The sequence below is a fragment of the Hyperolius riggenbachi genome, chromosome 5, assembly GCF_040937935.1.
Source record: "Hyperolius riggenbachi isolate aHypRig1 chromosome 5, aHypRig1.pri, whole genome shotgun sequence".
NCBI classification, from domain to species: Eukaryota; Metazoa; Chordata; class Amphibia; order Anura; family Hyperoliidae; genus Hyperolius; species Hyperolius riggenbachi.
The window spans coordinates 91,467,088-92,620,520 of record NC_090650.1 but is presented as its reverse complement, the minus strand read 5'-3'; the positions used below and the strand labels follow the sequence as shown (position 1 = coordinate 92,620,520).

General features: G+C 43.9%; 2 protein-coding genes, 1 long non-coding RNA gene and 2 other non-coding genes across 9 annotated transcripts; 1 reads left to right on the top strand and 4 right to left on the bottom strand.

The window, feature by feature from the left end:
- Window positions 1-153,682: 153,682 nt before the first annotated feature.
- On the bottom strand, window positions 153,683-353,590 carry SNX13 (sorting nexin 13). 2 transcript variants are annotated; one of them, XM_068235995.1, is made up of 26 exons: window positions 353,452-353,590; window positions 291,931-292,043; window positions 277,983-278,085; window positions 266,293-266,382; window positions 253,641-253,762; window positions 246,933-247,054; window positions 241,377-241,478; window positions 237,475-237,563; window positions 235,592-235,675; window positions 232,163-232,301; window positions 230,678-230,766; window positions 229,348-229,447; window positions 221,973-222,166; window positions 221,390-221,494; window positions 217,526-217,658; window positions 205,579-205,616; window positions 195,051-195,120; window positions 189,278-189,453; window positions 183,368-183,475; window positions 181,512-181,622; window positions 181,248-181,409; window positions 178,671-178,742; window positions 170,409-170,554; window positions 170,155-170,223; window positions 166,712-166,824; window positions 153,683-164,559 (listed from the first exon to the last, which is right to left on the bottom strand). In XM_068235995.1, the coding sequence occupies exons 1-26, from the start codon at window positions 353,461-353,463 to the stop codon at window positions 164,312-164,314; spliced, it is 2,910 nt and encodes a 969-aa protein (XP_068092096.1). In that variant the 5' UTR covers window positions 353,464-353,590; the 3' UTR covers window positions 153,683-164,311. The 2 variants fall into 2 exon arrangements, with proteins under 2 accessions (XP_068092096.1, XP_068092097.1); XM_068235996.1 differs by having other exon boundaries at window positions 189,278-189,420.
- A 104,905-nt stretch (window positions 353,591-458,495) lies between these two features.
- HDAC9 (histone deacetylase 9) lies at window positions 458,496-1,118,723 on the top strand. Of its 4 annotated transcripts, none has more exons than XM_068235994.1 (15): window positions 458,496-458,587; window positions 553,562-553,675; window positions 614,104-614,142; window positions 919,055-919,117; window positions 1,000,442-1,000,680; window positions 1,010,987-1,011,143; window positions 1,023,054-1,023,180; window positions 1,030,155-1,030,276; window positions 1,062,396-1,062,527; window positions 1,073,309-1,073,427; window positions 1,085,023-1,085,145; window positions 1,093,391-1,093,595; window positions 1,096,066-1,096,286; window positions 1,110,805-1,111,056; window positions 1,117,975-1,118,723. In XM_068235994.1, the coding sequence occupies exons 2-15, from the start codon at window positions 553,639-553,641 to the stop codon at window positions 1,117,987-1,117,989; spliced, it is 1,851 nt and encodes a 616-aa protein (XP_068092095.1). In that variant the 5' UTR covers window positions 458,496-458,587; window positions 553,562-553,638; the 3' UTR covers window positions 1,117,990-1,118,723. The 4 variants fall into 4 exon arrangements, with proteins under 4 accessions (XP_068092095.1, XP_068092094.1, XP_068092092.1 ...); XM_068235993.1 differs by lacking the exon at window positions 1,117,975-1,118,723 and adding an exon at window positions 1,116,003-1,117,958 and having other exon boundaries at window positions 1,010,993-1,011,143; XM_068235991.1 differs by lacking the exon at window positions 1,117,975-1,118,723 and adding an exon at window positions 1,116,003-1,117,958 and having other exon boundaries at window positions 458,497-458,587.
- Window positions 479,539-484,854, bottom strand: LOC137519674 (uncharacterized). The gene is made up of 2 exons (XR_011021077.1): window positions 484,752-484,854; window positions 479,539-479,769 (listed from the first exon to the last, which is right to left on the bottom strand). It is a non-coding gene; the product is annotated as an uncharacterized lncRNA (long non-coding RNA).
- On the bottom strand, window positions 627,803-627,929 carry LOC137520093 (U4atac minor spliceosomal RNA). The gene has a single exon (XR_011021437.1). It is a non-coding gene; the product is annotated as a U4atac minor spliceosomal RNA (small nuclear RNA).
- On the bottom strand, window positions 637,869-637,995 carry LOC137520092 (U4atac minor spliceosomal RNA). The gene has a single exon (XR_011021436.1). It is a non-coding gene; the product is annotated as a U4atac minor spliceosomal RNA (small nuclear RNA).
- Window positions 1,118,724-1,153,433: the final 34,710 nt, after the last annotated feature.

Sequence of the window (1,153,433 nt, the reverse complement as noted above, 5' to 3'; positions counted from 1 at the left end):
TGGTGGGGGCGGAGCAACATTGCAAGGTTTTCTATTGGCCCAGAGGGAAGGGGTAGGAGGGGCAGAAGAAATTTGCTCTGTAGCTATTGGTGGGGGAGAGAAGGCTCCGTTATGACGGAGTTTTAAAACTAATGGATGGCAACATAGTATTAGTGAGTGCGTGTCAGGCGCACTACTAGTTCCAGCGGCCACCGCGCCCTGACAGTGAGCGGCGCTCTAGGCAAAGGTTTGGTCTGCCTTTGCCTTCGGGCGCCCCTGTGGCCGCCGATCAGAGCCGCGGCGGAACAGAGCGGAGGGCGAGGAGGAACTTGCCCATGGATTTGAAAAAGAGACAGGTACTGATCAAAATTTTGATTTTTGGCCTCGGAAGTCCTTTAAAGCTATAGGCTTGCTTGATTTACCAAGGGTGAAAAGGAATAATTTGCATATTTAGTAGCGGTGCATTGTGGGTAATCACAAATGTTCACTTATAGCTGAATTATTGCAGATTTTCTTCGGTTTTAAGAAGGCAAATTACACCAAGCTTTGATTTTTTTTTAGTAGAAGGTCTATTTGGTCCTTTTTTTTTTTTTTTAAACTCAGATGCACACCACATGCAGAAAGCTTGTCAGCTAGAGGCTCATCAGCCTTAAGTGGCTGTGTGCCATCGCTGGGTAATGCTATCATTATTGTTCGGTTCCATTTTTTTTTTGTAACACTTATAAATTTCTATACAAACTAAATAGATTGTTTAACTACCCTTTCAGTGCCCAATCCTCCCCTCTCCAGCATGACTGCACTATTTCAATTGTCCCAGCTTGCTAACCTTCAGACGATGGGCAGAGGTTCTAGCTTCCGCATGTACGTATGCACATTCAACCCTCATCCATTCAACTCTTAGTCCACAATCTTCCCACTCAGACTCACAAACACACAAAAACATACCGAAGCGCAATATATCCTGTTACCAGTCTCCACCGCAGATTATCCACCCGCCTCAGGCTCTGTCTACCTTTATCCCCAAAATGTGTGTATATTTATATTTTATTTATATACCTTTCTGTAATTTCTTGCCAGGTCTTACTGTACGGACTTGCCCATTCACATCCCCCACAAACCATTTTGTCTTCCTTCGTATCTTGAACTACAGAGGTACTGCCACCACATAGCTGGTCCATTCTGCAGACCCATTCATCCAAGCTTGGGGGGGTTGATTCGATATTTGGTCCCTTTTATCCACCTATACATTCCGAGTGGTTTGGGTCACCCTGAGCTGCTTGGTTACTCTGTTGTACTGGTCCAAGCCCTATCGCATACAGCCATATCAATCCTTGCCATGTACAGATGAGGACCAAAAGTCTGAAACAGGCATGTGGGCTTGATATGGTTGTGTTAACTTTAAAGCTATAGGCTTGCTATACATCAGTGGTTCTGGATGCTTGCTTGGCTTACATAGCCCGCAGTCTCCCGGGAGGCAGACCAGGGCTACGGCAAGATGGCTGCCGAAGCCCTGTACTGGAGACTATTTGTGTCTCCAGTACAGGGCTTCGGCGGCAGCCATCTTCCTGTAGCCCTGTACTCTGCCTGTCAGCGGCAGCGCGGGAGACTCTCACTGCAGAAGATCCGGGGGAGAGGCGCGCCAGAGCCCAGCCGAGAGGGAAGACTTCTGTCAGGTGAGTACATTACTTTTTTTTGCCGGTGAAATGCGGCTCACTGTGTTGTTTTCTGCTAAAATGTTTCCCACATTGTGTTTAATTATTATGAAATGCTGCCCACTGCGTATGTTTTCTGGTGAATTGTGGCCCACTGCGTTTATTTACAGTGAAATGCTGCCCACTGCGTTTGTTTTCTGGTGAAATGTGGCCCACTGCGTATGTTTTCTGGTGAAATGTGGCCCACTGCGTTTGTTTTCTGGTGAAATGTGGCCCACTGCGTTTGTTTTCTGGTGAAATGTGGCCCACTGCATTTGTTTTCTGGTGAAATGTGGCCCACTGCCTTTTTTTTTGTTGGTGAAATGTGGCCCACTGCGTTTGTTTTCTGGTGAAATGTGGCCCATTGCGTTTATTTTCTGGTGAAATGTGGCCCACTGCGTTTGTTTTCTGGTGAAATGTGGCCCACTGCGTATGTTTTCTGGTGAAATGCTGCCCGCTGCATTTGTTTTCTGGTGAAATGCTGCCCGCTGCGTTTGTTTTCTGGTGAAATGCTGCCCGCTGCGTTTGTTTTCTGGTGAAATGCTGCCCGCTGCGTTTGTTTTCTAGTGAAATGGGGCCCACTGCGTCTATTTTCTAGTGAAATGTGGCCCACTGCGTAGATTTTCTGGTGAAATGTGGCCCACTGCGTCTATTTTCTGGTGGAATGTGGCCCACTGCGTTTGTTTTCTGGTGAAATGTGGCCCACATTGCATGATTTTCTGCTGAAATGTTGCACACATTGCATTTATTTTCTGGTGTCTGGGGTAAGCGCCTCAGAGGCGCTTAATTTGAATCCTTGTGCAGATTGTTTGATACTCCTCCCCATATTGCCTGATGAAGCGGGGTTGAACCTGCAAAACGCGTTGCATTTCTTTTTGGAGTTCCTAATAAATGTGTTTGACTGTCTGAGTCGCAGTCGTTGTCGTGTCTGCTTGAGGGAGGTAAGACCACCACTTCCTCCTTCAATTTTGCCATTTAAGTTGGTTTTTAAGCTCATTTCAGCTGGAGGGGGAGTGCAAATGGGGGACCCAGGTGAGGGGGGGGGGGTTTTCCTGCTGAGCTTAAGCTGCAGGTAGAGCACACATGGGGGACCAGTTGAGGAGGGTCCAACCCCCCTCCCTGCCGCTGTGCCCAATACCCCCTTCCTGCCCTCTACCCTCTTATGCGGCCTATGCTACGCCGCGGGTCGGCTAGTAATTATTATTTTGGATCAATGTAGCACTGGCATCTTCTATACCGCTGTATGTTTAGGCAAATATATTTGCACCAGTTTAGAACTGAGTAAAAGTGTAGAGGTACTCTGGATGATAAAGAAATGAAATTATACAAAGGAGTGTTAGGGCTTGTGCACACTAGGGGCGTTTTCAGCCTTTTTTCAAGCGCATCGATTTTTAAAATAGCCTACAAAACTAGCGCAATTAATCTCTTTGAGAAGGTTCATATCAGCGTGGTTCATGCGCTGTGCTTGCAGCAAAGTGGTGCCTGTACCATTTTTGGGGCAATTTTGCCTCAATGGCTTGCGTCATGGAGTGAATTACAAAACTGCTCTGGAAAAGCGCTTAGAAAGGTGCTTTTTCCAGAAACACAGCGCCCAGGGGAATGATGGGAGGTGAAAAAAATCAGCGCACAAAAACGCAAAACGCTGGCGTTTGTGTTTTCATCTTTAGGTGTGAATGAGGACTAATAGTATATTTATTGAATGTGTATTTGCCCAGGCTCTAGAGCTCCTCATATGTTAGCCATCAGCCTGATTACTGGCAATCAATGTATTAAGCACTCAAACAATGCATTTGCGGATAAAGCTAAGCCCACTTCCTCTTAGCTGTACCAAGTGCCATGTACTCTCCTGGTACAGCTGAAAGACACTGATACCTGAGGAATTGGGTTTTGACTTATAAAAAAACACATTACTTTACACTTTCTTTGACTTATGCCTCATTCTTTCTATGGGCTTGATTCACTAAACTGTGATAACTCATATCATGGGCGTGCTAGCATTTTGTGCGCGTTACGACGCACGTAACGGTTTACGCATACAAACGTACATTTTCCACACGTAAACGTGTATTTTCAAAATTCACGTTTGCGCGCGTAAACCATTACGCACATTACAACATGTGCAAAATGCTAGCTTGGCCGTGATGTGAGTTATCACGGTTTAGTGAATCAAGCCCCTTATGCGTTGCTGCGCATATTTTAGCAACATGTATACATGTCTCCTTCTTCTTCTTCTTCTAATTTATATAGCACCAACATCAGGGCCCGATTTCTGGCAAGGCCCCAAAGGCTAAGGCCTTGGGCAGCTGCAGTCTAAGGGGGCACCTGGACATTAAGGTTCATGAATTGTTGTGCATACAAGCGCGCCACGTGGTTTCCTAGTAAGGGCGGGAACCTGAACCTGTCAAGTAGTAGCACTAAAATAGAAGGAAGGGAGCACCGTTCCAATAAGAGAAAGCAGCGTGCCTAGGGCCTCTTCCCAGTGCTCTTCCCAGTGCCTCCTGGGGAGTACAGTCCAAGTAGAACAAAAAGGACCGGCACCGCTGACTGTATTAAAGCTCTTTTAAAAGTCCCAAGTGGCAGCACTGCTATCAGCGGTGCCGGTCATTTTTGTTCTACTAAGTAGTAGCACTATGCAGATTTTCACAAAGTGTCTGGTTATCTTTCAGCTGTGCATCCTTTGCTGAGCATGCAGCACAGTTAGCATTATGCTGCCGCACTTGAAACAATACTGGTTTTGTGTGTGTGCAGCTTTGCACTGCAGTTCGGGCGATTTTCTTATTACACCCTTGTTTTGAGCCTGGATATTCATGTCAGGAGAAGCAGATTTTAGATTTATAACCTGTACTATACTTATATAATCCCCTAATCTAGTATTTTTTCTTTTGCCACAGCATTTTCAGTTTGAATTACATTTGCCTTTTCAAGGGTTAAATCGTGTTCCAAAAGCAATCTCTCTCTAACATGATTTCAGTTTTTTTCAGCTAGCTGATCTTTCATCATGTCCTCTGCTGTCACGCCAAACTCACACATAGTTACTAGCTGTCTCAATGCTTCAATATAAAGTACTGTGGATTCACCAACATTTTGTCCATGTTGTCAAAATTTATATCTTTCTGCAACTTCATTTACTTTAGGTGCAAAGAAGTTGTTTAATGCAGTGAGGGTTGAAACCAGTGGCGTAGCTAAGGAGCCATGGGCCCCAGTGCATTCTTTACATAACAATTGATATGGCGCACCAAAACCTGGCAAGTACAACCACAGTGTCAGAGTTGCAAGAAGGAGATGCACCTCCTATTGCTACGCCACTGTTTGAAACATAACTTTTGTCTGCTACCTTTAAAGTGTACAGTGTACGCTGTCCTTCTGCTCCCAGGCACTGAAATAGCAAAGCTCACTTTCTAGAATCAAGTTATACATTCTTGTTTAATGCAAGTACGTCATTCTTAAACATCTGGATCCAAGCAGTGAAGTGCATTGTGGGCTCACCCAGGTGTTGAAGCTACATGGAGGTGGTTGTAGGGCCAGAAGAGCCATCCTCACTGCCAAAGTTGTGTTCAGTAGTCACTGAGGCAGGATAACTGAAACTAGGTTTATTTACCATGTTCACCAGCTCTCTTCATGAAGCAGCATTTTCACTCTGTGTTTCTAGTTAGCAGAAAACAACACACAACAGTAAAGATGATCTTAACAGTTTTACAAGTAGCACAGGGTCATCTACAGACCAAAAGTATGAGCACCACAGGTAGTGGGGTGGAGGCACTATGGTAGGGGATGAAGGGGCTAGCAGATGAGGCAGTAAAACTCAAATTCTAGCTATAACATATTATAGGCTTGACAGCGCTCCTCTTCTCATTGTCCTCAACACCTAAAAGAAATAAAGCATAGCTCCACATAGTGCATTACTGTTAGATTTTCATCATCATTTAAACACCCCAACAGTGATAAATAATGTGCCCCTTTGTGCTCCACTCCTAGTGCAAACTGATCACCAACTTTGAGAAAATTACAGCCTCTGATGAGTCCCAAGGGACGAAACGCGTAAGGCGGAGCAGGGAGCGTCTGACGTCACAGGAAGCAGGACTTACATCGCTTGAAAGAAGTTAGGCTGGAACTGATGCGCCGGTGCGGGGAACGGGACGCCGTGACCGTAGGAGGAGGCACATCACAGGGCTGACAGCCCGATATGCGGAGATTCATCTGTGGATGACGTGAGTGCGCCTAAGCGCAGGGAACAGTTACTATTTTAAAAAGGTTTTATGCTATGTTTGTTATGTTTTTATTGAAGAATCCGGATTAAAAAGTTTTTGGTGATACATGAAAGCAGCAGATCGTTGTGGATTGATTTGTGCGATAGATCCACCTGGTATATGAGGTGGTCTGCATCTGGTGAGCCTGTAATTTTCTCAAAGTTGGTGATCAGTTTGCACTAGGAGTGGAGCACAAAGGGGCACATTATTTATCACTGTTGGGGTGTTTAAATGATGATGAAAATCTAACAGTAATGCACTATGTGGAGCTATGCTTTATTTCTTTTAGGTGTTGAGGACAATGAGAAGAGGAGCGCTGTCATACTGATGTAATACATTTGTGACTGTGGACTATTTTGATAGCGAACACTCTAGTTATATGATAGACTGCCAATTTGGCTATTATTTTAATAAGTGAACATTCGAGTTATATGATAGATTGTCAATGTGGATACGGTGGGCGCAGTTTGCATAATACGTACATATTATAGGCTTGTCTGAAGAGGTAAGTCTTAAGGGTGCATTAAAGGATTTTTAAGCTTGGAGCATGACGAACAGGTTGTTGGCGAGAGTTCCAAAGGAGTGGTGAGGCTTGTGAGAAGTCCTGGATGCTGGAGTGAGAGGAGGGGACCAAGCTGGACAACCTGTCTCCTTGTGGGAGGAGCAAAGTTTCGGAAAGGATCGTATCTGGACATTAATAAAGAAATGCGTGGAGGGGACAGTTGATGTAGAGCATTATGTGATAGTGTTAGGAGTTTGAACTGGATCCTTTGTGGTGGGATTGGCAGACAGAGGTGGCATTAAAGGAGTGGAGGGAAAGGTAGATGAGATAAGCAGAAAAGCTTAATAATCTTAATGCAGCTATGTTTCACCAGAGAATAATCATAATGTGGCAATGTTTCACTAGAAAATAATCGTAATGCAGCAATATTTCACCAGAAAATAATCATAATGCAGCAATGTTTCACCAGAAAAAAATCGTAATGTGGGCACTAGGCAGCGTTTCACCAGAAAATAATTGTAATGCAGCAATGTTTCACTAGAAAACAATCGTAATGTGGGCAGCATTTCACGAGAAAATAATCGTAATGTGGCAATGTTTCACTAGAAAATGATGTGCACCTTTAAAAAAAAAATTTACTCACCTGCAGAAGACTCCTCTTACTAACCCGCAGAAGACTCCTCTCCCAGCGGGCAGCTCCCCGATGATCTCCCGCACTGACACTACAGAGCAGGACTACGGAAAGATGGCGCCCGAAGCCCTGTACTGGAAACACAAATAGTCTTCAGTGCAGGGCTTTGGACGCCATCTTCCCGTAGCACTGCTCTGCCTGCTGGAAGACTCCCACAATTGAGCTGCAGGGAGTGGAGTTAACCACCTGGGGGTCACACAATCGGGGTGGGGGGGGGAGGGGTCGATTGTACCTAGTAATACAGTCTGTTTATACTTTTTTGCATACCTCCCAACTTTTTGAGATGAGAAAGAGGGACACTTAAGCCACGCCCCTGCCACACCCCAGATCACGCCCCGTCATACCCCTAGTCACGCATTCCATAAAGATTTCATTTGAAAAATGTGTTGTTTTATAATTCAAACCCCACTGGTCCTTTCTATCCTGGTTCATTTTATTTCATATTAACGTTTTAAAATTAGTAATATATCAATTTAATGGATAGGAATAACGTTTAGGGTCAACCAAACACATTTTTAGTAGAGAAATACATATATATTTACATAGAAAGAGGGACAAAATCCTGAAAGAGGGACAAATGAGGAGTAAAGAGGGACAGATGGACAGGTGTAACGGTTGGGTGTTATAACTCAGACGTCTAATTATTAGGTGATTTGCAGTATCGCCAATAATACAGACACTATACCAGATTATTAGGTGATCTGCAGAATCACCAATAATACCAGTATAGCTGAAACAGACTGAGTGAGTAGTGTTGTGTGCAACCGTAACTTTAATAGTTTTGCGAGACCTTACCAGAGGGACTGGTAAGGTACTAATAGTACACTGATTGGATAAATTTGACAAAACCCTCTCAGAGTCAGGTCTTCTTTACCAGGGGAGCTGGCAAGAGACCAAATGCGGTACCGACTGACAATAACACAGGCCTTTTCCAGAGGAGCTGGAAAAGATATGAACTAGGTAAGTATAGGAATGACGGACTAGTCCTTACCAGGGGAGCTGGCAAGGGACTAGTAATAAGGTAGCTAGATTAGCTAGGCTAACCTTTCCAGAGGGGCTGGAAAGGTAATACAAGTGACTCTGGTAGTTTGGCGAGACACTCCAGAGGAGCTGGAAGGGTACTAACAGTCACTAAGCAACACCTCACCAGTGAAGCTGGTGGGTATAGAGGACCTCACCAGTGGCAAGGGCCCACTGGTGAGTAGAGAGGTCAGACAGGCAAAAGTCGGCAACAGAGAGGTAAGTATCAGTACAGAATCGTGAGGCAGTGGAGTAATCAGAAGACAGACAGAGGTACAGCAACTAAAGGCAGATAGGCAGAAGTACAGGATCAGAAAGCGAATGCGAAGTCAGAGTTTAGCCAAAGTCATACACAGGTAATCAATCAACAATAATATACAATTCCTAGTCTGGTGTGAAGCCCTTGGTTTCAACACCTGGGAGCTAGTCTAAGGTCTGAGCGCTAACACAAAGTATTCACGACAGCAGACGCCGAATGAATGAAGACTGGAAGCTTAAGAAGCGGAGGTACGCTTCCAGCCACTCCCACCACGGAATCCGCCAATCATAGCGGCGAGAGTCATCCATGACGTCAGCCGACCGGCAGGTCAGCTGACGCGCCTTCTGCCCGCATAAAGGTCCTGTCTCCGCGCGCGCCCACGCAAGACAGAGACCCTATGAGCTAAAGACAGAACCGTTCCCGGCATACTGGATGCCGAGGGAACGGATGAGAGCGGAGAGACAGGGAGAAAGGCGGCTGCAGACTTCCCCTGCGTGTCAGCAGTCGCCGAATCCATACTCAATACAACAGGGCTCTCAAAGAGAGATTGTCCCTCAGAAAGAGGGACAGTTGGGGGAGCTATGTTTTTGCCTTTAGTTTGGTTATGAAGTTGCGAACTGTGGCAAACTATCGAACTGGGAGTTTGAAATAAATACTTATATTCTCCTTTGTACCATATACAGTAGTTTGAAAGTGGATATGTTATTTGGTAATCAACATTGAGCAGATTGATCATCACCACTTAAGGACAGCTAAATAAGCCTACTTTAGCAGAAAGATTCAGTAACAACGTAACATTTCTTCTGATTACATGTATGATCTGATAAAGACCTCTATTTTAAAAAAGCAACAGTGTGTCTATTTCCTGCTTTCATTGGAAGCAGACATAGAGTTAAGATCCTGTGTTTACAAATTAGCTGCTGTTTGAGGTAGTCAGCTGACACAGCTAAGAGATCAAATTTCAGTTGTGATTAGTCACAGATGACAGGGAATTTGACGGGCTAAACTCTCTAAACATACATACAGGGTGCAGTTCTCTGTGTTTTCCTTCTGTCCTGTGCAAGAGTTCAGGTCTACTTTGAAAATATGCTCTTGTTTAGGGCTTGTTCACACTATTAGCATTTTCGTTTTTTTTTTTTTTGTAAGCGATGGCGATTTTAAAAATCGCCTTAACAGCGCTAGTGCAATGTTGCTCTATGTGAGTGTTCTCACGTGAGCGATGAGCTTTCTATCCAATCGCAACGCCCTACCTGTACCATTTCCTGAGCATTTGCTCTTCAATACAAAGTATAGGGAAATCGCAAAGCGCTTGAAAAAGCTTTTTAAATGGCGATTTCCCGAGCACTTTACAATACATTGTATTTATTCATTTCCGGATACAGGATTTCACTTCCTTACTAATGTCAGGAGTGTAAAAATTAATCGCTCAGCAAAAGCGCCTAGAAAAGTGCTTTTCTAAGTGCAAAGCACAGGGAAAAGCGCTTTAAAAAACGCTCAATAAATCACTCAGCGCTTGCAATAGCGCTGGCGATTTATAATGTGAACAAGGCCTTTATGCTACTGCTTTGTATGTGTAAACCACTTTTCCAGAGTGCTCCTAATTGTGACTGTTACATAGAAGTGAGGAAGCATCTTCTCAACCAGCTGCTACAAAATGAGTGACAAGGGCTCCTGCTCTGCGTAGTGAATTAGCAGGAAGATGCTAATATATGCATTTATATGGAGGCTGCCATATTATTTCCTTCTAAGCAATACCAGTTGCTTGTCGTCCTGTTGGTCTATTTGGCCACAGTGGTGTCTGAATACCACCAGAAACAAGCATGCAGCTAATCCAGTCAGATCTGAGAATAATGTCAGAAACACCTGATCTGCTGCATGCTTGTTCAGGGTCTATGGCAGGGGATCAGCAGGACAGCCAGGCAACTGATATTGTTTAAAAGGAAATAAATATGGCAGCCTACATATCCCTCTTACGTCTGTTATCGTAAGAGAACAGAGGCGCCAGCAGGATAAAAGGTAATAAAAGTTTTAAAATTTGCTGGGAGGCAGTGGTGGACTTACCTCCGGAAAGCAGACTGTCTCTGAGGGGCTATTCATGCTACTGACGAGCTACTGTTTGTCTCCTATCTTATTGCCTGATGAAGCGGGCTGTGCCTGCGAAACGCGTTGCATCTCTTGGGGTACCATTAATACATTTATTTGTTTAATTCAGAGAGTATTTTAAGTCTGCTTTCCGGAGGTAAGTCCACCACTGCCTCCCAGCAAATTTTAAAACTTTTTTTTTTTTTGGGTAACTCAATTTTTATTAAGAGGTTCAATATATAAACAGGATTTACAGGAAATCAAATAATATATCTTATAAGAAAATGTAACAGATAAGTAAACATACCAAAAGTAACATATTATTCCATGAAACCTAAGAAAGAGAATAAAGAAGAGTGAACCTGTTTTCTTTTTCTTTTTACATTTTAAAACTTTTATTACCTTTTTCCTGCTGGCGCCTCTGTTCTCTTACAATACTGTGTCCACTCCTGGTGGAGGGGTGACCTCCCCCTACTTTTCTGATCTACAGAGAGTGACATCTTAATCCTGAGTGAGGACAGGTCTAATCTCCTCACCTGCCTATACAGTGGTTGCCTAAGAGGTAACCCACGTTTGTGAGTATATTCATCTCACACTTACATTTACCCATGGTTTCCAATACATACTACACTATATTGGGCTCTCAGTGTTTCTCATTTATCTCTCACGTCTGTTGTCCTTTAAGCCTGGTACACACTTTCAATTATGATTGGCCAATCGCTGACCAATTATACCCCCTCCAATGTAGTATAAGAGTTTACCTACACAATCTGCTCGTAGCATTCAAAATCTGTTGGCCCTCATACTACATGGAGGTGGTAAAATTGGTCAGTGAATGGCCAGTTCATAATTGACAGTGTATAGCAGGCTGTAGGGCTGGTTCCCACTATGGCCTTTTTTTTTTTGTGCTAGTGTTTTTAAAAAGCAGTGTAAAAGCGCTTGTGTAATGAAATCCTATATGAGTGTTCTCACAAGAGTGATGAGCTTTCGTTACAATCATAAATGCCGCACCATTTTCTGGGCGATTACGCTTCAATGCAAGGTATAGTAAAAATTCCAAATCGCTTTAAAAGTGCTTTGAACAGCGGTGTTGTGAGTGTTTTTAAGGCAAACTTGCTTTCTAGGACACCCGAGGTGAAATTAAACTGATGAGAAAAACAATTGTATCTATCCTCAGTCACCTAAAAATGATTTTTTAGATGCCCCACGGTTTTATTTTATATTTCTATAAATCTAGTTTTTAAGTTTTTACTGTTTCATTGTACTGTTTCATTGTATGCTAGAACTCAAATCTATGAATTATTGTCCCTTTTATCTCTGTCCTGCTCTCAGAAGCCATTTAATGACAGAAAAGTGTTTTATGGCTGTAAATACTCATCAGTGAGGGTTATGCTATAGTCTGATCCAGTCCGACCCGCTCCCGACCGGGGCAGAAACTGTCACTTTCATACCTGATGTTTAACTTTTTCAGGCAGAGAAAGAAAAAAATGACCACACCCTAGTAATTTGTGTGCTTGGCACTGTACATACACATGTCTATCTCATCATGTCACGTGTCACCTCGGTTGTCCTTTAAAAGACATTCAGTTCTGGGTCAAAGAGTGCACTACCTGTTTGTCTGCACACACACAGGGCTGGCACTACCATAGAGGCAAAGGGGGCCCCCCAAGTAGTCTCCCCGCTCCGTACTGCACATGTGCAAGCACAATCTCTCACGCACTCGCTTGTGCCCAGTTACAAAGCCACCGGTCTGCGGGAGCCCGTGTGCTTCCGAAGTCTCCCGCGGCGAGAGATTCAAACGGAGGAGCCTGCTGGGGAACAAGGACACCGTGAGGAGAACAGAAAGGCTCTATAGGACCCAAAGCCTTCCCTCTCCTTAGGTATGTGTTTTTTTACTCGCTTTAAAATCTGTGGGCTCTTGTACCATATGGAACTGGTAAAATTGGCTATCAAAATTGGATGTGTGTATTCACCCTTACTCTGTGATGAGCCAGCAGTGTGCTGATAATTTTGCACAATCCATTCAGCATATTGTTAAAGATCTATGTGTTTTGGGGTACAGTAGAATCTAGATTTAGAAATCTGAAACTTGTGGAATTCTCACAAGCAATAACTACAAACTGCCAGAAGATGGCAGTGTTGTTCTGTAATTCAGAATTCTGTATGCTCCAATTTTTCTGTAGGCACACACATACACACAAAAAAAAATCAGCATTTTAATCAGATATTAAAAACTACATTGAGTTAGGCTTAGTTCACAGCTGAACCAGATCTCTTATGGCCGTCCAGAATGGACAGTGCTGTAGCCAATCCGGAGGTCCATTTGGAGTCCAGAGGTGGATGCAATCCACTCTAGGGTTTTGTGGGAAATGGATCCACTTGTCTGAAAAATTCATGCAAGTAGGAACTTTGCATTCCACTGACCACAACCGATATGTTGGATCTGTTGTGATCTGTCACAAAAAATGTGTTTTGTGCTGTAGTGTGAACCGAGCCGTAAGGTGGCGTACATCCAAAAGAGGCACGGGGAAAAAATGGCGCACGACGCCACCCGATAATGGCTTACAACGCTATTTATCGTTTTAAAGTTTTAGGAATTATCCATTAAATCGCAAAATAGCGTTTTATTGCCAAATAGGTAATGACGAAAGCGATAAATAGCTTTTTAAGTGATCTATAAAGTTTATATGTAGAATGATTATAAAACGCTAAAATATAAATTTACAGCATATTATCGTCACGTGCAACTTTTGTTCGTTTAAAAGTATTTGTATTGCTATTAAAATGTTACTGTAGTCATCAGTGTGATACTTATCAAAAAAATATTCATAAAAGTCTCGTTAATTTTAAGTAAATGTTAATGTTTTCATTTTTATTATATATTTAAGTATTTGTGTTCTTATGCGTAATTTGTAGTTGATTTGAATTTTGTAATATTCAAGTATTTGTTATTATTATTAAAAGTATTATTAAAAATCAAACTTTATTCTTGTCCTCATTTTTATTTAAGATTAAATAATAAATACAATTTTTCCCCCAATAGATGATGGAGATGATTAGGTTCCTTTCCGTCTCTTTTTTGTTTAGCGCCAATCCCGTGTCAGGAGAGAAGATGATTGAACGGGTAGAGGGCCGTTGCGGATGTTGATGCCAGGGCAGTTTCTAGGCTAAAATGCACCCAGTGCGAGAGTGTTAAAATTGCGCCCCCCCCCCCCCCCCCGTGCCGGAGCCAGGTATAGGTGCCTGCAGTATAGGTTAGCTAGGTCTAGTTGCACTCAGTATAGGTAGTGGGCTATAGGTCCCCCTAATATAGGTAGCCAGGCATAGGTGCCCCAGTATAATTGCCCCCAGTATAGATTAGCCAGGTAGGTGCCTCCAGTATAGGTATCCAGTATAGTTCAGGGGCGGACTGGGCAGGGGGGCAATCTCCCCCCAGGCCACCTTTCATTCAGTGATTTAGGGTAGGTTTGGTGTCTGGTGTATTGGGGTTTGTTGTAAGGCAATGTGAAACTTGAGGCTAGCTGATAAAAGTGCAATCAGAGGACAGGCAAGCTGGTAAATATACACAGCATGATGCAGAGCTTGCCTGGAGGGTCCGTGTGCAAACATCTGTCTGGTCTCTCCCCATTGTTATTATGACTGCATGTGTGGATAAGGTGTTATACAAGTTAAAGTTTTTGACAGTCCCTAGAATCCAGGAGGGCTACTTTCCGACTTGTGTGAGAGACTGGCAGGGACAGGAGTCCTATTACAGGCAAGTAGCCTCTGTGTGATGTGCAATACAGATAAGCTCTCTGCTCCATCTCAGGTTATTCTCAATTTCTCTCCACTCCTCCTCTCTCTGGGCTAGTGCACGCCAAAATCGCAATAGCAATCGCTAGCAATTTGTGAGTGTGATTTTGTGAAACGATTTTCAGAGCGTTTTTTTTTTATGAATTGCTCCAAAAAATGCTACATGCAGTGTGTAGCATTTTTTGGAGCAATTCATTAAAAAATAGCTCTGAAAATCGCTTCACAAAATCACACTCACAAATTGCTAGCGATTGCTATTGCGATTTTGGCGTGCACTAGCCCAGAGAGAGGAGGAGTGGAGAGAAATTGAGAATAGCCTGAGATGGAGCAGAGAGCTTATCTGTATTGCACATCACACAGAGGCTACTTGCCTATCATAGGACTCCTGTCCCTGACAGTCCCTCACACAAGTCAGAAAGCAGCCCTCCTGGAGTCTAGAGACTGTCAAAAACTTTTCAACTTGTATAACACCTTACCCACACATGCAGTCATAATAACAATGGGGAGAGACCAGACAGATGTTTGCCCACAGACCCTTCAGGCAAGCTCTGCATCATTCATGCTGTGTATATTTGCCAGCTTGCCTGTCCTCTGATTGCACTTTTATCAGCTAGCCTCAAGTTTCACATTGCCTTACAACAAACCCAAATACACCAGACACCAGACCTGCCCTAAATCACTGAATGAAAGGTGGCCTGGGGGGAGATTGCCCCCCTTCCCCCCTGGCCAGTCAGTGTAGCTGTATACAGTGCTTCTCTGAACTAATTACTTTGCAGTCCCCTGGGGAGAGGGAGGGAGAGTTCACAGCGCCCTTTGGCTGTCTGCGCTCAGGGCTGCAGCACGGCTGCACGGCCCCTAGAAACGGGTCTGGTTGATGCCACTACTCAATGCTGGGGTGGCTCGGGTCTAGGGTCCGGGGGTGGAATGCATATACTGTTCAAGGTTACTATTCTGTGGATTTTGTTATCTAAGGCCCAGTGCGCACCGAGCAGTTTTAACAGCGATCCGCCAACCGCATCCGCCTGTGAAAACGCTTGGCTAATGTATTTCAATGGGATGGTGCACACCAGCGGTTTGAGGTTTTTAGCAAACCGCAAACGTGCCTCCTGCTGCACGCTTGCGGTTTGCAGAAGTGTTTCTGCCTCAATGTAAAGTATAGGAAAAACGCCAGATCAGAGCGGTTTTCCAGGCGTTTTTGTTACAGAAGCTGTTCAGTAACAGCTTTTACTGTAACAATATTTGTAATCTGCTACACAAAAACGCTCCCAAAAACGCTCGGGATGTTTAGAAAACCTCTCTAAACATGCCTAGAATAGCTCTGAAATCTGCTCCAAAAGCCGCTAGCGTTTTGAGGATCTGCTAGCGGTTTTGGTGTGCACTGGGCCTTATATCCGTAATAATAGAATGTGTTTTAGCTTTTCTACGGGATTGTGGATATGTGATGGGTTTCACTTGTTTAATATATTCTTGAAAATGCCATGTGGAGGGAGGGGCGGGCTCCAACTGCATGGACTGTTGGATCCGTCTCTCTCCTCAAGCTAGTTAGGATAATAATGATTCTCCCTTCTGGACAGATAGGGAATCTTGACCTTCTTTGGGTGACATGGTGGGGGAGTATCTTTCTCCTTCTATCATGCAATGGTGAGCATGGTCTCCCGTTTTTGTCTGTGTGTTTTTTTGCTCTTTCTTATCTCTTACTTTTATGTTCCGTATTGGTTTTTGAATGAGAATGGCATCACTTAAAGTACATACCCGAAAAGAGATCTGCGCTTTTAGCTGAGCTTCAGCGCTCTAAAGTACAGGTAGCGTTCTTACAGGAGACCCACTTTAAGGGAAGCGATCATCCCAGATTGACTAATAGACAATACCTACAGGCCTTTTATAGTTCTTCATTAGATACTAAGACCAAGGGAGTAGCTATATTGTTCTCAAGGCACGTCAACATTACCCAGACCCAATGCTTTGCAGACCAGGAAGGAAAACTTGTGTTGGTTAACGGGATCATCCATGATTGATCATTTACGTTTGGTACATTTTACGCACCTAATACTAGCCAGCAGACCTTTCTAAACAAATTCCTAGATGACTTAGATGCTTTTTCAGAAGGCAATTTGATTATTGGGGGTGGTCTGAATTTGGCTTTAGACCCTGCTATAGACACTTCCTCAGGTAGATCAACAGTGCCATATCGGTGATTCGTAAATGTGCACTTGCTCTTCAATCCCGCCAGCTAGTGGATGTTTGGCATCTTGCACATCTATCTGATAAAGAATATACATTTCTTTCGCACCCACGTGGGACTTACACGCGCCCCGACTATATTTTTGCGTTGCACAATTTATTGCTGGTGGTCTCAGATACCCGGATACTCGAAAGTACTACATTCAGTTCACTCCCCGGTGGTAGCCTCCTTTGCAATAATGGAAAAAAGATCAGGGCCCTCTTTTTGGAGACTTAATGTATCATTGTTAAAAAACAGGGAGGTAGGGGAAAAGGTCAACAGAGCACATAAACATTACTTTGAGGCAAATGTGTCTGACGATGTATCACCTATGACTATTTGGGCTGCGCACAAATGCGTCATAAGAGGATATTTATACAGGAGGGCAGTAGGCTAAAGAAAGAAAGATATGAGGCGATTGAGAGCTCCCTTCAGGAAATTCGTCGTCTGAAGCTAAACCATAGAAATTTTCTTTCTGATGCTTACTTCAGAGCTTTGATAGCTAAAAGGGAAAAACTCAAGTCCCTCTTATTTTTTTAAAGCACGTTATGCAGCTACACGCTGTAAACAATATTACTATGAGCATAGCAATAAATGTGGCCGATTACTGGTCAGGGCTCTCTCCGAGAGCAGCAGCCTGGAAACTATGTCCTGTTTATTAATGACTCATAATCTAAGAAACATCTCAGGTCCTCCTCGATTGCAAAAGTTTTTAGACAGTTCTATGACACCTTATATAATTTCCCTCAGGATGCCACTGATGCTGCTAAGTCTGCGTTGAGAGATAGAATCAGGAGCTACTTTGAGGTCTCAGGGGTGCCCAAATTGACTGAGACAGACATTGAGGACCTGGAAAGCCGCTGACTTTAACAGAGCTTCAGGTGGCCCTGGCGCAGACCCCCACTGGAAAGGCACTGGGACCGGACGGTCTTCCGTGTGATTATTACGCACAATACCTGGATCTGCTACATGCTCACCTCCGCCGTGCGCTTAACTCGGTCTCAGATGCTGAACGCCCATTATCCTTTCCGGATGATATGGTGATGTCCCAAATTTCTGTAATACACAAGAAGGGTAAAGACCCAGCAGTATGACCTAGCTACCACCCTATATCTTTATTGCATTTATTCTGAAGCTATATGCTAAAGTTATTGCTAACAGATTGTCCCCATTTATGGTCCAACTAGTTCACTAAGATCAAGTGGATTTTATCCCGACACAAGAGGCGCGAGACAACACGATGTGCACGATCGGGGCGGTCCACTGGGCACGGTCGGAAGCCTCAGCTATGATATTACTATCTACCGATGCGGAGAAGACCTTCGATCATGTCCACTGCCTGTGGGGCACTCTACAGCACATCAGATTGACCCAAAATATGCTACTACATATTATGGCCTTGTACGTGTTCCCTTGCGCACAGGTTAAAGTCAATGGAGAGCTTACTGCCCCTTTACGATATCCAATGGCACCCGACAGGGGTGTCCTCTGTCATCCTTTATTTTTGCAATAACTTTAGAGCCGCTATTATGCACTATTCGTGCTAATCCTGATATCAAGGGACTTCCGATTTTGGCCACGGTCGGAACATAAAGTAGCCACCTACACGGACGATTTGCTTTTTTATCTCACTCGTCCTCATACTTCACTGCCAAATTTGCTAGAATTTAAAACCTTTGGATACTTAGCCAATTTTAAAAAGGAATTATGATAAATGTGAGGTCCTTAATTTTACGCTAGGCCTAGCCATGAAATCTATGATTGAGGCTAACTTCTAGGTGGTCCACTCGGGCCCTATCACATTTAGGAACTAAAATCCCCAGTAACTTGGCAGATGTTTTTCAACTTAACTATGCTCTGCTATTATCTAAAGTGCGGATGGATCTACAGAGATGGGATGTGGCTAGATTTTCCTGGTTTGGAAGAATTTATATTATCAAAACGAATCTTCTTTCCCGGTTTTTATATATTTTCCAGACTCTTCCAGTCTCGGTGCTGCTTCCTTCTTTAAAGAGACACTGAAGCGAAAAAAAAATGATGATATTATGATTTGTATGTGTAGTACAGCTAAGAAATAAAACATTAAGATCAGATACATCAGTCTAATTGTTTCCAGTACAGGAAGAGTTGAGAAACTCCAGTTGTTATCTCTATGCAAAAAAGCTATTAAGCTCTCCGACTAACTTAGTCGTGGAGAGGGCTGTTATCTGACTTTTATTATCTCAACTGTAATTGAACTGTTTACTTTTCCTCTACTAGAGGAGAGTTCATTACTTCACAGACTGCTCTGAAAGACTCATTTTGAATGCTGAGTGTTGTGTAATCTGCACATATTATAGAATGATGCAATGTTAGAAAAAACACTATATACCTGAAAATAAAAATATGGGAATATTTTCTTTGCTGCTAATCTTCTAGTAATTATTCATAGTACACAACCAATTCATTATATCATATATTTTTTTTCGCTTCAGTGTCTCTTGAACAAGGCTCGCAAGTGCTTTAACAAATTCATTTGGAAAGGCAAGCCCCTGAGGATCCGATATGCTGCTTCTGTTCAGGCTAAAGCCGTTGGAGGGCTGGCGGTTCCTAACTTACAATTATACCATGCGGCGGCAATGCTTATTAGGGTTACAGACTGGAACAGACATGAGCAGAATAAGCAATGTGCTTAGATGGAGAAAGACATGCCTACCCCTCATTTAACGCATCTACCATGGATTAACAATAAATCTGATTCCCTAGGTTCTCGTCACCCTCTTGTGGAAAGCACATTGATGATATTTCATAAGTTAAAGGGACACTTAAGTCTGAGGAAAAAAATGAATTTTACTCACCTGGGGCTTCTACCAGCCCCCTGCAGCTGTCCTGTGCCCACACAGTCTCGCTCGGATCCTCCTGTCCCCCGCCAGGAGCTACTTTCACTTTCGGCGACAGGCCTGGCCACGCGTCTGCTTCTTCACGTTCTTGGCCACAACAGCAGGATAGAGGGCGCTAAGGCGGACAGAAACGCAAAAAAGCAGACGTGTTGCCAGGCCTGTCGCCAAAAGTGAAAGTAGCTGGCGGCGGGGGACAGGAGGATCCAAGCGAGACTGCAAAGGGCACAGGACAGCTGCAGGGGGCTGGTAGAAGACCCAGGTGAGTAAAACTCATTTTTTTCCCCTCAGACTTAAGCGTCCCTTTAAAGAGAACCTGAACTGAAAATTAAAAGTCAAAATAACCATACACAGGTCATACTTACCTCCACTGTGATCAATGGAATTCTCCGTCCATTTTAAAAATGGCCATTACCCCGTAGCAGCTTCCGGGTCAGCACACTGTTAAAGTGTAATATCACCCTCTTGAGCCATAGGGAAACATGGACATTATCTTGCACATTCAGTTGTAACTGACAGCTGCTGATATATAACTGACAGCAACTGGTATATTTCAGTTCTGACAAAATATTGTCAGAACTGGAAGGGATCACTGTAAAAAGAAAATGGTAATCTTCTGAGAGGAACTGATGGAGAGGCTAGTATGTAATATTCATTTACAGTTATGTCATGTGTTTATTTTAAATAATTTTACTCACTTCGGGTTCCCTTTAAGTAAATGCACATTTTTGAGTCCCTGGCCTTCCCCTTTGGTTCCACTTCTGGATAATCCTAAGTTCCCTCCTGGCACACACAGGTCTGCATATAAACATTGGTGGGTGGGGAAAATAATAAGGCACATCACATACTTGAAAACAATGACTGGCAGAGTATACAATCAGTCAGAGATACCCTGAAATTACCTAGGGCAGATTAATGGTCTTATATGCAGTTTAGACAATTCTAGCTTAGCCTCAGTGATAAAGCTAATTTTACCCAGGACCTTACACCCTTTGAATCTCTATGTAATGGTGAGGGCTATACTACACAGAGCATTTCTCAGGTGGATGCACTATTAGTTTCAGACCCTGACTCTGCTAATGGTATCCAGGCTCGTTGGGAATGCACCGTTGGATATTCCTTCACTGATACACATTGGCAGAAAATCACTATATTAGCCTATACGACCTCAAGTCCGTGTACCGGACAGCCGCAAACCTCCATCCCAGAGCTGGAAAGGGGGGAGACCTGTGCAACCTAGCTCTCCTCCCCCTGCGAACCGTGGGAATCGGGTCCCACAGCCACAGAGGCCAGAAGCTGCACCAGCTACTCATTCGCCTGATGCAACATATGTTCCCAAGTGTTACATAGTTACATAGTTATTTTGGTTGAAAAAAGACATACGTCCATCGAGTTCAACCAGTATAAAGTACAACACCAGCCTGCTCCCTCACATATCCCTGTTGATCCAGAGGAAGGCGAAAAAACCCTTACAAGGCATGGTCCAATTAGCCCCTAAAGGGAAAAATTCCTTCCCGACTCCAGATGGCAATCAGATAAAATCCCTGGATCAACATCATTAGGCATTACCTAGTAATTGTAGCCATGGATGTCTTTCAACGCAAGGAAAGCATCTAAGCCCCCTTTAAATGCAGGTATAGAGTTTGCCATAACGACTTCCTGTGGCAATGCATTCCACATCTTAATCACTCTTACTGTAAAGAACCCTTTCCTAAATAAATGGCTAAAACATTTTTCCTCCATGCGCAGATCATGTCCTCTAGTCCTTTGACAAGGCCTAGGGACAAAAAGCTCATCCGCCAAGGTATTATATTGCCCTCTGATGTATTTATACATGTTAATTAGATCCCCTCTAAGGCGTCTTTTCTCTAGACTAAATAAACCCAGTTTATCTAACCTTTCTCGATAAGTGAGACCTTCCATCCCACGCATCAATTTTGTTGCTCGTCTCTGCACCTGCTCTAAAACTGCAGTGAAAACTGTGGACAGTGAGGACACCTCAAGTCTGCCTGCCCCGAGGTGAGGACGCCGTCTCCAGAGCCTAGTCCAGAGTCGGCTAGCCCATCCTCTACTGCACACGCCTGTCTCGTCATTGGAGCAGCAAATCCTCAACTTTCCGGAAATCATCAAGTCTTTCCGCGACACAGCCGAAGAGATTACATTGGTTCGCTCTCATCTTGTTGCCAGGGAGAATTTCCTTGCTAATGAGTGTGTTACACTTGTGGGGGTTGGTGACACACACGCACGCATCACCAAAGCTCGTGTTGTTCTCGATTGGGGAAGGCCCCCTTTCCCAATCGAGAACAACACGAGCTTTGGCGAAGCGTGCGTGTGTGCCACAAAAGTTGTGGGGGTGACTGATAACATCGCAGTGCCTGCGCTGTTGGGCGCCGATCTTGGTACCCTACGATCCTTTTATGAACCTATGATCAACAACCCGGATTTCCAGTCTGGACCTACTCAGGTACTGTACAAGCTTGGGGAGGGACAGAGGGAGGCAGCTGGGGTAATGGTACCTAGCTCTCCTAGGGAAGGAGGCAAGGAAGAGGTACCTGTTTCTAACGGACAGCTGTCTAATTACTGTCTGTCTGAATCTGAACCTGTCACTGTTGTTCCCAATACATGTGTACATTATGTGAAAAATGAACATAATGTGATATTGATGTTGTACCAAATATTGCTAATAGCTTTCATGCTGAACCTCATATTGCTAAAAATGATTTATGTTTAACTGTGATAGCCTCTAACCTAAGAGGTAACAGTCTTGTTTTGCCTGGGTCATATCCTTGCAGGGCAGCGGAGGGAGGCCAGGTGTCAGAGCAGGCAGCTGGGGGCCTAGACCTCCCCTCCTGCTATGCCAGCCAGAGTGCTCCACCATTGCCTGTTACCAAACAGCTGGTGGAGACAGGCAGGTCGTTCCCTGTCTCACCCTTGCATGTCTTACCCTTGCAGAAGCCACCCAGTGCAAAAATTGCCCAGAGGTACACCCTCTATCCCTCCTGGAGGAGGGGCAAGCCTCGCCACCCAGGTGAAGGCTAATTAGTTTTTTAAAATGTGTTCTAATGTCCACCTAGGTTGTGCTAACCAAAATGTTTTGCCAAGGTGTAGTCAGTCAGAGCAGGGGTATGCCACGCTGCTTCCAGATTCGCGGGCTGGCACCTGAGAGTCAGAAAGTGACCTGGATATCAACCAACAACTCTCTCCCTTACAGGAAGTGCTAGGCAAACCCAGCCAGGCATTTAGAGGTAAGCCTGTTGGTGTGCATCTCGCCGTCCACAAAGCGGACACTGGGACACACCGGACCATGCGGCCTTATGCCTCTGGTGAGTTGTCTAAAGTACAGTCAGATAAGAAAGTCGAGAGCCCGTTCAGTAACCAAGTAGACGCACCGATCAGGTCATGCTAACCTGCTCTTTGCGGTGACCTGGTAAGGGAGGTGTCATGAATGAGACGGGAGTTGAGATGATTAGCGATTCTGTATCGTTCCGCAAAGCAGAGCGGAATGACATTTTTTCTTTTTAAACGTACAACAGATGTCTTTTCTTCTTTCTGAGTGAAAGCAAACCCCTCACCCACACTAAATTAACTTGTTCAAAAAGAATTCCTTGCTGGCCAAAGCCTGGTATAATACATCAAAGGGTGTTCTAGCTAGTCACACTGAGATGCTAATTGAGCACCAAAAGTTCTTTTCACCCAGGGGAAGCTAGCTCCGCAGGAGTCCACTGACGAAGGCAGACAGGCTGGCACCGCTGGGGAGCAGATTTGAATACATGTGGTTTTATGATTTCGGTCTGTTAGATGAAAACCGTGTATAGCACAGCTATGAAATGAATGTAGTCTTGTTCATTAAAATCTGCCCAATGTGCTGGTATAAAATTCATAACAATAACCCGTCCGATTATTGGTGTGGGGACCGAACAGCCTAACACACTCATGCAAGATGTCATATTTATCGGTCATTTCTGACAATTAAGAATCTGCTATCCACCCAAATATGACATGTATAGTTTATGAGTTACAGTATTTTACAAGTTAAGCTCAAAATCCTCCTAGGAGGAGGTGGACTGTCATTGGTGGGTAATTCAGAGGGGGCAGGCGTTGCCACACCCCCAAACCAGCTTCATCAAAAGCACATTGCCAGCAGGCAGACTTCAGTCCTCCATTTTAACATCATCTGGATTACAACTCGACCTGCTGCTGATAACCAGAGGACCATGTGGTTAGCAGCCATCTTGGAACTGTAACCTCAGTTTGGATTACAAAGTATACCTAAAGGCCTCTGATTCTGAAACCGAGGACTTTGCATTTATTCTCCCAGAAGGAAATATCTCCACACAGACTGCATTTTGGCTAAGTATACCTTTTCACATTTATTCCCTTTTATTTTAAGCTTTGTGTGTATATGTTAATTAGTGTATGTAAATGTGTGTAATGTATTTTTGTTATTAAAACATTTAAAAATCGTTTTACGGTTATGACCTGTTCCTGAACCTACACAATCATACTTACTCCTCCGAAAATGTTACCTTGTGTTCTAGAGTATCTTGTATTTATAACTCGTATGCTTGAATTGGGCACAGATAAACAGATCTGGCGCCGATCCCTGCATACAGCTAAGGGTTAACTTACAGTGTTCGCAGTGGGCTAAAATATTTACAGTCCTGTGCTGTCTCACAGGTGGTGGCAAGCTTTTGAATTGTACATGTGTGGTGAAACCTTTGGAGTCAGGACGCTCCTTCCAGCTAGTCGGTTCATAGACTGCGAATCCACATATGGGCATCTATGCGCAAAGCGACAGCGAGACCGAGTTTCTGACTCTGAGCGATTGACCGATCAAGGACCGGCCTGTGCGGTCTATGACACTAAATGCCGCATATATTTCCAGTAATTACTAGCAAAATGCAATGAAAAGGCTTTTTTCATCTTTTCATTGTCTTATGTAAAGAAAATATGACATTTACATAGAACAGTTTTCACTGAGCGCATTACTATGGAGGACTGTGTCCAGCATACAGAAACACTCTTCACTGACTGAAATCGTGTGACTGGAATCTCTTCAGAATGATAGAAAGCAGAAATATAGCTTCAAATAGTGTGCAAATAACTCACCAGCTGTTCCTATGTGTGTCTCTCTCTCTCTGCTTTACGCAGTCTAAAGTAAACAGAGTTTACAGCCAGGAAGAGCTCATAGCTCATTCTGAATGGGAGGGGGGGGGGGGGGAATCCAACTACAGGAAAAAGTATAGGTCCTTCTCTTCAGATCCTTCTCTGTAACTAAAAAATCCCTCTGCTGTTCTTATATGATCTGTGAGAAAGCAGTGTGTGTGTGTGTGTGTAAGCAGGGCAGAAACAAACAGTAATTCATTCCTCTGTGAATAATGACAGAGAAGTGGAACCTATCTTCATGGTACAGCTCTAGCCCTGATGCCGACACAAGCTGTTACAAAAGCTGATAAACAAAGGGCTGTGATCAGAGAATTCTGAAAAGCTTTTGTAACGATCGGTGTAACACAGAGAGGATCTGATTACCGGTGAACTGCAGTCTCACCAGGAATACAGAATAAACCCGATTATTGGTGATCTGCAGTATCACCGATAATCAGATATATCTACTAACCTCAAGTGAGTGTAAGATGATACAGTATACTTTGAGTACTTCTCCAGAAGTATGTTCCTTCCTATGGCCTAGACTCTCCAGGGGGGAGGATCTAGGCTGAGGGTAGGAAGGACAGAGCGTGAGTGACACCCGAGAGGGAGGGTGTCACTAACAGGTCTGGGAACTGCCTCTAACAGTAAGGCCAGTTCTTGAGGTCGGCAAGCCAGGTCGTTAACACACAGACAGATAAGATACAGATTCAGGAGGCAGATCCGGAATCCAATAAACAAACAGGGTTTGGCAACGCAGTATCAGAATAGCACAGTACAGAATCAGGAGGCAAATACAGAATCCAGGAACGAGCAGAGTTTGGCAACAGGGTAACAGAAATAGCAAGGTACAGAATCAGAGTTCAGAGGAATAGTCAGACAGGCAGAAGGTCATAACAAATAATACAATTCAATATTCTTAATGCTAAGGTGTGAGTTCCTTGATCATCAACACCTTTGTAAACTATGCTAGAACACAGATACAGACAAGGTCTGAGTGCTACCACGTTGTGATCGCAACGGCAGACAACCAGAGAATGACCAGCACCCAGTATATATAGCAAAGCGCTCTCCAGCGCCTCCCCTAAGTGCTGGACCAATGGCAGGTGGTGAAAATGTCAGCTGACCCGCCTGGTCAGCTGACCCTTTTCTGGCTGTCATATAAGCTCTGCCTCTCAGCGCGAGCGCGCGTCCTTCTGAACCTGTGTGGACTAGCAGTCCCAGCCACACCAGACATGTCTTGTAATGTAACCACTGATTCAGGCGCGGGGACCGCCGCCCCGCCCTGTAAGCAAGCAGCGGTTTCCCCGCGTCCAGCCGCAATGTCAGCTGCTTTGCCATGCGTGCAATCCGCTGCATCCAACGCGGACTCCACCGCTCTGCCCATGCGGCATGTGGCGGTTTCTTCGCGTTGTGCCGCCATGTTAGATGCGGAAACAGCCGCCTCAATCTGAGCCCTTGCGGCGGCTTTTCAGCGTTTCCTCACAGCTTTCTATTGTTGCTGGCTAAAAGCTCTATCGGTATGTGCGGTTTACAGTATGACAGTTTCTATGATAGTACCCCTTTAATGATAACTGCTGTATTGTGCTAAAGTAACCTAATAGTATTTTATCTAAAAAATAAGCCATGATACTACACAAAATCAGTTTAAATCATTTCCAAAGATTAAAAACAAAAGTGTCAATGAAAAATGAGAACAAGAGCGAAGAGCCAAGAGGCTGTCTGCTTCTTGATATTGTCCTTAAGTTGCTAAAATGTTGGCTTGCGTGAAGTTATGTAGCTGCACTTTTCACTGCATACTTGAACCGTAGTTCAAAGGACACCTTCCTTGGTGAGCTCCACTTTAGTAGGGAACTGTGCTTTAAACTGCAGAGTGAAGTGACAGAGCGAAATGGAAGTCAAGTGACAGAACGGGCAGAGCAGCTGTGGGCCGTAATGGTCATAACACTTAGCTCATTCCTATGATGTACTCCGAGCTGTGGTGTGATCTTTGATCATAAACCATGTGCAGCAGTCACAGTGCTGTCCAGTGCAAGATTCTAGCAATATTCAGCCTTGCAGCAATGCACAGGAATAAAGGGTTAATCATAAAAGTGAAAAACCTAGGCAACCTAGGTGGAGTAGTGGTTAGCACTCTTGCCTTACAGCGCTGGGTCTCAGGGTTTGAATCTCAGCCAGGGCATGCATGAAGTTTGTATGCTCTCCCTGTGTCTGTGTGGGTTTCCACCAGGCTCCCTGGTTTCTTCCCACATCCCCAAAACAGACAAATTAGTTAATTGGATATCCCCTAAATTGGCCCTAGAATACAATAGACATACAGTATGTGTGAGCCCCTCTTAGGCCCCGTTCACACTTGCGTTTTTGCAAAAAACGGAATGGATGTTCGGATCCATTCCGTGCGCATCCGGACCGAGTGGATTATAAAGGAGAGGTTACTCACCCAGCTCTTGGCATTCCACTGACCATATCTTCCTTCAGTCAGGGGCACTTCTAGCTACCTAGTACTTGGGGGCACCTCTAGCTACTTAATACTGAGAGTACCTCTGGCTACCTAATGCTAAAGGACACCTGTAGCTACCTACAACGGGCAAGGGAAGTAAGGGAGAAGTGACAGCTGGGACAGCGAGCACACTTGCGGTGCGGTTCAGCAGGTGTTTGTAGGTTCATGGAGGGAGAAGTCTAGGGTGCCAGGACATCTGTGCCTATAGGCACATGTGATGTAAAACCAGGCCAGCTTTCCATAATATTGGTACCTGGTGTGTACTTTGGGGCAGTGAAGCTAAGCCTATCATGAAGACAGCTCCCAGTGCTTGAAATCAGCCCCTAGTATTAGTTGAGGTTTTCAGTTACAGTTAGGAAATAGGGTGGAGCGGGTTGTTTTAAAAGTTAGTGTAAGGAGGGAAGGCTTAATTTAGACATCATGTAGAACTTAATTTTGAGGAGGACAATTAGATTGTTTTTAGGGTAAGGTTAGCATTAAGTGACAGGACAGGGTTTACATTGGGGATAAGGTGGAATTAGGCACCAGTTAATATCAGGAGGGTAGCAAAGGTTTGGTACCAGGAAGGGGATGAGATTAGTGAGATTGCCGACACCCAAATTAGTCACTGACCGCTGCTTTAGCTGTAATTTACATTATGGCCTATTGCAGCACCCAAATCCCTGCCACACACCCAATTTAGTTGTTTAGCCGACGGGCTGCCTCTGCCGATTTTAGCATAGCGTGTGTGAGGGTTTTTTTTAATGATGTTTGGTTACATTTTATTTCATTATAAAAGAAGTCTGCAAAATGTTCTAATATTAAGTTCTGTAGCAGCATAGTCCATGTGTAGTGGTATTCTGCGGTGTTACAAGGGCAAGAGTTATATGTGAGAGCTCAACGCAGAAGATAATATGTTTATTCTCTTCTCGGCAGACCTTTTAAATGAATCCCTTTGTTGGGTAAAAATCTTTTTGTGATCTAAGAACAACATCATTAGGGACAGGCCAAACCTCCAGTAAAATGATGGATTTGTTCTGAACTGTGGAGTCAGGTTACACCAGCAGAGCGAGATAAGGCAGAGTTTGCACTGGGGCTCTGTGATTTGGCTCCAAACCACCACTATGAGAGACAAGCCACTGATAGCAGCTGCGATGTATGCTGGCTATACAAACAGTTGGGGAAGAGAGCGGGCCAGGGACAAATTCAATTAAAAGGTGTAAAATGCCTCCAGAAGACTTTGAGAAGAAAAACAAATTGAGATGGCAAAAACAGGTGCCAGATGACTTAGCTCAGTGCTTGGTCACACTTTCTTTCCCTTCTAGGGGTGATTAGTAGCTAGTCGGAATTAGGACAGATTTCATGCTTCTGTGACCTCTGAAAAGCTTTGTAGAAGGAAGAAAGAGAAAACACCTGCAGTGATATTGTTTCCCAAAGGGACAAAATTACATCAGCGCAATGTGCTTGAGGCCCAAAGCTGCCAAACTCTACGTTCAAAGAGTTGTCTTCTAAGGGCCATAAATCATGTGAGGACACGCAGGTCTTGTCCAGCATACACTGTAAGGACCAGCGTGCATAATTGTGAGCTGTCCAAATTATAACAGGAACTTAATTTATTTACAGCATGGAAAAGTTCTAAAAGCCACTGTTTTTAGCATTTTAGCTGTTTTCTGTATAATCTGCTCAGTAAGTAGTTTGCAGGTTCACCTGTTTATAATCTTCCCATGTATCAGTTTTATTATATTTCCCATCACAAAAACATAAATACAATCACCTTTTCATCCCCCAGCCTTAAAGGACACCTGAAGTGAGAGGGATATGGAGGCTGCCACATTTATTTGCTTTTAAACAATACCAGTTGCCTGGCATCCTGCTGATCTCTCATACATCAGTAGTGTCCGACTAACACACCTGAAACAAGCATGCGGCAAATCCAGTCAAACATCTGATCTGTATGCTTGTTCAAGGCTTATGTTTTATAAATCAGTATAAATAATCTGAGCATATAGTATGCAACAATTCTTTCAAACTTTGATTGTGTAAGAATTTGAATGTCAGAAGGGACTGATTTTTTTTTAGTGGAGTGAGTAAAGAATTAGTAATATGTGGGCAGCACGGTGGCATAGTGGATAGGGTGCTTGCCTATTTATTTGGGGTATGCATGTTCACTGTGTGTTGGCTTGGGTTTCTTCCCAGCATTTCTGTTTAATCCGACATCCTCCTTAATATTACCACTCTCTGACACCTAACCTCACCACCAACATTATCCCTTCCTGACACCTAACCTCACCCCCAACATTATCCCTTCCTGACACCTAACCTCACCCCCAACATTATCCCTTCCTGACACCTAACCTCACCCCCAACATTATCCCTTCCTGACACCTAACCTCACCCCCAACATTATCCCTTCCTGACACCTAACCTCACCCCCAACATTACCCCTTCCTGACACCTAACCTCACCCCCAACATTATCCCTTCCTGACACCTAACCTCACCCCCAACATTATCCCTTCCTGACACCTAACCTCACCCCCAACATTACCCCTTCCTGACACCTAACCTCACTCCCAACATTATCCCTTCCTGACACCTAACCTCACCCCCAATATTATCCCTTCCTGACACCTAACCTCACCCCCAACATTATCCCTTCCTGACACCTAACCTCACCCCCAACATTATCCCTTCCTGACACCTAACCTCACCCCCAACATTACCCCTTCCTGACACCTAACCTCACTCCCAACATTATCCCTTCCTGACACCTAACCTCACCCCCAACATTATCCCTTCCTGACACCTAACCTCACCCCCAACATTACCCCTTCCTGACACCTAACCTCACCCCCAACATTATCCCTTCCTGACACCTAACCTCACCCCCAACATTACCCCTTCCTGACACCTAACCTCACCCCCAGCATTATCCCTTCCTGACACCTAACCTCACCCCCAACATTACCCCTTCCTGACACCTAACCTCACCCCCAACATTATCCCTTCCTGACACCTAACCTCACCCCCAACATTACCCCTTCCTGACACCTAACCTGACCCCCAACATTACCTCTTCCTGACACCTAACCGTAACTTCACTCCCAACATTAACCCTTCCTGACACCTAACCCTAACTACACCCCCATTAACCCTTCCTGACACCTAACCCAAACTACACCCCCAACATTAACCCTTCCTGACAGCTATCCCTAACCTAACCCACAACATTACCCCTTCCTGACACCTTACCTCACCCCCAACATTACCCCTTCCTGACACCTAACCTCACCCCCAACATTACCCCTTCCTGACACCTAACCTCACCTCCAACATCCCTTTAAGCACATTTTAATCTGTTGCTGGCATTTCAGCTATATTATTGTGAACTGTTGATGTCAAATAAAAAGCACCTCACCACTGACAAGCCCAATACATTTGATTTTAATTGGTCAATCACTGACAAATTTTACCACCTCCATGTAGAATGAGGGAACAGTTTTTGAATACTATGAACAGATTGTGTATGTAAGTTATTTTCATACTACAAGGAAATTGCTTGTATGTACCAGGCTAAATCCTAACTTTGTATGAAGCACCAAAAACCCCCTGTGCCAGAATGATCGGCTCTACTGGAAACCCTCTCAGGGCTTACTGGGCACTAACTATGTAACACAAGGAAACACGATGAAGCAGAATGCGAAATAAACATATTTTCCATCTGTCTGAAGTTAAGAAAAATCAACTTATCAATATGGCAGAGTCAGCTGTTTTGAAAACAAAATCTTAGGAAATTGCCGAAGCAGAAAACAGTTAAGATCTGGGGACTAGAGGTGACAATAGCATTTCAAGCCTTTAGCCGCCAAACACAATGCCATTGTTCGTTTATTAAATGCAGGTGCAAAAAATAAAAGAACGGAGAATTATTTGTGCAGAATAAAAAGGTTTCAAAACTATTTGCCCAAAGGGAGATTGTAGCACCAGCGTTCCTTCAGAATGTGTTAGGCTCCATACTAATGAAAGTACAAAGCGCAAACATGAAGGTCCCTGGCCTGACACCTGCCAATAGGCAATAACTTTAGCTATTAGGGAGCATGAGCCACAGCCGTCCTAGGTCACAGCAAGGAACATGTACATGCAGCAGGTCATTACATTAGATAGACTACGCATCACACCTACGTAACACTATAAAACCAAACCTTATTAGTGTGCTAATAATTGTCGCTGAAATAAAACATGTACAAGTACATTAACTATATTTACTGTTACAGGAAACGTCGATGTTTACAGAGCTAATTAGCTGCTCATGTGTTCGAATTTTTACTGAATGCTTGGCTCAGTTGGCTGATGGAAGGTAGCTAGATAAGGAGCAGCTTTAGTGGCGTAACTAAGGAGCTGTGGGCCCCGATGCAAGTTTTTTATTGGGCCCCCCCCCAAGCACTCTATACATAACAATTGATACGGCGCCCCAAAACCTGCCAATGGCAACTACAGTGTCAGAGGTGCAAGAAAGGGATGGGGAACAGTTTGTTAATGATTACCACTATTCAAAGTATCTATAGAAGTGATTATTATGAGCACAGAACCAATAGAGAGCTAAAACTGTAGTTGAAGGAGGGCCCTTCGGGGCACCTCTGGCCCAAGGGCCCTGATGCGGTCACAACCTCTGCAACCCTTATTTCTACGCCACTGAACAGCTTGGAAAACATTAAAGTGATCCTAAAATAGACTGTGCTTCACAAAGGGCCTATTTATCTTCGCTGTGATCAGCTGATCACACATTTTGTAAGTGATAATCATTTTTATAAGGGTTCTTCTGTTCTATCTTTATAAGAATGTGATGATTGCCACGAATATAATGCAGTGATCAGAGTAATTGCCTTTTAAAAGTGGAGCTATTGGTTTCAGTGGAGTAAAGAACCTCACTTTACATTGTGGAGATCTACAGCTGCAACTGAAGTCCGTCACCGTGCATGCATTTTTTTTTATTTTTGTGAATGGTCGATAGTCACTTCTGATTTGCGGTTTCAGAGAATGGTGCTGTGGATCACCACCTTAGGGTTATCACAGAAAGCGATTCAAACAGTGATCACAGCAGTAAAGAGAAATGTATTGTAGGGGCCTAGACTCACCTCTCCGCTGGCACGTGTGTTTTCTCTCCAACGCCAGGCACTCCAACCCAAGTCTTTTCTTTCCTAGGTATACTGTGTCCCGAGACAAATGCGAGAAGCCAAATACTAGGGGCACCATAGCACATACCTTACGTAACATGACCGCTAGAGGCCTTTAGTGTTTGGTGTCGTGTTTCTGACAGAGGTGCCCCAGGAGAGGCAACATAGGTAGGAGCGCCTAGCAACTATTGAGAGAAGACACAGTAAAGGATGCCATACACTGGTCGATTGCCACCAGATCGACCAGCAGATAGATCCCTCTGCGATCTAATCTAATCAAAGAGGGATCTATTGGCTGCCTACACTGCAAACAAATTTCTAATTGATTTCACTATATAGAGCTGCTGCCCCCCCCCCCCCCCTCATACATTACCTGATCTGGCCGGCGCGAGTCCCCCGGTCTCCGCTGTCTTCTTCTCCGCTCTGGGCTCCAGCTTCACTTTACTTCCTGTCTGGGGAAGTTTAAACAGGAGAGGGCGCTCTACTGTTTGAACTTCCTGTCGGGACAGGAAGAAGTGAAGCCTGCCGGAGCCCAGCGGAGAATGAACAGCGGTGACAGCGGGGATACATGCCGGCCGGCTCAGGTAATGTATTGCCGCTAGCGTCGGTCTTTGGCCATTCGAACGCCGCTATCGATGCACTCCTAATCCGCCAGCAATCGAGTAAAATCTTCCTAGTGGACAGATCGATGGGAACGATCGATTTCGGACCGAAATCGATCGTTCGGTCAGCGTTTGCGCAACGATTTCACAGCAGATTTGATCACAGTGATCGAATCTGCTGTATATCGGCGGGAAATCGTATAAGTGTATGGGCCCCTTTAGTGTGCCGGCAGACCGGTGAGTGCAAACTTTGCTTGCATATACTACGTCGCTCGTAGCAAAATCTAACACCACTAGTAACACGCTCCTGACCCGCTGCCGATGCAAGCAAAATTTTCCATCTTGCGAAATTTACCAACTTGATCGATTTTGGATGAAAATTGATCATCGTTTGCTGCATCGATTTCTAGCAGGTTTGTTCAAATTGGCCAGATATCAATAAAAAAAATGACCAGCCTATGGCCACCTTGAGGGCTGGTTCACACTACAAGAGCTTTCTTTAATCGCTTGTGATTTTAAAAGTGCTTGCTAATGTAATGCTGTGTGTGATCTCACTTGAGCTATGTGATTTTATGAAAATCACCCATAGCATAACATTTGCAAGAGCTTTTCAAATCACTACCACTTAAAAAGTTCTATCAGTGTGAACCAGCCCTAAGGTTGGATTCACAGTAGTCCATTGCATGACGCATGCATTATAATGAGTGTGAACTGCAATGAAGACTGAACATAGACTTTAAAGTGAATAGGAACTGCATCTAAAAAAAAATGAAGCAAATACTTACCTAAGGAGAAGGGAGGCTCTGGGTTGCATAGAGCCTTCTGTCTCCTCTCTCAGTGCCCTCTATCCTGTGCTGGCTCCCCCTCGTTTCAATCCCCCACCGAAAGGGTATTTGGAAATCTTGGGAGCTGTGTCCTCCCGAAGACGTGCGGCTCCATACTACAAAGGCGTGAGCGTGCAAGAGAGCGTGCTTGCGCAGGTGCAGTACTGGGCGGCCCTTCTTCAGGAGCACTCGGGCTCCCTGAAGACTTCTGAAGCCTCCTTCGGCCGGGTAAAGCAGTATTTCACTAATTTAGTCAAATACTGCTACTGGGCGAGCCAGCACTGGAACGAGGGGACCAGGAGAGGAGCGGGAAGGCTCTATAGGACCCAGAGCCTTCCCTCACCTTGCGTAAGTATCTGTCTTATTTTTTTAAATGCGGTTCCCATTCACTTTAATATAAAGCTTGCATGTAGTGAGTTATAATAACGCAATCCATTATATTGCAGTACTGTGAACAGGCCCATAGGTTTGTATTGGCAGGGAGTTGACATGCAGAATTATTCTGCAATGCAACTGAGCACTATGAACTAGCCCTGACTCTAAATATAGCAATCTAAAGCATTTGCTCCCCCCCCCCCCCCCAAAACAAATGAACAGAGGAATTGCAGTCTGTAATCAGACAGGAACATCGGGCATCACAAAGAAAGCAATGCTACACGCATTGTGTGCAATGGTGCTAATTCTCTGTAATTGGATGGAGTCAGGCCTGGAATCCACTACAAATCGCAAATCTCTAGCGCAATGGCTGGCGGTTTTAATTACAGATATGTAAGCAATTTTATGAGTGTTTTCCAGCGATTTTAGCATTTTACAAAGTGTAAGCTTTTAGCCAGCGATTGCGATAGCGATTTACGATTAGCGATTTTAATTCTGATTGGTCCTTTCAAATTATTATAATTTTGTTTACAGTTTGCAGTACTATAAAATTGCACACACATCGATATGTGCAGCAATTCATGAGTGATTTACAAGCGCTTCAATACTTTACATTAAAGCGCAAACCCTCCCAAAATGCTGCATGTCTTGCGATTGCGATTTTGCTAATCGCAATCGCTACTGTGGAATTTGTTACATTTATTTACATTGACAGAGCATTTAGGGAAATCGCTAGCGATTTAAAGCGCTCCCTAAATGCTCAAAAAAGCACTTTAGTGGGTTTCGGCCCTCAGTTTGAATAGAACAGATAAAAACATGGTGGCTAAAGGTTGCAAAAAAAAAAAATCATCTACCAGAATAGCTGTAGATGAGCACAATCTTTCCTTAAAGGACAACTGTAACGAGAGAGATATGGAGGCTGTCATATTTATTTCCTTTTAAGAAATTCCAGTTGCCCGGCAGTCCTGCTGATCCTCTACCTCTAATACGTTTAGCCATAGACCTTGAACAACAAGCATGCAGCAGATCAGGCGTTTCTGACATTATTGTCAGATCTGACAAGATTAGCTGCATGCTTTTTTTCTGGTATTATTCAGACACTACTGAAGCCAAATAGATCATCAGGGCTGCCTGATATTGTTTAAAAGGGAATAAATATGGCAGCCTCCATATTCTTCTCACTTCAGTTGCCCTTCAATAAACCTTATATATTTTGCTTACCGCTCTGTACAGCTTACACTAATCTGCTGTAACAGACAAAGTCCATCAGGCCAGTACTGTGTAAGGTCACCCTTGTGTCGTCCAAAACAGCTCTAATCAATGAAAGAATGAACTGGACCCTCTGAATGTGTCCTGTGGTTTCTGGGACCAAGACAATAGGAAAACATCCTTTACGTTATCTGTATTTTGGGAAAACAATGATTGCCATGAAGAGGTACAAGTTTTCTGCAGTATGAAGTACACATCACAATCCGCGTGACCCCCACAAAAAAGAAAACTAAAAATGATGCATCTGACCAGACCTGTTTGTTCTAATGCTCCACGTCCAGTTATGACCTGCTGTACCTTTTACAGATGCTTTCCATGGTGGACAGTTTGGGCCCTTTTAAACTCTTGCTGTTGCGATTAAATGGCCGCAATCGGTTTTTTTGAAGCATATTTCTACTCTTTTGTAGATTGCAACAGCGCAATTAACATATAAATCACTTTGGTGTTTTTTCCACTAGCGGGACTCCCATATTGCAATCGCCTGCCTGATTTACGGAATGGTGCGGTTGCATATCTGAATCATCGGGGCAGTGGAAATGGAAGGTGGCACTAAGTGCTCTGACCGCTTTCTGTCTTGGCCAACAATAAAGCCTCATTCACTGTGAAAGCTGCAATGCGTATGTGTAAAAACAATTAATACAGGTGCCCCACCGTAGATATCTCTATGGTCATAAAACAGTAAACCAGCTGCTTAGGTTGCCACATCCACAAGCAGTATCAATACACATAGGTCTTAATCCTCCGAGCTTAGTAGTACACAGGGGACTTGTAGTCACCCACACAGTGCATATACAGTGAAAAAGTGACCCTCACCCCGGGAAGGAAGTAACAGATCCAATCCTGATTCTTAAAATAGGATATCCATTTATTCACTTTAAAAAATACAAAAAACAAGTACTCATATCGAGGGCCCTTCCAACAGAGACCCTTCAGATATAAACCAGCATAGTGGGTTAACCACTTAAAGAGGAACTGTCGCGAAAATCTTAAAATTTAAAACACATACAAATAAGAAGTACATTTCTTCCAGAGTAAAATGAGCCATAAATTACTTTTCTCCTATGTTGCTGTCACTTACAAGAGGCAATAGAAATCTGTCAGAAGTGACAGATTTTGGGCTAGTCCATCTCTCCTTAGGGGATTCTCAGGATGGCCTTTATTCTTTATAAAGACATTCCCTGAAACATCTTTATACAAAGATGCTGGCCAGCCTCCCAGCTCATTGCACACTATTTTGGCAGTTGGACAGAGCAACTGCCATTCACTAAGTGCTTTTAAAAATTAAGAAAACTCAGAGAATCCCCCTATGCAAAGATGGGCTAGTAATGTCAGATTTCTACTACCTATGGTAGTAGTAAAAATGTTTCTGTACCGTGTTAGCCAAACAATATATTTAGGTAGAAAAAAAAAAGTCTTGTAAAAGTAATACCTTTTAAACAGCAACCAGCACAAAAAATAAAATCTTCTATGAACTCACCATACACCTAATGGAATACCTTGGGTGTCTTCTTTCTAAAATGGGGTCACTTGTGGGGTTCCTATACTGCCCTGGCATTTTAGGGGCCCTGACCTGTGATAAGTAGTCTAGAAACCAAATGCCTCAAAATGACCTATGAAATCCTAAAGGTACTCATAGGACGTTGGGCCCCTTAGCGCACCTACGCTGCAAAAAACTCACACATGTGGCATTGCCGTACTCAGCAGAAGTAGGATAATGTGTTTTGGGGTGTATTTTTACACATACCCATGCTGGGTGGGAGAAATATCTCTGTAAATGACAATTTTTTGATTTTTTTTTACACACAATTGTCCATTTACAGAGATATTTCTCCCACCCAGCATGGGTATGTGTACAAATACATCCCAAAACACATTATACTACTTATCCTGAGTACTGCCCTGGCAATTTAGGGGCCCAAAACCGTGAGGAGTAGTCTAGAAACCAAATGCCTCAAAATGACTGTTCAGGGGTATAAGCATCTGAAAATTTTGATGACAGGTGGTCTATGAGGGGCCGAAATTTGTGGAACCGGTCATAAGCAGGGTAGCCTCTTAGATGGCAGGTTGTATTGGCACTGAAGTGCAGGAAGTGCAGGATGTTCTCAAATCATGACATGGACATGGCAGCAGAGAACATGGGTATGTGATGTATTGGGTGCGTAAACCAATAAGACCGCAATACATTCTTTTTGATTAGACCCATGTTAAGGAGAAGGCCCCAAAAAATGTTATGTTCGGAAATTTGGAGTGGTTTCCACCGAAAAGGCTGGGCATGGTAGCTTCTTGGATTGCCGGTTGCGTATTGTGTGGCATAACGGTTGGTCTCTGCCACAATTAAGACTTAGAGACCAGCAGTGATCAGAAAAAAAATTCTGTCACTGCGGTGGGGCGGGTGAGGGTTTGGCCGGGTGATCAAAAGCCTGCAAGGTGCAGATTAGTGCCTGATCTGATGGATAGGAGTGCTGGGTGGCAGTGACACAGTGACAGGGGGTGATTGATGGGTGATTGACAGGTGATCAGTGGGCAATTACAGGGGAGAATAGATGTATACAGTACACAGGGAGGGGGTTCGGGGGGGGGGGTGTTATCTGGGGAGGATCTGAGGGGGTGGGGTGTGATCAGGAGCCCCCAGGGGGCAGTTTAGGACCTGATCTAAAATATAATGTTGACAGATAGTGACGGGGGATGATTGATGGGTGATTAAGGGGGTGATTGGGTGAAAACAGTGGTCTGAGGGGGTAATCAGGGGGGGTCTGATGGGTGCTGTGGGTGATCAGGGGGCAGGATCAGTGTGCTTGGGTGCATACATACACAGCTGCCTCCTACCCTGGTGGTCCCTCGATCACTGGGACCACCCGGGTAGGAGGCAGCCTGTATAATACACTTTGTATACATTACAAAGTGTATTGTACACTATGTAGCGGCAGATCGAGGGTTAACAACCCGCCGGCGGGTTGACGTCGCAGGTGGGTGGAGCCTAATGCCGGTGGATGTGCGCGCATCTATGCGCGCAATCCCCGGCTATTCAGTCCCCCAGGTGCTGCCGCTGATCGGCGTTAGGCGGTCCTGGGGGTGCCACTTTGCCGATGCCCATAGGTAGTGGGCAGTCGGCAAGTGGTTAAGCAATGACGGACAATGCCCAATTTCCAGTTCCTGATCAGTTTCGGCCTTGCGCCATCGTCAGAGGAATTGTTGTCAGAGGAATTGAGCCGTTGTCAGAGGAGATTTCTCTGGCGACGGCGCAAGGCCAAAAGCGGTCAGGAACTGGAGATTGGGCATTGGCTGGAAATCTTGTATGTGGATTAGTGTGTTTAACACACTATATGCTGGTTTATATCTGAAGGGTCCCTGCTAGAAGGGTCCTCGATGTGAGTATTTGTTTTTTATATGTTTTAAAGTGAATTAATGGATATCCTGTTTTAAGCATCAGTGACCATTGGATCTGTTACTTTTTTACCGGGGTGATGGTCACTTTTTCACTGTCTGAGCACTGTGTGGGTGACTGCAGGTCCCCTGTGTACTACTAAGCGCGGAGGATTAAGACTTATGCACACAGCAGACTGGGCAACAGGTAAGTAGAACCCACTACAATGCAAATGCGTGAACATACACATTAAAGATCATGGCCTGTGCATTTGCATGTGCTAATATGTTGCAGTGCGCACCATGTAAACACCATAAGCATTTTAGCAATTTGTACTACAGCAGACTTGACAGTGGGATTGGTCCAGACAGCTAATCCTCAAATCCCTATCACATCAGCAAGCCTTGGAAAACCATGACAATGGCCTCGATTCATAAAAGCAGTGCGATAAAAAAAATCTGGGAGGGAAAATACAGCATTCAGTATTTTAAACCTTTGTGTGCTAATTCATAAAGATTTTCACAGCTGCCTTTGAAGTTCGGTAAATTACCGCAGCCCATTCAGTGGTACAGCAGAAGTGTGGCGATATCTCTCTTTTGTAACAAGCTGTAATTACGGCTCCCTGCACAGATGACTCATACAGACTTCCCTGCACAGATGACTCACACAGACGGCTCCCTGCACAGCCACAGATGACTTACACAGACAGCTCCCTTCACAGCCACAGATGACTCACACAGACGGCTCCCTGCACAGCCACAGATGACTCACACAGACTTTCCTGCACAGATGACTCACACAGACGGCTCCCTGCACAGCCACAGATGACTCACACAGACGGCTCCCTGCACAGCCACAGATGACTCACACAGACTTTCCTGCACAGATGACTCACACAGATGGCTCCCTGCACAGCCACAGATGACTCACTCAGACGGCTCCCTGCACAGACTTTTGGCTCCCTGCACTTTGCATTGTTAAGACCTCACCAGAGGTGTCTGTAACTTGTTAAGAGTTCACCCGAGGTTTCGGTAATTATCGTCTGGCTTACCGCTTGTTGAAGGCTTTATGATTTAACATTTGCTGACAATTTACTGACGTGTTGGAGGTAACTACAGCCAAGTCGGTAACTTATCTCCCTGGTTTGTAATTGGAGCTTTTCATGCGGTAACAGCCTTTATGAATTGACACTTTGCTAAGTGCTCTGGAAAGTCTGCTGTTTTCAGCATTACTGCAGTAATGCTTTATGAATTGAGGCCAACGTTTCCTTTGACCACTTTTGGTAGGACTACAGTAACCATTGCAAAGTCTTTTGAATGTGCTTTAAATATGTTCTAACTTAGTCGGCTAGAAATCAAAATTTGAGCTTTGTCTAAGTCACTCAAATCCTTAAGGTGGCCATACACTTATGGATTTGCAGCAGATTCAACCATCAGATAGATTTCTGTCAAATGCCTGTCAAGTCTAATCTGATAGGAATCTATCTGATGTGTGCCACTCACTAGTAGCCTTGCTCTCCACAGATTAATCACGAGTAACCACCGTGGTTACTCGTGATTCAAATTAGCTCTAATTACCGCAGCTGAGTGACTAGATGTGGCAGGGTTAATTACCCCTAATGCCGCTCTCCGCTCAGCCTTTTAATGAGGCTTGCTAGCGTCTATTGGAAGCATTGCAAGCCTCGCTACGGAAGAGGAAGTGCTCCATAGCGAGGCTTGCAACACGTCCAATCGGACGCTTGCACCTCATTGAAACGCTGAGTGGAGAGCGGCATTAGGGGTAATTAATGCTGCCGCATCTAGCTGCTCAGCTGCAGTAATTAGAGCTAATTTGAATCACGAGTAACCATCGTGGTTACTCGTGATTAATCCGTGGAGAGCAAGGCTACTCACTAGGAACAGATTTCTGATAGATTTTAGAATGAAATCTATTGGAAATCGACCTAAATGCATTATTGGACCTTTAGATCCAATGCAACTCTATGGGCCATCAATCTGCTGGCTGCAGCAGATCGACCTAGATTTTCAATCCAGTCAGATAGATCAAATCAATCGAAATTGACTGCAAATCGACTTATACAGCGCAGGGAAGAGCGATTAAAAAATCACAACAAATAGCTCAGAGCTTGCCATAGCGCTGTCAATTTATAAAGTGAACATTGCCTTACTCAACTGCGGGGGACTCTTGTAAAGCCCGTGCTTGCCAATAACACAGACTTTGCATGATGCTTCAGAAGGAAGCATCGCAAGATGTCAGTACAATGTCCTGGCCACAGTGATATCCGCCCAGCAGCAGAGCGCACTGTGCATGCTGGGACCACGCCGCAGTAATGGAATCTGGGGGGAGTGTCTACAAGTGCAGTATTAGGCAAGCTTTTTTTAATATGAATTTTTTTTTTCATTTTTTAAAAAATGTCCATAATTACTAGTGTACATACTAAATAGATATAGTAAAAAGTTAAAAGTTAGTTCCGCTTTAAGAAAACACAAAGCAGCTACTGGGGAGGCAGTAGAAGCTGCAGCTATGGCTTGTTTTTATTGTGCTAGCAGTGGATACAGCTGTGGGCACGGGCCATCCTCAGCAGCTCAGCTGTGTAACCACGTCACAACGAAATTTGCATAACTCCTCACCGATGCTCAGCTGTGGTCTCGTGTCACTGCACGGGCCATCCTCAGCAGCTCAGCTGTGTAACTACGTCACAACCAAATTTGCATAACTCCTCCCTGGATGCGCGCAGCCCGCGCGTCACAATAGCAGCTCTGTATAACAGTTTCCTCTCTCACCTTCCCTTCTCAGTCGGATCGGAGGGAGAGGAGGAGCTGGACGTGCACGAGCACGAGCTGGACACGGCAGCTTCCCCAGCACCGTATAACCAATCCAGAGACCAGAAGTGAGGCTGTCTTTGCAGTTATTATTGCACCCGGAGCTCCCCCTTGTGGCTGGTAGTAGGAGGATTATGCAGGCAGAACAGATATACTGGGAGATGATGTGATTACAGGTTATGTATACAGTTGAGCCTCCTGAGCCAAGTAATGTATGATGTGCATTTAAAAAACACTCCCCTGAATTGATAGCAGGATAGGCCCATTGCTGTACACCAGAGATGCCCACACTTTTTAGGCTTGAGAGCTATTTTAAAAAAATTAGCAAGTCAAAATGATCTACCTATGTATAATTTTAGGAGCACACTTGTATATACAGAATGGAAAATGAAGTGCGGTTGGGATCTACCATGAAGCACTTCGCGATCTACCGCTAGATCACAATCTACCTAATGGGCACCCCTGCTGTACACTGATTTTCAGGTTTTTCAGACCAGTTTCCTAAGCCAAACCCTTCTAGTTCCCCTTAACCCTGTATTAGTACCCTGAAGAGCCTTCATAATGTACATTATTTAAAGAGAGTCTGAAGCGAGAATAAATCTCGCTTCAGACCTCATAGATAGCAGGGGCATGTGTGCCCGTGCTAAACCGCCGCTATCCCGCGGCTTAACGGGGGTCCCTGATCCCCCAAATCTCCTCCGTACAGCCGGGGAGCGCTTCCTGGTTGGGGCAGGGCTAACCGCCGCAGCCCTGCCCAACGCGCGTCTGTCAGCGCGTATCTCCGCCTCTCCCCCGCCCCCCTCAGTCTTCCTTCACTGAGAGGGGCGGGGGAGAGGCGGCGATGCGCCGCTGATAGACGCGACTGGAGGCAGGGCTGCAGCCGTTAGCCCTGCCTCCAGGAGCGACCAAGTCTGCGACCAAGTGTTGCAGTGGGGGGTTTGGGGGTAAAGGGACCCCCGTTTAGCCGCGGGATAGCGGCAGTTTAGCAGGGGCACACATGCCCCTGCTAACTATGAGCTCTGAAGCGAGATTTATTCTCGCTTCAGAGTCTCTTTAACACTTGTAAAGGTGGCCATACATAGGGCAACTTAGGGGCCAATCGACCATCTTGTCTGATTATTATAATCAAATCTGATGAAATTCGGTGCCACCATGTGCATGCCCGATCGCCGATGCAACAAGTTTGGGGCCAAAATTGGTTGCATGTATCAGTTGGACATGCTGCAAGATGTAGGGCATACTTGCTCGATTGGGTGCGCGGCGTAGTGGTCGCCCGAAGTTACACCTATTTGCCTAATTATGCAACATAATTCGCAATAACGCATTGTAATTACAATACGAAATTTATGGATGACATGAAAAAATGTTTGCATATAAACGTAATAGCTAACTATTCTTACGCATGTTATAATGTAATTTAGGATGCAAACGAAATTGAATATAGCCAAGCGCTTGCAGTTTACTGGTCGAAGAACGCAAATTTTTTTTGCATACAAATGCATTTTTTTGTGATGAATATTTAAATAACAGCCACGAATTTGCAGTATACTGGCTGATGAAAGCAATTTTTTTTCACATACAAGAGCATTTTTCGCATTGAATATTTAAATAATGCCTGTGAGTTTGCAGTACACTGGCTGATGAACGTAATTTGTTTGCATACGAACGCATTTTTCACATTGAATATTTAACTAAAAGCTGTGCATGGACAGTACACTGGCGAAAAGATGCCAGTATTTTTACGCAAATAACACGTAATTGCGTTATTAAAGGCATAATTATGACTCCAAAACGTAGTTTGCTGTACATAACAATCATAATTACGCAATGCATAATTGTGAAAAATTACGCAAAATGTAGCATAATCCTAACTGACCCATTACGAGCACCACTGGCTCGTCGGTAATGGCGAGTGATATCGAGATGAACGCGGCAACACCCCCCCCCCCCCCCAGGCACTGTACTGTACATCTGTGCGTTTATACATCACCTGTACTGTGTCGTGATGTCCTTCCGTCTACCGAATCCACCGCTCTTCCATTAACCCCATGCCACTGGTGTATAGCACGGAAGATTGGCGGATTCGGAAGAGGGATGGGCACCGCGACACACGTAATGTATAAACATGCACATGCAAACCAAACGTACATTTATACTCTAGGCAGGGGCGCCGCGAGGCATAAAGCGAACCAAGCGGTCGCTTGGGGCCTCACAATCTTAGGGGCCTCGGCGGCTCCGTGACGTCGGCGTGACGTCACTTTTTCCCCGCAGCCCCGCCGGGCTGGCAGAGCAGAGCAGGGCTACAGGAAGATGGCCGCCGCCGAAGCCCTGCTCTGGAGACTATGTCTCCAGTACAGGGCTTCGGGTGGCCATCTTCCCGACCCGTAGCCCTGCATGAATCAGCGCGGGAGATTGGAGGAGGAAGCCAGGGAGGGAGCTCCGTGGGAACTGCGCGCCTGAGAAGCCGGCCGGGAGAGGAGACCAGGGAGAGAAGACTTCTGCCAGTGCCAGCCTGCCAGGTGAGTAAATTCTTTTCTTTTTGCAGCCGCAGCCCTAATTGCGAATTTGCGATTGATTTCTGCTGAACTGTGCCCTAAATGCGTTTGATATCTGCTGAAAATGTGGCCCTAATTGCGATTGATTTCTGCTGAACTGTGCCCTAAATGCGTTTGATATCTGCTGAAAATGTGGCCCTAATTGCGATTGATTTCTGCTGAACTGTGCCCTAATTGCGTTTGATATCTGCTGAAAATGTGGCCCTAATTGCGATTGATTTCTGCTGAACTGTGCCCTAAATGCGTTTGATATCTGCTGAAAATGTGGCCCTAATTGCGATTGATTTCTGCTGAACTGTGCCCTAAATGCGTTTGATATCTGCTGAAAATGTGGCCCTAATTGCGATTGATTTCTGCTGAACTGTGCCCTAAATGCGTTTGATATCTGCTGAAAATGTGGCCCTAATTGCGATTGATTTCTGCTGAACTGTGCCCTAAATGCGTTTGATATCTGCTGAAAATGTGGCCCTAATTGCGATTGATTTCTGCTGAACTGTGCCCTAAATGCGTTTGATATCTGCTGAAAATGTGGCCCTAATTGCGATTGATTTCTGCTGAACTGTGCCCTAATTGCGTTTGATATCTGCTGAAAATGTGGCCCTAATTGCGATTGATTTCTGCTGAACTGTGCCCTGAATGCGTTTGATATCTGCTGAAAATGTGGCCCTAATTGCGATTGATTTCTGCTGAACTGTGCCCTAAATGCGTTTGATATCTGCTGAAAATGTGGCCCTAATTGCGATTGATTTCTGCTGAACTGTGCCCTAAATGCGTTTGATATCTGCTGAAAATGTGGCCCTAATTGCGATTGATTTCTGCTGAACTGTGCCCTAATTGCGTTTGATATCTGCTGAAAATGTGGCCCTAATTGCGATTGATTTCTGCTGAACTGTGCCCTAAATGCGTTTGATATCTGCTGAAAATGTGGCCCTAATTGCGATTGATTTCTGCTGAACTGTGCCCTAAATGCGTTTGATATCTGCTGAAAATGTGGCCCTAATTGCGATTGATTTCTGCTGAACTGTGCCCTAAATGCGTTTGATATCTGCTGAAAATGTGGCCCTAATTGCGATTGATTTCTGCTGAACTGTGCCCTAATTGCGTTTGATATCTGCTGAAAATGTGGCCCTAATTGCGATTGATTTCTGCTGAACTGTGCCCTAAATGCGTTTGATATCTGCTGAAAATGTGCCCTAAATGCGTTTGATATCTGCTGAAAATGTGCCCTAATTGCGTTTGATTTCTGCTGAAAATGTGCCCTAATTGCGTTTGATTTCTGCTGAAATGTGGCCCAAATTGCGTTTTTATTTTCTGGTGTCTGGGGTAACTGTTGCTGCATTTATTATTTAATGGTCATAGTTGGCTATATTTGCTGTGCTACGGTTAAGCTTCGCCCATACAATGTCATGGCCGCGCCAATCTTTCGGCGCGCTACGCGCGCCTCAATCACCCCAACATCCATTTTTTCCCCGCAAACAGCCCCGCCCCAATCCGCCCTCCTGCTCCACCCACATGTCATGGCCACGCCCACTTATGCGGGATAGCCACACCCATTTTTCAAGGGCCTCTTGCTACAGTCCGCTTGGGGCCACAAAAACCTTAGCTGCACCGCTGACTCTAGGGCAGGGCTTTTCAACTTTTTCACTAATTGTACCACTTCTTTCCCATGAATATTTTCAAGTACCACCAGTGTGCCTGCACAGTCGAGCTGACCTGATCTGGCTCGGTTGCATCTGCTGGAGCCCGAGCAGAGAGCTGTTACTGCGCATGCGTGAATGCCTACAAGCCCTGACAAGGAGATCTTTGGGGGATTCGTGCACTGGATTCCCTCTACTGAGGAGGAAGGTGGAAGCCTCCCCCTCCAGAGCTAAATAACCCCCAAGGGCTCTTCTTTTTTTTTCATTACAGGTACACTTACAGCTTTTTTTACAGGAACAGCTGCCGGGTTACCGCTGATCTGAGGTACACTCAGATCAGCGGTAAACTGGCAGCAGTGAAGAGACAGACAGGGGAACTGTGCACAGTGATGGCGCGTATACTTCAAATACAAGTGAGCAGTGATGTCACTTCCTGTATTTGAAGTATATGTGCCATCAATGTGCACCGTTCACCTGGCTGATCTGAGGTCTGAAGTATTCAGGGCAGCACAGTAAGGAGCAAGTAAAGGGAAGCAAACTTTTGGGAGACAGGGCCAGGACAAGTGGCAGGCAAACCTGTCGTGTACCACCTGCCCAACAGCAAAGTACCACTGGTCGTACGCGTACCACAGGTTGAAAAGCCCTGCTCTAGGGAACAGTGGTGAGGCGGTGCACTCGGACGATTCCCAAGAGATTTCATGCTGCGGTATATCGGCAGCTGACAGATCTCTCTCCCAGATTCAGATGTGATCATGAGAGAGATTTGTCTTCTGATGTTTTCATTAGCACCTCACACCCCCACCAGGTGCATCAGAATAGTCTTGTTGCTATTGTGACCAGTATACTGATGATCCTTGCAGTGCGGCTGTCATCCACCACACATACAGCAATAGTGGACTTGTCTCCCGTCACTCCATATCCCCAGTGACCTTGCTAAGGACCAAGCAGTAAACTTCATCCTGCCATCAGCAGATCGCCTTTTCCAGGCAGCGACCATCTGCTGTCCTGTCAAATCATGTAAGGCCCCTTTTACACTTAATTAGTTGGTTTGCGTTAGTGTGTGTTAGTACGCGTTGGTACGCGTTTTTTTCCATAGCAGTGCATTGGGAAGAAGATTTCAGTTAAAACGTGTTAAGTGTAAAAGAGGCCATAGGAAAACATGGGACTTACTTTGAAAATCAGTTTTCTTTCAGTTATAACTGAGAGCAACTGATTAAGTGTAAAAGGGCCCTTAGGGTCTGTTTCAACTACACACGGTGCGATGCGGCTACATAGCCGCATTGCACTGTGGCCGAACTGTAACCAATGCATGGCAATGGAACAGTTTCCATTGTGTGCTGGTTATGCGGAGCAATCTGAAAATCTGCAGCATGCTGCAGGATCTCGCACGTCCGCATCTGCCCGCATCCATGTCCCGTCTCCTCCATTCACTTCCGCATTGGGAGATACGGAAGTGACGCGAATGGAAGCGATGCAATGCGGCGAGGTAGCCGCATTCGCATCACTTCGCCAATGGAAAAGGGCCCTTAATTACACCTGGCTGGCCCCCTTGTGGCTGGTAATAAAATACGATATTGAAAGATTTTACATGCAGTGCACATAGGATTCTTGAATGTGAAATATGTGAAATATTTAGTAATTACCATTGACCCAAGTTAAAGGGAACCAGAGAGGAACGGTGGGTGGAAAAAGATAAAGATTTTATACATACCTGGGGCTTCTTCCAGCCCCATAAGCCTGAATCGCTCCCACGCCGCCGTCCTCAGCTTCCTGGATCCGCCGGTACCGGGCCCGTCACTTCCGGCGGACGCGGCCAATTGTCCGCATCACAGGGGCTCCCTCCATACATGTACGCATGCGGCTGCGCAGTTAGCGGCCACATGCGTATCAGTATGGGGAGAGAACCCGGTGATGCGGAGAATTGGCCGCGTCCGCCGGCCGACTTGCCGACTCGCGGCAATGACGGGACCCGGTGGCGGCGGTTCCAGGCAGAGGAGGACTGCGGCGTGGGAGCGATCCGTGCGTATGGGGCTGGAGGAAGCCCCAGGTATGTATATTGCATCCTCTCTGGTTCCCTTTAACTGCTTTGTGACTTTCTGCCAGCCAGTACAGACTTTTAGTATTAACAAACCTGTCCCTACAGAAATCCATGGTGTAGGCAATATATTTTAGTAGGGTACATTCAATGCATATTTGCACTATATTTTAGTAGTGTACACTCAACTCTCATACCATGTGACTTTTAGTGTAGTTGAAAATCATTACAAAGGATTAGATTGTGTGCTCCTGAGCACTGAACCCACCCATCCCCCCTCCCCTGGCAGGATTAGATTGAGTGCTCCTGAGGACTGAACCCCCCCCCCCCCCCCCCCCCCCCCAGAATTACAGGGAATACAGAATTATTAGGCAAGTGGTATTTTTGAGAAATCATTTTATTTTTGAACAACAACCATGTTCTCAATAAACCCAAAAAACTCATTAATATCAAAGCTGAATATTTTTGAAAGTAGTTTTTAGTTTGTTTTTAGTTTTAGCTATTTTAGGGGGATATTTGTGTGTGCAGGTGACTATTACTGTGCATAATTATTAGGCAACTTAACAAAAAAACAAATATATACCCATTTCAATTATTTATTTTTACCAGTGAAACCAATATAACATCTCAACATTCACAAATATACATTTCTGACATTCAAAAACAAATCAGTGTCCAATATAGCCACCTTTCTTTGCAAGGACACTCAAAAGCCTGCCATCCATGGATTCTGTCAGTGTTTTGATCTGTTCACCATCAACATTGCGTGCAGCAGCAACCACAGCCTCCCAGACACTGTTCAGAGAGGTGTACTGTTTTCCCTCCTCGTAAATCTCACATTTTATGATGGACCACAGGTCCTCAATGGGGTTCAGATCAGGTGAACAAGGAGGCCATGTCATTAGTTTTTCTTCTTTTATAACCTTTCTTGCCAGCCATGCTGTGGAGTACTTGGACATGTGCGATGGAGCATTGTCCTGCATGAAAATCATGTTTTTCTTGAAGAATGCAGACTTTTCCTGTACCAATGCTTGAAGAAGGTGTCTTACAGAAACTGGCAGGAGGACTGGGAGTTGAGCTTGACTCCATCCTCAACCTCGAAAAGGCCCCACAAGCTCATCTTTGATGATACCAGCCCAAACCAGTACTTCACCTCCACCTTGCTGGCGTCTGAGTCGGACTGGAGCTCTCTGCCCTTTACCAATCCAATCACGGGCCCATCCATCTGGCCCATCAAGACTCACTCTCATTTCATCAGTCCATAAAACCTTAGAAAAATCAGCCTTGACATATTTCTTGGCTCAGTCTTGACGTTTCAGCTTGTCTGTCTTGTTCAGTGGTGGTCGTCTTTCAGCCTTTCTTAACCTTGGCCATGTCTCTAGGTATTGCACACATTGTGCTCTTGGACACTCCAGTGATGTTGCAGCTCTGAAATATGGCCAAACTGATGGCAAGTGGCATCTTGGCAGCTGCACGCTTGACTTTTCTCAGTTCATGAGCAGTTATTTTGCGCCTTGGTTTTTCCACATGCTTCTTGTGACCCTGTTGACTATTTTAAATGAAACGCTTGATTGTTCGATGATCACGCTTCAGAAGCTTTGCAATTGTAAGAGTGCTGCATCCCTTTGCAAGATATCTCACTATTTTTGACTTTTCTGAGCCTGTCAAGTCCTTCTTTTGACCCATTTTGTCAAAGGAAAGGAAGTTGCCTAATAATTATGCACACCTGATATAGGGTGTTGATGTCATTAGACCACACCCCTTCTCATTACAGAGATGCACATCACCTAATATGCTTAATTGGTAGTAGGCTTTCGAGCCTATACAGCTTGGACTAAGACAACATGCATAAAGAGGATGATGTGGTCAAAATACTCATTTGCCTAATAATTCTGCACTCCCTGTAGATTGTGTGCTCCTGAGGACTGAATCTCCCCTCCACAGGATTAGATGATGTGCTCCTGAGGACCCCCCTCACATTGGAGCAGTGCTTTTTAGCGCTGCTAGATTTGGGCGCAGCCATAGACTATAAAGAGAATCACATTCACATCGGCGCTCAGTGAGTAACGTCGGCGCTGAAATTGCTTAAAAAACGCAATAATTTGGCCTCCAGCAATAGCTGGAAGCCGAATTATATCATTAATTTCTAAAAATTTCACTGCGCTTAGGATAACCTAAAATAAAAATTGCAAGACGTGGTTCGCGTCCTCACTATCGCTGTGCTTAGACAATAACAACTCCAAATCTCTACAAAAGTCCACGCTCACAATCATAGGTTATAAGGATCAAATAATCTCACTTCTGTGATCCAAAAGTCCACAGTTCCTTGTGTGAAGTCCACACTGCACCGATGTTATCAATCCTTATCGCCACAGCTCTCACGTCATATGCAAAGTTAAAACAGAGAGAGGAAAAACATAGTGTAAATCTGCATATAAAATAGTTGTTTCCAGCACCTTCCCACAAGTGTCACTCTCCGTCACCTTAAAAACCAAAGAGCCAGTGCCAGGACACCCTCAAATGCCCGCAATCACCCTATAAGCCTGCTATACTCCGGAGGTAAGAATAACAGCATTGGGGGTCATAAATGATTCCGTCTCAAGTTCCTCCAATAGTAGACCACTGTAACTGAGAAGCACTGATATAGTGTAAAAACCATGATTTTAATAGATTAAAAGGTATCAAAAACCGGAAATCCTCAACGGATCCATCTAGGCTGTCACCCTTACAAAGACAAAGCCTAAGCTATTAGCTTAGGCTTTGTCTTTGTAAGGGTGACAGCCTAGAGTCGGATCCGTTGAGGATTTCCGTTTTTTGATACCTTTTAAGTTGGATTTTTAATAAATGAATTTCTATATACAGCGCTGGGGAGAGAGAGGGAGGGGGGAAAGGGTTTTTAAGTTGCCAGTCTACTGTGCGCCGTCATCCCCTGATGAGTCAGAGTCTGACAAAATGCATAGGGCGGAGCTACGGCACACGTGACTGGTGAGGGGAATGAGAGGCGCACGGAACTACACAGAGGATTGAGCGTGGCTCTAAGACAGTGTTTGTCGGCATCTGTCATATGATACGCTTGTTACCACCTCTGCTTGTGAGTGCAATAATCTTTTATATCTATTAAAATCGTAGGTTTTACACTATAGCAGTGATTCTCAGTTACAGTGGTCTACTATTGGAGGAACTTGAGACAGAATCATTTATGACCCCCAATGCTATTATTCTTACCTTCGGAGTATAGGAGGTTTATAGGGTGAGTGCGGGCACGTGGGGGAGGGAGGGGGTGTCCTGGCACTGGCTCTTTGGTTTTTAAGGTGACGGAGAGTGACACTTGTGGGAAGGTGATGGAAACGACAATTTTATATGCAGTTTTACACTGTTCTTCCTCTCTCTGTTTTAACTTTGCATATGACGTGAGATCTGTGGCGATAAGGATTGATAACATCGGTGCAATGTGGACTTCACACAAGGAACTGTGGACTTTTGGATCACGGAAGTGAGATTATTTGATCCTTATAAGCCATGATTGTGAATGCGGACTTTTGTAGAGATTTCAAATTATATCATTCCCCACTATCCATGGCAACCTGGAGGGGGAATAGTGATTAACACGGCCCGGACTTGTGCAGAAGCAGGATGAGCCATATACCCGGCTGTATCCTGCGCCTAAGTCTACCGGCGCCGATTTCAAATGTATGCCCTCACGTGGCCCAGTCATCCCATCCCAGCGATGCTGCAGCATGGTCCTTCTGCTCCTCTAAAGCTCCGGTCCTCCACAGCGCCTTTGATGCTCCAGTCCCTCCATCAGCATCGCAGCCCTCCACTTAAAGACAGAGCTCCCTCCTATCTTACTCCACCATGGGGGACTCTTGAAAAGCCCGTGCTTGCCAATGACGCAGACATCATGTGATGATTCAGGAGGAAGCATCGCAAAATGTAAGTACGATGTCCTGGCCACAGTGAAATCAGCCCAGTAGCAGAGTGCGCTGTGCATGCTGGGACCACGCCGCAGTAATGGGGGGGAGTGGCTACAAGGAGCGTATTAGGCAAGTTTTTTTTAATACAATTTTTTTTTAAAAATGCCCATAATTATTATTGTAAATACTAAATCGATATAGTAAAAAGTTAAAGTTAGTTCCGCTTTAAGAAAACACAAAGCAGCTACTGGGGAGGCAGTAGAAGCTGCAGCTATGGCTTGTTTTTATTATGCTGCTAGCAGTGGATACAGCTGTGGTCACGTGTCACTGCACGGGCCATCCTCAGCAGCTCAGCTGTGTAACCACTTCACAACGAAATTTGCATAACTCCTCACCGATGCTCAGCTGTGGTCACGTGTCACTGCACGGGCCATCCTCAGCATCTTAGCTGTGTAACTACGTCACAACCAAATTTGCATAACTCCTCCCTGGATGCGCGCGCCCCGCGCGTCACAATAGCAGCTCTGTATAACAGTTTCCTCTCTCACCTTCCCTTCTCAGTCGCTTCGGAGGGAGAGGAGGAGCTGGACGTGCTGGACATGGCAAGCTGGACATGGCAGCTTTCCCAACTCCGTATAACCAATCCAGAGACCAGAAGTGAGGCTGTCTTTCAAGTTTGCAGTTATTATTGCACCCGGAGCTCCCCCTTGTGGCTGGCAGGAGCATTGTGCAGGAAGAACGTCTGTAATGGGAGAAGATGCCTTCGAGTACGAGTTACTGTATACTGTTGAAGTCTGAGCTGAGTAATGTTCTTAAAAAAACACTTCCCTGAAGTCCATAGGGGAGCAAGAAAGACCCAGTGCCGTACACTGACTATCAGGCGTTTTAGACCAGTTTCCTAAACCAAACCCTTTTAGTGTCCCTGAAACTGTGCCTGGATTAGTAGAGAAGAAGAGCCTTCATAATGTACAATTATTTAGCACTTGTAAAGGAGCCATACATAAGGCAACTTGGCGGCCGATCGACCATCTTATCTGATTATTATAATCAAATCTGATGAAATGCAGTGCCACCGTGTGTAAGCCCGATCGACGATGCAACCAGTTTTGGGCCAAAATTGGTTGCATGTATCAGTTGGACATGCAAGATGTAGTGCTTACTTGCTCGATCGGGTGGTCACCAGAAGTTAAGCCTATGCGTAATTACACACTAATTTGCAAAAATGCATTATAATCCTAATGTGAAATTTACGGATAACACACAAAAATGGTTGCATATGAACGTAATAGCAATAATTATGCATGTTAGCGTAATTTATGAGTAATTTCGGATGTGAACGTTTTTACGCATGCAAACAGATTTTTTCGCATTGAATATAGCCAAGCGTCTGCAGTATACTGGTTGATGAATGCAATTTTTTTTGCATACGAATGCATTTTTTACGATGAATATTTAACTAATAGCTATGCATGGACAGTACACTGACGAATAGATGAGTGTTTTCATGCAAATAACTCGTGATTGCGTAATAAAGGTATAATTACCTAGTTTGTTGTACATAACATAAACAAAATTACGCAATGCGTAATTGTAAAACATTACGCAAAATTTTGCATAATCCTAACTGACCATTACAAACACCACTGGCTCGGCGGTAACAGCTAGAGATATTGTAACGAATGCAACAAAATCCCCGCTACTGTTTCTTCGGTGTATAAATGTGCAAGTACATGTGTGCATTTATACATCACCTGTCCTGTGTCGCGATGCCCTTCCGTCTTCCGAATCCGCCACTCTTCCATTAACCCCATTCATCCCGCTGGTCAGAGGAGTCGCTAGCCCTATCTTAGGGAGGCCCGTGCCCCCAACATGTCCTGGGGTGCCCCCAATCTATTTCTAGGGGTACCCCCAATCTATTTCTAGGGGTGCCCCGCTGTCCCCCCCCCCCCCCGTCCACCCACTACCAGACAGCCAGCAGCGTCAGACCTCGATCAGCGGGCGACCACTAGTGCAGGCGCTATGACCTAGTGGACATCGCACTGATATGCGGAAGGGACATCATTTCCGCATATACAGCGTGGTGTGCCTGGCACCCGCTCTAACTGGTTGAGTTGCCCACTGATTGAGGTCCGACGCTGCTGCTGGCTTTCTGGTGAGGGGGGTGCCTGTCACTCACTACCTAACTGGGGGTCCCTGTCACTACCTAACCTGGGGGGTGCCTGTCACTCACTACCTAACCTGGGGCTCACCACCTAACCTGGGGGGCGCCTGTCACTCACTACCTAACTTGGGGGGGGGCGCCTGTCACTCACTACCGAACCTGGGGGTCCCTGTCACTACCTAACCTGGGGGTGCCTGTCACTCACTACCTAACCTGGGGGTCCCTGTCACTCACTACCTAACCTGGGGGTCACCTGTCACTCACTACCTAACCTGGGGGGCGCCTGTCACTCACCACCTAACCTGGGGGGCGCCTGTCACTCACTACCTAACCTGGGGGGTGCCTGTCACTCACTACCTAACCTGGGGGTCCCTGTCACTCACTACCTAACCTGGGGGCGCCTGTCACTCACTACCTAACCTGGGGGTGCCGTTCACTCACTACCTAACCTGGGGGTGCCGTTCACTCAATACCTAACCTGATGTCCCTGTCACTCACTACCTAACCTGGGGGTCCCTTTCACTCACTACCTAACCTGGGGGGCGCCTGTCACTCACTACCTAACCTGGGGGCCCCTGTCACTCACTACCTAACCTAGGGGGCGCCTGTCACTCACTACCTAACCTGGGGGCACCTGTCACTCACTACCTAACCTGGGGGTCCCTGTCACTCACTACCTAACTGGGGGTCCCTACCTAACCTGGGGGGCGCCTGTCACTCACTACTTAACCTGGGGGTCCCTGTCACTCACTACCTAACCTGGGGGGCGCCTGTCACTCACTACCTAACCTGAGGGGCGCCTGTCACTCACTACATAACCTGGGGGTCCCTGTCACTCACTACCTAACCTGGGGGGCGCCTGTCACTCACTACCTAACCTGGGGGTCACTGACACTCACTACCTAACCTGGGAGTCCCTGTCACTCACTACCTAAATTGGGGGGCGCCTGTCACTCACTACCTAACCTGGGGTCCCTGTCACTTACTACCTAAGGGCCTGTACACACTGCTGCGCTTTTCAAATCGCATGCGATTTTCAAATCGCAAGCCTTCAAGAGAATAGAAAAAGCGCATCACACCAGTGTGTACAAGTCTTCACGATTTTCATTATTTTTCAAAAGACCCTGCGATTAAAAAGCGCATGTGATTTGAAAACCGCAGCGCAAGCACAGCAGTGTGTACAGGCCCTTACCTAGGGGTCCCTGTCACTCACTACCTAACCTGGGGGTCCATGTCACTCACTACCTAAACTGGGGGGCGCCTGTTATTATTATTATTATTATTATTTAGTATTTATATAGCGCCAACATATTACGCAGCGCTGTACAGTGTAAATATATATATATATATCTTGTCACTAACTGTCCCTCAAAGGAGCTCACAATCTAATCCCTACCCTTGCCATATGTCTATATTATGTAGTGTAAGTACTGTAGTCCAGGGCCAATTTTAGGGGGAGCCAATTAACTTATCCGTATGTTTTTGGAATGTGGGAGGAAACCGGAGTGCCCGGGGGAAACCCACGCAGACACGGAGAGAACATACAAACTCTTTGCAGATAGTGCCCTGGCCGGGATTCGAACCGGGGACCCAGCGCTGCAAGGCGAGAGCGCTAACCACTACGCCACCGTGCTGCCCACCGTGTTACTACCTAAACTGAGGGCACCTGTCACTAAATACACTGGGGGGCTCCTGTCACTACCTAAACTGGGGGACTCCTGGCGCTACCTTAACTAGGGGGCACCTGTCACTACCTAAACTATCCAGGCCAGCCAGCCCAGCATCATCACCAGCCAACCAGCCCAGAATCACTGTCAAAAAGGCCACAGCATCACCAACAGATGATCAGGCCAGCATTTACTTCAACCAGCCAAGCACAACCCAGCATTACCACCAGCCAGGTCACAGCATCACCGTCAGCCAACCCAGCCACAGCATCGGCCACAGCATCACCGCCAGCCAACCCGGCCACAGCATCACCGCCAGCCAGGCCACAGCATCCCCAATCCAGCCAAAAACAGTATTGCCAGGCACAGCAGCCAGTAGAGGAGAATTCAGAAGCCAGGTGAGAGGTGTCTACCATATTAAGTGGGCATTCTGCCTATTTATGTGAAATGCTGTATATTTATGGGCCTCATGATTGCTGAATTTGTCTTGTTGGGGGCCTCATGATTTGTTGGGGGCCTCAAGATTGCTAAATATGTTTTGTTGGGGGCCTCATGATTTGTTGGGGGCCTCATGATTGCTGAATTTGTCTTGTTGGAGGCCTCACGATTGCTGAATTTGTCTTGTTGGGGGCCTCATGATTGCTGAATTTGTCTTGTTGGGGGCCTCATGATTGCTGAATTTGTCTTGTTGGGGGCCTCATGATTTGTTGGGTGCCTCATGATTGCTGAATTTGTCTTGTTGGGGGTCACATGATTGCTAACTGCGATACTATGGGAAAAGCTGAATCATCATCATATGAGACAATAGCATTCAACCTACTTTTTTAGCTTTTTAAAACAGAAAATAAAACTGGGAGGTTCTAAAAAAAATGAACACATTTTTTTCAGGAGTAGGATGAATGAAATTGTTTATCTTCACAGTTTATTTTCAACATGTATTTTCCATAATGTTCATGTATGAGTTAAAATGTTTGTACAGTATTTAGTTTAAATTGCTATTGCCACATTGCGATAGATAGCGTTTTGAGATCTGCAATCTGAGGGTTGAACCAGGCCTAAGGGGACCACTGGATCCCAATTCCTTCTCAAGTGGTCGGCGTGTTCCTGGACTTTTCACTTTAGGGTGCAAGAGGGGTATCCATTATGACCACCTACCCCCCTCATCCCGTCCCCTAAACCTCTCTCACCACCATCCTCCAACATTCCCTAAGAGTCTACCTTGCCGTGGTGGGCTGGATTACAATCCTGTTGGCCAAAATGTGTTTTACTTTTAGCCAACTGGATTAGCCAAAGTACTCTGCCAAAAAACAATATAATAACAAATCTTAGAGGGAGAACAACTAGACAGGTTTAGATCCAAAAATTGTATCATGCCCATTTTGCCAATAGCAACAGCTTGGCGATGAACATGTAACTCGCAGTGCCGGGTTTTTGCTAGTGGGATGAATGGCAATTGTTGGACTGCAGCTTTTTTTTGTTTTGTTCGCGCTTCTATGCTTTGTACCTTTTTGGTGAGGATTGGTATGGCTGTAGGGGAGGAGGAGGCCATTAGTATAACTTGGGGGTATATTTAGATTATTTTAAATATTCCCCGAGTTATACTTTGCAGGTTGCAACAATTTTTAATCACCAATCAAGTTCTCTCAAGGGCCAGTTCACACCTGGGATGCTTTTGATGTGAAGCGTTTCTGCACTTTGCTGATAGCCATTATTCTGCAAAGCACTGTGGTACATCCGTGCAGTGCTTGCGATGTGCGTATATCCCAAAGGTGCACTGCGTGCATCATTTGGCGGCAGTGAGGATTCTATTCTCTGGAACAGGAATTGAAAACGCAATCCCTGCAGAATGGAGCCACAATTGCACAGCAAAAACGCAATGACACACCCTAACCAATTGCAATTTGCATTTTGAGATCTGCAATCTGAGGGTTGAAGCAGGCCTAAGGGGACCACTGGATCCCAATTCCTTCTCAAGTGGTCGGCGTGTTCTCCGACTTTTCACTTTAGGGTGCAAGAGGGGTACCCATTATGACCACCTATCCCCCTCTCCAAAGTCCCACCCCCTAAACCTCTTTCACCACCAACCTCCAACACCCTAAGGCCCAGTGCACACTAAAAGCCGCTAGCAGATCCGCAAAACGCTAGCCTTTTTTGATGCGTTATTTCTTATTACTATGAAGCGTTTTGCTAGCGTTTTGCAGTTTTGTGTTGCATTTTTTTTGTGTAGCAGATTACAGATATTGTTACAGTAAAGCTGTTACTGAACAGCTACTGTAACAAAAACACCTGGAAAACCGCTCTGATCGGGCTTTTTTCAAGCGTTTTGCGTTTTTCCTATACCTAACATTGGAGGCAGAAACGCCTCCGAAATCCAAATAATGCTGCAGCCCGGGAGTTTGCGTTTCAGCTCAAACAGACCCGCTCTAGTGTGCACCAGACCATGGAAATACATTAGCCAAGTGGATTTACAGGCGGATGCGGCCGGCGGATCACATCCAAATCTGCTCATTGTGCACTGGGCCTAAGAGTCTACCTAGCCGTGGTGGGCCGGCTTACAATCCTGTTGGCCAAAGTGTGTTTTACTTTTAGCCAACTGGATTAGCCAAAGTACTCTGCCAAAATAGAATATAATACAAAATCTTAGAGGGAGAACAACTAGACAGGTTTAGAACCAAAAATTGTATCATGCCCATTTTGCCAATAGCAACAGCTTGGCGATGAACAAGTAAATCGCAGTGCCGGGTTTTTGCTAGTGGGATCAGCAGTTTTCTGAATGGCAATTGTTGGACTGCAGCTTTTTTTTTGTTTGCGCTTTTATGCTTTGTACCTTTTTGGTGAGGATTGGTGTGGCTGTAGGGGAGGAGGAGGCCATTAGTATAACTTGGGGGTATATTTAGATTATTTTAAATATGCCCCGAGTTATACTCTGCAGGTTGCAACAATTTTTAATCACCAATCAAGTTCTCTCAAGGGCCAGTTCACACCTGGGATGCTTTTGATGTGAAGCGTTTCTGCACTTTGCTGATAGCCAGTATTCTGCAAAGCACTGTGGTACATCCGTGCAGTGCTTGCGATGTGCGTATATCACAAAGGTGCACTGCGTGCATCATTTTGGCGGCAGTGGGGATTCTATTCTCTGGAACAGGAATTGAAAACGCAATCCCTGCAGAATGGAGCCACAATTGCACAGCAAAAATGCAATGACACACCCTAAGCAATTGCAATTTGCGTTTTAAAATCTGCAATCTGAGGGTTGAAGCAGGCCTAAGGGGACCACTGGATCCCAATTCCTTCTCAAGTGGTCGGCGTGTTCCCGGACTTTTCACTTTATGGTGCAAGAGGGGTACCCATAATGACCACCTATCCCCCTCATCCCTCTCCAAAGTCCCGTCCCCTAAACCTCTCTCACCACCATTCTCCAACACGCCCTAAGAGTCTACCTTGCCGTGGTGGGCCGGCTTACAATCCTGTTGGCCAAAATGTGTTTTACTTTTAGCCAACTGGATTAGCCAAAGTACTCTGCCAAAAAGAATGTAATAAAAAATCTTAGAGGGAGAACAACTAGACAGGTTTAGATCCAAAAATTGTATCATGCCCATTTTGCCAATAGCAACAGCTTGGCGATGAACATGTAACTCGCAGTGCCGGGTTTTTGCTAGTGAGATGAGTAGTTTTCTGAATGACAATTGTTGGACTGCACTGCAGCTTATTTTTTTTTGTTCGCGCTTCTACGCTTTGTACCTTTTTGGTGAGGATTGGCATGGCTGTAGGGGAGGAGGAGGCCATTAGTATAACTTGGGGGGACATTTAAATTATTTTAAATATGCCCTGAGTTATACTCTGCAGGTTGCAACAATATTTAATCACCAATCAAGTTCTCTCAAGTTCCAGTTCAAACCTGGGGTGCTTTTGGTGTGGAGCGTTTCTGCACTTTGCTGATAGCCGGTATTCTGCAAAGCACTGTGGTACATCCGTGCAGTGCCTGCGATGTGCGTATATCACAAAGGTGCACTGCGTGTATCATTTTGACGGCAGTGGGGATTCTATTCTCTGGAACAGGAATTGAAAACGCAATCCCTGCAGAATGGAGCCACAATTGCACAGCAAAAACGCAATGACACACCCTAAGCAATTGCAATTTGCGTTTTGAGATCTGCAATCTGAGGGTTGAAGCAGGCCTAAGGGGACCACTGGATCCCAATTCCTTCTCAAGTGGTCGCGTGTTCCCGGACTTTTCACTTTAGGGTGAAAGAGGGGTACCCATTATGACCACCTATCCCCCTCATCCCTCTCCAAAGTCCCGTCCCCTAAACCTCTCTCACCACCATCTTCCAACACGCCCTAAGAGTCTACCTTGCTGTGGTGGGCCGGCTTACAATCCTGTTGGCCAAAATGTGTTTTACTTTTAGCCAACTGGATTAGCCAAAGTACTCTGACAAAAAAGAATGTAATAAAAAATCTTAGAGGGAGAACAACTAGACAGGTTTAGATCCAAAAATTGTATCATGCCCACTTTGCCAATAGCAACAGCTTAGCGATGAACATGTAAATCGCAGTGCCGGGTTTTTGCTAGTGGGATCACTAGTTTTCTGAATGGCAATTGTTGGACTGCACTGCAGCTTATTTTTGTTTTGTTCGCGCTTCTATTCTTTGTACCTTTTTGGTGAGGATTGGTATGGCTGTAGGGGAGGAGGAGGCCATTAATATAACTTGGGGGTATATTTAGATTATTTTAAATATGCCCCGAGTTATACTCTGCAAATTGCAACAATTTTTAATCACCAATCAAGTTCTCTCAAGGGCCAGTTCATACCTGGGGTGCTTTTGGTGTGGAGCGTTTCTGCTCTTTGGTGATAGCCGGTATTCTGCAAAGCACTGTGGTACATCCGTGTAGTGCTTGGGATGTGCGTATATCACAAAGGTGCACTGCGTGCATCATTTTGGCGGCAGTGGGGAATCTACTCTCTGGAACAGGAATTGAAAAATGCAATCCCTGCAGAATGGAACCACAATTGCACAGCAAAAACGCAATGAAACACCCTAAGCAATTGCAATTTGCGTTTATAGATCTGCAATCTGAGGGTTGAAGCAGGCCTAAGGGGACCACTGGATCCCAATTCCTTCTCAAGTGGTCGGCGTGTTCCCGGACTATTCACTTTAGGGTGAAAGAGGGGTACCCATTATGACCACCTATCCCCCTCATCCCTCTCCAAAGTCCCGTCCCTTAAACCTCTCTCACCACCATCTTCCAACACGCCCTAAGAGTCTACCTTGCTGTGGTGGGCCGGCTTACAATCCTGTTGGCCAAAATGTGTTTTACTTTTAGCCAACTGGATTAGCCAAAGTACTCTGCCAAAAAAAGAATGTAATAAAAAATCTTAGAGGGAGAAGAAGTAGACAGGTTTAGATCCAAAAATTGTATCATGCCCATTTTGCCAATAGCAACAGCTTGGCGATGAACATGTAAATCGCAGTGCCGGGTTTTGCTAGCGGGATCAGTAGTTTTCTGAATGGCAATTGTTGGACTGCAGTTTTTTTTGTTTTGTTTGCGCTTCTGTGCTTTGTACCTTTTTGGTGAGGATTGGTATGGCTGTAGGGGAGGAGGAGGCCATTAATATAACTTGGGGGTATATTTAGATTATTTTAAATATGCCCCGAGTTATACTCTGCAAATTGCAACAATTTTTAATCACCAATCAAGTTCTCTCAAGGGCCAGTTCACACCTGGGGTGCATTTGGTGTGGAGCGTTTCTGCTCTTTGCTGATAGCCAGTATTCTGCAAAGCACTGTGGTACATCCGTGCAGTGCTTGTGATGTCCGTATATCACAAAGGTGCACTGCGTGCATCATTTGGCGGCAGTGGGGATTCCATTCTCTGGAACAGGAATTGAAAAACGCAAACCCTGCAAAATGGAACCACAATTGCACAGCAAAAATGCAATGACACACCCTAAGCAATTGCAATTTGCGTTTTGAGATCTGCAATCTGAGGGTTGAAGCAGGACTAAGGGGACCACTGGATCCCAATTCCTTCTCAAGTGGTCGGCGTGTTCCCGGTCTTTTCACTTTAGGGTGCAAGAGGGGTACCCATTATGACCACCTACCCCCCTCATTCCTCTCCAAAGTCCCGTCCCTTAAACCTCTCTCACCACCATCTTCCAACATGCCCTAAGAGTCTACCTTGCTGTGGTGGGCCGGCTTACAATCCTGTTGGCCAAAATGTGTTTTACTTTTTAGCCAACTGGATTAGCCAAAGTACTCTGACAAAAAAAGAATGTAATAAAAAATCTTAGAGGGAGAACAACTAGACAGGTTTAGATCCAAAAATTGTATCATGCCCATTTTGCCAATAGCCAAAGCTTGGCGATGAACATGTAAATCGCAGTGCCGGGTTTGCTAGCGGGGTCAGTAGTTTTCTGAATGGCAATTGTTGGACTGCAGTTTTTTTTGCTTTTTTTGCGCTTCTGTGCTTTGTACCTTTTTGGTGAGGATTGGTATGGCTGTAGGGGAGGAGGAGGCCATTAGTATAACTTGAGGGTATATTTAGATTATTTTAAATATGCCCCGAGTTATACTCTGCAAATTGCAACAATTTTTAATCACCAATCAAGTTCTCTCAAGGGCCAGTTCATACCTGGGGTGCTTTTGGTGTGGAGCGTTTCTGCTCTTTGCTGATAGCCGGTATTCTGCAAAGCACTGTGGTACATCCGTGCAGTGCTTGCGGTGTGTGTATATCACAAAGGTGCACTGCGTGCATCATTTTGGCGGCAGTGGGGATTCTATTCTCTGGAATAGGAATTGAAAAACGCAATCCCTGCAGAATGGAACCACAATTGCACAGCAAAAATGCAATGACACACCCTAAGCAATTGCAATTTGCGTTTTGAGATCTGCAATCTGAGGGTTGAAGCAGGCCTAAGGGGACCACTGGATCCCAATTCCTTCTCAAGCGGTCGGCGTGTTCCCGGACTTTTCACTTTAGGGTGCAAGAGGGGTACCCATATGACCACCTATCCCCCTCATCCCTCTCCAAAGTCCCGTCCCCTAAACCTCTCTCACCACCATCCTCCAACATGCCCTAAGAGTCTACCTTGCTGTGGTGGGCCGGCTTACAATCCTGTTGGCCAAAATGTGTTTTACTTTTAGCCAACTGTATTAGCCAAAGTACTCTGCCAAAAAAGAATGTAATAAAAAATCTTAGAGGGAGAACGACTAGACAGGTTTAGATCCAAAAATGGTATCATGCCTACTTTGCCAATAGCAACAGGTTAGCGATGAACATGTACATCACAGTACCGGGTTTTTGCTAGTGGGATCACTAGTTTTCTGAATGGCAATTGTTGGACTGCACTGCAGCTTATTTTTGTTTTGTTCGCGCTTCTATGCTTTGTACCTTTTTGGTGAGGATTGGTATGGCTGTAGGGGAGGAGGAGGCCATTAGTATAACTTGGGGGTATATTTAGATATTTTTAAATATGCCCCGAGTTATACTCTGCAAATTGCAACAATTTTTAATCACCAATCAAGTTCTCTCAAGGGCCAATTCATACCTGGGGTGCTTTTGGTGTGGAGCGTTTCTGCTCTTTGCTGATAGCCGGTATTCTGCAAAGCACTGTGGTACATCCGTGCAGTGCTTGTGATGTGCGTATATCACAAAGGTGCACTGCGTGCATCATTTGGCGGCAGTGGGGATTCTATTCTTTGGAACAGGAATTGAAAAACGCAATCCCTGCAGAATGGAACCACAATTGCACAGCAAAAACGCAATGACACACCCTAAGCAATTGCAATTTGCGTTTTGAGATCTGCAATCTGAGGGTTGAAGCAGGACTAAGGGGACCACTGGATCCCAATTCCTTCTCAAGTGGTCGGCGTGTTCCCGGACTTTTCACTTTAGGGTGCAAGAGGGGTACCCATATGACCACCTATCCCCCTCATCCCTCTCCAAAGTCCCGTCCCCTAAACCTCTCTCACCACCATCCTCCAACACGCCCTAAGAGTCTACCTTGCTGTGGTGGGCCGGCTTACAATCCTGTTGGCCAAAATGTGTTTTACTTTTAGACCACTGGATTAGCCAAAGTACTCTGCCAAAAAAGAATATAATAAAAAATCTTAGAGAGAGAACAACTAGACAGGTTTAGATCCAAAAATTGTATCATGCCCATTTTGCCAATAGCAACAGCTTGGCGATGAACAAGTAAATCGCAGTGCCGGGTTTTTGCTAGTGGGATCAGTAGTTTTCTGATCGGCAATTGTTGGACTGCAGCTTTTTTTTGTTTTGTTTGTGCTTTTATGCTTTGTACCTTTTTGGTGAGGATTGGTATGGCTGTAGGGGAGGAGGAGGCCATTAATATAACTTGGGGGTATATTTAGATTATTTTAAATATGCCCCGGGTTATACTCTGCAGGTTGCAACAATTGTTAATCACCAATCAAGTTTCTCTCAAGGGCCAGTTCACACCTGGGGTGCTTTTGGTGTGAAGCGCTTCTGCACTTTGCTGATAGCCAGTATTCTGCAAAGCACTGTGGTAAATCCGTGCAGTGCTTGTGATGTGCGTATATCACAAAGTTCCACTGCGTGCATCATTTTGGCGGTAGTGGGGATTGTATTCTCTGGACCAGGAATTGAAAAACGCAATTCCTGCAGAATGTAGCCACAATTGCACAGCAAAAAACGCAATGTCACACCCTAAGCAATTGCAATTTGCGTTTTGAGATCTGTAATCTGAGGGTTGAAGCAGGCCTAAGGGGACCACTGGATCCCAATTCCTTCTCAAGTGGTCGGCGTGTTCCCGGACTTTTCATTTTAGGGTGAAAGAGGGGTACCCATTATGACCACCTATCCCCCTCATCCCTCTCCAAAGTCCCGTCCCTTAAATCTCTCTCACCACCATCTTCCAACACACCCTAAGAGTCTACCTTCCTGTGGTGGGCCGGCTTACAATCCTGTTGGCCAAAATATGTTTTACTTTTAGCCAACTGGATTAGCCAAAGTACTCTGCCAAAAAAAGAATGTAATAAAAAATCTTAGAGGGAGAACAACTAGACAGGTTTAGATCCAAAAATTGTATCATGCCCATTTTGCCAATAGCAACAGCTTGGCGATGAACATGTAAATCGCAGTGCCGGGTTTTGCTAGCGGGATCAGTAGTTTTCTGAATGGCAATTGGTATGGCTGTAGGGGAGGAGGAGGCCATTAGTATAACTTGGGGGTATATTTAGATATTTTTAAATATGCCCCGAGTTATACTCTGCAAATTGCAACAATTTTTAATCACCAATCAAGTTCTCTCAAGGGCCAATTCATACCTGGGGTGCTTTTGGTGTGGAGCGTTTCTGCTCTTTGCTGATAGCCGGTATTCTGCAAAGCACTGTGGTACATCCGTGCAGTGCTTGTGATGTGCGTATATCACAAAGGTGCACTGCGTGCATCATTTGGCGGCAGTGGGGATTCTATTCTTTGGAACAGGAATTGAAAAACGCAATCCCTGCAGAATGGAACCACAATTGCACAGCAAAAACGCAATGACACACCCTAAGCAATTGCAATTTGCGTTTTGAGATCTGCAATCTGAGGGTTGAAGCAGGACTAAGGGGACCACTGGATCCCAATTCCTTCTCAAGTGGTCGGCGTGTTCCCGGACTTTTCACTTTAGGGTGCAAGAGGGGTACCCATATGACCACCTATCCCCCTCATCCCTCTCCAAAGTCCCGTCCCCTAAACCTCTCTCACCACCATCCTCCAACACGCCCTAAGAGTCTACCTTGCTGTGGTGGGCCGGCTTACAATCCTGTTGGCCAAAATGTGTTTTACTTTTAGACCACTGGATTAGCCAAAGTACTCTGCCAAAAAAGAATATAATAAAAAATCTTAGAGAGAGAACAACTAGACAGGTTTAGATCCAAAAATTGTATCATGCCCATTTTGCCAATAGCAACAGCTTGGCGATGAACAAGTAAATCGCAGTGCCGGGTTTTTGCTAGTGGGATCAGTAGTTTTCTGATCGGCAATTGTTGGACTGCAGCTTTTTTTTGTTTTGTTTGTGCTTTTATGCTTTGTACCTTTTTGGTGAGGATTGGTATGGCTGTAGGGGAGGAGGAGGCCATTAATATAACTTGGGGGTATATTTAGATTATTTTAAATATGCCCCGGGTTATACTCTGCAGGTTGCAACAATTGTTAATCACCAATCAAGTTTCTCTCAAGGGCCAGTTCACACCTGGGGTGCTTTTGGTGTGAAGCGCTTCTGCACTTTGCTGATAGCCAGTATTCTGCAAAGCACTGTGGTAAATCCGTGCAGTGCTTGTGATGTGCGTATATCACAAAGTTCCACTGCGTGCATCATTTTGGCGGTAGTGGGGATTGTATTCTCTGGACCAGGAATTGAAAAACGCAATTCCTGCAGAATGTAGCCACAATTGCACAGCAAAAAACGCAATGACACACCCTAAGCAATTGCAATTTGCGTTTTGAGATCTGTAATCTGAGGGTTGAAGCAGGCCTAAGGGGACCACTGGATCCCAATTCCTTCTCAAGTGGTCGGCGTGTTCCCGGACTTTTCATTTTAGGGTGAAAGAGGGGTACCCATTATGACCACCTATCCCCCTCATCCCTCTCCAAAGTCCCGTCCCTTAAATCTCTCTCACCACCATCTTCCAACACACCCTAAGAGTCTACCTTCCTGTGGTGGGCCGGCTTACAATCCTGTTGGCCAAAATATGTTTTACTTTTAGACAACTGGATTAGCCAAAGTACTCTGCCAAAAAAAGAATGTAATAAAAAATCTTAGAGGGAGAACAACTAGACAGGTTTAGATCCCAAAATTGTATCATGCCCATTTTGCCAATAGCAACAGCTTGGCGATGAACATGTAAATCGCAGTGCCGGGTTTTGCTAGCGGGATCAGTAGTTTTCTGAATGGCAATTGGTATGGCTGTAGGGGAGGATGAGGCCATTAGTATAACTTGGGGGTATATTTAGATATTTTTAAATATGCCCCGAGTTATACTCTGCAAATTGCAACAATTTTTAATCACCAATCAAGTTCTCTCAAGGGCCAATTCATACCTGGGGTGCTTTTGGTGTGGAGCGTTTCTGCTCTTTGCTGATAGCCGGTATTCTGCAAAGCACTGTGGTACATCCGTGCAGTGCTTGTGATGTGCGTATATCACAAAGGTGCACTGCGTGCATCATTTGGCGGCAGTGGGGATTCTATTCTTTGGAACAGGAATTGAAAACCGCAATCCCTGCAGAATGGAACCACAATTGCACAGCAAAAACGCAATGACACACCCTAAGCAATTGCAATTTGCGTTTTGAGATCTGCAATCTGAGGGTTGAAGCAGGACTAAGGGGACCACTGGATCCCAATTCCTTCTCAAGTGGTCGGCGTGTTCCCGGACTTTTCACTTTAGGGTGCAAGAGGGGTACCCATATGACCACCTATCCCCCTCATCCCTCTCCAAAGTCCCGTCCCCTAAACCTCTCTCACCACCATCCTCCAACACGCCCTAAGAGTCTACCTTGCTGTGGTGGGCCGGCTTACAATCCTGTTGGCCAAAATGTGTTTTACTTTTAGACCACTGGATTAGCCAAAGTACTCTGCCAAAAAAGAATATAATAAAAAATCTTAGAGAGAGAACAACTAGACAGGTTTAGATCCAAAAATTGTATCATGCCCATTTTGCCAATAGCAACAGCTTAGCGATGAACAAGTAAATCGCAGTGCCGGGTTTTTGCTAGTGGGATCAGTAGTTTTCTGATCGGCAATTGTTGGACTGCAGCTTTTTTTTGTTTTGTTTGTGCTTTTATGCTTTGTACCTTTTTGGTGAGGATTGGTATGGCTGTAGGGGAGGAGGAGGCCATTAATATAACTTGGGGGTATATTTAGATTATTTTAAATATGCCCCGGGTTATACTCTGCAGGTTGCAACAATTGTTAATCACCAATCAAGTTTCTCTCAAGGGCCAGTTCACACCTGGGGTGCTTTTGGTTTGAAGCGCTTCTGCACTTTGCTGATAGCCAGTATTCTGCAAAGCACTGTGGTAAATCCGTGCAGTGCTTGTGATGTGCGTATATCACAAAGTTCCACTGCGTGCATCATTTTGGCGGTAGTTGGGATTGTATTCTCTGGACCAGGAATTGAAAAACGCAATTCCTGCAGAATGTAGCCACAATTGCACAGCAAAAAACGCAATGTCACACCCTAAGCAATTGCAATTTGCGTTTTGAGATCTGTAATCTGAGGGTTGAAGCAGGCCTAAGGGGACCACTGGATCCCAATTCCTTCTCAAGTGGTCGGCGTGTTCCCGGACTTTTCATTTTAGGGTGAAAGAGGGGTACCCATTATGACCACCTATCCCGCTCATCCCTCTCCAAAGTCCCGTCCCTTAAATCTCTCTCACCACCATCTTCCAACACACCCTAAGAGTCTACCTTCCTGTGGTGGGCCGGCTTACAATCCTGTTGGCCAAAATATGTTTTACTTTTAGCCAACTGGATTAGCCAAAGTACTCTGCCAAAAAAAGAATGTAATAAAAAATCTTAGAGGGAGAACAACTAGACAGGTTTAGATCCAAAAATTGTATCATGCCCATTTTGCCAATAGCAACAGCTTGGCGATGAACATGTAAATCGCAGTGCCGGGTTTTGCTAGCGGGATCAGTAGTTTTCTGAATGGCAATTGGTATGGCTGTAGGGGAGGAGGAGGCCATTAGTATAACTTGGGGGTATATTTAGATATTTTTAAATATGCCCCGAGTTATACTCTGCAAATTGCAACAATTTTTAATCACCAATCAAGTTCTCTCAAGGGCCAATTCATACCTGGGGTGCTTTTGGTGTGGAGCGTTTCTGCTCTTTGCTGATAGCCGGTATTCTGCAAAGCACTGTGGTACATCCGTGCAGTGCTTGTGATGTGCGTATATCACAAAGGTGCACTGCGTGCATCATTTGGCGGCAGAGGGGATTCTATTCTTTGGAACAGGAATTGAAAAACGCAATCCCTGCAGAATGGAACCACAATTGCACAGCAAAAACGCAATGACACACCCTAAGCAATTGCAATTTGCGTTTTGAGATCTGCAATCTGAGGGTTGAAGCAGGACTAAGGGGACCACTGGATCCCAATTCCTTCTCAAGTGGTCGGCGTGTTCCCAGACTTTTCACTTTAGGGTGCAAGAGGGGTACCCATATGACCACCTATCCCCCTCATCCCTCTCCAAAGTCCCGTCCCCTAAACCTCTCTCACCACCATCCTCCAACACGCCCTAAGAGTCTACCTTGCTGTGATGGGCCGGCTTACAATCCTGTTGGCCAAAATGTGTTTTACTTTTAGACCACTGGATTAGCCAAAGTACTCTGCCAAAAAAGAATATAATAAAAAATCTTAGAGAGAGAACAACTAGACAGGTTTAGATCCAAAAATTGTATCATGCCCATTTTGTCAATAGCAACAGCTTGGCGATGAACAAGTAAATCGCAGTGCCGGGTTTTTGCTAGTGGGATCAGTAGTTTTCTGATCGGCAATTGTTGGACTGCAGCTTTTTTTTGTTTTGTTTGTGCTTTTATGCTTTGTACCTTTTTGGTGAGGATTGGTATGGCTGTAGGGGAGGAGGAGGCCATTAATATAACTTGGGGGTATATTTAGATTATTTTAAATATGCCCCGGGTTATACTCTGCAGGTTGCAACAATTGTTAATCACCAATCAAGTTTCTCTCAAGGGCCAGTTCACACCTGGGGTGCTTTTGGTGTTAAGCGCTTCTGCACTTTGCTGATAGCCAGTATTCTGCAAAGCACTGTGGTAAATCCGTGCAGTGCTTGTGATGTGCGTATATCACAAAGTTCCACTGCGTGCATCATTTTGGCGGTAGTGGGGATTGTATTCTCTGGACCAGGAATTGAAAAACGCAATTCCTGCAGAATGTAGCCACAATTGCACAGCAAAAAATGCAATGACACACCCTAAGCAATTGCAATTTGCGTTTTGAGATCTGTAATCTGAGGGTTGAAGCAGGCCTAAGGGGACCACTGGATCCCAATTCCTTCTCAAGTGGTCGGCGTGTTCCCGGACTTTTCATTTTAGGGTGAAAGAGGGGTACCCATTATGACCACCTATCCCCCTCATCCCTCTCCAAAGTCCCGTCCCTTAAATCTCTCTCACCACCATCTTCCAACACACCCTAAGAGTCTACCTTCCTGTGGTGGGCCGGCTTACAATCCTGTTGGCCAAAATATGTTTTACTTTTAGCCAACTGGATTAGCCAAAGTACTCTGCCAAAAAAAGAATGTAATAAAAAATCTTAGAGGGAGAACAACTAGACAGGTTTAGATCCCAAAATTGTATCATGCCCATTTTGCCAATAGCAACAGCTTGGCGATGAACATGTAAATCGCAGTGCCGGGTTTTGCTAGCGGGATCAGTAGTTTTCTGAATGGCAATTGTTGGACTGCAGTTTTTTTTTGTTTTGTTTGCGCTTCTGTGCTTTGTACCTTTTTGGTGAGGATTGGTATGGCTGTAGGGGAGGAGGAGGCCATTAGTATAACTTGGGGGTATATTTAGATTATTTTAAATATGCCCCGAGTTATACTCTGCAAATTGCAACAATTGTTAATCACCAATCAAGTTCTCTCAAGGGCCAGTTCATACCTGGGGTGCTTTTGGTGTGGAGCGTTTCTGCTCTTTGCTGATAGCCGGTATTCTGCAAAGCACTGTGGTACATCCGTGCAGTGCTTGCGATGTGCGTATATCACAAAGGTGCACTGCGTGCATCATTTTGGCGGCAGTGGGGATTCTATTCTCTGGAACAGGAATTGAAAACGCAATCCCTGCAGAATGGAGCAACAATTGCACAGCAAAAATGCAATGACACACCCTAAGCAATTGCAATTTGCATTTTGAGATCTGCAATCTGAGGGTTGAAGTAGGCCTAAGGGGACCACTGGATCCCAATTCCTTCTCAAGTGGTCGGCGTGTTCCCGGACTTTTCACTTTAGGGTGCAAGAGGGATACCCATTATGACCACCTATCCCCCTCATCCCTCTCCAAAGTCCCGTCCCCTAAACCTCTCTCACCACCATCCTCCAACACGCCCTAAGAGTCTACCTTGCTGTGGTGGGCCGGCTTACAATCCTGTTGGCCAAAATGTGTTTTACTTTTAGCCAACTGGATTAGCCAAAGTACTTTGACAAAAAAAGAATGTAATAAAAAATCTTAGAGGGAGAAAAACTAGACAGGTTTAGATCCAAAAATTGTATCATGCCCATTTTGCCAATAGCAACAGCTTGGCGGTGAACAAGTAAATCGCAGTGCCGGGTTCGCGCTTCTATGCTTTGTACCTTTTTGGTGAGGATTGGTATGGCTGTAGGGGAGGAGGAGGCCATTAGTATAACTTGGGGGTATATTTAGATTATTTTAAATATGCCCCGGGTTATACTCTGCAGGTTGCAACAATTGTTAATCACCAATCAAGTTCTCTCAAGGGCATGTTCACACCTGGGGTGCTTTTGGTGTGAAGCGTTTCTGCACTTTGCTGATAGCCAGTATTCTGCATAGCACTGTGGTAAATCCGTGCAGTGCTTGTGATGTGTGTATATCACAAAGTTCCACTGCGTGCATCATTTTGGCGGTAGTGGGGATTGTATTCTTTGGAACAGGAATTGAAAAACGCAATACCTGCAGAATGGAACCACAATTGCACAGCAAAAACGCAATGACACACCCTAAGCAATTGCAATTTGCGTTTTGAGATCTGCAATCTGAGGGTTGAAGCAGGCCTAAGGGGACCACTGGATCCCAATTCCTTCTCAAGTGGTCGGCGTGTTCCCGGACTTTTCACTTTAGGGTGCAAGAGGGGTACCCATTATGACCACCTATCCCCCTCATCCCTCTCCAAAGTCCCGTCCCTTAAATCTCTCTCACCACCATCTTCCAACACGCCCTAAGAGTCTACCATGCTGTGGTGGGCCGGCTTACAATCCTGTTGGCCAAAATGTGTTTTACTTTTAGCCAACTGGATTAGCCAAAGTACTCTGCCAAAAAAAGAATGTAATAAAAAATCTTAGAGAGAGAACAACTAGACAGGTTTAGATCCAAAAATTGTATCATGCCCATTTTGCCAATAGCAACAGCTTGGCGATGAACAAGTAAATCGCAGTGCCGGGTTTTGCTAGCAGGATCAGTAGTTTTCTGAATGGCAATTGTTGGACTGCAGTTTTTTTTGTGTTGTTTGCGCTTCTGTGCTTTGTACCTTTTTGGTGAGGATTGGTATGGCTGTAGGGGAGGAGGAGGCCATTAGTATAACTTGGGGGTATATTTAGATTATTTTAAATATGCCCCGAGTTATACTCTGCAAATTGCAACAATTGTTAATCACCAATCAAGTTCACTCAAGGGCCAGTTCATACCTGGGGTGCTTTTGGTGTGGAGCGTTTCTGCTCTTTGCTGATAGCCGGTATTCTGCAAAGCACTGTGGTACCTCCGTGCAGTGCTTGCGATGTGCGTATATCACAAAGGTGCACTGCGTGCATCATTTTAGCGGCAGTGGGGATTCCATTCTCTGGAACAGGAATTGAAAACGCAATCCCTGCAGAATGGAGCAACAATTGCACAGCAAAAATGCAATGACACACCCTAAGCAATTGCAATTTGGGTTTTAAGATCTGCAATCAGAGGGTTGAAGCAGGCCTAAGGGGACCACTGGATCCCAATTCCTTCTCAAGTGGTCGGCGTGTTCCCGGACTTTTCACTTTAGGGTGCAAGAGGGGTACCCATTATGACCACCTATCCCCCTCATCCCTCTCCAAAGTCCCGTCCCCTAAACCTCTCTCACCACCATCCTCCAACACGCCCTAAGAGTCTACCTTGCTGTGGTGGGCCGGCTTACAATCCTGTTGGCCAAAATGTGTTTTACTTTTAGACAACTGGATTAGCCAAAGTACTTTGACAAAAAAAGAATGTAATAAAAAATCTTAGAGGGAGAACAACTAGACAGGTTTAGATCCAAAAATTGTATCATGCCCATTTTGCCAATAGCAACAGCTTGGCGGTGAACAAGTAAATCGCAGTGCCGGGTTTTGCTAGCGGGATCAGTAGTTTTCTGAATGGCAATTGTTGGACTGCACTGCAGCTTATTTTTGTTTTGTTCGCGCTTCTATGCTTTGTACCTTTTTAGTGAGGATTGGTATGGCTGTAGGTGAGGAGGAGGCCATTAGTATAACTTGGGGGTATATTTAGATTATTTTAAATATGCCCCGAGTTATACTCTGCAAATTGCAACAATTTTTAATCACCAATCAAGTTCTCTCAAGGGCCAGTTCATACCTGGGGTGCTTTTGGTGTGGAGCGTTTCTGCTCTTTGCTGATAGCCGGTATTCTGCAAAGCACTGTGGTACATCCGTGCAGTGCTTGCGGTGTGCGTATATCACAAAGGTGCACTGCGTGCGTCATTTTGGCGGCAGTGGGGTTTCTATTCTCTGGAACAGGAATTGAAAAAACGCAATTCCTGCAGAATGTAGCCACAATTGCACAGCAAAAACGCAAAAACGCAATGACACACCCTAAGCAATTGCAATTTGCGTTTTGAGATCTGCAATCTGAGGGTTGAAGCAGGCCTAAGGGGACCACTGGATCCCAATTCCTTCTCAAGTGGTCAGCGTGTTCCCGGACTTTTCACTTTAGGGTGAAAGAGGGGTACCCATTATGACCACCTATCCCCCTCATCCCTCTCCAAAGTCCCGTCCCTTAAATCTCTCTCACCACCATCTTCCAACACACCCTAAGAGTCTACCTTGCTGTGGTGGGCCGGCTTACAATCCTGTTGGCCAAAATGTGTTTTACTTTTAGCCAACTGGATTAGCCAAAGTACTCTGCCAAAAAAAAGAATGTAATAAAAAATCTTAGAGGGAGAACAACTGGTCAGGTTTAGATCCAAAAACTGTATCATGCCCATTTTGCCAATAGCAACAGGTTGGCGATGAACATGTAAATCGCAGTGCCGGGTTTTGCTAGCGGGATCAGTAGTTTTCTGAATGGCAATTGTTGGACTGCAGTTTTTTTTGTTTTGTTTGCGCTTCTGTGCTTTGTACCTTTTTGGTGAGGATTGGTATGGCTGTAGGGGAGGAGGAGGTCATTAGTATAACTTGGGGGTATATTTAGATTATTTTAAATATGCCCCGAGTTATACTCTGCAAATTGCAACAATTTTTAATCACCAATCAAGTTCTCTCAAGGGCCAGTTCATACCTGGGGTGCTTTTGGTGTGGAGCGTTTCTGCTCTTTGCTGATAGCCAGTATTCTAAAAAGCACTGTGGTACATCCGTGCAGTGCTTGCGATGTGCGTATATCACAAAGGTGCACTGCGTGCATCATTTTAGCGGCAGTGGGGATTCTATTCTCTGGAACAGGAATTGAAAAACGCAATCCCTGCCGAATGGAACAACAATTGCACAGCAAAAACGCAATGACACACCCTAAGCAATTGCAATTTGCGTTTTGAGATCTGCAATATGAGGGTTGAAGCAGGACTAAGGGTACCACTGGATCCCAATTCCTTCTCAAGTGGTCGGCGTGTTCCCAGACTTTTCACTTTAGAATGCAAGATGGGTACCCATTATTACCACCTACCCCCCTCATCCCTCTCCAAAGTCCCGTCCCTTAAACCTCTCTCACCACCATCTTCCAACATGCCCTAAGAGTCTACCTTGCTGTGGTGGGCCGGCTTACAATCCTGTTGGCCAAAATGTGTTTTACTTTTAGCCAACTGGATTAGCCAAAGTACTCTGCCAAAAAAGAATGTAATAAAAAATCTTAGAGGGAGAACAACTAGACAGGTTTAGATCCAAAAATTGTATCATGCCCATTTTGCCAATAGCAACAGCTTGGCGATGAACAAGTAAATCACAGTGCCGGGTTTTTGCTAGTGGGATCAGTAGTTTTCTGATCGGCAATTGTTGGACTGCAGCTTTTTTTTGTTTTGTTTGTGCTTTTATGCTTTGTACCTTTTTGGTGAGGATTGGTATGGCTGTAGGGGAGGAGGAGGCCATTAATATAACTTGGGGGTATATTTAGATTATTTTAAATATGCCCCGGGTTATACTCTGCAGGTTGCAACAATTGTTAATCACCAATCAAGTTCTCTCAAGGGCCAGTTCATACCTGGTGTGCTTTTGGTGTGGAGCGTTTCTGCTCTTTGCTGATAGCCAGTATTCTAAAAAGCACTGTGGTACATCCGTGCAGTGCTTGCGATGTGCGTATATCACAAAGGTGCACTGCGTGCATCATTTTGGCGGCAGTGGGGATTCTATTCTCTGGAACAGGAATTGAAAAACGCAATCCCTGCAGAATGGAACCACAATTACACAGCAAAAACGCAATGACACACCCTAAGCAATTGCAATTTGCGTTTTGAGATCTGCAATCTGAGGGTTGAAGCAGGACTAAGGGGACCACTGGATCCCAATTCCTTCTCAAGTGGTCGGCGTGTTCCCGGACTTTTCACTTTAGGGTGCAAGAGGGGTACCCATTATGACCACCTACCCCCCTCATCCCTCTCCAAAGTCCCATCCCTTAAACCTCTCTCACCACCATCTTCCAACATGCCCTAAGAGTCTACCTTGCTGTGGTGGGCCGGCTTACAATCCTGTTGGCCAAAATGTGTTTTACTTTTAGCCAACTGGATTAGCCAAAGTACTCTGACAAAAAAAGAATGTAATAAAAAATCTTAGAGGGAGAACAACTAGACAGGTTTAGATCCAAAAATTGTATCATGTCCATTTTGCCAATAGCAACAGCTTGGCGATTAACATGTAAATCGCAGTGCCAGGTTTTGCTAGCGGGATCAGTAGTTTTCTGAATGGCAATTGTTGGACTGCAGTTTTTTTTGTTTTTTTTTTGCGCTTCTGTGCTTTGTACCTTTTTGGTGAGGATTGGTATGGCTGTAGGGGAGGAGGAGGCCATTAGTATAACTTGGGGGTATATTTAGATTATTTTAAATATGCCCCGAGTTATACTTTTCAAATTGCAACAATTTTTAATCACCAATCAAGTTCTCTCAAGGGCCAGTTCATACCTGGGATGCTTTTTGTGTGGAGCGTTTCTGCTCTTTGCTTATAGCCGGTATTCTGCAAAGCACTGTGGTACATCCGTGCAGTGCTTGCGGTGTGCGTATATCACAAAGGTGCACTGCGTGCATCATTTTGGCGGCAGTGGGGATTCTATTCTCTGGAACAGGAATTGAAAAACGCAATCCCTGCAGAATGGAACCACAATTGCACAGCAAAAATGCAATGACACACCCTAAGCAATTGCAATTTGCCTTTTGAGATCTGCAATCTGAGGTTTGAAGCAGGCCTAAGTGGACCACTGGATCCCAATTCCTTTTCAAGAGGTCGGCGTGTTCCCGGACTTTTCACTTTAGGGTGAAAGAGGGGTACCCATTATGACCACCTATCCCCCTCATCCCTCTCCAAAGTCCCGTCCCTTAAACCTCTCTCACCACCATCTTCCAACATGCCCTAAGAGTCTACCTTGCTGTGGTGGGCCGGCTTACAATCCTGTTGGCCAAAATGTGTTTTACTTTTAGCCAACTGGATTAGCCAAAGTACTCTGCCAAAAAAAGAATGTAATAAAAAATCTTAGAGGGAGAACAACTAGACAGGTTTAGATCCAAAAATTGTATCATGCCTACTTTGCCAATAGCAACAGCTTAGCGATGAACATGTACATCGCAGTGCCGGGTTTTTGCTAGTGGGATCACTAGTTTTCTGAATGGCAATTGTTGGACTGCACTGCAGCTTATTTTTGTTTTGTTCGCGCTTCAATGCTTTGTACCTTTTTGGTGAGGATTGGTATGGCTGTATAGGAGGAGGAGGCCATTAATATAACTTGGGGGTATATTTAGATTATTTTAAATATGCCCCGGGTTATACTCTGCAGGTTGCAAGAATTGTTAATCACCAATCAAGTTCTCTCAAGGGCCAGTTCACACCTGGGCTGCTTTTGGTGTGAAGCGTTTCTGCACTTTGCTGATAGACAGTATTCTGCAAAGCACTGTGGTAAATCCGTGCAGTGCTTGTGATGTGCGTATATCACAAAGTTCCACTGCGTGCATCATTTTGGCGGTAGTGGGGATTGTATTCTCTGGAACAGGAATTGAAAAACGCAATTCCTGCAGAATGTAGCCACAATTGCACAGCAAAAACGCAATGACACACCCTAAGCAATTGCAATTTGCGTTTTGAGATCTGCAATCTGAGGTTCGAAGCAAGCCTAAGGGGACCACTGGATCCCAATTCCTTCTCAAGTGGTCAGCGTGTTCCCGGACTTTTCACTTTAGGGTGAAAGAGGGGTACCCATTATGACCACCTATCCCCCCCATCCCTCTCCAAAGTCCCGTCCCCTAAACCTCTCTCACCACCATCCTCCAACACGCCCTAAGAGTCTACCTTGCTGTGGTGGGCCGGCTTACAATCCTGTTGGCCAAAATGTATTTTACTTTTAGCCAACTGGATTAGCCAAAGTACTCTGCCAAAAAAAGAATGTAATAAAAAATCTTAGAGGGAGAACAACTAGAGAGGTTTAAATCCAAAAATTGTATCATGCCCATTTTGCCAATAGCAACAGCTTGGCGATGAACATGTAAATCGCAGTGCCGGGTTTTGCTAGCGAGATCAGTAGTTTTCTGAATGGCAATTGTTGGACTGCAGTTTTTTTTGTTTTGTTTGCGCTTCTGTGCTTTGTACCTTTTTGGTGAGGTTTGGTATGGCTGTAGGGGAGGAGGAGGCCATTAGTATAACTTGGGGGTATATTTAGAATTTTTTAAATATGCCCCGAGTTATACTCTGCAAATTGCAACAATTTTTAATCACCAATCAAGTTCTCTCAAGGGCCAGTTCATAACTGGGGTGCTTTTGGTGTGGAGCGTTTCTGCTCTTTGCTGATAGCCAGTATTCTAAAAAGCACTGTGGTACATCCGTGCAGTGCTTGCGATGTGCGTATATCACAAAGGTGCACTGGGTGCATCATTTTGGCGGCAGTGGGTATTCTATTCTCTGGAACAGGAATTGAAAAACGCAATCCCTGCAGAATGGAGCAACAATTGCACAGTAAAAACGCAATGACACACCCTAAGCAATTGCAATTTGCGTTTTGAGATCTGCAATCTGAGGGTTGAAGCAGGACTAAGGGGACCACTGGATCCCAATTCCTTCTCAAGTGGTCGGCGTGTTCCCGGACTTTTCACTTTAGGGTGCAAGAGAGGTACCCATATGACCACCTATCCCCCTCATTCCTCTCCAAAGTCCCGTCCCCTAAACCTCTCTCACCACCATCCTCCAACATGCCCTAAGAGTCTACCTTGCTGTGGTGGGCCGGCTTACAATCCTGTTGGCCAAAATGTGTTTTACTTTTAGCCAACTGTATTAGCCAAAGTACTCTGCCAAAAAAGAATGTAATAAAAAATCTTAGAGGGAGAACGACTAGACAGGTTTAGATCCAAAAATGGTATCATGCCTACTTTGCCAATAGCAACAGGTTAGCGATGAACATGTACATCACAGTACCGGGTTTTTGCTAGTGGGATCACTAGTTTTCTGAATGGCAATTGTTGGACTGCACTGCAGCTTATTTTTGTTTTGTTCGCGCTTCTATGCTTTGTACCTTTTTGGTGAGGATTGGTATGGCTGTAGGGGAGGAGGAGGCCATTAGTATAACTTGGGGGTATATTTAGATATTTTTAAATATGCCCCGAGTTATACTCTGCAAATTGCAACAATTTTTAATCACCAATCAAGTTCTCTCAAGGGCCAATTCATACCTGGGGTGCTTTTGGTGTGGAGCGTTTCTGCTCTTTGCTGATAGCCGGTATTCTGCAAAGCACTGTGGTACATCCGTGCAGTGCTTGTGATGTGCGTATATCACAAAGGTGCACTGCGTGCATCATTTGGCGGCAGTGGGGATTCTATTCTTTGGAACAGGAATTGAAAAACGCAATCCCTGCAGAATGGAACCACAATTGCACAGCAAAAACGCAATGACACACCCTAAGCAATTGCAATTTGCGTTTTGAGATCTGCAATCTGAGGGTTGAAGCAGGACTAAGGGGACCACTGGATCCCAATTCCTTCTCAAGTGGTCGGCGTGTTCCCGGACTTTTCACTTTAGGGTGCAAGAGGGGTACCCATATGACCACCTATCCCCCTCATCCCTCTCCAAAGTCCCGTCCCCTAAACCTCTCTCACCACCATCCTCCAACACGCCCTAAGAGTCTACCTTGCTGTGGTGGGCCGGCTTACAATCCTGTTGGCCAAAATGTGTTTTACTTTTAGACCACTGGATTAGCCAAAGTACTCTGCCAAAAAAGAATATAATAAAAAATCTTAGAGAGAGAACAACTAGACAGGTTTAGATCCAAAAATTGTATCATGCCCATTTTGCCAATAGCAACAGCTTGGCGATGAACAAGTAAATCGCAGTGCCGGGTTTTTGCTAGTGGGATCAGTAGTTTTCTGATCGGCAATTGTTGGACTGCAGCTTTTTTTTGTTTTGTTTGTGCTTTTATGCTTTGTACCTTTTTGGTGAGGATTGGTATGGCTGTAGGGGAGGAGGAGGCCATTAATATAACTTGGGGGTATATTTAGATTATTTTAAATATGCCCCGGGTTATACTCTGCAGGTTGCAACAATTGTTAATCACCAATCAAGTTTCTCTCAAGGGCCAGTTCACACCTGGGGTGCTTTTGGTGTGAAGCGCTTCTGCACTTTGCTGATAGCCAGTATTCTGCAAAGCACTGTGGTAAATCCGTGCAGTGCTTGTGATGTGCGTATATCACAAAGTTCCACTGCGTGCATCATTTTGGCGGTAGTGGGGATTGTATTCTCTGGACCAGGAATTGAAAAACGCAATTCCTGCAGAATGTAGCCACAATTGCACAGCAAAAAACGCAATGTCACACCCTAAGCAATTGCAATTTGCGTTTTGAGATCTGTAATCTGAGGGTTGAAGCAGGCCTAAGGGGACCACTGGATCCCAATTCCTTCTCAAGTGGTCGGCGTGTTCCCGGACTTTTCATTTTAGGGTGAAAGAGGGGTACCCATTATGACCACCTATCCCCCTCATCCCTCTCCAAAGTCCCGTCCCTTAAATCTCTCTCACCACCATCTTCCAACACACCCTAAGAGTCTACCTTCCTGTGGTGGGCCGGCTTACAATCCTGTTGGCCAAAATATGTTTTACTTTTAGCCAACTGGATTAGCCAAAGTACTCTGCCAAAAAAAGAATGTAATAAAAAATCTTAGAGGGAGAACAACTAGACAGGTTTAGATCCAAAAATTGTATCATGCCCATTTTGCCAATAGCAACAGCTTGGCGATGAACATGTAAATCGCAGTGCCGGGTTTTGCTAGCGGGATCAGTAGTTTTCTGAATGGCAATTGGTATGGCTGTAGGGGAGGAGGAGGCCATTAGTATAACTTGGGGGTATATTTAGATATTTTTAAATATGCCCCGAGTTATACTCTGCAAATTGCAACAATTTTTAATCACCAATCAAGTTCTCTCAAGGGCCAATTCATACCTGGGGTGCTTTTGGTGTGGAGCGTTTCTGCTCTTTGCTGATAGCCGGTATTCTGCAAAGCACTGTGGTACATCCGTGCAGTGCTTGTGATGTGCGTATATCACAAAGGTGCACTGCGTGCATCATTTGGCGGCAGTGGGGATTCTATTCTTTGGAACAGGAATTGAAAAACGCAATCCCTGCAGAATGGAACCACAATTGCACAGCAAAAACGCAATGACACACCCTAAGCAATTGCAATTTGCGTTTTGAGATCTGCAATCTGAGGGTTGAAGCAGGACTAAGGGGACCACTGGATCCCAATTCCTTCTCAAGTGGTCGGCGTGTTCCCGGACTTTTCACTTTAGGGTGCAAGAGGGGTACCCATATGACCACCTATCCCCCTCATCCCTCTCCAAAGTCCCGTCCCCTAAACCTCTCTCACCACCATCCTCCAACACGCCCTAAGAGTCTACCTTGCTGTGGTGGGCCGGCTTACAATCCTGTTGGCCAAAATGTGTTTTACTTTTAGACCACTGGATTAGCCAAAGTACTCTGCCAAAAAAGAATATAATAAAAAATCTTAGAGAGAGAACAACTAGACAGGTTTAGATCCAAAAATTGTATCATGCCCATTTTGCCAATAGCAACAGCTTGGCGATGAACAAGTAAATCGCAGTGCCGGGTTTTTGCTAGTGGGATCAGTAGTTTTCTGATCGGCAATTGTTGGACTGCAGCTTTTTTTTGTTTTGTTTGTGCTTTTATGCTTTGTACCTTTTTGGTGAGGATTGGTATGGCTGTAGGGGAGGAGGAGGCCATTAATATAACTTGGGGGTATATTTAGATTATTTTAAATATGCCCCGGGTTATACTCTGCAGGTTGCAACAATTGTTAATCACCAATCAAGTTTCTCTCAAGGGCCAGTTCACACCTGGGGTGCTTTTGGTGTGAAGCGCTTCTGCACTTTGCTGATAGCCAGTATTCTGCAAAGCACTGTGGTAAATCCGTGCAGTGCTTGTGATGTGCGTATATCACAAAGTTCCACTGCGTGCATCATTTTGGCGGTAGTGGGGATTGTATTCTCTGGACCAGGAATTGAAAAACGCAATTCCTGCAGAATGTAGCCACAATTGCACAGCAAAAAACGCAATGACACACCCTAAGCAATTGCAATTTGCGTTTTGAGATCTGTAATCTGAGGGTTGAAGCAGGCCTAAGGGGACCACTGGATCCCAATTCCTTCTCAAGTGGTCGGCGTGTTCCCGGACTTTTCATTTTAGGGTGAAAGAGGGGTACCCATTATGACCACCTATCCCCCTCATCCCTCTCCAAAGTCCCGTCCCTTAAATCTCTCTCACCACCATCTTCCAACACACCCTAAGAGTCTACCTTCCTGTGGTGGGCCGGCTTACAATCCTGTTGGCCAAAATATGTTTTACTTTTAGACAACTGGATTAGCCAAAGTACTCTGCCAAAAAAAGAATGTAATAAAAAATCTTAGAGGGAGAACAACTAGACAGGTTTAGATCCAAAAATTGTATCATGCCCATTTTGCCAATAGCAACAGCTTGGCGATGAACATGTAAATCGCAGTGCCGGGTTTTGCTAGCGGGATCAGTAGTTTTCTGAATGGCAATTGGTATGGCTGTAGGGGAGGATGAGGCCATTAGTATAACTTGGGGGTATATTTAGATATTTTTAAATATGCCCCGAGTTATACTCTGCAAATTGCAACAATTTTTAATCACCAATCAAGTTCTCTCAAGGGCCAATTCATACCTGGGGTGCTTTTGGTGTGGAGCGTTTCTGCTCTTTGCTGATAGCCGGTATTCTGCAAAGCACTGTGGTACATCCGTGCAGTGCTTGTGATGTGCGTATATCACAAAGGTGCACTGCGTGCATCATTTGGCGGCAGTGGGGATTCTATTCTTTGGAACAGGAATTGAAAAACGCAATCCCTGCAGAATGGAACCACAATTGCACAGCAAAAACGCAATGACACACCCTAAGCAATTGCAATTTGCGTTTTGAGATCTGCAATCTGAGGGTTGAAGCAGGACTAAGGGGACCACTGGATCCCAATTCCTTCTCAAGTGGTCGGCGTGTTCCCGGACTTTTCACTTTAGGGTGCAAGAGGGGTACCCATATGACCACCTATCCCCCTCATCCCTCTCCAAAGTCCCGTCCCCTAAACCTCTCTCACCACCATCCTCCAACACGCCCTAAGAGTCTACCTTGCTGTGGTGGGCCGGCTTACAATCCTGTTGGCCAAAATGTGTTTTACTTTTAGACCACTGGATTAGCCAAAGTACTCTGCCAAAAAAGAATATAATAAAAAATCTTAGAGAGAGAACAACTAGACAGGTTTAGATCCAAAAATTGTATCATGCCCATTTTGCCAATAGCAACAGCTTGGCGATGAACAAGTAAATCGCAGTGCCGGGTTTTTGCTAGTGGGATCAGTAGTTTTCTGATCGGCAATTGTTGGACTGCAGCTTTTTTTTGTTTTGTTTGTGCTTTTATGCTTTGTACCTTTTTGGTGAGGATTGGTATGGCTGTAGGGGAGGAGGAGGCCATTAATATAACTTGGGGGTATATTTAGATTATTTTAAATATGCCCCGGGTTATACTCTGCAGGTTGCAACAATTGTTAATCACCAATCAAGTTTCTCTCAAGGGCCAGTTCACACCTGGGGTGCTTTTGGTGTGAAGCGCTTCTGCACTTTGCTGATAGCCAGTATTCTGCAAAGCACTGTGGTAAATCCGTGCAGTGCTTGTGATGTGCGTATATCACAAAGTTCCACTGCGTGCATCATTTTGGCGGTAGTGGGGATTGTATTCTCTGGACCAGGAATTGAAAAACGCAATTCCTGCAGAATGTAGCCACAATTGCACAGCAAAAAACGCAATGACACACCCTAAGCAATTGCAATTTGCGTTTTGAGATCTGTAATCTGAGGGTTGAAGCAGGCCTAAGGGGACCACTGGATCCCAATTCCTTCTCAAGTGGTCGGCGTGTTCCCGGACTTTTCATTTTAGGGTGAAAGAGGGGTACCCATTATGACCACCTATCCCCCTCATCCCTCTCCAAAGTCCCGTCCCTTAAATCTCTCTCACCACCATCTTCCAACACACCCTAAGAGTCTACCTTCCTGTGGTGGGCCGGCTTACAATCCTGTTGGCCAAAATATGTTTTACTTTTAGACAACTGGATTAGCCAAAGTACTCTGCCAAAAAAAGAATGTAATAAAAAATCTTAGAGGGAGAACAACTAGACAGGTTTAGATCCAAAAATTGTATCATGCCCATTTTGCCAATAGCAACAGCTTGGCGATGAACATGTAAATCGCAGTGCCGGGTTTTGCTAGCGGGATCAGTAGTTTTCTGAATGGCAATTGGTATGGCTGTAGGGGAGGATGAGGCCATTAGTATAACTTGGGGGTATATTTAGATATTTTTAAATATGCCCCGAGTTATACTCTGCAAATTGCAACAATTTTTAATCACCAATCAAGTTCTCTCAAGGGCCAATTCATACCTGGGGTGCTTTTGGTGTGGAGCGTTTCTGCTCTTTGCTGATAGCCGGTATTCTGCAAAGCACTGTGGTACATCCGTGCAGTGCTTGTGATGTGCGTATATCACAAAGGTGCACTGCGTGCATCATTTGGCGGCAGTGGGGATTCTATTCTTTGGAACAGGAATTGAAAACCGCAATCCCTGCAGAATGGAACCACAATTGCACAGCAAAAACGCAATGACACACCCTAAGCAATTGCAATTTGCGTTTTGAGATCTGCAATCTGAGGGTTGAAGCAGGACTAAGGGGACCACTGGATCCCAATTCCTTCTCAAGTGGTCGGCGTGTTCCCGGACTTTTCACTTTAGGGTGCAAGAGGGGTACCCATATGACCACCTATCCCCCTCATCCCTCTCCAAAGTCCCGTCCCCTAAACCTCTCTCACCACCATCCTCCAACACGCCCTAAGAGTCTACCTTGCTGTGGTGGGCCGGCTTACAATCCTGTTGGCCAAAATGTGTTTTACTTTTAGACCACTGGATTAGCCAAAGTACTCTGCCAAAAAAGAATATAATAAAAAATCTTAGAGAGAGAACAACTAGACAGGTTTAGATCCAAAAATTGTATCATGCCCATTTTGCCAATAGCAACAGCTTAGCGATGAACAAGTAAATCGCAGTGCCGGGTTTTTGCTAGTGGGATCAGTAGTTTTCTGATCGGCAATTGTTGGACTGCAGCTTTTTTTTGTTTTGTTTGTGCTTTTATGCTTTGTACCTTTTTGGTGAGGATTGGTATGGCTGTAGGGGAGGAGGAGGCCATTAATATAACTTGGGGGTATATTTAGATTATTTTAAATATGCCCCGGGTTATACTCTGCAGGTTGCAACAATTGTTAATCACCAATCAAGTTTCTCTCAAGGGCCAGTTCACACCTGGGGTGCTTTTGGTTTGAAGCGCTTCTGCACTTTGCTGATAGCCAGTATTCTGCAAAGCACTGTGGTAAATCCGTGCAGTGCTTGTGATGTGCGTATATCACAAAGTTCCACTGCGTGCATCATTTTGGCGGTAGTTGGGATTGTATTCTCTGGACCAGGAATTGAAAAACGCAATTCCTGCAGAATGTAGCCACAATTGCACAGCAAAAAACGCAATGTCACACCCTAAGCAATTGCAATTTGCGTTTTGAGATCTGTAATCTGAGGGTTGAAGCAGGCCTAAGGGGACCACTGGATCCCAATTCCTTCTCAAGTGGTCGGCGTGTTCCCGGACTTTTCATTTTAGGGTGAAAGAGGGGTACCCATTATGACCACCTATCCCGCTCATCCCTCTCCAAAGTCCCGTCCCTTAAATCTCTCTCACCACCATCTTCCAACACACCCTAAGAGTCTACCTTCCTGTGGTGGGCCGGCTTACAATCCTGTTGGCCAAAATATGTTTTACTTTTAGCCAACTGGATTAGCCAAAGTACTCTGCCAAAAAAAGAATGTAATAAAAAATCTTAGAGGGAGAACAACTAGACAGGTTTAGATCCAAAAATTGTATCATGCCCATTTTGCCAATAGCAACAGCTTGGCGATGAACATGTAAATCGCAGTGCCGGGTTTTGCTAGCGGGATCAGTAGTTTTCTGAATGGCAATTGGTATGGCTGTAGGGGAGGAGGAGGCCATTAGTATAACTTGGGGGTATATTTAGATATTTTTAAATATGCCCCGAGTTATACTCTGCAAATTGCAACAATTTTTAATCACCAATCAAGTTCTCTCAAGGGCCAATTCATACCTGGGGTGCTTTTGGTGTGGAGCGTTTCTGCTCTTTGCTGATAGCCGGTATTCTGCAAAGCACTGTGGTACATCCGTGCAGTGCTTGTGATGTGCGTATATCACAAAGGTGCACTGCGTGCATCATTTGGCGGCAGAGGGGATTCTATTCTTTGGAACAGGAATTGAAAAACGCAATCCCTGCAGAATGGAACCACAATTGCACAGCAAAAACGCAATGACACACCCTAAGCAATTGCAATTTGCGTTTTGAGATCTGCAATCTGAGGGTTGAAGCAGGACTAAGGGGACCACTGGATCCCAATTCCTTCTCAAGTGGTCGGCGTGTTCCCAGACTTTTCACTTTAGGGTGCAAGAGGGGTACCCATATGACCACCTATCCCCCTCATCCCTCTCCAAAGTCCCGTCCCCTAAACCTCTCTCACCACCATCCTCCAACACGCCCTAAGAGTCTACCTTGCTGTGGTGGGCCGGCTTACAATCCTGTTGGCCAAAATGTGTTTTACTTTTAGACCACTGGATTAGCCAAAGTACTCTGCCAAAAAAGAATATAATAAAAAATCTTAGAGAGAGAACAACTAGACAGGTTTAGATCCAAAAATTGTATCATGCCCATTTTGTCAATAGCAACAGCTTGGCGATGAACAAGTAAATCGCAGTGCCGGGTTTTTGCTAGTGGGATCAGTAGTTTTCTGATCGGCAATTGTTGGACTGCAGCTTTTTTTTGTTTTGTTTGTGCTTTTATGCTTTGTACCTTTTTGGTGAGGATTGGTATGGCTGTAGGGGAGGAGGAGGCCATTAATATAACTTGGGGGTATATTTAGATTATTTTAAATATGCCCCGGGTTATACTCTGCAGGTTGCAACAATTGTTAATCACCAATCAAGTTTCTCTCAAGGGCCAGTTCACACCTGGGGTGCTTTTGGTGTTAAGCGCTTCTGCACTTTGCTGATAGCCAGTATTCTGCAAAGCACTGTGGTAAATCCGTGCAGTGCTTGTGATGTGCGTATATCACAAAGTTCCACTGCGTGCATCATTTTGGCGGTAGTGGGGATTGTATTCTCTGGACCAGGAATTGAAAAACGCAATTCCTGCAGAATGTAGCCACAATTGCACAGCAAAAAATGCAATGACACACCCTAAGCAATTGCAATTTGCGTTTTGAGATCTGTAATCTGAGGGTTGAAGCAGGCCTAAGGGGACCACTGGATCCCAATTCCTTCTCAAGTGGTCGGCGTGTTCCCGGACTTTTCATTTTAGGGTGAAAGAGGGGTACCCATTATGACCACCTATCCCCCTCATCCCTCTCCAAAGTCCCGTCCCTTAAATCTCTCTCACCACCATCTTCCAACACACCCTAAGAGTCTACCTTCCTGTGGTGGGCCGGCTTACAATCCTGTTGGCCAAAATATGTTTTACTTTTAGCCAACTGGATTAGCCAAAGTACTCTGCCAAAAAAAGAATGTAATAAAAAATCTTAGAGGGAGAACAACTAGACAGGTTTAGATCCCAAAATTGTATCATGCCCATTTTGCCAATAGCAACAGCTTGGCGATGAACATGTAAATCGCAGTGCCGGGTTTTGCTAGCGGGATCAGTAGTTTTCTGAATGGCAATTGTTGGACTGCAGTTTTTTTTTGTTTTGTTTGCGCTTCTGTGCTTTGTACCTTTTTGGTGAGGATTGGTATGGCTGTAGGGGAGGAGGAGGCCATTAGTATAACTTGGGGGTATATTTAGATTATTTTAAATATGCCCCGAGTTATACTCTGCAAATTGCAACAATTGTTAATCACCAATCAAGTTCTCTCAAGGGCCAGTTCATACCTGGGGTGCTTTTGGTGTGGAGCGTTTCTGCTCTTTGCTGATAGCCGGTATTCTGCAAAGCACTGTGGTACATCCGTGCAGTGCTTGCGATGTGCGTATATCACAAAGGTGCACTGCGTGCATCATTTTGGCGGCAGTGGGGATTCTATTCTCTGGAACAGGAATTGAAAACGCAATCCCTGCAGAATGGAGCAACAATTGCACAGCAAAAATGCAATGACACACCCTAAGCAATTGCAATTTGCATTTTGAGATCTGCAATCTGAGGGTTGAAGTAGGCCTAAGGGGACCACTGGATCCCAATTCCTTCTCAAGTGGTCGGCGTGTTCCCGGACTTTTCACTTTAGGGTGCAAGAGGGATACCCATTATGACCACCTATCCCCCTCATCCCTCTCCAAAGTCCCGTCCCCTAAACCTCTCTCACCACCATCCTCCAACACGCCCTAAGAGTCTACCTTGCTGTGGTGGGCCGGCTTACAATCCTGTTGGCCAAAATGTGTTTTACTTTTAGCCAACTGGATTAGCCAAAGTACTTTGACAAAAAAAGAATGTAATAAAAAATCTTAGAGGGAGAAAAACTAGACAGGTTTAGATCCAAAAATTGTATCATGCCCATTTTGCCAATAGCAACAGCTTGGCGGTGAACAAGTAAATCGCAGTGCCGGGTTCGCGCTTCTATGCTTTGTACCTTTTTGGTGAGGATTGGTATGGCTGTAGGGGAGGAGGAGGCCATTAGTATAACTTGGGGGTATATTTAGATTATTTTAAATATGCCCCGGGTTATACTCTGCAGGTTGCAACAATTGTTAATCACCAATCAAGTTCTCTCAAGGGCATGTTCACACCTGGGGTGCTTTTGGTGTGAAGCGTTTCTGCACTTTGCTGATAGCCAGTATTCTGCATAGCACTGTGGTAAATCCGTGCAGTGCTTGTGATGTGTGTATATCACAAAGTTCCACTGCGTGCATCATTTTGGCGGTAGTGGGGATTGTATTCTTTGGAACAGGAATTGAAAAACGCAATACCTGCAGAATGGAACCACAATTGCACAGCAAAAACGCAATGACACACCCTAAGCAATTGCAATTTGCGTTTTGAGATCTGCAATCTGAGGGTTGAAGCAGGCCTAAGGGGACCACTGGATCCCAATTCCTTCTCAAGTGGTCGGCGTGTTCCCGGACTTTTCACTTTAGGGTGCAAGAGGGGTACCCATTATGACCACCTATCCCCCTCATCCCTCTCCAAAGTCCCGTCCCTTAAATCTCTCTCACCACCATCTTCCAACACGCCCTAAGAGTCTACCATGCTGTGGTGGGCCGGCTTACAATCCTGTTGGCCAAAATGTGTTTTACTTTTAGCCAACTGGATTAGCCAAAGTACTCTGCCAAAAAAAGAATGTAATAAAAAATCTTAGAGAGAGAACAACTAGACAGGTTTAGATCCAAAAATTGTATCATGCCCATTTTGCCAATAGCAACAGCTTGGCGATGAACAAGTAAATCGCAGTGCCGGGTTTTGCTAGCAGGATCAGTAGTTTTCTGAATGGCAATTGTTGGACTGCAGTTTTTTTTGTGTTGTTTGCGCTTCTGTGCTTTGTACCTTTTTGGTGAGGATTGGTATGGCTGTAGGGGAGGAGGAGGCCATTAGTATAACTTGGGGGTATATTTAGATTATTTTAAATATGCCCCGAGTTATACTCTGCAAATTGCAACAATTGTTAATCACCAATCAAGTTCACTCAAGGGCCAGTTCATACCTGGGGTGCTTTTGGTGTGGAGCGTTTCTGCTCTTTGCTGATAGCCGGTATTCTGCAAAGCACTGTGGTACCTCCGTGCAGTGCTTGCGATGTGCGTATATCACAAAGGTGCACTGCGTGCATCATTTTAGCGGCAGTGGGGATTCCATTCTCTGGAACAGGAATTGAAAACGCAATCCCTGCAGAATGGAGCAACAATTGCACAGCAAAAATGCAATGACACACCCTAAGCAATTGCAATTTGCGTTTTAAGATCTGCAATCAGAGGGTTGAAGCAGGCCTAAGGGGACCACTGGATCCCAATTCCTTCTCAAGTGGTCGGCGTGTTCCCGGACTTTTCACTTTAGGGTGCAAGAGGGGTACCCATTATGACCACCTATCCCCCTCATCCCTCTCCAAAGTCCCGTCCCCTAAACCTCTCTCACCACCATCCTCCAACACGCCCTAAGAGTCTACCTTGCTGTGGTGGGCCGGCTTACAATCCTGTTGGCCAAAATGTGTTTTACTTTTAGACAACTGGATTAGCCAAAGTACTTTGACAAAAAAAGAATGTAATAAAAAATCTTAGAGGGAGAACAACTAGACAGGTTTAGATCCAAAAATTGTATCATGCCCATTTTGCCAATAGCAACAGCTTGGCGGTGAACAAGTAAATCGCAGTGCCGGGTTTTGCTAGCGGGATCAGTAGTTTTCTGAATGGCAATTGTTGGACTGCACTGCAGCTTATTTTTGTTTTGTTCGCGCTTCTATGCTTTGTACCTTTTTAGTGAGGATTGGTATGGCTGTAGGTGAGGAGGAGGCCATTAGTATAACTTGGGGGTATATTTAGATTATTTTAAATATGCCCCGAGTTATACTCTGCAAATTGCAACAATTTTTAATCACCAATCAAGTTCTCTCAAGGGCCAGTTCATACCTGGGGTGCTTTTGGTGTGGAGCGTTTCTGCTCTTTGCTGATAGCCGGTATTCTGCAAAGCACTGTGGTACATCCGTGCAGTGCTTGCGGTGTGCGTATATCACAAAGGTGCACTGCGTGCGTCATTTTGGCGGCAGTGGGGTTTCTATTCTCTGGAACAGGAATTGAAAAAACGCAATTCCTGCAGAATGTAGCCACAATTGCACAGCAAAAACGCAAAAACGCAATGACACACCCTAAGCAATTGCAATTTGCGTTTTGAGATCTGCAATCTGAGGGTTGAAGCAGGCCTAAGGGGACCACTGGATCCCAATTCCTTCTCAAGTGGTCAGCGTGTTCCCGGACTTTTCACTTTAGGGTGAAAGAGGGGTACCCATTATGACCACCTATCCCCCTCATCCCTCTCCAAAGTCCCGTCCCTTAAATCTCTCTCACCACCATCTTCCAACACACCCTAAGAGTCTACCTTGCTGTGGTGGGCCGGCTTACAATCCTGTTGGCCAAAATGTGTTTTACTTTTAGCCAACTGGATTAGCCAAAGTACTCTGCCAAAAAAAAGAATGTAATAAAAAATCTTAGAGGGAGAACAACTGGTCAGGTTTAGATCCAAAAACTGTATCATGCCCATTTTGCCAATAGCAACAGGTTGGCGATGAACATGTAAATCGCAGTGCCGGGTTTTGCTAGCGGGATCAGTAGTTTTCTGAATGGCAATTGTTGGACTGCAGTTTTTTTTGTTTTGTTTGCGCTTCTGTGCTTTGTACCTTTTTGGTGAGGATTGGTATGGCTGTAGGGGAGGAGGAGGTCATTAGTATAACTTGGGGGTATATTTAGATTATTTTAAATATGCCCCGAGTTATACTCTGCAAATTGCAACAATTTTTAATCACCAATCAAGTTCTCTCAAGGGCCAGTTCATACCTGGGGTGCTTTTGGTGTGGAGCGTTTCTGCTCTTTGCTGATAGCCAGTATTCTAAAAAGCACTGTGGTACATCCGTGCAGTGCTTGCGATGTGCGTATATCACAAAGGTGCACTGCGTGCATCATTTTGGCGGCAGTGGGGATTCTATTCTCTGGAACAGGAATTGAAAAACGCAATCCCTGCCGAATGGAACAACAATTGCACAGCAAAAACGCAATGACACACCCTAAGCAATTGCAATTTGCGTTTTGAGATCTGCAATATGAGGGTTGAAGCAGGACTAAGGGTACCACTGGATCCCAATTCCTTCTCAAGTGGTCGGCGTGTTCCCAGACTTTTCACTTTAGAATGCAAGATGGGTACCCATTATTACCACCTACCCCCCTCATCCCTCTCCAAAGTCCCGTCCCTTAAACCTCTCTCACCACCATCTTCCAACATGCCCTAAGAGTCTACCTTGCTGTGGTGGGCCGGCTTACAATCCTGTTGGCCAAAATGTGTTTTACTTTTAGCCAACTGGATTAGCCAAAGTACTCTGCCAAAAAAGAATGTAATAAAAAATCTTAGAGGGAGAACAACTAGACAGGTTTAGATCCAAAAATTGTATCATGCCCATTTTGCCAATAGCAACAGCTTGGCGATGAACAAGTAAATCACAGTGCCGGGTTTTTGCTAGTGGGATCAGTAGTTTTCTGATCGGCAATTGTTGGACTGCAGCTTTTTTTTGTTTTGTTTGTGCTTTTATGCTTTGTACCTTTTTGGTGAGGATTGGTATGGCTGTAGGGGAGGAGGAGGCCATTAATATAACTTGGGGGTATATTTAGATTATTTTAAATATGCCCCGGGTTATACTCTGCAGGTTGCAACAATTGTTAATCACCAATCAAGTTCTCTCAAGGGCCAGTTCATACCTGGTGTGCTTTTGGTGTGGAGCGTTTCTGCTCTTTGCTGATAGCCAGTATTCTAAAAAGCACTGTGGTACATCCGTGCAGTGCTTGCGATGTGCGTATATCACAAAGGTGCACTGCGTGCATCATTTTGGCGGCAGTGGGGATTCTATTCTCTGGAACAGGAATTGAAAAACGCAATCCCTGCAGAATGGAACCACAATTACACAGCAAAAACGCAATGACACACCCTAAGCAATTGCAATTTGCGTTTTGAGATCTGCAATCTGAGGGTTGAAGCAGGACTAAGGGGACCACTGGATCCCAATTCCTTCTCAAGTGGTCGGCGTGTTCCCGGACTTTTCACTTTAGGGTGCAAGAGGGGTACCCATTATGACCACCTACCCCCCTCATCCCTCTCCAAAGTCCCATCCCTTAAACCTCTCTCACCACCATCTTCCAACATGCCCTAAGAGTCTACCTTGCTGTGGTGGGCCGGCTTACAATCCTGTTGGCCAAAATGTGTTTTACTTTTAGCCAACTGGATTAGCCAAAGTACTCTGACAAAAAAAGAATGTAATAAAAAATCTTAGAGGGAGAACAACTAGACAGGTTTAGATCCAAAAATTGTATCATGTCCATTTTGCCAATAGCAACAGCTTGGCGATTAACATGTAAATCGCAGTGCCAGGTTTTGCTAGCGGGATCAGTAGTTTTCTGAATGGCAATTGTTGGACTGCAGTTTTTTTTGTTTTTTTTTTTGCGCTTCTGTGCTTTGTACCTTTTTGGTGAGGATTGGTATGGCTGTAGGGGAGGAGGAGGCCATTAGTATAACTTGGGGGTATATTTAGATTATTTTAAATATGCCCCGAGTTATACTTTTCAAATTGCAACAATTTTTAATCACCAATCAAGTTCTCTCAAGGGCCAGTTCATACCTGGGATGCTTTTTGTGTGGAGCGTTTCTGCTCTTTGCTTATAGCCGGTATTCTGCAAAGCACTGTGGTACATCCGTGCAGTGCTTGCGGTGTGCGTATATCACAAAGGTGCACTGCGTGCATCATTTTGGCGGCAGTGGGGATTCTATTCTCTGGAACAGGAATTGAAAAACGCAATCCCTGCAGAATGGAACCACAATTGCACAGCAAAAATGCAATGACACACCCTAAGCAATTGCAATTTGCCTTTTGAGATCTGCAATCTGAGGTTTGAAGCAGGCCTAAGTGGACCACTGGATCCCAATTCCTTTTCAAGAGGTCGGCGTGTTCCCGGACTTTTCACTTTAGGGTGAAAGAGGGGTACCCATTATGACCACCTATCCCCCTCATCCCTCTCCAAAGTCCCGTCCCTTAAACCTCTCTCACCACCATCTTCCAACATGCCCTAAGAGTCTACCTTGCTGTGGTGGGCCGGCTTACAATCCTGTTGGCCAAAATGTGTTTTACTTTTAGCCAACTGGATTAGCCAAAGTACTCTGCCAAAAAAAGAATGTAATAAAAAATCTTAGAGGGAGAACAACTAGACAGGTTTAGATCCAAAAATTGTATCATGCCTACTTTGCCAATAGCAACAGCTTAGCGATGAACATGTACATCGCAGTGCCGGGTTTTTGCTAGTGGGATCACTAGTTTTCTGAATGGCAATTGTTGGACTGCACTGCAGCTTATTTTTGTTTTGTTCGCGCTTCAATGCTTTGTACCTTTTTGGTGAGGATTGGTATGGCTGTATAGGAGGAGGAGGCCATTAATATAACTTGGGGGTATATTTAGATTATTTTAAATATGCCCCGGGTTATACTCTGCAGGTTGCAAGAATTGTTAATCACCAATCAAGTTCTCTCAAGGGCCAGTTCACACCTGGGCTGCTTTTGGTGTGAAGCGTTTCTGCACTTTGCTGATAGACAGTATTCTGCAAAGCACTGTGGTAAATCCGTGCAGTGCTTGTGATGTGCGTATATCACAAAGTTCCACTGCGTGCATCATTTTGGCGGTAGTGGGGATTGTATTCTCTGGAACAGGAATTGAAAAACGCAATTCCTGCAGAATGTAGCCACAATTGCACAGCAAAAACGCAATGACACACCCTAAGCAATTGCAATTTGCGTTTTGAGATCTGCAATCTGAGGTTCGAAGCAAGCCTAAGGGGACCACTGGATCCCAATTCCTTCTCAAGTGGTCAGCGTGTTCCCGGACTTTTCACTTTAGGGTGAAAGAGGGGTACCCATTATGACCACCTATCCCCCCCATCCCTCTCCAAAGTCCCGTCCCCTAAACCTCTCTCACCACCATCCTCCAACACGCCCTAAGAGTCTACCTTGCTGTGGTGGGCCGGCTTACAATCCTGTTGGCCAAAATGTATTTTACTTTTAGCCAACTGGATTAGCCAAAGTACTCTGCCAAAAAAAGAATGTAATAAAAAATCTTAGAGGGAGAACAACTAGAGAGGTTTAAATCCAAAAATTGTATCATGCCCATTTTGCCAATAGCAACAGCTTGGCGATGAACATGTAAATCGCAGTGCCGGGTTTTGCTAGCGAGATCAGTAGTTTTCTGAATGGCAATTGTTGGACTGCAGTTTTTTTTGTTTTGTTTGCGCTTCTGTGCTTTGTACCTTTTTGGTGAGGTTTGGTATGGCTGTAGGGGAGGAGGAGGCCATTAGTATAACTTGGGGGTATATTTAGAATTTTTTAAATATGCCCCGAGTTATACTCTGCAAATTGCAACAATTTTTAATCACCAATCAAGTTCTCTCAAGGGCCAGTTCATAACTGGGGTGCTTTTGGTGTGGAGCGTTTCTGCTCTTTGCTGATAGCCAGTATTCTAAAAAGCACTGTGGTACATCCGTGCAGTGCTTGCGATGTGCGTATATCACAAAGGTGCACTGGGTGCATCATTTTGGCGGCAGTGGGTATTCTATTCTCTGGAACAGGAATTGAAAAACGCAATCCCTGCAGAATGGAGCAACAATTGCACAGTAAAAACGCAATGACACACCCTAAGCAATTGCAATTTGCGTTTTGAGATCTGCAATCTGAGGGTTGAAGCAGGACTAAGGGGACCACTGGATCCCAATTCCTTCTCAAGTGGTCGGCGTGTTCCCGGACTTTTCACTTTAGGGTGCAAGAGAGGTACCCATATGACCACCTATCCCCCTCATTCCTCTCCAAAGTCCCGTCCCCTAAACCTCTCTCACCACCATCCTCCAACACGCCCTAAGAGTCTACCTTGCTTTGGTGGGCCGGCTTACAATTCTGTTGGCCAAAATGTGTTTTACGTTTAGACAACTGGATTAGCCAAAGTACTCTGCCAAAAAAGAATATAATAAAAAATCTTAGAGGGAGAACAACTAGACAGGTTTAGATCCAAAAATTGTATCATGCCCATTTTGCCAATAGCAACAGCTTGGCGATGAACAAGTAAATCGCAGTGCCGGTTTTTTGCTAGAGGGATCAGTAGTTTTCTGATCGGCAATTGTTGGACTGCAGCTTTTTTTTGTTTTGTTTGTGCTTTTATGCTTTGTACCTCTTTGGTGAGGATTGGTATGGCTGTAGGGAAGGAGGAGGCCATTAATATAACTTGGGGGTATATTTAGATTATTTTAAATATGCCCCGGGTTATACTCTGCAGGTTGCAACAATTGTTAATCACCAATCAAGTTCTCTCAAGGGCCAGTTCACACCTGGGGTGCTTTTGGTGTGAAGCGTTTCTGCACTTTGCTGATAGCCAGTATTCTGCAAAGCACTGTGGTAAATCCGTGCAGTTCTTGTGATGTGCGTATATCACAAATTTCCACTGCGTGCATCATTTTGGCGGTAGTAGGGATTTGTATTCTCTGGAACAGGAATTGAAAAACGCAATCCCTGCAGAATGTAGCCACAATTGCACAGCAAAATCGCAATGACACACCCTAAGCAATTGCAATTTGCGTTTTGAGATCTGCAATCTGAGGTTTGAAGCAGGCCTAAGGGGACCACTGGATCCCAATTCCTTCTCAAGTGGTCGGCGTGTTCCCGGACTTTTCACTTTAGGGTGAAAGAGGGGTACCCATTATGACCACCTATCCCCCTCATCCCTCTCCAAAGTCCTGTCCCCTAAACCTCTCTCACCACCATCCTCCAACACGCCCTAAGAGTCTACCTTGCTGTGGTGGGCCGGCTTACAATCCTGTTGGCCAAAATGTGTTTTACTTTTAGCCAACTGGATTAGCCAAAGTACTCTGCCAAAAAAAGAATGTAATAAAAAATCTTAGAGGGAGAACAACTAGACAGGTTTAAATCCAAAAATTGTATCATGCCCATTTTGCCAATAGCAACAGCTTGGCGATGAACATGTAAATCGCAGTGCCGGGTTTTGCTAGCGAGATCAGTAGTTTTCTGAATGGCAATTGTTGGACTGCAGTTTTTTTTTGTTTGCGCTTCTGTGCTTTGTACCTTTTTGGTGAGGATTGGTATGGCTGTAGGGGAGGAGGAGGCCATTAATATAACTTGGGGGTATATTTAGATTATTTTAAATATGCCCCGGGTTATACTCTGCAAATTGCAACAATTGTTAATCACCAATCAAGTTCTCTCAAGGGCCAGTTCATACCTGGGGTGCTTTTGGTGTGGAGCGTTTCTGCTCTTTGCTGATAGCCGGTATTCTGCAAAGCACTGTGGTACATCCGTGCAGTGCTTACGATGTGCGTATATCACAAAGGTGCACTGCGTGCATCATTTGGCGGCAGTGGGGATTCTATTCTCTGGAACAGGAATTGAAAAACGCAATCCCTGCAGAATGGAACCACAATTGCACAGCAAAAACGCAATGACACACCCTAAGCAATTGCAATTTGCGTTTTGAGATCTGCAATCTGAGGGTTGAAGCAGGACTAAGGGGACCACTGGATCCCAATTCCTTCTCAAGTGGTCGGCGTGTTCCCGGACTTTTCACTTTAGGGTGCAAGAGGGGTACCCATATGACCACCTTTCCCCCTCATCCCTCTCCAAAGTCCCGTCCCCTAAACCTCTCTCACCACCATCCTCCAACACGCCCTAAGAGTCTACCTTGCTGTGGCGGGCCCGCTTACAATCCTGTTGGCCAAAATGTGTTTTACTTTTAGACAACTGGATTAGCCAAAGTACTCTGCCAAAAAAGAATATAATAAAAAATCTTAGAGGGAGAACAACTAGACATGTTTAGATCCAAAATCTGTATCATGCCCATTTTGCCAATAGCAACAGCTTGGTGATGAACAAGTAAATCGCAGTGCCGGGTTTTTGCTAGTGGGATCAGTAGTTTTCTGATCGGCAATTGTTGGACTGCAGCTTTTTTTGTTTTGTTTGTGCTTTTATGCTTTGTACCTTTTTGGTGAGGATTGGTATGGCTGTAGGGGAGGAGGAGGCCATTAATATAACTTGGGGGTATATTTAGATTATTTTAAATATGCCCCGGGTTATACTCTGCAGGTTGCAACAATTGTTAATCACCAATCAAGTTCTCTCAAGGGCCAGTTCACACCTGGGGTGCTTTTGGTGTGAAGCGTTTCTGCACTTTGCTGATAGCCAGTATTCTGCAAAGCACTGTGGTAAATCCGTGCAGTGCTTGTGATGTGCAAATATCACAAAGGTGCACTGCGTGCATCATTTTGGCGGCAGTGGGGATTCCATTCTCTGGAACAGGAATTGTTAACGCAATCCCTGCAGAATGGAGCAACAATTGCACGGCAAAAATGCAATGACACACCCTAAGCAATTGCAATTTGCGGTTTGAGATCTGCAATCTGAAGGTTGAAGCAGGCCTAAGGGGACCACTGGATCCCAATTCCTTCTCAAGTGGTCGGCGTGTTCCCGGACTTTTAACTTTAGGGTGAAAGAGGGGTACCCATTATGACCACCTATCCCCCTCATCCCTCTCCAAAGTCCCGTCCCCTAAACCTCTCTCACCACCATCTTCCAACACGCCCTAAGAGTCTACCTTGCTGTGGTGGGCCGGCTTACAATCCTGTTGGCCAAAATGTATTTTACTTTTAGCCAACTGGATTAGCCAAAGTACTCTGCCAAAAAAGAATGTAATAAAAAAATCTTAGAGGGAGAACAACTAGACAGGTTTAGATCCAAAAATTGTATCATGCCCATTTTGCCAATAGCAACAGCTTGGTGATGAACAAGTAAATCGCAGTGCCGGGTTTTTGCTAGTGGGATCAGTAGTTTTCTGATCGGCAATTGTTGGACTGCAGCTTTTTTTGTTTTGTTTGTGCTTTTATGCTTTGTACCTTTTTGGTGAGGATTGGTATGGCTGTAGGGGAGGAGGAGGCCATTAATATAACTTGGGGGTATATTTAGATTATTTTAAATATGCCCCGGGTTATACTCTGCAGGTTGCAACAATTGTTAATCACCAATCAAGTTCTCTCAAGGGCCAGTTCACACCTGGGGTGCTTTTGGTGTGAAGCGTTTCTGCACTTTGCTGATAGCCAGTATTCTGCAAAGCACTGTGGTAAATCCGTGCAGTGCTTGTGATGTGCAAATATCACAAAGTTCCACTGCGTGCATCATTTTGGCGGTAGTGGGGATTGTATTCTCTGGAACAGGAATTGAAAAACGCAATCCCTGCAGAATGTAGCCACAATTGCACAGCAAAAACGCAATGACACACCCTAAGCAATTGCAATTTGCGTTTTGAGATCTGCAATCTGAGGGTTGAAGCAGGCCTAAGGGGACCACTGGATCCCAATTCCTTCTCAAGTGGTCGGCGTGTTCCCGGACTTTTCACTTAAGGGTGAAAGAGGGGTACCCATTATGACCACCTATCCCCCTCATCCCTCTCCAAAGTCCCGTCCCTTAAACCTCTCTCACCACCATCTTCTAACACGCCCTAAGAGTCTACCTTGCTGTGGTGGGCCGGCTTACAATCCTGTTGGCCAAAATGTATTTTACTTTTAGCCAACTGGATTAGCCAAAGTACTCTGCCAAAAATAGAATGTAATAAAAAATCTTAGAGGGAGAACAACTAGACAGGTTTAGATCCAAAAATTGTATCATGCCCATTTTGCCAATAGCAACAGCTTGGCGATGAACATGTAAATCGCAGTGCCGGGTTTTGCTAGCGGGATCAGTAGTTTTCTGAATGGCAATTGTTGGACTGCAGTTTTTTTTGTTTTTTTTTTTGCGCTTCTGTGCTTTGTACCTTTTTGGTGAGGATTGGTATGGCTGTAGGGGAGGAGGAGGCCATTAGTATAACTTGGGGGTATATTTAGATTATTTTAAATATGCCCCGAGTTATACTCTGCAAATTGCAACAATTTTTAATCACCAATCAAGTTCTCTCAAGGGCCAGTTCATACCTGGGGTGCTTTTGGTGTGGAGCGTTTCTGCTCTTTGCTGATAGCCGGTATTCTGCAAAGCACTGTGGTACATCCGTGCAGTGCTTGCGATGTGCGTATATCACAAAGGTGCTCTGCGTGCATCATTTTGGCGGCAGTGGGGATTCCATTCTCTGGAACAGGAATTGAAAACGCAATCCCTGCAGAATGGAGCAACAATTGCACAGCAAAAATGCAATGACACACCCTAAGCAATTGCAATTTGCGTTTTAAGATCTGCAATCTGAGGGATGAAGCAGGCCTAAGGGGACCACTGGATCCCAATTCCTTCTCAAGTGGTCGGCGTGTTCCCAGACTTTTCACTTTAGGGTGCAAGAGGGGTACCCATTATGACCACCTATCCCCCTCATCCCTCTCCAAAGTCCCGTCCCCTAAACCTCTCTCACCACCATCCTCCAACACGCCCTAAGAGTCTACCTTGCTGTGGTGGGCCGGCTTACAATCCTGTTGGCCAAAATGTGTTTTACTTTTAGCCAACTGGATTAGCCAAAGTACTCTGCCAAAAAAGAATGTAATAAAAAATCTTAGAGGGAGAACAACTAGACAGGTTTAGATCCAAAAATTGTATCATGCCCACTTTGCCAATAGCAACAGCTTAGCGATGAACATGTAAAACGCAGTGCCGGGTTTTTGCTAGTGGGATCACTAGTTTTCTGAATGGCAATTGTTGGACTGCACTGCAGCTTTTTTTTGTTTTGTTCGCGCTTCTATGCTTTGTACCTTTTTGGTGAGGTTTGGTATGGCTGTAGGGGAGGAGGAGGCCATTAGTATAACTTGGGGGTATATTTAGATTATTTTAAATATGCCCCGAGTTATACTCTGCAAATTGCAACAATTTTTAATCACCAATCAAGTTCTCTCAAGGGCCAGTTCATACCTGGGGTGCTTTTGGTGTGGAGCGTTTCTGCTGTTTGCTGATAGCCAGTATTCTAAAAAGCACTGTGGTACATCCGTGCAGTGCTTGTGATGTGCGTATATCACAAAGGTGCACTGCGTGCATCATTTTGGCGGCAGTGGGGATTCTATTCTCTGGAACAGGAATTGAAAAACGCAATCCCTGCAGAATGCAACCACAATTGCACAGCAAAAACGCAATGACACACCCTAAGCAATTGCAATTTGCGTTTTGAGATCTGCAATCTGAGGGTTGAAGCAGGACTAAGGGGACCACTGGATCCCAATTCCTTCTCAAGTGGTCGGCGTGTTCCCGGACTTTTCACTTTAGGGTGCAAGAGGGGTACCCATATGACCACCTATCCCCCTCATTCCTCTCCAAAGTCCCGTCCCCTAAACCTCTCTCACCACCATCCTCCAACACGCCCTAAGAGTCTACCTTGCTGTGGTGGGCCGGCTTACAATTTTGTTGGCCAAAATGTGTTTTACGTTTAGACAACTGGATTAGCCAAAGTACTCTGCCAAAAAAAAATGTAATAAAAAATCTTAGAGGGAGAACAACTAGACAGGTTTAGATCCAAAAATTGTATCATGCCCATTTTGCCAATAGCAACAGCTTGGTGATGAACAAGTAAATCGCAGTGCCGGGTTTTTGCTAGTGGGATCAGTAGTTTTCTGATCGGCAATTGTTGGACTGCAGCTTTTTTTGTTTTGTTTGTGCTTTTATGCTTTGTACCTTTTTGGTGAGGATTGGTATGGCTGTAGGGGTGGAGGAGGCCATTAATATAACTTGGGGGTATATTTAGATTATTTTAAATATGCCCCGGGTTATACTCTGCAGGTTGTAACAATCGTTAATCACCTATCAAGTTCTCTCAAGGGCCAGTTCACACCTGGGGTGCTTTTGGTGTGAAGAGTTTCTGCACTTTGCTGATAGCCAGTATTCTGCAAAGCACTGTGGTAAATCCGTGCAGTGCTTGTGATGTGCAAATATCACAAAGTTCCACTGCGTGCATCATTTTGGCGGTAGTGGGGATTGTATTCTCTGGAACAGGAATTGAAAAACGCAATCCCTGCAGAATGTAGCCACAATTGCACAGCAAAAACGCAATGACACACCCTAAGCAATTGCAATTTGCGTTTTGAGATCTGCAATCTGAGGGTTGAAGCAGGCCTAAGGGGACCACTGGATCCCAATTCCTTCTCAAGTGGTCGGCGTGTTCCCAGACTTTTCACTTTAGGGTGAAAGAGGGGTACCCATTATGACCACCTATCCCCCTCATCCCTCTCCAAAGTCCCGTCCCTTAAACTTCTCTCACCACCATCTTCCAACACGCCCTAAGAGTCTACCTTGCTGTGGTGGGCCGGCTTACAATCCTGTTGGCCAAAATGTGTTTTACTTTTAGCCAACTGGATTAGCCAAAGTACTCTGCCAAAAAAAGAATGTAATAAAAAATCTTAGAGGGAGAACAACTAGACAGGTTTAGATCCAAAAATTGTATCATGCCCATTTTGCCAATAGAAACAGCGTGGCGATGAACATGTAAATCGCAGTGCCGGGTTTTGCTAGCGGGATCAGTAGTTTTCTGAATGGCAATTGTTGGACTGCAGTTTTTTTTGTTTTGTTTGCGCTTCTGTGCTTTGTACCTTTTTGGTGAGGATTGGTATGGCTGTAGGGGAGGAGGAGGCCATTAGTACAACTTGGGGGTATATTTAGATTATTTTAAATATGCCCCGAGTTATACTCTGCAAATTGCAACAATTTTTAATCACCAATCAAGTTCTCTCAAGGGCCAGTTCATACCTGGGGTGCTTTTGGTGTGGAGCGTTTCTGCTCTTTGCTGATAGCCAGTATTCTAAAAAGCACTGTGGTACATCCGTGCAGTGCTTGCGATGTGCGTATATCACAAAGGTGCACTGCGTGCATCATTTTGGCGGCAGTGGGGATTCTATTCTCTGGAACAGGAATTGAAAAACGCAATCCCTGCAGAATGTAGCCACAATTGCACAGCAAAAACGCAATGACACACCCTAAGCAATTGCAATTTGCGTTTTGAGATCTGCAATCTGAGGGTTGAAGCAGGACTAAGGGTACCAATGGATCCCAATTCCTTCTCAAGTGGTCGGCGTGTTCCCGGACTTTTCACTTTAGGGTGCAAGAGGGGTACCCATATGACCACCTATCCCCCTCATCCCTCTCCAAAGTCCCGTCCCCTAAACCTCTCTCACCACCATCCTCCAACACGCCCTAAGAGTCTACCTTGCTGTGGTAGGCCGGCTTACAATCCTGTTGGCTAAAATGTGTTTTACTTTTAGACAACTGGATTAGCCAAAGTACTCTGCCAAAAAAAGAATGTAATAAAAAAATCTTAGAGGGAGAACAACTAGACAGGTTTAGATCCAAAACTTGTATCATGCCCATTTTGCCAATAGCAACAGCTTGGCGATGAACATGTAAATCGCAGTGCCTGGTTTTTGCTAGTGGAATCAGTAGTTTTCTGAATGGCAATTGTTGGACTGCAGCTTCTTTTTGTTTTGTTTGCGCTTCTGTGCTTTGTACCTTTTTGGTGAGGATTGGTATGGCTGTAAAGGAGGAGGAGGCCATTAGTATAACTTGGGGGTATATTTAGATTATTTTAAATATGCCCCGAGTTATACTCTGCAGGTTGCAACATTTTTTAATCACCAATCAAGTTCTCTCTAGGGCCAGTTCACACCTGGGGTGCTTTTGGTGTGGAGCATTTCTGCTCTTTGCTGATAGCCGGTATTCTGCAAAGCACTGTGGTACATCCGTGCAGTGCTTGCGATGTGCGTATATCACAAAGGTGCACTGCGTGCATCATTTTGGCGGCAGTGGGGATTCTATTCTCTGCAACAGGAATTGAAAACGCAATCCCTGCAGAATAGAGCAACAATTCCACAGCAAAAACGCAATGACACACCCTAAGCAATTGCAATTTGCGTTTTGAGATCTGCAATCTGAGGGTTGAAGCAGGACTAAGGGGACCACTGGATCCCAATTCCTTCTCAAGTGGTCGGCGTGTTCCCGGACTTTTCACTTTAGGGTGCAAGAGGGGTACCCATATGACCACCTATCCCCCTCATCCCTCTCCAAAGTCCCGTCCCCTAAACCTCTCTCACCACCATCTTCCAACACGCCGTAAGAGTCTACCTTGCTGTGGTGGGCCGGCTTACAATCCTGTTGGCCAAAATGTATTTTACTTTTAGCCAACTGGATTAGCCAAAGTACTCTGCCAAAAAAGAATGTAATAAAAAATCTTAGAGGGAGAACAACTAGACAGGTTTAGATCCAAAAATTGTATCATGCCCATTTTGCCAATAGCAACAGCTTGGGGAATAACAAGTAAATCGCAGTGCCGGGTTTTTGCTAGTGGGATCAGTAGTTTTCTGATTGGCAATTGTTGGACTGCAGCTTTTTTTGTTTTGTTTGTGCTTTTATGCTTTGTACCTTTTTGGTGAGGATTGGTATGGCTGTAGGGGAGGAGGAGGCCATTAATATAATTTGGGGGTATATTTAGATTATTTTAAATATGCCCCGGGTTATACTCTGCAGGTTGCAACAATTGTTAATCACCAATCAAGTTTTCTCAAGGGCCAGTTCACACCTGGGGTGCTTTTGGTGTGAAGCGTTTCTGCACTTTGCTGATAGCCAGTATTCTGCAAAGCACTGTGGTAAATCCGTGCAGTGCTTGTGATGTGCAAATATCACAAAGTTCCACTGCGTGCATCATTTTGGCGGTAGTGGGGATTGTATTCTCTGGAACAGGAATTGAAAAACGCAATCCCTGCAGAATGTAGCCACAATTGCACAGCAAAAACGCAATGACACACCCTAAGCAATTGCAATTTGCGTTTTGAGATCTGCAATCTGAGGGTTGAAGCAGGCCTAAGGGGACCACTGGATCCCAATTCCTTCTCAAGTGGTCGGCGTGTTCCCGGACTTTTCACTTAAGGGTGAAAGAGGGGTACCCATAATGACCACCTATCCCCCTCATCCCTCTCCAAAGTCCCGTCCCTTAAACTTCTCTCACCACCATCTTCCAACACGCCCTAAGAGTCTACCTTGCTGTGGTGGGCCGGCTTACAATCCTGTTGGCCAAAATGTGTTTTACTTTTAGCCAACTGGATTAGCCAAAGTACTCTGCCAAAAAAAGAATGTAATAAAAAATCTTAGAGGGAGAACAACTAGACAGGTTTAGATCCAAAAATTGTATCATGCCCATTTTGCCAATAGCAACAGCTTGGCGATGAACATGTAAATCGCAGTGCCGGGTTTTGCTAGCGGGATCACTAGTTTTCTGAATGGCAATTGTTGGACTGCAGTTTTTTTTTTGTTTGCGCTTCTGTGCTTTGTACCTTTTTGGTGAGGATTGGTATGGCTGTAGGGGAGGAGGAGGCCATTAGTACAACTTGGGGGTATATTTAGATTATTTTAAATGTGCCCCAAGTTATACTCTGCAAATTGCAACAATTTTTAATCACCAATCAAGTTCTCTCAAGGGCCAGTTCATACCTGGGGTGTTTTTGGTGTGGAGCGTTTCTGCTCTTTGCTGATAGCCGGTATTCTGCAAAGCACTGTGGTACATCCGTGCAGTGCTTGCGATGTGCGTATATCACAAAGGTGCACTGCGTGCATCATTTTGGCGGCAGTGGGGATTCCATTCTCTGGAACAGGAATTGAAAACGCAATCCCTGCAGAATGGAGCAACAATTGCACGGCAAAAATGCAATGACACACCCTAAGCAATTGCAATTTGCGGTTTGAGATCTGCAATCTGAGGGTTGAAGCAGGCCTAAGGGGACCACTGGATCCCAATTCCTTCTCAAGTGGTCGGCGTGTTTCCGGACTTTTCACTTTAGGGTGCAAGAGGGGTACTCATTATGACCACCTATCCCCCTCATCCCTCTCCAAAGTCCCGTCCCCTAATCCTCTCTCCCCACCATCCTCCAACACGCCATAAGAGTCTACCTTGCTGTGGTGGGCCGGCTTACAATCCTGTTGGCCAAAAAAATGTGTTTTACTTTTAGCCAACTGGATTAGCCAAAGTACTCTGCCAAAAAAGAATGTAATAAAAAATCTTAGAGGGAGAACAACTAGACAGGTTTAGATCCAAAAATTGTATCGTGCCCACTTTGCCAATAGCAACAGCTTAGCGATGAACATGTAAATCGCAGTGCCGGGTTTTTGCTAGTGGGATCACTAGTTTTCTGAATGGCAATTGTTGGACTGCACTGCAGCTTATTTTTGTTTTGTTCGCGCTTCTATGCTTTGTACCTTCTTGGTGAGGATTGGTATGGCTGTAGGGGAGGAGGAGGCCATTAGTATAACTTGGGGGTATATTTAGATTATTTTAAATATGCCCTGAGTTATACTCTGCAAATTGCAACAACTTTTAATCACCAATCAAGTTCTCTCAAGGGCCAGTTCATACCTTGGGTGCTTTTGGTGTGGAGCGTTTCTGCTCTTTGCTGATAGCCGGTATTCTGCAAAGCACTGTGGTACATCCGTGCAGTGCTTGCGATGTGCGTATATCACAAAGGTGCACTGCGTGCATCATTTTGGCGGCAGTGGGGATTCTATTCTCTGGAACAGGAATTGAAAAACGCAATCCCTGCAGAATGGAACCACAATTGCACAGCAAAAACGCAATGACACACCCTAAGCAATTGCAATTTGCGTTTTGAGATCTGCAATCTGAGGGTTGAAGCAGGACTAAGGGGACCACTGGATCCCAATTCCTTCTCAAGTGGTCGGCGTGTTCCCGGACTTTTCACTTTAGGGTGCAAGAGGGGTACCCATATGACCACTTATCCCCCTCATCCCTCTCCAAAGTCCCGTCCCCTAAACCTCTCTCACCACCATCCTCCAACACGCCCTAAGAGTCTACCTTGCTGTGGTAGGCCGGCTTACAATTCTGTTGGCCAAAAGGTGTTTTACTTTTAGACAACTGGATTAGCCAAAGTACTCTGCCAAAAAAGAATATAATAAAAAATCTTAGAGGGAGAACAACTAGACAGGTTTAGATACAAAAATTGTATCATGCCCATTTTGCCAATAGCAACAGCTTGGCGATGAACAAGTACATCGCAGTGCCTGGTTTTTGCTAGTGGGATCAGTAGTTTTCTGATCGGCAATTGTTGGACTGCAGCTTTTTTTTGTTTTGTTTGTGCTTTTATGCTTTGTACCTTTTTGGTGAGGATTGGTATGGCTGTAGGGGAGGAGGAGGCCATTAATATAACTTGGGGGTATATTTAGATTATTTTAAATATGCCCCGGGTTATACTCTGCAGGTTGCAACAATTGTTAATCACCAATCAAGTTTCTCTCAAGGGCCAGTTCACACCTGGGGTGCTTTTGGTGTGAAGCGTTTCTGCACTTTGCTGATAGCCAGTATTCTGCAAAGCACTGTGGTAAATCCGTGCAGTGGTTGTGATGTGTGTATATAACAAAGTTCCACTGCAGGCATCATTTTGGCGGTAGTGGGAATTGTATTCTCTGGAAAAGGAATTGAAAACGCAATCCCTGCAGAATGTAGCCACAATTGCACAGCAAAAACGCAATGACACACCCTAAGCAATTGCAATTTGCGTTTTGAGATCTGCAATCTGAGGGTTGAAGCAGGACTAAAGGGACCACTGGATCCCAATTCCTTCTCAAGTGGTCGGCGTGTTCCCGGACTTTTCACTTTAGGGTGAAAGAGGGGTACCCATTATGACCACCTATCCCCCTCATCCCTCTCCAAAGTCCCGTCCCTTAAACCTCTCTCACCACCATCTTCCAACACGCCCTAAGAGTCTACCTTGCTGTGGTGGGCCGGCTTACAATCCTGTTGGCCAAAATGTATTTTACTTTTAGCCAACTAGATTAGTCAAAGTAATCTGCCAAAAAAAGAATGTAATAAAAAATCTTAGAGGGAGAACAACTAAACAGGTTTAGATCCAAAAATTGTATCATGCCCATTTTGCCAATAGCAACAGCTTGGCGATGAACATGTAAATCGCAGTGCCGGGTTTTGCTAGCGGGATCAGTAGTTTTCTGAATGGCAATTGTTGGACTGCAGTTTTTTTTGTTTTGTTTGCGCTTCTATGCTTTGTACCTTTTTGGTGTGGATTGGTATGGCTGTAGGGGAGGAGGAGGCCATTAATATAACTTGGGGGTATATTTAGATTATTTTAAATATGCCCCGGGTTATACTCTGCAGGTTGCAACAATTGTTAATCACCAATCAAGTTCTCTCAAGGGCCAGTTCACACCTGGGGTGCTTTTGGTGTGAAGCGTTTCTGCACTTTGCTGATAGCCAGCATTCTGCAAAGCACTGTGGTAAATCCGTGCAGTGCTTGTGATGTGCGTATATCACAAATTTCCACTGCGTGCATCATTTTGGCGGTAGTGGGGATTGTATTCTCTGGAACAGGAATTGAAAAACGCAATCCCTGCAGAATGTAGCCACAATTGCACAGCAAAAACGCAATGACACACCCTAAGCAATTGCAATTTGCGTTTTGAGATCTGCAATCTGAGGGTTGAAGCAGGACTAAGGGGACCACTGGATCCCAATTCCTTCTCAAGTGGTCGGCGTGTTCCCGGACTTTTCACTTTAGGGTGCAAGAGGGGTACCCATATGACCACCTATCCCCCTCATCCCTCTCCAAAGTCCCGTCCCCTAAACCTCTCTCACCACCATCCTCCAACACGCCCTAAGAGTCTACCTTGCTGTGGTGGGCCGGCTTACAATCCTGTTGGCCAAAATGTATTTTACTTTTAGCCAACTGGATTAGCCAAAGTACTCTGCCAAAAAAAGAATGTAATAAAAAATCTTAGAGGGAGAACAACTAGACAGGTTTAGATCCAAAAAATGTATTATGCCCATTTTGCCAATAGCAACAGCTTGGCGATGAACATGTAAATCGCAGTGCCGGGTTTTGCTGGCGGGATCAGTAGTTTTCTGAATGGCAATTGTTGGACTGCAGTTTTTTTTGTTTTTTTTTTGCGCTTCTGTGCTTTGTACCTTTTTGGTGAGGATTGGTATGGCTGTAGGGGAGGAGGAGGCCATTAGTATAACTTGGGGGTATATTTAGATTATTTTAAATATGCCCCGAGTTATACTCTGCAAATTGCAACAATTTTTAATCACCAATCAAGTTCTCTCAAGGGCCAGTTCATACCTTGGGTGCTTTTGGTGTGGAGCGTTTCTGCTCTTTGCTGATAGCCGGTATTCTGCAAAGCACTGTGGTACATCCGTGCAGTGCTTGCGATGTGCGTATATCACAAAGGTGCACTGCGTGCATCATATTGGCGGTAGTGGGGATTCCATTCTCTGAAACCGGAATTGAAAACGCAATCCCTGCAGAATAGAGCAACAATTGCACAGCAAAAATGCAATGGCACACCCTAAGCAATTGCAATTTGTGTTTTGAGATCTGAAATCTGAGGGTTGAAGCAGGCCTAAGGGGACCACTGGATCCCAATTCCTTCTCAAGTGGTCGGCGTGTTCCCGGACTTTTCACTTTAGGGTGAAAGAGGGGTACCCATTATGACCACCTATCCCCCTCATCCCTTTCCAAAGTCCCGTCCCTTAAACCTCTCTCACCACCATCTTCCAACACGCCCTAAGAGTCTACCTTGCTGTGGTGGGCCGGCTTACAATCCTGTTGGCCAAAATGTATTTTACTTTTAGCCAACTGGATTAGCCAAAGTACTCTGCCAAAAAAAGAATGTAATAAAAAATCTTAGAGGGAGAACAACTAGACAGGTTTAGATCCAAAAATTGTATCATGCCCATTTTGCCAATAGCAACAGCTTGGCGATGAACACGTAAATCGCAGTGCCGGGTTTTGCTAGCGGGATCACTAGTTTTCTGAATGGCAATTGTTGGTTGGACTGCAGTTTTTTTTTGTTTGCGCTTCTGTGCTTTGTACCTTTTTGGTGAGGATTGGTATGGCTGTAGGGGAGGAGGAGGCCATTAGTACAACTTGGGGGTATATTTAGATTATTTTAAATGTGCCCCAAGTTATACTCTGCAAATTGCAACAATTTTTAATCACCAATCAAGTTCTCTTAAGGGCCAGTTCATACCTGGGGTGTTTTTGGTGTGGAGCGTTTCTGCTCTTTGCTGATAGCCGGTATTCTGCAAAGCACTGTGGTACATCCGTGCAGTGCTTGCGATGTGCGTATATCACAAAGGTGCACTGCGTGCATCATTTTGGCGGCAGTGGGGATTCCATTCTCTGGAACAGGAATTGAAAACGCAATCCCTGCAGAATGGAGCAACAATTGCACGGCAAAAATGCAATGACACACCCTAAGCAATTGCAATTTGCGGTTTGAGATCTGCAATCTGAAGGTTGAAGCAGGCCTAAGGGGACCACTGGATCCCAATTCCTTCTCAAGTGGTCGGCGTGTTCCCAGACTTTTCACTTTAGGGTGAAAGAGGGGTACCCATTATGACCACCTATCCCCCTCATCCCTCTCCAAAGCCCCGTCCCCTAAACCTCTCTCACCACCATCCTCCAACACGCCCTAAGAGTCTACCTTGCTGTGGTGGGCCGGCTTACAATCCTGTTGGCTAAAATGTGTTTTACTTTTAGCCAACTGGATTAGCCAAAGTACTCTGCCCAAAAAGAATGTAATAAAAAATCTTAGAGGGAGAACAACTAGACAGGTTTAGATCCAAAAATTGTATCGTGCCCACTTTGCCAATAGCAACAGCTTAGCGATGAACATGTAAATCGCAGTGCCGGGTATTTGCTAGTGGGATCACTAGTTTTCTGAATGGCAGATGTTGGACTGCACTGCAGCTTATTTTTGTTTTGTTCGCGCTTCTATGCTTTGTACCTTTTTGGTGAGGAGTGGTATGGCTGTAGGGGAGGAGGAGGCCATTAGTATAACTTGGGGGTATATTTACATTATTTTAAATATGCCCCGAGTTATACTCTGCAAATTGCAACAATTTTTAATCACCAATCAAGTTCTCTCAAGGGCCAGTTCATACCTTGGGTGCTTTTGGTGTGGAGCGTTTCTGCTCTTTGCTGATAGCCGGTATTCTGCAAAGCACTGTGGTACATCCGTGCAGTTCTTGCGATGTGCGTATATCACAAAGGTCCACTGCGTGCATCATTTTGGCGGTAGTGGGGATTCCATTCTCTGAAACCGGAATTGAAAACACAATCCCTGCAGAATGGAGCAACAATTGCACAGCAAAAATGCAATGGCACACCCTAAGCAATTGCAATTTGTGTTTTGAGATCTGAAATCTGAGGGTTGAAGCAGGCCTAAGGGGACCACTGGATCCCAATTCCTTCTCAAGTGGTCGGCGTGTTCCCGGACTTTTCACTTTAGGGTTAAAGAGGGGTACCCATTATGACCACCTATCCCCCTCATCCCTCTCCAAAGTCCCGTCCCTTAAACCTCTCTCACCACCATCTTCCAACACGCCCTAAGAGTCTACCTTGCTGTGGTGGGCCGGCTTACAATCCTGTTGGCCAAAATGTATTTTACTTTTAGCCAACTGGATTAGCCAAAGTACTCTGCCAAAAAAAGAATGTAATAAAAAAAATCTTAGAGGGAGAACAACTAGACAGATTTAGATCCAAAAATTGTATCATGCCCATTTTGCCAATAGCAACAGCTTGGCGATGAACATGTAAATCGCAGTGCCGGGTTTTGCTAGCGGGATCAGTAGTTTTCTGAATGGCAATTGTTGGACTGCAGTTTTTTTTTGTTTGCGCTTCTGTGCTTTGTACCTTTTTGGTGAGGATTGGTATGGCTGTAGGGGAGGAGGAGGCCATTAGTACAACTTGGGGGTATATTTAGATTATTTTAAATGTGCCCCAAGTTATACTCTGCAAATTGCAACAATTTTTAATCACCAATCAAGTTCTCTCAAGGGCCAGTTCATACCTGGGGTGTTTTTGGTGTGGAGCGTTTCTGCTCTTTGCTGATAGCCGGTATTCTGCAAAGCACTGTGGTACATCCATGCAGTGCTTGCGATGTGCGTATATCACAAAGGTGCACTGCGTGCATCATTTTGGCGGCAGTGGGGATTCCATTCTCTGGAACAGGAATTGAAAACGCAATCCCTGCAGAATGGAGCAACAATTGCACGGCAAAAATGCAATGACACACCCTAAGCAATTGCAATTTGCGGTTTGAGATCTGCAATCTGAAGGTTGAAGCAGGACTAAGGGGACCACTGGATCCCAATTCCTTCTCAAGTGGTCGGCGTGTTCCCGGACTTTTCACATTAGGGTGAAAGAGGGGTACCCATTATGACCCACTATCCCCCTCATCCCTCTCCAAAGCCCCGTCCCCTAAACCTCTCTCACCACCATCCTCCAACACGCCCTAAGAGTCTACCTTGCTGTGGTGGGCCGGCTTACAATCCTGTTGGCTAAAATGTGTTTTACTTTTAGCCAACTGGATTAGCCAAAGTACTCTGCCCAAAAAGAATGTAATAAAAAATCTTAGAGGGAGAACAACTAGACAGGTTTAGATCCAAAAATTGTATCGTGCCCACTTTGCCAATAGCAACAGCTTAGCGATGAACATGTAAATCGCAGTGCCGGGTATTTGCTAGTGGGATCACTAGTTTTCTGAATGGCAGATGTTGGACTGCACTGCAGCTTATTTTTGTTTTGTTCGCGCTTCTATGCTTTGTACCTTTTTGGTGAGGAGTGGTATGGCTGTAGGGGAGGAGGAGGCCATTAGTATAACTTGGGGGTATATTTACATTATTTTAAATATGCCCCGAGTTATACTCTGCAAATTGCAACAATTTTTAATCACCAATCAAGTTCTCTCAAGGGCCAGTTCATACCTTGGGTGCTTTTGGTGTGGAGCGTTTCTGCTCTTTGCTGATAGCCGGTATTCTGCAAAGCACTGTGGTACATCCGTGCAGTTCTTGCGATGTGCGTATATCACAAAGGTCCACTGCGTGCATCATTTTGGCGGTAGTGGGGATTCCATTCTCTGAAACCGGAATTGAAAACACAATCCCTGCAGAATGGAGCAACAATTGCACAGCAAAAATGCAATGGCACACCCTAAGCAATTGCAATTTGTGTTTTGAGATCTGAAATCTGAGGGTTGAAGCAGGCCTAAGGGGACCACTGGATCCCAATTCCTTCTCAAGTGGTCGGCGTGTTCCCGGACTTTTCACTTTAGGGTTAAAGAGGGGTACCCATTATGACCACCTATCCCCCTCATCCCTCTCCAAAGTCCCGTCCCTTAAACCTCTCTCACCACCATCTTCCAACACGCCCTAAGAGTCTACCTTGCTGTGGTGGGCCGGCTTACAATCCTGTTGGCCAAAATGTATTTTACTTTTAGCCAACTGGATTAGCCAAAGTACTCTGCCAAAAAAAAATGTAATAAAAAAAATCTTAGAGGGAGAACAACTAGACAGATTTAGATCCAAAAATTGTATCATGCCCATTTTGCCAATAGCAACAGCTTGGCGATGAACATGTAAATCGCAGTGCCGGGTTTTGCTAGCGGGATCAGTAGTTTTCTGAATGGCAATTGTTGGACTGCAGTTTTTTTTTGTTTGCGCTTCTGTGCTTTGTACCTTTTTGGTGAGGATTGGTATGGCTGTAGGGGAGGAGGAGGCCATTAGTACAACTTGGGGGTATATTTAGATTATTTTAAATGTGCCCCAAGTTATACTCTGCAAATTGCAACAATTTTTAATCACCAATCAAGTTCTCTCAAGGGCCAGTTCATACCTGGGGTGTTTTTGGTGTGGAGCGTTTCTGCTCTTTGCTGATAGCCGGTATTCTGCAAAGCACTGTGGTACATCCATGCAGTGCTTGCGATGTGCGTATATCACAAAGGTGCACTGCGTGCATCATTTTGGCGGCAGTGGGGATTCCATTCTCTGGAACAGGAATTGAAAACGCAATCCCTGCAGAATGGAGCAACAATTGCACGGCAAAAATGCAATGACACACCCTAAGCAATTGCAATTTGCGGTTTGAGATCTGCAATCTGAAGGTTGAAGCAGGACTAAGGGGACCACTGGATCCCAATTCCTTCTCAAGTGGTCGGCGTGTTCCCGGACTTTTCACATTAGGGTGAAAGAGGGGTACCCATTATGACCCACTATCCCCCTCATCCCTCTCCAAAGTCCCGTCCCCTAAACCTCTCTCACCACCATCCTCCAACACGCCCTAAGAGTCTACCTTGCTGTGGTGGGCCGGCTTACAATCCTGTTGGCCAAAATGTATTTTACTTTTAGCCAACTGGATTAGCCAAAGTACTCTGCCAAAAAAAGAATGTAATAAAAAATCTTAGAGGGAGAACAACTAGACAGGTTTAGATCCAAAAATTGTATCATGCCCATTTTGCCAATAGCAACAGCTTGGCGATGAACATGTAAATCGCAGTGCCGGGTTTTGCTAGCGGGATCAGTAGTTTTCTGAATGGCAATTGTTGGACTGCATTTTTTTTTTTTGCGCTTCTGTGCTTTGTACCTTTTTGGTGAGGATTGGTATGGCTGTAGGGGAGGAGGAGGCCATTAGTATAACTTGGGGGTATATTTAGATTATTTTAAATATGCCCCGAGTTATACTCTGCAAATTGCAACAATTTTTAATCACCAATCAAGTTCTCTCAAGGGCCAGTTCATACCTGGGGTGCTTTTGGTGTGGAGCGTTTCTGCTCTTTGCTGATAGCCGGTATTCTGCAAAGCACTGTGGTACATCCGTGCAGTGCTTGCGATGTGCGTATATCACAAAGGTGCACTGCGTGCATCATTTTGGCGGCAGTGGGGATTCCATTCTCTGGAACAGGAATTGAAAACGCAATCCCTGCAGAATGGAGCAACAATTGCACAGCAAAAATGCAATGACACACCCTAAGCAATTGCAATTTGCGTTTTAAGATCTGCAATCTGAGGGATGAAGCAGGCCTAAGGGGACCACTGGATCCCAATTCCTTCTCAAGTGGTCGGCGTGTTCCCAGACTTTTCACTTTAGGGTGCAAGAGGGGTACCCATTATGACCACCTATCCCCCTCATCCCTCTCCAAAGTCCCGCCCCTAAACCTCTCTCACCACCATCCTCCAACACGCCCTAAGAGTCTACCTTGCTGTGGTGGGCCGTTTTACAATCCTGTTGGCCAAAATGTATTTTACTTTTAGCCAACTGGATTAGCCAAAGTACTCTGCCAAAAATAGAATGTAATAAAAAATCTTAGAGGGAGAACAACTAGACAGGTTTAGATCCAAAAATTGTATCATGCCCATTTTGCCAATAGCAACAGCTTGGCGATGAACATGTAAATCGCAGTGCCGGGTTTTGCTAGCGGGATCAGTAGTTTTCTGAATGGCAATTGTTGGACTGCAGTTTTTTTTGTTTTTTTTTTGCGCTTCTGTGCTTTGTACCTTTTTGGTGAGGATTGGTATGGCTGTAGGGGAGGAGGAGGCCATTAGTATAACTTGGGGGTATATTTAGATTATTTTAAATATGCCCCGAGTTATACTCTGCAAATTGCAACAATTTTTAATCACCAATCAAGTTCTCTCAAGGGCCAGTTCATACCTGGGGTGCTTTTGGTGTGGAGCGTTTCTGCTCTTTGCTGATAGCCGGTATTCTGCAAAGCACTGTGGTACATCCGTGCAGTGCTTGCGATGTGCGTATATCACGAAGGTGCTCTGCGTGCATCATTTTGGCGGCAGTGGGGATTCCATTCTCTGGAACAGGAATTGAAAACGCAATCCCTGCAGAATGGAGCAACAATTGCACAGCAAAAATGCAATGACACACCCTAAGCAATTGCAATTTGCGTTTTAAGATCTGCAATCTGAGGGATGAAGCAGGCCTAAGGGGACCACTGGATCCCAATTCCTTCTCAAGTGGTCGGCGTGTTCCCAGACTTTTCACTTTAGGGTGCAAGAGGGGTACCCATTATGACCACCTATCCCCCTCATCCCTCTCCAAAGTCCCGTCCCCTAAACCTCTCTCACCACCATCCTCCAACACGCCCTAAGAGTCTACCTTGCTGTGGTGGGCCGGCTTACAATCCTGTTTTCCAAAATGTGTTTTACTTTTAGCCAACTGGATTAGCCAAAGTACTCTGCCAAAAAAGAATGTAATAAAAAATCTTAGAGGGAGAACAACTAGACAGGTTTAGATCCAAAAATTGTATCATGCCCACTTTGCCAATAGCAACAGCTTAGCGATGAACATGTAAAACGCAGTGCCGGGTTTTTGCTAGTGGGATCACTAGTTTTCTGAATGGCAATTGTTGGACTGCACTGCAGCTTTTTTTTGTTTTGTTCGCGCTTCTATGCTTTGTACCTTTTTGGTGAGGTTTGGTATGGCTGTAGGGGAGGAGGAGGCCATTAGTATAACTTGGGGGTATATTTAGATTATTTTAAATATGCCCCGAGTTATACTCTGCAAATTGCAACAATTTTTAATCACCAATCAAGTTCTCTCAAGGGCCAGTTCATACCTGGGGTGCTTTTGGTGTGGAGCGTTTCTGCTGTTTGCTGATAGCCAGTATTCTAAAAAGCACTGTGGTACATCCGTGCAGTGCTTGTGATGTGCGTATATCACAAAGGTGCACTGCGTGCATCATTTTGGCGGCAGTGGGGATTCTATTCTCTGGAACAGGAATTGAAAAACGCAATCCCTGCAGAATGCAACCACAATTGCACAGCAAAAACGCAATGACACACCCTAAGCAATTGCAATTTGCGTTTTGAGATCTGCAATCTGAGGGTTGAAGCAGGACTAAGGGGACCACTGGATCCCAATTCCTTCTCAAGTGGTCGGCGTGTTCCCGGACTTTTCACTTTAGGGTGCAAGAGGGGTACCCATATGACCACCTATCCCCCTCATTCCTCTCCAAAGTCCCGTCCCCTAAACCTCTCTCACCACCATCCTCCAACACGCCCTAAGAGTCTACCTTGCTGTGGTGGGCCGGCTTACAATTTTGTTGGCCAAAATGTGTTTTACGTTTAGACAACTGGATTAGCCAAAGTACTCTGCCAAAAAAGAATATAATAAAAAATCTTAGAGGAAGAACAACTAGACAGGTTTAGATCCAAAAATTGTATCATGCCCATTTTGCCAATAGCAACAGCTTGGCGATGAACAAGTAAATCGCAGTGCCGGGTTTTTGCTAGTGGGATCAGTAGTTTTCTGATCGGCAATTGTTGGACTGCAGCTTTTTTTTGTTTTGTTTGTGCTTTTATGCTTTGTACCTTTTTGGTGAGGATTGGTATGGCTGTAGGGGAGGAGGAGGCCATTAATATAACTTGGGGGTATATTTAGATTATTATAAATATGCCCCGGGTTATACTCTGCAGGTTGCAACAATTGTTAATCACCAATCAAGTTCTCTCAAGGGCCAGTTCACACCTGGGGTGCTTTTGGTGTGAAGCGTTTCTGCGCTTTGCTGATAGCCAGTATTCTGCAAAGCACTGTGGTAAATCCGTGCAGTGCTTGTGATGTGCGTATATCACAAATTTCCACTGCGTGCATCATTTTGGCGGTAGTGGGGATTTGTATTCTCTGGAACAGGAATTGAAAAACGCAATCCCTGCAGAATGTAGCCACAATTGCACAGCAAAAACGCAAAAACGCAATGACACACCCTAAGCAATTGCAATTTGCGTTTTGAGATCTGCAATCTGAGGTTTGAAGCAGGCCTAAGGGGACCACTGGATCCCAATTCCTTCTCAAGTGGTCGGCGTGTTCCCGGACTTTTCACTTTAGGGTGAAAGAGGGGTACCCATTATGACCACCTATCCCCCTCATCCCTCTCCAAAGTCCCGTCCCCTAAACCTCTCTCACCACCATCCTCCAACACGCCCTAAGAGACTACCTTCCTGTGGTGGGCCGGCTTACAATCCTGTTGGCCAAAATGTATTTTACTTTTAGCCAACTGGATTAGCCAAAGTACTCTGCCAAAAAAAGAATGTAATAAAAAATCTTAGAGGGAGAACAACTAGACAGGTTTAGATCCAAAAATTGTATCATGCCCATTTTGCCAATAGCAACAGCTTGGCGATGAACATGTAAATCGCAGTGCCGGGTTTTGCTAGCGGGATCAGTAGTTTTCTGAATGGCAATTGTTGGACTGCAGTTTTTTTTTTGTTTGCGCTTCTGTGCTTTGTACCTTTTTGGTGAGGATTGGTATGGCTGTAGGGGAGGAGGAGGCCATTAGTATAACTTGGGGGTATATTTACATTATTTTAAATATGCCCCGAGTTATACTCTGCAAATTGCAACAATTTTTAATCACCAATCAAGTTCTCTCAAGGGCCAGTTCATACCTTGGGTGCTGTTGGTGTGGAGCGTTTCTGCTCTTTGCTGATAGCCGGTATTCTGCAAAGCACTGTGGTACATCCGTGCAGTTCTTGCGATGTGCGTATATCACAAAGGTGCACTGCGTGCATCATTTTGGCGGTAGTGGGGATTCCATTCTCTGAAACCGGAATTGAAAACGCAATCCCTGCAGAATGGAGCAACAATTGCACAGCAAAAATGCAATGGCACACCCTAAGCAATTGCAATTTGTGTTTTGAGATCTGAAATCTGAGGGTTGAAGCAGGCCTAAGGGGACCACTGGATCCCAATTCCTTCTCAAGTGGTCGGCGTGTTCCCGGACTTTTCACTTTAGGGTTAAAGAGGGGTACCCATTATGACCACCTATCCCCCTCATCCCTCTCCAAAAACCCGTCCCTTAAACCTCTCTCACCACCATCTTCCAACACGCCCTAAGAGTCTACCTTGCTGTGGTGGGCCGGCTTACAATCCTGTTGGCCAAAATGTATTTTACTTTTAGCCAACTGGATTAGCCAAAGTACTCTGCCAAAAAAAGAATGTAATAAAAAAAATCTTAGAGGGAGAACAACTAGACAGGTTTAGATCCAAAAATTGTATCATGCCCATTTTGCCAATAGCAAAAGCTTGGCGATGAACATGTAAATCGCAGTGCCGGGTTTTTGCTAGTGGGATCAGTAGTTTTCTGATCGGCAATTGTTGGACTGCAGCTTTTTTTGTTTTGTTTGTGCTTCTATGCTTTGTACCTTTTTGGTGAGGAGTGGTATGGCTGTAGGGGAGGAGGAGGCCATTAGTATAACTTGGGGGTATATTTAGATTATTTTAAATATGCCCTGAGTTATACTCTGCAAATTGCAACAATTTTTAATCACCAATCAAGTTCTCTCAAGGGCCAGTTCATACCTGGGGTGCTTTTGGTGTGGAGCGTTTCTGCTCTTTGCTGATAGCCGGTATTCTGCAAAGCACTGTGGTACATCCGTGCAGTGCTTGCGATGTGCGTATATCACAAAGGTGCACTGCGTGCATCATTTTGGCGGCAGTGGGGATTCTATTCTCTGGAACAGGAATTGAAAAACGCAATCCCTGCAGAATGGAACCACAATTGCACAGCAAAAACGCAATGACACACCCTAAGCAATTGCAATTTGCGTTTTGAGATCTGCAATCTGAGGGTTGAAGCAGGACTAAGGGGACCACTGGATCCCAATTCCTTCTCAAGTGGTCGGCGTGTTCCCGGACTTTTCACTTTAGGGTGCAAGAGGGGTACCCATATGACCACTTATCCCCCTCATCCCTCTCCAAAGTCCCGTCCCCTAAACCTCTCTCACCACCATCCTCCAACACGCCCTAAGAGTCTACCTTGCTGTGGTGGGCCGGCTTACAATTCTATTGGCCAAAATGTGTTTTACTTTTAGACAACTGGACTAGCCAAAGTACTCTGCCAAAAAAGAATATAATAAAAAATCTTAGAGGGAGAACAACTAGACAGGTTTAGATACAAAAATTGTATCATGCCCATTTTGCCAATAGCAACAGCTTGGCGATGAACAAGTACATCGCAGTGCCTGGTTTTTGCTAGTGGGATCAGTAGTTTTCTGATCGGCAATTGTTGGACTGCAGCTTTTTTTTGTTTTGTTTGTGCTTTTATGCTTTGTACCTTTTTGGTGAGGATTGGTATGGCTGTAGGGGAGGAGGAGGCCATTAATATAACTTGGGGGTATATTTAGATTATTTTAAATATGCCCCGGGTTATACTCTGCAGGTTGCAACAATTGTTAATCACCAATCAAGTATTCTCATGGGCCAGTTCACACCTGGGGTGCTTTTGGTGTGAAGCGTTTCTGCACTTTGGTGATAGCCAGTATTCTGCAAAGCACTGTGGTAAATCCGTGCAGTGCTTGTGATGTGCAAATATCACAAAGTTCCACTGCGTGCATCATTTTGGCGGTAGTGGGGATTGTATTCTCTGGAACAGGAATTGAAAAACGCAATCCCTGCAGAATGTAGCCACAATTGCACAGCAAAAACGCAATGACACACCCTAAGCAATTGCAATTTGCGTTTTGAGATCTGCAATCTGAGGGTTGAAGCAGGCCTAAGGGGACCACTGGATCCCAATTCCTTCTCAAGTGGTCGGCGTGTTCCCGGACTTTTCACTTAAGGGTGAAAGAGGGGTACCCATTATGACCACCTATCCCCCTCATCCCTCTCCAAAGTCCCGTCCCTTAAACTTCTCTCACCACCATCTTCCAACACGCCCTAAGAGTCTACCTTGCTGTGGTGGGCCGGCTTACAATCCTGTTGGCCAAAATGTGTTTTACTTTTAGCCAACTGGATTAGCCAAAGTACTCTGCCAAAAAAAGAATGTAATAAAAAATCTTAGAGGGAGAACAACTAGACAGGTTTAGATCCAAAAATTGTATCATGCCCATTTTGCCAATAGCAACAGCTTGGCGATGAACATGTAAATCGCAGTGCCGGGTTTTGCTAGCGGGATCAGTAGTTTTCTGAATGGCAATTGTTGGACTGCAGTTTTTTTTTTGTTTGCGCTTCTGTGCTTTGTACCTTTTTGGTGAGGATTGGTATGGCTGTAGGGGAGGAGGAGGCCATTAGTACAACTTGGGGGTATATTTAGATTATTTTAAATGTGCCCCAAGTTATACTCTGCAAATTGCAACAATTTTTAATCACCAATCAAGTTCTCTCAAGGGCCAGTTTATACCTGGGGTGTTTTTGGTGTGGAGCGTTTCTGCTCTTTGCTGATAGCCGGTATTCTGCAAAGCACTGTGGTACATCCGTGCAGTGCTTGCGATGTGCGTATATCACAAAGGTGCACTGCGTGCATCATTTTGGCGGCAGTGGGGATTCCATTCTCTGGAACAGGAATTGAAAACGCAATCCCTGCAGAATGGAGCAACAATTGCACGGCAAAAATGCAATGACACACCCTAAGCAATTGCAATTTGCGGTTTGAGATCTGCAATCTGAAGGTTGAAGCAGGCCTAAGGGGACCACTGGATCCCAATTCCTTCTCAAGTGGTCGGCGTGTTCCCAGACTTTTCACTTTAGGGTGAAAGAGGGGTACCCATTATGACCACCTATCCCCCTCATCCCTCTCCAAAGCCCCGTCCCCTAAACCTCTCTCACCACCATCCTCCAACACGCCCTAAGAGTCTACCTTGCTGTGGTGGGCCGGCTTACAATCCTGTTGGCTAAAATGTGTTTTACTTTTAGCCAACTGGATTAGCCAAAGTACTCTGCCCAAAAAGAATGTAATAAAAAATCTTAGAGGGAGAACAACTAGACAGGTTTAGATCCAAAAATTGTATCGTGCCCACTTTGCCAATAGCAACAGCTTAGCGATGAACATGTAAATCGCAGTGCCGGGTATTTGCTAGTGGGATCACTAGTTTTCTGAATGGCAGATGTTGGACTGCACTGCAGCTTATTTTTGTTTTGTTCGCGCTTCTATGCTTTGTACCTTTTTGGTGAGGAGTGGTATGGCTGTAGGGGAGGAGGAGGCCATTAGTATAACTTGGGGGTATATTTACATTATTTTAAATATGCCCCGAGTTATACTCTGCAAATTGCAACAATTTTTAATCACCAATCAAGTTCTCTCAAGGGCCAGTTCATACCTTGGGTGCTTTTGGTGTGGAGCGTTTCTGCTCTTTGCTGATAGCCGGTATTCTGCAAAGCACTGTGGTACATCCGTGCAGTTCTTGCGATGTGCGTATATCACAAAGGTCCACTGCGTGCATCATTTTGGCGGTAGTGGGGATTCCATTCTCTGAAACCGGAATTGAAAACGCAATCCCTGCAGAATGGAGCAACAATTGCACAGCAAAAATGCAATGGCACACCCTAAGCAATTGCAATTTGTGTTTTGAGATCTGAAATCTGAGGGTTGAAGCAGGCCTAAGGGGACCACTGGATCCCAATTCCTTCTCAAGTGGTCGGCGTGTTCCCGGACTTTTCACTTTAGGGTTAAAGAGGGGTACCCATTATGACCACCTATCCCCCTCATCCCTCTCCAAAGTCCCGTCCCTTAAACCTCTCTCACCACCATCTTCCAACACGCCCTAAGAGTCTACCTTGCTGTGGTGGGCCGGCTTACAATCCTGTTGGCCAAAATGTATTTTACTTTTAGCCAACTGGATTAGCCAAAGTACTCTGCCAAAAAAAGAATGTAATAAAAAAAATCTTAGAGGGAGAACAACTAGACAGATTTAGATCCAAAAATTGTATCATGCCCATTTTGCCAATAGCAACAGCTTGGCGATGAACATGTAAATCGCAGTGCCGGGTTTTGCTAGCGGGATCAGTAGTTTTCTGAATGGCAATTGTTGGACTGCAGTTTTTTTTTGTTTGCGCTTCTGTGCTTTGTACCTTTTTGGTGAGGATTGGTATGGCTGTAGGGGAGGAGGAGGCCATTAGTACAACTTGGGGGTATATTTAGATTATTTTAAATGTGCCCCAAGTTATACTCTGCAAATTGCAACAATTTTTAATCACCAATCAAGTTCTCTCAAGGGGCCAGTTCATACCTGGGGTGTTTTTGGTGTGGAGCGTTTCTGCTCTTTGCTGATAGCCGGTATTCTGCAAAGCACTGTGGTACATCCGTGCAGTGCTTGCGATGTGCGTATATCACAAAGGTGCACTGCGTGCATCATTTTGGCGGCAGTGGGGATTCCATTCTCTGGAACAGGAATTGTAAACGCAATCCCTGCAGAATGGAGCAACAATTGCACGGCAAAAATGCAATGACACACCCTAAGCAATTGCAATTTGCGGTTTGAGATCTGCAATCTGAAGGTTGAAGCAGGCCTAAGGGGACCACTGGATCCCAATTCCTTCTCAAGTGGTCGGCGTGTTCCCGGACTTTTCACTTTAGGGTGAAAGAGGGGTACCCATTATGACCACCTATCCCCCTCATCCCTCTCCAAAGTCCCGTCCCCTAAACCTCTCTCACCACCATCTTCCAACACGCCCTAAGAGTCTACCTTGCTGTGGTGGGCCGGCTTTACAATCCTGTTGGCCAAAATGTATTTTACTTTTAGCCAACTGGATTAGCCAAAGTACTCTGCCAAAAAAGAATGTAATAAAAAATCTTAGAGGGAGAACAACTAGACAGGTTTAGATCCAAAAATTGTATCATGCCCATTTTGCCAATAGCAACAGCTTGGTGATGAACAAGTAAATCGCAGTGCCGGGTTTTTGCTAGTGGGATCAGTAGTTTTCTGATCGGCAATTGTTGGACTGCAGCTTTTTTTGTTTTGTTTGTGCTTTTATGCTTTGTACCTTTTTGGTGAGGATTGGTATGGCTGTAGGGGAGGAGGAGGCCATTAATATAACTTGGGGGTATATTTAGATTATTTTAAATATGCCCCGGGTTATACTCTGCAGGTTGCAACAATTGTTAATCACCAATCAAGTTCTCTCAAGGGCCAGTTCACACCTCGGGTGCTTTTGGTGTGAAGCGTTTCTGCACTTTGCTGATAGCCAGTATTCTGCAAAGCACTGTGGTAAATCCGTGCAGTGCTTGTGATGTGCAAATATCACAAAGTTCCACTGCGTGCATCATTTTGGCGGTAGTGGGGATTGTATTCTCTGGAACAGGAATTGAAAAACGCAATCCCTGCAGAATGTAGCCACAATTGCACAGCAAAAACGCAATGACACACCCTAAGCAATTGCAATTTGCGTTTTGAGATCTGCAATCTGAGGGTTGAAGCAGGCCTAAGGGGACCACTGGATCCCAATTCCTTCTCAAGTGGTCGGCGTGTTCCCGGACTTTTCACTTAAGGGTGAAAGAGGGGTACCCATTATGACCACCTATCCCCCTCATCCCTCTCCAAAGTCCCGTCCCTTAAACCTCTCTCACCACCATCTTCCAACACGCCCTAAGAGTCTACCTTGCTGTGGTGGGCCGGCTTACAATCCTGTTGGCCAAAATGTATTTTACTTTTAGCCAACTGGATTAGCCAAAGTACTCTGCCAAAAAAAGAATGTAATAAAAAAAATCTTAGAGGGAGAACAACTAGACAGGTTTAGATCCAAAAATTGTATCATGCCCATTTTGCCAATAGCAACAGCTTGGCGATGAACATGTAAATCGCAGTGCCGGGTTTTGCTAGAGGGATCAGTAGTTTTCTGAATGGCAATTGTTGGACTGCAGTTTTTTTTTGCTTGCGCTTCTGTGCTTTGTACCTTTTTGGTGAGGATTGGTATGGCTGTAGGGGAGGAGGAGGCCATTAGTACAACTTGGGGGTATATTTAGATTATTTTAAATGTGCCCCAAGTTATACTCTGCAAATTGCAACAATTTTTAATCACCAATCAAGTTCTCTCAAGGGCCAGTTCATACCTGGGGTGTTTTTGGTGTGGAGCGTTTCTGCTCTTTGCTGATAGCCGGTATTCTGCAAAGCACTGTGGTACATCCGTGCAGTGCTTGCGATGTGCGTATATCACAAAGGTGCACTGCGTGCATCATTTTGGCGGCAGTGGGGATTCCATTCTCTGGAACAGGAATTGTTAACGCAATCCCTGCAGAATGGAGCAACAATTGCACGGCAAAAATGCAATGACACACCCTAAGCAATTGCAATTTGCGGTTTGAGATCTGCAATCTGAAGGTTGAAGCAGGCCTAAGGGGACCACTGGATCCCAATTCCTTCTCAAGTGGTCGGCGTGTTCCCGGTCTTTTAACTTTAGGGTGAAAGAGGGGTACCCATTATGACCACCTATCCCCCTCATCCCTCTCCAAAGTCCCGTCCCCTAAACCTCTCTCACCACCATCTTCCAACACGCCCTAAGAGTCTACCTTGCTGTGGTGGGCCGGCTTACAATCCTGTTGGCCAAAATGTATTTTACTTTTAGCCAACTGGATTAGCCAAAGTACTCTGCCAAAAAAGAATGTAATAAAAAAATCTTAGAGGGAGAACAACTAGACAGGTTTAGATCCAAAAATTGTATCATGCCCATTTTGCCAATAGCAACAGCTTGGTGATGAACAAGTAAATCGCAGTGCCGGGTTTTTGCTACTGGGATCAGTAGTTTTCTGATCGGCAATTGTTGGACTGCAGCTTTTTTTGTTTTGTTTGTGCTTTTATGCTTTGTACCTTTTTGGTGAGGATTGGTATGGCTGTAGGGGAGGAGGAGGCCATTAATATAACTTGGGGGTATATTTAGATTATTTTAAATATGCCCCAAGTTATACTCTGCAGGTTGCAACAATTGTTAATCACCAATCAAGTTCTCTCAAGGGCCAGTTCACACCTGGGGTGCTTTTGGTGTGAAGCGTTTCTGCACTTTGCTGATAGCCAGTATTCTGCAAAGCACTGTGGTAAATCCGTGCAGTGCTTGTGATGTGCAAATATCACAAAGGTGCACTGCGTGCATCATTTTGGCGGCAGTGGGGATTCCATTCTCTGGAACAGGAATTGTTAACGCAATCCCTGCAGAATGGAGCAACAATTGCACTGCAAAAATGCAATGACACACCCTAAGCAATTGCAATTTGCGGTTTGAGATCTGCAATCTGAAGGTTGAAGCAGGCCTAAGGGGACCACTGGATCCCAATTCCTTCTCAAGTGGTCGGCGTGTTCCCGGACTTTTAACTTTAGGGTGAAAGAGGGGTACCCATTATGACCACCTATCCCCCTCATCCCTCTCCAAAGTCCCGTCCCCTAAACCTCTCTCACCACCATCTTCCAACACGCCCTAAGAGTCTACCTTGCTGTGGTGGGCCGGCTTACAATCCTGTTGGCCAAAATGTATTTTACTTTTAGCCAACTGGATTAGCCAAAGTACTCTGCCAAAAAAGAATGTAATAAAAAAATCTTAGAGGGAGAACAACTAGACAGGTTTAGATCCAAAAATTGTATCATGCCCATTTTGCCAATAGCAACAGCTTGGTGATGAACAAGTAAATCGCAGTGCCGGGTTTTTGCTAGTGGGATCAGTAGTTTTCTGATCGGCAATTGTTGGACTGCAGCTTTTTTTGTTTTGTTTGTGCTTTTATGCTTTGTACCTTTTTGGTGAGGATTGGTATGGCTGTAGGGGAGGAGGAGGCCATTAATATAACTTGGGGGTATATTTAGATTATTTTAAATATGCCCCGGGTTATACTCTGCAGGTTGCAACAATTGTTAATCACCAATCAAGTTCTCTCAAGGGCCAGTTCACACCTGGGGTGCTTTTGGTGTGAAGCGTTTCTGCACTTTGCTGATAGCCAGTATTCTGCAAAGCACTGTGGTAAATCCGTGCAGTGCTTGTGATGTGCAAATATCACAAAGTTCCACTGCGTGCATCATTTTGGCGGTAGTGGGGATTGTATTCTCTGGAACAGGAATTGAAAAACGCAATCCCTGCAGAATGTAGCCACAATTGCACAGCAAAAACGCAATGACACACCCTAAGCAATTGCAATTTGCGTTTTGAGATCTGCAATCTGAGGGTTGAAGCAGGCCTAAGGGGACCACTGGATCCCAATTCCTTCTCAAGTGGTCGGCGTGTTCCCGGACTTTTCACTTAAGGGTGAAAGAGGGGTACCCATTATGACCACCTATCCCCCTCATCCCTCTCCAAAGTCCCGTCCCTTAAACCTCTCTCACCACCATCTTCCAACACGCCCTAAGAGTCTACCTTGCTGTGGTGGGCCGGCTTACAATCCTGTTGGCCAAAATGTATTTTACTTTTAGCCAACTGGATTAGCCAAAGTACTCTGCCAAAAATAGAATGTAATAAAAAATCTTAGAGGGAGAACAACTAGACAGGTTTAGATCCAAAAATTGTATCATGCCCATTTTGCCAATAGCAACAGCTTGGCGATGAACATGTAAATCGCAGTGCCGGGTTTTGCTAGCGGGATCAGTAGTTTTCTGAATGGCAATTGTTGGACTGCAGTTTTTTTTGTTTTTTTTTTGCGCTTCTGTGCTTTGTACCTTTTTGGTGAGGATTGGTATGGCTGTAGGGGAGGAGGAGGCCATTAGTATAACTTGGGGGTATATTTAGATTATTTTAAATATGCCCCGAGTTATACTCTGCAAATTGCAACAATTTTTAATCACCAATCAAGTTCTCTCAAGGGCCAGTTCATACCTGGGGTGCTTTTGGTGTGGAGCGTTTCTGCTGTTTGCTGATAGCCAGTATTCTAAAAAGCACTGTGGTACATCCGTGCAGTGCTTGTGATGTGCGTATATCACAAAGGTGCACTGCGTGCATCATTTTGGCGGCAGTGGGGATTCTATTCTCTGGAACAGGAATTGAAAAACGCAATCCCTGCAGAATGCAACCACAATTGCACAGCAAAAACGCAATGACACACCCTAAGCAATTGCAATTTGCGTTTTGAGATCTGCAATCTGAGGGTTGAAGCAGGACTAAGGGGACCACTGGATCCCAATTCCTTCTCAAGTGGTCGGCGTGTTCCCGGACTTTTCACTTTAGGGTGCAAGAGGGGTACCCATATGACCACCTATCCCCCTCATTCCTCTCCAAAGTCCCGTCCCCTAAACCTCTCTCACCACCATCCTCCAACACGCCCTAAGAGTCTACCTTGCTGTGGTGGGCCGGCTTACAATTTTGTTGGCCAAAATGTGTTTTACGTTTAGACAACTGGATTAGCCAAAGTACTCTGCCAAAAAAGAATATAATAAAAAATCTTAGAGGGAGAACAACTAGACAGGTTTAGATCCAAAAATTGTATCATGCCCATTTTGCCAATAGCAACAGCTTGGCGATGAACATGTAAATCGCAGTGCCGGGTTTTGCTAGCGGGATCAGTAGTTTTCTGAATGGCAATTGTTGGACTGCAGTTTTTTTTTTGTTTGCGCTTCTGTGCTTTGTACCTTTTTGGTGAGGATTGGTATGGCTGTAGGGGAGGAGGAGGCCATTAGTATAACTTGGGGGTATATTTAGATTATTTTAAATATGCCCCGAGTTATACTCTGCAAATTGCAACAATTTTTAATCACCAATCAAGTTCTCTCAAGGGCCAGTTCATACCTTGGGTGCTGTTGGTGTGGAGCGTTTCTGCTCTTTGCTGATAGCCGGTATTCTGCAAAGCACTGTGGTACATCCGTGCAGTTCTTGCGATGTGCGTATATCACAAAGGTGCACTGCGTGCATCATTTTGGCGGTAGTGGGGATTCCATTCTCTGAAACCGGAATTGAAAACGCAATCCCTGCAGAATGGAGCAACAATTGCACAGCAAAAATGCAATGGCACACCCTAAGCAATTGCAATTTGTGTTTTGAGATCTGAAATCTGAGGGTTGAAGCAGGCCTAAGGGGACCACTGGATCCCAATTCCTTCTCAAGTGGTCGGCGTGTTCCCGGACTTTTCACTTTAGGGTTAAAGAGGGGTACCCATTATGACCACCTATCCCCCTCATCCCTCTCCAAAGTCCCGTCCCTTAAACCTCTCTCATCACCATCTTCCAACACGCCCTAAGAGTCTACCTTGCTGTGGTGGGCCGGCTTACAATCCTGTTGGCCAAAATGTATTTTACTTTTAGCCAACTGGATTAGCCAAAGTACTCTGCCAAAAAAAGAATGTAATAAAAAAAATCTTAGAGGGAGAACAACTAGACAGGTTTAGATTCAAAAATTGTATCATGCCCATTTTGCCAATAGCAACAGCTTGGCGATGAACATGTAAATCGCAGTGCCGGGTTTTGCTAGCGGGATCAGTAGTTTTCTGAATGGCAATTGTTGGACTGCAGTTTTTTTTTGTTTGCGCTTCTGTGCTTTGTACCTTTTTGGTGAGGATTGGTATGGCTGTAGGGGAGGAGGAGGCCATTAGTACAACTTGGGGGTATATTTAGATTATTTTAAATGTGCCCCAAGTTATACTCTGCAAATTGCAACAATTTTTAATCACCAATCAAGTTCTCTCAAGGGCCAGTTCATACCTGGGGTGCTTTTGGTGTGGAGCGTTTCTGCTCTTTGCTGATAGCCGGTATTCTGCAAAGCACTGTGGTACATCCGTGCAGTGCTTGCGATGTGCGTATATCACAAAGGTGCACTGCGTGCATCATTTTGGCGGCAGTGGGGATTCTATTCTCTGGAACAGGAATTGAAAAACGCAATCCCTGCAGAATGGAACCACAATTGCACAGCAAAAACGCAATGACACACCCTAAGCAATTGCAATTTGCATTTTGAGATCTGCAATCTGAGGGTTGAAGCAGGACTAAGGGGACCACTGGATCCCAATTCCTTCTCAAGTGGTCGGCGTGTTCCCGGACTTTTCACTTTAGGGTGCAAGAGGGGTACCCATATGACCACTTATCCCCCTCATCCCTCTCCAAAGTCCCGTCCCCTAAACCTCTCTCACCACCATCCTCCAACACGCCCTAAGAGTCTACCTTGCTGTGGTGGGCCGGCTTACAATTCTGTTGGCCAAAATGTGTTTTACTTTTAGACAACTGGATTAGCCAAAGTACTCTGCCAAAAAAGAATATAATAAAAAATCTTAGAGGGAGAACAACTAGACAGGTTTAGATACAAAAATTGTATCATGCCCATTTTGCCAATAGCAACAGCTTGGCGATGAACAAGTACATCGCAGTGCCTGGTTTTTGCTAGTGGGATCAGTAGTTTTCTGAATGGCAATTGTTGGACTGCAGTTTTTTTTGTTTTTTTTTTGCGCTTCTGTGCTTTGTACCTTTTTGGTGAGGATTGGTATGGCTGTAGGGGAGGAGGAGGCCATTAGTATAACTTGGGGGTATATTTAGATTATTTTAAATATGCCCCGAGTTATACTCTGCAAATTGCAACAATTTTTAATCACCAATCAAGTTCTCTCAAGGGCCAGTTTATACCTTGGGTGCTTTTGGTGTGGAGCGTTTCTGCTCTTTGCTGATAGCCGGTATTCTGCAAAGCACTGTGGTACATCCGTGCAGTGCTTGCGATGTGCGTATATCACAAAGGTGCACTGCGTGCATCATTTTGGCGGTAGTGGGGATTCCATTCTCTGAAACCGGAATTGAAAACGCAATCCCTGCAGAATGGAGCAACAATTGCACGGCAAAAATGCAATGACACACCCTAAGCAATTGCAATTTGCGGTTTGAGATCTGCAATCTGAAGGTTGAAGCAGGCCTAAGGGGACCACTGGATCCCAATTCCTTCTCAAGCAAGTGGTCGGCGTGTTCCCAGACTTTTCACTTTAGGGTGAAAGAGGGGTACCCATTATGACCACCTATCCCCCTCATCCCTCTCCAAAGTCCCGTCCCCTAAACCTCTCTCACCACCATCCTCCAACACGCCCTAAGAGTCTACCTTGCTGTGGTGGGCCAGCTTACAATCCTGTTGGCCAAAATGTATTTTACTTTTAGCCAACTGGATTAGCCAAAGTACTCTGCCAAAAAAAAATGTAATAAAAAATCTTAGAGGGAGAACAACTAGACAGGTTTAGATCCAAAAATTGTATCATGCCCATTTTGCCAATAGCAACAGCTTGGTGATGAACAAGTAAATCGCAGTGCCGGGTTTTTGCTAGTGGGATCAGTAGTTTTCTGATCGGCAATTGTTGGACTGCAGCTTTTTTTGTTTTGTTTGTGCTTTTATGCTTTGTACCTTTTTGGTGAGGATTGGTATGGCTGTAGGGGTGGAGGAGGCCATTTATATAACTTGGGGGTATATTTAGATTATTTTAAGTATGCCCCGGGTTATACTCTGCAGGTTGTAACAATCGTTAATCACCAATCAAGTTCTCTCAAGGGCCAGTTCACACCTGGGGTGCTTTTGGTGTGAAGCGTTTCTGCACTTTGCTGATAGCCAGTATTCTGCAAAGCACTGTGGTAAATCCGTGCAGTGCTCGTGATGTGCAAATATCACAAAGTTCCACTGCGTGCATCATTTTGGCGGTAGTGGGGATTGTATTCTCTGGAACAGGAATTGAAAAACGCAATCCCTGCAGAATGTTGCCACAATTGCACAGCAAAAACGCAATGACACACCCTAAGCAATTGCAATTTGCGTTTTGAGATCTGCAATCTGAGGGTTGAAGCAGGCCTAAGGGGACCACTGGATCCCAATTCCTTCTCAAGTGGTCGGCGTGTTCCCAGACTTTTCACTTTAGGGTGAAAGAGGGGTACCCATTATGACCACCTATCCCCCTCATCCCTCTCCAAAGTCCCGTCCCTTAAACTTCTCTCACCACCATCTTCCAACACGCCCTAAGAGTCTACCTTGCTGTGGTGGGCCGGCTTACAATCCTGTTGGCCAAAATGTGTTTTACTTTTAGCCAACTGGATTAGCCAAAGTACTCTGCCAAAAAAAGAATGTAATAAAAAATCTTAGAGGGAGAACAACTAGACAGGTTTAGATCCAAAAATTGTATCATGCCCATTTTGCCAATAGCAACAGCGTGGCGATGAACATGTAAATCGCAGTGCCGGGTTTTGCTAGCGGGATCAGTAGTTTTCTGAATGGCAATTGTTGGACTGCAGTTTTTTTTGTTTTGTTTGCGCTTCTGTGCTTTGTACCTTTTTGGTGAGGATTGGTATGGCTGTAGGGGAGGAGGAGGCCATTAGTACAACTTGGGGGTATATTTAGATTATTTTAAATATGCCCCGAGTTATACTCTGCAAATTGCAACAATTTTTAATCACCAATCAAGTTCTCTCAAGGGCCAGTTCATACCTGGGGTGCTTTTGGTGTGGAGCGTTTCTGCTCTTTGCTGATAGCCAGTATTCTAAAAAGCACTGTGGTACATCCGTGCAGTGCTTGCGATGTGCGTATATCACAAAGGTGCACTGCGTGCATCATTTTGGCGGCAGTGGGGATTCTATTCTCTGGAACAGGAATTGAAAAACGCAATCCCTGCAGAATGTAGCCACAATTGCACAGCAAAAACGCAATGACACACCCTAAGCAATTGCAATTTGCGTTTTGAGATCTGCAATCTGAGGGTTGAAGCAGGACTAAGGGTACCAATGGATCCCAATTCCTTCTCAAGTGGTCGGCGTGTTCCCGGACTTTTCACTTTAGGGTGCAAGAGGGGTACCCATATGACCACCTATCCCCCTCATCCCTCTCCAAAGTCCCGTCCCCTAAACCTCTCTCACCACCATCCTCCAACACGCCCTAAGAGTCTACCTTGCTGTGGTAGGCCGGCTTACAATCCTGTTGGCTAAAATGTGTTTTACTTTTAGACAACTGGATTAGCCAAAGTACTCTGCCAAAAAAAGAATGTAATAAAAAAATCTTAGAGGGAGAACAACTAGACAGGTTTAGATCCAAAACTTGTATCATGCCCATTTTGCCAATAGCAACAGCTTGGCGATGAACATGTAAATCGCAGTGCCTGGTTTTTGCTAGTGGAATCAGTAGTTTTCTGAATGGCAATTGTTGGACTGCAGCTTCTTTTTGTTTTGTTTGCGCTTCTGTGCTTTGTACCTTTTTGGTGAGGATTGGTATGGCTGTAAAGGAGGAGGAGGCCATTAGTATAACTTGGGGGTATATTTAGATTATTTTAAATATGCCCCGAGTTATACTATGCAGGTTGCAACATTTTTTAATCACCAATCAAGTTCTCTCTAGGGCCAGTTCACACCTGGGGTGCTTTTGGTGTGGAGCATTTCTGCTCTTTGCTGATAGCCGGTATTCTGCAAAGCACTGTGGTACATCCGTGCAGTGCTTGCGATGTGCGTATATCACAAAGGTGCACTGCGTGCATCATTTTGGCGGCAGTGGGGATTCTATTCTCTGCAACAGGAATTGAAAACGCAATCCCTGCAGAATAGAGCAACAATTCCACAGCAAAAACGCAATGACACACCCTAAGCAATTGCAATTTGCGTTTTGAGATCTGCAATCTGAGGGTTGAAGCAGGACTAAGGGGACCACTGGATCCCAATTCCTTCTCAAGTGGTCGGCGTGTTCCCGGACTTTTCACTTTAGGGTGCAAGAGGGGTACCCATATGACCACCTATCCCCCTCATCCCTCTCCAAAGTCCCGTCCCCTAAACCTCTCTCACCACCATCTTCCAACATGCCGTAAGAGTCTACCTTGCTGTGGTGGGCCGGCTTACAATCCTGTTGGCCAAAATGTATTTTACTTTTAGCCAACTGGATTAGCCAAAGTACTCTGCCAAAAAAGAATGTAATAAAAAATCTTAGAGGGAGAACAACTAGACAGGTTTAGATCCAAAAATTGTATCATGCCCATTTTGCCAATAGCAACAGCTTGGTGAATAACAAGTAAATCGCAGTGCCGGGTTTTTGCTAGTGGGATCAGTAGTTTTCTGATTGGCAATTGTTGGACTGCAGCTTTTTTTGTTTTGTTTGTGCTTTTATGCTTTGTACCTTTTTGGTGAGGATTGGTATGGCTGTAGGGGAGGAGGAGGCCATTAATATAATTTGGGGGTATATTTAGATTATTTTAAATATGCCCCGGGTTATACTCTGCAGGTTGCAACAATTGTTAATCACCAATCAAGTTTTCTCAAGGGCCAGTTCACACCTGGGGTGCTTTTGGTGTGAAGCGTTTCTGCACTTTGCTGATAGCCAGTATTCTGCAAAGCACTGTGGTAAATCCGTGCAGTGCTTGTGATGTGCAAATATCACAAAGTTCCACTGCGTGCATCATTTTGGCGGTAGTGGGGATTGTATTCTCTGGAACAGGAATTGAAAAACGCAATCCCTGCAGAATGTAGCCACAATTGCACAGCAAAAACGCAATGACACACCCTAAGCAATTGCAATTTGCGTTTTGAGATCTGCAATCTGAGGGTTGAAGCAGGCCTAAGGGGACCACTGGATCCCAATTCCTTCTCAAGTGGTCGGCGTGTTCCCGGACTTTTCACTTAAGGGTGAAAGAGGGGTACCCATAATGACCACCTATCCCCCTCATCCCTCTCCAAAGTCCCGTCCCTTAAACTTCTCTCACCACCATCTTCCAACACGCCCTAAGAGTCTACCTTGCTGTGGTGGGCCGGCTTACAATCCTGTTGGCCAAAATGTGTTTTACTTTTAGCCAACTGGATTAGCCAAAGTACTCTGCCAAAAAAAGAATGTAATAAAAAATCTTAGAGGGAGAACAACTAGACAGGTTTAGATCCAAAAATTGTATCATGCCCATTTTGCCAATAGCAACAGCTTGGCGATGAACATGTAAATCGCAGTGCCGGGTTTTGCTAGCGGGATCAGTAGTTTTCTGAATGGCAATTGTTGGACTGCAGTTTTTTTTTTGTTTGCGCTTCTGTGCTTTGTACCTTTTTGGTGAGGATTGGTATGGCTGTAGGGGAGGAGGAGGCCATTAGTACAACTTGGGGGTATATTTAGATTATTTTAAATGTGCCCCAAGTTATACTCTGCAAATTGCAACAATTTTTAATCACCAATCAAGTTCTCTCAAGGGCCAGTTCATACCTGGGGTGTTTTTGGTGTGGAGCGTTTCTGCTCTTTGCTGATAGCCGGTATTCTGCAAAGCACTGTGGTACATCCGTGCAGTGCTTGCGATGTGCGTATATCACAAAGGTGCACTGCGTGCATCATTTTGGCGGCAGTGGGGATTCCATTCTCTGGAACAGGAATTGAAAACGCAATCCCTGCAGAATGGAGCAACAATTGCACGGCAAAAATGCAATGACACACCCTAAGCAATTGCAATTTGCGGTTTGAGATCTGCAATCTGAAGGTTGAAGCAGGCCTAAGGGGACCACTGGATCCCAATTCCTTCTCAAGTGGTCGGCGTGTTCCCAGACTTTTCACTTTAGGGTGAAAGAGGGGTACCCATTATGACCACCTATCCCCCTCATCCCTCTCCAAAGCCCCGTCCCCTAAACCTCTCTCACCACCATCCTCCAACACGCCCTAAGAGTCTACCTTGCTGTGGTGGGCCGGCTTACAATCCTGTTGGCTAAAATGTGTTTTACTTTTAGCCAACTGGATTAGCCAAAGTACTCTGCCAAAAAAGAATGTAATAAAAAATCTTAGAGGGAGAACAACTAGACAGGTTTAGATCCAAAAATTGTATCGTGCCCACTTTGCCAATAGCAACAGCTTAGCGATGAACATGTAAATCGCAGTGCCGGGTATTTGCTAGTGGGATCACTAGTTTTCTGAATGGCAGATGTTGGACTGCACTGCAGCTTATTTTTGTTTTGTTCGCGCTTCTATGCTTTGTACCTTTTTGGTGAGGAGTGGTATGGCTGTAGGGGAGGAGGAGGCCATTAGTATAACTTGGGGGTATATTTACATTATTTTAAATATGCCCCGAGTTATACTCTGCAAATTGCAACAATTTTTAATCACCAATCAAGTTCTCTCAAGGGCCAGTTCATACCTGGGGTGCTTTTGGTGTGGAGCGTTTCTGCTCTTTGCTGATAGCCGGTATTCTGCAAAGCACTGTGGTACATCCATGCAGTGCTTGCGATGTGCGTATATCACAAAGGTGCACTGCGTGCATCATTTTGGCGGCAGTGGGGATTCCATTCTCTGGAACAGGAATTGAAAACGCAATCCCAGCAGAATGGAGCAACAATTGCACAGCAAAAATTGAATGGCACACCCTAAGCAATTGCAATTTGCGTTTTGAGATCTGCAATCTGAGGGTTGAAGCAGGCCTAAGGGGACCACTGGATCCCAATTCCTTCTCAAGTGGTCGGCGTGTTTCCGGACTTTTCACTTTAGGGTGCAAGAGGGGTACTCATTATGACCACCTATCCCCCTCATCCCTCTCCAAAGTCCCGTCCCCTAATCCTCTCTCCCCACCATCCTCCAACACGCCATAAGAGTCTACCTTGCTGTGGTGGGCCGGCTTACAATCCTGTTGGCCAAAAAAATGTGTTTTACTTTTAGCCAACTGGATTAGCCAAAGTACTCTGCCAAAAAAGAATGTAATAAAAAATCTTAGAGGGAGAACAACTAGACAGGTTTAAATCCAAAAATTGTATCATGCCCACTTTGCCAATAGCAACAGCTTAGCGATGAACATGTAAATCGCAGTGCCGGGTTTTGCTAGTGGGATCACTAGTTTTCTGAATGGCAATTGTTGGACTGCACTGCAGCTTATTTTTGTTTTGTTCGCGCTTCTATGCTTTGTACCTTTTTGGTGAGGATTGGTATGGCTGTAGGGGAGGAGGAGGCCATTAGTATAACTTGGGGGTATATTTAGATTATTTTAAATATGCCCTGAGTTATACTCTGCAAATTGCAACAATTTTTAATCACCAATCAAGTTCTCTCAAGGGCCAGTTCATACCTTGGGTGCTTTTGGTGTGGAGCGTTTCTGCTCTTTGCTGATAGCCGGTATTCTGCAAAGCACTGTGGTACATCCGTGCAGTGCTTGCGATGTGCGTATATCACAAAGGTGCACTGCGTGCATCATTTTGGCGGCAGTGGGGATTCTATTCTCTGGAACAGGAATTGAAAAACGCAATCCCTGCAGAATGGAACCACAATTGCACAGCAAAAACGCAATGACACACCCTAAGCAATTGCAATTTGCGTTTTGAGATCTGCAATCTGAGGGTTGAAGCAGGACTAAGGGGACCACTGGATCCCAATTCCTTCTCAAGTTGTCGGCGTGTTCCCGGACTTTTCACTTTAGGGTGCAAGAGGGGTACCCATATGACCACTTCTCCCCCTCATCCCTCTCCAAAGTCCCGTCCCCTAAACCTCTCTCTCCACCATCCTCCAACACGCCCTAAGAGTCTACCTTGCTGTGGTAGGCCGGCTTACAATTCTGTTGGCCAAAAGGTGTTTTACTTTTAGACAACTGGATTAGCCAAAGTACTCTGCCAAAAAAGAATATAATAAAAAATCTTAGAGGGAGAACAACTAGACAGGTTTAGATACAAAAATTGTATCATGCCCATTTTGCCAATAGCAACAGCTTGGCGATGAACAAGTACATCGCAGTGCCTGGTTTTTGCTAGTGGGATCAGTAGTTTTCTGATCGGCAATTGTTGGACTGCAGCTTTTTTTTGTTTTGTTTGTGCTTTTATGCTTTGTACCTTTTTGGTGAGGATTTGTATGGCTGTAGGGGAGGAGGCCATTAATATAACTTGGGGGTATATTTAGATTATTTTAAATATGCCCCGGGTTATACTCTGCAGGTTGCAACAATTGTTAATCACCAATCAAGTTTCTCTCAAGGGCCAGTTCACACCTGGGGTGCTTTTGGTGTGAAGCGTTTCTGCACTTTGCTGATAGCCAGTATTCTGCAAAGCACTGTGGTAAATCCGTGCAGTGCTTGTGATGTGTGTATATAACAAAGTTCCACTGCAGGCATCATTTTGGCGGTAGTGGGAATTGTATTCTCTGGAAAAGGAATTGAAAACGCAATCCCTGCAGAATGTAGCCACAATTGCACAGCAAAAACGCAATGACACACCCTAAGCAATTGCAATTTGCGTTTTGAGATCTGCAATCTGAGGGTTGAAGCAGGACTAAGGGGACCACTGGATCCCAATTCCTTCTCAAGTGGTCGGCGTGTTCCCGGACTTTTCACTTTAGGGTGAAAGAGGGGTACCCATTATGACCACCTATCCCCCTCATCCCTCTCCAAAGTCCCGTCCCTTAAACCTCTCTCACCACCATCTTCCAACACGCCCTAAGAGTCTACCTTGCTGTGGTGGGCCGGCTTACAATCCTGTTGGCCAAAATGTATTTTACTTTTAGCCAACTAGATTAGTCAAAGTAATCTGCCAAAAAAAGAATGTAATAAAAAAATCTTAGAGGGAGAACAACTAAACAGGTTTAGATCCAAAAATTGTATCATGCCCATTTTGCCAATAGCAACAGCTTGGCGATGAACATGTAAATCGCAGTGCCGGGTTTTGCTAGCGGGATCAGTAGTTTTCTGAATGGCAATTGTTGGACTGCAGTTTTTTTTGTTTTGTTTGCGCTTCTATGCTTTGTACCTTTTTGGTGTGGATTGGTATGGCTGTAGGGGAGGAGGAGGCCATTAATATAACTTGGGGGTATATTTAGATTATTTTAAATATGCCCCGGGTTATACTCTGCAGGTTGCAACAATTGTTAATCACCAATCAAGTTCTCTCAAGGGCCAGTTCACACCTGGGGTGCTTTTGGTGTGAAGCGTTTCTGCACTTTGCTGATAGCCAGCATTCTGCAAAGCACTGTGGTAAATCCGTGCAGTGCTTGTGATGTGCGTATATCACAAATTTCCACTGCGTGCATCATTTTGGCGGTAGTGGGGATTGTATTCTCTGGAACAGGAATTGAAAAACGCAATCCCTGCAGAATGTAGCCACAATTGCACAGCAAAAACGCAATGACACACCCTAAGCAATTGCAATTTGCGTTTTGAGATCTGCAATCTGAGGGTTGAAGCAGGACTAAGGGGACCACTGGATCCCAATTCCTTCTCAAGTGGTCGGCGTGTTCCCGGACTTTTCACTTTAGGGTGCAAGAGGGGTACCCATATGACCACCTATCCCCCTCATCCCTCTCCAAAGTCCCGTCCCCTAAACCTCTCTCACCACCATCCTCCAACACGCCCTAAGAGTCTACCTTGCTGTGGTGGGCCGGCTTACAATCCTGTTGGCCAAAATGTATTTTACTTTTAGCCAACTGGATTAGCCAAAGTACTCTGCCAAAAAAAGAATGTAATAAAAAATCTTAGAGGGAGAACAACTAGACAGGTTTAGATCCAAAAATTGTATCATGCCCATTTTGCCAATAGCAACAGCTTGGCGATGAACACGTAAATCGCAGTGCCGGGTTTTGCTAGCGGGATCACTAGTTTTCTGAATGGCAATTGTTGGACTGCAGTTTTTTTTTGTTTGCGCTTCTGAGCTTTGTACCTTTTTGGTGAGGATTGGTATGGCTGTAGGGGAGGAGGAGGCCATTAGTACAACTTGGGGGTATATTTAGATTATTTTAAATGTGCCCCAAGTTATACTCTGCAAATTGCAACAATTTTTAATCACCAATCAAGTTCTCTTAAGGGCCAGTTCATACCTGGGGTGTTTTTGGTGTGGAGCGTTTCTGCTCTTTGCTGATAGCCGGTATTCTGCAAAGCACTGTGGTACATCCGTGCAGTGCTTGCGATGTGCGTATATCACAAAGGTGCACTGCGTGCATCATTTTGGCGGCAGTGGGGATTCCATTCTCTGGAACAGGAATTGAAAACGCAATCCCTGCAGAATGGAGCAACAATTGCACGGCAAAAATGCAATGACACACCCTAAGCAATTGCAATTTGCGGTTTGAGATCTGCAATCTGAAGGTTGAAGCAGGCCTAAGGGGACCACTGGATCCAAATTCCTTCTCAAGCAAGTGGTCGGCGTGTTCCCAGACTTTTCACTTTAGGGTGAAAGAGGGGTACCCATTATGACCACCTATCCCCCTCATCCCTTTCCAAAGTCCCGTCCCCTAAACCTCTCTCACCACCATCCTCCAACACGCCCTAAGAGTCTACCTTGCTGTGGTGGGCCAGCTTACAATCCTGTTGGCCAAAATGTATTTTACTTTTAGCCAACTGGATTAGCCAAAGTACTCTGCCAAAAAAAAATGTAATAAAAAATCTTAGAGGGAGAACAACTAGACAGGTTTAGATCCAAAAATTGTATCATGCCCATTTTGCCAATAGCAACAGCTTGGTGATGAACAAGTAAATCGCAGTGCCGGGTTTTTGCTAGTGGGATCAGTAGTTTTCTGATCGGCAATTGTTGGACTGCAGCTTTTTTTGTTTTGTTTGTGCTTTTATGCTTTGTACCTTTTTGGTGAGGATTGGTATGGCTGTAGGGGTGGAGGAGGCCATTAATATAACTTGGGGGTATATTTAGATTATTTTAAATATGCCCCGGGTTATACTCTGCAGGTTGTAACAATCGTTAATCACCAATCAAGTTCTCTCAAGGGCCAGTTCACACCTGGGGTGCTTTTGGTGTGAAGCGTTTCTGCACTTTGCTGATAGCCAGTATTCTGCAAAGCACTGTGGTAAATCCGTGCAGTGCTTGTGATGTGCAAATATCACAAAGTTCCACTGCGTGCATCATTTTGGCGGTAGTGGGGATTGTATTCTCTGGAACAGGAATTGAAAAACGCAATCCCTGCAGAATGTAGCCACAATTGCACAGCAAAAACGCAATGACACACCCTAAGCAATTGCAATTTGCGTTTTGAGATCTGCAATCTGAGGGTTGAAGCAGGCCTAAGGGGACCACTGGATCCCAATTCCTTCTCAAGTGGTCGGCGTGTTCCCAGACTTTTCACTTTAGGGTGAAAGAGGGGTACCCATTATGACCACCTATCCCCCTCATCCCTCTCCAAAGTCCCGTCCCTTAAACTTCTCTCACCACCATCTTCCAACACGCCCTAAGAGTCTACCTTGCTGTGGTGGGCCGGCTTACAATCCTGTTGGCCAAAATGTGTTTTACTTTTAGCCAACTGGATTAGCCAAAGTACTCTGCCAAAAAAAGAATGTAATAAAAAATCTTAGAGGGAGAACAACTAGACAGGTTTAGATCCAAAAATTGTATCATGCCCATTTTGCCAATAGCAACAGCGTGGCGATGAACATGTAAATCGCAGTGCCGGGTTTTGCTAGCGGGATCAGTAGTTTTCTGAATGGCAATTGTTGGACTGCAGTTTTTTTTGTTTTGTTTGCGCTTCTGTGCTTTGTACCTTTTTGGTGAGGATTGGTATGGCTGTAGGGGAGGAGGAGGCCATTAGTACAACTTGGGGGTATATTTAGATTATTTTAAATATGCCCCGAGTTATACTCTGCAAATTGCAACAATTTTTAATCACCAATCAAGTTCTCTCAAGGGCCAGTTCATACCTGGGGTGCTTTTGGTGTGGAGCGTTTCTGCTCTTTGCTGATAGCCAGTATTCTAAAAAGCACTGTGGTACATCCGTGCAGTGCTTGCGATGTGCGTATATCACAAAGGTGCACTGCGTGCATCATTTTGGCGGCAGTGGGGATTCTATTCTCTGGAACAGGAATTGAAAAACGCAATCCCTGCAGAATGTAGCCACAATTGCACAGCAAAAACGCAATGACACACCCTAAGCAATTGCAATTTGCGTTTTGAGATCTGCAATCTGAGGGTTGAAGCAGGACTAAGGGTACCAATGGATCCCAATTCCTTCTCAAGTGGTCGGCGTGTTCCCGGACTTTTCACTTTAGGGTGCAAGAGGGGTACCCATATGACCACCTATCCCCCTCATCCCTCTCCAAAGTCCCGTCCCCTAAACCTCTCTCACCACCATCCTCCAACACGCCCTAAGAGTCTACCTTGCTGTGGTAGGCCGGCTTACAATCCTGTTGGCTAAAATGTGTTTTACTTTTAGACAACTGGATTAGCCAAAGTACTCTGCCAAAAAAAGAATGTAATAAAAAAATCTTAGAGGGAGAACAACTAGACAGGTTTAGATCCAAAACTTGTATCATGCCCATTTTGCCAATAGCAACAGCTTGGCGATGAACATGTAAATCGCAGTGCCTGGTTTTTGCTAGTGGAATCAGTAGTTTTCTGAATGGCAATTGTTGGACTGCAGCTTCTTTTTGTTTTGTTTGCGCTTCTGTGCTTTGTACCTTTTTGGTGAGGATTGGTATGGCTGTAAAGGAGGAGGAGGCCATTAGTATAACTTGGGGGTATATTTAGATTATTTTAAATATGCCCCGAGTTATACTCTGCAGGTTGCAACATTTTTTAATCACCAATCAAGTTCTCTCTAGGGCCAGTTCACACCTGGGGTGCTTTTGGTGTGGAGCATTTCTGCTCTTTGCTGATAGCCGGTATTCTGCAAAGCACTGTGGTACATCCGTGCAGTGCTTGCGATGTGCGTATATCACAAAGGTGCACTGCGTGCATCATTTTGGCGGCAGTGGGGATTCTATTCTCTGCAACAGGTATTGAAAACGCAATCCCTGCAGAATAGAGCAACAATTCCACAGCAAAAACGCAATGACACACCCTAAGCAATTGCAATTTGCATTTTGAGATCTGCAATCTGAGGGTTGAAGCAGGACTAAGGGGACCACTGGATCCCAATTCCTTCTCAAGTGGTCGGCGTGTTCCCGGACTTTTCACTTTAGGGTGCAAGAGGGGTACCCATATGACCACCTATCCCCCTCATCCCTCTCCAAAGTCCCGTCCCCTAAACCTCTCTCACCACCATCCTCCAACACGCCCTAAGAGTCTACCTTGCTGTGGTGGGCCGGCTTACAATCCTGTTGGCCAAAATGTGTTTTACTTTTAGCCAACTGGATTAGCCAAAGTACTCTGCCAAAAAAAGAATGTAATAAATAATCTTAGAGGGAGAACAACTAGACAGGTTTAGATCCAAAACTTGTATCATGCCCATTTTGCCAATAGCAACAGCTTGGCGATGAACATGTAAATCGCAGTGCCGGGCTTTTGCTAGTGGGATCAGTAGTTTTCTGAATGGAAATTGTTGGACTGCAGCTTTTTTTTGTTTTGTTTGTGCTTTTATGCTTTGTACCTTTTTGGTGAGGATTGGTATGGCTGCGGGGGAGGAGGATGCCATTAATATAACTTGGGGGTATATTTAGATTATTTTAAATATGCCCCGAGTTATACTCTGCAGGTTGCAAAAATTTTTAATCTCCAATCAAGTTCTTTCAAGGGCCAGTTCACACCTGGGGTGCTTTTGGTGTGGAGCGTTTCTGCTCTTTGCTGATAGCCGGTATTCTGCAAAGCACTGTGGTACATCCGTGCAGTGCTTGCGATGTGCGTATATCAGAAAGGTGCATTGCGTGCATCATTTTGGCGGCAGTGGGGATTCTATTCTCTGGAACAGGAATTGAAAAACGCAATCCCTGCAGAATGGAACCACAATTGCACAGCAAAAACGCAATGACACACCCTAAGCAATTGCAATTTGCGTTTTGAGATCTGCAATCTGAGGGTTGAAGCAGGACTAAGGGGACCACTGGATCCCAATTCCTTCTCAAGTGGTCGGCGTGTTCCCGGACTTTTCACTTTAGGGTGAAAGAGGGGTACCCATTATGACCACCTATCCCCCTCATCCCTCTCGAAAGTCCCGTCCCTTAAACCTCTCTCACCATTATCTTCCAACATGCCCTAAGAGTCTACCTTGCTGTGGTGGGCCGGCTTACAATCCTGTTGGCCAAAATGTGTTTTACTTTTAGCCAACTGGATTAGCCAAAGTACTCTGCCAAAAAAAGAATGTAATAAAAAATCTTAGAGGGAGAACAACTAGACAGGTTTAGATCCAAAACTTGTATCATGCCCATTTTGCCAATAGCAACAGCTTGGCGATGAACATGTAAATCGCAGTGCCGGGTTTTTGCTAGTGGGATCAGTAGTTTTCTGAATGGCAATTGTTGGACTGCACTGCAGCTTATTTTTGGTTTGTTCACGCTTCTATGCTTTGTACCTTTTTGGTGAGGATTGGTATGGCTGTAGGGGAGGAGGAGGCCATTAGTATAACTTGGGGGTATATTTAGCTTATTTTAAATATGCCCCGAGTTATACTCTGCAGGTTGCAACAATTTTTAAATCACCAATCAAGTTCTTTCAAGGACCAGTTCATACCTGGGGTGCTTTTGGTGTGGAGCGTTTCTGCTCTTTGCTGATAGCCGGTATTTTGCAAAGCACTGTGGTACATCCGTGCAGTGCTTGCGATTTGCGTATATCACAAAGTTGCACTGCGTGCATCATTTTGGCGGCAGTGGGGATTGTATTCTCTGGAACAGGAATTGAAAACGCAATCCCTGCAGAATGTAGCCACAGTTGCATAGCAAAAACGCAATGACACATCCTAAGCAATTGCAATTTGCGTTTTGAGATCTGCAATCTGAGGGTTGAAGCAGGCCTAAGGGGACCACTGGATCCCAATTCCTTCACAAGTGGTCGGCGTGTTCCTAGACTTTTCACTTTAGGGTGCAAAAGGGGTACCCATAATGACCACCTATCCCCCTCATCCCTCTCCAAAGTCCGGTCCCCTAAACCTCTCTCACCACCATTCTCCAACACGCTCTAAGTGTCTACCTTGCCGTGGTGGGCCGGCTTACAATCCTGTTGGCCAAAATGTGTTTTACTTTTAGCCAACTGGATTAGCCGAAGTACTCTGCCAAAAAGGAATGCAATAAAAAAATCTTAGAGGGAGAACAACTAGACAGGTTTAGATCCAAAAATTGTATCATGCCCATTTTGCCAATAGCAACAGCTTAGCGATGAACATGTAAATCGCAGTGCCGGGTTTTTGCTAGTGGGATCAGTAATTTTCTGAATGGCAATTGTTGGACTGCAGCTTTTTTTTGTTTTGTTTGCGCTTCTGTGCTTTGTACCTTTTTGGTGAGGATTGATATGGCTGTAGGGGAGGAGGAGGCCATTAGTATAACTTGGGGGTATATTTAGATTATTTTATATATGCTCCGAGTTATACTCTGCAGGTTGCAACAATTTTTAATCACTAATCACCTATCAACATCTCTGAAGGGTAAGTTCAAACGTGGGGTGCTTTTGGTGTGGAGTGTTTGCGGTGTTTGCTTATAGCCGGTTATTCAGCATTGCAATTTGCGTTTTGCAATCCAAGAGTTGAACCAGGCCTAAGGGGTACCAACTAGGTCACAATTCCTTCTGAGGTGGTCTGTGATTTCCCAGACTTTACACTTGAGGGTGTAAGAGGGGTACCCATTAAGACCACCTACCCCCCTCATCTCTTACCAAACCCACATCCTCTATACCAGGGGTCTCAAACTCGCGGCCCGCAGGCCATTTGCGGCCCTCGATACAATATTTTGTGGCCCGCGCCGGCAAAAGCTTCCTTATAGTTCGCTTCAGTGCTCCCAAGTAATCTGCCGCATCCCCGCCACTAAATGAGGGCTGCAGAGCCCCCAAATTGCCTGGGGTGCAATCCGCCGGCATTTCCTGGAAGTGGCAGAGCTTTCAGCTTCAGCTCTGCCCCTCCTGATGTCAATCGCCGCACGGATCACCGCCTCTGCCCGTCCCTCTCTGTGAAGGAAGAGTGAGAGGGGCGGGCAGAGGCGGTGATCCACCGCGATTGACATCAGGAGGGGCAGAGCTGAAGCTGAAAGCTCTGCCCCTTCCAGGAAATGCCGGCGGATTGCCCCTGGGCGATTTGGGGGCTCTGCAGCCCTCGTTTAGCGGTGGGACCATGGCGAATTACTTGTAATGGGAGCACTGAAGCGAACTATAAGGTAAAATAGGCAAAATAGTTTGCTTCAGTGTGAATTTGATTTTGAAATAAAAATCAATGCAAGGGAGGGGGGGGGGAGCTGCTGATTGTGAAATCCCTTATGCGACCCAGCCTCATCCTGACTTTGCCTCCTGAAGCCCCCAGGTAAATTGAGTTTGAGACCCCTGCTAGTCTATACCTTTCTCACTTTCATCCCCCCAACCTGCCCTAAAAGAGTCTACCTTTCCCGTGGTGGGCCTGCTTACAATCCTATTAGCCAAAACGTGTTTTACTTTTAGCCAACTGGATTAGCCAAAGTACTCTGCCCAAAAAAAAAAAAAATATTAAATAAATCTTAGCAAGAGAACAACTAATTAGGGCCGGTTTTTCGCTTGTGGGATTGTTATTTTCATGAATCGCAATTGTCGGACTGCAGTTTTTTTATCTTGTTTGCGCCTCTATGCTTTGTACCTTTTTTTTGGTGAGGATTGGTATGGGTGTAGGGGAGGAGGAGGCCATTAGTATAACTTGGGGGTATATTTAAATTATTTTAAATATGCCCCGAGTTATACTCTGCTGGTTGCAACAATTTGTAATCACTAATCACCTATCAACATCTCTCAAGGGTAAGTTCAAACGTGGGGTGCTTTTGGTGTGGAGCGTTTGCGGTGTTTGCTTATAGCCGGTTATTCAGCATTGGGATTTGCGTTTTGCAATCCGAGAGTTGAACCAGGCCTAAGGGCGACCAACTAGGTCACAATTCCTTCTCATATCTTAGGGGGAGAACAACTACTGTGTTTTCCGCCGTATAAGACGCTCCAGAATACAAGATGCACCCTAGGTTTATAGGGCAAAATCAAGATTAAAAAAATGTATATAGTAAACCTGGTGCGTTCATGCTCCTGGAGCTTCTTGTACATGTTGTCCATAATGTGTCCTCCTGTGTCTCCAATGTGTCCTCTGGTGTCCTTTGTGTGCCCTCTGGTATCCCTTATGTGTCCTCCTGTGGTGCGTTCATGTTCCAGGTGCATCTTGTACATGTTCTCCCACCCATGGTGTCCTCCTTTGTCACTTATTTGTCATCTGGTGTTTATGTGTCTCTTATGTGTCCTCTGGGGTTACTTATGTGTCCTCTGGTGTCCCACTGTGTCCCTTATGTGTCCTGCTGTGTCTCTGTTGTATTTTACGTGTTCCCTGGTGTCCATTGTGTACCTTCTGGTGTCCCTCATGTGTCCCTTATGCGTCCTTATGTGTTCTCCTGTGTCTCTAATGTGTCCTTTATGTGTCCTCTGGTGTCTTATGTTTCCTCTTGTGGTGCTTTCATGTATCAGCAGCGTCTTGTACTTGTTCTCACCAAATGGTGTCCAACTGTGTCCCTTATTATGTGTCTCTGGTGTCCCATACTTGTCCTCCACGTTTCCCTTATGTGTCCTCTGATGGGTTCATGTTCCAGGAGCATCTTGTACATGTTCTGCCCCAAATGGTGTCCTCCTGTGTCCCTTATTTGTCCTCTGGTGTCCCTTATGTGTCCTTCCGTGTCTCTGTGTCCTCTGGGGTCCCTTATGTGTCCCATATGTGTCCTCCTGTGGTGCTTTCATGTTCCAGCAGCGTCTTGTACATGTTCTCACCAAATGGTGTCCTCCTGTGTCCCTTATTTGTCTTCCTATGTCTCTAATGTGTCCTCTGGTGTCCCTTATGTGTCCTCCATGTGTCAATTTATGTGTCGTCCTCCTCTATCCTGTTATTTGTCCTCCTTTGTCCCCTTCGGTCCCTTATTTGCTTCTGGTGCCTCATTTGTCTGTTGTAGGGGCAGTCCGGCTTACTTAGTACATTCCCCCGGGACAGCAGACATCGGAGTCCCCTGCATGTCTAGCTCCCTCCCCGTATGTAACTGCAACCCCGCCTTACGTCTCCGCTGCCCCTCCTAGTGTACAAGTTATTGGTAGCCCGGCTTACTTTAGTCCGTGCGCACGAGTATTGCAGACATCCGCGTCCCCGTGCTGCTGGCTCTAGTCAAAGTCTTGTACTGATCGCATCATCAGTACAAGCCTTTCACTACAGCGAGCTAGGCAGGAACTCAGATGTCTGCAATCCCGGGCGCAAGGACTAGAGTAAACTGGACTGCTGATCATTTGTACACTACAGAAGGTAGCTGAGACGCAAGGGGGGGGGGGCCTTGTGGTTACACACGGGGCGGGAGCTAGGCACGCAGGGGACTCCAGCTGTCTGCAGTCCCAGGGGGAATGTACTAAGTAAGCTGGGCTGCCAGATGTCACAAGATGGGTATTTGCAGATGCACGGGGGAGAGAGAGGTACGCAGGGGAGCAGGCACACAGAGTTGAGGAATCCCTGACGTGGCGGCGGTTCGTATCGGAAGGAGTTGAGGATTCCATGCCTTTGTCCCATAAGATACAGGGACTTTTTCTCCACATTTATTTTGGAGAAAAAGTGCGTTTGATATGGCGGAAAATACGGCAATGAGGGCAATTTTCCACGTTTCAGTCCAAAAATAGTATTGTGCCAATTTTTCCAATGGCATCACGGCGATGACCATGTAAAATTGCAGTGCTGGGCTTCTGCTAGTTTTGATAGCGATTGATAGCTTCCGAAACGGCAATTGTCTGCCTGCAGCTTTTTCTTTCAGTTGCGCTTCTATGCTTTTTACCTGCTTGGTGAGGATTGGTATGGCTGTAGGGGAGGAGGAGGCCATAAGTATAAATTGGGGGTATATTTAAATTTTAAATATGCCCCTGAGTTATACTCTGCCCCTGAGGTATACTCTGCAGGTTGCAACAATTTTTAATCACCAATCAAGTTCTCTCCAGGGCCAGTTCACACCAGGGGTGCTTTTGGTGTGGAGCTTTTCTGCTCTTTGCTGATAGCCGGTATTTGCAAAGCACTGTGGTAATTCAGTGCAGTGCTTGCGATGTGCGTATATCACAAATGTGCACTGTGTGCATCATTTTGGCGGCAGTTCTACTCTGGTGATTACAAATTGTTGCAACCTGCAATCAAGTTTTCTCAAGGGCCAGTTCACGCCTTGGGGGCTTTTGGTGGGAAGCATTTTTGCTCTTTGCTGAAATCCGAAATGCAGCAAAGCACTGTGATAAATCCCTGCAGTGCTTGTGACGTGCATATATTGCAAAGGTTCACTGTGTCTAACATTTTGGTGGCAGCTGGGATGCTATTCTTATTCTCTGGAACTGGAGTAAAAAACTGCAATAGCTGCAACATGGAGCCACAATGGCGCAGCAAAAACTCGCAATCACACTCCCTAGGCCATTGCGATTTGTGTTCTGCAATCCGAGGGTTGAACCAGGCCTAAGAAGGACCAACTACATCCCAAATCCCTCTCAGGAGGTCGGCAATTTCCCAGACTTTTCTCTTGAGGGTGTAAGAGAGGTACCCATTAGAACCACCTACAGTGGTGTGAAAAACTATTTGCCCCCTTCCTGATTTCATATTCTTTTGCATGTTTGTCACACTTAAATGTTTCTGCTCATCAAAAACCGTTAACTATTAGTCAAAGATATCCTAATTGAACACAAAATGCAGTTTTAAATAATGGTTTTTATTATTTAGTGAGAAAAAAAAACTCCAAATCTACATGGCCCTGTGTGAAAAAGTGATTGCCCCCCTTGTTAAAAAATAACTTAAAGGTGGTTTATTACACCTGAGTTCAATTTCTGTAGTCACCCCCAGGCCTGATTACGGCCACACCTGTTTCAATCAAGAAATCACTTAAATAGGAGCTATCTGACACAGAGAAGTAGACCAAAAGCACCTCAAAAGCTAGACATCATGCCAAGATCCAAAGAAATTCAGAAACAAATGAGAACAAAAGTACTGTAATTGAAATCTATCAGTCTGGTAAAGGTTATAAAGCCATTTCTAAAGCTTTGGGACTACAGCAAACCACAGTGAGAGCCATTATCCACAAATGGCAAACACATGGAACAGTGATGAACCTTCCCAGGAGTGGCCGGCCGACCAAAATTACCCCAAGAGCGCAGAGAAAACTCATCCGAGAGGCCACGAAAGACCCCAGGACAACATCTAAAGAACTGCAGGCCTCACTTGCCTCAATTAAGGTCAGTGTTCACGACTCCATCATAAGAAAGAGACTGGGCAAAAATGGCCTGCATGGAAGATATCCAAGGAGCAAACACTTTTAAGCAAAAAGAACATTAAGGCTCGTCTCAATTTTGCTAAAAAAAACATCTTAATGATTGCCAAGACTTTTGGGAAAATACCTTGTGGACCGACGAGACAAAAGTTGAACTTTTTGGAAGGTGCGTGTCCTGTTACATCTGGCGTAGAAGTAACACAGCATTTCAGCAGAAGAACATCATACCAACAGTAAAATATGGTGGTGGTAGTGTGATGGTCTGGGGTTGTTTTGCTGCTTCAGGACCTGGAAGGCATGCTGTGATAGATAGAACCATGAATTCTACTGTCTGCCAAAAAATCCTGAAGGAGAATGTCTGGCCATCTGTTCGTCAACTCAAGCTGAAGCGATCTTGGGTGCTGCAGCAGGACAATGACCCAAAACACACCAGCAAATTCACCTCTGAATGGCTGAAGAAAAACAAAATGAAGACTTTGGAGAGGCCTGGTCAAAGTCCTGACCTGAATCCTATTGAGATGTTGTGGCATGACCTTAAAAAGGTGGTTCATGCTAGAAAACCCTCAAATAAAGCTGAATTACAACAATTCTGCAAAGATGAGTGGGCCAAAATTCCTCCAGAGCGCTGTAAAAGACTTGTTGCAAGTTATCGCAAATGCTTGATTGCAGTTATTGCTGCAAAGGGTGGCCCAAACAGTTATTAGGTTCAGGGGGCAATTTCTTTTTCACACAAGGCCATGCAGGTTTTGAGGTTTTTTTCTCACTAAATAATAAAAAACATCATTTAAAACTGCATTTTGTGTTCAATTATGTTATCTTTGACTAATAGTTAACGGTTTTTGATGAGCAGAAACATTTAAATGTGACAAACATGCAAAAGAATAAAAAATCAGGAAGGGGGCAAATAGTTTTTCACACCACTGTATCCCCCTCATCCCTTACCAAATCCCCATCCCCTTACCTTTCTCACTCCCACCCCCCCCCCCCCCATCCTAAAAGAGTCTATGTTGCTGTGGCGGGCCGGCTTACAATCCTACTGGCCAGAATGTTTTACTTTTAGGCAACTGGATTAGTCAAAGTACTCTGCTAAGAAAGAATATAATAAAATATCTTAGAGGGAGAACAACTAATTAGGTCCCTTCTCCACTAGGCATGTTTCGATTCAAAAATTGTGTCATGCCAGTTTTGCCAATAGCAATAGCTTGGCGATGAACATGTAAATCGCAGTGCCGGATTTTTGCTAGTGGGATTGGTATTTTTCTGAATGGCAGTTGTCTGCCTGCAGCTTTTATGTTTTGTTTGCGCTTCTATCCTTGGTACCGTTTTGGTGAGGATTGGTATGGCTGTAGGGGAGGAAGAGGCCACAAGTATAAATTGGGGGTATATTGAAATCATTTTAAATATGCCCCTGAGTTATACTCTGCTGGTTGCAAAAATTTGTAATCACTAATCAGCGTTTCTGCTCTTTGCTGATAGCCCGGTATTCTGCAAAGCACTGTAGTAAATCCCTGCAGTGCTTGCGTTGTGCGTGTATTGCAAAGCTGCACTCCGTACAATATTTTGGTGGCAGTTGGGATGCCATTCTCATTCTCTGGTACGGTAATTAAAAAATGCAATCGCTGCAAAATGGAGCCACAGCAAAAAAAAGCAATCGCACTCATTAGGCCATTGGGATTTTGTTTTGCGATCTGAGGGTTAAACCAGGCCTAAAGGGGACCAACTAGGTCACAATTCCTTCTCATGTGGTTGCGATTTCCCAGACTTTTCACTCGAGGGTGTAAGAGAGGTACCCATTAGGACTACCTACCCCCTTATCCCTTACCAAACACACATCCCCTTTACCTTTCTCACTTCCCTCTTCCCAACCCGCCCTAAAAGAGTCTACCTTTCTGTGGTGGGCTGGCTTACAATCCTGTTGGCCATAATGTGTTTTACTTTTAGCCAACTGGATAAGGCAAAATACTCTGCCAAAAAAACATAATTAAATATCTTAGGGGGGAAACAACTACCAAATTTTCCGCCGTATAAGACGTTCCGGAATATAAGACGCACCCAGGTTTAGAGGGCAAAATCCAGGTAAATAAATGTATATACTAAACCTGGTGCGTTCACCTTCCAGGAGCTTCTTGTCCATGTTCTCCCACAAATGGTGTCGTTCTGTGTCCCCGTGTCTCTAATATGTCTTCTGGTGGGTTCATGTTCCAGGAGTGTCTTGTACATTTTCTCCCCCAAATGGTGCCCTCCCGTGTCCCTTATTTGTTCTCTGGTGTCTCTTACTTGTCCTCCTGTGTCTCTAATGTGTCCCTTATTTGTCCTCCTGGTGTCCGTTGTGTCCTCTGGTGTCCCTTATCTGTCCTGCTGTGGTACGTTCATGTTCCAGTTGCGTATTGTACATGTTCTCCCCTAAATGGTGTCCTCCTGTGTCCCTTATTTGTCCTCTGGTGTCCCTTATGTGTCCTCCTCTCTCCCCTTATGTGTCCTCCTGTGTCCTTTTCAGTCCCTCATTTGTCTCTGGTGCCTCATTTGTCTGGTGTCGGGCAGCTCGCCTTACATAAATTCCCTCGGGACAGCAGACATTGGAGTCCCCTCGCACTAGTGAAAAGCTTGTACTGATGACACAATCAGTAAAAGACTTTCACTAGAGCCAGCCACGTGCGGACTCAGATGTCTGCAATACTCGGGATCATGAACTAAAGTAAGCAAGGCTGTCAATCACTTGTACACTACAGAAGCAGTGGAGACGCAAGGGGGGTTGTGGTTACACACGGGGAGGGAGCTGGGCACGCAGGGGACTCCAATGTCTGCAGTCCCAGGGGGAATGTACTAAGTAAGCCAGGCTGCCCGATCACACAAGATGGGCGTTTGCAGATGCACGGGTGAGTGAGCGAAGCATGTGGGGGAGCAGGCGCACAAAGGTAGGCATTCCCCTGGCGGGTAGTATCAGCGTGCGTTCGGAAATCGAGGATTCCCTGCCTTTGTCGTATAAGATGCAGGGACTTTTTATTCCCATTTTTGGGGGAGAAAAAGCATGTCTTATACAGTGGAAAATATGGTAATCAGGGCACTTTTCCACTAGGCACGTTTCGATCCAAAAATCGTATTGTGCCAATTTTGCCAATAGCAGCATCACGGCAATGAACATGTAAACTGTAGTGCTGGACTTTTGCTAGTGCAGGTCGGCCTGCAGCTTTTTTTTGTTGTTTGCGCTTCTATACTTTTTACCTGCTTGGTGAGGATTGGTATGGCTGTAGGGGAGGAGGAGGCCATAAGTATAACTTGGGGATATATTTAAATCATTTTAAATATGCCCCTGAAATCTACTCTGCAGGTTGCAACAATTCGTAACCACTAATCTCCAATCAACGTCTCTCAAGGGTCTGTTCACATGGTCTGCACCTCTGCGTCACTATTGACATACAATGGGCTCGATTCACAAAGCGGTGTTAACCCAGTTAGACTTTAGGCATGATAACCATTGCACCACGCTGGTGAAAAGCCAGTTTAGGCGTGATAAGTTTAGATAAGTGTAGATAGCGCGCAAAGTCCCGCACGCAAAGCAGCGCCATTAAACTCTATGCGAAGTGCACCATACTTTGCTCGCGCAAAACTTTTGATCAGCTGTGCACTGCGGTGCTAACGCAGTTGGTGCTTAAACTTATCATGCCTAAACTTATCACACCTAAACTTATCATGCCTAAACTGAGTTTAGGCATGATAAAGGGCTTTTCACCAGCGTGCTAACTGTTAGCACCGCTTTGTGAATCAGGCCCAATATGTCAACCCCCACACCCCATGGATAAATTAGCTTGTAGCCACCCCCCTCCCCGCACACACGTTTAGATTTTGTGCTCCTATGAAAGCTGTCACCCCTCTTCATGGCAGGATTAGATTGCATCCTCCTATGAGAACTGTAAATCCCCCATCCCCCACACGATTAGATTGTGTGCTCCTGAGGACTGAACAACCCCCCTAGGATTAAGGTGGCCATACACAAAGATTTGCAACAGATTCGACCATCAGATAGATTCAACTTGACAGAATCCTGTCAGATGCCTATCTGATGTGTGCCACTCACTAGGAACAGATTTCCAGTAGATTTTAGAATGAAATCTATTGGAAATCGACCTAAATGCATCATTGGACCATTAGATCCAATGCAACTCTATGGCCCATCAGTCTGCAGATCAACCTAGATTTTCCATCCAGTAAGATAGATCAAATCAATCAAAATTGATTCAAACAAATTCGCTGGATTCGTTCAAAAATCGATTCTATCGAAGGCTGAAATTGACCAGTGTTTGATCGTTCTATGGAATCGATTGATCGCTAGATTTGATAGAATCGATTTCTGATCGGCCACCAAGCCTCTATCCAGCGATCGCCACAGCCTCCCCGCACAGCTCGGGTCTTCTCGATGGGAAGGATCTTCATGACGTCATGCACAGTCACTATCTTCCCCATAGAGAAGACCGGAGCTGTGCGGGGAGGCTGTGGCGATCGCTAGATAGAGGCTTGGTATGTATATAGCAGCTGGATCGGTGGGGACCTATACTAGCTAGCCTAGTGTTAACATCTTGTGCAGCCATTAAAGCTAATAGATTAATCCTGGGGGACTCCTGAGGCTAGCAAAACCTCTTGAGCGGCATTTCCGACAAAGTGTTGAGTATACCGCTCAGGATGTTAATGGTATGGCTGATTTGTGTATACAGTACTGTTCTGGAGGACATTTGTCTATGACATACATGTGAAACTCTATAGCCCGTGGGCCAAATCTGGCCTGCAGAGCCACAAAATGTGGCCATCAAGTGGCTTTCCCACTTTGCATTATATGTTTTGCCCACTCTAGACCACCAAGGAGGTGAAGCCTCATGAGGGAGGGGAAAAGCACGAGATACCAGGGAACTGTATAGTGAAAGGGGAAGGGGGGGGGGGGTAGACTTCAGGGAACTGTATATGAGAGGGAGGTTGGCCACTAGACACCAGGAAAATACATAGGGGAATGAGGGGGTCATTGAGGTTGGCCCACAACTTGGTATCGGTGTTCAATTTTGTCCCACTTTTTGAGTTTGATATCCCTGGTCTACGATAAGTAGCAGTCTTTTGATTGGATGTACAGAGCGTCACATTGAGAAGGGGCTGCCATACACAACCGAAAAGTGTTGCAGCCACGGGACCACGGTAATGATGATTCTTAATCTTCAGTTACGTTCAACAATTTGTATGCATTACAGCAGCACATTTATTATTATTTTTCATGGCTCATATGTACTTTGCATTACTTCACATTGACAGCAACGATGATCTGATCGCTGAAAAGCACAAAAACACACAGTCTGGTTTCTGTTAATACTTTATTAGTGTTATCAGTATTCCAGCTTCTCAGTTGGGACAGTCACAGACATAATGAAAATAAAAATCTAGCTTTCAACCCATTAAAAAAAAAAATCATTGTAACATTCGGTTTGCTCTTTGCTCCAAAGAAATATGGGGGAAACACAAAGGGTGGAAATAGTATCCATAGAACAATCAGGCACATAGCTAGCATTTATTATACAATGATATGCAAAATTCATATTCAAACGGATATATTCATAACATAGGCTATATAAATATATTCAAGGGACAGTAGGATCACACTGGTAGAAAAATAGGAGTCAAAAATAGGAGTGAAAGGTAAGACTTATAAAACAAGTCCTTAAAGGGTTATGCTATTAACTTGTGAACGGTGGAGGAAGGAAAGGTGACCGTGCCTATCTCCATCTCCATTTAAAGTGAACTCTTCACCAGATTTTCAGGGGTTTTTTTTTTGCAGTTGGCTCCAGGCCGCGCTCCTAGTGGCCTCTTGATCGTGGCAGAGCGGCATTCTGGAGCCAACTGTGCATGTGTGAAAGCTAGAATATCCGGTTCAAAGGTTCAGGGCCTAGTACAAGATCATATTGGAGAAACATGGAGCCTTTCAGGGGAAAATGGAGGACGTATGCATGTACTTTTTGTTTTTTGGCCCTTTTTTATTTAAAAACTCTGATATCCGTTTTCTCTAGATCACTCTTTTTCAAATCAGCTGCTACATCAAATATAACTCTATTGTCCTGGCGGCTGTATTGCATATAGTCTGTATTTTTGTATCTTTCAAGTAAGTGATGTGGCCAACTGGGTACAAAGTACATTTAAAATCTCTGCAGCCAAGAACATTTTAAGACAAAAAAAAATTATTTCTAAGGTATAAATTGCAATTGTTATTCCTACTGAAGGCTTAATCCAATGACACTTCAGAGTTCTCCTTTAAGGAAAGTTGAAGTGAGAGGAATATGGAGGCTGTTCTACTGAGTCCCTTTTAGAAACCCCAAATGCTTGGCCATGGTGCTATCCTTTTGGCTTCTGCAGCCATTGGACTTAGAATACCTCATCTATGTACAGACTCTGGGAAGGTGACATAAGCAGGAGATATGCAGGACAGCATAACATCCAGGCCACTGCCCTGACAGGGAATCAGCAGACACCTCCACATTCCTCTCACAGCAGGCTTCCTTCAGCTGTATATGAATAAAGCACATTCTGCCAGGCTACTTTTTTCTGCATGATTTACAATCCAATGGTAGCCACAGATAGGCAGATGTTACTTCAGAAATAATGGATTGTTAACGTCATAATGCACCATAGCTGCACAAACGTATATCTTTCAGCCGAAAGGGCTGAAAAGTGCAGTAAGAAGAGAGAGGGATGGTCTCTGTTGCACGGAAATTAATTCACATCAGCCTGAAGCGCCTGTTTAACTGTCTACACTAGAGGCCACCAAATGCAAGGTGTAACGGGAAAGCTGCATACCGAAATGCTGAGGGCACAAGCTTGTCCAGATATCTTCGGACATCCAGGTATGAACTAAAATACTTAAGAAAACCTGTGGTACTCTTAAAGAATAAAGCTTCCTGTGGTTACGATTCGCTGTGACAGAGATGGGTTATATTTATACTGCAAATTCACCTTAACGGCCTCCAGTGAGCACAAGCAATGAAGTTACCCCCTAAATGTGTACCCCATGTTACACAAATGCAGACATCTGTGACAGATTACAGTTCATAAAGGCTTAACCACTCAATTTACATTGAAAGGACAGTAAATCTGCATCTGAGCAGCCTTATCTTCACCAAACTTCACCACACATAGTGCCTGACTCTTAGTTGTGAGGGAGGGGGGGGGGGGCTTCCTTCCGCAGGGCACTTCCCATATGTCAAACACACCAAGCTGAGAGCACCAGACTGTACATCCACCCTGTCCTTTACACCAATGGCAGGGCAGGTTAGTGATCACATGGAATGTGGGGTCAGACCATGTGTCATCAACCATCAGGAAAGCTCAATGGAAAACACAGCTGGAGGAAAAGACCTGCACTTCTGTGGCAGGACCTTGCCAGAAAAAAAAAATAGTATTTGTATTTTAACATAAAGTCAGCACCCTTCTTTCAACACCATGTCAGACACATTACTGTGAACCTGTAAGTGTTAAGGAAACAAATAATTTATAAAGAACGGGCATCACTGAGGCATGAGGTACACAGTAACTGAGTTGACTCAGTGTTTCCATAGGCCTCTACTGAACTGTGATCTCTAAGCTCACAAAATGGCTGCCTGTAATTACAGGGATCACAAGAAATACAACATACCAAAACAAAAAGGAATGTATGAGACAGCATGACTGAATCCCTATTTCCACCCTGCAGTTTGTACAGTATACCTTGAGCAGTGACTTCATGCATTGATGCAGCAGTTTGTCATGTTACTACATTTTAAAAAATTGTCTTATAGACATTGGAGTCAAAAAGGAATATCCCAAGTTCAGTATTTTACAAATAACTTGTACAATCGCCTCAAACATTACAAACCAGGAGCATTTAGACAGCCTCCTACTACTGTACAGCGTGTCAATGGTATATCCCAGATATGCAAAATTTCAACAGCTGCTGTTCCCACTAGTGGGAAATGCAATTTAGTTACAGCAAAACTTCTAAAATAGTTTCCATAAACAAAAGGCCACAGAAAATTTAGGGGACAGACTGCAAAGAGACTAGAGACAGACAGGCCAACATTTTACAGAGCCAGGCATACTCCGCCAACAGGCCCGGCACCAGCAGAACACTGGTAGTCCTCCTTATGAGAAGTCCTTTGTCCTTGTCCACTAATCATTCAAGCTGCTAATGAAAATGCCCCATTTTTACCCATGCATCTCCATCAATATCCTATCTTAAAGGCTAAGCGAGGCGACTGAGCTGCATAAGAGTTAGTACATTATCTGCTGCATAAGGTGTGGGGGACCCAGACTGTGCCATCCTTCCCCCGCCAGCCCCCTCCCTCCCATTGTCTGCAACAGTCTGGACCGGGCCCCGACACTCCTGAGTCACCACCCTTGACCTGGAAGCAGTACTGCGCATAACACACTGCGCAGTTCGGTATGCTGTGCACATGCTCACATCCTGGAGACTGCCAGGAGCGCGGACGTGGTGGCAAAGGGTTTCTAGGTGCACAGGCACGTGCAGCCTGCCGAACTGTGCGGACGCCTTGTGTAATGCACAGTACACGGCTTCTGTGTCAAGGATGGTGACCCAGGAAAGGGTCGGGGTCGGAAAGGACTGTTGGAGGCAATCCAAGGAGGGGAGTCCTGGGGGGGGAAGTTGGGGGAGATGGGAGATGTACCAGATAAGTTATGCAGCAGATAAGGTAAAAACTTTTTATGTAGCTCTGTTGCCTCGCTTATCCTTTAAATGTATCCTTACAGTTACCCTTGTTTGACATGTCTGAAAAGAATAATTGAACAATACTGTAGTTGCACTGCATTACTGATTTTTTTTAAATGATTCACAAGGCCACAGCGGGGCCAGGAGACTGAGCCAGGCTTCACACTATAGATTGGGATGGTCACACCACACATGGGCAGAGGCCAGTTTTCCAAAAATCATTGCTGCACACCCAACCGAGCTCTTGCGAGCGAGATCTTTCCAACATGCCGGACCTAACATTTCAATCAATTTTGGCTAGAAAGCGATCAAAATTGCGATCAGGTGGCATGCTGCGGCATCAATCTCTGGCAGACTTTATCATTAAGCTAGACTCTGCCAGAGATTGATGTCGCAAATCGAGTATTGTATTGGCACCTTAGCAAGGGTAACTGCAGTAGTGCACAATATTCAGCACTATGCTGTGATGGAGATGCATACACAAGCCAGCCTTTAGAATTCGGTTGTATTAAAAGATAACAAATGAAGAAAAAAATGTAATTGTTAATTTAGGTGAACAAACCAACAAACAAAAGAAGTATTAAGGCTAAAACAAATATGTTTTTGACAATGGCACAATAAACTTCCAGCAATTGACGCAGCTGTATATATATATGCTGGATGGGGCCATCCATACACAACATAGCTGCACTTATGTTGTGAGAAATATAAATATATATAAATATATATATATATATATATATATATATATATATATATATATATATATATATATATATATAAAATCTCACAACACACAGACACACGCCACACACAATCAGTCTGCAGAACCCTACAGCGGAGCGAGCAGTTAACGGGACTGAATGATGAACCGCTTCATAGTCTGGTACAACAGCTACTAAGCAGCGCTCTGCACAACTGCTAAATAATGAAAAAAACTAAGATTAAAAAAATATATTTTAAAATTCTCTTCTCAGAACTCCTCCCATGTGTTACACACAGAATGCATTTACAATACGCAGCGCGCAAGGGCTTCGTGAAATATACACACTCAACAGTCTTAATGTCAGGATTTGCCTTTGAATGAAGGTTCCAATCAATCGGGGAAAATAGAAAAATAAGACAAGTGAATTGAATCCAAACTCTGCAAAAATACAACCCGACTATCCACTCCATGTGATCTCTATAATACAAAAGGGCGTTCTATAATAATGCAAAGAGCACTGTGACAAACGCATACAAATTCCCATACATGTGCAGATTATCTGTGTAGAGAGGAGAGTTCAGAACTCCCCTGCAAATCCTCTCCCAACATATGGAACAAAGTAGGTCAAATAGGTTATATCCACAACAGAAGATGCCTTCATACAAGGGCTCTATCACAGTTTCTATGTGGCTGTCCGATGATTGCACTACTGCTACTGGATATGGATGGACAACAACCCCGCCATTCTTCTCTATTATAAATGGTGATCCCCACAGGATAGTCAATTCTGCTTCGGATGCAAAGGCTACAATGGATGGGCAACCCGAAAAGAGAACTTGTCTAGACAAGAAGCGGGAGATGGCTCAGGTGCTAGTCTCTTGCTATAACACTTATCATGTGACTGCTCTGCTAAGTCACTGGCCTTGAAGCAGCATAGAGGTCAGAACTTTAATGCTTCACCAATTGTATAGTAATATGGACTCGATAAGTACTGAGGCCACATGATGAGAAGGACAATCAGCACCAGGCTAGAATTAAGAAACAGGAAGCTGTGTTTTGAGGCATATGGAGGCTGCCTGTTCACAAGATGTCATGACGATGATGGTAGATTAGGTAAATGATAGATATTTACCAGATATTGATGGTGTGATATTGATGGTGTGATATTGATTACCACCCAACTCTAGTTGTTAGACTAGTTCTACTATTAGTGGCAGCAATGTTCCCACCAGCTTAGTATTGCTTACTGCAGTACAAAGCCATTGGAACTCTGATGCTTCAGTTTTTCTACTGGGATCTATTGGCTAAAGAATGGGCATTCCCAGTCAATGTTCCATCAAAATCTCAATCAAGAGTGACCTAGTTTTAAAAAGATTTTCTTTAAGGTGCTACATATGCACAAGTATGGTGGCCACCAAAGATCGGGACTCACAAGAGTTTGCGACCGAGCTCTGTAGAGAGGTGTTGCTATAAGTCACATTCATGGTCTGGGTCAGGGCCTGTTTCCACTACACACATATTGGATGCAGAAAAACTGACTCCAATGAATGCCTATGGGCCTGTTTCCACTAAACGTGATTTTCCTGATGCAGATTTTCCCATAGGCATTCATTGGAGTCAGTTTTTCTTCATCCATTCTGTATCTAATCTGCATGTAGTGGAAAAAGGCCCTCAGTGTTCAAGGTAAAGAATTAGCATAACAACCAGAGAGGTAGATTATCTTACAAGGTTATAAGTATGGCAGCCTCCATGTCCCTGACAGGAGAGGTTTCTTAAGCAATAGCATCTCTAATGCTTATATTCATTTAGGATACATCTCAAGACCAAACATCATTGCCACTAGTCTACTTTAGGGAACCCAGCAGGAGACCTCATAGGGAAATTCTACTAACGTGATTAGGTGGACAGCATCCTCTCGAGTGGCTAGGCTACAGTGTAGTAAACTACCCCCACATTATTCGGCCAATCACAAAGCTTTTTGCTGTAGAGGGTGCTGTGATTGGATAACTGTTCCATATAAGGTTTCTTGCTGGGTCCCCTAAACTACACTAGCACCAAATCCCCTCATCCCACTGGTTGCTCCCCAAATTTCCTTGTTTGCAATTTAAAATTGTTAAAATATATTTTTACATTTTAATCTGCAGTCAGGTAAGAATTTTCAGAACTGACAGTACCTCGGCAACAGTAGCTTGTGATATGTACTATTGCCATTGTTGTCAGGAGCTCCCATCTAGCCGTACAAGTAATTAGGGAACTTTATTCTTCATTTACACCTGGACTTTTATGATGACTGCTGGCACACTTTTACTATCTGCCAGTTCCTTAAGAATACTAAATGGGAAAAAAAAAAGTTTTCTCAAAGTGTAAGTGCAATATTCATTTAATTAAAAACATTTTGTTTATGATGAAAGGTGAAACTTTTTTTACGTTTACCATATAACTGTTGGTTTAAAGGGAATGTACAGTGATTTCATTAAAACAAATCTGTGTCACAAATTTTCTTGATGAGTTACATGTATGTACAGATTTAAATTGTACCTGATTGGAAGTACATCAAAGGATTCATACTCACCTTGGGCTTCTTCCAGCACCCTCGCCGTTCATTCCTTTGGTGTTGCTGCTGTCAGCCCCGTAAATTCTGTGACACGGCTGAGTCGTCACTTCACGGTGTGTGTGGCCGAGACCACACATGTGCAATGGCTGGCGACTCAGCTGGATCGTGGGCCTCCCAGCAGTGCAACAGGAGCCACCAGATGGATTGGACTCGGACGGACTCCAAGGGACCTCATGGACTACAGAGGGCTGCAGGAAACCCCAAGTATTTAAAAAGGCTTTGGTGTGCTTCATCTTAATTTACTTTAAAAAGCATACCTGAGCTCAGAACTTCCTCTCTGCTCTAAAAGATATGCAACAGCATAATAATCTTTAAAGAAAAACATATTAAAGAATACAAATCCTACAATAAATCTGCAGTGTTTCTACAGTACGAGACTTCCGAGTACTGTGCCTGCACAGGTCGCTCCCGGCAATATGAGGACGTGCACGGTTATGGTCCGCGCTGGCCCAATGGCCATTGACTGGCCAGTTGGTTAAAACCGAAACTTAGCCGCAGCGGGGGACCAGAGCATTGATCCAGGACAGCGCAGGCACAGGACGTGTGCAGGGGGCTGGTAGAAGCGGTAAGGTAAGCAAAACTTTTTTTTTTTTTCCCAGTTTGATTTAGGTTCACTTTAAAAACACTATACATTCCCTTTAAATGCATACTTGCAACAGTTTCAACCACAACAAGTTTTTATCCACGTCAAGTATGAAATAAAAAAATACACATTTTGTTTTGGTTGCTGCACAGAAGATGGATACAAGTGAAGACCCTCAAAATGTAACAATACCTCTACAAATCACTAATTAAAATCATTTTTTATTTTACTAACTTTAAGTGTGACAGGTGCTACATCAAGTTTGGTCCAGTCCAATATTCCTCTAGAAGAGACTGGCATTGGCATTACGCTCAGTGACTGCCCCGAAGCCACATACATTGCCTGCATGATAAGGATCTACCCGGGATCTGCTACATATGGAAGAGATGCACAGTGATAAGTTGTTAAGGTGGCGCATACACCAGTCCATGTGCCACCAGATGGACCATTAGATAGATCCCTCTCGGACTGAATATGATCAAAGAGGGATATGTCGCCTGCCCATACACTGCATACAGATTTCTAAAAGATTTCAGTATAAACTCTATTGGAAATAGTCCTGCTATATTGACTCTTCTTCGAACATTATCGGATCCAGAGGCCGATCAGCCAGAAAAATCGAGTGATGTATGGGCACCCCTTAGGGGTTAACCACGTTCTGTGACAATCACACTTATAAACAACTACCTTGAGCAGAAGGTGGTAGAAAGCTCTGAAAGAGAGTTGAAAGATAAGTGGACCTTTTGAAATTCCGTAAGTGTACTGTATTTTTCTAGTTGCCGTGACAAATGATGCAATTATAAAACAATATTGAGTTTGTCCCTCACATCCACTCTAAAAGTAATTGGAAAAGCTCTTGGCCAAGCACAACTTTTTAGCTCTACCTCATCCTGTTTACAGCTTCTTCTGTAGCATCCCAATGCTCTTCCTGCAGCCATCCTCTTCCAGTCATCAACCCTCCTCGCTTCCTCCAGGGATGTGGGGTTGTCATAAGTGCACTTATCCTTTATGGAGGTTCTCCAGAAAACATTTTTTCTCTACACTTATTTACAAAATAAAAGTGATTTAGAGCCCTTAGCTTATTATATTCCGATACAGAGTCTGGCTGTTGGGGGGGGGGGGGGGGAGGGGAATCTATGGCATAACTTTCCCAATAAATTTTGAATCAGCACAAACGATTGGAAAGTTGAACACACACTGGATTAAAAAACACGAGCGTCAGTGAAAAAAAACAACAAATGAAAGGTGTCTGTATGTATCTCAAACATCTCTAAATACTGTGCTGCTACATCCTACCAGCCACTAAACTCTGAGGTTCAGAAAGCCACAATGGATACGTTTCTCACTGTTGTCTGCATAGCATAGGGGGACTTGGGGTATGCATAAAAGCCCAACCTTCTGAAAAACCTGAAATTTGTAAACAGGTTCAGATGCTACTGAGGGCAATTCAGCAGTAGTCGTGTATGTCAGAGATACATGGTGCACACTTTCATACACCAGTTTGAGTTCCATCGTTTTCCATGCGATAGGGTTACATTAACTCCTTCCCAGAGACACGCTTTAAAGACATAGGGGTTGATTCACAAAAGGCCAGTAACATTGTCCACAAAGGACATTACTATTTTCAGTACAGGCGGTAAAATTCCAGCGCGGTGGGCAAGGTTATCAGTCTTTTGTGAATCAACCCCTAAGGCCCATAACTTATTTATCTTTCTCTTGAGTTTTTGCCAAGTAGACATTTTCAAATCTTACCTATGAAATGGCTTTAAAAGATCCCACCATGCAAGAAATTATTCTAAATAAGTTTGATACTAATCTTTTACCTACTTTTTAATACTTTTTCAAATCCTGTGTTCTGAAAAGTTATTATTTTCGATAAATAATAAATTATCCCCTGGGAGAAAACTCAAGAGAAAAAGTTAATTGGATAACTACCCAAGTGTCTCTGGAACTTGTGCAAGTCAACAGTCATTACTGTGTCTGAGAAGTATTCTTACTGTGGCCATACATAGGTCAATTTTTATGGCAAATTCAATATTGACAAAATCTGCCAGTAATTTATGGTGCTCCCGATCTATGATCTATAAACCTCTGATTAATTTGGGACAGTTTATTGATTGACAGCAGTTTATTTTTTCCCAGCGTGGCGGAACGGCAGGTGATTGGCAGCTGCATAGCACTGTACTGACCTGAGCAATACAAAACTTGTGAGAATAGCGATATGATCCCTGATCCTTTCTCAAATTTTTTCTCAAAATTTGACCACTATCAAGTACTGCAAGATGGTACATCGATCACTGCTATACAACTGATTGCTTGCTAAATAATGCCTTTATAGACCCATGTATGGCTAGCTTTACTCTCCAACAAAGTTCTGCAGATTTTGTAAGACAACTGTGAGATTGACTTGCTATTTGGCTCAAAGGCACCATCAAGACTATGGTAATTGCTTTAAATGTGCAACTCTTTGGTACTATCACAGGTCCCTGCAATCCACAGAGCAATCCAAATTCATTGATGTCTTACAAAGCTTGCTATCCCTTGCAGGAGAGAATATAGGCAATTCGATGTCTGGGTAATAGTGCAAAGTATAACCCATGTACTGACGCCAGAGAAACTCAAACAGAATTTGCCAGGTTGATTGTAGATTAAAAACCAATTATGAAATGAAAACATGAAATCTAAAAAGACCTGAAGAAAAGGTACGTAATGAGTCTGTTCTATCATACACTCGCCATCCACGGATTGTTGCTAGGTTGAGGGATGGCAGCCGGAGGTTTGGTTCTCCAAGCCCCAGGATGATTTTTGATGACTATGCAACAAAACATGACCAGTCTGCTACATGAGCATGTTCATCTCAACCTATCAAGCCTTCATCCATGCCACAATAAGAAGGTCATCCATTGCACGATTCCCAATTTTCAACACAATCTTAAGTGATCCTCCAGCATTGTAATGTACTTGTGCTTGAAGATTATGTAGAAAAATACAATCTGGCACTTTAGTTTTCCAAATAATGAAAACTTTCAAACTTTGAACTCTTCCATCAAACCTTTCTTTCTTGGATTCTGGTGGTAGTTCTGAACTTGCTTTTTCTACAGGTTCAGAATGAACCCAGTTGTTTAAGACTTACAGAATTTCGACTGATGAGTGCTTGTTCAGTAGGTAGGATGAGAAGAGCCACACAGCTTATGGGTGTATCGATAATCTACATGACATGACAGAGATTTCATTAGGCGTTTGCCAGACCCAGAGAGTATGCCCAAACCGCCGTTAAGTCATTGCCGGATAGAACACTGCAGAGTCTTCAGGGCACAACTAAGAAGGCTGGCGTGTCACCTTTTCTGTAAGGCCGGTGCTTGAGAAGATTGCTGTCTCTGTTTATATTTCCGCGTTCTCTCCGATCTGGAATACAGTTTTCTAAAAAGCTTGCGGAATTTACACTGTTCATACAAGGTTTCCAGGAAGCCTTCTAAGAACACATATACAAGTCTCCGGTTCAGCTGCGTGTGCTGAAACATTTCAAAGATCCGGAGGATACCCTTCCGCGTGGTCTCAGCCCCGATAATGTGCTTCAGTTCATCTAAGGAAAGATTGAACATAATTTGATTAGCAGACAACCGTACGTAAGCAGTACAGTGCTAACAGCAGAAGCACAGAGAGAATGGTGGATAAAAAGCTAAAGAGATAAAGCTGAACTCCAAAGTCTAGATCCATCAGTGCAATAGGAAGAAAAATGACACCATCCAGACTAATAACACCATCCAGTCTGCAATCGAGTACCTATTGTGGCACTGCTATATCAGTTGGGCACCGGATGGTGGCACTAATAGAAAAATATTGGCAATTTTAATTACTGATATTTTACTATGCACTATCCAGCACCTATTCTAACCTTAACCCTCCCCTGTAAGTGCCTAACCCTAAACCCCTCCCCCCCACACCTAATGTATAACCCCAACCCCCACTGTAGGTGCGCTACTCTAACCCCCCTCATAAGTGCCTAAAAAGAATACCACTTACCTAATGCCTAACCCCCCTTGAAAGTGCCAAATCTTAACCCTTAAGGTGGGGGACCTAATACCTTACCTTAACCCCACCTATAAGTGCCTAACACCAACCTAAAACCGTGTGCACAAACAACTGATAGTTGTAGCTGATAGTCTATGATTGACTACAACCACTGAATTCTGTGTAGTAGCTGATTGGGCACACAAATGACTGTTTGGGCGCCTGATTACTGAAAATGAAATCGCCAATTGCGGCACCCAATTGACCTGATCCATCTGCAATCACCCATAAGCATCTCCTCAAAAGTAGGTAAGGTTGGTGCTCAGGCTCCAATTATAACAAGAAAAAAAAAAAAAGGAAATCCATATGCAACCTCCATGCAAGTCAGAAAAATATGTAAACCATGATTTATATCCATATACAAAAAGCACTAAACTCCCTTTTCTAAAGAAGTGGTCTTAGACTATGAACATGCACTGATTGAGCAATCTGTCCTATGTATATTCTGTTGTGAGATTCATTTTTAAACTGTTATGTTCATGTACATGACTACAAAATATGATGGCACTCCCAATGTAATTATTTTGGCTATTATAGAATAGATAGTTCTATACCATATACTATATTTCACTCCTTTAAACCCTAATTGTGGCTGGATCTTGTTAGAGCTATGTCTGACTACAAGTTCTGTTTTAAAGAGGAACTCCAGGGAAAATAATGAAATAAAAAAAGTGCTTCATTTTTCAAATAATCCTATACAATAAATCCTAACTGTCCCGGCGTCATCCTTCCTGTCCCTGTGTGTCCGTGGTTTTTTGTACTGCGCATGTCCGCAGTACAGATAATGGTTGGGACAGGAGGACAGGCCAGGGAGCCGGGCGGGAGGGCGCACACGGCGGTGGGTGGGTGCGCACCCACTGACTGGCGGCGTGAAGAGACCTAGAGCCTGTTTTTAAATGGGCTTAGGTCAACCTAGTTATATATAAATTATTTAGTCAGTGTTTGCCCGTTGTAAAAATCTTTCCTCTCCCTGATTTACATTCTGACATCACATGTCGACATTTTTACTGCTGGCAGGTGATGTCAGTGGAATGAGATGCTGCTTGCTTTTTTTGCAGTTGGAAACAGCTGTTATTTCCCACAATGCAACAAGGCTCCCACAGTGGGATGTCAGAACCATGTTCCTGACATCACACTGTGGGAGGGGTTTCACCACAATATCAGCCATACAGAGCCCACTGATGATCTGTTTGTGAAAAGGAAAATATTTATCATGAGAAAAGGGGCATCATCTACTGCTTGGGATGAAGTTCAAATCTAGGTTACGGTTTCTCTTTAATAGTTCCTGCTATAGCTTAGGAAGAGATCTATGCTATATGCATACTGTATTATACTTATTATTATTATTGGACACGGCCTCAGAGGAAGCGCCACAAGGTGTGAAATGGTCATTAGGCATCCCAGTGCCCGCACCCACTGTTCACCCACTCTCCACTGCTCAATGGAATGAACTATTTGCACCTATTTTTGACTGATGTATGTATGCTTGCTTCAATTCTTCCATCACTGATCAATAAACCACACATACTTTTGCAGAAGTGCCAGGTTGCCTTTTGTCTTTTGCATTATACTTATTACAATTTTTTTCTGAGAATTTTACAAATAGCATCAAACAAATCACATCGATTTAAAAACGACTAAAACAAAAGCTATGTGTACATTACCTGGCATAATTTCCAGCAGCTTTGTTTTTGCAGCGACTCTAGTGCGCATGCGTACGCTGCGATCTCTGCGAGCAGGGGTTTCCGCTAATATACCATTGGGCCAGAAGGAGTCTCTGCAACCAAAAATTGTTCGCTAGTTAACATTATAGGCTACAACTTATAGCAGTGCAACAGATCACTCAACAGTTCCAAGCCGAAGCAGAACATTGCTCTGTACTCAGTTTAATAACATAACCAAAATGTCAATATAAGAATATTAATTAGGGTGGTCATAGACCATACAAGCTTTATTGTACAGATTTACCCAATGTATGTAGTATAAAGGTCCACAGATTAAAAAAAATCATTTTGATAAGCTTTATACTACATAACAATGGTTAGAGTGACAACCAAGATTGTATGGTGCATGATGTTGCATGGTCAGCCACCAATTCCAATCCTAGATCAGCATGCTGGCCACACACACTGGCAAATTGACCTGGCAGATTTGTATTAGATCAACTAAATGTCCAGGTTTACTGAAGCTAATATGCAATAAAGGTTTAATGTGTTAAGTCCAACTATCCAATCAGGGGCTGGGAAAAGAAAATAAGACTGCACATGTCATCATATTGAAAGTTATCACTATAAAACTTAAAGTGAACCTTAAGTCACTAAAAAAATGAGTTTTACTCACCTGGGGCTTCCCTCAGCCCCCTGCAGCTGATCGGAGCCCTCGCCGTGTCTCTCTGATCCTGCGTCCCCGCCGGCGACCACTTCCGGTTTCGCCGTCAGGACCCGAAAGGCATGGGAACGCGAGTGATTCTTCGCGTTCCCAGCCAAAATATCGCCCCCTATGCTGCTATTGCCGCAATAGCAGCATAGGGGGCGATATTTTGGCTGGGAACGCGAAGAATCACTCGCGTTCCCATGCCTTTAATACAGTGATTTCCTGTAAGATTGGTAAAATCTGTTGCTCTAAAAGCAGACGCCAGGTCAATTAGACAGTACATAGCCAGCACCACTGTTCCCAATAAGGACAGTAAACAGTTTTCTGAAGCCTCGTACACATGTGCAAGGACTGTTGCCAGAGAGGGAAAAAGACTCAATCCCTCGGGTGATTTTGCAGGGCTGAGGCTGTACAGATGTGCCGCTAGTCTCTAGGATGGTGAGGAGTTCTGTTTTGCTGTGGGCGGGGTTTTTGTAGACAAAGTGGTGCATGTTGGAGCACACAGTGAGCTGGGTGGGGGGAACAATGCCCTCCGCCAGTGTTTGACCGAGTCAATTCACCAGGCAGATCGCTTACTGACGCGCTGAAGGGAATCGGGGGCAGCTGTACACATGCTAGATTTTCGTCAGCGTTGGAGGTTATCGACCACAATGGCTGAATGTAATCTAGCTTGTGTACAAGGCTTTAGAATGAATGCTAATCAAATTACACCAAAAAGAAAAGATCATCCGCATGAGAGAAAATAAATAGAAAACAGGTTCCATGTACAGAATCTTTAATACACCAGAGCAAAAATGTGTTTAAAAACATTTAAAATATGAGCAAAAGACACTGGGGGATCCATGTACAGATAATATGTATTCCAGAGGTAACAACCATAAATCAAGTGAATAGTCCTATGCAAAAGCATATGCCAAACAGCGTATCCACGCGTATCGCGGCGAAGCCGCTTTATCAACAGGTGACCTCTTGATAAAGTGGCATTGCTGTGATATGCGTGGAGGGGACACTCGGGGACTCTTTCTACCGGTACTTGCACAGCCCAGGTAATTATTTGTCTTTATCTTCGTGCACTGTCACAATAATAGCACTGTTTGGCTTATGCTTTTGCATAGGACTATTCACACACTTTTACAGGAGGTCTTATTGGTATTATGCTCTTGTCATTCAGTGCATATAGATTGTTTTGCATTATTGTAAATGACCTCTAGCCCGTTCTCTATTGGATGTGGTTGGTGTGCATTTAGTTAGAGCAGGTCTGCTATGCTTTGCCTGTGTCGTGTACATATAGATTTGTCCTGCCTGTGCTTCACTAGTTCTTGACTTATGGTTGTTACCTCTGTAATACATATTATCTGTACCTGGATCCCCCAGTGCCTTTTGCTCAGATTTTAAAATGTTTTTAAACAAATTTTTGCTCTGGTGTATTAAATAAAGATTCTGTACATGGAAGCGGTTTCTGGTTCCCGTGAATATTTATTTTTCCTCATGCGGATGATCTTTTCTTTTTGGTGTAATTTGCATATTTTACATCTGCTGAGGCACTTATCATGGTGCTGTAGTGTTGTCAATTTAGACTCAATTTTTTGTGTTTGAATGCTTATCACAGGTAACAATTAAAGAATACAAACGCTAAATCTTCCTAGGCTTGGATTATTTAAAGCGGTATTGTCACCATAAAAATCAAATTTCAACAGCAACTGGTCTGAGTGTATTAAGTGATAAAGATGCTAATTCAGCATTCAAAACTTTCAAAACTTGTTCTGCTGTTATGGTTTGTAGTTATCACATACTTTAGGAGCACTGGCCCTAGTGCAAAACAGTGCCAAAGAGTTAAATGCTGGGAGTTCTTTTTATCTATAATATATTCCTCCTCTTCCATTCATTTCCCTGCCTAGCTGCTTATCAGAAACACCCTCTGATTACATGTGTTTACAAGCAAGGCTGAGGTGACTCAGTGATTGGATGTGTAAATAAAGAAACACAGTGCAGTTGTTAGTATAAACCTCAGTGGGAGTGTCTAAAGACTCTGGGAGGAGGGCAGCTAATGAATACACAACGAGCAAGAGAAGGGAGGGGGGAAAACAAGAGTCAGGGAGGATATGATGTCAGCATTAGCTTGGCAAGATGGCCACTGCCTAGAATAGGATTTTCTGCTTTTCCCTTATAAAATTCACAGGAATCATTACGTGGATAGCACAATACATCTGCTATGTATGTAGAAGTAGTATTTATCTACTGATATATGTGTTTTTTATTTCAAGGTTAGCATGGGAGTCGCTTGTTCATTAAAGTGAAAAATCTAGCATCAGTACAGGTGTCATGGCAGGCTCTGTCATATTTACCTGAGGTTCTCTTGGTGAAAAACAAATGTAATCTCCCTCCCAGCTTCTCCCAGGCCCCTAAACTCTTTTTTTACTTATAGGTTAATCCTATTTATTTTCTGACACCTGCTGCCATCAAAGGACACAAGATGGGGATGCTGGACTTTGGAAGCGTTACGCTAATGAAAACTTTATTAGCAGGAGCTGTAGAGTCGTGGTAGCTTCTTTCAGACTGTAAAGTGAAGACAAAGGCAGACTCTAGATGAACGCTCAGAGCACCTGGATCTGCCCTTGTAACACAACCGTCTTTGAAATTAGTCAAGCTAAAATAAGGATTACAGAATCACATTTTCTCACACATTCCACGGCTGCACTTCAACAGTTGTCACTTTATTTTTCAAGAAATGTACCTGAAGTTCTTCACATAATCTGCTACTTGATCAGGAGACGTCATGGACTCCACATGATCTACGATTTTTCTAGGATGTACAAAAACAGACATTAAAAAAAAAATAAAACTCACAGAGCATCTGATTTTACCATAATGATCAGTTTCGTGCATTAGAAGCTTTTAATGGTGTAAATTAAAACACTTTTTTTTCTCATGGCAAAAGTACAAGTCTGCTCAGCACAGCAGTACTCCTCAGTCCAAACAGCTTTTTACCTATTAATTGTATCTCCATATGTTGCCCTAATGAGCTGTTGGAGCAGACTTGTAATCTGTCTTCTTAACCACTGATTTCTTTCTTTCAGGTCAAAGACTTCATCCATGAGCAATAACATCACTCGTAAGGGAATATTGTCATCAACCTACCAAAATAAGATTTATAGGACAATCGTTAAAATCTCACAGGTGAAAAGTTTCACAAACTCTTTTTCGAATAAATGTTTACACATGAGAAGTAATGTAGTGGTTTATGTTTATACACAACAAAACCCTTCCTCACTGTGTGACAAGTACTCTACCGAAATCCGAGATCACCTCTAGGAGATTTTTTTCTGCAAAGAGATTCATAGAGAAGCACAACTGAGTTATTAGGCTTTTATCTTGTACTTATTGGATTGGCCATACAAAATATTCCTTTATACATCTAATGTGAATACCGTACTAATCTAATGATGGATCAGGGAACCTCACAGCAGCGCCTCCCTACGAACAACTGTGGGAACGCGCGACAACACATGACGGGTGCGAATGAGAGGTCAAACGATCACGGTACTTTGCACGGGAGTTGTTGGGGATCTTAAAGATCTGATCCACCATGACAGTTGTTATCGGCCCGTGTCGCCAAACGTCATTCATGTAATAAAAAAATAGCTGTAAAAAATTGCGTAGGGAGTGCGGGCCTTTAGGCTTCCTAAACGGCTCCTATATGGGAAGGTCACAGCCACATACATATAGAGGACAGTATGGGAGCTAAAAGTGGCCCTTTTAGATTGACACCAATGTGGCAAACAGATCAATCCCTCTCTGATCTGAATCTGATCAGAAAGAGATTAAATCTCCCCAATATAGTACACACAGATTTTCAACAGATTTTACCATGAAATCCATTGAAAATCTGTCGAACTGCAGCAATGCACTATTCCATACAGTCCAAGCGGTAGCGGCAATAGTTCAATCTACTGCAGCTCTCCCGCCACGTCTGACTGACTGAAATTTACTGTCTGGTCTGATTGTAATTTCGATCAATTTTGCCATAAATCAGTCTAAATGACAATCAATGCGGCTTGTTGTGTTAAAGATAACCGGCAAACTCGATCAGCACACTCAAATGTGTTGGTAAAAATCGTTGTGTGTATACCCAGCTTAAATGACTAGCATTCTTGCCATCAAGCACTAGCGTCCCAGGTTCAATTCCCAACTAGGACACCATCTGCATGGCGTTTGTATGTTCTCTTAATGTTTGCGTGGGCTTCTTTTGGGCACTCGGTTTCCTTCCACAAGCCAACATGCTGTGTGTTATTGGCGATTATTAAAAAAAGAAGCTCTAGAATAGAAAATAAGTGCAACATGGAAGGCAAAAGTTGAGATGAGTAAATCAAGGCTTCTAGCAACTGATCCATGCAACCAGCAGCTTGATTAATCCGTTAATTATCTGGTGATTTCCAAGCCCTCCCAGGTGAAGCTAAGGTTAGGTTGAGGGCTCGTTTCCACTAGTGCGGCGTGCGTCTACGAGACGCACACCGGCACTGAGATGGTGGGCGGGATCACACGCGAATCCCATCAGCCGTGCCATGCACGGCTATGGGATTCGCAGCCTCCGCTGCAAATTCTGCGGGGGGTTCCGGCCGAATCGCTACAGAAAGCGATTCCGCTGGCGGCACCATTCTCCCCTATGTCAGAGTTTCCCAGTGCGATTCATGCGCGGGGAAACTGCGTAATCGCAGCGGTTTCCGCCCTAGTGGAAACAAGCCCTTAGGTTACTCAGCAGCAAAACCCATAGGGAACAGGTCTCCAATCACAACAGCCTCAAGTGCTGTTATTGGCCAAATAATGTGGGTGTACTTATTATACAACATGTCCAAATCCTGGAACTTCTAGTAGGTGCTATGCACCCAATCACTTTAGCCAAATTTCCCTATGAGCTAATTAGCATGTTAGAATAATTTTTCAATTAGTGTTCATCAACAACACCTTTAAGGCTAATGCTAGGTACCCACGATTCAATTTTCTGACAGATTTACTGTCAGATCGACTATTTCCAACAGGTCCGATCTGATTTCCAATACATTTTCCATAGAAGTGAATGTAAAATCGATCGGAAAAATCAATTGGAAATCAGATCGGACCTGTTGGAAATAATCGATCGGACAGTAAATCTGTCAGAAAATTGTATCATGTGCAATAATGCTACCTGCTCTTTGCATCATGAAGAAGCTCCAATGAAACATATAAAGCTGGCCATACACTTACAGATTGCCACACGATGTGGCTCAATGACCGATTCCTCTCTGAAAGGCACCAATTCCTACCACACAGTCACATTGATTTTCAATAGCTTCCAGGAGGAAAAATCGATGGAACCACAGCGTTCCATGGTTTGATCCATCCATCTGCTGCTGCTCCTGCCCCCAATCGACCTATATTTTCCATCCAGTCTGATCGATACTTTAGTTCGCTTTTTAGTCAAAATCTACCAAAAGTCGATAATTCAGACATTTTAGGGAATCGAATGGGAAAATCAATAAGTGTATGGGCACCTCAGCTCTCTCTCTGTTTAAAAACAAAACTTTATTTGTAATACCCACGCCCATGTGACCAATTGCAGTCCGAAATTGGTCTCACTGTCAGTCGGACACGAACTTGGCGGCACCGATTTTCATCTAATTCCGATTATAATAAACAAATCGGATGGTCGAGCAGCCGCAAAGCCTGATGTATGGCCACCTTTACACTGTTCTTTCAATAAACATTTGTTAAAAAAAATAATAATAACTATTGATGAGAGGAAAAGCTTCCTAAGACCCACAAATATGTATATATTTGAATTTCTGTTCAATCTAAGCTCAACAATCGCAATGATTCTCCGATACATATTTCAAGAGCAGTACAGATCTTAACAACAACGGAACTAGTCCTAACTTAAAACCAGTTTACAAGGACTCCATGTAAAAGTCCAGATGAGAAGCCCTGACAGCAATGACTGAGGCACCTGATGGCTTTACAGGCATGACCAGAGCAATTCCCAGCACTTTAATAGAAAGCCGTTTATCAAAGTGACAGCAGTGTGGGGATGTCCAGGAAGACATAATGGAATGCTTTGATGTGACATATAAAAATTCACAGTGCAGGGCAGGTGCAGATTTATGACGATGACCAATATCCATATAATCACCAGTAATCTCTGTCCTGTAAGTTCTAGTGAAAGATGAAAGATTTCCGATCCTGCTCTGTGAATGGGGAATGGCTTATTCCCAGATACTGGGGAAACTATCACATCTTCTATAATAATTAAGGACTGTGCCATTTTCCATGGATTCTGGGGGTCAAACTGAATCCTCATTATGTAAAATATTCTACATCACACTGTTATAGAGGCAGCACCATTAGTTGTTCAATGCATATAAAATACTCATATGTGCGGCTTAACACCTGTAGCAACCTACATATCCACCACATATGGAACAGAGGGTAAATGTAGGTAAGATAGTATTTGTAGGCTGACATTTTACCTGATCAATCAATGTGCACACAAGAAATGGCCTTTATGGTCAGTGTGGTTATTGGAGGTAAGTTCACCTCTTCCATTTTAAACTGTTTTACTATTTCATCATTTTGTGGGTGCCTCCCATCTGCATTGGTGTTTGGCCACCTTTGTTGGAAAGATTTCAGTTTATTACCCTAGCCCTATCCAGTGCAACCATCTGGGAATCCTCATAGACCCAAGTGGGGCTGGGTTTGTTGTCCCCACTTGCCTTATGGATGGTTGCCCTTCAGATGATCCACATATGGGAGTACACGTTTTTTGTGTGTATATGTATGTGTATATGTATATATATATATATATATGTATATATATATATATATATGTATATATATATATATATGTATATATATATATATATATATATATATATATATATATATATATATATATATATATATATATATGTATATGTATATGTATATATATATATATATATATATATATATATATATATATATATATATATATATATATATATATATATATTAATAATCTGAACATTTTGTATAGCACTTTTCTCCTGTCTGATTCAAAGTGCTCAAGAGCTACAGCCGCTAAGGGTGCACTCAAGAGGCCACCCTACAAGTGTTAGGGAGTCTTTCCTTCAGGGCCGCCATCAGAAATTTTGGGGCTCCTCACACATCATCAGGCCTGGGCCCCCCTCTTCCTGGGCCCACCCACTGGTTGCTGTGCCCGCTCACTAGCCACCCCACCCCTTTGCCCATGCGTGAAGTGCGCTGCAGCGAAAAATGTGCATGGCTCTGACACAGCATGATGCAGCAAAAGTGGTCGTGACCATGGCATGTTGTGGGTGGAGCCAAATACTAGCAAAATACAGGTAGTCCACGGTTAACCAATGAGATAGGGACTTGTAGGTCTGTTCTTATCCTTTATCCGTTCTCTTTTGTTCCCCTCTTTTCTCCCTGTGCCTCTTTTGCCCGGCTCTGTACCACCTGTACCTCTTTTACCCCCGTGTTACCTCTTGTCCCCTTCTGTCTCAGCTCGTCCCCCTACCCCAGCCAGGTATAGGTTCCCCCAATATAAGTAGCCAGGTATGGGTAGTGCACTAGTATAGGTTAGCCAGGTACAGGTGCCCCCAGTATAGGTAGCAAGCTATAGGTGGCCCAGTATAAGTAGCCAAGTATAGGTGGTGCCTCAGTATAGGTAGCCAGGTACAGGTGGTGCCCTCAGTATAGGTTGCCAAGTACAGGTGGTGTTCGAGTATAGGTAGCCAGGTATAGGTGGTGCCCCCAGTATAGGTAGCTAGGTATAGGTGGTTCCAGGTCCAGTATAGGTAGCCAGGTATAGGTGGTGGCCCAGTAGTATAGGTAGCCTGTAGCCAGATATAGGTGGTGGCCCAGTATAGGTAGCCTGTAGCCAGATATAGGTGGAGCCCTAGTTTAGAAAGTCTGCTGTAGCGGGCTCACTCATCTGCTCCCCACATTCAAGCTCTGATGTCACTCTTCTTTCAGTGCTGTAACACGGTGTGCTGGTTAGTGGGCCACAGGCCCGCAGCCACATGTGGCCCTTCCAGCGCTTTGAGGAGAGCAGGGCCCCCAGAAGCCCTGGGCCCCTAACTGCAGTGTCAGTTGTCCCCCCTGATGGCTGCCCTGCTTGCCTTGAACTCCTTACTGAATAGGTACTGACCCTAGCCAGGATTCAAACCCTTGTCTCCCATGTCAATGGCAAGTGCCCTTATTTGAACACTATCGAGCCACTGCTGAGGGATACCTTTGGACAAGGCTGTACAAGGCTTTATTCTAGGACCTCTTGTGGTGTACATAAGAGGAGTTGCTTAAAACCTGCACTGCACTTTGTAAATTGTTAAAGTGTACCAGAGCTGAAAAAGAAAAATATTTTATACATACCTGGGGCTTCCTCCAGCCTCATCTGCCTGGAACGATTGCATGCTGCCGTCCTCTGCTGCCCGCAGTGAACCGGGTCCCCGCACTTCCGTCAGTCGGAGCCAGACTAATGTAAGAGAAGTGTGCGGTATGCATATCTCTCCAACAGCCACTGGAGGGATACGTAGAGGGCGCACTTCTCCTGGCTGGCTTCGATGACGTCAGTGATGGGACCCGGTTCTCGTAGCTGCGGGCAGAGGTGTACCGTGGCGTGGGAGTGATCTAGGCGGATGAGGCTGGAGGAAGCCCCAGGTATGTATAAAATCTTTTTAATTTCCCCAGCTCTAAGTCCCTTTAAATAGGCACTGTAGTGACAGCGATGCACCTCCAGCAGTTAAAAAAAAAAAAAAAAAAGTCTCCACCTGTGATGAATTTCAGAATGTAAATCAGGGTGTGGAAAGATTTTTTACTTAGCAAACCCTGACAACACAGCAATCGTAGTGTACAAGGAATATACTGGGGCAGAGATCTGATATTCCCCCTGCAAAAAACAAACAAAAACAAAAAAACAACATATCGGCGCTCCCTGCATAGTGAAACCAATGTAAAGAAAAACCCGGTTAACCCCCTCAGTTTGCACAAATAAATAATTTATCTATAAAGGTTATCATGGTGTGGCTAATTATTATTGAATTATATATAGCGTCAGCATTTTTTGTGGCACTGTATAGCATAATACAGTGATCTGCAAACTTGGCTCTCCAGCTGTTAAGGAACTACAAGCCCCACAATGCATTGCAGAAGTCTGACAAAGGCATGATTCATAAAGGCTAATGCATTGTGGGAGTAGTAGTTCCTTAACAGCTGGAGAGCCAAGTTTGCAGATCACTGGCATAATACAAGTTGTAACATTACACAATAAAACAATATGACAGTTGATACAATAGTGGATTACAGCGGATGTAATAAACAACATTCTACAGATTTTTATACAGGAGTGGGAGGTATGTACACACATTACACAGCATTGAGAGACAACAGGGAAATAGAGCCCTGGCAATCAGCCTGAAGGCTCATACACACATCAGACTATAGTCTTTGGAAAATGAAAGATCACAGACCAATCTTACCACCCTTCATGTAGTATGAGAGCCATACTCTACACAGTCTTTTCTATGGAGCTGAACTCCACATCAGAAAAAAATCTTTGCAAGATGCTGCACACAAAGATGCTGTACAGACACCACAGATCAGTATCTGCAAAAGATCTGTTCCTGCCAAAAAACCATTCCTGCAAATTGCAATTATAGTCTATGAGATCGGCAGATCCTCATACACACATGATTTAACTGACATTCATCTGCAGATCAAGCAATCATCCGCAGATCTGAAAATCCATCCTGGTGGATCTGATCTGCAGATGAATGTCAGTTAAATCATGTGTGTATGATGATCTGCAGATCTCATAGACTATCATTGCATTTTGCAGGAATGGATTTTTGGCAGGAACAGATCTTTTGCAGACACTGATCTTTTGTGTCTGTACAGCATCTGTGTGTGCAGCATCTTGCAAAGATTTTTTTTTGATGTGGAGTTCAGCTCCATAGAAAAGACTGTGTAGAGTATGGCTCTCATACTACATGAAGGGTGGTAAGATTGGTCTGTGATTTTTCATTTTCCAAAGACTATAGTCTGATGTGTGTATGCACCTTTACAGTCTAAAGGCTTAAGGGATAAAACAAAAGAGGAGATGAAGCGGTGTATGAGATGGAAAAAAAGGTGATCAGTGGCAGAAGTGGGCCAGAAGAAAGTATGCTTGCCTGAAGTGGGGAGTTTTCAGGTTGCGCCTAAAAAGGTTAAGTGTGGGTGAGTGGCAGATGTGTTGAGGAAGGGAGTTCCAGAGGAGGGGAGAGGATCAAGAGAAGTCTTGTAAGCGGGAGTGAGAAGAGGTGACCAGAGAGGAAGACAGGAGAACATTGTTAGTAGAGCGGAGATTGCATGGAGGATGGTATCTGGAAATAAGCTTATTTAAATAAGAAGGATCTAGGTAGTTAATCTCTTAGAGCAGAGAGGAACCTTTGACTATAGTCCCATTTTGCAAATAAAGGTTTAAAGGGACCTGAACAGAGGTAAAAGAAAAATCAAATCTGGACTTATCTGGGGCTTCCTCCAGGCCCCGGTAGCCCGTGAGGTCCCTCAGCATCCGCTGGCCTCTGTAGTCCCGTTCGGGTAGGTGCACAACTTCGGCCAAAGTCACGTATGCACGTCACATCATGGTACCCAGTCACTGTGAACCGGGCATGCACAGGACTCTTATGGTGACAGGAAGTTGCCAGGTTTATGGAGCCGCCAGCAGGACCACCGAGGGGACCCAGACGACACAGAGAGACCTTGCGGGCTACGAGGGGGTTGGAGGAAGCCCCAGGTAAGTCCAGATTTCCTTCTGCTTAGGGTCTCTTTAAGACAAATACAAAAAAATCCCCTTCTACACAATGATTTCTAATGTCACCATTGTCAGACTATGTACATATCGCCAAACTGAGAAATTTACAAGATGCAACCTATGGCTCCCTAGTTGTTGGAGAAACACAACGTCCCAGCTGGCAGGGACTATTGCACAGCTGGGGGGCTGCGGGTTGCATAAGCCTGTTCTATCAATTTCCAGACAGCATGGGGAGTTGTTGCCTAAAGAGTCTGCAGTCACTGCTGGAAGGTGTGCCTGATAATTGCTGCTTACTCTGATAGCATGCAGCTCTCCCCATTAGGATTCACACTGTCACACCAATGTACTGAATACCATCAACATCTGGAAAACTCCTTCCAGCCATGCACATGCATGAAATCATATACGTTTGCTAATTAAGTACTCACATTATCATCCAATTGTGCTGACACTCTACAGTGCTCAGGATCTATGTCAGTTTTTGGTACAAGAATTGGAGCCTTAATTGAACAGAAAAACATGCAAAAAATTAGCATACAGTATGTGCCCTGACAATGAAAAGAGACACTTCTGTGGCCAAAATATGCATATATTCGTAGTCATTAATTCTGGAGGGAGATGTATGAAGTTTAATATTTTCAAGCACTACTTAACCACTTCTGTATGCGTGGTTTCTGGCCCCTTAAGGAGCAGAGAACTGTGATTACTGTGATTGGCTGAGGCTTGGTACCCAACTCGCAAATTTCCAGACGACCGATGATTTTTTGAGTGCCAAGCGGTCGTTTCCGTGATATCCCGGCGACACTCTGGAGAGACACTCTGCATCACACACATACACAGGGGAGGCACTCTGCATCACACACATACACAGGGGAGAGACACTGCATCACACACATACATAGGGGAGGGCACTCTTTATCGCACACATACACAGGGGAGACACTCTGCATCACACACATACACGGGGGAGACACTCTGCATCACACACATACATAGGGGAGGCACTCTGTATCACACACATACACAGGGGAGGCACTCTGCATCACACACATACACAGGGGAGGCACTCTGCATCACACACATACACGGGGGAGACACTGCATCACACACATACATAGGGGAGGCACTCTGTATCGCACACATACACAGGGGAGGCACTCTGCATCACACACATACACAGGGGAGGCACTCTGCATCACACACATACACGGGGGAGACACTCTGCATCGCACACATACATAGGGGAGGCACTCTGTATCGCACACATACACAGGGGAGGCACTCTGCATCACACACATACACGGGGGAGACACTCTGCATCACACACATACACAAAGGAGGCATTCTGCATCACACACATACACGGGGAGGAGCTCTGCCTCACACACATACACAGGGGAGGCACTCTGCATCACACACATACACAGGGGAGGCACTCTGCATCACACACATACACAGGGGAGGCACTCTGCATCACACACATACACAGGTGAGACACTCTGCATCACACACATACACAAAGGAGGCATTCTGCATCACACACATGCACAGGGGAGACACTCTGCATCACACACATACACAGGGGAGGCACTCTGCATCACACACATACACAAAGGAGGCATTCTGCCTCACACACATACACGGGGAGGAGCTCTGCCTCACACACATACACAGGGGAGGCACTCTGCATCACACACATACACAGGGGAGGCACTCTGCATCACACACATACACAGGGGAGGCACTCTGCATCACACACATACACAGGGGAGGCACTCTGCATCACACACATACACAGGGGAGGCACTCTGCATCACACACATACACAGGGGAGGCACTTTGCATCACACACATACACAGGGGAGGCACTCTGCATCCGAACATACACAGGGAAGGCACTCTGCATCACACACATACACAGGGGAGGCACTCTGCATCACACACAAACACAGGGGAGGCACTCTGCATCACACACATACACAGGGGAGACACTCTGCATCACACACATACACAGGGGAGACACTCTGCATCACACACATACACAGGGGAGACACTCTGTATCACACACATACACAGGGGAGACACTCTGCATTACACACATACACAAAGGAGGCATTCTGCGTCACACACATGCACAGGGGAGACACTCTGCATCACACACATACACAGGGGAGGCATTCTGCATCACACACATACATGGGGAGGAGCTCTGCCTCACACACATACACAGGGGAGGCACTCTGCATCACAAATATACACAGGGGAGACACTCTGCATCACACACATACACAGGGGAGGCACTCTGCATCACACACATACACAGGGGAGGCATTCTGCATCACACACATACACAGGGGAGGCATTCTGCATCACACACATACACAAAGGAGGCATTCTGCATCACACACATACACGGGGAGGAGCTCTGCATCACACACATACACGGGGAGGAGCTCTGCATCACACACATACACAGGGGAGACACTCTGCATCACACACATACACAGGGGAGACACTCTGCATCACACACATACACAGGGGAGACACTCTGCATCACACACATACACAGGGGAGACACTCTGCATCACACACATACACAGGGGAGACACTCTGCATCACACACATACACAGGGGAGGCACTCTGCATCACACACATACACAGGGGAGGCACTCTGCATCACACACATACACAGGGGAGACACTGTGCATCACACTGATACACAGGGGAGGCACTCTGCAAGGGAAGGTTAGGAGGAAACATGGGGGGAGGAGTCAACTTATCCCCAGGTCACACAATATTACATTTCTTGAGGGGCTTATAATTTTAACAATTTTACTAGACGGACTGCTATATGTTGGGCTACATCCTTCATTTGACTTGTTGCATTGATATCTTGCTTATTAGCTTCACAAGCGAAGTGCATTATACAAAATTAGACAAGACAGCACTTTTGCTATTATAAAACAAATACTATAGCTAATGTTACATAAATATGGATTGGTACCTTAAATAACGAGTGCTTTAGATCTTGTCCTAGTCTTTCTGACATCTTGCCCATGTTATCCGACATCTTATTCATACCTTCAGCTAAGCTGTCAGGGATGGATTTCACAGCATTGGAAACATTTCTCATTGAATTGCGCAGTGGATTTACAAATGTGTCCATCTACGAAACAGAACACAATAATGGTATGGTGGAAGACTAACAATCTTACACATATTTACACCTTCAATTACTTCATCCAGTGTGCAGAGACGTAATACTTACCTTCCGTGCAAAGTCTCCCTTTCCTTTGTTATAGGCTTTGTTTTCCAGAAAATCACATACACAATGACCAAGAGCTGGGCAGGCCCTTAGCAACTCAGGGCTTAGCAATATCTAAAACAAGACAAAGAAAACAAAATATTGCATTAATTATGTGAAAAAAAGTGATATAGAATGCAATCAGTAACTATGAAGTGCAAAACGTACAAAATAACCATATATCATCAAATAAGTCGACTCCAATATTTGACCCTTAAAAAAGCTGGAAATTTTGTACAGTATTGACTCAAGTAGAAGTCTACCCAGCAAAGTTAATGGCTGCAATTGGGGACCAGGAGGGTTTAATGACTGAACTGCATAAAGTATTGCAGCCAATAACTCAAGAAAGTGTCACTTACCACTGGGTAAATTGGTGCAAATGAGGATGTCACTAATAGTACCCACATTTTACTCAGTGGGCTCGGTGGTGCATATATAGGTTTGTAAAAAATGTCAGTGCTTCAAAGGTAATGGATGCCTCTAAAACATTCTAGTATCAAAAGTAAGCTATACAAAGTAGTGTTTTTCCAAGCAAAAGGTGTAGGTGTGTGTGTGTGTGTGTGTGTGTGTGTGTGTGTATAGGTGTGTGTGTGTGTGTGTAGGTGTGTGTGTGTGTGTGTAGGTGTGTGTGTGTGTAGGTGTGTGTGTGTGTGTGTGTGTGTAGGTGTGTGTGTGTGCGTAGGTGTGTAGGTGTGCGTAGGTGTGGGTGTGTAGGTGTGCGTAGGTGTGGGTGTGTAGGTGTGCGTAGGTGTGGGTGTGTAGGTGTGCAGGTGTGCGTAGGTGTGTAGGTGTGCGTAGGTGTGGGTGTGTAGGTGTGCGTAGGTGTGGGTGTGTAGGTGTGCGTAGGTGTGGGTGTGTAGGTGTGCGTAGGTGTGGGTGTGTAGGTGTGCGTAGGTGTGGGTGTGTAGGTGTGTGTGTGTGTGTAGGTGTGTGTGTGTGTAGGTGTGTGTGTGTGTGTAGGTGTGTGTGTGTGTGTAGGTGTGTGTGTGTGTGTAGGTGTGTGTGTGTGTGTAGGTGTGTGTGTGTGTAGGTGTGTAAGCATGCTGGCTGCTGGGGCTTGCTCTGCAAAGATTGAGAGAAAGGTGGGCCCCCCCACCCCTTCGGCTAGGAGTCAGAAATTTAGATCCGACTTGAGTACAAGCCAACCCCTTTACTTTAATTTAGTGAGTGAGACCTATGTTTCTAGACTTATAGTCAAGTATATACAGTAATTATTTGGTATGAATCTGGCTATGACTCCCATGGTTGCGTACATAACCACTATTCATGTCGGCTGTTGAAATCAAGCTCACTCCTGTGGTCGCCACTTTAGGGAACCAACGCTGTACAGATGTCTACTGTTGCTATGGGGAGGGTGGAAGTGATGATATTGTGGCGCTCAATGAAGTGGCTTCTGGAGGCTGGTGTAAGGAATAAGTCACTCAGTGGTTGCTTAAAGATCCAGTGTACCGGATCTTAAAGTGACCATGGAGGACACCAGTGTACATGGTAGATTCTTGTCAGAGATGGCTCCCGAGTAGCCATGTCCCATCTACCATGTGTATATAGATTATAACCACACTGCTAATTGCTGGTTTGTCAGTTTCTAAATAGAGATATTTGGAATAGCTAAATAATGTATTCAAACAAACATGACAAAAAACATAGGGCATAAGGATAGCACTGTCGCCTTGCAGTGCTAAGGTCCCAGGTTTCGGGTGTTTCTGAGCATACCCCAGGTAGTGACCTATTTATACTCTGCAAAAGCACTGCATAATAGGACAGCAAAGTATAAATACAAAATAATAATTTCCATCTACCACAGAAAGTAGGGTGCTCACCTGTAAGTATGCATTCAAATCAGTTTTCCTCTTTTCTAGGAATTCTTTGTCCATATTGTTGAATGTCTTTTTTCCTGGTAGTTTTAAGATACTGCCAAGGCTTTCAAACTTAAAAAAAGGAAACCAAAGGATGTTATAGAGCAGATGAAAAGGGTAATAAACATGTATCAAATAAAAAAAAGTCATTTGAATTGTGTTCTGCTTAAAGGAAAACCTGAAGGCGATTTTGAGCCCCACAATCCTGGGACGCCCCTGCACTTACAGCGGTTGCGCCCCCTGCTTCTGATCGGGTGTAATTTCAACATGAGCAAAGTTTCCTGTAGCCACCTAGAATACCTTGTAAACAATATCCCGCACACCTTCAGCAAAAGCCAAGTAATCAAGGGGTGCAGCTGCTTAATTAGAGGGAGTGACAGGCCTGACAGTTGTATTGCAGGTCTCCCCACTTCGCCAGAGGCAAATAAAAGGTGATGTTTTATTCCCCTGATGACGGCAAGAGCCGAAACTAGTCGGGACAAGAGCGGGCAGCACGGAGGCAGGAACGTGGGGTGAGGTCTGAGTACCACTCGGTGTGGGAAGCGCTATCAGCCAAGGAGGGTCCTGAGTGTATTGGGACCCTCTAAAAGTAAGTGCCCACCCCAATATTGCCTGTTCTGTTTTTATCCAGAAAATAAAGAACTACTACTTTCCACTGAAAGCATCCCTGTTTATTTTATCTGCACAATTGAGTGCATACAGGTGGTGAAGTGGACAAATACATCAGTGAGAAGAGTGAATCTGCGCTGTGAGACTAAAACAGTTTACTTTTCTTGTGGATGTGAGGATTTGTCCCTACACGGCAGCAATCCACTTACACTGAACTGGGGCGCCACGGTATTTTCCTTTGGTTGAAAGGAGGTGACAGGAGCATGAGGCACAGTTCCAACTGTCCTGATCACCCCTGCCAGCTGCGCGTGCTAGGCAACGAGAACATCATCATCAGAAATCCCATCATGCTTTGCACAGCATCAGGGGGAAAATGCCTGAGCAGTTTTCTTTGATGGGGCGGAGCTTAGCTAAAAATGCAGCTAAAAATTATGAAATGGTAAGAAAAACTAAGTTCTGATGCTGTGAAACTGTTAAAGAAACACCAAGCCTTTTCAGTGCTGCTGAGTAGATTTTTAGTCTGGAGGTTCACTTTAAGCTGCATACAATTTCTATTCTAATTTGCACACCATCTGGAATTATTTGCATCTCATTAATCATATCTGCATTAGTACAGTACAGCTGTGACACAACACATCATGTGGTGCTGACCAGAACTTTAGGCAAAAGGATCAGAGGAGACTTCAGTATATCGTAAATATTGAATTCTACATAGAGTTCTGCTTTAAGGTTGAAAGCTTAGTTGCAGCATCAAGATAACCATTTGTAAAGTTGCAGCCATTGCACCACCACGAAGGAGACGACAATGCAGTCTGCAAGCTGGGATAAAGAGGGGAAATGAGCTTTAGACTTGATTTTATCTTATAGAAACATTGCCGGAGTCAGCGGGTGAGAAGGGGCACTAAGCTCTGGGATCAGGAGTTTATAGACAGCTGGAAGTACGATCTGTAGTCACATTCCCTACTCATTTATGTAACGGTGGCCCCGGAGAAGGTCACTTTGGTTCATTTCTTGAGGCCGACCATGTAAACGACACTCACCCAGGCTGAAACCAAATAGACTCCGTAAGCTGAACATGAAACTAGATTTATTCTTTCACGCTGTGCCAAATACACTCTAATGACCAAATGGCATTTGAAGCAGAACACAAGTTAATGTCTAGCCAAGCAATTAATGCCCAGGAAAGACTAAGAGGTTCGGAATATTTAAATATTTTTTGCTGGCAAAATGACTTATAAAAGTTTTCATTTACATTGACCTGGACAACTATTTCCTGAAAGTGTAGTTTAAGCCTCTATGCCAGCTGGGGATTTAGTTTGAATTTTACAGGAATTGAATATAGCAATATAGGCAAACCAATAAAAGGTATATTCGTGGTGGCACAAAAATGCCCACAGCTGTCTCCAGCCCAGACCTCACAGATCCATAAGCTTTTACCTAATGCCTATACACTCCATTCCCAAACTCCTTTCTCCCATCCTAAGCTCTGTGACCAATGCAACTAGTGATACGAGCCACTGTTGCAAGGCTCCATTGTCTACAGACCTCTACTGTGGAGAAAATGGGGTAACGCTCCACCAGCAATTATTGCCAAATCCCACAAGTGACATTTCACTACTCAATGTCTCAATTTTAAGCTCATTAAGATGTTAGGGCAGGGTTTCCCACAAAACTGTGTACACCTCTCCCATGTTTGTGAAAGTAGTCTGTGCACAGCTTGTATAAGTGTAAATTTGTTGTCCCATCAAAATAACTCAGTACACAACCATTAATGGGCAGCACGGTGGCGTAGTGGTTAGCGCTCTCGCCTTGCAGCGCTGGGTCCCTGGTTCGAATCCCAGCCAGGGCACTATCTGCAAAGAGTTTGTATGTTCTCTCCGTGTCTGCAAGGGTTTCCTCCGGGCACTCCGGTTTCCTCCCACATCCCAAAAACATACAGATAAGTTAATTGGCTCCCTCTAAAAATTGGCCCTAGAATACACTACATAATATAGACATATGGCAATGGTAGGGATTAGATTGTGAGCTCCTTTGAGGGACCGTTAGTAACAAGATATATATATATACACTGTACAGCGCTGCGTAATATGTCGGCGCTATATAAATACTTAATAATAATAATAATGTCTAAACCGCTGGCAACAAAAGTGAGTACACCATCCCAAGTAAAGAATGTCAAAATTCTGCCCAGTTAGACATTTTCCTGCCCTGGGGCCATGTTCCTCGTTAGTGTTATAAGATCTCAGCTGTGAACAGGGAGCAGGTAAGTTTACATTCGGTGTTATCACTCTCACATTCGTCCCAGGGGTAAGCCTCTTCTAGAGATGATGCACAAGAAAGCCTGCAAACCATTTGCAGAACACAAGGAAGACTAATGACATGGATTACTGGAACCATGTCCTGTGGTCTGATGAGACCAAAATAAAGTTATTTGGTTCAGTTGATGTCAAGCGCATGTGGTGGCAACCAGGTGAGGAGTACAAAGACAAGTGTGTGTTGCCTACAGTCTGACCTGATGGTGAGCCTGGGGAGACTGGAGAACTATAGTTCATTGAGGGAACCATGAATACCAACATGTACTATGATGTACTGAAGCAGAGTCTAATTCCCTCCCTTCGGAAATTGAGCCGCAGGGCAGTATTCCAACAGGATAACGACCTAAACACACCTCCAAAACTACTACTGTCTTGCTAAGAAACTGAGGATCAAGGCACTGAATGGGCACCGGATGATGACGGCAATGCAGAGGAGGGAGACCACTAGCTGGAGAGGTGTGTGGTGGTGGGGGAATGACACAACCCTGAAACCAACCTGTTGCTCCCAAAGTCGCCTCAGACAACAGGGAAAATTGGGATCAAATACGGCAATTGCACAAACTAAAGGAAACAAAAGTATCGGCACTGCTCATTAATTTGAATGAAAGAGTTTAATTGTGCAGCGCAGCAGGCATCGTTTACCACCAAGGATGCATGTGTGAACCAGGCTTTATTCTGTACCCTCAGGATGGGACAGCGAGTCATTCAAGTATTAAATCTGCATTGTTAAAAATGTTTCAATGGGGTTTTTTTCCTTGTGGGTATAATTATATGCATTTGTGAACTGCTCTCCCTAAATCAGTGGTTCCCAACCTTTTTGGAGTCGTGACACATCAAACCAAACGTTCAGATCTCCGTGACACGTAGACTATATGCATGTAATAAGAGACAGCGTTTCCCCACTAAATGCACATAAGAGACAGTTTCACCAGTAAATGCAGGTAATGAGAGACAGCGTTTCCCTAGTAAATGCGCATAATAAGAGACAGCTTTTCACCAGTAAATGCACATAATAAGAGACAGCTTTTCACCAGTAAATGCACATAAGAGACCTCTTCTTTTCACCAGTAAATGCACATAATAAGAGACCGCTTTTCACCAGTAAATGCACATAATGACAAACAGCCAGATGTCCCCAGTATATGTAGCCAGGGATATATGTGCCCAGTATATGTAGCCAGGGGTATGTGCCCAGTATATGTAGCCAGGGGTATGTGCCCAGTATATGTAGCCAGGGGTATATGTGCCCAGTATATGTAGGCAGGTGTATATGTAGCCAGAGGTATATGTGCCCAGTATATGTAGCCAGGTGTATATGTCCCCAGTATATGTAGCCAGGGATATATGTGCCCAGTATATGTAGCCAGAGGTATATGTCCCCAGTATATGTAGGCAGGGTTATATGTCCCCGGTATATGTAGCCAGGGGGTATATGTCCCCAGTATATGTAGGCAGGGGTATATGTCCCCAGTATATGTAGGCAGGTGTATATGTCCCCAGTATATGTAGGCAGGTGTATATGTCCCCAGTATATGTAGGCAGGTGTATATGTCCCCAGTATATGTAGGCAGGTGTATATGTCCCCAGTATATGTAGGCAGGTGTATATGTCCCCAGTATATGTAGGCAGGGGTATATGTCCCCAGTATATGTAGGCAGGGGTATATGTCCCCAGTATATGTAGGCAGGGGTATATGTCCCCAGTATATGTAGCCAGAGGTATATGTGCCCAGTTTATGTAGCCAGAGGTATATGTGCCCAGTATATGTAGCCAGAGGTATATGTCCCCAGTATATGTAGGCAGGGGTATATGTAGGCAGGGGTATATGTCCCCAGTATATGTAGGCAGGGGTATATGTCCCCAGTATATGTAGGCAGGGGTATATGTCCCCAGTATATGTAGGCAGGGGTATATGTCCCCAGTATATGTAGGCAGGGGTATATGTCCCCAGTATATGTAGGCAGGGGTATATGTCCCCAGTATATGTAGGCAGGGGTATATGTCCTCAGTATATGTAGGCAGGGGTATATGTCCCCAGTATATGTAGGCAGGGGTATATGTCCCCAGTATATGTAGGCAGGGGTATATGTCCCCAGTATATGTAGGCAGGGGTATATGTCCCCAGTATATGTAGGCAGGGGTATATGTCCCCAGTATATGTAGGCAGGGGTATATGTCCCCAGTATATGTAGGCAGGGGTATATGTCCCCAGTATATGTAGGCAGGTGTATATGTCCCAGTATATGTAGGCAGGGGTATATGTCCCCAGTATATGTAGCCAGGTGTATACGTCCCAGTATATGTAGGCAGGTGTATATGTCCCCGGTATATGTAGCCAGAGGTATATGTGCCCAGTATATGTAGCCAGGGATATATGTGCCCAGTATATTGTAGCCAGGTGCCCCCCCCCCCCCCCCCCAGGAGGAGAGAGCCAGGGAAGGAGAGCAGCACCTCAGGGTGCTCTCCCTCCCTCGCTCTCTCCTCCGAAATGAAGTGCGGTGGCTGGCAGGAGGGCGGAACTTACCTTCCGTGTCCTCCGTCTGGTCTCGTCGCCGGCGCGGGATGATTTGCCACTACTCTGGCCTGATCCAGACCAGAGCAGCGGCTGCGGCACCAGAACTTCCGGCCGGCGCATGGAGCGACACGGAAGGTAAGTCCCGCCCGCTGCCAAACGCCGCCGCACACACAGATCGGAGGGGAGAGCGAGGGAGGCAGAGCACCCTAAGGTGAGAGAAGGGGGGGAGATGGCCCACTTCTCCGCCGCTGCCCACAGCTTCACCTCCGCTGCGCTGCTTCCCTCCGAGAGCCGTGACACATACCCGAAGCTGCCGCGACACATGTATGTGTCGCGGCACATGGGTTGGGAACCACTGCCCTAAATCATCGCCTCTAACAAAACAAGTTTAATGTGCTTATTATTGCCTTAAAATGAATTAGGGAGTCCCCTTACCTGTTCAGTGATCCGCATGTGGAAATCATGGAAATCACTGTAACGGCGGTAGGTGTTCCAGCATTCTTCAATACCATCCAAGCCTCGCCGAAGGACGGTGATGGAGTACAGTGCATAGGTTTTGCCATGTTCATTACAAACTCCTGTCACAGCATATGGGTCACAGTCAACATGAACTGGTAGTTTAAATAATACGTACAAGTAGAAATACACACCAAACAACAACAAACGAGAAAGATAGAAGAGAAAGAATGGAATGTAAGGTGGAATGATCAAATAATGGGATGAAAAGCTTCAATTTCCAGTTATAGACAGTTATTTTATGACTGAATTAATAAATTAACGCATATGAGGCCCATAAATTAGGGATTTTGCTCCTCATTTCAGTGGCTGATAGGCTGCATTCCATGAAGATTGCCTCGTCTTGTTTAATCAAATGAAAGGTATGCTGGAGCTACCACAAGACATAACATGATTGCCACCTAAACCTGGCTGAACTTGACAGAATCACTAACAATGTTGATTAAAAGTGGACATGAACTCTAGTACAGCACACAATGAAAAGTTTTCATTCCACATTAAAGTGCTGTAGAAATCATTTACAGTATGCCTTGTGTGTTTGTTTAGCTTCTTAAGAGTGTAATTAGCATCATCAACAGCTGTGACTCACAACACTGCCAACTGCTCTGGAGTAAAGACAAAGGCTTAACCGTTTTCTGTGCTTCCTGAGAAATTAATCCTGTTAAAACTTGTTTTTAAGGATTTCCATAAATTATAATGAGTACATTTTCCCCTAAAGATCATCTTGCTGTGCCTAGTCTGTTGGAGCAGAGCAGAAGTTCTGAGTTTAGCTCCACTTTAACCACTTAACGATCAGCTAACACCGATAGGCGTCGGCGGCTGGTCGTTTGTGGTTTTACATGGAAACGGCCTTTCCATGTCAATTCACGGAGGGTGTCTCCGTGAACAGCCTACGAGCCTCCGATCGCGGCTCTCAGGCTAATTGTAAACACGCTGGGAAGAAATCCCCGCTATTTACATGAATACAGCGCTCCTCTGATTGGCCGGGATCGCCGCCGTATGATAGGCTGAAGCCTATCAGAGGCGGTGCAGGACGCATCGCTGTCCTTTGCCGCCCATGGAGCGAAGGGGAGGGAGGGATGGAGAGAGGGGGAGGAATAGTGTTGCGGAGGGGGGCTTTGAGGAGCCCCCCGGCCACGCGGAGCGGTGGCAATCAGACCTCCCCCAGCAGGTCATCCCCCTAGTGGGGAAAAAAAAGGGGGGGGGGGAAGTCTGATCGCCCTGCTTCAATCCTGATCTGTGCTGCGGGCTGGAGAGCCTACGCGGAACAGATCCTTCAGAAGAGCCCTGGTCCTTAAGTGGTTAAGGGGAACTTGCAGAATAATATTTACTACAATGGGGTAAATTTTACAATGCAACAATTTTACAAATTTGGTATGCTATATCTTTACAGAGAACTCCAAGGCCCCTCAGCACCAAAGGGTACTAAGGTGCCCCTTTACTTGAAGCCAGGTCTGTAATAAAAGCTGAAATGTGTGTATAGGTGTCCAGCAGACCACATTCTGATATACAACAGTTAGGCCCAGAGCACACCAAAACCGCTAGCAGATCCTCAAAACGCTAGAGGTTTTAGGAGCAGATTTCAGAGCGATTCTAGGCATGTTTAGAGACGTTTTTAAACATGCCTAGCGTTTTTTGTAGCGTTTTTGTGTAGCAGATCACAAATATTGTTACAGTAAAAGCTGTTACTGAACAGCTTTTGTAACAAAAATGCCTGGAAAACCGCTCTGATCTAGCGTAGCGTTTTCCAGAGCAGTTTGAGCTTTTCCTATACTTTACATTGAGGCAGAAACGCAACTGCAAACCGCAAAAGTGCAGCAGGACTCACGTTTGCAGTTTGCTAAAAACCGCAAACCGCTGGTGTGCTCCATCCCATTAAAATACATTAGCCAAGCGTTTTCATAGGCAGAAGCGGTTTGCGAAACGCTTCAAAAACCGCTCGGTGTGCACCAGGCCTCAGGGACCGTTTTCACTACACGCAGATTCTGGATGCAGAAAAACTAACTCCAATGAATGCCTATGGGCCTGTTTCACTGACGTATTATTGTATGGAAAATAGATGCATGATGCAGAAATCTGCATCAGAAAATTCACGTTTAGTGGAAACAGACCATGAAACAGGAATAACCACTTATTTAGAGTAGCATAATCTCCCTCTTCTGGGGTCACTCTTAAAGACCCAGGCCTCAGACAATTAAAAAATGTGTATTTCTATTGGTGATGCAACCAGGGAATCCCACAGCGGCCAGACATGAGTTCATGCATTGCTTACTGGCAAGAAGCTCTGGCCAATCAATACTGGGAATTCTGTGATCTTGCCACTAATGTAAATACCAGAAAGTGATCAGAGAATTCTAAGGTCATGAAAAAGAGTGCTCTGTACACAATATTGTGAGGACTTTGTAACAGACTAAGCTATGTACCTGAACAGATCTGAAAACTAGTTTACTGCTACAAGTATTTGTCCTCATACACAACACTGCTCTGAGCCGTCATTACAACCAATAAACACTTAAAATATTTCAGCAGTGGGAGAAGGAAAAAAGGCTGGAAAAGACAGAAAAAATACAAGAGTGCTATGTATCTTAAGTCATGCTGCATTTATCTGATTATGTAGGTAACAGTTGAGACTTGTACACATGCTAGATGAGACACACTGTAGCGACATACTGTATAATAGAATGCATTTAATTATTCAGAATACCCACTTTTATGGTAATTTTCCTGGTTTTAGCATCAGAAATGAATCCTATATCATACCTCCCAACTTTTTGTGATAAGAAAGAGGGACACTTAAGCCACACCCATACCACATCCCTAACCACACCCCCAACCACACATACTATAAAGATTTTAAAGGAAAAAAACATTTTTTTTGTAGAAAATTCATATATGTGACTTGGTGACTTCACCAAGTCTCGTAATGTAAATGTAAAGAGACGGGACTTTGCGATGGTGGAAGAAGTGCTGCGCTGGAGAGGGCCCCTGGGTGAGTAGTTCTATTTGCTCAAAGGGCTTAGACAGGGAAGGGGGGGTGAGGATGGGGAGGTAGGGGTAGAGGCCACCCGCACGCCGCACAGAAGGGGGATCCCCCACCCGCAGAGGGGGATCCCCATCCCAAAATACCGCCACACAGAAGGGGGATTCCCCCACCCGCAGAGGGGGATCCCCATCCCAAAATACCGCCGCACAGAAGGGGGATCCCCCCGCCCACAGAGGGGGATCCCCCATTCCAAAAGTGAGGATCGAGTGGGGGAGAGGTAGAGGGAGGGGACATCTGGCACCCTATACTCTTGGCTACACCTGGCACCCTATATACCTGGCTCCCCTATATACCTGGCTACACCTGGCACCCTATAACTGGCTACACCTGGCACCCTATATACCTGGCTACACACTTGGCTACCCATAACTTGCTACACTCCTGGCTACCCTGACATCTGACTACCTATACATCTGGCTACACTCCTGGCTACCCTGACATCTGGCTACACTCCTGGCTACCCTCACATCTGGCTACACTCCTGGCTACCCTGACATCTGGCTACACTCCTGGCTACCCTGACATCTGGCTACACTCCTGGCTACCCTGACATCTGGCTACACTCCTGGCTACCCTGACATCTGGCTACACTCCTGGCTACCCTGACATTTGGCTACATGTGGCTCCCCTATACACCTGCCTTCACATCTGGGTCTTCTACTCACCACTCATACAATCACCTGTATTGAATTCAATATTTTAAAAAAATTGATTGCAAAAAAAAAAAAAAAAAAAAAAAAAAAAAAAAGGTTAAAAATTCTTGGAAATTAATTGAACCACTTTTTGCACGGAAATCCTGGGGAATCAGAACGCCAGAGAGGCTACAGGAGTCATCAGGCAAACGATAGTAAAATGAGTGGTACTTACCGGGGGCTTCCTCCAGCTCCAAGCTCCCAGGATGTCCCTCGCCGCAGCTCTGCACGCAGCCGTTCACCGCAGGTCCGTCGCGGTACCCGGCGATGACGTCAGAGCGACCTGGAGCTCTGTACTCTGCCTGCGTGAGCGGCTCTGTCAGTCACCGCCACGGACTGCGCAAGTGCAGAACTAATTCGCCTGCGCAGTCCGCTCCGGCCCACATGGCGGCGATTGACAGAGCCGCTCACGCAGGCGCAGTACAGAGCGACCTCCAGGTCGCTCTGACGTCATCGCAGGGGACCGGGATGGACCTGCGGCGAATGGCTGCGGGCAGAGCTGCGGCAAGGGACATCCTGGGAGCTTGGAGCAAGCCCCTGGTAAGTACCACTCATTTTACTATTGTTTGCCTGATGACTCCTTTAAAGAGGAGGAGGCGAGACCCAGGATGGTCCCACCCAAATCGAGACTGTTGTGTCCTATGCTATATCTATATATATTGCTTGGAAATTGTTATGCAGCCCCGCCCTCCCAGTGCTGCTTAGCCTAGGTTGTTTAGCTATGTGGAATTCTCCTCCCAGAGCATTCTGGGAGACCAGGCATTATTATCACTGGCTTTGGAATTATCCGAAACAAACATTCTGCAAAGCTGCACCTGAAAGGACTAAAGATATTGCTGCCTGTGATACATTTCAGAATGTAAATCAGGGAGAGGAAAGATTTTACAATGGACAAACACTGACTTAACCACTTGAGGACCCACCCTTTACCCCCCCTTAAGGACCAGCGCTGTTTTAGCTGATCTGTGCTGGGTGGGCTGTGCAGCCCCCAGCACAGATCAGGGTGCAGGCAGAGCGACCAGATCGCCCCCCTTTTTTCCCCACTAGGGGGATGATGTGCTGGGGGGGTCTGATCGCTCCTGCCTGCCTGGGTGTTGCGGGGGGGGGCACCTCAAGCCCCCCTCCGCGGCGAAATTCCCCCCCCCTCCCTCTCATCCCTGTCCCCCCTGGCAATCTGGGCTGCACAGGACGCTATCCGTCCTGTGCAGCCAGTGACAGGCTGTCCCCTGTCACATGGCGGCGATCCCCGGCCGCTAATTGGCCGAGGATCGCCGATCTGCCTTACGGCGCTGCTGCGCAGCAGCGCCGTACAATGTAAACAAAGCGGATTATTTACGCTTGTGTTTAGATTTAGCCTGCAAACCGCGATCGGTGGCCCCCAGGCTATTCACGGAGCCCCCCGCCGTGAATTGACAGGAAGCAGCCGCTCGCGCGACCGGCTGCTACCTGATTAATTAGCCTGCAGCCAGTGACGCAGAACTGCGTCGCTGGTCCTGCAGCTGCCACTTTGCCGACGCGCGGTATGAGTGCGCGGTCGGCAAGTCGTTAAATTATCAATGACTATTGAAAACAAAACACAAAAAAACCCCAATATTTATAACGTTATTTTGACTACAGTTCCTCTTTAAACTTGGTTGAGAACCTAGTGTGTGAACATCACCCGTATAACCTCCCTCTGTGCCCCACCCAGCAAATAGCATGTTGGATCAACTCAACCGATGGCACTGTTCACCCCGCCCACTACAGCCTGGTAGATTGACTCAGCTGATGGCACTGTTCACTCCGCCCACTGTTATGCTCCTCCTTGTGTACCTTTACATTGGCCCTCCTCCCCCACATAGCAACATAACGTGTCACCAGCTTGGAGACTAGCTGTACAGAATACATGATGGCTTGCAATAACTGAACCACTACACCCAAGGGAAACAAAGGTAAAACTACAACATAGAACACTTACCAGTGTCAGAAATGTACGCATGCATCTGAAAGATCTCGTCCGCACTGACATTTGATAGGTCATCAAGAGACTGCAAACATTAAAAAGATGAAATTAAAATGTTAATATGGGACAAAAATACACAAAAACTAATATGATTACATGGAAAAAGAACTCTGTATGCTATCTCAAACGTAAGCAGCTCTATGTCATGAGAAGCTCCCTATAATGTAGACCAGTGGTCCACAAACTAAGGCCCACAGCCCGAATGTGGCCCCCTGAGGCTTTTTCACTGCCCCCCCCCACACACACACACACTAGGGTTGTCGCGGTATACCAGTTTTACGATATACCAAGGTTTGATTGTGCACAGTATCCATACCGTGCACAATTTCGTTTTACTGGTTTTAGGGGGCGGGGCGACGTAGCGCACGAACAGCGGCGGGGATACAAATACTCACTTGCGGGCAGCCAGCTCCATCCTGAACGATGTACTGGCTTCATTATACTTCCTGTTCTTGCATCACATTTACCTGAAGCAGCGCCCCCTGGGTGCTATTATAAGATGATGCAAGAACAGGAAGTAGAATGAAGCCCGTACATCGGTGAAGGACCTTGCTGCCAGTAAGTGAGTATTTATCCCTGCTGCTGCTTCCCCTTCTCCCTCCCCCCAGCTTTCTGTGCTGCAGCCACCTATTTCTGGCTACACCTATCTCTGGCTACCTATGCTGCGAGCACCGACTACTGGCTACTAGAGTTGGGCCGAACGGTTCGCCTGCGAACGGTTCCATGCGAACTTCAGTGGTTCGCGTTCGCGTCCTGCAGGCGAAGTTTTGCGGAAGTTCGGTTCGCCCCATAATGCACCATGAGGGTCAACTTTGACCCTCTACATCACAGTCAGCAGGCCCAGTGTAGCCAATTAGGCTACACTAGCCCCTGGAGCCACTCCCCCCCTAATAAAAGGCAGGCAGCGGCGGCCATTAAGCTCACTCGTGTGCCTGCGTTAGTGAGAGTAGGGAGAGCTGCTGCAGACTGTCTCTCATAGGGAAAGATTAGTTAGGCTTAGCTTGTTCCTGGCTGCATACCTGTTCTGTGAACCCACCACTGCCTGGCTACCTATGCTGCAAGCACCTACTACTGGCTACACCTATTCCTGGCTACCTATGCTGCGAGCACCTACTACTGGCTACACTTATGCCTGGCTACCTATGCTGCAAGCACCTACTACTGGCTACACCTATCCCTGGCCACCTTTGCTGCAAGCACACACTACTGGCTACACCTATTCCTGGCTACCTTTGCTGCTAGCACCTACTACTGGCTACACCTATTCCTGGCTACCTTTGCTGCGAGCACCTACTACTGGCTACACTTATCCTGCGAGCACCTACTACTGGCTACACCTATCCCGCGAGCACCTACTACTGGCTACACCTATCCCTGGCTACCTATGCTGCGAGCACCTACTACTGGCTACACCTATCCCTGGCTACCTTTGCTGCTAGCACCTACTACTACTGGCTACACCTATCCCTGGCTACCTTTGCTGCAAGCACCAACTACTGGCTACACCTATCCCTGGCTACCTTTGCAGCGAGCACCTACGACTGGCTACACCTATCCCTAGCTACCTATGCTGCAAGCACCTACTACTGGCTACACCTATCCCTGGCTACCTATGCTGCTAGCACCTACTACTGGCTACACCTATCCCTGCCTACCTATACTGCGGCCACGTATTACTAGCTACACCTATCCCTGGCTACCTATGCTGTGGCCACCTACGACTGGCTACAGAGGGGGGCCCCGGGTCCAAATAATTGTATAATATCATATACCGGAATACCGTGGTATTTTTTTTTTTTTTACGGTTTTCATACCGTGGAATTTCATACCGTTGCAACCCTACCCCCCCCCCACACACAAAATGTTTTACTTATAGATGTTGCCCACTGCATCTTTAAATATTGGTGGCCCACATATAGCATAGCAGTGCTGGCCCCACCCTTCCACATGGAAGCCAGAAAGGCGTGTTGGGGGGCATACTGTCTGCACAGGCTGTGTTGGTGGCATAATATCGTCTCTGGACAAATGGGAGACACGAGGGCTGCCCATGTTAATAGGTGCTGTCTACAATACCTAGGTTCAATGTAAATCATTTTATGTATTCTCCGGCCCCCCAGCAGTCTGAAGTAGGTTGACCTGGCCCTTAATCAAAAAACTTTGTGGACCCCTGCTGTAGATATACAAATGTATCATGCAAGATAAATATACAGCTAACTAAATTAAACTAGGTTAAGATGAAAACTGAAAAGCACAAGTCATATTTCTACTTGTGGCTATGCATTGGTCTATAACAGCAATCCAATCCGTGCCAGGCAATGTATTGTTGAGTTACTGGATGAAAAGGTTTACACAACTGTACTTATTTATTTTCCATGCCACTTAAGGTGCATACACACACCTAATTTTGGTTGCCCAATAGTTGGCCAATTCCATTACAAAAGCATAACTGCACAATCTGTTTCTAGTATTCATAATCTGTTGGCCCTCATGCAACATGTAAGTCGTAAAATTGGCCAGTGATTGGCCAATCAAAATTGAATGTGTGCATATACCCTAAACTACAAATTGTTGCTTCTTAGAAGGAAAAAAAACAAATAAAAAAAAAAAATCAGTTCATATTTTCTCCCAAGTTTTCTCCTGGGAGATCATTTTTCATCTTGTTCAAAGTAAATTTTTTAACACCCTGTGACCGAAAAAGTGCCAAAAAGCAAGTAAAAAAAAAAACTGACAAAATTATTCTGAGTATTTTCTTGCTTGCTGGGGGCTTAAAAGGCATTTTATTGACAGGGCGTTAGAATCACCTAGGACAGTGGTTCCCAACCTTTAAGTCGTTACATCACGCCAAACGTTTAGATCTCCGTGACACATCACATATGTATAATAGAAAAATACTAATAACCACAAAATGGATAGAAAAACATTTAAAATAGGTTCCCTGTGAGAAGCCTCCGCCCACAAAGACATACCATTTGCATAACTGGGTTTGAATAAAACCAGCCCTAAAATGTACATTTTTTTCATGACTGTATAACTAATAGGCATATGTCATTTTCTTCTTGGTAGGGGCTGGTAAGGATGGTTCTGTGTGCTCTGTTAAGATCTGCATTAATACAGGCAACATATAAAAAAGAAATATTAATGCTTCCGTTCTGTACAAAGCTGACTTCCTGTCTAATTTAATTCCAGTGCATAACCTCACCTCATATGGAATGTAATATAAAAATACAGAAGGTTACGCTACATAGCAAGCATTTGAACAATTTTAAGCATTCCAGTTATTAAGTGTGAAAACATTTACATTTATTTCTTTGGGTTTCTGTGCATTGCTACTCAAGTATGTCCATTCACATTCTTAGTTCAGTGGCCCTTTAACTCAGTCACAAACAGTGCAACTCCCTGACCTCAGGAACGACCTTTCCCCCCAAATTAATTGCCTGTTCTGTTTATTGTAACTGAGTGACACAGGGGAGCTGTATTATTTGAGTAGGCATTTACTCCAGACATGGAGCCAAGCCAGAAACAACTAATCTGCGAGTGTTCAAACACCTGCACAAGCACGGCAGTCCCAGAATAGCACTAAACATTAGAAGCTGAGGGGAAAGTCAAGGATTCCTTCATATACACAATATTGTTTCCCAGACCTCATACCAACACCAATGTTTCCTTCTCACTTGGTGAAATAACACAAGAATGCCATTTACCCAGGCAACCGGACACTTTCCTCCAGAAAGGTCAGGTAACAACATGGGAAGTGACGGAAATAATGCCTTATGAACTACACATCAGTCAGTTAACTAAAAATACAGCCTTTATTTAACCACTTGAGGACTACAGTGCTAAACTCCCCCTAACGACCAGCCCTTTTTTTGGTGCACTGGGCTGTGCAGTTTTTTCAGCCTCCTGCATAGCCCAGCTAAGGAGCCCGGCGATCGGACTCGCCTCCTATTTTTTGCTGCTGGAGGTGTCCGATCGCTGCTCCACTTTTCTTTTGGCTCCCTCCCTTCTCCCCCCCCCCATCCTCCGCCTACTTGATTGAAGAGGACGACGATCCGTCCTGTTTTCCGTCTCTCATAGGCATTAGTCTATGAGAGGACAGCAATCCCCGGCCAATCAGAGGCCAAGGATCGCCGATCTCATTCGGCACTGCTGGAGACCGCATCGCTGTATGGATGTAAACAAAGGGGATATCTTTCCCCTTTTGTTTACAAACACCGCACTGTGAACTGGCAGGGAACAATCGCGCATGTGCGCCGCCGTTCCCTGGGAAACCACAGCTTCAGGACTTGACGCCAATTGGCGTTAGGCGGTCCTAGGGCTGCCGCCGCGTTCACGCCCATTGGCATGATGCGGTCGTTAGGTAGTTAAAAAGCAACTGACAGAAAAACAGACACCTACTATATTAAAGCTACAGTAACTACACCAAAATAATGACTTTTATCCTAATCCTTCTGCACAGGTCGCTCCAAAAACTCCTAAATTAGAGTACTTAAAGGACAACTGAAGCAAAAGAGATAAGGAGGCTGCCATTTGGATTTCCTTTTAAGCAATAACAGTTGCCTGGCTGTCCTGCTGATCCTCCGCATACAGCAGATCAGGTGTATCTAGCATTATTGTCTGATCTAACAAAATTAGCCACATGCTTGTTTCTGGTGTTTTTCAGACACATCTGCAGCCAAATAAACCAGTAGGGCTGCCAGGCAACTAGTATTAATTAAAGAGACACTGAAGCGAAAAAAAAATGATGATATGATTTGTATGTGTAGCACAGCTAAGAAATAAAACATTAAGATCAGATACATCAGTGTAATTGTTTCCAGTACAGGAAGAGTTGAGAAACTCCAGTTGTTATCTCTATGCAAACAAGCCATTAAGCTCTCCGACTAAGGGCCTGTTTCCACTACACGCAGATTCTGCATGCAGAAAACTGACTCCAATGAATGCCTATGGGAAATCTGCATCCGAAAAATCGCGTTCAGTGGAAACAGGCCCATAGACATTAATTGGCATCAGTTTTCTGCATGCAGAATCTGCGTGTAGTGGAAACAGGCTCTAAGTTAGTTGTGGAGCGGGCTGTTATCTGACTTTTATTATCTCAACTGTTCCTGAACTATTTACTTTTCCTCTGCTAGAGGAGAGGTCATTACTTCACAGACTGCTCTGAAAGACTCATTTTGAATGCTGAGTGTTGTGTAATGTGCACATATTATAGAATGATGCAATGTTAGAAAAAACACTATATACCTGAAAATAAAAGTATGAGAATATTTTCTTTGCTGCTAATCTAATGTTAATCTAGTAATTATTCATAGTACACAACCAATTCACTATATCATATTTTTTTTTCGCTTCAGTGTCTCTTTAAAAGGAAATAAATATGGCAGCCTCCATATTCTCACTTCAGTTGTCCTTTAAAGAACACAGTATTTAGGGATCTTATTAAGACTGGTCAAGGTGTGGTGGCTTAGAGTACTAATGTCTAGGCAAAACTGACTGACTTAAAGAGACTCCGTAACAAAAATTACATCCTGTTTTTTATCATCCTACAAGTTCCAAAAGCTATTCTAATGTGTTCTGGCTTACTGCAGCACTTTCTGCTATCACAGTCTCTGTAATAAATCAATGCATCTTTCCCCTGTCAGACTTGTCGGCCTGTGTCTGGAAGGCTGCCAAGTTCTTCAGTGCTGTGGTTCTGCTATGAACTCCCCCTTTCAGGCCCCTCTCTGCACACTGCCTGTGTATTGTTTAGATTAGGGCAGCTTCTCTCTTCTCTTTTACAAGCTGGATAAATCCTCCTCTGAGCTGGCTGGGCTTTCACATACTGAGGAAATTCAGACAAGGGCAAAGCTGTTTGCAGGATGAAAAGAGCAGCCTGAAACTTCAGTGCATGAGAACAGGGGGAAAGAAACACACACATGATCTCTTGAGATTCAAAAGGAAGGGTGTATACAGCCTGCTTGTGTATGGATGTATTTTCTATGTGTGGACAAACTGTACATCAACCTACTTCCTGTTTTGGTGGCCATTTTGTTTGTTTATAAACAAACTTTTTAAAACTGTTTTTAACCACTTTTAATGCGGCGGGGAGCGGCGAAATTGTGACAGAGGGTAATAGGAGATGTCCCCTAACGCACTGGTATGTTTACTTTTGTAATTTGATTTTAACAATACAGATTCTCTTTAACTGGTGTTCCAGTCCCACAGATAATGCCAACCACCATGAATTCTTCCAAAGTTCAGTTATGCACACCATGGCCTCAACTGACAAAGCATTACTGCATTTGGTAATGCAGAAAACCGCTGATATTACCAAACATCTTGTCGTGGTGAATTCGACAAGGCTGTGAAAAGTAAAATTGCTGACTAGTGAGGTATATTACCATCTAGTGTGGTAAATACCTCAATAAATGTCTATTCACAACGATTACAGAATTCAGCTAAACAAGTGAGATGTATGGAATTTTAAGACCAGCCGGGAGCTGTTGGTAACTAACAATCAGCCATTCAGTAAAACGGACAAAAAAAAAACCGTGGCAGCCTATAGGAAGAGTCGCCTGTCCTGCTACTCACTCCATTTGATCCAATATAATGATGGGCAGGACATCAGAAAGAAACAAAACACAGATGCCGGAGCAGAGCACATTCAAAAAGGTTTCTCTGTATCCCTTTAGAAGTGCAGGACAAAGGCTGATACAATAGATTCAGAGATTAGAGAAGGCATGCCATCTAAAGGGATGTTGGGATTTTTTAGGCCGGTCGCACACTTGATATTAGCAGTGTAATGCGGTGCAAGCAACACATCGCAGAAATATGCCTTCATATGACCTTGCGCCATGGTGCCACAATGCATTTGCCTTTATAAGTCATGACTGTGGCTGTCAGACTCCTGCAATGCATTGTGGGACTTGTAGTTCCTTAACAGCTGGAGGGCCAAGTTTGCCCATGCCTGAGCTAGTGACATACTCCCTGCTGGGCAGGAAATACGTCGCTGAGATTTCCTTTAGGTGTGCAAAATTAGCAACATTCTGAGAGGTCCGGTAGATGAATTTCAGGTTTGTAAGCCGAGATACCGGTAAGAAAAGGAGACCAAAAGAGCTCCAGGAGAGCTAACTGTGTAGTTTTTCGATGACAGGAGCTGACAGGCTGGGGACGCGAGTGATTATTTGCGTTCGCAGACACATTAGCACCCTCTATGCTGCTATATGGTATATGATATATGCTATAGCAGCATAGATGGCGCTATTGTGGCCAGAAACGCGAAGAATCACTCGCGTCCCCCGCCTGTCAGCTCCTGTCACCGAAATAGGAAGTGGCTGCCGGCGGGGCCAGAAGGATCGGAGGGAGATGGCGAGGGCACCGGACAGCTGCAGCGGGCTATCGGAAGCCCCAGGTGAGTAAAACTCATTTTTTTTTGTTTGACTTAAGTGTCCCTTTAAGTTAAGTCTGTCCTGTGCCCAAATTTGTTTTTAATTGCCGTGTTTCAACATTAATACAGAGTTTATGGTAAGTATACAATGCAGAGTCATGCAAAAGGAGAAGATGGTCCGCATTGTTGTGTCAAGGTAACAAGTTTTAGTCAGGACATATCCTAATACAGTGATGCTACTTTCACAGTAGGACGTTGCGTTTGATGCAACGTTAAGGTCGCACAACACGGCCCTAACGCAACGCATATGCACTTTCACAGTGTGACGTTAAAGGGACTCCGAGCAGTGCAGAAACTATGGAAAGATGCATATCATTTTAAAGCTCTCTTTCTCTTCTTTCCAATGATATATAAACCACCACTCTATGCCTTTTAGGTTTCGCTATTTTCGCGATTGAAATTGCCACGGCCGCGATTTCGATCGCGAAAATAGAGAAAACTAAAAGGCGTAGGGCGACGATTTAGGTGTCGTCAGAAAGAGGAGAAAGAGAGCTTTAAAATGTTATCCATCTTTCCATAGTTACATTGTATTACACAGGGCGACTTTTTCTGCTGAATGGAGCTGCTGACTTTGAGAAAAAGTCGCCCTGTGTAATACAATGTAACTATGGAAAGATGGATATCATTTTAAAGCTCTCTTTCTCCTCTTTCTGACGACCCCTAAATTGTCGCCCTACGCCTTTTAGTTTTCTCTATTTTCGCGATCAAAATCGCGGCCGCGGCAATTTCAATCGCGAAAATAGCGAAAACTAAAAGGCGTAGGGTGGCGGCTTATATATAATTGGAAAGAGGAGGAAGAGAGCTTTAAAATGATATGCATCTTCCCATAGTTTCTGCACTACTCGGAGTCCCTTTAAAGTCGCACGTTAGAAAATGTGTTTACTATGGAAAAAAAAACGGCGGCGCATGCAGAACATTTTTAAAAAGAAAAAAAAAAACATTACTGAGCATGTGCAACACAAGTAACGCAGCAGATTCATAAAGAAAAAAAAAAACATTACTGAGCATGTGCAACACAAGTAACGCAGCAGATTCATTGCTAAACGCACAGCATGCAGCACTTTTTAATAACGCTACACGTTACACACTAACGCAACGTGCACACTGTGAATGTTACACAGACTTAGTATTGCTGTGCGTTACTTTGCGTTATAATATTTTATAACGTGCAACTTTAACCACTTCCGGATACCGGGTGGTTTGGCTGATCTGTGCTGCGGGGGCTCTTCAGCCCGCAGCACATATCAGAAATCAGGCAGGGCGATCAGACCTCCCCCCTTTTTTCCCCACTAGGGGGATGTCCTGCTGGGGGGGGGGTCTGATCGCCGCCGCGCTGCTGTGCCTAGCGGGGGGGGGCTCCTCAAAGCCCCCCTCCGCAGCACTAGTCCTCCCTCTGCCTCCTTCCCTCCCTCTCCCGTCCCCTGTGTGCGGCGCAGGACGGAAAGCCGCCCTGCGCCGGATAGGATAGGCTTTAGCCTATCAGATGCCGGCGATCCCCGGCCAATCAGAGGCCGGGGATCGCCGATCTCCTCTACGGCGCTGCTGCTGCGCAGCGCCGTATATATGTAAACACCGGGGAAGATCTTCCCCGCGTGTTTACATTTACCCTGCGAGCTGCGATCGGCGGCTCGCAGGGTGTTCACGGAGACACCCTCCGTGAACTGACATGGAACGGCCGCTCATACGAGCGGCCGTTTCCATGGAAACCACTTCAGGATTCAGGGGCGTAGTTAAGCGTACGCAGAATCCTGAAGTGGTTAAAGAGAATCTGTATTGTTAAAATCGCACAAAAGTAAACATGCCAGTGCGTTAGGGGACATCTCCTATTACCCTCTGTCACAATTTCGCCGCTCCTCGCCGCATTAAAAGTGGTTAAAAACAGTTTTAAAAAGTTTGTTTATAAACAAACAAAATGGCCACCAAAACAGGAAGTAGGTTGATGTACAGTATGTCCACACATAGAAAATACATTCATACACAAGCAGGCTGTATACACCCTTCCTTTTGAATCTCAAGAGATCATTTGTGTGTTTCTTTCCCCCTGCAGCTATCTTCCACTGAAGTGTCAGGCTGTTTCTTCCTGCAGAGTGCAGACAGCTCTGCCTGTATGTAATTCCTCAGTATGTGAAAGCCCAGCCAGCTCAGAGGAGGATTTATCCAGCTTGTAAAAGATAAGAGAGAAGAGAGAAGCTGCCCTAATCTAAATAATACACAGGCACTGTGCAGAGATTGGCCTGGAGGGGGGAGATGCATCACAGAACCACAACACTGAAGAACTTGGCAGCCTTCCAGACACAGGCTGACAAGTCTGACAAGAGAGAGATAAGTTGATTTATTACAGAGATGGTGATAGTAGAAAGTGCTGCAGTAAGCCAGAACACATTAGAATAGCTTTTGGAACTTGTAGGATGATAAAAAACAGGATGCAATTTTTGTTACGGAGTCTCTTTAACGTCGCACTGTGAAAGAGGCCTCAAAGCACAATGCTGAAATGTTTCGGACCTTAGTCCTTAATCATCTACAGTGTGGAGTATAGTTCTGTTTTTTAGCTGGGTCTGTTTTAACATGGACTCTCAAGCAACCAGAAACTACACTTATTTGGCATCAGCCAATTCCCTTTGGTGCTGGATAATAGGGGTTTTACTGTATTTTTTTATTCTTTACCAAAGCAATGCATTGAAAGGATCTATAAACAAAATATGTCAGCCAGCTTCCTTACCGCAACTGCAGTTCAGTAAGTGCTTTTGTAAATAAATAAATAACAGAGTTCCCCTTGAGGAGATAGACTAGTCCAAACCTGTCAGATTTTAACTACCGACTACTATAAGTGACAGTTTCTGGGAGAAATGTATACAGTATATGTATGTATTTTAAATTGTTTTTGTGATAGTTGTCCTTAAAATTATTTGTAAGGGCTTACAGTATGTATTGTATAGAAGCCTATAAAGGCAAGACCACCATTTTCTAATAGGCAGAGACTTGTGATCATGATTAATAGTTCTTTGCACTGATTAACTGAAATGAGAGTCTGAGAAAGGAAGGGTCAGAAGAATAACATACCAGATTTATGCTGCCTGTTGGTGATCCGTTGAAAGATTCTGTGGAGGAATGGGAAAAACAGATCAGAATACACTGGAAGCTTTCTAAATAGCAACTGTAACTGTGGCTGGTTCACTTGCAATCAAATCACATCAGGAGAAACACAACTGACTTTGGAAGTAAAAAGACAACTCATGGCACACACCCAACTCCAGAACCTTTATATCCCCCAAGGCCCCCAATGAAAATATCTCAATGAAAATATATGTGCACCTGCAACAAGCTCAGAACAGGGCATTCATGCTGCAAGGATGCTTATTCCAAATCTGTGACATCACACTGCGTTATTCTCACCATTAACCACTGCCCTTTATCCCACATCACAAAGATTTATTTAAAACATGGAATTCAAAGCCGAATAGCATTATTTATCGTCACATTTTTTAAGTCGTGACTGCCTGAATCACCACAGCAACTACAGATAAGTGACAGGGAACACAGTTGCAGCTATATCATGCGTGGATTTTCAAGGCCAGTCCAGGAACAAATGACTACAGTTCTATAGCCACCTACACACTTGAGATTAAAGGACAACAATCGCACATATTTGTAAAATGTAACATAAATATGTATAAATGGACATTTTACCAGCAGTAGAATGCTTTTTTCCCCCCATGTTGCTAAAACCTACAGTAGGTAGTAAAAATCTGACAGGTTTTGGAGTAGTGTATCTCATCATGAGGGATTCTTAGTTATTTCTTTATTTAAAAAAGCACTTACTGAACTGCAATTGCTCAGTCCAACTGGCAAAATCATGTGCAAACGAGAAGCCAACTGACATATTTATATAGATTCTTTCCGAGGAGTGCTTTTGTAAAGAATAAAGGTAATGCTGAGAATCTCCCAAGAGAATCTCCCTACAGGCGATGGACTGGTCCATTATCTGTCAGTTCTGTCAGCTTTTTACTACCTACTATAAACGTGCCTATTAACGAAAAATCAATTTCCCAAACCAATGAAGGCGAAAATGCTAATCTAAATCAGGTTAAAAGAATCATTCCTAAACGCGGATTGATGGAACAACCGATAGAACGGCTGTTTGCCACCTATCGGACCATGTATGGTACCTGAGGCGATCAATCGCACAGTTAATGAACACCTTAACCACTTGGGGACCAGATGGTGAAATTGGCTCCTGACCAATATCCGGAAGTTCTGCAGTCAGTGTGAAAGTCAGTGTGAGAACAGCGAGAGTGAGTGGATGACTTGGATACGAACAGTGCGTAGATTTTGGAAGAGGATAAGTAACAGCAACATATTTATAGTTCATTCTACTCTGGGAGAAATGTACATTTTACCTGTATATTTTACATTTTACTAAAAATTTTCGCAATAGTGGTGATTTAACCACTTCACCTCCAAGGGTTTTTCCCTTAAAGTGAACCAAAGACGAAGCACCCTCATGTATTTTTCCATATATATCAGTGGGAACATTAGAGAAAACACCTACCCTGCTCTTGGTTTCATCCTACACTGCTCAGCTTGCTTCTTTTTAGAAAACTCATGGAGAAAAAAAAAAAGGCAAAAATGTCTGGCACTGTAGCTTTAATGCCCACCATTGGTGATCTTCTTGTCCACAGCGACTTCTGTGAAAATCCACGCCGCACATGGCTGGACAGCATAGCTTCCACAAGCAATCATCGGTGTGGGGCATGCAAGGCATGTCGACACATGAAGACGAGCAAGTTCAATCAATTGGGCCCGATCAAATTTAAGGTCCCTTATTTTGCTACCTGTAGGACAAGCTATGTTGTCTATGCCCTATGGTGTCCTTGCTTACGTTTTTACGTTGGCAAGACCACCTGGATGGTCAAAGATAGAATCTTGGAACATGTCCGGTTTCTACCTAAGGGTAAAGGCTGCCCCAGAGTAGTGGAGTATATGACGGTTGCCCACAGCTCAGATCCCAGCCTTTTATCTTTTGCCTGTGTGGATTATTGCAATCTTCCGCACAGAGGTGACAATAGGAAAAAATTGCACCTGAAACTTGAAGCGAAATGGATTTTCAAGACAGAAGCTATGGGCCCTTTGGGCTTAAACGACTGTCGATCTAGCCTGCTTTCTTGATCCCTAAATCCACCTCTCTTCCTTCTGGCTCTCCTGGCATACCACTATTTTTCACCCTTTATACATATGACCGCATTGATATATATTTTTTTATTAATATTTTTTCTTATTAATCTTGTAATGTTATAACTCTTTAAATGTATGCAATAGTTCCTCATTGCGGCCACATCGTATATTATATGGGTGTCTCCTGATTCTCCAGGGTATCTTTAGGTACTTGGAGCGGTTCCAATCTTTCTCTTCACCTCTGCTCTCTATGGGCTTTTAACTCTGGGACTAGTGCCCCGCCTCACTGCCCTCCCCTTTCTTCACCCCCTTGCACTTTTGCCACTCCACACTCCCTCACTCTCCTTGCCATTTCCCCCTATCCAGTTTCCCCTCTGGCATGGGACCACCCATATATGCGCCGATCCCAGCGCATTGGGGGTTTATAGCTTAGCACACTACGTTCCTAGCTAATTAAGCCTTCTGTCTGGGTGTTATAGCCTTCGGTCTGGGTATATTCAACGTAGTGTGGAGGACACCGTGTGTGCTTGGGCTGCCCATCCACATGCATCGCGGGCTGCGTATCGCTTTCCTCTTTCTGCAGCCTAGGTTGCAATGTTGGGCAAGCCTTTAGCACCACACATTGTTTTGTTTAGGTGCGCACCTGGTGCGTTCGCCCCCTCCCCGCCTATTGGCTGAAAGCTTGTGTTGCCGCCCCTTATGCGGCCTGGAGGCGGCTCAGGTTGCCATGGCGACGCCCCAGTCCTTCAGTTCCGTGCGCGTCCTCTGTACGCGGCGACGTTTACACCGCCCGTCATGACGCGCACTCAGCTTTACCCTATAGTCTGGCCCCACATCATACAGGACAGGTAGGCGGGACCTTACACGGAAGTAGGCTATTACAATGGCCTCTCCTTTCCAGCACTTTGTGCACGCTAGCCTCTGAAGAAGCAAGGCTCACCCCATTGCGAAACGGTCGTAAGGCCATGCACCCTCTGGCGCCCACAACTGCCTCCCTTCTCCAGCAGAGCACGATAAGTACCGCCATTTTACACGGATATTGTCTTTGTGTATGGTTTTACAGAACATGTTTGTACACCTGCTGTTTTTGCATTAAAGCTACAGTGCCAGACATTTTTGCCTTTTTTTTCTCCATGACTTTCTTGCAATGTTTGTCTATTTTTGTCATGAGCATGTAGCTTCTGCTGGAGTTTCTCACCAATAATCAGCCATAATTATCACATCCACAATTTTTACTGAGTGCCTGCCTCCTCTCTTCCAGTTCGCTTCATTGCTTCTTTTTAGCCCTGATAAAATCCCCCACTGAGCATTCAGTCTGGCTTTGATCAGGAGTCATTATAGCAGAGCCACAAGGGGGCAGGCTTGGGCTTGAAAAGACAGAGAAAACAGACTCAGCTATAATGATTCCTGAGAAAAGCCAGATTGAATGCTCAGTCTGGGATTTTATCAGGGCTAACAACAAGCAGGCCGAGCAGTTAAAAATGAAACAGAGCAGGGTAGGTGTTTTCTCTAATGTTCCCACTGATATATATGGTAAAATACATGAGCGTGCTTCGTCTCTGGTTCACTTTAAACACAAGAGCAGTTTTCACCTGTCAGAGCTGCGTCCATTTATCTGCCAATAAATGTTTCAGTACTTAACACACTAATTACATTTATGTTTGCTAAAGAATGTTTCTCCTCTGTATGTCAATGTATACAAGTTGTGTTTTCCAGTGTTTGTCAAGAACCAGTCCGACGAAGGCTTTTTATAAGCCGAAAGCTCACTGTTTATCCATCTCTAAGTTAGCCAATAAATGGTATCATCCTGATTCAAAACTCCTTGCTTTTACTCATGGCTAACACGGTACAACACTCTACTGCTTCTACTTAACACACTGAAATTGTTTTTTTTCGCCACCAATTAGGCTTTCTTTGGGTGGTACTTTTTTCTCAGAATTATTTTGACTGCATTTTATTGACTTTTATTAACTGCATTTTAATGGGAATAATAAGGAAAACATTATTTCTCAGTTTTTGTCCATTATAGTTTTAAAATAAAACATTCTACTGTGGGTAAAAGCCACACATTTTATTTGCCCATTTGTCCTGGTTATTGCAACGTTTAAAATATTTGCCTAGTGCAATGTATGGTGCCAATATTTTATTTGGCATTACAGGAGCATTTTTTCAGTGTGTGTAGATGTAATTTTACTATTAGGCCACAAGATGTCCTCACGCATAACTTTCCTGGGCGTACTATTAGTACGCAAACGGAAAGTAATGCGTGGAGGTGGAAGTATCGGTTTTTGTTAATGACCGCGGCGTCTCCTTTATGCAGACGTTCATTCACACAGGGACTTAGATCAATGAATGGGATCTGCAGTCCCATTCATTGATCTCCCCTCTCTAACGATCGGTGGTGAGAATAAGCACAGGAGCAAGCAACGAGTATCTACATCCCTGCGAGGTGAAGATGGATTTTTCAGGGACATAGATACTCGTCCCGGGGGTGGGCAAGTGATTAATGTTGCCCAGCAGGGATTGAGGAACATTCCCTTCGGCAACATTTTAAGGACAAGGTTTTAGAGACAATTCGCTAGGTTATTGCTGCATTTTGTCCCAATGGAGAGTGGCAGACGGATGGTGAAGCGCAGGAGAAAACAATAGCATCGGACTGCATTCCCGCCAAGATAATCCGGCAAGCCGGATCTCATGCCATACACTAGATTCTCAGCAGAGACCATCTTTAACGGTTGCTTCGGCCCGAGTATAGTCTAGTTTGTGCACTCCTTCAGATGAGCTTCTTCAAGTCTTGTGATCACAATTTTTTATTTTGGGATTCTCTGCTTACTTAGCTATCAAACACTTAGAAATGCTTTCATCTCTTTGGAAGATAAGATTACTCTTCAGATGTGACTGATACTTAAAGCCTTGTACATATGTACAGATTGTCACCCACAGCGATCCCTTGGTACAACTGTTCAAACCCAAGTGCTGTACAGACGCATCATTAGCCTGGAGGCTACCAATCCGCCTGTTGGTATGGTGGAGGGAGGTGAGACGGCGAGTGACACTACTGCAGTGTACAAACAATTTATAGAGAAAGCCGACTTCCAGAAGACTAAGAGACACAAATGACAAATATGTGGGCCCTAGTTGTTATAAAAAGTAAAAGTAAATTATTACAAGTAAGGCGCTTCTAGGGTTAATAACCCTTCAAGCTGATGACTGCTTACAATTTCTGTGTAATTGCCAACTTAAAAATATTACTTATAAATATTTTATCAAATAATTAGTATTGTAGCGCCACTATTTTGAGTTTTAGTAAAAAACAAAAGCAGCCATATACTGTTCAACTAAAATAATTCCATTTAGCCAGATTCATTTCTATTAAATCTGCTTAACATATTCTGTTATGTTCAAAATCATGCAAAGAAAATCTGACTGTGTTGAGAAATTAATTCAACCAGTGACAAAGTGCATACATGCAGCTGACAACAACTGGTGATCTGCAGAAATTCTTAAGTGCAATACAGTACTTATCAATGAACTCAGATGACACTGTACCTTTGGCCTCGGGAAAAGCAAGTTTTATGAAATAGTCGTCAGGCCGTGCACCCCCGGCGCCCACTGCCACCTCAACTCTCCAGTGACATCACCGTGAGCCCCCTTGAGGCCGCTCAGTCCCTTGGTGTCTCCTGTCCCCCGCAATACGGCCCGAAAGCCTGGGCAAATTGTGATTTGACGTGTATGTGCGGCCTGGTGCGCTCCCATCCCTGGAAGCGTAGTGCGCCTGCGCAGTATTAGTACTGAGCAAGTGCAGAACGCTCCCAGACGGGGGAGCGCACCTGGCCAGGCCACGCATGCAGGATGAAGCACGACTCGGCCAGGCTTTCGAGCCGTATTGCAGGGGAAGTAGGCCCAGGGACTGAGCGGCATCAAGGGGGCTTATGGAAGCCTCAGGTAGGTATGGTAGCTGAGATGTCTTTCACCTCAGGTACACTAAAAGAACAGATTCAGGTTAAGAATGAACCTACAGTCCCTTATCTCGTTCTTTAACCAGGGACTACCTGTACCAAAGTCCAGTCAGCAAGAATATTTCCTTCATAAAAACAAAAACTGCAGAGCATGCTTACCACAAACTATAGACACGTTTCAGATTTTATATCTAGTTGTGTGAAGGCCCAGATATTTTTGAATGATCAATTAGGTAATTTCTGGAAAAAAAAGACTAACCAAAAACCTTCTGCTTTGTAAGGCAATAGTAACACACCTCCCTCCACAAAATATTTCAACAGCTGCTCATCTGATCCTCTTCAGAATGACAGCCAGAGTCTGCTGGTAGCTGTGATTTAAATATAATTTTTCTGGAAAATAGACTGTATTGTGATAAATTATACCCTTATTAAGAGCTTACTCAAAAATAGAAAAAAAGAAATGCCATAAAAAGCAATAATAAATGCCATAAAACGCTGAATGCAATATAATCAAAGACAAATGGCTCGCATCCAAAAGTGTTCATGTGTCATCCTATCTACCACAATTCTCTTAGTTCCCTATTCAGGGATGTAAGCCCGACGAAGGCTGCAAGGCCGAAAGCTTGTTTATTCTTATTCATTTTTAGTTAGCCAATAAATGGTATCATCCGGATTTAAAACTTCTTGCTTTTACTGATGGCTAAAACGGTACAATACCCTACTGCTACTACTTCCCTCTTCATAACACTCAAATGCAAAGGGGGCCACTAGAGGGCGCTCAAACACAAGCCAACATGATTATTTGAGACATTCTAGGCAAACAAGCAGAGTAGAAGCAGATGAATATTGTACAGTGTTAGTGATCAGTAAAAGCAAAAAGTTGGATGATACCATTTTATTAGCTAACTTAACAGAGTAACCAAGCAGCTTGGTGTGACCCAAACCACTGGGAATGTATAGGGGACTAAAAGGGGCAAAAAAGCAATGCTTGGCGTGATTTGCCTTCTTAAAATAGAAGGAACTTGCAATAATTCAGCTCAAGTGAACATCTGTGGTTACCCACAACGCACCACTACTGAATATGCAAATTATCTCTTTATGCCCCTGTAAGCCAGGCTAGCATCCAGAACCGCTGGTGTATAGCAAGCCTATAGCTTTAAATTTTACACAGCCACATCAACCCCACATGTAGACAGCCTGTTTCGGACTTTTGGTCCTCATCAGTACATGGCAGGGTTTCGTAGGGTTTAAACGTATATATAAAAAGGTAAGCTTTTGGTCCTTGGGCCTTCGTCAGACTGAATCCAGTATGCTTACAAGACGGCTTTGTACATGCAACATCAAAGGGGATACATGGATTTTTTAGGAAAGATAAATACATGTTATTATGATGCCTTGAGCTAGGAATTTACGATGCCTGTGTGCCTGGCAGTGTCTCAGTTGTGTGAGCACTTAGTAAACAAAGGGTCTTATCTGTTTGTTATAACAACCTCTGACACGGTTTTGGAGGTTTTGTTTCAATGAATGCATCATAATGACCTGTATTTATGTTTCCCCCTTTGATGTTGCATGTACAAAGCTGTCTTGTAAGCATACAGGATTCAGTCTGATGAAGGCCCAAGGGCCAAAAACGTACTCTTATTTATACTTTTAAGTTAGCCAATAAATGGTATCATCCTGATTCAAAACTTCTTGCTAGGCAAAGAAACACATTTAGTTTGATTGTTATCTAACAGCCTTGTATTACTCGATTTGTTTCCTCTTAAAGGGACTCCGAGCTCTGAGTACAAATAAAATTTGAACTTACCCGGGGCTTTCTCCATCCCAGCCCTGGTCGGGACGTCCCACGCCGGCCTCCTGGCTCTTCTCCCGGCGGCTGTCCGCATAGCGCGGACAGGTCGGGCCCCCGGGCGACACTGGCGAGTGTCGGGGCTTCTCCTTCCCTATATGTCACGAATGACGTCATGACGGCGGCCGGCGTGACAGCACGGCGCATGCGCGATTAAACCGCGCATGCGCCGTGCTGTCATGACGCGCAGCGGCCGGCGTGTGACGTCATTCGTGACGTATACGGAAGGAGAAGCCCCGACACTCGCCAGTGTCGCCCGGGGGCCTGGCCTGTCCGCGCTATGTGGACAGCCGCCGGGAGAAGAGCCAGGAGGCCGGCGTGGGACGTCCCGACCAGGGCTGGGATGGAGAAAGCCCCGGGTAAGTTCAAATTTTATTTTTACTCAGAGCTCGGAGTCCCTTTAAGGGAATCATCAGGCGACTTTATAAAAATCTGCTTTACTCACCTGGGGCTCTCTCCAGCCCCTTGCAGCCGACTGTCCCACATTGTCACCTCCGCTCTCCGTCGCATGGTGCAGAGAACGACCGCGAGGTTGCCCTTACTGCGCCTGCGTCAAGCGCCACAGTCAATCACGGTCACGTTGTCCACGCCTTACTGTGCAGGAGCAGTAGTTCTGCGCCTGCGCAGTAAGCCGCAGACAACGTGGCCGTGATTGACAGTGGCGCTTGACGCAGGCGCAGTAAGGGCGACCTCGTGGTTCGTCCTCTGCACCGTGCGGCAGAGAGCAGAGGTGACAGCATGGGACAGTCGGCTGCAAGGGGCTGGAGAAAGCCCCAGGTGAGTAAAGCAGATTTTTGTAAATTTGCCTGATGATTCCTTTAAGGCCTTATTTCTACCATACAACGCAGGTGGGGATGCGCATATACATCAATACACGTCGCTTTCTTTTGTAGTGCTGCTCCCATTCAGTGAATGGGACAGCACTGCGGGCCAAAATATATGCAGCATGGCATGATTGCAACTCACCTCTGCATGTAAGTGGGAACGCAGGACAGTGCAAATTTACGCACTCCTGATGACCTTGTGTAACACAAACTATAAACATTGAAATGCACACTGTTTCCTATTTAGTCACAGTGATGCCAACTTAGTTGCTATGAAGATTAAAAATCTGATACAAAACTTTGCATTCAAAATTGTAGATAGGAACACATGCGTTTTAACAATTTCACATTAAAAACCTCATGTCTGCAACTGTCACTCAAATTGTATGTGAGGCTGTAGAAATAGGGTTTTCTGAGCATGTGTACCAGTTTTATTTTCATGTGTCAGGCTAAATACGAAAAGGAGCTTGTACGTCACACCATGTAAATCTCTTTTATTAGATAGTTATTAGAGAGCTGTATTCCTTAATGACAGATTATATTTTAAGTAGACCTGAACTCTTGCATAGGACATATGAAAAACATAGCAAAATCCACCCAGTACGTATTTAGAGAGTTTAGCCTAATTCCCCCTCATCTGTGACTAATCACAACTATAATTTGATCTCTGGCTGCCTTGGCAGAGCAGCTAATTTGTAAACACAGGATGCTAACCTTATGTCTGCTTACATGAAAGCAGGAAGTAGACACACTGCAGATTTATTGCAGGATTTGTATCAGCTGTAAAAGTTATGAGTTCAGGTCAGTTTTAAAAACTTAAAAAATGTCCGCAACAGTACTCAAATTGCATGCAAGACAGTGGAAATAGGCCTTAAAATGAACCAGAGACGAAGAACCCTCATGTATTTTACCATATATATCAGTGGGAACATTAGAGAAAACACCTACCTTGCTCTCTGTTTCATTGTTAACTGTTCAGCCTGCTTCTAATCAGCCCTGATAAAATCCTCGACTGAGCAATCAGTCTGGCTTTGCTATAATGACTCAGCTATAATAATTCCTGAGCAAAGCCAGACTGAATGCTCAGTCGTGGATTTTATCATGCTTGATAAGAAGCAAGCTGAACAGTTCAAAATGAAACAGAGAGCAGGGTAGGTGTTTTCTCTAATGTCCCCACTGATATATATGGTAAAATAAATGCGGTTGCATCGTCTCTGGTTCACTTTAAGTGGTGAAGGTTTCTTGAGCATGTGTACCATGTATCAAGCTAAATACTTAAAGCAGTTTAAAACCTCGACATAATATTCAACAAAAACAGGTTTTCCTACTTTTTACATGCCATACGGTTATCATATTTGCATTTGTGCATAAGTATTATTATTCATTTAGAAGTTATAGGTTCCCAAAAGTACAGTTTTTTGCTTTGTGAGCTGACTTTGCATTTTATTAACTGGTTTTATTCATTCATTCAGGCAGACATGCTTTGACTCTCTGTCTGTGTTGAGCAGCTTCTCCACAGTCAGAGAATGTGTCACATTCCTCACTTGATACATTTAAGTAAACACAAGATAACATTATCTTTTTTTTTTTTTTTTTTTTTTTTTTTTTTTCAAACTCAGCCGTTATGTGACCCAGATATGACCATGTGACAGCTGTGAAGCCATCATACGTGGGTCTCAGGTCTGCATCATAGTTTGATTTTCTTTCCTCTCCTCCCCCCCTCCCTCACTCCATCATCACTACAATATATCAAATATTCCACCAGTGGCTCAGGTCAAACTAATTATAGTAAGAGAGAGAAAAAAGAAAGTAAGAAAAACAACAAAAAAAAAAAACACAAGCACCAGCAAAAAACAAACTCCACCTACCCATCTTAACTTTAAGTGGTTAATATCCCTTTCCGACCACCCACTTATTTTATGGGCATGCCCTCCATGCATGAGCCATCAGGGCCGGACCAAGCCAATGGAGGGGACAGGCCTCATGCACAAACAGGTCACATATCTAAGCTGAGAAGCAAAGCAATTACTCTTATTTCACCTTTCATACACATTCATATAAGTGCCTTCTATACTTCAACATATATCTATGCATCTGCACATTCATCCATCCATTTATCCTTACAATTTCAGTTGGTAATATAGTGGTTATTTGGTTCTTTTCTCCTCATCCCCTCCACTTCAAATACTCAACTACTTATTATATGTTACTTATTTTTTCCCATGCAATTTTCCATTCCTCCATTTGTTTGTTGGTGCCAGCATCTTCTACACTGCCCTCGCCACCTTGCAAAAAATCTGACATCATCCATATCCACTCTTCCATACTGGGAGCTTCGGGGTTCTTCCAGGATTTTGCTATAAGTTTCCTGGCCACAATTGCTGCAGGGATTACTAGTTTATTTGCATGTCTAAAGCGGTCAGGTTCCATGCAACTCAACAGAGCGGTACTGGGATGAAAAGGGGAAGGAAGTTTAATGAAATCGCCTATCTCTCTCCAAAAGTTCTGTATAACCGGGCACGACCACCACATATGCATATGTGAACCAAACGCAGTAAGACATCTCCAACAGTTCCCATTTCCGCCTTTAAATTTAGCCATCTTAGAGTGTGTGAAGTACCATCTCGTCATGAGTTTATAATTATAAACTCAAGATAACATTATCTAACGTTCGGATGCGTCTGTATTTCACTGCACTGAACTTTCAAGCTCTGTGTGTAACCCTTCCAATGCTGGTCTAGTAAAAAAAAAATGCTGGTTGCATATAATATGCTGTAAACAATGTTTTAGAGCAAAGATGAAATGCAGGGTTATATTCCGCTTTAAAGGAGCTTGCGAGTCACACATTGTAAACCTCTTTTATTAGATTGTTATTGGATGCATTGCTTAATGACAGATTCTCTTTAAATTTTTGGGCGGTACCTGAAGTTGGCAGGAGGAATGCTAGCTAAATATACAGTTGTGAAGAGAGTGTGGCCCAGTGACAGACTCATGGAAGAATTACTGGAAGAATTATGCCTAGAAATCAATATGGCAACTTTAATGGGGCTGATGAATAATATATATGATAAATCATTTAAGACTACAAATGAGGCCAGTGCTTTGTTATCAACGACAAATATAACATTTCCAGATACATGGCCTTTCTTTAACATATAAATAATAACAGCAGCCCGCCCGCAGTACAGTCTATCAAGCATTACCTCCATCTCCATCATCAGATCCTTTAAAGCTAGGCTCCTTCAACATGTCCAGCTCAGCAAGCATCCGAACATAGAGAGCATTGTGCCGAAAGGAGGGGTAGAACCTTTCTTCCCGCAGCATCATATCATACACCTGGTTAAGGAGTAAAAATAAATGAATGAAAAATGTAAATATAGAGAAATTAAGTCTTTCCCTATTCTATAAGTTTCTGAAAAACGGTAAAGGGTGGGTTTAACTCAGTACAGTATTGAAAAATTATAAACACAAAAGGGGGTATGAACACACAGGTAAAAATATTGCCACTACCAACTGATGACATAGGCCTTATTCACATTGGGTGCATTTAAAAACGTGTAAAAGCGCCTGATAAAGAACGCATGCGCTTGTGCGCGCTTTAGTGTGCTTTTTTAAAGCATGTTTTGCTTATTGTAGCAGTTGTCAATAGCGTTTTGTTTTCTTATGAAATTGTTTTTTTCAATTAGGGTTAAAAAAACGCATGTGTTTCTATGCGCTTGTATGCGCTAATAAAAGCGCACCCATTCACTTGCATTGATGTGCGCTTTACAGCTCAACGCACAGAAACTATGTTTTAGTAACAAAGCTCAGAGCAGCGCATAGATGTGAACCAGGCACATTTAATTATATGGGAAAATCAATACTTTGCAGAAGGCACAGGGCAATGCGCTGTGAAAATTGCATAGAAACGGCCATGATGTAAACGAGGCCTGAGAGTGAGCCAGAATTGCCTTCCTAGAGGTGCTTTAAAGTGAACATACTGGCGCTTTGCTTACTGGGCACTTTATAACACTTGAGAAAGGCCTCTGGCTGAAACGGTGTTTTTTTTTGTGGTTATGGTACTTTAATAAATCTGCAAATTTTGCATAAATCCAGGTAGAGACCCAGTCTTTCTTTTATTTGTACTGGGCACTTTATGCCAGAAACGAGGGAGGGAATCTTTATATTAAAAAAAATGCATACTTACCTGGCCATATTAATCTTTATTCCAGTAACCTACTTACAGAAGGAACTGTGCAACCAGCATCTGTGCAGCTTACCCCCCCCCCCCCACACACACACACACACACACATAGCTAAGAAAGAGCTGTGACAGGGCTACATACAAATATACAGGAATATATAGATATTGGAAGTGTTTCTGATGCTGAAACAAGGATAACGAATGTAAAAGTTTGTCACTACAGTACCTCTTTAATAAATCCATTTACATAAAATGACAATCTAACTTCTGCAGTTGGCTACTTCTGGAAGAGGAGTGTTCTATCATAGGCTAGTTACCTTTTGAGCCCCAGTACCCCATTAGCCTGTATAGAGTTAGTAAAAAGATATTTGTGATGCAACGCCTCCCCCCTATGGAGATCAAGGACATAATCCCATGGCCAACATTTCAACAAAATAATTATAATACTAATATACAGGAGTGGAAACTACATATACATGAAAAATACATATGAACAACCTGCTGCAATGACATCACACAGTTGGGGACTCCTTTCCCTGTGCTCCGCTAGCCGCGTTCTTTTAGCAGAGTGCATAGCGGAAGCAGCAGCGGTTCTCTCACCTGCTTCGGGCACCTCCACGATGAGCAATCTCCTCTCACCCTTGCTGCTTCCCCCTAGTGCCAGCTTCTACTGATCGCATAATGACGTCATTACACAATAAGTAGAAGCTGGCACTAGGGGAAGCAGCAAGGGTGAGAGGAGATTGCTCATTGTAGAGGCTCCCGAAGCAGGTGAGAGAACCGCTGCTGCTTCCGCTGCGTACTCAGCTAAAATAATGGGGCGGGGGAGTGAACAGGAAGAGGCGGACAAAAGGGGCATGAGGGGGAGAAAATATGACAGAGGGGGAACAGAAGAGTAACAGGGGAACAAAAGAGGCACAGGGAAACTAGGTGGTACAGAGGGGGATAAAAAGAGGCATGGGGGGCCCAAGAAGCAAAAGGGAGAACAAAAGAGGCACAGGGGGACAAGAGGCACGGGGGAACAGAGGTGACAGTGCCCCAGCTTAAGAATGAACGTACAGTTCCTATCTCGTTTGTTATCCAGACTACCTAGTATGGTTCGGCCCAGAATTTGACTTTAAAAACTAAAGGGAAGTGTAAAACCGTGTCATATGCAAAAGAGAGAGAAACACAGCTTTGGAGAGCATGTTTTGAAAAATTGAGTGTGTTTAAATAACAATGCATATGGATGTTAACGGTATATTATTTCCTTCTGCATAGAGTTTCAGTTCCCCAAGAGAAACAGTGTATACGTATTTTGTCATATTGTGGTCACAGCCGCCAGTTCAAATTAAATCAAGTAAGAAAGCATATCTTAGTTCATACTGTGATGAGGTAACTAAAATGCAAAGGCAATCATACAAATGCATACGTACAGCACCTCATTAAACGTAATTAAGATTTGAAACACTGTGTGCAAGAATTTTTCTAAATGCTTCAGAAATTGTCTCTTTTCTTCATATAATCTTGTTCTGCATGAATGCCCCAATAGATTCGCCACAGCTCTGCCTCCTTTGCAGTCAACCTCTGCTGATCGCCGCCTCTCCCTGCCCCTCTCAGCATTCCTTTCACTGAGAGGGGCGGGGAGGAGGTGGAGATCTGCAGAGATTGATTGCGGAGAGGATGAGCTACAGCTCAAAGCTCAGCCTCTCCAGGAATAGACGCCCTGCGTGTCAGGGCAGCATAATCTACACAGTAATAAATCACCCATCTGCCGTGGGAAGGCAGCGATTCAAGGGGGGGATTCATGCTTAACAGGAATTTATGAAGAAAAGAGGTAAAAAAATGACACTTCAGAGTCTCTTTAAGTGGAATTACAGTTTGCTATAACATAATAAAAACTTATTTTCTCTCTCTTATTGTCCATAGCGTTCCCCAGTTTTTATTTGTCTCAGAGATATCAACTCCCCCAGCTCAGAGTAAGGCTTGGTTCACAATGCACAGATAACTTTTTAACATTGGGCATCACTTTTTCATCCATGTCTTCATTCCATATCGCCACTCACTCAGTATACCTTATTGTAGTCTCCCCACCCTTGCATTCTGTTTGCCAAAACGGATCGTACAGATCTGTTACAATTGCACTTACGATCCATTTGCTCTGCATACGATCCATTTGCATCCGTTCCGTTTTATTACCCCAAACGGAATGTCTTTTAGTGCAATGTGAAAGGAGTTCGAAGCACTGATAGGAGCTGTCATTACATGGAAATGGTGTATTATCAAATTAATTCCAATCTTTTCTGTGAGGAAAAATTCTATCTGCTAAGTTTCCAGATCTGCTCACAATCACTGAATTCTGCAGAGCCATTTGCTCAGTTTTATAAACTGTAATTAGAGTTTAAAGAACTGTGGAGCTTCCCCGAGATGCAAAACTGTATCCATCAATATCAGAGAAAGGTTATGCAACAGAGAGGGTTAATATACCTGGATGCACTCCATCCTTCCGACACTTCCTGTTTCAAAGCTGAAGTTCCGGCTGTGAAGCAGTGTCAGGTGGATGGAGTGTAGCAGCAAAAGGACGTCACCAAGGTAAATTAACCCTCTCTGCGGTTGCCCCCTTTCCAGACACGAGCAAAACCGTACTTGCTCATGCCTATCATTCCAGACAGTGATAGGTTTCTGCTGGAATAGAACGGATAACGTTTCAGCCAAAGTGTAACACGGTCTATTAACCCTTTGAGTAACTTTATGAAAATAATGATTATTCTTACGAGTCTACGGTGTGTATTATCTTTTACAGCTCAGGGGAAATGTTGACTATATTCCACGTTCCCATGTACTGTAGCCCTTACTTCTACCGTTCACCGCTACTAACACAGAAGGACTTGGGAGAGGGTCTTACCTTCCTCTGAATCTCATCAAAGATCTCAGGTGTTGGGTCTTCATTGGTCAGCACATCTTCCAGCTTTGCTAATAAATATTCATCAATCTGAACTCTGGGTGATGCCTGCGGCAGAGATCAAAGAAAAGACTTGGAGTTAAACTCAAGCCACCTTTTTTACAAGGCATATTATCACGGTAGAAAATGAAAGCTAAGAATGTAAGTTTATTGGTGTAACTGCTTAGTGACGTAAAATAACAAAATGAAGAACTGCAAAAATTAGGATGAGAAAGACAGAAGATTAAAGGACATTGAAGTTAAAAATTAAAAGTTTGACTAAAATAAAATGGCGGAACAAGTAATAAACTGTACGTAGCCCTTTCACAGTTAGCTTTATTCCTCTCACAGTTCCTATTAGTCTAATATAATAATAGGCTTATACTAAAGCAAGAAGGAGTATTAGAAGTGGAAGATTTGCTATGAGAAGGTAAACAAACCTCCACTTCTAATACTCCTTAGGATGGCTCACTCCAAAGAAAAATAAAAAAGTCCTGGTTTTTGAAACAGCAGAGCTCAATGGAGACAAAGCGACTGGAAAGTGTACCTTTTCTGATAAATACTGATCGAATACTCCAACAGCAGCAGCCTTTAAAAGACCTTTAGTTTGGTTGGTTTGGTGTTTTCCATCCCGCTGCCGACTATGCAACACCTCAAGCTGCTGCTGAGCCGTTACCCGATAACCCTCCACCGTAAGCCAGAAGAAGAGGTGTGCCTGCCCTCCTGTCTGCTGCATGAAATCTGTAACCAAATACAGCTAGTGTAAAAATGGGTATAATACATTGCCAAAGCTGAACAAAGACAAAGGGTTCCTAACAAAGGTAGGTGTATGTACAGTATGTATGTATGTATGTATGTACGTACGTATGTATGTATATGGTAGTGTGTGTGTGTGTGTGTGTGTGTGTGTGTTGAGTGTGTGTGTTGAGTGTGTGTGTGTGTGTGTGTGTGTGTGTTGAGTGTATGTGTATGTGTGTGGTGAGTGTATGTGTATGTGTATGTGTGTGGTGAGTGTATGTGTATGTGTGTGTGTGTGTGTGTGTGTGTGTGTGTGTGTTGAGTGTGTGTGTGTGTGTTGAGTGTATGTGTATGTGTGTGGTGAGTGTATGTGTCTGTGTATGTGTGTGGTGAGTGTATGTGTATGTGTATGGTGAGTGTATGTGTATGTGTGTGGTGAGTGTATGTGTATGTGTGTGGTGAGTGTATGTGTATGTGTGTGGTGAGTGTATGTGTGTGGTGAGTGTATGTGTATGTGTGTGGTGAGTGTATGTGTATGTGTATGTGTGTGGTGAGTGTATGTGTATGTGTATGTGTGTGGTGAGTGTATGTGTATGTGTATGTGTGTGGTGAGTGTATGTGTATGTGTGTGGTGAGTGTATGTGTCTGTGTATGTGTGTGGTGAGTGTATGTGTCTGTGTATGTGTGTGGTGAGTGTATGTGTATGTGTGTGGTGAGTGTATGTGTATGTGTGTGGTGAGTGTATGTGTATGTGTGTGGTGAGTGTATGTATATGTGTGTGGTGAGTGTATGTATATGTGTGTGGTGAGTGTATGTGTATGTGTGTGGTGAGTGTATGTGTATGTGTGTGGTGAGTGTATGTGTATGTGTGTGGTGAGTGTATGTGTATGTGTGTGGTGAGTGTATGTGTATGTGTATGTGTGTGGTGAGTGTATGTGTATGTGTGTGGTGAGTGTATGTGTATGTGTGTGGTGAGTGTATGTGTATGTGTGTGGTGAGTGTATGTGTATGTGTGTGGTGAGTGTATGTGTATGTGTGTGGTGAGTGTATGTGTATGTGTGTGGTGAGTGTATGTGTATGTGTGTGGTGAGTGTATGTGTGTGTATGTGTGTGGTGAGTGTATGTGTATGTGTAGGTGTGTGGTGAGTGTATGTGTAGGTGTGTGGTGAGTGTATGTGTATGTGTGTGGTGAGTGTATGTGTATGTGTATGTGTGTGGTGAGTGTATGTGTATGTGTATGTGTGTGGTGAGTGTATGTGTATGTGTGTGGTGAGTGTATGTGTATGTGTATGTGTGTGGTGAGTGTATGTATATGTGTGTGGTGAGTGTATGTGTATGTGTGTGGTGAGGGTGAGTGTGTGTGTGTGTGTTGAGTGTGTGTGTGTGTGTGTGTGTGTGTGTGTTGAGTGTGTGTGTGTGTGTGTTGAGTGTATGTGTATGTGTGTGGTGAGTGTATGTGTATGTGTGTGGTGAGTGTATGTGTATGTGTGTGGTGAGTGTATGTGTATGTGTGTGTGTGTGTGTGTTGAGTGTGTGTGTGTGTGTGTTGAGTGTATGTGTATGTGTGTGGTGAGTGTATGTGTCTGTGTATGTGTGTGGTGAGTGTATGTGTATGTGTATGGTGAGTGTATGTGTATGTGTGTGGTGAGTGTATGTGTATGTGTGTGGTGAGTGTATGTGTATGTGTGTGGTGAGTGTATGTGTGTGGTGAGTGTATGTGTATGTGTGTGGTGAGTGTATGTGTATGTGTGTGGTGAGTGTATGTGTATGTGTATGTGTGTGGTGAGTGTATGTGTATGTGTGTGGTGAGTATGTGTATGTGTGTGGTGAGTGTATGTGTCTGTGTATGTGTGTGGTGAGTGTATGTGTATGTGTGTGGTGAGTGTATGTGTATGTGTGTGGTGAGTGTATGTGTATGTGTGTGGTGAGTGTATGTATATGTGTGTGGTGAGTGTATGTGTATGTGTGTGGTGAGTGTATGTGTATGTGTGTGGTGAGTGTATGTGTGTGGTGAGTGTATGTGTATGTGTATGTGTGTGGTGAGTGTATGTGTATGTGTATGTGTGTGGTGAGTGTATGTGTATGTGTGTGGTGAGTGTATGTGTATGTGTGTGGTGAGTGTATGTGTATGTGTGTGGTGAGTGTATGTGTATGTGTGTGGTGAGTGTATGTGTATGTGTGTGGTGAGTGTATGTGTATGTGTGTGGTGAGTGTATGTGTATGTGTGTGGTGAGTGTATGTGTGTGTATGTGTGTGGTGAGTGTATGTGTGTGTATGTGTGTGGTGAGTGTATGTGTATGTGTAGGTGTGTGGTGAGTGTATGTGTAGGTGTGTGGTGAGTGTATGTGTATGTGTGTGGTGAGTGTATGTGTATGTGTATGTGTGTGGTGAGTGTATGTGTATGTGTATGTGTGTGGTGAGTGTATGTGTATGTGTGTGGTGAGTGTATGTGTGTGGTGAGGGTGAGTGTATGTGTGTGTGGTGAGTGTATGTGTGTGTGGTGAGTGTATGTGTGTGTGGTGAGTGTATGTGTGTGTGGTGAGTTTATGTGTATGGTGTGTGTATGGTGTGTGTATGGTGTGTGTATGTGTGTGTATGTGTGTGTATGTGTGTGTATGTGTGTGTGTGTGTGTATGTGTGTGTATGTGTGTGTATGTGTGTGTATGTGTGTGTATGTGTGTGTATGTGTGTGTATGTGTGTGTATGTGTGTGTATGTGTGTGTATGTGTGTGTATGTGTGTGTATGTGTGTGTATGTGTGTGGTGTGTGTATGTGTGTGGTGTGTGTAGTGCGTGTGGTGTGCGTGTAGTGCGTGTGGTGTGCGTGGTGTGCGTGTGGGGTGCGTGTGGGGTGCGTGTGGGGTGCGTGTGGGGAGCGTGTGCTGTGCGTATGTGTGTGGTGCGTGCGTATGTGTGTGGTGTGCGTATGTGTGTGGTGTGCGTATGTGTGTGGTGTGCGTATGTGTGTGGTGTGCGTATGTGTGTGGTGTGCGTATGTGTGTGGTGTGCGCATGTGTGTGGTGTGCGCATGTGTGTGGTGTGCGCATGTGTGTGGTGTGCGCATGTGTGTGGTGTGCGCATGTGTGTGGTGTGCGCATGTGTGTGGTGTGCGCATGTGTGTGGTGTGCGCATGTGTGTGGTGTGCGCATGTGTGTGGTGTGCGCATGTGTGTGGTGTGCGCATGTGTGTGGTGTGCGCATGTGTGTGGTGTGCGCATGTGTGTGGTGTGCGCATGTGTGTGGTGTGCGCATGTGTGTGGTGTGCGCATGTGTGTGGTGTGCGCATGTGTGTGGTGTGCGCATGTGTGTGGTGTGCGCATGTGTGTGGTGTGTGCATGTGTGTGGTGTGCGCATGTGTGTGGTGTGCGCATGTGTGTGGTGTGCGCATGTGTGTGGTGTGCATATGTGTGTGGTGTGCATATGTGTGTGGTGTGCCTATGGTGTGATTGTAGCATAAGAGATACTTTGCACTGTAACAGTTATAGCTAAAGTTACACTCAGTATGTTGCTTTTCATCTTTAGCACTCAACAAAAATGGGATATAGAAAAATAGTCTTTATGCCAAAATGATCCCCACACACATAATCAATAATAGAAAAATTGAAGTATATAGCATCAAGATCCAATGCTTGAAGTTTAGCAAACTTTATGAAATGAACAAGGGTACACACATAACTGGGGATAAAATGTGAACCAAAAATCACTGAAAATAACTGTATGGTATATGCATTGCTGTACAAGATATGTGGCATAGACACCAATCTATTTCGGACTCTGCAAACCACACCTTAAAGGGAACCCACGGTGAGAGGGATATGTAGGCTGAAATATTTATTTTCTTGTAAACAATTCCAGATGTCTGGCAGCCCTGTTGCTCTTCTGGAAAAAGTAGTGTCTGAGTCAAAACCCTGGAACAAGCATATGGCTAATCCAGAAAAACCCGAGTCGACAGAGTCAGACTATTTGATCTGCTGCATGCTTGCTCAAGGTCTATGGCTAAAAGTATTAGAGACACAGAATCGGGAGGATTGCCAGGCAACTGGAATTATTTAAAAGTAAATAAATATGGCAGCCTCCAAATCCCTCTCACCTCGGATTCCCTTTAAGCAATAATTTTAAAGTGAACATATCAGAAGTATCTGATAATCTTTCAGTGAAAGTTAAATAAGGGTCAATGCATCATACAATGATTTGGAAAGAGATTGACTATTGTTTTCACCCAGTTTAAGACTAATTTAACAAAAACTTACTTTTTTGTATTACCGGTATTGCCTTTATTAGACAGACCTAAATAGGACTGGTTGAGGGACAACAGCTGCTTTAAGTACAGATAGTGTATGATAGGTTGGAAAATTTCTACAGAAAAATGGTTTGCACGATCAGAAAATTCTGATTGGAAGAAAAATCGTTCACTATACCATCAACTAACTATCTATCACAACCAACAAGAAAATCCAAGTTTTGATTTGACAAAAATCCAATTGGACGACTATTTTTATAATCGTTTGTGCCCATCAACAGAGATTATTTACAACCAATCTGATCAGAATTACTGATTGCTCGAACGATTTTTCGCTAGAAATTGGACTTTTAGTGGCCACCTTGGCAGACCCCTTTTAGCACCAAAACAGGGTTATCAGACGGTGGGAAAAACGTGCTAACCTATTATTATTTTTAATATTTATATAGCGCCGACATATTACGCAGCAATGTACAGTGTATATATATATATATATATATATATATATATATATATATATATATATATATATATATATATATATATATATATATATATATATATATATATTGTCTTGTCACTAACTGTCCCTCAAAGGAGCTCACAATCTAATCCCTACCATTGCCATATGTCTATATTATGTAGTGTAAGTACTGTGGTCTAGGGCTAATTTTTAGGGGGCAGCCAATTAACTTATCCGTATGTTTTTGGAATGTGGGAGGAAACCGGAGTGCCCGGAGGAAACCCACGCAGACACGGAGAGAACATACAAACTCTTTGCAGATAGTGCCCTGGCTGGGATTCGAACCAGGGTCCCAGCGCTGCAAGGCGAGAGCGCTAACCACTACGCCACCGTGCTGCCCTCCACAGATCACCCTCCACAGATACATTGATAAAAGCCTTTAGTTCGGCTGTAAGATACATAGTAGAAAAAAATGTCTCTGAATTCTAAATTGTATCGGATGTATCACTGTATTAAACAACGTGAAAGAAAAAAAATTAAATGCCAAAGGAAGAAATAGTAGCTTTTAGTGACGGATACTGAAATATAGAACATTCTCCTGTTACACCAATGACTATGACTAGGCATACTAACTACATTTCTGATTCAGTAAATCTGTTCAAGAGATAAGAAACTAAATACCTCTGAAACACAATGACGGCTTTGTGAGAATAATCAAATCTAAGTTTAATAATCAGATTAGAACGGCCTGGAATTAGGAGGATCGCAAAAGCAGTGACTGGATAATTGCTACGGTTTGCAGCTACAGGAAACAGCTGTTTTGATCATTTTTAAATGGCATTTTTGTAGCTCGGAATGTAAAACTAAACTAATGCAGTAAAGGTACCTAGGAAAACATAAACTGGCAGAATAAAATCTTGTAAGAAGAAAGTAGCTGGATAAACATGATCTATTTAGGAGAATACACCACTCACATCTTAAGGGTCGGTTCACACTTGTTTAAAAGACGTATACATGAGATACTATTTTTTGGAGTGTATAGTAACGGAGCCATGGATCCCAACGCTAAGAATATTGTCCGTCTTCACTTGTATAGAAAAATGGATCCGTGGGATACGTTCGTGAAAACTGAACAGAGAGTCCAGATTTGGCACTTATTTCCCGGAGTACAGATTCCACGCAGGCAATGCAAAAATGGACCGACGGTCACACACAGAACTTTACAAAGAAAACCGATGTCAAAACAGATTGCCTGCTTGCATCCTATTGGCCAAAAAAATACTGGAAAGGGCATGGGGGCCCTGGGGCAAAGGTAAATTTGGGGCCCACTACACCCACCCAGAAAAGTAGGCGCCATGGGCCCCCCGAGCTACCTGCTGCTACTTCCCCTCATTTCAGCCCACTGAATCTTACACTAGGATGGTGGTGGAGGTGAGATGGCAGATCAGGATGCTGGGCGATGCAGTTTTGGCGTATCTGTGACTGTGGGATGGGAAGTGGGGACTGTGAGGTGGCAGCTCAGCAGGCAGGGGAGAGTGGCAGGAATACATACTTTACCTGCTTCTGCCGGCATCATGGTTACCATAGTTCCCTTTCTGTCTTCTCTTCCCGACAAGCCTGCGTCATGTTGGGAAGAGCGCCGCTGCGGTCCAGCAGACAGGAAGGGAACTGTGGTAACCATAATGCAATGGATCAGTTTTTCAGAACAACTGAGGCGTTTGAAACGGATACGATCTGAAACCACACTAATGAGAACAGAGCTTAAAGGTGAGCTGCAGGGACACAACGAAACACATGTCAAATACAGAATAGGTCGTGAAAGGTCTTACATAGTAAAAGTACTAAAATGTTTCCCACACAACGGTGTTATCTCAATGTTCCAGTGCCAGAACACTACTACAAAGGAAATCTAGCCCACCAGGGGCTTCATTTAACTCATTAGCAGCTGCAAAGATGTTATCTCATTTATAATACGTGCACTGCTTTTGACTTTAGCCTGCAGAACTCCTTGTGCTGTAAATTCTTGGAATGCTTTTATGTCTCTGCTAGCAGAGAGGATATAGAACCCGAACGCAGAAGTCCTTTGTTATTGTCTCACACTGGCCCCTAGTGACAAATGGCCATAAATACACATTACAGCAGAACTTATAAGTAGCAAGGAAATATAACACATAAGAAATAGAAAATGTGCTAAAATAAATAGGCCTGGAGCACTTGCAAGTCTCTAAATAAATTGGCCGCTAAAGCGTTAATAGATTTTACTTTGGTTTAGGGGTGAGCCAAACTGCAGAACACAAATGAAATACTAGGCTACAACGTATTATTGTGCACCTGGTGTTGGGAGACCCTGCCCCTTTCCATACTGTCTTGTGAATGGTGCACAATGCTGTAACATATGGAGAGTAAGTCTGCCAAAAAGAAGAGCGGGCAAGTGACCATACACAACTCAAATAACAAACACGCAGGCATTTCTCTTTACTCACCCATAAAAAACTGTAGTGCAACATTGTGTACAAGAATTCTGTCCAGGGGGACTGTGCAAAGTTTGCCAAAGTTTGCAGCCAGCTTCACAGTATCAATTTCCTGCGTGAATACGTAATATAGGGTTATCTCTGTGCGCAATAAAATCTCAAGTGTTTAAAACACTAAGTTCAATATTTATTATTATTACTAGTGACCTTAGCCCGTTTAAAAATGGCTAGGTCTGTCACCGCTCATCCTCCAAGCTTACGTGTCTGCGCATGCCTCTCACACCATGCGCACACACCTGCCCCTCCTGGCCCCCCGCCGCGTCATCCCCCCCAGCTCTCCTTAGTGTCTCTGCGTCCCTCCCTGCACATGCGCACAACAAAAAACACACACACACAGGGACATGGGACGCAGAGACACTTGCGTTTTATTAGGTAGGATTATCATCACATGGTTATTTGCAAGGAAAAATCCCCAAAATCTACAACCACATTTTGGGTGGACACAATTTCTAGAACTTGACATCCACATGTAAAAAAAAACAATAGCATGCTAAAAAGTGTAATTCCAGGTCACATTTAAAAGCTAGCCTGTGGTGAAAAAACAGGATACTGTCCTACTGAGGAAGAATCCCCCCAGCCGCTTGCTCTTTTTCCCTTTTTACAGGTATGTTGTCCACAAACTATTGGTGATGGTTGCAGCTATGTCTTCTACCACTGATGTCCGTTCCTCTAAACTAGCGCCTGCAGGTCATTCCGGTAGAAGGACAGCAGCCCTAACAATCAAAGCCTATCTCATCAGAAGCACGACTAGCAGACATCTTGGATTTTGGGGAGAGGGAGGAGAGAGGGGAGAGAGGAGGGGGGGGAGAGGGAGGAGAGAGGAGGGGGAGAGAGGGGGAGAGGGGGAGAGAGAGAGAGAGAGAGAGAGAGAGCTGTACTAGGGACCTGGAAGTAGAAATGATGAGCAGAAGGAAACCACGGGAGCCTTTCTGGGGTAAGGCTCACATTTTCTTCCATGAGACAGTTTGTAGAAACATGCCTGGGATTCTAAAAATACAGAACATGGCAAGAACAGAAACCCCTTCCCAGGTACAATTTTTATTGTTCTGCTACCTCTCTTCTCCCACTAGTGATAGCGGTTATGTGATGGTCTCTCCGGGACCAGTGACCAAGGCACAGTACATTTTGTAATTTCCTCTTACTAGCCACATGCTCAGTTACACTTTAAAGTGTGAGAAAGTGAGCTGTATCGCTGGGTGCCATATATTCAAACGCTACCCAGAAATTACCATTATAGGCCCTCATCTTTCTTTGACAAAACAGGAGCGGTATAACAACTTACTTTTCCAGACTGCAATCTCTGTATTCTCGCTTCACATACTTTCTTTACAAACAGTAAACTGTTTATCTGGTTTTTAATAGTGTTGATATCTAGTAGAGGACAAAAGCAAAGGTAGGTGTGTCATCAATGCTGCAGAGCATACTGCATCATACTGGTAACAGATAACATTTTACAGTACAAGCACCAATAGCTACACAGTTCAAATTGCAATTAAAATACCACAAGTTCTGATAGCATCTAGCATACAAAGTTACACACTTAAATGTCCTAAACTTTCATATATCACAGGTAAAACCACAATAAGCTTTTACATAAAGTAGAATTCCATGTAAATGTGCGTACACACGCACAAAATACTGTGGCCCTCAAATCGGGGCTTGTTCCTCTCGGATGGCAGTTCAGAGCAGAGTGCTGTACAGATGTGCAGGGCCAGTGATACATGTCAGGCAAACGGGGGTGCTGGGTCACCGGGTGCTGCCACCACTCCCCAGGTTTCCTGACTGCTCGCCGGGGCCCCTGCACAATTTGTGCAAGGTTCACAACTTACCTGTCCCAGTGCACTGATCCGTTCCTGCTTCCTGTCTTCATCCCTGCTGCCTGCATCTTCTTTAGACCCGTTGCATGTTATGAGGCAGGTAGTGAGATGAAGACAGAGCATGAACCAAGCAGTGTCAGGACAGGAGAGTTGTAGCCCACAACGCTGAAGGGGGGGCAGTTGGGGTCTTAAGGAGTCCCTAAGTGACCTTTGCCCTGGGGCCCCATTGGAGGTTTGAATCGGCCATGCACATGCGTTGCTAACCTTTAGGCTAGCAATGCATTCTGTTGCTATGGACGGGTAAGGGATGGTAGAGGGGAGTCGGAGTGGGAGGGGCAAGAAGGGAGAACAATGTATTCAACCAGTGCTTGGACAATATGATAAGAAAAATCCAGATTCCTTGCTGAAACATCAGAGGGGATCGGAAACTACCGTACACATGCTAGATTCTTGACAAAGGTAATACCAAAAGGACGCCTTGGCCCAAGAACCATCTAAGGTATGTACAGTGCTTTAGTAGTAGGTTGAAGTGTCCCTTTTTCTAGGGTTTGTGGTGGTAGGGATAATTTTTAAGCTAATAATTCAGCTGTTGGTATACAGGAAGAAGGCTCATGACAAAATACTGTACACGGCATCAAGCAGAACCTAATTTACCAGATGAGAATGCACAAGGATTTGAACTGCTTCCCCAAACTCACTAAAGACATTCAGCCCTAGTGATTTTGGAGCCTTCACATGACACATTATAATAATGATGAAGGGGAAGAAGCAGCCCACCCTCAGAAGATATGGCTTACAGAGCTGTATCCTGTGCTGGTCATGCCACATGACCTATCAGAGAAACACAACCTCCTCACTGAAGCAGCGAATATATAAAATTCTCCAATACGCATACTACGCTGTAGTATGCAGCGAATATATAAAACATTGATCACAGATGTGGTACATACCATCTCCTACAGTATCTAATGACCGGAGATACTGCAGTTCTTCAACAGCTTTGTCCCTCACAGCTTCCAACTCTCCAACATTGTCGCTTAATTTAATAACATTCATGAAGGCCTCATAGTTGCAATTGGAATCATGAATCTGAAAGTACATATGCAATATAAACACATGATATGCTGCTTTAGTGTCAAACTTGTTTCATGTATAAACACCATGGATGCTCTCATGAGTAAATTCGAGCGCCTAAGCACTTGAATTCTTGATTTAAATGATTATTAATAATTACTGCATGTGTGCGGCGGTGACGTAAGGGGTTATTTACCCATAAATCTGCATCCTCCCTGCACTCCAAACAGCTTGCACGCGTCCCATTGGACGTGTTGCAAGCCTCGCCAACCCGCACTTCCTCCTTCAAGCCGGAAGGAGGAAGTGAACCAAAACTCCTAGCAGTGAGGAAGGGGCTGAAAGAGACCAAAAAGCACCCTACCTAAAATGCTATGCAAAACAGAAGTTCCCCTTTCAAAACAGAAGGCATTTGTGATCATTCAGGTTAGAGTGAGCTCTGAGGTGTCCAACCTGAACAACCGCAAACACCTTCTGTTTTAACCCATTCGCAGATTCAATAGAGTTATCTCGTTTGAGATAAGTGCACTGCTTTTAACTTCAGTTGGCAGAACTTGTTGTGCTGTAAATTCTTGCAATGCTTTGATCTCTCTCTAGCAGAAAATATGGAAACTTAAAGCAGAAGGCCTCTTATTGTCTCACACTGCCCCCTAGTGACAAGTGGCCATAAATACACATTACAACAATACTAATTAGAAGCAAGAAAAAGTAACAAATAAATAAATATTGTGCTAAAATTGGCCTGGCACGTTTGCAAGCCTCTAAATAAATTGGCTGCTAAAGGGTTAAGGCGGCAAACTTCTGTTTGACTTATTCTTGGAAGACTTTCCTCTAGGAGAGCACACTGTAACATATCATGCCTGTTCTATCACTAAGATAAGCAAGAATCCCTGCATGTTTCTACATGAAGGTGACTGAATCCAGCTCACTGTTTTTATCGATTTCCCATTTCAACGGAAAGTGAGGTTTGTAGCTGTACATGTAATTAGTTTATCCAAGCTGACACAGCAAACAAGAAAATAAAAGGTTCATTATAAAAGACACACCAGATTTAACAAGACAAATTCTGAACCAAAAGATTTTCTTGTATTTAAAGCGCATTCTGAACATTTTTTGAACATCTTAATTGTAAATATTGATTATCCCATTACTAGCGGCTCAGTCCATATTACATCATCTCAATGCCCTGTAATTTCTAAAAAAAAAAACTGTTCGTTAAAACAAAATATGCTACACAGATGTTACAGCAAATGAATGTTTAGAAGGCAATTAGGGTAAAGCAAATGATGCCTATATAACAGTAAAGATAATGGTAAACTGTACACAGAATGAGATAGAAAAAAGTTCACCCAAAACCTAGCTCATATGCTCAACATCAGAGTCTGATATCACTCGTGCCAAATTATAGGCATGTCCTCTGTGCACATGCACATGAAACTGCCAAGCTCAGATTGAATAACTACTGATCCTTATCAACCATGACACAGAGTTAGGAAGACAGAATAAAGCCGCATACACACGCCTGACTACAAGTCGGCTGAGGCGGGCCTATAACGACTGCCTCAGCAGACAATCAGGCATGTGTATGGCAGCTGGCGACCCCCAACCTGTACTCAACTTCAACAACGTCGATCCCATTGTTTGGGCCGCTCTCCTGCCCCCTGTGCGACTTCACGCATGTGCTGCTCGTTGTCCCTCTCCCACATAGCAACACATCGCGTTGTCAGCTACACATCTGACACGCGTGTGCTCAGTCCAGCCCAGCAACATTGCCCAAGGGGATCGGGTCGTGATTCACAACGGGCAATATCCATAAAAGGTGTGTACGCAGCTTAACAGTTCCTGGTGCCATTCAGTGATAAAGGGTGGGAGAGATAAGGGTCAATGTGCCAGCCAGGCAATATACCTGCATGAGGGGCACATTACAGGAAGCAGTTCCAGTGGTAAGTTCCATGTTCCAATAATAACCTACATGTGACCTATAAACTCAGGAAATATGCTGCACCAATCAAACCACTGCAATATGTGTTTTGCCATGGAGAACATAATGCATTCAGAAAAGAAAAAAAGAATGGCTCATCAACACCTCCTGTTGTATAAATGTACAGGTAGTCCCTGACTTACGATCGCTCGAATTACGAACGACCCACCGTTTTGGATTTTGTGTTTCCATGGGAACAAGTAAAAACTTTTTTTTTCAAATTGGACCCCTCTAGCACTGAGCCCGGGTTGAAGAAAGTGCTTGAATTTTCACTACAGGACATCTAACCATATTATTAATGAGAACAAAATAGAGAATAAAGCGCATACGAAATATTTAAATGACATTAACAACTTTATAAATTACAAAAAACAAAGTACAGTGTTGGATACAATAGAATGGCATACAGGTGAGTAAGGTGCAAACTAATTTACAAGGATATACAGCACCGGGCACAGAATACGGAGTTGTGAGGTCAGAAGAGCAGAGGAGGAATGGGTGTGTGTGGTGGGGGTGGGGAAGAGAGCCCTATTGCAGGCATGTATCGTGGGCATCCTCAAAAGCTAGATATCATCTGATATCTAACTCCTTGCACATTTGATTGCACCTTATGCCATCCCATCGTATCAAGTTGATCCAACCTGTCCTAGAACCAGGAAAGGAATAAACGGGCTGATGACTAGTGATTGTCGTGTCTAGGAGAACTCATGGAGAAGCATGTTATCAGTTTGGTCAGGTGACAGGTATACAAGTCTCTGATTTTCTAGTCATGATCATCTGCTAAAACAGGATGTGATCACAGCAAATCAGAGCGTTGTAAATCTATTAGCTGATCAAACAAATCCCATGCTTCTCCATGAACTCTCCGAGACATGACCATCACTACTGATGTCCAAACAGCACTTCATCCATGAGGTCTAAATACTATGTTGCACAGTGGACAAAACAAATAGACTAACCAGACTGCTAGTAAAAAGACAGGGTTATTGTAAGACAGGGGTGCCAATTAAGTAGATCGCAATCTACAGGTAGATCGCAAGGACTTCATGGTAGAACCTTACCGCACTACATTTTCCATTATGTATATACAAAATTGTAGATAGGTAGATCATTTTGACTTGCTAATTTTAAAAAGTAGCTCACAAGCCGAAAAAGTGTGGTCACCTCTGTTGTAAGACATGAGGAATGAATCTCTGACTATGCGGAATTCGCTGTGTATACCATGATGGCTCCAGCTTCCTGTATGTAATTTGCAGTGGTCATCAAAGGATTTCAAATGAAAAATGTTAACCTCATTATCAAGTAATTTAGGTAAATTTACACTCACCATCCAAATGATATATTGATTAATATAATCAGGATCACTGAGCTGGTTAATTAAAGGAAGAAGAATTCCTCGTGAAAGGATTTCCTAAACAAGAAAAAAAGTGTTAATGCAAATAGATATACCAAACCGCCCATCTGCCCCCTTTTCGGATGGACAGTCCCTCTTTGGAAGGTAAATCCCTCTGTCCATCTTTCTTCCTCATTTGTCCCTCTCTGAGGCCTCTTGGATAGATCTACGTAAATATATTTTTCTCCTAAAATATGTTTTAAATTGACTTTAAAAACTTTATCCTCTTCCTTTAAATTAATATATTTCTCACATTTAAATATTATTAACCACTTAAGGACCAGGGGATTTTGCTGTGATCTGTGCTGTGTGGGCTCTCCAGCCCACAGGACAGATCACTTTGCAGCCAGGGCGACCAGACTTACCCCCTTTTTTCCCCACTAGGGGGATGTCCTGCTGGGGGGGTCTGATCGCCGCCGGCTACCTGCGCCGCCTAGGATAGGCTTCAGCCTATCAGATGCCGGCGATCCCCGGCCAATCAGAGGCCGGGAATCGCCGATTTCCTCCCCGCGTGTTTACATTTCGCCTGCAAGACGCGATCGGAGGCTCGCAGGCTGTTCACGGAGAAACCCTCTGTGAACTGACATGGAAAGGCCTCCATGTAATACCACTTACGACCTGCCGACGCCCATCGGCATTAGGCGGTCATTAAGTGGTTAAATTAAACTAATGATGATAGACAGGCCCACCATGGTTTGAATGATAAAACATCTTTTGCTTTTGAATGCTTTGTGATACGCGTGACTTGGGGTGAGGCAGGGGCATGCCTCAACCTCCTTGCCGGTTATCCCGAGCTCAGCTCGGGGTAACCTGCGCAGGAGGATTTCTCAGGCCCCGCTGGGCCGATTTGCATAATTTTTTTTTCCTTCACGCAGCTAGCACTTTGCTAGCTGCGTGTAGTACGCGATCACCGCTGCTCGCCGCCGATTCGCCGCTACCCGCAGCGCCACCCCCCCGCCCCCTGCGCAGCCTGGCCAATCAGTGCCAGGCAGCGCTGAGGGGCGGTTCGGGATTCCCTGTGACGTCCTGACGTCGGTGACGTCATCCCGCCCTGTCGCCATGGCGAACAGGGAAGCCCTGCAGGAAATCCCGTTCTCAACGGGATTTCCTGCATACTCTGATCGCCGAAGGCAATCGGAGTGGGTGGGGGGATGCCGCCGCTCAGCGGCTATCATGTAGCGAGCCCTGGGCTCGCTACATGATTTAAAAAAAAAAAAAATTAAAAAAAAGTGCGGCGCTGCCACCTTGCCGGATTTTTTAGACTGGCAAGGAGGTTAAAGGGACTCCGATCAGCACTGCAAAGTACATAAAGATGCATACCACTCTGTAGCTTGTGCTCTCCTCTTTTATTTGATGCATGGATCGCCATTTTCGTTCGATTTAAAAATCGGGGCCGCCATCTTGGTTAAGTTATAACTTTCAGGTCACCCCTGTCCAGAGGAGTTTGTTACAGAAGTGAATAAAGCAGAAAGAGGAAGTGACACGCATGGCCATTGAACAAGTGAAGAAGCAGGAAGAGGAAATTACATGCATGGCCATTGCAAGAGGCTCCCCCAGAGGGGTCATAGCACAACTTTGTATGAAGTCGTCTGGCCCCATGCATTTTATAGCAGCAATACCAGGGGGAGTTTGGATAAAAGAAGTGGCTGGTAAGTGTGCGGACACACTAAATTGTGAGAGGTGCTCGGAGTCCCTTTAAAGAGTTCCTTTTTCTTTGCTCAAAAAGTTGGAAGGTATGGATATACTGTACGCATGTGTGGTCTAACGATCCAATCTAGACTAATGGTCTGCTGGTTAGAGGAAGCAGGAAGTCTCACCCTCACAAAGTATCGCATGATCTTATTCTGGAAGTCTCCAGGAGGTAGCAATAAATACAGTAAAACTTCACATAAGTCTTTCAGGAAACCTGGAATTAAAAGGAAATTAAGAAACTTTTACTATAAGTAATACATTGCAAGCTCAATCACAAAAAAGAGGCGTTTTTACATTGAAACACAATATTTAAAACCTGATTGCAACCTGGGTAGTCAGTCCTCTGTTAAAGTGCCCACTAACCATGCAATCTTGATGGCACAATCTTACCAAATCTATATAATAGAAGGGTAGAACTGAGTGAAAATACTTTGAATGGTTACAGTATATCACAGTGGATAAACTTTTTGAACCCAAATTTTGGGTGGTGTGTGTGTTGTGTGTGTGTTGTGTGTGTGTGTGTGTGGTGTGTTGTGTGTGTGTGTGTGTGATGTGTTGTGTGTGTGTGTGGTGTTGTGTGTGTGTTGTGTGTGTGTGGTGTGTGTACTGTGTGTACGTGTGTGTGTACGTGTGTGTGTACGTGTGTTTGTACGTGTGTGTGTGTGTACGTGTGTGTGTGTACGTGTGCGTGCGTGCGTGTGCACGTGTGTGTACGTGTGCGTGCGTGTGCACGTGTGTGTACGTGTGTGAGTGCGTGTGTACGTGTACGTGTGTGTATGTGTACGTGTGTGTACGTGTACGTGTGTGTGCGTGTGTGATTTTTTGGCCTATCCACAGGGAATATATAACTTTTTGAACCCAAATTTTGGGTGGTGTGTGTGTGTGTATTGTGTGTACGTGTGTGTGTGGGTACGTGTGTGTGTGGGTACGTGTGTGTACGTGTGTGTGTGTACGTGTGTGTACGTGTACGCGTGTGTACGTGTACCTGTGTGTACGTGTACCTGTGTGTACATGTGTGTGTGTACGTGTGTGTACTGTGTGTACGTGTACCTGTACCTGTGTGTACGTGTGTGTACGTGTGTGTATTTTTTGGCCTATCCACAGGGAATATATTGTGTGCGGTGGGCCCTGTATGCAATGTTCACTGTGGAGCGTGCAGCAGTATATATATCTACCGGTTCTCGCTCCACCTTGCATCCAACTAGTGTACCGTGCAGCTTTTAGTGATGATTTCCGGATCAAAACCGGATGAAATCCAAATGGGTTTCATTCAGATTGCCTCCTCCTAATTAGGGCACCTGAGCAGCTTGGTGAGGGGGGGGGGGGTTTAAACTTACCCAGCAGCATTCTTCTTTAATCCATCCCTAGGCGCCTCCCAAACTGCATTCCAAGCTGCTGGGTAAGTTTAACCCCCCCTCACCAAGCCGCTCAGGAGGATGAAATCCAAATGAAACCCATTTGAATTTCATCTGGTTTTAATCTGGAGATCATCACTAGCAACTTTCTCAACTGGCAACTAGAGCTTCAGGCTCACTGTGGCACATGACAGCAAGTCTGGATCTCTAGTGGCCAGTTCAGAAGTTGCACAGGAGACTAGGGAAAGCAAGCTGGTGTGAGGACAGGCAGCTATACATGCTACAGCACACTCATATGTACATTCTGAACCCTTCGGCACCTACAAATTAGCAATCTGCATGGGAGGGGGGGGGGGGGGGGGGAAGGGGACAATGGCGGAACACTGTGGAGTCTGTCAATCGGCGGGTCATAGTTGTGGCCTACTTTTTAGGCTAAAAGTGGGGGTGTCGGCATGTGCGTGGGAGGACCTATCCTTGCGTACTTATGGTACTTAGTTATCCCTCATTTTACGAAGTGGTATGATTGTACTATGAAGAAAAAATTATTAGTGGGTACCTTCATGTTTGTCATATAGGATAACAATCCCATTCAGTAAAACAATCAATCTCGCGCCAATCAGAAAACGATCAGGCAGAGGTGATTGATGCAACCAACTTATCCGCTTGACCTTGAATACATTTGCGTAGAAATCTGAAAGGCTAGAGCAATGCAGTAAAACGCTGCATGACTTATGATTCTTCGAACATGCCTTTTTTGGTCGGTAAACTGTCGGACATGATCAAGGCCAACTTTCTCCAAAGAGTAGTAGACAAGTAGCATAGGACATGATCAAGGCAACAGATCCCCACCAGATTCATATACATTGATTGGCCAGAACAGTTGGCTGGCATAATGCCAGGAATAGCACCTGTAAGTTTTGTAAATCTTACAGTCTCCATTACAGCGTAAGCTATTGTACAGTAAACCTGCATTGCAAAGGGCTAGTGGCTGATGCAGGGACGGCGCTACCCTAAAGGTAAAGGGGGCAATTGCCCCAGAGCCTGTAGGGGCCCCTCAAGCTGTCTCCCCCCCAACTTAGCTGTTGCTCTCTGGGACCCTGCAGAGTCTTTGGCAGAGTAACGTCTCACCTGTGCTGGCGAGAACACTCCTTTCACAGTATGTGGCTCCTTACACACTTATCTTCTCTGTGACCCGTGGCATGTTATTATATAGTAACATGTGCCAGGGTCACAGAGGAGAGGCGCCCCTGCGAGGATGGAGTCTGGAAGCATGGAGCCACACACTGACCGAGGAGTGCACCCACCAGCTTAAGTGAGACATTACTCTGCCAAAGACTCTGTAAGGCCCCCAGGAAGCACAGTTGAGTCGGGGTGTGATCGGGGGTAGAGGTGTCATCAGCTGGCTCCGGGCCCTGATCAGTCTGTCCACCAGCAAAGTGTTACCAGCAATGAAGTGATGCAGTGCTCCGTGGCTAGGGACTGAATGCCTGGGGATTTCAGCTAGTGGTGGAGCACTACAAGCTCATTTAGGCAAACCTCCTTTGATGATTGTTTTATTGATCAGGATATGGTTTCTATGACATTGACTGGATTGGGATTTTGACTGGTTGCATAAAGAGACGCTGTAGTGACATATAGTAGAATGCAGTAAATTAATCAGTATACCCACTTTTACAGTAAGTTTCCTGGTTTCAGCATCAGAAACACTTCCTATATCTGTATATTGCTGTATATTGGTTTTAGCCCTGCCAGCCGAGTGATGCTTAGCCTAGGCTGCTCAGCTATGTGGAATTCTCCTTCCAGAGCATTGTGGGAGAACAGGCCTTATTTTCACTGACTTCAGAATTCTCATAAACAAACATGCAGCAGAGCTGCACCTGGCAGAACTAAAGATGTTGCCACTTGTGATGAATGTCGGAATGTAAATCAGAGAGAGGCAAGATTTTACAATGGCCAAGCACTGACTAAATCATTTATAAACAAATACTGTAAAAAATAAATAAATAAGCAACTTAATGATGTCATTTTTACTACTATTCCTCTTAAAAGGAACAACATCAATACCCAGGTGTTCTAAAATGACAATGTACAAGTGATGTAAGTAGCTGTGTAAACATTTTTCTACTTTTCATGTTAAATATCAGAGGCAAAAGCTTTAATTCATTGTGTGTAGGATTTAGTTCTATTGGAACAAATCATTAGCAGAAGTGGTGTCAGCTTCAATGGACAGCCAGTGTTGTTTTCTGCATATCAGACTACAGAGTATTTTTCACTCTGAAAGCAAAAAAAGTATGAAAATCTGTGGTGTCACAGACAATTACAAATGTTTATAACAAGTTACATTTCCTCTGCTCTCTGCAGACAGTTCAGAGACAGAACAGGCAGCTGCAGCTGATGAAAGCTTTCGCTCACACACAGAGTTACACATAGGGTTAACAGATGTAGCGTGTGGCAATTCCCCCTCCCATGGCAGAATTAAGCAGACTTGCCCAGAGTGAAAGGAATTTGTTAACGTAAACAAAATAGATAAGCAAGTGAACTGTATACATCATTATTTACTTCAGGAACTCTCTCATTCCCAGGTTAAAAAAAACATGTTAATTGATAGTGTTCCTTTAAATACCCTTAAATGTATAAACAGTAACACAAGTTTAATAAAAAATATGTACAACCTTCCTCATCTTTGGAAGATGAACAGATGAGGTCCCGGCAGATACCTTTTTCCATCTCAACTTCAACCTCAAAAAAAATATCTACAAAGTCTTCTGATGTGTCTGCAAACAAAGCACAAAAGGGAAGAATGAGACAGAAAACCAGTAATCAGACAGACCTGAAACAGCTGATGCAGCAGACATGATATCCGAGTCATACATAGCCCTTTTGTCTATTTGTAAAGCTGCTCTGCAGATGGAGAAGAACGCTTTCACTTTGACATACTTCAGTAACTCAGTGACCTCTGTTAGTATTCCAGTTCAGGTTCTTGGTGGCTTTGCCCTGAATAATGGAGTTTCCTGTATAGAAGTTCTCAACTGCTGAATGCGAGTTTCTCAGTTTTACAAGGCTGTGGATTAGTTACAAAAATCATCCGACTCCAACTCAGACTCCTCAGTTTATGAAACCACTGAGTCAACTCCAACTCTAGGTACCCTAAATGGCTCCGAGTCAGACTCCTTAGTCAAATACTTACCAGGGCTGTGGATTTGGTACAAAAATTATCCGACTCCCGACTACGACTCCTCCGTTTATGAAACCACCGACTCAGACTCCAACTCCGACTATAGGTACCCAAAATTGCTCCGACACCTTGACTCCGACTCCAACTCCACAGCCCTGCCTGGGAAGCACTGCCACTTCTCCCTGCTGTAATGCTAGGTACACACCATACAATTTTCTGGCAGATGTACCTGCCAGTTCGATTATTTCTAACATGTCCGATCTAAAGTTAGATTGACTTGTCTATCTTTTTTAGAAAAAAAATTTCAATTGATTTTCATATAACTGAACAAAAACCCATCACAAAAACGATTAAAAACTATTGGAAATTTAAAAAATCTATCGAAATTCTGATCGGACATGTTGAAAATAATCGATCTGGCAGGTAAATCTGCCATAAAATTATATGGTGTGTACCTAGCATGAATGAATATTAGACACAGTGAAACCTCTCTAGAGGTCATGTGTGCCAGGTTAGGCTGAAGGGTCTGCAGAATGCTATGCAATGGATCATCATCACAGCAAACCATCGCCTGGACAACACCTTGCTGTCACTCACCAATTCCCCACTGCTGTTCTCTATAGGAGGTATGTGCTGCCATACACTGCTGTCTCAGGCCCTCTGCACACTGCAAATCCGATTTGTCATTCAGGTTTGTCATTCATGTTCCCTGGGTGCTATCAAAAGAAATCGCAGAAAAAACGCAGTATGCAGGACCGATTAAAAAATGGAAAATGGAATCTTATGTGAACATCGATTAAAAATTGCAAATTGGAATCGGAATCGCATGTAGTGTGCAAGAGGCCTCACAGTGGATTTTAAGAAGTGAGAAATGTACTGTGGGAGAGGGATAGGGTTTTTTCAATGTGCTTTCAAAGCGTTTTAAACCAGGGGTTCCCAACCTTTTTCAGTACGGGGACCGCTATCCAGACCAAATTTCCCTCCGGGGCCCGGGGGCGTTTGCCATGGTGGAGTCGGGGTTAGCAGCGCCCCCCCCCCCTATTTGGAGGGTATAGATCGGTAGCCACCAGGTATAAGTGCCCCCTGTATAGGGTATCTAGGTATAGTTGCCCCCAGTATCGCAGTATAGTTACCCCAGTATAGCTAGCATAGTTGCCCCTGTATAGCTAGTATAGTTGCCCCTGTATTGCTAATATAGTTGCCCCTGTACAGCTAGTATAATTGCCCCTGTATTGCTAGTACAGTTGCCCTTTGTATAGCTAGTAAAGTTGTCCCGCCACGGCCCGGCTGAAAACTGCCCACGGACCAGCAGTGGGCCGCGGCCCGGTGGTTGGGGACCCCTGTTTAAACTACTTACAACAATTATATACTGTAATATTTACCAACAAACATATATAATAATAATAATAAAAACAACAGTATAGTATATTTTGCACTTTGTTTGCATCTCTGAAATGTAACAAGTGGTTTGTAAGTAGGGGACTACTACAAGATGTACATTTGTCTCAGAGTAATATGCATTTAAATAACTTTTTTCGTATGTAGCTGACACTTGCAGCATTTGCAGGTGACATTAATACTCTTACTGAAACTTTAAACTTATATACTTATTAAACTTATATAAGCAGGTACAGGGGACAGAGGGGACACTGGAGGCACAGAGGAGGTACAGGGGACAGAGATGGCCAGAGGCGTAGCTAGGGTTTTCAGCGCCCGGGGACAAAGACTATTAATGCGCCCCCTAAGGTGAAGGGTCGTGACCAAATGTGGGCGTGGTTATGGGTACTCCACATTTGGTCACGCCCCTTCAAATGTACATGAAGGTTAGCAGGCTCACGCTCACCCACCCTCCCTCAGTATGTACCTTCCAGCATGTTCCAAGACAAATTCAGCAATCATGAGCCCCCCACCCCCATCAAGACAAATTCCGCAATCATGAGCAAACATGAGGCCCCCAACAAGACAAATTTAGCAATCCTGAGGCCTCCAACAAGACAAATTCAGCAATCATGAGGCCCCTAACAAGACAAATTCAGCGATCTTGAGGCCCCCAACAAATCATGAGGCCCCCAACAAGACAAATTCAGTAACCATGAGGCCCCCAACAAGACAAATTCAGCAGTCATGAGGCACATAAATAGACAGCATTTCACATAAATAGGCAGAATGTCCCCTTAATATGGTAGACACCTCTCACCTGGCAGCAGTTCCCCAAATAACACTCAATCTGACAGCAATGCTTGCCCAAAAATAGGTAGCCCCAGGTCTATAGGTGTCCCCAGAATAGGTGGCCAGCAGTATAGATGTCCCCAGAACAGGTAGCCAGGGGTAGAGATGTCCACAGAACAGGTAGCCAGGGGTATATGTGCCCAGTATATGTAGGCAGGGGTATGTGTCCCCAGTATATGTAGCCAGAGGTATATGTGCCCAGTATATGTAGCCAGGGGTATAAATGCCCAGTATATGTAGCCAGGGGTATATGTACCCAGTATATGTAGTTAGGGGTATATGTGCCCAGTATATGTAGGCAGGGGTATATGTGCCCAGAGTAGGTAGCCAGGGGTATATGTGCCCAGAGTAGGTAGCCAGGGGTATATGTGCCCAGAGTAGGTAGCCAGGGGTATATGCCCAGTATATGTAGGCAGGGGTATATGTGCCCAGAGTAGGTAGCCAGGGGTATATGTGCCCAGAGTAGGTAGCCAGGGGTATATGTGCCCAGAGTAGGTAGCCAGGGGTATATGTGCCCAGAGTAGGTAGCCAGGGGTATATGCCCAGTATATGTAGGCAGGGGTATATGTGCCCAGAGTAGGTAGCCAGGGGTATATGTGCCCAGAGTAGGTAGCCAGGGGTATATGTGCCAAGAGTAGGTAGCCAGGGGTATATGTGCCCAGAGTAGGTAGCCAGGGGTATATGTGCCCAGAGTAGGTAGCCAGGGGTATATGTGCCCAGAGTAGGTAGCCAGGGGTATATGCCCAGTATATGTAGGCAGGGGTATATGTGCCCAGAGTAGGTAGCCAGGGGTATATGTGCCCAGAGTAGGTAGCCAGGGGTATATGTGCCCAGAGTAGGTAGCCAGGGGTATATGCCCAGTATATGTAGGCAGGGGTATATGTGCCCAGAGTAGGTAGCCAGGGGTATATGTGCCCAGAGTAGGTAGCCAGGGGTATATGCCCAGTATATGTAGGCAGGGGTATATATGCCCAGAGTAGGTAGCCAGGGGTATATGTGCCCAGAGTAGGTAGCCAGGGGTATATGTGCCCAGAGTAGGTAGCCAGGGGTATATGCCCAGTATATGTAGGCAGGGGTATATGTGCCCAGAGTAGGTAGCCAGGGGTATATGTGCCCAGAGTAGGTAGCCAGGGGTATATGCCCAGTATATGTAGGCAGGGGTATATGTGCCCAGAGTAGGTAGCCAGGGGTATATGTGCCCAGAGTAGGTAGCCAGGGGTATATGTGCCCAGAGTAGGTAGCCAGGGGTATATGTGCCCAGAGTAGGTAGCCAGGGGTATATGCCCAGTATATGTAGGCAGGGGTATATGTGCCCAGAGTAGGTAGCCAGGGGTATATGTGCCCAGAGTAGGTAGCCAGGGGTATATGTGCCCAGAGTAGGTAGCCAGGGGTATATGTGCCCAGAGTAGGTAGCCAGGGGTATATGCCCAGTATATGTAGGCAGGGGTATATGTGCCCAGAGTAGGTAGCCAGGGGTATATGTGCCCAGAGTAGGTAGCCAGGGGTATATGCCCAGTATATGTAGGCAGGGGTATATGTGCCCAGAGTAGGTAGCCAGGGATATATGTCCAGTATATGTAGGCAGGGGTATATGTGCCCAGAGTAGGTAGCCAGGGGTATATGTGCCCAGAGTAGGTAGCCAGGGGTATATGTGCCCAGAGTAGGTAGCCAGGGGTATATGCCCAGTATATGTAGGCAGGGGTATATGTGCCCAGAGTAGGTAGCCAGGGGTATATGTGCCCAGAGTAGGTAGCCAGGGATATATGTCCAGTATATGTAGCCAGGGGTATATGTGCCCAGAGTAGGTAGCCAGGTCAGGTGTCCCCCTCCCCAGCAGGAGGGAAGCAGCGCAGAGAAGAGCTGCTCTCCCTTCCTCGCTGTCCCCTCCAATGTCCGGGTGGCTCAGGCTGGCAGCGGCGGGCGGAACTTACCTCCGTCTCGTCGCAGCGCCGGATGGATCTGCCACTACTCTGGTCTGGTCCAGACCAGAGCAGCGGCTGCGCACTCGAACTTCCGGCCGGCGCTGGAGCGAGACGGAGGTGAGTTCCGCCCGCCGCTGCCAGGCCAGCCACCCGGACATTGGAGGGGACAGCGAGGGAGAGAGAGAGCACCTAAGGTGAGGGAAGGAGGGGGGATATGGCCCCCCTTCCCCACCGTCCGCACAGCTCTCCCTCTTCTCTGCGCTGCTCCCCTCCCCTCCGCCGCAAAAAAAAAAACCCCGCAGCTCAGCCAGGCTGAGGGCGCCCTCGGGGACCAGGCGCCCCGGGGCACTTGTCCTACCCCGACCCCCCCTAGCTCCGCGCCTGGAGATGGCACAGTGTTCCGACTTAATCTGATTGAATTTCCTGTTTTTTCTGATTTTTGGAGGTTGGACATGTTGGAAATTTCAGACCAACTTTATCAAGTATTATATGGTGTATGATGGATTGTCAATTACTTGATGTACAGTACCAATACATTTTTTCTGAGCTTTTCATTATTTTATTCATGATTGGGGAAAAATGTAACATAGGTGTGTGGTATATTGGTCAGATTTGTGAATTGTTACAATCAGTCAGAAAAGTCCTTTAAGTACTAAGCAAAGTTCAAGTCTAACTTTTAATGACGAGATTTGAGCAGATAATATGCAGAACATGACTGGGCCAGCATGCCAGCGTTCATGGAGATATTCCCCGTACTAACATTGCAAGGGCATGACCAAGGGCATGATTGTTTTCTTAATCAAAGCCCAGATTTCGTTTTGTTTACTTGAAACATAAAAAACATCTCCTGTGATTGAGCAGTAGGCGGCGCAGGGTCACACCCCTTCCCTCTCCCAGGGTACCTTTCTTTTGATCCTCTTTCTCTGCCATCCTCTGCTGAGCTTTCCTGAACGCTCTGAGATGAGTGGCAAAGTCATCCACTAGCCGGGTGGTGAAATAAGGCTGCCAATCGACTTCTTTTGACCTTATGAAAGAGATGAGACGTTTCATCATTGCAACACGCACTTCAAAGCAAGAGGTTTGCACACAATAACTATTCTATGATAAATAGGATTATAATGAGAGTAGCAGTACAGGTCACTGACATTCCAATAATGTGTAGAAATAACTATGTTCTGCTCAAATCTGACCAGAAGGGAACGGAAAAGAACACAAAGCAACAAAACAAACATTGCCACCCTGTACAAAACCCCATCTATTTACAATGACTTTATTGTCTGAAAGCACAACTGAAGTGAGAGGGATATGGAGGCTGCCGTATGTGTTTACTTTTAAACAATACCAGTTGCCTGGCAGCCCTGCTGATCATTTTAGCTACAGTAGCATCTGTGAATAACAATAGAAACAAGCATGAAGCTAATTTTACCTGACAAAGTCAGAAACACCTGATCTTCATATGCTTATTCAGTGTCTATGGCTAAAGGCATGAAAGGCAGAGGATCAGCAGGATAGCCAGGCAACTGGTATTGCTCAATCTCTTCGCGATCGCCTAAAGCAGGATGGCACTCTCGTTACTCGATCGTCCTGATCTCGCGAGGAGCGAGATTTGCAGGGAATGAGTGCTTGCTCATGCGTGCATTCCCTGCAGTTAACACAGTGGGCCACCGCGATCAGCCTGCAAGCCAGTGATCAGCTGGCAGGCTGATTTTAACACATAAAAGCAAATATATATGTATACAGCGCTGCGATCTAGGGCAGCGCTGTACAGAGGATGTCCTTGTCACTTAACTGTCCCCAGGAGTGGCTCACAATCTAATCCATATCATAGGATGATCATAGGATGATGCCTATGTATGTGTAGTGTAGTGTAGTGTAGTGTATGTAACGCAATCTAGGGCTAATTTAGGGAGGGGGGGAATAAAAAAAATATATTTTTTTTTATTTTAAATAAATGATCTTTTTAATTAATACAAAAAAAATTTAAGTCGCAGCAATCAAATATCACCAAAAGAATGCTTTCTTAGTGGGAAGAAAAAAAAAGAGGTAAAATTCTTTGGATGCTAAGTTGTATGACCAAGTAAAATACTGTTAAACTTGGAAAGTGCCGAATTGTAAAAATAATCACCTGGGCACTGGGTATAAAGCTCTGGTCCTCTAGTGGTTAAAAGGAAATAAATATGGCAGCCTCCATATCCCTCTCACTACAGTTCTCCTTTAAATTGAAAAGACCTTTCAATTAATATCTAATGTCATATAGAGAAGACCTAACATTTAAAACCAAAATATATACATATATAGTATGTAACGATTGCTCTAACAACTGCAAAGCATGCACATATCCAGTGGTGGACACAGCCAGCAGTGGGCCCCTGTGCAAAATTGCAATTGCGGGCCCCTACGACCTGCGGCGCGCGAAGTGCGGCGCGGCAAAAAATGGGTGTGGCTACAACCTGCGGCGCAAAAAATAGGTCTGGATAGAACCTGCAGCAAAAATGGGCGTGGCAATGACCGGATGAGGGCGGAGCTGACTGTAATTTAAAGCGAACCCGGGGTGAGGGTTTACTTCCTTTTAAACAATACTAGTTGCCTGGCGGCCCTGCTGATCTATTTGGCTGCAGTAATAAACTGAATTACACCAGCAACAAGCATGCAGCTAATCTTCTCAGTTCTGACAATATTGTCAGAAACCCCTGACCTGCTGCATGCTTGTTCAGGGTCTGTGGTTGAAAGAATAAGAGGCAGAGGACCAGCACGGCAGCCAGGCAACAGGTATTGCTTAAAAGGAGAGAAATATGGCAGCCTCAAGATCATTCTCACCTCAGGTTCCCTTGAAAAGTGCAACGCAAAGACAGTGGGCCCAAGTTTTGGTGACCCTTTCCCCAGAAAATTCACATAATTGTGCAGGTTTTCTCAAGAAAACACAGATCATGTCGGCAGATATGCTCAGAAAATACGAGCAATCATGTTGGCAGATATGCCCAGAAAATACGTGCAAACATGTTGGCAGATTTGCGCAGAAAATACATGCAATCACGTGGCAGACCTGCCCAGAACATACACCTGCTAATATAAATAAAAAAACAAACACATTTACTCACCTGCAGCAGCAGACCTCCTGTCCCAGCCTCCTTCTGGCGCGCAGCTCCCATGGGTGGTTGGGTGGATAGGTAGCCAGGTGGGTGGGTCGGGTGGGTAGGTAGCCTGGTGGGTGGATAGGTAGCCTGGTGGGTGGGTGGGTGGATAGGTAGCCTGGTGGGTGGGTGGGTGGATAGGTAGCCTGGTGGGTGGGTGGGTGGATAGGTAGCCTGGTGGGTGGGTGGATAGGTAGGTAGCCTGGTGGGTGGGTGGGTAGGTAGGTAGCCGGGTGGGTGGGTGGGTAGGTAGGCAGCCTGGTGGGTGGGTGGGTAGGTAGCCTGGTGGGTGGCTGGTTAGCCGGGTGGGTAGGTAGCCTGGTGGGTGGGTAGCCGGGTGGGTAGGTAGCTGGGTGGGTGGGTAGGTAGCCCTTAGCCAGGTTGGTAGGTAGCCTGGTGGGTGGGTGGGTAGGTAGGTAGCCTGGTGGGTGGGTAGGTAGCCGGGTGGGTGGCTGGGTAGGTGGGTGGGTAGGTAGGTAGCCGGGTGGGTGGGTAGGTAGCCGGGTGGGTAGCCTGGTGGGTAGGTAGCCAGGTGGGTAGGTAGCCAGGTGGGTGGGTTGGTAACTAGCCCGGTGGGTGGGTAGGTAGCCTGGTGGGTGGGTTGGTAACTAGCCCAGTAGGTAGCCGGGTGGGTAGGTAGGTAGGTAGCCGGGTGGGTAGGTAGGTAGAAAGCCTGGTCGGTGTGTGGGTAGGTAGTCCTTAGCCGGGTGGGTAGGTAGCCTAGTAGGTGGGTGGGTAGGTAGCCTGGTGGGTGGGTAGGTAGCCTGGTGGGTGGCTGGGTAGCTGGGTGGGTAGGTAGCCGGGTGGGTAGGTAGCCGGGTGGGTAGGTAGCCGGGTGGGTGGCTAGGTAGCCGGGTGGGTAGGTAGGTAGCCTGGTGGGTGGGTAGGTAGGTAGGTAGGTCGGTAGGTAGGCAGCCTGGTTAGGTAGGTAGGTTGGCAGCCTGGTTAGGTAGGTAGGTTGGCAGCCTGGTGGGTGGGTAGCCGGGTGGGTAGGTAACTAGCCCGGTAGGTAGTTAGGTAGGTAGCCGGGTGGGTGGTTAGGTAGGTAGCCGGGTGGGTAGGTAGGTAGGTAGCCGGGTGGGTAGGTAGCCGGGTGGGTGGGTAGGTAGGAAGCCTGATGGGTGGGTAGGTATGTGGTTAGGTAGCCGGGTGGGTAAGTAGGTAGCCGGGTGGGTGGGTAGCTATCCGGGTGGGGGGCCCGACTCCTATCCTCCCCCCCCCCCCCCCGCCCCTTCCTCACCTCGGGGGGCCCCCTCCCGGTATGCGCGGCGGGAGAGCGGCAAATACAGGAAGTCTCCGGGGCTCCAGGCAGGCGCTAGAGGCTCAGCCGCTTGGTCTCCAATATGTCTCCAACTCTGTATACTGCTCGCTACTTCCTGGTTTAGTAGCGAGCCGTATATATAGAGTTGGAGACATCGGAGACCAAGCGGCCGCTGAGCCTCTAGCGCCTGCCTGGAGCCCCGGAGACATCCTGTATTTGCCGCTCTCCCGCCGCGCATACCGGGAGGGGGGCCCCCTGAGGTGAGGGAGGATAGGAGTCGGGGGCCCCCCAGAGAAAAAAATAAAAATTATATATATATATATATATATAATAAAAAAATACTTAATGGGCCCCTGAAGCAACGGAACTTCAGGGGCCCTCGTGCGGCGCCACGGCCGTATGTCCTCCACTGCACATATCAAATAGTTTCCATAGCACAGCACTATATACAAGTCAAGTATTGATATACTTCAACTCCGTGTGGTACCAGACATTAAACACACAGCTGATGACCATTGTATTTACTTCTGCCATAAGGCTAGAATTCTCTTAACAGAAAGCTTACAACATGCCAAAGATCACTCACTCTATACATGCCATTGACAAGTCACTTGATACAAGATGACCTGCAAGTACATGAACTTCAAGGTAGTGATCACACAAACTATTCTGCCTATGCATTAGATTCGATCTCCCTATGTGACTGGGCCCTCCGGTGTCTGAAACATTACGACCCTAATTCAAATGTTCCTTCACACAGTTCATCTGAATTAGTGTTATAGGGCATTGTCGCGGCATAGCTTGTTATGTTCTAAAACTTTATTAATGTGGCAGCCTCCTACAGTGTGGTGACATAATTCATGCTGTGTTTTCTCACACTGGGTTTGGGAAGATGCAACAATAAATCAAAAATCTAATGGTGCGCATACACGGTACAATAAAAACGTTCCATTTTTCAGTTTCTTCGACCAAAATGATTTTATCAAAAATAATTTTTTATTTTTCGATCAAGAAAAAGAAACAATTATGCAGTTTTTTCAAGAAAAATCCAACCGGACATGTTGGAAAAAAATCTTTATATTCAATCGCATAATCGAATTAAAAAATTGTACCATGTACGGACACCATAAGTCTTACTCTTCCTTAGAGAAAAATACTCGTCGCATTCAATCCTCTTCTGAAATCTGGTAGTCACATGACCCTAGCTGGCTGGGCTTCAGGCTCCTGAACAGCCTGGGCAACAAACCATCACAGCATCCAGTGGCCTTAGTAGCACCTTGCTGTCACTTAACACACCCCTGCTGTTCCCATCAGAGGGTGTGGCATGAGCCTTTCCCCAATCAGGCCAACCCTGTCCACATAAAAGCAGCAGTGATGGCACTTTACACATGTTCCAACCAGAACAAGACAGTGAGAGTCGCTGACCATTTCTATGTGAACCACCAGGAGGCTGAACTGTGGCCAGAGAGAAAAGCCCAATATTATGGGCAAGTCATTTACACTTCTGCATACAGGAGGCCTGAGGAAGAATTGTGACAGCTATGGAAAGGCTATTGCTGCTCCAGAATGTCACACAAGTAAAGTTCGTTTTTAAAGGTGTGTAACGATCTGATCGTTAGAACGAACGTTACATCACGTAAAGCAACTATTGCGCTTGCGCGTAAAAATGAAAAGTTCCATGGAGAAATAGCGAAACGCGCATGTCAAGCCTAGTACGAACGACAGTTTTCCAATGATGTACTACTTTTGCAAATGATCGTCGTTGGAAAAAATCCGCCAAGCTAGATCATACGTTTTTAACGATCTAGCTCGTCCGTCGTTAGACTTAATGGTCGTTGGCTGCTTTTTTTTAAACGATCGTCGTTTGAAATGATCGGGGAACGATCGTTTCAAATGACTATAGTCGCATGTGTGTACGCACCTTTAAGCTACAAAAAGATTTCCAAAGCCTTGAACATCCCACGGAGCACTGTTCAAGCGATCATTCAAAAATGGAAGGAGTATGGCACAACTGTAAATCTACCAAGACAAGGCCGTCCACCTAAACTCACAGGCCGAACAAGGAGAGCGCTGATCAGAAATGCAGTCAAGAAGCTCATGGTGACTCTGGACAAGCTGCAGAGATCTACAGCTCAAGTGGGGGAATCTGTCCATAGGACAACTATCAGTCGTGCACTGCACAAAGTTGGCCTTTATGGAAGATTGGCAAGAAGAAAGCCATTGTTAACAGAAAAACATAAGTAGTCCTATTTGCAGTTTGCCACAAGCCATGTGGAGGACACAGCAAACATGTGGAAGAAGGTGCTCTGGTCAGATGAGACCAAAATGGAACTTTTGGGCCAAAATGCAAAACGCTATGTGTGGCGGAAAACAAACACTGCACATCTCTCTGAACACACCATCCCCACTGTCAAATATGGTGGTGGCAGCATCATGCTCTGGGGGTGCTTCTCTTCAGCAGGGACAGGGAAGCTGGTCGGAGTTGATGGGAAGATGGATGGAGCCAAATACAGGGCAATCTTGGAAGAAAACCTCTTGGAGTCTGCAAAAGACTTGAGACTGGGGCGGAGGTTCATCTTCCAGCAGGACAACTACCCTAAACATAAAGCCAGGGCAACAATGGAATGGTTTAAAACAAAACATATCCATGTGTTAGAATGGCCCAGTCAAAGTTCAGATCCAAATCCAATCGAGAATCTGTGGCAAGATCTGAAAACTGCTGTTCACAAATGCTGTCCCTCTAATCTGACTAAGCTGGAGCTGTTTTGCAAAGAAGAATGGGCAAGCATTTCCGTCTCTAGATGTGCAAAGCTGGTAGAGACATACCATAAAAGACTGGCAGCTGCAATTGCAGCAAAAGGCGGTTCTATAAAGTATTGGCTCAGGGGGCTGAATAATTATGCACACCCCACTTTGCAGTTGTTTTTTTTTAAATGTTTGGAATCATGTATGATTTTCGTTCCACTTCTCACGTGTACACCACTTTGTATTGGTCTTTCATGTGGAATTCCAATAAAATTGATTCATGTTTGTGGCAGTAATATGACAAAATGTGGAAAACTTCAAGTGGGCCAAACACTTTTGCAAACCACTGTACATGCACACTGTAGTGATATTACAGTTTCCCCAGATGCAGACTTCAAACATAAATTGTAATTGCACACTAAGAAATGCTCATGAGGAAAAAACGAGAAGGAGATTGTAGAATATTTACTTACCGTGCGGAAAATTGAACAAGTGCATTTTGAACAGTTTGCCTGATTTCAAGGAGAAATGATTCATCTTCGCTTAGCGTATAATACCAATATTGGACGTAGTCCCTCAAGGAAAACTGAATTACCTAAAACCAATAAAAAAAGAATCCATTTACCAGAGGTAAAACATAAAAGCAGCCAAGAGCACAACAGAACATGGCAGAAGGAGCAATAACAATTCAAGAGTTGGCAGAAGCAAAAAATCAGGTAAGCTTTAAATATCAGCCCTTTTTAGGTTGAATGGATATCTGGTGTTATTGGTTCATTCAGCCATTCAATGTATGATTAAACTTCACTAGTACTAAAAACAGGTCTTTTCAGTTTGGGCTCCAGAGGTACAGAGTGTGACCCAGAGCTGCTCTTTATACCTCTCGGACCACAAGCAGAGAAAGTTTACCCAACATGTCACCAGATCCTGTTCAGGCGAAGCTGCACTTCTGACGGGAACACAACACAGATCCGCCAGATAACAGAATCTAGTTTGGCCAGGTGTGAGAGAAAGCAGGGCTGTGGAGTCGGTACAAAAATCATCCGACTCCAAATCCGATGTTTATGAAACCATCGACTCCAGGTACCCAAAATGGCTCCGACTCAGACTCCTCGACTCCCTGAGAGAAAGGGATCCCCTGGACAGGTCTAACAGGAGCTGCTAACACAGCATGGGACAACAAAGAGTTTGTGAGGAGTCACAGGTGGCATGGTTGACTTCCCTTTAAAATGCGGTTTACCTGGCTGTATTCTTAAAGCAGACCTGAACTCAAAACTTCCTCTCTGCTCTACAAGTTATGCAACACATGGTACTAACCTTTAAAGAAAGGCAAGCCGTCACGGCAAGCTGTCTGACATCACAACACGTTTCTGCGTTTTAGCTACGCCTTCTTCAGGACATGAAGAAGGCGTGGCTAAAACGCTGAGGCGCGTTGTGATGTCAGGCGGCTTGCTGTGGCGAGACTTTGCCGGCGGTTGTCCCCCCAAACCTGCTACCATTTCGCACGGTCCCTGTTAGCCCTGGCCAGGCTCAGGAGTTGGAGATGACTCACTGGTGGCCTCATACACGTGCATTACTTGCACGCACAGTGTAAGTGCAATTTTTACAACGTGTCATTGATACTAAATAAGAGTTAACGCACCATAGGAGCGCCTCCTTCTCTTTTGGTGTCTTTTTACAACCAGATGACTGGCACCACCCTGTACTGGGAGCAGAGCCTGGAGCGGATAACTATTATTAAAGGGCCAGAACAGTTTTTGCCAGTGCAAGGAAATTCACTTTTCTACCCACAGCAAGTATACAGATCAAGTGACTGGACTTCATTGGGACTCACTGCTTGCATGACTGTGGCAGTGAAACCCAATGCGGCAAAAAGATCAACCCTTCACTGATCAGAGAGGAATCAATTCCTACCACACACAGCTCAGAGTTTCAACAGATTTCAGCATGCAAAGAATGTTGTGCAGCACTCCTCCAATTATCATCAAGCGATGTGCCCGGCTACAGTCCAGCAACACTCCAGACTAATCAGCATATGTAATAGTCGATGAAGCCAGCACCATCTAGTTGAATTAATGCTCCTTTATTGATAGAATGACATTACAGCAATAAAATAGCAACGTTTCAAGGTCCACCGCCTCTTTATCAAGCTGTAGCTGTATGTCTGTCACACAAAATACAATCATCTGCTCGTTTACCGTAAATAGTATACATGGTACATTGGTAGCCAATCACATACAAATATCTCCTTCTCCAATCAAAATAGCCCTGACAGTAACGGACCTGATGCGGAACTTGTAGGCTACTCTTATTATTGGACCATTTGAATAGACTATGGAATGACTTTCTAGTGCCCTAAGCCAGGGCTTTTCAACCTTTTCACTAATTGTACCACTTTTATTGCCTGAAAATGTTCAAGTACCACCAGTGTGCCTGCACAGTAGATTGGATGCAATCGGGCTTGGCTGTTTCTGTTGGAACCTGAACAGAGAGCAGCTACTGTGCATGCGCACACACCGATGAGGAGAACTATGGGGCTCCCAGCGCTGGATCCTATCTGCTGAGGAGGAAGGGGGAAACCTCTTTAGGATACAAAGGCCTCCCCTTCCCTGAGGTAAGTACCTCCCGGGGCACTTTTTCTAACAGGTACCCTTAAAGAAAAAGAGGCATTTGGGAGGAGAAAAGTAGGAGGCATTGGTGGGGAAAAAAAGACTACAATTAGATTGCTAGCCTACATATTGTCAGATTATAGATTGCCAATATAAATAGCCTTAGGGCCCTTTAACACTTAATCAGTTGCTCTCAGTTATAACTGAAAGAAACCGGATTTTCAAAGTAATGCCCAAGTTTTCCTATGGCACCTGTCACACTTAACGCGTTTTAACTGAAAGCTTTTTCCCAATGCACTGCTATGGGAAAAACGCATACTAACGCGTACCAACACACACTAACGCATACCAACTGATTAAATGTAAACAAGTGTGAAGTGTAAATGAGTTCCTCTCCCCCCCCACCCGCTTAATTATAGGTAGCCTGGTCTCACCACCAGAGAGCTGAGAGCTAGGCAGTGACTCACCACAAAGTTAGTCTCCCCCTTGCTCACTCCTTGCTGTGCTGCCCTGCGATATAATTCACACCTCAGATCATCGGTAAGCCAGCCGCAGTGAAGAGACAGCTAGGCAAACGGTGCACGGTGACGGCGTGTACACTTCAAATACAGGAAGTGAGCAGTAATGTCACTTTCTGTATGTGCACCATCACTGTGCACCGTTGGCCAGTCTCTTCCCCACTGGTCTGAGGTCTGAAGTATGCTGCAGAGCTGCACAGCAAGGAGCGAGGGGGGGGCAAACTTTGTGGAGACAGGACAGGACCAGGACAAATGGCATGCGGGCAATAAAGTGGCAGGCAAACCTGGAGTGTACCGCCTGGCCAAAAGCAAAGTACCACCGGTGGTACGTGTACCACCGGTGGTACGTGTACCACAGGTGCAAAGTTCTGGTTTGGAGAGATTAGCCCGTCTAATTAGGCCTTATCAGAAAGTAAACAGCAAGTGTAAATTAGGGTTGTCAGGTGTGCCACTCTGTGCCATAGTTTGGGCTAATATGTAAACACAGGAGGTTAACCCTTTTGTGCTCCTAGGACACCAGAAAGTAAATACTGCAGGGTTTTTGTAAAATTTCTGTAAGTTGTAACAAAGAAATGTTTTTCTTTAAATTTAATAAGCTGTTGCTTATCTCCTTAGAGCAAAGAGGAAGCTTTGTGTTTAGGTCCACTTTAAAAGCTGACAGAGCCAACAGGTTTTGGACTAGCCACCTCCTCACGATGGAGTTGGATGGACAGTTGGAAAATGACAATTAGAAAATGGCAGTTGGAAAATGACATTTGGAAAATGGCAGTTGTTGGAAAATGGCAGTTGTTGGAAAATGGCAGTTGGACATGGCAGTTGGAAATGACAGTTGGACAATGACAGTTGGACAATGACAGTTGGACAATGACAGTTGGAAAAGGGCAGTTAAAAATGGCAGTTGGGAAAATGGCAGTTGGGAAAATGGCAGTTAAAAAACAACAGTTGAGAAAGTTGACAGTTGAGAAAGTTGACAGTTGAGAAACAGCAGCTGGAAAATGACAATTGGAAAATGACAGTTGGAAAATGGCAGTTGAAAAATAACAGTTAAACTGTCATTTTTCAACTGCCAAATTTCAACTGCCATTTTCTAACTGTTTTTTAAACTGTCATTTTCCAACTGTTAAATTTCAAAAGGACCACTACAGTGATAAAAACTGTCCTCTTCAGATGCTCTGTTCCCCGCCGCCGGTCCCGGTGTAATCATGCGAGTGATTATACTGTGGCTACGAGGCCATGGCCACGCGTGCTGCAGAGGGCCGATAGAAGCCCCAGGTAAGTGTCAGGCTTGTTTGATTTTTAGAATCCCACAGAACCTCTTTAACGAAGACCTAAACTCAAGCACTGCAGTCAAGGAAAACAAATATAGTTGCTGAGAATGTGTGCGTGCGTGTGTGTGTCTGGTGTGTGTGTGTGTGTGTGTGTGTGTGTGTGTGTGTGTGTGTGTGTGTGTGTGTGTGTGTGTGTGTGTGTGTGTGTGTGTGTGTGTGTGTCTGGTGTGTGTGTGCCTGGTGTGTGTCTGGTGTGTGTGTGTGCCTGGTGTGTGTCTGGTGTGTGTGTGCCTGGTGTGTGTCTGGTGTGTGTGTGCCTGGTGTGTGTCTGGTGTGTGTGCGTGTTTGTGCGTGTGCGACAAGAGGAGAGCAGCTACTGCGCAAGCGCACACACCGACGAGGAGAACTTTGGGGCTCCCAGCAGTAGATCCCCTCTACTGAGGAGGAAGGGGAAAACCTCTTTAGGATACAAAGGCCTCCCCTTCCCTGAGGCAAGTACCCTCCTCCACACTTTTTTGTTACAGGTACACTTAAAGAAAAGAGGGCATATGGGAGGGGAAAAATAGGAGGCATTGGTGGGGAAAAATATTACAATTAGATTGCTAGCCGACAGATTGTCAGTATTGGCAATCTGTAGGTAGATTGCCAATATAGGTAGCCTTGCAAGTTCCTCCCCCCCCTCCCCTCCCCCCCACCGTATACATATGAAGTGGCTGCCGGGAGACTTGGGCGCAGGATACAGCTGGTATACCGCTATTGCTGGAAGCAAAATTACAGTGTTTTAAAAGAAACTTCAGCTCCGTCTTCTGACGGCCCCGAAGTTACTGACTGTGCATCGCTATAGCCGTAATTCCTTTTACAGCCTATGATGGCGCTTGCTGCGCCCAAATCTCCTGCCCCACCCCAGCACTTGCCCCACCCCCACTTAATTATACGTAGCCTGGCCCCACCACCAGAGAGCTGAGAGCTAGGCAGTGACTCACCACAAAGTTTGGCTTCCCACTTGCTCACTCCCTGCTGTGCTGCCCTGCGATATAGTTCACACCTCAGATCATTGGTAAGCCAGCCACAGTGAAGAGACAGCCAGGCAAACATTGCGCGGTGACGGCGTGTATACTTCAAATACAGGAAGTGAGCAGTGATGTCACTTTCTGTATGTGCGCCATCACTGTGCACTGTTCGCCTGGCTCTCTTCCCCACTGATCTGAAGTATGCTGCAGAGCAGCACAGCAAGGAACGAGGGAGAAAGAGCCAAACTTTGCGGAGACAGGACAGGATCAGCACAAATGGCATGCGGGCAACAAAGTGGCAGGCAAACCTGGTGTGTACCACCTGGCCAACAGCAAAGTACCACTGATGGTACGCATACCACAGGTTGAAAAGCCTTGCCCTAAGCCACGACCTTTGTGACCTTGTCTGAAATCCGACCATGAAACTATTACAATGTGCTTGCACTGTGCTGCTGTGTGTTCTGATCCCTACTTAAATGTGCTTTGAAGATATCCTCACTAATTTTTCAGGCTTAAATTAACTCTCTAAGTTCTCTAAACTCATTTGCAGGTCTTTGTGGAAGTGCGAACAGCATCTAGAAACACTAAGCTTTTACTAGCCATGTTTTATGTAACACAAATGACAGCAAAGATAAGCATTTGTTTCGGATCAAAAGCAAAACCAGTGATATAAAATACAGTGCAGTATTGATGAAAGCCTCATGTTAAGTTACTTTAAAGGGAACCTGAACTGAGTAAAATTATTTACAATAAACACGAAGCAGCTGCAATTGAATATTACATACTTACCTCACCATCAGTTCCTTTCAGAAGCTCACCATTTTCTTCTTACAGTGATCCCATTCCAGTTCTGACAATATTTTGTCAGAACTGAAATATACCTGTCTGCTATCAGTTACAACTGGATGTGCAAGGTAATGTCCATGCTTCCCTATGGCTCAAGAGGGCAATAAGACAATTTAACAGTGTGCTGACCAGGAAGCTGTTATGGGGTTAATGGCCATTTTCAACATGGAGGACAGAGAATTTCATTGATCACAGTGGACAAACAAGACGCAGGAGAGGAGAAATAGATTGATGAATAGACTATGCGGGAGGTAAGTATGATGAGTTTATGTTTATTTTGAATTATTATTTTCAGTTCAGGTTCTCTTTAAGCACATTTAAGTCTAAATACACCAATACTTTAAGACACCTTGACTACTGTCTCCTGGGATTTGTCCAGAACTGCACTAACAAAGCCAAAAGATTAACTTGCATGCAACTCATTAGGTATTTCTGTATTAATGATAGTTTACAAAGGAATAAAGATGGCCGTTATCAGTGAAATCCTGACTATGCTCTGTGCTTGGCTGCATCACTGATCCTCTGCTGGTAATACATTTTGGGTCACCTTGCTGGCATAAGTACACGTTACAGCCTGTAGATCAGCCTCACAGCAAGGGAAAAAGTATTTTTAGAAAATTACTGCTATCCGTATTCTCTTCAAAACAGGTGTAATTTAAAGCACACCTGAACCGAGAGGGATATGGAGGCTGAAATATGCATTTCCTTTTAAACGATGCAGATTGCCTGGCTGTCCTGCTGAGCCTCTGCTTCTAATACCCTTAGACCTTGTTCACATTCATTTGCCCAGATGGCCGTGCGTTTGGATTGCAATGCCTACGTTCGCAAGCCATCTGCGCTGCGGATCTCATTCACTACAGTGAATGGGTCAACGCTGCGATTCCCGAAAAAATGCATGCAGCAGTGTGACTGCTGCGCATCGCATATGATGGGAACGGTAGAAGTGCCGTGTATGCACTACTACTGTTCTTGCGTGTCACACACTATATGCGCTGCTGAATTGCGCACGGCAGTGCGTATAGTGGGTACAACGCCTTGAGTTAGCCACACTGTACAATCTGATTGCCCAATTTGTCATTTTTAGATGTAATTTATGATTGTAATTACAATTGATATCACAATTGAAACACAATCGAAATTTTGTTCAGCGTTTTGGTTGTTGATTGACAGCGAAATTAAACAGTGTGCTGCCAGTTTTACACCCTGTACAAGCAATCAGAACAGGTGTTTGACATTACTGTCAGATCTGACTGGATTAGCTTAGCATGCTTGTTTCTGGTGTGTGAGTCAGACACTACTGCAGCCAAAGAGATCAGGACAGGCAAGCAACTGTCAACCTCCATATCCCTCTAAATTCAGGTGTACTAAATAAAAATATACTTATGTCATTACAAGCCTCCCCCCATGGGCACACAGACAACAACAAAAACCAGACAGGTAGTAACTTTAAAAATGTCCTAAAACCAAAATAAAATCTTTGCCCAGATTTACACTAGGTAATAAGCCAAGATCTGTGCTATTCCACAGCTCAGGAGAGCGCAGTAAGGATGGCATCTGTAAATACTGTTAACTACATTATCTTTCAGGATTGTTGTTGATTAAAAATGGTATACAGTGGAACCTTGGCTTGCGCGCATAATTCGTTCCGGAAACATGCCTGTAATCCAAAGCACTCTTATATCAAAGCGCATTTCCCGATAAGAATTAATTGGAAACCCAGGTGATTTGTTCCACAATCCAAAAACTGTTAGAGTAAAATAGTATAAAATAAAAATGTAAACTTTCACTATAACTAACAGCATCATTGCTATCTGTTGGCTCTTTTTTCTTTAATTGTGTGGACTTATCCAGTGACCATTACTTTTGAGGATTTCATGGAAATGTGACTTTGCACAGTCTTTACACTCAGATTAAGCACAATTAAGGACAATCCTGCAGCGTCAAAGGGAGAAGAAACATGCGCTCAGTTGTGATGACGTGACGCATGTAGACGTTGCTTGTATATCCAGTCAAAATGTAACAATAATTTTTGCTTGTATAGCAAAGCGCTGTTAAACCAAGTTACTCTAAAGGTAACTGTTTTACTGTAATTCTCTTTGAGCAGAATTCAAGAAGACATATGGTACGTAATTCGTTTTATCATGTGAGAATACAGAATTCTAGTTAGGTCATATGATATGTAGTTTGCTTATGGACTAGCCATGATCATGTTTCATTTCTGCTTCCTGTGTAGGCTAAGGAAAGAAGCTGAAGCGCTATATGGTCATGTGATTACAACCAGACAGAGTAAAAAACTGATCACATGATCAAAATTAACAACACGCTGCTTCTTGAAGAAAAAGTGCATCAAAAAAGGGCCCCTGGGGGGTACTTACCTCGGGAGGGGGAAGCCTCTGGATCCGATTGAGGCTTCCCCTGTCCTCCTCCGTCCCACGGTGGTCTAGCGGGACCAGGCGGAAAAAGCCGATCCCAGTCGGGTCTGCTCTACTGTGCAGGTGCAAGTCTCCTGCGCCATAGAGCGGACCTGACTGAGATCGGCTATTTCCGCCTGATTCGAGCTGAGCGCCGCTACTGCGCCTGCAGGTGCAACTGTGGCTGAGCCACAGCCTGACAAATTGTCAACTGTGGCTTCCGAGGGGCACAACGAGACCACCATACGACGGGGAAAGCCTCAATCGGATCCAGAGGCTTCCCCCGAGGTTAGTACTCCCCACGGGGCACTTTTTTGTTACAGGGTCTCTGATCTGGGTGCTCGTTCATGGTCTATTGCCTAAAGTATTACAGGTAGAGGATCAGCAGGACAGCCAGGCAATATGCATTATTTAAAAGGAGACAAATGTCAGTCTATCACCTCGGGTTCGCTTTAAAGTGGACATGAACTCTTGCACTGGACAGAAGGAAAGCATAGAGAAATGCACCCTGTACGTATTTAGAGAGTTTAACCTGTCTAATTACCACTCATCTGCGTCTAATCACAAGTTGTAATTTGATCCCTCAGCTGTATCAGCTGCCTGCCACGGCAGAGACCTGATATGTAAACACAGGATGTTAACAATACGTTTGCTTCCATGAATCAGGAAGTAGGCAAACTGTGATTTATTGCAGGATTTCTATCAGAAATGTTTTTCTTTAAAGGTTATTATGTGGTTGCTTATCTTTTAGAGCAGAGAGGAAGTTCTAAGTTCAGTTCCGCTTTAAAGAGACACTGAAGCGAAAAAAAAATTATGATATTATGATTTGTATGTGTAGTACAGCTAAGAAATAAAACTTTCAGATCACATACATCAGTCTAATTGTTTCCAGTACAGGAAGAGTTAAGAAACTCCAGTTGTTATCTCTATGGAAAAAAGCACTTAAGCTCTACACTTTCAAAGTCCTGGAGAGGGCTGTTATCTGACTTTTATTATCTCAACTGTTACTAAACAAATTCCTTTTTCTCTGACAGAGGAGAGGTCATTAGTTCACAGACTGCTCTGAAAGAATGATGTTGAATGCTGAGTGTTGTGTAATCTGCACATATTATAGAATGATGCAGTGTTAGAAAAAACACTATATACCTGAAAATAAAAATATGAGAATATTTTCTTTGCTGCTAATCTTCTAGTAATTATTCATAGTACACAACCAATTCATTATATCATTTTTTTTTTCCGCTTCAGTGTCTCTTTAAATGTTGCTGATTTCAAGATCTTCACACCACTTGCTTGAGTTACCATGCCTGACTTTCACGGATGTTCTCCTGATTCCATTCTATAGAGCAGTGACTCTCCAACCTATGTTCACAGATTTTGGCTAACCCAAGCAAAAATAGCTCAGTATTAGAGAATGCTAAGATTTCCTTGCAAGTTCTGCTTATGTGTGCTTGTTTTCATGTGTTCGGTAATTGTTATTGCGAGCTTCCTTGCCATTGTCTTTGTGTGCAGTCACTTCATCCGGCTTGTTTAACAGCATGATCATTTGCTGCTTAGGATTTGCTTCTTATAGAGCACAGCGCTGCGTCTCATGATAAACACAAGACCGTACAATATCCACACTCGTTAAACTGTAACAAGGAAAACCTAAAAAACAGAAGATCAAGTGATGTAAAAATAGTGGAAGAAAAAGATTCATTTCAGCCTAGAACTAACTGTTCTGTGCCAAAACCTAAGGTGAAACTCCACCAAAACGAAAAGCCCCTACTGCTATTCCTGTATCAGTACACAATTTATTTTGAAAGTTCATGTGAATAAAATGATCTGTTTTAAGGAGGTGCTATACACTCATCAATTTTCTTATTCGATTCCCTGCAGATTCGATTCGTCTGCTGGGAATTTTTTTGATCCATTTGAAACAAAAAACGATTTAATGAATTAATCGGGCAGGATGGAAAATTTAAAACAATTGACTGCTTGTGTAAATAGACAGTCCATTACTGTGTGAAGGTACAAGTTGTCTGCTTTATGAGTGGAGTATATCCAGGGCAGTTTCTAGGCTAAATTGCACCCAGGGCAAGGGTGTAAAAATTGCGCCCCCTTCCCCCCCACCCCTATGGACTCGTGAACCCTTACTCTTTAGGGACAGTCACACAGCGACAGGTCACAAGTAGATCTGCCCACTTACTAGTGACCAGCCACTCATCCGGGAAGAAGCAGGGACCGGGAGAACACACAGGTGAAGAGAGCCCGGAAAGCCGACTCCTCCATGGGCGCCGCACACTGACAGCCTGCAGTACCGCTACAGGACATCAGGTGTCATCACGCAGGGGTAACGTGATGATGACTTGACGTCTGACGCAGGCAGCCTAGGTGGAGTCAAGGTAGGTGATTGCGCTGATAATCTTCTTTCTTCCATTTGGCTGCACTGCGCGTCACCAGCTCCCTAGCAGTTATGTCCTTCTGCCTGCTCCCCCCTTCTTCTACTTGCCGGTCTGTGCCCAGGGCGGTCGCCCTGCCCACACTGCCCAAGAAACGACCCTAAGTAATGAGTATACTATATCTAATAGATACGTTGACATGAATTAGAACTTTGTCAGATTTTAATTTCTGTTCCTAATTTCCTGTCCTGATGGCCACCAAATAATGCATGTGAGCTCTGGCAGGCATCAAGATAGGAACTGAAACAGCGGCAAAAAAAAAAAAAAAAAAAAAAAAAAAAAAAAAAAAAACAACTCTGGCTCTTCCCTTCCTTAATCTAAAAGTAGGTAGCTTTGATAACCCAGCTATTTACGATTGACTATATGATCGTTTTTATATCTATAGTGAGAAACTGCTGACTATTTACGTTTCAAGCAGGTTTATCTGATCAAAATAAAATCAGTTGCATCTTTATATTTGTATCAAATCAAGGTCTCCTTAGGAAAGTTGGGATTTGCTCTACGCTTGGTTAAATTCCGAGTCTAAGCACTGGAAACTGGAATCAACCATCAAAGTGGTAGACAAATAATTACCGGTAATCTTAGCATTTATTGAGCAGCTACAGTCTTTATTCAAGATAAAAACATTAGATATGGATGGTAATGCATAACTCCAGCCACTTTTGGCAGGTATTCCTAAACTTTTGATATAAGAATAAACACTGTTGTACTATTCAAACCAGGACGGTTTCCATTTTGTCATCCCAAGCAAGACACCTGTCTTAGGGCTTGTTTCCACTGTTGCGACGCGATTCGCCGGCATTCCGACGCTTGTAAAAACGCATGCGGATGCGTTTCTGCATGCGTTTTTACCCGCGATTTCGCATGGCAGGGTGCCATGCGAAATTAACCATGACACTGCCAGGGCAAAATAAAATTGGAAAAGGTGCGAAATCGCACGCGAAATCGCAGGTAAAAACGCATGTAAAAACCGCATGCGTTTTTACTATTAAATACATTAGCGGCGATTCGCACGGATTCCCGACGCAGGCAAAATCGTTGCCTCTTTTGTGCGTTTTTTCTCCGCAACAAAAAACGCACAACGCCACCGCAGGAGTGGAAACAGCCCCATCCACTCACATTACATGTGCGAATCCGCATGCGTTGGACGCATGCGGATTCGCGATAGTGGGAACGAGCCCTCAGGAATATTCCCTCTCTGTGTTCCTGGTAAAGTACATATAATGCCAATATGTGATCTCTACGGGCTGGGGCCCTCTAGCAGCCATGTTTACCCAGGACTATCACGATTTGCCCCTAATTGCCTTGAATGTGATTCCTCTGGAACCACCCAGGAGGGTTCTATTATTGCAGCGATTTTCTGATTGTTGGCAATCAGAAAACACTGCTAAAGTGCCACCAGTGGGGCCCAGCCCTATTAAAAGCATCCTCTCAAAAAAAAGTTTAGCTACTACATTTGCAAATCACACCAAGCGTTGCTTTTTAGTAGGAGGGCTTCTTGGTCTCTTTTAGTCCTCTATACTTTCCTAATGGTTTTGGGTCACCCCAAGCTGCTTGGTTACTCTGTTCTACAGCAAAGTGCTAGCACCATGCCTCCCCATAAAAAGAGCAGTCATCGTGTCCCCCCCAATAACAAGTGCAGCCAGTACCTCCCCTAAAATATATGGTTCGCCCCTTAAATGCACTGGTTCTGCAGCATATAATTCTTGAGCAGGTAATGATGCCCAGATAATTATGCCCATTCCTTCCACATTGGCAAGGGAAGCTATGGGGTGGAATTTCTATCTGTAGATAATAGCAAGCCCAGTAGTGCCCTAGCTCCTTGACCTGCTTATCCTCTCAAAAGGCCCTGATTCAACCTAAAATGTACTGGTTCCTGTAGACTCCATGTGTGTGGCCATAGCGATGGTAGATTGTTCACCACTTCTATTATACCTACCGCCCATGAAAGATTAGTGGTTTATAAACGGACAGGATGAGCAGCGATAGACGGCTATTTAATAAACATAATGCATAAATGCTTACTTGCTGCAAAGGTTCATCGATCATACTGGCACCTGTGACTCTTCTGTCAATCTTGATGGGTCTTGCTTCCCGTTTAAGCTCCTCTAAGCACTGGCAAAAAGAGGACGTAAATGAGATGCAACACACTGAAAACAAATACAACTAGTGAACAATATAATAAAAAAATTCTATTGATACAAATGTAACATAACATTAGAAGACTCCTTGGCATCCATAACCATTTACCCGTATATACACTAATACAAGTCGACCTTGTGTACAAATCAACTCCAATATTCAACCCTCTCAAGCTGGAATTTTTTATTGACTCAAGTATAAGTCCACCCAGCAAAGTGAATGGCTGCACTTGGGGCTAAGGATGGGTTAATGACTGCACTGCATACAGTATTGCAGCCATAATCCCATCCTGTCCCTTAAAGAGAACCGGAGGTGGGTTTTAAGAATGTCATTAGGACACAAGAGGCTGGTTCTGCATACAATGACCAGCCTCTGTTACTATACTGTGTGTCCCCCCCCCCCCCCTGTGCTTTGCTGTCCCCCATAAATCAAACTGCCGTGCTAGCGACATGCAACGTGTCGCTAGCAGGCCGTTAACTTCTGAGTGTCTGTCACCGACGATCCCCCGCCTCCTCGCCTGCGTCTCTTCCCTCCAATCAGCGGGGAGGAAAGGGAAGCAGGCGGTAGCGGCGCTATAGAGGAGGCAGGGGACCGGCGGTGATAGACACTCAGAGGTAAACAGCCTCAAGCACGCCGGTTTGATTTATGGAGGACAGCAGAGCGCAGGGGGGGGAGGGGGCGGCACAGTATAGTAACAGAGGCTGGTCATTGTATGCAAAACCAGCCTCTGTGTCCTAATGGCATCCTTAAAACCCACCTTGGGATCTCTTTAAATGCAGCCAATAACTCCTCCAGGCTCCCAAATGCTGCAATTATTCACTCCCTTTTATGCAGCCAAGTATTTCCCCCCTGCCCCTTTCCTTCTTAGTTGTTGTGGCCAGGACTTTCAGAGCTGTGTTTTCTTGGCATTTCCTTTCTATCACTTACCAAAGGGTAAATTGCTGCAAATGGGAATGTCACTTTTAGTACTCACATTACTTGTGCTCAGTGTTGCCTGCGACTCGTGTATAAGTCGACCCCATACTTTTGCAAAGTGAATCAGACCTAAATTTTAAACTTATACTGGAGTATATACAGTATGCAGTGCTGCATACTTGATAGCCACAGACAGACTACCTTATGCAAGGCAGACACACTCTTGATGGTAGCAGTGGCAGAGGTACAAGTCCTAACTACTGATTAGCTGGTGATCCACATGAAATCAACTCAGGGAAACCGCCTTACCAACTGAAACTAAATCTAAGTAAAGCTTTGTTAAAGAGACACAGTAGTGACATGTAGTAGAATGTAGTAAATTATTCAAGAAACCCACTTTCAATGTAATTTTCCTGGTTTTACCATCAGAAACACTTCCTATATCCATATATTGCTGTAGAGGTAGTCCCCGACTTAAAAATGCCTGACTTAAGAACGACCTGCTGATACGAACGGCATGGATTCTGTGTTTCCATGGAAACACGTCAAAAAAAATCTTTGAAATTTAAAATCGATTTAAAAAAATTTAAAGAACAAAATCACTTTAAACTTGAATAAGCAGATACAGAGGGCAGAGGTGACACAGAGGGGCATAATGTTCCGACTTAAGAACAGATTCAGGTTAAGAACGAACCTACAGTCCCTATCTCATTCAGCCGCGGTCTGTATCAGAATGACGTCATGATGTCAGATGCATTTCTGCATGTTAATGCGGATTTCCGCAAAAAAAAAAAAAAAACCCCGAGGTAATCCGTATAAAACTCAGAAATGCACAAAAAGTGAAATCCGCAAGAGGAATCCGCAAAGCAGAAGCGGAAAATACTAGGGTTGGCGGCCATGTTTGTGTTTGTAAACACTGCCTAAAACTGGCGATTAAAAGCCAGGATCGTGGCAGGGAGCGGCGGAAACGACAAATAGGGACCCAGGAGATCACAGTGACTCGATTGGTATGTTTTTTTTATTGTACAAATCGGACAGTACAGATTCTGTTTAATGAGCCACATTGTTGGCATGCATATTAAATGTACTATTGATATGCCCTGGGTGCTAAAAATGGTGCTAGGTTCACTTAAAGACGAGACACAAAACATTTATATTGTGCTTTTCTCCTGGCCGACTCAGCGCCAGAGCTGCAGCCACAAGGGTGCGCTCTATAGGCAGTAGCAGTGTTAGGGAGTCTGTTAATAGTATACAAATTCATTTCCAAACAATTACTTTATTACCGGTTTGATCGATTGCTCAAAGACTAAACAGTGTAAAGCCAGTTTTACTGGATGTATCAATGTGATCTCCACTCCTACCATGTCCTGCCTGAGTCACACAGTCATTACTCTATAAATAGAATGTGCATCATGACAAAGGTCTCTCCTGGCTTTCTAGCTTTTATTAAGTTCATTATTTCACATACAGTATTTATCACTAACACTTTTTTCCAGTGTTTTTACACGTAACACTGAGCTTGTCACTCTCTGTATGTAAAGGTGCCCATTAACAGTACAATTTTTCACTAAACACGATCTTTTGATGTGATTTTTACGGTCAAAAACAATCGGAAGGTAATTATCGATTGTTCACATTTACTCAATGATTCTTTCTTCAAATTGGATCATAAAATCCAACTTTCGGATCAATTTTATCCTATTTAGCAATCGACCATAGAATCATTCCTTATCGACTGCTTTCATATTGCAAATTTTCTATACAATTCAAACACAGAACATTTATATCATCCTTTCCTCCTGGCGGACTCAAAGCTCCAGAGCTTCAGCCACTAGGACGCGCTCTTTAGGCAGTAGCAATGTTAGGTAGACTTGCCCAAGGTCTCCTACTGAAGAGGTGCTGGCTTACTGAACAGGCAGAGCCGAGATTCGAACCTAGGTCGCCTTTGTCAGAGGCAGAGCCCTTAACCAGTACACTATCCATACATCATTAAAATTGCATCGAAAGATAGAATTTGGTTAAAAAAATTGTACTGTTAATAGGCACCTTTAAAGGAAACCAGAGACGGAAGAAAACACTTTCTTTTTCCAGTCTCTGGTACACTTTAAGGTACAGAGTGACACTGGGAATCGCAAAACGCTAGCAAAATTACTAGCGTTTTACAGCGATTTTCCTGTGATTTTTCACTGTACAGAAAAGTGATTTTGGAGCGATTAAGTTTTTGTGATTTCTTTAACATTTAAATGTAATCACTACAAAAATGCTGCATGCACCATGTTTGAGATTTCAGCAAATCACTAACCACTTCTCTACCACAGGGTTTTTCACCTAAAAACCACGGCAATTTTAACATTTCAGGGAGGCAAGGGTTAATGGGCTTAATGGGGGTATAATTTATTTAAAAAAAAAACCTCACTGATGCTGATCACTCACTAATGCTGTATTAGTTATCTGAGATCCTCTCACGAGTGATCTCAGTAACTGTAACAGCATAGTGACTGATTCAATGTTTACACACATTCTGAATGAATGAGCACTGTCATTGGCTTTGGCAGTGCTCATTCAAACTTGTAAGCACTTTGATTGGCTGACCAGCGGGTGTCGAACGCGACCGCACATCCGTGTGCACGCGATCGCGCTCACGAACGCTCACAGCGGGAAAACAAACAGGAGATGCCTATCTACGCCCCTGTGACCCAGGTGAATTTTAAAGGGCGTAGATAAGCGTGGCAAAGGTTGCTAAGTGGCTAATCACTGGGGATCACTAAAGAGTGAACACTACCATTGATTTGCATAGCCAGAGAGCTTTTTCAAGTGCTTGGATGGTGCCAGACTCTACTTCATCCCTGCAAGATTGGAACCGTTGGCTGTCAGTTCCAGGCACATCCCAACGTTACTGTGCTGGTTGTGCGACTGACGTTCACAATAGCAGCTTTATACATTTTTTATAATAGTTTACCTGCTCTGCAATCGCCTCGTGCCAATTGGCGGCCGCAGAGTGGCTGTCGTCAGGCCCTGGGGGCGGAGAATAACAGGGAACTCGGGCGCGCATGCATGATTGTTCCTTGCTGAGACACGGAGCTCCGTGATCAGCCTTTTAGCCCGCGATCGTTTATTAATAAAAAATAAAAAAGGAAGTTCTGTTGGTGGGCAGAAAATGAGGTAAGATTCATTTGGCTGCTAAGTTGTATGGCTGTGTTATAAACTGTTAAAGCTGTGCAGTGCTGAATTGTAAAAAAATGGCCTGGTCACTAGGGGGGTGTAAGCCTGTGGTCCTCAAGTGGATGAGCTATAGTGAAGGAGGACACACTACTGACGGTGTTTTCTGTACATTGTTTCCTGTTGCAGCCTACTCACTCTTTTTTTTAGGGTACTTTCAGAATACCCAAGCAACTCAGGGTAGTGATGCATTGTGGGAAGCCACAGTAGCTTACTTTAAGCTGAATTCTCGTAAATACCTTTTGTTTTAAGTCAGTAAGTAACTAACTAACATATGCATTTAAAAAAATGGGAGTTTGAACTAGGAATTTAACCTGTTACTATGCTTTTGGGCCATGGGAGGTGAATTCATGTAAAAAAGGGAGATATCCTACACAAACATGGGAAAAGCCTAAAGTCTCTGGTCCAGGGATCCCAAAGTTGCTAAACAACAATGCTTAGCCCCATGTTCACTATTCATCAAGTAAAAAAAAAAATGGTTAGTGCGGTCAAAGTATTTCTATATTCTTGAATTAACTAAAGAATTAACAATGAACAGACAATGAAAAGTTGTACTGTACAGTGACAGCTGCCACCAGACAGTGCTATACAGCCCCGTTCCTTTAATGCGATGTAGGGTATTTGAAGGACTGCCAGCACACAGTATTACTATTGTACGTAAGAATGAAGAAAGCAGGAAAAATCCACAGCAAAGATCACATTACAGTGGACTGTTTATTATACCCACAAAATGACAGCGCTTAAACCACAATACAAGCTTTGCGGTGCAAACGCTTCCTAAAAATCTGCCTAAACAGTTTTATAACGGTTTCACTACAATGCCTGTCTGGGTGATGGAAGATTGAATCTGTACCGATAAGCCCCATGTAGACAACTTGGAGATCTATCAAGACAAGATCATCAGCAGAACTTTATTTTGTTACAAGGATATGTAAAGATAAAGCCTCATCTATCACCAAGCATTTTCCAAACTAAAGATAGCCATATACTCCTAGATTTCCACTCAATGTTCCAAAACGATTGATTCCTTTCAGACAAGAATCAATTCTGGATCACTCATTATATCCTGACTGGTGATGTTTGGCGATCTCTAGAGGAACCTTGGGAAACCTGGCCTCTTTTGTGTTCAAATCTGACTGAGCTACTGCTTGTAATTTTCAGCATGAGCAGGTCAGAGGAACAATCCTAGTTTGAACGTATTTGACTGCGTTTACCAAAGCTTTCTGCGAAAAAGATTGAAACTGCTTTCACCTTACATGACGTGTCCAGGAATTACCACATAGATAAACTAAAATGGGAGAAAGTTAATGTAGGGCTGGAGAAGAAAAATCCTTAAAGTGACTCTGTAACAAAAATTACAACGTTTTTTCTACCATCCTACAAGTTCCTAAACCTATTCTTATGTGTTCTGGCTTACTGTAGCTCTTTCTACTATAACCATCTCTGTAATAAATCAATGTATCTTTCCCCTGTCAGACTTGTCGGCCTGTGTCTGGAAGGCTGCCAAGTTCTTCAGTGTTGAACTGTTCCTCTATGCACACTCCAGTGTGTGTTTTATTTACATAAGCCAGCAGCTTCTCTGCTATCTTATCAGTGATAGAAGAGAGCTGGATAAAAATCCTCCTCTGGAGGCTGTGAAAGGAGCTGGTATGTGACATACTGAGGAATTAACGACATAGGTAGAGCTGTCTGCAGGAAGCCTGTAATGTTCAGTGCATGAGAGAAGCTGGGGACAGAAGGTAAACACACACAAGTGATCTCTTGAGATTCAGAAGTAAGGCTGTATACAGCCTGCTTGTGTATGGATGTATTTTCTATGTGTGGACATGCTGTACATCAACATACTTCCTGTTTTGGTGGCCATTTTGTTTGTTTATAAACAAACTTTTTAAAACGGTTTTTGACTACTTTTAATGCGGCGGGGAGCGGTGAAATTGTGACAGAGGGTAATAGGAGATGTCCCCTAACACACTGGTATGTTTACTTTTGTGCGATTTTAACAATACAGATTCTCTTTAAAGCACATCTGAAGCAAAAATTAATTGTATGTGTAGTGTGGTTAACAAACAGAACATTAGTAGCAAAAAAAACTCCAGTTCCTAATGTCTAAAGTCCAGTTCTACTAAATCCCCCTTCCTAGTGCCTAATCCCAACTTCCACCCTAAAGTTAACCCATTTTTTTATGCCCAGCCCTAACCTTAAACTGTAATACATAAGGCTTTATGTGTACTACAAATACTATTCATATTACCTAGGGTGGGCTTTCTTATTATTCCCTTTCCTGATGAAGGTAGTGCTCTGTAACATAAGCGAGGGTAACAGGACAACCCATGTCACATGACTTGGGGTCTACAATTAAAAGAACTTAAAGAGAAATCGTAATCAAGAATTAAACTTCATCCCAATCAGTAGCTGATACCCACTTTTCCTTTTCAGAAATAGATCATCAGGGGGCTCTGTATGGCTGATATTGTGGTAAAACCACTCCCACAGTGTGATGACAGGACCATGATTCTGACATCACACTGTGGGAGCCTTGTTGCATTGTGGGAAATAACAGCTGTTTACAACTGCCAATAAAGCAAGCAGCATCTTCTTCCACTGACATCACCTGCCAGCAGTAAACATGTCACCATGTGATAAATGTCACAATGTAAATCAGGGAGAGGAAAGATTTTACAATGGACAAACACTGACTAAATCATTTATACATCATTATTGTAAAGATTAAGCACTTTTTTTTTTAATTACATCATTTTCACTGGAGATCCTCTTTAACCACTTAAGCCCTCGGTCGTTTTCACTTTATGCAATGTTCATCTCCCATTCATTAGCCTATAACTTTATCACTACTTATCACAATGAACTGATCTATATCTTGTTTTTTCCGCCACCAATTAGGCTTTCTTTGGGTGGTACATTTTGCTAAGAGCTACCTTACTGTAAATACATTTTAACAGTAAGAATAAGAAAAAAACTGAAAAAAATTCATTATTTCTCAGTGTTCTGCCATTATAGTTTTAAAATAATACATGCCTCCATAATTAAAACCCACGTATTGTATTTGCCCATTTGTCCCAGTTATTTCACAGTTTAAATTATGTCCCTATCACAATGTATGGCGAAAATATTTTATTTGGAAATAAGAGAATTTTTTCCCGTTTTGCATCCATCACTATTTACAAGCTTATCAAAAAAAAAAAATATAGAAATATTTCATCTTTACATAGGTTTTTTAAAAGTTTAGACCCTTAGGTAAATATTAATGTGTTTTTTCTTTTTCATTGTTAAACATTTTATGTGTGTATATTTGGAAGGGGGGGATGTAAATAGTATTTGTTTGGGGTAAATATGTGTATTTTTATTTTTTTTTTACATTTAATTGTAGTTTTACTTTTTGACCACAGGATGGCAACCTTGAGTTGGTTTACATGACGTCACTCTAAGCGTACAATGTATGCTTAGAGGTACATAGGAGTCAGAAAAAGCGAAGCTTCCGAGAGAAGCTGTCAATGGGAGAGGAATCAGTGATCAGGCACCATGGCCCGATTCATTGTTTCCTTGGCTAACGAACGGAGCGCCGCAAGCGCGCGCGCGCCCACACACGCGCGCGCCCACACACGCGCGTGCGATCGCCCGCGGGAGCGCACGTCCTCCTTGACGTAGAACTGCGTCAAGGAGGACAAAGTGGTTAAAGGACACCTGAAGTGAGAGGGATATGAAGGCTGCCATATTTATTTCCTTTTACACAGTACCAGTTGCCAGGCAGTCCTCCGGATATCATTGGCTGCAGCAGTGTCTTAATCACACATCTGAAACAAGCATGCAGCTAATCTTGTCTTCTTTCAGTCAGAAACATCTGATCTGCATGCTTGACCAGGGTCTTCGGCTAAAAGTATTAAGGCCTGTACCAATCACGTAATGAGTGGTCGTTTCCACGATCTCGCGATGTGGGTACAGATGCACGATCACACGAATGATGTTTATCGACACACGTCGATAACAACTGTCACGGCAGAAAGGATCTTTAAGATCTTTGACAACTCCGTGTAAAGTACCACGATCACTAGACTTCCTGTTTGCACCCATTGTGTGACATTCCCGAGTAGGAAGAGTCGCCACTGAACACTTGTCAAGGAGGCGTTGCTGGATCCGTCAGGTGGTGAGCACTCAGCTTTAGAGGATTGGTAGAGCTGACAAGTAACTAGCATTCCTTAAAAGGAAATATGGCAGCTGCCATATACCTCTTACTTCAGGTGTAATGTTTAAAGTATCATGAATAAATACTTTAAATTGTGAGCCATTTAGAGGGATAACACCTGATGTGACTTGTTAGAAGGAAGGAACTCCGTAAAGTGGTGTAGAGAATATGTCAGTACTATAAAAGTAATAATAATACTTTTTATAGGTTGACCACAGAACTTTGAAACCCACTGCAGTGAAATAAGAGCACATATCCGTAGTCTATAGTAGAGCATTCCCCCCTCCTTCTGCATGAGTTTCCATAATGCCCTGTCAGTGTACAGTATTTCCTCAGATGTTTCCTGTCTTCTGGAATAACTTGTTGACATAAAGCCACAAACACCACTTCCCTGCCTGCGTTTGCTCTTATCAGTCAGTGGAATTGATTTCATGAAGTTAGCATGAGCCAGGACTCATGGCAGCGTTCCACACAGAACTGCTCAGATCTGTGTGAGGTGAACCAGTGCATGAGCACAGTATAATGAACACACCCATCATATTACCAGCCTGTGGAGGCCACACAGAGGTCACCCACCCAGGTGATCCATTCATTATCTGCTAAGTGAATGATGACTGGCAATAACATTCTAGAACAAAATGTCTCATCTCATTGCAGCATTATTATATGGCTCTTCCTGTGCAGTCTGCTGCTCTAGAAATAACAGAATGTGCAACAATGGATGTATTTGTCCAGCAAGAGTGACTGCGAAGGCATGCTGAATACTGCCATTATGCGACTTAATGTAATATTAATAACTGCCTTTTTAAAATATTTTCTATACCAGGTTAAGAAGCCATGCACCAAGTAGCCACATGTGCTGGATTTACATTATGAACAGCACCACCTACTGGATTTACAGTTGACATAAGGGCAACTGTGCACTGAAGCCCCTAGCAATCTGAAGATTTTTCCCAGGAGCTCTATAACATGTGACAGAACTTTCAAAATCAATGCATACCAATTACCTGTAGCACCCATGCTGATTCTGGCCCTTTTCCACTTGCCTCAATTCAATGGGATTTTTGGATGGGATGCGATTTAGTGATTGCAAGGGTATTGTGATTAACATAGTAATCATGGTGTACTTTTCCTACTTGTAAGATTTTATTTTTACTTAAAGGGTACCTGAAGTGCCATGTGATATAATGAGATTAACATATTTACTCATATACCGGTAGTACTAGACCTACTAAGAAATTAACGGATTTCCAGTACAGCCACAGTTATATATAAAAAAAAAAAAAACTTGAATTGTTATTTATGCAAAAGAGCAGACAGAAGACAAACATCTGTTGTCTGTCAGGGAGAAGATAAATAATAAGGTTTTAGTGAAGGAAAGTTCAAAGGGTCATTACTTCTGCTTCTTTTTTCAACTTAAAAGACACTTGAAGTGAGAGAGATATTAAAAATGCCACATGAATCCCCTTTTAAACAATACCAGTTGTTCGGCTGTCCTGCTGATTCTAATGCACATAAAGATGTTTATAGCAACAATGTCAAGATTAGCTGCATGCTTGTTTCAGATGAGTGATTCAGACACTACTGATGTTGAATGATCAGCAGGACTGCCAGGCAACTGGTATTGTTTAAAAGGAAATCAATATGGCAGCCTCCATATACTTCTCACTTCCGGAGATTCCCTTTAAAAGGCAGAGTGTGGATTCTAAACAGAAGCTGTGACTGATCGTCTGATGTAATCTTAAAAATAAAGCTCTAAAACTGAAAACAAGACACTCTTTTCTATACTACCATTGTTTTATTTATCATCCATATCACCCATACTACACATGCAATCAGAGCTGTGGAGTCAGAGCCATTTTGGGTACCTGAAGTCGGTGGTTTCATAAACTGAGGTGTCTGAGTCACGGTTGGATGATTTTTGTACCGACTCCACAGTCCTGCATGCAATTCATTCATCTTAAAGTTTAGTTTAACTTCAGGTTCCCTTTAATGCCAATGCAGTGTTTGCTGTATTTTTGCTACATTTGTGTTTAGGTCAAGTCAATGGAAGCACAAGAAAATCCCACAGCAAATGCCTTGCTATGAAATGTGCTTGTGATCCCACAATTTAAACATTTTACCATGCTTTTTTTCCCTTTTCTGTCACAAATCACAATGCAATTGTGCCCTAAAATCCATCTGAACATGCCATAATTGATCATGCGGAAAATATACCATCCTGTTTCTGTCTAGCAACTCGTAGGCACCCTTTCCCAGGTCATTTCAATGTAAATGTGGTACATGGCACCTCCGTCAGCATACCCCCAACCCTATTTCCCCCAGAAGACAATGCACTTTCCACACAGAAAGAGAGGCTGACATAGTGCAACAGAGGGATTCATGTGACTGTGCTACCTAAGCTACTATTTCTTTACAATGTGTGCCATATGCTATTAGCTACTGGGGGTGAGCAGTGGGAAAAACTCTAGGTAGAAAGGGGATTTAATGTTTATGGGCAGTTTGCAGTCTTTCCTACCCCCTACACACAGTATCTAGTTTTCCACCAAAATACTTGTCATGTGACCTGGCCTGTGGCCTGCTTTTTTAAATCAACGTACAGAACTGTGGTAGGAGTGTCTAGCAGACTGCAAGATGGTTGAAGGTCATGTGATCAGCACTTTGGGGCGTGTATTCGTACACGTATGTACGTACGTATATACATACATACATAAGTACGTGTGTGTATATATATTTTTTATATTTGTTACTTCAGACCAACATTCGTAACACATCCTGCTCATATATGTATTTTGTTATATGTTGTGGTGCAAGTGTGCTACAACAAGTAAAGGTTTGCTTTGGGGAAAACAGCAGCTCCCACACAGGAAGTGCAGCTGACTTTTCAGTTTCAGCTGAGGAGGTTAAAAGACAGGTGTAATAATAGTTGTTATGAGGTAAAAGTACAAATACTAAACAACTAGTCAACAATGATGCAACTGTTTTAATTGCTCTAAATTTATGGAAATTTACTGCCTGCTGTGTCTTGCAGTGTACCATTGACCTTTGCACAGTCCGGGTTCAGTAATAAAAAAAAAACACAAACAAACAAACAATCAAAAAAAAAAACCCACAACCCACAGATGGAAGTGACAGGACAATGAAAGCATACAAGAGATCACTAGCCTCTGATGTAAACGTTGTCTAGTCTCGGTAAAATGAACAGTCTAGCAGCATGTTTTCATGTCATGGAACTTACCCTAGAGATTCCTGCTGGAGATGAAGGAAGAAAGGAATGCTCACACCTCTCAAGGTACTTCTCGGAGGTTATTTTCCCAAACAGAAGCGTGACCACGAAGCCCCTGTGATGGAAAATCACGAGATGCTAAATATACTGCAGGAAATACATTAACATAAACCTCCTGATGAAAATAAAGCAGACTAATAACCTGTTTAGAGGGCAATTATCAGACAGTCTGCCGGTCCATTTACTTGTCTGCTCAGACATTACTCTCCTGCATGTAGAAACACTGAACGCCTTGAGGTCACACAGATACTGCATAGCTCAGTTAGGGCCCGTTTCCACTATACCTAGGCGAATCTGCATAGAAAAAAATACGCCTGCGAATTCATCTGCGTTTGCCGGTGTTTTTTTTCATGCGAATTCGCATGTGTACGCAATTTTTTCAAATGTTATTTTACTGTTGCTATTCAATACTACTGACTTTCACATGCGTAAATGCATATGCGAAAATGCATACGGGTTCACGAGAAACCGCATGGAAAATTCTGACAGAGGCAGCCTTTTTTTTTTTCCCCGCCTGCAGGGGTAAGTGAATTTCGCATGTAATGGAAATAGGCACATTGACTTGTATATGTCACGCGAACCTGCATGCAGAAAATGCATGCAGATTCGTGTTAGTGGAAACGGGTCCTAAAGATGCCCATACATTGATTTTTCCATTCAATTTCCCACATATTCAATCATGCTGATCGAATCGGATGGAAGTTGGTTAGTTTAAATGTTCAATTGATCACGTTTTGACCCAAAATCGATCAAAAACATCTACTGGACAGGACAGAAAATCTAGGTTGATGAGGGTGTAGAAGGAGCGGTTGTAAATCAATGGCCCACAGCATCTCACTATATCCAACAATACAATGCTGCGGTTCAATCGATTTGCATTAGATTACCTGCTGCAATCTATTAAAAATCGTTGTGCTGTGTGGGGTAGGAATCCATTCCTTCTGAATTAAACCCTTTCAGAAAAAAAAATTGATAGTTTTGGAACACTGAGTAGAAATGTAGGTGTATGGCCAAGTTTATCTGACCAGTTAGCCACACAGGTGGATCCTTAGGTAGCCAACAACCATATAATCTTGATTGTACAATTGTATCCACTATTTTACCACATCTACATGGTATGAGGGAAAACCTTTAAGTGAACCTTAAGTGAAAATAAATTGATAATATAAGAAATCGTATCTATCCTCCTACTCCTAAAAATGACTTTAAGACATCCCACAGTTTTATGTTGTTTAAAAAAGTAGATTTATTGTTTTGTCTAAGCAAAATGACAAAGCCTGTGCCGTTTCTCAGAGACCCAAAATATATGAACTATTGACCTTTTTTTATCTATCCCGTTCTTAGAAGCCCAGTTCTCTGCCAGGAAACAGTTTTATGGCTGTAATTCCTTATCAGTGAGGGATGCTATAATCTGACTGGGTCCTGACTGGAGACGCATAGCTGAATCTTTCAGGCAGAGAAAGAAGAAATGGAACACAGCATAAATATTTGTACATACAGTTGTCTAGACTCTGGCTCATCATGTCACTTAAACAGAACCCGATCTGGGCTCAAAAAATAAAAGAAAAGTAGGCTACCTGATCCGCAAAGCTTAGCGGATCAGGTAGCCACAAAACCTGCCGCACCTGTGGGCCGCAATGGCCCACTTTCACTTGCGTCACGTGACCTATAGGTCACAACGCTGCACTGAAAGACTGTGTCTCTCGTAGCGTGCAGTAGGGTGGGGGAGTGCAGGGGGCGCGGGCAAGGAGAGAGAGCTGCCCAACGGGCAGGAATGCCCCAGGAATGTAAACCCTGCAGGAATGCCCCAGGAATGTAAACCCTGCAGGAATGACCCAGGTGGGCGCTTTAAACAGGGAATTCCTCTCCTCAATGTTTATCTCAGAGATAGCGACAAATATTGTCGCTAATCTCGGGGGGCTAATAGCCTGGCGGTGGGGGGAGATAGTGGAGGTGTGGGGACACAGAGGCATGTCAGGACACAGAGAACATGCCTCTGTGTCCCGACTGCCCTCCGATGATCCACCTCTCTTTAAAGGGAAACTGAAGTAAGAGGTATAACGGAGGCTGCCATATTTATTTCCTTTTAATCAATACCAGTTGCCTGGCAGCCCTGCTGGTCTATTTCTCTGCAGTAGTATCTGAATAACACCAGAAACAAACATGCAGCTAGTCTTGTCAGATCTGACTTTAAAGTCTGAAACACCTGATCTGCTGCATGCTTGTTCAGGGGCTATGGCTAATAGTATTAGAGGCAGAGGATCAGCAGGGCTGCCAGGCAACTGGTATTGCTTAAAAGGAAATAAACATGGCAGCCTCCATATACCTCTCTTTTCAGATCCCCTTTAAGGTTCCTTTTATATTCAGTCAGTTTACCCTTTAATGAGTATATAAGCAAGTTAAAACTGGGCAAAACTGTACAATCAAGAATGTGTAGTCGAAGGACACCCAATATCCTATTAAACATGCATAAGAGTGGCACTGAGTGTTTTGTGAGAATATAGATCAGTGTAAAATACCTTCTCCATATGCTATATCTTATTTACCTCCCATTACTGAGTGCGCTCTAGTGGCTGCCTCGCAAGCGCTTTGAGTCCGACAGGAGAAAGGCGCTATACAAATACTGCCATTATTATTATTATTTATCCCCCTCCCCACACTAAAATAAGCTTCTCTGCTTTAGCACGCAGGAAAAAATATATACTGTATGTGTGTATGTGAACAGAATATTAAAAATATTATGTACACACACACTGTCACTTTTTTGTTGGTTTGATTTGCATGTCATGAGGCTCAGGGTTTGAGGTTGCAGACAGTTTTATTGCAGCATGAATGCACTCTAACTCTGAGGGAGTGTACAGACTACTACACTGTTTTCATAAAATCCAGAATAAGTACCATCTGTTCTAGGCCATAAAAAGACATGCAATATAAATACACATATTTTGTAACAAAGCATGCTAGACTAACATAAATGCAGTCTAGAGGAAAAACACCATGGATCTAACGTTACTAAATTATTTTCTAGTTAAATTATAATTTAACCCGTTTTCTTGTATTTCTAAACATCAAAATTTTAACATACAGCATCAAATAAATTTACATATATCCTATATAAAACAATTTATAGATTGACTATAAAACCTAGGATCAGTAAAAATCACAGCATTAATGGTCACCTTTAGGCCTTGTTCACATTATGAAACAAAGATGGCCGTGCATTCAAAATGCAACACACACCATCTGTGTTGCAGACAATTGCGCTACTAATCCAACTAACTACAGTGAATGGGGCAGCACTGCAATGAATGGAGCAGCGTTGTGCTTTGCAACGAAAAAAAAAGTGAAGCGACGCAGAATGGCAACACACTGCAACGCAGTGCAATGAGGTGAACAGCAGACAGTGCAGTCCATACACTTCTGATGCTCTCTTGCCTATCGCACACAGCATGAAATCTATTGAGCTGCAGCATTGTGCTGTTCAGTGCATTGCAACGCTATACCCTGTCAATCTACTAGAGCTCTTCTGCCACCACCATTTGATTGAGATTTCAGTCTGGACTTTTGACTTTCAGCAAAAGTCAATCAAAACTATGAATTATGTGACAAGTTGTGCTATAGATTCCATGCAGATTTAAATACAGTGATGGAATCTGTAGGGAACAGGGAAGCAAAGTCAGGGTGCACCCGGAGCAGCCTCAACCAAAACTCTTACTGTGTGCGTATGAATTTAACCTCTTATGTGGTTTGTGATGGATTATCTACATCCTGCAGGACTTCAGTTCCTGCCCAGGGATATAGATAATCGTCCATTGAATCAGACGCCCGACGCTCGCTCCCACGTGCATTCTCTCCACTGATCGTTAGAGCGGTTCCCATTCATTAATCTAAGTTCTCGTGTCAATGATCGTCGACATCAACGAAACGCCGTGGTCATTGTAACTTTCTGAAGTAACACGTCCATGCATTACTTCCTGCTCACGTACCTATAGTACACTAACAGGAAATAATGTGTGAGGACATCTTCTGGCCAAATAGTAAACTTACACCTACATAAATGTGTTTTATTAAAGAGACTCTGAAGCGAGAATAAATCTCGCTTCAGAGCTCAAAGTTAGCAGGGGCACGTGTGCCCCTGCTAAACCGCCGCTATCGCGCAGCACAAAGGGGGTCCCTTCACCCGCAAACCCACCCCAGCACGACTTGGTCGTGCATTTGGTCGCTCCTGGAGGCAGGGCTAACGGCTGCAGCCCTGCCTCCAGTCGCGTCTATCAGCGGCGCATCGCCGCCTCTCCCCCGCCCCTCTCAGTGAAGGAAGACTGAGAGGAGCGGGGGAGAGGCGGAGATATGCGCTGACAGATGCGCGTGGGGCAGGGCTGCGGCAGTTAGCCCTGCCCCAATGCGGAAGCGCTCCCCCGCATTACGGAGGGGATTTGGGGGGACAGGGACCCTCGTGCAGCCACGGGATAGCGGCGTTTTAGCAGGGGCACAAATGCCCCTGCTATTTAGGAGGTCTGAAGCGAGATTTATTCTCGCTTCAGACTCTCTTTAAAAAGACCTTCACTTACATTTAAAATTAACACCTTAACTCTCACACTATCTCATAATCACCCAAATAAAAATTTTGCATAAAAAAAATTACAATTCAAAAAAATAGTTACCTTAGGGACTGAACTTTTTAATATGTATGTCAAGAGGGTATATTACTGTTAATTTTCAAAATATGGGCTTGTAAGTAATGATGGACGCCAAACTGAAAAAATGCACCTTTACTTCCAAATAAAATATTGTTGCCATACATTACTATGGAAATATTTTAAACGCTGCAATAACCCGGGACAAATGGGCAAATAAAATGTGTGGGTTTTAATTATGGTAGCATGCATTATTTTAAAATTGTTAATGGCTGAAAACTGAGAAATAATGATTTTTTTAAAAAAAATTCCGGTTTTTAACATTAAAATGCATTTAGAATAAAAATGATTAGTGGTGAAATGTACCACCCAAAGAAAGCCTAATTGGTGGCCAAAAAAACAAGATATAGATTGTTTTGTTGTGGAAGGAGTGCTGAAAGGTGAAAATTGCTCTGGTACAGAAGGGGGAAAACCCCTTAGTAGTGAAGTAGTTAACATGTTACAGGTTTTTTCTGTCATAATGGTTGTTTAACCTGACTCTATTGTCTGGGGAGAGGCAGAGGCTCAGACAACTCTTCAATAGCTGCAGCTCTTAGATGTCACTAAGGGAAAATCTAAAATAATTTTTACCACTTCCACAAAGCAAGTTGGAGGCTCCTGTGAAACAGACAGCAGATACTGCAGGGCAAGGGGCAATGGTACTATGCAGCTAAACCGTGGTAACAATAAAACACAGAACACCATGGTAGAGCTGGCCTCAAGTGAAGGATAGCTTGGTTTAGGTTTGCTATTTGGCCTAATAAGCATTCTGCAAGTTATACGAGGATGGGAGTTTGGGAAGCAAATCTGACAGAGCCTAACGCTGCAACAGGATACACAGAGTGCATTAGACATGCCACTCCATTTAGAGAACTGTATTCTGAGTTCCGTTTAGCTGAACATTAGACTTTCCCCCAATTTCACACTTCTTCAGAAGTAAAGGACATTAAGAAGTCGAATTCTACTTAGGGCAGCCAGGCGTAATCATGCGACTTCAATGCTACATGAATGAGGCTTTATCTAGTGCAGCTATATAAGCTGCAGACACAGCTACGTCTCATAATCAGTAAATGCTATAACAGGAACAGCCACCGTGAAAACTGCTCATACAATCCTTCTACTATCCACACAATAATCATTCTCAATGCTAATAAGCAAGTCCTACTTAAGGCCATTAAATTGCATATCACAAGCCACTATTTCAGATGGATGTTAGAAGCAATAGAATCGCTACATAAAGAAAGTACTGTAAAAGAAATGTGTGAAATAGTGGGCGTGAATAAGTAAAGATGCCTGGTCTTTAGAATACTTCACCAGCTACTTAAACACATCTATATCATATTCTGAGAGCTGGAAAAGCTTGCAGCTGCTGCAGCAGTGTCTGACAGTAGTACAACATGTAAAGGTGCCTGTTAGGACCTGCTTCTATATCACCTTGCTTCGACACCAGTAACTTCTTACAGTTACGTCTCACAGACTATTGAGATCACTTGACTCTCCACACAGCAAGCAGGAGATAGACTTTCTCAGGCTTCTTCAATGTTTACGTTATTTATTCAAGTAACAGAAATACAGATAGATACAGTTTATCATCTCCTGGCAAAGCAGACTTCCATGTTGCGTTACAGCTGCGTGAGTACCTTCCTGTTGAAAGTACCCAGGTCTTCTTGTATCTACTCTATGTTACATCTAGGCTACCTATGTACAGCATACATTATATCAGATTACAGAAAGGAAGCACATACTTAGAGGTCCCAGTCAGCCTTGCGAGCTATTGCGAAAGTAAAGAGCAGAATGACCTCTCCATCGCTCACTCCGGGTTTAATACCGACTAGGAAAGAGTTAAATATGACATCATCTTCGCCACCCCCTATATCAGTCTATTGGTGGACCCACTTGTGGTGTCATCATACACACCTACTCGATTAATAATCAATGAGGCATTTGCCCTATATGCAGGAATGTGGATATTTACAAAACATAGCTGATGTTTATTGTTCCATGCCCAGGTCAGGGAGACCTGCGGCCTTGTTCAGAACAGCTTCTTGGTATGTTCTAGTTCTGCTGACAGAACTGCAGATTTTCTCTCTGAGAAAATCCCCTTAAAGGGCAGGTCTGCTCATCAAGCCTTTTTGACTAACTCAGTCCAAATAACTGAGGCCTACTTAAATTATAACAGTGCCCATTAAATGTACAATATCCCAAATGATCGACCATACAATCGATTGCATGCAGTCAAAGGACAACTGAAGCCAGAAGTACTGTATATACTCAAATACAAGTCAACATCGTGTATAAGTTGACTCAAATATTCACCCCTCTTAAGCTGGAATTTTTTATTGACTCAAATATATGCCCCCCAGCAAAGTTAATGGCTGCACTTGGGGCTCAGGACATGTTAAAGTGTAACCGTCAGGCATAAAAACCAAAATCAATTCTTTATTTTTATCTGGTAAACAAGTAATAGGGATGCTAACCAGACAATCCAAAAGTTAAAATCTCTATTACTTTTCTTTCCCCAGTTTACCTGACTCTTATTTTACATGTTGCCGTACATAGGAAGTTGCAGGGCATGCTGGGTTGTCTTTTTTTTGCTTCTTTATTTCCCCTCAGACTTAACTAATGTACAGAAGAACTGGGCATATTTATGTATATTTGTATATTTCTTTTAGAGCAGAGAGGAAGTTCTGAGTTCAGGTCCGCTTTTAACGTTATGGTTTTCTTTACCTTTTTAGAGAAAGATAGAGAGATTTGGACTTATGATTATATTTACGAATAGCAACTCTCCAAATAAAAAGGAATTATTGGAAACATAAATACAAAGGCAATACAAAAATGGCTGAATCTCTATCATTATTATAGTGCAATACCATGGAGAAGCAGCCTGGGCAATTAGCTTGTAATAGGTCTCAACAAGACACAGGGAGTTGTCAATTTATGCCAGGGGATGTGTTCTAGGAAGATGTGTGTATAATTATAATTTCACAATCTCAAACTATTGATCCCTTTTCAAATCAAGATACACACACACACACACACACACACACACACACAATTTTATATAAATATTACAAAACATTTCTAGTATAATGCATACTATCTCTATATATAATTTGCAAGTGTCCCTGCGTCCTGCTTTGTCCGTGCTTTTTTTGCACTGCGCATGTGCAGGGAAGCAGAGACACTAAAGGCTTTCAGGGGAGGACGGGGCCAGAAGTGGCAGGCGTGTGCTCGCGCAGCGGGCGTGTATGTGCAGTGACAGACCTAGCCAGTCTTTAAAGTGAATGTTTACCTCTTTAAAAATAAAAAAGTCAGATACTCACCAAAGGAGAGGGAAGGCTCGGTCCTAATGAGCCTTCCCTCTCCTCTCCCGGTGCCCGGTCCCGCGCAGGATCCCCCGTGGCAGTATTGGACCAGTTCGGTCAAATACAGCCACTTCCGCAGCCGAAGGGAGCTTTCGGAAGCCTTCGGGAGCACTCGGGCTCCCGAAGACGGGCCGCTCCATACTACGCATGCGCGAGCGCCCTCTATGATGCACTCGCGCGTGCATAGTATGGAGCCGCCCGTCTTCAGAAGCCCAAGTTCTTCCGAAGACCTCCGAAGTCCCTGCGGTGGCGGACGCGAACGGGGGAGCCAGCGCAGCACCAAAGGCACCGGGAGAGGAGAGGGAAGGCTCATTAGGACAGAGCCTTCCCTCTCCTTAGGTGAGTATCTGACTTTTTTATTTTTAGTTTGGTAACCACTGGCTTTAAAGAGGAACTCCAGTGAAAATAATGTAATAAAAAAGTGCTTCATTTTTACAATAAAAAAATTGTTTGCCCATTGTAAAATCTTTTGAATCCCTGATTTAGATTCTGACATTTATTACATGGTGACATTTTTACTGTTGGCAAATGATGTAGCTGCTGCATGCTTTTTTGGCAGTTGGAGACAGCCATTTCCCACAATGCAACAAGGTTCACAGACAGGAAACTGCCAGGAGTACCACGGTCCTCAGAGTTTCTTGTGGGGGGGGTGGGTTCACCACAGTATCAGCCATACAGAGCCCTCTGATGGTCTGTTTGTGAAAAGGAATAGATTTCTCATGGAAAGGGGGTATCAGCTACTGATTAGGACAAAGTTCAATTCTTGGTCGGAGTGTCTCTTTAAACGGGCTATGGTCACTAGACCTTTATAATAAAATCCCTGTGTCTCTGCATCCTGTCCCTGTGTGTGTGTGTGTCCCTGCTTCCAGACTTGACAGTTTGCGGTCTGTGAACCTCATTGCATTGTGGGAAATAGCCGCTTTTTCCAACTGCCAAGCAAGCAACTGTGTGCGTATACTGCAGACAGCGGCGGAGGACGGGCGAGCAGGACGCATCTGTGCTTGGGTTACTGGGGGGGTGGTTGGAGGTTGGTCGGGGGGAGTGCCCGTAGCCTAGCATACATTTTTTTAATGGGCAGGCTTTTTTTATTAGTATGGTATTTAGCTGCTTTATAGAAATGACAAAGAAACAAATTACAGCCATTCTATAAATACCTAACTAAGAGTTCTAATTGGAATCTAATGTGTTCTTATGGTGTCACATGGAAACAACTTGCTGACAGCAATAAAAATCTGACATACTTTACACCTTTTTTTCCTGTGACACAAAGCCAGGAATATCCATATTCTTTACCAATAATGGCCAGATTACTATGGATTTCAAGGCTCCTTACATTTAACCACTTGAGGACTGCAGGGCTAAACCCCCCTAGTGACCAGGCCATTTTTAGCAAAATTGGCCACTGCAGCTTTAAAGGGAAGGTCCAAGCAAAAAAAAAAAAATGAGTTTCACTTACCTGGGGCTTCTACCAGCCCCATGTAGCCATCCTGTGCCCTCATAGTCACTCACTGCTGCTCCAGTCCCCCACTGGCAGCTTTCTGACCTCGGAGGTCAGGGCCACATTGCATACATTTTTACGCATTCCAGCTAGTGCAGGAACAAAAATGTACGCGTTGCACCACTAACGCATAAAAATGTATGTGTTAATGTTCCTGCACTAGCGGGAATGTGTAAAAATGTACGCAATTCGTCCCTGACCTCCGAGGTCAGAAAGCTGCCAGCGGGGGACTGGAGCAGCAGTGAGTGACTACGAGGGCACAGGATGGCTGCATGGGGCTGGTAGAAGCCCCAGGTAAGTGAAACTCATTTTTTTTTTTTTGCTTGGACCTTCCCTTTAAGGCCAAGCTGCAGGGCCGCACAACTCAGCACAGAAGTGATTCCCCCCCTTTTCTCCCCACCAACAGAGCTCTCTGTTGGTGGGGTCTGTTTGCTCCCCCCATGTTTATTTTTTTTTAAATAAATATTATTGTTTGTTTATTTTCTTTAAAAACCCCTGTTTCTTTAAATTTCTTCCCTCCCACCCTCCCCACAGCCAGCCAATTATGGCGATCGGCTGTCATAGGCTTCTGCCTATGAGAGCCGATCGCTCTCTTGTCCCCCATGGGGACAGCTGTGTCACACGGCTGTCCCCAGTGCAGCGCTGCTGCTCATCGCAGCGCTGCACCTAGTAAATAGACGGCGTGATTGCCGTCTAACAGTCTCCCGAGCGGCAATAGCCGCTCGGAGACTGAAGGCGGGGCGGAGCTCCGCCCTCCGAGCATGAGATGCGCGCGCACCATGCGCGCGATCTCATGCAAAACAGAGCCCCAGGACCTTACGCCAATTGGCGTTAGGCGGTCCTGGGGCTGCCGCCGCGGCCACGCCCACTGGCGTGACGCGGGCGGCAGAAGGTTAAAGCTATACACTAGTAGTTCTAGATGCACAAGATGCCCAAAGTGGTGTAAAATAGTGATCACACAATAATTATCATCACACAATAATTATAATTATCCTTAACAAGGTACACAGTGTTATTTTTAATTCGTAAGATGGAAATGAGACCTTTAAATAACGTATTTCGCGCCGTATAAGACGCTCCGGAATATAAGATGCACCCAGGTTTAGAGGGCAAAAACCAGGGAAAAAAAATATACTTAACCTGGTGCGTCCATATTCCAGGGGCATCTTGTACATGTTATCCCCCAAATGGTGTCTGCCCATGTGTCCTGTCTCCCTATGTGTCCATCTCCCCATAGGTCCTGTGTGCCCCTTCTCCTCATATGTCCTTCTGTGTCCTGTCTCCCCATGTGTCGCCTCTTCGTGTGTCCTCCTGTCTCCCCCTGTGTCCTCCTGTCTCCCCGTGTGTCCTCTCTCTTCCCGTGTGTCCTCTGTCTCCCCGTGTGTCCTCTGTCTCCCCGTGTGTCATTATCTGCCCCCTACCCCACCCCCCACGTGCCACAGCTGTCCCCATCTAATCTCTTCCTGAAACACTCCAGCAGCAGCGGCAGCTTACCAGATCCATTTCGCCGCGAGGACTGCAGACACCCGGCTACTCCATGTGTTTCCTCTACTTCGCGGCTACTGATGACGCAATCAGTACAAGCCGCGAAGTAGAGGAAACATAAATTAGCCGGGTGTCTGCAGTCCTCGCGGCGAAATGGATCTGGTAAGCTGCCGCCGCTGCTGACACTAGGGAAATGTATACAATGTGGATGCGAGACACGCGGGGGGGGGGGGGAACGCACGCATGGCGGGGGGGGGGGGGGGAAGGGGCAGGAAGAACTTAGATGGGGACAGCTGGCACGCGAGGAGAAGCCAGGCACAGCGAGGACACAGGCAGGGAATCCCCAATGGCGGCGGTTAATATCGGCGGGCGTTCGCAAGTTGGGGATTCCCTGCCTTTGCCGTATAAGACGCAGGAACTTTTTCTCCCCATTTTTGGGGGAGAAAAAGTGCGTCTTATATGGCGGAAAATACGGTACCTGGTATTTAGACAAGACACTACTGTCCTTTCTACAGAAGGCTGATTTTCAGTGCTCTCTCAAAGTTGATAAGACAAGAATTGAACAAAGCTCTCCCAAACAGGGTCATATACACTGCATGAAAACGCTTTTTCACTCTATTCGAAACTAGAATAAACTTGGCTGAGGCCAGGCTAAAAGCCACCAAAACCATCACTCTCCATTCATTACTGCCTAAAAGACTCAAAAAGGTACACAGCAAACTAAACTTGCAACCTCACCCTATCCTATCTTCTCACATGAACCATTGTATTCTCCCTGCCTAACGCTAACTTAAAGGACAACTGAAATGAGTGGCATATAGAGGCTGCCATATTTATTTCCTTTTAAGCAACACCAGTTGCCTGGCTGTCCTGCTGATCTATTTGACTGCAAGCGTGTTTGAATAACACCAAATACAAGCATGCAGCTAATCTTGTCAGATCTGACAAGAGTATCCACTTCAGGCCTCAGTGCATTTTCACCTTATGCTTCTGCGCAATTTTCACATTTCAGCGCTCCTCCCATTTATTCGTCAATAACTTTACCACTACTTATCACAACAAAATGATCTGTATCTTGTTTTTCCCACCACCAATTAGGCTTTCTTTGGGTGGTACATTATGCTAAGAAGATTTTTTTTTTAAATGCATTGTAACGGGAATATGAAGGAAAACATTTTGAAAAAATGCATTATTTGTCAGTTCTCGGCCATTATAGTTTTAAAATAATACATGCTACCACAATTAAATCCCACGTATTTTATTTGCCCATTTGTCCTGGTTATTGCACCATTTATATTATGTCCCTATCACAATGTATGGCGCCAATATTTTATTTGGAAATAAAGGAGAATTTTTTTTCAGTTTTGCGTCCACCGCTATTTACAAGCCCATCATTTAAAAAATAACAGTAATATACCCTCTTGACATACATGTTAAAAAAAAGTTCACTCCCTAAGGTAACTATTTATGTTTTGTTTTTGTTTTTTTTAATTGTATTTTTTTTTATGCAAAAGTTTTATTTAGGCATTTATGGGACTGTGGGAGGTAAGGGGTTAATATTAAATTATGTGTAGGTCTCTTTATTAAAATAAATGGATGTAGATGTAATTTTACTATTTAGCCACAAGTTGTACTCCGTCATTAGCTTCCTGTGTGTCCTTTTAGTCTGTGAACAGGAACTAATGCGTGTAAGTGTAATTTACAGTGTTTACAAATGACCGCAGGCATCTCATTGATGCCACGATCATTGACACAGGGACCTAAAACCTTCTTCCCATTCATTGATCTCCGGGCTAACGTGCAGCGGCGAAAATGCGCACGGAAGGGCGTGAACGAGTAAGTGGGAGCATGCACAGCAACGATCATCGCAGATACGAATATTTACTCCAGTGAGGCTTAGATGAAGTTTTTAGGGGAGTAGATATACTGTACTATAAACATTAAATGGATATCAGAAACACCTGATCTGCTGCAGGCTTGTTCAAGTGTCTATGGCTAAAAGTATTAGAGGCTTAGATTAGAATTTGGAAATTCAAACAGATATAATCGTAGAATGAGGGCATGGAAAGAGGTTCGGGAACTATGGCATCCAGAGCTCGCTTCAGGTTTGTTTGGGATTTCACTTCAGCTTTGTTTGAAAGAATAAAGCTTTGCACACGCACTACATGGTTCTTCAGGGCTCCCTCTGCAAAGACTTTAGAGCATGTACAGTGGCCTTCGATCCCCTTCAGGATCTCAGCCAGAAATCAGTCTGATGGATCATCTTGGCCCAAGCCACTGTTCTTTCATTCATCCCACCTGCATGTGATGTTCAGTTGTGTGCCGTGCAATCGGCTATCCTCCCCCCCTCCATAGCAACAGCATACATTGCTAGTCTGGTGGCTAGTGATGTGTCTGTACAGTTTTACGACCACACTGCCACCTGAGGGATTGAGTTCCAATTCCTGCCAGGTGACAGTGATGGTAGATGTGTACACGCTATGAGCCGCAATGGTCTGCTTTCCCACAACTGAACAAAATGGGCATGCCGATGGATCCTATGCTGACAGATTCGTTTACACATGTCCATTTTGGTCGTGGCAGAGACAGAATGCAAACTTCCAGCAGTGCATGACTTTTCCAGATGCAGATATTAAGATATGTCATAATATCAATGCTATTATGGCATGTCTGATGCAAAAGACCTGTGGACAAATGTAACCTATGGACAACTGCACTGAGTAGTGTGGACCTAGCCTAAGAGAACTGACACTTTTTAGTAAATGTTTTGTACCTCAGGCACAGCAACAGGTCACTCAGGCAATAAAAGTCATGTTCCAAGGGGAGGAACCACAAGTATACCAGATTCAGTCACATAAGTTGGAGAGAACAGTACTTACCCACCAACAAAGCAAAGAATATAGAAGGCAAAATAAAATATAGCAAAAGGTCCAAATGTTATCAGGAAGAGCACAACGCCAAGACTTCCCCATCCCCATATGGAAAGGCTGGCCTAGAAAAGGAAAGAAACAGGAGATCATGAGACAAACACAATCTAAAGTAATCACTTAAAGCTAGTTCAGCCTTCCATTTTGTTTTTTAATTGATCTGACAGTAAATTTGCATTTGTAATGCACAAAGTTGTATGCATTTCACAATTGTGCTTAATATCTTGCTACGTCTCGGAGGTCCACAACACAAGGACATGACAGGGCAATTTTATTGGAAAGACAGCTGTTGAATTTCTTCCCCTAGCTCATCACCACTCACAAAGCTGACTCTACTCCATTTGCTGCCAAGAGGTTGTTTTATTCAATATAATTATTATATGCTGCTTAAAGTGTAACTTTGTGTGGCTTGTACTACATCTACAGCTCAACGGAAGTTTATTTACTTTTACAGAGCACTAAGCTACTGTAAAGGAAGGTGAAGAGACTGTTGAGCTGCAGTCCTGGTCACAAAGTTGTATTCTGGGAGGAGGTTAGTGGGGTCAGGTGATTTGCAACTCCCACTCTCCTAGCAGCAAGAAGCTACAGGAGCCTGCCAGCCAGGTTCTTACATCATATTTATGGCAATGCACACAACTTTGTGCATTGTTAATTCATATTTACTAGCGCATGCATTAAAAATAAGGGGCTTTAAGCAAAGGCACAAGCTTATTCTTGTAAAATTTATACAGCGGCTAGCTCTATATGTCAAGCAACTCCATTCATTCACAGCATGTTTATTTAGGTTTCTTTTGACAGACAGAGTATAGTGTCTTTATGATTTTGAAGAAAAATATTGCATAGCTGAGCATATATTGTAGTTATCAAAATGTGAGATTCAGGACCGCCCTTTTATTATGTACAATTATGAAAACAAGCATAACTTCGAATGTACAAGTTAGTTAGGAAAATGCTATTCTTACAAGTGATACAGAGAGGTGGTGAACAACGTGGGTTGGAGTGGCACCCAGAAGACAGTGAAAGGTGTGCCCAAGCCAAAAGATCCCTGCACTCTTGGATCCAATCCAGTAGTGAACAAAAGAGGACTGGCACTACCAATAAAACTGTTCTTTCACTTTATTGGCATAGCTGCAAAAGACATTGATGGCGTGCTGGAATCGGCAATCAGGTGAGTTTTAACCCACTCCAAGGATGGAGGGAGGATCGAAAGTATTTTAGGAATGTGGACCGCAGCATGTGGCCCAGGACACGTAAAGTTTGCCCTGGCCTGATCTATAATCATATGTCTATGTATGTATCATGTAGTGTATGTAGTCTAGGGCCAATTTAGGGGGAAGCCAATTACGGTAATTTATCTGTATGTTTTAGGGATGTTGGAGAAAACCAGAGTGCCCAGAGGAAACTCACGCCGACCTGGGAAGAACATACAAACCGCGTGCAGATAGTGCCCTGGCTGGGATTTCAACCGGGGACCCAGCACTGACCACTAGGCCACCGTGCTGCCCAATGGAATGTGGTTTTTTTTGCATTACTACACTTCTTATGTTACTATGTTAAACAGAATGTATTTCCAGATCCTACTGGAGGAAGTGGCCACCATGCATGCTAAATGATATACAGTATATTCTGGCGTATAAGAATACTTTTTAAATCTCCTGAAAAGCAAGGGGTCATCTTATACATCGGGTGTCAATGTTGCCGGGTGATACACCCTATCCTGTTACCGACTCTAAGATCTCGCTGCCGAGTACTGTAGTGAAGCGGTGCAGGCGCACATGTGCGAGATCTGAGAGGCAGAGAAGGAGGTAAATAGGATACATGGGCGGCCAGAAGGGTGAAAGAGGACATGTTTTATGGGCACAGTGTGATCTATTTTTCCATACCGCTCTGATAAACAGGTAAACAAGGAGAGCTGACCAATCCACTTAGGGAGAGTTGACCAATCCAACCAGTCAATCGTCTGTATACTGTTATATACTGGGTACCACAGTACAGCACCAGTGTTTGTTAATACACAGCACCAGTATAGGATTTTTTTTTTTGTGTGCATTGGAAGAGGGGTAGTCTTATATGGCGAGTATATCACAAACTCTATATTTTAACTAGAAAAGTTGGGGGATCATCTTATACGCCCAGTCATCTTATTCGCCGGAATATACGGCAATATAGTGCAAGCAAGGATTGTATGTTATGCCAATGTACTATAGTCAGGGTAGCTGGCACTAAAAAGCAGTATTTATGCAGGCGACAGTAAAAGAATCAGAGACACCTCTTTGTTTCTTGGACAAATTTCCCATTAGCTAAATGTTCTTTTTGTCTTAATAAATGGGTTTTATTTTAGTATGTAGCCAAAAGGGGAGAGAAAAATATTAGTTCACAGAAATGGATTGCTTGGCTTACTGAAATCTCATTTCTAATTCTAATAAATTCAGGAATAACAAACCTGCCATCGTTCTGCTTCATTCATCATTTGTACATAAGATTTTATAATGTTGCATTTTTTGTGTTGTACTCTCTATAGAAAGATTCAGAAGCCAGGCACTCTACAGAGACAGAGGCGCTCAGCTTTGATGTTACTAGCAGATGCTTTTTTACTCCTATCTGTATTGCATGAGAAAGCAGGTTTAACCTGCGAAACGCGATGCACTTTATTTTGGAGTACCCAATAAACGTTTTTTGACTGAAAATCTACAGTCGTGTGTTCTATTTGGAGGCGGTAAGTCCACCACTGCCTCCATTATTACCAAAATTGTTTTTTAAACTCATTTAGTCACTTTTATCCTTTTGGCGCCTCTGTTATATTATTGCAGGCACTCTACAGGTTCACCAACATGTGGTACTTAGAGATGCAATTCTGTAGGAGAACTCGGGGTTGTGGCACCCAGCACTGATTCTTTGATAAGTGGCAATCGTAACATTTTCATTGAGATTTGATACTGTACAGAGATCCGGTCTGTACTTCAGAGATATACTGGCGACATGTTCCAGGCATTTCAGATTGGACCACCCTGCAACTTTACCCATGTTTTCAAAAACAGTTATATTCCTGCATAATATGTAGGGAGTTGACACATCCAAATCCTTCTGCCTTGGCCATTTAGTGACGGGACAGGAACAGCAAATAGGTTTCATGACAGATTCTTGGAAGTTTGCAACAAACATACTGTATGTGCTCAAATATAAACCAAACCAAGTGTAAAACCCTTTAAAGTGTATGGGGCCCAGTACACTAACCACGTTGCGTGGGGTTGTGCAGGAAATTTCCGACCCACCGCAAAGTCAGCAGCGCGTTACCGTGCGATGTCCGCAGCAACGGGGGAGTGCATGGAAGTCAATTGGCAACACAGAAATTTTAAATTTTATTGGCGGCAGTACGGCGTGAATACGTGAAACGATATTAATACACTGGGGAACCCAGTGACTTACTTCCTGTCCAGCAGGGAGTTTGGCACTGGACAAGGAGCGGTGATGGGCGTGCAAGCAGTGGTGCTATGCTGTTGGCGCACACTCTGCCGCAGGATCAGATGAATCTAGTTTTTGGCATTGTGCTGCAATGTGATAGGTGTGGCACATCGCACCCCTTTCCTCAGATGTAAACCTGGCCTCATATATAAACAGAGAAGCAGGTTATTGCTTCAGCATCACCCCAGCTGGTAAATGATCACCCACTGGCTCAGAAAGTTGTATGAATCTCTCTCATCACTCTCATCACTTCCTGTTGCTAATGCAGCTGCTGGTGGTGTTGCCATTTTTTTTATAGTATCTCCTTACAATAAACCAAAGTACAAGTCCAGAGTGAGCAGCAGAGAGTTCCAAAGACAGAAACTGAATGGGTGGAATACAGGTTTAACAGCTAAGCTATCTCAGCCATCCCCCCCCCCCCCCAGTCTTTGCACTAGGGATCTTACCTTGGTGGGATTTGACTGGGCCATTTTCAAGCTGCATAAATTTGCATACAAAATTTGCATAATCCTGCAGCAATTTGGAACTCATTGACTATCAGTACTTTTTACTTGTAGCTAATATTTCAATTAGCTTATTGCTTAATTAGGCTACTGAGGCTCAAGTTCACTGCCACATTTTATTATTGGTCCTTGAACATGAACAATTTCCTGGCTGTCCATCTCCAAGGCTACTTCCATAGTGGGGTGTTGCGGTACATTGTGTCAGACGATATAATCCCATATGCAATTATATTGTAATGGTAAGTTCACATCCATGAGTTAGAAGTGTGGTGCGATGGATCCATCGGGCATAACAGTGCATGCTGGGCTGCAACAGTTGCAGTGAATTATACTTTCTATGTACTGTATGATTTTGTGCATACGTCCCATCACATGCATAATGCGTGATGCGACTGCATGCCTAATTCAGACAATACTGCAACCAAAAAGATCAACATGACTGGCAGGCAATTGACATTCTTTTAGGCCTCGTTCACATTGCGTTCCGCTCGCATTAGCTTTCCCGTTAGGCTTTTTTTTTTTTTTTAAGCGATTTTTTTTTTTATTCCCGGCACTTGGGTAGGCGTTGCGTTTTTGTGAAAAGCGCTTTTCTAAGTGCCTTTCCCCAGCATTTTTTTTATTCACTCCCTGACACAAGTCAGGAAGTTAACTCTTTGACCTGTAAAAGAATAAATACAATGTATTTATTCTTAAAAACGTGAATGCCATCGCTGCACAAAGTGATTTTGTGAGCGTTTGCATTTTTACTATGCCTTCCATTGAGGTAAAATCGCCCCAAAAATGGTACGGGCACCGCTTTGCTGCACACACAGCGCATGAACCGTCTCATAGAGATTCATTGCACAAGCGTTTTGTGTGCGATTTTAAGAATCGCCTGCGCTTGAAAAAAGGCCAAAACGCCCCTAGTGTGAACAAGCCCTAAATGTCATAAGCAAACAGGTGTAAAAAGAATCCTAAATGCAGCTCTGTCCTAAGAAAGCTCAGAAATGACAAGGGCTCCAATTTAGTAAAATACCACATTCGTGGTAGTATTTTACACTTTTTTTCCAAATTCACAAAGATTTCCTTGCATGCGGTAATAGTTTGGTAATATACCAGTAAAAAAAAAAAAAAAAAACATGCTTAAATTCACTTGGAGCAGGTCAAGCAGGAAGCTAGAAGTCTTTCCACAAGTGGTGTGGCATATCCAGTGAATCCCGAGCATCCCTTGAGGGCCAGTTTCCACTAGCGCAGAAACCGGGCCGAATTCGGAGAGTTTACCCGCAGGCAAATCGAGTGGGGAAAACTCTCCCATAGGCAACTATGGCGCTGCCGGCTGAATCGCTTACCCTAGCGATTTGGCCAACACTGGCCACAGCTTTTGCGCGGGAGGCTGCGAATCGATTCGTCTGCTTTTCCGCAGGAAGTGCCACCGCGCGTCTCGCAGCCTTGCGCGATGGCTGGTGGAAATGGTCCCTTAGATGTCCATACATACTCATTAGAAGGAGCTCTTCTGTGTACCTATATATAGATATGCACATCTAAAGGAATGCAGGAAAGCCTTTTTAAATGTCTCCTTTTCCTGCTTTGTCTTTCTAAAGTCCTGCTGACCAGTGCATCGGATCAAATGGTGTGAGAAGAAGAGCTGTATGGCTCTCCCTATTGGCTGTCTGCAACATCAGTTGTAAGTTAACAGCTGGTTAGAGCTGGAGATAAATACCGAAACCCTTTTTACTTGGTTACCAAATGTGAATTTATATTTGCTGACATGTGTTGAGACATTTATTGCCCACAAGGTGGTAATTTACCTCAATAGTCAGTAATTTTACTTTTCAGTGCTAATAGGTTTAGTGAATTGGTATTTGGCAAGATGATCAGTAAAATCAGCTCTTTTCTGCATTACTGAATGCAGTAATGCTTAGTTAATTGAAGACAAAGTGACTGTTTCGCACAGAAAAAAGTTACAGGATGCTGGAAAATGATGCTGGGGCATACAGCAGTGCAGTTACTACGCATCATTGGCTAGGGTCAGGGACAAACAAAGAATGTTTTTTTCATTGCATCTAGCAGTACTTCAGTTTAGCATACGGCCAAGAAGAGGTCACATTTTGCCTGATAACTTCTTGCTATTCCTGAAGTCACTCTAAAACTGCTTAGCAACTCTTTGAAGGAACAAGACTGTTAAGACGATAGTTCCACATCTTTTGAATAACTGTACAAAGACCATCTCAATTAAACATGCTAAAACTGTTGCAGTTCAAACAAGCTATTCCATTAGAATTTTAGGCGTGCTGATCTAGAACAACATTAGGCTGCTTAATAGTTTTAACAAAATCTCATTCTGTAGTAACAGCTAAGATAGAGGAAATAATTATTTTCATGAACTTTGCCGTAAACGAGGTCTCACAATATAGTATTTTTCTCACCGATTAATTAAATACGCAGGAGGGTAAAATATACCAGACCTGTCATGATTTTCAGCAAGCTGTAAAATAAAAAGTTTGTGGTAACATTATTGTTACCATGTTTTTAAAATGTACCAAACATATTGCACAGTGTTGCAAAATAAAAAGACGGGAGCGCGCGCGGGCAGCGGCGTGCACGAGCGGCGGGAGCGCGGACAGCGGCGGTAGAGCGGGAGGTACGGATTTCTCCGTCCCTTGGTTTTATAAGTGTGGAAAAAGGGACGGAGAAATCCGTACCACGGGGGGTAAAGTGGTTAAATACCAAAATAGCACAATTTATGACACACACGGGTTGATTCACTAAAAGTACTGTGCGCGCACAGTGGCAGTTAATTTTAGCGTGCACAAGCTACGCGTGGTTCTGGCAGCATAGCGTGTGCTCTTAAGTTACACACAACCATGCAACGTAGTTGTAGCTCAACTGCGATACTTCACTAGGGAGGCCGCTGCTACGTTAGTGCAGTATCTCAACAACTACATTGCGAGGCCCTAGGATCGATCATGCGCAACTTAAAAGCGCACGCTACACAAGGACCGCCCTAAATTTAACTTGCGCGGTTGTGAGCGCGTTACCTTTAGTGAATCAACCAAAATGTCACTGTTCCTTATGCTGGGAATACACAATTGATTTCCATTCACTTCTATGAGAAATCGATCAGAAAAATGATCAAAAATCAGATCGGACATGTTGGAACTTATCTACCTGCCACAAAATTTCATGGTCTATTCCCAGCATTAGAGGAGCTCACTATCTAACCCCTATAATAGTCAAAGTGTAATGCTAGGTACACTCGAAGCAATTTCCCCGTGAGATCAACAGGTCGAATCGATAAATTCCAATACATTCAATCTGCCCCAACTGATAAGATCGATTTTCATACCACTACTCCACATAATTGATCCTGATATCAATCGGGAGCCTTTAGGACATGTTGGAAATGATTGATTTGAGCCCTTGATTTGACAGAAAATTGCATCGTACGGTATACATCTAGCACAATGTCCCTACCATTGTCTAAGGTCCCTGTTACACATGCTGAAATCCCCAATCCACATTCAAAAAGGATGCGTGATTATGTGAATTCAAAACCGAATCCCCCTGCCATACTAATGCACGGCAATGGGATTCAGAAGAGACCTGTGGGAAAATAGATCTGCAACCTGGTTCTGCAAATCTAAACATCATATGGGCCAGAATCGCTGTGATTGTTTGGACTTTATATAAATACATGAAAATGCTGCAGGAGTTTTTTTTTTAATCTTCCGGCATGCAATTTGGAAGCAATCTATTAATTACAACAGCATGTCATTCCAGATCCGATTTTGTGTGTGGGAAAACCGGAAAAAAATTGCGTCATGTGGCAACTGAGCCTAAGGCCATATTTGGAGAAGAATACATTTCCAAATAAATACATGTGCACCTGTATTTTCAAATGTTAAGAGATATTCAGCATTTGAAAATACTGGCATATATGTATTTACTTTGACATATATGTATATTTTGTTGCACAGCACCCTGCTTACACCATGGTTAAAGGGTGCCGACCTCGCCAGGTGGGCATCTTCTGTGCCGCTCGGGATCGCGCTTACGTGGCCTGGAACGTTCTGCGCAGGCGCAGTACTGTCCCTGCGCAGAATGCTCCAGCCCACGTGAGCGCAACCCCGCAACGGCTGCTCAGGCGCTGCTGAGGTCGGCATCTGCACCGGAGGCGACCCTGGGCCACCGCAACTGTGGCAAGGGATATATCGGCTGCCAGGGGCTGGAAGAAGCCCCAGATAAGTAGATTGTGAACAAGCTCTTAGGTCAATCTTAAGCTGCAACATGCTAAAAGCCTTCAAAACTTTAACTGGGGAAGAAACTCCAGAAAAGTTCCCATACTTTATGCTTGAGCTCACACTGCTGTTCTTATAAAAGCTGGCAAAGGTCCTTCCTCATGTGTGAGCTACCTGTAGAAGAGGATTTCCCTCTTGAATCAAGATTTAAAACTTGTCATTGAAATAATGGCCAATAGATTCACCAAGCACCTGATACACTTTTACCAAGCTGGTTTTAGATCACACTGTAGAGCTTAAGACAACACCACACAAAGGTTGAATCTGATCCAGGCAACTCGGCTGAAATCTATTCCTTTAACCTCTTGACGACCAGCTAACGCCGATTGGCGTAAACTGGTCGTCTGCGGGTTACCATCCATGTCAGTTCACGGAGGGTGTCTCCGTGAACAGCTGGCGAGCCGCCGATCGCGGCTCGCCGGCAAAATGTAAACAGGCGGGGAAGAAATCCCCGCTGTTTACATCATACGGCAGATCGGCGATCCCCGGCCTCTGATTGGCCGGGGATCACCGGCATATGATAGGCTGAAGCCTATCCTTCAATGTGCAGGACGGAAATCCGTCCTGCGCAGCTTACAGGGGGAGGGAGAGGGAGGCAGCAGCGAGACGGCGGAGAACGCTGCGGAGGGGGGCTTTGAAGAGCCCCCCCCCGCTAAGCAAATGCAGCCGGCGGCGATCAGACCCCCCCCAGCAGAACATCCCCTAGTGGGGAAAAAAGGGGGGTAGTCTGATCGCCCTGCTGCACTCCTGATCGGTGCTGCGGGCTGTAGAGCCCACGCAGCACCGATCATTGAAAAATCCCCTGGTCGGCAAGTGGTTAACGGTTCTTTCAGCTGAAAATACCCCAATTCACTGTGTATACAGGTAGTCCCTGGTTAACGAACGAGATAGGGACTGTAGGTTCGTTCTTAACCTGAATCTGTTCTTAAGTCGGAACAATGTGCTATCTCTGTCCCCTGTACCTCCTCTGTGCCCCCCGTACCTCCAGTGCCCCCCTCTGTGTCACCTCTGCCCTCAGTGGCTGCTTATACAAGTTTAAAAGCCATTTTTTCTATGAATTTTCTAAAATAGATTTTCTCAAAAACTACAAGTCCAAGTTGAAAAATGTTTTGGCTTGTTCCCATGGAAACACTGAATCCATGCTGTTTGTATCGGCGGGTCATTCATAAGTCGGGTGTTCGTAAGTCGGGGACTACCTGTACAGTATAGGCAAACTTATAGCATCAATGTTTTATACGCCACACAAACCTAAATCCAACATTACTCATTTCTTTAAAAAAAAAAAATATTAATTAAAATGTTTGGTTTGCAACACACACACACACACACACACACACACACACACACACACACACACACACACACACACACACACACACACTTTCAGGCAATAGAAAAGATGGAACGTATAGATCCCACATTTCACCATCACGCTTACTGGAAAATACTGTAATGCTTAAATTAATTATGCACAGCATGTTAATGAAAATGAACAGTTGTAGTCCCTTGCTGACGGATTAAGTTACATTTAGCAGAAAATAGAAGCCAAAGTGCTTTCCATGGTTTAATGGTTATTCGATAAACAGTCATATGAGTTCTGAACAGCGTACAATAAGACAACAAGAATATCATGGAGTATTACTCAATAATGAGATAGCCTTGAGTTAAAGAAGGCTGTGTCTACAGCGATCACACCCTGAATGATACAAGAACTGCATCATAACATCAGGTGTGGCAATCTAACAACAAGGCTTTCCTGGATACCATTTATGTGCGTATTACACACAGGAAGCATTGTTATCCCAGGGAAGCAATATCAGGTAACCCTGAGCAGAAGATCAACTTTGTCACCTGGAGCCCAAAACTGGCATCCATCTGAAAGTGCCCATTGTTCAGCAAAGATCTGCCGTGAGGTTGTAAGCCTTTATTTTAGTTTCCATTGGCACATTTATGTTCAGCTGTGGAGTAATGTATGAATACACCACACTAAAACCTCACTGCAAGACGCATAACCTGGTTTCCAGTGCAAACAGCCTAGACTTCAATAAATTCTTGTTTACTACATTCTTACACGACAAGCGCAGAATGTCTGTAGGCACCATAAAGAAATTCATAAGCGAAGTCAAACATGAAGGTTGTTTCTACTTTTAAAATATACCCGAGGTGAAAGTGATATGAAGGCTGCCATATTTATTTCCTTTTAAACAATACCAGTTGCCTGGCAGCCCTGCTGATCTATTTGGCTGCAGTAGTGTCTGGATTACACCAGAAACAAGCATGTAGCTAATCTTGTCAGTTCTGACAATATTTTCAGAAACACCTGATCTGCTGCATGCTTGTTGTTCAAGGTCTATGGCTAAAAGTATTCGAGGAAGAGGATCAGGAGGACTGCCAGGCAACTGGTATGGTTTAAAAGGAAATACATATGGCAGTGTCCATATCCCTCTCACCATGGGTTCCCTTTAAGAAGATTTAAAAGTCACCCCCAATCAATAATGCAGACATTGCACAGTATAGATTTACCTCTGATGAAGAGACTTGGACAGAAAGCAGGACGCCATTCTTTATGATCATCATCAGCACCGAGCCTCTTGCCTGCACTACTGTCAGCTGTCACATACAGAAGCAGTGTGTGAACTCATTAATAACCAGCATCAACATTACTAGCAGGTCCTGTAAGCTGCAATGTGGGGCCTCCATGGACAGGACTTGTTTTCCAGCATATTTCACAGATGTTTGATTGCACTGAGATGTGGAGAAAATAGAGACTCATGGACATGTTCACTTTAGAGTATTCACCAAGATCTTCACACATGCAATAATAGTTCAGTAATTTACCAAATTCACAAACGTTCATGCAGGATCATGTAAATTGTTATGTTAGGGAGGGAGCGCAGAAAACGCTGCGGAGGGGGGCTTTGAAGAGCCCCCCTGCAAAGCGCAGCAAGCCGGCGGCGATCAGACCTCCCCAGCAGGACATCCCCCTAGTGGGGAAAAAAGGGGGGGGGGGGGAAGTCTGATCGCCCTGGCTAAATCCTGATCGGTGCTGCGGGCTGAAGAACCCACGCAGCACCGATATCAGGAAAATCCCCTGGTCCTTAAAGAGACACTGAAGCGAAAAAAAAATGATGATATTATGATTTGTATGTGTAGCACAGCTAAGAAATAAAACATTAAGATCAGATACATCAGTGTAATTGTTTCCAGTACAGGAAGAGTTGAGAAACTCCAGTTGTTATCTCTATGCAAACAAGCCATTAAGCTCTCCAACTAAGTTAGTAGCGGAGAGGGCTGTTATCTGACTTTTATTATCTCAACTGTTCCTGGACTATTTACTTTTCCTCTGCTAGAGGAGAGGTCATTACTTCACAGACTGCTCTGAAAGACTCATTTTAAATGCTGAGTGTTGTGTAATGTGCACATATTATAGAATGATGCAATGTCAGAAAAAACACTATATACCTGAAAATAAAAGTATGAGAATATTTTCTTTGCTGCTAATCTTCTAGTAATTATTCATAGTACACAACCAATTCACTATATCATATTTTTTTTTCGCTTCAGTGTCTCTTTAAGTGGTTTTGGGATTTTACAGATATTAATTATATTTATATAGTGTCAACATCTGCCGTAGCAAATTGTTTTTTCACTCAGTGGAGGTCTGGAATACCTGGGATCTTTCAGAGAAAGGGAAAAGGCACAGGAGAGGAGCCCCTAATGGTGTAGTATGTTATGCAAATAGTATAAATAAGACTAATAAAAGTGGTATTCACAAACCCGTGTTACAGATGGCAACCACAGTATATAAGCTTTGAGTGTGAGGCATCTGATAACACTTTCGGATGTACATGTCTTGATTAGGTCACTCTCCAGAAAAAGCATCGTTAGGGTCACCATGTGGGGAGAACGTTAGTGGCCCAAACTGATAACCACCCCTGAAAGGGGTTGTATTGTAACTTCACAACGTAGCTTCCACAGGTCAGCAGAGCTGGGACAAGGTCCTTCAGCACCCAAGGCTGAAACACCAAAGTGCGCCCCTCCATCCCTCCCACCCCAGCTGTCACACACTGATTGCTACTAGACTAAGAGGGCCACAGGGCCCACAACCTCCCCAACACATTAATATCTAGTTATCTGGCTTGCAGTCACTGCTATGTATCCCCTTTTCTTATTTCTTTCTGCTTCAAACACAATTAGGAATGACAGCTGAATGAATTGTGCGCCCCCTCCTACACTGCGCCCTGAGGCTGGAGCCTCTCCAGCCTATGCCTCGGCCCGGCCCTGCAGGTCAGTACATAGTGAATTAGGGCAAGTATCGCACAGATTAGACCGCCTGTAGCTATGTGGCTGGGGCCTTTCGCGCATGTGCAGTTGGCCCCAAAACGCCGCACAGCCCTTGCTCCCATCTTCACATGCACTGCTGATGGTGCTGTGAGTGCACGTACGGTGATTAGGAAGCAGCTGGAAACTGTGCATACGCAAAAGTATCTCCGGTTCAAAGGTCCCAACCACTTGTGATATCTCAGTGGATATACGTACATACGTGCTCTTTTTTTGCCTGTTTTTTTTTTACCCGGATATCCTTTAAGAATGAGTGGCCGCCAAATCAAAATTGGTCAAGCACCCAGATTTCACCAGAGATACTCTTGATTGAAGGCGAGTCATTGTTTACTTGGAGAGGTTAAGCAAATACTTCAGACTTCCATGAACATTTACATCAAATTGCATACAGCTTAAAAATGAGCCAACCAAATCTGCCAGGAAGTGTATTTCACTGGTCCAATTTCAAGCTGCATGTAATCTGAATGCAAGCCTCAACAATTTGCATCTCATTGAAGAACCTGAATATTATTCATTTAACCACTTGCTGACCGCCCACAGCCAATTGGCGGCAGCAAAGTGGCAACCCCAGGACCGCGTTACGACAATTGGCGGCGGCACCTAAGGGACTGAATTGCCGGGTATCGCGCGCATTACTGTGCGCGCATCCGCCGGCATTAAGCTCCGCCCACCCGCTACCTCAACCCGCCAGCCAATTAGCAGCGCCGGCGGGATGTTAACCCCCGATCTGCCGCATAGTACCGTTTGCACACAATCACCCCCCGTCACTATCTGTCAACGCTATTTTCTAGTTTAGGTCCTAAACTGATCCTTGGGGGCTCCTGATCACCCCCTTACACCCTCAGATCCTCCCCAGACCCCCCCCCCGTGTACTGTATACATCTATTCTTCCCTGTAATCACCCACAGATCACCTGTCAATCACCCCATCACCACCTGTCACTGCCACCCATAAGATCAGACCCTAATCTGCCCCTTGCGGGCACCTGATCACCGCCTCCCCTCAGATCGCCCGCAGACCCCCCCCCCCCCCTCAGATCACCTCACCAGTGCATTGTTTACATCTGTTCTCCCCTCTAATCACCCACTGATCACCCATCAATCACCCCCTGTCACTGCTACCCATCAGACCCTAATCTGCCCCTTGCGGGCACCCAATTACCCGCCCACACCCTCAGACCCCCCTTCCCGGTCACCTCACCAGTGCATTGCTTGCATCTATTCTCCCCTCTAATCACACCCTGATCACCTATCAATCACCCCGTCACCGCTACCCATCAGATCAGACACTAATCTGTCCCTTGCGGGCACCCAAACATCAGCAGCCACCCTCAGATCACCCTCAGACCCCCCCTTATCACCTCCCCAGTGCATTATTTACATCTGTTCTCCCCTCTAATCACCCACCGATCACCCATCAATCACCCCGTCACTGCTACCCATCAAACCCATCAGATCAGACCCTCATCTGTCCCTTGTGGGCACACCCACCCGCACCCTCAGATCGCCCTCAGATCCCCCCCCCCCCACCTCCCCAATGCATTGATTGCATCTAGTCCCCCTTCAAATCACACCTTGAGACACCCATCAATCACCTCCTGTCACCACCTGCCACCCCTAGCACACCTACCAATCAGATCAGGCCCTAATTTGAGCCGTGTGGGCTCCTGATCACTCGGCGAAACCCTCAGATCGCCCTCAGACCCCTTCTGATCACCTCCCCAGTGCATTGATTGCATCTATTCTCCCCTCTAATCACCCCGAGACACCCATCAATCACCTCCTGTCACCCCCTAGCACTCCTATCCATCAGATCAGGCCCTAATCTGCCCCCTGCGGGCTTCTGATCACCCGGCCAAACCCTCACCCGCCCCACCGCAGTGACAGAATTTTTTTTTTTCTGATCACTGCTGGTCTCTACGACTTAATTGTGGCTGAGACCAACCGTTATGCCACACAATACTCAACCGCCAATCCAAGAAGCTACCATGGCGAGCCTTTTCGGAGGAAACCACTCCAAGTTTCCGAACGTAACATTTTTTGGGGCCGTCTCCTTAACATGGGTCTAGTTAAAAAGAATGTATTGCGGTCTTATTGATCTACACACCGATACATCACATGCCCATGTTCTCTGCTGCCATGTCCATGTAACAATTTGAGAACATCCTGCGCTTCCTGCACTTCAGTGCCAATACAACCCGTCATCTAAGAGGCCATCCTGCTTATGACCGTTACCACAAAATTCGGCCCCTCAGACCACCTGTCACCAAAATTTGCAGGTGCTTATACCTCCTGAACAGTCATTTTGAGGCATTTGGTTTCCAGACTACGCACGGTTTTGGTCCCCTAAAATGCCAGGGCAGTATAGGAACCCCACAAGTGACCCCATTTTAGAAAGAAGACACCCCAAGGTATTCCGTTAGGTGTATGATGAGTTCATAGAAGATTTTATTTTTTTGTCACAAGTTAGTGGAAAATGACACTTTGTGAAAAAAAACAAAATCAATTTCCGCTAACTTGTGACAAAAAATAAAATCTTCTATGAACTCACCATACTCCTAACGGAATACCTTGGGGTGTCGTCTTTCTAAAATGGGGTCACTTGTGTCTTGTGGGGTTCCTATACTGCCCTGGCATTTTAGGTGCCCTAAACCGTGAGTAGTCTAGAAACCAAATGCCTAAAAATGACCTCATAGGACGTTGGGCCCTTTAGCGCACCTAGGCTGCAAAAAATGTGGTATCGCCATACTCAGGAGAAGTAGTATAATGTGTTTTGGGGTGTATTTTTACACATACCTATGCTGGGTGGGAGAAATATCTCTGTAAATGGACAATTGTGTGCAAATAAATAAATAAATAAATAAAATCTAATTTACAGAGCTATTTCTCCCACGGCGATACCACGTGACACTTTTTTGCAGCCTAAGTGCGCTAAGGGGCCCAAAGTCCTATAAGCACCTTTAGGCTTTACAGGGTTGCTTACAATTTAGCACCCCCAAAATGCCATGACAGTAAACACACCCCACAAATGAACCCATTTTGGAAAGTAGACACCCCAAAGTATTCAGAGAGGGGCATGGAGAGTCCGTGGCAGATTTCATTTTTTTTTTGTCACAAGTAAGCAGAAATGGAAACTTTTTTGTATTTTTTTTTTGTCACAAAGTGTCATTTTCCGCTAACTTGTGACAAAAAATTAAATCTTCTATGAACTCACCATGCCTCTTAGTGAATACTTTGGGATGTTCTCTTTCCAAAATGTGGTCATTTGGGGGGGTATTTATACTATCCTGGAATTCTAGCACCTCGTTAAACATGACAGGGGGTCAGAAAAGTCAGAGATGCTGCAAAATGGGAAAATTCACTTTTTGCACCATAGTTTGTAAACGCTATAACTTTTACCCAAACCAATAAATATACACTTATTGGATTTTTTTTTTTAATCAAAGACATGAAGTACAATGATTTTGGACAAAAATGTATATAGAAATTTTACTTTATTTGAAAAATGTCAGCACAGAAAGTTAAAAAAAAAATAAATCATTTTTTTTTACAAAATTCGTGTTTTTTTTGATGAATATAATAAAAATTAAAAATCACAGCAGCAATCAAATAGCACCAAAAGAAAGCTGTATTAGTAACAAGAAAAGGAGGTAAAATTCATTGAGGCCCCGTTCACACTGCACGCGTTTCCAGCCGCGTTTTGGAAACGCGTGCAGGTGGCCGACACGCACGACATCAGACATTGCATAGAGTGCAATGTCTGATGTTCACACTGCATGCGTTCCGGACCTGTACGGTCCGGGAACGCATGCTGCACGCATTTTTTGCCCAAACGCATGGCTGTCCCATTCACTTTTCAGTGATGGGATCAGCCACGCAACGCATACAAACGCGGATGGCGTGCGTTCGTACGCGTTGCGTTCCGTGTGCGTGCCCGTCCGCGTTTGTAATGTGAACGGGGCCTGAGGTGGTAGGTTGAATGACCGCGCAATAAACCGTTAAAGCTAGAGTGGTCTGAATGGAAAAAAAGTGTCTGGTCCTTAAGGGGTTTTATGACTGCAGTCCTTAAGTGGCTAATCTAGAAATGGTGTTAATGTTGAGGTTTATATTGCTAAGATTAGTGGCAATCAACATTTCAGCTTTATTAGTTTGTTTTTATGTAAATATGACTTGTGTAAAAAGTTATTCCTGTATTTAGAAGAGAATAGCAGACTAACTCATTGCTGAACTGCCTGTATCACTCATCATAAGGTATTTTGTAGAGAAAAATAACAATACAGTACCTCAGTAGTAGGAATACTCTGGTTAGTCTGGAGGCATCCGGATCCTCCTGCAGCCCCCTGTTCTGGCACGGATTCCCTCTTAACATATACAACAAGAGGTCCTATCTGTATACAAGTGCATTAGTACTGGGCATGTGCAAGTACGATCCGTGCATGCCCAGTAGAACACAGCTGTTCATGCCTGACTTTTTCCTCCATGCACAAGTGGCTTTGTTCTGCTCGACATATCATATGCGGACTATAGATGCGCTCACGGACAGGAGCATGGCCACAAAGAATAAGAGGGTCTGAGGCAGAAGCGGTGGGCTCAATGAGGATCTCGGAAGCTCTTCTGGAGCATCCAGAGGCTTAAAGGAACCGTTAAATGAGGGGTGGTATTAGAGGGATCATTACTAGTTGCTGGGGAGATAAGAAAGATGTCAGTGGTTTTACTGATAGGCAATATTGAACAAAAGGAGACGGCACTCAGAGGGCTGTATGCAGCAACAAGCTGTATTGGAGCAAGTGGACACACACACTACATGTTTCGGGCAGGAACATGTGTGTGTGTGTCCACTTGCTCCAATAAAGCTTGTTGCTGCATACAGCCTTTTGAGTGAGTGCCGTGTTCTTTTGTTCGATATTGCCTGACATATCACAGGAGTGGTGTACCTGTTGGATGCTGGCCACCGGCTGCCGTAGTGTTACTGGTTTTCACCCAAGGTTCGGAGTACTTTGTCTACTATCAGTAAAATAAATCAAATAGAGGCATAGCTTAGCTCAGGCGAAAGGTGGATCTTAACTCAAAAAAGGGCGGAGCTTATGCAAAACAGGAGTGCAGCTTCTCACTGTGGGGCTCTCTTACATCCCCCCCCCCCCTGTTTCACAGGGCATCATAATATAGGGGGGAGGGGGGGGAAGCAGTATTTCTCCTTCACAACTAGTGGTCCACTTCTCTGCACTTAGCAACTCATTTCACAGACACGCAGCAATGGTACAGTTTCCTGCATCTTGTGGCCATGTGAGATTTACATAACACCACCCCTACTGAGGAGGAGTCTGTAGTCACGTCTTCCACTGTCCTACCCAACATGGCCACTCCCACAACATGTTGCATCAGTGGGCCAATACGAAGTCCTGCATTCACACAAAGAGGTAACAGGTCATTATTTAGGTCGACCTGGAGAGGGAATAGTAATTAGGGAATTAGTAATCAGAGTAAGCCGTATATTGGACACAAGTCTCCCGGCGGCAATTTCATATATATGCGTGGGTAGGGGAGTATGAGCTAATACTTAAACCTCCCCCCCGCTTAGTCAGCCGTTCTCCTGTTCTATGGGCCTGATCACATTTCTACAATGAAATGGACTGCATTAGGAAATAAAGTGGGTGATAACCGTGGGGTGCTCTTTGCAGTACACAACGCACATTATGCCTGCGTTAAGCAATGTGCAGTGTGAATCCAGCCTAAAGCTAAACTCTGCAATAGGATTCAGCATTAACATGTAGGGCAGCCAAAATCAACTAGAGAGATCCTGCTCACAGCAAACAAACTGGTATCCTTAATGGTTAAACATAAATAGTTCTATTGGAGCTCTGTCATGTGATAATGCTGCAACACTGACTGAATACCTGCCTACTTCCTTGACTAATACGAAATTACCTGCAGTCTAGTTTCCTTAGCTCACATACAAATCATCATCTCACAGTCCAAAGCACACACAGGGAGGAAGACTTGAGCAGCTGAGGCTGCAATGCCCAGACTCCCTCGCCCGTGTGTTGTGAACTGTGACTAGGAGATTCTAATAACTGAGTGAATGTCAATGTGAGGCCTGGAATCCACTAGAAAGCGCAAAGAGCTATTGCAATAGCTTGTGATTTGTGATAGCGTTTTGCAATCGATTTTTGGAGCGATTTCCCTGCTCCTATACAATTCAATAGAATGGAAACGTTTCCAAAACGCTGCATGTCTTGCGATTGTGATTTCCCTAATCGCAATTGCTCTAGTGGAATCTGTCCCTTCCATTTACATTGGCAGAGAGTTTAGGAAAATCGCTAGCAATTTTAAGTGCTCCCTAAACGCTAAAAAACAAAAAAAAAAACGCTCTAGTGGGTTCCAGCCAGTAAGTTGCCCATTAACGGTACAATTTTTTTACCAAATGCGATCTATTTTACACAACGAATTGTATAGAAAATGTGCCGTTTATGAAGGCAAATCGATAATGAACGATTCTTTAGTCTATTGCTTCATAGGATAAAAGCGATCCAAAAGTTGGAAAATATGATCGAATTTGAAGAAAGAATTGTTCAGTAAATGTGAACATTCCATAACTGCCTTCAGATTTCTTACGATCATTCAAATTGCTTTCGAAAGATCGCATTTAGTGAAAAATTTTACCGTTAATGGGCATCTTCACACAGCTTGGAAATAGACCAATCAAATGCAGCAGCTGCTGCAAAGAATTGATCCAGCATTAATTTGCATAACGTTAGCATAAACCCAACACCAACAAAGGATGGCCATAAACTTATAGATGGCTACCAGATTCAACCATCAGATAGATTCCTGACAGATCAAATCTATCTCATGTGTGCCACACATCAGGAACAGATTTTCAATAGATTTTAGAATGAAATCTATCTATCAAAGAGCAGCGTTGAACTTTTCGATCCAGTGCAACAGTATGGGCCGTCAACCTAGATTTTCCGGCTGCACCAATCAATCTATTCAAACAATTTAGGCAATAAAATAATTCAAAGGAGTCAAATGATCGTTCGTGCTGCCCACTGCATTGGCTTCTTCCAGATTTGATCAGAGTACTGTAATCAAATTGAGCAATTATTGAAGGGAGAAAAAAAAAATCAAATGTGTATGGCCACCTTAAGAATTATTAATCATTCCTAGTAACAGGATATTTTGTGTGTTAGCAGAAGAAACAGAGCAGAGTGACTGTAAACTGCAAAAAATAGTCCCACCAGCCAACAGAGTAAGCAGTCAGCATTATCACAGGGCTCAACTCCAAAGAACCCAGATTTTTTATTTAAAGAAAGTTTTGTTTGCTGAGAATTTTGATTTCCAGAGTCATCTAGCAGGGACTGGGTCCACTTTAAAGGGACACTGTAGGGGGGGTCAGGGGAAAATGAGTTGAAGTTACCCGGGGCTTCTAATGGTCCCCTGCAGACATCCTGTGCCCGCGCAGCCACTCCCCAATGCTCCAGCCCCGCCTCTGGTTCACTTCTGGAATTTCAGACTTTAAAGTCTGAAAACCGCTGCGCCTGCGTTGCCGTGTCCTCACTCCCGCTGATGGCACCAGGAGTGTACTGCGCAAGCCCAGTATGGTCTGTGTCTGTGCCTGCGCCGTGCGCTCCTGGTGACATCAGGGGAAGGGAGGACACGGCAACGCAGGCGCAGTGTTTTTCAGACTTTAAAGTCTGAAATTCCAGAAGTGAACCGGAGGCGGAGCCGGAGCATCGGTGAGTGGCTGCGGGGGCACAGGATGCCTGCGGGGGGCCATTAGAAGCCCCGGGTAACTTCAACTCATTTTCCCCCGACCCCCTACAGTATCCCTTTAAGGATACTGGATCCTATGTCTCTAAAACTTTTAGCCATAGACACTGAACAAGCATGCAGATCAGGTGCTCTGACTGAAGTCTGACTGGATTAGCCACACGCTGTCAGGGTTGTGACTCACGGCACTACTGATGCCAAAAGATCAACAGAACTGCCAGACAACTGCCATTGTTTAAATGGAAAAAAATATGTCAGCCACCATATCCCTCTCAGCTTGGGTTCCCTTTAAGGACCAGAGCCTTTTTTTCACACATCGATAGGGATTACTGTGATTGGCTCTAAAGAGGACATATATTTCAATCAGCTGCGTCCTGAACTGTAATGTTCTTGGCCAGAAGCACCAGACTGTACTAAAATCCCATTAACAGCAAGATCCTTGTGCTTGGGTAAGATCTCTTTCACATGGGAGGCTGAACTGTGCGCTTGTCAGGTACTACAGCCTCCCATCCACTGACCATCAAGTGCCTTCCAGCTGCAATTTAATGGAGCCAAATTACAGCTTTTGTAACTACACATATGTAATTGTTTGACTTTGATGCAGTTACTTGGCAGCAAAAAAAAAAATATGATGTCAGGTGTAAGTGCGGTTGCACTCAGATGCGATTCAGTGCGCTAACTGCTTCTGAACTGCCTGTGCCATGTGCTAGCAAATGCCCTGATGGTGCAGGGAATAGGCCTTCAGCCTTCCATGCCAAAGAGGCCCAAGTTCAAATAACTTCAGTTTTACCAATAAGCCAATATGCAAGCAAAAGGCCCAGACAAGAAAAGGAAGGCGATAAGCAAGGGAATGTCACTGTGAAAAATCTACATAGATTATTATTTAGTATTTATAATGTGCCGACATCTTAAGCAGCGCTGTACAGACTATATTGTCTTGTCACTCAACTGTCCCTTAGAGGGGCTCACAATCGAATCCCCAACATAGTCAAATGTCTATACTGTATATGTTTTGTGCAGTGCATGTATCGTAATCTAGGACCAATTTAGGGGTAAGTGAATTAACTGTATGTTTTGGGGATGTGGGGGGGAAACCAGAGTCCCCGGAGGAAACCAACACAGACACGTGGAGAACATACAAACTTCATGCAGATAAGTGCCCTGGCTGGGATTTGAACCAGGGACCCAGTACTGCAGGCGACAGAGCTAACTACTACGCCACTGTGCTTCCAAGGAGCTGCATGGAGCAAAGTCTATCAAAGTCTATGCAATACTGTAGATGGCAGGAAAATCACAGCATAACATACGGCAATACAATAACATGCTAAATGTATCATGGCAAATACAGGAATGAAATGAAGCATCCGCTTGAGATTACAGCATGTCATAATACGGGTTAAGAAACACTGTTTCACCATGATGCATGCTTCTAGCATGGACAGATGCATCGATTTCCCATGTCGTCAGCTGACTGAATAAACCCACAGGCACAGTGACTAATACTTCTACAGTATCTGCAGCGCTTGAGCTCGGGGAAAACTGCAGGCTGACCTGACAAAACATCAGCCCGGTAACCAGACCCACGATAATTACAAAAACACAAAAAAGAAAAAAACGGAACTGTTTAAAAAAAAAAAAAGTCCTGCTGAAGTAACTTTTGTTCTCTGTCAGTGGAAAAAGATGATAAGTCAAACGACTGAAAGTGTACACAGCGTGACTTGAGAAATCAAGTGTCAAATCGGCTTCCAAAAATATCTTACCACTTATAATGTGCTTAGTAGCCAAAATAAGACCTAGGTGTCAAAATGTAGATTAGTGGGGAAGCTTAACAAATGATGATTTAACACTTTCAGCACAGTGAAAGAACAGAAGAGCGTGGTATGACAATTATTTGTATGCTTTTAGAGCAAGCCTGCAATGCCTTGAAATCGCAAAACAAAGTGGTAGGGGAGCAGTACACATGCTTGATTCTTGGCCAGGACGTTGCAGAAGTATCATTTCAGCCAAGTTTCCTCTGCCGTGTGTTGAAGGTTTTACCACTTGTGCTCAGCAAAAAGTGCTCCTCACATGCAAACTTCCATTCATTCAGGAAACAAAGAAACCTCATCTCATCCAAGTAAGCAGACGCCAATCAATCACATGGGGAGGTAGTTGTGTATAAGGGCTGGGGACCTAATCTAAATTGCGAGTCGAGGAGCTGGAGCATTTTTTGGATACTTGGGAGTCAGAAGTTTCATAAACTGAGGAGACAGAGTCAAAGTATTTTTGTACTGACTCCACAGCCCTGTATGTTTGCAGTGTTTCCCAGCATTTGGAAGAGATTTTTTTTTATTCAGTGCTAGCGATTTGTATAGCTATTGCAATCTGCAATTTCCATTAGCGCAAGGCTTTATGGGGTACAGAATGTGAAGCAAGTGGTTTTGGGTAGTAAAAGCGCTGCAAAAATGCTTTGTATAACGTCTGAAAAGCGATTTTGCAGCGATCCTATACTTTGTATTGAAGCGCAAACACTCCACAAATTCTGCAGACAACACGATTGTGATTTTGGAAAAACAAAATCATTACTGTATCACATCCATTGGTTCCAAAATGCTGCTTAAAACACTCTAGTGGGCCCCAGGCCTCAGAGTACTGACACGTTGAGGAGAGTTGTAGAGGACATCTTTTGCACTGTAATTCAGTGTTTTTCAAAGTCTATAAACAGCTCTCACTTCATCAGTTGCAACATTATGCAACAGTTTCCTTTGTTACAACACACAACAATGCAGTGCGTTGCTTGAATTGCGCACGGATGTGCACTATGTTTGTCAATAAAGGTGCATATTAATCAGTTGCTTTTTTTGCCTGTGTTGTATCGCATGCCACTGAAAATGTTATTTTCGATTGCGTTGGGTATACATTATCACGCAGTGCAACGTCCCGGAGTGAAATTAGCCTAAAGTTGGTCAATGAGATGCAAATTATTTTGAGTTGGTGTCTTTGATCAGAAATCCTTTAACTGTTTGATCAGCTAGTCAGGAAATTTAAAACTGTGTGTCCCTGCAAGACATCATCAAAACTGTGTGCTAAGAGAGTTTTGTTTGCGCTTTTCACTCGTAGTCCTTGTAGAAAGTAAGCCTGATTTGAATCATCCCTTAAGCCCCGTCTACACGGGGAGATGATGTAGCGATCCGGCGGCTCGATTAGCCACCGGATCGCCTCTTCCGCGTCCCCGCGCGTACCAGCCACGTCCCTGCTCGCCGTGCGTGCGCCGGATTAGATTCCCCGCTCGTCCCCGCCGGCGCCCCTCATCTTCCGCTCGATTCCCTGCCATTGTCCCTGCGGGGAGCGAGCAGGGAATTGGCGGTGAGGAGATCCGTCCTGTCGGAGCTTATCAATCGAGCCGCATCAGCGGCTCGATTGATAAGGAACATCGCGGCCGCATCTACGCGTGTAGATGCGGCTTTATGGCTGAATGGTGCACTGCCTCTGACACAGGTCACCAGGGTTTGAATCCTGGCTGGAGCCAGTTGCCTACCCAGTATGGAGTCCTAGGGCAAGACTACGCCCTGCTCCAGGGTGGCCTATCGAGCAATCCCTTAGTGGCTGCAGCTACCTTTGAGTCCAACAGGAGAAAAATCGCTATACAAAATGTTAGCATCATTATAATAATTATAATTATATCATATGTTCAATGACAGCTCAACCTTTACTGTAAAGTGGACTTTTAGTTTAGGATGGCTCCAACATCAACATTTTTAGTTCTGAGCCTGCTTTATGCCTGTCTGTTAAAGTGAAGTAAAATAATGCATTAGACATATGAACATGGTAAAAGGTTCCAAGGAAGGTTTATAGCTTCATTCCTCAGCTTTCACCAGTGGATGGACAACAATAAATCACTGGCAAGCTCAACCAGTTCTGTAGGCAGTAAAATGATAAACAAGCCATGGAAAACTACACAATGAACAGCTTCATTAACTAATGCAAACATGAACAATTCATAGTATCCTAGTTAACGTATCTAGCCTTCACTGCAGAGGAAACATACGCCGCCCTCTCCATCAGCCCCAATTTCCTACTGAAGAGAGGGGTGTGGCCTGCTGGCCTGACAGCAGAATACCTAGAGCACTACTACCCTGCCTATATACATTACTAAAGACACAAGCCCTTTCTGCACTGAAAAGTGTTAAAGGGTGATGATCCTAATCTAAAGAAACCAGAAAATCTACGATACAAATTTCCTTATGAAAAGGGACCAATAATGCCAAACAGAAAGTTGTAGAGTAAAATAAGTGCACTTATGCAGAAACGTATATCAATAAGGAGAAGGCACTCAAAAGGCTTTTAAACTTGCGTTTATCAAATCTTGAGCAGTTACACAACATGTTTCGTGGTGACTGCCTTCATCAGGTGTACAGGCTTTCTAAGAAACACAGTGACTAAATAAGATAGCATGTGCACCACTCGCATAATTGGACAGCCTCTTTTCCTGGTCAGCTGACCAATGGCATCATCCTCAAAGTCCAAAAGTTCATTAGTTCCTAAGGGTACTACACATTTAGTCTACCCATAAATAACATGATCAACAAGCGACATTTTGCTGAATACAAAGGTAGCTACCTACATTATAGTACATAAACATTACAATTTAGCTTCCATGACCACATGGTCAATTCTTACCACCCATCAACCGATATCCCAAGAGATACCGATGGTAACTGCTGAAGATTTGATAAACGCAAATTTAAAAGCCTTTGGAGTGCCTTCTCCTTATTGTTATATTGGTCTGGTTGTGGAAGGGTGACCCACAGGAGGATAGAGCACCGGCAGCTAAAGCTGCACCAGGCATGAGCAGAGGTTACCCACGGCAACGCTCTGTGTGGACATTATGCAATAATGTACACATTTCATTTTGCCAAACTGGTGTACGATGTCGTAACTTCATTAATTGAATTACATTTTTTCATGTTGCAAAGTAAAAAATAAAAAAAGGATACAAACAATATGTAGATATATTCTAGATCAGTGTTTCTCAACATTATTACAGCACGTTACTAGCAGTAGGGTTTGCTGAGTACACCATAATGTGAGCACCATCATCTCAAGTACCCCTTGATAAAGATATATTTTTGTTTTAAGTATTTAAAGTGTACCAGAGCTGAAGATATAAGAAAAATCGCTCCTTTCTCCAGCAACAAACACGTCTGTGTCCCTCGCCGTCCTCCCGTGGTCTGCCGTTCAGCCCCGGTAACTGTCTCAGTCACGTCCAATCTGGGTCTTCTGCGCATGCGGCTGAACGGCAGACCGCGGGAGGACGGTGAGGGACTCACACGTGTTTATGTTGCTGGAGGAAGCAGCGGGTAAGTATCAATTTTTCTTATTTTCTGCTCTGTTTTACATTAATATTTGTATTTACATTCCTTTAAGCTTTTAATTAACTTTAACGCTATCAGGCCCATTTATGTATCATTTAGCATATTTTAAACCCCAAAACTCATTATTATAGATTAACTAATAAAAAAGTTAAAGTAACTGCCAAACCCAGCCCAAATACCCCCCCAAGGGTACACATACCATCTGTTGAGAACATGGGTTCTATATAACCAAGAAAGCAGACTGAAGGCAATACACAAGCATAACATGAACACTAATACGGGCATAGACAAAATAGTGAAATACAACAATACTAAAATAGGCCTGCCTACTGTATATGAGCTGACACTGTACTGAGATAAGAGGGGGAACAAGGAGGAAAGGAAGTCACTGAGCTGTATGTATGAGCAGGATAAGAAATGCTGGATAAAATTTGCTAGGCCAGATTGCACGCTTGCTTGAGGTTGCAAATGAGCATTTAATGATTGCAAAAGTTGCTGAGTGTTGCATGTATTGTGGGAAGGAGTTAAAGGGCATCTAAAGACCAGGGAAGAAAATCATGAGTCAGTGCATCTCAAGCAATGGAGGAACAAATTTGCTTTCCACACTGTAGCATGTGTCAGTGGCTTAAAAGCCCACTTCTGGCGCAGATAACTCCACCATCATTGGTGGAATTGTGAATGTTGAAGTTGAGGTTTGTAGGTGAACTTACAAACAAGTTAATACAAACTTTTCATAGCTGAGGGCCCGTTTCCACTATTGCGTTGCGGAATCGCCGGCGAATCACCGCAGGCAAATCGCATGCGGGTGCGATTCCGCATGCGTTTTTTGCCGCGATTTCACATAGGTTAGGGTGATGCGATTTTAACCATGTCACTGCCTGTGTGAATTAACATGGGTACCTATGCAAAATCGCATGCGAATTTGCGGCAAAAAACGCATGGGGAAAACGCATGCGATTTCCCTATTAAATACATTGCGTGCGATTCGCCTGCATTCCACACGCAGGCGAATTCTGAGGGCTGTGCTGAAAAATCCTGCACAGAAAAAACGCACAGCAAAACTGACAAGTGGAAATAGGCCCATCCACTTGCATCGGCTGTGCGAATCCGCATGCGGGCAACGCATGCGGATTCGCGATAGTGGAAACGGGCCCTGACCTTGGAAGTCAGCCCTCTTGAACCTAACCTGCCATTAGAGTAACGAGGGTTTCTGCTCGTTTCTTCCTTTCATCTTCGTGAAGTTAGGCCCCCTCCTTACCTAGACTCTGTTGGTGTACTTGTATTTTAACAAAGTGTTCTTTTCCTACTAACTACTCTTTTTTGTTGTTGCTGTTTATTATAGTTCACTTTTGTTCATAAAGTGTTAACATATTAGTACTGCTGTACAATAAATAAAAGGGAGCTTATGCCAATCCTACATATACAATTATATACTATGACATAGGAGGCCCAAGCTTACAACCAAAGAAGTGAGGGGAACATAGGAAAGAGAATTAACTGTACTTAGTCATGGCTAAAGCAAACCTGCAATGGGGGGTGGGGAGTTTAAAGGATACCCGAAGTGACATGTGACATGATGAGATAGACATGCGTATGTATAGTGCCTAGCACACAAATAACTATGCGGTGTTCCTTTTTTTTCTTTCTCTGCCTGATAGAGTTAAATATCAGGTATGTAAGTGGCTACCTCAGTCCTGTCTCAGACAGGAAGTGACTACAGTGTGACCCTCACTGATAAGAAATTCCAACTATAAAACACTTTCCTAGCAGAAAATGGCTTCTGAGAGCAAGAAAGAGATAAAAAGGGTAATTTCTTATCAGTGAAGGTCACATTGTAGGCACTTCCTGTCTAAGTCAGGACTGAGTCAGCCACTTACATTCCTGATATGTAACTCTTTCAGACAGAGAAAGAAAAAAAGGAACACAGCATAGTTATTTGTGTGATAGGCACTGTACATACACATGTCTATCTCATCATGTCACATGTCACTTCGGGTATCCTTTAAAACTGAAATACTTAGCTGAGTAATCAAAATCCTCTGGATGGTCCAGAGGCTTCCTCGATCCTCATAGTGCCCATTATTCTAGCAAAGGGTTCCCCTTCATCTTCTGGCCATGCTCCCAGCCGTAGACAACCACATCTGGACAGGGCATGCACAAATAAGGTCCATGCATGCCCAGTAAATTACTACTAATACTTCATTCTACTGGGCATATGCAGACCTTTCATGCCCAGTCCAGAGGCGCTCGTCCACAGACAAGAGAGTGGCCAGAAGGCTTTTATCTAATATTTTTGGAGGGTTCCAGTGACCAGCAGTGGGATGTAAGGTGATCTAAGAAGCATTTGGACCATGCAAGGGCTTCCCACTACTGAATTAGGTATCTTTTTTTAAAGCAGGATTGTCACCCAAAAAAATCTAATTTCAACATCAACTGGTCTGAGTGTATTATATGATAAAGATGCTAATCCTGCATTCAAAACTTTGTGCTGTTATGATTTGGAGTTATCATATACCTTAAGAGCACTGGCCCTTTAATTGCCATTGCCAAACAGTTGCACGCTGCAACTGTTTGATGCCTATAATATATTCCTCCTCTTCCCTTTATTTCCCCCTCCTAATGACATAAGACCGTGCACTTCCTAGTATAGACCTCGGTGGGAGTGTCTGAAAACTCTAGGAGGATAATAAAGCAGAAAACCGAGAGCCCAATATAGTGTAAGTATTGGAACAGGGAGAAATCAATGAATCGTAAGTATTATACTTACAAACCGGTGTTACCCCTAAGGCAACCACTGTAACGGCAGGTGGGGAGATTAGGCCTGTCCCCACTCTGAACTAAGATGTCGTTCTGTGGATAGAAGAAAAGGAGGGTGTACCACCCTTCCACCATGGGTGGATATCTTGATTTGTAAAGATGTTCAGAGGCGCCACAAGAATAAAATATGCTAAAAACGTTTAAAAAGTTCAGGAGGCAGTGGTGGACCAACCACTCCAAAACAGACACGATGGCGTCGATTGAGGTAACAACAATTTATTCACATACTCCTAGAAACAACTTGGCAACGCGTTTCACGGGCTTAGTCCCGCTTCCTCAGGCAATAAACAGGAGTATCACACAGCAAGGGGTCCAATATCACCTTGGCACCCACTTGGGAGAATGGTGGGTAACGCATACACAATTAGCAAGAGGAGAAAAAAAAAGAGCGAGGGAGGAAATGATGTCAGGAGGTTAAAGGTAACAAAGATGGAAACTGTCTAGAATAAGATTCTCTGCTTTTCCTTTATAAAATTCACAGGAATCATAACGTGGACAGTGAAATACATCCGTTATTAAGTAGAACTAGTATTTATCTATTTATATATGTGTTTTTTATTTCTAGGTTAGCATGGGTGTCACTTGTTCTTTAAGAGACAGAAGACATGTAGGAGAATCTGAAGAGGTGGGTTTTGAGGGCTTATGTAAAAACATGTTGAAATTAAGAACAGGAGGTGTAAATAGAAACCTACGGAGCCCCTCAGCAAAATTAGCATGGGACAACCTCCCTCCTCCACTGGCCCTGACTGATGATAGATACTTGAAGTGTGTACGCAGCTTTAGAATTAAGATAGCCATACACAAGTTGATATTTTCAGAAGAATAAATGTTTCAGAGACTTCTTGACCCTCAACCCAAGATACATTTCAGAGAGTTTATAAATTGAAGACCTGGATTGAATGATTGAGGATTGGTATCTGAAGGGTAAGATGAGTGATGAACAAGTCAGAGTTCAGGATGGATGAGGGTACTTGTTAGCCTGTAGGCCGCTCAGGAGTTATTACAATAGTCTCTTCAGGATACAACGACAACTTGAACCTCTTCCATTACAGTAGTACAATGGATGCTTCCTATTAGGCAGAACACTGAGAATTTATTGATTTCAGTCAGACACACACTGTCTGGCAGATGTGCACTGAGCTGAGAAAAAGAGGTACGGTACAGCTGTAAGACATATTGCACATAGAATAAGCAATTACTCTGCTCTTACATACACATATGTACAAATTAAAAAAAAAAAAATATGCACTAACCGGCAAACACATTAAAGTGAACCCGAGGTGGGGATTAAAAATTAAGAAAAAAAAACAGCAATGCTACCTGATCCGGGGGGCTGGGTGGATCAGAGGGAGCGGCAGACCTGCCCAAAGGCAGTAGGGAAAAGCCTGCAGGAATGCCCCCAGTGGGTGTTGAAGAAGGCAATACCTCTCCTCCCTTTCCCTCAAAATTGGGGACAAGCGGTGGTGGGGGGGGTCAGAAAGCGGCGCGGATGGGGGGTGTCGACGACACAGAGACATGTCCTGCAGCAGGAAACATGCCTCCGTGTCCCATCTGCCCCCGACTTTGAGCCCACAGTTGCTGTGGAGGGTCTCACCACACATTTCTGACAAGAGCTTGTTGAATAGGTTCCAGTGGCTGCACTCCTCTCTGTGAACGAGCCACGAGTATGGCACGCCTGCACAGTTTGCTGAAGCCACTTGTCCACAAGCTGTTTTGTGCCACTGCACAGGCATTCTTGCACATGCGCACTATGGCCACGCTGATATGCGTAGGAAAGCGCAGCTGCAAACACAAGTAAGGTCCCGGCCAGTGGCAGTGGGGTTCAGGACACGGGAAGCAGCTGGATCATAAATAGACCCTCCTGTATGTAGACAAGTACCTAACTTTAAAAAATATATATATACACAGGGAGTGCAGAATTATTAGGCAAGTTGTATTTTTGAGGAATTTTATTATTGAACAACAACCATGTTCTCAATGAACCCAAAAAACTCATTAATATCAAAGCTGAATATTTTTGAAAGTAGTTTTTAGTTTGTTTTTAGTTTTAGCTATTTTAGGGGGATATCTGTGTGTGCAGGTGACTATTACTGTGCATAATTATTAGGCAACTTAACAAAAAACAAATATATACCCATTTCAATTATTTATTTTTACCAGTGAAACCAATATAACATCTCAACATTCACAAATATACATTTCTGACATTCAAAAACAAAACGAAAACCAATCAGTGACCAATATAGCCACCTTTCTTTGCAAGGACACTCAAAAGCCTGCCATCCATGGATTCTGTCAGTGTTTTGATCTGTTCACCATCAACATTGCGTGCAGCAGCAACCACAGCCTCCCAGACACTGTTCAGAGAGGTGTACTGTTTTCCCTTCTTGTAAATCTCACATTTTATGATGGACCACAGGTTCTCAATGGGGTTCAGATCAGGTGAACAAGGAGGCCATGTCATTAGTTTTTCTTCTTTTATACCCTTTCTTGCCAGCCACACTGTGGAGTACTTGGATGTGTAAGATGGAGCATTGTCCTGCATGAAAAATCATGTTTTTCTTGAAGGATGCAGACTTCTTCCTGTACCATTGCTTGAAGAAGGTGTCTTCCAGAAACTGGCAGTAGGACTGGGAGTTGAGCTTGACTCCATCCTCAACCCGAAAAGGCCCCACCAGCTCATCTTTGATGATACCAGCCCAAACCAGTACTCCACCTCCACCTTGCTGGCATCTGAGTCGGACTGGAGCTCTCTGCCCTTTACCAATCCAGCCATGGGCCCATCCATCTGGCCCATCAAGGCTCACTCTCATTTCATCAGTCCATAAAACCTTAGAAAAATCAGTCTTGAGATATTTCTTGGCCCGGTCTTGACGTTTCAGCTTGTGTGTGTTGTTCAGTGGTGGTCGTCTTTCAGCCTTTCTTACCTTGGCCATGTCTCTGAGTATTGCACACCTTGTGCTTTTGGGCACTCCAGTGATGTTGAAGCTCTGAAATATGGCCAAACTGGTGGCAAGTGGCATCTTGGCAGCTGCATGCTTGACTTTTCTCAGTTCATGGGCAGTTATTTTGCGCTTTGGTTTTTCCACACGCTTCTTGCGACCCTGTTGACTACTTTGAATGAAACGCTTGATTGTTCGATGATCACGCTTCAGAAGCTTTGCAATTTTAAGAGTGCTGCATCCCTCTGCAAGATATCTCACTATTTTTTTTACTTTTCTGAGCCTGTCAAGTCCTTCTTTTGACTTATTTTGCCAAAGAAAAGGAAAAAGGCCTAATAATTATGCACACCTGATATAGGGTGTTAATGTCAGACCACACCCCTTCTCATTACAGAAATGCACATCACCTAATATGCTTAATTGGTAGTAGGCTTTCGAGCCTATACAGCTTGGAGTAAGACAACATGCATAAAGAGGATGATGTGGTCAAAATAGTCATTTGCCTAATAATTCTGCACTCCCTGTATATATATACAGTGGAGGAAATAAATATTTCACCCCTCACTGATTTTGTAAATTTGTCCAATGACAAAGAAATGAAAAGTCTCAGAACAGTATAATTTCAATGGTAGGTTTATTTTAACAGTGGCAGATAGCACATCAAAAGGAAAATCGAAAAAATAACCTTAAATAAAAGATAGCAACTGATTTGCATTTCATTGAGTGAAATAAGTTTTTGAACCCCTACCAACCATTAAGAGTTCTGGCTCCCACAGAGTGGTTAGACACTTCTACTCAATTAGTCACCCTCATTAAGGACACCTGTCTTAACTAGTCACCTGTATAAAAGACACCTGTCCACAGAATCAATCAATCAATCAATCAATCAATCAAGCAGACTCAAAACTCTCCAACATGGGAAAGACCAAAGAGCTGTCCAAGGATGTCAGAGACAAAATTGTAGACCTGCACAAGGCTGGAATGGGCTATAAAACCATTAGCAAGAAGCTGGGAGAGAAGGTGACAACTGTTGGTGCGATTGTTCGAAAATGGAAGGAGCACAAAATGACCATCAATCGACCTCGCTCTGGGGCTCCACGCAAGATCTCACCTCGTGGGGTGTCAATGGTTCTGAGAAAGGTGAAAAAGCATCCTAGAACTACACGGGAGGAGTTAGTGAATGATTTCAAATTAGCAGGGACCACAGTCACCAAGAAAACCATTGGAAACACATTACACCGCAATGGATTAAAATCCTGCAGGGCTCGCAAGGTCCCCCTGCTCAAGAAGGCACATGTGCAGGCCCGTCTGAAGTTTGCCAATGAACACCTGAATGATTCTGTGAGTGACTGGGAGAAGGTGCTGTGGTCTGATGAGACCAAAATAGAGCTCTTTGGCATTAACTCAACTCGCTGTGTTTGGAGGAAGAAAAATACTGCCTATGACCCCCAAAACACCGTCCCCACCGTCAAGCATGGGGGTGGAAACATTTTGCTTCGGGGGTGTTTTTCTGCTAAGGGCACAGGACAACTTAATCGCATTAACGGGAAAATAGACGGAGCCATGTATCGTGAAATCCTGAACGACAACCTCCTTCCCTCTGCCAGGAAACTGAAAATGGGTCGTGGATGGGTGTTCCAGCACGACAATGACCCAAAACATACAGCAAAGGCAACAAAGGAGTGGCTCAAGAAGAAGCACATTAAGGTCATGGAGTGGCCTAGTCAGTCTCCGGACCTTAATCCAATAGAAAACCTATGGAGGGAGCTCAAGCTCAGAGTTGCACAGAGACAGCCTCGAAACCTTAGGGATTTAGACATGATCTGCAAAGAGGAGTGGACCAACATTCCTCCTAAAATGTGTGCAAACTTAGTCATCAATTACAAGAAACGTTTGACCTCTGTGCTTTAAAACAAGGGTTTTTCCACTAAGTATTAAGTCTTTTATTGTTAGAGGGTTCAAAAACGTATTTCACTCAATGAAATGCAAATCAGTTGCTATCTTTTATTTAAGGTTATTTTTTCGATTTTCCTTTTGATGTGCTATCTGCCACTGTTAAAATAAACCTACCATTGAAATGATACTGTTCTGAGACTTTTCATTTCTTTGTCATTGGACAAACTTACAAAATCAGTGAGGGGTCAAATAATTATTTCCTCCACTGTATAGGTTGGATTTAAAGGGGAACTTCAGCCTAAACAAACATACTGTCATTAAGTTACATGAGTTATATAAATTAAAATAGATAGGTAATATAATTTCTTACCCAACCTGTAGTAAAGTGTACTAGAGCTGATCTACATAAAACGTTTTATACATACCTGGGGCTTCCTCCAGCCCCACACGCACAGATCGTTCCCACGCTGCCGTAAGCCTTCCCACATCTCCGATACCAGGTCTCCGCACTTCTGTCAGTCCGAGCCAGTCTGACGTAAGTGAAGTGCGCTGTTTACGTATCTCTCCAGCGGCTGCTGGAGAGATATGCAGAGGTCGCACTTCTCCTGTGCAGACTGGCCCGACTGACCGAAGTACGGGGACCTGGTATCGGAGCTGCGGGAAGGAAGAGAACAGCTGTTTTGTGGGAGCAAACCGTGCGTGTGGGGCTGGAGGAAGCCCCAGGTATGTATAAAACGTTTTATGTACATCAGCTCTGGTGTCCTTTAAAAGAACAGGCAAATGTTTGTGATTTCATGGGGGCAGCCATCTTTTTGGTTGAAAGGAGGTAACAGGGAGCATGAGACACAGTTCCAACTGTCCTGATCACCCCTCCCAGCTGCGCGAGCTAGGCTTCAAATCTCAAATTCAAAATAAAAAAAAAAAAAAAAACGAAATTTTCTCCAAAACTGCAGAAGGAGAACAACATCAGAAATCCCATCATGCTTTGCACAGCATCAAGGGAAAAGTGCCCGGGCCGTTTTTTTCTGTGCAGCTAAAAATGAGGCTTGGGTACAAAAAACAAAGTTCTGATGCTGTGAAACTGTTAAAGAAACACCAAGACTTTTCAGTGCTGCTGAGTAGATTTTAGTTTGGCGGTTCACTTTAAAGTGTTAGAGGCAGAGCATCAGCACAGAAGTAAGGCTACCAGCATTGTCTTATAAGAGAATGAACTTGGCAGCCTCCATATCTCTCTCGCTTCGGGTTCTTTTTAAAAATAGACAATATCTACAGTTCTGATTGTAATGTTGATTGTGTTCTATGTACAACAAGAAAATAATAAAAGCATCCAAATAAGATCGCATGTGCTAAATTAACCTCATATGAAACTTATGTCAGCAAGTCTGATTAGTCATACGAGTCTTTTAAGCTAACCACAGAGGAGCATGTGCTGTCTCTGCCGGCTGAAACAAAACGTTGTGCCAGCAAAAGATCAAAACAGGATATTTCTCAAGGTCTCATGAATATAATCTGCTGCCATTGTGCAGCTATCCACACGCTCTGCTCAGGGCTCTGTCACAGACAAACACACCAAACCTGTCACAAACCTGTGCAGAAGAAACTGAGCACATGACCACAAATGTGTAATGAGAGGTTATGTTTAAAGCCAAAGCACGGTTACAACAAAACATTTGTAAAGTATTTTTCTCCCATATGAGCCAAAGCGCGTAAGCTTGTCTCAGATCAGTACATAGTGATGTGTACAGGGGAAAAAAATGCCTAACTAAACAGGTGGCTTCTCAGTTTTCATTTAAACATATCCAGGAACGGAGCCGTCTTAATGTTTAGCAAGGCATCCTACAGGGTAGGGGCTGCATGACAGAAAGATCTGGTGCCAAAGGTTTTTAGTCGGACTCTGGGGTTGGTCAAGTTATTGGATCCTTTAGATCAGAGGTTGCAGAGTGACACGGTAGCAGCAAATCCTTCAGCTATCCAGGGCCTAGGTAGTAGAATCTCGCTACAGTAAACCTAGTCCCAAGCATGTGCCTGGGGGAATATTCAATGTATGACCAATTCTGAAGTAGTACCCTTCTGATATAGTAAACTGCTTGGCCAGGTCCCTTGACGTTTACTGTAAGCTACCTACGTGGATCGTAATGAGGCTTCCCTCGCTGTTCTATCGGCGAGCATGGCCTCTCCAAATATTACAGTCATGGACTTGTTGGTACTGTAATCTGATCGGGCCGTGCTTGTCTTCAAGCATGGGCGTATTGTGCCTGCCCAGTAAGCCGGATCCCCAACCGAGTCAGAAGAGGAGTGCAGCCGGACACTACCGGGTGGCCAAACAGGTGAAATATTTTATTGCACGGGCACATTAACATTCGGTGAGACAGCAGCCAGGGCTTCCATTGCATTTGCCCTGATATCGCATGCCATTACCGCCACAAACCTGATCATCCACGTTGGCCCGCGATTTCCCAGTAGGTTCGATTGATACATTCGTCCAGACAGTCAATCCGGCACGCTTGTTGCACTACCAATTTTTATCTGATTCAATAATTATCGTATCGGATGGGTGATTGGCTGCAAAATCTCCAGATGTATTGCTAACTTTAAGCCTCACACACAGATTAGATTTTTGTCTTTCAAAACATGAATTCATTGTTTCGGGCGCATTTTATACATACAGTCTGTTCTGTACTATGGACAGATGAGAGGGGAAAAGATGAGCAGAACACATCCTAAAGGGGGAACAACTATAGTGGCTGGTCACATGCAAGCCAATTTAGGAGATTGCTGGAATAGAGGCTGCCTACATCAGAGGACCACTGCTACTGACAATAGATTGTCACAGAAGACCATCATAATCCTGACCAGGGCTGTTGAGTCAGTACAAAAATCATCAGACTCCTCAGTTTATGAAACCACCAACTCCAACTCCAGGTACCCAAAATGGCTCTGACTCCTCAGTCTAATACTTACCAGGGATATGGATTTGGTACAAAAATCCTCCCACTCCGACTCCTCAGTTTATGAAACCACCGACTTCAGGTACCCAAAATTGCTCCGACTCCTCGACTCAGACTCCACAGCCCTGATCCTGACTGGAATAAAACTTGGACAGGACAGAAGGAAACAGAGAACGTCGCCCTGTATGTATTTATAGAGATTAGCCTATCCTCATCTGAGGCTAATCACAAGTGTAATTTGATCTCAAAGCTGTGTCAGCTCAGGAATCTTGGCATTCCTCTGCAGAACAGCTAATATGTAAACACAGGATGTTAACCCTATGTCTGATTCCATGAAAGCAGGGGGTAGACACTGTAGATTTATTGCAGAAGCTCTGTGGGCTGTAAACAGTTGTTATAAGGTTATTATGTTGTTGCTTATCTTTTAGAGCAGAGAGGAAGTTCTGAGTTCAGGTCCCCTTTTACATTACTTTCTTCTCTCCCCTCCATGTTGGTACTGACCAAAGATGTTTGCTTTAAAAGGCAGTATCTAATCATTGTACAGATAAAAATAATCTATCCATGACTAAAGATTAACATTCAGTAAGCTATGTATACCTCTCAGATGGTGTTCTGAGCTATAGATTCGTATAGCATGGTACTGCTTATCTAGTGTTATTTTCATTCCTCTCACACCAGGCAAGCCTCATTATCTGATTCTGCATATCCTAACAAACATCAGGTGACCTCAGGTACACTACCAGCTACTAAATTTAGTCTGCATTAGAAGGAATTGAATCCTGAAATTGGTGCTGCAGAATCTGTAATTAGATGTCACAGTTGGCATCGTATTGTGCTGGATGGGTAGTGTAGGGATTATTTCTTTTTTGCTTCAGGTACAATTGCATAATAAAGCAAAATAACTGAGCTCTCACAAAGAAACCAGCCTGTGTACCAGCAGTACCAATGATTGTTTGTTGAGCTGGAGAACAGAAGCTAATCTGGCCTGGATTTATTAAAGATATATCTGCTTTTACATGGAAAAGCTTTAGGGCCCTGACCTGGGTGGACTCGCCCCACAGGGAGGACTGCAGAAAGATTACTGATGCACCCATGTCATCAAAGCAAAGCAGTGTAACTACACTTTCTGAGTACATCATTACTGGCTGTCATCAGAAATAGATCAGGTTTGGGCGCCGGGTAATCAAGCACCCAAGCGGTGAACTGGACGCCGGATGTGGGTAGCATCAGATTATCTACAACTAGCGGTTGCTTTGGCACCGGGATTAGGAGTTTAGTTTTAGGTACTTGGAGGTGTAGGAGGGGGAGGGGGGTTTCTAGTTACAAACTTACAGGATGGTAAGGAAGGAGCGGTGGGGGGGTTCTTGTTAGGAACTTAAAGGGCAAGTAAGGAGGGGATTCTTGTTAGGATTATGAACTTACAGGGCAGTAAGAGTTAGGCATTAGGTGGGCGTTCTTCTTAGGCACTTACAGGGGCGGTTAAGGAGGAGCTGTCAGCCATACTATCTCAGGAAAAAAAAAAACACATATACTGTATAAGTAGATACAGTGGCTTGCAAAAGTATTCGGCCCCCTTGAAGTTTTCCACATTTTGTCACATTACTGCCACAAACATGAATCAATTTTATTGGAATTCCACCTGAAAGACCAATACAAAGTGGTATACACGTGAGAAGTGGAACGAAAATCATACATCATTCCAAAATTTTTTTTACAAATCAATAACTGCAAAATGGGGTGTACGTAATTATTCAGCCCCCTTTGGTCTGAGTGCAGTCAGTTGCCCATACACATAGCCTGATGAGTGCTAATGACTAAATAGAGTGCACCTGTGTGTAATCTAATGTCAGCACAAATACAGCTGCTCTGTGACAGCCTCAGAGGTTGTCTAAGAGAATATTGGGAGCAACAACACCATGAAGTCCAAAGAACACACCAGACAGGTCAGGGATAAAGTTATTGAGAAATTTTAAGCAGGCTTAGGCTACAAAAAGATTTCAAAAGCCTTGAACATCCCATGGAGCACTGTTGAAGCGATCATTCAGAAATGGAAGGAGTATGGCACATCTGTAAACCTACCAAGACAAGGCCGTCCACCTAAACTCACAGGCTGAACAAGGGGACCGCCGATCAGAAATGCAGTCAAGAGGCCAATGGTGACTCTAGACAAACTGCAGAGATCTACAGCTCAGGTGGGGGAATCTGTCCATAGGACAACTATTAGTCGTGCACTGCACAAAGTTGGCCTTTATGGAAGAGTGGCAAGAAGAAAGCCATTGTTTACAGAAAAGCGTAAGAAGTCACGTTTGCAGTTTGCCACAAGCCATGTGGGGGACACAGCAAACATGTGGAAGAAGGTGCTCTGGTCAGATAGACCAAAATGGAACTTTTTGGCCAAAATGCAAAACTAATACTGCGCGTCACTCTGAACACACCATCCCCACTGTCAAATATGGTGGTGGCAGCATCATGCTCTGGAGGTGCTTCTCTTCAGCAGGGACAGGGAAGCTGGTCAGAGTTTATGGGAAGATGGATGGAGCCAAATACAGGGCAATCTTGGAAGAAAACCTCTTGGAGTCTGCAAAAGACTTGAGACTGGGGCGGAGGTTCACCTTCCAGCAGGACAATGACCCTAAACATAAAGCCAGGGCAACAATGGAATGGTTTAAAACAAAACATATCCATGTGTTAGAATGGCTCGGTCAAAGTCCAGATCTAAATCCAATCGACAATCTGTGGCAAGATCTAAAAACTGCTGTTCACAAACGCTGTCCATCTAATCTGACTGAGCTGGAGCTGTTTCGCAAAGAAGAATGGGCAAGGATTTCAGTCTCTAGATGTGCAAAGCTGGTAGAGACAAACCCTAAAAGACTTCCAGCTGTAATTGCAAAACAAAGGTGGTTCTACAAAGTATTAACTCATGGGGCTGAATAATTATGCACACCCCACTTTGCAGTTATTTATTTGTAAAACATTTTTGGAATCCTGTATGATTTTCGTTCCACTTCTCACATGTACACCACTTTGTATTGGTCTTTCACGTGGAATTCCAAAAAAATTGATTCATGTTTGTGGCAGTAATGTGACAAAATGTGGAAAACTTTAAGGGGGCCGAATACCTTTGCAAGCCACTGTAAATACTCACTCTACTTACATAACATATGCATTGCACTGTCCACATTTTCATTTTAATGATTTTTCTACAGTAAAAAAAAAAAAAAAAAGAGAAATCTTAGCATTTCCCATTTTTACTGTGGCTATTTTGAAGCCAATCCTGATGTCATTTCCTCCCTTAGGCTGCTTTCTCACCAAGACGTTGCGTTTAGGGGACATTATAGGTCGCATAACGTGCCCCCAACGCAACGCCTGGTGGTGGTGGCGGAGGACGCTACCAAGAGCCGCGCTAAAAACAGCTCTTGGTGCACCTGTTCTGTCGAATAAGCTGTGGAGACCACGTGAGCGGAGCTTTCTGCATCACGTGGTCCCGCCAGCCAATCAGCGGCCGCTCCAGGAAGTAAACACTGCAAGTGCAGTGAATAATAAGTAGCCATGTGCCTGGCTACGTAGCGGACTCTCCCCGCCTTCTCTCCGCCCATAAAATAAAAATAAAAAATCACCCATACTGAGCATGTGCAAACAGTCTAACGCGGCTTAAGCCGCTAGAACGCACAGTATGCTGCACTTCAAAAGAACGTGCAGCGTTACTGTGTAACGCAACGGGGGCACTGAACAGCCCATTGATTTTTCATTGCTGTGCGGTGGGGTGCGTTACAAGCTGCACTAACGTGCGCCTGTAACGTCTTACTGTAAAAGCAGCCTTACTCTCCTCTGCCTGATTGTGTAAGAATTGCCCGCACTCCACTATAGAAAGTGCATTGGCTCAGCATGAGAAATATTGTACAATCAGAAAGGAACAGAGGTGGTGGTGGGGGGACCGAAGGGAAAGAGGCTTCAGCCAATCAATCTGCATTAGTTAAGTCTGAGGGGAAGTAGAGAAGCAAAAAAGGACATCCCAGCAATCCCTTCAACTTCCTTTTTTGTGTACCAAATTTTGTGTGTACCAAATAAGAGTCAAGTAAACTGGGGAATGATCATTTATCAACAAAAAAAGTAATAGCGATTTTCACTTTTGGATTGCTTGGTTAGCATCCTTATAACTTGTTTAAAAGATAAAAATATAGAATGGATTTTTTATTTTATGCAGGGCTGCGGAGTCGGAGTTGGAGTCGTGGTTTCAGAAACTGAGGAGTCGGAGTTGGGAGTCGGAGTCGCATGATTTTTGCACAAAATCCACAGCCTTGTTAAAGGGGAACTGAAGTAAGAGGTATACGGAGGCTGCCATATTTATTTCCTTTTAAGCAATACCAGTTGCCTGGCAGCCCTGCTGATCCTCTGCCTCTAATACTATTAGCCATAACCCCTGAACAAGCAGATCAAGTGTTTCAGACTTTAAAGTCAGATCTGACAAGACTAGCTGCATGCTTGTTTCTGGTGTGATTCAGATACTACTGCAGAGAAATAGACCAGCAGGGCTGCCAGGCAACAGGTATTAAAAGGAAATAAATATGGCAGCCTCTGTATACCTCTTACTTCAGTTCCCCTTTAAGTATTAGACTAAGGAGTCTGAGTCGAGGAGTTGGAGTCTGAGCAATTTTGGGTACCCGGAGTCGGAGTTTCAGAAACTGAGGAGTCGGAAGATTTTTGTACCGACTCCACAGCCCTGATTTTATGCCTGACAGTAGGGCTGCACAATTTTAGGGAAAAATTGAAATTGCGATTTTTCACTCAGAAATTGCGATTTCGATTTTTTCACGATTTTTTTTTAAAGCAAGCTTTAGCACTAAATTGCACATGTATGCAGGTGGGGCCTTCTGTGAGGACGCTGGGCTGGGGGCAGTTAACCACCCTGGCGGTATTGACGAGCTCAGCTCGTCCAGGAAAAACTTGCTGAAAGCGGTATTGACGAGCTGAGCTCGTCAATACCGCCAGGGAGATTTCTTGTTTCTCTTCCCCGCCGGCTGCACTTTTCCCTCATCAGAGGGATTCCCCAGGATGGCTGGATGCCTGCCAGCACGCTGTGGGTAGCGATCTGTGCTACCCACAGCATACAGAACTAGCATCCAGCCACCCTGGGAATCCCTGTGCAGCCGGCGGGGCAGAGAATGTGTGGGGCTGTGCAGGGATTCCCCTTCTTTGCCGGCGGGTGGCTGGTGCGGGGATCCTCTCTGTGGGGGGGCCGGGGATCCCCGTACTGTGCATGCGGGGTGACCCTTTTGTGTGTGCGGGGGGGCGGGTATCCCCTTCTATGGGGCTGGTCTTGGCCGGTCGGGGACACCCCCTTCTGTGGTGGGGGGAAGGTGGGTGTCCCCATCTATGTGGGCTGTGGGTGGCCTCTCCCTCCTCTTCCCCATCCCTCCCTCTCTGTCCCCCGTGCCCCCCCCCCCCCCCCCGATCCCGTGTCTCCCCCCTGTAAGAAGCCCTGATCTACTCACCTGAGGGCTTTCTCCTGCGCCGGCCACGATGGACACCCTCCTCCTCCATCGCCGAAGTCCCGGTCTGTGTAATTACAGTACGCGGCTTGGTGACGTCACCAAGCTGCGTACTGTAATTACAGAGAACACGAGACTTCGCGATGGAGGAGGAGGGTGTCCATCGTGGCCGCCGCAGGAGAAAGCCCTCAGGTGAGTAGATCAGGGCTTCTTACAGGGGGGAGACACGGGATGGGGGGGGGGGGCACGGGGGACAGAGAGGGAGGGATGGGGAAGAGGAGGGAGAGGCCACCCACAGCCCACATAGATGGGGACACCCACCTTCCCCCCACCACAGAAGGGGGTGTCCCCGACCGGCCAAGACCAGCCCCATAGAAGGGGATACCCGCCCCCCCGCACACACAAAAGGGTCACCCCGCATGCACAGTACGGGGATCCCCGGCCCCCCCACAGAGAGGATCCCCGCACCAGCCACCCGCCGGCAAAGAAGGGGAATCCCTGCACAGCCCCACACATTCTCTGCCCCGCCGGCTGCACAGGGATTCCCAGGGTGGCTGGATGCTAGTTCTGTATGCTGTGTGTAGTGGGGGGGACACAGGATCAGGGGTGAGAGGGGGGGCATGGAGGACAGAGAGGGAGGGATGGGGGAAGAGGAGGGAGAGGCCACCCACAGCACGCATAGATGGGGACCCCCACCTCCCACCCACCACAGAAGGGGGTGTCCCCGACCCACCACGACTAGCCCCCATAGAAGGATGATACCTGCCCCCCCCCCAATGCACACACAGAAGGGCCACCCACACGCACAGTATGGGGATTCCCCCCCCCCCCCCCACAGAGGGGATCCCCGCCGGCCACTACCAGCCAGCACAGAAGGGGAGCCCCCCCCCCACAGAAGGGACACCCGGCCACAGTTAGGGGGCATCGGGGGCAATGGGGTTGGGGGGGGCAGAGGCACCCGCAAACCTAGCTCCCTATACATATGACTCCCTAGACCTGGCTGCACATCTGTCTCCTATACACCTGGCTGCACATCTGTCTCCTATACACCAGCAAACATCTTGCTCCCTATATACCTGGCAAAACATCTAGCTAACTACACCTGGCTGCACATCTGGCTAATACATCTGGCTATACATCTGGGTCTTATACTCACCATTGGCATGCTGATCCCTCGCCGCGTACCTCTGATAGCTTCTCCAGTGCCTTCTTCCATGTCCCTTGGCGGATTTTGCTTCTCCCTTGGCGATCACATGTCCCCCGTCGATCGGCGTTGATGGCACCAATGTCACACAGCATCATCAAAATCTCGCAGCAAACACTTTTTTTTTATTGAATTCAATACAATAACCTGTATTGAATTCAATATAAAAAAAATGATTGCAAAAAAAATTGGTTGAAAATTATTGGAAATTAATTGAACCACTTTTTGCACGGAAATCCTGGGGAAATAGAACGCCAGGGTGGCTACCAATGTACAGCGTATTGCCAGGGCGGAGTTGTACTTTTTACCGCCCTAGGCCCACCATCACCAGCCGCCCCCGACCAACAGCATCTCAACCAAACCCTCTCCCCCATCTTACACACACGCACTTCCCCAACACTATAGGTAACCTCCCCTAACCCTCCTGCATTATAGGTATCCAAATTACCCCCCCCCCCCACACTCTTCTCCTGCAGCATAGGTAGCCATGTGACCCCCCCCCCCCCTCCAGTATAGGTAGCCCCCCCTCCCCGTGTAGTATACATAGCCACTGGTGGTCGGATATTGGGCAGCAACAGACCTCCTGCAGAATTGCGAGCAGAATGAGGAAGGAGTGTAGGCAGTAGCTTTTACTTCTGAGCTTTGCAATCATTCAATCACCGCTTCTGGCTGGAACCGAGTCCGCTACCGAAGCTTCCTCTTCCCCTTAGCTGCGCTGCTTGTCTCTTTATCAGACATCTCACACGTGATTCGCCGAGATGTCCAGTGAATGACGCTAGCTACGACTAGCAGTGCATATTTTTGAATGTTAATGAGCCGGGCAGAGGGGCGGGGGGGGCGAGTCCAGTCCAGAGCGGCACAGCGCCACCAATCACTGGATAGAGATGGTATGACGGCGACGGTAGGCAGAGCTGTACCCTCTGTACAGCTCCGCCTACGTCCTACCATCTCTATCTAGCTATTGGTGGAGCTGTGTGCCTCTCTGGACTGGACTCGCCCCCCGCTGCCGAGCTCATTAACAGTCAAAAATATGCACTGCTAGTCGTAGATGATTGGCTCTTTGTGACAGCGCGGCGGTAGGCGGAACTATGCGGCCAAGCGCAGCGAGCGCTGAAAAAAACCGAAGCTACTGACGATCTGAAGATCGTTTGCACATGAATTGCAGTTTCGGTTTTAAACCGCAAAACCGTGCAGCCCTACCTGACAGTTTCACTTTACAGGGACTCCGAGCAGTGCAGAAACTATGGAAAGATGCATATCATTTTGAAGCTCTCTTTCTCCTCTTTCCAACAACACATAAACCGCCACCCTACGCCTTTTAGTTTGATATTTTCGCGATCGAAATCGTGGCGGCCGTGATTTTGATCGCGAAAATAGCAAAAACTAAGGGGCGTAGGGCGGCGGTTTATATATCGTTGGAAAGAGGAGAAAGAGAGCTTCAAAATGGTATGCATCTTTCCATAGTTTCTGCACTGCTCGGAGTCCCTTTAAAGTTAAGCATTAGGTGTGGGGTTCTAGTTAGACACTTGGGCCCATATGCAATTCCCTTTTACTCCTGTTTTGTCCTTGGTAATCATTTTTCATCTTCTCTTTAAAATACGGTTTCAGCACTTTACAACTGTAAAAGTATCAAAAGTAGGTGAAAAAAGTACTATCAAAAACATTCTGAGTATTTTCTTGCTTGCTGGTGGTTTAAAAGGCATTTTATTGTCCAGGTGTAAAAATATCAACTAGGAGAAAACTCAGGGAAAAAAAATTGCATATGGGCCTTAGAGGGGAGGCTTTAAGTGAGAATGGGCGTTGGATAGTGCATAGGAAAATATTGGTAAACTAATTGGCCAATATTTTTTTAAGAAGTGGCAAAATCTGGCGACCAAATCATGTGGCAGCGCTGCAATACATACTGACTTTTAAGGCCTAAGTGCAGCCTCCCATATTTTACCTGCATCAACAATACACATCGTTTTGCGCATTGCATGTCTGTACTTTTTGCAATAAATATATTGTAGCACGGCTGCCTAAATCCTAAAGTTTTATTTCCTGCAGGGCTGTGAAGTCGGTACAAAAGTCTTCTGACTCCGACACCTCAGTTTATGAAACCTCCGACTTCGACTCTAGGTACCCAAAATTACCCCGACTGACACAGCCCTGATTTCCTGTTGCGGTTACAACACAATTATATAGGAGAAAAGTTGTCCGCACTCCTCTCCTATCACTTCTTCACTCAAACAGGAAGTGGTCAGAGAGCAACTGGTAGGTGGCAGCAGCCAGTCCCTTCCTGTGAGAAAATAGTATCACCTGACCTCTCCCCTCCCTCTCCTGAAAGATCATCACTGTGGTCAGCAGTACAGCCACAACTCAGTCTAATGATAGAAATTGGCTGAGCTGCAGTACTGGCCACAAAGCTTTAATGTCTCAGCAACAGAGCGAGGAGCTGGACAGTGAGCATCTCCTGCTGGAAACCCCCACTATCCTACTGGTAAGCTTTGTGCTTGCTGGAGGGAAACGTAAAGCTTGATGGGGGATGCATGGAACATTGGGGGGGGGGGGGGGGGATAGTGTCAAGTGTTTCACTTTTCGTCAAACAAACTATTATGAACTGTGTATAAGGGAGTTCTGAATTATACATGTGCCCTTTGCTGCACAATTCGGAACTCACACATGTGCAGGGCTGACTTGCTTGTCTCCAGTGGGGGAAACTTCCCATAGGTTCTTTGACTGACGGATCCTGTCTGAGCAGAAGAGGACCTGGGACAGGTAATGGGAGAAACCACAAAGACATCACCACCACCACCAGGCTCCTAAGGGTAAGGTGATCTAGCCCTCCATGGGCTTGACAGAAGGTTAGTCATTAGTAATCCCACATGACGGATCACTAATAACCATGTCAATATTGGGGGGTAACTGTACACAATCTATAGTTTCACCCAAGAAAATCACAAATGATTTCTGAGGATGAAGAAATCTAAAATGTGTGCTTAACTTGAATAGCCGGTTTTCTGCAAGTGTAATCTGACAAACAGAACAGAGTAAAATCTTTGCATCTTCTACCTGTGCACACCTACAGGTATACCAGATGCCTTGCCTTGCTCTACAAACCGAAGACTCATCAGCTGATTATAGCAGACCGACGCTTCCATTTAGCACTTGATATTGGCAACTTTTTTTTGCAAAGGCTGGGATATGAATAAGCGTATTTGAACGTAATTTAGGAAATTAAAATAGTTTCCAAGATCAGACCTCATAGTGGCTGGATAGTGTAATGATTAAGGAGTCTGCCTCAAGTGACAGTCAGGCTATTGGACCAATCAAAGTGCAGGAATATCATACTTTGAGCTACAGGACATACCGGGCTCTGGGTGGGTTCAGTGGAGCGTTTGTTAAGTATAACGAAGCGCTCTTTAAAGTATTTGAGCCGAGTGTAATTTAACTACGCACACTATGGCTGCATAGCGTGCGATGGGGATTATAACACTCCCTGCTGTCATTAAAGAGAAACCGAGGTGGGTTCTAAGAATCCTATTAGCACACAAAGGCTGGGTCTGCATATAATGCCCAGCCTCTGTTGCTATACTGCCTCCCACCAGCCCCCCCCCCGCGCTCTGCTGTCCCCCATAAATCATACCCCGTGCTAGCGACATCGCTAACCGGCTGTTTACATCTACCCTGTCACTCTCACCGATCTCCCCGCCTCCTATGTCGGGGAGCGGTGATATGGAGGAGGCGGGGGAGCGGTGAAAGTGACAGTGTAATGTGAAAACAGCCTGCTAACAACACGCTGTGTGTCGCTAGCACGGCTGTGTGACTTATAGGGGACAGCAGAGCGCAAAGGGGGGGGGGGGGGGACCTGGGGGAAAACAGAATAGCAACAGAGGCTGGGCATTATATGCAGACCCAGCCTCTGTGTGCTAATAGGATTCTTAGAACCCACCTCGGGTTCTCTTTAAGCTGCGCTGCTGTAGCAGCACAGCTTAGTGAATCAACCTCACAGCAGAGCCCACAAACAGACTAAGAAGTTGGCCTTCACCACTATGAGTACTACTGGTGATTTGTTATGGTTGGTTGAGACTTCTGGTTAGTTCCAGATAACTGTACTAACTGAACTCTACTGTATCAGACAACATTCTCCTGGAGTATACAGCTTCTTTTAATTACTGTAGGTCTCCCAACACAACTAGAGTTCCACTCTTTCGACATTCTTGTGCAAAAAAAAAAAAAAAAGAATTCTACATCTCGTTATGATTACGCCTTCCGATACAGCAATGTGACTTTGCATGCAAGCTTCCTCACACCTGGTGGCTCCATATTGCTGTCTCGCTGTATTGATCTGTGTAATAACCACATAGACACACACAGCTCTCATGAGACAGCTAAACTTATTTTACAAATGCACAGATGCATAACATGGTTCAGATAACACAATCCTTCTGCGAATCAAAGCACTCAAAACTCATTTGTCAGAATGTGTGATTTAATGCTTTTCATTCTAAACCTGGAGTGTTTAGGATGCTTTTAAGTGCTTATTTTTAACAGAACAAAAAACACAGGATTTATTTCACAACTGAGGACTATTGATAATAAACACAGGTAAACAAAACAGAACAGGCCCAAATAAAAACACAATGGTCTGCTAGTTATTAGCATAAAATGTGGCTGCAAGCTGTCAGAGGAGTCTTGAATCTATGCACAACAGGATGAAAAGGCGCCCAGAAAATGATTCAATGAATTAAAAACAATAAAATAAAGTTTGAGGTGGCTTACCTCAATGAAGACATTTCATATAAATATGAACTTTATTAGCTCAGGCAACGAGTTTCGTGGGGCCCTGCCCACTTCCTCAGGCCAAATCAAGTGCCTCACTGTGTTAAGAGCCAGGTTTGAGCACCTTATGAACCTATGGGGTTAATGCACAAAGCAGCAGTAATATTGCGGAAATATTACCGTTAATACCACCAAAAGTGTACCACGAGTTCTGCTATTAGCGTGACTGGCGATACTCGAGCAAAAAGTGTTACCATAGCCACGCTCGCGTTCCTCGAGTACAGCAAGTCGTGCTAATTGCATAACTCGCAGTACACTGCTGTCGATAGTCATGGTAATATTGCCACATGCTTTCTGCACACAGCAATATTACCGCTGCGTCATGCATCAACCCCTTTATGAGCTGACCATACACAGGTCAAAAACGACCCAATCAGACCTTGCTGGGATAAAAGAATCTTGTGTAAGGTGACCTTTTTCACTTGAAGCACACGACAGATTGCCAATAGTGCAATATAAATGCCACATTGCACCCTGACCTCACAAATGCAAATATCACTCAGAAGATAAGTAAAAACACAAACAAGGCATTACTGTGAAAATGTCATCCCATATTTGTGTACAGCGGTCTGGAGGCTAATAAAGGAGTACAAAAGAACTCTCAGTACATTGTATTAGCTTTGTCTTTCCAGTATTTTCAATAACATCAGGATAAGCCAGTATAGCTGTCAAGTACAGGAAGGGCCATAAAGTTGAAGTAAACTTTCAAAATCATTTTTTTTTTTCACATAGAGTAGAGCAGACTGCAAAAATAACTCTGTATATCCTCGAATACAAGTGAACCTTGTGTATAAATTGTCCCTGCCTGTACACACTGGCGATCAGCAAAACGCTACCAAAGCACCCAGTGTGAACTAGACCTTACACAGCCCACCTGCTCATCCTTAATCCTTTGCAGCTGAAAGAGAACTTCTAATGGAAAAGACTTGTAAGCAGAATTGTAGTTTGCAAACTGTAAATAACAACTGTCTATAGAAACCACTTAAAGAGAACCTATACTGAGTAAAATTATTTAAAATAAGCACATGAGGTCACTTCAAATGAACATTAGTTACCTTGCCATCAGTTCCTCTCAAAGCTCACCATTTTCACCAATTTCTTCTTACAATGATCCCTTCCAGTTCTGACAACATTTTGTCAGAACTGAAATATATCAGTTGCTGTCAGTTATAGCTGAGTGGACAACTGATGTGGCCGGTAATGTCCATGTTTCCCCATGGCTCAAGTGGGCGATGTTACAGTTTAACAGTGTGCTGACCAGAAAGCTGTTATGGGGTGATGGCCATTTTCAAAATGGAGGACGGAGAATTCCCTTGATCACAGTGGACAAACAGGACGCGGGAGAGGAGAAAGACACTGAGGAGTAGACTACACGGGAGGTACCGCATGGCCTGTGTATGTTTATTTTGACTTTTAATTTTCAGTTCAGGTTTTCTTTAAGGTGGCCACTACTGGTCCAATTTCTAGCGAAAAATCATTCGAGCGATCAGATATTCTGATCGAAAGAAAAATCGTTCACTACACCATCAACGAACCAATCGTTGCTTCCTATCTATCACAACCAATCAAGAAAATCCAAATTTTGGTTTGACAAAAATCCAATCGGACGACTATTTTTATAATCGTTCATAATCGATTGTGCCCATAAACTGAGATTATTTTCAACCAATACGATCAGAATTTCTGATCGCTCTAATGATTTTTCGCTAGAAATAGGACCATTAGTGGCCACCTTTAGGCACAATGGCAGCGCAGGGAATCAGCAATTGGGACCCCTCCACATACTTCTGGACAAATCAAACGGGAAACGTTGTTTCGGTCAAGAAAAATGTAAAGTGTGTATGTAGTTTAAATGTACTTGAGAGACATGAAGTCAGGAAAAAAGTTTGATACTTAACTAGGCAGAAGGAAGGCTCAGGATGGTAGCAAAAGCTTAGAGAATAGGTTCCTTCTGGCCATGCTCCTGGCCGGGTACAAGCGCATCCAGTATAATAAAGTACTTGTACACTGAGGAAAGAAGCCATGCATGAGCAGATTTGTTCCACTGAGCATGCGCTACCATACCTAGTCCAGGTGTTATTATCCACAGCCAAACATAGCCAGAAGATGAAGAGGGACCGTCCACTGGAATGGTGGTCTCTATGAGGATCCAGAAAACCTCTGGATGCTTCCAACTACTGAGGTAAATATCTAACTTCCACCCTCCATAATGCAAGTTTATTTTAAATATGTTTAAATGAACTTAAAGTGAGGCTCTACTCAATATTATAATGCAGACGCATTATTCAACATACACCATTTTTAAGATATAAGCATTTCGACCCCAGCATGTGTAGTATAGACTGTTACACTGTGCTTACTACGATGGAATACAAGCTAAGGTTTGAGTTGATCTCTGTGTGGATAATGTGTTTTGAAGCCATCAACACTATTTTTACATGGTTAAATTGATTTTCTAGACTGATTTGCACGTCTCTGTTGACATACTGACAACTACAAACACTGAGTATGTGTGAACAGCTTGCTGCTGGCTCATTTTGTAATGTGAACATTGGCATAAATAAGTCACATAATAAGTCGCATAACAACAAGATGATTGAAGGAAAAATATGATGGCCCTTTTTCTAGTGAGGGTCTCGAGACTTTTACATCCCACTCTGGTTTGCTGCAGCCGGATTGCATTGTTGCTCATATGCATAATGCTGCTGCATTCGCAATAAGGAACTTTGGCAGCTATGTTGAGCCCGTGAGAGATTCTATCATCAATATATGGAGTTAACCTTTCAGCCCCCTCTTTTCCTAAGTTTTGTCTCTTGATATTAAAGCCCAATCTACACGATTCGATTACGATTCAATTTACGATCCGATTAAATCTGACATGTTCGATCGGGTTTCGATCCGATTCAATTCAATTTTCGATTCAATTATATCGAATCGAATCCCGATCAGACAGGTCGGATTTAATTGGATCGTAAATAGTTTGTGTGCATGGATAGGGAACTGGCTAATGGAAAGAAAACAAAGAGTTGTGGTCAATGGATCGTACTCAAAATGGGAGACTGTTAGCAGTGGGGTCCCACAGGGGTCTGTACTGGGTCCAGTGCTCTTCAATTTATTTATTAATGACCTAGTAGATGCAGTAGTGAGCAATGTTGCTATTTTTGCAGATGATACAAAATTGTGCAGAATCATCAACTCTCAGGAAGATAGTGTCATATTGCAACAGGATCTGGATAGGATGGCTATATGGGCATATACATGGCAGATGAAGTTCAATGTTGACAAATGTAAAGTCATGCATTTTGGTCGTACCAATGGTCTAGCACCATACAAAATAAATGGGATACAGTTGGGAACATCAAACTTGGAGAAGGACTTAGGAGTACTCATCGACAAGTTAAATAATCATATTCAATGCCAAGCCCCTGCAGCTAAAGCGAACAAAATTTTGGGATGCATTAAAAGGGAAATAAAAACTTGAGATGCTAGCATAATATTGCCCCTGTTTAACTCTCTAGTAAGGCCACATCTGGAATATGGAATTCAGTTCTGGGCACCACATTACAAAAAAGATATTGCAGTTTTAAAGCAGGTGCAGAGACGATCTACAAAATTGATGCGTGGGATGGAAGGTCTCACTTACCAAGAAAGGTTAGATAAACTGGGTTTATTTAGTCTAGAGAAAAGACGCCTTAGAGGAGATCTAATTAACATGTATAAATACATCAGAGGGCAATATAATAGCTTGGTGGATGAGCTTTTTGTCCCTAGGCCTTCTCAAAGGACTAGAGGACATGATCTGCGCATGGAGGAAAAACGTTTTAGCCATTTATTTAGGAAAGGGTTCTTTACAGTAAGAGTGATTAAGATGTGGAATGCATTGCCACAGGAAGTCGTTATGGCAAACTCTATACCTGCATTTAAAGGGGGCTTAGAAGCTTTCCTTGCGTTGAAAGACATCCATGGCTACAATTACTAGGTTATGCCTAATGATGTTGATCCAGGGATTTTATCTGATTGCCATCTGGAGTCAGGAGGGAATTTTTTCCCTTTTGGGGCTAATTGGACCATGCCTTGTGGGGTTTTTTTCGCCTTCCTCTGGATCAACAGGGGTATGTGGGGGACGGGCCGGAGTTGTACTTTGTACTGGTTGAACTCGATGGACGTATGTCTTTTTTCAACCAAAATAACTATGTAAGAATCGTAATCGAATCGCACAAAGAATCGTATCGTGTAGATTGGGCTTAAAGAGAGTCTGAAGCGAGAATAAATCTCGCTGACCTCATAGATAGCAGGGGCATGTGTGCCCCTGCTAAACCGCCGCTATCCCGCGGCTTAACAGGGGTCCCTGATCCCCCAAATCTCCTCCGTACAGCCGGGGAGCGCTTCCTGGTTGGGAAAGGGCTAATCGCCGCAGCCCTGCCCAACGCGCGTCTGTCAGCGCGTATCTCCACCTCTCCCGCGCCCCTCTCAGTCTTCCTTCACTGAGAGGGGCGGGGGAGAGGCGGCGACGCGCCGCTGATAGACGCGACTGGAGGCAGGGCTGCAGCCGTTAGCCCTGCCTCCAGGAGCGACCAAGTCTGCGACCAAGAGTTGCAGTGGGGGGTTTGGGGGTGAAGGGACCCCCGTTTAGCCGCGGGATAGCGGCAGTTTAGCAGGGGCACACATGCCCCTGCTAACTATGAGCTCTGAAGCGAGATTTATTCTCGCTTCAGAGTCTCTTTAAGATATACTGGCCCGTATGCAATTCACTTTTTCACCTGAGTTTTCTTCTAGGTGACATTTTCAAATTTGTCAATAAATGTCTTTTAAACCATCAGCAGGCGAAAAAAAAAAATACTCAAAATAATTTTGATAGCACCTTTTCACCTACTTTTGGGAATTTTTCAATTGCAAAGTGCTGAAAAATTATTTTAAATAGAAGTTGAAAAATTATCTCTTAGGAGAAAACACATGTGAAAAAGTGAACTGCATATGGGCCACTGTGTGTTTATGCTAAACTTTGCTGCTAAATGAATAAACTTTTTTTTGTACATTTTCACATACGGTTTTTGTCCGTTTTTGATTCAGTCCCACCTTTACCTTTTGTTTTCTGATATTGGCAAAAATAATCCAGTAATAAAAATGTCCTGGCTGCCGCCTGCCTGGCCCCCAGGTCTAGGTCCGCCCCATCTGCTGTTCCCCCAGCAGCAAAGCCCTTACCTGTCTCACCGGGTTACATCCTCTGGTGTCCAGTAGTTTCACTTCATGCCCTGGGGCGGCTCCTCCCTGTGTCTTCTACCCTTGAGTCATGTGACAAAAGCTATAGATCAAACACTAGAGGTCTAGCAGCATACACACCGGAGCTCTACAGCTTTTGTCACATGACAGGGAGAGAAGACACAGGGAGGAAAAGGAGCCCCGCGGCATGAAGTAAAATCGGAGGACACACATCGGCGAGACAGGTAAGTGCTGCCAACACTCTGTCATGTTTGCTGCTAAATCGAATGCAACTAGCAACACGCTCCCGACCAGCCCCGTTTGAGCAATGTTTCCTGTCCTACGCGGTCGGTCATCATTTGCACCATCAATTTCTAGCAGATTCCACCACATTGAGTGAATCTGCCAGATATTGACAACTAAAGCCCAATCTACACGATACGATTCTTTGTGCGATTCGATTATGATTCTATTTACGATCCGATTACATCCGACATGTTCGATCAGGATTCATTTCAATTCAATTTGCCATTGCAAAACAATGGATAATCGAATTGAATCGAATCCCGATCGAACATGTCGGATTTAATCGGATCGTAATTAGAATCGTAATCGAATCGCACAAAGAATCGTATTGTGTAGATGGGGCGTAAAAATCATGTAGAGGGGTTAAAGGACAACTGTAACGAGAGGTATATGGAGGCTGCCATATTTATTTTCTTTCAAACAATGCCAGTTGCCTGGCAGCCCTGCTGATCTAATTGGCTGCAGTAGTGTCTGAATTACACCAGAAACAAGCGTGCAGCTAATCTTGTCAGTTCTGACAATGTCAGCAACACCTGATCTACTGCATGCTTGTTCAGGGTCTGTCTGTGGCTAAATGTATTAGAGGCAGAGGATCAGTAGGATAGCCAGGCAACTGGTATTGCTTAACTACCTGCGGACCGAGCGAGTATGAATCTACGGCGGGCAGGGGGCGCTGCGGTCCTGACTGGACGTAAACTCTACGTCCCATTGACGGGGCGCCGCGGTCCTGACCGGACGTAAACTCTACGTCCCATTGACCGCGCGCCCCTGTCGCTCGGTCCGCTCTGCCCCCGCCGCAATGTGCTGCCCTGCCGCCTCTATGACAGCAGAGCACTGTGAGCCGGGCAGGAGCAGTTTTCATTGGCTCCTGGCCCTGTCATTCATGTAAGCCGTTCCCATTGGCTTACATGGAATGACAGGGTCAGGAGCCAATGAAAGCGTCTCCTGACCAGAGCACAACGCTCTGCCGTCATAGCGACGGCAGAGAGAGCAGCCTGCGGCGGGGACAGAGCGGTGTGTCCGGCGGGAGCGACGGTAACTTGCGGCGATTCATCGGGAAGCGGCGGTTTGCTGGACCAGCACCCTCTGGTCCTTAAGGGGGCAGAGGGTGCTGGTCCAGAAAGGGTTAAAAAGGAAATTTATTTTACTACTGTGCCTTAGCTTGTATTGGGCTGACATCAGGTGATAATGCACTATACTAGATCAGAAAAAAAAGAGGCATCAGCTGTAAGCAGAAGAAGAGTGATAACATAGCTCTTTTGATGTCTTCACTGGTAACAACCAATCAACTACCAAATGCCAGATTTACTTGAAATGAAAGAATCAGGTTGACAGACACTTTCAAATACTTGTAGGTCAAAGACAAAATCTATGAAAAAGCTATTGCACTCTCCACAGTACTTGTCATTCCTGTCACGTTACCAGGTCCCAGGCAAGTGTAAGCAGCTTTGCCATCTCAGGTATCTGCTTCCTTTGTCCGTTTGCAGATTTGCCTACTTTACTGAATACTACACTACTGTCTACTCCTTCCAGGATGGCCTCTCTAAAAAGTACCAAAATCTCCTGTAACCCAAGACCAAGCATGCTGAACTCAGACAAGCCAAGGCGACAAACTGCAGACAGAGACTATCCTTATAAAGAGCTATCCATACAATATGCAATGTTTTAATCAATAAGACATTTGATCCAGCAGACATGCTGAATCAAACAAAAATGGATGAAATTAGGGACTTCGTTCATTTTGATCAATAAATTGTTGGCAAAGCAACTGAGAAATTATATTTTGTATTGGACTGACAAAAGAGAATTGTTGTGGGGTCTACAGTCACATATCTTTGTACAAAACTATTGGTGGTTTGATCCATTTTGGCAAACATGTCTACTGAAATTAGATAGAAATGAAATGGTGAAAAACAGAAAACAATCAGTACTCTCCAACAGATTTCCAATCAAAGACTTTTCAATTGGCAGTTGGAAAAAGCCAATGCAGAGAGGTTCTCACACGGCCGACTGGAAAAACCATGGTCATGACATCACACTGTGGGAGGGCTTTCACCACAATATCCGTCATACAGATGTCCCTTGTGATTTATTCGAGAAAAGGTAAAGATCATTTCTCGTGGGAGAGGGGGTACCAGCTAGTGACTGGAATGAAGTTCAATCCTTGGTTAGGCTGGATTCACACTATAAGCTCTTTTGTGAGCGCTTGCATTTGATTAGCGCTTGCTAAAATAAAAACTGCTCCCATCTGGCAGTAAGGCGTGTACAGACTTACTACCGCAGCAGCGTTGACTGCTGTAACATATGGGGCTCTACTGGGCATCAGAAAGTCAAGACAGTCCGATCTGAATATGGACTCAACTAGTGTCTTCTGCCCCACTAGCCATCTCACTACTGGTCTAAAGGCCAGGCGATGTTATCAACAGGAGTAGTAGGGAGTGTGGCTAAAGCAGGTGGAGGCATGATAAGGGGCAGGAGTGGCTATTGCCCGGCCTTTAACCAGGAAGTCCATGCTAATATCAGCACTGACAGAGACACATCAGGGCCTTGTCAGTGAGAACAGCCAGAGCTGTGTGGCCTTGTGTGTAGGGCCTTACAGCCAGATCAGATATGGAGGAAGACAGCCACTACAGCAGGGTTCCCTAACCCTGTCCTCAGGGCCCACCAACAACACGTTTTGGAGAAATCAAAAGAGATAATCAGCTCTGCTGAGACACTTATTTTCCCACCTGTGCTTTTTTGTGACTTCCTGCTAAACATGTATTGCTGGTGGGGCTGGAGGAACTCTGCACTAAAGGGTAACTTGAAAGCGGACCTCAACTCAGAACTTTCTCTCTGCTCTAAAAGATAAGCAACAGCATACTAACTTTTAAAGAAAAACACCGGACATAGGGTTAACATCCTGTGTTTACAAATTAGCTGCTCTGCCGAAGAAACCAACTGACACAGCTGAGAGATCAAATTTTAGTTGTGATTAGTCACATATAAGGGGGAATTAGGTAGGCTAAACTCTCTAAATACGTACAGTAGGCCTGAACGATTTTAGGACAAAATTGAATTGAGCGGTTTCTGTCTGAAATCACAATTTTGATTTGATTCTCGATTTCTTTCAAATCAAGCTTTGTTCCCCCTCTGTGTCTCTCTATCCCCTGTCTCTCTTTGTGCCCCCTTTGTGTTCCCTCTGGGTCTCTCTCTGTGGCCCCTCTGTCCCCCAAGCTGTGGCAGTGCTGCATATACCTTCCAGCACAAGTTCAGTGATGCCCGCATATCCACTTCTTCTCCCGCAGGATCTAATGCATGGCATACTTCCTGTATGTCTTGTGACATAAAGGAACCAGGTAGTATGCCGTGCACAAGAGGCGGCAGATGGCGATAGAGGCCAGACAGTGTTGGGTTTGGGGAGAAGGTATGTCTAACCCTGCCAATGCTGCGGGCCACACTCGCCGGGACTTGGGGGAAGTATGATGCCGCTTCTTCAAACTTCCCTTATGACGCCATCGCGATACTCGCTGCTTTGACGATTCCGAAATCGTGATCTTGGTGATCGCGATTTCGGTTTAAATTCGATTTATCTTTCATGCCTAACGTACAGGGTGCATTTCTCTATGCTTTCCTTCTGTCCTGTGCAAAAGTTCAGGTCCACTTTAAGTTTGAAACTCCCACAGTCATTCATCCCATCTCAGTCTTCTGTAGAAGCTTGAGAGAGCGATCACACTTGTGTCTGCAGGAAACAGATGATTTCCCACAAGCCATTTGCCGCACAATATGTGCATTTTTGTCTGCAATTTCAACAAGGAATTGCATGTGTTGGGCGGAAAAGAATTGTAGGTTGCATTTTTTTCAAACACTATGCAGAATCCCACATGGCTCCTGAAAATGCATCGGCCCCATAGGAAAGCATTATTTGAGTTTTTGCATTGAAGCAAAGCGTCTGCAATTTCAACAAGTGTGACCCCTGCCTAAAAGCGGTCATGTGGATATCCCAGAACTATGATAGATTTTCTGAGCATAACTATTGAATGCTTTTATTTACATACAATACTGTAGTTATTACTGGCAGGGAAATTCTTGTAGCATATGTTACAAAACTGCAGTAAATAGAGATGTGCGTTGTGTACTGTAAAGGTGGCCATACACTGGTCGACGTGCCATTAGATCGACCAGCTGACAGATTCCTATCTGATCGAATCTGATCAGAGAGGGATCGTATGGCTGCCTTTACTGCAAACAGATTGTGAATCGATTTCAGCCTGAAACCGATTCACCATCTGCTGAGCTGCTCCTGCCGCCTGTCCCCCCCCCCCCCCGTATACATTACCTGACACTGGCTCCCGGGCATCTTCTCCGCATTGCACGGCTCTGTTCCGGCTCCATTACGGCGCTTCCTGTGTTTACTCCGTGACCAGGAAGTTCAAATAGAGCGCCCTCTTAAAGCAGGCCATACACTGGCTCGATTCCCGGCCGTTTCGACAGCAGATTCGATCCGGGGATCGAATCTGCTGCCAATCGTTCACGGTAAACGCAGCCGCCGATCCGATTTCCTCCCGAAATCGGATCGGTCCGTCGATCGCGCCGTGCGGGAAATTACCCTCGATCGCCCGCGGGTAAAGTGCGCGTCGCTAGCGGCGGCCGATCCGATCAGGTATACATTACCTGATGCTGGCTCCCGGGCGTCTTCTCCGCGCTGCACGGCTCTGTTCCGGCTCCATCCATCCCGGCGCTTCCTGTGTCACTGCAGTGACCAGGAAGTTCAAATAGAGGGCGCTCTATTTGAACTTCCTGGTCACGGAGTAACACAGGAAGCGCTGTAATGGAGCCGGAACAGAGCCGTGCAATGCGGAGAAGATGCCCGGGAGCCAGCGTCAGGTAATGTATACGGGGGGGGGGGGGAGGAGACAGGCGGCAGGAGCAGCTCAGCAGATGGTGAATCGGTTTCAGGCTGAAATCGATTCACAATCTGTTTGCAGTAAAGGCAGCCATACGATCCCTCTCTGATCAGATTCGATCAGATAGGGATCTGTCAGCTGGTCGATCTAATGGCACATCGACCAGTGTATGGCCACCTTTAGTCTTCCAAAACTGACAGAAAGCTCAGATTGCTTCTTTACAAACTTGGCAACAGCACTCTGTGTACTCTGTGTGGAGTACTGCCACCAACACAAGACTACAGACAAAATCAGGCACTAGTCTAGTTTAGGGGATCCAGCAGGAAACCTCATATAGAACTGTTCTCCAATCACAGCACCCTCTACAGCACGAAACGTTATGATTGACTGAATAATGTGGGCGTAGTTTACTACAACCCATCTGAAACCTTGCGGTTCAAGATGGTGCTGTCTACTTAATCACATTACTGGAATCTCCTTATGAGGTTTCCTGCTGGGTCCCCTAGACTAGCACAGAAAATACTTCCTTGCTCCAAGAGGAATTAAACTGCACAGGGCAACAGCATTTGTTACTCATTTTCAGCACCTAGGTTTATCCACTGACTGGCAACACACTTTGACACTCCTGTCTCCCACTTTCAGGCTGAGGAACTGTGCTGTATATGCACATAAAAATGAAGCAGACAAGCTGAAATAATACTTGCCATTACTCCTTGCAATGTACACAATTGCAGACAAAGTACCGAACTTTTCTCAACAAAAGTGGAGTTCTGTTACAGCAGCTCTTTAAACGTTTTCCACTTTTTTATTTTTCTACTGTAAGACATGCATATCTGCCAGTTATATCTCATATACACAGCTGTCACCACAACACTGTTTTTTTTTTTGTTCTATCAGCTGTTGCGTGAAGTCACTAGAGTCCCTGTCCAATGTGGCACCATGTCTGCCAATCTCCATCCATTCCCTTCTTGAACTGCTGTCACATGTCTATTCCCATTTGCATTGCTCTCACTCAACCGCTCAATTTTTACACTGCAGTCACCAGCCCATCCCCTCCTTGCACTGTGAAATAACTGGTTCCATTCCCTCCTTTCACTTCACTCAACAGTCCATTCCCACTTTCACTCCTTGCACTGTTGTACTGATCCATTCCCTTCTTACACTGCTGCAACCAGTCTATTCCCACCTTGCTTAGATGTGACTGGTTCAGTCGAGCAGTTGGAGCAATTTTGGGAACCTGAAGTCGGAGGTTTCATAAACTGAAGAGTCGGATGATTTTTGTACAGACTTCACAGCCCTGCTATCCTACTTTGCACAGCAGTCACTTGTCCATTCCTACCATGCATTGCTGTCACTGGTCCTTCTCCTCCTTGCACTATTGTACTGGTCCATTTCCTCATTTCCATTCCCTCCCTTTAGTGCTGGAACCAGTCCATTCCCTCGTTCTACTGTAACTAGTCTATTCCCTACCTGCTCAGCTGTCACCAGCTGCTTCCTTCCTTGCTCTGTCGTCCCCTACCCATCCACTCCTTGCCCTACTGTTGACTACTTTTCAACTCAATACACATCTGCTACCTTTTTTTCCCGAAGGTACTGCTGTCTAGTATTTCTCCACAGCCTGCTCTACTGTCACTTGTCATTCCATCTGTAAGCTGCTAGTCACTTGACTACCCACTCTCCCTGTATTGTTGACACCTGTTCCTCCACCAATGCACTGAAGTCACCAGTTCATTCACCCTTTATAAAATCCCATCACTTGTCCCTCAGCTACATGCACTGGCGCAAACTGTCCCTCCACTTGTACTACTGCCAGTGCCCCAATTGTAACCTCTCTCTCTCCTCTCCCTGCTTTGCTGTAGCTCTCCTTTTCCTCCCTGCATTGCTCTCACAGACATGTCCATCCTTACATACCCTGATGTGACCTGTACCTCTATTACACAAATTCTGCCCCTCTATGTCATGCACAGCTGCCAAGTGTCCATCATTCCATGCACTGCTGCCACCTGTCTCTCCATTCCATTTACTGCTGTCACTTGTCCCTTCATCCCATGCACTACTACCACCTATCCATCCATTCCATGCACTGCTGCCACCTGTCACTTCATTCCATGCACTGTTGCCACCGGCCCCTCCTTTACATGCACTGTTGCCACCGCTCCCTCCATTCCATTTACTGCTGTCAATTGTCCATACACTGCTATCACACGTCTCTCCATGCCATGCACTGCTGTCACTTGTTGCCCTATGCCATGCACTGATGACACCTGTCATCCCATACTATGCACTGATGTCACCTGTCTCTCCATCTACTCATGCACTTCTGTCACCTATTCCTCTATACTACCGTTACCTGTCCATTCAATACACTGCTGTCACCTGTCCCGCCAAACCATGCACTGATACCAGCTTTTCCACCATTCCATGCACTGCTGTCACCTGTCCCTCCAAACCATGCACTGATACCAGCTTTTCCACCATTCCATGCACTGCTGTCACCTGTCCCTCCATTCCATGTACCGCTGTCACCTGTCCCTCCATACCATGCACTGCTCTCACCTGCCCTTCCATTCCATGCACTGTGGTCAACTGCCCTTCCATTCCATGCACTGCGGTCACTTGATCCTCCAATTCCATACACTGCTGTCACCTATCCCTCCATTCCATGCACTGCTGCCAGCTGTCCCTCCATTCCATGCAATGCTGCCAGCTGTCCCTCCATACCATACACTGCTAGCAGCTGTACCTCAATTTCATGCACTGCTGTCACCTGTCCCTCAATTCTATATACTGCTGACATCTGTCCCACCATTACATGCACTGCTGTCACCTGTCTTTCCATTCCATGCACTGCTGTCACCTGTCTTTCCATTCCATTCCATGCACTGCTGTCACTTGTCTTCCCATTCCATGCACTGCTGCCACCTATCCCTCCATTCCATGCACTGCTGTCACCTGTCCTTCCATTCCATGCACTGCTGTCACCTGTTTCTCCATACCATACACTGCTAGCAGCTGTCCCTCCATTCCATGCACTGCTGTCACCTGTCCTGCTCGCCCCATCCCTTCTTTGCATGCACTGCTGTCCTTTCCTGAACTACTGCTGCCCTCTCTGCACTGCCATCACCAGTCCCTCCAGCACTGCTCCTCTGCTGTGTATCTGCTCCCCCCACCTCCTCTTGCTGCATTTAGCTGTCAGCGGTCCCCTGCTCTGTGACATGCAGCAGCTCCCATGTCAGGCCAGCCATCCATCTCCTCTCACCTTTGGGAACATGGTTGTCTCCAGCCAGTATAATATTCTAGCAGCGCAACATTATAACGCCTTGGGGGAAGCGCTGTCCTGTGCCCGGCTCCGTCCACTCGCGGCCTCCGCTATCCTCACAGTCAGACCCACCCCTACCCTCCGCCCGCCTCCGGAAGAGCCGCCATGTCGTTCTAGGATGACAACAAGCATGGAGCCACACGCAGCACTGGAGAACCTGGACTGGCTGGGCGTGGCTTGCACTAGTTGTACCATCCAATGGGAGTGCTGGTACGACCTGCCCCATCAAACATGGCGCACGATGACTTCAGTAAGCTCCGCCCTCCTGCCTCTCCCCAGCACCAATCATGGCTCCATGAGAAGAGTCTCCGCACTGGTCCATAAATAAAACACACAAATGACGTCTGCTTCGCTTCCCTATTGGGGTACGCTCTGGCGTGACGTCATGTAAAGAGGCGTGGTTGTCGGAGTGTAGTGTGTGTAGCCGTCTCCATAGAGCTGAGGAGTGAGGAGGTCACTAGCTTAGCTTCCCTTTCCACTCTCAGTGTAACTTTGTGCTCTGTGTACAGAGTCACAGCTGGCAGCACAGAGAGATCAACTGATGTACTAACTGAGAAGCACAAATAAAGCAAAAAGTCACTTCGTCTTCTACAGATAGCATGCTGTGCATTGCACGATGAGGGCAGCTCCAATTTTATTAGATAGTGCTCCACAAACTATTTTGTAGTTGTGTGCTAATTACCTCACGTTTGCTGTCTCCAGATGCTGCCATTCTAATCATTGCCATGTGTGTGTTAGCAGGATCATATTGTAAGAGTAGCTTATACCTAAAATAAAAGTTAATTGTTTTTACTGTGTTTGGGAGTGCCCTCTCATACAAAACTACTGGGATGAGGTATCTCACTTTTTGAAAAAAAAAAGTCCGCAAAACTTTTTGAGATAAGAAAGAGGGACACTTAAAGGGAAGGTTCAGGGAGGGGATTAAAAAAATAAAAATAAATTTCCACTTACCTGGGGCTTCCTCCAGCCCGTGGCAGGCAGGAGGTGCCCTCGCCGCCGATCCGCAGGCTCCCGGTGGTCTCCGGTGCCCGACCCGACCTGGCCAGGCCGGCTGCCAGGTCGGGCTCTTCTGCGCTCCATTTCCTGGGACTTCTGCGTCCCACGCTGGCGCGCTGACGTCATCAGACGTCTGCCGGGCTGTACTGCGCATGCGCAGAACTACTGCGCATGCGCAGTACAGCCCGGCGGACGTCCGATGACGTCAGCGCGCCGGCGTGGGACGCAGAAGTCCCAGGAAATGGAGCGCAGAAGAGCCCGACCTGGCAGCCGGCCTGGCCAGGTCGGGTCGGGCACCGGAGACCACCGGGAGCCTGCGAAGCGGCGGCGAGGGCACCTCCTGCCTGCCACGGGCTGGAGGAAGCCCCAGGTAAGTGGAAATTTATTTTTTATTTTTTTAATCCCCTCCCTGAAACTTCCCTTTAAAGGGAATTAAGTACCTTTTTTCCCTGGAATTTCTCCTGGTTTCTTATAGCTATAGGAGCTGCCATGTTTCCCCCTCCGCATTAGCTGTCCTTATTTACAGAAGTCACAGATGCTCTCTTCACACCTCTCTGGATAAACTCTTTGAAGTAGTTATCCTAATTACCCACCCCCCTCTGTTGATGAAAGGTATTGTTTACTTCTGATAATGTGTGCAATAAAACAACCACTTCGCATCCAGACCTTGTTTTCCCCTTATGGACCAGAGCAATTTTGACGTTTTAGCTATGTCCCTATTTAATCAGCCATAACTTTATCCCTACTCACGACACATTAATTATCTATGTATCGTTTTTTTTTCAGGACAAACTAGACTTTCATTGGTGGGTATTTTGTCCCTAGACCAAAAAAGTTTTCTATGCATTTTAATGTGAAAAAGAGGGGAAAAATGAAAAAAAAAATGCATTTTTACTCAGTTTTTAACAATTCCAGTTTAAAAATAAAAAGTGCCACAGGAGATAAAAAACAGTATTATGTCCCCCAGTATAGATAGTAAAATGTGTCCCGAGTATCAGCCCCCCCCCTTCCCCCGTAGAGCCAGATGTGTCCCCAATATCAGTCACCCCCAGTATAGCCTGATGTGTCCTCTGTGTTTGACACCTCCCAGTATAGATAGACAGATGTGTCCCCAGGTTGCTGCCCCTCATTATAACCAAATGTGTCCCCAGGAATAGTGGTCCCCCATTATAGCCAGATGTGCCCTCAGGATTAGCGGGTGCACCGAGGATTAGGGCCCCCCACCATTATAGCCAGATCTGCCCCAGTATAAAATTCTACACTCAAAATTAAAATATGTGGCCCCTCTTATGTTATCACCCCTCTAGCTGCACATTTCAGCCCCCACCAGCGGTCCACGCACCCCCATAATGGCCAGTCAGATGCCCCACTCAGGCAGCCCTGTCGGTGTCCAGATCGCTATAAAAAATGATCAGCAAGCAGCCTGGCTCACCTTATCTTGTTCCAGCAATCAGCCTGCAGCCCGAGCCTCCGATCCCCGCTCTGCACGCAGCCCTGTGAAGCTGAATATTCGGGTCCCGGCTTGATGACATCATCAAGCCGGGACCCGGGTAACCAGCATTACACGGCCGAGTTCAGAGCGGGGATCGGAGGCTCGGGCTGCAGGCTGATCGCTGGAACGAGATAAGGTGAGACAGGCTGCTTGCTGATCACCTTTTGTAGCGATCTGGTTACCGAGGGGAGAGATGAAGGTTTACCGCTGTTTGCTACAGCGGTGATCGTTCATCCGCGGGGGGGTCTCTAATTGGCTACAAGGGAACATGTTCCCTTTCACCAATTAGTATTGCAGCTGTCAGTGCCGGGAGGTGCACTCTGAAGCGCACCTGATCGAGCACAGCAGGGCTGCAAGCTAATCAGTATATCTACGTCATGGTGGCTTGGAGGGTGCCACAGGTGACGTAGATATACTGAGCTGTGGACAAAGTGGTTAAATTAGTCCTTAGCTACATGAAACCTCTGAAGTTGGGCTGTCCGGCTGAAGTAGGCTAATAAAACCTCAGCTAACTTTTAAATGTAAAAATAAAAGGTAGAATGGAATTTTTTTTTTAATAACGAGCCACATTGTTGGCATGCTTTTTTAATGTTCTGTTGAGATGCCCTGGGTGCTAAAAATGGTGCTCAGCTCACTTTAAGAGCATGTACACAGTCACATGCGTTTTTAAAATCGCAAGGTCTTTGGAAAAATTATGAAAATCGTGATGACCTACACACTGGTGCAATGCGTTTTAAGCACTGCATTTGAAAAAAATGCATGAAAAACGTAATGCATGCAATTTTCATTGCATTATTTTAGGTAAACAATCAGGAAACCAGGAAAAGATAGCCTCAGCAAAATCACAAGTGCACAAAAAACACAAGTAGAAATTTGATTAAAAACACAATCACATCGCACTATGTTTGCTTTTGTGCTTGCGATTTTCAGTGTGTACAGGCCCTAAGCCATAACCCTGTCATGCCCCCAGCACACCCCTAATCAGGCATACCATAAGGAATTCATTAAAATTCAAGCCACAATGGCTCTTTCTATCCTGGTATGTTTTTCCTTCGTATTAACATTTGGAAATTAAAAATATATCAATGTAAAGGATGGGAATAAAGTTTAAAGTCAATGAAACACATTTTTTCAGTAGAAAAATACATATATTTAGGCTAGGTTTCCATTTGTGCGGCGGCATGCGTCTTGCAAGACGCGATGCCGGCACAGCTGTTGCCTCTCGCAGGAGAATCCCTCTAGCCGTGCTATGCGCGGCTATGGGATTAGGACAGTTACGCACAAAATTATGCTGCAGGGCCTCAGATTTTTCCTCGGCCACGATTCGGATGGCTCTCATAGACTTCTATAGGCTGCTGAAATCCATCCGAATTCGTGGGCGGGGAATCGGCCTGGATTCGCAGCAGTGGAAACCCGGCCTTTCACAGCGCTGTACATCAGCCCTGAAATAGGGACAAATGAGGAGGAAAGCAGGACAGAGGGATTTGAGCTATAATTTTCCATTTGTTCAACTATGTGGAAACACCTCAAGGGGAAGAAGCCGCCACCTCAGTTTCTGGTATAGCACACCTCACCTCATACTCATGGCAGCCAGGAAGGCCATACTCAGCAGATGGTTATAGCCTTCTCGAACCTTTCGATCCAAGAATCTAGCAAATCCTGCACATAAGAATTGTGCAATCGTGGTATAGTTTCCTGCAGTATAGGTACCCACAGTATAGGTAACTAGGTAAAGCTAGCTAAGTATAGATGCCTTCAGTATAGCAAGCTAAGTATAGATGCCTTCAGTATAGCTAGCTAGGTATAGGTGCCTTCAGTATATGTAGCAGAGTATAGGGGCCTTCAGTATAGGTAGCAAGGTATATGTGCCTTTACTATAGGTAGCTAGGTATATGTGCCTTCAGTATAGGTAGCAGGGTATATGTGCCTTTAGTATAGGTAGCAGGGTATATGTGCCTTTAGCATAGGTAGCAGGGTACATGTGCCATCAGTATAGGTAGCAAGGTATATGTGCCTTTATTATAGGTAGCAGGGTATATGTGCCTTTAGTATAGGTAGCATGGTATATGTGCCTTTAGCATAGGTAGCAGGGTATATGTGCCTTCAGTATAGGTAGCAGGGTATATGTGCCTTCAGTATAGGTAGCAAGGTATATGTGCCTTCAGTATAGGTAGCTATGTATTAGGGTATATGTGTCTTCAGTATAGGTAGCAAGGTATATGTGCCTTCATTATAGGTAGCAGGGTATATGTGCCTTCAGTATAGGTAGCACAGTATACTGTATGTGCCTTAAGTATAGGTAGCAGGGTACATGTGCCTTTAGTATAGGTAGCAGGGTATATGTGCCTTCAGTATAGGTAGCAGGGTTTATGTGCCATCAGTATAGGTAGCAAGGTATATGTGCCTTTAGTATAGGTAGCAGGGTATATGTGCCTTTAGTATAGGTGTCACAGGGCCCCTAGTGGCCGGACCGCAAAACGCCTTCCAATCCGTTTCAGCACACAGACCATGCAATCTGTGGTCGCAATCGGTGAGCAGAAACCGATGGAATTTTGACAGCAGACCGACTAGAAGAGAGCCTGTGAGTTACGATAATACAATTTACACACTATTTCAGGGTATAACTGCCACCACCTCTGTTACCATGGGACAGAGGAGCCCACTGACTGGCTGACTCTAGACCTGCAAATAAACCGGTTAAACACACTCTATTCTGTCTAGCTAGCACAGTAGTAGCGACTCTTCAGAGACCAGGGTTCAGTTTGTGCGGCTGAATAATAGGGTAGCTGAACGAATAAATGACGGTAGCGTCGTTTATTACAAATGCAACATAAATAATTAATATATACAGAAAATCATTAAAATCAACAATTATAGAGACGAATAGCACAGAATAAAAAATTAAAGGGAAGAAAAACGAATACTTAAAGCGGAATATAACCCTGCATTTCAACTTTGCTCTAAAACATTATTTACAGCATATTATATGCAAAAAGCATTTTTTTTACTAGACCAGCATTGGAAGGGTTAAACACAGGTTTCAAGTTCCGTGGAGAGATATGCAGAAGTTCAGATTGTTACATTCTAATTAGTTAGATGTATCTATTGATAAATGTTACACACTCTTTGGCTGTCCTCCAAGCTCCTTCTCAGTCAGAGAGATGAGTCACATTCAACACTTAGATACATTTATGTAAACAAAATGTATCTATTTCAGCTTCGGATGCGTCTGCAGAAATCTCCAGGAACTTTAAAGCCCTGTGTAACCCTTCCAATGCTGGTCTAGTAAAAAAAAAAATGCTGGTTGCATAGAATATACTGTAAATAATGTTTTAGAGCAAAGTTGAAATGCAGGGTTATATTCCGCTTTAAAGTTCGTGGAAATTTGTCCTTTCTGGGAAAACTTGTAAAGTTCCTTTGTTTCAGTTCAAGAGCAAAGTTCAGACAAGATGGCCGCTAACCACATGGTCCTCTGGCTAGCAGCAGAATGCTCTCGTGAAGATGGAATTTGGAGGACTGCGGGAGGAGTCCCTCACAAACACTTTTGACTGATCCCCATCTTTGGGTGGAGTCTCAGGTCCAGCACAGGGGCTGGACAGGGTGCGGTTAATTCCCTGGGTGGGTGCCTGGTGAGCACCAAATATGACATTTTCCATATCTCGGCTTATGCTACCCGCACACACTTAACGGCCACAGATTCATGTTCCTCAGAATATGACAGTTCATATGACATCAAACTTGGGTGCTTTTGCATGGCCGGTTATGAAGTAGCGGAATACCTCGGGTTCTGGGTATGTCAGGGGCCTCAATTTAATATCAAAATATTCACCAGATCCGGACCAGCAGAATGAGATAACTTCCATACCTCTCATATGAACAGTATTCCTTAAACAGGCAAAAAATCAAACTCAATGTATTTCTAAGCTGTCTCTACATGGCTCCGGTAAGTCTGAGGGAAGGCAGCTTTTGAATAGGCCTCCTGCTGGGGGTTTCCTGCCTATTCCTGTGTATGCTGTCATTCACAGGTAACTGTGATGAGGTTTAATTACCTGGACAGAGTTGTGCCGGTATGTGTGAACTGTCTCCTTTTGGTCCAGTTAATTAAGACCAACATGCCTTCTCTGCTCAGCAAACATACTTCATGAAAGGAAAAATTCTGATCGCTGCAATGACTGCGCACATCTAGCTGGGAAGCTATCAGAAAATCGACTGTGCGAATCTTCCCGATTCGCCTGCGTTGCTCACGGCTGTTCCGTGACAATAGGTAGCAGGGTATATGTGCCTTCAGTATAGGTAGCAGGATTAGATAGGTGCCTGCAGTATAGATTAGATAGGTAGGTGCCCTGCAGTATAGATTAGATAGGTGCCAGGCAGTATAGATTAGATAGGTGCCAGGCAGTATAGATTAGATAGGTAGGTGCCCCGCAGTATAGATTATAGGTGCCCCGCAGTATAGATTAGATAGGTGCCTGCAGTATAGATTAGATAGGTAGGTGCCCCGCAGTATAGATTAGATAGGTGCCTGCAGTACATGTTAGATGGGAAGGTGGCTGCAGCGGTGGGGAGAGCGGGCATAGTTGTTAAAAACTCAAGTTTTTTCCTCCGATGCTCACAGCTTCATTCTCTTTCCTGTCCCAGCATCTGTGTATTGGTAACAGCGCCCCCTGAGAGGACGTGACTGCATGTCACCACAGGGGGCGCTGTTACCAATACACAGATGCCGGGACAGCAAAGAGAATGAAGCTGTGAGCATCGGAGGAAGAAACGTGAGTTTTGAACTACTTTGCCCGCTCTCCCCACCGCCGCAGAGGGTGCGGGGCCTCTTCAGGCGCGGGGCCTGGGGCGATTGCCCCACTTGCCACCCCCAAAGGCCGGCTCTGCCTTCAGTATAGGTAGCAGGGTATATGTGCCTTCAGTATAGGTAGCAAGGTATATGTGCCTTCAAAATAGGTAGCTTTGTAGCAGGGTATATGTGCCTTCAGTATAGGAAGCAAGGTATATGTGCCTTTAGTATAGGTAGCAGGGTACATGTGCCTTTAGTATAGGTAGCAGGGTATATGTGCCTTCAGTATAGGTAGTAGGGTAAATGTGCCTTCAGTATAGGTAGCAAGGTATATGTGCCATTAGTGTAGGTAGCTATGTATATGTGCCTTTAGTATAGGTAGCAGGGTATATGTGTGGCGAACATTATGGAAAGTCGTGCGCAATCGCCAACGACTTGCGTAATGGTCCAGCCCATTACTGTCAGTCCTGTGTAGATAAAAACAAATACCTTTCCTTTTGCTCTCTTCTCACTGAAAGCAAAAGCCCCTCACCCCATATCCAGTGTCCTGATAACATGGAAAGGAATTTCACACCTGGCTGACCTCCTGCCGAGGACCATTTCCTGCTTCAGCCCTCTCCCAAAAGAAAGCCAGCTCGAACTGGCCAGATAAGAGCTCCCTCCAAACTCATAGACTCAAACAAGGGAAACTTTAATTTATTAATAATTCAGAATAGGGTTGTCACAGAAAGACAAAAATTTCATTTTCGGATACCCATAAAGCAGTTATATCATTCACCTGAATTACAATTTTCTAACTGTCAGGAATCGGTAGAGAAACGGCTTTATCCGGCCTGCGTAGAGCGAATGCGATAGAATAGGCATGTGTAGCCTCTTTTGATACGGGGTCGCTTATGAATATAGTCTCGGATTTGCGATGCGCTGATCTGGGGTGGAGTCACACAGATTATTAATAATTGGTACATTTTCTTGCTCTGAGTCTGGGGGTGGCAACCTTGCTGCCAGGAGATAACCCTGCCTTAAAGAGGAACTCCAGTAAAAAATAAAGTAATAAAAAAAGTGCTTCATTTTTACCATAATTATGTAAAAATGATTTAGGCAGTGTTTGCTCATTGTAAAATCTTTCCTCTCCCAGATTCACATTCTGACATGTATTACATGGTGACATTTTTACTGTGGGCAGGTTATATAGCTGCTCCTAGCTGTTTTGGCTGTTAGAGACAGCTATAAACAGCCATTTCCTGTCTGTGAACATTGTTACATTGTGGCAGTTTGCCCAGAGTACCGTACGGTACCAGAGACTCTTGTGGGAGGGGTTTCAGCACAAAATCAGTCATACAGCGCCCCCTGATGGTCTGTTTGTGAAAATCATTATATTTCTCATGTAAAAGGGGGTATCAGCTACTGATTGGGATAAAGTTAAATTCTTGGTCGGAGTTTCTCTTTAAACACACCTACTTTCCAGGTAGTGACAGCCCAAAACTCAGGTCCTATAAAAGTGGGGCGGGACCAAACCCACCCAGTTCTTCAAATTCCTTCGACCAGGAAAGTCCATGCAGGCGTTCAAGGAGAACCGATGCCTGCTGTGTTCAAGGACTCTTAACATTAATGCCTACTTTTAAACTGGACTCTGTTTCTTCATTCTCCAAATGGACTATCAGTCATAACTAAGTAAGAACTTTCTAATTTTACCCCTTTATTTTTAAGCTTTGTGATATATGTTAATTGGTGTATATAACTTTATATAATGCATTTTTGTTATTAAACGTTTTAAAAATCGTTTAGCGGTTATGACCTGTTGCTGAACATACACAATCGTAACTATTCTCCTGAAATCGCTACCCTGTGTTTCATAGAAATGTGCCTTTATAACCCGTATGCGAGAACCCGGCCCAGATATAACGATCTGACCCAGGTTCCTGCATACTGCTAAGGGTTAATAGAGCGTTCTCGAAGTCCTAGTATAATTACAGTAGCGGGCCTTTGTAACCCGCTTGGTGGGAGATCTTTGAATTGTATGTGTGTGGTGAATCCGTTGGCGTCTGAACGCTCCCTCCGCAAGTCAGTTCATCAAATTGCGAAGTCGGGTTGCCCTTCGTGATGAGCAAAATGACCGTGTGAGAGGATTTCTGACTCTAATTGATTGACCCCATCCGCAGACCGGCCTTGCGGTCTGTGACAATATGTGCCTTCAGTATACGTAGCAAGGTATATGTGCCATCAGTATAGGTAGCTATGTATATGTGCCTTCAGTATAGGTAGCAAGGTATATGTGCCTTTAGTATAGGTAGCAGGGTATATATGCCTTCAGTATAGGTAGCAGGGTATATGTGCCTTCAGTATAGGTAGCAGGGTATATGTGCCTTCAGTATGGGTAGCAAGGTATATGTGCATTCAGTATAGGTAGCAAGGTATATGTGCCTTTAGTATAGGTAGCAGGGTATATGTGCCTTCAGTATGGGTAGCAGGGTATATGTGCCTTCAGTATAGGTAGCAGGGTATATGTGCATTCAGTATAGGTAGCAAGGTATATGTGCCTTCAGTATAGGTAGCAGGGTATATGTGCCTTCAGTATGGGTAGCAAGGTATATGTGCCTTCAGTATAGGTAGCAAGGTATATGTGCCTTTAGTATAGGTAGCAGGGTGTATGTGCCTTTAATATAGGTAGCAAGGTATATGTGCCTTCAGTATACGTAGCTATGTATATGTGCCTTTAGTATAGGTAGCAAGGTATATGTGCCTTTAGTATAGGTAGCAGGGTATATGTGCCTAAAGTAAAGGTAGCAGGGTATATGTGCCTTCAGTATAGGTGGAAAGGTATATGTGCCTTCAGTATAGGTAGCAAGGTATATGTGCCTTCAGTATACGTAGCTATGTATATGTGCTTTTAGTATAGGTAGCAAGGTATATGTGCCTTTAGTATAGGTAGCAGGGTATATGTGCCCTCAGTATACGTAGCAAGGTATATGTGCCTTCAGTATAGGTAGCAGGGTATATGGGCTTTCAGTATAGGTAGCAGAGTATATGTGCCTTCAGTATAGGTAGCAGGGTATATGTGCCTATAGTATAGGTAGCAGGATATATTTGCCTTCAGTATAGGTAGCAGGGTATATGTGTCTATAGTATAGGTAGCAGGATATATTTGCCTTCAGTATAGGTAGCAGGGTATATGTTCCTTCAGTATAGGTAGCAAGGTATATGTGCCTTCAGTATAGGTAGCAAGGTATATGTGCCTTCTTTATATGTGCTTTTACTGATGACGCAATAGTAAAAGCCGGTCACTAGGGGGAACAGGGAAGCCAGTGTGAGGTCTGCCATTCCGCCTGGATAGGTGAGCGGATACTTTAACTATGCGGAGGGTAAGCGGAGGAGGCGCAGTAGTACAGAGGAGGACAATGGCGAGCGGTGGATGCGCGGGGACGCAGCGTTGGAATTCGGGGGATTCGGCAAGCGGTAAATGGTGTCGGGATTTGAATCCGTGAATCCCGAATATTTCCTAATATCGTCCCATCCCTATGTACATACAAACAAAATAATATGACAAAAACTATAACGTTGCAAGCTTCTAAAACGATAACTACTTCAAAAACTGTAATGTTCTAATGTTGTTAAAGATATTTATCGCGGCGCCTTTTTTTCTGCTTTTTTCGCCTTATTAACAATAATTGCATTAGAGTCTATGGCGACGCCCTTTTCATCCACTCTCAGCTGGCGCCTTTTTTTCCTGCTACCGTTCCAACGGTAGGAAGGCCCTTTGAATGAAAATCCCTCTAGGTCTCCTAGCTATTAATGTCTAGCGGGGTTGTGGTGTGTCATTTCATTGGTTGGTCCCAATTTGTCTCTTCTATTGCCTTTTCTTACTTATTCCCTTCACTTTCTCTTTTCTATGGTCAAGATTTATTTTGTATTTTTGTTTCAGGGCAGCATTTGTCATTAATCACTACAACATTGTTGAGTGACCTGGTCTGCTCTCAGCCACCATAGACTGATAGTAATCCTGTGTTATTATAGTATTTGATAAGAGATTTCTTATGCCTGTCTATGTAGATTTGTCTCACTTGGAGTCGTCTGTGATGACATTTTATCACATTTTGAGTACCTTTCTATACTGTTAATCTTTGTTGTGAAAAAAATAAAGCATATTTAAAAAAAACATCTTAACCTAATCCTCAATGTAGGCATATTGTTCATATTAAAGTGATACTGAAGTGAAAATAAGAAAAAAAAGTGATACCTATTAAAAGGAAAGGCTCTGTATACTATTGAGCCTTCCCTGTCCCCTCATTCCAGTGCTATCACTCCCAAATGGTCGAATACACCTTAGAGAAAACCTGTAACAAGAAAAGGTTCCCCTGGGGGGTATTCACCTCGGGTGGGGGAAGCCTCCGGATCCTATGGAGGCTTCCCCCGTTCTCCTGTGTCCCACGGCGGTGGCGAAAAAGCTCCCGGAACGGCGGGGATGTAAATATTTACCTTCCTGGCTCCAGCGCAGGCACAGTATCGGCTCTCCGCTCGGAGATAAGCGGAAATAGCCGATCGCTGTCGGGCCGCTCTACTGCGCAAGTCTCCTGCTCCTGTGTAGTAGAGCAGACCCGACAGAGATCGGCTATTTCCGCCTATCTCCGTGCTGAGAACCGCAACAGCGCCCCCGCTGGAGCCAGGGAAGGTAAATAAATTTAGCTTGTCAGGCTTGTCGAGCCTGGATTGCCGGAGACTTCGGGGGAGCCAGTGCTGGATTGCCTGCAGCTACAGGGGATGGGGATGCCTCATTGGGACCCTGAGGCTTCCCCCTCCCGAGGTGAGTACCCCCAGGGGAACCTTTTCTTGTTACAGAGTCTCTATAGGGGACCTTAGAAAGGCACTCATGCATGTTCGCGCATGCACAATACGGAGCTAGCTTTTGTACTACTCTGATCTTGGTGGGACTGGCGGTGCCTCAGGGTTTTGCAGGAGTGCCCAGCCTGCAGAGTTTTGCTGGGGAACCTACCAAGCTCTAGTTACTCTCCTGAACGAAAGTGCTAAAAAACTAAATAAACAAATGTGCAGTGAGTGCTACCGAATACCAGTAGCTTCTTAAAGAGTAACTGTCAGGCTGCAGAAGCTAATTTAAACCTCTATTCTCCTGTGTTAAACAGTTTAGAAGGAAGCTCAAAAGCCATTAGTGAAGATAAACATCTCAGTTACCTTTGATGTGTGCTTATCTTAAAGTCTGTTATAGACCCATAAAGACGCAAGCCGCAGCTAAACTGCAAAGCATTCTGGGGCCCTCCCCTCGGCTGCTAATGAGACGGTACAGGAGCTTCTAATCAGTCCAGCGCGAAACACTGATAAATCTCGGGGCAGAGTTTCACTGCAGGAGTCAGCTATTGTTCCTAGCCACATGGCTCATTAATATTCACTGCACACCGTGTTGTTCAAGAACGAGCTTATCTGTGATCAGAAGCAGGCAGGACATGACGACACATTTGGCTTCACAAACATGGAGCCTGCCATGAGCTGTCAGGAGCATCTATCTCTGCATATACTATATACAAATTCTGTGAAATCCAAACGTGGACAGTGAAATGCATATGTAATGTAAGTACAGCCAATCTTTAGCTACTGATATATGTGTTTATTTTCTCTGAGACCCTATACCTAACAGCTCCTCTTTAAAGTGAACCTGAAATTAAAGCCTTCTAAGGTTCTATACTTACCTGGGGCTTCCTTAAGCCCCCTTGAGGCCGCTTGTACCTCGCTGTCTCTCTTGGTGGCTCCTGTCCCCCACAATACGGGCCCAAAGACTAGCCGAGTCACGCTTCATTGTACATGCGCGGGCCTGCCAGCGCAAGCACACAATACTCCCAGGGACAGGAAGAGTGTGTCTGGCCTGTGCCGCGCTTGCGAGACGAAGCGCGACTGGGCCAGGCTTTTGGGCCATATTGCAGGGGACAGGAGCAGACTGGGGAGACAGTGAGCGGCCTTAAGGGGGGATTAAGGAAGCCCCAGGTAAGTATAGAACCTAAGATGTATTTCATCTCAGGTACACTTTAAGGCCTCTTTCACAGTGCGACGTTAAAGTCGCACGTTAGAAAATGTTCCAACGCAGACTAACGCACAGCAATACAAAGTCTGTGCAACATTCACAGCGCACACGTTGCGTTGTGTGTAACGTGTAGCAATATTTAGAAAGTGCTGCATGCTGTGCGTTTAGCAATACATTTGCTGCGTTATTTTTGTTGCACATGCTCACTAATGTTTTTGTTTTTTTAAAATGTAACGTATGCGCCGTCTTCGTTCCATCAGTATGCGACGAAAACGGCGCACCAAGAGACTCATAACGTAGTACAAAATAACGTCCAATTTTATAACCTACATGCGCTGCGTTAGGGGCACGTTGTGCGACCTTAACGTCGCATCAAACGCATTGTCTTAGTGTGAAAGAGCCCTAAAGAAGTCTGTAACATAATTCAGGAGCCAACTGGTTTTGAAAACCATGGATGAAGGATAGAATTTAAAGTTAAATAGAACCTGAACTGAAAATAAAAAGTCAAAATAACCATACACAGGTCATACTTACCTCCTGTGTAGTCTACTACTCAATCTCTTTCTCCTCTCCTGCATCCTGTTTGTCCACTGTGATCAAGGGAATTCTCTGTCCTCCATTTTGAAAATGGCCATAACTTTGAGGCTAAGTTCACAGTGGGACGTTAAAGTCGCGCGTTAAAACAGCATTTAACGCAGAATAACTCACTGCAATGAAAAATCAATGCCCTGTTCACAGTGCACACGTTGCGTTGGTGTCTAACGCTGCACGTTAAGTAAAAGTACAGCATGCAGTGCGTTATACACGTTATTAGCTGCGTTGGACTGTTTGCACATGCTCAGTAATGACTTGGAAGCATACTTTTCATTGCCTGTATCTTTTACTGTATCTGCTGTATGCGGCGGTAACGCTGCGTTGCCACTTTTTGGGCGCGTTGCGTTGCAAGCTTGCGGTGCGACTTTAACGTGGCATCAAAACGCAACGTCCCACTGTGAATCTAGCCTCACGTTATCCAATGCAGATGGCAACCCTCTACGTCTGCGTTTCTCTCGGTTGTGATGTTATCCCATTCACTGGCAATGTATAACTTAGCAGGTCGTTTTGACAACAATGAATGCAGTAGTGCGTTATTGCAACATATTGCTGCACAGCACATAAATGAGAACGTCAGACAGTGCAGCTTATGTGCTTTTCATGATTTTTATTTTCACATATTGTAGGGGTTGTAGAAATGCACACAACAATGTGTATAGAGTGAAAGAGGCCATTCTGTTTATAAATATAAAAGTCCTAATATGATGATTCAGAACTTTTCAGTACTAGACTATTCATTCACATTTACAAAGACTGTAATGTCAAAAGTTGGTCTAGCTCCCCCTAGTGTATACACAACAACGTTCAAGACAGATCTGCTGTACAGTATTTTATCACAGCCAAAAGGAATCTAAAAAAAAGTTACTGTAGAACATAAAATCCTCAGAGGTTGATAACTTGATATGTATTTTTTATTTCTTTTAACAACTACTGAATAATGCAAAGAAGCACTAATGTAAATCTGAAAGGTTAGTTTACATAAATGACATGTAATGAGCATTGTAAATGCATTCCCTATTATTTGTACGCTGCCTACACTTATATATAACTTACTAACATTACATTTCATTCCTGCAACTTTGTTCTGTATAATCTTTAGCATAAGGCCAACTGAACACAGGAAAATAGCTTTTATTAAGGTAGATCATGTCACAAATCTATGTAAGCCGATGCATTCCAGAAATGCTTATTTTTATTTCCAGCATGTCACTTCTATACAAACCCACTCATAATTTAGATAAAGGCATTTTTTAGACATGCAGCTATGCAAAGTACATAGTTAAACAAAGTGCAATAAAAAAAAAAAAAAGAAAGATGCAATGCGTAGGTGAACCTACAAATCCAGGAATCTTTACTATTATGTTTAGCAACATGAAGTGGAATCAATCTCACTTTTAAATTGTTTGGACTATAAGGTTATATACAGTGGGTTGCAAAAGTATTCGGCCCCCTTGAAGTTTTCCACATTTTGTCATATTATTGCCACAAACATGAATCAATTTTATTGGAATTCCACATGAAAGACCAATACAAAGTGGTGTACACATGAGAAGTGGAACGAAAATCATACATGATTCCAAACATTTTTTACAAATAAATAACTGCAAAGTGGGGTGTGCATAATTATTCGGCCCCCTTTGATCTGAGTGCAGTCAGTTGCCTATAGACATTGCCTGATGAGTGCTAATGACTAAATAGAGTGCACTTTTGTGTAATCTAATGTCAGTACAAATACAGCTGCTCTGTGAGGGCCTCAGAGGTTGTCTAAGAGAATATTGGGAGCAACAACACTGTGAAGTCCAAAGAACACATCAGACAGGTCAGGGATCAAATTATTGAGAATTTTAAAGCAGGCTTATGCCCCATACTCACGGGCAACATTTCTGGCCTGTCGCTAGCACACGGGAGCGTGTGCGCGACAGGCTGGCGACAGCTCGTCGCCAGGTCCCTCCGCATACACACGGCGGAGGGACCTGGCAACTAATGCGGCGGAAGCTGTCGCTGTTGTTCCTCCTCCCGCCGGAAGTTCAAGGTATTCCCTGGTTGTTGCTGTCGCTAGTCCGCATACCCATGCGGACTAGCAACAGTTGCGGTGGAGTTGCGGCGGCAACTGTCGCCAGGCGATTGACCGCACCAATCGCCTGGCGACAGCAGCGACGAGCGACGGTTCGGGGTGCGCGCCCGTGCAACAGCTCATACTAACGGGCGACCTGTCACCGCAACACGCGCGTGCCGCGTGTTGCGGCGACAATTGTAGCCCGTGAGTATGGCTACAAAAAGATTTCCAAAGCCTTGAACATCCCACGGAGCACTGTACAAGCGATCATTCAGAAATGGAAGGAGTATGACACAACTGTAAACCTACCAAGACAATGCCATCCACCTGAACTCACAGGCCGAACAAGGAGAGCGCTGATCAGAAATGCAGTCAAGAGGCCCATGGTGACTCTGGACGAGCTGCAGAGATCTACAGCTCAGGTGGGAGACTCTGTCCATAGGACAACTATTAGTCATGCACTGTACAAAGTTGGCTCTTATGGAAGAGTGGCAATAAGAAAGGCATTGTTAACAGAAAGCATAAGAAGTCCCGTTTGCAGTTTGCCACAAGCCATGTGGAGGACACAGCAACCATGTGGAAGAAGGTGCTCTGGTCAGATGAGACCAAAATGGAACTTTTTGGCCAAAATGCAAAGCGCTATGTGTGGTGGAAAACTAACACTGCACATCACTCTGAACACACCATCCCCACTGTCAAATATGGTGGTAGCATGATGCTTGGGGGGTGCATCTCTTCAGCAGGGACAGGAAAGCCGGTCAGAGTTGATGGGAAGATGGATGGAGCCAAATACAGGGCAAACTTGGAAGAAAACATCTTGGAGACTGCAAAAGACTTGAGACTGGGGCGGAGGTTCACCTTCCAGCAGGACAATGACCCTAAACATAAAGCCAGGGCAACAATGGAATGGCTTTAAAACAAAACATATCTATGTGTTAGAATGGCCCAGTCAAAGTCCAGATCTAAATCCAATCGAGAATCTGTGGCAAGATCTGAAAACTGCTGTTCACAAACCTGTCCATCTAATCTGACTGAGCTGGAGCTTTTTTGCAAAAAAGAATGGGCAAGGATTTCAGTCTCTAGATGTGCAATGCTGGTAGAGACATACCCTAAAAGACTGGCAGCTGTAATTGCAGCAAAAGGTGGTTCTACAAAGTATTGACTCAGGGGGCCGAATAATTACGCACACCACACTTTGCAGTTATTTATTTGTAAAAAATGTTTGGAATGATGTATGATTTTCGATCCACTTCTCACATGTATACCACTTTGTATTGGTCTTTCACGTGGAGTTCCAATAAAATTGATGCATGTTTGTGGCAGTAATGTGACAAAATGTGGAAAACTTCAAGGGGGCCGAATACTTTTGCAACCCACTGTATTTTCTGACTTCTTGTTGTCAGCTGCAGTTGATGGGTTATGTGGGGGAGAGGACAACAGTGGTTGTCATGTGGGAGAGAGTAGATGGGGACAAGGGGCACTGCCTCTTTGGGGCAGTGACAGTGTGAAGATAAGAGGGCCAAACCAAGAATAAAAGATTTATGATTTTTGTATACATTTGACCTTCTCCACTTAGTGCTTTATCCCCTAAGTGAATATACATTTATTGATGGTGCTTCTCATTGGCCACTGATTTGACTAATGAGAAGCTGGGTGGGGAAGGAAAATCATTTGTCCAGCTCAATGGGCCAGTAGGGAGTCTTCATTGGAGATTCAGTGATGCTTATGATGGATTCCTTTCAGTGCAGTGTTGTGGCAGTGCAGACCATTGTGGGGTAGCAACTGCAAGTGAGATGATCAGACAACTCCAGATTATTAAAACAATTGGCATAGTTTATCCCCTAAGTGAATATACATTTATTGATGGCGCTTCTCATTGGCCACTGATTTGACTAATGAGAAGCTGGGTGGGGAAGGAAAATCATTTGTCCAGCTCAATGGGCCAGTAGGGAGTCTTCATTGGAGATTCAGTGATGCTTATGATGGATTCCTTTCAGTGCAGTGTTGTGGCAGTGCAGACCATTGTGGGGTAGCAACTGCAAGTGAGATGATCAGACAACTCCAGATTATTAAAACAATTGGCATAGCTCATTAAAAAAAGGAATAATGGAGAGGGACAAAATCATTTTTTATGGATAAGGTGGTTAATTCACAAAGTTTTTCTCATGAATTATCTCACCTTGACCCATATGCAATTACCTTTGCTCCTGAGTTTTCTCCTAGGTGATATTTTCACACAGTGTTATAAAATTCCTTTAAAGTGGACCCAAATTAAAAATACAAGATTTCAGAAATAAAATCTATTTTCTAACTTATAATAATAAATAGCAGCTTTTTTTCAGCTGCATGATGACAAATATAAAATATTTTACATTTATTGGAGGAACCCCTTCCTTCCTTTCATATTGCCGGTACAGAATCCGGCAGACTGGTGGAGATAAAAAACAAAAACAAAACACAGGCTGCTACTAATGATGTCACAGATGAGGTGATCTCAGCTTGTGTGAGATTTCACATAGACGACGCCCCTGTGAGGGAGGGTAGCTGATGACAAACACACCCATGATCTAAAACCTCCTACTAAGCTCAGAAGTAATGGCGGCCACCTTTATAACCCTTGTTATGAAAAGAGAAGGGTGAAAAACATGCAGTGAGATGCTCATTGGCTTGAAGGAGTGTTTATTTATCTTTGTATGTGTCAGAGTGGTGCAACTAAATATTTTGGATTAAAAAAAAATTTGGTTTGGGTCCGCCTTAAGCTAACAGCAAGCGAGAAAATACTCAAATAATTTTGATGCTACTTTTCCATCAACTTTTAGTAACTTTCTCGAATTGTAAAATTCTTAAAAGTCATTTTAAAGAGAATAGGAAAAGTATCTCCTAGGAGATAACTCACAAGAAATAGTTAATTGCATATGGGCCCTTATCTCATCAATTAACCATTCTTATCTTTTTATCTCATGAATTATATCTCCTTATACTTGAGGTGAAAAATAAATAAGGTGAGATATTTTTTGCTATATGTTTTATAAATCAACCTCAAGATGAGAAATAGGAGAGACAATTTATGAGATATGTTTTGTGAAATAAACCTCCACGTGTGAAAGAGTTTCCAGGGAAGTAGACACTCGTCTCTGCTTATGTACAAGTGGAAAGCGCATGCACGCATCCCGGTTGTCATGTGGTAGTGCACAAATTGGTGAATGGGAATATGTGTTCCCAAAGCCAATCAAAGTATCTGATGAAAGATTATTCACTGCTACAATTAACAGTGATCATTTATTTGTAAACAAAAAAGACTTTGACTTTCTGCGATTCAGAATGCTGTGATTCAGCGTTCTAAGTAGACTGAATGGGGACATCTAGTGGACAAAAATATAACATGAAAACATTTTTATAAAATAAAATTCCTATAGCTTTAATATGCTCATTAACTCCTTCTGCCCCGCCCCCATATAACAAGTTTTAAAAGAAAAACAAAACGCCTAAGTGATGGAATTTAAAGTCAATACTTAAAATGTTACCTTAGGGACTTCACTTTTAAATATGGATTCCATGAGGGTGTAATACTATTATTTTATTTTTTTTTTGCAAATAAGGGCTTGTAATTATTTATAGAGTACAATGAGAAAACCAAAAAAAAAAAAAAACTTTATTTCCAAATAAAATATTGTCCCCATACATTGTAGTAGGGGCACAATTTAAATGTTGTAATAACCAGGACAAATTGACAAATACAATATGTGGGTTTTCTCTACAGTAGCACATTTTATTTCAAACCTATAATGGCTGAAACCTGAGAAGTATTTTTTTCTTATTATTCTCTTTAACCACTTGCATACCGCGCGTCGGCAAAGTGGCAGCTGCAGGACCAGCGACGCAGTTCTGCGTCGCCGGCTGCAGGCTAATTAATCAGGAAGCAGCCGCTCGCGCGAGTGGCTGCTTCCTGTCAATTCACGGCGGGGGGCTCCGTGAATAGCCTGCGGGCCGCCGGTCGCGGCTCTCAGGCTAAATGTAAACACAAGCGGAAATAATCTGCTTTGTTTACATTGTACGGTGCTGCGCAGCAGCACCGTAAGGCAGATCGGCGATCTCCGGCCAATCAGCGGCCGGGGATCACCGCCATGTGACAGGGGACAGCCTGTCACTAGCTGCACAGGACGGATAGCGTCCTGTGCAGCCCAGATCACCAGGGGGGACAGGGAGGAGAGGGAGGAGGGGAATCTCGCCGCGGAGAGGGGCTTTGAGGTGCCCCCCCCCCGCAACACCCATCAGGCAGGAGCGATCAGACCCCCCCATCACATCATCCCCCTAGTGGGGAAAAAAGGGGGGCGATCTGGTTGCTCTGCCTGCACCCTGATCTGATCTGTGCTGTAGAGCCCACCCAGCACAGATCAGCTAAAACAGCGCTGGTCCTTAAGGGGGGGGGGGGGGGGGTAAAGGGTGGGTCCTCAAGAGGTTAAAGTGCATTAAAAAAAATTCTTAGCAAAAAGTACAAAAGAAAGCCTAATTTGTGACCCACAAAAATGCATAAATCTTTTTAGCACTGAAATGTTAAATTTGCTCAGGTTTTTAAGGGAAAAAAACACTTAGCAGTGAAGTGGTTAAGGTACCCATGACACCATTATTTGAAAAACCATCTCTAGATCTTACCGCACTCGCCAACTACCGCCCAGGGTCACTCCTCACACTGTTATCCAAATTATTTGAACACCATGTACATGCTGAACTAAGTCATTATTTATCTGCTAACTCCTTGCTTGATCAGTTCCAGTCTGGCTTTCACTCTAACCGCTCCACAGAAACAGCTCTTACTAAAATGACCAATGATCTTCTTACAGCTAAATCCAAAGGTCATATTTCCATACTCATCCTTTTTGATCTGCCATGAGCATTTGATACTGTTGACCACACCTTACTCCTACATATACCTTCATCTGTAGGCATAAAGGGTCTCACTCTCTCCTGGTTATCTTCCTATCTTTCTGGAAGTTCCTTCACAGTCTCTTACTCAGATAAGATGATCTCTTCTCCTCATCCTTTGTTTGTGGGGGTACCTCAAGGCTCTCTCCTTAGCCCTCTCCTCTTTGTCATCCACATGCAGGAATGGATCTAGACCAAATTGCGCCTGGGGCAAGGTCAGGTTTTGGCACCTAAACTGCCACTCCCCATCCAAATTTTGCCGCCTTTTTAAGAATTCAACAAACTGTGCCTGGGGTAGGATACCCGCTTGCCCCCCCCCTAGATCCTTCCCTGTCCACATGCACGGTCTTGGAAACTTAATTTCGGTTTCACCACCACTTATATGCGGATGATACACAATTTACCCTCTCAGTCCTATCTTAACTTACACGAGTTCCGGACTGCCTGTCTGCTATATCCTACTTCATGTCCTCACGCTACTTAAAACTTAATATGAGTAAAACAGAACTAACCATTTTTCCACCATCTCTGTCTCCCACTCAGCCTGCAATAACAATAAATGTTAATAACACTCCCATAACTTCAGTTCCCAAAGCATGGTGCTTAGAGGTAATATTTGACCCTCTCTCTCTTTTATTCCTCACATGCACTCCCTAACCAGCTCCTGTCATATCCAATTCAAAAAGATATCTCACATCTGACCTTTTCTCACTCAAGACATAACTTAAATGTTAATACATACTCTTATAATATCTCATCTGGACTACTGTTACATACTGCTTTGTGGACTACCAACTAATAGACTGGCACTACTCCAATATATACTGTACTCAGCTGCTCATCTCATTCATCTTTCTTCTCGTTCTTTCTCTGCTGCTCCTCTCTGTCAAGCTATTCATTGGCTATCAATTAACCAGAGCATTCAGTTTAAACTCGTAACCCTAACCTACAAAGCTCTCTCTCAAGCAAACTCTCTCCCCTGTACATCTCCTCACTAGTTTCCAGATACCAACCAAATCATAATTTCAGATCCGCACATGACCTGCTGTTGTCCTCCTCTAGAATTACCTCCTCAATCTCACGTATACAAGATTTGCTCGTGCTTCACCCCTCCTCTGGAATGCCCTCCCACAACACATCTGTCATTCTCCAACCTTTGTTACATTTAAATGCTCTTTTAAAACTCACTTTTTCCGCCAAACATACACTCTACCTTAGGCCACTTCCACTTTGTCCTATGGCCAAGTTGTACTCTTACTAGATATCCTAAAGCACATTGCCTCTAGGTTTGTTTATTGTATACTACCCCACCTCTTGTTTGCCCTATATTCCTTTAGATTGTAAGATCACAAGGGCAGGGCTCTCTTCCCCTTTTGTGTCTTGGAATTCATTTACATTTTCTTCATTATGTTAGTTTTAGTTTTGTCCCCATCATACCAATTCTGTATTTTGTATTGATTCTGTATTTTGTCTATATATTTAGTATATTGCGTATTCCATTCAGGGGTGCCTCTAGGCGAGAAAACCAGTGGCGCCTTACCACCCCCCGCCCCATGGCACCCCCCCATGAAAATAATCGTGGCATTGTTGCACTAGAATATAATGTGGCAATATTTCACCAGAAAATAATTGTAATGCAGCAGTGTTACACCAGAAATTACACTTATTGCTGCAGCGTTTCACCAGAAAATATGCATTGCGGGCAGCGTTTCACCAGAAAATACACATAGGCAGGGCTCCTCTCCCCCCCCCATTCACATTAGTTCCCCTAATAGCCCTGATACCTGCCTGCAACTAAGAAAAAAAAACATTTACTCACCTGCAGGAGACTCCTCTTCCAACCTCCCTCCGGCACACAGCAGCTCCCCCGATGATCTTCGTACAGCAACTATGGCTGCAAAACTCCCACGCTGAAAGGCAGAGCAGGGATACAGCAAAATTGCACCCAAAGACCTGCAATGGAGACACAAATAGTCTCCAGTGCAGGGCTTCAGACGCCATTTTACCGTAGCCCTGCTCTGCCTGCCGGAACCCACAGACTCTGCAGGCTGTGAGCTTATGGGATGCGGCCAGTGAACTGGCGCAGCGTCTATTAGATGCCACAAGCCTGTTCACCTCCTGGGGACACAACATCTGGCTGGGGGGAGGCCACGGCCCCCAATGCCTCCCTCCCGAACAGCATTCGTGACCCCCTGGTTGGCCCAGCACCAGGCACCTCTGCAAGGGGGTCAGAAGGAGGCACAAAGAGGGACACAAGGAGTCACAAAGGAGGACAGAAGGAGTCACAGGGGGACTGAAGGAGGCACAATGGGGGACAGAAAAGAGCACAAAGGGGGCAGAAGGAAGCACAGAGAGACAATAGGAGACACAAAGGGGGACAGAAGTATGCACAAAGGAGGACAGAAGGAGGCACAAAAGGGGGACAGAAGATAGCAGAGGGGGATGGAAGGAGGCAGAGGGGGGCAGAAAGAGCCACAGGGAGACAGAATAAGGTACAGAGGGGCACATAATGAGGCACAGGGGGACAGAGGTGGCACATGGGGACTGAAGAGGCACATGGAGACAGAAGGAGACACAAAGGGAGACAGAAGGAGGCAGAGGGGGACAGAAGGAGGTAGAGGGGAACATAAAGAGCCACAGAGAGACAGAAGAAGGTGCAAAGGGGCACAGAAGGAGACACATGGACAGAGGAAGGCGTTGGGGCAGAGGTGGCACATGGGAACTAAAAGAGGCATATGGAGATAGAAGAAGGCACAGGAAGACAGAAGGACACAGAGTGGAACTGAAGAAGGAACAGGGGGGCAGAGGTGGCACAAGAGGACAAATAAAGGCAAAGGGGACATAAGGAGGCACAGGGGACACAAGGAGGCACAAAGGGGCACAGAAGGGGGCGCAGAAATACAGAAGAACACAGAGTGGGACTGAAGGAGGAACAGGAGGGCAGAGGTGGCACAAGGGGACAAATAAAGGCAAAGGGGACATAAGGAGGCACAGGGGGCACAAGGAGGCACAAAGAGGCACAGAAGGAGGCAGAGGTGGCACAGGGGGACTGAAGGAGGCACATGGAGACAGAAGGAGGCACAAAGGGAGACAGAAGGACAAACAGGGGGTCAGACATGGCACAAGGGACTGAAGAAGGCACAAGGAGACAGAAGGAGACACAAAGGGGGAAAGAAGGTTGCACAAGGCACAGATGTGGCAGCTGCCTGCAACTTACGCTAAATAGATGCAGCAGAAGCAAGTAATAGAACACCCATAGGGCGGGGCTTAGTCTGGGGTGTGGATTAATTTGGGGTGGGGCTTAGTCCAGCAACATGGCGCCCCCCAGGACCAATGGCACTCCAGGCAATGGCCTGTACTGCCTATGCCTAGAGGCTCCCCTGATTCCATTGTCTGTATTATTATGTACCCCATGTTTGTTTTCTACTTTGTACAGCGCCACAGAATATGTTGTCACTTTATAAATTATTAATAATATTAATAATAATAATAATTATTAACGGGACAATTTTTCACGAACACTCTTATTGTTGAAAAGGTCATTTGGATCAAAAGGAAAGGTTGTATTTAATCACTCCAATAGAAATGTGGAACTCCGCTCAATACCTCCGTCTATCGACAGTGCAGAAAACAGGCTGCCAAGACCTCAGATCCAAGGATGTAGAAAGTGAAGTCCGCACGATGTCGATGAAATCACTATGGCTTTATTCAATAGTTACACATACAAGCTAAGAACCAGCACCACATGCTGACATGTTTCGGGCGTTACACGCCCTTAATCATAGCATAGGCGCAAATGAGAAAGGGTGACTCATAAATAGAGTGAGGTTACACCCAATACCACATGCTCAAGTGACCCCACCCACAAAGAGTAGTGCATATAAAACAATGAAGGGGGAAGGAGTGAAAAAAGGGAAACACAATAAATCTCCACATTGAGATAATCCAATGTATAAAAACATTATAAAAAGCATAAAAATACAAATGCATGCGATTATGCACCAGGTGACATCAAGCAGCATAAATTTAAGCCCCTACATGGAATACAAAAGTTAACACATGTGATCATGTATACACTTATGTAAAAACAAAAGGCAAAAAATATATAATATACACTTGAATGATCATGCGATCCGTTTAGGTGACTGTATTAATGTCCCATCTAGCGTTAAGCCCTCCCGGTGAGCGTGTCCCTAATTGGAAAATCCAATAGGCCTCCCTGGTGAGGAGACGTTTGTAAACGTCCCCTCCTCTCACAGGCCTTAGGACACGCTCAATACCCTGGAATGAGAAAGAGGACATGTCACCCAAATGGACCGATCTAAAGTGCTTCGCTACGTTTGACACTTCCAGAGTCAGCCAGCCAGCCCCCCTATAGTGTTCAGCTATACGTTGTCTGAGGTGTCTAGTAGTGCACCCCACATATTGAAGATGGCACGAGGAACACGAGACAAGGTAAATCGTGCCCCTCGTGTCACAGTTCATGTATTGTTTGATAGGAAAGGTTTTACCATTGCAGAAAGAAACAATAGAACGAGTGGGTGTGTGGACAGCACAATAATGGCAAGTTGAAAAATTGCATCTATAAGAGCCAGGGGTGGTAAGCCAGCACGGTCTTTGCGTGCTAGAGGAAAGAAGGCTAGGTGACAAAATGCTCCCAAGTGTGGGGGCCCTCCTACTGGCAAATCTAACTCCCTGCTTAATGATCTGATTTAGAGTTTCGTCCGCCTGTAACACGGGAAGGGATTTCTTCACAATCTGCGTAATTTGTTGATATTCTAGACTATACGTGGTTACGAAGGTCGTATCATTATTGAATCGTGGCTGCACTCTGCGGGAGCCAGAAGTCAATAATTCCTCCCTAGTTCTCATCATGGCCCGCCTCCTACCCCTCTCTATCATCCACCTAGGGTAGCCACGCTCCTCAAGACGCAACCCCACAGTGTCCAGCTCCACGCCAAGGGCCAAGCCATCAGAACAATTCCGACGTGCCCGGATAGACTCACCCACGGGAACTGCACGGATGGTGTGGGACGGATGGCAGCTGTTGGCCCTCAGGGTGGAGTTGCCACTGCACGGCTTGCGATACGTGCCAGAAACCACAGAGGCAGAGGCAGGGTCCCCCTTCAATGTGAGGTCAAGATAGTTGACCTCAGAGGAGGTCCACTGAAAAGTGAACACTAAGTTCAAAGAGTTCGCATTAAGAAGCTCCACAAATTTATGCGCCTCGTCGTGCGTGCCGTCCCAGACGACCAACAGGTCGTCTATATATCTGCCATACCACACAATGTGACTCGAATAAATATTGGAGTCACCAAACAAATGGAGCTCCTCCCACCAGCCCATGTATAAGTTGGCCAGTGAGGGAGAAAATTTCGCTCCCATTGAAGCTCCACAGCGTTGTACATAAAAATCAGATTCAAAAAGAAAATAATTGTGGGTAAGCAGATATTGGACGGCACGCCCGACGAAGAACTGAAGGTCCGTAGAAAAAGCGGAGTATCTCGCCATGTGATAATCCAAAGCGTCCAAAGCGAGAGCATGAGGAATGCAGGAGTATAGTGACTTAACATCAATGGCTATCCAACTGTAGTGGACATGCCATTGAAAGTGTAAAAAACTGCTAAGCACATGCTTGGTGTCTCGTATGTAACCGGGAAGACGTCGCACTAAAGGTTGTAGGTGTTCATCTACCCAGTCGCCCAGGCGCTCCCCCAGAGAGCCTATCCCGGCCACAATTGGCCTGCCCTCTGGGGGAAACCCCTGTTTGTGTATCTTGGGCAGGTGATGAAACACCGGGACAACAGGCGAAGACACAGCGAGATACTCCGCTAGTCGCTGGGAGATTACTCCCAAGCTCTCACCCAAGGACAAGAGTGAAAGTAGCTGTCAACTAAACTCCGCCGTAGGGTCACATCTCAGAGGAGAATAAGTGACCACATCCTGGAGCTGCCTCAGTGCTTCCATGCGATAAACATCCCTATCTAGCACGACCACTGCTCCCCCCTTATCCGCATTCCTAATGACAATACGTACATTATCTTTAAGGGAGGAGAGGGCCCGCTTTTCGGCCGGGGAGAGGTTATCGCGGAGGCCCAAGGCTTTAACAGAAGCTAGTTCGAGTAGTTCTCTTTCTACAACCTCCTGGAAAGCATCAACGGGGGGACTGCGGGCAGTTGTCGGATAAAAGGCTGGATTGCGGATAGAGGTAGGCCTGACATCACTTTCAGAAACCAAGGGGACAGTCTCTGAGAGCAATTGCTCCAAAGACAAAAGTGATTTAGTGTCCCGAAAGCTTCTTATATCAGACAAGACCGCACCTCCACCATCAGATAAATCATGCTCCGCTCCAACCGCAGTCTGCCCGTCAATAAAATGCTTTCTCAGAAGAACAGACCTAACAAATTTGTTCACGTCTATGAGTGTGGAAAACACATCAAAGTGGGTAGAAGGGGCAAAGGAAAGCCCCCGTGAAAGTAGTGCGAGCTCAGAGGCGGACAAAATGGTGGCTGAAAGATTGACAACTGTATGGGTGGCGCAATCAGGAACTGAAGTTACTAGTCTATGCTTCCTGTGTTTTATACCCCCTCTCCTCGTCCGCCTCGACCCTTTTTCTTGTTGTATTTGTATTTGTTGTGCCTCTTGTGCTGGGCGGGTAGGGAAGGAATGGACTGCTGGTTTTTTGACAACTGGTTGTTGGAACCTGTAGCAGGATTTGTGCCACCAATTGCCCCATATGCCTGTACTCCAGACGCATCCGATAACTCTGACTGAGAGTCAGACGTTTCGGGTGAGCTGAAAGTAACCTTCTTGGACGGTTTATTTCTGGGTCGACGGGAGGTAGGTCTAGGTGACCGAAAAGTAGCCTCCCAACGACCCCACTCGTAAACAACACCCTTATTGTAATCGTTGACATCACGTAAATACTTGACTCGTTTGGTGTCGGTGATCAAAGACTCAAGCCTCGACACGCTGTCTAGCAGTCTTTTGTTTAATTCATCATACTGCTGCAACGTGTCGAGTTTGGAAAGAGTCCCCTTGATCTCCGAAACCTGCAGTCGTAAATCAACCAATCGTTGTTCCTCATAGACAATAATCAATTTCATCAATTTAATTGAACAATCGCTCAAAATGGCGTTCCATTCCACAACAAAATTATCTGAGTATATAGTGGTCGGAACCTTCCTAATTCTCAAGCCACGTGGAATAATATTTTCCGCCACGTATTGCTTGAGACTGGTGAGGTCCCACCACACTTTAGTCTCTTTCAACATAAGATCCTCAAGTTGTATAAAAGCAGATTTGAGCGTTGCCTCTGAGTTAATATTAGAAGAGGCTCCCAAATGTCTCGAAAACACTGCTGCAAACCTCGAGGATCTATCAGGATCATAGTCCAAATCGCCAAGTTCAATCAAGTGGTCATCAGAAGGCACAGAGTTCTGTAGGGAGGTATGTCCTTGTACTGACAAATCAGGCTCAGTCACACCCACTGTAAAGCCAGTGGTACAAGGGGCACCCAGAATGGGATGAACAGTGTGTGGTGGATGTACATCCTCAAAGGAAGCATGTGCTGCTATATATGCGGCTGCGGACAGATTAGATAGACCAGTCACTGTCCCCAGATCACTAACCTTTAAATCCGCTTTGATGGCTCCCTGAGGTGAATCAATTGTGGCTTGAGACTCCTGCGCATTGTCCTGAGGATTGTCCCATAGACCACGCACCAGCTGCACACAATGTGGTCGGACCTCCAGAGGAGGATCTAGGATTTCGGCAGAAGGAGGTAGAGAAGGCCGATCAGACAGGGGCAAAAACCTGCCAGAGATACGGCGGGGGGCAAGCGGAACGCTTCCTCCCTGAGGTATGGTGTCAAGAGACAGCCTACGTGAGGCTGGTAGCTTAGACCGGGCGCCTAGCTCTGACGTCATCAGAGGCGCGCCGGAAGTCAGGGGAATCCGCTCGGCCAGAGCCTCCTCCGCAACTGGGGACCAGCGCACTCCTCCAGCAAGGAGGTCGCCACCCGGCAGCATGACCGCAGGGAGAATAGGGGCCACAGCCAAACCAGGACCCTCCACCCCGGAAGGGGCCAGCGACAGACACGGAGCAGGTACACTTGGAATGCTGGCTGCAGCTGTAGATGATGTCAAAGTTTCAGAAGGCTGTGTTCCTGCTGTTGAAGGCACTGCTGTTTGGATAGCAGCTGTTTTACGGACCAAGTCCAGATTACGCTGTGCAGCATGGGTGGAAGACACTACCTTCTTGGATGATGTAGTGAAAAGCACTTTAGTGGAAGTAGTATCCTTGCCTGATGTGCATAAAGAGGCATTGCTGCGTAATGTCCTTTGTTCAGATTGGGCCATGCCTGGTGGTGATGATAGCTCTGTGTGTAAGTGGGTGCCAATGGAGGGAGCAGAGAAAACGACAGAGAACACAATAGAAATGTGGAACTCCGCTCAATACCTCCGTCTATCGACAGTGCAGAAAACAGGCTGCCAAGACCTCAGATCCAAGGATGTAGAAAGTGAAGTCCGCACGATGTCGATGAAATCACTATGGCTTTATTCAATAGTTACACATACAAGCTAAGAACCAGCACCACATGCTGACATGTTTCGGGCGTTACACGCCCTTAATCATAGCATAGGCGCAAATGAGAAAGGGTGACTCATAAATAGAGTGAGGTTACACCCAATACCACATGCTCAAGTGACCCCACCCACAAAGAGTAGTGCATATAAAACAATGAAGGGGGAAGGAGTGAAAAAAGGGAAACACAATAAATCCCCACATTGAGATAATCCAATGTATAAAAACATTATAAAAAGCATAAAAATACAAATGCATGCGATTATGCACCAGGTGACATCAAGCAGCATAAATTTAAGCCCCTACATGGAATACAAAAGTTAACACATGAGATCATGTATACACTTATGTAAAAACAAAAGGCAAAAAATATATAATATACACTTGAATGATCATGCGATCCGTTTAGGTGACTGTATTAATGTCCCATCTAGCGTTAAGCCCTCCCGGTGAGCGTGTCCCTAATTGGAAAATCCAATAGGCCTCCCTGGTGAGGAGACGTTTGTAAACGTCCCCTCCTCTCACAGGCCTTAGGACACGCTCAATACCCTGGAATGAGAAAGAGGACATGTCACCCAAATGGACCGATCTAAAGTGCTTCGCTACGTTTGACACTTCCAGAGTCAGCCAGCCAGCCCCCCTATAGTGTTCAGCTATACGTTGTCTGAGGTGTCTAGTAGTGCACCCCACATATTGAAGATGGCACGAGGAACACGAGGGCCAACAGCTGCCATCCGTCCCACACCATCCGTGCAGTTCCCGTGGGTGAGTCTATCCGGGCACGTCGGAATTGTTCTGATGGCTTGGCCCTTGGCGTGGAGCTGGACACTGTGGGGTTGCGTCTTGAGGAGCGTGGCTACCCTAGGTGGATGATAGAGAGGGGTAGGAGGCGGGCCATGATGAGAACTAGGGAGGAATTATTGACTTCTGGCTCCCGCAGAGTGCAGCCACGATTCAATAATGATACGACCTTCGTGACCACGTATAGTCTAGAATATCAACAAATTACGCAGATTGTGAAGAAATCCCTTCCCGTGTTACAGGCGGACGAAACTCTGAATCAGATCATTAAGCAGGGAGTTAGATTTGCCAGTAGGAGGGCCCCCACACTTGGGAGCATTTTGTCACCTAGCCTTCTTTCCTCTAGCACGCAAAGACCGTGCTGGCTTACCACCCCTGGCTCTTATAGATGCAATTTTTCAACTTGCCATTATTGTGCTGTCCACACACCCACTCGTTCTATTGTTTCTTTCTGCAATGGTAAAACCTTTCCTATCAAACAATACATGAACTGTGACACGAGGGGCACGATTTACCTTGTCTCGTGTTCCTCGTGCCATCTTCAATATGTGGGGTGCACTACTAGACACCTCAGACAACGTATAGCTGAACACTATAGGGGGGCTGGCTGGCTGACTCTGGAAGTGTCAAACGTAGCGAAGCACTTTAGATCGGTCCATTTGGGTGACATGTCCACTTTCTCATTCCAGGGTATTGAGCGTGTCCTAAGGCCTGTGAGAGGAGGGGACGTTTACAAACGTCTCCTCACCAGGGAGGCCTATTGGATTTTCCAATTAGGGACACGCTCACCGGGAGGGCTTAACGCTAGATGGGACATTAATACAGTCACCTAAACGGATCGCATGATCATTCAAGTGTATATTATATATTTTTTGCCTTTTGTTTTTACATAAGTGTATACATGATCACATGTGTTAACTTTTGTATTCCATGTAGGGGCTTAAATTTATGCTGCTTGATGTCACCTGGTGCATAATCGCATGCATTTGTATTTTTATGCTTTTTATAATGTTTTTATACATTGGATTATCTCAATGTGGGGATTTATTGTGTTTCCCTTTTTTCACTCCTTCCCCCTTCATTGTTTTATATGCACTACTCTTTGTGGGTGGGGTCACTTGAGCATGTGGTATTGGGTGTAACCTCACTCTATTTATGAGTCACCCTTTCTCATTTGCGCCTATGCTATGATTAAGGGCGTGTAACGCCCGAAACATGTCAGCATGTGGTGCTGGTTCTTAGCTTGTATGTGTAACTATTGAATAAAGCTATATTTAATCACTCCATCGCATGAAATAATCTAAATTTAGATTGTATCTGAACCAGTTGCAATCATATCTATAAGAAGTATGCCACAGCGATCAACTATTCTTTAACCTCCTTAGCGGTAATCCCGAGTCAGGCTCGAGACAAAAAAACGCAGCGTAGAGTGCTAATCCCATGCCTGAGTGATTTATATGCAGGAGCTGCTGCAGATCTGTCTGTGGTATGTTTTTTCTTGTTTTTAGGGTCTAAAAGCTTGTGAACAAATTGCATGGCTTTTAGACCCTAAATTTTGAAATAATCATAATGCCAGGGAGGTTAAAGAAACACTCAATTATTCGATCATCCAGAATAATTTGGACCTACCAGCTGCTCTTGTTTTATAGAATATGATCTGAATAACCCGATCAAAAAAATTGAATATTTCATGAAAAACTGTACTGTTAATGGGCACCTATGGCTTTAACCATATGGCCCAACCTTTCATCTATGTTCTGTAAGGATGGTCCCTGTTTCTAGACAAAACCTTTTCATTCCTCAGGTGTCCCTCTTTTAGGAATTATCATAGGTCTGTGTAACTGAGTGTATTATTCAACTATGTCACAGGTTTTACTTAACATGAAACCTCTAAATTATTGCATACATTTATGCAATGTAGTTCTCTAATATCCTTCACAGCCCCCATAACAGTCAGTGTAGCATGGAAGTGTTATTAGCCCAAATAGTTTTGCTCCAAAAGGTTTCCTTTTTTCACCTTTAAAAAATGTGACGTTACTCTTTAGCTGTCATTACTAAATAGATACAGTATATTGCTTGATTAATAACCTCTTGAGGATTGCAGTGTTAAATCCCCCTAAAGACCAGGCCAATTTTCACTAAATTGGCCACTGCAGCTTTAAGGCCAAGCAGGGCCGCACGTCACAGCACACAAGTGATTTCCTGATGGCCCCCCCCCGGTTTTGCCGTCCAACAGTCTCCCAAGTGGCAACCGCAAGAAGGAGATGCGCGCGAAGCCTGCACTCAATCTCCTGCAGTTGCCGGCCCCAGGACTTGACGCCAACTGGCATTAGGCAGTCCTGGGGCTGCCGCCGCGGTCACACCCATTAGTTAGGTAGTGAACCATAATCCACTGAACAGATGTTACTGGCATGTGTTAGGTGTACATCTGATCCATTTATTCTATAGAGAATATCGCTTAGGAGAATTCATGGAGAAGCATGTGGTCAATTTGTAAATCTCTGATTGGCTGATCATGATCACATGATCATGTCCTGTTCTCTGTGGAATATAAGACTGAACGCAGAAGTGAGACATAATAATATGATAGCGACTTGACAATCAAAGACTTTAAATGAAATGAAAAATAAAAGAAAGAAAATATGTCAATCACTTGCTTTTCTATGATTCTCTAGGAGAATTTCTTCTAGCCAAAGAGATCATCTTTAATCAGGAGGTGCAAAAGTGACCAAGTGATTTACCTGCAGTCATAATCATCCAGCTAAAAGTGGCCACACACCGTACAATTGTTCTTCCCCATAGATATTGTAAATGCAATCAGTTTTCTTGATTGCTCTGGTTGAAAAAAATTGGAAACCAATTCACCATACACCAATAAAATTACATTCGATTTCACTTAGTTGAATCATGGATGGACACTTCAACCACTTCACCCCCGAGGGTTTTTTACCCTGAGGCTACTTGCACACCAAGACGTTGCGTTAGGCTGCTACGTTAAGGTCGCATAACGTGCACCTAACACAACGTATGGTGGTGCGGGAGAGGACGGTATAGTGAGCGGCGTTAGGCAGCTCTATCCGTATAAGGTCTCCCAGAGTGGCGCTGATTGGCCGGCGGGACCACGTGATGCGGAGCGAGACACTCCGCATCACGTGGTCCCGCCGGCCAATCAGCGGCCGCCAGTGCAGTGAATATTAAGTAGCCATGTGCGCTAAAAAAACATCTCAATGATTGCCAAGACTTTGGGGAAAATACCTTGTAGACCGACGAGACAAAAGTTGAACTTTTTGGAAGGTGCGTGTCCCGTTACATCTGGCGTAGAAGTAACACAGCATTTCAGCAAAAGAACATCATACCAACAGTAAAATATGGTGGTGGTAGTGTGATGGTCTGGGGTTGTTTTGCTGTTTCAGGACCTGGAAGGCTTGCTGTGATAGATGGAATCATGAATTCTACTGTCTACCAAAAAATCCTGAAGGAGAATGTCCGGCCATTTGTTCGTCAACTCAAGCTGAAGTGATCTTGGGTGCTGCAGCAGGACAATGACCCAAAACACACCAGCAAATCCACCTCTGAATGGCTGAAGAAAAACAAAATGAAGACTTTGGAGTGGCCTAGTCAAAGTCCTGACCTGAATCCTATTGAGATGTTGTGACATGACCTTAAAAAGGCGGTTCATGCTAGAAAACCCTCAAATAAAGCTGAATTACAACAATTCTGCAAAGATGAGTGGGCCAAAATTCCTCCAGAGCGCTGTAAAAGACTCGTTGCAAGTTATCGCAAATGCTTGATTGCAGTTATTGCTGCTAAGGGTGGCCCAACCAGTTATTAGATTCAGGGGGCAATTTCTTTTTCACACAGGGCCATGTAGGTTTTGAGTTTTTTTTTCTCACTAAATAATAAAAACCATTATTTAAAACTGCATTTTGTGTTCAATTATGTTATCTTTGACTAACAGTTAACGTTTTTTTGATGAGCAGAAACATTTAAGTGTGTCAAACATGCAAAAGAATAAGAAATCAGGAAGGGGGCAAATAGTTTTTCACACCACTGTATGTATGGTGTGTGTTTGTAATCTTACTTTTTTTCCCCTAGTTTGCACTACAAACACTGTCCTGATTTACCAGGAAGTGTTCATTTTTTTTTTTTTACATTTTACATTACTTTTACTACTTCCTTTATTATGAATTGACATGGCTCCTGATCTGGGTCATGTTCATTCATTCGAGGTGCTATAATTGGTTCAGGGAACACTTGTTCTGCTTCACTGATCCCAGACCTCCGAGTCCTTACGGGTAGTCGGGTACAAGCAGCATGCGCGTGCATGCACGGTGGTTGGGAGCAACGCATTAAAACGTCCTAGAGCCATTAAGAGGCTCCAGCACAACGTTTTAATGCGGCGGCTTGCCACTACCTGGTTAAGGCTCATTCACCCTAGTCAGTGAGTTGAAATGCATGCAAATGCATCAATAAAAAACATGTAAATGGGCTTGTGAGTTGCTGTGCATTTCCATGCATTTCCACGCACTTCCATGAGTTTTAACTCATGCACTGCACAGCAACTTACTGTTTTAGTATGTATGATAAAATGAAAGTCTATGTACTTTCATGTTTCCTTGTAAAATGCACACTATGTGCAAAACTCACTGCAACTCACATAGTGTGAATGAGCCCTTAAAAAGATTTGAGCAATAATTACATATTTTTTTAAACAAACCTTCCCCGTACAGGAGGGTAATATACAGTATAGTTACTGGTGGATTGAATACTTACTGGTGGATAATAACTACACTGCCATAACCTGTAGAAAACCAAAGATATTGTAACCATACTGTACTTTTTAAATTGCTTTAAAAAGGCACCGTAGTGACATATAGTACAATGTAGTAAATCATTTAGGATACCCACTTTTACATTTATTATTTTGGTTTCAGCACCAGAAACACTTCCTATAGCTATATATATTGCTGTATATTGGTATATAGCCCAGTGATATAACAGCCTAAGCTGTTTAGCTATGAGAACTTCTCCTCTTAGTGCACACTGGGAGGCCAGGTATTATTTCTACTGTCTTTGGAACTTTTAGTAAACCAACATTCCACAGAGATGCACCAGACAGCAGTAAAGATATCACCATCTGACCTGACACCTTGAGAATGTAAGTGAGGGTGAGGAAAGTTTTTACAGTTGGCAAACACTGATTAAATAACATAACATAGTATTGTAAAAACTAAAAAAAAGCAATTTCATTTATTATGCTATATTCAGTACAGTTCCTCTGTAAATAAACAGTGCTGCCCATAATTATTCATACCCCTGGCAAATTTTGACTTAAAGTTACTTTTATTCAACCAGCATGTAATTTTTTTTATGGAAATTACATAGGTGTCTCCCAAAAGATAATAAGATGATGTACAAAAGGCATTTTTGTGGAAAAAAAAACATTTCTCAGTTTTTACTTAAATATGAACAAAAGTGTCCAGTCCACAATTATTCATACCCTACCCACGTCTGTGGGAAAATACAAAGTTCTATATCATTCCAAATAGTCCAAGCTGTTCTAAAGCATCCTAATTACCCTGATTAATTGGGAACAGCTGTTTAAATCAATTCAACAGATAAAAAACAGCAGCTCTCTGCAGCTGGTTTGTGGACAGTCATGGCTAAGACAAAGGAGCTCAGTGAGGACCTGTGGCTGCGCATTGTGGCTGCTCACTAGTCAGGAAAGGGCAACAAGGCCATTTCTAAATGTTTTCCAGTTCCAGTGGCTACAGTGCAAAGTATTATTAAAAAAATACAAAAAAAAAAAAAGATGTTCTGCACTGTGGAAAATCTCAGAGGATGTGGAAGCCAAATGTGACACCTGTGCTGGCCAGGAGGATAGTGAGAGAGGTGATAAAGAATCCAAGGATCACCACCAAGGCAATCATGGTGAATCTGGGCTCTGCTGGTGGCAATGTCTCAAGGCAGACAATCCAACAGACACTGCACACTGCTGAGTTCCACTGATGCAGAACAAGGAGGACACCACTTACTGTATACAGATAAGGCACACAAAAGCTCGCTTGACCTTTGCAAATGCACATCAGGACAAAGAAGAAGACTTCTGGTCTTCTGTAAAAAAACAAAAAAATAATTTTTTTGGTCACCATGATGTTTCCTTCATTTGGTGTAAAAAAGGTGAAGCCTTCAACCCAAAGAACACCATCCCCACTGTTAAACTTGGGGGTAGGAACTTAATGCTTTGGGGTTGTTTTTTCAGCCAATGGACTAGGGAACCTAATCCCAGTAAACAGCACCATGAAAACAGAGTAATGGCCCATACTCACGGGCTCCAGTTGTCGCCGCAACACGCGGCGCGCGCGTGTTGCGGCGACAGGTTGCCCGTGAGTATGAGGCGTTGCACGGGCGCATACCCCGAACCGTCGCTCGTCGCTGATGTCGCCAGGCGATTGGCAACTCCGCCGCAACTGTCGCTGGTCCACGTGAGTATGCGGACTAGCGACAGCAACATAATTGTAAATAGACGGCGCTTCCGGCGAGGGGGAGGAATGTCGGTGACAGCTTCCGTCGCACAGCTGATCCCTCTTCCGCGTGTGTAGGCGGAGGGAGCTGGCGACGAGCTGTCGCCGGCCTGTCGCGCACACGCTCACGTGTGCTGGCGACAGGCCACTTATGTAGCCCATGAGTATGGGCCATTATACATGAGGGTTCTCAACGACAACATCAGGTAGTCTGCAGAGAAACTTGGCCTTGGCAACCAATGGACATTTCAGCATGACTATGTCCCAAAACACACAGCAAAAGTGGTGAAGAAATGGTTAGCAGACAACAACATTAACATTTTGTAGTCCTGACTTGAATCCAATTGAGAATCTGTGGAGGGAGCTAAATATCAAAGTAATGGCAAGAAGAATCTTCAACCTGAAAGATGCAATTATAGGAAGTGTTTGCTGTAATTGCTAATAAAGACTTTTCTATTGATTATTGAGAAGGGTATGAATAATTTTGGACTGGACACTTTTTACTCAAATGTAAACTAAAGCTGAGAAATGTTTTTTTTTTTCCACACTAATTCCTCTTGTACATCGTCTTATTATCTTTGGGGAGACACCTATGTCATTTCCCATCAAAAAATTACTTGCTGGTTGAATAAAAGTAACTTTAAGTCAAAAATTGCCAGGGGTATGAATAATTATGAGCAGCTCTGCATATCCGTAAATAACTATATAAATCAAGTAGATTTTAAACAGTGATTTTTGAAACTTCCACCCTCACAACTCATATGAAAATGCTTACTATGTTACTATTAACAATTGCCTTTCAAGTAACAGACTAATATATTGATAAAACACTAGGTGGCAGCTTAATCCATAGAATAATGGTAGTGAACTTTAAAGTTATTCACAGTCAAGATACCAGAATGTGCCTGACATGAACGTTTTCTACAATCAAAATACTATGTATGAGTGTGCAAAGCATTACATAGTACAGTGACTAACTATAGGGTGGCCATACACCATACAATCTTTTCTTTTTGTTTTAGATCTTTTCAAATCAATCAGTTTTCTTTTTTGGTTGTATTATTTAAAAAATTAAAAACATACAGTGTGACATTATTTTTTTAAAAAGCAACTTTAATTTTCCACCACAGTTTATAGATAATTATAAAAAATTAAGGAAATTATTTTGTTGATTAAAAAAAAAAGACAAAACATTTTTCTATACAATCGTTTGCTTTTGTCGCTATTTTGGTAGAACTGTGTATTACCACCACTGGAATGCACATCTTAAAGGACCACTCCAGCTAAAAAAGTAAGCAGTTAAAAGCTGACAGAACCGACAGGTTTTGGGCCAGTCCATCTCACTGGGGATTCTCAGGGTTTTTCTTTGTTTTCAAAAGCATTTCCTGAATGGCAGTTTAACTGTCAGAACAGTAAGATACCAGACAGCCTCCCTACTTACTTACATACTATTTTTGCAGTTAGATTTAGCAAATGCCGTTCAGTACATGCTTTTGAAAACAAAGCAAACCCTGAGAATGCCCCTTGAGGAGACAGACTAGTCCAAAACCTGTCGGTTCTGTCAGATTTTAAAGTGGTCTGAAAGTCAGCATTTCTACTTTGCTCTAAAAGATTCCTCGCAGCTTGAAAGCTACTATCCCAGAATTTTTTTTAAGCACAGCATCACTGAAATGGTTAAACAAAGCAAGTTGTCTTGTTATTCAGCTTCAAATCTGCATCCAAAACTTAGATAACAGTATCTTTACACACATTGTAACAACATTGGAATGTAAACAAACACAGTGTAACAAGTGAAAAGGAGTTCTCTGTGAAGTTCTCTGTGCTTCAAACACACACAGAGTTCAGAATAGCTCATTAGAAGATGTTAATATATAATAAAAAGCAGTTTGAATAAAATGCAATGACAGCATGTAGGGCACGATAAACTACACTTTGGAAACTTGTAATTTGTAAACAGACAATATTACTTATGCACAAAAGCAAATATGATAACTGTATGAGTAATAAAAAAGGAGGACAACTCATTTTTATTGAATGTTATGTCGGAGTTTCAAACCACTTTAACTGCTGATAAATCTTGTGAGCTTTAAAGTGTAACTGTTGGGCATAAAATAAAAAATCAATTCTTTATTTTTACCTGGTAAACAAGTAATAAGGATGCTAGCCAGGCAATCCAAAAGTTAAAATCACTATTATTTTTCTTGTTGATAAATGATCATTCCCCAGTTTACCTGACTCTTATTTGGTACACACAAAATTTGGTACACAAAAAGGAAGTTGCAGGACATGCTGGGTTGTCCTTTTTTGCTTCTGTACTTCCCCCCAGACTTAACTAAAGCAGCCTGATTGGCTGAAGCCTCTTTCCCTCCTGTTTTTGGCCAATATTTCTCATGCTGAGACAATGCATTTTCTATAGTGTATCCACAGTTGAAATGGGAAATACTAAGAAGGATTTTCTCTTTTTTTTTTACTGTAGAAAAATCACTAAAATCAAAACGTGGACAGTGCAATACATATGTTATGTAAGTAGAGCAAGTATTTATCTACTTATATATGTGTTATTTTTTTTCTGAGATAGTATGGCTGACAGTTCCGTTTAAAAAAAAAAAAATAGTAGCAGAGACTTGGGACAGTTGTCTGAACTTTGCTGCGGCTGTTTTTTTTCGTGACATCAAAATATTATTATTAGTTTTAATATCATATATACTCCATTTGCCAAATCTGCCAAATCTGCTGGGGAGGGTTGTAAAACTTTGATGGGGTCCCCCAATGTTCACACCCTTTTCCTTGCCTACACCTGGTGACCCTCACAGCCTGGGGGGCGGGGCATCTTGCAATGGTCATAAGACAAATGTGGACATCATAATCTTCACACCCTTAACAAGTGTAGCCACAAAAACACCTGATCTGAAGGATGGCCCCCTTTATCGAAGAGTGGGACCCGCTTACAGCTCTGGGCCCCCCTGCGGTCGTTGATGCTTCTCCCCTGTAGTTATGCCCCTGCTGCTGGGGGTGGGAAAAAGGAGATAGAAAGATCTGAGAATCTTGCCCATACGTTTTAAAAATACTGTTTCATGACCAGCATACCTGCCAGGTGTAGAATTGCATGGGGAACAGCAAAATCACCTGGCAAATTAGGGAGGGCTAAAGGTTGCTGTAAAGAATAACTAAAGGAACAAAAAGCCCTCTTGTGTCTGAGCAACGAAGCTCTTCAGATAGGCCACTCCATTTCATTTTACCTTTTATTCTCCTGTATTATGAAAGGAAGACACTGCCAATTAGCTGCAATGTACCTCAGACACAGGCACAAATAAGTATCACTTTTCTAAGCTTACCTAAAGTCATAAGTCTATAGAACAAAGAACTCAGAACAAAGGTCCAAATGACACGTTCATATGCATACTCCCCTGGAAATCCTGCCTCTGACAGCTTGGCTGGCACTGTGAGAAAGCTATCACTGTGTTTCCCTGGTGCTGAATTGCTGGCAATTCATTCTTTGCATTGCCTAAATCTACATGATTTCCCACTCTGCTAAAATCCTCAACCCCTCCTCAAAGCCTATCATAGACATCGAGTAGATGGTGTAAATCAGAGGTGCCCACACCTTTTTGGCTTGTGTGCTACTTTAAAAACTAGCAAGTCAAAATAATTTACCTACAGTGGTGTGAAAAACTATTTGCCCCCTTCCTGATTTCTTATTCTTTTGCATGTTTGTCACACTTAAATGTTTCTGCTCATCAAAAACCGTTAACTATTAGTCAAATATAACATAATTGAACACAAAATGCAGTTTTAAATGATGTTTTTTATTATTTAGTGAGAAAAAAACCTCAAAACCTACATGGCCCTGTGTGAAAAATAAATTGCCCCCTGAACCTAATAACTGGTTGGGCCACCCTTAGCAGCAATAACTGAAATCAAGTGTTTGCGATAACTTGCAACGAGTCTTTTACAGCGCTCTGGAGGAATTTTGGCCCACTCATCTTTGCAGAATTGTTGTAATTCAGCTTTATTTGAGGGTTTTCTAGCATGAACCGCCTTTTTAAGGTCATGCCACAACATCTCAATAGGATTCAGGTCAGGACTTTGACTGGGCCACTCCAAAGTCTTCATTTTGTTTTTCTTCAGCCATTCAGAGGTGGATTTGCTGGTGTGTTTTGGGTCATTGTCCTGCTGCAGCACCCAAGATCGCTTCAGCTTGAGTTGACAGATGCCGGACATTCTCCTTCAGGATTTTTTGGCAGACAGTAGAATTCATGGTTCCATCTATCACAGCATGCCTTCCAGGTCCTGAAGCAGCAAAACAACCCCAGACCATCACACTACCACCACCATATTTTACTGTTGGTATGATGTTCTTCTGCTGAAATGCTGTGTTACTTCTACGCCAGATGTAACGGGACACGCATCTTCCAAAAAGTTCAACTTTTGTCTCGTCGGTCCACTAGGTATTTTCCCAAAAGTCTTGGCAATCATTGAGATGTTTTTTTTAGCAAAATTGAGACGAGCCTTAATGTTCTTTTTGCTTAAAAGTGGTTTGCGCCTTGGATATCTTCCATGCAGGCCGTTTTTGCCCAGTCTCTTTCTTATGGTGGAGTCGTGAACACTGACCTTAATTGAGGCAAGTGAGGCCTGCAGTTCTTTAGATGTTGTCCTAGGGTCTTTTGTGGCCTCTCGGATGAGTTTTCTCTACGCTTTTGGGGTAATTTTGGTTGGCCGGCCACTCCTGGGAAGGTTCATCACTGTTCCTTGTGTATGCCATTTGTGGATAATGGCTCTCATTGTGGTTCGCTGGAGTCCAAAAGCTTTAGAAATGGCTTTATAACGTTTACCAGACTGATAAATTTAAATAACAGTACTTTTGTTCTCATTTGTTCCTCAATTTCTTTGGATCTTGGCATGATGTCTAGCTTTTGAGGTGCTTTTGGTCTACTTCTCTGTGTCAAATTGTTCCAATTTAAGTGATTTCTTGATTGAAACAGGTGTGGCAGTAATCAGGCCTGGGGGTGACTACAGAAATTGAACTCAGGTGTAATAAACCACCTTTAAGTTATTTTTTAACAAGGGGGGGGGGGGCAATCACTTTTTCACACAGGGCCATGTAGATTTGGAGTTTTTTTTCTCACTAAATATTAAAAACCATCATGTAAAACTGCATTTTGTGTTCAGTTAGGTTATCTTTGACTAATAGTTAATGGTTTTTGATGAGCAGAAACATTTAAGTGTGACAAAACATGCAAAAGAATAAGAAATCAGGAAGGGGGCAAATAGTTTTTCACACCACTGTATGTACAATTTTGGAAGCACAATTGTACTGTTTATACTCAAGTATAAGTCTAGAAATGTAGGTCTGATTCACTTCATAAAAGTTTAGGGGTCGACTTATACATGAGTATATGGCAACACTGAGCACAGAGAGTAATGTGTACTAATAGTGACATTCCCATTTGCAGCAATTTACCCAGTGGTAAGTGACACTTTCTTGATAAACGAAATGCCAAGCAATCACAGGTATGAAAGTCCTGGCCACAACAATTAACAACGAAAGGGGCAGGGGGAGGTGGGAGGATACTGGGCTGCAGGAAGGGGAGTGAATAATTGCAGCACTTGGGGGCCTGAAGGAGGTATTGGCTGCACTTAAGTGACAGGAGGGGTTAATGGATGCAATACTGTATGCAGTGAAGTCCCCAAGTGCAGCCATTAACTTTGCTGGGTAGACTTATACTTGAGTTACCATCTCTGCCACTTCCTCCTGCCATGCAGAGTAGCGAGTATCGGGAGAGACTGTAATTTTTTTCCTGTTTCCAGACACTGCTTCACAGCAGAACACTCTCTGCTTCCACTCTCTGGCTCCCATGTACCCTCATGGGGTTTGGGAACCAAGGGGGCCCCATGCTATCATTTTTTCAGGGAGGCCCTAATAAGTCTAGTTACGCCACTGAATATACACTCACCTAATTATTATTTAATAATTATTAGGAACACCTGCTCAATTTTTCATTAATGTAATTATCTAATCAACCAATCACATGGCAGTTGCTTAAATGCATTTAGGGGTCTGATCCTGGTCAAGACAATCTCCTGAACTCCAAACTGAATGTCAGAATGGGAAAGAAAGGTGATTTAAGTAATTTTGAGCGCGGCATGGTTGTTGGTACCAGAGGGGCCAGTCTGAGTATTTCACAATCTGCTCAGTTACTGGGATTTTCACGCACAACCATTTCTAGGGTTTACAAAGAATGTTGTGAAAAGGGAAAAACATCCAGTATGCGGCAGTCCTGTGGGCACAAATGCCTTATAGATGCTAGAGGTCAGAGGAGAATGGGCCGACTGACTCACGCTGATAGAAATAAAGGGAGGGGGGACACCAAGAGCCCAATAGTGTGATATTGTATAGATGATAATTAATAATGAGTAATCTAACAATTTAATACTCACAAACCAGGGTTACCATTAGGCAACCACTGTGAAGGCAGGTGGGGAGATTAACCTGACCCCACTCAGGATTAAAAGTCACTCTCTGTAGATGGGAAGAAGATGGGTACAACCCTCCACCAAGGGTGGACTTAGCAATATGAAGAAGCTTTCCAGAGGCGCCAATAGAATAAAAGTCACTTAAATGAGCTTAAAACCGATGGGGCAGTGGTGGGCAAAAAGGAGCATACAGCTTAACAGCATCAAAACCACACTGAGGCGCTCAGTGTGGTTTTGATGCTGTTAAGCTGTATGCTCCTTTTTGATTTGCCTGATGAAGCGGGATTGAGCCCGTGAAACGCGTTGCCTATTTTTACTGTGGAGTATAAATAAATTGTTGTTTGACTGTTGATGCCACAGTCCTTCCTTTGTTTGCTTTGTCTGCATGGATGGGATAGCCCCTCCACTGCCCCATCGGTTTTACGCTCATTTAAGTGACTTTTATTCTATTGGCGCCTCTAGAAAGCTTCTACATATCACGCTGATAGAAGAGCAACGTTAACTGTAATAACCACTCGTTACAACCGAAGTATGCAGCAAACCATTTGTGAATCCACAACACCCACAACCTTGAGGCGGATGGGCTACAACAGCAGAAGACCCCACCGGGTACCACTGATCTCCACTACAAATAGGAAAAAGAGGCTACAATTTGCACGAGCTCACCAAAATTGGACAGTTGAAGACTGGAAAAATTTTGCCTGGTCTGATGAGTCTCGATAGAGTCAAAATTTGGCGTAAACAGAATGAAAACATGGATCTATCATGCCTTGTTACCATTGTGTAGGCTGGTGGTGGTGGTCTAATGGTGTGGGGGATATTTTCTTAGCACACTTTAGGCCCCTTAGTGCCAGTTGGGCATCGTTTAAATGCCACGCGCTATCTGAGCATTGTTTCTGACCATGTCCATCCCTTCATGACCACCATGTACCCATCCTCTGATGGCTACTTCCAGCAGGATAATTCAACATGTCACAAAGCTTGAATCATTTCAAATTGGTTTCTTGAACATGACAATGAGTTCACTGTACTAAAATGGCCCAGACAGTAACCAGATCTCAACCCAATAGAGCATCTTTGGGACGTGATGGAACGGGAGCTTCGTGCCCTGGATGTGCATCCCACAAATCTCCATCAACTGCAAGATGCTATCCTATCAATATGGGCCAACATTTCTAAAGAATGCTTTCAGCACCTTGTTGAATCAATGCCATGTAGGATTAAAGCAGTTCTGAAGACGAAAGGGGGTCAAACACCGTATTAGTATGGTGTTCCTAAGAATCCTTTAGGTGAGTGTATGTACAGCAATACTTTAAACAATAACACAGAGGGGCTAATGGCAAAGCACAGAATGAGCTGTCCCGTCAATTAAAGGAAACCAGAGATGAACGCTTTGGCACAAAATAAACATATCCCCCAATAGATTTTACTAAATAAATACTTTACCTGGTATTTTTGCTGCTCTGGTGTGCCGTTTTTTGTGGTTTTTTTTTTACTAAAACTCTATGCAAAACACAGTTCATCAAAAAACCATATTATTTAGTGGGCTGCGTGCAAAATGAAATCACCATTTCTAAAAACCTCTTATGACTAACAAATATAGATTAAAAAAAAGGTTTTCAATATACCCTTACATTAGCAGCTCCTCCCCTCTCATCACAGCTCTCTGTGATGCTGCAAATATACAGAACAGGAAAGCAGAGCCCGAAGGAGGAAGGCTTGGGCTTGACATCAGAGAAGACAGACTCAGCTATAATGATTACTGAGCAAAGCCAGACTGAATTCTCAGTCGGGGATTTTATCAGGGCTGGTAACAAGCAGGCTGAGCAGTGAAGGATGAAACAGAGAGCTGGGTAGGTGTTTTCTTTAATGCTCCCACCAGTGTTGGACTGGGAGCTGGAAAAACTGAGGAAATCCACCTGATGGCCAAGCAGCAGTAACCCTATGTGATCACTCCCTATAGAAACCTGCAGCAAGTCTTCACTGTGAGCAGCAACACCTGATTACTGCTGCTTGGCCAGCAAGTGGATTTCCTCAGCTTTTTCAGCTCCCAGTCCGACACTGGTTCTCACTGATATATATGGTAAAATACATGAGGGTTACTTCATCTCTGGTTCACTTTAAAAATTGCAGCCACAATAGGGAGACACTCTTTGTTACCTACTGTAAAACTCTATAAATGAATCAGCATATTTAAGAGAAGTTCCTGTGATGAACTACTAATGTACTCTTTTTTAATTACGTCCAAGAGTCAAAAAAGTAAACCTTAGGCAGAAACCACTGAAGGACCTGACCTGACGACATGATGCCAATGTTCCGCAGCTATAGAAAACTAATATTCATTCATAATTTAATGCAGCATGCAGAGTACAGCACCTTGTTAATTGTTATCTGAGTTTTGTCTGAACTTTTCAAGGTTATAGCCTGCATATATTAAATGCGAGTCTACACTGCAGCATAAAAGCCCAGCTAATTATCCACAATTATTCCACAATATGTTCAGTGACCACGGCTATTATGTATACTGTGCTCCTGCTTATAAAGCTCTGGATCTCTTGGGGCGTCTATAAACTGTCAAGGTCACCAGAAAAATAGCTTATCATTGTATCTTTTTCTACTACCAACAATCATTAACCTTCTGCACTCAAAACATACAGCAAGCTGAAACTCTGGTAGCAATAAAAAGACCTTGGTTGCAAAATTGTATTTGGTTGCAAAATTGAGGATATTAGCTTCTAAAATGGATTGCATGCAGCAATATTCTGTACTGGACCATTTCACCAGCATTGAGGTTTCCTCCATGGAAAGGGTCAGGGGCGTAACTAGACATCACTGGGCCCCCCTGCGAAACTTTTGGATGGGGCCCCCCACCCCCCGGAAAACTTTGGATGGAGCCCCCCACCCCCCTCGCTTTCTGCACAGGAAAACTGAGGACCAATGTGTTTTCCCCATGCAGATAAAAACACTTAAAGGGAACCAGAGACGCCGGACATAGAAAAAGAAAAAAGATTTCATACATACCTGGGGCTTCTTCCAGCCCCATAAGCCTGGATCGCTCCCACGCCGCCATCCTCCGCTTCCTGGATCCGCCGGTACCGGGTCCCGTCACTTCCGGCGGACGCGGCCAATTGTCCACATCACAGGGGCTCCCAGCATACCCTTACGCGTGCGGCTGTGCAGTATGCAGCCGCACGCGTAAGGGTATGCTGGGAGCCCCTGTGATGCTGACAATTGGCCGCGTGCTGACGCCGACTGGTCGACTGGCCGAAACTACGGGACCCGGAACCGGCTGATACAGGAAGCGGAGGACGGTGGCGTGGGAGTAGTGTTGGGCGAACAGTGTTCGCCACTGTTCGGGTTCTGCAGAACATCACCCTGTTCGGGTGATGTTCGAGTTTGGCCGAACACCTGATGGTGTTCGGCCTTTTAGTTCGGGTTCGCCCGAACTACTCAATGCCCGGCCGAACAGGGCCCCTGTTCGGCCGAACAGGGCCCTGTTCGCCCGAATACGGCCCCCCTATGGGGTCGCAGGCATAAGGGGGGAGCATGCCCCGATTTGGGGGGGGGGTCGGAAATTCCCCCCACCCCCTCCGCTAGCGCTCCCCCCTCTGCCCGCTTCCCCATAAAAAAAGTTTGCGGAAAGTTACTTACTAGTGGTGGGCTGGCTGGCTGGCTGGCTGTGGTGAGATGGATCATGAGTGGAGGAGTCCGACTAGTCTAGGAGCCGCGTTGAGGCCGGGCAGCGGGCGGTTCAGCGGTAGTACCCTTGTGGTACTTCCGCCCTTTCTCTGACCTCACGTCCTCTACGTGATGACGCATACGAGGGTACGCGTGACGCTTTGCGCGTGGGACTTTGCGCGCGATCTAAACTTATCTAAACTTATCACGCCTAAACTTATCACGCCTAAACTGGCTTTTCACCAGCGTGGTGCAATGGTTATCACGCCTAAAGTCTTTTACTGGGTTAGCACCGCTTTGTGAATCGAGCCCTTAGACTTAAAGGAAATGTCAGGCAATCTATGCTACCCCCAGATCTACTTACCCGGGGCTTCCTCCAGCTCCTTGCAGCTGACAAGTCCCTTGTTGCAGCTCTGCTCCCAGTACATACATACACATTCACACACAGCTGTATTATTTTACTACATGAGAGCACATGCTATATGGAGGAACAACAATGACATGCTGAACATAAGATATAGTATTCACTGTAATGCTGGGTTTACACCGTGACCATACAATTTTCTGTTAGATTTACCTGCCAGATAGATAAAGTTCAACATGTTGGAAATGTATGTATCTTACGATCTATCTGCAGAGCAATTAGGCATTGTTCTACTCAGCAGGAGATAAACAGAAGATAATGCACCAGAGATGATGACCATTCCCTACAGAAAATAATCTAATTATGCATTCTAAAATCTAACAGAAAAATCTAACAGAAGAATGTAACAGAAAATTGTATGGTGTAAACCCAGCATAACTTTGGCAAAACATTCAGAATGTCACTGATTGATACTGTTATTACAAGATCTTGGACCATGAGACAAGCTCTCAATGAAGCAGCAACAGTAAAGACATCAATCTGCACTCCATTGTGTTGTAAAAGTAATTGGAGGCCATAAGGTCAGCATGTGTGATAAGAATCTAGGAATCCTTTCAGAGTGAAAGCAAGGAGTTTAAAGGAAAGTGTACAACTGTTTTTCAAAATGTGACTCGTTTGGTTTTAAGGTTGTACTTGAAATCATCAGAACTTTGTAGCAGTGAGAGACAGATGTTTTTTACGAACCCAAGGGAGCAGGGACAGTGTACAAATTCCAAAGTGTGTATGAGTCCTTATCTGTGTGGTGGACACATGCAGTCAATATAACAATGGTGCGAGAGCAGAATACGTTTTTTTTCTCCATGCCCTTAGCTGTCAGTCTCTCAAACTTTTCCCCCCACGGGCCCCAAGTGGCTTCTGAGCCCCCCTGCGGAGGCATCCCTTGCAGGGTCTATTGTTACGCCCCTGGAAAGGGTCCCTACTCTACCTATACAAGTCAGAAGCAAACAAACATTTCATGCACATGAACCTGAGATTCACGCTAAGGTTCTGCCATTAAAGAGAACACATCATGCACATAAATTAGTTAATATCTACATGAAGCAATAAAAATTGTATTTGGTTGCAAATAAGAGGATATTAGCTTACAAAATGGATTGCATGCAGCAACATTCTGTACTGGACCATTTCACCAGCATTTAGGCTGTCTCCCTAGAAATTGTCCCTACTTCTATCTATACCAGTCAGCAAGCAAGCAACATTTCATGTTCATGAACCTGAAGTTCACGCTGAGGCATCATCAGGTTCTACCATTAAAGGACCACTATCATGAAAATCGTAAAAATTAAAATACATGTAAACACATATGAATAAGAAGTATGTTTCTTCCAGAGCCAAAATGATTCATAAATTGCTTATCTCCTATGTTGCTGTCACTTACAGTAGGTAATGGAATTCTGGCAGAACTGGGGGCGTGGCCTGCACATCAGAGAAGACGGACGTGCTGTAGCTGAGCTCACGCTCCAGTGCAGACTAAAGCGGCTCAAAGCATCTCCCCACCGCAAAGATCCTGACCCAGGATGGCAGAGGAAGAAGCCATGGATATCGCCGGCACAAACAAGCGGAAGAAATCCCCGCAACCACCCAAGGAGCTTTTGGACTTCTTTCAGCCGCGCGGCGGCCGCCCTACACAGGCCCAAGATGGCGCCGGCCCACCCACAACCCAGCAGCACGCAGCCGATTCCAATGTCGGAGAAGCAGCTCTCCGCAACGAAGCAGAACGAGCGGACAACTCATCTCCCTCAGACAGCCCGGCTAAGTCCAGACCACGGAGGGACCCATCACAAGAGCGGGTAAGCCCTTCTCCTGCCCCACTGCTCACTATACCGGGCTCACTCTCCATGGAGGCTTTCCCAGTGGCACACACCCCAGCTACACAGGTCTTCATTAAAGACATCCTTATGTCATTCAGATCATCTTTATTAGCAGACATAGCTGTCATTACCGGCAATCTACAGTCTGAAATAAATGAGCTGGGAGACAGAGTAAATCACACGGAAGATGCTATAGGAGGCCTCATCAGAGAACATAATGCTTTGGTAGATTCCTCTACAACCCAATCCACTGACATTGAATGGTTAAAAGCTAAGGCAGCAGACATGGAGGACCGTAACCGTCGCAATAATTTGACATTTAGGGGAATCCCTGAACAGATCCAGCTTTCTGATTTTAAACACTATCTGCAGACTCTCACTAAAGCAATCTTGCCTGACACCCCTGAGATAGAACTTACAATAGATCGGGCCCATCGTCTTCCTAAACCCCAATACTTATCTGACTCAATTCCAAGAGACGTGATAGCTCGCTTCTTATTTTACCAGGTAAAAGAAGATCTGTTAGCAGCTGCACGCAAATCCGGCTCTCTGCCTGACCCTTATGCTAACATCCATCTTTTTGCTGATTTATCTGATCATACCCTGCAACAAAGAAAAGCTTTACAACCCTTCACCAAAGCACTTAGAGATCTCCAAATTCAGTATAAATGGGGCTTCCCTACCAAATTGCTTTTCTCATACAATAACAAACATTACGCAGTAGCATCCTCTGATACAGGCTACAAACTCTTCAAGCAGCTTCGTATCTCTGTTCTAGAAGCCCCAGTTCCAGCCCCTCACCATCCTGGAGGATGTAAACTGTTGCAAGAATGGCACACTCAAAAGAAGAAATAATTATCTACATGGAGGCAATTAACGTGTTTCTGCACTGAATGGCCAACACTCTGTAAACTTCCAGAGTTACTCTTTTCTCCCCCACAGTCTGAAGTGTGCGCTTTTGAACTATGGCACACTTGCTCCACTGCTATATAAATGGGAGTATCCCACTCCTACACATTACTCTCAGAGTTTCTTTTTGTTATAAATTTCATGTTCTTCTGACAACGTTAATGTTTATATACCTGTTCAAACAGGGCCGGCCTTTGACCTGAGCGACCGGAGCGATCGCTCAGGGCGCCGGCTTCCAGGGGGGCGCTCCTGCCGCATAGGTTATAGAGCTGGCTGCAGGCTGCAGCCTCCAGCTGGGTCCTTCTCGCATGGCAGCTCCGCCCCCTGGTGCCGCTGGGGGTGATGGGGGCGAAGACCAGGAAGAGAATTGTGACACTCGGATACATTGGATGCACCACCACGCCCCCTTTCTTCCCGGCTGCTTTTGAAAGTAGCAGCATTCTGCGACTTCCCAGGCCAGGCTGCTAGAGGGTGAGTTTACAGCTTGGCAGTGTTCTTATCTATATAGGCATCGGGACCTGCCACAGAGTGTGTCATCTCCAGACACTGCAGAGAGAGCATCGGATGTCATCATGTCCAGTGACTGCTGCAGCCATACTATCTGTATTGCAGCCTGTCACGGATAATGATGATGACTGCCCATACGTCGTGACAGCAGGAGTCCTGATTTAGATAAGTTGATTTGCCAGAGTTGCAGCCAGCTAGATGCTCCCTGTCCAGCGGACACCCCATGTGATTGCTGTAACCATCTCTCTCCTCTCCCTTCCTCCTCTTCCTCTTGTTTTTTTCCCTAGTGCAGGCTGTCTGCCTGCTGTGTGTGACATGACCCTGCTGCCCCTGCAGTGCCTCCACAGTACAGCTAACTAAAACTAAATTCATGTTGCTGCTGCTAAACTTCTCTCCCCTGCCTCCCCACCACAATCCTCTCTCCCAATCCTCTCTCTCTTTTTGTCCTCCCTTCTCTTTCCTATTTCCCTGTCCTCTCCTTTCCATAGCTCTGTGTGTCTCTATCTTCTTTCATCTCATGGTTTACTTTCTCCTCTCACTCCCTCTCTATTCTGCCTTTCTGCCACACAGTCACTCTTCCCTTTACATTCTCTGCTTTCCTCTCATCCCTATTTGCCTACCATCTCCTTTCCATCCTGCCACAATCTCCCTCTCTTTCTCTCCTCCCCTTTCTTCTCTTGCACTCTCTCCTTTATTCCTCTCTTTAGCACTCTTTCTCCTTTCCAGTCCACCCCTCTCTCCTTTCTTTCTTTTCTTGCTCTCTCCTCCTCCCTCTCTAGCTTTTGCCTTGAGATCTGCCTAAAAGCGGACCTGAACTCAGAACTTCCTCTTTGCTCTAAAAGCATAACCACCTTTACAGAAAAACATTTCTTTGTTACAGCTGACACACAAATCCTGCAATAAATCTGCAGTCTGTGTACTTCCTGCTTTCATGGAAGCAGTAATAATGGTAATATCCTGTGTTCAAATGAGATTATCTCATCTGTGAGATCAAATTACAACTTGTGATCACAATTGCGTTGGTTTTTTTTTTTACGCTTTTTTTCCCCCTTCCCGGCGATGTCTCTTTGATCCGTAAAAGAATAAATACAATGTATTTATTCTTAAAAACACAATCGCCGCATAAAGTGATTTTGTGAGCGTTTTGCGTTTTTCCTATATTTTCCATTGAGGCGGAATCACCTCAAAAATGGGCCATGCGGCGTTTCTCTGAGCAGATTGGAAACAAACTGTCTCATAGAGAATAATTGCACAAGCGATTTCAGGGCGATTTTAAAAAATCGCCAGCGCTTGAAAAGTCCAAAAGTACCTCCAGTGTGAACGAGCCCTAAAGGTGATCTCACTATGGGGGGGGGGGGGGGTGGGGGGCACCAAAATCTGGTTACGCTCAGGGCGCTGTGAAACCTAAGGCCGGCCCTGTGTTCAAACCTAAGCTGTTCATTATTAAGCTGATTAATAGTACTCTCAGTACCTCTAATATCTGTAATGTTTTTGAGATTCGTATCATTGTTAAAGTGACATCCATATGCCGTGGTGAGACAACTAATATAGAGATATATGACCCCCTTACAGTTTTATTGCAACTGGTCAGCATCCGCCATTATAATGCCTTTAAGCCCCGTCTACACGGGGAGATGTTGGGGAGATGTTGTGGCGATCGGCGGCTTCTTGCGCGTCCCCGAGCGTGCCCGCCGCGTCCCCGCTCGCCGCGCGTGCGCCGCATTCGATTCCCCGCTCGTGCCCGCTCGTCCCCGCCGGCGCCGCTTATCTCCCGCACGATTCCCTGCCATTGTCCCCTCGCGGGGATCGAGCAGGGAATCGGCGGTGCGGAGATCCGTCCTGTCGGATTTTATCAATCGAGCCGCATCAGCGGCTCGATTGATAAGGAGCATCGCGGCCGCATCTACTCGTGTAGATGCGGCTTTAGATATTTCCTCCTACAATGTTCGAGGCCTTAATTCACCGTACAAGAGACATTTATTCTGGTCTGAGGTTAAAAAATTTAAATCCCATATTGTATTTGCACAAGAAACACACCTACTAGAAAAACATACCGGCCTTTGCAAAAATGCCTCCTTCCCGCTGATATACCATAGTACATTTAAAAAAAAAAAAAAGAGGAGTGCTAATGGCCTTTCACAGCGACCTTAAAGTGGAACCTAAATCTGTCACTCTTGACCCTCATGGGAGGTACATAATTTTTGTAGGCCTTATTAACAACGAACTTCTAACCCTGGTAGCTATTTACAGCCCCAACACTGCCCAACGAGCATTCCTTCAAAAATTATGCTCTAAGATTAAACCGCTACAACAGGGCCGTCTCCTAATAGGAGGAGATTTTAATGCTTGCCCCTCTAAGCTAGACACATTCGCCAAAAAGCCTCAGCAACCAACCCTCATAGATAAACAAATGATATGGAATGATCTTTATGACCCCTGGAGAATACTACATACTTCGGAGAAAGACTACTCCTTCTTCTCACATGTACATAAGACTCATACCAGAATAGATCTCTTTCTAACTGACAAAATTCTACTGCAAAAAGTTTTAGATGTGTCCATAGGCTTGAAAACCTGGTCTGACCATGCGCCTATTCACATTTCACTTGACGACAATCTAGCTTTAAACAAGCCATATTTCAGGAGACTTAAGAACTCACTTCTATCAAGTAAATCCTTTCAGGATAAGTTAGCTTCTGATATTAGAGAATTTTTTGAATATAACCGTACCCCCAACATGGCCCTAACATCTATCTGGTCTGCCCATAAAGCAACAATTAGAGGCACGTTTATAAAACAGGGAGCCTTTATCAAGAAAGAAAGGACGGAAAAGTATAATGCATCGCTGGAACAAATCAGGGCAAAAGAAAAAGCCTATAAAACCGCACCCACGATAGAAAATGAGCGAGCCTTATTCACTTTAAGACAAGAGCTCAAATTACTGCTACAGGACCAATACCTCCACCTTCTCCAGAAGTCTAAATCCATTTTTACGCCCAAGGTAATAAGGCGGGGAAATATCTAGCCAAACTGTTGAAACATAGACAATCCAAATCCAAAATCCATAGCCTAACGCATCCAACAACGAAAGAGAATATATCTAATCCAAAACAAATAGCAGATATGTTTTGCGACTATTATTCCAAGCTCTATAATTTAGCCTCTGACAACACTATCATTCACCCAACTGAAGACACTATCTCATCTTTCTTGGGCTCTATAAATTTACCCCAACTATCCCCCCTCCAACTAGAACAGGGGTCTCAAACTCAATTTACCTGGGGGCCGCAGGAGGCAAAGTCAGGATGAGGCTGGGCCGCATAAGGAATTTCACAATCGCGGCGCATCGCCGCCTCTGCCCGCCCCTCTCACTCTTCCTTCACAGAGAGGGGCGGGTAGAGGGGGCGATTGACGTCAGGAGGGGCAGAGTTGAAGCTGAAAGCTCTGCCCCTTTCCAGGAAATGGCAGCGGATTGCCCCCCAGGCGATTTGGGGGCTCTGCAGCCCTCGTTTAGCGGCGGGGATGTGGCGGATTACTTGGGAGCACTGAAGCGAACTATAAGGAAGCTTTTGCCAGTGAGGGACACAAAATATTGTATCGAGGGCCGCGAGTTTGAGACCCCTGAACTAGAAGAATTAAACTCACCCTTTTCGTCCCCAGAAATTTGTAAGACAATCAAATCTTTAAAACATAATAAATCCCCAGGCCCGGATGGTTTCAGCAATGAATATTATACTACCTTTTCAGACACCCTTTCCCCCTTTCTTACGGAATTGTTTAATGATATTACTAAATCAGCCTCAATTCCAGCGGAATATTTAGAAGCTCTCATAACAGTTATCCCAAAACCAGGGAAAATACAAACTGAAATGGGAAACTATCGTCCCATATCTCTACTTAATTCTGATGTGAAATTGTACGCTAAACTTCTGGCTAACAGATTGATGAACGTCACTCCCTCTCTTTTAGCACTAGATCAAGTAGGATTTACTAAAAATCGTCAGGCTTTAGATGCGACCAGGCGCATGGTCAACGTCTTGAAGCACATAAAGCTCTGTCGGAGGCCTTCTTTGCTCCTTACTTTGGATGCCGAGAAGGCCTTCGACAGAGTTCATTGGCAATTTCTGAGAGCTACTCTTGGCAAATTTGGATTCTCGGGTACAATTGTATCGGCAGTAATGGCACTGTACTCCGCTACCTCTGCCCGGGTTAACACAGCTGGTTTTATATCTAAACCCTTTAATATCTCTAATGGCACTCGCCAGGGATGCCCCCTCTCGGCCATTATCTTCGTACTAATTATGGAAACGTTAGCCCAAAAAATCCGCTCCAACCCCAATATATCAGGAGTAAAAATCAAGGACTATACCCATGTCATTAGTCTCTTTGCGGATGATGTGGCACTAATTCTAACTAACCCTTTAATATCCCTCCAAGCTGTACTACAAGACCTTCAAGCCTTCTCCGCGGTATCTTTATATAAATTGAACAACCACAAATCATACATCTTAGGACTAAACATATCCCCAAACCTCCATGATCATATATCCCACCGGTTCTCGTTTCCCTGGGCAGAGGGAGCGGTGTCTTACTTAGGCATCCAACTAACTCAAAAAGCTTCAGATCTATATAAATACAACTTCCTCCCGCTACTGTCTGCAGTCAAGCAGGAATGTGCAGGTTTGTCCAAGGTCTGGCTCTCTTGGTCAGGAAAGATAGCCGCTTTTAAGATGTTCATTCTACCTAAAATTTTGTATTTTTTTCGTACACTCCAAATCCCTATTCAGTCCCAGTGGTTTATAGATGTCAAAAAATGTATCAACTCATTTGTATGGGGGGGTAAGAAAGTCAGAACCTCTTTTCAGATTATGACATTAACCAAACAATTTGGAGGTATGGGTCTTCCATGCATCAAAACATACTATCTTGCCGCAAATTTAGACATGATTAGATTTTGGTGGTCCCCCGCTGCATCTCATGGGTGTTTTTTGAAAGAAATGAGTTAGGATGTAACCTCAAAGACCTTCTCCTTAGCATCCAGATGGGCGCTAAACCCCCTAAATCCCCATTCCCATTGATCCAAGCAACCCTACGCTCTTGGGAATATTTTACTAAAAATCCTCTGTATCTTACCTCCCTCATATCAATTAAAGTAAATATAAAAGTCCTCGAACTTCTCTCCCGAGACCTTAACCTCAACCCTTGGGTCAGTTTAGGCCTAACTACCATAAATGACTCTTTTATAGGGAATAAAGTAAGATCCTTCAATCAGAGGCGGGACAAGGTCCTTCAGCACCCAAGGCTGAGACACCAAAGTGCACCCCCCCATCCCTCCCACCCCAGCCGTCACACACTGATTGCTATTAGACTATTAGGTGCCCCAAGGCCCCCAACCTCCCCAACACCTTAATCTCTAGTTATCTGGCTTGCAGTCACTGTCATGTATCCCCTTTTCTTATTTCTTTCTGCTTCAAACACAATTGGGAATGATAGCTGAATGACTTGTGCGCCCCCTCCTACACTGCGCCCTGAGGCTGGAGCCTCTCCAGCCTCTGCCTCGGCCCGGCCCTGCCTTCAATTGTCTAGCCCACACATATAACCTTCCTCATACGCAATTGTTTACCTATCATAGAGTGCTCCACATAATTAAAGGGTTTAAAATAACACCCCCAAAATTATACCCTAGTATAGCAACCATGGTTAACTACAAGGGATACTACAAGGGCGGGTTGTCAGTCTGGTATAGAGCTTTACTTGTAAATTCACAAACGGCACTTAATATGCAAATATCTGGTCGGATGATCTCCAAATTAATATCTCAAGCTTTCAACTTCTCCAAACCCATAGAGTAATATCATCCATCTCGAAATGCAACACACATTGGGAGATGTTCCGAAAAATTTTATATAGGTGGTATATGACCCCAAGAAAGATAGCCTCCTTCTCACAAGAATCGACACAGATATGTTGGAAATGCAATAACCAAATAGGAACCTACATTCATATGTTTTGGGAGTGTCCACTAGTGTCAGAACTATGGGATGAGGTTGAGCGCTTAATACGCCATTTATTAACCACTTTGTCCTCTGCTACAGTATATCTACCTCAGCTGTGGCTCTCTCCAAGCCACAGCGACGTAGATATACTGACTGCTTCAGAGCGCACCTCCTGGCACTAACAGCTGCAATACTAATTGGTGAAAGGGAAAATGTTCCCTTGTAGCCAATTAGTGACCCCCCCCCCCCGCGGATGAACGATCACCGCTGTAGCAAACAGCGGTGATCCTTCATCTCTCCCCTCGGTGGCCAGATCTGTAAAAAAAAAAAGGATTAGAAAGCAGCCTGACTCACCTTTTCCTGTTCCAGCGACCAGCCTGCAGCCCGGGCCTCCGATCTCCGCTCTGCACGCAGCCCTGTGATGCTGAATAGCCGAGTCCCGGCTTGATGACGTCATCAAGCCGGGACCCGGTAACCGGCATCACAGGGCTGCGTGCAGAGCGGCGATCGGAGGCTTGGGCTGCAGGCTGATCGCTGGAACGAGATAAGGTGAGTCAGGCTGCTTTCTAATCCTTTTTTTAACACATCTGGCCACCGAGGTGGCTGCCTGGGTGGGGCATTTGGCTGGCTCCTATGGGGGTGCGTGGACCCCTGGTGGGGGGTAAAATGTGCAGCTGGGGGGGGGGGCAATAAAGTAAGAGGGGGTACAATTTTATTTTATGTGTATAATTTTATACTGGGGGCAGATCTGGCTATAATGGTGGGGGGCCCTAATCCAGGGAGCACCCGCTAATCCTGAGGGCGCATCTGGCTATAATGGGGGACCACTATTCCTGGGGACACATATTGACACATGAGGGGCAGCAATCCTGGAGATACATCTATCTATCTATGCTGGGAGGTGCCAAACACAGAGGACACATTGGGCTATACTGGGGGGACTGATATTGGGGACACATCTGGCTATAAGGGAGGGTCTGATACTTCGGACACATTTTGCTATCTATACTGGGGGACATAATACTGGTGACATGTTTTTATCTCCTGTGGTACTTTTTATTTTTAAACTGGAATTGATAAAAACTGAGAAAAAAATTGATTTTTTTCCTTTCCCCCCTCTTTTTCCCATTAAAATGCATAGAAAACTTTTTTGGTCTAGGGATAAAATACCCGCCAATGAAAGTCTAGTTTGTCCTGAAAAAAACGATACCTAGATCATTTAGGTGTCATGAGTAAGGATAAAGTTATGGCTGATTAAAAAGGGACACCGCTAAAGTGTCAAAACTGCTCTGGTCAATAAGGGGAAAACAAGGTCTGGATGCGAAGTGGTTAATGCCAGACTTCTGCCTCACTCCACAATTAGCCATCCTTCTAGTGGACTGTAACAATCTTCCCAAAAGCCTACAACCCCCCATTTGCCATATTATATTGAGTGCTCTGCATCTAATTACAGCTAATTGGAAATCACAAGAAAAATTTGAAATAACACAGCTCTTAGCCAATACTCGAGCCAACCTTCTCTTGGAGTATAAAATCAGAGCCAGACTCTTCTTAGCGTATGAGAATTATAATCCCCAACACCTCTGGTCATCTCTTTAACCTCCCCAATAAATATAACTATGCTCCCGTCTACAAGTCATGAAGACAGATGATTAGTCTCACTATAGGTATAACCTTAGGAAACTTAGTCGCACCATGGTGGAAACACCACTTGGGCTTATAGGTATGAATACTCATCAAACCATACAAATGTCTATGCCTTCTTTCTCGTTGTCAGATTATGTTACTGTTCTGTTCCCCTATTCTAGGGTAAGTTTATGTTATATCTTTCTAGTTCTATCCACCTACCTACTCCTGGTACCGTGCAATGTCACAGTTGGAAATTAGCAAGATACTGACGGAGGCTCTATGGGGCCACCTGATTCCGCCAGTTAACCAGCTGAGCGGTCTGGACGAGCTCAGCTCGTCCAACACCGCCAGCGGCTGCCGCTCAGGCCCTGCTGGGCCGATTTTAATGAAATAAAAAGCAGCACACGCAGCCGGCACTTTGCCAGCCGCGTGTGCTGCCTGATCGCCGCCGCTCTGCGGCGATTCGCCGCGAGCAGCGGCGAAAGAGGGTCCCCCCAGCCGCCTGAGCCCAGCGTAGCCGGAACAAAAAGTTCCGGCCAGCGCTAAGGGCTGGATCGGAGGCGGCTGACGTCACGACGTCGGCTGACGTCGATGACGTCACTCCGCTCGTCGCTATGGCGACGATATAAGCAAAACAAGGAAGGCCGCTCATTGCGGCCTTCCTTGTTTATTCTGGGCGCCGGAGGCGATCGGAAGATCGCCTCCGGAGCGCCCTCTAGTGGGCTTTCATGCAGCCAACTTTCAGTTGGCTGCATGAAATAGTTTTTTTTTTATTTAAAAAAAACCCTCCCGCAGCCACCCTGGCGATTTAATCAGAACGCCAGGGTGGTTAACTTCATAGGCGGTGCTCTTCTCTGTCTACCCTCAGGGTTAAGTAAATGGCAGTTGAAAGGGGCACTGGGTACCTAGGACGTTACTATTGTTACTGTATACCATGCATATATACTTGTATATTCTTGATGCTTGATATGTTATGTCATTTGCTTTTTTTCAATAAAAACTTTATGATGGAAAAAAAAGAAATCTGACAGAACTGACAGGTTTTGGACTAGCCCATCTCCTCATGGGGGATTCTCAGTAACACGTGTGGTGCTAACAGATTTTTGGACTGGGAAAATTGTCATGCGCTGCCTGTGCACAGTGAAATGACCAGCATTTTGTGCAGCTGGCCCATGCAAGCATAGGGCCTATGTGTGCATCAGGCCCTATGCTTGCTTGAAATTGTAATTTTTTAAGTTATGTTTTAACATCATCAAAAATGGAGTTAAAGAGAGAGGAGCGGAAAGTCACATGAGGGATGTTTTATGGAAAAGCCAGATGGGGTCACTAGGGTAGATGAGAGGAGTAGATTATGATTATTAGCAAAGCATAATGCTCTTTCTGGCTACCTATTCTGCGGGGGGAGGGGCTCTGTGGTTACTTATACTGGGGGAGGGGGCGTGGGGACACACTCTGCATTTTCTGCACTCTCTGATGCACTATACTGTGGGGAAGGACATTCTGGCTACCTTATACAGGGGGTGCCCTCTCTGACTGCCTACACTAAGAGGCAGCTCTGTCTACTGCATCTCAAGTTTGCCCGAGTCATCAGGATGGGGGGGGGGTTTAGCCTTTAGCCTAGACTGCTACTCTGCTCACAGCACAGCCGGGGGGGGGGGGGGGGGGGGTCATCATTATCCTCACACCTGTAACAAGTGTAGCCACAAACACACCTGGTCTGCTGGATAGATCTCTGTATCGGAAGGAGAGAAGGTTAATAATTAGGGGCTTCCACAGCTTGGCCCCTCCTGTGGTCACAAGGGCTGCTCCCCTATAGTCACACCTCTGCAAGATCAGTTTATTCATGGACAAAATATCTCCATAAATGGATCCTCACATTGCCAAGAGATCCATTATATGTAGCACTTGACCATCAATAACTCTCACCAGAACATTAGGTATAAAAAAGGCCTGTAAGATCCAAACGCCAGCATATTCGAAGTATTGTAACATCAAGTGTAAGTAGTGTCCTTTAAATTTAATAGTCAAAGAGATGAATTTTAAGACAGAAATCCACATTCTTAGTTACCTAGGAGACAAAAAGCTCGGTACTTTCAACTTTTCATAGTAATTGAGGCTGATTCATACTTTGCTCAAATAAACAGAACTCAAGCACATTATTGAAAATACTGTCTTCAACAAAAAAGCCTTTTTATATAACAAAGCGAGGACCTTTCTATTCAAAAGCTCCGTGATATTTTAAGCTGTGGGTATATTTAACCTCATAAAATCATATTTTTTTTATAGATAAAGCCTGTGAAAATGACTGCGTTGCAAAATAACATGATGGAAAAGAACATGAACATTTTGGCGGTGGAATAAATGCATACATTATGGCTAGCAGAAAATGCCAGCATTTTTATTGATAGTTTTAAAGTATATTTATAATGTAGTTTGAAAGAAAGGTCAGGTTGTCTTAAAGCAGAATACAAACCAAAACTGTTTATTCCTCTTTTCAAAGACTGGAGGTGAGCTAGGGAGGCTAATTGGCCATGCATGAACTAGATGTAAAGACCATAGGCCAGGGGCGTAACTAGATATCACTGGGCCCCTCTGCGAAACATTGGATGAGGCCTCCCTGTGATGATGTACCTGGGGTACAGGAGACCAGTTAGCTGAGGGCAGCAACCCTTGCGGCTCACCGACTGGGGTCCCTGGAAGTGAAACAGGGGAGCCCAGTAAGCAAGGGGCAGGAGCGCTTGTGAAACCAGTGGTAGAGCAAGTTTGGAAACACAGCACTCCCGCAGGCTGAGTCCGGTACTGCAATGACTCAGCAGCCGAGAAAGTCCAGTAACAGGTACCAGGCAGGAGAAGACGTGGAACTTGGAACAGGCAGGAGTCGGCAACAAATCGGGTACTCGTACAATCCGGGGTCTGGCAACAAATCGGGTCCTCAGGCAAGCAGTGGTCGGCAACAAATCGGGCAGTCGGACAAAGCAAAGATCGGCAGGGAAGCGGGTAGTCCGGCAGGCCAAGGTCAACATCCAGGAATCAGAAACGGGCAGAGCAAGGCTCACTCACGGGAGTACAACACACACAAAGCTGCAATACTACAGCACCCGAGTGTTGCACTCTCCAGACTTTTATAGGCCGTTTTGGCGCGCACAGTGCAACGCGTCACACGCCCGCGCACGCAACATACACGCGCATGCGCATGCACACGCGCAGACGCGCGCAACCGAATGCGCACGCACGCAAAGACGCACGCACACGCATGCGCACACGCGCGCAATAACAACATGCATAAACAGAACATCCCTCACGCGCGCGCGTGCACAGCATCCAACGCCAGCATCCTATAACGCCAACGTCTTCGCCGCGCCACGCCACGCGCATGGGCAAGCACCGACAACCCACCACGCAGGGAAGACCGCCGAGACCCATCAGGACGACTGCCAGCATCCGTATGTACAAGCCGCCTCGTCTGGACAGGTAACTTACCGTGACAATGCCCCCCCCCAAGGGGCAGCCTCCGGATGCCAACTGGAACTGGCTTATCTGGGTATTTCTAATGGAAGTCCTTAATTAGTCTTGAGGCATGGAAGTTAGCAGCAGGTTCCCATGTGTTTTCCTCTGGTCCATAACCTTTCCATTTGACGAGAAACTGAACCTGACTACCCCTTTTCCTAGAATCCAGGATCTCCTCCACCTCAAATTCCTCTTCTCCGTCCACCATGATTGGTGGAGGTGGGAGTATCTCCCGATCTGGAAATGGATCCACATATGATGGTTTTAGAAGGGAGGCATGAAACACTGGATGGATTTTAAGATTCGACGGTAAGTCTAGTTCATAGGCTACCTGGCCAATTTTCCTCTTCACCGGGAATGGTCCAATAAATCTGGGTCCCAATTTCTTGGATGGAAAAGATAATTTCAAGTTTATCGTAGACAAAAGTACACAGTCTCCAGGCTTGAATTCCACTTCACCCCTCCTGTGACCATCCGCCTTCCTCTTAAAGGTAGCTTGAGCTTGGGCCATAACTTGTTGCAACAGCTTATTATTTTCTGAAAAGAATTTCACAATATCAGTGACAGCTGGCACTGGAGATTCAGGAATGAGATCTGGCAGGAATGTAGAATGATAACCGTAATTGGCAAAAAATGGTGACTGTTGAGTAGAAGAATGGATGGAATTGTTGTATGCAAATTCAGCCAACGGGAGCAACCGGGCCCAGTTGTCTTGAGCGTTAGAAGAGAAGCACCTAAGATATTGTTCGAGGGTTTGGTTGGTACGCTCCGTTTGGCCATTAGATTGAGGGTGGTATGCGGATGAAAAATGAAGTTGTATGTCGAGTATTTTGCAGAGAGCTTTCCAGAACCGTGATGTAAACTGTGATCCTCGATCAGAGGTAATATCAGCTGGAACCCCATGGATGCGGACAATCTCCTTGATGAATGTGTTTGCAGTTGTCTGAGCAGAAGGAATACTGCACATGGGTAAAAAATGTGCCATCTTTGACAACCGGTCTACTATAACAAAAATCGTGTTACATCCCTCGGATACAGGTAATTCAACAATGAAATCCATTGAAATGGAATACCATGGCCTGGGGGGGACAGGAAGTGGATTCAATAATCCTAATGGTCTCAACCTAGAACCTTTGGAACGATTACAGACCAGGCATGTGGTTACATATGTCTTACAGTCCTTGCTGAGATTGGGCCACCAAAAATGACGTTGGACCAGTTCTTGGGTCTTTACACATCCAAAGTGACCCGCCATCTTATGATCATGGAAGAACTTGAGTACTGAAACACGATTTTTCTTGGGTACAAATATTTTATCTCCATAAAACCAAAGACCCTCCTTCTGTGTCAAAGGATGACTAACTCTCTCGGAGAGCACTGACGCCTCCTGTCGAATCTGATCAACCAATTTTGATTGCATCATCAGGAAGTTATGCTCGGTCAAGATGGTGTCAGGTGGAGCTTGAAACTCATCATCTGGAAACATCCGGGAGAGGGCATCCGGCTTTGTATTCTTTGATCCTGGTTTATAAGTTATATGGAATGTGAAACGACAGAAGAAAAGCGCCCATCTAGCTTGTCTAGGGTTTAATCGTTTGGCTGTTTTAAGGTATTCCAGGTTACGATGGTCAGTATATATTAAAATTGGATGAACTGCCCCCTCCAGTAAATATCTCCACTCTTCAAGAGCACACTTGATTGCCAACAATTCTCTGTCTCCCACGCTGTAATTCCTCTCGGCGTCTGATAATTTCCTTGAAAAGAAGGCAACCGGATGAAGTGCTGCCTTAAGGCCTTGGCGTTGGGAGAGCACTGCTCCTACTGCACTTTCAGAAGCATCTACTTCCAGAGTAAAAGCTAAGGCTGGATCAGGGTGCTTAAGGATAGGGGCTGAAGTGAATAACTGTTTGAGCTTGTCGAATGCTGCTTGGGCCTGTGGAGTCCAAAGAAAACGAGTCTGCTGGCGTGTAAGTTGTGTAATTGGTAGTATGATTGCCGAAAATCTTTTGATGAATTTGCGATAAAAATTCGCAAAACCTATTAACCTCTGGATTGCTTTTTTATTAACAGGAGCGGGCCATTCCAGGATTGCTTGAATTTTTTGGGGATCCATACTGAATCCATCTGGAGAGATGATTAGCCCCAAAAACTGAATTGAATGTCTCTCGAATTCGCATTTTTCCGCTTTAACATACAAGTGATGTGACCTCAGTCTTGCGAGAACCCGTGAAACTTGGTAACGGTGATCCTCTAGAGACGTGGAGTAAACCAGGATGTCATCTAAGTAAACGATTAAGAACAAGTCGATGAAATCTTTAAGTACATCATTTATAAAGTACTGAAATGTAGCAGGAGCATTACAAAGCCCGAAAGGCATGACGAGATATTCATATTGACCGTAACGGGATCTGAAGGCTGTCTTCCATTCATCACCCTTCCGTATACGTATTAGGTTATATGCCCCTCTCAGATCTAATTTCGTGAAGACTTTGGCTTCTCTTAATTTCTGGAACAGTTCTGGCATCAAAGGTAGGGGATAACGATTTTTGACCGTTATTTTATTTAGCTCCCGGTAGTCGATACAAGGGCGAAAAGTCTTATCCTTTTTCTCAACAAAGAAGATACCTGCTCCTGCAGGAGAAACAGAAGGACGTATGAACCCCTTTTCCAAATTTTCCTCGATATACTGTTTAAGGATTTTCTGTTTAGGTTCAGATAAAGGGAACACTCGGCCAAAGGGTATAGCCGCACCAGGTAACAAGTCTATGGGGCAATCATAGGGGCGATGTGGAGGTAGCTGGTCCGCCCCCTTCTTATCGAAAACATCCAGAAACTCATGATATTGGGAAGGAATGAGTTCGGTCAGGTTTGCGGAACATAGCAGAGATCCGGAATCCTTTGCTTCCTCCTGAGAGCAGAAATCATTGCAATATGAAGAAGTGAATGACACCTTTCCAGTGATCCAGTTAATTGCCGGGTTATGGGCACGAAGCCAAGGCAGCCCCAGGATGACTGGATACAAAGGGGATGCTACAAGATCAAATTTGAGATATTCCTGATGAATTCCGGATATGCGGGAACTCACGGGAGTAGATTCCATAGTTACTGATCCGGAGCTAATTGATGTTCCATCAGCCAGGTGGATATGGAGAGGTTCCTTCCGGGGTTGAATGGGAAACTGGTGGGTTGTGGCAAATGATATATCCAAGAAACAGCTACAGGCTCCAGAATCGATTATGGCAGTAGTCTCAAGGATTCTTCCTGGGAGCTGAAAAGAAATAGGGATAATGAAATGGTTTGAATTGAAAGAGGGACAGGTTGGAAGTGACATTTTGGTAGCAGGATCCTTACCCGTAGGTCTCACTGGGCAGGAACGGATGAAATGACCAGTGGCTCCACAGTAAAAACATAGATTGCTCTGTCTCCTTCTTGTTCTCTCCTCCATGGATAATGCGGGACGGATTATTCCCAACTGCATAGGTTCAGGTGAATCTAGAGAGGAGGCGGATGTCGGGGCCGGAGAAGGACTTGAAGGTACCCAGACTGAACGGCTGGTCCCAGCTGATTTTTCTAATTGGCGTTCTCTAAGGCGGCGGTCAATTTGAAGGGATGTTTGAATCAGCTCATCTAGGGTGACGGGTGTTGCAATTCTTGCTAATTCGTCCTTTAGATATTCGGACAGACCTAGGCGATACTGGTGGCGAAGAGCTGGTTCATTCCAATCTATATCTGCCGCCCAGCGACGGAACTCCGAGGTATACTCCTCCACGGGTCGTCGCCCTTGGCGAAGGTTACGTAGAGAAGCTTCGGCTGTAGCACTCCGCTGGGGGTCGTCATAGAGGATCGCCATGTTCTCAAAAAAAGCATCTAAAGTGGCTAAGCACTGATGTTTTTGCTCCATTAGCTGGTGAGCCCATGACTGCGGTTCTCCTAGTAACAGCGAGATAACAAACCCAACTTTAGTCTCTTCGAACACAAAGGTCTGGGGTTGGAGGGAGAAAAATAGCTGACAGGCATTCTTAAAGGCCCTAAATTTGGTTCTATCCCCTGAAAAGCGCTCAGGTATTGGCACACGTGGTTCAGGTGCGGGAACTGCTAGTACGGGGCCTGGAGGTGCAACAGCGGGAGCAGGAGGAGCAACAGCAGCGGCGGGAGCAGGGGCCGCAGCAGCAAATCCGGCAGGTTGGTTTATATTGGGTAGAGTGTTGATGCGCTCCTCCAGCTGATTGTGAGCTGCTTGAAGCTCCTTGATTGCTTCTGTTAAGTTACTCATCTGCTTGCATAGGGTGCTCAGCACATTTGCTGCCTCAGCGGTCTCCATTTTTTGGCTGTAGTATTTTGTGATGATGTACCTGGGGTACAGGAGACCAGTTAGCTGAGGGCAGCAACCCTTGCGGCTCACCGACTGGGGTCCCTGGAAGTGAAACAGGGGAGCCCAGTAAGCAAGGGGCAGGAGCGCTTGTGAAACCAGTGGTAGAGCAAGTTTGGAAACACAGCACTCCCGCAGGTTGAGTCCGGTACTGCAATGACTCAGCAGCCGAGAAAGTCCAGTAACAGGTACCAGGCAGGAGAAGACGTGGAACTTGGAACAGGCAGGAGTCGGCAACAAATCGGGTACTCGTACAATCCGGGGTCTGGCAACAAATCGGGTCCTCAGGCAAGCAGTGGTCGGCAACAAATCGGGCAGTCGGACAAAGCAAAGATCGGCAGGGAAGCGGGTAGTCAGGCAGGCCAAGGTCAACATCCAGGAATCAGAAACGGGCAGAGCAAGGCTCACTTACGGAAGTACAACACACACAAAGCTGCAATACTACAGCACCCGAGTGTTGCACTCTCCAGACTTTCATAGGCCGTTTTGGCGCGCACAGCGCAACGCGTCACACGCCCGCGCACGCGCACACGCGCGCAACATACACGCGCATGCACACGCGCAGACGCGCGCAACCGAATGCGCACACGCGCATGCACGCAAAGACGCGCGCACACGCATGCGCACACGCGCGCAATAACAACATGCATAAACAGAACATCCCTCATGCGCGCGCGTGCACAGCATCCAACGCCAGCATCCTATAACGCCAACGTCTTCGCCGCGCCACGCCACGCGCATGGGCAAGCACCGACAACCCACCACGCAGGGAAGACCGCCGAGACCCACCAGGACGACTGCCAGCATCCGTATGTACAAGCCGCCTCGTCTGGACAGGTAACTGACCGTGACACTCCCCCCTGTGAAACTTTGGATGGGGCCCCCCACCCCCCTCGCTTTCTGCACAGGGAAACTGAGGACCAGTGTGTTTTCTCCATGCAGATAAAAACACCTAGACTTAAAGGAAATGTCAGGCAATCTATGCTACCCCCAGACCAACTTACACGGGGCTTCCTCCAGCCCCTTGCAGCTGACAAGTCCCTTGTTGCAGCTCTGCTCCCAGTACATACATACACACACAGCTGTATTATTTTACTACATGAGAGCACATGCTATATGGAGGAACAACAATGACATGCTGAACATAACATATGTTCATTTACTGTAACTTTGGCAAAACATTCAGAATGTCACTGATTGATACAGTTATTACGGGATCTTGGAGTTCATTGAGACAACAAGCTCTCAATGAAGCAGCAACAGAAAGACATCAATCTTCACTCCATTGTGTTGTAAAAGTAATTAGAGGCCATAAGGTCATTAGCCCTGTGCGTGATAAGAATCTAGGAATCCTTTTGAAGTAATTGCTGAAAAGGGAAAGTCTACAACTTTTTTTTTCAAAATGTGACTCTTGTTTTTTAGGTTGTACATAGAGACAGCAGAACTTAGCTGCAGTGTGAGACAGATGTTTTTTTTTACGAACCCTAGGGAGCAGGGACAGTGTACAAATTCCAAAGTGTGTATGAGTCCTTATCTGTGTGGTGGACACATGAAGTCAATATAACAATGGTGCGAGAGCAGAATACGTTTTTTCACTCCATGTCCTTAGCTGTCAGTCTCTCAAACTTTTCCCCCCACGGGCCCCCTGTGGCTTCTGGGCCCCCTGCGGAGGCATCCCTTGCAGGGTCTATTGTTACGCCCCTGCCATGGGCTTCCATAGGAATGGAGGCTTTGTGCAGCAATGTAGACAGTTTAGATAAAAACTACCTGAAACTGTGAATATTACAGCTGACTGTTTAAAGTGTACCTGAGATGGTACATCGTTCTGTATTTATACTTACCTGTGGCTTCATCCAGCTACAGTTGGGGCCCCAGGGCAAAAGTATCCTGGGTGCCCCATGACAATCACCCCCAATTCCTCCAGTATAGTAGTCAGATAATAGTAATAATATTAATAATAAACCTAACATTTGTATAGCATTTTTTCCTGTTGAACTCAAAGCACTCAAGACCTGGAGCCGCTAAAGGCACACACAAGGGGCCACCTTGCAGTGTTAGGAAGTCTTGCCCAAGGACCTCTTACTGAATAGCTACTGATCCTAGCCAAAATTTGAACCCTGGTCTCCCATGTCAAAAGCATAGCCCTTAACCAGTACACTAGCCAGCCACTTGTGCCTGTAACCCCCACCACCACCCCTCCTGCAGCATTACGGAGGCAGTGGTGACAGGTAGACACTCACCTCCTCCAAGTTTCAGGTGCTGGAAGTCCTGTCTGTCCTCTCTGTAGTGTTGCTGCTCTGCACTTCCTGCTCCTCACAACAGGCACTAGAGCCCAAATGGAGAAGCGGGAAGTGCAGAGCACCAACACTAAAAAGAAGACAGAGGGAGCTGCAACGCCTGGAACTCAGAGGTTGTGAGTGTGTGCCTGTCAATGTTGTGTGTGTGTCGGGGGGGGGGGGGGGAGGGGTTTGAGTTCCGGCCACACAGAAGGGTGGGAACCGCCAGATTAGCGGAGGTGATAATGGGAGAACAGAAAAGCCCAGGAAGATGACGAGGGAGCCCACACATCACAAACGGCTGGAGGAAGCCCCAGGTAAGTATAATTACTTGTTTTTTCCATATCAGGTTTCCTTTATCCACGATCATTGTACAAATGTGCTGCTCACTCTGCTCCCCAACTCACTGATCACTGAGGGGAAGGCTGCTAATTAGAGATGTACCTACAAATCATGCCCCCCCCCCCCCCCCCGAAAAACGTTCATGGGGTACCTTAATATTTACACCCCTTCCCTAGCCTCCTTTCGGTGACCCTCACAGCCTGGGGCCCCTCCTTGCAATGGACATAAAACAAGTGTGGCTATGATAATCTTCACACCTGTAACAAGTGTAGCCATAAAAATACATGATCTGGAGGATGGACCCTTATATCGGAGGGAGTGAAGGTTAGTAGATGGGGGTCCCTCACAGCTCTGGGCCCCCCGTGATTGCAGTGGATGCTCCCGTATAGTTACAGCCTTGCTGCCAATGTCGATGGACATTTTCTTACATGCTAAATCAAGGGTCCTTTCACACTACGGGCTTGATTCACTAAGACAAATAGCATGCCTTATCAATGTTAACACACCTTATCAAAGTTAACATGCCTTATCAGAGTAGCATATCGAGCGCTACTAACCCGCAGGTTCTCGTCATTGCCAATTAGCAGACATAAGCTCGTAGCTATGCTACTCTGATAAGCCGTGTTATCTTTAATAAGGCGTGCTATTTGTCTTAGTGAATCAAGCCCTACATCTGTTGTGGTGCAGTACAATAGACAATATAATCGCATTGCGATGCAATTATATTCCAGTGGCACTTGTACATTGGTGCATTTCTAGATGGGGTAGGATGATTTTAGTTGCAATAATGCATAGCATGCTGTGCATAACTGGACAAAGCATGCTGCGTATGCTTCACGGTATGCGTCCCATCATATTGGTAATGTGCGATGTGGCTTTTCAACAGTTGTGTTGGGATTCTGCCTTTCTGCATGTGCAACACAATGTGTATAGTAGATGGTGAAAATCTAGCATGTGTACACCTGTTTGTATGTTTGCAGCCCTCTTGCACACTACATGCGATTCCGATTTTTTTATACGATCTGATTTTTCATTCCGATTTTAAAAAAGTACTGTATGCTGCTACGCTTTTTAATCGGATTAAAAAATTTGATCGTATAAAATGCATTTCACTGTAGTAGAGGATCCTCTGCTCCTTTTCCCCTCCCCTCTTTCCAGTACAATATAGGTACGTACACCAAAGTCCCTTTTATCCGGAACCCGCTAGGAGCCCGCTGGGTGCTGCAGGAAAGCTGCTAGACGTCGCTGGAGGCTGGGTAAGTATTTTAAAAGCCCCGAATCCCAACAGAAACAAAGTACCTGTTATCTCTCAGGCATGCTGGTTAATTGAGACCTCTGGTTACCTTGGTTCCGGATAACGGGGACTTTGCTGTAGATGATGTACACTCACCTAAAGAATTATTAGGAACACCATACTAATATGTTGTTTGACCCCCTTTCGCCTTCAGAACTGGCTTAATTCTACGTGACATTGATTCAACAAGGTGCTGAAAGCATTCTTTAGAAATCTTGGCCCATATTGATATTGATCTTGCAGTTGATGGAGATTTGTGGGATGCATGCACATCCAGGGCACGAAGCTCCCGTTCCATCACATCCCAAAGATGCTCTATTGGGTTGAGATCTGGTGACTGTGGGGGCCATTTTAGTACAGTGAACTCATTGTCATGTTCAAGAAACCAATTTGAAATGATTTGAGATTTGTGACATGATGCATTATCCTGCTGGAAGTAGCCATCAGGGGATGGGTACATGGTGGTCATGAAGGGATGGACATGGTCAGAAACAATGCTCAGGTAGCCCCTGGCATTTAAACAATGCCCAATTGGCACTAAGGGGCCTAAAGTGTGCCAAGAAAATATCCCCCACACCAATACCCCACCACCACCAGCCTGCACAATGGTAATACTAACAAGGGCATGATGGATTTATGTTCTCATTCTGTCTAAGCCAAATTCTGACTGTATCGAGACTCATCAGACCAGGCAACATTTTTCTGGTCTTCAACTGTCCAATTTTGGTGAGCTCGTGCAAATTGTAGCCTCTTTTTCTTTCCCATTCTGACATTCAGTTTGGAGTTCAGGAGATTGTCTTGACCAGGACCACACCCCTAAATGTATTGAAGCAACTGCCATGTTATTGGTTGATTAGATAACTGCATTAATGAGAAATTGAACAGGTGTTCCTAATAATCCTTTAGGTGAGTGTATATACAGCAGGTTTATGTATGGAACCGGCTTTTATATACCCAGTGAGGCGTTAAAGTTAGTTACAGTAAATATCACGATGGGATGAAATTAACCAAAAACATCACATCACTCACCAGTTTCCAAAATATGTCCTTCCCAAAATGTCTTCTTAAATGTATGATCTCCAGTGTTCTCAACATCCCAGTGAAATTCATGTCTCTGCAGTGTGCAGAACTCGGGCTCTGTGTTAAGTAGCGCAATAGAAAGTGACTTCTGCTCTCCTCTCTCACACACTATCAGAAGAAAAGACTGTAGAAACACATATCCTGTGTCTTGTTTTAAGGTCAGGCATATAAAGTGACGCTGTAACAATACAGATTCAGTCATTCAGCTAAAGTAAGCAATGAAACAGAAGCATGAAAGGGCACCATACAAATGACCCAACACAAATTCCAGCATTCAGTGCTACAGTGATACAATGCTCTGGGAGCTGTTCTGTACGTCTTGTTTAAAGCTTATTATCATTGCTGTAACACTAAAGCATCAGTGTAACAGTAGCTGTAGCAGATAAAACAACTGCTGAAGGGTGCGGATGTGCATGTTAACCACTTGCCGACCGCCTACTTCATATTGGCGGCGGCAAAGTGGCAGCCCCAGGACCACGTAACGCAGATTGGCGTCAGGTCCTGGGGCACTCTCTGGCCGGGGATCGCGCGCTGGGATGCGCGCGCATCCACCGGCAATAGGCTCCGCCCACCCGCGACGTCAACCCGCCGGCCAATCGGAAGCGCCGGCGGGTTGTTAACCCGACGATCCCCGGATAGGAAGCGTATAATACGCTTTGTAATGTTTACAAAGTGTATTATACAGGCTGCCTCCTGCCCTGGTGGTCCCAGTGTCCGAGGGACCACCAGGGCAGGCTGCAGCCACCCTAGTCTGCACCCAAACACACTGATCTGCCCCGCCCTGCCCCCTGATCGCCCACAGTACCCCTCAGACCCCCCCCTGCCCACCCCCCAGACCACCATTTGCACACAATCACCCCCCTAATCACCCATCAATCACTCCCTGTCACTATCTGTCAACGCTATTTTTTTTTTTAGTCCCTAAACTGCCCCCTGCTCCCTCCTGATCACCCCCCCACCCCTCAGATTCTCCCCAGACCCCCCCAGACCCTCCCCCCCCCCTGTGTACTGTATGCATCTATCCCCCCTGATCACCTGTCAATCACCCGTCAATCACCCATCAATCACCCGTCAATCACCCGTCAATCACCCCCTGTCACTGCCACCCATCAATCAGCCCCTAACCTGCCCCTTGCGGGCAATCTGATCACCCACCCACACCAATAGATCGCCCGCAGATCCGACATCAGATCACCTACCAAATCCATCGTTTACATCTATTCTCTCCTCTAAACACCCACTAATTACCCATCAATCACCCATCAATCACCCCCTATCACCACCTGTCACTGTTACCCATCAGATTAGACCCTTGCGGGCACCCAATCGCCCGCCCACACGCTCAGATTGCCCTCAAACCCCCCCCCCCCCCTTATCGATTCGCCAGTGCATTATTTACATCCGTTCTTCCCTGTAATAACCCACTGATCACCTGTCAATCACCCCCTGTCACTGCCACCCATCAATCACCCCCTGTCACTGCCACCCATCAATCAGCCCCTAACCTGCCCCTTGCGGGCAATCTGATCACCCACCCACACCAATAAATCGCCCGCAGATCCGACATCAGATCACCTCCCAAATCCATCGTTTACATCTATTCTCTCCTCTAAACACCCACTAATTACCCATCAATCACCCATCAATCACCCCCTATCACCACCTGTCACTGTTACCCATCAGATTAGACCCTTGCGGGCACCCAATCGCCCGCCCACACGCTCAGATTGCCCTCAACCCCCCCCTTATCGATTCGCCAGTGCATTATTTACATCCGTTCTTCCCTGTAATAGCCCACTGATCACCTGTCAATCACCCCCTGTCACTGCCACCCATCAATCACCCCCTGTCACTGCCACCCATCAATCAGCCCCTAACCTGCCCCTTGCGGGCAATCTGATCACCCACCCACACCAATAGATCGCCCGCAGATCCGACATCAGATCACCTCCCAAATCCATCGTTTACATCTATTCTCTCCTCTAAACACCCACTAATTACCCATCAATCACCCATCAATCACCCCCTATCACCACCTGTCACTGTTACCCATCAGATTAGACCCTTGCGGGCACCCAATCGCCCGCCCACACGCTCAGATTGCCCTCAAACCCCCCCTTATCGATTCGCCAGTGCATTATTTACATCCGTTCTTCCCTGTAATAACCCACTGATCACCTGTCAATCACCCCCTGTCACTGCCACCCATCAATCACCCCCTGTCACTGCCACCCATCAATCAGCCCCTAACCTGCCCCTTGCGGGCAATCTGATCACCCACCCACACCAATAGATCGCCCGCAGATCCGACATCAGATCACCTCCCAAGCGCAGTGTTTACATCTATTCTCTCCTCTAAACACCCACTAATTACCCATCAATCACCCCCTATCACCACCTGTCACTGTTACCCATCAGATTAGACCCTAATCTGCCCCTTGCGGGCACCCAATCACCCGCCCACACCTCAGAACGCCCTCAGACCCCAGCCCTGATCACCTCGCTAGTGCATTGCTTGCATCTATTTCCCCCCTCTAATCACACCTTGAGACACCCATAAATCACCTCCTGTCACCCCCTAGCACACCTACCCATCAGATCAGGCCCTAATTTGCCCCGTGTGGGCCCTGATCACTCGGCCAAACCCTCAGATCCCCCTCAGACCCCCTTCCGATCACCTCCCCAGTGCATTGATTGCATCTATTTTCCCCTCTAACCGCCCCCTGAGACACCCATCAATCACCTCCTGTCACCCCCCTAGCACTCCTATCCATCAGATCAGGCCCAATTCATCCTGTCATCTAAGAGGCCACCCTGCTTATGACCGTTTCCACAAAATTTGCCCCCTCATAGACCACCTGTCATCAAAATTTGCAGATGCTTATACCCCTGAACAGTCATTTTGAGAAATTTGGTTTCCAGACTACTCACAGTTTTGGGCCTGTAAAATGCCAGGGCAGTATAGGAACCCCACAAGTGACCCCATTTTAGAAAGAAGACACCCCAAGGTATTCTGTTAGGTGTATGATGAGTTCATAGAATATTTTATTTTTTGTCAAAAGTTAGCGGAAATTGGATTTTTATTGTTTTTTTCACAAAGTGTCATTTTTCACTAACTTGTGACAAAAAATTAAATCTTCTATGAACTCACCATACCCCTAACGGAATACCTTGGGGTGTCGTCTTTCTAAAATGGGGTCACTTGTGGGGTTCCTATACTGCCCTGGCATTTTAGGGGCCCTAAACCGTAGAGAGTAGTCTAGAAAACAAATGCCTCAAAATGACCTGTGAATAGGACGTTGGGCCCCTTAGCGCACCTAGGCTGCAAAAAAGTGTCACACATGTAGTATCGCCATACTCAGGAGAAGTAGTATAATGTGTTTTGTGGTGTATTTTTACACATACCCATGCTGGGTGGGAGAAATCTCTCTGTAAATGGACAATTGTGTGTAAAAAAAATCAAAAATGTGTCATTTACAGAGATATTTCTCCCACCCAGCATGGTTATATGTAAAAATACACCACAAAACACATTATACTACTTCTTCTGAGTACGGCGATACCACATGTGTGACACTTTTTTGCAGCCTAACTGTGCTAAGGGGCCCAAAGTCCAATGAGTACCTTTAGGATTTCACAGGTCATTTTGAGACATTTGGGTTCAAGACTACTCCTCACGGTTTAGGGCCCCTAAAATGCCAGGGCAGTATTGGAACCCCACAAATGACCCCATTCTAGAAAGAAGACACCCCAAGGTATTCCGTTAGGAGTATGGTGAGTTCATAGAAGATTTTATTTTTTGTCACAAGTTAGCGGAAATTGATATGTATTGTTTTTTTTTCACAAAGTGTCATTTTCCGCTAACTTGTGACAAAAAAAAAATCTTCTATGAACTCACCATACCCCTAACGGAATACCTTGGGGTGTCTTCTTTCTAAAATGGGGTCACTTGTGAGGTTCCTATACTGCCCTGGCATTTTAGGGGCCCTAAACCGTGAGGAGTAGTCTAGAATCCAAATGCCTCAAAATGACCTGTGAATAGGACGTTAGGCCCCTTAGCGCACCTAGGTTGCAAAAAAGTGTCACACATGTGGTATCGCCGTACTCAGAAGAAGTAGTATAATGTGTTTTGAGGTTTATTTTTATACATACCCATGCTGGGTGGGAGAAATCTCTCTGTAAATGGACAATTGTGTGTAAAAAAAATCAAATAATTGTCATTTACAGAGATATTTCTCCCACCTAGCATCTGTATGTGTAAAAATACACCCCAAAACACATTATACTACTTCTCCTGAGTACGGCGGTACCACATGTGTGGCACTTTTTTGCACCCTAAGTGCGCTAAGGGGCCCAAAGTCCAATGAGTACCTTTAGGATTTCACAGGTCATTTTGCGACATTTGGTTTCAAGACTACTCCTCACGGTTTAGGGCCCCTAAAATGCCAGGGCAGTATAGGAACCCCACAAATGACCCCATTTTAGAAAGAAGACACCCCAAGGTATTCCATTAGGAGTATGGTGAGTTCATAGAAGATTTTATTTTTGTCACAAGTTAGCAGAAAATGACACTTTGTGAAAAAAAACAATTCAAATCAATTTCCGCTAACTTGTGACAAAAAAAAAAAATCTTCTATGAACTCACCATCCTCCTAATGGAATACCTTGGGGTGTCTTCTTTCTAAAATGGGGTAATTTGTGGGATTCCTATACTGTCCTGGCATTTTAGGGGCCCTAAACCGTGAGGAGCAGTCTTGAAACGAAATTTCTCAAAATGACCTGTGAAATCCTAAAGGTACTCATTGGACTTTGGGCCCCTTAGCGCAGTTAGGGTGCAAAAAAGTGCCACACATGTGGTATCGCCGTACTCAGGAGAAGTAGTATAATGTGTTTTGGGGTGTATTTTTCCACATACCCATGCTGAGTGGGAGAAATATCTCTATAGATTGACAATTGTGTGTAAAAAAAATAAAACAATTGTCATTTACGGAGATATTTCTCCCACCCAGCATGGGTATGTGTAAAAATACACCCCAAAACACATTATACTACTTCTCCTGAGTACGGCAATACCACATGTGTGGCACTTTTTTGCAGCCTAACTGCGCTAAGGGGCCCAAAGTCCAATGAGCATCTTTAGGCTTTACAGGGGTGCTTACAATTAGGCACCCCCCAAAATGCCAGGACAGTAAACACACCCCACAAATGACCCCATTTTGGAAAGTAGACACTTCAAGGTATTCAGAGAGTAGCATAGTGAGTCCGTGGCAGATTTCATTTTTTTTTGTCGCAAGTTAGAAGAAATGGAAACTTTTTTTTTTTTTTTTTTTTTGTTACAAAGTGTCATTTTCCGCTAACTTGTGACAAAAAATTAAATCTTCTATGAACTCACCATGCCTCTCACTGAATACTTTGGGATGTCTTCTTTCCAAAATGGGGTCATTTGGGGGGGATTTGTACTATCCTGGAATTTTAGCCCCTCATGAAACCTGACAGGTGCGCAGAAAAGTCAGAGATGCTTGAAAATGGGAAAATTCACTTTTGGCACCATAGTTTGTAAACGCTATAACTTTTACCCAATCCAATAAATATACACTGAATGGTTTTTTTTTTATCAAAGACATGTAGCAGAATAACTTTCGCGCTCAAATGTATAGGAAATTTTACTTTATTTGAAAAATGTCAGCACAGAAAGTTAAAAAAGTCATTTTTTTGACAAAATTCATGTCTTTTTTGATGAATATAATAAAAAGTAAAACTCGCAGCAGCAATCAAATAGCACCGAAAGAAAGCTGTATTAGTGACAAGAAAAGGAGGTAAAATTCATTTAGGTGGTAGGTTGTATGACTGAGCAATAAACCGTGAAAGCTGCAGTGGTCCGAATGGAAAAAAAGGCTCTGGTCCTTAAGGGGTTTTATGACTGCAGTCCTTAAGTGGTTAAAGAAGGGCAAACATGCCCTATTTTTTTTTTTTTTTGCATACTTTTTTCTTTGTGCCAATTTTAGAGTAAACAATCTTTCCCATTAGGCAAAATGATCGTACACGGGCGGGAGAATCATTAAAAAGGAACGATGAACAACTCATCTTTTAGATTCCATTTGAAAATTCAAAGCACAAATGTTGACTTAAAGAGGAACTCCAGTGAAAATAATGTGATTAAAAAAGTGCTTTCCTCTCCCTGATTTACATTCTGATATTTATCACATAGGGACATTTTTACTGTTAGCAGGTGATGTCAGTGGAAGGAGATGCAGCTTGCTTTTTTGGCATTTGGAAACAGCTGTAAACTGCTGTTATTTCCCACAATGCAACAAAGCTCCCACAGTGTGATATCAGAAAAATGGTCCTGACATCACACTGTGGGAGGGGTTTCACCACAATGTCAGCCATACAGAGCCTCCTGATGATCCGTTTATGAAAAGGAAAATATTTCTCATGGGAAAGGGGGTATTAGCTACTGATTGGGATGAAGTTAAATTCTTGGCTACGGTTTCTCTTTAAGGGAATTATAAACAAAAAATCCATGACAGTGCTCAGGCATTTTGAACAACCGACATGATGAATCACTTAGTCAGATTACTGTTCGTCAGCCGTGTGCACAGACCTACAAATGATTTCTAAACTAGTGGCTGGATAGTGTACTGGTTAAGGACTCTGCCTCCGACATAGGCAACCTGGGTTCAAATGTTGGCTCTTCCTGTACAGTAAGCCAGCACCTATCAAGTAAAGAGTCCTTGGACTAGACTCCCTAATAGAGATGGCCCGAACGGTTCGCCGGTGAACTTCTGTGGTTCACGATCGTGGAGAACCGAGAACTTTTCCGGAAGTTCGATTTGCCCCCATAGTGCATCATTAGGGTCAACTTTGACCCTCTACATCACAGTCAGCAGGCACATTGTAGCCAATCAGGCTACACTCCCTCCTGGAGCCCCACCCCTCCCCCTTATAAAAGGCAGGCAGCGTCAGGCTTTTCACTCATTCGTGTGCCTGCAGTAATTAGAGAAGGGAGAGCTGCTGTGCAGAGACCTATAGGGAAAGCTTAGTTAGGCTCTTGTAGGCTTCTTAGCTTGCTCCTTGCTGAGTCTTATGGTTTAAAAAGAACCCCTCAACAGCTCTTTTGAGAGCTAATCTTGTTCTTGTGATCTTTGTGTGTGTGTGTGTGTGTGTGTGTGTGTGTGTCCCACAGACACTTGTGTTGCATAGGCAACCTTGGTAATTCCTACTGTGTGTGCCACTGCCAGGCCCAGCACATTCAGTGACTACCTGTGTGTGTGACAGGTGCACATTGTAATACCCATCACTGCATATACCTACCTGTTGTTCACAGTGCACCCACCTACCTACGTGAGCGCACGCAGTGCCACTGTGCCTGTCCGGTACCTGTCTGTGTGTGACAGGTGCACATTATAATACCCATCACTGCATATACCTACCTGTTGTTCACAGTGCACCCACCTAACTACATGAGTGCACGCTGTGTTATTCAATACCACCAGTCACTGTACCTGTTCACGGTACATGTGTGTGACAGGCGCACATTTGTAATACCCAGCACTGCATATACCTACCTGTTGTGTTCAGTGCATCCACCTACCTACGTGAGTGCACGCAGTGTGATATACCACTCCATGCATACCTGTTAACTGCACCTGTGTGACTGCACATTGTATTAGTCAAGTCAGTGCATACCTGGCAGGTCTGTTCGAGGTCGCGCTGTCGTGATTTCGTCCGGCCCTCAACCAAAGTACAGTGTTCAGAAGAAGGCACGTGCCATCAGCCCCCAATATTGTCAGGACGTAGTTGACTATTTAACACAGAACACCTCATCTTTCTCAGCTTCTGCACGGAAGCGTGACATATCTTCCTCCTCCTGCTCTGATTCTGGCACCCCACTTAAAACTCAGTCGGCCACCACCACCAAAGTGTCATTACCCCAGGGCTCAGTGGTGTGGACATTATTTTGTGTGTCTGCCTCAGATGAGAGCAATGCCATCTGTACTCTCTGCCCCCGAAAATTGAGCCATGGAAAGACCAAGACCCGCGTAGGGACAACTACCTTACGAAGGCACGTGATTACAAAGCACAAACTGCAATGGGATGACCACCTGAGGAAAAGCAGCACACAAAAGTAAAGCCACACACCGCAGTGGAAGATACCAGGCCGCAATATTTTCTCAAAAAAGGCGATACCTAAACTGTACCGTGATGTTGAAAGGCAAGTGGTGACATCTCTGGCACACAGCGGTGGGTCAAGGGTCCATCTGACCATGAATGCCTGGTCTGCAAAGCACGCTCAGGCCTGCCCCAAGACTAAGTCAGTCCCCACACACAGCATCTCTGCTTGCACGCTGTGTGACTGCCTGCCCCAAGACTAAGTCGCTTCCCACACAGCATCTCTGCCCGCAGGCCGGTTGACTGCCTTCTCCGCCACCACCAACAGGGTCCAGGACTCCAGGTGGATTCCTGAATTTTTAAGGACGCTGCTAGCAGCGGGCGCTATAATTTTTCAGGTGCGTGTACATGCCTGCCTAATTTTTCTGGCTGCACTGCAGCTGCAACAACAACAAAAAAGGCATGTACATGTGCCAATTCCCCTTCGTGATCATTACCTTGCCGCGGTGAAGACGCTTGCGTATCACAATGAAGCAATGACCGACGGTTATTTGAGTGTGTCGGGGGGGGGGGGGGGGGCACACCCACGATAATAAGGTTGTTGCTTCATTGTGGACAGGCCAAATTTGATCAGCTTGACAGTCACTGCTCTGTCATTCAGCTACCTCAGCCTGGTGACCATATGGGATGGAAAGCCGCCATCACCTGCACTCTCGTCATGGTGCGCACCAGTCCAGCACGGCCGTCACTACACAAACAGCTGTTTGCGGTAGCACTGAATGCTCAGTCAGGGATTTTATCAGGGCTGCTAACAAGCAGGCTGAGCAGTGAAGGATAAAGCAGAGAGCAGGGTAGGTGTTTTCTCTAATGTTCCCACTGATATATATGGTAAAATGCATGAGGGTGCTTTGTCTCTGGTTCACTTTAAACATTGTTTTCAACCTTATTGTATTACAAATACATCGCTTTTGGTATTAACCTTGTTTTCAGAATTATAATGCGTTGATTATAGTTTTCAGATTTATTATCTTACTAATAGATCACTTTTAATATTACCATTATTTTAAGATTTTTAATGCGTATGTGATTGTAAGGCTAATTATTCTATTGTACATATATAACTTTTTCTATTTATAATATTTTTAATGTGTATGTGATTTTAAGGCTATTTATTCTATTAAAAATATACACATTATTCTATTCATGTTATTTGTAGTGAAGTATTTTAAGGATTAAATATATTATTGTTTATACGTGTGTAAGGGTGTTTGTGCAGTGGGGATGGTTAGGGTTAGGCACCACCAGGGGGTGGTTAGGGTAAAGGTGCGTACACACGCACGACAGCAGCCAACGACGGGTCCGTCGGCACCTCCCGCTGGACGGGTTTTCAGCAGACTGTTTATACGTGTGTAAGGGTGTTTGTGCAGTGGGGATGGTTAGGGTTAGGCACCACCAGGGGGTGGTTAGGGTAAAGGTGCGTACACACGCACGACAGCAGCCAACGACGGGTCCATCGGCACCTCCCGCTGGACGGGTTTTCAGCAGACTGTAGTGCGTGTGTACGCACTGTCGGTGGACTGATAAGGCTGTTCCTGAACGATCCGCCTACAAGAAGGTATGTAGAAACGCTCCCACTGCGTGCATTGCTCTGCATACAGCCTCCAGCAGCTACGCCGCACTGAGGTTGGGATTACTGCTCTTAGCTGCGGTTTTTCGCCCCTACCCCAACTCGGGATTACCACCAAGAACGTTAAAGGAAACCTGAGGGGAAAGGGATCTGGAGGCTTCCATATTAATTTCCTTGTAAACAATGCCTGGCAGCCCTGTTGACTTCCTGGCATAAATAGTGTCTGAGTCAAAACCCTGCAACAAGCATATGGCTAATCCAGTCAGCTGATCTGCTGCATGCCTGTTCAGGGTCTATGGCTAAAAGTATTAGAGACATAGTATCAGCAGGACTGCCAGGCAACTGGTATGGTTTAAAAGGAAATAAATATGGCATCCTCCATATCCCTCTCACACTGGGTTCCCTTTTAACTCTCCTGGAAGTTCCTCTAAGCTGTAGCAATGAAATAAAATGTTAAGAAAGAGTAATAGACAGCTTTAGAGCAGGCAGAGGGAGTATAACAAACAGTATAATAAACATGCATCTGAAGGGATGTCAGGATGCCTCTTACTATTATAATGCTGCCTCTACACGGAGAACAGTATGTAACAACAGAGACTCTTCTGCTGTCACTGATCAGGTTTTATTCAATGGGCTTTGGTAAACTAAGGAACTTCTAACGCACCTGTGAAAATACTGATGAATTAATACTAAAATACCGAATGCTGTATTTTCCCGACTTGTTTTTTATTTTTTATTTTATTGAACTGCCTCTGATGAATTGAAGTAGTGTGAATGAGGCCCAACTCTTAAGATACAAGTGATTCCCCCCCCCCCCCCCCCTTTTCTCCCCACCACTAGAGCTTTCTGTTGGCTGATCGCTCCTCCAGTGTTTGTTTTTTTTTTTTTTTATAAATATTTGTATTATTTATTTTTAAATAAATTTCCTTATTTTTTTTTCTCGAACCCGCCCTCCCTCCCTCCGCCAGCCAATCACTGTGATCATCTGTCATAGGCTTCAGCCTATGACAGCCGATCACCTCTGATCCCCTGGAGGGGACAGCTGTGTCATGCGTTTCTCTCCAGAACAGCGCTGCTGTAGATTGCAGCACTGTACAAGGTAATTAGACGGCGATTTCACTGTCTAACAGCCTCTGAGCAGCGATCGCCGATGGGAGGCTGAAGGCGGAGCCGCCAACCTAGTGGAGACGCGCGTGCATAAGCGCGCGCAACCTCCTGCAAAGCGAGCCCCAAGGACCTTACGCCGATCGGTGTGACGGGGTCGGCAAGCAGTTAACCAATAAAGCATGTGCAATGCAGAATGATATACAGTCTACTCAAACCAGATGTTTTTATGGTTGTTTTTTTTTTTGTTACTTTTAGTGCCGCGGAAGAAGTTGGCGCTATATAAATACTAAATAATAATAATAATATTAATTAATATTAATAATAAATTAAATGGTTGAATTAAGCCCCTTACCTGCTATAGGCCTCAGAGTAAATTCCAGTTTTGCTTGTCTTGTTTCTCCAGTATTCACCCTCCAGGTGGTGTATAACAGTGGGCAGTGATCAAGGTAAAGCTTCCAGTCTTCTGCCATGATGATTGGCAGGATACATTTTGCAATTACTTCTTGTATTCTTTTTCGTGTAACCTTGACGTGTTCCTTATACAGCATCTGCTACTGTTCTACAGTGATTAATATTGCTCAAAGAAATAATGTATTGCAAAAGGGCATAGCCAGCATGAATAATTATAACAGGAAAATATTCAAAAAGTACATGCATCATATTCTTACATTATAATGTGACTTTTAAGATAGTTATACATTAAAGTGAAATTACAGTCTGGAATAACATGCTGAAAAACCTGCCTCCGAACTGTTTACTGCCCATATAGTTAACCTGCCCAAAGTAATGTCATCTGTGTAAAAAACACAACTGCCCTTTTTCAGTATAACAGAACATTGTTAACAGCTGGTCATCCTAAAAGAAAAAACATTTTATGTAAAATCTAAAAATGAAAAGAAAAGTAAGATGCTTATTAATGTAGGCTTATCCAAGAGAACTTGTGCTCCCAAGTATAGCAAACCGGCACACATTGCCAGAAATCCTATTGGCTGAGACATAACTACTGGAGGAGTAGACCCCACAGCCACAGGCGTGCCCAAGGCTTTGGGGGCGCCAGCTTCTTACCTGCCCTCCTTTCAATACAGGCACCCCTCCTCCAGAGAAGGTGTTGTGATTACACTCAAAGTAGACCTCCAGTGTATATTAAAGTGAACCTCCAGACTAAAAAACGACTCAGCAGCACTGAAAAGGCCTGGTGTTTCTTTAACAGTTTCACGGCATCAGAACTTTGTTCCCCTTATACAAGCCTCATTTTTAGCTGCACAGAAGAAAACTGCCCGGGCATTTTTCCCCTGATGCTGTGCAAAGCATGATGGGATTTCTGATATTGTTGTTCTCGTTCTGCTGTTTTGGTGCAATTTTTTTTTTTAACATTTTGAATTTGGCATTTGAAGCCTAGCGCATGCTAGGAGGGTTTATCAGGACACAGGACAGTTGGAACTGTGTCTTATGCTCCCTGTCTTTCAACCAAAAAGATGGCTGCCTCCATGACAAAGATGGCAGCCCCCATGAATCACAAACATTTGCCTGTTCTATTAAAACAGGGTGAGTCAAAAATTATATTACCTATCTATTCTAATTAACATAACTAATGTAACTTAACAACAGTATGTTTGTTTAGGCTGAAATTCCTCTTTAAAGTTAGTTTCCAACGATGGACCGGCACCACACCAAGATAAAGTATTAAAGCTCTTTTATTGCATCAAGCGAGCAATGACAGACTCTGTTTCGGGCATAGCCCTTTCTCAAATTGCATTAGCCACCATTTGAGGAAGGGCTATGCCCGGGACAGCGTCTGTCATTGCCTGTGCCATTTGCTTGATGCAATATTCACCCCTTACACCCACGTTATGCCATATATGGCAAAGGCCTTACCCCATCACACAATAACCCCATGATGTGTGACACGGCAATCCACCAGCTCAGGATGCTTCCTACAGAACTGTTTTCCCTTCTAGGACCTTTGTACATTCCCGCACCATCTAGGATCCAGAATGTGCTATGCATCCCTGTTTGCACCTGTGAGCTCACTTCCTGGATTCTTTAAGAAGTGATTCACTTGCTGTTGCTCACTGCCTGAGCAACAGGTTTCCTGTATCCTAGTTCCCTAGGAGACTTAAAATGACACTCAATCGAGAAAAAAAATATGATATAATGAATCGTATGTGTAGTACAGCTAAGTAATAAAACATTAGGAGCAGAGACATAAGTCTAATATTGTTTCCAGTACAGGAAGCGTTAAGAAACTCCAGTTGTTATCTATTCAAAAGAGCCACTGAGCTCCACGACTTTCAACGTCGCAGAGAGCTCTGTCTTCTGAAGCTTATTATCTCAATTGTCTCTAACTGTATTTTTTTTTTCCTGCAGGGAACAGATCAAAAGTTCACTGGCCTGCTCTGTAAACTCATTTAGAATGCTGAGTAGTGTGTAAACTGCAAATATGAGAGAATGATGTAATGTTATAAAAACCACTATATAACTGACAATAAAAATATGAGAATATTTTCTTTGCTACTAATGTTCTAGTAATTATCTGTACTACATGACCAATTCATTATATCATAATTTTTTTTCCGCTTCAGTGTCTCTTTAACCTTTATGAACTGATATCCTGGCTATGATCTTAGCAATACTCTGAGCATCTGTTTGTCCTTTGTTCCTGTACCTTGCCTCGCTCTAGCTGATTTCCAAATAACAAATTACTGACTTATCCCTGAGTACAGATCTGTCTGTTGAACCTATACCTCGCATCGTACTATCCAGCTGCACTCAGCAGTTGCCTCCAGGCATGCCCAGTTGGTCTCCAGGGCTGCGCTCCTCTGGCCACACAGAGGATTCACACTCCCCGATGTATGTGACACTGGGTTACCTCTTCCACAGCCCAGCTTCCAGCTCTGTAGCCCACTGCAGCTCTGTGGCTGCAAACATATCGCTCTGAGGAGAGAGGAAATCTTGTGTGATTATACTGCGGCCAAAGAGCTGGTGGGCGGGACACAGAGCCGGAGGCTGGGCTGTGGAGGAGGTAACCCAACCTCTAGTAAAAAACGCCATGGTGCTATTGTGTGAAGGGGCGGGGCCTTAACCCTTACATGGTGTATTGTGGGCAGCAGGGGGTGTAAAGGAAATTGCTGCTAATGTAATTCGTTATAACATATAAAGTTATTGGGATTGATTCAAGGGGAAGAGAGGGGTTTCTGGGAACAGTCGATAATTACCTTCCAAATACTTTTGATTGCAAAAATTGCATAGAACGATTTGTTCTGATTAAAAAAAATGTACTATTTATGGGCACCTTTACAGCACATAGTAAAAATCTGACAGTTTCGGACTAGTCCACCTCCTCATTCTCAGAGGTTTTTTTTATTTTCACAAGCACTTAATGAATGACCGTTGTTCACTCCAACTGCCAAAATAGTGTGAAAATGAGTAAGGAGGTAAATTTGTATAGATCCTTTCTGGAGAGGGCTTTTATACAAACGAATGCCTGGCTTCCGTTAAGAAACGCAATTGTGTTAAATGTAAATTCCACTACTACAATTGTGCCACCATTCTGCCGCAATCCATTTGGTGTATTTTGTTATTGTGGATACAATTTTGTACGGGAGAAAAATGAAAAATTGCTAGGAAAATAATTTGAATTGTCAAAAAATTGCACAGCAGTATGACTGCCAAATGATTTTACTGCACTCCTATACTTTGCATAGGGGGCCAATCGCATGAAAAATGCACAATTGCGAAAGGGAAAAATTGTGTATCACAAACACAGCACACTAATGGAAACATACTTGCACGGTTTCTATTGTTTCAAATTACACCTAGCTTTTTGCAATACGATCACGATCGCATAGCAATCGCAACATGCTTTTGGAGAACAGCCCTTAAAGAGACACTGAAGCGGAAAAAAAAATATGATATAGTGAATTGGTTGTGTACTATGAATAATTACTAGAAGATTAGCAGCAAAGAAAATATTCTCATACTTTTATTTTCAGGTATATAGTGTTTTTTCTAACATTGCATCATTCTATAATATGTGCAGATTACACAACACTCAGCATTCAAAATAAGTCTTTCAGAGCAGTCTGTGAAGTAATGACCTCTCCTCTAGCAGAGAAAAAGTAAACCGTTCACTTACAGTTGAGATAATAAAAGTCAGATAACAGCCCTCTCCACGACTAAGACTTAGTCGGAGAGCTTAATGGCTTGTTTGCATAGAGATAACAACTGGAGTTTCTCAACTCTTCCTGTACTGGAAACAATTAGACTGATGTATCTGATCTAAATGTTTTATTTCTTAGCTGTAATACACATACAAATCATAATATCATAATTTTTTTTCCGCTTAAGTGTCTCTTTAAGCAAATACTGAGAATCCCCATGAGGAAATGGAGTAGTCCAAAACCAGTCAGATCTATCAGATTTTTACTAGTGACAGCAACATAGGAAGAAATAAATATATAGTACATTTAGTTTTTTCACGATAGTGCTTTATTTAAGTCACATTTATGAATAAATTAACAAAAAAGAAATACAGATTGTAGCTTATTGGTGTTTTTCGATCAAGCTATTTCAAATGAGGAGAAAGGAGGAAGCAAAACTAGAAGATCAAATAATTCTAGCAGCTCAGAAGCGACCCCTAAGCTTTGATTAGCCCTGCCTGTCCAAAATAACAGATATAGAAGTGATGCAGAAATAATCACAGCTCAGCTGGAAAGAGTTCCCAAGGGATTAACAAGAATAGAATATAATGATATGATTATAGAAAAAGTACAGATGTTTTTTGTCTACTGTCTACATGTTACCATTTTAAATGTTTTTAGACAATACTGTCTCCCATAAAAAAGTGAAAGCAATTTCTTAGTTGTTTTAGATTATGATTTTACCCTCTCCCCCTTCCCCACATGGGAAACAATATGTTCTAAACACATTTAAATAGGCATCGTAACGTCATACAGTAGAATGCAGTAAATTATTCAAGATACCCACTGTCCTGTTAATTATCCTGATTTCAGCACCAGAAATACTTACTATGCCTTTTTATTGTATTTGACCTCAGCCCCCAACTCACCTCTCCCATGATGCTAAGCCTAGGTTGATTAGATATACAGAATTCTCACCCCAAAGCATTCTGGTAGACTAGATATATTTTTGTCTACTGGCTTCGAAATTTTCAGAAACATTTCACAGATCTCACCTGCCAGTACTTTTTTTTAACAATACATTTTTATTGAAGGTTTTCTTACAAGTTTTGTACAGCAATTAGACATACATAAGTTCAGACAGACATATAAGGGCACTGCCTGCTCAATACACTCACATAAAGGATTATTAGGAACACCTGTTCAATTTCTCATTAATGCAATTATCTAATCAACCAATCACATGGCAGTTGCTTCAATGCATTTAGGGGTGTGGTCCTGGTCAAGACAATCGCCTGAACTCCAAACTGAATATTAGAATGGGAAAAAAAGGTGATTTAAGCGATTTTGAGTGTGGCATGGTTGTTGGTGCCAGACTGGCCGGTCTGCGTATTTCACAATCTGCTCAGTTATTGGGATTTTCACACACCACGATTTCTAAGGTTTACAAAGAATGGTGTGAAAAGGGAAAAACATCAAGTATGCGGCAGTCCTGTGGGCGAAAATGCCTTGTTGATGTTAGAGGTCAGAGAAAAATGGGCTGACTGATTCCAGCTGATAGAAGAGCAACGTTGACTGAAATAACCACTCATTACAACCGAGGTATGCAGCAAAGCATTTGTGAAGCCACAACATGCACAAACTTGAGGCGGATGAGCTACAACAGCAGAAGACCCCACTTGGTACCATTCATCTCCACTACAAATAGGAAAAAGAGGCTACAATTTGCACGAGCTCACCAAAATTGGACAGTTGAAGACTGGAAAAATGTTGCCTGGTCTGATGAGTCTCGATAGAGTCAGAATTTGGCATAAACAGAATGAGAAAATCCATCATGCCTTGTTGTTGTTGGTGGTGTAATGGTCGTGGTGGTGTAATGGTGTGGGGGATGTTTTCTTGGCACACTTTAGGTCCCTTAGTGCCAATTGGGCATCGTTTAAATGCCACAGGCTATCTGAGCATTGTTTCTGACCATGTCCATCCCTTCATGACCACCATGTACCCATCGTCTGATGGCTACTTCCAGCAGGATTATGCACCATGTCACAAAGCTGAAATCATTTAAATTGGTTTCTTGAACATGACAATGAGTTCACTGTAAAATGGCCCCCACAGTCACCAGATCTCAACCCAATAGAGCATCTTTGGGATGTGATGGAACGGGAGCTTCGTGCCCTGGATGTGCATCCCACAAATCTCTATCAACTGCAAGATGCTATCCTATCAATATGGGCCAACATTTCTAAAGAATGATTTCAGCACCTTGTTGAATCAATGCCACGTAGACTTAAGGCAGTTCTGAAGGCGAAAGGGGGTCAAACACTGTATTAGTATGGTGTTCCTAATAAACCTTTAGGTGAGTGTACATGCCATACAGAACCACATTAAAGGGGCACTATGGCGAAAAAGTGTAAAATTTACAAAGCAAAATGAGCCATAAATACCTTGTCTCCTATGTTGCTGTCACTTACAGTAGGTAGTAGAAATCTGACAGAAGCGACAGGTTTTGGACTAGTCCATCTCTTCATAGGGGATTCTCAGCAAGGCTTTTATTCTTTATACCGGTAAAGATGTTCCCTAAAAAGGATTTAATCAGTGATGCTCTCCAGCTTCCTTGCTCGCTACACAGTTTTTTGGCAGTCGGACAGTGCAACTGCCATTCACTAAGTGCTTTAGAAAATAAATAAATCCCTGAGAATCCCCCATGAAGAGATGGACTTGTCCAAAACCTGTTGCTTCTGTCAGATTTCTACTACCTACTGTAAGTGACAGCAACATAGGAGAAAAGGAATTTATGGCTCATTTTACTCTGAAAAAAAAAATGCACTTCTTATTTGTCTATGTTTGCACATATTTGAAATTTTACAATTTTTCGTCATAGTGCCCCTTTAAAAGGAAGATCCACGGAAAATAAAAATAAAATAAAAATACTAATGCACTTACCTGGGGCTTCCTCCAGCCCGTGGCAGGCAGGACATGCCCTTGACGCCGCTCCGGAGGCTCCCGGTCTTCTCCGGTGGCTCACCCGACCTGGCCAGGCCTGCTTCCAGGTCAGGCTCTTGTGTGCTCCAACGTATCACGCAGTCGCGCTGACATCATCGGACGTCCTCCAGGCTGTACTGTGCAGCTGCAGTAGTTCTGCGCCTGCGCAGTACAGTCCGTAGGACGTCCGATGATGTCAGCGCGACCGCGTGAGACACACGTTGGAGCGCAAGGAGAAGCCCGACCAGGAAGCTGGCCTGGCCGGGTCGGGTGAGCCACTGGGGAAGACCGGGAGCCTCCGGAGCGGCGTTGAGGGCACGTCCTGCCTGCCACGGGCTAGAGGAAGCCCCAGGTAAGTGGATTAGTATTTTTTTTTCTCTGTGAACCCTCCCTTTAAGGCCAAAATACTGAGATGCACTTTACTCCTGCATATCCCAACAACGCTGATAGCAGTTAGAGGCACTAGAAGGCGAAGCTACAAGATCCAGGAAACCATATTAGGAAAACATAGCTGAAGAGGCATTCAACAATATAGATATACTGTATTTCAAACATTGTCTGCATACCAGGCTGGCCAAGGATCACAAATAATGAAGAACCTGGGAGGATGGTGTGAGAGTGAGAGAGAGTGGGTTAGCTTCTCCATAGTATATATTAATAATAAAGTTACTTTTCCTAAGGAGCTTAGTGCAAGGAGGAGGCAGGGATTTTCAATGCAATCCCAGAAGGACTAAGCCTGCATTACAAACCTGAGTAACAAAAGCATTTTAGGGGGTTAGTAAGGAATGAAGAGGGTTTATGAAAAAGAGCAATCATGGGATCCTTAGCCACCTGGACCTGCAAAACCTCAGTGATTACTGTAAAACAAAGGTCCCAAAACTCAGATACTATCGGACAGGACCACCAAGAGTGAACCTGAACTGCCAGAACACTGCAACCTCTAAAGCATAAATCATCTTGTAACAGGATCCACTTGTGCAGCTGTATTATTGGGGTTCTATACCAATTGAACAGGACTTTGTACGCTTTTTCTTTCATAACGCAGTCAGTGGAAGCCCCCCCCCCTCCCCCCCAAACCTTCAAAGATCTCAGACCATTCCTCCTGATCAACCTGGATCCCCAACCTATCTTGCCATTTTAGCTTTGGTGGTATTCTCTAGGGCCTGTTGATACCACAGAATACAATAAAATACAGAAATTTTGCTAGGACACAAAGAGCCCCTAGCAAATTTCTTTTCCATATCCCCTATGTCTCCCATGCATGTTTTTTTTTTTTAAAGGAAACCAGAGATGTCAGATCCTAAAGATTTTATTCTCACCCGGAGCTTCCTCCAGCTCCATAAGCATGTGTGAGTCCTTCGATATCCTCCCGCGATCAGCCCCGGTAATAGGCTCAGTCGGGATAAGTCTGCATGCGCAGTAGCCCAGAGAGATCCTGACTGAACCTTTTACTGGGGCAGATTATCATGCAGACCGCATGAGGACGACGAGAAACTCACATATGCTTATGGAGCTGGAGGAAGCTCCAGGTGTGTATAAAATCTTTAGGGTCCTTCAGCTCAGGTACACTTTAAAGGACACATCTGAGCTGTACGAAAATAAAAAAAATCCACTTACCTGGGGTTTCCTCCAGCCCCTGCCAGCCATCCTGTGCCCTCGCCGCAGCTCCGCTCACCGCTGGTGGCCCGGGGTCCTCTTCGGGGCAGGATGTCCACTGCGAAAGCGGCTCTCAGACGTAAATCGGACTGTACTGCGCAGGCGCAGTAGTCCTGCTTCTGCGCTGTACAGTCTGGATGACATCAGCGTGACCAGTGAGCCGCACGCTGAAACCCAGGAGAGACGAGGTCGGCTTCTCCACCGGAGGGGACTGGGAGCCACCGGAGCTGCAGCGAGGGCATGGGACAGATGCAGGGGGCATGGGTAGGCAGGGGTAGCCAGTCAATATTTAAACACAGCACTGTATGTACTTTTTATGACAGTCTGATAGCAATCAGGAACAGTCATCTTAAGAAACTGGCTTGGAGACTCTAACATGGCACATTTCACATCTACGCCTGAGCTGTGACAATGGAAAAGATATATTTTCTAGGCCCCCTCAGAATAGATTTCTCAGGAGAACTTGAGGCCATTTGAAAAAAAAAACAGATCCTTATCTCTGGATCCTAATGAAGCTTCCCATGGCTTCCTCTGGTCCCAAGTTGCTGCTTGGGGATCTTCCAGCTGATCGGGCCACGCTCCTCTTATGGCACAAGCACGGCCACGCCAGCACAGTAGCACGGAGCCGCTCATGCACAAGTGGCTCCGGCTTACTCTACAGCCGTGCTCGCACAGTTGTGCTTGAAGTGGAGCACAAACCTTTGTCGCCAATCTTTGGAGGGTCCGCGTGCGGAGGATGCCCTGGAAAGCATCATTAGGATCCAGAAGCTTCCCTTTTCTCAGGTAAGTATCTGATTTGGTAAACTAGCTTTTGTTCAGGTACACTTTAAACCAAAACAGAATAGGGAGACATATATTTATTAAATTTAATTAAAATCGTACAAGCATAAAAAAAATTGATTTCCATTCAAACCTAGGTCTACAGTTCTGAATGTTAGGACAATTTGTTTTCCTACATCGCTTTTCTGTGATCTGCGGCCACCCATTAGTAGAGTTACCTGAAACTAAGTTGAGTTTTGTTTTTAGCTGCAGAAATGTGCTGCTCTGGGAACATCAGCTCAATTATTGTAAATATTGAATTTGTGCATATTCATTAGATGGTTTAGAATTTGCCCCATGTTTCCAGCTTAAAGTCCTTTGGGGCATTTTGCACACATGATCTGAAATACCAGATAAGGCGATCCATGAGAAATGTATTCAGTACTCCTGAGGTAACCCTGGGCTGGTATTGCTATCCTGTGGAAAAGATGCAGTCCTCGTATTTTTTTCTGTAGCCAGGGATATGTTCCCTCACAGATACACAAGAATTTTCCCACTCAAAGGCTGCCCTATGGCAATAAGGATTGGTTTCCTAGGGAAGAAGCCTCAGAATGACTTGCCTGAACCTTACATGTTACAGATTCAGGCGTGAACATCTTTGCAACAAGAGTAGTGTTAAAACATCCAATCCATTTGGGAGCAATTCTACTGAGTGGCCAAGTGCACAAGGTTTGCTTGGGAACCGGTGATCGGCCATTTTATTTACAAACTTCATTGCTTGGCTACTAAATAGCCACTGCTCAGGTACGCTGTAGCAGAGGGTCAGCTACTACTGTAGTATGAGGTCACAGAGCTTGGCTCTTTTATTGCTGAACTCTGGATATCAGCATGGGGGCTCTGCTATATAATAGCTACAGGTACAGGATAGGAAGAGTTAGTTTAGTAGTGTCGGGGGATTGGGAATGGAGGATATAGGAAATAGTCACGGAGATGAAGTTATGCATATAGAGAGGGGTATGCTTATGGAATGGGAAGGGTTAGTGCTAGGCATATGGATAGGGGTATTCTTCGCTTGGCGGGAGGGGGGGGTGATGGGTTAGGCAACAAGAAAGGAGTTTGCTCAGTAAGACACAGACGGACACAGAACATTTATATCGCGCTTTTCTCCTGGCGGACTCAAAGCGCCAGTAAGGAGGTTATTGTTGTCTGTTAGGAAAGCCATAGTGGAATTTTGGTAATTTGACCTCCTCAGCATTGACGTGATTATAGTTTTTTTTTTAAACTAAATTAGAATTACGCTTTCATTTTTTATAAATCTACACATGAATGTGTTAAACATTCTTTTAAATTCTTGCTTGGAGCTCGTCACCTGTATGTTCCAGTGTGTTGCTGGTGGAATGTGTATAAAAATAGTTAGCATTTATTTCACACACTAATAAAGTTGTGGTTATACTAAAATTACAAATAGGTTAAATAGATGATACAACTGCAGAAAGCAGACACATTATTACAGCCGAGGATTCGACAAACGTGTGTCTGCTGCTAATGTGCTTCATGGTAAACTTACTTCCTCTTTTAAAAACTCCTACAAGTTCTAAATAATTAAAATTATAGGTCATAAACTGTAATCATCGGTTCATTCAAGCGTACGCAAAGCTGTGTTTTACTATCGCATATTTCCTTGTATAATTATGCTTTATGTTCACTACTTAAATGCACTCTGTCACTTTCACAATTGATTCCTATATGGTCTTCAAATAAATGTTGCTGCATTGTTTATTATTCAGGAAATTGCCAAACGCATATTAAATCTCATACAATATTAATTTGTTTATTGTAATCACGGTATTACTGCGATGTTTCAGTTTCCAGTAGCGTTTGGTACTAAAAGGCTTTGAAATTGTTAAATGGCTTTTGTGAATTGCTTCCAGTTTACAATTACAGTTAGCTAAATATGTTTCTCTAGTTAATGTCTGAAATACATATTTCACAGCAGGGGCACAGCTACAGACTTCTGGGCCCCGATGCATAATTTTGCCTCTGTGTGCCCCCAGATATCAGAATCAGATAGTTGTGAACACCCCAATATCAAGATTAAAGGACCACTAACTATCCCCCAAAATTGTAAAATTGAAAATACATAAAACACATAAATAAAAAGTACATTTTTTCCCCAGAGTAAAATGTGCTACAAATTACTTTTCTCCTATGTTCCCGTCACTTACAGCAGGTAGTAGAAATCTGAAAGAACTGACAGGTTTTGGACTAGTCCATCTCCTCATGGGAAATTCTCAGGGTTTTCTGTACTTTCAAAAGCACTTAGTGAAAGGCAGTTGCTCAGTCCAACTGCCAAAAAAGTGTGCGGAGAGCAGGGAGGCTGGCCAGCATCATTGTATAAATCCTTTTTCAGAAGAATAAATTAAATACTGAGAATCCCCCATGAAGAGCTGGACTGTTAGTTCTGTCAGATTTCTACTATCTACTGTAAATGACAGCAACATAGGAGAAAAGCAATTTATAGCTCATTTTACTCAGAAAGAAACATGATTCTTATTTGTATGTGTTCAAATGCATTTTAAATGTCAAAATGTTTCACAATAGTGGTCCTTTAAAGATGTACCATAACAACATGTAGTATAATGTAATACATTATTCATTATACACCCAAATTTACGTTAATTATCCTGGTTTCAGAAACACTTCCTATAGCTATACATTGCTATGTATTGACATGTAGCCCTGCCCTCCCAGTGATATTTAGCCTAGGCTGTTTAGTTATGAAGCCTTCTTTCCCAGAGCATTCTGGGAGACCTGTTTTTGTTCTACTCACTTTGAATCAGGCAAAAAAACCAAACATTTCACGGCGATGCATCTTGACAGCAGTAACTACCGTGTTTCCCTGAAAATAAGACACTGTCTTATATTAACGTTTCATTAAAAATATGTGGTAGGGCTAATTTTCAGGGAAGGTCTAAAGCCCCATCTACACGGGGCGATCTGGCGGCTCGATTAGCCGCCGTATCGCCTCTTCCGCATCCCCGCGCGTGCCCGCCGTGTCCCCACTCGCCCGCGCGTGCGTCGGATTTGATCTCCCCTCGTCCCCGCGCCGCGCCGCTTATCTTCCGCTCGATTCCCTGCCATTGTCCCCTCGTGGGGAACAAGCAGGGAATTGGCGGCGGCAAAATCGGACCTGATGGATCTTATCAATCGGGCCGCATCAGCGGCTCGATTGATAAGGAACATCGTTCCGTGTAGATGGAGCTTTATATTTGTGGGGGCAGCCAGATCCCCCTTTAGCCAAATCCCCCAGTATATAGCAAGATCCCCCCCAGTACATAGGGTGGACAGATCCCTTCAGTGCATAGCCAGATCCCCCATTAGACAGATCCCCCAGTATATCGCAAAATCCCCCCCAGTACATATGGCAGCCAGATCCCTCCAGTGCATATCCAGATCCCCCAGTATATAGCAAGATCCCCCCCCCCCCAGTACATACGGTAGACAGATCCCTTCAGTACATAGCCAGATCCCCCATTAGTCAGATCCCCCAGTATATAGCAAGATCCCCCCAGTACATACGGTAGCCAGATTCCTCCAGCACATGGCCAGATCCCCCTTTAGTCAGATCCCCCTAGTATATAGCAAAATCCCTCCAGTACATATGGTAGCCAGATCCCTCCAGTACATATCCAGATCCCCCTTTAGTCAGATCCTCCAATATATAGCAAGATCCCCCCAGTACTTACGGTAGCCAGATCCCTCCAGTAAATAGCCAGATCCCCTTCCCCCCAAGTATATAACCAGATCCAGATGCAGCAAGCATAATTCACCCTGGGCTCCGATCAGTGGTGAAGGCAGCTAAAGTTATACAGTAACAGCGCTGCCCTCTACAGGAAGTAAACAGAGATCACTTCCTGTACACAGGCTCTGTTGCTGTAGTGTTCAAGTTTAGCTGCTTTCATTGCTGATGCATCTGAAATATGCACAGCGTTAGCCACAGACCGCAGGGGGATCCAACTTTCTGGAGGAGAGGAAAGGTTAATCGGCCACAGCAGTGGCGGAATGAGGGGGAGGGGGGGGGGGGTTCAGATGGGGAGTGCAGCTAGGTCTTATTTTCAGGGAATGAGTTATATTTCAAGCATGCTTGAAATATAAGATAGGTCTTATTTTAGAAGGATGTCTTATTTTAGGGGACAGACGGTATGTCGTCACCTGTGATACACTGAAAAATTTAAAGCAGATTGATGAAAGATTTTACAGTGGGCAACACTGACTAAATCATTTCTAAATGAATATTCTAAACAATAGCAATTTTGATCATTAAATTACATTTAGTAAAGAAAAAAATGGTAGTTGCTCAATCAGGTTCATAAACATCATATGAGGAGCTCACAAGGCTGGGCAAATACACAGAGCAAAATTTAAAGGGACTTTGGTTCAAAACTCACAATGGGCATAATTCACAAAGCTTTTCACCTGTTTTCCTCTGTTTTCACCTTATCTATGTAACTTTTTTACGCTTCCAATTACCAAAAATATCATATAATTAAGGTAAGAAAAGTACCATAATATTGAAATGAAATTAATCAGGAACAACTTACTTTGAGTGATTATTTTGCTTGTAAATGAGCTGAAAGGTTAGTTTTATCAATTAGGTGATAAATAAGTCACTTATGGGAAGTTTTGTGAATGGAGCCCTTTGTGGCTAACACAATACCCAAAATAAAGGAGATTGTTGGTGCCACATAACCACATCCAACGGGCATGTAGGTTAAGCCCCTCTGCTAGTGTCAAGGCCAATCTCCTAGAGGGGTCCCTACACTAACAGTGGAGGCATCCACATCCTACACATATAATGAGCATATCCTCGATTGTACACATGTCTGATATAGGATAAGAAGCCTTAAAGCAAACTTACCTGATAACACCCATAAGGCCATGGGCCATATAATCAGAACAACATAGTTTGGTTTGCCAACACCAGATATCAGTATTAAGTAGCATTCCCTCCAACCCTCCATATATTAGAATCAAGTAGGCTGGACTTACTCAAATATGTGAATAAGGTAGCTTCATGCCCCTGCACCCCACACAACCCAAAACACTAAAACATACTAAAATTAACAAAATCTAAAGTCACTTCTCCATACAGCCCTCAAACTCTCTCTGTACTCCTCTGCTTGGCTGCTATCTAAACAAACTCTCCAAACCTCCAAATCCCATTTTACTTATTTGTGATTTGAACCCATTCCCTCTAGTCTTAATCCACAGCTTTCCTCATCCTTTATCCCTGCACTCAGAGGTGTATTTAGGAAACATGGTGCCCATAGCAAGTAGTGATGTTGCGCCCCCTACAGTCTACAGACACCCTTCTTTTACAACACATTCCTATAGAATCAGTAAAAAAAATACAAATTGCGCTTGCTAATTTTTAAATTACAATATTATTATTTTACCAACATCGTGCAGATAGTATCAATGATAGGCAGATAGCAATGTTGTCCACATGTTACCAACGACAAGCAGATAATACGAACTACAGACATAAATTACATGAAAATATTACCAATGACAAGCAAATACCATCAATAGACAGGGAGCATCAATTGCAGAATAGGTGCTCTCATGTGTAAAAAAAAAAAAAAGAGAGAGATCTGGTTTGCAGATAAGGGCTGCTAACTCCATGCCCCATATATGTGCCCCATAAACCTGTTGTCCAGTACATGCCAGGAATTGACAGGCCCAAATAATAACACTTGCCGGCAGGCCTAGATCTGTGGCAAGGCCACATAGGCCCGGGCCTAAGGTGGCTCAAGAGAACGGGCGGCCGACACTCAGGCAGATAATAGGTAAGAGTCCACAGCTGCCATGCTTTCTGTGCACATTAAAGGCAGCAACGGACTTAGCACGGCACTGCAGAGTGATGCAAGCGGAGCATCAGGCCGGTTTCACATTAGCAACCTGCATTCATGTTGCATTGCGATCGGATGATCGCATCAAACTGTAACGCTAAAAAGAAGCCTCATATACACCCGTCTTGATGCACGGTAATTTGAAGCTCTCTAGTGCTCACTTCCTGTGGCTGAAATACAAATTGTAAGGTAGTGTATTAAAAAGATATGCTTCCGCACATGTGCACCGCAACCCAAATGTGAAACAGTTTAAAATATCAGCGGCGCCCTTGACTTGACTAAGAGTCAATACACATTGGCGCAGATGTTGACCCATAACAAGCTTCACATGCAATACTTTCTGCGCATCGCACCACACCAGGTGTTAAATGTCCCATAGACTTTCACTGCTTTAGCATTACCGTGTGGTAAAAAAGGGTAATGCAACTCATTGAAGCTGTCCTAGTGTGAAAGGGGCCTCTGAGTCATTCACCTCTCTGGGCTCCAGTGCTGAAATATCAACCTTCCTTTCGTCAGCTGCTGTGCGCCTCTCTCTCTCCAGCCTGTGATTCCTCTTGATACTGGCAGTAGAGAAAGAGACGCGCAATGGCTGACGTAGGGGAGGATGAAGTTTCACCACTGGAGCCTGAAACTTCACTGCTTCAAAATTAAGCATAATAATAATAATAAAAATAATAATAATAATAATATGGTAGGACATTTGACTGTGACTATGGTGTGATTACATTAGGCATTACCAGCTATAATGTCAAAGATAACCCATCCCAAGAGGGTATTGGGGCCACCAAACATGCTACAGATAACAATTTATACACACCAAAAACAATCAAGGACAAACCACAGTGTCAGAGGTGCAAGAAGGGGATGGAAAACTGCGTGTTAATGATCACTACTATTCAAACTAACTATAGAAGTGAATATTATCGGCACAGGACCAATAAGGAGCTAATACTGTGTTTGAGGGGTGGGCCCCTCGGGGCCCCTCCAGCCCAAGGTCCCTGATGCGATGGCTACCTCTGCACCCCCTACAGGGCCGGTTCAAGTAACAATTGGGCCTTAGGGCAAAATTAGCCTGGGGGCCCCCCAACAGACACCCCCCGACCAAAACGCGTCATTAGAGGCCCTTTGTTGCAGCCAAATTTCCCTCCTGGGCCCCTGAGCTGGCTACTGACCTTCCACCAATCACCTCCCAACTTAACAAACTCTGCAGAATCCCTGGGGAGCAACAGTTAAGATGGGGAGGGACACCTTGGGGGCCCCTACAAGCTCTGGGGCCCTTGGGCAATTGCCCATTTTTTCCTATGGTAGCTCTGGCCCTGTCCCCCTATTGCTACGCCACTGCATCTGGCTGTGTCTACCAGAACTGAGTTGGAAAAAAAAATACACATGCATCACACACTATCAACATGTAAAAAAAATATGTACAGAACATTTTTAAATGTTGCTTAAAAATATCAAAATACTATGTTAAAACATAAAAAGAAGGATCATAATAATAACGATCACAGCATGAAATACATTACAAAATAATTAATACACCGGCATATGATATGTTCTGTTTCTATAAATATCGACAATTAAAAGATCATCATCAAAATTGCATCATCCAAAACGCCATAATTAATATAAGAAGCATAGTTTGCAGCAACACATTTTACAAGAAAGTTCCGTTCTGAGATCTGGAGATACTGACAGGCACACAAACTGGTTGAATAGCTCTTTTTCTAGATGTAGCCAAACTAAATCTCTAAAGTATGTGTTACATTCTAAAACAAAATAAAAACACATTTAATTGGCTTAAGTCATATTCTGTTATTCTACAAATCATCATAATAGTCAACAACATATTATTACTTAGTAATGGTATAGCGCTGCAGCACTTTTGCAGAGTATACTTTTTATAGTCTTGTCACTAACTGTCCCTCAGAGGGGCTTACAATTGAATCCCATAGCTCATTGTAGTCTAGGGTCAATTTTAGGGGGCATACAATTAAGATATGTGTATGCTTTTGGGATGTGGGGGAAAACCAGAGTGCCCGGAGGAAACCCAGATAGACTGTAACAAACCTACCTGGTGTGGTCTCTGCAAGCTGCTCTGATACTTTGGAGCAGCTGGAGGAAGCTTCCTCTTCATCTTTGATCAAAGGCATCCCTGGCTTCCCTGTAGACATGAATCAGAATGATGGCATCCCCGGCTCCCCTATAGATATGGGTCGGCATGTTGGTTCTGGCAGGACGCGCGCAGCTCAGAGCTGTCTTTATAGGCTGAGGAGGTGTGTCTGATGGGGTGTCAGCGGTGATGTCATCAGCTTACACCTTTTTGAAGGAGGTGCTGTCATTTCTGGGGGCTGGTCTTGCGCTCTGCCTCCTGGGTATTTAAGGCCAGAGTATTCACTTGCTTGTTGGCCTTGATACTAATCAGTTCGCTGGTTCTTGGCCTAGTCAGTGAGTTTTGAGCAGGGATGGTCGGAAATGCCAATTTCCGATTCCGCGGTAATTCCGCATTCCGCCATTGTCAAATACCGATTCCGCTTTCCGCTACCAATTTCCGCATTCCAGCGGTGGCTGGATGGTGTAATGGTTAAGGGCTCTGCCTCTGACACAGGAGACCTGGGTTCGAATCTCGGCTCTGGCTGTTCAGTAAGCCAGCACCTATTCAGTAGGAGACCTTAGGCAAGTCTTCCTAACACTGCTACTGCCTATAGAGCGCGTCCTAGTGGCTGCAGCTCTGGCGCTTTGAGTCCGCCAGGAGAAAAGCGCGATATAAATGTTCTGTGTTTGTTTGTTGTTGTTTGATTCCAATGCGGAATTTCCGCCGGAAATCGCGGAAATTCCGCCCGACTTTAACATCGATTTTCTTAAAAACTATAATGTCTTTTTGAAAACTTTTTTTTGCATCTTGTTCAGAAGATTCTGTTTAATAAACCCTGAAAATTTGGTGTTTCTAGGACGTACGGGGGCTTTGCTAATAACCGTTAAAGTCGGCGGATTTTTCCTGTAATGTAAATGCAGAAAATAGGCAGAAGCAGATTTTCTGCATTTTACATTATAGTAAAAATCCGCCGACTTTAGCGGTTAATAGCTAAGCCCCCTTAAGTCCTAGAAACACCAAATTTTCAGGGTTTATTAAACAGAATCTTCTGAACAAGATGCAAAAAAAGTTTTCAAAAAGTCCTTATAGTTTTTGAGAAAATCAATGTTAAATTCGGGCGGAATTTCCACGATTTCCGGCGGAAATCCGCCTAACGCACTTGCATTACCGATTTCCGCATTCCGATGCGGAAATGCAATTTCCGATCGGAATTTCGGAAATTGCATTTCCGCGGAAACCGAATGAGCATCCCTAGTTTTGAGAGCTACATTAATATATTGTGTAGACGCACAATATATATGTACTCTAGTTAGTCAGTCTTGCATTTTGTAATTATATTATATATTATCATAATATTTTTAAGTAACATCTTATTGTATATTTATCTGTGTACCGACCTCTTGCCTGCCTCTTGACCTTGCTCGTGTCTTGTCCTTCTGTACCACTGCCACCTGATACACGTGTTCGACTCGGCCTGTCCCTGACTTCGTTATTGTCCGACCCTTACAATACGACTGACTTCTGACTTATGTGTATGACCCTGCCTGTTTATTGACTACGATATTGCATATGATATTTCACTCAGAAACTGGTGGTATATATTTATTGGCCGGATTTCAGGCAAGGCCACAAAGGCCATGGCCTAGGGCACCAGGAAAGCAAGGGGCGAGCTGTGGGCAGCAGTAGCAGTTAGCCTGCCAAACATTTGTCCTGCTACACAGAGTTTGCACATAGTGGTGAGCGGCTATCAACAGCCGAATCTTGCACTCGGGGAATGAAGAGGCACTTACAGTGATCCCTGAGCTGCCTGTCACTCTCTAAGCTGCCTGTCACTCACCGAATGCGTCACTCACCAAAGAGCTTACAATCTAATCCCTGACATGATGTCACTAACTGTCATCAGAGGAACCTAGAATCTAATCCCTGACATGTTGGGGGTGGAGTTTAGGATGCTGTCGGTCCAGGAGCAGCTGGTGATAGTGGGCCTTGGGCGGTAAAAAGTACAAATCAGGCTGTGACCCCATGTTCATCAGTGACATGTCGCAGCTCTCTGCTGCCAGGTAATGCCACCGCATCTTAAGCACGTGGTGTTACAAACGGTGCCATTTGGCTGCATTTTAATTGCACCCAAATGTTGCTCGTGGTCTGTTAATGGGATGCTGAACTGCCGCATAAGCGCACAGTTCAGCCTCCCATCTGAAAGAACCGATTCCTTATGAGCATTATTTTTTCTAGGTTAAAAGTAAAATTTTCTCTGTGAACTAACAGCTAGAAAAATGAGCAAATCAAGGTCTCTAACACTAATTTCTCATAGAACCTTTTTCTTAAACTTTTGTTCACTCTAACCTATTGCCTAACCTGACATCTATGTCCCACCGTGCCTGCATCGTGTCCCCTGTGCCTGCTGCATGCCCTCCTGTGCCTGCTTTGTGTCTCTGTGTGTCCTCCGTGTCCCTCTGTGCCTTCTACATGCACCCCTGTGCCTGCTTCGTGTCTCCTCCATGTCCCCCTGTGCCTTCCGCATGCCTTCCCCCCCCATGCCTGCTTTGTGTCTCTGTGTGTCCTCCGTGTCCCTCTGTGCCTTCTGCATGCCCCCCTGTGCCTGCTTTGTGTCTCTGTGTGTCCTCCGTGTCCCTCTGTGCCCTCTGCATGCACCCCTGTGCCTGCTTTGTGTCTCTGTGTGTCCTCCGTGTCCCTCTGTGCCTTCTGCATGCCCCCCTGTGCCTGCTTCATGTCTCTCTGTGTGTCATTCCATGTCCCCCTGTGCCTGCATCGTGTCCCCTGTGTCTTCTGCATGTCCCCCTGTGTCTGCTTTGTGTCTGCTTTGTGTTCATGTGTGTCCTCTTTGTCCCCCGGTGCCTTCTGCATGCCCCCCTGTGCCTGCTTCATGTTTCTCTGTGTGTCATTCCATGTCCCCCTGTACCTGCATTGTTTCCCCTGTGCCTTCTGCATGCCCCCCCCCCCCCCATGCCTGCTTTGTGTCTCTGTGTGTCCTCCGTGTCCCCCTGTGCCTTCTGCATGCCCCCCTGTGCCTGCTTCATGTTTCTCTGTGTGTCATTCCATGTCCCCCTGTACCTGCATCGTGTCCGCTGTGCCTTCTGCATGCCCCCCCATGCCTTTGTGTCTCTGTGTGTCCTCCGTGTCCCTCTGAGCCTTCTGCATGCCCCCCTAGGCCTGCTTCGTGTTTCCTCTGTGTCCCCTGCGCCTTCTGCATGCCCCCCCCCCCATGCCTGCTTTGTGTCTCTGTGTGTCCTCCGTGTCCCTCTGAGGCTTCTGCATGCCCCCCTGGGCCTGCTTCATGTTTCCTCTGTGTCCCCCTGTGCCTTCTGCCTGCCCCCTGTGCCTGCTTTGTGTCTCTGTGTGTCTCCCCGTGTCCCTGCCTCCTGCTTCCCCCCTTTCTGCACTCCCACAGCGTAATGTAATTTACTCACCTCCATGCCAGAGTCCAACGCCGGGCATCATTCCTCTCTGCTTACAGCTCACTCTAGCACCAGGCATTTCCTCCTGCATGACGCGTAATTACACGTGTCATGCAGTAGGTGATGCTGGGTGCTAGAGTGAGCTGTAAGCAGAGAGGAATGTCACCAGGCGATCGACTCCAGCACGGAGGTGAGTAAATTACATCTGCTTTCTTTTCAGGCTCACAGTGCGCAGGACAGGGTCGGACGGAGGCACAAAGGGAGTCCCCGATGTCACATGACGGGATCAGCGGGTTGTTCGTATCGGCGGGTTGTTCATATGTTGGGCGTTCGTAAGTCGGGGACTATCTGTAATTGCAATTACTAAACTGTATCTGAGCGGGCTAGTGAGGCAGGGTTTCTTACTCAGGCTTCCGTCTCTTCCCCTTGCACCCCCCGTCACCCCATGTGACTACCAGGGTTCCTCATTCCGGGTTGAAGGAAGAACCGTGGTAGTCACATGATGCAACTTGGTACGCAAGGAGAAGAGACGGAAGCCTTGGTAAGAAACCCTCCCTCACCCGCTTGCTCAGCAGACCTGAGTGTCAATGGAGTGAAAATGGATCCGATCCGTTTGTGGACCTAGCCTACAGATCCATTGAAGCGTAGACTGGATCAACTTTACCGGATCTGTTTGGCTTTAAAATACCAGTGTGAACTGGGCCTAAGAAAAACAGGCAGAGAGCCTGGAGCACCAATAGTGTAGTATTTCTGGAAAATGGGAAATGTAAAGAAATAACAACTACTTGTGCATTGCTTTGAGCAACCACAATTTTGGGCATGTAGAGAAAGACCGTCTCCATGCAGTTATGATGACTTGATTCATCGTGGATCGCATTACAGAAAAAAAAAAGTTCCATTACATGTAGATGCAGAGGTAACCCCTGGAATGGGGGAAGAAGACAATGCAAGATGGGAGGAAGTGCCTCAATTGTGATACAATATGTGGTGAATGGAGGTAAGTAATAGGAACAGTCTTACCTCGTGATAAGAGGTTAAGATTTTTATTGTAAGACACCACTGAAAAAGACAACGCGTTTCATGGGACCTGCCGCTTCCTCGGGTCAATACAAGACATAGTGTGTCTGAGCTTTTAGGGTGCTCTGAAATGGATATACATAGCTTAGACACTGTCTCATAGTGACCTGAGGAACCGGGCAGGTCAAGAGAAATGCGTTGTCTTTTTATTGGTGTCTAACAAAAAAAAAATCTTAACCTTTTATCATGAGGTAAGACTGTTCCTATTACTTACCTACACTCACTAGATATTGTATCACAATTTTGGCACCTCCGCCCATCTTGCATTGCACTTGCCATAGCAGGACATTATCAACAAATCTATGGGTGGCATAATACCGCTTTCTTCTCCTGTAGATTACACACTGACGTTCTGTGCCCTGATCCTGCCAGTGTAATAATAAGCACTGTTCACCTTCAGCAGGCTTGTATTCCCAGAAGATTAAATTACATCTAGACAGAACTGTTAGAAATAAGCTATGCTATAGATCAAGAGACCAAAGGCCTCCTGGCTGTGACACTGTATACCAGTGACTGCAGCAGTTATTATGTCCCTTATGTCCAGCACTGACAACATCCACTCATGATGATGATGTAATGTAATTTTCCGTCACACGAGACAGGTGGAATATGATGTGAGCTTTTTTAAGAACCCCCCCTAAATAGGATGATGGAGCAGTAGCATCTCTGTGATTGTTGCTGATGCAGAGGTGCTGGTGGGTCAGATTGCCACAATGTGTCCCTGATGTGGATGCTCCCAGCCTCCTCGCCCGTGTTCTTGTTGTGAAACTGATCCACAATTGTTGGCTCAGCCAGCCTCTTCCTCCCTCTATTGAGATGCTATTTTTAGCAAATCCTACTCGTGTCGCCACGGGCTGTGATCACATCTTTCCCTCTTTCTGCCTCCCTCCCATCCTCACCCATCCTTTCCCACTCTATCTGCTCAATTCAAAACATCAGTGACAGCGCTTCTCCAGCAAGCAACTCATCAGCACTGTGACCTGCACAGGCAGCAGCCGCAGCATCAAATCAACTTTGTGTTTTGCTTAGTGCTTTGGCTTTCCTTCCACTTCCTTCTGAGGATGTATCGCTTAGATGAGCGTGGAAGTTCCCTGAGCAGCTGCTGATCACCCAGAGAGGTAAGCTGCCTCATATGTTGCATGCAGTAGTTGGGGAAGTCAGTAGTGTGTGTTTTAGTTTCCTAACAACTAGCTTGCTAGGGTCATTACTAGCTAAACGCAGGTAAGCTGGCAGTTAGCTCAGCATCACATCACTGCACAGCTGTTCAGTTGGGTTCAGGGTGAGACTAGTGCTATATTAGGGCAGACTTTCTGATCAATGGGCTCCTAAATTACTTAAATGCAAAATAAATTTATTAAGAAATGCCTCACAGCAAGCTTTTTACAGAGTCTTACTTTTTAGGTGGCTGACCAACATCCACAGCATTAACTAAGCTCCTATGATATATTACAATATATATTAAGTGACTACATGCACCAGCATATGGTGATATACTTATTGATGTACTTTTTCTTCAGTGTTTGCTAATAAATATGAACCGCTTAATCTACTGAACAGTCAAACAAGCACTAATTATTATAAAGGTGGCCACTAATGATACAATTTGCCAAACGATCATTTACAAACGATTATGAAATGAAAGTTTGGGACCACTAATGGACAAAATTCTCCTAATCAATTCAATCAGATTGACCGGAAAGATCTGAAAATTAGAGTGATTTCATTAATCTGATCAGATTTGTTAGGAGATTTTCATCTGTTAGTGGCTCCATGCAATAATTTCCAATCGTTAAGACAAATAATCGTTCGTAAATGATCAAATTGTATCGTTAGTGGCCACCTTTAAGCCTTGTACACACTTTCAATTATGATTGGTCAATCGCTGATCAATTTTCCCACCTCCGTGTAGTATGAGGGGCAGCAGATATTGAATACTATGAGTAGATTGTGTAGATAAACCCTCATACTACATCGAAGTAGTAAAATTGGTCAGTGATCGGCCAATCATAATTGAAAGTGTGTACCAGGCTTTATTCATAAAACCACAACATATTATCTTCCTTTATTAAACAGCAACAATATGCTATATAAAGCAGGGGAACAGATTACAAAAGTTGTGACAATCACAAAAGCAGGACATAGAAGGACAGGAATATTCTGTTCCAACAGAACTTACAATCCATTACAGGCAATGTGGGGGAATGGTGAGAGAACATAGAAACTTCTCTGTAAACATAAGATACGCAATAAATGTTTGCAGATCTGTTTGGCTTCATTTATATTTTAGTAATACATTTAAGTGGAAAATATCCATTCTTCTATTACGTTATTAGCTGGGTGCACTTTATTGAAGTCCAAGAAGACGCAGCGAAAAGTGTACTTTTTGTGAATTAGTTTACATGTTCTTCCTTGCAGACAGTTCATTATTATTCACATTAGCAGAGTTTAAGCAACATCCCTATGTGGCTTTCAATGCAGACTGGTCTAGTTAGAGATCTCTAAATAAAGTTCCATTGTTCAAACATTTCTTTTGTTTTTTGAATCAAATGGAAGCTAAGTGTTAAAAGTTACAAGGTGATTTTCTTTTTCCGTGCGCTTCCATTTGGACTGTGATGTTTTTTTCATCAAAAATTGAGATTTTGGATCGGTGACATGACACTCATTAGATAAAGTAACATTTTCTGTATTATTGCTAGCAGTAATTATAATCGCTTGCGGTAACCCCAACTAACACTAATAAACTCTTGAAAAGTTGCACTTATCAGTTGCTAATATTACATTTTCTTCTGCTAATATCTCAACACCAGTGCCATGGTGACCACCTAATTAATGCTTCTGTCAGAACTATGGCATCTCCATGTTACTGCAGCAATGTGCAATGAAACTCCATACTGAAGCTGTAAACTCCGCTGTTGAAGCTGTGAACCAAGTGCTGATGTACTTTTTGCTCTCGTCGTCAGTGGCGTAGCAATAGGGGTTGCAGAGGTCTCGACTGCACCGGGGCCCTGTAGGACCCTTTCTCAACCGCAGTATTAGTTATTTATTGGTCATGTGCTTGTAATGATCATGTTTATAAATTATTTGAATGACAATAACCATTAACAAGCTGTTCCCCACCCCCGTCTTGCACTTCTGGCACTGTGTTGTCCTTTGCAGGTCTTGGTGCGCCGTATCAATTGTTATGTATAGAGTGCTGGGGGGGGGGGGGGGGGGCATGTAAAACTCGTACCGGGGCCCATAGCTCCTTAGCTATGCCACTGGCTCTCTGCTGTATTCTCTGCTAAAGACTTGCAGTCATAAACAGTAAGCAACAAAAAAAAAAGGATTTTCCACTACTGATTACTCTGCAAAGGGAACGCTATACTGCTTCCATCTATGTAAGGTTAGTTAAGGTCAGCGTTAGTTGTAGGTGACTGTTAACTAAATTTCATGATTGCGCACCTCAATTTAACATCTGCTCAACCTACGTGATGCCTGTAGAGCACGCTAATCTTGCTTCATGTGCGACATAGACTCATTTATCTTATGTGAGCCAGAGATGTAAGGCAGCACAATATCCAGATACGGAACAGCTGTTTATATAGCTGATCAGCCTTTTATGGTTCTTGCTAGGGTTACCCATTTGTACATCTTCATATCTATAGAGGAGAAGGGTTGGATCAGACACGCCCCAGTGCCCATCTAGACTTGGGATCAGTGGCATAGCAAATTCAATAGGCGATGCAGAGGTTTCAACAGCACCAGGGCCCTTGGGCCGGAGGGTCCTCCAGTGGGGCCCTCTCTCCAGTGCAGTATTAGCTCTATATTGGTCCAGTGCTAGCATTGATCACTTCTATAGATGCTTAGAATAGTGGTAGTCATCACCAAACGGTTCCCCATCCCCTGCTTGCACTTTGGCGGTCCACGAAAGGTTTTGGTATGCTATATACATTGTTATGTATAGAGTGCTGGGGGCGGGGAGGGCATGTAAAACTTGCCCTGGGGCCCAAAGCTCCTTAGCTACGCCACCACTTGTATTGGCCAGAACATTCAACTTATCTGCTTACTAATTTTCCAGAGGGTGCCTAGCTTGGGTTGGGGGGGAGGGGGGAAGGAGGGGGGTTGCTGCTAGCTAGCCAATCAAATTGTGTGATAATCATCCCATCTCTCGTCTATTGTAATCTGTATATTATTGATATGAGGTCACACAGCTATAATTAATTTGGGTGATGCTGATTTAACCCTTAGACTGTCGCAGACATCTATATAGTTCTGAGTTTTTTGTTTTTTTTTTGTATAAAATTACTTCCGCCTGCTTCGGACATCTTTAGGTGTGTTTGCTGCCCCATATTCCTTTACCTCAGATGTTTAAAAGGCGTTTAGTACAAAGTTTATGCTCAGTTCCAACCAGAGCCGGCCCGCCCATGAGGCGGGGTGAAACTTTTGCCTCAGGCGGCACTTCTGGGGGGGGCGGCACCCGCCCATCCGTGGGTGTGGGGGGCCGCCCGAGCTGGAGGGGATAGCGGGCAGGAAGGGGGTATTGAGCCTAGCGGCAGGGAGGTGGGTCGGACCCCCCCCCCCCCTCCCTCGCCTGGGTCCCCCGTCCTCCGCTCCCCTCCAGCTGTAAAAAGTTACGTTGCTGGCTGCAGCTATTAGTAAGAGGCAACGGGCGGGGATCACTCACCTCTTCCTCGTTCCAGCGTGCGCTCCACTGACGTCACTTCCTCCTACGCCGCAGGACGTGATGTCAGTGGAGTGCACGCTTAACGAGGAAGAGGTGAGTGATCCCCGCCCGTTGCCTCTTACAATAGCTGCAGCCAGCGACATAACTTTTTAAAGCTGGAGGGGAGCGGAGGGGGGGGGGGGAGGGACCCAGGCGAGGGAGGGGGGGGTCCGACCCCCCTCCCCGCCGCTAGGCCCAATATCCCCTACCTGCCCGCTATCCCCTCCAGCTCGGGCGGCTCCCCACACCCACAGCTTGGGGGGGGAGGGGAGGGGGAGGCGGCGATTTCTTTAAAGATTGCCTCAGGCGGCAAAAAGTCTAGGGCCGGGCCTGGTGCCAACTTTCTACTTGACTTGAAATATACAAATAATTCTAAGATGGTGCAGAGTTATGCAAATGTTACTGCAAATCTAGGCAGCTTGAAAATGGGCCAATCACATGCTTTCCATTCTACAATAGATTTTCATAATCATTAGCATAATTCTCAATCCTCTCAAATTTATTTGCACCTTAGTGATATCCTTACTGAGTAATAAGGACTTTGGTACATCTGTATTTAGGCAAGACAATTAAAGGGGTGTACATTAATTTTCACCCCCTGGTCACTTTGGCGCTGGGTGAGCTGAATGACAGCTCACCCTACTGCCGCTGAAATTCCGGGCGACATTAATTGCTGTTCCCCCTCCGAGTTGATACAATTCGGAGGGGGAATAGTAATTAACATAATTTGAGGTTTGGCAATCGCCGGATCCCCGAATTACCTGTGGCCGGACCACAGACTATAACATTGCTGCTATAGCGGTGCGAAACTCAGGCAGTACATGGTCGCGCATGCACCGAGAAGCTCTTTCTCGTTTAAAGGGAACATGTAGCAAGAAGTATAGGGAGGCTGGCATATTTTTTTCCCTTTAAACAGTACCAGTTGCCTGGCAGCCCTGCTGGTCTATTTTGCTGCAGTAGTCTTTGAATCACACCAGAAAGAAGCATGCAGCTAATCTTGTCAAATTTGACAGAAATGTCTAACATCTGATCTGCTGCATGCTTGTTCAGGGTCTATGGCTAAACTTATTACAGGCAGAGGATCAGCAGGATGCCGGGCAACTGGTATTGCTTAAAAAGGAAATAAATATGGCAGCCTCCATATACCTCTCACTTCAGGTTTCCTTTAATAAGCACAATTCAAGCATAGTTGGCACTGGCTTGTAGTTTTTTTTTAATAGCTGGCAATCTAAGTGTTAACACAGCCTCATTTAATATCCACTTTGAAATCTCCCAAGTATCATTTAGTTATTGGCATGTGACTACAGGTTGGAAGTCTGTACCCGTGCAACTGCCAAAGACCTGTAAGCTGCAGCATACCTGATCTGCCACCATATGGGACTACTAGCCCCTAAGGAGTCGAGGGGCTGCAGACTGCCTATGTCTTACTACATTCATGGCGGAGGTGCAAAATGATTAATAACTGTTTGCCATTCACTGACATGGTGCTGCGGGTCATTGGTTCAGAGAAAAACAAATCATTGTTCAGGTCAAAGGAAGGCAGCAGTAAGTGATATGTGATCACATATAATTAAATCTTCCACTGGGGTGTCACAAAGGGACTGGTAGGTAGGAAACAGGTGGAACACTTTCCCCCGAACATATAATTTCTGTTATTATCTTGTACAAATAAAATAACTAGGTGCTGAGAACTGAGAAGGCTGCAGGTGTTTTTGGCTTCCAGATAGCTATATTTGGTGTGTGTACTTTATTAAAATAATATCATATGTACTCCGGTTGAATTACTGGGTTTAGCAACACAAGTGTTCATTCAAAACAAGATTGAATAATAAGGCAGAGTTTGGCCTGCAGACTGAATTTTCTTGCATGTCCTGTTGTTTAATTGATGCTTGTGGCAGAATCAGAGCAGTTGTGTTTATGAACTTAGTGGGTTTCGGTATTATATAGAAACTGCATTTACAGCGTGCGATCGCAATGCTCAGACTTGGGTATATACAGAGATGTGGAATCCTTAACAGTGGCATAGCTAAGGGTCTGTGAGACCCAGTGCCAGTTTTATATTGGGTCCCTTTAAGCTCTCTCTATTCAGTGGCTTAGCAAGAGGGTGGTGCAGAGGCTGAGACTGCACGGGGCTGCTGGATCTGAGGGGCCCATATTAAGCCTTTCTCCAATTGCTGCATTAGCTTTTATTGGCATAGTGGTTAGCACTCTCGCCTTGCAGTGCTGGGTCCCTGGTTCGAATCCCAGTGAAGGCACTATCTGCATGGAGTTTGATTGTTCTCCCTGTGTTTGTGTGGGTTTCCTCCAGGTACTCAAGTTTCCTCCCACATCCCAAAAACATACATATTTCAGCCCCTCTGAGGGACAGCTAAGTAACAAGACAATATACAATGTACAGCGCTGCAGAAGATATCCACGCTATATAAATACTAAATCATAATAAATAATGATTATGTAATAAATACCTCTACATGTGCTTTAAATAGTGAAAATCATTAAAAAAAAACATTCCTTTACACCTCTCATGCACAGAGGTAGCCTGTATTATTTGATTATTATACATACAGTGCTCAAAGGGGGAGTTTAGTGTAAAATTGCACTGGGGCCTATGGCTTTGTTGCAATGCCACTGACTCTATACCTATCACGGCCTGACAAGGACATCTGCAGTGTCAGAAAGAAGTAGGGGAAGAGGAACAGTTTGATAATTATTACCATCGTAGAGGCATACTATATAGAGCATTCATTACCACTATAGCACCAATTTGTTTTTTGAGTGCAGTTGCATGTGTGCAGGTTTCTTAACATGTATGTGATTTGTGATGTGTGTATGGTGTTGGTTTTGTGAGGCATGTGTTTGAGTTGGAATCACTGCATATACTACAATGCATATATTCATTTCATGAATGTGTTTTTGCATGGTTATAAAAAAAAGGGTAATTAAAAACAGACCATAATCCAAAGGGTGAAATCTTGCTCTATACTTGGACATTACGGAGCAGTTTTGAAAAAAATCTGTGACTTAACCACTTAAGGACCCACCCTTTACCCCCCCTTAAGGACCAGCGCTGTTTTAGCTGATCTGTGCTGGGTGGGCTGTGCAGCCCCCAGCACAGATCAGGGTGCAGGCAGAGCGACCAGATCGCCCCCCTTTTTTTCCCCACTAGGGGGATGATGTGCTGGGGGGGTCTGATCGCTCCTGCCTTGCCTGGGTGTTGCGGGGGGGGGGGGGGGGCACCTCAAAGCCCCCCTCCGCGGCGAAATTCCCCCCCTCCCTCTCATACCTTTGCCCTCTAGCAATCTGGGCTGCACAGGACGCTATCCGTCCTGTGCAGCCAGTGACAGGCTGTCCCCTGTCACATAGCGGCGATCCCCGGCCGCTGATTGGCCGGGGATCGCCGATCTGCCTTACGGCGCTGCTGCGCAGCAGCGCCGTACAATGTAAACAAAGCGGATTATTTCCGCTTGTGTTTACATTTAGCCTGCGAGCCGCGATCGGCGGCCCGCAGGCTATTCACAGAGCCCCCCGCCATGAATTGACAGGAAGCAGCCGCTCGTGCGAGCGGCTGCTTCCTGATTAATTAGCCTGCAGCCGGCGACGCAGAACTGCGCCGCTGGTCCTGCAGCTGCCACTTTGCCGACGCGCGGTATGAGTGCGCGGTCGGCAAGTGGTTAAAGCCACAGTTCAGATCAATTTTTATAACTCACAAGCTGAACACCCAAAATTGCTCAGGTATTTATTTATTTGGTTGTTGTTGGGTCTGGCCTCTTTTTCTAACCTTGACACACAGTCACTCAGTGACCAAGTTTGTGAGCTTTGTGGGCCTTGGCATCAATAATGTAAGAATGGAAGCAGTTTAAATTATCTCATTGAAATCAAGCAAGAAAATCAGATTGGTTGTTTGTGGCTCTGCCCCCTTTTCCGAATTTGACCTTCAGTTTGAGGCCTTTGCCATTAACTGTGTAAGAATTGCAAATGACAGCAATTTAAATATTCCACTTGAAAATCAATAGGTGAATTTTGATTGGTTGTTTTAGGCTCCACTCACTTTTCTGAATATTAATCCCAGTTACCCAGTGACCAACTGTGCCAAGTTTAAGAATCCTGCCATTAACAGTGTAAGAATGGCTGCAGTTTATATTTTCCCTTTTAAAAATTTGGTTCTTGGTGGCTCCGCCTCCTTTTTCTAACCTTGACACATAGTCACTCAACGACCAAGTTTGTGAGCTTTGGAGGCCTTGGCATCAATGATGAGAAAATGGAAGCAGTTTATCAATCAAACAAATCTGATTGGCTGTTTTTGGCTCCACCTCATTTCCTGAATTTCAACCCCAGTCACCCAATAACCAACTGTACCAGGTTTGAGGCTTGTGCCATTAACAGTGCAAGAATGGCAGCAATTAAATACTCCCCTTGAAAATCAATAGGTGAATTTTGATTGGCTTCTGTAGGCTCCGCCCACTTTCCTCAATATTAATTCTAGTCACCCGGTGACCAATTTTGCCATGTTTAAGAACCCTATCATTAACAGTGTAAGAATGGCTGCAGTTTACATTTTCACATTTAAAAAAGTGGTTGTTGTTGGCTCTGCCCTTTTTTTCTAACCTTGACACACAGTGACTCAACAACCAAGTTTGTGAGCTTTGGGGTCCTCGGCATCAATAATGTGAGAATGGAAGCAGTATAAATGTTTCCATTGAAATCAAGCAAAGAAATCTAATTGGCTGTTTGTAGCTCTGCCCCCTTTTTCTGAATTTGAACCCCTGTCACCCAATGACCGACGGTACCAGGTTTGAGGCCTCCGCCATTAAAGGAAACCTGAAATTACTTTAAAAAAAAAAGAGTTTCACTTACCTGGGGCTTCTGCCAGCCTCCTGTGCCTGCGCTGTCACAGAACAATCTTTCGATCCCCCACCGTGGATAAGTTTTGTTATCGCCACTGCACCTGCATGGCCCTGGCTGCGCAAGTCCTTGTTCGCGCTCCCGTTGCCGGGAGCCTCCTGCGCAGGCGCAGTATGGGGTTTTCTTGAATGCATGCATTATACTACTTTGTTGCTGAGGTTTCGGTTGCCAATAAAAATCTAGTAGTTCTGACAGGTTTTTGGTCCAGTCTATCTTCTCATGGGGGATTCTTAGTATTTCCTTTATTTTTTATATTTCCTGGAAAGCCTTTAGGGTCCGTTTCCACTGCTGCACATTTAAAGCATTTCTCGACATGTGATTCATAAATCAATAGGCTGCTGTCCGATTTGCAAAAATTGGAGGGCATGCTGCATTTTTCACAGCAGGCATCCGAGTCCTTATAGCCATGCATGACACAGCTAGAGGGATTCAATAACAGCTGTGTTGGCATCGAGTCTTGCAGGAGCCATGCTGGCACTGTACGGAAACGGTTCCTCATAGAAAGATGTTCTCCAGCCTCCCTGTTCTCTGTACACTTTTCTGGCAGTGGGACTGAGCAACTGATGTTTAGTAAGTGCTTTTCGAAAATAAAGAAAGCCCTGAGAATCCCCCATGAAGAGATGGATTAGTCCAGAATTTGCCATATATTTACTAGCTGCCTGAAATGACAGCCACATAGGTAAAAAATGTAATTTATAGTGCATTTTCCTCTTGGACAAATGTAGATATTTTATGTATAATAAACATGGATTTTAAATTTTACAATTTTCCAGAATAGTGATCCTTCAATGATAACTTTCTCCTTGTCCTTTCTGGAGCCTCACCCCTCTCTACTGGCTCTGACCAGCCTTTGTTCATGCCAATAGTAAGGGGTGAGCGGCAGCCTTGCCCCCTCCCATATCCCCAATAAGAGAGATGGTGAGTGACACCTTGACTATGCCCGCTCCCAGAAACATATGGCCAGCAGAGAAGATAGGGCACAGATCTATGGCAGCAGTATGGAACACATCACCATGTCTAAATGAAGGGTTAAAATTTAAAACACATACAAATAAGAAGTACATTTCTCCCAGAGTAAAATGAGCCATACATTACTTTTCTCCTATGTTGCTGTCACTTACAGTAAGTAGTAGAAATCTGACATTACCGACATATTTTGGACTAGCCCATCTTCTCATAGGGGGGTTCTCAGGGTTTTCTTTACTTTTAAAAGCACTTAGTGAATGGCAGTTGCTCCGTCCAACTGCCAAAATAGTGTGTAGCGAGCAGGAAGGTTGGCCAGCATCTTTGTATAACTCATTTTCAGGAAATGTCTTTATAAAGAACTAGCTGATTGCCCGGCGTTGCCCGGGAATATATTTGGCTGGTGTCGGCTCCACCCACTTTTTCTAACCCTAACAATTAATCAATGACCAAGTTTGTGAGCTTTGTGGTCTTTGGCATCAATAATTTGTATTGAAATGAAAAAATCTGATGGGTTGTTTGTGGCTCCACCCCCTTTTCTGAATTTGAACCCCAGTCACCCAATGACCAACTGTACCAGGTTTGAGGCCTGTGCCATTAACAGTGCAAGAATGGTAGCAATTAAATATTCCACTTGAAAAGCAATAGGTGAAGCTTTATACACTATTGTAGGCTCCACCCACTTTTCTGAATATTAATCCCATTCACTGAGTGAGCAACAGTGCAAAGTTTAAGAACCCTCCGATTAACAGTGTAGGAATGGCTGCAGTTTACATTTTCCCAGTGAAATTTGTATTTGTCTCCACCCACTGATGACCCGGCATTGCCCGGGTATGTATTTGACAGGTGTTGGTTCCGCCCACTTCTTCTAACCCTAACGCACAAACACTCAATGACCAAGTTTGTGAGCTTTGGGGTCTTTATCATCAATAATTTATATATTCCCATAGAAATTAAACAAATCAGATTGGCTGCTTGTGGCTCTGCTCCTCTCCAGCATTTGAACCCCAGTCACCCAATGACCAACTGTAGCAGGTTTGAGGCATCTGCTATTACCAGTGTAAAAATGGCAGCAATTTAAATATTCCCCCAGAAAATCTACAGGTGAATTTTGATTGGCTATTATATGCTCCACCCCCTCCCTAAATATTAATCTCAGTCACCCAGTGACCATCTGGGAAAAGCTTGGGAACCCTGCCATTAACAGTGTAAGAAGGCCTGCAGTCTACATTTTCCCAGTGAAATGTGGTTTTGGCTCTGCATTCTTTTTGTCACCTGGACATACAGTCACTCAATGACCAAGTTTATGAGCTTTGGGGTCCTTGGCATCAATAATTTGTATTTTCCAAGAAATGAAACTGTTTGTGGCTCTGTCCCCTTTTCTGAAATTGAACCCCAATGACTAACTGTACCAGGTTTGAGGCTTGTGCCATTAACAGTGCAAGAATGGCAGAAATTTTAATATTCCCCTTGAAAATCAACAGGTGATTTTGATTGGCTTTTTAGGCTCCACCAACTTTTATGAATCTTAATCCCAGTCACCCAGTAACCAATTGTGCAAAGTTTGAGAACCCTGCCATTAACAGTGAAGAAGGGCTGCAGTTTACAATTTCCCAGAAAATCTGTTTTTGACTCCACCTACTTTTTTGTAACCTTGACACACAGTCGACCAAGTTTGTGAGCTTTTGGGTTCCAGGCATCAAAATTGTGTGAATGGAAGCAGTTTATCCAAAAAAAAGCAAATCTGATTGGATTTTTGTGGCTCCTCCCCTTTAGTGAATTTGAACCACAGTCACTTGATGATCGACTGTAGCAGGTTTGAGGCCTCTGCCATTAACAGTGTAAGAATGACAGCAGTTTCAATATTCCCCTTGAAAATCAATAGGTGAATTTTGATTGGCTCTTGTAGGCTCCACCTACTTTTCCGTATATTAATCCTAGTCCCCCAGTGACCAACTGCGTCAAGTTTGAGATCCCTGCCATTAACAGTGTAAGAATAGCTGCAATTTATATTTTCCCATGTAAAAAGTTGTTTTTGGCTCTGCCCACTAACCTTGACATACAGTCACTCACTGACCAAGTTTATGAGCTTTGTGGTCTTTGGCATCACTAAGTTGCTTGTTACCATTGAAATTCAACAAATCTGATTGGCTGTTTTTGGCCCACTCCCTTTTCAGAATTTAAACCCCAGTCTCCCAGTGACTGACTGTACCAGATTTGAGGCCTCTGCCATTAAGAGTATATGAATAGCAGCAATGTAATTATTCCCCTTGAAAATCAAAAGGTGAATTTTGATTGGCTGTTGTAGGCTACACCCACTTTCCTGAATATTAGTCCCAGTCACCCAGTGGCAAACTGTGTCAAGTTTGAGAACCCTGCCAATAACAGAATGGCTGAAATCAATTTAAAAAATCTGATTGGCTGTTTGTGGCTCCACCCACTTTAGTGAATTTGGACCCCAGTCACCCAATAACTGACTGTATCAGGTTTGAGACCTCTGCCATTAAAGGATACCACAGCTGAATAAACAGATAACTCCAGTGTGTGGGGGGTCAAAAGTACATACTGTGACCACCTCCTGCCCCCTCCGTCTGCCGCTGTTCGTGCACTATTCATGCCGGTGTCCCGGCGACTTGCTTGACCCTTGACCTGAACATATTTCTTCCCTCTTCACTTCTGGCTGGCGCATAGCTTTCGGCTCAGAAGCACACTGTCCTCTCCGTCTAATCTGGGCTGCGTGTGCGCTCCATTACACCAAGCGTCACATGATTAGCATGTGACGCTTGGTGTATTGGAACACACACGCAGCCCAGATTAGACGGAGTAAAATGTAATGTAAATGTTCCCCCTTGAAAATCAATAGGTACATTTTGATTGGCTGTTTTTAGGCTCCACCCACATTTCTGAATATTAATCCCAGTCACCCAGTGGCCAGTTGTGTCAAGTTTGGGAACCCTGCCATTTAAAAAATTAAGTTGTTGGCGCCGCACAATTTTTCTAACCTTGACATACAGTCACTCTATCAAGTTTATCAGCTTTGGGGTCCTTGGTATCAATACTTTGTATATTCCCATTGAAAAATAAACAAATCTGATTGGCTGTTTGTGGCTCTGCCCCCTTTCTGAATTTGAACCCTAATCACCCAGTGACCGACTGTACCAGGTTTGAGGCATCTGCTATTAACAGTATAAGAATGGTAGCAGCGTAAATATTCCCTTTGAAAATCGAAAGGTGAATTTCTATTGGCTGTTGTAGGCTCCACCTACCTTCCAAATTCTTAATCTCATTCACCCAGTGACCAACTGTGCAAAGTTTGAGAACCCTGGCATTAACGGTGTAAGAATGCCTACAAAAAAAGTGGGATCAGCGCATCACCAGGCCGCCTCTGAATGGCCCCAGCTCAGAGATGCGCTGAGCCCCCCCAGAAACTGCAAAAGCACCTTGAACCCAAACAGAGGCTCTGCATATACACCAAAGGAAAACTATTAAGTGGGAGCAGCTGACCAGAAATAAATCAATCAAACATAGCAAAGAAATGAACAGCGCTACTTAAAAACAGATGAGTGCTTACCTGCAAAAAAGTGCACACCCCACTCATGGGATTCAAATACACAATGAGCATACACATGACCTGTCTACCACTTGGAGGATGTTAGTTTCACTAACAATTTGCAATTTGTTAGGTACTTGTCCCTCCCACTGTCGAAGAAGTCTTTCCTCCATGGGAGGGGACCTAACACTAACTAAATTCTACCTATGCATATGCATAGCCTGGGCGCGCTACCAGTAAAATTGAGAATTGCGCAAAAAAAGTGGGATCAGCGCATCACCAGGCCGCATCTGAATGGCCCCAGCTCAGAGATGCGCTGAGCCCCCCCAGAAACTGCAAACGCACCTTGAACCCAAACAGAGGCTCTGCATATACACCAAAGGAAAACTATTAAGTGGGAGCAGCTGACCAGAAATAAATCAATCAAACATAGCAAAGAAATGAACAGCGCTACTTAAAAACAGATGAGTGCTTACCTGCAAAAAAGTGCACACCCCACTCATGGGATTCAAATACACAATGAGCATACACATGACCTGTCTACCACTTGGAGGATGTTAGTTTCACTAACAATTTGCAATTTGTTAGGTACTTGTCCCTCCCACTGTCGAAGAAGTCTTTCCTCCATGGGAGGGGACCTAACACTAACTAAATTTTACCTATGCATATGCATAGCCTGGGCACGCTACCAGTAAAATTGAGAATTGCGCAAAAAAAGTGGGATCAGCGCATCACCAGGCCGCCTCTGAATGGGCTGAGCCCCCCAGGCTATGCATATGCATAGGTAGAATTTAGTTAGTGTTAGGTCCCCTCCCATGGAGGAAAGACTTCTTCGACAGTGGGAGGGACAAGTACCTAGCAAATTGCAAATTGTTAGTGAAACTAACATCCTCCAAGTGGTAGACAGGTCATGTGTATGCTCATTGTGTATTTGAATCCCATGAGTGGGGTGTGCACTTTTTTGCAGGTAAGCACTCATCTGTTTTTAAGTAGCGCTGTTCATTTCTTTGCTATGTAAGAATGCCTACAGTTTATATTTTCCTAGTCAAATTTGTTTTTGGCTCCGCCCACTTTTTGTAACCTGGACACACATTCACTCAATGACCAAGTTTGTGAGCTTTCAGGTTCCTGGCATCAAAAATGTGTGAATGGAAGCAGTTTATCCACCAAGGAAATCTGATTGGCTGTTTGTGGCCCCGCCCCTTTAGTGAATTTGGACCCCAGTTACCCAAAGACACACTGTAGGAAGTTTGAAGCCTCTGCCATTAACAGTGTAAGAATGACAGCAGTTTAAATATTCCCCTTGAAAATCAATAGGTGAATTTTGATTGGCTTTTTTAGGCTCCACCCACTTTCTTGAATCTTAATCGCATTCACCCAGTGACCAACTGTGGCAAGTTTGAGAACCCTGCGATTAACAGTGTAAGAATGGTTGCAGTTTACATTTTCCCATTGAAAATGAACTGCTGAAATTTGATTGGCTGTTTTATGCTCCGCCCACTTTTCCTAGATTTGTAACCTCGGTCACCAAGTGACCAACTGTGCCAAGTGTGGGGACTCTGGCTTGATTACTGGCAGAATGGCAGCCTTTTACATTTTTTCCATTGACTTGAATGGGTGAAATCTGATTCGCTGTTTGTAGCTCCGCCCACGTGTGCAGGGGGGCCGCGAGACCCCCAGAACATATCATCCCAGGTAGTAAGGGATCTGTATACCAAGTTTCGTTCAAATCGGTCAAGCCGTTTTCGCGTGATCGCGGCACATACACACATACATACATACATACATACAGTACATACATACATACATCCGATTTTATATATATAGATAAAGGCCATGCTTAGAATCCCCCATGAAGAGATGGACTAGCCCAAAACCTGTCGGTAACGTCAGATTTCTACTACCTACTGTAAGTGACAGCAACATGGGAGAAAAGTAATGTATGGCTCATTTTACTCTGGGAGAAATGTACTTCTTATTTGTATGTGTTTTAAATTTGAAGATTTTCGCGACAATCCCTCTTTAAGCAGTTTTATAGATACAGCAAATCTAGCTTATGGCAGTGATGCAGCAGTTGTGTTTGCTAATTGTGGAAATCAGTTTGAGGTCGCATTCACAGAGTCACGTTGCAGTGCTGCATTATTAAGTCTTATAGTGCAGCTTACTACGTTGCAATGATAATCCTATCGGATGTTCACAGTGCGGTGTTAACGTCGCATTGAAAAACCTTGCATTATTGTAACTCACTGCTTGCAGTACATTACCTCTAAACGCAGACGTGTTGCAACATTAGCGTCACATTAAAATGCAACCTCCCACTGTGAATGGGACCGAAAAGGAAATGATAGGGTGTTTTTGTTCTTTTTATTTTTTAGGGATATTGGGTTTGAAATTCCCCCTAGTTAAAGCGGAATATAACCCTGCATTTCAACTTTGCTCTAAAACATTATTTACAGTATATTATATGCAACCAGCATTTTTTTTTTACTAGACCAGCATTGGAAGGGTTACACAGGGCTTTAAAGTTCCTGGAGATTTCTGCAGACGCATCCGAACCTGAAATAGATACATTTTGTTTACATAAATGTATCTAAGTGTGGCATGTGACTCATCTCTCTCACTGAGAAGGAGTTGGAGGACAGCCAAAGAGTGTGTAACTGTTTATCAATAGATACATCTAACTAAATAGAATGTATCTATCTGAACTTCTGCATATCTCTCCACGGAACTTGAAACCTCTGTGTTTAACCCTTCCAATGCTGGTCTAGTAAAAAAAAAATGCTTTTTGCATATAATATGCTGTATATAATGTTTAAGAGCAAAGTTGAAATGCAGGGTTATATTCCGCTTTAAGTATATACTATAATATGCAGCTATACTGGACCTTTTCTTGTGGTAAAATCCACTAGTGGAAAACTAGAAGGAGTTTCTACAGATTGATATGGTAAAAAAAATTATGTGTGTATGTGTGTGTGTTTTTTATTTCTTTACAGCACATAGCAAGTGAAATAACATTAAAAAATAGTGAATAATGACATACAGGAGAATGCAATAAGATACCCATTTTTTACCTTAATTATCCTGGTTTCCTCATCCCAAATGCTTCCTATATCTCTATATTGCTGTATATTGGTATGCAACCCTGCCGTCCCAGTGATGTTTAGCCTAGGCCATGAGGTCATGCAGACTACTCAGAGCACTCTAAATGATCATGTAACGTCCCTGCTCACTCACAGGAAAAAAACAAAACAAATATTCCTCAGTGGCTCACCTTGCCAGGAGTAAAGACGCTGACATCTCTGATGTAGATCAGGGTTAGATAAGATTACAATGAGCCAACATTGACAAAATAATTTCTAAATGAATTTTGTAAAAATAAGCAATTTATTCATTGAATATATACAGCATAATTCCTCTTCAAGTTAATTTGGGACAACTTAAAGTGGTGGATCCAAGATAAACTTTTACTCATTGCATAATTGCGTTCTTTTCATATAGTTTATAGGGCATTCCTCAAGCCAAATACTTTTTTTTGTTTTATGCCCTAATTCCCTATAAACTAAACAAGCCTCGCCCACAGCTCCCCCAGTGCCTAGGCACTCTGAGACCCATGTAGCAAGGGCTTATGGGAGCTCAGTCTGGGCAGGAGGAGGTGTTACTAGCCAGAGATTTCAGAGGCAGAGGGGAGGAGGGAGGTGGAGAGGGGGGTGATGTTTTCTTTTCTTTTTTTTTAAACAATGAATTTTTATTGCCAATAATATAAAAGCAATACAGTCATTGGGTATATGATGTTAACAATTGGCTTATACAAAAACAGTAAACCATAGTCCTGCGCGTATGCAGGAGTATTGTAACATGCAATATAAACAGAAGTCTAATAGAAAAGACAACATAAACTTAGGAAATTTAGATAACTAGAATTTTTCGTTAGTATCCAAATGTAAGAAGTCAAAAGAAACATGAGAGCTAGCATTTAATTAAGTTTATTTTGGTCACCAAAAAGAAAGCAACGTTTTTTCTCCATGTTAATATTTGCATTAGCAAAAGCAAGAGTATGTGAGAATAAGGGAGGATGAGTGGAATTCCAGTTAGATATAATCTGGTGGCGAGTGGCACATATGATCTGGGAAATCTCCAGACGGTGTGGGGAGGGTATATGATCTAAGCTTTCATGGAGAATTGCAAGCTGTGGGGTTAATTTAAATGGCGCCCAAATATGAGTAGCAATGTATCGGCTAATTTCTTTCCAGAGCGCATTAATGGATTTGCAGTACCAGAATATATGAGATAGGGATCCTAGGGAGCCACAGTTTCTCTAGCAATCGGGGGTGAGGTCTTTTTTGAATTTTGACAGACGTGATGGAGTTAGATACCAATGCAATAACATTTTTTGGAATGTTTCCCAGTGGGTGGTACAGCGGGAGTATCTAAGTAGCATTGTCGAAGCACAATGGATTTGTTCCAATGAGATATTAACTTTCAACTTATGTGACCAGTAACTAATATATTTCATAAGTAGAGGTTCAGAAGACCTGAGTAATTCCCTGTAGCATAACGAGATACCCTTTTTGAGAGGAATGGGAGCTCTGACAAAGTGGAGAATTGATTTAGAGGGACTGATGTTTTCACAGGCTGAGGGCTGGAGATGCAGAGCAGCTTGCATGTGTGTAATGATCGCAAGCAGAACATGGCTGCTCTCATTGTATCACAGGGAGAAATAATCATATACTTTTGAAGCTGTTTGCAGCTGAATTTGCTACGTAAACTATCTAAACTTCAGATAAGATATATAGACAAGTTACTTGTTATAGTTAGTTTTTCAACTCTGATCCGATTTAATTGTGGGGGAAGAAGAGACGAAAAACTACTTTAATAAGTTGTGAATACATTTCCTATGAGAAAAGTCAGGAATTAATTGAATTAAGGCCAATGTGAGAGAAAGCTTTGCAGCAAAGTGTTGTAGGTATCAACTCCTGCACCAAATGAACCTGTTGAGTTGCTTCAGTGAAGCCTTTTTATTTGCCTTGCGGTGGTTCAACAGCATCTGTGTCTGGTTTTGTGCAGTCATTCCTGTGTGGCTTTCTGCATCTTCAGTAAATTCAAGCTGTTATTCTCTGCTGAGGCTTATTCTTTCCTTGAGGAAGGGGAATAAAGAACCTGTGCAGATCAGTTGTACCAGGACCTCAATTACACACATACAACACGCCACAGTTTTTATACAGATTCATTTCTAAAGTTGAAAAATTGTGACTTGTGCAGCCGACAGTTCAAAAGTATTTTTGGTTGAATTTTATTTTGTTTGCAGTCTGTTAAAGTGGAATTATACTCAAATTTCATCTATGGTCTAAAGCAGAGTTCCCCAACCCTGTCCTCAAGGCCCACCAACAGTACATGTTTTGCAGAAAACCACAAACATGCACAGGTGAGGTAATTAGTGTCTCAGCAGAGCTGATGAATTACCTGTGTGGATTTCCACAAAACATGCACTGTTGGTGGGCCTTTAGGACAGGGTTGGGGAACACTTAAACACAACAAATGAACAGCTAAAACCATCTGACTATTCTTCAGGCCGGTTTCAGACTGGCAACCGGCGGCATAGGAGCACTGCGGTGCGATGATTGCATTGCACCGCAATGCTAAAAATAGCCTTTGGAGATTACCACGGCAATGCACGGTAATCTCCCTTCTGACTGCAAGCCAAAATACAAGTGAGGCTCTTTCTTGGGCTCACTTCCTGTGGCCGAAAGTTGAATTGCGTGGAAGTCTATTGAAAAAATACACTTCTGCGCATGCGCTCTGTAACGCGAACAGCGAAAAACATAAAAAAAGTTGAATCGCCACAGACACAGACTTACATTACTTCTGGTCATTGCATGTTGCTGCGCATGTTGCTTTCATGGCAAATCGGGCACATCCGTCGTATTGCATGGCCCCCGTGCCAGGTATGAACTGCCCCATAGACTTTCCTTGGTGTAGCATTTACCTGCAGCAAAACATGGTAACGCACTGCGCCTCTAGGTACTGGAATGGTTAAAACTCAAGCTTGTTACCTCATTAGCTGCTTATTGATAAACTTGCCTTTGCTGACCAACATTATCAGGTTTTGGAAGTGTAATAAACTGTGTAAACAAGGTAGGAAAGTTTCTGCTGTATCCAGGAAGAAGCAGATAACTTTCTTTCCTTTATTTGCTCATGAAATACTTAATTAGGAGTCAATCTGATAATTTGTCCTGCAGCCAGCAATGATATCAGTTAGCTTCAGTGAGGTGTAAATATGCATTGAAATTACATCAAAGCAGTCTCGTGGCGTTTTATATTCATTATTTACTAAGTTTATGCATTCGCGAGCGCACACATTTTATTTTTAGTGTAATCCTATTTTAAGTGAAAAGTTGATAAGTGTGATAGTAAACTTGTAAGGTAGAACATTCTCACAAACCTGAGTATAGTGAAAAGATGGGACAATTGAAGGGATTTTTGCTTAAAGATAGGGACAGAAGAAAAAGCAATAACATCTCCACCAAAACGGGTTTATTCCTTTAAGATACAGTTTTACGGTGTTCTGTACTATTTGTAATTGGCCAGGTAAATCGGGTTACTATGGAAACTGCTTATAATTTTCTGTTTTGTTCAAAATGTAATTGCATGGCAGATTTTCTGTGCTTGGTAGCATTTCGTATATAAAAATATCAACTAATTTAGCAAAAATATGCTGTATACTAATGTCCTGTTTGGCAGAGAAAAGTGAGAAACTAGCTCATCTGGACTCGCTGTGACTATTTAATTGTCAATATAAAAGTACAATCAGAAGGGAATCAAAACTAACCAAAAAGTACTGCTTTGGCTAGTATTGGCCTGAACACCAGGCTCACATCTTTACCTAGTTATATACTTACTTCACAGGCTAGGCGGTCATCAAGACCGGATTTGTACTCTTTACCCCCCAAGGCCACTGTCAGCAGCCGTCCCCCTTGAGTATAGATAGCCAGATGACCCTCCCTCCCCTCCAGTATAGGCAGCCTGTTGACCCTTCCCTCTAGTTCTAGTTATCCTGATGACCCCTCCCCCCTACTAGTATAAGAAGCCGGATGACCATCAATCCCTTCCATATGGATAGCCTGATGACTGTCCTCCCTCCAGTATAGGTAGCCAGGTGACCCTTTCCCCTAGTATAGCCTGCTGCCCACCCGCCCTTTGTCCTGTGGTGCCCTAGGCCATGACCTATGTGGCCTTGGGTTAAATCCAGGCCCCGGCAGTCATATGACTGTCTAAGTGATTTTTGATTTACGTGAGGGCTGAGGGGGAGCATAACAACAGATGAAGACCATTGGATTCGATAACTAAATTACTATGCACCCTTCCTAGCTTATACCCCCTTTTACATGAGAAATCTTTTCCTTTTCACAAACGGATCATCAGGGGGCTCTGTATGGCTGATATTGTGGTGAAACCCCTCCCACAGAAAACTGTGAGGACCATGATCCTGGCAGGTTCTTGTCTGTGAACCTCATTGCATTGTGGGAAATCGCTGTTCACAGCTGTTTCCAACTGCCAAAAAAGTAAGCAGCAGCTTCTTCCTTTGACATCACCTGCCAGCAGTAAAAATGTCACCTTGTGATAAATGTCAGAATGTAAATCAGGGAGAGGAAAGCTTTTACAATGGGCAAACACTAAATCATTTATACATAATCATTGTAAAAATGAAGCACTATTTTACATTATTTTCACTGGTGTTCCTCTTTAAGACCTTCTTTGGAGCTCTTTAGGAAGAGGTTTCACTTCCTCTCAGTAATTTAATGCATTTCTCTTTTAGCGGAACTTTTCAGTTTTTGCAAAACTTTTGCTGACTTTAAACAGACAATTAAATGTGGGTTCGGTCTGTAGCGTAACTTATATTCTCCAGTGATGTGCGATATTCCTCAGCTCAGAGAACACCAGTGAATTAGTCCTACTGTGTGTAACAAAAGGTTTAATAGTCTATTTTGTAATCTCTGCCCACAGAGTTCAGCTTTAGCATGTCAGGAATAGATATCACAGCAATAGTCTTCCCTTCGTGTCCACAGGGATCCATTCTCTGGGGTGTCAGCAAGTTGGATTTGTCTCCCTGGTGGCCTTGGGTCTTGCAGCAGCCTTTTTGCTTCTCCAACAAGCTTCTGGAACATCATGCTGGGTTTCAGCTATCACTGAGAAAAACAACAAACCTGCAAATTATACACCAATCAACCAAAGCTCTAAAACCACTGAAAGGTCAGGTTAATAAATTGACGAGGGGTTGGATACATGAGGCAGCAAGTGAGTACTCCGTTTTTTAAAGGGAACCTAAACTAAAAAAAAAAACATGAGTTTCACTTACCTGGGGCATCTACCAGCCCCAGGCAGCTATCCTGTGCCCTCGCAGTCTCTCATGGCTCCTCTGGTCCCCCGCTGCCAGCTAGTTTCGTTTTTGCCGACTGGGAGTCGTCTAGCCGCCATGCGTACCTTTTTACGCATTCTCGCTGGTACAGAAAGCTATCGCGGACATTAACAAGTACATTTTTACATGTTACAGGTGTCATGCACCCGTAATGCATAAAAATGTACTTGTTAATGTCCGCGATAGCTTTTTGCACCAGCGGGAATGTGTAAAAAGGTACCCATGGCGGCCAGACAATTCCCAGTCGGCAAAAACGAAACTAGCTGGCAGCGGGGGACCGGAGGAGCCATGAGTGACTGCGAGGGCACAGGATGGCTGCAGGGGGCTGGTAGATGCCCCAGGTAAGTAAAACTCATGGGTTTTTTTTTTAGTTTAGGTTCCCTTTAAGGTAAAACACTGGAAGCAAGAAAAATAAAAATTCATAAGGATCTGAGGAACTCTGACAAGGGTCATATTGTTTTATTTATTATGGCTCTGTACTAAATACAAGCTGACACATCACTGCATTTCAGCGGATCTGCAGGTGTGTTTAGCTTCTAAGGACGACAATGGTTAATTTGCATATATTCAGCAGTGCTTCATCGTGGGAGACATCTCGGAGCTCACTCCAACCTGAATTATCGCAAATACTTTCTGTTTTAAGAAAGCAAACTTTTCTTTTCCATGCATTTTAGTAAGGGGGCTTTTTGGACCATTGTAGCCCCTTACACACTCCAATGAGTTCTGGTTCACCATGAGCTTGCTGGTTAGTCTGTACCTCTGGGTCATATTGTGATGGCCAAATGATGGGGTCAGAGAATCAACAGAATAAAAGGTCTTCTGGATTGTTTCCAGTATGCAGAGGTTAGTACCTGCTAATAGTGTTCTGGGCAGTAGCGTAACTTCAAATCATGGGGCCCCCCAGCAAAACTTTGAAGGGGCCCACCCAATGTTCACACCCCTTCCCTTGCCTCCCCTTGGTGCCCTTCACAGCCTTGGGGCCCATCTCACAAGTGGCATAAAACAAGTGTGGCCATCATCATAGGCAAACGCAGAGGGGGATTACAGCTGCCCAGAATCCCCCTCAGACCTGAGCTGGTGCAGTGTCTGGGGACAGGCATAAGTTGAGACACCAGAATATCTGCCGGTATCCTGCAGCTCACAGCACCGCCCCCTTTCTTTACCTGCTACAGTTGACTTTGTATGGAACAGCAGCGTGTGTACAGAGCATGGAGCAGCTCTAGGAAACTTCACAGAATCAGGTATGAGCACTGCCCTGTGCAATGTCAGCTGTCCTCATTATTATCTGTATCCAATCTGCTCCTGATCGATCCCGTTGTCGATTGGGAGAAGATCGGAAAATTAGGAAATAATTGTCAGATCCTGTCTTTCGGATGGGAAATTGCATTATGTGTACCCAGCATGATGTCCTACCATATTATTATACTTTATTGTGTGTGGCTGAGGGAGACCTTTCAGGAATACCCCCTTTGAAAATCCTGGGTATGCCCCTGATCATGATCTTCATGCTCATAATAAGTGTAGCCACAAAAACACCTGATCTGAAGTATAGTCCCCTGTATTGGAGGAAGGGAAGTAGTTGTGGGCCCCCTACAGCTCTGCTCGCTTCTAGTTACGTCTCTGGGTCTGAGGAAGCACAGCTTGTGAACTAGCGACAGGGTCATGGGTGCCCAAGGCTCTTTGATGCATGTGGGAGTGAAAGCGAATCCATCTAGTCTTATTCCACGGAATAGCTACTGTAGCACAAAAGGCTGAAAAACATAATGCTAGTCATAAGAAAAGGGTTTCAGAACAAATAATCCATTGTAGCTTACTACATATAGGCCACACACTAGTCAACGTGACCATGTTGAATACTGTCCACCTCTGAAAAAGCCTGTGATGGATTCATAAGTATCAGAATTGGAGCACTGGAAGAAGGTGGTCTAATAGGATGAATCGTGTTTACACATCACCTGACTACCTGACTGCAGAGGATTTGATGCAAACGTCATGTTGCCAGATACCACAGGACATCTTAGCCCTCTACAATCCTGTGTCGTACTATGTAGAACACTGGCCTTTACCAGCATAGGTCCAATGTTGGACATAGTACGACACATGAAAAATGGCAGCCCCAGGGTGTGCTATTGCCAGATAAAATCCAGCACAGGATCAGCCCCTTTGGATTATAGTGTTGGACTTAAAGTCTAATCGTACTGCGCAGTTGCAGAATGCTCCTAGTGATGAGAGCACACGTGGCTGGACTGTGTGAGCCATCTTGCCAGCATGGCTATTCAGTACCTGTGCAAAGTGTATTCTCTGTGTAATAATATTGCTGGGATTTGTAGTTCTATGAAATTAACCTCTGAAGTAGTTCATAGTTTGCTGTTTGCACTTTCCCTCCTACATCTAGGTGGAAAATTCCTCTCACCAATAAGAGAGCAGCTTTTATACTGTGGGGATTTTGTAGCCAATGAAAGAAAGTCTGAGTCTTAGCTCTGAGAGGAAGGGACTAGAATTTGCTAGAAACTGATTGAGCCCGGAGCAAGGATAACTGGGTGGAAGCCTGCAGCAGAGAGAGCTGAGAACTAGAGGAGACTGGAGAGAGATCTGAGGGAATACACAGTGTTCCACACACAGAACTGAGCTGAAATTCTTCCTCCAAAGTGTCCTGTGACTTCATCCTTTCTGGAGAAGAGGAATGTGACAGACTCTGATAGACTACTTCACATGGCTGCTTCATTTTGCCTCATCTGAAGGAACTGTAAGAAAGCTACTGACAGGCTGATAGTGAATCCAGTTCATTGGTATGTCTTATCATCTGCCTGTACTGCAGCCCTGCAGGTTCACAGAGCCAGCTTTGAGTGAGTGATTCCTGATTCCTGTTGGAGTGTGACTTTCACATGGTCAAGCCTCCCATGGTCTTATGCAACGCAGTTTCTAGTTAGCACTAGAGACAAAAACTGTCATATTGGTCTAACAATCTGCTCTGATGTGTCTAGGCCTATCAGAAAAGGATCTATTAAATATATCTGATAATCCATCTTGTATCATCTTCCTGCTGCTGCTCTTCTGAGTGAAGCTCCTGCTGAATTACAAATGCTGTTTTGTATATGAGCTCCAACTACCAGCATACTACTTAGATTAACATTGGCCAATATTTAGGGAAATTTGCTTAAATGTTTATCTGAGTTTGACCTTAACAGACCGTTTGTACATTTGTCATTTAAAGTGCACTTAATGATTTACTTTGGTTTTTGGGATTTGACATCTCTGAAATTTTCTGGTTCTTCTTTGGGCTGAACCCCTTTCCAGAGACTTTGGAGGTGTCATTCTCTATTGCATTCCTTTGCAAGCAACTGTTGGCATTCCATTATTGCCATAACTGTGAGTTCAGATGTTATGACCTATCTGTTATAACATGTTGCTAGAAGGTAAAATGTTAATTTTATCTTTATTACTGGGTCTCCGGATCCAATAAAATTGCTTAGCATTATACTGCTGGTTCATGTGTATCACTGGAGGCTGTGGGTGTCACCAGAGTTGGAAAAGAGCAGGACCCATCTAACAAAGCTACACCTACGGTTGCGCAACATGTGTATGTGCCAACTCACCCCAACTGGTAGATTTACTGTGCAGGCTGTCGGAGGATTGAGGTGACCTTGGAGGATGGCAAAGGAGGAAGGGAGCAGGGGCAGCAACTTGCTCACCTATCAGCAGCCCGCCAGTCGCACATCAGCATCCAGCCGTCCACCTATCAGCACTCATTCACTCACCCTTCAGCCTCCAGCCACTCATCACCATGCTTTTATCCGCTTAGGAGGGGGGAAACGTTGTTCAATTACCTTTAAGGTCACTTTCCATAACTGTGTTTTGGGAGGAAACTCTGGCCCACTGGCCTTAAAAGTGAATATGCAACCTAAATAAAACAAAAGAACAGATACTCAGCTAAGAAGAGGGAAGGCTCTGGGTCCAATAGAGCCTTCCCATTCCTCTCCTCATCCTCTTGTTCCCCCGCAGGGTCCTCTCTTCAAATCTCCTGCCGCGAGAGGCTTCCACAGCCTTCAGGAGCCCTCACTCACGAAGACAGGTGGCTTTGTACTAAGCATGTGCGAGTGCACGAGACAGTGTGCTCATGCATGTGCAGTACAGAGCGGCCCGTCTTTGGGAGCCCGAGTGCTCCTGAAGGCTTCCGAAGCCGACCCACGGGGAAGAGAGCAGTCTTTGACAGATCAGTCGGAGACTACTAAAGGGAGAGCCAGTGCAGGAACAGCGGGACAATGGGAGGAACGGGAAGGCTCTATAGGATCCAGAACCTTCCCTATCCACAGGTGAGTATCTGGTTTTTTTTTTCATTTAGGCTTTCCTTTAAATTACACTGTTACATTACAGTTAGCCCCACCCACATTCTGTCATGGCTACACCCATTTTTTTGCTGCTTTGCACTCTACGCTCTTCTTTCCCCCCAAAATTTGCCACAATGCACTTAGCATGCCACTCCCCTCAAATCCCCCTGAAAAAAAAATGATTGGGGGACGGGATGTCTGTATAATCAGCACTGGGTATCAAATACCCAAGCTATGCCATTAGGCAGATAGTTGTAATGTTTGCCTGATCAGTGCACATCCTAATGATTATGTTAGGTTGTATTTTATACCACATAATTCTCTATTCTACAAATGTTACAAAAGAACCTCTTCTATCCGGCAGTCTGGCATTATCAGTGCAATATGAAATACATTGCAAGCAGCTAATTACTTTAACGATTACCTCACATAACATAGTAATCTTTGGGGAGATGATTTCCTGTGCACACATGACTTCCCCTCTGATGAAATCCTCTGCGAGTTTCTCCGGATCACAGCATGATAAGACATTAATATGCCAGTTATTTAACAGTTTTCCTATGCTCTAGTAGAGCCTATGCTTCCAGTATTGGTCCAGGACGGCGCAGGCACGGGTTGGCTACAGAGGGCTGGCAGAAGCCCCAGGTAAGTGAAACCTTTTTTTTTTAGTTCCACTTTAATTTGCCTAGAGTTTTTTATTTTTTTTTAACAGGGATTCAGGATAGGTGTTACAAAACACAACCTAAACACTAACACGGGTTAGAAAACCACATACACTGCTAGACTAACATTTTGTTGTCACTTGTTATTTGCAAGCAGAAATTTAGTCTCTTATAGTGATTGTTTTACATTACAGAATTAGTTGTGTAAACTTTATTAATGAGCTACATAACCATAATTACATTTCTGGGAGGCTCTGTCAGTAATTGATAAGTATCAGTCTGTGGTACTTAGTACTTTCACAGAGTCTATTTTCCTCTCAATCAAGCCTTCTGCTTCCTGATGAGATTCTCGCTGCTGGCCAAGGTGCTGAACTGCTGCCAAGCAGCTTCTGTTTCACATACAGCACCAGCGGATAGGGCTTCTTCTGTTGTGCTGCTCTCCAGGCTGTAGGAGATTTTGCTAATTATTTTAAGTATGAAAGTGTAAATGAGTCATCAGTTTCTAATTGTCAAAATATTAAATGTTGTTTTTCTTGAGAAATGTTTAGCGGCGTCCGCTTCTCTCCTTATAGGGAAAATCCAGTCAATAACTTGATACTTTGAGGACTATTTATAAAAAAGGTTTACGAGCATAATTCATTCAGGAAACATGCTTGTAATCCAAAGCACTCATATCAAAGCGAATGTCCCCATAAGAATTCATGGAAACACTGTTGATTTGTTCCACAATCCAAAAACAGTTCCAGTAAAATAGTATCAAATAAAAACGTAGACAAGACTTTAGCTATAACTAACAGAATCACTATCATCTGTTGGCTCGCCCCAGCCTTATTTTTGTGGGGCTTTAACAAGGAACGTATCCATTGACCGTTATTTTTGAGGATTTCATGGAAATGTGACTTTGCACAGTCTCTACACGCAAACTAAGCACAATTAAGTACAATTCTGCAGCGCCAAAGGGAGAAACTCTCTCTCAGCTCAGTTGTGAGGACGTGACGCATGGGTACTTTTTTTTCGCTTGTCTATCAAGACGTTGCTTGTATATCAAGTCAAACTTTCATAAACATTTTTGCTTGCATTGCAAAGCGCTCTTAAACCAATTTACTCTCAATCTAAGGTTTTGCTGTATTTCAGTTCCAAACATTTTACCAGCTTTACATCGTTTTGTTAAGGAAATGCACAATGTCTGAAATAGGTGAAATCCCAGACAAATGTGTTACATTCTACCTGAAGCAATTTCGCACTCAGGTGTAACAAGCGGGGAAGGGGATGAAGAAGCAATCCCTGCCCCCTGAAAGGAAACCTAAAGTGAAAAAAAAAATGTATGATATAATGAATTCTATGCGTAGTACGGATAATTAATAGAACACTAGTAGCAAAGAAAAGAGTCTCATATTTTTATTTTCTGTTATGTAGATTTTTTTTAATATAACATTTCATCATTCTCATATTTGCAATTTAGAAACCACACTCTGTGTTTTAAACTATAAAACAAAGCAGAAATAATGACCTTTTGAACATTGCTGCAGTAAAACCTTATCTCAAGCTGTCTCTCACTGTTTCTTGGCTGTTTAAGTGATTCCTACAGGCCTGTATTCCACCCAGGGGGTCGATTAGCTCAAAGAAATTCTTTTTCATAGAAAACAACTGAAGTTTTTTAACTCTTCCTGTACTGGAAAACGATACGAGACTCTTCTTTTCTACTAATGTTCTATTTCTTAGCTGTACTACACAAACAATTCATTATCTCATAAGTTTATTTTCACTTCAGGTTTGCTGTAAAGAAAGAGGAGGCAAAGCTGTGGGTGACACCCAGATTTCTGTGTGCATGTAATTAAGGCACCAGGAAATGTGGGCGCAGGGTAAAGCCAAAAAACAGCTCACCCTGCTCTTGCACAAGCCCCAGCGGCATTAATTACTATACCTCCTCTAGGACTCGGGGTAAGACGTAATTAGGCTGCCAGCCAAATTATAATGTCTTTATAGTAATTTGGGAACCGTCTTTTGACGGCGCACAAGTGACTGACTGAATGCTGCTGTAGCCGATAGGGATGCTCGTTCGGATTCCGCAGAAATGCAATTTCCGAATTTCCGATCGAAAATTGCATTTCCGCATCGAAATTCGGAAATCGGTAATGGAAGTGCGGTAGGCGGATTTTCGCGTAAAATTTCACGTAAACCGCAGAAATATCCGCAGACTTTAACATCAATTTTCTCAAAAACTACAGTCTTTTTGAAAGTTTTTTTCCCCTCTTATTCCTACATTTCTGCAAATTTGGTGTTTCTAGCATCTATGGGGGATTTGCTATTAACCTCTAAAGTCAGCATCATACTGCATAGCGGTTCCAATGCGGATTTTTGCGGTAATTTCAGCCGATTTTAACATGGATTTTCCCAAAAACTACAAGGTCTTTTTGAAATATTTTTTTTCCTCTTGTTTCCACTTTTCTGCTTAACATACCCTGAAAATTTGGTGTTTGTAGAAACTACGGGGGCTTTTTGAGAAAATCGATGTTAAAATTGGCAGAAATTACCGCAAAAATCCGCATTGGAACCGCTATGCGGTATGATGCTGACTTTAGAGGTTAATAGCAAAGCCCCCATAGGTGCTAGAAACACAACATTTTTTGGGGATGTTAACCAGACAAGTGGGAACAAGAGAAAAAAGATCTTTCAAAAAGACCTTGTAGTTTCTGAGAAAATCAATGGTAAAGTTGGTGGAATTACAGCGAAAATCCACATCGGAATGCAGAAATCGTTAGCGGAAACGGTAGCAGTAATTGGCATTGGGGAAAAACTGTAAAAAAAAATAAATCCATAAATAGTTGCTTTAGGGACTCAGATTTTTTTTTCTTTTTTTTTTTATATGTATGTCATGAGGGTATATTACTGTTATTTTAGTACATAAGGGCTTACAATTGATAGGACACAAAAGAAACCAAAATAGAAAAAATACACCATTATTTTCATATAATATATTGACATCATACATTGTACTAGGAACATAATTTAAAGGTAACCTAAACTGAGAGAGGTATAGATGTTTCCTTTTAAACTATACCAGTTGCTTGTCAATCCTGCTAAACTCTTTGGCTGCAGTAGTGGTTGAATCACACACCTGAAACAAGCATGCAGCTAATCCAGTCTGACTTTATTCAGAGCACCTGATCTGCATGCTTGTTGAGGGGCTGTGGCTAAAAGTATTAGGGCCCATTCACACTTAAAAGCGCAAAATGCCAGCGATTGTTGCTGGCGTTTTGCGGGAGTGATTTTTCCACGATTTAACGTGGAAAAATCACTGGACACTGCAGCGATTTTTCCGCGATCGACAGGAAATCACCTGAAAATGGTGCAGGCTACACGTTTGCATTTGGCGATTTGCGTTAATCGCCGGCGATTAATGCAAATCACCCAAGTAAGAACGGGCCCATGGGGTATTATAGCACTAGTGCTTTAAAAAGCGCTAGCACTTGAGCGTTTTGCCGAAATCGCTGGCAAAATGCTGTAGTGTGAATGGGCCCTTAGAGACACCGGATCGGCAGAAGAGTCAAGCAACCGGTATTATTTTAAAAATCAATATCCTTCTCAGTTTAGGTTCCCTTTAAATGTTGTGATAGCCAGGATTAATGGGCAAATAAAATGGGTGGGTTTTATTTATAGTAGCATTGCTTATTTTAAAACCATAGGGGACGAAATTGAAAAAATAGTGTATTTTTTTATTTTCTTTTTTTTTGTATTTGCTTATAAAATGCATAGAAAATAATGTAATTACTGAAGTATAAGCAAAAAGCTTAATTTGTGGTAAAAAAAAAGATATAGATCATTTACGTGTGAGAAGTAGTGATAAAGTTATTCGCAAATTAATGGAAGGAGTGCCGACAGGGGAAAATTGCATTCATCCTGAAGGTGAAAACACCTGCTGGCTGAAGTGGTTAAAACAACTTTTCAGCACTTTGCAATTGAAAAAATACCAAAAAGTAGGTGAAAAAGTCAAATGATTCTGAGTAATTTCTTCCTTGCTACTGAATTAAAAGGCATTTTATTGATAAGATGTGAAAGTATAACCTACGAGAAAAAGTTAATTGGATGAGACCCCAATGACTTGTATGTGATTCTATGAAAAATAAAACATTAGTAATATAGAAAAGTCTCATATTTTTACCTTCAGTTTTAGAGCTTTATTTTTAAGATTGCACCAGACTGTCACAGTTGCAGTCTAGACTCCACACTCAGCCTTATTAAGCTGTAAAAGAAGCAGAAATAATGACCCTTTGAACTTTCCTTCAGTAAAACCTTATTATCTTCTTTCTTCCTGACAGCTATCAGCCTTTTAGCTTCTATTTACTTTTCTGGATACCAGACTGAATTTGACAAGTTATTAAAAAAAATTATTTTGCATAGATATTAGTAGCAAAAAAGTTTCTGTACCGTGTTAGCCAAACAAATTATATAGGTAGAAAAAATAATAATACCTTTTAACGGCTAACTGATAGAGTTAATTTATGCAAGCTTTCTGGGATCCAGTACCCCTTCTTCAGGTATATTTCCAGATGTTAGCTGAAGTAAAACACTGATGCAGGTAAATAGTAAACACGAAGATGACAGTTGTGATCAGCAGACTGGAACCAGTGAGTTAGTGCAAGCATACATGAAATCCAGCAGGTTTCTGAAGATCATGAAGCCAAGTCAGTTATGATGAATAAGGTGTCATAAATCCTGTTTCACAATTTAAAGAGAATCCGAGGTGTGCCCTAATTTAAAAGAATACACTTACCCGGGGCTTCTTCCAGCTCATGGTAGGCGACGAGGTCCCACGACGTCCTCCTGGCCCCTCTCCTTCAGCCTCGGCAGGCCCTCCGTTAGCGGCGTCACTTGGCGACACCCGGGCCTGGTGTCGGACTGCTCTTCTTGGTTAATGACGCAATGAGTCATCACGCCAGCTGCTTCACGTCATCACGGCGGCCGGCGTGACAGGTCTGCGCATGCGTGAGTTAAAACCCGCGCATGCGCAGACCTGTCATGCCGGCCGCTGTGATAATGCGAAGCGGCCATCGTGATGATGCATTGCGTCATTAACCAGGAAGAGCGGCCCGACACCAGGCCCGGGTGTCTCCGGGTGATGCCGCTAACGGGGGGGGGCCAGGCTGAAGGAGAGGGGCCAGGAGGACGCAGCGGGAACTCGTCACCTACCATGAGCTGGAAGAAGCCCCAGGTAAGTGTATTCTTTTACATTAGGGCACTCCTCAGAGTCCCTTTAAACCTTCTGTTAATGTCTTGAAAATTTTCATAAATTTTTACTCCGAATTTTTTCTTGATTGTTCAATTTTGAAGTTAGCCTTAAGAAGTACTTTTAGATCTTGCCTGCTGTGTCCTGGTTCACAGAAGTGTTGGGCCACTGGTGTGTCCATTTTACCCTCATTGATTTTAAAGCAGTGATGGTTCATTCTTGTGCGCAGTTTTTGTCCTGTTTCTCCTATATAGATTCCTCTTGAGGGCATTTCATGCAGCGTATCATGTATACAACATTGGATGACTCACAGGAAAATTGGTCTTATATTTGATGATATTTCTGTGAGTTTGGTATTTATATTTGGCTTGTGCCCAAGATATAAGGGTTGGTCTTACACCTAGTGTTATTGCAGGGTAATGTGCCTGGAGTTTCTGGTGTAGATAATTCACTTTTAATAATCATTTGTCTCAAATTGGGAGGTTGTCTGAAAGCAAGCAGTGGTAAATCAGGAAAAACTTCCTTCAGGCGTTTGTCTTTGTGGAGTATCGGTTGTAGGGCTTTCGACATCTTCCTCAGTGTCTTTAATTTTGAGTTAATTTTGCATAGATAACAACTCCAATTTTTTTTTTAAACTCTTGCTACACTGGAAAGGGACTTCAAATATTGTAATTTCTTAGTAGGTCTAGTACTACATTTGTACATGTTTATTTCATGTCACACGTCACTTCAGTACGTTTTTACACACTAGTGGCTGGACAGTATCTATTCAGCAAGGAGTTCTTTAGGCAATAATCTCTTACCATGTCAGATGGCCTAATGAATGCACCCTTACTGGCCTCAGCTCTTAAATACTTTTGAGTCCAACAGGAGAAAAGCGATCCTGCTGCAGTATATAGATTTAAGGTTGCAAATAGTGCATAAGGAAACTACCAAAGCCTGGTACCTAAGGTGAAAGCATTGATGCTTTTTGATCCTGAGTGGCCTCTAGCTGCGCATTCTATGGACTGATACCATCACGTGGATGTATTCACAGGATGTTCAGCCTGTACATGGACTATGCTAACACATGAACTGAGCAGATCCAGCAAAGTAACCATGGTTTAGGTTAGGGGCGGCACCATTTCTCTGCCATGATGTATCCTGGGGATGCACGTGGGTTGCAATAGGCCAAAATACCATCCTTGTCTTGCAGCACACACTGCAAAACAACTCTTTTGAACCGTGGATTACCCAGCAGGAAGTTCCCGGTTTTCTAACTAATGGGATACTGGATTTATAATGCCAACAGCACTACTGATGGTTCTTGCCTTCAAACTGAGAGTGGTTTAATTATGCACTATTTTCAACCTTTAGTACTGTATCTATATGTGACCAATGTCTTGTATGGATGGGGTAGTTTTATATATACACATATGCGGGAGAAGCATGTATATAATGCACTTTAAATAGGTACAGTGAATTGTTCACTTTAATAAATTCATCCCATTATTGCAAAAAAAAATCTGTTAAATTCATTTTTTTTGTATAATTGGTTCAATAAAGTGTAATAACACAAATCGATTTCTCTAATTCTTAACTTATTGATGTCTCCACTTATAAGGTACTCCAAGACTCCTCTAGAGCTCCTTCCACTCTCTGGATTTCCCTCATTTTCTCATACCTTTATATTCAAATAGGCTCTCCAGAGTAAACTTTTCAAAACTACCTGCTCATCTTTCTTTCCATCTTAATACTTTATCACTAAATAACTACAGAGCTATCATTCCTAGCTATTGCATCCAATCCTTCCACACCTCTCAAACGACAAGCAAGGTGCATTAAATAAATCTTGACTTACCTGGGGCTTCTCCCAGCCCCTACAAGTCACATTTGTCCCTCGCTGCAAATCCGGTCTTCTCCCTTCTCCTGCTGATGCTCCCGAACCTTCACCCCCTCAGCAGCACACTCCATTACAAACATCCTTTATGGGGAGATTCAGTTTAAAAATGATGTTGCGAGGTGCTCACGTATACACAGAAGGATCCGCAAACCGACCACAGGCTGAAGAAAGCTGGTATTCTTTATTCAAGAATTCCACATAACAAGTGCATAAAACCACAGGGTTCAACTGACGTGTGTCGGGCTTACAATCTGCCCTTAGTCATAGTTAAAAATGAACCTGCAAGGGGAGGGCTATAAGTAGGTGGGAGAGTAACAAACTCCACCCTGTACCTCAACTAGCCATCACCTTAAAGGAGACATTACAAGTACACACAATATAAAGATAAATAGCAAAGTGTTATCACAAAATTACAAAATTGGAATAGATTAAATATTATCATTAATAACAGTAATCAAAAAGATAAAAAGTAATGTAAAAAGTCACCACTAGAAGGAGTATTTCAACCTCAAGTAACAAGTAACCAACCATCTGATAGAGGAAGGGGGGGGGGGAGAAGTCCTATGTAGTAGGAGTGAATGGAGAGGTGGCGAAATTAACAATTGTAAACTAAATTAAGGTCCCAGCGTGTATTCAGACCCCTTGAAGTGCGAGTATCCAGTTTGTGGATCCAATATGCTTCTCGCCTCAGGAGTAATTTATAAATGTCGCCACCTCTCTTAGGGCTCACTACTCGTTCCACCCCTTGGAAAGTGAGAGAAGAAAGGTCGCCCTTGACTCTTTGAGTCTCTATGATGAATTAAACTCCAAACTAAAAAATAATATTAACAAACTTGAGACTATCATCATGGAGACCAAACGTGTCAAATTTCTGAGGGATACGAATGACTATAGTCGCAATGTTGTTTATGAATGGGGGAGGTGGGAATCCTTTTATAGGTCCCCGAAGTCCATTCTAAAAAAGTACACCCCCAAGAAGAATGTGAGCTTCAGCTCTTTGGATACTTCGTGTTCCCTATCAGATGTTTCTGAGGCCCCTGATTCTAGCCGTAGAGCTTTACAATCCATCTTCTCTAATGTCACACATCCAACAGGGGACCCTCCTTCGCTCCAGACATCAGGCGTCCCCATCCCTCAGCCCTCTTACTACAAGACACAAAGGAAATCGAACAGAACAAAGAAACGGAAACAAAAAAGAAATGTGTCAGACGAGCAGGGCGTAAACATAGAAAATCGAACAACCAGGTAGCCTTCCAGCCTGAGTCCACCACTAATAATGTGGTGAACCTTTCTAGTTACACTCTCTTTCCCCAGATCAGGTCAAATTATTGTCCAGAGGTTTATCATTTGCCCCTTCGAATCACTTTGATTTATTTCAGACAATCTTGGATATCAATAGATTTGTAAGAAATTTGGTAGTGAAAAAACACTTCTTTGAAGATCCCTCTGAACTAACTGAATTCCGCGCGCCACTTTCCTTGTCGCGGAAGCAAATTGAGGATGTTCCCTCTTTCTGTGACATTAGGAACATTTTGGCGCTTCAGACTTTAGATGATAGGGGCTTGGTTGGAGTGGGCATGGATCTAGTGAAACCCATCCAGGTTTCTAATCCCTCATTCTATCCAGTTAATGCTAGGTCCTCTGAAATTGATATGTTCCAAGACCTGGTGGAGAAGGAGCTCACCGATTTGTCGAGGACGTCCAGGGCACCATCGGACCTCTCGGCCTCCGAGCGGCAGGCACTGCTCTCTCTACAGAGCAATACTGATATTGTCATCCGCTCGGCGGACAAGGGGGGCGCGGTTGTTGTCCTGGATGCCGTAGACTACCGGTCAGAGGCCCTAAGGCAGTTAGGGGACGCGGATGTGTATCGGCCCTTACTCCGAAATCCTACTTTGGACTTCCTGGGTGATCTTCGGGAGCTTTTGGAGCTGGGACAACATATGGGTGTTATTACTAAAAGTATGTCTGAATTTTTCTATCCAACCCATCCTGTTGTCCCTGTTTTCCATCACCTCCCTAAGATTCATAAACCGGGCACTCCTCCACGGGGCCGACCCATTGTGGCGGGTATTGGCTCCGTGGGCGAGCGCCTGGGTGAGTGGGTCGATTCGCATCTGCAGCCCCTTGTCTTGAGATTACCGGGATACTTACAAGATACCCGACATGTTCTATCTAGTTTCACAGATTTTGTGTGGGGGGAGCATTTTCATTGGGTGACCTTGGATGTCGCCTCTTTGTATTCCTCCATTCCGCACGGACTTGCTTTAAAGGCCCTTAATTTTCATCTTGCCAAACATTCTACTTTTGGCGTCTCCCTACAGTCTTACCTCATGAGAGCCGTGGAGTACCTCCTCACACACAATTATTTTATGTTTGATTCGGGGTTCTACCTCCAGAGATGCGGAGCTTCTATGGGGGCCAAGTTTTCCCCCTCCCTGGCCAACCTTTACATGGGGTGGTGGGAGGAGCTCCGTATCTTTGGAGATGAGAACCCCTTTGCCTCCCACATCGTGTGGTATGGCAGGTTTATAGATGATTTACTCCTTGTGTGGGGGGGTCCTCCCGGCCTTCTACATGACTTTCTGGCTTATGTCAATTGCAACGAACTTAATCTAAACTTTACTATGAACCATCACAGTACACACATTGATTATTTGGACTTGACTTTGACTGGTGACACCTCACTTCACCAAGTTTCCACCAGGACTTACCGCAAACCTACAGCGGGGAATACCATACTCCTCGCAAGCTCTTGTCATCCTAGACACACCATAAATGCCATCCCCACAGGGGAATTCACTCGGGCAGCCCGCAACTGCTCCAACCCAGTGGATTTGGAACAAGAATCCAATTTAGTTGAGGAAAGACTAAGACAAAGAGGGTATACTAAAAAACAGCTAGCTTGGGGGCGTCTTAGGGGCACTAGAAAACCACGGAATGAACTTCTACAAATCAGAAGCTGTAGTGGGGACCGAGACGACAGGGTGACTTTTGTCACAGAATACAGTCTTGAATTCAATAATATCACAAATATTGTGAAGAAATATCTTCCAGTGTTGAATTCTGACACTAAGTTCAGGGCAATACTAGACAAAGGATGCCGCTTCTCTGCTAGAAGGGCACGTACTTTGGGGTCCATTCTTTCACCTAGTTGTTTCCAGTCTACCCTTCCGTCTCGTACCCCTACCTGGCTTTCAACAGTGGGATCTTATCCTTGTGGGTTCTCCACCTGCAAATATTGTCATAGAAGGGGGTCATCCATTTTCTCCTTTGCGACTGGTAGCAGTTTCCCTATTAAACAGTATGTTAACTGTGACACGAGGTACGTTATCTATTTAATCTCTTGCACCTCGTGCCGCTTACAATATGTGGGATGTACTACTCGCAACTTGAGAGCTCGGATTGCCGAACATTATTGTGGTACAAATTGGAAAACCTTTAAAAAGTCGGCAGTCTCCAAACACTTTGAAAATATTCACAAGGGCGACCTTTCTTCTTTCACTTTCCAAGGGGTGGAACGAGTAGTGAGCCCTAAGAGAGGTGGCGACATTTATAAATTACTCCTGAGGCGAGAAGCATATTGGATCCACAAACTGGATACTCGCACTCCAAGGGGTCTGAATACACGCTGGGACCTTAATTTAGTTTACAATTGTTAATTTCGCCACCTCTCCATTCACTCCTACTACATAGGACTCCCCCCCCCCCCCCTTCCTCTATCAGATGGTTGGTTACTTGTTACTTGAGGTTGAAATACTCCTTCCAGTGGTGACTTTTTACATTACTTTTTATCTATTTGATTACTGTTATTAATGATAATATTTAATCTATTCCAATTTTGTAATTTTGTGATAACACTTTGCTATTTATCTTTATATTGTGTGTACTTGTAATGTCTCCTTTAAGGTGATGGCTAGTTGAGGTATAGGGTGGAGTTTGTTACTCTCCCACCTACTTATAGCCCTCCCCTTGCAGGTTCATTTTTAACTATGACTAAGGGCAGATTGTAAGCCCGACACGCGTCAGTTGAACCCTGTGGTTTTATGCACTTGTTATGTGGAATTCCTGAATAAAGAATACCAGCTTTCTTCAGCCTGTGGTCGGTTTGCGGATCCTTTTGTGTATACTTGTGGATTGGCCTGGCTTGCTAGATCCTGCACCCACTGGACTGATTTTAAGGGGGTCGAGCGTTTGGAACTTTCCATTTGTTTGCGAGGTGCTCAGTTGCCTTTAAGGAAGAGTTGACACTTGTAACATGTGAACAACGTGCGTGTCTTTTTCTCTCACACCACACGCGTTCATTTCCATTAAAACACATGTGTTTTGCTTATTAGCTAATGATTTTAACAGCATGCGTGGGGAAATGCTGAAATGCTGTAAGTTTGCATGCAGAGAAAACACAGGCAATCCTGTTAAAGGGAGCATGAAGTGAGACGTATATGGAGGCTGCCATATTTATTTCATTTTAAAGGACAATCGAGGTGACATGTGACTAGAGTTGAGCTGAAATTTTCGTAATTTCGCATTACTATAATTACGCATGCGAAATTTGCGATTACGATGCGAAATTAGCGTAGCGAAATTGCCCTTAAAATCGTAATTGAAAATACCGTAAGCGTAATTTTCAACGCGAAATTTCGCGTTTCGTTCATGCCGTAATTTCGCATTAAACGCTACCGTAATTTAGCGTTAAACCGTAACGCTCTGTATAATATAAAAAAGCCGCCGACTTTAAGGGTTAATAGCAAAGCCCCCTTAAATGCTAAGAGCCTCAAATTTGGAGAATATATTAAGGAGATCAGGAGGAATAAGAGGAAAAATTTTTTTTTCAAAAAGACCTTATAGTTTTTGAGAAAATCGATGTTAAAGTTTCAAAGTAAAAATGTATACATTTAAAAACCCGCCGACTTTAACGGTTAATAGCAAAGCCTGCTTAAAGTTTAGGAACACCAAATTCCTAGGGTATATTAAGGGGATCAGTGGGAATAAGAGGAAATTTTTTTTTTTCAAAAACACCTTATAGTTTTTGAGAAAATCGATTTTTAAGTTTCAAGGGCAAAAATGTCTTTTAAATGCGGAAAATGTCAGTTTTTTTTGCACAGGTAACAATAGTGTATTATTTTCATAGATTCCCCCAAGTGGGAAGAGTTTTACTTACTTCGTTCTGAGTGTGGGGAATATAAAAAAAAAACGACGTGGGGTCCCCCCTCCCAGACCTCTTTAACCCCTTGTCCCCCATGCAGGCTGGGATAGCCAGAATGCGGAGCACCGGCCGCGTGGGGCTCCGCACCCTGACTATACCAGCCCGCATGGTCCATGGATTGGGGGGTCTCGGAAGGGGAGGGGCAGCCAAGCTTTCCCCTCCCCCTCCGAGCCCTTGTCCAATCCAAGGACAAGGGGCTCTTCTCCACCTCCGATGGGCGGTGGAGGTGGAGGCCGCGATTTCCTGGGTGGGGGGTTCATGGTGGAATCTGGGAGTCCCCTTTAAAAAGGGGTCCCCCAGATGCCCACCCCCCTCCCAGGAGAAATGAGTATAGAGGTACTTGTAGTACCCCTTACCCATTTCCTTTAAGAGTTAAAAGTAAATAAACACACAAACACATAGAAAAAGTATTTTAATTGAACAAAAAACATAACCACGAAAAAAGTCCTTTAATATTCTTAATTAACCATTAATACTTACCTGTCCCTTTAAATAAATGATCCCACGCAATATCCTCGGAAATGTTCTATCAGTTACAATGTAACAAAGTTATTACAATATAACAACTTTGTTACATTACATTATAACTACGCCACACCCGACGTCACTCACCGCCGCCGCCGCCGCCGCGTCTGCGCTGCAGGACCCGACAGAGCTCTGAGCTATAGCTCAGAGCTCTCGAAAGCATCTTTGTATTTGGGCTCCAAGGAGCCCCATTGGTCCTTAGCAGACCAATGGGGTTCCTTCTGATTTGAAGGAACCCCATTGGTCTGCTAAGGACCAATGGGGCTCCTTGGAGCCCAAATACAAAGATGCTTCTCAGAGCTCTGAGCTATATAGCTCAGAGCTCTGTCGGGTCCGTGCAGGACGCTAAGTCCCCGCCGGCTCCGCTGCCCTCCCCGCCTCTCCCACATGTCACCCACATGTCACCCACATGTGGGTGACATGTGGGTGACAGATGTGGGCGGGGTGGACAGCGGGAGCTGCGGGGACTTAGCGTCCTGCACGGACGCGTATGCGGCGGCTGAGCGGCGAGTGGCGTCGGGTGCGGCGTAGTTACAATGTAACAAAGTTGTTACATAATAACTTTGTTACATTGTAACTGATAGAACATTTCCGAGGATATTGCGTGGGATCATTTATTTAAAGGGACAGGTAAGTATTAATGGTTAATTAAGAATATTAAAGGACTTTTTTCGTGGTTATGTTTTTTGTTCAATTAAAATACTTTTTCTATGTGTTTGTGTGTTTATTTACTTTTAACTCTTAAAGGAAATGGGTAAGGGGTACTACAAGTACCTCTATACTCATTTCTCCTGGGAGGGGGGTGGGCATCTGGGGGACCCCTTTTTAAAGGGGACTCCCAGATTCCACCATGAACCCCCCCACCCAGGAAATCGCGGCCTCCACCTCCACCGCCCATCGGAGGTGGAGAAGAGCCCCTTGTCCTTGGATTGGACAAGGGCTCGGAGGGGGAGGGGAAAGCTTGGCTGCCCCTCCCCTTCCGAGACCCCCCAATCCATGGACCATGCGGGCTGGTATAGTCAGGGTGCGGAGCCCCACGCGGCCGGTGCTCCGCATTCTGGCTATCCCAGCCTGCATGGGGGACAAGGGGTTAAAGAGGTCTGGGAGGGGGGACCCCACGTCGTTTTTTTTTTATATTTCCCACACTCAGAACGAAGTAAGTAAAACTCTTCCCACTTGGGGGAATCTATGAAAATAATACACTATTGTTACCTGTGCAAAAAAAACTGACATTTTCCGCATTTAAAAGACATTTTCGCCCTTGAAACTTAAAAATCGATTTTCTCAAAAACTATAAGGTCTTTTTGAAAAAAATTTTTTTCCTCTTATTCCCACTGATCCCCTTAATATACCCTGGGAATTTGGTGTTCCTAAACTTTAAGCAGGCTTTGCTATTAACCGTTAAAGTCGGCGGGTTTTTAAATGTTTACATTTTTCCTTTGAAACTTTAACATCGATTTTCTCAAAAACTATAAGGTCTTTTTGAAAAAAAAAATTTCCTCTTATTCCTCCTGATCTCCTTAATATATTCTCCAAATTTGAGGCTCTTAGCATTTAAGGGGGCTTTGCTATTAACCCTTAAAGTCGGCGGCTTTTTTATATTATACGGAGCGTTACGGTTTAACGCGAAATTACGGTAGCGTTTAATGCGAAATTACGGCATGATACGACTGTAATGCGAAAATTACGCGAAAATTACGCTTACGCGAAATTTCGCGAAATCCTTCTTCATTACGATTATGTACTTACGGCCATAATCGTAATTACACTAATTACGCGAAATTTCGCAAAATCGTAATTAGGTCATTACGCTCATCTCTACATGTGACATGATGCGATAGGAGTGTGTATGTACAGTGCCCAGTGCCAAGCACACAAATAACTAAGCTGTGTTCATTTTTTTATTTTTCTGCCTGAAAGAGTTAAACATCATGTACGCAAGTGACAGTTTCTGTCTGGGTCGGGACCGGGTTGGACCGGGTCAACTATAGCACAACCCTCACTGATGAGTATTTACAGCCATAAAACAGTTTTCTGTCAGTAAATGGCTTCTGAAAGCAAGAAAGAGATAAAAAAGGTCAATAATTCATAGGTTTGAGCTCTGGCATACTTCAATGAATGTGTTGTTGAGCAGAGACAATGAAATAGTAAAAACGTAAAAAATAGATATCAAATAAAACTGTGGGATGTTTAGGCTGAAGTTCCTCTTTAAATGCTTTATTACAATATAAGCATAGGCAGATATGAGATAATCTCAGGCCATTGTTACTGCAGTAATGGAAGAAGCAGCATAGCATACCGTATGGGCAATATACATACACGTTTGTTTATTGTTACAGATTTATGTATAAGACTTGAACAATAAGCAGCTGAAAGATGTTTGGTTTGAAGACCTGCACTATCCCTTTATTAAGGAGGCAGCAGGGAACGATGAGCCAGCGCCATAATATGATCTAGAGATGAAGAGGGAAAGGTGAGGGTATCCATTACAATGAAGTGTAGCAGCCAGAAATAGAGCTGAGCTGGAGACACAGCAGAGACACATCATGTGATTTATTGTACAAGCTAAGCAGAGGCATTGCACAGATTGCAGATATAAATGTTCTGTGGATCTGCTTACATACACACGAGAGTCTATACTTCCAGGAGCCCTTGGCTGAGTCATAAACCAGGTTTTTTTTTTTGGCTCATTAAAGCTCTTCCCACAGAGCACAGTAGAAGGTGAGTAGCAGCTTAGCCATGCCCCTTTCCAGAGTGCAGTTGGCTGCACTGTGATGATGTAGCTCTCTGCCGCTAAAGAGAGGAGAGGGCTGAATAGCTACTGCTCTTGTCATCTGACCAGAGTTAAAGCAAACCTGCCAAAAAATAACAGTCAAAATAAACATACACACGCCATATTTACCTCCCACCTAGTCTACTCATCAATCTCTTTCTCCTTTCCCAAATCCTGTTTGTCCACTGTGGTCAATGGAATTCTCCATCCTCCATTTAAAAAAATGGTGATGACCCTGTAACAGCTGCTGGGCCAGCATGCTGTCAACCAGTAACATTGCTTGAGCCAAAATGTTTGTATTATCAGTACTTTACAGGAAGAGTGTAGCCACTAGCCACACATGGGAGCATAGATTGGAGAGCAGAGGGCATGGCTTTCTCCTCTGAAGCCTGAAGCCCACCTACCTGATCAGGGACATAGCTATAGGCCCCAGAGCAAACTTTGGGTGTGGGCAACCCCTTCCCTTGATTCCCCCAGATGCCCCTTTGTATTGCCTCCCTTTCCCTCTTGTATTGCCTTCCATAGACCCTTCATATTGCCTCTGTTGTGCCATGATGTTCCATACCCCCCTTGTAGAAACTCTAAGGTTCCCTTATAGTGTCCTCCATTGCCATCCTGTAGTGCCTCCAGTGTAAGTAGTTGTCTTACTTGTCCTACCAGGACAATTCCTAGCTTCTAATCACTGTCCAACCTCCACATGGCTCCCTACTGGTCTTGCCACATGATCTCATATCATGCCAGGTTGGAAACAACACATAACACAGCTTGGGAGCCATGTGGAGTCTGGGAAGGAACTGGAAGGCAGCCAACGCATTGGCAGAAGTATTATTGGAAGTATTAGAAGAAGTATTTTCTTGCTTTGCTGACTTACTCTACTCTCAGGGCCTCAGTCTAGAAGGCATTGCCGTGGGGGTCTACTGGGGCTGACGCATCCCCCCAATAAAAGAACCATCCATTACTCAGGCAGGATAACATTTATAGGCCAAGAGGAAAGCAGGAGGTTGGCACTACAGCAGCATAACATACATTTTGCAGGGAACATATAGTAAGTGGGTGTATATTTCAAACGTGCCTCTTCTTAAAAGTACCTTTTCAGCGTGTTCTAACCATCAAGCATGGATAGCAGTCAAAAAAGAGTGGAGAGAAAGGTTGGCACTGCTGCAGGTATGAATATATTGTTGCAGGTATGAAACAGTGCAAAAATACAAAACTGCAAAATTGTGCACATTCCAGAGTTAGAGGCGGCACGAGATTGTGGTGGGTGCAGGGTACAGGATGCCTGACTGCCATTTTGCGCAATACAGTGCTTCTACGGTAGCTACAGCGCTTCTACGGAGGCTGCCGTAGAAGTGCTGTATTGCGCAAAACGGCCATCAGGCATACTGTACCCTGCACCCACCACCACCTCATGCCTCCTCTCACTCTGGTATGTGCACAATTTTGCAGTTTTGTATTTTTGCACTTTTTTGTGCCTGCAACAATAAAGTCATAGCTGCAGCAGTGCCAACCTTTCTCTCCACTCTTTTTTGAATGATAGAATTTATATACAGGATAATATACCTGCCCAAAAATTGAAAATATGGGATACGATTGCTGAATCCCACCCAGATAGTAAATATAAAACTCCTAATGGTATAATTGCCTTAAAAATAAGCCCTGAAACACTTAAAGAAGTGAAGGTTTCACAAAACATGTCTATGAATATGATAGAATATAAACAAGTGGTGTGATCTTTGGTTCCTCCGGAATTAAGGAAGGTCCTTTTTCACATCACTGAAGGAAAATGTAGACCCCTTGTGCTTTATGCCTATATATTCTGGTATAATATGTATTGTTTGTGATACATGCTTTGTACTTTATATCAACGGCAATTGGTTTAACTGTTCATACCTCCCAGCATTTCGAGATAAGAAAGAGGGACACTTAAGCCACGCCCCTGCCACTTCTCTACTCACGCCCCCAACACACCCATAGTCACTCATATCATAAAGATTTTAAAAGAAAAATACCGTATATTGCGGTGTATAAGGCGACTGGGCATATAAGACGACCCCCAACTTTTCCAGTTAAAGTATACATTTTGGGATATACTTGCCCTATAAGACTACCCCTCTTGACTCTTGGACATTTGTATACTGTACTGTATGTACTGGTGCTATACTGTATAAACAGGTACAGATACTGGTGCTGTACTTTATGTGGTAACCAGTATACAACCACCCAGCGTATAAGACAACCCCCGACTTTTGAGGAGATTTTTCTGGGTTAAAAAGTAGTCTTTTACGCCAGAATATACAGTATGTTGTTTTATAATTCAAACCACATTGACCTTTTCTATCCTGGTTCATTATCCTTCATAATAACATTGGAAAATAATAAATGTATCAATTTAAAGAAAAGGAATAACGTTTACATTCAATGAATCACATTTTTCAGTAGAAAAATTCATATATTTACACAGATCTGTACATCAGTCCTGAAAGAGGGACAGGAAGAAAAAGGCACAGGGTTCCCAAAGAGGTACTGTCCCTCCGAAAGAGGGACAGTTGGGCGCTATGACTGTTGCTGGGGCTTACATATATATAGTTTTACATGGAAATTGTATTGTAATATTATGTATTATATATTTTATGTAAAAACTAATCGCCTACCTTACTTGTGATAATTTTATAACTATGTTCAATGACCTTATATTTTTGTTGTAAATTCATTCTAATTTTTGAGATGTGTGGAAATTTTCACTATTTTACAGTATATTGGCGTACAAGAGGAATCGCAGCCGGGAGACTTGGGTGCAGGATACAGCCGGTATATGGCTTATCCTGCTCCTGCACAAGTTCCCGGTGACGTTAAATACTATTCCCCCTCCAGGCCGCCATGGATGGTGGGGAATGAAATAATTCGGCTTTCAGCAATTGCTGGAGGCGGAACTACAGTGTTTTATAAGTAACTTCAGCTCCATCTTCTGACGGCACTGAAGTTACTTACTGTGCGCCGCCGCAGCCATAATTCCTATTACGGCCTATGGTGGCGCCGGCTGCGCCCAAATCTCCTGCGCTGGAAGGAAAGTGTTCGTGTATATTGAGCTAAAATTGATATACCAAATTCTAAAAATAGTTCCTTCTGGTCACTTGAAATATAGCACATTCTGGTGGAGGTTGTGGCTACAGTCACTTCTGTGGTTGTTCTTCTGTACCAGGAAGTGTTGACAGCAGCACAACCAATTAGAGTTCCCTGCACACTTAATTTTTATAAGTAGCAATGGAGGGAGTATGGTCTGAAAGCCACCTTAGTGGACACTGTCGTGGATGACACAGGTTCACTTTACAAGTGATTTATTTGATATATGTTACTCTTACTCAAACAGAAATAGAATATTTGTGCCTGGAGTCAGGAGTTAGGTAACACTTCAGTGCTAAAAAAAAGTGATATTCAGCAAATAAGGAGAATGTGGAAGAGAGCATCTGGTCCATTTTTTATTTATTAATTTATTTATTTTAGATATGGAGGTTTAAGGTTATACTAGGAGGGAGATGTCAAGACCTACCCATCTGTCCCACCAAAGCCCCACATTTTCCATATTTTAAGGTTTGGCACATTTCACATATGACAACTGTTAAAAGCTGAGATTGTAACTTAAGCTTCTCACATAGAGAGTGATTTCATGACACACAAAAAATATTTTTTAATAATAATGATAATAATAATAAAATAGTATGTATCAGTTTTAATAAAATTGTAAATTAACAAAACTACTACAAATAAAAATAGTGCAAACATAAAGCTGTTGCCCAAAGCAGTAAGGAAGACTCCTGGGGGTTGCTTTAAATTTGTTTTTCTTGTGAATTATCTTGCCGTATCTGCTTTTCACATAATCTATATACAACCTTTTAGGTCCCCAACATGCATAAAGTACTAAAAATAAGCCGAGTCAAGTTAAATTAATCCTACCAATATTATAAATGCGAACATTTGGATGTTTGCATGTTTGTTGCTCAATCACGCAACAATGGCTGAACGGATTTGAATGAAATTTGGCACACACATAGTACATTACCTGGAATAACATATAGGATACTTTTTTATCACCATAATCAAAAAGTGGGCGGAGACAAATACAAATTTCACTGGGAAAATGTAAATGGCAGTCATTCTTACACTGTTAATGGTCTCAAACTTTGCACAGTTGGTCACTGAGTGACTGGGATTAATATTCAGAAAAGTGGGTGGAGCCTACAAAAGCCAATTAAAATTCACTTATTGATTTTCAAGTGGAATATTTAATTGCTGCCTTTCTTGCACTGTTACAGTTGGTCATTGGGCAACTGGGATTCAAATTAAAAAAAGGGGGTAGAGCCACAGACAGCCAATCAGATCTGTTTCATTTCAATGCAAATTATAGATGCCAAGGAATGGAAAGCTCACAATCTTGGTCATTGAGTAATTGTGTTTTAGGGTTAGAAAAAGTGGGCGCAGCCAACACAAGCCAAAATAATTCTGTTTTAAGAAGGCAAACTACACTGGACGTTGCTTTTTAGTAGGAAGGCTTTTTGGTCGCCTTTCCATCATCAGGCGCCTGTAGGCATGTGCCTACAGTGCCTTATGGTAAATCCAGCCCTGGTATTAAGAGAGTGGTGCTAAGAGATTTGAACCCCCCTTCCACCTTTGGATTGATAATAATACTCCTAATAGTGCATAATCATTGCTTATTATAGCATCAATGTATATATTAACTAATGTACTTGTTTCAGTATCGCTGATATTGCAGGTTTGCAGATTTCAGTTCAGTGTATCAAGATAGAATCACGTGATTACTGAGTCTATTTACGGTGCTGCTTTTGTTTGCATTATGCATGTCTTTACATTAAGTATGCATATATAGTACTGTATGGCATTCTCCAGGCATTGGTCCAGTAATGCTCCCACTGTAAATGTATAGCTTTCTATACCAAGTGATATCCAGGATCCATGGGGTGCCGGACCAAGCAGTCATCCAGTTGTACAACAAATCCACTTGGGTAATATTTGGGCAGCATGGGGTGCCAGGCTTGGTGATATTCATGCTCTTTGGGTATCAGACTAGGTGATATTCATGCTGTATAGAGTGCAATACTGGGTATTAGAATCCACAATATGTACAGGGAATATGCACACAGAAAAAGCAATGCATGTACTTATGGTGCAGTCCTTTCACTTCCTGTACAGACAATAATTAAAGCGGACCTGGACTCTTGCACAGGACAGAAGGAAAACAGAGAGAAATGCAACCTGTGTGTATTTAGAGAGCTTAGCCTGTCTTATTCCTCTTCTGTGTCTAATCACAAGTTGTAATTTGATCCCTCAGCTGTGTCCGCTGACTGCCACGGCAGAGAGGCTATGTGGAAAGCACAGGATGTTAACAATATGTTTGCTTTCATGAAAGCAGGAAGTAGATACACTGCATAATTATTGCACAATTTGTGTCATCTGTAACAAAGAAATGTTTTTTTTTAAAGGGAATCTGAAGTGAAAATAAACTTATGATAATGATTTGTATGTGTAGTACAGCTAAGAAATAAAACATTAGCAGCAGAGATATGAGTCTAATATTGTTTCCAGTACAGGAAGAGTTAAGAAACTCCAGCTGCTATCTATGCAAAAGAGCATCACTGAGCTCTCCGAATTTCAAAGTTACAGAGAGCGCTGTCTTATGAAGCTTATTATCTCAAGTGTCCGTCACTGTATTTTGTCTTTTTCTGCAGAGAAAAGTTCAAAAGGTAATTTGCCTGCTCTGTGAAATCATTTAGAATGCTGAGTGTAATGTGTAAACTGCAAATATTAGAGAATAATGCAATGTTATAAAAAAACAAAACGGTATAACTGAAAATAAAAATATGAGACTATTTTGTTTGCTACTAATGGTCTATGTTCTAATTATCAGTGCTTCACAACTAATTCATTATATCTTATGTTTTTTTATTTTTTATTTTTTCCTTCAGTGTCACTTTAAGGCTCCCTACACACTGCAAAACCGTTTTGCGATTCCGACTCCGTTTCCGATTTGCAATTCCGATTTTCCCTGAATACAATCAACAGAAAAACGGAGGAAAAAATGTAGCATTCAGTAACGATTAAAAATCGGAATCGGATGTAAACACCAATTAAAAATCGGAATCACATGCAGTGTACAGGGAGCCTAAAGATCATTATGCTGTTGCATATCTTTTAGAGGAGAGAGGAAGTTCTGAGATCAGGTTCTGAGATTTTACGGACAGCTATCATGAAAAATGTAAATTACACCCCCACCCCCGAAATACAGGAAAAGTAAAACTAAGAATACAAAAATATTGCATTATATCACCATAAGATAGTAATGCGTGGTCTTTTGAACATTTTTATGCTCTGATGCTTTGATATGTTGACACTTTAATGCTAAATTTTGATGCTTCATCATTACATTTATTGTGTTTGTTAACTTTGTTATGCTGGCTCGATGTTACATGCCGGCTTCCATTATTGTCAGTTAATGTTTTTCCTAAGATGAGACGCAGTTTATCAATACCAGTAATTGTATTTTCTACAAATATTGAACATGTTATTGCATTGTACAAATGTTCAGTTTCGAATATAATGCATGTATTGCTATTTCTTTCAAAATGCCTATAAAAAGTATATAAACAGAGAGTATATATATATATATATATATATATATATATATATATTGATACATACATATCAAATGTAAATTTCTCGTGGAATAAAATGAACTAAACGTTACTTGTTTCTTATATTGCTGTCACTTATAGTAGGTAGTGGAAATCTGACAGATCTGGCAGGGTTTGGACGAGTCCATCTCCTTAGTCCAAAACCACTCAGATCTGTCAGCTTACTTACTACCTACTGTAAGTGACAATAACATAGGGAAAAAAAGTGATTTATAGTGCATTTTATTTTGGAAAAAAGTGTACATTTTACGTGTATGTATTTTAAATTTTACATTTTTTTGCGATGGTGGTCACTTAATAGTTGGCAAAGCAAAACAATTTTCAGCAGTGAATATCTAAATTGTGGTCCTTGCAACTGTTAAATATGTCTATGTACAGTTGACAGCTGGCCTGCAGAAGCTCCCAGAATGTTCAGGGTTTCAGTAGAAATTTGAGCTGAACACCAGTTATGTCAGAGGGAAATAAATATAGTGGTGTGCAGGGCTGGTTCTCGACTTTTTGCTGCCTGAGGCAAACTTGGGAGGATGCGCCCCCTCCTCAGTCAGGACAATAGTGCCACCTCCTCCCTTCTGCTGTGCAAGTCAAATGAAACACTGCTGCTCTCCTGCCTCCCCTTCCTCACTCACGGTCAGACTCCTCACACAGCACAAAAAGCTGCTTTTCCCCAGTGATGACCTCTTCACCTCGCTCTCCTCTCGTTTCTCTTCCTACTCTGACTGCATGCTGTTACAAAATGCTGCCCCTGTAATCTCTGCGCCTGATGCAAATATTTCACCTTGCTTTATGAGAGAACCAGCCCTGGTGATGTGTTTGGCTTTCTATAGGGCTGCTACAGTGAGACATACACCAAATAAGCATGGTAAGCCCATCACATTTCTGGTAACACATTGGGTTACATTTTAAAAAGGTAAAATTGTATATAGCGGTAGAAACTGACCATTTAATACATTCTAAAGGCCTTCATGTGAAAAACGCAAATCTTTCAAATTATAGCTTTGTCTGTAAATGCTGCACATAGCATTATGAAATCGCCTAGGAACAGTATTTTTATATCTTGACTCACCCATAATGACAGCACTCCAAAAACATGCTACTTCTACTTGACCTTCAACTGTTGTTATTTTGGCAAACAGTGGTAGACATTGCACTGTTCCTAAAACACCTGTTACTTTAAAGCGGTATTGTCACCGTAAAAATCAAATTTCAACAGCAACTGGTCTGAGTGTATTAAGTGATAAAGATGCTAATCCTGCATTCAAAACTTGCAAAACTTTATCTGCTGTTATGTTTTGGAGTTATCACATACTTTAGGAGCTCTGGCCCTTTAATTGCCATTGCCATTCAGTTGCATGCTGGGGGTTCTTTTTATCTATAATATATTCCTCCTCTTCCCTTTATTTCCCTGCCTAGCTTCTTATCTGCTCACTTGTGTTTACAAGCAAGGCTGAGGTGACTCAGAGATTGGAGGATAAGACAGTGTAGTTCCTAGTATACACCTCAGTGGGACTGTCTGAAGACTCTGGGAGGAGGGCAGCTAATGAATACACAATGAGCAAGAGAAGGGAGGGGGGAAAGCAAAAGTCAGGGAGGATATGATGTCAGCATTAGCTTGGCAAAATGGCCACTGTCTAGAATAGGTTTCTCTGCTTTTCCTTTATAAAATTCACAGGAATCATTACGTAGATAGCACAATACATCTGTTATGTAAGTAGAACTAGTATTTATCTACTTATATATGTGTTTTTTATTTCTAGGTTAGCATGGGTGTCGCTTGTTACTTTAAAGGGAACCTGATGCAAGAAAGATATAGAGGCTGCCATATTTATTTCCTTGTAAACAATTTCAGTTGTCTGGCTGTCCTGCTGACCATTCATGCTTCAGTAGTGTCTGAATCACACCCCTGAAACAAGCGTGCAGCTAATCCAGTCACACTTCAGTCAGAGCACCTGAGCTGCATAGGTGAATATGTTTGGGTGCTTGACACCTTAAATTGAAAGCACAGGCTGCTATTCCTATTGGCACTGTGATTGGCCTGAGGAAGTGGAGTCAAACCCATGAAATGTGTTGCTTGCGCTAAATAAATGTCATTGTCTTATGAGATTGTCATTTTGAAGTAAGCCACCTCTTCCCTTTTCGTTTTATTCCATTTTAACTCACTTTTATACCTCTCTGGGTGCCAAATTATCCTTGTTTGTGACCTGATCTGCATGCTTGTTCAGGGTCTATGTCTAAAAGTATTAGAGGCAGAGGATCAGCAGGACAGCCAAGCAATCTGCATTGTTTAAAAGGAAATAAATATTCAGCCTCCATATCCCTCTCACGTCAGGTTCCCTTTAGGCTTCTTTCCCACCAGGACATTGCGTTTTAGGGGACATTATAAGTCGCATAACGTGCCCCTAACGCAACGCCTGGTGGTGCTGGAGGAGGACAGCCTTTTTTGTGCTGTGCGATGCGGAGACCGCGTGATCTGTATCACATGGTCCCGCCAGCCAATTGCCGCACAGAGCGGCCGCTCCAGGAAGTAAACACTGCACGTCACAGTGCAGTGAATATTAATTAGCCATGTGGCTGGCCGCGGAGGAGGAGGGGAGAGCCACGTATAACGCACAGCATGCAGCACTTTCTTTTAACTTGCTGCGTTACAATGTAACGCAACGTGGGCACTGTGAACAGCCCATTGTTTTTTCATTGCTGTGCGGTGGGCTGCATTACAGCCTTGTTTATTCTGGGCGCCGGAGGCGATCGGAAGAACGCCTCCGGAGCGCCCTCTAGTGGGCTTTCATGCAGCCGAATTGAACCACCCGGGAGGATGGCGAGGGAAACAACTGGGCTCATAGGGCCATTTCGCCATCCCAGGTACACTTTAATGGCTCATTATAAAGTTATTCCACCACTGACGGAAGCCGCTATTTTTTTTGTTATATTTTAGGGGAAACAGATAGATAAACAACCTGCATATTTCATAGTTCAAACAACATATGTCTCTCCAACTGTTGTGAGTTTCACAGCCCCAGCATTCAAATATAAAAATATGGAATTTCATCTGTTGAGAACGTGACTGTCAAATTTCCTACCGCTTCGCTCTTTCCCTGAAACTCCAATTTTCAGCGCTTGCCATAGTGATTAAGTTATTATAGCTAATTATTTTGTCACAAGGAATTCCACTTTTTCAGCTCTCAGTGTACAATTCCTTTTGACTCCTGCAAAATAGTCACGTAATTAGCCTTTTTAAATATGTATATGAGTCTGCAGGGCAGAGGTTTCCTAGCAAGGGAGCTGATTCAGTTTCTTTATAGATATTTACATTTAATTGGTACAGTGGAAATGTTTTGAAAGAAACAAACAGAAAAAAATGAAACAGTTTGTTGTTAAGAATCCACAGCGAAATTAAATTGTATTACATTGCTGCTTCTTGTTTGTGTTTACGTTGATTAACCGGATTGGGACCGCGGAAAGTAGAATCTACGCCGCATCTGTGGCTTTCTAACTCTGAAGTGGTGTCGATTTCGCAGTTCTGAGCCGATTGCTGCTTCTGGAGAAAGCAGATTGCTGCTTCTGGAGAAAGCAGCAACCTCGGCTGTCATGTGAAAGCTAAGCCTGCTCCTATTGGTTAGGATACAGTTTCATTGGTTCCTTACCAGGTGATCAAAGAACGACCTCATAAAACAAGGCTCTGGTCCTTAAGGGCCCAGAGCTTTGCGATCTTGCGTACTGTAATATGTCCCTTTTTGGCAATTGTATTCAAAATTTGTGTAGAATGTTAACATACTAATATTTTACTTATTTTTTATTTTTCGTGACAAAGCACTAATTTGCTGATAAATATTCAGTACAAATTACTGCTGTGTTATTTAGTTTTCAGTGCTCACAGATTTTCAAATGACAAAGCACAGGAGTGCGCTAGCGATTATGAATTTTTAGTGATTTTCCTGAAATGCTACATGTAAACACTGGTGATCAGCACTCGCAGCACAATTGCCCCCTCCAGTGTAAAACAGCTCTAAATGCTTTTGAGAATAAAGAAAACCCTGATAATCCCTCATGAGGAGTTGGGCTAGTTTAAAAACTGTCAGATCTTTCAGATTTGTACAACCTATTGCAAATGACAGTGATATAGGAAAACAAGAAATTTATAGCAGTCAGGATAATAAATTAATATAAACAGCTTGTGGAAGCTCTGCTTCATGGGATGAGTGTGCTTGGAGCTGGAGTATGACTTGTGTCCTCTTCTCTCTGGATTCTGCTAATCAATGAGTTAGTCAGATGTAGCTATGTGACACACAAAGTAGGAAGAACAAAAGATGCTGGACTACATTTCCCAGAATCCCTTCATTACTGTACAAATCACATGACTGCATGAAGAAGTGGGATTTTGTAATTCACAGGAAATAAAAACTTTCAAGACCTCATTTAACTGACAGGAGAGGTCTTTACTCTGCATGGCTACTAGCTTGCAGCACAGCTTCCCAATGGTAATACTTACCATTTACACTTATCAAATTTATTGTTTTCACAATTTGCCTTTCTCAGTTTTAGGTTTAGTTGGGTTTTAATCACTTGCCCACTAATGATGCAATCTTGATTGTACAATCTTACCACTTCTATCTCACTGACTGGGCTTGATTCACAAAGCGGTGCAAACTGTTAGCACGCTGGTGAAAAGCCCTTTATCACTACTAAACTCAATTTAGGTGTGATAAAAACAAACTCGCGCGAAATTAGTTTAGTGCGCATAAAGTTTTGCGCGCGTAAACTTTTATGCACCCATTAAACCCTATGCAACTTTCTGCACGCGTAAAACTTTGCGCGCATAAACCTTTGCGCGCGAGTTTTATTCCTGAATCGGTGCTAACCTACTGGTGCAAAGGTTATCACACCTAAACTACTTTAGGCGTGCTAAGTAGGTTAGCACCGTTTTGTGAATCAAGCCCACTGTCTCACTTAAGCACTTTGTTATAGAATACCCAGGTATCTCATGGTGACTCAGAACCACTAGGATATTATGGGGGCTCGAAGGGACCAAATGGTCCACTTACTAAAAAGAAAAAAAAGCTATAAAAAGTATGAATTTGCTTTTTCATTAACATTTAGCTCAGCATTTTAGTAAAGAGCTTTTCGGTCCCTTTGGGCTCCTTATAATATCCTAGTGCTTCTGGGAAATCATGAGCTATCTGGGTACTCTGTAACACTGACTCCACTGACCCAGTCCCACAACATAGAGCTATATCAGTCCATGCCTTGCACTGATGAGGAGCATGTTGGATTAGTATGGCTCTGTTAAATTAGTATACCATAAAGACACACCGTGCATGCCAGCTGTTCTTGATGTATCCCTTGCTTTCAGGGACACAAAGGGATGATTTGCATATTCAGCAGTGACGCATCATGGGAGATCTTTATTGCTCACATAAAACGGAATATTTGCAAACACCTTCTGGAAGGCAAATTCTTGCTTAAAGGATAACTGAACTGAGGCAAAACTACCAAAGTAGGCACTGAGAGGATGATGCAGCACATCATATTATTATTATTATTATTGATTTATAAAGCGCCAACATATTCCGTGGTACTGTATTATAATGGACATATCTCCATTCCATTAGAATCACAGCCAATATTCTTCTCAACAAGATGCTGATACCGCTGCTGAGGAATGTTGGCCCATGCTGACATAATGGCAGCTCTAAATTGGGTCAGATTGGATGGTGGCGTTTCCAAGCTTTGAAGTGATCTTTTGACTTTGTCCCACTAATGCTCAATAGGATAGAGTTCAGGGGACAGAGCTGGCCATGGAAGCAGGTTAAACTGTGACTGATGTTCCTCAAACCAATTTTAGACCAATCGAGCACGGAGAGCCCACAAAAGGCATCTTTTCCTATATTTTGTGATACTTAAGACACTCTTGATGGTCTCCAGCTGCTAAAGCCCATCCTTTGCAAAGTCCATCTTGTTGTGCATTGGGATATGCTTTGTGATGCACCTGCATGAAATTCTTCTGTATTTGTTGTATTGTTGACCTTCTGTTGCTGCAGATTATGCATGCTACTCGCCTTCCACCTCTCATTCACCAACCTTTTTCAATCAGAGTAGTCCTTATTGCTTGAAGTTTTTTTTTTTCAGCTGCCACTCTTTAACCAGTTGAGGACCACAGGTTTATCCCCTCAGTGACCAGGCGATTTTTTACAATTCAGCATTGGGCATCTTTAACGGTTAATTGCACTTACTTAAAGGGACACTTAAGTCAAAAAAAAAAATGAGTTTTACTCACCTGGGGCTTCCAATAGCCCCCTGCAGCTGTCCGGTGCCCTCGCCGTCTCCCTCCGATCCTCCTGGCCCCCGCCACTTCCTGTTTCGGTTACAGGAGCTGACAGACTGGGGACGCGAGTGATTCTTCGCGTTCCTGGCCACAATAGCGCCATCTATGCTGCTATAGCATATATCATATACCATATAGCAGCATAGAGGGTGCTAATGTGTCTGGGAACGCGAAGAATCACTCGCGTCCCCAGCCTGTCAGCTCCTGTCACCGAAACAGGAAGTGGCTGCTGGCGGGGCCAGGAGGATCGGAGGGAGACGGCGAGGGCACCGGACAGCTGCAGGGGGCTATTGGAAGCCCCAGGTGAGTAAAACTCATTTTTTTTGTTTGACTTAAGTGTCCCTTTAATTGCAACTTACCTCCCAAATGAATCTTACCTGCTTTTCTTGTTGCAAATAGGGCTTTATATTGGTGGTCTCTGATTGCTGCTGCGATCATTCATTTTTATTTATTTATTTTTTATCAATGAAGAAAAAAAACCTATTTCATTACCCCCTCCCCCCCCAACTGTCCCTAGACTGCGATCAATACACTTCACTGCTGACATGGCATAGGACAATGGCAGTGATTAGATCGTAAACCCATCTGAGGAGCAGTTAAAGAGGAACTCCAGAGAAAATAATGTAATAAAAAAGTTCTTCATTTTTACAATAATTATGTATAAAAGATTTAGTCAGTTTTTGCCCATTGTAAAATATTTTAAATCTCTGATTTACATTCTGACATGTATTACATGGTGACATTTTTACTGTTGGCAGGTGATGTAGCTGCTGCATACTTTTTTGGCAGTCAGAAACAACTGTAAACAGCTATTTCCCACAATGCAATAAGGTTCACAGACAGGAAGCTTCCAGAAGTACGACGGTCCTCAGAGTTTCTTGTGGGAGGGGTTTCACCACAATATCAGTCATACAGCGCCCCCTGATGGTCTGTTTGTGAAAAAGAATAGATTTCTCATGTAGAAGGGGGTATCAGCTACTGATTGGAATAAAGTTCAATTCTTGGTTGGAGTTTCTCTTTAAGTGACAGGGCTGTTACTTTTACAGCGCTGCAGGAGATTGCAGTGCTGTTTACATTGCTTTCTTTATTTATTTAAAAAAAAAAAAAAAACAGCCTGCCAGCCACGATTGCAGGCTGGCAGGCTGAGTTCTGTGTCCCCCTGCGCTGGCTAATGTGCACTCATGCTCAAGCGAGCGTGAGCTCCCCGTCTAATCTCGTGTATCGCAAGATGATGCAATCCTGTGTTAGGCGGTCCTGGAAGAGCCACTCTGCGGTCGCAATCCTGCGTTAGGCGGTAGCAGAGAGCCTCCTCTAATTCACCAGTAGTCCTTATTGCTTGAAGTTTTTTTTTTCTCAACTGCCACCCTTTAAACACCTGAGATACTGTTGGGCAAGAAAATCCTAAAACAGTCATAGTTTCAGAGATGGTAGCACCAGCAACGATGATCATCCTTCATTCAAAGTTAGAGATGGCTCGAACCTCCGTTTTTCGGTTTGCGAAACCTCGAACGAGAACCTCTGCAAAAGTTCGGTTCGCGCAAACTTTTGCGAACCACAATAGACTTCAATGGAGAGGCGAACTTTGATAACTGCAAAAGTTTATGCTGGCCACAAAAGTGATGGAAAAGATGTTTAAAGGGGTCTAACACCTGGAGGGGGGCATAGCAGAGTGGGATACATGCCAAAAGTCCTGGGGAAAAATCAGGATTTGAAACACAGCAGCGTTTTAAGGGCAGAAATCACATTGCATGCTAAATTGGAGGTCTAAAGTGCTTTAAAACATCTTGCATGTGTATACATCAATCAGGTAGTGTAATTAGTGTACTGCTTCACACTGACAGATTAAACTCGCTGTGTAACGCACCGCAAACAGCTATTTATTTGTGTAGTGAGTCAGTGACTGGTGCGCACCATGGCGAGAGTGCAGGCGATGGCGGTTTTCAAGCCCATATGGTCGGGCTGAGGTAGCTGAATGACAGAACAACAGTGACTGAGTGTACAGCTGATCGAATTTGGTCTGTCCACAATGAAGCAACGCCCTTATTATCTATCTTCATGGGTCATGTGTGCCCCCCAACCCCAACACACTCATTTAGCCGGTCATTGTTTCATTGTGATACGTAAGCCCCTTCACCGCGGCAAGGTAACGATCACGAAGGGGAATTGACGCATGCACATGCCTTTTGTTTTGTTGTTGCAGCTGCAGTACAGCCAGAAAAATAAGGCAGGCATGTACACGCACCAGAAAAATTATTATAGCGGCCAAATTCAGGAATCTACCTGGAGTCCTGGACCCTGTTGGTGGTGGTGGAGAAGGCAGTCAAGCGGCCTGCAGGCAGAGATGCTGTGTGGGAACCGACTTAGGGCCCATACACTCAGCCGATTTTTTGGCCGACCGATCAATCCCGATCGATCGATTGATTGTTTGCTAATCGGTTGGCCAATCGACTGATCGATGGCCGATTTCGATCGATTTCGATGGATTTCCTGGCTGGGTGGAAAATTTAGGTCGATCTGATGAGATTGCTTATTAGTTTGCATTGGCCTTAATGGAAATCTGATGGCAAAAAAATGCCATCAGATCGAATTTCAATACATTTCAAACTGAAATCTATTGGAATTCTATCCTGGTAAAAAAATGTTCTAAAAACGCATCAGATAGATCATCAGATGCATTTCTTATCTATCTGCTGCCAATCTGACGAGTGTATGGGCACCTTTATGGGGTAGGCAGTCACACGGTGTGCAGGCAGAGATGCTGTGTGTGGGGACTGACTTAGTCTTTGGGCAGGCCTGAGCGTGCTTTGCAGACCAGGCATCCATGGTCAGATGGACCCTTGACCCAACGCTGTGTGCCAGAGATGACACCACTTGCCTTTCAACATCACGGTACAGTTTGGGTATCGCCTTTTTTGAGAAATAATTGCATAATGGTATCTTACACTGCGGTGTGTGGTTTTGTTTTTTTGTTCTGCTTTTCCTCAGGTGGTCATCCTATTGCACTTTGTGCTTTGTAATCATGTGCCTTCGTAAAGTAGTTGTCCCTACGCGGGTCTTGGTCTTTCCATGGCTCAATTTTCGGTGGCAGAGAGTACAGATGGCATTGCTCTCATCTGAGGCAGACACACAAAAGAATTTCCACACCGCTGAGCCCTGGGATGATGGAACTTTGGTGATGGCTGCCGACGGAGTGTTAAGTGGGGTGCCAGAATCAGAGCAGGAGGAGGAAGATATGTCACGCTTCCGTGCGGAAGCTGAGGAAGATGAGGTGTTCTGTGTTAAATAGTCAACTGCGTCCTGACAATATTGGGGGTTGATGGCACGTGCCTTCTTCTGAACACCGTACTTTGGTCGAGGGCTGCACAAAATCACAACAGCGCGACCTCAAACAGACCTGCCAGGTGGCCTGCCTCTGGCTCTGCCTCTTGTTTTGTCCATATTGGGGGGGAGGAAGTGAAAGGTATGCACTGACTTGACTAATACAATATGCGGTTACACAGGTGCAGTGAACAGGTTGCAGTGACTGCTGGTATAACAAATGTGTGGTTACATAGGTGCAGTGAACAGGTTGCAGTGACTGCTGGTACAACAATGTGCGGTTACACAGGTGCAGTTAACAGGAATGCACAGACTGGTATATAAAACAGCGTGTGGGTGTGATCACACAGGTGCAGTGAACAGGTATGCAGTGACTGGTATTACAAGTGTGCAGCTGTCACACACACACAGGTACCCTGAACAGGTATGCAGTGACTAGTATTACAAATGTGCAGCTGTCACACACACACAGGTACCGTGAACAGGTATGCAGTGACTGGTATATAATATAACACTGCGTGCTGTCATGTAGGTGCACTGAACAGGTATGCAGTGACTGGTATCAATACAATGTGCAGCTGTCACACACACAGGTACCGTGAACAGGTGCAGTGACTGGTATATAACACTGCGTGCTTCTGTCATGCAGGTGCAGTAAACATGAACAGGTATGCAGTGATTGGTATTACAAATGTGCATCTTTCACACACACAGGTACCGTAAACAGGTGCAGTGACTGGTATATAACACTTTTTCAAAAGAAAATACTGTGGCGCCCCAGTTCAGTGTAAGTGGATTGCTGCCATGTAGGGACGAATCCTCACTTCCACAAGAATAGTAAACTGTTTTAGTATCACAGCGAAGATTCACTCTTCTCACTGATATATTTGTCCACTTCACCACCTGTATGCACTCAATTGTGCAGATAAAATAAACAGGGATGCTTTCAGTGGAAAGTAATGGTTCTTTATTTTCTGGATAAAAACAGAACAGGCAATATTGGGGTGGGCACTTACTTCTGGAGGGTCCAAATCCATTTAGGACCCTCCTTGGCTAATAGCGCTTCCCACACCAACTGGTACTCAGACATCACCCCACGCTCCTGCCTCCGTGCTGCCCGCTCTTGTATCGACTAGTTTCGGCTCTTGCCGTCATCAGGGGAATAACCCACATAGCTGCACAATTGAGTGCATACAGGTGGTGAAGTGGACAAATATATCAGTGAGAAGAGTGAATCTGCGCTGTGATACTAAAACAATGGTATATAACACTGCATACTTCTGTCACGCACGTGCAGTAAACATGAACAGGTATGTAGTGATTGGTATTACAAATGTGCAGCTGTCACACACGTGCACTGAAAAGGTAGGCACTGAATGTGCTGGGCCTGGCAGTAGCACAGTAGGAATTAGCAAAGGGGAAAAGGGCCAGCTGCGACTGACAGGGCTGTATAGGTAAGTGTCAGTGGGACACACACACACACAAAAAAAATCGATCACAAGAACAACATTAGCTCTCAAAAGAGCTGTTGAGGGGTGATTTTTAGCAATAAGTATCAGCAGGATCAAGCTAACAAGCCTAACAAGTGCCTAACTAAGCTTTCCCTATGTCTACAGCAGGTTCCCTTTTCTAATTACTGCAGCCACACGAGTGAGGGAAATGGCCGACGCTGCCTGCCTTTTATAAGGGGGGCTCCAGGAGGGAGTGTAGCCTGATTGGCTACCAAGTGTCTGCTGACTGTGATGTAGAGGGTCAAAGTTGATCCTAATTATGCAGTATAGGGGGCGGGTCGAACTCGCATATAGTTTGCGGTTCACCGCGAACACGAACCACCGAAGTTCGCGTTGGAATGCGAACCATTTGGGCCATCTCTATTCAAAGTTACTTAAAACTTTAACTGGCACTATATACTGTACAGTAACAGTGGACAGCTTGCAGGCTAAAGCTAGGCACTGCACATTTTGTAGTGTATCAGAAAAATTATCAATATCCTCTTGGTATTGATTATGTGACTGGTCTTCTACCTCGCATCAGTGGTTATCATTCATGATTTTAGCAGAAGCATTTAGTTACTAATTTTGTGGCGCTGGATGCATTAGGCCTCGTTTGCATTGCACACGTTGTCCGTGTTTTGGCAATGTGTCCAGGAGGCAGACACGCATGAACATCAGAAGTGCATAGATTGCACTGTCTGATGTTCACACTGCATGCTGTCCGTACCAGTGTGGTGCACAAACGCATGCTGCACGCATTTTTTCCCAAAACGCACGTCTGACCCATTCACTTTCAGTGAAGGGGATCAGCCACGCAATGCATGCAAACGCAGATGGCGTGCGATGGTATGCGTTGTGGTCCGATCGCACGGCCATCTGCATTTGACAATGTGAACGAGGCCTTAGATAGCTATGCAAACAAGAGTGTGTAGCAATCCCTCCCCCTTTTTCCTTTCCCTGCACACTTCCTAACCTGATATTTCTAGTTTATAAGCACGTTACAGAACCCCTTGTTTTCATGCACAACAGTTTTGTTTTCAGATAAACCGCCTTTAGTAAGAGAAAGTATCCTGAATATTGCCTGCAGTATCACAGCATTATTTCTGTTGACTAACGTGTGGCCATAGCTACGTTTCATTAATCTTGCTCCTCTTTTACAAACGTGGCCACATTGCAATATGCTGAATTTAAATAAAGTGATGTTGGGACCCGTTGCAGAACAGCTGCATCATCCTGTCTGACTCATCATATATAAAAGTAAGCTGCTGTGCCGGCATTATCAGGGCTGCAACAGCTGCTACACTATAATAAAGCAAAATACCCGAACATACACACCTCCATGAATGAACACAAGACCAACATATTTCTACAGAATACCTATCCTGAAGCAAACTTGAAAAAATGTAAAGATATGAAACCGAGAGCCCAATATAGTGCAGTACGTCTTGGCAATTGTAACAAGACAAAACAACAACGAGTAATAAACTCACAAGTCTGGGTTACCACTAAGGCAACCACTGGAAATGCAGGTGGGGAGAATTATAACCTGACCCCACTCAGGTTTAAGAAGTCGCTCTCTGTAGACATAAAAAAACGGGGATACACCCCTCCACCAAGGGTGGACTAGATCAATGAAAAATGAGGAGTAACAGAGGCGCCAAATACGAGTAAAATATTTAAGAAACAATTTAAAAGGAGGGGGGTTGGTGGTTACCACCCTCAAGTATAAAGTGACCAGCCAATGAGTCGTATATATGTAGACAATAATTTATTTTAAAATCTCCAGGCAAGCAACGCGTTTCATGGGTCAAAAGCCTGCTTCATCAGGCAATCAATTTTGGAGATACACAGGTATCTCCAACTGTGACAGTTGGCGCTTTACCTTCAAATTGACACAGTCGTGTGTATCTCCAAAATTGATTGCCTGATGAAGCAGGCTTTTGACCCATGAAACGCGTTGCTTGCCTGGAGATTTTAAAATAAATTATTGTCTACTTATATACGACTCATTGGCTGGTCACTTTATACTTAAAGGTTGGTAACCACCAACCCCCCTCCTTTTAAATTGTTTCTTAAATATTTTACTCTTATTTGGCGCCTCTGTTACTCCTCATTTTTCATCTATCCTGAAGCAAGTTTATATTCTTTTGTACTCTGGCATAAAGAATTCACCTTTTTTTTAAGTGCACTTGTATAAAAGATGGGATTAAAGCAAACCTAAACTTAAAGTGGACCTGAACTCTTGTACAGGACTGAAGGAAAGCATAGAGAAGTGTACCATGTGTGTATTTAGAGAGTTTAGGCTAATTCCCCCTAAACTGTGACTAATCACAAGTTGTAATTTGATCTCTCAGCTGTGTCAGCTGTCTGCCACGGCAGAGCAGCTAATTTGTAAACACAGGACGTTTACAATATTTCTGTTTCCATAAAAGCAGGAAGTAGACACACTGCATATTTATTGCACGGGTTGTATCAGCTGTAACAAAGAAATGTTTTTCTTTGAGGGCCCGTTTCCACTTGTGCGTTGCAAATTTGTTGTCGAACACGCATGTGTGAATTTTCATGCGAATTCGCATGCGTTTTCGCGTTAAGTGATTTTAACCATGTCAATGCTGGTGTGCTTTTACATTGTTTTCAATGCGAAAACGCATGCAAATTCGCCTTGCGGTGTGCGAAATCTGATGGCTCTGGCGTGCAGATTTTTTCTGCATAGAAAAACGCAAAGAATTCCTGACAAGTGGAAACAGGCCCATCCACTTGCATTGCTTATGCGAATCTGCTTATCTTTTAGAGCAGAGAGGAAGTTCTGGGCTCAGGTCTGCTTTAAAGTAAACGAATGAGATCAATCATTGTGTAGATAGTAATAAACCTACCGTAAATCGGACTTTCCTGGTATCCCACAGTCTTATTTTGGTGTAAAAGGTTAAAAATATAATATTACCATTTTGACAACCTCAGATGAGTGAATGTTCATTTTTTTTTTATTTAGCTCCCAAATAGATACTCAATCTTGAGTTATTGAAGTTGTTATCTGTTCCCTGTACTTAGAATTTTTTCAGCCACTCAGGTGTTTGGTAAGATTTTTAGAAGGGAACAGCAAGATCAATGCAGATTCCTATTGTCACATTCACAGCTGTTCGCTATAGAAAGTCAATAATTGACACAGGACAGGTTGTGTATAAATGCACCCATGGGGGCCCATTTACAGTATACACTTGGGGGAACAGCGCCAGGGGTTTTGTCGCATCCATCACTCGCACCACTTTACAAAGTACATAGTTATGTCACTGACTGCCCTCTGATGAGCTCACTTTCTAATCTCTGCCATAGTCATAATCTTATCTCCTACATATTATTATGGTGTATTTATATAGTACTGACATCTTCTGCAGCACTTTACAGAGTACATAGTCATGTCACTGACTGCCCTCAGAGGAGCTCACAGTCTAATCCCTGCCATAGTCATAATCTTATCTCCTACCATATTATTATTGTGTATTTATATAGTACTGACATCTTCTGCAGCACTGTACAGAGTACATAGTCATGTCACTGACTGTCCTCGGAGGAGCTCACAATCTAATCCTACCATAGTCATAGTCTAATGTCCTACCATATTATTATTATTATGTAATATATAGCACTGGCATCTTCTGCAGCACTTTACAGAGTACATAGTCATGTCACTGATCTCCACTACTGATGATTACTGTATACGTGCCAAATGCAGTCCTGTGGAGCAGCTCACTACTGTATATACATCACCCTGTAAAGAGGAACAATAATGGAGAGGTGGCTGATGGGGGGGGCACACGGGCAGCTCAGCTCCTTGGTGGTAGACCTTGTCCCGGGCCTGGCTGTATGTATCTGTATATGCACTGTATGCTTTTACTGTATCTTCTGTATATCTACTGTACCATCACTGACCCTGTAGTGCCAAAAGTAATTTTTGGGTACAACTCACGTTGTACTTGTCAAAATCAATACATTCTGATTCTGATTTTGAAATTGATCGGGACTTGGCCTGCAGTGTATGGACAGCCAACAGATCTCTCTCCGTTCAGATTCGATCAGTGAGAGATCTGTCTCTTAGTCGATTTGATGCCAAATCCGCCACCTTGCCGCCCCTGGCGTTGTCCCCAATGTGAAATGCGCCCCGTGCAGTATACTTTACCTGTTGGTGTCCGCCACTGGCTCCGTGCTCTCTCCTCCGTCCACATACACTCGCGCCCCAGTGGTTGATGGTGCAACATGGGCGCATGTGTGACATCCCAATATTGTTTTGAAAACATTTTATTGTGGTATAAATACAGATGAGTGTGAAGTTAATCACTGTTAAAGTGAACCTCCAGACTAAAAATGGACTCAGCAGCACTGAAAAGGCCTGGTGTTTCTTTAACAGTTTCACAGCATCAGAACTTTGTTTCTCTTATACAAGTCTCATTTTTAGCTGCACAGAAGAAAACTGCCCGGGCTTTTTTCCCCTGATGCTGTGCAAAGCATGATGGGATTTCTGATTTTGTTGTTCTTGTTCTGCTGTTTTGGTGCAATTTTTTTTTTTACATTTTGAATTTGACATTTGAAGGCTACTGTGTGCAGCTGGGAGGGGTAATCAGGACACAGGACAGTTGGAACTGTGTCTCCTGCTCCCTGTCACCTCCTTTCCACCAAAAAGATGGCTGCCCCCATGACAAAGATGGCAGCCCCTATGAATCACAAACATTTGCCTGTTCTTTTAAAACAGGGTGGGTAAAAGATTATATTACCCATCTATTCTAATTAACATAACTAATGTAACTTAATGACAGTATGTTTGTTTAGGCTGAAGTTCCCCTTTAACATTACATATTGGTACATCTTTCAAGACCACATTTTTCAAACATTAACATTAACCGAAATTTCTTGGCGGCACCAATTTTCATCCGATTATAATATTATAATATTTGTATCGAATGGACAATCGTCCGCCAAATCACCTGAAGTATGGCCACCTTAAAGGACAGCTGTAATGACAGGGATATGGAGGCTGCCATATTTACAGTGGCTTGCAAAGGTATTCGGCCCCCTTGAAGTTTTCCACATTTTGTCATATTACTGCCACAAACATGAATCAATTTTATTGGAATTCCATGTGAAAGACCAATACAAAATGGTGTACACGTGAGAAGTGGAACGAAAATCATACATGATTCCAAACATTTTTTACTAATCAATAACGACAAAGTGAGGTGTGCGTAATTATTTAGCCCCATGAGTCAATACTTTGTAGAACCACCTTTTGCTGCAATTACAGCTGCCAGTCTTTTAGGGTATGTCTCTACCAGCTTTGCACATCTAGAGACTGAAATCCTTGCCCATTCTTCTTTGCAAAACAGCTCCAGCTCAGTCAGATTAGATGGACTGCATTTGTGAACAGCAGTTTTCAGATCTTGCCACTGATTCTCGATTGGATTTAGATCTGGACTTTGACTGGGACATTCTTACACATGGATATGTTTTGTTTTAAACTATTCCATTGTTGCCTTGTCTTTATGTTTAGGGTCGTTGTCCTGCTGGAAGGTGAACCTCTGCCCCAGTCTCAAGTCTTTTGCAGAAACCAAGAGGTTTTCTTCCAAGATTGCCCTGTATTTGGCTCCATACATCTTCCCATCAACTCTGACCAGCTTCCCTGTCCCTGCTGAAGAGAAGCACCCCCAGAGCATGATGCTGCCACCACCATATTTGACAGTGGGGATGGTGTGTTCTGAGTGATGTGCAGTGTTAGTTTTACGCCACACATAGAGTTTTGCATTTTGGCCAAAAAGTTCCATTTTGGTCTCATCTGACCAGAGTACCTTCTTCCACGTTTGCTGTGTCCCCCACATGGCTTGTGGCAAACTGCAAACGAGACTTTTTATGCTTTTCTGTTCACAATGCCTTTCTTCTTGCCACTCTTCCATAAAGGCCAACTTTGTGCAGTGCACGACTAATAGTTGTCCTATGGACAGATTGCCTCACCTGAGCTGTAGATCTCTGCAGCTCATCCAGAGTCACCATGGGCCTCTTGACTGCATTTCTGATCAGCGCTCTTCTTGTTCGGCCTGTGAGTTTAGGTGGACGGCCTTGTCTTGGTAGGTTTACAGTTGTGCCATATTCCTTCCATTTCTGAATGATCGCTTGAACAGTGCTCTGTGGGATGTTCAAGGCTTTGGAAATCTTTTTGTAGCTTAAGCCTGCTTTAAATTTCTCAATAACTTTATCCCTGACCTGTCTGGTGTGTTCTTTGGACTTCATGGTGTTGTTGCTCCCAAGATTCTCTTAGACAACCTCTGAGGCCGTCACAGAGCAGCTGTATTTGTACTGACATTAGATTACACACGGTTGCACTCTATTTAGTCATTAGCACTCATCAAGCAATGTCTATGGGCAACTGACTGCACTCAGACCAAAGGGGGCTGAATAATTACGCACACCCCATTTTGCAGTTATTGATTTGTAAAAAATGTTTGGAATCATGTATGTCAAATTGATTCATGTTTGTGGCAGTAATGTGACAAAATGTGCAAGCCACTGTATTTCTTTTTAAACAATGCCAGTTGCCTGGATATCCTGCTGATCCTCTACCCCAACCCCCCAAACAAGTATGCAGAAAATCAGGTGTTTCTGACATTAGTGTCAGGTCTGATAAGATTGGCTTCATGCTGGTTTCTGGTGTGATTCAGACACTGCTGCAGCCAAATAGATCAGCAGGGCAGCCAGGCAACTGGTATTATTTAAAGAGAAGCTGAGGCGGCATGAAAAAAAAGTAAAAAAAAGAAAATACTACCTGCTTCACGCCACCTCCCGGATGAATCAGCGCAGCTCCATGCCGCTCTCCATGTCCCCGTCCATCCTCCACAGCAGGTGTAACCTCCGATCACCGGCAGAGGAAAACCAAGATGGCCCCAACCCGGAAGTACTTCCTGGGTTGCGGCTTAGCTGGTGATTGGAGGAAGCTGGCGGAGGAGTAAGAGTGAGGTGACGGAGGCGGGGGAGCAAGGTGGTGGAGGTTGGGGAACGAGGCAGGCGAGCGAGCTGACTGAGGCAGGGGGAGCAAGGCGATTGATTGATAGATGGAAGGGCAAAAGGAGACTAGCGACAATTAGATTGTCGCTAGCCTGTCTCTAGCTTTGAGGGGGGACAGCAGAGCCCAGGGGGAACTGACAGCGGCACCAGAAGGACACAGAGGCATGTCATTGGGCAAAGAACGTGCCTCTGTGTCCTATAAACTATTTACAATCTGTCTCGGGTACTCTTTAAAGAGACCCAGTAACAAAATTTTCAGCCTTATTTCTATCCTATAAGTTCCTATACCTGTTCTAACGTGCTCTGGCTTACTGCAGCCTTTCCTTTGACAGGCTTTGTCGACACAGAGAATAATGCTGCCTCGCCTCTGCTGTGATAGGGAGAAGTTATGCATGCCCTCTGCAGGCCCCCTGCAGGCTCTCTGTGTGTGCTTTGTTTATCCCTCACAAACAGGCCTCTGCTCTCTGTTTCAGCTTGTCATGCTGAGAAACTGTGAGAATCCCTGACAGGAGTGCAGATAATTCACTGGTAATAAAAACTTGTAACATACTGTAACATGATATATATATATATATATATATATATATATATATATATATATATATATATATATATATATATATATATATATATATATACATATATATATACAAACACCACTTCCTGGTTAGTGGCCATGTTTTATGTTTGTAAACACTGCCTAAAACTGGCGATTAAAAGTCAGGGTAGTGGCGGAAATGGCAAAGAGGAATCCAGGAGCTCACAGTGACTTGATTGGTATGTTTTTTTATTGTACAAATCGGACAGTACAGATTCTCTTTAAGGAAATAAATGTGGCAGCCTTCATATCCTTCTCATTATAGTTGTCCTCTAAGAGTAGTTACTAAAATTTTAGTTTTGAGAGTATAATCTCAATTTAACTCAACTTTTCAATAATCCTTACTTCTCAATTTGTTATTTCCTGAGTAGGTAGACTCTCAGACTTGGGTGTATGTAGTGCTTAGGAAGATTTGTCAGGAGTTTCTCGAAATGAGGGCTCAATCTGCGGTCTGTCTACAATCATCTCCATCCTTATTCCGCCAGAGAGTGAGCTGGGAGCATCCTGTTCAATGCATCTGGGATTGTTCTAAACACATTAACAGCAAAGACAATATGCTTGAGTTTTGTAAGTAATGGAATGCAATCATTCTTCTACAGAAAAACATATACACTCTGTAAGTGATCTGATGCACATTTTGTGAACTTCTCAATATATATCACATTATAACTGCAGCCATCTGTTGTGAAAAGCTTTCATTTATGAAAGAATGTCAATACTCTTCTTGGGTGTCTGGGAATACTGTGATTTATGCTGTTTTTTTGGGAGATGACATTATTACATTTGTAATGAATATTTCATATTCAGAGATCGAGCCGAGCTTCTGGGGAAATGGTTATTACATGTTTGCAGTAAATAACAATCTGGTGGTATATAAAGTATTAGGCTGGATGGGATTCTCTTACTTTAGGGAAAAGGAAATGGCGTAGAAAAGACGTTAGTCGGTGGTGTAAAGATCTGAGTCTCCTGGGAAAGAATGTTACCATTAAAGAGGAACTGTAACCAAGGATTGAACTTCATCCCAATCAGTAGCTTATACCCCCTTTCCCACAAGAAATATTTACCTTTTCTCAAACGGATCATCAGGGGGCTCGGTATGGCCGATACTGTGGTACCTAGGTACTGACATCACACTGTGGGAGCCTTGTTGCATTGTGGGAAATAACAGCTGTTTCCAACTGCCAAAAAAGCAGCATCTCCTTTTACAGACATCACCTGCCCACAGGAAGACATGAACCCACAACAAATCGCTAGCCCAATTGCTAGCCTTTTTAAGTAGCGCTTTGTAAGCAATTTCATCAGTATTTGCCGGCGCTTTTGGGAGCAATTTTAAAAAGTGTAAGCTTTTTGCCAGTGATTATATAGCGATTTGCGATTAGCAATTTTAATTCTGATTGGTCCTTTCAATGTATCATATTTTTTACATTGTTTACAGTCATTTAAAATCGCACTCAAATCGCTATGTGTAGCGATTCATGAGCAATTTGCCAGCGCCTTAATACTTTACATTGAAGCGCAAACGCTCCCAAAATGCTGCATGTCCTGCGATTGCGATTTTGCTATTCGCAATCGCTACATTTATTAACATTGGCAGAGCGTTTAGGGAAATCGCTAGCCATTTAAAGCGCTCCCTGAACGCTCAAAAAAAAAAAGCCTCTAGTGGGTTCTAGCCCTAAAGATGTCCCCATATGATACATTTCAGAATGTAAATTAGGGAGAGGGAAGATTTTACAATGGGCAAGCTCTGACTAAATTTTCATTTATAAAAAATTATTGTAAAAATTAAGCACTTTTTTCATTATGTTGTTTTCACTGCAGTTCCTCTTTAAGCTCTTTTTCATATTTAATTTCCAGTCATGCTGCTTTAATTGTAAATAATTGTACATTATTCACAGCTTCTTTTCTCAGCTAAAGAGTCAATTTTCTTGAATTCATCATGGTTAAGTATAGGGGTGAGTTAGTAAAGTCGATTTGCAGTAAAGAGCCGGGAAGTTTCAATAGAATCACTTCAAGCATCCAATCAGGTGCAGAAAAAAAATCTTTTTGAACCAGAAACTCTATCTTTGTTTAAAAAATTGCTATGACATATATCTGTGCTGCTAAAGTCATTTTGTACGGTAATTGAAAATGATCTTCATTTCCAATTGCTGTGTCTGCTATGGGTGTGTAAAATAGCCTGTAATCTCAAATAGTATTTTTTTTCAGCTTAAAATCAATGTATTTTCTTGCTTTCCAACCTGTGAGAAGAAATAAAATGAAAGTTAGATACTTACCTACTGGTAAGTATTGAGAATCCTAGGAATGCGCCAGATTCTTCCCAGCAGGGACAGTTCTTCCATAAAGTAACAACACTCACAATTGGAGGGCAGCAAGAGGCGGCTTCCCTCCCCACTTTACTCACCTGCTCTCAGCGATCCAATGATGGGATCTCCATCCGCCTGTCTAGCGTCCATGGCTACAGCTGTGTCTCATGTGACCTTTTACTGTAGTCAGAGAGGAAGCAGGACTCGCTAATCGGTTGAGAGCTTGTGAATGATGTGGGGCCAGTGCAGCACATACCCAGCATCCAGGGGATCAGATGCTACAGGCCAGCAGGGAGGAGGTGCACTCTTGCAGGAAGCAGAGGGAGGTAAGCATAGTGCCAGTGCCTGCAATGCACAGCTCGATGTGTCTTTCCTCTCCTTTGCACACACACATCAGGGGGGAGGGGTATTGCAAAAAGTCTAGAACTGGCCCTGCCTCCCAGATCCTCCTCAATCCACTGCTGCTGTCTGGGACCCTCCTCCTCTTTGTGGCCACGCTCCCTCCTGTGTGGGAGTGCAACTATACTGCGCATGGCTGGCTTCGTGCTACTTGGCTGATGGCCCAGCATTGCCAGGGTATGTATTTGGCTGTTGTTGGCTCTGCCCAGTTTTTCTAAGGGGTAACACTAACATACAATTACTCAATTAATCAATTACCTAGTTTGTCGCACGCACTGTAGCGTGGAACGGAGGGGTTGGCCCTAGAGCTGCGCAGCCGCACTTGGGGCAATGCGGACTGCGCAGCCGCGGCCAGCTTCAGCGGCCATATTGGGAGCGGCATGAGAGCCCGACCCGGCCTGTGGGGTAGCGATCGGCACGGGGGGCGCTTTCAGGGAGGGGCCCCGGCGGAACTGCACGGAGGGCGCGGACGGCGTCCTCCGTGCATTTAAACATCTTCCAGGTACTTGACTTTTTTTTACGATTTTGGCCTCGTAAGTCCTTTAAGGAATGAAGAGATAACTCTCTTACTGTGTGGAGGTATGTTTTCTCTTGCCTTATTATCTCCAGCATGATCTTAGTGAATTGAGGCCATTGACTTACATTCATTCCGCCGCTGCGTCGCCGCTGAAGTCTCACTGCTATGGGCTGTTAACTTTTTAGCAGGTTGGCGGCTATTCGGAACATAGCGCGATGCGGTTAGAGTACTGGGCCCCATACACTTTCTTTACTGTTGCTCTACACAGCATGCAGAAAGGGTAAGGCAATGCAAGAAAAGTGCCCAAGTGTAAAAGGGGCCTCATGGTGGCAGAGCAGTGACATGAGCAGGATGGGTGGGACTAAGCATGCTTGGGCCTTCAAACCAACAAGTCCAACCTCAATGCCAAAAACCCATTGGGGCACAGTCGACCCCTATAGTGATAGAAGCCATGCAGGGGATCGCAGAGGCCAGGGGGCCCGCAACTCTTAGTCATTCCTAATATACAGAGTACCACAGCAAGCAATATATGTTACTGGCTTCCATTGTAGGGAAGAGAGAAGAACAGGTGTAACCATACAATGGTAACCTACACTACTCCCTACACTACTCTGTGTGTAAGGCAGGCACAAGGGGTACCTAACTTTAATTGAGAGGGGAGGAGAGAAGCATAATGACAACCTAATGTGTGTGTGTGTGTGTGTGGGGGGGGGGGGGGTGCTGGGGGATTTGGGGGATGGGTTGGGAGTGTTAGGGGGCTGTTTATAAAAAAAATGGCCAATAATCAGTACATGATACGGATCCTTTTTTTTTTTATGAAAACTAATTTGCCACTTTATATGAGCCTGACTTTAGGGGCATAAAGAGATGATTTGCATATTTGAGAGTGATGCATCATGGAAAACCACATTTGCTCTGTTAAGGCTGGATTATCACAAATACCTTCTGTATTAAGATGACAAATTATACTCAGCGTTACTTTTTTTTTTTTAGTTAGTTGTGGATAAATCCTGGATGCAGACAGTTACATGTTAAGCAAGGAGTCTTTGGGCAAGACTCCCTAATACTGCAGGGTGGCCTAATGAACTTTGGCTTGCCCCTGAATTGGCCTTAGACTATGATCATGGACATATGACTATAGTAAGGATCTAATTGTGTGCCAATCTAAGATACAGTTAGTAGCAAGACTGTATACTCTGTAAAGCACTGCGGAATATATCAGAGCTATTAGATACTAAATAATAAATAAATAATATTGAAATGCATTTCACCAGCACTCCTTATGGGCATCATTTTTAGGGACAGTGCGTTTGAGTCTTTGGTGAATGACCTGGTGGATTGAATAGACGTAAATGTTGCCATTCCTGCTGATGGCACAAAATTATTTAGAATTACCACAACCATGCAGGATAGCAAAATATTACTCAAAACTCATGACAAAAAGGCAACCTAGGCAATAAAATGCCAGATGATATTTAATGCTGATAAATGCATCACTGAGTATTAACCTAGGTCACAGTGACAGAATTGCCCCCTAAGCATTATATAGAACACCACTGGGGAAAACACAGGTAGAGAAGGACTTGGGAATGCTGAATAACAGTCATTTTTAGTAATAGCATTCTATTCTCCTTTTTTTAAATCCCTAGTTTGCTCTTTTAGACGCTCTTTTAGATTTTTCATTTTAAACTAAGGGGAATAGGGCACAATGGGGTTGATTGATTCTGAAAGCTTTTCTCTTATCACCTTACATATTTTTTACCTTAACTGTAAGAAGAGCTAATGCATTGAATAAACAGATAAGAGTGATGATTCATAAAAGGCCGGTAACATTGTCCAATGTTACTGGCCTGTACTGAAAACAGTAACACTCATTGCGCTGATATTGCGAGAACGTTACAATGGCAACACACATATACACTGTTCCGTAATGCGCTGTCCACTGTTTACGTGCCATGGGGAGATAATTAATGAGATAAACGAATAAAAGGCCTGATGTAGTCATGTACGGTAACATTTTTACCGTTACTAGCACAGGGGGAGCATCGGGTGTTAAACGATTAGCGGCATGCACATTACCATAGCAACACATAGTAACACACGGGTTAATGGCTAGTGATCCCCCTATGCCAGTAATGGTAAACTTGCTGTGCGCTTCCTGCATATCCCAACTTTACCGTACTTTAGTGCATCAGGCCCTAGGAGAGATTAATCCTGAGTTAGGGCCCTTTTCCACTAGCAATCGCAATCACAAACGCCAGCGATTGCGATTTTTCATTATTTCTGTTATGCCATTGCGATTTTTCATTTGCATTGAATTATCACTCTAAAAAACGCTCCAGAAAGCTATTGCGGTTTGCGATTTCCAAATCGAATCACTATAGTGGAAAATACTTCTCAAGATTTCTATGCTAAAGTAACAACCCTAGCGATTTAAAAATCACTAGCGATTTGCGATTTTGCGATTCAGCTGTGTAGTGGAAAAAGGCCCATAAGTCAATTAAGGACTGGAGAGATAAATCATGATTTATTTGGCCTCAATTCACTAAGATCATGCTGGAGATAATAAGGCAAGAGAAAACTTACCTCCACATAAGAGAGAGTTATCTTATCTCTTCATTCCTTAAGTTACCTCCTCTGTAGTTAAGTTACCTCCTCTGTAGTTATTTTCACACCCAGTTAATAAACAGCCTGTCTTTAACTGTGGAGTTATTTTAAGGATTGAAGAGTTAACTTAAAGACAGAAGAGTTAACTTTAGGTTTGCCTGAGGTAAAATGTTTCCTGAATACGACATGCCTCATCACCATGGTGACCACTCTAGAAAAGTTATTAAAGACAGGAGATCAGCTTAGTGAATTGAGGCCAATGTGCGATGCAAAACACTTATCGGTGCATTTGTTGGCGGTGGCGGTGTGGCACGCATGCACAGAACACAAATATGATGGGGATGCCAGGAACCCCAGTGGCGTACTTCCTGTCCAGCAGGGCATACGTTACTGGGCGAGGGGTGGCAAATGGTGTGCACGCATGCGCGTGCGTGTGCGAGCGGGGGGGGGAAGGGGCGTCAACGATAGGGATATGGCAGCGTGACCGTCTGCTGCAGGGTGATATGAATCTAGTTTTTGAAGTTGCATTCACGGCTGGATTTATACGTTTTGTGCCCCTAGGCCAAGTATGTTGTGGCTGCCCTTTCATGTGCAGCAGCGCCCCTCCCATTCGATATGCAACACGCTATTCGATGTGTATCATCCATGTACTGTAGCCTCTCTCTTTCAGGAACAGTTCTTTTGGGCATCAGCTTCCCTTTTTCATGTGTGGCTCGCCATTTTCAGCCTCTTCTTTCATATGTAGTAACCGTTCTTTTATGTTCAGATGCCCCCTGGGCTGCCGCCGCCCAAGGCCCGGCCCTTTGTGGCCTTTCCAGAAATCCGGCCCTGGTTGCATTGCGATGCGATGGGGGTAGCACATCTCACCACAATGCTTTCACAGGTGTGAAACCCGGCTGACAGTGCTCACTCCATACTGGCCATAACTCCTCCCACCCACCTGGCCACACTGTGCAGCAATGCACAGAGCATTCTCAAGGAGAGTTTGAGTGTACAGCATTAGTAACTGTAGCCAACTCTAAGGGCCCTTTCACACCAGAGGGATTTTTCGGCGTTTTAACGCCGAAGTTGGCGTTTTGCTAGGTAAAAGAAAGTCCATAGACTTTCATTTTACCTTTCACATCTAACTCGGCGTTTTGGAGCGTTGCGTTTCAACGCTCCCAGGAGCTTTTTCAGGGCTGTTAACAGCCGAAGTTGGCTGTCGGCGTTTCAATGATAGTCAATGGAAAACGCCAACTTCAGCGTTTTCAAAGCCTTTTCAAAGCGTTTTACAGCTATCTTGTTCACTTATTTTTATAGAAGAAAAAAAAAAGGACGTTTTCATATGGGCTGTAAAACTCTTTCAAAAGGCTTTGAAAACGCTTTGAAAACGCTATTTATTGGCGTTAAGCAAAAGGCTGACTTTCAGCCTTTTCTACCGCAGCCTCTAGTGTGAAAGAGCCCTTAGGAAGTTGTAAGCCTGCTTAGTATGCATCCTTGCTGCCATTTGGGTATGTCGCAGCCAGGGGCGTAACTAGAAATCACTGGGCCCCCCTGCGAATATTTGGATGGGGCCCCCCCCATAGGTGCCAAATAATCGTAATGGGGCAGCGTTTCACTGTAAATTAATTGTAAAGTGGGCAGCACCAGTCACCAGAAAATAGTAACGTAAGCAGCAGTCACCAGAAAATTGTAACGTGGGCAGCATTCACCAGACAATCGTAATGTGGGCAGCATTCACCAGAATATCGTAATGTGGGACAGAAAATCGTAATGTGGGCAGAGTTCACCAGAAAATTGTAACATGGACAGCATTCACCAGACAATCGTAACTTGGGCAGTGTTCACCAGAAAATCGTAATGTGGGCCAGAAAATCGTAATGTGGGCAGCGTTCACCAGAAAATCGTAACGTGGACAGCATTCACCAGACAATCGTAACGTGGGCAGTGTTCACCAGAAAATCGTAATGTGGGCCAGAAAATCGCAATGTGGGCAGCAGTCACCAGAAAATCGCCATGTGGGCAGCAGTCACCAGAAAATTGCAATGTGGGCATCAGTCACCAGAAAATCCTAATGTGGGCAGCAGTCACCAGAATATCGTAATGTGGGCAGCAGTCACCAGAAAATCCTAATGTGGGCAGCAGTCAGTCACCAGAATGTCGTAATGTGGGCAGCAGACACCAGAAAATCCTAATGTGGGCAGCAGTCACCAGAAAATCCTTATGTGGGCAGCAGTCACCAGAAAATCGCAATGTGGGCAGCAGTCACCAGAAAATCGCAATGTGGGCAGCAGACACCTGAAAATCGTAATGTGGGCAGCAGACACCTGAAAATCGTAATGTGGGCAGCAGACACCTGAAAATCGTAATGAGGGCAGCAGACACCTGAAAATTGCAATGTGGGCAGCAGTGACCAGAAAATCGCAATGTGGGCAGCAGTGACCAGAAAATTGTAATGTGGGCAGCAGACACCTGAAAATCGCAATGTGGGCAGCAGACACCTGAAAATCGTAATGTGGGCAGCAGACACCAGAAAATCGCAATGTGGGCAGCAGACACCAGAAAATCATAATGTGGGCAGCAGACACCTGAAAATCGTAATGTGGGCAGCAGACACCTGAAAATCGTAATGTGGGCAGCAGACACCTGAAAATCGTAATGTGGGCAGCAGACACCTGAAAATCGTAATGTGGGCAGCAGACACCTGAAAATCGTAATGTGGGCAGCAGTGACCAGAAAATCGCAATGTGGGCAGCAGACACCTGAAAATCGTAATGTGGGCAGCAGACACCAGAAAATCATAATGTGGGCAGCAGACACCAGAAAATCATAATGTGGGCAGCAGACACCAGAAAATCGCAATGTGGGCAGCAGACACCAGAAAATCGCAATGTGGGCAGCAGTGACCAGAAAATCGCAATGTGGGCAGCAGTGACCAGAAAATCGTAATGTGGGCAGCAGACACCAGAAAATCATAATGTGGGCAGCAGTGACCAGAAAATCACAATGTGGGCAGCAAACACTAGAAAAAAAAAATGCACCTGTGAAAAAAAAACAATTCACTTACCTGACAGAAGTCTTCTCCTCTCCCGGCATCTGGCTCGCAGCTCCCCGAGTCCTCTTGCAGCACATCTCCCGCGCTGACAGGCAGAGTGCAGGGCTACGGCAAGATGGCTGCCGAAGCCCTGTACTAGAGACACAAATAGTCTCCAGTGCAGGGCTTCTTCGGCGGCCATCTTGCCGTAGCCCTGCTCTGCCTGCCGGAGACTATGCAGGCTGCTGGAGCGGAGCAGCGGGGAATGAACTGGCGCAGCGTCTATTAGACGCTGCGGCCAGTTGAGCACCTTGCTGGGGGGTCCAGAGCAGCGCTCCCCCCACGCACAGTGAGCGGGCCCCAGAGCAGCCCCGGGCGGCAGGGCCCCCCTGCGGCTGAGAGAGTCGCATCCCCGGTAGGTACGCCGGTGGTGACAGCCTTTCCTCCTCCGGGCCCCTGACTTGCTAGGGGCCCCCCTGCAACTGCAGGGGCTGCAGGGTCTATTCCTACGCCCCTGGTCGCAGCCCTCTATTAGGCTGCTCTTAGTGTGTCAGTTAAATACCTTCTATGCACTTCATTCAAAGAAATATGTTTCATTCCTTTTTTGTCATGAAGGACAAAAAACAGTGTGTCAGAAATGTTAACATTCAAGATATGGAATTAGACAACCCCATAAATCACAAAGCAAATGTCATTTCATATTCAAAATTACACAAATGCTCTTCACTGCAGGAGCTGCTAATACATTCTCTTTATAAATCAGCACATTTTCCCCCAAGCATTTGGCATGGATAGACATCGGCTTGGATTTATGATAAAACATTGTGATATAGTGTAACCGTACATGTGAGAAAGAAAAGACGAGGTATAATTCTGAGTAATCACTCCATAGCAGCTGCTAGTACCTCTCGCATTTGCAATCAATAAAGCAATAAAGGACAGTGGAGAAGACCGAGGTCTATCCTGACTGTTTGCACAGCGACACTTCATATTTTTACATAAAATTAATATCAGATATAATTGCAACTGAATCCCAGCAAAGATGTATTCATTTATTTGACATTTTTATTTATATCTTACTAGAGGAAGTTGTTTAATTTGTCTGACTGTATATGTAATTCTTTCCATATCCACATGACTAAGCGGACCTGAACTCACAACTTCCTCTCTGCTCGAAAAAAATTAGCAACAGCATAATAACCTATGAAGAAAAACATTTCTTTGTTACAGCTGGTACAAATCCTGCAATAAATATGCAGTGTGTCTACTTCCTGCTTTCATGGAAGCAGACATAGGGTTAACATCTTGTGTTTACAGATTAGCTGCTCTGCCGAGGACTGTCGAGATTCCTGAGCTGATGCAGCTGAGAGATCAAATTACACTTGTGATTCGTCACAGATGAGTGGGGAATTAGACAGGTTAAATTATCTAAATACATACAGGGTGCATTTGTCTATGCTTTCCTTCTGTCCTGTGCAAGAGTTCAGGTCCACTTTAAGTTGACCTTGTAAAGTTCCTGTGTAGTCACATATTAAAGCACACCTGAAATGAGAGGGCTATGGAGGCTGCCATATTCAACCTCCTGGGCGGTAAGCCCATGCTGAGCACGGGCTATGCCGCCGCAGGGCACCGCTCAGGCCCTGGTGGGCCGATTTGCAAAATTTTTTTGGGTTACACGCAGCTAGCACTTTGCTAGCTGCGTGTACTATGCGATCGCCGCCGCTCCGCGCTGATTCGCCGCTACCCGCCGCGCCGACCCCCCCCCAGATCCCGTGCGCAGCCTGGCCAATCAGTGCCAGGCAGCGCTGAGGGGTAGATTGGGACTCCCGATGACGTCACGACGTCAATGACATCATCACAATCGTTGCCATAGTGACGGGGGAAGCTAAGCAGGACATCCCATTCTGAACGGGATTTCCTGCTTGCTCTGATCGCCGGAGGCGATCGGAGGGGATTGGGGGATGCCGCTGCTCAGCGGCTATTATGTAGCTAGCGCTAGGCTAGCTACATGATTTAAAAAAATAAATAAATAGTGCTGCGCTGCCCCCTGGCGGTTTTAATTGACCGCCAGGGAGGTTAATTCCTGTTACAATACACTTTGCCTTGCTGTCCTGCTGATCCTCTTCCTCCACTGCTTTTAGCCATAGACCCTGAACAAGCATCCATATCAGATGTTTCTGACTGAAGTCTGACTGGATTAGCTGCATGCTTGTTTCAGGTGTGTGATTCAGACACTACTGAGGCAAGAAAATCAGCAGGTTGCCAGGCAAATTATATTGTTTAAAAGGAAAAAATATATAGCAGCCTCCATATACCTCCTACTTCAGGGATCCTTTATTAAGATGCTATCCTCCTACTCCCACTAGACTAGCAATAATAGTGTAAGATTATAAAAAAAAAAAAAAAAAAAAAAAAAAATTTGAATGTAAGAAGTGGATTTTTCTACTACTATTATTTATTGGATGTATACATCGCAAACATATTACACAGCGCTGTACAATAAATAAAGTTACAAACAATAATAATATTGGTAACAGACAACACAATACAGGGAATATGCAGTAAAATACACAAAGCCAGATCATACACTGGAGTAGTAGTCCAAGTAATTCAAGCTCATATTGTTCTGTGAGCAGGATGCATGATCAGGTAGCATACACAATGATAAGCGTCCTGCCAAATCTAATGTGAAGGGGTGTTGACACAATATGAGGGGAACTGCATCGAGAGGTTCCATGATGGTCTGTCTAGGCTGGGATGGTGTTCAACAATCGATCTGAGGTTATGAAACAAAGACAGTTACCTTGGTGTGCTGCAGAATTGTGTTGAATTGCTGGTGAACTCTGGTAAATGTGTTTGAAACAAACCCTTACAAAAGTTACCCTTTAAAGAGAACCCGAGGCGGGGTTCTTACATCGCAATCCGCATACAGAGGCTGGGTCTGCCTATAGAGCCCAGCCTCTGTTGCTAGTTAGTTTCCTCCAAAGCCCCCCCCCCCCCCCACGCAGCGTGTCGCAGCCGGCTGTGTTTATCTCACTAATGTCAGTCTTGCCGCTCCCCCGCCTCCTGAAACGCTTCGGTCCCCACCCACGTCCCTTCCCTCATCGCTGATTGGAGGGAAGGGATCCGGGCGGGGACCGGAGCGATTCAGGAGGCGGGGGAGCAGCCGAGACTGACATTCGTGAGGTAAATACAGCCGCATAGCGCGGCTGTGTTTTATGGGGTCTGACAGCGCGCAGGGGGGTCTTTGGAGGAAACTAACTAGCAACAGAGGCTGGGCTCTATAGACAGACCCAGCCTCTGTATGCGGATTGCAATGTAAGAACCCCGCCTCGGGTTCTCTTTAAAAAGGGCACCCACCTGACACGTCACGCAAAGCTGACTAGAGGCCTTTTTTATACGGACAGCTAAAGCAAATGTCTAATCAGGAAGGTCTCCTCCGCTGAGAATGGATTAGGATATTAAGCAGCAGTGGTGGTCTCTACAGATGCAAAGCAATCAGGGTGTATGGCTAATGGTACATACACACGTCTGATTTTTCCAAACGACTGGTCGTTCGGATCAGTCATTTGGACGTCAAATCAGGCGTGTGTACAAACGGTCATTCGGCTGATAAGGGGGGTCTTAGGTTTAGGCACCACCAGGGGGGTCTTAGGTTTAGGCACCACCAGGGGGGTCTTAGGGTTAGGTACCACCAGGGGGGTCTTAGGGTTAGGCACCACCAGGGCAGTCTTAGGGTTAGGCACTACCAGGGGAGTCTTAGGGTTAGGCACCACCAGGGGAGTCTTAGGGTTAGGCACCACCAGGGGAATCTTAGGGTTAGGCACCACCAGGGGAGTCTTAGGGTTAGGCACCACCAGGGGAGGCTTAGGGTTAGGCACCACCAGGGGGGTCTAGGGGTTAGGGATAGGTACAAGAAGGGTTCTGTGTGAGAGTAGGGTTAAATATAGTTACAGTACAATATACAACACCACCAGGGGAGTGGTTAAGGTTAAGCACCACCAGGGGGGTCTGGGGTTAGGGATAGGTACAGGGAGGGTTCTGTGTGAGAGTAGGGTTAGGTATAGTTTTAGTCAAATTTTAGTAATACTTACTAATGTTTTACAACACTTATTACAAACGGAGTTATATTTATATCATCTTTATAAATAATATTTTCAGATTTTATTATAAGAAGAAACAATAAATGAAGGTTATTCACAATAATATACAATTATAACGATTAAACATATATTATCATTTTTTTAAGAAATGTAATTATAAGTTTCACTTTTGAAACAGTAGATTAACGTTTTCACAATTGCCGATTTCATATACATTATTTAATGATTTATAAATTTGTAAAACATTATTTGTAAACGAAATACAGTACAATATTTTATCGTTTACACCCCGTGCCCTTTTTCCCCGATGCCCTTTTTTAAGGTACGCGTGCCTGAGGCAGTGCCATCAGCCCATCTTCCATGCTAGGTAAGTGTGCAGTCAGGGTAAGGGACTGAATGGTACTGGCTAGGGCCAGCAGCTAGTTGTTAAAATCCAGTTTAGGATTGCTGGAAACACACAGGCTCTACATTACCCTCTTACTTTGGTACATCAAAGTTTTACTGGTGCTACATGAATCAAAGCCATGGAGAGGTATATTATGAGTTAAGTCAGATAAGGAGAGATAAATAAAGAGGTAAACAGATAAGTGGCCTGATGAATGAAAGTCTGGTCATTTTTCTGTGCGCTAGCTTCAATTTCACAGGTCCTGCCACTAGGGGAGCACTGGCCGTTAGCCCATTAAATAGGAGCTGTCAGCCATTCTATCTCAGAAAAAAACCAACACAGATATAAGTAGATAAATACTTGCTTTACTTACATAACATATATATTGCACCACCCACATTTTGATTTTAGTGATTTTTCTGTAGTAAAAAAAGAGAAAATCCGTCTTAGGATTTTCCATTTTGACTGTGCTTGTCTTGAAGCCAATCCTTACATCATTTCCTACCTTACTCGCCTCTGCCTGATTGTGTATCATTGCCTCCCAGTCTTCAGACACTCCCTCCCAGCTCTGCAATAGAAAGTGCATTGTCTCAGCATGAGAAATATTGGCCAATCATAGAGGAGCAGAGGTGTGGGAGAGGAAAACAGGAGGGAAAGAGACTGCAGCCAATCAGGCTGCATTCATTATGTCTGAGGGCAAAGTAAAAAAGAAAAAAAAATACCAGCATGCCCTGCAACTTCCTTTGTGCAGATGTACCAAATAAGAGCCAGGGTAACTGGGGAATTATGTTTTATGGAAAAGAAAAGTAAGTGTGATTCAACTTTTGGATTGCCTGGTTAGCATCCTTATTACTTGTTTACCAGATAAAAATAAAGAATTGATTTTTGATTTTATGCCTGATAGGTACACTTTAATGCCACGGTTGTTGCCATGGTGCTGCACTTTACCACAGCAATGGGCGTGTTATCCCGGTATTCCGTGTGATGCAGCAGTGTCCTCCCATTTCATGTACAGCCCATCATCCATATGATACATCCACGCACAGTAACCCCTATCTTTCATGTACAGCTGCCTTGTGCGGCAGTTCCCCTCTTCTATGTGTTGTTCCCCATTTGCAACATCTCTTTTCAATTTGCAGCCTCCTCCTCCATATGCAGCAACTCCTCTTCAATATCCACCCGCCCTTTGAGCTGCAACTACCCAAGACCTGGGCCTTTGTAGCCTTTCCAGTAATCCGGCACTGGTGATGCTAATAGAGTAATGATCATTACCAGCCTTTTGTGCATCAGGCCCCAAAAGAGATAAATCATGAGTTAAGTGACATGAGATAATTCATGAATAAGAGTCTGAACAAATGTCGCTCTTTGTATGTGACTAGAAAAACAAGGTTTTCAGATTTTGGGCTCAGCTGCTTAATGGTTACCTGCGAGAATAACATTGGCATGAGCAATGCTATTTCTATATATAGTCGAATGGAAACACTCTAAAATAAAGTAACTTATTCCTTTCCAAAGATGTTTCTGTCAAAATCTTTACTTATAAATAGCCCTATTCTCACTGGGCAGTGGCTCTGCATGAATAATTCTAGGCTGTGAAGTTTATGAATATTATATCCATATTTCTTTCTGATCCCATCATCAAGGTCAATACAGTTTCCTGTATTCTGGATCGCATGCCTAATTTATCTCTCAGGGAATATCACAGTTCTTCGGCTTATTTTTAGCATCATCTACAAAGATAAAAACTCAAAAGTTTATGAATTATGTACAACTTTTTTCCTCTGTCTCTTGGCAATGAATAACAATTGAACTGGGGGGAATCAATAACTCTATGATATGTGACAGAAACAGGAAGTGCCTTGGCCATAAACGAGGCCACTTTGATAGGCTATAGATCTTCGCTGTATAATTTATTCATGTCTGGGAGAGGGTCAGGCTGCTTATAGTGGTTCCTCCTTCAGAAGTTCACGATGGTCTGGTTGGGACTAAAAGTGGGAAAATCTGCTGCAGATTCAGTCACCTTGAAACTTTTTCTTTTTTAAGTTGAGGGCAGTCTGAAGTTTAAAGGGAACCCGAGGTGAGAGTGATATGGAGGCTGACATATGTATTTCCTTTTAAACAATAACAGTTGCCTGGCAGTCCTCCTGATCCTGTGTCTCTAATACTTTTAGCCATAGACCCTGAACAAGTACTCTGCCATAGATCCCGAACAAGTACTCTGACTCAGCTGTCTCAGGTTTTACTGGATTAGCCATATGCTTGTTCCAGGGTTTTGACTCCAGATACTACTTATGCCAGATCAACAAAGCTGCCAGGCAACTGGCATTGGTTACAAGGAAATAAATATGGCAGTCTCAATATCCCTCTCACCTCGGGTTCCCTTTAAAATGTCTTTAACATGTGGATCTATGGAAGGTCTGAAAGCTGTGCACTTTAGGTAGGCAACTGATGCCAAAATGAGCAACATAGTAAAGGAAGCCTCTAGGTTAATTGCTTCACCACAGTAAGTGACATTTAAATGTGTTTGTTCTTATGAATGGTGAATGGTTCCAGTGCCATGGCCTCCTTAGAGATTGTATCCAACCTACAGTCCAGCCATGTAGGCTGATTGTCGACAGGTACAGGGACCAGTGAATATATGGCCTTCTTCCACAAACCAACCAGCCCACATGGCGTTCAGACACTTCTGCAGCCAAAGACGTCAGCAGGACTGCCCAGCAACAGGTATCATTTAAAAGGGAATAAATATGGCAGCCACCATATCCCTCTCAGTTCAAGTGTACTTAAACTTTGTCTAACATTGAAAAGTACAAAGCTAGTAGCCACAGCAGTGTGAATGGTTTTAAAATGAACCTAAGGTGAGAGACATATGGAGGCTGCCATATTTATTTCCTTTAAAACACTACCAGTTGCCTGCCAATACTGTTGATCTATTTGGCTGCAGTAATGTCTGAATCACATACCTGAAACAAGCATGTAGCTAATCTTGTCAGATTTTTGTCAGAAACATGTGATCTGCATCCTTAATCAGGGTCTATGGCTAAAAGTATTAGAGGCAGTAGATTAGCAATACAGACAGGTAATCTGCATTGTTACTTCCCAACCACAGGTGTTTTCTTCTTAAAAACCAGAGCAATTTTCACATCATGCTCTTCTCATTCATTTGCCAATAACTTTATCGTTACTTATCACACGGGAATAATCTATATATTGGGGGGGTCACCACAAATTAGGCTTTCTTTGGTTGGTACTTTTTCTGAGAATTGTTTTATTATGTATGCATTTTAAAGAGAATAAGAAGAAAAAAAATAATTATTTCTTAGTTTTCAGCCATTCAGGTTTTAACCACTTGCCGACCGCACCACAGCCGATGGGCGGTGACAAAGTGGATCCCTAAAGGACCGCAATACGCCCAAGGGCGTTGCGTCCTTTTCGCATGCCGGGGGAGCGATCGCGTCATTGATGACGCACGCTTCCCCCGGCAACTGGCTCCGCCCACCCGCCGCAACATCCCGCCGGCCATACGGAAGCGCCGGCGGGATGTTAACCCCCGCGATCGCCGCTACAAAGTGTATAATACACTTTGTAATGTATACAAAGTGTATTATACAAGCTGCCTCCTGCCCTGGTGGTCCCAGTGTCCGAGGGACCACCAGGGCAGGCTGCAGCCACCCTAGTCTGCACCCAAACACACTGATCTGTCCCCCCCGCCCCCTGATCGCCCACAGCACCCCTCAGACCCCCCCCCCCCTGCCCAGCCCCCAGACCACTATTTGCACCCAATCACCCCCCTAATAACCCATCAATCACTCCCTGTCACTATCTGTCAACGCTATTTTTTTTTATCCACCCCTGCCCCCTGCTCCCTCCTGATCACTCCCCCACCCCTCAGATTCTCCCCAGACCCCCCCCCCCCTCTGTGTACTGTATGCATCTATCCCCCCTGATCACCTGTCAATCAACTGTCAATCACCCATCAATCACCCATCAATCACTCATCAATCACCCCCTGTCACTGCCACCCAACAATCAGCCCCTAACCTGCCCCTTGCGGGCAATCTGATCACCCACCCACACCAATAGATCGCCCGCAGATCCGACATCAGATCACCTCCCAAGTGCAGTGTTTACATCTTTTCTCTACCCTAAACACCCACTAATTACCCATCAATCACCCATCAATCACCCCCTATCACCACCTGTCACTGTTACCTATCAGATCAGACCCTAATCCGCCCCTTGCGGGCACCCAATCACCCGCCCACACGCTCAGATTGCCCTCAGACCCCCCCTTTTCAATTCACCAGTGCATTTATTACATCTGTTCTTCCCTGTAATAACCCACTGATCACCTGTCAATCACCTGCCAATCACCTATCACCCATCAACCACCCCCTGTCACTGCCACCCATCAATCAGCCCCTAACCTGCCCCTTGCGGGCAATCTGATCACCCACCCACACCATTAGATCGCGCGCAAACCCGCCGTCAGATTACCTCCCAAATGTATTGTTTACATCTGTTATCTTCTCTAAACACCCACTAATTACCCATCAATCACCCCCTATCACCACCTGTCACTGTTACCTATCAGATCAGACCCTAATCTGCCCCTTGCGGGCACCCAATCACCCGCCCACACGCTCAGATTGCCCTCTGACCCCCCCTTATCAATTCACCAGTGCATTAATTACATCTGTTCTTCCCTGTAATAACCCACTGATCACCTATCAATTACCTGCCAATCACCTATCACCCATCAATCACCCCCTGTCACTGCCACCCATCAATCAGCCCCTAACCTGCCCCTTGCGGGCAATCTGATCACCCACCCACACCATTAGATCGCCTGCAAACCCGCCGTCAGATTACCTCCCAAATGTATTGTTTACATCTGTTATCTTCTCTAAACACCCACTAATTACCTATCAATCACCCCCTATCACCACCTGTCACTGTTACCTATCAGATCAGACCCTAATCTGCCCCTTGCGGGCACCCAATCACTCGCCCACACACTCAGATTGCCCTCAGACCCCCCCCCCCCCTTATCAATTTGCCAGTGCATTAAATTACATTTGTTCTTCCCTGTAATAACCCACTGATCACCTGTCAATCGCCTGCCAATCACCTATCACCCATCAATCACCCCCTGTCACCCCCTGTCACTGCCACCCATCAATCAGCCCCTGTCACTGCCAGCCATCAATCACCCCCTGTCACTGCCACCCATCAATCAGCCCCTAACCTGCCCCTTGCGGGCAATCTGATCACCCACCCACACCATTCGATCGCCTGCAGACCCGCAGTCAGATCGCCTCCCAAGTGCATTGCATCTGTTCTCTTCTCTAAACACCCACTAATTACCCTTTAATCACCACCTGTCACTGCTACCCATCAGATTAGACCCCTATCTGCCCTTAGGGCACCCAATCACCCGCCCACACCCTCAGACCCCAGCCCTGATCACCTCGCCAGTGCATTACTTGCATCTATCCCCCCCCACTAATCACACCTTGAGACACCCATCAATCACCTCCTGTCACCACCTGTCACCCCCTAGCACACCTACCCATCAGATCAGGCCCTAATTGTGGGCTCCTGATCACTCGGCCAAACCCTCAGATCCCCCTCAGACCCCCTTCCGCTCACCTCCCCAGTGCATTGAGTGCATCTATTTTCCCCTCTAATCACCCCCTGAGACACCCATCAATCACCTCCTGTCACCCCCCTAGCACCCCTATCCATCAGATCAGACCCAATACAACCTGTCATCTAAAAGGCCACCCTGCTTATGACCGGTTCCACAAAATTCGCCCCCTCATAGACCACCTGTCATCAAAATTTGCAGATGCTTATACCCCTGAACAGTCATTTTGAGACATTTGGTTTCCAGACTACTCACGGTTTTGGGCCCGTAAAATGCCAGGGCGGTATAGGAATCCCACAAGTGACCCCATTTTAGAAAAAAGACACCCCAAGGTATTCTGTTAGGTGTATGATGAGTTCATAGAAGATTTTATTATTTGTCAAAAGTTAGCGGAAATTGATTTTTATTGTTTTTTTTTTTAACAAAGTGTCATTTTTCACTAACTTGTGACAAAAAATAAAATCTTCTATGAACTCGCCATTCACCTAACGGAATACCTTGGGGTGTCTTCTTTCTAAAATGGGGTCAGTTGTGGGGTTCCTATGCTGCCCTGGCATTTTAGGGGCCCTAAACCGTGAGGAGTAGTCTAGAAAACAAATGCCTCAAAATGACCTGTGAATAGGACGTTGGGCCCCTTAGCGCACCTAGGCTGCAAAAAAAGTGTCACACATGTGGTATCGCCGTACTCAGGAGAAGTAGTATAATGTGTTTTGGGGTGTATTTTTACACATACCCATGCTGGGTGGGAGAAATCGCTCTGTAAATGGACAATTGTGTGTAAAAAAAATCAAACAATTGTCATGTACAGAGATATTTCTACCACTCAGCATGGGTATGTGTAAAAATACACCACAAAACACATTATACTACTTCTCCTGAGTACGGCGGTACCACATGTGAGGCACTTTTTTACACCCTAAGTGCGCTAAGGGGCCCAAAGTCCAATGAGTACCTTTAGGATTTTACAGGTCATTTTGCGACATTTGGTTTCAAGACTACTCCTCACGGTTTAGGGCCCCTAAAATGCCAGGGCAGTATAGGAACCCAACAAATGACCCCATTCTAGAAAGAAGACACCCCAAGGTATTCCATTAGGAGTATGGTGAGTTCATAGAAGATTTTATTTTTTGTCACAAGTTAGCGGAAAATGACACTTTGTGAAGAAAAACAATTAAAATCAATTTCCGCTAACTTGTGACAAAAAATAAAATCTTCTATGAACTCACCATACTTCTAACGGAATACCTTGGGGTGTCTTCTTTCTAAAATGGGGTCATTAGTGGGGTTCCTATACTGCCCTGTCATTTTAGGGGCCCTAAACTGTGAGGAGTAGTCTTGAAACAAAAATGACCTGTGAAATCCTAAAGGTACTCATTGGACTTTTGGGCCCCTTAGCGCAGTTAGGGTGCAAAAAAGTGCCACACATGTAGTATCGCAGTACTCAGGAGAAGTAGTATAATGTGTTTTGGGGTGTATTTTTACACATACCCATGCTGAGTGGGAGAAATCTCTCTGTAAATGGACAATTGTGTGTAAAACAAAACAAACAATTGTCATTTACAGAGATATTTCTCCCACCCAGCATGGGTATATGTAAAAATTCACCCCAAAACACATTATACTACTTCTCCTGAGTACGGCGGTACCACATGTGTGGCACTTTTTTGCACCGTAAGTGTGCTAAGGGGCCCAAAGTCCAATGAGTACCTTTAGGATTTCAAGGGTCATTTTGAGACATTTGTTTTTAAGACTACTCCTCACAGTTTAGGGCCCCTAAAATGCCAGGGCAGTATAGGAACCCCACAAATGACCCCATTTTAGAAAGAAGACACCCCAAGGTATTCCGTTAGGAGTATGGTAAGTTCATGGAAGATTTTATTTTTTGTTACAAGTTAGCGGAAAATGACACTTTGTGAAAAAAATCACTTAAAATCAATTTCCGCTAACTTGTGACAAAAAATAAAATCTTCTATGAACTCACCATACTCCTAACGGAATACCTTGGGATGTCTTCTTTCTAAAATGGGGTCATTTGTGGGGTTCCTGTACTGCCCTGGCATTGTAGGGGCCCTAAACTGTGAGGAGTAGTCTTAAAAACAAATGTCTCAAAATGACCTGTGAAATCCTAAAGGTACTCATTGGACTTTGGGCCCCTTAGCGCAGTTAGGGTGCAAAAAAGTGCCACACATGTGGTATCACCATACTCAGGAGAAGTAGTATAATGTGTTTTGGGGTGTATTTTTACACATACCCATGCTGAGTGGGAGAAATATCTCTGTAAATGGACAATTGTGTGTAAAAAAAATCAAACAATTGTCATTTACAGAGATATTTCTCCCACCCAGCATGGGTATGTGTAAAAATACACCCCAAAACACATTATACTACTTCTCCTGAGTACGGCAATACCACATGTGTGGCACTTTTTTGCAGCCTAACTGCGCTATGGGGCCCAAAGTCCAATGAGCACCTTTAGGCTTTACAGGGGTGCTTACAATTTAGCACCCCCCAAAATGCCAGGACAGTAAACACACCGCACAAATGACCCCATTTTGGAAAGTAGACCCTTCAAGGTATTCAGAGAGGAGCATAGTGAGTCCGTGGCAGATTTCATTTTTTTTGTCGCACGTTAGAAAAAAATGGAAACTTTTTTTTTTTTTGTCACAAAGTGTCATTTTCCGCTAACTTGTGACAAAAAATAAAATCTTCTATGAACTCACCATGCCTCTCAGTGAATACTTTGGGATGTCTTCTTTCCAAAATGGGGTCATTTGGCAGGTATTTATACTATCCTGGAATTTTAGCACCTCATGAAACATGACAGGTGGGCAGAAAAGTCAGAGATGCTTGAAAATGGGAAAATTCACTTTTGGCACCATAGTTTGTAAACGCTATAACTTTTACCCAATCCAATAAATATACACTGAATGTTTTTTTTTTCATCAAAGACATGTAGCAGAATAACTTTCGCGCTCAAATGTATAGGAAATTTTACTTTATTTGAAAAATGTCAGCACAGAAAGTTAAAAAAGTCATTTTTTTGACAAAATTCATGTCTTTTTTGATGAATATAATAAAAACTAAAACTTGCAGCAGCAATCAAATAGCACCAAAAGAAAGCTGTATTAGTGAGAAGAAAAGGAGGTAAAATTCATTTAGGTGGTAGGTTGTATGACCGAGCAATAAACCGTGAAAGCTGCAGTGGTCTGAATGGAGAAAAAGGCTCTGGTCCTTAAAGAGACACTGAAGCGAGACTAAATCTCGCTTCAGCTCTCATATATAGCAGGGACACGTGTGCCCCTGCTAAAACGCAGCTATCCCGCGGCTAAACGGGGGTCCCTTCATCCCCAACCCACCCCCCGCAAAAGATGGTCGGCAAGTTGGTCATAGAAATATTCTTCCTGGAGGCAGGGCTAACGGCTGCAGCCCTGCCTCCAGTCGCGTGTATCAGACGCGCATCGCCGCCTCTCCCCCACCCCTCTCAGTGAAGGAAGACTGAGAGGGGCGGGGGAGAGGCGGAGGTACGCGCTGACAGACGCGCGTGGGGCAGGGCTGAGGCGGTTAGCCCTGCCCCAACCAGGAAGCGCTTCCCCGCTGCTCCGAGGGGATTTGGGGGGACAGGGACCCCCGTTAAGCCGCGGGATAGCGGCGTTTTAGCAGGGGCACGCGTGCCCCTGCTATATATGAGGTCTGAAGCGAGATCTTTTCTCGCTTCAGACTCTCTTTAAGGAGTAGAAAGACTGTGGTCCTCAAGTGGTTAAAATAAAATGTGCTATTGTAGATTAAAAACACATTCTATTTGCTAATTTGTCCGGGTTATTACAACATTTAAATGATCCCCTAGTGCAATGTATAGCAATGATATTTTATTTGGAAGTAAAGGTGTATTTTTTCCATATAGTGTTTTTTTCTTACTATATTAATAATTACAAGCCTTTATTTGCAAAAGTAACTAAAAAAACGACATAAAAAAAAGTCCCTAAGGTAACTATTTATGTATTATTATTTTTTAATTATGTCACTTTTTTAACAAGTGTTTTTTGGGTAACTATGGGGCAGGGGTAAAAGGGTTGAAAACTAATAAAAATGTATTTATTTTTATATATAATAGTGTATGTGAGTATATGTTTTACTTTTACACCACACTTAAAGGGAACCTAAAGTGAGAGGAATATGGAGGCTTTCATATTTATTTCCATATTTATTTCTCGTATATTGCCTGGCTGTCCTGCTGATCCTCTGCCTTTAATACTTTTAGCCATAGACCCTGAACAAGCATTCAGATAAGGTGCTTTGACTGAACTCTGACTTTTAATTCCTGTGTACTGTGAACAGTACACAGGTAGTGTTGTATATCTGTTCTTTACTTTCACTTTGTGAATGAATACTGGCATCTCACTGATGCCAACTTTCATTTATTACAGACACTGTGATCGGCTTTGAGAACACATGTTCCCATTCAATGATCACGGACTGGCCACGGAAACGAACAGTAGCACACCGCAGAGCGAGCGGACGGGTAAATAGACAAATACGTATATCTATACCCCAGTGCGCAAGTGAAGTTTTAAGGGGTGTAGGTATGCATAGCAGCAGTGGGGAATCAGTTGAGTGAAAATAAATATGACAGCCTCCATATGTCTATCCCCGTGTTCCCTGAATATCAGATCTCTTTAGAACCTCTTGTCTAAACAGCTTTCTTTATTCATCCTTACCTTTGTCTGATAAATTCTCAGTATCTGGTTGAGCATAGTTAAAGGGACACTTAAGTCAGGAATAAAAAAAAAATCAGTTTTACTTGCCTGGGGCTTCTACCAGCCCCCTGCAGCCGTCCCATGCCCTCGCAGTCAAACACGGAGCCTCCGGTCCCCCCGCCGCCAGCTAGTTTTGTTTTTGCTGACAGGCCCTCACAGGGAGTCGGTGGGCTTTCTGCTCCTGCGTAGGCCTGCCCACGCATATCCTTCTTCATGTTCCCGTCCACAATAGCGTCCTGCAGAGGCACAGGATGCTATTGCAGATGGGAACACAAAGAAAAATACATGTGGCCAGGCCTTTTAGCGGAAACGAAACTAGCTGAGGACGGGGGACTGGAGGATCTGTGAGCAACTGCGAGGACACGGGATGGCTGGAGGGGGCTGATAGAAGCTCCAGGTGAGTAAAACTGATTTTTTATTCCTGGCTTAAGCCAGCTTGTCCCTTTAGCTGTCAAATAACATATACATTACATAGAAGGAGAGGAGACTTGGACAGAGCTCAGGTTTCTCCTAGTCTCAGGGCTGGTGCACACCAGAGCGGTTCTGGAGCATCTTTTAAAACGCTTTCAGGGGGAAAACCACTTAACTAATGAAAGTGAATGGGCTGGTACACACCAGAGCGGTTCATTTTTTCCTCAAACGCAAACTCGGGGCTGCAGCATTTTTTAGATTTCTGAGGCGTTTCTGAATCAATGTTAAAGTATAGGAAAGTGGAAACCCGCTCTGAAAAATGCTAGATCAAAGTGGTTTTCCAGGCGTTTTTGCTACAGAAGCTGTTCAGTAACAGCTGTACTGTAACAATATATGAAATCTGATACTCAAAAACGCTCCAGAAAACGCTAGGCATGTTTAGAAAACCTCTCTAAACATACCTAGAATAGCTCTGAAAATGTGCTTCAAAAACCTCTAGCGTTTTGCGGATCTGCTAGAGGTTTTTTGTGTGCACTGTCCCTCAGTGTAGCTTAGTTGGGCTGAGATTTGATCATGTCAAGAAATAATTATTTAAACAACAAAAAATTTATTTTACACTTTTTCTTTTCATTTCAAATGAGCTGTACAGCATATACTGTAGTGGAAGAGGGAGACAAGAGAACTGTCCATACTAAAATGATTCAAGTTCAAATGATATAGATTTATTTGCTGCTTTGTCACTAGCAGCTGAATATCAGCAGTGTTCCAGAGCTGAAGTAGCAACACATTGCTGGTGGTGACTCCCTCATGTGGCCGGTTTCCTGTTGGCAGTCATGTTGCTAGCATGGAAATCACCCATGTGACACACATCTCAGGAATCAGTCCCACAATGATTCACAGAGTTTGTATGTGCAATACGGACACACGCCACAGACATATCCGCTCTGCAAGGAAGATACGCTCATGGGAATTCACCTAAATTATTCTTCCATTAGAGACACTAGTAAATTAAATATTAAGTTTAAGAGGAATATTTTTCCATTCTCCAGTGTCTCGAGATGAGCATGAATGGAAAATCCATTGGTCTTGTTTGGCTAGACAGAAAACGGCAAATAGCTCTTCGCTTCCTGGGAGAAATCTAATTCAGTAAAATACATAAAACATGTATGTCTACCTTTCTCTGTGATGTGTACTGAAAGAAGCCATTACGCCACCTTAGTAGATATGGGAATTTTTAAGACCACTCTGTAATTAAAGTACGGATAAAACTTAAAGGGGAACTTTTATTAGACTGATGGTGTCCATACATGGTACAATTTTTCCATTTTGTTTGATTAGATAAGTTGTTTGATTATTGTGTTAGAGCGGATATAAAGATTTTTCCAACATATCCGTATTTTTATTGAAAAAACTGGATAATTGTTTGTTTTTCTTACTCGAAAAAAGATTATTTTTGACTGTTAGTCGATTTGATTGTGTTGGTCGAATAAACGGGCAAATTTAATGTTTTTATTGTACCCTGTATGGGCATCATGAGTGTTGAATAACAAAAACATTTCAAACTTTTACATTTTAAATAAGTGAATGAGTCTTATGTCTTGAATAAGTCTAAAGGCCCGTACACACGCTTGATGTGTGGGAACGACGGGTCCATCAGACCCTCCCACTGGGCGGACATTCCTACACATCAAGCGTGTGTACGGGCCTTTATGGTGCCCATACATGGCACAATTAAAATGTTTGATTTTCCCATTTATTTGACCAAAATGATCACATAGAGTGAAAATAAAAAAAAATCTAGTTTTTTTTCAATCAAGAATAAACTAATGATTATTCCGTTTTGTTGTTGTTTTTTTATATAAAATTTTTTATCAGAAATCTGGGAAATTTTTTGTGAAATTGTATAGTGTATGGCAGGTTGTATAAGAAAATACCATTAGATAAAAATGTAAAGAAATGTTTCAAGAATGGAAACTTTATATGTATTGTAAATTATAACAAATAAATAAATAAATAAATAAATAAATAAGGGAATAGAGAGTAGTCATTTTTTGATCATTATAGTAGTTGTGGATTTTTTTGTTTTTGATTTATTTGGAGCCCTGAAATGATTGTTGATTTTTCATAAGTAAAGTTACATGTTAAATTAGAAAGGATTTTTGGAAGTGGAGGTAGGTGAGTACATGTGTATTGTCAGTGAGATTGCAGGAGGCATGGCGTAATTGAGCTTATAATTCATGTTTGCATATTTGGATCTTGTTTTTCCACCAAAGGTTTAACTTTTTCAAGTAAAAGCCTAAAAGTATCATCATTTATCCTCAAGTAGTTGTGGAAATCTTCTGGGTTGCTCTCCTTTAATTCTTGTAGCATCCTCACATGAGAATACTTGTCTTCATTCCTCAACCAATTCTTTGTCTACAGTCTTTTCGGTTTTGGTTTCTCCCCATCCGGTAGGGTCCACAGATAAAGTGCAAAAGCTATACCAGCTTTCTTCTTATTGCTGATTACAGCCATTTCTTCTTCCTGTTTCATCTTAAGAAAAACTGCCGCAAACACGTAATTTCTGGACAAATACAAAATGTTTATCAATTTCTTTTTTTTTTTTCTTTAGATCATTTTTCCCAACCAACTTTTTCTTCATATTCAATTGTTTTTCTTGGATTTTCTAAAAAATCTAATGTTAGTGTATGGTACCTCGAAAAGAATTTTAAAAACTATTCAATGGAATTTCTCTTATGAAAAAAAGAAAGAAAAAAGTGTACCAACATAACTGTACTTGGGAGACTGTGGCAACACATGGTGGACATGGCTATACTGAGGATTTCTCAGTATTTGGGGGATATCACCACATATTAAAAGGAAACATTATTGACAGGGGGGGGGGGGGGGGCTGGGGGGTAAAAAAGAAAAAAGAGTGGAAAAAGAAGGAAGGAGGTGGTGGTAGTGTGTGTGTGTGTGTGTGTGTGTGTGGGGGGGGGGGGGGTAGCTGGTTTTCCTGTTCAGTGCACACTGCTGGAGCCTGGAAACAGTTAAATGTATGTAACTCGCAGAGAGTGGGCCGGACCCCAGTCACTACTTGGGCCCCATACAGGACTATTAGTAGTACTAGTGTTGCTAGTACTAGTACTATTCTGTCAGCGGCTATGGCTGTGAGCACTGTAGGTGATGAATTGGCCTCAATGTGTCTGCTGTCATGTCTTTGAAGACACTTGCATGTTTTCCCTTAAAATTGTATTTTAGAGGGTTACATATTGTTATGTAAAGAGTTTGTTAATATGGCAATAATTTTAGGTTAAAAGGATGGTGCAAACCGATTTAAAAATTTCATTTCTCTTGCTTTTCAGATTCTGCCTTTAAATTTCGGGTCACTGAATTACTTCATTGCAGATCTGGGATTGGATATCTCAAAGCATTGGACAGCATGTCTTCTCCAACCATGAGGAATACAGTACAGCCAGGTCAGTCCTGATTGTGTGTGTGTGTGTTTTTTTTACCTAACTCGAGTGATAAAATTAAGGCTAACCAGTTCAGCAATGATAGAAACCAAAAGTAAATATGACAAACAGAGCTCAGAGGTTCTTGAGCAAAGCAGATTGTCCAAATGATGGTGCTCTAATGGAAGAAAAGTTACCTACAGATTTAGGTTCAAATGGTTCTGATGTGTGATCCTTTTCTACCTTCATAGGGGTGGTGACATTAGAACCTTGCTTTTGAAAATGGGAGAATGGTGGATATACAGATTGCTTATGCTGAAACCAGAAGGTCTGAATTAGGAATCCAACCTGAGGTGTTTTTTTTTTAAATCTATATCTGTATGGCTTTTGGCTACTCGATTGGATCATTGCTGCTGTATCATTACTATATCTTTAAGATGGTGCCCGCCCACCTCCTAGGTGACAGGAAGTGGGTATATTTTTTGTGTATTGATGTCATTTAAGATTAGAAGTGGACCTCGGAAGGTTGGGCAGTATGCCAAAAAATCTTGTGCCTGTCTATCGATTGTATTTTGCCGCAGTGAACAGATAAAGGGATTCCACTCAAAAGGCCTTTGATCATTCATTAACATACTAAGGCCTCCTTTCCACGAGCAGCTGAAGGCGTTGAATTCACCGCCTGCACAATCCACTGGACAGGCGCTTACGAGGCTTGGACATTAAGAGGATCTGGGGGTGACTTTAATGATTATAAGCTCCTGATAAATACATATATATGTAAATACACTCACATACGGTGTAATGGAGCCATGTGAATGAAACCTATTAACATAGGTCCGTCCACCTCCATTAGGATCCGGCCTTTCAGCTCCATGGATACATGGACCGTTTTTAGTGCCAATGTGAACCGGTCCTTAATGTCACTCAAATAAAGTTGTCATATGCGCTTTTGACTACTGGCAAATAGATGCATGATCTCTGCATCTGCATGTGACTTGTGCAAGATTCAAAAAGATCAGAGAAAAAAGCAAAGAGAAATAATGCTGATACAGTCATGAATATGTCTGGCAGGGCGAGGATAGATAGCCTTTTAAAAAAAAATACAAAAAAAGTTTATTGAGCAATCAATAACATGAGGGAAAATGACTTTTGCATCAAGGAATAATACAAATGCACTTTTCATATCCATATTTGAGTACAGATACAGGTGCATAAATATTGGGACGTCGACACAATTGTAACATTTTGAAATGAAACAAACACAATAAATGGCCTCAATTTACTAAGCTTTATCAAACACTTTATCACATGTTTGATAATTTACCTCATGGGTAAAATCTCATTTTTAATTCACTAAGGTGTTATAGATTTATTGAATGTTTTATCGATAAAACATTTGATAAATCTATAACACCTTAGTGAATTCAAAGTAAGATTTTACTTATGAGTAGAGATGTCGCGAACCTCCGATTTTCGGTTCGCGAACCTCCGCAAAAGGTTCGGTTCGCAAAAAAATTTGCGAAAAAGTTCGCGAACCACAATAGACTTCAATAGGGAGGCGAACTTTGAAAATTTGAAAAAATTCTATTGGCTGGAAAAATGATAGAAAACATGTTTCAAGGGCTCTAATACCTGGAGGCCCTCCCTCCACCCTTCTGCCTATTGAGGGTCTCATCTGCCAGGGAATTATACTATTTCAAAAACCAGTTTACATACCATAGCTGGGAATCGAACCCAGGTCTAACTGTGTGGTGGGCAAGCACCCTAACCGCTGTACCACAACAGTACTAACTGAAGCTGGCCTAGCATTTACTATTTATGCTCAATGCAATAGAAACATTAGGTTGCTTAAAGGGAACCTTAACTGAGAGTGATATGGATGTTTCCTGTAAACAATACCAGTTTCCTGCATGCTTGTTTCAGGGTGTGATTCAGCCATTATTGCAGTCACAGAGATCAGCTGGACTGCCAGGCAACTGGTATTGTTCACAGGAAACATCCATATCACTCTCAGTTAAGGTTCCCTTTAAGCAACCTAATGTTTCTATTGCATTGAGCATAAATAGTAAATGCTAGGCCAGCTTCAGTTAGTACTGTTGTGGTACAGCGGTTAGGGTGCTTGCCCACCACACAGTAAGACCTGGGTTCGATTCCCAGCCAATGTGAGTTGGCTTTTATGCTACAAATCCTTAAAGGGAACCTAAACGGAGAAGGATATGGATTTTTCCTTTTAAAATAATACCAGTTGCCTGAATCGCCTGCTGATCCTGTGTCTCTAATACTTTTAGCCACAGCCCCTGAACAAGCATGCAGATCAGGTGCTCTGACTGAAGTCAGACTGGATTAGCTGCATGCTTGTTTCAGGGTGTGATTCAGCCACTATTGCAGTCACAGAGATCAGCTAGAGGGAGGAGGGTGGAGGGAGGAAGGTGGAGGGAGGAAGATGGAGGGAGGAGGGTGGAGGGAGGAGGGTGGAGGGAGGTGGAGGAAAGCAGCTGTCCCTTAACTAATTAGTGTAGGCAGACAAGTGAGTGAAATGGCATAAGGACCTTGCTTGGAGGAGGGAGGGGGGCGAGCCTCCAGCAGTGAGAGCAGTGTATTTGGCAATAATGTGACTGCTGACTGTGATGTAGAGGGTCAAAGATTTGCTCAATAGAGCATTATGGGGTGAATCGAACTTCCGCAAAAGTTCGCCTGGTGCAGGTGAACGCGAACCCCCAAAGTTTGCCTGGAACCGTTCGCCGGCGAACAGTTCGCTACATCTCTACTTATGAGGTAAATTATCAAGCGCTCGATAAAGCGTTTGATAAAAATTAGTGAATTGAGGCCAATGTGTTTTAACTGTAGACTGTCAGCTTTAATTTGAGGGTATTTACATCCAATGGTGAACGGTGTAGTAATTACTACAGTTTGCATATGTGCCTCCCACTTGTTAAGGGAGCAAAAGTAATGGGACAGAATAATAATCATAAATCAAACTTTCACTTTTGAATACTTGGTTGCAAATGCTTTGCAGTCAATTACAGCCTGAAGTCTGGAACACATAAACATCACCAGACGCTGGGTTTCATCCTTGCTGAAGCTCTGCCAGGCCTCTACTGCAACTGTCTTCAGTTCTTGCTTCTTCTTGGAGCATTTTCCCTTAAGTTTTGTATTCAGCAAATATATACATTTGACAAAAGTACAGTATATGCACTGAGTGTTTATATTGACAGGACATTTAAGTATACACTGTGCACTGGATAACCGCATCGAAAACCCCTACTGCGAGAAATTATTGAGGTGAGAGGGTTATCTATCTGCACACTACTAGTACTACCTATCCTTCCACCAATCCCATGTGAAATGAAATTGGTTGGGCCTGTTTCTATGAATAAAGATTTTTTTTTTTTTTGATATGCAGGGATAGAGTCTTTTTTTCTTTTCCAAGAGGCCAGAGTGTGAACAACAGGCGATAATCACTGATATATACTACCTCCATTTGAACAGTGAACAAAGTTTCTGCCATAAAGGTTTTTGTCCATGAGCGTCCTCAGATATAATTCCTAAGAGGCACACTCGAGGTGTTAGGGTGTTGGGGCACCCCATTCTGTCCTGTAAAAAAATGCATTATTTTGTTCCCAATATGTTTTTGTCACTGGCAGTCCCAGAACAGTTGGAATAAGGAGGTAGGGTGCTGGTATTTAGGGCAATCAGTGGTACCAGATGGGTTATATTTTACAATACAGGCTGGCGTTAGATATGATTGGTAAGGATAGACGGCCTATAGTATTTTTTACATAATGACAGGCAAGTATAGCACTTTCCTCCTATTTCTTCTCAATATCTTCAGGAAATCTGTCATAGAAGAAGGAAATTAGTGTTATAGGGGGAGGCTGCAGGATCTATCATAGAAAGAGGGCAGGGCCGGATTTGTACTTTTTACCGCCCAAGGCCCACTGTCACCAGCCGCCCCCCTGACCAATAGGAGGTCCACGCCCCCCCTCCTTTCCCCCAACTTACATACACTTTTTCTCAAAACATACAATCTTAGGGTCCTGACACACCAAAAAGTGTTTTGCTGTTTTTTTTTTCTTCAAAAAATGCTTGTATTGACTTACATTAAAACTGCAGCAAAATAGCAGAGATCGCTGCAATTTAGCCACGATTTTACCGCATTTTCAATGCAAATTTTATGGAAGCATTTTTAAAAAACAACTACTCGCAAAAACGTTTTTTTGGTGTGTCAGGGCCCCTAAAGTGAAGAACCTGAAGCAAAAATAAAAATTAGCTTAGATACTTACTATAGTAGATCCTCCTGGTGCCCACTGTTCCAGTTTTGGGACCCTCTGAGCATGTTCAGACCTCACCACTGCTGCTCGGGACCCTCTTCTTCTTTGAGGCTGCACTTCCATCTGTGTTCAAGCACAATTGTACTGGGCATGCGCAAGTATGAGCCGCAAATTTCCAGTAGCACAAAGCCACTTGTGTATGGCTTTTTCCTTTGTGCACGAGCAGCTTCGTGTTATTGGACTGGGCCAGTACGGTTGTGCTTGTACACAGATAAGAGCACAGCCACAAGGAACAAGTGGGTCCCAGGCAGCAGTATGGGTACCTAGAAGACCACTTTCCCCAGTATAGGTAACCATTCCCCCCCCGTAGCAGTATAAGTAGCCAGAAGAACCACCTCTCACCCCTTATGTAGGAGGACAGAGGCACCAGTACTGGAAGCCACAGTATGGGTGAAATGGCCAGGATGGAGAGGGGGTATACTAGAGAAGAACACATGGATGGGACCGTGCATACGCAGTAGGTGCGCCTGCAGTCCCAGTCGCCAAACTTATGGAGCTACCAGTGGGAAACCGGAGGAGGCCCAGAGAATGCCTTGGGACCTCTCAGGGACTATGGGGGGCTGGAAGGGGATAAGTAAAAGTACAGTTTTGTTTGTTTTTAAAATTAAGTAAAACCACCACACAATTCTAGAAAACGTAAAGTAAACAAAACATGATTGACACATACCTGAGGCTTCCTTCAGCCCCCTCCTCTCCCCCTATAGTGTTTCTGGCCCCTCAGTTCCTTTAGACTCATCTCCATCTGCTGTTGCTCCACTTAAAAATCTGCGATTGGCCACAGTCGCAGCTATGGTGCATGTAATGTACTTGATCATGCTTCCGAGAAGCTAGGCAAGGCAGTCGTGGCCCAGAACGTTCTTCACGTGTGGTTTGGAAAGAATCAGAACCGCGCATGCACAGCATGTTACTGGCTGGGGACGCTGGGCACAGCCGCTGAGGAGCATGATTGAGGAGGCATTGCGCACACAGGACATTACATGCACCAAGCTGCGACTCAGGCCAATTGCAACTTTTTAAGAGGGGTACCAGTTATATAATAGAGTCCAAAGGAACTGAGGGGCAAGAACACTATGGGGGGCAAGAAGAAGCACTAGGTATGTAAATCATGTTTGTGTTGCTGTTTTTAGGTCTCATTTTAAACCTGATGAGTTCAGCACAAGCACAGAGAGAGTTAATCTTTATCAACTTACACTTCCCGGGTCCCCTCCTCCACTGAATCATAAATGTCCTCTCACAGCTGGATGCGAGGCCAGGACCTTTTCACTTTTCACTATCACATCGTGCCTGAACGCTAAGCTGACCTCCTCTCGCTGGCCGGGACACAGACACAAGCACGGGAGAGGCAGCGGGGGTGGGGCAGCTTAACACTCGTCTATAGAGAATGACAGCGAGCAGGGATGCAGTGATACAGCCAATGCTCCTCTCCTGTCATATTAGCAAAGCTGCCCGCTCTTTGCCCTGTCTGTAGCCGCCGCTGCTGTACACAGACATGCTTCTGTGTGTGCAGAGCAGAGCAGGGGAGGGGGCGGGAGCGGCTGGTACTGACAAGCAATGTTATCCCTCATCTCCGTGGAACAGTGTGGTCGGCTTTGGGGACACACACACGAGTTTGACTGCCTGGTTGGAACCCGCTCCTTCCTTGGCTCCGCCCTAGTCACGGGCCTCCCAGGCCTTTCCACAAATCCGGCCCTGAAAGAGGGAATGAGTGTGGCAGGGTAAAGGCTGCAGGATCTGTCATAGAAGGAGAAAATGGGTGTGGCAGGGAAGAGGCTGCAGGATCTGTTATAGGATGAGGGAATGGGTGTGGCATAGTAAAGGCTACAAGATCAGTCATAGGAGAAGGAGTGAGTGGGTGTGGCATGGAAGAGGCTGCAGGATCTGACATCTATCATAGGAGGAGAGAATGGGTGTGGCAGAGTAGAGGCTGCAGGATCTGTCATAGGAGGAGAGAATGGGTGTGGTAGGGGAAAGGCTGCAGAATCAGTCATAGGAGGAGGAGAGAATGGGTGTGGCAGGGAAGAGGCTACAGGATCTGCCATAGGAGGAGGGAATGGGTGTGGCAGGGTAAAGGCTACAGGATCTGTCATAGGAGAATTATTGTGTTTTTAAAAGTAACTTCAGCTCCGTCTTCTGATGGCACCAAAGTTACCCCCTGTGCGCCCAAGTCTCGTGCGCTGGATTCACTGTGTTCGCTATTTATCCCTCTGCAACACTTTTACCTGATATTTAAATCAGTATTCAGGACAAGGCGCCCTGCAGCAGAAAATACTTATTCCCAAGAAAACAGAAAGACACATGCCTATGCTTGCAGCTGTGCTCCGCTGTTCCTTTGTGCCTGATCAGTGTTACGTAACACTGGCAACCTACTTAAAGGGGTGGTGATATCTTTAGCAGCACATAGATCCTATTGGCTGGGAAGTGGAGCAGAAGCTATATTGGAGATCACCAGGGAAGCCATATGGGGTGGGGAAAAGCACTAGACACCAGGGAACTGTATAAGGGAGGGTGGGAGAAACACTAGACACCAGGGGACTGTATAGGGGAGGGAGGGCCAGTAGACACCAGAGGACTCTATAGGGGGAGGAAGGAGGGCCACTATATACCAAAGGACTGTATAGGGGAGGAAGAGGGGCCACTAGATTCCAGGGAACTGTATAGGGAGGGAGGGGGGATAACTAGACACCAGGGGATTCTATAAGGGAGGGAACAGGGTCACTAGACAGCAGGAAACTGTACATGGAAAGGAGTGGGGGGCATTGAGGTTGGCCCACGACTTGGTATCAGATTAAGTTTGACACCCCTGATTTATAATGAAGCATGTACCAGGTTCAGGTGCCCTTATAGTGCTTTATAAATGAAACAGTACTTTATGGGGGCATCTGTTTGACTTCTGAAGAGGATGAATGACCTCACTTGACACTAGGCTTTTATTTTTAAACATTTTTTCACAAAATTAGCTATTTTTTTTAAAACATTCATGAAAGAATAACTGGTGATCTTGTACATCGCTAATCTAAATTTCCTGAGACTCTGTCCTATGTCAAAAAATCCCAGCGCTCATCTCAAGACACCTGGAACAGCCAAGGCTTCGCTAGCGTTCGCAATAATAAAAAATTACTCGGCTGCTTAAATATTTTATGCACCGGCATAAAAAATATATATTATGACAGGCTGAAATGACACGGAGCTGGAAGTCAAGTAAAACGCGTAGTTTTACTGCTGAAATAATAGATGATGTGGTGTGTCATTTCATTACCAGTGAAGTTATTATCCGCGGCATCATAATTACCGCTGCTCATTGTCCTGTGGCCGACACATCCTCTGTAATAGGATGACCTCGTAAAAAGTTAACCTAGAGCAGCAACGTTATGTGTTTATACAGTCTGGATGTTTCGATGTTCCACTCCTGCCTACTGCAGAATCGAAAAAAAGGCTGATGCTTTTCACAAAGGAAAAAAAGCTTTGAAATAGTGCCGCACTTTTGTTACAGCAGTTTGACTGGGAACATATAATAGGCTCTTCCCAAAAAGAAAACTCCCCACTGCAGAGAAGCTGCTGCCATATTCCCACCGACGCACATATTATTTCAAGGTTTTATATGAGCTTCTATGGGACAGAACTTTTATCCGTCTTGTTGTTTTAGCGGTGACATGCCTTTCTGTTGTTCTTACGAGTCCTAAGTGTCGCTTTTCTAAAATAGCACCATCTGGTTTAATTGCCGGTTGGGGTTTCGGACCTGCTATTTGAGATAGTATTTCTGTACCTGTATTCTCCAGCTGCTCGTACTCCAGAGCTTTACTGTGTCATCACAACTGAACTGCTGAAAATAGTGCTGTTTGCCACAGAACATCGACGGCCTTTGTTATTTATTGGAAGTAAAAATAACTGTGCTGTTGGGCGGTTGTTTTTTTGTGTTAAACAGGTAGTCAGGGCTTTTTTGAAGAAATAAGTCATGAAGGGATCATACCCTGGAAAAGGGGTCCACAAGGTTTGGGGTATTATCGTTAAACCGTGACATTGATGATAAAGACTTGCCTGTTTTTTTTTGTATGGGTTGGGGCACGGGGGTGGTATTGTGTGTGTGCAAGTGTGTGCGGGGGAGGGGGAAGGATGTCGGCTTGTGGGTAGATTTTTTTTTTCTTTCCTAACCAAACTTTATTAAGGCAGATACAGCACATGAATACAAGAATAACCACACAATAATGTATAATAATCTGAATAATAATCCGAACATTTGTATAGCGCTTTTCTCCTGTCGGACTCAAAGCGCTCAAGAGCTGCAGCCACTGGGACGGGCTCAGGAGGCCACCCTGCAGTGTTAGGGAGTCTTGCCTTGAACTCCTTGCTGAATAGGTACTGACCCTAGCCAGGATTCGAACCCTGGTCACCCATGTCAAAGGCAGAGCCCTTAACCAGTACTCTATTCAGCCACTGTATAATCATATAGACACTTTTTTTAAAAAAAAGCTGGGTTTGTAGGTAAGGATTATAACAACACACCACTTCAACAGGTATACATATTATAACACCATTAGTGAGTTGTGCGCAGGGTGAGCCGAATGACAGCTCACCCTGTTGCGACTTGAATTCCCGGAGGCGTTAAACACTATTCCCCCCCCCCCCCGAGTTGTAGCAAAAAGGAAGAAGAAGTAATTTGGGGTTCAGCAATTACCAGAACCCTGAATTACCCTTGCAAATGGGTGCTCACTATAGCATTAATGCTGTAGCGGTGCCCAGCTTCGACACTGAGCGCTGAGCACAGAAATAGCCTGCTTCGTTAAAACAGTGCTGTAAGCACACATAACTCATCACGTATTCAAGGAGCAAGGTAGCATTTAAGAAAGAACAGATAATAGGATAAAGTTGGAAAAAGGGAGGGAGTCCACCACCAACAGTGTCAAATGTCAATATGCCTTGACATAGTCAGTTATAATTGAGTCCTGTGGGAGGATACCTAAGTTGACCAGGTTCTGTCAAATTTTGTAAGAGCAACCATGCGTTGGTACACAGCCCGTGGAAGAGGCAGCAAGTTCACTGCTCTAATCCAATCGCTACATGTGTGGGGAAGCATGCTAGTAATAAAGGATCTGGTCAACAGTTCACAAGCAATATGCAATACCTCGAGGACAAATTGCTTAGAGTATTTTCCAGTCTGGGATCACTAACTACTGGGCATCCCATATTATGTATAAAGCAAACAGTGGTGCCAAAAGAATACAAATAGCTAAAATGGTTAAAAATACAGAGGAGGCAGTGGCAGTGCTAAATGCCCGACTTTTTGGAGTATGTTAATAACATTTCTGTGATTTTCAAAATCGACAGTACTTGTGTCTGCTTGAAGTAGGTGGTACTTCAAGCAGACACAAGTACTGTCGATTTTGAAAATCACAGAAATGTTATTAACATACTCCAAAAAGTCGGGCAATCAGCAGCAGAACATGGAGGAGAGCATATTCACTTACATCTCCTACCACCACTTTCAACTTTCATAGCTCTTCACTATAACCTGTGCCAGGACTCCTGTATTCTCCCCACTTGTGCATGTCACTATTTCACCAGCATGTACAAACCAAAGGTCACATGTTGGCAAGTCATGGGATCAGTGACACACAACCACAGGGAGACAGAGAAGCCAGTAGGAGCAGGACTGTACAGGTTTGGCAGCATGCCCCACCCTCACCGCTCATCATTCAGATGGCCTTCTTCTTCCCATTTCACTCCTAGGTGACCAAGAATGAGGGAAAATGTTCTGGTGACAACTTTCAGCAGTATAGCTCTCCTTCCTATAGGGCAAATTCCTTTCATACTCTTTGACTCTGGCTCAAGAAGTGTGGAGAAATTTGCTAAAGAGGATAAACACACATAAAATAGAGAGTTTAAGCCTCCTGGGCTTTCTATAAAATTAAAAATTGGCTTGGCTTTCATTATAATTGAACCTAGCAGAAGACTATAGCTGTCAGGGCAACTGCTATCTGCGGGGCTGTGAGAAGAGTCACATGACCAGCTGGTCAGCCACTGGAAGGGGTAAGAGTTATAGATTTGGCATTCTCCTTCACAAGTATCTGAGCACTGGTTCTGGATAATAGAAATGTAATGAGGAGCATGTATTTACAGTATGTAGTTAGGTAAACTCCAGGTTTGTTTATTTTTGTGAAGAAAAGTAGCAGGCATTCTTTATCGAGGAGCTTAAACCCAGGATTAAATGTCACCCCAGTCAGTAGCTGAAACCCCCTTTCCAGGGCCGGTTGTAGACTTTGTGAGAATGTGCCCCTCCTGTGGAGAGATTGTGAATTAGAGAAAAGGCATTCTTGGTATCCCTTTAAATAGAGTGACCAGATTTTTCTGGGTTCAACCTGGGACGGGGGGTGGGGGCGGGCGCTGTGCCCCAAAAAGGCTGGGGGGGGGGCGTTTTGCGTCGCAACGAAAACTGGGTGCGTATGCACCAAAAAATGGGCGTGGCCATGACATTGTGTGGGGGCGGAGCTAACGTAATGATGTAACAGCGAGGCATAAGAAAGCAGTGTTTTCGCCATGATGTGGTGAAACGAGGATTCGCATCCTGGGTGTGCAGAAACTGTGTGATGCTATTTATTAGTATACCGTAACCCCAAAGCAGCAAACATAGCCAACTATGACCTTTAAATAATAAATGCAGCAACAGTTTCCCCAGACACCAGAAAATAAACGCAATGTGGGCAACATTTCACCAGAAAATAAACGCAATGTGGGCAACATGTCAGCAGGAAATTATGCAATGTGGGCAACTTTTCACCAGAAAATAAACGCAATGTGGGCAACATTTCAGCAGTAAATAAACGCAATGTGGGCAACATTTCACCAGAAAATAAATGCAGTGGGCCACATTTCACCAGAAAATAAACGCAATGGGGGCAACATTTCACCAGAAAATAAACGCAATGTGGGCAACATTTCAGCAGTAAATAAACGCAATGTGGGCAACATTTCACCAGAAAATAAACACAATGTGGGCAACATTTCACCAGAAAATAAACCCAATGGGCCTGATTCACAAAGCGGTGCAAAGTGTTTGCACGCGAGTGAAAACCCCTTTATCACGCCTAAACTCAGTTTAGGCATGATAAGAAGAAACTCGCGCGAATTTTCCGCACGCAAACTTTTGCGCGCGCAAGCACCCGACACTTCGCGCAAAGCCCCCATTAAGCCCTAGCTTCGCGCGAGTTAGAGCACAAAGCGGTGATAACTTTGCTAGTGCAAAGGTTATCACGCCTAAAGTCTTTTAGGCGTGATAACTGAGTTATCACCGCTTTGTGAATCGAGCCCAATGTGTGCAACATTTTAGCAGTATATAAACGCAATGTGGGCAACATTTTAGCAGTAAATAAACGCAATGTGGGCAACATTTCACCAGAAAATAAATCGCAATGTGGGCAACATTTCAGCAGTAAATAAATGCAATGTGGGCAACATTTCACCAGAAAATGAAACACAATGTGGGTAACATTTCACCAGAAAAGAAAACACAATGTGGGCAACATTTCACGAGAAAATAAAACACAATGTGTGCAACATTTTACCAGAAAATAAAATGCAATGTGTGCAACATTTCACCAGAAAAATAAACGCAATGTGTGCAACATTTTAGCAGTAAATAAACACAATGTGGGCAACATTTTAGCAGGAAATTGTGAAAAAACGCGGAAAAGCCGCCGCGGGTGCTCAGAGCAAGGTGGCTGATAAGCCTACATCTGTCAGTATGGCTGAACGCGGAGAAACCGCCACATGCTCTGATAGCGGCGCGGCTGGTTCCGCGTCCAGCACAGCGGGTGATTTACAACACATGTCTGGTGTGGCTGGGACTGATAGTCCACACAGGTTCAGAAGGACGCGCGCACGACAGGCAGAAGGGAGTCAGCTGACCAAGCCGGTCAGCTGACAATTCAACCAGTTCCCATTGGTCCAGCACTTAGGGGAGGCGCTGGAGAGCGCTATAGTATATATACTGGGTGCTGGTCATTCACTGGTTGTCTGCCGTTGCGATCACTACGTGGAAGCACTCAGACCTTTTGTCAAAATCTGTGTTGTTTATTCTGGTCCATTGGTCCAGCACTTAGGGGAGGCGCTGGAGAGCGCTATAGTATATATACTGGGTGCTGGTCATTCACTGGTTGTCTGCCGTTGCGATCACTACGTGGAAGCACTCAGACCTTTTGTCAGAATCTGTGTTGTTTATTCTGTTATACTTTAGACTAGTTCCAGGGTGTTGATGACCAAGGACCTCACACTCCCAGACTAGGAATATTGTATATGATCTGTGTTATTCTTCAGACTAGTACCAGGGTGTTGATGACTACGGAGCTCACACCCAAGACTAGGAATTAGCTTTACCATCCTGTTATTATTCAGACTAGTTCCAGGGTGTTGATGATCACGGAGCTCACACCTCAGACTAGACATTGTTGATTATCTGTTATGACCTTCTGCTTTCCTGACCTCTCTTCTGATCTCTGATTTGGTACTTCGCTATATCTGATACTCCGTTGCCAAACCTTGCTTGCCTTAGGATTCCGTATCAGTCTCTTTCCTCTGTATCTGATCTGTCTGTCTGTTGCCGACCTGGCTTGTCCGACCTCGAGAACTATCTCCTCTGTTTAGAGATAGTTCACAGATCTGTCAGTGACACTTCACCATTGGTGTCACTCACACTCTGGTCCTTCCCACTCTCAGCCTGACTCCTCCCCTTGGGGAGCCTCAGGCCATTGGAAGGAGCCTGTTCTTTGGGCAGTATCTCTTACTGCCTTGCACCCTCTATACGGGGCTCTCCTCAAAGTATTACTGTTGCACCAAACACTCATATTACTCAGGTGTCCAGAGGTTAGAGATATATCTGATTATCGGTGATACTGCAGATCATCAATAATCGGGTATATATCTGTATTCTCGGTGATACTGCAGATCACCGGTAATCAGATCCTCTCTGTGTTACACCGATCGTTACAGAAATAAATGGAATGTGGGCAACATTTTAGCAGTAAATAAACGCAATGTGGGCAACATTTTAGCAGTAAATAAATGTAATGTGGGCAACATTTTAGCAGTAAATAAACGCAATGTGGGCAGCATAACACTTGCAAAAAAAAAAGAATTTACTCAGCTGACAGAAGTCCCCTCACGCGGTCGGCCTCTGGCACAGCTCCTCCGAGATCTTCCTCCTGCAGTCTCCCACACTGATGGAATAGCAGGGTTACGGGAAGATGGCGCCTGAAGCCCTGTACTGGAGACACAAATAGTCTCCAGTACAGGGCTTCGGACGCCATCTTCCCGTAGCCCTGCTCGCCTGCCGAACACTATGCATGCTGGAGCGGGGCTGCGGGCTGCGAACTGGCGCGGCGTGTAATAGACGCCACTGCCAGTTACAATTACGGTGGCCAGAGTCCCGAGGCCGGGACATCCGACTGCTTAAAGTGGGACATTTCCCGGGCAAGGCATCCTGGGACAGCGGACCCCAAAGGCGGGACGCGTCCCGGGTAAAGCGGGACGTCTGGTCACCGTACTTTAAAAGAGCATCCAACCTCCCCATAGAACACACGTTGAAGCAAACTTAGCAGATTTGCTTGAGGAAATCAACATTTTACTTTGTGTTGTACGCAGCAGATGACACATGGAGGTGTTTGACCTTACTAATTTGAGAAAATTATCGATAGTTGTAAATTGAGTGGTGACCTTTAGTAACATAAAATTAGTCTGAGGAAGTGCTGTTGAGTCACGATACATGTGGGCCTCTTCTCTCCTGGCTGACCGGCGGTGTTTGTCCACTGCTTCCTTGTGATATTTGTAAGAAATCCATTTTTTTTCCTTCACAAACATGACTTTACTGCCACCTACATTCACCTCTTCCCATATATGTTTGATAAATGGCAAATCAAAGATCTTATCCAATGCTTATTTTATTTTTTTTAGTATTTATATAGCGCCGACATATTACTCAGTGCTGTACAGAGAATATTGTCTTGTCACTAACTGTCCCTCAGAGTGGCTCACTATCTAGTCCTTACTATGCTTTCCAAAAGCCTTAGCCCTGCCCCAGGTGTTACCGGGACCGTGAAAACTAAACTTTTCGTTTGCAGATTAAGGTTTGTGACAAATATCATTTACAAATTAGTTTTGACTTTCGGTTTAAATTATTTTATCGTTTTTAAAATTCATTTTTAGAAGTATAATGTGTACATTTTCGTTTTCACTTATTTTATTGTTTTAAAATTGTTTTTCAGAAGTATAATGCGTACGTTTTCGTTTTCAAGCTTATTGTATTACAAATATATCGCTTTTGTTATTAACCTTGTTTTCAGAATGATAATGCATAACTTATAGTTTTCAGATTTATTATCTTACTAATATGTCACTTTTAATATTAATGTTATTTTAAGATTTTTAATGCGTATGTGACTGTAAGGCTATGTATTCTATTACAAATGTATACCTTTTTCTATTCATAACATTTTTAATGCGTACGTGATTGTAAAGCTATTTATTCTATTACAAATATATAACCTTTTCTATGCATAACATTTTTAATGCGTACGTGATTGTAAGGCTATTTATTCTATTACAAATATATAACTTTTTCTATTCATGTTATTTGTAGTGAAGCATTTTACGTTATCAAATAGATTATTGTTTCCATGTGTGTAAGGCTGTTTATGCAGTGGGGGTGGTTAGGGTTAGACGCCACCAGGGGTGTTTAGGGTTAGGCACCACCAAGGGGATGTTTAGGCACCACCAGAGTGGGTGGTTAGGGTTCGGCACCAATAGAAGGGATGGTTAGGATTAGCAGGGCCAGATTTGTACTTTCCAGTGCCCTAGGCCTGCTGTCACCTACCAGCCCCGCCTCCCCCCACCACCACCACCAAAATACATTCTGTCCAACACTCTGACTAGCGATCATTGGTTTGGAGGTGCTCATTTCAGTTGTGCTGCTCTGCCTCCCATTCAGCCAAGAATCAGTGGATGCTCTGTCTGCTCAATAATTCCTGCAATATGCGCTCCTGCCCGAATGTGCACAGCAGCCAATAGTGTTCTGGGCATGCATACTTGAGAAATGACGCTGATGTATGTACTTGTCAAGAATGCATAACACTATACTGGTGTTGGTTGCTGTGCACATCTGGGCAGGAGCGAGAAATTACAGGGAGTGCAAGTCGCAAGTGGCCAGAGCATGCGCTGTTTCTTTGTCCTCTGTGCAACTGGCTGCAGTCGGAGCCACAAATGGGTGACAGGGCAGCTCTATGGAGAGAAGGCCATCCAAAACAGAGAACAGGTAAGTAGCAAACATCCTTTCAATACCCACTTTGGATGTTTGGTTGTAATTAGAGTGGAGCTGAACTCCTCTCTGCTCTAAAAGATACACAACAACATAATAACCTTTAACCACTTTGCCGCCCGGGTTTAGTATATCTACGCTCCTTTGGACTTCAGTTCCCCGCCCGGAGCGTAGATATTAGTGTTGGGCGAACAGTGTTTGCCACTGTTCGGGTTCTGCAGAACATCACCCTGTTCGGGTGATGTTCGAGTTCGGCCGAACACCTGATGGTGTTCGGCCAAACTGTTCGGCCATATGGCCGAACTAAGAGCGCATGGCCGAACGTTACCCGAACATTCGGCTAGCGCTGTGATTGGCCAAACGGGTCACGTGTAGTGTTGGGCGAACATCTAGATGTTCGGGTTCGGGCCGAACATGGCCGCGATGTTCGGGTGTTCGAGCCGAACTCCGAACATAATGGAAGTCAATGGGGACCCGAACTTTCGTGCTTTGTAAAGCCTCCTTACATGCTACATACCCCAAATTTACAGGGTATGTGCACCTTGGGAGTGGGTACAAGAGGAAAAAAAAATTTGCAAAAAGAGCTTATAGTTTTTGAGAAAATCGATTTTAAAGTTTCAAAGGGAAAACTGTCTTTTAAATGCGGGAAATGTCTGTTTTCTTTGCACAGGTAACATGCTTTTTGTCGGCATGCAGTCATAAATGTAATACAGATGAGAGGTTCCAGGAAAAGGGACCGGTAACGCTAACCCAGCAGCAGCACACGTGATGGAACAGGAGGAGGGCGGCGCAGCAGGAGAAGGCCACGCTTTGAGACACAACAACCCAGGCCTTGCATGAGGACAAGAAGCGTGCGGATAGCAATTTGCATTTTGTCGGCATGCAGTCATAAATGTAATACAGATGAGAGGTTCCAGGAAAAGGGACCGGTAACGCTAACCCAGCAGCAGCACACGTGATGGAACAGGAGGAGGGCGGCGCAGCAGTAGAAGGCCACGCTTTGAGACACAACAACCCAGGCCTTGCATGAGGACAAGAAGCGTGCGGATAGCAATTTGCATTTTGTCGCCATGCAGTCATAAATGTAATACAGATGAGAGGTTCAATAAACAGGGACCGGAAACGCTAGCCCATCACAGATGTTCATTGTTCATGTTACTTGGTTGGGGTCCGGGAGTGTTGCGTAGTCGTTTCCAATCCAGGATTGATTCATTTTAATTTGAGTCAGACGGTCTGCATTTTCTGTGGAGAGGCGGATACGCCGATCTGTGACGATGCCTCCGGCAGCACTGAAACAGCGTTCCGACATAACGCTGGCTGCCGGGCAAGCCAGCACCTCTATTGCGTGCATTGCCAGTTTGTGCCAGGTGTCTAGCTTCGATACCCAATAGTTGAAGGGTGCAGATGGATTGTTCAACACAGCTATGCCATCTGACATGTAGTCCTTGACCATCTTCTCCAGGCGATCGGTGTTGGAGGTGGATCTGCACGCTTGCTGTTCTGTGTGCTGCTGCATGGGTGTCAGAAAATTTTCCCACTCCAAGGACACTGCCGATACCATTCCCTTTTGGGCACTAGCTGCGGCTTGTGTTGTTTGCTGCCCTCCTGGTCGTCCTGGGTTTGCGGAAGTCAGTCTGTCGGCGTACAACTGGCTAGAGGAGGGGGAGGATGTCAATCTCCTCTCTAAAGTCTCCACAAGGGCCTGCTGGTATTCTTCCATTTTGACCTGTCTGACTCTTTCTTCAAGCAGTTTTGGAACATTGTGTTTCTACCGTGGATCCAGAAGGGTATAAACCCAGTAATTGGTGTTGTCCAGAATGCGCACAATGCGTGGGTCGCGTTCAATGCAGTCCTAGGCCGAAGAGGTCATAGCCTAGGGTCACAAAAACCTGTTTATTTGGGCAATTTCAATGGTAGTGATGCTGACGTACATAAATCTCAGCCATGGCCGTTAGCAACGTCTGAATTTCACGAAATGTCTCATGCAGGTAGAAGACATATTGTTGGACTTGGATTCCAAAGATGGGGTCCCTACATCTCTGCAAACCAGAGTTACAGGGGTCCAAAATTGGTAAAATCCCCCATAGGCTTTCATTGCCTCCCTATTTCACTTTCCAAAATCTCACATCTTTTCAAAGGGCAATTTCTCAGCAGTGGCAAATTTTCTAGCATTGTAGGGACCCTTAGGGGGAACATGACTGGTGAGTTTCAGGCCCCTAGGCCAAAGAGGTCATAGCCTAGTGTCACAAAAACCTGTTTATTTGGGCTATTTCAATGGTAGTGATGCTGATGTACATAAATCTCAGCCATGGCCGTTAGCAACGTCTGAATTTCACTAAATGTCTCATGCAGGTAGAAGACATATTGTTAGACTTGGATTCCAAAGATGGGGTCTCTACATATTTGCAAACCAGAGTTACAGGGCTCCAAAATTGGTAAAATCCCCCATAGGCTTTCATTGGGCCTACTATTTACCGTTCCAAAATCTCACACCATTTCAAAGGGCAATGGCTCAGCAGTGGCAAAACTCACCAGTCATGATCCCCCTAAGAGTCCCTACAATGCTAGAAAATTTGGTACTGCTGAGCCATTGCCCTTTGAAAAGATGTGAGATTTTGGAAAGTGAAATAGGGAGGCAATGAAAGCCTATGGGGGATTTTACCAATTTTGGACCCATGTAACTCTGGTTTGCAGAGATGTAGGGACCCCATCTTTGGAATCCAAGTCTAACAATATGTCTTCTACCTGCATGAGACATTTCGTGAAATTCAGACGTTGCTAACGGCCATGGCTGAGATTTATGTACGTCAGCATCACTACCATTGAAATTGCCCAAATAAACAGGTTTTTGTGACCCTAGGCTATGACCTCTTCGGCCTAGGGGCCCGAAACTCACCAGTCACGTTCCCCCTAAGGGTCCCTACAATGCTAGAAAATTTGCCACTGCTGAGCAATTGCCCTTTATAAAGATGTGAGATTTTGGAAAGTGAAATAGGGAGGCAATGAAAGCCTATGGGGGATTTTACCAATTTTGGACCCATGTAACTCTGGTTTGCAGAGATGTAGGGACCCCATCTTTGGAATCCAAGTCTAACAATATGTCTTCTACCTGCATGAGACATTTCGTGAAATTCAGACGTTGCTAACGGCCATGGCTGAGATTTATGTACGTCAGCATCACTACCATTGAAATTGCCCAAATAAACAGGTTTTTGTGACCCTAGGCTATGACCTCTTCGGCCTAGGACTGCATTGAACGCGACCCACGCATTGTGCGCATTCTGGACAACACCAATTACTGGGTTTATACCCTTCTGGATCCACGGTAGAAACACAATGTTCCAAAACTGCTTGAAGAAAGAGTCAGACAGGTCAAAATGGAAGAATACCAGCAGGCCCTTGTGGAGACTTTAGAGAGGAGATTGACATCCTCCCCCTCCTCTAGCCAGTTGTACGCCGACAGACTGACTTCCGCAAACCCAGGACGACCAGGAGGGCAGCAAACAACACAAGCCGCAGCTAGTGCCCAAAAGGGAATGGTATCGGCAGTGTCCTTGGAGTGGGAAAATTTTCTGACACCCATGCAGCAGCACACAGAACAGCAAGCGTGCAGATCCACCTCCAACACCGATCGCCTGGAGAAGATGGTCAAGGACTACATGTCAGATGGCATAGCTGTGTTGAACAATCCATCTGCACCCTTCAACTATTGGGTATCGAAGCTAGACACCTGGCACAAACTGGCAATGTACGCAATAGAGGTGCTGGCTTGCCCGGCAGCCAGCGTTATGTCAGAACGCTGTTTCAGTGCTGCCGGAGGCATCGTCACAGATCGGCATATCCGCCTCTCCACAGAAAATGCAGACCGTCTGACTCAAATTAAAATGAATCAATCCTGGATTGGAAACGACTACGCAACGCTAGTGTTGGGCGAACAGTGTTTGCCACTGTTCGGGTTCTGCAGAACATCACCCTGTTCGGGTGATGTTCGAGTTCGGCCGAACATTTGATGGTGTTCGGCCAAACTGTTCGGCCATATGGCCGAACTAAGAGCGCATGGCCGAAAGTTCCCCGAACGTTCGGCTAGCGCTGTGATTGGCCGAACGGGTCACGTGTAGTGTTGGGCGAACATCTAGATGTTCGGGTTCGGGCCGAACATGGTCGCGATGTTCGGGTGTTCGAGCTGAACTCCGAACATAATGGAAGTCAATGGGGACCCGAACTTTCGTGCTTTGTAAAGCCTCCTTACATGCTACATACCCCAAATTTACAGGGTATGTGCACCTTGGGAGTGGGTACAAGAGGAAAAAAATTTTTAGCAAAAAGAGCTTATAGTTTTTGAGAAAATCAATTTTAAAGTTTCAAAGGGAAAACTGTCTTTTAAATGCGGGAAATGTCTGTTTTCTTTGCACAGGTAACATGCATTTTGTCGGCATGCAGTCATAAATGTAATACAGATAAGAGGTTCCAGGAAAAGGGACCGGTAATGCTAACCTAGCAGCAGCACACGTGATGGAACAGGAGGAGGGCGGCGCAGGAGGAGAAGACCACGCTTTGAGACACAACAACCCAGGCCTTGCATGAGGACAAGAAGCGTGCGGATAGCAATTTGCATTTTGTCGCCATGCAGTCATAAATGTAATACAGATGAGAGGTTCAATAAACAATAAACAGTAATTGGTGTTTTCCAGAATGCGCACAATGCGTGGGTCGCGTTCAACGCAGTCCTAGGCCGAAGAGGTCATAGCCTTTGGGGGATTTTACCAATTTTGGAGCCCTGTAACTCTGGTTTGTAGAGATGTAGAGACCCCATCTTTGGAATCCAAGTCTAACAATATGTCTTCTACCTGCATGAGACATTTCGTGAGATTCAGACGTTGCTAACGGCCATTGCTGCGATTTATGTACGTCAGACTCGCCACCATTGAAATAGCCCAAATAAACAGGTTTTTGTGACCCTAGGCTATGACCTCTTTGGCCTAGGGGCCCGAAACTCACCAGTCATGTTCCCCCTAAGGGTCCCTACAATGCTAGAAAATTTGCCACTGCTGAGCAATTGCCCTTTGAAAAGATGTGAGATTTTGGAAAGTATAATAGGGAGGCAATGAAAGCCTATGGGGGATTTTACCAATTTTGGACCCCTGTAACTCTGGTTTGCAGAGATGTAGGGACCCCATCTTTGGAATCCAAGTCTAACAATATGTCTTCTACCTGCATGAGACATTTCGTGAAATTCAGACGTTGCTAACGGCCATGGCTGAGATTTATGTACGTCAGCATCACTACCATTGAAATTGCCCAAATAAACAGGTTTTTGTGACCGTAGGCTATGACCTCTTTGGCCTAGGGGCCCGAAACTCACCAGTCATGTTCCCTATAAGGGTCCCTACAATGCTAGAAAATTTGCCACTGCTGAGCAATTGCCCTTTGAAAAGATGTGAGATTTTGGAAAGTGAAATAGGGAGGCAATGAAAGCCTATGGGGGATTTTACCAATTTTGGACCCCTGTAACTCTGGTTTGCAGAGATGTAGGTACCCCATCTTTGGAATCCAAGTCTAACAATATGTCTTCTACCTGCATGAGACATTTCGTGAAATTCAGACGTTGCTAACGGCCATGGCTGAGATTTATGTACGTCAGCATAACTACCATTGAAATTGCCCAAATAAACAGGTTTTTGTACGTCAGCATCGGTCCCCATTGACTTCCATTATGTTCGGAGTTCGGCTCGAACACCCGAACATCGCAGCCATGTTCGGCCTGTTCGGCCCGAACCCGAACATCTAGATGTTCGCCCAACACTACGCAACACTCCCGGACCCCAACCAAGTAACATGAACAATGAACATCTGTGATGGGTTAGCGTTTCCGGTCCCTGTTTATTGAACCTCTCATCTGTATTACATTTATGACTGCATGGCGACAAAATGCAAATTGCTATCCGCACGCTTCTTGTGCTCATGCAAGGCCTGGGTTGTTGTGTCTCAAAGCGTGGCCTTCTCCTCCTGCGCCACCCTCCTCCTGTTCCATCACGTGTGCTGCTGCTGGGTTAGCGTTACCGGTCTCTTTTCCTGGAACCTCTTATATGTATTACATTTATGACTGCATGCCGACAAAAAGCATGTTACCTGTGCAAAGAAAACAGACATTTCCCGCATTTAAAAGACAGTTTTCCCTTTGAAACTTTAAAATCGATTTTCTCAAAAACTCTAAGCTCTTTTTGCCAAATTTTTTTTCCTCTTGTACCCACTCCCAATGTGCACATACCCTGTAAATTTGGGGTATGTAGCATGTAAGGAAGCTTTACAAAGCACAAAAGTTCGGGTCCCCATTGACTTTCATTATGTTCGGAGTTCGGCGCGAACACCCGAACATCGCGGCGATGTTCGGCGAACGTTCGCGAACCCGAACATCTAGGTGTTCGCCCAACAGATATACGCACTCGCTGCCGCCGCCGCTGTCCGCGCTCCCGCTCACACTCGCCGCCACCTGCTCGCCCGGAGATCAATGAATGGGAAAATACATTCCCGTTCGTTGATCTCTGCCCCCGCAATGATCAGCATGCTTCTATGAGAAGCAGCCGATCATTTTGAAAAAACTCAGTTTCCCAGCATCCCTTCCTGCAAGCATCCTTCCGAAGGTTGTAGGACGCCTGTAAAAAAATGTGGCCATCTTGTGGCCAAAAAGTAATACTACACCCAAACACATTTTTCACATACAAATAACAATAACAATAACAATAATATTTATATAGCGCTTTTCTCCCTGCGGACTCAAAGCGCTGTGACCCTGCATTATGCAGTCTCAAAGGCTAGGGAAACGAGGTGAGTTTTTAGCCTTTTTTTAAAGCTGTCCAGAGAAGGAGCCTCTCGTACTGATTGTGGAAGTGAGTTCCATAGAGTAGGGGCTGCATAGGAAAAGGCCCGAGCACCAAATGTTAAGTGTATCCTGGGAATAACCAGCTTCATCTTGTTGGCAGAGCGGAGGGTGCGTGGAGGGGCATAAAGTTCCAATAGATCCGCTATGTATTTGGGTCCCAAGTGGTGTAGAGCCTTGAATGTCAGCAGGCAGATCTTAAAATTGATTCTCCATTTTACTGGCAACCAGTGAAGAGTTTGCAGTACTGGGGTGATGTGTGAGCTGCGGGGGGCATTGGCTAGGAGTCTGGCTGCAGCATTCTGTACTAGCTGTAAGGGGCGCAGAACCTTATCTGTAGATCCGATTAACAGGGCGTTGCAGTAGTCTAGGCGGGAGGATACAAATGCGTGAACCAGGGCAGGTAGGTCTTCAGCTGGGATAAGGTGTTTTATTTTCGCTATATTTCTTAGATGGAAGAAGGAAGACTTGACGACAGCTGATACCTGCTGTCTGAGTTTTAGATTTCCATCCAGGATCACCCCAAGGTTTCGCACAGAGTCTTTATACTGTACAGTATCTCCCCCAATTGCTAGTTTGAGGTGGTGAGCGTTTTGAACTTTATCCATCATGTGTGGACCACCTACCACCAACACCTCTGTTTTGTCAGAGTTCAGCCCCAGCCAGCTGGTGTTCATCCAATTTTGTAAATCCATTAGACACGCATTTATGGATGCTGATATTATCACTATTAAATTTAACTCATTAACTCCCACGCTCCCCAATTGTTACCAATAATTTTTTTTGTAATAATAAAATAAATTTAAAAAAATTACAATAAAAAAAACAAACTTAAAGAGGAACTGTAACGACAAAACGGCCCCTGGGGGGTACTCACCTCGGGTGGGGGAAGCCTCAGGATCCTAATGAGGCTTCCCACGCCGTCCTGCGTCCCTCGGGGGTCTCGCTGTAGCCCTCCGTACAGCCGTGACGCAATATTTACCTTCCTGGCTCCTGCGCAGGCGCTCTGATGCCTCTCGGCGCCGAAGTAGGCGGAAATACCCGATCGCCGTCGGGTCTGCTCTACTGCGCAGGCGCAAGTTTCCGGCGCCTGCGCAGTAGAGCGGACCCGACGGAGATCGGGTATTTCCGTCTATTTCCGTGCCGAAAGTCGCCACAGCGCCCCCGCTGGAGCCAGCAAAGGTAAATATTGAACTGACAGTCGGCACAGTCGCCGGCTGTTCGGAGGGCTGCGGCGAGACCCCCGTGGGACAGAGGACGGCGTGGGAAGCCTCATTAGGATCCGGAGGCTTCCCCCACCCGAGGTGAGTACCCCCCAGGGGAGGTTTTTGTTGTTACAGAGTCTCTTTAAATAGTTACCTTAGGGACTGAAATCTGTAAATATTTATATCAAGAGGGTATAACACTGTTACTTTATAAACTATGGGCTTGTAATTAGGGATAGACGCAAAACTGAAAAAAATGCACCTTTATTTGCAAATAAAATATTGGCGCCAAACATTGCGATAGGGACATAATTTAAACGGTGTAATAACTGGGACAAATGGGCATATACGTTACATGGATTTTAATTATAGTAGCATGCATTATTTAAAAACTATAATGGCGGAAAACTGAAAAATAATGTTTTTTTTTCCAAATGTTTTCCTATTTTCCCATTAAAACACATTTAGAATAAAATAATTCTTGGCATAGTGTCCCACCTAAAGAAAGCCTAATTGGTGGTGAAAAAAACAAGATATAGTTCATTTTATTGTGATAAGTAATGATAAAGTTATAGGCGAATGAATGTAAGGAGCGCTGAAAGGAGAAAATTGCTCGGATGCTGAAGGGGTAAAACCCCTCAGTTGTGAAGTGGTTAAAGAAAAACATTTCTTTGTTACAGCTGATACACATCCTGCAATAAATCAGCAGTGTCTACTTCCTGCTTTCATGGAAGCAGACATATTGTTAACATTCTGTGCTTTCAAATGAGCTTAGATGTTGTGGCAGTCAGGTGACACGGGAGAGATCAAATTACAACTTTAGATTAGACACAGATGAGGGGGAATTAGACAGGCTCTCTAAAAACATAACACACTCAATTCCACTGCGCTCCAACGAGTGTAAAATCCACGGAACACACAAGTTTTCCACCAGGTGCTGCTCCACAATACCCTGGGACCAAGGTATGGACACTGGTAGGAATACAAAAACACAAAAAGAGAGGAGGAGCGCTCTCTGGTGTATTAACTCATTTAATGTTGCTTCGCTCGCAAGGTAAAAATAAAACTTACAAAATATAAAAGATGATAAAGCTTATCACACTGTTAGTGTATATCAATGGTAGTGACGCAGTGAGGTGCAGGACAATTGCAAGCTTGTTTCCATGTTCCGGGTCCCGCCGGCGCTATCGGATTCCCGAATCCCGTTACTACTGGCCATAGAGCGGAGGCGTCTGAGCAGGTGTTATCCATCTCCTGGAGCACGGTGATATACACTAACAGTGTGATAAGCTTTATCATCTTTTATATTTTGTAAGTTTTATTTTTACCTTGCGAGCGAAGCAACATTAAATGAGTTAATACACCAGAGAGCGCTCCTCCTCTCTTTTTGTGTTTCTCTAAAAACATACAAGGTGGATTTTTCTATGTTTTCCTTCTGTCCCGTGCAAGAGTTCAGCTCCACTTTAAAGCATCTGAATGACATTTATTTATATTTGCTGAAAAATCTATGTATCTCTTTTGAATGTTGAATGGACATATGGTGGTGAGCTCTAACATATGGACAGTATACAGGAACAAAGTCTGAAGAAGGCTTATTCGCAGAAAGATTACTTTTTTCATTTAAGCCAATAAATGGTATCATCCTGATTCAAAACTCTCTACTTTCGCTGATGGCTAAGATGATACAGTGCTCTACTTCTACAGGAAAGCAGAAGGATGCCAAACCACACACACTAGCATAGAGGTAGTGACAGTGCCAATCTTGCAATGAAAGGAAAGCAAACAGTATTTTTATTCCTGCAGTTCTCATAGATGGTAGGAACTGAAGGACAGAAAATGAGTCAGGAAAGAGTTAATTGAGACCACTGCTGGCTAGGAAGAAAATAAACCTAAAGCCATAAATATAGGTAGAGATAAGAAAGTGTAATTTACAGCTGCTCGGGTCAGTGTCACAGCTGTAAAAAAAAGAGAAAGTGAAGAAACTAGCAGAGCTCACTGATGTCTGTGAATGCCTGCATTAAAACTCATCGGAACTTAGTTCTATTTGCTTTGTAATGTAAATCCCTGGTATTTCTCACATCAACTTTTATGTCCATCATACGGAGGAATACCACCATGTGACAGCAGATGCTGATTGTCATAACACACCAGGAATTGTGACAGAAAGACTAAAGACTTGCAGGGATTGGGGAACTCTGGAATTCAGCTATTAGTGCAGAGCAGGGCGCTGGCTGGCTGTGCTGCGGGACCAGAAGAGGTGATTTACTTTGATATATGACCTCTTCTCTCTCCAAGTCCTGCCGCCATTCTGATTTTATCTGATTTCACCGCCCTAGGCCATGACCTTTGTACCCTTCCCAGAAATCCGGCCCTGAGGGTTAGGCACCACCAAGGGGGTGGTTAGGGTTAAGCACCACCATGAGGGGGTTAGGGTTAGGCACCACCAGAAAGGGTGGTTAGGGTTAGGCACCACCAGGGGGGTTTTAGGGTTAGGCACCAACAGGGAGGGTTTAGGGTAAGGCCCCACTGGGGGGGGGGGGGGTAGGGTTAGGCACCACCTGGGGTTCTAGGGGTTAGGGATAGGTGCAGGGAGAATTATGTGTGAGAATACGGTTAGTTATAGTTACAGTGAAATATCTGTAATATCTACAATTGTATTACTATGCTTGGTATTTCGCCTTTTCATTATCGTTAATTCAACATATTTAGCACTTGATCTTAGATTATAATATAGAAACAAAAAATATTGTTTTACATAAATACTTATAATTTTGTCTATAATCCCGTGCCCTTTTTTCCAGGCACCCTTTTTGCATGTATGGCAGTAAAATTGCTGTTTGTAGGCAGTGCATGGCAATTTTTCTGGCACTAACACCAGTGGGCCACGGAGTTACGTGGTTAGCACAACGCACGTTACTGGAGTAACATTAGTGCATTACCAAAGCAACATGTGCGTAACCCCAGTAACATTCTTTGTGTAACGCACGTTGCCCCCCCTGCTGTCAGTATCTGTGCATGGCAATTTTACCTCTACTGTGTGCCTGCTGCACACAGTAGAGGTAAAACTTTATGTTGTAAGGGTTTATTTTCATCAGAAGGGGAAGAAAAACTTATCAGGATTGAAGAAAAGATGTATGGTGCTAAGTACAGGGTAATTTTTGCAGAAAATCTGTTTCACTCAGAGATTTGAGACAGGGAGGAAGGTTCACCTTCCAGAAAACAGTGGGCCTGCTGTTGGGTGACAGGAAGTGTTGGGTTTGCTCCATACATGGCTTTTCTTATTATTGCAAAAAAATTACATTTTAGACTCATCTGACCAGAAAACCTTCTTCCCTGTGTATGGGAAGTCTGTCACATGCAGTTGTGCAAACGCCATTCATGTTTTGTTTTCTGCCCATAGTTCCTTGAAGCCCTGTTCTGCCCCATGGAGTATATGGCTTACAGTGCTTCTGTGGACAGATACTCCTGTTTCTGCTGCTAATTTTTTAAGCTCTCTAATGCCTGGTACACACCATGCAATTTCCCGTCAGATAGAGGGGTCATCTATTATTTCCAAAAGGTCCGATGTGATTTCTGATCGATTTTCTATAGAAGTGATCGGAAAATGGGTCAGAAAAATGTTTGGAAGCCAGATCGGACCCGTTGAAAATAATCGATTTGACCCATCTCTCTGAGAGGAAATTGCATGGTGTGTAATAGGCATTAGTTATACTTGGTGTCTCTGCTTCATCTTTGAAATTATACTCCATAAAAATAAGTGTTGGTACACCCTCACCCACCATGAATTATACATTAAAAGTCCATAAAGATAATTAGCATCCTCTGCCTGGTTATGAGCTTTTTTATCTAAAATGTATACCAATATTTGTTGTTTGGAATTGGCATCTAAGCATCTAATGTATTAAGTTTGTCTGTTTTTTCAAGCTGCATACATTTTACATAGAATAAACATGCAATTTGCATTCACTCAAAATTATTAGCATGCTACCCAAACAATAGTGTAGCCTTAAAAAAACGCACCAGATCAAGATATAGTAATACATAGTGATTAATCCTTTATTGAGTTACATAAATAAAAGCAGCAGTGTTGCTAGCTGCTGCTAGGATCCTAAGAGATCCGGGGCACTTTTAAGCACTTCAACCGGAAATTGGCCATGCACAGAAATGTGGGTGTGGTCATGAGTGGAGTCACATTTACATGAACTTAACAGCAGTCTAAGTAGGTCTGTCCAGCAAAATGTAGGATAAAGCCCCCTCTCCGTTAATAAAAATATAAAATAAAAAAATGCAGCATATCACATAAATTGGCAGTGTCACTTAAAGAATACCCGAGGTGACATGTGACATAATGAGATAGACCATGGGTATGTACAGTGCCTAGCACACAAATAACTATGCTGTGTTTCTTTTTTTCTTTGCCTGAAAGAGTTACAGTGGGATGCGAAAGTTTGGGCAACCTTGTTAATCGTCATGATTTTCCTGTATAAATTGTTGGTTGTTATGATACAAAATGTCAGTTGAATATATCATATAGGAGACACACACAGTCATATTTGAGAAGTGAAATGAAGTTTATTGGATTTACAGAAAGTGTGCAATAATTGTTTAACCACTTTGTCCTCCTTGATGTAGTTCTAGGTCAAGGAGGACATGTGCGCTCCCGTGGCTGATCACGCGCATGCATGTGCGCTCCTGGCCATGGATTGTTAGCCCAGGAATCAATGAATCGGACCATGGTGCCTGATCACTGATTCCTCTCCCCCGCAGAAAAAGCGACAGCTTCTCTCGGAAGCTTTGCTTTTTCTGACTCCTATGTCCCTCTAAGCGTACATGTTACGCTTAGAGTGACATCATGTAAACAAACTCAAGGTTGCCATCTTGTGGCCAAAAAGTAAAACTACATCTAAATGTAAAAAAGATTACAAATACACATATATTTACCACAAACAAATACTATTTACATCCCACCCTCCCAAAAATACCCACATAAAATGTTTAATAGTAAAAAAAAAAAAAACATTGCAATAAAAAAAAAACAACACATAAATATTTACCTAAGGGTTTAAACTTTTTAAATATCTATGTAAAGATGAAATATTTCTATTTTTTTTTATAAGCTTGTAAATAGTGATGGATGCAAAATGGAAAAAATGCTCTTTTATTTTCAAATAAAATATTGTCACCATACATTGTTATAGGGACATAATTTAAACGGTGTTATACCCGGGACAAATGGGCAAATACAACACGTGGGTTTTAATTATGGAGGCATGTATTATTTTAATGGCCGAAAACTGAGAAATAATGAATTTTTTCAGTTTTTTTCTTTTTCTTCTTCTTACTGTTAAAATGCATTTAGAGTAAGGTAGCTCTTAGCAAAATGTACCACCCAAAGAAAGCCTAATTGGTGGCGGAAAAAACAAGATATAGATCAGTTCATTGTGATAAGTAGTGATAAAGTTATAGGCTAATAAATGGGAGGTGAACATTGCTCGGATGCATAAAGTGAAAATGGCCGAGGGCTTAAAGAGAAACTCCAACCTAGAATTGAACTTTATCCCAATCAGTAGCTGATACCCCCTTTTACATGAGAAATATAATGATTTTCACAAACAGACCATCGGGGAGTGCTGTTTGACTGATTTTGTGCTGAAACCCCTCCCACGAGAAGCTCTGAGTACCGCGGTACTCTGGGCAAACTGCCACAATGTAACAACGTTCACAGACAGAGACAGCTGTAAACAGCTAATTCCTAACAGCCAAAACAGCTAGGAGCAGCTACATAACCTGCCAACAGTAAAAATGTCACCATGTAATACATGTCAGAATGTGAATCTGGGAGAGGAAAGATTTTACAATGAGCAAACACTGACTAAATCATTTATACATAATTATGGTAAAAAATGAAGCACTTTTTTTTACTACATTATTTCCACTGGAGTTCCTCTTTAAGTGTTTAAACAAAATTAGGCAGGTGCATAAATTTGGGCGCCACAAAAAAGAAATGAAATCAATATTATTAGATCGTCCTTTTGCAGAAATAACAGCCTCTAAACCAGGGGTAGTGAACCTTTTTGGCCGAGAGAGCCATAAACACGACATATTTTAAAATGAAATTCTGTGAGAGCCATACAATATGTTTAAAACTAAATACAAGGTAATGTGTACATTTTATGCAAAACAAACACTTTTAAAATGCAATCTCATTGGCAGAAGATTTCCCCACAAATGCAATCTCATTGGCAGAAGATTTCCCCACAAATGCAGCAATCTCATTGGCAGAAGATTTCCCCACAAATGCAGCAATCTCATTGGCAGAAGATTTCCCCACAAATGCTGCAATCTCATTGGCAGAAGATTTCCCCACAAATGCTGCAATCTCATTGGCAGAAGATTTCCCCACAAATGCTGCAATCTCATTGGCAGAAGATTTCCCCACAAATGCTGCAATCTCATTGGCAGAAGATTTCCCCACAAATGCAATCTCATTGGCAGAAGATTTCCCCACAAATGCAATCTCATTGGCAGAAGATTTCCCCACAAATGCAATCTCATTGGCAGAAGATTTCCCCACAAATGCAATCTCATTGGCAGAAGATTTCCCCACAGCTCAGCTAGCTGGCTGCGGCTGCCAGTGCTTCTGGCTGGCTCTCTGCCTGTTTCTGGGACAGGGACTCTCCGGGTGAGGTGACTGACTGAGTGACTGACCCACCCCCAACTGAACTGACCAGTGACTGACCCACCCCCAACTGAGCTGACCAGTGACTGACCCATCCCCAACTGAACTGACCAGTGACTGACCCACCCCCAACTGAACTGACCAGTGACTGACCCACCCCCAACTGAACTGACCAGTGGAGTGAGCTACCCCCAACTGAACTGACCAGTGGAGTGACCTGGCCACGGGCGGGCAGCGGCAGTACGGCACTCACTGCTGCTGGCTTAGGCCTAGGCTGGCTAGACCAGTAGTGTGGGCCCCAACTGAACTAACCAGTGAGTGACTGACCCACCCCAAGCTCCAACTGAACTGACCCATCCTCAACTGAACTGACCAGTGACTAGACTAGACTGACCCACCCCCAACTGAACTGCCCAGTGACTGAGTCTGACCCACCCCCAACTGAACTGACCAGCAGTGACTGACCCATCAACTGAACTGACCAGTGACTGTCTGACCCAAACCCACCCCCAACTGAACTGACCAGTGACTGTCTGTCTGTCTGAGTCTGACTGACCCAGTCCCGACCCACCCCACAACTGAACTGACCAGACGAGAGTGGACTGGAGTGACCTCCTGGACCTGGAGTGACCTCCTGAAGAGACCACAGACGGCGGCAGGCTCTCACTCGCTGCTGCTGCTGCTGGCTTAACACTACACTAGTGCGCTCCGGAGCGGCTGGCAGTAGTGGCTGCGTAGCTATGGGTGCGGCTGCCTCTGGGCCGCATGTCGTCGGGTCGGCTCCTCCCCCCGCCAAGCATGATGGATGAGCTGCCTCTGTTCCCACTGGCTGCGCCGATGTCTACGTAACGTGTGACATCACTGCTTTACAGGCAGCACCAGCGAGATGGAGGCGATCGGGCCGAAAAGGCGGAATTCTGGCAGGGGAGGCGGGAGGCGGTGCCGATGAAGGAGGCACACATGTAAATATAAAGAGCCGGCAAGGAGGAGGGGGCGGTGGCGAGGAGGGGGCGGCGGCAGATTTCAAAAGTAAACACAGGCTCTCTGGCTGCTCTGTCACACGTCTTTTAGCGTGCCAGAGAGCCATATGCGGGCATGAAAAGAGCCATATATGGCTCGCGAGCCATAGGTTCCCGACCCCTGCTCTAAACGCTTCCTGTAGGTTCCAATGAGAGTCTGGATTCTGGTTGAAGGTATTTTGGACCATTCCTCTTTACTAAACATCTCTAGTTCATTCAGGTTTGATGGCTTCCGAGTGTGGACAGCTCTCTTTAACTCACACCACAGATTTTCAATTATATTCAGGTCTGGGGACTGAGATGGCCATTCCAGAACGTTGTACTTGTTCCTCTGCATGAATGCCTTAGTGGATTTTGAGCAGTGTTTAGGGTTCGTTTGTCTCGTTGAAAGATCCAGCCCCGGCGCAGCTTCAGCATTGTCACTGATTCCTGGACATTGGTCTCCAGAATCTGCTGATACTGAGTGGAATCCATGGGTCCCTCAACTTGGACAAGATTTCCAGTCCCTGCACTGGCCACACAGCCCCGTGGCATGATGGAACCACCACCATATTTTACTGTAGGTAGCAGGTGTTTTTCTTGAAATGCTGTGTTTTTCCTCCATACATAACACCCCTTATTATGCCCAAATAACTCAATTTAAGTGTCAGCAGTCCACAGCACCTTATTCCAAAATGAAGCTGACTTGTCCAAATGTGCTTTAGTATACCTTAAGCAACTCTGTTTGTGCTATGGGCGGAGAAAAGGCCCCCTCTGCATCACTCTGGCATGCAGCATCTCGTTGTGTAAAGTGCGCCGAATGGTTGAACGATGCACAGTTACTCCATCTGCAGCAAGATGATGTTGTAGGTCTTTGGTGCTGGTCTGTGGGTTGACACTGACTGTTCTCACCATTCATCACTTCTGTTTATCTGAGATTTTTCTTGGTCTGCCACTTCAAGCCTTAACTTGAACAGAGCCTGTGGTCTTCCATCACCTTAATATGTTCCTAACCGTGGAAACAGACAGCTGAAATCTCTGAGACAGCTTTCTGTATCCTTCCCCTAAACCATGATGGTGAACAATCCTTGTCTTCAGATCATTTGAGAGTTGTTTTGAGACCCCCATGTTGCTACTCTTCAGAGAAAATTAAAAGAGGAGGGAAACTTACAATTGACCCCCTTAAATACTCTTTCTCATAATTGAATTCACCTGTGTATGTAGGTCAGGTGTCACTGAGCTTACCAAGCCAATTTGAGTTCCAATAATTAGTTCTCAAGGCTTTAGAATCAATAAAATGAAAAATTTATGCACCTGCCTAATTTTATTTAAACAATTATTGCACACTTTCTGTAAATCCAATAAACTTCATTTTACTTCTCAAGTATCACTGTGTGTGTCTTCTATATAATATACAGTATTTAACTGACATTTTTTAATGTACCAACCAACGATTTATACAGGAAAATCATGACGATTAACAATGTTGCCCAAACTTTCACATCCCACTGTAAATATCAGGTATGTAAGTGGTTGACTCAGTCCTGACTCAGACAGGAAGTGACTACAGTGTGACCCTCACTGATAAGAAATTCCAACTATAAAACACTTTCCTAGCAGAAAATGGCTTCTGAGAGCAGGAAAGAGATAAAAAGGGTCAATAGTTCAAAGATTTTTAGCTCTGGCATACTTAAATGTATGTGTCATTGAGCAAAAACAATAAAACTGTAAAAACGTAAAAAGTAGATTTAACTATAAAATACAACCGTGGCATATCTTAAAAAGTCATTTTTAGGAGAAGGAGGGTAGATACAATCATTTATTTCATTCGTTTATTTTCGCCTTGGGTGTCCTTTCTCGGGTGTCCTGGTCTGGCTTGCTGCTGGGCATGCTGGCCTGATGCCAGGTTGTCTGACAGTCCCCCCATAGCCTTCCCTGCCCTTCTAGTGGACCCACTCCCATGCTCCCATCCCACCACAATTCCCAGTCCCAGCATGTCTCCATAGAAGAACAACATCTCCCTCCATGCACCCATCAAGACATCACAGCCCCCAGCATGGCATCACAGCAAACAATGTATTCAAATAGAAGCACGATAGCACCCAGCATACACCCCATTGCTGTGCTGTTGTACCTGGACAGGAAATGGTGATAAATGCAATGTGCAATTAGTAATTCCTCTGTAAACAATTATACAATAAAGTGCAATATGCATCAAACTTCATAGATATGGTGTGAGAAAAATTCCAAACAAGGACCGTAAGGATTGCCACATGCCCGGAAACAGAAATGAATAAAGTACTGAGTGCTAGAAAAAAGCAAGGTAGGGGAGAGGGTGGTGAAAAGGAGAACCACAGGTGAAAAAAGCAGTCAGTAGGCAAGAGAAGTAATAAATATAGAACAACGAAGTAGGTACTGTTACAAGGCAGTATAGTGAGGGAAGTGCTTGGAATGGTCCTACCAGGAAGAAGAGTCAGGCTCCGCTGCCCACCCCGCCACCGATATCGCTATTCGCTAATTAGAATTGGCTTCCTCAGGAAAGTTTCCGGGCACGTGGCAATCCTTACTGTCCTTGTTTGGATGGGTTTTTTTCATACCATATCCATTAATTTTGATGCATATTGCACTTTATTGTGTAATTGTTTACTGAGGAATTGATAATTGCACATGGGATTTATCACCACTTCCTGTCCAGGTTGCTCAGCTGCTATTATTGCATTATTGTTTTACATTTATTGATATACCCATATATACCCCGCCCCATTGGTTCTGTGGATGTTTTTAGATGCTTTTAATCATGTAACGCAATGAAGGGTTCATTACTAGTGTTATTACTATAGCTTGATCTGGTACATTTTTTTAGGCTATTCTATTGTTTGAGTAGTATGCAGTTTCTATTGGCCATTCTGCACAGGTCTGGTATTTGATTGCCATATTTTTTTTTTATTTAGTAGATGGTGCTTGCCCCTTTGTTGTTTGTACTGAAAATGATTAGCAATCTCATCAGCTCTAGCTTAATAAAGATGAACTGTACTGAAAATAATAAATAAAATATATAATTTTTTTTTTTTACAAGATTCATTTCTAAATTAGTAGCTGATGGCCCGGCATTGCCCGGGGATTTATTTGGCTGGTGTTGGCTCTGCCCCACTTTTTCTAACCCTAACACGCAAGTACTCATTTACTCAATGACCTAGTTTGTGAGCTTTGTGGTCTTTGGCATCAATAATTTGCATTGAAATGAAACGTACCTGATTGGCTGTTTGTGGCTCCACCCCCTTTTCTGAATTTGAGCCCCAATCACCCAATGACCAACTGTACCAGGTTTGAGGCTTGTGCCATTAACAGTGCAAGAATGGCAGCAATTATATATTCCCTTTGAAAATCAATAGGTGAATTTTGATTGGCTTTTGTAGGCTCCACTCACTTTTCTGAATATTAATCCCAGTCACCCAGTGACCAAAAGGGATGATCAATGAGAGGCAAATTGTTCTGAAATTATGCAAATTTTTATGCAAATGTATGCAGTTTGAAAAGGACCAATCAATTTAAACACAGGTTTAAATTGATTGGTGTGAGAAACGAGGCAGCTGCGGCGAACAGCACCACCACCGCAGCTGCCTCCATGCCATCCATACCCTCGGCGTCCAGGACGCCGAGGACGGAACGTTTTTCCGGGCAGGGGGTCGCCGTAGCGCGCGGGTGCGCGCACAGACGGGACCTTTATGCGGGGAGGAAGCCCGTCAGCTGACCTGTCGGTCGTCTGACGTAGGAGGAGTCCCACGGCGCCCAGGATTGGCTGATTCGGAGGGGCGTGCCAGTGGGGTCTCCTCTACTTCATAAGCCTCCGGGCTTCATTATAGGATTGTCTGTTGTCGTGAATACTTGCGTGTTAGCGCTCAGACCTTAGGCTAGTTCCCTGGTGTTGATGCTAAGGATTTCACACCTAGTCTAGGATATTGCTGTCTTGCTATTTGTTTATTGTAGACTAGTTCCCGGGTGTTGATGCCAAGGAGTTAACACCCAGACTAGGATATTGTTTACTGTATTGATCTCCTGTGTATGACTCTTAGCTATTACCTCTGACTCTGATCCTGCCTTCTGATCCTGTACTTTCGCCTATCTGCCTACCTGTTGCTGAACCTCTGCCTGATTACTGTTTACTCTCTTGTCTCACGATTCTGTACCGATATTAACCTTCCTGTTGCTGAACCTCTGCATGATTACCGTTTACTCTCTTGTCTCACGATTCTGTACCGATACGTACCTCTCTGTTACCGACCCTTGCCTGCCTAACCATTCTACTCGCCAGTGGGCCCTTGCCACTGGTGAGGTGTTTACTGCGCCAGCTCCGCTGGTTAAGCAACTCTGCTAGGCTATAGTTAAGCCTTAATTACCTGCTCACTAGGTATCTGTCATTTTAGTATTACTGTATCTCGTAGGCTGCAGTACAGTGTGACTCACCCGCCCCTCGGGTGTTTATTTGCCTGCAGTATATTCTGAATCACCCGCTCCTTGGGAGATTCAGCCTCTTTAGTATTGTTTCTCCAGCTTGCTGGAGCCTGTACGATAGTGCCGCTTCGTGTACTGATAGTACCTCACCAGCCCCTCTGGTGAGGTCTCTTCAAACTATTAAAGTTACGGTGGCACCCAAACACTTACACTGTATTAGGTGTCCAGAGGTTAGCCATACTTGTATTATTGGTGATTCTGCAGATCACTAATAATCAGGTATACATCTGTATTGTTGGTGATACTGCAGATCATCAATAATCAGATACTCGCTGTGTGCTGACACCATTCGTTACATAACAACAGACCAGTAAACTATTATGGAGGCACTCTGTCAACGGGTCGACGTCAGCTAACCGTTTATTGGACCCTAATACCCGAGTGTCTCCCCCTTCTGTGATCGAGCCGAGAGTACCCCCACCTGAAAAATTCTCGGGGCATCGCTCGAATTTTAGTAATTTTAAGCATAGATGCTTGTCTTATTTTGAATTACGACCCATTTCTTCAGGTACTGAAGCTCAACGGGTCACATTCATTAAGACTTTATTGTCTGGAGACTCTCAGTCTTGGGCCTACAGTCTCCCTACGGGGCATGAGGCCTTGGTCTCAGTAGAGGAGTTCTTTAAAGCCATGGCCGTAATTTATGACGACCCAGATTTGGCAGTGACGTCTGAGAGGAAGTTAAAAACCCTCAGACAGGGTCAGAGTTCCGTTGAGGTTTATGCTGCCGAGTTCAGGAGATGGGCAGTAGCAGCCAGGTGGGGGCAGTACGCACTCTTGGACTGTTTCTTGTCCGGATTGTGTGACGCGGTGTCTGATCTTATGTTGGGTCATCCAGAACCCAAAACTCTGGATGAGGCCATTTCTTTGGCCATCAAGATTGATAGATGAGTTCGTTATCAAAAACAAACTCGGGCTAAGCCCCCAAGAAAGTTTTCCTCCTGCACTTTCTCAGCTCCTACGCCTTCCTCTCCACCAGCTGACGAGCCAATGCAAATTGGGCAGGTCAAGCTCTCAGAGGTAGAAAAAAATCGAAGGCGAGCCGAGAAGTTATGCTTATACTGTGCCGATAAAGGGCATATGGTTTCTGCTTGTCCTAAGAAGGTGGAAAACTCTATCGCCTAGGAGTAGCTGGAGGTACTACCCTAGGCGAGCTTGATATACTTCTAAGTAATAAACATGTATTGTTTCCTTGTACAATCACCTGGGAGGGTCAGGTTCACACTACTGAAGCTTTTTCAGATTCTGGATCTGCTGTTAATGTTATGTCGGCAAGCTTCGCCAATCAATTTGGTTTTTCGTTGCTTCCACTGGGGGAGCAGATTAAAATTACTGCGGTGGACGATTCTCCACTGCCTGTCACCATCACTCAGACCCCTGAATTGGTATGCCAGATTGGAGCCCTACATAGAGAACTAATGCAGTTTCTGGGATTGGAGATGTCCACATCCACGGTCATCTTAGGCATGCCATGGTTAAAAAAGCATTCCCCAGATATTGACTGGCATACCAGACAGCTGATAAGCTGGTCTTCCTTCTGTCATGACCACTGTTTGAAGCAGGTTCCCATTGCGGTGAATGAGGCCCAAGTTCGTGGAACTAATGAACAGGATCCAGAACCCTCTGGGGCACAGGTTGACTTGGATTGGGCCTCAGAGCTGGGTCCTTTTCAACAAGAAGTTCCTGAGGGTAAACCAGAGGGGGTTCTTTTTGTTCCCCTCCACTTGAGATTCAAGGTTTTGGAGGCATTCCATGCCCATAAAAATGCTGGTCACCCGGGGGTGGCTCCCACCCTAGAATTATTAAATCGGAGTGTCTGGTGGCCCTCCGTCACTTCTGATTGCAAGGAGTTTGTGGAAAGCTGTGCTGTTTGTGCAAGGAGCAAGGCTTCTAGGCGAGCACCTGCCGGCACCTTACAGCCGCTTCCCGTGCCCGAGGAACCTTGGACCCATGTGTCCATGGACTTTGTGGGCGAACTGCCTCTCTCTGAGGGTAAAACCGTCATTTGGGTGGTAGTCGACAGGTTCAGTAAGATGGCACACTTCATCCCCTTGAACGAACTCCCCTCTGCACAAGAACTGGCAGAGCTGTTTATTCTCCACATTTTCAGACTGCACGGGATTCCCCAGGATGTGGTATCAGATAGGGGAGTCCAGTTCACTTCTCGATTCTGGAAAGCTTTCTGTCAGGGGATGAAGTTATCGTTTCCTCCGGCTACCACCCACAGACTAACGGCCAAACTGAAAGGGTAAATCAGGCTCTCGAGCAATTCCTCAGGTGTTATGTGGCCGATGCCCAGACTGATTGGGTCAAGTTCTTGCCGTATGCCGAGTTCGCCCGCAACAACTTAAAGTCTTCTTCATCAGGGTTCTCCCCGTTCCAGGTTGTTACGGGGAGATCACTCAAGTTTTCACCCCTGCCTGTGGTGGCTTCACCTTTTCCACCTTGGAACATTGGTCTGAGACTATGGGAGGCATCTAGAATAAGGTGAAGCAAAATTTGAAAAAGGCCTTTTTATTTAAAAGAGGCAGGCCGACAAAAGACGTTCGGTGGAAGTTCGCATCGGGAGATTTGGTGTGGATTTCCACTCGACACTTGTCCCTAAGGCAGCCCTCTGTGAAATTGGGTCCCAAATTCATAGGGCCCTATTCAATTTCAAGGAAAGTGAATAATGTTACCTATGTGGTGTCACTTCCCCCCCAGTTTTAAGGATGGTAGGACATTCCACGTTTCGCTTTTGAAGCCTGCCGTTTATGTGGATACTACTCATCCTCCCCCTGTGGTGATTAACGGAGAACCAGAGTATGAAATAGAAAAGATTTTGGATTCTCGAACAGTACGTAAATCTTTACAGTATCTGGTCCACTGGCGAGGGTATGGTCCTGAAGAGAGATCCTGGGTACCACTCTCTCACATGCATGCCGAAGAACTCAGGATGGAGTTTCATAGATTGCATCCAGATAGGCCGGGTGGTGCGTGTCCGGAGTCCACGCCTAGAGGGGGGGTACTGTGAGAAACGAGGTTTGCGGCGAACAGTACCGCCGCCGCAGCTGCCCCCATGAGGCCATCCGTACTCTCGGCGTCCAGGACGCCGAGGACGGAACGTTTTTCCGGGCAGGGGGTCGCCGTAGCGCGCGGGCGCGTGCACAGACGGGACTTTTATGCGGGGAGGAAGCCCGTCAGCTGACCTGTTGGTTGGCTGACGTCAGAGGAGTCCCACGGCGCCCAGGATTGGCTGATTCGGAGGGGCGTGCCAGTGGGGTCTCCTCTGCTTCATAAGCCTCCAGGCTTCATTATAGGATTGTCTGTTGTCGTGAATACTTGCGTGTTAGCGCTCAGACCTTAGGCTAGTTCCCTGGTGTTGATGCTAAGGATTTCACACCTAGTCTAGGATATTGCTGTCTTGCTATTTGTTTATTGTAGATGTAATGATCGGTGAAGCACAGAGAGGATCTGATTACCGGTGATCTGCACTATCACTGGGAATACAGATGTATACCAGATTATAAGTGATCTGCAGTATCACCGATAATTCGATATGCCAGCTAACCTCTGTTCACCTGAGTAGAGTGTAGTGTTTGGTGTAACAGTAACACTTTGAGGACTAAGCCTCAGCGCAGTAAGGTATACTGCACGGATTCCTTCCGAAGACCTGGACTCTCCAAGACGGGAGGAGTCAGGCTGCGAGTAGGAAGGATTGTCTAAAAGTAACACTCTGGAGGAAGTGTCACTGATAGAACGGGGAACCGCCTCCAACAGTGAGGTCGGTTCTCGAGGTCGGACAAGCCAGGTCGTACACACACGGACAGATAAAGTACAATATCAAGAGGCAAAGACGGAGTCAGGTACAGGCAGGGTTCGGCAACAGGGTATCAGAAATATCGAGGTACAAGATCAGTAGGCAGAAGCAGAGTCTAAGGACGAGCCGGGGTTCGGCAACAGAGTATCAGAAATATCGAGGTACTAGATCAGAGTTCAGGAGGATAGTCAGGCAGGCAAAAGGTCAAAACAGATAATCACAATCAAACTAGTACTTTAAGCTATCAACAGAAACTAGCTAAGTGTAGGATTACAGCTCCAGCTGGTCCCCGCACACTTGCGGATCTGACTACGGATCTGGGTGCTCCCACGTATGTGATCGCAACGCCAGACAACCAGCAACTGAATAAGCAGCAGAATATATAGTTGCTGGACTCTGCTGCCCCGCCCGAACCATTCAGCCAATCCTGAGTCCTGCAGGAATCAGCTGACCTTCCTGATCAGCTGACACTTCCTCTGCAGGTATAAAGGTCCTGAATTCAGGCCCGCGCGAGCATAGCTCTCCATCTGCCTAGGTGCACTAACAGACCCAGCCACACCAAGCACATGCTGCTGCATGCAAACAGCCGCTTTGCTGTCAGGACATGCGGCGGCTTTTCCGCGTTCCACCACACCACCAGACGCGTGCAATCCGCCGCGTAGGACGCGGAGTCAGCCGCCTAGCTCTTGGCACACGCGGCGGCTTTTCCGCGTTTCCTCACAGTAGACTAGTTCCTGGGTGTTGATGCCAAGGAGTTCACACCCAGACTAGGATATTGTTTACTGTATTGATCTCCTGTGTATGACTCTTAGCTATTACCTCTGACTCTGATCCTGCCTTCTGATCCTGTACTTTCGCCTATCTGCCTACCTGTTGCTGAACCTCTGCCTGATTACCGTTTACTCTCTTGTCTCACGATTCTGTACCGATACGTACCTTCCTGTTGCTGAACCTCTGCCTGATTACCGTTTACTCTCTTGTCTCACGATTCTGTACCGATACATACCTCTCTGTTACCGACCCTTGCCTGCCTGACCATTCTACTCGCCAGTTGGCCCTCGCCACTGGTGAGGTGTTTACTGCGCCAGCTCCGCTGGTTAAGCAACTCTGCTAGGCTATAGTTAAGCCTTAATTACCTGTTTACTAGGTATCTGTCATTTTAGTATTACTGTATCTCGTAGGCTGCAGTACAGTGTGACTCACCCGCCCCTCGGGTGTTCATTTGCCTGCAGTATATTCTGAATCACTCGCTCCTCGGGAGATTCAGCCTCTTTAGTATTGTTTCTCCAGCTTGCTGGAGCCTGTATGCTAGTGCCGCTTCGTGTACTGATAGTACCTCACCAGCCCCTCTGGTGAGGTCTCTTCAAACTATTAAAGTTACGGTTGCACCCAAACACTTACACTGTATTAGGTGTCCAGAGGTTAGCCATACTTGTATTATTGGTGATTCTGCAGATCACTAATAATCAGGTATACATCTGTATTGTTGGTGATACTGCAGATCATCAATAATCAGATACTCTCTGTGTGCTGACACCATTCGTTACAATTGGTCCATTTTCAAGCTGCATACACTTGCATAAAAATTTGCATTAATTTGGATCAACTCGGAACAATTTGCATATCTGTGACCATCCCTAGTGACCAACTGTGCAAAGTTTGAGAACCCTGCCATTAACAGTGTAAGAATGGCAGCAGTTTACATTTTCCCAGTGAAATTTGTATTTGTCTCTGTCCACTTTTTGGTTATGGGGATAAAAAGTATCCTATATGTTATTCCAAGTAATGTACTATGTGTGTGCCAAATGTCATTCAAATCCGTTTAGCCATTGCTGCATGATTGAGTAACAAACATCCAGACTTTTATAATATTCGTAAGATAAGATGTAGTGTCTGCCCATTGTAAAATCTCACATTACCCTTTCCTCACCCTGATTTACGTAAACTTATTACGGTTTTGGCCCCACATTGTCACTAGTGTTGGGCGAACACCTGGATGTACGGGTTCGCGAACGTTCGCCGAACATGGCCGCGATGTTCGGGTGTTCGCGCCGAACTCCGAACATAATGGAAGTCAATGGGGACCCGAACTTTCGTGCTTTGTAAAGCTTCCTTACATGCTACATACCCCAAATTTGCAGGGTATGTGCACCTTGGGAGTGGGTACAAGAGGAAAAAAAAATATTTGAAAAAGAGCTTATAGTTTTTGAGAAAATTTATTGTACAGTGGTGGGTGAGCGGTGTACTACTATTCCCAGCAGCGACACAGAGCACAATGCTATACAGTGGTGGGTGAGCGGTGTACTACTGTTCCCAGCAGCGACACAGAGCACAATGCTATACAGTGGTGGGTGAGCGGTATACTACTGTTCCCAGCAGCGACACAGAGCACAATGCTATACAGTGGTGGGTGAGCGGTGTACTACTGTTCCCAGCAGCGACACAGAGCACAATGCTATACAGTGGTGGGTGAGCGGTGTACTACTATTCCCAGCAGCGACACAGAGCACAATGCTATACAGTGGTGGGTGAGCGGTGTACTACTGTTCCCAGCAGAGACACAGAGTGGCAGTAAACACAATGCTATACAGTGGTGGGTGAGCGGTGTACACAGAGTGGCAGTAAACATAATGCTAAGCTATATAGTGTGGGTGAGCGGTGTACTACTGTTCCCAGCAGCGACACAATGACTGGGGGGACCCTGGCTAGCCTGGCTGGAGAGAGAACTACCCTGCCTGCCTACCCAAAGCTAAACCCACAGACAAATGGCGGAGAAATGACGTGGATCGGGTATTTATTTACCCGAACCACGTGACCCGTTCGGCCAATCAGAGCGCGTTTGGGTCCGAACCACGTGACCCGTTCGGCCAATCACAGCGCTAGCCGAACGTTCGGCCATGCGCTCTTAGTTCGGCCATATGGCCGAACGGTTTGGCTGAACACCATCAGGTGTTCGGTCGAACTCAAACATCACCCGAACAGGGTGATGTTCTGCAGAACCCGAACAGTGGCGAACAATGTTCGCCCAACACTAATTGTCACCTGAGGGATCCAGCAGCAAACCTCCGTTGGTGACATTCATTGTACGTGTGTATGAGGCTTAAAGTGGACCCAAATTAAAAATACAAGATTTCAGAAATAAAATCTATTTTCTAAATTATAATAATAAATAGCAGCCTTTTTTCAGCTGCATGATAAGAAATATAAAATATTTTACATTTATTGGAGGAACCCCTCCCTTCCTTTCATATTGCCGGGACAGATTCCGGCAGACTGGTGGAGGAGATAAAAAACAAAAACAAAACACAGGCTGCTACTGATGATGTCACTGGGGAGGTGATCTCAGCTTGTGAGATTTCACATAGATGACGCCCCTGTGAGGGAGGGTAGCTGGTGACCAACACACCCATGATGTAAAACCTCCTACTAAGCTCAGAAGTAATGGCTGCCACCAGTATAACCCTAGTTATGAAAAGAGAAGGGTGAAAAGCATGCACTGAAATGCTCATAGGCTTGAAGGAGTGTTTATTTATCTTTGTATGTGTCAGACTGGTGCAACGAAATATTTTGAATTAAAAAAATGTTTGGTTTGGGTCCACTTTAGGCCGGGTTCACACTACTTCGCAAATGCAAATGTCGGGGTAATTGCATCCACCCAAGATGCACTTGAATCCTAAACAAATGCGATAGAGTCCACATGAACCAATGAGAATTTTCTCTGTTGCAGGAGGATTCCCATTGGTTCTTTTGCAAATCAACAGGAAGACTCATGCTTCCTGGTTTCTGAGACAAGTGGGGACAGCACAAGCGGAGATGGCGACACCGAATCTCCCCAGAACAGGTATGCGATTTTTGTGTGACGGGAAGCCTAGTGGGAACGATCTGGCTGCAGGAAAATGCAGCAGGTCAGGACTTTGCGCTCGTGGTCCAGCCATTGCGTTGAGCATGTGCGTTTCCTTTGACACTGTAAACACATCCGATCAGAGTTGCTCAAATCCGAATTCGGGAGCTACCCGGATAGTTCTATCCGGATATCTCTCAGTAAACCTGTGCGGGCTGGGCGGGGGGGGGGGGGGGGGGGGGAGGGGTCAATCTTACCTGTATGACGTCTTCTTCGGTCCATCCCTGGCGCCTCCCACGATGCGTTCCATGAGCCGGTCACGTGACTACAAACACTTCCTCCTTCAACCCGGAAGGAGGAAATGTTTGTAGTTACGTGACCGCCACTTGGACCGCATCATGGGAGGCGCCAGAGACAGACCAAAGAAGACATCATACAGGTAAGAGTAACCCCCCCCCCCCCCCCCGCCCAGCCTGCACAGGTTTACTGGGAGATATCCGGACAGAACTATCCGGGTATCTCCCGAATTTGGATTTGAGCAACTCTGCATCCTATAGAATTTACTGTCTATTTTTGCATCTACTTGCTCTAAGGGCCCATTGACACTAAAGAGAAAAACGCTGCACGTTTACCGGAATGGTAAACGCGCAGCGTTTTTCTCTTTAGTGTCAATGGGCCCTTAGAGCTTATGGGGTGGTAAGATTTTAATCTGTGTGTTTATTCATATCAACTTGAGTTTGTCTGGGTCGCCATCTAGTGGTGACTGAGCATTATTATGGGATGTGATTACTATTGCATACTTGTTTAGCCAACTTCTACTTTTTTTTCCCTTAACGGATTACTGTCGCAAAAATCATAAAATTTTAAATATATATATATATATATATATATATATATATATATATATATATATATATATATATATATATATATATATATATATATATATATATATATATATATATATATATATATTTAAAATTTACTTACTGTAATCAGTAGAAATATTGACAGAACTGACAGATGTTGGACTAGCCCATCTCCTCATGGGGGGTTCTCAGGGTTTTCTTTATTTTTAAAAGCACTTAGTGAATGGCAGTTGCTATCTCCAACTGCCAAAAAAGTGTACGGTGGGCAGGGAGGCTGGCCAGCATCTTTGTATAAATATTTTTCAGGGAGTGTCTTTATAAAGAATAAAGGCCATGCTGAGAATCCCCATGAGGAGGTGGGCTAATCCAAAATCTGTTGGTAATGTCAGATTTCTACTACCTACAGTAAGTGACAGCAACATGGGAGAGAAGTAATCCATGGCTCATTTTACTCAGGAAGAACCACACTTCTTACTTGTATATGTTTACATATATTTTACATTTTCGCAACAATGGTCCTTTAAAGTGAACCCGAGGTGAGAATGATATGGAGGCTGCCATATTTATTTTCTTTACAGCGATACCAGTTGCCTGGGTATGCTGCTGATTCTCTGCCTCTAATACTTGTAGCCATAGACCCTGAACAAGCATGCAGCAGATCAGGTGTTTCTGACAATATTGTGAGAACTGACAAGATTAGCTATATGCTTGTTTCCGGTGAATTTAAGACAATACTGCAGCCAAATAGATCAGCAGGACTGCCAGGTAACTAGTATTGTTTAAAAAGAAATAAATATGGCAGCCTCCCTATCACTCTCACCTCGGGTTCACTTTAATTTCCCCAAGTGTTTTTGCTTGCATTGTAAAGTCAGCAACAGGTGATGTACTATTTGTGTGTGTATGACAGTGTGTTTATGTGTGTGTGTGTGTGTGTGTGTGTGTGTGTGTGTGTGTGTGTGTATGTGTTGTGCGTCTGTGTGTGTCAGTGAGTGTGTGTCTGTGTGTGTGCGCGTGTCAGAGTGTGCGTGTGTGTCTGAGTGTGTATCAGTGTCAGTGTGTGTGTGGGTCAGTATGTGTCAGTGTATGTGTGTGTCAGAGTGTGCGTGTGTGTCAGAGTGTGTTTCTCAGTGTGGGTGTGTCTCAGTGTGTGCGGACATGTGTCAGAGTGTGCGTGTGTCTAAGTGTGTATCAGTGTCAGTGTGTGTGTGTGTCAGTGTGTGGGTCAGAGTGTGTCAGTGTGTGTGTGTGTCAGAGTGTGCGTGTGTGTCAGAATGCGTTTCTCAGTGAGTGTGTGTGTATGTGTTGTGTGTCAGTGTGTTTGTGTGTGTCAGTGAGTTTGTGTGTCTGTGTGCGTGCATGTGTCAGAGTGTGCGTGTGTCTGAGTGTGTATCAGTGTCAGTGTGTCTGTGTGTCAGTGTGTGTGTATCAGTGTCAGTGTGTGTCAGTGTGTGTGTGTGTGTGTGTCAGAGTGCGCGTGTGTGTCAGAGTGCGTTTCTCAGTGTGTGTGTGTCTCAGTGTGTGCGTGCGTGTCAATGTGTATGTGTGTGTGTGAGTGTGTATCAGTGTCAGTGTGTGTCAGAGTGTGCGTGTGTGTCAGAGTGCATTTCTCAGTGTGTGTGTGTGTGTGTGTGTGTGTCTCAGTGTGTGCGTGCGTGTCAATGTGTATGTGTGTGTCTGAGTGTGTATCCGTGTCATTGTATGTCAGTGTGTGCGTGTGTGTCAGAGTGCATTTCTCAGTAAGTGTGTGTGTATGTGTTGTGTGTCAGTGTGTTTGTGTGTGTCAGTGAGTTTCTGTGTACGTGTACGTGCATGAGTTAGAGTGTGCGTGTGTCTGAGTGTGTATCAGTGTCAGTGTGTCTGTGTGTGTCAGTGTGTGTGTGTCAGAGTGTGCGTGTGTGTCAGAGTGCGTTTCTCAGTGTGTGTGTGTGTGTCTCAGTGTGTGCATGCGTGTCAATGTGTATGTGTGTGTCTGAGTGTGTATGTGTGTGTCTGAGTGTGTGTGTGTGTGTCAGTGTGTGTGTGTGTCAGTGTGTGTGTGTGTGTGTGTGTCAGTGTGTTTGTGTGTGTCAGTGAGTTTGTGTGTCTGTGTGTGTGCATTAGTCAGAGTGTGCGTGTGTCTGAGTGTGTATCAGTGTCAGTGTGTCTGTGTGTCAGTGTGTGTGTGTGTGTCAGAGTGTGCATGTGTGTCAGAGTGCGTTTCTCAGTGTGTGTGTGTCTCCGTGTGTGCGTGTGTGTCAATGTGTATGTGTGTGTCTGAGTGTTTGTGTGTGTGTCAGTGTATATGTCAGTGTGTGTGTTCATTTCCGCACTAGAAATAAAATGCTATTTTCCTATGTATGCTACAGCATGCATAATAATTTCTTTTGTGAATCAATTTATTTTAACGTTTGTCAGGGGAATCACTCATGATTGGGTTTTAGTTTGTTGATATTTGCTACCTGGTATTTTTACCTCATCATGCAAACAGTGCTGACAATAGCCTAACAGTACGGCCATACATCATGTTTGTTTGGCTCCCAGCAGAAATGTATGTCAAATGTTTCTTTATAATGAATGATGCAAAATGAGGGCCCCTGAGTGGTAACACTGACTTCCAACACAACACATCCATTTAGAAAACAAGAGCACAGCACCCCAGAGAGACGGTTTTTCTAAATGACTTAGTAATTCCCACTGCATGTAAAACCTAATGCCAAAACTCCACCGGGGGAAGAGGGAGAGGGGTTATGTTATTTGTTTCTGCTCATTAGGACTCTGGGATCATTAAGGAAATGTTTACATCCTGCCCATGTCACATGCTTTCAGCAGGCAAAGTGCTGCTTTCAGTAGGTGATCAAGAAACCTTTCAGATGGGCCTGCGTACGTATTAGTGTAAACACTCGCAGGCCTATATTAATATAGAGTGACAATACAATTTTGAAGATTTATGGAACACTTTAAAGGATAATTGTACTCTGAGGAGAAATTCCAGTCCTGCAATACGTAGACTACAAGGAGAAAATTGTTAGAGCGTGCCTTCGGCAGTCTTAAAGAGAAACCGTAAGAATTGAAATTCATCCCAATCAGTAGCTGATAACCCCTTTTACATAAGAAATTCTTTCCTTTTCTCAAACGGATCACCAGGGGGCTCTGTACGGCTGATATTGTGGTGAAACCCCTCCCACAGGAAACTGTGAGGACCATGGTCCTGGCAGTTTCCTGTCTGTGAACTTCGTTGCATTGTGGGAAATAGCTGTTTACAGCTGTTTCCAACTGCCAAAAAAGCAAGCAACAGCTACTTCCACTAACATCAACTACCAGCAGTAAAAATGTCACCATGTGATAAATGTAAGAATGTAAATCAGGGAGAGGAAAGATTTTACAATGTGCAAACACTGACTAAATCATTTATACATAATTATTGTAAAAATGAAGCACTTTTTTATTGCATTATTTTCACTGGAGTTCCTCTTTAAAGTGGACCTGAACTTTTTCACAGGACAGAAGGAAAACATAGGGCTTGATTTACAAAAGAGTGCAAACTCTTTGCACAGCGTCTTTTTACGCGAATTTTCGCATTGCGTGCGATCGCGAAAATTTGCGATCGTGCGCAGTGCAAAAATTAGCGCAAAACCGGCCGTGTTAAGAGATAGCACTCTTTTGTGAATCAAGCCCATAGAGAGATGCACCCTGTATGTATTTAGAGAGATTAGCCTGTTTAATTCCCCCTCATCTGTGTCTAATCACCAGTGTAAGTTGATCTCTCAGCTGTGTCAGCTGGCTGCCTTGGCAGAGTAGCTAATTTGTAAACACAGGATGTTAACCTGCTTCCAGGAAAGCAGGAAGTAGACACACTGCAGATGTATTGCAGGATTTGTATCAGCAGTAACAATTACATGTTTTTCTGTAATGGTTATTATGCTGTTGCTTATCTTTTAGAGCAGAGAGGAAGTTCTGAGTTCAGTTCTGCTTTAAGATTCGTACACACGTCGTACACAAGTGCATGACCAGCTCCACAACATGACCAACCCCATGACAAAATGTTTGCACGACTTGTATTTTCCACCAGACTAACCAACTAAACAACCAACTCAGGCAAACCGCCTGTTATCAGTTGTTCAGCTAGTCGTTCGCCACGTGTACACGCCTGATTGTCATCCAACACACCAAAATCAAACGACAATCGGGTGGATTTGTTGGACGTGTGTAGGAGCCTCAAGAGAAGAGTGAAGTGTGAAAGTCTCCATAGACTTCCATTGCTTTTGCGGCCCCTTGCGGCAAAATAGGGTAACGCAGCGCAGGTTTGCAGTGGTGGGCCTAAATTTCGCAAATGCGAAATTTTGCATAGAAATTCGCAATTACACATCGTAATCGTAAAGCAGGATTTTGGAGAAAATCATAATTCATTTCGTATGCAATAGTAATATTTCATAAATTCGCGTAATTTTTGCGCAATTTCGTGAAATTTTGTAACGACTTTAACGGTTAATAGCAAAGCCCCCATACGTGCTTTTGCTACTAAAATTGCTACATATGTTAAGGAGAATATTTGGGTACAAGTCAAAAAAAAGGATTTTTTTCAAAAAGACCTTGTAGTTTTTGAGAAAATCGATTTTAAATATGCAAAAAAAAAAAATGTTTTTTTAAACGTCACTCACTTTTTTTTTGTTTAACCTATTTTAGTTCCTGGACGTAGAAACTACGTCCAGGAACCATGCGCGCTCCCGGCCCGCGGTTCGTTAGCCAGGCAATCAGTGAATCGGGCTATGGTGCCCGATCACTGATTCCTCTCCCCCGCTAAAAAAGCGATAGCTTCTCTCGGAAGCTGCGCTTTTTCTGGCTGTAGCGTCCCCCATGCGTCTCTCTAAGCGTATGTTACGCTTAGAGTGACGTCATGTAAACAAACTCATGGCCGCCATCTTGTGGCCAAAAAGTAAAACTATAACTAAAAGTAAAAAAAAATAAAATTCAAACACACATTTACATTATTAATCTCTTGTTTACATCCCACCCTCCCAAAACTACCCAAATAAAATGTTTAATATAAAAAACAAAAAACATTACAATAAAAAAAAATGTAAATATTTACCTAAGGGTCTAAACTTTTTAAATATCAATGTAAAGATGAAATATTTCTATATTTTTTTTATTTTAAACTTGTAAATAGTGATAAATGCAAAACGGAAAAAATGCACCTTTATTTCCAAATAAAATATTGTCGCCATACATTGTGATAGGGACATTTTAACGGTGTAATAACCGGGACATATGGGCAAATACAATACGTGAGTTTTAATTATGGAGGCATGTATTATTTTAAAACTATAATGGCTGAAAACTGAGAAATAATGATTTTTTTTCCGTTTTTTTCTTATTCTTCCTGTTAAAATGCATGTACAGTAAAGTGGCTTTTAGCAAAATGTACCCCCCAAAGAAAGCCTATTTGGTGGCGGAAAAAACAAGATATAGATCAGTTCATTGTGATGAGTAGAGATGTAGCGAACTGTTCCAGGTGAACTTTGGAGGTTCGCGTTCGCCTGCACCAGGCGAACTTTTGCGGAAGTTTGATTCACCCCATAATGCTCTATTGAGCAAAACTTTGACCATCTACATCACAGTCAGCAGTCACATTATTGCCAAACACACTGCTCTCACTGTTGGAGACCCACCCCCCCCTCCAAGCAAGGTCCTTATGCCATTTCACTCACTTGTCTGCCTACACTAATTAGTTAAGGGACAGCTGCTTTCCTCCACCCTTCTACCTCCTACCGGAGGATCTCATCTGCCAGGGAATTATACTATTTCTAAAACCAGTTTACATAACATAGCTGGGAATCGAACCCAGGTCTAACTGTGTGGTGGGCAAGCACCCTAACTGCTGTACCACAACAGTACTAACTGAAGCTGGCCTAGCATTTACTATTTATGCTCAATGCAATAGAAACATTAGGTTGCTTAAAGGGAACCTTAACTGAGAGTGATATGGATGTTTCCTGTAAACAATACCAGTTGCCTGGCAGTCTAGCTGATCTATGTGACTGCAATAGTGGCTGAATCACACCCTGAAACAAGCATGCAACTAATCCAGTCTGACTTCAGTCAGAGCACCTGATCTGCATGCTTGTTCAGGGGCTGTGGCTAAAAGTATTAGAGACACAGGATCATCAGGCAATTCAGGCAACTGGTATTATTTTAAAAGGAAAAATCCATATCCTTCTCCGTTTAGGTTCCCTTTAAGGATTTGTAGCATAAAAGCCAACTCACATTGGCTGGGAATCAAACCCAGGTCTCACTGTGTGGTGGGCAAGCACCCTAACCACTGTACCACAACAGTACTAACTGAAGCTGGCCTAGCATTTACTATTTATGCTCAATGCAATAGAAACATTAGGTTGCTTAAAGGGAACCTTAACTGAGAGTGATATGGATGTTTCCTGTAAACAATACCAGTTGCATGGCAGTCCAGCTGATCTCTGTGACTGCAATAGTGGCTGAATCACACCCTGAAACAAGCATGCAGCTAATCCAGTCTGACTTCAGTCAGAGCACCTGATCTGCATGCTTGTTCAGGGGCTGTGGCTAAAAGTATTAGAGACACAGGATCAGCATGCGATTCAGGCAACTGGTATTATTTTAAAAGGAAAAATCCATATCCTTCACTGTTTAGGTTCCCTTTAAGGATTTGTAGCATAAAAGCCAACTCACATTGGCTGGGATTTGAACCCAAGTCTCACTGTGTGGTGGGCAAGCACCCTATCCACTGTACCACACCAGTACTAACTGAAGCTGGCCTAGCATTTACCATTTATGCTCAATACAAGAGAAAAAGTAGACAAGACAAATAACATTTATATCACGCTTTTCTCCTGGCGGACTCAAAGCGCCAGAGCTGCAGCCACTAGGGCATGCTCTATAGGCAGTAGCAGTGTTAGGAAGACTTGCCTAAGGTCTCCTACTAAATAGGTGCTGGCTTACTGTCTACTTTTTCTCTTGTATTGAGCATAAATGGTAAATGCTAGGCCAGCTTCAGTTAGTACTGTTGTGGTACAGCGGTTAGGGTGCTTGCCCACCACACAGTGAGACCTGGGTTCAAATCCCAGCCAATGTGAGTTGGCTTTTATGCTACAAATCCTTAAAGGGAACCTAAACGGTGAAGGATATGGATTTTTCCTTTTAAAATAATACCAGTTGCCTGAATCGCCTGCTGATCCTGTGTCTCTAATACTTTTAGCCACAGCCCCTGAACAAGCATGCAGATCAGGTGCTCTGACTGAAGTCAGACTGGATTAGCTGCATGCTTGTTTCAGGGTGTGATTCAGCCACTATTGCAGTCACAGAGATCAGCTGGACTGCCAGGCAACTGGTATTGTTTACAGGAAACATCCATATCACTCTCAGTTAAGGTTCCCTTTAAGCAACCTAATGTTTCTATTGCATTGAGCATAAATAGTAAATACTAGGCCAGCTTCAGTTAGTACTGTTGTGGTACAGTGGTTAGGGTGCTTGCCCACCACACAGTTAGACCTGGGTTTGATTCCCAGCTATGGTATGTAAACTGGTTTTTGAAATAGTATGATTCCCTGGCAGATGAGAACCTCCTACCTCAGGGAACAGTAGGAGGGTGGACCTCCAGGTATTAGAGCCCTTGAAACATGTTTTCTATCCTTTTTCCAGCCAATAGAATTTTTTCAAATTTTCAAAGTTCGCCTCCCCATTGAAGTCTATTGCGGTTCGTGAACTTTTTCGCGAACCGAACCTTTCGCGGAGGTTCGCGAACCGAAAATCGGAGGTTCGCGACATCTCTAGTGATAAGTAGTGATAAAGTTATAGGCTAATGAATGGGAGGTAAACATTTCTCAAGTGAAAACGACGGAACGCGAATGGGTTAAAAAACATTTTTTCTTTGCATTTTTAAAATCGATTTCCTCAAAAACTGCAAGGTCATTTTGGAAAATTCTTTTTTTGGCTTGTACCCAATATTCTCGTTAACATATGTAGCAATTTTGGTGTCACTACCATGTATTGGGGCTCTGCTATTCACTGCCAAATTCAGCACAAAATTAGGCAAAAATTACGCCAAATTTTAGCCGAAATAATTACTATACAAAATCAATCGACTTTACAAACCGTAACTATCCACTTTCCCCACCACTACAGTATATCTACGTCAGCAGTGGCACCCTCCAAGCCACAGCGACGTAGATATACTGACCTGGCTGCAGCCCTGCTGTGCAGGAACAGGTGCGCTTCAGAGCGCACCCTCCGGCACTGTCAGCTGCAGTACTAATTGGCATAAGGGAACATGTTCCCTTGTAGCCAATTAGTGACCCCCCCGCGGATGAACGATCACCGCTGTAGCAAACAGCGTGATCCTTCATCTCCCCCTCCTCCGTGCACAGATGGCCATAAAAATGTAAATAAAGCTGCCTCTCTCACCTTACCTCGTTCCAGCGATGAGCCTGCAGCCTGAGCATCCGATCCAAGCTCTGAACTCAGCCGCGTATTGCCGGTGACCCGGGTCCCGGCTTGATGACGTCATCAAGCTGGGACCCGGGTCACTGGCAATACGCGGCTGAGTTCAGAGCAGGGATCGGATGCTCGGGCTGCAGGCTCATCGCTGGAACGAGGTAAGGTGAGAGAGGCAGCTTTATTTACATGTTTTTGGCATCTGTGCACGGAGGGGCTGCCTGATGGGGGGGGGGGGCATACATTTGGCTATCCACACTGGGGGGAGGGTGGGGGGTGCCAAAACAACTGCCAGGCATCTGGATAACTGGTGGGATGACATCTGCCAATGGGGGATCATTTGGTTACCTGGGGGGGGGGGGTAACCTAATACTGGGGGCACATCTGGCTATAATTGGTGGGGGGGGGGCAATTCTGGGGGCACATATGGCTGTAATGGAGGAAATTTTATCCTGGGCACACATCTGCCTATAATGAGGGGTGCCAATCCTGGCGGCGTTACTGTCTGTCTGTACTGGGGGGTGGTAGATACATGGGACACATCTGACTATACGGGGGGTGCTGATATTGGGGTCACATCTGGCTAAACTGGGAGGGTTGGGCTGATACTCGGGGCACATCTGACTATATTAGGGGGGACAGAAAACTGGTGGAATGGTTTTATCACTGTGGCACTTTTTTTTTTAAACTGGAATTGTTAAAAACTGAGAAATAATTCATTTTTTTTATTTTTGTTCCCTTTTTTCAATTAAAATGCCTAGAAAACAAAATTGTTCTTGGGACTAAATACCCCCATCGAAAGCCTTGTTTGTCTTGAAAAAAACGATATATATATCATTTAGGTGTAGTGAGTAGGGATAAAGTTATTCCTGATTGAATAGGGACATAGCTAAAACGTAAAAACTGCTCTGGTCAATGAGGGGAAAACAAGGTCTGGATGCGAAGTGGTTAAGTATAACCGTAAATGCAAAAAATTACGTGAAATTTTGCGTAATCGTAATTAGCTGATTACGATCATCGCTGCAGGTTTACATTGCAAGTGTAAATAGGTCCTAAGGAAACAATCAGTAATGGGATCATTTTGAGATCGGTTAAGCCCGCCAGCTTTTCTGTTTTCATAGAAAACTATCGGAATAATCTGATTGAAAATACAATTGTTCATTAAAAATTGTATCCTTAATATGCGCTTAAAGGCATTTTACATTTTTTCTGAGACTTTCTGGGTAAAAACAAGTACCAAATTGCTATTACAACTTAACATGAACCCAAGGTGAACCTCGAGTCGAAAAACAGATACTTACCTAAGAAGAGGGAAGCCTCTAGATCCTCAAGAAGCTTATTGTGTCCTCCTTACCTCTACCGCTGGTTGCCCTTTGGAAGATGTCGGCCACGCTCCTCTTCATGCAGGAAACGAGTGCAGCACAGCATGCAGGTACAGCACGGCATGCAGGTACAACACGGCATGCAGGTAGCCTGGTATAGCACAGCATGTGGGTGCAGCACGGCATGCAGGTACAGCACGGCATGCAGGTACAGCACAGCATGCAGGTACAGCACGGCATGCTGGAGACGAATGCAGCACAGCATGCAGGTACAGCACGGCATGTAAGTACAGCACATCACGGCAATGCAGGTACAACACAGCATGCAGGTACAACACAGCATGCAGGTACAGCATGGCATGCAGGTACAGCACGGCATGCAGGTACAGCACAGCACGTGGGTGCAGCACAGCATGCAGGTACAGCACGACTGTGCCTGCGTAGAAGTAGCACGAAGGCTCTGGGTTATTTTTGTGAATAAATGGTAATAACAGAGGCGCCAAATTAGAATAAAACAATTAAGAGGGAAGCCTCTAGATCCTCAAGAAGCTTATTGTGTCCTCCTTACCTCTACCGCTGGTTGCCCTTTGGAAGATGTCGGCCACGCTCCTCTTCATGCAGGAAACGAGTGCAGCACAGCATGCAGGTACAGCACGGCATGCAGGTACAACACGGCATGCAGGTAGCCAGGTATAGCACAGCATGTGGGTGCAGCATGGCATGCAGGTACAGCACATCACGGCAATGCAGGTACAACACAGCATGCAGGTACAGCACAGCACGTGGGTGCAGCACGGCATGCAGGTAAAGCACGGCCTGCAGGTACAACACAGCATGCAGGTACAGCACGGCATGCAGGTACAACACGGCATGCAGGTACAGCGCAGCATGCAGGTACAGCACGGCATGCAGGTACAACACAGCATGCAGGTACAGCATGGCATGCAGGTACAGCATGGCATGCAGGTACAGCATGGCATGCAGGTACAGCACAGCACGTGGGTGCAGCACGGCATGCAGGTACAGCACGGCATGCAGGTACAGCACAGCATGCAGGTACAGCACGGCATGCTGGAGACGAATGCAGCACAGCATGCAGGTACAGCACGGCATGTAAGTACAGCACATCACGGCAATGCAGGTACAACACAGCATGCAGGTACAACACAGCATGCAGGTACAGCATGGCATGCAGGTACAGCACGGCATGCAGGTACAGCACAGCACGTGGGTGCAGCACAGCATGCAGGTACAGCACGACTGTGCCTGCGTAGAAGTAGCACGAAGGCTCTGGGTTATTTTTGTGAATAAATGGTAATAACAGAGGCGCCAAATTAGAATAAAACAATTAAAATCCGTTTAAAAGGAGGGGGGTTGGTGGTTACCACCCTCAGGTATATAATGACCAGCCAATGGGTTGTTATAAATAAATAAACAGTAAAATTTATTATAAGCCCTCCAGGCATGCAACGCGTTTCACAGGTCAAAAGCCCGCTTCATCAGGCAATCAGTGTTGGAGATACACAAGCTGTGTCAATCTAAGGGCCCAGCGCCTACTGTGTAGTGACATACTGTGACATAGTAGCTCTTTCATTCCCATCAATAGTTTGGAATGATACAAAGTGTCTCCTTGTATCAGAATAAATTGATTGTATCAAATAAATTGAGAAATCCATTTTGTTTTACCTGGTGCAGTCCCTGCTATCTCCCCGTATCGGTCTTGGGTAGAAGTCTTTGTTCATTAGTTTGTATTTACTCTACTCTGCTGGTTGCTGATAAAAGAATGCACAAAGGTAATTTCAGTGAAGCTTGTTCTTACAGGAAGCATAATGTAATTCATTATTCCAATAATAGCATGTGTTATACTTATTGTTGCCTCGGCTGACTTTCTTCTAATAGGAACTGTTCAATCAAAATTGTGTTTTTGTGCTCCTGATTTGGTTAAGAACATAATAATATTTCCTCCCAAATGGATTTTCTGAAAACATTTATACGGAATTCAGTGTAGATTATTGTTTGCAAAAACAGGAATACAGCGGGGGATATTTATCAGCTTCTCCGCATGGCGACAGGGTGAAAAATACGAGCAGCGAGACCGATAACGAGACAAATTTACTGGAAATCTTCTGCATGCTTCATAAACCCCCCTCCCCCACATCCTTTAGAGAGAGCACTGGGCTTAATTCATTTTGAACTGATGGGCAAATAATTCCTTTAAAGTGGTTATCCCCACCCAGGAGGCAGAAATTGGGGAGTTGTATATTTTGGTGATCTTTGTCCAGGGCAGTGTTGTACATCTTAGGATCCTGGCTGCCTTTACCATACGTAGGCTAGAGAAGAACCTCCTTGCACTGCCAGGCAGCCAACTGCCCCCGCTGTTAGAACCAAAAAAGCAATTTTTACATATAGAGCTCTCATTCACAAGAAAACCACCAAGCAGGAGCCAATCTTTTAGGCACTCCGAACTTACTGTCTACAGTATAAAGGCACATAATATAGATATACCGTTCACCCACCACCATCTATGCTTTGGGGCGCCTTCTCCATCCCAGTTGTTATGTCACAGCCCCCCAGCTGCTCTGGGGGGTTAGTCTAGTGTTCAGTTTCTGAACTATTGCTTTTTTCTGGAGCACGGCCCACATATTTGATGACTAAAGAACCCGAGTGAGGACGGGATTTCCTCACCTGCCTTCATACTGTGGTTGCTAGTCGTGCAATCCACACTTGTGAGTATTCTTTTGCTCTTTAAGACTACGTGATCAGCACTTGACATACTACACCATAGGGGTCTCCTGTTGTTTCTGTGTTATATCCTGTCTTCCTGAGAAGTCTGTTGACACCCTCTTCTTATTCACAAGAGGTAGGTGCGGTTCTTCCATGAAGCAACGTGAATCATGTGCTTCAGGACAGCAACAGTTAGAGGGCGGCAAGTGGCAGCTCCCCTCCCCAAATGTGCCCCTTCTCACACTCCCTGTCTCCCCCTCCCTAGATGCGCAGTGGCGCTTCACTCACCTGCTCTTGGCGTTCCAGCAGTGGCAACATCTGCCCATCCAGCGGGTCACATCACACACGGTCACTGTAGTAGGAGAGGAAGCAGGACTTCAGGTGAAGTCAGGTGACCCCATCGCTAATCTGTTGAAAGTGGGTGAGTGATGCTGCGCCAGTACAGCACATACCTGGCAAACTGTGAATAAGAGCCGGGATGCTACGGGCAAGCAGGGAAGAGATTGGAGGAAGCAGAGGGAAGTGAGAGTAGTGCCAGTTCCTGCAATGCACAGCCCGATGTGTCTCTTCTCTACGGTCTGGCTTTGCACACACAATGGGCTTGATTCACAAAAGAGTGCTAACTGTTAGCACGGCCGTTTTCACATTTCCTGCGATTGCAAATTTTTGCGCGAAACAATAATGTCTTTGCACGCAAACGCAATTTTTTTGCGCGGAATCGATATCGCTTTCGCGCACAAATTCGCGTTTGCGCACGAAAACGTTACAGTTTCACGCAAAAATTCGCGATCGCGCAAAATGCGAAAATTCATGCGAAAACGGCCATGCTAACAGTTAGCACTCTTTTGTGAATCAAGCCCAATGTATTGCTTCAGACGGCAAAAAAGTCTAGAATCGGCCCTGACAAGAGGCACCATAGTGACCTATAGTAGAACCTAGTAAATGATTTACCTACTTTTATGTTAATTATCCTGGTTTCAGCATCAGAAACACTTTCTATATCTATATATAGCTGTATATCGGTATGTAACGCCGCCGTCCCATTGAAGTTTAGCCTAGGCTGTTTAGTTATGCAGGATTTTCCTCCCAGAGCATTTTTGAAGACCGAAGCACATACGCAATTAACTTTTCTTCTGAGTGTCTACCTAGGTGATACATTTTAATCTTCTTTTTAAAATAGCTTTCCAGCAATTTGCAATTGAAAAAGTACCAAAAAGTCAGTGAAAAGGTACTTAAAATGTTATTTGAGTATTTTATTATTTGTAGGTGGTTTAAAGGATACCCGAAGTGACATGTGACATGATGAGATAGACATGTGTATGTACAGTGCCAAGCACACAAATAACTATGCTGTGTTCCTTTTTTTTCTTTCTTTGTCTGAAAGAGTTAAATATCAGGTATGTAAGTGGCTGACTCAGTCCTGACTCAGACAATAGTTACTACAGTGTGACCCTCACTGATAAGAAATTCCAACTATAAAACACTTTCCCAGCAGAACATGGCTTCTGAGAGCAGGAAAGAGATGAAAAGGGTAATTTCTTATCAGTGAGGGTCACACTGTAGTCACTTCCTGTCTGAGTCAGGACTGAGTCAGCCACTTACATACCTGATATTTAACTCTTCAGGCAGAGAAAGAAAAAAAAGGAACACAGCATAGTTATTTGTTTGCTAGACACTGTACATACACATGTCTATCTCATCATGTCACATGTCACTTCGGGTATCCTTTAAAAAGCATTTTATTGACAAGGTTTGAGAATATCACCTAGGAGAAAACGGAGGAGAAAAAGATCCAGAGCTCATAGTCCAAGGCCTATATGCAATTAACTTTGTCTCCTGAGTTTTCTCCTAGAAATTTTTCGTCTTCTTTTTAAAATATTTTTTTCTGCTCTTTGCAATTGAAAAAGCACCAAAAAATTGTGGTAAAGTACTACTGAAATTGTTTTGAGTATTTTCTTGCTTTCTTGGAATTTAAAAGGCATTTATTTGACAAGTTGTGAAAATAACACCTAGGAGAAAAGTTAGTAGAAAAAGCTAATTGCATATGGGCCCAGCAGAAAGCAAGAAAATACTCAAAATAATTTTGTCTGTGCTTTTCACCTACTTTTTGGTACTTTTTCAGTTGAAAAGGGCTGGAAAGTTATTTTAAATAGAACATGAAAATATATCTCCCAGGAGAAAACTCGGGAGAAAAAGCTAATTGCATATAGGCCCAGGTGTTGTTTTTACTAACTTTGGAGCCACAGTTAAACATTCCATAGTGATACACCTTGCCAGCAGTAAAGATGCCGCCACCTGTGATACATTTAAGAATGTAAATTGGGTAGAATAAAGATTTTGCAGTGGGCAAACATTGACTAATTAATTGATAAAGTAATATTGTTAAAAATAAGCAATGTTATTCATTACGCTACATTCAGTAAAGTACCTTTTTAGGTCTGTTTCATACCAAGAGCACTTTTCAGCATTTATTAATCATAAATTAAAAAGGTGCTGCATGTAGCATTTTTGCAGCAATTGTGATTATGTAGAAAGTATACAGAAACAAAAGCACTGTGAAAATCGCTAAAAATATGCTAATCACAGAGAAATCGTACTTGAGGGGATTGGGCTGGGCCATACAACTACCTCCAGAAAGGGGCATCGGCACTGCCTGGGAAGGAGGGAGGGGTCGGGCACCACAAGTAATGCTTTTTGGTTCCTTTTGCCCAGGTTTGCTACATGCATTTCTGGACACGTGAAAATACTGTAGTTCTGCTTTGCGGTCCTTCTACAGCAGCTTGCTGCAATCTCCATTATAGTCTATTGAACATGACACACTGCCTGTGATACGATGCAGTGCTCCTGGTAATGCATAAACTGCAGTGTGTCACCGTGTGACTTCCATATTATTCCTGTAAGTGCACCGGAAGTGCACTGTTATTTCGTTATTTTGGGGGAATTGCTCCGTGGCTACAATGCACGGTGTGACTTTTTGGCTCTGACGCATTGCGATTGTTCCAAATCGTACCGCAGCAAAAGTAAAGGAACCCTTAATAAAAACACATCAGCTTCTGAAAAAATCTGAAAATTTTCAAATAGCTAAATGAATATATGCCAGCTTTTTCAAGTAACCATACATGTAGGTTTAATTGCCCATTTTAGTAGCCCGCTTGTACCAGCAACTTGGGATGCATGGAAAAATCTCCACTGACCCAGGAATTAAAAGCGGAGCTAGAAAAACTGGCAGCTGTATGAATTAGCTAGCAACTTACTGATTTGTAGCTAGTGACTTTCATTTGTTAGCTCTGCTTTCAGTTCCTGGGTGTGTGGAAATTTGCATGCTAAGAGAATTTTGCACTCAGTCAGTCATGTCATATACATTTTTGCTGTATTTTTTCAATATTATTTTGTTTCAATGATTGTAATGTACTGGTCTGTGTACCACATGGTGTTAAAAACAATAATAGAATAGATAAAAGGCTGGAAAACAGTCAGTAGTATATGTCACGCCCTGCACACTGAGAAATTGTATGGATATTAACATGTTTTTTGTTGTTATGTACTTGCAGGGAAAGTACTTGTGCATACATTCTTTGAAGAGGACATAAGTGAGTACACAGTTCACAATGGTTACATGTTGCCCTGTTGTGAAATTGACCCTGTAGCGTGAGAGATATGAAGGTGTCCATATTTCCCTCCTTTTAAACAACGCCAATCACCTGTCTGTCCTGCTGATCCTATATTCTTCTTCTTTAAAGAGACACTGAAGCGAAAAAAATAATAATTATGATATAATAAATTGGTTGTGTAGTATGGATAATTACTACAACATTTCTAGCAAAGAAAATATTCTCATTTTTATTTTCAATTATATAGTGTTTTTTTTTATAACATTGCATCATTCTCTAATATTTGCAGTTTACACACTACTCAGCATTCTTAATGATTTTACAGAGCAGGCCAGTGAACTTATGAACTGTACTCTGCAGAGAAAAAGAAGATACAGTGACTGAAAGTTCAGATAACAAGCTTCAGAAGACAGAGCTCTGTGCGACTTTGAAAGTCATGGCGTTTAGTGGCTCTTTTGCATAGATAACAACTGGAGTTTCTTAACTCTTCCTGAACTGGAAACAATATTAGACTCATGTCTCTGCTCCTAATGTTTTATTTCTTAGCTGTACTACACATACAAATCATTAAATCATAAGATTATTTTCACTTCAGATTTACTATAACCTAACCCTACTCTCACACAGAACCCTCCCTCTACTAATGTCTAACCCTTACACCCCCGCCCCTATTCCTGGTGGTGCCTAACTCTTATTTTTCCCCGTTGGTGCTTAATCCTTAACCTACCCTAAGCCAAAAAGCCACGACTAGCGGCATTAGAGGGAAATGTGAGCACCCAGATACTTCCACAATGTGATTTTTGTATTGAGACTTCCTATTGCCATTTTATGAATTTCACTATGATTTTCATATTGAAAATTCCACTATATGCTTTTAATATTGAGACTGCAATTGTCGTTATATGAATTTTTTGTATTGAAACTTGCACAGTATGATTTTTCCATATTGAGACTTCCTATTGCCGTAAACAAACATTGTGCGCTCTTATTATGCTGTGGACGCCGCAAAAGCCGCTAATAACATTGTGCAGCATGCTACATCCATTTTAACTGGTTGCCATATGCTCCCTTTTTTCCTTTCTTCGGCTCTGACTAATGTTTGACCACAATAAGGCCCCGCTTGAAGCTATGCATGTTACATTTTACAATAATGCAATATATTAATGTATGCAAACACACTACCCATAATACTAGTCGGCATGTGCACACCTCTATATCGTGATGGATTCCATTTTTCGGAAGTACTGTCTACTGCACATTTCTGGGTAAAATTTGTACGCACCACAAAAAATGCCTAGAATATGAAATAATGTGCATTACGCAACACGTTTATTGAGAGGACCTGCTAATTTCAAGTGTGTGTGATTCAGACACTAACGACGCCAGAGAGAGCCATGGTCACTTTCAGCAAAGACTTGTTGCTAACGATATATATGAGGAAATTTAAGGAAACTATTAAATATTACCATTGTTACTTGTAGTGTCAGGTAGTCTAGCATGTATTAACACATTTTAAGAAAGGCAACAAAAAAGAACACATTTCTGTGGTTGATTGTAGTAATCTTTCAAAACAATGGAAAAATTCATTGTAGACATTACAAAAATGAGACATGCAAAAACGAGGAAAGCATTTGTTGGCTTTCGGCAGCTCTTTCTGGCATGCAGCGTTTTTACCCCGCAAGGCAGAGGACATGGAAGCGTCGCGGTAATCAAACATGGAAGCAGTCTGTTGCTTCCAGTATTGGTTAAGCTCCATGCAGACGATGGCAAAATCGGGGTCGAAACGCAAACTAAGTTAAGCTCTTAATATGAATTGTTGTAGAAGGAGACACTATTTTATTAACCCGAAGAAGCAGGTTTATCCCGAGAAACACATTGTTTATTTTGGCGTTCAATAAATTAAATCTTTAACCTTAGTATGGAGGTTAACTGTTCCTTACTAATACCATCCTTACTGTTTATTGTTCACTCATATTGAGTGGCCTTCTCCCACCCTGTATACCTTCCTATAACTACAAGGGTTGTGTGAAAAAAAGAGGGAACACCAAGAGCCCAATATAGTGTAGTACAGTGGCTTGCAAAAGTATTCGGCCCCCTTGAAGTTTTCCACATTTTGTCACATTACTGCCACAAACATGAAACAATTTTATTGGAATTCCGCGTGAAAGACCAATACAAAGTGGTGTACACGTGAGAAGTGGAACGAAAATCATACATGATTCCAATCAATTTTTACAAATCAATAACCGCAATGTGGGGTGTGCGTAATTATTCGGCCCCCTGAGTCAATACTTTGTAGAACCACCTTTTGCTGCAACTACAGCTGCAAGTCTTTTAGGATATGTCTCTACCAGCTTTGCACATCTAGAGACTGAAATCCGTGCCCATTCTTCTTTGCTAAACAGCTCCAGCTCAGTCAGATTAGATGGACAGCATTTGTGAACAGCAGTTTGCAGATCTTGCCACAGATTCTCGATTGGATTTAGATCTGCACTTTGACTGGGCCATTCTAACACATGGATATGTCTTGTTTTAAACCATTCCATTGCTGCCCTGGCTTTATGTTTAGGGTCGTTGTCCTGCTGGAAGGTGAACCTCATCCCCAGTCTCAAGTCTTTTGCAGACTCCAAGAAGTTTTCTTCCAAGATTGCCCTGTATTTGGCGCCATCCATCTTCCCATCAACTCTGACCAGCTTCCCTGTCCCTGCTGAAGAGAAGCACCCCCAAAGCATGATGCTGCCACCACCATATTTGACAGTGGGGATGGTGTGTTCAGAGTGATGTGCATTGTTAGTTTTCTGCCACACATAGCGCTTTGCATTTTGGCCAAAAAGTTAAATTTTGGTCTCATCTGACCAGAGCACCTTCTTCCACATGTTTGCTGTGTCCCCCACATGGCTTGTGCCAAACTGCAAACGGGACTTCTTATGCTTTTCTGTTAACAATGGCTTTCTTCTTCCCACTCTTCCATAAAGGCCAACTTTGTGCAGTGCATGACTAATAGTTGTCCTATCGACAGATTCCCCCACCTGAGCTGTAGATCTCTGCAGCTCGTCCAGAGTCACCATGGGCCTCTTGACTGCATTTCATATCAGCGCTCTCCTTGTTCGGCCTGTGAGTTTAGGTGGGCGGCCTTGTCTTGGTAGGTTTACAGTTGTGCCATACTCCTTCCATTTCTGAATGATCGCTTGAACAGTGCTCCGTGGGATGTTCAAGGCTTTGGAAATCTTTTTGTAGCCTAAGCCTGCTTTCAATTTCTCAATAACTTTATCCCTGACCTGTCTGGTGTGTTCTTTGGACTTCATGGTGTTGTTGCTCCCAATATTCTCTTAGACAACCTCTGAGGCTGTCACAGAGCAGCTGTATTTGTACTGACACACAGGTGCACTCTATTTATTCATTAGCACTCATCAGGCAATGTCTATGGGCAACTGACTGCACTCAGACCAAAGGGGGCTGAATAATTATGCACACCTCACTTTGCAGTTATTGATTTGTAAAAAATGTTTGGAATCATATATGATTTTCGTCCCACTTCTCAAGTGTACACCACTTTGTATTGGTCTTTCACATGGAATTCCAATAAAATTGATTCATGTTTGTGGCAGTAATGTGACAAAATGTGGAAAACTTCAAGGGGGCCGAATACTTTTGCAAGCCACTGTATGTACTAGTAATGTATAATTGGAAGAGTAATAATATTAATTTACTCACAAACCAGGGTTACCAATTAGGCAACCACTGTCAAAGCAGGTGGGGAGATTGTCCTGACCCCACTCAGAATTAAAAAGTCGCTCTCTGTACTAGAACAGAGGTGCCAACAGGATAAAAAACACTAAAAGAACTTAAAAACCTATCTTGGTAATAGAGGAGGTAGTGGTGGACTTACCTCCTCCATGCAGAACATACGACTGTGGATTTTCAGTCAAAACTATTTTATTGGATACTCCAAATAAAGTGCAATGCGTTTCGAGGGGTACAAACCCACTATGTCTAACAGAGGCGCTCAGCGTTGATGATACTGGCAGATGATATTTACTCCTATCTGTTATTGCCTGATGAAGTGGGTTTGTACTCCGCGAAACGCGTTGCACTTTATTTGGAGTATCCAATAAAATTGTTTTGCCTGAAAATCCACAGTCATATGTTCTGCTTGGAGGAGGTAAGTCCACCACTACCTCCACTATTACCGAGATTGGTTTTTAAGTTCTTTTAGTGTTTTTTATCCTGTTGGCGCCTCTGTTATCCTATTATCTACAAGGGTTGTGTGTTCACTAATTAGCCATAAACATTACATTGTTTACATATAGTCTGAGAGAGTCTTAACAGGTTGGAATATTGTCCTGGAAATCCAGAAGATCAATGCAAACCAAACCTAAACCAATTACAGCTTAATCATCACATTAGTAGCTCCTGCTATCTGATTGTTATGCTGTTCAGGCCTCTTGTGTTAGGCTAATTAGCAGTGTCCATTAAGGTGTTAGAATTACCATCCATCCTTTTTGTAATGCAACTGGCAGTTGTGCATAAAGGCGCGCACACACGCCGTACTTTTGGAAACGACGGGTCCATCAGACCCTCCTGCGGGGCGGTCGTTCTGCCGACAGTTGAACGTGAGTACAAGCTGTCGGAAGACTGATAAGACTGTTTGTGACTGATCCGCCGTGCCCCCCTTTTGTTGGCACCAACAGAGCTTTCTGTTGGTGGCATCTGATTGCTGCTGCAGTATTTTGTTTTTTTTTAAATTAAATTTATCTTTTTGCATGTTTTCTTTATTATATATTCCTCCCCCCCTCCTTCCCTCTCCCCTACAGCATAGGCATCAGCCTATTAGAGCGATCACTTTCTAAAGCACTCCGGGGGACAGCCAAGTGCCAGGACTGTCCCCAGTACAGTGCTGCAGCAGATTGCAGTGCTGTACAAAGCAAAATACCTTTTTTTTCCTACTTCGATAACGGGCTGGCAGGTTTATCTCGGAGCGGAGCTCCATCATTCAGTGGGGATGCACGCGATCTTCACCAATCTCCTCCCCCAGGACTTGATGTCAATCGGTGTTAGGTGGTCCTGGGGGAGCCACCTTACGACTGACAGTTGGCATTAGCGGTTGTAAGGTGGTTAAAGGGATCCAAGCAGCTTCTTTTCTGTAGTTTGTCCTGGTTTATAATAGCTGTAGGAGCTGCCCCCCCTCCTCTTTCCTCTGTCCTTATTTATCCCAGTGCTGGGCCAAAATTACGCATGAGCGTAATTACGCATCGTAATTCAATGCAAATTTACACGTAAGCACTACGCGTAACTTACGGTCTTACGCGTAATTATTTACGCGTAAGCAGTTAAGTGGTATCGTAATTACGCTGTCTACCGTAATTGCTAGGTGTGCGTAATTTTACAAAGACTTACGCGTAATTTAACACGTAATTACTAACGTAAAAACTCCCCTTTTCTAAGAGTAGCCAATCAGTCAACATCCTAAGCAACCAATAGTATCTTCTCCCGCCCTTCAGTACATAAGCGTACGTTTTGACGCATACGAATGATGTGTATGCAATAGCTGTCACATTGATGGCTATTGCGTACACATCGTCCGTAAAAAGTACGCATTAATGGGTATTACGGCACTACGCGTAACATCGTAGCGTAAGCGCCTACATTACGGTATCCTTACGCGTAACTGCGTAAGTTAACGCGTAATTACAGTGATGAACTGTAGATTTTTCCATTACGACCAGCACTGATTTATCCAGGGGAAGGTGTGAATGGAATCAAGTGTGACTCAAAACTGTTTGAATTACAGTATCCTATCTCCCCACCCCCCTGCTGATGAAAGCTTTTGTTTGAACATTGCTACTGCTAATTACAGCAGCCCTTATCTGTCTGCTCTTTCTGCAGACGGAAGGGCCCCGGAAGTAGAACAATAAAATCCTGTAACAAACATTTAAATGTAATTTTTTCTTAGTAATGTGCTATTGAGATGCCCTGAGTGCTAAAAATGGTGCTCGGCTCACTTTAAAGAGAACCCGAGGTGGGTTTGAAGAATATTGTCTGCATACAGAGGCTGGATCTGCCTATACATCCCAGCCTCTGTTGCTATCCCAAACCCCCCTAAGGTCCCCCTGCACTCTGCAATCCCTCATAAATCACAGCCACGCTGCTGACAAACAGCTTGTCAGAGCTGGCTTTGTTTATCTCTATAGTGTCAGTCTGCTGCTCTCCCCACCTCCTGCAGAACTCCAGTCCCCGTCTGCATCTTTTCCCTCCCTGCTGATTGGAGGGAAGGGACGGGGGCAGGGACCGGAGCTATGCAGGAGGAGGGGGAGCAGCTGAGACTGACACTACAGATGTAAACACAGCCTCACAGCATGGCTGTGATTTATGAGGGATTGCAGAGTGCAGGGTGACCTTAGTGGGGTTTGGGATAGCAACAGAGGCTGGGCTGTATAGGCAGATCCAGCCTCTGTATGCAGATAACATTTTTTAAACACACCTCGGGTTCTCTTTAAAGTATGCCCAGGAAATGCAAAGCAAGGCGCACGTCAGCTCCTCTGAGGTAGTCAATCACATGACTATATGCTTTGTAAAGTGATGTGGAATATGCCAGTACTACAGAAATACATCATGCAAATAACTTCCTTGGGAACACTGACATGCTCAAGGTTGAGGAGGTGCTTGATGCTTGATGAGCTGAAAGTACGTATCAGTTTGCCTTCTTTCAGTGATATTGTGAACAAATCTATTATTGTGCAAATTCTCCAAGGCTGCAGCACAGCAGTCATTCTTTGTGAAGTATCAACATATTGTATTACTCAGATCTGTACAATGACTCATTAAAGGTGCAGGTTGGAAACATCTATACATAAGAAGTGCTAGCTATGAGACTAGAGGAGAGGGGAAAGACGCCTTAGAGGGGATCTAATTAACATGTATAAATTAGGGTGACCATATTTTGATTTCCAGAAAAGAGGACGATCACAACAGCATGTGGGCGTGGTCATGGGTGGGGCCAAATATACAAGAGCTTAGCAGAGTGCTGTCCAACTTCGTGGGCATGGAGGGACGTTTTTTTTTTCCAGACCACATGGTGAAGGGCCAGCCGACCATAAAATGCAATCAGATTCGCAGAAGATTTCCCTACAAAATGCAATGAGATTGGCAACAGATTTCCCTACAAATGGAATCAGATTAACAGCATATTTATCTACAAATGCAATGAGATTGGCAGCATATTTCCCCACAAATGGAATCAGATTGGCAGCATATTTCCCCACAAATGCAATCTAATTGGCATATTTCCACACAAATGCAATGAGATTGGCAGCAGATTTCCCCACAAATGCAATGAGATTGGAATCAGATTTTCCCACAAATGCAATGAGATTGGTAGCATATTTCCCCACAAATGCAATCAGATTGGCATATTTCCACACAAATGCAATGAGATTGGCAGCAGATTTCCCCACAAATGCAATGAGATTGGCAGCAGATTTCCCCACAAATGCTTTGAGATTGGCAGCACATTTCCCCACAAATGCAGTGAGATTGGAAGCACATTTCCCCACAAATGCATTGAGATTGGAAGCACATTTCCCCACAAATGCAATGAGATTGGCAGCACATTTCCCCACAAATGCAATCTTATTGGCAGCACATTTCCCCACAAATGCAATCTTATTGGCAGCACATTTCCCCACAAATGCAATCTTATTGGCAGCAGATTTCCCCACAAAATGCAATTATATTATCGGCAGATTTCCCCACAAAATGCAATCAGATTGTCGCCAGATTTCCCCACAAAATGCAATCAGATTGTTGCCAGATTTCCCCACAAAATGCAATCAGATTGTCGCCAGATTTCCCCACAAAATGCAATCAGATTGTCACCAGATTTCCCCACAAAATGCAGTATATGTAGCCAGGTCTATAGTGGGCTAACATTAATTACCTGGAGGGAGGGTGGTTGGGCAGGCTGGCACGCTATTTGCAGTGCAGGCACTGCACCGGGTAGGCAGTTAGGTAGCTGGGTGGGAGGGTAGGCGATAGGTAGCCGGGTAGGCAGTTAGATAGCAGGGTAGGCAAATAGGTAGCTGGGTGGCAGGGTAGGCCATTAGGTAGCTGGGTGGCAGGGTAGGCAGATAGGTAGACGGGTAGGCAGTTAGGTAGCAGGGTAGGCAGATAGGTAGCTGGGTGGCAGGGTAGGCAGATAGGTAGCTGAGTGGCAGGGTAGGCAGTTAGATAGCTGTTTGGCAGGGTAGGCAGATAGGTAGCTGGGTGGCAGGGTAGGCAGTTAGGTAGCTTCAGTTAGGTAGCTGGGTGGGAGGGTGGGCAGTTAGGTAGCCGGGTAGGCAGTTAGGTAGCCGGGTGGGAGGGTAGGCAGTTAGGTAGCCGGGTGGGAGGGTAGGCAGTTAGGTAGCCGAGTGGGAGGGTAGGCAGTTAGGTAGCCGGGTGGGAGGGTAGGCAGACGGGTAGTTTAGTGGGGTAGGTGCCCGACTTCTATCCTCCCTGCCTCACCTGGGGGTCCCCCCTCCTTTTATGAGCGGCAGGAGAGCGGCATATACAGCAGGCACAGGCGGGGTAATCAGATGTTAGATGTCCAGCTCCCTCCCGGGCTATGGTGTCTCCTCTGTATGCTGCTCGCAATAATCCAGGAAGCAGTGCGAGCGGCATACAGAAGAGACAGCGTAGCCCGGGAGGCAGCTGGACATCTAGCGTCTGATTACCCCGCCGGAGCCTGCTGTATATGCCACTCTCCCGCCGCTCATAAAGGAGGGGGGCCCCTGAGGTGAGGGAGGGGGGGTCGGCTTTTTGTCCCTAGGCCTTCTCAAAGGACTAGAGGACATGATCTGCGCATGGAGGAAAAACGTTTTAGCCATTTATTTAGGAAAGGGTTCTTTACAGTAAGAGTGATTAAGATGTGAAATGCATTGCCACAGGAAGTAGCTATGGCAAATTCTATACCTGCATTTAAAGGGGGCTTAGATGCTTTCCTTACACTGAAAGACATCCATGGCTATAATTACTAGGTATTGCCCAGTAGTGTTGGTCCAGGGATATTATCTGAGTGCCATCTGGAGTCGGGAAGGATTTTTTTCTCTTTTGGGGCAGATTGGACCTTGCCTTGTAAGGGTTTTTCTCCTTCCTCTGGATCAACAGGGATATGTGAGGGAGCAGGCTGGTGTTGTACTTTATACTTGTTGAACTCGATGGACGTATGTCTTTTTTCAACCCAAATAACTATGTAACTATGTTCTCCTGTGAGGTGAATTCCAAGCCGAGGGAGGACATAACATTGCTAAGTAATTGGCTGTGCAAAATCATAGCTATGATGCATTTTATTTAAAATCCAGGTTTCTTCCAGAGTGATGGGAGTTCCTAACATAGCTCTGTACCTGTAGCTCTCAGGTAACAGTGCAGAAATAGTGACGTTACAATTACATTATTATTCAACCCGCATGTGGAAACTGATACATTCACTTGAAATGCACATTTATATATTTGGTAAAACTCCTTATGCGAAGGACCTGTAAAGGTCAACAAGACCTGGGCCTTGGGTGGCAGCTGGCCTTGGGAGTACCTGGACAGGAAATAGGGGCTGCTACATAGGAAAGAAAAGGCTGCAAATGGGGAGCAACGCATGAAAAGGGAAGCTGATGTTCAAGAGAGCTGTACATAAAAGAGAAGGGTTGCTGTAGAGGCATTATACACACGGCAGAGGGGGAAGCACATGGAATGGGAGGGGCGCTGCTGCACTTGGAAGTGGGACGAAAATCATAAATCCGGCTTTGCTTATGTGACTGATTTATTAGGCAAGCCTGCAGGGCCGGGACAAGGTCCGCCACCACCCAAGGCTGAGACACCAAAGTGCGCCCCTTCATCCCTCCCACCCAGGGGCGTAACTAGGCCCCACCGGGCCCCCCTGCAGATTTTCTGAGCGGGCCCCCCCCCCCGGGGCCCGCTCGCGGCCGTTTTGTGGGTGCTGGAGGGGTGGCAGCATGAGGGGAAAGCCTTGCCCACAGTCGGCGGGGAGAGGGGTAGTTCCCCCCTCTCCCTCACCTCGGGGCTCTCCCCTCTGTGCTCCCCTCCAGCTCTTTAGTGTGTGGGGCTGTGGGCAGCGGGCAGCGAGCGGCGGGCAGATACATACCTGCTTCCGTGCGTTCCATCGGAGACTTCTCCCTCTAGCGGCTGACGTCACTTCCGGAAGTGACGTCAGCCGCTAGAGGGAGAAGTCGTCGATGGAACGCACGGAAGCAGGTATGTATCTGCCCGCCGCTCGCTGCCCACCACAGCCCCACACACTAAAGAGCTGGAGGGGAGCACAGAAGGGAGAGCCCCGAGGTGAGGGAGAGGGGGGAACTACCCCTCTCCCCGCCGACTGTGGGCAAGGCTTTCCCCTCATGCTGCCACCCCTCCAGCACCCACAAAACGGCCCCAAGTGGGCCCCAGGGGGGGGCCGGGCCCCCCCGCGGGCGCAGGGGCTGCAGGGCCTATTCCTACGCCCCTGCTCCCACCCCAGCCGTCATACACTGATTGCTATTAGACTAAGAGGCGCCCAGGGCCCCCAACCACCCTAACACATTAATCTCTAGCTATCCTGCTTGCAGTCTCTGCCATGTATCCCCTTTACTTATTTCTCTTTTCTTCAAACACAATAGGGGAATGATAGCTGAGTGAGTTGTGCGCCCCCTCCTACACTGCACCCTGAGGCTGGAGCCTCTCTTGTCCCTGCCTCGGCCCGGCCCTGCAAGCCTGCATAACAGTGGAGTGGTGGTAACAAAACTGACCAGGATTTATTTAAAGCAAAGCTAAAATGAAAGATAAAAGTCAAAATAAATATACAGGTCACACTTATCTGCTGCATAATCTTTTTATCAATCTCCTCTTCCTCTTAAAAATGGTGCTGACCCCATAACAGTTTCCAAGTCAACACTTAATGAATTTGTAATATCAACACACATTTTTCCCAGGAATGAGACGGTACAGCCTGTGGTGTTTATACATTTGGCCTGTAGATGGCACTGTGCTACTTGTAAAACTGATAAGATTATCTGTACTGTTGTGGGTTGTTTCTGTCTGCAGTTCCTACAGTGACACTATGTGGCCCCCAAATCTCCCAACAAATACACAATGCAGACTCAAGCTCTATATTATACTGCTAAAGTGTGACCCAAATCTCTGCCCGCAGTTACACAGTGTGGTCCTGAATTCTACCCAGCGCTCACATATCCATTTGGTAATTATTTTCTATCAGCAGACACAAGTACTCTAATTTCAAACTACGACTACATTGTAGTCCCTTACACACTCCAATGAGTTCTGGGTCACCATGAGCTTGCTGGTTAGTCTGTACCTCTCGGTGTTACAAGCCCTACTCCATAGAGCCAAATTAATCCATGCCATGCACTGATGAGGATCAAACAATCCGAAACAGTCTGTATGCATGTTGGATTATTATGGCTCTGTACAAATTAATAATAATAATCCAAACATTTGTATAGCGCTTTTCTCCTACCGGACTCAAAGCGCTCAAGAGCTGCAGCCACAGGGACGCGCTCAAGAGGCCACCCTGCAGTGTTAGGGAGTCTTGCCTTGAACTCCTTACTGAATAGGTACTTGACCTAGCCAGGATTCAAACCCTGGTCTCCCATGTCAAAGGCAGAGCCCTTAACCAGTACACTATCCAGCCACTGTCCAAATTAACAAGCTGACACATCATTGCATTCCAGTGGTTCTGGAGGTGTGTTTAGCTTCTAAGGGTAACAATGGATAATTTGCATGCATTCAGCAGTGTTGCAATGGGAGACATCTCAAGCTCACTCCAACCTGAATTATCGCAAATAATTTCTGTTTTAAGAAAGCAAACTTTTGTTTTTCCAAACTACATAAACTTGCATAAAATCATTGTAAGCTCGCAAGGGCAGGGGCCTCCTCCTAGTGTTTCTCATACTGCTGTAATTTTAACATATGCACATGTACCAACTACACATCAACTATGTATGGATTTGTATTTATTCTATTCAATGCCATGAATGTACAGTGTCTTGTATTGCTTATGTATATTTGTTCCCCATTATTTGTTTGTACTATGTACAGCGCTATGGAAAATGTGGGCGCTATATAAATAAAAAATAATAATAATAATAATAAAATCAACATAATCTTTGCATCAACTCAAATTGATTTACAACCCGTTAGTGTGACGTCATGTTCTCATTTAGAAATGCAGCTAATAACTTATACAGTACAAAAATATGTGAAACCACAGAAAGAAAAGGATTATTAACCTATTGCAAAGAGTGCTAACCTAACACCTCTTAATCCACTAGCCCAGGGGCGTAACAATAGATCCTTCAAGGGATGCAGCCACAGGAAGGGGGCGGGGGGAGGGGGGCAGACGCCACAGGGGGCCCTGTGGGGGGAAAAGTTTCTTGAGTCCGCAAGGAGAAAAGCGCAATATAAATGTTATTTGTCTTGTCTTCTTTTCGCTGTCCTGAGAGACTGACAACTAGGGAAATGGAGAAAAAAAAATGTTCTGCTCTTTGCACATGTGTTGACTGATGACTGTATTTGCTCAGCCACTGATAACAAATCATGCAAAGTTTTGTAAACAAAGATTTGTAGACCGTCCCTATACAGTGAGCAGCAGGGTCTTCTGTATATTTCCCTGCCCCTCGGCCACTCCTCTCCCTCCCCAAGTGCTCTGATGCTGGAGAAGTCTGCAGATCCACTTCTGCTCCATCATTGATGGACAGAGTGAGTGTAATAAGCTGAGGCTGGGAGAACACTCGTCTGTCGGTATTCTGTATGCGTTTTCTGCACACCATGTGTGTCTGTATGAGTGAAAACATGCATGTTTTAACACCGAAGCTAATGTTATTGATAGAGAAAACGTGTGCAATACTTCACTGCTGTCTGTTTTTATCTGCATGGGGAAAACACATTCAAGTGTGCACTAGTCAATTGAATAACATTCATTCTCAGTTTACCTGTGCAGAAAGTGTGTTTGTGTGTGTGTGTTGTTCGGGTAGGGGGGCAATATTTAAATTACGTGGTGTAGCAGGGGGCATCTGGCTATCGAAATGTCAGACTCAGGCCCCGTTCACACTTAAAAACGCAGAACGCCGGCGATTACCGCCAGCGTTCTGCGGGAGTGATTTTCCCGCGATCAGCACAGAAAAATCACTGGACACTGCGGCGGGTTTGGAGCGATCGCAATTAGCGTGCTATGCACGCTAATCACGATCGCAAATCGCGGAACGCTCGTTGCCGGCAAACCGCTGCATGCAGCGTGGTTGCGGTTATCGCTAACCGCAACCGCGGCAGTGAGCACACTGCCACTCGCTACATTGTGTAGCGGTTCTTGCAGAACCGCTAGCGGGAATCGTGCGATCCCGCTCAGGTGTGAATGGGCCCTCAGTCTGACAATTTTATTTAAACAGGCTCACACTGTGCTGGTTTTTATCTGGCAACAGCACCCCTAGTGACAGCTATGTTTTGTAATGTCAGACCAGGTCCACTGGGATTATATTGGAAAATATAGACACAGTCTAGCACAGGATTGGGAATGATGATTAATAAATAAATAATCAAAATCTTGGAAATAGAAAAATAATGAATAACCATATGCTATTTTTAACTTTAGATAATAGAGTTTTCCAAAAATTGCACCTTGCTAATGCTTTCACACTAGAGACGCATGTGTGTTGCTAATGGTGTTAGCATAACTGACCTCATTATACATTCATTGGTCAGTTGCTCAACCCCAAGAGAAGGATGGTTGCCAAGCATAGACAGACCATGCAGGTGCACATTTTATGCCCAGTTTACAGATTAGGGTGAGAAATAAAACAATACTTATTTTGAATTATTTTCTGTTCATTGTTAGGCATTTGTTAGGGATAGTCAAATAGATACAAATAATTCTGAAATGATGCTGGATTATGCAGATTTTAGATGCAGATTTATGAATCTTGAAAATAGGTCAGACAAACAGTAAATTTTCAATCTGCATATATTTGCATACATAATTTGCATAATCCTGCATCAACTTGCATCATTTATATTCATCCTATTGACCATCCCTCAAGAGGTTACGGGTCATTTTTAGTATTTGTATGTCTAGGAGTCTTCAGTTTTGCATAGCATTTTAGTAAAGAGGCTTTTAATCTCTTTTTTTTACTCTAGTTCACCATGAGCAGGAGTCCTACCGGTACTTCATAGAGCCATATTAATCCATCCTATAGGAAGTTCAGGTCTTTTCAATGATTCGAATTGGATCATTGAAAAGATCCGGATCTTTGATCCGAATCTTGGATCATTTTACTAGGGAAGCATTCGGGGGTGAAATGACTAGCAGGACAGGACTTTCCCTGCAGTGGACAGAGAAGGGGGGGTGGACAGAGACGGGCAGGGAGTGGACAGAGAAGGGAGGAGGGACGAGCAGAGAGCAGAAATGTTTGTTTGCACACAATACCCACATGCTGCAAGCATATGCTTTCCATATATTTTACCTATATGTTCAGCTGTATACTTTGATTGCAAACGTCGCACAGTGAAAGAAAGCATTCCCCAAAGCATTCCCAGAAGTGAAGTGCAGCTGTTTAGAGCAGTGCAGGAGGATCATATTGCCCTGCAATCACAGTGCCTGCCCTTCTAGCCCAACACGCTGTTTGTAAAGTTACTGAGCTGTGCTTCTGAGCCAAAAGTTTCCCATGTGTTCATTGTGCAGCACTACGGAACAGACAGCCTATAATGAGCAGCACATTCCAGCCAGTACATGTGCTCTACACATATCTGGCAGTGGCACCCATGTCCCCTCTCTCTGATCTACCTGTCCCTGCAAGGCTGGCTCCCCTCCAACAGAGCGATCCATCTCTGCTTTGCTTCCAGGACCTCGCTGCCCGCTGAGAGGGGGGCGTGCCACTCCTGGCCCCACCCCCTTTGCGTTTCGAATCACTCATTTTGATGATTCGGATGATTCGACTCACAAAAGAGATTCGGATCAAAAATCTGAATAGTTCATGATCCGGACAACACTAGCACTGATGAGGATCAACCAATCTGAAACAGACTTTGTGCATGTTGGATTATTATGGTTCTGTATGTTTAACAAGTTGACACTTCATTGCATTCTAGTGGATCCGGAGGTGTGTTTAGCTCACAGGGAAAACAATGGATGCTTTTCATATTCAGCAGTGATGCACTGGAAAACATATCAGCGCTTACTCTAACCTGAATAATTGCAAATGATTTCTGTTTAAAAAGGCAAACTTTTATTTTCTATAGCATTTTAGTAAGAGGGTTTTTTATCCATTGGCTATCATTAGGCCCCGTTTCCACTAGAGCGAATCTGCATGAGTTTCCTGCATGCAGATTCGCGTAGACAATACAAGTGTATGGGACTGTTTCCACTTGTCAGGATTTCTGAGCGTTTTTCTGTGCAGAAAAAATCTGCACTGCAGAGCCCTCAGAATTCGCACACCGCCTTGCGGTGTGCGATTTGCATACAATGTATTTAATAGGAAATTCGCATGCGTTTTCATATGCGAATTTTACCACAAATTCTTACACAATACACCGCGCTAGTATACTCAATGATATACTGAATGTGCACAATACAAAGTCAGGTGGTGCGCGTTCAATAATCAATTTGGCAAACTATATTAGCTAGAATCGCGCTACACTTATGATTACAGTCCTACAGTGATAGGCAACCCTTAGAGTCCATACAAAATAATCAGCACAGTCCCTGGTTGTTCACAAGCTTCACAGTTTCAACAGGTGCTTTAACGATCCTACACCTTCACCACACCCTGCAGAGTGGGCACTCACCCTTAGTAAATGACCCTCAATCAAGTGGGTCACACAGCGCCTGCGGGATACTCTAAGGCGATCCCCAGCCTTTAACGATCCTCTGCTCGCTGTCACTGTATACTCCTCACAAGAATTGCACCTCGAAGTAAAAGCACAAGGCTCCCATAGCGTAAAACCATACGGAAAATTTATTAAAAAGTTAAAAATGCACACTCACATGTTCCACAGCATATAAACAGCATAGAGTTTTATTGGGCTCTCCCCCATGCGGTGGCCATCCGGGCTGGCTTTTGCCTCTGCTGGTACTTGCTTCCCACGTCTCAGCACGCCACGGCCTCCACGCTGTGTACTACTTCCTCATTGGTGTCCCCGCCCGACTAGTTTCGTCTTGTCGACTCATCAGGGGCTGCACCAATGAGGATAGAAGCTGCAGTTAAATAGACGCTATGCGTCATATAGTGTACGCCCACACCCGTCCTCCATCCAATCAGCCACCTTGTGACTCACCGGACTCAGACCAATGCGGAAGAAAACACGCATCGTCAGTAAAAGACGCCTGCGTCATGCCGTCAGCACCACCGCCGCTATGCCTCCATACAGCCGCGCTTTAACCGCCGGACGCGGAACGCTGCAGATGGTGCTACGCGTAGACGCTTTAGATTAAGCAACTAGGGAGGTCGCCGCAAATAACCCCACCCCCCACCCACTGAGAGATCACTGTGGCGCCGCTGTCTGATTACTCCCAAAGCCGGCCTGGATAGCATCGCCGCCTCTGACAACTGCAAAATCGCCATTTCCCAGCTACCTCAGATGGGTTAAACCCACCCCCCCCCCATCATAACATACATAAAAATTAACCCATGGCAACCTGCCTCCGCTCTCGGCAAAGTGCCCATAACATGTGACAATAATACCTATCTGTATAGTGGTTCAAAGCTCATAACATAAGTGCCAAGTGCCAATTCAAAAATTGTAAGAAAGAAACATATATATATTCCCTTAGTGACCTGCATAACCCCTTCCCTCATAATATGCCTTAGAGCTGGCTGGCTGCCAATGGGTCTTACACATTTCCCCCAGCAAACAAATCCCTACTTTTTATTATTAATCTGAAGCATTGTACAAAGGCCAGTCTTATACAAATTTGATATACCTTTTAGACACTGGGGTCTATACAGAGAGAATATTTAACCACTGTTATCATTATAACATGAGGAATATTGTTATTATTACAGTGTATAAATACAGGGTTTTCCCCTCTTTACTGTGGGGCCTTCGTACCCCCTTAGATATACCTTTCCTCAATCATTACTCAGAAAACATACCAGATCAATATCTGCATTTAATCCACCCGGTCTGAGTGACCCCATGTGGTGGATCCACCATGTTTCCCTTTTGGATACCTCTCTCACTATGTTACCACCCCGCCAGTGTTTTTTAACCTTTTCTAACCCACAATAAGATAGCAATGATGGATCTGATTGGTGAAAATCCCTAAAATGTGCCGATACTGTATGACCCACCAACCCTTTTGCTACATTCCTCAGGTGTTCCCCAATGTGCTCCTTAAGAGGCCTTGTGGTGCGCCCCACATATTGGTACCCACATGGGCACCATATGAGGTACACCACATTCCTCTCATTGCACGAAATGAATTGCCTGATCTTTGTGGTTTTGCCATTTGCATGGCTAACCACTTCAGTTATCCTAGAGGTTTTGGCTTCCCGACATCCCTTGCACTTTCTGCAAGGGAAAAACCCTGGTTGTTGCCACCCTTGGAGCGCTGGCCCCCGTCCCCCCATGTCAACACAACTTGGGGCCAGGTAGTGTCTCAGGTTGGGGCTTTTCCTATATATAAATTTAGGCCTAGAGGGCAACACTTTCTTTAGTTCCACATCAGACATCAGTATGTGCCAATACTTACCCACAATACCCTGTAACGATTTGTACTGGGTACTGAATTCCGAAATAAAGGCCATGTCAAATTGTTGTTCCTCCCCTCGTTTCCTTGACCCACTAATCAATTGCTGTCTTTCCAAACTCCTAACTTGATCCAACTCATGTCTCAAAAAATCGGGACTATACCCTTTTTCTGTAAATCTATCAGTTAATACCCCTGTCTGTGCTTCGAAATCCTCAATACGTGTGCAATTGCGTCTAAGACGCATATATTGTCCTTTTGGGACATTTTTAATCCAGTTAGGATGGTGTCCACTTTTAACCGAAATGTATCCGTTACGATCTGTGCTTTTAAAGTGATTCTTACACTGTACTACCCTATCAACCACTTGTAATTTCAAATCCAAAAAATTCACAGTGATACTACTTGCTTCAAATGTGAGCTTAATGTTATGAGTGTTAGTATTTAAAAATTGAAAAAACGTGTCTAATGTTTCCTGCGTGCCCTCCCATATGCAGAATAGGTCATCTATATACCTTTTCCATATTATTACTGGTCGTGCTTCTGTGCTCATTAGTATCTCCTCCTCCCATTTCCCCATAAACAAATTGGCCAGGCTGGGGGCAAATCCCGCCCCCATAGCACAGCCCCTATGCTGTCTAAAAAACTCCCCTGCGTGCCAAAAATAATTCCTTTCCATAGCAAACCTCAAAACCTTCACCAAGAACGTGATTTGTGCCTCGGGTATCGTCCCATCCTTCTTCATAAAGTATTCAACTGCCTCCAGCCCCAGGTCCTGAGGAATATTTGTATATAGTGAGGACACATCGGCAGTGACAAGAATGCAATTATCCCCTACCGATGTGCCCTCCAGGGTGGAAATAGTGTGTTTTGTATCCCTCAGGACATGGGGCAAGTTGGCCACCAGCGGTTGTAGGAACCTATCCAGATATTGTCCCAACCTATGTGTAATGGACTCCAGCCCACTGATTATGGGTCTCCCAGGTGGATTCTTAGCATCTTTGTGGATTTTTGGTATCTGGTAGATGACAGGAATGCGGGGAGCGGAGGGGACCAGGAACCGAAACTCTGCATCCCCCAGCATCCCCCCATCCATGCCCTCCCTCAACAGAGACCTCAACTCCACAAGATACTTATTCGTGGGATCACCTCGCAATTTTTCGTAAGTGTCTGTATCGCCCACGAGTCTTTCTAATTCTTCTTTATATTGCATTTTATTTAACACAACTACTCCCCCTCCCTTATCCGCTGGACGGACAACAAGCTGTTTATCCTCCAACATGCTACGGGCCACATCTTTGACTCCCGGGTGTCTAACTTCCGGTAATGCATTGACCTCATCCATCACCAATTTCTTAAACACCCCTATAGCATGAAACCCTGTTTCCTGGGGGTTAAACGTGGATTGATTCTTTAAATCTGTATGTACATACTGTTGGGTCTGGGTCCCCCCACCAACTGGCATAGTTCTCCCATTGGGGCCTTCTCTCTTCAAAAAATATTTTTTTAAATTCAATTTACGAGTAAATTTCTCTACATCTATATATGTTTGGAATTTATTTAGACCTTTCTTAGGGGCAAACTTCAAACCCTCATTCAAAACGTTGATCTCTTTATTATTGAGGGGTATTCCACTTATATTAAATATCCCTTGTCCCTCTATTCTCTTCTCTTTTTGACGTTGCCTCCTTCCTCCCCTCTTACCCCTTCTGCACCTCTTTTTCCTGGGGTATATCTGATGGGGTCCCGCTCCTCCCCCCAGTCGCTCCTCTTGTATCTCGGGGCCCCCTCCAAAAAAGGTTCATATTGCTGGTAATTATTAAGCGGATCATATCGGTTCTGTAGTGGCACATGGTATCCTGAATTTCGTGAAATATATCCTCCCCCTCTCCCCCCTCTGTGGACCCACTCAGGCCCCGGCTGCCTAGGGCCATTGCCCCCTCTGCCTCCACTGGGGCCAGGGCGTCCCCCCCTTGGGGCTCCTCCTATTGGGCCCCCTCTCGGTAGACCTCCATCTGGGACATTTGGTCTAGTAACAGGGACCTGGGATTTGGTCTCATTCTGTGTCTGTGTGGTTTCAGTAACAGATTTTTCACTTTTTTTCTTAATTTGCCATTTGTATGCTTCTTTGTTTTTATGGGCCTGAAAGTCTCTAAGGAATTTTTTTCTCTTATCAGCTGCTATTTCCCTCTCTGTTTTTTGCATTATCTCACCAATTTTTTGCGTCCTTTTGTTATATTCATCTGTATCCTTATATACTTCCAATCGTTTCCTGATTTCCTCTATCTCCCCACCCAGTCTCTCTAGTCTCTTACTCTTTCTTTTAATAAGTAGTTGTACCAACCCCACCCCACATTTATCGAAATACTCTTCCCATTCAATGTCGTTTTCTTCATTATCCTCCCCATCATTTGCGGCTAGATCCCATCTCAATCTTTTGGGTATAATTCCTTCCCCCTCATATTTTGAGAGGGTGGTGACGTCCCACCACGTTTGTTGCTCTTTTAAAAGGTTATTTTGTAATACCCTAAAATCACTATCCATACATGGAGTTTCTGCATATTGTACATTAAAAACATCATCAAGATTAATACGTCTATTAAGCCGAAGTTCAAATATATCAGTACCTGTCGCCATGTTTAAAACACTTTTTGATACAAATTATTACACAATACACCGCGCTAGTATACTCAATGATATACTGAATGTGCACAATACAAAGTCAGGTGGTGCGCGTTCAATAATCAATTTGGCAAACTATATTAGCTAGAATCGCGCTACACTTATGATTACAGTCCTACAGTGATAGGCAACCCTTAGAGTCCATACAAAATAATCAGCACAGTCCCTGGTTGTTCACAAGCTTCACAGTTTCAACAGGTGCTTTAACGATCCTACACCTTCACCACACCCTGCAGAGTGGGCACTCACCCTTAGTAAATGACCCTCAATCAAGTGGGTCACACAGCGCCTGGTATGATCTGGTATGTTTTCTGAGTAATGATTGAGGAAAGGTATATCTAAGGGGGTACGAAGGCCCCACAGTAAAGAGGGGAAAACCCTGTATTTATACACTGTAATAATAACAATATTCCTCATGTTATAATGATAACAGTGGTTAAATATTCTCTCTGTATAGACCCCAGTGTCTAAAAGGTATATCAAATTTGTATAAGACTGGCCTTTGTACAATGCTTCAGATTAATAATAAAAAGTAGGGATTTGTTTGCTGGGGGAAATGTGTAAGACCCATTGGCAGCCAGCCAGCTCTAAGGCATATTATGAGGGAAGGGGTTATGCAGGTCACTAAGGGAATATATATATGTTTCTTTCTTACAATTTTTGAATTGGCACTTGGCACTTATGTTATGAGCTTTGAACCACTATACAGATAGGTATTATTGTCACATGTTATGGGCACTTTGCCGAGAGCGGAGGCAGGTTGCCATGGGTTAATTTTTATGTATGTTATGATGGGGGGGGGGTGGGTTTAACCCATCTGAGGTAGCTGGGAAATGGCGATTTTGCAGTTGTCAGAGGCGGCGATGCTATCCAGGCCGGCTTTGGGAGTAATCAGACAGCGGCGCCACAGTGATCTCTCAGTGGGTGGGGGGTGGGGTTATTTGCGGCGACCTCCCTAGTTGCTTAATCTAAAGCGTCTACGCGTAGCACCATCTGCAGCGTTCCGCGTCCGGCGGTTAAAGCGCGGCTGTATGGAGGCATAGCGGCGGTGGTGCTGATGGCATGACGCAGGCGTCTTTTACTGACGATGCGTGTTTTCTTCCGCATTGGTCTGAGTCCGGTGAGTCACAAGGTGGCTGATTGGATGGAGGACGGGTGTGGGCGTACACTATATGACGCATAGCGTCTATTTAACTGCAGCTTCTATCCTCATTGGTGCAGCCCCTGATGAGTCGACAAGACGAAACTAGTCGGGCGGGGACACCAATGAGGAAGTAGTACACAGCGTGGAGGCCGTGGCGTGCTGAGACGTGGGAAGCAAGTACCAGCAGAGGCAAAAGCCAGCCCGGATGGCCACCGCATGGGGGAGAGCCCAATAAAACTCTATGCTGTTTATATGCTGTGGAACATGTGAGTGTGCATTTTTAACTTTTTAATAAATTTTCCGTATGGTTTTACGCTATGGGAGCCTTGTGCTTTTACTTTGAGGTGCAATTCTTGTGAGGAGTATACAGTGACAGTGAGCAGAGGATCGTTAAAGGCTGGGGATCGCCTTAGAGTATCCCGCAGGCGCTGTGTGACCCACTTGATTGAGGGTCATTTACTAAGGGTGAGTGCCCACTCTGCAGGGTGTGGTGAAGGTGTAGGATCGTTAAAGCACCTGTTGAAACTGTGAAGCTTGTGAACAACCAGGGACTGTGCTGATTATTTTGTATGGACTCTAAGGGTTGCCTATCACTGTAGGACTGTAATCATAAGTGTAGCGCGATTCTAGCTAATATATTTTACCACAAACCACTCCTTTACCACAGGAGTTTTCGCATAAAATCAATGTAAAAGCACACAGGCAGTGACATGGTTAAATTCGCATACTCATTAACATATGCAAAAACGCCCGCAAAGTAAAATTCGCATCCGCGTGCGAATTCATTTTTGCGTTTACCGTAACTAATTCGCACCACACAAGTGGAAAGGGGCCCTAAAGCATTCCCGCATGCGAAAATGCTGAAAACAGCTGACTTTACCGAGCACATAGCAAAATGTGTATTCAGAAAGGCTGTTTCCGCACGAAAAGCTGACATTCCCAAGCAGAGCGATAAATTACCGCCTTGTGCGGTGATTATCTTAACAAATGTTACTAAATGTCAATTCATAAAGATTAGAGCAAGCGGTATGCGGACGGGGAATACCGCTCCCTTGGAAGTAGCGATAAGCATGCGGATTACAGCTAAGTCAATGGTGACAGACCTCCCAAGCAGCAGCAGTGAGAGCAGCGCAAGGAGGGACTCAGGCAGCTTCTCCTGTTACGCCAGCCTACCGACAGCCTAGTTTGGGAAATCACCGCAGTGCTATCGCAACTGTAAACATTTTTATGAATGAGCACACAGAAGTCTAAAGTACCGAATGCTGGGTTTTCCCGCACTGATTTTCTTTACCGAACACACTTTTATGAATGATAGCCATAATAGCCCCTGGAGTTTAACCGCTTCCTGACCACCTAACGTAGAATGGCCGCGGGACAGCGACTCTCTCGTTCCTTTGCTATGCATATATGTGGAGTGTCACCTCACTAGGAACGAGATGTCACGGGAGCTCGCACGAGCGCACTCTCCCGTCTATGGGCGCAGGGGACCCCACCGATCAGCCTGCCAAATGTGTATAAACCTCTGAGGCTCAAGAGTTTGTGCTTGAAAGAATTCTGTAGAATCACACATTCCTTAAAAAATCACCCATAGCCACTGAAAATGCTGACAAGATTAGCTGTATGCTTGTTTCTGGTGTGATTCAGACACTACTGCAGCCAAATAGATAAGCAGGACTGCCAGGCAACTGGTATTGCATAAAAGGAAATAAATATGGCAGCTTACCTTATACCTCTCAGTAAGTTGTATTTAATGGGCTGACACTGTGCTGGATTTTATCCAACAACCGCACCCCTCGCGGCAGCTATACAAAATTAGATAATAAACCTTGGAGATAAAAACTTATTAAGCATCACACATTTTTCTTAAAATAAGTAATAGCAGGTTGCAAAAAGTGCACCTATAATAGTGGAAACAGGCCTTAAGTCTGACAATTTTATTTAAAGGGGCTCAAACTGTGCTGGTTTTTATCTGGCAACAGCACCCCTAGTGGCAGCTATGTTTTCTAATGTCAAACTAGATCCATCATTGGACTTATATTGAAAAATAAAGACATAGTCTAGCATAGGATTGGGAATGCTGATGAACAAATAAAAAAAAACTTTGGAAAGGAAAGTAATGAATCATTATATGCTATTTTTAAACTTTAGATAATTGTGAGTTCCAAAAATTGCACCTTGCTAATGCTTACACACTAGAGATGCATGTGTGTTGTTAATGGTGTTAGCAGGACTGACCTCATTAAACATTCATTGATCAGTAGCTCAACCCCAAGAGAAGGATGGTTAATAAGCATAGACAGACCATTTGGGTGCACATTTTATACTTGGCTTAGGGAGTTAGGGAGAGAAATGAAAAAACACCCAGAATGCTTTTCTGTGCATTGTTAGGCATTTGTTAGGGATAGGCAAATACTGTTGATACAAATAATCCTGTTGATGTTGGATTATGCAGATTTTGGGTGCAAATTTATGTAGTTTTTAAAAAGATCCCTTTTCAATCTGCATACATAATTTGCATAGTCCTGCATCAACTTGTATCAATTATTTTTATCTCATTGGTCTAGGAGTCTTCTGTTTTGTAAAGCATTTTAGTAAGTAGGCTTTTAATGACTTTCAGTTGTTTCACCACGAGCTGGCTGGGTACTCTGTAACTTACTTATTGATCCATGCCATGTGCAGATAAGGATCAGCCAATCCAAAAGAGCCTTTATGTGTTGGATTATTGTGGTTCTGTATGTTTAATAAGATGGCATATCACTGCATGTTGGCAGATCTGGAGGTGTGTTTATCTTATAGCAGGGATGTAAAACCGGTCCTTCGAGGGCCAAAGTCCTCACAAATTTTTTTTGACACAGCTCAAATTAATTGATGGGTCTGAATCAGGAAAAGTGTGGTCCATCTGGTAGAACACATTCCTCTCTTTCTCAGTCCATCCTAAGCGATGGCATGGATCTGGCCCTCCAGGCCTGGAGTTTGCATACATTTGAAATTGGTGCTGGTAGACAGGGCCGGTTCAAGTAACAATTGGGCCCTAGGGCAAAATTAGCCTGGGGGCCCCCAACAGACACCCCCCCGACCAAAAAGCGCCATTAGAGGCCCTTTGTTGCAGCCAAATTTCCCTCCTGGGCCCCTGAGCTGGCTGCTGACCCTCCCCCAATCACCTCCAAACTTAACAGACTCTGCAGAGTCACTGGGGAGCAACAGTTAAGATGGGGAGGGACACCTTGGGGGCCCCTACAGGCTCTGGGGCCCTGGGGCAATTGCCCGTTTTTTCCTATGGTAGCTCCGGCCCTGCTGGTAGACTTGGGTGCAGGATACAGCCGGTATATGGCTGATCCTGCTTCTGCACAAGTACGGTGTAACGATTGGTGTCAGCACGCAGAGAGAATCTGACTATTGGTGATCTGCAGTATCACCAAGAATGCAGATATATACCCGATTATTGATGATCTGCAGTATCACCGATAATCAGATATATTGCTAACCTCTGGACACCTATAGGTATATGAGTGTTTGGTGTAACAGTAATACTTTGAGTAATGCACCTGCTGAGCAGGTGATAAGAAGCAGCCTGGAATACTGCTTATGTAGACACAGGAACATTCCAACAGCCTGAGATTCTCCAAGGGGTGGAGTCAGGCTGAAGGTAGGAGGAACCTGCACAGGAGTGACACCTGAAGGGTGGATGTCACTAGTAAGTCAGGAGACTATCTCTTAAGGGAGAGAGATAGTTCCCAAGGTAGTAACAGATATAAAACAATGCCTAGTCTTGGTGTGAGGTCCGTGGTCTCTACACCCTGGAACTAGTCTGGAATATAACATAAATGATAATACAATTCCCTAGTCTTGGGTGTGAGTTCCGTGATCATCAACACCCTGGAACTAGTCTGGAGTATAACATAAATGATAACACAATTTCCTAGTCTTGGGTGTGAGTTCCGTGATCATTAACACCCTGGAACTAGTCTGGAGTATAACATAAATGATAATGCAATTCCCTAGTCTTGGGTGTGAGTTCCGTGATCATCAACACCATGGAACTAGTCTGGAATATAACACAAAGACAATACAGTTCCCTAGTCTTGGGTGTGAGGGCCTTGATTTCAACACCCTGGAACTATGCTAGAGAATACACAGAAGATACACAGTATTCCTAGTCTGGGGTGTGAGGGCCTTGATCTCAACACCCTGGAACTGGTCTAACAAATAAACAGTACAAGGTAATCTGGTTCAGTGTGAATTCCCAAGTCCTCTTGGTTCAAACACTCTGTAAGGATCTGACTATGGTCTGAATGCTTCCACAAAGTGTTTGCAATGGCAGACAACCAGCAACTGACAAGCAAGCAGAATATATAGTAGCTGAACTCTGTTGCCCCGCCCGAGCCACTCAGCCAATCGTGAGTCCAGCAGGAATCAGCTGATCGTCCTGATCAGCTGACACTTCCCCTGCTGGTATAAAGGTCCTGACTTCTGGCCCGCGTGCGCGTAGCTCTTCATCCATCTATGTGGACTAACAGACCCAGCCACTCCAAAGGCACGCTGCTGCGTACAAACTGCCACCTTGGACGCGGAAACAGCCGCTTTGCTATTAGAACATACAGCGGCTTTTCCGTGTTCTGCCACACTTTCAGCCGCGTGCCTACGCGTGCAAACCGCCGCGTTAGACGCGGAATCAGCCGCCTTGCTATCAGCAGACGCGGCGGCTTTTCCGCGTTTTCTCACATACGGGCTGTGTTAATTACTGTTCATCCTCCAGGCCGCCATGGATAGTGGGGAATGATATAATTCGGCTACCAGCTGGAGGCCGAATTAATGTGTTTTTTAAGCAACTTTGGCTCCGTCTTCTGACGGCGCTGACGTTACTCACTGAGCGCCGCTATAGATATGATTCCTATTACTGTCTATGGTGGTGCCGGCTGCGCCTAAATCTAGCAGCGCTGAAAAGCTCTGCTCCGTGAAGTTTGACACCTGTGGCTTATAGGGAAAGCAATGGATGAGTTGCATATTCAGCAGTGATGCACTGGAGGATATTTTGGAGCTTACTCCAACCTGAATAATTGCTAATACCCGCCTAAAAAATAAGTCAGCAATATTGTTGACTTTCCAGAATCAGGGACAGATCTTCTTCCCTGCTTCCTTCTTCCCACTCCCCAACTCCCTCCAGTCCTTTCCTCCTCAATGGAGAGTAGATGAGGGTGGAAGGAGATGGGGAGCAGGTGGGAGTGGGCAGAGAGCAGGAGGAGGAAGCAGGGAAAAGAGATCTGCCCCTTCCTGATTCTTTCACAGATGCTGTGGAGGAGATTCTTTCACAGACATTGACAGTAGAGATGGTGTTCTTGGGGTCATAGGCAGCATTCCTCCTTCTCCAAGTCGGGTGAATTGAGTTGACGGCAAAAAAGCTCCATTTTGGTGATCTGACCACAACACTTTCACCCAGTTCTCTGGATCATTTAGATGTGCATTGGCAAACTGTGGATGGCTGGGCCTGTGCATGTGCTGTCCTGAGCAAGATATGAGTCCTTCATGGGGTAGTGTGTTACCAATTGTTTTATTGGTGAGTATTGTCCCAGCTGTCCTGAGATCATTGACCAGTTTCCCATTCTGAGTTGCTTTCCTCACCATTCGCATGATCATTGCAGCTCTACAAGGTGAGATCTTGCATTGGGACCCAGATCGAGGAAGATTGGAAGTCTTTTAAAATGTGACAACAAAAAATGACCTTTGTAAAAAATAAATCATAAAAGACATGTTTGGGTGGGCTTATATGCAGAGTTGGTGGATCTGACTTATAAGAACTGACTTATATTGACAATACCTCAATATTACATATGACCTGTTGCTTGGAGATATCATTGACCTTTACGTTCTGGTTTAGTGGTGGGGTAATTCTCTTATTGCTTCCTGTCATATAATTTCACTCGTGTCCTAATGCAGAAATGATCTGCTGTGGCCTACAAGTAAGCAGCAATAATATTGTGATGTACTGTATAGGCTGTTCTTACTTTTTGAGATAAATACTCGCTTCACAATTAACACTGCACAGCCCCAGAGTGCAGGTGTAACAATATCACAGCTGTTGCCTCCATATAAGTAACTGGGGATTGCCCAGGTCTCAAGGTCCTTAAAGAGAACCCGAGGCGGTGTTCTTCCATCACAATCCATATACAGAGGCTGGGTCTGTCTATAGAGCCCAGCCTCTGTTGCTAGTTAGTTCCCTCCAAAGCCCCCCCTGCTCGCTGTCAGACCCCATAAAACACAGCCACACTGGCAACACGCAGCGTGTCGCAGCCGGCTGTGTTTATCTCACTAAAGTCAGTCTCGCCGCTCCCTCACCTCCTGAATCACTACGGTCCCCGCCCACGTCCCTTCCCTCTCCGCTGATTGGAGGGAAGGGACGTGGGCGGGGACCGGAGTGATTCAGGAGGCGGGGGAGCAGCTGAGACTGACAGTAGTGAGGTAAACACAGCCGCGTAGCGTGGCTGTGTTTTATGAGGTCTGACAGCGTGCAGGGGGGGCTTTGGAGGGAACTAACTAGCAACAGAGGCTGGGCTCTATAGACAGACCCAGCCTCTGTATATGGATTGCGATGGAAGAACCCCGCCTCGGGTTCTCTTTAAGGGGTCTCCATGTCAGGGGTTGTGAAGATCATAACAGCTTTGCAGTACGTTAGGTGCTGAGTGGGCCATATTTGGTCAGGTTCACACTACAATGACGAGTTTGAGCCCTGGACGTTGACATCACCGTGGATGGTGACATTGTCACCATCTACGACACAACCCTCCTGTTCACAGTGTTTCCTTTGTGTCTGTCTATTGTATTCAACATGTCATAGATAGCGTGTTATTATGACATGTTCAATTTCCGTACTTGGCTCGTGGTTTTTTTTTGTGTTCTGTAACTGGAACAGACTTGTCAAACACCACACAGAACAGCACCTGTCTGAACAGATCTAACGCCTAACATGGGATCTGTCAAAGTTCCACTGGTCCATTCTGGGAATCAAACCACTTTTGCCTCTAGTGAGAACCTAGCCTCATACATTTGATTATTATTATTATTATTATTATTATTAATAATATTAAAAATTTGACTGTCTTCGGATTCCATTTAAAGTGTACCTGTGAAGAAAAAAATACAAGCAGAAGCAATAGCTAGCCTCAGTAGAGGCTTCCAAAAATCCTCCTTCACCAAGCAAACCAATATTGGGATCCTCTGATCATTTTTGACAAGAACTATGTCAAAATATATTCATGTGGCCGCACTGCACAGGCACAAGAAACCTGTGCAGTAGCATGGAGCCACGGCTTTTTCCACCATCACAAGTGGCTCTGTGCTTCTGTGCAGGGCTGTCATAGTGCTGGTGCAGTGTCCCCGCTTGTACAAGGACAGGAGGGTCCCAGTGAGCAGCGGTGGGGTGGAGTTGGAATGGAGAAGCGTCTGGATCATCCAGAGTCTTCCCTCTACTGAGGTAAGTGAGTTTTGCAATTTTTTTACCTCACAGGTTTACTTTAGGCTGTGTAATGCAGGTTGCAGCCGTCATCAGTGAACAGTGAAAGTTCATTGCCATGAAATAATTTTACCTACCTGACTAGCAGATGAGAGGAAAGGTGATATTACATGTATAGCACTGGTGAAAATACATGCAGCATGATTGCGTGCAAACAGTCATTAAAGGGGTTCTTTCGCGAAAAAAGTAGGCAGTTAAAAAATGTGACAGATGACAGGTTTTGGGCCAGTCCATCTTTTTAAGGGGGATTCTCAGGGCTTTCTTTGTTTTCAACAGCATTTCCTGAACAACAGTTTAACTGCCAAAATAGCAAGATACCAGCCGGCCTCCCTAATCACTTGCACACTATTATGTCAGTTAGATTTTGCAACTGTTGTTCAGGAAATGCTGTTGAAAACAAAGAAAGCCCTGAGAATCCCCCTTAAAAAGATGGACTGGCCCAAAACCTGTCATCTGTCACATTTTTTAACTGCCTACTTTTTTCGCGAAAGAACCCCTTTAATTGTCACCTTTTGGAAAAGAATGACATACATCGCATGAAAGCAAGAAGTTTTGAATCAGGATGATACCATTTATTGGCTAACTTAGAGATGGATAAACAGTGAGCTTTCGACTTATAAAAAGCCTTCGTCGGACTGGTTCCTGTGACAGAACTGAAAAACACAGCTTATATACACTGACATACAGAGGAGAAACATTCTTTAGCAAACATAAATGTAATTAGATGCCTTAACTGTTACTGAGGAGGCTTTCCCAGGCATCCTATCTAAATTGATAAGATCAATAGAATCCTCAACATGACATAAAGCAGACTCTGGTGATGAAGAGACATCGTAAATTCCGAATTCAAATGGTAACTGGCCTGGTTACATGCACCATTAATTCTAAGCTTAAGAGAATTGTGGCATTTAAAGCCAGCACCTGAAAGCAAATAAAATGAATAGTGACAGTGAATTCCATCTTACACAGCATATGGCACAAAAATGAATGAAAAGATAGAAAAATTAAAATTAAAAGAACTGTGGCATTTAAAACCCATCGTACCAGCACAAGAAGTTGGAGTTCTTGTTTAAACCATCTTCTACAGTTTTGAACCAATGTATAAACTTAGTTTCTTGTGTTAGTCTCATGTTTCCCGATTTGAAGCCACCCATTAATACAGTGACGCGAAAATCGCTTAAACTGTGTCCAGGTAAACAAAAGTATGTTGGTATTGGGAGATCAGTATAATTTGTAATATCCTTTTTCCTGCTGTTAATAGTGGATCTGTGGTGTGTCATGCGATCCCGCAGTGGTTGACTTGTTTCTCCCACATAAATTCCTTTGGGGCATTTTGCACACATGATCAGGTATACCACATTAGATGAGTCGCAGAAAAGGTGCCTTGTACTTTGTATTCCTGTTGTGTACCCGGTATTAGTATCCTGTCAGTGGAATGGATGTATTCACAGGTCCCACATGTTTTCCCTCGGCAGGGGAATGTTCCATTCTGTTCTTGCCTATTTAAGGCACTCCTCACTATCATCTGCTTAAGATTGGGTGGCTGTCGGAACGCAAGGAGGGGAGGTTCAGGGAATATCTTTTTCAGTCTCTGATCCTTGTGTAGAACAGGATGAAGTTCTTTTGCAATCTTTCTTAAGATTTCCAAGCGTGGGTTGTAGGTTACTACCAGTGGGACACGGCTCTCTTCCTGGCTCTGCTTGTACTCCAGGAGCTGAGTCCTAGGGATGTTGTTAGCTTTCCTGATTTGGGTCTCCGCCATTAGAGGATTGTATCCCTGTTTTATGAAATTCTTCTTCAGGTAACCCAGGTGTTTGTCTTTGTCATCCTTGTCAGAACAGATCCGATTGCATCTTATTGCCTGGCTGTAAATTATGGAATTCTTTATATGTTTGGGGTGGAAACTGTCATACCTGAGGTATGTGGGACGATCCGTCGGTTTGCGGTACATGGACGTTTGTAAGCTGTTCTCTCTGATGTATATGGTGGTGTCAAGAAAGTTAATCTCCTTGTGAGAGTAGCTCAATTTCAGTTTGATTGTGGGATGGAAAGCATTGAAGTTCCTGTGAAATTGGACAAGATCCTCCTCACTTGCAGACCAGATGATCAAGATGTCGTCGATAAAACGGAAGTAGGCCATGGGTTTTATATGACAAGTATTCAGGTATTCTTCTTCAATCTTTGCCATGAAGAGATTTGCGTACTGCGGTGCAAACCGTGAGCCCATTGCCACTCCCATTTGCTGCAAATAGAGGTCCTCCCCAAAAGTGAAATAATTGTGTGCGAGAACGAATCTCATTAGTCCAGCAATTGAGTTTATAGGTGTGCCCAAACCTTGAAGATATTTGCGACAGGCTGCAATTCCATCATTGTGGGGAATGTTGGTGTACAGAGACTCTACATCCATAGTGGCAAGAATGGTGCCTTCAGGCACTGGGCCAATGGCTGCCAGTTGGTTCAGGAGGTGTGTAGTATCCTGTATGTAGCTGGGTCTTTTACAGACTAGAGGCTTCAAAATGTTTTCCAACCACCCTGAGATATTCTCTGTGAGAGTTCCATTCCCTGAGATTATGGGCCTGCCTGGGTTCCCCTCTTTGTGGACTTTGGGAAGCATGTAAAAGCAGGCGGTTCTCGGCTTTTCCGGGATAAGAGTCTGTACATGAAGCCTGGTGTTTACGGGCAATTTCTTTACCATCCTATTGAGTGCCATCCTGTACCTTTTTGTTGGGTCCTCCTGTAATTTGGCATAGTGCATGGTGTTAGTCAACTGTCTTTGTGCCTCCTGGATATAGTCACCGGTGTTCATGATGACTATGGCACCCCCTTTATCCGCTGGCTTAATAATAATGTCCTTATTCTCCTTAAGGGATGTGATAGCTTGTTGCTCTTGCAATGTTATGTTATGAGCCAGTGTTTTTCTTTTATTCAGAACCCTGTCAGAGATTTGGCGTCTAAATTTGTTGATGTATTTGTCCAGGGTAGGATTTTTTCCAGCTGCAGGGGTCCATCCGCGTTTTTTTGTGGATCTGGTGTGTGTTGGCTCATTATCAGTAGTGTTGCAAGATTCCTTGTCATAGTAGTGTTCCTTGAGACGTAGCTTCCTGAAGAATTGTTCCATATCACCACAGAGTGCAATCTTGTCTATGGGCTTTGCAGGGCAAAATGACAGGCCTTTGGACAGTACTGCCATTTCAGCTTCAGTGGCCTGATAAGAGGAAAGGTTAATGACACCTGTGGGTTGCTCTTTCTCTGCTGCTGCGGTATCCAAGTGTCCACTCTTTATTTTGAGTCTCTGAAGTTTTTTCTTTTTGTTTTTAATTAAGATCCTCTGCAATTTCCTATAAAAGGTCTGTAGCTGTTCGGGATCGCATGAAAGAAGATTTAAAGTGCACCAATTTATTCTATAGTTTATGTCTTTTTTCTACAATCTGCAGCGTCAAAGTGACCCTGTTGTGAATCTATACATATAAATGAAACAGGATTCAATGAAAGCACAGATGCTGTTTATTAATCTAAAAATCTATTCTTATCCACCCACAAGAAACACGCAGTTAAAGGTTATATCTGCAGATTTACTTCCTGACTCCCCTGTGATAATTGTTCACTCCATCCCTTTTTATGATGTATGCTGTCTAGATGGAAAGAAGACAGCACACAGCATGAGTCATCTGAAGGGAATGGGTGAGGAGTGATCACATGGGAGGTAGCTTGAGCAAGCTTGAGTGACCTGCAGGCTTCCTGCAATTAATATCTCATATAGGTGGCATTTTGGAAAGTACAGAAAACTAGACCAGTGACAGCTTGACTATTCCATCAGCAGTGGCTTACTAAGTGATGTGCGGGGGAGGGGGTAAGCTGCAGCGGGGTATCACCATGAAGGGGGTGATACCTGGGCAAAAGTGATTGAAGCTCCAGCTGGTGGGACCAATTAGAGTTGGGGAGTCTGGAGATGCGGGGTGGGGGTTGACATAATTACTCCTTCTCCATGGATACCCTCCTGTGTCCCCTTGCAGAGTAGGGCACAGTGGTTTGGCTTGTGAGTGAATCTCACTTGATTCTGATGCATCCATGCTCCTGGCTGCTCGCACTACTTCATGTTTCCTACATGTTGCATAATTACATGTGACATGCAGAGATTAGCATAGCAACAGAAATTGTTGCTAGCCTGCTGGCTAGCAACACGTTTTTACAGCCTCAGCTCTAAATTGTCACTCAAGGGATCAAGTCGTGATCTCATTGAATTCAAATTTCTGCTAGCATCTGCACCAATTTTTGGAACTGTTAAAACGTAAACCAACAGCTCACCTCTAATTATGTACTTTACAATTATGCTCAGTGTATGTTGTCTTCAGGGTGATGGGTGACTTCACAGTTTTGTTGAGACGGGTCTTATGGTTAGATGTCTACTAAAGCAGTCATGTGCAGTAACCACGGCAGCCAATCAGATCTCAGCAGTCCTGTGAAGTCAGATAAGTTGTCTTCTAGTTCCTCTTTGACTTGGTTATACATGAAAGTTATGCACACACACACATGCTTACATATTCATAATCAATTGTAGCACTTTTTTACTTTTTAATTCTTGCAATAAGGTGTCTTAAATCTTGTACATTTTCACCGCATAACTTACCACCAGTTTTAATGTGACAGCCATATATTATCATTATTACCTCAGCAGCAATATGCTTTTTCACTACATTCGTACTTGAATTACAACACATCAGTAATGCCGTATGCAAATGATAATTGGAAACTTAAGACGCACCAAGATATTAATTCTGCAAGACAGGAGGGATTTTCGCTGCTTTGCATTGACGTAGATCATTACAAGTTCCTAGAATTCGTGCGTACGCGTGTGTGTCATGCATGGAGCAGATAGGAGATTTTGCTCAGGAGAAAATGTGACTTAGGTTTATTTCACTCCTTTTTGTTTTGGTTTACTTCCTGCCTATATTTTCTATCCCCATTAGATCTTATAAAACCTGTTTAATTGAGTGTACCAAATTCTTATATTTTCAATTTTCAGAAAAGCGTCAGCCGTATCAACAATCATTTGTATTTCATTGACCATCCTTAGTGGTCACTGCTTTCCTTTCTGGTGGTATGGCAGAATCCTAGGCAGCCTTACAGGACACCTGATGTGAGAGGGATAAAGAGGCTGTCATATTTATTTCCTTTAAAACAAAACCATTTGCCTGGTCATCCTGCTGATCTTTCATGCATCAATAGTGTTGAACCACACATCTGAAACAAGCAGGGGCGTAACTGCCATATATAGGGCCCCACTACCTCCTCCCACCACACAGAGCAGTGTGTGAAATCTAACTTACTTCCAGTGCAGCAGGTCTCCTCTCTCCTCTCTCTCTCTGCTGCCATTATCGCATGACCGATGCAGTCATGGGATCAGGAGCTCAGTGAAGGGCAGCAGAGAGTGCTGCTGCTGTAATTTGCAGCACTGGAAGCAGGTAAATATAATGTTCCCTGTGCTACTTTGCATGCAGATGGGAGGAGGAGGGGTACCCAAAGTCCCTGCCCTCCCCCCCCCCCCCTGCAATTGCAGAGGTTATTGTTACGCCCATGGAAACAAGAATGCAGCTATAATCCAGTGAAACTTAAGCCAAACATCAGATCTGCCTACTTGTTCAGGGCCTATGACTAAACGTATTCTAGGCAGCGGATCAGCGGGACAGGTAGGCAATTTGTATTGTTTAAATAGAGTGACCAGATTTTTGTGGGTCCAACCTGGGACAGGGAGGGGGTGGCGAGGACTGAGGAGCGCGCAGCGATGAAGACCGGGGGGGGGGGGGGGGGGCTGCGGCAAAAAATAGGCAGGGCCGAGCCTGGGCGGGTGCTGCGGGTGCAAGGCACCCAGGCGCCTGCCTCTGAGAGGCGCCGCCCGGCCCCGCTCTCCCCCTGTGTCCGCCGCCGCCGCTTCAAGCTCCCTCCCTCTAGCCGCCGCGTCAGACCTCGATCAGGCGGGCGGGCGCTAGGACCTAGCACGCCGCACTGATATGCGGAAGTGACATCACTTCCGCATATAGAGCGGGTGCGTCCGGCGCCCTTTTCCTGGTCGGGTCGCCCGCTGATTGAGGTCTGAAGGGCTGCTGAAAGGTGAGGGGGGAGCGGAGGAGGGAGCGGCGGCGGCGGGGCGCGCTCCTGTCACTCACTACCTATCCTGGGCGCACATACCCCCTGGCTACCTATCCTGGGCACAGATATCACCTGGCCACCTATCCTGGGCACAGATACCACCTGGCTACCTATCCTGGGCACAGATACCCCCTGGCTACCTATCCTGGGCGCACATACCCCCTGGCTACCTATCCTGGGCGCACATACCCCCTGGCTACCTATCCTGGGCACAGATACCACCTGGCTACCTATCCTGGGCACAGATATCACCTGGCCACCTATCCTGGGCACAGATATCACCTGGCCACCTATCCTGGGCACAGATACCACCAGGCTACCTATCCTGGGCACAGATACCACCTGGCTACCTATCCTGGGCACAGATACCACCTGGCTACCTATCCTGGGCACAGATACCACCTGGCTACCTATCCTGGGCACAGATACCACCTGGCTACCTATCCTGGGCACAGATACCACCTGGCTACCTATCCTGGGCACAGATACCACCTGGCTACCTATCCTGGGCACAGATACCACCTGGCTACCTATCCTGGGCACAGATACCCCCTGGCTACCTATCCTGGGCACAGATACCCCCTGGCTACCTATCCTGGGCGCAGATACCCCCTGGCTACCTATCCTGGGCGCACATACCCCCTGGCTACCTATCCTGGGCGCACATACCCCCTGGCTACCTATCCTGGGCGCACATACCCCCTGGCTACCTATCCTGGGCGCACATACCCCCTGGCTACCTATCCTGGGCGCACATACCCCCTGGCTACCTATCCTGGGCGCACATACCCCCTGGCTACCTATCCTGGGCGCACATACCCCCTGGCTACCTATCCTGGGCGCACATACCCCCTGGCTACCTATCCTGGGCGCACATACCCCCTGGCTACCTATCCTGGGCGCACATACCCCCTGGCTACCTATCCTGGGCGCGCATACCCCCTGGCTACCTATCCTGGGCGCGCATACCCCCTGGCTACCTATCCTGGGCGCGCATACCCCCTGGCTACCTATCCTGGGCGCGCATACCCCCTGGCTACCTATCCTGGGCGCGCATACCCCCTGGCTACCTATCCTGGGCGCGCATACCCCCTGGCTACCTATCCTGGGCGCGCATACCCCCTGGCTACCTATCCTGGGCGCGCATACCCCCTGGCTACCTATCCTGGGCGCGCATACCCCCTGGCTACCTATCCTGGGCGCGCATACCCCCTGGCTACCTATCCTGGGCGCGCATACCCCCTGGCTACCTATCCTGGGCGCGCATACCCCCTGGCTACCTATCCTGGGCGCGCATACCCCCTGGCTACCTATCCTGGGCGCGCATACCCCCTGGCTACCTATCCTGGGCGCGCATACCCCCTGGCTACCTATCCTGGGCGCGCATACCCCCTGGCTACCTATCCTGGGCGCGCATACCCCCTGGCTACCTATCCTGGGCGCGCATACCCCCTGGCTACCTATCCTGGGCGCGCATACCCCCTGGCTACCTATCCTGGGCGCGTATACCCCCTGGCTACCTATCCTGGGCGCGTATACCGCCTGGCTACCTATCCTGGGCGCATATACCGCCTGGCTACCTATCCTGGGCGCATATACCCCCTGGCTACCTATCCTGGGGACATATATCCCTGGCTATATATTCTGGGGACACTGTCTGTTTGTCATTATGTGCATTTACTGGTGAAAATCTCTCTTATGTGCATTTGCTGGTGAAAAGCTGTCTTATTATGTGCATTTGCTGGTGAAAAGTGGTCTCTTGTTATGTGCATTTGCTGGTGAAAAGCGGTCTCTTGTTATGTACATTTGCTGGTGAAAAGCGGTCTCTTGTTATGTACATTTGCTGGTGAAAAGCGGTCTCTTGTTATGTGCATTTGCTGGTGAAAAGCGGTCTCTTGTTATGTGCATTTGCTGGTGAAAAGCGGTCTCTTGTTATGTGCATTTGCTGGTGAAAAGCGGTCTCTTATGTGCATTTACATGGGGAAAAGCTGTCTCTTGTTATGTGCATTTACATGGGGGAAAAGCTGTCTCTTATGTGCATTTGCTGGTGAAAAGCTGTCTCTTCTGTGCATTTGCTGGTGAAAAGCTGTCTCTTCTGTGCATTTGCTGGTGAAAAGCGGTCTCTTGTTATGTGCACTTACTGGTGAAAAGCAGTCTCTTGTTATGTGCACTTACTGGTGAAAAGCGGTCTCTTGTTATGTGCATTTACTGGTGAAAAGCGGTCTCTTGTTATGTGCATTTACATGGGGAAAAGCGGTCTCTTATGTGCATTTACATGGGGAAAAGCGGTCTCTTGTGTGCATTTACTGGTGAAAAGCGGTCTCTTGTTATGTGCATTTACATGGGGAAAAGCTGTCTCTTGTTATGTGCATTTACATGGGGAAAAGCTGTCTCTTATGTGCATTTAGTGGGGGAATTTTGTCAGTAAAAATAACGTGAAAGGGTGGCAACACTGGCAGGCTGCGTGGCACAACGGGAAAGATACAGGCAGCCCACCTTGGGCTTGGCAGGGGGGAGGAGCCGACGTCAGCGAGCGAGAGTAGGGTGGCCGCAGGCAGCCATAAATACGCAGTGTGTGACTGCGTCGCACTTGCAGAGCCTCTCAGCCTGAGTCAGTCCAGAGACTAGCAGACTCGCAGGAAGCCAAAGCCAGCCAGGAGCAAGCCCATGGAAGAGGGGTAGGAATGGGGTATCACATGCATGCGTAAAGAGGTGGAAGGTGTGGGTGTGATTAGGCAGGACATGGGTGTGGTTATGTGGTTGGGCGTGGTTAATTTAACCACTCCCATAGGCGCCAGAGGAAATCTTGCACCCAGGTGCCAGGCACCCCAGGCTCACCCCTGAAAATAGGCGTGGTCATGACATTGTATGGTCGGAGCTAACATAATGATGTAACAGTGAGGCATAAGAAAGCAGTGTTTACGCCATGATGTGGACAAACGACACTTTGCATCATGGGTGTGCAGAAACTGTGTAATGCTAATAGTATACCGTAACCACAAAGCAGCAAACATAGCCATCTATGCCCATTAAATAATAAATGCAGTAACAGTTACCCCGGACACCAGAAAATAAACGCTATGGGTAACATGTCAGCACAAAATAAACGCAATGCGGGCAACATGTCAGTATAAAATAAATGCAATGCGGGCAACATGTCAGTACAAAATAAACGCAATGCGGGCAAACATGTCAGTACAAAATAAACGCAATGCGGGCAACATGTCAGTACAAAATAAACGCAATGCGGGCAACATGTCAGTACAAAATAAACGCAATGCGGGCAAACATTTCACCAGAAAATTAATGCAATGCGGGCAAACATTTCACCAGAAAATAAACGCGATGCGGGCAAACGTTTCACCAGAAAGTAAACGCAATGCGGGCAAACATTTCACCAGAAAAGAAACACAATGCGGGCAAACATTTCCCCAGAAAAGAAACGTAATGCGGGCAAACATTTCCCCAGAAAAGAAACGCAATGTGGGCAAACATTTCCCCAGAAAAGAAACGCAATGCGGGCAAACATTTCCCCAGAAAAGAAACGCAATGCTGGCAAACATTTCCCCAGAAGAGAAACGCAATGCGGGCAAACATTTCCCCAGAAAAGAAACGCAATGCGGGCAAACATTTCCCCAGAAAAGAAACGCAATGCGGGCAAACATTTCACTAGAAAGTAAACGCAATGCTGGCAAACATTTCACCAGAAAAGAAACGCAATGCGGGCAAACATTTCCCCAGAAAAGAAACGCAATGCGGGCAAACATTTCACTAGAAAATAAACGCAATGCGGGCAAACATTTCACTAGAAAGTAAACGCAATGCGGGCAAACATTTCCCCAGAAAAGAAACGCATGGCGGGCAAACATTTCACCAGAAAAGAAACGCAATGCGGGCAAACATTTCACCATAAAAGAAAAGCAATGCGGGCAAACATTTCACCAGAAAATAAACGCAATGCGGGCAAACATTTCACCTGGAAAAGAAAGCATTTACTCACCTGGCAGAAGTCTCCGGCCTCTGGCGCGCTGCTCCCGGGACCACCTTCCTCCTGCTCGTCTCCTGCGCTGACAGGGCTATGGCAAGATGGCGCCCGAAGCCCTGTACTGGAGACACAAATAGTCTCCAGTACAGGGCTTCGGCAGCCATCTTGCCGTAGCCCTGGTCGCCTGCCGGTGTCGGAACAGACACCGGAAGAAGGACGCTGGAGCGGGGCTGCGGGCAATGAACTGGCACGGCGTCTATAGATGCCGCTGCCAGTTCATGAGGATAGAGTGACCAGAGTCCCGAGGCGGAGACGTCCCGCTACTGAAAGCGGGACGTTTCCCGGGACCTCATGCAGCCCGGGACAGCGGACCTCGAATCCGGGACGCGTCCCGGGCAATCCGGGACGTCTGGTCACTCTACTTTAAAAGTAAACAAATATGGCAGCCTCCATATACCTCTCAGGTCAGTTGCCCTTTAATAACTTACTTAAAATTAGATGTTACTATTATGATTATTTTTGTCTGCAATGGTTTTAGTACCTTCAAGAAATCCAAAATTACTCCAAAGTCATACCAAAAACATGAACTGTGTGTAACAAAGCATTGGAAGCCTCAGCCTATGGTGCTCATCCAATATTCGAGTATCCGAACTACCCAGATTATCCGAACTTTTTCCACTATCCGAACTTTGAATAGCAATTCGGATATTTTTTTAAATCCGAATAGCACTATCTGAAATCCGAGCGGATAGTTAGTTCAGATATCCAAGCAGAAGCCAAAATCATCTTACCTTCAATGGCAAAAATCCTTTCGAAGGCAGTCAGGGAGAGAGAGAGAGAGAGAGAGGAGAGAGAGAGAGAGAGAGACCTCCGAAAGGGGTTTTGGTTTTTGCCATTTGAAGAGACTTTTGGAAGCATTTTAAGCCATTTTCAGGTCACTTCCAGTTTTCTATCCAGATATCCGAATCCAGACGGATATCTAGGATATTGGGTTCGGATATCCGAGTTTACTCGGATACCAAAAAGTTCAGATCCGGATATCCGATTCCTATCCGGATGTCTGGGTATCCGGATCCGGATCAATTCGGATTTTGAAAAGGGGTATCCGAGCACCCTTGCTCAGCCTGTGTCTTGTTGGGTCTCTCAAAGCTCTTGGACTTCCAGGTATGGAACTCCAGATAGGTTCCCCTCTCCGATCATCCTGAATGGCATAATAATGCAGAGGCTAGAATATAATCATGCTATGTGGGTACAACTTGCACAAGTGGAGTCCCAGTGAGATCTCATAAATGATCTGGATTATGCAGAGCTCCTAATTATGATAATAGTTCAGAAAGACTTAATTATGGACCTAAAGAGAATGCATTCTTAAAGTACACCCAAGGTGAAATCTGCAAGAATAAAACAGATACTTACCTAGGTAGAGGGAAGCCTCTGAACCCTACAGATGTTCCCCATATCTTCCTCACCCGCACCGCTGCTGTTCGGGACCCTCTGGAAGCTTGCAGCCACAACCCTCTGCATGAGTAAGCGTGACTTTATTGTGCCTGCACAAGTATGGCCGCTCCTGCGAATTAGCAAATGCGCAAGTGGCTCTGGCTTGGTTCTGCACAGGTGCAGTCAGACTCATGCAGGCGCAGTACAGGCACACTCATACAAGCTCTTGTTTAATATGTTGTGGGCGTTCGTGCATGCCTGCATGGCAACAGTTACATAGTTACATAGTTATTTAGGTTGAAAAAAGACATACGTCCATCGAGATCAACCAGAGAACAAAGTACAACACCAGCCTGCTCCCTCACATATCCCTGTTGATCCAGAGGAAGGCGAAAACCCCTTACAAGGCATGGTCCAATTAGCCCCAAAAGGGAAAAATTCCTCCCCAACTCCAGATGGCAATCAGATAATATCCCTGGATAAACATTGCTGGGCATCACCTAGTAATTGTAGCCATGGATGTCTTTCAACGCAAGGAAAGCATCTAAGCCCCCTTTAAATGCAGGTATAGAATTTGCCATAACTACTTCCTGTGGCAATGAATTCCACATCTTAATCACTCTTACTGTAAAGAACCCTTTCCTAAATAAATGGCTAAAACCTTTTTCCTCCATGCGCAGATCATGTCCTCTAGTCCAGGGCTTTTCAACCTGTGGTACGCGTACCACCAGTGGTACTTTGCTGTTGGCCAGGTGGTACACCTCAGGTTTGCCTGCCACTTGTCCTGGTCCCATCTTGCCTCCACAAAATTTAGCTCCCCCACGCTCGCTTCTCACTGTGCTGCCCTGTGGCATACTTCAGACCTCAGATCAGTGGTGAAGAGACAGCCAGGTGAATGGTGCATAGTGTCAGTCGGGTTACTGCTGATCTGAGGTCTGAACTGTTCTGCAGGGCAGCACAGTGAGGACCTCAGGGGCTAAAGGGGCTTCCCCTTTCCTCCACAGTAGAGAGGATGCAGTGATAGGACACCCAAAGATCTCCTTGTCAGGATACCCGCATACACAGTAGCAGCTCTTTGCTTGAATTCTCGTGGAAACAGACGAGCATGGTTGGGTGCGCTCTACTGCGCAGGCACACGGGTGGTACTTGTACATTTTCAGGTGATAAAAGTGGTACAATTAGTGAAAAGATTGAAAAGCCCTGCTCTAGTCCTTTGAGAAGGCCTAGGGACAAGAAGCTCATCCGCCAAGCTTTTATATTGCCCTCTGATGTATTTATACATGTTAATTAGATCCCCTCTAAGGCGTCTTTTCTCTGGACTAAATAAACCCAGTTTATCTAACCTTTCTTGGTAATTGAGACCTTCCGTCCCACGTATCAATTTTGTTGCTCGTCTCTGAACCTGCTCTAAAACTGCAATATCTTTCCTGTAATGTAATGCCCAGAACTGAATTCCATATTCCAGATGTGGCCTTACTAGAGAGTTAAACAGGGGCAATATTATGCTAGCATATCGAGTTTTTATTTCCCTTTTAATGCATCCCAAAATTTTATTAGCTTTAGCTGCAGCGGCTTGGCATTGAATATGATTATTGTTGTCGATGAGTACTCCTAAGTCCTTCTCCAAGTTTGATGTCCCCAACTGTATCCCATTTTTATTTTATATGGTGCTACACCATTGGTACGACCAAAATGCATGACTTACATTTTTCAACATTGAATTCCATCTGCCATTTATGTGCCCATATAGCCATCCTATCCAGATCCTGTTGCAATATGTCACTATCTTTCTGAGAGTTGATGATTCTGCACAATTTTCTATCATCTGCAAAAATAGCAACATTGCTTACTACTGCATCTACCAGGTCATTAATATATAAATTGAAGAGCACTGGACCCAGTACAGACCCCTGTGGGACCCCACTGCTAACAGTCACCCATTTTGAGTATGATCCATTGACCACAACTCTTTGTTTTCTGTCCATTAGCCAGTTCCCTATCCATGCACACAGACTCTTCCCCAGTCCTTGCATCCTCAACTTTTGCACCAGACTTTTGTGGGGAAAAGTGTCGAAGGCCTTAGCAAAGTCCAAGTATATCACATCTACAGCATTCCCAATATCCACATTAGCATTCATTACCTCATAAAAGCTGAGCATGCAAGTCAAACAGTACCCGTCTTTAGTACACCCATGCTGATGCTGAGAAATTAGATTATTTTCTACTATGAAGTCATGTATAGTATATCTTAGTAGCCCTTCAAATAGTTTGCTTACAGCTGATGTTAAGCTTATAGGTGTATAATTTCCTGGAACTATTTTTTTGTCCTTCTTAAATAATGGGAAAACGTGGGCTGTACGCCAATCCACTGGGACTCTGCCAGTTGAAAGAGAGTCACAAAAGATAAGATAAAGGGGGTTGTCTATAACTGAACTTAATTCCCTTAAGACCCGAGGATGCATGCCATCCGGGCCAGGTGCCTTGTCTATTTTTAATTTATTTATTCTTGCCTTCACTTCTTTCTGCGTTATTAATTAAGTATTTAATATAGTATTTAATAATACAATTGGAAGATTGAGACTCTTCTGCATCTGTAATTTGCAACAGTGATGTTTCCCTTGTGAAGACAGAAGCAAAGAAAGCATTTAATAACTCTGCCTTACCTTGGTCATCCACAATTGAGTTCCCACCCTCATACTTTAGGAGTCCAATACAGTCAACCTTTCTTTTTTTTAGAGTTGATGTACTTGTAAAACTTCTTTGGGTTAGATTTGATATCCCTAGCGATTTGTTTTTCGGCTTCAATCTTTGGCAGCCTAATTTATTTTTTACAACTTTTATTGCACTCCTTATAATTGCTTAACCTCCCTAGCGGTATGGACAGAAATGTCTGTCCAAAAAAAACATGCTGTGAACAGTATAAACGTGCATACACATCAATACTCTCCTGCACTGTATACTAGACCCTTGCTTGACACATTTTGGCAAGTTACAGAAAAAAAAAAGTTTTAAAAATACATTTTATCACTGTTTGCACAGAAATCCTGGGAAAATTGAACGCCAGGGAGGCAGCCTCAGTCCCCTCCTATTTTAGGACCTTATAGGCATTCTTTTTCCCCTTCATTTTATCTCTAACCTAGACGTTTTGTTTCCATATGGGATATACCTACAGCTTGCCATTTCCCTTCAGTGTCCTCCCCTTATAGTACATTATCCCAGTTCACCAAACTTAGTGCCTGCCTGAGTTGATTGAACTTTGCTTTTCTAAAATTCATAGTTTTAGTAGTTCTGCTGCCCCACTGCCTATCAGTTACCAGATCAAACGTTATAATGTTGTGATCACCATTTCCTAAATGTTCTTGAACCTGCACATTTAATACATTATCTGGTCTATTTGAATGGATCAAATCCAGTAACGCATTCCCCCTAGTTGGTTCCGTTACTATTTGAGTCAGGTAACTGTCCTGTAGGGATGCCATAAATCTGCTGCTTTTACCAGAATGGGTAGCCTCAATACTCCAGTCAATGTCTGGAAAGTCATCCATAACTGTGACTTCATTTTTACTTGCAGCTTTTTCAATCTGCTGTAGTAATTGCAGTTCTGCAGCTTCATGAATATGTGGTGGTCTGTAGCATACCCCAATAAGCAATTGGCAACCTTTATTTCTACCATGAATATTTACCCAAACGGACTCCACATCTTCGCAATCTTCATCCATCTCATCGTTTAGGACAGCTGTAAAAGAAGGACACCAGAAGCCTCTGGACTATCCAGATGCTTCCCAATACCTAGGTAAGTATTTGTTTTTCCTAACAGGTTTTGCCTTGGGTACTTTAAATTCATTGTAAGTTTGGTTGTGTGACTTCAAAGCCTGATGACTGCTGATGTTGCAATTTAGAATCAAAATCAGAATCTTTTATTTCAGCAAGCACGACAGGGGCTTGCCATGCACAGGGCTAAAAAGCGGCAATACAGTTACGATACAACAATACAGTACAACACAATACAATAAAAATACAGCAAAACAAAAAAACTTTAATATAGTGCAAATAGAAAAACAACAGATAAACATATAACAAGATTACTGCATGGGCTACCTCAATACACAGATTTGTGCAGGGTGCTTCGGTTTGGTCAAGTATTCAGTATCAGTAACCATCTTGTAGGGATAATTGATCATTGTGGGGGAGTTGAGAGTTCAGAGAGTTTACAGCTGAGGGGAAGAAGCTGTTTCTGTGCCTTGAGATCCTGGTGGCGATGGACCGAAATCTCCGGCCTGAACAGAGCCGATTGAAGAAGCGAAAGCCAGGATGAGTTGGCGATCCTCATTGCTCTGGAATGCAGTCTTTTATTGTAGAAGTTATCCAGAGGGTGGAGTGGTTTCCCAATTACCCTCTCTGCTGATCTGATGACTCTTTGTAGTTTAAAGAGGAACTCCAGTGAAAATAACGTAATAAAAAAGTGCTTCATTTTTACAATAATTATGTATACATGATTTAGTCAGTGTTTGCCCATTGTAAAATCTTTTAAATCCCAGATTTACATTCTGATTTACATAGTCAGTGAACTATTTCAACCTCTGTGCCATCGATGCGGATTGAAGGTGGGTGTGGGGCTGGCTTCCTAAAGTCTACAACCATCTCTACAGTTTTTGCAGTATTGAGGACCAGGCCATTTTCCATGCACCAGTGGCAAATTCTCTCAACCTGGTGGTGGTACTCCTTCTCATCATCTTTGGTGATGAGGCCAACTATTGTGGTGTCATTAGCAAACTTGATCACTTTGACAGAGTCTTCCGTGGATCTGCAGTTATTTGTATATAGAGAGAATAGAAACTGTGACAGTACACAACCTTGAGGGGCACCTGTGTTGGTGGTCCTTGGTTGTGAGTGGATAGGGCCTAGCTTAACAGCCTGAGATCTGTTGGTCAGGAAGTTTGTGATCCACAGGCATAGGGTAGGTTGGACTTCAAGTGCAGCAAGGTTTTCCTGAATAATTTGAGGGCTGATGGTGTTAAATGCTGAGCTAAAGTCAAGTAGGAGGATCCTGGTGTACGAGTCCGGTCTATCCAGGTGGTCCTTGACCAGCTTTTTATTTGGTATATCCCAGGGCTGGATTTATCAGTAGGCACTCTAGGCACTTGCCTACAGGCGCCTTCTACATACAGAGGCGCCGGCTGGGAGCAGCATCTTGTACATACGTCCCGACTCCCGAGTCCAACCTCATTAAGCATGATGACACAGCGCTGCCGCTGATGTCACTGCAGGCGCCCACTCTGGAGAACCTCCTCGCCCCACTGTAACGTTGCAGCACTACTGGGCAATTGAAACCCCCTACCTCCTTCTCCGTGAGTAGAGGAGACTCAGCACACGCTTCAGCGGGCTCCTAAACCTGCCATTCGGGAGTGTGAACAGACAGAGCAGCTAGCTGCTGCTGCTTTCTCCCTGGACTCGGCAGGCTTAGTAGAAAGAGAGAGATGGAGACTGAGACAGTGTGATGCACTCACACCTTCCCTGCTATGGACAGACAGGCAGGTCAGTTGGAGGCTGGAGTGAAGTATTTGTTTACTTTTCCCTGTTGGTGGTGGAGAGGGGTGGGAGGGACAACAATAACATTTAAGTAGGGAGTGTAATGAAGACGGACTCTGGGTTTTGAACTATCACCAGCGTTTTTCTACTGCAATTGAAGAGGTGGCTGTAATTGGTTCTTTATTTCTGTATTTGTGTGCAGGGGCGTTGCTAGCCCTAAAAATCAGTGGCACGTGCCACGGATCTATTCTGGGGTGCCCCGAATGTCCCCCAGGCAGAGTCAGCTGTGGTGCCTCAATGGCGGGCATGCTGGGAGCTGTGGTGCTCCAATGGCAGGCATGCTGGGTGCTGTGATACATCAATGGGAGTTATGCTGGGTGCTATGGTGCTTTTATGGGGGCATGCAGGGAGCTAAAGCTATTCTATGGGGGCATGATGGGAGTTGTGATCCATTAGGTTAGGGAATGATGGGGGGGGGGGCTGCCAGACAAACTGGCAGCAAGCCAGACCACACAGTAAAAAGCCACAGAAGCCAGGTAACTCTGCCTATGTATGTTTAAGTGACACTGCCTACCTATGCGATACATTGCATTTATTTATTTATTTATTTATTTATTTATTTATTTATTTATTGTATTAATGGAGGGGGGGCTTCATCCAACATTTTGCTGGGCAGGCCTACTTATACTGCTGTTAAGTTCATGTAAATGTGACTCCACCCATGGCCACACCCACATTTTTGTGCATGGTCGCACCCATTTTACAGCTGGAGTGCCCAAAAGTGCCCCTGATCTCTTAGGATCCTAACAACGCCCCTGTTTGTGTGTGTGTGTGTGTACAGTGTGTGTGTGTGTGTGTGTGTGTGTGTGTGCGTGCGTGCGTGCGTGCGTGCGTGTGTGTGTGTGTGTGTGTGTGTGTTTGTGTATGTGATTGTATATGTGTGGGAGATTTTGTGTGTGTGGGTATGTACAGTATATGCCTCTGTGTGTGTGTGATTATGTGTATGCCTGTGTGTGTATGCCTGTGTGTGAATGCCTGTGTGTTTATGCCTGTGTATGTGAGATTGTGTGTATGCCTGTGTGTGATTGTATGTATGCCTGTGTGTGACTGTGTATGCCTGTGTGTGAGATTGTATGTGTGTGGGAGATCATGTGTGTGTGAATATGTGTGTGATTGTGTGAATGATTGTGTGCCAATGTGTGTGTGTTTTTGTGTCTGTGTCTGTGTGTGCATTTACGTCTGTGTGCTTGTACACGTGCATTAGGGGTTGTGTGGCGGTTAAAGTGCACTGAGCACCCAGGTCACTTTTTTTTAGGTCAAAGAGTCCGCCTGTGGTGTGAATGCCTGGACATGCAGTCCATACAGCTCAAACATACCCACACAGTCCTCTGTAGGTAAGCAATGCCCCCCAACAGCACACTGTGTTATAAGGTTCATTGTAAAAAGTGTCCTGGGTGCTAAGTGTACTTTAAAAAGGCATTTTGTGTGTGCGTGCGTGCGTTGGAATGTGCACGCTGCAGTCTGGCTGAGGGCAGGGTATTTTCTGGGCCAGGAAAGAAGAGGCGGGAGGGTACAGGAGGTAGGCTTCATGAGATTTCATGTGTAGGCTGCAAGCGGGATTTATGCAGGGTAGACCATCCCTTCTACCTGTCACGTGTGCAAGTTTACAGGCAGACACTGGCCACTCCCCATATGCCTCTTGCTCATTTCCTGCTGTGTGTTTATTAAAGCGTGTGTTGCCTGTATTTGCTGCTGTATTTGGTAAAACTCTCATACACTAATGCAGGTGCTACAGGCTTCAATAAAGCCAGGGTGAGGGACACACACAGAAAGGATACAGTAAGAGGCGCATGGGGACAGGCCAGCCAGTGTTTGCCTGTACTTGTTCTCATGACTGGTGTTTCATGCACCGCCCTATACTTTATAAAGCCAGGGGAAGGTGTTGTTCCCAAGGCCACAATCAGGCTCTATATAGCTTTATATGGGGCAAATATCATCTAGGCAACATTAAAACTAATTGATCACTTTATACACACACATGACAATTTTTTAAGTGTGGTGGCCTACTCGTGTGGGTATGTCTACTATAATTAGTCTATTAAGACTTAGGGCCCGTTTTCACTACTGTGGAAATCGGGCCGAATCCGCAGAGTTTCCCCACAGGCAAATAGCGCTGGGAAACCATGCCGCTGTCCAGGGGCGTAACTAGAAATCACTGGGCCCCCCTGCGAATATTTGGATGGGCCCCCCCCCCCCATAGGTGCCAAATAATCGTAATGGGGCAGCGTTTCACTGTAAATTAATTGTAAAGTGGGCAGCATTTTACCAGACAATCGTAATGTGGGCCAGAAAATCGTAATGTGGGCAGAGTTCACCAGAAAATCGTAATGTGGGCCTTTAGAAAATCATAATGTGGGCAGAGTTCACCAGAAAATCGTAATGTGGGCACCAGTCACCAGAAAATTGTAACGTGGACAGCATTCACCAGACAATCGTAATGTGGGCAGCGTTCACCAGAAAATCATAATGTGGGCAGAGTTCACCACCAGAAAATCATAATGTGGGCAGAGTTCACCAGAAAATCGTAACGTGAGCAGCAGTCACCAGAAAATTGTAACGTGGACAGCATTCACCAGACAATCGTAATGTGGGCAGCGTTCACCAGAATATCGTAATGTGGGACAGAAAATCGTAATGTGGGCAGAGTTCACCAGAAAATCGCAATGTGGGCAGCAGTCACCAGAAAATCGCCATGTGGGCAGCAGTCACCAGAAAATCGCAATGTGGGCATCAGTCACCAGAAAATCCTAATGTGGGCAGCATACACCAGAAAATCGTAATGTGGGCAGCAGACACCTGAAAATCGTAATGTGGGCAGCAGACACCAGAAAATCGTAATGTGGGCAGCAGACACCTGAAAATCGTAATGTGGGCAGCAGACACCTGAAAATCGTAATGTGGGCAGCAGACACCTGAAAATCGTAATGTGGGCAGCCGGCACCTGAAAATCGTAATGTGGGCAGCAGTCACCAGAAAATCCTAATGTGGGCAGCAGTCACCAGAAAATCGCAATGTGGGCAGCAGTCACCAGAAAATCCTAATGTGGGCAGCATACACCAGAAAATCGTAATGTGGGCAGCAGACACCAGAAAATCGCAATGTGGGCAGCAGACACCTGAAAATCGTAATGTGGGCAGCAGACACCAGAAAATCGTAATGTGGGCAGCAGACACCTGAAAATCGTAATGTGGGCAGCAGACACCTGAAAATCGTAATGTGGGCAGCAGACACCTGAAAATCGTAATGTGGGCAGCAGTCACCAGAAAATCGTAATGTGGGCAGCAGACACCTGAAAATCGTAATGTGGGCAGCAGGCACCTGAAAATCACAATGTGGGCAGCAGACACCTGAAAATCGTAATGTGGGCAGCAGACACCTGAAAATCGTAATGTGGGCAGCAGACACTTGAAAATCGTAATGTGGGCAGCAGACACCAGAAAATCGTAATGTGGGCAGCAGACACCTGAAAATCGTAATGTGGGCAGCAGACACCTGAAAATCGTAATGTGGGCAGCAGTCACCAGAAAATCGTAATGTGGGCAGCAGACACCTGAAAATCGTAATGTGGGCAGCAGGCACCTGAAAATCACAATGTGGGCAGCAGACACCTGAAAATCGTAATGTGGGCAGCAGACACCTGAAAATCGTAATGTGGGCAGCAGCAGGCACCTGAAAATCACAATGTGGGCAGCAGACACCTGAAAATCGTAATGTGGGCAGCAGACACCTGAAAATCGTAATGTGGGCAGCAGACACTTGAAAATCGTAATGTGGGCAGCAGACACCTGAAAATCGTAATGTGGGCAGCAGACACCTGAAAATCGTAATGTGGGCAGCAGACACCTGAAAATCGTAATGTGGGCAGCAGTCACCAGAAAATCGTAATGTGGGCAGCAGACACCTGAAAATCGTAATGTGGGCAGCAGGCACCTGAAAATCACAATGTGGGCAGCAGACACCTGAAAATCGTAATGTGGGCAGCATACACCTGAAAATCGTAATGTGGGCAGCAGACACCTGAAAATCGTAATGTGGGCAGCAGACACCAGAAAATCGCAATGTGGGCAGCAGTCACCAGAAAATCGCAATGTGGGCAGCAGTCACCTGAAAATCGTAATGTGGGCAGCAGACACCTGAAAATCGTAATGTGGGCAGCAGACACTTGAAAATCGTAATGTGGGCAGCAGACACCAGAAAATCGTAATGTGGGCAGCAGACACCTGAAAATCGTAATGTGGGCAGCAGACACCTGAAAATCGTAATGTGGGCAGCAGTCACCAGAAAATCGTAATGTGGGCAGCAGACACCTGAAAATCGTAATGTGGGCAGCAGGCACCTGAAAATCACAATGTGGGCAGCAGACACCTGAAAATCGTAATGTGGGCAGCAGGCACCTGAAAATCACAATGTGGGCAGCAGACACCTGAAAATCGTAATGTGGGCAGCAGACACCTGAAAATCGTAATGTGGGCAGCAGACACTTGAAAATCGTAATGTGGGCAGCAGACACCTGAAAATCGTAATGTGGGCAGCAGACACCTGAAAATCGTAATGTGGGCAGCAGACACCTGAAAATCGTAATGTGGGCAGCAGTCACCAGAAAATCGTAATGTGGGCAGCAGACACCTGAAAATCGTAATGTGGGCAGCAGGCACCTGAAAATCACAATGTGGGCAGCAGACACCTGAAAATCGTAATGTGGGCAGCATACACCTGAAAATCGTAATGTGGGCAGCAGACACCTGAAAATCGTAATGTGGGCAGCAGACACCAGAAAATCGCAATGTGGGCAGCAGTCACCAGAAAATCGCAATGTGGGCAGCAGTCACCAGAAAATCGTAATGTGGGCAGCAGACACCTGAAAATCGTAATGTGTGCAGCAGGCACCAGAAAATCGCAATGTGGGCAGCAGTCACCAGAAAATCGCAATGTGGGCAGCAGTCACCAGAAAATCGCAATGTGGGCAGCAGTCACCAAAAAATCGTAATGTGGGCAGCAGACACCTGAAAATCGTAATGTGGGCAGCAGACACCTGAAAATCGTAATGTGGGCAGCAGACACCTGAAAATCGTAATGTGGGCAGCAGACACCTGAAAATCGTAATGTGGGCAGCAGACACCTGAAAATCGCAACGTGGGCAGCAGTGACCAGAAAATCCTAATGTGGGCAGCATACACCAGAAAATCGTAATGTGGGCAGCAGTGACCAGAAAATCGCAATGAGGGCAGCAGTGACCAGAAAATCGTAATGTGGGCAGCAGACACCTGAAAATCGTAATGTGGGCAGCAGACACCTGAAAATCCCCCTCCAGCTAGTCAATGTGTGTGGGCAGCGGGCAGCGGGCAGCAGCGGGATACATACCTTCTTCCTTTCGTTCCATCGCCGCCTTCTCGCTCTAGCGGCTGACGTCACTTCCGCTTCCGGAAGTGACGTCAGCCGCTAGAGCGAGAAGGCGGCGATGGAACGCAAGGAAGAAGGTATGTATCCCGCCGCCGCTGCCCGCTGCCCACACACATTGACTAGCTGGAGGGGAGCACAGAGGGGAGAGCCCCGAGGTGAGGGAGAGGGGGGAACTTCCCCTCTCCCCGCCGACTGTGGGCAAGGCTTTCCCCTCATGCTGCCACCCCTCCAGCCCCCAAAAAACGGCCCCGAGCGGGCCCCAGGGGGGGGGGGGGGCGGGCCCCCCCGCGGGCGCAGGCGCTGCAGGGCCTATTGCTACGCCCCTGCCGCTGTCCAAATCACTTGCCAATGCCATAGCGGTCCTGTCGACATTGAAGCATTTTTCCATGCAAGTGGCAGCGAATCCCATACCCGTGCATGGCACGGCTTCCAGGATTCGGCTGCGTACTTTCTCAGCAGGGAAGTGCCGCTGTGCATCTAGCAGGAAACGGGCCCTTACTCCCAATTGCTATTTACATCATCTAGGCCACAGGCAGGCAATGGCGTAAACCATAGCCTCCACTACTGCATGTCTTTGGTAATATCTACATTACCTTGCATGCTTTTATTTAATAAGATATGGAAATTTGGCTTCAGGGCGTGGTCTGTAATGAGGGGCGGGGCTTAGGGCGCCAGAATGTCTGTGCCTATAGGCTCCCTAGCTGTAAATCCGGCCCTGGTACATCCAATTATACATTCTGGCAGAAGGAAATTTGGAGAAATTCTATACGCCAAACAGTGCACGGGTTTCAAAGGAATTAACTTTGAATTCCATTTCAAGACATTCCCAGCTGAGCGCATATAAAAAATGGAGACCTATTTAATTTCCAAACGCCATATGTTCAGGGCCGGGTTTCTGGAAAGGCCACATAGGCCCGGGCCTTGAGCGGTTGCAACCTCAGGGGGCACCTGGACCTGAACTAGGGGTTGCTACATATGAAAGAGAAGATGGCAAATGGGGAGCAACACATGAAAAGGGAAGCTGATGCCCATAGCTGTACATGAAAGAAAGGGGCTGCAATACATGGATGTTGCATATGAAAAAAGGGGCTACACATGGAATAGTAGTGGCGCTGCTGCCCATGGAAGGGTTGCCCTAACATACTTGAAAAAACAGATACAGTGGCACTGAATCAGACAGATGGTACCTTTATTGTGGTTCACGGGTACAGACACGGTGGTATGCAGTGGGGGGAGGAGGAGCCTGACAGCCGTTTCGCAGTTACTCGCTTCTTCAGAGGCTACAGCATAGAAAGTGCTCCCTAACATACTTGGTCTAGGGGCAGAAAAAGCGTAAATCCTGCCTTGCATTGTCATATCAGTTGGTGTTACACTTTAACTTCAATCTAGGCCATCCTAACAGTAAGCCCGGATCAATCACACACAAATAAGCGTAACTAATATCCTGAGAGATTTCCTCCCAAAATGTTAAAATGTATTTACTTTTGTGCATTTTATAGGGTGGTAGGGTTTCACTAGTGTGAGCTTTTAGGTTGAAGCAAAATTAAAAAATTTGCTTTGTGGCCCTTTGGAGGAGCGTAGGGCCGGCTGAAAGCTGACCCTAATATTTTAGTTAAATTCTGCTCTTTATCTGTTTTTATGTGTATACTTGAGTTTTTATTAAACACTTGTTTTCACACTCACTATGTGCAGCGAAGGCTGTGATAGCTAATAAAACGGGCAAGTGTTTTGTGAAGCAAGACCCAATGTAACATTTTTATACCAGGCAATAACGTTTTTTATTGGCTCGATGATAAATGTCGCAGGGTTAATAGAGCCCAGGAGTGGCCAGTTTTGAGGTGATTAAAACGTGAATAACACCTCTGTTATTGTAACAATGTGTGAACACCAACCAGTGTTCCAACAGCAGATTCCAGGGGAGCCAACAGATTGTTTTAATGAAATTTCATTAGTGTACATTTGCTTTCGCTGTGCTGAAAATCTACAAGTGTTACCTATTAGTTTAGGACGTCTAAGCTTACCTATAGATGATTGAGTTGCCTGATCTCACCAATAATTATAGCATTAGAAAGCAACTTAAAGATAAACCGTAATGACATACAGTAGAACGTAATAAATTATTCAGCATACCCATTTTTTTACTTTAAAGGACACCCGAGGTGAAAATAAACTAATGAAATAAACAATTGTATCTATCCTCCTTCTCCTAAAAATGACTTTTTAAGATATTCCACAGTTTTATTTTATATTTAAATCTACTTTTTAAGTTTTTACTGTTTTATTGTTTTTGCTTGATGGCACATTCATTGAAGTATGCCAGAGCTAAAATCTATGAACTATTGACCATTGGTATCTCTTTTCTGCTCTCAGAAGCCATTTTTTGCTAGGAAAGTGTTTTATAGTTGTTCGTATAATTTAAACAAAAAACACAAAGAGCCCCCTCCCTTATAATCTGATGATAAGCATGAGCAATCAATCAGGTATAACTCAGGACACCAGAATCAATGAAAACAATCTTTATTTATAACCAGCTAAAATAAAATCAATTAAAAACAAACAGCCTGACCTGGTACATACGTCCCTAGATAACAAGTCAACATTTGAGTCAAGTGAAAAGATATACAATTGTAATAAAGTTTCTTCTGGTTACTCCTGTGATACATATATAGAGCAGAGTCCTAATCTTGTAAAAATATTGAAGAAAATATATAATGATAATGAGGACTTCTGCTACACAGGTCACTATCCCAGAAGGAACATACAGCAGTATCAATGTGTACTATTCTCAATTGAGAATTGTCACATGTCACCTCGGGTATCCTTTAATTATTCTGGTTTCAGCATCAGAAACACTTCTGTCTCTAGGCTTGATGTAATGCAGCTTTATCCCCAGAGCACTCTGGGAGACAATGTGATGGTTCTGTTCCCTTCACAGAGGGGAAAAAAATCTACAGTGATTTACTTTGCCAGTAGTAAAGATGCTAAACTCTCTTGAGAAATTTAAAGCACACCTGCCTGATGCAAAGATATCTAAAATTAATCCCCGTCTCTCGCCCACCCCATTCATTCCAATTAAGAAGAGGCATTATTTTGGTTGCTGATGAAGTGGCCTTCTATAGTTTTATGCTGGGAATACACCATACGTTTTTTCGGGAGATAGATGGTTTGATAGATAATTTCCGACATGTCCGATCTTATTTTCGACCATTTTTTCTGATCGATTTCTCAAAAAAGTGAATGGAAATAGATAAAAAAAAAATAACAGAATCGAAAGGGAAATCAACCGGAAAATTTAATCGAAAATCGATCGGTTGGAAAATTCGTGCGAAAAAACGCATTGTTTATTCCCAGCGTTAGAACTGTCTGTGGTTCATTTCTTTTCCCTTTTTTATCTCTTTAAATATCCTCTACATGGCTGTTCTGGGGATTAACGCATTTTAACTTCAGAATGTGCTTTCTGATATCAAATCTATGTGATCCTTCCTTATAGTGCTTTTTAATGTACCTTGCAGGAACTGTCACCTGGTGAGATGCTTTACAAAGACTATGCAGTTCCATCCAAAGGCAACTAGCTCAATTAGAATTTTTTTTGTGTGTTTTAAAAAAAGACAATTCACTACTGATTTGCATGGTTAGAGAACTGTTCAGACTTAAAATTAGGATAGGCACTTTATTCTCATGTTATGGGCGATAAAAAGTCTGCCTTAATTGGGAGAAATTAGATTTGCACATAAGGCATTAAAAGTTGTATCCATAATCTGTAAGTAGCTCTTAATGACTATAGTTCCAGGAAGATTATTATGCTGATATTAAAGGACCACTATTAACAAAATTTGTAAAATTTAAAATACACGTATATTAGTTCTATGTTTCTCTCATAGTAAAATGGACTATAAATTACGTTTTTCCTATGCTCCTATCACTCACAATAGACTGTAGAAATGTGACTGATCTGACAGATTTTGGACGATCTCAGGGGATTCTTAGGAATTCTATTTTCAAAAGCACTCCCTGGATGGCAATGGTGAACCCCAACTGCCAGAATAGTGTGCACAGGAGGAGCACCTTTGTAAAAGTCCCTTTCAGGTAGTGCTTTGAAGATATTAGAAAAAATATGGAAAATTACCCATAGGAGATAGGCTAGTTCCAAATCAGAATTCTACTAGCTACTGTAAGGCCCCGTTTACACTTAATCAGTTGGTATGCGTTTTTTTTTTCTTCTCCATAGCAGTGCATTGTGAAAAAGATTTCAGTTAAAATGTGTCAAGTGTGAACTGTGCCATAGGAAAACATGGGACTTACTTTGAAAATCAGTTGGCCTTTCAGTTATAACTGAGAGTGAGAGCAACTGATTAAGTGTAAATGGGTCCTTAGAAAAAGCAAAATAGGGAAAAATAAACTTATAGTGCATTTCACTGTGGGACAAATTTACAATTAAAACATTTTGAAAATGTTACAAATTTTAGTGATAGTTGTCCTTAGGGTTGGTTCAGACGGACGCTTGAAGAGCATTTACAGCCAGCGTTCGGGGCTTGGTGTTAAACGCTCCCGTTCAAGTGAATGGGAGCGTTTGTACCAAGCTTTCAAGCGCGTTTACACGATTGCGGCATTTGGGTCCCGATTTTCCCTGGCGTTTAAGGAGCCCCTGGAAGCTACATGTAGCTTCCAGGGGCGGTTAACCGCGATGGCTAATGTCCTCCTAGGGGAAGAAAAAACGCGACCGCATCCAAACGCAACACGAATGCTGCTGAAAGCCCACGAACACGACGCCAACGAACGCGACGCCTCCAAATGTCCATCTGAACCAGCCCTAAGGTGAAGGTGCAACTTCACAGGGGTAGAGAAGTAAAAACAAATATATTTTATGTCAATAATAAGCGGTGTCAAGGACCTACTTTGGCATAGTCCATTTCACTCCTCTTACAAACCAGATGTCCTCTCTGTCCAAAAACTGAGTGTCCCTTCTCTTTGAGAGTTAGGAATAAAGCACAGTTCTGACCTGTTTTGGTCTTTATTCTGTTGTGTCTACATCTTTGCAATCCCACTACACTGACCTGCCGTCACCCAGCTGCTTTGTTTTTGCTTGCAGAAAGGTGTATTTAGTGTTACTATATTTGTTAACCCATCCTCAGAGGTGTATTTGGTTTCTGGAATATCTGCATTAGTTCTGCATTTTGGCATCTCAAAGGGAAACTAGAAGAAAGTGGAAATGTTGCTTTGTTCTTGCTACGCAGGAGGAAAAACAGTAACATAACCACAGTCCTGATCAGGTGTTTCCTCCTCCAACTTCTTATGTTTACCAGTATATTTCATTCACTGAGTCTTCACTGATAGACCAAGCAAAGCCATGCAGAGCAACAATGGTGAGTGCTTTAATTCCTTTTCCATGGAAGTGGTCAAAAATAATGCTCTATTGGGATGGAAGTGATTGCATTTTCAATTTTTACATTCAATGGTAAATAACTTAAATGTTTTAACTTAAAGCACAACTGCATTGAATAAAAAAAGTGTTTTTTTACTTACCTGGAGCTTTTTCTAGTCACATCCCCCTCTGTGTCCTCCTGTTCCCCTCAGTTGTACTGCTAGCCCCTTAGGAAGATCTGCCACTGGTTGAACTGGATCTCAGATCATGGGGTACTGCACATGTGCCTTTCCATCTGCCCGCCTCCTCAAACCTCAATCGCATTCACTGGGAAAGTTTTACGTGGTTCTCAAAAGACTCGTGCCATGCATGCACAGAACACTCCTGGTGGCGGGATTGTAATCGAGGAGTTGCGCCGAGGGGATTGCGCACATGCAGTAGCACCTGACTGGAGCTCTAGTCGTAGATCTTTCTTTGGGTGCAGCAGCACAACACAGGGGACCTGGAAGACATTGAAGGACCTCAAAAACTATGGAGAGCTTGAAAAAGCCCCGGGTAAGTAAAAAATCAACTTTTTTTTCCCAATTCAATTGTGCTTCAATGCCAGTTTATAAAGTCTGATCATTTTCCAAGGATTGCTATTATTTAATGCATTAAAACTAAGTACCCAGATGAAGGTGGAACAGTGTTACGATATCGCCAAAAATGATTGTCCATTGTGAAAAAAGGTCTGTCACGAAAAAGTCACCACAAAAAACGCCTTGTGGGTACTGACCTTCACTGTGCCTGGTCTTCCTGGGATATGGGCCGTATTGACCGAACACAGTGAATCCAGCGCAGGAGACGTGGGCGCACAGGGAGTAACTTCGACGCCGTCAGAAGACGGAGCTGAAGTTACATTTTAAACACAATAATTCAGCTTCCAGCAATTGTTGGAAAAAATTATTTCATTCCCCACCATCCATGGCAGCCTGGAGGGGGAATAGTATTTAACACGGCCGGGACTTGCGCAGCAGCAGAATCAGCCATATACCGGCTGTATCCTTCGCCGATACCTCTCGTATGTTTACTGACAGTTTGAATAACTTTTCATACTTTACAATGCACTCACACTGTAAAATCAAAGCTCATTAGACACTGCAAGATATTCTACAATGCATCCTGATATGCAACCTATGCACCGCTTTGACTGTAAATTCCATTGTTATGACTTCTCAGCTTTACATTTACTTTTCTTAGCACAAGTGTATAAATAGAAACACTTGAATGTGAATTTTACAGCATGTAACTTAATGATTAAAATTGCTTATTTATTACAATTACAATTTTACAATTTCAAATGTAAATATTGCATGGGAAATGCATGTCAGATGCAGCCTCACTTAGCACTCACTTTCTTACATTGCTGGGGGAGGGGGCAGTTAGGCACCACAGTGTTGTAGTGAATGGCACTCTCGCCTTGCAGCACCGGGTCCCTTGTTGAAATCCCAGCCAGGGCGCTATCGGCAAGGAGTTTATATTGTTCTCTTCCCGTGTTTGTGAGGGTTTCCTCTGGAGGTTTGTGTTGGCTTCCTCAGGGTGCTCTGGTTTTCTTCCACATTCCAAAAAATGCCAGATAAATTCTAAAATTGGCACTAGACTATGATGGGCATACTGTATGACTATGGTAGGGATTAAATTGTATGCCCCTCTTAAGGACAGTTAAGGGGCAAGGTTATATACTCTGTAAAGTACTGTGTGGAAGATGTCAATGCCATATAAATACTTAAAGTGAATGGGAACCGCATTTAAAAAAATTACGGTAGACAGATACTCAGTCACTGTTGTTTTGGCATTCAGCTACCTCAGCCCGACCATATGGGCTTGAAAACCACTATCGCCTGCTCTGGGTCCTATAGAGCCTTCCCGCTCCTCTTCTGGTCCCCTCGTTCCAGTGCTGGCTCGCCCCGTAGCAGTAATTGACTAAATTAGTCAAATACTGCTTTACCCGGCTGAAGAAGGCTTCAGAAGTCTTCAGGGAGCTCGAGTGCTCCTGAAGAAGGGCGGCCCTGTACTGCACCTGCGGAAGCACGCTCTCTTGCACGATCACACCTGTGCAGTATGGAGCCGCACGTCTTCGGGAGGACACGGCTCCCGAAGACTTCCAAATACCCTTTCGGTGGGGGATTGAAACGGGGGGGGGGGGGGTCGGGCAAGCCAGCACAGGATAGAGAGCACTGAGAGAGGAGACAGAAGGCTCTATACGACCCAGAGCCTTCCCTCTCCGTAGGTAAGTATTTGCTTCAACGGTTCCCATTCACTTTAATAATAATATTGGTTGCAACTTCTAGGAGAAATGGCAAGGGAACCTGCAACTTGTCGGAGTAAAGAGAGCCACCTGTGTTTATAGCAGGAGGAGATTGAGTGCCTACTGCTGGGTGAAATGAGAGACACCTGCAACCACAGGCGGAGGATGTCACCTGTAATAAATGCAGGGGGAAAAAGGAGGGTCACATGTCACTACAGAAGGCATAGCTCTCAACTGTCCCTCTTTCGGAGGCACAGTCCCTCTTTGGAAACCCAATCCCTCTTCCTTCATTATCTGTCCCTCTTTTGGGGCTATGTAAATATATATCTTTTATCAACTGAAAAATGCGTTTAAATGACTCTAAACTTTATTTCCATCCTTTAAATTGATATATTTCTTATTTTCAACTGTTAATATGAAGGAAAATGAGCCAGGATAGAAAGGACCAGTGTGGTTTGAATTATAAAACAACATATTTTTCTTATGAAATCTTTATGGCATGCATGACTGGGAGTGTGCTGAGGGCGTGCTTAGGGGTGTGGCAGGGGTGTGGCTTAAGTGTCCCTCTTTGTGTTCTCTAAAAGCTGGGAGGTATGCAGAAGGAGATGTGGGGTCCCCTGTTACCGGTTTGGAGAAAAGTGGGCCATCTGCAACTACAGAGGCAGATTGGGTGTCCATTGTTACTGCTGGGAGAGGGCCACCTGTGACTACAGGAGGAGATGAAGTGTCACCTATAACTGCATAAGAAAAAGGGGGACATTTGCAGGGGGGAAAGGGGCCACTCAGGGCTGGATTTGTACTCATTACTGCCCAAGGCCACTGTCAGCAGCCATCCTTCTTCAGTATAGATAGCAATATGACGCTCCCCCTAGTATAGGTAGCCAGATGACCCTTCCCCCTCCCCCCAGTATAGGTGGCCCATTAACCCTTCCATTCAGTATAGGTAGCCAGATGACCTTCCACCCCACTCCAGTTTAGCCTGCTGACCGCCCCTTCCTTCCAGTATATGTATCCTGTTGACCCCTTCCTTCTAGTACAAGAAGTCATATGACCCTCGCCACCTTTCATATAGACAGCCCGATGACCCCCCTCCCTCCAGTATCGGTAGACAGGTGACCCTTTCCTTCCCCCTAGTATAGCCTGCTGCCCACCCGCCCTTGATCCTGTGGTGCCCTAGGCCATGGCCTATGAGGCCTTGGCGTAAATCCAGCCTTGGGGCCAACTGTGACCTCAGGAGCAGATTGGGGGTCACATGTAAATGCAGGGGGAGGGGGGGAGGAGGGCCACCTGACACTACAGGAGGAGATTGGTTGTGACCATTTTTGTTGTTGTTGTTGTTATAGTGCTCCTTTAATGCATAGAGAAGCTCAGCCTGCAGCTGCATATTACTCTAGATAAATTACAGAGAAAACAGGCAGCATCATTAGGTATAGGAGAGGCTGAAGGAGTTAATGCAAAGGGAATTAAATTCCTCTGTTAGAACACCTACAGGTATGTGACTGTGCAGTTCTATGTGACGGAGTTTACTTCGCTCTTACAGAGGCATACGTTGTTTTTTCATCCTTTGGAAAAGTGATTAGCACCTTTACTTCACGGCCAGCCTCTTCTTTCTTTAACGCTGAATATACTATCAAAATCTTTTTATAACAAAATTGACCTACTTAGAATTAGAAAAAAAGTTTTGATTAATGCTACATTTTAACTTGTGTTGTTCAAGAGAAAGAAAACAAAAGGTTTTGCAAAGGAAGGAAAACTACATTTCCCAATAGATTTTTTAAAAAGACTTTCCATCTGTGCTTGAATTTTCCAGAGATTTTCCTTTTATTTACTCGTTTATTTTTTTGGAAGCCCCTTTTTTAACACTAAGGGGTTGATTCACTAAGAAAAAGAGCACGAGTAAACTCCTGTTATTCACACTGGTTTACCTTGCGCATGTTATTGCACGTTAGGCGCACTATTGGCAGCATAGCGTGCATTATTACCTTTAGTCAAAGGAGCACTCGCTATGCACAGCACCATGCACTTTGATTGGCCCAATAGGCTGCGTGCAGGGATCCCTTCTTTTAAATTTACTGGACCAAAAAAACATGCATGCATGTTTCTGGTGTTATTCAGTTGCTACTGCAGCCAAAAAGATAGCAGGCGATAGCGGTTTTTAAGCCCATATGGTCGGGCTGAGGTAGCTGAATGACAGAACAACAGTGACTGAGTGTCCAACTGATCGAAATTGTTCTGTCCACAATGAAGCAATGCTCTTATTATCTATTTTCTTGGGTCAGGTGTGCCTCCCAGCCCCAACATACTCATATAGCCAGCGGTCATTGCTTCATTGTGATACGCAAGCCCCTTCACGGCAAGGCAACGATCACGAAGGGGAATTGACACATGTACATGCATTTTGTTTTGTTGTTGCAGCTGCAGTGCAGCCAGAAAAATTAGGCAGGCATGTACACGCACCAGAAATTTTTTTATAGCAGCCGCTGCTAGCATCGGCCTTAAAAATTCAGGAATATGCCTGGAGTCCAGTGCCACTTGCCTATTGGGTTCCACAGGGTTCTGTACTATCACCATTACTCTTTGGAGTCTACATGCTCCCACTGGGCAAAATAATCCAGAACTATGGCCTAGGATACCATTGTTATGCAGATGACACACAACTGTATCTGTCCTTTAAGCCTGGCACCCAAGACCCATCAGCATCCATAAATGCATGTCTAGTGGCTTTACAAAATTGGATGAACACCAGCTGGCTGAGGCTGAACTCTGACAAAACAGAGGTGTTGATGGTAGGTGGTCCACACATGATGGATAAAGTTCAAAACGCTCACCACCTCAAACTGGCAATTGGGGGAGATACTGTACAGTATAAAATCCTGGATGGAAATCTAAAACTCAGACAGCAGGTATCAGCTGTCGTCAAGTCTTCCTTCTTCCATCTAAGAAATATAGCGAACATCAAACACCTTATCCCAGCTGAAGACCTAGCTGCCCTGGTTCATGCATTTGTATCCTCCCGCCTAGACTACTGCAACGCCCTGTTCATCGGATCAACAGATAAGGTTCTGCGCCCCTTACAGCTAGTACAGAATGCTGCAGCCAGACTCCTAGCCAATGCCCCCCGCAGCTCACACATCACCCCAGTACTGCAAACTCTTCACTGGTTGCCAGTAAAAGGGAGAATCAATTTTAAGATCTGCCTGCTGACATTCAAGGCTCTACATCACATGGGACCCAAATACATAGCGGATCTATTGGAACTTTATGCCCCTCCACGCACCCTCCGCTCTGCCAACAAGATGAAGCTGGTTATTCCCAGGATACACTTAACATTTGGTGCTCAGGCCTTTTCCTATGCAGCCCCTACTCTATGGAACTCACTTCCACAATCAGTACAAGAGGCTCCTTCTCTGGAAATCTTTAAAAAAAGGCTAAAAACTCACCTCTTTTCCCTAGTGTTTGAGACTGCATAATGCAGGGTCACAGCGCTTTGAGTCCCCAGGGAGAAAAGTGCTATATAAATATTATTGTTATTGTTATTGTTAGTCTTGGGGCAGGCAGCTTGTTCTGCATGTGCAGCATCCTTTCTGCCTTCAGGTGAGTTGGTAACATGTCCGCCACTTTGTGCCTATACCGAGGGTCTAGTAGCGTGGCCACCCAGTACAGCTCATTCCCCTTGAGTTTTTTTGTACAGGGGTCCCTCAACAGGCTGGACAGCATGAAAGATGCCATCTGCACAAAGTTGGATCCAGACGTACTATCCAACTCCTCTTGCTCTACCACAGTGATGTCAGGTAAGTTCTCCTTCTTCCCCCCAGCCACAAACAATACCACGGGAGCGTTGTGCAGCACAAGCCCCCTGCGACGCCTGCTGCGGTTGTTCTTCTGCTGCCTCCTCCTCAAAAAAAAAAAACCTTCCTCATCATCTGACTCCTCTTCCCCACACGACTCTTCTTCCTCCTCCTCCTCCCCCCACGACTCTTCCTCCTTCCCCCTCTTTGTTGCCACAGGTGTTGAGGAAACATCTGGTTCTGATGAGAATTGATCCCACAACGCTTCCTTCTCTAACTGTTCCTGTTCACGCTCATCCACAGCTTGATCCACCACTCTACGCATGGCACGCTCCAGGAAGAAGGCATATGGGATCAAGTCACTGCTGGCACCTTCACTGCGACTCACCATGTTTGTCACCTCCTCAAACGGCCACATGAGCCTGCAGGCATTTCGCATGAGTGTCCAATACTTTGGCCAGAACATCCCCATCTCCCCAGACCGTGTCCTTTGACTGTAAATGTAGAGATACTGTTTGACGGCCTTCTCCTGTTGTAGCAGGCGGTCGAACATCAGGAGGGTCGAATTACAGCGAGTCGGGCTATCGCAAATCAAGCACCTCATCAGTAGACCGCCTGAAATGCCCACACAACTTCCTGGCCTGCTTTAGGATGTACTGTAAGCCTTGGTACTTACACACAAATCTCTGGATTATGAGATTGAGCTGTCAGACATTGGCTTCTTCCGCTCAAAGACTTCCCTCACGGACACCTGGCTGCTACTGTGGGCAGAGGAGCAGGAGCTGCTCAAGGTGAAAGGCAGGGTGGAGGAGGTTGGCTGTGATTGTGAAGGTGCACGGGAGAAAACAGCTGAAGATGATGCACCTGAAGACGGAATAGGAGAAGCGGGGTGGCTTTGCTTTTGTGTGCTGCTTTTGCTCAGGTGGTCTTCCCATTGTTTGTGCCTTTTCTGCGTTTGCCTTCGTAAGGCAGTTGTCCTTACGTGGGTGTTGGCCTTTCCATGGCTCAATTTTTGGTGGCAGAGAATACAGATGGCATTGCTCTGATTTTTGGCATACACACTAAAAAATGTCCACCCTGGTGTGTGGACACTATGGTGGCGTCAGCAGCTGACGTTGAAGGGCATGTTGGCTGGCTGTCCATAGGTGGCGATACATAGCAATGGACACTGTCACCAGCTGTTTCTGACGACGAGCTGTTGTTTTGTCCATATCGGGGGGGATGAAGTGAAAGGTATGCACTGACTTGACTAATACAATGTGCAGTCACACAGGTGCAGTGAAAGGTATGCAGTGACTGGTATTACAATACAATGTGCAGCTGTCACACAGGTGCAGTTAACAGGTATGCACGGACTGGTATACTGAACAGCGTGTGGTCACACAGGTGCAGTGAACAGGTATGCAGGGATTAGTATTACAAATGTGCAGCTGTCACACACAGGTACCGTGAACAGGTGCAGTGACTGGTGGTATATTGCACTGCTTGCAGTCACGTAGGTGCACTGAACAGGTTACAGGTATGCACTGCTGTGATCCGTATTACAAATGTGCAGCTGTCACACACAGGTACCGTGAACAGGTGCAATGACTGGTGGTATTAACAATGCATGCGCTCACGTAGGTACGTAGGTAGGTAGGTGCACTGAACAGTGAACAGGTGCAATGACTGGTGGTATTAATAATGCGTGCGCTCATGTAGGTAGGTAGGTAGGTAGGTGCACTGAACAGTGAACAGGTGCAGTGATTGGGATTACAAATGTGCAGCTGCCTGTCACACACACAGGTAGTCACTGAATGTGCTGGGCCTGGCAGTGGCACAGTAGGAATTACCACCAAGGGGCCAAAGGCCAGCTGCGACTGACTGACAGGGCTGTATATAATGCAAGTGGGCCACAAAAAAAAAAGAAATAGATCACAAGAACAAGATTAGGGGCTTGATTCACAAAGCGGTGCTAACTGTTAGCACGCCTGTGAAAACCCCCTTAGCACGTCTAAACAAGCTTTTCGCGCATAAAACTTTACGCGCGCAAAACTTTATGCGCGTAAAACTTAACGCGCGTACTGCACAGAGCGCAGGGCGCTTCGCGCGAAGTGCCCATTAAAGCCTATGGGACTTAGCGCGCGTAAAACTTTGCGCGTGTAAAACTTTGCGCGCGCAAAGTTAGTGCGCGATCTGATTCAGAAATCCGGTGCTAACCTACTTAGCACCCTGGTTAGCGCGTCTAAAGACTTTAGACGTGCTAAGTAGGTTAGCACCGCTTTGTGAATCAAGCCCTAGCTCTGAAAAGAGCTGTTGAGGGGTGCTTTTTTTAGCAATAACAATCAGCAAGGAGCAAGCTAACAAGCCTACAAGAGCCTAACTAAGCTTTCCCTATAGCTCTCTCTGCAGCAGCTCTCACTTCTCTAATTACTGCAGGCACACGAGTGAGTCCAATCATGCCTGACACTGCCTGCCTTTTATAAGGGGTGGTGGGGCTCCAGGAGGGAGTTTAGCCTGATTGGCTACAATGTGCCTGCTGACTGTGATGTAGAGGGTCAAAGTTCACCCTAATGATGTAGTATAGGGGCGGACCAAACTTCCGAAAAAGTTTGCGGTTCTCCGCGATCGCGAACCACGGAAACTGGATATGACATTGTTATGCTTCCATGACTAGTTTCTGTACCCAGGAGTTACAGATTACCCAGCAACCTCATGGTGAACCAGAATTCCTTGGAGTATGTAAGGGGATACAAAATTTTGTCTTACTAAAATGTAATGCAAAACAAAAGTTTCCTTCTTAAAACTTAAAGAGAATCCGAGGTGGGATTTACTTATGCTCCGATACGGAGGAGGCGCTACCCGCCCACGTCACTTCCCTTCAATCAGCGGGAGGGAAGGGACGCGGGCGGGTAGCGCCGATACGGAGGAGGCGGGGGAGCGGCGCTAACAGACAGGTGAGAGGTAAACATTGTGCTGGCGACACGCTGCGTGTCGCCAGCACTGCGGGGGGTATAGCGGCGCGCAGGGGGGTCTTGGAGGCACACCATGGGGCAACAGAGGCTGGTGTCAGTGTGCACAACCAGCCTCTGTGCCCCACTAGCATAAGTAAATCCCACCTCGGGTTCTCTTTAATAGATATGGTTGAGGAACATATTTTAAAATAGGCAGAAAAGTAGTACTAATAGTTGTTCCAATACTTGTATAGTGCTTTTCTCCTGCTGGACTCAAAGCTCTTGCAAAGCAGCCAGTAGAGCACACTCAGTAGCAGTGTAAGGGAGTCTTGTCCATGAACTCCTTACTGAATTGGTGTTGGCTTACTGAATAGGAAGAGCTGAGATTTGAACCCAGGTTGCTCATGTCAAAGGCAGAACCCTTAACCATTAAAGTGAATGTTTACCGATTCTAAAAACAAAAAGTCGGATACTCACCTAAGGAGAGGGAAGGCTCGGTCCTAATGAGCCTTCCCTCTCCTCTCCCGGTGCCCGGTCCCGCGCAGGATCCCCCGTGGCAGTATTCGACCAGTTCGGTCAAATACTGCCACTTCCGCATGCCTTCGGGAGCTTTCGGAAGCCTTCGGGAGCACTCGGGCTCCCGATGACGCGGCGACTCCATACTACGCATGCGTGAGCGCCCTCTATGACGCGCTCGCGCGTACGTAGTATGGAGCGGCTCGTCTTCGGAAGCCCGAGTGCTCCCGAAGCCTTCCGAAGTCCCTGCGGCGGCGGACGCGAACGGGGGAGCCAGTGCAGCACCGAGGGCACCGGGAGAGGAGAGGGAAGGCTCATTAGGACCGAGCCTTCCCTCTCCTTAGGTGAGTATCCGACTTTTTGTTTTTAGAAACGGTACCCATTGGCTTTAAAGTACATAGTACACCCAAAGGAACATTGGCCAGTTTTAACAGAGCATGTGGGGCCCTATGCAATTACCAAACTCGCCAGTGCTAAGTGCTGGCGAGTTCTTAAATTAGGCGTCAGAAAGGTCGCCTAATGCAATTGCATTTAACACCCCCCGACAAGCGATGCTTCCCGCCAAACATAGGTGCTAACTTTTCACCTGCTCTGAGCAGGCGCAAAGACCTTTCGCTGCTGTCAGCAGGCTGTTTTTGGCATCTGGGAGCCTCCTTTACTAAGGAAACCCCAGATGCCAGTGATTTAAATAGGTAAAGGAGTCAGTTTTGACTCCTTACTTATTTAAAATGTAACTAAAAAACATACCACCACCGTTCCCGTCTTGCCGCATGTCCCATGCCGCTCCTCCGCTCATCTCTGTGACTGTCATTGTTCCCGGAGCCCGGAAAAGCATCGCTCAGCGAATATCTAGTATATGCTCCTTTACGCAAGGACATCGCTCAGGTGAAACTGGCAATTGAATTTGCCGGTAAATCCTGAGCGATGTGAGGAGATAAGAAGCTCGCATGTTTTCAGCTCCTTATCTCCTCGAATTGCATATGGCCTGTGTTTGGTAAGATTATCTCCAGACTAATGAGAGTAACTACAACATATTAGCACCAAATACATTTTTATGCAAAATAAATGCTACTGGTGGCGAGGCTAAAGGCATGTTTTGGTAAAATGCCTGGGTAAACATGGTAAATGTTGGAAAAGTATAAAAAGAAGATATTGAGTGTAAAGATACCGGTAATCTTCAGATAGCTCATCTAATTTAATCTAATTCACATGGTTAGTAATAAAATGTTCCCAAGGATACAAAAATAAGGCATTCAGTTGAAATTATTTTATTTGTCCTTTGGATATACTGTGTATTCATAGACCCATCCTCCTTATACTGTAGCTTATCTTCCTCCTCCCATTAGATTATAGGCTTGATTGGGTACTGCAGGCTCCCCATCTCCCCCTGTGTCATAACAAGTAACTGTTGTGTATGTTAGTTTGTAATTTACACCCTATATTGTTTATTGTACAATGCTGTTTAATATTCTGCCACTTTATAATTAAATTATAGTAATACATCTTTATTCAGAGAAAGCTTTAAAACCACCCCCTGTATAAGAACGCAAATGCTTAGATTATTTGGCCTTATAATGAGAAAGTATACTGTATACCGTAGAACTCCGCCACTGAATTGTCTGCATTCCTGCAGGACCTGTATGTGTTTAGTACACAGGGGCGTAAACACAGGGGAGCAGTCCCTGCCACTGCAGGAGGGCCTGAGCTTTAAGGGGGCCCCAACTCCTACTTCACCCTCTCTGATAAAGAAGACCATGCTTCAGATCATCGTATGGGTGTAAACAGGGCTGGTTCTAGACATTTTGCTGCCTGAGGCAAACTTGTGAGGATGCACCGATCCCCCTCCCCCCTAATTGGAATTATTGCACAGCACCCGCCAATTTGCACCGCACGTTATAACTGCGATGAGCCCCCCAAAAACATCCTCAGTATGGGTAGGTAGCCAGGTATAGGTACCCCCAGTATAGGTAGCTAGGTACAGCTGCCCCCAGTATAGGTTGGTAGCCAGGTACAGTTGCCCCCAGTATAGGTAGCTAGGTACAGTTGCCCTCAGTATAGGTTAGCCAGGTACAGTTGCCCCCAGTATAGTTTGGTCAGGCACTCTCTTCATTCCGTGTTTCTGCCTGGTGCTGCCCACAGACTTCTGCCTCCTGAGGAAGTCGCCTCACTTGGCTTCATGGGCAGACCGGGCCTGGGTGTAAAGATCATGATGGCCAGACTTGTTTTATGACCCTTGCAAGATGGGCCCCCAGGCTGTGAGGGCCACAAGTGCTTGTCAAGGTAAAGAGTGTGAACAAGTGCATGCCGGACTCAATGGGGTGCACGGCAGTATAGGCATGCAATTTCAGGACGATTGACAAATGCAACAAAACCCCCAGCTCTGTCCTCCCCCGCCCCAATGTTAATGCCCCCCCCCCCCCCGGTGCCCAGGGCAAGTTATACATTACCTGTCCGCGGCCTCTGCTTGTTCTCTGGACGCACTCCGCTCTCCATATACGTGCGCCCCACATAGTTGCCCTGGTAAGGGCGCACGTATGACGTCAGACGTCACACATGTGCCCACGTTACTAGGCAACCACATGGCGTGCATGTATGAAGAACAGAGTGCACCTGGAGCCACCAGAGGACATGGACAGATAATGTACAAAGGGGGGGGGGAATTTAACATTAGGGGGAAAGCGTTGGGGAGGCGAGACAGTCGGGTGCGCACAAGGCTGATTCTGGATCTATTTCAGCATGATTTGATCGGGAATTGGCCTGCAGTGTATGGGCAGCCAACAGATCTCTCTCTAATCAGATTCGATTAGAGAGAGTTTTGTCTCTTGGTTGAATCTGCCCATCATCACTACATGTATGGCTACCTTAGCAGCTAGCATTCAGTGTGATTATCCACAGGTGATTATGTAGGCACAAGCCAGTACAGTAACAGAGTTAGTAACATAAGCATTTATGTTACTAACTCTGTTACTGTCATATAAGCTCTTCATTGGGGCTATATTAACCACTTTGTCCTCCTTGACGTAGTTCTACGTCAAGGAGGACATGCGCTCCCGGCCCGCGGTTCGTTAGCCCAGGAATCAATGAATCGGGCCATGGTGCCCGATCACTGATTCCTCACCCCCGCAGAAAAAGCGACAGCTTCTCTTGGAAGCTTCGCATTTTCTGACTCCTATGTCCCTCTAAGCGTACATTGTACGCTTAGAGTGACGTCATGTAAACAAACTCAAGGTTGACATCTTGTGGCCAAAAAGTAAAACTACAATTAAATGTAAAAAAAAAAAAAAAAATACACATATATTTACCCCAAACAAATACTATTTACATCCTACCCTCCCAAAAATACCCACATAAAATGTTTAATAATAAAAAAAAAAACTAAACATTACAATAAAAAAAAAAGCACATACATATTTACCTAAGGGTCTAAACTTTTTAAATATCTATGTAAAGATGAAATATTTATATATATATTTTTTTTTTATATAAGCTTGTAAACAGTGATGGATGCAAAACGGAAAAAATGCTCTTTTATTTCCAAATAAAATATTGTCGCCATACATTGTGATAGGGACATAATTAAAAACGGTGAAATAACCGGGACTAATGGGCAAATACAATACGTGGGTTTTAATTATGGAGGCATGTATTATTTTAAAACTATAATGGCGGAAAACTAAGGAATAATGAATTTTTTCAGTTTTGTTCTTATTCTTAGCAAAATGTACCAAAAGGTAGCTCTTAGCAAAATGTACCACCCAAAGAAAGCCTAATTGTTGGCGGAAAAAACACGATATAGATCAGTTCATTGTGATTAGTAGTGATAAAGTTATAGGCTAATGAATGGGAGGTGAACATTGCTCGGATGCATAAAGTGAAAACGACCGAGGGCTTAAAGAGAATCTGTATTGTTAAAATCGCACAAAAGTAAACATACCAGTGTGTTAGGGGACATCTCCTATTACCCTCTGTCACAATTTCGCTGCTCCCCGCCGCATTAAAAGTGGTTTAAAAACAGTTTTAAAAAGTTTGTTTATAAACAAACAAAATGGCCACCAAAACAGGAAGTAGGTTGATGTACAGTATGTCCACACATAGAAAATACATCCATACACAAGCAGGCTGTATACAGCCTTCCTTTTTAATCTCAAGAGATCATTTGTGTGTTTCTTTTCCCCTGCAGCTATCTTCCACTGAAGTGTCAGGCTATTTCTTCCTGCAGAGTGCAGACAGCTCTGCCTGTATGTAATTCCTCAGTATGTGAAAGCCCAGCCAGCTCAGAGGAGGATTTATCCAGCTTGTAAAAGATAATAGAGCAGAGAGAAGCTGCACTAATCTAAATAACACACAGGCAGTGTGCATAAAGGGGCCAGGAGGGGGGAGATGCATCACAGAACCACAACACTGAAGAACTTGGCAGCCTTCCAGACACAGGCTGACAAGTCTGACAAGAGAGAGATAAGTTGATTTATTACAGAGATGGTGATAGTAGAACGTGCTGCAGTAAGCCAGAGCACATTAGAATAGATTTTGGAACTTGTAGGATGGAAAAAAACCGGATGAAATTTTTGTTACGGAGTCTCTTTAAGTGGTTAATAACTAGACCTAAGGCTCGTTAAAATAACGGGCGCTAGGCCTCTGCTCAAAACCCCCCTCCCCACCCGCCCTGTGGTCACCGCTGTCGCAGGTCAGCACGCATGCGTGCACATGGCCTCGCTGTGTACCGGCGCGCACACGTCTGCGCACCGCCGTGCACACGCCCACCCTATTGGCCCCGTCCTCCTCCTGTCCCAGCGGCTACCCGCGTGCCCTGCATGCGCGGTAGGCCAAAAGCACGGACACAGGGACGCAGGAGGAGGACGCAGGGGCACAGGGGTTTTGAATATAGAGATGGTTGCCTTTATATATGCTTTGAATAGCAGTTTATATATGCTTTGAATAGCAGTAATCAGTTCCCCTCCCCCTGCTAACACCTCTCTGACACTGCGGCTGTCCTTGGCAGGCTTTAAAGTTGCATGCGGTTTTTATGTATAGAGTGCTTGAGGGAGCACAGGTACCTAATAAGCTCATTTGGATATAAATACTACTTCTACACAGATGATGCACAAATCTTTCTCTGGACTCCTGAAGACACCCCCAACTACCTTTGCTCCTGATTGCCCTTCTGCTTTTTCTTGTTCATATTGTCTTCTCACTTCCTGTATTGCACAATAAATAAAACAGAACTTATGTTTTCACCATTTCAGTCTGTTTCTTTTCTGTAAATAATAGTAAATGTTGATAACATTCCAAAACCTCATACCTGTAATTTCTCACGCGCTCTCCACATCTCTGAAATTCCCTTACTCGTCACTCTTTAACCCTGGAAACCGAATTCACCTTTAAAATTCAACTCTTTGGAGATAGATAAGATCTAATCCAGGGCATTCCCTTCAGTCATTAACCAATCTAATTTCTGCAGAATCAGAAGAAAAGGCACTTAAGGTTCATACACACCTACCAACTATCTCTCCAACTATCTGCCAAACGTGTCTGTTAAGCCCCGTTCACACGCTCAACAGCAGTCTTTTATGCAGCACAATTGTAAGACAGCTTTTGTTGTGAAACAAGTTGAAACAACTAAAAAAAGTATTTTGCTATTGTTCAAAAAACTGATAAGAAGTCAATCAGCAGTTGGATTGACTTCTTATCAGTCTTATCAGCTGTTTGAAGAATAGCAAAATACTTTTTTTTGTTGTTGTTTCAACTTATTTCACAACAAAAATTGTATGGGGCTTAACAGACAAGTTTGATAGATTGTTGGACAGATAGTTGGTAGGTGTGTATGAACCTTTAGGGGCTGATTCACAAAGGTTACTTATTTTTCATTTTAACTGTAAGATGTACTGCATGGGATAAACAAATAAGGAAAGATAATTCATGAGATAAACAGATAAGGAGAGCTAAACCATGAGTTATGTCAAATAAGGAAAGCTAATCCGTGATTTAAGTTAGATAAGGAGAGCTAAACCATGATTTAAGTTTGATAAGGAGAGGTAAATCACGAGTTAAGTCATTTAAAGAGAGATAAATTGAGAGTTGATAAATAAGGTGAGATAATTTATAGCAGAATAGCTTTGTGAATCAGACCCATAAAGAGGAACTGTAACCAAGGATTGAACTTGAAACGCTTTATCTTTTCTCAAGCAGAGGATCAGGGATGTCTGTATGGCTGATATAGTGGTGAAACCCCTCCCACAGTGTGATGTCATGACCTAGGTACTGACAGCTTCCTGTCTGTCAGCCTTATTGCATTACAGCTGTTTCCAACTCCAAGCAACCATTATTTCCCTCTGTGCATATCTATCAAAAAACACAACCTTTTAGCCTATCACATTGTTAGCAAGTGTGGTTATAGGTAATGGCAGATGGTGCTGTTTTTTTTTCCTGTCTGCCAGTAGTAAAGATGATGATGTGCAGGCAGATTGTGGATCAAACCATATGAACAAATTACATGGCGAATATCAATCATTTTTTGATCTGTCTCCTTTTTTATAACTTTTTCACTTGTAATGTATTGATCCCCCCCTTTTCGTTCCTCTTTAAAACGACAAATTATTTATATTTGCTGTTTATAAAAGTACATTTAATCATTCCTAATTGAATACATAGCTGGATTAAATTGGGATTTATTGAATCAATTACTGGATTAAATGGGGATTTTTTCTCCTTTTTGCCTGAAGTTAGGTTGAAAATAGTATTGGAAGGTTGCATTTTGAAATGGCAGTAATACTACAGTGGGTTGCAAAAGTATTCGGCCCCCTTGAAGTTTCCCACATTTTTTTCATATTACTGCCACAAACATGAATCAATTTTATTGGAATTCCACATGAAAGACCAACACAAAGTGGTGTACGCGTGAAAAGTGGAACAAAAATCATACATGATTCCAAACATTTTTTTACAAATAAATAACTGCAAAGTGGTGTGTGCATAATTATTCGGCCCCTTTGATCTGAGTGCAGTCAGTTACCTATAGACATTGCCTGATGAGTGCTTATGACAAAATAGAGTGCACCTGTGTGTAATCTAATGTCAGTACAAATACAGCTGCTCTGTGAGGGCCTCAGAGGTTGTCTAGGAGAATATCCAAAGAACACACCAGACAGGTCAGGGATAAAGTTATTGAGAAATTTAAAACAGGCTTAGGTTACAAAAAGATTTCCAAAGCCTTGAACATCCCACGGAGTACTGTTCAAGCGATCATTCAGAAATGGAAGGAGTATGGCACAACTGTAAACCTACCAAGACAAGGCCGTCCACCTAATCGCACAGGCTGAACAAGGAGAGTGCTGATCAGAAATGCAGTCAAGAGGCACATGGTGACTCTGGACGAGCTGCAGAGATCTACAGCTCAGGTGGGTGAATCTGTCCATAGGACAACTATTAGTCATGCACTGTACAAAGTTGGCCTTTATGGAAGAGTGACAAGAAGAAAGGCATTGTTAACAGAAAGCATAAGAAGTCCCGTTTGCAGTTTGCCACAAGTCATGTGGGGGACACAGCAACCATGCGGAAGAAGGTGCTCTGGTCAGATGAGACCAAAATGGAACTTTTTGGCCAAAATGCAAAGCGCTATGTGTGGCGGAAAACTAACACTGCACATCACTCTGAACACACCATCCCCACTGTCAAATATGGTGGTGGCAGCATCATGCTCGGGGGGTGCATCTCTTTAACAGGGACAGGGAAGCTGGTCAGAGTTGATGGGAAGATGGATGGAGCCAAATACAGGGCAAACTTGGAAGAAAACCTCTTGGAGAATGCAAAAGACTTGAGACTGGGGCAGAGGTTCACCTTCCAGCAGGACAATGACTCTAAACATAAAGCCACAGCAACAATGGAATGGTTTAAAACAAAACATATCCAGGTGTTAGAATGGCCCTGTCAAAGTCCAGATCTAAATCCAATCGCGAATCTGTGGCAAGATCTGAAAACTACTGTTCACAAATGGTGACCATCTAATCTGACTGAGCTGGAGCAGTTTTGCAAAGAAGAATGGGCAAGGATTTCAGTCTCTAGATCTGCAAAGCTGGTAGAGACATACCCTAAAAGACTGGCAGCTGTAACTGCAGCAAAAGGTGGTTCTACAAAGTATTGAATCAGGGGGCCGAATAATTACGCACACCCCACTTTGCAGTTATTTATTTGTAAAAAATGTTTGGAATGATGTATGATTTTCGATCCACTTCTCACATGTACACCACTTTGTATTGGTCTTTCACGTGGAATTCCAATAAAATTGATGCATGTTTGTGGCAGTAATGTGACAAAATGTGGAAAACTTCAAGGGGGCCTGAATACTTTTGCAACCCACTGTATGTTAAATTTTAGCAATGTAGAATGTAGAATTGGTGAAAAGAAACATAAATATCTGATAAGAGCAGGAAGGACCCATGTTATTAAATTTGCTATTAAGCAGAGTTAAATCCAAGGCTATTTGCGGTATTGTTAAAGATAGATTAAATTTCCTGTCTGTGGATAGTACATGGCGTGAGACCACGCTGACAGCTACGTGTCTTTGTCTAGCTGTGAGCTGCTTCTACACAGATTCTTATTCACAGTTCCCACTGTCAGATTCTGTTAAGATTCTAAATTTAGTCTTTTATAAACAGTTTGTTCTATTTGTGAGTAGGAGAGAAGAGTAGGGAAGAAAAAGAGAAAGCATTTTGTAAAAGTATTAACAATGAGATATTGCAAAAGGAGACCCATTTTATTTATTTTAAAATTGGTAAAAAAAAAAGAATTCAGAATTATGTTTAGCTTTATGGTGCCCATACATGATACAGTAAAAACGTTTGATTTTCCCGTTTATTCGATCTAAATGATCGAATCGAATGAAAGTTGAAAATATATTTTTTCTTTAGAAGAAATTTGAACGATTATCCGGTTTTTCGAGAAAAATCTGATCGGACATGCTGGAAAAATCTTTATATTCGATCTAACGGAATAATCGAACTAAATTATCTAATCGAAAAAAATGAAAAATTGTACCATGTATGGGCACCTTTAGATTTCTGATGTACATGGGTGCAGCTACAAATCATAAGGCTCCCCAGCAAAAAACTCTGATGCAGCCCCCTTAAAGAGAATCTGTACTGTAAAATTCTTACAATAAAAAGCATACCATTCTATTCATTATGTTCTCCTGTGCCCCTCTGTGCTGTTTCTGCCACTCCCTGCTGCAATCCTGGCTTGTAATTGCCATTTTTAGGCAGTGTTTACAAACAAAAGACATGGCTTCTAACTAGAGTGTGATAGGTTTGAGAGTAGCTCAGTCTCTGACTCATACAGAGCTTGGAGAGGGTGTGTATAGCTTCTGCCAATGACAAGCAGTGCAGCACATTCCATACATTCCAGCCTCAGCCGACAGAGCCAACAGAAGAGAGAAGATTAGATCATATAACAGAGATAACACAGCCACTGTGCAACTAGAAAAGGCTGCAGTAACACAGACCACATTTGAACAGGTTTAGGAACTTATAGGATAGAAGAAATAAGGCTGAAAATTTAGTTACAGAGTCTCTTTAATGTTCACAATCCATCCATTGCCTCCCCTTGGTGACCCTCACAGTTTGGGGGCCTGTCTTACAAGGATCATAAAACAAGTGTGACCATCAGCATCTTCACACCCTTAAGGGACATCTGAGGTGAAAATAAACTGATGAGAAAAACAATTGTATCTATCCTCCTCCTTCTAAAAATGACTTTTTTTAAGATATCCCACAGTTGTATTTTATATTTAAATCTAGTTTTTACCTGTTTACTGTTTCATTGTCTCTGCTCAATGACACCTTCTATAAGGGAGAGACAGACTGGCACCAGATGTGAGTGGGTGGGTACTGGGTTCACCGGATTGCGTACTCCATAATCAACGTGCTCTCCAGAGCATACACTTGAGCAATTGACAATGAAGAGAAAATAGAGGCACAGTTGAAAAAATAGAAATACCTTTTAATTCACGGTGTGCTGACACGCGGGGTACAGTGGGGGTGAGGGGATGCCTGACAGCTGTTTCGCTAAAAAAGCTTCCTCAGAGGCAAAGATTGGGAAGCACGGTGTGCTGACACGGTGTGCGTGTCAGCACACCGTGGATTAAAAGGTATTTCTATTTTTTCAACTGTGCCTCCATTTTCTCTTCATTGTCAATTGCTCAATGACACCTTCATTGAAGTATGCTAGAGCTCAAATCTATGAATTATTGACCCTTTTTATCTCTTTCCTGCTCTCATAATCCATTTATTGACAGGAAAGTGTTTTATGGCTGTAATTACTTATCAGTGAGGGTTATGCTATAGTCTGACCCAGTCCCGATCCGGACAGACACTTGCAGCAAAATGATTTTTCACTTTTTCTGACAAAGCAAGAAAAAAAAGGAAGACAGCAGAGTTATTTGTGTGCTTGGCACTGTACATACACATGTCTATCTCATCATGTCACATATCACCTCGGTTGTCCTTTAACTACTTAAGGACCACAGTGATTGAAATCTACGCCCTGTTTTGGTGGTTACCTGGCTGGCAGGACGTAGATTTCAATCACCGTATCCACTGTTTTCATCACTCCCCGACGATTTCGCCTCTGAATCTCGACGTCTCTCGCCGTAGCTCACTTTCTCTGCCTGTCTCTTTGACGGCAGAGCCATGTGAGTTGGTCAGAAGCCGATTTCATTGGCTCCTGGCCATATCTATCAATGAAAGCCGGTCCCATAGGCTTACATTGATAGACACGGTCAGGAGCCAATGAAAGCGGCTCCTGACCAGCTCACATGACTCTGCCGTCATAGAGCCGGCAGAGTGGATGTCAGGAGGATCCTGACGTGTGGCGGTGATGGCGATTGCGGCGGGTATATGTGACGATTTGTAGGTATTCCGTCGGTATTGTATCAGCGGTCTCTGGTCCTTAAGGGGGCAGAGACTGCTGGTATTTAAGTGGTTAACATGTGTAGCTACAAAAACACCTGATCTGGAGTATTGGAGGGAGGAAACATCAGTAGTTGGGTCCCCCACAGCTGTGCCCCCCTGCAGCTTAGGGACCGCTCCCCTGTAGTTATGCCCCTGCTGATGTATGTGAAAATGGGATTTTATCAAGGAGTTCATCAGAGAATGCTTTTATTTAAATGTCCATACTGCTTGCATGTTCTTACCAGCCAATCATTGGCGTGCATATCCAGAGGGATGCCATATATCCCTATATGCAAGTGTTCTCCATGAATTTAACTGGTAGAGTAAAGGAGTTGCAATAGGCCAAAAATGGGCATGTCTAAAAGTTTGGACAACAGTGAATAATATAACTTTTAGTAATGCACTAAGCAAAGCACAGACTCCTTCTGTATAATTTAATGTACTGTGACTAAAAACATATGAACACTATCCGAAGGGAGTCTATATTATATATGTGTGTAGCCAAAAAATAATTTTGGAATTCCCTTTTTAATACATAAAGGAGATGTTTCCATGCTGATCAGTGAATAATGGCTCACAGCGGCTATGCATAAAAATGGTGCCGCATTAAAAATAATTAGTTAGTACTTATTACGTATTTATCAATAGCGCCCTATATAATCCAAACTGCAGACTTTATTTAACTGCAAAATGGTGAATGGATTTAATGTAACACTAGCAAGGTTAGGGTTAGGCACCACCAAGGGAGATTTAGGGTTAGACACCACCAGGGGGGTCTTAGGGTTAGGCACCACCAGGGGGGTGTTAGGGTTAGGCACCACCAGGGGAGATTTAGGGTTAGGCACCACCAGGGGAGATTTAGGGTTAGGCACCACCAGGGGGGTCTTAGGGTTAGGCATCACCAGGGAAGATTTAGGGTTAGGCACCACCAGGGGAGATTTAGGGTTAGGCACCACCAGGGAGGTGTTAGGGTTAGGCACCACCAGGGGGATGTTAGGGTTAGGCACCACCAGGGGGGTGATTAGGGTTAGGCACCACCAGGGGGGTGATTAGGGTTAGGCACCACCAGGGGGGTGATTAGGGTTAGGCACCACCAGGGGGGTGTTTAGGGTTAGGCACCACCAGGGGGGGGGGGGGTCTAGGGGTTAGGGATACGTTCAGAGAGGGTTCTGTGTGAGAGTAGTGTTAGATATACCTTTTATATCACCGCTTTTTACAACAATAAAAAACGATACAATGTTATTGCTAATTTTCAATAAAATAAACAGAGGTAAATAATGATAAGGCTTTAACGTTAAATAGCGATAAGTGACAAACGGATTAGCGGCAACATCGTGCGCCATTATTCGCAGGCGCCATTTTCAGATGGATCCGTTTCCATGTAATGTATAGCTATAGATGTACTGGTTACAGGTACAGCTATGCAGTATATGCGCTGGGTCCCTGGTTTGAATCCCAGCCAGGGCACTTCTGCATGGAGTTTGTATGTACTCCCACTGTCTGTTTCCTCCAGGCACACTGGTTTCCTCCCACATCCCAAAAACATACAGATAAGTTAATTGGCTTCCCCATCAAAAAAAAAAAATGTCCCTAGAGTCTAGGGACATTTTTTTTTTTTGATGGGGAAGCCAATTAACTTATCTGTATGTTTAGACTACAATGCTATGCATACACTACACGACACATACATAGATATATGACTATTATAGGGATTAGATTGTGAGCTCCTCTGAGAGCCAATTAAGTGACAAGATAATATACTCTGTACAGTGCTATTGAAGATGTCAGCGCTGCGTCTATCAAAAAAGGGCGCATGGAAAAAAGGGCGCGGGGTGTAGCCGAAATTGTACGTTTGAATGCAAAACCATATTTTCGTTTAATATGTTATAAACGATAATTTAGTGCTAAATAGGTTAAATAAACGGAAATGAAATGGCAAAATACCGTCTATAACAGTAAACGAATTCTGAAATAAAACGTCAAATAGCGTCTATAGAAAAAAACGCTATTTACACGTGTATAAGTATACCTAACCCTCCCTGTACCTATCCCTAACCCCTAGACCCCCCTATTGGTGCCTAAACCTAAGACCCCCCTGTTGGTGCCTAAACCTAAGACCCCCCTGTTGGTGCCTAAACCTAAGACCCCCTGTTGGTGCCTAAACCTAAGACCCCCCTGTTGGTGCCTAAACCTAAGACCCCCCTGTTGGTGCCTAAACCTAAGACCCCCCTGTTGGTGCCTAAACCTAAGACCCCCCTGTTGGTGCCTAAACCTAAGACCCCCCTGTTGGTGCCTAAACCTAAGACCCCCTGTTGGTGCCTAAACCTAAGACCCCCCTGTTGGTGCCTAAACCTAAGACCCCCCTGTTGGTGCCTAAACCTAAGACCCCCCTGTTGGTGCCTAAACCTAAGACCCCCCTGTTGGTGCCTAAACCTAAGACCCCCCTGTTGGTGCCTAAACCTAAGACCCCCCTGTTGGTGCCTAAACCTAAGACCCCCCTGTTGGTGCCTAAACCTAACCTTAAAATCACTTATGCATTAGAAATCTTAAAATAACAGTAATATTTAAAGCGATATTTTAGTAACTATAATCAACGCATTATAAATGTAAAAACAAAGTTAATACCAAAAGCGATGTATTTCTAATACAATCAGGTTGAGAAACGTTATTTAAGCATTATACATATGAAAACGAATTTTAAATGCAAAAAGAAGTGTAAACGAAATTTTAGTTGTAATAGGTTTGTAAGCGTAATTTTAAAACGAAAAAACTAGTTAAAAATCATATAAGCGAAATTTACAAACGGAAAAATAAGTATAATACAAAGTCAAAACTAACTTGTAAACGATGTTTGTTATAAACTTTATCCTGTAAACGGAGCCTTTTGTTAACACGATCCCTGTAAAACGCTATTTCTCGGGCGCCCTTTTTTCCTGTCGGGCGCCGAATAGCCGATATTTTGCATTGCAGTCTATGGCGGCGCCCTTTTTGTCCACTATCCCTGTGCGCCCTTTTTTGCTAGCCCGGTCAGCGCTATATAAATAGTAAATATTCGAAATCAATATGCATATCTACACTGTTTTGCTAAATACTCTGTACTGCATATTCCCTCTTTTATATCTTATGTGATATGAGCTCTTTGATCATATAGAACTCTGTTCCAAGACAAGGATGAAAAACTGACTCTATAAATGTTGCAAATGATATGGCCAGTAGTGGTAATTAAATGGTAATTTCATGAATATTAACAGCTATCTAGCCAATATAAAATGCTGTGAACTCAGAGGTTAGTTCAATCAATTGCTTGTATATGTTTAGCAGGATTGTGAAGAGGGGAACTATTTATAATACTCTCATGTGCAACATTAGTGAAACAGAATGCCCCCTTGCTATTGCACCAAGAACTTTATCTGTAGCAGTAATGCTTTTGGTCTTCCACATACTTTGTTAACCTTTTTTGTATGTCGTGTCTCTGGCCCTTTAAGGTCCAGAGGTTTTTTTTTGTATTCAAAATCATGCTGTGATCACTGTGATCGGCTCAAAGTGACCACGGGCTCGGAACCAATTAAATTTAGCATTGCTTTTTAATAGAAGGCTTTTTGGTCTCGTTTATCCCTTTTTACTTTACTAGTGGTTCTGGGTCATCATGAGCTGTCTGGGTATTCCTTAGTACTGCTCCAAGCCCTATCCTATAGAGCCACATCAATCCATACATAAATACTGATAAAGTTCTAAAAAGTCTGAAACAGGCTGTATATATGTTGAGTTGATGTGGCTCTTTAAAGTTTATTAGCTTTATTAATTCACCAGCGGTTCTGTATGTGTGCTTTGCTTTCAGGGGCATAAAGACATGATTTGCATCCTCTCCCTGCAGTCTGTGGGCTCCCTCTGTTTCTGTCTGGTCCCATCCATTCTACTGCTGTCAGCTCCAGTAAAGTTCCCAACTGAGCCAGTTGGGAACTATTGCGCACGCGCAGCCCTAGTCTCATGCGTTTTTGGTCACAATTCTGTAGCCAGGAGTGTTCTGTGCCTGCACATTTACAAGCTTTAGAGACACTGAATAAAAAAAAATTGATATAATGAATTGGTTGTGTAGTACGGATAATTACTACAACATCAGTAGCAAAAAAAATATTCTCATATTTTTATTTTCAGTTATATAGTGTTTTTTATAACCTTGTATAATTCTCTAATATTTGAGGTTTACACACTTCTCAGTTCTAAATGATTTTACAGAGCAGGCTAGTGAACTTTTGAATTGTACTCTGAAGAGAAAAAGAAAATACAATGACTGACAGTTGAGATAATAAGCTTCAGGAGACAGAACTCTCTGCGACTTTGAAAGTTCTGGAGCTCAATGGAGTTTCCTAACTCTTCCTGTACTGGAAACAATATTAGACTTATGTCTCTGCTACACATACAAATCATTATATCATATTTTTTATGTGCTTCAGTGTCTCTTTAACTACATTCACTTCATCTGTCATAGTATTTTTATTTGGTGGCTGACCAGTGTATACCTAGAGTTGTATTTATTCCCCTGATTCACTTTTATGCAGGCCATTGTTCTGATTGAATCAGTAAGAAATTCGCTGCTGCATTTGGCCTGCTCAGTCTGATGATCAAGCGATTTCCACATGAAATCGCTTGATTGGGTTGCTCGGTCTGGGCGGAAAATTTTGATTGATCGGTCATGGATGGGGAGCATGTCGCTTGCAGTGTTCGATCTGGCGACCAATGAAAAGGTACTCTCACCTGTCTCTGCTTCTCTCTCTTCACTTCCTGTCCCCAGGGGCCTATGTGACGTGATGCAAGGGAAAGACACTAGGGGTCACAGGTGCCTGGGGACAGGAAGTGAAGAGGAACAGCCGGCGGGAAAAAGCAGAGACCGGGACCACATGGTGGAGAGGTGAGGCGGTGGATCTGGTGGCAAGAGGCTGATTCTCAAGAGATTTCATGCTGAAATCGGTTGGCAATTGGCCTACGGTGTTTGGGCAGCCAACAGATCTCTCTGATCAAATTTGATCACAGGGAGATCTGTCTATACGTCACTAGATGTATGAGCACTTTAAGGAAGCCCATGTGAAATTTAATGTGAGATAAAGTGGTGACGTAATCTAGCCATTGGACACAATGGGATTACTGATGGCAGCAGACTAGGCTGCAAATTTTCTGATGAAAACCGAAGAAAGAGATAAATGTGTCTCAGTGACAAGATATAAAAAGTACACCAGTGCGCACACAACCTGACGTCATGTACATTTACTGGCAACGCTTATCCAGCCTGGTGTTCTCCTTTACGCAGAACTCACACAGCTGTACAGTTCTAATGTGCTGCCAGATGAAGAAGTGAAGATAGGTCAAAACAGGCTAAAAATAAATTGAAGAAGCATGAGAAGAGGGGCTGGAGAGGTGTTATGCGTTCCTCTTCTAAAAGCCACACACAGAGATAATGACATTCATATTCTCCTTCTGCTTCCGCTGTAATGATGCTATACTTGTCCGTGGATGAGAATCTATGAAGTAAGCACACCGTCTTCTAGTTATGCTACATGTAGCACCGTGAAGAGGTGTGAGCAGAAGAAATGGTGTTTAGTAGGTGGATACAGGGACTTTGTGAAGTAACACCTAGCAGAAACATCTACTCATTAGCATGGACAAAAAACAGCCTGTATTCAACATAACAAATGAAAAGTCGATGCAAAGTAACACTTCTGTTCAATGGATTATAGTCAACATCTGCTGTACATAAAATAAATGACACATTTAGAAGACAGGCAGCAATATGAAAATGTACCTGAACTCTGCACTGCTTTTTGTTCTTAAAGAGGCCCTGTTGTGACATATAGTACAATGCAGTAAATTATTCAGGATATTCACTTTTGTGTTACTCTTCCTAGTTTCAGCATCAGAAACCCTACCTGCATCTACTCTTTTGCATCAGAATTGCACAATTTTGATTTGAAAGTCCAAATTCAGGAAATTCTGAAAGTCTGAGTTTTGTGTTCTGAAGGGATTTTTCGTGGAAGTCAAGGGCCGGACTTTTGTGACTAATAGTTGGGCCCGGTTTCCAGTGGCAGTAAAAATTCTGTTTGCGGATCGTAACAGATGGGAACAGATCCAGTGTTAACCTATGGATCCGTTTACATTGGTCCTTTCTAATAGATCCATTTCACACGCCCCGCTAAATGGACCGCAAGTTTGGTGCCGCAGCAATTTTTTCGGACTGCTGAGCCCAGCAGAATGGAAACGGACGCTGAAGCACTGCATTGGGGGCAAAGAGAAATGGATTCTGTAGACACACTGGCTAGAAAACGGACCGTTCTAGCCAGAAAAAAATCTACTGTGATGATGGGGGTCTGGGGGATATATGGGGAAACGGAACTGAACCGACGGAATGGAAACGGAACGGAAACGGATCCATTCGAATGGAAATCGGATCCATTTTCACGGATCCGTTTCCCAGAAAGTGCTAGGGCCTGATTCACAAAGCGGTGCTAACAGTTAGGTTGGTGAAAAGCCCTTTATCATGATATATAAATTATAAGTTTAGGTGTGATAAGTTTAAGCATGATAAGTTTAAGCGCCAACTGCGTTAGCACCGCAGTGCACAGCTGATCAAAAGTTTTATGCTAGCAAAGTCTAGTGCACTTCGTATAAAGTTTAATGGCGCTGCTTTGCGTGCGGGACTTTGCAAGCGATCTAAACTTATCTAAACTTATCATGCCTAAACTTATCACACCTAAACTTATCATGCCCAAACTTATCACACCTAAACAGGCTTTTCACCAGCGTGGTGCAATGGTTATCATGCCTAAAGTCTCTAACTGGGTTAGCACCGCTTTGTGAATCGAGCCCCTAGTGTGAACCGGCCCTAAAGCAGCCGTACCTGGTATTGTCATCAAATTTGCCAAGTATGTTATGGAGGTCAGTAGTTTTTGAGAAAATCAATTTTAAACTTTCATAGAAAAAAGTTTTTTAAACTCTGTAAAATATCATGTTGCTGTGGTACACTTTACAGTAATGTTTATATATCAATTTCCGATTACAAAAAAATGGACAGTGGCGTCTCCCCTACCAAGCCCCTTTGAACATTATCTAAGGTCAAAATGACAGCCTGTCTTGATGAGGACTAATTGGGAAGGGGGGGGGGGGCATAGGCAAATGCAGAGGGGGGTTACAGCTGCCCAGAATCCCCCCTCAGACCAGGGCCGGTGCTGTGTCTGGGGACAGGCACAAGCTGAGACACCAGAATATCTGCAGCAGTATCCTGTAGCTCACTGCACTGCCCCCTTTCTTTCCCTGCTACAGTCGACTTTGGATGGAGCAGCAGCATGTGTAAAGAGCATGGAACAGTAGCGTGTGTACAGAGCATGGAGCAGCTCTGGGGAACATAACAGAGTCAGGTATGAGCACAGCCCTGTGCCCTGTTGTGTGAATGCTTCACTTTCCCCTTCATTAGCAATGTCGGCTGTCCTCATTATTATCTGTATCCAAACTGCTCCTGATTGATCCCGTTGTCGATCGGGAGCAGATCGGACATTTAGCAAATTGCATTGTGTGTACCCAGCATGATGTCCTACCATAATATTATACTGTATTGTACGTGGCTGAGGGAGACCTTTCAGGAATCCCCCCTCCCTTGAAAATCCTGGGTTAGCCTTGATGGGGGGGGGGCAGTTGTCGTTGGGTTAAATGCTTACCCGTTCTAATTTCATCCCTCCAGGCAGGAGATCGCTCTGCCTATCCCCCCTCAGAGAGAATGGGCCCTGTAAATTTATTCTCAAAATTGCTGCCAAGGCTCTGGCAACCCCTGTCTGCCAGAGCCTTGGCTAGTTAGTGGCTGCCATGCTGGGTACGGGCTGTGGAAACGGAGGCAAAGGTTTCTGAAGAGCTTAAGCAGTCTTCCAAAACATGGCCGAGACTGATGAGTGGCGAGGCGGAGCGTCACCTGTGACCCAAAGACAACAGGACAGGTAAGTATTCAACCCTGCCACCCTACCATCTGTCCTCATAAAGACAGAGCCTGTCATGACATGACTCTGTCATTTTTCACCTTAGGTACTCGTTAACCCTTTGGCATAACCAAAATAATAATTATTAGTAGTATTATTATTATTTAGTATTTATATAACAATGACATCTTCCGCAGGCAGCACTGTACAGAGCATATTGTCTTGTCACTTAACTGTCCCTCGGAGGGGCTCACAATCTAATATGGCATTAGGGTGCTGCTGTGTACACATGGTCATTGTCACAGCAATCTAGGGTGGCTATTCGGATTAAATCTGAAGCTCTCTTGTAAAGTGACTGGTTTACATCTGCAAATTCAGTGTCTTGAATTATTTTGTATTTTAAATGTACAGTATGTTAAATAATTGCTATATCTGAATGAAAGTAGCTATTACTGAGTTAAAGTGTCTGGGCTGAACTGAAACTTTGCACAGGGCAAACTAGATTCTGCAAGCAAAAGTTCAAACCAATTGGACAATTTGTGCACTGCAGTTGCATAAGGATCTTTATTGCACAAAAGACTCAGACCAGTTGCTGTTGAAATTTGATTTTTATGGTGACAATACTGCTTTAACGACTGAGTTGTCAGGTAATTCATTATAAGTGTTCCATTCCCTGCCCAGAGTTACAGGTTCGACCCACAGAAGTGCCCAAAACATCACAGAAATTGAAGCTCATATAGTCATCTAACTGCATGCAGATCCCTTATTGCGTGGTTTTGTAATGAGTGCTTCAGCTCCCTCTGCTGGCACTACAGGAAACTCCGGCTGACAAGAATTGTGATAGTGAACATTTAGTGTTTCTCCATATCTTAATATTATTATTTTGTATTTATATAGCGCCGACATCTCCCGAAGCTCTGTACAGAGTGTATGTATGTATATATGTATATATATATATATATATATATATATATATATATATATATATATATATATATATATATATATAGTCTTCTCATTAACTGTCCCTCAAAGGAGTTCACAGTCTTGTCCCTACCATAATCATATGTCTATGTATGTATGTATTGTATAGTGCATGTATATTTTAGTCTAGGGTCAATTTAGAGGGAGGCCACTTAGCTTATCTGTATGTTTTTGGGATGTGGGAGGAAACCGGGGTGCCCAGAGGAAACCCGTGCAGACACAGGGAGAACATACAAACTCCCTGCAGATGTTAACCTGGCTGGGATGCGAACCAGGGACCCAGCGTTGCAAGGCGAGAGCGCTAACCACTACACCACCATGCTGCCCTTGATATACAACAAGCAGAAGTCACTTTCTAAGTTTTAAAACATCACATAATCATAGCTGATGGGAATATGCTGTTCACACAAGGCTCAAAGCTGTCTTGATTTTAAAATGTTTCAATATCCCTGAAAACAGGATGTATGTATGTTGGATTGGTGTGGCTCTGTGAAACCCACTCACTATGCACCAGAGGTTCTGGATATCTGCCTTGCTTTCAAGGCAATAAAGAGATGATTTGCATATTCGGGATTGCTGCATCATAGGAAAGTGAAACAGTGCTCAGCATCCAGGCACTGTAATCACAGCTCAACTTACAACTAGATGTGAGTGGTAGTCATGGATGAGTGTGCCTTGCACATTATGTCCTCTTTTTATCCATTTTTGTTAAATAAGCTTGTTTAAGTCCTCCAAAGCACTGACATTGATTCAAAGAAAAACGATGCAGTTTATTATGCTGTTACTGAGCAGGTACATTGCAACATGTAAATGTTTTGTCAGTAGTATTGAATAAAATAATCTACCAAACATGCACGAATCAACAGGGAGGGAATGACATTTATTTAATTTAAGTTTGGAAACAATGTGGTCTCCAAGTTCTTCCAAAGAGGAGCAAATCCATACTGCGCATGCACAAACCCATACTCCAGCTGTCAGTTGTGACGCACCGCGCATTGCGTGCGATCTTCATGTCAGTTTTGCAGCCGATGGACTTTCATTACTGTTACTGCGTTACATAAAAAAAACATTACTGAGCATATGCAACACAAATAACGCAGCAGATTCATTGCTACGCGCACAGCATGCAGCACTTTCTAATAACGCTACACGTTACACACAACGCAACGTGCACACTGTGAATGTTGCACAGACTTAGTATTGCTGTGCGTTAGTCTGCGATGAAACATTTTCTAACGTGCGACTTTAACGTTGCACTGTGAAAGAGGCCTTAATCGCACAACTCACAAGATTTCAGATTTTCTTGTGTCGCGGCTGCCAATGTCCATGCTTTAAGGCACACAGACATGCATGCTCTGCAGCGAAAACGCTTTTGTGCATGCCTTGTGTAATGTGAATGAGGCCTAATAAGCACCATAACGTCTTAGCTTTAAAAACTGGAGGCATAATACATCTTTTTTTTTTTCTACACTCTTCTGTACATTGGGATGGCATATTTAAAGGGTAGATTATATCTATTGATTTGTTTACACATAAATCTGTACATTTCCGGTCTGGTCCTGTCAGTTTTGTATGTGTTTCTATGGGTGTGGTACATAAAGGTTTACAATAATTGTCCAATCAGGTAAAACTGATAGAAAACTGATGCAAAACTGACAGGACAGGACCAGAGATGTACAGATTTATGTCTAGACTTTCTGCTGCCTGAAGAAAACTTTGTACAATGCGCCGACTTAAGAAAAGATATATATATATATATATATATATATATATATATATATATATATATATATACACCCCTCATTATATTTAACCCCCCCCTATATAATAACTGTCAGTTAGAGGGGAAGCTTTGGCACGCAACCAATTAGGCTGGCAGAGAAGAGGGTGGTGTGTGTGCCAGGAAGGCAGACGGGAGAGCGGAGAGGAGGCAGGCACCAGTTGAGCCAAAACCATACCTCCCAACTTTTTGAGATGAGAAACCGGGACACTTAAGCCACACCCCCAACCACACCCCCTGACACACCCCTAATCAATCATAATATATATATATATATATATATATACATACCTCCCAACATTTCAATGTCCCAAAACGGGACAATTAGGCCACACCCCTGGCCACGCCCCCAACCCCCTAGTCACGCCCACCCCAGGGGAAAAAAAAGTTTTGTTTTTTTTTAAATAATTTTGTTATTAAATTACTCCCAAATGGGAGGGTGCCGGGGTGGTGGTGGTGAGGAGGAGGAGGGGGGTGGCCAGGCAGAGAGAGGGGGGAAAAAAAGCCGATCGAGGCACCAGCCCGCCCGGTATGCGGCATGTATGGCCGCCGCCGCCATCATTATCCTTCTCCCTCCCTCCTAATGTGTCCCCCAGTGTCCCCTTCCCCCCCGCACAGTAATATGGGCAGCGGAGCGGGCAGTGAGTCTTACCACTGCCTCTTCGCTGCGTACCGGGATCTCCTCTGATCTTCTCGCTTCCTGTGACGTCACAGGAAGCGAGAAGATCAGAGGAGATCCCGGTACGCAGCGGAGAGGCAGTGGTAAGACTCACTGCCCGCTCCGCTGCCCATATTACTGTGCGGGGGGGAAGGGGACACTGGGGGACACATTAGGAGGGAGGGAGGGAGAAATAAATAGCGGCGGCAATCCATCCCGCATGCAGATCCCCGGGGCTGGTGCCTCGATCAATTTTTTTCCTTCTCTCTGCCCAGCGGCCGGGACAGAAGGGGGGCAGCGCGGGATGGCGGGAGGGGCCCCCCAAATCGGTACAGTCCCGATCAAATCGGGACTGTTGGGGACTATGCATATATATATATATATATATATATATATATATATATATATATGCAATTATTATTATATTATATTATTATAATAATAATATATTATTAGATGGGTGAGGGTGCCCATGGGTGTGGAGGTGACAAAAATGATCGAGGCCCCAGCCGGCGGCTTTGGTGTGTGTGATGCGGGTCTGGGGGATAATATTGTCCCTCCTTCCCTCAGAATGTGCCCCCCAGTGTCCCCCTGTATGCAGAGATAACAGCGCAGCGGAGCGGGCAGTCTTACCATTCCTCCTCGCGTACCGGGCATCTCTATCTCTTCTCCACTTCCTGCTTCCTGTGACGTCACAGGAAGTAGATGGAAGCAAGAGAGATGCCCGGTACGAGGAGGTATGGTAAGACTGCCCGCTCCGCTGCGCTGTTATCTCTGCATACAGGGGGACACTGGGGAACACATTCGGAGGTAGGGACAATATTATCCCCCAGACCCGCATCCTACACACCAAAGCCGCCGGCTGGGGCCTCGATCATTTTTTGTCACCTCCGGCTCCGCTGCCAGCCGGGACACAAGGGGGGGTATCCCGGGACAGCAGGACCCCTCCCCCAACCCGTGACGGTCCCGGCGAAAACGGGACGGTTGGGGCCCCTGCAAAACTGTTTGTCCAAATGCCCCCCCCCAGATTTTGCCACCTGAATCATGTGATTCAGGTGGCTTCATGGAAGGTCTGCCCCTAGATTTATGTGTGAACCAACACCGCTGAGTGCATCTAAAAATAAAGAAAACCCTGAGAATCCCCCATATGGAGATGGAGTGGTCCGACACCTGTCAGTTCTGTCAGATTTTTATGATCTATTGTGATAGCGACCTAGGAAAAAAAAATAAATAGTGCATTTTACTCAACAATATACATTTTACATTATATGTATGCATAAACATTCATTTTATCATGTTACAATTTTTTTTGCGATGGTGGTACTTTATTCTGAACAAAAGCAGAGGCTTGCTTTAAGTGGCTGGATAGTGTACTGGTTAAGGGCTCTGCCTCCGACATAGGAGACCAGAGATCAAATCTTGGCAAGACTCCCTAACACCACTGCTGTGCATAGAGAGCACCCTAGTGGCTGCAGCTATGGTGCTTTGAGTCCACCAGGAGAAAAGCGTGATATAAATGTTATTTGTCGTGTAAGTGCAGTAATGAGGAAGCACTCCAAGCGAATGAATGTGTCTTCATCTTGAATTGTATTGTCCTATGGTAAAATGTGTGAATGGTAATGTGACATTCTTGTTATGGGGGGCTGGGAGATCAAAGCAGTGAAAACACAGCTGTTACAGAGATTAAGAAGACAATATTAGTACACAACTTCTTGCTAAGCAAACAGAACTGCTCTTTTTTCCCTCTTTAACATGAACTTGACCGGGGTGATTGTCAGCCGTGCTCACTGCTCATTTTCCCCTGGAAATACGCATTTTATTACAGGGACAGATGCCCCCGCCTCAGCTGTGGGGTCAGGGTAGTCGATCATATTTTTTGTCTTGCAGAGGGAGAAAGATTAGTTTGCCATGAAGATAAAGTACAGGCTTCTCTGCGGTGCGGGTCAAAGGCCGCTCACAACTATTTATTTGCTTTTAAAACTCAGATGGAATATGATTAATGCAGGATATTAGCTTATAACTTTGCAGGTGCTGTCATGGGATACTGACCCCATTCTAATCCCCAGTAGTACAGTGAGCACACAGAGAGGGACTTTGTTGTTGCCGAAAAAGCTCAGTTCTAAGATTCCCAGTCCACACATCTGACAGATTTGTAGTTTCGGCCTCTGCAGCCTTCGGCATGTGATCTGGCATTAACTTTTTCACTGCCACAACCATTCCCCCAAGGAAAGGAGTTCCTGTTTGAACTGAAGCTGCCTAGACATTGTTAGCCCTAATCCAGTACAGGCTGGTTTCTGTCTATCCAACACGTCTAAAGAGGTACAAAGAGTGGCTAAACATTTTCTTGGGATATTTATTTGGAAACTTGGACGCCTTCCCTTCAGTACCCCCTTTGCATGCATTTTGTACAAATACAAAGGTGAAATAAGTCATAAGGGGAGCTAGAGGGAACAATTCCAGCTCTTCTCTGTGGCCTGTTTATAAAGAAGCTTACGGATCACCTCTTCTTCAGATAACTCTTTTAAAGGATGTCTAAAGTGACCTACGACACGTTTGACCCTTATTCGCTTTACTTTTTCTCCTAGATCTTTTTTTTTTCATCTTCTCCTTAAAATGACTTTTCAGCACTTTGCAATTAAAAAAGGTACTAGGAAGGGAAGCAGACAATATTGGTAAAAGTTTGGATGCTGCCTTAGGCACCCATTGAAATAGCGGCACCCAAAAAATTAAATTTTTTCTTCTATTGGCAGCAGGAAGGGGTTAAGCTTAGGGTTAAGCATCAGGTAGGGTGTTGGGGGATGGTTAGGGTTAGGCATCAGGAAGCGTGTTTGCGTGTGTGTGTGGGGGGCTTTAGGCCCTCAGGTAGGGTGTTTCTGGGGGGTGCTTATGCATCAGGAAGCGTGTTTGCGTGTGTAGGGGGAGGGGCTTTAGGCCCTCAGGTAGGGTGTTTCTGGGGGGGGGTGGTTATGCATCAGAAAGCGTGTTTGCATGTGTGGGGGGGAGGGGCTTTAGGCCCTCAGGTAGGGTGCTTCTGGGGGGGGGGGGGGGTGGTTAGGGTTAGGCATCAGGAAGCATGTTTGCGTGTGTATGTTTGTGTGTGTGTGGGGGGGGGGGGCTTTAGGCCCTCAGGTAGGGTGTTTCTGGGGGGGGTGGTGGTTTTGGTTAGGCATCAGGAAGCGTGTTTGTGTGTGTGGGGGGGAGGGGCTTTAGGCCCTCAGGTAGGGTGTTTCTGGGGGGGGGGGGGGTTAGGGTTAGGCATCAGGGAGCATGTGTGTGTGTGTGGGGGGAGGGGCTTTAGGCCCTCAGGTAGGGTGTTTCTGGTGGGGGGGGGGGTTAGGGTTAGGCATCAGGAAGCGTGTTTGCGTGTGTGTGGGGGGGAGGGGCTTTAGGCCCTCAGGTAGGGTGTTTCTGGGGGGGGGGGGGGGTGGTTAGGATTAGGCATCAGGAAGCGTGTTTGCATGTGTGTGGGGGGGAGGGGCTTTAGGCCATCAGGTAGGGTATTTCTGGGGGGGTGGTTAGGGTTAGGCATCAGGAAGCGTGTTTGTGTGTGTGTGTGTGTGTGGGGGGGGGGGGCTTTAGGCCCTCAGGTAGGGTGTTTATGGGGGGTGGATAGGGATAGGCATCAGGAAGGGTGTTTGCGTGTGTATTTGTGTGTATCGGTGTGGGGGGGTCAGGCATCAGGTAGGATGTTTGTGGGAGGGGCTTAGGCCTCAGGTAGGGTGTTTATGCGGAGGGTCATGGTTAGGTATCATGTAGAGTGTCAGTCTGGGAGGGATGTCTAGGGTTAGGCATCAGGTATGGTGATTGTATGGGGGGGGGGGTTAGTCGGGGGGGGGGGGGGGCGAGGGGGTGGTTCATAGGGTTAGGCGTCAGGTAGGGTGTCTGTGCCTTGGAGACGGTCAGGGTTAGGCGTCAGGAGGGAGGGTTCTGTGTGAGAGTAGGGTTCATTATAGTAAAATATCTGTATTTAACACCAATATTGTACAATCCTTCCTTACACTTTAATAGTAGAGTATTGGCAGATAGTAGTACTGTCAAAATTATTCTTAGTATTTTCTTGCAAATGCTACAGGGGATTTTTTATAAAATTACATCGTGCAAGTGGGATCACACCCATAGCATTACATTAGCAAGAGCTTTTCAAATCACAACTGCTTAGTAACGGCTTAGTAACGTACTGCTAGTGGGTTCCAGGCCTAACTCTGCTTTAGAAGAGATGAGACAGTGGCCCAGCCCTTCATAGACTCTCTGTAGTCCAAGCAGATCTTGCTGTCTCACAGAGTGCTTCCATGTGCCTCCCCAGAGCAGCTGAGAGCTTTTTTACAAAGAGAATAAGATTGCATTATCTTTATTATAAAAGGTCAGAATGAATGTGCGTAACTCCTTGCCCTGATAATTCCATACTGAATCTTCATCACAACAAACTATTCACTAAATTGTTGTCAGCGGTTAGAATTGTCATTAAGGCCAAATGGTTAACTGAAGATATAGACTGGAACTAAATAGTGAACAAAATCCACCACATCTGCCAAAATGAATACCACACTAGTTGCATTCAGGACAATGCACCCTCCTTCCCTAGAATTGAGTCAGCCTGGCTTAAAGGACAAATGAAGTGAGAGGTATGTGGAGGCTGCCACAGTTATTTCCTTTTAAGCAATACCAGTTTCCTGACCGCACCTGTTGGTCTATTTGGCTGCAATAGTGTCTGATTCACACCAGAAACAAGCATGCAGCTAATCTTATCAGATTTGACAAAAAATTCAGAAACACTTGATCTGTTGCATGCTTGTTCGGGGTCTATGGCTAAATGTATTAGAGGCAGAGGATCAGCAGGCAACTGGTATTGCTTAAAAGGAAATACAAATGGCAGCCCCAATATACTTCTCACGTGTCCTTTGTTGCCCTTTAACTCCCCCTATGGCTTCCTTTTGTTTCTCCAAATCCTGAAGTATTAAAGGGAAATAAGCACTTCCCCCCCCCCCCGGGATTTCTCCTGGTTTCTAATAGCTATAGGAGCTGCCATGTCCCCCCCCCCTTCCTTCTAGCTGTGCTTATTTACAGAAGTCACATATGCGCTCTTCACACCTTCCCTCTGTATAAATTCTTTGAAGCAGCTGTCCTAATTACCCACCCCCTCTGTTGATGAAAGGTATTGCTTACTTCTTGCTAATGTGTGCAATACAACAATTACTTAGTCCTTAGCTGCCTGAAACTTCTGCAGGTCTGGCAAGCCAGATGAAGTATGCTAATTAAACCTCTGCTAAACTTTAAATGTAAAAAGAAAAGGTAAAATGTATTTTTTTAATAATGAGACACATTGTTGACATTCATTTTAATGTCCTATTGGAATGTCCTGAGTGCTAAAAATGGTGCTCGGTTAACTTTAATCCTTTTTCTGCTTTGACTGAACAAATGTACTCATTACTCACAAATACTGTAATCCACAGACATTATGTGACCCTGTTATACTTCTTCATTCCTGTTATCTTTGTTTATTTTTTACTTGTATTTCTCATTTCTGTACTTTAATGAGATAGTGAGTTTCCTATGTGTCACTTTGTAACCTTTTTCTTTTAGCTAATAATAAAAGCTTTTTGAAAGTGAGAATGAATGTGTATGACATTATTTTATGAGTGAAGGGATAATTATTTACAGCACACTTTGTTGGAAAACTTTACTTCTGGATTAAAGGAATACTGTAGGGGGGTCGGGGGAAAATGAGTTGAACTTACCCTGGGCTTCTAATGGTCCCCCACAGACATCCTGTGCCCGCACAGCCACTCACCGATGCTCCGGGCCCCGCCGCCGGTTCACTTCTGGAATTTCAGAATTTAAAGTCTGAAAACCACTGCACCTGCGTTGCCGTGTCCTCGATACCGCTGATGTCACCAGGAGCGTACTGCGCAGGCCCAGTATGGTCTGTGCCTGCGCAGTACGCTCTTGGTGACATCAGCGGGAGCGAGGCTACGGCAACGCAGGTGCAGAGGTTTCCAGACTTTAAAGTCTGAAATTACAGAAGTGAACCGGTGGAGGAGACCGGAGCATCGGTGACTGGCTGCGCGGGCACAGGATGTCTGTGGGGGACCATTAGAAGCCCAGGGTAAGTTCAACTCATTTTCCCCCGACCCCCCTACAGTATTCCTTTAAAGGGATCTAAGCAGCTCCTGGCTCCAAATAGCTGAAAGCGCTGCCATGTTTCAGAAGCTCAACCCCCTGCTACTTTTCCACTGCCATTATCCAGGCTAGGTGTGAAATTCTTCAAGTGTGACTAATGTTTTCTGTTTCAAGTACAATGGGGGTCAATTAAGTCAAATGAGGTGATCTGCCTTCCATCATCTGTTGCTCTGTGTCCACAGTCCTTTCATGGACCGAAGAGGTGCCTATTTTAACCCTTAAATGTAAAAAGAAAGGTTTTTTCAATAATAAACCACATTTTTAGAATGCATTTTTAATTTGCTATAAAGCTGCCCTGGGTGTTAAAAAATGATGCTCAGTTCACTTTAAAGCAATTCTCAGCTGATGCTTAGGTAATTGTTAGTAAAGGATGGACCAGCCACAGCACTGTCTAGGCACCTACCTAGTTGTTACAGCCAGAACAGAATCATCCACCAGGCAACCTAGGCAGGTGCTTGGGGCCTAGTGGGTGTCAAGGGGCCCACCTGCCACCTTTTCTGACCTTTTTTCACTTCAGCTTACCAAAAGGACCACAAGGGGCACCAAATCGACTACCTTGCCTAGGGCCCCATCCAGTCCCGGATTTACATCACAGGAGCCTATAGGCACAGATGTCTTGGCACCCTAGACTTCCCTCTCCACGTACCTACAAACACCCTCCGAACCGCACCGCCAGTGTGCTGGCCGCCCCAGCTGTCACCTCTCCCTTGGTTCCCTTGCACGTCATAGGTAGCTACAGGTGCCCCTTAGCATTAGGTAGCCAGAATTATCCTCAGTATGAAGTAGCTAGAGGTGCCCCCAAGTATTAGGTACCTAGAAGAGCCTCCGACTGAAGGGAGCTCTGGTCAGTGGAATCCCCAGACCTGGGTGAGAAACCTCTCATTTACATTCATGCATCTCATTGACCTTCCCTATAGAAAGATCATATCATGCAACACAATGGATGCAGTGTACAGATACCCTCAAAGCAGAGTTGAAAGTGTTTGCCCATCTGTCAATTTTGGGCTGATGGACTCCAGGAAGCCTTTGGGTGTTTTTTTTTATTGCTTTAACACTTCAGGTGTAACAATACACTGTCTCTTAAGCATGGTACACACATCCAATCTTGATTGGCCAATTTTACCACTTCCATGTAGTATGAGGGTCAACAGATTTTTAATACTTTGAATATATAGTATGGGTGAGATCTCATACATGTCACCTCTGCTCCCCACCCCGCATCATAGTCATGTGACACTGAAGCTGGCAGCAGAAGAACCTTGAAAGGGTTAGGAGGTTAGGACTGGTTGCTTTAAGCACAAAGGGGGGTGGGGCAGGTCAAACAGACTAGTCAATTTACCTGCATAAATTCACTATTTCTTTTTACATTGCACGCGATCCATCACACTGATCGGAACCCATGTGAGCAGGGGGATCACAATAACGTACACTTTCTCATGATCATTGCTGTTCCCACTAGTGCAATGCATTTCTTGGCAAATGGCAAACGCATTTTGTACACAGTTTTGGAGCAATTTGTTTCTGTCTCATTCAGTATAACTGAAGATCTACGCCAAAAACGTTTTGTGCGCTCATGCTCCTATTTACAGTGGGAACAAGACCTAATATAGATGATGTCCATATTAAAGGGACCCTGTAAAGATAATAAGAATGGAATCTGAACGGGCTACCTCTAGCCCCTCCGTAGCCTGCGAGGTCCCTTGGTATCATCTGGGCCCCCTCCGATCTCCCGCTGGCAGCTCAGATAGTGCGAGACTTGGCCAGGAGTCATGCGCAACAGCACATGCGAGCCTGACTGTGTGTCCAGGTCAATCATGTGCCCATTGCGCATGTGCTGCAGTTCTCAAAAGAATGAACCGCACATGCGTAGAACGCTCATGGTGACAGGCTGCGCATGTGCAGTTGCGCACAACTCCCGCCCAAGTTGCACGCTACCGGAGCTGCCAGCGGGAGACTGGAGGGGACCCAGAGGATGCTGAGGGTCCTCGCGGGCTATGGGGGGCTGGAGGAAGCCCCAGCTAGTCCATATTCCATTTTAATTGCCTGTTCAAGGGCCCTTTAAAAAGATAGACAATATTTTTGCGTGGAATTCTGCTTTGGTGATTTTTAGAATGATTACCGTAAATGGATTACGGTAAATGGTATTCAAGACGTGAAGTATTTAACCCTTTCTTCGAGGATGAATGGCCTTGCGTCCAGTGGAGGGGTTAATTGCGTGTGACATGGAGAATGCACACTCTTGAGGGATGACTTGTCTCTGGAGACTGGGCTGTGGAGTGCCTGTGTGTGTGTGTGTAGCAGGTCTGACAGGTGGAATGTGCAGCACTGTGCTCAGCTGTCATGACATAGCTCATTGCCTGCCCTGCCCTGCGTGGAATCTTGCTGGGATCAGTCAGAGCAGACGCATATGGTGTGTAATAGTCACATATTGTAAATTACTTGACATTGTGCTTTCACTTCCTAAGACAGAGGCACCTGCTCTGCGCTTTAACAAGCTGTCTTGTGGGCTGATTCTTCACAGGAAATTACTATGTGAATGATGGTGGTTTTGTGCTGGTGTCTCAGCCACACGGTGAGCTAAATACAGGCAGAAACACCACTGTACAGCAGCACTGCATGCTTTATTAGGTGTTAATGCTGAACGTTCAAGAAATATACTGTATACATATAAAAAAAGTCATGAGTGGAATAAAGAGTAATTCAAGAGAACCCGAGGTGAGAGTGATATGGAGGCTGCCATATTTAATACCTTCTAAACAATACCAGTGGCCTGGCAGTCCTCCTTATCAGGGGCATAACAATAGACCCTGCAAGGGATGCATCCGCAGGGGGGCCCAAAGGCCACATGGGGCCCTGTCCTGACTGACTGACAACTAAGGGAAAGGATAGAAAAACTTTCTGCTCTCTGCACTATTGTTCTAATGACTGCATCTGCTCAGCCACTGATAAGGAATCATACAAAGTTTTGTAGACAAAGATTTGTAGACAGTCCCTATTCAGTGTGCTGGGGAGGGGGCCCCATCCAAAGTTTTGCAGGGGGGCCCAGTGATTTCTAATTAAGCCCCTGCTCCTTATTCTGTGTCTTTAATACTTTTAGCTATAGACCCTAAACAAGCATGCAGCAGATCAGGTACTCTGACTGATTTCGGCAACTGCCAGGCAACTGGCATTATATACAAGGAAATAAATAAGGCAGCCTCCATATCCCTCTCAACTTGGGTTCCCTTTAAAGCCAAACTAAACCCAAAACAAGGCAAATTCTGTAAGCGATCATGTTAATTAGTGTACATTACTTCAGGAGCTAAACATTTACAGTTCAAAATAACTTGTGAAGCTGTGTTTGTGCGCAAATCGGCACCTCTCCATTCAGGCTTAAAGGACATCAGAGGTGAAAATAAACTGATGACAAAAACAATTGTATCTATCCAGTGGCGTAGCTAGGATATTTGACACCTGGTGCTGATAATTTACCGACACCCCCTCCCCCTCCCCCAAAAAAAGAGGAAGAGCAGATGGTCCCTAATCATAGTATGACAGTAAAGAGAGGTCTTACTCACAATTGTTCTATATTGTCTATTTTACGTACAGCTTATTTAACCTTGTAAGGCCTGGTTCACATTAGCGTTCCCTGTCCAGATCCGCCTGATCGGATCCGGACCGTATACTGTACAAACGGAACGTACGTTCCACATAGCAATGCAAAGGCTATGCGGACGTTCACACGCGTACGTTCCGTACAGTACGGAGCCAGACCGGATCCGGACTCCGGAGGCTTTTCCAACATGCGCTATTTTTTGGGTCCGGCTCATCCGGCCCACGCACCCGGACCGGAGCCTGACTGCACCATCCGGAAACAGAAAACCAATGGGAAACGGAAGCACAGAACACACTGGCTACAAACACCTGACGTTCTACCCCACTTCCTATGCGTATCATAGCGGCCATTTCGGATGGGGACACATGGGCCCAGCATATCTGGAGTGGAGCAGCAGTGACACACGTGCTGGAGCTGTTTGGCAGTATGAGGTGGAGGTGAGGTCTACAGCGGAGGACCTGATTGTACAGGTGCACCAGGTGCACCTTCTGCTGACCCCACAACTTTAGGTAAAGTTTTGTTGCTTTTTTTTTTTTTTTTCCTCCCCCACGGATCCTCATCGCAGCCGCATGCACGCCGCAAGAAATACGCATGCAAACGGACCGGATCCGCATCGCATGCGGATGGGTACCGTACGGCTCCGATGCGGATCCGTGACAAAAACGCAAGTGTGAATGGGGCCTAATTGAGTAGCTTCAGAGGGCTCCTAGCCAATCATATTACACTCATTTCACATGATGATCTGTCACTACAGAGCTGAGAAAAGGCTAAAATACAACAGGTAGCCTGATCTCTGTCTAAAGGCACATATAAGATAATGATTGCAGCTGGACTGATTACTGTGCAGTGTGCTGTTTAACTTCTGCTGCAGCTGGCTGGCAGAGCTGAGTTCCGTCCTTATACACTCAGAGCCTCTGCAGCACGGATCAGGCTGGAGTGACTACTAACTTGTGCTTTGATCTGTCACAGCCAGGGGCACTCCTGCAGCACAGCCTGGGGCTGCTGTGTGTGCTGTCTGTGGGAAGCCTGCTCTGGACCAACATTCTCTCTCTGAACGCGGGCTTTGCCTTCAACTTGTGGGGGCGGGGCGGGCTCGGCTGCCTCTAGCCTTTCTATTGGCTGGAGGGAGGTGCCGAAAGAGGAGTGTATGTACGAGTGCAGAAGGAGAACTGAGGTTTCTCTTCTTGTGCCTGCCCTGACCTAATCCCGGTGCGCGTCTGCTTACAAGTGCACATTAACACAACAGAAATTTTAACTCATTTGTACTGATTGTCTCAACAACACCCCTGCCCTGCCAATATCTTACCCCACCTGGTGCGGGTCGCACCTCCCGCACCCCCCTCACGACGCTAGTGTATCTATCCTCAGTCTCCAAAAAATGACCTTTTTAAGATACCCCACGGTTGTATTTTATATATAAATGTAGTTTTTAAGTTTTTACAGTTTCATTGTCTCTGCTAAATTAAACCTTCATTGAAGTATGTCAGAGCTCAAATCTATGAACTATTGATTCTTTTTATCTCTTTCCTCCTGCTCTCAGAAGCTATTTACTGACAGGAAAGAGTTGTATGGCTATAATTACTTATCAGTTATATCAGTTAAGGTTATGCTGTAGTCTGACCCAGTCCGACCCAGGCAGAAACTGTCACTTGCATACCTGATGTTGAACTTTTTCAGGCAGAGAAAGAAAAAAAGGAATGCAGCATAGTCATTTGTGTGTTTGACACTATACATACACATGTCTAACTCATCATGACACATGTCACCTCGGTTGTCCTTTAAGACCTCTTTACACTGTAGTTTCCTTTAGGCAGAGCTGAAGTCTTAAAATTGCTCATCAGCTATTTCCTGGTACAGTAATTACAAATCCCGCTTTCTCATGTAGGGGTATGGCTTCTACTGGAAAATACTGTCAGGCATCTGTTGTGCTTCCTACACTGAGTGTTGCATAGTCACTTCTGAATGACTGGCCCAGTGGCTGACTCTATAGAGGAGAGTAAGCAAGGTGTACTACAGCTGCAAGCATATTTTGGCAATTAAAAATATAATCTGTCCACTACTTTCCTTCTGTAAACGGTTTACATGCACTTATTACAGAACTTTTCAATTTTTTGTTAAGTTGGGTTTAACTACATAATGTTCCTGCTCCCGCGCCCGTTTCTCGATGCGGCCTGTTAGCACACTGATGAGTGAATGGGAACATAGTTCCCATACACTGATCAAGTGCCTGTGATCAATGATCACCAGAATCAATGAGATGCCGGTGGTCATTGACAAAAGTGAAAGTCAAACATACACTCGTTACTGTATGCAGTACACAGTAAACACTAGGAATAAGGTATGTGTGTGTGTGGTGGGGGGGGGGGGGGGGCATCTAGTTGCCAAATAGTAAAATTACACCTACATACATCCTATTAAATAAAAATACATAAAATACCCCCTTAATTAACCCCTTACCTCTCCCCTCATAGTTACCAAATTAAAACATTTTTATAAAAAAAAGTGAATTCAAAAATCATACATAAATAGTTACCTTAGGGACTCAACTTTTTTATATGTAGGCCATGAGGTTAATACTATTATTTTTGCAAATAAGGGTTTGTAATTAGTTTCAGACGCAAAACTGAAAAAATACACCTTTATTTCCAAATAAAATATTGTTGCCATACATTATGATGGGTCATAATTTAAATGGTGTTATAACTGGGACAAATGGGCAAATAAAATACAGCGGTTTTAATTACAAGAGTATGTATTATTTTAAAACTATAATGGCTGAAAACTAAGTAATAATGATTTTTTTCCATTTTTACCTACTATTCCCAGGAAAATCCATTTAGAATGAAATAATTCTTAGCAAAATGTACCACCCAAAGAAAGCCTAATTGGTGGTGAAAAAAAAGCAAGACATAGATCAGTTCGTTATGATTAGTAGTGATAAAGTTATTGGCGAATGAAAGGAAGGAGCGCTGACAGCTGCTCTGGTCCATAAGGGGAAAAATCCCTTAGTCACAAACTGTTTAATCTGAGTTTGGAGGTTCACCGTTGGCTGAAAGGGAGAGGGATGTGGACATTGAGGAAGGGGGCGGGGGCATGATTTGTAGTTATGCCCTTGACAGCATCCTCACTTGGAGGACACCTGTTTTCTGTCGTAATGCAGGATGCAGGAAAATGTAGTCTGACATCTACTGTTCCTCCTACTTTTGGTCTCACATGGTCCAATTTGATTGACCCGCCCACCAACCGCTTTCAGTGGGAAGAGGCAAACAACTAGAGCAAACTTGTGAGAAGTATATTTGGCTAATGGACATGCCGCTCTGACCAGATGTGAAGGTATTACTCTCCAAATAAATGTGGTCGGCACTGCCGGGCTTCTTCACGTTCATATGTATAGAGAGCAGAGCCGGATCATCCACAAGGCTAATGTAGGCAGTTGCCTATGGCCTGGAGAGAGTCAAGGGGCCTGGTGTGTGCTAGCCCCCACCAAATCTTACTAAAAAAAAATCTAGATGACCATCAGTGGTGGGCAAAAACTGCTATCCTGCCAAGGGCCCCATCCCATCTTAATCCTTTTCTGATAGAGAGATCACTGCATATATTACACATATTAATACAGTCAATGAGGCTCACATATACTGGAGCGGGTAGAAGAGCTAAACATGTTCTTATAAACTGTCAATCAATTTTAGTCCTCAATAGCAACCAAAAGGTTTTAAAGGATACCCGAGGTGACATGTGACATGATGAAATAGACATGGGTATGTACAGTGCCTAGCACACAAATAGCTATGCTGTGTTCCTTTTTTTTCTTTCTCTGTCTGAAAGAGTTAAATATCAGGTATGTAAGTGGCAGACTCAGTCCTGACTCAGACAGGAAGTGACTACAGTGTGACCCTCACTGATAAGAAATTCCAACTATAAAACACTTTCCTAGCAGAAAATGGCTTCTGAGAGCAAGAAAGAGAACACAGCATAATTATTTGTGTGCTAGGCACTGTACATACACGTCTATCTCATCATGTCACATGTCACTTCGGGTATTCTTTAAATGCAGTTAAATGAAATGCATCCTTACCCATCTTTATTGCAGCTGTACAAATACCCCCCCACATAAGCAGTGAACCTGTCGGCGGTAAAAGGAAACCCCGAGGCAAATTTCAATGCTTGTGCCGGGCATCGCTTCACAGCCGCATTAGGACTGTACAGGGATCCCTGGCAAATATACTACAAGGATTTTTCATAAAAACGATAGCAAATAGAAGTGAAATGATCGTAATTAGGAGTAAAATATTAGTACAATTTTAGCCCTTAAAGCAGTAGGATCAGCCATACTATGCCAGGGAAAAAATACACATATATAAGTAAATAAATACTTGATCTACTTACATAACACATGTATTATACTGTCCATGTTTTGATTTCAGTGAATGTTATATAGTAAATGACGAGAATTCTGTTAGTGGTGGTGGCCATGTCTTTTGCCCACAGTTAAGGCTAACTCGTGATGTCATTTCTGCCCTTTACTTTTTTTCTTGTCTCCTCCAATCGCTAAGTCGCCTCAGCCTTGCTTGTAAACACAAGTGAGTAGGGGATTAGGTTTCAGATAAGCAGCTGGCAGGGAAATAAAGGAATTAGGAATAAAAAATCTTTGGCACCAACTACTAAAGGGCCAGTGCTCCTTAAGTATGTGATAACTCCAAATCATAACAGCAGAAAAAGTTTTGAAAGTTTGGTATGCAGGATTAGCATCTTTATCACTTATTACACTCAGACCAGTTGCTGTTGAAATTTGATTTTTATGGTGACGATACCGCTTTAATCTATAGCAATCAAAAGAAGTGATGTATCTACAGTGATGAACAAAAATGCCATTATTCTCTTCTCTTATTAATTTTCGTGAACATGTTACTTTCGATTTTCGAGCAAAAATGCCTTCAACAATAAGTTTTATTATTTTTCGTACTTTTCTTAAATTTTCACGGAAAAAATATCAATTTTTCATGTTTTTGCGGTAAAAATGTGCACAGTAAAAATATTGTTTTTTTCAACGCTTTAGCGTTTTTCATTAATTTTCACAGTAAAAATATCAACAATACAAGCAATTTTCGCAGTTAAAATTCTGGAAATTCAAAATAGCATTTTCCACACGAATATGACCTATGGTGAAAAGTTTCAAGCAACACTGTTTATCGATCGTTTCACTTCAATTTACGATTGTTGTAACCTCTATTTACAGTTTTTTTTAATTGAATGTGTCAGATTTAGAAACTTCATTCATTCATTCATTCATTCATAGACCTATTAGAACTTCAGGCCTCTTTCACAGTGCGATGTTAAAGTCACACGTTAGAAAATGTTTTAACGCAGACTAACGCACAGCAATACTAAGTCTGTGCGACATTCACAGCGCACACGTTGTGTTTGTGTGTAATGTGTAGCATTATTAGAAAGTGCTACATGCTGTGCGTTATACACGTTATTAGCTGCATTAGAATGCACATGCTCAGTAATGATTTTAAAGCATACTTTTCATTGCCTGTAGACTCTACTGTATACGACGATAACTAGGCATTAAGTTGCGTTGCGACTTTTTGGGGCACTGGTAATTTGCGTTGCGACTTTAACGTCACATCCAAACGCAACGTCCCACTGTGAAAGAGGCCTCAATGAAAATCTTACAAAACTGCCAGCGATGTAAGATTCAGAATATCTTCTTCCATTTTTTGTGTCAGTTTATAATCTGAATCTATGAAATGTCAGATGAAGAGGGCAACAGAAAGGCAAGCAGGTTTTTTTCCCCGAGGAAGTCAGTGCAATATTTCATAGTATTATTTCAGGTGTCTGTAAAGTATTATGAGATATTACACATTGCTGCCTCTAGAGGGCGCTAGTGCCATGTTCTTAACCATCAGAGTCATTAGTGGTTCATTATCCATACCCTGAATTTTACCGCTGTAGCCTTGTTCATTTAATTTTAGGCATTTACTGTTAGATGTAGTTGCTTGGGAATAGGAAAGCAGCGGTATTTGAAATGCAGAATAAAATACTGTATTTCCTTTTAAAATGTGCATTGTCCACTCCATTAACAGAATCTAATTATGTGATTCAAAATGTATGACAGTGCTGCGTAAACTGTGCAACAAAAGAGGCATTTGTGTGGCTTTACTTTACTGATTGTTGTTCTATTACATTTAGCCGCACACTTGTCAGCCGAAGCATGGTTGTTAGTGGGACTTAATTACTGGATTGGGTCCATCACACAGCTATGCTTTAGGCAATGTATTTGTATATAATGAATTAGGCAGCTTGTATAACTAACATCAATGCATGGACCAGGTTGGCAGAGGCGGATCTACTGTATTCATTGCTAAAATCACTGAAACCATAACTAGATTTTGCCACCTGAAACAATTGATGGAAGGGGCCAGTCCTCTTACTATGCTTCAACATGATCAGCTCTTCCCAATCTTGTTTTCAGAACTTCTCACCAGGCCTGGATTTACTTCACATGAGCCTATAGGCACAGATGTTCTGGCACCTTAGATTTCTTCTTCCATGAACCTACAAACCCCCACCGAACTGTACGGCAAGAGTGCTCACTGTTCCAGCTGTTATTTCTCCCTGACTTCCCTTGCCTGTCATAGGTAGCTACAGGTGTCCCTTAGTGTTAGGTAGCCAAAGCTACCTTCAGTATTACGTAGCTAGAGGTGCCTCTGAATGAAAGGAGATCTCGTCAGCGGAAGGCCAAGAGAGAGAGAAACCTCTCATTTACACTCTCATCAGGATTCTGCATAGGGAAAGAGGGAGGGAGCCACTCGGGGAGGGGAGTGAGCCGCCTTTCATAATCAGGTGCCTGTAGGCACGTGCCTACAGTGCCTTATGGTAAATCTGGCCCTGCTTCTCACAAATTTCACCCCACCTTTGAAACTCATTTCTCTTTTTCTTGTACACCATGCTGTGCTTGTTGAATTCTTCATGTACTATCTTAAAGTACAGCTCTTCAGATAACCATATAATCTGTCATTGTCCCTCTTCAGTTGTACATATTCACACCTGCCTCTCACGCTAGCCTCTTTGATGCCATATTTGGTCATTAGTAGTGTGTATTAGTCCGAGTGGGTAGCATAGGAGCACTACCCAATATTATTGACTTGACAAAGCTGCATATGGTGGCAAAATGCCTTGTACGGTGCCGAAAAAAGTTGCTTTTTTGAATTAACAGTAAGTCCTCATTTAAAATGAACCAGAGATGCAGCACCCTCATGTATTTTACCATATACAGTATATCAGTGGGAACATTAGAGAAAACACCTACCCTGCTCTCTGTTTCATTCTTCACTGTTCAGCTTGCTTCTTATCAGGGGCGGACTGACCATTCGGGCACTCGGGCACAGACCGAGGGCCTGTGGTCGGGGGGGGGGGGCTGCCAGAGAACCCTGAGCAGGAGGGGAGGCAGCCAGTGAAAGTGGGTGGTGTGCACAGCGTGGGGAAGGGGGGAAGTCTCCCCCCCCCTTCCCTCACCTTGGGGCTCCCCTTCCTGGCTCTCCCCTCCGGTATTTTTAAATCTTGGTGACTAACAGCGGGCGGAGACTTACCACTGTTCTTCCAGCCGCAAGGGACGCTCTGCTCTGTGCGCTGCTAGTCTGGTCTTGAATAGACCAGACTAGCCGCGCACAGAGTAGAGCTCCCTCCGGAGGCTGGAAGAACGGCGGTAAGTCTCGGCCCACTGTTAGCCGCCGATATTTAAAAATACCGGAGGGGAGAGCCAGTAAGGGGAGCCCCAAGGTGAGGGAAGGGGGGGGGAGACTTCCCCCCTTCCCCACGCTGTGCACACCACCCCCTTTCACTGGCTGCCTCTCCTCCTGGGGAAACCTTTAGACCTAACTACATACTGGGGACTCCTATAGACCTAGCTACATACTAGGGACACCTAAAGACCTTTGCTGCATATACTGGGGACACCTATAGACATGGCTACATATACTGGGGACAGCTATACACCTGGCTACATATACTGGGGACAGCTATACACTTGGCTACATATACTGGGGACAGCTATACACCTGGCTACATATACTGGGGACAGCTATACACCTGGCTACATATACTGGGGACAGCTATACACATGGCTACATATACTGGGGACAGCTATACACCTGGCTACATATACTGGGGACAGGTATACATCTGGCTACACATACTGGGGACAGCTATACACATGGCTACATACACTGGGGACAGCTATACACTTGGCTACATATACTGGGGACAGCTATACACCTGGCTACATATACTGGGAACAGGTATACACATGGCTACATATACTGGGGACAGCTATACACATGGCTACATATACTGGGGACAGCTATACACCTGGCTATATATACTGGGGACAGGTATACACATGGCTACATATACTGGGGACAGCTATATACCTGGCTACATATACTGGGGACAGGTATACACCTGGCTACATATACTGGGGACAGCTATAAACATGGCTACATACACTGGGGACAGCTATACACTTGGCTACATATACTGGGGACAGCTATACACCTGGCTACATATACTGGGGACAGGTATACACCTGGCTACATATACTGGGGGCAGCTATAAACCTGGCTACATATACTGGGGACACTTATACACCTAGCTACATATACTGGGGATAGCTATACACCTGGCTACATATATTGGGGACAGCTATACACCTGGCTACATATATTGGGGACACTTATACACCTGGCTACATATATTGGGGACAGCTATACACCTGGCTACATATACTGGGGACACCTATAGACCTGGCTACATATACTGGTGACAGCTATACACCTGGCTACATATACTGGGGACACCTATACACCTGGCTACATATACTGGGGACAGCTATACACCTGGCTACATATACTGGGGACAGCTATACACCTGGCTACATATGCTGGGAACACCTATAGACCTGGCTATCTATACTGGAGACACCTATATACCCGGCTATCTGTACTGGGGACACCTATAGACCTGGCTACCTATTCTGTAGACACCTGTAGACCTGGCTATCTATACTGGGGACACCCATAGACCTGACTAGGTACCTATTCTAGGGACACCTATAGACCTGGCTATCTAAACTGGGGACACCTATAGACCTGGTTATCTATTCTGGGGACACCTATAGACATGGCTACTTATACTGGGGACACCTATAGACCTGGATACCTGTACTGGAAACACCAGTAGACCTGCTTACTTCCACTGGGGATACCTTTAGACCTGTTACCTATACTGGGGGCACCTACTTTGGGGGAACTGCTGCCAGATTAACTATTTTTGGGGAACCGCTGCTGCCAGATTAAGTGTATTTTGGGGAACAGCTGCCAGATTATGTGTGTTTTTGTGGAACCGCTGCTTCCAGATTATGTGTATTTTGGGGGAACCACTGCTGTAAGATTACATGTATTTTGGGTGATCCGCTGCCAGATTATGCATATTTTGGGCAACCCCTGCCAAATGATGTGTATGTTAGGGAAACTGCTGCTGCCAGATTACGTCTATTTTGGGGGAATGATTGCCATATTATCTGTATTTTGGAGGAACCTATGCCAAATGGCGTGGATTTTTGGTGAAATGCTGTCAGATTACATGTATTTTGGGGGGAAACACTAAGGCAGAGCTCAAACTTCCCCGGCAGACCTTTTACACCACTGCTAATCTCATGTATATTTTGCCCCACCCATGACCACGCCCACATTCTGGTGCGTGACCACACCCATTTTCCGGCACGCCGTAAGAGTTGTTTTTTTTATCAGTATAAAATATCTGTTGTCAGTAAATTATTATATACATATATATATATATATATATATATATATATATATATATATATATATATATATATCTTACTCTGTAAAAAAATAACATTAAATGGAGGCGACACTGGTACGGGGCCCCATAATCTCCTATTGCCCAGGGGCCCCATTAGTTGTCAGTCCGCACCTGCTTCTTATTAGCCCTGATAAAATCCCCGACTGAGCATTCGGTCTGGCTTTGCTCAGAAATCATTATAGCTGAGTCTGTCTTCTCTGATGTCTTTTCAAGCCCAAGCCTGCCCCCTTCTGGCTCAGCTCAGGAATAATTATAGCTGAGTTATAGCAAAGCCAGACTGAATGCTCAGTCTGGGATTTTATCAGGGCTGATAAGAAGCAAGCTGAACAGTGAAGAATGAAACAGAGCAGGGTAGGTGTTTTCTCTAATGTTCTCACTGATATATGGTAAAATACATGAGGGTGCTTCATCTCTGGTTCACTTTAAAGGGGTTCTGTGGATGGGTTTTAAAAACAAAAACTGACACTTACCTGGGGCTTCTAATGTCTCTGCAGCGAGCTGGGACGCTTACCTTCTCTCTGTGCAGTCCACCACTCGCCGCTAGACTTCCTGCAATGTTGCACTCTATACTTTGGAGGGTGGCATTGCAGTAAGTGACGCGGCGAGTGGAGGAAGTAGAGAGAAAATAAGCACTTCCCCGCTCACTGCAGACATTACATTTTAGTTTTTGCACAAATAGCTGGAGGGGGAGTGGGGACGGGGGACATGACCCCGATGCCCGCTACCACCCCCGTCCTGGCTGCTATCCCCTCTAGCATGATGGCCCCCTCCTCACCCAAAGGCTGTGACACTGAAACGGATCTGTTTCTGTGTCCAAAACTGCCTGTGTAGAGGGGAATCTGTTTTTCTATTGCCCTTCACTACCCCTTCGTTTATCCAGATCCATGTGCAGTCCGGGAAAACATCCTCTGAACGCAAAAGGATGCGTTTTGAAACTTAGTGTAGAAGGCGGCTCTTTTTAACATTGCTATCCGTGGCTCCGGTTTTGATCAGGTTTTAAAAACAGAGTCACGGATCCGTTCCCAGACCTAGTGTGAACCTACTCTAAAGAAATATCACATATTCATTATGTGGCTAATAGCAATATAGCAATGTAGCTTTCTTCCATTTATATTTCACTGGATTACAAAACTGCACCTGATTCATACATATGATATTATATGTATTGAATCAGGAAGGCCAGAGAACGTTAGGGTAGCGGTGGTAACAGGTTTGAGGAAAGTGATGTTAGTATTATTCTTAAAGTGAACCTGAAGTGAGTGATATATGAAGGCTGCCATATGTATTTCCTTTTAAGCAATACCAGTTGCCTGTCTGTCTTGCTGTTCCTCTGCCTCTAATACTTTCAGCCATAGACCCTGAACAAGCATGCAGCAGATCAGGTGTTTCTGACATTTCTGTCAGATATGACCAGATTAGCTGCATGCTTGTTTCTGGTGTAATGCTGATACCACTGCAGCCAAATAGATCAGCAGGGCTGCCAGGCAACTAGTATTGTTTAAAAGGAAATAAATATGGCAGCCTCCATACTCTTCTCGCTTCAGGTTCCCTTTAAGCATTACATGGTAATTACATTTAGGGCATTAAACAATTTGTTTAATTAACTGTCCCTCGGAGCTTGTTCAGAGTGAGATAAATTAGAGGAGTCGGGGTGTAGGTTAGGCTTAGGTGAAAGGTTAGACTGTGACTAGCCGGTTTAGAGCAGGGATGTCGAACTCCAGTCCTTAAAAGCCGAGGTCCTGTCACACATTATTTGAGCAGCTCAGATTAATTGATGAATGAATCAGGAAAGGTGTGGTTCATCAAGTATCAATCTTCATTTCTTATTTCTCACTCCATCCTAAACACTGGCATGGATATGGTCCTCAAGAACTGAAGGTCGACACCTGTGGTCTACTGGCAAAGCATTAACGTTAGGCACAGGGTAAAAGGTTTGTCTAGTTCTGATCCTAGTAAATGCCTAAAAGTGCACTAGGAATAAGTTTGGTCAGTATTCCAGTCAACTTATAAATTGGACAAAGTGACATATTTCACCAATTCAGGATCAGATCCGTAACCCAATAGTTTTGGTTAACTTAACACTTTTAAGACATGTTGGTAAGTTTTACAAACTAACCTTTGAGCCTCTTAGCGGAAGTATATCCCATGACAGTCTGCTGCGTTTCCACCTTTATCCCCCCCTTTATCCCCCCCAGGGACGGAGCAAGACCAAGTTGCGCCTGGGGCAAGTTCAGGTTTTGGTGCCTAAAGGTCAGGTTTTGGCGCCTAAACTGCCATTCATTTTGCCGCCTTTTTAAGAATTCAACAAACTGCGCCTGGGGCAAGATACCCGCTCGCCCCCCCTAGATCCGTCCCTGCCCCCCAGCTATTTAATACATTATATATAAGGGATGCAACCGCAGGGGGGCCAGAAGCCACAGGGGACCCCGTGGGAGGAGAGGTTTCTTTTCCTTGTCTTGAGAGTCTGACAACTAAGGGCACGGAGAGAAATAGCTGTCTGCTCTCTGCACAGTTGTTCTAATGACTGTGTCTGCTCAGCCACTGATAATTAATTATACAAAGTTTTGCAGACAAAGATTTGTAGACAGCCCCTATTCAGTGTTCAGCAAGGTGTGTAGTGCTCTGTTCACACGCTAACCCATATGTTAGCGCGTGAACGGGAAAGTTAATTCGCGCAAACCTTTACTATTATGCGCGCAAACCTGTACATGCTAAGTTTATCACGGCTTTGTGAATCGAGGCCCATGTGTGTCTGTATGTGTGAAAAACTTGATAGAGAAAATGCCAGAAGTGCTTTACTGCTGTCTGTTTTTATCTGCATGGGCAACCACATTCAAGTGTGCACTAGCCAATTGAATAACATTGGTTCTCAGTTTACCTGTGCAGAAAGCAAGGGGGGAGGGGGGACCCATCCAAAGTTTCGCAGGGGGGCCCAGTGATTTCTAGTTATGCCTCTGTTTGTTACAATGGCATATGGCCGCCTAAAGTTTGGAAACAAGTGCTGTACTTAACAAATGTATTCCAGATCATGCAGAAGAGCATGACCTTTCTGACTTGGATGTATTATTTCTATATGAAGTATGCACTGTGCTATTATATATTGTTGTTGTTTGAATAGGTCAGTGTTTGCGTGTGGCAGTGAACATTATTATTCCATGGTATGACAAATGTACCTGCATAAATATAGGCATTCCCTTGTGATTACGAGAGCACCAATGTGCCCTGCCTCACACTAGAATTTATGGCATGCTCATTATTATGACCACTACCAAGTTTATTTTTAAACTCTGATTATTTCTGTACCGCTGATGAAACGAGTTCTATTTGTACCTTGCCATAGTGTAGGATGGTGCCATATCGTTTAATGAGCATATGACTAGGCTGTGAAAGAGAAATGCCATTGCCAATGAAAGAGAATTAGAAAAAACATTCTATATGCAGAGAGCTCATGCAGTTTGCGATACTTTGGTCTCCTAAAGAGACACTGAAGCAAAAAAAAAAAAAAATTATGATATAATGATTTGTATGTGTAGTACAGCTAAGACATAAAACATTAGGAGCAGAGACATAAGTCTAATAGTGTTTCCAGTACAGGAAGAGTTAAGAAACTCCAGTTGTTATCTATGCAAAAGAACCATTGAGCTCCACAACTTCAAAGTCGCAGAGAGTTCTGTCTTCTAAACCTTATTATCTCAACTGTCAGTCACTGTATTTTCTTTTTCTCTGCAGAGGACAGTTCAATAGTTCACTGGCCTGCTCTGTAAAATGATTTAGAATGCTGAGTAGTGTGTAAACTGCAAATATTAGAGAATGATGCAATGTTATAAAATCACTATATAACTGAAAATAAAAATATGAGAATATTTTCTTTGATACTAATGTTTTAGTAATTATTCGTACTACGCAACCAATTCATTATATCATAATTAATTTTTTTGCTTCAGTGTCTCTTTAAGGGAAGCAGCACATTTGGCTGCCACAGGCGCCCATAGGATTATCAGGTATAGGTGGAAAATTGGGCGCTGTTTTTGCATATTTGCTGGGAATCTTTTGTTTCCTACGCAATTGCCAATTTTGTTTCCTTTTTTTGCGATTCCCTAGCACCTTTATTTTATATGTAAGCATATAAAATTTTAACCCCTCAGGTTCCTGTAGTGCTCTAGCAAGAATGTCTATTTTGTGACATTCCTGCGCTAGTGGCCACTCCAAAAGATGAATGGGACTCAAGAGGAAGCCAGCTGGAGCTAGGAAACGTAGCTATACACCCTAAAGCACACTCGTATGCGCACTCTGCACGCTAAAAAATGGCACTCTGCAGCGACACATTGAGGGGTCGGCCAATCGCTTTACTGTGTGTGTGTGTGTGTGTGTGTGTGTGTGTGTGTGTGTGTGTGTGTGTGTGTGTGGTTTTGACTGATCCACGGCGGGGAAACTGTTGTCAGAACGGCCGCCCCGTGAGCAGGTCTGATGACCCGTTGTTTGAAGAAATCAGGCGTGTGTGGGCGCCTTAAGGAGGATAAATAATACTCACAAATAATGGTTACCTATTAAAAGGCAGGTGGAGAGATTAGACCTGACCCCACTCAGCTTAAGAAGTCGCTCTCTGTACAAAGGAAAAGTAGGGGATAACACCGCCTCTGTGGTGCTTCATTGCTACCAGTATAGTAGTATAGTTATAATTGCGCCCATATCTGCCTGATGAAGCAGGATTGTACCTGCAAAACGTGTTGCATTGTGGAGCATTCAAATTAAGCGAATTGTTGACCAAATCAACCGAATCTTGTCTACTTTTGGGGAGTTAAGTCCACCACTACCTCCCTTTTTAAACAAATTTTAGCATATTTTATTCATGCTTAAAAACATAATTGTGTATTAAGACATATCACCATGTATTGTAATTCTTTTTTTTTAACAACACGTAAATCTCCGGTATGGCAAGCAACAATCAGATAATGTACAGTTAGCATGGAAGCTGCCTAGTAACAAGAAAAAAAATCAGTCTACTTTTCTTTTCTGCTGTTTTAAGTAGAAAAGGCTTCTATCTAATAAAGAGTATAAGTTTAACTAGAGCAAAGCTGCAAACGCCTGAAAAACAGTGTTTCACCAGCTCCTCTGACAGCCAAGGTGTTAGGAAGCCTTCAGCTGCTAGCAGACTTATTATGGCCCTTTCAAGTGAAATAAAACTCTGCTTGTTTTTCCTCCTGGGCCTATGTTATAACACACATGCTCCACCATGTAAATTATTATATTTTCTTTTTATACCGTAAAGGATTGAAGAATGTTACAGGAATCATTCTTTCCTGGCCATCCCTTCCACTTCCTATTGCTCTGGGACTCATAAAACACAATGATTCTGTTATTGAATGCTTTGCCTGCTACCATCATAGCCTTCTATTCCCTTGGTGACAGTGAGGAAAGGTTTTATGATATTTGCCACATAGCAGGTATAGGGCGACGTACAGCAGAGCTGAGTGATATGGAAAAGCTGTACAGCTCGCAGGGGACGGGGGACTGGATGACGTGCAAAATATTCTTACTAGACTTTTGAAATTGTGTTTATCAAAGTGATCATGTGTGATGGTGGAAGTCCCAACAACAAGTGAAAGCGAGTTGAATGCTCTAATGATTTCCGGACCGCGGTGGTTGAAATCTACGTCCTGTATGTGGCTGCTTATTTCTGACAGGCCGTAGATTTTAACATCACCGTCGCGCTTTCCCACCGCTACCGCCAATCGAGCTGCTCTGCCCCCGCCTCATTCATCCAGTCGTCTCTATGACAGCAGAGTTCTGTGAGCGCGTCAGGAGCCACTTTCATTGGTTCCTGACCCTGTCATCAGCCTGCATGGGAGAGGGAGCACGTCATTTTTTTTTATATTTCCCACCCTCTGAACAAAAAATTTTATTTCCAAAAAATAGGTAAAGTTGCCAGGGATCCTTATACAGCCATATTGCAGCTGTATAGCGATCCCTGGCCAAGGCATTGACACTTCCACGGGGTTTCCAGGGGGTCCATGCGCTCTGGGTACAAAAACCCCTGGAAACCCCGTCATGAAATTCACTGCTCTTTCTTTTGACATACTGTATGTAAATTTACACTACCATTAGGTTGATACATTATCTGTCATTTACCGCATTTAAATGTATACTTTTTCCTATCGTATCTTCAACATTCATTTTCTCCAAAACAATAAAGTCTTTATTTTTTCCCTCTTGTTCCCACTGTCCTCCTTAACATACCCTTCTGGTGTTTCTAGCACATACGGGGGCTTTGCTATTAACCGTTAGTCGGCGGACATTGACTTTAATGTAAAAAATGCGAAAGCAATTTTTTGATAAAACATTGCTTTAAATGTGAAAAGCGAACAGCCCAAGTTCACCTGGAACTGTCCACCGGCGAACTTTTTCAGGCCATCTCTAGCTTTAGGGGTAGGTTTGTAAAGTAAATATAACTCAAGGCACAATAAGGGTCGGTTCACACGGATGCTTGCCGGTGTTTACCGGCAAGCATCTGGGACTCATCGGTTAAATGTTCCCATTCCGTCTATAGCGCAAACGCGGCATTCCGATCCCAATTTACTGCGTAGTGTCAGGCAACCCTACAAACTTCATGCGGCTTCTAGGGCAATTCACTGCCGCGTCTTCATCGAAAAATGCAGATCGTGACGGGACGCCGACGATCGCCTGCAGAAAGCCCTCCACCTCCCCTGAACGTGACGACACAGAACGGAAGGCCAGAGAACACCGCCAAGCGTCCATGTGAACCGGCCCTAAAGCTTTTTTTCAGAAGGAACACCATTTCAAAAACATGGTCCTGTGGTCTAGGGCAGTTCAGCATAAAGAGTTAACAGCTGGTTCTGTGGGTGTGGCTGCTGGGTGGCTTGCATCATTATGCTGTTCAGACTGTAAGGGGCGGGCCATAGACAGAACTCTCTTTGAAGATTGCAGTCTATAGTTGTGGAAGGCTGTATTATCTGGTAAAGGGGCTCCTATTTGGGTACATTATTTCTCAAGGAGCCGATAATACTAATATTATAAATGCAAAAGTTTGGATGTTTGTTACTCGATCACACAACAATGGCTGAACAGATTTGAATGAAATTTAGCATACACATAGTACATAACCTGGAATGACATATAGGATTCTTTTTATGACCATAACCGAAAAGTTGGGGGAGACAAATACAAATTTCACTGGGAAAATGTAAACTGCAGCCATTCTTACACTGTTAATGGCAGGGTTCTCAAACTTTGCATAGTTGGTTACTGGGTGACTGGGATTAATATTCAGAAAAGTGGGTGTAGCCTACAAAAGCCAATCAAAATTCACTTATTGATTTTCAAGGGGAATATTTAATTGCTGCCATTCTTGCACTGTTAATGGCACAAGCCTCAAACCTACTATAGTTGGTCATTGGGTGACTGGGGTTCAAATTCAGAAAAGGGGGTGGAGATTTGTTTCATTTCAATGCAAATTATTGATGCCAAAGACCGCAAAGCTCCCAAACTTGGTCATTGAGTAATTGAGTAATTGTGTGTTAGGGTTAGAAAAAGCGGGCAGAGCCAACACCAGCCAAATACATCCCCGGGCAATGCCGGGCCATCAGCTAGTACATACATAAAAATCAACGCGCATGGAGCTAACAAAATAATGTGCTTGCAATCAGGAGCATAACAATAGTCTCCACATCCTCCATCATCACAGAGGAGGCTGTGGGGTAGAGGGGGGGGGGGTCGTGCACATAATTAATGCAGCCACGACGCATTATACTTTACTGGCTCCCAGTGACAGGACCAGTCCCCTTTACTCCCTCCAGCTCATTGCCGTGCCTTGTGGCTACAGTTCCTATATGTCATGTGACATGTATTGAGAGCTGCATGGTGATTGGCTGCATGGCATGGCAATGAGCTGAAGACGACCTGTCCTGCCATTGGGAGCAGTTAATGTATAGTGTTTCACTGCCTCTCTGCATGAATTATGAACAGGACCGGCCAGAGATGGATTAAGATGTAATGGGGCCCTAAGCAAGATCGCAGATTTGGCGCCACCTTGGGGTCTTTTTGGTAGGCTAAAATGGAGAGAGGTCAGAGAAGGTGGCAGGTGGCAGGTGGGCCCCTTGACACCACTAGGCCCCAAGCATCTGCCTAGGTTGCCCGGTGAACCGGCCCCCTCTTGTACTGGGGGCTAGCCAAATACTGGAGGGGGGCTCAGTTGTTACGCCCCTGTTTGGAATTGAGCTTTAAAATAACTTCCAAGAATTTTAGAAAAATAAAGAACAGCCATAGGCATCCATTCCCGACAAGAAACAAAACTGCACATTACATACATTATTGTGGTTATATTAAAAATGTAGTAGATGTAAGTTGCTCTTACTTACATAGAAGAATATCTCGTCAATAATGTATCATTTCTTTACATTTTCAGCTAAAATTACAGATGTTGAAAGCTCCAAGTTTTCCTCTTCCCCTGCACTGGAAACACTTCACACCTTTCCTCGTGTTTGTCTAGTAATTATTTATATGAGCTAAGCTGTAGATTGCTTCTATCGTTGATTGGGTCAAGGGGAAAGCTTTTACTAGCTAGATTTATGCACTCTACATTCCAGCTGTTAATGTATGTAAATGTACACACAGTAAATGTACATATAGAGGACTAAATATAAAAGCCATAGGAAAGTTCTGACATAGTCTACTCTAGTCACATAACTTTGCCCTCCCTTGTGCATTCTTAGTATGATAATAAGATAATAAGACAAACATGTATACCAAGTTCATTGTCATCACCATAGTACATGAAAAGGAATGACATTCATAAAGATATGGAAATGTGTACGGGAAAAAACCATAAGAGTAACCTTTGAAAAAAGCACATCAACAAAGTAATAACTGGTCATGTACATGGTAGTGGCTCTACATGGGTTCCCTAAAATGCATCCTGCCAAATGGTCATGGCCCAGCACTCACCTGCTGAACAACAGTCAAAGGTGCTATGACAATTTATTTATAATGTTTGTTTTTACAATATTAATTTATAGATTATGTATCTCAAATACATTTTTGTCTAATTAAAAGCTTTGAGCCCTATTAACTAATATTTCATCCCCATGCTGGCTGCTATAACCCAGGGAATCCAGAGCTCATTGATGTGGTGCTCTCCCTCTTGAACAACGCCAGCCCACAACCTTGGGGGGCACCCTATAAAAGGAAAATCCCCCCCCCTCCCACACACCTTTCCAGGACATACTTGTCCAAGGTTATGAGCAGAGACCTCATACCCTCTTGATGCTCATGGAGGTAGAGTAACTATCCTTATACCTGTGGAGGTAGGACCTGGAAGAGACTTGTGGTGGAATCTGAGCCCCTTTAAAGGGAACTAAGCTCCCTTTCTTTCACTGGAATTTCTCCTGGCATAGAAACTGTCATGTTCCCCCCTCCCCTTCTCACAGTCCTAATTTACTGAAGTCAGAGATGCTATCTTGACACATTCACTCTAGATAATCTCTTTGAAGAAATTGTCCTAATTATCCAAACCCCCTTTGTTGTCATTTTTGAATTCCTTCCCACTTGTAATAAAGGCTTAAGGTTAAAAAATAATACATAAAAAATACACCGTTTATTAAAAATAATTAAAAAAATTCTAACATTATTCTTTTTTTAATCATCTGTACTCTATTTTCATTCATATTCTTCTATCTTTTTCCTGAGGCCGACACTATCCAGTAATTATACAGTCTTTTTTATTTGTATTGGGTATAAGGTACCATAGCAACGTTTCGGAGTATGCCTCCTTTCTCAAGCTGGTCCAAACCCCGAATGACGGCGATCATGTTTTTTCCTTTTTATATACACCCAAGCAGTCATCAGCCAATCAGTTTAAAAAGACTCCGTAACAAAAATTGCATCCTGTTTTTTATCATCCTACAAGTTCCAAAAGCTATTCTAATGTGTTCTGGCTTACTGCAGCACGTTCTACTATCACCATCTCTGTAATAAATCAACTTATCTCTCTCTTGTCAGACTTGTCAGCCTGTGTCTGGAAGGTTGCCAAGTTCTTCAGTGTTGTGGTTCTGTGATGCATCTCCCCCCTCCAGGCCCCTCTCTGCACACTGCCTGTGTATTTTTTAGATTAGGGCAGCTTCTCTCTTCTCTCTTATCTTTTACAAGGTGGATAAATCCTCCTCTGAGCTGGCTAGGCTTTCACATACTGAGGAATTACATACAGGCAGAGCTGTCTGCACTCTGCAGGAAGAAACAGCCTGACACTTCAGTGGAAGATAGCTGCAGGGGGAAAGAAACACATAAATGATCTCTTGAGATTCAAAAGGAAGGGTGTATACAGCCTGCTTGTGTATGAATGTATTTTCTATGTGTGGACATACTGTACATCAACCTACTTCCTGTTTTGGTGGCCATTTTGTTTGTTTATAAACAAACTTTTTAAAACTGTTTTTAACCACTTTTAATGCGGCGAGGAGCGGCGAAATTGTGACAGAGGGTAATAGGAGATGTCCCCTAACGCACTGGTATGTTTACTTTAGTGCGATTTTAACAATACAGATTCTCTTTAAATTAACCTTCACCAAACATAATACGAGCTTTTCTAAGGCTCCTTGCACACTATGTACATTTCATTGCAATGCAATCGCAACACTGCCGAAAATTCGCATTGTACGTTAAACATGAGATGGATCATTGAGCATATGTTTCACTGTCACTGTTAATGCACATTACCCTGCAAACACGCTACATGCAGAGCATTACTCCAACGAAACCCAGTGCACTGCACCACACAAATAATGTGCTAGCCCCATAGGAATATCTCTGCATCCCATTGTGTTGCGATGATATTCTCTGTTGCTACTCAAGGCATCAGACATGGTGTGCAGGAGCGTTAATAGCAAATTTTGCGATTACCTCCTCGTCCGACCTAACTTTCTCCAACGCAGTCAATTTAAGTTGAACTACAGTGTTCATATTTCACAAAATGATAGGGTACAGCCTCATCCACATTACCCTCTCATAGGGTATCCTCACATAGGTAATAAGTGATTAAATACAAGACTTAAAGAGGAATTTCAGCCTAAACAAACATACTGTCATTAAGTTACATTAGTTATGTTAATTAAAATAGATAGTAATAATAATATAATCTCTTACCCCCCTGTTTTAAAAGAACAGGAAAATGTTTGTGATTTCATGGGGACAGCCATCTTTTTGGTTGAAAGCAGGGAACAGGGAGCATGAGACACAGTTCCAGCTGTCCTTTGTCCTGATCACCCCCCCAGCTGCGCGCGTTAGGCTTCAAGTCTCAAATTCAAAAAAAAAATTGCGCCAAAACAGCAGAATGAGAACAACAACATCAGAAACCCCATTCAGCTTTGCACAGCATCAGGGGAAAAATGCCTGGGCAGAATTCTTTGATGGGGCAGAGCTTAACTTCTGTGCAGCTAAAAATAAGGCTTGAGTAAGAAAAACAAAGTTCTGATGCTGTGAAACTGTTAAAGAAACACCAAGCCTTTTCAGTGCTGCTGAGTAGATTTTTAGTCTGGAGGTTCACTTTATTTTTTTTCTTGCTCTCCCCTATATAGAGAAGACCACACAGACATTTTATGGCATGCATGACAAATGTGGAATCACACGTATGGTAACCATTATATTTACATTTTGTAACTGAATGGGGTGAGTGATAATGTCATGCTTCATCACCGAATTGCAGCATAAACATTTTAAACGGGAAACAACGGGGGCTTAACGCAACACATCCTCTGCATGTTAAATTTCATTAGCATTTGCATCATAGCATGATGAATTATTTTATTATTATTTGAATTGAATTATTATTATTTAGTATGTATATAGCACCACCGTCTTTCGCAGCGCTGTACAGAGCATATTGTCTTGTCACTTAATTGTCCCTTGGAGGGGCTCACAATCTAATCCCTACCATAGTCATATGTCTATGAATGTATCATGTTGTGTACGTATTGTAACCTAGGGCCAATTTAGGGGGAAGCCAATTAACTTATATTAGCCAATTAACTTATATGTTTTGGGGTGTGGGAGGAAACTGGGATTTGAACTGTGTGATAACCTCTATCAGTGTTCCCCAACCCTGTTCTCAAGGCCCACCAACACTGCATGTTTTGTGGAAATCCACAGAGGTAGTTGATTAGCTCTAATGCAACACTAATTACCTCACCTGTGCATGTTTGGGGTTTCCTGCAAAACATGTACTGTTGGTGGGCCCTGAGGACAGGGTTGGGGAACTCTGCTCTACGTCACTGTGCTCTACGCCAGGGCCGGGCCGAGGCATAGGCTGGAGAGGCTCCAGCCTCGGGGCGCAGTGTAGGAGGGGGCGCACAATTCATTCAGCTGTCATTCCTAATTGTGTTTGAAGCAGAAAGAAATAATAAAAGGGGATACATAGCAGTGACTGCAAGCCAGATAACTAGATATTAAGGTGTTGGGGAGGTTGTGGGCCCTGTGGCACCTCTTAGTGTAATAGCAATGAGTGTGTGACAGCTGGGGTGGGAGGGATGGAGGGGAGCACTTTGGTGTCTCAGCCTTGGGTGCTGGAGGACCTTGTCCCGCCTCTGCTCTACGCCACCATGAATTGCCATGTAACATATTTGTTCTCACACGTTATCCATGTTCCAATATCCAATATCCATGTTATCCTCTAGAAAGTGCGTTTAGATAATGGAGTATGTTACAGCACAGAGGTGTGAACATCAGGGCCGGGCCGAGGCATAGGCTGGAGAGGCTCCAGCCTCAGGGCGCAGTGTAGGAGGGGGCGCACAATTCATTCAGCTGTCATTCCTAATCATGTAGGAAGCAGAAAGAAATAAGAAAAGGGGATACATAGCAGTGACTGCAAGCCAGATAACTAGATATTAAGGTGTTGGGGAGGTTGTGGGCCCTGTGGCCCTCTTAGTCTAAGAGCAATCAGTGTGCGACGGCCGGGGTGGGAGGGATGGAGGGGCGCACTTTGGTGTCTCAGCCTTGGGTGCTGGAGGACCTTGTCCCTGCTCTGGTGAACATTCCCATACAACTGTAAGGGCAGTGCATGCACATGCAGCAACATAGCACACCACACAACGTACATAGCCTAAACACACCCTTCATGTAGGGGCATTTTCTACTTTTTGTTGATGCTGTTACAGCTATACTTTAAATTTGTTTTTGTGCAAGTTTTACAGGAACTTGTCCTTAACCTTAAATCAAACTTGAAGCAACCCCCCCCCCCAAAAAAGTATATGATGAAGTGTATGTGTAGTACGGTTTTTATAACATTGCATCATTCTGTCATATTTGTAGTTTAGAAATTACACTCCGTCTTTTAAGCTAATAAACAAATCAAAAATAATGACCCTTTGAACTTTCCCACAGTAAAACCTTATCTCAAGCTGCCTTTCACTGTTTCTTGACTGTTTAATTGCTTCAGAAAACAGCACTATATTTGGAGCTCAGAGAAGCTCTTTTGCATAGATAACAACTGAAGTTTTTTTTTTAACACTTCCTGTACTGGAAAACGGCATGAGACTTTTTTTCCTTTGCTACTATTTCTTAACGTCAATGGGAATCGGTCCTAAAAAAAAGAAAAAAAAGCCAGATATCTAAGGAGAGGGAAGGCTCTAGAGCCTTCCCGCTCCTCTCTCGCTCCCCATTCCAGCGCAGGATCCCCCGTAGCAGTATCTGACCAATTTGGTCAAATACTGCTATCTGCGCTGCCGAAGGGAGGCTTCGGAAGTCTTTGTGAGCCGAGTGCTCCCGTAGACGGGCCGCCCCATACTGCGCATGCGCGAGCACCCTGTCTCACGCACTCGCAAGTATAGAACCGCCTGTTTTTGGGAGGACTCAGCTCCCGAAGACTTCTGAAGTCCCCCACTGCGGGGGATTCAAACGGAGGAGCTGCCGCCGTGACGAGGGGCCCGAGAGAGAAGAGAAAAAGCTCTATAGGAACCTGAGCCTTCCATCTCCTTAGATAAGTATCTGTTTTTTTAGGTGTTTTTTTTAGGATTCTCATTGAATTTAACTGTACTACACATACAATTCATTATCTCATAAGTTTATTTTGCTTAAGTTTTGCTTTAACTAAATGATTACTGGTTTTCTTCCCCTCTACAGCCTACGCATTGGGCACACCAGAGATATACCTCATCAGCAGCTCCCACTATTTGTGTCAGCACTAATTATATGGTTCAAGTGCTGCCGAAATAAAGTTTGCCGAAACTGTTGCACAAACTTCCCTGTAGTACACTCTGGAAATTACTTCCAGCCCATTGCAAAATCCCTCACAGGGGACTCCGCAGCAGCAGCTCACACATTCATAATTTCAAAGCGTTCTGCGACTTTGACACATTGATTAATTTAGTGTGCTCATTTCTGTAGCAGTGGCTGTACTCTATAAGCAGTTTCTCTTTCTTCATCTTTTTTTTTTCAACCACCGATAAGTTCTCATAACTTGAACCGATGTAGAAGTTTATGGGTTAAAGGTAACCTTTATGTAAGAACTAAAATATGTGGCCGGTAATTTGTTGCTTGAGAGGAGCCTTGCAGGGAGGGACGTCACTCTAGTAGTCAATACATTCTGCTTAAAATACATTTGTCGGTTCCACGAGAGATAAAATGTGCCTTTTTTTATACATAAGCCAGGTGTGTGAAATGATTCATTGTCTGTAAAAAATCTATAATCAGGATAATAATTCTGCCATCTTCCACATGGAGCAGGAAGCTCATCTTTGAAGGGAAATATGCATACTTATCATTTTGTAAAGGGTTTGATGTTCTGCATGTGCAAATAATTTAGGCTATTATTCTTCTAAATGGGACCGAAATTCTGACAATTTAGAGAACAATTACTTAATACATCCATTTATCCATAAAGCTGCATATCCAGGAGAAATGGACAATACGTTGTGAAGGAAGGCAGAATTGTTAGGAAAACAGATCAAATTGTTTTCTTTTTATTTCCTGATTTTTTTTTTTAGCTTTTTTTCCCCCTCCTGCTGGTTTTTGGTCAGAGTCTGAACTACAGAATGATGTATGTTCTTAAAACATGAAAACTACTTAGAATAACAGCTGTTTTAAAGAATTAGTGCACTTATAATTCAGTGTGGTAAAAAAAAATGTAAATAAATCTTAAAATAAGCCATTATTGTTTCACAGAAAAACCTCTCAGGCCAGTTTCACACCACCGCCCTGCAGTAGCAGTATTGGCTGATCACACTGCAATGGCAAAAAAGGCCAATGGAGAATATTGCGGCAGTGCGCAGTAATCTCCATTCTGGCTGTAAGCCAAACAGGAAGTGAGGCTCTCTCTAGCACTCACTTCCTGTGGCTGACGTTCAAAATGCACGTGTATTGACAAAATATGCTTCAGCGCATGTGCACCATAGACTTACATGACTTCCGGTCCACCGCACAAAAACGTCACCGACGTGTTAATCAGTATGAAATGCCCCATAGACTTTCACTGATGTAGTGTTACCCTGCAGTAAAAACAAGGTAACGCAATGTGCCAGTGGGAGAGGGGTGTCAGAGCTTACAACAGTAACTTCAATCTGGGTATTGGTACCCCGATCAGTACAATCAACAAGTACAATCTACAATCCTGCAGTCGCCTGGCACTCAAACAGACAAATTGGTGACCATCTCGACATATAGCAAAGGATGATATCAGTAAACTGTTCCAAATTCCAAGACAGTTTAATGGATAAAACTTTTTAAAAACAAATGAACAGTGGCGTAACAATAGGGGGTGCAGAGGTCTCGACTGCAACGGGGGGCCATTGGGCCAGAGGGGCCCCGTCTCAACCAAAGAATTCGCTCTTTATTGGTCCTGTGCTTATAATAATCGCTTCTATAGATGCTTGGAATGATAATAATCGTTAAACAAGCTGTTCGCTATCCCCTTCTTGCACCTCTGACACTGTGTTGTCCTTGGTTTTGGTGTGCCGTATCAATTGTTATGTATATAGTTCTTGGGGGGGGGGGGGGGTTAGGTAAAAATCGCACCAGGGCCCACAGCTCCTTAGCTACGCCACTGCAAATGAATGTTAGCTACTCACAATGTGGGCATGGAACATACATGAGGTAATGCCCATTTTCCAAACGCGACCTTTTGTCCTTCTGCCATCATCAGGGGTGTTTAAAATAGGGCATTATTGATACTATCCCTATTCCAGGTAATGGCGGATAACCCTCAGTGTGTACAGTGCATAGCTCCCAACTGTCCCTCTTTTCAGAGGGACAGTCCCTCTTTGGAAATCAAATCCCTCTGCCCCTCTTTCTCCCTCATTTTTCTCTCTTTCACGACTGATGTAAAGATTTATGTAAATATACATATGTTGCTATTGAAAATGTGTTTAATTGACTCCAAACTTTATTCCCATCCTTTAAATTGATAGATTTATTAATTTCAAATGTTAATATGAAGAAAAACTAGTGACGATAGTAAGGACCAGTGTGGTATGAATTCTAAAATGACATCTTTTGCTTATTATCCCTCTGCACTTCATTTCATCGTTGCACAGATCATTATCTGCACTCCAGCAAATAAAGAGAGGAACTGCATCTCTATAGCTTTGTACTGCAGTTAACAGTACAAAGCGTGTGGTTTTGGCAGGGGACACGGAAATCTCTACTGAGATCTGATCTGATATGTTATAGAATACTGTAACAAGGTGATAGTTTGCTGACAGCTAGGTTTACCTGGCCTTTAAAAGTGACACTGAAGCAGAAAAAAAATTATGATATAAGAATTGGTTGTGTAGTACAGATAATGAATAGAACATTAGTAGCTAAGAAAATAGTCTCATATTTGTATTTTCAGTGATATAGGTTTTTTTTTATAACATTGCATCATTCTCTAATATTTGCAGTTTACACACTACACTCAGCTAGAGATGGCCCAAACAGTTCGTTCGGTGAACGGTTCCAGGCGAACTTTGGGTGGTTTGCGTTCGCCGGTGAAGGCGAACTTTTGCGGAAGTTCTATTCACCCCATAATGCTCCATTAAGGTCAACTTTGACTCTCTACGTCACAGTCAGCAGGCACATTATCACCAATCAGACTACACTCTCTCCTGGAGCCTCACCCCCCCCCCCCCCCCTCCTTATAAAAGGCGAGGTTCTCCGGCCGTTTTACTCAGTCGTCTGCCTACAGTAATTAGTTAAGGGACAGCTGCTGACAGACTCTGCTCGGGAGAGCTTAGTCAGGCTTGTTACCTTGCTTCTAGGCTGATTGTTATTCCTTATATTGCACCCCACATCAGCTCCCTCCTCCCTTGCTCCCTCCTCCGGAGGAGGAGGAGAGTCTTGTCTTCCAGGGAATTGTAGGATTTTAAAAGCCAGCTTACATACATTGACCGGGAATCGAACCCAGGTCTAGTGCTTGGTAGGCAGCTCTCCTCACCACTCTACCACCACCAACGCTACATGCTAAAGCCAGCCTAGCATGTAACATTATGATATATCCAAGAGAAAAATGAGCTTGCTTAGGGATTTGTAGTATGTCAAAAGCCAACTCAAATACATTGGCCAGGAATCGAACCCAGGCTTACCGCATGGTAGGCTGCTATCCTAACCATTATACCACCAACACAACACACTACAATGCTACATGCTGAAGCCAGCCTAGCATGTACCATTATGATATATCCAAGAGAAAAATGAGCTTGCTTAGGGAATTGTAGTATGTCAAAAACCAACTCACATACATTGGCCAGGAATTCTCTACACTCAGCATTCTAAATAATTTCACAGAGCAGGCTAATGAAGTTTTGAACTTTCCTCTGCAGAAAAAAAACAAAATACAGTGACAGACACTTGAGATAATAAGCTTCAGAAGACAGAGCTCTCTGTGACTTTGAAAGTCAGATAGATCAGTGAAGCTCTTTTTCTTAACTCTTCCTGTACTGGAAACAATATTAGACTCATATCTCTGCTGTTAAGGTTTTATTTCTCAGCTGTACTACACAAACAAATCATTATATCATAAGTTTATTTTCACTTCAGAATCCCTTTAAGCTATAAATTGCAACTCATTGCTAGAGAAAAGGGTTAGAACGATAATCCTCCACACCAGTACACACCAGTGTACATGGTGGCAACATTTGTTCAGTTATTGTTACATAACTTCTGATATACTATAAGAATAAGTACACTTGCACTTAAAACGTGTAAAGTGTACTAAAAAACAGTAGAGTTTCAGTTATCCAGCACTGACAGGAATTGGCTGATGCCGCATAAGTGTGCTTTCTGGTTGATTGAGACTCCATGGTAAAAATAGATCTAGCTACTAGAATACTATCTCTACATACATACCGTGAGCTCTGTATTAAATATTAAAATACAGTAATTGAAAGGATATTAACCTTGGGGGAGCCATGGAACCCAGTATTTAAGCACAACAGAGCCTACAAACAGCCTAAGAATGCCGGCAAAATATTCTGGTTAGTTGAGACTGCTGATTAGTTGAGTTCAGGATAACTGGGACTCTACTGTAGCTGTGTTTGTAAATCATTGCTTAAAGGACACCTGAACTGAGAGGGATATGGAGGCTGCCATATTTATTTCCTTTTAAACACTGCAGATTTCTTGGCTATCCTGCTATTCCACTACCTCTAATACTATTAGCCATAGACCCTGAACAAGCATGCAGATCAGAAGTTTCTGACTGAAGGCTGACTGGATTTGCTCCATGTTTTTTTCTGATATTTGAGCCAGATACTACTGCATCCAAAGAGATCAGCAGGACAGCCAGGTAATTGGTATTGGTTAAAAGAAAATAAATATGGCAGCCTCCTTATCCCTCTTACTTCAGGTGTCCTTTAATAGCTTGGGGAGCTACTATAGGCAATGCACTCTGCTCCCTCTGATGAATATCCCCTTTCCTGACACCAGCAAGTTATATAGGCCACCTGAGTATATGGTCTTGTGTGATGTTGCAGCTCATACTGCTAGGAAAGTGGTGTGTACTAAACAGTTATACTCGTCCAAGCTCACTCTCCCCGATCCCACCACTGACATCAGCTGCCAACCTGCTGCCATCTCTGAAAAGGCCTGAATAAGCACCCCCAGGTGAACTGAACCCACACAAGGTGTAATTAGTTTCCTGCTGGATGGGTGAGGTGTTAGCAGCAGTCTGGCATTCATGTGTTTCAGATTCAGGTTTTGGGAGTAGTAGACAGTTTTACAGCTAATTGAATTGCAAGGAAAATAATGTACCAGGCACACTGTGAAGCAACCTCAGTATAATTCAGATACTTAAATTCTCAGTTTCTGCAGCAAGAGTACACAAAGTACAAATATCAGTTTTTGCTTCCAGTCTTCTAGCCTTATTGCAAATTCTTAGCTTCTCTTTCTGCTTTCATATTACATGGAGTCAGCTCCCTCTCTCCCATAAATGCAGAGAGGCAATGGATTCTGTAACTAAATTCAGTTAGCTACTGTATAACTGTAGTACACAAGACGGTACTGATAGGCACAGACCTAACACACACACACACACACACACACACACACACACACACACACACACACACACACACACACACACACACACACACACACACACACACACACACACACACACACACACACACACACACACACACACACACACATTTTTGGGGTGGATTACAATCAAAATTACATTGTGCCCTAATGCATCAAACACATTGCAGTTGCAGGTTAAATCTCCAGGCTGCCTCCTAATTAAGTAATTAGTGAGCAAATAAAGGAGAGAAGTTATCTGCTTTCCCCTTGAATACAGCAGGAACTTTTCTACCACTTCTGAAACAATCTGATCATGCTGGTTAGCAAAGGCAAGATTATCAATTAGCAGCTAAATAAGGTAAAAAAAATAAACCAGAGATTTCAGTACCTTGAAAAATAGGCAGATGGTTTTAGCTTTTATGGTGTGTGTAATGCTTTAGACCATAGATGAAATTTGAGTATAATACCACTTTTTATTATTATCGATTTATAAAACACCAGCATATTCTGTGGAGCTGTACAAAGTACTTTAATATATTTCTACACATACACATTCTCCTATTCACAGTCTTGGTACAACAGCTCTTTGCAGCCATTTGCCTGTGTACGTTCTCAACTATTCACATCTTGGACTTGTAAGGATAATTTCTCAGTCCAGGATTGACTTAAAGTGGATCCGAGGTGAACTTTTACTCATTGCATAATTGTGTTCCTTTCCTATTGTTTATAGGGCATTCCTCAAGCCAAATACTTTTTTGTTTTAATACACTAATTCCCTATAAACTAAATAAACCACGCCCACAGGTTTTTAGAGAGCCTTGGCAGTAGCAAGGGCTCAATGGAGCTCAGTCTGGGCAGGAGGAGGAGGAGGTGTTAAAAGCCATTGATTTCAGAGGCAGAGGGGAGGAGGGGGGATTAGTTTTTTTTTGCACAAGATACAGATAAGTATGCCTCTGTGTAACTTTTACAAACAACATGGCTGCTGTCATTGTATCACAGGAAGAAATAATCATTTTCTATTAAAGCTTTTTGCAGCTAGATTTGCTGTGTAAACTTTAGATAAGATATATAGACAAGTTACTTGTTATAGTTAGTTTTTCATCTCGGATCCGCTTTAACTTAGCGCGTCTACAATTTGCAATAGGTGTAGCACTGGTTCCATTCATGGTGTGCTGGTCACATCTTTGTCATACTGATGATATTGCATTTTGTATTTTGATCTTGCTAATATTTTATGAGCTTTTTTGTTGAATTTTTTTTCACATAGTTTTGAACTTTGTAGCTGTTTTTTCAGTGACATTTCTCTATGTAATCTATCTCTGATATAACCCTGTGTTGTGGGTTGCACACCCACACACCCTCTGCCTATCGACAGACGCTGTTTTTGTTTTTATTATAAAGACGCGTTTTCTCCCAAAAGGTTAAGTACTGTATGACCAAAAACTACACTTTTTGTGCCAGCTATATATTTTAATGAATAACAAAAGTTAAGTTTTGTATGCTTAGTAGTAAAATGAATGACAGTAGTGCCATTAATTGTACAAGTTGTAATTACTCTCAACAACCAGTTGAGGTTATCAAATTGATGCATTTTTAGATGTCAGCCCTGCCATCCCTGCGAAAGGGTTAATATTTAATCTTTATGGAAAATAAATTTACTGAATGCATTATTTAAAAACAGTTAAAAAAAAACAACTTTTTTTTCATCTGTAGTTTTCCTTTGTCATATCTACACTTTCTTTTTCTGTATCTTGTTCTGTATTATACTGTATATACTCGCACATAAGCCGACCCTCGTATAAGCCGAGGTACCCACTTTTCCCTCAGAAACCAGGAAAGAGTGATTGACTCGCGTATAAGCCCCCTCCCTAGTATAGCCCACTCCACAGTAGCCAGATGTGCCCCCAGTACAAGTCAGCACCCCTCCCCATAGCCAGATGTGCCCCATGGATGATACAGCTGTGTCTCAAAATGCCACTAGATGGCGTCATAGATATGAGACAGCGAACACTACACAGGAAGAATCCCTGATCATTGCACCGCTGACACGTTGCTGGCACGCTCTGCTCCACAAACCAGGGGACACAGATAGTCTTGAGCAGCACACTCTACCCATCATGCTGCAGGGGATGGTGGCCACGGACACAGCAAGGAGCCAGCTGGCAAGAGCAGAATTACTAGAGCACGATCCTTACGCTCCTCTGCCAGTAACAAAACCTGTTCTACCATCCGTTCTGCTCCACTGACTCACATATAAGCTGAGGGGGTAACTTTTCAGAACATTTTTTGTTCTAAAAAATTAGGCTTTTATCCGAGTATATACAGTACTTCTTCTATCTTGTGACATCAACAGTTTTTATACTTTTTTATTCTATTTCTGGCATCTGTAGGGTTTTTCTTCTTTTTTTTTTTTTTTGTTTGATTTTCTATCCCTCTTTTCTTTTATTCTTCTAGACTTCGGAGACTTCGGGTTCTCATGGTCTTCTTTTCTTCCTTCCTTCCTGCTTGCACCCGCCACATGCTATATAGCTCTATATTCTGTCAGTATTCCATGCCTAGTAGTAATATAGTTGGGAATCGTTCCTTTTTAAGTATATAGGAAAAGGAGAAAAAACCTTTTAATCCTTTTCGGGGTCATCCACTTCACCCACTATTGACTATTATAGATAGAAAGGACCATAAATAGTTCATTGCATGAACTATTTATGGTCCTTTCTATCTATAATAGTATCCCACACCTAAAAAGATAAAGCAACCAAATGGTGGCACATATGAATTACTTCCCAGGGCTACCTGTTTGTCAAATATGAATTAATTGAAAACTGAAAAAGACCCAGACTAGAAATTCAGTATGTGAGTTTGTGGCCAAGCTTTCTTATTGGTCCATTCATCTTTGGCTGGGAATGTGTAATAACTCACCTCAGTAAATCTGGGTCACAATGTTTACATCTATAAATGAAGCTGCTGCTGCTAAAAAACTTGAACAAGACTCCAAATGGGACTCCATAACCAATATACTTCAGGTCCCATTAATCTTTCCTTCTCCACTGTTCTGTAGGAAACCATAATTCTCCAGAATTGCTCTACTAAAAAGTGTGACAGACAAAAAATATTTAGATGATATTGCTTTTTATTTAGGAATTTTATATAATGTAAGCGTTTACATGATCTAACGTTATATAGCTTTACCTTCTGTGAAACCAGTTTTAGTAATTAATCAAGATACTCTTTCCCAGCATAAAGCAGATCACATGATCCCACCCACCTCCTGTGTTCTGAACTCGTTGTGGCCAGCACTGCAGCTGCAGTTCCTCCCTGTTATTTCTAATAAAACTGCATTGCTTTCTCAACAGCAAATGGAACTAGGAGGCTCATCCAGCTAATTACTTTCAGTATTTATTTATTGGAAAATGTACAGACTTCCAATGCATAAAACTGTGTGCATTGCTAATTTGTGCAATTTTACTATCACAAGCATTAAAAATGGGTGGCAGAGCTAAGGCTTTAATAATATTTATTAATTAATCATCTGCAGGACCCAAATCTCATTAGGCTGCTGCTAAGTTATAGTTCAGCCCCCACAAAGTCTGGGTCTGGTAAAACTGGAATGTGCATATGTGCTTAATTATTTGTTCATCACTTAGTATTATTATTATTTAGTATGTATATAGTGTCAACATCTTCTGCAGCACCATACAGAGTATATAGCGTTGTCACTAACTGGCTCACAATCTAATCTCTACCATAGCCCCATGTCCATTATAAGTTCCAGTTAGGAGTCGGCACAATATCTATTTATTCCCGGGTGCCTGACAAAGTGTCAAAGGCTATGCCACATCGATACAAATGTTCCAAGGATTGTCAGCACACCGTTCTTAATAGCACATACTTTACCACATGCCTTGATGAAGGGGGACCCTGCGTGGCCCCGAAACAATTGTTGGACTACCTTGTGGAGACTGGCACAATAAAGTATGTGCTATTAAGAACGGTGTGCTGACAATCCTTGGAACATCCATGTCCATTATAGTCTAGGGCCAATTTATGGAAGAAGTCAATTAACTTATCTGTATGTTTTTGGGATCTGGGAGGAAACCGAAGTGCCCAGAGGAAACCCACACATACACGGGGAGAACATACAAACTCCCTGCAGATGTTACCCTGGCTGGGATTCGAACCAGGGACCCAGCGTAGCAAGAATGCTAACCACTGCACCACCAATTGTCTAATATTAAATATGAAAAAATATGCATATTTTTATCTTCTCATGCTTTACACTTGTGTAATAAATTCTTCAGTGTAATGAACACTTGCCCATTTTTTTTCTGTTTGGATGACTATTCTCCTACTTCTGTTTGCAGATCCAAAAACAATCAATTTTAGGCTGATTAAGTAGACAGTGTTTGAATCCAGAACATTCCTATCTCTCCTGGAATTTACAATAAGAGAACAACTGCAGCTCCGGTAAATCCTAGGAGAGTCGTCTTACATCTGGCTTGCTGTAATGCGCTTGAAACGGGACAGTTTGATTTGTTAAACTGCTCTACCCACTATAAACTTCTGGGTCACTGGCCTGTACCGAAGATCTTGTAAAGGACACAGAGCGTGTAACTGCTCTACGCAGCTTTTGTTACATCGCAGAAATCGCCAGGAGACCCAAAGTATTTCATATACAAGCCTTCTGATAAATTAGACATGTAATATGTGCGCTGACTGATATCTCTGCTTTGCTGACAGGTGAAATTAATGTCTGCATTATTATATGGAACGGGTTCTCAATACTGTTGGATGTCAACACTCACAGTCCACACACATGACTGTTAATACCGGTTTGACCGTGGTAGGTTAGAACATTTTCTGAGCACACTGGGACAATTCTTACAAAAGGGGAATTATTTGAGTTGTTTATTCGTTCGGAGGCGGTTAAAAATGCACTTCCTTCAAGAGAAAAAAGTCTTGCTTGTTTAATATTCAAGTTTTCCTTGAAAATAAACACATTCGATTTTAATTACCACGAGTACGCTGAGGGATTTTTGCCTCTGGACGATTTTAATTTTCTTGCTTGGCAAGAAAACTTATAAAACCTTGGTTAATTACATTGGCTTATTCTTCTGGATGCCATTTTGTTCCTCGGCACAATCTCTATGTAAGGCGCTATGCTGCTGAGACTCTTTAGAGCCTTTTTTTTTGTACAAATTGTGCCTTTATTTCCTCTTGGAATTGAAATAGTAATTAAAGACCTCCACACATTGTAAAAACAAAAGCTGCCATGAACTTGGAGGCCTTCTGAGGTATCTTTGTGGCACAATGTATGGTTTTCTTTGCAGAATGGTCCCCTGGCATTTTCCAGTGGGCACAAGCTGCAAGGGGAATCTAGCACTGAGGACATGGCTGCCAGAGCTCAAATCATACAAGAGAGTTTAACTGTGTTGTCGGGCAAAGAGGAAAACAGTTCCTCTCTTCATCTAAGTATACATTAAGTAAGGGAAAGAAGAAGTTGATTTTTACTTAGCTGGGTCTTCTTTCAGCCCCCTGCAGTCTATTAGGTTCCTCAGGGGACAATTCACTCTGTTGTGCCAGTGTCACACGTTGCGCTGTCCTGGCCACTTCCTCAATCCCTTTCCTGTGGCTAGCAGCATGCTGTGCATGCTCAGAACACTCCTGGCCACAGGATTGCAATACCAGTACCCCTCGACTGAGCTCAGTCGCAGAATTTAGTTGGGGGGACAGTGACACAATGGAGGTTTCCAGGATGACACAGAAGGGTCTGATAGATTGAAGAAGCACAAAGTAAGTAAATCTCAACTTTTTTCTCTCACCTTCGCTTTAGGTTCACTTTAAAGGTCACTTTGAAGCAATCCTGAAGTGATTTATATAAAAAAGGTAGATACTTATCCATTAGTGGTAAGAGTCTTGATAGTCCACGGGCTTCTCATATCATCTTACACCCCACCTTACCAGCTCTGGCATCTTCGACACAGATTCGACTCAGAATGTTTCTTCAGTGTATGACCATACAAGCATGTACAAGTGTGTTTTGTTTTCCTCCGTGCACAAGCTCCTTTGTTCTACTGGAGCTGCATGGACCATACTCTACTCGACCTCCATGGCCACACTGGCACACTGAAGAATCTGAGGAGCCCAGTGCTGGACTATTGCAGAGGAAAAAGATATTGGAAGCTTCTGGGCCACCCAGAGGTTTCCCACTGCCGAGGTAAGTATTTATTTTTTTATTAAACTAAATGATTGTTTTAAAATGCACCTGAAGTTGAGAGAAGATAAAAAGTTAGATAATTACCTCAGTAGTTGTAAGACTTTGGACGCCAGGTAGAACAAAGCAGCCTCTTTAGAGCATATCAGGAAGAATCTATATATATAATAGAGTAAGTGCTTCAACCTTCAAGCAAGAAGAAGAAGTAGCACCCTGCCCCCAGGGCTGGTCTAAGCAAGAAGAAGGGGCTGGTCCAAGCAAGAAGAAGAAGTAGTGTCATATCAAACCAAGGACAAAGAGGGATAATTTGCATATTCAGTAGCAGTGCATTGTGGGTAACCACAAATGTTCACTTATAGCTGAATTATTGCAGATTTGCTTCTGTTTTAAGAAGGAAAATTACACCAAGCTTTGCTTTTTTTAGTAGGAGGGCTTTTTGGTCTCTTTTATCCTCCTATACATTCTTAGTAGTTTGGGTCACCCTGAGCTGCTTGGATACTCTGTTGTACTGGTCCAAGCCCTATGTCATGCAGCCTTATCAATCCCTGCTATGTACTGATGAAGACTAAATGTCTGAAATAGGCTGTCATATGTGGGTTTGATATGATTGTGCAAAATTTAAAGCTATAGGCTTGCTTGACTTACCAAGGGTGAGAAGGAATAATTTGCATATTTAGTAGTGGTGCATTGTGGGTAAAAACAAATGTTCACTTATAGCTGAATTATAGCAGACTTTCTTCTGTTTTAAGAAGGCAAATTACACCAAGCTTTGATTTTTTTTAGTAGAAGGTCTTTTTGGTCCCTTTTATCCACCTATACATTCCGAGTGGTTTGGGTCACACTGAGCTGCTTGGTTACTCTGTTGTTCTGGTCCAATCCAATCCATTCATACAGCTATATCAATCCTTGCCATGTACAGGTGAGGACCAAAAGTCTGAAACAGGCTGTCACATGTGGGTTTGATATGGCTGTGTAAAATTTAAAGCTATAGGCTTGCTATACACCAGTGGTTCTGGATGCTTGCTTGGCTTACTAAGGGTGAAAATGAATTATTTGCATATTTAGTAGCAGTGCATTGTGGGAAACCACAAATGTTCACTTATAGCTGAATTATTGCATATTTCCTTCTGTTTTAGGAAGGCAAATTACACCAAGCTTTGCTTTTGTTTAGTAGGAGGTCTTTTTGGTCCCTTTTATCCCCCTATACATTACGAGTGGTTTGGGTCACCCTGAGCTGCTTGGTTACTCTGTTGTACTGGTCCAAGCCCTATCTCATACAGCCGTATCAATCCCTGCCATGTACTGATGATGACTAAAAGCCTAAAACAGGCTGTCTACATGTGGGTTTGATATGACTGTGTAAAATTTAAAGCTATATGCTTGCTATATACCATCAGCTCTGGATGCTTGCTTGGCTTACCAAGGGAGAAAAGGGGTAATTTGCATATTTAGTAGCAGTGCATTGTGGGTAACCACAAATGTTCACTTATAGCTGAATTATTGCAGATTTCCTTCTGTTTTAAAAAGGCAAATTACACTAATACAGTGTGCGGCATTGCAGGAAGTGACAACAGTGGAACGCACGATGGAAAACGGAAGAGGTGAGTCATCCCCGCCCGCATCCTCTTACTAATAGTGGCGGCTGCTACTGTACTTAAGCAGGAGGGGGAGTAAACATGGGGGACCCAGGTGAGGGGGGGTTCCTGCTGAGCTTAAGCTGGAGATAGAGCACACATAGAGGACCCAGTTGAGGGGGGTCCAACCCCCTGCCCGCCGCTGTGCCCAGTACCCCCTTCCTGCCCTCTACCCTCTTATGCGGCGTATGCTATGCCGTGGGTCTGCTAGTACATCATAATTTGCAATACACAACGTTTTGCATTGTTCATTTTATCATTACCTGGCTGGCAAGGTTTGCCACAGGAACTTCCTCTGTGAATATCAGATGCAGCTTGGCTGGATTAATGGTGGCCTGTGCCATGTCCAAACACCTCCCCCTATCCCTTCATCACTCATAGAAGAGTTCATTTATGAAAACTATTTTTTCTTTTAGAAACTTCGGTGGTGGGAGGTGCCAGATGAGGATTTTGGGATGGTCACTGACTAGACCAAACACTGGTGTTCAAGCAAATAATGATGTAAAGGTTTAGCCTACCTTAATGGAGACGACTCCGCAATAATTCAATCAAAGATACTTTTATTATGCACTAGGACAATGTGTTTCATGGTACTTGGATGCTTCATCAGGTCAATAAAGTGCCGAATACAGCAAGGAGTGGAGCCTGTGGGTGCCACGATCCTCATCGGACACCTCCCACCACCAAAGTTTCTAGCTAGTTACCCCTCAAGGGGTTTTGTTGTAGCTTTGTGATCATAAAATTTACAATAATTGTTTCAGCTGCAACCTACGGGATCATCACAAGGCTGAGTGGGGACAGTCTTTCCCCACACGTGCAAATTGTGGTTGCTTGGAGTGCAACAATGACTAAGTTGTGAGTACCTATCTCACAGATTTACTTCTTGCTGAATATCAGCATTCTACACTATACAGCAGGCTTCCTCAACCAGGGTTCCCTGGAACCCCAGGGTTCCTTGAGTACTCTGCAGGGGTGTTCCTTGGCATTTTCCCCCATCGTGGGGGAAGTATAATAAAGCACATTATGATAGGTGGTACTGTAATTAGAAGCACTAAATTGAGGGCTCAGGAGACAGTATAATGAGTGGCAGTGTAATAGGGGTAGTGAAATAAACAGCCACACATACTTTTAAAAACCATGCCGCCTGCAAAATAATTGCAGGGGTTCCTCGAGATCAAAACATTGTTTGCAGGGGTTCCTTGAGATCCAAAAGTTATTTGCAGGGTTCCTCCAGGAAAGGTTGAGAAAGGCTGCTGTTGATATTGGGCTTCCGGTGTCCCTGTGCTTTTTTTCTTTTTCTATATACTCCCTGAATTTTTTCTCTTACTCATTGTGGTTTTGTTATCACTGGAGATATATCGACCTCTTTACTTTTAATTTTTTTTTTTTTTACTTACTTTAAATTTTTTGGCGCCATCCTCTGTCCATATAATTTATATGCACGCTTGGTGGAAAGGTCTGGGTTATTAATTTTTCCCTCTCCTTTTTTTATTTATGTGTTGGAGTGCAACTCTAGCAGACCAGTGCAGGGTCTGGCTGATTCTCCCCACCTGTTCTGTGGTTAGGTAACCCCGACTTGAGAGTACCTATCATTTTCCCTTCAATATTGTGTAAACTTTGTGCGGCATAATGCATTTGGCTCCTGATTGCCAGCTGTTTTTTTGTTTTTGTTTTAGTTTTCATTAGTCTCTTAGAACATTACACCTCACTTCCTGGAGGTAATCAGAGAGGAGCTAGAAGAGCTATGCTAGGTACACACAATGCGTTTTTTTGGTCGATTTTCCGTCCGATCTATTCTCCACTCTATTTTCTGCTCCATTTTCCACTCAATTCTCTTATCTTTTCTTATCAATTTCCATTTACTTCTATGAGAAATTGACCAGAAAAAAACGATCGGAAATAATTTCGGACATGACAGAATTTATCTATTGAACCATCTATATGCCGAAAAAATGTATGGTGTGTACCTAGTATTACTGTGACACAGTCTGACCCTGCCCACATGGTCAGGTGATCTGCTCTGTTCAGGAAAAGAAACTCTCGCTCTGCTGACAGGTTTATATTTTGTGCAGTGCTGCTTATCCGGATTCCGGATATCCAGGTGACCCGGATATCCGACTATTTTTTCAGCTATCCGATTCGGATTCCGAATTTCTGTAGAAGTCCGGATAGCTATCTGTGGATATTTGGGCGCATAACGCGGATATCTGCGGATATTGCAGATATCCGGATCCGAAATACTGTAACTAAGGAGATGACGTCCTGGAGCCAATCAGAGGGCTCCCAGCAGAAGCACCTAGCAACCAGTCACAGAGGGGAACCCTGGCCAGCCCCACCTGACCTCATTGAGCCAATCAGAGGGCTCCCAGCCTAAACCCTGGCGCCCAATCACAGAAAGGAACACTGGCCAGCCCCCCTGTATAATAAGGAAGGCTGTCATGATGAAACATATCGTCCTAGCTTGGGAATGCTCACTGAGAGACATGCTCCAGTGCTGCTGGCCTAGCAAGGGGGCTGTATACAGTGATAAACAGAAAGCTGTTCAGTGATTAACCCCTTCACTATCACTACACTATTGTTAAATCGTTAATTAGCTTGATTGATTTCATTGTGTGACAGTCAGAGTGTGTGCTGTGCTGCAGGGCTGCAGGCAGCTGCTATGTGTCTGTGTGTGTGCTGTGCACAGACCAGACCAGCTGCTGCCTGCTGGCCAGCTATTAGCCTTAGCTAGCTACAGTATAGCTTAGGTTAGGGATTAGGGGATAGGATTACTGTGTTATTGTGTAGTTAGTACTGTAGTACTGCAGTCAGTACTAGTAGTTGTTAGAGTAGTAGTACTACTGTGTTAGCTTTCTACAGAACTGCTGTGCTGTGAGCAGTGCCAGTGTGACAGTTAGTGTGCACTAGTGTCTTCTCCTCTGCTGTCTGACTGTCACTTGGCACGTGGTACTTGGCACGTAGCACTTAGCACGTGTCACTTGCAACGTGTTACGTGGCACTTGGCACTTGCATGCCACGCGCCACGTGGCAAGTGCCACATCACACGTGCCAAGTGCCACGCGCCAAGTGCCATGTGACACGTGCCACGTCCGGCATGCTCCTGGCACACGTTACACCTGCTGCTGCTGCATTGCCCTGCTCCTGCTGCCTGTGCTGCTCACACCGCCAGCTGATACCACCTATATTTAACCCAAAACACAATTGCTGCATACATTTTTTGGAGGTACCTTGGCTGAAACCTGTCATGTCCCAGTTGTGCGGTTGGACTTTGGATACAATGTGGGCTGCACGACCGCTGTCTGGAACCTAGGCCTGATGTTAATTGACAGCCATTTTTTTTTTGGCAGGGGCGGATTTTAAGTCCCCACATCATCAATTAGTGTTCCCCTTTAAAAAATAATGATGCTACATGCCTCATTTACCCTGAAAACTGTTTTTAAAGCAATTTAAAGGCCACTTCCAGTTTTTCTATCCGGATATCCGAATCCAGTCGGATACTGAGGTCGGATATCCGATGCGGATTGGAAAATTTTGAGATCGGATATCTGACCTGGATCGGATATCTGGGTATCCAGATCCAAATCGGATCCGAGTTTTGAAAAGGGGTATCCGAGCAGCACTGATTTTGTGTACAGATCTCTGATGCATCTATCTTTTCCAAAGGAAATTTTTCTTTGGAACATCTACATCAGATATAAAAATTAGATAATGAGTAATTGGATAGTTCCATTCAGCTTTACTATCAATGAAATATCAGGTAGGGTGAACTAGAGCTTCCAAAACTGTTGTTTCCTATCTCCCAAAGCTTTCATTCCGTATTTACAAATAGAGAACATTATTAGACTATCTCTTAGTAAAGAAAAGGTTGTTTGGGATATAAAATTGATTACATGGAAATAAAAGGATCTGTCTAATATGCATTATCTGGATTTCAGTACCTACCTTCAGGCATGTAGTCTGTTAAATAGGGGTCTGTGCTAATCCTTAACCTCTTGCCGACCGCGTCACGCCAATGGGAGTGGCCGCGGCGGCAGCCCCAGGACCGCCTAACGCCGTTTGGCGTAAAGGCACATTTATTTAAAAAAAATTTAAATAAATATTCATAGAAAAAAAACAACAACTGGGGAGTGGTCAGACCCTACCAACAGAAAGCTCTGTTGGTGGGGAGAAACAAAAAGGGGCGGGGGGGAATCACTTGTGTGCTGAGTTGTGCGACCCTGCAGCCAGGCCTAAAGCTGCAATTGCCATCTTAGTAAAAAATGTCCTGGTCACCTGGGGGATTTACCACCGCGGTCCTCAAGTGGTATAAGTGACTGTTGAACTTCCTAACACAAAATGAGGTAAACTGTTTTTTTCTGGGTGGCTTGCAATCAGTTTTTTATGTATCTTGGATTTGGGCCAATCAGATTCAGCAGGAAGTGAATCTGATTGGTCAAATTCCAAGCCACATACAATTGGCATGCAAATTAGAATTATTTGCATCCAATTATCATTAGTAATTTTTTTTATCGGCTAGTTTATATATCTATTCTGGACTTTTGTTCTATAGAACTAGAATTTTAGGTTTTAGTTTTATTCTGTCCCGCTTGGTTGTGCATTTCATGTCACATAAATACCAATTTTCAGTTAGCCCAGAGCTGCACTTTCGATGTTATCCAATGCAAAAGTTAGATCGTTCTTTCAATTATATTTTTTCTGGCAGTATCTATTCATCATCAAGAGGACTATTTGAATAGAACAATAGAATGAATGCGATGGGAGCTATTAAAGGTCTGGAAATATAAGAGCGTGTGCTGTATTGAGTGAAGGGTGAGACTTTAATAGAAGTAGGCAGGATCCTCTGTACATCTTCTTTCTTCAGCAAAAGCCTTCCAGACGTCTTATAAACAGCGTCAAATGGATTCCTGTGTGTCAGTCATGTGTAAGTATAGCTTGAACACGCCTAATAGTCGTAGAGGATGCAGTGCCTGTGACATTAGAAGGTGAGGGAGACAACAGACAGGACTTAGTATGCCATTAGCATTGACTGTGCCCAGAACTGCGGGACATCCTTGTGTATTCTGTGGAATTTTCCTTTGTCTTCTCATGGACTGTATTTTGTCCTGTCAGCTTTTAAATCATATAGTGCAGTATCGATCCCCAGGGACATCTGCAATTGCTTCCTCTCAGCTCTCAAGTCGCTGTGTGCTACTGCTGTTTGTTTATTTCTCTATTACTTGCCAACCACTTTCCCAATCCCATACTGTATATTCTGTAAGAAATCTTCTCCAAAGTCAGGGGGCATCTTATACGCCAGGTATTGTCTTATAGGGCGGGTGCAGAAACTTCCAAACTGGACTGGAGATCTGCAGTTGCCGCATACGGTGGGGTGGAGCTCAAAAACGTCCGCGGCCGCATCCCCCCCGTATGCGGCGACCGTATGAAAGCAGCAAGGGCGGTGCTGTACAAGTATGCTAGAAGAAAATCCACTCACCAGGATTCCTGGAAAGAAGTGACTTAACGCGGTCCCGATGACAAGGTGAGGGGGCACCTCATTGGGAAGGTGTAAGTTAAGGGTGGAGCAAGCTGCAAGCGTACGTAAAAAGAGAGAGCAGCGCTGTACCCAGAAAAACACGCCGCTTTCACCCGTCTGGCCTGCCGTTGTATCCTATTACCATACCTCCTTCTCTGCCTCTAAGATCTCACTGAAGTGAGAGGGATATGGAGGCTGACACATTTATTTCTGTATGAACTTTAATCCCCGATGGTCCTATGTTTTGCCTTGGGCACATTTGGACTCACCGCTAGGGACGATGTTGCCAGATCTGATGTTATTGGAATCTGGCATCAGGCTATTTGGATCAAATTGTCAGACCGAGGCCAACACCGATCCCCTTCATCACAACGCTGTGCCTCATAATACGTAATTACGCTAGCGTGCCTGCAATGGGGGGCGGAGCTACTGCTCACAAGCTGGCATCAGAGCAATGAGAAGAAATTCATAAAAACACATGGAAAATATACAGACTCCATGCATTTAATGTCCTGGCTAAGATTTGAGACTTGAATCCTAGAGGTATAAAGTGTACATGCTTTCTGCTACACCATCATGCTGCCCAAACTTCCTGCCCATCCTCTATCTATCCTTCTACTCCTCTCCATGTCACCTCTGAAGATTCTCAATTACTCCCCCATCCTTCACCTAGCCTTCCATTCTCCATGTGCTCGCTCCTCATATGCTCACCCTCCCCTCATCTGTCCTTCCACCCCTGTGTCACCTCTGCTCACCCTCAACAAACATTTAATAAAGACAATAGGTGTTAGTAGAATATCAGTAAAATTACAAGTATGCCACTACTTAATTCATATAGTAAAATATCAGTAATATTTACCAATATTTTACTATAAACTTTACCAATATTTTACTATAAACTTACCCTACTCTCACTCAGAGCCCTCCCTCTACCAATGCCTAGAGGCATCCCTTTAATCCCCCTGGTGGTGCTTATCCTTAACTCTCCCCTACTGGTGCCGAACCTTAACCCCCATGGTGGTGCCTAAACTTAACCCCAGATAACCAACCAAATCCTAACCACCCACGCTAACATGAAGGAACCCCCCCCCCCCCAACACACACACAGGCACGCACACTCCCAACACTAAGGATCTTCTCACCACCACCTAACACTAAAGACTCACTCTACCACTTCCTGCTCACTAATTGTTGCAATAGTTTGCATAGCAGGCGGCTCTGGTGCTATTTTATTGTGCGCCCTTTTCAACAGGACACTTCTCGGACCCTTTTAAACTGTTCTGCCAGTGTCTGCCTATCCTACCCTACAGTACTCTATTACCTAGTATTGTATTCCAACTGTACATTTAGCTGTCTGCATGGAGGTCAGCTTTACATTTCATAGCAATTTAGTGTAGGTTTTCATCCCCTCTGGCCCACATGACCAGAAAGCGACTAAACACAGTAAGTCTAAGATTCCTCAGAAAGCTCTTAAGATTCCTTCACATTTCCAATGACAGAAATGCTTAATTCAGTGATATAACATTTTATGGAACTAGTTTAATTCCAAAGCAGAAAGTTATTGTGTGGTATATTGTTATTTAATATCTTATGGAACATCTCCTTAATGCTGAGCTATGAGGATTATTTTTATATTGTACTATATCCAAAGGAAATAAAAGTAGTGTATTTGTTTCCATAATCTTGTCAGCTGGTATTGCAAATGGATGAATTTATACTACTTTAGTCAGCTAGAATGAATCCTTGCAGCAGGTTCATTTTAATAAAGCAAAAAATATAATGAGCCGAAGCTGAAAAATTAGGAGGGGGTGACACAGGTTAAAGACACTCATATAGTCATAGCTGGTTTTATAATTGGTCCTCCTCTGATCAAGCTGAAAATTGTACCTTTGGTGTATATGTGATGGCCAAAGCTAGAAATGTGGCCCATTCCCTAATGGGCTGGCCATTGTGGGAAATGGCCAAGGTCACAAGGTGTGTGGAGCGTGGGCACCTTCTTAGTCTAAGGCTAGATTGTCTGAGACTAAGAAAGCGCTCACGCTCCACACAGTCATTTTTAATGCACTTGTTTTTTTATCTGACCTGAGGAATCGGGTTATGACCCGTGAAACGCATTGTCACCTGCCAATGTGCTTAAATAAAAAATCCTTTTTAACAATTGATGTTTTGCTTCATGAGAGGTAAGCTTTCCTCTCTTATTGTATCTATATATATATATATGCAAGTTTGATATATATGCAAGTTATTATTTAGAGATCCTATAATTTTTGGATCCTGTTGTTGTTCCTGCACTCCATGGGAGCAGAGGATATTAGTCCCTCCTTCAAGGTGTCCTCCGGCCACTAGGGGACCCACCAATCAAATAACTCTTTTAATAGGACATTTCGGTAAACTTTGCATGATGTATTATAAACATTCTACTTTTCTTTACCGGGAAGGATATTTAATATATTCCTTTAGAAAGCAGAGCAATATGCCATTTTCTTTGCTCTTTTGACTTCCTTAAGCTCTGTATATAAACCCCTGCTGCGTCTTACAATAGCCTCCCAATAGGGCACCATTGATGACTAATGTACTATGCTGGTGTCACCACACAGTATCACTGCTAAGTCTCGAGGCTAGTGAAGTGAACAGTTTAGTGCTGCATTTTGGATATATGCCACACTACAGAAACCTACACTGAATACTGATTACACGTTAGTTAAGGTTTTTTTTAATGCACGTAATATCTCAGCATCCCATAAATGGGTATTATTTAAAAAGTAGCAGCTTACTGAGATGGATTTAAAACAGAATGGAACAAATAAAGAAGCCTAATATATCGTAAATAGAGATGGCTTGAACCTCCGATTTTCGGTTTGTGAACCTCGAACGCGAACCTCCTCAAAAAGTTTGGTTCACGCGAACTTCTGCGAACCGCAATAGACTTCAATGGGGAGGCGAACTTCGAAAATTAAAAACATTTATGCTGGCCACAAAAGTGATGGAAAAGATGTTTCAAGGGGTCTAACATCTGAGTTTTTGCATGGCAGAGTGGGATACACGCCAAAAGTCCCTGGGAAAAATCTGGATTTGACGCAAAGCAGCGTTTTAAGGACAGAAATCAGATTGCATTCTAAATTGGAGGCCTAAAGTGCTTTAAAACATCTTGCATATGTATACATCAATCTGGGAGTGTAATTTGAGTACTGCTTCACACTGACAGTCCAAACTCACTGTGTAACGCACCGCACACAGCTGTTTGTGTTGTGACGGCCATGCTGGACTGGTGCGCACCATGGCAAGAGTGCAGGCCATGGCGGTTTTCAAGCCCATATGGTCGCTGGGCTAAGGTAGCTCAATGACAGAACAACAGTGACTGTCCAGCTGATCGAATTTGGTCTGTCCACAATGAAGCAATGGCCTTATTATATTGGGTGTGCCCACCTGAACAACAGGTAGGTATATGCAGTGATGAGTATTACAAATGTGCAGCTGTCACACGCACACACAGGTACCTTGAACAGGTACAGTGACTGGTGGTATTAAATATCACACTGCGTGCGCTCACGTAGGTAGGTGGGTGCACTGAATAACAGGTAAAGTATATGCAGTGATGGGTATTGCACCTGTCACACACACTGAATGTACTGGGCCTGGCAGTGGCACAGTAAGAATTACCAAGGGGCCAAGGTCCAGCAGCTAAGACTGACTGACAGGGCTGAATATGCAACACAAGTGTCTGTGGGACACACACACAAAAAAAAAAAAGATCACAAGAACAACATTAGCTCTCAAAAGAGCTGTTGAGGATGAGGAGTGCTTTTTACCAATAAGTATCAGCAAGAAAGAGCAACCTAACAAGCCTAAATGAAGCCTAATTAAGCTTTCCCTAATGTCTCTGCAGCACCTCTCCCTTCTCTAATTACTGCAGCCACATGAGTGAGTGAAATGGCTGACTCTACCTGCTTTTTATAAGGGGGGTGGGGCTCCAGAAGGGAGTGTAGCCTGATTGGCTACCCTGTGCCTGCTGACTGTGATGTAGAGCAGGGGCGTCGCTAGCCCTATTTTGGGGGGGCACGTGCCCCCAATCTGTCCTGGGGTGCCACGGATCTCCGCCTGGCTGCCGCTCACCCCCTCTGTCAGCGGCTCCCTCCAGCCGCCGCCGCCGCGTCACTCAGACCTCAGGATCAGGCGGCGAGCCAGCGACCAATCGTGCGGGCGCTAGGACCCAGCGCCCGCACTGATATGCGGAAGTGACATCACTTCCGCATATCGAGCGGGTGCGTCCGGTGCCCGCTGGTACTGGTCGGGTCGCCGCTGATCATGAGGTCTGCTGCAAGGTAAGGGGGGGAGCGGCGGCGGCTAAGGGGGGCCTCCCTGTCACTCACTCACTCCCTAAAGGGCCTCCCTGTCACTCACTCACTCACTAAAGGGGCTCCCTGGCACTCACTACCTAAAGGGCCTCCCTGTCACTCACTCACTCCCTAAAGGGCCTCCCTGTCACTCACTCACTCCCTAAAGGGGCTCCCTGGCACTCACTCACTACCTAAAGGGCCTCCCTGTCACTCACTCACTACCTAAAGGGCCTCCCTGTCACTCACTCACTACCTAAAGGGCCTCCCTGTCACTCACTCACTCCCTAAAGGGGCTCCCTGGCACTCACTCACTCCCTAAAGGGGCTCCCTGGCACTCACTCACTCCCTAAAGGGGCTCCCTGGCACTCACTCACTACCTAAAGGGCCTCCCTGTCACTCACTCACTACCTAAAGGGCCTCCCTGTCACTCACTCACTCCCTAAAGGGGCTCCCTGGCACTCACTCACTCCCTAAAGGGGCTTCCTGTCACTCACTCACTTCCTAAAGGGGCTCCCTGGCACTCACTCACTTCCTAAAGGTGCTCCCTGGCACTCACTCACTCCCTAAAGGGGCTCCCTGGCACTCACTCACTGCCTAAAGGGACTCCCTGGCACTCACTCACTGCCTAAAGGGCCTCACTGTCACTCACTCACTCCCTAAAGGGCCTCCCTGTCACTCACTCACTCCCTAAAGGGCCTCCCTGTCACTCACTCACTCCCTAAAGGGGCTCCCTGTCACTCACTCACTCCCTAAAGGGGCTCCCTGTCACTCACTCCCTAAAGGGGCTCCCTGTCACTCACTCACTCCCTAAAGGGGCACCCTGTCACTCACTTCCTAAAGGGGCTCCCTGGCACTCACTCCCTAAAGGGCCTCCCTGTCACTCACTCACTACCTAAAGGGCCTCCCTGACACTCACTCACTCCCTAAAGGGCCTCCCTGTCACTCACTCACTCACTCACGGGGCTCCCTGTCACTCACTCACTCTTTAAAGGGGCTCCCTGGCACTCACTCACTACCTAAAGGGCCTCCCTGTCACTTACTCACTACCTAAAGGGCCTCCCTGTCACACACTCACTACCTAAAGGGCCTCCCTGTCACTCACTCACTCCCTAAAGGGGCTCCCAGGCACTCACTCACTCCCTAAAGGGGCTCCCTGGCACTCACTCACTCCCTAAAGGGGCTCCCTGTCACTCACTCACTCCCTAAAGGGCCTCCCTGTCACTCACTCACTCACTCCCTAAAGGGGCTCAAGGCACTCACTTACTCCCTAAAGGGGCTCCCTGTCACTCACTCACTCCCTAAAGGGGCTCCCTGTCACTCACTCACTTTCTAAAGGGGCTCCCTGGCACTCACTCACTTCCTAAAGGTGCTCCCTGGCACTCACTCACTCCCTAAAGGGGCTCCCTGGCACTCACTCACTGCCTAAAGGGGCTCCCTGGCACTCACTCACTGCCTTAAGGGCCTCACTGTCACTCACTCACTCCCTAAAGGGCCTCCCTGTCACTCACTCACTCCCTAAAGGGCCTCCCTGTCACTCACTCACTCCCTAAAAGGGCTCCCTGTCACTCACTCACTCCCTAAAGGGGCTCCCTGTCACCCACTCCCTAAAGGGGCTCCCTGTCACTCACTCACTCCCTAAAGGGGCTCCCTGTCACTCACTTCCTAAAGGGGCTCCCTGGCACTCACTCCCTAAAGGGCCTCCCTGTCACTCATTCACTCACTCCCTAAAGGGGCTCCCTGTCACTCACTCACTCCCTAAAGGGGCTCCCTGGCACTCACTCACTGCCTAAAGGGGCTCCCTGTCACTCACTCACTGCCTAAAGGGGCTCCCTGTCACTCACTCCCTAAAGGGGCTCCCTGTCACTCACTCACTCCCTAAAGGGGCTCCCTGTCACTCACTCACTCCCTAAAGGGGCTCCCTGTCACTCACTCACTCCCTAAAGGGGCTCCCTGTCACTCACTCCCTAAAGGGGCTCCCTGTCACTCACTCACTCCCTAAAGGGGCACCCTGTCACTCACTTCCTAAAGGGGCTCCCTGGCACTCACTCCCTAAAGGGCCTCCCTGTCACTCACTCACTACCTAAAGGGCCTCCCTGACACTCACTCACTCCCTAAAGGGGCTCCCTGTCACTCACTCACTCACTCACGGGGCTCCCTGTCACTCACTCACTCTTTAAAGGGGCTCCCTGGCACTCACTCACTACCTAAAGGGCCTCCCTGTCACTTACTCACTACCTAAAGGGCCTCCCTGTCACTCACTCACTACCTAAAGGGCCTCCCTGTCACTCACTCACTCCCTAAAGGGGCTCCCAGGCACTCACTCACTCCCTAAAGGGGCTCCCTGGCACTCACTCCCTAAAGGGGCTCCCTGTCACTCACTCACTCCCTAAAGGGCCTCCCTGTCACTCACTCACTCACTCCCTAAAGGGGCTCAAGGCACTCACTTACTCCCTAAAGGGGCTCCCTGTCACTCACTCACTCCCTAAAGGGGCTCCCTGTCACTCACTCACTTCCTAAAGGGGCTCCCTGGCACTCACTCACTTCCTAAAGGTGCTCCCTGGCACTCACTCACTCCCTAAAGGGGCTCCCTGGCACTCACTCACTGCCTAAAGGGGCTCCCTGGCACTCACTCACTGCCTTAAGGGCCTCACTGTCACTCACTCACTCCCTAAAGGGCCTCCCTGTCACTCACTCACTCCCTAAAGGGCCTCCCTGTCACTCACTCACTCCCTAAAAGGGCTCCCTGTCACTCACTCACTCCCTAAAGGGGCTCCCTGTCACCCACTCCCTAAAGGGGCTCCCTGTCACTCACTCACTCCCTAAAGGGGCTCCCTGTCACTCACTACCTAAAGGGCCTCCCTGACACTCACTCACTCACTCCCTAAAGGGGCTCCCTGTCACTCATTCACTCACTCCCTAAAGGGGCTCCCTGTCACTCACTCACTCCCTAAAGGGGCTCCCTGGCACTCACTCACTGCCTAAAGGGGCTCCCTGTCACTCACTCACTGCCTAAAGGGGCTCCCTGTCACTCACTCCCTAAAGGGGCTCCCTGTCACTCACTCACTCCCTAAAGGGGCTCCCTGTCACTCACTCACTCCCTAAAGGGGCTCCCTGTCACTCACTCACTCCCTAAAGGGGCTCCCTGTCACTCACTCCCTAAAGGGGCTCCCTGTCACTCACTCACTGCCTAAAGGGGCTCCCTGTCACTCACTCCCTAAAGGGGCTCCCTGGCACTCACTCACTGCCTAAAGGGGCTCCCTGTCACTCACTCACTGCCTAAAGGGCTCCCTGTCACTCACTCACTGCCTAAAGGGGCTCCCTGGCACTCACTCGCTACCTAAGGGGCCTCCCTGTCACTCACTCACTGCCTGAAGGGGCTCCCTGGCACTCACTCACTGCCTAAAGGGGCTCCCTGGCACTCACTCACTGCCTAAAGGGGCTCCCTGTCACTCACTCACTCCCTAAAGGGGCTCCCTGGCACTCACTCACTCCCTAAAGGGGCTCCCTGGCACTCACTCACTGCCTAAAGGGGCTCCCTGTCACTCACTCACTGCCTAAAGGGGCTCCCTGTCACTCACTCACTGCCTAAAGGGGCTCCCTGTCACTCACTCACTGCCTAAAGGGGCTCCCTGTCACTCACTCACTGCCTAAAGGGGCTCCCTGTCACTCACTCACTGCCTAAAGGGCTCCCTGTCACTCACTCACTGCCTAAAGGGGCTCCCTGGCACTCACTCGCTACCTAAGGGGCCTCCCTGTCACTCACTCACTGCCTGAAGGGGCTCCCTGGCACTCACTCACTGCCTGAAGGGGCTCCCTGGCACTCACTCACTGCCTGAAGGGGCTCCCTGGCACTCACTCACTGCCTGAAGGGGCTCCCTGGCACTCACTCGCTACCTAAGGGGCCTCCCTGTCACTCACTCACTGCCTGAAGGGGCTCCCTGGCACTCACTCACTGCCTGAAGGGGCTCCCTGGCACTCACTCACTGCCTAAAGGGGCTCCCTGGCACTCACTCACTGCCTAAAGGGCCTCCCTGTCACTCACTCACTACCTAAAGGGCCTCCCTGTAACTCACTCACTACCTAAAGGGGCTCCCTGTCACTCACTATCGGGCTCCCTGTCACTCACTACCTAACTGGAGGCGCCTGTCACTCACTAGCTAACCTGGGGGGCTACCATATTAAGTGGGCATTCTGCCTATTTATGTGAAATGCTGTCCAATAGCAAGGCTTGTTTCTTGGATCCACAGTTTGAGCTGAACAATGAGGAGAGAAAACTCATAAGAGTAACCAAGCAACTCAGGGTGACCCAAACCACTAGGAAAGTATAGGGGGCCAAAAGAGACTGAAAAGCCCTTCTAGTAAAAAAGCAATGCTTGGTATGATTGGTCTCTTTTTGGCCCCCTATACTTTCCGAGTGGTTTGGGTCACCCCATGCCATGTACTGATGAGGACCAAATGTCAAACCTGGGTTTGAATCTCGGGTCTTCTTATTCAGTAAGCCAGCACCTATTCAGTAAGAAGACCTTGGGCAAGACTCCCTAACACCGCTACTGCCTACTGAGCGTGCCCTAGTGGCTGCAGCTCAAACACTTTGAGTCAACCAATGTTGTATCGCCTTGTTTATAGTGACATGTTGTGGTGTAATTGCCATTTTTTAACGCGGCTTAGCGCACTGCAATTTACCACCCATGCAACGTTCGCAGTGTGGGAAGAGTGTTGTGGTATAATGGGTTATGGCATCATAACGCACTGCATGCTGTGCATTATCTCTAAACATGCCCGTTAACAGTACAAGAGAAGCATACTTTTCATTGACTGTATGCTTTATTGTACCCAACACAAAGCGAGAATAACTGTCCTGATCCATTGTGTTCTGTTCCTGGTGTCACAGGGAAGGCAACCCAATGGCCACTGTGAATGTGGCCTTAGTACTGTGTTCAGTGTCAGTATCACTAAAGTTAGTATGTTGTAGACACTATGCATGCGTTTGTTGGGGAATATGGTCATTGCAGTGATTGTAACCTGGATTACGACTTCTTCCAGATGGGCTGATTCATTGCCCAGTGACTACTGCTCCATCATGCACCATGCAGTTAGTTGTCCCTCCTCCCTTCACCATAGCAACAGTACACAAGTGATGTGCCTGTACAGTGGCTCTGTAGCTATGCCACTGGCTGATATCCTGGCAACCAAGCATTGGTGTTCTATAGTAGTACAGTACATGCAGTCACACGGATGATGGAGTCAGAAAACCTTCCATCAGATGGGTGGCTTTCTACTTTATGTTTATTTGGTTCCTAGAAATGGCTTTAATAGTCACAGCTCATTCCTGCCTGTTTATATGACTTTCTATGCATTTACATTTGTTAATGCAGGCAAATGCTCAAAGCAGCTTTTAAAAGCTGAAAAATACAGCAGGGAGTTTCTTAAAAATGGAATCACAAAAGCCCGTCATTAAATACATAAATTACAGCATCATGAAAATCGAATGGTTTTATGTTTGTTGTTAGCACTTTAAAAGCCGTGCTAAATACAGCTAAGAGAGTTGTATGAATACAACCTTTTAGTCTTGGCAGCTGGAGCTGGATTTTATAGTTCTTTTGCTCTCTGTACTATGTACGACACATTACGTCTGATTTACTACAATATGAAGTACAACAAAAAGAGGTAAACCTCCTTTTACTTAACTTTTCATATAATTTATTGAAGAAGTAAGAATATTTCCAACTCTTATATCAATTCCAATAAAACATATCATCATATCCTCTTCCTCAATTTTCAATTTTACAAATACACAATAAACAAAAACTCATAAAGAAAAAGAAAAACCACCCTAACCCCCCCCCCCTCCTCAAATCCGTATCTCACATAAATTCCACATTATAAGAATTCTCTCTTAAAGATCCCCTCCCTCCATTACCCTCCACAAAGTACTACAAAAAATTATAAACACTTCTTTCTTTTTCAAATTACAGAAAGCTCCTTCCCCTACATCTCCACCATATCTCCATGTTCCTTAGTATCTTGAAATTCATTCAATTTTCCCCATTTAACATTAAGCAATCTTATTCTCCATACTCTTCACCATATTCACCCTCTCGACCCATTATTTAAAGGGAACCAGAGACGAACGTTTCACACAAAATAAACATATCAGTCGATAGCTTGTAAAGAATAAATGCTCTACCTGATAATTTTGCCGCTCTGGTGTGCCTTTTTTAGTGTTTATCCATTATTGCTCAAGGAAAAATCAAATATGGCCGCCGGCTCATATCCCTTCTCCTTCCGGGTTATATGAGTTGTTCTGGATGTGCTGTCTTGGCTATATGAGACTATGCTGCTATCTAGGCTAAATGCCTTTCATCTATGTGCTTTCATTTTGGTATGATCTGCCTGTAGGAAGTGTCACTGATAATAACTGCAGTTTCATTCCTATGAGAATCTAGTGCACACAGAGCACACAGGGATCATATTACAGCCACAGAGCTTCTCTCTCAGAAGCAGCAGCCCCTCCCAGTCATCACAGCTCTCAGTATGCAAAGCAGAAGATCTAAGCCAGGAGGGGGAAGGCTTGGGCTTGAAAGGACTCCACAGAAGAGTGACTCAGCTATAATGATTCCAGGTCAAACCTCGACTGAATAGTCGGTGGATTCTTATCACAGTTGCTAATAGACTAATTAAGCAGATAACAATGAAACTAAAAGCAGGGTAGGTGTTTACTGTCATGTTCCCACTGATAAATGTAATAAAATACATGAGGGTGCTTCATCTCTGGTTCTCTTTAAGGGTTGGAGAACCCTGGCATTTAACTGGGATTAAACGTTTAGCCGCAATCAGGAGCTGAGGAACAAAAGATCTCTTATATTTACCAATAGACATATATGTTCCATGCAGTAATACCTTTACTGGGTCCCAATCTCCACAATCTTCCCATAATTTCTTTATACAATCCAACACACCTTCCAAAAACCCGATAATACTGGGCAGTCCCACACTAAATGAAATGAAGACTCCTTTGCTCCACACCCCCTCCAGCATCTATCACTTACCCCCTGGAACATTGTAGCCAGCCTTTCCTGTGTTCAATACCATCTAGTCAATAATTTAAAATTAATTTCCTTAATTCTAGAACTAACTGATGTAGCATGAGCCAAGATACATATTTTCCTTTTCAACCCATCATCTAAAGAGATGCCAGTGTCCTCCTTCCATCTACTCAAATACTTAAGAAATTCTCCCTCCCTCAATTTATTCAACTCTTTATACAAAAATGATACCAGATGCATGGGAGGAGCCTCCTTCACAAATATTTCCTCAAATTCTGATTATTCAATACAAATGGAAAGATTTTTCCCCCTCTCCGTCAAGAAATGTTTTAATTGAGTATATCTCCAAAAATCAAAAGGAAATTGACCATATTCTTCACGCAGCCGGACTAAAGTTTTAATTTCTTCATTATTCACAATATCTCCCAGGATTACATCCCCCCTCTCACCCCATGATCCAAAAAACCCTCTTTCTTTCCCTGGCAGAAAAAAAGGAGAATCCCCCCAAAGGAGTCATCAAGGAAATTCCCTCAGACCACCCCCCCCCCCTTTATTAACTACATCCCAAACCTTAAAAACTTTTTTTTTACCCACGAGGGTGTCCATCTTGGTAAAGCTATACATTTTTCAGGGAGCCAAAAAACTTTTGCCAAATCCAATCCCACCAATTCCTTTTCAATATCTACCCACCTCTTAACTCCACCTCCATACGTCCAATCAAAAAGTCTTACCAATACACATACTTTATAATAAAGTTTCAAATCCAGAAGCCCCAACCCCCCTTTTTCTTTAGGACGTACCAAAATCTCATAAACTAATCTTGAAGGCTTCTTCTGCCAAACAAACCTAATAAGGATTGATTTAAGGGATCTGAAAAAAGCTGCAGGCACACAAAATGGAATCATAGACATACAAAACACCAACCTAGGCAAAATATTCATTTTAACTATATCTATACACCCAAACCATGAAAACCCCTTTCCACTCCATCTCTCCATCTCTTTTTTAATAAAACCTAATAATGGAAGATATTTCAGGGAATATAACTTTGTTAAATCACTAGGTAACATTATTTCTAAATATTGAATTGCCTCTTTTCTAAAAGGAAATGAAAAGTTACTTTCTACCAAATTCAAAACCCCTGGTGTCAACGACACATTCAGTGTTTCAGATTTATTCATATTAATCTTAAAATTTGAGAAAATACCATATCTCTCAATTTCCTTGACCAAATTTGGCAAAGACACCAGAGGCTCCGAAATAGAAAATAGAATATCATCTGCAAACGCCGATAACTTATGCTCCTCACCCCCAACTCTAACCCCATGAATATTCCCGGTGTTCCTAAAAAAAAACCAAAAAACTTTCAAGGTCAAAATAAAAATAATTGGCGATAAGGGGCAACCCTGTCTCGTTCCATTCGACAAGGAGAAGGCATCCGACAGGGCACCATTCGCTCTAACTCTCACAGTTGGATTTGAATAAAGGGCACCTACCCATTTTAACATACTCTCTCCCAATCCCACAAATTTCAGAGTGGCCTTAATAAAATCCCAATTTACCCCGTCGAATGCCTTCTCCGCATTCATCGACAATACCATCATAGGAACCCCCTTCACCGAAGACCACTTAAATAATGCCATCGCTTTTGCCACATTATCCCTCCCTTCTCTCCCTGGCACAAAAGCAACCTCCTTTAGCTACTAATCCTAACCATGGCTTAATTCTCTCAACTAAAATTTTTGCAAAAACCTTTATATCCAAATTCAATAATAATATAGGCCTATAACATTGACATAAAGCAGAATCTTTTACACTCTTATGGATAATTGTTATATGGGCCTCTAACACATCTTTGGGCATTACTCTACCCTTCTTAAAGCGGATCCGAGATGAAAAACTAACTATAACAAGTAACTTGTCTATATATCTTATCTAAAGTTTAGATAGTTTACACAGCAAATCTAGCTGCAAACAGCTTTAATAGAATAAGAATATTTCTTCTTGTGATACAATGACAGCCGCCATGTTGTTTGTAAACATTACACAGTAGCAGGTTTATCTGCATCTTGAGCAAAAAAAAAACGAATCCCCCCTCATCCTCCCTCCTTCCCTCTGTCTCTGAAATCTCTGGCTAGTAATACCTCCCCCTCCTCCTGCCTAGACTGAGCTCCCATGAGCCTTGCTACTGTCTGAAAGTGCCTTGGCTCTCTGAAAACCTGTGGCAGTGGCTTATTTAGTTTATAGGGAATTAGAGCATTAAAACAAAAACAAAAAAGTATTTGGCTTGAGGAATGCCCTATAAACAATAGGAAAGGAACACAATTATGCAATGAGTAAAAGTTCATCTCGGATCCACTTTAAGGGAATTGAAAAATCTACTCAAAGGTGGCACTAACACATCACTGAAAATGGAAAAGTATTGCTTTATAAAACCATCAGGACCAGGTGACTTTACTTACCCATCTTCATGGCTTTTATCACAGCTAACACCTCCTCCTCACTAATCTCTTTTTCCATTATATTTCTGTTTTCCTGTGATATTTTAACCATTCCTAATTCCTCTAAATATTTCCACATCCCTTTATCAAAATCCCTAGATCCATTTTTTTGAAGGCCATACAGTGAAGAGAATAATGCTCCCTAAAGACATTCGCTATTTTGTGTGCCTGCAGCTCTACCACTCCCACCATCATCCCTAATCTTAGGAATATACGCACTTTTCATTTCCCCTTTTAATGCCCTTGCCAACCACCTCCCACCTTTATTTGCATGTTCAAACCATTTGGCAGGATAAATTATATTTTTTTCCCTGAGTCTACTCTCTAATAGTTCTGACAATTTGATCCTTGCCCTATCCAAACTATGTAGTGCCTTCTAATCTAATGAACCCTTATGTTCTAATTCCAATTTTCCTATTTCTGATAATAATTCTGTAATTTTACCATTATACTCTTTCTTTTTTTGGCTCCCAAGGAAAGCCCACCACCTTTTGGGCTGACCATACTATGCCCTTGTCCATACCATCCAATTCATTGTCCTCGAAATACTCCACTAATGTTTTTTTAATCTTATCTTTAACTTCTATATCATTCAAAAGGTTGCAATTGAGTCTCTCCTTTTACTTAACACATTCGGTCATTTTATAGGTAAATAAAAAAAAAAAAACATTTAAAGGGTACTTTAAGTGTCAGGGAGCATGATGAGATAAATATGGGAACATGTACCTCCATTCCTATATTATCCTATGGGAGCATGTACCTCCATTCCTATATTATCCTATGGGAACATGTACCTCCATTCCTATATTATCCTATGTGAACATGTATCCTCCATTCCTGAATAAGCCAGAGCTTTAGTGGCACTATGAACAGTCGGCCTGCAGTGCAGCTTATCTCCCGAAAAATAATTAGAGGCCATATAACCTTTTGTGTCTGTGAAAACACTTACCATAGCAGGGTAGTGATTAACCTCCTTAGCAGTAACTCCGAGTTAGGCTCGGTCCAGAAATCCGCAGCGGTAACCACGAGCCTGACCTGTATATCCAAACCTCCTGGCGGTAGGTGCCGGGAGGTTTGGATATACAGCAGCAGTGGCTGATGGTGTAATGGTTAAGGGCTCTGCCTCTGACACAGGAGACCAGGGTTCGAATCTCGGCTCTGCCTGTTCAGTAAGCCAGCACTAATTCAGTAGGAGACCTTTGGCAAGTCTCCCTTACACTGCTACTGCCAATAGAGCGCGCCCTAGTGGCTGCTGCTCTGCTCTGGCGCTTTGAGTCCGCAAGGAGAAAAGCGCAATATAAATGTTATTTGTCTTGTCTTGTCTTGTCTTGTCAGTGTTTGTAACTCACCTTTCCCGGGAACCAGACGATGGCAGCCATTCTTCTTCCGGTCCTCGGAGTCTGTTGAACCCTCTGGTGAGATCGCCGTCTGTGGACATGAAAGAGACATGACTATTATAGGATTTAAATTGTGAGCCCCTTTAAGGGACACTTAGTGGCATGACTATACTATGTAGAACAGTGGTCCTCACACTAAGGCCTGCGGGCCGAATGTGGACCCCCTGAGGTTTTTTCACTGGCCCCCCCAAACTAAAATGTATAATTTATAGATATGGCCCACTGCAACTTTAAATATCAGTGGCCCACATATAGAATAGCAGTGCTGGCTCCACCCATCCACATACTGTAGAAGCCGGTGAGCAGTCATTCCCTGGCTTCCAAACCAATTCAAACCAACTGGACGGCAGATTGTCACCTGGGTATGCTTCGCTGGCGCACAACGACGTTCAATACCTAGATTTAATGTTTTTCAACATAATTTTATGTATGTTACGGCCCCCCGGCAGTCTGAAGTATGTTGACCCGGCCTTTGACCGAAAAAGTTTGGGGACCTCTGGTGTAGAAGATGTCTCCACAGTCCTCCCATTCAAAAGGGTCTTAATTAATGTATAACAGCTGAAAAGATCACATTGTATTCTTGCCAGCTGATTTACTTTGGTGCCAGCCGAATTGTGCTGTAGAATGAGCAATGTTTCTTGCCTATCTGTGCAGTAGATGGCTGCTAATGTACAAAGGGGACAGGACCACTCCATCGTGGTGTTTTTCTATTTTCCAGGTTCTCATGCATTGACATGAGAACCTATGCCAGAATGCTACCATTTGTCTGTAATGGATGGGGATGCCAGAGCACCCATCACCCCCAATAAGCATGCATGGCAAAACTTAGTTATTTCTTAAAGTGGACCTGAACACATAACTTCCTCTCTGCTCTAAATGATAAGCAGCAGCATAATAACATTTAAATAAAATATTTCTGTGTTACAACTGATACAAATCCTGCAAAAAATCTGCAGTATGTCCACTTTCTGCTTTCATGGAAGCAGACATCGTTTTAACATCCTATGTTTACAAATTGGCTGCTCTGCTGAGCCAGCTGACCCAGCTGAGAGATCAAATTACACTGGTGATTGGTCACAGATAACGGGGATTTGACAGGCTAAACTCTCTAAATACATACAGGGTGCATTTATCTATGTTTTCCTTCTGTCCTGTCCAAGAGTTCAGGCCAACTTAAAACAAATATTTAACAAGATCAATTTTACAGAACTTGGCCACTCATCCCCACTGGTTTCTAATAAAGCAGCACTACTCCCATCAAGTCTTTTTTTTTATACAGTATAATATTTTTCAAGTATCTGTTTCTCTCTTTTCCTTTGGTGCCAGCAAAGAGCAAAGAAAAAAAAATCCCATTAGTGCTTCATGTGCTTTGCATTTCACATAACAATAGCCAATTAGCCAGTGTATAATGTTCAGTGTAGTACTTAGAGGTTTGATTAGAAATTATGTAACAGGTGACAACTGAGATTCTTTTCATCATTTTACGAGGTATTGTTGGACGATGCCTAAACCTTTAATTTAAGGGCATTAAGAAATACAAGTTACTTTACCAATGCATAAAATGCAGTAATAGGGAAAAATTGTAATTTAACTTTTGTGAGGTGAGAGCTTATTGTTCACATCTTTCCTTATAAACATCTTAGAAGGAATTTATTATCATTCCAGGGGTGCTGCAAATCTCTGCTCTAATTAGATGTGGAGCTATAATTTTGGTTTAATAAGATATTTTTTGGCATGGTGCTTTGGAATGAGACATAGTTCTGTGACCAGTCCTGGGGCCGGGTCTTCTAGCATCCAAGGGAACCGAAATACTCCCCAACTCACATGCATTCTGTTTTCCCTCTATTCCTGGCAGTTCCTTATATAGTCTTTTCCCTGCCTCCTGTTTCTTTCCAGTGCATTTCAGGAACATGCATCAATCAATAGCTGATACCCCCTTAACCACGAGAAGTCTTTACCTTTTCTCAAATAGATTATCAGGGATGTCTAATCCCCCATGAGGAGATGGCCTAGTCCAAAACCTGTCGGTTCTGTCAGATTTCTACTACTGACAGCAACACAGGAGAAAAGTAATTTATGGCCCATTTTACTCTGGAAGAAACATATTTATTATATGTATATGTACATGTTTATATACATTTTAAATTTTATGATTTTCACGACAGTGGTCCTTTAAAGAGGAACTTTAATCAAGGATTGAACTTCATCCCAATCAGTAGCTGATGCCCCCTTTCCCACAAGAAATATTTATGTTTTCTCAAATAGATCATCAGGGGGTCTGTATGGCTGATATTGTGGTGAAACCCCTCCCACAATGTGATGTCATAACTTTGGCCCTGAAAGTTTGCAGTCTGTGAACCACGTTGCATTGTGGAAACTAACGGCTTTTTCCAATTCCCAAGCAAACAATATCTCCTTCTAGTCATAGAACTCTAAGTAACGAACATTCCGCATCACCTGGCTGGACTAAAGATGTCACCACCAGTGATAAATATCAGGATGTAAATCAGAGAGAGGAAAGATTTTACAATGAGCAAACACTGACTAAATAATCTAGAAATGATTATTGTAAACAATAAGCGATTTTATTCATGATGTTATTTTCACTACAGTGCCTCTTTAACCTTTGTAAAAAGAGAACCGGGAGCCCAATATAGTGTAGTAAGTATTGACAATTGGGTAATTGAAACGAGTATAATATATACTCACAAACCAGGGTTACCTCCAAGTAACCACTGTACAGGCAGGTGAGGAGATTAGTCTGTCCTCACTCAGGATTAAGAAGTCGCTCTCTGTAGACAGGAGAAAGAAAGGGGTATCCCCCTCCACCAGGGGTGGATATCAGTTATAACGTAATGAAGAACAGAGGCGCCAACAGGATAAAATCAATTTTAAAAATTGCTTAGGAGGCAGACACAAAAACTGTGTATTCAAAACAATCAATCAAAACAATAAGCGCTTAACGTGAACTTGAGACTGTACTGTGTGTACTCCTATTTTTTATTGCCTGAGGAAGCGGGAATATACCTGCGAAATGCGTTGCAAAAAAACTCTGGAGTGTACCAATAAATTTGATTGTTTTGAATACACAGTTTTTGTGTCTGCTTGCGGGGGGTAAGTCCACTACTTCCTCCTAAGCAATTTTAAAAGTTTTAAGAATTGATTTTATCCTGTTGGTGCCTCTGTTCCTCACTACGTTACACTTCTTTAATCTTTGCTTCTATTAAGTCCCAACCTTCCACCCATTCACTTTGCTCCAACAGTCTGTGGTAACTGCACATTCTATGTCTGGCATTTCCTATGTAACAATGTGCTCCCGACTGACTAGGGAGTTATACTTTTGCTTACTCAGAAAATACTTCCACCTGCAGCCACTGGGAGTTCCTCAAGATGTGCTGGAGCTGCAGACACTACATTTTTATCCGTGTCTGTGCATTCCCCTGCCAGTTTACAGTAGAGGGGTAGAGTAAGGTCAAATATTCAGACAGTGCTGTCTGTTTCACAAAGAGACTCACAGAGAGATTGGACAGTGAAGGAAAATAATTTATCCTGAAATGAGCTTTAGCACTACAAACAAAAAAGTATGTGTGGAATTTTTTTTTGCCTAACCTAGGTAACTTTTGTTTGCAACAATGTTCCTCCATTCAAGTAGTGGTGTGAACATCATTTTTACATTCACCGAAACTGTTGTTTTTGCCATGTTGTGTCATTTGGTGAAAAGGGCGGGCCTTTTATTTCAAAGTGTGCACACACATTGAAATTGTATAGCCAGTGATTGGCTAATTTGACCCCTCCTTTTATGTAGCATGAGAACTTACCTATACAATCTGTTCATAGTATTCAAAAAATCTGTTGGCCGTCATTGGCCAATCAAAATTGGATGGGTGAATGCACTCCTGACGGTGAGAAACACTGCATTAAAATACAATGCAGAACCCAATGGACCTGATGCAGTATACTCTGGTAAAATTGCCGTGTGCACTGAGAACACAACGATTTTTGCATTACTAGTTCAGTAGTTACACCAGCCCTTAACCATTAGTGCCACGTGTGTTACCGTGTGTACACACGTGTTGCTATGGTAACTGGTGTTGTAGCGTGTGTTAACATAGCAACGTGCCCATTACTGCAGTACCGCACGTGGCGGTATGGGTTAATGGCTGGTGCTCCCCCTGCACTGGTAACCATAATATATTTCCATGCACTCCCTGACTCCCTTCGACCGGCTTTACCAGCGTTTACTGCATCAGGCTCACAGTGTGAATGGGCCCTAAAAGGGGATTATTTTACCCCCCTATATGTCAAATGACCACACTCTGCAGTAATTTCAGCATTTCTATTCAAGAACAGTTATTTTTTTTATATCAGTTACTGGGTTGCTGGATTATTAAAAAGACAAAGTGTACCTGAGACAGTGGCGTAGCAATAGGGGTTGCAGAGGTAGCGACCGAATCGGGGCCCTTGGGTCAGAGTGGCCCCAAGGGGGCCCTCTCTCAAGCACAATATTAGGTCTCTATTGGCCCTGTGTTGGTAATAGTCACTTCTATAGATGCTTTAAACAGTGGTAATCATTAACAAACTGTTTCCCATCCCTAACTTGCACCTCTGACACTGTTGTTGTCCTTTGCAGATCTTGGTGCGCCGTATCAATTGTAATGTATAGAGTGCCTAGGGGGGCCCCATGCAAAACTTGCATTGGGGCCCATAGCTCCTTAGCTACACCACTGACCTGAGATATCTCCTGAGAGGTCTCCCCAGGCCACTCCTTTCCCCCGCTGGACTGCCCGGCACTACTGCGCAGGCTCAGAACACATCCGGCCACAGGAGCGTGACAGGTGAGCAAATGTGGGTGGGCTGCGCATGCATGATGCAGCGTGACTCTGCCAGTGTACTGGGACATCTAGCGGGGTACAGGAGTGGCCCAGGGAGATGGTGAGGGATTGAACCGTCTCAAGAGGGTTGGAGGAAGCCCCAGGTAAGTATAAAACCTGAGACGTAGTTTGTCTCAGGTTTCCTTTAAATAATTTTCACAATGCCAAATTGATGCATTTGAGCAACTATAAGCAGGTCCTCATAGTAAGATAATAATCATTACTTTCTCTCCAGCATCCACCATCAAAGGTCAGACTATTAACTGGGACCTGTGTTTTTCTGAATTAATAATAACAATCATAGCGGTATACAAATAACTCTCACACAGATCTGAGAGAGGTGGCAGAACTGCAAGCACTTATATTTTCTCAAAATTATTTGCCAAATGTTACTGGTGCCTAGATAAATTATTTAGCAGACAGGACTGGTTTCCTAAGCTGGACAGCCTTAGTTATCGCCTAATATTCACTTGGCTCAAATGTCACTTTTATTGCTAAACATAGTGAACTAACTGAAATTCTGTATTTTTTTTTCCACTGTACTTAACTTCTTCTTTTTTTTTTTCTTTTTTTTTTACCAAGGGCTGTTTTCCACTAGCAATGTTTTGCAATACCGATATCAGATTGCAAAATGCCAGGTACTCACTCATTTTATGAAACTGCGATGCAATATTTCTAGTACCAATTCTTTGTGCCTGCTGCATTTTTCATGCTCCCCGCACAGGAAAATCGCAGAGCAATTGTGCCGTTATGCGATTTTTCCACGACTCAGCAATTTAAAATATTTTCCACCCCTTTTTCCTCTCGTTAGAAAGTGCAAATGCATCACAATTGCATGGTACACCCATGGGATTGAGGTTAAATCAAGGTGGAATTGTGGTAGTGTAGATAGAAAGAACCTTGGTCATAGTTAGATTGTTTTTCTTTAGCTGCTATGTCCAAAAGGTTGCTGCTGCGCGGAGATCAATGAATGAGAATGCAGTTCCATTCATTGATCTGAGTTAGAAAGATCGAAAGCTTATATGAGAAGCCGCAAACTTTCTAAGTGTTACGTCCCCTCTGCACTTCCTCTAAACATACTTGTTACGCTTGCAGGATCCCCCCAAAAAAATCACTGTGGCCATCCTGTGGCCAAATAGTAAAACTACTTCAACATACTTTTTGTTTTTTTGAAATAAATATAGACACACATTAAAAATAACAGTTTACCTCCCACACTGTCCCCCAAAAAAAAAATCATAAAAAAACAAACATAAATAGGGCTAAGGGTCTGAACTTTTTAATATGCATGTCAAGAGGATATATTACTGTTATTTTTTTTTTTTAATTATAAGCTTGTAAATAGTGATGGGCGCAAAACTGAAAAAATGCACCATTATTTCCAAATAAAATATTGGCACCATACATTGTGATAGGGACATAATTTAAATGGTGTAATATTCGGGACAAATGGGCAAATAAAATACATGGGTTTTAACTATGGTAGCATGTATTATTTTAACGTAATGAAGAACAAAGGCGCCAAAAGAATAAAAACAACTTTTAAAAAGTTTAAAAAGTGCTTAGGAGGAAGTGGTGGACTTACCTCCTGCAAGCAGACACAAGAAACTGTGTATTTATAGGTAAATCAAATTTACTGGTACACTCCAGGGGCATTATTCGCAACGCATTTTGCAGGCCTAAACCCGCTTCATCAAGCAATATATTATTGGAGTACGCAACAGCACTTGGCTCGAGTAACACCTGGCACCTGAGGAATAATGATTTTTTTTTTCATTTTTTTCCTAATATTCCTGTTAAAATGCATTTAGAAAAAAATAATTCTTAGCAAAATGTACCACTCAAAGAAAGCCTAATTGATGGCGGAAAAACAAGATTTAAGGTGAAAAACAACTGAAGACTGAAGTGGTTAAAAAAAAACTGCATTAAAAAATAACAATGACATTTTTTTTTTTTTTTACAATATTTATTTATATATTATTTATTCAGTGTTTGCCCATTGTAAAATCTTTTCTCTCCCTTATTTACAATCTGAAATTGATCACTTGAGATGACATCTTTAGTTCTCCGGGTGATCCATACGGAAGTTCGTTACTGAGAGTTCTATGCACAGAGGGGAAGATAGTGCTTGCTTGGCAGTTTGAAATAGCCATTATTGCGTACATCAAAAAAGGGCGTCGGGAAAAAAGGGCACGTGGTGTAAACGATAAGCAGTATTATCGTTTATAGAAATATTGTGTAGAATTTCGTTTACAAATAGTGTTTTAAGAATTTATAAATCCTTAAATAATGTGTATGAGATCGGCAATTCTTAAAACATTAATCTTCCCTGTTTCTAAACTGAAACTTATATTTACATTTGTTAAAAACCCTCCTTGTACCTATCTCTAACCCCTAGACCCCCTGGTGGTGCCTAAACCTAAGACCCCCCTGTTGGTGCCTAAACCTAAGACCCCCCTGTTGATGCCTAAACCTAAGACCCCCCTGTTGGTGCCTAAACCTAAGACCCCCCTGGTGGTGCCTAAACCTAAGACCCCCCTGGTGGTGCCTAAACCTAAGACCCCCCTGTTGGTGCCTAAACCTAAGACCCCCCTGGTGGTGCCTAAACCTAAGACCCCCCTGGTGGTGCCTAAACCTAAGACCCCCTATGGATAATAATGTTTTACAAACATTAATAAATAAAAAATGTAAATAAAAAAATGTAAATAATTTTTTGGGTTGGATAATAATGTTTTAGAAATGTTTTAGAAATAGTGATTTAGTATCTTTATAAACGTTATTCGTCACGGGCTCATTTTGTAAAGTTAAATCATCACAAGCACAGTTATAAAACCTTAAAAATCTCTGGGCGCCGTTTGTAAAACGTTAATAATCTCCGGCGCCTTTTTTTCCCTGTTCGATGCCCATTAAACGATATTTATAATGGGAGTGAATGGGATGCCCTTTTTGTCCACTTGTCTCATGCGCCCAAATTTCCTGCTTCCACCATTATTACCTACAATGCAACAAGGTTTATAGACAAAAAACTGTCAGGGCCATGGTCAAGGCAGCACACTGTGGGAGGAGTTTCACCACAATATCAGCCATACAGACCCTCCTGATGCTCTACTTGAGAAGAGGAAAAGATTTCTTGGAGGACAGGGGATATCGGCTACTGATTAAGATGAAATTCGATCTTGAGTTAAAGTTCTTCTTTAAGTGCACTTGCAAAGCACACCATTCTTAATCATTCCTCTCAGCCCATCCTCTCATGCCTCAAAGCCCACAATGTCTACCCAGCAGGTACCATGGCCCTGGTCTCTCCCAGTAGCCAGCACACAGTTTTCCATATCAAACTTAACCCCAGATCAACTCCAGAACAGGTACTGTGAGCAACCATGCCCTTTACCTTCAAGTGGCGCTGGTAGGTAAACACATGGAGGCCTCAGAGACAAAGCAGTAAATAATAGCACAGCCAAAAATGGGCACCCACTAAATAGCGGGCACCAGGGCCATCTGCTACTGCTATTTAGCGGTGGCTCCAAATAGCCATGAGGGGGATGGAGCGGGGGGGGGTTATTAGTTGCCCGTGGGGGTTATTAGTTGTGGGGGGGGGCTATTCGTTGGGGGGAGGTTATATGTTGCGGAGGAGAGTTATTAGATGAGGAGGTTATTTGTTGGCGGGGGGAGGGTTATTAGTTGCCTGGGGGAGTAAGTATTTGCGGGGGAGGGTTATTAGTTGCCTGGGGGATGGGTTATTATTTGGGAGGGTTATTAGTTGTCCGGAGAAGAGGGTTCTGTGTGAGAGTAGAGGTTAGGTCTTAGTGAAATATTGGCAAATATTGGCAATATTTCACTATATAAATCAGGTTTTAGAATATCGGTAAATCTACCGCTAGTCTACCTCCACAAAAACATTTTTATGCAACAGTTTGTTTGCTTTTAGATTTAACGCCGCGCCTAAATTAGCGTGCAGCTTTTTCAAAAGTATGCCTTGGAGAGGTATATAAGTGGACTGAGAAGGGTTATTTGGGTTGCAGCAGTTTTATAAGTTAATATACTTATTAGAAAATAACCTGTGTATTTACTGTATATGTACGGTATTTTCAAACAATTTCTATGAAATCCATGGAGCCTGTGTAAGGAAGGGAAATATATGTAAGTTTAGGTGTGACCTCTAATCAAGGATAGAAAACAGAGTTTACTTATGAAGAAAAACTTCTCCTAATAGAAGTGAACCGTAATAAGGTATTTTCTCACTGGCATAGCTGGGCCATGTTAATGACACACTGTCTTGGGCTGAAATACACAATGCTTTGCTGACTAAATTAAACAAGATTCTGAAAATATAAACACAAAATTAAATTAGAGTTCTTGTTTCAGCTTTCTTTATGCCATGAAAGAAAAACAGACGGAGGTTTAGTCTTCCTCTCCCCGCTATAACTTGGCAGGCTGCGGGCTCTGACTTAAATGAAGGCTTTCAACAGAATTGTAAATTCTAATACCAATTTTAAAGGCTAGCATGACCTCCAGAAAAAGTCAAATAAAGTGGACTTTTTTCCATGAAAGTTAGTATAAAAGAATATATGGCATAGTGAGTGATTAGCATATAGCAAGAGGTTCGGGCATAAACTCTCTAAAGCTGATTTATCAAGGCAAGGAAGATTCGAGCTACAGTGATAGTCGGAAAAGTTCTGCTGCATTACGATTTCTGAGATTGCAATCACAAATCGGGTTACCACCGCGAAAAAATAGGTATGCGAGAATTGGAAATCTGTGGAAATGCCGCATTGCTGGAACTTGGAAACTTTAGTCCAATCACCGGATTCGGAAGCATTGGTCCAATCACAGAATGCAGAATTTTTCAAATCAGATTACAGGTAGTCCCCGACTTACGAACAGCCGACTTATGAATGACCCGCCGATATGAACGGCATGGATTCTCTGTTTCCATGGGAACAAGTCAAAAACATCTTTTTCAAATTGGACTTGTAGTTTTTGAGAAAATCGATTTAAAAAAATCAAAGAAAAAATGGCTTTTAAACTTGTATAAACAGGTACAAAGGGATGAGGTGACACAGAGGGGGACACTGGAGTGACAGGGGGGCACAGAGGAGGTACAGGGGACAGAGATTGCACAGTGTTCCAACTTAAGAACAGATTCAGGTTAAGAATGAACCTACAGTCCCTATCTCGTTCATTAACCGGGGACTACCTGTACTGTCCAAATTTTAGGCCGACCAGAGAATACAGTTTTTTTTTCAGCGGAAAGCGGATTACTACAGTCATGTTAGACCAATCAGAAGACTTTGGAAGTAACAGGCCAATCAGGGAATGCAGAAGTTTATAGCGGTTGCCAACCGGAAATTGGTTTCCGCATAATAGTGTACATCTGCAAAAATTGTGGATTCTGCATCTTTTTCTTATTTAAATGACTAAGTTTATTGGGCAAAAAAAATTAACATTGTGCGTAAACCGGATTCGGAAATTCCTATTTTAGCTGAATTCTGCAGAATCGGAAAGACACTTATCGGAAAGCAGAAATCTTGTTGGAATTGGAAATCGGCCAATTGTTGTCTCCACCTCTCCCCATCATTACAATGCCCCCACCTCCATTATAGTTTCCCACCATTAGTATCCCCCTCATTTAGTGCCCCAGATAAGAGTCCACATCATTATAGTGCCACTCTTTTATATTACCTTCATTTCAGTTATCCCCATTAGTGGCCCCCTCATCACAGTGCCCTCTCCATTATAGTACCTCCCAGGGCTGGGTTTACCATAAGGCATGGTAGGCACGTGCCTACAGGCGCCCGATGATGGAAAGATAGGCTCACTCTCCTCCCCTAGTGCCACTCTCCCTTCTTCCCTACGCAGAGTCTCAAGCAGTGCATGAATGAGAGCTCTCTGCATTCCACTGACAAGATCTCCCTTCAATCGGGGGCACCACTAGCTACTTAATACTGAGGGAACCTCTGGCTTCCTAATGCTAAGGGGCACCTGTAGCTACCTTTGACAAGGGAAGTAAGGGATAAGTGACAACTGGGACACTTGTGATGCGGTTCAAGCTGCATCTCTTTCCAGTGAATAAAAATGTCACCATGTCAAAAAAGATTTTACAATGGGCAAACACTGACTAAATCATTTATACATAATTATTGTAAAAATTAAGCACTTTTTTAAATCACGTTATTTTCACTGGAGTTCCACTTTAAAGTACCCCCACATTAGTTTTTCGTTCATTGTAGTGCATCAGTGTTTCCCTCCATTATTTCTTCATCTATTATCCCCCCCCCCCCCCCCCTTCATGCAAGGATAGGCATGTAGAGGAGTGTGCTGAGTGTATATACAGGTACTGCATGCTTTTCCAGATGCCAGAAGTTGGCAATTCCCAGGTATATCCCCCTGAGCTTATTAGCAATGTACTGCCACATCTCCTGTTCTCTGTCTTCTCTTATTGGGTCTGTCCCTGTGGCACACACTACACTGATTAAAGGGAAACTGACCTCATCTGTTGCCTTGCTCACTTCCCTGGAATAATTATTAAATGATCTATTTAGTATATAGATTAAAGGATTGGTGTACTGCTAAAGTACTGTACACCTATGAAATATGGACCCCTCACATCCCCAAAAGGTTCTCAGTACCTACTCTTTAACCCCCTGCCAACCGCTCCACACCAACTGGCGTGAATGCAGCGGCAGCCCCAGGACCACTCCACGGCAATTGACATGAATGGCTGCAGGCGGGGATTGCAGGAGATTGTGCACACTGATGCTCCACTCCGCCTTCAGTCTCCCATCGGCGATCGCCGCTCAGAGACTGTTAGACGGCGAAACCGCTGTCTAATATACATTTATAGTGCTGCGATCTACAGCAGCGCTGTACTGGGGACAGCCATGTGACACGGCTTTCCCCTTGAGAGGCAAGAAAGTAATCTGCTGTCATAGGCTGAAGCCTATGACAGCTGATCACGCTGATTGGCTGGCAGGTGGAGGGAGGGTTACAAAAATAACAAATCTGCAAAATTGATAAAAAACAAACAAACATAAATATTTATAAAAAACAAACAAACAAACAACACTGCAGAGATCAGACCCCACCAACAGAAAGCTCTGTTGATGGGGAGAAAGGGGGGGGGGGGGGAATTCACTTGTGTGCTGAGTTGTGCGACTCTGCAGCGAGGCCTTAATTGCAGAGGCCTATTTAGTAAAAAATGGCCTGGTCTCTAGGGGGGTTTAACACTGCGGTCCTCAAGTGGTTAAAGGACAACCGAGGTGACATGTGACATGATGAGATGGATATGTGTATGCAGAGTGCCAAGCACACAAATAACTAGACTGTGTTCCTTTTTTTCTTTCTCTGCCTGAAAAAGTTAAACATCAGGTATGCAAGTGACAGTTTCTGCCCTGGTCGGGACCGGGTCAGACTGGGTCAGACTATAGCATAACCCTCACTGATAAGTAATTATAGCCCTAAAACTTTTTTTGTCAATAAATGGCTTCTGAGAGCAGGAAAAAGATTAAAAGGGTCAATAATTCATAGATTTGAGCTCTGGCATACTTCAATGAATGTGTCATTGAGCAGAGACAATGAAACAGTAAAAACGAGATTTAAATATAAAAAAAAACTGTGCGATATCTTATAAAATCATTTCTAGGAGAAGGAGAACAAATACAATGTTTTTTTTCATCAGATTATTTTCACCGGATGTCCTTTAAGGACCACACCCAGATAATAAGGCTACTGTGTCTGTGGGTGCGGCCAGGGGGAGGAGGCGTTTTCTGGTAAAGGGGTATTTTTTATACAAATACTTCATAAGCATATCTGTCCTTGAAAGGAAATTTGTCACAACCATTGGTATAAGAAACTGCACAGAGGATAAAGAGTTATCAACATCTCCAGAGAGACAGAAAAGCTGAAATAAACAAATTATTTTTATCCCCTTTATCTATGAAATGCCAGGTTGGCGTGACTTGCAGTCTTCAGTGGAAACTCTGTTTAGAGATCGTACTAAGAGGTTTTACTTTAACAAAAAGTGAAATATTTGCGATTCAAATATGATTCACTGACATCTTCTACATTTCATTTCAATAAGCCTTGTTAAAATGCACAATAATATGTTTTATTTAGCATGTTCCAGAGGTCTGCATGACCCCTGAGTATAAGACTGGACTTCTGGCTCCCTTTCTTTGTATATTTCCCAGCTATGACCTGGGATAGCCTCTAATCATAGCTGTAAATAATGTATATTGTTATAGGGGGCTTTTTATTTTTACTATGTGACCATTTGCTTAAAGTGCATAAGAAATTCACTGCTGTGTATTCTGTGTTTGGTTAGCCATATCGAAGTGCCCAATGAGATCTTATCAGCAGCTATGAATCAGAGCTGTGAGTGGCTCATAAGTAAACACTGAGGCTTAACCCTTACTGTACTCCCAGGGATGTGAAAGCAAGTTAAAACTTTCAGATTTTTAGGATGTACATAAATTGTAATGATTTTTTCCCCCTAAAGGTTATCATGCTGTGGCTAATCATTTGGAACAGAGAAGAAGTTCTGAGTTTAGTTTTAATTTAAGTAAAGTGAGTGGCTATTCCCACTGTGACTTCTGCTCAGGATTTATGAGAAAGAAAGATGCTAGAGACCCTGTCAACCAAAGCTGCTCCTCTGTTCCCCCAGAGTATATTTTACTGGAAGGGGTGAGATGCAACAACCTTCTTAGAAGACGAGTCAGTAGTTTTTCTTGGTCGTCATGTGGGGTGGAGGGGGGGGGGGGGGGGGAATGAATAGGAGAACCAGGGACCACTGCTGTATTAATGGACATCTGATTATCATGTTTTCTCCCTGCAGGTTATATTTAATAGAATACCCACAAAAGTCCAACATTAAAACTGACCTGAACTCAGAACTTTGCTCTAAAAGATAAGCAACAGTATAATAACCTTTTAAAGAAAAACATTTCTTTGTTACAGCTGATACAAATCCTGAAATACATCTTCAGTGTGTCTACTTCCTGCTTTCATGCAAGCAGACATAGGCTTAACATTCTAAGGCCTCGATTGATAAAGCATTCCCGCATTCGGAAATGCTGAAAACGGCTCACTTTACCGACCACACAGCAAAATCTGTATTCATAAAGGCTTTTTCCGCATGAAAAGCCGACATTCGCGAGCAGAGTGATAAATCACCGCCTTGCGCGGTGATTATCATAGCAAAAGTAACAAGTAGTCAATTCATAAAGATTAGAGGTAGCGGTATGCGGACGGGTATTACCGCTACCTCTGATGTGGCGAGAAGCGTGCGGAATACAGTGCAGTGAATGGGACAGACCTCCCAAGCAGCTGCAGAGAGAACACCGCAAGGAGGGACTTCGCCTGCTTCTCCTGTTTCCGCATGTCTCCCGACAGCCTTACGCCTGCCTACAGCGGAATATCTCCGCACGCCTGTGACAACTAGCAACATTTTTATGAATTACCACCCTGAAGGCGGAAATACCGACAGCGGTGTTTCCCCGCTCCACTTTACCTTACCGACAGCACTTTTATGAATCGAGGCCCAAGTCTACAAATGAGCTTCTCTGCCAAGACAGCCAGCTGACACAGCTAAGAGATCAAATTACCGTTTCCATTAGTAACAGATGAGGGAAATGGACAGGCTAAACTCTCTAAAAACATACGGGGTGCATTTCTCTATATTTTCCTTCTGTCCTGTACTCTTGCTCTTGTTCAGGTCCACTTTAACGGATCTATGATTTTGGGGATAGCCATAAATATCGATATATGGCTGATGAAGGCTTGAGTTGCCATAAACAGTATCTGATTGCTGCCGAGAAGTCATATTAAATACTAAATAACTCAAACAGTGCTCTCTACGACAGAGCTTATATTCAGATACATTTTTGTCATATTATTTTCTCAGAAGGAAAAAATAACTGAAACTTCTCTAATGTAATATTTAGTTATGAGGTTGGGCGAGTTAGATTGGTGAGGAGTAAACAGAGCCTGAACTTTATTAGCTGTCAGCCAGGAAAAAAAATGAAGCTGAAAAAGGGTAGAATATTTGTATGTGTTAAATGACATAAGTGAAAATAATGTGTGATTTCCTTTATCTGTAGCCAGAGTTTAGAGAGGGACATTCAGATCATTAGGGCTGATAGATGACAGCACAGTCAAAGAGTTTAAAGTCATAACGAGCTGTTGGGGAGGGGGAGTGGAGCGGCATTGATGGATCGTTACTGAAAGGCTAGGAAAATGCCGGGGAACGGCTTCTGTGCTGGGTTTGTTTTGTTCAGCTTTGGGATTTTTTTAGGCTGTAAGTAGATAAACAGAGATAATTCAGGTGTCACAGTCAATATCCAGTCTATCTGTTGAAAATTGGTGGACTCTTGCTGTACATAATGTTTTTTTTTGGAAGAGCCCAAAAATCATCTATTATAAATATACAAATAAAAAGAGGTATCTTATCTCTCCAGATGAAAAAAACCCACAGAATAAGGCGGGCTTTTTTCTTAGAAAGATGTATTCAAACACAATTTAAAAGGCAACGCGTTTCACGGGTCTCAGCCCGCTTCCTCAGGTCAATACAACAAGAAGTACCTGTGTTGTCTATTGTATGGAGCCTGGGTACCTCTATAGACTCTTATTATTTTTAATTATAATGCTATATTTATACATAATTGATGATCTTTGGGTGCCTCCAAAAATGCCCCTTGTGTTGCCAAACACACCTCCTTGGAGGTATTGTCTTTTAGCCTTTAGTCTGGTGCTACCCACAATTGCGAAGGACTCAAGGAGTGCAGCCATCCAGTTTCAGCAGGACCTTGGCTACCAAGCGGGGACGGTAATTTCCCTGCAAGCGATTTATGACTATAGTCATAGTTGTGAGTATAATCACTATACAATTTAGAGGACTATCTAACACCCTACAATACTGCACCATTTGGCTTCTGGTCTCTCCTATTCACATAGGTGGTATCCTCCATGCAGGGAACCCACAGTAACCTCTACTATCTTATATATCTTGCTGTAAATATACATTCATGTACATAGAGCTGCCTACTAGTGTGCTTTGACGTACTGTGTTTATTGGGCGGCCAGTGTATACATTGCTGAGACCAGTAGATCCCTTTCTGAAGTGTTCATCCTGCTCACTGATAAATGAATCCTGTACTGTTATTTTGCCTTTCACTAGAAGGGCCTATTGGCTTCTATGGATTGCTTTGAATTACAGCCTTTCACTCAGAAGTGTAAAACGCTTTGGAGTTGATTCACAAAATTGCAGTAAAACTGGTATGCGCAGACAGTGGGCAAGCAATGTATTGTGTTGCCCATATAGCGCAATACGCGTTATGTACACAACGTCACAGCGCATGTTGTTTCTATAAGGCATTATGCTATTGTCTGTTAACACTTAAGCAGCAGGGCCAAACTTTTCCTGCTACTGCGAAAGTCTGCCTTCCTGGCAGGCTCGTCAGGGTATGCAGAGTGGGTGGCAAGGAGCTTTCATGCATATCTGTCCAGACGGCTGAATCAGCTTCTTCTTCTTCCACCGCGGTGGCAATGTGATCCCAGCATGTCTTCTTGGCTCCGATCACATGATATGACAATGATGTGATCGGGATCCAGGAGACCATGTCAGTTTTAAAACACCACTCGGTGGTGGAAGAGGGGTAATGATAGAGTCTCTTCTATCTCTTCCATCACCCTTCTTCCACCATCGGGTAGTGCTGTAACACTGACATGGTCTCCTGGATCCCGATCACATGTCATATCATGTGATCGGGACCCAGAAGACCTGTTGGAAGTTCAGAGCAGCCGTTGGAGGAAGAGAAGAAGCCGTCCGGAAAAGGTAAATATAACTGCTCCCTGCCACCTAGGGATGAGCGTAATGACCTAATTACGAATTTCCGAAATTTCGCGAAATTACTACAATTACGATTTCAGCAGTAATCGAAATTTCGTAATTTTCGCAAATTACGCAAATTTTCGTAATTACGATTACGAAATTTAGTATTTTAAAGTTTGCAAAGGTTTCTATCCCTGTAGATGCCTAAAATGAATAACCAACCTCCTCCTCCTCTCTCTCTCTCTCTCTCTCTCTCTCTCTCTCTCTCTCTCTCTCTCTCTCTCTCTCTCTCTCTCTCTCTCTCTCGAGATTTGTAGTATTTCAAAACCATACTCACATTCATGACATGTCCAGGGATCAAACCCAGGCCAACCACATGGAAGACAGCTATGCTCACCACCATACCACCAAACACACACTAAATAGACTGCTAACCTAAATCTTACTTGTAGACAGTCATATGAGACACATGCTGGGTGCAGGGCTTTGTGATTGGACCATGCGATAGAGTGAGGTGCAAAAATGAAATCATGCCTAGCAGAGGATGGTTTCACAGTGCTAAATGCTAGGCTGGCTGTGGTGCAATTGGTTAGTGTGTCTGGCTGGTAACAGCAAGGTTACAGGTTCGATTCCATCCAGGCATGTCTTTTCCTTTTGCGTTCAACAGTTGTCCAAACAGAGCCAACAGAGCCCCAGATAGCCATGTAGAGTTAGGTCACAGCTAGCCTGGCTGTGGTGCAATTGGTTAGTGTGTCTGGCTGGTAACAGCAAGGTTACAGGTTCGATTCCATCCAGGCATGTCTTTTCCTTTTGCGTTCAACAGTTGTCCAAACAGAGCCAACAGAGCCCCAGATAGCCATGTAGAGTTAGGTCACAGCTAGCCTGGCTGTGGTGCAATTGGTTAGTGTGTCTGGCTGGTAACAGCAAGGTTACAGGTTTGATTCCATCCAGGCATGTCTTTTCCTTTTGCGTTCAACAGTTGTCCAAACAGAGCCAACAGAGCCCCAGATAGCCATGTAGAGTTAGGTCACAGCTAGCCTGGCTGTGGTGCAATTGGTTAGTGTGTCTGGCTGGTAACAGCAAGGTTACAGGTTTGATTCCATCCAGGCATGTCTTTTCCTTTTGCGTTCAACAGTTGTCCAAACAGAGCCAACAGAGCCCCAGATAGCCATGTAGAGTTAGGTCACAGCTAGCCTGGCTGTGGTGCAATTGGTTAGTGTGTCTGGCTGGTAACAGCAAGGTTACAGGTTCGATTCCATCCAGGCATGTCTTTTCCTTTTGCGTTCAACAGTTGTCCAAACAGAGCCAACAGAGCCCCAGATAGCCATGTAGAGTTAGGTCACAGCTAGCCTGGCTGTGGTGCAATTGGTTAGTGTGTCTGGCTGGTAACAGCAAGGTTACAGGTTTGATTCCATCCAGGCATGTCTTTTCCTTTTGCGTGCGCGCGCTGCGCCATTGAACCCCATGGGGTATTTTGCGTGCGTAAAACTTTACGCATGCAAAACTTTGTGCTCGGTGTTTGGACAACTGTTGAACTCAAAAGGAAAAGACATGCCTGGATGGAATCGAACCTGTAACCTTGCTGTTACCAGCCAGACACACTAACCAATTGCACCACAGCCAGGCTAGCTGTGACCTAACTCTACATGGCTATCTGGGGCTCTGTTGGCTCTGTTTGGACAACTGTTGAACGCAAAAGGAAAAGACATGCCTGGATGGAATCGAACCTGTAACCTTGCTGTTACCAGCCAGACACACTAACCAATTGCACCACAGCCAGCCTAGCATTTAGCATTGTGAAACCATCCTCTGCTAGGCATGATTTCATTTTTGCACCTCACTCTATCGCATGGTCCATGGTCCAATCACAAAGCCCTGCACCCAGCATGTGTCTCATATGACTGTCTACAAGTAAGATTTAGGTTAGCAGTCTATTTAGTGTGTGTTTGGTGGTATGGTGGTGAGCATAGCTGTCTTCCATGTGGTTGGCCTGGGTTTGATCCCTGGACATGTCATGAATGTGAGTATGGTTTTGAAATACTACAGATCTCTAGAGAGAGAGAGAGAGAGAGAGAGAGGAGGAGGAGGAGGAGGAGGAGGAGGAGGAGGAGGAGGAGGAGGCTGGCTGTGCTATTCATTTTAGGCATCTAGAGGGATAGAAACCCTTACAAACCTGAAAAAGTAAAATTTCGGTTGGAGACACGAAATTCGTCATTACGGGAGTGAAATTTCGATTACGAAATTGTAAATTACGATTTGAAAATTAATTACGAAATTACGAATTTGGGTCGTAATGTTAAATTTCGCATTCGTAATAAAAGCAGTTCGAAATTTCGAAAATTTCGGCTCATCTCTACTGCCACCTGCTTGTTTGGCTGCACTAACCACAGAATTGAAACGCACGCTGCACTGCACTGTCTCTGTATACCTCTCGGTGGCTTCTTTTTTACACCCTAAGCCTGACTCGGGGTTACTGCCAAGGAAGTTAAAGGATAAACTCCTGAGAGAAGGTGCCCAAGATATATAAACTAGTTAAAAAAAGATTTAGAAAAGATAGAAATTGTTGGCTTACCTCTCTCATAGATATACACCAGGCATTTGTGGTGGTAATTATTTCAGCTTTATTGCACAGAAAACTCAAGGACAACGCACTTTGTGGGTCTGTCCTGCTTCTTCAGATCAATAACGAAAAAGTGTTAACATCATCCTGTATCCCAAAGACAGTCCCTTTACAACTATGCTATGGTTTCTGCCTTGACAGCTGGAAAGAAACAGATTTACTCACTATTCTTCAGCCAAGTCATGCAGTTACATGTAATTCTACCTTCTTGCAAGCCGTGGCAGAAGCCATAGCTCAGTGGTAAAGGAGCTGCCTTTAGTACAGAGGCTGTGAGTTCAAATCTGGGGCTTTCTAATTTAGCTACCTGATTATTTACATTTAAACAGCAATTACACACACCATACTTTTAGAGCCCTGTGTGCTGGAATGAATTCAGTGCTAAAATGGGCTGCCTTTGTGTGTGTGTAAGAGAGAGAGACAGACTGAGGAGAAGGCAGTTAGAGCAAACCAAGTGAGGTGGGCACAACCCGGTCAGCAAGGCTGGTTAGGGCCTGAGCCCACTAACGCAGTTGTGTCCGCTTTTCAGCATTTGTAACAGTGATGTGTTGCTGAAAAGTGCACACAACTGCGTTAGTGGGCTCAGGCCCTAACTGATGGAGAAAAACTGTCACATGACATAAATTAGAACTTCCAGGTGCTGTGGAATATAAAGCTCTGCTTGAAAACTGATGTCTTTCTTATTATCTACATGTTAGCAGGGTAATCAGAATAATAGCTAATATAGAATATACATACACAATATACCAGCTGCTAAGTACAAGAAATGCTTCTAAATAATTATCATGGGGGTATTCATATAACTTCAGTGCAGCAAAATCAAGAATGGACCATTACCGCTTGTTTGAATATGTAGCAATTTAAGGGCTGATTTAATACATTTTAAGTACACTTGTCCTTTAAGTTTCTTTTAAACTTTTTATTTGTTTAGCCCTGGGGCATCTTTTGCTGCTTCCATAGTGGTCACTGACCCTTAGTTCAACTACGGTTGATTTGTGAGTTCTGGAGAACTGTAACAATGTGCATTGAAGCCCAAACCACTGGGAGCAATACAGAGCCGGACCCCTGTGTGCATACAGGCTTAGGTAATACAGTGGTTGTCATGATTTATCAACTAAGCATAGAATATGCACATAGAGGTGTCCAACCCCTGTTTAAAAAATGGCACACAGAATCACCCATCTGATCTTGCCTGAAGCCTCTTTTGCCGCTTGGGACTTGGGAATTGTAGAGCACAGCTGTGATTGATTACTCTGATTTTTCTTACATTTTCTTTTGCTTTTATTTTGCATCTGTTAAAAAATGTCAACAGAAGCCCAGAAGGGAATACATTTATTATTTTCTAATAATTTCGTGTTCTAATTTAAAACAGGACCAAAGCCAAGTAAAGAAAGCAACTAAACACATAGCTGATTCACAGGAGTAGCAACGTTTAATGTCTTATCTTTATACATTGTTGTGTTTTGTGGATACTGTGTGGATGTTGTTCATATATATTTTAGGTATGGATTGGACAGCATTACTATTATTATTGTGTATTTACTAGGCATTAGGCCTGCTTAGTAATGGATGCTAGGTTTTACGCTGCCTCCTGCCATACTGCACATGTTCTGGCACCTGCCCGTGGCCAAGCGCGAACACCGCGTGGATGCAGTATGCAGAACCTGCGCAGTATGGCGTTGGCACACGCGGATGCAGGTGGTTGCAGACACCTACAGTTTTAGTAGATAGGATATAGAACTGACAATTCCCATAGCACATTAGAGAGTATGTAGTCAGTAACTGTCTCCTAGAGGAGCTCACAATCTTATCCCTGTCATAGTCATATTCATCATGTCCCCGTCATAGACTAAGGCCAATTTGAGGGGGAGCAAATTAACTTATCTGTATGGCAAAACTGCTATGGTGGTTTTTTTTTCTCTTTTTAGTGTTCCTAAGCTCTCACTGAGGACTTTGGTAAAAGATTGCCGTGGCTGTCTCACCGCTGGCGGGGGGAGGGGGCATTTCAGAACTTTATTAAGAACACAAAGCCTCAATATTTACATACATTTTCTGTTTTAGGCAAATGTTAGTTTCTCTAAAGTTGCCCTTTTTTTGACCAGAGAAATACGATTGATTTTTCACCTTAATCAAACAATTTGAAAAATCAAACCAATATACCATACACTTATGACTGATTTTTCAGAAGATTTAAAAAAAGAAAAAAACAAAGATCAACTAAAACATTCAGTTTTTTTTTTATTTGTCTATTAGAATTTCCAATACATCTGATCAAAAATGTTAATAGAATGCTTTTTTTTTTCTATACAATTGATCATTTTACCAAAAAAACAAAACAGAAAAAAGATGTAGTTAAATCGTGTATGGCCACCTTTAAAGTGACCTGGTCTGGACCTTAAAGGATACCCGAACTGACATGTGACATGATGAGATAGACATGTGTATGTACAGTTCCTAGCACACAAATAACTATGCTGTGTTCCTTTTTTTCTTTCTCTGCCTGAAAGAGTTAAATATCAGGTATGCAAGTGGCTGACTCAATCCTGACTCAGACAGGAAGTGACTACAGTGTGACCCTCACTGATAAGAAATTCACCTTTTTTACCTCTTTCTTGCTCTCAGAAGCCATTTTCAGCTAGGAAAGTGTTTTATAGTTGGAGTTTCTTATCAGTGAGAGTCACACTGTAGTCACTTCCTGTCTGAGTCAGGACTGAGTCAGCCACTTGCATACCAGATATTTAACTCTTTCAGGCAGAGAAAGAAAAAAAGGAACACAGCATAGTTATTTGTGTGCTATACACTGTACATACACATGTCTATCTCATCATGCCACATGTCAGTTTGGGTATCCTTTAATATTGTGAAAAGAGTGGTGAATTCCAGGTTAATGGTGTGTGGGAATTTCTGGTGCACCCAAATGAGAGCCATTTGTAAAAACAAAAAAAAGTTTTCATGAACAATTGTAATCTGTTCATTACGATTATGTAAAATTTAGCATCAATTTTCACAATTACGGCTACACGTAATTACAATTTGGAAATTCAATTGATTTAGCGTATTCAATTCGTAATTTTGCGTAATGACACCTAATTTCGCATAATTTTGTGCTGACTTTATCAGTTAATAGAAATGTCCCTACACATGTGGTCATCACCAAAATTGCTATGTATGTTAAGGGAAATACTGGGAACAAGTCAGAAAAATGGTGTTTAAACGCAGTGTACACCAACAAACTGCCATTTTACCAAATTTGAAAAACATTTTTGCTTTGAATTTTTCATATTCATTTTCTCAAAAACTACAAGATCTTTATACTTTCCCATTATTCCCATTAAAGTAAATCTGAAGCCAATATAAAAAAAACAGATATTTACTTAAGAAAAGGGAAAGCTCTGAGTCCTAATGAGCATTCCTGTTCCTCTTACAGTCCCCACGTACCAGTGCTGGATACCCGGGTCAAATCTCTCACCGCGGAGGCTTCGGAAGTCTTCTGGAGCCCAAGTGCACCCGAAGACAGGCGGCTCCATACTGCTCTCGTATGAGCGCACGAGGGGCGTGCATGCACATGCACAGTACGGAGTGACCCGCCTTCAGGAGCACTCAGGCTTCTGAAGACTTCCCTAGCCTTGGGCAGCGTTAGAGAGCAGTCTCTGACTGATCGGTCGTAAACTGCTAATGGGGGAGCCAGTCCAGGAACAACAGGACCAGGAAATCAACAGGAAGGCTCTATGGGACCAAGAGCCTTGCGGTTTTTACCAAAATCTCAAATTCCACAGATTTCGCATCATGATTGCAAAGCAAAATTGCTATTATGCGAAATTCGTGCTCATCACTATGGATAAATACAAACTATCAATTTAGGTAAAACTGTACATTCAATTATTATTTTTGCTAATAAAATGCCAGAAAACCGAAAATGCAATCACTCTGTAAAAATGAACGAAAAAACGTGTTGTGTAAAATAGAGGATTGCGATCTCACCGTGGTGTGTTTGCTATTGCAATCACAATTTTCAATGGTAAAGGACCTTCACTATCAGGCATAGGTGAATATCTTTGGTGAAGGTCTCATTCATTCTCTAAGTAAAATTGACAGCTGATGTTATGACTGAAAACACAGACTTCCTTGACACAGAATTCATGGAGCTATGAGAACATTCCTGACATAATTACATGAGCCGCCACATAAAAAGCACTTAGTAACCTTACTGAAACATAATGTATGCCCTTCAAACCTGCATCTCCTTTATCAGATCAATCGCAATACATTCCACTAAGCTGGTGTATCTGTTCAACAGTTTTATAGGTGTTGCATGTCTGCAACTTCTTAAAGGCACCTGAGCACCTCGGTGCCCCTATGTTTAAAGGATACCCGAAGTGACATGTGATATGATGAGATAGACATGTGTATGTACAGTGCCTAACACACAAATAACTATTCTGTGTTCCGTTTTTTCTTTCTCTGCCTGAAAGAGTTAAATATCAGATATGTAAGTGGCTGACTCAGTCCTGACTCAGACAGGAAGTGACTACAGTGTGACCCTCACTGATAAGAAATTCTCCTTTTTATCTCTTTCTTGCTCTCAGTAGCCATTTTCTGCTAGGAAAGTGTTTTATAGTTGGAATTTCTTATCAGTAATGGTCACACTGTAGTCACTTCCTGTCTGAGTCAGGACTGAGTCAGCCACTTACATACCTGATATTTAACTTTTTCAGACAGACAAAGAAAAAAAGGAACACAGCATAGTTATTTGTGTGCTAGGCACTGTACATACACATGTCTATCTCATCATGTCACATATCACTTTGGGTATCCTTTAAGTAAGTTTGAATAATAAATATATAAAACAAACCTCCCTCTAAGCTCAACACACACCATACAATCTTGGTTGTACAGATTTACCAAATCTATGTAGTATAAAGGTGGCCACACACGATACAATAAAATGATCCGATTTTACAGTAATTCGATAAAAACGATCGTATCTTCCGAAAAAATCGAAAGCTTTTTTTTCATTCGACTGAAAAATCCGATCGGATTTCCCGTTTTCTTCGATTTTAATCGATCCGGACTGCCAGATATTTTTCTTCAATCTTTCTAAAGATTGTATGGTGTGTGTTGGATTGTCAATTTATTAATATACACACCCTAGCGATTTTGTTAGAGTTTCCAATCATTTTTATCATAATTGAGGGAAAAATTGAACATAGGTGTGTGGTACATTGGTCATATTTTTGAAATGTTACAATCAGTCAGAAAAATTGATTGCAATTCTTAAATTGAACAGGTATTTAAAAAATTGTATGGTGTGTGGCCACCTTAAGGGCCAACAGATTGAAAATACCTTGAATGATTGATTGGATAAGCCTTTATACTACATGAAAGTGGTAAGATTGAACAACCAAGATTGTATGGTGTGTGTTAAGCCTAAGGGAGGTTTGCAAATGCTGTAGACTTTTGGGGCGGGCAGCGCTAATTTAGACAAGACAAGACACATAACATTTATATCATGCTTTTCTCCTGGTGGCTTCAAAGCGTGTCAGGGCTGCGGCCACTTAGGGTGCACTCCACAGGTTAACAGAACCATTAGAAAGCCTTGCCCAAAGGCTCCTTACTGTTTTACAGCTTGAGCCAAGATTCAAACACTGGTCAAAAGCTCAAACCCTACATGAAAGGAAACAGCCTTAACCAGTATGATATCCAACTTACTGACTTTACTTACCTATGGAGACTGCTTTGTAGCCACCTGTCTATATGAGGGCCTCCATCTTCTGTAACTGTGCCACAATACTGGAGATTGAAATACCCGTGGTGATGTAGCGTGTCCCCGGCCGCCATAGTGCATGCCGAGGGATGTAAATATTCATGGGATGCATGGGACTGGCTTGCACTGCGGCGGCCTGGGGGATGACAACATCGCCACGGATATTTCATCCAGTGGTACTGCAGCACAGTACCCCCTCGTTTTATGGATGCCCCCTTTCTATGATTACCTTTCTTCCCTCCCTCAGGAAAGATTGATCATCTGAAAGTCCCAACAGATATTATAGCCTGGACTTCTTCCTTCCTCCTCCACTATGGCCCCATCCTGTGCTCCCCTGGCTGTCTTTGCTCTTCCTCCCTTTATCAGACCTACAGATCAATGCAATCCCTCCTGCGATCATGCTGCAGCCACTAGGTGTCCTCTGCCTTCCTCTCAGGCTGAGTTTATCTGCAAGTCAAAGAGGCAGGGCCCATTTCCACTAGCCGCTGCGTGCCTCTTAGCCTACAAGACATGTGGCGGCTCTTCCCTGTTGTGCGAGTACGCAACTGAATCCCAGAAGCCGTGCCATGCATGGCTATGGGATGCACTGCCACTTGCACAGAAAAATGCTGCAATATCGTCCGAAACGCTATGGCAAATGATTCGGACAACAGCAGCATCATCCCCATGGCAGAGTTTTTTCTGCCCTATTTCTGCTCTAGTGGAAATAGGCCTGCAGGCAAAGGAGACCTAGTGTGTGCAGCAGAGGAGCGGAGACCCAACGCTAGAAGAGGTGAACTCCGTCACTACCACTGCGCTGATCTGTGGGTCTGATGAAGAGAGCATGAGTGGAGACATGCAGGGGAGCACAGGATGGGGGCCCTAATGAAGAAGAGAAGGGAGAAGTCCAGGCATCCCTCATTCCTTCCCTTCACCCCCCACCACAGCCACGGCTTGCTTCTCCATGGTTGCACCCAGGGCCGGGCCGAGGCAGAGGCTGGAGAGGCTCCAGCCTCAGGGCGCAGTGTAGGAGGGGGCGCACAATTCATTCAGTTGTCATTCCCAATTGTGATTGAAGCAGAAAGAAATAGGAAAAGGGGATACATGGCAGTGACTGCAAGTCAGATAACTAGAGATTATGGTGTTGGGGAGGTTGGGGGCCCTGTGGCGCCTCTTAGTCTAATAGCAATCAGTGTGTGACGGCTGGGGGGTAGGGATGGAGGGGCGCACTTTGGTGTCTCAGCCTTGGGTGCTGAAGGACCTTGTCCCAGCTCTGGTTGCACCACTGGTTTGGGGTATACCAGCTAGGGTGATGACTCTTGTACTGGCACCAGAGAACCAAATGCAAATAGTTAGCATTTGTTTTTAGCAAGCGCTTTGCGGTGTGGCCCAGTACACTGTGAAAGAGTTATAGGGACCACCTCTGGTCCTCGTATTGTTGCTAGCATGAACACTTTTTTCCAGTGGTTTGATCCAGTGCTGCTGTACACACATTACCAGTTATGTGCTGGCTTAGGGCAGGGACAACTTTATGCAAAAGAATAATAATGCTTGAGAACTGAAAATTAAAAATGCCCAAAGACTTTATTCCACAGAAACCCACTGTGTCTAAAAACGGAACCAACAGTAGCAGAACCACTGTCAACTTGGATAGTTTGTCCGTTAATTTCTTTATATGAGGGTGGCTGGATGCAATTGGCACAGTCCTGGGGCATGTTCCAGTGTCGTTATCAGCACTTGCTGTACTCCTTTGAGAAGGGGTTTCTTGGCATGCAGTATCGGTCACACCTCACTCACTTCCACAACCAGTGGTCTTGGATCTTCCAAAATGTCAGTACAGGTGCCCACTAATGGTGCAATATTGATTGTACCATCTTGGTGATACTAGTTCAAAAGAATGTAATTGTCCAATTAAAGGACCACTATCGCTAAAAATTGTAAAATGTGAAACACATACAGATAAGAAGTATGTTTCTTCCAGAGTAAAATGTGCTATAAATTACTTTCCTCCTATATTGCTGTCACTTACAGTAGTTAGTAGAAATCTGATGGAACTGACAGGTTTTTGGCTAGTCTATCTCTCCATTGGGGATTTTCAGCATTTCATTTATAATTTACAAAAGCACACCCTGGAAAGGCTCTACATAAAGATGCAGGACACCCCCTGTACCTGTTTGCACCCTATTCTTGCAGTTGGACTGAGCAACTTCTGTTCACTAAGTGCTTTTGAAAATTAAGTAGCAAAAAAGTTGCTGTACTGTGTTAGCCAAACAAATTATATAGGTAGAAAAAAATAATATCTTTTAAAATTTTAATTTGAAAATTAAGAAAACCCTGAGAATCCCCCCATGAGAAGATGAGCTAATCCAAAACCTGTCAGTTCTGTCAGATTTCTACTACCAATTGTAAGTGATAGCAACGTAGGAGAAAAGTAATGTATAGCTAATTTTATTCTGCTAGAAATTTACTTTTTACTTATGTGTTTTCATGTATTTTACATTTTTTAATTTTTTGTGATAGTGGTCCTTTAAAAAATAATTTTTATTAGTTACTTTAAATATTCGGCAACAACACATATATAATGACACAGTAAAAAAACAGAGTGAAGAGACCTGACCCTAAAAGGACACGGGCTGTACACCCCAGGCTCACTTCCAGTGTGACTGCGGTAGTAGCCATCAGGGGATGGATAGTGCTCGTCCCAAAATAACTAGGATCAAACTGAAGATCACAACCTATATAATGGACACACAGGGGCCTTGACATGTATAAAAACATGCAATAACATAACTAACCCCCAGCTCAGGTTTCTGATGCTGTTGTCTGTTGATAGTCATTTGGTGCAAATGTACGGCACACAATTAGACAGTGGCTAAAAATGGATAGTGCTAAACACCCTACACACTAGATAAACCTTACATGTTTCACCCATAAAAGGGCTTTGTCAGAGGTACACTTTATACACAGTGCAAAAAGGAGTCAAAATGAAAACTAAAAAACCCATCCCACACACAAGTAATTTCTACTGCCAGCCAGCAAAAGCCCATGTCAGTGGCAGAGCTGAAGAAGAAGGTTTCTCGTTCTAATGTCCAGTGTATATAAGCGGTGTGTTCTAACATCTTGTCAGTATACAGGAACAAAGTCTGGAGAAGGCTAATTAGCTGAAAGCTTTCTCCTTTACGTCTAACTTAGCCAATAAATGGTATCATCCTGATTCAAAATGTCTTGCTTTTCCTGATGGCTAAAACGGCAACCACACTCTACTGCTGCTAGTATAGAGTATAGAATGTTTTATTGGATCCCAGAGTTCAGCAGCAGTAATTGCTAATTCATCCTTTATGGTGGCTTTAGGAAAACAGTTTGTAATATAAGCTGTAATTAACATTTAGTGCCAGCTTTCGTTTTCTCCAGTGTGACATTGGGTCTTTGATTTGCCTTTACCTCTCATTATTTTATTTACAAGTTTACAATTATATGAGAGATCAAAGAATTAATAGCGGTGGGATACAAATGTCAGTGTGCATTGTGCAAAAAAAAAGAATTCTTTATTATTATTTTGAGTGTTTTATTAAAAGTAACAGAATACAATAATGTTGCTGATCAAACACCCCACTGTCTTTTGGTAATCACTTAAAGTGTACCTGGACAGATGTGTGAAGATAAACATGTGTATGTAGAGTGCCATTCAAGCATAGATCTAGGATGTGCTATTCTTTATTCGCACTGAAAGCGTTAAACATTCAGATATGCAAATGATAGCTTCTCTATAGTCGAACTATAGTGTAACCTCACTAATAACTAAATACGGCCATAAAACTCTTTCCTGGCAGAGTACAACTTGTGAGTGCATGGAATAGATAAAAAGGTCAATAGAACAGAGATTGTAACTCTCAGACACTAAAAGACTTTGTCATTCAGCTGAGACAATAAAACATTAAAACCTACTTTTTGGGCTTTTAAACAAAAAATAAAACTGTTTCCTTTTCAGTGGTTGCTGTAACAGTGGGGATAGATATGTGACTATCACTGTACAGATGCCAGCAAATAGCTGGCTGTTATATGTCATAAAAAAATCACTGTGATGATACATTCACATCGCATGTGTTTTTCCATGTTTTACCTAACTCTTTGGCTAATCAAGGTGCTTGTTGAATCAAATGCATTTTTGCATTTGCAGTAAAAGAAAACAGAAAAAAAACAAAAAAACTGAAAACAGCTCAGTATGCTGCACCTTTTTCAGATGATGTGTGTCTTTTTCATCTAATGTTTTTCAATGCACCTGTGGATGTACATGTTTTTGCGGGGTCAAATGTGTATATTATGGTTCAGAAACCAATTCATGCAAAAATACAAATATATTAATTAGTGCGAAATGTCCTAATATGTTACAACTTATTCAGATGTTTTCTTATTATATGTTTTCTAGCAATAAACTTAATTTTACAAAAAAAAATTCAAACAATTTCACATTTCAAACTTTTTTTTATTGTCTGTGTCCTTAATGGAAAAATTTCTATTGACCAAATGTCAACCCTAATCACCTGAACAACAAGAAAGGTGGCACAGGCAATAGAGGCCTGACACCCAAACTTCATACGTTTGCTGCTGTCTTAGTCTCTTTTGGAAAGTCACTTCACTTCCTGTTATGTGTAGCCATGTCATTTAGGCAGAAAATGATCTGAAGGCTCCTTAAAGTAGCAGGGACAGCCATACTACAACAACAAAAAAAAAAACACAAATATAAGTAGATAAATACTTTTTCTACTTCCATAACTTGTACTGTACTGTCCACATTTTGATTTTAGTGGATTTTATATAGTAAATAAAAAGAAAACTGTTTCAGGCATTTTCCACTTTTACTGCCTCTGACTGGAACCAAACCAGATGCAATTTCCTCCCTTACTCTTTTTTTCTCCTAAAACTGCAATGTCATATCTAGCTTGCTTTCTAAACATGTGAGCACAGCATAGATCAGATTTCAGCAGCTTCACACTGAATTGCCCTCAGCCAATCAGTGAGGAGCAGGAATGTGGGAGGGAAGATAAGAAGCTTCCTTCTCATCAGCAATGTACCAAATAGAGCCAGGCTGACTGAAATAAGATTTATTAGAGCAGAATCATTAAAGATTATATTTGAAGGCTTGCAATGCAGGATCAGGTTGCAGACTGCATAATAAACACAGAGCAGTGGGTAAATGGAATTTGATTTTATGGCTGACAATCCCGCTTTAAGACAAAAACATAATCAATTTTAAGTGTTTACAAAAAAATGAGTTATGTTTTAAACTTACTGTTTTTTTTTTAATTTGTTTTTTTTTTATGTCTTCACTTTGTTACACTTCAGTTTGATTTGTAAGCTGCATACAAGTTTTCTGAATCAAGCGTCACCCAAGACAAAAGTATTAATTCAGAGCAGAATTTACAATTAACCTGTTACATATACTTCACATGGTGGATTATTTGTATTTAATTTAGCTCTACATATATCACAAACACTAATAATCATTTGTTTTGCTGCTTATTCTTTTTATTCGGAGTGCCGAGGGGGGTTTCATAAGTGTTATTTACTTTGATGCTGCTATTTTCTTTTATCAGACTGAAATGAAATATGTCTTTTATCTGCTCTTACAAGCCTGCTTTTCTTTTTTCTAACTGTTTTTCCCAATTGCCAGCCTCATTAAATCAGGCACTTTATCTACCACAGAATAAATAATGTTATTCTTTTGATATATAGACCTCTTTCCCTCAGAGACTCTAACCTATTGACACAACTCGTTTTGTTAATGATCCGGTGTGCGCTGGAAGCTTGGTTTCCACAGGTGCACTCCCTGAATAAAACCACTGTTTTCTGCAGAGGGGAGGGGGTGAAATGCGTCAGGCCGCATACATCACGTTAAAATATTCACAACACTGAAAATATCTTGCGTGTGAAGGTGTTTTGTCATTTTACATAATGCTTTGTAGGCCTCGGCAGCAAATACCTTCGTTTAGTACAACAAAAAAAGAAAAGAATATTAAGAATAGTGTTACACTTTACAGACGAGGAAAAGAGGGGCCCAAAAAAAGCAGAGAATACGGTGCTCTTTGTCACTGGGGAATTGCCAGGGATGTGGACTACTTGTAATAACTGTGGCTGCAAAGGGTTTTTATTGAACAGGGGGCATGACCTTTGGCTTCTAACCTTAATACCTTAAAATGGGAGGTGAACAGGAAGTGAGGGTTAGGTATGCTCTAAAATTTATAACTAAGCTTTCCTACAAGGTATCACATAAATGTTCAAAGTGACGTTCACGCTACTGACCCAAGGATTAGGAAGGGGAAAACACGCCGTGTGCTGATATACATTTCGGCTTGACAAAGTTGACATTCTTTCACAGTGCACAAAGCACCGGCTGTTGCTTATAGCTGGGCAATAACAAATGAGCCTTCACTTGTGAAGGGGATTTTAAACCAATAAGAGCAATCATTTATCTTTCTTCCCCCCCACCCACCTGAGCTCATTGTTGTGTTAAGCTACATCTGCACCTAAGTGTGACATAGTCCTGGGAAAGTTGGAGTTTTTACTTTGGGAGTACTGTTTTTTTTTTATATGTAATCCTATATCTATTTCTGCTCATGTTATTAATGCTCAATGTCCATTTTACTTCTTCAAAATGTGCTTGAAAAGGTTTCACAATTTTATAAAGATTATTATTGTTATGTATTTATAATGTGGACATATGTCACAATGCTCCACAGAGGCCATCATTGTGTCAATAAGGTCCGTCTCCACTAAAAAAAAGAAATGCACTGCAATGCGGTATTTTGTTTATTTTTGCGGGTTTTTTATGCGGTGCAATTCAATGTGACATTGCAATTTTCAATTTGTCATTTTGTCTTGGGGCGGGGCGGGGGGAGGGGGGTTGGGTTTGGGGAGAAAAGGCTTCTGCAGATTGATGGCAGCGGGGGCGGGGGGTGTAGTCTGGGGGTTAAGGAGAGCTGGGGGGCTTGGTTAACCCCTTCCGGACCATGGTAATTGAAATCTATGCCCTGTTTGGCACCTGTTCCATGTAGCGAGTTGTTGGTATGCTCCATTTTTTGGTACCAACAATCTCTGGTCGTTAAGGGGCCAGAGACTGCTGGTACAGAAGTGGTGAAGATTAGTCATGTAGGGGGGGTTACAGTGAACCGGACTAAAAATCTACTCAGCAGCACTGAAAAGGCTTGGTGTTTCTTTAACAGTTTCACAGCATCAGAACTTTGTTTTTCTTACCAAAGCATCATTTTTAGCTGCATTTTTAGCTAAGCTCCACCCATCAAAGAAAGCTGCCCGGGCTTTTTTCCCCTGATGCTGTGCAAAGCATGATGGGATTTCCTATGTTGTTATTCACGTTGCCTAGCAACTGGGAGGGGTGATCAGCACACAGGACAGTTGGAACTGTGTCTCATGCTCCCTATCACCTCCTTTCAACCAAACAAATGGCTGCCCTCATGAAATCAAACATTTGCCTGTCCTTTTAAAACAGGGTGGGTAAGAGATTATATTACAGTTACAGTTATTACTGTAACGGTAGAATATCTCTAAATGTACCCAAATTTTACTATCGGCTTTTCTTCGCACCCTTTTTTTGATGTGCGTGTACATTGCGTGATGATTATAGGTATTACTACTCCCTTGAGTTACTATAAAGTGACAAAGAGGCTATCTATATTGCCTTTTAAAGTGACACTGAAGCAAATAAAAACTCATGCAATATGGATAATTTATAGAACATTAGTAATAAAGAAAATAGTGTCATATTTTTATTTTCAGGTATATAGCTTTCTTTATAACATTGCATTATTCTCTAATAATTGCAGTTTCCACAACACACTCAGCATTTGAAATTATTTCACAGAGCAGGCTATGACCCTTTGAACTTTTCTCTGCAGAAAAACCATAAACAAAGAAGAAACAATGAGAGACAGTTGAGATAAGTGCTTCAGAAGACAGTGCTGTCCACGACTTTAAAAAGTGGCAGCGCTCACAGAAGCTCTTTTGCATAGATAACAACTGAAGTTTCTTAACTTTTACTGTACTGGGAACAATATGAGACTCATATCTGTGCTAATAATGTTTTATTTCTTAGCAGTACTACACATACAAAGCATTATATCATAAGTTTATTTTCACTTCAAATTCCCTTTAACATAAAAATTTAAACTGTGGTTAGAAGTATTGAAAGTTGCATTTTCCAAATATTCCACTTCATTTTCAAGTGACAATTTTTTTTAGCATTTCCCACTGTTATCAGTAATTTCCTGCTCACATAAAACACCCTTGTTCTGGCTTTTGCACACTCCCGGAATTACCTATTTTGCAATTAAGTGTTCCTGATTAGATAAAGAGTTTTTGTTTTGGTTCCTCCTACTGCCCCCATTTGTAATTATTATCACCCCTAAGTATGTGTTAAAGAAAAAAAAATCTGAGAAACTGCTGAGCCAGCGTCAGTGCACATTCTTTCCTTCATGAAAATAGCTTCAGACAGTCGAGATTTACCACAATCTCTTTGAAAATCTTGGCGGTTTCTCTTCGGTGGAATTACACTTAATTTTATTCATGGCCTCACATGAAGCAAACGATTTCAGCAGTAACCTTTCCAGGCAGGCAGACAAAGCCCAGTAGTTACTCACGATGGGAAAAATCTCTGAGAAGAAATGAACAATAATAACACTGGGCTCTGTTCGATGGAACTTCTGGCAGGATTCTCTGTTTCCTGTGTGGAGCTGTGTGGGTTTAAAAAAAAATGCTGCAACTGACAGAAATAAAAAAAAAACTGACAAAAAAATGTAAAGTCTCTTATTGGCAGCACTTGTACAGGGTCTCCCTAGGATGATGAAGAGCTGCCAGGACTGTATCGTTTATTCTGTTTATGACATAAAGGCTATCCCCAGCACAAGTGCATCAAGTGAGTACAATGACCTATCTATGGTTATAATTAACCGCTTCCAGGTCACATTGATTGAAAATGTTTGGCACCTGTTATCTCTGCCAGGATGTAGATTTCAATCATCCCCGTCACATGTTCCCACCGCTACCGCCGATTGCGACACTCTCTCGACGCTGCAGCCCCGTTGCTCCTTCATCATGGGTATGACGGCACAGCGCCTGACCCCATGATCACTGTGAGCCAATCCTAATGGTTTACATTGATCACAGGGTCAGGAGCCAATGCAATTGGCTCCGGACAGGCTCAGGGAGCTCGGCCCTCATAGCGACGGCAGAGCGAGGGGCCTGTGGCAATGGGAGAGAGGTGTGATCAGTGGTAGCAGCGGGTCCATGTGGCAAGACGTCAGTAAGCACCTTTTTTTAAACCAGCAGTCCCTGGTTCTTAAGGGGCCAGAAACTGCTGATACAGAAGTGGTTAAAAACAAAGGTAAAAGCAGCAAACAAATGCACAGATGTGGTTAGCCACAGAAACTGCACCAAACAGTGGCACAGGGATTAGTGGCTGAACTACAATTCATGGGGCCTCCAGAAAAACTTTGATAGGCCCCCGAATGTTCACACCCCTCCCCTGCTTCCCCTTGGTACCCTTCACAGCCTGGGGGTTCATCTTACAAGGGTCATAAAACAAATGTGGCAATCATACTCTTCACACTCATAACAGGTGTAGCCACAAAAAACACCTGATCTGGAGGAGGGTGCCCTGTATCGTAAGAAGGGAGGGTTAGCAGTTAGGAACCCCCACAGATCTTGGCCTGCCTGTGATCACAGGGACTGCTCCTCTATACTGTAATTATGCCCCGGCGGGGATCGCCATAGAAACCATGGTGGCTGCTATGGGGCCCCAAGCTAATGAAACCTGGCACTCTAATGTGATTAAATTGATCTGTTCCTGCAGCACTGTCTGATTCTTCACCTTGGACAAGGCATATACAGAACAGAAATACAGTAGGAAAGGAGAAGTGGAAAACAGGCTTAAAGATATAAAATATTGGCCGTCTCTATAACCAGCTTTGGTTGATTTTGTCCCTAGTCTGCATTTGGTACAATAACCTATGTAGCAGCATTTATTATGGTCCTTCTATACCACATTACTGTTGGAGTCTAGCTTTTAGACTCTGCAGAGCAAAGCCTAATGCAAGAGGGCATCACATGGCTCTCTTTCACCCAATAAGCTTTGGGACAGAGGTATAGTGTACAGCAGGGGTGCCCATTGCGTAGATCAAGATCTACCGCTAGATCGAAAATAACTTCAGGATAGGCCCCACAACGCTTGCCTGAGTGATGTACGCGTCATACTCTGTCTATTTGACTTGGATGAGCTTAGCGCGATGTGATGTCCTGAAGTTTTGCACAGTGGTGTAGAGGATTATGATGCTGCAAGGTGGGGAGCCATACATTTAGAAGCATCATGTGCTACTGCTGACTGCAGTTTTTTCAGACACCGAGCATGATATATAAAGCATGATATTGTGGCACTATTTGGTCCATGCACCCACCTGTCTGAGCATAAGATAAGGATGAACTCTTTGACATAGATGGGCTTTGCACAAGAGAAGGATTTCCGCTCCATCCCCGCGCAGAAACCTCAGTGGCACAGACCATGCAGAGACCTACCAGCTCATACCAGCTGGCAGGGGGGACAAGGGGTTAAGAAGGCTTGGAAAAAGTATTTAAAATAGTTTAAAAATAAGTTAAAGGTGAGCAATATGACATTGATATGTTTCTTGCTCATTTGGCCTATTTTTTTACTATACAAAATTGCTTCCCGACACCTGAGATCGCCAATTGAAGTAAGTGAAAAGATCTCATTTGGGACCAAAACCGTCCAAAAAAGTTGTCTTCTACACTGCCAGGCAAGGTAATATTTGTCTTGCGGCGCCCTAGAGTACATACTGTGCATGCGCAGTGTAGTATCTCTGGGTTAGATGTCACAGACCGCTCCGACCAGGGTGTACAGAATGGGATAATTTGGTGAAGAACGGAGGGTGACGCCGGGGCACGGGAAGTGCAGTAAAACTCTGTACAACTCCCCACACGCACATAAGGCGTCATTTTTTAAATACATTTAGAGCTAAGGTATCCTTTAAGGAGATATACAATTAAGTCAAATAAGCAAAGATAAATCAAGAGTTAAAGGGGCACTATGGCGAAAAATTGTAAAATATGTGCAAACATAGACAAATAAGAAGTACGTTTTTTCCAGAGTAAAATGAGCCATAAATTACTTTTTTCCTATGTTGCTGTCACTTACAGTAGGTAGTCCATCTCTTCATGGGGGATTCTCAGGGATTTATTTATTTTCAATGTATTTATTTTCAAAAGCACTTAGTGAATGGCAGTTGCTCTGTTAAACTGCCAAAAAACTGTGTAGCGAGCAGGGAAGCTGGCCAGCATCATTGTTTAAATCCTTTTTAGGGGATATCTTTATAAAGAATGAAAGCCTCGCTGAGAATCCCCTATGAAGAGATGGGCTAGTCCAAAACCTGTCACTTCTGTCAGATTTCTACTGCCTACTGTAAGTGACAGCAACATAGGAGAAAAGTAATTTATGGCTCATTTTACTCTGGAAAAAACATACTTCTTCGATGTTTGCACATATTTTAAATTTTACAATTTTTCGCCATAGTGCCCCTTTAATTTAGATAAAGAGAGATAAATCATCAGTTAAATCATTTAAGGAAAGATAGATTGTGAATCAATAGGTAAGGTGAAATGATTCAACAGAAAAGCTTTGTAAATCAGCCCCAAGACAGAAACCGTAAGTCATGAGGGTAATCAGATAGGGAGAGATAATTCATATGATTTTATTTAGTTTTGTGAATCAGCCCCATGAGACAAACACAGAGTATTTCTGGGTATCTTTCACCAAGCCATAATCGGTTGCCATGGTTTTCAGTAAGTGTCAGCAGCTGCAGACTGTTGAAAGATAGCATTTCACAGAATTCACTGACAATATGGCTTGTGTAGTGATGACATACTGTACATTATATAGATCTTTGTAATGAAGTGGACTTATAGAGGAACTGCAGTGAAAATAACGTAATGAAAATGTAATGAAAAAAAGTGCTTATTTTTTTACAATAATTATTTATGAATGATTTAGTTAGTGTTTGCCCATTGTAAAATCTTTCCTCACCCTGATTTACATTCTGAAATTTATCCCATGGCGACATCTTTACTGCTGGCAGGTGATGTCTGTGGATAGAGATGCTGCTTTTTTGGCAGTTGGAAACAGCTCTTATTTCCCATAATGCAACAAGGCTCCCAAAGTACCTAGGTGCTGACATCACACTGTGGGAGGGGTTTCACCACAATATCAGCCATACAGAGCTCTCTGATGATCCGTTTGAGAAAAGGATTACATTTCTCATGGGAAACGGGGTATCAGCTACTGAATGAGGTGAAGTTCAATCCTTGGTTATGGTTCCCTTTTAAATATGAGTTGACAGTAGGGCTCACTACTAGCTAAAACATTTAAATGTGCTGTATCAGTAGAAGAGCCTTTATTGGTTATGCATCAGTGTCTACCATGTACAGTTTTTACAGTAGGCTACGCTGGCAAGTGACTTATATTTGGCGTATTATGAAGACCTGGAATATCGATGGTAGGTTGCATGCCAGCTTTACACTGGTTTTGCAATTTGGCCGAGGCACAAAGAGGCTCTGATCCTTCAAAATAAAATAACAATTATTTTTGGCATGTTTATCTCATAAAATGGCTAATCCCGCTTTCCGTAACTGCGAATCAAATTAAGGAGCTCTTTTCCTAGCTGGTCTTTTCCTAAGTTAAGAATGACTAACCGCGCTGAAAGCAAAGCAAAATCTCCTGGGACCGAATGGATATTTATTCAAACCTCCAAATGTTTTGAGTCATCATCGGAGAATGCAGCGCTATATACTAATCATTAGTAATGAAGAAAAATGACCACTTCTCTTTCTGACTCCAAAAACCTCTCTCTGCAACGCCCTTTCGGCTGAAGGATTGCTGGAAAGGTTAATATCTAAATAAATGAGCCAAGCCTTCCTATGTTTGATCCTCCCCAACTGTTTTCCTGTGTAATGTAATACTTGCAGAATTAGTGCTGCAGAATATTCTGATGTAGGGTCTACACAAAGGAAAATGACTTTATACTGTAGGCAGGAAAGTGCTAGCTGCAAGTCATATTAATGGTATATGTGTTCTATTTGTTGCTATTATTATGCTGATTTTTTATTTATAGAAGATATATTGTTCACTGTACTGTATATAAAAGAATAAGCGTTCTTATTCTTATTGTGTATTTATAGCTGTGACCTCTTTCACAGCACCTTTATACAGCTGCAACCTCTTCCATACCACCTTTATACAGCTGTGACCTCTTCCACAGCATCTTTTTACAGCTGTGACCTCTTCCACAGCACCTTCATACAGCGGTGACCTCTTCCACAGCACATTTATACAGGTGTGATGTCTTCTACAGCACTTTTTATATAGCTATAACCTCTTCCAAGGACCTTTATATAATTGTAACTTCTTCTATAGAACCTTTATATAGCTGTGATGTGACCTCTTCCACAGCACCATTATACAGCTGCAACCTCTTCCACAGCACCTTTACACAGCTGTGACCTCTTCCACACTACCGTTATACAGCTGTGACCTCTTTCACATCACCTTTATACAGCTGTGGTCTATTCCACAGCACCTTTATACAGCTGTGGCCTATTCCACAGCACCATTATACAGCTGTGACCTCTTCTACAGCACCTTTATACAGCTGTGGCCTATTCCACAGCACCTTTATACAGCTGTGGCCTATTCCACAGCCCCTTTATACAGCTGTGACCTCTTCCACAGCACCTTTATACAGCTGTGACCTCTTCCACACCACCGTTATACAGCTGTGACCTCTTTCACATCACCTTTATACAGCTGTGGCCTATTCCACATCACCTTTATACAGCTGTGGCCTATTCCACAGCACCTTTACACAGCTGTGACCTCTTCCACAGCACATTTATATAGCTGTGACCTCTTCCACACACCTTTATACAGCGGTAAACTATTCCACTGCACTTTTATGCAGCAGTGACATCTTCCACAGCAACTTTTATATAGCTGCAACATCTTCCACACACCTTTATAAAGCAGTGACCTCTTCCACAGCACCTTTTATATAGCTGCAACATCTTCCACACAACTTTATACAGCTGTGACCTAATCCACAGTACCTTTATACATCTGTGACCTCTTCCACACACCTTTATGCAGCAGTGACCTCTTCCACAGCACCTTTTATATAGCTGCAACATCTTCCACACAACTTTATACAGCTGTGACCTAATCCACAGTACCTTTATACAGCTGTGACCTCTTCCACACACCTTTATGCAGCAGTGACCTCTTCCACAGCACATTTATATAGCTGTGACCTCTTCCACATACCTTTATACAGCGGTGACCAGGGCCGGATTTAGGGCAAGGCCGCCTAGGCTATGGCCTAGGGCACCACACGAGCAAGGGCACCAAAGCAGCAGGCTAAACTGGTGCAAGCTTGCAAATGCTGCAATGCAGGGAGATCAGGCGAGCGCCTGACTGCGGTACTCTGCAGCTAGCCACCTGTGCAGCAGCCACCTTGCTCTCTGTGCACGTTTTGCATTGTGGCCAGTGGCTATGGACATGGGCAGCATTGGAGAGGGTAAGGAAGCGGATGCTTCTGCACTGGAGATGAGCACAGAAATGAGTGACACTGATGGCTGCTGCAGTGCGGTGTGAAGGTGAGCTGACTACCTATACTGAAGGGGGGTGGGAAAAGGAGGGATTAAGGGAGTCATCTTGCTGCCTATACTGGAGGGAAGGGGGAGGGGTCATCAGGCTACCTATACCGAAGTGGGGCGGCTGGTAACAGTGGCCTTTGGCGGTAAAGAGTACAGATCCGGCCCTGGCGGTGACCTCTTCCACAGCACATTTATATAGCTGTGGCCTCTTCCACACACCTTTATGCAGCAGTGACCTCTTCCACAGCATCTTTTATATAGCTGTAACCTCTTCCACACACCTTTATACAGCGGTCACCTCTTCCACAGCATCTTTTATATAGCTGTAACCTCTTCCACACACCTTTATACAGCGGTGACCTCTTCCACTGCACTTTTATGCAGCAGTGACCTCTTCCACAGCAACTTTTATATAGCTGCAACATCTTCCACGCACCTCTCTACAGCTGTGACCTATTCCACAGTACCTTTTATATAACTGTGGCCTCTTCCTTCTACAGCACTTTACCAAATCTACAGGATCTTCTAAAAAAATTAGCATATTGTGATAAAGTTCATTATTTTCTGTAATGTACTGATACACATTAGACTTTCATATATTTTAGATTCAAATACACACAACTGAAGTAGTTCAAGCCTTTTATTGTATTAATATTGATGATTTTGGCATACAGCTCATGAAAACCCCAAGTTCCTATCTCAAAAAATTAGCATATTTCATCCGACCAATAAAAGAAAAGTGTTTTTAAAACAAAAAAAGTCAACCTTCAAATAATTATGTTCAGTTATGCACTCAATACTTGGTCGGTAATCCTTTTGCAGAAATGACTGCTTCAATGCGGCGTGGCATGGAGGCAATCAGCCTGTGGCACTGCTCAGGTGTTATGGAGGCCCAGGATGCTTCAATAGCGGCCTTAAGCTCATCCAGAGTGTTGGGTCTTGCGTCTCTCGACCTTCCCTTCACAATATCCCACAGATTCTCTATGGGGTTAAGGTCAGGAGAGTTGGCAGGCAAATTGAGCACAGTAATACCATGGTCAGTAAACCATTTACCAGTGGTTTTGGCACTGTGAGCAGGTGCCAGGTCGTGCTGAAAAATGAAATCTTCATCTACATAAAGCTTTTCAGCAGATGGAAGCATGAACCCACTTTTGAACCAGAAACAGCGGCAGAAGCGCCTGACCTGGGCTACAGAGAAGCAGCACTGGACTGTTGCTCAGGGATCCAAAGTACTTTTTTCGGATGAAAGCAACTTTTACATGTCATTCGGAAATCTAGGTGCCAGAGTCTGGAGGAAGACTGGGGAGAGGGAAATGCCAAAATGCCTGAAGTCCAGTGTCAAGTACCCACAGTCAGTCATGGTCTGGGGTGCCATGTCAGCTGCTGGTGTTGGTCCACTGTGTTTTATCAATGCAGCTAGCTATCAGGAGATTTTGGAGCAATTCATGCTTCCATCTGCTAAAAAGCTTTGTGGAGATGAAGATTTCATTTTCCAGCACGACCTGGCACCTGCTCACAGTGCCAAAACCACTGGTAAATGGTTTACTGACCATGGTATTACTGTGCTCAATTGGCCTGCCAACTCTCCTGACCTGAACCCCATAGAGAATCTGTGGGATATTGTGAAGAGAAAGTTGAGAGACGCAAGACCCAACACTCTGGATGAGCTTAAGGCCGCTATCGAAGCATCCTGGGCCTCCATAACACCTGAGCAGTGCCACAGGCTGATTGCCACTATGCCACGCCGCATTGAAGCAGTCATTTCTGCAAAAGGATTCCCAACCAAGTATTGAGTGCATAACTGAACATAATTATTTGAAGGTTGACTTTTTTTGTTTTAAAAACACTTTCCTTTTATTGGTCGGATGAAATATGCTAATTTTTTGAGATAGGAAATTTGGGTTTTCATGAGCTGTATGCCAAAATCATCAATATTAATACAATAAAAGGCTTGGACTACTTCAGTTGTGTGTATTTGAATCTAAAATATATGAAAGTCTAATGTTTATCAGTACATTACAGAAAATAATGAACCTTATCACAATATGCTAATTTTTTGAGAAGATCCTGTATAGTTATATCCCTATCTCCCAGGCAAGCTGACAATCTAATCTCTACCACAGGTATAGTCTAATGTCCCTAACATAGTCTAAATTATGCTAATTTTTTATTTACAGAATATATATTGTTCACTGAACTGTATATTAAAGAATACACGTTCTCCTTGTTCTTATTGTGTATTTATAGCTGTGACCTCCTCCACAGCACCTTTATATAGCTGTGACCTTCTCCACAGCACCTTTATATACAGTAGCTGTGACCTCCTCCACAGCACCTTTATACATGTACTAGTAAAAAAGCCCGCCCATTAAAAAATGGGCGCTAGGCTACAGGCGCTTCCCCTCCCCAGCAACGCGTGCACAGACGTGTCCAACTTGCTCATCCCCCACCGCTGTCCGGAGTATATGCACACAGGGAGACATTGCTTGTTTGGCAGTTGGAAAAAGCTATTATTTCCCACAATGCAATGAGGTTCACAGACAGCAAACTGTCAGGTCTCGAAGCAGGGACACACACACACACAGGGACAGGACACAGAGACACAGGGGTTTTATTATATAGGATAAGCAAGGGCACCATTAAAAGATTTACATGGGGTCCCGTCAACTGCTCAGTATATAAACCTTGATATTAAACACCAAATTCTACCAAGAAAAGCAGCAGAGAGGTATACAGTAGAGGAGGGGAACTGTTTCTTAATGATCATAACCACTATTAACAACACTTAAGGAGGTGATGACTAGTATTACCAGCATATCACCAATAATGCGCTAGTGTGATCACAACCATTGCATCCCCAATTGCCGCGCCAATTAAAACCCTATTGCCACGCCACTTAAAACATGCGCAAAAACACACACTGACACAAGGAGAAAAGCACACAAATATGAACAAGTAAAATGTGAAAGGGCATTTATTCTCCTGGGGTATTCTAGCTGTCTAAATTAGTAATTCAGCTTAGATAAGGAAGTGATGGATTGACTATGATGATTATGGAAAGCTAATGCAGGCAGCCAGTCCTTTACCCCCTGGGAAGACATGAATGAACTAATAACTCAAGTAGGACTATAAACCACATAATGAAATGGCAGCCATGCTGAAACTAGTATACCCAAAAGCTTGTTGACTTCATGTAATAAACTAAACCAAACCCCGTGTAGAAGTGAAATTTCATCCCCAGTGAGCAAAGATGCCCAATGTGACATATACTTACCTTCCCCACTCCAGGCTGCCTGCTTCTGAATCAACACAAGTAGCCAAGCAGGATCTTCCTGAATGTGGGCCCCCAGCAAGATTATTCATAAGCAACCAGCTGCTAGGTTCGTGCACCATTACATTGGAATAGGGGATGTTATTATTATTTTAGGTTTATAAAGCGCCAGTATATTTTGTGGTGCGGTACAACAACACAGTCCATGGTATATAACCAGGGGTATAACTAGAAATCCCTGCCCCTCCCCCCCCAGGGCCCCTCAGGGGCATTTTGGGGGGCAGGAGGGGTCGCAACATAAGAGGAGAGCGTGGCCGCAGATCGATGGGGAGGGGGGGGACATTCCCCCCTCCCTCACCAGCGCGCCACCTCCTGCAATCAATAGGGGCAGCGGGCGGGTGGCGGCAGACTGGACACATACCTCCTTAGCGCCGGAGGTCTCCCATCAGTAAGTGCTTTATCCTACTTCCCACTGATCTGCGGCCACGCTCTCCTCTTATGTTGCGACCCCTCCTGCCCCCCCAAAAGTCCCCGAGCAGGCAATAGGGGGGCCCCGGGCCCCCCCACGGGGGCAGGGATCGCATCCCCTATTGTTACGCTGGTGGGTATAACACAAAATAACCAATACAACAGTTAACAATACAAGACAATAGAGGGCTACAGCTGATGCAGTTAACAAATAAACTACAGATTTTTACACAGGGGTGGAAGATACTGTATGCACACACATTACACAGCATTGTGAGACAAAAGGGGAATATAGTCCTGCCCAAAAGGCCTTGCAGTATAAAAATGTAAGGGATAGGAAAGTAGGTGAAGGAAAGGTGTGTATGAGATGGTAGTAGGTAAATACGGGTAGTAGGTCAATTTGAAGATGCAGACATTTCTGTTTTGGCAAATTGAGGTTGGAGGCTCCCAGAGGACTCAGACAGGAGTAGACAAGGTAAATATGAATGACAGACACAGGCATAACTGCAAGGGAGTTTCCCCGGCGACTGCAGTGGGGCCCAGAGCTGTAAGCCCTGTAGCCCCAACTACTACTTCACTTCCTCCGATAAAGGGGTCCATTCTTCAGATCAGGTGTTTTTGTGGCTACACTCGTTATTGGTGTGAAGGTTATGATGTCCACACTTGTTTTTTGACCCTTGTGAGATGGGCTCCAGGCTGTGAGGGTCACCAAGGTTAGGCAAGGGAAAGGGTGTGAACATTGTGGGTCACCATCAAGGTTTTGCTGGGAGACCTTATGATTTGTCATTACACCTCTAGACAGACAGCTGTATAATGAAACCTGGTATCAGATTTAGGCTCTGACTCACAAACTGTGGCAAGTAGATTTTACTGGTACTAACACCAGGGGAGCACCTCATGTTAACCTATTAGCACCAGGTGTGTTATGGAGTAATGGAACAACGTACATGGCAATCTTACAGCAGTTTGGTGAATCAGGCGCTTTGTTTCTAAACTAAGTTCATGTACACGTTATACAAAAAAGTTTGAAGAAAATATCTAAATCTCGAAGTTTTTGTTGGTATAGTAAGTATTTACTTAACAACTAATAAGTATATTTTATCCACATCAGGCTCTGTAATCACTCCCCTGTGCATTCATTCTAAAAATATGTGACATTTGCTTACCGGGATATACACAAATAAACATAAACTCCAAAGGCAGCAAAAATTCAATTTTATGTTGTTCGGGGAACCTGAATATTTTCACTTTAAACACTAAAAGCAAGTCCACGCACTTTACAAATGTCAGTAACGCACCTGTTTAAATGGACCATCCTGTTCCTTCTAGCCTTTTGCACACACAGCTTTTTTTATTTGCCTGAACTACGAATTTTTCCCAGAACCCTCCTCTCAGGTAGAATGTCCGTGTTAACAAAACATCCTTATTCAGCTTGGGTTGTTTTGGTTTAATTGCACCTAGCAGTTAATGTACGTGTGCGGCTTCATGAAAGCTATGAAAACACTGCAAAACGTACACGCTTTTACCAAGTTGTTAATTGGCAGGTTAACATTTTATTAGTTTCTGGTATCCTGGATTCGTGGCTTTTTAAATCTTGCAGGTGCTTTGGAAGGTCGATGGTTGGGGGAAGAGTTAATTTTGGGGTTATTACTAAACCATAAAATGGCATATTTCACTCTCCAATAATACCAGAAGAGAGTTTAATACTTTACAGTTTTCACTGATTAAGGACTGTATATGGATTCAATTAGCTATAACACCTTTAATTGTTAAGGATCAAACAATGAAGACTATCCAACAAAAATACAATGATTGGGTATTGGAAAGGAGACTTTGCAATCATTACGAAGTTAACTAGTTTGGCATAAAAATGCCCTATCATAAAATTTAACTGTCTTGGCCAGTGTGCAGTGGAGAATTGTATAAGAATGAACTTTTCAATTTCAGTGGAACATTAAAAAAAAAGATATATTCTGAGTAACTTTTAGACCTTCCAGGCTGTATCATATTTAGGTTCAGTTCACAATAGGGCAACTGCTTGACTTCTCCCACAGCAGTAGCAGCAGACAAATGGATGTGCAGAATGGCCCCTATTTTCCTATAGGTCTGTTCAGACACACAGTATGTTTTCACTGTGTCTGGTTTGTCCGTTGTTTTTCCACAAAGCGTATGTTACCACTCTAGTATGTCTGACAAAGCTTAAAAGACATGGTGGGATGAATATAGGAAAATGTGGCTGCCACTAGATGACGCTGTTGCCGATACAAATCGAGAGAGCGCCATCTTATTCTGATCAAAGTATCAGACACTCTGATTGCCACTGGACATCTCCCTTGCCACTGCGCCTGCCATCTCCTTCACCGCTCCACCATATTTTGACTGATTGTTGGGATGCTTTGATCCACCCCTATGTGGATCAATACCCTCCAGCAGTCAGGGCCGGCACTACCATTAAGGCAAAGGAGACAATTTCCCCCTTCATGCTGTCGAGCCCCTCCCTCGCTGCCAGACCCCCCTCCCCTGGTTTCCTTCCGACTGGTCCCCTGCACGGTTTGTGGCTGGATCACCTGTCCTGGTGCACTGCTCAGTCTGTGGGCTGAATCATGCTCGGCTCACCACATAGCAGGCACATCAGGACTATTCCTGGGCGATTCAGCCCACACAGAATTCTATCAAGGGTATCCTTGTTTTTCCTAAGTCTACCTCTCTGAGAGACACCTCCAGGACCAGTTATTCCTGCTCACCGTTCTGCCCCATGGAGAACCGCACCAGCCTACATCAAACTCGGGCTGTGGCAACTAACAAGGCCCCAGCTTCACTCAGCCAACGAGGCCTCAATTAAAAAAAGGCACCGACAGCCATCCTGAAGCAGAGGGGGTGCTGGGAAACAGACCAGACAGCTGGGCCAAGCAGAGAGGGCTAAAAAGTTGGGGGGGGGGAGATTGGGGGAGTCTGTCAGCTCGGGGGGCCTGGGTGCTGGATATTTTGGGGTTGGGGGAAGGGGTACCCAAGGTTACTTTTGCCCTAGGGCCCTATTGGAGCTTAAACCAGCCCTGCCAGCACCACGGAGCCCTGTGTAATAAGACAGATACCTAGACAGATACCTACTACACACTAGGTCCTGGGTTCAAATCCCAGCTATGGTATATAAGCATGCTTTTCAAAAAGTACAAATCCTTAATCATGCTACTTTTTCTATCGAATTGATCATAATGGAAGTATGGTTTATGCTACCGCCAGCTTTAGCATGTAGTGTGGGTCATGGTCTAGAGGGTAAGACAGATACCTACTACACACTAGGTCCTGGGTTCAAATCCCAGCTATGGTATATAAGCATGCTTTTCAAAAAGTACAAATCCTTAATCATGCTACTTTTTCTATCGAATTGATCATAATGGAAGTATGGTTTATGCTACCGCCAGCTTTAGCATGTAGTGTGGGTCATGGTCTAGAGCAGGGGTCCCCAACCTTTTTGAGCCCGGGGCCCACTATCCCGACCAAAATTTTCCCCGGGGCCCCCCTGGGGGGGGGGGGGGGTTGAGTGGGCGTGGCTAGTGTCGGCGGCAGCAGCCCCCCCCCCTTTTTTCCCAGATTCCACAGTATAGCAAGTACAGTTTCCACAGTATAGCAAGTCCAGTTACCACAGTATAGCAAGTACAGTTACCCCAGTATAGCAAGTACAGTTACCACAGTATAGCCAGTATAGTTACCCCAGTATAGCAAGTACAGTTACCACAGTATAGCAAGTACAGTTAGCCTAGTATAGCACGTACAGTTAGCCTAGTATAGCAAGTACAGTTACCACAGTATAGCAAGTACAGTTATCCCAGTATAGCAAGTACAGTTACCACACTAAAGCAAGTACAGTTAGCCTAGTATAGCAAGTACAGTTACCCCAGTATAGCCAGTAGTTACCCCAGTATAGCAAGTACAGTTAGCCTAGTATAGCAAGTATAGCTACCCCAGTATAGCCAGTAGTTACCCCAGTATAGCAAGTACAGTTAGCCTAGTATAGCAAGTATAGTTACCCCAGTATAGCAAGTACAGTTACCACACTATAGCAAGTACAGTTAGCCCAGTATAGCAAGTATAGTTACCCCAGTATAGCCAGTAGTTACCCCAGTATAGCCAGTAGTTAGCCCAGTATAGCAAGTATAGTTAGCCCAGAATAGCAAGTATAGTTAGCCCAGAATAGCAAGTATAGTTAGCCCAGTATAGCAAGTATAGTTAGCCCAGAATAGCAAGTATAGTTAGCCCAGTATAGCAAGTATAGTTAGCCCAGAATAGCAAGTATAGTTAGCCCAGTATAGCAAGTATAGTTAGCCCAGAATAGCAAGTATAGTTAGCCCAGTATAGCAAGTATAGTTAGCCCAGTATAGCAAGTATAGTTAGCCCAGAATAGCAAGTATAGTTAGCCCAGTATAGCAAGTATAGTTAGCCCAGAATAGCAAGTATAGTTAGCCCAGTATAGCAAGTATAGTTAGCCCAGAATAGCAAGTATAGTTAGCCCAGTATAGCAAGTATAGTTAGCCCAGAATAGCAAGTATAGTTAGCCCAGTATAGCAAGTATAGTTAGCCCAGTATAGCAAGTATAGTTAGCCCAGAATAGCAAGTATAGTTAGCCCAGTATAGCAAGTATAGTTAGCCCAGAATAGCAAGTATAGTTAGCCCAGTATAGCAAGTATAGTTAGCCCAGAATAGCAAGTATAGTTAGCCCAGTATAGCAAGTATAGTTAGCCCAGAATAGCAAGTATAGTTAGCCCAGTATAGCAAGTATAGTTAGCCCAGTATAGCAGGTATAGTTAGCCCAGTATAGCAGGTATAGTTAGCCCAGTATAGCAGGTATAGTTAGCCCAGAATAGCAAGTATAGTTAGCCCAGAATAGCAAGTATAGTTAGCCCAGTATCGCTGCCCCAGTGTCGCCAGTACAGTTAGCCAAGTGTAGCCTCTCCTCTCTTCCCCCCGCGCGGCCGCCGCTCCTGTTACCTTACGAGCGGGCAGTCGCTTCCTTATGTTCCCCATAGCTCCTCTCCTCTTGCAGCACCTCGTATTACACCAGCGCTTCCCGCGCGGCTGCTGTAGGAAGGGTAGGAAATAGGGCAGCGGCTTCCTGTAGCGGCGATCGCCGTTACCATGGGAACGCTGCCCCGCCTCCTTCCCTCCTTACAGCAGTCGCACAGCAAGCGCTGCTGTAATACGAGATGCGAGAGGGGCCATGGGGAATATAAGGAAGAAAGCGGCCGCCGCTCAGAAGGTATCAGGAACGGCGGCCGCTGGGGGGAGAGGGAGAAAGGCCAGATCCGCCGCGGCCCCCCAGAAATCTGCCAACGGACCCCCAGGGGGCCGCGGCCCCCAGGTTGGGGACCTCTGGTCTAGAGGGTAAGACAGATACCTACTACACACTAGGTCCTGGGTTCAAATCCCAGCTATGGTATATAAGCTGTTTTGAAAATCTGCAATTCCCTACTGCGATGGATGGAGGAGAGAGAGAGAGAGAGAGAGAGAGAGAGAGAGAGAGAGAGATATTAAAATTTTTCAGACGGAATTCCGTATAAGTCGGAATTCCGCGGAACTGCCCCGGTATGCCGTCGGAATGGAACGGTAACGGAATTTCTATATGACGGAATGCGGAAGTGTGCCGGAAACGGAAATCGGCTATTCCGACCATGCCTGGCCTTCAGTTCTCTCCTCTCCATAGCAACAGTGAAGGTTGCTAGCCTGCAGGCTACAGAGTTCAGTAGAGCGATGGAGTTCTGATTCCTGAGGCTGACAGGGCCGGATTTGTACTTTTTATCGCCCTAGGCCAGCAATCAGCAAAGCGCCCCCCCCCCCCTTCCTTCAAGCACACACAATCATATCACCAATTGTGAGCTGCACTCAGTGGCGTAGCTTTGGAGCTGTGGGCCCCGATGCAAGTTTTACATTGGGGCCCCTCAAGCACTCTATACATAACAATTGATACGGCACACCAAAACCTGCCAAGGACAACTACAGTGTCAGAGGTGCAAGAAGGGGATGGGGAACAGCTTGTTAATGATTACCACTATTCAAAGTGTCTATAGAAGTGATTATTACCAGCACAGGACCAATAGAGAGCTAATACTGCATTTGAGGGAGGGCCCTTTGGGGCCCTCTCTGGCCCAAGGGTCCCGATGCAGTCGCTACCGCTGCAACCCCTATTGCTACGCCCCTGGCTGCACTGAGGACAGTCAGTGACATGTCTGTTATGTGTCTCAGAAGATAACCGTGCTATATAAATACATAATAATATGGTAGGACATTACACAATGACTATGGTAGGATTAGATAGTGAGCTCCTCTGAGGACAGTCAGTGACATGACTATGTAGTCTGTAATGTGCTGCAGAGATGTCAGTGCTATATAAATACATAATAATAATATGGTAGGACATTAGACTATGACTATGGTAGGATTGGATTGTGAGCTCCTCTGAGGACAGTTAGTGACATGACTATGTACTCTGTAATGTGCTGCAGAAGATGGCAGTGCTATATAAATACATAATAATAATAATATGGTAGGACATTAGACTATGACTATGGTAGGATTAGATTGTGAGCTCCTCCGAGGACAGTCAGTGACATGACTATGCACTCTGTAATGTGCTGCAGAAGATGTCAGTGCTCTATAAATACATAATAATAATATGGTAGGACATTAGACTATGACTATGGTAGGATTAGATAGTGAGCTCCTCTGAGGACAGTCAGTGACATGACTATGTAGTCTGTAATGTGCTGCAGAAGATGTCAGTGCTATATAAATACATAATAATAACATGGTAGGACATTAGACTATGACTATGGTAGGATTAGATTGTGAGCTCCTCTGAGGACAGTTAGTGACATGACTATGTACTCTGTAATGTGCTGCAGAAGATGTCAGTGCTATATAAATACATAATAATAATATGGTAGGACATTAGACTATGACTATGGTAGGATTAGATTGTGAGCTCCTCTGAGGACAGTCAGTGACATGACTATGTACTCTGTAATGTGCTGCAGAAGATGTCAGTGCTCTATAAATACATAATAATAATATGGTAGGACATTAGACTATGACTATGGTAGGATTAGATTGTTAGCTCCTCTGAGGACAGTCAGTGACATGACTATGTACTCTGTAATGTGCTGCAGAGATGTCAGTGCTATATAAATACATAATGATAATATGGTAGGACATTAGACTATGACTATGGTAGGATTAGATAGTGAGCTCCTCTGAGGACAGTTAGTGACATGACTATGTACTCTGTAATGTGCTGCAGAAGATGGCAGTGCTATATAAATACATAATAATAATAATATGGTAGGACATTAGACTATGACTATGGTAGGATTAGATTGTGAGCTCCTCCGAGGACAGTCAGTGACATGACTATGCACTCTGTAATGTGCTGCAGAAGATGTCAGTGCTCTATAAATACATAATAATAATATGGTAGGACATTAGACTATGACTATGGTAGGATTAGATAGTGAGCTCCTCTGAGGACAGTCAGTGACATGACTATGTAGTCTGTAATGTGCTGCAGAAGATGTCAGTGCTATATAAATACATAATAATAACATGGTAGGACATTAGACTATGACTATGGTAGGATTAGATTGTGAGCTCCTTTTGAGGACAGTTAGTGACATGACTATGTACTCTGTAATGTGCTGCAGAAGATGTCAGTGCTATATAAATACATAATAATAATATGGTAGGACATTAGACTATGACTATGGTAGGATTAGATTGTGAGCTCCTCTGAGGACAGTCAGTGACATGACTATGTACTCTGTAATGTGCTGCAGAAGATGTCAGTGCTCTATAAATACATAATAATAATATGGTAGGACATTAGACTATGACTATGGTAGGATTAGATTGTTAGCTCCTCTGAGGACAGTCAGTGACATGACTATGTACTCTGTAATGTGCTGCAGAGATGTCAGTGCTATATAAATACATAATAATAATATGGTAGGACATTAGACTATGACTATGGTAGGATTAGATTGTTAGCTCCTCTGAGGACAGTCAGTGACATGACTATGTACTCTGTAATGTGCTGCAGAGATGTCAGTGCTATATAAATACATAATGATAATATGGTAGGACATTAGACTATGACTATGGTAGGATTAGATAGTGAGCTCCTCTGAGGACAGTCAGTGACATGACTATGTAGTCTGTAATGTGCTGCAGAAGGTGTCAGTGCTATATAAATACATAATAATAATATGGTAGGACATTAGACTATGGCTATGCTAGGATTAGATTGTGAGCTCCTCTGAGGACAGTCAAATGCAAGAGAGAAAGAGGAAAGGGGAGAGGAAGGAAGGACAAGAGAGAGAGAGCACAAGATGGGAGATTAAAACAGAGGGAACAAAATGAGGAAGAGATTAACTAAAAAGGACAGCAATAAGAGAGCAAGCGAGAGAACGTGATGAGAAGGGAAGGATCTGTTACATGTGGACTAGTGTCAGAATGGGCAATAAATCAGGCAGCTGGACATAGGCTGAGAAACATTCAGCAGTAACTGGCAATCTTTTTATCTTCCGTTTACTGAAGCTACCTAATCTAATGCTGGGAATACACGTTAAGTTTTTACTTTAGATAGATGGGTTCGATAGATAAATTCCAACCTGTCGGATCTGGTCGATTCTACTTTCGTTTCGATTCTCCTCATTCAAGTGAATGTAATTGATAAGAAAAGATAAGGAATCGAGAGGGGAATCGAGCAGTGAATCGAGAATAGAATCGATCGAAAGCGAAAACGACGGCAAAAACGCATCGTGTATTCCCGGCATAATGGCGGTACAAGTCAGTGTTAAAGATCTTATCTATATTGTAATTACCCCTTTGAAGCTTTTGATCTTGTACCGCTGGCAGCCTGGCTCGTTAGCACAGAACAAGTGATCTATGGCCCCCCGGGACTGGGAGCTGCAGCCAGGCAAAATTATGTGTCTTGCCTGGCTGGCTGTGTCCGTTGTTGCTTTTCGCTGTCTCTCAGACTTATCAGTCATCAAAGCCTGGCCATCCGTCTTCGAAAGGTTCCCCATTGCCGCCACATGAGTTATGTCACATGACGCCCACCCATCACCAGCCAGTGTATAGCAGTACAGGCAAAGCCACTCCCCCAAGCCGCCCTATTGGACTCCTGGAGGATGTAAGGGCTGCGATTGGCTGCTGACAGCCAGGGCGCACACAATCAAGCTGTGTCACCAGCTTTGCTGCTGTGCGTATAGCAGCCAAGGGGAGAGCGGAGCAGCAGTTTTATTTTCAGCCAGGTGGGAGAGAGCCCCTCTGCCCGTCCAGCCTCCGCACGGCCGCCTGCTACTAGTGCTAGCCAATTCATGCTGAATGCAGGGCGGCCGGAGTGTGAAGGAGGAGAGCAGCGAGGACTCGGGGGTGAATGCAAACTGCCGCGGGCGGCAAGACTATACAGACGCTAGACATTTACTCTCTGCTCTTCAGTTTGCAAACACTTTACTGACCCTCAGCCGCCCCCCAAAAGGCATAATTTCTGTCGCCCTAGTCCCTGGCCTAGGCTGGCCTTGCCAGAAATCCGGCCCTGGAGGCTGACAGTAATTTTGCATGTGTACGCACCTTAACCCTAAAAGACTTGATGAGGTGGTGCAGAAAACATGTCAAAGAATTATAGTGGAGATATGGTTTCTGGGGTTTGGCATTATACCTCTTGTATCTATAAAGGAGCAGTTTTTTTCTTCTTAAACAGTTCTAACCAGCAGGGGAACTGTTCTTTAAGAAGAAACTTCCTAAAGGACCACTATTGCGAAAAAAGTAAGCAGGTAAAATCTGACAGAACTGACAGGTTTTGGGCCAGTCCATCTCCTCATAGGGGATTCTCATGCTGGGTACACACTATGAGATTTTCTGTCCGATTTACTGTCAGATTGATTACTTCCAACGTGTCCCATTTGCTTTCTGATCGATTTCTGAGAATTTTCCGGTCAATTTCCTATTAAAGTTAACAGAAATCGATCGGAAAATGCTCGGAAATCAATTGGAAAGCAAATCAAACATGTTGAAAATAATCGATCCGACAGTAAATCAGATAGAAAATCTCATAGTGTGTACCCAGCATCAGGGTTTACTTTGTTTTCAACAGCATTTCCTGAACAGCAGTTTAACTGCCAAAATAGTAAGATATCAGCCAGCCTCCAAACTCACTTGCACACTATTTTGTCAGTTAGACTTTGCAACTGCTGTTCAGGAAATGCTGTTGAAAACAAAGAAAACCCTGAGGCTCCCCCATGAAGAGATGGACTGGCCCAAAACCTGTCAGTTCAGTTCTGATTTTAACTGCCTACTTTTTTCGCAATAGAGGTCCTTTAAATCCTACTTAATAGCGGCAGTTTAGCGTGAATTTATAGAACAGCACTACAGTTAAGAAAAGTGCAAATCCTTCACTAAACTGCCGCACCTTAAAGGGATACTGTAGGGGGGGTCAGGGGAAAATGAGTTGAACTTACCCAGGGCTTCTAATGGTCCCCCGCAGACATCCTGTACCTGCGCAGCCACTCCCCGATGCTCTGGCCCCGACTCCGGTTCACTTCTGGAATTTCAGACTTTAAAGTCTGAAAACCACTGTGCCTGTGTTGCCGTGTCCTCACTCCCGCTGATGGCACCAGAAGGGTACTGCGCATGCCCAGTATGGTCTGTGTCTGCGCAGTACGCTCCTGGTGACATCAGCGGGAGTGAGGACATGGCAATGCAGGTACAGTGGTTTTCAGACTTTAAAGTCTGAAATTCCAGAAGTGAACCAGAGGCGGGGCCGGAACATCAGTGAGTGGCTGCGCGGGCACAGGATGTCTGCGGGGGACCATTAGAAGCCCCGGATAACTACTCATTTTCCCCCGACCCCCTACAGTGTCCCTTTAAGAAGTGATTAATAGCACGTCTACAGATTGTGCAGTGTATTCTAGGCATGATTTGTGAATGTGAAGGGCTCCTCCCCCCTGCTGAATTACTCACTCAGAGCCTGCCGGTATCAATACAGCAAATGTTTTGGTTACCTCAGCAACAGCAATTTCCCTCGCACACTGCATTGTCTGAGAAACCTTCCTATCTCCTCCTATTTTACAATAGTTTTTAGAAGGAAACTAATGATATCTACGACAGTACTGCATGGATTTCCAAAAAACTACCAATATTTTGTCTCAGACTCTCTTGATAAATGTCCCCAGTTTGTTTTGATTTGAAATGAGCAGGAACAAAAAACTTCTTTTAAGTATGACTTGTTTCAGAATCTGAATTCACTTCATTACATATAATTAGATAGTAACTGAGTGACTGACTTTACTGACTTAGTAATAGTGACTGACTTTACAGAATGGTCCAAAATCACTACTATGTTAACAAGTCTACATTTTACATGCATGTAAAAAATATAAAGTGACAATATTGAAATATACATTGATCTGAATATCAACAGAGCCCTACATTTTTACTAAATTTATGCAGCTTGAAAATGGACCAATTGAATTTGACCTCAGCAGGGTTTAATTGGTTCATTTTCAAGCTGCATAAGTGTGCACACAACATTTGCATAATGCTGCATCAATTCAATTATTTGCATATTATTGACCATCCCTTCTCTCCTGTCCACCATTGTCTGTAGCTGCTGTGTCTTACTATGTCTGCCACCACTGTGTTTCCAGGCTTTTATTAGTCTGATTTGAGGGGCTGAGGTGGGGTGCGGGGAAGGAGATGGGGAAGGTGAGAGATACTGTATTTTCTGTGCATGTTTTTCTGACCCCGTTATAGGCCAGGGTTTGACATTAGAGGCAATCTTTTGCAGTATATACAGTAAATTGCACAAACTTTAATTGCTTCTTTAAAGAGAAACTGTGGTGACCAAGAATTGAATTTCATCCCCATCAGTAGCTGATACCCTCTTTCCCATGAGAAATCTTTTCCTTTTCTCAAACGGATCATGAGGGGGCTCTGAATGGCTGATATTGTAGTGAAACCCCTCCCACAGGAAACTGTGAGGACCATGGTCCTGGCAGTTTCCTGTCTGTGAACCTCACTGCATTGTGGGAAATAACAGCTGTTTTACTATTTACAGCAGTTTTAAACTACCAAAAAAGCAAGCAGCATCTCCTGTCACTGACATCACCTGCCAGCAGTAAAAATGTCACCATGTGATAAATGTCAGAATGTAAATCAGGGAGAGGAAAGCTTTTACAAAGGGCAAACACTGACTAAATCATTTATACATAATTATTGTAAAAATGAAGCAATTTTTTTATTACATTATTTTCACTGGAGTTTCTCTTTAATGTGAGAAACTGCTCCAGCTTCATTTGACATGCATTCTGTGTCATTTAATTATTCACTAGTAAAAGATGTCTCGGGTGGCAGGCTGCCATTTTTACATTCTGTTTGTTTTTTGTTTCCAATGATTAATACTGTCATCTGCCAAAACAAAAATGTAAACCTGACACTTTCCACTCATGGAACAGGATACAGCAACACTAACTGACTATGGGTTACTGGGTTTCCATAGCAACAAATATTCAGAATTAGGGTATCCAGTACATGGGTGATGTGTAGCGTAACTCCTAGCAACCAGAAATGTTAATTTACTGATCTTATTGCCTTGGAATCTGGTTATTGCTGTGGAATATTGCACTTGGCCTATCATTATTGTAGATATATGCCGTATCATGAGATCCCCTAATATATCTGCACGTTATATGAAGTTTAGGCAAACTCATACACCTCTATGCCCTATTTCTGCTAGGCCACAAGGGACAAATCACTTTTTCTGGGCCATTTTATGCTATTAATACCATTGCATAGAAGTAAATCCAGGTAATCCAGTTTTCAATGGTTCTTAAAATGACCCTGTCATGCACTAGTGTGCAGAATGCATGCTGGGAGATGTAGTCCATGGATCTGAGTACACAGAGGTAAATAATACTGTACCTAAACCCAGTTGCCCCCACCCACCAATTAAATACTCCATTAACCACTTGCCGACCGCACGCTTATACCGTGCGTCGGCAAAGTGGCAGCTGCAGGACCAGCGACGCAGTACTGCGTCGCCAGCTGCAGGCTGATTAATCAGGAAGCAGCCGCTCGCGCGAGCGGCTGCTTCCTGTCAATTCACGGCGGGGGGCTCCGTGAATAGCCTGCGGGCCGCCGATGGCGGCTCGCAGGCTAAATGTAAACACAAGCGGAAATAATCCGCTTTGTTTACATTGTACGGCGCTGCTGCGCAGCAGCGCCGTAAGGCAGATCGGCGATCCCCGGCCAATCATCGGCCGGGGATCGCCGCCATGTGACAGGGGACGTCCTGTCACTGGCTGCACAGGACGGATAGCGTCCTGTGCAGCCCCGATCACCGGGGATGAGCAGGTAGGAGAGGGAGGGGGGAATTTCGCCGCGGAGGGGGGCTTTGAGGTGCCCCCCCGCAACTAGCCTGCTCACCAGAGCGATCAGACCCCCCCTGCACACCATCCCCATAGGGGGGAAAAAAGGGGGGCGATCTGATCGCTCTGCATGAAACCTGATCTGTGCTGGGGGCTGCAGAGCCCACCCAGCACAGATCACCAAAAATAACGCTGGTCCTTAAGGGGGGGTAAAGGGTGGGTCCTCAAGTGGTTAAACTGCACTCAAGGAGGGGCATATGGGACACAGAGCCATGTTCCTTGCTGCAGCACTTACCTCTGTGTGTCCCCCTCACCGATCTCTGTCCCCCAGCGCCGTGATATAACCCCCCAAAATTGTCGACATGTGATTGTCACCAATTTCATGGGGAAGGGAGGAGAGGTATTGCCTGCTTAAACACTCACTGGGGGCGTTCCTGAAGTGCTTCTTCAGCTGCCCCATTGGGCAGCTTTGTCTCTCCCTGGCCTCCCTGCATGCTGCTCTGTGGCTACCAGATCCTTCCAGCCCCCCAGATCAGGTAGCATTGCTTTATTTTACTAATAATCCCCACCTCAGGATTACTTTATCCTCCGTGGCGGAAATCCCGAGTCAGGATCGGGACAGAAATCTGCAGCTCAGAGCAGTAATCCCAAGTCTGAGTGAGTTATATGCAGGAGCTGCTGCAGATCTCTCTGTGGTATGTTTTTCTTTTGTTCTTTTTTTTAAGGTCTAAAAGCTTGTGAAAAAATTACACGGCTTTTAAACCCTAAATCTGGAAATAATCATAATGCCAGGGAGGTTAAGATCCTTCCTATCTATTAACTCAGAGACTTGGGTCCACACTCTGCTTTATCATCCTACAAGTTCCAAAAGCTATTCTAATGTGTTCTGGCTTACTGCAACACTTTGTACTATCACAGTCTCTGTAATAAATCAACTTATCTCTCTCTTGTCAGACTTGTCAGCCTGTGTCTGGAAGGCTGCCAAGTTCTTCAGTGTTGTGGTTCTGCTATGAACTCCCCCTTTCAGGCCCCTCTCTGCACACTGCCTGTGTGTTATTTAGATTAGAGCAGCTTCTCTCTTCTCTCTTATCTTTTACAAGCTGGATAAATCGTCCTCTGAGCTGGCTGGGCTTTCACATACTGAAGAATTACAGACAAGGGCAAAGCTGTTTGCAGGAAGAAAAGAGCAGCCTGAAACTTCAGTGCATGAGAGATGCAGGGGGAAAGAAACACACAAATGATCTCTTGAGATTCAAAAGGAAGGCTGTATACAGTCTGCTTGTGTATGGATGTATTTTCTATGTGTGGATATACTGTACATCAACCTACTTCCTGTTTTGGTGGCAATTTTGTTTGTTTATAAACAAACTTTTTAAAACTGTTTTTAACCACTTTTAATGCGGCGGGGAGCGGCGAAATTGTGACAGAGGGTAATAGGAGATGTCCCCTAACGCACTGGAATGTTTACTTTTGTGCGATTTTAACAATACAGATTCTCTTTAAGGAGAGCCCGAGGTGGGCTCATAAAATTTAAAAAAATGATGCTACCTGATCCAGGGGTCTGAGCGGATCAGGTAGCCGCCACAACCGTCGCTCTTCGCTATTCCTGTGGGCCATGCTGCCACACTTTCACTTTCGTGATCTGTGGGTCACGACGCTGAAAGGAGAGTTTGATTCTCTCTCATAGCATGCAGGGAGGCGGGCCAGCGGCATGGGGCACGGCCAGGGAGAGAGAGCTGCCCAATGGCAGCCCTGTAAACCCTGCAGGAACGCCCCTAGCGGGCGGTATAAACAGGAAATCCCTCTCCTCTCTTTACCCTCTGGAATAGTGACACATATTGTTGCTAATCTCGGGAGGCTATAGCACAGCAGTGTGGGGGGCAGAGAGTGGCGGTGGGGGGACACAGAGGCATGTCATGAGGCAGACAACATGCCCCCCCCCCCCCCCAAGGAACTGCCTCAGGTTCTCTTTAACAGAAAGAAATCAAAGTTTCACATTTTGCTTACTACCTTAAAGTACACCTGAAGTGGGAAGCATTTGGCAACTGCAATATTTATTTACTTTTTGACAATACCAGTTGCCTGACAGTCCTGCCGATCTCTTTGGCTGCAGTAGTGTCTGAATCACACACCTGAAACCAGCATGCAGCTAATTCAGTCAGATTTAAGTGTGAAACATCTGACCTGCATGCTTGTTCAGGGCCTATGGCTAAAAGTATTAGAGGCAGGACAGCCAGGCAACGTGCACTGTTGAAAAGTAAATAAATATGTCAGCCTCCATATCCCTCATACTACAGGTGTGCTTTAACAGCCTCTATGGGCCCGATTCCACTTGTGCGGTGCGAATCGGCGCAGTAAAAATTCGCATGAAAATTTGCATGGATGACGCTGTATGCAAATTTAACCATGGCAGTGCGGTGTGCTTTTCCATTGATTTCCATGCGAATTTGCATGCAAATTCGCATACCAAAGCCGCAGGCGATTTCCCTATTAAATACATTAGCGGCGATTCGCATGCATTCCACACGCAGGCGAATTCTGAGGGCTCTGCCGTGCAGAAAAATCCTGCACAGAAAAACGCTCAGGAAAACTGACAAATGGAAACAGGCCCATCCACTTGTATTGGCTATGCGAATCCGCATGCAAGAAACGCATGCAGATTCGCGATAGTGGAAACGGGCCCTATCTCTGGAACTACTGATCCCCTGAACTTGCAGTTTTCACTGAAAGTAGTCTCTGAAATGTTGATTACTTTAGTACATGGTCAGTTTTGGGTCAGATTTGCTTTAAACAGGAACTGTAGTAAAATTAACATAATGTTTACTTTTACTTTTTTTTTTTTTTACACAATATTCAGTTATAAGTTATTTAGTCAGTGTTTGCCTAATGTGAAATCTTTCCTCTCTGTTTGGTAGTTGGAATTTTTTTTTTTTTTTTGCACAATGCAACAGGATTTACAGACCGAAAACTGTCAGGACCATGGTCATGACATCACACTGTGGGAGGGGTTTCACTACAGTATCAGCCACTCAGACCAATTCTGGTGATCTATTGAAGAAAAGATAAAGATTTCTCATGGGAAAGGGGGTATCAGCTACTGATTGGGACAAAGTTCAATCCTTAGTTAAAGTTCCTCTTTAAAGCAACTCTGAACTAACCAGAAGACCCCTTTCAGTAATTGTATACACACATTTTGCAACTCTGGTATGACTTTCAATAATTCAGTGTGAATAGCTTGATTCCTCTGCGGCGAGATGTGCGTATGTCAGAAACCAGCACCGCCATCTATTTTGGTCACCAGGAGTCTGTAAATAGCACAGCGGGCATTGTATCAGCCAGAAGGCAGGTTCCCATTGCGTCACACTTTATGCGTTCATGCTATTGAAACTTAGTAACGAATCGCTCAGTCCAGTACGATTCTTCCCTTGTGTATCAACATCCCTCTAGCAACAGTTGCCGTCTACCCGCTGTACAAAGCAGACAGTCCAAAAGGGGACTCTCAAAATAAAACACTTGTAATATTATTAGAAATGAAATGCATAAATATATATTAGACAGATATCTCAGGCCTACAAAGAGAGACAGCATGTCTTCTAGTATGGCTTTAAAAAGTCTCTAGGGGCTTATTAGGCTCTTTATGAGTATCACTCCTTGTCAGGCTCACAAATCTTAACTTGCGGTGTCTGCAGCTACGTGGTATATGCAAACTATAAAGCTCTAAATAAACAGACAGGGAAATTCCAAGGCCATTATGGAGACAAGGACGGATTTAAAAGGATGTGCATTATATTTTAAAGTCCTACTCTACTTATACATGATATTGTTGTGTTTGCCACCAGGTGGCTCCCTATATCCCTTGTTGACAGCACAGCAGTGCGGAGTTATTCCCTCAGAAGTCCAGTTTCCATTAAAACAGACCTAAACTTCCTCTCTGATCTAAAAGATAAGCAATAGTATAATAACCTTTAAAGAAAAAAAACATTTCCTTATTACAGCTGATACAAATCCTGAAAGAAATCTGCAGTGTGTCTACTTCCTGCTTTCATGGATCAGACATATTGTCAACATCCTGTGTTTACAAATTAGCTGCTCAGCCATGGCAGAAGGGATTCCTGAGCTGACACAGTCGAGAGATCAAATTATGGTGGTGATTAGTCACAAATTAGGGAGAATTAGACAGGCTGAACTCTCTAAATACATACAGGGTACATTTCTCTCTGTTACCTTCTGTCATGTCCAAGAGTTCAGGTCCACTTTAAACTGTCATTGTCAATCCAAATAAGTCTTGCTTTCCTCTTATGGGTTCTACTTGATGGAGAATAAACAATGTATGTTCCAGTGCTGAACATGATGAGTGATATGCAAAGGCACATCTATAGTGTGAGAAGGGGGGACCCGGAGCAGTGGTAAAGGGGGAGGGGCAGTACTACTTACCTTCCCTCCAATACAGAGGCACATGCTCCAGATAAGGTTTTGTTGTGGCCATGCTTGTTATTGGTGGGAGGATCATGAAGGCCACACTTGTTATAAGACCCCTTGCAGGTGGGCTCCTCCAACTTTTGGGGATCACCAAGGGGGTGGGTGGGGGGAGTAGTGTGAAGGTGGGTGATGGTGAGACATCAAATATTTGTTGGGGAGCCCTAATAATTTGTAGTTACTGCTGGGTCATAATGTCCCTATTAAAAGAAAGCTAATAGATAATAATGAAAACCCAACACTGTGGAGGAATGCAAAAAGCGGCTGATATTTACAATAGCCATAGTAGCGGCCACCCTAGTTAATCGCTATGCTGCGTTTGTAAACATTGGGCGTTCCTTAGTTATGCGCGCTATGCTGCCACTAGCGTGCATTGTGTGCCCAGCAGGGCAATTATGTCGTGCTAGTTTATTAGCACTTGGAAGGGGAAATAACTTGCGCTGTTCCAGTGCTTTAGGTTTGATGAATCAAACCCCTAACACTTGCGCTGTTCCAGTGCTTTAGGTTTGATGAATCAAACCCCTAATGCCTTAAAGAGACTCTGTAACAATTTTTTCAGCCTTAGTTCTTCTATCCTATGAGTTCCTATGCCTGTTCTAATGTGCTGGGGCTTACTGCAGCTCTTCCTAATTACACTGTCTCTGTAATAAATCAATGTATCTTTCCTCTGTCCTGTTTGTCGGGCTAAGGCTTTGATTGTGTGGAATGTGCAGGGCTGCTTGTGATTGGTAGAAGCGATACACACCCTCTGCAGGCCCCCTGCATACTCACACACTATGCTTAGCTGAGCCTATTAGAAGCTGGTTAGTTTGTTTGTAAACATTGCCTAAAACTGTTAATTACAAGCCAGGATTGCAGCAGAGAGTGGCAGAAACAGCACAGAGGGGCACAGGAGAAAATAAGGAATAGAATGGTATGCTTTTTAGTGTAAGAATATTAGAGTACAGATTCTCTTTAAAGACTCGTTCCAACTCTCTTTAAAGTGCAATGGCGGTATTTCATGCACTCTCAAAACAATCCCATCCTCTCAGTCCTATGGAAGAACCCATAACATACCCTCAAGGGGTTCTGTGCTGAAATTAGAAAACGATAGAGAAATGTAAATTTTTACTATTAGAATCAGAACACCAAAAGGCTATCTGCATGTATGTGAAAAGGGGGATGAACCCGGACAATCTAGAAACCGAAGGAAACACAAAATAGAAAAACAGGAGCCAATAGTGCAATATGTCAAAGCATCGAGTAATAATTCGGGTAAGGAGATTTATTCCCCCTTTCAGGTTGCAAGCAAATTGCAACCACCAATTGGGCATACGGTGGAATTCCCGCCACTGCTCGGGTTTGAGAAGGTCCTCACAGGTTGCACTCCTGGTTATGAGCAAAGTTGGAGTTGTAAATTATTATGGAAGAGGGTGGAGGCACCCAACAAGGGGCGCAACAATAGGGGATGCGACCCCTGCCCCCGCGGGGCAGGGCAGGGCCATAGGGCCCGCTCAGGGCCTTTTTGGGGGGTCGCTACATATGAGGAGAGTGTGGCAGATCAGCGGGGAGGAGGGACATTCCCCCCCCCCCTTACCTCGGGCTCTCCTCTTAGCGCTCCCCCTCCTGCAATCATTAGTGGCAGCGGGCGGCGGCGGCAGGCTGAACACATACCTCAATCACGCAGAAGGTCTCCAATAAGTAAGAGCTTCATGTTACTTCCTGTGTAAACAAGAAGTAGCATGAAGCTGATTGGAGATCTCCTGCGCGATGCAGGTATGTGCACAGCCTACCGCAGCCACCGCCCGCTGCCACTAATGATTGCAGGAGGGGAGTGCTAAGAGGAGAGCCCGGGGTGAGGGAGGGGTGGGAATGTCCCCCCTCCGCGCTGATCTGCCACACCCTCCCCTTATGTTGCAACCCCTCCTGCCCCCAAAAAGGGGGGGTGTCAGGATTTTTTTTTTGCAGGGGGGCCCAGGGATTTCTAGTTACGCCCCTGCCAACAATATAAAACAATCAAAAACAGCTTAAAATGGAGCGGCAGTGGTGAGACTCACCTCTCCTGAAGAGGTGCTCGTATCGTTGTCTACTCAACCATTGGGTACATGTTTTTGGGTATTATTGACCTGATGAAGCGGATAAAGCCCACGGAACATGTTGTCATATCCTTGTTTTTTGGCATAAATAAATTGTCTAGTTTAAATCTACTCACCATTAGCTTTTTTTCTGTAGGAGAGGTAATTCTCACCACTGCCTCTCCATATTAAGCTGTTTGTAATTGTTTTATATTGTTGGGCGCCTCCCCCTTCTTCCCATTTGCGTGTATGTGCCACACTTATCCTGCTGTATTCAGTTACTCTAAGTTCCTGTGCCTTGGAAAGGGTACTGTGTTTTTACATGACAAATGCAGTCAATCAGGGCACAGTTTTTTATGCAATAATAATTATCAATGTTCTTAGTGTTAATCGTCAGAAATAAAGTACAGTTTAATAAACACGAAATATAAATAAGAAAAATAGGCTGGATCGTTCGGTAGTTCAAATGATTCGCTGCGACAGTTGATGTCTCTTGAACGTCGTCATCTTTACTGTTCATTAAAGAAGGATGAAAGCCGAGCTCGCTAACATGACTCTTGAAAAATACTTTCTCATGTCAATTAATGACAACTTTTGAAAGAATCTGAGAGTAGTATTTCCTATTGCATGCCGTTTTTTAAGTGTCATGTCAAGTATAATATCCTGTATCCCTGCGCTGTATGATGCCGTCTGTTTCCTTTTTAGTTTCCTTTTATATCCTCGCCTGTCCGTTCTGCTGGCTCATTGCCTAGCGATGAAAGCCTAATGTTGCGTACATTGATGGCCATGTGATATACAGTTATTGCCTCCCTGTTATTTTTCCACCCCTTGTTTTTATTTCAAGAGCAGTTGTATACTTTATGATTCCACAAGTTATGGCCTTTATTGAAAGGTTTGTGCGTTACTCAAGATGACTTGTAAAGTTTCGTCAATCTTCCCGACCAAAAGCAACAGGAAATACCAGAGAACACTAGACTCAGTAAACCTATAAAATTTCAGAAAGTAGCCCATTATTTCAAGCAACTTTTCACTGAACACATCGGGAAGTTCGGACTAATTAGTTTTTGGCTTTCACAATAACAGTTTCAGGGCCTTTTTTCTTTATAGCGTTCATATTAGGTTAAAGAGGTGGAATGAATCTGAAAGATGAAATATTGGCAGTGTATACGTTTACCTCGCAGTGGGGGCACTGCTCTTTGATCTGAGCTACAATTATTTTCTTGCTCAGCTTTTATTGCCATTCCACAGACTTAAAGGATAAGGGTACATTTAAATCTTACTCCCCCTGAAAGCTTTAAAAAAAAAACAGCCACTGATCAATAATGCAAATATGTTACATTATTGAGTTTGTTTTTATAAGGAGATATCAGAAGGCAGTGGAGGACCATTGTTTACATATTGTTCTAGCACACCTCAGTCCCTTGCCCAGCAACACTAAAGCTGGCCATACACTTATTGATGTTTCCGTTTGCTAACCAACAGATTCAATCACTCTGATTGAATCAGCTAGAAGCTGATGACGCAAACAGTTGCCGATTGATTTCCTTCCAAAATGAATCAAACTGATCATTCACGTCAGATGGAAGGTATTGCTCCATAGGTGGCTGGTCATGGGCATGGAGGTTATGGTGTTTAAATACAGGACAACCAGCAGCAGAGCTTACACTTGCCTGTCCACCTGTGCATGTCTTCTTTCCTTCGCTGCTGGCAGCGCCCCTCACTGTCTCTTCTCTCCCTCACTAGAGCCCTCTAATGGTAACTTACGGTACATGCCACGGTGTCTCTAATGTTCAGCCTCTAGTGTTTATGTACAGGTGCCCTGGGAGAGAAGAGACAATGAGGAATGCCCGGCAGTAATAGAGAGAGGAGATGTGCCATCTGTGAGTGTAAGGGCTGCCTACAATCTGCATAGCCCTTGGGAAGGGGGGGAGGGGATAGATGGGGAAGACCTGGGGGCCCGACAGGCAGTGTGTGGGTCTACAGAAATGTAAGAAATTTCATGCTGAAATCTATTGAAAATCTATGCTTAGTGTATGGAAGGATTTGATCCCTCTCAGATCAGATTTGATCTGAGATGGATCTCTATCTGATGGTTGAATTTGGGGGCCATCTATAAGAGTATGGCCACATTAAAGCTGGACAGAGCCCAGTGAATTAACAATCAGCACTCCCAAATGAATGCTATTTATCATTATTTTTAGGGCAGGATTTCAGGTAAGGCCACAAAGGTCCAGTCCTTGGGCAGCTGCTGTCCAAGGCAATGAATGGTCATGGAAGAAGGGTTTCTACATATGGAAAAGCAGGCTGCAAATGAAAAAGAGGACTTGCTAATGGGTAACAACACATGAATGGGGGAGCAGCTGCTCAACTAAGCTGTAAAAGATAGCAAGGGTACCAAGGGGCTGCTGTACATGGATGTCACCCATGGAGGAGGGAGCTGCACATGGAAGGCGAGAGAGGCTGTTGCACATAAAAGGGCAGCCACAAGAAAGTTGGCCAAGGGTGTAAAAAGTTCTGACACTTCACTTCAGGGTGTGCTGAAAGACTCACGTCACGCACTGTCCATCGGGGGGAAGGGGGGGGGGGTGTCTGGCCACAAAATTAACCTATTTAAAAAGATAAAATGGGAAAATCAAGAGCCCAGGATAGGCTAGTCGGTTGGGGTCATGTAAACAGTCAGCAGAGTCTCGGTTATCCAGCACCCACAAGGTTCTGGTTGCTTGAGACTCAATGTATAACTAATACAGAACTAAACTCCACACTATATACATACCATGAACTCTGTATGAAATGTTAAAATACAGTAATATAAATTATGTTAACCTTGGGGGAGTCATGGAACCCATTCTGTAAGCACAGCAGAGCCCACAAACAGCCTAAGAAGTTGGCCTTCACCACTGTAGGTACTGCCGGTGATTTGTGCTGATTGGTTGAGACTGTTGGTTAGTTGAGTTCCGGGTAACCGGGACTCTACTATGCAATAAATGTATAGTGATCTGTTTAAGAGGCACAGACATTATTCACCAACAAAGGCCACACTGGAAACTGATTACTTGGGCATAATGAATTTCATTTTTCTGGCCCAGAAATTACTCATCTCCAAAGCTTCCTCACCGTTTACATCAAAAATCAAAACAAAAGTCCAGCGTTATGTATGGTTACTTAACATAATATATACCTGCGTGGAATAAATGCATTTTTTTCCATAGTAAATAAAGCCATGAATCAAGGTTGGATTCCTTGGGGAGAAGAAAGGTCGAGAAAGGGAAATGAAAAGAACGATGGCCCATCTCAAGTCCTGCTCAAAATATGCAAGAATGATGCATTTTCCAGGCTAATACTTTGATTTAAGCAGGGGGGAAATGGCATATCACCTGCAAATGAAAAATAGGTTTTAAATGTGGGCATTATGATACAGGCTAGATAAATGTGAGGTTTAAGCTTGGCGAAAATAAATATGCCACATGGTTACAAGGTCAAATCAGTGTTAGGGAGTGAAGCAATGCTATATATACATATCTATCTACGCTCTATGCATACTTATCCATGGGTTCTCGTACACATGAGCATCACTATTGGAGATTACAATCAGTTAAACTTTGTGCTTATCTTTGTTGCTTTCCCAGTAGAGTGAAAAAACAAACAGTAATAGCAAGTTAAAAGTGTATCTGAGGCAACATGTGACATGATGACATAAACATGTGTAAGTACAGTGCAAAACATATTAATAACCAGGCTGTTTATCTTTTTTATTTTTCTGCTTGAAAGAGTTCATTTTCAGGCATGCAATAATTCAGCCATTAAAATAATTCAGCCATAAAAGTTTTCAAGGCAGAATATAACTTCTGAGGGCAGTGGAGAGATAAAAAAAAGTTCAAAAGTTCATGTATTTTAACTCTGGGACACCTAATAGACTGCCATTCAGCAGAGACAATAAAACATTTCATCTACTTGTAAATGTTTAAATATAAAATAAAACCATGGGATAGCTAAATGTGATTTTTTTTAAGAGTGGGATAAACACAATTGTTTATATCACCAATTTATTTTCACTTCGGGTTTGCTTTAACATCTTTGGGCTTTAAAACATTTTAAATGCTGTGACATACACTTAAGGTGGTCATACACCTATAGATGGACACTAGATTTACCATCAGATAGATCCCTCTCTGACTGAATATGATCAGAGAGGGATCTATTGGCTGCCCACAACTGTAAGCAGATTTTCAATTGATTTCAGCATGTCATGTAACAAAAGCTGTTGTTCAAACGCTAGAAGTCTGACAGCATACATACCGGAGCTCTAGTGTTGGAACTCCAGCTTTTGTCATATGATACGGAGAGAAGGCAAAGGGAGAAGGCGCAAGAAGTATTACCAGCGTGGCAGGAATTACTGAGTGCTGCCAAGACTCTGCATTGGTCGTCACCAACTCAAATGCTGTGAGCGACGTCCTCCTGACCCACCGGCAATCTAGCAAAATTTTCCACCTTGCATTATTGTCCGAGTCATTTGAATTTTGGATGGAAATCACTCGATTAAGCATAGTTGGCGACATCAATTTCTAGTATATTGAATATACCAGCTATCAATGGGTAAAGTCGTTTAGTGTAGGGTCACCTTTAAAGTGAACTCCAAATAATTTTTAAATACAAGGCATTTGCATGTTGTCCTTTGAAGCATCATTAGCTATGTATCTTTACTTTGTCACTGTTAAGTCCCATTCCTACTTCCTACTTGTCAATTCACTTACCAACTCTCTTAACCTGCTGCTACTGAATAGAGACTAGGATAGCGATAACAAGCATTAATAATTTAATAACTATTCCAGAAGTAGTGTGATCTAAAAGAATCTAATCTCTCAAATGATCTACATTGAGGTACAGTCTGTGATTCTGTAATACTCTGAAATTTCCTACAGCATTGAAGAGTGGCCAATCCCGGCTAACGCGGGGGAGGATGACAAAGTGAAGGGGAAACCGATGAAACATTAGATATGAATTGATGTGGGCTTAACCGGGACAGGGAATTCTACACCTTCAACACAGAGAATGTAATGTACCATCAAAGCACAGGATGGTGATTATGAGCTATGCAGAAATTGTGCTGTGGGATTTGCTCTGCAATGGCAATTAGATCTCTGTCTATCCAGTAATTACCAGTGATATCATTTATTCATATTTCCAGGAAAATATATGCTGAAATAAGAGAGTTGACAGGGGAGTGCTGACCCCGCTCATGAGCATTTCTGAGGATCAGCACTGTAACAATTAGAAGATTTGCAGTGATTGTGAATCAGTTTCCTCCTATCTGTGGTCTTTTCTTCCATATTCTTCCCACCAGTGTAAAAAACACTGTTATTGGCAAACTGCAGTATGGGGCAGAACACACAGGTTCTTGTAGCCTTGGTGGTTTCAGGAGAATTCTAGCCAGGGGAGTAACTAAGGCGGAGTAGCCCCTGGGACTGCAGGGCAGCCCAGAGGTGCTGGAGGGCCCTCGGCTACTAGCCTTCCCTACTCCAGACAGGGCCGGATTTAGGCCAAGGCCACCTAGGCCATGACCTAGGGCACCACAGGAGAAAGGGCACCAAAGCAGCAGGCTAAACTGGTGCAGCATTTGCAAGCTTGCAAATGCTGCAATGCAGGGAGATCAGGCTAGCGCCTGACTGCGGTACTCTGCTGCTAGCTGCCTGTGCAGCAGCCATCTTGCTCTTTGTGCACGTTTGCATTGTGGCCGGTGGCTATGGACTTGGGCAGCATTGGAGATGGAAAAGAGGAAGCTTCTGCACTGGAGACGAGCAGAGAAATGAGTGACATAGATGGCTGCTGTGGTGTAGAGGCGAGCTGGCTATCTATACTGAAAGTGGGGGGTGGAAAAAGGAGGGATTAAGGGAGTCATCTGGCTACCTATACTGGAGGGAAAGGGGGGAGGAGTAATGTGGCTACATATACTAGAGGGAAGGGGGGAGGGGTCATCTGGCTACATATACTAGAGGGAAGGGGTCATCTGGCTACCTATACTGGAGGGAAAGGGGGATGAGTAATGTGGCTACATATACTAGAGGGAAGGGGGAGGGGTCATCTGGCTACATATACTAGAGGGAAGGGGGGAGGGGTCATCTGACTACCTATACTGGAGGGAAAGAGGGCAGAAGTCATGTGGCTACCTATACTGGGAGGGTCATCAGGCTACCTATACTAGGGGAAGGGGTCATCTCGCTACCTATACTGAAGGGGGCAGCTGCTGACAGTTGCCTAGGGCGGTAAAGAGTACAAATCCAGCCCTGATTCCAGATCAGGTGTTTTTGTGGCTATACATGTTATGGGTCCTGATGGCCACACTTGTTTTATGAACCCTGTAAGATGGGCCCCCAGGCTGTGAGGGTCACCAAGGGGAGACAAGTGAAAAGTTGTGAACATTAAGGGGCCCCACCAAAGTTTTCCAGGTGGGCCCATGATTAGTAGCTACGTCCATACTTCTAGCCCTTTCCTATTCTTAGTAGACATCCTTAAAGAGACACTGAAGCGAAAAAAAAATTATAATAAATTGGTTGTGTAGTAAGGATACTTACTAGAACATTAGTAGCAAAGAAAATAGTCTCATATTTTTATTTTCAGTTATATCGTTTTTTTTTATAACATTGCATCATTCTCTAATATTTGCAGTTCACACACTACTCAGCATTCTGAATGATTTTACAGAGCAGGCTAGTAAACTTTTGAACCCTTCTCTGCAGAGAAAAAGAAAATACAATGACTGACAGCTGAGATAACAAGCTTCAGAAGGCTCTCTGCAACTTTGAAATTCGTGGAGCTCAATGGCTCTTTTGCATCGATAACAACTGGAGTTTCTTAACTCTTCCTGTACTGGAAACGATATTAGACTATATCTCTGCTCCTAATGTATTATTTCTTAGCTGTACTATGCATACAAATCATTATATCATAATTTTTTTTCTCACTTCAGTGTCTAAGTGTATAAGTAGAAGCTTTTGAAACAATACACAAGCAACAAAACACAGGGTGGTGTCTTTCTGTCTTAACCTGACAGATATTTTTCTAAGTATTATCATATAAGATTTTCAGCAGTTCCCTCTTTTGTAATGGCTGGTTCAGATAAATGAAAATGTACTGTTTTCCAGACTGTAGGCAGCTTAATATACGGACACAAATATGGATACCATTTTATTGATCACTAGCAAACCTAAGCCCGTTTAAAAACGGCTCTAAGTCTGTGTTTCTTGCTGCGCGCCTGCCACCTGCCAACCCGCGCGTCCGCCGCCTGCTCACCCGCTGCACACCCAGCCACCCACTCACCCGCCGCACACCCAGCCGCCCACTCATACACCCCACACCCGGCCGTACGCAGGGACAATTGCCTATTATTATATAGGATTAGTGTTGGTATTTGAATTTGGAAAACTCAACACTCCCAACTACCGCTATCCAGCACCATTTCAGTATCAAACAAGCCAAACAAGAGCAGGTATTGGAGTCATGTGAAATGCGCAGTGAGTGGACTCTACCTGACCATCTCTGATTGTTTGGTACTGAAGTGGTGCTGAGCAGCTGTATTTAGGAGTATTCAGATGTTCCAAATTTACTAGGCAAAATTTGAACACCAACACTATTGATAGGAACCGTTCACACGTTTCCGTTTTAAATGGGTCTGTGTTATTCATTCTGGTAAATTGATTGGAGAGTTCCAACCTGCACATATCCTTGTACTGGTATAATGAATACCAGATACCAACAGACATGGTGTATGCAGTTGCGCAGCAATAGGGGATGCAGAGGTTGTGACTGCACAGGGGGCCCTTGTACCAAAGGGGCGCACTTGGGCCCCTCTTCACATGTCCACATGAGCCATGTTTGACTTCCAGTCCCCTGTAATTCTGCTTCTGGCTATCTTCAGCCTTTGTTAGACCTATCTGACTGAATGTTGATTATGTGATCACTAAAATGGATTGTGCAAGCTTCCAATAATGCACACATTTTGCGTTTCATTTTTTTTTCATGTTGTGTTATTTTGGCTTAATGCATATGGTCTTTTTTTTAATCTGCTTTTGATATTTGAATTTATCTGATGCTCAGAGGCGGGACAAGGTCCTCCAGCACCCAAGGCTGAGACACCAAAGTGCGCCCCTCCATCCCTCCCACCCCAGCTGTCACACACTGATTGCTATTAGACTAAGAGGCGCCACAGGGCCCACAACCTCCCCAACATCTTAATATCTAGTTATCTGGCTTGCAGTCACTGCTATGTATCCCCTTTTCTTATTTCTTTCCGCTTCAAACACAATTAGGAATGACAGCTGAATGAATTGTGCTCCCCCTCCTACACTGCGCCCTGAGGCTGGAGCCTCTCCAGCCTATGCCTCGGCCCGGCCCTGCTGATGCTTATGTTTCTTGTATATCCCATGACAGTATTGCTTGTGCCCTATTTTTAACTGATTTTTAATTACTGCATTTTATAGAAATTCAAGTTATAACAAATGATGCATTTAAAGGGGCCCTGAAGTTTCGTAACTGAATTCAGTTTTGATACTTAAGTAGAGGGAAGACCCTGGATAGTAAAGAACCTTCCCGTTCCTCAGCTCGGCCCGTCGTTCCTCCGCTGTCCGCTGGTAAAGCTGTTTGACCTGATCGGTTGAACGACTCTTGAAAGCAGATCGAGAGCCCCAATAGTGCAATATGTCAAACCAATTGGTCAAAAGAGTTAATATTTGAGAATATACTCACAAAGGTGGGTTACATCTGGTAACCACTCAGTAGCCAGGTGGGCAGATTAGACCCGATGTCGCTCACCATAGAAGTAGAAGAAAAGGGAGTAACACTCCTCCACCAAGGGTGGACACTCAGGATAAACAATTGTTCAAAACGGAGGCACCAGATAAGGATAAAATAGTTAAAAACCATTTAAAAAAGGGGGAGGTAGTAGTGGTGGACTTTCCTCCCACAAGTAGACACTGACACACAAGTAGACAATAATTATTCACTGAAAAATATCTTTATTCAAATAGACTCCAGAGTAATAGCAACTCGTTTCACGGGTAACATCCCGCTTCATCAGGCAAGTATATGGAGCTTGTAAAGATCCAGGCCAGGTATAAGCACCTCCGTCATACCTGGCCTGGGGACAGCGTCAGGGCGGCGAGGCGGCGGATGTGGCGCACAAGGCATGAAATTGAATCAGCCTGCGGTGTATGGGCAGCTGACAGATCTCTCTCTTATCCTATTAGTTTAGATAGAGATTTGTCTCTTGGTCGAATCTGCCCATACATCGCTTTACTATAAACAGCATGCAGTTGCCTGTTATAACCCTAACCCTTGCCCCCCCCCCCATCTGTGAGTAGCAGCATGGGGGAGGGGAGGGGGTGCGTGGCTGACTGCGGCTCCCTCTGGAGCCATGCACAGCATATGCATAGTCTGTCAGTAACTGGGGAAATGTGGCTGCCACTGACCCATGATGTGGACACATGACTGTGATATTCTATAGCACTGCTCATCCCCAGTTATATCCCCGGTTTCTGATTGGTTGTTGACGACGAAGCTGAATTTGTTTACATAAATAATGTTGTTTGGTTCCTCTTTATAAACAGGAGGACTACCCTGGATCAGGAAGGGCAGGACATTAGCGTTAGCCGCTCTGAGCTGGTTTAGCTTTACTGCATTCCATGTCTTGCCTTCACTTCTGCAGTCAAAGTACTAAATGCCAAGTATTATAAATGGTTATGAAAGCTACATTTTCATCTGAGCTACATAATACAGATTGCTCGATCTATATTTAGCACACATATTTTTGTTGATAATGACTTAGAACATTTGCTCTTCTTTAATTGGATACAGCACTGCTATAATTAGATGACTCATTTCAGTGTTTCAGTTGCTTAATTAAATTAGCATACAATCATTTTTTGTTATCGCTTTACTGGATACCAAAGAATAATTTGCGTTGTATCCCTTTTTAGATTCAGAACGTTTCATTATTTAAAGAGATTGGGAAATGATACATGGAAATAAAAAAAAAATTCCAGAAGCAAAGCATGTAATTATATGACATACACTGGTTCTGAGCCAGACACAGCATATATTAAGTACATCAGAATTAAAATTCCAACACAAATTATGGCGACAGTATGGTATAAGACAAAATGAACTTGAAGCTTTGAATTATGAGAGACATTAAATAGAAGTTCCATCATATGACTCAGCAGAGGCATCATCCTACCTGAACAGGTGTTCCTCTGCACACTGACCAAGGTTGTTTCTGACTTCTTTGGTGCTCCATTCAAAACAGCCTGCGCCTCCCTTCCCCTACACCAGGGGTAGGGAACCTATGTGTAACGATCGGTGTAACATAGAGAGAATCTGATCATCGGTGATCTGCAGTATCACCGAAAATACAGATATATACCCGATTATTGATGATCTGCAGTATCACCGATAATCAGATATATTTCTAACCTCTGGACACCTGAGTAATATGAGTGTTTGTGCAATAGTAATACTTTGAGGAGAGCACCCGTATAGAGGGTGCAAGGCAGTAAGAGATACTGCTCAGAGAACAGGTTCCTTCCAATGGTCTGATGCTCCCCAAGGGGCGGAGCCAGGCTGAGAGTGGGAAGGACCAGAGAGTGAGTGACACCAATGGTGAAGTGTCACTGACAGGTCTGTGAACTATCTTCAAACAGGGAAGATAGTTCTCGAGGTCGGACAGGCCAGGTCGGCAACAGACAGACAGATCAGATACAGAGACAGGAGACAGATTCGGAATCTAAAGACAAGCAGGGTTCAGCAACAGAGTATCAGATATAGTGAAGTACCAAATCAGAGATCAACAATGCCTAGTCTTAGGTGTGAGCTCCGTGATCATCAACACCCTGGAACTAGTCTGATATATAACAGAGTGATAATACAGTTCCCTAGTCTTGGGTGTGAGTTCCTTGATCATCAATGCCCTGGAACTAGTCTGAAGTATAACAGAATGGTAATACAGTTCCCTAGTCTTGGGTGTGAGTTCCTTGATCATCAACACCCTGGAACTAGCCTGAAGTAATAACACAGAAAATATCACAGATACTGACAAGGTCTGAGTGCTACCACGTAGTGATCGCAACGCCAGACACCAGAGAAATGACCAGCACCCAGTATATATACACAAGCGCTCTCTGGCGCCTCCCCTAAGTGCTGGACCAATGAAACCTGATAGAATTGTCAGCTGATCGGCTGGATCAGCTGACACCCTTCTGACTGTCATAAAGGCTCTGCCTCTCAACGCGCGCGCGCGTCCTTCTGAACCTGTGTGGACTATCAGTCCAAGCCACACCAGACATGTGTTGTAATGTATCTGCTGGATTGAACGCGGGGCCAGCCGCACCACTGTCAGAGCATGCGGCGGTTTCCCCGCGTTCAGCCACACTGCTAGTGGTAGGCCCATGCGTGCAAACCGCCACGTCGGACATGGAATCCGCCGCCTTGTTCACTGGGCATTCGGCGGTTTCTCCGCGTTCCGTCAGGCCAGTGGACGCCATGCCGGACGCGAAATTAGCCGCCTTACTCTGAGAACTCGCGGCGGCTTTTCCGCGTTTTCTCACACTATGGCTCGGGAGCCTGGTGTGGCTCTTTTGATGGCTACATCTGGCTCACAGTCAAATCAGTAGGGGGTTGATTCACTAAGCTACACTGCTCAAGCAGCGCAGCGTAGTGCTGCAGCGCAAGTAATTTTCAAAGTAGTGCACGCTACTGCTGCACTGTGCACTACTAACTTACTTGCGCTACCCCAAAACGAACAGCTGCTCCAGTTGTCCCACTCTGGACCCTGTCAGGTCAAGTGACTTTGTAGAACGAGATCCCCACACTTTGATTGGCCCAATAGGCTGCCTGTCACTTGATAGGCTGCCTATTGGGCCAAAGTGCTGGGATCTTGTCCTACAAAGTGACTCGACCCCCAATTATTATTAAGTGGAGTGCTACTACAGACTGCAATGAAAAGTGAAGCATTTTGAGCTGTCTGCTGTATTTCTTAATAGTTTACGCAGAAGGAGACTCTGCAGTGTTGGACTGGGGGGGTGGAAAAGTTGAGGAAATCCACTTTCAGGGCAAGCAGCAGTAGTCAGGTGTTGCTGCTCACAGTGAAGACTTGCTGCAGGTTTCTATTGAGAGTGATAACACAGGGTTACTGCTGCTTGGCCAGCAGGTTGATTTCCTCCGTTTTTTCCACCTCCCAGTCCAACACTGAGACTCTGTATAGAGAGAAATATACACAGCAGGCACACAGAGAGGGAGGGATAGAGAGACACCAAGCATATATATATACACTGTCATCAGGGCCAGCCCGCTCATGAGGCGGGGTGAAACATTTGCCTCAGGTGGCATTTCGGGGGGGGGGGGGGGGGGCGGCAGAAATGATGGGGGGGACGGTCAATAGGTGCAGGGGCCGCCCGCCGAGCTGGAGGGGTAGTGGGCAGAAAGGGGGTATTGGGCCTAGCGGTGGGGAGGGGGGTCGGACCCCCCCTCCCTCGCCTGGGTCCCCCGATCTGCGCTCCCCTCCAGGTTTAAAAAGTGAAGTACCAGCTCTATGATTAAGAGGCAATGGGCGGAGATCACTCACCTTTTCCGTGTTCCAGCGTGCGTTCTCCTGCCTGCCTGCCTGCCTGCGTGTGCTCCTCCCATCCCTATGTACTGCATGTGAAAATAGCTATGGAGAAGATAACTTAAAGAGAGTCAGAGGTGGGTTCTAAAAATTTAAAAAAAAAGTAGGCTACCTGATCCGCAGGGCTGAGCAGATCAGGTAGCCGCAAAAAACGCCACTCCCTTTCACTTGCATGACCCCTGGGTCACGACGCTGCACTGAGAGACCATGTTGTCTTTCATAGCGTGCAGGGAGGTGGGGGAGCGGCAGGAGGCGTGGCCAGGGAACCCTTTTAACCGGAGATTCCTCTCCCCTCTGCTATAGCATGGTGGTGGTGGGGGGGGGGGGGGGGAGAGAGCAGCGGTTGGGGGACACAGAGCCATGTCATCAGGCAGAGAACATGCCTCTGTTTCCCATCTGTCCCCCGAAGATCCGCCTCGGGTTCTCTTTAAGGACTGGAGTGATAAGGCAACACTTTCACTGTGAAAACTTATCACTACACTTTAATAAGGCCAACTTCTTTAGTGAATTAACACTTAAAATACAGACAGATGTGTGGTGATAAATTTTCACTTGCCTTATTATCACCAACATGATCTCAGTAAATTGAGGACAACATCCACAAACTAAACAACAGGTGACATTAGAGTGCTGGAATCACCACCGATGGCCCTGGAAAAGTAGAATACATCACAGAAACTCTAAAATGCTGCTGAAACTTACTGTGCTGCAGGAGGCAGTTTTCAGTTTTAACAATCCATTAAATGGTTATGGGTAGTAGGAAAAGGTCATGATTACTGCCAGGCTTTTTAACAATGTAAATACAAAGGTATGTTGTATCGGCTGAATTTAGAATCCTGAAAATTAACCACTTCTTTCATGATATCTCTCAACCTATACTCAGTTCCTGTTGTTTTGAAGTCCTCTGGGAACAGGATCAGTTACAAAAATAAAAAAAAGTTTCTGCAGTTCCAGCAGGTGGCATTGCGGGCAAGACCTGGAATTAGCAGTTTCCCTAGAAGTCTGGGAAACTGTGGGAGGGCTGCCTGCGTATCCTGAATGGGGAGGTCCCCAAAGAGTCCGTTTTCCTGAAAATCCACTTTGCAGAACTATATACAGAGAGACTTTGTGGATCCAACTAAGGATTAAGATATCTACTCTAGTGTACTCAGGCCACTACAGTTACACCTTGGGAATTTTTATACTCCCCCTCTCTCTCTTCTAAAGTGCTGTGCAGAGTAGAATTTCAGCTTTGAACCAAACTATTTAAAATAAATCTCTAAGTATATTTTTGCGGTTGTTTCTTAATTGTGTGGCTTGATAATTATCATATAAAAACCCTGCACAGCTGAAAAATGGCAGCGACACATAATACATTATGACTGTCTTGCCAATAGAAAACTGCTGTGTTCTGCCAAAGTCCTTTTTTGAAACATTTGGGCTTTCTATTAGGTAAAGCCTTTTCTTTAAATAGAGTGTACGTATTATTTTTTCATGTGAAGGGATCATTGTTTATATCCCAGCAGGGAACAGTAAGTGGTGTGACACTGTTGATAGCTTCTGCTAAACCAATCTTGGCTGAGCAGTCTCAGTACCATCACCATTGCAAATAACTCTGCCTTTAGAACTGTCATGATTTCCTTCTTGCGCCGGAATGTTATTTAGTTGTGAGTTTTGTTTAGACGTTTTCATTTGAAAAGGTCAAATTATTTCCTTATGCCCTCTGTAATTTTAAATAGCTAAGAACAATGGTGTTAAAAAAATGGGTTTTTTGTTTCATTCAGAGACATGAAAATGACTCATAGAGAGAATACTTAATTTTATTCCAAAATGAGTCATATTTATTGTGCTGTGATAATATAGTGGAAATCTTATTGTATTTAATTAAATAGAAGCTACGAAGTAACAAGATTGTTGCCCATAGCAACCAATCACATACTTGATTGTTTTGCAAATATTATTATTATATTTATAAAGCGCCAACATATTCCGTGGCACTGTACACAGTAAAAAACAATAATGGGGTATATAATAATACAGACAAATGCAGGGCCGGTTCTCTCATGAAGCAAGGTTGAACATTTGCATCCAGCGCTGAGATTACAGAGGCGGCATGTTTGTATTGCGTGTTTACACTAACAGCATGCAGTCAGAGTAGGATGTGAAGCGAGAGGAGAGTGAGGTGAAGAGGTCATCATTGGGGAAAAGCAGCTTGTTGTGCTGTGTGAGGAGTCTGACAGTGATTGAGAAAGGGGGAGGCAGGAGAGCAGCATTGTTTCATGTGACTTGCACAGCAGAAGGGAGGAGGTGGCACTGCTGTCCTGACTGAGGAGGAATGGAGTGGCTAAGGGTGAGCAGTTTGTTTGTCACAGACTCATAGCCAGCCATTATGCTATTGTGTTGAGCTGCAGCATGTCATGTGAGAACATTAAATGAAGCAGAGTAAATTGTCGGTTGCTGTGCAATCATTCAAAATCGGGGGGTTGATGGCATCCTTCACAAATTTGCCTCAGGCAACAAAAAGTCTAGAACCGGCCCTGGACAAATGGTATACACTCATATACAAAATGCAGAATTGGAGACAAAATATAGAATCGATACAAAATAAAGTTGGTCATGACAGTGACAAAAGTAACATGATGAATAAAATGTATAATGAATTCCAAGACACAAAAGGGGGAGAGAGCCCTGCCCATGCGAGCTTACAATCTAAATAGCAAATGATCAATGGTTGCTAGAACAGTAATTCCTCCCCCAACCCCTAGCCTTCAGTTCTGGAGCTGGTATGATTGGTGGAGCTGTTTCTGACATCAGCAAATCAGGTGGAAGTGATTCTGTACTGGATCACTCAGTTTCAAAGCTATGTGGTGTGACTCTGTAAAATGTATCAGCTATAGGCTATACAATGGTTCTGGATGTGTGCCTTGCTTTTATAAGCAAAAGGAAATTATTTGCATTCTAAACGGTGATGCATCATGGGAGAGCTTTCTTGTTTACTTTAAGTGGAACTACATTTAACGTTTCCTTTCATTTCTCCCCTATTTATATTTTTAAGTATTGGTGTATTAAAGTTATTTTCTAAGGCATCTTCTTCCTCTATTTTTTGTATTAGCCTCTCCTCCTGTGACATGCTTCCAGACAAGGTACCAGGTGCAGTACTAGTCATGCTGGGAGCTGATAAGCCTATCTCCGTCTCTGTCTGCAGGACTCTCCTGAAAGGAAAGGAAGGATGGGGGTTTCAAGGGGCGACACATTGGACTCATGTAGTAGAGCCAATCCCCCCTTGAGCCCCCTTATGGATATTTCATTTTGTTTTTATTATAGATAAGAATGCTCCAGGTCGGGTGTGTTTTGAGTTCAGCCTGTGTAATTAGCTGATATCAGCAAGTAATCAGTAAGTGTAAATCAGGGCTGTGCCTGAACTGTTCTGAGGTATGCTGTTGATCTGTGCTAATATTTAAAAGCTGGAGGTTAACCTTTTCTATGCTCCCAGGAATTCCAGGGAGTAAACACTGCAGGCTTATTGTAGGAGTTCTATAAGCTGCAAGAAATAAATATCATGTTTATATATTGTTTTCTCTTAGCATAGTAGAGATTTACTTGTGTTTGTGGATGCAGGGACAAACTGTGTGCACAGGCAATGGTTTTCAGAAGTGCTTTGAGACTATGCATATTAGTGTGTGTTTTAAGCAGTGTTGCCTGAAGGCCCTATGATCATGGCTATCCAGTGTTGGCTTTTAGCCATATCCTTTGCATACAGAGATATGTGCAGATAGTCTAAATCTTTTAAATGCTACTACATACTGCAGGTTATTAAATGCTATTTTACAACGGGGAATGTTGCTAAAACTATTGCCTTACTTACCTGTGAATTGTTTCACAGAGTGGTGTACCCCTCTCCATATTGATTCTTCCTCTCAGAGACGCGCTTTTCACATCCAATCATGTTACGACCTGTTGCTTTTTAACTTTATCAGTTGTCAGATATTCACCCGAATTTTGTTGTTATGAAACATATTTTTCCAGTATGTTGTTGCCCAGTCCCAATATTTTAAAACGTTACTGGCATCAAATTCATAATGAACGTGTATTTTTCAAAAAATAGTAAAATTTCTCCATATCAACATCTGATATGTTGTCTTTGTACTATTTTCTATGTTCAATGAAGTTTGCACTTTTAATGATTTGCAAATCACCACATTCTTTTATTTATAATTTGTAGCATCTCACTAATGCTGGAATCTTCTGTAAATATATTCGGTTCAGAAGAGATAAAATTACCACTTTTCCTGCCGTTTGCAGCAACCAGCAACCTTCTTTCTCCTGCTTTGTCTTGTCTTTAGATTTACATTTTTGCTTTGCTAATGTAAACAACAGGCTCACTGTGGGGTTTCCATCATAATACTCTGCTAGGAACCCAGCTATAAAAAAACAAAGCCATGCCACTGTAAGTGCAACACCTGCTGGTGAGTGCAGAGAAGCAGGGACATCATGATATTTTGTCTCCTGTAGACGACTGATATTGCTTATGTCAGATTAACAAAATATGCTGCAACGTAGTAAATAATTAGATGTTACTCCAAGCAGAACTGGAGGAAAACGGAATGGGTTTTACTGTCACTAAAAATAAAAATAACTCGTAATCGTATCTAAGTTTTCATTAAAGCATACATGTCAAACTCCGGCCTGCAGGCCAAATTTGGCCCTCAGAGCCATTAAATTTGGCCCTCAAGTGGTTTTCCCACTTTCCATTGTGGTTGGCCCGCTCTAGACCACCACCGAAGTTATATTGGAGGTGGAGCCCTAGAACCCTAGGGAGGCCATATGGGGAGGCAGCGGGGAAGCACTAAACACAGGGAACTGTATAGGGGAGGGAGGACCACTAGACACCAGAGAATTTTATAAGGGAGGAAGTTGGTCAGTAGACATTGACATTCTGTCCGCGACTAGGGCCCAGTATACAATTCGGCCCACTTTGTATTCGAGTTTGACACCACTGCATTAAGGAAACCTAAACCAAATGGGAAAAAAAAAAGTTTCACTTACCTGGGGCTTCTACCAGCCTCCTGCAGCCGCTCTGTGCTAAATTTCATTTTCCACTGGCTGGCCAGTCGATGGCCACTGCGCCTGGGCGGCCCTAGCCGCACGCGTCTTTGATCACCCTCCTGTTGCCGGGAGTGTCCTGCGCAGGCACAGTATTTCCGAGTAACGTGCATTATATGTCTGAGCCAATAAGCTTTTTATTGACCAAAGAGTACAGACTCACTTTTGACAGTTGCCGATTGCCATACAAATTCTTTCTTTCTAAAAAAAAGTTTACTTGCAAGTTCACATCCCCCTCGAGCATTGAATAGAATTTCTTGTTTTTATATGCATATTCTGGTAATTAATAAGGTTGTAATCAGAGGCTGCATATGACCTGGGAAAGCCAGGGCAGATCATGTTCCTGTCTTGTACAAATTTGGAGGAGATCACATTCATGTTATCCCTGTACGGTGTTTGAACGCAGTGATCAATGACACAAATCATTTTACATTAACTTTTTTACAAATCAAGGACTTTGCTTGAAGTATCCTGAGGATTTCAGACAGGCCGGTAGACTCTTAAGAAATGATTGAGGGACTGAGTTTAAAACTTTTTTGTGCTATCCCGTTTCAAAGGCAATCACTATTGCTGTGTCCATATGCAATTATATATAATCCTGTAGCTTTCTTTCATTGAGAGTTCAGGTCAGCGCCAGTCTTATTTCCTCAGAAGTTAATTAGTTTTGATTATTTGCAGGTATATAATATGCTGCTGAGTTCACCTTTGAAATGTCAACTAAATTGATTTGATTAGAATATGCTTTCTCGATCACAAGTTTGAAATTGGAAGATGACATGCCAAAGGTTTAACATAATTCCTCATTTACAATTTGAATAATAACTGTGTTTCCATTATGGATTTATAAGAAATATATGGTGATTTTTTGTAAGGTTTGCTTTATTACTTAGATGTACTGCATAAATAGATTGTTTGTAGCTCTACCTTGTGGTTTAACTAGACAAGAGAAAACCGTTTTTTTCTCTGATAGGTAATTATTTCTGTTGTCAATTTGAGAATGGAGATTACACAAAGCCCTTTGGACTGAAAAAGCTATGAATTAATCCTTTCTGTGCATAGTACACAGGGGTGCATTTATTTACTTTTTCATAAATAGGTCCTTAGATTTAAAAAAAATGCTTTGAATATAAAGTATTTTTCACAGTAATAGCTCCTATTACACACAACCATACAGTTACTATTAATATTTTGTTTTTGATCACATTGTCTTCTTTACTTGCAATAGTTGTCACCCAACACAATTGCTAAGAATCGTGTCAGAGGTAAGTTTACTGAAAAGGGCTGTACGGATGTGTTGCTTAGCTTCTAGTGGAGGAGCAAGTACTGTTCTGTGCAAAGGGGAGAGAGGGGAGGACATACAAGTGGCACCCTGATGTGTGGGCTTATTTTAATGTTCTAATCAGATAAGTGTGATCTATTAGGGGGCATAGCTAAAGATAAGGCCAGCAACATTGGGGGGTCCCTGTATACATTTTAAATTCAGCCCTTGCCCTTTAGATGAATGGCCCCTCACATTTGGGGGGAACTTAAATTCCTAATAAATTACATTTCCATATCTCAGACCACGTTCATTGCACACAAATAATAGTAGCAAATTCCCAATTCCCAAAGAATATGGAACACACTAATACCAGACAGGAATAGTGTGTGACATTCCCTTCCTGAGAAGTTTAATAACTGGGTCGCTGGTTATGTCAGCTTCATAAATGAAATATGAGGATACTCTGCCGGACCTTAGCAATCAAATTATATAATTTTCATATAGATCAGAAGTACGGCATCTCTTAAAATCATACAATACAGTTATTTTAAATCTGGCCATAGTGGGCCCTCTGTGCCTGGTCTCCTGCTGAGTAGAGATGGCCCAACCTTGGAGAACTTATGGAGAAGCACATGATCAGTTTGATCAGCTGATACATTTGTAAGCCTCTGATTTGCTGTGATGACTTCTTGGTTTAACACATGATCATGACCAGCAAATCAGAGCCTTAGAAATCTACCAGCTGATCAAACTGATCATGTGCTTCTCCATGAGTTCTCCAAGGCGGGGCCATCCCTACTGCTGAGTTGAAGCTGTGCTGGATGCTCTTTCTGGCAGCAGAAAGTCAAATTGTTCTTTTCAGGTTGGAGTTCACACTTCTGTGTGAGCTGGCTGCTGCAGGAAGATTCTTTTGTTCCGGGTAATTAAAGAAAAACATTGTCAGCTCAGAATAGCATCTGTATCCAGCTGGAATAGACCAGACCCTCTGCTGTTCTTAGACAAGCAATCTGGAGTGAAACATCAAATACAATCAGAAAACCGATTGATTGCATTTCTTCACAGTTCGTCCATGACACTGTGTAAGTAATTGCTCCTGTAGCAAGGGCAATAGTACTCCAAACAGACTACACAAAGTACTGTTGCCAAGGTTGCAATGAAGAGCAATCTGAGCTTTCTTTCTTTCTTTTTTTCGTGTGCAAATTCTTAACTGGCTGCTAATTTGAAACATTTAAACAGAAAGGTCATTTTTAATTGCATTAAATTGCCAAAAGACTTGTGCACCTATCTATATTTGATACTTTTATAACGGATGTGGAATTTGCCCTTAAACACCCCATGTTTGGATTCCCACTATTAATTATATGGCACTTGCCCATTGTTCTACCATACTGTTTTACAGAACCAAATTAAAATAGTATTGGCTAAATTATGCAACTACACACCAATAACTGTAGCACCTGATTTAAAGGGATACAGTAGGGGGGTCAGGGGAAAATGAGTTGAACTTACCCGGGGCTTCTAACGGTCCCCCGCAGACATCCTTTGTTGGCACAGCCACTCACCGATGCTCCGGCCCCGCCTCCGGTTCACTTCTGGAATTTCTGACTTTAAAGTCTGAAAACCACTGCGCCTGAGTTGCCATGTCCTCGATCCCGCTGATGTCACCAAGAGTGCACAGCGCAGGCCCAGTATGGTCTGTGTCTGCGCAATACACTCCTGGTGACATCAGCGGGAGTGAGGACATGGCAACGCAGGCGCAGTGGTTTTCTGACTTTAAAGTCAGAAATTCCAGAAGTGAACTGGAGGCGGGGCCGGAGCATCGGTGAGTGGCTGCGCCAACACAGGATGTCTGCGGGGGACCATTAGAAGCCCCACGTAAGTTCAACTCATTTTCCCCCGACCCCCCTACAGTATCCCTTTAAGTAACATTCCAATTTAAAGTGCAGCTGTAAATGTAGTTCCCATTTCGTAAACACATTGTCAACTTCTGCCTACCGGGGTGGGGGGACACCAAAGGTATAATTGTGTTGAACATACTGTAGATTTTATTACTTTACTGTTCCAGGGGCTTATGTGACATCTATTCACAGCAAACAGTTCTAGTTTTGCCATCAATGCTAGACCTCTGGGATCAATTTTACTCTATTTTTGAACCTTATCAGCCAAAGGCAATTCCCTACAAGTTATAAGCTGAACATGAATCCTCAATTACAAAACAGAGTGCTGAAGAATGCTGCTTTGTATCCATGTGGGCATGCTAGTGTTCAATAGCCAGGTCAGTATAGAGCGATATTTTATTCTGCTGTGTCTAACATTAAGGCACTATGGGGAGCTTACTTTGCTGAATACAGATGGGATTGTCTATTTTACATGAGGTCTCTTCATGAATATGGGATTTTTGTTTGTCATTTTGTCACTTTATACTCCCTTTGCTGAAAGATATTTTGTGGTTGCTTTAAAGGCACATTCTGGTATTATTTAAATTAAGATAATTAAAGAGGAACCTTATTGAATATTACTTAAAGTAGTCTGACATAACATTCAATAAAAATGTGTTTTCCTACTTTTTATTACCCATACAGTTATCATATTTGCTTTTGTGCACATGTATTATTGTCCATTTACAAGTTTCCAATGTACAGTTTATGTGCTCTGAAGGCTGACAATGCATTTTATTCAAGCTGCTTTTTATTATATATTAAAATCTTCTAGTGAGCTCTTCTGAACTGTGTGCATACGTGAAGCAGAGAGAGCTCATTTTCAGCTCAGTTAAGAATGTAACAACTGAGGAATGTAAACAAAAGTTAATGTTATCACCTCTTGGGATGCGATTCATAAGCTGAAGGAGCTTTCTACTGCAGAGCAAAGTGCTGTGTTTAACTGTTTGAATGCTGTTCTGCTAAAATTTTGGTGCTAGTAGGTTTGAGGCTGTAAGGAATCCATTAGAGCAAAGAAGTAATGCGGAGTTTCATGACACTTTATTGGGTAAAGTTGCTTACAATGTTACTTTTAAAATTAATTAGTCAATTCTTGCCCAATATGAAATCTTTTCTCACCTTTATTTAAATTGTTAAATTTATCACAGGTGGCGGCATCTTTACTAATGACAGGTGCGTCACTGTGGAATGCTTGTTTGTTGTAAGTTAAGCAGGAACAACACCGGGCTCTTATTCCATTCACTTTTTTTCCTAGTCCAAAGCTGTAATCCATAGTGAAAAGCTGAGAGTCAAGAAGAGAAGATCAGTCAGTGTTGGGTCCTCTAAGCAAAATTAAATCTGAAGCTGTAATCTGTAGTCCAAAGTTCAATGCCAATACCTATTTAGGGCTCTTTTATACTGCAAATCGCAAAATGATATTCCTGCAACTGCATTTTGTGATTTTTGCTGGATGCTAAGAATACAAGAAGGAACGCAGAAAAGATACAGCATGCAGAACTTTTGCAATCAGGCAAAATTGGATCGTAGTGAAATCGCACTAGGGTAAAAGGGTTCCTGCGATTTTCATTATTTTGCTGTGGTCTTAGGGTTTTGTTATTTACATGCAACTGGAAAGCACAGCAAAAATGTGTGCAGTAGAACACAGCCCTTACCTAGGTGGGAAGACGGTTAAGTTGGTGAACAGATAGCTCCATTATGGGACAAGGAGAATTTCCACCCACCCCCTATAACCTTTATAAGGTACCTGCCATGTTAAGTAGAACTATATGGTTTGGCACTGTTTAGGGAACAGAGTCTAATGCCTGTGGTCTTTGGTTTTCTGATCACCCAACTGTCATTGGGATAAATAAGTTAAAGAGAGTATGAAGCAAAATTTGTTTACTTTTTACTTTTAGCATGCTGTCCGCCCCATCACCGACGCTCTCTATAGTTATTGTTTTGTAGCATTTTTAAAATGTTGTCACTTCCTGGTTAAAATGGCCGCAACCCCTCTTCCTGTTTCCGGGTCGCAGCTCTAGCCAGGATAATTTATTGTAATGAGATACCAACCTTCCCTACACACAATAGCACACTTCCCCCCCACACAATAGCAACTGACTCGTCATTATAAAGTAGATAATATACATTTAGCAAGCCTTTTTACAGGTGCGTACACGCGCACTACCAAATGCAACGACGGGTTCGCCGGACCCTCCCGCTGGGCGCATATGCATTATAAAGTACTTTTTTTCCATGTCGTTGTCACTTACTCACTTACTTAATTAAAGGACATCCGAGGTGAAAAAAAAAAAATGAGATAAACAATTGTATCTATCCTCTGTCTCCTAAAAATGACTTTTTTAGCTATCCCACAGTTTTATTTTATATTTGAATCTATTTTTTACGTTTTTACTGTTTCATGGCCTCTTCTCATTCATTGAAGTATGCCAGAGCTAAAATCTATTTATCTCTTTTCTGCTCTCAGAAGCCATTTTCTGCCAGGAATGTGTTACATACATAGTTTATGACTGTAATTCTTAATCAGTGAGTGTTACACTATAGTCCGACCCAGGCCCGACCTGGACAGAAACTGTCACTTGCATACCTGATATTTTACACTTTCAGGCAGAGACGGTAAAAAAGGAATATAGCATAGTTATTTATGTGCTTGGCACTGTACATATACATGTCTATCTCATCATGTCACGTCACCTCGTGTGTCCTTTAAGTAGTAAAAATCTAACAAATATGACTGGTTTTAGATTAGTCCATAATCCATATGAGGGGTTCTCAGGGTTCTCTTATTTTCAAAAAAATGTATTGAATGACAGTTACTAAGTCCACCTCTCAGAGTAGTGTGCAAGTGAGTGGGGAGATTGCCTGATATTTTTGTATAGTTTCATTCCATAGAGTGCTTTTGTAAAGAATAAACGGGACTACTAAAAAACTCCTACGAGGAGATGGAACAGTCTTTAATGTGTCAGATTTTAAATACCTACTGTAAGTGACAGCAACACAGGAGACAATTAATTTACAGTACATTTCATTTTGAGAAAAATGTACATCTTATAAATATGACCTGTATATTACACATTTTTTTGCAATAATGCTCCTTTAAATGTAGTCTCAGAGGGCATTGGTGACCCTTGTCGGACATAATGGTGCCCTGATGCTAGATCAGCCGAGACTTATAAAACCCTTCTGCATAACTGGGCACTTGGCACTTGGAATAAGCACTTAGCCGGGTGGTAATTGCATTACTTCTATACACGCTGTAAGCTAGTAATATTTGTAACATATTTCTAGTAGTGTAATAATATAAGCCGCACGTTTTATTGTTCTATACTTACTCATTTAACCTCTGTCACATTTCGGTGACTTTAATATTTTTATTTATGTTTTACATGTGTGCTCAATAATAGCGCAATAAAAAGCCTGGTTAAGCCAATACGTAATGATATCCTTACAGGAAATATTAAATAATTGTATTTCTTCCTTCTTAGACGTTCATTGATGGTCGTTCTTTCAGTTAAATAGGCTGCATATGGGGAGCAGCATGGCCTGTCATACTTGGCTGTGAAGCTTTCGCGGGTGCAGCTGTTTTTGCCTTACATTTATACATATTATTTACGCATTACAGTTTCAACATAGTTCATTTATGAAATCAGTTGAGTGATTATCATTAAATATCAAATGTATTTTATATGAATTATTATTATTGTGTAATATGTTATGACATAAAACACAAGTGCCATTGCCATTGCAAGGCACAACATTTTCCACAGGAATACAATGTCATTTGTATATCCCTTGTTATAAAATTGATTATCAATGGATTTGGATAAATCTCATCAAACATTCAACATGAGGCTGATTTATTGTAAATGAATTTTTCAGTCTATCCTTTATTTGTTTGAAGAGGAACTGCCGCCAAAATCTTAAAATTTAAAACACATACAAATAAGAAATGCATTTCTCCCAGAGTAAAATGAGCCATAAATTACTTTTCTCCTATGTTGCTGTCACTTACAGGTAGTAGAAATCTGACATTACCGACAGGTTTTGAGCTAGTCCATCTCTTTATAGGGGATTCTCAGCATGGCCTTTATTCATAATAAAGACATTCCCTGAAAATGGTTAATACAAAGATGCTGGCCAGCCTCCGTGCTCACTGCACACTATTTTAGCAGTTGGACTGAGTAACTGCCATTCACAATGTGCTTTTAAAAATAAAGAAAACCCTATGAAAAGATGGGCTAGTCCAAAATCTGTCGGTATTGTCAGATTTCTACTACTTACTGTAAGTGACAGCAACACAGGAGAAAAGTAATTTATGGCTCATCTTACTCAGGAAGACACGTACTTCTTATTTGTATGTGTTCTAAATTTTAAGATGTTCGCGACAGTTCCTCTTTAAAGGACTTACGAGGCCTGTTTTCTAAAAAAAAAAATTAAAAAAAGTTTGAAACCTGTGTCAGTTTGTAAGGCACGGAGGACGCCATCTGAGCCCTCCGTGCCGTTCCGCCGGGTCCCCGCCGCACAATATCCCCCCGAACGTCCCCCGACCGCACGGCCCGGGTCAGGCTCTCCAGCCTTCACAAAGATGGCCGCCGGAGCTGGCCGCAGCTGCGCAGTCCGCATAGCTGCGAGCGTGGCTGCGCAGCTCTAAGGCCAACCCCCCAATCCACGCTACAGGAAACAGCCTGGGACATTCGGGGGGATATTGAGCGGCGGGGACCCGGCGGAACGGCACGGAGGGCGCGGACGGCGTCCTCCGTGCCTTACAAACTGACACAGGTATCTAACTTTTTTTATTATTTTTTTTAGAAAACAGGCCTCGTAAGTCCTTTAAAGAAAAAAAAATCATCTGGGGGACACCTTAGGAGGAGGAAACCTCTGGATCCTAATGAGGCTTCCGCCAGCCTCCTAAACCTCAAGAATCCAGCGCTTGCTCCCCCGAAACCACAGGCGACAGAGGTTGTCAGCTGTGGCGCTGGCGCAGTAGCGCCTGCAATATTTACCTTCCCCAGCTCCAGCGCAGTAGCAGCTCTCCGCTCAAGTGGAAATAGCTGAGCCTGATCAGTTCCGCTTACTATGCAGGCACCAATCACCTGTGCAGTAGAGTGGACCCAGTCGAGCTCGGCTATTTCCACCAGAGCGCGAGTGGAGGGCTGCTACTGCACCTGCCATAGTTAAATGTTCACCTCGCTAACGTTCAGGGGCTTCATTAGGGAGGACTCATTAAGATCCAGGGGCTTCCACCAGGTAAGTATCCCTTAGAGGGTTTTTTTTTAAGTACAGCTTTTCTTTAAAGTGAACCTCCAGACTAAAAAATCTACTCCGCAGCACTGAAAAGGTTTGGTGTTTCTTTAACAGCTTCGCAGCATCAGAACTTTGTTTTTCTTACCCAAACCTCATTTTTAGCTGCATAGAAGCTAAGCTCCGCCCCATCATAGAAATCGGCCCAGGAATTTTTCCCTTGATGCTGTGCAAAGCATTTCTGATGTTGTTGTTCTTGTTGCCTAGCAGCTGGGAGGGGTGATCAGGACACAGGACAGTTGGAACTGTGTCTTGTGCTCCCTTGTCACCTCCTTTCAACCAAAAAGATGGCTGCCCCATGAAATTACAAACATTTGCTTGTTCTTTTAAAACAGGGAGGGTAAGGCCCGGTTCACACTTGCGGTTCTCTGCCAAACGGACCGGATGACCTGACCGGATCCGGACCGGATCCGGATCGGAACCGTACGGTTCTGATCCGGATCCGATCCGGATCCGGTCAGGTTGCATCAGGTGTTCATCAGGATGCGATCCGGATCCGTTTGGCAAAAGATAGTAGAAACCGAATAAAAATGTTGGGGTCTGGGAGGTCAGCAGAAGGTGGACCTGTGGAATCAGGCCCTCCGCTGTTTAGCACTCACCTCCACCTCCGACATACTGCCAACATCTCCAGCACGTTTAAAGTCACTGCTGCTCCACTCCAAAATGCTTGCCCATGTGTCCCCATCCAAAATCGCCGCTATAATACGCATAGGAAGTGGGGTAGAACATCCGGATTTTTAGCCAGTGTGTTGTGCGCTCTCCGGTTCTCATTGGTTTGTATTGGCCGGATGGTGCAGTCCGGCTCCGCTCCGGATACGGCTGCCGGAGGAGCCGGACCAAAAAATAGCGCATGTTGGGTCTTATGCCGGAGTCTGGCCGACGAAACGGACGCATGTGAACGGACGCATAGGCTTTCATTGCTATGCCGTGCGTCCGTTCCGTCCGTTCTGCATGCGGTCCGGCTCCGGCACGGCGATTCCGGACGGCGACCGCTAATGTGAACCGAGCCTAAGAGATTATATTACCTATCTATTTTAATTAACATAACTAATGTAATCTAATGACAGTATGTTTTTTTAGGCTGAAGTTCATCTTTAAAGAGAACCCAAGGAAAACCTAGGGTTAAAAAACACATACTTATCAAATAAGAGGAAGGCCTCTGGACCCTGTATAGCAGTGTTTCTCAACATTGGGTCTTCGAACCCCTGGGGGTGCATCAGCACCTGTCAGGGGGTCCTCCTGGGGCTGCAGACAAAATGTCGGATCTCGCCCCCCAGAAGAGAAGTGGCAGGCTGTGTCCACGGCAAGGTGTGCAGTAACTTACACAGCCGCGTTCCTGTGTGGACTCCTCTTGCTGGGCTCTCCTCCTCTCTCATTGCTTTAGGGCCCGTTTCCACTAGAGCGAATCCGCATGCGTTGTCTGCATGCGGATTCGCATAACCAATACAAGTGGATGAGACTGTTTCCACTTGTCAGTTTTTTGGTGCGTTTTTCTGTGCAGGATTTTTCTGCACGGTAGACCCTGCAGAATTCGCCTGCGTGTGGAATGCAGGCGATTCGCAGGCAATGTATATAATAGGGGAAATCGCACATGCGTTTTTTGCCGCGATTTCGCGTGCGAATTCGCACTAAAACTAATGTACATTGGGCCAGGCAGTGACATGGTTAAAATCGCTGATAGCCTGCCTATGCGAAATCGCATGCGAAATCGCGGCAAAAATCGCATGCAGAATCGCATCCGCATGCGATTTTGTCAGCGGTGGAATCCCAGCGATTCGCACCGCACTAGTGGAAACGGGCCCTTAGTCTTCTCGCCGCCTGGCAATAAATGCAATCTTCACCAAATGTGCCTGGTATCTTTAGGAGAATAGTAAAAACAAGGTAAATAAAACATTTCCAAAAAGACTGGGTAGTTTTTAAGGAAATTGATTTTGAATGCTTCAAAGAAAATTTGATTTTTTAAGTCGATAAGATTGCATTCTGCAGCAGAATTCCACAATTAGAATTGTTGGTAGTATCAACAGAATTTCTTAAATTGCAGTATAGTAAAGCAACCACAAGGTGTCACTGTAAAATGTAAAGTGCTGCAATGATCTCTATGGTGTTGTGTTTTCCTGTATTCTCTCCATGTTCCTCTCTGTTCTAAGTAAGCTGCATTTCCTAATGGTTGTGTATGGTTTATCTCTGCATTCTTTTCTTCAGTAAAGAGTTTTAACTTGGTATAGTGGGTGCCTATTAGTGTTGGGCGAACATCTAGATGTTCGGGTTCGGGCCGAACAGGCCGAACATGGCCGCGATGTTCGGGTGTTCGACCCGAACTCCGAACATAATGGAAGTCAATGGGGACCCGAACTTTTGTGGTTTGTAAAGCCTCCTTACATGCTACATACCCCAAATTTACAGGGTATGTGCACCTTGGGAGTGGGTACAAGAGGGGAAAAAAATTAGCAAAAAGAGCTTATAGTTTTTGAGAAAATCGATGTTAAAGTTTCAAAGGGAAAACTGTCTTTTAAATGCGGGAAATGTCTGTTTTCTTTGCACAGGTAACATGTTTTTTGTCGGCATGCAGTCATAAATGTAATACATATAAGAGGTTCCAGGAAAAGGGACCGGTAACGCTAACCCAGCAGCAGCACACGTGATGGAACAGGAGGAGGCGCAGGAGGAGAAGGCCACGCTTTGTGAGACACAACAACCCAGGCCTTGCATGAGGACAAGAAGCGTGCGGATAGCATGCTTTGTACCGCCATGCAGTCATAAATGTAATAAAGATAAGTGGTTCAATAAACAGGGACCACGCGGCAACGCTAACCCAGCAGCAGCAGACGTGATGGAACAGGAGGAGGCGCAGGAGGAGAAGGCTACGCTTTGTGAGACACAACAACCCAGGCCTTGCATGAGGGCAAGAAGCGTGCGGATAGCATGCTTTGTACCGCCATGCAGTCATAAATGTAATAAAGATAAGTGGTTCAATAAACAGGGACCACGCGGCAACGCTAACCCAGCAGCAGCAGACGTGATGGAACAGGAGGAGGCGCAGGAGGAGAAGGCCACGCTTTGTAAGACACAACAACCCAGGCCTTGCATGAGGGCAAGAAGCGTGTGGATAGCATGCTTTGTACCGCCATGCAGTCATAAATGTAATAAAGATAAGTGGTTCAATAAACAGGGACCACGCGGCAACACTAACCCAGCAGCAGCAGACGTGATGGAACAGGAGGAGGCGCAGGAGGAGAAGGCCACGCTTTGTGAGACACAACAACCCAGGCCTTGCATGAGGGCAAGAAGCGTGCGGATAGCATGCTTTGTACCGCCATGCAGTCATAAATGTAATAAAGATAAGTGGTTCAATAAACAGGGACCACGCGGCAACGCTAACCCAGCAGCAGCAGACGTGATGGAACAGGAGGAGGCGCAGGAGGAGAAGGCCACGCTTTGTGAGACACAACAACCCAGGCCTTGCATGAGGGCAAGAAGCGTGCGGATAGCATGCTTTGTACCGCCATGCAGTCATAAATGTAATAAAGATAAGTGGTTCAATAAACAGGGACCACGCGGCAACGCTAACCCAGCAGCAGCAGACGTGATGGAACAGGAGGAGGCGCAGGAGGAGAAGGCCACGCTTTGTAAGACACAACAACCCAGGCCTTGCATGAGGGCAAGAAGCGTGCAGATAGCATGCTTTGTACCGCCATGCAGTCATAAATGTAATAAAGATAAGTGGTTCAATAAACAGGGACCACGCGGCAACGCTAACCCAGCAGCAGCAGACGTGATGGAACAGTAGGAGGCGCAGGAGGAGAAGGCCACGCTTTGTGAGACACAACAACCCAGGCCTTGCATGAGGGCAAGAAGCGTGCGGATAGCATGCTTTGTACCGCCATGCAGTCATAAATGTAATAAAGATAAGTGGTTCAATAAACAGGGACCACGCGGCAACGCTAACCCAGCAGCAGCAGACGTGATGGAACAGGAGGAGGCGCAGGAGGAGAAGGCCACGCTTTGTGAGACACAACAACCCAGGCCTTGCATGAGGGCAAGAAGCGTGCGGATAGCATGCTTTGTACCGCCATGCAGTCATAAATGTAATAAAGATAAGTGGTTCAATAAACAGGGACCACGCGGCAACGCTAACCCAGCAGCAGCAGACGTGATGGAACAGGAGGAGGCGCAGGAGGAGAAGGCCACGCTTTGTGAGACACAACAACCCAGGCCTTGCATGAGGGCAAGAAGCGTGCGGATAGCATGCTTTGTACCGCCATGCAGTCATAAATGTAATAAAGATAAGTGGTTCAATAAACAGGGACCACGCGGCAACGCTAACCCAGCAGCAGCAGACGTGATGGAACAGGAGGAGGCGCAGGAGGAGAAGGCCACGCTTTGTGAGACACAACAACCCAGGCCTTGCATGAGGGCAAGAAGCGTGCGGATAGCATGCTTTGTACCGCCATGCAGTCATAAATGTAATAAAGATAAGTGGTTCAATAAACAGGGACCACACGGCAACGCTAACCCAGCAGCAGCAGACGTGATGGAACAGGAGCAGGCGCAGGAGGAGAAGGCCACGCTTTGTAAGACACAACAACCCAGGCCTTGCATGAGGGCAAGAAGCGTGCGGATAGCATGCTTTGTACCGCCATGCAGTCATAAATGTAATAAAGATAAGTGGTTCAATAAACAGGGACCACGCGGCAACGCTAACCCAGCAGCAGCAGACGTGATGGAACAGGAGGAGGCGCAGGAGGAGAAGGCCACGCTTTGTAAGACACAACAACCCAGGCCTTGCATGAGGGCAAGAAGTGTGCGGATATAGCAGCAATGCTTTTTGCCGCCATGCAGTCATAAATGTAATACAGATGAGAGGTTCAATAAACAGGGACCGGAAACGCTACACCATCCCAGATGTTCATTGGTCATGTTACTTGGTTGGGGTCCTGGAGTGTTGCGTAGTCATTTCCAATCCAGGATTGATTAATTTTAATTTGAGTCAGACGGTCTGTGGAGAGGCGGATACGCCGATCTGTGACGATGCCTTCGGCAGCACTGAAACAGCGTTCCGACATAACGCTGGCTGCCGGGCAAGCCAGCACCTCTATTGCGTACATTGCCAGTTCGTGCCAGGTGTCTAGCTTCGATACCCAATAGTTGAAGGGTGCAGATGGATTGTTCGACACAGCTACGTCATCTGACATGTAGTCCTTGACCATCTTCTCCAGGCGATCGGTGTTGGAGGTGGATCTGCACGCTTGCTGTTCAGTGGGCTGCTGCTGCATGGGTGTCAGAAAATTTTCCCACTCCAAGGACACTGCCGATACCATTCCCTTTTGGGTACTAGCTGCGGCTTGCGTTGTTTGCTGCCCTCCTGGTCGTCCTGGGTTTGCGGAAGTCAGTCTGTCTGCGTACAACTGGCTAGAGGAGGGGGAGGATGTCAATCTCCTCTCTAAAGTCTCCACAAGGGCCTGCTGGTATTCTTCCATTTTGACCTGTCTGACTCTTTCTTCAAGCAGTTTTGGAACATTGTGTTTGTACCGTGGATCCAGAAGGGTATGAACCCAGTAATTGGTGTTGTCCAGAATGCGCACAATGCGTGGGTCACGTTCAATGCAGTCTAGCATGAATTGAGACATGTGTGCCAGAGTCCTACCAGAATCCTCATCATCCTCTTGTGAGCGTTGTGATAGTTGTTGTGATGCATCATAGTCGTCACCTTCCTCCTGGTCTGCTTCTGCTGACCATTCGCGTTGAATTGTGGAAGTCCAACGTGCACCGCTCTGGCCCTCGTCAGTGGTGGCATGAAATTCCTGCTCCAACTCCAGCTGTTCCTCCTCCTCTTCTTCGTCATAGCTGCTGGGGCCAGCGTTCCCTGAGGCGGATGGCCTGATGTTGGTACCATCACGCTGATCGTTTTCTCCTTCAGATTCCCCCAGTTGCATCATGACAGCTGTTTCCTTGATTTTTAACATCGACCTCTTCAGTAAACACAGCAGTGGTATGGTAATGCTGACTGAAGAGTTGTCACTGCTCACAAGCAACGTGGATTGCTCAAAATTTTGGAGGACTTGGCAGAGGTCCAACATGTTGGCCCAATCGGATCCACAGAAGCTTGGCAGCTGGCCGGATGCGCCTCGGTACTGCGCCGTCATGTACTGGACCACTGCACTCTTCTGCTCGCAAAAGCGGGCTAGCATGTGCAGCGTAGAATTCCAGCGCGTAGAGACATCACACAGCAAGCGATGGTGGGGGAGATTGAAGCGCTCCTGCATCTTGGCGAGTGCCCCTGAAGCAGTACTGGAATTTCTACAATGTTTGGCCACTCGACGCACCTTCAACAGAAGATCGGCCACGCCTGGGTATGTCCTCAGGAACCGCTGAACTACTAGGTTCATCACGTGCGCCAGGCAAGGGATGTGTGTCAGCTTAGCCAACCTTAAAGCGCGAATGAGATTACTCCCATTATCACACACAACCATGCCCGGTTTCAGGTCCAGCGGTGCCAGCCACAAATCCGTCTGTTCCTTTATTCCCCTCCAAATTCCCTCCCCTGTGTGCTGCTTATCCCCAAGGCAGATCAGCTTCAGCAACGCTTGCCAACAGCTGTGCTGCACTGCTTCCACGATCCTACTGCTGCTGGGTTAGCGTTTCCGGATGAGGTACAGCTTTGAGATGCGTTGGAGGAGAAGGAGTCAGAGAGGTAGCTGCTGCTGTTGTTATCCAGTGGGAGGGACGGCGGTGCAGCTGTTTGCGGCGTGGGCAACACCCGCGCCGTAGCAGGTGAGGAATCGCTGCCAGGCTCCACAAGGTTCACCCAGTGCGCGGTAAGGGAGATGTATCGACCCTGGCCGAACGCACTCGTCCAGGTGTCAGTAGTGAGGTGAACCTTGCAGGCAATGGCATTCTTCAAGCTTCGGGTTATTTTGCTGACCACGTGCTCATGCAACTCAGGCACTGCAGAGCGCGCAAAGTGGTAGCGGCTGGGAACCACGTAACGTGGGATGGCCACTGACATCATGCCCTTGAAGCTGTTTGTCTCCACCACTCGATATGGCAGCATTTCGCAGGCCAGAAGCTTGGCTATGCTGGCTGTTACTGCCACGGCCCGGGGGTCATTTGCTGGCAATTTCCTCTTGCGCTCAAACATCTCCGACACAGACAACTGAACCGTAGCGCTGCACACGGAAGGGCTGTTGGTTGTTGTGTTTGATGAACACTGGGAGACCTCAAGAGCACTACTCCGGAAAGTGACAGTGTCAGCGTCGTCTAATGTTTGTGAATGTTGTGAACCACGCAATGGCTGGGCTACTGCTGCTGCTGAGGCGGGTCTGGTGGTGAGTCTGGTGAACCCAAGGGAGGCAGCGTCGTCTAATGTTTGTGAATGTTGTGAACCACGCAATGGCTGGGCTACTGCTGCTGCTGAGGCGGGTCTGGTGGTGAGTCTGGTGAACCCAAGGGAGGCAGTGTTGTTGCTGGTACCCTGTCCTGACGCGTTTGCCCACAGAGTGGGATGTTTGGATAGCATGTGACGGCTCATGCTGGTGGTGGAGAGGTTGTTAATACTTTTCCCCCTGCTCAGGCGGGTCTTGCACACCTTGCAAATCGCCATGGTAACATCCTCAGTGCAGTCTTCAAAGAAAGCCCAGACTTTGGAGCACCTGCCTCCTTGCTGGCGATTTCTGTTTGCTCCTCTTTTGCCTCTCACTTGAACTTCCACGCTTGTGGTGCCTGAAATTGCGCGCCGCCTACCTTGTGGCACAAGGCGAACTCGTGCAGCAGTGGGTTCTTCAACAGACTCATCTGTGCTGCTGCTACGATGGCGATGTTCTCGTTCACAAACAAAATCTGGGTCTCTGTCCACATTGTCCATACCCTCCTCTTCCATCTCCTCAAACTCGTCATATGTCATTGTGGGCCGCCGCCGTGGAGTAGAGCTCCCCACAACAACCTCTGCGCAGCACACTCCAACGTCGTCTTCCAGATCTTGTCGGCCGACCTCCTGCAATTGCAACCCCTCCTGCCCAAATTGCTCTGGGATTTGGGTTTCCGAGTCCTCCTCGGACTCGCCTTGTATTTCAGTGCGCGGTGCATTTCCCACAGTTAACGGTTGTGAATCCAGGCACAACATTTCTGGCTGTTCCTCCATTGACCTTTGAAAGGTGGAAGTTTGTTGGGCTGGGAATAGCTCCTGCGAATCCCCCATTGTGTCCTGAGGTAATTCATCGGACTGGTTATCTGGCAGTTGTGTGCGTGGTGTCGCTGCCGGTTGTGTCAGCTTTGTGCCCACTGGCTCCTTGTAACTGGCTGAGGACTCGGACCTCGTGCGTGATGTGCTGGTGCTGCTTAACCCACTGCTGGACGCTTGAGAGGTCATCCAAGTAATTATCTGGTCCTGTTCTTTTGGATTTGTGAGGGTTGTTGCCCTGGACAACATGGGCGGTATTGAGTGGGTTTTCTTGGGTGCTCCCCTGTGGCCTGTACGTGAACCGTCAGGGGAAACACCTCTTCCCTTGCCCCTCCCTCTTTCACCGGATTTCTTCCTCATTTCACTTATCCTTACAGTACACGCTGACTGGCAGCAGTACAGTGGCAGTACAGAAATGCTATACAGTACCACTATTCCCAGCAGCGACACAGAGCACAATGCTATACAGTGATGGGTGAGCGGTGTACCACTATTCCCAGCAGCGACACAGAGCACAATGCTATACAGTGGCGGGTGAGCGGTGTACTACTATTCCCAGCAGACACAGAACATTAAACAGAATGCTATATAGTGTGGCTGAGCGAGCGGTGTACCACTATTCCCAGCAGACACAGAACAGTAAACAGAATGCTATATAGTGTGGCTGAGCGAGCGGTGTACCACTATTCCCAGCAGACACAGAACAGTAAACAGAATGCTATATAGTGTGGCTGAGCGAGGTACACAGAGTGGCAGTAAACAGAATGCTATATAGTGTGGCTGAGCGAGCGGTGTACTACTATTCCCAGCAGACACAGAACAGTAAACAGAATGCTATATAGTGTGGCTGAGCGGTGTACCACTATTCCCAGCAGCGACACACAGCACAATGCTATACAGTGGCGGGTGAGTGGTGTACCACTATTCCCAGCAGCGACACAGAGCACAATGCTATACAGTGGCGGGTGAGCGGTGTACTACTATTCCCAGAAGACACAGAGTGGCAGTAAACAGAATGCTATATAGTGTGGCTGAGCGAGGTACACAGAGTGGCAGTAAACAGAATGCTATATAGTGTGGCTGAGCGAGCGGTGTACTACTATTCCCAGCAGACACAGAACAGTAAACAGAATGCTATATAGTGTGGCTGAGCGAGCGGTGTACTACTATTCCCAGCAGACACAGAACAGTAAACAGAATGCTATATAATGTGGCTGAGCGAGGTACACAGAGTGGCAGTAAACAGAATGCTATATAGTGTGGCTGAGCGAGCGGTGTACTACTATTCCCAGCAGACACAGAACAGTAAACAGAATGCTATATAGTGTGGCTGAGCGAGCGGTGTACTACTATTCCCAGCAGACACAGAACAGTAAACAGAATGCTATATAGTGTGGCTGAGCGGTGTACCACTATTCCCAGCAGCGACACACAGCACAATGCTATACAGTGGCGGGTGAGTGGTGTACCACTATTCCCAGCAGCGACACAGAGCACAATGCTATACAGTGGCGGCTGAGCGGTGTACTACTATTCCCAGAAGACACAGAGTGGCAGTAAACAGAATGCTATATAGTGTGGCTGAGCGAGGTACACAGAGTGGCAGTAAACAGAATGCTATATAGTGTGGCTGAGCGAGCGGTGTACTACTATTCCCAGCAGACACAGAACAGTAAACAGAATGCTATATAGTGTGGCTGAGCGAGCGGTGTACTACTATTCCCAGCAGACACAGAACAGTAAACAGAATGCTATATAGTGTGGCTGAGCGAGCGGTGTACCACTATTCCCAGCAGACACAGAACAGTAAACAGAATGCTATATAATGTGGCTGAGCGAGGTACACAGAGTGGCAGTAAACAGAATGCTATATAGTGTGGCTGAGCGAGCGGTGTACTACTATTCCCAGCAGACACAGAACAGTAAACAGAATGCTATATAGTGTGGCTGAGCGAGCGGTGTACTACTATTCCCAGCAGACACAGAACAGTAAACAGAATGCTATATAGTGTGGCTGAGCGAGCGGTGTACTACTATTCCCAGCAGACACAGAACAGTAAACAGAATGCTATATAGTGTGGCTGAGCGAGCAGTGTACCACTATTCCCAGCAGACACAGAACAGTAAACAGAATGCTATATAATGTGGCTGAGCGAGGTACACAGAGTGGCAGTAAACAGAATGCTATATAGTGTGGCTGAGCGAGCGGTGTACTACTATTCCCAGCAGACACAGAACAGTAAACAGAATGCTATATAGTGTGGCTGAGCGAGCGATGTACTACTATTCCCAGCAGACACAGAACAGTAAACAGAATGCTATATAGTGTGGCTGAGCGAGGTACACAGAGTGGCAGTAAACAGAATGCTATATAGTGTGGCTGAGCGAGCGGTGTACTACTATTCCCAGCAGCGACACAATGACAGGGGGGACCCTGGCTAGCGTGGCTGGAGCGCGAACTACCCTGCCTGCCTACCCAAAGCTAAACCCACAGACAAATGGCGGAGATATGACGTGGTTCGGGTATTTATTTACCCGAACCACGTGACAGTTCGGCCAATCAGAGCGCGTTCGAGTCCGAAACACGTGACCCGTTCGGCCAATCACAGCGCTAGCCGAACGTTCGGGGAACGTTCGGCCATGCGCTCTTAGTTCGGCCGAACGGCCGAACGGTTTGGCCGAACACCATTAGGTGTTCGGCCGAACTCGAACATCACCCGAACAGGGTGATGTTCTGCAGAACCCGAACAGTGGCGAACACTGTTCGCCCAACACTAGTGCCTATCTGTGGGTACAGACCACTTTGCCCCATCAAAAGTATATACCGCCAATTTCCACAGTTAGTTGCATAGCTCCCTTAAATGCTGTCTTCACCAAATTTGCCAGGGATCTGCAGTAGAATAGTGGGCACACTTCTTGACTGTAGTATAAGCTGCAGCCTTATCAAACAGATTCAAGCCGTGCCTTCCTGAACAGTGGGAATGATGCTATGCAGGCATCACAAGCTGCCACGCCCACAGAACCTGACATCTGACTCTCTGAACTCAGTGCTTCTGGTCATGTGGTCAGAATTTGGAGCTACAGAAGCTTCATTTTACACTAAAAAATGTAACATTTGAGTACACTGATTAATAAGTTATAAGATTTAGATCTGTACCTTTGGGGTTTAATTATGTATTGTTTGTAGGGGGCTAGCTTGTGCCTTCTATGGCATAAAACATGTAGTGTGAGGTGAGCAAATAGATTCATATCTCGGGCACATCTGGTGCTTGTAGTCATTAAATATATTTGTTATACAGCCTATATAATTACACCAATCTTTTTTTATGTTAGTCTACTGCAATTTGCTGCTTAGCAACATTCAAACCGGAGAATGGAGAGCCTGCAATTGGCCAATCATGAGAGAGTGCTCCACTGACTAGTGTCTATACAAAGCTTGTCATACAGTAATGAGTACATAAGTGATCTGACTAGTCCATCACTACAGCCTACAATGCAATACAAACCATGACTTGGTCTATTGCCCTGTGTTTCAATGATACCAAAAAGGGTACCCAATTTCAACCATATTTACTCTCAACAGCCCATTGGTTTTGTATTACTCAGTACAATATAAAATCATAAGTCTCTACTTAAAGCGGAATATAACTCTGCATTTCAGCTTTGCTCTAAAACATTATTTACAGCATACTATATGCAACCAGCATTTTTTTTTTTACTGGACCAGCATTGGAAGGGTTACACAGGGCTTTAATATTCCTGGAGATTTCTCCAGACGCATCCGAAGCTGACATAGATACATTTTGTTTACATAAATGTATCTAAGTGTTGAATGTGACTCACTGTCTCTGACTGAGAAGGAGCTGGAAGACAGCCAAGGAGTGTGTAACATTTCTCAATAGATACATATAACTAAATAGAATGTAACAATCTGAACTTCTGCATATCTCTCCACGGAACTTTAAACCTCTGTGTTTAACCTTTCCAATGCTGGTCTAGTAAAAAAAAATGCTTTTTGCATATAATATGCTGTAAATAATGTTGTAGAGCAAAGTTGAAATGCAGGGTTATATTCCGCTTTAATCAGCTGAATTCTACTACATCTGAACATATTTTCAATCAATGTTACCAAGATAATTGATTGAAAGTTTCAATAGGGAGGGAATATATTTTAAAGTGTACCTGAGGCGACATGTGAAATGATGAGATAAACGTGTATGTACAGTGCAAAACATATTAATAACCACACTATTTTACTTGTTTTATTCTGCTGCCTGAGTTAATTTTTAGGTGACAGCTTCTGTCTTGTCGGTAATATAGTAAACATCACAGATAAGCATAAATGTTTTCCTGGCAAAATACAACTTCTGAGTGCAGAGGGAGATAGGAAAATGCCAATAGTTCATGTGTTTTCATTTAGGGTCACTTAATAGGCTGCCACTGAGCAGAGACAACAAAACATTCATTCATTGTACTTTGTAAATGTTTAAATATGAAATAAAACCATGGGATACCTACAAAAAAAAAAAAAAAAGGAGTAGGAGGAAAAATACCAATTGTTTTTTTTTTAACCTTGGGTTCAGTTTAAGTGCATGTGATTGAAACAATCAGTGTAGTGTATGGTAGAATTAAAGTGCAGCTTGAAATGGAAACAAAGAAAAATATTAAAACAAGACACCAAATTTGATGCACAGATGTCCATTAATTCATTAGTGCCGTTCCTGTGCCGAAGTAATTAGCTACTCAGTTTTTATGTGTATTTCACGTGCAATGTGTCTGTACAGCATTTGTGCCCTGAAATGTTGCCCAAATGATTGAGCTGCAATGGTTAAAGGTGATATTTATTTCAATACAATTTTAATGTATGTTTCCAAGGCTTCAAATTGTATGCCATGTGATGAGATAGACCTGTGTATGTACAGTGCCAAGCATACAAATAACCAAGCTGTTTTTCTGCCTGAAAGAGTTTAACATCAGGTATTCACAAATAAAAATCATTTCTAATATTTTAGTTAATATAGGTTTCAAAAGTTACCAGGGGCATAACAATAAAACCTGCAAGGGATGCAGCCGCAGGAGGGCCCAGAAGCCACAGGGGGCCCCATCTTGAGAGACTGACAGCTAAGGGCAAGGAAAGAGAAAACACTTTTTGCTCTGCACAATTGTTCTAATTACTGCATCTGCTCTGCTACTGATAAGGAATCATACAAAGTTTTGCAGACAAAGATTTGTAGATAGTCCCTTTACAGTGTTTAGCAGGGTCTTGTGTACAGCGCTGTTCTGCCCTCAGCCTCTCTACACCTTCCTAAGTGCTGTGCACTGTAGTGATGCTTGAGGACTCTGGGCACAGAGAGAAAAAGCTTTCTAGTCTCTGCACAATTGTTTTAATGACTGTATCTGCTCAGCCACTGATTACAAATCTTTGTCTACAAAACTTTGTATGATTTGTTGACAGTCCCTATTCAGTGTGCAGCAAGCTTTTGTGTACAATGCCCTGCCCCCAGCCTCTCCACCCAGTCTCCAAGTGCTCTGTACTGTAGTGATGCTGGAGAAGGCTTTAGAGCAGTTCTGCTCCATCAAAGATGGACAGAGTGAGTGTAATAAGCTGAGGCTGGGAGCACACTCGTCTGTTGGTTTTCTGCATGGGGGGAGGCAGGAGGGGGCCCATCCAAAGTTTTTCAGGGGGGGCAGAGCTTTCTAGTTATGCCTTTTGGGGCCCAATCCAAATTCACCTTTTCTCCCTAAGAGGTAATATTCATCTTTTGTTTAAAATAACTTTTCAGTACTCTGCAATTGAAAAAGTACCTAAACGTAGAGGAAAAAGTACAGTCAAAATTATTCTGAGTATTGTCTTGCTTGCTGGCCGCTTAAAAGGCATTGTTTTGATAAGATGTGAAAATATCACCTAGAATACTTGGAGAAAATGTGAATTGGATCAGGCCATTTGTGTGAAATAAGACTTCTGCAGTTAAAATCCCTACATTAAAATTATGTTCACTTGATCAAAAGTACCTAAGTATAGGCAGTCACTTTCATATCTCGAGGGTGGGACTGCTGCTTGGATTGGATCATCCTGCTGTTGAAACTGGAAGAGAAGGGAACTGACTGAATCTCTCTGGGATGATTGCACCCTATAACACTGATGAAGTGGACAGTGCCTGGGCTTTTTACCAGGTAGCTTAAAAGAGGTTAATTTGACATAATTGAGGCCTCTTCTCCATAGGCGGCTGAACTGCTCACTTGTCAGATAGTTCAGCCTCCCAGCTGCTGGCTCCAAACACCTTTTTGACTGTAGTTACATATGTTTGACATACAGTGGCTTTACCTGGTGGCCAAAACCCCACTCATGTCGTGTCTGAGGACCGCAACCATGCTCATATGCAACTCCAAAGGGTGGGCCATCTGTCCATTGCCGAGTTCTAGCAAGTGCCCTGTCGGTGAATGGGAGCAGCTGACAGGTGGTGAATTCACTGCCTTCAGCTGCCCATGGAAAAAAAAGAGACCCTAAATTGGTATGATACTCGGCATTTCCTCTTTGCTCTAAAATATTATTTACAGCATAACAATTAAATACCACAAAAAATTGTAGCAAAACAGCATTCAAACTGTTAAACTCCATGCTTCTGTGGACAGCTTCTGCTCATATCTAAAGAGGTGTTGATATTTTCTTTTGTTTACATACCTTTGTCAGAGACATTTAGTAAACATTAGCAAAGTGCAGAAACTGAGCTGTACTGAGCCGAGAAGCAGAAAGAACTGAGAAGTGATCGCTAGATAGAATTTAATATATGAATACAACAGCTATGCAATAAAATTCAATGGCAGCTTTCAGAGCATATTAACTGTACTTTGAAAATGTGTAATTTGTAGACAGACAATACAGGTATTACTTGTGCACAAAAGCAAATATGGTAACTGTATGGGTAATAAAAGGTAGAAAAGGTAGGGAAACACATTTTTATTGAATGTTATCAGATCTTACAGTATACAGTATCCTGAATAGCAGCATTAAAACCTTCAACACAGATTATTCTATATATTTTCTAGGCAGAGCTTAGTGTGGTTTGCCTTCTTAAAACAGAAGGTATTTCAGATTTAAAGTGTACCAGAGCTGAACTAACTAAAACGTTTTATACATACCTGGGGCTTTCTCCAGCCCCATCATCCGCTCGGATCGCTCCCACGCCGCCGTCCTCCTAGCTTCGGGAACCGGGTCCCATCACTTACGTCAGTTGGAGCCAGTCTATGCAGGAAAAGTGCACCCTCTACTTATCTAATACGCAAACAGCGCACTACTCCTGCGTAGACTGGCTCCAACTGACGGAAGTGACGGGACCCGGTTCTCGAAGCTGCGGGCAGAGGAGGACGGCGGCGTGAGAGCATTCCGAGCAGATGGAGCTGGAGGAAGCCCCAGGTATGTATAAAACTTTTTAGTTCAGCTCTATGTCCCTTTAAGTGTGTAATTGTGGTTACCCACAATGCACCACTGCTGATTATGCAAATTATCACTTTATGCCCTTGTAGCCAGGCTTACATTCAAAACCGCTGGTGTATAGCAAGCCTATTGGTTAAAATTTTACATGCAGTTTTCTACGCAGAGATGTCAACATTTTGTGCATTATTAATGTGTTAGGTACACTGCATGGGCCATAAAAAGATGTACAAATGAAGGATTTCAATGAGCACAAGTGACAGTTCTGTGATTATAGTGATCATGTGATCAACAGCCAGTCAACATGGCTCCTCCTCCATTCCAGGAGATTTCAGCTGTCAGAGCGGTCAAAGAAAATCTACTGTGTCAGAAACTAGCGTTCATAAATGCATAGTAGATTTTTTTTTAAATATGAGGGACTACCTTAAGCACCAATTCAAAGTGCATTCACTCAATTTACTCTTAAGATAGCCATTAACAATTACAATTTGATGAACAACCCTTTTTCGAACGATTATTCGTATGAACAATTGGAAATTATCGTTTGGGACCACTAATAGTTTAAAATCTCCTAACCAATCTGATCAGGTTGATGTGATCGATGTGATCATTCATATAAATAACCTTTCATGAACGATCGTTCAGCAAATTCTATCATTAGTGACCACCTTTAGGCCCCTTACAAACTGCAAATCAGATTTGCGATTCCGATTTTCCCTGGATGCTACCAAAGCAAAAAGAAAAATGCTGAAAAAACGCAGCATGCAGTGCCGATTAAAAATCTGAAATCGGAATCGCATGTAAAATCGCATCAAAATTGTAAATCGGAATCGCGTGTAGTGTGCAAGAGGCCTTAGACCTATATAATGCCTATATATATCTTGTGTATAACTTTCTGCAGAAGTTCAGCTTTAAATCTTCCAGCAAATGACTGATTTTCAATTTATCCGAATCTGCCTGTTTTGATTGGTCTTGAGGTGCCCATACACTATTTGATTTGCAACATCGATATCCAGCCGATTTGATCACAATTATCAAATCTGAATGAGATCTGTGCTGCAATGTTGCTGCCTGATCGTCATTTTGAAATGATCGATCCGGCATGTAGGAAAGATTTTGCTCCAAAGGGCCAGGTTGGGTGCACAGGTGGCATTGGATTACCTGGAGACCCAACAGACCCCCATCTGGTCTCCTCCATGTAAAATAAATGTAAAATATGTACCCCCTGGGCTTGTGGTGAGTGTTGCAGGCTCACCTGTCCAATGACGCGCCTCCTCCTATGTTCCGCCTCTTTCTTCATGGCTGATGTGATGTCAGTACATGCGGCGGGGTCATGTGGTGGGTTCACAGAATACAAATGCCTCCAGCGGCCATAGAGAAAGATGTGGGACACAGAATGCAGTGCACTAGACTAGCGGACAGGTGAGCCTGAAACACTTATCATGGGCCTGGGGGGTACTGTATGTAGTACATGGGGGAGATCTGGTGGGTAGAGACAGCTGCAAAGTTTTCATGCTGAAAGTGAAACTGAACATCATATTAAAACAAAGAGTTTTACTTACCTGGGGCTTCTGCAAGCCCCCAGCAGCCTTCCAGTCCCACACCGATCCTCCACGTTCTTTCGTTCTCCTGCCGCCAGCAACTTTTGGTTTCGCCGACAGGCACTGCGCTTGTGCTGCTCTGGCCACATATTTCCTTTGCATTCCAGTCCGCAATAGCGCTATTGCAGATAGGAACACGGAAAAAGAATACGCTTGGCAAGGCTGTGCAGGTGCAGTGGCCCCTTGTCTTACAAGCTGAGGAACAAAAGTAGCTGGCGGCGGGGGAACGGAGGATCGTGGAGGTGCGGCACAGGACAGGACGGCTGCTGGGGGATTGCAGAAGCCCTAGGTAAGGGAAACTGTTTTAATATGATCTTCAGTTCCACCTTAAGCCTGTTCCCTCTATTGTGGAGAACAGAATTGTTTTTGTCTGTTACATGCTCCGCAGTGAATGGCTCCTATTTTTTATAGGAGTAAGCGGACCGTCTGTGCAGTTCGTGATAATCCCAGGCAGGCGGATGCATCCTCCATACACCTTATGGGGGTAACGCAACGTCCTCGGCGGACCATTAGCTCCCACTGGCCGCACGTGGTCCATACAAGTGGGAACACAGCTTTAATCTATTGGAAATATGTTTGCACTTCACTGGCAGCAATACACAGAGTTATCTATCTGATGGGCGAATCAGCTGACCATCTGCCAGCGTATTAACAACTTTATTATCCTAACTGCTCACACTGCATAATCATCTATAACTTGGACACATACACATGCACATGTTCAGGACAAACTGAAAAATGTATTAGAAAAGACAAGATTCGCTCAGTCAGCTAATCAGCCCAATCCGGAAATTAATTTGCTTGTCTCTAGCTATGCTATTATAAAAAAGATCAATGAACTGTTGGCTAAATAGAAGGGCATAAAAATCAATCTATTGCAATGCATTGAAGGGCATAAAGTGGCTAATCTACAGTTAATGATGATGATGAGTCAGTTCCTATGTTTTTGTGTTAGGTCCGTATTCTAGCAAAATATGCCTAGATTGCACATGCCCTCCTTTGTCACTAATTGTTATTGGGACGCAATGTGCCAAAAGCAGAGCAAAGTGGCCTCTGCACCTGACCAGAGTAGAGTAAAACTAGGATGAATGCCTTCAGCCACTTGTTTCCTGCCTTATTAGTTATTCTACATCACTCCATAAAACAAGCAAGCAAATGACTACATCTGTTAAATGAGCAGGATTGAACATGTCGTAGCATTAGTATTCTTTTATACAAAGGAGACAGCTTTCCAATCTCGGTGGCGATACAATTCTGTGATTGTATTATAGTTCTCCAAACAAATGATATTGACTCTTGCATCTCGTCAGGAAGCAGAAGGTCACTTCAGACGTCAGCTAGTTAGGTTTCGCAAACAAAAGGGACAGGCGATGCGCCGTGCATAAAAATGGGACGCATTACCATATGATAAAACTCCAGCCGCATGTATGATGCTCGGAGACGGGCAGTGCAGCTTATGTCTGCCATTGTTTTGGTAATTGCTACATGCAATATGCACTAGTTCAGCGATACTGATAACTGTTACTCATTATCACTTTGGAATAGAAAATCAAGACTTTAAATATAAAGAATCCTGTCCAGTGGGATTTCATTGTACCGCTTTTTTTATATTCATGAATCCATCCACACTTCTATAAAAGCCTATTAGGGCTGACAAGCACAAAGCTGAAAGATAATAATGAATGCTCTGAAAAAGTTATTGCGGAAAAAAAAAATGAAGAACTAAGCAATTGTATGTTCTCGCAATATAAACTTTACCTCTCATTTACTTCAAGCTTATTTCTTGAATTATATGTTTTTTTTCCCTTTTATGTTTATTTACTCTCTATATATGGATTTATTCAAGTGTAAAATTACAAATATTATTTATTATCTTCTTGAGTGAAGATAACGGCCCATATGCAATTCACTTTTTCTCCTGTTTTCTCCTTGGTGATATTTTCTGACCTTGTCATAAAATGCCCTTTACACCACCAGCAATCCAGGAAATACTCATCAGAATTCTGATGTTACTTTTTCACCAACATTTGGGTACTCTTTCAATGGTAAAATAATAAAAAGTTATTTTAAAAAGAATATGAAAAGGATCTAGGAGAAAATTCAGGAGAAAAAGTTAATTGCATATGGGCCCACATCTCCTTTACTTAAGCTTATCTCTTAACCACTCTGCAAAAGCCTAATGCCGTTTGGCGGCCGCAGGGGGGCTCTGTTCTTCCTCAGTGACACCATATGGTGTCATCCTGAGAGGAGCGAGAATCTATGGGTGCTCGTGCTTGCATGACCGCGAGCTCCCGTCTGTAAACACGATCAGCCTGCCAGCTTATCAGTGCTGGCAGGCTGGTTGGTTTTGCTTACAAACAAAAAATCTTTTATATAGCACTGACATCTAACGCAGTGCTGCACAGAGTTTTGACTTGTTACTTAACTGTCCCCCGGAGGGGCTCAAAATCGAATCCCTATCATAGCCAAATGTCTATGTATGTATTATGTAGTGTATGTATTGTAGTGTAGGGACAATTAAGGGGGAGGGGTCAAAAAAACCAAAAAAACAGATACTTACCAAAGGAGAGGGAAGACTCTGGGTCCTATCGAGCTCTATTCCCCAACCCTGTCCTCAAGGCCCACCAACACTTCATGTTTTGTATAAAGCCACAGAGGTAGTTAATCAGCTCTGCTGCCACACTAATTACCCCACCTGTGATTGTGTGTGGTTTCCTGCAAAACATGTACCGTTGGTGGGCCTTGAGGACAGGGTTGGGAAACTCTGCTATGGAGGCTTCCTGTACCTCTCCTTGCTTGATCCCCTTGTTTCCCTGCAGGCTCCTCCATTTAAATCTCCCACCGCGGGAGGCTTCGGAAGTCTTCAGGAGCCTGAGTGCTCCTGAAAACATGCGTCTCTGTACTGCGTATATGTGCGTGCGCAAGAGGGGATGCTCATGCGTGCGGAGTATGGAGCAGGCCGTCTTCGGGAACCCAAGTACTCCCAAAGCCCATCTGAAGCGGAAGAGAGCAGTCTTCGATCGGTTGCTAACAGGGGAGCCAGCGCAGGAACAACGAGACGTGGAGAGGAGATACATGGAGGCTCTATGGAACCCAGTGCATTTCCTTTTCTTAGGTAAGTATCTTTTTTTTATTTTGCTTCAGACTCCTTCTTAAATTCACTCCTTTTATGTTATATTGTGATATATTTACGCATTTTTTTATAATATTTTATACAGTACAAACAGGGCAGTTTATGTACCGCTTCAAATAATGCATTTATTTCCTTGAGTGGTAGCAACATACAAGTCCATACATTGCAAAACAAATATGGATAGATCTGACCTTGTTATCAATCTGTGTTGGGACGGATGAAGGAGGGTGACCAGGGGATGAGAGGACCGCAGTACATTGGGCAGCACGGTGGCGTAGTGGTTAGCTCTCTCGCCTTGCAGCGCTGGGTCTCTGGTTCGAATCCCAGCCAGGGCACTATCTGCAAAGAGTTTGTATGTTCTCTCCGTGTCTACGTGGGTTTCCTCCGGGCACTCAGGTTTCCTACCACATTCCAAAAACATACGGAGAAGTTAATTGGCTTCCCCTAAAATTGGCCCTAGACTACAGTACTTACACTACATAATGGCAATGGTAGGGATTAGATTGTGAGCTCCTTTGAGGGACAGTTAATGACAAGATATATATACACTGTACAGCGCTGCGTAATATGTCGGCGCTATATAAATACTAAATAATAATAAAAATTGAGCATGCTTAGTAGACATTTATCACTCTAATTTTTGAATAAATAACGAAAAAATGTCTGAGCATGCTCGAGAGATTTCAAGCAAAGATTGTAAGCAAAATTGTAACCTATTGAGAATTTGACTAAGCATTGGTGGAGGTGCCCTGAGTTGTATATAATGGATAATGTACGATAACTATAAGTGAAAGGTATAGTTTCTTACCTTCTCAGAAGAACAAACCATAAGTAATGGAAAAAGAATTGTTTATTCATGAAGATTAGACAACGTGTTTCATGGGTCTCCGCTCGCTTCTTCAGGTCAGTGACAAGTGCCTGCAGGGATTTAGTCAATCGCTAAGGCACCTAAATAAATATTTCATAAATACAAATATTTCTTCTCTTATCCTATGATACTGCGCCATTGGGCTCCTGGTCTCCCTCATTCTACAGATACTTGGAGGTTGCCGATAACCATCAAGGATCGACTTTCCCCACTATTGAGAATTTATTTGTGAACTTGTGTATGGATTTTACTTCAGTTATTATGCTTGCAGCTGTACTTACATCAATCCATAGTTTTCAATGCCAACATTTTGACATACCATTTTCAGAACAATCTGTTGTATCTCAAACTGCTTCGCATTCTACTTACTGCACTTGGAAAAATAATGACACATTTTGCATTGCTGCCTATACATGCTTTCATCCTGGTTGTAATGTGGATTCTCTTGTTTTATTTGAAAATAAACAGAATAATTTTAATAGTACTTTTTCATCTACTTTTTGCTACTGTTTCATTTGCAGACTGCAAAAAAGTTATTTTTAAGTGAACCTAAAGTGAATTAAAAAAAGAGTTTAACTTGCCTGGGGCTTCTACCAACCCCCAGCAGCCGCCCTGTGCCCGCACCGGGACAAAGCTATCCTCCGGTCCCCTGCAGCGACCCTCTGTCATAGGGCCGGGCCGAGGCAGAGGAGAGAGAGGGTCCAGCCTCAGGGCGCAGTGTAGCACAACTCACTCAGCTATCATCCCCCTATTGTGTTTGAAGCAGAGAGAAATACGAAAAGGGGATACATGGCAGTGACTGCGGCCAGATAACTAGAGATTAAGGTGTTGGGGGCCCTGGGGCGCCTCTTAGTCTAATAGCAATCAGTATGTGATGGCTGGGGTGGGAGGGATGGAGGGGCGCACTTTGGTGTCTCAGCCTTGGGTGCTGGAGGACCTTGTCACGGCTCTGCTCTGTCATTTGGATGCGCAGCCCTTGTCTGCGCCTCTCCTGAATATGCTCCAGTGGACGGGAGCACACTGCATATGTGGAGGACAGAAAATCTCTACTGCACATGTGCAGAACTCTCCCAGTGACGGAAGCGGGATCACAGTGGCCATCGACTTGCCAGTTGGCCGGCCGGAAGAGAGTTGCTTTGGTGGACTGGAGGGTGACTCTAGTGACAGCGTGGGCACAGGACGGCTGCAGGGGAATGGTAGGTTCCCAGGTAAGTTCGAGTTTTTTTTTTACTTCATTGTATACAGTGAACAGAGGCGTCAAAAGAATAAAATAAGTTAAAGTTGTTAAAATTTGCTGAGGAGGCAGTGGTGGACTTACCTCATTGAAGCAGACACAAAACTGTCAATTTCAAAAACACATACGCGTTTCACGGGTATAAACCCGCTTCTTCAGGCAGTAAAATGAGGAGTATATGAACAGTAATGGGACAAGATAACACCAAGCACCTCTGTCTACAGAGAGCCCAATATAATGTAGTAAGTAATGGTGTAGACTCTACACCATTACTTACTACACTATATTGGGCTCTCAGTGTCCCATTTTTGTATTTATTTTACTTCAGTTTAGGCTCCCTTTAAAAAAAAAAGATAAAACATTATCCTAGGAGAAAACTTTGCAGAAAAAGTGAATTGGATCAGGCCCACTATCTTATTTCTCTACGTAATCACCTCCTTTGACCATATCTTTTTACAAGGTCTTCAGTCCTTTTGTTGTTGTAGCATCACAATCCTGACCTATGGGTTGGAGGGATTGGGGATGGGAGGGGCTTCATGGTAATGCTGCTGAACAGTTACCGGCATTCTGCAGTCACGTGACAAGCAGCACAGGAAGAGATTTAACATGACAGATGCAAGTTATATTACACAGAAAGAATTCCTTCCATGACAGGTTAGAGCAAACGGCTACTACTTTGTGGCTGACCTTTGGGCATTCATTAAATGCGGGCTTGTTAATTAGTGTGTGTGTGTTGGTGGAGCCAATGTGTATAAAACCTTGGAAACAGTCCATACATTTTAATTGATTTTAGTAACAGCTATTTTTTATAGAGGTGATGGAAGTTTGAGACCACTTTCACACTGGTGCCGGTGTGTTGGCCTCTTTTACCGCAGGCCAACACTACACCAGTATAAGTCTATGGTGTCTTTTCCACTGGCCCAATGTGTCGGAAGTGACATAATTGCCGCAACCACAACGCAAGCGCATACCTACATTACCGTCGATTCACGCAGCATCATGTGGTGGACAGGAAGTCATGTAAGTCTATGGCGACGCATAAATTTAAAGAAATCTTGCGTTAGTGTTGCGGCGTGCATGCGCAGAAGCGTATTTTAGCAATACACTTCCGCGCAGTTCCTTTCGTCGGCCACAGGAAGGGAGCACTAGTGAGCCTCACTTCCTGCTTGTCATACTGCCTGATGGGGATTACAGCAATTTCATCCCGAAGGCTGGTATTTGGCAGTGCGATGCGGTGTGACCATCGCACCGCACCAACAACGCCAGTTGGCAGTGTGAAACCAGCCTGAGGTAGAGTACATCTTTGTTTTTTGACAGTTACATTTCCAATTTAAGGCTTAATTTGATTGAACGGAGCAATGGATTGCCACTTAATGGTGGATACACACCATGCGTTTCCGCGTTGAATGCGTCCGTCGATACGCGTCGATTCGATTATTTCCGAACGCATTTCGATGATTTTTAGGTCGATTGCCATGTAAAGTATGGCAAATCGACCTAACGATCCATCAAAGCTTGAATCGGACATGTCGGAAATAATCAAATCGATGCGTATCGACGGACGCATCGAACGGTGTGTATCCAGCATTAGAGTTATTGCAGTAAGAGATCAAAACACTGATAACAATTGTAAACAAAAGTCATTCAACCCCTTGTAAGTATGGTGATCTGCTTAAAGCGTTATCGTCACCATAAAAATCAAATTTCAATAGCAACTGGTCTGAGTGTATTAAGTGATAAAGATGCTAATCCTGCATTCAAAACTTTCAAAACTTTTCTGCTGTTATGATTTGGAGTTATCATATACCTTAGGAGCACTGGCTCTTTAGTAGTCGGTGCCAAAGAATTGCATGCTGGGGGTTATTTTTATCTATAATATATTCCTCCTCTTCCCTTTATTTCCCTGTCTGCTGCTTATCTGAAACCTGATCCCCTAATCACTTGTGTTTACAAGCAAGGCTGAGGTGACTCAGTGATTGGAGGAGAAAAGAAAAAAAGTAAAGGGCAGAAATGACATCACGAGTTAGCCTTTACTGTGGGCAAAAGACATGGCCCGCACCAGGAACAGAATTCTCGTCATTTACTATATAACATTCACTGAAATCAAAACGTGGACAGTACAATACATGTGCTATGTAGGTAGATCAAGTATTTATCTACTTATATATGTGTTTTTTCCCTGGGATAGTATGGTTGATCCTACTGATTTAAAGGGGCACAGCAACAACATTTAGAGGAATGTGCTGTATTATACAGGATAACCAATTTTACATGTATTTTGCTATTTATTTATTCAGCATTTGCTATATTTGTATATTTCTGTATTTTGCTATGTAACCACCCACCACCATGATGTTTATCCTAGGTTATTTAGTTATGCTGCATTCTACCCCAGAGCATTCAGGAAGACCAGGGTTCTATTCAATTATCTTTTTCTCTTGAGTCTTTTCCTAGATTAAAAATAGTGATGATCAAAGAACTGGCAGTCTATTAATAGATCTACACTTCTTTATAGTTAAGTACCATTGGTCACTAGTTACTTGTTTTGTAGGCTAAAACAGGAGACACATTTCATGTGACTATGATGACTAGCCAGTCAGAGAATTGTAAGTAAATAACATAAGAATAGAAATGGCCCGAACGGTTTGCCGGCGAATTTTGGTGGTTTGCGTTCGCCCACGAACGCGAACTTTATGGCGGTTCGATTGGCCTCCTATACTACATCATTAGGGTCAACTTTGACCCTCCACATCACAGTCAGCAGTCACATTGTAGCCAATCAGGCTACACTCCCTCCTGGAGCCACTCCCCCCCTTATAAAAGGCAGGCAGCATTAGGCATTGGACTCACTCATGTGCCTGCATTAATTAGAGAAGGGAAAGCTGCTGCAGACTCTCATAGGGAAAGGTTAGTTAGGTTCTTGTAGGCTTCTAAGCTTGCTCCTTGCTGATTCTTATTGCTAAAAAACACCCCTCAACAGCTCTTTTGAGAGCTAATCTTGTTCTTGTGATCCAATTTTGTGTGTGTGTGTGTCCCACTGACACTTGTGTTGCATAGATAGCCTTGGTAATTCCTATTGTGTGTGCTACTGCCAGGCCCAGCACATTCAGTGACTACCTGTGTGTGTGACAAGTGCACATTGTAATACCCATCACTGCATATATCTACCGTATATTCCTGTGTATAAGACGACTGGGTGTATAAGACGACCCCCCAACTATTTCAGTTAAAATATAGAGTTTGTGATGTACCCACCGTATAAGACTACCCCTCTTCCAACGTACACCAAATTAAAAAAAAAATCATATACTGGTGCTGTACTGTATGTGGTACCCAGTATATAAAAGTATATAGTCAATTGACTGATTGGATTGGTGAACTCTCCCTAAGTGGATTGGTCAGCTCTCCCTGTTTACCAGAGCGGTATGGAAGAATAGATCGCGCTGTGCCCATAAAATACACCTCTTTCACCCCTCTGGCCCACCCTTGTATCCTATTTACCTCCCTCTCTGCCTCTCAGATCTCGCACATGTGCGCCTGCGCCGCTTCACTACAGTCCTCAGCAGCAAGATCTGAGAGACGGTAACAGGATAGGGGGTATCACCCAGCATCAATGATACCCGGCGTATAAGACGACCCCCAACTTTTCAGAAGATTTTCAAGGGTTAAAAAGTAGTCTTATACGCAGGAATATACAGTACCTGTTGTTCACTTCAGTCAATGCACCCACCTACCTACGTGAGCGCACGCAGTGTCACTGTGCCTGTCTGAAACCTGACTGTGTGGGACAGGTGCACATTGTAATACCCATAACTGCATATGCCTACCTGCTGTTGTTCACTTCAGTGCACCCACCTACCTACGTGAGCGCACGCAGTGTCACTGAACCTGTCCAGTACCTGTCTGTGTGTGATAGGTGCACATTGTAATACCCATCACTGCATATACCTACTACCTGTTGTTGACTTCAGGGGCACCCACCTACCCACGTGAGCGCATGCAGTGTCACTGTGCCTGTCCAGTACCTGTCTGTGTGTGATAGGTGCACATTGTAATACCCATCACTGCATATACCTACTACCTGTTGTTGACTTCAGTGCACCCACCTACCCACGTGAGTGCACGCAGTGTCACTGTGCCTGTCTGGTACCTGTCAGTGTGTGACAGGTGCACATTGTAATACCCATCACTGCATATACCTACTAACTGTTGTTCACTTCAGTGCACCCACCTACCTACGTGAGCACACGCAGTGTCACTGTGCTTGTCCGGTACCTGTCTGTGTGTGACAGGTGCATATTGTAATACCCATCACTGCATATACTGTACCTACTTGTTGTTCACAGTGCACCCACCTACCCACATGAGCGCAAACAGTGTCACTGTGCCTGTCCGGTACCTGTCTGTGTGTGACAGGTGCACATTGTAATACTCATCACTGCATATACCTACTACCTGTTGTTCACTTCAATGCACGCACCTACCTACGTGAGCGCACGCAGTGTCACTGTGCCTGTCTGCTACCAGTCTGTGTGTGACAGGTGCGCATTGTAATACCCATCACTGCATATACTTACTACCTGTTGTTCACTTCAGTGCACCCACCTACCCACGTGAGCGCACACAGTGTCACTGTGCCTGTCTTGTTCACTTCAGTGCACCTACCTACCCACGTGAGCGCATGCAGAGTCACTGTGCCTGTCTGGTACCTGTCTGTGTGTGACAGGTGCACATTGTAATACCCATCACTGCATATACCTACTTGTTGTTCACAGTGCACCCACCTACCTACATGAGCGCACGCAGTGTCACTGTGCCTGTCCGGTACCTGTCTGTGTGTCACAGGTGCACATTGTAATACCCAACACTGCATATACCTACTACCTGTTGTTCACTACAGTGCACTCACCTACCTACGTGAGCGCACGCAGTGTCACTGTGCCTGTCTGGTAACTGTCTGTGTGTGACAGGTGCACATAGTAATACCCATCACTGCATATACCTACTACCTGTTGTTCACTTCAGTGCACCCACCTACCTACGTGAGTGCACACAGTGTCACTGTGCCTGTTCAGTACCTGTCTGTGTGTGACAGGTGCACATTATAATATCCATTACTGCATATACCTACCTGACAGTCACTGTTGTTCTATCATTGAGCCCGGCGACCATATGGGCTTGAAAACCGCCACAGCCTGCACTCTGGCCATGGTACGCACCAGTCCAGCACGGCCGTCACTACGCAAACTGCTGTTTGCGGTGCGTTACACAGTGAGTTTGGTGTGTCAGTGTGAAGCAGTACTCAGATTACACTCCCTGATTGATGTATACACATGCAAGATGTTTTAAAGCACTTTAGGCCTCCAATTTAGATTTAGCATGCAATGTGATTTCTGCCCTTAAAACGCTGCTTTGAGTCAAATCCAGATTTTTCCCCGGGACTTTTGGTGTCCATCCCACTCATCCATGCAAAAACTCAGATGTTAGAACCCTTGAAACATCTTTTCCATCACTTTTGTGGCCAGCATAAGTGTTTCTAGTTTTCAAAGTTCACCTTCCTGAAAATCGGAGGTTCGGGCCATCTCTACATAAGAAGATTAATCACGATTTTCCAGGCTGTATCCTATAGGAGATAGCAGGGCCAGGCCGAGAGGCAGGCTGGGAAGGCACCAGCCTGTGAGTGCAGAGCTCAGAGGGTGCGCTTGTGCCTCCCCAAGTGCCCCCATCACCCGGCCATATGCAAAATGCTTCCCTCGTTGTGAGCAGAAGCGAGGGTCCAACTCACCTGTCAGCGCTGCCAGGAACTTCAGCATGTCTTCTCCACATCGCACAGTTCAGTGTCTCCCTCTAGTGTGATGAAGAGAAGTCATGCTGAAGTGTCTGGTAGAACAGACAGGTGAGCTGTTCCCTCCCTTCTGCTCCACAATGCTCCATAATGGGGGAGGGGCTACCTAATCCTGGGGGGCACATTTGGCTTCGTATACTGGGAGGAGGGGGCTACCTAATCCTGGTGGGCACATCTGGCTATCTATACTGGGGGGTGGGGAGGCTACGTAACACTGGGGAAACATCTGGCTATCTATATTAGGGGGGATACCTAATCCTGGGGATACATCTGACTATCTATACTGGCTATCTATACTGGGGGTAAACTACTTAATGCCGGGGACACATCTGGGGGGACTGGGGGGGGGGATAATTTGGAATCCTGCCTCTTGTACTGGAGAACCTTCTCTCGTCTCGGAAATGGTATGCTGGAGATATTGATCATGTTCACTTGATAGATACCTTAGTATCTTAGGTACTTTTCTTAAAGTAGTCCGAAAATTATTACATATATTTTTAGTCTTCTTAAATGTTAATGTGCGGAGTGACTCTTTAACTGTGGGAGTCTAGGGTGCCTAGCCTGGAGCATCGTCATTGTTCTGACAAATACACTGGATAGTCAGAAGCTAAAAGTAGGTGTTCATCTGAGTTAACTGAGCTGCTATTTCACACCTTGTCCTGGTTTTATAGCTGCTATTTTTAGCAGTGGTAAGTTCATGATTTGAATTAGCTGTTTTAAGAGATCCATAACTGTGTTTAAAGGGAAACTCCACTATTGCTGGGAAATTGGCGAGCCCTTCAGTTCAGAACTACCCCCTGCAGGGATTAATAATAACCCTTATTTCAAATTGCTTACATTTTTAAAAAAGGCATCGCTTTGAAAAGCGCTGGGCTAATGTATTTGAATAGGATGGAGCACACCAGAGCGATGAACTTTTTTCCCAAACTCAAACACGGGTCCTGCAGCATTTTTGCTGATTTCTGAGGCAATTCAGCCTCAATGTTAAGTATATGAAAGTGGAAAGTCGCTCTGAAAAGCGCTAGATCAGAGCGATTTTCCAAGCATTTCTGTTACAGAAGCTGTTCATTTACAGCTCTACTGTAATAAAAGAATAAAAAACTATACACCAAAACGCTCCAAAAATCGCTAGGTATTATTACAAAATCGCTAAGCACATGCCTAGAATCGCCTAGGAAAATCACTAGCTGACTGTAATGATAAGGAGATTGTGTTATAATTTTAATAAATTACGGAAAGTTTTGTAAAGAACTTATACCTATGTGTAGCTAATTTCAATTAAAATAGGTTTTCACAAGAGTACAATGACGTCACACACATGCGCAGAGAGTGCCCGGCAATGGGAGCGCGATCTAGGACGCGCTCCGCCGGGCCAGCGCAGACGTACTACTCCGGGTCATTGCGACCCGGAAGTAGTAAGAGCCACAGCCACATGACAGGTTGGGCAGCCGAACAGTTCGGCTGCAGTTGCGCTAACAGTTCGCCCAACTCTAAGTACAAGTAGTGGTTTGCACTTCTTTGGTGTTTGTTTCTCAAAAACGCATATAAAAAAAAGCATATGCGTTTTGTATGCGTGCGTTTTTTAAAAACACTGGTTTTGTTGCATAGTATTCAAAAACGACTCAAAACCGCACATAATCAAAGTCAATGGGAACACCATGTATTGCGGTTTGTATGCGTTTTTCATGCATTTTTATATGCGTTTTTCCCAAAATATTTCTTTTGTGAGGTATTTTCACTTTCTGTTGTCTTCCTAGTGATTTGCATAAATCAAAATATAAAAACGCATATGTGTTTTGTATATGCAAAACGCAAACGCGTAAAAACACACTCAGAATGCTAGAAAAACGCATATGTGGAAAAAAACGCAAATGCAGTAAAAATATACTAAAAACGCACATAACAAAAAATGCACATAACAGAAAACGCAACCTTTCACGCTCTGTTATGTGTGCACCCAGCCTAAAGGGAACTTTAGGTGAGGCAGTCACCATACAGTGCATTGCTGGCTGCAAGCAAGCATATTTCTGAATACTCTGCTATGTCTGGAAAACCATGGCTGGTTGCAGACTAAAGTAAAAATAATTGATCATAAAATTAAATTACAAAATTGCTTTATGTAGGATTGATATATTATATCAGTTTTTAAACAAAGCTTAGCTTCCAGTAAATGTAGCTTTGTTCCACAGAAATTGATTTTAAGTTTCGAAAATCGCAACAGGTTGTGTTTTTCTGAACAGAACTTTCTCCGAAAGCATTACTGTTTCAGTGTAAAATAACTAAAATATATGTGGACTGTCTCATTATCTTATCTCCAGATGAGGACCATTCTAATCTGTGGGAATTTACCTAAAGTATTTTTGGATGTCTAATGTTTATTCATGAATTTTCTGTCTTGGCGCTGGTTTTAATTTATCTAATGGCTATAATCATGCAGCTTAACATTTATGTCATAAACAGAATAGTTTTAAATATAGAGCACGTTTAAAATACCACTGTGGTGAATAACGAAGAGAGCAGCTAAAAAAAGGCACAATTTATTTATCTACGTAGAGCAGAAATGCATATATTGATGTATTGTCTTACAATTCTGTACGTTGGTATGAAGAGCTGGTCTGAAGTCCAGCCTTCTGTAAATTTTTGAGGCCCCTTTTACGCATGCAGGCTAAATCTGCATTGCGTTACTCTATTTTGCCAGAAGCAATGAAAGTCTATGTACACTTTCACACTTACTGCGCTACCTTGAGGTATGCTGGAAGTGTCTGATCCTACAGAAGCGCTATAGCGTGTTACCGCAAGCGCTTACTGCACGGTGCTTGATGTAATGGTATTCTATGGGCGATGCGCCTAGTGTAAATGATGAAGTACAGTGCGTTGTTCACCGATGGGAATCCCAGTGATGTACTTCCTGCCCGGCAGGGAGCATGTGACTGAGCAGCGGGACGGCACTATGCATATGAGCCTGTTGGTGCACTCTACCACAGGGTCATATGTTTGTCATTTTTTGCATTGTGGGGGGATCAGGCAGGGGCTTCTCATCCCCATTGCAATGCAAAAAATAGATGTAAAACTGGCCTTAAAGGACACCTGAAATGAGGGGAATCTGGAGGCTGCTATATTTATTTCCTTTTAAATAATGCACATTCCTTGGGATCTCCTGCCGTTAATACTTTTAGTTATAGACCCTGAACCAGCATGCAAATCGGATGTTTGACTCAAGTTTGACTGGATTTGCCTCATGCTTTTTTTCCAGGGGGGTGATTCAGACATTACTGATGCATGAAAAATCTGCCGGATGTCAGTCAACTGGTATTGTTTAGAAGAAAATAAATATGGCAGCCTCCATATCCCTCTCACTTCAGGTGTCCTTTAAACACTTCAGCCTAAAGGCCATTTTACCCATACCACCAGGACCCATTTTCACCTGTCAGCGCTCCACCCATTCATTTGACCATAACTCCAGTCACGTGATCATCTAGATCTTGTTTTTTTTTTGCCACAAACTAGTTTTTTTTGTGGGTGATACTTGTTTTCACTAATTACTTTATCTTCTATGCATATTATAGGTAAAAAAGGAAAAAAAACTACAATATTTTTCCAATTCCGTCCCCTTTAATTTTAAAATAAGCAATGCTTCTAAAACCCACGTATTTTATTTTCCCATTAGTCCCGGTTATTACAACATTCACATTTTGTTCCCAGTAAAATGTATGGTGACAAAATATTGTTTGGAAATAACTGTGTATTTTGTTCTGAATTCCTAAGGCAACTATTTATGTGCCGTACTTAAAAAAAAAAAAAAACTGTTTATATATGTTATATATATATATGTTATATATATATATGTATAATTGATTGGTAACTGGGGGAAGGGGGGCTTTGGAAGGAATTAATTTAATTTTTAAATGCAATGTGTGGTGGTTGTAATTTTAGTTTTTAGCCACTAGATGGCGCTCGATAACGAGGAAGTGTTCACATTTTTTTTTCCACAGGGCAATTTACTTCCGTTTATTATGAATGGACATGGCCCCTGATCGGGGTCATGTCCATTCCTTTCAGGCACTACAATTGGATCAGGGAGCCCTGGCCCCCTTCACCAATCCCTGGCACATAATTGTCGCCGGGTACGAGCAGCGGCCGCGCTTGCTTGTTTGCATGCCTGCTGCAGTAATACTGGACATGAATGTACGTCCAGTTAGACTACAGCAGCATCTATCTGGACAACTATAGTCAACTCAGATAGACTAAAGATAGACAGACTATACAGAAGATAGATATACAGACTACACTCAGATAGACCGACTATAGTCGTCCAGATAGACTGAAGTGGTTAAACATCCCACAACAACTACTGCAGTTATTAACACCTAGGAACTGCAAGGATTGTGAGTGTTTTTTTATGTGGAATGCCCCCCCCCCCCTCTTTCCCCTGACCATTCTGGCAGACCAGTGATATTTTCTACTGGCTTTAGCACTCTCATCAAATGAGAGGAAAGATACAATGGGCAAACACTGACTAAATAAAACAATGAGCAATTTTATCCATTATGTTTTTTTGACTCTAGCCTCTTTTTAAATTGTAATTGAGGGAGTTTATTCCCACTTTAACTAAAAGCAAACCTGAACTGAAAATTAAAAGTCAAAATAAACATACACAGGTCATACTTACCTCCTGTGTAGTCTACTCATCAATCTCTTTCTTTTCTTCTGCATCCCATTTGTCCACTGTGTTCAATGGAATTCTCCGTCCTCCATTTTGAAAATGGCCATTACCCCCTAGCAGCTTCCTGATCAGCACACTGTTAAACTGTAATATCACCCATTTGAGCCATAGGAAAGCATTGTCATTACCTTGATAATCAGTTGCCCTTTCAGTTATAACTGACAGCAACTGATATATGACTGACAGCAACTGATATATTTCAGTTCTGACAAAATCTTGTCAGAACTGCAAGGAATCGCTGTAAGGCCCCATTCACACTTAAAATCACAAAACGCCGGCGGTATTTTTTGCGGGAGTGATTTTTCCGCAATTTAACACAAAAAAAAATCACTTGACACTGCAGCGATTTTTCCGCTATCGTGTTTAGCGCTTCTATAGCACTGAAACGTGATCGCTGAGAAATCGCCTGAAAATGGCACAGGCTACACGTTTGCGTTTGTCCATTTGCGTTAATCGCCGGCGATTGACGCCAATTGCCCAAGTGAGAGCATGCCCATAGGGTATCATTGCACTATTTATTTATTATTTATTTATTGTATTTATAAAGTGGCAACAAATTACGCAGCGCTTTAAAAAGCGCAAGCGCTTTAAAGTTTTGCCAAAATCGCCAGCAAAACGCTCTAGTGTGAATGGGCCCTTAGAAGAAAATGGTGAGCTTCTGAGAGGAACTGGCGATGAGGTAAGTATGTAATATTCATTTGCAGGTACATCATGTGTTTATTTTAAGTAACTTTACTCTGTTCAGGTTCTCTTTAAAAAAAAAAAGTGACCACATAATATGGCTTTTGTAACTGTATTTTGAGTGCCAGAAGAGGTAAGGCTTAGTGAAAGTGAAGCAGTTTTTCCAGTTATGAGTAGTTTAGAGTAGGACTTATAGAGATTAGTGGATAAGTATAATATGGGCCATTTTTCATTATGACAAGTAGGAATGTACAACTGTAAACAGTTATGAAATCTATGCACCAGTATCCTAAGCTAAAAATAACAATGAATATACCCATCATTATAAATCACTAAATCATTTTATTTTTATTCAAAGACTATACTTTATACTAGGCAGGCGATTTCCTTCAAGAGTCAGTTGTACACGACGATGAGATAAAAGCAATATTATGACAATTATCTTTCTATCTGATATCGTCTGGCATGCAGCATGAGTTGTATCCCAGGTCAGTTTGTTATAAGACATAACTACACTTTCTATAAGAGTTGTAAAAATAACTAATTAATGCGTATTGACAGACACGGTAATTACGCCTTGCAAAGGCGTTACATAATGCGTAATCTAATTAAAAGAAGAGGCTCAGAGGTAAAACGAGCAGAAAGTCTGAATGACACGAAAATGGCATTCGCTGATCCGTACAGAAGGGATCCCGTCAGCCGTGATTTAGACCCCTTGCATCGTCCTACACCACCGCCGCGCTCCATCAATGCAGACGTTCCCAATTAATTCCCATGACCTCATCCGCGATTATAGTGTGTAATTTTCAATGCGATATTAATTGCACGGGGGGAAAACACACACATACACAGAAACACCAGCAGCGGTAATCTATTCTCAGCCACGGCTAAACTGAAACTGCAAGGCATGGAGCGTAGAGTGCATCAGCCAACTGCAGTGTAGCCAGAGAAACAAGCAGCAGAAATAGACTAGCAGGATGGCAGTGCGTGGGCGATGCATAAACCACTCTATGAGCAAAAAGCTGCGAGTGATATTTTAGACCTGACACACATGACAGTTCCTTTTCTTTATTTACTATTCTTATTTTGGAAGGAGAACATGTATATTTATATTGAAAGTAATAATCCCGGGAGAAAGGATTCATTCATGTATTCGTAATGCTTTTCCACTTTACGTAACTTCGTGCTCTCTGGGATTAGTTTACGTGTGGAAAGTTAAAGTGCCAGTGGACTTATAATGAAGCGTGTTTGGAATGTTTAAAGGATACATGAGACCTAAAAATACCCCATTCAACTTTATGTACCTGGGGCTTCCTCCAGCCACTAGAGGTGCCGCTCTCACCCAGTCTTCTGCTGTCCCCTCCGTAGCGGGTGTGTGCTCATACTATTCCCCCATAGTATTCCCTGACCTTCTAGTGGACCCCCTCCCATGCTTCCATGGGCCTCTCATTGAGGCACAACTCCCAGCATGCCTCCATAGAAGAACCACAGCTCCCTGTATGCCCCCATAAAGGCATCACAGTGCCCAGCATGGCACCACAGTACCCAGTATGCCCACATAGAGGCATCCAGCACACCCCCCATTGATGCACCACAGCTCCCACCTTGCCCATCATTGAGGCACCGGCTGACTTTGCTTGGGAGACATCTGGGGCACCCCTGAATAGATCCAGGGCACGTGCCACTGATCTTTGGGGATAGCAACGCCCCGGATAACGTCCATTGATGTCCGAGGCAGACGTCCGTAGCGTAGGGATGGGGAAACACAGAAATGCCCATAGACATCCACGGCAGTCTAAGGGTTAAAATGATGCTATGATCAATAATGCAGTAGTCCTACATTAGTGAATTTTTTTTTGTTTTAAAATATACAGGTTTTGTAGTTTATCCATGCCCCCTTGTAAAAAAACTGCAACTGCATTTTTCTGCCATTGCAAAGGCGTCACAGAGATTGTGCCATGGAAGAGCGAGAGAAAGCCATTAGATCAGCCCAGGGGCGTAGAAATAGGGGGTGCAGCGGTAGCAACCGCATTGGGGCCCTTGGGCCAGAGGGGCCCAGAAGGGCCCTCCCTCAACTACATTATTAGCTCTCTGTTGGTCCTGTGCTCATAATAATCACTTCTATAGATACTTTGAATAGTGGTAATCATTAACAAACTGTTCCCCATCCCTTTCTTGCACCTCTGACACTGTAGTTGCCATTGGCAGGTTTTGGTGCACCGTATCAATTGTTATGTATAGAGTGCTTGGGGGGGGCCCCAATGTGAAACTTGCATCGGGGCCCACAGCTCCTTAGCTACGCCACTGGATCAGCCTAGGAATTTTGTGTGACGCTGAGCCAGTCAATGAAAGAGAGGAAGAGAGAAGAGAATGCAGAGCCAACTGCAGTATTCACAGTATACTACAGTATTCACAGACAGACGCACAATGGTGCATACTAGAGCTGCCGCAGTGCTGCCCTCCTGATTAATACAAAAATCGCCTGTTGTTGCAATGGGTTAAATACGTGAACAGTCATAGTAAGTGTCCCTCTGACTCTTTTTCACTTTTAGGATTTACTCTTTAGGTCTGCTTTGCAGCCATTATTTAGTTCACTATGCAACTTGAAAGAGAGACTTTAGCTTTATATTGGCTAAATTTTTTAAATTTTTAAAGCCAATGGGTACCTATTTAAAAAAGAAAAGTCAGATACTCACCTAAGGAGAGGGAAGGCTCGGTCCTAATGAGCCTTCCCTCTCCTCTCCCGGAGCCCTTGGTGCTGCGCTGGCTCCCCCGTTCGCGTCCGCCGCCACAGGGACTTCGGAGGTCTTCGGGAGCACTCGGGCTTCCGAAGACGGGCCGCTCCATACTACGTACGCGCGAGTGCGTCATAGAGGGCGCTCGCGCATGCGTAGTATGGAGCGGCCGCGTCATCGGGAGCCCGGGTGCTCCCGAAGTCTTCCGAAAGCTCCCGAAGGCATGCGGAAGTGGCAGTATTTGACCGAACTGGTCGAATACTGCCTCAGGGGATCCTGCGCGGGACCGGGCACCGGGAGAGGAGGGGGAAGGCTCATTAGGACCGAGCCTTCCCTCTCCTTAGGTGAGTATCTGACTTTTTCTTTTTTAATCTGGTAAACATTCACTTTAAACTGTTTCACTACCAGGGCCAGATTTGTACTTTTTACCGCCCAAGGTCACTATCCAGGGGCATAACTAGACATCACTGGGCCCCCCTGCAAAACTTTGGATGGGGCCCCCCCACAAAACTTTGCATGGGTCTCCCCCCCTCGCTTTCTTCACAGGAAAACTGAGGACCAATGTGTTTTCCCCATGCAGATAAAAACACTTAGACTTAAAGGAAACATCAGGCAATCTATGCTACCCCTAGATCTTCTTACCCGGGGCTTCCTCCAGCCCCTTGCAGCCGACAAGTCACTTGTCGCAGCTCTGCTCCCAGTACATACATACACACACAGCTGTATTATTTTACTACATGAGAGCACATGCTATATGGAGCAACAACAATGACATGCTGAACATAAGATATAGTATTTACTGTAACTTTGGCAAACCATTCAGAATGTCACTGATTGATACTGTTATTACAGAATCTTGGACTCCAGGGGCTTGATTCACAAAAGAGTGCTAACTGTTAGCACGGCAGTTTTCGCGCGAATTTTTGCATTGCGCACGATCGCGAATTTTTGCGCGAAACGATAACGAAAACGCGCAAAAAATTTGCGATCGCGCGCAATGTGAAGATTTGCGCGAAAACGGCCGTGCTAACAGTTAGCACTCTTTTGTGAATCAAGCCCCATGTGAGACAACAAGCTCTCAATGAGGCAGCAACAGTCAGACATCATTCTCCACTCCACTGTGTTGTAAAAGTAATCAGATGCCATAAGGTCATTAGCCTGTGTGTGATAAGAATCTAGGAATACTTTTGGAGTGATTGCTGAAAAGGGAAATTCTACAACTCTTTTTCAAAATGTGACTCCTTTGTTTGTAAGGTTGTACATGAAGTCGTCAGAACTTTGCAGCCGAAAGAGACAGATGTTTTTTTTTTTACAAACCCTATGGAACAGGGACAGTGTACAAATTCCAAAGTGTGTATGAGTCCTTATCTGTGTTGTGGACACATGCAGTCAATATAACAATGGTGCAAGAGCAGAATACCTTTTTTCTCTCCATGCCCTTAGCTGTCAGTCTCTCAAACTTTTCCCCCCATGAGCCCCCTGTGGCTTCTGGGCCCCCCTGTGGCATCCCTTGCAGGGCCTATTGTCACGCCCCTGTCACTATCGCCAGCCGCCCCAAGACAAACAGCAAACCCCCACCACATAAACACACATTTATTGGTCCCAGTAATCTATGTATTTAAAGATGCTTATTAATGATGCCATTTTACTGACCGATCACCCTTCAATTGATTGGATTGGACAGTGTTGATGGTGCCAATCGACTACAAATGATCAATGTGACAATCATTTTATCACTCTGTGTTGTGGATTGACTACAACTGAAATGATCAGAGTGGTTATCATTTGTATTCCATTTATGGGCCAAATTGATGCTTTCCGATCATTTCCTCCCAATCACAATTAATAGATCAGAAGATTGATTGTACTTTAAAATTGTGCCGTTAATGGGCACCTTAAAACCTTGGTGGTGCTATTTTTAAATTACATAGCCTACACAATGTGTATACCTCCTTGTCTCTTTCCTCTGCTGCCCTGCTGCAGCTCCAATCCAAGTTTTTATTCTTCTTCAGGGAGGTCACTCTCTCGGCACCTGTGCCCTGGGGTTTCTCTGACTCCCCAGTCATCACTGAGCCACATATAATGTGATGCAATGAACTCGCCCCTCCTCCACATTTCTGAAAGGTTGAAGCTGGGCGGAGGATGCAGTCAGACTCAAAGAGCAGCTGTCAGTGATGGTGAGTGTGCAAGCCCACTGCCCGCCCCTTTCTTCCTGGTGCTCTAGGCCAGGGGTCGAGTCCTGCGTGAACGCGGGGGGGCGACGTCCACTCACTTTTTTTTGGAGAGTGGACGCCGTCCCCCCTAGCACCCTGGAGGGGAGCAGCGCAGTGGAGAGGAGCATTGGGCAGAGCAGCGGGGAAGTGCGGACGTTCCCCCCCCCCCCCCCCTGCCTCACCTTGGGGCTCCTCTCCCTGGCTCTCCCCTCCATAACGATTGCGGCGGGGGCTGGCGGCGATGGCTGGCAGCGGCATCAGTGGGCGGGACTTACCTCCTCCAGTGTTCCGGCGAGTTGACGCTGTGCGTGACGCTGCTCTGGTCTTCACTAGACCAGACTAGCTGCACGAACAGCGTCAACTCGCCGAAACACTGGAGGAGGTAAGTCCCGGCCACTGATGCCGCTGCCAGCCATCGCCGCCAGCCACCGCCGCAATCGTTATGGAGGGGAGAGCCAGGGAGAGGAGCCCCAAGGTGAGGGAAGGAGGGGGGGGGGAAACGTCCACCCTTCCCCGCTGCTCTGCCCAATGCTCCTCTCCACTGCGCTGCTCCTCTCCAGCTGGGGGGACACCTATACACCTGGCTACATATACTGGGCACTTATACACTTGGCTACATATACTGGGCACATATACACCTGGCTACATATACTGGGGACACCTATACACCTGGCTACATATACTGGGCACATATACACCTGGCTACATATACTGGGCACATATACCCCTGGCTACATATACTGGTCACATATACCCCTGGCTACATATACTAGCACATATACCCCTGGCTACATATACTGGCACATATACCCCTGGCTACATATACTGGGCACATATACCCCTGGCTACATATACTGGACACATATACCCCTGGCTACATATACTGGGCACATAAACCCCTGGCTACATATACCCCTGGCTACATATACTGGCACATATACCCCTGGCTACATATACTGGCACATATACCCCTGGCTACATATACTGGGCACATATACACCTGGCTACATATAATGGGGACACCTATACACCTGGCTACATATACTGGGCACATATACCCCTGGCTACATATACTGGGCACATATACCCCTGGCTACATATACTGGCACATATACCCCTGGCTACATATACTGGCACATATACCCCTGGCTACATATAATGGGCACATATACCCCTGGCTACATATACTGGGCACATATACCCCTGGCTACATGTACTGGCACATATACCCCTGGCTACATATACTGGGCACATATACCCCTGGCTACATATACTGGGCACATATACCCCTGGCTACATATACTGGCACATATACCCCTGGCTACATATACTGGGCACATATACCCCTGGCTACATATACTGGGCACATATACCCCTGACTACATATACTGGGCACATATACCCCTGGCTAGATATACTGGGCACATATACCCCTGCCTACATATACTGGGCACATATACACCTGGCTATACTGGGGACACCTATACACCTGGCTACATATACTGGGGACACCTATACACCTGGCTACATATACTGGGCACATATACACCTGGCTACATATACTGGGGACACCTATACACCTGGCTACATATACTGGGGACACCTATACACCTGACTACATATACTAGGCACATATACACCTGGCTACATATACTGGGTACATATACACCTGGCTACATATACTGGGGACACCTATACACCTAGCTATACTGGGGACACCTGAACACCTGGTTGCATATACTGGGGACACCTGGCTATACTGGGGACACCTATAGACCTTGCTGCCTATTCTGGGGACATCTATACACTTGGCCACCTATTCTGGGAATATCTATACACCTGACCACCTATTCTAAGGACATCTATACACCTGGCTACCTATTCTGGTGACATCTCTACATCTGGCCACCTATTCTGGGGACAACTATACACATGGCTACTTATACTGGGGACACCTATAGACCTGGCTAGCTATACTGGGGGTACCTATTTTGGGGGAACTGCTGTCAGATCTGTATTTTTGGGGAACCGTTGATGCCAGATTACGTGTATTTTGGGGAATCGCTGCCAGATTGTGTATGTTGGGGGATCACTGCTGCCAGATTGCATGTATTTTGGGTGTTACATGTATTTTGGGTGATCCACTGCTAGGTTTCGCGTATTTTGGGGAACTGCTTCCAGATTATGTGTATGTTGGGGGAACTGCTGCTGCCAGATTGTCTATTTTGGGGGAACCACTGCCATATTATCTGTTTTTTGGGGGAACCTCTGCCAGATTATGTGTATTTTTGGTGAAATGCTGTGAGATTACATCTACTTTTTGGGGATACACTACGACAGAGCTCAAACGTCCCCTGGCAGTCCTTTTATACCACTGCTAAGGCCATGTATATTTGGCCCCACCCATGACCACGCCCATGCTATGCTTAACCATTTTTTGGCGCGCCGCAGAGGTTTTTAGGTGAGTCCGTTCACTTCTTTTTCCAGGACTATACCCCTGCGCTAGGCCATGGCATTTGTGGCCTTGCCTGAAATCCGGCCATGCTCATACCTTTCTTTGCAGTTCTGCGTAATTCCACATTATCTTATCTCCTAAACATAATCTAGCGGCTTCTCTACCTGATTTCTAATCCTCACCACCAATCTTCACCTATGCCGGTTCTACAGTTCTACAGGTTCTACACTGTTTTTTGCCCTTTTTCCATCTCTCAAGCTAACACTAAGGAGTGGCACCTCCCACTAAGAACCTACAATTATAATCACATTGACTTTCCAGTAATGACATCATCATGCTGGTGCTTCCGCCAGGTGTCCATTGGCTTCTGGAAGAGGCCTGTGATGTTATTACCTCTGGGAAGGGGGTTAGGCAGTCACACTGGTCACCCATTGATGCTGATTGGATTGGACATGGTTGTTACAGCCACTGACCTCACTCTTTCAGTCTACTGATTGACATGGAATGGGGGTGGGGCATTGTTGGATCAATGCCCGAGTTTTTGAGAAGCTGTGCAGTGGATTATTGGTGGGAGCAGTATTGGGGCAGCGTGATCACACCCTGAAGTGTTGATTAGAATTTTTTAGACCTGACCTCCATGCCCTGATTTCAGATATGTAGAACTGAAGTATCTGGTTGTAGAAGGAAGTCTAGATTGATGCTGTTGTACTGTGTCCACACTGTGTAACATGAAGATATGCCTTAGGCGGTAATTGGTAAATTACATAAAGCTAATGTGTCTAGTATGTGTGGACAACTCACACATTTTTGAGCTGAGAAAAGTCTCACATTAGAAGCTTAGTCTGTGATACCCAAAGTATGTTTGTGTATTTTAGATGGACATATCAACATTCTATATCTGAACTGCATTTTTGAACTTAAAGTGAATGGGAATCGTTATATATATATAAAAAAAAAAAAAAAGCCAGATACTTACCTAAAGAGAGGGAATGCTCTGGGTCCTATAGAGCCGTCCCGCTCCTCTCTCGGTCCCCATTCAAGCTCTGGCTCCCTGGCTACCAATTTGGTCAAATACTGCTCTCTCCCTGCTGCCAAAGGAGGCTTTGGAAGCCTTCGGGAGCTTGAGTGCTCACAAAGACGCAGGATGAAGTCACCTGTCTTCAGGTGGACTCAGCTCCCAAAGACTTCTGAAGTTCCCTGCGGCGGGGGATTAAAATGAAGGAACTGCTGCAGCAACGAGGGGACCAGGAGAGGAGAGGGAAGGCTCTATAGGACCCAGAGCTTTCCCTTTCCTTAGGTAAGTATTTGGCTTTTTTTTATTTTCAGAATGATTCCCAATTGCTTTAATGTACATGATGATGATGATTGACATATGTAGACAAGTCAAGAGACAGAACATTTATTTGTGCTTTTCTCCTGGCAGTCAAAGCGCCAGAGCTGCAGCCCCTAGGGTCCTAATGAATTTTCCCTCTACCCTTCCAGGTTGCCTATTCCAGAGCAGTATCCCCCGTCGCAGCATTCGACCAATTCGGTCAAATGCTGCTGTCTCCACCGCCGAAGGGAGGCTTCGGAAGTCTTTGGGAGCATGAGTGCACGCACTAGCACGTGTGCAGTATGGAGCCTCCTGTCTTCGGGAGGACTCGGCTCCCGAAGACTTTCGAAGTCCCCCACGGGGGATTCAAACAGGAGAGCCAGAGCTGCACCGAGGGCACCGGGAGAGGAGAGGGAAGGCTCATTAGGACCTAGAGCTTTCCCTCTACTTAGGTAAGTATCTGGATTTTCTTTAAATCTAGGATTCCCAATGACTTTAACCAGTACTCCAGCCACAACATGTATCATGCAATATATTCATTATGTGACGTGTCTTTACATTTCCAGGTTATACGTGTGGCTGCTTGAAGGATGTAGAGGGGGTTATGCAGTAAGCTGCCTACTGATTATTTTACACATAAAAGGCTGTGTGAAAATCCATGCATCTGCATAGATAGAGCTTTTCTACCTGACACGGAATTGTTGTCATAGTCCTGACTTCTCACCGTGCAGCAGCCTAGATAACGTCATATGTAAATGCAATCTACCAATGTTTATGATTTAACACTAAAATACTGTCATAGTGGTGATATAAAAAGGTCATTGCTGCCCTTTCCTTAAGGATCTTATTGCCTAGATTGCTGCTATACAAGTCTTAAACAACATCAAGTGAAACGGTGTCCAAATGTTCATGGAGGAAGCCTCAGGCCTGGCGTTGATCGGGCCTAGTACAGGCCGGATTGCAGGGAAACAGAGGCTTGTGGGGGGAATGCAGGATGCAGCCCTGGACTGGATACCATTGTGCATCAATACATGTATTCTATCTAACTCTTTTCTTTTAGCTCGGATATCCTTTGAATGGCAAACTTAAAATTTAAACTCTTAAAATCAAAAGAAGAATCAGTCACTCCAGAAAAGGTCCATATAGATTTGGTCTACTCATATAATTATGTAACTCATAAATTTATTTTTACTTCAGGTTTGCTTTTAGAGAATTTTTAGCTCACTGTCAGCCATGCGTAACATGTAGGCTGCATATGAGGACTGTAGCACATTCACATACATATTACCACCAGATGGAAGATGCTAGTGCAGGGGTCTCAAACTCAATTTATCTGGGGGCCACAGGAGGCAAAGTCAGGATGAGGCTGGGCCGCATAAGGAATTTCACAATCGCGGCGCATAGCCGCCTCTGCCCGCCCCTCTCACTCTTCCTTCACAGAGAGGGGCGGGGAGAGGCGGCGATCCGTGTGGCGATTGACGTCAGGAGGGGCAGAGCTGAAGCTGAAAGCTCTGCCCCTTCCAGGAAATGCCAGCAGATTGCCCCCCGGGCGATTTGGGGGCTCTGCAGCCCTTGTTTAGCGGCGGGCATGCGGTGGATTACTTGGGAGCACTGAAGCGAACTATAAGGAAGCTTTTGCAGGCGAGGGCCACAAAATATTGTATCGAGGGCCGCAAATGGCCCGCGGGCCGCGAGTTTGAGACCCCTGTGCTAGTGTAAACAGCTGCAGAAAAATCAGTATAGCAGGATCCATAATGAGTAAGTCAGTGTGTATACGTGTGTGTACATGTGTGTATGTATACATGTGTGCATACATTTGTGTATAAATACGTGTGTTTTGTGTGTGTATGTGTTTTTAGACATTTTCAAAATAGATTTTATAGGCAGTTTTTTAATGGGTGGGATTTTTGTTAATATAAGTGACCTAAAGCTGAACTGTAGATATGTTTAAAACAAGCTGTTTAACTTACCTGGGGCTTCTGCAAGCCCCCAGCAGCCGTCCTGTCCCGCGCCGGTCCTCCACTAACCTCTGTGCCTGCACGGCTCTGGCCACGCGTATCCTTTCTTCACATTCCAGTCCGCAATAGCACAATTGCAGATGGGAACACGGAAAAAGGATACGCTTTGGCAGGGCTGCGCTGGCTTTGACTTACAAGTCAAGGAACAGAATGGAGCAGCGGCGGGAGAATGGAGGCTCGTGGAGCACCGACACGGGACCGGACAGCTGCTGGGGGCTTGCAGAAGCCCCAGGTAAGTGAGTGTGTTTTAATCCTATCTACAGTTCCGCTTTAAGTTTGCCTAGAACTGTATGCGCCGTAGGCTACGCTCACAGTGGTGCATTGCGTTCAGTATACCGGTCGCTTTGTAACACAGCTTGCTGCACTGCAATTTACCACCTATGCGACACTCACAGTGTCGGCGGGTGTGTTGCGGTGTAATGGTGTTTGGCATTGCAAAGCACTGCATGCAGCAAAACGTGCGCATTAACAGTAACGGTGAAGCATACTTTTCATTGATTGTATGTTTCACTGTACAATGCGTGGATAAAGTGAGGTGCTGCTTTCCCCATATGTTACATTCCTGCTTTTACCCAATGCCCATTGTAAACCTAGCCTAAAACTCATTATAGGGGTGATAAATGAGATGTTGATAATTTTGAGCTGCTGTGTGTTATTGTATGCAAATTATGTAGTTTGAAAAACAGCTTATCAACTACAGCACCTGCTGTAAGTGATTGGTCAATTTCCAAGCCACATAAATTTAAATTACCATAATCTTTACATGAATTCAGATTTATTAGCATCTCATGGGCCAAACCAATAGGGATGATCAATGAGATAAAAATAATTTCTCCTTACATTCAGATTTCATATAAATATTATACAGCTTGAACTAGGGCCACTAAAAACTGGCAGGAAGTTATTCTGATTGGTACAATTTTAAAGTGAACCTGAGACAAAAGTCACCTCAAGTGGGGCTTCCTCCAGCCCCCATAAGGTGGTCCCTCACCATCTCCCCAGCCTCTCTTGTCCCCCACTGGTTGGCTGGTCTCCTTTCCGTGTTGCGTTTTGTTGCACGTGCGCCTGACCGTGCACATTCCCACATCACATTTCCTTGGCCCTGACTTGGACAGAAGATCGGGCCGTCCAACGGAAACAGGAGCGGCATAGGGAGATGGTAAGGGACTGAGTGGCCTCAAGGGGGCTGGAGGAAGCCCCAGGTCAGTATAACACCTGAGACAACTTTCATCTCAGGTGCTCTTTAAACTGCATATAATTTCCATGAAATTTGAATGCAAGGAGAAATTATTTGTATCTCAATCATCCCTTCTGATCCCTGTTGGCATACTGATTTTTTCTTCTTTATCAAATGAGTGAATTTATAAATGCTTGAAAACAGGTTTTGGTATTTTAACCGGAGTGTCTGTCAACAATACTCACAGTCTGGGCAGGAGAGAATAGTTCATTTTTGTGTCATTTCCTGGAAGGTTTAAGCAAACCATCATCCTAAATGTGGACATGATTTTGCATGCAGCCACATGACAGGAGCAGCGGGTCTCCCTGGGCTCTGTGATAAGGATCGGATGGCCATGCAGCAGTGACGGCCTGTGAGTGAGCAGACCAGATGATGACATACGTTTTTTGTCACATACTTAGCATGCGATGTGTGTGGGGGAGAAGCACAGTGCATACATGTTTTTATGTACAGCGTTCCACAGCCTGTAATTTGCAATCTGACTTGTTGACAGGATTGTGTTGTTTGGGGACGTCTACCCTGCAGGTTCATTCTGTGGTGAGCGCATTAGGATTTCTAACAAAAGCCACACACTGTGAAATAAACGCCCTGTTCCTTGGATAGATGCCTCACAGAGAACGCGGGGCTGATTTTCGGGATTCCGTTCATTCATTGTGGTCATTCATTTTTGTTTCCTTTCACAGAGATCTTGCTTGCTCTGCATAAAGCTCTGCTAGCTCCTTTACAGAGGCAGGGTTCACATGCATTTTATGTTTTCAAGCAACGCAAAATTGCATATTGCTGGACACCTAATGTAGTTCTTTACATATCAATAGCGATTTCTGTGTTGTGATTAATCTACATTTAAAAAACTTACATCCTGCACTACATTTTCACATACCACATATCACTCATCAATCTCTAGGCTAAGTTCACACTGGTCAGTTGCATAACACACGTGTTATTGCTGCGCTGGGTCCCTAGCTCGAACCCCAGCCAGGGCACCGTCTGCACGGTCCGGAGTTTGTATGTTCTCCCTCCCGTGTCTGCGTGGGTTTCCTCCCATATCCCAAAACATACAGATCAGTTGTTTGGCTTCCCCCTAAATAGGGCCTAGACTACGATACATAGACAGTACGATATATATATATATATATATATATATATATATATACTGTATATATATCATTATTATTATTATTATTTATATAGTGCCAACATCTTACGCAGCGCTGTACAGTGTATATATATATATATATATATATATATATATATATATATATATATATATATATATATATATACAGGATCTTCTTTTTAAAAAATTAGCATATTGTGATAAAGTTAATTATTTTCTGTAATGTATTGATAAACATTAGACTTTCATATATTTTAGATTCAAATACACACAACTGAAGTAGTTCAAGCCTTTTATTGTTTTAATATTTATGATTTTGGCATACAGCTCATGAAAACCCAAATTTCCTATCTCAAAAAATTAGCATATTTCATCCGACCAATATAAAAAAAGTTTTTTTTAAAACAAAAAAAGTCAACCTTCAAATAATTATGTTCAGTTATGCACTCAATACTTGGTCGGGAATTCTTTTGCAGAAATGACTGCTTCAATGCGGCGTGGCATGGAGGCAATCAGCCTGTGGCACTGCTCAGGTGTTATGGAGGCCCAGGATGCTTCGATAGCGGTCTTAAGCTCATCCAGAGTGTTGGGTCTTGCGTCTCTCAACTTTCTCTTCACAATATCCCACAGATTCTCTATGGGGTTCAGTTCAGGAGAGTTGGCAGGCCAATTGAGCACAGTAATACCATGGTCAGTAAACCATTTACCAGTGGTTTTGGCACTGTGATCAGGTTCCAGGTCGTGCTGAAAAATGAAATTTTCATCTCCATAAAGCTTTTCAGCAGATGGAAGCATGAAGTGCTCCAAAATCTCCTGATAGCTAGCTGCATTGACCCTGCCCTTGATAAAACACAGTGGACCAACACCAGCAGCTGACATGGCACCCCAGACCACCACTGACTGTGGGTACTTGAAACTGGACTTCAGGCATTTTGGCATTTCCCTCTCCCCAGTCTTCCTCCAGACTCTGGCACCTTGATGTCCGAATGACATGTAAAAGTTGCTTTCATCCGAAAAAAGTACTTTGGACCACTGAGCAACAGTCCAGTGCTGCTTCTCTGTAGCCCAGGTCAGGTGCTTCTGCTGCTGTTTCTGGTTCAAAAGTGGGCTCATGCTTCCATCTGCTGAAAAGCTTTATGGAGATGAAGATTTCATTTTTCAGCACCAACTGGCACCTGCTCACAGTGCCAAAATCACTGATAAATGGTTTACTGACCATGGTATTACTGTGCTCAATTGGTCGGCCAACTCTCCTGACCTGAACCCCATAGAGAATCTGCGGGATATTGTGAAGAGAAAGTTGAGAGACGCAAGACCCAACACTCTGGATGAGCTTAAGGCCGCTATCGAAGCATCCTGGGCCTCCATAACACCTGAGCAGTGCCACAGGCTGATTGCCTCCATGCCACGCCGCATTGAAGCAGTCATTTCTGCAAAAGGATTCCCGACCAAGTATTGAGTGCATAACTGAACATAATTATTTGAAGGTTGACTTTTTTTTGTTTTAAAAACACTTTTCTTTTATTGGTCGGATGAAATATGCTAATTTTTTGAGATAGGAAATTTGGGTTTTCATGAGCTGTATGCCAAAATCATCAATATTAAAACAATAAAAGGCTTGAACTACTTCAGTTGTGTATATTTCAATCTAAAATATATGAAAGTCTAATGTTTATCAGTACATTACAGAAAATAGTGAACTTTATCACAATATGCTAATTTTATGAGAAGATCCTGTACATATGAGAATGGTAGGGATTAGATTGTGAGTCCCTCTGAGGAACAGTTAAAGAGAGCTCGAGGTGGGCTCATATAATTAAAAAAAATCTAGGCTGTCTGGTCCGTGGGGCTGGGCGGATCAGGTAGCTGCAATCCACGCTGCTCCTGATTTTGGCTCTGCCCCACTTTCACTTTCTTGACCTATGGGTCACTACGCTGGATGGAGAGAGATCTCTCTCTTCAAGCGCGCAGGGAGGCGGGGGCGCGGCCAGGGAGAGGGAGCTGCACAATGGCAGCTCTGGAAAGCTTGCAGGAATGCCCTTAGTAGGCGTTTGAGCAGGGAATCCCTCTCCTCTCATTACCCTTTGAGATAGCTACAAATATTGTCGCTACTTTTGGGTGGGCTACAGAGCGGCGTTGGGGGGGGCTATAGTGCGGCGGTGGGGCGGGGGGAGGGAGGCAAAGAGCGGTGGGCGGACACAGAGGCATGTCATGAGTCAGAGTTTCGATGGACCCTATGTTATCATTTTTTGGGGTTTTGTTTTCTTTGAACTTTTGGAACTCTAGTGCTAATCTTGAAATTGGTGGATTTGGAATGGTAGCTTAGGAGCCAGTGCTGGATTTCACCTTCATCAGGCATTAAAGTTAAACCAAACATGACAAAAGGTAAAGGGTTAGGTGTTGCTGGAGGAAATTATGGGCCAGGGAAAGTGAAAGTTGGTATAATAATAATAATAATAAAGTTAACATTTGTATAGCGGTTTTCTCCTGTTGAATTCAAAGCACTCAAGAGCTGCAGTCACTAAGGACGCTCTCAGTCGGCCAGCCTGCAGTGCTAGGAAGCCTTGTCCAAGGACTTCTTACTAAATAGGAACTGACCCTAGCCAAGATCTGAACCCTTGTTCAGAGCCCTTACTTATTTATTGATTTGACGGGGGGGGGGGGGGGGGGGGGGATATGTTAGGGTTAGGGATTAGGAAAGGGGATTTTGTAAAGGTCGGAGGCTATGGTTAGGCTAGGCATAAATAAGCATTAATTAGCAAAGCACAAGGTTTTGCATGTACATGTGTATTTTATGATTTTTATTTTTTTTTACATTTTCTGGCTCCATTTTCTGTATGGATGACAGTGCAATTTTATTGGAGAGGCAGTTGGTGCCAAAAACGGGGCTTACCAACTTCACGCCACATGGACCCGCTGCTGAAGTCCACTTGCTCTTCCGTCGCTATGACAGCAGAGCTTCGTTAGCCAGTCAGGAGCCGGTTTAATTGGCTTCTGACCCTGTGATCACTGGGAGCCAATGAAATCGGCTCATGCAGCTCTGCTGCCATAGTGACGGGAGAGCGAGTGGGCTGCAGTGATGGGAGAGCGGCAGGATCGTCAGTAGCGACAAATACGTGCGGTGCGCTGTCTGAAATCTACATCCTGGCAGAGATAACAGGTCCCAAACGGCATAGATTTCAATTTGGGCGGTCCAGAAGCAGATAAGCAGGACTTCTGTATAGCAATTCTGCATAACAAATACAGCATCAAATGAAAACAAATTCTGAATTTTAGCCGGGACCACATTGAAAGCTGTGCTGTCCCATTTCTGCGCCTGCTGCGACAATGATAACAGAAGAAGGACAGCAGTGCTTTCCATGTGGCCAGGCTAAAATCCAATAGCTTCATATTATTAGAAATGTGTTTTCATTCTATCCTGTAGTGTTGATCCAATAGTTGAAGATGTGCTTATTGTCCTGTATGCTGATTCTGGAAGACGGCTTAGAGCAGCTCCAGGGAGGGAAAGCAGTTATCAGAATAAAGATCTCAATCATGTAACTAATGTCAACATGTCATTATTAAGACCCGTAACAGCGCAAAACAGCGCTGGAAATTTGTGCGCACCATGAGCCACCATAGGCTGTAATGTGAATTATGACGATAGCGGCGCTCAGACAGTAATTTGGGTGCTGTCAAAAGACGCTGTCCAAATTACTTTAAAACAGCATCATTTGGCCGCCAACAATAGCTGGCAGACGAATTACGTCTTTCCCCTGAGTCCATGGTGGCCTGGAGGGGAAAAGTAATTAACGCCACCGGGTAATTTGCAATAACAGGGTGAGCTGTTTTTCGGCTTCACCCTGTGCCCAAATTTCTCGGCACCGTTTTTGCATGTATGCATTAAGAACATCCTCATCAGAGTTTCCTACTGATCTGAGTAGTTAGTAATGCGCGTTACCGTAGCAATAGTTGCACTATTTAAGTACCGTGGGTCGCGCTAATAGTGTAATGTGCAGTACTGCTGGCAGATGTGAGGGTAATATCGCCATGCGATATCTGTGCACGGCAATATCACCGCAGTTGTGTGCATCAGGCCCATTGTCTCTGATAAAACTGGGAACTGAAAACCTGGCACCGTAGAGTTTGCTAGTTTTGATTCAACAGGATATATCAGATGATGGGATGCTTAGGTCTTGTTTCCACTTGAGGCAAATCCTGGGTATGAATGCCTACAAAATTTGCATTAGATGTAAATGCTCATTGAAAATCATTGGGCTGCTTCTGCCTAATGTGGGAAATCGCCTGCGTTTACGCCTGGGCAAAACCAACCGGACTGGAAGAAAAAATTGCTTGCATTGTTCCAAAGAAGAACATAGCTCCCCACAACATATCTTGGGACTGTAGGCAATACTTCTTTTAACCTAACTATAAACTTAATACTAAATAAAGATAAGGACACTCCAGACTGATATAAATTGGCCATGGCCTTCTTTATTTAGGAACGTTATAACCTTTAATAATAGTATAAATATATAACTGAGGTCAATATTAAACTTTATTGTCAATGAATTTCATATCAGTAACTTGAGAAAAACTGTTGCGTATCTGACTACCACAGCCCAGATATGGTTGATCAGGAAACAAGACCCCAAACGTTCCAATAAAGTTTGACCACAAGGGGCTTGATTCACAAAGCGGTGCTAACTGTTAGCACGCCTGTGAAAACCCCCTTAGCACGTCTAAACAAGCTTTTCGCGCATAAAACTTTACGCGCGCAAAACTTAATGCGCATAAAACTTTACGCGCATACTGCACAGAGCGCAGGGCGCTCCGTGCGAAGTGCCCATTAAAGCCTATGGGACTTAGCGCGCGTAAAACTTTGCGCGCGTAAAACTTTGCGCGCGCAAAGTTAGCGCGCGATCTGATTGAGCAATCCGGTGCTAGCCTACTTAGCACCCTGGTTAGCGCGTCTAAAGACTTTAGACGTGCTAAGTAGGTTAGCACTGCTTTGTGAATCAAGCCCTAGGTCTTGATGAAAGGGGAGGGGGGGGGGGAGGGAAGAGCTCACCTGTTAGCCACAGAGGTGACATGCAGCTAGTGTTGGATGGACCTCCTGTATATACAGATAACTCACTGAACTCTGCCCCTAACCCTAGCAACACCTGCAGAAATAACCTACCTGACAGCTGACCAATCAGGTTAATTTTGCCATTAAACAGGTAAACAGGGCTTATTGTTACTACGACCGGCCCTGTTTACCTCTGCATGTGTCACTCTCGCCGCTCCCCCACCTCCTCTATGTCGCAGCTCCTCGCCTGCATCCCTTCCCTCCCCGCAGATTGGAGTGAAGGGACGCAGGCAGGGAGTGGCGACATAGAGGAGGCGGGGGAGCGGCGAGAGTGACACATGCAGAGGCACACAGCCTGCTATCGACACACTGTGTGTCACTAGCATGGCGTTTGATTTATGGGGGACAGCAGAGCACAGAGAGGGGGGGGGGGGCTGGGGGGGAAACAGTATAGCAACAGAGGCTGGACATTATATGCAGACCCAGCCTCTGTGTACTAATAGGATTCTTACAAGCCACCTTGTGTTCTCTTTAACTCAAACACAAACGCAGAAAGATGCTGCATGCACTACTTTTGTGTTTGAGTTAAAAGCAGTGTGAAAGGGGAAGCTTGATAACTGTCTTAGGGCCTGTACACATTGGCTGTGTTGCGCTGCGTTTTTAATATCGCATGCAATATTTCAATTGCAAAGCCTTCATGAAAATAAAGCAAATTATGCGGCAATGTACACAGTGGTGCAATGTGATTTTAGAAAATCGCAATCAAAGTGCCTGCAGCGCTTTTTAAACGCACGCATTTGGGTAGCGCAGGAAAAAAGCAATGCATGCAATTTTCATTGCGTTTTTTAGATAAACAATCAGGAAACCAGGAAAAGGAAGGCTCAGCAAAATTGCACTGCAAACTCACAAAAATCACAAGTAGAATTTTAATGAAAAAAGAAATCGCTTTGCAATGTGTTTGTGATTGCGCTGGCCAATTTTCAGTGTGTACAGACCCTAAATCACGGAGCAATTGTGATCAGCAATCTGCATCTGAACTGCAAATCAGATTGTAATGCCTGTGGTCAAGTGGGCTCCATGACTAGCCTGCTGCAGCTATGCATCCCCATGTACAGGGGCATAACTAGACTTAATAGGGCCCCTCTGCAAAAATGATAGCATAGAGCCCCCTTGGTCCCCGAACCCCATGAGGGTCACGTTATTGGTAGGCAGCGAATGGCAAAATATAGGATTCTGCTGTGAGGCAGCATCTGGAAGCAGAAAAAATATTACACTTGCTCCTGCTGCTTGCTACTCTGCATGGTGGGAGGAGATGGCAGGGGCGGTTTTTGTGAGCGAACTGGAGTTTTTTTGCTAATTGGTTGCTCTTGGGGTTGGGGAGAGGGAGGAAGAGGGGCCCTGAAAGCCCCTGCAATGGTAGGGGTCACAGGGGTGGTTGCTACGCTCATGCCCATGTGTAGCAAGCTGGGATGCACCCATCTACAGACAAAAGGATCTAATAATTTGGTCACCCCCAGAATCCATCTCAAAACCTCTAGAGACAGAGCCTTCTGTTGTGCTGCCCCTACACTTTGGAACTCCTTGCCACACCCAATCAGTACATCTCCTTCCATAGAAGCACTTAAAGCAAGGGCTGCTTAAATCCGATCCAGGAGACATCCGGATAGTTCTATCCAGATATCTCCCAGTAAACCTGTGCGGGGTGGGCGGGGGGTCAATCTTACCTGTCTGACATCTTCTTTGGTCCATCCCTCGGCGCCTCTCACGATGCGGTCCAAGCGGCGGTCACGTGATTACAAACACTTCCTCCTTCCGTGTTGAAGGAGGAAGTGTTTGTAATCACGTGATGCGCTTGGAGTGCATCATGGGAGGCACCGAGGGACGGATGAAGAACAGAGTTGGGCCGAACAGTTCGCCTGCGAACGGTTCCATGCGAACTTCCGTGGTTCGCGTTCGCGTCCCGCAGGCTAACCTTTGCGGAAGTTCAGTTCGCCCCATAATGCACCATGGAGGGTCAACTTTGACCCTCTACATCACAGTCAGCAGGCCCAGTGTAGCCAATTAGGCTACACTAGCCCCTGGAGCCACTCCCCCCTACTAAAAGGCAGGCAGCGGCGACCATTACGGTCACTCGTGTGCCTGCATTAGTGAGAGTAGGGCGAGCTGCTGCACACTCTCTCTCATAGGGAAAGATTAGTTAGGCTTAGCTTGTCCCTGGCTGCATACCTGTTCTGTGAACCCACCACTGCATACCTGTTCTGTGAACCCACCACTGCATACCTGTTCTGTGAACCCACCACTGCATACCTGTACTGTGAACCCACCACTGCATACCTGTTCAGTGAACCCACCACTGCATACCTGTTCTGTGAACCCACCACTGCATACCTGTTCTGTGAACCCACCACTGCATACCTGTTCAGTGAACCCGCCACTGCATACCTGTTCTGTGAACCCACCACTGCATACCTGTTCTGTGAACCCACCACTGCATACCTGTTCTGTGAACCCACCACTGCATACCTGTACTGTGAACCCACCACTGCATACCTGTTCAGTGAACCTGCCACTGCATACCTGTACTGTTCAGTGAACCCGCCACTGTATACCTGTTCTGTTCAGTGAACCCGCCACTGCATACCTGTTCTGTTCAGTGAACCCGCCACTGTATACCTGTTCTGTTCAGTGAACCCGCCACTGCATACCTGTTCTGTTCAGTGAACCCGCCACTGCATACCTGTTCTGTTCAGTGAACCCGCCACTGCATACCTGTTCTGTTCAGTGAACCCGCCACTGTATATCTGTTCTGTTCAGTAAACCCGCCACTGCATACCTGTTCTGTTCAGTGAACCCACCACTGTATACCTGTTCTGTTCAGTGAACCCGCCACTGCATACCTGTTCTGTTCAGTGAACCCGCCACTGTATACCTGTTCTGTTCAGTGAACCCGCCACTGCATACCTGTTCTGTTCAGTGAACCCGCCACTGTATACCTGTTCTGTTCATTGAACCCGCCACTGCATACCTGTTCTGTTCAGTGAACCCGCCACTGTATACCTGTTCTGTTCAGTGAACCCGCCACTGCATACCTGTTCTGTTCAGTGAACAGTTTGGTGTGTCAGTGTGAAGCAGTACCTTAACCTCCTTAGCGGTAACCCCGTGTGTGACACGGGGTAAGCCGCCGGAGGGTGCCGATCAGGCCCTGCTGGGCCGATTTACATAATTTTTTTTTTGCTGGACGCAGCTAGCACTTTGCTAGCTGCGCCAGCACCCCGATCGCCGCCGCCGCGCGCCCGATCGCCGCTATCCGGTGCGCGCCCCCCCCCCCCAGACCCCTGAACTGCCTGGCCAATTAGTGCCAGGCAGCGCCAAGGGGTGGATCGGGTCTCCCAATGACGTCCCGAACGGGATTTCCTGATCGGAGATCGCCGAAGCCCTGGGCTCGCTACATGATTTAAAAAAAAACTGCTGCGCTGCCCCCTGGCGGTATTTTTCATACCGCCAAGGGGGTTAATTACACTACCTGATTGATGTATACACATGCAAGATGTTTTAAAGCACTTTAGGCCTGTCATTTAGCATTCAATATGATTTCTGCCCTTAAAACGCTGCTTTGCGTCAAATCCAGATTTTTCCCGGGGACTTTTGGCGTGTATCCCACTCCGCCATGCCCCCCTCCAGGTGTTAGACCCCTTGAAACATCTTTTCCATCACTTTTGTGGCCAGCATACATTTTTTTTTTCAAAGTTCGCATCCCCATTGAAGTCTATTGCGGTTCGCGAACTTTAACGCGAACCGAACCTTCCGCGGAAGTTCGCGAACCCGGTTCGCGAACCTAAAATTGGAGGTTCGGCCCAACTCTAATGAAGAAGACGACAGACAGGTAAGATTGACCCCCCCCCCCCCCGCCCACCCCGCACAGGTTTACTGGGAGATATCCGGATAGCAACTATCCGGGTATCTCCCAGATCCGGATTTGAGCAGCCCTATTTAAAGCTACGTACACACATGTGAATTGTCGACCATCGGCAAATGATCCCTTGGGCAACAATTTGGGGAATGGTGCTGTACAGACACATTCCTAGCCTTGATGCTAGCGATGTGTTCTGTTGCTATGGAGGGGGGGGGGGGGTGGCGAAGGGACAATGATCCCAGGACGACAGAGTGGCTTCAATTGGTTGGTGGGGGTGAAAATAGCATTGTCGATCGGTAATGCTCGAGAACTGGGGGTCGTTGAAGATCCAACAGGACAGATTCTTAACGACATCTGATGCCTGAGCAATATGTATTGCCGGCTGCTGTACACACATGGCGATCGTCAGCTGAAACGGTTGTTATTGGTCATTTCAGCTGACTGTTGTGTGTGTGTGTAGCTTAAGTCCAAACTGAAGAGCCACCTGTTTAGTCGGGCATTTATGAACACCTGACTATTTCCTCTGTAATACAGTCCACCCTGCAACAATGTTTTGATCTGAGACATATCTATGTGCTTTGAGTCCTATGGGAGAAAGCTATTGTATTGTCTATTGTATTACACTCTGCTCTTGCTTCTCCTCCTACTCTGACTGCATGTTGTTAGTGTAAACCGTACAAACATGCTGCATCTGTAATCTCTGTGCCTGATGCAAATGTTTTACCTTGCTTCATGAGAGAACCGGCCCTGTATGTGTGCGTGTGTGTGTGTATAGATACACACACACACGCACACAGGAATACAGTATATACACGTAGTCCCTGGGTTACATACACCCGAACTTACAAACAACCCACCTATACAAACGGCCCACCTGTCGCAATTATGTCACTTCCACATTGAAGAAGAAGAATGAAAGCTAATTGGAGCTGTGTGGGGCATTTTCAGCAGTAAATATATGGCACAGTGGAGGTACAGGGGAACAAAGAGGGACACTGGAAGCAAAAAGGGACACAGTGTTCCAACTTACAAACAAATTCAAGGTGAGAATCAACCTATAGTCCTTATCTCGTTCATCAACTGTAGACTGCCTCTCTCTACATTTATACATTCATGTATGTGTGTGTGCATATATATATACAGTATATATATGTGTATATATATATATATATTTATATATATATGGCGCCTGAGAATAATGGCGCACGGTGTTGCCGCTAATCTGTTTGTCGCTTATCGCTATTTAACGTTAAAGCCTTATCGTTATTTAGCGTTAACACACAGAACCCTCTCTGTACCTATCCCTAACCCCTAAACCCCGCCTGGTGGTGCCCAACCCTAACTATCCCCCTGGTGGTGCCTAACCCTAAGTCCTCCCCTGGTGGTGCCTAACCCTAACCACTTCCCTGAGGGTGCCTAATCCTAACCACCCCCCTGGTGGTGCCTAACCCTAACACCCCCCTAGTAGTGCCTAACCGTAAGACCCCCCTGGTGGTGCCTAATCCTAAGACCCCCCCCCGGTGGTGCCTAACCCTAACCATCCCCCTGGTGGTGCCTAACCCTAAGACCTCCCTGGTGGTGCCTAACCCTAAATCTTCCCTGGTGGTGCCTAACCCTAACCTTTACAGTGTTACATTAAATCCATTCACTGTTTTGCAGTTAAATAACATCTGCAGTTTGGCTTATGTAGGGCGCTATTGATAAATAACGTTACTGTGCACCATAACGTCTGCTGTTTGGCATATGGACGGCACTATTGATAAATAACGTTACTGTGTGCCGTTTTTCTTCTTTTTTTCCCTGTGCGCCATTATTATGCAGTACTAACGATAAATAGCGATAAGCGTATCTTTTTAATGCGGCGCCATTTGTATGCATAGGCGCTATGCGCCATTATTCACTGATTCGAGTATACTGACTATATATATATATATATATATATATATATATATATATATATATATATATATATATGCAACATATATATTTGTGTGAATACATACAGTATTTATAAACACAGAAACAAACTGCATACATGTTCTCTCTCACACACACATACACACGCACGCATTTGTGTGGATACTTGCCACTTGCCGGTGGTGAAAGGTTAATAATTACTTTGAACCTGTGAGAGTTGAAAGCCTGGCTGTATTTTTCTCTCTAAAGAGAGGGACGGACAGCTGTGTTTGCTGTGATATTTTTAAGTACATATAATGCAGGCTCCGATCACTCGGCCCTGCTTGACCTATTTTTGGCTTGGGCCGGCCATTGTTCTATTTTTGTACCCTGTGGGCCACGCTGTTGTTGATTCACATGCAAATGAGTTATCACCAGCTATAGCCAAGTTGAGTGAGAGAGACAGAGAGTGAGAGAGGAAGCACAGGAGGAAGATCTAGCAGGGAGGAAGAGGCAGATACAGCAGGACAAGGGCTGACATTTCCTCATTCTCTGGCTGGTCACCTTCTTGCCTGTCATTCATACACACTGGCACATCTCTCTTTATCTGTTCCTTTTTGACTCAGTGCTAGAGAGAGTCCTGCAGATCTCCTGTTGCACCTGCTGCCAAGCTGAAGGGATCTGACTGTGGCAGCTCCACAGCTTCTATAGAGGCATCAGCACTACACACTTCTCAGCCTTCCAGTACTTAGCCCAGTCAATATGTGTATAAATATGGAATAATTGTCAAAGTGTGTGTATCGCTGCCTCCTCCCCCTGTGGAGGAGTTAAGACTGCTGAAGGGGTCGTTTCCTACAGAAGAGTGATGAAGCTTTCCTGTGTCTGAACTACAGAGTGATTGGAATATGCTGCAGACAATTTATGAGAGTGAATCATGTTTTTCCTCAGATGGAGTCAATGGACGGGAGAAGCTCTTGGCACAGCACAGAATGCAGAGCCTGATCAGCCCAGGTAAGAGGTCATTTCTGCATGCTGTAATGCTGTACAGTGCTTGGGAACTTGTCATCAGTAAAGCGACACTGTTATGTACTGAGGGCTTTCCCTGTTGTAGTGTAGTGTAATACTGTAACACTGTTGCTAATGTGCTTGGGAGAAACTAGGCAGAGGCATGTTTTACATACGGTATGCCTTGGAAGGATTGATACACACTTAGATGCAGACATACACACACTTATATGCAGATATACACAGATGCAGACATACACACACATATCTTAATGCATGTGAACATGTAACTGCATGACTGTACTACAGATATTTCCTTCATTCCTATATCTTGCTCTCTTGTGATCAGAATTTCACTATTTATTGATCTCTACATTTGCTTGTGCCCTGCAGGCAAAATTGAATTAATTGAAACATGTCTGATCCATAGGAAAAGTCCAGAGAACCTTAGCAAATGAATGGATGTTTTCAGGATGAGAAATAGCACACGTGCTCTATACAGTATTCGTGTAAAGCGCATTGCATTAAATCAATATTGGCAGCAGCTCAACCTTTACATACAAAGCGAATATCAATAGTAGCTGACATTCTGTCATTCAAAAGGCGCTGTCAGTGTTTGGCGGCTGCAGTCACGCTAGCTTTAGGACGCACTGGAGGAGTTTGGTACAGATCTCGGATGTTGAAGTTGAGTATTTGGATTTACTAGAGGCCTAGTATTTAAAATCAGTCTAGTATCTCCTTTCTGAGCAAGGTACCTGCAGCACCATCACCCATTGACCCCCTAAGTCTGTGGTGGAGGGTTTCGCCTTGCGCAATCACTCTTTTCAACTTAGACTCTATTTGGGCGAGTGCAACAGGTGATAGTGAGGGATACTCCTTTAGCAGCAGTGCTTGAGATAAATATCTGGTGATTTGACAAGAAACCTTCATGGACAGTTACAACTTCAGCTTTAGGTAGGATTTTTGCTTGTTTGCTTTTGAAATTTTCATTATTTATAATAGTAAGAGTTGAATAGTGGCATAGCATGGCACATAGCACTCTCACCTTGCCTTGCTAGGGTTCCTGGAGCAAATCGTGGCAGGACAATATTGGCATGAAGTTTGTATGTTCTCTTTGTATTTGTGTGGGTTTCCTCTGGACACTCAGGTTTCTATCTACAGCCAGTACGTAAAACAGTAAGGAGTGTGTGGGCAAAGCTCCTTAATGATCCTGGTTGCCCATGGAGCGCGTCCTAAGTAGCTGCAGCCCTAAAGCGCTTTGAGTCCGCCAGGAGAAAAGTGCAATATATATGTTCTGTGTCTTGTCTTGTCTACATCTCAAAAAACAAGCAGTTACGTTGGATCCCCCCAAAACTGTTGTGAGTCTACATGAGGGACATATGACTGTGTTAGCAATCAGTTAATGAGCTGCTTCGACAGCTAAGGACCTGATTGTATGCTCTGTAAAGCATTGATGATATCAGTATTATATGAATATATAATAATAAAGAATAACATAGGTAATTGAATAAAATCACTTTGAGAAGCAACATTTCCAACTGTTTGTGTAAAATCGTGTTACCTTTACCTCTCATTATTTCTGGACTTAGGCTTGGTTCACACATAAAAAGTGTTCAGTCCTGTCAGTTTTTGACAGTTTGCATCAGTTTTGCAGGTGTTTCTATATAGTCTGTGTTCACACATACAGTTTTGTATGTTTTTCTATGGCTGTGTTCACACATAAATCTGTACATGTTAGGTCCAGTCCTGTCCTGTCAGTTGTGTATCAGTTTTGTATGTTTTTCTATGGCTGTGTTCACACATAAATCTGTACATTTTAGGTTCAGCCCTGTCCTGTCAGTTGTGTATCAGTTTTGTATGTGTTTCTATAGGCTTGTTCACACATAAATCTGTACATTTTAGGTCATGTTTGTCAGTTTTGTGTTTCTATGGGCGTGTTCACACATAAAAGGTGTACATTTCCAGTCATGTCAGGTAAAACTGATAGAAAACTGATGCAAAACTGACTGGTCGGTACTGGACCGGATTGGAAATGTGCAGGTTTATGTGTGAAACATACACCTGCTGTAGCTATTTCACATGAGGTCAGTTAGTGGTGTGACTGTTAATGTATACTTTGTGGATGGTGTTGCTGAAATAGTCACAGATGGGCATAGCCTGGAGTTTGGCTGGGAAATGACAGGTGACATCGCAATCTGTGCCTCATTCAGCAGCACGAACAAATGCATTTCTGCTCACTGCATCAACTGGGTAACCCCTGAAATGTAAAAGGCATCCCTGGCTGTGTTGGTGTAAAATTCTGTCATATGTCAACAAAACACACAAATCTGAATGGCTAAGAATTGCCGGATTCACACTATAAGCACTTTTGTGAGCGATTGCGTTTGATTAGCACTTGCTAAGCGATTTTTAAAAAATCGCTCCAATTCACTTTCATTAAAGTCACAGTAAAAATCACTGCAATTGCGTATGTGAAAACTGTACACGATCGGGGTGATTTTTACACAATTTTACAGTGATTTTAGTGAAAGTGAATGGGGGCGATTTTTTTTTAAAAAAGCGCTAATCAAATGCAAGCGCTCACAAAAGCGCTTACAGTGTGAATCCGGCCTAAGAGAAACTAACACGCAAAAGAATCTAAAACAGTGCATGCCATAGAGGAGTCCTCCGTTTTAGCAGTGATACTCTGGCCGTGTTCAGAAATTGACACAATTTTTCGGCTAAGGTAGGCATACACATTTAGAAGCTATTAGTAGATTACATGTTTGATTTGATAATTTGGATCAAATAGACTTTTCTGAAAAACGATATCCCTTATGATCACTGATGAATAACATTTTAAGTGATACTTGTTTGGGAAAGGCAGCAGTTTCTTCAGTTTATGCTGGGGCATTGGGGTGGGGGGTGATGGGATTGGAAGAGGTGGAGGGTTTTGCCATTGTAGGTATCTTAGAATGTATAGCTTTGTGCTTTCTGATTGATTTTCAATAAGATCATTACTAAAATCTGATCAGTATTGGGTGCTGCAAAGCAGTTATGCAAGTAAATGAAAGATATTATTTTTTATTTATGTAGCGCCAACATCTTCTGTAGTGCTGTACATAGTACAAAACAAATATTGGGAAGCATAGATACATGAGAGGTTCAAAACTCTGTACAACCAGGACATCCAGCAATGCAAGTACAAATACATACGTGTGTGGTTTAAGGCATCACCACTACTGGTGCATGTTCATATGATAAATTACAGCAGAATAACAAACACTAGGAGGAGGTTCCTGCCCTTGCGGGCTTACAGTCTTGAAGGTAGTGGGATAGAGAAGGTGACACAGGGGTTAGCGGCTGAAGCAGCGAGCCTCCAATGCTACCTACGGCAAATTATAGGCTTGTCTGAGATATTGGTTGTATGCCCCATTTAACCATCCATCGAATAGTGTAAGCTTACCATTAGTGCTAGGAAGTGATAATACAGGCTTGATCAGTTAGAAAGGTTAGGGTGAGAGTAGGTTTAAAGGATACCTCAACTGAGTGGGCTATACAGGCTGACATTTTTACATCCCCTAAAAAAAGGCCAGTTGCCTGTCACATTGTCACACTGCTGTTCTGTGTTCAGCAGTCACATACCTGAAGCAATTATACAGCCATTGTGAGTCAGAACGCCTGATCTGCATACCTGTTTCATAAAGGATCAGGATCTCCACAATAACAGCACTGTTAGGAGGAACAGCTAGCATTAGGGTGACTTTAAAAAGTTAAAGAGGCACTCTGAGAAAATTGTAAATATATATATATATATATATATATATATATATATATATATATATATATATCTCTTGGCTTGTCGGCTGTATTTTGCTCAAGTGACTGATAAAAACAGTATGACCACAATTAGGACTTGACTCACTAAACCGTGATAACTCATATCACGGCCGTTTTTGTGTGTGTTTTCGCATGACAATTTGTAATTGCACGTGCAAATTCGTGATCGCGTGAAAACATGCGCGAAAAGTCCGTGATATGAGTTATCACGGTTCAGTGAATCAAGCCCATAATGTGATGTGATTGCGCAGTGGTGCTAGAATGAACAAACCTGGCGATACTGAAGTCATTACAGAGTTAAGTCCATTATAGTATTTCCATGGTACAGTTTCCACCCTCATCCGTATTATTGAGTGCCCCGACTGCAGTACCTTCCTGGTACATTTTTCAGTACTGAGTCCCCTAATAGCGTACTTCCATGGTACATCATGCACTACTAAATCCCCATTACAGTGTGCACCTGCATCCATATTACTGGGTCCCCCCCTCTGCAGTACTTTCATAGCACATTCTGCACTACTGAGTCCCCTACTGCAGTATGTCTATGGTACAGTGTACACTACTGAGTCCACCATTGCAGCACTTCCATGGTATGGTTTGCACCCTCATCCGAATTAGTGAGTCCCCCTACTGCAGTACTCCTATGGTACAGTGTGTACTACTGAGTCCCCCATTGCAGTACTTTCATGGTACAATGAGGACCCTCACCTGTATTACGGAGTACTTCGGTGGTACAGTGTTCAGCCTGAGCAATATTTCTGCATTCCACCCTTGGTACTTCCTTGATACACTCTGCACCCTAATCATTATTACTGAGTACCAGCATTGTAGTACTCCTATGGTACAGTCTGCACTCTGATCAGTTTCACTGAGTCCCCGCATTGCAGTACTCCCATGGTACAGTCTGCACTCTGATCAGTATCACTGAGCCCCCCAATGCTGTACTCCTATGGTACAGTCTGCACTCTGATCAGTTTCACTGAGTCCCCGCATTGCAGTACTCCCATGGTACAGTCTGCACTCTGATCAGTTTCACTGAGTCCCCGCATTGCAGTACTCCCATGGTACAGTCTGCACCCTGATCAGTATCACTAAACCCCCCAATGCTGTACTCCTATGGTACAGTCTGCACTCTGATCAGTTTCACTGAGTCCCCGCATTGCAGTACTCCCATGGTACAGTCTGCACTCTGATCAGTATCACTGAGTCCCCGCATTGCAGTACTCCCATGGTACAGTCTGCACCCTGATCAGTATCACTGAGCCCCCCAATGCTGTACTCCTATGGTACAGTCTGCACTCTGATCAGTTTCACTGAGTCCCCGCATTGCAGTACTCCCATGGTACAGTCTGCACCCTGATCAGTATCACTGAGCCCCCCAATGCTGTACTCCTATGGTACAGTCTGCACTCTGATCAGTTTCACTGAGTCCCCGCATTGCAGTACTCCCATGGTACAGTCTGCACTCTGATCAGTATCACTGAGTCCCCGCATTGCAGTACTCCCATGGTACAGTCTGCACTCTGATCAGTATCACTGAGTCCCCGCATTGCAGTACTCCCATGGTACAGTCTGCACCCTGATCAGTATTACAGAGTCCCCCCAATGCAGTACTCCCATGGTACAATCTGCGCCCTGATCAGTATTACAGAGTCCCCCAATGCAGTACTCCCAATGGTACAGTCTGCACTCTGATCAGTATCACTGAGTCCCCCCAATGCAGTACTCCCATGGTACAGTCTACACCCTGATCATTAGCACTTAGTGCAGTCCTCCATACCTGTACACTTATGGTGCACCCTGTTTTGTAAGCAGCCCGCTAAGAGTCCTTCTTACTGATGTTTGTTTAGGGAGGAAGCAGTGTTTGACATTGGCTTACAAAGCTTACAAGTTCATAAATAGAACGTGTTAGAAATGCTCAGCATGTGAACCTTCACTTTGTAGAAGGGAGAATTTGGTTTTCACAAGTGGCAGCAGCGAAGTATTCAGGCGAGACTTGCACATTTGTTACCAAACCCCTCATCTATTTTCAAGGAAAGCGAGCAGCTATGCGCTGGACAGACGTTTATTGTAATGTAATCTATGCTTTCCGCCTGGCTTTAGGATGCAAGCATTCTGTGTGTGTGTGTGAAATACTTCCCCCGGGGTTCCTAATCTTTGCTGCTGCTTCTTTTAGTGCCTGATCCAAACTCTGTGTAAATGGACCTAAATGATTATAGGATAATATATAGGTTTAACAAGGCTAGTAGTTCCTATGTAAGTTGTTGCTAGCATTTCAGTTCTTATGATGAAAAAGCATCTATATGCTGTATGCATGGTGATATGTACTATTATACAGCTATGTACAGCTATGTACTGCGGGAGAAAAGACCTTTATAAATGTTTTGTTGTTGTTGTACTATTAGCAACTACTTAAAGCGGAATATAACCCTGCATTTCAACTTTGCTCTAAAACATTATTTACAGCATATTATATGCAACTAGCGTTTTTTTTTTTACTAGACCAGCATTGGAAGGGTTAAACACAGAGGTTGCGGCGGGTATGCGCATTCGTTGGGATTCCGTCTGCATTGTACCAGCGGTCTCTGATCCTTAAGGGGGCAGAGACCGCTGGGACTTAACTGGTTAACAGAATCAAATTCAATTTTATTCGCCAAGCACAACTAGGTTGTGCCCGGAATTGGTTTTGGCAACAGTAGAGCATAAAACTACAGACAAGCAGATAACAAAGAACAAACAAAAAGCACAGGCATAGTGTGATAGTACAGTAACCATGACTACAGTAAAGATTGTGGTGGAAGTGCAGGGTGCGACAGCAGTGGCAGTTGTTGCAGCCTAAGGAGGAACAGAAGGGCAGTTGACATAGTGCAAATTCAAGTCTTACTGCAGAAGGGAAGAAAGTGTTGCTGTGCCTAGAAGGTCTGGTGGGTGTGGCCCGGAACCTCCGGCCTGATAGCAGCCGGCTGAGAAAGCGATGACCTAAGTTTTGGGGGACATTTGCGATCCTCACTGCTCTGACATGCAATCTGGTGTCGTGAATAGTGGGGGTTCCCGATTATCCTTTCTGCTGATCTGATGACCCTCTGAATCTTGTATCTGGTGGAGGGGTTGGCATACCAGACTAGGATGGATGAACAGAGGACAGATTCAATCATAGCAGAGTTGAAGGTCCTTTTTTTTTTTTTTTTTTTTTTTTTTATATACAACTTTATTGAAAGCTGACTGACTTTGAGAGACATGTCTTGCTGGGCTGTTGTGCCTGATATACAGCATGCCTCATCCATGGCGTATATGCAGCTCTGCCTTCTGACTCTTCTCCACTGACTCCAGGCTTCTTGCAGTGCAGGTCACAATGGTGCGGTTAGTCTGGCCTCCAGTGTGATGGTGGACAGGGGTTGTCGCTTGTAAGGGTATAATTTGGACAATGACACTCAGCTTTTATAATACAAAGTGCTGGCTGTCAAGATATTGCCTGATGCTTGGATTTGGTTGTGGTGGGGAAGATGGCAATAAGTGAATATCAGTTAGAGTAATAGGTTAGGATTAGAGGACCACTGTCACAAAAAATGTATTACTTAAAATCAAAGTGTATGCAAATTTATAAAATGTACATTTGCTCCAGAGTAAAATGTACTATAAATGTATTTTTTCGATGTCGCTGTCACTTACAATAGGTTTAAAAAAATCTGACAGATTTGACAAGTTTTGGATTAGTCCATATTCTCATGGGGGATTCTCAGGGTTTTTCCTTTGTAAAAACACTTACTGAATGGCTGTTGCTCAGTCCAACTGCCAGAATAATGTGCAAGAGAGTAGGGAGGCTGGGTAACATCTCTATATAGATCCTTTCCCTAGAGTGCTTTTGCAAAGAATAAAGTAAATTGTGAGACTCCCCATGAAAAGGTGGACTAATCCAAAACCTGTCAGATTTTTTACTGCCTACTGTAAGCGACAAAAACTATTATAAAGATGCATATACATGTACTTAAAATGTTTACATCTTTCCACAATAGTGGTATTTTAACTGTTGTTTAGGAGGTAGGTGTTAAAGAGACACTTAAGTCAGAAAAAAAATGAGTTTTACTCACCTGGGGCTACTACCAGCCCCCTGCAGCAGTCATGTGCCCTCGCAGCCACTCACTAATCCTCTGGTCCCCCGCTGCCAGCTAGTTTAGTTTTTGCCGACAGGCCCGTAAGGACTGGATACGCGTAGCTTTTTCCGCATTCCCGACTGTAATTAGCGCTATTGCGCGTACAAAAATATGCGGACAAATTACGCATACAAAAATATGCATTGCCGCATTACGAACGCATAGATATGCAGCAATGCGTATTTTTGTACGCGTTGCGGTCCGTAATAGCGCTAATTACAGTCGGGAATGCGGAAAAAGCTACACATGACCAGTCCTGACGGGTCTGTCGGCAAAAACGAAACTAGCTGGCAGCGGGGGGACCAGAGGATTAGTGAGTGACTGCGAGGACACAGGACTGCTGCAGGGGGCTGGTAGAAGCCCCAGGTGAGTAAAACTCATTTTTTTTTTCTAGCTTAAAGAGACACTGAAGCGAAAAAAAAAAATATGATATAATGAATTGGTTGTGTACTATGAATAATTTCTAGAAGATTAGCAGCAAAGAAAATATTCTCATACTTTTATTTTCAGGTATATAGTGTTTTTTCTAACATTGCATTATTCTATAATATGTGCAGATTACACAACACTCAGCATTCAAAATGATTCTTTCAGAGCAGTCTGTGAAGTAATGACCTCTCCTCTAGCAGAGAAAAAGTAAACAGTTCACTTACAGTTGAGATAATAAAAGTCAGATAACAGCACTCTCCACGACTAACTTAGTCGGAGAGCTTAATGGCTTGTTTGCATAGAGATAACAACTGGAGTTTCTCAACTCTTCCTGTACTGGAAACAATTAGACTGATTTATCTGATCTTAATGTTTTATTTCTTAGCTGTACTACACATACAAATCATAATATCATAATTTTTTTTCCGCTTCTGTGTCTCTTTAAGGTTCACTTTAAGGGATAGTGTGTGAGGAAGTCAGCTTTGATGGTTCAAGTGAGAAGGTTAACGTTAGACATCAGGAAAAGAGTCAACAGTAGGGTGGAGGGTAGGGTTTGACTTTAGGAAGGGATTAGAGTTTGTAAATTAGTTTATCAATTACTTTTCAATAAGTAAATTGCTTAGGTTTGGGTGACTGATGGGGAGATGCAACCACAGCACAGCAAAAAGCAGCTTCACAAATCTAAAGTACCTCAGTATTAACAAGCATTATGCCAATACTAGAACCAAGTAAATTTTTTTAAAATAAACACATGGTGTACCTGAAAATTAATATTACATACTTACCTCATCATCAGTTCCTCTCAGAAGCTCACCATTTTCTTCTTACAATTATTTCTTCCATTTCTGACAAGATTTTGTCAGAACTGAAATATATCAGTTGCTGTCAGTTATATATCAGATGCTGTCAGTCATAACTGTAAGGACAACTGATGTGCAAGACAATGTCCATGTTTCCCTATGGCTCAAGTGGACTATATTACAATTTAACAGTGTGCTGACCAGGAAGCTGTTATGGGGTAAAATCCATTTTCAAAATGGAGGACATAGAATTCCATTGATCACAGTGGATAAACAGGACCCAGGAGAGGAGAAAGAGATTAATGAGTAGACTACACGGGAGGTAAGTACGACGTGGGTATGTTTATTTTAGCTTTTAATTTTAAATTCAGATTTGCTTTAACTATCAGTGTAGAATTCCTAACTGGCAAATTGGGGGAATACCGGCCTGTCCCAAGAGCCTCTCCTGCCGGTTAGACTTGTACTTGTTCTCATACTGGCACCTCTTTGTCATTCACCTATTCCAAGTATGATCTGTATTATAACCATCCATAGAACACAGATAACCGAGTGCTGCGAATAGGTAGACGTAACACTCACTAGCCATCTGTTGTTGTTGGGGCTGCTTGTATCAGAGTTTGTCGCTGCTGTTTATGTTGGTGAAATGTACATTACATCTGGAAAGCTATTTTATTTGTCATTTTATTTTCAGTCAGTCAAACTTGTATTTATCATCAGAAACGTCAATAAAATAGTGTTGGGAAAAGCTGTCAATTATGGCAGATATAAGCCAGCTGCCATTCTTGTAGCAGCAAATTCTTCTTTTGTTATAAAATTGGCATATGCATAGATCGGTGCGGCACAAGTCCCTCTGTAAACTAATGTATTACAAAGATTGTTCTGTTTACTTGCATTACAGACAGCTAGGAATTTCCACAACTGACAGTACACTCTTTGCAACCATGACAACAATACTTTGGGAAACTGTCGCCAGGAGACTGCCCAGAAAACTGCACCTTGAGTTATTATCTAGATGCACATAGCAGGAGCCACTGTTACTCATTTTCATCACGTATACCCATTCATTGACTGATAGAGATGCTTGAGACTCTAATGTTCAGTTTCTGTTAGAAACACTGTAAAATAGCTGTGTTTTAAACACACTGTAAAAAGAGCATGTAAGCTAAAGTATTTTTGCCATCAACAGTTGAATTTACCTTTAAAATCTACATTACTTCTGAATATCTTTTTTAAATACCGTTTAAGTTATTTGTGTGCTCCCTTGGGAAGCACAATTAGCTGCATACTTTTAATTTATCCTCAGTTTTTCACTCTTCCTGCATGTAGACACTCTGTCTGCAAGTCTGCCATCAGGAAGTAGGAATATCTGAGAAATGGGACTTCACAGAGACAAAGTTAAGGTATGTAGAGAACATACAATTATATTTTATAATAAGAAAGACATCAAAAGTTCAGTTACACTTCAAAAAGTTGTAAGTGTTCTGGTTGCAATATTCACCCTGTGGATTTACTTTTTAATGCAGTGCTTCTCAACCTGTGTTTGATGGAACCCCAGGGGTTCAGTGAGTCAGTCTTAGGGGTTTGGCAGAGGTATGCGTGTGTCTATTCAATAAAAATTCATTGAGTTTTTGTTTTTGTGTGACGCTCATGTTTTATTGGTTTTGTTATATGAACACAGTGATTTTATATGCAACTGATGCCCTTGGGGTGTACTTACCCTGGGAGGGGGAAGTCTCTGGATCCTAATGAGGCTTTCCCGTCTTCCTCAGCTAGTTCGATCCTGCTCTGGGGTCTCCAGATGGATAAAAACAATAGCAAACCATTCCTCGCTGCACGCAGGCACACTAGCGGAGTCCGAACGGAGAGCAGCTAGTGCGCATGCGCGCACGCCGACAAATGCTTACAAGCAGATCTTTGGGGGTCCCAGTCCTGGTTCCCTTCTACTGAAGAGGAAGGGTGAAGCCTCTTTAGGGTCTAGAGGCTTCGGCCTACCGAGGTAAGTATCCTCCAGGGGCACTTTTTTTCTTACAGGTACACTTTTTGAGTGCATTGCTGACCCAGTTCCTCTACACTAGATGCATGTATGTTTCAAGTCAGGGACTCACTAAATCGTCATGCTTTGGGATGTGTATGACAGCCGGGAATTGAGAAAAAAATCAGGCCCCTTACAGGTTCTACTTGTACAGTGCTTTTGATCCAGTACGGTAGCAGTTTGCTTGATTCATTATTGTAAACGTGCTGTAACAATGCAATGTAAATCTTCTTCCGTGCGTAAATTACACTAGCGCAACTTAATTGTACCACAGGTAAGCTACTTGTGCTAATGGCAGCGTAGCGTGCGTTCCTTAGCAACAGCTGATCCTTTCAAATGCCGTGCGACGGTGACGTTTCACTAGCACAGCCGCTGCTACGTATTGAGTGGTGCATCACATCGCTGAATCCCTCACAGAAGGCTCTGCTGCGATGCCTCATATTATTTAATGCAGAGCAACAGACTATCATTATCACTTTCCTCATCTTTCCTCCAGATGTTCTCTAGTGAGGGATGCAAATGTGCTTTTGGAATTCAGTAGCATATCAACCAAATGTATGAATTAGTTGAACATTTTACAAGAAGAGTATCCACAGAGAGCAGCAGCATTTGTAAAAGCCTCAGTAGGTGCTAGTATCAGCTTTACCCTTAGGGACACTGGCTACCTTGTCTCATGGAACCTGGCTCTTTTGCATTCAAGAATAAAATAGTTTCTTTGACTTCTTGTGCTAGTTAAGGCTAATTTAAAAACTAGCAGTGGTGATGTTCTGCTAAAAACAGATCCAATATGTAATGTTGCAAGGTGGAAAATCAGGTAAACAATTGATATAAGGGACATATTAATCGTTTGCCTGATCTTTTAGGGCTGTGACCCACTAGAAATCGCGAATAGCACACAATTGATTTTGGCAGTGATTTTTGTGGCATTTTTAGGGCACATTGGCAGTGGCTGGATAGTTTATTGCTTAAGGGCTCTGCCTCTGACAAAGAAGACCTGCGTTTGAATCTTCAGTAAAAAAATCTTCAGCTTGTACCAACCTTGCACGATTCTTCCGATGTCCAACAATTTTGTTTTGAATCGTCCAACGTTTGTTTCTGTGATCTCACAAGGTGGGTATGAGTATGCAATTAGGCGAATGATGGTTTGTGACATATGGCGACAACAACCGTCACAGCAGATTGGATCTTTAAGATCCCCGATGACTGTTGCACAAAGTGCCGTGATCATTTGAACTCTTGTTCACACCCGACGTGTGCTGTTGCGTGGCGCCCTGTGTTCCCGCGGGCAGCAAGATGGATCGGGGAACCTCGTTCATCGGGAGGCGTCGTTTTGAGGTCCCCCGATCCATTGTCAGGTGAGTATTGAGATTAAGCCAGCACGTATACAGTGAGGAGACCTTGGGCAAGACTCCCTAACACTGCTACTGCCTTTAGACCGCACATAGTGGCTGCAGCTCTGGTGCTTTGGGTCCGTCAGGAGAAAAGCATGATATAAATATTCTAAGTCTTGTCTTAGAGATATTAGTTCAGGTGAGTTGCTGTATTTCTGATGCTGGCAGAGTAATTTTAATGAACTATAAATGTACCAAGTAAAATAAAAACTGTATTTGGTTGCTGTGGGAAACTGATCCTTAGGCATTGCGTTTTAATGCAGTGAAGAACTCTGGTAGATTTTGGCTCTATTTTGATTTGTTATAAGTATGATTGTGTGTCTCTTACATTTTTGTCACGCAAAGAACTATGCTTTCAATTCTCTTTCCATAATTACTGCTTTGCCTACTCCAAATTTACTGAAAAGCCTTTTCCTATCAATGAGGTGGTTAGATGCAATCAGAGAGTCCTATAATTAGGTACACCTACACATCAGCACTAAGTTAGGCAAGAGAATGTGAGCTGCGTTCAGAACACATTTAAAAAAATGTGATATTTTTCCTTTCAAACCATTTTTTTCCTTAATTAAAGCAAACCTGTCTCTAAAAGTTACCGATGCAGGTAAAAAAAAAAAAGCAGACACATGCATAATAGATGAAAACATACTGCAAATAAAGACATTAGCTCGGTAGCTATGACACTGCTTAGAGCAGGGATGTCAAACCGGTCCTACGAGGGCCGAGGTCCTCACACATTTTTGACACAGCTCAAATTAACTGATGGGTCTGAATCAGGAAAGGTGTGGTCCATCAGGTAGAACACATTCCTCTCTTTCTCAGTCCATCCTAAACACTGGCATGGATCTGGCCCTCCAGGCCTGGAGTTCGACACATGTGGCTTAGAACCTGTAAATGGAAAAAACAGGAAGGACTCTTTGCCACGAGTAGCTGAAGTCAGGGGCGTAACTAGAAGGCAGGAGCCCCTTTGATCACATGGGGGCCCAGAGTTGTAGGGGCCACAACTACTAACCTTCCCTTCCTCTGATACAGGGTACTATACTTCAGATCAGGTGCTTCTATAGCTACATTTGTTATGAGTGTAAACATCATGATGACCACACTAGTTTTATGACCCTTGTGAGATGGGCCCCAAGGCCGTGAAGGGCACCTTGGGGAGGCAAGGGAAGGGGTGTGAACATTGGGGGGCCCATCAAAGGTTTCTGGGGGCCCCCATGAATTGTAGTTACGCCACTGGCTGAAGGTGATGAATTCACCGCCTGTCAGCTGCTCCTATCCACTGGCTGGTGGCTTGCTAGCAGTAGACACAGGCGGTGGGCAGGCAGCCCCCCCCCCCCTTAGTTGCATCTGAGTGCGGCAGTTACCATGCTCAGGTGTGACGTCAGACAGTTTTCAGCTGCGAGATAATGCCACCACGTGCCAAATGTGACGCACAGTGCGTGGCTGGCAGTTGGACGCTGAACTGCTCGACAAATGAACAGTTCAGCCGTCCATGAGAAAGAGACCTAAGGTTGTACACACAGTCCTACTTACTATTCTTCACGCAGTTTAGTAAATTACATCACTGTCAATCCAGATTGGTCCAATGGTGAAGCAGATAGTTGAAGGGTTTTGACCACACCCCTTCTCCTGCTTCAGGTACTCCATCCTCTCTATTGACGCAGAGCCTGAAGGATGATGTCAGAGGACAATAGGCTCTTGTACACTTTCCTCTAGTCAGAACTTCAAGCAGAATACAGGAACCAGCTTGGTCAGTAGGTTTACACTTTACCATACTAGAGAAATGGTAAATGAGGATGTGTTTAATGCAGCCTCATTGTTTTCAAGTTCTGAGTTTGAGGCAGCTTTAGCCCTCTTGTACTCTTATTGCTAATGTGAGCAGTTGTTACACAATCTGGGTTATGTTGCCGGAATTGTCTGTTCCAACATTGTATTTGATCTTCTCATTACCAGAAAATTCTAATCCTATCATCTGGAGCTCGCTATATGAGATTCCACTCTGCTTGTTATTCGTGTTGTAGCCAACTAGATGAGAGCATTTGAAGATGAGGCAGGTGCCTTTGCCACTATGTGCCACTAATCATTACAATCTCTTCTCAGTCTTTAAAGAGAGCCCGAGGTGGGCTCATAGATTTACAAAAAAAACCGTAGACTACTTGATCTGGGGGGCTGAGCGGATCAGGTAGCCGCAAAAACTGGTTTATGCAGTAGAAGACTCTGTATAGAGAGAAATATACACAGCAGACACACAGAGAGGGAGGGAGAGAGAGACACCAAGCATATGTATACACAGCCACACACACACAGGCAATGTACAGTTATACAGAGGCGCCAAAAGTATTAAAGTAGGATAAAATGTTTTAGAAGAGAACAATGGGGGGTTAGTGGTGGACTTACCTTCCCAAATAGACACAGAAAAATGTTGCTTATTTCAACAAATATGATTTTTTTACATACTCCGTATAGATGCTCTGAGCTTGTACTGAGAACGTATCAGTCGATTGTACTCCATTTTTATTGCCTGATGAAGTGGGATGTGCCCACGAAACGCATTATTAATAATACTCAGTCGATCTTATGTTTGTCTCTGTCCACAATCGATTTTACTCCGTTTTTATTGCCTGATGAAGTGGGATGTGCCCACGAAACGCGTTGCATCTATCCGGAGTATGTAAATAAATCGTATTTGCTGAAATTAGCAACATTTTTCTGTGTCTATTTGGGTAGGTAAGTCCACCACTAACCCCCCCCCCCCCCCCCCATTGTTCTCTTTTAAAACATTTTATCCTACTTTTATACTTTTGACGCCTCTGTACAACTGTACATTGCCTGTGTGTCCACCCCTGGTGGAGGGGATTTGGTTCCTCTTTCCGTTCTACAGAGAGCGACTTCTTAGTCCTGAGTGGGGACAGGTCTAATACTCCCCACTTGTCTTCTAAGTGGTAACCCAACTTTGTGAGTATAACATTATACTTTTCTTTTTATACTGATAAATTACAGTGCTTGCTACACTATAGTGGGCTCTCGGTGTTCCCCCTCCTCTTATCTGTTCCACACACACAGGCATTCGCATACAGAAATACACACACACACACACACACACACACACACACACACACACACACACACACACACACACACACACACACACACACAGCCTCTCTCTCTCCTATCCTGGCTGTCTACACAGGCTAGCTGTAAACGTCCTGTCAGAGGAGACAGCAGGAGCGGTGGAGCTACATCCTGCCTGCTGTGCTTCTCCCCTCCCTATATACTGCATGTGAAAATAACTTAAAGGATACCACAACTGACATGTGGCATAATGAGATAGACATGGGTATGTACAGTGCCTAGCACACAAATAACTATGCTGTGTTGCTTTTTTCTTTCTCTGCCTGAAAGAGGTAAATATCAGGTATGTAAGTGGCTGACTCAGTCCTGACTCAGACAGGAAGTGACTACAGTGTGACCTTCACTGATAAGAAATTCCAACTATAAAACACTGTCCTAGAAGAAAATGGTTTCTGAGAGCAAGAAAGAGATAAAAAAGGGGGAAATTCTTATCAGTGAGGGTCACACTGTAGTCACTTCCTGTCTGAGTCAGGACTGAGTCAGCCACTTACATACCTGATATTTACCTCTTTCAGGCAGAGAAAGAAAAAAAGGAACACATCATAGTTATTTGTGTGCTAGGCACTGTACATACCCATGTCTATCTCCTTATGCCACATGTCAGTTGTGGTATCCTTTAAGAGGTGATAACTTAAGGACAGAATTGATAAGATAACACTCTCACTGTGAAAATGTATCTCTACACCTTAATAAGGCAAGCTTCTTTAGTGAATGAACACTGAAAATGCCTTTGTTTGTGTGGTGGTAAGTTTTCTCTTGCCTTATTATCACCAGCATGATCTTAGTGAATTGAGGCCATAGTCACTAAATATTCCCCAGAGAGGCTCACAATTTAATGAAATCAAAATATGTCAATGAAACACTGAATGGCAGGAGAAGAAAGGTGCTGTACAGTTACCTCATCCAAGCCTGACAATATAGCGGTATGATTACACACTAGATTCCTGTTGATCACTCCGTCCTCTGGATGCATTATACATCTGCACACTGATAATCCAGGCTTAATTGGCCGCAGAAGTGTTGACAAGTATGTCAAGTGGATAGTGAAGTTCATAATGTTCTCTCTGTATCTTACGAAAGGCTTCTGTTATTTTTGTACCTTAATATGCCAGAAAACATTTGGCATATTTACTAATTCTTACCGAGAATGTTTCCGATCTTAGTAATTATTCTGTAGCTAATTATAGATTGTTTTTGAACTGCAGATGTCTTAAAATAACAGAGTGCAAATTTGAATGACAAATTTGTGTTGAAGTCATACATATGTGTGTCACCTCATGCCCCGCCCACATGCCTTTCTCCACGGCTGTGCACTCCCAGCATGACATTTAAAGTGAAACTCACCTGATAAATATAATGTTAAATATAGAAACATGCAGGTTAAATATAGAAACATGCTATGACTATAGATCAGTGCTTTTTTTCATTTCAATTTGAATCCAGCCAGGAATTTTAACTCCTGACTGTAAACTTAGAGTCAGCTTCTGTGCAAGTATTAAAGAGAACCTGAGGTGATAAGGATATGGAGTGTGATATATTTATTTCCCTTTAAACAATACCAGTTACCTGGCAACCCAGCTGATTTATTTGCCTGTAGGAGTGTCTGAATACCACCAGAAACATGCATGCAGATAATCTTGTCAGATTTGACAATAATGTCAGAAACTCCTGATGTGCTGTATGCTTGTTCAGGGTCCATGGCTGAAAGTAAAAGAGACAGAGGATCAGCAGGATGCCAGGCAACTGGTATTGCTTAAAGCGAAACAAACATGGCAGCCTCCATATACCTCTCACATCATGTACACTTTAAACATGTCCCCCCTTAAGAGTACTGACTGATGGAAATTTACTCTTGCCCGAGTTATGAGTTGCACAGACCATGACACATACTTATTTTCAACACCTGCACTAATCTGGTTACAACCCCATTTCCATCTGGCAGTCTCTGATTGGAACACTGTTGAATGGCTATTTTTTTCCACTGCAACACCTGACAAATAGGAAAATACTGATAATCCCCAAGCACTGAGGTGACAAAGCATTGTGTAGAGGTTTCTGCGATCTGCCCAGGGCTGTGGAGTTGGTACAGAAATCATCCGACTCCTCAGTTTACGAAACCTCCAACTCTGACTCCAGTAACCTAAATGGCTCCAACTCCGACTCCTCGACTCCGACTCCTTAGTCAAATACTTACCAGGGCTGTTGAGTTGGTACAAAAATCATCCGACTCCTGACTCTGACTCCTCAGTTTATGAAACCACCGACTCCCACTCCAACTCTGACTCCAGCTACCCAGAATTGCTCCAACTGGACTCCTCGACTCCAACTCTGACTCCACAGCCCTGGATCTGCCATGGGGCTGTGAAAGCTAATGTGGCCAGGCTCCTAATCACCTGCTGCTCTGCCCTAGGGCTGGCAGGTGTGACCCTGTGGTACAGGCAGCATCCAAACACAGTAAGTAGTGCGAAGGGTGAGGAGAAGCAGTGTGTGTGTGTGTGTGTGTGTGTATGTGCGTGCGCATGTGTGTACGTGTAGGGGTGTGTGTGTGCATGTGTTTGTAGGGGTGTCATGTGACCTGCTAAAGTTGAGGACCCCCGCAGATGTGTATGAGGAGGATTTTCAGAATACATCTTTAGGTTAGGTGATGATGGTGGACTATTGGTTGGTGGAGGATGAAGGGTGACAAAAAAAGTATTCCTGTGCAAGCTGCTGTGGCTATTGCTTTGTTTTCAAAACATTTTATTGTGGTATAAAAACAGGAAGTCACTCAGATAGGTGTTGGAGAAACTGCTCAAAAAGGGATCAATCTTTCACATATGGTGCATGGCTATTGCAGGCAAATCCCTGCATATTGAGCACTGTGCTTTTAGATTTAGCTTAGACACTGTCCTCGCTTGCTGAAGCACTGAAATCATATCTCCAAACTGTCTCTCTTTTGGAGGGACAGTCCCTCTTTGGGAACCCTGTCCCTCTGTCTTCCTCATTTGTCCCTCTTTCAGGGCTGATGTACAGAGCTGTGTAAATATTATGTATTTTTCTCCTGAAAATGTGCTTCATTTACTCTAAACTTTATTCCCATCATTTAAATTCATATAGTTCTTATTTTCAAATGTTAATATGAAGGATAATAAACCAGGATAGAAAGGACCAGTGTGGTTTGAATTACATAACAACATATTTTTCTTAAGACATCTTTATGGTATGTGTGACTAGGGGTGTGGTGGGGGTGTGGCAAGAAGTGTGGCAGGGGTGTGGTTTAAGTGTCCCTCTTTCTTATCTCAAAATGTTTGGAGGTAGGCTGAAAAGAACAAATTACTGAATGAATTAAGATACAGTAGTATACTTTGGGCCTGATTCACTAACCGGTGCTAACCTAGTTAGCACGCCTAAAGGCTTTGGGCGTGCTAACTAGGGTGCTAAGTAGTTAGCACACACCAAGCTAAATCAGACCGCGTGCAAAGTATCGCACACAAAACTATGCGTGCGCAAAGGCCAGTGCGTGCGAAGCAACGAAAACGGCGCACCCGATGCGCCTATAACGGTGCATTAGGTGTGCCCTAAACGTCGCACACATGCGCCGTTAAGGGTGCATCCAATGCACCGTTATAGACGCATGGGGTACGCCGCTTTCGGCGCACCCGATGCGACGTTTCACGCGCATCGGTCTTTGTGCGTGCAACTTTTAGCGTGCGGTACTTTGGATTTTTAGGCTTGATAAGGGGCTTCTCACATGTGTGCTAACAGTTAGCACCGCTTTGTGAATCAAGCCCTTAATGTGCTTTAGTATGACAATTTCTTATATAGTAAACCACTTTTCACGCTCCATTGGAGTTTACTTTAAAGGGATTCTGCTGTATTTGTGAAGGTGCCACCTCATCTCATTCCCCTGCTATTGTCAGAAATGAATGGATTGGCCTGTTTACTCAGCGAAATGTTAACATTAGCACTTGACATTAGGCGTGTTTCTCTATAGTATGTAGTGCATATACACAGCCCCGTTTCTTGCCCCGTGCGGAGCGTGCCGCCGCCCGGGGCGCTGTTGGGAGGGGGGCGCTATAATGGAGGGGGGAGCCGGAGCCGCGGGGAGGGCAGCCCGACCTCTCCCTCCCTCTCCTCTCCCGGGCGCCCTCCGTGCTCCCCCCTCAGATGCAGAGTTCGTGAGCAGCAGGGAAGCAGGGAAGCGCTGTTTACAACTCACCGGCTGCCTGGCTCCAAGCGCTGCTCTCTCGCCGCTGGTCTCCTCTCTCTCTCTGTATACGTACTGATACACGCTGCTTCCTGTAGCCGGAAGCAGCGTGTATCAGTATGTATACAGAGAGAGGAGACCAGCGGCGAGAGAGCAGCGCTTGGAGCCAGGCAGGTGAGCTGTAAACAGCGCTTCCCTGCTGCTCACGGACTCTGCATCTGAGGGGGGAGCACGGAGGGCGCCCGGGAGAGGAGAGGGAGGGAGAGGTCGGGCTGCCCTCCCTGCGGCTCCCCCCTCCATTATTGGGAGCATCTACCTATCTAACCTATTCTGGGGGCATCTACCTAATCTAAACTACGCTGGGGGGCAGCTGCTAATCTAACCTACGCTGGGGGGCACCTACCTATCTAACCTACACTGGGGGGCACCTACCTAATCTAACCTACACTGGGGGGCAGCTACCTATCTAACCTATACTGGGGGCAGCTACCTAATCTAACCTACGCTGGGGGGCAGCTACCTATCTAACCTATACTGGGGGCAGCTACCTAATCTAACCTACGCTGGGGGGCAGCTACCTATCTAACCTACACTGGGGGGCACCTACCTAATCTAACCTACGCTGGGGGGCAGCTACCTATCTAACCTACACTGGTGGGCAGCTACCTATCTAACCTACACTGGGGGGCAGCTACCTAATATAACCAACACTGGGGGGGCAGCTACCTATCTAACCTACACTGGGGGGCAGCTACCTAATCTAACCTATACTGGGGGGCAGCTACCTATCTAACCTATACTGGGGGGCACCTACCTAACCTATACTGGGGGGCACCTACCTAACCTATACTGGGGGGGCAGCTACCTTATCTAACCTATACTGGGGGGCAGCTACCTAATCTAACCTATTCTGGGGGGCACCTGTCTAATCTAGCCTATACTAGGGGGCACCTACCTAATCTAACCTATACTGAGAGGCACCTACCTATCTAACCTAGGGGGGGGGGGCGCAATTTTTACACCCTCGCCCTGGGTGCATTTTAGCCTAGAAACTGCACTGCATATACACAACATAGTGATGTAAGAGAGTGGCAGCTGAACTTTAAACAGAAACCGTGACCAAGAATTGAACTTCATTCCAATCAGTAGCTGATACCCCTTTTACATGAGAACTCTATTCCTTTTCACAAACGGATCATCAGGGGGCTCTGTATGGCTGATATTGTGGTGAAACCCCTCCTACAAGAAACTCTGAGGACCATGGTCCTAGCAGTTTCCTGTCTGTGAACCTTGTTGCATTGTGGGGAATAGATGTTTACAGCTGTTCCCAACTGCCAAAAAAACAAGCAGCAGCTACATCACCTGCCAGCAGTACAAATGTCACCATGTGATAAATGTCAGAATGTAAATCAGGGATTTAAAAGATTTTACAATGGGCAAACACTGACTAAATCATTTATACATCATTATTGTAAACTGGAGTTCCTCTTTAAGTCTTTGTCATCGCCAGCAAAATCCAGATGCCAATTTTTGAAGATGATTTACCTTAATGCAGGATATTTCGATTTTTAAAATGAACTTTTGAAGACTAATCCTTCCCTGAGAAGCTATCATTTTCTGCTAAATGTTATTCTTGTTATGGGATTAAATATTATTACATGAGTTTACCAGGAACATGATCCTTCTCATGGTGTGCCTGTCAGCAACACTTCCTGTTTATTTATGTTCCATTACCTGCATCACCTTATGAAGGTCTGTCACCACTGCACTTAAAGGGGCGATATGGTAAAAAACTGTAAAATGTTAAATACATAGGTACACATACAGTATTTCACAAGAGTGAGTACACTGCTCACATATTTGTAAATATTGTATTATATCTTTTCATCTTGTAGGAATCAGACCGGCACCATCAAGTAATTATAAGCTCTTTTATTGGAAATCCACAGCTGTAAACACAACGTTTCAGGGCAGCCGCCCCTTTGTCAAGCTGAGCTGTTAGCCATCAAACATACACTGACAACACATCACCTTATATACCTAACATGGTGAAAAAGTAACCAATCACAATTATCCTAACATATCATCCAATCCTAAAGTCCGTCCTCAGAGCGGACCTAATGGGAAACTACAATGTTACTTTTCAATAGGTACGTTTAAATGTGGATCTTCCCACTTCCTATACACTTACCAATGAGCAGCACCGTGCTGGAACACCTTTAAGTCAGGAAAAGCCTGGCTGTCACTCCCAGCTGGACGCCTGACCAGCGGACCTGATGGAGAACTTGCCACCGTGACGTGGGGTAGGCGGCGACTAAGCGCCGCCTCCCACGTTGTCCTGACTATGGCTAGTAAACGCGGAGAAACCTCCGCTATTCACTGCAGATGTAAACAGGCACGCCCTCACAGCGCCGACCAATGGGAAGTAGACCTCCCTTGTAAACAAAGTCACATGTCATGCAGACTCGCATGACATGTGAAGCGTGGCTGAATAGCGCTAAATAAAGCTGACAAGTCAGCCAGTGTGCAGCTGGCTCTGCCGTAGCACATCAAAACGAAGAATTGGGGAGTGCTCCACTACTTTTCATGGGACGACACTGAAGATATGACACTTTGATTGATACAATATAAATGTGAGAGGTGTACTTACTTTTGTGAGATACTGTATATACATCTGACTCAGAGTTAATACACCATCATTCTTTTACTTCTTGTGTAGCATTTGCTCACAGTAGGTATTATAATCTGAGATCTCTGAACCTCTTTCTGACAGGTTTTTAGATTAGTCAATCTCCTCATGGGGGATTTCCAAAGTTTATTCTCATTATTTCAAAAGTACTCTCTGAAAAGTGCCTATACAAATATGCCATGATTTGTTTTTGCTATAAAGCCCCAGTCACAACTTCGGGTAGATGTGTTATTCTTGGATACTGAAGTGAGGAAACTAACTAACTAATAAACACCTAAGTAGAGGAAAGGTTCTGGATACCATACAGCCTTTCTGATCCTCGGTCCATCACATTGCTCTGTTGTTCTGAGCCAAGTCTGAACAGATGTGTAGTTAGCCTCTGGGCTAGCGATGCATTCTGTTCCTATGTAGGGGGAGGAGGGCCAATGAAGCAGTGCACAATGAAGGGGCAGAGTGAGTAGAAGTAGATTGCCCAGCAGTCATAATAGTGCCTTCCCAGTCTCTGTCAGTGTTATAGTGTGTTCAGTTTCTGTCACTGCAGTCAAAGGTCGGTCCCTGGTCCGTGTTATGGTGCAGTCAGATTCTGTCAGTAGTCAGTGGGATTACACTCTCAGTGGTCTAAGGACCAGTTGACACATACAGTACTTTGTCTGCATTGTACTGCACAAGTTCAATAGCTCTATGCTTTTGCATTGATCTGTTCCCATATGTCCAATGTGAATGTGTCTGTGCGCTGTGCTACAACACAGCACTGCAAATTCTTTGGACAGTGGATACGCTGCCATTCATAAGATGGGTGGTACACAGTGTTCTCCCCAGGCTCTTTTAGCCGGGTGCTCCACTTGGATAGTTTTGGTGAACACCTCCTCCTCTAGTTTTGGAGGCTCACCTCCTCCTCTGTTGTAAGCAGAGTTGTGCAGAAAAGCGCCGGCCGTCCATTCTCTCACATCTTTTTCATGCCACCTGGTAGACCTGAACAATTTTAGAAAAAAATTGAATTGAGCGATTTCTGTCCGAAATTGCGATCTCGATTTGATTCACGATTTTCTTCAAATCAAGCTTTGTTCTTCTTCTGTCCCTGTTCCCCCCCCATGTCTCTTTGTGCCCCCTTTGCCTCTATATGCCTCCTCTGGATCTCTCTTGCCCCCTTTATGGCTCTGTGCCCGCTCGGTTTCTCTGTGTGTCTCTCTTTGTGCCCCCTCTGTGTCTCCTATCTCCGTCTCTGTGCCCACACTTTGTCTCTGTGCCTCCTCTGTCATCCAAGCTGCATCAGTTCAGGGCATAGCTTCTAGCACGAGTCTAGCGATACCCGTCTTTCCACTTCGCCTCCTGCAGGCACTAATGCACGGAATACTTCCTGTATGTCATGTGACATACAAGAACCCGGAGTTTTGCGAAGCACAGGAGCCAGCAGATGGCAATAAAGGATGGACAGCGTCGGACTCGTGCAGAAGGTATGTCCAATGCTGCGGGCCGCACTTTGGAGAAGTTTGAAGGCGCTTCTTCAAACTTCCCATGTGGAAATGACGTGATCGCGATATTCGCCACTTTGACGATTCCAAAATTGTGATCTTGGTGATCCCAATTTCGGTTTAAATTCGATTTATCTTTCAGGCCTACCACCTGGCTGGAAAATTTTTTTTGTGGAGAACACTGGGTGCACATCCATCCCCAGGCAGCCACCGAAAGTACTGAGGGAAACACCTTGTTACACTGACGCACTGTATACCAGTGAAATGCATGTGTGTGAACCTGCTCTACAGATTCTGATACGTGTGGACACACAACAATAGGTATGGTGGGGATGGAAGAGCTTGAAGGGAACACAGGAAATACCACTTATATGATGAGTTTGAATGTTAGTGCGGACACCACCACCTTGTCCTGTGTCTTTATATCTGTGGACATTCCCAAATTGTTCTCCTAACATCTAGAATGTCAGGAAACGCTAGCATTTAACACCAGTTTGAACCTGGCCTAAGAATAAAGCACATAACCATTTTCACATCACATGGAGATTTGCAGTTAGTGGCAGGTGGAAGCATTGATGAAAACACATGATGATGGAGATAAATGATAAGAGGCATTACTTTGACTTTCCTGCTCTGCATACGCAGCTGCAGTGATGTACAATATTTTTAACACAACTACACTTAGGCAACTAAACTGGCACTTTCTGGTAACTGGATCCGTTCCAACAGATGCAAAATCTGTTCCAATCCGTTTTGCATCCGTTTCGTGTGCGGTGAATGGCTGCTGGGGAATTTTATTTGCCGCCTATGCTCTATGGTATGTTATCCACTGTATATTTATGCTAGTGTAGTTTGCTGCATTGGTGGATATGAGCAAGCGTTTTGCACTATTTGCAGGTTGTACATTTTGTATATATGTTGTGGCCAGAACCTGAAGTCTGGCCACTTCGGGTTCTGGCCGGCCAGAATGTGACGTGGCCGTGTTGCAGCAGCCAATGTCAGAAATGAATTGATGCCGGCTCCGACTCCTTCCCCGCCTCACTCCTCTCACCAGTCTGTCCATAAAGTCCTGCGGCTCCGGCTCCTCCCCCGCCCCCTCACCACTGGCAGCTGGTATCCCTACCCACCCTGTATCTTCCCCGCTCGCCCATCTTCCCGCTTTTCCCCATTTGTTACTGCAGGGATTCGTGGTATCATAGCGGGTGTCGGCAGAAGCAATGTCTGCAACGTTCCCGCTACCTGCTCCTCCAAGTTCTTGCTTACCGGGACGAACGACTCGGGTAGGGTGTGCGAGGAGAGATAGAGGGTGGCTAGGGGATAGCGGCTGCCAGAGGTTATAGGAGTGGGCAGGGGGAGGAGCCGGAGCCATCATGGGGAGAAAGGAGATGGATTGCCGCTGGCCGCATACCGACTGGTGAGAGTAGGGAGGCAGGGGAGGAGTCAAAGCCGGCATCAATTCATTTCTGACATTGGCCGCTGCAGCACGGCCACATCAGATTTCCATTAGGTCCAATGCAAAATGATAAGCCATTTCAAAAGATAAGCCTAAATTTTCCAACATGTCAGATCGATTGAAATCGATCGGAATCGTTTGAAATCGGCCGCAAATCGATCGATTGGTCAATCAATTTGCGATTGATCGATTTCGATCGATCGGCCGAAAATCGGCTGAGTGTATGGGATCAGCAAGCTTCATTGTTCCGCTGTTATCATCATACTATTCTGTAACCTTCCACTACACAAAAAAAAAGGACAATCGCTCTTTGTTCAGCCCCAGATTCTGCTTACTCATGTTCACACTGTTCTTTGCAATCATCGTTTTTTAAAAATAAAATTAGTATTTTAAGTTACAACATCTTGTGACACAATGAGATGACAGTTTTATTTTCTGCTGGCATAGCCTGGGTTTTGTAAAATAGGAAACGTAAATGTACCAAAGTTAAAAAGCTTGTATTTATTATATGCTTTAATTAAACAATCCCTTTAGTGAATGTCCTTGTGCATATAAGACTTAACCACTTAATGGGAACCAAAAGTGACACTAAGGTCCCCAGTTTATGATTATTAACAAGTATTTATATAGCGCCAGCATCTTCCGCAGCGCTATACAGAGTATATTGTCTTCTCACTTAACTGTCCCTCAGATGAGCTCACAATCCAATCCCTACCATAGTCATATGTCTATGTGCGTATCGGGTAGTGCATGTATTGTAGTCTACGGCCAATTCAGGGGAAAGCCAATTAACTTATCCGCATGTTTTTGGAATTTGGGAGGACATTGAAGTGTCCGGAGGAAACCCACGCAGACACGGCAAGAACATACAAACTCCATGCAGATAGTGCCCTGGCTGGGATTCGGACCTGGGACTCAGTGCTGCAAGGCAAGAATGCTAACCACTCACTAGTGTAAAAATGCTTTTTCTTGCGCAGAGAAAAAACTGACATCCTTCAGCACAATTCTGAACATTTTTGTTCGTTTTTTTCTATCAATTACATTCGCTGTTGTGAAAAGACGCGCGCATTTTTCTGCATACAAACACACGTGATGTGCAGAAAATGCACACAGAAAAATGTGTGTGGAAAAAAAGACAAGTGTTTCCCCTGCCTAAAAGATTTAAACCCTCATGTGGGTCATATTAAAATTTGGTGGATGTTGCTTAGAGTGTAGCAAACGAACAGTTGCTTGCATGCAGTCTCACTTAAGCACCTACATTGAGAATGTTAACAAACTCAGGCTTTCCTGGATTTATTTAGAAAAACTTGTGCTGAGAATGCCGTATGTAACTGCAATCTCTCAACCACTAATTCACAGTCCCCTCAGTAACCCTGATGATGATCTGATTTGAACCAAGTGAGAATGGGAAAGCCTGGCCACTTTATAAAAGTCACTTTTTAACCAACCCAGCTCGGGTTTTCTGGACCACTTATGGTATCCCCACTTGAGATAACCTGGAGACAGCAAAAGATGCCTTAAGCTAAATATTCAACACCCAACGGAGGAAGAGGCATCCCACAACCTCCCCCTGACAATGAGCGCTCCACGATCCATCTTCCGGCTGGCAGGTACATGCAACACCACACGACAGACGTGAACGGGAATACAAGCGATCGTGGTTCTTTGCATGAAGTTTTTAAGGATCTTAAAGGTCCGATCTGTTATGATGGTCATTATTGCTGTGCAACACTAAACGATGTTCGCAATTACTCGCCTGTACCCAAATCACGAGATCATGGAGACAATCGCTTATCGCTCAAAAAATCACCAGCCGTCGGAAAAATCATCGGGAGAATCGCGTAGTGGGTACGAGCCTTTAGTAAATCAGGCCAAGTGAGTTCTAATTAGCAATGTAATGTGGAAGAGATCAGGAGGCTGAACAGTGCGCTTGTTTCAGTTATGTGTTCGGCACTCAGGTGTATTTCATCTGATGAATGGTTTATCTGGAAGCATGCGGTGTCTGTAATGCTCATTAAAAAGAAACAAGTTTTGTAATTGCCATCACATTGTGTCCTTCTTTGTCATGTTATGTGACATACGGCTCTATGAAGGAAACTCCCTCAAGTGTTGAGTTTGTGTGTAGAGTTATATTTAGAAATGATAATTATACATTCCAAGCTGAACTTACCTTTCAGCAGGGCTGTGAAGTCAGTACAAAAATCAGCCGACTACGACTCCTCAGTTTATGAAACTACCGACTCTGACTCCAGGTACCCAAAATTGCTACGACTCCTTGACTCCGACTCCTTAGTCTAATTTTTACAAAGGCTATGGATTTGGTTCAAAAATCATCCGACTCTGACTCCTCAGTTTATTGTAACCACACAATCCAACTCCTCGACTCCGACTCCAAGCAGTTCTGCCCTATTGGGGGCCCCCTGTGATCGATTATGCACAGAAAAAATATTTTTATAGTACTGTATTGTTGAGAGTTTAGTAGTTAGGCAAGACAAAATATGTATAATTTCTGTTTAGATCTGACTGGTTGACCTTCCTTTGGCCTTTTTTGATAAGTAGATGACATATTGGAAACATCGCATAACAACAACAACAAAAAAAATTGTAAAGCACTTTTCTCCTATAGAACTCAAAGTTCAGTAATTGGTTGATTGGTAAATTGTGGAACAGAGGAAGAATTCTATAAGTCCGCAAATACCAGGCTAAACAGGTGGCTTTTCAGTCTGAATAACTTCAGTGATAGGGCTGATTTACTGGGTGTAGTATGGAATTCCAAAGGGTAGGGGCAACATGATAGAAATCTCTGGTTCCAAAGGTTTTGAGGTACACTCTGTGAGTGACCAAGTTTATGGATCCTGCTGATCTGAGGTTGTGAGAGGTGTGGTGCAGGTTCAGCGAGTCTTTCATGTATCCAGGGCCCAAATTATGTAGGGATTTGAATTTAAACATCCCATAAGGTCCACCATTCCTGGAAACTCTCCGGTCTAGTTGTCTAGGCATCACAGTTTTGCAATAGCCAGACTTGCTCCCGTTCTCCTTCTTCCACCACATCACCTCAAGAATTGATTTAGCTGCCTTACACTGTATATCCCTTCCCTTGAAAGTCGTAATGATGGAATCAATGTGAAGCCTTGTACAAATACCCTTCACAATCATAACTTGCTAAGCAACATGTCAGTGGAGAGACGGGAAGGGACAATGAGGTAGTGCTCAAGCTTCCGGCGAGTAAGTATGAGCACAGTGGGCTTATTCATCTCCTGTGATTTAGTGATACACCATGGTAGATCATTAAATGACATTGTGGTGGAACTCTTCACACACTTGGCTGAGGTGGCGATGAACCAGTTTCTTCTAAAGTTTGTACAAGACTTTACTTACTTGTACTTGTCAGTGGTTTTAATATTGTGGCTACTTGGTGTATTCAACACCACTAAACCAGAACAGGAAATAATTTATTACAAACTTTTCTTCCCAGGATGATTTTAAAATCAAACTGTACACATGGTAGAACTTAAACTGACAGCGACAAACATGTGCTGTGCCATTGGGCCTGATGCACTAACTAGCGAAGCACGTCATTTCAGCGCTCGGCTCTGAAGCTGGGCTACACTATAGCACTAGTGCCAGTGTTCTCCCCAGGTGAAGCACCCGGCTAATTTTGGCGAGCACCCGGCTGTCATTGGCTCACTTCCTCCTCCTCCTATGCTGTAAGCAGAGTTGTGCTGGCTCTGCATTCTCCTGGTTGTGCCCCATCTGGCTACTTTTTTATGCCACTCGGCTGGAAAAAAATTCTGGGGAGAACACTGGGTGCTATGCTACGCGCCTCATGCAAGAGTAATTCACCAGCCCCAAATTACGTCTTGTAGCAACTTGGAGGGGGAATAGTAATTAACGCCGCCGGGGATTTGAGTGGCAGCAGGGTGAGCCGTCATTTGGCTCACCCTGCACCCAGCTCACCGGCGGCTCAACCATACGTACACCTAACTAGGGGTCATATTTGCATGTACAGACAACGCATGGCAATATTATCGTTACTTCAGGCAGTGTGTACGGCTTGTAGCGGTAGTTGAATAGCATGAACATTGGTACGGTAATGCGTGTTACTTTTTGTAAAGCTCATTACCGTAAAGCAGTAGATGGACATGGAAGCAAACTTACCTGGAGGCTACCCTCCACCTGCTCCTTGGTCTAGTGCATTTGTTGATCCCAACCACTACTGCAATGGAAGGAACTTAGAGAAACCATTTTGGCCTAGTAGTACAATTAATAATCTCTTTTAAACATTATATTTTAGAGACAGGTGCTTTGCTGTGCTGGCTTTCTTTTAAGTTATACCTGGATAATTGCCGTAGCCACGGCAAGATAAAACCTGGTTTCAGCAAAGTGCCACATTCCGTTGTTGAATTATTTCTGTTGATAGCCTGATGGCCTTTAGAAGGATTGTTTCTTGTCTTAAAAGAGGACAGGAACCCTGCAGAAAATGAGGAGAGAAATAAGCCAATTATTTATTTTTTCAAGTATGCATGGTGGCCGTCTTGATGCAATTGTCTGATTTCTGCTTGGACAAATCAGTATTCATCGCTAAGTGGAAAATGACAAATTCTTTTCAAGGAAAGCTTGTTAAAGATTATTCTTAAATAAATTAGAGTGCAAGCAGCTTATGCCTATGGATATCTTTAGCAAGCTGGCTCCCCTGGGTCAGCTATTCTTAGACAATTATTTTCATCTCATGCCATTGCACGTCTAAGATTAGCCTCTTAGGTATTATGATGGCATCCAAACTACCTCCTAATATAACTGTACACCGGAATGGCTATTTATAGCAAGCAGTCATTCTGTCATATTTGGTTTATTTGTGGCTGCTATGAAGAAAACCACAAATTCCTGCCTGCTACCAAAACAACTCTGATAAGATGCTTGAAGGGGGCATAATCTTGTTTAAATGTATGCGTGGAATAGCTGAGATGCTTTGTGTTTTGCACATGTCAGAGAGGGGCGAGTGCCTCTCGGGCAGTTCTGACTCCTCCGTGATCCACCTTGTCACACAGGATACAAATACTTGGGTGACATTAACAGGAGCAGACAACTTAGCTTCTATTTTTGGATGATTTGTTTCTGAATAATGTGCAGCCACTGCTGGAAGATCACACAGACAGGAATATTCTGCAGTGCCGCATTAGGATAATATATGCCTTTGGTTTACACTAGTTTTAAGAAGAACCTCTTTACCCCCAGTTTAAAGGGACTGTCAAGTTATTTTTGTTATATTATTATTTGCGGTTTGTTTTTTCCCCATTAACCTCCCTGGTGTTTTGATTCCGTGTGGCCGCGGGAGGGTTTTTCGGACCTAATTTTTTTTGTTCATGTAGCTAGCCTATCGCTAGCTACATGATTCCCCCCTCCCTGCTCTCTCCCTCCCACCCTTCCGATCGCCGCCGGCGTATATACCTATCAGGAAATCCCGTTCTGAACAGGATTTCCTGTAGGGCTTCCCCGTCGCCATGGCGATGAACGGAATGACGTCATTGACGTCGTGACGTCACAGGGAGTCCTGATCCACCCCATAGCGCAGCCTGACGGTGATTGGCCAGCCTGCGCAAGGGGTCTGCGGGGGGCCCTCTTTCGCGGCGGATCAGCGGCAAGCAGCGGCGATCGGGTAAGACACGCAGCTAGCAAAGTGCTAGCTGCGTGTACAAAAAAAAATTAGGCAAATCGGCCCACCATGGCCTGAGCAATCCACCGCGGCATTACTGGACGAGCTGAGCTCGTCCGTAACGCCCAGGTGGTTAAGTTAAAGGACCACTATCGCAAAAAATTGGACCACTATCGCAAAAAATTGTAAAATTTAAAATGCATGTAAGCACATACAAATGAGAAGTATCTTTCTTCCAGAGTAAATGGAGCTATAAACTACTTTTGTCCTATGCTGCTGTCACTTGTAGTAGTTAGTTGAAATCTGACCAAACTGACAGGTTTTTGAGTAGTCCATCTCTTCATGGGGTATTCTCCGTGTTTTATATATTCTTTACAAAAAACACTCACTGGAAATGATATGTGCAAAGATGCAGGCCACCCCCCTTCCTGTTTGCATACTATTCTGACATTTGAACTGAGCAACTGCCACTCACTAAGGGCTCGATTCAGTAAACCGTGCTAAGTGTTAGCACGCCTGTGAAAAGCCCTATATCATGCCTAAAGTTAGTTTAGGCATGATAAATTCACATCTAAAGACTTTAGGCGTGATAACTAGGGTGCTAACTGGGTTAGCACCCTTTACTAAATTCACATCGCGCGCACAGTCCCACGCGCAAAACTTTGCACGCGCACCGCAAAAACAGCGCACCCGATGCGCCTATAAGGTGGCATTGGGTGCGACCTTAATGTCGCACCATGTGACGTTAAAGTCGCACGTAATGCGACCTTATAGGCGCATCAACGCACCGTTTTTGTCGCACCGCGATGCGACATTTCGCGCACACCGCGCTTTGGGCACGCAAAGTTTTCAGTGTGAGACTTTGCGCGCGATGTAAATTTAGTAAACGGTGCTGACCCAGTTAGCACCCTAGTTATCACGCCCAAAGTCTTTAGGCGTGCTAACTGGGTTAGCACCGTTTACTGAATCAAGCCCTAAGTGTTTTTGAAAAAGAAAGAAGACCCTAAGAATTCCTTATGAGAAGATGGGCTAGTCCAAAACCTACCATTTTTTTAATCAGATTTCTGCTACCTACTAGAAGTGACAGCAACATAGAAAAATAATTTATAGCACATTTTATTCTGGGACAAATTAACGTTTTATTTATATGTTTTCATGTTTTTACATTTTACAATTTTTCACAATAGTGGTCCTTGAAGTACTGAAAAAAGTTAGATTGTTTTTAGAGGTTTATTTTTCAGCAAGCAAATGATAAATGAAAATGCAGCTGTTTGTTTATAGTTAGACCTTTTGGTTTGACTGATGTGCTTTGTAAGTTTGGGAAATACTTTATTTTATTGTTATGTGGTAAACAGAGTGACATAGTTATTAGTCACCAAGTCTGGAGACTTTTCATTTGAAAGTTCTTGAGTGACATTTTGTGGAGTTCACAAATAAATTGACCAGCAAGTAGACTTCCAAAAGAAAAACATTGATTGGTATTGCATGCCTCCCTCCATCATTATAACGGTAGTTTTCAAAGAATAAAATTTTCCCAATAGTATAAAGCAAGTAAAATGCATGATCATGTGACTTGTGCTTAGGTCACATGCAACGTAATAAGAGGGTGCCTGGAAATTTGGCCGCCCAGAAAAGCCAATAATAGAATATCGGTAAATTAACCGATATTCTACTGTTAAAGTGTAAATAAGGATTGTAAAATATATCAGCATTAAATACTGATATTTTACTAAAGCTAAAACCTAACCCTACTCTCACACAGGACTCTCCCCCCGACGCCTAACCCTAACCGCCTCCCACACAACACACAACCACGTTTCCTGATGCCCCCCACACACACACAAACACCCTTCCTGATGCCTAACCCTAGCCCCCCTCCCCTTTTCCCACAAAAAACACCTTCCTGAGACTTAACCCTAGCCATTCCCGTGAACATACACCCTGCCTGATATCTAACCTTAGCCAACGCCTAACTCAACCACCCTCCCATGCTGCAAATTGCCCCCCCCCCCCCAATGATAACATGCTGTATCAAATATGTTTGCCACTTTCAGGTGCAGACAATGTTACATTTATTTTAAGTGCATCAAAGGTACAGGTTATCTGCTTCCAATACCCACTTAATACAGATAGTCCCCAAGTTAAGAACTTACAAATTACCAATGACCAACCAATACGACGGCCTGTTCTGTAGAAACAAGTAAGAAAAATTTCAAAAAGACCGTTTCGTTTTGGAGAAAATCGATTTTAAAAAATGTAAAGAAAAATGTTTTTTAAACCAGTAAAATGACATTTTGCTATGGTACTATATAGTGAGTTTGAAGTTCTAGTGTTCCAGAAGTGACACAAAGGGGGCCACTGAGAGCACAGGGGGAATACAGGAGGTAGACAGAGATGGCTCAGTGTTCCTACTGAAAGAGAACCAGAGCTTAAGGATTCTATTGGGGCTTCCCTCTGTGCTCTGATGTCCCCCCTTAATCCTGCACTCCCTCCACATCGAAGCCGCGCTCCTAGCCGAGTGAGCACAGTTGCACATGCGCAGTAGTACGGATACTCTCGTAAACAAGTAACGACGGCTTACTGCGCATGCGCAAGCGTGGCTGCAACAATGGTAGCGGAGGTGCAAGGTCTCCTCTTCAATGTTCCAGGGGGGGGGGAGGGTTGGTGGTGTCTGGGGGGTTTGAGTTGGCTGCGCTCAGCACGGAGGGCATCAAAGCACTGAGGGAAGCCTCTATGATCCTGAGGCTGAGGCCTCTATTTAGGTAAAGATTTAATTTTGAGCCTAAGCATCTTTAAGAACAGATTCAGGTTAAGAAAACAAACCTGTGGTCCCCTATCTCATTCTTTAACTGAGGACTACCTATAATTGATCCAGAACAAGATGCCAGATTAGCTGTGCTGACTGCTCTGACTACACTGCATGCTTGATTCATATGTGAGATTTAGGTTCTACTGAAGCCAAAGGATTGTCAGGAAAGACAGCTAACACTTGACACTTGTTAAAGGGAATACAATAACAGCTTACACTTGCTTAGAGATCCCTTTAACATTACTATAAATAGCTTATTCACGTAATATAGTTACAGATTATTTAGTGCCGTTTATTTCTGGGTCAAAGTGTTGAAACATGCTCAGGGCATTGTGTACAGAAGTATGTTAATGAAATGCAAGAGCAGCCAATAAAGTTTTTGCAGAGCAATATTTGGTAAACTCCCATACTCGAGTGTCTGCTTAAATCAGATTTATTAATCACAGGATAATAAGGCAGCTAATTATAGCCTTCGCTGATTGTTCACCAGTTGCTAAATCTGCCTTACCAAGATGATTCACATTTTGCCAGATAGAGACATTTTAAAAATAAGGTTGTTATTCTCGACATGCACCATCATTAGGCACAAAGCCCAAAAGTAATTATTGCCTTTGTGTTACTAGAGTATTAATAGAAACATGGGAGTCAAATCGGCTGAATTAATTAGGAAAAATAATATTGAAATCATCAACACGAATCAAGATTTTCTCTGAGCAAATGGCAAATTTTAGTTTATCTCCCAATCTAGTTTGATACAATTGCCTCTTGCATTCAAAGTTTGTGTTAAGTTTTAATTGGCTAATAAAAAATAGATGAATGCAAACAGATAATTCAGAGCAGTTTAGTTATATTGGGTTTGGAACTGAAGCTATGGAAGGACAAGTATCTTATTGCACAGGCCTAAAGATACCCATAGCGTTGGATTACCGCAAAACAGGCATTCATTATCTGATAGTGTATATATGTGTTATATAGTAAAACAGGCAGGATGCTCTCTGCTGCCCCTTCTAAACCTTTTTCAATATAAAGCAAAGCTGAACAAAACTCAAGTAATAGAAACAGGATATCTGATCAAGGACTACATAATCAATCAAGCAGGTCATAAAGACCCATCTGTCTACAATAGCCTACCCGCCCACTTCATTGCTCCACCCCACCCCGCCCCTTGAATCGCAATCACCGGCCTGCGTGATTTTTGGTGCAGTCGCTCTCATACCTGACAGATCGTGGTGCAAACACAACATAATGGCGGCAGTGGAAATGTTTGCTTCCCATTGTGGAATATGGCCCTAATGCCTTTTTCAAACTATGTTCACATAAACAGTCATCTACAAAGCATGGATGATGGTGCCAATTCCTGGTTCATAACTCCACTAAAGTTAAAGTGGACTAGAGCCGAAGCCCTGGTACAAAATCACATACTTACCCAAGAAAGAGTCTCTGTGTCCTAATGAGGCTTCCCTCGCTGTCCTCTGGCCCCCTGTTGCCCAGTGCGGACTAGCCAAAGTTTACAGACAAGGACTTGTCTTTAATCTGATTGGGACTGCACACCTCTTCAAGCAAGAGCACGGCTGTACTGCACCTAAGCGAGTACAGCCACGCCTACGCAGTAAGCGCAAGACGCTGGCGCACAAACTGCTCCTGTGCAGGCATGACTGTGATCGTGCTAGAAGAGGAGGCGGCCCTAATTAGTTAAAGGATCCGCCAGTAGCATGAGGGGCCAGAGGACGGGGTGGGAAGCCTTCTTAGGATCCAGAGGCTTCCCTGTCCTCAAGCAAGTATGTGTTTCTGAAGCCAAGATTCAGCTTGGATTCTTTTTTAGTAGTTCACGAAGGGACAAGAAGGAACTTCACTTAAATGTTTATGTAGTAGGCAATACTCAACACCGTGTTGCCTAATACAAGATAAACTTTTCATTTATTTGCCAGTGGAGTGCCTTTTTGTCCTTTTTTTGAATAAAATTATCTGGTGACCCCACAAAACTGATTGTATTAGAAAAAGTCCTGCTGTTATGCCCACAAGCACATAGTCTGCAGATTCCCCTGTCGTACTGCAGCCAAGATATGGTCCAGCACATGCTGCAAAGCAGCCTCAATAAACATCAGTCAACACTGTGTCATAAGTTAACCATGTACTCTTCATAAGGTCTATAAATGTTGTAGCTCTTCATAATTATAATACTGATGATGATAAAAATAATACGGTACATCACCTAAATATGTTGTACATGTGTCATCACCTATGTATGCATAAGTGATTACTGCATTCTTATCTGGGCCCTGATCCTTGAAGGAAGTAGGGCCAGTTATGTTTGGCTGCAACCCATGCATTCATGAGGCAGGAGAAGACTAGCATTCTTGGATTGACCTTCCTCCCTGCCATCACCGTCTCTTGCATTGACTACTAAGGATGGTCAATAAAATGCAAATAATTGTGAGTTGATGCAGGATTATGCAAATGTTGTATGCAAATGTATGGAGCTCGAACATTAACCAATCAAACATTTGTTTGGTCCATTTTCAAGTGGCCTAAATGTGCATACAAAATTTGAATAATTCTGTATCAGCTTGAAATTATTTGCATCTCATTGACCTTCCCTATTGGCCACTAGTGGTGGTCATATCTAGGAAAACTCATAGGGAAGCATGTGATTAGTTTGATCAGGTGATATATTTGAAAAGCTCTGATTTGCTAGTCATGATCATGTGCTGATGCTGGATGTGATCACAGCAAATCAGAGCATTGCAAATCTATCAGCTGTTCAAACAAATCACATGCTTCTCCATGAGCTCTCCTACACATGACCAGCACTATTGGCACTGGCAAACAAATGCTTTGTACATCTCTGTGTATCTTCGCTATGTGTACAGTCTCAATAATAGGAATCAAACGTGAAATAATCAATGACCTGCTTATTTAAAAGACAAATTCGACGCAACTTTTGACCTATTTGGAAGATAAATGCAAACCTCTAATGTGAAATTCCGTCAATTTAATACACTGCCTATAAATAAATCATGAGGCTTACCGATTTGTAATTGGAAGCATTTAAAATGAGTCATCATCTTAAAAATATTCATTACATGCTGCGCTTTCCCTTCAGTTTTAGCAGAATTATATTCTTATTTTTCTCTTCTGTTTGGCTCTACCTGACATTAACCTGTCCCTTTCAACTCCCCGGTTGTATCTATTCTCCGGGGACTAAATCCTTGTGCATGCAATGAAACGTGATATTTTTAGGTTCACGGCTATTACTTGTAAGCCTTGTTAAGCTGTAAGCGTTCCATCCAGGTGTACAGTGGCAGTGGCTGCGGGAGATTAAGTCAGGAGTTAGAAGCAACATCTGATGTATAGAGATGTTGTCAATTTTACAGTACTATGAATGGGTTCTAAATCACTATCCTGAAATCTTGAAAGCATTTTTTATTATATGATGAAGTAAGGCATAGCGGTTATATAATAAGGCAGCTGAAAGGCATGTAATTCAGATATGCTCAGCTAGCTACATTTAAAGGGAACGATTAGGCAAGGAGCACACTCATTTGAATCATGCGCGTTCTGCCGTGCACACTAAAACCCGCACTGACGCACTGCCCATTCAAGTGAGTGGCCCACTTGGGAATTGCACATTTGCGTTTCTTTGTGTTCATGTTTTTTTTACCGCAATTTAAAATGCGGCAGCCTTCTGCTTTTTCCCACATAGGCTATCATTCATAAAGCGTTCCCGCATGCGGAAATGCTAAAAACAGCCGACTTTACCGACCACTGAGCAAAATGTGTATTCATAAAGGCTGTTTCCGCATGCGAAGCTGACTTTCCCGAGCAGAGCGATAAATTACCGCATTGTGCGGTGATTCTATGCGGAAATGTAACAAAATGTAAATTCATAAAAAGTTACGCAAGCGGTATGCGGACGGGGATTACCGCTCCCCTGGATGTAGCGATAAGCATGCGGAACACATGTAAGTGAATGGGACAGACCTCCCAAGCAGCAGCAGAGAGAACACCGCATGGAGGGACTCGGCCAGCTTCTCCTGTTTCCGCATGCCTACCGACAGCCTGTTCCAGAAAAACTCCGCACTTGTACTGCAACAGGCAACATTTTTATGAATGACCACCCAGAAGTGTAAAATACCGACAGCGGTGTTTTCCCGTATGAACTTTTGTTACCGACAACACTTTCATGAATGATAGCCATAGTGTGCGTTACCAATTATAGAGTATTTCACCACAATCCCCAAAAATTGCAAATAAACACAATAAATCGCACAGCGCCACAAACCCCAAGAATTCACGACGACAAGTTTGCTTCCCTGCCTTACTGATTTCTTTGTATATTGTTAGCACTGAATAAAGTTATTCCATGTTTTATTTATTTACAAAGACTTGTGTTAAAGGGATATTGGCCTTGTAAGTGTACATACATAGTATGTCAATCCAGGTTAGACAGTGAAAGATTAGGTATTGACTTAGTGGTTTGTAGTAAGATTTAAAATAAATGGTTGATAATAGTAATATGCTGTTGGATCACAGCGTGATAAAATATCGACAGCATACATTTTAAAGGGTATCTGCAGGGGAAAAAAGTTCACAGATATCGTATTTTTCTGACCATAAGACGCACCTACTGTAGGTTTAGAGGGAAAAAAACGGGGAAAAACAAAATACTAAACCTGTTGCATCCATAGTGCAGGGGCGTCTTGTGGATCTTCTCCCCCAAATTATTATGTCCCTCTTGTGTCCCGCTTGTACCTTTTTAATCCCTCCACCCCCCCCCCCCCCAGTCCTCATGTGATCTCCTCTGTCTCTTTGCCCCCTTCTGTCCCCAAAAGAAGAATTGCATCCTGCCTATGGGGAGTCACATACAGGCTAAAGTGCAGTAACTTACTGTACTGTCCTGCGCTTTCTTAATGAACGTAATCTAAAATTTAATAATCATTCAAATGCAACAATATACAAGTATTAAAATATCTAAGCAACCAAAGACATCGCTGTGCACCACCACAATCTGCATAAGATCCTGGACGATTCACGGTCCACACACTCCCCGAGGCAGACTTTGAATGCAGACAGCTGTCCTGTCTAAAGCTAACTTACCTAACTTACATGTCCTCCGTGCATGGATAAAAAAATAAAAGTGCAAAAATGGTAAAAAATCATAAAAACAGGTGGATATTTATATGCAAGGCAATTTGTTCAGGAGGGCGTCCTGGTTACTCACACAATCTCACCCCTGCATATGTGCAAACCTCTGTGGTGATGCTTTCTCCAGCGGTAACAGGTAGCGAGGGAATCCACTTTCACTAAGCTACTTGCCCGGCCGGGCAATCAGCAGCTGTTACCGTGCAGGAACGAGATAGCTGCGGGACACAGACGTCCTCTGGTCATGTCCCACTCACTCTGTCAGCCAATTAAGTCTACCTTCGAGCAGCATACACCTATGCACACGTAGCTCTCTCTTCAGCCTCCAGGCAGGGCGGCCAATCAGGCGGGGTGCTGCAGCAAGCCCAGCCAGTCATCGCCACTCTACTTGATGACTGGAGTTGATGGCCCCGCCTCCAAGACCATCGGGTCCTGTTAACAAGCAGAGTGGCGGTGATTGGGTGGGCTTGCTGCACACACTCACTCTGCCATTATCTATACACATATTCAGTAACAATTTGATAGACTAAAAGGTGTTTTTTATATAGATGCACAGAGTGCTATACTGATGGATTGGCAATTGGAAACAACTGTTATTTCCCATAATGCAACAAGGCTCACAGGAATGGCCCTGACATCACACTGTGCGAGGGGTTTTATCACATTATCAGCCACACAAACCCCCCTGATGATTTATTTGAGAAAAGGTAAAGATTTCTCATGGGAAAGGGAATATGGGCTACTGATTGGGATGTAGTTCAATCCTGGGTTAATGTTCCTCTTTAAATCCTGGGCTAAACTTACAATACTGGGCTAGGCACAACACCCACCCACATCTATGTTAAGTGTGGTCCAGTCACAAGGTAGAACCAAAGGTTGATGTATTTAAAACTGATACTACTACTGAGCACCAGAGAGCTACATTAGTACTTGTTAGCTGACTTTACGCTATCAAGTATAAATTACACACTATTTCCATAATTGACGTCAGTCACTTTAGTCATATGCAGTGGCGGCACCGCTGTGCTATTATTTATATGTATGACACAGATTGTTTATCCATAGTGTTTTGTTTCACATAAATTTATAGAAAAAGCGAGTGGTTTGATAATAGCCACTTGAGCATCTCATGCTGAGAACTTGCGTCTAACCCAGAATGATTGACTTTATGTAAGGCGATAGCCTATAAAACTGAGCTTTGTTCTGCAGCTTTGACATGTCGAAAGCTTAGAATACATTTGAGTTTCCTGCTTTAGCTCTGGTGGAGGCTTAAAATAGCTGAGAGAAATTACTCTGAAAGCGGGGGGACTTCAAGCATTCTCTTAATAAAGCTACAAGGTGACAAGTCCTTGTCACCTGCAAGTGTTCTGTTGCTGCAGTGCAAGGAGGGAACATTCAGGGCGGTGTGTGTACATTTGTGCCTCTACGGACCTTAATTTTTAGTAGGATGCGATAACCGTCACTTTAACAATAGCCATAGAGATGTTTGATATGGAGAAGAAAAGGCCAGTTTGTACAACACAGTGATTGAATTATTGAGTGGTAAGGTGAAATGCAATAGAGTCGGCCTGTACTTACTTCAGACTGGGGTGGGAGAGGCGCTCCAAGGTGAGGACAGGTCTTCCTCGCCTGCCCATATACCATGGTTATTGGTCTTGTAACCCACCTTTGTGAGTATCCTATTACATTTGTGACTTTCTTTCTAGTTCCATGATATACTACACCATTAGTAGCTCCTGGAGTCCCTGTCACCCCTTTTTTTGGCTCCATTTGGAGAGGTCCCTGAATCCCCTTTGGTGACCACAACCCCTTAACTTTCCTCAGATGTCCAGTCATCTGCAGATGAATGTCAGTTAAACAAGGTGTGTATGATGATCTGCAGATATCATAGGCTATGAATGCATTTTGCAGGAACGGATCTTTGGCAGGAACAGATCTTTTGCAGATACTGATCTTTTGTGTCTGTACAGCATCTGTGTGTGCAGCATCTTGCAAAGATTTCTGTCTGATGGGGAGTTCAGCTCCATAGAAAAGACTGTGTAGAGTATGGCTCTCATACTACATAAAGGGTGGTAAGATTGGTCTGTGATCTTTCATTTTCCAAAGACTATAGTCTGATATGTGTATGAGCCTTTAGTGTGAACTAGCCCTAAATCAACAAAAAAAACAAAAACATACACACAACAAGGAGGCCATGAATTCTGCATCTCTGACCACTTTTGCCAACTCATCCCTTTAATTACTGACACATATACTATAAGTTATACAGGTTCTGGGGCTACTTACACATAATAAATGCCTTAACTGCTTCTACCTAGCCACACAACCTGTATAATTCATGTGTGCCAGTAATTAAAGGGATGAGTTGGCAACACTGTCTCTGGCCAGTGAGGTGAAATAGTGCTGTGGGCTATTGGGTAAGGGACAAGTTAATCATGCGGCTAGAGACAATAAGCTGTGGCTTATAATTCAAGAAATAAGAACACAAATAGCAGGAAACGGCAAGCCAACAGCCCGATGATTCTTCAGGTCTTAATCTCTCGCAAAGTCCTAGAAACAATGAATCACGCTGTAATGATATATTATTGCAGAGTCTCTCTGACAACAGGTAATAAAGTGTGACAGCATGGCCGACATCTAGATAACATGTCATTAGTTTTAATATTTTGTGTTGTGCTGCGATAAAATGATTTTTAGAGGCAGATTGCGAAGATGCGGCATTGTTAGGTGCTAATAATTACCTTTCGCTGGCTATTTTTGTCATTGTCAGCTGCATGTTGTTACTGGTTTCCATCGTTATTTTTATCCCTATTTGACTGTCACCGAAAGCTTTGTAAATAATAATCCCTTCAAATGCGGCCCTATGTGAATACACACTTATTCCTTCAAGTCGCTGGAATATAATCAGGTGTAGGATTTATCATTCGCTACTCTATTATCCTTACAATTGCCAGGAAGATCAGAAGAAAGCCATTAATACAATTCGCCTATCAGAAGAATTGTTTCATGGGCAACAAGTTTTTTTTAATAAGCCACTCGATCTTCATTGTAGAAATGGTGTTAAAAGGCCCCTTGAAGTGAGAGGGATATGAAGGCTATAGTGTGCACAGGGGTGTCTGCGGGCTTCAGGCAATGGTAAATGTTGTGGGGAGTTCCTATGGCTGGAAGAGTCACCAATCCTCCAAAAATCCAGTCAATCCACACAATTCCCATAAGGAACTCGACCCTCAGCGGATGGTTATCCAACGATGATCATTTATTAAAGTGTTACACGAGTATACACAGCATATCACTTCCAGCACGTGCTGGAAGTGATATGCTGTGTATACTCGTGTAACACTTTATTAAATGATCATCGTTGGATAAGCATCCGCTGAGGGTCGAGTTCCTTATGGGAATTGTGTGGATTGAAGGGATATGAAGGCTGCCATATCTATTTCCTTTTAAACAATACCAGTTGCCTGGCTATCCTGCTGATTTATCATGCATACATAGTATCTGAATAACACACCTGTCACAAGCATGCAGTTAAACTCCAGTCAAACATGTGATGTGCATGTTTGTTCGGGGTCTATGGCTAAAAGTATTAGAGGCAGAGGATCTGCAGGACAGCCAGGCAGTGTGTATTGTTAAAAAGGAAATACATTTTTGGCAGCCTCCATATCCCTCTCACTTCAGACGTAATTTAAACGATAACTATGATTTAAAAAAAATAAGAAAAAAAAAAGTCAAATATTTGCAAAAGAATACTGAGAAGTTAAAGAGGAGCTGTTGCGAAAATCTTAAAATGTTAAACACATACAAATAAGAAGTACATTTCTTCCTGAGTAAAATGAGCCATAAATGACTTTTCTTCTATGTTGCTGTCACTGACAGTAGGTAGTAGAAATCTGACATTACAGACAGATTTTGGAGTAGACCATCTTCTCATAGGGAGTTCTCAGGGTTTTCTTTATTTTTTAAAAAGCACTTAGTGAATGGCAGTTGCTCTATCCAACTGCCAAAATAGTGTGCAGCAAGCAGGGAGGCTGGCCAGCATCTTTGTATTAATCATTTTCTGGGAGAGTCTTTATAAAAAATAAAGGCCATGCTGAGAATCTCCCATGAAGAGATGGACTAGCCCAAAATCTGTCGGTAATGTCAGCAACATGGGAGAAAGGTCATTTATGGCTCATTTTACTCAGGAAGAAATGTACTTCTTATTTGTATGTGTTTTAAATTTTAAGATTTTATTCAGTGGGAGAGGCGGAATACTTAGATCTAATTAGATGGAGTAGTTAAGGTGCCCATACATCTAGCAATATATAGGCAGATTGACCAAGAGACAGACCTCTCTCTTATTTAATTTGACCGGAGAGAGATCTGTTGGCTGAAAGTGCTGGCCACAACAATCAACAAGGGAAGTGGCAGGGAGGAAATACTGGGCTGCATAAAAATGAGTGAATAATATAATTGCAGCACTTCGGGGCCTGAAGAAGGTATTGGCTGCATTAAGGGACAGGAGGGGTTTATGGCTGCAATACTGTATGCACTGCAGACATTAACCCCTCCTAGTCCCCAGGTGCAGCCATTAACTTTGCTGGGTAGACTTATACTTGAGTCAATAAAAAATTCCAGCTTAAGAGGGTTGAATATTGGAGTCGACTTATACACAAAATCAACTTGTATTGAAGTACATATGGGTAATTTCAACTGAATTTCAGTTCCATAGGGATGCATTTAGGGGATGAACTTGTTCACATTGCTTTCGGCTCTCGTGTCAGTCCGCGTTGGGCTGTTTTTGAGGCGTCTTTTTTCTGGGCGATTCGTTTTTTGTGCTTAGCGGTTTCCTAAGCATTTTTTTCTGAGCAGTTTTGTAATTCACTCCATGACCCAAGTCAGGAAGTGAACTCTTTGACCCGGAAAATAATAAATATAGTGTATTTATTCTTAAAAACGTGAACGCAGTCGCTACACAAAGCATTTTTTGTGAGCATTTTGCGTTGCTCCTATACTTTCCATTGAGGCGGAATCACCTCAAAAATGGTACACGCACTGTTTTACTGAACGGACAGCGCAAGACCCGCGCTGATATGAACCTTCTCATAGACATTCATTGTCCACACGGTCGGGGGCGTTTTTAAAAACTGCACGTGGGCGAAAAAAAGCCGAAAACACCTGTAGTGTGAACAAGCTCTAAGGGCCCGTTCAGACTGCTCGCGTTTCCAGTCGCGTTTTGGAAACGCGTGCAGGAGGCCGACACGCACGACATCAGACATTGCATAGAGTGCACTGTCTGATGTTCACACTGCATGCGTTCCGGACCTGTGCGGTCCGGGAACGCATGCTGCACGCAGATTTTGTAAAAAACGTGCGGCTGTCCCATTCACTTTTCAGTGATGGGATCAGCCACGCAACGCACACAAACGCGGATGGCGTGCGTTCGTACGCGTTGCGTTCCGCATGCGTTCCGCACGCATGGCCATCCGCATTTGTGATCTGAACGGGCCCTAAATAAGTAAACACTTAGGCCAGCTAGCATTTGTGACTGTGATTTGTAATTTCGAAGTTTTTCCCACAGTGGTTTATTCCCATTGTGGCATTTTCACTGGTGCATTCCTTCAGGGCAGTGTGATTGTAATTTCAGTAAAATTGTGAGTGCTGCAATTCCCCTAGCAGGACCACTCTCATAGGATTCCACTGTTGCAGCACCTTGCTGTACCAAGGCAATAAGCAAGTGCTGCAAAACGTTCGTAGTGAGCTCCAGCCCTGAGAGATATTATTATTATTATATTATTACTAAAGTGTTTTCACATCATTCTAAAAAGGGTCCTTCTGCTTCAGAAAAAAAAAACAAAGAATATTTAAAGCCTTGTACACCTTCTAGAGAGGGTGGGGCTGTCTCTGCCAAGAATTCTGGTGGTTCTGTTGCCTTGCCTAAAGATCTGGAGTGTCAGAGCTTTTTGGCCAGGCATATAGTCCTCCTCCTTAGCCCTACCACTCAAAGCTGCTCTGTCATACACCAGACGGCAATCCTCTTCCCCCACCCATAGCAACAGAATGCATCACTAACCTGTAGGCTAGAAACGCATCTCTACAGGACTCTTCCCCAAACTGTCGGCCAAAGGAACAAGTCCCAGTCTCTGCAGGCGACAGGAATTGTGCATGTGTACGCCCCGTTGGTAAGAATGCTATGCACCCATCACATATATTATACTGTATACGTCCTGTATATTGATAATATTGATATGTAAAGATCATTCATTTTAATTATTTTAATAGAAGAGACACTGTAATGACAAATAGTAGCATGCAGTGAATTAATCAGGATGCCCACTTTTATTATAATTATCCTGGTTTCAGCATCAGAAGCACCCCTATTATCTATGTATTGCTGTATATTGGTATTTAGCCTTACCCTCCCAGTGATGCTTAGTTAGCCTAGGCTGTTTAGGTATGTGGAACTCTCCTGCCAGAGCATTCTGTGAGACTAGGCATTATTTCCTGACAGGACTATTTTCACCACCAGTGTTAAATTTAAGAATGTAAATCAGGATGAAGGAAGATTTTACAGTGAGCAAACTCCAACTAAATAATTTATACATCAATATTGTGAAAAAACAAAACAAAACAATTTTAGGCCTCTTGCACACTACATGCGTTTCTGATTTTTTTTATACGATCCGATTTTTGATTCGATTAAAAAAAGTAGTGCATGCGACTACGTTTTTTAATCGGAATCAAAAATCGGATCGTGTAAAAAACCGGAATCGCATGTAGTGTGCAAGAGGCCTTATTCATGATGTTATTTTCACTATTTTCCTGTTTAAAGGGGACCAGAACTCAGAATTTCCTCTGCTCTAAAACATAAGCAACAGCATAATACCCTTCAAAGAAAAAAAATGTATTTGTTACAGCTGATACAAATCCTGCAGTAAATCTGTAGTGTATCTGCTTGCTGCTTTCATGGAAGCAGACATATTGTTAACATCCTGTGTTTACCATTAGCTCTCTGCCGTGGCAGTCAGCTGACACAGCTGAGGGATCAAATTACAACTTATGCTTAGTCGCAGATGAGGGGGAATTAGACAGGCTAAACTCTGTAAATACATACAGGGTGCAATTCTCTCTGTTTTCCTTCTGTCCTGTGTGAGAGTTCAGGTCCATTTTTAAGCAGCTTTTACATTTGGAAAGCAACTATGCAGTTCTTAAAAATAAACAAGGCATCATTTCCAAATATTTGAAGTTGACTCACAGGAAGTTGACAAATACAATTGGCCCAAAGCCAAAGTTGTCTCAATTCTCAACTGTGTAAAATAAGATTTCCTTTATGGGGTTGGAAAAAAACAACAACTACATTTAAAGTGCTAAGAGGGACTCTACATAACCTTGATATATTGGGCTGCCTTTTCCTAACCTGTAGTGAGCAGTCACTTGTTCGTGAGCTTTGATCCTGACTAATCCCTCTCTATAACACTGAATGCCAGGACAAAATCTCAGTGCTGCACTCAATTTTCTTGACTGTTTTACTATCGCACTAAAACCTGATTCCTTTCCAGGTTTGGCTCTCAACTCTGTTTATATGCCTGCGGTAAATTTTATTGGGAAAAAAAAGGAAAACATTCCAGAAATCCTGCAAATCAGGAGTATTGGGAAGGGGAAAGAGAAATAAATAGATCCCTACAGAATTCATTTTCATTATATTTGGATGGTAATTGGCATACATTAAACATTAAGCACAACGTGTGTGCGAAGGTACAGCGCTGTTAATATTCTTACATTCAAAATATCATCACCAAAAAGGCTTGTAAAGAAAAATAGAAACCTGGAGATGAAATCACCGTACTATAAATGAAATGGGAATGATTGTTCTGGACGTTGTTCTGAAGGTCTAAACTTGATGTTTTGCTAAATTAAGAGTTTATTGAACTATCTATTCTTGGAAATCAAAACACCCAATTCCCCCCCCCCCCCCCCCAAAAAAAAAATGTTATTCTGCTACCAATGATACGTTGTGAAATAGTATAATCTCCTGAATTCTTAGAGAGAACCCAAGAGGAGAAGGATAAGGAGGCTGCCATATTTATTTCATGTAAACAATGCCAGTTGCCTGGAAGCCCTGTTGATCTTCTGGCATAAGTAGTGTCTGTGTCAAAACCCTGGAACAAGCATATAGCTGATCCAGTAATACCTGAGTCAGCTGAGTCAGAGTACCTGATCTGCTGCATGCCTGTTCAGGGTCTATGGTTAAAAGTATTAGAGACACAGGATCTTGAGGATCTTCAGGAGCCTCAATATCCCTCTCACATTGGGTTCCCTTTAAAGAGGAACTATTCAAATTGTAACTTAATAAACAAAATTGCTTAATTTTTTTTGCAATATTCCTCAATAAATTATTTAGTCAGTGTTTGCCCACTGTAAAATCTTTTTTCAGCCTTTTTCACTTTCTCAAATTTATCACAGGTGGTGACATCTTTACTGCTGGCAAAGGGGCAGCAATGTGGAATGTTTGTTTGTTTGTTGTGTATTCCGAAGTGAGCAGAAACAGCATCTGATCTCTCAGAATGCTCTGGGACAGAAGGTTGCATAACTAAACAGCCTAGGCTAAACGTCACTGGGAGGGTAGTTAACATACCAATATAGAGCATTATGTTCTTATGGGAAATGTTTCTGATGCTGATCAGGATAATTCATGTGAAATTGGCTATCCTAAATAATGTGCAGCAGAGTCCTCCGGTACCAGCAGGAGTATCCGCTACCAGTGAGGATTGTCTGATGCTGAATACTTTTGCGCGCCAGTTGCTTGCGCAACCAGCCAAAAAAGCACAAACTTCCCTCCAAATACTTACCCAGCCTCCAGCAACATCTAGCAGCCTTCTTCCAGCATCCAGCGGGCTCCTAGCAGCTTTCCGGCTTCCCCTGTGCATGGAAGGCAGCGTGTCACCTGACCCGCATCAGGTCAGGTGACATGCCAACTTTTGTGCACGGACGCCGGAAGCCACTAGGAGCTCGCTGGGTGCTCCAGGAAGGCTGCTAGATGTTGCTGGAGGCTGGGTAAGTATTTCAAAAGCCGCCAGAAACAAACTCCCCTTTGTCCCCTCAGGCATGCGGGTTAGTTGAGACTTCCGGTTTCCTGAGTTCCGGATAATGCGGACTTTGCTTTATTAAATTCAACTATATGTTGTTGCAGTGCATGTTTGACTGAATCTACTACCAAGGCTTAGGAAATAATAATTTGGATCCCCCTAGTTTGTTTGTTTTGAGATAGAGAAAGGGAGAGTTAATATGTTTCTCAGGGTTTTGCTGTGCTTTCATTTGGGATTATTTGCTCTCACTGTCTCTCCCGGTGACACCTGAGGGACTTTTCCTAAGCTTAACTTCCTGTATGCCCTCTCTGGAGTGCTGTGCTGGTAACAGAGCTGGGGCTATGGCATAAGGTAATTCTCCATTCAGCAAACACTCTATTGCAAGGATTAATCAACTTGCTATCCGCAGAGCAACACTGATCCTATCACTAGCTGTTGGCTGTACTGTTGCAGCATGCAGACGAGTCACTGCTCAGTGACATGATTGTGAATCTACTGTATGACATGGGGATTACTGTGCTCTGCCCAGATTTACATAGATGATACACGTCTCTTGTTAATCATAGAATCTTTATATTAAGTGTAGTGAATACGGTGCTTTAATAATAGCAGTAATATAACAGCAAAAATGATGACCAATACCTGCACAAGTAATTGTACAGCCTGCTTAAAGCGTTTCTGAGATGGGTCCACTTTCAAAATGTATACATACCTGGCTCTTCCTCCAGCCCTCACCGGCCTGATCGCTCCCTCGTCGTCGTCCTCAGTCACCTCCTCCTTCGCCTGCAACTGACCCCGGAAAATTCACTAGTCTACAGCCTTTCGGCGCTTGCGCAGTCCGGTCAGGCGTGCTCCTCTGTCTCACTCCTGCCGCATGGAGCGTTCTGCGCCTGCGATGTGAATGTGGAGGATGCATGCCCGCGCAGGCCGCGCATGTGCAGTAGGCCCCGGACTTGAGGACTTTCCGGGGCTAATTGCGCACGAACAGGGAGTCGGAAGAGGACGGTATAGGAGCGATCAGGCCAGCGGGAGCTGGAGGAAGCCCCAGGTATACATATTTTGTCTTTAAAAGCTCATCTCAGGTTCCCTTTCAAGCAGACCTGAAGCAAAAACACGAAACTTATGAGTTAATGAATTGTATGTGTTGTACAGCTAAGAAATAGAACATTTGTAGCAAAGAAATGAGTCTCATATTGCTTTCCAGTACAGTAAGAGTTAAAAAAAAGTCTGCTGTTATCAATGCAAAAGAGCTTCTTTGAGCTTCCACCCAGCTTGGCTCGAATACAGTCCTGTTTTCTGAAGCACTTAAACAGCTAAGAAACAGTGATAGACAGCTTGAGATAAGCTTCAACTGCAGGAAAACTCAAAGGCTCATTATTTCTGCTTTGTTTTATAGCATAAAAGACAGAGTGCAATTTTAAAACGGCAACTGTGACAGTATGAAAAAAGCTGTATAAATGAAAAAAATAAATAAATATGAGACTCTTTTCTTTGCTGCTAACGTTCTATTGATTATCCATACTACACATACAATTCATTGTGTTATACTTTTTTTTTGCTTCAGGTATGTTTGGTAGGTTTGGTAACCTGGAGATCGCTGTACTCCTCCGTGATGAGTGAGTCTCTGGAGGCTGCAGACATTGTTTTATGCCAAGTGTCTTGGCTGAGGAGCAAATGCCTTATGAACAAGGGTATGGCAAAGCCCCTTTATTCCTTTCTTCTCCCATATTTACACTAGGCCTCATTCTCCTTTTTCCCTTTGCCTGACGCATTTTGAGTTCAGTTCAAAAAGTGCTCAAGCTGTAAGGAAATGTTCTAAAGCACAGGGCCGGCGCTATCATTAAGGCAAGGGGGGGGGGGGGGGGGCAATTTGCCCCGGGCCCCAGAGTCTGTAGGGGCCCCTAAGGGATCTCCTATTTTGCCCCAAATTCTAATTTTGCTGCCGCTAGGCACTGGGCCCTCACCGTATCTGTGTGGTGGAGGTGAGGACTGTGGGATGGCTGGGCTGCAAGCAGGGGCCTGCATCACATCGGGGAGAGCGCCGCTGCCGTTCAGCAGACTGGAAGGGAACCATGGTAACCGAGATGCCAACGGAAGCAGGTAAAGTATGTATCTCTGCCTCCCGCTCCTGCCTGCTGCACTGCCATCTTAGGGTCCTCACCGCCACCACCATCGCACCACAGAGTGAGTGTGTATTGGAAGGGTAGTACAGCAGCTAGCTTGGGGGCCCAGAGTATTGACATTTCTGGGTAAGTGTAGGGGGCCCCCAATTTACCTATGCCCTAGGGCCCCTCCTAAACCAGCCCTGCTAAAACACATGATCATTTAAAATCCATATACATACGCCTCCATGGCATATGCCACATGTAGTCAGGAAGTGCCATGGAACTTGTGGCATCAATGCGGTTACATTAAGTTAGGTAAGTTAATGTCACAACCTGTATTGTCAGCTGTATGTGGTCCGATTTTAGTCATGGAGGGAATCCAAAGACATAGAACCAAAGGTTGTTTAGATAATACCTTTAATAACTAACTGTATAAGAGTTCCTTGCTAGCTTTATACCTTGAAACTTTAAAGGGAACCTGACCTGGGAGGGATATGGAGGCTGCCATATTTATATCCTTTTAAACAATATTAGTTGCCTGGCTGCCGTGTTGATCCTCTGCCTTTAATGCGTTTAGCCATAGACCCTGAACAAGCAAGCAGATCAGGTATTTGGCTGAAGTCTGACTAGATTAGCTGCATGCTTGTTTCTGGTGTGTGATTTAGAAACTGCTGCAGCCAAAGAGATCAGCAGGACAGCCAGGCAACCGGTATTGTTCAAAGGGAAATACATATGGCAGCCTCAATATACCTCTCCCTTCAGTTTCCCTTTAATTGTCTTCTTCTGGCATGACACAGAACTGGATCAGAACCGGATAGCTTTATAGGGTTCTGATCCAACTCTGTATTTTTCCTGAAGAAGGAAAGAAATTTTCGAAAGCTTGCAAGGAAATCTTTTAAAGTTCATCATTAAAGGTGTTACCTAAACAACTTTTGTTATTATGTATCCACAGCCTGTATTGTGTTATAGCAAACTCGTATATATTGCCAATAATTTATTTCTGATATTTGATATGTTCCTCGAAAAAGAAAAAAAATCTGAAAGATCTATTTTAATGCAACATCTAATAACACAATGAAAAATGGGAAAAACATATATGTCTTCAAAAATGTACTGTGTAATTTTCTTAAGGGACCACTATCGCAAAAAAAGTAGGCAGTTAAAATCTGACAGAACCGACAGGTTTTGGGCCTGTCCATCTCCTCATGGGGGTTTCTCAGGATTTTCTTTGTTTTCAACAGTATTTCCTGAACGGCTGTTTAACTGCCAAAATAGTACGATACCAGTCAGCCTCTCTACTCACTTCCACACTATTTTGTCAGTTAGACTTTGCAACTGCTGTTCAGAAAATGCTGTTGAAAACAAAGAAAACCCTGAGAATCCCCCATGAGGACATGGACTGGCCTAAAACCTCTCGGTTCTGTCAGATTTTAACTGCCTACTTTTTATGTGATAGTGGTCCCTTAAATCAGGGCAAAGTATTACAGTAGAATCTCGTTATAGTAAACTGTGATATAGTAGATCTCTCGATATAGTAAACTCAGTCCTCAGGTCCCAGCAACTGCATCTGTATAAATATAGAATGTATGACCAATTCTGATATAGTAAACGTCTGACTTAGTGCGCTACTTTTCCTGGTCCCCTGGAGTTTACTATAAAGGGATTCTACTGTAGCATGAATATTAAATACCATATATGCAACGTGATACAATGTGCTCTTTAAAAAAAATATAAATGAAGAAGAAAAATGCTAGTTATAAATATTACGTAGACTTCATATGTAAAGCATAAGTATACGTTTCTCTGTCTTTACAAAATACTGGAATCAGAAAATATAAAACAAACCAGAAACACACAATAGCTTATAAAACTCTAGGCTCAAAAAATTGCAGGCAAAACATCAAGAACCTACTGTGCGTAAAAATGAGTGTTATATGAAAGCATTAATCACTATACTTGCTGTAGCCACAGTGTAGGTTACTACCTTTGTGCGGTGGAGAAGGTGGTTTTTATACTCTTTGATGACCTTTGTCAGCAGAGAATGTAAAGCACTGTAATTTCCTGGGAAGGGTCCATTACATAATGTGTAGTGACATAGTACATTGCTATCATGGGCAGAATGCCACAAGGACAGAATATGAAACTGTAGTACACCATTGTTTAATCGTCCAACCATGGGGAAAAATACACTATGTTTGCAAACTGAAAGAGCAGTTCAACTCAACTACATAAAGAAGATGAATTTCCTAAATAAAAACTAAAAGTGCAGCACTAAATCTGTTTTCATTCATTACCATTAGTGGTAATTAACAAATCAATAAACTAAAATAAATGCCTTTGATTTTTCTCTTCTTTTTCCATACCTTTATTACACCTTGTAAAATGAACAGTTGATATTGGTACTTAACCACTTCACTACTGAGGGTTTTTCCCCCTTCTGTACCAGAGCAATTTTCACCTTTCCTTCCATTCATTTGCCTATAACTGTATTATTACTTATCACAATGAAAAGATCTATATCTTTTTCACCATCAATTAGGCTTTCTTTAGGTGGTACATTTTACTAAGAATTATTTTTATTGTAAATGCATTTTAACAGGAAAAAGAGGAGAAAAAAGGAAAACAATAATTTTTTTCTCAGTTTTCAGCCGTTATATTTTTAAAATCATACATACTACCGTAATTAAAACACACACATTTTATTTGCCCATTTTTCCAGTTATTAAATGTGTAAAATATTTCCCTAGTACAATGTATGGCGCCAATATTTATTTGGAAATAAAGGTGCATTTATTTCAATTTTGCGTCCATCACTAATTACAAGCCCATAATTTCATAAATGACATTAATATACCCTTTTGACATACATATTAAAAAAGTTCAGTACCTAAGGTAACTATGTATTTTTTTTTTATTTGTCATTTTTTATATATGCATATACTTTATTTATATAGTTATTTGGGTTGAAAAAAAGACATACGTCCATCAAGACACACGTCCATTTAATTTTAAATGTATATATGTTTTTTTTTTATTAAAATAATTGAATGTAGGTATAATTTTACTATTTGGCCAAAAGATGTCCTTGCGCATAATTTCCTACTAGCATACTATAAGTACGCTATCAGGAAGTAATGCATGGATGTGTCACTTTGCAAGTTACAAATGACCACTGCATCTCATTGATGCGGGCATTCAATGACACGGGGACTTTGATTAATGAATGGGAACTGCGTTCGTTCCCATTCACTCATCTCCTCTCTTACGGGCGGTGTCGAGTACCCACGTGGGAACGAGCGCGGGTGAGAGCAACGGTCATCCGCTGCAATAGACGTAGATCTACGTCCCTGTGCAGGAATTGACGTCTTGTGAGACGTAGCTATACCGTCTTAAACCACATAAGTGGTTCAAGTGAACTTTAACTGAGTAAAATTATATAAAATAAACATATAATGTACTTGAAAATAAATATTACATATTTACCTTGCCGTCATTTACTCTCAGAAGCTCACCATTTTCTTCCTACAACCATTCCTTCCTTTTCTGACCAGATTGTCTGAAATATATCAGTTGCTGTCAGTTAAATATCAGTTGCTGTCATTTATAACTGAAAGGACAACTGATGAGCATGGTAGTGTCCACATTTTGCTATAAGTGGGTGATATTACCAGGAAGCTGTTATGGGGTAAAGGCCATTTTCAAAATGGAGAACTGAGAATTCCATTGATCACAGTGGACAAACAGGATGCAGGAGAGGAGAAAGAAATTGATGAGTAGACTACATGAGAGGGAGGTATGACGAGTGTATGTTTATTTTGACTTAAATATCAGTTCAGGTTTGCTTAAAGTTGTGCATTTTTGACCTGTGTACAAGATTTCCCCCAGATTAGATTTAGATGCACATTACATACATTACTTTTCTCCTATGTTCATGTTGCTTAACGTAGGCAATAATTAATGTCTGACAGGTTTGCTAAGTTTTGGACTAGTTCATCTCTTCCTGGTGGCCCTTCAAGGTTTCCTTTATTTTCAAAAGCAGTTACTGAGCTGCAGTTGCTCTGTACATCGCCAGAACAGTGTCCAAATGAGTAGCAAGGCTGATCAGCATCTTTGTATAGATCCTTTCCAGAGATTCCATTTGTAAAGAATAAAGAAGATACTGAGAATCCCTCATTAGGAGATAAACTAATCCAAAACCTGTCAGATCACATTTTAACTGCTTAATGTAAGTGAACGCAACATAGGGATTTAGTGTGCATTTTACTCTGGGAGAAATGTATTTCTCATAAATATGTACACGTATTTTTTTATGATATTGCTCCTTTAAAGATGACCAAGTTACTGATGGAGAAGCATGTGATCAATTAAATACAATGAATGACTTACAAGTTCAAAGTACAAAACATGATTTTGTGATTATTTTTTTTTGCTATACTCTTTATTTTAGCCTTCAAATAGTAAATCCTTCCATACACTAAGTAGGAAGGAACTAAAATTGAAGCTGCAGTGCTGGCCACAAATAGATCATCTCTTAGCAGCGCAGACAGGTGGTCCTCTCAGCTCCTCCCTGACTATCTTGTGTTGATGATCTATGGATTGGGGTTTGGACAGAGCACAGTTCAGTCCAGCCAATCAGCATATGACCTACACACATGGAGTCAGGACTGAAAACCCATCTATCCAGGTAATACAACGACGACTAGCACAAAAATAATGTGCAATGCAAAAAACCAAATGCTTTTCAAATTATAATGTATTCAATAGAATATCCATATATATATATAATATAGTATGCTCTTCTCACAAAGCAAACATGTCTTCTGTTTGTAGAAATGTGGAGGAATTATCTCTGTTTACCATGAGAATGTATTTTTTATGTCTTAATTTTAGCCAATTGACATTGAGATAGTAATAGCCTCCAATTATAGTGTCAACTGCAATCCAAACAGTGAAGTCAAAGGCCTGACAACTGAGTCTGAGGAGCTTTGTGATGGGGTGCAGATGGCCCAGACAGCCCTATTGTATTTGTATTGCCCTTGAGGGAGCGCACTGCATTTTGAACTCTGAAAATATTATTCTGTTTTCTCAACATAACATTGCTGTGGGATTTGCTGTATTTCATTAGGTTCAGTTTCACAGAGAAATCTGCCACAAAAATATTGCTCAACGTATATTGCGTTGAGATAGAATTTTTTTTTTAAAGTCATAACATCATTTGCAGTGGATAGAGAAAATGTATAGGGCTGGCCGTGCAGGAGCAGATTTTGAGATCCAATTAAAAGGCACAAGGGCAGATCCAATTCACGTTTTCTCCTAAGTTATCTCCTTAGTGATTAGGTGGTATTTTCACATTTTAAATAAAATGCCTTTTAAAGTGAACCAGAGACAAAGCACCCTCATGTATTTTACCATATGTATCAATGGAAACATTAGAGAAAACACCTACCCTGCTCTCTGTTTAATCCTTCACTGCTCAGCCTGCTTGTTATCAGCCCTGATAAAATCCCAGACTGAGCATTCAGCCTGGCTTTGCTCAGGAATCATTATAGCTGAGTCTGTCTTTTCAAGCTCAAGGCTGCCCCCCTTTTTGACTCTGCTTTCCTGTTCTGTATACTACAGCATCACAGAGAGCTGTTATGAGATGGGAGGAGCTGCTAATGTGAGGATATATTGAAAAACTTTTTTTAAAATCTATATTTGTTAGTCATAAGAGGTTTTTTTTTTTTGTTTTGCTAATTTTTATTAAGAGATTTTCTTAACAGACAAAGAATATACGATACTAGATAAACATAATAAGAATGTACAAGGTTAACAGCGCCTAGAATGAGTTCACTAGTTGTGAATTTGTCTATGGTCAATTGTTCTCATGTTTAGTGTTCCACCGCAATTACAGTTCCGATGGCAAGAGATTATAGAGAACATATGACTGTCCAATGAAACTGCACATATATAGTCCTGGTCATCCTGTGGAGAGATCGAGAGAAACAAAGAAATTCTGGTGAACATATAAACAAGGATATGTACGCACAATACAATGGCACTGTTAGCCTAAGGAACACTGGAAATGGGGTTTAACAAGGGAAGGGGTCACACCAAAGATCAATGAGTGATGAGGAGGAGGCCTATATATGCAGGGTGATAGAGAAGTATATTATTGGCCTTCAGATGGAGTAAAAGTCGATGTATATAAATGCAGGGGCTTAAAGGTTTAGGGTTGGCTACATGGCATTTGGAAAATAGGACATTCCAAATTCATCTATAGGATGTAGGAGAATGGATATAGTCAGAGAGTTAAGATGTTAGGTGGAGATTAGGGGGGCATAAGGTCGGGAGAGGTTAGGGACCAAGGGCTCCAGACTTTATGGAAATGGGATTCAGTGTCTCTAAGTGATGCTGTCATTTGTTCCATCTCTTTGGTCCATTCTATCTTATGTTTAACATCTGTTAAGTTAGGCGGAGCGATATTTTTCCAAGAGGAAGCAATTGACAGACGTGTAGCTGTGAGGATATGCGTGATTAATCGTATCGTGTGTTTGGGAGTATCAGGAGGGGGTTTACCAAGAACCATATAAAGGGGGTCAAAAGGAATTGATATTCCAGTTTTTTGTTGAATAAGGCGTTGAACTTCAGCCCATAATGGGGAAATCTTCGGGCAGAACCAGAAGATGTGTTCTAAGCTCCCCTTTTCATTACAGCCTCTCCAGCACATATGGGAGGAATTCGGATATATCTTGGAGAGCCTAGCTGGGGTGAGATACCACCGGAACATGACTTTGTATATATTTTCCCGTATCTGTATACACATGGAGGAGTGCTTAGCGTTTTCCCAAATTTCTTCCCAATCACTTAGTTGAATAGTTTTAGATAAGGCAGACTCCCATTTGGACATATATGGGTGAACAGGGGTGGTTAGGCCAGATTTGGTATGTAGTAGGGTATAAATCTGAGAGATCAAGCCTTTTTGGTAGCCCTTAAATTCACATATATGTTCAAAGGGGGTTAATGAGGGAATGGAGGGAGAGTCCCGTAATAGGGTGAGGAGAAAGTGCCGTATTTGATTGTATTCTAATATGTGTAGGGGTGAAGATGGCAATTTATCCTTTAGACTGGACCTAGTTTTCTTTCCAATCAAGGAGGTTGAAGAAGTTTAGGTTATACCATCTGGACATGAAGTCCCTGGACATCCCAGGGGGAAAAGCAGGGTTGCCTAAAATGGGTGTTAATGGAGAGGGGGATGATCTTAAGTTGGTTGAAACAACCGTTGACCGCCAAATTTGTAGAGTGAATTTTATAGTGGGAAGAAGTTGAGATGAAGGTATTTTAGGTGGGTGATTGGACCATATCAGAGAAGCAAGGGAGGTTGGAAGTAAACTAATTGCCTCAATGAGGCCCCATTTAGTATGGACTTTAAGTTTAGTCCATTCTCGCAGTTGACGAAGGTGGGCAGCTTGATAATAATATCGGAGGTGAGGTAACCTCAGACCCCCTAGTTCTCTAGGAGAGAGGAGGATTGAGGCCCGCAGTCTTGGTCGTTTATGGTTCCAGACAAATTTAATAAAGGCTGTTTGCAACATCGACAACTGGGAGGATGGAACCAAAATTGGGAGGGTTTCAAAGAGATAAAGGAGTCTAGGGAGTATATTCATTTTTAAAGTATATATTCTCCCTATCCAAGAGATCTTATAGGCGGTCCACTTGTGAAGGTCTTGAAGTATTTGTTGGATGAGAGAGGGGTAGTTACGTTTATACAAAGTAGAATAAGTGGGCGTAAGATATATACCTAAATATTTTAGGGAGTGGGTTTGCCATTTGTACTGATAGTTTTGTTTTAATGAGATTAAAAGATCAGGTGGAATTTTAATGGGTAATGCTTCTGTTTTATCTTGATTCAGGCGAAAGCTTGAGAGTGATTCATATACGGAGAGGGTGTTATGTAAGTTTGGTAAGGAGATAAGGGGATTCGTGATTGTGAGGAGGATATCGTCCGCAAATAGAGATATTTTGAATTCGTGTTTTTCCATCTGGACACCTGTAATGTTTACATTTTGCCGTATAGCACTGGCCAGAGGTTCTATACTGAGGGCGAAGAGCAGAGGGGAGAGGGGGCAGCCCTGTCTTGTGCCATTACGGATCTGGAAGGGAGTAGGCGAGGCCATGGGGAGCTTTATGGTGGCTGAAGGGGAAGAGTAGAGAAAAAGGAGAATATTTAGAAAAGGTCCATCGAACCCTTGATGCTGGAGGACATGAAATAGGAAAGGCCATGAGAGGCGGTCAAAGGCCTTCTCTGCGTCTAAACTAAGAAGCAGAGAAGGTCTACCTGAGCGGGCCATAAGGGAGGTAAGATCAATAGCTCGCCGAGTATTGTCTCCTGCCTGTCTGTCTAATATGAAACCTACTTGGTCATTATTTATTAGTCTTGGCAATATGGCGTTTAAGCGATTAGCTAAGGTTTTAGTGATAATTTTGAGGTCTGAGTTTAAAAGTGAGATGGGCCGATAGCTTTGCGGGAGTTGTGGGTCCTTCCCTTCTTTGGGGATTACTGTCAGGAGGGAGTTTAGGAAAGTGGAGGGGGGGCATTCGCCTTTCATGATTTTATTTGCTAAGGAAGTTAAATGGGGGACCAAGACCATTTGAAACTGTTTATAATAAGAGTAAGGAAGACCGTCTGGGCCTGGGGACTTTGAGGAAGGAAGAGATTTAAGTGTATCTAAAATTTCGATACTGGAGATTGGGGCGTTGAGCGACGCACGCTCCTCATCAGTCAGCTTAGGGAGTTGGAGATTCTCTAGGAATGAAGATACTCTACTTACGTATGTGGGGTCTAGGGAGGGATCAGGTAGGTTATATAATTGTTCATAGTATGAAGTGAAAAGTTGAGCGATCTTGATTGGGTTATAGTGGGTGGTGCCTTCAGTGTCCTTCATGGCATGGACCGCCTGAGAAGAACCCCTGGGGTTCAGTTTGCGGGCAAGGATGGTATGAGGTTTATTACCCCGCTCAAAGAATAATTGTCGCGACCATTTTAAACTTTTTTCCAGTTGAGATGTTTGAAGGGACCTGATATCTAGTTTTAATTTTTGTATATTTGAGAAGGAGTCCTGAGTGGGCATTTGTTTATAGGAGGCATATGCATCTCTTAGGGCTTTTGTGAGATCAGTTAATTTTCGCGAGGAGATATGTTTACGTTTAGAACCCTCAGCAATGAAAAGGCCCCTTACAAAGGCTTTGTGTGCTTCCCAGGTCATCCCTAGTGAAGAGACAGATGAAATGTTAGTGGTGAAGAAGGATTGTATTTCGTCTGTCATTTTGGTGAGGAATGTTTTATCCCGTAATAGAGATTCATTAAGTCTCCACTGCATCGGTTTATGTGGTGTATGTAACCAGTCAAGCTCAATTAGGACAGCATGGTGATCCGACCAAGCAGTGGGATAAATATCTGCTGCGATTAGAGATGGTAAAGTGGGCATTTTGGTAAAAAAATAATCTATGCGGGAGTGTGTTGCATGAGGAGGGGAAAAAATAGTATAGTCCCTGGATGTGGGGTTAGAAATTCTCCATAGGTCCAGAAGACCATATTTACGGGTCAGGGCCCTGAATTTCCTAGAAAGGCGGTCATGTGAGGGGAATGACGGTGAGTCTAAGGATATTGATCGGTCATTAACAGAGGAAAACGCTAGATTAAAATCACCCCCTAAGATAAGGGAACCATTAGTCACTTTGGATAATTTGGTGAGAAAGTTTGTTAGGAAGGTAATTTGGTTGGAATTTGGTACATACACATTGGCTAGTGTTATAGGTCTACCCGAAAGTGTACCCAGCAAGATCAAATAGTGACCTTTTGGATCCTTGATATTTTTTGTTATTTGAAGGGGGGGGGGGCTTTTTTGTAAACAATTGCCAGACCGGGTCATAAGAGGTTTTTAAAAATGATGTTTTTATTTTGCACACAGCCTACTAAATAATATGCATTTCTAATGATTTCTCATGAACTGTATTTTGCATGGAGGTTTAGTAAAAAAAAACCCTCAAAAAACGGCACACCAGAGCGGCGAAAATACCAGGTATAGTATTTCTTTTATAAAATCTATCGGGGGATATATTTATTTCGTGCCAAAGCGTTCATCTCTGGTTTCCTTTAAGCCATCAGCAAAAAAATAGAATAATTTTGAAAGTACCTTATTGCAACGGATCAAAGAAGTCCATTGCAGAATTACACATATAATAACATAGGATCCGTGAACACATGAATTTTTCTGATGCGGAAACAGTCAGTCTTTTTAGCTAGTGGGAACTGGGCTTTAGTGAAACAGTGTTAGTATGTACAGCAAGGAAGAGATGAGATCAATTGAAGGAAAGGTTAGTTCAGTTTTCTTTAGGGTGTGTGTTAGGGGCTAAGATCATACAAGTCCAGTGTTTGCTGGATATGATTATTATTATTATTTATTGTATTTATAAAGCGCCAGGATATTAGCCAGGCGCTGGACAATAAATACATACAATGATACAAGGATGACAGACGTAATAAGGCTATACAACGTAGGATAACGCTGTACAAGGCAAACGGTACAAAATACATGATAATGTGGTTTTGGGCTAGTTAGGTAGGCCCAGTCAGGGCCGGCCTTAGGTTTCACAGTGCCCTGAGCAAAACCTGATCAGTGGGACAGTTAGCCGCCTTCCCCCATTTAGAATGATAGCACAGCACCGACAATTTGCACCACGCGTTATAGCCGCTGTGCGCCCCCCCAAAAAGCGCCCCCAGACTCAGTATAGGTAGGTAGCCAGGTATAGGTGCCCCAGTATAGGATAACATGTGTAGGTGCCCTCAATATAGGTTGCCAAACATAGGTGCCCCCAGTATAGGAAGTCAGTTGAAGGTCCCCCTCCATAGGTAGCCAGGCGTAGGAGCCTCCAGTATAGGTAGTCAGGTGTTGGTGCCCTCAGTAAAGGTAGCCAGTTATAGGTGCCTCCATAATAGGAAATCAGGTGTAGATGCCCTCAGTAAAGGCAACCAGCTATAGGCGCCCCCTTGAAAGCCGGCGCCCTGAGCGACCGCTCCGGTCACTCAGGTCAAAGGCCGGCTATGGGCCCAGTAATACAAGTATGAGGCTGTCATAGGAGCACACAATCATGTAGAATACACAAGGGAAGGGAGGACCCTGCCAAAGGCTTACAATCTAAGAGGAGGGGAGGTGGAAACACTAGATAGGGCTGTAAAATAAATATTCAGTAGAGAGTGGGTGGTTAGGCCATCTTAAAGAGGTTGATTTTGAGGGCTTGCTTGAATGTATTGAAGGAGGGGCAAGTGGTGGAAGGGAGTTCCAGAGGGTTGGGTCGTCTGTTGAGAAATCCGTGGGAGTGGGAAATGCGCAGGGCAGTTAGGCGAAGTTCATTGGAGGACCGGAGGGGATGGCCGGGTGTATACCTGTGAACAAGCTCCGAGATGTAGGTAGGGTAGATTTTGTGCACGTTTTTTTAGGCCAGGCATAGTCCCTATTTATTTTATGTACTGCTCTATACACCAGAACAGATCACTGGGGCAGAATTATCAAAACCTGTGCACGGAAAATTGAAGCAAAAAAGGTGAATACGTGGAAAAGATGTCCAAATCAAACATTCTGGTTGGTTGCTTTGAGCAACTGCTCCACATTTGCATTCGTTTGGCAATAGTGCAGCATCAATATTTCTTGCATTGGTGTTGATGAATTTGTCCCACCAATTATGCCCGATGATAGCAATTAAATGTAGTTGATACTTTTTTTTTTTTTTTTACTATAGCTATGCCTTAAATATGGAAGCATCGGTCCTCGGCGGTCTTTCAATAAGCATTCCATCCCCTCACACCAGACATTAAGGCATATGTAAGGCTTGATGGGCACCCTGTGGAAATGCCAAAAATGAAGAAAATATGCACTTACTTCAAGAGCAGGGAAAAAATAAAAAACAAAATTGGTCGTATGTGAATCGGGGGAGAGGAAATGAGAAGCGGTACAGTTCTTTTGAACATAAATATCATACATTACATCTGTCATGGCTACAAAAATATGATTTTAAAAAATACATTGCTTCAGAAATGGAATACTCTCATACCGAAAGCTGTTAACTCTCAAGGCCGCTGCCGTGCCTCGAATACTTTTTCACATAATATCATGTGTGTCAAACAAGGAATTATTAAGAAATCTTATAGTCTTTTAGTTTTTATGCCAATGCTAATAACGGCGCATTAATGTTACATTACATTGGTATTAATAACATGCCTTTGCTACGGTGGTCCAAGCTCAGAGTTAAAAGTTGGAAAGGCTGTAGATGTTGACTACATTAACCCATCATTAAATAAATCCTCTGCCTTTAACACGGGACTACAAGGTGTGCTATAGGCAGTCTCACTAAAATTGTGTATAGAAAAATATTTAGGCTTGTCCTGATTAGAGATGGCCCGAGCCTCCGACTTTCGGTTCGCGAACCTCCCGTGAAAGTTCTGTTTGTGCGAACTTTCGCGAACCTCAATAGACTTCAATGGGGAGGCGAACTTTGAAAACTAGAAACATTTATGCTGGCCACAAAAGTGATGGTAAAGATGTTTCAAGGGGTCTAACACCATGGCGGAGTGGGATACATGCCAAAAGTCCATGGGAAATATCCGGATTGGACGGAAAGCAGAGTTTTAAGGGCAGAAATCATAATTGAATGCTAAATTGCAGTCCTAAAGTGCTTTAAAACATCTTGCATGTGTATATCAATCAGGGAGTGTAATTAGAGTACTGCTTCACACTGACACACCAAACTCACTGTGTAACGCACCACAAACAGCTGATTGCGTAGTGACGGCCATGCTGGACTGCTGCGCACCATGGCCAGAGTGCAGGCCGTGGCGGTTTTCAAGCCCATATGGTCACCGGGCTGTGGTAGCTCAATGATAGAACAACAGTGACTATCCAGCTGATCAAATTTGGTCTATCCACAATGAAGCAACGACTTTATTATCTTGGGTGTGCCCCCACCCCGAGACACTCATATAGCCGGCGGTCATTGCTTCATTGTGATACGCAAACCCCTTCACCGTGGCAAGGTAATGATCAGCGGCCTTAAAAATTCAGGAATCTGCCTGGAGTCTTGGACTTTGTTGGTGGTGGCGGAGAAGACCGTCAAGCGGCCCGCAGGCAGATATGCTGTGTGGGGAGCGACTTAGTCTTGGGATAGGCAATCAAATGGCGTGCAGGCAGAGATGCTGTGTGTGGGGGCTGACTTAGTCTTCGGGCAGGCCTGAGCGGGCTTTGCAGACCAGGCATTTGTGGTCAGATGGACCCTTGACCCAACGCCAGAGATGTCACCACTTGCCTTTCAACAACATGGTACAGTTTAGGTATCGCCTTTTTTGAGAAAAAATTGCGGCCTGGTATCTTCCACTGCGGTGTGTGGCTTTGCTTTTGTGTGCTGCTTTTCCTCAGGTGGTCATCCCATTGCAGTTTGTGCTTTGTAATCATGTGCCTTCGTAAGGTAGTTGTCCCTACGCGGGTCTTGGTCTTTGCACGGCTCAATTTTCGGTGGCAGAGAGTACAGATGGCATTGCTCTCATCTGAGGCAGACGCACAAAAAAATGTCCACACCGCTGAGCCCTGGGGTGATGGCACTTTGGTGGTGGCGGCCGACTGAGTGTTAAGTGGGGTGCCAGAGTCAGATCAGGAGGAGGAAGAAGATATGTCACGCTTCTGTGCGGAAGCTGAGAAAGATGAGGTGTTCTGTGTTAAATAGTCAACTACGTCCTGACAATATTGGGGGTCGATGGCACGTGCCTTCTTCTGAACACTGTACTTTGGTCGAGGGCTGCACGACAGCGCGACCTCGAACAGACCTGCCAGGTGGCCGGGGGGGATGAAGTGAAAGGTATGCTCTGACTTGACTAATACAATGTGCAGTCACACAGGTGCAGCTGACAGGTATGCACGGAGTGGTATATCACACTGTGTGCACTCACATAGGTAGGTGGGTGCACTGAACACAACAGGTAGGTATATGCAGTTATGAGGTGGGTGCACTGAACACAACAGGTAGGTATATGCAGTAATGGGTATTACAATGTGCACCTGTCACACACAGACAGGTAGCGGACAGGCACAGTGACACTGCATGCGCTCAGCTCACGTGGGTGCACTGTGAACAACAGGTAGGTAGGTATATGCAGTAATGGGTATTACAATGTGCACCTGTCACACACAAGTAATCACTGAATGGGCTGGGCCTGGCAGTGGCACACACACAGTATGAATTATCAAGGCTGTCTATGCAACACAAGTGTCAGTGGGACACACAGAAAACAAAATAGATCACAAGAACAAGATTAGCTCTCAAAATAGCTGTTGTGGGGTGCTATTTTAGCAATAAGAATCAGCAAGGAGCAAGCTAACAAGCCTACAAGAGCCTAACTAATCTTTCCCTATGAGAGTCTGCAGCAGCAGCTGTCCCTTCTCTATTTACTGCAGACACACGAGTGAGTAAAATGGCCGGCGATGCCTGCCTTTTATAAGGGGGGCTCCAGGAGGGAGTGTAGTCTGATTGGCTACAATGTGCTTGCTGACTGTGATGTAGAGGGTCAAAGTTGACCCTAATGGTGCATTATGGGGGCAAACCAAACTTCCGCAAAAGTTTGCGGTTCTCCGCGATCGCGAATCCCCGGAAGTTCGCCAGCGAACCGTTCGGGTCATCTCTAGTCCTGATCATGTAGTTCAGCTGAGGATCTAGTAATAACAGGATGGATTATTAAAAGTAAAGGTGGCCATACACTTATAGATTTGCAGCAAATTTGAGCATCAGATAGATTTCTGTCAGATGCCTGTCAAGTCGAATCGTGCAGGAATCTATCTGATGTGTGTCACACACTAGGAACAGATTTCCAATAGATTTCAGAATGAAATCTATTGGAAATCCATTGGAAATCGATCTAAATGCATTATTGGACCATTAGATCCAATGCAACTCTATGGGCCAGCAGATCGATCTAGATTTTCTATCCTGTCAGATAGATCAAATCGATCGAAATTGGCTGCAAATTGATCGATAGATTTGATAAAATCGATTTCTGATCGATTCCATAGAATCCATTGATCGATCGATGGCTGAAATCGACCAGTGTATGGGTCCCTCAATAGTCTCTGTGTGTTACTACTAGTGACTTCCTGCTGGACAGGAAGTATGTCACTGGGATTCCTGGGTTTCCCCATCATATTTCCGTTTTTCCACACATGCGCACTGCCCTGCCGCCAAAATATTTAAAAGCCCTGCGTCGCCCATTGACTTACATCACTTTCATGTAGTATGAGGGGCCAACAGATTTTGAATACTTTAACCAGTTCATCACTGGGGGGTTTTCTCCTTATGGACCAGAGCAATTTTCGCCTCTCAGCACTCCTCCCATTCATTCACCAATAACTCTATCACTGCTTATCACACCAAAACAATCTATAGCTTGTTTTTTTGCCACTAATTAGGCTTTATTGGGTGGTACTTTTTTACTATGGATTATTTTATTCTTAAAGCACTTTAACTGGAACAATAAGAAAAAAAATAATTTAAAAAATCATTATTTCTCAGGTTTCAGCCATTATCGTTTAAAAAAAAATGGTACTATGGATAAAACCCACACATTTTATTTGCCCATTTATCCCGTTATTTGAACCTTTAAAGTATGTTCCTAGTACAATGTATGGTGACAATATTTTATTTGGGAATAAAGGTTTTTTCCCATTTCGCATCTGCCACTCATTACAAGCCCATATTTGCAAAAATAACAGTAATATACCCTCATGACGTACATATTAAAAAAGTTGAGGCCCTAAGTTAACTTTTTTTTTTTTTTAAATGTCACTTTATTTTGTTAACTATGGGAGGGGAGGTAAGAGATGAAGTAATAGGGTATTTTATGTTTTTTTTTTATTGTAATGTATATGTGTAATGTATGCTAGTATAATTTTACTATTTGGCCACTAGATGCCCCCCCCCCCCCCCACTGAATCTTCCTGTGCATATTGTTAGTGAGGTGACAGGAAATAATGTGTGTATGTTTTACTTTCTGTTTGTAAGTGAGCACAGCATCTCATTGATGCCGGTGGCCATTGATCACAGGAAGTTAGATTGGTGAATGGGAACTGTGTTCTCATTCACTGATCTGTCTTCTAACTAGTGGCGATGAGAATGCATGCAGGAGCACGCCCTGGAGCGAGCAGGAGCACGCACAGCAGCGGGAGGCGTATATCTATGCCACTCAAGCGGGAACAGTTCTCCTGCGGGGGCGTAGATACAGTATACTGCCTCAAAAGCAGTAAGTGGTTAAACAAATAGTGTAAGTAAGCTCTCATACTACATAGAAGTGGTACAATTGTCCAATCAAGACTGGAGGTGTGTATGTTACGGCCAGAACCCGAAGTCTGGCCACTACGGGTCCTGGCCGGTCAAAACTCGAAGTGGCCATGCACCTGCGGCCAATGTTAGAAATGAACAGGATTCCCGGCTCTTAGCGGCATTAAATGAATGAACCCCCCCCCCCCCCCCCCCACCCCCCCGGCGACAATGTAATAGATTAAGCTGCCGCTTCGGCTCTGCCTCCTCTCCTCCCCCTGCCTCTCTCTCCCATGCAGCTGCAGCAGCCGGGGACCACGCGTGTCCCCGATCATTCGTAGCAGCAGGGAAGCAGAGCAGGAAGGCTGCAGACATTACTTCTGCCAGCACCCGCTCTGCAGGAACGAACAGCAGGATTTCCTGCCGCTACGAACGACCCTGGGGGACAGAGCTGTTTAGGAGAGAGGCAGGGGGAGGAGAGGTGGCAGAGCCGAAGCGGCAGCTTAATCTGTTACATTGCCGCCGCCAGGGAATTCATTCATTTAACGCCGCCGGGAGCAGGGAATCCTGTTCATTTCTAACATTGGCCGCAGGTGCACGCGCACTTCGTATTTTAACCGGCCAGAACCCGAAGTGGCCAGTCTTCGGGTTCCGGCCGTAACATATATACAACTTCAGGCTCAGCTTATTTGGCAATTTTTAACTGCCATCAGATTCCTTCCCCAAATACTGCAACAACTGAACATGAGTGCCAAGAAACATGTTAATTTGCAGTCAGATTCTGTCTTAAATTTAAAGTAAAGCTGTATGTTTACATTACTGGTCAGGTGATACTGCTAATTAGCTGGGCCAAGCAAGCATAGGAAGTACAGTTATTCTGCACAGTTTTTCCACATCTGGAACAAATGGTTTAATTTTTATTGTTGGGATAGGAGTGAAGCTATTATGTAACGACTCACCATTACATGCAATTTTATTTTCGACAAATAAATATAAGCCATTATTTTGTCTGGCATATTTTATTTGAATAAAAAATAAATTGCAGTGAAGTATGTGTTCCCAGTGTAGCCATAAGCATGCATGAGGCAGGAGATTCCGCAGGAGTCTCTCTCAGCTTTAGATGCTGAGTGCAGCTGTTTAGGTTTACTATTGTTTATGTGTTTTTATCGTGGTCTGCTTTGGAAGAGAGCCACTGGATGGATTGGATGGGCTGTCAGACAAGAACGTGAATTATCACTCAACTGCATAAACAACTGGCTACAACTTGCTGTCATGGAGAATAGCGTGTTGCTGCGGAATTCTCTAACTTGTGGCTGTCTTATTTACATTGTAAGATGTGTTTCATAACGCGGACGCGTCTCCTGTTATCATTCGCCAATCCCCCGATGTCTGAGGCTGCCCTTTTATGAACTGCATGTGTACAGCTGGAGGAAGCCAGTTGGGAGATCATGGAAAGTACGGCAACTTGAAAATCCATACAGTGCAACTGTTAAATAGAAGCTCAGTTAAAGGGGAATTTCACTTTTATCAAAGCCCTAGTTCAGGCTCACCTTTTTAAAGTGAACCTCCAGACTAAAAATCTACTCAGCAGCACTGAAAAGGTGTGGTGTTTCTTTAACAGTTTCACAGCATCAGAACTTTGTTTTTCTTACATAAGCCTTATTTTTAGATGCACAAAAGCTAAGCTCCGCCCCATCAAAGAAAACTGCCCAGGCTTTTTTTCCTTGATGCTGTGCAAAGCATGATGGGATTCCCTATGTTGTTATTCACGTTGCCTAGCAACTGGGAGGGGTGATAAACACACAGGACAGTTGGAACTGTGTCTCATGCTCCCTGTCACCTCCCTTCAACCAAAAAGATGGATGCCCTCATGAAATCAAACATTTGCCTGTTCTTTTAAAACAGGGTGGGTAAGAGATTTTATTACCTATCTATTTTAATTAACATAACTAATGTAACTTAATGGCAGTATATTTGTTTAAGCTGAAGTTCCTCTTTAAGGAAGCAGGAAAGTTGGGCGACTGCGAGCCATGGAAGTATGGGCATGCCTAGAGGCACCCAAATAAATAGCGATTATGGGCAGTGTGTCTACTTCCTTCTTTCATGGAAGCAGATATATTGTTAGCATCCTGTGTTTATCAATTAGCTGCACTGCCGTGGCAGCCAGCTGACTCAGCTGAGATCACCTTACAACTTGTGATTAGTCACAGATTAGGGGGAATTAGACAGGCTAAACTCTTTAAATACATACATGGTGCATTTCTTTATGCTTTCCTTCTGTCCTGTGCAAGAGTTCAGGTCCACTTTAAAAAGGAATCGTCAACCACAAAATCAAATTCCCTTTACCCACTGCTCTGTGTTTATTATGCAGCCTGCAGTGCATACGTATATCCTTGCTGCCGATGAGTTGGGTGCAGGGTGAGCTGAATTATTACCTGCAATCTATTCAAAAATGTTTCTGCTGCCATAAATCTTATCTCAGCCAGTCTGGCTCTATTTTTTCCATTGCCAACGAGAAGGAAGCTTGTCATCACCCCGCCCTTATTACTGCTTCTCACTGATTGGCTGAGGGCAGTTCAGTGAGCTGCTGAAGTCTGATCTATGCTGTGTTCACATGTGTTTACAAAGCTAGCTAGCTATGACAGTGCAGTTTCTAGGAGAGAAAAAAAGTAAGGGAGGAAACAACATCAGTATTGGCTTCAGTCAGAGGGAATTAAGATGGCAAAGGCCTGAAACAGAATTCTCATTATCTACTATTTAAAATTCATTGAAATCAAAACTTGGACAGTACAATACGTATGTTATGTATGTAGTACAAGTAGTTATCTAGTTATGTGTTGCTTTTTTCCTGGGATAGTGTGGCTGTTTCTGCTGCTTTAAGGAAAATAAGAAAAAGACACCAGTACTCAAGAAATCTTATAACTAATTATATGGTACAACCTCTTGTGCAGTGGCGTAGCAATAGGGGTTGCAGAGGTAGCCACCGCATCGGGGCTCTTGGGCCAGAGGTAGGGCCCTCCCTCAACTGCAGTATTAGCTCTTTATCGGTGCTCTGCTTGTAATAATCACTTCTATAGATGCTTTGAATGATAATAATCATTAACAAGCTGCTCCCAATGCCCTTCTTCCTCTGGCCCTGTGGATGTCCTTGGCAGGTTTTGGTGCGCCGTATCATTTGTTATGTATAAAGTGCTGGGGGACCCCATGTATAACTCGCACTGGGGCCCCTAGCTCCTAAGCTACGCCACTGGTCTTGTGAAGTTCTAAGCAGCAGGCTACAGTCCCAGGATCCTAGCCCTAAACATCTAGCCTTCCTTACTGTGCTACTCCTGAAGACTCTTGTGTTCAGCACCAACTTCTAAACATTGTATACAAAGTCACAGCGCAATGAGCAGACATGAAATAGCCATAGGCCAGTTGGTTCATCTTGCTATTTGATTTTGTTCTTTTACCTCTGTGAAGCAGTGATGAGGTTTGCACGCTTATTGCTGTGAGCTCTTTGCTCCATTCCCTCTGCACTATGTATATTTTCCAGCTGGCCTGAGAACACCTTCATTGTGGAGCTTCAGCTTGTGATGAAGGAAAAGGAAGTCAGAGATAGCTGAGCCTTCCCTGAGACTACCACAGCATCTCACTACTCCATTTATTGCTACTGTACTTCCTTGTACTAAAGCATGTGTCATTGGTGCATCATTTAAGCTAATGGATTTTAAAGGGAATACATAGTATTTGTGTTAAAGGACAGACTACTATCTTTGCAGACAGGGTAACATTTTATAGTGGTCCCATTGGATACATTTTTACCAACAGTACCCGTCATTAGAAAAAAAATACAACGCTGGAGTTTCCCTCTGAGACTTTGCCTAGGCAGACACCTTGTAGAGGCAAGAGTGACCTGAAACATGTAATGTATGCATTGGGGAAGGGAGGGGGGCCTGGTGGGTGTCAAAGTGCCCAATTGCCACCAGTGACCAGGCAATTTTTTACAATTCAGTGCTCTGCAGCTTTGAACAGCTCGTCGCAGAGCCATACAAGTTGTTGCCACCAACACAGCTTTCTGTTGGTGGCAACTGATTGCTGCTGCCCTATTTTTATTATTAATTTTCTTCTTCTTTTTTTTATAAAATTTTAATATTTTTCATGTATTTTCATCTCTCCCCCCAAGATCCAATCAGTGATCACTTCTCATAGGCATCAGACTTGTGACTGGAGTTCTCTGACCCCCCTCCCCTCCATGCCTCCAGTGTCCCACTCTGTGTCACTTCTGTTCCTCCTTGCCTTCAGTGTCCCCCTCAGTCCCTCCACTATGTCACCTCTGTCCCCCTGTGCCCTCATTGTACTGCAGCAAATTGCAATTTTACTGATGTAAACAACATTGTTTTCTTAGAATTTTTTTTAGAAATTTGATTTTCTTTAAAACTACAAGGTCTTTTTGATTTTTTTTTTTCACTTATCCCCACAAAATTGAATTTCACATTTTCAGGCCATTTGTAAGTCGGGTGCTCGTAGATCACGGACTTAGGCGGTTCGAGTCCGCAAGTGTCCGGGGCCGCAAAGAGACCGTACGGGTCACTGCGGTGGCCACAAGTTGCCACCAGTTGCGGATCCGGAATGTATCAGTTCCGGCTAGAATAAAGTAGCCAGAACTAGATACATTGCAGTGCCAGAAAGGCACCGCAAGCATGGGGGATACCGGCGTGTAGTCCGGGCCCCCCAAGTGGCATAGGATCGGTGCTGGAAGCATCCGGTCCTATTGTCAGTGTGATGAGAAACATCCGTTTCTCATTGCACAGCATGGCCGCATGTTCGGGTCAGGATCCGGCCCGGGTCCGCAGCCGCACAGGGACGTACGGAAAAAATAGAGCATGTTGGAAAAAAGCCGGATCGTCCCGGAGCTGCGTTCCCGGATCGGATCCGGACGGTCGCACTAGTGTGAATGGATACATTGATTAACAATGTATCCATTCACCATCCGCTGTGTACGGATCGTTCCGGGTCCGGGGAAGCCGGACCTGGAACGCTAATGTGAACCGGGCCTAACTGTATTTAAAAAATAAAATAAACTTAATTTTTTTTTTTTTTTAAATAGCCGCTGCTATTTTTCCTTTCTACAAATGATAAATAAATAAAATGATATGGATGCGTCCTGTACATTCACTGTAACAGCGCTACTGCCAGCACCTGGGAGAGCAGCGGCAAAGGCTATGTGTCTGGGTAGTCATATATACAACGAGAGATGGTTCTCCTCTAGGTAATTCACGGCTTGCCACGCTAATTATTATAATTAAGCTGTGTACAAGAAAGCAGCACCTCTTTGTTTGTGACTTGGTGGTGTGATGCGGCACGCAAACACAAAGGAGACATGCGAGCGGCAATCCATATTGAGTTGCTATTATTGCTCCTTGCCGAGCGTATTATCCTGTCATAGGAGATGTAAGAAAATCTATCAGTCACTTTAAAATGGTAAGGCTTTGTCACTCGCAATACAATTACTGTTAAAAATAGAAAGAAGCATTCAATATGATTGCAAGTTGCAGGGAGGGAGCCATTGTCCAGCCCGGTGTGACTCATCCAGAGGACTGCAGTCAGCCTCCACATAGCTGTCAGATAACTGATTGCCATCATTCCCTCTCTCCCTGCCTTTGATGAAATATTCATGCCTTTGCTGTGCTCTCAGCAAGTACTATTGATTTCTTGTGTAAACGTTGCTATATTTAGTCTAGACAAATGGAATGTGGATTGCTGCTGAATAAATTGGATTGAGGGCTGGGCTCTTGCCTGCTTTTAGCTTCCAATCCATGACTATTATTTATAATCAAGGGTAGTTTTTTGCGTGTTTTAGAGTGATTTTTCACCATTTAATGATTAGTCTGGAAAACCAAATCAAACAGTTTAGGCTCAATAATTTCAGCAATGGAAGGTAAAAAAAAAGTCAAGCAGTTTCTTTCTAGCTCTTTTTTAAGAACATGCAGCAATTAAAGGTGTGGGTTTTTTATGATTTTTTTTTTGGGGGGGGGGTTATCTTTTGTTGTTTTTATTGATTGTGCTTTTATATTTGTCAAGTTATGAAAACTAATACTTAAAAACAAACTTTACAATTTTTTGAAAATCGAGATATACATTTAAAGTGGAGATCCGAGATAAACTTTTACTCATTGCATAATTGTGTTCCTTTCATATACTTTATAAGGCATTCATCAAGCCTAATACTTTTTTTGTTTTGTTTTAATACTCTAATTCCCTATAAACTAACCAAGCCTCGCCCACAACTCCTTTTGTGCCTTTGCACTGTAGCAAGGGCTTATGGGAGCTCAGTCTGGGCAGGAGGAGGAGGTTACTAGCCATTGATTTCAGAGGCAGAGAGGAGGAGGAGAGGGGACTGAAACAGAACATGGCTGCCCTCATTGTATCACAGGAATAAATAATCATAAACTTTTGAAGCTGTTTGCAGCTAGATATGCTGTGTAAACCTTAGATAAGATTGTTATAGTTAGTTTTTCATCTCGAATCCTCTTTAACCCTCCTGGCACAGCAGTTTAAAAAAAAAAAAAATTAAATCATGTAGCAAGCCCAAGGCTCACTACATGATAGCCGCTGTGCAGCGGCGTCCCCCCGCCCGCTTCGATCGCCTCCAGCGATCTGCGATCAGGAAATCCCGTTCAAAGAACGGGATACCCTGGAGGGCTTCCCCCGTCGCCATGGCGACGGGCGGGATGACGTCGTGACATCATTGGGAGTCCCGATCCACCCCTCAGCGCTGCCTGGTACTGATTGGCCAGGCAGCGCACGGGGTCTGGGGGGGGGGGGGGGGGCGCGGCGACCGGCGGCTAATCGGCACAGAACGGCGGCGATCGGAGTGCACACGCAGCTAGCAAAGTGCTAGCTGCGTGTTGCAAAAAAAATTATGCAAATCGGCCCAGCAGGGCCTGAGAAATCCTCTTGCACGGCATAGCTCAAAGAGACACTGAAGTCTCGTAAAAATCATGTTTTAATTTAAAAAATATGTTTATCGTCATATCCCTACCTAAACCACCGCATCCCCGCCGCTGAAATCTAACTAAATCCCCCCTAACTCCCCCCTCCCTCTTCCCCGCAAAATCCACGACTTTCTTGGTTGTGGATTTTGCTGCTGTTGGAGGCAGAGCTATGAGCTGCAGCTCTGCCTCCTTATGCGTCAATCAGCTGCGTATCTCCGCCTCTCCCCTGCCCCTCTCAGTGAAGGAAATCTAAGAGTGGTGGGAGAGAGGCGGCGATCCGGGCTGATAGACGCGCTGAGAGGCAGAGCTGCGGCCCATAGCTCTGCCTCTTACGGAAGCGCTGCCTGGATTGCCCCCCGGGGAGTTTGGGGAATTTAGTTACATTACAGCGGCGGGGATGTGGCGGTTTAGGTCGGGCAGTCATGTTAAACACATTTTTTAAATAAAAACATGATTTTTACAAGACTTCAGAGTCTCTTTAAGACTGGAGGTGCCCAAAAATTATAAAACAATTAAATACAGTTTAAAGAGGAGGTAAGTGTTGGCTCACCTTCATATAATAACTGACCAAATAATGTTCAGACTTTTATGACATGTTCACAGTGTGTTCCCTGTATAATAGGAATGCAATGTGATGGAACTAAAAAGTCATACTGCACGTTACAGCCGCGCTGAGTCACTTACAGTGAAGCATACAGTCAATGAAAAGTATGCTTCACTGCATCTGTTAACGCACACCTTTAGGGCCCTTTTACACTTAATGCGTTAGTATGCCTTTTCTTTTTCTTCTCCATAGCAGTGCATTGTGTAAAAGCCTTCAGTTACGTGTATAATGGGAACTGTACCATAGGAAAACATGGATATTACTTTAAAAATCATTTGTCTTTTAGTTATAACTGAGAACAACTGATTAAAGGGGCACTATGGCGAAACATTTTAAAATTTAAAATATGTGCAAACATAGACAAATAAGAAGTACATTTTTTCCCAGAGTAAAATGAGCCATAAATGACTTTTCTCCTATGTTGCTGTCACTTACAGTAAGTAGTAGAAATCTGACAGATGCAACAGGTTTTGGACCAGTCCATCTCTTCATGGGAGATTCTCAGGGATTTATTTATTTTCAAAAGCACTTAGTGAATGGCAGTTGTTCTGTTCAACTGCAAAAAAAAGAACTGTGTAGGGAGCAGGGAAGCTGGCCAGCATCATTGTTTAAATCCTTTTTAGGGAATATCTTTATAAAGAATAAAAGCCTTGCTGAGAATCCCCTATGAAGAGATGGACTAGTCCAAAACCTGTCGCTTCTGTCAGATTTCTACTACCTACTTTAAAGCGGTATTGTCACCATAAAAATCAAATTTCAACAGCAACTGGTCTGAGTGTATTAAGTGATAAAGATGCTAATCCTGCATTCAACAAAACTTTTTCTGCTATTATAGTTTGGAGTTATCACATACTTTAGGGGCACTGGCCCTAGTGCCAAACAGTGCCAAAAAGTTGAATGCTGGGAGTTCTTTTGAATGCTGGGAGTTCTTTTTATCTATAATATATTCCTCCTCTTCCATTTATTTCCCTGCTTAGCTGATCACTTGTATTTACAAGCAAGGCTGAGGTGACTCAGTGATTGGATGTGTAAATAAAAAAAAAGACTCTGGGAGGAGGAGGAGGGAGTGGCATCGTTGCGACCCGTTCGGTGGGATCAGCGCAAGCCCTGGGGGAACGGAAAGGCCTACATTGACGGCGGAACGGAGCGGAGGCCGCGCAGGGCGTCCTCCGTGGATTCTGCTAAGAAAAAGGTAAAATGTAATTTTCTTCATTTTGGCCTCGGAAGTCCTTTAAGTGTAAAAGACCTACTCATTTTTGGGAAACTTTCTTTGTCCCAAAAATTCGGCTTATATGTGAGTATATAAAGTAATGGCGCAGAAATTGACAACGCGTTTCATGACTCTTGGTTACTTCTTCAGGTAAAGTAAAGTGCTGAGATTGCTGTTAGTATGCTCTGAGCACCTATTTTTCTTTTTCTTAACTAGATATACATGTAACGTCCCTTATTCAGTTCTAGCATGACAGACAGTGTAGTAGAATATTTAGTATGTGCGTATACTGCGAAATTACAGCATTAAAATAAGAGGTAATTGCATAAAATCTGGCCCGTTAGGTTGTTATTGTTGCAGAAGAAACAGCTTCCTATGCAGCAGCAGATAATGTCAGATGGGCCAATAGAATCCCACCTGTGGTGTTTATGGAGTTTTGTCTTCAAACTATCGAAGGGCATTTATGCTCAAAACAATGTTTTTCTTATAGATAGTGTAGTAAGAGGTTAATGCCTGGTTTTGGTTTTCATCGACAGCACCCCATCATTCCATGAGAATGATGGTATTCATTGATTGCCAAAATTTTAGATTTTAGTCAAAGTCATTTATAGAAGTGAAAAGCTAATAAGGATTTATAGCCAGAGGTGGGACAAGATCCTCCAGCACCCAAGGCTGAGACTGAAAATTGCGCCCCCCCATCCCTCCCACCCATCTTTCACACACTGATTGCTATTAGACTAAGAGGCGCCCCAGGCTCCCCCCCCCCCCCCCTCCCCATACCTCTGGTTATCTGGCTTGCAGTCACTGCCATATATCCCCTTTTCTTATTTCTCTATGCTTCAAACATTAGGGGAATGATGGCTGAGTGAGTTGTGCACCCCCTCCTACACTGCGCCCTGAGGCTGGAGCCTCTCTCGCCTCTGCCTCGGCCCGGCCCTATTTATAGCAGCTCCCAAAACGTACCCATCTGGCATAAACCGGTAGTGTTAATAACTGCAAATGAGTAGTTATAAGAAATCTATTCTCTGTTGTGTGAATTTGCACTAAATTACCATATCATTTGTTACAACTTGGAATTATTTGCTTTCCCATTGACCATCCCTGCCCCTTACCATATAGTACAACCCCAGTTAACCTAGACATTTTGGATATTGGAACTCTAAAATATTTTACATTGCAGTATACATAACTGCCGAATGCCAGAAAACACACCCCAATAAAAAGTATTTATAAACATAGAGGAAGGCAAGTTACCACCACCATGTTGGCCTAATAAATACCAGAACAATGCATATTTATTATTTTTAGCTGCACTTTAAAGAATATGTTTTATTTTTATATGACATGGATTATGTGCCCTGTGTGTGTTTTTTTGTAATTATGTAAATTGGAAAGGAAATTAAAAGTCACAAAGGAGTTCTGTGACAGTATAAAGACAGATGCCACGGGCTAAATAATTATCATAGAAGCCATATAACTCCAAAGGGACCTTTGATGTTATTTTACTCTGACATCAATACCTAACTGTAAGTTATAAAGTCATATTGTGCAGAATGATATCTCTGCTTTCCAGTTATTGCTTTCTTATTCTAAAATGCACTATTGTGAGTTTCTGGCTGTAAGCAACAGTGTCATTGCACATCGGTGGTAAAGGATACCTGTTCTTGCACAAGGAAGTAGAGTTTCCTATCTGCCAATACAAGACAAGACAAATAACATTTATATAGCGCTTTTCTCCTGGTGGACCGAAAAGCGCCAGAGCTGCAGCCACTAGGGTGCGCTCTATAGGCAGTAGCAGTGTTAGGGAGACTTGCCAAAGGTCTCCTACTGAATAGGTGCTGGCTTACTGAACAGGCAGAGCCGAGATTCGAACCCTGGTCTCCCGTGTCAGAGGCAGAGCCCTTAACCATTACACCACCCAGCCACCTCTGTATAAGAAACCAAACTGGGTCTTCTATCAAGGATGTTCCAAAAATGGAGATCTGAATGAAAGACACAAAGAGAGCACATTCAATAAGACAACCGATTGGGCTGAAAAGCCTCTGGTGGACAGGTCTCACCTTCCCTGATGGCTGGTGTGCCCACACCACTGAACCAGCTGATGGCCTTTATCCCACTGAGCCAGGGGACTTGGTGTCTCTCGCCAGGGTGTATTAGCTCTTCATTGGTGTTATGCTGCTAATGATCACCTCTATATATCCTTTGGATGGTGGTAATAATTAACAAACTTTTCCCATCCCTCTGCTTACACCTCTCTGACTCTGTGGCTGTCTTTTGCAGGACGTATTATTATTTAGTATTTATGTTGCGCTGATAACTTCCTCAGTGCTGTACAGAGTACATAGTCTTGTTACTTAACTGTTTATCAGAGAGGCTCACAGTCACTTTAATGGGGAAGCTAATTTATTTTATTTTTCTGTATGTTTTTGGGATTTGGGAGGGAACCCCACACAGGGAGAACATACAAACTCTGTGCAGATAGTGCCCTGCTAGGGATTCAAAGCTGCGGCCCAGAGCTAGAAGGCAAGAGTGCTGTCCACTATGCCTCAGTGCTGCCATGAGCTACTGCTGGTATATCAATATTTTTTTGTACAGAGGGATTGAGGGAGCCCAATGTTAAATGCATGCCGTGGCCCACCGCCAGCTCCTTAGCTATACCACTGGCTAGACTACAGTGGCCCAATCTCTGTACAGTATCAGAATTCAAAGGATTGAACCCAGAGCCCAATATAGCACAGTAAGGGCAGGTTCACATTGGAGCGCATCCGCTCCTGCGCTGCCGTTCTGTTAGCGGAGCGGGAACACAAGGTCCCGACATTTCGGGAACGTCCGCTCCGATGAGCGGAACGCAGGGAACGGAGCGGAACAGAGCAATGTGAACTTTCCCATCGGGAAAGCATTGCTGCCACTGTTGCGTTCCGCTCGTTGGAGCGGAATGTAACTCAGTGTGAACCGAGCCTAAATGAATGATACAAATCATATACTGTAATTAGGAATAATACAAACATGGGTTACCACCAAGGCAACCACTGTGTATGTGGATGGGGAAACAAATCTGTCCCCTCTCAGGTTAAGAAGTCACTCTCTGTAGTAGGAAAAAATAGGAGATACGCCTCTCCACCAAAGGTGGACACTGATATAACAATGGAAAACAGAGGCACCAGTGTAGGATAAAACTCATTAAAAAACAGTTTAAAAGGGAGGTCGTGGTAGACTCTGGGTAGGAGGACACTAGATGTTTAGATTTTAAAAAAAAATCTCTATATTGTTCATATTCACAAACACAAACATAATCAAACAGGAAAAAAACTTCCTTGTTTTTTTTCTGTATGATTTTTGTGAATTTTTTAAAAAATCGAAACGTCTAGTGTCCACCTACTACCTGACATTACATCCACCACTGTCTACCTTTTAAACTGATTTTAATGAATTTTATCCTACACTGGTTCCTCCGTTTTCTATTCACGTGATATAATCTTGGTATTAGGGGATCCTAAGTACAAAGTTTTTGATGCACTTTTGGGGCGAACAGATAACTGTTCTTCCCTGACTTTACTGATAATGTGTACAAAGCTAAGTATAGTTATCCCTTGATGACACATTTTCCAGTATATTATTTATACATTCATGCCATTGGTGTATTGTGTGAAGATATTATATGCAGCACCAAGAAATCCTATTGTTTAGCGGAATAATTTAGAAGGTTGTTTCGACCTGAGCTGAGGGAGCCTTGACTGATATGCACTGTGATTATTAATTGCTAGCCATGCAAACAACCTCCCACGATATGTCAATTTAATAGCCTATTCTAATGAGAGGGAGAGAGATAGTTTGTGGAAACTCTGAGCATTTCAATACATAATTCATTGTGATAAAGTGACAGGCAGAGGGCTGTGACACCCAAGCATTAGAATTGATATGACTGGATCGCAGTGAGTTGGCGACCCCTCTTCCATCAGATTAGGTAATAAATAATAAATATTTTCATGTAAGTGGGTGGCAGAATTGCCGTGGGAGGAAAATGTTATGCTATTTCTTTTGTGGTATAAAAATGACTAGATGCCATATGGTACTTTGAATTTAAAAGTGTCCATTTTCAGTAATAACAGATGATTATTTTTGGATTTCCAAGCCAGTTCTGAAGGTACAAACAGACTTTTGTTGGTCACTAAGGCACAATTTGACTACTATCAATTTCGTTCTGTAAAACGTCCAGTTATGATTATGAACATCGATGCTCAGCTAAGCATGCATGTTAATTTCTGTGAAGAAAAGAGAGAGAAGTAAAGACGGAGACCTCCTACTGTGAGATAAAACTCGTCCATTACCCTGGACAATCAAATCTGATGGATAATTATCTGAGCAAAATCAGCCATGGGTATCAAACAAGACATCCATTCATTATCTAGCCAGACTTTAAAATAATCTTGAAATGATATAGCAGGATAATTCAGAGTCCTGACTTAAAAACTATAGAAATGCTGTGGAAGCACTTGAGGCAGGCAGTTTAAACGAGGAAACCAACCAATCTCCCAAAGTAGAAGCTATTCTGTAAAGGAGTCCACACATCTAGCAATGTATAGACAGATCAACCAAGAAACAGATCTCTTTCTGATTGCTTGTCGCCTGGCCAATTTTCATCCGATTCAATACAATTATCGAATCAGATGGTCAATCGGGCAGCAAAATCAACAAATGTATGGCCACCTTAAGTGTGAAATAGGCTACAAGTACGTTTGTGAGACTGATCTATGGTCCAAAATGTCCAGAAATGTTTATTTGCAATTATTTCTGCCCAGTCCATAGGGATCATGTCAGTTACTGAAAGCCAAGGTTCACATATCTGTGCCACACACAAACAAGGGAAGTTCTTATTTTACAGTTTTAACGGTTTAAGTTACTGTACATGACTTTACAAGAATATGAACTGCCAAACCTTCTGCTACGGTAAATGAGTAATTTAAAAACACAAGTTGGGCAGGTGTACTGGTGATGCCAGTACGTGGAGGGACTTTATAAACCCGAACCTGAAAATACACTTATACGTTAACCAGTTGTCTAGTATTAATTGTAAATAGAATTTTCCTGGAGTCTCACATTGTTATTTTAAATTTAAGGGCTGAATTTCTAAACATCTGATATGACATCGTAATACAAAATCTGCTTCATTCCACTGCAAAACAAAAGAAAGAATATTCTTTTGAACTTCTCAGTACTAGGTTGTAAGGAGCACCTGAAAGGCACTCAGCCATAAATGCTAAGTTCCTAATGTCTTGTAATATTAATAATTTACTGGCTAAAATGTAATATACTCACCCACTGGCCCCCAAAAAGGGTAGATAGCCAACTCTGAACACCTCAAACCTCCCTTCCCCACCAGTCAGCAAAACTTTTCTTGGTTTTCCCTAAAGGGCTTGACAGGCCATTGGACTGGTGCATTGTCTAGTCTGAACGCAAGTCGAAACTCTGGTCACTTCTACTCATACCAGCCATGTTTTGATACTCAATAGTGTGCCTCATGTTGAACCCTCTCCCCCCTTCATATGACGGGAAGGGGGGAGGTGGGGCACGTTCTGGAATACATATAATACTTTCCCTTAATTTCGTTCCATTCCATAAAAATTCAGCCACATGACCTCCTCCCTCTAAAATGTGTGGTCACGACACCAGCTGCTATGGTGTATTGGAGAGAGGGATGGGTCCCACACAGCCCTGGGCCCCTCTGCAGCTGCAGGAGCTGCTCCCCAAGTGCTATAGCTATATCTCTTATGACTTTGACAAGTCCAACTCTTCATGTATTTGTATAACAATGTACATTAAGCTGTTTCTCTAGAACTTTGCTCGCAAACACACACTTATGCACTGTTTGTTTCCTGTTGCAGATGTGAAGACTGAGGTGCCTGTGGGCTTGGACCCCATCACACCGCTGGACCTACGGACGGACCTACGGACAATGATGCCGATTTTAGATCCTGTCATGCGAGAGAAGCAGCTGCAGCAGGAGCTCTTGCTGATCCAGCAGCAGCAGCAGATCCAGAAACAGCTGCTCATTGCTGAGTTTCAGAAGCAACATGAAAACCTCACGAGGCAACACCAGGCCCAACTCCAGGAACATCTCAAGGTAGCTGTATGCTAATATTATCGTCTGTAAGTGTTCTGTTGTTGTCTTCATTCCCTCCCTATAGACAAAGGGGAACATGCTTTTAAACCACTTACCAGCCTTTTCCTCGGGGACCACATGCAGTGCAATGTTTTTATTCCTCTTCATTGGATAACTGGTGAAACAAGTGGTGTGACTCGTTGAACAAAGCTCTGATTTAACACCAGCACTTGTATCTTCAAATCCTCCCATGTATATAAAATGCTGTATGCTGGGTCCTTATGAACTTGAGTTTGGGACAAAAAATAAAATATTGTCATCTGCGCAGTGGTACTGTCACCATGCTAAGTATGTAAACATTTGGGAGTGGGATAAAACTCCATATTCAGTGAAAAACAAATCATCCAATAAGAAATGACTTATTCAGCTTACTCATCCTGTGGTGTTTAGTGTTCACTGTTAGATTTAGGAGAAATGTAAAATGGGCGTCCGCAGAAAATTTTCCGGGGGGGGGGGGGGAATAGTAGGGGTGGAGTCATGCGGCGGACCAAAAAAAGGGCGTGACCATGAACCACGATGTGGGTGTGGTCACAGGTGGAGCCAAATTTAAATGAACTTAGCAATGGTGGGACATTAGACTAGGGCTATGGTAGGGATTAGATTGCGAGTGCCTCTGACACAGGTACCCCCCAGTTTAGGTAGTGACAGGGAAACCTAAGCCATGCCCCCTGTGTGGCATTAAGCTACACCCCAGATTTTGCAGGAGGGTGCCAGTGGGTGGGAGAGGGTGACAATGGGCAGGAGGAGGAGGGTGACGGTGTGTGGGGAGGGCAGTAGAAAGGCAGCGGGAGAGAGAGAGACTGCAGAGAGACACAGCTGAGAGGGAGAGTGACAGCTGAGAGGCAGAGGGAGAGACAGCAAGAGAGAGAGAGAGCAGAAAGGCAGAGAGGGACAGCAGGGAGGCAGAGAGAGAGAGCAAGAAAGAGAAAGAGACAGCAGAAAGGCAGAAAGATAGACAGCAGAAAGACAGAGAGAGATACAGCAGAAAGGCAGAAAGATAGACAGCAGAAAGGCAGAGAGAGAGACAGCAGAAAGGCAGAAAGATAGACAGCAGAAAGACAGAGAGAGAGACAGCAGAAAGGCAGAGAGAGAAAGAGAGAGAGAGAGAGAGAGAGAAAGAGTGCAAGCAGAAAGGCAGAGAGAGAGAGTTGAGAGGCAGAGAAAGAGAGACAGCAGAAAGAGCAGAAAGGCAGAGAGAGAGAGAGAGTGACAGCAGAAAGGGACATCAGAAAGGCAGAGAGAGTATAGTTGCCCCCAGTATAGCTAGTATAGTTGCCCCCAGTATAACTAGTATAGTTGCCCCCCGTGTAGATAGTATAGTCGCCCCCAGTATAGCTAGTATAGTCGCCCCCAGTATAGCATAGTTGCCCCAGGCCCCATAGTTGTCCAGGCGATTGCGCGCAGCATCATCGGCATGTGCCACTGGTCTCAGACTTCTCCGCCACTCACTCTGCTTCCGCTAATCAGGAAGCACAGAGCGGTGGAGAAGGCGGTGACCAGTTTCACGTGACGATGGCGCTGCGTACCATCGCCTGGAACGCAGGAAAAAGATGAGTAATTCCTCTCCACTCGCTGATGCCCGCTTCTGTTTGCCGCTGCTAATTTAGAGGGGGGAAGCGCCAGAAGGAGGAGACCTAGGTGAGGGAGCTGCCCCTCCTTTTGTGTTGCTTCCTCCTCCTGCGAGTTCGGGTGGCTGGGGGGGGGGGGCAGCAGCTGGTCGGAGGGTGGGCGCATGCCCCATTTTGCACAATTTGTGGATGCGCATGTGTGTTTCCATCTTTACTGTTTCTCAGTGGTGCCAAACGTGACATCACTTATGCCCTTTTCTTTTTTGTTAATTTTCCTTCACTTCTGCCACTGCTTACTGTCCCTCTCGCAGCAAACATCACCTAGACAACAGGCTCACATCACTGTGTAAACCCTTTAAATGAAGGGGGATTCAATGCCTTCTGGTCATAGTCATATCTTATTCGGAATAGGAGCTTTCTGTTATTTGCATGCTGTGATAAGCTTATTACTGTAGCTAAAAAAAAAAAAAAACTTCCCATAATCTCACTGACACGTCACAGTTCCTGCAGTTAGGCAAATGCACCCAGACCACGTAAGCAGAAGTGGGGACATATAGGGACCTATTTTTCAAAAAAGGAAGTTTATCTGTATTTTTGGGGTACTATTTTTGGCAGTTTTTTCATTTTTTGTGTGTTACAACCTCCTTTAACTGGCTGACAGCTTGATTACTTAATTAAGCTATCAGGGAAAGTGTACTGAGTCTTATCATGCTTCCTTGCCTTTATTGGGAAGTCAGCAGGCTTTATATAGCCTAAAACAGTAAGCTCAGATAACTTACCTAATAAATACTGATATTTCTGCTATAGCTCCTCCTGCTTATCCTTGAATCTCTATTTCCCAGAAATAATTCCAGACCCCCCACTCCCGCCTACACACACACACACACACACACACCATCACCTTTAATACATGACATTGCACACAGGCCTTACCCAGACTGTGGGCAGGGAAAAGAGGAAGGCCCTTTGAAGGATTGTAAGGGGTGAGGCCTTACTGTTTACTCCACCAGCAATGTAAAGGTTCCATTTTGGCAGACATTAGGCTGCAAATTGATTACCCCCTGTGGGACCCCGCTAATTCTGTTTCCTGTAGAGTGAGCATTGGGGGGTGGAATGGCATTTAGTCAAACTAACCAGTCATTTCTGGCCGCACTCAACAGTCAGTAAATCTCCACATATTGGTCCTCATTCTATTCTTTTTCTCGTAGGAGATCATTTTTCATCTTCTAGTTATATTAACTTTTTTAGCACTCTGCAATTGAAAGAATACCAAAAAGTAAGTGAAAAAAAACCTGTCAAAATTATTCTGAGCATTTTCTTGCTTGCATTTTGGTTTAAAAAGCATTGCATTGATAAGGTGTGAAAATATTACCTAGGAGAAAACTTAGGTGATATTTCAAGTGAATTGAATAAGGCCTTTTGAGCCTGATGCAGTAAAGTCCAGTAAAGTTGCTTGTGCAGAGAGTGCACAATAATATTACTGTTACTTGTGCACGAGTCGCACCCTTAGCACCATAGGTGTTACCAGGTTAACATGCATGGTCCGATGGTAAGGCGCGATGTATTGCATGTTACCACAGTAACACACACAGTAACTTGACACTTAGGGTTAACGCCCGGGGCTCCCCATGCACTCATAGTTGCGCACCACAAGGGTACGGCAATTTAACCGGACTTCACTGCATCAAGCCCTTTGACTCTTAGCACTTTTCGTGCCCATGCTGCTCATTAGCTGAACCTGAAAGCCGAGATGTGACAACACTCATCCTGAGGAGCTGAAATATTCAAGCCCAAATGAAAACAATTAAAGTCTCATTGCTAGCCAATATTTATGTTGTTAAGTAATGACTCTGAGTGGTCAGGGAATAGTCCTAAGCCTCCAAACACTGGTTGTTATGGAGCTTGCTCATGTCAGCTGGGAGCCAGTGCAAATTGAAGTGGAAAGGGAAACACAGCAAGCGTCTGTGAGAGCGCAGCCTTCCCGGAGCTGTGTGGTCTGCCTGGCTGCTAGCGGGAAAACTCTCACTGTGAGGAAATGTTTACCCAGCTATGCTTAACTTCTACAAGGATGTAGCCCATTATTACTTACTGTTAGATTAGGGGTATCACTAGCCTGGTTCTTTTTTTGTTTTTAAGGACCAAAATCATTTCCCTTATGTAATAATAATGATAATATTTGAGGACCTGATCCATACATTGAAAATGTGTGCCATTGCTAGGATAATCTTGTTATACTTAAAGCGGAATATAACCCTGCATTTCAACTTTGCTCTAAAACATTATTTACAGTATATTATATGCAACCAGCATTTTTTTTTTACTAGACCAGCATTGGAAGGGTTACACACAGCTTTAGGGCTCGTTTCCACTATAGCGAATCCGCATGCGGGCACTGCATGCGGATTCGCATACTCAATGTTAGTGGATGGGGCTGTTTCCACGTGTGCGGTGGCATTTTTCGGTGCGGGAAAAATCTGCACGACAGGGTCGTCAGATTTCGCGTGCGGCAGGAATGCGGGCGAATCGCCGCTAATGCATTCAATAGGGAAATCGCATGCGGCTTTGTCATGCGGATTTCCCCGCGATTTCGCATGCGATTTCGCATGAAAGGCAATACACAGGCAGTGACATGGTTAAATTCGCCTGGCTCCTTGCCATGCGAAATCGCATGTGAAATCGTGGGTAAATCCGCATGGGGAAACGCAGCTGCATGCGATTTCTTCAACGGTGGAATCCATGCGATTCCGCACCGCTACAGTGGAAACGAGCCCTTAAAGTTCCTTTAGATTTCTGCAGACGCATCCGAAGCTGACATAGATACATTTTGTTTACATAAATGTATCTGATGTTGAATGTGACTCATCTCTCTGACTGAGATGCTGGAGAACAGCCAAAGAGTGTGTAACATTTATAACTTGTTACATTCTATTTAGTTAAAATGTATCTATCTGAACTTCTGCATATCTCTCCACGGAACTTTAAACCTCTGTGTTTAACCCTTCCAATGCTGGTCTAGTAAAAAAAAAAAAAATGCTGGTTGCATATAATATGCTGTAAATAATGTTTTAGAGCAAAGTTGAAATGCAGGGTTATATTCCGCTTTAATAGCTGGACTTGCATCCCCTGCACTTTTCTCAGGTCAGAGCAAGGCTGCGGGATCTTCAGGGCAGCATATAAAAGCAAATGTTTCCATGGTTCCCGGGCCAAAATCAGGTCATTAGGGGGATTGGCACACGCCAATGCAAGTTACCCGTAATCGGGCACCCAGATGGATAGTAGCCATAAAAATAGTGCCTGGTAGCCATAGAAATAGTGGTTGTTTGGGCGCCGATATTATTGGTATAACAAGGGGGAGGTTAGTATTAGGTCACTAGGGTGGGGGGTGTTAGTGTTAAGCATAATGTGGGGTATTAGTATTAGGCACAAGGAGGGGAGAGTTAATGTTAGGCACTAGAAGGGAGGTAGTGTTCAGCATTAGGTTGTGATGGGGGAGGGAGCAGTGTTAGGCATTAAGTGGGGGATTGATATTATCGGTAGGCACTAAGAGGGGAGGATTAATGTCGGGCACTAGGAGAGGGGGGCGATTGGTATTAGGCATTAGGTGGGGTTTTTAGTGGTAGGCACTAGGAGGAGGAGTTAGTGTTAGGCATTAGGTGGGGTTTTTAGTGGTAGGCACTAGGATGAGTAGGAGTTAGTGTTAGGCATTAGGTGGGGTTTTTAGTGGTAGGCACTAGGAGGAGGGGTTAGTGTTAGGCATTAGGTAGGGTTTTTAGTGGTAGGCACTAGGAGGAGGAGTTAGTGTTAGGCATTAGGTGGGGTTTTTAGTGGTAGGCACTAGGAGGATGAGTAGGAGTTAGTGTTAGGCATTAGGTGGGGTTTTTAGTGGTAGGCACTAGGAGGAGGGGTTAGTGTTAGGCATTAGGTAGGGTTTTTAGTGGTAGGCACTAGGAGGAGGGGTTAGTGTTAGGCATTAGGTGGGGTTTTTAGTGGTAGGCACTAGGAGGAGGAGTTAGTGTTAGGCATTAGGTGTGGTTTTTAGTGGTAGGCACTAGGATGAGTAGGAGTTAGTGTTAGGCATTAGGTGGGGTTTTTAGTGGTAGGCACTAGGAGGAGGAGTTAGTGTTAGGCATTAGGTGGGGTTTTTAGTGGTAGGCACTAGGAGGAGTAGGAGTTAATGTTAGGCATTAGGTGGAGGATTAGTGTTAAAGGGAACCTGAAATAAGTAAAATAATGATTTAAAATAAACACATGATATGCCTGCAAATGAACATTACATACTTACCTCGCTGTCAGTTCCTCTTAGAAGCTCACTATTTTCTTCTAACAATGATTCCTTCCAGTTATGACTAGATTTTGTCAGAAATGAAATATTGCAGTTGCTGTCAGTTATATATCAGCTCTTGTCAGTTATAGCTGAAAGGACAACTGATGAGCAAGGTAATATCCGTGTTTCCCTATGGCTCATGTGGCGATATTACAGCTTAAAAGTGTGCTGACCAGGAAGTTGTTATGGGGTAATGGCCATTTTCAAAATGGAGGACAGAGAATTCCACCTATCACATCGGATCACCACAGGATGCAAGGGAGGAGAAAGAGATTGATGAGTAGACTACAGAAGAAGGTAAGTATGACGTGTGTATGATTATTTAGACTTTTAATTTTCAGTTCAGGTTTGCTTTAAGCACTAGGAGGTGAGTGTTGATGTTAGACCCTAGGTGGATGGGTTGGTGTTAGGCATTAGGATGGGGATTAGTGTTAGGCACTAGGAGGGGAGTGTTAATGTTAGACACTGGGAGAGGGAGTTAGTGTAAGGCACTAGTTAGGGGGGGGGGGGAGGGGGTGTTAGTATTTTGCACTTGGAGGGTAGGGATACTGTTAGGCACTAGGAGGGGAGTGTTAATGTTAGGCACTAGGAGGGAGAGTTAGTGTAAGGCATTAGTTAAGGGAGGGGGGTGTTAGTTAGGCAGTTAGGCACTAGGAGGTGAAGCTAGTGTAAGGCACTAGTTGGGGGGGTTGTTAGTATTTTGCACTTGGAGGGTAGGGATAATGTTAGGCACTAGGAGGGGAGGGTTACTGTTAGGAACTAAGAGGAGCAGTTGGTGTTAGGCATTAGGATGGGGATTAGTGTTAGGTACTATGAGGGGAGTGTTAATGTTAGGCACTAGGAGGGGGAGTTAGTGTAAGGCATTAGTTAAGGGAGGGGGGTGTTAGTTAGGAAGTTAGGCACTAGGAGGGGAAGTTAGTGTAAGGCACTAGTTGGGGGGGGGGGGGGGTGTTAGTATTTTGCACTTGGAGGGTAGGGATAATGTTAGGCACTAGGAGGGGAAGGTTACTGTTAGAAACTAAGAGGAGGAGTTGGTGTTAGGCATTAGGATGGGGATTAGTGTTAGGTACTTGAGGGGAGTGTTAATGTTAGGCACTAGGAGGGGGAGTTAGTGTAAGGCATTCGTTTGGGGGAGGGGGGTAGTATTTTGCACTGGGAGTGTAGGGATAATGTTAGGCCCTAGGAGGGGAAGGTTACTGTTCGGAACTAAGAGGAGCAGTTGGTGTTAGGCATTAGGATGGGGATTAGTGTTGGGCACTAGAAGGGGGGTGTTAATATTAGGCACTAGGAGGAGGAGGTTAGTATTAGGTGGGGTGTTCGTGTTTGGAACTAAAGGTGAGGATTTATTTGTTAATGGGTGTAGGTTATTAATATTTATTCCAAATTGATAGCTGAGAAATATAAAATATATATTTGTAATATTAAAACAATCTATTTCATTAATTTCTGGCTCTCTCATTTGATAAAACAATTGCATGTGATTTACAATGATCACAATTCATTGATTATTAATTCAGTTTTGCATAGATGCAAATCCTTGTAACATGTAAAATGGCATTGAATGATCACAGCTGACATATGAGTGGCCAGTATTAAGGTGCATATACACATCCAATTTTGATTGCCCAATTTTACCACTTCCACATAGTATTACATATAGTCGTTTTCAGTCTGTTAGGCCTCATACTACAAGGAAGTGGTAAAATGGATCAAGATTGGATGTGTGAACCAGGCTTTAAGCCCCATCTACACCATACAATTTTTTGTCCAACTTGATTCATTGATTCGATTGAATCCAACATGTCCGATTGGGATTCAATTCGATTCAATTTGCCATAGCAAAACAATGAAAATGAGATGCGTGTACCAGGCTTAAGTCAATAGCCCAAAATGAGCATGCAGAGGCATTGACTTTGGTGTGACGCCACTGGCGTCCTCCGTACTCCTCTCACTAAGGCTCCCTGCACACTGCACGCGATTCCGATTTTTAATCGTTTTTTACATCCGATTCCGATATTTAATCGTTACTTAATGCTGCGTTTTTTCCTCCGTTTTTCTGTTGATTGCATTCAGGGAAAAATCAGGATCGGAATCGCAAAACGGATTTGCAGTGTGCTCCCCGCCTTAAAGTGTCAAGAAGTCAGGCAGCAGGCATTGTTTAGTAGAGAATGAATATAGCAACCTCTGTATTTTTCCCACTCCAGCCGACCCTCTCAATGTGCTGCAGTCAACCCAACCAACCTCCCCCCCCCTCCCCCCTTGCAGTACTGGTTGGTGCAACGTGTGTTGCTGAGAGTGTTTAAGTATGCATTACCTGCAACTACCTGCCTTACTGTAGCTTGCATCCTCTAGTGTCCCATGCAGCTTCTGACCTGGCCACTAGAGCTCCAGGCTCACTGTCATGTGACCAGTCCAACACACTTGCCACACACAGCGGATGCGGATATACACTAGATGGGGAGTGTTTACTGCTGCCTGCAAGGTAACTTGCGTTCTGGAGTCTGACCCCAAAACAAGTTTCAGCAGTGGTGCTTCCCACCTCTTTGTCTTGATCCTTTGTGCATTTGGCCTTCTTCCTTCACATTGGTACGCTGGTGTACACCGTGGACACAAGTGACACAAGCAAGCTTTAGGACGTGCTGAGACCTTTCCAGTTATGCGCGGAAATATAATGCAGCGCAAACTTTGTCTTCCTTTTTTGAAACAAGAATCACTGGCATGGGACTGCAGTGAGCCTGAAGCTGTAGTGGCCAGCGCGTAAAGCTGGATGCGAGGAGAGGTAAGTATACATACTGAAGCATGCGCCACAGTGCACTCAGCATACGGAGGCCCCCCGCATATGTCACCTTTGCTATATCACCTGCTGATAGCCCCCCCCCCCCACCCACCCACACACACACACATACTTTTCACCCATAATTTGGATGTCAAAAAGTCGGCCTATCCACAGTGATATACAGTATTTTTTATTGTAGAATATTTGAAATGTACACATGTCACTTGGGTAATATGCATGCATATGCATTGAACACGTAATTCTGAGGTAATTTAATTGTGTAACTGTTCAGCACAATTATGTGTTATAAAGAGGTCACATGGTATGCAATGGTTTGTGTGGTGAAATTTGGGTTGTCAGGTTGTGCAATAACACAAGTTACACCCCTGTGCATGATTAATGTCTTTCCACTTCTTAAAGGTTAATGTTGTTTTTTGATTTTGGTCAAACCGTCCCCGGGCCTCTCTCCCTAAACAACCATCGGGGCACCAAATTTCTTTAATTCAGCAAATCTGTTTCCTGCATAGCTGAGTCCATTTCTCATATTAACAGGGCTTCCATTGTCATTCCTCTTGTCTGTTATCCAAAGAGGAAAAGAGTGACTAGGAATGTTTCTCTTAAGAACATTTACAACTGACTGCAAATGGTTCCCCGGGGCTTAGCTTCCATTAAGTTCTTTACAAAGAAATGTGATTTCCAAGAAAGCTCAGCTTTTGCAACATGAGCTGCTGAGGATGTATATAACGCTGTTTACCACCCACTACAAAGCTCTGGCAATGGGCAGGTTAATATATACACTTTACTTCACAGAGACTATGGTAAAAACTCAAAGACAGGAACTAAAGGGGAACTTAAATCAAATAAAGAGAGCAGTTCAGTGCATAGCAATGACACATAACTGCAGTCCTACCTTTCAAACTGACATATATATTTTGATTTTCTTTCTGATACTGTTGTTGCACTTTTTGCTCCCATGGCTCCTTAGAATCCATATAAAATGCGTAGTCCCTATACAGTGAACACTCCAAAGCCCAATGAGGTGAAAGAGGCGCCCTAGTGATTGATAAAAGCGTTTCAAAGCAGTTTAAAAATGAAAAGAAATTGAGGTGGCTTACCTCAGTAACGAAAATCCTTGTAGTAACAAAAGATTTTATTAGTAGCACAGGCAACGCGTTTCGCGGGTCTGAGCCCGCTTCCTCAGGCTAATGACTGTGCCAAACTAACAGAATAATTCAGCAAAGGGAGAAGTGCTTCCTCTACATATCTCTCCAGCGGTTGCAGGAGAGATATGCAAAGAGCGCACTTCTCTTACGTCAGACTGGCTCCAACTGACGGAAGTGACGGGACCCAGTACCGGAGCTGCAGATAGCGGAGGACGGCGGCATGGGAGCGATACAAGCTTATGGGGCTGGCGTAAGCCCCCCGGGTAAGTATAAAACGTTTTCTTTTCTTCAGCTCTGGTACAAAACTAAAGTGGTATTCCCCAGCTTTCCCTCCTCCTCCACATGGGGGCAGACTAGCAGTTTTGTGTGTGCAAATCGTCTTGTTAAAATTTCTGTGTTCTGAGAGCTGTTTTTAAACTTTTTCTCATCTTTCAAGTTGCAGCAGGAACTGCTAGCAATGAAACAAAAGCAAGAAATATTAGAGCGGGAGAAAGAGCACAAAATGGAGCAGCAAAGACAGGAACAGGAAGCAGAAAGGCATCGCCGTGAGCAGCAGCTTTCCCACCCACGCAGCAAGGAGAGAGCCAAAGAGCGTAAGACTATAATATTGTTTTTATCATGAATATATATATATATTGATGGAAAGGCCAAATGCATTGACAATAATGTAATAATGGTAGTGCTAAAGTGGAATGAAACTCAGAACTTCCTCTCTGCTCTAAAGGATAAGCCACAGCATGAGAACCTTTATGGAAATGCTAAAAAAACCTGAAGCTTTAAGGGCTGTTTTCCGCTAAGAGCCACAGCCGTTTCCGATACGGCCGCGGCTCCCGTTGTGCTTTGAAAATGCAGCCCAAATTGCTAAGGTATACTATGTACGACTATAGGGATTTGAATGCGTGCTGCAGAAATTTCTGCAGTATGCTGTCCAGATTCACACAGCACTGTGATCTAGATGGCAAAGCCATTGAGAAGATAGGCAGCGTTTCCCCGTTTCTCACACCTGAGGGGAAACGCTACAGATTCATACCGAATTTGGCACTATTGGAAACAGGTTCTAACCTGGATTTGCTTTGCAGGGGGCATGAGCAAGGGTTAAACCTCAGAGATGCTGGGCAGAACTCTTGCTGTCTCAATTCACAGCTACTGATAAGACAGTTTGATCTGCCTAAACAAACAAATATCACAGAAGCAGGGAGTATTAAGCAGCTGTATGTGCTATAAAGACTTTTCATTCAGTGCTGTGAAAGCAAGAGTTTGGGTCCGCTTTAAATGGTACATGAAGTGCCATTTAGCACGATGAGATTACTGTGTATTCAGGGACTGTGCGCCTGCATTTTCGGTATCTTAGTCATTTTACCTCTCTCATGCACCTCGTGTATTAGACTGCGTACTATTCATGCCTTTTAAGCCTCTGTGAACTGTAATATATTCTGACAGCTTATGAGGAGGAATAACATAATATCACTAACATTTTAAAGGAAGTTTATGTGCTGTGGTCACTGAGATTGCAGCCGTGGCAGGTTTCCACAGACCAGGACAAAAAAACGTCCACTCCAGGCTCTAAAATCCTGTGCTCTCTTCATAACCTCAAAATGATTGTTTCATTTGATTTTAATTTGTTTTCTCCCCAGCTTGGGTTACAGTTTGCTCGAGTAATCAGTGTCCACTATGGAGTGTCACTAACTACTAAACCTCCTCTATCCACAGTCAGACACAAATTCTGAGCGTCAGTTCAACCTTCCTGACACCTATCGGATTGCTTATAAAACATACTTTATTTTCCTTCATGCTTGTGGTTGGCAGGAGATCTATGTTGTAATAAAGTATTTTCATCTAAACTTCCAGAAAGCCATTCCCTCAAGTGTTTTTTTTTAAAGCACACCTGTACTGGATAGAAATAGTCACCTTGTTTAAAGGGACATCATACTTTAAAGAGACTCTGTAACAAAAATTACATCCTGTTTTTTATCATCCTGCAAGTTCCAAAAGCTTTTCTAATGTGTTCTGGCTTACTGCTACACTTTCTGCTATCACAGTCTCTGTAATAAATCAATGTATCTTTCCCTTGTCAGACTTGTCAGCCTGTGTCTGGAAGGCTGCCAAGTTCTTCAGTGTTGTTGTTCTGCTATGAACTCCCCCTTTCAGGCCCCTCTCTGCACACTGCCTGTGTGATATTTAGATTAGTGCAGCTTCTCTCTGCTCTCTTATCTTTTACAAGCTGGATAAATCGTCCTCTGAGCTGGCTGGGCTTTCACATACTGAGGAAATTCAGACAAGGGCAAAGCTGTTTGCAGGAAGAAAAGAGCAGCCTGAAACTTTAGTGCATGAGAGATGCAGGGGGAAAGAAACACACAAATGATCTCTTGAGATTCAAAAGGAAGGGTGTATACAGCCTGCTTGTGTATGGATGTATTTTCTATGTGTGGACATACTGTACATCAACCTACTTCCTGTTTTGGTGGCCATTTTGTTTGTTTATAAACAAACTTTTTAAAACTGTTTTTAACCACTTTTAATGCGGCGGGGAGCGGCGAAATTGTGACAGAGGGTAATAGGAGATGTCCCCTAATGCACTGGTATGTTTACTTTTGAGCGATTTTAACAATACAGATTCTCTTTAAAGGGAAAAAAATATTGTTAATTGTATCCTATTCTCTCAAGATCCTTTATATTAATCTTCCTCTGCTATGGACACTTGTGGACCTATTTTTTTTTAATTGAACTTCATCCCAATCAGTAGCTATTACCCACTTTCTCATGAGAAATCTTTTCCTTTTCTCAAATGGATAATCAGGGGGCTCTGTATGGCTGATATTGTGGTGAAACCCCTCCCACAGGAAACTGTGAGGACCATGGTCCTGGCAGTTTCCTGTCTGTGAACCTCATTGCATTGTGGGAAATAACAGCTGTTTACAGCTGGATCAAACTGCCAAAAAAGCAAGCAGCATCTCCTTCCACTGACATCACCTGTCAGCAGTAAAAATGTTACCATTTGGTAAATGCCAGAATGTAAATGTCAGGAAAAGGAAAGATTTTACAATGGGAAAACACTAACAAAATCATTTATACATAACTATTGTAAAAATGAAGCACTTTTTTTATTACATTATTTTTACTGGAGTTGTTTTTTAAAGTGGAACTGTATGCAGAAAGTGGGTTCAGCTTCTATAGCTAAAATTATTTGAGGCAAAGGATCAGCCTGGCAACTGGTGTTGCTTAAAAGGAAATAAAAATGGCAGCCTCCATAGCCTTCCCACTTACGTTGTCCTTTAAGACACGTTTGTTGAATGGAAAGTGTCTTTATATTGCAAAACAGGTACTACTTGTGAGTCTATGCTATGTTTGCAGGTGCCTCGCAATATACAATGACTTTGTAATGTAGGGTAGACCAAACACAGGTGCAGAAAAAAAAAAGGCATGAATCCCAGCCAGGTCACTATCTGCACAGAGTTTGTATGTTCTCCCCTTGTTTGCGTGGGTTTCCTTTGGGCACTCTGATTTCCTCCCACATATCAAAAGCATACAGATACGTTCATGGGCGTCCGCAGAAAATTTTCCAGGGGGGGGCAAAAAGTGGGGAGCGAAAACGCCGCAAATTTGGGTTGGCGTTGTGTGGCGCGCGTAGAGCTACGTCATGCGCCGAAAAATGGGTGTGGTCATGAACCAGAATGTGGGTGTGGTGTGGGTGGAGACAAGTTTACATGAACTAAGCAATGGTGGGACATTAGATTAGGACAGTGGTGGCGAACCTTTTGGAGGTCGAGTGTCCAAACTGCAAAGTCACTTTACTATCACAAAGTGCCAACAGCAATTTAAACTAAACACAAACGTTTTAACTCATACATGAACATTATGGAAAATTAAGTTGAAAATAAACTGTGAAGATAAACAATTTCATCCATCGTACTCCTGAAAAAATTATTCATTTTTTTAGAACCTCCCAGTTTCATTTTCTGTTTTAAAAAGCGGAAAAAGTAGGTTCAATGCTATTGTCTCATATGATGATGATTCAGCTTTTTCCATAGTCTCGCAGTTAGCAATCATGTGACCCCCAACAAGACAAATTCAGCAATCATGAGGCCCCCCCCCCATCAAGACAAATTCAGCAATCATGAGGCCCCCAACATGACCAACTCAGCAATCATGAGGCCCCCAACAAGACAAATTCAGCAATCATGAGGCCCCCAACAAGACAAATTCAGCAATCATGAGGCCCCCAACAAGACAAATTCAGCAATCTTGAGGCCCCCAACAAATCATGAGGCCCCCAACAAGACAAAGTCAGTAACCATGAGGCCCGCAACAAGACAAATTCAGCAGTCATGAGGCACATAAATAGACAGCTTTTCACATAAATAGGCAGAATGCCCCCTTAATTTGTAGACACCTCTCACCTGGCAGCAGTTCCCCAAAATACACTCAATCTGACAGCAGTGGTTCCCCAAAAATAGGTAGCCCCAGGTCTATAGGTGTCCCCAGAATAGGTGGCCAGCGGTATAGATGTCCCCAGAACTGGTAGCCAGGGGTAGAGATGTCCCCAGAACAGGTAGCCAGGGGTATATGTGCCCAGTATATGTAGTCAGGGGTATATGTGCCCAGTATATGTAGGCAGGGGTACATGTCCCCAGTATATGTAGGCAGGGGTATATGTCCCCAGTATATGTAGGCAGGGGTATATGTCCCAGTATATGTAGGCAGGGGTATATGTCCCAGTATATGTAGCCAGGGGGATATGTCCCAGTATATGTAGGCAGGGGGGGTATATGTCCCAGTATATGTAGGCAGGGGGTATATGTCCCAGTATATGTAGGCACTAGGCAGGGGTATATGTCCCAGTATATAATGTAGCCAGGGGGATATGTCCCAGTATATATAGGCAGGGGTATATGTCCCCAGAAAAGGTCGCCATGTGTGCCCCAGCAGGAGGGGAGCAGCGCAGAGAAGAGGGAGAGCTATGGGCACTCACCTTAGGGGGCTCTCCCTCCCTCTCTCGCTCTCCCCTCCGGAGTCCGGAATGAAGTGTGCAGCGGCTGGCAGCGGGCGGAACTTACCTCCTCACGTCGCACGCGCCGGATGGATTAGCCGCTACTCTGGCCTGATCCAGACCAGAGTGCGGCACCAGAACTTCCGGCGCAGGAGCGAGACGAGGTAAGTTCCGCCCGCTGCCCAGCCGCTGCACACTTCATTCCGGAGGGGACAGCGAGGGAGAGAGAGCCCCCTAAGGTGAGGGAAGGGGGGGGAGACGTCCGCCCTTCCCCACTGTGCCCATAGCTCTCTCTCATCTCTGCGCTGTTCCCCTCCTGCTGGCTGCATGGGCATGCGGCCAGGGGGGGGCAGCGGGCGGCCAGGCTCGGGCAGATGCCCGGTTTTGCCATATGTGCGGACGCCCATGGATACGTTAATTGGCTTCCCCTAAAATTGGATACAGACTATAATTTACATATGACTATGGCAGGGATAAAAGTATTTGCTGAAAATACAAAAGCCGTGTCCATCCATCTCCACCCCAGCTTGTCTGCCTTGTACAACAAATGAGAGGTTGTGTTCAGGCAGATGTCTGGTATGACCCAGGTGAAGGAGGCAATTCTATCCACTTAGTAGCATCACTTACAGTATCCCCACTGGGGTGGCTCAGGGAATCAGTGGAGATGACAAAGTTAATGAGCCCTCTAGTGGTTTACTTGGGTGCAGCGCTCTGAGTTGCACAGGGCAGTAGACAAACCTAAATGCAAAATGAACTAAAAATGCACTTGCTGAGTTCATCCTGTCCTAAAGTAGTGTATAAAAAATGAACAATTATAACAAGTGCAGTAATGTAATTTTTTGTTTTATTGCCATCTTTTGCTCATTACTTGTACTGCAGCGGTTGCATATTCCTTATTTATTTATACATTTATATAGCACCAATATATTACACAGCGCTGTACAGAGTATATAGTCTTGTCACTAACTGTCCCTCAGAGGGGCTCACAATCTAATCTCTGCCCTAGTCATATGTCTATGTATGTATCGTGTAGTGCATATATTATAGTCTAGGGCCAATTTTAGGGGGAAGCCAATTAACTAATCTGTATTTTTTGGTGATAAGGGAAGAAAACAGAGTGCCTGGAGGAAACCTACACAGACACGGGGAGAACATACAAACTCCTTGCAGATGTTGCCCTGGCTGGGATTTAAACCAAGGACCCAGCGCTGCAAGGCGAGAGCGCTAACCACTATGCTATCATGCTGCCCCTTACTTCCAATAAAGTTTTCATAATACAAAATTTTGAGAAAACTTTGTGTACCCTTATTATTTCACTTGCTATTGGTGAATATACCTTCCTTCTTTATTTCCTTTTTAGGTAGTCCTTTGCTGCGTGCGGCTGTTGGTTCATAATATCTGTAGAAATGACAAGTTAGTGACTCATGCGGATCACTAATATGTCTACTTAAAGAGACTCCGTAACAAAAATTGCATCCTATTTTTTATCATCCTACAAGTTCCAAAAGCTATTCTAATGTGTTCTGGCTTACTGCAGCACGTTCTACTATCACCATCTCTGTAATAAATCAACTTATCTCTCTCTTGTCAGACTTGTCAGGCTGTGTCTGGAAGGCTGCCAAGTTCTTCAGTGTTGTGGTTCTGTGATGCATCTCCCCCTTCCAGGCCCCTCTCTGCACACTGCCTGTGTGTTATTTAGATTAGTGCAGCTTCTCTCTGCTCTATTATCTTTTACAAGCTGGATAAATCGTCCTCTGAGCTGGCTGGGCTTTCACATGCTGAGGAATTGCATACAGGCACAGCTGTCTGCACTCTGCAGGAAGAAACAGCCTGACACTTCAGTGGAAGATAGCTGCAGAGGGAAAGAAGCACACAAATGATCTCTTGAGATTAAAAAGGAAGGGTGTATACAGCCTGCTTGTGTATGGATGTATTTTCTATGTGTGGACATACTGTACATCAACCTACTTCCTGTTTTGGTGGCCATTTTGTTTGTTTATAAACAAACTTTTTAAAACTGTTTTTAACCACTTTTAATGCGGCGGGGAGCAGCGAAATTGTGACAGAGGGTAATAGGAGATGCGTACGTACGAAAAGGGCGTCGGGAAAAAAGGGCGCGTGGTATAAACGATAAATGGAAATATCGTTTATAGAAATTATTGTGTAGAATTTCGTTTATAAATAGTGTTTTAAGAATTTATAAATCACTAAATAATGTGTATGAGATCGGCAATTCTTAAAACGTTAATCTTCCCTGTTTGTAAAGTGAAACTTATATTTTCGTTTATTAAAAACCCTCCCTGTACCTATCCCTAACCCCTAGACCCCCTGTTGGTGCCTAAACCTAAGACCCCCCTGTTGGTGCCTAAACCTAAGACCCCCCTGTTGGTGCCTAAACCTAAGACCCCCCTGTTGGTGCCTAAACCTAAGTCCCCCCTGTTGGTGCCTAAACCTAAGACCCCCCTGTTGGTGCCTAAACCTAAGACCCCCCTGTTGGTGCCTAAACCTAAGACCCCCCTGTTGGTGCCTAAACCTAAGTCCCCCCTGTTGGTGCCTAAACCTAAGACCCCCCTGTTGGTGCCTAAACCTAAGACCCCCCTGGTGGTGCCTAAACCTAAGACCCCCCTGTTGGTGCCTAAACCTAAGACCCCCCTGTTGGTGCCTAAACCTAAGACCCCCCTGTTGGTGCCTAAACCTAAAACCCCCTATGGATAATAATGTTTTACACACATTAATAAATAAAAAATGTAAAGAAAAAAAATGTAAATTATTTTTTTGGGTGGATAATAATGTGTTAGAAATGTTTTAGAAATAGTGATTTATTATCTTCATAAACGTTATTCGTCACGGGCTCATTTTGTAAACTTAAATCATCACAAACATAGTTATAAATCCCTAAAAATCTCCGGGCGCCGTTATAAATCCTTAAAAATCTCCGGCGCCTTATTTTCCCCGTTCAGCGCCCATTAAACGATATTTATAATGGAAGTGAATGGGGCGCCCTTTTTGTCCACTTGTCTCATGCGCCCAAATCTACTGCTTCCATAGGAGATGTCCCCTAACGCACTGGTATGTTTACTTTTGTGCGATTTTAACAATACAGATTCTCTTTAAGTTAGATTTATCAAAATGTTATGGATACATTGCTTAAAGGACTTACGAGGTGACATGTGACATGATGAGATAGACATGTGTATGTACAGTGCCTAGCACACACATAACTATGCTGTGTTCCTTTCTTTCTTTCTCTGCCTGAAAAAGTTAAACATCAAGTATGCAAGTGACAATTTCTGTCTGGGTCGGGACCGGGTCGGACTGGGTCAGACTATAGCATAACCCTCACTGATAAGTAATTACAACCATAAAACATTTTTCTGTCAGTAAATGGCTTTTAAGAGCAGAAAAGAGATAAAAAGGGTCAATAATGCATAGATTTGAGCTCTAGCATACTTCAATGAAGGTGTCATTGAGCAGAGACAATGAAACAGTAAAAACTTAAAAACTAGGTTTAAATATAAAATAAAACTGTGGGATATCTAAAAATGTCATTTTTAGGAGAAGTAGGATAGATATAATTGTTTTTCTCAGAAGTTTATTTTCACCTCGTAAGTCCTTTAAAGGACACCTGAACCGAGGCACGAAAGAACATCGGAATTGCATAGACTCCACCTTCTGACGCTGCGTTGCACAGCAGTGTGATGCAATGTGCACTGCTGCATGCTTTTTTGGAAAATGCAATGCTGACCCATTCACTGTAGTGAATGAGATCAGAAGCGCAACACAAGGCAGTGCAGATGGCGTGCGATCGCAAGCGTTGCGTTTTGATTGCACGTCCATCTGCGTTTGATAATGTGAAATAGGCTTTATGTGATACGATCGGTGCTTAGTTTGGTGTATCTTATTATTATTACTTATTATCACTAATATTATTAATTATTACAACTCTTATAAACTATTATTATTTTTATAAATATCTACAAATCCCTTAAAGGACCTCTGTCGCGAAAATCTTAACATTTTAAATACATGTAAACGTATACAAATAAGAAGTATGTTTCTTCCAGAGTAAAATGAGCCATAAATTACTTTTCTCCTATCTTGCAGTTACTTACAGTAAGTAGTAAAAATGTGACATTACTGAACATTACTGACAGATTTTGGACTAGCCATTCTTCTCATGGGGTGTTCTCAGGTTTTTTTTTTACTTTTAAAAGCACTTAGTGAATGGCAGTTGCTCCGTCCAACTGCCAAAAAAGTGTGCAGCAAGCAGGGAGGGTGTCCAGCACAAAGAATAAAGACCATGCTAGGAATCCCCCATGAAGAAATGGACTAACCCAAAACCTGTCGGTAATGTCCGATTTCTACTACCTACTGTAAGTGACAGCAACATAGGAGAAAAGTAACGTATGGCTCATTTTACTCTGGGAGAAATGTACTTCTTATTTGTATGTGTTTTAAATGTTACGATTTTCCTGACAGTTCCTGTTTAATACAATCTGGATAATGTTAATAGTTTCTCAGCAGCTTTGTCCCTAGACTTCTTCAGATTATTTTTTTCTTTTAGCAATGTTAGCAGTCTTAGTACAGAGAATAGGACGGTTTGGAGTTTATCTCTAGCGTTCTCTATCTTCTCAGGCAGTGTTTCACTGCGGAGGAACTTGTTTTCTGGTCAGATGTTGTGATCTATACATGTGCTCACTAGAGGGAGACAAATACATTCTGTTTCCTTTGAAGATGCACAACTCTGTCTTCCAGTTATTGGATTTTTGCCTCTGTTTTCTCAGCAAAATCAAATTTACTTCATAAACATCACCCATGCTATGGATGGCAAATTGTGGAATTCTCCAAATGCTAGTGCTGTCCAGGGATCTCTGGAGCCAGTCCCAAGGTTTAAAGATTTGCCTCAAGAAATGTCTGCAGATTTCCATGTGGACAGACTGTATGACACGCACTACATTTTACATGGAAAATGCATGATAAAGATAACCTGGGGTGTAAGGTATATGAAGACTGCCATATTGATATCCTTTTGAGCAATACCAGTTGCCTGGCTATACCGCTGATTCTCTGCCTATAAAACGTTCATCCATAGACCCTGAACAAGCATGCAGCAGATCAGATGTTTCTGACATCATTGTCAGGTCTGACTGGATTAGACCCAATAAAGGACATCCGAGGTGAAAATAAACTGATGAGAAAAACAATTGTATCTATCCTCCTTCTCCTAAAAATGACTTATTTAGATATCTCACAGTTTTATTTTATATTTAAATCTAGTTTTTACGCTTTTACTGTTTCACTGTCTCTGCTCAATGACACATTCATTGAAGAATGTCAGAGCTCAAATCTATGAACTATTGACCCTTTTTATCCTTTTCCTGCTCTCAGAAGCCATTTACTGACAGGAAATGTTTTATGGCTGTCATTACTTATCAGTGAGGGTTATGCTATAGTCTGACCCGGCCCCGACCCGGTCAGAAACTGTCATTTGCATACCTGATGTTTAACTGTTTCAGGGAGAGAAAGAAAAAAAGGAACACAGCCTAGTTATTTGTGTACTAGGCACCGTACATACACATGTCTGTCTCATCATGTCAAATGTCACCTCGGTGGTCCTTTAAATAAACATGCTGTAATTATATTCTGTATTTAGCGAGTATACAAATCAATATGTATGTAATAAACATGTTCACAGTAAACACATGTGCATATACAGGTACAGACAAGTGATAAAACATGAACTTGAATTTTGACACTTCAGGTGAATATTCAGTGTAAGGGCTAGCTGGTCCAAAACACTACAGCTGTGGACAGGCCCAGATTTAACTCACAGGAGCCTATAGGCACAGATATCCTGTCACCTTAGACTTCGCCCTCCATAAACCCACAAACCCTCAGCAAACTGCACTGCAAGTGTTCTGGCTGTCCCAGCTGTCACTTCTCCTTTACTTCCCTTGCCTGTCATAGGTACAGGTGCCCCTGAGTATTAGGTGGCCAGACGTACCCTCAATATTAGGAAGCTAGAGGTGCCCCCAAGTATTAGGTAGCTAGAGGTGTCCCTGACTGAAGGGAGATCTTATCAGTGGAATGCCAAGAGCAGGGATGAGTAACCTCTCATTTACACTCATCAGGACTCTGCATGGGAAGGAGGGAGGAGCTCAGGGAGGGGAGTGAGTCACCTTTCCATCATCAGGCGCCTGTAGGCACGTGCCTACAGAGCCTTATTGTAAATCCAGCCCTGGCTGTGGAATAGAGTGTTGTACTTTTATCTCATGCATACGTCTGGCAATAGGTATTTACACATTTCTAACATCAGTGCAGATCTGAATATTCTTTTTCTCTTGGTGCAATTGTGAGATGACTGGGGTAAGCGTTGTTTCCCTTGTCTACGTTTTGGAATAGTATTTGACTCACACACCTGAAACAAGCATGCAGAAAATCCAGTCAAACTTCAGTTGAACACCTAATCTGCATGCTTGTCCGGGGCTAACGTTTTAGAGGCAGAGGATCAGCAGAATAGCCAGGCAATCTGCATGGTTTAGACTGAGGATTGAGAATTCCATGGATCACAGTAGAGAAACAAAACCCAGGAGAGGAGAAAGAGACTGATGAGTAGACTACACTGGAGGTAAGTATGACCTGTGTATGTTTATTTTGATTTTTTTCAGTTCAGGTTTCCTTGAAGTCCAAAAAGTGTATACATTGGCTGTTGTGCTAGAATATCCACAAATAATTAAATTCCATGCCAACAGCAGCTCAGTGAAGTAGTGCCCTGCCTGGGCCAGAGCCTTTGTGGACTTTAGTTAGAAGGCATTGTAATTATGTAAATGCAATTGACTTATGCCTTACCGAAAACACTCATCTGTAAATTTGGGGTAGAGGTTCCACTAATAGTGTCGCCCCCGCTGTACTTTTTTTGTTTTGTGCTTTTAAAATAAATATTGACTTTGGGTTTTGTGAATTAATCAGAGCTTTGTATGCGACTGTAACAATTCCTAATCTATTTGCTCATTTTATGTTCGCCGTCTGCTCCCACTCCACCACGTAGGTGCAGCAGGTTTTTCATTTAGCAGTCAATAAGCGCAAACTGAGATTTAATTGACCTTAGGGGAGAGTATTTAATCCTTTTTCCAACAGCCCGCACAATGCCTCATATGCTTTCAGAGTCACAATATTAATTTGAAATGCTGGCAGTAAGTAATTTCACAAGTACCCGATGAGTAAACAAATAGTGTGGGAAGCTGAATTAAATTGTCACTTTTATAGGCCTTTCCCTCTGGCTGAGAGCGTGATGTGCGAACCTGTTACCTAGAAACTAGCAAAATGGAGTCACACTTCCTAAATCAGGATTAACCCTCTCAGTGGCTAAGGGACACACTGTCCCATTAATATTTATTTATAGGGCTAGATTGCTGGCATGAGAGTTGTAGAAAGTGGTCTCCTCTCGCCTGTAGAACCATTTTGTTCCTCTTCATTGAACATTTTGTAAGGTGTGTTTTGCTCCATTGCCTTGCAGGAGCCGTGGCCAGCACCGAGGTGAAGCTGAAGCTGCAGGAGTTCCTTCTGAGTAAATCCGCCACGAAAGAATCCTACACCAACGGAAACAGTCATTCCATAGGCCGCCACCCCAAGCTTTGGTACACGTAGGTCATCATATCTTTTCCTAATAACTTGCCACAATGTTTTATATGTGTAAGGGCAATGCTGTTCAGAATGATAAATGTGTTTTTGTTTAATGGGACCCTGAATGGGAAAAGAAAGGTCCCCATTTGGTTACTTACCACAAAAGGGATCCTCCAGAGGCTTTCCCCATCACTCTCTTCCTCGCTTTGGACCCCCCCCCCCCCCCCCCCCACACACACACACACACACACACACACACCGAAGCAGATTGTTTCAGTGCATGGCGTTCAGAGCCAAAACTGGGCGTAAGGGTAATTCAGGGTCCTGGTGATCTCCGGACACCCACATTACAACTCCATCCGAGTTGCGATGGAGGGGGAATAGTATTGAAGGCGGCTGGGGATTTGAACAGCAGCAGGGTGAGCCCTTTTCAACGGATTTGTGTGGAAGTGATGACATTATTGTACACTACTCAGCTTCTCAGGCTAGCAAGGTTTGTGTCTGATAAACAGCCGGAGACCCTTGACAGAAAATAGCAGCAGTCTCTAGAAGTGGTTTCAGCACAACATGCTCTTTCGGGTTAATTATCATTTTGCCTTCTTAAATTCGGCGGTATTTGCAACTACTCAGCTTCATGTGAGCAAAAAAAGATGCCCCACAATGCATCACTGCTGAATACAAGTCATACCTTCCCGTCCCTGACACACATCCAATCCATGTGCTTCTGGCACCCCCATGAGCTAACCTAATACTGGGTTATGCTTAACTGCAGGAATCCTCAGGATAAAGTAGTCCTTTTTATATAGAGACAGACTACAGACTACTTTTAAAAAGAAAAGTAACATTTATACCTAGAGTTTAGTTGGAAGTTAATCTTAGGAGGAAAATGTGGATATTTACCACGGAATAGCGAAGCCTTCGGACCCTACAAAGGCTTCCCCATCCCTCTGCCTCGCTACAGTCCAGGGCGGGAACCCCTTAAGTTCCATGGAGCTCGCCTGTACTGTGCAGGTGCAGAATGCTAGCCGGTGCTCCAGCTCAGCGTAAAAAGCCAAGCCCATTCGGCTCCGCGCTACCGTAAAGGAGCGAGCTGCCTGTGCAGTGCAGACAAGCCCCTTTTGACCGACTTGTGGGCGTGTGTGTATTAGTACGCCGCGGGTGAGCCGGGTGCAGAGTGAGCCGAATGAGACATCTCTGCAGCCATAGTGGATGGAAGGCTGGTTTTTATAGCATTTTAAACTAGTGAAAGTTTGATTTTTTTGGGCTGGAGGATAGGATTAATGGGTTATTAATATTGGGTCATTCTTTAATATTAGAGGAAGAATGGTGGCAGCACCTTTATAGGCAAAAGGTGGTGGTAGTGGGGGGGGGGAGGGGGCTAAGGTTCCTGCACTTATATGACACCCCAGGGTCATCACAGGATATTGCGGGATAGGAGGAAAACTCCTAGCAAGGTTTTGCAGGCAGCTCCAGGATATGCAGTCCTGAGGCCTCTTTCACACAGGAGAGTAACGTTGGTGAATTCACCGCCTGTCAGCTGCTCCTGCGCACCAGCCGGGCACTTGCATGCACTCAGCACATTGGCTGCGGCTATGCTCAGACATGACATGCCATGTTTTTTTACCACCGTTAACTCCACTGTGTGCCAAACGCTGATAAGCGTGGGATTACATTCTTATTCATTTACATTATTTTCAAAACAAAATACCCTGTTTTGTGGTCCATGTGAATATATACTGTACAGAATATATACTGTATATTGGTTGAGAGAGATCAGCAGCTGCTACAAATCCTCTACTACTTAAATCCCAGCCAGGGCACTATCTGCATGGAGTTTGTAAGTTCTCCCCATGATTGTGTGCCTTGGCAACTTAGTTCCCGCCCCATCCTAAAAGCATACTGCTTAGTTAATTGGTCTTAAAGTGATCCTGGGCCAATTAAAATGATTAAAAATAAACACATGATGTACCTGCAAATGAATACTACATACTTGCCTCGCCGTCCGTTCCTCTCAGAAGCTCACCATTTTCTTTTAACAATAATTCCTTCCAGTTCTGACAAGATCTTGTCAGACTTGTCTGTCAGGAAGCTGAAATCCTTAGGGCCCTTTTTTTTACTATATCAGTTGCCGTCATTTATAACTGAAAGGACAACTGATGTGCAAAGTAATGTCCATGCTTCTCTATGACTCGAGCGAAAACACTGGTTAGTGCAGTGCTGACCTGGAAGCTTTCACGGGGTCATGGCCATTTTTAAAGTAGAGGATGGGTTATCACAGTGGACAAACAGGACGCGGGAGAGGAGGAAGAGATTGATAAGTAGACTACACGGGAGGTAAGTATTATGTGTGTATGTTTATTTTGCATTTTATTTTTCAGTTTAGGTTTGCTTTAAGCCTCCTACACAATGACCACTTCTGTTGAGAGCCCAGCATGTGTGCAGCAGCCTCCGACCCGGCCTACCTGGCGGATGGATTTGTGATTGCTCTCTCCACTCATTCTGACACCTTGTGATGTAATTCCTGAACCGCTCTATCCTCCCTCCGCCCCCCGTATAGCGACAAAATGCGTCACTAGCCTGTAACACGTTGCTAGCCTACAGGCTAGCAACGCTTCAGCCCTGCAAGGTCACCTAAGGGATAAAGTACCGATTCCTGCCAGGTGACATGCCTCGCACATGTGTACAAGTCATTAGACTACTGGTATGTTATGGACATTAAATTATGACTATGGTAAAGATTAGATTGTGAGCTTCTTTAAGGGATGGTTAGTGGCATGATTATGGACTCCGTAAAGCACTGGTGAAGATGTCAGCAGGGGCGTAGCAATAGGGGGTGCAGCGGTAGCGACCGCATCGGGGCCCTTGGGTCAGAGGGGCCCCGAAGGGCCCTCCCTCAACTACAGTATTAGTTCTCTATTAGTCCTGTGCTCATAATCATCACTTCTATATATACATTGAGTAGTGGTAAACATTAACAAGCTCTTCCCCATCCCCTTCTTGCACCTCTGACACTGTAGTTGCCATTGGCAGGTTTTGGTGCGCAATATCAATTGTTATGTATAGAGTGCCTGGGGGGCCCCATTGTAAAACTCGCATCGGGGCCCACAGCTCCTTAGCTACGCCACTGGATGTCAGCACATGGGGATCATATTAATTCTTACCACCTTTTGACATAGCTCTTTAGGTGGCCTTGTTGTAGGTCTTTACATACCTAACTGGTTGTAAGGATTTACACTGTGCAGCCTTACCACTTCATCCACTGAATTCCCTCAAAGCATTAGAAGCCAACTATGGACTTGACCAACAAGTCACTTCCCCTACTGTGACAGCTGTTAGTTTTATACTGTGCCATGCAGTTATCTATAATGAATGTTTTAAAATCCAGAAAATCGAACACATGGAATACAGTGCAGGCGATTTGGGCACAGCCGGCTCCACCACAGCCTATAATAGGAATTACGACTATAGCGGCACACAGTCAGTCACTTCGGCGCCGTCAGAAGACGGAGCTGAAGTTACTTTTAAAACTGTAAGTCGGCCGCCAGCAATAGCTGGAAGCCGAATTACATCATTCCCCACCATCCACGTGGACCTGGAGAGGGAATAGTAATTAGCGCCACCGGGAACTTGTGCAAGAGTAGAGTAAGCCGTATATCAGCTGTAGCCTGCGCCCAAGTCTCCCGGTGGTGATTACATTCGTGCGCCAAGAAAATTACCACTGATTGATACTAAGTTTACAAAGTCTCACTAACATACGTTTGTACTGTGTCATAAATGTGAGCGTTAAAAACTGATCAATTCATTTACAATCATATAGATGAACCTTGCGAGATAAAATAATAGGGTTACATCATATAGATGTGCTCATCGATTTTCCAACGTTTCTCTATGCTGTAGCAGAGTGCTTCCCAAATCAGTTGTTAGGAAACAGCTGACAGGTCATGTTTTCCAGATGTCTTCTTAGTGTACAAGTGAAATAATTACAGTGTTTCTTTTAAACGGTAATTAATGAATACACCTGTGGAAGTGTTTGGAGCTTTGGAAAGTACGACCTGTTAGGGGCCCCTGAGGGCTGATTTGAGAAACACTGTTATGGCGTTGAATTTGCAGAGGACCTGTCAGATCTGCTATATTAGTCTTTTACACAGTGACTTGAGCACCAGGTAATCGGGTAAAGGCTAGAGACATTTTTCTAACATGTCTTCTGCTGGGGAGGAATTTAGGAAACCCAGAGGCATTTTAAAGGAACTGTTTTTTTTCATTGCATCTGTTCACTGTAGGGTAGTAAAAGCCATCAGCTTCCCTGCATCTAAAGGGGCCCATACACTCAGCCGATTTTCTGGCCGACCGATCGATCCTGATCGATTGATCGTTTGCAAATCGGTTGGCCAATCGACCGATCGATGGCCGATTTCGATCGATTTCGATGGATTTCCATCGAACTGGCAGGATGGAAAATTTAGGTCGATCTGATGAGATTGCTTATCAGTTTGCATTGGCCTTAATGGAAATCTGATGGCAAAAAAATGCCATCAGATCGAATTTCAATAGATTTCAAACTGAAATCCCATTGAAATTCTATCCTGGTAAAAAATGTTCTAAAAACGCATCAGATAGATCATCAGATGCATTTCTTATCTATCTGCTGCCAATCTGACGAGTGTATGGGCACCTTAACACTAGTGCTCCAATGTAGACTTGTGTATTGTGCAGTCTGGCTCCTTTGGTATCTGCTTTTTTGCCAGTTCTTGAAGGGCTCCCTCCTCTTCTACAAACCTCACCCCCGAGAAAATTGAATAAAAATCCCCCTCTCTTTTAAAGAGAAACTGTAACCAAGATTTGAACTTCATCCCAATCAGCAGCTGATACCACCTTTCACATGAGAAATCTATTTGGTTTCTCAAATGGATCAGGGGGCTCTGTGTGGCTAATTTTGTGGTAAAACTCCTCCCACAGTGTGATGTCAAGCCTCACTGCTCAGAAGTCCTGACATAACACTGTGGGAGCCTTGTTGCATTGTGGGAAATAACAGCTATTTCTAAATGCCAAAAAAGCAAGCATCATCTCCTTCCAGTGACATCACCTGCCAGCAGTATAAATGTATTTTTTTGCTTCCTCCGGATCAACAGAATATGTGTGGGTTCTATCAAGTTTCTGGTTGAACTTGATAGAGGTATTTCTTTTTTCAACCAATCTATGTCCCCAGCTATGATGCCGTGAGGGCACCTCCAGCTTGGTTACTGAGATATTATGGAGATGAGCCATGTCATAATATTGACTCCATTAAATGGGGACATTGTGGAAGAAGCCAGTCAACCGCCCTCCTGTTCTTCCATAAGGGAAGTGCAGTGTATGCTATTTATTCCTATTGGACTGGCATGGCTGTGACGTATGGGGACATGGCCAGTCAATGTGGAGGACCACTGGAGGTTGTGGGAGGACCACCAGCCTGCCATTCAACCTGGCCTAGAAGTTAGGTATGGCTTGCAGATATAAGGAACCAAGCTGGGAGAGGGGAAGAATCATAGTATGCTAAGAGTGGGGCCATTCTTGAAGTTGAGGAACCGTCAGGTGACTAGGAGGGGAGGTTGGAGAGGTAGGTAATTTATTGATATGAAGAAAGAGAAAAGAAACCCTAATGCTTGTAGAGCACTCTTAGTGTTCACACTACAAGGGATCCAACCAGAGAAGTGCTGTACGGATACACCAGGAATGTACTGCAGTCAACTGTGGGGTCTGGGGCAGATGCATGTCATTCAACAGATACCATACACACAGATAGATGTGAACTGGCCTATAGAAAATCATTATGGGGTTCAAACCATCTCTGTGAATTCCATCAGAATGCCTGGCAGCAGTCCTTTAAACCGAGATTAAATGTATACCGCTGTTAAAAGAAGCTGGATAGAAACATTTGCCATTTAAGGCCCTACTATGTAACAAAAATAAATAAATCAAACAGCCCACAAAAACAGACTCCCCAATTAGAAAAGTGACTTTCCAATCACAGCCATTTCCTTGAGAAATAGGCCAGAGTTTTTATGGTACAATGCTGTCACGTGCAGTTGTATTAGGGGAAAATATACATGCGTGTCTTCCTATTTGCACAATTTAAATTTTCTCAATATTCTTGGTTTTAACTGATTTCCCACAACACTCTAAAATTCATTTTGGGCCCTTTCACACGGATGCGTTTTCATTGTGTTGAGTTACCCATTTTTACCGCAGGGTGATGCTAAAGCAATGAAAGTCTATGGGACATTTCATATCGGATACTATGTGATGCGCCAAAAGCATCCGATCTGACACTAGTTCATCAGCAAGTCATGGTTCATCATCTGCACTGACGCTCATTGACTGCAAGTCATTAGTCAGTGGTGCTGCAGATATTTTAAACTGTTTCGCGGTGTGCATGTGCGGAAGCAAATTTTTTTATACCCTTGCAATGCGTATTGTTGCTACAGGAATTGAGCACTAAAGAATTTCATTTATGGTGTGTTGGAGCCAAGATTAACATTAACGCTCATTAATGCAGGTAACTACAAAACATATTTTTTGCGGTGTGATGCGATCATCCAATCACACTGCAATGAAAAAGCTGGTTGACGATATGAAACCGGCCTAAGGTAACGTCTTCTATTGTCCATGCACTTGGAAAGTAAGCCTCTGTTTACACTTAATGCGTTGAGTTGCATCGGGTTGCACCTCATTTGCCAAAAACAGACGCAACACAACTCAACAGAAAGTATTAAGTGTAGATAGGGCCTGAATATTTATTCACTGTTACCAATTAACTTGTGTATTTGTTAGCTAAGCTGTAGACACATAGTTCAGACGGTGGTTGGGTTCTCCTACGCTATTCTGGAGACACAGGGAGCAGATACTAGAAACAGATGCATCGGATGATAATCTTTTCATGCTACCTTTCCTTTTATCCCACCACAGTACTAATTACTGATGCATGAATGACTGTATATCTGTGTTGCTGTTGCAGGGCAGCACATCATACTTCACTGGATCAAAGCTCTCCTCCACTGAGTGGGACCTCTCCATCATATAAATGCCCTTTGCCAGGAGCACATGACTCCAAGGATGACTTTCCTTTAAGAAAAACTGGTAAGCTTCTGCTCAATGCGTAGAAAAGTATATACTCATACTCAACATAAAATCACATTTATTAGGGCATTTCTTTAAAATGTTTTGTAAAAGCACATGCATAACTTGCATGCACTTGTGTATGGGCATTTGTTAAGCATTGTTGTGTACTTAGTAGCATTTTAGGAGTTTGATTAGGGCATTGTAACACCTGAAAACACTCATGCCAGTTTTATGCTGGGAATACACACTGCGTTTTAACGGTCGATTTTTCAACCGATCGATTTTCGATTATTTTTTCTGCTCGATTCACTTATCTTTTCTTATCTATTTCCATTCACTTCTATGAGAAATCGATCATAAAAATAATCGAAAATAAGATCGGACATGTCGGAAATTATCTATCGAACCATCTATCTGCCGAAAAAACATTTAGTGTATTCCCAGCATTACGCTTGATTTTTGCATTGGGATACGATGCTCCTGCCACATTCCATCGCAACGTAAAAAAACGACAATCATATGACCATGCAGCAGAGTGCGCTGAGAGGGTCATATGCATAGTGCCACCCGCGCTCAGTGATGTACTCCCTGCTGGGCACAAACTACGCCACTGGTATTCCTGTTGGTCCGCGCATGCACGCCGTGACGCACTGCGCTTCAGCGTTTACACTTAAGCCTTGTTCACATTGCGTTCCATTCGCGTGTTCGTCCGTCTTGGTTTTTTTTTTTTTTTTGAGGCGTCTTTTTTTTCCGATTCCTGGCGCTTGGGTGGGCGATTCGTTTTTGTGCTTAGCGGTTTTCTAAGCGTTTTTTTCAAGCGGTTTTGTAATTCACTCCCTGAGGCAGGTCAGGAAGTGAACTCTTTGACCCGGAAAAGAATAAATAGAATGTATTTATTCTTATAAACTCAAGCGCAATCTTCTTAATGCGCGTTTTTGTACACGGTCGCAGATTTTCCTATACCATCCAGTGACCCGAAATTGTCTCAAAAATGGAACACGCACCACTTTCCTACACGCACCACGCTGATACGAACCTTATCATAGACATTCATTGGCCACGCGGTCGGGGGGGGGGGATTTTTAAAAACCGCAGATGGCCGAAAAAACACCTGCAGTGTGAACAAGACCTTACTTTGTCACCCATAGACTTCTATTAACCTAAGCACGGTGCGTTAAGTCTTCACACATATGGAGAGCTGACCATAACACAGGTTTTTCTGCATGGACAAGTGTGACCCTAGACTTAGGCAAAGGCAAAAATTCTAACCACCATGCCGCCCCTGTAAGGCTTGTTTGACACATAAAAAGGTGTCCTGTCTTGTCCTGTCAGTTTGTATGTGTTATAACAGATGTATATTTCCTGTCCAGGCCTGTCAGTTTTGTATCAGTTTTCTTTGGGTGTGATCACACATAAAGTGTACAGTTCCAATCCAGCCAGATAAAACTGATAGAAAACTAATGCAAAACTGACCGTACAGGACTGGACCGGAAATGTGCAGATTTATGTGTGTGATCCAAGCCTTAAAAGTCTTTTTTAGATAAATGACATTTATACATTAGACATCTCAGTGGCAGTTACGGTATTTGTAGTTCAGGCTATGACAGCAAAGCTGGTCGAGCATACAGATCTAACCCTAGGACCCATTCATACTGAGGATAGCAAAACGCCAGAAAAATTGCTAGTGTTTTGCTACGAGGATTTTTTTTTTGCATATTATAATTTTGTACTGCGCAATTTAGTGGGTTTTGAGCGATTGCAATTTGCGTTTTTTAACAGTTCAATCGCGATTGCTCTAAAATCTCAAAAAAGCACTGCATGCACTGCATTTTTGTTTACAGCAAATCACCAGCGATCGCTGCAGTGAGATCACTGCCATATACTTTTAATTACAGTAGCGCTTTTCAACGTGCTAGTGATCATTGGCGATGCGGTGATTGTCTGTAAACGTACGCAAATCGCCCCAGTGTGAATGGGCCCTAATACTAATGTAAACAAAAAGGCCCGAGCATTCTTTATAGGCACACTTGTTGCAGGTTCCGTTCTCTTTTATGGTTGCTTCAGGCAATACCTCTACATCACCCTCTTCTGCTGTTAAAGCGGACGTGAACTCAGAACTTACTCTCTGCTCTAAAGGATAAGCAACAGCATGATAATCTTTAAAGAAAAAAAATTCTTTGTTACAGCTGATACAAATCCTGCAATAAATCTGCAGTGTATCTACTTCCTGCGTTCATGGAAGCAGACATGTTGTTAACATCCTGTGCTTTCAAATTAGCCTCTCTGCCGTGGCAGTCAGCTGACACAGCTGAGAGATCAAATTACAAGTTGCGATTAGACACAGATGAGGGGGAATTAGACAGGCTAAACTCTCTAAATACATACAGGGTTAATTTCTTTATGTTTTCCATCTGTCCTCTGCAAGAGTTTAAAGTGGAGCTGGACTCTTGCACAGGACACAAGGAAAACCTAACAGAAATGCACCCTGTATGTATTTAGAGAGTTTAGCCTGTCTAATTCACCCTCATCTGTGTCTAATCACAAGTTGTAATTTGATCCTCATTTGTGTCTAATCACAAATTGTAATTTGATCTCCCCCGTGTCACATGACTGCCTAAAGCTACGTACACACATGCGACAACGATCGTTCGTTGTCAACGACGAACAAACTTTTAATTGATGAAAGAACAACCTAAGTAAAGTTAGTTTTAAAAGGTGTGTAACGATCAGATCTTAGAACGAACGTTACATCACGTAAAAGTAACTATTGCGCCTGCGCATAAAAATGAAAAGTTCCATGGAGAAATAGTGAAATGCACATGTCAAGCCTAGTACGAACGATCGTTTCCAACGATGTACTACTTTTGCAAACGATCGTCGTTGGGAAAAATCCGCCAAGTTAGATCATTCGTTTTGAACGATCTAGCTCGTCCGTCGTTACACTTCATGGTCGTTGGCTGCTTTTTTTCAAACAATCGTCGTTTAAAAGGATCGGGGAACGATCGTTTCAAACGACTATAGTCACATGTGTGTACGCAGCTTTAGGCAGATAAGCCCATTTGAAAGCACAGGATGTAAACAATATGTCTGCTTTCGTGAATCAGGAAGTAGAAACTGTGCAGTTATTTTAGGATTTGTATCAGCTGTAACAAATATCGTATATTCCGGCGTATAAGACGCCTGGGCGTATAAGACGACCCCCCAACTTTTCCAGTTAAAATATAGAGTTTGGGATATACTCGCCGTATAAGACTACCCCTCTTCCAACACACACCAAATTAAAAGAAAAAGAAAAAATCATGTACTGGTGCTGTATGAACAGATACTGGTGCTGTACTGTATGTGTTACCCAGTATATAACAGTATATAGTCAATTGACTTGTTGCATTGGTCAACTCTCCTTAAGTAGATTGGTCAGCTCTCCTTGTCTACCTGTTTATCAAAGCGGTATGGAAGAATAGATTGCGCTCCCTCAGCAGGGAGATCTGAGAGGCGGTAACAGGATAGGGTGTATCACCAGGCATCAATGACACCCGGCGTATAAGACGACCCCCAACTTTTCAGAATATTTTCAAGGGTTAAAAAGTAGTCTTATACGCAGGAATATACAGTAAATTATTTTTGTTTAAAGATTATTATGCTGTTGTGTATCTTTTAGAGCAGAGTGGAGTTCTCAGTTCAGGTCCCCTTTAATGAATAAATTCCCCATGCTTTCATTCAGCCTCTCATCTGTTACGCCTGCAGATGTGTCATAAGTGAAACCATGTTTTGAGCAGTCAGGAAAAGTGTCATGGTCTTATTTCAGTGGGGAATGCCTTCGCTGGACGTCAAAATAATTCCATGTTACCGAGCATCTCATACACATTATATCATTGCTCTTTGATGTCCAGCATAGAAAAAAACCTAGCTTGTTGTTTTACGTTCCAAGGGGAATCCAATGCTGTCCCGGTCTATATTTTTTGACGGACATCATGTTTGCATCAAGTGAGACTTTCTCAACCCCTGCTGAGAACATGAATAGGTGTAGACATCTCTGTACCCTGAAACACGGCAAAACCGCGGCTTGTGATGTTTAATGGAAGTGGCATTTGAAAGGAATACGTGTCCCAAATGCAACCCTTATCAGAATCTGAGAGGAGGGAATTTGCCCTTCAAGATTACCTTGTGTCCGTCCATATTAGATATAAATTGGCTGCTATTTTAAACAGAAGAAACTGAGTAGACACTGCAAATGAATCTTGAAGGGTTGTTGCCAGTACCGTTTCCATTATGTTGGGTAAATATGTGGGCAGGGAGAAGCTCTGCATTCCAGCTGTGAGACTGATTACCCAGCAGATACAAGCTCTATTAACCAGTGTTCCTTGGTAAGGACTCCTGGAGAGTGCGGTTTGTTACAGTTGGCCACCAATTACAAATAGTACATGCCTTATTTCCTTCAAGCAGGATGGTTCAAACAGAGACATATAAAGTAGCTATTCATTTTTACTGTATAGCATGAAGGTACTAAGGAATTAAAATAAATACGCTAGGGACATTTATATCTGATGCCGTATAAATAAATTGTGCAAAACCAGGGTGTTGGAAAAACAAAACGGAGATATGTCTGTGCAAATACCCTGACAGTTTTTTGTTTTGTTTTTCCTTGTTGAAAAGTCCAGCTACTATACTAGCACACAGATGACATGATAAGATTGCTGATGAACATGTGCAAATGAAGGTCTCTTGTTTTTCTTAAAGGACATCCGAGGTGAAAATAAACTGATGAGAAAAACAATTGTATCTCTCCCCCTTCCCCTAAGAATGACTTTTTTAGATATCCCACAGTTTTATTTTATAGTTAAATCTTGTTTTTAAGTTTTTACTGTTACATTGTCTTGGCTCAATGACATCTTCATTGAACTATGCCAGAACTCAAATCTATTAATTATTGAACCTTTGTATCTCTTTCCTGCTCTCAGAAGCCATTTACTGAGAGGAAAGTGTTTTATGGCTGTAATTACTTATCAGTGAGGGTTATGCTATAGTCTGACCCAGTCCGACCTGGTCCCGACCTGGATAGAAACTGTCACTTGCATACCTGATGTTTAACTCTGACAATACTGATGAACAGAAAGATTAACAGGACTGCCAGGCAACTGGTACTGTTGAAAAGGAAATAAACGTGGCAGCCTCCATATACTGCAAGACATCTAAATATGTTTGAAACATGCAGTATGCAGGTACCTGGGAGACTTACTCTGGGGCACTTGGTTTGGGGGATAAGGGATTAGAGGAGGTGAGGGGGGAAGGGCAGGTTTTGTCCCCAAAGGAAGCTTAGTTAACAAGCAAATTGATAAAGCAGGGGTGTAACTACAAACCAGTCCCCTCTTGATTCTTTGAGGGGGCCTTCTTGCATTACTACCTCTTTCACATGGTGAACCCTCCTCCCCCACAAGTGTGGCCAACTGAACACACCTCTCCCCTACAGCAAATGAGATCACTATTCCACCCTTGTGCCCATCAAAGTGAGGGCAGCCACCAGAACCCCTACATCTACCCCCTTCACAAATGTAACTACCACCCACTATTGACAAGTATGGCCACCGTTTCCCATCAAAATTGTTGCCATTGTTCTCCTCCTTAAAAAGTGGCGTTTGGCCACCATCCCCCAACCCTGAAAATAACTGTCACCACCATAGCTCCACCTATCCGCTTACATAACAAATACAGATGCAAATGCAAGATGTGCTGACACCCCTACCCACCGCTACCCTCACAATCCTGAAGTTATCATTGTTAGTAAAGATAAATATAGAACTATGCCATTATTCAAACAATTTCTTATTTAATGTAGCGATTCTAGAGATATCCCCTTTGGAAAAGTCAGTCCCATGACCCAGAGATGGGGCACAATTTTCATATTGCGGCGGATGGCAGCGAGACATAAGCAGCACTGACAATTGACCTGCTACAGGACAAAAAAAGATAAGACGAAGTCTGTGACGTATCTGGATGAATCAGCTTTAGCGTTCAGTTACGTATCCCTCCAGATACATTGCAAATGGGAATAAAGCATTAGCCTTTCTCAAGTAGAGGAGGGCTTCAGAAGTGTTCATGTTCTGCCACACAGAGCTGTGCGACTAGCATCAATCGCATGGCTTGATTAAACGCACAAATCCCCTTTAGGAAAACCTCGGTCACAGAAATTATAAAGGTTATCAATTAAATTCTAAGCAGGTTCATGTTCTGCCTTCTAACAATGCTCACATTCTGCTGGGAAACCAGAGCAGGAACTACTGTGCAAATGAGGCAGATAAAACTATTTCCCATAACATTATTCAAAAACGGCGTCTCTCATCTTGTAGAAATGAGGAATTCTGAATGCCGTAAGTGCGGAGTGCCTATTCTACAGAGTTAATGATTCCCTAGCTTCACCATATTTCATTAATTAAGATGACAATTTAACATGATGCAGGAGTCCCTGTTTACCTATTAAATCACAGTAAGAACAATAAGAGTTAATTCTTGCCCTTAGCTATATAACCCTTATGTATTTATGCTGGTTTTATCAGGAAAAGAAACAGGAACCCTGACACGAGTCTGATGACCTCTCGCTCATTTTGGTAGCCAACAATCTTTGCTGTAGGCTTGTGGAACAATAAGAGATTGTCTTGCAATTCTGGCCATAGGATAGTCAATGATGGCATGAGGAGGCTTACAGTGATGGACAGGCACACATTTATAACCTTTGCCCAAAAGGTTAAGCTTTTTTTTCCTGTGCCTATGAGCAATAAAAGACTATTCTTATTGATACCGAGTGTAAAAAAGCCCATATACACGACGTACAAATGTCTGTAGCTGTGAGCATTGACAAACAGACAAGAGACATCAACTGATTAATGGCAGCGTCAATTTGTGCTTGCGACAGTTGTACACATGCGACAACAGAAAGGCGAAGACAGGCGGAAGTTGTCCGTGACAGGTAGAGCCGACAACCGGATGTCTGTTGAGAGCGACTCTACTGTCTGCAGACGACTTCCATACACATGTAAGGACAACGACAGACTTTGTGATGGTTCACGCAACAGAAAACGCAAGCAATTCACCAGTTTAATCGCTCGGACATGGCTGTGTCTGCAGACTGTCTTTGTCGCTTGCCGTGTCCACATGAACGAACTGTCACACGAACTGTCTCTCAACACGTGTCTGTACAGAAATTTGTACTCCGTGTGTTTGGGCCTTAAAGGGGATCCGAGATGAAAAACTAACTATAACAAGTAACTTGTCTATATATCTTATCTAAAATTTAGATAGTTTACACAGTAAATCTAGCTGCAAACAGCTTTAATAGAATATGATTATTTTTTCTGTGATACAATGACAGCAGCCATGTTGCTTGTAAACATTACACACAGGCAGGCTTATCTGCATCTTGAGCAAAAAAACGTAATTCCCCCCTCCTCCTCCCTCCTCCCCTCTGCCTCTGAAATCTCTGGCTAGTAATACCTCCCCCTCCTCCTGCCCAGACTGAGCTCCCATGAGCCCTTGCTACTGTCTGAAAGTGCCTTGGCTCTCTGAAAACCTGTGGGCATGGCTTGTTTAGTTTATAGGGAATTAGAGTATTAAAACAAAAACAAAAAAGTATTTGGCTTGAGGAATGCCCTATAAACAATAGGAAAGGAACACAATTATGCAATGTGTAAAAGTTCACCTCGGATCCACTTTAAGTCTCCACTACTAAATATAATACGTATATTTAAAAGCATAGGGCAGAATGAAATCCCTGCAAATCTAGAGATCTTCAGTGCTCTCATACAACTTCTAACAGGCTCTATGGTTCATCTTTGTTCTGCTCAGAAGTACATACGGTATACATGTTGAGCATGACATGACTAGTAATATAGAAATATGCCGTAGGCTTTATTCAGTATCACACAAGTATTGTTGTCACTGCACATTATCCTGGGTCTGGAGATGTCCGGTACTGGTTCATGACTGTTTGTATGGTTTTCCTACTTCTGGGTTTCATATTGGTTTAAAGCAAAAACATTGGTAGTCGTTCGATCAGGCTGATAACCTATGAGGAGCTCACAAGACTGCACGAATGCACAGAGCTAAATTTAAAGGGTCCTGGGCTCAAAACTCACAGATAGCTTGTGGCTAACACAACATCCCAAAATAAACAAGACTGTTGGTGCCGCATATCCAATAGGCATGTGAGTTAAACCCCTCTGCCGTAGTCAAGGCCAATCTCCTAGAGGGGTCCTTATGCTAACAGTGGATGCATTCATATTGGTTTATATTGGCCAATTCTTGAGAATTCTTATGGATCCTCTTTTTGGCAAATATTGTTCTAAATGATTGCAAGATCTTTAGTTGTCTTTATAGGCTTGAGGAAGAGACTTGAAACAAGCTGGCGTTATTGCCTTACAAATATAGCCTGACAAATACAGTTTATAGAAGCTCCTTTTAAAGGGAACCTGATGAAAAGAAAACAAAAATTCTGCCTGATCCCTCCCTCAGTGCCATCCTCCACCTCCTGGATCTTCTGCAAGGGCTCCCGGTATTTTTGGCTAGTTTGGGCTTACTGAGCATGCGTGGCCCGGCTGTGCACCTGCCCTGTCGCGCTGAAAGTGAAGCTTTCTGTGCCTGTGTAGTTCTACAGTTTAGGAGTGAGAAGGGGGAGTGCGCACCGACTGGACAAAGATACTGGGAGCACTTACAGAAGATACAGTAGGACGACGCCAAGGAAGCGATCAGGCCCGAAGGGGGTTGGAGGAAGCTCCAGGTATGTATGATTTTTTTTTTCATCTTAGGTACACTTTAAGGCCTGTTACAATTTTCTGAAAATGGAGTGCACTCAATTTTATGATTGATATTGATTGGATCATTGTTTAATTTTTTTGTATTGGCTATATTTATAGCTATTGAAAAGACAATCTAAAAAATCTCTAGTGTGGATTTTTTTTTGCATTTACAAAGGAAGATTAAGAAAAGTTTTGTTTTTCAGATGTAAAACTGAAAAAATGCACCTTTATTTCCAAATAAAATATTGTCACCATACATTGTACTAGGGATATAATTTAAACGTTGCAATAACCGTTGCAATAACCGGGACAAATGGGCAAATAAAATGTGTGGCTTTTATCCACAGTTTAACGCTTTATTTTAGAACTATAATGACTGAAAAAACTTAGAAATAAGGATTTTTTTTTCCATTTTTTTATTATTTCCAGAATAAGAATAAAGTAATAATGTAGCATAACGTATCACCCAAAGAAAACCTAATTGGTGACAAAAAAAAACAAGGTATAGATCATTTCATTGTGATAAGCAGTGATAAAGTTATTGGGAAATGAAAGGGAGAAGCGCTGAAATGTGAACATTCCTCTCGTCCATAAGGTGAAAACAAACCACGGGCTGAAGTGGTTAAAGTGAACCTTAAGCCAGAAAAAAAAATGAGTTTTACTCACCTGGGGCTTCTACCAGCCCCCTGCAGCAGTCTTGTGCCCTCACAGCCACTCACTAAACCTCTGGTCCCCCCGCTGCCAGCTAGTTTCGTTTTTGCCGACAGGCCCGTCAGGACTGGCCACGCGTAGCTTTTTCCGCATTCACCACTGTAATTAGCGCTATTGCGGGCCGTAACGTGTAAAAAAATACGCGTTGCCGCATTACGAACGCATAGATATGCGGCAACGCGTATTTTTGTACGCGTTGTGGCCCGCAATAGCGCTAATTACAGTGGGGTATGCGGAAAAAGCTACGCGTGGCCAGTCCTGACGGGCCTGTCGGCAAAAACGAAACTAGCTGGCAGCGGGGGACCAGAGGATTAGTGAGTGGCTGCAAGGGCACAGGACTGCTGCAGGGGGCTGGTAGAAACCCCAGGTGAGTAAAACTCATTTTTTTTTCTGGCTTAAGTGTCCCTTTAACAAGGCCAAACTGTTGAATACGGAAATCTTATACATATAAAGTAGCAAGAAGTTTTAAATCAGGATGATACCATTTATTGGCTAACTAAAAATAAATAAGAATATACAAGCTTTCGGCCTTGCAGCCTTCGTCGGGCTTACATCCTGTAGAGGATGTACAGGATATAAGCCCGACGAAGGCTGCAAGGCCGAAAGCTTGTATATTCTTATTAATTTTCAATTAGCCAATAAATGGTATCATCCTGATTTAAAACTTTTTGCTTTTACTGATGGCTAACACGGTACAATACCCTACTGCTGCATGAAAAATAGGTCCCATTCTGTAGCTATGTAGGCCCTGTTCATGTTAGTAATGATAAACATGGCAGGATGGCATGACACATAAGCTGACCAAGATACTTACATACCTGAGGGTGTCTGGTTTATGCCTGAGCAACTGCTCCACTTTTACATGTTATTATTATTTATTGTATTCATAAAGCGGCAATGCATTACACAGCGCTAAACAATAGATACATAGGGAGACAGGCAAAAAGGTACAAGATCATGTAACAGAGTTTATGTCTTAGAGGCCACATAAATCAAGTCCAAATCAGTCTGCCAGAAGGGTACCAGATAAAGAGGGTGCAAGATCAAGTTGGATACACTAAGTGGACGGACTTTGCGGGAGAGGGGGGGGGGGTAAGCATTCTTAAAGTGTTGCATTTTGAGGGCTTGCTTGAAGGTGTTGAAGGATGAGGCAAGCCTAATTAGTGGTGGAAGGGAGTTCCAGAGAGTGGAAACAGTTCTTAAAAAGTCCTGCAGTCTCACATGGGAGTGGGAGGTGCCCGGGGTGGTCAGGCACAGGTAGTTGGAGAGAGTGGCTGGGTGTACCCCATTTTTCTTACATGTTGGGCCAGCTTCGGTAAGGTTCTCTATGGATCGAGGTCATTGAAGAAATATTATCCTCCATACTTGGATAACCCAGATATTGGCACTACAGGTGAATGCATGGCACTGCAATAATTTGACCACTATCTTACTAAACATTTGGAAAGCCTTGTTATCTTTTGCTTTGACTCAAGTCCGAGTTACAAATTTTTGCCATCTAATATTGACAAACTTTATTTTCAAGGCCGGAATGCTGTTCTCCAGTGATCTCCTTAGTAAGTAAAGCAGTCTTGGAATCTTCCTGGCAGATCCACTTTTAACCTTTGCTGCCTGGTAATTACCTTTTTGGCTGAACACAGTCCTACAATGTTGTTAAAAGGCTCACAAGCTGTGGAAGTCTTGATTTTTCTTGTATTCTGTCAAGTGCTACCCACCACTGGAAAATTACATAGTATACTGAGAACTGAGTGCCATTTCAGTGCAGTAATTGATGAAGCCCCAGCTATGGGATTTTAGCAGTTATTTGTTGTTTGCTTTACTCACTACTGAATGTGGCAATTAATTGTAAGTGGATAATCTGCACAATTAAGCTGTGAGGTCACACTTCTTTGTTGTTGCTGGAGGGGACACTAACCCTTGGAGGTAGAAATTAAGTGATGCATTAAACCTCCCCTGCTAAAATGCGGAACAGGGACAACATATGGAGTAAATTTGGAGTTACGCAGAAAGTTAGTCAGAGTATGGCTGTACAATAACTTTTTAGTTGCTTTGGATTTTTGTTATAATTGCGTATTTTTCACAGTATTTCTGAAAGGATCTAGCTACTACAAAACATATGTGATGATTTTGGAAACTTCTCCTCTACTCTTAAAATAACAAAAATAGACCAATATTATTGTTATCCTTTATTTATAAGTCACAATTGTATTGAGCAGTGCTATACAATAAATCGTTTTCAGTGCAAATTACAGAAGTATAGCTCTCTCATTTTGCAGAAAAAGGTGGCCTAGCTTAAATCTGGGCCAGGCCACTGTTTACACTGCATGGAGGTTTTTTGGTCTTTGTGTCCATGTGGGTTTTATCTGGGCACTAGTTTTTTTCACATCCCAAAAACATATGTATCATAATTGGTTCATCAAACAGTGTTCTTTGTTTTGATATGGTAGTATTTAGATAGTTGGCTCCTCTGAGGGACTGTTAAGGGGCCCCTATACTAGTCGATTTCAGCCATCGATCGATTGATCGATTGATTCTATAGAATCGATCGAAAATCGATTCTATCGAACTAGCCGATCAATCGATTTGCGGCCGATTTTGATGGATTTGATCTATCTGACTGGATTGATGTATTATTATTCTTATTTATTTATAAAGCGCCAACATATTCCGTGGCACTGTACAATGGATCGATGGCCCATAGAGTTGCATTCGATCTAATAATCTAATAATGCATTTGGATCGATTTCCAAAATCTGTTCCTAGTGTGTGGCACACATCAGATAGATTCCTGTCACATTCAACTTGACAGGCATCTGACAGAAATCCATCTGAAGGTCGAATCTGCTGCAAATCTAGAAGTGTATGGCCACCTTTAGTGACAGGACTATATACTCTGTTAAGTGCTGGGGAAGATAAGGCTACTCAGCGAGCTGAGTGAGGAGCTTATCTGTATGACAGCTGCACTGATTGTAGGCAGCAGTATGATTTTTTTTTCTCTTAACCATTAATTTGATATGTGACATCACCATGCAGTATGGCTGCTCCCAGTCCTAACTGTGCATTAACCTTGGGGACATGGTAAGGGAATTTTTACACAGATAACATTATTTTGGTAAAATGGAAGGTAGGATAACTATAAGGACTATAACTATAAGGAGTTGGGAGACAGGTTTCTATTGTGAGACTGTAATTGTGCTTTTAGATTCTCATTGGAACCTCTGTGCCGGCCAGTAGGGTGATTTTTACAGGATTTTGCAATACATTCCATGTGGAATTTCTAATTTCTATGATGACGTTGATTTTCTGCAGACATAATGGTGAAGTCCACCCATACTTTTAACAGACTTATTGCAGTCACACCATTCACCCTTGTGTTTACTGTTTCTGTGCTGGGTATATGTGAGGCACACAGTAGTGAATATGGCTTGCTGTACACGTTTCTGGATCCATCAGTATTTAAATAACTGAGCAATGCTGTGCAGATGGGAATCTCTAAGAATCTATCTCAGTCAACCATAGAGATAATGAAACAAAGTCCACCCTGAGGTTCAGGAAAGCAGGAGTGATTCCCAGTTTGCAATTGGCACAATAGTATGAAGAAGAGACAAAAAGACAACAGTGCAATAAAATGACATATCAGTGTTTCCATCTTGGTCTTCTCACCCAAGGGAACCAATAAAAGCCTCAGAGAGCTTAGATGAAATGTCCCACATTCCATAGACGTGTTAGTGGACCACGGCCCTTATCTGTCTGGGTCCAATGTGTAAGAAAGGTCAGACGGCATTAGGACTTCCAGCACTAAATATACAATAATAAAGGGGACAATAAAGTGAAGAGCACTTAATCCCCATTCCCACTGCTGACAAACTAGTTGCAAAACATCATCAGTGCAAAATAGTTCTTGACCTTTTTTATACATGTTAATCCCTTTCTTTCCCAAGACACTTAATACCACTTCAGTCTTCTAAATCAGTGCCACAAACACGTCTTCTTGCCTGATGGTTTTCATCCTCATTCTTTTAAATGAACTGACCTTACCGTGGCTCGAGAAAGACAGTTTAACAACACATTAAGTCAAATATAATTTGAGACTTTGCATATAAACAGTTCAGATCGTTCAACCCCGGCAAATTGAGCAGGACTGACATAGGCTAGTATCTCCGAGATCCAACTAGTAATAGAATGAGGAATTCAGATCATGCGGGGAACTGGTACCCAACCATTACTCCACAAGTCATAGAGCCCAATGCCGAATGCTTCTAAATGGCGGGCACTTTTTTTTTAATTTATTGTTTTTAGTTTTGACTGTTCTCCTTTATTTTTTCAGATTTAAAATGTGGTGGTTCTGATATTTTTTAGTGTAGACCAAAGGCTTTCTGTAAATTGACAAATAACATGTAAATGGCAACATGGTGGTATCGTGGGCAGCACAGTGGCATAGTGGTGGCAGTGGCGTCACCTTGCAATGCTGGGTCCCCGGTTCATATCCCAGCCAGGACACTATCTGCAAGGAGTTTGTATGTTCTCCAGATGCATGCGTAGGTTTCCTCTGGGCACTCCGGTTTCCTCCCACATCCCAAAAACATACAGATAAGTTAATTGGCGTCCCATACATTTGCCCTAGAATATGATACACTACACAATACATGCATAGACATTAGATTATGAGCCCGTCTGAGGAACAGTGAAGTGACAAGACAATATACTCTGTACAGCCCTGTGGAAGGTTTTGGCGCTATATAAAAACTAAATAATAATAACTAATTAATAATATGGCTTTTAGAGGTTTACTAACCTGGCATGGTAGCTAAATGCCTTGTACAGGGGTTAGTTCCATGGTCAGTGCAAGCAAGCAAGTTGTACTGCAGTTCCTAGCACATTTTGCCCATAAAAAGGTGCTCCATACACCTCTGGTCTTTATACAGTGTATATCCAATTATCAACCTGTTTTTTTTCAACCTGTAATTTCAAGTATCCCCTTCTCACAAAAGCCTTCCTTCAGTTCTCCTTTAAAGGATACCCGAGGTGACATGTGACATAATGAGATAAACATGTGTATGCACAGTGCCTAGCACACAAATAACTATGCTGTGCTCCTTTTTTTCTTTCTCTGCCTGAAAGTGTTAAATATCAGGCATGTAAGTGGCTGACTCAGTCCTGACTCAGACAGGAAGTGACTACAGTGTGACCCTCACTGATAAGAAATTCCAACTATAAAACACTTTCCTAGCAGAAAATGGCTTCTGAGAGCAGGAAAGAGATAAAAAGGGTCAATAGTTCATAGATTTTAGCTCTAGCATACTTCAATGAATGTATCATTGAGCAAAAACAATAAAACAGTTAAAACTTAAAAAGTAGATTTAAACATAATAAAACCGTGAAATATCTTAAACAGTGATTTTTAGGAGAAGGAAGATAGATACAATCGTTTATTTCATTAGTTTGTTTTCACCTCGAGTGTCCTTTAAAGCAGGGGTCCCCAACCTGTGGTCCGCGGCCCACTAGTTGGCGCTTTGAGTCCGCAAGGAGAAAAGCGCAATATAAATGTTATTTGTCTTGTCTTGTCTTGTCTAGTGGTCCGCAGGACATTTTACAGTGTCATTTTTAGTTGTAATGCACGGCCGCAGCCGTGCACGTCATGGTTCGCCACTCCCGCCCCCTCAATATGTGGCCAATCAACCCCCTTCCTGCGCCGGCGAAGAACTGCATATCGGAGGCGCCAGTCCTGCCTCCTTCATCAGTGGGGCTAATCACGGCAGCGCTCATAGGCCTTCAGTCACGCCCCCTCCATAGTTGTGGCCAATCACACTCTTCTTCAAGCGGCATCACTGCGGCGAGTTTGGTCGCAGAGCAGGGCGCCATTAGAGGTGTGAGCTGATGCTGGGAGCCTGGAGCCTGACGCTGGGAGCCAGCCAGCTGCTGGGAGCCAGCCAGACGCTGGGAGCCAGCCGCTGGGAGACTAGGAGCCTGACGCTGGGAGCCTGACACTGTATGTACAACACACCAGTATGTGTGTGTATATATATATATATATTGCAAAGCAGAATGAACATGTATGTATAGGCACAGCAAACCAGTATATATATATATATATATATATATATATATATATATATATATTTTTTTTTTTTTCCTATCTCATTTTGTGCATCTTTTGCTGTGGCACTATACTGGCTATACTGTGGCACTATACTGGCTATACTGGGGAACTATACTAGCTATACTTGGGCACTATACTTGGGCACTACACTAGCTATACTGGGGCACTATACTAGCCATACTGGGGCAACTAAACTCCCTATACTGGGGCAGCTATGCTAGCTATGCCACTACACCCTAGCAACCTTCCCCCCCTCCGTAAACCGCTCCACTTTCCACTCCACCCAACGTCTAAACACCGCCCCCCCTTCACGACCCCCCCCCCCCCCACACACACACACACACACACACACCCGGCGGTCCCCGGAAAAAAATTTGGTCAGAAAGTGGTCCCCGGGCCAGGAAAGGTTGGGGACCCCTGCTTTAAAGCACACGTTAAGCAAAAATAAACTTATGAGATTTTGGCCTCAATTCACTAAGATCATGCTGGAGATAATAAGGCAAGAGAAAACTTACCTCCACATAAGAGAGAGTTATCTTATCTATTCATTCCTTAAGTTACCTCCTCTGTAGTTAAGTTACCTCCTCTGTAGTTATTTTACCTACTCTGTAGTTAATTTACCTCCTCTGTAGTTATTTTCACATGCAGTTAATAAACAGCCTGTCTTTAACTCTGGAGTTATTTTAAGGATTGAAGAGTTAACTTAAAGACAGAAGATTTAACTTTAGGTTTGCCTGAGGTAAAATGTTTCCTGAATACTACATGCCTTATCACCATGGTAACAACTCTAGAAGAGTTATTAAAGACAGGAGAAAAGCTTAGTGAATTGAGGCCAATGACTTATATGTGTAGTACAGCTAAGAAACATAACATAAGTAGCAAAGAAAAGAGTCTCATATTGTTTTCCAGCACATGAAGAGTTAAAAAACCTCAGTTGTTATCTATGCAAAAGAGTTTCTCTGAGCAATTCGACTCAACTTTGTTGAATACAGTCCTGTTTTCTAAAGCACATAAACAGCCAACAATGAGAGACAGCTTGAGATGAGGTTTTACTGCAGTAAAGTTCAAAGAGTCATTATTTATGCTTTGTTTTATAGCTTAAAAGGCAGAGTGTGGTTTTAAAACTATAGCTCTGACAGCATGATGCAACATTATAAAAAAAAAGCTATATAACTGAAAATTAAAATACTGGACTCTTTTCTTGGCTAATAATGTTCTATTTATTATTCGTACTAGTACACATACTGTTCACTATCTCATAAGGTTTTTTTGCTGCAGGTCTGCTTTAAACAGAAGATAATGTAGACTGCAATGGAAATATGACAAACAGTGATCTAAATAACACTAAAATCACATGCCTCACATAGCGATAACCATAACAGCAACAAGTAAAATATAGAACACTTTAAAGGCAATCAGGTTACACACTTCGCTTGCAGAGTTAATTCTTTCAAAGCAAAAAATATTTCTTAACTTCTGCGTAAGTTAAGGACTTTAGTCACCAAATGTTATTTTCTGTCTAAAAGCAAAATATTTGAGTTGCTGATGAAAAATTGCACTAGCTTTATTCTGTGCTGTTGGTATCCTCGTGGGAAAGTCATATAAATGAGAGTGATACCTCCCTGTTGGTTTTAGCTGTTAGAAATTCTAAGCACGCTGAAATTGTACATAATTCTCTTCCAAAGGAAATAGCATTTCAGTAGTTTTTCCTCTGTGCCTCATTGAGTTATGGTACAGCAAAATTATCCCGGGTAAATTGCTCTACCAGATGGAGGCTTGCCTTGTATATATAGTTAATTAAGTTGTATGGGAGCAAAATAATATCCCCAAAACATAACGGCCGTTTCAGAAAGCAACCCATGAAATGAATGTCTTTCTTGGGCTGTATTTTTAAACAGGTGCCTTTCATAATTTAATTAGCAAGGAAAATACATTTCCTAATGTATAAAAGTTTGCCTTCAGGCTCAACTACAATGAGGCCACCTTCACTCACTGCAGGCAACTGTTATAAAATGAAAAAAACAAAAAACTGAAGTGTCTTCATTTTTATTTAACATTATAGTCATGTGGTCCAACGTTTATGAACTACCCTAGTGTGAGCAGTGCTTTGCTGTACCATCACACATCCATCTACTTACCTCTTGCCAGGTGCTAGCTCTGTACCATGTGTTGCATAACAAAGTCATGTGACTATTAATTACCTGCCGCACCCTTGTTTCCCAGTGCTAGGTCTGTACCATGTGATGCAGAACAAAGTCATATGACTATTAATTACCTGCCGCTCCCCTCTTGCACACTGCTAGTTCTGTGCCTTGTGATGCAGAACAAAGTCATGTGACTATTAATTACCTGCCGCCCCCCTCTTGCCCAGTGCTAGCTTTGTACCATGTGATGCAGAACAAAGTCATGTGACTATTAATTACCAGCTGTTCCCCTCTTGCACAGTGCTAGCTCTGTACCTTGTGATGCAGAACAAAGTCATGTGACTGTTTATTACCTGTCACTCCCCTCTTGCCCAGTGCTAGCTCTGTACCATGTGATGCAGAACAAACAGGGCCGGCCCGCTCAAGAGGCGGGGTGAAACTTTTGACTCAGGCGGCACTACTTGGGGGGCGGCAACCGCCCGCCCGTGGGTGTGGGGGGCCGGCCGCCAAGCTGGAGGGGTTGCGGCAGGAAGGGGGGGGGTATTGGGCCTAGCGGTGGGGAGGGGGGTCGGACCCCCCCTCCCTCGCCTGGGTCCCCCGATCTGCGCTCCAGCTTTAAATAGTTCCGTAGCTGCCGATAGTAAGAGGGACGGACGGGGTTCACTGACCTCTTCCGGTTCCAGCGTGCGCTCCACTGACGTCACTTCCTGCAACATTGCCCACTGTATTGTAAGTGGGCGGCGTTGTAGGAAGTGACGTCAGTGGAGTGCACGCTGGAACCGGAAGAGGTGAGTGATCCCGCCCGTCCCTCTTACTATCGGCTGCTACGTAAATATTTAAAGCTGGAGGTGGAGCGCAGATCGTGGGACCCAGGCGAGGGAGGGGGGGTCCGACCCCCCTCCCCACCGCTAGGCCCAATACCCCCTTTCTGCCCGCTACCCCTCCAGCTCGGCGCCCCCCCCCTCCCACGGCTTGGGGGGGGGGAGGGGCAGCAATTTTTTCTAAGCGGCAAAAAGTCTAGAGTCGGCCCTGAGAACAAAGTCATGTGACTATTCATTACCTTCCTCTCACCTATTGCCTTCCCTGACAGATTACTGTTTTCATCAAATCAAATGTCTAATTCATTAAAATCATTGCATGGTGCATGCGGCGGCAAAAACACAGACCCTAGAGCCCGTTTTTAAAAGGGCTTGGGTCTGCTAGTACATTATAATCGAGGATGTGCACAGTGTGTGGGGAAAAAGCTGAAAGTTGCCTGATTATCGTGGAAAAAAAATGCGAATGTAGGAAGCTAACAACTGTGGATAATGTGTGTGAGCCATTTCATTCAATGGCCAGCGTAGCAAATGAAACAAGTGTGCTCCCTGCCTCAGCGCTAAAACATGGATTCTAATTTCCAATATCCCAGGACTCAAGCTTCACAATATAACTGCTCAGACACATCTAAATTAAAAACACCACTGTGTAGGCACAAAGAGGAAATTTCTCTGCCATGTGATTTAAAGCATAATCCTATTAATTAAATTAAGAGCTTTCTTTAATCCCTGTTCAGGAAAACCTATTTATAGGTAGTGTATTATGTAACAAATCTCTGGATATAAGAATGTATTATCTGTCAGTATCAATACTTATAAATATACACAGCGTAATCTGCTTCAAAGGCAAACTCCTGAAAGTGCTATTAATGTTTAAAGAGTACCAGTCATGATTATACAGTTGTAGTTGGCACTTTGCAAAAAAGTTACTTTGCAAAGACGCTGAAAAATTATCCACTGAGAGAAAACGCAAAGATAATTGAATTGCTAAAGGGAAAAGGTGTGTTCCCACTTTGTGGTAGTTTGATTTTATATTTGCTTGTATACTATAGAGCACACTATTCATTGGGCTTGAGTCACAAAGCGGTGCTAACTGTTAGCACGCCTGTGAAAACCCCCTTAGCACGTCTAAACCAGCATTTCGCTCGCAAAACGTTATGTGCGTAAAACTTTACGCGCGCACTGCACAAAGCGCAGGGTGCTCCACGCGAAGTGCCCATTAAAGCCTATGGGACTTAGCGCGCGCATAGGACTTTGCGGGCGTAAAACTTTGCGCGCAAAACGTTGCGCACGATCTGATTGAGAAATCCGGTGCTAACCTACTTAGCAACCTGGTTAGCACGTCTAAATACTTTAGACGTGCTAAGTAGGTTAGCACCGTTTTGTGAATCAAGCCCATTGTGTACTTATTCAGTGCATAATAATGTTGGTGCAGAGCTCTTGCACCAAGAGCCTATCTTTTTTCAGGTGTACTTAATTAAGGGCGCTTCCACACTACAGCCCTTTTTCGCAGTTTCAATGCAAAGTCGAAACTTTGCGTTAACCAAGGTAAAATGAAAGTCCATAGACTTTCATTTTACCTTTCACACCCGACGCTGCGTTTCCATGCGTTGCGGTACGACGCACCCGCTTTTTATCGTTGGGAATCTGTGTTTTCCCGTCGGGTTAATTAATTACTACCGCCGCTACTCAGCGTCGCACCGCAGCATCCTGACTACACGCCGCAGCCTATTCAACGTTGTCGAATGTGACAGAGCCCTTAATAATTGCACAGCAGGGCACTACAATGATCCCACAATGGGCCTACTCACATTGGCAGGTTAGGTTTGTAGTGCCTCGGACACGCTTACGCTATGCCCACGTTTCAAACAAATGGAGAGAAGGTAATAATAATTCCTTTTTTTGTATAGCGCTTTTCTCCTGTCCGACTCAAAGCGCTTGTGAGACAGCCACTAGAACGCACTCAGTAGGCAGCAGCAGTGTTGGGAGTTTCGGCCAAAGAACTCCTTACTGAACAGGTACTGGCTTACTGAACAGGCACGGCCGAGATTCGAACCCAGGTCTCCTGTTTCAGAGGCAGAGCCCTTAACCATTACACTATCCAACCATCCGGGTACCATGCATTGCAATGTGGGTATTAACGGAAGACGCTACTTTTGTATGCTGCACATTGCAATGCATTTGGTGTCAACTTAGCTTCAAGAGAAATGTTATTTGAATCTGGGCCATGGAGTGATAACTCATGAGGAAAGTTTAGTGTATCAGGGCCATACTTCCTAAAAAAACAATCCTATAAAATAAAAGAAGCAAGATAATGGATTTACTTGTGATAAAAAATGATGTATTAGAGTAATGAGTGTTATCTTGCCTGACAATTAGGGTGTGTTGGTAAGACTTAGCTTATATCTTGTGTAAAATCAGCAGAAATGTATGATGAGTTTATTGTCATATCAGAGAGGGAGCCATTAAGCAGGAAACATGAGATGAGGGAGGATTGTCTCTCAGTACATGAGCCACAGCAGGCACCCTAACACAGCCCAATAACCAGCAGTGTGAGCTGGGAGATATTTAGTGAAGTGGATCTTGTAATAGTCTGCTCTGCGATGAGGCAGAACATCTGGAGGACATGTCTCATGTTGTGCTCACCACAGCTGGGCTTTAATCACCACTGACTCACATGTACAAAGTGACTATAAAAAGATTATGCATTTTAAGAGGCCCTGATATATGGAGCAATGTCAGTAACATTCCTCAGTATTGTGTTTTCCCTTTCGAACAAACGGTCAGTGTACATGACAACAGTGCAAACTGCCGAAGTGGGATATAGATCGTAATCAGGATTTATCATGGAAGATACTTACAATTCTAGAAAATATGATTTTGGAACTTAAAGAATGATTATGGAATGATTATTATTAACAGGCAGACTGTGCAGTGAAAAATGAAACAAAGAGCAGAGTAGGGGCTCGATTCACAAAAGCGTGCAAAGTGTTAGCACGACTGTGAAAAGGCCCTTAGCACACCTAAAGAGCTTTAGGTCCTGCTAGGCTTTGCACGCTAAGTTAACGCGCGCAAAGTTTAGCGTCGCGTGGTGCACGCGGAACGTCGCACCGCTTTCGCCGAAAACGGCGCACCCGGTGAGACATTATAGGCGCACCTGGTATCCGGTGCGACATTCCGCGCGCATCGCGCGGTGCTAAACTTTGCGCACGATGAGCAAAAGCTGTGGGGGTGCTAACAAACTTAGCACTGTAGTTAGCACACCCTAACCTTTTAGGCGTGCTAAGTTCTCCTTCCAAATGCCCCAAAAGTGTGCAGCGATCAAGGTGGCTGGCCAGCATCTTTGTATAAATCCTTTTCAGGGAATGTCTTTATAAATAATAAAGGGCAACCCCCAGTGAAGAAATGGACTGGCCCAAAACCTGTCAGTTTTTTTCAGTTTTTTACTAACTCCTGTAAGTGACATCAACATAGGAGAAATGTAATTCATGGCTCATCTTACTCTGGAAGAAACAAACTGTTTGTGTTTACATGTATTTTAAATGTTACAATTTTATGATAGTGGTCCTTTTGCAAGGGCCCTAAGCGACAAGACTATATACTAAGTAAAGCACTGCGGGAGATGTCAGCGCTTTATCAATACTAATTTTGCATTACAAAACAGCCATACAGTACTTTTTTTTTTTTAAAGTAAAATCATCATTTCTTTGTTAATCACGAAATTACCTCCTTCATTCTTGCGTTTCCAAACTTTCAATTCTTTTGCGAGGTCCTGATTTCTCCCCCACCCCCGCTTCCTGTCCTTTTTCATTAGGCCTTGAGTCTCAGTCGGCATGCTTCAATATGATACAAAGCTGGGAGTTGTTCTCCATCTACAGACCATCAGAAGCTGAGTGTTCTCCATACACGACACAATAACCGGCCAGAAATGGTGTTCCATTTACATTAACCCTTTCCTATTTCAGCAAAAGCAAACAAGAAAAGTATACCTCTCTGTTTTTCCTAGAAATGATTGAAGAAACTGATAGGGATAACGATAGTCTCTTTTTATTGAAGTATAATCGTTAATGAGTACTCTTTATTCCTTTTTAAATTCAGTTTTGGACAGAACTGTTGACAAGAATACAGCAAATCTTGAGTACTTACTAGTTTTAGTAATACTGCTCAGTACTGCCTATTAATGTTATTCCAGTTAAAGGACAACTGAAGTCAGAGGGATATGGAGGCCACCATATTTATTTCCTTTTAAACAACAACACCAGATGCCTGGCCGTTCTGCTGATCCTCTGCCTCTAATACTTTAAGCCATAGACCCTGAACAAGCATGCAGCAGATCTGGTGTTTCTGACATTGTCAGATCTGTCCAATTAGCTGCATGCTTGTTTCTGGTGTTATTCAGACACTACTGCAGCCAAAGAGATCAGCAAGATAGCCAGGCAACTGGAATTGTTTAAAAGAAAACACATATGGCAGCCTCCATATTCCTCTCACTTCAGTTGACCTTTAAGTTTAAGGCTGGTTTTACAGTGGGACGTTAAAGTCCCACGTTACAGCAGCCAGTAATGCAGCCTAACTCACAGCACTGTAAAATCAATGGGCTGTTCACAGTGCACACGTTGTGTTACATAGTAACGCAGCACGTTTAAACAAAGTGCTGCGTGCTGTACGTTATACTGGGCTAAGCCACGTTAGACTGTTTGCACATGCTCAGTAATGTTGGAGGAGGAGGTCTCACCTCCTCCTCTGCAGCCAGCCACATGGCTAATTAATATTCACTGCACTGTGGTGACTCGTGGTGGGATTGTAGTGTTGTCCGGATCATGAACGAATCGTTCATTTCATCTGGATCTTTTTTGTGAGTCGAATCATCCGGATCATCACAATGATAGATTCGGTTTACAGTTGATGTCTGTCTGGAAGAAACAGGAAGATACAGAATGTACAGTGCTGGGAAAGTCCTGTCCTGTTAGTCATTTCACCCAGTCTGCTTCCCTAGTAAAATGATTCAAATGATTCGGTTCAAAGATCCAGATCTTTTCAATGATCCGATTCAAATGATCCGAATCCTTAAAAAGATCCGGACTTCCTATGACTAACCTGGAGCGGCTGCTTTGAGAGCTGCATAACGCAGTTCAATCTGACGTCCAACTTCAACACCACCATGCGTTGCGTTAGGGGCACGTTATGCGACACAGGAGACCAGGGTTCAAATCTCAGTTCTTCCTGTTCAGTAAGCCAGCACCTATTCAGTAAGGAGTCCTTGTCCTAGACTCCCTAACACTGCTTACTGAGTGTGCCCTAGTGGCTGCAGCTCTTTGAGTCTACTAGGGGAAAAGAGCAATATAAATGTTTCTTGTCTTGTCTCACAGTTTGGGAAATGCAGTACTAAATAATCAGACATGGTTGGTAACTCTTACATCAGGAATAGCATGATTGTTACTGTAGATGTTAAAAAAGCATATTAAAACTAATAGAGAAGATGATGAACCCGGCTTTGAATGGCATAATTAGATTTCTGGTCACTTGTTAAATATTTTGGTTGACCCTGGGGCAGATTCTTGTCCATCTATTATACTGTATTCCTTCCCTGATTGTATTACAAATATTTTCATGGGAGTATGGGCTAATGGTAGATATTTGTCAAATGTCACTGGTACTGTAATAAAGGTATAAGAATAATAGGCTGGAATGTGAAAATGAAAGAAGCCTAACAAGGATGTCATAAATGCGGACTGAAAGCAAGGCTAGAAACAATATTTTTAAACATTCCAATAGATATCATTAATTGTACTACTAGACTTTAAACTATTCTAGTTGCCCCCAAAACAACGTAATTTGCAGCTGTTTAAGGGTCACTGGCCTATAATTTGTAGTGAGCAGCACCTACCATGCAAAATTACCAGATTTTAGAAGCAATGTTATACTTAATATTTTTGCTAATCTGCTATCCATTTGTAAAGCTGTATTTTTTTCTGAAGCTTACATTCACAGGCTAGTTAAAAACACTATATGGAGTAAGGTTCAATACGTCTAATGTGGGATAATCCACATCAGCCAAACTGATTCTTACTTTAACTTTAGTGATTTGATATCATAGCATGCCGATAGGAAAAAAAACAAAAAACAAAAAAACATTTTAAAGAATCTGAAGTGTTATTTTGTTTTAAAAAACAGATACCTATGGAGAGGGAAGGCTCTGGGTCCTATAGAGCCTTCCCGTTCCTCTCCTGGTCCCCGAATTCCACTCCTGGCTCCCCCGGTTAACAGTCTCCGACCGATGGGTTGGAGACTGCTCTCTGCCACTTTGTAAGTCTTTGGGAGTCCGAGTGCACCCGAAGAATGAGTGCGCATGTGCGAGCACTCATTCTCACTCATACTCATTCTAGATCCTGCGGTGGAATAAAGGGACCAGGAGAGGAATAGGAAGGCTCTATACAGAGTTCCCCAACCCTGTCCTCAAGGCCCACTAACAGTGCATGTTTTGTAGAAACCCACAGGGGTAGTTAATCAGCTCTGCTGCAACACTAATTACCGAACCTGTGATTGTGTGTGGTTTCCTGCAAAACATGTACTGTTGGTGGGCCTTGAGGACAGGGTTGGGGAGCACTAGGACCCAGAGCCCTCCCTTTCCTTAGGTAGGTATATGTTAAAAAAGGAATAACTTTAAATAGCTACATTTTAGTCAGCTATGGAGAGAATAGTTTTGGTAATCTTTCAGGCCTTGTTCACATTACAAATCACATTACCAATCGCCAGCGCTTGCAATAGCGCTGGCAATTTGGTGAGCTCTTATCAAAGCGCTATTCCCTGTGCTTTTCTGAGCACTTTTGCTCAGCGATTAATTTTTACACTTCCTGACACCAGTAAATGAATAAATGTCGGAAATGAATAAACACAATGTATTTATTCATAAAAGCACTCGGGAAATCTCAATACAAAGAGTTTTTTCTAGCGCTTTGCGATTTTCCTGTACTTTCTATTGAACACAAACGCTCAGAAAATGCGACAGGAGCCGCATTTGCCATTCAATAGAAAGCGGAGTGCTCATATATGAACACTCTCATAAGAGAATCATTGCATAAGGCGCTTTTAGAGGAAATAAAAAATCACCAGCGCTTAAAAAAATGAAACCGCTAATTGGTCTTGATTCAGTAAACCGTGATAACTGATATCACGGCCGCGCTAGCATTTTCGCACATTTTTTTGTGTTTTTAGCGTGCGTTTTCACGATTATGCGTGCAATCGCAAATTTACGCGTGCAATCGCGGGTTCGAATTCTCGATTGCAAAATGCGAAAAACATGTGAAAACGCTAGCGTGGCTGTGATATGAGTTATCACGGTTTAGTGAATCAAGCCCGTAGTGTGAACAAGCCCTAAAAGGGTATATGGAGGTATATGGAGGCTAGCAAGCCCCACAGTCCTGCTGATCTTTCACGCACCTGTAGTATCTGAATCACACACACCTGGAACAAGCATGTGGCTAATCCAGCAGTCAGACTTCAGTCAGAGCACCTGATCTGCTGGCTTGTTCAGCGTCTAGGGCTTAAACTATTAGCAGTAAAGGATCAGCAGGACCGCCAGGCAGTTTGCATTGTTTAAAAGGAAACGTGTTAGTCTTCATACCCCTCATGCCTCAGGTTCCCTTTAACTACCTGCGGACCGCCGCAATATGAATCTACAGCGTGCGGTGGCGCTGCGGTTCTGACCGGACGTAAACTCTACGTCCCATTCACGCCGCGCCCCCGCCCGTTCCCACTGCTGTCGCCGCTCGATCTCCGCCGCAATGTGCTGCCCTACCGTCTCTATGACGGCAGAGCACTGTGAGCCGGGCAGGAGCCGTTTTCATTGGCTCCTGGCCCTATCATTCATGTAAGCCGTTCCCATTGGCTTACATGGAGTGACAGGGTCAGGAGCCAAATAAAGTGGCTCCTGACCGGCGCACAGCGCTCTGTCATAGCGACGGCAGAGAGAGCAGCCTGCGGCGGGGGCGGATTTTAGCGGCGATTCGTCAGGAAGCAGCGGTTTTACTGGACCAGCACCCTCTGGTCCTTAAGGGGGCAGAGGGTGCTGGTCCCGAAGTGGTTAAGATTCTGGAAGCAATGTACTGTATGCTCCAAACACAAGTTGGCCAATGAAAACTGACGCACATGGATATCCCTTTTAAAAATGCTAATTAATTGTTTGTATTTTGGGGGGATTCTTTTTGGAGTCGTTTTTTTGAAGTGGGTACCTAAACAAGTCAGATTTCATTATATTATTTCAAACTAGTCTACCTAAGCCCGTTTAAAAATGGGCTCTAGGTAGAGATATAACCTCATCACCGCCGCCAGTCAGTGCGCTCGCCCGTGCCCGCCACGCGTGCACCCACCCGCCGCGGGCACCTGTCCGCTGGCCGCACGCGCGCACCCTCCCGCCCTGCTCCCTGGCCCTACCTCCCGTCCCAACAGCTGTCTGTGCTGTGCACATGCGCAGTACAAAAATGCCACGGGTGGACAGACAGGGAAAGATGATGATGCAGGGACAGTTAGGTTTTATTATAGAGGATAAATACTTATAGCAAACCTGAACTGAAAAATAATACACGCATCATACTTACCTCCCGCAGTCTGCTCATCAATTTTTCTCCTCTCCTGCATGCTTTTTGTCTACTGTGGTTGCTGGAATTCTCAGTCCCTCATTTTAATAATAGCAAATGATCCCGTAGGAGCTTATATGTCAGCTCTCTGTTTACCTGTAATATCACTTGAGCCATAGGGAAACATGGACATCACCTTGAACACCAGTTGTCATTTTAAATAATTTTGCTCAGTTTAGATTCACTTTAAGGCCTGAGACACACTACAGAGTGTATGTAATTAGTATGTATGTGTTTAAAAAGCAAACCAACAACAACAACAACAAAAACACTCCAGTTGACTTGCATTAAAATGGCAGTAAAATCATGGAAAAATAGCAGCGATCACTATTTTTTGGAAAATCGCAATCGCAGTGATTTTTATGCAAGACAACGGGAGCAATTTTTAAAAAATGCAAACGCAACACTGACGGTCAGAAAAGCACTCTGCGGTGTGTCTCAGGCCTAAGTATTCCATACGTTTTGTTTTGTTTTTTGTGTTTCAACCTCTAACATTACATCATTTTTAACTCATTTTTTGTCCATAGCTTTACATAATTTTTACTAGTTGCCAGTGAGATAGGTTGATCAGTGTAATATTAGCGTAATAGCTTGGAAGGAGCTCAGTGCAGGTGCAGCAAGCTCTAAACAATGTCTGCTTCACTGCACCTGACCAGAAGCGCCTCTTCCAGCCCACATCCTGACATGTGGTATTCTTTACGCTCAAGTGTTCACATGTTTTTCCAATGAAAACCTCTATCTTAGTCTTTCCTCCTTATTCACTGTATACATATCTACTGAAATTAGTATCCCCTGCAGCAGCCCATGCTCAATTAGCTACAATGAAAACCTCCTGTTGCCAGAGACATTTTCCCCCTTGATGAATTTAAATAAACACATTTGCTAAGTCTCCAGCGCACGTTATTGAGAACTTGCTGCCATTGCTCGTCTAAAGGAAGCTGTATATCAATGCCTATGCTTTGATGGTGCAAACATATTAGGCTACATGTGTAATACCCGTGTTCTTTATGTTATTCTACGGTGACTATTCTTCACTCTCCCAACACAGACACGTCAATACTAATCATCCATTTCTGCTCCCTAGTCAGAATTCTGGCAACTTTTGTTCTTGATTAGCGTATCTGTTTCCACTCCCTTTATGTACATTTTTTATGGTCAGCCTATTTTATTTTATTATTTAGGATGTCCCTTAGATGCCCTCTTGTCTCCAAGGAAAGCTAAACACCGAAGGTTTTAGGCTGGTCTAGAAGATGATGAGCCAACCCATAAATGGAAAGGAATGCATAGCAAGCTCATGCAGATGAGAGTCTGGCTGTGTAGTGTAGTGTTGAAGTATCTGATATATTATTACATGTATCTGGCAGGGCAATCAACTTTTTTTTTGGGGGGGGGGGGGGGTAGGGGCAATCAAACTGATGGACATATTGGCATGATTTCTGCGGTCTTCACAACAGAAAATACATGAATATAGTGCATGGTTTGCAACTTGAAACACATTTCTCAATTTATATTTTTTGAAACCCCTTGCTTAAGACCTTGTCACTCTGCCCGAATAGATTGTTGCTTCGAATCCTTCATAAATGTTTGTGAGTCTTTAAGTCCTTAGAAATGACTAATAATGAATGTATGCCCTAATCACATTCACAAATATTATGTTTCTGTCATTTTTTTTAAAAGTGCTCACTAGCATGGATGTATACAGGCCGGCCTACCTACTTGCATGCAGAGTATCTGTGCAGGTGCACTATGGCGCTGCCATTTTGGGAGTGCTTTGGAAAAAATATAGGATAACTTGAGGACTCCCAAAGAGGAGTCCAAAATATGTCAGTCAGAGGCTCAAATTAGGCACCACCAGGCAGGAGGGCTTAGGGTAAGCCACCACCAGGGTGGTTCTTAGCGTTAGGCACCACCAGGGAGGATCTTAGCGTTAGGCACCACTAGTGGAATCTTTGGGTTAGGCACCACCAGGGTGGTTCTTAGCGTTAGGCACCACCAGGGAGAATCTTAGCGTTAGGCACCACCAGGGGGGTCTTATGCCCGGTACACAAGATGAGATTTTCTGGCAGATTTACTGCCAGCTCGACTATTTCCAACATGTCTGATCTGATTTCTGATTGTTTTTCAGAAACCAGATTGGACATCTTGGAAATAGTCGATCTGGCAGTGAATCTGCCAGAAAATCTCATTGTGTGTACCAGGCATTAGGGTTAGGCACCACCAGAGGGGTCTTAGCGTTAGGCACCACCAGAGGTGTTCTTAGAGTTAGGCATCGGTAGAGGGAGAGCTCTGTGTGAGAGTAGGGTTAGGTTAAGTCTTGGGAAATATTAACAATGTTTTACTATAGGAATTTAAGTAGTGGAATATCAATAACTTTACCGATATTCTACTATTGGCTTTTTCCTGTGCTCTTTTCAATGTACCCAAATCGATGTCCCCTCATATTAGTACAATATGTAACATTTACTGTTTAGTCATGCGATATTTTACTAGATTACTTATGCTGGCCATATTTACTATCAATAGCAGCATTGCCACGTTTTTTTTCCCATCAGGACTTCAGGTCCACTTTTTTTTGTACATTGTTACATTTCCTATATGAGGGCACCATAAACAGTTTGTTATTATTTGTTATTAACAAGTGTGTTGTTTTAGAAACAAACGCAGGCTATTTCATGTGAAGTTTCAGTACAAATTTTATTAGCAAAGTTCTTCATTGACTAGACACACCATTATCAGTCGGTTAGCTCCTTTTTTAAAGCAGACCTGAAATCAGAACTTCCTCTCTGCTCTAAAAGATAAGCAGCAGCATAATTACCTTTAAAGAAAAAACATTTTTTTGTTGCTGATAGCTGATAGAAATCTGCAGTGTGTCTACTTCCTGCTTTCATGAAATCAGACATAGGGTGAACATCCTGTATTTACAAATTAGCTGCTCTGCCGAGGCAGTCAGCTGACACAGCTGATAGATCGAATTACTGTTGTGATTAGTCACAGATGAGGGGTAATTAGACAGGCTAAACTCTTTAAATACATACAGGGTGCATTTCTCTGTTTTCCTGTGCATGACTTCAGGTCCACTTAAATTGCTTTTAGCTGTGATTGGCAGAGAGATGTTATACATGATGATTAAACAGGAAACAATTAACCACATTCCAGTGCTGAAGTTATCAGCAAATGAATCACAACTTCTACAAAAGAACAGCAAACAGTAATTTAATATTTCCTTATTTTTTTTTCTGTTTTTGAAGCAATTGTTTGTATTTCCCCCCCTCCACTACGATAATGCTAGTGCCAGATCTCGGCCTATACATGTGTTTTCTCCCTTTCAGTTCCAGATTGCATGTTTTCATTTCATTAATTTATGTTATGCAAGGTTACCTTCTCAGCAGGCAGACAAATTCAGAGACATGAATATATAAAGAAAATTTTCTGCCACTGATGTGATTGAAATGCAAAGAGTGAAAAGTGTGTGGTAAAAATAGGAAGGCAATCAGTGCCACCAGGCATGAAACACATTGACACAGAAGTTCAGCAACTCTCCAGTGAATACAGAACAACTTTCTCTCCCAGTACCGGGAATAGATCACGCATTAGTCAGTCACCAGCATGGAAAGCTCTCAAGAAATGGATCTTGCCAATACAGTGACGAAAAAATGAAATAAGGGAAATATATATATAATTACTTCGTATTTATATAGCACCAACATTTTCCGTAGTGCTTTACAGAGTATATATAGGCCTCAATTCACTAAACTTATCTCCTGTCTTTAATAACTCTTCTAGAGTTGTTACCATGGTGATAAGGCATGTAGTATTCAGGAAACATTTTACCTCAGGCAAGCCTAAAGTTAACTCTTCTGTCTTTAACTCTCCAATCCTTAAAAAAACTCCAGAGTTAAAGACAAGCTGTTAATTAGCTGCATGTGAAAATAACTACAGAGGAGGTAAATTAACTACAGAGGAGGTAAATTAACTACAGGAGAGGTAACTTAAGGAATGAAGAGGTAAGATAACTCTCTCACGTGTGGAGGTAAGTTTTCTCTTGCCTTATTATCTCTAGCATGATCTTAGTGAATTGAGGCCATAGTCTTGTCACTAACTGTCCCTCAGAGTGGCTCACAATCTGAAAACTTAAATAACAAGATAATATGTAAAAAAAAAAGAGTGGCTCACAATCTAATCCCTACCATAGGTCATTGTAATTTAGAGCAAATTAAGGCCTCGTTCACATCTGGTGCTCTCAGAAACGTGTAAAAGCACATGATAAAAAACGCATGCGTTGGTGCACATTTTAGTGCTCGTTTCAGTGCATTGCACTTTTTTTAAGCATGTTTTGTTTATTGTAGCAGTTGTCAACAAAGATTTGTTTTATTTAGGGGTAAAAAATGCATGCGCTTCTATGCGCTAAAAAAGCACACCCATTCACCTGCATTGATATGCGCTTTACAGCTCAACGCACAGAAATGCATGCAACACTACGTTTTTGTAGCTCAGTGCATAGATGTAAACCAGGCATATTAATAATATGGGAAAATCAATACCTTGCAGAACGCACACAATGCTCTCTGAAAAATGCACAAAAACGCACCTAATGTGAACAAGGCCTAAGAGGGAAGCCAAATAACTTATCTGTATATTTTTGAGATGTGGGAGAAAACCAGAGTGCCCAGAGGAAACCCACACAGACATGGGGAGAACATACAAACTCTGTGCAGTTAGTGCCCTGGCAGGGATGAAAACCGGGAACCCAGCGCTGCAAGGCGAGAGTGCTATCCACTGTGTGCTGGTGATGATTTTTTTTTTTAACCAGGAAAATATAAACTATTACCTATAAATATTGGGGCTGCATGGTGGGCAAAAACACAGTTGGGCTGCATAACTGACTGAACATATTTACTGTTTTCCTATCTATTAATTTGCACTGTCTGCCTAATTTTCATTTCAGTGTCAGAACCCAATTTGAAAGTCCGATCTCGATTAAAACAGAAAGTTGCAGAAAGAAGAAGCAGCCCTTTACTTAGAAGAAAAGATGGAAGCGTCAACAGCTCTTACAAAAAGAGGATATTTGAAGTGGCAGGTAAGAGGTGTATTATCTGTTATATATGGCAGTAATGTAATGATTCAGTAACGGCACGCATATGTTTGAACACGAGTTGCAAAGATTTCCTGTTCACAATACCAGTTTATACACTGTGGTGTTCCTACATCTGGCCTGTATATGTCACTGTTGTAGTTTACTGCTCATGATTATCTATACTATTGTGGGTTGTTTGTTCCTGTCCTGTCCTGCCCTGGCTAGAGGCATGCAGAGCAGTGGCGTCTCTATAATAGGGCGTAGGGGGGCGTGGCGCACCGGGTTTCAGACACCCAGGGGGGTGTCGCCACGACCCCCCACAGCAGCACAGCAGGAGGGAGAAGCAGGGCTAGATGGAGGGGCTGTGGAGGCAGCGGTGGGGAGGGGGGAAATATCCCCCCCCCCTTCCCTCACCTGGGAACCCTCCTTCTGCCTCTCTCTTCCCCCTCCAGAATAGCGGCGACAAGTGCGGGGCGGCCGGAGGCGCATGGACAATGACTTACCTGATTTCCGCGTTCCAAGCGTGGAGCGCAGCGTCATGATGTTACAGGTCTCCGCCTCCAATGCCGCCCACTGTGCTTCCGCTAATCAGAAAGTACAGTGGGCGGCATTGGAGGCGGAGACCTGTAACGTCATGACGCTGCGCTCCACGCTTGGAACGCGGAAATCAGGTAAGTAATTGTCCATGCGCCTCCGGCCGCCCTGCACTTGTCGCCGCTATTCTGGAGGGGGAAGAGAGAGGCAGAAGGAGGGGTCCCAGGTGAGGGAGGGGGGGGGATATTTCCCCCCTCCCCACCGCTGCCTCCACAGCCCCTCCATCTAGCCCTGCTTCTCCCTCCTGGGGCACCTACACTGGGGGCAACTATACTAGCTTACTGGGGGCAACTATACTAGCCATACTGGGGGCAACTATACTAGCCATACTGGGGGCAACTATACTAGCTTACTGGGGGCAACTATACTAGCCATACTTAGGGCAACTATACTAGCCATACTGGGGGCAACTATACTAGCTTACTGGGGGCAACTATACTAGCCATACTGGGGGCAACTATACTAGCTTACTGGGGGCAACTATACTAGCCATACTGGGGGCAACTATACTAGCCATACTGGGGGCAACTATACTAGCCATACTGGGGGCAACTATACTAGCCATACTGGGGGCAACTATACTAGCCATACTGGGGGCAACTATACTAGCTATACTGGGGGCAACTATACTAGCCATACTGGGGGCAACTATACTAACCATACTGGGGGCAACTATACCAGCTATGCTGGGGGCAACTATACTAGCCATACTGGGGGCAACTATACAAGCTTACTGGGGGCAACTATACCAGCCATACTGGGGGCAACTATACCAGCCATACTGGGGGCAACTATACTAGCTTACTGGGGGCAACTATACTAGCCATACTGGGGGCAACTATACTAGCTATACTGGGGGCAACTATACTAGCCATACTGGGGGCAACTATACTAGCCATACTGGGGGCAACTATACCAGCTATACTGGGGTCAACTATACTAGCCATACTGGGGGCAACTATACTAGCTTACTGGGGGCAACTATACCAGCCATACTGGGGGCAACTATACCAGCCATACTGGGGGCAACTATACTAGCCATACTGGGGGCAACTATACTAGCCATACTGGGGGCAACTATACTAGCCATACTGGGGGCAACTATACTAGCCATACTGGGGGCAACTATACTAGCTTACTGGGGGCAACTATACTAGCTTACTGGGGGCAACTATACTAGCTTACTGGGTACAACTATACTAGCTATACTGGGGGCAACTATACTAGCCATACTGGGGGCAACTATACTAGCCATACTGGGGGCAACTATACTAGCCATACTGGGGGCAACTATACTAGCCATACTGGGGGCAACTATACTAGCCATACTGGGGGCAACTATACCAGCTATGCTGGGAGCAACTATACTAGCCATACTGGGGGCAACTATACAAGCTTACTGGGGGCAACTATACCAGCCATACTGGGGGCAACTATACCAGCCATACTGGGGGCAACTATACTAGCTTACTGGGGGCAACTATACTAGCCATACTGGGGGCAACTATACTAGCTATACTGGGGGCAACTATACTAGCCATACTGGGGGCAACTATACTAGCCATACTGGGGGCAACTATACCAGCTATACTGGGGGCAACTATACTAGCCATACTGGGAGCAACTATACTAGCTTACTGGGGGCAACTATACCAGCCATACTGGGGGCAACTATACCAGCCATACTGGGGGCAACTATACCAGCTATACTGGGGGCAACTATACTAGCCATACTGGGGGCAACTATACTAGCCATACTGGGGGCAACTATACTAGCCATACTGGGGCAACTATACTAGCCATACTGGGGGCAACTATACTAGCCATACTGGGGGCAACTATACTAGCTTACTGGGGGCAACTATACTAGCTTACTGGGGACAACTATATTAGCTATACTGGGGGCAACTAAACTATACTAGCTATACTGGGGGCAACTAAACTATACTAGCTATACTGGGGGCAACTAAACTATACTAGCTATACTGGGGGCAACTATACTGGCTGGGGCAACTATACTAGCTATACTGGCTGGGGCAACTATACTAGCTATACTGGGGGCAGCTATCCTGGCTGGGGGCAACTATACTAGCTATACTGGCTGGGGCAACTATACTAGCTGTACTGACTGGGGGCAACTATACTAGCTGTACTGGCTGGGGGCAACTATACTAGCTATACTGGCTGGGGCGACCATACTAGCTATACTGGGGCAACTATACTAACTTCATTGGGGGCAACTAGCTTCACTGGGGGCAACTATACTAGCTACACTGGGGACAACTGTACTAGCTATACTGGGGGCAGCTATATTACCTACACTAAGGGCAACTATACTAGCTATATTGGGGGCAACTATACTAGCTATACTGGGGCCGCTATTCTGGAGGGGGAAGAGAGAGGCAGAAGGAGGGGTCCCAGGTGAGGGAGGGAGGGATATGTCCCCCCTCCCCACCACTGCCTCCACAGCCCCTCCATCTAGCCCTGCTTCCCCCTCCTGGGGGTACAGCCTCCATATCACTCTCATCCCGGGTTCACTTTAAATTAGTTAGCTCCGCCCTCATCTGGTCATGGCCATGCCCATTTTTCGCCGCAGGTTATAGCCACGTCCATTTTTTTTTGGGGGGGGGTGTCTTTTAATACCAAGCACCGGGTGTCAAATGCCCTAGGTACGCCACTGATGCAGAAAAGAAACTGTCTGTAGGGAGAGTTAGTGAATCTGTTAAATAAAGCTAATTTCAGTTATCCTGCCTCTGTAACTACTGAACGCAACAGACACCTTTATATGGCTTTTGTTATTTCCATTTCATCTGGTTTCACCAGCCTCTGGCCTTCCCTCCTGCCTCCATGAGGTTTGATATAACGGAGGCTTGCCATTGGTTATATGAAGCTTAGTACTAAATTGAAGCCTGGTGTCAACCCACTGAAAAAAAAATCATCTTTCTGCAGATTGCGGATCGCGGGCCACATTTCTAACATATTTTCCCTCTTGTAATACACTGGCACATCTTGGCGGCGTGTCATATGATGCCGCTATGGCCATGGAGAACTGTCGCCGTTGAGTTACCGTAACCATTCCCTTTCATCCCGCTCACAACTCTGCAGGGAGGGAAGAACCGGGCCGCCACCAATGGCCCGATTTACAGCGCATGCGGACTATATTTGGCCCTTGAGCAGCAGTGCTCTTCTAACCATTTGTATCAATGCTAAACTCAAAATAGACAACCTAATACATGGAGTAGCATCCTAATAAATGCAACATCTTGTTCTAAAACCAACACACCACACAATGTGGCCTCCATATAATGCTGAACAGTGTAATGCTCACGTCCCAAAATACACAACCGTACCATGGGTAGTTCGCAGCTGGCAGCATACAGTAGCATGCTCTGCAGATGCGCACTAGGTAGTAGTGATGTAGTGCGCATGTGCAGAGTGCTCTTGGCCTCAGGCACGTGGTCAAAGACACACTCTGCCGGGACATTGCCTTGCGCACTAGTAACCGACCTCTCTGACCAAGAAGTAACTTTGCAGGACCTTTACGTTGACGAAAACAGGGGGAGGGAAAAATATGGGGAGCTGTGGGCATGAGGACCACTTCCTGCACATGCCTGCTCCCCTTGTTTTTAAAATGTGTGACCTCTAAAGTATCCTTTAAATGCAGACAATGTAATTAATTGACAAAGAAAGCATAAATTCCAGTAACAAAACTGTTAGAAACAATTCATGTTGAAAATGCAAGGCTTTCAAAACCTATTTCTGAAGGATTCCCTTTGAAATAATGATGTTTGTATATAAAATGTTTGCACATTTTTGTTACATAAACACGTTGTGTGTGTCTTGTTGTTTTTTTTTCTTTGCACACTTGAAAATGTAAATAAAATTGTGTAAAAAAAAAAAAAAAAAAAACGATTTACTGCTTGGACATTTTAGGAATATTCATTTACTGATGTAAAATAGCCTACATTATGCTACAATAAAGATATACACGTCCGAATTTGGATTTCAAACTATCGCTTGAAAAAGCTGCCGTATTTGTCCAACGCTGTTGAGATGTTTGTCTTGTTTTCTGTGTAATCAGTGTGTAGGGATGCTTTGTTAGCATTGTGACACAGAGAGGAATAGAACAGTGGCAGACTCAGACTAGATTAATAGCGTGTTATTATGACCTCTGGAAATCTATATTGTTTATCTTAGGACACAAGTAAACTTCTTATGTCCTCGTGTCAGGATAGACGTGACATTCCCTCGCTGCAGATGTACTGTCATGCTTCATTCTGCCTGGTAAAGGCAATTAAATGGGTCTGGGTGTTTATTAACCCCAAATCAGATACACTGGAATTCTTCAGTTGCAAAGCCAAAACACTGTATTTAAGTATTTCCAAGGAAACATTTTCTACTAAATTAAAGAACATTTAAAGCGGACCTGAAGTCGAATTTACAACAAACTGTTTCACTTTCCTGGGGCTTCTGCAATCCCCCAGCAGCCGTCCCGTCCCGCCGCCGGGCCACTGCGCCTGCGCAGCTCTGGCCACGTATATCCTTCTTCGCGTTCCAGTCTGCAATATTGCTATTGCAAACGGGAACGCGTAATAAGGATACGCTTGTGGCCCCTCGACTTATAGCAAAACGGAGCGGTGGGAGAACGGTGGTTCGCGGAGGACCGGCACGGGACAGGACGGCTTCTGGGGGCTTGCAGTAGCCCCAGGTAAGTGAAACAGTTTGTTTTAAATTTCTCCTCAGTTCCGCTTTAAGGTGAAACCATCACAAAAATGTATGAGCTCTTAATAGAATGGGGAAAGAGATAAACCATGTGGTTTTTTTTATTGCTGTTTTATTTATAGATTATATCCAAATAGGAATTGAACAGAAATGTTTCCAGATGTGAGACAGGACTAAAGCCTTAAACCTAAGACTTATGCTCCTTCTTAAAGGACACCTGAAGTGAGAGAGATATGGAGGCTGCCATATGTATTTCCTTGTAAAAAAGACCAGTTGCTTTCGGTTCTTCTGAGCTTTTAATCATCAGTAGTGTCTGAATCACATATCTGAAACAAGCATGCTTCAAATCCAGTCATATTTCAATCTTAGAGTTCCTGATCTGCATGTGTTCTCAGGGTCTATGGCTAAAAGTAGAGGCAGAGGAACAAAAGGACGACCAGGCAATTTGCATTGTTTAAATGGAAATAAATAGGTCAGCCTCCACAGCACACTCACATCAGGTGTGCTGTAATTAAAGCCTAATTATAAAATCGGATTCTTAAATAGAATTTTACATCAAATATTGTAAGGTTGTCAAGCATCCCTGCATACTGTCAGGACCATTTTGCAATGTCTGTGACAGGTAATTACCTGCCATACTCAGGTATCAGCGACCCACAGACTCTTGCTCTCACTCACTGAGCATGTGTAGAGTGCCCCTCCCCCCAGTGTAATGGGGTTTGCTTGACCATGGTCACATGGGGTAGACGTGGCTAAGCAGGTATTGAAACCCATAGATTATGATATTTGTGTAGGACCGCTTGGAGCATGATACAGAATCAGGAAGTGTCAGTATTGTGGCAACTGACACCAGAATCGTGTATTGGGGGTTGGGGTCATTTTGGGGCATTTCAGACCAGGCTCACTTTAAGTAGACTGAAAAAGAACAACTTTTGTTAGGTTTTCATCATTGCCAGTGTGCTTTCTGTGGAGATACTCTCACTTCCTGTTCTAGTGCCTAGGCATTGGTCACAAACCTAGCACTAGAATCTCACATATTCTTAAAGTAACTAGGTCACTGCTTTCCCATTGGTAGTAAGGCAGCACTCTGTAAAGGATTTATATCTCAGCCGCACTGGCAGATATCACAAGCATGGCTGTACTGAGTGAGAACAACGGAGTACCTGTGGTTGGTTGAAAATAGGGCAGATATGACATAAGAACATCTTTAAATGGCTTCCGTATAGGTCCCTTGCTCATTGTTTAACCACTTTTTCCACCAGTACAGTATATCTACATCCTTTGTGACTTCATCTAAGCCGCGAGGACGTAGATATACGTCTTGTAGCTGAAGCAGTGATGTGCTTGATAGGGCTGGCTCTGGTGCACCCCTCCAGCAATATCTGCTGCATCAGATTGATTTTTACCATTGAAAATACTTTTATTTTCTCACACACTGTAGCATTATTTCAGAATCACATAGCTTCACCATAACTTGTGACAGGAACATAATTTAAGTTTTGTGATAAATGTTAGAAACAGCCAAACAAAATTTGTGTTTTTTATTTACAGAAGTGCTTTTTATTTTTAAACTGGAATTGGTAAAACTGAGAAATAATGTGTTTTTTCCCTCTTTTTCCCAATATATTACATAGAAAACAAAATTGTTCAAGGTAAAATGCCATAGGATGAAAGCCTAGTTAGTCTTGAAAAAAACAATATATAGATCATTTAAAGCGGAATATAACCCAGCATTTCAACTTTGCTCTAAAACATTATTTCCAGCATTTTATATGCAACCAGCATTTTTTTTTTACTAGACCAGCATTGGAAGGGTTACACACAGAGCTTTAAAGTTCCGTGGAGAGAAATGCAGACGCATCCGAAGTTTAGATAGATACATTTAAGTAAACACAATGTAACAAGTGAGGAATGTGACACACACTGACTGTGCAGGAGCTCCCGGACACAGAGAGAGAGTCACATTCCTCACTTGTTACATTGTGTTTACTTAAATGTAACTATCTAAACTTCGGCTGCGGCAGCATTTCTCTCCACAGAACTTTAAAGCTCTGTGTGTAACCCTTCCAATGCTGGTCTAGTAAAAAAAAATGCTGGTTGCAAATAATATGCTGTAAATAATGTTTTAGAGCAAAGTTGAAATGCAGGGTTATATTCCGCTTTAAGTGTCGTGAGTAGGCAGAAAGTTATTGCTGATTAAACAGGGACATAGCTAAAATGTCAAAACTGCTCTGGTCCATAAGGGGGAAACAAGGTCTGGACTCTAATGGTTAATCACCTTTATTGTCAATTAGCCACAGATTTGTTAGAATTGCGATGGCAGAAAGTTCTACTAAGGACTATCAGTGGAATTGTCACATTTACATAAATTACCCTGCACTCAATAGTTGATACGTTTTTTTCTGAAGTATGTATATGGCTGACCATAAGCAGCACAGTAAGAGTAAGCAACTATACAGCTTTCGTTTTGTCATAATTGATTGTCATCACACAAAGATATTTCCATGAAAATGCTATTTGAAGAAGATAGAGATTTGTTGTCTGTATACAGAGTGAATGCAGTAACATCATTACACTTAAAGGACAACTATTGGGAAAAATGTTGAACTTTAAAATACACTGTCACTTTCAGTAGGTAGGGAAACGCCCAAAAAATCTAATATTTTGGACTATCTGGTCCATCTCCTTATGAGTGATTCACAGTATTACCATTATTCTTTACAAACGCATTCCCCAAGAGGGAACTATACAAAGATGTCAGCCAGGTTCTCTTCTCATTTGCACATTATTTTAGCAGTTGGACTGAGAAACTGCAGTTCAGTATGTGCTTTTTTAAATAAAGGAATAACTGAGAGCCCCCCATTAAGAGATGGACTAGTTCAAAACCTGTCACAACTGTCAAAGTTTCACCACCTACTGTAAGTTATGGGGAACATAGGAACATAGTAATTTATAATGCTCTCCACTCTGGTATAAATGTACATTTATATGTATGAATTTAAAATGTTACAAATTTTGGTAATAGTTGTCCATTCACTGGTAAATAGACAAGAGTCATGCAGCTAGTATGAAGATGGTCAGATGTCTCTCCTGGCATCTCAGTGAGATATCTTCCTATCTACAACCACCCTAAATTAAACAGGAGATGTACATCCAGATTAGTGAAACTCTAGATTGATGGATGTCTTCTTCCTACAAGGACACTACTACCATAAAACAACAAGGTGCCACAAACCTCCCAGTAGTAATGAAAGCTCAATCAAGCGTGAAACTACAAGTTCCCATGTTTTTTTTCTTGTTCTCTCTGTCTGGTTACCATATGGGAAGAGCAGCAATGTACTCTAGCTTGGCCACTGTATAATATTAGGAAAATACATGCTGTGTACTACTACTACCATTAATACCAATAATGATATGTGTTCTCTTATTAGGAAGATTGTTAGTGGAAATGTTATTGTGATGACGATTTAAAGCACACCTGTAGTGGATGTAAATTGTAAAATAACGTAATGCTGGATTCTCTTATAACCTTTATTTCTTAGTTGGCATCCTTTGCTGCCCTGATGTCCCTCCAGTTCTCCGTTTTGCCTTCCTCCGCTCCAGTAGTGCTTTCTGTGGAGAACTTGAGCACTGCACTGAGCATGTACAAGTTCACGAACTGAGCATGCCTAGTAAAGGGAATCATTTGTGCACAAACTGTAACAGGGCTACAGAGGCAGCAGAAGAATAAAAATGTCTAAAAAGTTTAAAATTTGTGGAGGCAGTGGTGGACTTACCTCCTCCAAACAGACACAAGATATGCCAAGAAAGTTGTGTCTGTTTGGAGGAGGTAAGTCCACCACTGCCTCCACAAATTTTAAACTTTTTAGACATTTTTATTCTTCTGCTGCCTCTGTAGCCCTGTTACATTGTTCTAAGTCCACCCCTGGTGAAGGGGTGTCATCCCTTTTTTTCCTGATCTACGGAGAGTGACTTCTTAATGCTGAGTGGGGTCAGGTCTAATCTCCCCACCTGCTATTACAGTGGTTGCCTTTAAGGTAACCCTGCTTTGTGAGTATATTTGTATTTACTCTACCAATTTCATCCCATATTCCCAGTACATATTACACTATATTTGGCTCTTGGTGCCCCTATCTTTGGATTCTTTTTACTGGGCATGTGCGGTTTGTGAACTTACACATGCTCAGCGCAAATGCCCTTTTTTTTAATGGATTAGCTTACTTCCAGTACCCAGAATCCTTAACTGGAAATAAGCTTATCCGATAATTAATGATATGTGTAGTAGGAATAGTAAATAGAACATTCTTGCTGTCTCGCATTCTTATTTTCAGTTTACGACCCGTAATTGTAATGCTTAGTGTAAACAGCAGCCATGACAGTGTGAGGTAGAATCTGGATCATTCAGCTCCCAGGGGATAGATTCAATCATCAGTTGAAGTTTTTAGTACTTTATTATTTTTATTATTATTTATTGGATTTATATAGCGCCAACATATTACGCAGCGCTATACAATAAATAGGATTACAGACAATGATAACAGGGGTGACAGAACAATACAGGTAATAGACAATAGATACAACAATACAGGTAATAGCAATAAGATACACAACACAATGCAGATAGTAGTACATACCAGATCATAAACTGAAGTGGTAGTGGTAAAAATTACAAGTTCCAAATTCTGGGTAAAGTGCACACTGTCAAGTATGATACACAAGGGGAGAGGGCCCTGCCAAGGCTTACAATCTAGAGGGAGGGGTTGTTAACATGAAAGGTGGGGGTGCAGCAAGAAGTTCTTGGCAGAAAGGATTAGGGCAGTGTTGAGTTGATGTAGGCCTCCTTGAAGTGAGTTTTGAGTGCTTTTTTGAAGGTGTTGAAGGAGGGAGCTAGCCTGATGAGCAGTGGGAGAGAGTTCCACAGGATGGGGGCAGCTCTACTGAAGTCCTGCAGTCGTGCATGGGAGTGCGAGATGCGTGGGGTGGTTAGGAGGAGGTTGTTGGAGGAGCGAAGTGGGCGGCCAGGTGTATATCTGCTGACCAGGTCAGAGATGTAGGTTGGGCAGGACTTGTGTATGGATTTGTAGGCCAAACATAGGATCTTGAAGCTAATTCTGAAGTGAATTGGAAGCCAATGAAGGGATTTGCGTAGGGGATATATAACTTTGGGTTATATTAACCAAATGTCAGTGTTGACAAAAGATCAGGAAACTTAATGTGTGTAGACGGCGCACATTAAGTTTATAGACACTTTCTTAGCATCTATTTCAACCCCAATGTCCCTCCTGGTCTCCATTTTGCCTTCCTCCACCATTCCAATGATTCTGGTTTCTGCTCACAAAATGAAAAATATAGTGGTAGGAAACTGCTTTCAAAAATTTGGCTCTGCGTATCTAGAGGTCATTTTACTTTCATTGAATGCTTCTTTTCTTGATTGTGGTTGTTTTTGTTTTGTTTTTTTTGGCTTGCAGAGTCTTCAGTTAGTAGCAGCTCTCCAGTATCTGGACCCAGCTCTCCCAATAATGGCCCAGGCAGCATGAGTGTGGACAATGAGAGTTCAATGTCTCCATCCAGGTCCCATCCCTCTGAGGTAAGTACACTCTAGCGTACCTATAGCTGTAGTTCTGGGAGTTATGACAGAACAATACAATACAAGGTGTTTCCTTGACTAGTCTAAAATGTCTAGAACATGATACCTAAAAAAATCTGTAGTATAGTTGCAGTCTGTTCCAATGAACTGTAGTTGGCAGACTTTGGTCAGCATTGAGCGATTGGAGCCAAATGCAAATTTCCAAGGGTAGCAATCACTTTATTGTTGTTGCAGTAAGTTAGTCCTATAAGTGCTAGCTGATCACTTCCAAAATGGTAGCTAGGCAAACATCAAGCACCTGAGCAGTAGAGCAGACCTGATCAGGCTCGATTTTTTTATGCCTGAGCCTGATCAGAAAGACGATACTGCGCCTGCGTTGGATTGCAGTAGGTAAATATTGCAGGCGGTTTCGGGGAGCCAGCACTGGATCCCTGGGGTTTAGGAGGATGGGGAAGCCTCATTAGGATTCAGAGGCTTCCCACTCCAGAGGTAAGTATCCCGGGGGGTTGTTACAGATTATCTTTAAATGGTGATGTATTTAAAGACCTGTGCTGAGTTTAGTTTCTCGTTCTAGATTGATTAAAAAACATTTGTCATCACCTAATTGGCTACAACACTCAGCTACTGCAGGCATTTTTGATGCACGGGGTGCTTATCGCATCTCAGCCACTCACAGACAGCAATATAGCTTTGAATGAGGAGCCAGGGATCTGAGTTGAGGCACACAATGGCAGCATTCGACTATCATGAAGCTGATCTGAAATGTTTGCGCAGCTATCATTGCCGAGCGCTTGGAGCAGCGAGGACGGCACTTCATCCAGTTTTGAGTTTTGCTACTTGTCAGCCACGCTCATACAGTAATAACAGCTAGAGGGAAGTTGAGTGTTAGGAGTGGACGGGGGGGGTTGGTTAGTGTTAGGAGACAAGATGGGAAAGTTAGTATTGTATTAGCAGGGTAGTGTTAGGCGTATAAAGGGGTGAAGGTTATTGTGAGCATAGGAGACACAGAGGGAATATGATGGGATATTGGGGGAAAAAGTAACCCCCCCCCCCCCCCATGACAATAAGCATTATTTGTACGTATTGTTTTCCTTTCAAGAGGAAAAGGGCCCCTTGGGGGTACTTACCTCTGGATCATGATGAAGCTCGCCCATCCTCCTCCGTCTCTCCGTTCCAGCGATGTCAGCTGCCGAAGATCCTGCCCAAGTGCCTGCGCAGTAGAGGGGATCCCAGCAGGCTCAGCTATTTCTGCCTGAGCCCACACGATAGCTGTTACTGGGCCTGCGTGGGGGTCACACAGGATTGTTATGATCTAGAGCCCATCATCGCTGACAGCGATGGGGCGGAGGAGGATAGGGGAAGCCCAGTGGCGTAGCTAAGGAGCTGTGGCCCCGATGTAAGTTTTACATTGTGGCCCCCCAAGCACTCTATACATAACAATTGATATGGCGCACCAAAACCTGCCAATTGTAAATACAGTGTAAGAGGTGCAAGAAGGGGATGGGGAACAGTGTGTTAATGATTACCACTATTCAAAGTATCTATAGAAGTGATTATTATGAGCACAGGACCAATAGAGAACTAATACTGTAGTTGAGGAAGGGCCCTTCGGGGCCCCTCTGGTCCAAGGGCCCCCGATGCGGTCGCAATCTCTGCAACCCCTACTGCTACGCCCCTGGGGAAGCCTCATTAGCATCTAGAGGCTAGTTTACATATCAAAATACTTGTGGAGTGAGTTTATAAAAATGGCATCAAGGTGACATTATTTAAAGGAGTACTGTATGGGTACAAAAAAAAGAGCTTAACTTACCTGGGGCTTCTACCGCCCAACCCCTCTCCCCCTCCGCAGATGTCCTGTGCCCACGCCGGGACTAAACGATCCTCCAGTCTCCCGTCACAGCTCACTGCGCAAGCTACTGCGCCTGCGCGTCTCTAGTCGTACGAGTCCTCACTCCCGCTGACGTCACTGGGAGCTTCCTGCGCAGTACGTGTACTAGCAGGCGCAGTAGCTTGCGACATTAAGGTTGCAAAATGAGCCACGGCGGGACACCGGAGGATTGTTTTGTCCCGCACAGGAGGTCTGTGGTGGGCCTTGAGAAGCCCCAGGTAAGTTAAACTCTTTTTTTTTTTTTTTTTTTTTTTTGTTACCCATACAGTACGCCTTTAAATAAACAGTATATATTTGTCATAATAGTAAACCAACTCTTTATTTTACTATAAATATTCTTATTAGAAGTTTTGCTGCAGTTAATAAGAAACAATGTGCTTATACAGCAAAATCTATAGGTCATCAGTAGGACATCCACGGAAAGGCTCAGACACTTCTACTTCCAGGCTTCCCATTCATAATAAATTAATTGTTGGTGAACTGTGATCCTGGGGGCAGGTGTTTGACCCCTGCCCACTGATTAGTAGCCCCCTGTGGACGCCAGAAGAGAAAATAATGTTACACTGATAGCTAACATGTGGCTTTATCTTGGAACTCTTTGTATTGGAAGCAAGAGATGTCAAACCGAGGTGGAAGAATAAAGACTTCATTACTGCACAATTAGACAATTAGGAAGTGAACATTCAGTAATAAAGGAGTGGAGGCTTCAGGTACCCATTACACCCTGTTCTCCTGCAGATCTCTCTGTCGCTATGGAAATCCAGTAATAGGAACTCTTCTGATTAAGCCGTGAGATCTTGGTATGCATTTTATCAGATTTCAGGTTCGCTGTGCATTTACAGGCTGCGGTTTTGAGTTTTCCATTGCTTCAGGAGAACTTCACTATCATTTTACTGCCAAAGGGAAGTCAGATATTTTTCAGGATCATACAAGGAAAATCACAGGGCTTTTTTGTCTATTTTCACATAATGCACGTTCTGCGGTTTGGCTTGAGGAAAAAAATTAATTTCATATCAGGTAGACACTAATATCCCCCTATCAGTGTTTTGTGCTACCTTGTGGATGTTCTATCTCCGTTAGGATTTTACCTATTGGTTGTGTACAGTTCTTATGGGCAGGGGCGCAGAAACAGGGCCGGTTCTAGACAGGCACATATGAGGGGGCAGCCAGAAATTTGCAGGCGGCATACAAAAACCCTGCGCCGCGCGTAGCGCGGCGCGCCAAAAAATGGGCGTGGCCATGCAGCAGACTGTGGGCGTGGTCATGGGTGGGGCCAAATAAACATGTCATGACCTTACAGTGGTGTTAAAGGACTTCCGAGGCCAAAAACAAGAAAATGACACTATACCTTTTTAATATCTGAATCCACAGAGGACGTCCAGCGCGTCCTCCGCACCGTTCCGCCGTCATTGCAGCCCTTTTCGGTGCGGAGGACGCGCTGGACGTCCTCCATGGATTCTGATAATAAAAAGGTATAGTGTCATTTTCTTCTTTTTGGCCTCGGAAGTCCTTTAAAGGTCTGCCAGGGAAGTTTGAGCTCTGCTCTTTTTAGCACAAATACAGCTCTGCGCACTGCAGATTATTGAAAAAAATGTTCTCAGGTGTAACACAGAAATACTTTTCGTCAAATGCTAATATGCTGATATTGCGTGTTTTTTTCTACCACAAATACAGTTCTGCGCACTGCAGATTATCAAAAAAATGTTCTCAGGTGTAACACAGAAATAATTTTCTTCAAATGCTAATATACTGATATATTGCGTGGGTTTTTTTGCACAAATACAGTGCTGTGCACTGAGGGCCTGAGGCGGCGGCAGATGGCAAAGAACGCACACAAAATAAATGAGGCAATCTGAGCGATTGATTTGCCAGCAAGGCTGCAGTGCACTCTGGCAGTGACACTGATTGACTGACAGCCTTAAATGAGGCAATTATCTGATTGATTTGCCAGCCAGGCTGACTATTGGACTGGCAACTGAACTGGCAACTGAACTGGCACTGTGGCACAGCACACACAAAATTATTGATTTGCCAATGCAACTGGTCTGGCACTGGCAGGCACAGCACACAGACAGTGTCTGGTGAGGCGGGTGGCAGATGGCGGGACCGGGTAGAAAAACTGTCAGCACGTCTACTCTCTCTGAGAGGAGTCTCAGCTCTGACGCAGGCACAGTGGCGGGAGCGGGACCTTAAGAAGCCGCCCTGCATAGAGGAGGAGTCGACTCTTTCAGAGGAGGAGAATTCCTCTTTCTCTGAGAGAGTCGACTCCTCCTCTATGCGGGGTGGCTCTTACGGTCGCCACTGCCTGCGTCACAGCAGAGACTCGTCTCGGAGAGCCGTCCGAGGAAGAAGCGGTCATGTGACTGATCACATGACCGCTCTGCGCTCCACACCACGGACCAGGAAGCAGCCAGCGGCATAGCGAGAGCGGCTCTGATTTGAGGGGGCAGTGAGTCTGTTTGAGGGGGCTCTGCCCCCTCTCGCCCCCCCCTAAAGCCAGCCCTGCGCAGAAATAGCATAGGCAAACGCGTGGGGGGGGGGGGGGGGATTACAGCTGCCCAGAATCCCCCCTCAGACCATGGCCGGTGCAGTGTCTGGAGACAGGCACAAGCTGAGACACCAGAATATCTGCAGGCGTCATGCAGCTCACAGCACCGCCCCCTTTCTTTCCCGATTACAGTTGACTTTGGATGTAGTTTGCAGAGCATGGAGCAGCTCTGGGGAACTTAACAGGTATGCGCCCTGTTGCCCTGCTGTGTGAATGCTTCACTTTCCCCTTGATTAACAATGTCCGCTGTCCTCGTTATTATCTGTATCAGGTGCAGATCGGACATTTAGGAAATAATTGTCAGTCGACCTGGAAATTGCATTATGTGTACCCAGCATGATGTCCGACCATATTATTATACTGTATTGTGTGTGGCTGAGGGAGACCATTCAGGAATCCCCCCCTTGAAAATCCTGGGTTTGCCCCTGAATAAGGTGTGTAGAGGTAATGTCCGCACTCCAGCACCTGGACCAGAGGGGCCCAGGAGGGATCCACCTTTCTCCAACCACTCTTTAGCTCTTTATTATTACTATGCTGTTAATGATCAGTTCTATATGTGCTTTGATTAGTTGTAACCATCAATAGACCTCCCCCCCTCCCCAAGTCTACACCTCTCTGACACTCCAATTTTCCTTGGTAGGATTCAGTGCTCCATATAAATTATGTATAGCGCACTTGACAGGGCCTAATGTAAAACTCACACTGGGGCCCAGAGCTCCTAAGCTACGCTGCTGCCTGTGTGTTTTTGAACAGTGGGGAAAATAGTACTTATTCCTGTCAGGATAACTACTTATATGACAACTAAAGCAAGAGGGATATGGAGGCTGCCATATTTATTTTCCCTTAAAGAGGAACTGTCGCGAAAATCTTAAAATTTAAAACACATACAAATAAGAATTACATTTCTTCCAGAGTAAAATGAGCCATACATTACTTTTCTACTATGTTGCTGTCACTTACAGGTAGTAGAAATCTGACGTTACCGACAGATTTTGGGTTAGTCCATCTCTTCATGGCCTTTATTCTTTATAAAGACACTCCCTGAAAAATATTTATATAAAGATGCTGGCCAGCCTCCCTGCACACTTTTTTTTGGCAGTTTGATGGAGCAACTGCCATTCACTAAGTGCTTTTAAAAATAAAGAAAACCATGAGAACCCCCCATGAGAAGATGGGCTAGTCCAAAATCTCTTGGTAATGTCAGATTTCTACTTCTTACTGTAAGTGACAGCAACATAGGAGAAAAGTAATGTATGGCTCATTTTACTCAGGAAGAAACAGACTTCTTATTTTTATGTGTTTTACAAGTATTTCAAATTTTATGATTTTCGCGACAGAGGTCCTTTAAGCAATACCAGTTGCTTGGCTGTCCTGCTGATTCTCTGCCTCTAATACTTTTAGCCATAGTACCTGAACAAGCATTCAGCAGATCAGGTGTTTCTGACATTATTGTCAGATCTGACAAGATTAGCTGCATGCTTGTTTCTGGTGTTTTTCAGACACTACCGCAGCCAAATAGATCAGCAGGGCTGCCAGGTAACTGGTATTGATTAAAAGGCAATGAATATTTCTTCTCACTTCATTTGCTGTTAACCAGTACACTATCCAGCCACTGCTAGAGGAAAATGTAGTACAAAAAGTGAATTCAATAAGGGTCAGCAGTTAAAGCGGATCTGAGATGAAAACGTAACTATAACAAGTAACGTGTCTATATATCTTATCTAAAGTTTAGATAGTTTACACAGCAAATCTACCTGCAAACAACTTCAATAGAATATAATTATTTCTTCCTGTGATACAATGACAGCATCTATGTTGTTTGTAAACATTACACACAGGCAAGCTTATCTGAATCTTCAGCACTCAGCCTGTGAAAAAAACCTAATCCCCCTCCTCCTCCCTCCTCCCTTCTGCCTCTGAAATCTCTGGCTAGTAATACCTCCCCCTCCTTCTGCCCAGACTGAGCCCCCATGAGCCCTTGCTACTGTCTGAAAATGCCAAGGCTCTCTGAAAATCTGTGGGCGAGGCTTGTTTAGTTTATAGGGAATTAGAGTATTAAAACAAAAACAAACAAAGTATTTGGCTTGAGGAATGCCCTATAAACTATATAAAAAGCAACACAATTATGCAATGAGTAAAAGTTCATCTCGGATCCACTTTAAACTATAAAACAAATGAACAGGGGGAAGTGGTTAGATCAGCAGGCAGAAGCCACAGCTACAGTATGACTAGTGTACCTGTACAGATTAAAGCAGGAAGCCAGATAATCAGAGGGACAAAATCAGTAATGCTTTGTGACTGCATTATTGATTATGGGGCAATTAGACAATTGATTGTAAATAGTTACAGCATTTGTACACATACAGTGAAATGTACAGTCTTTAAGACACATTCAATTAGGAACTTCTTTAATTTTAGATGTATGATCTGCATGGAAGGTATTTTCCCACGTGAATATTGCATAAAAATCAACGTCCCCACCAGGACATCTGAGTGTATTTTTCCTACATTTACATGCTGGTTATAAAGATTTGCCACCTAAGACTAATAAAAAGGTTAATGGTTGCCATCCATCCTAGTAAGGAGGTTCTTTAATGACATGTAACAATGAACAAGCAGTTCCTTGATTTACTATAAATATAGTAAGGTAACACCTTTTACTACTGTGCAGCCTTTCCTTGTTTATCATACTGCCCCTGGCTACACACAAATGTCAGGGAGAAGATCACTCATCCCGTCTCTCTGCCCAGGAGCCCCTGTGAGCTCCATCAGTAAGTCCTGGCGGCCCAGGAAAGGTTACAATTCTGAATAACATCCTGTATTTTTGTGTTACCGTGCCGCGCACTGACAGCCGAGCATTAGCGAAATTTATTTTCTCTAGTTAATTGATATTCCAGATTGATCCATTACAAAACCAGCAGCCCTCCCAACCTCTGCATGCTTGACAAGTTATTATATTGACTTAGGCAATCCTATGTGTGCTGGATCCTTCTTGGTGGTGGTCTATTATCTCAGGCCCATATGCTTTCTGTTTGGGAAGAAAGCAGTCACTGTTGTCGTACTGTTACACAGGGTATTCCTTTTCAGGGATGTGACCCCCCTGAGGATAATATCATGTCATAGCTCCTGATGCTAATGGAGCCTATGTGGCTCTTATTAGGCAATGCGCCTGGATGAGGAAGAAGGGTATAAACAGGCAGTGTAATTCAAGGAAGAGTGTGGGGCGGGGCACATGTGGATGCCGGGCAACTGCAGGAAGAGGTCTGCGGGGGCAGAATGAATGGGTCAGCAGACCTTTCAGAAAATAAAACCGTTGTCAGTCCTCAAGGGTTGATAAACTCACAACTGACAGATTTGTCCCAGAAGAAAGTGCACTATAAATTACTTTTGTCCTATGTAAGTTATAAAAGTTATAAAAATCTGACAGGTTTTGGACTGGTCTATCTCCTTATGGGGGATTCTCTGGGGTTTCTTTATTTTCAAAAGTATTTTGAATGGTAGTTGCTCAGTCCAACTGCCAACGTAGGGCTTGATTCACAAAAGCGTGCTAACACTTAGCATGCCCATGCAAAGCTGCTTTGCACGTTATATCATGCGCGTAAGGCTCTACGCACGCAAAGTAATGACTTTGCGTGAAGTCAATAGTTTACGCGCGTAAAGTTTTGCATGCATTACATCGCGTGAAAACCAGCTTCGCACGGGCGTGCTAAGCATACACTCTAATAGGTTAGCACACGAAGCACTGTAGTTATCACGTGCAAAGCGCACTTATGGCGCGTACGGCGTAACGCCGTATGCACGATGAAAGTTAATAACAACATTGCAGAATTGCTATTCTGCTTGATCTGTAGCAGGCAGAGTGAATTCTACACATCTACACAACCAAGATTAATTGTATTCAATGAAGCATTTAGACTAGGTATAATGTGTAATTTACAATAAGTAGTAACCTTTAATGATGGCATCATTAACTACTTATTGTAAATTACGCGTTATACCTAGTCTAAATGCTTCATTGGAAACTAGAAGGGAGGCAGCTGGCATCTTCACGTATATAAGTCCTTTCCAATGAGTGCTTTTGGAAAGAAAAAGGGAAAACCCCCAAGAGGAGATGGAGTAGTCCAAAACCTGTCAGATCTGTAACATTTTTATTACGTACTGTAAGTGACAGGAACATAGGAGAAAAGTAATTTATAGTGGATTGTACTGTACTACTCATAAGTACAGTAGAATCATGTTAAACCCTGATATAGTAAAACCTCTACATCTACCGTAGTAAGCTGTGACTGTATAAATATACAATGTATGGCCAATTCTGATATAGTAAACTACTTTTCCTGGTCCCTTGGAGTCTAATATAAAAGGATTCTACTGTATGTGTACAGATATATTTTAAACGTTACAATTGTTTTGCCATTGAGGACCTTAAAGTGATCCCAAGCCGAAGCTCGGGATCAAAATCAGATAGATACCTTAAAGAGAAACTCCGACCAAGAATTGAACTTTATCCCAATCAGTAGCTGATACCCCCTTTTACATGAGAAATCTATTCCTTTTCACAAACAGACCATCAGGGGGCGCTGTATGAATGCTATTGTGGTGAAACCCCTCCCACAAGAAACTCTTGAGTATGTACTCCTGGCAGTTTCCTGTCTGGGAACCTTGCTGCATTGTGGGAAATAGCTGTTTACAGCTGTTTCCAACTGCCGAAACAGCAAGCAGCAGCTACATCACTTGCCAACAGTAAGAATGTCACCATGTAATAAATGTCAGAACGTAAATCAGGGATTTAAAAGATTTTACAATGGGCAAACACTGACTAAATCATTTATACATAATTATTGTAAAAATGAAGCACTTTTTTTATTCCATTATTTTCACTGGAGTTCCTCTCTTAAGTGAGGGAAGCCTCAGGATCCTATCGAGGCTTTCCTCACTGATCTGAAGCCCCTTATTGCAGAGCGTGACCTCCTTCACATCAGGGTCACACAGCTCTTCTTCCTGAAGAACGCAGTAGCCACGCGAGCCCACCTGCTAATGCGCAGTACCACAGAGCCCGCGGCTCCAGCTTATTGTGCATGTGCAGGTTGCTGGGTCGGCTATTGCACGACCACGCTGGTGAAAGAAGAGCTGCGCGCATAAGCGTCAATGCATTGACACTAATCTTCTGGGGGGGGGGGGGGGGGCGCTCAGCAATGGGGACTTCAGAGCAGGGAGGGAGGCCTCAATGAAGGCTTCCCTCTCTTTAGGTATCTCATTTTGTACCTGAGCTTCGGCTCAAGTACTCTTTAAAGAAAACCTGAACTGAAAATTAAAAGTCAAAATAAGAATACACAAGTCATACTTACCTTCTATGTAGTCTACTCCTCAGTGTCTTTCTCCTGTCCCGCGTCCTGTTTGTGCACTGTGACCAAGGGAATTTTCCGTCCTCCATTTTGAAAATGGCCATTACCCATAACAGCTTTCTGGTCAGCACACAGTTAAACTGTAACATTGCTCACTTGAGCCATAGGGAAACATGGACATTACCTGGTACATCAGTTTTCCTCTCAGCTATAACTGACAGCAACTGATATTTTACTGACAGCAACTGATATATTTCAGATCTGACAAAATCTTGTCAGAACTGGAAGGGATTATTGTCAGAAGAAAATGGTGCGCTTCTGAGAGGAACTGATGGCAATGTTCATTTGAAGTTACCTTGTGTTTATTTTAAATATTTTTACTCAGTACAGGTTCTCTTTAAGGCCTGGTGCACACCAGAAACCGCTAGCAGATCCGCAAAATGCTAGCAGATTTTGAAACGCTTTTTCTTATTTTTCTGTAGCGTTTCAGCTAGCATTTTGCAGTTTTGTGAAGCGTTTTTGGTGTAGTAGATTTCATGTATTGTTACAGTAAAGCTGTTACTGAACAGAAAAAATGCCTGGCAAACCGCTCTGAAGTGCCGTTTTTCAGAGCGGTTTCCGTTTTTCCTATACTTAACATTGAGGCAGAAACGCCTCCGCATTCCAAAATCTGCAGCAGCCCGGGAGTATGCGTTTCTGCAAAACGCCTCCCGCTCTGGTGTGCACCAGCCCATTGAAATACATTACCCACGCGTATCCGCAGCCGCAAGCGGATCGCAAAACGCAGCCGAACCGCTCTGGTGTGCACTAGGCCTAAATGCTTTGCATGGCAAGACGGCACAAGAGTGGCTGCCCCGGACACATGGCTCCTGGCATTCTTCTTAGTTTCGTTAGTGTTTGCCTAGTTTTAGCATGGTGTCTTCTTATGCCCGTTTCATGCTGTCTATTTTATGTCTCGATATGTACTACTGCCATTGCCTTGTGTACCAAAAACAATTTCCGGTACGACATCACGAATAAAAGTGATTTTAAAAGCCCATTTGCTGGCACAGATCTAAATGAATCAAAAGGAACCTGAGGTGAGAGTCATATGGAGGGTGCCATATTTATTTCCTTTGAAGTGATACCAGTTGTATAGCTGTCCTGTTGATCCTCTGCCTCTAATAGTTTCAGCCATAGACCCTGAATAAGCATGCAGCAGATCAGGTGTTTTTGGCCGTATTGTCAGATCTGACAAGATTAGCTGCATGCTTGTTTCTGGGGTAATTCAGACACTACTGCAGCCAAATAGACCAGCAGGGCTGCCAGGCAACTGGTATTGTTTAAAAGGAAACTAATATGGCAGCCTCCATATCACTTTCACCTCAAGTTCCTTTTAAAATGGACCTGAACGTAGAACTTCATCTCAGCTCTAATAAATAAGCAGCAGCATAATAACCTCAAAGAAAACTTTTCTCTGTTACAGCTGATACAAATCCTGCAATACGTCTGCAGTTTATCTACTTTCTGCTTTCATGGAAGCAGACATATTGAAAACATCATGTTTTTAAAAATGAGCTCTCTGCCGTGGCAGTCAGCTGATACAGGTAAGGGAACAAAATACAACTTGTGATTAGACACAGATGAGGGGGAATTAGACAGGCTTAACTCTCTAAGTACATACAGGGTGCATTTCTATATGATTTCCTTCTGTCCAGTACAAGAGTTCAGGTCCACTGTAAGAATCAGTTTCAAAAATGTTATATTGATGTTTGTTTTGAGGTTGTCTTGCATGCATCTAACATTGCAATGTTTTTTTTTTTTTTTTGTGACAGCACTTGGTTTCACAGCAACATCTTCTTCAACATGAAAAGTCTATGAATCTACTAACTCTATACACCTCCCCATCGCTACCCAATATTACCTTAGGACTTCCAGCAACAGCTACCCAACTCAGTGTGAGTATACTGTATACACATATATATATATATATATATATATATATATATATATATATATATATATATATATATATATATATATATATATATATATATATATATAGTATCAAGATGGCTAATTAAACCCAGAGTATAACTGGGTTCTCTTATTGACAGTGTTATAATATGGCATTTGCATGTGCATGGACCTGCTTCTAAAAAATGTAACCGAGCCCTCACACTGTGCCCTTTGCACTTGCCTAAATCACTACTGAATATGAAACTGCTAGCTCAGTTGTGTCTTAAAGAGAAACTCCGACCAAGAATTGAACTTTATCCCAATTAGTAGATGATACCCCCTTTTACATGAGAAATCTTCCTTTTCACAAACAGACCACCAGGGGGTGCTGTATGACTGATATTGTGGTGAAACCCCTCCCACGAGAAGCTCTGAGTACCGAGGTACTTCTGGCAATTTCCTGTCTGTGAACCTTGTTACATTGTGGGAAATAGCTGTTTACAGCTGTTTCCAACTGCCAAAACAGCAAGCAGCAGCTACATCACCTACCAGCAGTAAGAATGTCACCATGTAATAAATGTCAGAATGTAAATCAGGGATTTAAAATATTTTACAATGGGCAAACACCGACTAAATCACTTATACATAATTATTGTAAAAATGAAGCACTTTTTTATTGCATTATTTTCACTGGAGTTCCTCTTTCAAGGACAACTGAAGTGAGAGGGATATGGAGGCTGCCATATTTATTTCCTTCTAAACAATAAAGGTTGCCTGGCAGCCCTGCTGATCTATTTTGCTGGAGTAGTGTCTGACTCTCACCAGAAACAAGCATGCAGCTTATCTGGTCAGATCTGACAATAATGTCAGAAATACCTGATCTACTGCATGCTTGTGCAGGGTCTAAAAAGGAAATAAATATGGCAGCCCCCATATCCCTCTCACTTCAGTTGTCCTTTAATACCGCATTGAATTTGACAATCTTGTGGCTGCCTATCCACTTCCCGTGTACCCATGAAATCAATGCAGAGCAGTCCCTGAAAAATCCCCACACTGTATCCATTTATATTAATGGTACTATGTCACTATAATGAGAGGCATGTTTTTGAAAATGAGGACAAAGGCTACATGGCTGCCACTAAAGTGAACCCATCTCAATATCACATTAATCAGGGGGGGGGGGAGGGGGACATGCCTCAAAGAGTATACTTAAGAGAGTTTAGAGACGTCACAGATGTCCCTAGATAAATTATGGGCAGTATGAAGGGGAGGAGGGGGGGACATGGCCTATAGCTATTAGAAACTAGGGGGGAAAAGTGGTGCTTGGTTCCCTTTAAAGGGCAACCGATTTAAGAGGGATATGGAGACTGCCCTCTTTATTTCCCTTTAAATACTACTGATTGCTTGATATCCTGCTGGTCTTTCATACATCAGTAGTGTCTGAATCACACACCCCTAAAACATAAACAATAATATACATTAGGTGCTCCTTTGAGGTTTGTCATGTGTTACATAAGTTCTCTGTCTTTGGAGCGCAACCTATCAGTTGATGATTGACTCGATGCACCTGACTGGGGAGGACAGGGTTATACTGCAGCTCCCTATACAGGCATCATGGTGGCCTGTTGGCTATAACTCTCGCTTTGTAGCGTTGGGTCCCTGGTTCCAATACCAGGACAGTTTGTATATTCAACAGTTCGTGTATTTGTGGGTTTCCATCGGAAACTCCGGCTTCCTCCCACATCCCAAAAACATACAGTCAATTGGCTTCCCTCTAAATTGGCTCTAGACTGTGACACATGCACATCACAATATAGACATATGACTATGGTAGGGATTAGATACTGAGCTCCTCTGATGGACAATTATGTGTTAAGACAATGTATATACTCTATACAGCACTGCAGAAGAAGTCGGCGCTATATAAATTCTTTGTAATAATACACAGTGGTGGTTATCTTAGTAATACCCTGGTTTGTGAGTACCTGTTTTCTTCCATACATTTAACCTTAAACAAATTACTAAACTACATTGGCTATTCTCTGTGTCCTTTTCGGTTTTTGAATACCGAGTTTTTAGTGAATGCTTAGTTAATCTGTGTGCACACCCCTTCCTCTCTCACGAAGCTGTCCCCATTGGCTAACTGTCGTCAGGTCAGTGTCTACTAAATCATTCACCCATATCACATGACTAGATATGGTGACAGTTGGCCAGTGGGAGCACTTTGAACAGTTACTGTTTGATGCTGAGCTATTTCTTTGGCAGTATATGTATAATCAATACCTAAGCTAGAGTTGAACCTAGGTTGAACTAGTTGCAGCCAACTTCCACATGGCGCACTCTTTCTCTGCCTGGAGATGCAAACAAGGAAAGCAACTGAAGAAACAAGCAGAGAAGTCCTGGTTCTCTGATGAACATGCGGCAGGAAGAATACGGCCTGGCTGCCTGAAAGAACACTGTCCTGATATATTTATCTCCAAGAGAGACCTCCAGGCTGACAAAACTGACTCTCCAGCTGCTTCCTATAGCAACTCTGATCTGCCACAGGACCTTCAACCAAAACGGGTGGTACTGATAACCCCTGAAGAAAAAGTATTGAGGGGACTTGGCAACTTCCTGTGCCACAAATGTTGCAGCATTAAGAACTTGTCACCATCAGAACCTGTGGACTGGCTGGAAAGGGCTGATCATATTCTGTGCAGTTACCCGTGGCCATTTAAGAAAATCATCCGCAGAGGCAGCCTGACCTTTATTTACATGCTTTGCAAACACACAATCTCTTCTGACCTGACTTGCAAGCAAGAACTGAAGATGTCCCTTCTTGCCTGCGCCTTTGTGACTATTTGTTACATAGGGCATGAGTGTGGATATCCGGTGAAGCCATTCATGCAAAATTTTGAGCAGAAGGCTTTTTGGGATAGATGTCTCGCCATCACTGCAGCTATGAGTAGCCAGATGATGAAGGTCAACACCGACCGTGAATATTTCTTAAAGATACACAATGAGCTAAAATCGGAAGCTTAGAAAGACGAGACTGAGTCCGACTCATTCATGAACTCCATGGACACTTAGATTAGGGATGTGAAGACATTACTTTTACTTATAATAAAATGGATCTCAAACCTCAGAACATCAGCTTGACTCTTTCATTCGGTTATTCTTGGCAGGTCTTATGTTTTGAAGGTTCTCCTGATAGAGCAGGGATCTATTTTAAAGATGGATTTTAAATTACTCAAAGAGAGTCTGGAGCAGAATTTGTTTACCTTTTTTTAATGTGTATCCATCTTCAGCATTAAAATCCAAGTTGTTTCTCTGCATTCACCTGGCAGAACAAGTACTATGTCCCCCAGAAATGCCCTAAATACTGTCCAGGGTCGCAGTATTTTGCTTCCTGGAAGAGGCAGAGCTGTGTGCAGAAGCTCCACCTCTTCTACAGTCAATCCCCGCTGATCTCCGCCCCTTTCAGTCTTCTTTCACTGAGAGGGGCGGAGATCGGTGGAGATTGACTGGAGAAGAGGCAGAGCTACTGCACACAGCTCTGCTTCTTCATGGCAGCAAAATATGCAACCTGGAAAGTCATGAAACTTTGCTGGGCTATTTTAGCGGCATAAATAACTTTTTTTAATGCTAAAGATGGCTGCAAAATAAAACGGGGAAAAATATTCCGCTTCAGTCTCTCTTTAAAGGATATCCTAGGAGGTGAATGAAAAAAACTAGGTTTACATCTGTCCCTCGCCGCAGCTCCGGTCTTCGCTTGCAAACTGCTGATGATTACCTGGCTTTATTTTTAGAAATATTTGGTGGGGGCTAGTGTTCACCAGGCCCCTAGATTCTCTCCAGGCCCTAAGCAACTGCCTAGGTTTGCCTTGTGGATAATCTGGCTCAGCCCTGGAGTAGTACTTTAACACAAAATAAAAATAAAAAATTGGAATCCAAAGCCATTATGCTATGACTTTTTACAGGCTACCTTCTTAATGCTCGTGACCTGTGCTGCTTTTAGAATGAAATATTTTTTATATAAACGGTGGGGGGTAGAGAGAAGTATATAAATAGACTTCAGGTACAAAGAAGAAATGGGCCCATGTGATAAATGAATGTGATGCAAAGCATTATGGGAATAGGTAGAGAGACACAGGCCATGCTGAGGTGGGAGTGAAAATCATAGATCTGTGAAGAAAGGCAGCAGCACAGAGAATATATCACTGGCTGAGCCACACATACAGCACTTAACCTTTCAAATGTCAATGATGATAAGTTTGAGGAAAAAACACAGATGTGTAATTACAAAGCCTCAAAATGCTGATTGAAATTCCTTCCTCAGCAGGCAATAGCAACGTGTCCTGCAGCGTAGATGGGGGGGATCACTAGACATTTATTTTTAAGGTATAGGCACTGCTGAACTCTCGTCTGCTTTGCTTTAATAATAATACATGTTATCACGTAGGCTTCTATCATTCATTAATTTTTTGTGCTTGGCAATTCCAAAGCATGGCTGAAATGGCAATCGGTGTGGAGTGGTCCTGGGGCTGCCGCCGCGTTCACGCTAATTGGCGTGTAGCGGTGGCAAGAGGTTAATGTCCGCGCTGTAGCCTTGCAAGCCCATCCACTCATGCACAGTAGCACAAAGCCTGCTGCTCTGGCTTACTGTGCATGCACAGGCGGGCTCAGTCGGCTATTGCACGACCACATACAAGAAAGTGGAGCTGTGCGGCCCCGATCTGATTAGCGACACTGCATTGTCGCTAATCTTCAAGGCTGCCGCGCTCAGCAACGAGGGACATTAGTAGAGAAAGAAAGGCCTCACTAGGATCCTGATGCTTCCCTCGCTTTAGGTAAGTATCTGGTTTTGTGCTTCAGCTCGGGTACAATTTAAGAACTCTGCTACCAATAAGCTCCTCCCCTTGAAAAAAAAAAAAAACACTTTCTGTAGTCCCTCAGTGCACCAAAGGACTGAGAATAAACTGAGATTGCAGAGTGTATTATTGGTACAAGCGGTGGGGTAGCAATAGGAGATGCAGATGTTGCGACCCCACCAAGGCCCCTGGACCAGACGGGCCCATGAGGGGCCCTACTTAATCCATCTTATTAGCTTTTATTTGGTGCTATGCTGGTAATGAACACCTCTATATGTGCATCGAATAGTAGTAATCCTTAACTAACTGTTGTTTTACTCTAATTACACCTTTCTGATACTGAAATTGTCCTTGGTAGGTTTTGGGACTTCATATCAATAGAGTGCTTTGGGCCCCACGTAAAACTCACACTGGAGCCCCAAGCTCCCTAGCTACGTCACCGGGTACAGGCAGAGGCGAAACTAGAGGGAAGCCGCCCCTGTGACTACAGAGGGGCCCAGAGATGTGTGAGGGGCCCTAAACACTGAGCTAACCTCCCTCTGGTACTCCAGATCAGTTGTTTTTGTGGCTACATATATTATGGGTGTGAAGATCCTGATGGCCACACTTGTTTCATGGCCCATGTAAGACGGGCCCCCAGGCACTAAGAGTCACCAAGGAAGGTAAAGGGGCCTCATCCAAGTTTTGCTGGGGGACCCCATGATTTGTCATTGCATCCCTGAGTACAGGCCTCTGGACTGATTTTTGGTTTGAGTGTGTGTTTTCGAGCTGTGTTGGGAGCTCTGTTCATGAATACAGCGGTCTTGCCACTGAAAAAAAAAAACAGGCAACGGAAAGAACATTGTGACAGTAACTGTCTCGATTTCGTCTAATACATAATATGTTGACTTAATAATACAAAAGTATCTTTGTGTGTGCAATATTGAATGAGCAGTCTAGTCATTCCCAGGACCTCTGCAGACTGCTGTCTTCTCCTGTCTCCCTTGATGATGTCTTCCTGTGCAGAACGAGGCAACGTAATAAGAAAGGTATTTCTGGTTTGTGCCTCTTTAGCAATTTTTGGGCAGTTTCTTCGTACGGATACTCCAAACAAACCCTTTCTTGTGGGATGTGGTGGGAAAACAGTAAAACAACCGCGCGCATTATTGCATACACAATGACTGAAGCATGCTAGATTGTCTTCTGAATTCCCTTAATAGCCGAGCCTGTCATATTTTATAGAAGAACAGCTTTTTGTAGGTAGACAGTCATTTTCCAGACTTGCCCAATTCTTCACAGACATATCCTTTGATAAAGAGCGAGACTCATACATCTGTGCTCATTGAGGATTCAGAGCACTTCTAATGTAAAGGAATGAAGCAGGAAAAGCCACAGCTGGCCAAAGACATGACAGAGAGGATGGATGAGGATGGCTGCTGCTGAAGGGTCTTTGTTTCCTGACTCCTGTGTAAGTCTGTATGGACATATTCACATATTCATACAGTCATAGCAACCCATGTAGCTCCTAGGGGACGCAGGAGTGCCCCCAGTTGTGCATAATAGCAACAGTAATGCTGAATACTCATCTAAAGATGAACTGTGGAACCTCACAGTGACGCCTCCTGACGAACGAGGTTCGCTGATTCATCGCCCTACCCGCCTTAACACACGATGGGCGCGACCGGGAGGTCAAACCATCGCAGTACTCAAAGAACTGATCCATCGTGATAGTCGTTATCGGCGCGCATCGCCAAACGTCGTTGATGTAATCGCAGACCTGTACCTATGTCAAGAGATTGTGGAAATGATTGCTCCCAGATCAAAGAATCGTCAGTCATCGCAAAAATTGTCATTACAAAATTTGTAGTGAGTACGGGCCATAACTTGTCAAATAATTAGAGTCAAATAGGATTTTTTTTTCTTCATAATCAGCAACTGTTATTTGGGAAATATAGATCAACATGTTTATGGGCAGGGGAATCCAATCTTTTTGTTTATCGTTAAGACCAACCTCTAGGAGAGGAAATCATTTTGAATAGTGTGGAAAGGGGATAGAAGATATTTTGGAGTTTTACTGCTGTCTGTCTCAGAGGGACAGCAATGAAATGCCTGATAACAAGGTACTACTGTAGCTCTTCCTGACTTTACAAAAATGTATTATTGTTGCTGTCTTTGTCCCTGTTGGAGAGATTTACCTACTTCCTACCAGGAACAGGAAATAAGGAAAACCCAGTTGGGAATGCACCATTGAAAACATCTTTAGTGTCCTTGCACAGTGTTGAAAACTAAAAATGAGTTACCTGGAGTTGGTGTCAGTAAAAATAATTAAAAAAAGGTACACAAATAAACCTTATAAATACATATAAATAAAAACACACATAAGTAAATAATAATAACTACATGAATATGTCACACTGAATGATACCTTCTGAGATCCACATTATAAATATTAGGCATTCATAAAAGATCATAGGTGACAAACGATCTTCCCCGATCCATCTGCAGACATCAGCGTGAGCACAGAAACGAATGATCTGTGCAAACGTTAGTTTTGGCGATCGCAAAAACTCCCGCAGAAGTCAATTAGCATCTGAACAATCGCTTATTCAGTGAACAATTATGATAGTCGTTCAATTCGAACAATCATCGTGGGGAGTTGCACGTCACTAAACATTGTTTAACTAATTTTCAGCAAACAATGTTATGCTATATGGCAAAAATGATTGCCCCTTGCGAAAAAGATTTCCTTGAAAATCCTGCCGCAGGTTCGGACCTCAGTAGTGCAGTCCAGCGTGCAGATGCTTTCCTGTCTTACATGCAAATAACAACAAGCCAGTCCTGATTTATTATCATTCCGACATAAGGCATCTAATAAAGGGAGTTAAAATAGGAGAGAATCTGTTTATTGTCACCGCTACACTCCTGGGGACAGCTGTTAATGGCTGATGAGAACCAGACCTGGACTAACTTGTGCAGATAGGAAGATTTGCTGAACGCTGACCGCATGTGACAGTCTTATGAAAGTTAAAGGTAGAGCTTGCTCTGCAGTCGCTCACTTATTACACACCCCATGATTGGAGGCAAGGGGAGTCCACATACTGTATCTGTTAGGGCTCATTCACACTATGTGCTTGAGTCACGAAGCCGTGATAACTCCTATTACGGTCGCTTTAGCGTTTTGCACGCGCTATAATGCTTGTAAGCTTTTTGCGTGAATTTTCGTGTCTGGTATTTCATGAAATAGACATCTCAATGACGTTATTTTATTCTATTTTTTTTAGATACAATGTTTGCTTTCTATGCTTTGATGTGTTTTTAAAACTTATATATTTAATAACGATACTGAATTCCAAGCCATGTGACATTGTGTGTGTAATGGGATGCATCTTCTCTTCCACATTCTCTGTTGTAGGCCTCATCTTCATTAAAAGAGAAACAGAAGTATGACCCTCAGGCGCCCAGGCAGGGGGTATCCCTGCCAGGCCAGTATGGAGGAGCCTTGCCCGTGTCCTCAGCACATGCGTCACTGGAGAGCAAGACCAACAGCAGCCACCAGGCCTTACTGCAACACTTACTGCTCAAGGAGCAGATGAGACAACAGAAGCTGTTAGTCACAGGTATTCCAAGGATCACAATTTATTAGCAAGAGTTATGGCTTACCTTTCATTTGCAAGCATTACAAGCAACATACAGCAAAGTCCACAACTCGGGCAACCGGAAGTCTCAACTAACCGGCATGCCTGAAGGATAGCGGGGATTTTTTGGGGGAGGTTTTGGACAGGTTTGGAGGCATTAAAATACCAGCTCCCTACAGCTCCTAGCGGCTCTCCGGTGTCCGTGCATGGAAGCCAGCGTGTCACGTGACCCGATGCAGGTCAGGTGACACGCCAGCTTGCGTCCATAGAGGACTCCGGAAAGCTGCTAGGAGCTGCAGAGGCTACAAGACATCCCTGGAGGCTCAGTGAGTATTTGAGGGGGGGGGGGGGGAGGTTTGTACTTTTTTGGACGGTTGCTTAAGCAACCGGCAAGCACATGTATCCGACATCAGGCAATCCCCACTGGTGCCGAATACTGGGGACTCTGCTGAATAAGGCTGGATTCACACTGTACCAGATAGAAAAGTGATCCTGTAAAACCAGATCCATTTTCTGTTCAAACAGATCAGTTTGTTACATTGGGCATCAGTTTTTCATCCAGTTTTCCATCTCTGTTCCGTTCTCCACCCGCTCAATACCTGTCACTATGTAAACTCCATCTCTGCTTCTGCAATTCATTTGAGTCCCTGCACACTAGAAGTGGAGTAGTGGACCAAAGAAAATCCTCCCTGGGGAGGAACACTTCCCATTGGTCTGTTGCAAACCAATGGGTGCCTAAGTTGCTTCTGCTGGGGCTTCGGGATTAATATACTGGCATTTCCAGCATGCAAAGACACATTGGATGGCAAATGGACACCATCTATTCTCATAGGCTAGGATTAATTCCATTGCACATTGTCCGGCCAATCTGCAGAAATCGCATACCACCTATACTTGTGTTCCATTCGCCGGAGCACGACAAATGTATCCTGATGTGAACTGATCCTATTGCTTGGCACAGTCTCCATTCGGATCTGTTCCGTTCTGTTCCAATAAATGGAATGTTTTTGCTGGCAGAGTGAACCCAGTCTAAAGCTACCCAAGACAGTCTCTCCCTTTGCAGAGATTTGCGGACCTTTTGCAGTTCTTGCCTTTGTTCTCCAATGCTGTTTGTTTCTGCCCACAGAGCAGGAACCCTTCTCTGTACCTGGGGGCTGGTTTAATTGATGCACTGCTTTCTGAAATTAAAATGACAGCAATGGAAGAACGGCAGTGGTTCAGTAAGCTCCACAGCGACCTGTAATTGTATTAGTACATCCACAGCAAAGCGGAACATACCAGTGCAGGTAGGATGTCAAAGATAGCAGCATAGTGGTATTCAGGCAAGGGCAAGCACTGGCTATCCTGTACTGTATACGCAGGCTGCCACAGTCCTGTTATTGTAAAATAGGTCCACAATCACAGATGTGGTGCATTCTTCATCTTGGCCCCATCTTCAGCCATTTAGCTAAAGTGTAATTGTTATTCTAATTATACTGAATAACTTAACTATACTCAAAACTTAAAAATGGAAATTCTAACAGCAATGAAGGTGATACATGAATATAAACAGTGTTCAAAAGCAAAGCAGTGCACTGAATACCGATTTCATGGACCAAATGTACTCAGAACTGTAGCAGAGGTTGCATAAAATGTTCCTTTCTTCCAAGGTAAAATGCACTATATATTATGTTTGCCCTGTGTTGCTGTCCCTTACAGTAGGCAGTGAAAAACTGACAGATTTTGAACCAGTTCATCTCCTCATGGGGAATTCTCAGTATTTCCTTTGTTCTTTACAAAAACAATCCCTAAAAAGGATTTATTTAAAAATGCCCACACAATGACAGTCAGCTGAGAATGTTTAGAGGTACTGCCCCTGACTTTGAAGCATGAGATCATGAGTTTGACTCCCAGATCAGGAAAAAAATTACGCCAGTCTTTATATTCCTTTACGTACTATTCTGGCAGCTGGACTGAGCAACTGCTCTTCAGTAAGTGCTTTTGCATATAAAGAAATACTTGCAATTCCCTGTGAAGAGATGGACTAATCCAAGCTCTGTCAGATTTTTTATGGCTACTGTAAGCGACAACAACATAGAAAAAATAAATGATACTGTATTTTACTCTGGGAGGATTGTACACTTATATGTATGCATTTTATATTTTACATTTTGTCAAAATAGTTGTCTTTTTTAAAATGTTATTAAGGATGATCAATGAGATGCAAATATTTCTTAGTTCATGCAGGATTTATGTAAATATATGCAGCTTGAAAATGGACCAATCAAGTCCCACCAAGATTTAAATTGATTGGTCCATTTTCAAGCTGCACATATTTGCATAAAAATTTGCATAATCCTGCATGAACTCGGAAATACTTGCTTCTCATTGATCATCCCTAAATGTTATGTTTTTTGTATTTGCTTTCTCAATAGCCTTTGTCTTGACTGGATTGTCTTTTGTTCACTTTCAGGTGGAGCACCACTTCTACATCAGTCCCCGCTAGCAGCAAAAGATAGGGTTTCTCCAGCAGCGGGCAGAGTGGCTCACAAACTGCCTAGGCACAAGCCTCTGCACAGAACACAGTCCGCCCCTCTGCCTCAGAACACTCTGGCCCAGCTTGTTATTCAGCAGCAGCACCAGCAGTTCCTGGAGAAGCAGAAACAGTATCAGCAGCAAATCCAAATGAACAAAGTGAGCATATTCTAAGTGAATATATGTTTCCTTGCATGCCGACCCGGAATCATTTCTAATGCAGTGTATAAACTGACTCTCTCCATGTGGGGAGAAAAATGACCACTTTACACTGGAGTTCTAAAGGCTGTGTATACCACAAAGGATACATTTCCTGGAAAAAAAAGTATCAAAGCTGTCACTGATGACTGCCTTTGAAAATTGTTCTTTGCCTCATTGTCATACTCATCTTTTTGACTTCACAAACCTGGAGTCACTGAGCAAGGAAATAGTCACTGGCCAGTGGAGTCAGATCAATCCCTGTCATGTACTGATGAGGGCCAAAAGTCCCAAACAGGCTTTCTGCATGTATGGTTGTTGTGGCTGTGTAAAATTTAAAGCTATAGGCTTGCTATACACCAGCGGTTCTGGATACAAGCTTGGATACAGGGTCATAAAGAGATAATTTGCATATTCAGTAGCAGTGCATTGTGGGTAACTACAGATGTTCACTTAAAGCAGAATTATTGCAAGTACCTTCTGTTTAAGAAGGCAAATCACACCAAGCATTGCTTTTCAGTAGGAGGGCTTGTCAGTCTCTTTTAGTCCCCTATTAATTCCTAGTGGTTTGGGTGACCCCAAGTTGCTTGGTTACTCTAATCAGTATACATATACTGAATAAGTGATAAGCCATGCAGAACACCATGCTCATTCTGAGTTACTGATAAGTAATACAGGACACTGAGTCAGCTTACTCATTCTCAGTCATTGATACACATTACAGACATCATGTTACACCATTAGTCAGCAATGGCACCCTCCATGTTCCTCCACTTGAATGCCAGAGGATCAGCATGACAGACAGGCATAGAAACACATGATCCATTTACCAGGTATGATTGGTGCATCTCTGACTGACTGGGCACAATATCTTACTTTTCCTTCTATTGTAGGCTGATTCGGGCCAGCGAATCAGAGGAGTGCACACAGAACACCTGATTTATTAATCTTCTCCATAAATTCTCCTTTCAAGAGAAAGAGTTACAGAACAATTGATTATCATCCTTATCATTTACAAAAATACATAGCAAACATCTCACATCCATGCCTAGCCTGTGATATTAGGCATTTAAAGGAAGTCTGTAGGGTACTTCCACACTATGACCCATAGGCAATTATCTTTTCCTCATATGTTGTCTCCTAGGTCAGAGTTCCCCAACCCTGTCTTCAAGGCCCACCAACAGTGCATGTTTTGTAAAATATCACCTCCTAGGTGATAGTTTCTCACCTTGGCAATGTAATGTATTTTAAACCACCAGCAAGCAAAAAAAAATATTGAAAATAACTCTGATAGCACTTTTTCACTTACTTTTTGATACCTTTTCAATTGAAAAGTACTGAAAAGATATTTTAAATGGGACCTGAACTCAGAACTCCTCTCTGCTCTAAAATAAACACAACAGCATAATACCCTTTATAGAAAAAAACATTTTTTGTTACAGCTGATACAAATCCTAAAATAAATCTGCACAGTTTCTACTTCCTGATTCATGGAAGCAGACATATTGTTAACATCCAGTGCTTTCAAATGAGCTTACCTGCCATCTTTGCCATGGCAGTCATGTGACACGGGGGGAGATCAAATAACACCTTGTGATTAGACACAGATGAGGGGGGATTAAGCAGGCTAAACTCTCTAAATACATACAGGGTGCATTTCTCTATGTTTTCGTTTGTCCTGTGCAAGAGTTCAGGTCCACTTTAAAGGAAATATGAAAATGTATCTCGTAGGAGAAATCTCAGGAGAAAAGTGAATTGCATGTGGGCCTATACGTGTTACATTGTGCAGTAATGCAATGCGCTACTGCATGTGATCACGCTGCACATACAATGCAGAGGTATGAACATGCCTGTACAACAGTGACATTGTCCTTATGCACTGCATACAGTGTAATTGTGGTGCATTCCATAGCAGTTGGCAATGCTGTGATATAACACATGCGATTTTACACACACAGTACTGTAGCTCTTATTCCATTCTCTTTTCTCCTAAGTTTTCTTCTAGGTGATATTGTCACACCCTATTGATAACATGCCCTGTAAGCCACTAGCAAGCAAGAAAATACTCAAAATAATTTTGACAGTACTTTTCCACTTACTTTTGGGTACTTTATCACTTGAGAGTGCCCTAAAATTATTTTAAACAGAAGGTGGAAAATGATCTCCTAGGATAAAGCTTAGGTGAAAAAGTGACTGAATAGTGAACTGAATAAGGAATGTGCTCTATGCACGGTTATAGCGTGCGCTTTACACAACGCACATAGGTATGATAACTCATATCACAGACACGCTAGCGCTTTTTCTCGAAATCTTGCGTTTTTGCGTGCAATCGCAGGTGCAAATTTGCGATTGCGCGCAAAAATTTTCGATTGCAAACGCAAAAATTGCGTGCAGAAACGATAACCCGGCCGTGATATGAGTTATCATGGTTTAGTGAATCAAGCCCCTAGTGTGAATATATCCTTAAAGGATCTCTCCAGCGAAAAAAAAAATTAAACAGTTGGAACCTGACAGAACCGACAGGCTTTGGACTAGTCCATTTCCACATGGGGGATTCTCAGGGTCTTCTTTGTTTTCAAAAGCATTTCCTGAATGGCAGTTGCTAAGTCTAACTGGCAAAACAGTGTGCAAGTGAGTAGGGAGGCTGGCTGGTATCTTACTATGTTGGCAGTTAAACTACCGTTCAAGAAGTGCGTTTGAACACCCTGAGAATCCCCCATGAGGAGATGGACTTGTCTAAAACCTGCCGGTTCTGTCAGATTTTAACTGCTTACTTTTTGTCACTGGCGTAGTCCTTTATTAAGCAATACTTTTTTTTTTTTTTGTAGCACCACTTGCTTATTCCAGTATTGTTTCAGACAAGGTCTTATTGCCAACTTTTAAAATATTCTCTTTTCAATTCACCTGGTTTGGATGTTGTACTAAAGTCAAGTGAACTTGTGTTTGCTTCACACATCCTGCTACATGAAGGAGAAAGTCCCTAATTTCCTGTACATGTTCAGAGGTTTAACATGGATTCCAGTTGATTTCACTTCATTTCAGTTTAGTCAATTACCCTTTTTGTAGCTTGTACTGTAAGAAATGGTTATATCTAAATGTTGTACTTTTAACTCATGCGCTTCACCAATTATGTTACTGGATTCTAATCTTCCGCTGTGTTTGGTCTTTTTCACATTTATAAAACAGACATTTGCCTTCTTAAAACAGAAGGTATTTTCCATTATTTCAGTAAGGAGGCTTTTTGGTCTCTTTCAGCCCCATACACGCTCCTAGCCAACTGGGCAATCTGTAACTCTGGGTGTTTCAAGTCCTACCGCATAGAGCCACATTAATCCATACCATGCAGTGCACTGATGATGAGGATCAACCAGTCCGAAACAGTCTGTATGCATGTTGGTGTTAGATTATTGTGGCTCTGTACAATTAACAAGCTGACACTTCATTGCATTCCAGAGGCTCTGGAGGTTTGTTTAGCTATCAGGGACAACAGAGATGATTTGCATATTCAGCAGTGATGCATTGTGGGACACATCAGAGCTCACTCCAACCTGAATAATCACAAATGCCTTCTGTTTTAAGAAGGCAAACTTCTGTTTTGCATAGCATTTTAGTCCTTTTTAGCCCCTTAAGGTAGCCATACACCTGACGATTATGGGAAGATTCGACATTTATCTCTAATCAAATCTGATTAGAGATGAATGTGTACCTTTGTCAAAGCTGCCCATATATTGCTGCCCATATACTATTTCAGCATGAAATCTTCAGGGAATCGGCTGAGCCCACCACGTCCGCCCCGCTGCTGCCCCCCCCCCAGTGTATAAATGTGCCCCTTCAGTGTGTGCATTTATACATTACCTGTCTTGTAGCAGCCTCCACACGGTGTCCATGCATCTCGCCGGGTTCTATCAGCCGCATACACGCTAGCGGCGCATAGCGTCTGACCTCAGGGGGTTTTGCTGCTTTCTACTAAATCGGCCACCGTACCACCGCACACCCGACCAACCAACTTTGGCCCGACATCTTGCAGCATGCACAATCGACAATGCAAACAATTTTCGTCCCGAAATTGGTCGCTTTGTCGGTCGGGCATGCACTTGGTGACATCAATTTTCATCCAATTCGATTATAATAATCGAATGGGATGGTCGATCGGCCACCAAGTCGCCTGATGCATGGCCACCTTTACACACTCCCAGGAGTTCTGGTTCACCGTGAGCTTGCTGTGCAATCTGTTAATCACATTTATAAGTACTGTAGTTGACATTGCTTCAACCACTAGAGGGAGCCTGAAAATATAACAACCATTCATTAGATGTCTTTGGACTTCTGGAGCCTGATTTACAGAAGCCGAGCTTACACTGCCAAGTGAGGGTGAAGCAGCGTTCACTCTTCCTCGCTGACAAGAGGATGCTTATAAGCATCCCTGCCTGTGCAATCATACCCCTGCTTACTAATAACTTACTATGGGAGATCAGTTCATGTAGAAATAAATGATTGGTTCATACTGAATAAAGGGACCTGGTAAAGATAGAAATATGAGCGCTGTGACTGGTGATATAGTAAAAGGCAAACTCTGATACTGTCATTTGTATCTGTGTTCCACAGTTTAGCATTTCACGCACCTGATAAAAAATGCATGCAGGCAGAGTATCTGCTTATTCCTGCTCAGTAGTGAGAGGAAATGGAAGCTTCCATATTTTTATTCTGAATGCAGCGGCATTGATAACATTTAGGGGCCCAGAGGAAAATTGTGATAGGGGCCCCAAACCCAGGGAATTCTGATGCTTGGATACCCCATGGATAAGATGGCAGTGTACACTTACTGTGCAGTGGATACAACATATAGATACAGAAATGTAAACGCAGGAAAGAGGAACATTCAGAGGGCATTGATAAGCCCCTCTGCTCCAGACCCCCATAGAAGCCAAAGCAGTAAAGGAGGTTATGTGTGAGAATAGGATAGCATAGGACATTAGTAGAATATCTGTAACACTACTGTTACTATACATAGAAGATAGTGGTATAATGGGAAGAATAATGATATTCTACTATCAATAATATACCACGCCCCATTTTTAATTGTGCCACTTTTAAAGCTACGCTACAGAAGCTGCCTGAAAGAATCCCTTTATGTAATGTACAACTAGGAGTGTGTGCATGTGTGTGTATCCCGTATTAACTTAGTAGTTAGCAGCACCCTTGCCTTATACCTCTAGGGTCCTGGGCTCGTATCTCAGTCAGGCTGCACTATCTGCATGGTGTTTGTATGTTCTCTGTGTTTGTGTGGGTGTTCCCCAAGCATTCCTATCACCTCCCACATTACAAAACCATACTGGTATATTAATGGGCTTCCACCCAAAACAGACCCTGATCTGTGATGGTGACTCTATAATATGAGCTCTCAGAGGGACAGCTGGCGATCTGACTTGTTCAATGGGCTCTGTAAAGTGCTGAGTCAGATCTATGTGTGTAAAAATCACATTGTCATGTATCTTTTATTACATTTTGTAAGTCCAAAATAAAGCCTTCAGTTTACTAATAACTGTGAAATATAGGTGCATAAAATAGCAATAGCTTGTGGTAGAACAGTCGATCATATTTTTAATGTGAAATTATTGTGTTGGTATAACATTAAATTATTTTTTCTTTTACATTAAATAATAAATAATTAAAACAATTTCAGGAAAATTATTTTAAGCTTCGAACGGTTGGAAAATGTTTCTAGATCTCACAATTGCACCCTTTACAAACTATATTACATTTCTATAAAAACAGTTGACTATTTGAATGATAAAATATTTATTACATCTTAGATCATTTCAGAATATTACTGTGTTTAGCCAGCGTTATCCATAGCATTTTTAAAGCAAACCTGTGCCTTGCATCACATAGAGTCCTCTAAGAGTAGTGATGCATGGTGCACTGCCTTAGCTGCCTCTGTACATTGCTCATTCTGGAAAACAAGGCTGTGGGGATCTCTGTGTCTCAGCATCGTGCATGTTCTCACCCTGTATTTCCTGGTATGAGAGTATAGTCACTTCCCCGATCATCCACCTGTCCATACACCAGCTTTGGATTTCAGCAGAGGATGGCTTTTGGTCATGTGGGTGGAGAGAAGTCATAACCACCATGTCCTGTGGTGCCGTGTTCTTGTCCAGTTATTTGGCAATAAACCAGCCTCCCAAGCAGAGTTGGTCAAAAGTTTTCTTGGGGCATGATAATGCCTTGCCTCCTTTACACTTGCAAGATTAGAAGTCAATACTTGCTTTAACTACTTGAGAACAGTAGTGTTAAACCCCCCTAAAGACCAGGCATTTTTTCTTAAAAAGGGCCACTGCAGCTTTAAGGCCTCACTGCAGGGCCACACAGCACAGCACACAAGTGACACCCCCCCCCCCCCCCCCCCTTTTCTCCCCACCAACAGAGTTTTCTGTTGATGAGGTCTGATCACTCCTCCAAAGTTTTTTTTTTTATATAAATATTTATTGTATTATTTTACTAATATATTTCCCTATTTTTTTCAAAATGTATTACCCAGCCCTCCCTCTCTCTCCCCTTCAGCCTATGACAGCTGATCACTATCCTGTCTACCAGGGGGACAGCCGTGTCACATGGCTGTCCCCAGTACAGCACTGCCGTGGATCGCAGCGCTGTACAAGCTAATTAGATGGCGGTTTAGCTAATTACAAGCCAATTAGATGGCGATCGTCGCAGGGAGGCTAAAGGCAGAACAGAGCTACGCCTATCAACCGGACGCGGTCAGCTAGTGGTACTCATGAATTGGGATAAAAAATGCTGAATGATGGGCAAGACTTAGAGCCTGTTCTAGAATTTTTGCTGCCTGAAGAAAAATTGTGAGGATGTCCCCCCCCCCCCCCCCACCCCATATGAAATGATCGCACAGCAGAGGAGGGGGGGAGATTTCTTTCCTCCCTCCCTCTCCTAGGGCCCCCCTCCGGAGCTCTCCTCCTCCTCCATGCAGAAGAGCAGCAACGGCAGTGTAGGAACTTATGTCCAGCCGCCGGCTCTCCCCTGGGATCTGCCCTCCATAGCCACTGCTCGTCTACTTCCTGCAGCAAAAAAAGGAAGTAGATGAGCGGTGGCTATGGAAAGCAGATCACAGGGAAGACCCGGCGGCTGGATGTAAGTGCCTTTACACTGCCACTGCTGTTCTTGTGTGAGGCGGGAAAGGAGAGCACCAGAGGGAGATCCTAGGAGAGGGAGGGGGGCGGAATGCCACTCTGACCCTGATGTCGCCTGAGGAAGAGGAGTCGCTTGGCATTGTGCGAGGCCCGGAGCTGGCTAGACTAACTTCTACTTGGTCTCCTGATGTTGCTCCTTGTCTCATGTTCTCTCCAGTCCCCTGTCTTCAGTTCTTGTTTCTTCCGTACCTCTTGCTAGTTGCTCGGGGTAACGCCACATGATTCTGGAATGCACATGCACACGTTTTGAACCACACATGTGCAGAGAAAGTAAGCACTTGTGGTTCGTTACTTGTGCCTGCGTAGTTCAGAATCACACGGCGCCACTCGGGGAATATTCCAAAAAGTATTTGACAGAGTTGGAATGAGAGGGAGCCCTGAAGACGTCAGAAAACTAAGATGAAGGTAATATAGGCCACCATGGGCTTTAATCAATGTTCTTTACCCCAATTCAGGTGTACTTTAATCTGGAACTGAGGTAATGCCTATATTCACATCTGCCATCAGACATCGGTAGCTGGATGTACTGAAAGCTGTCTGTCCTTCCACAGCTTCATATAGGCTTGTTTTTTCAGATGAGCATTGTAAAGGTGCGATCTTTCGATGCAATTTTTTTATGATAGAATTGTATAGAAAATTCACAGTTTATGAAGATATTCGATAAGGAACGATTCTTTGGACGATTGCTAAATAGGATAAAATCGACCCGGAAGTTGGATTTTATGATCGAATTTGAAGAAAGAATTGTTCAATAAATGTGAACAATCGATAATTGCCTTCTGATTAGTTACGATTGTTCAAATCACATTGAAAGATCACATTTAGTGAAAAACTGTATCGTTAATGGGCACCTTTATACTAAGTGAACACTCTGTCAGGTGTGACACAAGGTCTCTTTGAGGCTGGTTTTACACCTGGCCATTGCGTTTGCAGTCTGCCCCCATCGCATCGCACCACAAAAACTGCATTCACATGACCCTGCGGCAGAGTGCGCCGACAGGATCATGTGCATACAGTGGCCCTCACTACTGGGACCAGAAGCCGGAGTTCTCAGATCTGGCTTTTAGTTGCATTACAGTAGCTTTAATGCTGTTTAAATGTTTTTAAAATATTTTGTTTCTATTATCCATATGTACAGGGGCAGGGCCGGATTTACCATAAGGCACTGTAGGCACGTGCCTACAGGCGCCTGATAATAAGAAAGGCAGCCCACTCCCCACCCTGAGTGCCTCCCTCCCTCCTTCCCTATGTACAGTACTGATGAAATAGTAAATAAGAGATTACTCAACCTGCTCTCATCTCGGCATTCAACTGACGAGATCTCCCTTCAGTCAGGGGCACCTCTAGTGACCTAATATTTGGGGCACCTCTAGCTACTTAATATTGAGGTTCCTTTAGCTACTTAATACTTGGGGGCTACTCTAGCTACTTAATGTTAAAGTGAATGGGAACTGCATTTAAAAAATGAGACAGATACTTATCCAAGGAGAGGGAAGGCTCTGGGTCGTATAGAGTCATCCCGCTCCTCTCCTGGTCCCCTCGTTCCGGTGCTGGCTCGCCCGGTAGCAGTATTGGAGTAAATTAGTCAAAATCTGCTTTACCCAGCCGAAGGAGGCTTCAGAAGTCTTCAGGGAGCCCGAGTGCTCCTAAAGAAGGGCGGCCCTGTACTGTGCCTGCGCAAGCACGCTCTCTTGCACGCTCACGCCTGTGCAGTATGGAGCCGCACGTCTTTGAGAGGACACGGCTCCTGAAACCTTCCAAATGCCCTTTCAGCGGGGGATTGAAACAGGGGGGAGCCAGCACAGGATAGAGGGCACCGAGAGAGGAGACGGAAGGCTCTATACGACCCAGAGCCTTCCCTCTCCTTAGGTAAGTATTTGCTTCATTTTTAAAAAAAATGCGATTCCCATTCACTTTAAGGGCCCGTTTCCACTAGGGAGGTTTCGGTGGCGATTCTGCAGAGTTTCCCTGCACATGATTCGCACGGGGAAACTCTGCCATAGGGGATGACGGGGCTGCTGCAAAATCGCTTGCGGGAGCGATTCGGCCGGAAACCCCCGCAGAATTCGCGAATGAGGCTGCGAATCCCATAGCCGTGCATGGCACGGCACGGGACGCACGCCGCACTAGTGGAAACGAGCCCTTAGGGTACATCTGGCTACCTAATACTAAGGGGCACCTGTAGCTACCTATGATGGGCAAGGGAAGTAAGGGAGAAGTGATGGCTTGGCCAGCCAGCACACTTGAGGTGCGGTTTGGGGGGTGGGGGGGGGTTGTAGATTCCTAGAGGGTAAAGTCTAAGGTGCCAGGACATCTGTGCCCATAGGCTCCTCTTAGGTAAATCCGGGTCTGTATAGGGGTCTAACAAAAACTACTTTCCTTGCAGGTAGCCAGAATACTAACTAAAGAGAGATTTTGATGCATATTCAAACTTTTGCAAATCACAAGTTTTAAAGGGCAAAAAAAACTTGTCAAAAGTTGTAAATCGCAAATGTTATTCTTATCCAGTGTCCAATCCAATGACACATCATGGAGATATCATTTAAAACAATATCCTGCTTTTCATTACATCAGCATTCTTTGACTTTCTCTTCTATGAAAAGAGCCCTGAGAATGTCACCCTTAAGCTTGATGGTTTTGTCAGGATTCAGTTCTAACTAGTAACCCCTTCTATTCAAATCCAGCATTTTAATGATCTGACAGTATATGTCAGGTCTAACACAGAGCTTCTTCAGCACACCAGTCATTTGTCTGTGCAGTTTTGTGGAGAATATGGATGTGCTCGTAGTGGACAGTTTCTGTCACAGCTCTGAAATGCTGGCTGCCTTCATTGGAAGTGACTACAATATCTCTGCAGGCTAAACTTTTGCTAAGTTTTTAGTTCAGTTTTTTGGGGGGAAGCGCTCTTCATTTCTTCGTCTGAACTCACAGCGTGTCACTTTTGCAGTTGATGTTTTACCTGTGGGACCGACACTATGTAAAACACCTTGAAAATTGTGCTTGGAATGCAAATTGTGACATTCCATCTGAGTGTGGGTGGAAAGAGTTTGTCTGACTTTTTTTTTCAAATATTAATGTTTGGAAATCTGACCTGTTCTTTTCTGTTTGAAAGTCAGACTCTTGTCACATCGAATTGGTTTATTTAATGGGGACATCTATCTGTCTCTGGGGATCTCTTGATAGCTTTCATTCTAAACTTAACTCTGTCTGTAATAGACTTTTTAATCTTTCATTTCTTTTACTTTACTTATTAAAATGTTTAATTTTGTTAAAGTTTTAAGTAAAGAAAAAAAAATGTTTAGTATAAAAATGATGAGTTTTAATATAGGCGGTGCTCCTCATTTTAAAGCTGAGAGTTCAGCAACAAAAACGAGGAAGGTCATGTCCGACCGTTAGACTTCTTTATTAAAGGATGTATCCAAGATAAAACTCCATACACATCTACACAGCTGAAGAGGCTGAAATGTTTTGGACAAACTAGTCCTTAATCATATTAGCTATGAGTTTTATCTTGGATACGTCCTTTAACATCTTGAGGACCACAGTGTTGAACCCCCCCTAAAGACCAGGCCTTTTTTTTTAAATAGGCCATTGCAGCTTTAAGGCCAAGCTGCAGGGCCGCACAACACAGCACACATGTGATTTCCCCCCTCCTTTTCTCCCCACCGAACAGAGCTCTCTGTTGGTGGGGTCTGATTCACCAAGTGCTTTTGAAAATAAAGAAAACCCTGAGAATTCCCCATGAGGAGATGGGTTAGTTCAAAACATGTCAAATTTCTACTACTTACTGTATGTGACAGAAACATAGGAGAAAAGTAATTTATGGTTCATTTTACTCTAAGAGAAACATACATCTTATCTGTATATGTTTACATATATTTTAGATTTTAAGATTTTCGTGAAAGTTGTCTTTTAACCCCGTCCTGACCGCCTAACACCAATAGGCGTCGGGAAGGTGGCATCCCCAGGACCGCCCAATGCCGGAAGGTGTCAAGTCCTGGGGTGGAGTTTTACAGGGGATCGTGCTCTGTTGGTGGGCAGAAAGGGGGGGGATAACATGTGCTACGTAGTATGGCTTTGCAGTAAGGTATTAGAGGTGCAAAGCACTAAATTGTAAAAAAAATAGCCTGGTCACTAGAGGTGTGTAAGCCTATGGTCCTGAACTGGTTAAGCTTCTTTGCTTTTGTAGAACATTATTAGATGAAATGCAGTCTATAAAACATTAGAAAACCTAGGCTGTGGTTGGATTGGTTTCTGTGCCTGTCCTTTGTTTTAGATCTTACAAATCAGTTCCTAGATACTTTTGGTGAGGTCTCTATAACTCCTGAGTCCAAGGAGAGCTCTAGTCTGATGAAAAATTAAAGTAACCAATATAGTTACGTACAGGTTAATTCACAAATCTTATGCATTATCTCACTTTGCTTATTTTTTTTACCCATCAGGCATCTTCTTCGCCCGTTCCTCGGCGCCTCCCACGACGCATTCCAATCCGGCGTCACATGACTATACACTTCCTCCTTCAACTCGGAAGGAGGAAGTGTTTGTAATCACGTGAGCCCCGGATTGGAACGCATCGTGGGAGGTGCAGAGGGACGAGCGAAGAAGACGCCTGATGAGTAAGATTAACCCCCCCTCGCCCACCCACGCAGGTGACTTAATTAACAGGATGAAATCCGAATAATACCTATTCGGATTTCATTCGAATTCAGTATTTGAGCATCCCTGATTGTCATAATTTAGAAAGTTTTAATCTTAAAGAATTCCTCCAGGAAGTGCTGGCCACCAGTGCCTCAAATGGGAAGAAATCAATTCCACACCTAACATGGAAGTCAGATGAATTCCTTAGCTCAAACCCCATGACCTCCCTTTGGTAGTTCTAACTGTGGATATCACTGGTTGTAGGAAACTTCTCCAGACTCTCTTTAAATGTTGCTAGTGATTATTTTTCCTTATTATTTACAATGGTAAAGTATTCTATAGTTTAAAACAAACTTATGACATGCTTGACACAGTGTTTGCTACAGGTAAGATTGTATAAGGTGTTCCCTGCCTTCTAAGTGTTACCGTAGTTTTGAAAAAATATTCTCTGGGAAACTGTTTTAGCACTGTGTTATCCACTTGTTCTTTCAGGTACAGTAATTTATAGTTTAGCCAACTCCCCACCCAATCACCTGATCATACACCATCTTTGATCTGGAGCAGTGGCTGGCATAAAGCAATGTGGGTAGAAGGGGAAATTACTCCAACTTCCCATCTAATATGGAATCTGCCTTTTAGGTGGATAAAAGTGAATGTTGACCATGACCCCTTTCCACCCACATGATTCAAAGCCACCATCTGCTACAAAGCATAGCTGTTGTATGGACAGGTGGGTGAATCAGAGTGTGGCTACAGTGACTTCTGTGGTCAGACTGTAGTACCAGGATGTACTGAGAGCAGATTGACCCCCCCCCCCCCCCCATTTCCCTATAGACTATTTTATCCAAACAACCGCTGTTGAGATAGTGGTAAGCTGTGTACAATATAGCCTTATTCTTCCTTGTCCTCAGTGTACTCTTTGTTACGATTAAGAACTTCTTTTTATTATGGTGCAGTTTTCTTTCCACCATACCCATCTAGGCATATTCTAGAGGAAAACCCTACTCTTGAAGGGTTACAATCCCAAGGTGAGTTGGGTGGAGACTTTAGGTAAGGTGATACATGACCTAGTGGATGAGGCAGTGAATCTTTTGGTGCAGATGTGGATAGTAGTCTGAATGCTATCTATAACAGATTGTGAGCTTATCTGAAGACCTGAAAATGAGGTTTCAAGGCTTGGGGCTAAACTCATGAGACATGGAAAATAATTCTAAATGAGGTGTGTAGCTTGTATAAAGTCCTGGATGTGAGAATTAGAGTAGGTGACCAGGGTGGAGAATTGGAGGGTTTTATGTGCAGAGTGAGGGTTGGAGGTGGGATGTTTCCTGAAAATAAGTAAGGAAATCTTTTGGGAACTTATAGGACTCGATTCACAAAGCGGTGATAACCCAGTTATCACGTCTAAAAGACTTTAGGCGTGATAACCATTGCACCACACTGGTGAAAAGTCACTTATCACGCCTAAACTCAGTTTAGGCGTGATAAGTTTAGGCGTGATAAGTTTAGATAAGTTTAGATTGCGCGCAAAGTCCTGTGCTCAAAGCAGCGCCATTAAACTCTATGCGACGTTTCATGCGCACCAGACTTTGCTAGCGCAAAACTTTTGATCAGCTGTGCACTGTGGTGCTAACCCAGTTGGTGCTATAGTTATCATGCGTAAACTTATCACGCCTAAACTTATCACGCCTAAACTGAGTTTAGGCGTGATAACGGGTTTTTCACCAGCGTGCTAACTGTTATCGCGCTTTTGTGGATCAAGCCCATAGTGAGAACTTTAAGTGAGATTTGGGAGTCTGAACTGAACTGGATTCTTTGGCTAGCTGGCATTCAGTAGAGTGATTGGCAAACAGGTGCAGCATCATAGGAGGGAGTTAATTGGATGAAACAAGCAAAGCAGTAGGTACTGAAGATATGCCAGTTGCTTGGCTGGTCACAGAAAAGGATGTTACAGTAGTAGTTGAGTAGTAGTTGAGCTGGGAGGTGGTAGTAGCTGAACAAGAGACTGCAGGACATGCAACTTAGGCCTTAGGTTACAGCACAAGCTCACAAAGCCCCTTTGGAGAACATTAATGTATTTAGATTTTTTTATTTGGCAGTCTTAAAACTCAGAAGGAGTTTTGTGGACATTCTTTCTGCAAAAGTCTGGCTACACCACCCTACCATAGATTATTCTCTGTTTATGCCTCTTGTTGTTAAAGGAAAACTTAAGTCAGGAAAAAAAAAATGACATTTACTCACCCGGGGCATCCCTCAGCCCCCCGAAGCTGGATGGTGCCCTCGCAGCCCCGCTCCGATCGTCCTGTCCCCGCCGGCGGCTACTTCCGGGGTTCGGCGACAGCCGCCGACAGGCTGGGAACGCGGCTGATTTTCCGCAGCATAGAGGGTGATATAGCAGCATAGAGGGTGATATAGCGGCTGGGAACGCGGAGTCGGAGGACGATCGGAGCGGGGCTGCGAGGGAACCATCCAGCTTCGGGGGGCTGAGGGATGCCCCGGATGAGTAAATGTCATTTTTTTTTCCTGACTTAAGTTTTCCTTTAACCCATGTTGTACCTAGTACAATTTCAGTCATACATACAACTCATAGCCAATGTTTATAAACAATTTTAATTACGTGATTCCTTATTTATTATTTAAAGATGCTCTCAAGATCAATTGAACAACTTCGTCAGCCTGGAAGCCACCTAGAAGAAGCTGAAGAAGAGCAGCATGGTGATTATCCGATGCAGGAAGAGAAGGTTTCCTCCTCCGCTCACCTTAGAAGTCACAGCAGTAGTGACATCAGAATTGACCATTTGGGATCTGTGAAGGTGAAAGAGGAGCCACCCGACAGCGACGATGAAAGTCGAACACCTCTTGAATCTAATCAGAAAACAGCTTTTGTAAAACAGGTAATTAGCAAATAATTCATATCAGGATTTATTATTTAAGTTACCCTTTGAAGTTTCTGACAAATCTTCCTTAATTCTCTTTTATTTACATACTGTTTTTTTTTCTTTTTAAAAAATACTAATGTCTATTTTGAGTCTATCTTAATAATAACAAATATTTCCATGCAATATATTTGATGGGTTTTTGGAGCTATGTGCTCATGGGGATGAAGAAAGCATGGGACCTCACCCCTTACTGAATTACAGAAAGACTAATATGACCCTTAAAGGTAACCTAAAGTAAAATAAAGCTAGCCAATTTAACTTACCTGGAGCTTCTTCCTGCCTCCTGCAGTCCTTCTGGTTCCTCACAGTGGTTCTACTGTGCTCTGCTCAGCAGTTGTGCTCATTCAAAAGGAGCAAGCGCGGCACCCAGCGCATGCTTCCTGATCACGCTCTCGAGGACAGGAGCATTCTGCGCTTTAGCAGCTTGTAAAACTTGCAACTACGCATGTTCTGAACACTCCCAGCTACGGGAGCGAGATCGAGGAGGCGCGTGACTATGGTCAGTAGCCTGAGACTAGCTCAGGCAGCCAGCTTTCAGAAGGGCACCGCTGCTGAACGGAGCGGAACGACTATAATGGACCAGAATGACTACAGAGGGCTGGAAGATGCCCCAGGTAAGTTAAAATGGCCATTTTCATTTCACTTGAGGTACCCTTTAAGCATTTGGTCATTAACAATTCAATGGTGGTCGAAGGGCTGAGAACAGTTTGAAGAGGGATTCTCTGTTCTAAGATGAGGTAGTAGCATGTCTCTGTTTTGGTAAAGAGGGAGGACAGATTTGCTAAAGGAATATTGCAATAGAGAGCAGTGTAGTCAAGGTGTTAAGTTTTCTGCATACAATACTTTCAGGTTAGTACAGTTCAATACACGTCTTTTTTTTTTTTCCTCTGCAAATAAATTGCCATAGCAATCTTGTATTTTCTGATTGCCATGGTAATAAGAATCCATCAATTAAATAATTGTATAGCGTATAAGTGAAATAATGCTGCGACAGGCTGGCATTACTATGTGGAGGACTCTGATGTAAAGAGAATTTTTTACAATTTTAGAGAAAATTAGAAAATTAAGCTTAAAGGGAACCAGAGATGAACGTTTCACACAAAATAAACATATTAGTTGATAGCTTGTAAAGAATAAATGCTCTACCTGATAATTTTGCCGCTCTGGTGTGCCTTTTTTAGTGTTTTTTATCCATTATTGCTCCAGGAAAAATCAAATATGGCCGCCGGCTTATATCCCTTCTGCTTCCGGGTTATGAGTTGTTCTGGATGTGCTGTCTAGGCTATATGAGACTGTGCTGCTATCTAGGCTTATGCAGCCTTTCATCTGTGTGCTTTCATTTTGGTATGATCTGCCTGTAGGAAGTGTCACTGATAATAACTGCAGTTTCATTCCTATGAGAATCTAGTGCACACAGAGCACACAGGGATCATATTACAGCCACAGGGCTTCTCTCTCAGGAGCAGCCCCTCCCAGTCATCACAGCTCTCAATATGCAAAGCAGAAGATCTAAGCCAGGAGGGGGAAGGCTTGGGCTTGAAAGAACTCCACAGAAGAGTGACTCAGCTATAATGATTCCAGGTCAAACCTCGACTGAATAGTCGATGGATTCTTATCACAGTTGCTAATAGACTAATTAAGCAGATAACAATGAAACTAAAAGCAGGGTAGGTGTTTACTGTCATGTTCCCACTGATAAATGTAATACAATACATGAGGGTGCTTCATCTCTGGTTCTCTTTAAAGCCCTCAGCACAATGACATTTCACTCTGCCTTAATCTTGACTAAACTGAGAAACAGATAAATGTAAGGCATTGAAGATCATTTTTTCTCTTTAATTTTTTTTTTAACAGACCTTTTAAATGGAACCTTAGGTGAAAACGGTATGGAGGCTGACATTTATTTCCTTTTAAACAATGAAAGTTGCCTAACTGTCCAGATCTTGTGTCTCTAATACTTTAAGCCATGGACCCTGAACAAGCATGCTGATCAGGTGCTCTGATTCAAGTCTGCCTGAATTAGCCACATGCTTGTTTCAGGGTTGGGACTCAGGCACTACTGATGTCAGAAGATCTACAGGACTGGCAGGCAACTGGTATTGTTTAAAATTCTCCATACCACTTTCACCTTGGGGACACTTTAAACCTAAGTTTTCATTTAAATTTGCCTGCAGCTTTGAAAACTCAAACAGTACAGTACAAATACAGGATGTTCTTCAGTTAAAGTGACAATGAAGCGAAAAAAAACTTGTGATATAATGAATTGTATATGTAGTAAAGACAATTAATAGAACATTAGAATCAAAGAAAAGAGTCCCATATTTATAATTTCAGCTATAAATATTTTTATAATATGTTGCATCAGTCTCTAGTATTTGCAGTTTACAAACTGTACTCTACATTTTAAACTATGAAACAGAGCAGTGCTAATGACCCTTTGAACCACCCTGCTTATCTAAAGTTGTCTTTCACGGTTTCTTTGACTTATAAGTGCTTCAGAAAATAGCACTGCTCTCCGACTAAATTAGTCGGAGAGCTCAGAGAAGCTCTTTTGCATAGATGAAAAGTAAAGTTTCTTAATTCTTCCTGTACTGGAAACAATGTGAGACTCTTATCTTTGCTACTTAGACTTTATTTCTTAGCTGTACTACTCATGCAATTCTTTATTTCGTAAGTTTATTTTCACTTCAGATTTTAAAGTCTGATGTGGGAAAAAACATTTTCAGAGAAGTGAAAGAGAGATAAAGGAGAGTTGAAAGAACTAAATTTTATTTAGTCTTCCAGGAATCAAAATGTAAATAAAAAATGGCAAAGTCTGTCTACTGCTCTAAGTACACATCAGGCAAACTCTGGGGTGATGTCACCATGGTGTGCGAGCAGCTTCTCCATGCTTTGCCATTAAACCACTGTGCCATGATAAAGAGACCTAACGTGGTTTTGAAATTTTGGCTTCTTAGGCCTCGATTCATCATTGTCTTTGAGATAACTTTTTCCAGTTTGTTAAATTACCGAATTCGAAGTTTAGCGATTCCTAGTTGTATTCATCAAGGTTTTTCAGCATTCGGTGTGAATTCGATAACAATTCGGTAAACATTCGGTAACGTGTCGATATTTCCATTTTACAGCGGTAATTTAACACAAGGCCATAAGATTCCCATGGAATTGTGGGTAAAAGGCAGTCCTTTGAGCACTACGTAGCAACATTCTGAATAGGGCTTAACACCTGGACCAGGATTCTGGAAGTGGTTGGGACAATCCCACAATTTGATAGGAGCCTTTTCTAAAAAATTATAGTGCAGCTAGCAAAATTAGTTAACCCTGGCACTGCCTGTGTTCTCTTACAAGATGATTCAAGAGAAATGCAGATGTCGTGTTATAGCAAATAAATCTATTCTCTTACAAATGTATATGGTTGCAGACCTTATTCTTGCCCTTCTGCGCCTTTGAATCACTCTCAGCTGATACATAACCACTTCAAATGGCTCTATCTTCTCTGTCAGCAATGATCTGACAGGAATAACGACAGAGCAGTGAAGGAGATAACTAATCCTAAATGTAACGCTAAACCACGCCCACTTTCTTTTTCATGAATTGCACTTTATTCGTTTTAGCGAATCGTTACCGAATCGTTAACGAATGTTCGCTAACAGCTGTAGATAACTTTGATGAATCCTGAAATGAAGTTAACAAATTCGGTATTTTACCAAACTGTTGTTAACAAATTTGCTAAGTGTTGATGAATCGAGGCCTTAGTTTCCTGTTTTGGAATAAATAAAATGTATAAGGAAGTGCTGGTTTCTGCTCAAATTATTATGCGTGAAAGACTGAAAGAGAAGGAAAATGCCACATTTATATATATATATATATATATATATATATATATATATATATATATATATGTATATATATATATATATATATAAATATATATATATATATATATATGTTACAGCAAGAACCCAAAGTCTGGCCACTTCGGGTTTCTGGATGGCGGATATGGGAAGAGGTTGGCTTATAAGGCCAATATAAGAAATGATGAGTATTTTTGGACTTTAGCCAGCCAGAATGCCTCATGACTACATGTGGCTGCCTAAGTTCTGATTCTTTCCCTGCTGCCTCTTACTACTCCCCACTATTGCCATTCTGCTCACAGGATCTTTCACCTACCCACTGCGTCTGTTCTGCACAAACATGACCTATATTCTGCGCGCAGAACCCAGTGGAACTGCCTTCACAGCTACCAGGTCTGCAGCCTTCCCGTGGCGTAAGAGAGGAGTCGGCGCGTGAGACTTGGGTGTAAGATACAGCAGGTATATGGCTGATCCTGCTGCTGCACAAGTTCCCGGCCGTGTTAAATACTATTCCCCCTCCAGGCCGCTATGGATTATTGTGTTCTAAAAGTAACTTCAGCGCCGTCTTCAGACGGCGCCGAAGTTACTCCCTGTGCATTGCTATAGCCATATTTCCTATTATGGCCTATGGTGGCGCCGGCTGCGCCCAAGTCTCCTGTGCTGGATTCACTGTGTTCGCTTCCCGTGATCCTCCAGAGCCACAAGCACTGCAGCTTGATCTGGCAGGAGAACAGAAGACATTAATTAGAGGCAGCGGGCATAGCACTTCGGAACCTGGCTGGCCACATTGAGTCATGTTGCCTTCAAGCCTGCAAAGTCTGAAAAAAAGTCAGTATTTTGTGTATTGGCTGCATCAGCCAGACACACACACACACACACACACACGTACACACACACATGTACACACACACACACACACATGTACACACACACACACACACAGTACACACACACACTGTACAGACACACACATATTTGACAGTACTGTAGAAGTTAGTTTGTATAGTTTGAATGAATCATTATCATTTATCATCCCATTTCACTTTGCAGCCCACTACCACTATGAACTTCTAAAATTGCAAGGATATTCAAATTTCTCCTCGTGGCCATCAAGGCAAGAGTTATCTGAAGTATACATTTCACCTTCTGTGGAGAATACCATCTAATTTCCATTTTCCTGCTTAGTAATTTGCTGCTTAAAGCGGAAAGTAACTTCTTGGCGCCAATTTCTCTATCCTCTGGTTTAAGACCAGATTGAAGAACTCCCACATGTAACGGAAGAAAAGACATGCTGCATTTCTCACACCTGCGCACCTTGAATTTCTCAAGACATTATACAGACCGACAATCCCATTTCGCATTTCATTTTAGGAGAAAATTGCAATCGTTTCTCCGAGTGTATGCACATAAGTACATGATTGACATAGTTTTATGTTTGTTAAAATCCTTAAATGTACAGTTTTTTTTCTGGAGAGCGTTGTTTTTTCTTTTAAAAAGTGGATTTCCTCTTAACATCTGTTTCACTGTCAATTTTATAGATGAGCTAAATTTTATCTCCAGGCAATATTTGGCCCATCTAAATTTGTGACCATTTCTTAACATGGGAATGGGGGGATTTTACTTTGGAAAACATTAATGCCAAAACTATTTTTATAAACTGGGGAATTAGTCCATGTTTGATAAATCACATTTTAGTGAATTCAACTTTTACCAGTTTAAAATACTGTAGATTCCTTGCATGTTTTAATCAATTAAAAATTAGAAATTCATATGAACGATTTCCTGCATTTAAATCAGACCAATTTCATTTTTTAATGTCTTGATTTGGCTTCACTGCTATTCTGCTACTTGCTCATATTTATGTTGTGATGACACTTACTCAGACTGGAGATCATCTTTTCAACAACGGAAATGTTTAGTAAAATTTATATTTTATTTATTTATTATTTACTTACTTGAAAAACACTTGTTATTAGACTAAGTTCTATGAACAGGTTCCTTTCTATTTTTATAGTTAAAAACAGTTTTGAATATCACATATGATTTAATTTATATTTGTTAAGATAGTCACCTGGGAGCCCAAGCAAAAAGCTTTTGTAAGAAAGTCCTGTTTTTTTGCCTTGTATCCACTATATATGATCTGATGATACGATTTGAAAATCACAATCATTTGCTTTCTTATATAGAGAGCCCATGATTTTGTTCCTGTTACTGTAATGCAGTTCTTGCTGAATTGCAAACAAAATGGTGCATTTTTGTTGCAATTGCTGCATTTCTGTTGCATTTAATACACCAAAAAAAAAAATAACATAAAAAGGGCTCGTAAAAAGTTAGCAATTTTTCTATGAACTCTGCCATTGCCATCGGGAAGATGGCTTTTTAGTGTTGTGTGCTTCACATAAGGGGCCATATGCAATTCACTTTTTGACCTGAGTTTTTTCCTAGGAGTTATTTTTTAACTTGTCAATAAAATGTCTTTTAAGCCATCAACTAGCAAGAAAATACTCATATGCAATTCACTTTTTCTCCTCAGTTTTCTTCAAGTTGATATTTTCACACCTTGTCAATAAAACACCTTTTAAACCCCCAGCAAGCAAGAAAATACACAACATCAATTTGATCATACTTTTTCGAATACTTCTAAACTTTTTAATTGCGAAATTCTGGATAGTTATTTTAAAGAGAAGATGAAAACGTATCACCTAGGAGAAAAAGTGAATTGCATATGGGCCTTTGTCTTTTGTTTCAGCTCAAAAAAATTTACTAAGCAAACTGGCAAGTGGCACATCACAAATCGAAATATTTCTTTGTAAAATTTCAAATGTTTGAAATGAAAAAAAAAATATATATATAAAAAAAATATTTAGGGCTGAACACAAATAATAATAAAAAAAATAAATCATAAAACCACTATACATTCCCTTTCAGAATGTTTGACTATAAAACTAATGTATGTCAAATATGATTCATTTTACCTTCTACAAAAAGTTGTATCCTATGACATTTTTACATTCTCTTTTAGATATTTATAGACTGATGGAAGCCGCCATGAAAATAGATCTGGAAGCCTTATAGATAATATTTTAATATAGACAGATTTGTGAATGAGATCAGCGAACTTCTGAACCAAGGAATTGGAGGAATGTTTATATATTATAGCTGCTATTAACATTCACAAACATATTGTTTATATATGGAAATGTTTCAGGAACTTATTGGAACAAAAAAAATGTCAAAAAAGAAAAACATTTTGCCAATGGAAATAATATTTTCTTTTATTGTCAATCTTTTTTTGAGGAATAGTTTGGGCTGTATTCAAAGTTTACCTGTTAGGGGTTACCACATTTATAATGTGATACTGCTTAATCTAAATCTGCATTCATACCTTCAAGATGAAGTGTAATACACTAAAAGGTAAAAAAAACAAAAAGACAACGGGAGCCCAAATGGTGCAATATGTCACGATAAATGGTGAAAAATTGGAGATGAGTAATACTCACAAAGGTGGGTTGCAGAAGGGCAACCGACCACTTAGGACAGGTGGCGATACACAAACCCAACTCCACTTGGGATACACAAACCCAACTCTACTTGGGTTACCAGGAAACCTGGAGATGTTTGCTCTCTTGGAAAAGGCACATACACTCTGATCGCCTATGAGATGGTAGTGACCAATAGGAATCAGGTGTAGGGGACTCCCCTCACTAAAAAGGGAATATGACACATAGAAGGGAAAAGAGGCAACCAGAAAGAATAAAATACATTAAAAACAGAAATAAAAAGAAGAAAATGAGGTGGCTTACCTCAATGACGACAAATTCATAAAAATGAATTATTTATTAGTATCAAGCACAGGCAATGCGTTTCGTGGGAATTCGCCCACTTACTCAGGCCAAATAAAGTGCCACTAAATGCCGATAGCCCCAATTTGGGGCGCCACTCTGTGCTTGATACTAATAAATAATTCATTTTTATGAATTTGTCGTCATTGAGGTAAGCCACCTCATTTTCTTTTTTTTATTTTTGTTTTTAATGTATTTTATTTTTCCTGGGCACCTCTTTTCCCTTATCTGTATTCACACCTTGCTCTTGATCCTGCAAATATCTAAATATGACATGCAGGCACCTACAGGATACTGGATCACGTTAAAGCAGAACTCTAAAAAATAAGATTAAGCTTGCAGTACAGTAACTTACAAACACAATTAATTAGTAAAACAATCCAAAAATATTTATTTTTTAGAAATCTCAGTTGATTCAGAGAAATACAAGAAACCCTGATGACATATGGCAATTAGATAAAAACCTATGTTCAGCATTTTACTCATAAGTATTGGAAACGTAACCAACCCTCTTCTAATATCTATTTTTTTTTCTCTGCTGTCTATGCTAGAATCAGTTCTGGCACACCTTTTTGCTACCCACACAGTGAGAACCCTTTTTGGGGCTGAAGAATAAAATGTTTTCCTTTCACTCTCAAAGGGTGCCCTTGCTTTGTGGTAACCCACGTTTCTCCTTGCATTGCAAAACAAGCTCCTAATACTGAGCGTTCTACAATATGGCCCTATTCAATTCACCTTTTCTCCAAAGTTTACTCCTAGGTGATATTTTTATACTGTCTCATTAAAATGCTTTTTATGCCTAAAGCAATGAAGTAAAAAAAAATACTAACAATAAATTTGACTGGACTTTTTCACATTAAAAATTATTTTAAACAGAAGATAAAAATGATCTCCTAAGAGAAAACTTTGGGAAAAAGTGAATTGAATAAGGGCCTATATTGGGCTCTCAGCTTCACCTTTTTGTGTTTTTCAGGTGACCCAGTCATTTTGTTTATCTGGATTGCCTTATAAACTGGAGACATCTTCCTTTGATTTACACCACAAAGTTGTGTATTATCTACAAACAGGAGAGTCAGTGCTTTTAATTCCACCATAATTTTTGAGAAATTTAAATAATGATTGTCCTTAAACAGAAATGTCACTTTGAATAGTGTGATGCATTTATCACAATCTTTCAACATGTTCTGTAATCTATCCTATATAATAATTTGCAAGTGTTTCTGCGTCCTGTCCCTGTTTGTGTCCCTGATTCCAGACTTGACAGTTTGCTTTCTGTGAACCTCATTGCATTCTGGGAAATAACAGCTTTTTCCAACTGCCAAGCAAGCAACATCCCCCTGTGTGCATATACTGCAGACAGCGGTGGGGGACGGGCAAGCGGGACGCATCTGTGCTTGCGTTGCCTGGGTGGGCGCCCGTGGCCTAGTGCCCATTTTTTAATGGGCAGGCTTTTTTACTAGTCTTAAATAAAGTCGTGGGGAAAAAAAAGCATTTTACAAAAGAACTTGTTTTCTGCAAAAAATGTTTGTCACATGACCACTCCTGTGCTTTACTTTACTGTAGGCTACATCTGTGTACCTAGATTTCTGCTTCAACGCCACAAGATGCCTGGAAGTGCCTGTCACATTTTAGATCTTTTCCTTTGCACCCAGGATTCCTACTATCCTGGCCAAACTATACCCACCACAAGACCTCGGAAGATGGATCGGGGGATACGCAACGTCAAAAGATGTGACAAATGATCATTCTCTGATCCATCTACCGCATTCACATACCGCAAGGTCAAATGATGGGCGCAAATGCGACTTTGAATGATTGCGGAATTTAGCGCGGGGGTGAATCGGGATCAGAACACCCATCCTTCGATGGGATCCACCATGACGGTCATTCAAAATGAACGATTGTCTAGGGTTATTGGCCGCCGTTGAACATCGTGTAACAAACTTTTGTTAAATGATACGCGATGTTGTGCAAACGGTCTTTCGGTGAAAATCTTCTGGTGCGTATAAGCCTTTAGTAAAAGGACTTCCCACTGATTCTTAATGGGCTCATGTCAGTGAAAGCATTGCTATTCATAGATAAGTTGCTTTCACTGGCCTATGGATGGCGCAAGGATTGGAGCAGATTTAACATGGCAACAACCATGTCAAGGTGTTTGCTTTGCACCTGGAGTCAGGGTGAGGAAGGAACCTTAACATGTTGCAAAGGATTTAGGACATAATAAGGTACTTGCAGGAACAGCTGAGTCAGTTTAGACATTTTTAAATCATGCAGATTTTCTTTAATAGCATTCCCCAAAGCGCACTGATGTGCAGAAATCTACGCCAGACAATCATTGGTTAATTTTCATTTGCTAAAATACTTATAAAGTCGAACTCTGCTCAAACCAGTTTTGTGTGATTAAAATAGTATTGAAGCGCGGTGTCTCCCGGTAATAAATTCAATTACCTGTACTCAGGATAAGGCTACAATCACAGTGGTGCGCTAGGGGGTGGCATAACGGCCGCTTTGTAACGCAGCTTGCTGCACTGCAATGCACCACATATGCAACGTTTACAGTGTGGCGGGTGCATTGCAGTGAAACATATTTTTCATTGACTGCATGCTTCACTGTACTCCAGTGTACGTGACACAACGCCCAGACTACGCGTGGGGCCACTTTCCCGATCTCTTGCATTTCTGCTGTTTGCAGGGAATGCAACCCAACCAGCCTCTGTGAGCGTAACCTTAGTGTGTTCTGCATGCTAATATACTGCCATTATTCCATGTGAACTATTCATGCTTGTGCCCAGCATTATTAAACCAAACCTGAGGCGAAAAAAACAACATTATGATATAATGAATATGATATTATGAATTGTATGTGTAGTACGGATAATGAACAGAACATTAGCAACAAAGAAAAGAGTCCCATATTTTTATTTTCAGTTATATAGCTTTTTTTTATAACATTGCATTATTCTGGTATATTTGCAGTTTGCAAACCACACTTATTTTAACTTTCCTGCAGTAAAACCTTGTCTCAAGCTGCATCTCACTGTTTCTTGGCTGGTTAAGTGCTTCAGAAAACAGGATTGTATTCGACCCAAGTTGGGTCGAATAACTCAGAGAAGCTCTTTTGCAGAGATATCAACTGAAGTTTCTTAACTCTTCCTGTAATGGAAAACAATATGAGACTCTTTACTTTGCTATGAATGCTCTATTTCTTCCCTGTACTACACATACAATTCATTATCCCATAAGTTTAGTAAGGCCAATGCCCACTCACATACGGGCAATCAGAAAATATTGCATAGGTGTCCGGCTTTCACTAGGTCAAGCACCTGAAACGCTTTGCACAGGTAACTGCATTTACTACCAAGGAGTAAAGAGCTCCGCACTATTTTAGTAATTGTAATACTGGTTTTATTGGAGTGTTACTATTAACACTGAATGTTCATTTTAAGATGTCGCTATGAATGACTGTACATCTCTGCTCTCTGGACTATACCAATCAATCAATAAAACTCTTCATGTAAAATTGTGGAGGCACCAGGGGCCTCTCTTGATGTGTAATGCTGGAAATACACAAGTCGACCCGGCGGCTCGATTAGCCGCCGGATCGACTCCCGCCGCGTTCCCGCTCGTCCCCGCGGCCACCCGGATCGATCCCCGCTCGTCCCCGCGGGCACTTCCTTATCAGCAGTTCGTTTTCTTCCATTGTCCGCCCACGGGGGTTGAGCACGGAATCGATTAGCCGCGGGATCGGACACGTCGGAAATTATCAATCGAGCCATCAGCGGCTCGATTGATAAGGAAGAAATGCACCATCTATTCCCAGCATAAGGCTACTGCTGGTATTCATGTTCCTGTCTAGCTTCAATACAGATAATATGCGTCTTTCTAAATGTATATTTGTGGACGACCCAATTGGAGATGAACAAACACCCATCGAACAACGCAAAACACTGTGGTGGTGAACTAATTTTTTTTTCACATTACCTTTCAAATTTGACAAATGCAAATGATTATGTGATGGGCAACTTAGGGAAAAAAATCTAAAAAAAAATAATAATAATTACATTTAGAATTTTCTTATTAATAGCTCTAAATTGATGCTTCACTTCAATATTTGTATCCTTTGCCAACAGTTTTGCTGACCACAAAAGACTACGATTTGTAGAGAATGAAATTGTTTGGAAGTACTTTGCTCATTGCTTAATTACTAGATTCTTTTTCTTACTGAACAGACTTGAAATTTGGCGGTTGGTTCATTAGGAATTTGAATCTGTGCCCATGATGATGTGAATGTAATGGAACTTGTAACTATAAATACATATTTTTATGTCATTCACTTTTCACAATGCATTTTGAAGACATAGAAATACAATGGAAGATCCACTGTTTGTGTTACATGAATAATATATTTCATTATGTGTATATTAACTTTATTCGGCTGTATTTATTTTCACCACTAGTGGTGATTCTATGTTTTATTTTTGTAAATAGATTATGTTTATGTTATTTTTACTTTGTGTTATTTTATTAATTTCACAAATAAAGGTTTACCTTGTTTTTTTATGTATTTTGGTGCTGATTTCTCCATTTTCTTAATTTCACTTTAAGAATATGATATATAGGAATTGATTCACTAGTAATGCAGTACCCTGTGCATACATTACCAGAGGGTATTACAGCTTACAGCATGTCTAATTCAATAAATGCACGTGAGGTTTACCTTCTGTATATATCAGCCAGTGTGCTACCGGTGCCGGAAATTGCACGTGAGCCACTGTACACTTTGAGATACGTGTATCTATGCCCCTAGTGCTGAAGTGAAGTCCACAAGGGCATAGATACACAGTACCGCAGTGCAGTACTGGTGAATTACTGAAACCAGTTACAGTCCCATGACAGACCATGATTATTATTATAATTTTCACAAAATAAATAAACAGAGAGTGGATAATTTACAAAGCAATGAAGTACTTTTATTAATTAGTAAATGAAGGCTGTTAGGGCCGGTAAAATTGCTGTGTACTACCTTAACACACAGCAAAAGTACTGGCCTTTTTTGTGTACTAGGCCCTATACCTTACTTAATATTTCAATATAGATGCCTAAACATAGCCATTCTGTGACAGCACCAGTCTGTCTAAAGGTGGCCATACATGGTACAATTTTTCAATTAGATAATTTAGTTCGATTATTCTGTTTGATCGAATATAAAGATTTTTCCAGCATGTCCGATCATTTTTCCCAAAAAAACGGGATAATCGTTCGAATTTCTTGATCGAAAAAAAAAATATTTTCAACTTGCATTCAATTTGATCATTTAGATCGAATAAAAGGGAAAATCGAACGTTTTTATTGTACCGTGTATGGCCACCATAATGTTTTTTTGCAGGCAGGATAGAAATAGACAAAAGAATACAGGAATTCACTGCAAAAGTACAAAATACAGATATTGCAAAAGCCATCCAACCGGTAAGAATGTTTTGAAATGATCCAACAGTGTAGCAAAGCAATCAGAACCAAGAGAACTACCTACTAATGAAAGATGGGGAATAAAGTGATAAATGTTAAATGAAAGGTGAGTACAAAAACATCCACAACCTCAAAGGCTGACGACCAAGAGAATGATCCCAAATGTATGGTAGTAGAGAACTCAGAAAAGGGTGGGGGGCAAGAGAAATCCCAATGTAATACTGCATAAAAAATAAAATAAAAACACCTTAGTTCAGTATGTCATAAGAGTACATCATTGCATCACACCAATCACTACTGATAACATTTGGTCAATACATAACACACATACATAACCTCATGTACCCTCATATACTATACATGGGGTGCCTACTACTGACATGCACTGATAAATAGTCTTTAAAAACTAAATCTACTCTTGATTGGTGGGTAATAGGGTATGCCAGGCAGGCTTGTGTGCCTGAAAGCTGATGCACCGGGAGCCCCAATGGTGCAGTAAGTCAAGACAGTAAGAAAGTGTTGTAGAGACAATGAAATTTACTCACAATGGAAGGTTGCAGATGGGAAACCAACCACTGTAGGCAGGTGAAGATACACAAACCCAACTCCACACGGGTGACCGGCCAGGCTGGATGCAGTCGTTCTTTTGTACAAAAAGTTCTAGATGGTTGCAAAGGTGGTGTTAGGCCACCTGGCCAAATAAAATACCCCTCCCGAAGGCGGGTTGGTAATGCAAAGGGAGAGAAAGAGGCGCCTAAGGAATGATAAAACTATGTTAAAAGCAACTAAAATGAAAAGAGTTTGAGGTGGCTTACCACAATGATGACACGCTCAAATAATTTGTAATGTACTTTTAATGTGCACTTGGCCACATTTTTATCATAGCTTGGGCATCTCTTTCTCCCCCTTTAGATCTCAAATTGGGCCACTTTGGAATCTGGCTGGCGAATGTTAGAAGTGGCAAGGCCACTGTGGCCAATACGCAAAAACAAAAATGTTCCATTCAGACTTTGGCTGGCCAGATTTGTGACCTGACCGGTGGTAGCCAGCCAAGTTCCGAAGAAAGGATGGGAAATGTGGTTGCGGCAGGCATCTGCAATTCCCCAAGCTCCTCAACCCACCCCTGTGTCCTCTCATTCCTTTATGCTACCCCTCCATCCCAACTCCACTACTCCTTGTGTCCCTCTCACTGTGACAGGGAAAGTAGTAGGGGCAGCCCCTCCCAGCAGCGTGCCTATGCGTGGCCTCTCCGGCCTGTTATTGTAGCCCCATGTGTTGGCGGTGTTGCACAGCGCGTTTCCCCCTGCTTGGATGCAACCGGATGAACAGAGGTGTGGGGACATTAGAGATGAGCGTAATGACGTAATTACGATTTCGCGAAATTTCGCGTAATTAGTGTAATTACGATTATGGCCATAAGTACATAATCGTAATGAAGAAGGATTTCGTGAAATTTCGCGTAATCGTAATTTTTCGCATAATTTTCGCATTACAGTGGGTATTACGAAATTAATGCGTATGGCCATGCTCCCAAGCGGAAAAGTTGACGCATGGATCAATGTTAGGTAGCCGCCAACTTTAAGGGTTAATAGCAAAGCCCCCTTAAATGCTAAGAGCCTCAAATTTGGAGAATATATTAAGGAGATCAGGAGGAATAAGAGGAAATTTTTTTTTTCAAAAAGATCTTATAGTTTTTGAGAAAATCGATGTTAAAGTTTCAAAGTAAAAATGTATACAGTTAAAAACCCGCCGACTTTAACGGTTAATAGCAAAGCCTGCTTAAAGTTTAGGAACACCTTTTCAAAAAGACCTTATAGTTTTTGAGAAAATCGATTTTTAAGTTTCAAGGGCAAAAATGTCTTTTAAATGCGGAAAATGTCAGTTTTTTTTGCACAGGTAACAATAGTGTATTATTTTCATAGATTCCCCCAAGTGGGAAAAGTTTTACTTACTTCGTTCTGAGTGTGGGAAATATAAAAAAAAAAACGACGTAGGGTCCCCCCTCCCAGACCTCTTTAACCTGCACGGACGCGTATGCGGCGGCTGAGCGGCGAGTGGCGTCGGGTGCGGCGTAGTTACAATGTAACAAAGTTGTTACATTGTAATAACTTTGTTACATTGTAACTGATAGCACATTTCCGAGGATATTGCGAGGGATCATTTATTTAAAGGGACAGGTAAGTATTAATGGTTAATTAAGAATATTAAAGGACTTTTTTCGTGGTTATGTTTTTTGTTCAATTAAAATACTTTTTCTAAGTGTTTGTGTGTTTATTTACTTTTAACTCTTAAAGGAAATGGGTAAGGGGTACAAGTACCTCTATACTCATTTCTCCTGGGAGGGGGGGTGGGCATCTGGGGGACTCCCATATTCCACCATGAACCCCCCCCCCAGGAAATCGCGGCCTCCACCGCCCATCGGAGGTGGAGAAGAGCCCCTTGTCCTTGGATTGGACAAGGGCTCGGAGGGGGAGGGGAAAGCTTGGCTGCCCCTCCCCTTCCGAGACCCCCCAATCCATGGACCATGCGGGCTGGTATAGTCAGGGTGCGGAGCCCCACGCGGCCGGTGCTCCGCATTCTGGCTATCCCAGCCTGCATGGGGGACAAGGGGTTAAAGGGGTCTGGGAGGGGGGACCCCACGTCGTTTTTTTTTTATATTTCCCACACTCAGAACGAAGTAAGTAAAACTCTTCCCACTTGGGGGAATCTATGAAAATAATACACTATTGTTATCTGTGCAAAAAAAACTGACATTTTCCGCATTTAAAAGACATTTTTGCCCTTGAAACTTAAAAATCGATTTTTCTCAAAAACTATAGGGTCTTTTTCAAAAAAAATGTTTTCCTCTTATTCCCACTGATCCCCTTAATATACCCTAGGAATTTGGTGTTCCTAAACTTTAAGCAGGCTTTGCTATTAACCGTTAAAGTCGGCAGGTTTTTAAATGTATACATTTTTACTTTGAAACTTTAACATCGATTTTCTCAAAAACTATAAGTTCTTTTTAAAAAAAAAAATTTTCCTCTTATTCCTCCTGATCTCCTTAATATATTCTCCAAATTTGAGGCTCTTAGCATTTAAGGGGGCTTTGCTATTAACCCTTAAAGTCGGCGGCTTTTTTATATTATACGGAGCGTTACGGTTTAACGCGAAATTACGGTAGCGTTTAATGCGAAATTACGGCACGAACGAAACGCGAAATTACGCGTTGAAAATTACGCTTACGGTATTTTCAATTACGATTTTAATGGCAATTACGCTACCGTAATTTTGCATCATAATCGCAAATTTCGCATGCGTAATTATAGTAATGCGAAATTACGAAAAATTTCGGCTCAACTCTAGGAGACATACAGGCATTGGTAAGAAGCAGTGGGGAGGAAGGCACGTTGGGACTTGGCCAGGCAGAACGGCACATGACTACATGTGTCTGACCAAGTCCCGAAGTGCCTTCCTCTCCGAGTCCAAAAGAAGTCTGTATTTTGTGAAATGGCCATATCCGCTGGCCATGCCCTGTTTTGACCAGCCAGAACCTCAAGTGGCTAGATTTTGGGTTCTGGCCATAACATATATAACTAATATGTGGCTTTAATTTATTTTAGAGAGATTTTCTGAGGAGATGTGTGAACTGGAACCTTAATGTTTTAATTGTTTAATTGCCCCAGTTTATTAACACCCAAGAGTTTAAGAGAATGAAAGAATGAAGCCCCGATTAAGGAACTACACATTTATCATGATTTCTATACTCAGGTTCTCAGCAATAAAGTTAGGGGTTTCAAGTCCTCAAGCATAAATATTTTTGCGTATTTTTCTTATGCTGGCAATTAAAACAATTAGAAATTGAAAAACACAAACAATATTAACAGTAAAAATAATCAATAGGGCTAAGTGTGCTTATTTGCTTCAAATTTGGTAATCCTCCCTCCGGCGCTGAAACCGTTTAATTTAATAAGCCCAGGAGGCAAAAACAAATTAAAACTGCATGTAATTTAGGTAGCCTTATGCAATGTCAAACGTTAGTATACTTACTGGTTTTTACATGCACTGTATAAACACAAACTTTGGCACATTTCTTAAGCCTGGGACTTCTCACCGGACCAATTTAACATAAAAGATTTACTGTTACAGTTTGTGTGTGGCCAGGGAATGTCATATGGAAAACATGTTTCCTGTTATTTAATTTAATTACTGGAATCACGTGCCAGCCTCAGGCATGTCATTTTGAGCCTCTAAAGCTCTTTGTCTCACAAAGAGATGGACAATATTGTGGCTTTGTATTACTGTTCTCCTAACCTCAGATACAGCCTTTCATTTCTGCCGTGTTTATTTTACCAAAACTGCAGATTTTTCAAGTATTTAGCTGTAAGACGTTAGCACTTTGACCTCTGCAGGCTCCAAATGGAAATGTTTGGTAGAAGATACAATAGAAGATCACATAGAAGCCTGTGTGTGTTGATTGTAAAGGGGTTTCCGTATTCAGTGAAAAAGTGGAATCCTTTTTGCTCCTAAGCTGCGGCCCGTGGCAAGAGTCTCCCCCGCTGTCTCTCTAATCACTTCGCTCTCCAGTGACCAGTAATCCTTCGCTCTTTCTGGCTATCTATGGCTGAAACATTGCTTTGTATCCTAAGCACCAAATTAGCCTTTGACCAAGACACATAATATTTATATCACACTTTTCTCCTGGCCATCTCAAAGTGCAAGAGCTGCAGCCAATAGGATGTGCCCTATAGGTAGTCGCAGTGTTAGGCAGTCTTGCCTAAGGTCTCCTACTGAATAAGTGCTGGCTTACTGAACAGGAAGAGCCAAGATTCGAACCCTGATCTGTGTCAGAGGCAGAGCCCTTAACCAGTACACTATCCAGCCACTGCCAGGTTACATTTGTCATGGAACCTTGAGTCGGGAGGAAAACAGAAGGTTGCTAGAGATGGTCAATAAGATGCAAATAATTCTGAGTTGATGGACATTTTTATGCTAAGTTTAAGTAAATATATGCAGCTTAAATAATAGACCAATTAGATGCCGTCGCAGCAGCAAGTGATTCGTTTGCCTACTGAGTCTGCCCCTAGTGGCTGCAGCTCTGAGGATATCTGAAGTGACATGTGACACGATGAGATAGACTTGTGTATGTTCAGTGCAAACACACACAGATAAATAGGCTGTGTTCCTTTTTTTCTTTCTCTGCCTCAAAGAGTTAAAAATCAGTTATGCAAGTGACAGTTTTAGTCTGGGTCAGGACCGGGTCGGACTATAGCGTAGCCCTCACTGATAAGGAATTGCAGCCATAAAACACTTTCCTGGCAGTAAATGGCTTTTGATAGCAGGTAAGAGATACAAACAGTCAATAGTTCATAGATTTTAACTCTAGCATGCTTCAATGAATGTGTGTCGAGAAGAGGCTATAGAGTAACCAAGCAGCTCAGGGTTACCAAAACCACTAGGAATGTATAGGGGGATAAAAGAGACAGAAAAGCCCCCCGACTAATAAGAAATTCTAAGTGAAATTTGCCTTCTTAAAACAGAAGGAAATTTGCGATAATTCAGCCATGAGTGAACATTTGTGATTACCCACAATGCACCACTACTGAATATGCAAATGATCTATTTTCGCCCCTGTAAGCCAGACAAGCATCCAGAACCACTGGTGTATAGCAAGCCTATAGAGAAGAGGCCAAGAAACAGTAAAAACTAAAAAAGTAGATTTACATTTAAAATAAAACTGTGGGATAACTAAAAAAAAGTCATTTTTAGAAGAAAGAGGATAGATTCAATTGTTTATTCCATTAGTTTATTTTCACCTCGGATGTCCTTTAAGCGCTTTGAGTGCGACAGGAGAAAAGTGCTACACAAATGTAGGAATTATTATTAAGGATATTGTTTAACATGTTTGAAAATCAAGAAACTACCAATCGCTGTTACTTTCTATTGAAATACGTGACACTTCCAGCAGCAGGTGTTCACTCCTTAACCCCTCCCTATAGATAATAAACAGAAAAGCTTGCAGGATCCAAGCATGTCTGCTTACAAGTGAATAGGCCAGCAAAAGCCAACTGCCCTCTAATGGCCTCAATTCTGGCAGGGTTTTCGAACAAATAACATGTTCAGTAATTTACCTCATGAGGTAATGACACTTAGCAATTCTGGCAGGTTGTACTCATGTTTTACCGCATGTGGTAAATTATTCAGTAATTCGTGCAGTAATTCACGTTCATTTTACCGAAACTTGCTATTCTCATGGAAATTAGGAGGCATGTTAGCACATAATTTAGCGATCAGATCAAGACCTGCCTGCACCTGGCAGTAAAGTCAATTTGCATGCATTTTGCAGTTTTTAGTGGAGTTCCTATTGCTGTTTTAGTGGAGTTCCTATTCAGGCAGGTTCCATTAAGTATAAATTCCATAGGTTGCTACATATTCAAATACACCTTCTTCCCCTCCCCCCCCCCCCCCCAAAAAAAAAACACCTTCCAAAGACTATCCTAACTTATGGGTGACAAAGGCTGCTATTATTTATTTAGCACATGCTTACTGCTGAAGTACCACACATTTTACTGCACTTTCTGCATTTTCCACATGTTTTAATGCATGTTTGGAAATGGGGAAAAATCTTTCAAAATTGCTAATTTTTTTTTAATGTACATAGCTTCCAGAATTGAGGCCAAACAATTTAAAATACCGAATGCAGTATTTTAACGACTTGGTTTTTGTTATCGGACAGCCTTCGGCGATCAGAGTAAGCAGGAAATCCCGTTCAGAATGTGATTTCCTGCAGGGCTTCTCCGGTCGCATGGCGACCGGGCGGGATGACGTCATGGACGTCGGGACGTCACAGGGAATCCCGATCCACCCCTCAGCGCTGCCTGGCACTGATTGGCGGCGATCGAATGTTACAAGCAGCTAGCGAAGTGCTAGCTGCATGTAACAAAAAAAAATTATGCAAATCGGCCCAGCGGGGCCTGAGAAATCCTCCTGCGCAGGTTACCCCGAGCTGAGCTCGGGATAACCGGCAAGGAGGTTAAAGCGCACCTGAAATGAATATAAAACTGGGGATTTTAACTTACCCGGGGCTTCTTCCAGCCTCCCATAGCCTGTAGAGTCTCTTGATGTCTTCTGTATCACCTCCATTTCACCATTGCTAGCTCTGTAAGGGCTGGTTTACATGGGCGTTTTTGTTGCGTTTTTGTGGTGTTTACGCAGCGTTTCAGACGCGGCGGTTTTTGGGATCTACCGCCGTCCAATTCAAGTGAATAGGAGTGTTCAGAGCTGGCTTTTCCAGGCTTTCATGAAAGCCTGGCGGTAGATCCCGGCGTTGTGTCTAGTCTCAAAAGCAACATGTTGCTTTCAGAGGCGGTAAACGCCAGGAAAACGCCAGGAAACAATAGCAGAGACCAGAACTGCTAGCCTTGAACACTTCCCAAAAGCCTTCAAAAGCTAGCTTTTAAACGCTGGCGTTTAAATGCGGTGTCAAGTGAAAGCTCAGCAGACGCTCGTGTGAACCAGCCCTTAGATCTGTGACTGGAACTCCAGTTGCGCCTACTGTGCATGCACGGTCCTATCCGCACACCCTTCTCAATAACGCTCCTGAAGCCAGGAGAGTTCTGAGCATGTGCAGTTCATTTTTTGAGAACGTGCATGCTCAGAATTCTCCTAGCAATGGAAGCAGGATCGAGAAGGGAGCTCAGATGGGATAGCGCATGTACTTGACTGGAGTTCCAGTCATAGATCTTATGGCAGCTGGCAGCTGCGAAATGGAAGGGGCCCAGAGGATGCTGTTGGACCTGATGGACTACAGAGGCTGGAAAAAGCTTCTGGTAAGTTCAAATCCCCAGTTTTGTATCCATTTCAGGTGTACTTTAAGTGTGCAGCTACATTTTTTTTTAAACTTTTGCTCAGTGACACAGCTGTATCTCCATCACGACAGACTCAGTGGAGCAGCAGCTTAGTGTCTGCCACAGTAAATTACAGCCATGACTATGGGGCATTAGATTTTTATGCAAGAACGATAATATTCAGCCAGCCATTTACAGACATCACTCTAGACTTCCTCATAGGAAATGCTCATTTTGATCAAATGCAACCATTACTTAGATCCTGAAATAAGATGCATGCCCTGTGCCAAGCACACATATCAAGATTAAAGCTAATGCTGAGCGTTTGGACAGAGAGCCGCAGCGAACCTTTGTATTCTGAATAATACTTTTTATTGTGGCTCTTGCCAGTTTTTCTCGGGGGCACTTCCAAGTTGTTGTTTTTTAAGCATTAGAAATGAGACAACAGACAAGTAGCTCATACAGCTAACAACAGTGTAAAATGAGTGTTCCACAACCTGAGCTATGAAGGAAGCATATCATTACCCTGCTTAGTTACAATCCTCAGTGCCTGCAGTCCGGTTGGCAAGCTCATCTCAGACATCTTAGGCTCATTAACCCTTTAGCAGCCAAAGCTATATGTGTGCTGCAGGGACGATTTTTTGTTTGCCACTGGGGAAGTGTGCCTTCCCCAGCCTGGCAGGGTATGCAGAGTGGCACAGGGAGAGGTCATATTTACTGGTTTGGGCAGCTGGATCAGCTTCTTCTCTCCTCCACTCGCAGTGCTGCAATGTCGACATCCTCTTCGGAGTTTCGATCACAGGATATGAGGTGATCGTAACCCAGGGAATGGTGACAGTGTTGCAGCACCACCCAATAGTGGAAGAGGGGTAATGGAAGAGACTCTCTCATCACCCCTCTTCCACCACCAGGCAGCGCTGCACCGCATATCCTGGGTTACAGTATGATCACATGTCATATCATGTGATTGGAAGTCAGAAGAGGATGCTGGGAGTGCAGTGCTGCGGGTGGATGAAGAGGAGAAGCCGGTCCAGCCAGCTGGAACAGGTAAATATAAAGAAGCTCCCTGCGCCACTCTACGCCACTCTGCATAGCTGCATTAGGCAGCAAAAAGGCATATGCTGTTAGAAGAAGACACCCTGGCATGCATTATCTAACTCGAGGTTAAAAAGCTAACCTGAACTGATAATTCTAAGCCCAAAATAAAAATACTCACGTCATACTTACTTCCCACATAGTCTGCTCATCAGTCTCTTTCTCCCACCAGCATCCTTTTTTTCCACTGTGATTGATGGAATTCTACACCCTCCTTTTAAAAATGGCCCCATATCAGTTTCCGGGTCAGCACTCCGTTAACCTTTCACCATTTCAGCCCGCAGGTATTTTTCACCTTATGGACGAGAGGAATTTTCAAATTTCAGCGCTCCTCCCATTCATTCCCCAATAACTTTATCACTACTTATCACAACGAAATGATCTATACCTTGTTTTTTCCACCACCAATTAGGCTTTCTTTGGGTGATACATTATGCTAAGTATTATTTTATTCTAAATACATTATAATGGGAATAATAAGAAAAAATTCATTATTTGTCAATTATCAGTTATCAGCCATTATAGTTTTAAAATAATACATGCTCCCAGAATTAAAATCCACACATTTTATTTGACCATTTGTCCCGGTTATTGCAATGTTGAAATTATATCCCTAGTATAATATATGGTGACATTATTTTATTTGGAAATGAAGGTGCATTGTTTCAGTTTTACATCCATCACTAATTTTTAGCCCATTATTTAATCATTATATGCCCTCTTGACATAGATATTAGTTTATTTTATTAGCGGGCAGCTTTTATTTATGAATAAACACTGTTTTTGAACAAAAAAACAGTGTTTATTCTCGGCGGTAATGTACGGATTGGCACAGGGGACTTTTGTCCCCTGCAGCCAATCTCCCCTGCTCCCAGCAGCAGCGCGATCACGGGCATTTGCCCACAGGATCGCCCGCACAGCAAACTGCAGGGACATGACTAGCGCGTCCCTGCGGCTCTAGCAGCTGCCACTGCGGACGTGAAGGTCATAAATGGTTAATATTGCTTGAGCCATAGGTAAACATGAACATTACCTTGCACATCAGTTGTCATTTCAGTTATATCAGCAACTGATATAGTGGAAATGGCCCTATGGGCCCTAAGGCTTTTAGCCTCCAGAGAGACAAGTACGACAAGATCTAGTCAAAACTAGAAGGTGTTGTTAAAAGAAAATGGTGAGCTTCTGATGGGAATAGTCAGTTTACAGCTTCAGTTCAGCCATCAGGCGAGAAATCTCTACAAAACAAAAGGCTACATTTTCTAGCAAAACTGATTTTTGTATGAAAAGTCTTAACTGCGCTATGAAATAACTCAGTCTGAACAAGAGTGGTCAAAGGAAGCAATCAGAATTCACATTTCATGCATTTAAGCAGGAGTACGATAAAAAGATAATTGATTGGTAGCCATGACTTTATTTTAAACATTATACTTGACCTCATTTAATCCAGTAATACAAAAAAGCATAACTCATATCTCGAGATCTACTTTAAATTGGGGGTAAGTTCTTTACAGAATAATTTGTGCTGCCATTACGGCTATTTTTTTTATGGCCAGGAATGTCTCTGGCCGGATCTGTGAAGGAGGTCTGGTGACCAAATTAGCTAGCAGCTGGGTTGCTAGGTAAGTTAGCTTCTGAGAATACTAGTGAGGCATGAAAAATCTCTTGAGGATGTGCAGCCTATAAGCATAGCACATTAATCACATATATCTACTGTATCATATTGCTTAATTAGCATAGGGCTCCCAGAAAGCATAAAACTAAGTGTTTAAACAGGTGTATGACATGCTACTAAGTGTTTCAGAAGTAATACATTAGCACATTGTACCTTTTTTTATTTTGCTGAATTATAGATTTTTACGTTATACTTAAGTTATTAATCTTAGGGGAAAAACGCAGAATGCAGTTATAGTCTAAAAAATGCCGGCTTAGGTGTCCCAACAAACTAGCACCATAAATAGACACCCATCCACTGAGTGTTTTTTAAACACAAATATTTTTTATTTTTATTTGCAGTGGAAAGCTGGCCACACACACATCGATTTTCCTGTTCGTTTCCTGATAGATTAGATCACTCGAATATGCAAGAAACCCATTGCACCAACGTGTCCCATGGATTGAAAAATAAGAAACATGATATTGCTGCCCTAAAATCCTTTCAAGGTTTGGCGTGGTGATAGAAAACGTGCCTCTTCACCATTTTCCAGGATAAGAGCATTACATTTTTAATGAGATGAAAATAATGAAACAAAAGGTTTAATATGCATCACTATAGGTCTAGGCACCCTTTTATGATCCTATTCCCTAAGCCAGCACCTATTCAGTAAGGAGTTCTTGGGCAAGACTCCCTGACACTGCTACTGCCTACTGAGTGTGCTCTAGTGGCTGCCTCGCAAACGCTTTGAGTCCGACAGGAGAAATGGCTATACAAATATATGAATTATTATTATTATTATTATTCTGAAGCTACCATTACCAGATCTGCTAAAACCCAGGAACAAAGCTCTAGCTGATTACCACCATTATCAGCATCAGGATGGCCAACTAGAAGTTGGTTTACCTTAGAAGGCTGACAGTTTATATGCATACATTTGGCTTAAAATGTACCGGTCACGGCCAGTCTGAGCATGAGAAGTGCGTTCTCTATGTATCTCTCCGGCGACTGGTGTTGCTTGCGAATTTTCGCCTAAGTCATTTTTGCATTGAAAATCCCGTTTTCAAATTCGCCGAATTTTTGCAAAAATCTTCAGAAATATTCGCATTTTCAACCAGCATCGAAAAGAAACTTCGCTGTATGCGGACGCTTATGCCCTTATGCGGAAAAATGTCTGAAATAATCCGCAAGAAACGCCGATGTATGCGGACGCTTATGCCCTTATGCGGAAAAATGTCTGCAATAATCAGCAAGAAACGCCGCTGTATGCGGACGCTTATGCCCTTATGTGGAAAAATGTCCACAATCATCCACAAGAAACGCCGCTGTATGCGGACCTGTCAGGAACCGGCCCGCGGCACGCCTGCGTATACGGTTCCCGACGGCGGGTTTGACCAGATCGAGAGGGGAAGCAGCCTTAGTCAAGCTAAAACAAGGCTGGGACCCCTCAGAACACCTCTCACTGCCACCACTAGCGTTGCTAGACACGTCCCCTCAGCTGTCGAGGGCTAAACACGCAATCTGCATTTTCATATTTGGGTCAGCTTTGCGCTTAGGCCGAATACGAGAACGCCACGCACCCACGCACACAGTACAGTTGTACAGTAACACAGCACAATCAGACAATGATTTGTAATGCAAGTTACACTGTCGTGCAGCAAAACCACTAACAGTCGTTCCGAACGATACTGTTAGACTTCCCACTCGGCTGTCGAGCGCAGAAGTGCCCCATACACACAATGCAATTACAATTTCATATGGTAGTGTTGCTCAAACATACAATTAGGCACGGACTTATACACAGCTACACTGCAGTCTCCTCTAGGCTATGAGTGTTAGTTTAGTACCGCAGAAGTCAAGCTTATTAAATAACGATTTAATATTCCATAAAAACATAGAACAATGCAGAAAATAATATATACAGAAGATGTACAAAAAAACAAAGTAAAAAAGTTACAAGATAAAAGTTACAAAAATGCACACACGGATATTTGCGTAAAAATAAACGGGGGGAAAAAGAACGTTACCAGCTTAGAACGTTGTTTGATGGTAGGACGCCGTTTCGACCAGGAGTCGCGATCATCTCTAGCTAAAGAGCTACCTCCAAGAGAAGATACTTACTAGGTATCTGCCTCTGCTTTTTATACTCTGAAATGTCCCCTGGGGCATTTAATGTCCAGCCCCCAGGAACTAATGCAGTTTCCCCGTTTGTGACATCACCAAACGCTTGTCCTAATCTTTCCTGTGATATGCAAGCTTCAAAGGGTTCCTGTCTTAGCTTCTTGAAGGTTTCAGAATTCAATAGGTAAGATTGTATCCTACCAGACATCAAAAGGCTTCCTCCACATTATTTCCTTGCTTAAAGTGTATTTTAGCACATACATGAAAAGATTGCATTCTGGTTACAGGTAGCAGTTTGCCTGTAATTGCCTGTAGGCAGACGCAGACAATCACACCTGGGGCAGCAGATCAAAGTGACTGCTAGTGGCCTAATGAGCCGCTTCCTTGCCTATTGAAGGTGACTGGTAACGAGGTTCCCTTTTGTCTGTCTATTGACACCCACACACAATCACATTAACAGTCCATGAAGCTAGCTGCCAATATCTTCAAGCCATACTGGCTGACATCCACCTCTGAAAGATACACAGCAGACATAAAAATGATAGAATATGTTTCTGTACTCCCTAATATCATCAGCACCTCAATATATCTCCACAGGACCCTTATGCCCTTAGGCGGAAAAATGTCCGCAATAATACACAGGAAACTTCGCTGTATGCGGACGCTTATGCCCTTATGCGGAAAAATGTCCACAATAATCCACAAGAAACGCCGCTGTATGTGGACCCTTATGCCCTTAGGCGGAAAAATGTCCGCAATAATCCACAAGAAACGCCGCTGTATGCGGACGGTTATGCCCTTATGCGGAAAAATGTCCACAATAATCTGCTAATACATGCGTATAGATGCAGAGGCCGCACGCGTAGTTGACTTCGCAAAACATACGTCAACTATGCGTAGCGGTCGAAGCTTCATATAGCGGTACTACGACTATGCGGAAATACGTACGAGATGAACTACAAATTTAACACGAAAATAACGGGCATTAGGAGAAAATTAACGTGAAAATATTTGATCGAAAATTCGCCCGTCGAAACGAAATTAAGCGAAAATTCGGCAAAAAGAATTTTTGCATTTTCGCTCATCACTGCCGGTGGCTGCCGGAGAGATACGTAGAGGGAGCACTTCTCTTGCGTCAGACTGGCTGCGATTGGCTGAAGTTACTAGACCCAGTACCAGCGATACAGAAGGCTGAGGATGGCAGCGTGGGAGCGATCTGTGCGTATGGGACTGGAGGAAGCCCCAGGTATGTATAAAACTTTTACTATATATCGTCTCTGGTTTCCTTGGCTGATGGTGTAATGGTTAAGGGCTCTGCCTCTGACGTGGGAGACCAGGGTTCGAATCTCGGCTCTGCCTGTTCAGTAAGCCAGCACCTATTCAGTAGGAGACCTTTGGCAAGTCTCCCTTACACTGCTACTGCCAATAGAGCGCGCCCTAGTGGCTGCTGCTCTGCTCTGGCGCTTTGAGTCTGCAAGGAGAAAAGCGCAATATAAATGTTATTTGTCTTGTCTTGTCTTGTCTTGTCTTGTATGTATAAAACTTTTACTATATATCGTCTCTGGTTTCCTTTAAGTACCCTTGCCTGGAGGACAATCATTTTCGAGGCAGTTTGAAAAAAAAAATTGTCAAATAAATGGACAACAAATTGCAAAACTGACATACTTAGTTTTAAAAATATTTTAGACTTGGTGACTGATAATATAATGCTATTTTACAATTTACTTATGTTTACTACACAGCAGTAGAAGAAGAGTTTTTTAGATACAAAACTATCCAGTCATCCCAGTAGGTGGTGCTTTAAAACCAATAAAACGGAACACTCATTTGTGATTTCTTCCTATTTTATTCTACACAAATTAAAACTAAGTGAAATATTTAAAACATATTTATAACCTTTAGAGAAAAAATATTTCTTTGTTACAGCTGATACAATCCTGTAATGAATCTGCAGTGTGTCTACTTCCTGCTTTTATGGAAGCAAATTGTTACCATCCTGTGCTTTCAAATTAGTTGCTCTGCCATGACAGTCAGCTGACACAGCCAAGGGATCAAATTACAACCTGTGATTAGTCACAGGTGAAGGGAAAGTAAACAAGCTAAACTCTCTAAATACATACAGGGTGCATTTTGTATGTTTTCCTTCTGCCCAGTGCAAGAGTTCAGGTCCACTTTATAGGACAACTATCTTGAAAAATTGTAACATTTAAATGTTATATTTAAATTTCATGCATAAATGTACATTTCCCCTGCGTAAAATGCACTATTAAATACATTTTCCTATGTTGCTGTCACTATTAGGTAGTGAAAATCGGACAAATCTGACAGGTTTTGGCAAGTCCATCTCCTGGGGTATTCTCAGGTATTTATTTATTTACAAAAGCACATACTGAACTGCTGTTGCTCAGTATAGCTGCCAAAATAGTGTGCAAATGAGTAGGGAATCTGGCTGACCTCTTCTATAGATCCTCTCATGTAAGAACTGAGAATTTCCCATGAGGAGAAGTAATAGTCCAATTTTCACACACCTACTGCAAGTGACAGGTACATAGGGAAAAAAAGTAATTTATAGTGCATTTTATTCTGGGAGAAATTAACATTTTATATGTATGTATTTTAGATTTTACAGTTTTTCACGATAGTGGTCCTTTAATCGGTTTGGGACTGCCGATAGTTAAAACTACTAGTGGCTGCCTAAGCCTGATGTTTAACAAAGTTTAACACCATTGGCTCCTGAGCAGGGGACGCAATAGTGTGTCCCCTCTGGCACAGCGGAGTTCCGTGCATCAGTCAGGAGCCGTTTTCATTGGCTCCTGACCTCCTGATCACTGTGAGCCAATCACAGCGATCAGGAAGTGAAAACAGAGAAAAAGCCTCTAGTGCTTAAAGGCATCAGAGGCTGTGGTCTGAAATCAATTAAGCTGTTGTATCTAGGATACTAGTAGGTGTATGTGAGCTTGGTCAGGTTTTCGGTGCAGGAGTTCAACTCATCTTTTTTTTAGATTTCTAAATAATGCATAACAATATGCGATATTTAATGCTTATGATAAATATTTTATTTTTATACATTTTATATGCCACCCTTACCTTTGTGTTTTCTGCCTCAAATAAGGCCTCAGGCCTAAAGGGGGGTTATTTGCAGCTTTGGATTTCAGTGACCAGCCACATTAGTGTTCTTTTTAATGTAAAATCATGTCCATTGTTTTGCTTTGAAGGAGGATGTTGTCAGATCTTTTCCCCATTCTCTGCAGCAGTGAGATATTGTCAGTTGAAATTTCCATGCATTAAAAAAGTCTGAAAAGGAACGACTGGAAAATTTCAAATAACCTCGACTGATCATTCATCCAACTATTATTGTGTATGGTGTCCCAGCTCTATCATAAATGCAATGTTTTAAAATTTTACTTCACAAGCACTAAACACAACTTTCTTTCAGTTTTTCTTAACACCTTTTCGGAACATATTTGGACACACCAGTGAAATGATGAACTTTAAACCGCGATAAGCAATGGAAAAAAAAAGAATTGTTCCATTGGTATACTGCAGCAATTTTTATCATGACAGAATGAAATAAGAATGAATCATGGCTTTAGCGTGCAAGAACCGGTGTACAGGGAGACAGGAATTAGCCAGTGACGGATATATCTACCTAGTGTAGGTCAATTATGCAGCTGTGCTTCAAGGCATTTCAGTGGGGGGTTTAAACAGGATGTCAGAAGTCAGGGGCACTCTGAGAGTCATACATTTTGGGAAAAAGAGGCTGTTTGCTAAAATATTAATGTGTCTTACAAAAATACTTAGAACGTTTTCCCAGGCTACAAAGAATATGCTAACTAACCTTAGTGGCATCTCTGTATAACATTTCATACATTCATTTTTCTCTCTCTTTTTTTATAACATATTTTTTCTGATCGCATACGTAGGCCTGCTTTGGCTTTTTCTTTTCTGTTTTGCAAGTTTTAAAATCCCTATTGATTTGATAAGTTTTAATTATGACCTGAATAGTTAGAAACAGTTTTACTGAACAATACAAAATGCTGGTCTTGTGAATTTTTGAAATAAATATATTTTGCTTGACTATTCAAACCAATATGTTGATATTTAAAGAAAGCTTTAGTTTTACTTTTTGTTTTGTTTTGTTAAAATAGACTCTTCATATTGTAATGTTTATGCCAAACCAATAAGTTAGGCACAGAAATGGATTAAAAGATGCCAGATGTGAAAAAGTTTGGAGACACAGGGGAGCAGGCATTTAGGGGGAGCTGTGCTGATGTCCACCGCTCCCTCTGTTCTCCTCTGACTCCCCTCTTTCTTACCTAAAGCCCCCAGGTAGCCAAGAGTGGCTATCAGTGCGCAGATGTCGGCTGGCTGCTTGCGTCCTACAGTAGGTAGGAGCATGCCCATGACGTCTTTAGGTAAGAAAGAGAGGTGTCAGAGGAGAACAGGGGAGCAGTGGGCATCAGCACAGCTCCCCCTATATGCCTGCTCCCCCCATTTCTCCAAAAATTTTTGATGAAATGAGGCCCTAGGCAAGAAAGCAGTTTTTGTCCACCGCTGGTGGTCAAAATCCATCAGGCCCTAGACTCTCTTCAGGCTCTAGGCAATTGCCTAGAATTGCATTGTGGATGATCCGGCTCTGGTTTGGCATAAAGATTACAATTTAACTCTGCAGGGTTAAAGCAAGATGAAAAAAAAATACTGGAATTTCTGATTTATCAGACTGCATATTTAATGAAAAAAGAATGAACCAAATACACTTCCTGACAATTTTTGAGTGGCCAGGACCAAGCAAATTTTGCATGAATTTTTCATCTTATTGTTATTTCATCTTATGTTTGCTGCACTCAGCTACATTTTCTTTTTTGTTGTTGTGTGGATACTTATTAACAAACCATAATGAACTCTCTTCTTTACCTTTGCTGATCCTTAACCCTAAAACTAATCACCCCATCCATTATCCCTTAAAGGGAACCTTAACTGATAGGGATATGGCTGTTTCTTTTTAAACTATGCCAGTTGCTTGGCAGTCCTGCTGATCTGATTGGCCAAAGTAGTGGCTGAATCACACACCTGAAACAAGCATAGGGCTAATCCAGTCTGACTTCAGTCAGAGCACCTGATCTGCATGCTTGTTGAGGGGCTGTGGCTAAAAGTATTAGAGACACAGGATCAGCAGGAGAGTCAGGCAAGCAGTATTATTTTAAGAGGAAAAATCCATATCCTTCTCAGTTTAGGTTCCCTTTAAAGCAAACCTGAAAATTAACATAAACGACTAAACATAAAATCAACATACACACGTCATACTTACCTCCTATGTAGTCTACTTATTAATCTATTTCTCCTCTCCCGTGTCCCGTTTGTGCACTGTGAGGGAAACATAGACATTAATTTGCACATCAGTTGTATTTTTAGTTATAACTGACAGCAACTGATATATTCCAGTTCTGACAAAATCTTTTCAGAACTGGACGGTATCATTGTTAGAAGAAAATAATGAGCTTCTGAGAGGAACTGATGGTAAAGTAAGTATGTAGTATTCATTTGCAGGTACATCATGTGTTTATTTTAAATAATTTTACTCGGTTCAAGTTTAACAGAAACACTAAGTTCACGTGCGTGATCATGTGCAAACCTTCGTTTATCAAGCAGCGTAATCCTTTACGCACGCAAACCTTCATTCATGGCAGACGCGTGATAACTGCCGTGACAGCCGTTATCACACTTTTGTGAATCAAGCCGGTAGAGTGAAGCTGGGAGGTTTAAGAATTTAATAATTATAATTTTTTCTCTTCTCTCCATAGACGTAATTTGGTTATTTGTATTGCATGGAGGCTTCTTGTAATTCATCTGTGGAGAAATCCTCTGAGTGATGTTTAGGCGAGCTGGTAACAGGTGCAAGGACAGATTTCTGTCTAGTTTAATGCCTCAACTCTCTTACTACAACTCATGGATGTCTTCGTCAGGTGCTTTCCTTGCAACTTAACATCTACTTCATTCATATTCTAACTATACAATGTTATGATAAGAATTTATTGTAAAGCCTTATACAGAACACTTATTAAATGCTGGAGGTGACCAGAGATGACCAAGACCAGATGACTAGACTTCGTTAGTGTGACTGCAGCCAACTGCATGCTGTGCTTTTGAACTAGTGGAGAAAAGGGATCAATACAATATACGCAGTCATCTATCCAGGCAACAACTCCATAAAAGAAATGAGGATGAACTTTAGGGAAGGATAGTAACCTATAACTTTTTTGACTAATTGAAGTTCAGGTCAGTGGTCACACGACCTGTTTTGGTCCACTTGAACCATTGAAATGGCCTAAGAAAAGCACCTGAATTGTACCGGTACAACATCTGCAGCTGTGATATAATGCACTATAATGCCAGATTTGTCCACTGCGCCCAATTTTCCTGCCTCCAAAGGGAAATAGCTAAAATGTAAAAACTGCTCTAGTCCACATGGGGAAAACCAATCCATATCAACAAATGATTTGGTTGATCACATGTCAGATGTCTAAAACCCTAACATGCCCCTAATGTTAAACCCACTTCCTAGTGCCTAACCTCCTCCCCAACATAAACATCTACCTCACACCTAACCCTAACCCCATAACATTAACTACTTCCTGATGCTGAAACCCAAACTTCACTTCTAATACCAACCCTCCCTGATACCTGCCCCTAACCTACCCCATAACTCCTTTCTAATGTGTAACGCAAAACTCCTCTCTGACTTTAATCCCTTCCTGATTCCTAATGCTAACTTGTTAACCCTAAAGCTGTCCATACACTGGCCCGATTTCCCGCCGATCGACAGCAGATTCGATCACTGGGATTGAATCTGCTGTCAAATTGTTCACGCAACACGCTGATTTTCGGGCCGAGATAGATCGGTCCCGTCGATCACACTGTGCGTAAAATTACCGTCGATCGCCGCGGGTAAGGAGCGCATCGCTAGCGGCGTACGACCGACGCACGTATACATTACCTGAAGCTGGCTCCCGGCATCTTCTCCGCATCACCTCCCGGCTCCCGGCTGGCATCTTCTCCGCATCAGCTTCCACATCCCGGCATCCAGCATAACTTCCTGTGTCACTGCAGTGACAGCGGAAGTACAAATAGAGGGCGCTCTATTTGAACTTCCGCTGTCACTGGAGTGAGAGAAAATTATGCCGGATGCCGGGATGCGGAAGCTGATGCGGAGAAGATGCCCGCCGGGAGCCGAAGATGCCCGGGACCAGGCTTCAGGTAATGTACGCGGGGGCCCGGTGGGCGGCAGCTCAGCAGATTGTGATCGGTTTCAGGCTGAAATCTATTCACAATCTGTTTGCAGTAAAGGTAGCCATACGATCCCTCTCTGATCAGATTCGATTAGAGAGGGATCTATCTGTTGGTCGAATCTGATGGCAAATCGACCAGTGTATGGCTACCTTAACAGTTTACTGCTAATTAGTGCTGATCATAATCTGCTACGATTAGGCAACATTTTGCATAAAGCTTCCCAATTTCGGTCATACATAACTTCGACTTGGAAATTCGAATGATTTTGCGTAATACAGCCATAATTTTTCGTAATTATGCATAATTTTCACATAATTTTGTGCCTAATTTAGTGGTTAGTTGCAAAGCTCCTATACATGCTGTCATCACCAAAATTGCCATGTATGTTACGGGAAATAGTAGGAACAAGGCAAAATGTCATTCTATTGAGTAAAAAAAAAATGTTACCTTTGAATTTTTAAAATCTATTTTCTCAAGAACTACAAGGTCTTTTTATAAAATACTTTCCAATATTCCCCAATTTCCCCTTAACATATGTAGCAATTTTGGTGAAGATGGCATTTTTGGGGGCTTGGCTTTAACTGCTAAAGTTGGCTCAAAATGATGCAAAACTTATTCAAAATGATATGTAATTGTGAGATTATGGTTCCCGATTATGGTTTAGTTACATTTTTTCCAAACTTTAGCATTATGCTTTCACATGCTAGTCGTGAATTACGATGCAAAACATTACGATTATGTGAAATTTGGGCTCATCACTACTGCTACACCCCCCCCCCCCCACACACACACACACACATACTTTACCTCCTAATACTTACCCTCCTACTCTCGATGGCTAACCCTAGCTGATTACCCTAACTGATATTCATCTCCAACTGTCTTCTTCGGCTTTAGTATATTGACTTTTAGCTAATTTTTGTGACACAGGTACCTGCTGATAACTTAGGCTCAGTTCACATTAGCGTTAAACAGTGAACCGAAAGCGGAACGGATACTGTACAAATGGAACGGATGCAAACGGATCCAATGTTAACCAATAGAACCATTCACATCCATCCATTCGAACGGATCCGTTCCGTACGATCCTCTGGATGGAACGCAACTTTGCTGCAGTACCAAATTTACTGGACTTCTGAGCCCAGCGGACCGGAAATGGAAGCTAAAGCCTTGGATTGGGGGCAATGGTAGAACAAAACGTTTCTTCACAGTAGTGAAGGAACGGACCTTTAAGGGGCAAAATCCACGTGGGTGGGGGTCGGGGGGGGGGGATTAGTGGACGTGAATTGGGCCTTTGTGTGAGTGAGGGAGGGTGCAGCAGCCAGGCGGGTGTGTGAGCGAGGGTTAAAACATACCGATTGGTCTATTGAAGCTGGCGGAAGAGAGGGTTTCAGGCTTCCGTCTTGTTCCGCATCATGTGACTACAGCATCACCTGACGCGGAAGAAGATGGAAGCCACTGGCTTCAATAGACCAATCAGTATGTTTTAACCCTCGCTCAGCCACCCGCCCGGCTGCTGCATCCTCACTCACCTGGCAAACGGAGTTAATCCGATCAATCTGTGATCAGATCCGTTTTCACAGATCCGTTTGCTAGTGTGCACCAAGCCATCCAGATCCGGTGAGGCGGAGACAGGATCATTTGGCTTTAAAACGTAATGTGAACCGGGCCTTAGTTATTGGGCACTAAAAGCTCAGCACCCAAGTTCATCACGATGGTGCACCAAATCCATTTTCTTTGTTCCCCCATTTTTTTGCTACAACCCAGAAAATGCTGATGGGTTCACTGGTTTCCTCCAAATATTGCTGTTGACTGCCATGGGGACATTACATTGTGACCCTTACCAAGAGACAGCTATGGATACCAATTGTTGAATATTGACTGTAAATCACTGCTGAAAGTGTGCCAACATGACATTAATGCATAGCATTGTGATAATAATTATATACAGTTAAAAAAAATCTAGGTAGTTTACCTAACATAATGAAGGTTAGATTTATTTTTAAAGTTATAATTTTACTTTTCTTACTTTTTCATTTGATAAAACCCTCTGAACATTGTTCAGTAATTACATGGCAGTCTGCTGTGTTTTATGCAAACAGTCAAATATGTAATTAAAAGACTCAGTCTTCAGCTCTCTACTTCTTTGCTCTCTGGGGAATATCGTTTTTTTTTGTTTTTTTTTACTTTTAAATAAAATATGATTGAAACTGCCTTTGAAGATAATTTGTAGAGAAAAAGTGCTCTCCACCCTCTCCGTGGCTAACCACAACCTCTGAAAGGTTAGCTAGAGTATGTCTGAGCCGCAGATACAGGCAAATATTTATACCTAGGGATTGATGGACTTGCAGGAAACCTGGAGCTGCTCTGCAGAAATCTTAGGTGAGAGAACTGGTGCAGAAAACTGAATAAAGACTGAAGGCATCAATGGCGTCAATTCACCAGAGAGGATTTACTAAGAGAAAAAAGGTAGGTAGTTTATCTCATGAGGTATTTTAACACTCTGGAGTCAATTCACCAGTGTGAGAGTACAGAGAGAAAAGTGTTCGATAGCAGGGGATAATGGAGAGATATGCATGAGGAAAGTGTGAGAAAGCAGAGAGTTAGGTAATCGGTATTAATGATTTACATGGGATACTTTTCCTCTCTGTAAGCTTGAAAGTGAAACATTGTGGGTAGGAGGCGGAGTTTTACCACTACGTGACCAGAGTATTCCCGCCTTTTACTGCCGGATCATATCATAAATCATATCACGAGTGAGTCTGAACTTCTTTACCACCTCTAGAACTGTTCTCTCACGAAAAATACGAGGGGCGATTAAACAGACCCTCCTCCTGCGCCTTCGTCTCCTCATAATAGAAGCAAGCTCTAAGGCCTAGTGCACACCAGAGCGGTTCGGCTGCGTTTTGCGATCCGCTTGCTTCTGCGGATACGCTTGGGTAATGTATTTCAATGGGCTGGTGCACACCAGAGCGGGAGGCGTTTTGCAGAAGCGCATACTCCCGGGCTGCTGCAAAACGCGGAGGCGTTTCTGCCTCAATGTTAAGTATAGGAAAAACGCAAACAGCTCTGAAAAACGGCACTACAGAGTGGTTTGCCAGGCGGTTTTTGTTACAGTAGCTGTTCAGTAACAGCTTTACTGTAACAATACAAGAAATCTACTACACCAAAAACGCTTCACAAAACCGCAAAATGCTAGCTGAAATGCTACAGAAAAAGAAGAAAAAGCGTTTCAAAATCTGCTAGCATTTTGCGGATCTGCTAGCGGTTTTTGGTGTGCTCCAGGCAACAGAGAGTAAGCTCAAAAGGCTCCATCTTCCACAGCAGCAGCGATATCTCCAGGTTCATTCAGGGGATAAAGAGATGAAAAAATAACGAATGGCCACACACCCTTTCTTCCCTGGTGAATTGTGATTTGGAGAAAAACTAACTACTAACTATCAATTATTTATCTCATACTTATCTCACATTTATCTCTTACATTTCTCTCTGTCGATATTTTCCCCTATACTTCTGGAGAATTGCTATTTGGAGATATCACAGGAGGTAAATTACCTCCCAAGAGATAAATAGGTTGGTAACCTCTGGTGAATTGACGCCAATGTGTTCTTTGCAGAAGAACGTTTCCAATACAGAATGCTGAAAATTGAAGCTTGAAGTCAAGTGGTTACATACAGCTAAAGGTCAGGCAGAGTTTGTTATTGTGCATTTAAAGAGGAACTTAACTGAATAACCTTAATGAATAAAATTGACTATTTTTTTCAGTATTAGTTTACACACGATTTATTGAGTGTTTGCTTAATGTAAAATCTTTTCTCGCCCTGATTTACATTCTTAAATTTATTACACGAGGCAACATCTTTACTGCTGGCAAGGTGCATCACTGTGAAATGTTTTTGTTGTTGTGTGTTCCGAAGTGAGCAGAAACTCTCCCCCCAATCTCTCTCTTACCGCCTTCTCCCTCACTCTTTGTCTCCCCCACCCTTCTCTGTCTACCTTCTCCCTCCCCCTCCCCCCTCCAATCCTATCTTTCCTCCTTTTTCCTCACTCTCTCTTATCCATCCCTCTCTTGCCTCCTTCTCCCTCCCTCTCTCTCTCCCCCCATTCCTCTATTTCCTCCTTATGCTTCACCTTCTCTACCCATCCCTCTATTTCCCTCTTTTCTCCCCCCATCCTTCTCTCCAAAAGGTAGATCTGAACAACATTGCACCACTCAAATAAATGCAAAACGATCTATCTTTATTCAGTACCAAAGAGTAAATAGGGACAATTAAAACAATTAAAAACCAGGTACAAATGGCTATGCTGACATAATAATCATATCTCCAACATACGTAGTAATAATAGTAATAATAATAATAATAATAATATCATCCAACCACAGTAGGTAGCTCATAGATTGCACAATAGGTTGTAATGTAAACTGTTAACATGATCCATAAAAGACTTAACCCCCCCCCTCCCCCAGTTATGCACAGTATATGGATAGGGTCTATTAATTGCAAGTAACAACAATACAAACAAACTCCCCAGAAGGATTGGGGGTCAAACCGTGCAAAATGTATATAAATAGTGTAGTACTATTAATGAAAGTGTTTGATGACATCCTTCTCTATGTTCTCCTTCACCCTCCCTCCATTCCTCTCTTTCCTCCTTTTCCCTCACTCTCTCTCACCTATCCCTCTTTTTCTTCCTTTTCCCTTGCTCTTTCTCCCCCCATCCCTCTATTTCCTCCTTCTCCCTTACCCTCTCTCCCCCATCCCTCTCTTTCCTCCTGCTCTCTCCTTCACTCTCGGTCCCCCATTCCTCGATTTCCTCCTTATCCTTCACCCTCTCTCCCCATCTCCCTATTTCCTTCTTCTCCTTCACACTCTCTCCCCCATCCCTCTGTTTGCTCACCTTATCTCCCCATCCCTCTCTTTCCTCCTTCTCCCTCACTCTCTATCTCCCCCTTTCAACTATTTCCTCCTTCTACTTCACCCTCTTTCTCCTATCTATCTCTTTTCACATCCCCCTCAGCCTTTCTCCCCATCTCTCTCTTGGCTCATTTTCTCTAGCTCTCTATCACCATCTCTCTTTCCTCCTCCTTCCTCACTCTCTCCCCATCCTCTCCCCTCACATCTTTTACCCATCTATCCCTCCTTAACCTCCATCCCTCTTTCCTCCTACTCCCTCACTCTCTACCCCATCTGTCTTTTTACTCCTCCTCTCACTCTCTTCCCCTCCCTCTTTCTTCATTCTCCCTCACTCCTAAAATGTTTACATAACCACGGGTGCCACTCTCTACCCCCACCCCCTGGCCTTTTCCAAAGGGCCACAGTTTTGGTGCTTGCCAGTTGCCATAGACCCTATCTTCCATAGATATGCCACTGCTCGGAGGGAGTGAGCAGTAAGCTGAAGTTTTCTGAGGATTTATGTACTGGGGTAGCACATATTTCTCTCTTTCATTTGCTACAAAACTTTTTTTTGTGCACAATTAATTTAAAATAATGTTTTATGAAAGGACCACTATCGCGAAAAAGAGCAGGCAGTTAAAATCTGACAGAACCGACAGGTTTTGAATGAGTCCATCTCATCACGGGGGATTCTCAGGGGTTTCTTTGTTTTCAGAAGCATTTCCTGAATGGCAGTTTAACTGCCAAAATAGTAAGATACCAGCCAGACTCCCAACTCACTTGCACACTATTTTGTCAGTTAGACTTTGCAACTGCTGTTCAGGAAATGCTGTTGAAAACAAAGAAAACTCTGAGAATCCCCCATGAGGAGATAGACTGGCCCAAAACCTGTAGGTTGTCAGATTTTAACTGACTACTATTTTTAAGGATAGTTGACCTTTAAATGGATATGAAAAAATATATTTTAACCTGAGCTTTAAACAATTTGCACCTTGGCCCATATGCAATTAACTTTTCACCTGAGTTTTCTCCTAGGAGATAATTTTTCAGCTACTATTTAAAATAACTTTTCAGCATTTTTCAACTGAAAAAGTTATTGGAAAAGTGCTATCAAAATTATTTTGAATATTTTCTTGCTTGCTGGTGGCTTAAAGGGCATTTTATTGACAAGTTTGAAAATATCACCTAGGAGAAAACTCGGGAGAAAAAGTGAATTGCATATGGGCCATAGTGTCCACTGAGTACTCTTGTAAACTTAGGAGAAAAAGTGAATTGAATAGGGGCCACTGTGCATTGCCAAAAGTGCTCATGTTAGTGCGCACAATGCTAGTCAATTGAAGGTGCAGATTGGTCAGTTTCTTCTTTGCTTGTGTTACATCGCATACCACTGCAAATGTTAGTTTTGCTTGAATTTTATATACCTTGTGACAAAATGCAATGTAACGCCCCAGTGTGAAACTGGATAAGTTCACATTAAATCCATTGTGATGTGGTAGTGGTATATCGGAACCAATTTCAAAATCTGTGACTTCCAGAAATGCAAAACTATGAAAATGTTACTGCAAATATACTGCAAATATATGCAGCTTAAAAACAGACCAATCAAATGTTTTCACTGCAAATTTTAATTAGTTCGTTTTACAATAGATCTTCATAATCATTAGCATAATTCTGTAGCATAATAATTAATCAAACATCTCAATTTTATTTACACCTCAATGACATACCTATGGATTAATGTGGATTTTGGTACACATAGATTTGGTCAAGACATTTAATAAACATTTAATAAACAAAATTCAAACACTGATGGCACTGGTGTGTAACTTTTTCAAAAATATCTGGAAGTCTAAGGGGTAATGAGAAAAATATACTCCTGAAGGTGCATGCCAGGGCTGTCTCTTGGGCAGGGCGGACAGGGCGGCAGCCCTGGGCGCAGACTGGCAAGTAGAAGAAGGTGGGCGCAGGCAGAATGACATAACCGCTATGGAGCTGGCAATGTGCGGTGCAGCCAAATGGAAAATGCAATCACCTTCATTGACTCCTTCTGGGCTTCCTGCATCAGGCGTCAAATCATCATCACGTCACCACCGCGTGATGACACCTGGTGTCCTGTAGCAGTACTGCAGGCTGTCAGTGCGCGGCGTCCATGGAGGAGTCGGCTTTCCGGGCTCTCTTCACCTGTGTGTTTTCCTGGTGCCTGCTTCCTACTGGATGAGCGGCTGGTCACTAGTAAGTAGGCAGATCTACTTGTGGCCTGTGGCTGTGTGACTGCCCGTGAAGAGTAAGTTGTCCCCAGAGAGTTCACGGAGTTGGGGGGAAGGGGGCACAATTTTTACACCGTCAACCTGGGTGCAATTTAGCTTAGAAACTGCCCTGGTGCATGCCAAAGAAAAAAATAGGACGCAGACATTGGCGTAACTACAATTCATGGGGCCCCCCTGCGAAACTGTGATGGGGCCCCCCAATGGCCACACCCCTTCCCTTGCCTACCCTTGGTGCCCTCCACAGCCTTTGAGCCCATCTCACATTGGTCATAAAACAAGTGTGGCCATCATGATCTTCACACCCATAACAAATGAAGCCACAAAAACACCTGAACTGAAGTATAGTCCCCGTATCGGAGCAAGGGAAGGTTAGTAGTTGGGGCCGCGCAGCTCTGGGCCCCCCTACGATCGCAAGGGCTGCTCCCCTCTAGTTACGCCTCTGGACCCAGACACTTTTTCCAGTGAGGACACAGACAGCAATAACAAACAGGTAGTTGTAGCCCTTCCCCATCTAAAATTTAAAAATACATTTTTGAGACTGCGTTAAAAGTGAATGTAGTCTGCCATTGCACTCACGTATAACGGCCTTTCTAATGGTTTGTTTCTCTGTAAGCTCCTTTTAATTATGCTGACCTCTGGATTCTGTAGTGCTTAAGAATGCTATTTTTGAGCAATATGTTAAAAAGCAGAGTTAGCAGCCAGGATTGCATGTCTGCTTTAGTGGGTGGCTTATATGTGCTCTGTGGCCACGGATTAAAAAAAATATATCTTTTGATAGGTTGGCCAACTTGCTTGAGGTGAGGGAAGCATTAAGAGATTCCCGGTAATTGCTGAAGTTTTGACTCAAGCACTTGCATAATAGGAAAAAGTAAGATAAATTCCACGAAGAAGGGAAACAGATCAACTCGTGAGCAAATTTTGAGGTTTGTCACCTTGAAAACTAGATTTACTGACACAAAGCTGCGGTCATTTTAGTGTTTAGCTGGGCTTTTTTTCGACGTTGTAGAGTAGCAAAAAAATCAAGCTTTTACTGTACTGAAGAGCACGGGTTTGGCTGTAACCTCGCTCGGTTTGGCTGAGTATACAATATTGTTGCTTACGCTCATGTCTTTTTGTCAAAATATTTTTGTCAGAAGTATTAGACTTTTCTTTTCATAGAGAACCATGCTTTTTTAAAGGTAGAATATAATTTACATAACAAATATTACTCATTTAAAATGGCAAAAATACACCAATCACTGTAGCTGATTTTGTGCAGTGTCATATAATAGCATAAAACCCACTAAACCTTATTCACTTAAGTTTTAAAAGACTAGTGGACGCAAGGAATCTTAAAGGGAACCTTAACTGAGAAGGATATGGATGTTTCCGTTTAAACAATACCAGTTGCCTTGCATTCCTGCTGATCTCTTTGACTGCAGTGGTGGATGCATCACACACCTGAAACAAGCATTCAGCAAATCCAGTCTGACTTCAGTCAGAGCACCTGATCTGCATGCTTGTTGAGTGGCTAAAAGTATTAGAGACACAGGATCAGCAGGAGAGTCAGGAAATTGGTATTATTTTAAAAGGAAAAATCCATATCCTTCTCAGTTTAGGTTCCCTTTAAGCGTAAGTTCACACTGAATCCATTGCGATGCGCATTTAGCACATTGCAACGACTTAAAAATTAGTAACTTCCGGTAATGTGTGCATTGCAATGGACAGAATCCCATATGCAAGTACCGTATTTGTCGGCATATAAGATGCACTTTTTCTCCCTCAAAAATAGGGAGAAAAAGTCACTGCGTCTTATATGCCAACTATAGGATGTCCCCAACTTACAAACGCCCGCTGATACAATCTGCCGACCTGCCACAATGTCGGGGACTCCCTGTATTGTCCCCATGTCTCCTCTGCTCCCCTGTGTTCTCCTCCACTTCCCCTGAATAAATGAAAGCAGCGGCAGCATGGCTCACCTAATCCACGGGAGCCCGTGGCAATCAGACCTCACCTCTCTAAGTGTTCCCCTAATGCTGGCTTTTGCTGAAG

Coding starts and splice junctions, on each gene's coding strand:
- HDAC9 (XM_068235991.1), top strand. CDS start 553,639: ATGTCTTCTCCAACCATGAGGAATACAGTACAGCCAG. Junction 1,000,681..1,010,986: donor AACTCCAGGAACATCTCAAG/GTAGCTGTATGC, acceptor TCATCTTTCAAG/TTGCAGCAGGAACTGCTAGC. Junction 1,096,287..1,110,804: donor AGCAAATCCAAATGAACAAA/GTGAGCATATTC, acceptor TATTATTTAAAG/ATGCTCTCAAGATCAATTGA.
- SNX13 (XM_068235995.1), bottom strand. Junction 266,383..277,982: donor CTCCAGCAGGAATCTCTAGG/GTAAGTTCCATG, acceptor TCTTTTTGCCAG/TGCTTAGAGGAGCTTAAACG. Junction 183,476..189,277: donor ACATGCGGATCACTGAACAG/GTAAGGGGACTC, acceptor CCTTTTTTTAAG/TTTGAAAGCCTTGGCAGTAT.